This window comes from Chiloscyllium plagiosum, unplaced genomic scaffold, assembly GCF_037043375.1.
Source record: "Chiloscyllium plagiosum isolate Xiang-an unplaced genomic scaffold, Cpla_swu_hap1 HiC_scaffold_34, whole genome shotgun sequence".
In the NCBI taxonomy this organism is placed as follows: Eukaryota; Metazoa; Chordata; class Chondrichthyes; order Orectolobiformes; family Hemiscylliidae; genus Chiloscyllium; species Chiloscyllium plagiosum.
Genome location: NW_028270172.1, coordinates 37,457,846 through 38,611,278, shown reverse-complemented (window position 1 = coordinate 38,611,278; position 1,153,433 = coordinate 37,457,846). Strand labels below are relative to the sequence as shown.

The window sequence follows — 1,153,433 nt, the reverse complement described above, 5'->3', positions numbered from 1 at the left end:
CTCCGTTCTAAAAGGTCTTCCCTTCACCCGAAGGCTTTGTCCTCGGGTCCTAGTCTTTCCTATCAATGGCAACATCCTCCTTACATCCATTCTGTCCAGGCCACTGAGTATTCTATAAGTTTCAATTAGATCCCCCCCCCCTCATCCTTCAAAACTCTGTCGAATATTTTGACCCAGGGTCCTCAAATGTTCCTCATTTGTTAAGCTTTTCATTACCGGGGCCAATCTCATGAACCTCCTCTGAACATGCGCCAGGGCCAGTATATCCTTCCTGAGATATGGGGCCCAAGACTGCCTTAAAGAGCCTCAGAAGTACATTCCTGTTTTTATATTCAAGTCCTCTCAAAATAAATGCCAACATTGAATTTGTCTTCCTAACTACTGACTCAATCTGCAAGTTTACTTTGAGAGAATCCTGGACTAGAACTCCCTAGTCTCTTTGCACTTCAGACTTCTGAATTTTCTCCCCATTTAGAAAATAGTCCTTCCTGATGAAGGGCTTTTGCCTGAAACATTTATTTTTCTGCTCTTCAGATGCTGCCTATCCTTCTGTGCCTTTCCAGCACCACACTCTTGATTCTAATCTCCAGGATGTACAGTCCTCACTTTCGCCATGCTTCTATTCTTCCTACCACAGTGCAAGACCTCACATTTTCCCACATTATATTCCATTTGCCACTTTGCCCACTCTCCTAACCTATCCAAATCCTTCTGTAGCCTCCCAACCTCTTCAAATACCTTTTTATATACCTATTTCTTCGAAGATTCTGCTAATCATTTATTCAATTTTCAGTTGAGAAGAGATACATTCATGGTAATTCCTCCTTTTTTCCATCAGAAATCAAGTTGTGACTCATCCTTTCCTAAAGCATCCTGTTTAACTTTCAGACGATTGGTTGACAAATGAGTCAGCAGGTCAACTCCCACTTTCCACTCCAAATCTGGGTTAGCAAGGCCTTGCTTCAGTGCTTGTACAAGAGGCAAATCCTAGGCAGAGATAGCAGTCCTTACTGTTTGTGATTGGCATAAGAGCTTCCTTTATGACAGAGACAGAGACAGAGACCTCTTCTTATAATATTCAATAAACATCTTAGGATCTAATCAAATTATTATCCAATTTTTTTTAAAAAACACGATAGTTAGTCTGATGTAGCGCACACATTCACAATGATAGCAACACAGAAAGACAGGCACACACACACACACACACACACACACAGTTTTATAATTTCCAATTTGGCTACCTAACTTGGCATCTCAACACCTTCCACTTTAAAGTTTTGAATCATTGAGAGGCGGTCCTCCTAGTTTTGAAATGGAAACGGACTTTCCGAAAAATGCTGTCAAGTTCGCCATCTTCTGCTTTGAAAAACTGTAGCATTCTAATTTTCACTCCTCCAAGACCCAAGAAATCCAAAATAATAACTGAAGCAACATGTGACATGGTACCTAGTTTTACATGGACAAGAGAATTAAAGTAGCACAGTCTTCAACTTTCTGGATATTTAAGGTTATGAGCCGAATTGAAATTGAGTAAGGCTGGATTTGAAATTCAACAGATTCCTTCTTTAATAATGCTCCAAATAAATGATTAGATGTGATTTGTCTGTGTTTCACAGTACAGTGGATTCAATAGTTTAACATCATTTTACTCGCAGTAAATCTGAGGGTTTCTTTTCTATAACAGGCACATTGTACCATTTTTCGGACAACATATTATTCTGCTGCTTTAAAATCTACAGTCACATTGCTGCGTAAAGCCATCTTTCAAGCTCAAATAAAGTCTCCTTTCAATTGCTGGAATGATTTTCACAGAAGCCGGGAGGAAATAACTGGTCAAAACGTGATCCAGAAATATAGTTACAATATGTGGAACATGAAGCATCAGAAACACATCCAAATACATTTCTAATAATTTAGATTTTCATGATGTTGCTCATTAGTATTCACTATGGTGGCATACACATATGATAGTTACCTGCTAAACAAGCAAAGGCTAGCCTGCAATTGAAGATCATCAAAAGGTATTTGTAATTTACTATAAATTTCATGCCCCAAGCTTTACTGTTTACTCTTTGGAAAAAAAGCAGTCACATAACCAGAAATTCTGCATTATCAATGTTAGAAAGAGAACACACAAGAAAGGAGAAACAGAAAGAAAATGAATAGCAATGCCTATCACAGTAATCTCATTGTCTCTTCTCAAAACTTTTTTGCCAAAATTGAAAGCATTTACAGATTGGGACAGTGAGGCTTCTCCAAGAACACGGAGGAATTATTTATGCAAATCTTTCACATCAAATTTTCCCAACATTAATCAAATCTGTCACCCATGAACGAAAAGGTCAAATATCTAATGGGTTCAAACAAGCCAAAAGTAAAATTATTAACAATGTTCATAAAATCATTTATTATTTTAATATGTTCTGAGTATGAATTGTTCCTTTATGGTTCATTAATTAAAGCATCATGACTCTAATTCATAAAGTTTAATTTAAACCATAAAATGTAAAATATGGCACTAATGTACAATTAAGAAGTCATAGCAAATTACTTTACCTAAAGTCCATGCAAAGTAATACTTGGGTCTGGATGCGTGGACTGAGAGAAACAGATAACATAGCTTCCTGAAGAATGATGCTTCACTTATAAACTTGTCATCCACATTGTAGGAGATTGGGAAGTTCTTCGTAATGAGCGTGAACCAAACTAGACATATAAAGGTGATAACCATTTTGTTTGCTACAGCTCTCTAGAAAAATTAAACAAACCCCACAAAATATATGATGTTTAGATATTTATCAGCACTGCAACAACAACAAAATATCCAGAATATAGGACAACAGGACAAAAGTGATTTATAACATAACAAAATACGAATTAAGTAGTTTTATATCAATAACAACAATATACGAGTGGTTAATGAAAACTGGAAAAAAAACATTTTCAAAAGAGTGCTGAGCATTTATTCATTACACAGTAAAGCACAATACTTCTTATATTCATTAATTTATCAAGAATTAAATACATTCTGATGAAAGGCCACTGTTGGGACACACTGGCTGGATTTTTCTGCCTTGGTAGGTAACTTGAGTTGGGAAATTTGTTTTCTATCCTAACAGTTGAAAAAAGATTGGAAAAGCAGGTTAGTAGACTGCACGTTCACCTGTATGATCTTGGCTGCAATCTAACCAAGCCTAATTATTTAAAATCAAAATTTACTAAGAACAACTCAGGAGGTGAGGCAGCATCTGCGGAGAGAAACAAAGTTAACATTTCAGATCATGATGACCTTTCATCAGAACACTGATCCACACGCTGCCTGACAAATACTTAAAGAATATTTTATTTTGATTTTAAATTTCCAATATTCACAGCATGCTGTTTTGTAAGACTAATGAAAAGTTGCCACACGTTACATGCTGCAAGGTTCCTCTCAGCCCAAGCACAGGACAAAGCTATCGATCTGAACTGACCTGTGAACTGAACTGACATTACAAGCTTGAATAGGAGGATGGCTGATGTTGGAAACATACCAGCTTTTTTTAAAATTCAACAGAGGTTCACTTCAAGGGTTTTAAATATGATATATTCCCGGACCAAAATACAAGTACTAAGGGAGAGGGCAGGGCAGCAGGGGTTCAGCCTGCACCTGCTTTATATAATGCATGGCCTAAAATTTCACACTTCATGGAAGACAGAATACGTAAAAAGCATCTATGTCCTTCTGCGAAAATGCACACTTCTTCAATGCTAATTCATTGTAACGCAACTGATTAATTGGGTACACAGCTTCTAAAGCGCAAATTTTTAAAGTGTGTATTATTTATAATGTGATTCCGGCCCCATTAGTTTCAATGATACTGCTATAACATGATTTTCTTACAACACAGGATTGTACGAGAGCGAAACTACTGCGTTATAGCAGAACTGACTGTACATTTTTCAAAAATGATGGTGTGAAATGGATTGCCTGAAATGATATTGAAAGCAGATAAAATGCTTTTGGTAGGGAATGATAAAGGAAAGAAAACAGAACCATGGGGATAAAAAGCACAGAACTGAAACAAATTGGATAGCTTCTTCAAAGCTCTGGCAGAGACATGGCAGGCCAAAAGACCCATGTCTGATAAACATAGCAGCCCTTACAAGACTGGCGTAAGTAGGAACTGTGAGAAAACGCTCCACTGGCTGCAGTCATACCAAGCACAAAGAAGATGGTCGTAAATGTTAGAATTCAATTATCCCAATCCAAGGAGTTCCTCTAGGTCATTCCCTAACTTCAACCACTTTCAACTGCTTCATCAATGATCGTTCCTCCATCACAAGATCCAAAGTTGAAATGTTTGCTGACGATCGTGCAATGTTCAGTATCATTCGTGACTCCTCAGATAATAAATCAGTCATGTCCATATTCAGCAAGAACTAGATAGCATCCAGTCTTGGGCTGATAAGTGGCAAGTAGCATTCAGGCAACACGACTGCCAACTTGAGAGAAACTAAACATCACCCCTTTATCTTCAATGGAATTACCATCCTTGAATCCTCAAATCATCAACATATGGTAGTTATCACTGATCAGAAACTGAACTAGGCCTACCCTATAATTTCTCTGGCTACAGGAGTAGTTAAAATGCAAAGAATTCTTGTCTCCCCAGTACCCGTCCACCATCTAGAAAGCATAACCTCAATCACTGAGAACAACAAGGCAGCAGATGAATGGGAACGTGCAAGTTCCCCTCCAAGTAACACACCATCCTGGCTTGGAATGATATCATCATTCCATCACTGCCATTGGGTCAAAATCCTGGAACTCCCTTACAAACAGTACTGTGGTTATCCTTACAACCCAAGGGCTGTAGCAGCTCAAGGAGACAGTTCACCATTATCTTCTCCAAGTCAAGTAGAAATAGGTAATAAATGCTGCTCTCACCATCAATGCCAACATTCCATGAATGACTTTTATAAAACCTGACATCCTGCATGCTGGTTAGGTAAAAAAAAAACTTTCTTTAAATCGAAATTTTACCATTTTTGTTTCTGACTTGGGCACACAGCTATCTGCAACTCTTCAGAAGAGACTCCTCTGAAGAACACTCATATTGCACTTGAAATATTAACTATTTATCTCTCTCCATAATGCTGTCAGATCTGTTATGAATTTTCCAGCACTTTGTATTTTTGTAGCAGATTTACAATATCAGCATTATTTTGCTCTAATCTGCAATATTTCCAGCTTTAAATGTGGGCGGCACAGTGGTTAGTACTGCTACCTCACAGCGCCAGAGACCCGGGTTCAATTCCCGCCTCAGGCTGTGTGGAGTTTGCACATTCTCCCCGTGTCTGCGTGGGTTTCCTCCGGGTGCTCCGGTTTCCTCCCACAGTCCAAAGATGTGCAGGTCAGGTGAATTGCCTGTAGTGTTAGGTAAGGGGTAAATGTAGGGGTATGGGTGGGTTGCGGGTCGGTGTGGACTTGTTGGGCCGAAGGGCCTGTTTCCACACTGTAAGTAATCTAAAAGTAAATGACAAGACAGTCAAGGCATGAATTTGGCCCATTAATGGAACCACACCGACTCATTAAGATGCTGGTGTTCCAGCACACAGGGTTACATAATGGGATTTTCTGCCTGCCGACTCGTTGTATGGGGTTTCTGCCACCCCTAATCTGAGACTCTTAACACAGTGGTAAAGTATCAAAGAAAGTTCAGGGGAATACTGTACAACCATAATCCTAATCTTAACATGCTGCAATCTTAAACATTGATGAGTGAACATTTTGATTTTGCATTGTATCCTCTTTTTATTTCCTCTGAAATGCTCCAGTCTGACTTAGGTGTCATCATGACTCACCTATGACTTTATGATCATCAGTGAAGCAGCTGAAGGTGGTTGGGATAAGCTCATTGTACCAGATCGATGTCCTGGGACTTTTCTTTTAATTCATTCACAGGATGTGTGGCACTGGCTGGGCCAGCATTTATTGCTTGTCCTTAATTGCCCAGATTACAATTATGAGACAACCACATTACCGTGCATCTGGAATCACATGTAGGCCAGGCCAGGTGAAGACAGCTGTTTCCTTCCCACCGGCGCCATAACTGAGAGAAGTGTACTCCAATAAGCACAACCACTTTTTTTTCCTTTGAAGAAGAGATGTGGTGAGGGGGAGGGAGACAATTACAAGTACAGGCAAACACAGGTGAAGGCACAGCTACCAAATGGGAGAATGTACATGAAGTTTGAATTGGAGCCACAGAGCAATTTTAGAGGGTTACAGAGGTCCAGAAAGTTATGGAGAGAGGAAGGAGGAAGATATTGGAGCAGTTAAGTGGGAAATTACAATGCAACTTGTGAAAAAGCTAAACTTCTTTCCCCAAAAAGGAAATTATTATTGTATTCTTGGTCAGAACTGATATTAATACTTTAACATACATTTGCCCTTTATATTACCGATTTTCCCTTTAACAGCATTTCAACACAGTGTATGTGCATGTGTGCTTTTGTTGGTCTATGTCCACTCAAGTGAGATATTAATGTTACAGATTGCAATATTTTTCACTTTGGCCCAACATGGATTAAGCGCCTCAATTTTATTTGAATATTTCTTACTGCAACAGCAGTGACATTTTCCATTTCCCATATCAACGATTTGTTTAAGTTACAGAAATTTAGGGACTGCCTTAAACTGTTGATTTTTAGATACTAAACACTGAATTGAGATTTCTCTCACTTCCTTCACATAGGATCCTCACAGCCCGCAAATAGGATGGTCTTCCATCCAGTCAGTTTTGATTGAATCTACACACTAGTCCCAGAAGTGAAAGTCCAGTACCTAAGTCATTACAAACTAGTTCCCAAAAGTCCATTTTGCAACTTAGTTATAATTTAGTTTCTTTATCAGCAATACCCCACTAATATAATTATTGTCATTGTATACATACCAATGGGGAAGGATCAGGAAACTTGCTAAAGCCTTTTTGCTTCCAATGTTCTTCTATTAGTTTCATGTCTATATGGTTTCCTTCAATAAACGCAATATAGTCCTTGTAATTGCTGGCAGGTCCAGCCAAAATACCTAGAAAATTCAGGTGATAGCTGCAATACTCTAGTAAAGTAGGCCTTGAGCTGTAAATATAAACAAGAAAGCATCACAATAGGTGCACTATAGCAAACAATATCCATAAAAGAGAGTTAAAAGAGTACATATTCAATCCTGGGCACAAATCTTGTTTAGCTTTCAAAGTAAGAAGGGATGGCAAGCAGGTGCTATATAATCCATCTGAAATAACATCCTTGGTTTAATGTTTAGTTTGGTACAACATTAATGGATGCTGTGGGATGTGGAGATGGGTAAAAGTCAAAACAACGGAGGGTAAGCTGATGAGGCAGTAACTGGCCGATTGGACTTGTTTAGTTTTTTATGGATAGGACACAATCTGTCAGTCTTCCAAAGTGGCTAGAGGTGCAGCTAATTCTGGAGCACAATCTTGAGATATCCTCAGGATGTTGTCAGGACTCTCAACCTTTGCTGCATCCAGTGTGCTGTGCCATTTTATGATATCACATTGAGCAAATGGCATTGTAAAGACTGGTGGGAGTTTAGTAAGCAAGTTACTTTGTTTTTGTTTCTGCTTGACACCACCCCCAAATGTTTCGCCCCAGATCTGAATTTGCTTCAAAAACATTCAGTAAACTGGCAGCAAATGCTGGCCTAGCCAGTGGCACTCTCACAGATTGCAATTTTTTTATATCAGTTCTAATGAAAGTCCTTTAACCTCCAACATATTAGGTCTATTTCTTGCTCCACTGTTGCAAAACAAGAAGTGAAGCTGGAGGTCAAGCAAGCAGTATTTTCAATTCTTCCCAGGAGACATAATTTTAACACTGGCATAAGTCACAGGATAAACTTAAGTCACCTCGGTCACACAGACATAAGGAGAACCAAACCAAAACGTCAGAAAATAATAAAGTGAGCAAGGAAAAATTGAAGAATGAGACAATTAAACATTTGACGCAACATCACAATGTTACACACCACCTTTTCCCCTTCCAAACCTGTGATCTCTGTCACCTAAAACAATAAGGGTAACAGATGCAAATTCCCTTCCTAGCCACACACCATCCTGACTTGGAAATATAATCACCATTCCTTCAACATCACTGGCTCAAAATCCTGAATTCCCTTCTTAATAGGACAGTAGGGTGTCCCTACAGCCCAGGGACTGCAGTGATTCGAGAAGGTAGCTTACTACCACCTTCTGGGGCAATTAGGGATGGGTAGTAAATGTTGGACTAGCCAGTGACACTCTCATAGATTGCAAAGATTCAAAGAAACTTAGATTCCATGGATGATTACAATAAAAGATAAAGACCCAAGCTCAATCCAATCCATTCCAGCAGGGAAGAAACAACATCTCAAAGTGTGTGGGGATGGGAAAACCAAAAATGGAAATGTGCAGTCAAAAACAACAAACCAAATTTCACACAACTTGTGTGGCAATGCTGGCAGTGCTCTGTGATCAGTACTTTGTCCCCATTATAACAAAAGCAAGGCGCAGGGAAAGCCAAAGAAGAAGAAAAAGGGAAAGACACAGAACATCTAAAATGATATTGATTTAATTTTGTTTTCTCTCATCTCTCCCTCAATCCCATACTAATTTCCACACGCAAAGGCAAGAAAACATTTGTTCTCAGCCAAGTCTATCAATGTCATTCTTTAAGCCATGTTACTTCTGGTTATGGATCTCCTAACATTTCATCTTGTGTTAAGAGGAAGGGAGCTGGAAAGGACAATAAAAGGAAAGCAACCTGTCTCTGTTAAATTGCTACATTGACATTAAAAAGTGCAATTATTCACAAGGAACATTCATGTGAGTTCTTTATTTTAAGGTAAGATGATATGCACATAACATTCATGAAGAGGCTGTGAGGCACCTATTTGACTTCAAACACTGCTGTTTTCAGACTGACTGCATGATATGGGATTATATCATACCCTGCCAAAATCAGTTATGACTGGTAATAGTTTAAGACACGTCTCCTCAAAAAGGTATATCACAACAGTCACCCGGCACAACTTAATGCTGTGACCTATTGTTTGAGAAACATTAATATAACGTACAACGCATTTTCTTTCATTTCTTTTATAAAATACATATATGTGCCATCATGACTATTATTCATATTTTCTAAGTAAATGGAAATCCCCATAACTTCTCAAAATACACTGTATTCCATTTACAATGTACTCTCAGTGGTCTGACTACATTTCGTAAATCATTAAGAAAAAAATTATGATGTATTAACTTAGAAGTAACTTTTAACATATAAATACATAGAAGGAAAATTAACTGTAGGTTTCGTTAACCTACCTAACAGCAAGACGGCGTTGTTCAACAGTAAGTTCTTCCTCTTTACGTCCCAGCCCTATTGAAAATTAGAAAAAAGTGACCAATATATAACAGAAGTGAAGAGTACGTCTATACTGTTAAAAGTAGAGTGCTAACACAACCAGTAACTCCTATAAAATTGCTTTATATTCCATTAACAGTGATGCAGAACTCGTACAAATACTAGTCATCAAAGCTTAAATGATTAAAAGTGACAGTTACACATACAGAATTCAAATATCCCCTACCTCGAACAAAGGCTCCTCACCTGGGTTACCCAACTTCCCAATAACAAATCTTTCATTTTCCCTGACAGTGGAGTATAGTCATTGGTCCACTGTATTAATTGTGCGCCAAATAAGTTATGATTTCCTAATAGGCCAAGATGTGTTTACCCTTGCTCTAGACCAAAGTGTCACCTTTACATTTGAACTAAAACAGCATTCAAGTTATAATTTTGCTTAAACATGCTTTAAAACAGCTCTTCTTGCACACAAATAATCTTTGTAACACAATGCTTTGAAACTACTAGTTTAACTGACCAGATATATCACTGCATACAGTTAAGCTGCTTGAAATAAAATGATTCATAATAAGTTACTGTATAGCAGCTAATTTTAAAAATTTAAAGTTAATCTTTAAATGGGCAATTATTTTTATAGTGATTTTGGCTGTTGTATGCATATTACTTATGTATATTTATGTATAGTTACAAATCTCACAACACCAGGTTATAATCCAACAGGTTTATTTGGAAGTACTAGCTTTCGGAGTGCTGGGCCTTCATCAGGTAGATGTGGAACAGGATCATAAGACACAGAACTTAAAGCAAAAGATTTTGTTATAATAAACCTGTTGGACGGTAACCTTGTGTTGCGTGATTTTTAACTTTGTCCACCCAGTCCAACACTGACACCTCCACATTGTATTTATATAGCACAGAATTCAACACAATATGAACAGCAATATTTTCACAAAATCTGAAGAGAGAAAAAAGGTCAAGACTTAAATGTAAAAGAGTGCAAAAAAACAGTCAGGAACACAACAATAACGAAATTGAAGACTGGGCTACTATGTAATAGAATAAGATTTCACGCCAATAATTCCCATACAAGGAGTTCTCAGTCTTAGTTATCTTACCACCCTTTTTCCACCTCAGCAAACATACAAACGGCCTAAAGTTTCAGCATTTTCAGAAGCAGACCACAAGCTTCATTTTCAACACTTTTACCGAAGGTCCTTTAACAACATGGGGAGACACTGACAGAGTGGTAATGTTACTGGACTAGTACACCAAAGAATCAGGCTAATGCTTTGAGGACATAGGTTCAAGTCAGTTTCAAATGTTGCTTAGAGCAAACTTACACTACTTGGAGCCAGCTTTCAAATGGGAGCATTTAGCCTGAAACAAGTGCTGGAAGTAACTGGGGAAGAGTGTCAGACCTACAAGAGTAAAAATGAGATAACAGTGCAGACCACATTCTTCTAGTTTCTCAGATGCAATACTGGAAGCCTCAGCATTGGAAGTGGATTGAAAGACAGAGGTTCTCCACCAAAATAGGCCAACACATCTACAAGACAGAGACTGAGAATGTCACAGGGAGCATATACCCATCAGAATCATTACAGGCACTCCAGTTCAGTGAATCTGATTGAAAGAAATTGAATAAGCTCATACAATTGATCAAGGTCAGTAAATGCGTCTTCAACTGCCATATTTTACCAACAATTCAAATCTCTCATTCATCCTCAAGTGCTCCACACTCTCTCAGATTTTCATTGCCAGCTACTTAACCATGAACAGTTACATTACTAAAATATATTGGGAGTGTTGGGAGTAGCTAGGTCATGGATCATGCATTTTAAATACATTATTAGTTTTAGGAATTGAATTTCAAGGTGTAGGCTGAAACAGTACAAGTAAAAAGGCAAGAACTATAAAACTAAGAGACAGTGTGGACGGCAGATGGTGAAGGAATCAGAGTTGATCAAGCGTGGCACTGGAAAATGCATAGCAGGTCAGGCAGCATCCAAGGAGCAAGAGTGTCGACATTTCAGGCAGGTAGGCTTCCTTTTAAAAGAAAAGTTGAAATGTGGACCTGGATTTTCACAAGAATGGTAGGTTTCTCAATTGTGACAAAGTAGTGGTCATACCTGAAAATCAGAAGTTCTGCTCCCAAATACATTTCCCATATGTGCACAGTTTGGAATGGGAAGGGGATAGGAGGGAACTGCTCTATAAATTAGCAATTGCCTCTACTTGTGTCAGATTTCAGTCTCATGTCTGGAACACTATGTGCACAGTTTACACCTGGCAGGAGCAGGTTTGAAGTTTGTGCATTTCTTTGAATAGCCTGGGTGCCCTTTGGAGAAGGGCAGATGACTTAGCTTTAAAGTTGTCTTGGTTAATTAATCATGGGGAAGCAGTACGCAATGAAGAACAGACTGGTTAACCCTCTGACCCAAAGTTTGTCTGAGGGCAATATTCCTACTGGGTTTTAAAACTCCCTTTTGAGCCAGAAGCAGCCTGTATTTCAGGTTACACGAGTTTCATAGCATTTTTCAAAAGAGAAACAAAGTCCTCATTTAAAAGAAACCTTCGTGATTCATAATATGCGCACATGGTGTGCCATATGTTAAATGTTAAATTACTAAGTTGCCCACATTACAAAAACCCTCAAGTCATAAATCAGTGACAAATCGAAAATAAAGAACAATAAGAAATAAGTTTACCACTGTAGTCAGCTAAAGATGAAATAAGACCTGACTTTGGGAATCTGTTGCTTGGAGCCACAGCCTAAAAACACAATCCATGCTTTTTTCAACATGAACCAGTAAACACTGAACACATGCACTATTGCTACTCCAACTAAAAGTTATAATTTAAAACAGATCTTACATATTTATCTCAATTTCCGGACTAGCCTCCTCCTTTATTTCTTCAAAATCAAAATATATCTAAAGTTCCCTTGTATTCAGATTTTCACCAATCTCTGGTGCCTTCTCCAGCCCGATAATCAATGAGATCACTGCACTTATCCAATTATGTCCTCTTGCACATTCCCAATATTCATCATTTCACCATCACTGGCCTTGCCTGCAACCATGCCCCACAGAAGTCTTGTGAGAAAACTTAGGTTATGCAGTAAACAAGACAGTAGTAACCTGGATGCAGAATTGGCTGAGGGATAGAAAACAAAAGGTAATGGTGAATAGATAATGTTCTGTCTGAAGGAAAATTTGAAGTCCAGTTCCCCAGGGGTCAGTTTTGGGATCCTGTTCCTGATGTACATTAATGATTCAGATCTTGATGTGCAGGGAACAATTTCCAAACTTCCAGATGAGACAAAACCAGAGAATCCTATAAATTGTGAGAAGGATTGCGTAAACTTACCAAAGGACATGGGCAAATTAGTGTAGTGGCATTTAGATGAGGTTCAATGCAAACAAGTGTGAGGTGATTTTATTTGTAGTAGCAAGAACATGGAAATGCAGTATAAAACAAAGAGCATTCAAAACAAACAGTTAGTAAAATATACAGTATCCAAGGCTTAATTAATAGAGGTGAAAGTGAGGACTGCAGATGTTAGAGAGTTAGAGTGAAAAAGCGTGATGCTGGAAAATGAACAGGATGTCAGTCAGTATCCAAGTAGCAGGAGAGTCTATGTTTCAGACATTAGCCCTTCATCAGGAATGTGGAGGTGGAAGGGGGTTGAGAGATAAATAGAGGGGTGGGAATGGGGCTGAGAGAAAGACAGATGGGATGGATTTAGTAGATGCAGGTAGGAAATGACAGTGATAGGTCAGGGGGAAAGGGTGAAGTGGATAGATGGCAAGCAAGATGGACAGGTAGGTCAGGTCAAGAGAGCGGTGCCGAGTTGGCAGGTTGGATCTGGGATAAGATGGTGGTTGGGAAGATTTGGAAATTGGTGAATTCAATGTTGATGCCTTGTGGTTGTAGGGTCACAAGGTGGAAGATGAGGTGTTCTTCCTCCAGTCGGCAGGTGGCTTTGATTTGGCGGTGGAGGTGGCCCAGGATTTGCATGTCCTTGGAAGAGTGGGAGGGGGAGTTGAAGTGGTCGGACCATAGGGCAATGGGTTTGTTTGGTGCATGTGTCCCAGAGGTGATTCCTGAACCGCACCATGTGGTGGCGTCCTGTCTCCCTGATACAGAGACGACCACACCGAGAGTAACGGATGCAGCAAATGAGGGTGGACGCGTAGGAAAATCTCTGCCGGATTTGAAATGATCCTTTCGGGCCTTGGACGGAGGTGAGGGGGGGAGTGTGGATGCAGATTTTGCACCTCGTGCGGTGGCAGGGAAAAGAGCGGGTGTAAAGGGTGGGTTGGTGGGTAGCGGGGACTTAATGAGGAAGTCTTGGAGGGAATGGCCTCTGTAGAATGCAGATAGGGATGGTGAGGGAAGTATATTTTTGGTGGTGGGGTCTGACTGTAGGTGGAGAAAATGGCAGAGGATAATACGGGGACTCATGGGGTGAAAGGTGACGACTGGGAGAGTTCTATCCTTGGTGCGGTTGGGGTGGAGGTGCGGGAAGTGGAGGATGTGTGATGGAGGGCATTGTTGGTTACTTGGGTGGAGAAATTGTGGTCCTTGAATTAAGAGGACATCTGGGATGGATGTGGAATTGCTCCTCCTAGGAGCAGATATGGCAGAGGCAAACGAGTAGGATTAAGGAATTGCTTTTTTACAGGAAGGGGTGTGGGAGGAGGTGTAGTCAAGGTAGTTGTGGGAATCAGTGGGTTTGCGATACATGTCCGTGTTGACACAGTCGCTGGAGACAGAGACAGAGACCTCCAGGAAGGGGACGGAGGTGTCGGAGATGGCCAAATGAACTTGAGGTCAGGGTGAAAGGTGTTAGTGAAGTTGATGGGAGCACGAGCTGGTGCCGATACAGTCATCAATGTAGCAGAGGAAGAAGTAGGGGATGGTGCTGGTGTAGCTGTGGAAGAGGGATTGTTCAATTTATCCTACGAAGAGACAGGTATAATTGGGACCCATTCGAGTGCCCATAGCTACCCATTTGGTCTGAAGGAAGTTGGAGGATTCGAAGGAGAAGTTGTTGAGGGTGAGGACCAATTGCGCCAATCGAGTGAGTGTGTCAGTGGAGGGGTCAAAAAGTGAGACGCTGGAAATGCACACGTCAGGCAGCATCTGAGGAGCAAGAGAATCAACATTTCGGGCATAAGCCCTTCATCAGGAATGTGGGGAAGGGGGCTGAGAGATAAATAGGGGGTGGGGGTGGGGGTGGGGGGGGAGGGGGGGGTAGCTGGGAAGGCAGCTGGGAAGGCGATAGGTACATGCAGGTGGGGATGATAGTGATAGGGAGGAGTGGATGGTGGAACCAATAGGTGGGAAGGAAACTGTTGAAATTGACATTGATGCCATGTGGTTTGAGGGGCCAAGGCGGAAGATGAGGCGTTCTTCCTCCAGGCGTCGTGTGGCTACTATTTGATGGTGGAGGCGGCCCAGGACTTGCATGTCCATAGCGGAGTGGGAGGGCTTGTTGAAGTGGTTGGCCACAGGGCGATGGTGTGGTTTGGTGCGTGTCCCCCAGAGATGCTCTCTGAAACATTCCAAGAGTTGACGTCCTGTCTCCCCAGCGTAGAGAAGACAACATCGAGAGCAATGATACAGCAGAGGAGGTATTTGGATGCGCAGGAAAATCTCTGCCGGAAGTGGAAAGATCCTTTGGGGTCTTGGTCAGAGGTGAAGAGGGAGGTGTGGCAGTGGTTGGGGACTAGTTATGCTGGCAGGAGAGGAGGTAACAGGGGGCTTTTAGGCCTTCATCATGAGGGATGGACGTGTATAGAAACTGGATGTCCATAGTGAAAGAGGTGTTGGGGCCTGGGAATCGAAAGTCATGTAGGAAGCGGAAGTCGTGGGTGGTGTCCTGGATGTATGTGGGGAGTTCGTGGACCAAGGGGGACAGGACAGAGTCGAGATATGAGGAGATGGGTTCTGTGGGGCAGGAGCAAACAAGAGACAATCGGTCGATCGGGGCAGTCAGTTTTGTAAGAGGTAAAAGGTAGAACTGGGTGGTGAAGGTTGGAGGCAGTAGATGGGAGATCCCCTAAGGTGGTGAGGTTGTCGATGGTCTGGGAGATGATGGCTTGGTGATGCGAGATCGAAGCTGAGGGGGAGGTATCCACGTGTTGGCTCATGGCTTCAGCAAGCTAGAGGTCAGTGCGCCATACTACCATTGTGGCCCCCTTGTCAGCTAGTTTATTAGTGAGGTTGGGGTTGGAGTGGAGGGAGTGGAGGGGTGTGCACTGCAAGGGTGAGAGGTTGGAGTGGGTGAGAGGGGTGGACAGGTTGAGGTGGTCAATGTTGCAATGGCAGTTGGAAATGAAGAGGTCAAAGGAGGTTGAGTGAGAGGCCAGGTCAGGGTGTCCGAAAGGATGGGGTATAGTGGAAATGGAAGAAGTGGTCTTCGCAGGGTGGGTGGGAGTCACGATCGAAAACGTAGGCCCAGTGTTAGTGGTGGTGGAAGAAAAATTCAGTATTGCAGCACGTACAGAATACCTTGATAAGGGGGCACAGTGAAATGAAGACAAGACCTTTACTGAGGACTGATGGGGAAGGTCGGTGGGGATAGTGAATAGCTGGCAGGGCTTGGAGCTGGAGCCTTATCTAGAGCTGGCGTTGGGAGTGGAGGTGGAGACTGTCTCTGGAGTGGGGGTGGTCCTGTGATCATTGGAGATGTCTGCAGTCACTTGACCAGTGGTGACCGCGGAAGCAGCGTGGTTGATATCATTAGAGGAATTGACATGCACGACTACAGTTGCGGGGACAGAAGTGGTGTATTCAGTGGCAACTGTGGGGGCAGAAGTGATATTCTCAGTGATGTACATGGAGGCAGTAGCCACAGGAATGGCATGGTTGGCAGTGTTCTGGTAAGTGATATGAGTGGGGGTGAAAGTAGCATGTTCAGCAGCATCCATGGGGGCAGAAGTGAAGTGGCCGGTTGTGTTCGCGGAAGCAGTGTTTTCGGCAGCATTCATGGAGGCAGCATGGCCAGCAGCCACCATAGCAGTTGCAGCAGCTTCTGTTTAAGTGATGTCATTATTTACGGCAGTGCTGGTGGCTGTAGTGGCCTCCTGGTTAATGGTGTCCGGCTGGTTCTGGACAGGGTCAGGGAAAGGTCTGGAGCGGTTGAGGATTCCCAGGTTTTAGGCAGATCCGGGTAGTGTAGGGTTGGGGAACTATGAGGTTGCTGGCTGTAGATGGGAGATCCCCTGAGGTAATGAGGTTGTGAATGGTCTGGGAGATGATGGTTTGGTGAAGAGAGTTGGAGTCGGGTTCAAGGGAGTGGTAGGAGGAGGTATAAGTGAGTTGGCGTCTAGGTGATATACTGTAACTACACCGGCACCATCTCTCACTTTGTCCTCCGCGACATTAATGACTGTATCGGTGCCACCTCGTCCCACGAAGAGGTTGAACATATCATCAACTTCACTAACACCTTCCATCTGTCCTCAAGGTCATATGGACCATCTCCAACATCTCCCTCCCCTTCTAGACCTCTCCATCTCTGTTTCCAGTGACCAACCCAACAAAGACATATTTCAAACCCACCAACTCCCACAGCAACCTAGACTACACCACCCCACACTATTTCTCCTGTAAAAATGCGATGCCTTACTCCCAATTCCTCCACCTCCATTGTATCTGCTCCTAGAAGGAGCAATTCCAATCCAGGTCATCCCAGATGTCCTCTTTTAATTTACCCTCTGACGTGATCAACAATGCCCTCCATCACACCTCCTCCACTTCCCACACCTCTGCCCTCTAATTGCATCCCCCCCAACAGCAACAAGGATAGAACACCCTGGTTGTCACCTTCTACCCCATGAATTTCCAGATACAGCGCATTATCCTCTACCATTTTCTTCACCTACAGTCAGACCCCACCACCAAAAATATACTTCCTTCACCATCCCTATCTGTGTTCCACAGAGACCATTCTCTCTGAGATTCCCTTGTTAGGTCCACGTTCCCCGCCAACCCAACCTCTACACCTGGCACTTTCGCCTGACGCCACATGATGCATAAAACCTGTGCCCACACCTACCCCCTCAACTCCGTCTAAGGCCCTAAAGGATCATTTCAAATCCGGCAAAGATTTTCCTACGTATCCTCCCACCTCATTTATTGCATCCATTGCTCATGATGTGGTCTCCTCTACATCGGGGAGACCAAGTGCCAACTTGTGGAGCGGTTCAGTGAATATCTCTGGTTTGCATGCACCAAACAACCCCACTGCCCTATGGCTAACTCCCCCTCCCATTCCTCCAAGGATATGCAAATCCTGGGCCAACTCCACCGCCAAATCAAAGCCACCTGCTGGTAGGTAGAAGAACACCTCATCTTCTGCCTTGGGATACTACAACCACATGACATCAACTTTGACTTCACCAGTTTCCAAAGCTCCCCATTACCCCCTCATCCCAGATGCAACCTGCCAACTCGGCACAGCCCTCTTGACCTGACCTGTCTATCTTTTCTCCCACCTATCCACTCCACCCTCCCCACCAACCTATCACTATCACTTTCCACCTGCATCCACCTATTGCCATCCAATCAACCTTTCTCCTAGCCCCACCCTTTCACTCCCCTGTTTATTTCTCAGCCCCTTTCTTCTTCCACATTCCTGATAAAGGGCTAATGCCCAAAACATCGACTCTCCTGCTCCTCGGATGCTGCCTGACCTGCTATTCTTTTCCAGCACCACACTCTCTGACTCCTTCATTAATGGCAGGTGTAGAGTACAACAGCAAGGAAATTATGCTGAATTCACATATATTTATAGTGCCAGGCACTATACTTTTGGAAAGGCATAAATGCCTTGGAGAGAATGTAGAAGAATGGTTCCAGGAATGAGTAACTTCCATTATGCAAATAGATTAGAGAAGCTGGCACTGTTGTCCTTGGCAAGGAGAGAACTAAGAGAAGATTAAATAGAACAGGGACAGAGTAAATAGGGAAAAACTGCACAGGTATAAATACATTTGCAAAATAAGCATATATCAAGTGAGAAAAAACTTGTTCATTGCAAATGATTATGGTGTGCAGCATGTTGGAATTTGGGGACCTTAATACAACTGTGTACTTTTTGTATTTCATATTTAGCATTTCCTGAGTAGGATTAAACCTCATTTAACAGTGTTACAGTTGTAACTAGCCCACTACAAGTATAAATACAAGATTTATCAAGTGCCACACTGTCATATCACAAATGCAGTGTTTTGGAAAATAATAAGTTTTTGTTGCTGAAAGGCATTCAAACTAACTTCCAAGTAGAGGTGAGCAAGGGAACAACAGTTATCCAATGTCATAAGTAGTGGCTCCATAGTCAATGGCCAAAAGGATTCAGATAATTTATTGAGAAAGCATAAGCGAACAGCCTCTAGAAAAAGGGTATATCAACAAGTGCTCAGAGGCAGACTTGTAAGTGGCAGTCCTCATCAGGAAACTGTTTTCTCCAGATGGACAATGGACCAAAAGTCAAAGGGGAAGACCCAGGGAAGAGTTCCCTAGTACTTTGGCCAGACAGCAGGATGCTGATTTTACAACATTAAATGATAGCGACACAATCTATGCCAACAATCTATTTGTCCTCTGGTATGAGTGAACCACCCCAACTGTCATAGTTGTTTTCTAATTAACGAAATTGCTGCTTCTTAACAAACTCAATAAACTTTCAAAATGTGACTGCCTATTTTAGGTAAAGAACCCCCAAATTAATAAACTGAGCTTGGAAGTGTGGTAAAGTCAGATTGAATTGAGACATTCATGAGGGCATGAAATAGAAACAATAGTCAGGGTTATGTAGAAAAGGCAACAGAGTGGTACAGCTCACGATGCTCACAAAAAATAGAGATCTGTGGGAAGAAAGCAGAGTTAATGTTTTGAGTCTGGTGATTCTTCATCAGAACCGCGAAAAGTGAGAAATAAAGTAGTATTTACACTGAAGATGAGGTTGGTTGGGGAAGGGAAAAAGTGTGTGGATGATTGGGGGGTTGTGAGTGAATTGGTGAAGATGGAGCCCAGAGAGAAGGAGAGATAAAAAGGGTAGGTCAACAAGATTATGGATAGTGGGCTACGACAGAAGAAAAACTAAATATTTTGTGATAATAAGAGCCAAGAGTAAGAAAGAATAGGTGAGAACAGGTGAATGTTATAACAAGAGTGGGTGTGTGATGGGTTATAGAAAAACAGAAGGATGGAATCAGGCTCTGCAGTTATTGAACTTGACTGTATAGGCTACAAGGTCCCCAAGTGACAAACAAGATGATGTTTTTCAAATGTGTTCTCAGACTCGCTGAAACACTGCTTTGTTCTAAGTCATGATGCTCATTCAGAAAGCCAGTACAGACAAGATGGGTCAAACTCCTCCTTTTGCACTGTAACAATTCTGTAATTTGATAAGCTCCATACGTCGTGAGCTCTGCAACTGACACCCCTAACCAATCTATACCTCTCTCCCTTTAAAATCTTCCATCAAGCTATAAGGTACCTGCCTGAATATTATGTCAAATGGACAGATGACAAATTTCATTTGATAACACTCTTGCGATGTTAAGAGTGATGTATAAACACAAGATGCTGCTATATATCCAGTTACAGTCTTCAGCCTGTCTCTCTGATGGCGCTATTATGCACCAAGATGGCCAAGCATTAAATGAAATGAATGTAATTTGGATGCCTGTAACATATTACTTTGGCTGCATTCCTTACCGATGTTCTCATGGACTTTTCAAAAACATAAAAACTGCAAAACCTGCTGCAATATATAATTTACAGTTTGTGGATAGTTCAGTGCTGACTTTATGGGGCACGAGAGGAGCATGGAAGGAAATTGTGTAAAATTCACACAAAAGCTAGGAAAGCTTACTTTCCAAAATTTAAAGAAATGAGCCAAAGTCTGAGTTACGGTGTGGAATGTACTGCTGGAAAGTGTGGTACGAGGTAGATTCAATATGAACTTCAAAAAAAAAGGAATAGGAAAATATGTAGATATACCATGGGACAGCGATAAGGGAATGGTCCAAATTAGCAGTCTTTCAAACATTTAGCATAGGCTAGTCTTCTTTCTGTGCTGTACAATTCTATGTGAAGTTAGAAATCATTGGGAAAAAAAACATGATCCATCAAACGCCTAACCTGCTAATTAATTACATTATTTATAAACAGCATTCAAGAGAGACCTGGGAAACAAGTGAGTTAGGGGAGAAAAGTGAAAACGATGACCAACTATGGCTTGAAATGAAACCCAAAAGTAGATGTGCTGAAGGAATATTTATTTATTGTTTCTACATACTTATATTCTTAAAATACCAGTCTGTATAAACATTTATATACAAAGCAGTACCAACACTGAACTGAAAAAATGGCAGTCACTGCCCTTTCCAATATCACACAGCAAAGCAGGTGAAGGGGGAGAAAGTAAAGCTAAACCAGCAATCTTCCACCAAAAATGTCTGACAAAAATATTTTTTATAAAAACAGAACAGAATCTCTAAACACCACATCAAAACAGAAGGATTTCTGATATACATGGACTGTTTCAGGTTAAATTTTGAAGATCTATTTCTTCTCTTCAAGAAAGCAGACTGTCCAATTCATTCCTGATGAAGGACTCTGGCCCGAAACGTATATTCTCCTGCCCCTTGGATGCTGCCTGACCTGCTGTGCTTTTCCAGCAACACATTCTCAACTCATATCCAATTCATTAAGCCTATATTGATAAAACTTTTAAACTAAGAACTACCACATTAAAATTTGGCTTTGTTGTAAAACATCGGGAGCTAAAATGAATGGTGCCCTGAAAAAAAGGTGCAGAGATTGCAAATGAATATTACTCCTTGCTTCTCCAACTCAATGCAGGTGGGTTACCATGTTGGTTGAAATAACTCCACAGAGGCCAGTATCCCATCATTAGATCACCCTTTATTTACATGGGGAAAGTCCTGAGCCACCTCTCAGTGAACAGGATATCTGATATTCCTGTTCTTATCTGTCAGCTTGGACTCCCTGATTAGACCAGATTAACATCCCTAATCAGGGAACTCATTCTATGAGATTCACCTGGCCGACCTCATTACAATGACTACATTGTGGTGCCTGCTCATTAACATGATTGTTTCAAGCAACCAGAGCTCATACCCAGTGGCTCCACACATCAATGTAATTACTTGACAGGACTACTGAAAGCTAGCCTGTAAACTCCAAGGTTGATATATTAAGCAACCAGTTCAGATTTTTCAGAATGTAGGCCTGGCACAGGTGAAAATATATTTAAATCAACCTGTTCAGATGTGTTATTACCGATCTTTGGAGCAGCTTGGACTTGAGCCCAAGCATTCTGACCCCAATTTAAAGATAAACCGCATTTTGACTGCTTTAAGTGTTAATATCAATTGAAATAGTGCTGAGCAATAAAGAACTATGGCTGTCCATTGGAAAGAGTATACACCACTGTCAACTGCACTTAAGACTCAGCTGCAGGGTGAACTAATTCCATTTACATGGCCCCAACAAAGACAGGAACAGCAGTGACGGCAATCAAACAAAAAGCTCAAATCTTGATCAACCAATGCTTTCAGAATATGTAAAAAAACAGGTTCCTTCATACCAATGTGTATATCCTTTCTATACATTTTTAATTAAATTATCTGGGAATTGTCTTCCATTTCCATCACTTGACTCTGCTCTATCAACATCACTGATAGCGTCAAATGTGATATTTGATGACCGACTCTGCATTGTGGTCTGCACTATGACATTGATGGATATCTCTAAAATACAAATTCTGGTTCACGTTACCCTATTGATGGACTCTGTAATCCTAGTTAACTTAGTTTCTTTGTGACTTAGATTTTCTTTAGAATTTTTATCTTGGGTTGCAGCAAATATATGGATTATTGGAAGTTTCTCCTGTTCTCCTTTCATCTACTTTATTTTTTCTCAAAAATGGTCTTCGTGACACTGACAGAGTTTAGTTCCAATCTATACCAGAAATGTGAACACACCTACCTTCTCCAATTAACTATTTCTCTTTACCACCTCAATGGCATTTCCACTTTGATCATCTGACCATCGTTAAACTTTCTAAATCTCATACTTCGTGCATGACGACTTGTGTTTATATTGCCCTGCTTTTCTCTTACTTTGCTAAGGTTTTATCAAATTAAACCTTTTCCTAGGAGCATGTTTAAACACGAACATAAGGTATGTCCAACCTGTTAGTCGATCTAAGGTTATGATGTAAAAGAAGAGGAAATTGTCTGGTCTGTGAAGAGAAGCGTGGAAATTATTGGCTAATTAGTGACGTGACAAATATTCTGCAAAGACCTGTCCATAAGTTGTATGCTTCGAGTCATAGAGGTGTACAGCATAGAAACAGATCCTTTGGTCCAACTTGTCCATGCCAATCAGATATCCTAAATTAATCCAGTCCCATTTGACAGCATTTGGCCCATATCCCTCTAAACCCTTCCTATTCACTTACCCATTCAGGTGCCTTTTAATTGCTTTAGTCGAACCAACCTCCACCATTTCCTCTGGCAACTCAAACTATACATGTACCACCCTCTGCACGAAAAAGTTGCCCCTTAAATCCCTTTTAAATCTTTTGACTCTCATCTTCAACTTCTGCCCTCTAGCTTTGGACTCCCCTGTCATGAGGAAAAGACCTTGGCTATTCATCCTATCCATGCCCCTAATATAAAGTAACCCCTCAGCACAAGTAAAATAGCACAAGTAAAAGAGCACAAGACGAATCAGCCTCTCCCTATTCCTCTTTTTGAAGCACCACTCAATGCTGGTAATATGGTGTTATTAAGAATGTGTTTGATTCATTCATATTCAAAATATTTCAAACCACTTCTGGCATAAAGTGTAGCTCATTATGTGATTCTAACACCTTGGTAGTTTAATGAATTTTTATCCCATAGGAGGAAGCATTGATGTAAATTCCTTTGATTGTAGTTTAATGCAAGACCAGAACATTTTGTAAATATTACCTCTCTGCTTCCAAAGGTAAGAGCAGTCTTATTCTTGCAGTTAGACCAACATCATTGAATAATGGTTCAAGTAAAATATAATGTTAAATATGAATTGAATTTGTTTCTAAATTTAAGCAATTTTAAAGCCATATTGTCAATGATTTAAAAAAATTATTTTAATCATTCTGATTTAATTTTCTGAAGACAGACAGTCACATGGAAGTGGCCTGGAATCAAAACCTGGAATATTCTGGAAGCTAAATTATTAAGCTGCTTTCTTAACCTTACTAATAAAACTGACATTTCCACACTTCTCTAAAAGTTTAAAATTTTAGTGTCATAGAGATGTATAGCATGGAAACAGACCCTTCGGTCCAATTTGTCCATGCCGACCAGATATCCTAAATTAATCTAATCCCATTTGCCAGCATTTGGCCCATATCCCTCAACACTTACTATTCATAAACCCATCCAGATGCCTTTTAAATACTCTAATTTGTATCAGCCCCCGCCACTTCCTCTTTGACAGGCTGCATCACCTCCAAAAACTGGTAAGGAAGCAGCCAAATCTTACAAGCATTCCCAGCGAATCTTTTCTCTTTGTAGAAGCTTCATTCACAGGCTGAATAGTATTAAATATTACTAGAGAAGTTTTAAGTCAGAACAGACATAATAAATACCTCAGCATATATCATTGCTACAATGGACTTTTGTACCATAACGATAGTGTCCCTACCTCTGGACCAAAAAGGTCCAGGTTCAAGAACCACATGTCAGAGAAGTCACTTCCAAACAGGTTGACTGAAAATAATTCATAACTATGTTACAAGTGAGTTAAATAAAAACAGAAAGTGCTGGAGAAACCCAGCATCTATACAGAGTGAAACAAAATTTTATGTTTTATGTCCAATAATTCTGCTTAGAAATGAAAAAAATATAAATCAGTGCCAAGAATAGCCATTGGGTTCTTACCATCATGCATTTGAAAGGCAAGGCTGGTGATTTTCTGAGTTACTATCATCAAGGGTCTAGAAATAAAAAGAAAATAACTTCAATTGTTTTAATTTTAAATCAACAAAGAAACAGATATTAAATAATCCAGAAAATCTGAAATTGCTGGTGCACAGAAAAAGCACCTAAATATTGAAGTCTGAATTGCTCCATTATAGGGTAGAATTAGTGAATTGGAATTATTTGCACATGCAAAAACAACTTCAAATGCTCACTTCATTAACTATCCTTAAATGATTGGATGGAATTGGCAAATCTTAAAAGAATTACTAGCTCCAAAATTTCAAGACACTACACCAATCATACTGAATCGTCACTATTCACAGGAGGTACATTTCCGAGAAATCCAATGAATATTGAAACATTGAAAAACAAGATTTACTTCCCATAAGCATTAATGAATGAATTTTAGGCAAAATAACAATGCTGAATGAAAACTGTAAATTGTTCTCAAAAATTGGGGAACAAATAAGGAAAATAACCAATATCAGGCCAACAAACAGTGTGAACCCCCTGTAATTACCTTCCAGTAATCAGCAACTGATGTTTTACTTTAGACATTGTACTCTAGATGAACTGAACAAGTTTACTGATTCCCTTCAGTTATTCTATTTTTTCCACAACATCAATGCTTGGAGAATGCTATCACCAGAGTTCAAGTTATAGAAGTCTAAAATACAATTACTGAAAGGTACAGTATCAACTTGAAAAACATATTTTGTTGTCAAGATATCTATATATCTCTTTCCTCTCTCCCTCCCCATAACTCCTAACACATACCATTTGTGTCTGTTTTGATAATGCACTTTCTTTTTTCAGAGGAACCATCCAAGGGTTGCACAATACAGTATCTGAGACATAGTTGATTCAACTGATTTCTGGACTGGCTAGTGTCTGTAAGTCAACAGCTCATACATTGAATCAAATGATGAATAAGCACTCCGCTACAATCACAAATGCATCCAGAGAGAACTTGTAAAATGAGTGATTTAATATTAATGAACAAATTCAGGATGCAAGTTTATAAAACAGTTGGCTGCACGAAATATATACAAGAGGTTGGTACAACAGGTTTCGTGATATAGTTGGTTTGTTCAGGACTGCTCACTTTAATCCTACCTGCCATGTTGTGCCTTATTTTACTTTCCACAATAACTTTCTACAAAATGATCTGATGCATTAGATGTTTGAATTTCAGAAACCAGTAACAGGAAAAGTGATACTGAAGGGGAAAAGACCTAAAACTTGACTCTAAACCCATTAATCATCTTGAAGATTTTCTGATCTGCATTCAATTTTTTTGCATAAAAGAGTGAGTCCCTCTTACTTCGGCAATAATAAGCTAGAATAAGTTTGTTGGCTTTGATTACCCTCTTTCTTAAGAACTTACATTTTACTTATATTCAGTTAATGGTCCATCTCCATATGAATAGTTTCATCTACTCTAGTGCATTTTTCTCAATTAAACAAGGTGCTCAATTCAGATGAAGCAGTGAATTTACCCTTTGTTTTATGTCAAGTATAGACATGCACAAGCATTAATCCCCATTTGAAGTGGACTGGCAATTATAGCTTGGGGGTGGGTGAGGCATGAGTATGTGAAAGGGAACAGCAAAAAAAATCACAACAATGTAAAGTATGTTAATAACAAGATGCTGGGAATAAACAATTAAGTTGCTGTAAAAAAAACGTCGGAATACAGCAAGCAGACAGATATGGTGACAGATCTGCAAAAACAAACAGTTGGTTTATTTAGCCTTTATCCACTCCCAGACTTTCTTGCACTCTAGATGGTTGCAGACTTCCTCACATTTCTTGATCAACTGCATGTTATTCATGTGATAGATAGATACTCATGAGTGAGAAAATGAACCCTTTCCTACCTCATTGATCCACAGTGAAGAATATGAGCAATATCAGAATCCATAAAAGAAACTTGGGACATCCACCCATATTCCCAGTTTCGAGAAAATCTACTTCCAACCAAGACGGATCAAAAACTATCACATTATAATAGTATAATACAAATTAAAACACTATCAGATTAATCCCACAAGTTAAATCAGCGATCTGGAAAACAGGGAACCTGTTCTTTTAAAATATGCTTTCACACATTTAAAACTGCAGATCAGGAACTCAATTCCATATTGATTGTGAATTAACTTTGCAGTTCCAGTTAAATGGCATACTGTGACTGTCCAAGAAAGCTGTTCCCTTAATGTTTTAATAATCAGCATCGTGCTTCAGCACTTTGGAGAGCTGCAGTCTCATTTCAGTACAAAGTAATTTACCTCATTCGGAAAGGGAATGAAGGGTGGTTGCACATCTTTCTCTACAGCCATTGTTTTGAAAATCTGTAGAGTATTTTACTTTTACAAAGTACTCCAATGAGCATTAACATTTCTGCAAAACAGTACAGGGAACATCCAATCCCACAGATTATGAAAATAAACATTTTTAATTCCACTGCACCAGAAATAAAATCACGGTCACTTGTGAGCCTGCCCCAGAAACAATGGATAAAATTTCACCTCAGTCAAAGCTGAAGAGTCAAATAAACCAAAGTGGCTCACTGATATACTTCAGAGGTAGTTAGATGAACTTGCATTTGACTCCAGTTCAACAATATGCCTATGTTAGTTAACCAATTGTTAATCCTGATCCAAGTGAGTTATTGAGGTAGAAATGAGAACATCTTTCTTTCTGGGTAGAGTTTGTTAACTCCTGAGTTTTACATGTTGAGACCAGATCAGGGCAGCAGCTTCCTTCTCTAAAGGGCATTAGTGAACTAGATGGTTTTTTTTGCAACAATTGACATTGGTCACATGATCACCATTAGGCTAACTTTTTATTTTTAATAAAGAATTATTAAAGAGTTTTTAAGAGTTTTTAAAAATGCAATTCAAATTTCACCACCTGCCATGATGGGATTTGAACCCATGTCCCCAAAACATTAGTCTGAGGCTCTGAATTACTAGTCTAGTAACATTACCACCACATCACTGCGACCCTGAACCACTCAGTTTTATAGCACTTTACACACCTCAATCTCACTTGTCTCCCTCCTTTTATCTATTAATTAACGACAATCACCTGCTTAACTACTTGTCATACTAATACCTATGCATTACTGTCACCAACAAAAATAAAACAAATCTACAAATATCCCCTTGCAAGAAAGAACAACTAATCTAAACTCAAACAAAGTCTAATAAAGGCAGCAAGTTGTAAATGTAAATCATAGTTTTATTATTTTTTGTGGAACAAACACTCCTTGTGGTACCCACCAGTCGCAAATGACTCCAAGCAGGACAGTGAAAACAAACTAGCTCTTCAAGGCCACTGAAGCACTGATAAGATCAAGACAAGAACCTGACAAAATCATCCACAGTGACCCATATTCTTCCTACTCTACCTAATTCTGCTAGAGACATCACCCATCCACCCCATGTTCATGCCTGACCTGTGAATAACCATGTGGTTGACTCTTAGCACACCCTCACTGAAACTAGGGACGGATAATAAATATTGCCTTGCCAATAAAAATGTTGTACAGTTTCAGTATTTTCTTCAATTTTCAGCCCACTATTAGGCAGCAGCTTTCTTGTGCATTTGCAGTAAGCCATTGAGCAGTGATAAATAAATAACCTGCAGTCACATGTATTCATGAGAATCTTACTGAAGTTAACCAAACCTCCAGCATATTTACACAGTATATTCTAAAACAATTATTACTGGGTTACAATGGAATTCCGTAAATATTCAGTTATGTTACAGCTAACATGGTACGTTATAGAGCACACCAAGACTTCATGCAAATAATATAATAACTATGAGAAGAATAAACAACTCACCACAAGAATCCACTGAGCATAAAGGAAAAGAAACAGAGCACAGGATAATGTAAAAAATACAAGAAAGACTTCACAAAACAGAAAGTCCAATGATTGGAATGAAGAGTGAAAATAACCATGACAATCATTTTTAAGATGAAAACAATGGTTGCATTTTCACATACTCGATAATAATTATTCCTCACTATATTTTACATTAGAACAGGTTGGTCTTTGAAAAAAAATCACAAGTGAAATAATCAAATTCTTAAGGAAGGCAGAAGCTGTGCGGAAGTTTCAGAAAGTAGGGAATTAGACAAGGAATCACAAACTGCACTCTGAGTTTCACAATAGGACTATCCTAAAAGGAGAATAATTCTATTTTTAACCAGAAGGAATGAGACTAGGTTATTCCTTCTGATTTTTACTCAAGACTTGGTTCATGACAATTCAGCATTGCATAAGCCACCTGATGAAGGAGCAGCGCTCCAAAAACTAGTGCTGCCAATTAAACCTGTTGGACTATAACCTGGTGTTGTGAGATTTTTAACTTTGCATAAACTGAACTGGTGACAGGATGAATTCTCTTTAGCAAGAACATGGAGTCGTCCAGTAGCTGGCTGATGTCTTTGAGTATATGATGAGTGCACAATGAAAGTACACAAAGTCACCCCAATCCTCTGCATACCATTTCATGAAAATATATTTTAAAAATCTATACAATTTTATTCATTAAAGGCACATGAAAGCATTTCTGTTCATTGAAAAATATGCACAAAATTTCACCTTAAAATTTACCTCATAAATGAACTCAAAACCTGTGAAAAATGATCAATCTCCAATTGTTTTCAGAGTAATAGCTGGAATAGGCCTGGGATAGATTATATTCAATGACAAAACCACCCACACTCCTTCCCCACCCTGCAATAACAGCATCTATCTTCTATATAAGTGGTGCACCTGTGGCAAACAAAAGCACCATTCCCTATGTCTGTTGGTACATCCAACTGGAAGTGTAATATCAAATAATTTGTTTTGCCATGTGAAAGATTTGGTGATGAGTCGTCTTCTCAAATCACAACAGTTCTAATAACTTAGTGGCTTTGTATGTTACTTCAAAGGACATTTAAAAGTCAATCAGTATGGTGTGGCATGGAGTCACATATAGTTCAACAGGCAAGGATGACAGATTTCTGAACCTAAAAAAAAACATATAGGAATCGACTAGGTTTTTAACCACAATGCATAAACTTTTGCTCACTTCCGCCAGTTTATTCCAAAATTTTAAACATGAATCCAAGCTCTCAAACTGCCACAGTGGGATGAATATAACACAGATTCACCATATTATACAATATAGCCACTGTTTCAGGCTACTAGCCATGCCCTGTCCCAGTTGAAGGATTATACCCATTAGAGGTGGCAACACAGTGGTATGCAGTTGGCTGGAAGGAACTCTAGATGTACTCAGCATTGATCCAGGCCCATTAAGTTCCACAGCACTAGGTCAAACCTACATAGGGAAATCACCTGTTCATCACCACCTACTGCCCTTTCCCATGAATCAATACTCCTCTATGTTGAACACCTTTTGGAAGAAGCACTGAGGGTAGAAGGGACATACAATGACTCGACGTGGCCAACCTCAGTGTCCATGAAAGCAACAGGTGAGAAACGATGCAAAGTGATTCTACAAACCATGGATCAGATTGAAGTTGTGAAGTCCTGCTGTATCCAGATGTGAATTGTGGTGGACAATTGAACAATTAACTGGAGAAGATGACTCCACAAATATCCCTGTCCTCAATGATGGAGGAGTACCAGTAAAACAGTGCAAAAGACAAGGCTGAAGCATCTGCAATCATCTTCGCCCAGCAGCACCAAATTGATCATCTATCTTGGCCTCTCCTGAGTCCACAGGATTACTGGCAGGAGACTTCATTAATTCAATTTACTGTACACAAAACAAAATAGCTGACTGTAATGGATGCAGCAAAAACTAGGGCCCCAATACCATCCCAGCTGTCGTATTCAAGGCCGTTGCACTAGAACTAGTCTTCTGTTCCACAACAACTACAACACTGTCATCTATCCAACAATTTGGTAAATTGTCCAGGTATGTGCTGTTACAAAGAGCAGTTCAAATCTAATCAATCAACTACTGCTCCATCGATATACATCTAATCAGCAAGGTAATGGAAAGGGATGTTGACAGTGCAATCAGCAGATTTACACAGCATTAATCTCCTTAAATAATGCTTATGTTGAGCACTCAGCTTCTGACCTCATCACAGCTTTAGTAAAACATTGACAAAAGACCTCACTAATAGAAGTGAGGGAAGAAGGACAGCTTTTAACATCAAGGCAATATTGACAGAGTCGAAGAGTATGGTGCTGGAAAAGCACAGCTGGTCAGGCAGCATCAGAGGAGGAGAATTGATGCTTCAGGCAGAGTACAGCTTCACAGAGCCCTAGAAAAACTGGAGTCAGTGCGAATCAGGGGAGGACAGTTTGCTGACTGGATTTCTATCTGGCACAAAGGAAGATGACTGTAGTTGTTAGAAACCAAAGATCTCAGCACCAGGACATTGCTACCGGAGTTCCTCAGGGCAGTATCCTAGGAGCAACTACCTTTAGCTGCTTCATCAATGACCTTCATTCCATTACAAAGGTCAGAAGTTGGGAATTATTTGCTGGTAATTACACTGTGATCAGCATTCTCAATTCTTTAGACACTGAAATAGTCTGTATCTGCATGCAGTAAGACCTGAACAATGTTCAAGCATGAACCAATAAGTGGAAAGTAACATTTGTGCTACACAAGTGCTTGACAGTGAGATTTTCAAGACAGAATTTAAGTATCACCCAGAGGCTTCATGCAGGGCGGAACAGACCCTTCAGTCCAATTTGTCCATGCCAAGCAAGTTTCTCAACCGAAAATAGTCCCATTTACCTGCATTTAGCCCATTTTTCTCCAACTTTCCTATTGATGTACCTGTCCAAGTGTCTTTTAAATGTTGTAACTGTACCTGCATCTGCCATTTCCTCTGGCAGTTCATTCCACATACAAACCACCCTCTGTGGGGAAAAAGTTGTCCCTCAGGTCCCTTTTAAATCTTTCTCCTCTCACCTTAAAAATATGCCCCCTAGTTTTGAACTCGTGCAGCCGAGGGGAAAGACCTATGCTATTCACCTTATCTATGCCCTCATAATTTTATAAATCTCTATTAGGTCACCTTTCAAACTCCTACGCTCCAGTCAATAAAGTCCCAGCCTATTCCAGTCTCTCCTTATAACTCAAACCCTCCAGTCCTGGCAACATCCTGTAAATCTTTTCTGAATCCTCTCCAATAATATCCTTCCTATAGCAGGGCAATCAGAACTGTACACAGTACTCCAAAAGTGGCTTCACCAACATCCTGTGCAACCTCAACATGACATCTCAAACCCTACACTCCATGGTCTGAGCAACATTTTGACAATCAATAGCATTACCATTACTGAATCTCCCTAATAGCATCTTGGGGGTTACTACTGACCAGAAACTGAACTGGGCAAGTCATCCAAATACTATGGCTATAGACATGGGTCAAGGACTGGGAATTTTGTGTTGAGTAACTTACATTTTGACTCCCAAAAGCCTGTCCATCATCTGCAACACACGGCTGAAATGTATTCAAATACTCTTCACTTGTCAGTATAATAACAAATCCAACAACTCAAGAAATTCAATATCATCAGCATAAAGAAACCTGTCAATTATTAACCAATCCACCTCCTTAAACATGCAATTTCTCTACTGCCAATGCTTAGTGGCAGTAGTCTGTATCATTTACAAGGAGCAGTGCAACTCTCCAAGATATCGTCAGCAGAATCGTACAAACATACAACCTTTACATCCTAGGCCAAGTGTAGTAGATTCATGGGAACATCACCACTTGCAAGTTCCTCTTCAACTCACATACGGCTCTGACTGATATATACCATGATTCTTTCACCATTGCTGAGTCAAAATCTTGTATGTTACTCCTTTACAACACTGTGGGTATAATCACTTCATATGGAGTGCTGTAGTTCAAGAAAGCAACCACTCACCATCTTCTCAAGGACAGTTAGAGATTGGCAATAAATGCTGGGGTGCCAGTGATACACACACAAGAGAAGGTGAGGACTGCAGATGCTGGCAATCAGAGGCAAAGAGTATGGTGCTGGAAAAGTACAGCTGGTCAGGCAGTATCCGAGGAACAGGAGAGTCAACGTTTGACCATAAGCTCTGATGAAGACCTTACGCTTGAAACGTCAACTCTCCTGCTCCTCGGATGCTGCCTGACTGGCTGTGCTTTTCCAGTGATACACACACATCCTATGAACAAATAAAAGGTTTCCAGGTTTCATTCTTCACGTCAGGCAAGCAGATAGGCTGTAAGTAGAGCAAAGAAAAATGTCCCTGGTTCCACAAGTTAGAGTGACAGAAGGTCAGTTGGGGGTGATCTATAAAATATTTCTAAACATATTCGAGAAAAGATTGGGATGTAATGCATTACAGTAAAATAATTGGATCAAACATAAATAACAATTACTGCCCTGAAGAAACTATGAAGGTCAACCAGGGAAACAAACTATCCCTCACAATAAATTTGTATAGTCCTAGATAACACAGGAAAGATTTGGCTTGGACTGGGAGAATTCAGGTTCAGCGCAGACTGTGCAACCTTAACCCAAGTGGACTGACCTTGAGAGATACCAATACTTTAATTCCGCATCAGGATACCTAAAACTGCGGAACATGCGTTTCATTTTCAGCCCCTAAGGCAGTTCAAATACCTCATTAGACACTGTTAAATCAACAAATGGCTCAGTGGCAGCACTGCAAATTGAAAACTAATACAGTCATATATAGATGATAACAGCACCAAAGGCTTATAGCCATGTTTAAACAAACTTGTTTTTCTAAGCAATACCTCACCATACTTATTATGTAAAGCCAGAACAGCATCTAACATATACAGCGTAGGTTTCAAAGTCCTTTCATAGAGGGAGTATTTACAGGTATGCTCAGGTTTATGACAAAGCATCACCAAGAAGTTAAAGGACCACTGGCCAAAGCACTGTACTCTCACAATTGACAAACTTGAGATGAATAAACAAGAGAATTTTAAAGCATTTATTTATTGAAGAGATTTAAGAGTACATCAAATGTGGCAACCAAGGCAGAGTCTCTGGGGCAATGTATCTTCAGCAGCCAAAACCTTGAACACGACTGATGGAACTATTGTTTCATAAGCCATTAGTTCAATCTAAAGTTTTTCTCCTACAAAAGTAAAGATCATACTTAATTCTTGTCATGAAAAGCCCTATAAATTTTGGAGCAACCTTTCACAGCTCTCTTTCCATGGTTCAAAATTCAGTTAATCATCTGTTTTTACTTTTCTCACCCTCTCTTTCACTTCACAGTAAAACACTTTCACAAAGCAGAGGATGATAGACAATTCTGATTTCCTCATGATATATGAAATGATTGTAATGAGATCAGCCAGGTGGACCTTATAGAACATAAGTTTCCTGACTGACCAAATTAACAACCCCAGTCAGGGAACCCTGGCTGACAGATACAAAACAAGAGTGTCAGACATCCGGTTCACTCAGAGCTGGCTCTGAGGTAGCTGGATTAGTATCAAGGACTCTCCACATATAAGTAAAGGGTCACTTGGTGATCGGACACTGGCCTGTGAAATTTTTCAATATAGAATTACTGCCAATTATTACGGTATAGTTTACTGTCTCTGATAAAAATTTGGTCAATTTATATGACTACAGAACTACAGCGTATAAATATATGGACATCCTGCAGCACAAAGCAATTCTGATTTTTAGTTGGAGTGATGTGAAGAGAGATAAATAATAGAAGCTGGGTGGTTCCTCCAAATGAAATATTGACTGATCAGTGAAACTACACAATTTGCATACCCTGAGAATAGCCCAAAGCTGCACTGATAGAGGCAGCATAACCATTTGATTCCATTTGAAAGAACAGTATGCTGTACAGGAAGGTAGAAACACAAGAAGCCCCATCTTGAACTTTCCTGGTACTTTTGATCTTTAATCCAATTAACCTTTAAAAGAAACTAGATGAAGGCTTGTTTTCATCCTGGTGTTCTTTGTTAACTGGTACTCAAATGTATAACTTCCAGCACCCTGAGAATGGCCAAAGATTTGCAGATTTCTACCACAACAGAGAGCGTCTCCATTGCAGTGACAACACCATGAGTCGAGAATGCTAAGGCACATCCCAAACATGGCATTCATTGCAGGTGAGGAATTAGGAGCAGGCATACAGAACCCCAGGAGGCAGCTGACCATTTAAATGATGGGATGCATCTATGAAATCGAATTTTGCAGTTTTTGGTATTTAGAACCCAGAAGGTGGACATTCAACTCAGTAAGGCCAGGCTTATACTCAGTGCATTTTGTTCTCAGACAGCCAGGCCATCCATTTGGAAGGCTGAAGTTCCAGTAAATTGGCCAAAGATATCTGGGGTATAGGAGGTGGAATGGTCAAAGAGTGGCACAAGGAACATGAGGGCCATAAGCATGTGTAGAAATTGGGCATGGAGTGTAAGGGGAATGAGGGGTAAGAGCAGAAGGCATGCTTTCTGTTTTTTCCTTACTTACAAACTTTGAACACAACACTGGATTTCCAAGGGAAACATTCTGTTTGACTCATGTAAGGTTTCCTCAGCTGCCTGGCCTGACTCCCAATTCACCATGGCCTGCTGAACCAAGAATCAAAACTGCAGGCAGCCATTTTAAAGGCCAGGTTCACAGAATCAAGATTTCTCCCAACTCAGGAACAAAAATCAGGACAATAACAGAAACTGAAACAGAAACCCAGCAGATCTGGCAAAATCAGGGCATGTGTTTTAATTGATATTTTTGGACAGGATTAAAAGGCAAGGATTAAAAGAGACAGAAAGCAGATGGTTTATTCGTTGATGCCAATTAAAAATGCATTTCAAAGACATATTGACATAAAAGGGACAACAATATTCTGTTTAACAGTGGGGATGTCAGAGCATGGAGAATCCTCTGCTGCAATGTTCCATCTAATAACATTTTGTATTTCACAGCCAGTTTGCAGTACTACATGTTTCTTCTTAAAACTGACATGCTTTCATGCATCTTAAAAGAACCACTGCATACATGGGGCCTGCTTATTCTGTGCACACATATCCATCTGCTGCATAACCATGCACCCACAGAGTTTAGAGTGTACTGTAGACATTTGCTCCATTATCTCACACACACATAAATATATAATACTACAGCGAAGCATCCTTCAATAGTACATCTACATCCACATAGTCTAGTCAGATTCATGCCCAATATTATTAACGCATCTCAATTCTCTCGTTGAATAGATATATTCTAATAGAAAACTCTGGAGCTCCCTATATTGTAAAATCCACCAAATCTTTACACAGAGGTGCACATTCCACAACACTAGAAACAGAATTTTCCAATCCTTCGAAAATCAGAAGTCATATTTTTTCTTTCACTTCTGGCCAGGGGATATCCTGACATATCAGCAAATGAGCCAGATAAGGAAATGGCACCCAGCACTAATTATGATAGCATTGATAGCTGCCACAAGCTCTGAAAGATCCTAGTAAAATAATCTAGGGAAGTTGTCATTTCATCATGGCGCCTTCATATTACAACACTGACACGGAGGACAGAGGTACTGTACTGAGCAGTGCAGTAATACAAATGAAGAAAACTTTTATTCTCCCTTAACTTCAACACCAGACAGAAAGTACTCTGCAAATTCAACAGGGAAAACAAAATCCCAAGAATACACTAGAAAACAGATATTCCATTCCACAAAACAAAATATTAGAGTTTGCTGTAAGTACCTCAACACTGTCACAAAAACAAAGGGTATATGGTAATTTCCTTTTATTTATCCAAGTAAATAATTACACCCCTTATGCTCCTTTCATGTCCTTCCTTAAAAGGTCACTTTCAAATTTAGATACTAAATTACAACTGAGAAATATCTAAAAACAAACTCACCCAGAGAAATCTGTGGCCAACAGTCCATAATTAAAGATATATACTCTGCTAATTTGACACAGTGTGAGATAGCCCATTGCTGCTACAAATGAATATCTAAAAGAACAAGAAACACAAATGTACTGGAATTGTTATGATGTCACATATAATAAAAATAAATTATTGGGAAAGGTGGCTTTTGAGGAAATTGTTAGAGGAGGAGGGAAAAGTGGAGAGACTTAAATTACTCAAAGTCTTTATGGCAGAAAGCATAATGGTAGATGATGAAAAGCAGGGATGCCAAGTTACAGAAACCCACTGCAGCAGGTGTCACCAGGAGTAAAAATCCCAAATTGATTTTTTTTCATCCTAAACTCAGGGTTGCTGAAGCCAACTTGAGCAGCCTCTTCAACCACTGAGCCTTCAACTACAATTCAGGTCGTCTTGGTCTATATGACACAGACTATCACTGGGACAGTGTACAACTCTGAGTCACCAGGGTGTTAATACATTTTGCAAATGTTTGGACATGCACTAAGCTTAAATAGTTTCAATATCATTACTTCACCAACTTTTACACCATTGAATATGCAAACTTGCAGATATACACCTCACCTTATGTATGTACTAGTCAGTCTATTGCAAATTAAAACACAAAGTCAATTTTAATTTGATTTGTTCAGATCAAGCAAAGGTCAAAATAATGAAATTAATGTAGGGGATGGGAAGAGGTAAGGATGTGAAAGGGGAAGGCAGTGAGATTATAAGAAATAGGATTTATAATCATTTAGAAAGGAATAAGTTGATCAGGGATAGTCAGCACTGTTTTGTGAAGAGTAGGTCTTGCCTCACAAACCTTATCAAATTCTTTGAGAAGGTGACCAGACAGGTGGATGAGGGTAAAGTGGTTAATGTGGTGTATATGGATTTCAGTAAGGCGTTTGATAAAGTTCCCCATGGTAGGATATTGCACAAAATACAGAGGCATGGGACTGAGGAAATATGTACGTGCAGTAATGTAACTAAACAAAAAGGCAAGGATTCAGCCAAATGTATACGATTTTTTAAGCTAGGGAAGGCAAATATTTGTTTGTTAAAAAAAGATAAGTCAGATCCACCAGAGTGAAGGAAATCCATTAAAAACATGCAGATATTGCTGACGAGGCCAGCATTTATTACTTAACTCTAATTTCCCTGTGTGCTGTGTTCTTGTTTCAAAAACAGTACCAATGCTAAAAGAATGTTTTTATGGCACTATAATAGCAAAATACTGCAAAGGCTGACGACCTTAAATAAAAGCAGAAAATGCTGGAGAAGCTCAGCAGGTCTGGCAGCATCACAGATGATGGTCAGCTGCCTACTGTAACCACTATAGTCCTTCAGGTGCAGGGTCTCTCGCGGTACTGTTAGGAGAGAATTCCAGGATTTTGACCCAGTAGCAGTAAAGCAATAGAGTTATAACCCCAAATCAGGATGGTGTGTGACTCAAAGGAAGATTGAGATGTCAGTGGGGGAGCACTTTGGGCAACCATAATTCTATTAGTTTTAAAATTGAAAAGGATAGACAGGATCTAACAGCAGAAGTTCTAAACTGGAGGAAGGCCAATTTTGATGGTATTAGGCAAGAACTTTCGAAAGCTGATTGGAGGCAGATGTTCGCAGGTAAAGGGACAGCTGGAAAATGGAAAGCCTTCAAAAATGAGATAACAAAAGCTCAGAGACAGTATGTTCCTATTAGGGTGAAAGGAAAGGCTGGCAGATGCAGGGAATGCTGGATGACTAATGACATAGAGGTTTTGGTCAAGAAAAAGAAGGAAGAATGTGTCAGGTTTAGACAGCAGAGATTGAGCGAATCCTTAGGAGACTATAATGGCAGTAGGAGTATACTTAAGGGGGAAATCAGGAGGGCAAAAAGGGGACATGAGATAGAATTTGGCAAATAGAATTAAGGAGAGTCCACAGGGATTTTATGAAGACATCAAGAACAAAAAGGGTAACTAGGGAGAGAATAGGACCAGTCAAAGATCGGCAAGGCAGTCTATGTATGGAAAGGCAGGAGATAGGGAGATCCCAAAGGAGTATTTTGCATCAGTGTTTATTGTGGCGAAGGATATAAAAATACTGAATGTGGGGAAATAGATGGTGACATCTTGAAAAATGTCCATATTACAGAAGAGGAAGTGCTGGATGTCTTGAAACAACAAAAGGTGGATAAATCCCCATGACCTGTTCAGGTGTACCCTAAAATTCTGTTGGAAGCTAAGGAAGTGATTGCTGGACCACTCACTGACAGTCACAGGTGAGGTGCCGGAAGACTGGAGGTTGGCTAATGTGGTGCCATTATTTTAGAAAGGTGCTAAGAAAAAGCCAGGGAACCATTGGCCGGTGAGCCTGACATTGGTGGTGGGCAAGTTATTGGAGGGAATCCTGAGGGACAGGATTTACATATATTTGGATAGCCAAGGAGTGATTTGGGTTAATCAATATGGCTTTGTGCACAGGAAATCATGTCTCACTAACTTGATTGAGTTTTTTGAAGAAGTAATGAGGAGGATTGATGAAGGCAGAGCGGTGAACAGGATCTTACAGTGACTTCAGTAAAATGTTTAACAAGGTTCCTCATGACAGATTGGTTAGTAAGGTTAGATCATATGGAATACTGGGAGAACTTGCCATTTGGATACAGAACTAGCTTGAAGATAGAAGACAGAGGGTGGTGGTGGAGGATTGCTTTTCAAACTGGAGGCCTGTGACCAGTGGAGTGCCACAAGGATCGGTGCTGGTCCACTGCTTTTAGTCATTTATATAAGTGATTTGGATGCAAACATAGGAGGTATAGTTAGTAAATTTGCAGATGACACCAAAATTGAAGGTGCAATGGACAGCAAAGAAAGTTAACTCAGCGTACAATGGGTTCTTGATCAGATGGGCCAATGGGCCGAGGAGTGGCAGATGGAGCTTAATTTAGATAAATGTGAGGTGCTGCAGTTTGGAAAGGCAAATCAGGGCAGGGCTTATACACTTAATGGTAAGATCCTGCGGAGTGTTGTTGAACAAAGAGACCTTGGAGTTCAAGTTCATTGTTCCTTGAAAGTGGAGTCTCAGGTACATAGGATAGTGAAGAAGGTATTTAGTATGTTTTTTTTTATTGCTCAAAGCATTGAGTATCAGAGTTGGGAGGTCATGTTGCAGTTGTACGGGATATTGGTTAGGCCACTTTTGGAACATTGTGTGCAATTCTGATCTAAAGAGCAGATCACAGGACCAACACAACCCCTCGAAAACAGATTTATGGTCTATATGTTAAGTAAGGAAAATGTGGTTTATTTCAAACAAATAATTAAATCCAAAATGTGTCTATCTTAAATTTTCAAATTTATTTAAAACCTCAGCAGTATTTCCAAGTAGATGCCTTTGCTTCAGAAAACATTACACATATTGGGTTCTATACCTGTGAATGTTTGAGACGTTCGCTGTTATCATAATGCAGTAGCACAAAGAAACTTCCATAAAAATGTGTAATGAGTACCTGGAGAAAGAACAGCAAAACAAAGATTAGACACATGATTTCTAAGCCCAACTGAAAATAATTGCTCTTCACATTTTAACAACTATTACTTCATTTGCATTTTGGAAAACAGGTACAATAACAGATCCATAGAGCTCCAAGTTCTTTCTGCCATTAAATTAGATCATGGCTGACCAGGATCTTAAATTCATTTACTCTCCTAGTTTTGATATTCCTTAATGTCATTATTGAATAAATACTGAATATATACGAACAATAACACAGAAGCAGATAACTTGGCCCAGGACTCTGAATTCCCTTCGAGGCAGATGTCGTTCTAACCTTTTATATGAACAGTTATTCTCCTTTCCTTCACCTATTTAACATGACCTCTTAAATGTTAACATGATCCATGCTTCAATCATGTACTTTGGCAGAGAATTAGACAGCCTCTCACTACTTTCTTTTAAATCCTAACTCTAATTTTTTTCAGACCTTCAGAGGATATGGGCAGCATTGGCAAAGCCAACATTTGTTCCTTGTCCTAATTGCTCTTGAATTGAGTGGTTAGTTAGGGCATTTAAGAGTCAATCACACTGCAGTGGGTCTGGAGGCACATGTAGGCAAGATCAAATTTCCTTCCAAATGGACATTCATCAGATAAATGGGTTTTATGACAGTACGGTCGCTATCAGGCTGGCATTTAATTCCAGATTTTTAGTGATTATTTCTTGTCATTTGATGGTAGTTGGGAAGGTCACCATTACCAAGACTAACTTAATATTGCAGATTTATTAACTCATTCCAAATTCCAATCAGATGCGATAGAAAGATTTAAACCAGCATCCCCACAGCTTGAGCCTGGACCTCTAGGTTAGTAACTCAGTGGCATTATCATTAAACCACTATCTCCTCAGTGCAGTAAATTACTTGGATTTAATTTTATAACCAATGCCTTGTTCTACATACCTCTATATTACTGGAAATAATATGCTCTGTCAACTTTGCTGTCAATCTTACCTTCTTCTAACCCTTTCAGCTCTTTAAAATCCTCCTTGTCCACCACTCAGAATGCAGCCCTAGGTTTCTCACTGAGATATCAGCTTCTCCCTAGAGTCTGCATTAAATGCCTCATCTTCAATGATTTCATTCTCTACCTCAGCTCTATGGGTCCTCTAAATTCTTCATTCTCTTGTTCACTCTTCAACAAATATATTCTCCTACCTAAATTCCCAATCTCCCAATAGTGCAATGACCATCTCCAATTACTTTCTTGTATTACACCTTTCTGTGCCCTTCCTATCCCACCTCTTTCTGTATCCATTGCCGGATAACATCATTCAAACTAATTTTACAGTTCTCCTTTCAAGTTCAACCTTTTGGCCTTCCATTTATCACCATTCATTTGCAGCTTCTTCGATGATCTTCCCTCCTTCATAAGGTCAGAGTGAGTGTGGTTAACTCTGATTGCACAATTTTCAGCACCATTCGGGACTCCTCAGATACTGAAGCAGTCCACAATAAAATGCAACAAGGTCTGGATAATATCCAGGTTTGGACTGACACATGGCAAGTAACATTCATGCCCCACAAATACCAGAAAATGGCCATCTCCAATAAGAGACTTCTAATCACCACTCTTGGCATTCATTGGCTCCACTTCAACATAGTGAAGGTTACCATTGATCAGAACATCATCTGGACTCAAGGCATATGCACAGTAGCTACAAGAGCAGGTCAGAGATTAGGAAGACTGCTACAAGTAACTCATGTCCTCCTGACTCCCCAAAGCATATCCACCATCTACAAGGTACAAGTCAGAAGTGCGATGGAAACTCTATTTGTTGAGATGGGTGTCTCTAAGAACACTCAAGAAGCTAGACACCATCCAGGACAAAGCAGCCTGCTTGACTGGCACCACATCCACAAACATCCATTCCATTCACCACTAAAACTAAGGAGCAGCACTGTGTAATACCTACAAGGTGCAATTCAGAAATTCACTAAAGACCCTCAGACAGTACCTTCAAACCCACAATCACCTCCATCTTAAAGGAGGAGGACAGCAGATGCATGGGAACACCTCCATCTGTAAATTCCACTCCAAACCACTTATCATCCTGACTTGGAAATTTATCGCTGTTCCTTCACTGCCGCTGCGTCATATCCTGGCATTCTGTCCTTAAGGGACTATCTATAGCACATGGACTATGGACTACAGCGATTCAAGGCAGCTCACCAACACCTTCTCAAGGTCAACAAAGATGGGTAATAAATGCTAGCCAGTGATGCCTATGTCCAAAAGTCAAAACAAAAAATAATCCATTCCACAGTCATAGATATAACAGCACAGAAACAGACCCTTCGGTCAGACTCATCCACACTGAAATGGTGTTTTCTAAATAAATCTAGTCCCATTTGCCAGCATTTAGCCCATATCCTTCTAAACCCTTCCTATACATCTACCCATCCAGATGCCTTTTAAATGCTGTAATTGTACCAACCACCACCACTTCCTCTGGCAGCTCATTCCATACACGCACCACCAACTGTGTGAGAAAGTTGCCCCTTGGGTCCCTTTAAAATCTTTCCCTTTTCACCCTAAACCTATGCCTAGTTTTGGACTCCCCCACACCAGGGAAAAGACCTCATTTATTTACTCTATCTATGCCCATCATGATTTTATAAACCTCAAGAAGGTCACCCCTCAGCCTCTGACGCTCCAGGCAAAGAAGCCTATTCATCCTCTCCCTATAGCTCAAACCCTCCAAACCAAGTAACATCCTTGGAAATCTTTTCTGAAACCTTTCAAGTTTTACAACATCCCTCCTGTAGCAGGGAGACCAGAGTTGGACATAATATTCCAATAATGGCCTAACCATTGTCCTGCACAGCTGCAACACAACCTCCCAACCCCTGTACGAAATGCACTGACCAATAAAGGCAAACATACCAAATGCTTTCTTCACGAGCTGCGACTCCGCTTTCAAAGAACTATGAACCTCAAATCCAAGGCCTCTTTGTTCAGCAACACTCCCCAGGACCTTAGCATTAAGTCCTGCCCTGATATGTCATTCCAAAATGCAGCACCTCTTATTTATCTAAATTAATCTTCATCTGCCACTCCTTGGCCCATTGGCCCATCTGATCAAAATCTCATTGAACTCTTGAGGTAACTTTCTTTGCTCTCCACTTCACCTCCAATTTTAGTGTCATCTGCAACTTTACGAACGATACCTCCTATGTTCACATCCAAATAATTTATATAAATGACAAATACAAACATTGAAACTTTTGAATCTCTCATAAACAAGATATTTTGCCAATACATGCCTGATCCTAATTCAGTATCATTTTCTCTGCCAGCCCCAACTATTCCAGCCCAAGACCATCACCTCACATAAACCTTTGCACTTTCACCATGTTTATCTGAATCCATATTCTTTTCTCTCTTCCTTCACCTCAGTATGGAAACTGTGTCAATACACTTCCAAGCCCCACACTCAAATTCCCTGCACAAGTCTCTTCATTTGCACACCTCGCTTTCTGCCTTCAAGGCCCTCTCTTAAAAAAAACTCCATTCTTGGACCAAGTAGCCATCCGTTGAAACTTTATTGCTGGAACAGCACAGCAGGTCAGGCAGCATCCAGGGAACAGGAGATTCGACGTTTCGGGCACAGGCCCTTCTTCAGGAATGAGCAGAGAGTGTTCAGCAGGAGAAGATAAAAGGTAGGGAGGAGGGACTTGGAGGAGGGGAGTTGGAAATGTGATAGGTGGAAAGAGGTCAAGGTGAGGGTGATAGGTCGGAGTAGGATGGAGGCGGAGAGGTCAAGAAGAAGACTGCAGGTCAGGAAGGCGGTGCCGGGCTGGAGGGATCCGGCTGAGACAAGGTGGGGGGAGGGGGGATGAAGAAACTGGTGAAGTCCAAGTTCATCCCCTGCGGTTGGAGGGTTCCCAGTCGGAAGATAAGACGCTCCTCCTCCGACCGTCGGGTTGTTGTGGTTTGGCGGTGGATGAGTCCAATGACCTGCATATCCTCGGTGGAGTGGGAGGGGGAGTTGAAATGCTGTGCCACAGGTTGGTTGGGTTGGTTCGTCCGGGTGGCCCAGAGGTGCTCTCTGAATCGCTCCGCAAGTAGGCGGCCTGTCTCCCCAATATAGAGGAGGCCACACCGGCTGCAGTAGATGATGTGGGTGGAGGTGCAGGTGAATCTGTGGCGGATATGGAAGTTTCCCTTGGGGCCTTGGAGAGAAGTGAGGGGGGAGGTGAGGGCGCAAGTGTTGCACCTCCTGCGGTTGCAAGGGAAGGTGCCGGGAGTGGAGGTTGGGTCGGTGGGGGGTGTGGATCTGACAAGGGAGTCGCGGAGGGAGTGGTCTCTACGGAAAGCTGATAGGGGAGGGGAGGGAAATATATCCTTGGTGCTGGGGTCTGTTTGGAGGTGGCGGAAGTGACGGCGGATGATGCGCTGTACATGGAGATTGGTGGGGTGGTAGGTGAGGACCAGTGGGGTTCTGTCCTGGTGGCGGTTGGAGGGGCGGGGCTCAAGGGCGGAGGAGCGGGAAGTGGAGGAGATGCGGTGGAGGGCACCGTCGACCACGTCGGGGGGGAAGTTGCGGTCCTTGAAGAAGGAGGCCATCTGTGTTGTACGTATTTTGAACTGGTCCTCCTGGGAGCAGATGCGGCGGAGACGAAGGAATTGGGAGAATGGGATGGCGTTTTTACAGGGGGCAGGATGGGAGGAGGTGTAGTCCAGGTAGCTGTGGGAGTCGGTTGGTTTGTAGTAGATGTCCGTGTTGATTCGGTCGCCTGAGATAGAAACAGAAAGGTCTAGGAAGGGGAGGGAGGAGTCCGAGACTGTCCAGGTGAATTTGAGGTCGGGGTGGAAGGTGTTAGTGTAGTGGATGAACTGTTCAACCTCCTTGTGGGAGCACGAGGCGGCGCCGATACAGTCATCGATGTAGCGAAGAAAAAGATGGGGGATGGGCCAGTGTAGTTGCGGAAGATGGATTGTTCCACATACCCTACGAAGAGGCAGGCATAGCTGGGGCCCATGCGGGTGCCCATGGCTACTCCTTTTGTTTGGAGAAAGTGGGAGGATTGGAAAGAAAAGTTGTTCAGGGTGAGGACCAGTTCGGTCAGTCGGTGGAAGGGTACTGGGTGGTACGGCGGGAAAGGAAGAAGCGGAGTGCTTTGAGTCCTTCGTGATGGGGGATGGAGGTGTACAGGGACTGGATGTCCATGGTGAAGATGAGGCGTTGGGGACCGGGGAAGCGGAAATCCTGGAGGAGGTGGAGGGCGTGGGTGGTGTCATGAACGTAGGTGGGGAGTTCTTGGACTAATGGGGACAGGACCGTGTCGAGGTATGCCATCCCTCTATTAACTTCTTCCCTGGCTAAGGGTTGGACTTGCACTCTTCTATGGACAGGAAGCCCCAGCTACAAGTGCTGACGATCAATTTGACTGACTGACCACTTTACAGATCTCAGGAGTAGGTGTTTCTCAGACTGGAAGGAGGCTCTAGGAAGAAGATTATGGTGATGGGAGACAGATTGGTACTGGGCCCTATCACAGGGTCCAGGGAAAAGAGCTCCCAGTGCACTGGCTCTTGCTGGTGCACAGCACTGTCACTCTGTATGCAGACCAGTGTCTGTTACTTTCGGCCTTTGCCCTTTTGCTGAGCTGAGTTGAGCCAGTCAGATCATGCACTGCTGCTACCGAGGGTCATTCCAGAGCAGAGCTGACAACACGATGACTGTGGGAGCTAGAACGCATAGTTCGTGTGTTGGAACAGAATTCAGGGGACAGGGGTTCTGATTACTGCCTTACCTGAGCCGCATAGGGTAAGGAGTAGTTGCTGCCACTGGCAATTGGGCTTCCTCTTTGACTAGCTGTACAGTAAGATGAGTGCCTGTTGTGAGAAGAAGGTGGGTGATGGCTAGATGGGATGATAAGCCCAGAGTGAGGAGGTCACAAGGGATTTTGAAGTGCGAGCAGCAGCGGAGGTAGGACAAACTCGAAAGACTGCGGATAAGGAGCGGGAGCAGTGGAGGAAGTGACGAGGACCAGAGGGGTAGCTGGGAAGGTAAGCAGTGAGCATAAAGACTCACCCTTCAACGCCAACGGCCATTTTAAGTGCGAGCAGCAGCAGAGGTAGGACGAACTCGGAAGACTGCAGATAAGGTAAGGCAGTTTTTATTAAAATTACTTACCGATAGCGGGCAGCGGTCTTTTTCACTTTCACAGAAGGAGCGGGAGCAGCGGAGGAAGTGACGGGGACCAGAAGGTAAGCAGTGACTATAAATACTCACCCTTCGATGCCAACGGCCATTTTAAGTGCGAGCAGCAGCGGAGAAGGAGCGGGAGCAGCGGAGGAAGTGACGTGGACGGGAGGGGCAGCCGGGAAGGAGAGCAGTGACCATATATATCAGCAAGGCGGCTAAACCTGAGACTCTACTACTGTCGTGTCTCCCACCCGCCCTCCTCCTCTAACCTAGTTAATAATTAGGAAGAGTGGGAGCGACAACCAGGGGACTGCCGGTAATATATCTGGGCAATGGCTGAACCCGAGACACTATACGTGTTGTGTCTCCCACCCGCACCCCCTCCTCTAACCAAAAATAGGACTCTGGTTTGTTAAGGTAAGGATTTTCTATTTCTTTATCAGTGAATGGTTAAAAATTTACTTTTTATGGTTTATCTATTAATTGGTTTTTAGAAAAAGACTATAGCAGAGAGGTATCAGAAAGTATTTTAACTCAAACCTATACAAAGTAATAAAGTAATTAACTAAGCAAAGATGGTTGGGCAGGTGATGTGCTGTAGCTGTATGATGTGGGAGCAGGCTGATCCCATTGTGAATGGCAGTGACCACATCTGCAGCAAGTGTTGGTTGCTGAAAGAACTCCGGCTCAGAGTTGATGATCTGGAATCTGAGCTTGAAACACTCAGGCACATCCGGGAGGGGAGAGTTACCTGGACGCTTTGTTTCAGGAGGCAGTCACACCTGGGAGATTAAGTAATTCACATTCAGTTAGTGATCAGGGACATCAGAGTGTGACTGTATGTGAGGCAGACAGGGGGAACTTGAGTTCAGGAGCCTCAGCCCTTGACCTTGTCCAACAGGTATGAGATTCTTGCTCCCTATACAGATGAGGAAAAGAGATCTGGACAGGATGAGCCAGCTGACCACGGCACCATGGTGCAGAAGGCCATTCAAGAGGGGGGAGCAAAAAGACAAGTAGTTATTATAGGGGATTCTATAATTAGGGGGACAGATATTATCCTATGGAAGCTGGATCGGGAATCTCGCATGGTGTGTTGCCTGCCCGGTTTGAAAGAATATTGGAGCGGGAGGGGGAGGATCCAGTTATTGTGGTCCACGTTGGGACTAACAACATAGGCAAAGCTATGGTGGAGTACCTGTTTGGGGATTATCAAGCACTAGGAAGGAAATTGAAGTACAGGTCCTCAAGGGTCATAATCTCCGGATTACTGCCCGAGCCATGTGCCAATTGGCATAGGGATAAGAAAATTAGGGAAGTAAACTCGTGGCTAAGGGATTGGTGTGGGTAAGAGGGATTCCATTTCATGGGGCATTGGCATCAGTTTTGGAACCGGGGGGATCTGTACCGTTGGGACGGTCTCCACCTGAACCGATCTGGTACCAATGTTCTAGCGAAGAAGATAAATAGGGTGGTCAGTAGGACTTTAAACTTCTGAGTTAGAGAGGGGGGGGGGGGGGGGGGGGGGGGGGGAGGGAAAGTGAAAGCGACAGGGAGTATGGAATTAAATAGAAAGATAAGCAGGAGGATAGCATGTATGCAGGTGGATTTAACCTTGAGGCAGATTAGGAATGCAACAAAAAGGAAGGATAACTTAGGACATCTTATGACTTCCAATATCTCTAATAAGAATGCTAGCATTAAGGCACTTTACCTGAATGCTCGTAGCATTCGTAACAAAGTAGGTGAACTAACGGCACAGATCATCATGAATGATTATGATGTGGTAGGCATCACAGAGACATGGTTGCAGGGGGTTCAGGACTGGCAGTTAAATATCCAAGGATTTACAACTTATCGAAAAGACAGGGAGGTGGGCAGATCGGGCGGGGTGGCCTTGTCAGTTAAGAACAAAATTAAATCTATGGCACTGAATGACATAGGATCAGATGATGTGGAGTCTGTGTGGGTGGAATTGAGGAACCACAAAGGCAAGAAAACCATAGTGGGAGTTATGTACAGACCTCCTAACAGTGGTCAGGACCAGAGGCGCAACATGTACCGGGAAATAGAGAAGGCATGTCAGAAAGGCAAGGTCACAGTGATCATGGGAGACTTCAATATGCAGGTGGACTGGGTAAATAATGTTGCCAGTGGATCCAAAGAAAGGGAATTCTTGGAATGCTTACAGGATGGCTTTTTGGAACAGCTTGTCATGGAGCCCACAAGGGAGCAGGCTATTATGGACCTAGTGCTATGTAATGAACCAGACTTTATAAAAAATCTTAAAGTAAGGGAACACTTAGGAAGCAGCGATCATAATATGGTAGAGTTCAGTCTGCAGTTTGAAAGAGAGAAGGCAAAATCGGATGTAATGGTGTTATAGTTATACAAAGGTAATTATGAGGGCATGAGAGAGGAACTGACGAAAATCGACTGGAAGCAGAGCCTAGCAGGGAAGACATTGGAGCAAAAATGGCAGGAGTTTGTGGGTATAATTGAGGACACTGTACAGAGGTTCATCCCCAACAAAAGAAAGATTATCCGGGGAGGGATTAGACAGCCATGGCTGACAAAGGAAGTCAGGAAATGTATCAAAGAAAAAGAGAGATCCTATAAAGTGGCCAAGAGCACTGGGAAATCAGAAGATTGGAAAGGCTACAAAAACAAACAGAGGATAACAAAGAGAGAAATAAGGAAGGAGAGGATCAAATATGAAGGTAGGCTAGCCAGTAATATTAGAAATGATAGTAAAAGTTTCTTTCAATACATAAGAAACAAACAACAGGCAAAAGTAGACATTGGGCCACTTCAAACTGATGCTGGAAGGCTAGTGATGGGAGATAAGGAAATAGCTGGAGAACTTAATAAGTACTTTGCGTCAGTCTTCACAGTGGAAGACATGAGTAATATCCCAACAATTAAAGGGAGTCAGGGGGCTGAGTTGAGTATGGTTGAGGAGAAAGTGAGGTCTGCAGATGCTGGAGATCAAAGTTGAAACTTTATTGCTGGAACAGCACAGCAGGTCAGGCAGCATCCAGGGAACAGGAGATTCGACGTTTCGGGCACAGGCCCTTCTTCAGGAATGATGGTTGCCATTACTAAAGAGATAGTGCTAGAAAAGCTAAAAGGTCTTAAAATTGACAAATCTCCTGGCCCCGATAGGAAACATCCTACAGTTCTGAGGAAGGTGGCTGAGGAAATAACGGAGGCAATGATTGAGATCTTTCGAAAGTCATTGGAGTCAGGGAAAGTCCCGGATGATTGGAAGACCGCTGTTGTAACCCCATTGTTCAAGAAAGGATCAAGACAAAAGATGGAAAATTATTGGCCAATTAGCCTAACCTCGGTTGTTGGTAAAATTCTAGAATCCATCGTTAAGGATGAGGTTTCTAAATTCTTGGAAGAGCATGGTCGGATTAGAACAAGTCAACATGGATTTAGTAAGGGGAGGTCGTGCCTGAATTCTTTGAAGAGGTGACAAGTAGGTTAGACCAGGGAAACCCAGTGGATGTGGTCTATCTAGACTTCCAAAAGGCTTTTGATAAGGTGCCACATGGGAGGCTGCTGAGTAAGGTGAGGGCCCATGGTGTTCGAGGTGAGCTACTGGCATGGATTGAGGAGTGGCTGTCTGACAGAAGGCAGGGAGTTGGGATAAGAGGTTCTTTTTCGGAATGGCAGCCGGTGACAAGTGGTGTCCCACAGGGTTCAGTGTTGGGGCCACAGCTGTTCACCTTGTATATTAATGATCTGAATGAAGGGACTGGGGGCATTCTAGCAAAGTTTGCCGATGATAGGAAGATAGGCGGACAGGCAAGTAGTACTGAGGAAGTGGGGAGGCTGCAGAAGGATCTAGACAGTTTGGGAGAGTGGTCCAGGAAAAGGCTGATGGAATTCAATGTGAGCAAATGCGAGGTCTTGCACTTTGGAAAAAAGAATACAAGCATGAACTACTTTTGAAACGGTGAGAAAATTCATAAGGCCAAAGTACAAAGGGATCCGGGAGTGCTAGTCGAGGATTCTCTAAAGCAAACATGCAGGTTGAATCTGTGATTAAGAAAGCGAATGCAATGTTGTCATTTATCTCAAGAGGGTTGAAATATAAAAGCAGCGATGTGCTACTGAGACTTTATAAAGCTCTGGTTAGGCCCCATTTGTCCAGTTTTGGTCCGCACACCTCAGGAGGGACTTACTGGCACTGGAGCGTGTCCAGCAGATATTCACACGGATGATCCCTGGAATGGTAGGTCTAACATACGAGGAACGGCTGAGGATCCTTGGATTGTACTCATTGGAGTTTAGAAGGTTAAGGGGAGATCTAATAGAAACTTACAAGATAATACATGGCTTGGAGAGGGTGGACGCGAAGAAATTGTTTCCGTTAGGCGAGGAGACTAGGACCCATGGGCACAGCCTTAAAATTAGAGGGGGTCAATTCAGAACAGAAATGCGGAGACATTTCTTCAGCCAGAGATGGTGAGCCTGTGGAATTCATTGCCGCGGAGTGCAGTGGAGGCCGGGACACTAAATGTCTTCAAGGCAGAGATTGATAAATTCTTGATGTCACAAGGAATTAAGGGCTACGGGGAGAATGCGGGTAAGTGGAGTTGAAATGCCCATCAGCCATGATTAAATGGCGGAGTGGACTCGATGGGCCGAATGGCCTTACTTCCACTCCAACGTCTGATGGTCTTATAGCCTCACTGATCACTTGGTGCTCTATTCCAACCAAGACAGAGTAAGTGCAAGTAAATGTGATGTCTACATACAATCAATTTAGCTGAATAAAATAGAAATTACTGGAAAAGCTCAGCAGATCTGGCCGCATATGCGGAGAGTAATCAAGAGTTAACTTTTTGGATGGAGGGTCCTTTCCTCAGCTGAAGGAAGATGGCTGTATCATGAAATTGTTTGTCTCATTGAAGTGTATGTTGATACTGAAAAGATTAGGAACTAGTGGTCTACAGGGTCCCTAATGACTGCGAATAAATTAGAAGATAATAAGGACTTGTAAAAAAGATAGTATATGAATCATGGGTGACTGTAATCTTTAAGCAGATTGAGACAGCCAGATTGGCAGCAGTGGACACAGTTTGTGTTCAGCACAGAGTCCTAGAACAATGTGTTTTGGATCCAACCAGGGCTCAGGCTATTTCAGAATTGCTGGTGTGTATTGAGGCAGGTCTAATAAATTATTTCAGAATACAAGATCCCCAAAGGAAACAGTTGGGCTGAAGGGCCTGTTTCCATGCTGTATACCTCAGTGACCGTAATATGGTAGAATTTAGCATACAGTTCGAGAGAAAGGAACTTAGGTCAGAAACTAATCCTAAATAAGGGCAATTACAAAGGAATGAGGGTGGAGCTAGCTAGGGTTGACTGGGAAAGGAGTTGAGCAGCAAAGACCGTTGAAGAAAATGACAAACATTTGAGAAAATAGTTCATGGGTCACAGAAAAGCTGTAACCCAGTGTAAAAGAAGGTTTCTAAGAAGGGAATAAGCCAACCATGGTTAAAAAGGGAAGTTAAGGTAAGAATCAAAATGATATAAAAAATAATGTGGGAAAGATTAGTGGTAAGACACAAGATTGGGAAAGTTTTAAGAACCAATAAAAGATGACCAGAAAATAATTAAGAGGAAGATGATAAACTTTGAGGGTAAAGTTATAAATAATATAAAGATGGACAGCAAGAGCTTCTGTAAATGTATAAAAGGGAAAGAGAAGCTAAAGTTAACATAGGCCCCTTAGAGAATGAGGCTCGGAAATTATAATGGAGAATCAGGAATTGGTTCAGAGTTGTTTACTTTTAACTGTTCATAATTAGTGTTCATTAAAGAAAGCTGCATTGAACAGAATGCAGAAGAGGTTCACATGAACGGTTCCAGGGTGAGAAATTTCAATGATGCAGACAGATTAGAAAAGTTGTGACTATTTTCCTCAGAGAAAAGGCCTAGAAGAAATATGATTGAAGTCTTCAAAATCAGAGTCCTGGGCAGAATAGAGAGGGAGAAACTGTTACTATTCACAAACAAATCAAGGAACGAGCAAACACAAATTTCAAGTGATTTGCAAAGTAGTAAACGTGATGCAAGAAGGAACTTTTTCATACAACGGGTGGTTCATGTCTGGAATACACTACCAAGAAATGTGGTGGAGGCAGGTTCAATTGAAGCATTTGCGAGAGCAATAGATGATTATTCAAATAGAATTAACATGCAGGGTTATGGGGAAAAGGAGAGAAGGATAGTACTACATCATGATGTTCATTCTAATAGCCAGTTCATACATTGAGCCAAGTTGCCACCTCTGCACCTTATCAAATCCATGATACTTCAACAAAAAAATTCAATAGAGATGCTAAGACGTGATTTTCCCTCAACAAAACCATGCTACTGTGGATTAATCAGTACTTTTCTAAGTGATAGTTTATCCAGTCTTTTAGAATTAATTTTAATACAGCTAAAGCATTTGAAACCCTAAATAATTTTTCAGATTACAAAATATTTGGATACTGGTAACTTGAGTTGCAAACCTAGACAAACTTCAATTCACTAAGGTTATTTACGAGAAGAGTTTCACCCTGCTTTCAGAGTTTAGTCAGCTGAAAAAGAACTGTCTTGCCCTTTGCCCTCATTACTGTGAATGTTGACTTCTGAACTACAAAGTAAATTTATTTTGAAGTTGTATCCACTTGAAAGAGTGGTGAAGTCAGATTCTACCATGGCTATCAAAAGCAGCTGGAATAAACAGACGATGGGAAATAAATTGCAGTGTAGTGGGGAAAGAATATGACATTGGGACTAGCTAAATTGCTGTTATACAGACTGGCTTCCTGCTGTGCTGTAACCATTCTACCAATGAATCAAAGCGAAAAATGCGGAAACATGGAAGTTCCTAATGTGTAAAGTTGGTGCTTTTTTAGTTTAGCCTTTCATGGAAGACATTGCTGAAATATTCCCAGAACTAAAAATTCTCTACTACTCAGAAGTAGAGAAGAAAGTCATGAGGAATGACTAACTCTTGCCCATTCAAAGTAATCTACTGTGTACAGCAAACATCACGCTGCCTACTAATTAAGATAGCAGTGTGTGGCCTGACACATATTTTTCAGTTCTTTAATGTATCACAGAAGGGAGTCCAAGTTCGTACAATGCCAGCACGATCTAAAAATAAGGTGTACCCAGCTGCAGCAGAATATGAAGTGGTGAAACAGGGGTTATGGGCAAGAAGACATTTGAAAAAAAAGCTCCAGCAAGTGAGAGTGTGTGCCCAAGACCCTATGGTACAGCTCTGGAGGACGTACTACAGGTCCTCACCCATGAAGAGGTTTTCCAAGTGGGACTAAAAAATCATTTGAGGCAGTTTACTGTTATAGCCAATATAGCCCAGATGATCTGGACAGTACTACGATTGTCACACTTACTTTTTTCTCATAGGTCAAAATAACCAATGAATGGAAGCAGCAGCAACAGATGACAGGGATTTAGCGTGGATTATACACCCTCACCTCAACAAAGGAGACAGTGATAGCCATCATTGCAGTAAGGCAGTGGTCAGTGGCAAGGTTGAAACCATGAAAGATGATTGCACCTGTCTATCTAATCCACTTCTTCACATCCTACTTACTCCTCATCCTGCAATCTGCTATAATTTATAAACCACAGATGATCGAGTCATGCTGCTTTCAACAGAGATAACAGAAGGACAAATTCCTGTTCAGTACAAACTTGCAATCCTGGATCTAGCAGATAACATTGTGCACATACACTGACTCACCTACTCCAGTAGGTGAAAGTGAGGACTGCAGATGCTGGAGAAGAGTCGACAGTGTGATGCTGGAAAAGTGCAGCAGGTCACGCAGCATCTGAGGAGCAGCAGAATTACAGTTTTGGGTATAAGCCCTTCATCAGTACTCCAGTATCAATTTAAGAGATGGCAACAATTTTCCATCCAACATATACCATACATTGAGAGTCATAGAGTCATAGAGATGTACGGCATGGAAACAGACCTTTCGGTCCAACCCGTCCATACCGACCAGATATCCAAACCCAATCTAGTCCCACCTGTCAGCACCCTGCCCATATCCCTCCAAACCTTTCCTATTCATATACCCATCCAAATGCCTCTTAAATGTTGCAATTGTACCAGCTTCTACCACTTCCTCTGGCAGCTCATTCCAAACACGTATTACCCACTGTGTGAAAAAGTTGCCCCGAAGGTCTCTTTTGTATCTTTCCCCGCTCACCCTAAACCATTGCCCTCTAGTTCTGGACTCCCTGACCCCAGGGAAAAGACTTTGCCTATTTACCCTATCCATGCCCCTCATAATTTTTTAAACCTCTATAAGGTGACCCCTCAGCCTCCGATGCTCCAGAGAAAACAGCCCCAGCCTGTTCAGCCTCTCCCTATAGCTCAAATCCTCCAACCCTGGCAACATCCTTGTATATCTTTTCTGAACCCTTTCAAGTTTCACAACATCTTTCCGATAGGAAGGAGACCAGAATTACACGCAATATTCCAACAGTGGCCTAACCAATGTCCTGCACAGACGCAACATGACCTCCTAACTCCTGTACTCAATACTCTGACCAATAAAGGAAAGCACACCAAACGCTGCCTTCACTATCCTGTCTCCCTGCGACTCCACTTTCAAGGAACTATGAACCTGCACTCAAGGTCTCTTTGTTCAGCAACACTCGCTAGGACCTTACCATTAAGTGTATATGTCCTGCTAAGATTTGCTTTCCCAAAATGCAGCACCTCGCATTTATCTGAATTGAACTCCATCTTCCACTTCTCAGCCCATTGGCCCATCTGGTCAAGATCCTGTTGTAATCTGAGGTAACCCTCTTTGCTGTCCACTACACGTCCAATTTTGGTGTCATTTGCAAATTTACTAACTGTACCTCTTATGCTCGCATCCAAATCATTTACGTAAATGACAAAAAGTAGAGGACCCAGCACCGATCCTGGTCACAGGCTTCCAATCCAAAAAACAACCCTCCACCATCACCATCTGTCTTCTACCTTTGAGCCAGTTCTGAATCCAAATGGCTAGTTCTCCGTGAGATCTGAACGTGCTAATCAATCTCCCATGGGGAACCTTGTCGAACACCTTACTGAAGTCCAAATAGATCACATCTACCGTTCTGCCCTCATCAATGCTTTTTGTTACTTCTTCAAAAAACTCAATCAAGTTTGTGAGACATGATTTCCCATGCACAAAGCCATGTTGGCTATCCATAATCAGTCCTTGCCTTTCCAAAACATGTACATCCTGTCCCTCAGGATTCCCTCCAACAACTTGCCACTGCCAATGCCAGGCTCACTGGTCTATAATTCCTTGGTTTGTCCTTACCACCCTTCTGAAACAGTTTCATTATTTCTCTTATTTTCACTTCCATGGAAAGTGATAGCTTTTGTTAATTAACATCTCCTGCTATTCATAGAATCTCTACACTGTGGAAGCAGGCCATTCAGCCCATTGAGTCCACACTGACCCTTCAAAGAGCATTCCTTCCAGACCCATCACCCCTAACCTATGCCTGTACCCCTATGCATTTTCCACGGCTAATCCCTCTAGTTTGTGCATCCCTGGACACTACAGGTAAATTAGCAAGGCCAATCCACATAACCTGCACATCTTTGGACTGTGGAGGAAACTGGAGCACCTGACAGAAAAACACGCAGACACGGGGAGAACATGCAAACTCTACACAGGCAGTTGCCAGAGGCTAGAGTTGAACCCGGATCCCTGGTGCTGAGAGGCAGCAGTGCTAACCACTGAGCCACCATGCCGATCTCTCCTGCTCTTTTCCTTACCCACACACCTTATCTTTTGTTTTTTTTTTCACCTTCCCAAGCTTCATTTTCTCAAAACTTATTAGATACCTAATTTTTCCCAGTATTGATGGCAAGTCACAGACATAAGTCATCAAGTCAGAGCTGTACAACAAGGAAACAGACCCTTCGATTCAACTTGTCCATGCCGACCAGATATCCTAAATTAATCGAGTTCCATTTTCCAGCATTTGGTCCATATCCATCTAAACCCTTCTTATTCATATCCAGATGCCTTTTAAATGTTGTAATTGTACCATCCTCCACCACTTCCTCTGGCAGCTCATTTAATACACACACCACCCTCTGCATGAAAATGTCCCTTAAATCTTTCCCCTCTCACCTTAAACATATGCCCTCTAGTTTTGGATTCCCCTACCCTGAGGAAAAGACCTCATATAAACTGTTTCTCTCTTCACAAATGTTGTCTGAGGTCTTAAATATTTCTAGAAGTTTCTATTTTTATTTAAGATTTCCAGTGCTCACAATATTTTGTTCTTATAAATAAAAAAAAAATATCAATTTGTGATTCACCATATGCAACTAAAACCAATTTGAGATACAAGCAGAAACACCGACTGGATCTTTGTGATAGCACTAAGCAATGATGGAATGCCACCAGTTCCCATGGTTCTTTGGCTTTACAGAGCTCCACATTTCTGGACAGGTCTTCTGATAACAGCTGCTTAGAAAAAGGAGGAATACCTTCAATCAACAACTTCCCCATAGCCCAAAATGAGGACGGATTGCAATGAAACTTGCAAAATACTTAAAGGGATAGACAGGGTAGATGCAGAGGAGACATTTCTCCTGAATGGGGAGTCTAGAACCAGGGGGCACAATTTAAAAATAAGGGTAAGGCCACTTATGTCTAAGATGAGGAGAAGGTTTTTTTCAAACTTTGGAATTCTCTACCACTGAGGGCTATGGATGTTCACATGACTAAGCATTCTTAAGTTAGAGATTGATAGATTTTGGATTACCAGTGGCATACAAGTCTGTGGAGATAGGATGGTTAAAAGGCAACGGAGCTATTCAATCAGCCATGATTTTATTTAAATGGTGTGGCAAGCTTAATGGGATGAATAATCTACTCTTGTTCCTATGTTTCAATGGGAAACCAACTAGGCTGCAATGCCACCATGTTGCTGTCTCCACACAGCTGACACTGTTCAAGCCAATGATTAAGATAAAACAAGGCTCTCTGAAGTCACATACTAAGTTATAAAAGTCTACAATTTTAAGTCATACAAATTACAAACAAATGCAACACAAGAAGTGATCTTGTCAGAGGAAATCAGACGTCTGCCTCTATCGGATTTCCAGTGCTAAGGAAGCTTCTTTTCAGGTTTGGAATTTAATAAAAATGGTTAAAAAGAGTAGCTACAATCCTAATACAACCCATGGGCCAAGTGATGCCTACTTCCTCTTTGGTGCTTTTCTGAAGTGTTGCTTCACATAATTCTGGGCTTCCCATCATTGCCAGCTCAACTGCATGAGCTGGATTTCAATCCTGACCGTTTATTGCAAAACTCTGCAAAGACTACTAATTGGAGGTAAAGCCATTACAACTTTCTCACAACCAACTGCAAGGACTGTATTAAAACTAAACTATTAATTCTGTAGCAAAAACATAAAATGTTGGGTATTTTAAACAGATCAGTTAACTTTATTTGTCTCTCTACATATGCTAATATTTCAGGTCAACAACCTTTCATCAGAACTTGAAATGGAACAAGTTTTAAGCAAGCATGCCGACAGGAAGAGAGTTGTGAATGGCAGAATTATGAACAGCTGCTCACAGAAACCAAAAGTAAAACAAGTGAAAACCAGGAACAAAGAGGGAAACAAAATGAGGGCAGAAACTATGATCTGAAAACACTGAATTTAATGAACCTCGGAGGCTGTCAATTACCTAATGGAAAAAAATGAAGGACTGCTCCTAGAGATTACATACAGCTTCGTTGGAACACTGCATGAAAACAAAGACACAGATGTCTAGGGGGAGCAAAGTGAAGCATTGAAATATATGGCAAAAAGGAAGCTCAAAGCCAGGCTATCAAACCAATTCTGTATTCACACCAGACTCAACTTTGGTTTCTTTACTTGCCCCAACACTGCCTTTGCCTTGATCCACACAGTTTTGACCATTTAATGCCTTCCAACTTGCCACTGACCGAGCTGTTCTTTCATACATACGTGCTCCATACTCACCTTTCAAGCCTTTGTGTCTTGCTTCACACCCATCATAATTCAAATCTCTTCCACTTCTGATGACTGGTTATCAATCTGAAATATTACTACTTGAACTTTTATTCTGGAATTGGAAGCAGAGTCCGGACAAAATCCAGCTTTGCAAATCCAACCCTGGATAAAGTGCACTGGATGGCTGGAATCTTGTTCCAGATAGAGCAGATAGGAACATATCAAAATGGCCACTGGCCCAGAGTATGATGGTGTGTTGTGGGAAGGGCCAGCCTCAGTGCTCCAGCATTCTGTTACAGCCGTGAAAAGAGAAATTAATGACCTTTCACACTTCTTGATGCCTCATCCATGCCACCTCATTCCCCCATCCCAACAGACCCTCATGATCTCATGCCAACGTCAGCCCTCCTATACATTCCCATCGCCATTTATAGCCTTGATGCATACCAACCCAGGACAATCCATGCTCTCCAATCACTAGCCTTTGCTCTTACACCCTCCAGTATTCTGTATCAATTATAGACAGATCTCACGCACAATGTTTAGATTAAATAAACTTATTCAGTGCCTGTTGATGAATTCACTATTCAAAAATAAGCCCTCATCCATAAAACCCCTTTCACTATACATACTTTCTTTTAATCCCTTATTAAAATAAGCATTGCAATCATAGCCCCACTGGCTAGCGAAGTTCGGAAGCAAGGTCTGGGTGGATGGGGTGAGAAGGTGGCAAATAGCCCTTTTCCCTTTCCTAATGAGGCACAGAATGTCTTTGAACAAAGTATAAACTCCACTCCCAGTAGATAACTCGCAAAATCCTAAATGGAAATTCCTCCAACAGCCACTGATAGAAAATTGTTCATCTTCCTGCTGCTAGTTAAGTGTCGTCCCCACCTCATCCCACCTTAAAACAAGCTTCAAGGAGACATATACATGGAAAGTGACTTATTTAAAAGTAACAAGCATAAGGTTTACTTCGAAAGAAAGAAAGAAAAAATGTAGCATGCGGCACAAACTCAGCACATTATAATTAGCTTTATAGTTTAACCGAGTATTTGTTAATTGTCCATTTTGAAATAAAGGCAGGGTCACAGTTTAATGCCTCATCCGAGAGTTGACATCTCCAATAATGCTGCACTCCCTCAGTACTGCGTTGGGTGCGTCAGCCTGCATTATATTCTGACTGAGAGGCGAGTGCTACCACTGTGTCACACATGACAGTTATCACAAAGCATTGTTGATTTATCAGTACTCTTCAAACAGGACAGAAAAACAAATTAATGTCATGGTTTTCACATTAATTTTGCTGTTCGCAAGTTCCTATTGATTTAACATTGTATCCAAAACAGTTTGGCTGAAATCAGAAACATTACTGGTGTCTCAGCAACAAATCCGAATTAGATCAGTACACAGATCAATTTATACTGATATGGGAGATGGGATAGATTGTAATAATAAACTCTAGCCTTTTGTAAACTTACCATCCAAAGCAGAAGATAGCAAAATATATGCCAAGCATTGTGATGACCACATGACGTACAACAACACCAGCTCGACTGGGACTGAGATAAAGACGGAACCAGAAGGCTGCAAACAGGGCAAACAACTGACATACTGCAAAATTCACCTGCAAAACAAAACAAAAGAGTAGCCTGAACCAACAGGAGCCAGACCTTCATTCAAGGCACACCTACTATTGCAACCCTGCCTGCTCAGTAAGTCAGCTTTTAGACAGACATTGCTAGAAACCTATGTTGGAAATAAATGGCATAAGCTCAGCAGTTTCCTATTCCTGATTGAATAATCTCAGTTAATAATTCACTGTGCAGTGCTTGGTTTCCGGATGTAGATTGGTACCCCACTTACTGAGAAAAACAGAGTTTACAGTCCAACTGGTTTCCCAGCTCAGATCAATTTAATACCAGGTAACATTATGAGCAGTACGACCTCATAAAATATAGAATTCACAAAATTCTCATGTATAAACAGATGTACAATTACAAATTGTACATCATAACCATTAGCTCAGACGTTGATCAAAATTAATGAAACATTTTAGTATGATTTTGAAAGATATTGTACAATTATAAGACAGTTATTTATGTCTGGTTTCTAATGTGGTTTACATTAGATTACATAGCGAACCATTCTGATTGCATCTAATTTAAAAAGTGGCAGTTCTTAGACATTACTATTTATCAGGTTTTCGAAGAGGAAAAATATCCTATTAAGCTTTTAAATAAAGCTTCTTACCATGGGTGGGTATTCAAAGGATTAGGATTATACAACATATTTCTTCCCAGTTGTAAATTTTGGCATGTACAGTACTGCTGACACTTGGCATGAACAAAAATCATAAATCTCAGTCTGATAAAGGAAAAGAAAAGAACTTCTATTTCCCATTAGCACATCAGTAAATCTAATCTCGTACTCATTTGCTTTCCCAATGCTGCTCAGAAATGAAAATTTATAAATCTTACCTCCCATTCTCAATATTGTTTTCTACCCTCCCTCCTGTCTTGCTGTTCTCTCCACATCTCATTCTAAAACCCATACCTTCAGTATGAGTATGGGTTTTTGACCCATAAGCGAAGTACTGGCCATCTCAAACTGCCCTTGTAAAAGTGGTAGCAAACGTTTTTTTAAAACAACCACATTCTGCGTGATGGCATTAATCAGTTCCAGAATTTTGATCTTGCGATGATAAGTGGAATGACAATCTATATCCAAGTCTGAGGTAGAGATTATGGAATTGGAGTGCTGCTTAAAAAAAGCTCCCAGCTCCAGCAAAATCCCTCACTCCACCCACCTTCCTAATAGTTGGGCCTCCAGTAGCACACAGTACAATACAAAAATACACTACAATAGTGTCTCCAGATGTGCACACAGGAGTTTTAAAGAAGGTGTATTCAAAGGTGGCAGGATAGAAGAAACCCACATTATGTGAGAGAAACCTCTGATACATAAGCAGATGTTTAAATAAAATGTTATGTTTAAAATGAAATTGTTTGGTTACAAATTTTATTTAAGAGAAAATTGTCATGGCTGTTGTACGACAAAAGATGTTGTTGGTAAACTAATAGTTGAAATCACACTACAAAGAGAATTGTTAAAAATAATTGATGCTTTGAAAATGAAAAAAATGTTGTTTCCCAGAGAAATGAGTGATGTGTTGTTTAAATTTCAGGGCTGCTTTAATGATATGTATACTTTGTGTGCCAGTGGTTACTGGATCGTTGTAAAACAGCACATTCCTTCAGCAGTTTGCAATAAGCAGAATACCAGCGTCAAAATTCTTCTTCTTGGGGAGAAAGCAGGATTAGGCTATTGAGTTAGACAATCAGCCATGATCGTGATGAATGGCAGAGCAGGCTTAAAGGGCGGAATTGCCTTCTCCTGCTCTTATGTTTCTATGTTAAGTATTGCATCTTTTGTAACCAAAGTTTGGGGGAACAATAGTTCCCAGATACATTCCCAATAGTAAAATCTTGACAAAAGTCAACTTACCTTTGCTGAATTAAAACAAATAATCAGCAACACTTCTCATGCAGCATAAATTGTTTACCCTTTGAAATTTGGTATTCATCTAATTCAGAGTTCAGGATAAAAGATTTTGAGAACGTCTCTTTTTTCTTTCAGCAGCATTTCAACATGCATTAAATATTGGTACTCAGTGGTCAATTTTCAATTACTCAATACCAAATGACTATGACAAACAGACCTCTGGTAGTTAACTGTATTCCACTCACGCAATTTTTCTCAAGTGAGTTGCACAGCATTCATGTCAATTCAAAAATATCACGATTGATTAACAAACAGCAAGCAGCAAAGGTAATAGGTTCTCGTTCCAGAAAATTATATGGCTGCTCTCTCATTATAGAGAGATAACTGATGGTCAGATTTACCTGAAGGTCACCACCACACCTTAGATAAAGGGCAAGGTTGAGAAGGCAGGATCTTCATGGTGACCTCAGCCAGTATGGGAATTGAACCTATGTTATTGGTATCATTCTGCATTTCAAACCAGCCATCCAGCCAACTGAGCCAACAACCCCATCAAACAGTAACAATCAGCACAGAGCAAGTGTAGCACAATCCTTTGATTTCCTGTAATCATATGCTGTCAACTCAATCTGTTTAATGGTTTCTCTGCTTGCAATTTTAAAATTGACAATGCTTCCCTAAGTACTTATTAAACAAACTGAACATGACACATCAGATTTGATGAGTCACTGTACAGAGGAAAACAAAATGGCATGCATTAAAAGCAGCATTTAGAAGCCTCTATATTAGAGTCTATAACCTGACATTGACTGAACTATTGGTGTTTGACCAATCTGTGAAAGCTTGAATGCAAAACAAATAGGAAGTCTAACGCAAACTGATCAGCACAGCGTAGTCGTGGCAATTGAAATTTGAGTGCTTTATCAATTAATCACTTCAAATGGGAATTATTTTATTATTATCCTGTTCTTATTCATTCTTAGCTGAATAAACTGATCTTTCTCGTCATACGTCAAAAATAGGTAAAACCCCAGCTATAAATTCTAATGCTAGCTAACTGGTTTTGAAATACTATTAATCACACTTGTTAGAGGACTCCTGAACGTAATCATACTTCAAGGTTACAAGTTAAATAACATTGTGAACTTACGCAGCAATTTTGAAGACAGCAATACAGAGACTGAAATCTATGGTATTAATTAAAATTTACCAATGACAACGGGATTGAAAACGTTGAAGCACAATGACCTTAATTCAGTAGTTCACTCAGTAAAGTGCCAGCATAAAACATAAAACAGACTTTTAAAGTGCAGAAGACTGCCATTCGACCAAATGATCCATGCCTGCATTTATATTCTGCACGAGCTACCACAGTTTAGCTCATCTTATCCTATCAAATAGGATGATGTTTTTTTCTCACTCATGTATTCTCCAACTATGTTATTCACCTCAAATACCCACATGTGTCAGCAAGTTACACATTAGCAACACCTTACACATTCTAAGCACCTTGAGTAAATAAGTTTGTCCTTAAGTCCATAACAACTTTATTCAGGAAAATTTCACTTAAGCTGTTTTCTCTCCATGAGCCTACTCTCGCTCAGCATCCCTGCCTTGTATTTTTGTGCTGTCACCCCTCAGCCAGAGATAGCTCACTTATATTATTGCTGTCCTGCCTTACCATTGAGCCAGGTGTCTCGAGTGAGTACACAGTGGAGAAGGTATTGCAGAATCAGTGCTGTCAGGGTGTAGTGGGTGAGAATGAGTGAGAAATACATTGCAGGCAATAGTGAGTAATACAGCGTGAGCCTTGATGGGAGGTGAGTACAGTAGCAGATAAAAAGAGAGAGTGTGAGGTATCAGAAAGAAGATGGTGGCACTTACCCTAGTGGAGTGCAGAATGTCATTGACCTTCTTCTTCCAGTGCTGTACAGACAACTGAGAGTGCTTTACCACAGTAGGCAACCTTGGCCCATGCTGGGATGATCCGGTGTTGAGGCCTCTACTGCTGGTAGTAGAGAAAGAGTAAGTCCCATGTGAACAATACCCCATCCAGTATGATCTCTGTGACCCTGCACACATGGGGTGTCAATTCCCACTGCTAACCATGTCCAGAGATACTGTCAGCAATAATGCAAGGCAGCTCCAGACTGATAATGCTTATCTGGGTGCACGATGGGCTATTCACATTGACATGGACACAAGGGATGTTGGTGAATTCTGGGATATCCGCTGAGTGATGAATTGTTCTGGGAAGAAGTGTGCAGTAAGATAGGGCAGAGATCAGACAGGAGAGATGCCATAGGGGTGTAGTAGATAATTAATGCAGCAGGTTTTGTAAGATACAGTGAGAGATCCCACTAGGCCACCTAGTGACAAACTCTCGAAAAAACTCCACGCAACTCAGACTTAGCCAAAACAAAAATCAGCCCCATGTTGTAATAACTGCAGTGAGTCCAACATGAGAGCACTTGGCAGTTTCCATGGAAAGGGTGGCAGCCTCCTTGGAGACCATGGTCCAACAAATCACTCAGTGCATGTTTGATGAGTTTGGAAATACATTCCATCACTCTAGCCATGAGTGCTCAGTGTCAATGAGAAGTGTCATTGTCAGGAGGAGAACAAGGCACTTTGCCTTCACTTCAACGACACCTTCTTCTTGAAGAGCTATGGCAGGCACAAAGACAGGCAGTCCAGCCAATCTCCTCAGGGCAGTCCAAAGGTGCCCTACACCCCAACCTCCCCTTGGCCAGTGACTTCCATTACATCCAGAAGCTGAGGCCAACAGGGACAATCACACAACTCTGCAGGGGATACACAGCAAACCTGGGCATTTTCGGCCCAGAGTTTAGATTAGATTAGATTACATTACAGTGTGGAAACAGGCCCTTCGGCCCAACAAGTCCACACCGACCCGCCGAAGTGCAACCCACCCATACCCCTACATTTACCCCTTACCTAACACTACGGGCAATTTAGCATGGCCAATTCACCTGACCTGCACATCTTTGGACTGTGGGAGGAAACCGGAGCACCCGGAGGAAACCCACGCAGACACAGGGAGAACGTGCAAACTCCACACAGTCAGTCGCCTGAGGCGGGAATTGAACCCGGGTCTCTGGCGCTGTGAGGCAGCAGTGCTAACCACTGTGCCACCGTGCCGCCCACGCGGCAGGGGACTGCCGCCCACGCGGCAGTTCTCAGGGGACTGCTGCCAAAGTCTTTGTGATAGATTCCCTCCACCTCAGCCCTGAATGTTGGGTGCTGATCGCCAGACTTGAAAAGGATCAACTACTTAAATGACCATGGCCAATCCCAGGTCCAGCATCAGGATTGATTGTGGCTGTACCATATTCCCCAGTAACATGTAGAGTCACCCTATCTCCCATTGAACCATCACAGCTCCCTGTCAGCCACAGGTCACCTCTTGCCTTCTGTGCAAAGCTACAACTCAGAAACAGCTATTGGCTGATACTGTGTGCTAGTGCCATTGTTAGGTAAAGCTGGCATATTGCCTTCATTTGGGTTTTGTGATGGGACGGTACACATCCTACATTGGTCCCCATGGACCCTCCTACTGCAATTGTAGAAAAAGTAAAGAAAACAAACATTGAGGAAGGTTTCGCTAGACACAATCAACGTTAGATACTCACCTGGACTGGAGCCAGAAGACTAAATAGACAGATATGTACTTGGTATATGCTGTTGAAATGTTGAGGAATTGAATGAGGAGAAGTTAATCAGGAAGTTAATTCTGTGTTATTTATAAGGTGAAAACAAGTGCAGATAGATTTCTCGGCACCTGGGGCAAGAGAGTCATCCTACCATCTGAGGAAGGATGACTTTCTTTTATTTCCAACATATTTATTACAGTTTATCTAAATGTAAAGAGTTGAAGTTTTGGAGTCCACCATTTTCTCACCACTGCTGGGAGCAGAAAAACTCCCAGTGTGTCTGCACCTTAAATTTAAAGTTGTCTTTGGTGGGACAACGCAGAAGGGAGAAACAGGGATAGAAACAAAAGGAAGAAGAGTAAAAAGAAATGGTGAAAAGCACAAAAACCAAGGGCAAAAAACAAACGAGGACATGGTGCAAAATAAAGCTAACTGACAAGGTTACAGGGACAAATCTAAAGGCTTTGTTTCTTAATGCTTGCAACATTCACAATAAGGTAGATGAATTAGCAGCACAAATAAATATAAATTTTCAATGATATAATTGTAAACAGAGATGCATGGGCTGCAGGATGACCAAGGATGGGAACTGAACGTCTGGGGTATGCACTATTTCGGAGGGTCAGACAGAAAGGGAAAAGAGATGGGGTAGCATTTTTAACAAAGGAGGAAAGCAATACAATAGTGAGGAATAGTATTTGCTCCGAAAATCATGATGTACGGGTGAAGATAAGAAATACCAAGGGAAAGAAAACACTGTTAGGGGCTGTCTAGAGGCCCAACGGTGTGGAGCTATAAGGGCAGGCATTAAACAAGAAATCAGAGATGCATATAATAATGTTGAGACCATCACTATTTTTATTTTAAAATTGTGGTTTCGAATTGTGAGTTGAAGTTGAGAATTGATTTTTGAACAGCAGTTTATTTTAAAAAGAGAGAAACAAAGGCGGATGTTCGCTATTGGAACTGGCCTGGAATGATACTGCAGATTCATTATTGCCTTCAAGAGACTGCAGACAATTCAATACTGTGGTGTTGCAATACTCAGGACAGACAGCTGGTTGGATGTTGAATTGAGATGGAAATGTGTTGCTGGAAAAGCGCAGCAGGTCAGGCAGCATCTAGGGAACAGGAGAATCGACGTTTCGGGCATTAGCCCTTCTTCAGGAATCAATGTTGAATTGATCAATCAAGGGAGGACCGGTGCTGGTCGTCCAAGCACGAGCAACGTTGGGAAAAAGAAAACAAACCAGTAAACTGGGTTCTGAGCAGCATGCAGCTTTATCAATGAAGCTTTTGTCTGTTTTTGTTCATTTTCCTCTCCCTAATGTCTCTGCACTTGTTGAATATTCTGAGAAAAAAAATCTCAGCCTGCAAGAAATAAGTAAAAGTCGACAAAGGACTGCCGTAGTTGTATGCATGAACTGGTGACTTTGGAATTCAAATGAGATATTAAATTCCACTTGCCAATAACACTAATATCAGAAAAGGATTTCATGAATGCCTGGTATTCATCCTTATGAAACTAGCAAATGTATCCCTTACCTGTATCTACCCGTCTGTCAGCATGTGAGTGGGATTTATAATCAGATAAGTTTAGGCTTAGATCATAGATATTAATTAGATCGTCTTGTTTTTAATCTGTATTCTGCTGATAAAATTACATTATTGAACAAAAATTAACAATTTAAGTTATAAACTTGGTGTTCAAGATCTGTTATTCATATCTGGATAGGAACAACAGAGATAATTTGAGATGATTAAGAAGTGGTTTTGGTTTGGCTCGCTATCCCTGCATTGTAACAGTATAAGTGTAATCATCAGTGACTTGAATTTACATAGAAAATGGACAGATAAAACTAGCAATCGTATTTTGGAACAGCATTTTCTGGAATGCATCGGTGATGGTTTTTTAGAGCAATACATTGAGGAACCAACCAGAGAATGGGCTATTCTAAGCTGGGTACTGTGAACTGAAAAAGAAATAATTAATAATCTTGTTATGCAGGTTCCTTTGGGGAACAGCAACCATTATATGATAGAATTCTTCATTCAGAAGAGTGAAGTAGTTGCATCCGCAACTTGGTACTGAATCTAAATAAAGGGAACTATGAGAGTATGAGGCATGAATTGGCAAGGATGGATTGGGGAACCTTACTGTTGATAGTGGATTGGCAGCTGTGCATGAACTACAACAATTATTTATTCCTGTCTCCTGCAAAATTAAAACAGGAAAGGTGGTTCAACTATTGATTATAAAAGAAATTTGAGATATTAGATCCAAAGGGGACATATAAAATTGCCAGAAAAAGCAGCAATACTAAGGATTGAGAACAAAAAGAGAACAAGACGTTTGATAACCAGGGAAAATAGAGCACAATAAGAGAATAAAATTACAGTGAACATAAAAACTGACCATAAACATTTCTATAAATATTTGAAGAGAAATAGATAAGTCGAGACAAATTAGGTCCCTTACAGTTACAAAGCAAGGAAACTGAAAAAGGAGAACCAATAAAAAGAAGAATGGAACACATCTTTGACTCAGTCTTCACAAAACAGGGCACAAATTGGAAGGTGGCAGATGTAACACCATTATTTAAAAAGAGAGGATGAGTGGGCGGCACGGTGGCACAGTGGTTAGCACTGCTGCCTCACAGCGCTAGAGACCCGGGTTCAGTTCCAGCCTCAGGCGATTGACTGTGTGGAGTTTGCACATTCTCCCCGTGTCTGCGTGGGTTTCCTCCGGGTGCTCCGGTTTCCTCCCACAGTCCAAAGATGTGCAGGTCAGGTGAATTGGCCATGCTAAATTGCTCGTGGTGTTAGGTAAGGGGTAAATGTAGGGGTATGGGTGGGTTGCGCTTCGGCGGGTTGGTGTGGACTTGTTGGGCCGAAGGGCCTGTTTCCACACTGTAAGTAATCTAATCTAATCTAATCTAATCTAAATAACTTCTGAGAAATGCTAGAGAACCAACAGCCTAGTGAGAGCAGAAATGAAGAAAATTGGTATTAGCATAGAAAAATGGCGCTGGGGAAATTAATGGGATTAAAGGCTGACAAATCACCAGAGCCTGATAATCCAGGTTTCAGAGTAGTGGCCCTGGAAATACTAGATAAATTGGTGGGAATCTTCCAAAGTCCTGTCAACTTTGGACGAGCTCCTACAGATTGGAAGGTGGCAGATGTAACACCATTATTTAAAAAGAGAGGATGAGTAAAAACAAAGAATTTCAGATCAATTAGCCTGACATCAGTAATAGAGTAAATGCTCAAGACTATTATAAAAGGCATGATAACAGAACACTTAGATTAGATTAGATTACTTGCAGTGTGGAAACAGGCCCTTCGGCCCAACAAGTCCACACCGACCCGCCGAAGCGCAACCCACCCATACCCCTACAACCTAACACTATGGGCAATTTAGCATGGCCAATTCACCTGACCTGCACATCTTTGGACTGTGGGAGGAAACCGGAGCACCCGGAGGAAACCCACGCAGACACGGGGAGAATGTGCAAACTCCACACAGTCAGTCGCCTGAGGCGGGAATTGAACCCGGTTCTCTGGCGCTGTGAGGCAGCAGTGCTAACCACTGTGCCACTGTGCCGTACTTAGAAAGCATTACTGGGATTGGACAAAGCCAGAATAGGTTTACAAAAGGCAAATCATGTTTAACAAATCTACTGGAGCTTTTTTTTGTGAAGAATGTCAACCAGCAGAATAGATGAGAGAGGCCCAATGGACATTGGATTTTCAGAAAGATTTTGATAAGGTCCCTCAAAAGAGATTAGTAGGGAAGGTTATCAGACATGGGATAAGTAGTGAAAAATTGGCATGATTAGGAATTAGATGACAGACAGGAAACAGAGTGGGAATTAATGGGTCTTTATCATTATGGCAGGTGGTGACTAATGAGTTACTGTTACTTGTGGGCGGCACGGTGGCACAGTGGTTAGCACTGCTGCCTCACAGCGCATGAGACCCGGGTTCAATTCCCGCCTCAGGCGACTGACTGTGTGGAGTTTGCACGTTCTCCCAGTGTCTGCGTGGGTTTCCTCCGGGTGCTCCGGTTTCCTCCTACAGTCCAAAGATGTGCAGGTCAGGTGAATTGGCCATGCTAAATTGCCCATAGTGTTAGGTAAGGGCTAAATGTAGGGGTATGGGTGGGTTACGGCGGGTCGGTGTGGACTTGTTGGGCCGAAGGGCCTGTTTCCACACTGTAATTAATCAAATAATCAGTGCTTGGGCCCCCAGCCATTCACAATATAAATAAATGAGGGAACAAAATGCAACATCGCCAAGTTCGGTGACAACACAAAAGTGGGCGGGATGGGTTATGAGGCAAATGCAAGGAGACTTCAAGGTAATTTAGACAAGTTAAGCAAGTGGACAAACATACGGTAGATGTTGGATAACATGGTTAAATGTGAAGAAATACATTTTGGTATGAAAAGAACAGAAATAATTATTTAAATGGTGAAATATTGGGAAATGTGGAGGTGGGTGTCCTTGTACACCACTCAAAGCAGACAGGCAGGTGCAGTAAGCAATTAGGAAAACAAATGGCATAAAGGCCTTCAATTCAAGAGGACTTGAGTTCAGAAGTAGGGATGCCTTACTGAACTTAAACAAAGCCTTGGTGAGATCACACTTGAGTATGACATGCAGTTTAGTGTCTCTACCCAAGTAATTATATACTTTCTATAGTGGGAGTGCAGCAGAGGTTTAGACGCTAATACCTGGGATAGCAGGAGAGTCCAACAAAGACAGGCCCAGTTGAACCAACCTATGTTCACAATAGTTTAGAAAGGTGAGAGGTGATCTGATTGAAAAATATAAAATTCTAACAGGGCTGGACAGTCAGGATGCACAGAGGATATCTTCCCCGTTTGGGGAATTTAGAACCAGGGAAGACATTCTCAGAAAGAGGGGCCTGCAGTCAGCCTTGCAATGTGGCAGACTGTGAACAGTGGTATGCAGTGAGTTCTTCTTGGAAGAAAGTCTGTAAATTCACTGTCTGGTATCACAAAAGGAAGGCTTTAAAGGCAGGAAGTTCAAACTAAACATGAGACCTGACACAGATGCTAGTTTGTAATCCAAGATGGAGGACAGGGAAAATTTCTGGCTGTTAACAGCTGCTGCTTTTTTGAGGTATTTTAGGTGCTGGAGGTGATTTCCTCGAATTCCAGGACCAGCAATTAATGTTTTATATGCTGTTGCATTGTTTTGGAACTTTGGGAAAAAAAAGTCAAAACAACAGCAGTTTTAAAAGAGAGAAGAACAGACAAAGGAAGCACATGGTGAGGTCAGTGCAGGGGAGAGAGACAGAGAAAGAAATTGACATGTCTTTGCTGTTTGAATTCATGTATCGCTGGTCAACGGAGTGCATCTGGGAAAATTAACAGTAAAATTCACACCTGATCTTGGAGGAACTGTTGGGCGAAGTTCACAGCACAGAATCAGATAAGTGAGTTGTTATTTTATGTGTCCTACAGAAAGTCTGCAGTAGTGATTAGAGTGGGTTCTTTCTTGATTATATGTTTTTTGAGATATGCCTCTTGATTAAACTTAAAATATAAGCCATAACTATTAATTTAACCTGGGGCAGTGTTTGTAGAGGAATAAGACGGTGTTATTTTCTAGGTCTGTAGATTGTGAAGGAGCATAAACGGCCTTTAGTAGAGTGATATGTGGTCTTGTCAGATGTGGGAGTTCAAAGAGAGTTTAAGGATTACTGCAGATTATGTCTGCCATAAATGCTGTCAGTTGCGAATCTTATTAGATCAAATGGATCAATTGGACAGACAGTTAGAAGCAAGAAGGAATTTGCAACAGCAACAGTATGTGATGGATGGCAGTTATACGAAAGAGGGAAAGTCTCAGATATAGTCACATAGATGGGTTAACTCCAGGAAAGGCAAGAGAGGTAGGCAGTTAGTGCAGGAGTCTTTTGTGGGTATACCCATTTCAAACAGGTATGCTGTTTTGGAAAATGTAGGGGGTGATGGATTCTCAGGGGAACGTAGCACAAATAGCCAAGTTTCTGGTTTTGAGACTGGCTCTAATGAGGGGTACATCAGCTTCTAAGAGATCAATTGTGTTAGGGGATTCTCTAGTTCGAGGTACAGACAGACATTTCTGTGGCCAGCAGCGAAAAATCAGAATGGTGGTTTGCTTCCCTGGTTCCAGGGAAGGGAAAAGGTTGAGATTCTGAAGGAACAATACAGAGAGTTAGGCAGGAATTTAAAAAGGAGGTCCTCGAGAGTACTAATATCTGGATTACTCACGGTGGTACGAGGTAGTGAGGGCAGGAATAGGAGGATAGAGCAGATGAATGCATGGCTGAGAAGCTTGTGTATTAGAGAAGGATTTTTGGACCATTGCAATTTCTTTTGGGGTAGAAGTGACCTGTACAAGAAGGACGGATTGCACCTAAATTGGAAGGGGACTAATATACTGGCAGGGAAATTGCTCGAGCTGCTCGGGAGGATTTAAACTAGTAAGGTGGGGGGGCATGGGACCTAGGGAGATAGTGAAGAAAGAGGTCAATCTGAGACTGGTACAGCTGAGAACAGAAGCAAGTCAAACAGTCAGGGCAGGCAGGGACAAGGTAGGACTAATAAATTAAACTACATTTATTTCAATGCAAGGGGCCTAACAGGGAAGGCAGATGAACTCAGGGCATGGTTAGGAACATGGGGCTGGGATATCACAGCAATTACAGAAACATGGCTCAGGGATGGGCAGGATTGCCAGCTTAATGTTCCAGGATACAAATGCTACAGGAAGGATAGAAAGGGAGGCAAGAGAGGAGGGGGAGTCACATTTTTGATAAGGGATAGCATTACAGCTATGCTGAGGGAGGATATTCCTAGAAATACATCCAGGGAAGTTATTTGGGTGGAACTGAGAAATAAGAAAGGGATGATCACCTTATTGGGATTGTATTATAGACCCCCAATGGTCAGAGGGAAATTGAGAATCAAACTTGTCAGGAGATCTCAGCTATCTGTAAGAATAATAGAGTGGTTATGGCAGGGGATTTTAACTTTCCAAACATAGGCTGGGACTGCCACAGTATTAAGGGTTTAGATGGAGAGGAATGTGTTAAGTGCGGAGCCACAGAAAATGGGGAGATACTAAACAAGTATTGTGCATCAGTATTTACTGTGGAAAAGGATACGGAAGATATAGACTGTAGGGAAATAGATGGTGACACCTTGCAAAATGTCCACATTACAGAGGAGGAAGTGCTGGATGTCTTGAAACGCATAAAGGTGGATAAATTCCCAGGACTTGATCAGGGGTACCCTAGAACTTTGTGGGAAGCTAAAGAAGTGATTGCTGGGCCTCTTGCTGAGATATTTGTATCATCGATAGTCAAAGGTGAGGTGCTGGAAGACTGAAGGTTGGCTAACGTGGTACCACTGTTTATGAAAGGCCAAGCCAGGGAACTATAGACCAGTGAGCCTGACGCCAGTGGTGGGCAGATTGTTGGAGGAAATCCTGAGGGACAGGATGTACATGTATTTGGAAAGGCAAGGACTGATTAGGGATAGTCAACTTGGCTTTGTGTGTGGGAAATCATGTCTCTCAAACTTGATTGAGTTTTTTGAAGAAGTAACAAAAAGCATTGATGAGGGCAGAGCGGTAGATGTCATCGATATGGACTTCAGTAAGGTGTTTGACAAGGACCCCCATGAAAGAAACTGAACAGGCTGGGGCTGTTTTCCCTGGAGCATCGGAGGCTGAGGGATGACCTTCTAGAAGTTTACAAAATTATGAGCAGCACATAGGGTAAATAGGCAAAGTCTTTTCTCTGGGGTGGGGGAGTCCAGAACTAGAGGGCATAGGTTTAGGGTGAGAGGGGAAAGATATAAAAGTGACCTACGGGGCAACTTTTTCCACAGAGGGCGGTACGTGTATGGAATGAGCTGCTACAGGCTGTGGTGGAGGCTGGTACAATTGCAACATTTAAGAGGCATTTGGATGGGTATATGAATAGGATGAGTTTGGAGGGATATGGGCCGGGTGCTGGCAGGTGGGACTAGATTGGGTTGAAATATCTGGTCTGCATGGGCAGATTGGACCGAAAGGTCTGTTTCCAGGCTGTACATCTCTACGACTCTAACTGAATACCTGTCAATTGTTTTAAGACTATTATATTCTCAAGTTTGAACATAATATAGAAATTGGTAGTCAAGTTAATACAAAATATAACAAGGAATATAAGCAAGTGAATAATATAAGAGTTAATTTAAATTCATTAAGAATAGCATTACGGGTGGTGTGCCAAAGCTCCAGATTGAGAGAGCTTAAGGATATATTGATCAAGGGTAAACATATCTGCTTTTACCTATGTGAAGTTCCAGCAGCTTCAGTTCAGGGCTCACTCGCTGGAGGCTGAACTATCGACACTGTCATGCATTGTGAAGGAGTGGGTTAACTGGAGCACTTTTGCAGAGGCATTCACACTTTTTAAGCTGTTCTGATATAGTCAGTGGTCAGGAAGGTGTGGCTGCAACTGAGACAGGTAAGGAAATTCCAACCAGGATTGCAGGAGTGTCGGCATCTACCCAATGCCCGGCAAGTGGGAGCTTCTCTCAGCTTATTTGGTTGAGAGAAGGTGAAAGTGAGGACTGCAGATGCTGGAGGTTAGAGTCGGGAGTGTGGTGCTGGAAAAGCACAGCAGGTCAGGCAGCATATGAGCAGGAAAATTGACGTTTCGGACAAAAGCCCTTCAACACATTGAGAGAAGGGGCTATGAGATGGATCGGCTAAATCCCATGACACTATGGTACAGAAAGACATTCAAATTGAGAGCACCAAAGGAATGTAGTGGTAGTAAGGGACAGTATCATGAGTGGGGATTGACTCTGTTCTCTGCAGCAAAGAGTACAAGTCCAGATGTCTGTACTGTCTGCCAGTCTCAGAGTCCAGGGATACCTGCTACAGTTGGAGAAGAACCCACAGTAGGAGAGGAAGGAGCCAGCTATCTGGTCCATGCAGGCATCAAGGAAAAAGAGGCTCTGCACAGGCAGGATGAGGAACAAGGCTCTAAGTTAAGCAACATAACTTCAAAGGTAATAATATCTGAATTATTAACAGAGTCATGTGCAAATTGGCATATGATAAATAAGATTAGATGAATGCATGATTTAAGGACTGGTGTGGGAGAAAAATCTTCCAATTTGTGAGGCACCAATACTGGGGAAAGTGGGATCTGTACCATTGGGACAGTCTACACTTGTACCTTACTGGTTCTGGTGTTCTTGTAAATCACCTAACTAGGGCTGTCGAGTGAGTTTTAAATAGTGGGGTCAAGGACCTAAATTTGGGAAGTTGTGGTGAATGAAAGAGTGAGAAAAGTACAACAGAGGAAGGAATTAATGTGGGAAATGATGAATAGACCATGACAGGAAGTGACAGAGAATGCAGACCTAATAGCAAACTGACGGAAAAAATGGAGGTCATAAAAATAATAAAAGGGACAAAACTTAGGGCACTCCATTCAAATGTTATCAGCATTTGAAATAAAACAGATGAACAGTTGTACAAATGGAGATAAATAAGTCCAACGTAATGGCCATAACTCTGATTTGGCTGCAGGAATATCTGGACTGGCACCTAAATTTGTAGGATATGTGACATTTAGGCAGGACAGAAAAAAAAAGGTGAAGGAGAGATATTAGCATAATAGAGGCAAGATCTAAATTCAGGAAACCAGGGTAGAGAAACAGTCGGGTAGAGATGAGGGGCGATAAAGGCAAAAGGGAATTGTCGGAATTGTGTACACGCCTCTTAACAGTAACAGTATGGTAGGACAAGGTATCAAAAAAGAAATAATAAGAATTTGTCAGCAGGGTACACTAATTATCATGGGGGACTTTAACGTACATATAAACTGGAAAGATCATATGTGGAAAAAGTAGTCATTAAATAATTTTGAGGGAATTTCTTAAATTAGCATGTTAGGGCACTGACAGAAAGCAAGCTATACTAGACCTGGTTTTGATCAATGAAATAAGATTAATTATTCACCTTCTCATGAAAGCACCTCTGGGTAGGAGCAACCATAATACAATTGAATTTTACATGCAGTTTGAGAGAGAAAAATGTGTGTCCAGGACTATCGTTTTGGATTTAAACAGAGGCAAAAATGATGGCATGGAAGCATAGCCAACAAAGGTGAACTGTAAGTTAGGTTAAGGTATAGGACAACAAAGACATGGTAGCAAACATTTGAGGAGATATGCCAGAAAATGCAGGATATATTCTAACAAATGAGAAATGTTCCAAAGGATGGATCCACCATCCATAGTTAACTAAAAATGTCAAAGGTGGCAAGAAACTCAAAGTAAAATCACAATTGGTGGCAGGTCAGAAGACTGGACAGAATATAAAACACAGAATTACTAAAAAAATTAATATTGAGGGAAAAATTAGAGTACAAGGGAAAGTTAGCCATGAATATATAAAAAGGGAAAGTTTTTCTAGCAATTTATAAAAAGAAAGAGTTAATAAAGTGTTAATAAAGTGTCCTTTAGAAAATGAATCTGGAGAATTAATAATGGAGAATGAAGAGTTGGCAAATGAATTTATCAAATATTTTGTATCATTCTTCATTGGAGAGGTTACAAGTAACATCCCAAAAATATTTGTAAATAGGAACTGAAGGAGAGAGACAAATTCAATTGGAACTATGAACAGTAAAGCATTCGACAAGGTTCCCCATGGGAGACTGATTAGCAAGGTTAGATCTCATGCAATACAGGGAGAACTAGCCATTTAGATACAGAACTGGCTCAAAAGGTAGAAGACAGAGGGTGGTGGTGGAGGGTTGTTTTTCAGACTGGCCATAACTCTGATTTGGCTGTGACCAGTGGAGAGCTACAAGGATCGGTGCTGGAGTTGCAGGTAGATAGGATAGTGAAGGCAGCGTTTGGTATGCTTTCCTTTATTGGTCAGAGTATTGAGTACAGGAGTTGGGAGGTCATGTTGCGGCTGTACAGGACATTGGTTAGGCCACTATTGGAATACTGCATGCAATTCTGGTCTCCTTCCTATCGGAAAGATGTGAAACTTGAAAGGGTTCAGAAAAGATTTACAAGGATGTTTGCCAGGGTTGCAGGATTTGAGCTATAGGGAGAGGCTGAACAGGCTGGGGACATTTACCCTGGAGCGTCGGAGGCTTGAGGGATGACCTTATAGAGGTTTACAAAATTATGAGGAGCATGGATAGGATAAATAGGTAAAGTATTTTCCCTGGGGTGGGGGAATCCAGAACGAGACGGCACAGGTTTAGGGTGAGAGGGGAAAGATATAGTTGCCTACGGGGCAACTTTTTCTCACTGAGGGTAGTACGTGTATGGAATGAGCTGCCAGAGGATGTGGTGGAGGCTGGTACAATTGCAACATTTAAGAGGCATTTGGATGGGTATATGAATAGGAAGGGTTTGGAGGGATATGGGCTGGGTGCTGGCAGGTGGGACTAGATTGGGTTTGGATATCTGGTCGGCATGGATGGGTTGGACCGAAGGGTCTGTTTCCATGCGGTACATCTCTATGACAATTCCCTGCCCCTAATAGATTTCGTCTTCGGGTCTTAAAAGTAGTAGTTAGTGAGATAGTTGGCCCAATGGTTTTAACTTTCTTTCGTCATCAGATTCAGGAGAGGTTATTTTACATTGGAAAATAGTTAGTGTAATTCCTTTATTCAAAACGGGAGGAGCGTGAAGCAGGAAACAGGCCAGTTAGTTTAATATCACTCAAAGGGAAAACATTAGAAGTTATTCTTAAATTCGTTATAACAGGATACTTGGAAAAATTCAAACTAATCAGACAGAGCCATCATGGTTTTGTCAAAGGGAAATCATGTTTAAATAATTTAATGGAGTTCTTTGAAGTAACTTGTGCTGTAGATAAAGAGAAACAGTAGACGTGTTGTGTGTGGACTTCCAGGGGGTATTTGATAAAGTGTATATCAAAGATTATTGCAGAAAATAGAACTGTAGGGGTAACATATTGGCATAGATAGAAATCTGACTGGCTAACAGGAAGCAGAGAGTAAGAATAAATCAGTCTTTTCCAGGGTGGCAGGATGTTACAGGTGATGTGCCACAAGTGTCAGTATTGGAGCCTCAACTCTTCACAACTTAGAGATGATTTGGATGAAGGGACTGAAGGTGCAGTAGCTAAAAGTGCTGATGACACAAGGAAACATAGGAGAGTAAGTTTTCAACAGGATATAAGAAGGGCCTGTGCCCTTCCTGAAGAAGGGCCTGTGCCCGAAACGTCGAATCTCCTGTTCCCTGGATGCTGCCTGACCTGCTGTGCTGTTCCAGCAATAAAGTTTCAACTTTGATCTCCAGCATCTGCAGACCTCACTTTCTCCTCCAACAGGATATAAGGAGCTTACAAAGTTCAGTGAGTGGACAATGATCTCGAAAACACAGTACAATGCGTCTAAGTATGAAATTGTCCATTCTGCAGAAAGAAGAAAATAAAAAATCTAAATGGTGAAAGTGTGCAGAGTTTGAGATGCAGAGTTTGAGATGCAGAGAGATCTGGGTGTCCTAATGCATGAATTGTAGAAGGGTCGGTATGCAGGTAAAGCAAGTAATCAGGCAAGCTGATAAAATGTTGTTTTATTGCAAGGAAAATTGAATGCAAGAGTAGAGAGGCTATTCTTCAATTATACAGGGCATTGGTGATACCACATCTGGAGTAATGTGTCTTTCCTCAAAAGGCACAGTGTTTGAATGTTTCTAAGTCAGAGGTAGATTGATTGTTACCATGGAAATGAAAACTAACTGGGATATGCAGGAATGTAAAGGCTGAAGTCAGATCAGCCAGGATCATACTGAATGGTGGAGCAGGTTTGAAGGGTGAGCGACCTACTCTTGTTCCTTGTTCATATATTTGTGGGATACAAGGTAACCCACATTGAACTGAGATAAGGGAATGCATCTTCACTCAGAGTAGTGAAGCTGTGGAATACTCTACCACAGAAGGCTGTGGAGGCCGAGTCACTGAATATTTTCAAGAAACAGTTTGAATTAATTTTAGATTTCAAATGCGTCAAGAAGTATGCAGTGAAAGCAGGAATATGGCATTGAGATAGAGGATCAGCCATTATCATATTGAATTGTGGAGCAGACTCAAAAGGCCAAATTGGACTACTCCTGCTCCTAATTTCAATGGTTCTATTAAACTAACCAACAGAGACAGTCTTAATGTTGAAAAATGTGGCACTCTAAAAGCACAGCAGATCAAGCAGCATCCAAGGTGCAGAATCGATGTTTCAGGCATAAGTCCTTCATCAGGAATGAGGGTGGGGGAGGGGGCTGAGAGATAAATAGAAGGGTAGGGGGAGAAGATAGCTGGGAATGTGATTGGTGAATGCAGGTGTGGGGTGATGATGATAGATTGGAGCAGATAAGTGGACAGGTAAGACAGTTCAAGAGGACGGTGCCAGGTTGGAGGGTTGGATCTGGGAGGAGGCGAGGAGGTGGGAAGATTTTAGGAAACTGATGAAGTTGACATTGATGCCGTGTGGTTGAAGGCACTGTTCCACAGGGCTGACCACTTCAAATTCCCCCTCCCACTCCCCCAAGGACAAGCAATAACTGGGCCTCCTCCATCACCAAATCCAAGCCACTCCATGACTGGAGGAAGAATGCCTCATCTTCAACCACATGGTATCTATGTTGATTTCACCAGTTTCCTCATCTCCCCTCCCCCACCTCATCCCAGATCCATCCCTCCAACTCTGTACTGCCCTCTTGAACTGTCCTACCTGTCCATCTTCCTTCCCACCTACCTGCTCTACTCTCCCCTCTGACCTATCACTATCACCCCCACCTACATCTACCTGTCACCTTCCCAGCTACCTGTCCCCAGCCCATTCTCCTATTTATCTCTCAGCCTCCTTTCCCTCTTCCCCATCCCCCCATTCACCCCCCCCCCCCCCCCCCCCGCCACTCCAAACATTCCTGATGAAGGGTTTATGCCCAAAATGTCAATTCTCGTGCGCCTTGGATGCTGCTTGACCTGCTGTGCTTTTCCAGTGCCACACTTTTCGACTCTGATCTCCAGCATCTGCAGTCGTCACTTTCTCCAGGAAAGGAATAATCTTGCCCCACTTGTCCACTCAGAACATGAGATTGTGAATATTACTGAAGCCAAAATGGCAGCCAATAGGAAGTTCAAACACAAGTATGTTTTTCTTTACCATCACAGGCAAGTTAGTTTTTAAAAGAAACTACAAAACTTCACACAACTGAATGCGTCCATTTTTTCATGCTATATCCCTCACCAGTTCAGATTGGATTGGCTTTTGCTTTGTGAAAACAAAATTTGAGCCATATCACATTTAAACAATTGGTATCCAAATGACTGATTAATATCATTCCAAGTTTGGTTCCAGGGCTCATACAATATCAAGTAAGCTGCATGGGAATCGTACATCTTCATAGGATTAAGAAAAAATCCTAGATAGCAGAGGATGCTGCCATCAGCAAATCTGTATCTGTCAGTGCTTTGAGCATGCAGGACGAGGTAATGTCCAGGCCCAGGATTGCAAGATATCATTGCTGCTCAGTCTTCAGCTCTTTCACCACTTACATGCATCAGTCCCAGGACTCACATTTTAATCAGTGGAAAGTGGCAGATTTCACATACCAAAGGAAGTCTGAAGTACAGTATATCCCATGACCATTCCAGTTAGTACATAACTGACTGGTTAACCAATATCTTTTCCCATTTTTGATGGAATTATTGTTGCCTTTAAAATTTAAGTGACTGTTAGAAAGGAAAACAGCAACAGGAAAATACAAAATGTTGTGGTTAATCCCTTCTCCCTCTGCACTAGTTTGGCACTTTTTTATGAAAAAGGCCAATAATCACTTGCAATTCTCAGTGATTATTTTTGTAGTATCTGAGGCAAGACCTAAAAATTTTAAAAGCAAAAATTTCCATGAACCTAATTCTTAAATGGATTTATTGCTTTGATCTGTCTAAGTGGAAGAGGGTGGAGAAGAAAACAAACTATTACTCACAACCTTATTTTAGTTGGGTCTGAGAACAAATGTAGAAACCGCACCCTTTTTATTAACCAAAAGGGCAATCAGATTAAAACATGAAAACACCATTCTCAACATCTCAATAAAAGCAATAAGTGTGGACAATAGAAATCTGAACCAAAAATACACATTGCTGGAGCAGCATCTGTCGAGAGAAAGCAGAGCCAATGTTCCATCTTTTGGTAACACCTTCTTCTCAACATCTCACTCTGCAACTAGAGTTTACAGACATGATGTAGATGTAACAGAGATCAAGTTTCTAATGCATTATCCATAAATGGTCTACAGTGAAAGTATAATTTGATAACTGAGCTGCACTCATTCCAGTTTTGCTCAAGAAAACTTTTGGATCCAAAATAATGTTTCAACAGTTAAGAAGAGGCAAACTTATTTTACTTCTGCACATTGAAGCATCAGCAATTGTGTAAAGCTGTCCAATCAGAAATGAAAAGAGTAAAATTTGATAACACAATACAGATTCAAGCTTTGTTGCTTCGCTGGTATAGCACAAGAATATAAACTGGCTAGCACCAAGGATCCTGACCCTGAGCACCACACAAGATATAAAGGATACTGGAAACTTGCCCCAGAAACTCCACGAGATTAAAAATTACCCACTCAGATTTAGATGACTTGTTGAATCGGGATTCCTGGCAAGTTCCATCCTGGTGCAATGCAGGTGGGTGAGAGGGACAGGTAAGTGGACGAATGCCTCAGGTAAGTGGAGAAAGAAAAACCAGATGTTGGGTCAGGCCAGGTGGTAAGGGCAGGGTCACTTAGGGAGTGTCGTTATGATAGGGTGGGAGCATGAAGAGTGTTCACTACTGAGCCGGGGGTTCAATTTAATTATTACCCCAGAGTTACAGTAGAATTTTAATCCTTTGACCTTTCTTGGATTATTCTTTAACTTTAACTTTAATTGGCTTTTTCAGAAGTAGGGGCATTTACCATTGAAATCTTCAGTTAACTGGACAATTCCTACTGAGTCATCTGTGTTGGGACACAACTCCAGTCTACAATGCCCCAATGACTATTTTGCCTTTGAAATACCTGAAGACAAAATAAATTAAGTTCTTTATTAGTTGTGCTCTATACAAAAGAGCACTTTTGCTTCTTTCTTTTCAATGCTTGAGGGCACTGTGACAACACAATAATCCTTATCTCAGAGAAAAGGCAGTTGTATTTCTTCTAACGTCGAGGCAGTTCTTTCAGTTCTGGTTTCAACTCTTAAGAAATAAACATTAATAGTGTACAGTCCAACCCTCAGGTGGTTCCAATCCTACCTGTTCCAATGTAAATAAAACATCTGTTGTGACATCTCTCCCATGGATTGATCAAGTTTACATTTTTGGCTTGCTCCTATTCTTTATTATTATGCTAGCCCAAAGGACCTTCCTCTGTAGAGCATCAAAATAAAGAGTGAAGCGCTGGAGCACCACTGAGTGAGTGGTGCACTGCTAGAGATTGAATTTTCAGATTGGACTTTAAACCAATGTATCTTTTTTGTTCTTTAAGGTGGACACAAAATATCCCATTTCACTATTTCAAAACAATTAGGGGATTTAATCCATGTACTGGCTAATATCTATTCCTTAATAAGTAATAAAATATAGCTCCTGTGGCAGCCTTCCATCATATAAAATTATGGTTTGAACTGTGATGATTAACTGTGTGTTAAACATTGCCAAGTATGGCTCAGGAACCCCATTCTGACATGGGAACCTTGTGTCATATGTGCTTTGGAGAAAGACAGTAGGATGAGAAGATGTATGATGCGCTGACCTATGTTTTCTCAAGGCCTTCTTCTCAGCCAGACAAGATATTCATTTCTGCTCATTAGTGCCGTTCCAAGCAGTCAGACTTCAGAGGTCATGACATCATCATTCTCCCAGCTATTAGTGTCATTGCTTGTCATTTTCATATCTTGGTACTCTTGATATCAAGAGTCCTGATAGCAAAGTTATGGATCTCCAATGGGTCTTCAGTATACAGCTCTCCCTAGTCTGCAAGGAGTAGTCAGAGGGCACAGCAGCATCACAGAGTGAGTATAAAACTAACTAGGGGACTCTACATTTAGAAGGATTGATAACATTCCTTGTGAGTGAGTTTTGAGAAGATTTGTAGCTCAGTTTGAGGTTCTGGATGTAGGTTTGCTCGTTGAGCTGGAAGGTTCGTTTCCAGACGTTTCGTCACCATGCTAGGCAATATCTTCAGTGGGCCTCTGAATGAAGCACTGGTGGTGTAGCCCACTTTCTATTTATATGTTTGGGTTGCCTAGGGTTGGTGATGTCATTTCCTGTGGTGACATCATTTCCTGTTCTTTTTCTCAGGGGGTGGTAAATGAGATCCAAATCAATGTGTTTGATTATAGAATTCTAGTTGAAATGCCATGCTTCTAGGAATTCTTGTTAGTCTCTCTGTTTGGCTTGTCCTGGGATGCATGTGTTGTCCCAGTCGAAGTGGTATCCTTCCTCATCCATATGTTAGGATACTAGTGAGGGTGGATTATGTCGGTTTGTGGCTAGTTGATGTTCATGTATCCTGGTGGCTAGCTTTCTGCCTGTTTATCAAATGTAGTATTTGTTATAGTTCTTGCAAGGTATGTAAATGACATTAGTTTTGCTTGTTGTCTGTATATTTGTACATAGCATTCTTTGTGAGCAGGATCAAGAGTCCTGCATAGCGTGTTGCCTGCCCGGTGCCAGGGTGAGGGGCATCTTTGACCTGTAGGAAAGGATATTGGAGCAGGAGGGTAAGGATTCCGTTGTTGTGGTCCACGTTGGAACAAACAACATAGGCAAGGCTCGGAAGGAGGACCTCTTTAGAAGTCATCAAGCACTAGGGATGAAATTAAGGAACATGTCCTCAAGGGTTATAATCTCTGGATTACTACCTGATCCATGTGCAAATTGGCGAAGGAATAAGAAAATTAGGGAAGTAAACATGTCACTAAAGGAGGATGTGGGAAAGAGGGATTCCATTTCATGGAGCGTTGGCATCAGTTTTGGAACAGGAGGGATCTGTACCATTGGGATGGTCTCCACCTGAACCGATCTAGAACCAGAGTTCTAGCAAAAAGGATAAATAGGATGGTCACGAGGACTTCAAACTAGTAACCTGGGGGGAAAGGAAGAGGAAAATGACAGGAAGTATAACGTTAAACAGAAAAGAAAGCAGCAGGTTAAGATGTGTGCAGGAGTGTTTAACTACATCAAAGACTATAAAGGAAGGAAAACTCAGGAGATATTATTAATGGAGATGTTAGAATTCAAAATGAAGGTATAAAAACTAGCATAAAGGCACTTTACGTGAATGCTCGCAGCATTCGAAACAAGGTAGATGAATTAATAACACAAATCACCGCAAATGAGAATGATTTAGTAGCCATTACGGAGACATGGTTGCAGGTTTGTCATAGTTGGGAATTAAATATCAAAACATATCAGAATAATGGAAGGACAGACAGGAAGATAAGGGATGTAGTGGAGCTCTGATACTTAAGGATGACATCAGGGTGGTAGCGAGAGATGATGTAGGTTCTATGGATCATAAGGTTGAATCCATTTGAGTGGAAATTAGAAATTCTAAGGAGAAAAAGTCACTGAAAGGCATAGTCTTTAGACTACCAAATAATATCACATTGGGACAGATAATAAACAAGGAAACAACTAATGCCTGTAAAAATGATACAGCAATTATCATGTGGAATTTTAATCTACATGTTGATTGGTCAAACCAGGTTGGTCAAGGCAGCCTTGAGGAATTCATTGAATATATCCCCGACAGTGTTCTTGAACAGTATGTAATGGAATCGATGAGGGAGCAAGCTATTCTGGATCTGGTCCTGTGTAATGAGGAATAATTAATGATCTCATAGTTAGGGATCCTCTTGGAAGGAGTGCTCACACTATGGTTGAATTTAGAATATAGGTAGAAAGTGAAAAGAACAAGTCGAATACTAGGGTCCTGTGCTTAAACAAAGGGGGATGAGAGAGGAGTAGATTGCAAGCAAAGACTTTATGGTGGGTCAGTTGATGAATATTGCAGAATTTTCAAAGCAAGTTTTCAAAGTGCTCAGCAAAAGTATATGTCAGTGAAAAGGAAGGACTTTAGGAAAAGGCGTGATCAGTCATGGACGTCGAAGGATATACATAAGACTATCAAACTGAAAGATAAAGCATACAAAGTGGCAAAGACAAGTGGAAAATTAGAAGATTAGGAAAGCTTTAAAAGTCAACAGAAAGCCATAAAAAAGCTACAAAGATAGATTATGAGAGTAAATTAGCTCAGAATGTGAAGACATCCAGCAAATGCTTCTACAAATATATAAAACGAAAAAGAATGGCTAAAGTAAACATTGGTCCTTTAGAGGATAAGAAGGAGGATTTAATAATGGAAAATGAGGAAATAGCCGAGAAATATAAAAGGTATTTTGTGTCAGTCTTCACAGTAGAGGACATGAATAACATGCCAGGAATTGATGACAAGGAGACAAAAGTAGGTGAGGACCTAGAAACAATCATTATCATAAAAGAGGTAGTGTTGGGCAAGCTAATGGAGCTAAAGGTAGACAAGTCTCCTGGCCGTTATGGTATGCATCCCAGGGTACTAAAAGAGATAGTGGGAGAAATAGCAAATGCACCTGTGGTAATTTGCCAAAATTCGCTGAACTCTGGGGCAATTCCAGCAGATTAGAAAACAACAAATGTGACATCACTGTTCACAAAAGGAGGTAGACAAAAGTTGGGGAATTACAAGCTAATAGGGGGGAGGCTAAATAAACTGGGGCTGTTTTGCCTGGAGTATTGGAGGCTGAGGGGTGACCTTATAGAGGTTTATATAATCATGAGGGGCACTAATAGGATAAATAGACAAGCTCTTTTCTCTGCAGTGGGTGATTCCAGAACTAGACGGCATAGGTTTCGGGTGAGAGGAGAAAGATTTGAAAGGGTCCGATGTGGCAGATTTTTCACGCAGAAGGTGGTGCGTGTGCGGAATGAGCTGCCAGAGGATGTGGTGGAGCCTGGTACAATTACAACATTTTAAAGACATCTGGATGGGTATATAAACAGGAAGAGTTCAAACGGATATGGGCCAAGTGCTAGCAAATAGGACTAGAATAATTTAGGATATCTGCTCAGCATGGACAAGTTGGACCAAAGGGTCTGTTTCCGTGTTGTACATCTCTATGATTCTAAATAGCAATGATGCGGAAAAGTCAGTGTTGGACTGGGGTGGACAAAGTTAAAAATCATACAACAAGTTAGTGAGTTTGCAGATGACACCAAAATTGGAGGTGTAGTGGACAGCAAAGAAGGTTACCTCAGATTACAACGGGATCTCGATCAGATCGGCCAGTGGGCTGAGAAGTGGCAGGTGGAGTTTAGTTTAGATAAATACGAGGTGCTGCATTTTGGGAAAGCAAATCTTAGCAGGACTAAAACACTTAATGGTAAGGTCCTAGGGAGTGTTGCTGAACAAAGAGACCTTGGAGTGCAGGTTCATAGCTCCTCGAAAGTGGAGTCAAAGTTAGATAGGATAGTGAAGAAGGCATTTGGTATGCTTTCCTTTATTGGTCAGAGTATTGAGTACAGGAGTTGGGAGGTCATGTTGCAGCTGTACAGTACATTGGTTAGGCCACTGTTGGAATATTGCATGCAATTCTGGTCTCCTTCCCATCGGAAAGATGTTGTGAAACCTGAAAGGGTTCAGAAAAGATTTACAAGGATGTTGCCAGGGTTGGAGGATTTGGGCGATAGGGAGAGGTTGAATAGGCTGGGGCTGTTTTCCCTGGAGCGCCAGAGGCTGAGGGGGTGACCTTATAGAGGTTTATAAAATCATGAGGGGCATGGATAGGATAAGTAGACAAAGTCTTTTCCCTGGGGTTGGGGAGTCCAGAACGAGAGGGTATAGGTTTAGGGTGAGGGTGGTACATGTATGGAATGAGCTGCCACAGGAACAGGTGGAGGCTGATCAATTGCAACATTAAAAGGCATCTGGATGGGTATATGAATAGGAGGGTTTTGGAGGGACATGGGCCAGGTGCTGTCAGATGGGACTAGATTGTTTCCATGCTGTACATCTCTATGACCAGGTTATAGTCCAACAGGTTTATTTGGAAACACTAGCTTTTGCAGCACTGCTCCTTCATCAGGTGGTTGTGGACTATAAGATCATAAGACTCAGAATCTAAATAGCAAGGCATCTCGACAGAAATTGTCCCATTGGGCAGACACAGGATGGGTTCATGAAAGGCAGGTCATGCTTAACGTATTTACTGCAATTCTATAAAGACAATACAAGCATGGTGGACAATGGGGACCCAGTACAGTCACAGAGTCATAGAGATGTACAGCACAGGAACAGACCCTTTAGTCCAACTCGTCTGTGCCAACCTGATATCCCAATCTAATCTAGTCCCATTTGCCAGCACTTGGCCCATATTCCTCTAAATCCTTCCAATTCATACACCTATCCAGATGAATTTAAATGTTGCAACAGTACTAGCCTCCACCACTTCCTCTGGCAGCTCATTCCATACACGTACCACCCTCTGTATGAAAAAGTTGCCCCTTCGGTGTCTTTTATATCTTTGCCCTCTCACCCTAAACCTGCTCCCTCTAGTTCTGGACTTCCCCACCCCAGGGAAAAGATCTTGTCGATTTATCCTATCCATGCCCCTCATGATTTGATAAGCCTCGATACAGTCACCCTGCAGCTTCCAACACCCCAGGAAAGCAGCCCCAGCCCATTCCGAGCTCGCCCTATAGCTCAAATCCTCCAACCTTGGCAACATCCTTAGAAATCTTTTCTGAACCCTTTCATCTTTCGTAACATTCTTCTGTTAGGAAGGAGACCAGAATTACACGCAATATTCCAAAAGCGATCTAACCAATGTCCTGTATAGCCACAACATGACCCCACAAATCCTATACTCAATGCTCTGAACAATAAAGGAAAGCACACCAAATGCCTTCTTCACTATCCTATCTACCTGCAGCTCTACTTTCAAGGAATTATGAACCTGCACTCCAAGGTCTCTTTGCTCAGCAACACTCTCTCGGACCTTACCATTAAGTGTATAAGTCCTACTCTGATTTGCATCACCTCGCATTTCTCAATTAAACTCCATCTGCCACTCCTCAGCCCATTAGCTCGTCTGATCAAGATCCCTTTGTACTCTGAGGTAACCTTCTTCACTGTCCACTACATCTCTAATCTTGGTGTTGTGTGCAAATGTACTAACTACAATGCCTATGTTCACATTTAAATCATTTACATAGGAGAGGTGGTACATCTGGATTTCCAGAAGGCATTCAATAAGGTGCCACACAAAAGATTTTTGCTGCAAAAGCTGGGGTTGGAGGGTTTGTGCTATAGGGAGAGGCTGAACAGGCTGGGGCTGTTTTCCGTGGAGCGCGGAGGCTGAGCAGTGACCTTATAGAGGTTTACAAAATTATGAGGGGCATGGATAGGATAAATAGACAAAGTCTTTTCCCTGGATTGGGGGAGTCCAGAACTAGAAGGCATAGGTTTAGGGTGAGAGGGGAAAGATATAAAAGAGACCTAAGGGGCAACTTTTTCACGCAGCGGGTGGTATGTGTATGGAATGAGCTGCCAGAGGAAGTGGTGGAGACTGGTACAATTGCAACATTTAAGAGGCATTTGGATGGGTATATGAATAGGAAGGGTTTGGAGAGATATGGGCCGGGTGCTGGCAGGTGGGACTAGATTGGGTTGGAATATCTGGTCGGCATGCGGGTTGGACCGAAGGGTCTGTTTCCATGCTGTACATCTCTATGACTTTGACTCTATAAAAGGTACATGGCCTTATAGGCAATGTATTAGAATGGACAGAGGATTGGTAAACCAGCGAGAAGCAAAGACTATGGGATAAACGATTCCTGAGGCGGTCAGTGACTAGTGGTGTGTCTCAGGGATCATATTGGGACCACAACTGTTTACAATTTATATGGTTAATTTGGAGTTGCGGACCATGTGTAGTGTGTTAAAGTTTGCGGACGACACGAAGATGAATAGTAGAACAAAATGTGCAGACGATTTTGAAAGTTTAGAGGTGTGTATAGATAGTTTAATTGAATGAACAAAGGTCTTGCCAGGTGGAGGACAGTGTTGATAAATGTGAAGTCATCCATTTTAGCAGGAATTACAGTAAAAAGGACTTTTATGTGAACAGCAAAAGATTGCAGCACGCTGCTGCGCAGAGACACCTGGGTGTCCTTGTTCATGAATCACAGATGTTGGTATGCAGGTACAACAGGTAATTAAGGTGGCAAATGGAATTTTGACCTTCATTGCTAAAGGGATTGAGTTTAAAAGCAAGGAGATTATGTTTCAGCTGTACAGGGTGCTGGTGAGGCCACACCTGGAGTACTACATGCAGATTTGGTTTCCTTATTGAGAAAGGATGTGCTGGCACGAGGTGGGGGGTGGGGGGTGCAGAGGAGGTTCACCAGGTTAATTCCAGAGTTCAGAGGGTTGGTTTATGAGGAGAGACTGATTAGACTGGAATTACAGTCTTTGGAATTTAGAAGAATGAGTGGGGGTCTTGTGGAAACATGTAAAATTATGAAGGAATAAGATAAAAGTAGGGAGGTTGTTTCCACTGGTGGGTAAAACTAGTACAAGAGGGCATAGCCTCAAAATCAGGGGAGCAGATTTAGGAGTAAATCAAGAAGGAAATTTTTCACCCAGAGAGTTGTCAATCTGTGGCATTCCCTGCACAGTGAAGTAGTCGAGGCTTCCTCATTTTAATGTTTTTAAACCTAAGAAAGATAATTTTTTGAACAGTAATGGAATTAAGGATTATGGTGATAGGGCAGGTAAGTGGAGCTGAGGGCACAAAAAGATCAGCCATGATGTTATTGAGTGGCGGAGTAGGCTCAAAAGGGCCAGATGGCCTACTACTGCTCCTGGTTTTTATGGTCATTGGTAAAGGTGGCTGAGCCAGAACAGATGTCATTGGCTTAGCAATCTGTTTATGCTGCTCTAGAACCTCTGCAATCAGTGACCTTGTCCTGCCAAAAGATCAAGGATACACCAAAGGTAGCAAAGGCAGAAAGTATTCAGCTTTTTGCCAACATAGTGTGGCCAGGTCTCACACTATAAAGGAGTGTGCTAAGGATTTGACAGATTCTCAGTTAGATTTCTATTGCATCATACTCTCACGCTCAGTCTGGACATAATAGTTGCACTGTAGTGATGCAGGCTTTAGGAGTTCAGACGCAAGCTCCTCCACTGTGGGCTTCTATATCCAGCCTTGCCATGTCACATAGGCTTAGAATGGTGTCTGGCGTTTCCTGAGCGGCAGCATTCTTATGGTGGGCTGTGTGAACGTTTAACATAGTGCATAAGGTGCCAGTCCAGCAAGCTGTGTCCTGGATTGCATTTAATCTCTTCAATGCTGCTAGAACTCCATTCATCCACACAAAGGGATGATATTCAATCACATTTCCTACTTATGTCATGGAGATGTGAACTGGCTTTGGGGAGTCAGAACATGAAGTAACTACCTGCAGAATTCCTAGCATGTGACCTGGTGTTGGAGCCAAAATATTTATATGACTGGTCCAGTTCAGTATCTAGTCTGTGGTAACTTCCAGGATGTTTATAGTTGGGGATTCAGCAAAGTAATGTCTTGAATCTCACGGACAGATTAGGGATAGTCAACATGGCTCTGTGTGTGGGAAATCACGTCTCACGAACTTGATTGAGTTTTTGAAGAAGAAACGAACAGGATTGATGAGGGCAGAGTGATGGACATGATCTATATCAGTAAGGCATTCGACAAGGTTCCTCACAGTAGACCAATTAGCAAGGTTAGATCTCATGGAATACAGGGACAACTAGCCATTTGGATACAGAACTGACTTCAAGGTAGAAAATAGAGGGTGATGGTGGAAGGTTGCTTTGCAGATTGGAGGCTTGTGACCAGTGGTGTGCCACAACTTACCTGCACACAACTGCAACCTACCTGCTCCACTGGGTCCTAGGTGGAATCACTTAACTCAAAGCAGTCAGAATCCTCTCTACCAGACTACTGGACCACTCAAATGTAAGAAACCTGTGAGGAAGCGGGGTAAGCGTGCTGGCCTCCTAGTAAGACTGAGACTATGCGATTTCAAGACGCCCCTTCCTAGTTTACTTCTAGCAAACATACAATCTCTGGAGAACAAGATGGATGAACTCAGATTGTGGCTCAGCTTCCAGCGTGGACTGCTGCGCACTCTGTTTCATAGAAATCTGGCTTAACCCATCCGTTTCCGACTGCGCACTCCAGGCTGATGGTTTTTCTATCTATCATATGGCCTGCACAGCGTCCTTGGGTAAGACAAAGGGTGGAGGGGTTTGCTTTTTAATCAACGACTTGTGGTGCATGGACACTGCAACCCTGGGCAGCCACTGCTCCCCACACCTTGAACTCCTCACCATCAAAGGCCCTGTTTATTGTGACTGGCGACTTCAATGCCTCGCCCTCATTTGAGGAACTCCGACCACAATGCAGTGCTTCTTCTCCCAGCTTACAGGCAAACGCTCAAGCAGGAGAACCCCTCGCTGATACAGGTCCAGTACTGGTTGGAGGAGACAGAGGATCAACTCTGGTGCTGCATGGAATCAACTGACTGGGCCAGGTTCAAAGAGTCCACAGGTACCTTGGACGAAAATGCCACTATCATCACAGATTTTATCAGCAAGTGTGTGGAGCATTGCATACTGAGGAAGTCAATCCAGGTGTTCCCCAACAGGAAACTTGGATGAATCAGGACATACAGAACCTGCTAACAGGCGTGAGGCCTTCAGATCAGGAGACCCACTCAAATATAAGGAGTCCAAGTATGGCCTTCGCAGAGCCATTAAGACAGCAAATAACCAATACCGATCCAAACTAGAGACCCAGACAGACACCCGGGAACTATGGCAAGGACTGAATGACATCACAGGTTCTAAAAAGAGACAGTGCAAGATAGCAGATGATGACATATCCCTCCCAGATTGTCTCAATGCCTTCTATGCTCGCTTTGAACAGAATTTCAGCAGAGAGGTAATACTTATTCCGACAAGTCCTAACGAACCTATCCCAACAGTCACTGCATCAGAGGGAAGATCAGTTTTTCTTTGTGTGAATCCACGGAAAGCGATGGGACCAGATGGAGTACCAGGCCGTGCACTCAGAGCATGCGCAGATCGACTGGCAGAGGTCTTCTCGGACATTTTCAATCTCTCCCTGTACTTGCCTGTTTCAAGACAGCCACTGTACTTGCCTGCTTCAAGACAGCCAACATCATCCCTGTGCCTCAGAAGGCTCATTCAGCATGTCTCAATGACTACCACCCAGTGGCTCTAACTTCAGTGGTCATGAAGTGCTTTGAAAAGCTGGTCATGGCATTAATGAACTCCAGCCTCCCCACTACTCTTGACCACTCCAATTTGCCTATTGGACCAACAGATCCACATCAGATGCCATATCACTTGCCCTTCACTCCTCCCTAGAACATCTTGACACCAAGAACAGCTACGTAAGATTCCTATCATTGACTATAGTTGAACCTTCAACACTATTTCCCTTCGAGACTGATTACTAAATTTAGTCATCCCGGACTAAGCCCCACTCAGTTTCCTGACCCACAGGCCACAATCAGTGAAGATTGGGGACAATATTTCATCGTCACTAACACTCAACACTGGAGGCCCCCAGGGGTGCGTACTCATGCCCTTCCTGTACTCACTGTATACCCATGACTGTGTTGCCAAATACCAGACTAATGCCATTTATACATTCGCTGATGACACCACCATAGTAGGTCGAATCTCAGATGGCCACGAAACAGATTACAGACGGGAGGTGGAAGATCTGGGAAAATGGTGTACTGAGAACCACCTAGCTCTCAATGCCAGCAAAACCATTATTGACTTTCGGCAGGATGTTACTCATGACCCCTACGTATTAACAGCACAGAGATGGAATGACTGGAGAGTGTCAAGCTCCTAGGAATGGTCATCCACAACAAGCTTTCTTGGACACTTCAGGTGGACGCACTGGTTACAAAGGCCCAACAACGTCTCTTCTTCCTCAAGCAGCTAAGGATATTTGGCATGATGGCGAATACCCTTGCCAATTTTTACAGATGCACCATCGAGAACATTCTGTCTGAATGTACCACTACCTGGTACGGCAACCGTACAGTTGTCATACGATTCAAGATCGGAGACGGTTACAGAGAGTGGTGAACAAAGCCCGGACAATCACAAAGGCCAACCTCCTATATACAGAATTCATCTACCAGGCCCGCTGTCAAGGAAAGCTGCCAGCAAACTCTTAACATTCACCTGTACCTGTGTTTTTGTTTTTGCTGCTGTTTACCTTTTATTTACTATCTATGCTACTTAACTATGTGATCTGCCTGTATTGCTCACAAGACAAAGATGTTCTCTGTGCCTCTGTACACATGACAATAAATTCAATTCAATTCAAGGATCGATACAGTGTCCACTGCTTTTCGTCATTTAAATAAATGATTTGGATGTAAACATAGAAAGTACAGTTAGTAAGTTTGGAGGTGTAGTGGATAGCGAAGAATGTTACCGCAGAGTACAATGGGATCTTGATCAGATGGGCCAATGGCCTGAGGTGAGGCATATGAATTTCAATAAATGTAAGGTATTGCATTTTGGAAATTAGATCAGTACTTATACACTTAATGGTAAGGTCATGGGAAATGTTGCTGAACAAACAGACCTTGGAGTACAGGTTCATTGTTCCTTGAAAGTGGAGTTGTAAGTAGATAGGATAGTGAAGGAAGCGTTTGTATGCTTTCCTTTCATGGTCAGAGCATTGAGTATACGATTTGGGAAGTCATGTTGCAGCTTTACAGGACATTAGTTTGGCCACTTTTGGAATATTGCATGCAATTCTGGTCTTCCTCCTATCGGAAGGATGTTGTGAAACTTGAAAGGCATCAGAGAAGATTTACAAAGATGTTGCCACGGCTGGAGGATTGGAGCTACAGGGAGAGGCTGAGGCTGTTTTCCTTGGAACGTCAGAGGCTGAGGGAGGACCTTGTAGGGGTTTATAAAATCATGAGGGGCATGGATAAAGTAAATAGACAAGCATTGGTTTAGGATGAAAGGAGAAAGATATAAAAGGGACCTAAGGGACAACCTTTTCACACAGACAGTTGTGCGTGTACGGAATGAGCTGCCAGAGGAAGTGGTGGAGGCTGGTACAATTACAGCATTTAAAAGGCATCTGGATGAATAGGAAAGGTTTAAAGGGATACAGGCCAAATGCTGGCAAATGGGACTCGATTTGTTTAGAATATCTGGTTGGCATGGATGAGTTGGACCAAAAGGTCTGTTTCCGTGCCATACATCTCTATGACTCTATGTCAGTGAGATTGATAAAGTGTCACTGAAACTGACAGAAGGCCGCTGAGACCCAACACCAATTGTTGATAACTGTACAACATTTCCTTTTTTGAAAGAATTGAGAAGAATGCCCATCTTCTCAGCCACATGACCAATTAATCTCTGTGAACATTTGGCACCAAATTTTGGTGCCTGGTTCCTCATTGTGAGAGGATAGATACCAAACTTTTACTATAGTGGCATTGATCAATAAGTCAGGGATGAAAAGGTAAAACTGTGTGGATTGCAAAATGTGGAGACTGTGTTTAATTTGTTTGTGCAATCGAGATGGAGTCACAGGCAAATGAGTCTGGGAACCCTGAGGAGACTGCAGGCCCAGTTAAAAACCCGTGTTCTCCAACCTGTTTTGCAGCAAATCGCCAATCATCTGTGGCAACAGCTCTCAAACCCCCAAGCTTTACCAACTAAAAGGATAAAAGCACTGGCATATGGGAACACCAACAACTTCAAGTACCCTGACTTGGAAAAGTATCACCCCTTCCATCATCTTCTTGGATCAAAGTCTTGAAATTCCCTCGCTAACAGCATTGAGGGGAGTGCCTTGGCATACAGATCGCTGGGAGTCAAGGTCGTAGCTTAACACCTTCTAAACAGAGTTTAGGGATGGGACAAAACATAATTGTCCTTGCCAACGACGCCCACATTGCATGAATGAATTAAAACAACATGTCAATCTGGCCAAGGTGCCAACCTTACTGTAGCCATCAAACCCCGCAAGCTGCACCAGATCACATCAAGAATAACAAATCTAGGGAAGGAAAGGGAAGGGAAGGGGGCTGAAGAATCAGAACAGATCAGCGCAGTTCAGATCACAGCACTTGGCTCTTCTTACCTGGTCCAGCGGCACATTGAAGCGGACACTGAGTGGGTGCAACAACCTGGAGCCCGTGGTTCGAAATGGAATGGTCGGCGGTTCTGCCATTCTACATGACTGTGAACACGCTGCCGCCCGAAAGAAAGAGCACCGGCACCGGCACCGGCACCTGGAAAGCCCTGATCGCGAACCGCTATCACCAGCTCCAGACTAGGCGCACGCCCTCCCCTCGCTGACAACCGCTCTCCTTCCGTTGGCGCGTGCGCGTCAAACCGCACCCATTCCCTGCCCCACCCACACTCACTACAACCCCGCCCCCTCCACGTCCTTGGCCACTGATTGGTTGCTCTGGTGGGCGGCATCCGCGCGGTTTGCGCGTTCCGATTGGCTGAGCGAGCTGTCACCCAGTCTCCCCTGGTTGAGGGTCGTCTTGTTTTAAATTTTGGTGCGGGCTCGAGGTCATCAACGTGTCCGTTGGAAAGCGCCTGGTAAAAGCAGTGAAGCGTTGGTTCACATGTAGTTTGACTGTGAAATAATGCGTTGTCTCGGCTCCGAAGTCTCTTAGCGAGAAGTTTGATGGCAAAGTATGTAGAAAGAAGCGGTTACAGAGGACGTACTAAAGTGGAGAGGTTCCAGGATTGAATATTTGGTTAACGTTCCTCAGGTTACAGCTGTGCAAAGAGCTGATTGTACAAACTTCGGCTGCAATCATATCTGCACTGTTACCTGTTGCTATGACCAGTAGTAACCCTGCCAATCCCCAGCTAACTTACTAATTACATTTTTGGTAATCTTCCAAGTGAAAGAGTTTCAAGTTCACACCCTTCTTGATCGAATCTCAGAGACACTCGGTGTTAATTATTATGCAGAACAAATAAAACTAGCACATTTAACACATAATGGTTACAAATGGATGTAGTAAATCGGAGAAAATCCCCAAAGCCTATAAGACGCCCATAATGATTTAAAAGAAAAGACAACGTGATTTTATAGCAGTTTTCTGTCGTGTGGATGATGATGCTTCCGTCTCATGTTCAAGAGGCACCGTCTTTGTCCAAGACGTTTTAAAAGTTCCCCAAACAGTGACTGCAGTGTGGTGGCATGTTTGCCACATTCTTGTCACTTATTACGTGCAATTCTGTTGTTGTATGCATGACAGAAAGGGATCGGTTACATCGAAATGTTCCATTTTTAAAAGCACAGGTTCAGGTTAAGTTAAGCATTCAGCTCGATCAGATCGTTGATAATTTCAATCTATAAGCATAGGTTGACAATCCTTTCGCTTCTGAGACCCCCTTCAGACATATACAATTATACAACTTCCGAAGACCCCCGTAATACAAATTAGTTTTCAGCATGTTACAAAAGTACACAATTAAGCATGCATTTATTGTTGTTGTTTTACATTATATAAAATTTGCTCGCACCCAGGAGTAGTTCTGAATTTACAATGTTATTGGTCTCTTCTGACAGAATGCACAAGATAGCACAATAGTTCAGCTTCAATATTCTCATTAAAGGACTTAATTCGTGCAGAAACCAGCAGGATGATCTGTGACTAATTATGGTAAAATAAACATCTTGATATAAAGCAAGAACTCCAACAACATATTCACATTCTACCAGCAAACACATCTTCCCCTCCATTATCCTGTCAGCATTTTAAAGGGATCATTCCCTCTACAACACCCTGGTTCACAGGCCTATCATCCCTAAGACTTTATCTCCTTCCCACGCATCCTACCAAACATTCTTTTCAAATGATGCAGAAATTTACTTGTCCTTCTTTCACCTAAATATAGTGTGTTGACTGCTCACAATGTGATCTCCTCTACATTAGGAAGGTAGACACAGACTAGGTATCTATGGAACATCTCTGCTCAGATCGCAATATGATATAGAGATTGCAGTCACTTGCCATCTTAATTCACTTGCTCTCTCACCCACTTTCAGACCCAATTTTTCTGTCACATCTGTTCTGATGATGCCACATTCCATGGGGTGGGGGGTGGGGGGTAGGTAGCCTCAGAAATGTCCACCTTTCTCCTTAACTGTGGATTATCCACTACCTTGGATGACAGGGATCTTAGCCGTATTCGACCCATTTCCTGTATGTCTCCCCTCCTCCTCTCTTCCCCCCGACAACAATGATAGAGTCCCCCGATCCTCACTTTCCACCCCATCAGCCAAAGGATCATAAGCTAACCACAACCTTCAATGAGGTGCCACCAACAGACAAATTTTCCCTTTCCCTCCCTTGCCAGCATTCTGCAAGGAACGAATCCCTCCAGGGCATCCTGGTCCTCTCCTCCTCCATCCCCAACAGCTCCCCACATACTCATGGCACCTTCCCATGCAATTGCAGAAGGCTAACATATCATATACCTTCTTAATCTGTTCTCCTCTTACAGTTGCACCTGTTAAGCAAGTGAATGTAAAACATGAGGGAAGGGGTGGACTGATTTGCCCTCGATATCAAGCTGCTTGGTCTTTTAGGAACTGTGTGGATGCAGTCAACGGATAGCTTATTAAATTTCACCCCAACTTGTAGCTTGTAGATGACAGTGAAGCTTTGAGGAGTCAGATGGTGAGTTCCTTGCAGAAGTTTCAGCCCCTGAACTAATCATGGAGCCATGGTTGGTTCATTAAAGTTTTATTCAATTTGAATCACACTGGAACCTAATTATTATGACCTTGCCAGAAAAAGGCAAGATTATCTTGTTTCCACACTGTAAGTAATCTAATCTAATCTAATCTAATCTAATCTAATTATGGCTTTTCACAACAACCCACCCCTCCCAACTCTCTCTTCCGAGACTATATGGTATACACAATGTCTCCATTGACTCAATTGATATATATTTTTTCCAATGTTGTTTTCAACCATGTTACAAAATTAAAGCTAAGTTCAAAATAGCAATACTGCAATTAGTCTTGCAGCCCATTTTTCTTGTCCTGCTCATGCTCCTCACATTTTCCCAGTTCCATAGTTGCAGGGCAAGAAATTGGAAAGTCACCTTTTTCCACTAAAAACATCTGCCCCGCCCCACCACACCAAGGTAATTTGATATTGAAGGTCTCTCCCACCTTTAAGAATAAAATAGTTTCTTCAAACTCACAACCAACTGTCAACTGATGGTCAGCATCTCCAATAAGGGGAAAGAATTGTGTTGAAAGGAAGGCTTAATTGTAAGCTCAGGTAGTGCAATGCAGATTAACTTGCTAAGTTTACCATCCTCACCACAGTGAAAATATGCACATGTACAGTCTTTGAATCAGAGACCGTTATTTCAGTACTTCCAATATTTGTGAAGATTATTGAATGGAAAGATTTGTGGGAGAGTACTAATTATCCAAACTAACTCATGGACTCTCTGAAATCTTTTTGCGAACTTATGGAAACTGCAGATTCCTAGTTGAGAATCATGATATGCCGAACATTTTCTATCAAAGTGATTTACAACTGTTGTGTGTATGCTATCTCTATAATGGGCATGATGCTTTTCTTCAAAAATAAGTTATTATTAATACAGCAGTAGGTTCATTGACAGGAATCTGAAAACACTCTTTTGTTGCTACACATTTGTATTTCAGTCAATTGGACGTCTGCAGCAACATTAAATTTATATCGTTGCTGTATATTTGTAATTTTTTTTGTTCGAAAGAATAAAGCATTTTTCACAATCTTAGCACCTCTTAAACTGCTTTCTTTTTTCTCTTCTCTATAGAATCCCTACAGTGTGGAAGCTGGCCATTCAGCCCATCAAGTCTGCACCAACCCTTTGAAGGGCACCCGACCCAGACCGACCCTCAACTCTATCCCTATGACCCTGCATTTCCCATGGCTAATCCACCTAGCCTGCACATCTCTGGACACTATGGGCAACTTAACAATGCCAATCCACCTAAACTGCACATCTTTGTACTGTGGGAGGCAACAAGATCACCTGCTGGAAACTCATGCAGACATGGGAGAATGTGCAGCCACCTGAGGGTGGAATCAAACATGTGTCCCTGACGCTGTGAGGCAGCAGTGCTAACCATTGTTGCCCCATTCGTTGAAGTGAAGTCATTGTTGTAAACAAAAATTCCAGAGACGAGAAACTTCAATTATGAAGATGGATTGAAGAAGTTGGGACAGTTTTCCTCAGAGAGGAGAAGGCTAAGAGGAGTTTTAAAGAAGTTTTCAAAATTATGGGAGGTTGAGCAGAGTAGACATGGGAACTGCTTTCTTTCACAAAAGTTCTCTTGGAGAGTGAGGGAGTTCAAATATAAAGTAGTTTACAAAAGAATGTGATGTGAGGAAATTCTTTTACATAACGACTGGCAAAGATGTGGAACACACTGCTTGGAATTGTGGTGGAGACAGTTCAATTGAGCATTCAAGAGGACATTAGATAGTTATTTAAATTGAAACAATTTTCAGGTTAAGGGGAAATAGCAGGAGAATGAGACTTAGCCATAATGCTCATTTAAGGAGCTAGGGTTGAACAGCCTCATGGACTAAAATAATTATGTGATTTTTGTTTGAAATGTGGAAGCTAATTTTTGCTCAACAATTTTCCAAAAACATCAACGTAATAATAACCATATATTGTGTATTTTGAATTGATGCAGTAGAGAGATAAATATTGACCAGAACCTGGGAGAACTCATTAAGATGTGGCTTTTAAAATGAACTACACCACTTTGCTACCACGTTTGTGGGCAGTTGTACTAAATAGTGAACATATTGGACAAAAGTGGTCTAAGGAATACATCCAGCCATGTAAAACCCCTCTGCTCACCAAAAGCAGTCAAAAAGATTCTATCTTTGAATTGTTTTGGCCAGGTAAGGAATAGTAGCAAGGTTTCCCTTTCTGTCCACCTCTTGTTTCACCACAGGAGGTGTTTTTAAATTAATTTGCTTATTAATTCAATGAACGTTTAACTGCATGACTTTGAATGACACACCAAACAGACTTTCTTGTGAGGTGTAAGATAAAAGAAAATATCATTCTTACATGGAATAACTGATACTTAAAATAAATGTTAGTAATTGCCAACTTTCATTTATGCATCCACATCCACGTAGAAGTAAGTTACAAAGAAAGATTGGTTAATTTGTTTGAGTCCCAAAGAAAGGCAGTCATGTACCCCAAATAGCTTGAGTGGTAGCAAGCAAGGCACTACCTATGAGATCCTTGATGTACATCTGTACTCTCTGTGCCACCACATGCTGCCCTCCAATTGGCTGTGGGGGCAAAGAGACTACCATACATCTTCTGGCATGTGCCTATGTAAATCTGGAGAGGGATGCAGTAGGTTTTGTGAGTGTTTGTCTCAAGAAGCTTCGTGACACAGGACTCTGCTCTATGGTCTATTCCCCAGGATGCACACCAAGACAAACATCGACTGTGCCTGAAAGACTGGTGAAAAATGCTGTTTGGTCAGGGATTTACTTTATGTAAACACCACGCATTATTTCATTTAAACAGTAAATCACATTACAAAGAATAAAGTAGATTTTACAACAAACCAACTAATTTCTAAATGTGCACACAGCTTGCAAACTCATAGTAGAATATCCACCAGGCAGAGTTCCAATATTGTATACACACATTCAGTCACTCAAGGTGAATTCTCTTAAAGGTCAGCTACACATACAACATCCATCTCCTTCCCAAAAGGAAGTTTAACTCTCTATTATCTAAAGTGAGTCTGTGAGTTTCTATAACATTTGGCAGTTTTCTAATGCATTCATATCTTGTGATAGTGACTTTGTTTGGAGATGTTGATTGCCCACAGTCATCAGTGATATTGTCTGTAGTTCCTGTTTGTTTAGTCAAGTTTTTTTTCGTGGACTGCAGTGTTGCTCCAAATTTGCTTATCCTGCCATACAACAGGGTTGGGTCCAGAGTGGCGACTGAATGATTGTGCTCCACAAGCAGCTTTGAGTGGTTCAATTCTTTTGGCAATTATTGTTTGTTCCTTAAGAATTTTCAACTAATTTTGAGGCTTCTGGTTTTCCAAGCTAATTTCTTCTAATTCTGTAAACATTTTAGCCTTCTGTTGGATGAGCATATATTCTCTTTTACAACCTGCTGTATGATTTATTGGATATTTTCAACTATTTTTCTTTTTTTATTTTGTTGGAAGCCTAGAGCACTTCAAGTTGTTGCTTCAAATGTTCTTTAGTTTCCTTTATATCCTACCTCAGTTCTTTCACAAGAGCATTGTTATAGACATTTATTGTGGAAAGAACTGTCTCATTAGTGCTTTGCAACTCCTTGCATGTGCTGTGCATGTCCACCTGTTTCTGAAGATGTCATTTTCTCTAGTTTTGCCTTGAGCACCAGCTGATGGTTCTTATTCTATTTCTGTTGGGCCTGATCTGTTTTATGTAAGTTCTTCCAGATCTTCTTGTTAATGTTTTCATCATATTGATGATAAAGAGTTACTCACTGCTCTCATTATTTTCTTTCCAGCTCTTCATTCATCTTTGTGAGATAGGCAGAGCTATCCACTTCAGACTTTATCATCTCACAGATTCTCAAGTTTGGAATTACCCTAAGCTAGCTGTACAACTGTTTCGTCTTGAACTTTCATTTTTTTCTCCATTGCAGGAAGCTGAGAATTTAGCTCCACTAATTCAAAGAACATGCTTCATTTGTCTTTCATAATTAGTTCTGCAAATGTTTCTTAATTAGCTGTTTTTGTCTCTTATGTGGAACTGATTGCATGGATTGTGAATAATGCAAGTGCATTCTGGTATACTTGCAATTGCTGGTCCAGCAGTGCCTATAACGTAGAATATTAGGGTGAGGTGATGGCTGAGTGGTATTGTTGCTGAACTAGTAGTTCAGATACCCCAGGGAAATCCTGTGGACTCAGGTTCACATCCCACCACCAGAGATGGTGAAAATTTAATTCAATATAAATAAGTCCATCTGGTTCTTGAGAAAGGAGTTCCAGGCTTTTGATACAGCAAAAGTAAAAGAACAATGATATAGTTTCAAGTCAGGATGATGTGTAGCTCGGAGGGAAAGTCCATACATCTGCTGCCTTTGTCCTTCTATGTGGGAGACATCACAGGCTAGGAAGATGCTATAGGAGAAGACTTGATGAGCTACTGCAATGCATCTTGTAGCTGGTACACAATGCTGCCATGATGCAATGATGAGGAAGAAAGTGAATTTTGAACATGGGGATGGGATGCAAATCAACAATCTACTTTGTTCTGAATGGTGTGAAACATCTTGAATATCATTGGAGCTGTCCTCATTCGAGCAATTGGAGCGTGTTCCATTGCACTGCTGACAGTATATCTTGTAAATGGTGGACAGGTATTGAGGAGATAAGAACTCATTTTTCTTGAGTGTTGTTTGAATTTATATTCATCGAAGGTGTTACGAAGTTGCAGGTGTGTACTGTACCATTAAGAGAGAGTGAAAGCTTGCACAGGCCTAGAAAAGCACAGAGTGTACTGAAAAATTTAAAAATGTAACATTTGGCTATGAAACAAGTAGCTGAGCTGAGTTGCAATGGTACACAACAAATGTGAATTTGGCCAATCAGTTTAAATTATGCCCCAAGATGACAAAATCCAATCGAATTTGAATTTTACAGTTTTGATGACATTAAACTAATGAGGCAAACTGATGTTTTGGGGTATAAAGATCAGGCATTTTGAACAATTAGCCAGAGCAGCAAAGAACACCAACAAACAGACTGCCTATAGAGACGCCCTCTGAAAGGTACCTTTTCAAATTAAATCTGTGAGGCAGAAGACCAAAGAAAAGAAGACAGGAAGATAGAGAGGAGAATGGAAACAGCTGGCTGGTTTTGAAATTTGATTTTTTTTTGTCAATCAATCGGGAGTTTTCATTGAATCAGTATAGTGTTGTAGAGTGGAAGGTAGAAAAAGTATTAAGACAAAGGTGGTTTGCAGTGTAGATAGTTGTTTAATGTTCTTTTTTTACTGGAGTTAAAGAATAAATTATTAATTTTTTCTTTAGTACTGAGATTTTGTAGTTCTTTGTCACTCATACTTTTACAGATCACGAGGCAAAGTGAGCTTTTCTATGTGTCTGGTTTAAATTAGTGTCGTAACAAAGAAAATCAGTCATTGCTTTGACAGAGTACAGACAAAAACAATGTGAAAGTGAGGACTGCAGAGGCTGGAGATTAGATTCAAGATTAGAGTGGTGTTGGAAAGGTACAGCAAGTCAGGCAGTATCCGAGGAGCAGGAAAATTGACATTTCGGGCAGAAGCCCTTCATCAGGAGCTGATGAAGGGCTCCTGCCCGAAACAATGATTTTCCTGCTCCTCGGATGCTACCTGACCTGCTGTGCTTTTCCAGCACCACTCTAATCTTGACTATAGAGAAAAACAATACAAATGAGTCTGATTGTTCAAGAACTTAATGACTAAAGAAAATTTTAGAATCCTAGTCTTCTAATCTTTATATTTTAGGTGGTTTACATGAAGTTTTCGAGATCTGAACAGAAGTGATAAGATTGATCTTGGTAAAAAGTTCAATGTGTTTAAGTAACAAAGAATAGATTGGGAAAGTTAGGGCAGTCACATGAAACTGATTCCACCAAAAAGTTATGGAGAAAGTTACCAGAATACACTATTAGAGCAAGCATGAGGCTCGAGATATATATCAAACATTGACATTGTTTTTTGCTTTGTGGATTCTGCCCATTGTGATCCAAATGTAGCATATTATTTAGTGTATTTATTAATTAATATTGATGGTGGAGAATCATTTCTAAGGCATTTTACTCCAGGTCAGTGAGGTTATAAAACAATATTTTGAATCATCATGCTAGCAAAATTAGTAATGGGCAGAAATTTGAATAAAATTGAAACAATGATTGTTGTATCCATTGGTTTACAATGCATAATGCATGAAGCACAGACTCAGTGGGAAGGTCTAAGGTCACAGTAATGGAACACTCAATCAAGAGTAAAATTATTGTTTGCCAAATTTCCATGATCAGTTTCATTTGCAATGTTAGGACCATGATATTTTTTCAATTTTTATTTTATACATCTTGTAGTTTGTTAAAATTCTAAGCCCTGATAAGATTTAATTATATATTGTTTACGATAGAAATGCAACGTTGTATCAATGTTCATTCTGACTTGACAGAGGCATGTGACCTCTACCATGAAACACTGACTGGAGGCATCCATCTTGCAGTAGTTCAAATAAAGACTGAGAACAGGTAGTAGTATAGGGTACTGGAATGAACATATAACACAATGCTTGAGGTGGGTTGCAAACCCACACCCCCCCAAAAAAGCTGAGCATATTGTTTTGAAGATATGGGTGTACTGTACCTTTAAGAGAGTTAAAAGCTAGCAAAACTACCTGACAGCACCAAGTGTTCTGAATAAGGTAACAATGTAAGACTTTGCTAAAAGCTAGATTAGCTAGGTTGCCTGGAAACAACAAAACAGATTTGAATTAGGCCAATCAGTTGAAATTATACCCCAAAAAATACAAATTCCGATCAAGTTAGTGTATTGACAATCTTAAAAGCTAATGACACAATCGATGCTCTTAGGGTATAAGACTAGAGAAAATTGAACAGTTGGGAGGAGAACTGAGAAGCCAACCACATTTGTAGACTGCCTGGAGAATAGCCCTCTTAAAGGTACCTTTATCAATCCATGACCCGTGAAGCATAATGCCTAAGAAGTGGAAAAGAAGACACAGGAAGATCCAAATAGAAGATTCGACAGCTGGCTCATTTTGAAAACTTGAATTTTTGGTAAATCTTAAGCGGCAGATTTTATCAGACTAATATTATAGCAGGGAAGATAAATGCTAGGCAAGAGGAACAAGTTGTAAATAATTGTTAGTTAATTATTCTCAGTTATTCTTTATGAAATAAAATTTTTACTTTAAATAGTTCTTGGCCTTTCAAACTTTCACAGATTACTGCACGGGATAAATCTTTTCTGTACTGCAGGTTTAAATTAAGCAGGAGGATTTACACCATGTCCTAACAGTTTGGGGGCTCATGATTGGGATTTGAACTGGTTTAGACAGATTTGAATAGATTTGGGAGTATAAAAAATCTCAGCAGATTTAAACACTTGCAGGTTAGTGTCCGAGATCTTTAAATAAAACATAGGTGAGACAATTTGTTTAATGTTGGTGACTTGTGGTTGATAAAATTAAAAGTGAGAGAAATGGTTCTTAAAATTGTGAAAGAGGTTGTGCGATTTGAAGATGATTCTCAAATTTACCAAGAAAGTTTAGAAGGAAAGAAAAAGGCCATACTTTTAGAATTAGCAAATAAGTTAGATTTGGGCTTAACCAAGGACAGAAGTAAAGCTGAAATTGTAAGGGAATTACTCAAAGAGTTGGGTGTATCAGAGAAATAGACAAATGCAGTAGAGGTCGAAAAACTTAAATTACAATTGAGGAAAATGGAGTTAAAAGAGAAACAAGGGGAGAGAGAAAGAGAGAGAAGAAAAAGAGAGAGGAAAAAGAAAGAGAAGGTTTTTTTAGCTGAGCAAAGGGAGAGAGAGGGGGGAAAACTAAAGAGAGTTCTTAGCTGAGCAAAAAGAGAGAGAATTTGAACTTGAGAAGCTGCGACTTAGTCAGCAAAGTCAAGTTAACAGGATGGAGATTAAAAGAGAAGATAGTGATATATACAATTATGTCAAAACTGGCACATTTTGATGAGAAAGATGTTAAGACCATAAGACATAGGAGTGGAAGTAAGGCCATTCGGCCCATCGAGTCCACTCCACCATTCAATCATGGCTGATGCGCATTTCAGCTCCACTTACCAGCGTTCTCCCCGTAGCCCTTAATTCCTCGAGACAACAAGAATCTATCAATCTCGGCCTTGAAGACATTTAGCGTCCCGGCTTCCACTGCACTCCGTGGCAATGAATTCCACAGGCCCACCACTCTCTGGCTGAAGAAATGTCTCCACATTTCTGTTCTGAAATGACCCCCTCTAATTCTAAGGCTGTGTCCACGGGTCCTAGTCTCCTCATCTAACGGAAACAATTTCCTAGCATCCACCTTTTCCAAGCCATGTATTATTTTGTACGTCTCTATTAAGTCTCCCCTTAATCTTCTAAACTCCAACGAATACAATCCCAGTATCCTCAGCCGTTCCTCATATGTTAGACCTGTCATTCCAGGGATCATCCGTGTGAATCTCCGCTGGACACGTTCCAGTGCCAGTATGTCCTTCCTGAGGTGTGGGGACCAAAACTGGACACAGTACTCCAAATAAAGCCTTCTTGATTTCATTTCAAACATTGGCTAGGCAAATGGAGTGGTCCAAGGATTTATGGGTAATGCTAGTTCAAACTAAACTGGTAGACAGAGCTCGTGAGGTATTTGCTGCGCTATCAGATGAGGGGTCAATAGATTATGAAGAAGTTAAACAGGCTATTTTAAGTGGTTATGAATGGGTACCAGAAGCATATAGACAGCGGTTCAGAAATACAGAGAGGGAACCAGGTCAGACTTATGTTGAGTTCAAAATAATTAAATCTAGTCATTTTGGTCAATAGGTGCATGCTTTAAAAATAGATAAGGGAGAGCCTACACTATGAAACCAAGAGTAGAGACAATTAGTAAGAATTTACCATAGGATAAAAAAGAATCCCAAGAGAGTGGAAAGGAGGTGAAAGGCCTCAGGTGTTTCCACTGTGGTAAAGTGGGACATGCAAAGTCACAGTGCTGGTCATTAAAGAAAGGCGCTGTGGGAAAAGATGTAGTAAAAGAAGCTAAGCCAGTGGCATTAGTGAAGGTGGTAAAGGAGACCCCAAGAAAAACTGAGGAGCTGCAGGATAGTGTACAGCCTAGGCAGGGGCTGATATGGAGTTAGTACATGATCTCTACAAAGAATTCACCTCTTTGGGTAAAGTTTGCTCAGAAAGAACAGGGGAAAAGGAAGAGAAGTTATAATTTTGAGAATGCTGGATCTAACCAGTCGCTGATAGTAAGGGATGAGCGAATATGCACTCTTTCTGATCTGTGGGATAGATGGACAGAAATTTAGAGTGCCCTATGTAAGGTCAGGTTGGAGTGTCAACTCAAGTCTGGGGAAGTTACAGTGGGAGTGATTGACAGAGTGTCAGCTCCAGGAATTCAGTTTGTTCTTGGGAATGATTTGGCAGGATCCAAGGTGGGACTGACATCCATTGTTGTGGAGAAGCCCAAGGAAGATCAAGAAACTGAGGAGTTAAAACAGAAACATCGTGGTATATTACCAGAGTGTGTGGTAACCAGATCCCACTATCACAAGTCACAGCATGAAGCAAAAAGTAAAGGGAAAGATGAAGGAGTTGAGGTTCCATTAGTGGATACGCTGTTTGATGTAATGGTGCAGAAAAATCCTGAACAGGCAGAAGGTCAGACAAAAGTGTTTAGTCCTGAAAGACTAAGAAGCTTGCAACAGCAAGACAACACGATAAAAGATATATATTTAGATGTGTACTCTGAAAAGGAGACAGAGAATATTCCAGAGGGTTATTATTTGAAATATAGAATGCTAAGATGAAAAGGGAGATCACGGTAGGTTAATGCAGAAGAGAAATGGGCTGAAGTGCACCAGATTATGTTGCTAGTAGCATACACACTTGAGATGTTATGGGCAGCACATGAACTACATGTAGGAGGTCACCTAGCAGTACGAAAGACTCAGGCTAAGGTATAAAAACAATTTTATTGGCCTGGAATGCATGAGGATGTGGTTAACCTTTGCTGTACATGTACTATGTGCCAAATGGTAGGTAAGCCACTGGCGGTAATAAAACCAGCACCATTGTTGCCAATTCCCGCATTTGAAGAACCTTTCATATGGGTTATAATTGATTGCGTACGTCCCCTCCCAAGAACTAAAAGTGGGAACTTGTTCTTGTTAACCATAATGGATGTGTCTACCAGATTTCTGCAGGCAATTCCATTATGGAGCATCAAGGCAAAAAGTGTAGTAGAAGAGTTAGTAGCTTTCTTCACACGGTATGGCTACCCAGGGAGATTCAGTCAGACCAAGGGTTAAATTTTACTGCTAGGCTGTTTAAGGAGTTTATGGATAGCTTAGGGACACAGCACTTTAAATCCAGTGCATATCATCCTGATTCCCAGGAAGCTTTAGAAAGGTGGCATCAGACCTTGAAGACCATGTTGAGAGCATACTGTCAGGATTACTTAAATGATTAGGATAAAGGTATCCCATTTGTAATGTTTGCCATTAGAGATGCCCCAAATGTATCTACTCAGTTCATTCCTTCAAGTGAGTATCAGGGCATGAAGTGAAAAGTATACAGGACCAAAGACAGAAATCTCACACTTAGATTATGTACTGGAGGTAAGGGAGAGATTAAATCAAGTAGGTGAGTTAGCTAAACAGCACCTAAACAGGACACAGTGTAAAATGAAGCAGGTGGCAAATAAAAGCTCTGAGACTCTGACATTTTCCCCAAGGGGATGACGTGTTTGTACTGTTACCAGTGATAGGAGATCCCTTCAAAGCCAAGTTTAGTGGTCCCTATCAAATGAGAAAAAGTTGAGTCAGGTGAACTATTTAGTAAAGATGCCAGATAGAAAAAAACGGTATCGGGTATGTCATGTGAACATGTTGAAACCACATTATACTAGAAAGAAAGAACTGGAGAAACAGGTGTTAGTTACTGCCCCGCAGAGTGAGGAATCAAATCCAGCTGAAATGGATTTTGATGTGCCTCAAAATAGATTAAAAAATGAAGACATCCTTGAGGAGTGGGACAGGTTAATAAGCTACCTGTCTCAGGAGCATCAAACGCAGTTGAAAAGTTTGTTACTTCAGTATAAGGACATATGTAAGAATCAGATGGGGAGGACTAATGCTATTATACATGAAGTATACTTAGGAAATACTGCTTCAATAAAACAACACCCCTATCGGCTTAATACTTTCAAAGCCAGACAGGTTCACATGGAGGTGAAGGCCATGTTCAACAAGGACATCATTAAACTAAGCCAGAGTGAGTGAAGTTCGCCGACCGTCTTAGTTCTCAAACTGGACAAGACTCAACCATTTTGTGTGGATTATCAGAAGGTCAACGTCGTTACAAAATCAGACTCATATCTCGTTCCTAGATTGAAGACTGTATCAAGGAAGCCTGACAAGCCAGTTACATCACCAAGTTGGACTTAATGCATGGTTACTGGCAGGTACCTTTATCAGAGACGGTGAAAGAAATTTCTCATTTGTAACCCCAAATGGGCTATAACAGTTTGAAGTGATGCTCTCTGGAATGAAGAATGCACCCACCACATTCCAAAGACTAATGAACAGAGTTGTGGTTGGGTTAACAAACTGTGCAGTCTATTTGGGCGATGTAGTGATCTTTAGTAAGTCCTGGAAAGATCACATGGAACTGTTGGCAGAGTTCTTTGAGCGACTATGAGAAGCAAAACTAGTGCTAAACTTAAATAAAAGTGAATTTGTGAAAGCAGAGGTGACGTTCTTGGGACATAAAATCGGTTATGGATGGTTGACCCCATGGAATGCAAAGACAAAGGCTATCGAGGAATTCACACGACCAACCTCAAAGAAAGAAGAGCTTTGATTCTTAGGACTCAGCGGATTCTGTCAGAGATTTGTTTCAAACTTCAGCGGTATAGTGGCACCATTAACCGATTTGCTGAAGAACTCAAAGTTTCGGTGGACAGAACAATGCCAGGAGGCATTCGGCCATTTGAAATCGATATTAACCATCAAATCAGTTTTAGCTCAACCAAACTTTTAAAAACCTTTTAAAGTTGCCATCGATGCTAGTGACATAGGAGTTGGAGCTATACTCCTGCAGGAAGATGAGGATGGGATTGAAATGCCAGTTGGTTACTTTTTGAAGAAGATCAACATTCACCAGAGGAAATTCTCCACAATCAAAAAAGAACTATTGAGTTTGGTACTGGCCTTACAACATTTTAATATGCCTGTCATGAACAATGGGTCGGAGATGGTTGTGTACACAGTCACAATCTGCTTACATTCTTAGAACCCTTTAAAGACAAGAATATGATACTTATATTATAAACTTTTAATTTAAAATGATGCATGTTGCAGGTCATCAAGAATGTAATCGCATATGCGTTACTGTGGATTTAACTGATAAAGTTTAGATGAGATTTGCCTTTAATTTTATATACATGTACACAGTTATATAGGAAGAAGTTAAGGTGAACTTAGATTAAAGTTATCTGCATGTCAGAATAATGTGTTTAAAGGATAGAAAATAAAGTGAAGCCATCTTTTCATTATGTTGCTTCATTTTTTTCCTTAAGGGGGAGGTATTATGAAGATGTGGGTTTACATTAAGAGAATTAAAAGCTAGCAGAACTACCTGACAGCACCAAGTGTTCTGAATAAGGTAACAATGTAACACTTGGTCGAAAGCTAGATTAGCTGGGTTGCCTGGAAATGACGAAACAGATTCGAATTAGGCCAATCAGTTGAAATTATACCCCAAAAAATACCAAATTCCAATCAAGTTTGAATTTAGTATATTGACAATCTTGAAAGCTAATGACATAATCCGATGCTTTGGGGGAATGTAAGACTGGGGAAAATTGAACAGTTGGGAGGAGAACTGCCAAGCAAACAACATCTGCAGACTGTCTGGAGAATAGCTCTCTTAAAGGTACCTTTATCAATCCATGACCTGTGAAACATAATGCCTGAGAAGAAGAAAAGAAGATATAGGAAAATCCAAATAGAAGATACGACAGCTGGCTGGTTTTGAAAACTTAAATTTTTGGTAAATCTTAATTGGGGCTGTTATTGGACTATTTTTATAACAGGGAAGGTAAAAGATAGGTTGGAGGAAGGAGTTGTAAATAGTTGTTAGTTAATTATTCTCAGTTATACTTTAAGAAATAAAGTTGTTAATTTTTACTTTAAATAGTTTTTGGCTCTCAAATTTTCACAGATTACTGCACGAGATAAATCTTTTCTGTGTTGCTGGTTTGAATTAAGCAGGAGGGTTTACCCATGTTGTAACAATATACACAAAGGATCAAAGGAGATTTTATACAAAAGATCAAAATAAAGCTCTCAAGAGGTCTCACTACACCATGCCAAGCCATTGAAGGAACTTTCTCACAACTTGCAACTGCAAAAAACCTTCACTATCCTAGATGTTCAGGATTGTTACTGACAAGTGAAGCTGGATGAAAACAGTTTTTCAACATCATACTGGATACAGTCCAGGAGATGCAGATGGTTGTGCACACTGTTTGGCTCTTCAAACTTTCCAGAGGAATATCAATACAGACAACATGAAACAATTAAAAGCCTTCCAGAGTGGAGATGCTAGTGGATGATTTGCTTATTACAACTGTGGAGATGGAGGGAAAAAAGCCATTGCTGACCCCAATGAAAATCTAGTGTCAGTGCTAGACAGAGCACACCTGGTTAACCTCAATATGAAAAAGAAAAAGTTGCAATTAAAGATGACTGAAGACATATAGTAACAACAAGGTTCTTTTTGCCAAAACCCCTAAAACTTGAGAGCTGTAGCAGTAATATGGTAAACAACAGATGTAAAAAGTCAGAAGTCACACAACACCAGGTAATAGTCCAATAGGTTTATTTGAAATTACAAGTTTTCGGAGCACTGTTCCTTCATCAGGTGAAGTTGACGTCAAGAAATCGAGAAAGATTGCTTATCTATTGTGAACATTTTCATCGATGTCTATTGGAAAGTGACAGTTGAGTCCAAGTACAGGTCACTTCAAAGACCTTTCTTCAAGTTGCTACTACCTGCTTCAAAGTATTTGCAAAGTGTGTTACTCCAGTTATGGAGCTAGCATCTGAACATGACATAACAGCAAGGGAAACTGAAGTTCGTTCTTGACATGCTGTCAAAAGGAGCAATTGTTATGAAGATAGCCGAGGATGCTGTAGCAGAGTACAAAATCCTCCAGATCCAATGAAAAGCAGTAGCTCAACACACTCTAGAAGTTATCGACACAGCAGATATATTGAATCTAACAGACAAATGCCTGCTTAAATTTTGCAAGTGATACAACAAGATGCAACTCTTCGAGTGTTACAAGAAGTAATGATAGTGTAGAAATACTTTTTGGTAACCAAAGCCCAGGGAAGGAAAATCATCCAGAAGAAGAGCCAGCAACAAGACAAATGCATTCTATTCAAAGAACAAAGCAATCTAAAAACTGTGTGCAATGCTTGTGTAGAAACTGATAAGAATTTTAACACTTTATACGTGAGAACAGTTGTGTTCATAGTAGATAACTTGGGTAACTCAAACGTAAGTGATAATGCATTTAATGCTTTTATGCAAAAGTGGGTTGCTTGGGATGGAAATGCAATATTCAGGTGCTGTACCTCTTGTCTTGCATTGTCAAGTGACCTCTACCATGAGGTACTGACTGCAGGCATCCACCTTGCAGTGGTTTAGAAAAAGATACAGTAAGCAGCATGGGATTGGATTGAACACATAAAATATATCTTCTGAGTGATGGGATCAAAACAGTGCACAGATTGGTTTTAAAAAGATTTCCTTCTAACTAAATGTTTTTTGCTGGCTGCTTTTGAATAGTTCTTTACAGGGACTTTAACAGTACTATTCCTAAAGCTTTACATTTTAAATAAATGCCCCTTCTCTGGAAAACTTACTAAAACAACAGAAAGTATGCAATCTTTTACTTGAATGTGACTCCGCCTTTAAGCTTTGAAAAGGAACTTTTATTCACACCTGAAAGTTTGCAACATAAAATATCAACATAGACAAAATCTGTCCCAATTTTGATTTTGTTTAATAAGAAAATGTGGACGTACTCATTTAAAAAGAAATCTTCCGAATGGTGTTAAAATGTTCCACAATTATGGCAATTCAAGCCATTTTGGAACATAGATGTTGGGCAGTGCATGCATGGCTTTGTGGGAAAGTCAGGATATTCTCGATTTCACTGAACTATTAAAAAAAGTTGAATTGAAATTAGAACACTGAATTGAATTAGAATTAGACTATTGCATCAGTGACTGTTAGCTTTGAGTTAGAAAGTTCAGGATTCAAGTCCTCTTTCAGGGGCTTAATGCAAAATGTAAATTGACACTTTTGTGCAGTATTCAAGGTATGTCATACTTTTGGAAGTGCTGTGTATTTGTTGAGGCAATGAATTGAGGCCCTGAAACATAAAAGGTCTCATGGCATTTTTTTCAGAGAAGACGCATGAAGTTCTCCACAGCATACTGGCCAATACTTTTCTCCTTCTGACATCACTAAAATAAATGATCTTGTCAACTTTTCATTGCTGTGTCTGGGATCTTGCTGTGTAAAGATTAGCTGTTCTGTTTCTGACATCACAAAAGTGCCCTAGATTTCACTTAACTGGTTGAAACACCTTGTGATCTTGGACTTGTGAAAGATCTTAAATTAATACATTTGTTCCTCTTTCTAAAACCTTTTTTTTTTAGAAAGTTCAGACACATGAGTAAAAGAGCAATATTTGGAAGCAAGAAAGAATAATTTCTTTGGGATTAATTGACTGGAGAAAGTAGGTGACTAGGCAGACGAAAGGAGAATAGACATTATAAGACAGGGGAACATTTGCAGGCATCAAAGAAAAATGGGAACATTATCATCAGACCCACAAACTAAAGAGTGTAATTTCTTACATAAATAGAGTTGGATCAAATCTCTATCACAGTAGTAGAACAGCATGGAGTATGTAAGGAAGGTAGTTTACCAAAATCATTAAGATTAGAAGTGGGAAGGGCAAAGTAAGCCAATTTACAATCTTCCTCTTGTTAATTTACTTGGAATACCTGAGTCATTGCAATTAATTTCACCCCATTAATGAAATTGCAGGGAGACATAAGTTTAGTCAGTGAGGTATCTTTGTGGGTCAGTGTATTATACTTAAATATAAGACTAGACATCTAATTAAATTGTCTCAGTGGTATTAATCTTATCTCCAAATCCCACTTGCCTTCAAGTCCCAATCCAGTATCCAAATCCAGGCTGATATTTAATTGTAGTACTGGGGAAGTGCTGTTTTGTCAGAGATGCCATATTTAGATAACATGCTATACCATGTCTTCCTCTTGATAAACTTCCATGGAAGAAGACATTGGAAATTTTCTTGATGTCTTTCCCAAACTTTCTTTCTCATCCAACAGTACCCAAGAAAGATAATTGGACATTTATCTCATTGCTGATGATGCACAAATTGGCTGCTTTGTTTTCTTACACAACAATCAAATCTTCAAAAGGAATCCATTAGCTGTGAATGAATATGTGTGTGATCTGCACATACTTCAAAGTATCTGCCTTATCTTCCTTTTCTTTATTTCCTTTGGCTAACAAAAATCTATTGAGTCTCAGTTCAAAATTAATATTGATCGAGTGGGGACACGATGGTATAATGTCACTGAAGTAGGAATCTAACAGCTCAGACTAATATTCTGAGAACCTAGGTTCCAAACCCACCACAGTGGCTGGTGGAATTTTCATTCAGTTAATAAAGTAATGAATATAAAGCTAGTTTCAGTAATAATAACTGTGAAAGGATGATCAATCATTATAAAAACCCATATAGTTCACTGATGTCTGTCAGGGAAAGAAAACCTGCTGTTCTGAACTGAGTTAGCCTCCAGAACCACAGTAATGTGGTTATTAACTGTCTCCATTTACTAGTGGCTTAGCAAGGGCTATTAGTGATGGACAAGAAATTCTGGCCTTACGAGCAGCGCCAACAACCCTCAAAAGAATTTTAAAAAATTGATTGCAGAAGGGAGTTCTAAATGTTCTACATATTCACTGTAGAAATGTTTTCTAATTTTTCTCCTGGAAAGCCTGATTCTAATTTTAAGACTATGCTATTTGGTCATACACTTCCCAACCAACAGAACTAGTTCTTCCTCTACCTTTCCTTTCTGATCCCTCATCCTGGGAATACAACTTTTATTTGCATAATTATTGTGGTGTGATCACGTTTGAGCCTTGAAGAGAGATGAGTCCCAGATTGTGGGAGGAAACCAGAGCACCCAGAGGAAACCCACGCAGACACGGGGAGAATGTGCAAACTCCACACAGAGAGTTGCCTGAGGTGGGAATTGAACCCGGGACTCTGGTGCTGTGAGGCAGCAGTGCTAACCACTGTGCCACCGTGGTTGCAATGGTGTTGTTAATAAACAAAAATATCTTTGTGGTGGTGAGTCATGTAGATACTATACATTGTGTTATGGATTAATTTACGTGGAAATAAAGAACAGCAAGGGAAAGAAGTCATAGATGGCAGTTGTTGATTGGTCCCTAAAGAGTGGCCGCATGTAGAACAAGGCATAAATTTGGGGAATAATTAGAGAGTATAAGAAGGGTACAACAACTGTCATGGATGATTTAAATCTGCATATTGACTGGACAAATCAGCTGTGCAAGGGCAATAAAGAAAACAAATTTGTAGAGTGCATCAGCAGTATGTTGCAGATGGCCCAGATGGCCTCCTATTTCAAGGACCACAATTTCCCCTCCCACATGATCAACAATGGCCACCAGCACATTCTCAACTTTCTGCACCTTTGCCCTCAAACCCCACCCCTCCAACCACAACAAGGAAAAAAACCCTCCGGTCCTCACCTTCCACCCCACTAATCTTCAGATAAAGCGCACTATTCTTCGCCACGTCTGCCAGCTACAATCAGACCTCACCACCAGAGGTGTATTTTCCTACCCACCCATATCTGCGTTCAGCCGAGACCATTCCCTCCGTGACTTCCTCATTAGGTCCACGCCCCCCAGTAACACACCTTCCACTACTGGCAGCTTCCCTGTCACCACAAGAGGTGTAAAATCTGTGCCCTTACCTCGCCCCCCCACCCCCACCCCTCTCACCTCTGTCCAAGGCCCCAAAGGATGTTTTCACATCCGGCAGAAATTTTCCTGCACATCCAAACAGCTCATCTACTGTGTCCGTTGCTCTTTATGTGGTCTTCTCTACATTGGAGAGACAGGACATCAACCTGTGGAACGTTTCAGGGAACATCTCTGGGACACACACACCAAACAGCCCACCACCCACCACTTCAACTCCCCCTCCCACTCTACCAAGGACATAAAAGTCCTGGGCCTCTTCCACTGCAAATCCAAGCCACCCGATGATTGGAAGGAAAATGCCTCATCTTCTGCCTTGGGACCCTTCAATCACTTGGCATCAATATTGATTTCACCGGTTTCCACATCTCCCCTCCCCCAACTGCAACCCAGATCCAACCTTCCAACTTGGCACTGCCTTCTTGAACTGTCCTACTTGTCCATCTTTCTTCCTACCTCTCCTCTCCACCCTCCTCTCCAATCTACTACTATCACCCACCATCTGCATCTACCTATCGCCTTCCCAGCAAACCAACCCCCAGCTCCACCCCCACCCTCCTATTTATCTCTCAGCCCCCTTCTTCCCCTCCCCCAATTTCCCCACATTCCTGATGAAGGGCTTATGCCCGAAACATCAATTCTCCAGCTCTTGGGATGTTGCCTGACCTGCTGTACATTTCCAGCTCCATACATTTTGACTGTTGCATAACCTACCCAGGATCTGGCTAATTTTTGGATCTAGTAATATGTAATGAGGTAGAATTAATAAGAGATCTCATTGTTTTGGATCTCCTAAGGGTAACAAGAACAACAAAGTTGAGGAAGAGCAAAGAATGCAAAAATAAACAGCAAGGGCTTCTATGGATATATAAAGGGAGAACTGATAAATTGAGAATGGAACCCTTGGAGGATACGATGGAATTGATAATGGGAAACACTTAAATTGCAGAAAATTTAACCAGTGTTTTCAGGTGGATGACACTATAAACATCCCAAATATATCAGATAAGCAAGGTGCTGTATGGAGGATAGATCTTGTAATAGTCTCTAAAAAGAGGGTCAAGTATTTGACAACTAACGGGACTTAACATTGACAAGTCACCAAGGACCTGTTGGCTTACATCTAAGGGTTTTAAAGTAAGTGGCTACAGAAATAATGCATGCATTGGTCAAAATATTCCAAAAATCACTGGATTCCAAAAGGATTCCAGTTGATTAAAAAAGTGCGAATGTGATGTCCCTGTTCAAGAAGGGAGAGAGTCAGAAAGCAAGAAACTACAGGCCAGTAAATCTAACACTGTTGTTGGGAAAATGCTGGAGTCCATTATTAAGGAAGAAGTAACAGAACCTGTAAAAAAGCTAAATATAAACAATCAATACGGTTTTGTGAAAGGGAAGTCATTTTTGACAGATTTGCTCAAATTCTTTGAGGATAGAACAACCAGAGTTGATAAAAGGGAACCAGAAGATGTGATGTACTTGAATTTCCAGAAGACATTTGATAAGGTGCCAAATAAGAGGTTTATACACAAGATGGTAGCACATAGTGTTGGGGCTAATGAACAAAGGACAAAGATCAATACATCACAGGTACAGGCCTTTTGGCCCACCAAGCCTATGTTGATTCCTAATCCTTATTTAGACTTGCTACTTACTGCCAATACGCAGTTTCTATCCCTCTGTTCACCTCCCCTTTGCGTGTCTATCTAGATTTGCCTTAAACATTGCTAATGTGCCTGCTTCCACCACCTCCACTTGCATTTCCAGTACCCACCACCCTTTGTGTGAAAAATTTTCCATTCAATTCTCCCCTAAACATTCCTCTTCTCACTTTGAGCCTCTTGTAGTTGAACTCTTCACCCTGGGAAAAAGCCTTTGACTATCCACCTTATCTATGCCTCTCATAATTTCATAGGCCTCTATCAGGTCGCCTCCCAGTCTCTGTCTTTCCAGTGAAAACAATGCAAGCTTATCCATCCTCTCCTCATATCTAAAATCTCCAGACCAGGCAACATCCTGGTCAACTTTCTCTGCACCCTCTCTAAAGCATCCACATCCTTCTGGTAGTGCAGTGACAGAACTGCTTGCCATTTTCCCAGTGTGCCGAACTAAAGTTTTAAAGGGCTGTAACATAACTTGTCAACTCTTATATTCGATATCCTGACCAATGAAGGCAAGTGTGCTCAATGTATTAGCATGGATTGAGGATTGATTAACAGAATAGAAGACAAAGAATCAGGATTAATGGGTCCCTTTCAGGTTAGAAAAATTAGCTACTGGACTGTCATAGGATCAGTTCCTGGATCTTAATTATTTAATACCTAAATTAATGATTAACAGTAGTGGGCAAAATGTATTATATATTCAAACTTGCTGATGATACTAAAGTAGATGGGAGGGCATGTTGTGATGATGTCATAACAAACCTGCAAAATGATAGATAGGTTGAGCGAGTGGCATAAAATTGGCAGAAGGAGTTTAATGCAGGAAAATATGAGGTCAAAAACTTTTATAGGAAGAATCAAAAAGCAGAGTATTATTTAATTGGAGAGAGAGACTCCAAAAAGCTGCAGCACAGAGGTATCAGCGTTTTCTTGTGCATGAAACCCAAAAGGTTAACATGAAAGTGCAGTGAATAATTTAGAAGGCAAATAGAATTTTGGCCTTTAATACTAGGCATTTGGAGTTTTAAAAATAGGAAGCCTTGTAACAACTATATAGGATGTTGATGAGGCTACACCTGGAGTACTGTGGACAATTTTGGTCCCTGTGGTTAAGAAAGAATATACTAGCATTGGAGGGCCATGAAGGAACAGACTACAGAGCTGCTGAAGATGTAATTATCTGGGGAGCCCTCCAGTATAGTCTAAACAGAGTGTGCCACATCGTCTGCATGCTGTGTTCAGCACAACTGGAGCAGGCAATGAGGGGATTTGCTGGTTCCTGAGGAACTAGTGAAACAGGAAGTCTTCTGAGGAAGAGGATGATAACCTGAGGGAGGAAGAAGCTGGTGTTATTCATGACAGAGTTCAGTTGCATAGAGTTATAAGCCTGTAGTACATAATTGACACATGCTTTCTTTAGATTAGAGATGGTGCAGCAGGCATTCATGGACAGCAAATGATTTGTTGATTCTAATGCCAAAATCTGATTTGCTTTGTGGCGGTTAACTTCAGTGACAAATGGCGGGTTTACATTGGCCATTGATAACATGGCACTGCTGATTCAGAAGGTGTTCAGATGGGATGTAACTACAGACAGGTGAAATGTGTGACCAGGTGATTAAACTGTGACTAGGATGTGAGAATGAGGGTATGTCAGCCATGTTGGCTACATGCTGTGGACAGCCTGGCTTTGTGGCTGCTGTGCCATGCCATTGCTGGTGAGGGCCCATGCTGAATTGCTAATGATTATCTGGGTACACAGTGACTTTTCAAAGATGATGCGGTACAAGGGGTGTTGGTCTTTCAGCAGATATTTTCTGAGTGGGAGTTGTTTTGGGAATGGCTTGTGGTAAAATGGAACCAAAATCAGACAGGAGTGACACCTTAATAGCAGGTTAGATAGTTAACTGGGTGAACTTAATAGGGTACAGTGAGAAAACTTGTTAGGCCTTGCAGTGGAAATCCCTTCAAAAAATCAATGCAACTTAGACTTAACCAAAAAAGAAAATTCAGTCCTATATTCTTAGAAACAAAGGCAAGATTGAGACAATATTCCTAGACCCCCTGCAGACCTGTTCCTAGTCCCACCTGATCTCTTGTCGGTAGGACCATTATCCATTATCTTCATCTTTTCCAAAGTCATTTGTTCTCCTCTTTTTAAATCTTTACGGGGTTTAATCATGAGCATTCTTCTTAACATGTAATCATTAGGATTTATTTTATACCCACTTGTTTCCAAAGTTGCTATCATCTATGTGAGAAACCCACTATAAAGTCAAAGGCAGAGATGACATGGTGGTTTAACCAAGTAACTCAAGTATATTCATTTGTGTTGGGAATGGAGGAGAGTGAGCAGCAGGAGCATAATTATTGCTTTATTGACATTTTTGTCAGTCCAACCAGAGTGGATGACTTTGCCTGTGGATTAGGAGCAGAGCAGACAGATTGCATTCATGGACACGCCATTGCTATGGATCAAATATGAATGGGGTTGTGGTAGAAGGCAAAGAATTTCGACAAGGCAATTTTTGGACTTGGACACAGGCATTCATTGCAAAATAAAGATCTGGCAGTGTAGCCACATTATACTGAAAGTAGACAGAAATGGCCTGGTTTTGGTATTTTCCATTTTCTGTAAGGCAACCTTTGTTTCAGTCAGCTGTAGCTCCCTGTGATGTAAGCATATGGGGAAGGTTCAGAGACGGCCGTGTAACCTCCTCCCCATTTAGGTTTCCAAGAAGGCCATACTATTTTAGAAATGGTAATTGAGAAAGGTCAAATCAACACTGTCATTTTTCTTGAATAGGACTTTGATCATATGGACTGCTTTTTTTGCCTCCCTGTGAGCTTTTTGTTACCCAGATAAGTATGTATATATAGAAACCCATTGGATAGAGCGAAGCATTTCAAAGGGTCTTTAGCAAATTGTGGACCATTATCAAAAACACCTCATCAGAAATGCATTAAATGCATTATTGATTATTATCTTGAGGAAGATGATGACTGCTGTGGATGTGGACCCCTGTAGTCATTCAATCCATTTGAAGCTTTCCATAATCAGGATGGAAAGCACAAGACCATCAATGTTTCCTTCTAGTTCTGTTTGTGGACAGTGCATTTGAGTAGAGACAATCGGCTGACCATGTCACATATGTCTTCAAACTGCCTGACCAGCAGGCAGAGTTGTGGGAATGTACCTGGCAATTAGAGATGTCCTCATGGCCCCAGTGTTAGCAGTAGAGGTTGTCTGGCCAGAGAGAGATTAGAGGTGATGATCTTGTGCATGTAGACTGGCAGATCATTGAGTAGAATGAGGTGGCCATGGTGTTCAAAGTATAGGCACAAACCTGGATGAGTCGGTGGATTAACAGACCGACCAATGAGGCGGTATTCTCACATCTGTACACATTCAATGTCTGCTCCATATGTTTCTGATCTGGAGTAATGATTGGGTAGTCTCTGAGTGTAATCTGGTTGAAAGTAAGACAGAGATGAGGTTGTCATGAATAAAACAAAATATCCTGGGATGTTGGTCACTCTATAGTGATGCAGGCAAAGCAGCATTGGTGGTCTGGAACCTGCCCTGGACATACTCAAAGGTCATATCAAATAGCATCAGGCACAAGCGAAAACTCTGCATCTTTGCCAGCTCATTCATATTGAAGAGAGTTTTTGAAGGTTTGTTGTGAATCTAAATAACAAATTTGAGACCAATGACACAATAGGACAATTTTTCATAGGTCCATGTGACTGCAAGAACTTCCTTCACAATCACTATGTAGCACTGTTCCATATTGGTCAGCACCCTGGGCTTTGAATACAAAAGCAAGGAGGTTATGATGGAACAAAAACAGAAATTGCTGGAGAAACTCAGTAGGTCTAGTGGCATCTGTGAGAAGAAAGTAAAATTAAATCTGATGATCCTTCATCAGAATTGTCGGTAGCCAGGAAAAAGTGGTTTTATATGCTGAAGCTGAAATGGGTGAGGGGGATGGAGAGAGGTAAGTGGATAGGTGGAGACAGAGCCCAGAAAAAGAGTTGTGAAAGCGGCTGGTAGATCAGGAGATTATGGATAGTAGGTCAGGATTGAAAGAAAGCTGAATAGGTGGAAATAAAACCTAAGAGTGGGAAAAGAAAATAGCTGCGTTGAATGCAACCTGAATAATGTCATAATAGGTCTGGGCATATGTGAAAATCGGTGACTGTCTGGGAAATTGGTACTCTTTTTGTTTCATCAGGCTGGAGTGATTCACTTATGACAAGAGACTAGATAGACTCGGGTTGTTTTCCTTAAGGCAGAGAAGGCAGGATCTAACTGAGATATATAAATCTCTGAGGAGTATACAAAGGGTAGATAGGGAGAAACTTTTTTTCCCTGGACAGATGAATCAAGAACCATTGACACAGTTTTAAGACAAGGAGCATAAAGTTAGAGGTAATTTGAGGACTTTTTTTGATCACTTCAGAGGGTTGTGGATATCTGGAACTATCTAAAGGGGGTGGGAACCCTCAACACATTTAAGAACGATTTGGATGGCTATTTGAATACCATTACATCCAAGGCTAAGGGCGAGTGGTGGAAAATGGATTAGACTGGATAGATGGAAATGTGTTGCTGGAAAAGCGCAGCAGGTCAGGCAGCATCTTGGGAACAGGAGAATCGACGTTTCGGGCATTAGCCCTTCTTCAGGAAGACTGGATAGATGCTTTATAAGGATTCTTTCTTTATAAGTATTAAAAACGATGACTATGAATTCTAGCTAAACGTTGGAAAATTTAGATTGGAATTAAATCGGTGATTAAATAATTTTAATTACAGAAATAACAATGGGAATTTAAAAAAAAAACAAGCGTTGAAAGGCTCCAGCCCGAAACGTCGATTTTCCTGCTCCTCGGATGCTGCCTGACTTGCTGTGCTTTTCCAGCACCACTCTAATCTTGGAATTAAAAACACATACTACTGAGGAAAACGATTGAGAACAAGCTGCTGGAAATTGTGAACTGTAAGTCGATTTATAAAATTACTATTGCATGTAAAAATTACTAAGAACGAGTTTTAGGTATAATTTTTTCAATTTTAAAATATTAATTATTTGCTTATTTGTGTATGCTTTGCCTGAAGGCAGGTCCTTGCCTCATTGTCTATTGACACTTCCTGCTGAACAGTTTTCTTGGCAGTTAAAGATTTGTAGAAATTAGTAACAGATGATGTTAGGGATATCTGAAATCTGCAAAATGTGCGGTGATTCTGGGGTGATGCTGTTGTATTTATTTGCTAAAATAAACTTCGCCATCTAGTGGCTTGATCAAATTACTGTCAACAAAAAGAGATCCAGGTAGAAAGGAGATGTTTTTGAATTATATATACAACCACACAACGAATTCAATGAGGAAAAGTCTTTAGCCTGAGTAGAGGGCAGGTTAGAGTGTCGTTCGTGGGGAGTGCCGGCGGGCTGAGCACGTGTCTCTGGCTCAAGGGGAAACCCGGGAGAAAAAGGTCACAATGGAGAAGGAATCTCCTTGGAACGTGAAGCGTTCTGCGGTGTCATGGCAACCGGCAACGCCGCAGCCAACAGGATTCCCCGTTCGAACAGCGCTCGTGCGCCGCTCGCTTGTGAGCCAATGGGAAGCCCCGACGCGCAGCCGAACCCGGACACGCTTGGCCAATGGGTAAAAGAAGGACATGCAAATGAGGTTTGAAAAAGCCGCGGGAAATCTGAGTTTCGCGGGAGGCATTACGCGCGTAAAGTGTCTCCCTTCATTCATCGTCAGCTTCCTGGAGCCATTTTCAGAGCTTGGGGCTGTTTTAAGGACTTTTAAATCCTTCGCATCTGCCACTCCCCGCGTACCATATCCTGTGGTGACCAAACACGCGGCCACCGGGGTCTGTCTCCTCCCTGGATCGGGGGGTATTTTAATCTTTTCCAGGGAGGGCGAGCGAGTAAGATTAAAAATAATTTACTGACAGAGGGAAAGATCTTAGCGGACAGACCGTCCTAAAGTTGCAAAATATGCGGAAAGGAATTCAAGCAGCTCCGGGGAGAGCCTCGGCTGGAGTTGGGGGTTCACCGGCGACAAGCGGGCTCTTTGCCGTTCTCTCCGGGCACGGTAGCCTTCAGGAACGGGCGGCGGGGAAGAGCGTCGGTGCCGGCGGCCTCGGGGTCCGGATTTTACCGCAAGCGGCAGCCGATGGCTTCTCTAGTCCTCGCGGTGCGGCGAGCAGAACGGGATTGGCACCGTCTACTCCGGGAAGGACTCCGGTAAATGAGGCTGATTGTAGCGTAGCCCCGAGAGATTAATTCCGCCTCATGGGCAGGTGCTGGGTACTGAAGGGTTTCCGTGGTCAGGGTAAGGGGCACACTATTACCCTGTTTGGTTGTCACCAACTGCAGTTGTATCGGGCGGGCTGGGTACTTTGGGGACAGCCAGGATCAGGGTTTTAAACCCCCGGTCCCGCATTATTCCAGTGGCGGCTATTATTTTCCTGTTTATCTTCTACAGGCTGCAGTGGGGGTGGGGGTACATTCGGGCTCTCTAGGTCGCTGTGCAGGCTTCATGGAGGTTTCTTAACATCTCGTTGTCTCTCTCACCCAGTCTTGCGGGGGAGGGGGGAGGTTAAACAAACATGCCGCTGGCCCGCTGCTGGAGAGCAAAGCAACCGCGTGTCTCCAAAGGGCCTAGTGAGAGTAAGCCAGGTCCTGGCCAGTTCGAGCACAGGCCTGGGTTTTTTTTCTCTCCGGCCCTGGTACCGGGTTTGCACCGGGCTGGATTTTATCAGTTACTGTAGCAGTTGTAATCCTCCTGCCGGTTCCACCCTGAGATTAGTTCTCGATGCTTTCCAGGTTTACACACTGGTATAAAAAGTCCTAAAATGCAAAATGAATAATAAGAGTAGACAAGACCTATCGTTTGATACAGCAAAAATGCAAGCTTGTCGGGTCACGTAGGGGTGAAAAAGGCCAATTTTTTTTGTAAGTAATTAAACGCCACGTTAATTTAGTCTTTCCATCATCCAACGACTCCCACCCCTCAAAGATAAAAGCGGGTGTCTTTCAATTAAGTAAACAAGAGGATTTAAAATATTTTTTGGATCAAAGTATCCAATATATTTAATATTCTTGCCCAAAACTGTTATTCTGTATTAACTGTTGTGATAGTCAAGTTATTGCAACGACTGAGTTATCGTTCTGTTTGAAACTTGCACTTTTCTGGGAGGAAAATGTAATTATTGCATTTCACGTCAGATTGGTTCTGAAGGTGTTGCAATTAATTGGCTTCACATCATTTCTCGAAAGATTGGGACATATTGTGAAATAACTGAGGCCTAGAATCAGAAAAGCCTTAGGGTGGAGGTAACTGATCTAGGTATATTTAAAAATCGGACATTTATATAGAGTTGACACCTTTTTCAAAGTTTGAAATAAGCATCCATGTGCCACTTACCCACTTAAAACTTTGTTTTGTAGCATAGGAAGCAAATTGGAGTTTCAACTATGATTGCTAAAGCCATATCCTGATTATTGCTATTGAATTTTTAGATTTTTATTCACTTGTCTAACAGGTCACTGGGTCAGATCAAGTCTTGGGTAACTGATTATATTTTGCATTGCATTAACCCTTTCTAGGGTAAGGGTTGTTTCTTTGTTACTAGCCAGTCCTATTGCTGAAAACTTTATTCGATTGTAAGCAACTGAAACATGTGCATTATATCATACAATACTTTTTATTCTGTCCATTATTTTTAATTGCAGACTTTCAAATGTGTGGTAGTTTAAATGAGTAGCATTGTAAAATTTCATTAACAGATTCAACCATTTCCTTCTTGAGGTTTTATCTTCACTCTTGGAGTGAGGGCATCACTGGCAATGTCAGCATTTTTTGCCCCTCCTTAAATGCCCTGCCATTTTCAGAAGGCAATTAAGAGTCAGTCATATTGCTGTGGGTCAGGAGTTGTGCAGAGACCAGATCAAGTAAGGATGGCAGATTTCCTTCCTGAAAGGACTTTAGTGAACCAGGTGGGTTTTTGCAGTGGTCAATGATAATTATTATGTGATCATCATTACTAAGACGAGCTTTATTGGTTTATTCAATTAATTCAGATTCCAACAGGTGTTATGGTATGACTTGAACTAGAGTCCATTGGTTTTAGCTTCTGCCTGTGGATTACTTGTATAGTGACATCATTACTTACCTCTCCCTGTAAGTCCACAGATGTGTTTTTTTTTGTTATAAAGTAATTTATGTTGGAAAGAAGTATGTATCTTGAGGCATTCTTATGTAAAATCATACATGCCTTTGTATAGGCAAGCTATGTACAAGTAGTATTTTGCGACTAGTGGACACCAGTGTGATCCACATCAATACATCTGAAAAATGTCTATACTTGGAATTTGACTTGATGAGCTGGAGTCAGTCTGAGCTTCATACACTTGAATGCATTTTGGGGTGGGGTGGGGGAGAGCATTAGCTGATACATTCACAAAGCAGTACTCAGCTTAGAATCAACTAGGAGAAAATGAGGACTGCAGATGCTGGAGATCAGAGCTGAAAAATGTGTTGCTGGAAAAGCACAGCAGGTCAGGCAGCATCAAAGGAGTCTGAGAATGACGTTTCGGGCATAAGCCCTTCAGGAATTCCTGAAGAAGGACTTATGCCTGAAACATTGATTCTCCTGCTCCCGAATTAGATTAGATTAGATTACTTACAGCGTGGAAACAGGCCCTTCGGTCCAACAAGTCCACGCTGAAGCGCAACCCACCCAGACCCATTTCCCTACATTTATCCCTTCACCTAACACTACGGGCAATTTAGCATGGCCAATTCTCCTGACCTGCACAGTTTTGGACTGTGGGAGGAAACCCACGCAGACACGGGGAGAACGTGCAAACTCCACACACAGTCGCCTGAGGCGGGAATTAAACCTGGGTCTCTGGCGCGGTGAGGCAACAGTGCTAAGCACTGTGCCACCGTGCCGTCCACTCCTTTGCTGCCTGACCTGCTGCGCTTTTCCAGCAACACATTTTTCAGCTTAGAATCAGACTTGTATAACATGGAAGCAGACCCTTTGATCCAATTTGTCTGCACTGACTAGATATCTTAATGATGTAGTCCCATTTGCCAGCATTTGGCCCGTATCACTAAACCTTCCTATTCATATACCTGTATGGATGCCTTTTAAATGTAATTGTACTCTCCTTCACCACTTCCTCTGGCAAATTATTCCATTCACATACTGGCCTCTGTAGAAAGCGTTGCTGCAGAGGTCTCTTTTAAATCTTTCACTCTCACCTTAAACCTATGCCCTCCAATTTTGGATTCTTTACATTGGAAAAAGACTTTTGTCTATTCACTCTATCCATGCTTGTCATGATTTTATAAACCTCTATCAGGTCACCCCTCAGCACTTAGATAACTGGATTTAGTCTGTGGCCAGAGACTCAAACAGATATGGGAATCGCTAAAGGAGCATTGGAGAAACCTCCATCCTTGTGCGCACACAACTTTGAGATTGAATGAAAGAGACTGCAGGGAAGGTGAGCTTTCTGACCATAGCACTGATATAGGGGGCGGTTCAGTTTTAAGGAATGAAAGGGAATATAGTTGAGGTAGGTGACAATATACTTGGAGGATAGTTTCTGTTCTCAACAGCTAAGAATTTGGGTTCTTAAGGCTGTATTGCTTGTCTGTTGCCAAGGTTAAGGACATGTTTTTCTTGCTCCAACAAGACTTTAGAAAGAAACAGTCCGGATGTTATGATCTGTGTAGGTAGCAAAGACATAGCAAAACATCTTTGTTATGCCTTGTGGGCTACGAGCAATTAGAGACAAATTAAAGACAAGACCACAAAGGTGTTAACCTCTGGGTTACTACCTCAACAACGAGTAAATTGGCACAGAGTAAATGGGATCTAATTGTTGGCTCAAGGACAGGTGTAGGAAAAATGGAGTTGTGTTGCTGGAAAAGCACAGCTGGCATGGCAGCATCCGAGGAGCAGGGAAATCGACATTTCAGGCTGGAGCCCTTCATCAGGAAAAATGAGTGAATCACTGATGTAGAAAATAGGAAAGGGAGTAGGCCATTCACCATTCAAGCCTGCTCCACCATTCAATATAATCATGGCTGACTATTTGATATGATCATAACTGATCATCCAACTCCAGACTCTACTCCTGCTTTCTTCATGTACCTTTTGATCCCAATAACCCCCAGGAATAATATATAACTCCTGCTTGAAAACATTCCTCAGGCTAACCACTCTCTGGGTGAAGAAATTTCTTTTCATCTCAGTCTTAAATTTGATTTGTTATTGTTACATTTACTTAGGTACAGTGAGAAGCTTTGTTTTGTGTGCAGTACAGACAAAGTAAGATCATCTACACAAAGTGCATAAGGGTAGTAGAACAGAGTGAAGAATTAAATGTAACAGACCTATTGTTCTGCACTTTTAAAACTTCTTTTTAAGATAAGACCATAATACATAGGAGTAGAAATTAGGCCATTCAGCCCATTGAATCTGCTCCACCATTTAATCATGGCTAAAAGTTTCTCAACCCAATGGGGCAGCATGGTGGCTCAGTGGTGAGCACTGCTGCTTCACAGCACCAGGGTCCCAGGTTCGATTCTAGCCTCTGGAGACTGTGCAAACTCCACACAGACATTCTCCCCTTGTCAGCGTGGGTTTGCTCCGGTTTCCTCCCACAGTCCAAAGATGTGCAGGTCAGGTGAATTGACCATGATAGATTGCCCATAGTGTAAGGTGCATAGGGAAGTGGGACTCGGTGTATTATTCTTCAGAGGGTCAGTGTGGACTTGGGCAGAAGGGCTGTTTCCACACTGTAGGTAATCTAATCTAATCCAATTCTCCTGCTTTCTCCCTGTAACCTTTGATCCCCTTGACAATTAAGAACCTAGCTATTTCCGTTTTAAATATACTCAGTGACTTGGCCTCCATGGCCTTCTGTGGCGATGAATTCCATAGATTCACCACTCTGACTAAAGAAATTTCTCCTTATCTCCGTTCTCCCTTTACCCTAAGGCTGTGTTCTCATGTCCTAGTCACACCTACCAGCGGAAATATCTTCCCGCCATTCGGTATTCTCTTAAGTTTCATTTAGATTCCCCTTTCATCCTTCTAACTTCCGAATATAGACCCAGAATCCTCAAATGTTCCTCACATGATAAGCTGTTTGTTCCTGGGACCATTCTTGTGAATCTCCTCTGAACATACTCCAGGGCTAGTACATCCTTCCTAAGATATGGGACCAAAAACTAAGCACAGTCCTCCAAATGTGGCCTGGCCAGAGTGTTACAGAGCCTCAGAAATAAATCCCTGATAATTGATTCAAGTCCTCTCAAAATAACTGTCATCATTGCACTTGCTTTCCTACCTACTGACTCAACCTTTAAGTTTATCTTGAGAAAATACTGGACTAAACTCCCATGTCTCTCTGTATTTCAGACTTCTGAATTTTCTCACCATTTAGAAAATAGTCCATGCCCCTCTCCTTCGTACCAAAGTGCATGACCTCACTTTCCCATATTATACTCCATCTGCCACTTCTTTGCCCACTCTCTCAACCTGTCTTCTGCAGCCTCCCTGTCTCCTCATTACTACCTATCTTTGTATTGTCTGCAAACTTAGCCAGAATGCCCTCACTCCTCCTAGATCATTAGTATATAAAGTGAAAAGTTGTCCCAACGCTGAACCTTGCAGAACACTTGTCACCAGCTGCCATCCTGACTCTCTACTTTCTGCCAGACAGCCAAGCTTTTATCCATGCTAACATCTCGCCTCTGATACCATGGGCCCTTACCTTAGTCAGTAGCCTCCTGTGTGACACCTTGTCAAAGGCCTTGAGATAAGATCAGATTAGATTCCCTACAGTATGGAAACAGGCCCTTCGGCCCAACAAGTCCACACCGACCCTCCGAAGAGTAACCCACCCAAACCCCTTTTCCCTTTAACTAAAGCACCCGACACAATGGGCAATTTAGCATGGCCAGTTCACCTAACCTGCACATCTTTGGATTGTGGGAGGAAACTGGAGCACGTGGAGGAAACTTATGCAGGCACGGGGAGAATGTGCAAACTCTACACAGTATCGAACCCTAGGTGCTGTGAGGCAGCAGTGCTAAACACTGAGCCACCATGCCCCCCCCACCTCCCTCAAAGTTTTGGATCCGGTAATGCATAATAAGGTATGATAAATGATCTGTGTAAAAGATCCCTGAGAAAACTGACCATAACACTGGTAGAATTTTGCATTTGGTTTGAGATAGAGGAATTTAGATTGGAAACAACTGCTAAACGTAAATCAGACTAATTACATAGGAACAAGGGTAGTGTTGCCTGCAGTAGCCTGGGAAAGGAGATTAGCAATAAATACAGTTGGAGACCAATGGCAAATATTTAATAAAATAGTTCATGGCTAACAGAGTTATACCCCAGTGAGAAAGGAAGATCCTAGGAAGATAAACCAACTGTGATTAACCAGGGAACTTGATAGTTTCAAATTTAAAGAAAAAAAATATGTATTGTGGCTGGTAAGCCAGTGGATTGCGAGAGTTTTAAAACCAATGAAAGGTTACCCAAAGACTACTCAAAAAAGGAGAAAATAAACTTAGCGTGCAAACTTGCAATTGCTATTAAGATGGACAGAAATAATTATTTTAAATGTATATAAAGGAGAGGCAACAGGCTCCCTAGAGGAAGATGCTGAGGAAATAATGGGGAATCAGGAAATGGAGGAATTGTGTCGGTACTTTGCACCATTCTTGGTGTAAGATAATATTATGTAAATACTGTATCAAGGTACAAATGGAGAAGAGGGAAAGAATGCAATAACTATCACTATAGACAAGATACTAGGGAAATTAATCTGGCTAAAAGCACGACCTGGATGGGATTGCTAAAGGAAGGAGCTACAGAGAGAATGGATGTACTCATACTATAAGAATCCTTAGATTCTGGAAATGTCCTAGAGGATTTGAAAACTACCAGTGTAACAATTTATTCAAAAAGGAGGGAGACCAAAAAAAAAAGTAACTATAGGCCGGTAAGCCTAACATCTGTTATTGGAATGGTGTTGGAGTCTCTTATGAAGGATGTAATAACAGAGGTCAAAAGCAGGATTAATAGAGGAAGCAGTGGATGTCCAGGAGACATTTGGTAAGGTGCTACGTATTAGGCTTTTTAATAAGATAAGAGCCCATGATGTTGGAGGTAACATATTAGCGTGAATAGAGGATTGGCTAACTAAAGGACAGTTGGGATAAGAGGGACATTTTTAAGATGGTAACTGTTATTTATTGGAATGCCATGGGGGATTAGGGCTGGGCCCACTTATTTATAATATATAATAATAACTTGGATGTGGGAAGTAAATACATTGTAGCTATGATTGCAGATTACACAGAATTAGGTTGAAAGGGATTGGTGAGGATGGTAATCTGTCCATGTCAACAGATACAAAGTACATGGCCAAGATTTGGTGGTTGGAATATCGCTTGGGGGAAATCTGAGGTTATGCACTTTGCAGTGAAGAATCAAGGAGTTGAATATTATTTAAATCGAGAAAGATGACAGAAGGCTGCAGCACAGGGAATTGTGTCCTCATTCACAAATTGTGAAAGGCTAGCATCCAATTTCGGAGAATAGAGAAGGCAACTGGAATATTGGCATTTAGTTTTAAAGGAATGGAATGTGCAAGTAGGGAAGTCTTGGTAAAGCTATATAGTTAGACCATATCTGATACACTGAACAAATGTGTGCCCTTATCTAAGGCGTGATATGCTGGTATTGAAGGCAGACCAGAGCTGGTCTGGACATGGAGTGGTTGAGTAGCTTGGGTCTATAATCATCGGAGTTTGGAAGAGTAAGTGTTGATTCTATTGAAACATAGAAAATTCTTAAGAGGCTTGATCGGATAGATGCTGAGGTTGTCTCCCATTTTGGGAGAGTCTAGGGCTAGAGGGCATAAAGAAATTAGATTACTTAGTGTAGAAACAGGCCCTTCAGCCCAACAAGTCCACACTGACCCGCCGAAGCGCAACCCACCCAGACCCATTCCCCTACATTTTTCCTTCGCCTAACACTATGGGCAATTTAGTGTGGCCAATTTGCCTAACCTGCACATTTTTGGACTGTGGGAGGAAACCGGAGCACCCAGAGGAAACCCAAGCAGACACTGGGAGAATGTGCAAACTCCACACAGTCAGTCGCCTGAGGCAGGCAATGAACCCGGATCTCTGGCACTGTGAGGCAGCATTGCTGACCACTGTGCCACCATGCCGCCCAAAGTTAAAGAATTCTCCTTCCGTTTAAAACATGGATGAAGGGGAATTTATTCTAAGTGCAGTGAATCGGGAATTTTTGATTGCAGAGAGCAAACAGGTCTGGGTGGGTAAGAATATTCAAGGCTGACATCAACTGATTTCTAATTAGGATGGGAGTCAAGGGTTATGGGGCAAGGACAGTAAAGTGGAGTTGAGGATTATTAGACCAGGAGATTCGACGTTTCGGGCACAGGCCCTTCCTGAAGAAGGGCCTGTGCCCGAAACGTCGAATCTCCTGTTCCCTGGATGCTGCCTGACCTGCTGTGCTGTTCCAGCAATAAAGTTTCAACTTTGATCTCCAGCATCTGCAGACCTCACTTTCTCCTCGATTATTAGACCAGCTCTGATGTCATTGAATGGCAGAGCAGAGTAGCTAATATTTTGCTAAATGGTTTACTTCTGCTCCTACATCTAAGGGATTACTTTTTGCTTGTATGTTTACAGTCCCCTGATTGGGCCCAGGAAATGGAACTCCCTCATCTGGCATGAGACTCTTCATATCATCCTTAAAGCAGCTCTGTGCGTCCCACTCTCTTTGAAAGGCCTTTCAGTCAATTGCCTTAAAGCCACTATTGATTTTGCTATTTGCCCATTGCTTCTGCATTGCAGGCTATTTATCTACCTTATTTGCTGTTGACAGTGTCGTTCCTGAACTTAGCAACAGCAAGTATGGAGAGAAGTGACCTCTGATAGGTTGGGTGTTTTCTCACCATTTCCTTTCATTCAACATATAGCTACCCCTTTGCATTTTGAGCATTGATATGTAATTATCTTTATAGAAACCTGGTTGAAAATGACAAAGACGAAGATTTGAAGGCACATGATTATTTAACATATTGCTCATGTTGGGATGAAAGCAAAGGATGTTGGCTAGCTCTGTTAACACTAAGATCAGTATAGTAGTGAGAAATTAGTTTGGCGATCAAGATGCAGAATGAGAAGATATGTTGAGAAATAAGAAGGAACGAAATTGCAGGTGTAAATGGTTCATTGGTCCTCTAGCAATTGGCTCACTACAAAATAGGAAGCAAGATACACTAGGGCCTGTAAGAAAGGAATTGCAGTCATTGTGGGCAATCTTAAGCTTCGCGTGCAAGAACAAAAGTCTGAGAGAAATTCATCTGTAGAGAGAAATACAAAAGCTAACATTTTGAGTTCAGTGACCCTTCATCTGAATTGGAATTTAAATGCTAACTGTGCTTCTCTCTACAAATGCTGCCAGACCGGAGTTTCTCCAGCATGTCCTGTTTCTGTTTCAAATTTCCAGCACTTGCAGTTGTTTGGTTTAATTTTGGTTTTAGTCCTTGCATGGATTTGTCTAATCCGATTGGTAAGGGTAGCCATGAAGGTGAACTCATTGTGCAGGCAAAACCGATTTTTACAACAATATCTTTTTTGAGCCAACCAGTTGGAAAACTTTGAGTTGTTAATATTTAATGAGAGGCAAATAAGTGATCTCAGCCAATGAGCCTCTTGGTGAGAATGCTTGCAAGATGAGAGAATTTCACATTTGAGGGAGAAAAACTTTTGATAAAGTCCCATTTGAGGTTAGCATGCAAAATTGAAATACATGGGATTGGAGGTGAGCTGAAATAGATTGAGAACTGGTTGACAAACGAGAAACAAATAAGGAATAACTGAGTCTTTTTCGGAGTGGCAGGCAGTGACTAGTGGGATACCACAGGGATCAGTGTTTGGATCTCAGCTATCCATAATAGATATTATTAATCTAATGGGTAACTGTCATATTTCCAAGCTTGCAGATGACTGAATTTGGTGGGAAGGTATGCTGAGAGGAGGATGCAGAGATGCTTCAGTGTGATTTGGACAAGTTAAGTGAGTTGGCAAATGCGTGATAGATGCAGTATAATGTGGAATGATGAGAGGTCATTCACTTCAGTAGAACAAACAGGCAGATTATTTTCTAAATGGGGGCAGATCGGGAAAGAGGCAGGTGTAAGGAGGCCTTGGTGCTCTTGTACAGAAGTTACTGAAAAGTAAGCATGCAGGTGAAGAAGGCACAGGTATGTTGGCTTCTTAGCAAGAGGAATTCAGTACAAGAGCAGGGACATCAACTGTCTGTGTGGAGTTTGCACATTCTCCCCAGGTCTGTGTGGGTTTCCTCCAGGTACGCCGGTTTCCTCCCACAGTCCAAAAATGTGCAGGTTAAGTGAGTTGGCCATGCTAAATTGCCTGTAGTTTTAGGTGAAGGGGCAAATGTAGGGGAGCGGGTCTGGGTGGCTTGCTCTTTGGAGGGTCGGCGTGGACTTGTTGGGCCGAAGGGCCTGTTTCCACACTGTAGGTAATCTAATATAAAAAAAATCTTGGACAAGGCAATGGTAAGACCACTCCTGGAGTAGTGTGTGCAGTTTTGGTCTCCTTATCTGAGAACAGATGTTCTGGTTATTGAAGAAATGCAATGAAGCTTTACCAGACTGATTCCTGACGTGCAGGAATGACATGAGAGAGACTGGATTGCTTAGATGTGTATTCACTGTAATTTGGAAGAGCGAGGGTGACTTCGTGGGGACATAGAAAATTGGAACAGGATTAGACCAGGCAGGATGGATGTTCTCAATGATTGGGAGATGAGAAATGGTGTCACAGTCTAAGGAAGTGTGGTAGGCCTTTTGCAACTGATGAGAAGACCCTTCCTCTTCCGAGTGGTGAGCCTGTAGAATTCTCTGCAACAGGAAATTTGATGCCAGAACATTGAGCATTTGCAAGAAAGATGTAGATATTGTTCTCCAGACTAAAGGATCAAAGGAAATGGGGAGAAAGCAGGAATAGATGTCTGAGTTGGATGATCAGTTGTGATTATATTGAATGGTAGAGCAGGCTTGAATGACCTATCCTGTACCTATATGGTATGTTTAAATTGTTCTGAAACCTAGTGGCTTGAATGTAAATGAAGACAGTTACATAGATATGAAGATTAGGCTGCCTGTAGGGAATTAGGGAAACCAGATTTAAAAAATAAGTGGGTTAACAGAGGCAAGTGTTAAAGGAGATTCTTCATGACTCCCAAAGATGATGCATTCCTTTGAGAAAAAAACACTCCTGGGTTCACCATCTATGTCTAATTATGAAGCTGAGGTTGGATGCATTTGAAAGAAAATGTCAACGAAGCTCCAGAAGATTAGCCTGCAGGTTAAAATCTTCATAGATATGGCTCCAAAGATAGTGGACATGTTGGTTGGAGTCTTCTAAAATTCTCCAGAATACGGAAAGATCCCTGCAGACTGGAACACACCAAATTGAATGCCCCTATTCAAGAAAAGATTGAGATGAGCTGGAAGTTATAGGCCTCAGCAAAATGCTGGAATATTATTAAGGAAAGAGTAGCAGTTATTAAAAAAAAATAATATAGTCAAGCAGAGTGAATATAGTTACAGGAAAGGAATGTAATGTTTGAGAAATATATTAGAGTTCTTTGGGGGCATAATGAACAGTGGATTGGAGGGATTCAGTAGAAGTATTTGAATTGTCAATGAGGTGAGCAAAAAGGCAAATGTTGATCATGTTGGGACTAATAGCATGAATAGAGGATGTGTTCATGAGCTAGCAATAGGATCAAGATCAATAAATAATTTTAAGTTGGTAAACCAGCTGGTAGAACCTCAACTATTTTACATTTTAAAAACCTGGATGAAGGGATTTTATAATCGGCAAATGTAGCTATTGTAAAAGTAGGTGGGAAACCAGGTTGTGCGGAGGCTGTGTCTGAGAAGAGATCTAGATGGGGTCAGTAGATAGAGCATAATGTGAGAAATGGCAGTTATTTATTTGGTTTTAAAAAATGGAAAATAAAAATATAGTTTTAACTGGAAAAAGGTTACAGAATGCTGTACTTGGGAGGTTTTTTGTACATGAAATATGTGCAAGTGCAACAATTATTAGCCAGGTAAATGGAATGTTGGCCATGTGGGGAGATTGAGTATAAAGGTTGTGGACTTGGGGCAGGTCATGGATGACACTACAAATGTGTACTATACTGTTTTACATACAGTTTTGGTCTTTTTGTATAAGAAAGATAGCTTGCATTTGAGGCAATTTTATGGGAGGCTTGTGTGGTTTATTCCTGGAATGAAGATGCCTTGTGATGAAAGGTTGAGCATATTGTTTCTAAATACTCGTTTAGAAGAATGGGAGGCGTCCTAATTGAAACACATAATATGTTGGTCTCAGCAGGGGTAGATATTTGACTACATGCTCGTCCCCTCTGAATCCAGAACAAAGGGTCAAAGTTTCACAACAAGTGGTTGCCCATTTAAAGTGGAGAAAAAGAGAAATTTCTTCTTGAGGCGCAACATCTTTGAAATTCTGTATTGCAGACTCTAGAGATTTAATATATTGAAGGCTGAGTATGTCCGATTCTTGAATCATAGGAGAGTCAAGGATTGAGTGTGTATCTGGCTGGAAAGTGGAGTTAAGATAAAATCCACCATAACCTTAAATGGTGGAGCTGTCTCAGAGCTGTATGGCTGATTCTTTCTTCAGTTTCTTCAGTTAATATATGTTGCATCTTCTGAATTAATTAGCTGAGCAAAGTAAAAATCTAAACTCTTAAAACATTGCTTGTCATTTGACTAATCCAAGACATTTAGACTTGTAATTCGATGTGCGTTCTTTTTACTTGGAAATTTGGTTTTCAAATCTCAAAGTCTCAGATACATTCCCATAGATGGGTTAACTCCAGGATGGGTAAGAGAGGTAGGCAGCTAGAGCAGGAGTCTTTTGTGGATATATCCATTTCAAACAGGTATGCTGTTTTGGAAAATGTAGGGGGTGGTGGATTCTCAGGGGAACGTAGCACAAACAGCCAAGTTTCTGGTATTGAGACTGGCTCTAATGCAACGAGGGATATGTCGGCTTCCAAGAGATCAATTGTGTTGGCGGATTCTGTAGTCAGAGGTACAGACAGACGTTTCTGTGGCTAGGAGAGAAAAAGCAGAATGGTGTTGTTTTCCCTGGTGCCAGGATCAAGGAGGTCTGAGGGTGCAGAATGTTCTCATGGGGGAAGAGGGGCCAGCAGGATGTCATTGTCCACATTGGAACCAACGACATTGGAAGGGAAAAGGTTGAGACTCTGTAGGGAGATTAGAGTTAGGCAGAAATTTAAAAAGGAGGTCTTCAAGAGTAGTAATGTCTGGATTACTTCCAGTGCTACGCCCTAGTGAGGGCAGGAATAGGAGGATTGAGCAGACGAATGCATGGCTGAGGAGCTGGTATATGGGAGAAGGATTCACATTTTTGGATCATTGGAATCTCTTTTGGTCGAGAAGTGACCTATACAAGATTGCACCTAAATTGGAAGGGGACTAATATACTGGCAGGGAAATTTGCTAGAACTGCTTGGGAGGATTTAAACTAGTAAGGTGGGGGGGGCTGGGGCCAAGGGCCAAGGGAGATAGTGAGGAAAGAGATCTATCTGAGACGGGTACAGCTGAGAACAGAAGTGAGTCAAACAGTCATGGCAGGCAGGAACAAGGTAGGACTAATAAATTAAACTGCATTTATTTCAATGCAAGAGGCCTAACAGGGAAGGCAGATGAACTCCGGGCATGGTTAGGAACATGGGACTGGGATATCATAGCAATTATGGAAACGTGGCTCAGGGATGGGCAGGACTGGCAGCTGAATGTTCCAGGATACAAATGCTGCAGGAAGGATAGAAAGGGAGGCAAAAGAGGAGGGAGAGTGGCATTTTTGATAAGGGGTAGCATTATAGTTGTGCTGAGGGAGGATATTCCCGGAAATATATCCAGGGAAGTTATTTGGGTGGAAAACTGAAATAAAGGGGTGATCACCTTATTGGGATGGTATTATAGATCCCCCCCCCCCCCCCCTCCAATAGTCAGAGGGAAATTGAGAAACAAACTTGTCAGGAGATCTCCTCTATCTGTAAGAATAATAAGGTCGTTATGGTAGGGGACTTTAACTTTCCAAACATCGACTGGGACTGCCATAGTATTAAAGGTTTAGATGGAGAGGAATTGAAGTGTGTACAAGACAATTTTCTGATTCAGTATGTGGATGTACCTACTAGAGAAGTGGAAAACATGACCTACTCTTGGGAAATAAGGCAGGGCAGGTGACTGAGGTGTCAGTGGGGGAGCACTTTGGGGTCAGTGACCATAATTCTATTCATTTTAAAATAGTGATGGAAAAGGATAGACCAGATCTAAAAGTTGAAGTTCTAAATTGGAGAAAGGCCAATTTTGATGGTATTAGGCAAGAACTTTCAAAAGTTGATTGGAGGCAGATGTTTGCAGGTAAAGGGATGGCTGGGGAATGGGAAGCCTTCAGAAATGAGATAACAAGAATCGAGAGAAAGTCTATTCCTGTCAGGGTGAAAGGGAAGGCTGGTAGGTAGGTATAGGGAATGCTGGAGGGCGAAAGAAATTGAGGGTTTGGTTAAGAAAAAGGAAGCATATGATTGCTGGGCCTCTTGCTGAGATATTTGTGTCATCGATAGTCACAGGTGAGGTGCCGGCAGACTGGAAGTTGGCAAACATGGTGCCACTGTTTAAGAAGGATGGTAAGGACAAGCCAGGGAACTATAGACCAGTGAGCCTGACCTTGGTGGTGGGCAAGTTGTTGGAGGGAATCCTGAGGGACAGGATGTACACTTATTTGGAAAGGCAAGGACTGATTTGGGATAGTCAACTTGGCTTTGTGCGTGAGAAATCATGTCTCACAAACTTTATTGAGTTTTTTGAATAAGTAACAAAGAAGATTGATCAGGGCAGAGCAGTAGGTGTGATCTATATGGACTTCAGTAAGGCGTTTAACCAGGTTCCACGTGGGAGACTGACTAGCCAGGTTAGATCTCATGGAATACAGGGAGAACTAGCCATTTGGATAAAGAACTGGCTCAAAGGTAGAAGACAGAGGGTGGTGGTGGATGGTTTTTTTTTCAGACTGGAGGCCTGTGACCAGTGGAGTGCCACAAGGATCGGTGCTGGGCCCCCTACTTTTGTCATTTACATAAATGATTTGGATGTGAGCATAAGAGGTACTGTTAGTAAGTTTGCAGATGACACCAAAATTGGAGGTGTAGTGGACAGCGAAGAGGGTTACCTCAGATTACAACAGGATCTGGTCCAGATGGGCCAATGGGCTGAGAAGTGGCAGATGGAGTTTAATTCAGATAAATGCGAGGTGCTGCAATTTGGGAAAGCAAATCTTAGCAGGACTTATACACTTAATGGTAAGGTCCTAGGGAGTGTTGCTGAACAAAGAGACCTTGGAGTGCAGGTTCATAGATCCTTGAAAGCTGGAGTCGCAGGTAGATAGGATAGTGAAGGCAGTGTTTGGTATGCTTTCCTTTATTGGTCAGAGTATTGAGTACAGGGGTTGGGAGGTCATGTTGCGTCTGTACAGGACATTGGTTAGGCCACTGTTGGAATATTGTGTGCAATTCTGGTCTCCTTCCTATTGGAAAGATGTTGTGAAACTTGAAAGGGTTCAGAAAAGATTTACAAGGATGTTGCCAGGGTTGGAGGATCTGAGCTATAGGGAGAGGCTGAACAGGCTGGGGCTGTTTTCCCTGGAGCGTCGGAGGCTGAGGGGTGACCTTCGAGGTTTACAAAATTGAGGGGCATGGATAGGGTAAATAGGCAAAGTCTTTTCCCTGGGGTCGGGGAGTCGAGAACTAGAGGGCATAGGTTTAGGGTGAGAAGGGAAAGATGCAAGAGACCTTCGGGGCAGCTTTTTCACGCAGAGGGTGGTACGTGTATGGAATGAGCTGCCAGAGGAAGTGGTGGAGGCTGGTACAATTGCAACATTTAAGAGGCATTTGGATGGGTATATGAATAGGAAGGGTTTGGAGGGATATGGGCTGGGTGCTGTCAGGTGGGACTAGATTGTGTTGGGCTATCTGGTTGGCATGGGCGGGTTGGACCGAAGGGTCTGTTTCAATGCTGTACATCTCTGACTCTAATTGTGGATCCAAGAATTTGGTGACAACCTCATGTGGGTGAGTTAATAGCTACTTGATCATTTTTTTCTTTCCTTTTAACAGGGTGTTGTGTTGATAACCCTCCAGTTGTAGATAGAATTAGCAATTATACAGAGAATTGCAGAAGTGGTCAGTGACTTTGCTTTTTCCTCTTTTCTCAATTTTGCTAACATTCATTAAAACTCACATTGTTGTCCCACCATCACCCTTCACAACCAAGTTCCCTTCATCTCTTGAATTCTACTTTCATTGTTTTTTATCTTCAGTATGGTTTTGAATTTTGCTTGCAATGTTTGGCCATTTTGGTTCTTTGCAGGTGATTAATTAGGTACACCCATTGATACCTATTTTGTCTGTACTGTTGAGCAAATAATTGGCGCCAACCTTTACAAAAACAGACATCCACAGCAGTTAATGTTTGTTTTATTTTATTTTCCAAGGAGAGTATTAACATTCACATCCTTGAATAAAGTGACAGATTAGGGTCACTTCTATCAGTGCCTTTGGCCTTTTGTACGATACTGAACTCTGTGCAAGGAAACAGTTGCTTAGTGTTATAGTTGCACATGCTCCCCAGAAGAGGCAAATTACTTAAAGTACAACCTACTGAGTTCTTACAAGAATGCAACTGCAAGATTTGATGTACAAGGATTTGCTTCATTGCATAGGATATTTATTCTTTCTATACTTGTGCTATGCTCAAATCAAGGTGTCAGTGCTGGATTTTAAGCCAGCCTCTAATAGGAGTTGCTGCACATGTCAAGTGGAAAAGCAAATCTGCATAGAATTCCTGTATAACATATTACATATTAATTTTTGGTGTGCATGAATTTGACATGTTAATCCCTGTGTGTAAGGATTTAATTGCACATTTCACCATTATTCTATGAAAATCGATTCTTATGTTGAGAGAAGGGCTTGGGAAATAATTGCTGCAGTGATTTACAAGTCTATATGCTCTGATACGGGTCAACTTTGAAGTACTTGTTCTTGTAATGTTGTTTTTATTTCACCTGAGGTAATTTTAAAACTTCCATGATGTGCTTTTGATATTATTGAATGGGTTTGATTTTTATTCAGGATGGCTTATTTTGCTGATTAATGTTTCCTAGTGAGGTGAAGATCCAAAGAGTTTTAGCAGCCTTTCTTGATACTCAGCACTGGTACTTCTGCTTTCTCCTGGGTCCATTCATTTCAGGCATCACGACTCTTGTTTCCTACAGAAATTTTCTCTTCATCCTCTTAAATATTGTGGTTTCTGAAATGTATTGAAATCATGAATACATCTGACAACTTTTGGGCCAACTTGTTGCAATTTCTAACCAGCAGAGCTTTGCTTTTGATGAGCATTTATGTATATCAGATTGAACCCAATATTTTTATGTTTGAAGGATAAACTTGTTTTAGCCATCGCATTTTCTGTCCAGGGAGACACTTTGTGAAGTTGATCTGTAATTCACTTTCATTGAACAGCATGTATTGAGTTGATTCTCCATTATGAATGTAGAGAATTGCATAAGTGGTCAGTGTCTTTGCTTTTTCCTCTTTTCTCAATTTTTTGCTAACATTCATTAAAACTCACATATTTGTCATACCATCAGAAGTAGATTTTAAAATGGCCATTATTTAGCAACAACAACAAAGCTTGAGCTTGTGGAGATTTTAATTCCTGTCAAACACTAAGTTATTCTCAATGTGACTAGACAAAATTTGGCATTGACTTCTGCAGACATTGGGATGAGTGACCGAATGGTTGGCTGTTTACGTACTCTTCGTGAAGTGACTTTGAAATGGAGAGAGACAGAAAATCTTTATATGGGGAATAGTTGGTTGTAAGCACTTGAAGGTGCATTCAGCAATGGTGGGTGATGGAAATTGAATGTGCATAAAAGGCCAGATTTTGAGCAGTCTGGAAACTTTGGAAGTTTCAGGCTAGGTGAGATCGCATCCATAGGCGTGGATGAGGCCATGAAGTGAATTTAGATGCTTTGTGAGTATTGAATTTAAACCAGTGTTTCTATTGTTACAACTGAAATAATTGAGGGACAATCGGCACATCAAATGCGTTTTGGGATGATATTGAGATGTTGGGGAATGTAAGGAAGGGCACTATGTACAATTCCGCTTCTGTTTAAAGGACCTGATCTTCGTGGTGCCAGAGAATAAGATGTGTGACATCAAGTTGAAGTTTTAGCTTTTACTGTTGTGCATTACGGTACCAAATGGCACTTTTTAAACCTGCATGATAGGTCTGTTCCTTTAATTTCTATACTTCTGTTAATATTTTGAAGTAGGATGAATTTTGGGTGACCACCGTGTCCTTTTAAGACAAATGTACAAGTTTAGGCAAAGAATTGCCCTTTTAAGACAGGCTGCATTTTTGAGATTAGAACTCTCCAGTCAGTGTGTTCCTTTATTCCATTAAACCGTGTTTCAAGTTTTTGTTTTGTGACCTTAGGATGGGTCTTGTGACTAACCAATTTTTAACAAAAATCTGATTTGTTTCTTGGATTAGTACAGCAGCACACCAGCAGATGTAAAGTTTCCCATCTCTGCTCAGAAATTGGTCGTTTTCAATCTTTTTTTTTAGGGTACGAGGGGGGAGTAAAAGGTTGGCCTTCGCGAGTTTGTGATGGAAGAAGTTGAATGAGTTGGATGTGAACATTGGCTCAACATGTGACAGTCTCAATTTTGTACTGTTCAGTTACTGCTTTTGATTAAGTTTGATAATTTTGACTTTTAACTGCAGTGGCACAAGTCCTGGCAAATATTGTACAGCAGAATGGTGGATTTACTCTTTCACGTTCTTTATTTTTATACAAAATCTGCATCACAAGGGTACTGTTTATGCTACACATTGGACTCCCCAGTTCTAATTAAACTTTTTCCACACTGCTTCCATATCCCTGTTTCATTTTATCTCCTGAGTTTTTGTTGCTATCTGCTTTCACCACTCCTTGTGTGTTGCTATTATTAGTCATATAGATTTGGCTAATCCAGTTAACTTACTAAAAGCTAAGAAACTGTTCGCCTCATTTCTCCAATGAATATGAACAGCGTTAATTTGCCTCAGGATGGAGAAAGTGAGGTTTGCAGATGCTGGAGATCAGAGTAGAAGAGTGTGCTGCTGGAAAAGCACACCAGGTTAGGCAGTGTCAGAGTTGCAGGAGAATCGATGTTTCGAGCATAAGCTTTTGATCAGAGGGGGTTGCCCGAGGGGGCTGAGAGAAATGCAAAAGAGGTGGGGCTGGGGGGGAAGGTAGCTGGGAATGCGATAGGTAGATGAAGGTGGGGGTGAAGGTGATAGGTCAGAGAGGAGAGTGGAGCGGATAGATGGGAAGGAAGATGGACAGGTAGGACAGTTCAAGAGGGAGGTGCCGGGTTGGATCAGGGATAAAGTGGGGGTAGGGAGATGAGGAAACTGGTGAAATCCACATTGATCCCTTGTGGTTGGAGGGTCCCAAAGCTGAAGATGAGGCGTTCTTCCTCCAGGTGTCGGGTGGCTAGAATTTGACAGTGGAGGAGGCCCAGGACTTTCTTCTCCCTGTTCCAGCCACTGAACTGCTCTTGTTTACTTTGTCATGACTTTGTTCAACCTCTTTCAATCCAAGTCTGAATCATTCAGTGACATCAGGTCAATTTGGATTTTTATTGCATCTGTTTCTTGGCTTTGTTGTACTGAAGTTTTGTCTGTTGAAAAATTAATGCTTTTTATTTATTGTTGAAATAATCTGACCCATTATGAACTGAGTAAAAGAACAATAACCTAAGCTGCTCACCTAGACATGGAATTTGTTGATTGAGATACGTTATCGGGAAGTGCAGTAGGCTGTACAGATCCTCCAGACGTGACTAAACTCTTACTTGCACCATCAGCGAGAGGTATGGAATGCATCCTGTCATGGCACAGATGAGAACTGTGCTGTAGTATTGAAATGCTGTGTCTGCTGCCCTAAGTATTAATATCTGTTGATTGGTGAACGGGAGCAAATTGATCATTAAGTTTCTCTTTATAGCTTTTTCAGAAGGGGACATGCTCTGAAATAGTTCTTAGTTAAAACATTTGCTTTGTCCATGGGGTTGTGAACCAGATTTGAGCTCATTGCCAACAAATTGATCTTTGAATCTCTGCAAATGGGTTTCTATCTTTTCCACATCGCTAAAACATGTTGAATTTTTTTGTGATGTGAGCATTGCTGGTAAGGCCAGCATTTGTTTCCCTCCTTGAACTGCAGCAATCCATCAAGCATTTGTCAGGGATTTCCAGGATTTTGACACCTGCAGTAAAAGGATGGTGATGTAGTTCTGTGCCTTGATAGTGTAGGCCTTGTGAAGAACTTGGGATGATGGCATTCCCATGTGCCTACTGCTCTTGTCTTTCCATGTGGTAGGTATCACAGATATGGAAGGTACTGTCAAAGGAGCTTTGGTGAATTGTTGCTGTGTATCCTGTATGTTATATGTACGACAACTACAGTTAGCTGGTAGTGGAGAGAATGAAAGTGATGATCACCACTTAATACAGGCTATTTTGTCTTGGACCATGTTCAGCTTTGTGTGTGTTGCTGTCTGATCAATCCAGGCAAGTAGAGACTGTTTCATCAAACCCCTGACTTGTGCCTTTGTAGTAGGCAGGTACTGAGGAAACAAGAGCTGAGTTATTGGTACGGAATTCCAAGTCTCTGACCTGCTCTTGTAGCCATGTTATTTGTATGGCTCATCCAGTTAAATTTCTGCTCAATTATAGCCATTGGGCGGTGGGCTATTCATAAGTGGTAATGCCAGTCAATATCATGGGAATATCATAAGATTCTGTTTTGTTGGAGATGGGCATTGTCTGTGTTACTGTGGTGTGAATGTTACTTGCCACTTCACTGCTCAAGTCTGAATGTTGTCCAGGTGAATGACCACAGACTTCTCAGCTGCTGAAGCAGTCCCAATTAGTGCTGTATACTCTCCAATTGTTTGTGAACATTTCCCTTTAACCTTATGATGGAAGGAAGAAACCTGATGAAGTGGCTGAAGGTGGTTGGACCTAAGAAATTCTGCAATGACGTCCTGGACTGAGATGATTGGCCTCCAACAATCAACACCACCTTCCTTTCTGCTGAATAATATGAAATCGAGGAGAGCTTTCTCCTTAATTCCCATTGACTTCTGTTTTGCTTAGCACACCTTGTCAACACTCCAGGTCAAGTGCTGCTTTGTGTGTCAAAATCAGTCACTTTAGTGCATGTTTGTGTTTGGATCTATGTTTTGATGAGCTCAGCCAAGTGATCTTGGTGAACCCAAACTGACCCATGGTGAGCAGGCTATTGTTGACGTGCCACTTCATAGGGTCGTTGACGACTTCCATGACTTCACTGATGAAGTAGTATCGGCTGGTGTGGTAACTGGCCGGTTTAGATTGCCCAGTACGTCCTGTCAGCAAAAGCAAGGCAATGTCAGGAAGTTTCTAGTGTTGTAACTCTGCTGGTACAGCCTGAGTAGGGGTGCAGATACCTCTAGAGCATCTTTCAAGAAAAAAGAAAATGTCCTCTGTCAGCAAGGTTGAAGGAAGACCTGTGTGCATCGTGCCTGATAAAGATGGAAAAGAATTCCAGTGGCAAGATGATACAATCCTTGTGGTTTCAAGCGTAAACATTTCACGACCAACCCTGTTAAGGTCATACAGGCAATGATGATGCCCCGAGGTCCCCACGCAGATATCCACAAAGTCCATTTGTTAAACTGTATGGCATTGGTGAATTGGAAATTGTCAACCTGGGAATCCTTCATTTGATTTGCTTACAGGCAATGGGTGCATGTAGTCTTTGGACACCTGTGTTGGGTCACTGCTCAAAACTTGATCATCCATGCTGTGTACTGGGCCACCAGCAGTAGCAGAACTGTGTTCATAATAATGTGTGACCAACCCCTTCCTCTCTATCATTACCAACAAGTGAGGAAATTAAGCATAGTTTGAGTGTTGGAGAACATGCCAGGAGTATCAGCAGGCAAACCTAAAAGTGAGGTGCCAACCTGGTAAACTTACAGTACAAGATTGGACAGCAGTATCTGTGACTGAGTAGTCCTTTTCAGAATACCTTTTGCTCACTCTGAATTAGGAAGGGACTACAAACATTATCCAAATAGTAGGTTTTTCTGTCTTTCTATTGGCTGGGGTATTGTACTCTCAGGTCATCTGTGCTTCAAGAAAACTTTTTTTATTTGGTGCATGGAACCGATCAGAGGAACCTCCAAGTGCCCGAGCAGCTTAGGGGACAGTTTCCCAACTGTGATGTGCATCCACCTAAGACCCAAACATCCACGAGGAGAACAATCACTGATTCAACTCTAATGCAGCCTGACTGAAGTGAGGAATTTTCAAGTACAGCTCCCAACCAATCTGGAAAATTTTCACGTATCTCATTCCCTTCGAGGTGAGAGGGATGAAATAAAGTCAACTGTGCGAGATGCTTATGCCAAGACTATTGGGTTCAAACATAGTTGTCATCATGAGTGTTGAGTGAAACATTGAGGATGTATTTGACTTTCTAGATTAGAAAAAAGAGTAGCCTCCTGTGCCTCGTTAGAATAGCCCAAGATTGCAACTTGCTAATGTACTTTTCCAACAGCTCAAAGCTGACACCTAAGACAATCCTCAAATATAAAGGATATATGGTGGGATGAGACCATCAAAGATTCAATAATGATGACTTTCATAATATGCAGAGCTTTTCTGAAGACCAATAGGGCCTTCTAAAGTCAAAAGTCAAATTTCCAATATCCCCTTTGCAGACAGGATACTGTCTTCCCATAACGATGACATTGGTCAATGCTGGAGTGAACGGTCAATCCACATTGGCAGCTGATACTCCCCTGGCTGTTGCCCAGTACCCTTCAGTTGATCGATGGGGCAGCTACCATCAATGAGAAAGCCACAGTAAACAGACAAATGAAGAACAAAGTCTGCAGCAGTGATGTTCTACCATCAAAGTTGATGATTGGTGGGCTTAGATCATGATTCCACGCAATGCTCTGACAGATTTTGGATGGAAAGAATCACTGTCCTTTCAGTCCTACCAATTTCAGGATTGCAGCAGTTTTAAGTATCTTGGAGAAGGGAGATAAAGCATGTTGTACCAACGATAGCGAAAGTTGTCATTCTCCTGAATCGTTTACTTCCTGTGCATGAGCAAACATGGAGACAGTGACTCCGTTGTGGTTTGTGTTGTCAGGTAAATCACAAGAAAAATCTTGAACAGCAGCATGAACTCCTCATTGCATTTGTTGACCTGACTTGATCATTTGCCACAGAGTTGTGGAGCCCTGTAAATGTGTTCCAAGGATTTGGGTGTCTATGAAGCTTCACAATCTAGCAACTGCTTCACGATATGGCTGCAACTACCTCGAATGGGAGATTGCAAACCTGCTTCAAAATCTTGCTAATGTCAAGCAAGGCTGTATGAAAGCACTGATACAATAACTGTGGCTATTCTCCATCTTGGAGATCAACTGCTCTCTGAAGTCAGTATTAATTACTGCCTAGATTCAAAACACTTCAGCTTTAGTTGCCACTTTGTCAAACTGAGTTGACCACTATAGACATACAAGATCTGCAGCGCCTTCACCCCCTGCACTAGATTTGCGAGTCATCCTCAATCTCCTCAATTTTGAATACAAGAAGCTTGGCCTGTGCTTGAGCATTGCTTTTTTTTTTTTTTAAAACAAAAAGCTCCTCAGACCAATCTGTTTAGCTAAATATTCTATTTTCCATTTTTATGTTGAAGTAGAGACTCTGGGATATATTGAACACTTCTTCATATACCATAGTAACTATCTTCCTGAAAAGGCCACCATTGATGAGAGAATGCAGCAATCGATTAGCTGTTCCTACTATGAGCTATGATAGTATTTGGCAACTAAGGTGGCCACAAGTCAACAAAGCTCCTAATGTAGCTGTTATCACCTCACTCTTACATTTAAACTCTACTTAAAGGTGTGAGGTTGAAGCTTTTCATCTTGTGCTATTCAGGAATAAGATGCAAGAAACCAATTTCAGAAAGGGTGCAACAATTTTCTACAATATGCGACTACGGTGCTAATGGAGTATGGTTGACTGAGATCAGGAACTGGTAACTGCGCTTAGTTCATTCAGAACAGATAACTATGGATCGGTGACTGATCAGTGTGAGAGAAGTGCCATCACCAATGCTTGTGTCACATCCTCTGGATCCAATGGGAGGACTATTTATTAAATAAGAACTAGTAGCAGGAGATTCAGCCGCTCAAGCTTGCCCTGCTATTCTAAGATCATGGTAGATGTGCCTGAGGCCTCAACTGCTCCTCTTTCATGTCAGCGCTTCATAGCCCTCCATTCCGATACTTCAAAAGACCTATCTACCTTCTCTTCAAATGCCTTCACGATCTAGCCTCCACAATTCTCTGGAGAAGAGAATTCCAGGCATTCACTGCCCTCAAGAAATTTCTTTGTCTGTTTTAAATGAGTATTCTCCTTATTCTGTCACTGTACCATAATGCAAGAGACCCCTTCAGATAGAAACATTATCTCCATATCTGCCTTGTCCAAGCCCTTAAGAATTTTATTGTTCAATTGGATTATCTCTCATTCTTGTGAATTTGAATGAATAAAGGCCTAGCCTGTTGGGCTGCTTTTGATAAGTCAACCCTTTTATGCCAGGAATCAGCCTAGTGAACTGCCTGCATTGTCATTATAAGCTTTCTTTGATGTGCTGACCTGAAGCTTTTGGCAGAGGCAACATTCTGGGTCTGGTCAGTGACGATGGAGGCTGCTTCAGCATGCTTCAGGCCTTAGGGACAGCTGTGGTGTTAGGCAACGTCCTGTCGCCACTTGTGAAATCAAGAAGCTGTGGTTGGAACAAAAAATGACATTTGTCTTTGTATGCATTACATTTTTATAACCTCTTTAATTAAAAGGGTGCTGGATTAATTATGGTGATGTGATTTTACTGTATTTTGTAATAGCAATTCATTGTTACAAGTATTTATATTAAATTGTACACCGTATGCAAGGTGTGGCTTCACTAACACCCTGTAGAGTTGTAACACGACTTCCTTATTTTTAAGGTCTAACTCCTAAACATTCCATTTTCCCAAATTCCATTTGTTGCCTTTATTGCTTGCTTGCACCTGCATGCTAACATTTTGTTTCATACACAAATACCCAGATTGATCATGTCCTTTGAAGCCAGTTTCAAAAGCATTTTGGTCAAACTGCAAAATCAACTACAATGGATAGGATACTCTGCTGATGGCTGAAATGCACCTCATTTGCTTGATTGAGTCTCTTTGATTCCGTAACCGCCTGCTGTATGCCTAGTCTGACAGATATGACCAAGTTTCTAATCGTAGTGATGCTGCTGAGGTGTTCTTTGATTTTGGAGCTACCACCACACAGTGTGCCCTTGCTATTCCCATTGCTTCTTTCAACTGGTGTTCAACATGAATTACAGCTCTCTCAGCTTGGGGGATGACAGCCAACTATTCCATCCAATATCTAGACTTTATCCTCCAATTTGAAACTGCTGGTTTAGTTCTACTCTTAACTACCTGATTATACACAGAATATTTTCAGTAATAGCTTAAATAAAAATGCTTAGATTAGATAACTCTGCTTATCTCTCCGCAGATGCTATCATTGCAGGTCATTGACTTTTTTGTTTTGTTTTTTAAAATTTCCAGCATCTGAAGTAACTTGCTGTAGCGTCTGTTCCTTTACTCTGGAATTCTTGTCCTTGACTGCCTTTCTTTTGCATTTACATTATCAACAGGCAAGAGGTTTGCCTTCATATGTGGGCTACTGACAGCCACCTCTGTATTGCTACCTCTTTCAAACCCCTTTATGACCTCTGAACAAGCTCTCTCTCATAATACAATCTCCATTGTGGTGAGCTGCATTTTCCTTGAACTAAATGGTGAGGGTTAGTGCTATCATCTTTGGCCTCTGTCAAATGTCAATTCTGGAGAAAGTGAGGACTGCAGATGCTGGAGATTAGAGTCAAGAGTGGGGTGCTGGAAAAGTACAGCAGGTCAGGCGTAATCGGAGGAGCAGGAGAATCTATGTTTCGGGCAAGGGCCCTTCGTTGGGATTCCTGCTCCTCTGGTGCTACCTGACCTGTGCTTTTCCAGCACCCCACTCCTGACAAATGTCAATTCTAGCTAGTGATTGCCTCTGCCTCTGCCTTTGACCACTGTCAGAGGCAAAACTAAATTGATTGTTTTTGTGGCTTAAATATTCTATGAAATTCAAGCAGTGGTTGTATCCTCATTCTCTTTTTTTTTTCTCCATAAAGATTACTAACTTCAACTTTTAAGTTGCTTGTTCGAGCTCTCCTTTCGATATTTAGGATATCAACAGTCACCAGGTAGTCCACAACTTGAGAACTGCTGGAAAAACCACTAACTGAAGGAGGTTGCGGAATCAGAAAGACTTGATTGGGTGAATGAGCTGGGTTTCAGCCATCAGGGCAGCATCCTGTCCATCATAATTTTAAAAATCAACTATTTTCCACTACAGCAGATTGGCCAGGAATACAGAATTTCAAAAGGTGCTGGTGGTTGACAAGTTGTCTGACAACCGGGATGTTGCCATGGTACAAATTAGGACACCATTAGAATTCAGTTGTAATTGATTCTTGGTATTCACTTTTCTTACATTTTGCAGGAAATGAAGATTAAGCAAACTTCTGATCACTCTGTTAATATACACTTTATAGGACTTCCTGCCACTTGTTTCTCTGCGGTTATCAGTGAAGTCTTTTGGGTACAAATTTTTCAATAGAGTTTATGTAATTGCAGGATTGTGATATCTCTTTTCTCCAGAATGTAGTGAAGTGTGTAGTCAGTAGACTCTGATTGCTGAAGAACTGTTGAAGTCCGAGTCAGATGTACAGCGTGGAAACAGATCCTTCAGTCTAACTCGTCCATGATGACCAGACATCCCAAACTAATCTGGTCCTATTTACCAACATTGCTCAATCCCTCTAAACACATCCTATTCATATGCCCTTCCAGATGCCTTTCAAATGTTGTAATTGTACCAGCCTCCAACATTTCCCCTTGTCGTTCATTCTATACAGCTACCACCCTCTGTATGAGAAAGTTGCCCCTTCAGTCTTTTATATCTTTCCCCTCTCACCCTAAACCTATGCCCTCTGGTTCTGGACACTTCCACCACAGGGAAAAGAACTTGTCTATTTACCCTATCCATATCCCTCATGATTTTGTAAACCTTTCAGCCTTGTCTGGTGTTGTCTATTCCTGGTGTTAGTTTTTGACAGGACAGTAAAATTAAAGCAATGTAAGATTTCACTTTCTGATAGTAACAATTGTGTCAAAATTTATTGTTGGTTCATTCACACTTTGGTAAGCATTTATTAGAAAATAAAATTAGTGGAATGCACCATTGATTTTGGAGCATTCCTTCCCTGTTTGTAAATGCTGTGCGCATGTGGAATGCATGATGACTGTCATGATAAGTGAGGCTAGTCTCTGAACCAAATTATTTAATCAATCATGTTTATTTTCTGTACGTTGTGAAGGAGAATTGGACACACAGAAACAATTGCAGCGGCAATAACAGAGATTTGAAAGCTATCCTAAATCTTCACTCGAGACGTCCAAACCGTTTGTAATTGCCAACTAATTTTGATTCAGATGGCAGTTTTGGATTGATGTGAGTGTATTAAATAAATTACACTGTCTGTTTTATTGGATGACTTTGCAGTAGATACAGACAGTGTTCTATGTTTCTGAATTGATCGCATTGTAGGATTAATGATTCTACTGACCATGCTGCTCAGAATTGTGAAATACTATAGTTCATTGTGCTGTAACTGAAGTAGTGTGCATATGGAGGTACAAAGACTGGGTGTTCTTAAACTCAGTGCCTATGGAATGGGTGCATAGACATCCATAGATCAGTGTATAAATGACTTTGAGTGCCCCCTTTACATATGTTTGTTGTACACATTCTGCATGCAGAAGGGAATGGTGCAGATGCAGAATGGGTACACTTGAATGTAGCAGTTGGGATGCATGGACAGGTTTGAAAGTAGTTAAGAATTGCAGAGGTAAATGGAACTTTTCAGCATTTCAGTGCTCAGTTTCTGTGTTTTAAGATGAATTCTCTCCACTGTTTTCATGATGGATGAGCTAGATGGTAAATTTGCAGCCACCGTCCTGTTTCCTGGTCTACTGCACTAGAGGAAGTCTAGCAAGCAGAATCGCTTGTCTTAAACAAGATGTGGTTTATTGCCTAATAGCAACTACTTAAAAGTTACTTTGCAACAATGTCTATCATATCAGACTGTGAGAAATGCCCAGATGGTAGGGCTTACTTTGTGAGATATTAAACTGTTCTGCCCTTAAGTCCATATGCCACATACTGGGTGATGCTTCAAGCACTGTTCAACTGAAGCCCCATTTGCCCTCTTGAGTTAATGTAAAAGGTGTCACCAGTCTATTTCTCAAATAAGAAAATAACTTCTCCATCTGAAAGGAGAATTATGCAGATTTATGCAGGGTTATCTGAGACAACTGAAAGTATCACTACCAATCAACTTGACTAAGAGGTTAGAAATGGAGAATTGTAGAGTTCTTGGACATTTGGAGGTGGTTACAGAAGTGGAAAGGCTGAAGCTATGGAGAAATGAATAATTAATATTTGTAGTACAGATGTGTATTGCACTGGAGTTTTCTGCCCATCATTCATTTGTATGTTTGGCAAGTATTAAAAGCTATGTTCAAATTTTGAAGCAGTTTATTAACAATGAGTTGTTATCCATGGGATGCCCATGTCTTAAGGACTCTTATGGTGTAGGGGTGGTGTCTTTGCCTTTGAACCGGTGTGATGATACAATGGCTTTAAGAGATGTCCTTTTTTTTAATGAAGAAAGGTTGAGACAGAGGTAGAGAGTGATCTGCTCAAAGCCAATAAAGTTAAACAACTTGTGAGACCTTGGGTTTTTTTAAATTTGGAATAATAGAAGCAGTCTGAATGGATGGGGTCAAGTTCTCAGAACCAGGTTTTCTAATTCAGCTTTGTGTTTGCTGGGGTTTTGAGGTTGGATGTGGAAGTTCTTATTCCTGTCTCTGTTAGAGTGAAAAGCTGGGGTTTTCTTTGTAATTCGAGCAGCATTAGAGGTTAAGCATATTGATGGAGTTACAGTTAAGACAATTATTTTATTCTGTCTGTAATTTAACTGTAGTGTGTTTTTGCTTAAAGTCAAGTAGTTTGACCAATCGAATTGCATCTCGAATGCAATGCCTTATCTTTTAAAATAAGAAGTTAGATTAGATTAGCTACAGCGTAGAAACAGGCCAAACGGCCTAACGAATCCACACCGACCCTCCAAAGAGTAATCCACTCAGACCTATTTCCCTCTAACTAATGCACCAAACACAATGGACAACTTCTTTTCTCAAGTTTTCTCACTGTATCTTAATCTAGACCCTAAGGTTAAGGTAGCAAGCTTATCTTGATATATTTTGAGGGGATGTGGTCTGGTCCATAACAGCAGGCAGTCTGGGTTCAGGTCCTACCTGCTCCAGAGGTAAATATTAACATCACTGAACAAGTTGGTCAGAAAATATCAATACCCTGTCCTGTCCACAGAAAACAGGACAAGTCCAGCACAGCCAATTCCTGCCTTTTTAAGTCTACTCTTCATCGCAACTTGCTGAAAGAAGTCATCAACACTTATTAAGCAATAACCTGCTCCTTGACTTTGAATTTAAGTTCCATCAGGAGCCCTCAGCCCTTGATCTCATGACAATTGTGGTCAGAAAAGATGTACTTGAGGTGAGATGAGAGTTCCTAACTTGACACCAAGGCAGCATTTGATATCTAAGAGAATGAACAAAACGTAAGTCAGTCATAATTAGAATAAATGTTTTCCACTGATTGAAGTCATTTCTTGCATGAAGAAATATGATGATTGGAGGTCAGTCACCTTAAACCCAGGACATTACAGAAATTCCTTGGGGTAGTATTGAAGTCATGGCTATCTTCATTTGTTCAGTTTCAGATAATGAATTGGTCATGTCTGTATGCAGCAAGACTTCAGCATGGTGTGTGGTGGGTGAACATTTCTTGCTGTTTAAATGCTAGAAAATGACAATCTCCAACAAGGGAATCTAATCATCTCCACTCGACAGTCAATGGCTTTACCATCCCTGTATCAGCTCCTATCAACATCCTGGGAATGACTTGCTCATTGCCCATGAGGTTACAAAATCCAGGTTGGACTGTAGGAGTGCTTATAAGGCATTGGAATGTTTAGTGCACTCATTGAATCTGTAGTCAAACTCTGCCTTGCTTTATGTTTGATGTTTTATTGCTTTGGACTCAACATTTTAAAACAATCTTCAAGTATTGCAGTTGCTATAAGTTATTACATTGAGTTTTCCATGGCAGGAAAAGGTCTACAAAGTTAAAAATCGCACAACACCAGGTTATAGTCCAACAGGTTTAATTGGAAGCACACTAGCTTTCGGAGCGACACTCCTTCATCATCTGATGAAGGAGCGACGCTCCGAAAGCTAGTGTGCTTCCAATTAAACCTGTTGGACTATAACCTGGTGTTGTGTGATTTTTAACTTTGTACACCCCAGACCAACACCGGCATCTCCAAATCAGGAAAAGGTCTGGTATTGTGAGATAATATTGAGTTGGAAATTGTTTAAATTGAAGAATACAGCGCTATTCAGCTTGAGTTTTATCCTTCTACTTGTGGAAAGTGACACCTCAAAAGTCTATATTGTAAAATTCTTTTGGGTTCCATTTTGCTTTTTGAAGACTTTTGTTTTATCTTTCATTTATCTTATTCATTTATTTTGCATCAAACTTAACCTATGTCTTGTAGTTCTTTTTAATACTTTCTCAATACTTGCTTTCCAACTGGCCTGGTATTAGATTAGATTAGATTACTCAGTGTGGAAACAGGCCCTTCGGCCCAACAAGTCCGCACCGACCCGCCGAAGCGTAACCCACCCAGACCCATTCTCTACATTTACCCCTTTCCCTAACACTACGGGCAATTTAGCATGGCCAATTCACCTAACCCCTGCACATTTTTTGGATTGTGGGAGGAAACCGGAGCACCCGGAGGAAACCCACGCAGACACGGGGAGAATGTGCAAACTCCACACAGAGAGTCGCCTGAGGCGGGAATTGAACCCAGGTCTCTGGCGCTGTGAAGCAGCAGTGCTAACCACTGTGCTACCGTGCCGCCCACGACTCCACACAGTCGTGAAGAACTAAAACTTGTATCAGCTCATTTTATCATGTGACTTTTTTTTACAGAGAATTGATGAGATGAGTTGATTGGAAGCATCATAGTTTATTTTTCTTTCAACAGGCAAAGAGGAGACTGGAGCTGGAAGAAAGTGATCACCAGTACCTGGCTACTGACATTTGCACTCCAAAGGGAAAAGGAAGGGTTACAATGAGAAGCCCAAATAGTCCAAAAAGTAAGTTTAATAAGATACATCATATTAAATAGAATAAAACTATTTACAAATTAAAGTTGGAATTCACTCTAGTTTTAGATTTTGTTGTAATGATTTGTTTTTAGTAAAACAAAGTCTAGTGGGTCCAATAATTGCTGTAAATCTAATATCATATGTGACCAGAACACTGAAACTGCTGGGTTCATTTTTCTCAATTTTGTGCCAACATTTTCCTATCAAAACAAATTTTTGACTATTTTCTTCAGGCAGCTTTAAGTCAAAAGCTATAAAGCTCGTTCAAGTGATTTGGATATGTTATTATAAACTTAGCAAGTTCAACCCTAAACTTTCATTGTTACAAGTTATCATGCTTTTTATTGAACCACAGAAAATCATTATCCCTTTGGATAGGGTTCAAAATTAACTTCTTCACGTGAGTGTTGATTTCCAACGAATAATTTATTGCATGGGATCTCTGCTTATTTTTAGAAACTGGAAATTTGAGCTGTTGATTTGGTTAATTACAGCTGCATTTTTTAAGCTCTCTTTATCCTTTGAAAATTGTATCAGAATTTGCTAAAAAAACAGCTGCATTAAATGACTTAATGTTGTGTTCTAAATTTAACGTTTTACATTTTAAAATCAACCTGCTCAGAGATATTACTGCCGTGTATGGAGCAGGTGGGGAGACAAACCAAGGTTACCTGATTCAGAAGTAGGGACACTATCACTGCACACAAGAGCTTCCTCTGATCTAAGTTAGTTTAAAACTCGGTTAATTATGATTGGTGATGATACAGAAAATTTACCTTGCATGTTTCCATAAACATCATATTAGTTGAATGGACCAGTTACCCTGGTCATGAGGCAATTATTGGCTAGAACAAAGAAATTGCCTTGCTTTGAATTGTCATTATTTAGGCCCACTTGAACAAGCACCTTTTTTTCAGAGGTGATAATTTATTTAAATCAACCTGTTTAGAGATGTTATGACACACCTCTGTAACAGGTGGAACTTAGAACCAGAGATAAGGGCACTATCTCTGAAACACTAGGGACTTAAGTTATGTTAGACAATGGTAGTTAAGCAGAGATGATGTTTTGAGGGCTAATGGTGTGAAAATGTATGCCTTGACAGTGCCAGCAGTATTTCTTTCAGAAGGAACATGCTTCATCCAAAATTGAAATACAGTTGAAGTAGGAAAAGTTGACTATTGATTATTTCATAGCTGACCTGTCTCAGTTGTGATGTGTGAAATATCATTATGCTTAAGTGGGGTTAAGATGCATTGGAGAATAAATCCTCAGTTGGAAAATTAACTGTTACCTTGTATATTACCTTATTGTAATGTATCTTATTGAATGCCCTTGCAAGTTCAAGTGTATTGCATCTACTGGTTTCCTTCTTTTTACCCTATTAATTACATCCTCTCAACTTGAATAATTTGTTTCAAGCCTGTTATTAAAATAATGTTAAATTTGCCTGATCATACTGTGATTTTCGAAGCACTTCAAAGTTTCCTTAATAATAGATCCTAGAATTTTCCTGATGATTGATATGAGGCTAACTGGCTGATGGCTTCCCGATTCACTATTCCTTTCTTGAATAGTGGTGATACTCCTGTTCAACGAGCCAGTGCTAGAATCTCGGATTTTTGCACCACTGTCATCTTTCAGAACCGTAGTGTGTAGCCTTTGGGTTCTGAGGATTATTGGATTTTCATCTTCAGTTTCTCCAATGTTTGTTTTTTTCCATGCTGATATTGGTGAACTTAACCATGTTAACCCATGGGATTGCCCTCTGTTTTTGGTATTTAATTTGTTTTCTATGAAGGCAAATATAACCATCTTCAAAGTTTATGCCATTTTGTGTCTGCGTGGGTTTCCTCCGGGTGCTCTGGTTTCCTCCCACAGTCCAAAGATGTGTAGGTCAGGTGAATTGGCCATGCTAAATTGCCCGTAGTGTTAGGTTAGGGGTATGGGTGGGTTGCGCTTCGGCGGGTCGGTGTGGACTTGTTGGGCCGAAGGGCCTGTTTCCACACTAAGTAATCTAATCTAATCTTTGTCATTCCTCACAATTCTTCCTGACTCTGTCTTCCTATGGGATCAAAGTTTTCTTCAGTGTATAATGAGACTGGTTGTGAAAGCTCTTACAATCTGTCTTATGTTTCTTGTTTGTTTACTTTCATTCTTTTTCTCCCCCCACTTTTTTCAACTTTTTGGTTGCCTTTTTCTAGTTGCTAAAATAGTCAGCCCTCAGACTATTATTCTTTACAACTTGTTGCAAACCTTTTCTTTTAATCTAATGTTTAACTTCCTTAGAAAACCACAAATAACTTGAAACCTGGTCATCTTTTGACCACCATGCTCTTTGTTAATGATATTCAATTTATGCAATGTTTGCAAGTATTGAAACATTTCCTTGCCTATCCCCCATACATATTGGATGTATACGATTATATGTATATAGGGATTGTGATTATTGACAAACATTATATTAGTGTCTTCATACAACTGTTCTAATTAAGTGTGCAAGTCCTAGCATTATAGGAGATGTTTTGCTAAGATTTCATTTTGAAGTATGTTGAGTACACTCCGAAGGAGGTCATAACCATTTTCTTTATACTAACTTTAAACAAACACCCTTCTGAGTAGTTGACCTGTAGTGGTTTTGACTGCTTGATTGAGAAATTATTTCAAGAAATTTGCCATCTCTTGTAATCCCTCTCAATGCAGTCAATGTTCTGCTGGTTTTTGCACAGATTTGAAGCAGGCAGTATCTCCAGATACTAATCAGAATTGTTAATTTTCTAGTGATGTCAGAATTTATAAATATAAACCCTCAGTGCCTACTATTTGACAATTAGAATTGGCTTTATTGTGAAAAGTTTGTAATGTCGCTGCTTTGGCGCCATCTTATGTACAGGATACCAAGGTACAGAAAAGCAAGTGTTCGTTACAGAATTGCAAGGGTAAAAAAAGAGTGTCTCAGGAATACAAAGTTTTTGAAAAAATGCTCAAATTACTCAAAGTCCAGTGGAAGAATAAAAGTTTCTTTAAGAAGTATTCACATTATAGTCCTTTACAGTCCTTAAAGTCTGGTTAAGTGTTTGGGTATTCATAACAGCAAATACTTGTTAAAAGGATTGGTTGACAACAAAGTTGGTGTGCTTCACGATTTGTGACAAAATGATGGTTTAACCCTCAACTCTGTAGGAATGAGAGTAGGCTGTTGAACACTTGTGCCTGCTTTGCAAGTTTGTTTGATTACAGAATCGTAGATGACAGATCATACCTGACTTGGTTCTATTAAAAAGTTGCCTGCTTTTCTCTCATAGCCCTGAAGACTTTTTGCCTTAAATATTTCGGTAATTCACATTTGAAAGTTACAGCTGAATGCATTTCCAGCATCCTTTCAAGCGTTGCATTTCAAGTTGTCATATCACTTTTTATGTAATAAAAAGTTTAATTTTGTTACTAACCTTTCTATCTGTTGCTTTCAGCCTTCAACCGGTGTCCTTTGCTTACTGACCTTTAGATCAGTGGAAGCAGTTTCAAATTCAAACTATCAATTACCGGGTTTTGTATGACTATTAAATCTCCCACAGACCACACCTGAGATTCTTCTCAGTTTGTCTCGTCTCTTCACGTAATAAAACTCACTTGTAGCATTTTAGTGAAGCCTTGCTAAGCCATAAAATCCGATCCAAGTTGTGATGTTCAGAATTTGAAGGGAAATAAAACTCGTCTGTCTTAAAAAGGAGACTTTATTTTTAAAAGATTTTAGTCCCTTGTTTTAGTCTCCCTCACACAAGGAAGCATCATCTTCATATCCACCCTATCCAGTTCCTTAAACTACTTGTGTTTCAATATGATTACCTGTCATTCTTCTAAACTGCAGCTGATATAGACCTAACCTCTTCAACCTTTCTTCGTAATGTAAGCACTTAGTCGGCACGGTGGCACAGTGGTTAGCACTGCTGCCTCACCGCTCCAGAGACCTGGGTTCAATTCCCGCCTCAGGCGACTGACTGTGTGGAGTTTGCACATTCTCCCTGTATCTGCGTGGGTTTCCTCCCACAGTCCAAAGGTGTGCAGGTCAGGTGAATTGTCCGTAGTGTTAGGTAAGAGGTAAATGTAGGGGTATGGGTGGTTTGCGGGTCGGTGTGGACTTGTTGGGCCGAAGGGCCTGTTTCCACACTGTAAAGTAATCTAAATCTAAATCCCAGGGATGAAATGGAGTCTTCAAATGTGTCTTTGAACTGCTTCAAAAGGGTTTTTTTTTCTAACAGACACCATAACTGTACAAAATCTTTTGCAGCTGCAATAAAACTTCCCTGCTTGTATATTGCATTCCCCTTGCAATAAATAATATTCTATTTGCTTTCCTAATCACTCGCTGAAACTGCTATTTACGTTTTGGTTTATGTACCATGACACCCAGATCCCTTTTGTACCAGCAAATCCTGACATCAATTTCTATTTAAATAATATACTTTTATTTTGCTGCTGTTCTTGCCAAAAAAATGTTCTGTAAGTTTGAATGCATCACATGTGTTCTCCTCTATCTACCACAAATATTAGTTCCTCAAAAAAGCTCTAATAGATTAGTTAAACACTATATTTCCCTTTCACAAAGCCATATTATCTCTGCCTAATCAAATTAGATACTCTAAGTAGCTTTCTATAACTCATTAATAATGATTCCTGGAATTACCAAAGGACAGGTGTTAGGCGAAATGGACTACAGTTTCCTGTCTGAGTCCCTCCTTAACTGAAGGTGGTACATTAGCTAATTTCCAATCCAATGGTCCATTCAAGAATCTTAAGCGAAACTATTTTATTATCTATCATATCTAAGCGACTGAGTGCTTGAGAATATAAAGTTGATTTCATTCATTAGTTTTGAAAACAAAGTAATGAACTGTGCTTTTCACGTGAGACACGCTGAGCATGTCAAGATGTATTTTCTTATGTCGTCATTGGTGTTTATTTTGGTCGAGAATTTTACTAATCCATTGATATGAGTTCGATTTAACATTGTCTTGATAAAAAATGTACTTTCATTGTATCATTCAATTTAAGAGTTGGATGGTATTGGATATTAGGATGATCTTAAATATTCTAGGTTAGAGTTGAATTAAGTTATTATCTGAACTCAAGCTTTCTTCTGGGCTATGAGAGCCAAGTTGTTGCCAAAAGTACAAAGATTTCCATTTCTCAGCACTTTTTTATGATTTGAAACATGTCTGCTTATGGAGGATCAATTCTGTTGATAAAAATTGGATAGCTGTGTAAATTAGAGACTTGGTCACTTTGCACTAAAATAAATGATTCAAAGCATGATTCCCTTTTGATAGTGCCCTCAAAAGGGAATCATTTCTCCCATTGCTACCCCAAGACTGAATAAACCTTACCAGACAGACAGGTGAAACGGTATAACTGAGAGCATTTTTGGGCAGCATGTTTTTTCTATTGGACTCTTTGCTTCTAGTTCAGGGTGTGCATTTCAGAATGCAAAAGTAGATCACTAACTTACGGGGTGCAGACTGGATGAGCAATAGGAAGCTGTTCCCATCTGTTATTTTGTTATTATTAAGTATTTGCATAGTTTCATGAGCTGTGATTAACTTTGTCAAAGTGACACCCATGTTAGTGGATCTTCGTTTATTTAACTAGCTCCCAGGTCTCCATCAGAGAAAACTCGCTACAATACATCACTGGTTCCACTCACAAAGAATGTTGTTCAACTCTTGAGCCAGTCTTCTGATGGAGTGTTGGACTTAAATCGAGCAGCAGAGGTCTTAAATGTGCCAAAGCGAAGGATTTATGACATCACAAATGTGTTGGAGGGTATTCATCTCATTGAGAAGAAATCAAAAAACAATGTTCAATGGATGTAAGTTTTACTTTTTAATTCTTGTTCCTTAATTTTGTCTTTCAACTTGGATACCTACTTTACCTTTCATGTCGAACTTTGCATCAGTTTATTAAAATGTGAATACTTGAGTATGAACACTTGAGCTATGACAACCTAGCTTGTTTTAATTTTTTTTGTTTCATTTAGAGTTGACAAACTTACTGTTCAAAATATTCTTAAGAATACAATTGATATAATAACATTGAGAATAAGACCAGGAGATGGTCATTCGGCCCTTTTTGAGTCTGCTCTGCCATTCATCGAACTCTCCAACTCACTACCCTGTTCCTGCTTTCCACCCTATGATCCTTTTTGTCCAAAGATATGTCTATCTCCTTGAAAATATTCAATGTTTTGACTGCAATTGCTTTGTCGCAGAGAGCTCCACAGGTTCATCACTCTCTGGATGAAGAAACGTCATTTTGTATCAGTCTTAAATGGCTTACATCATATCCTTAAACTGTGACCCCCTAGTTCTGGGCTTCCCAGTCCTTGGAAACCTTCCCTGTATTTACCCTGTCTAGTTCTGTTAGAATTTTAGATGTCTATGAAAACTCTCCTTGTTTTTCTGAACTTGAGTGCAGAATGCCAACTGATCCAGTCTGTGTTCATACATCAATTTAGTGCTGAAGGTGTGGCCTCACCAAGGCTCTGTACGAGTACAGTAAGATATCCCTGCTCATGAATCTGAATACTCTTGGAACGAAGGCGAACATACCATTAGCCTATTTCACTACTTGCTGTGCCTGCAAGTGTGCTTTCAGTGACTGGTATGCAAGGACATCCAGGTCTAGCTGCACCTCCCCCTTCCCGTACTATTGCCATTCAGGCAACCTGCCTTGTTTTTACTACCAAAGTGGATAACTTCACTTATTCACATTTTAGTTCATCTACCATGCATTGTCCACTCCTTTTGATCTTTCATCCATTAGGATGATTGAGCTTGTAAAACTGGTATCGTTGTGTTGAAATCAATTTTCATTTGCTTTTTAGTACTTTGGAGAGGTAATTTATTTTTGTTCAAAGGGTAATCTCCTTTCCTGTGGAATGTATGCTGCTCCTTATATTGTCAAAGCCATCTGTATGTACAGCTTGCATCTTTGGCAAGAGATAAATAGCAGAAATAACTGATCATTTTAGCTCAGTTGGCTGGATGGCTGGTTTACAATGCAACGTGATGCCAGCACTGGGTTTGATTCACATATTGTTCGAGGTTACCTTTTCAACCCCTCCCCTTCTGGTATGCTGACCTTCTAGTTGGACCACCGCCAATCATCTAGTGGGATGTCGGTGGGTTGTATTGGCAAGGTCAGCATTTGCTGTCTGTTCCTAATTGAGGTTAAGAAGGTGGTAGTGAGCCACTGTAGTCCATGATACAACTATATCCATAATGCTGTTGGGGTGGAATTTGATAAAATGGCAGTGAAGTGTAATATATTTTCAAGATTGGCTAGTGTGACTTGGATGTGAACATGGAGGAGATGGGATTCTGATATTCCAATTGCCCTTGTTCTGAGGAATTCTAGAGGTCACTGTTCCTGTTAATGGTATTGAAGTAACCTTGATAAGTTGTGGTAGTGCATTTTAAACTTATTTCTTTTCCGTCATCAAGTCATCATTGCTGCATGAGACAGCATCTCGCCACATTTTCAGGGTAAAACAAGAAAAGCTGGGAACATATGTAAGAATGTGAAACATAAAAAGAGCAGGAGTAGGCCATTCAGACCCTCCAGCCTATCCAATCATTCAGCAAGGTCATAACTGATCTGCACCCAGCCTTAACTTCTCTTTAGCTCCATTCCTCGTAACTCCTCAGCTTCCCTTCGAATTGATTTTCCCTGGGTACAGACTGCTGAGGTCAGTGTGCAGCTGCGATCCAAGTCGATGTGCCATTTGTGGAATGTTGGAGCAGCTGAACACAGGGAATATTACCCTCAACTCCCCAAAGTTACAAAAAAAAACTATCTCCCTAAGTACTTTGTGATCTAGCCTCCACAAACCTGTGGGGTAGAGAATACCAGTCACAGCCTTCTGGAAGATGAAATTCTTTTGTATCAATGTGTCTGTTTATCTGTAAATATGTCCCCGTTATTTAGTTAAATGGTTAACCTCATGAGTGGAAACATCTGCTCAACGTGTACCTTGTCAAGCCTCACTCAGAATTCCGTATGTTTCATTAAAGTCACTTTTTTCATTCTCCTAAACTGTAATGAATAAAGGCCTAACCTGTTTGTGTTCTTGATGAGTTAACCCCTTTATGCCAGGAGTCAGCAGTGATTTTTCTTTTGAACTGCTTCCCATACCAGCATATTCTTTTTTTATTAAAAACTATCTAGCTTTTCAGTGTTACTGACAGTGCTGTTGTAAGAAGCTGAGCCTTGTTATTGGTCATGTCCATATTTCTATATCAGAAACTTGAGATATAACAGGACATGGAATTTGCTGTAGATTATATGGAGTAGGCTTCTGTCCTAATCCAGCATTTGCCGTCATGTATTCAGAGACTCTGTTGTGCACATGCTTACTCACTATACTGCTATTGATGAACTGAGCAACGAGAGTTTAGCATATCCCCCAAGAAATGAGCTGAGATCTTTATGGCTGCATTGCCCTGTATTGTTGGATCCTGGCTTTCAGCATGCAATAGCTAAAATATTTAGCTTTTGGTCACTAGCCTGAGTGACTACTGCGTTCGGTCTGGGATTCTCTTAAAACTTGCAGCATGCAGGTAGCTTTGGGCTCCGAACAGTTTGGTTGATCTCAACGCAAGCACCAGCTTATGCTCAAACAAAATGACTGTCAATATGACGAGCAAGTTCTGTGACATTGCACTGTGTAGCATGACTTATAAACATGCTCTGCAGTGAACTCAGTGGTTCTTTTTGCTCTCAGCTGTGATATTTTTGGTGAGCAATTACAAAATTCTCAAAGGAGCTCCCTGGCAACTATTCTACTTATAAGAAATAGGCTCTATCCAGAGATATTTCCTCTGGAGCAATGGATGTTTTCTTGGAAGTACTACTTTGACTTGTGCCAGGGTCTGATTAAAGAACTGGATAAAATCTCAGTACCACAGTGAAATAGATCTTCATTCTGAAGCACTTCAATCAAAAGATTGTAGCATCACACTGTTACTGGATTGTATGGGAAAGCTGCTGTTCTGTTGGGGAAAAATGAAGGGTATCTTTCAACAGTTAAAGTTTTCTGTCTGTTTTGCATCAGCTTCCGTCACTGGGAATTGGGTAGTGTTTTTTTTTTCAAGAATGGAAATTTTGAACTTTCCAAAGTTGCTAATTGTCTTGGTGCTGCTTTCTGCAGGGGTTGCAGCCTGATGGACAATGATGGTATGCTGAAGCGATGCCAGGGTCTGAACCGGGAGGTGGCTGAGCTTAACCTGAAGGAGAAGAGGTTGGATGACTTGATCCAGAGCTGTGCCTTGGACCTCAAAAAGCTAACAGAAGACTCAGAAAACCAAAGATATCCTTTCTGATTTGGTGCTCCAAGTGTTTTTTTTAAAAAGGATTTTGGAAAATCTGGTGCGGGCATGATGGGATTTAATGTGTTGGATGATTTGTGAAGATAGTGACATTATTGTAATAGATTTGCCAGTGGCTTTTAAAGCCTCATCAGTAAAGTTGGAGTGCACAATCGGAAGACTGAGTGAGATGTAAACAGCGAGTAGAGAATTTTGGTTCATGTGGTAAGTTCTGTTAGCCTTTTGCAAGCTTAAAAATTGAATCAAGCTCTAACACACAGGTAAAACCTTCAAATAAGTAAAATTACCTGGAAATGGCAGACACTCAGTCAGCTGGAAGAAGTTGGTTCAAAGTAGTGGGAGGTTAAACTAGCTAGTCACTGGTGACTAATGGAATTTATCTGCACTAATCAGGCTTCAGTAATTCTAAGGCTTATTTATTTGAGGCAAGTGAAGTAAATGTAAGTATAGCAGTTTTGTCTTAACACAGTGAAACACAGCAGGAGGCACAGATGTATCAGTGAGGCTGAGAGCTGTTTTCTTTTGAGAACAAGTCTAAAGGGATTAATTTCTGGGTTGGTGAGATTATCCTATGAGATTGAGACTGGGTCTGTATTTCTTTTGTATTTCAAAGAATAGAAAGTGGATTTTGATACGACATGGGGTAAACCCTCCTGATTAATTTAAACCAGCAACACAGAAAAGATTTATCCCGTGCAGTAATCTGAAAGTTTGAAAGGCCAAGAACTAGTTACAGTAAAAATTAACAACTTTATTTCCTAAATATAACAGAATAATAACTAACAACTATTTACAACTCCTTCCTCTAACCTATCTTTTACTTTCCCTTCTACAATACTGGTCTGATAAAACCATCTTATCTCAACGCATCTTATCTCAAAACCAGGCAGCTTTTGGTTCTTCACTGCTATCCTGTCTTTGAGGAGATTCTGCTTCATAGGTTACTGATGGATAAAGGTACCTTTTACATAGCTTTTTTTTGGGCATACTCCACATGCTGCTGGTGTGGCAGTTCTTCTCCCAACTGTTCTATTTTCCCCAGTCTTATAGCCCCAAAGCTTTGGATTGTGTCATTGGCTTTTAAGATTGTCAATATACTAAATGCAAACTGGATTGGAGTTTGGTGTATTTTTGGAATATAATTTAAACTGGCCTAATTCAAATCTGTTTTTGTCTCCAAGCAACACAGCTAATCCAGCTTTTGGCCAAATGTTCACTGTTATCTTATTGAGAACACTTGGTCCTGTCAGGTATTTTTGCTAGCTTTTAACACTCTTAAAGGTACAGTCCACCCACATCTTCATAACAATCTCATTTTTGATGTTTTCATCATCAACCTGTTCAGTGATGCTTTTACACACCTCAGGAGCAAGTGGAACTTGGACCTGGGCCTCCTGCCTCAGAGATAGGGTTAGTTCCACTGTCACCAGAAAACTTTTAAGGGCATGATGGATGTATTTAAGATGCTTTCCCTTGAGGTGCTGATGGTATGACTTCAGAAGGTGTATTTTGTAGCTTTTTTGTTGGAGAGGTTGAGACAGAGGTGCCAAATGGTCTGTTCCTAGCCAATGAAGTAAACAGCTTATGAGGCATTGGAGTTTTTATTAAAAGTTTGAACAGTAGAAGCACCTCTCCCTGGATTGGAGAATTGTATGTGAGACCATCTATTTTATTAAATTTGCCTTTGCGAAGGCTATGTTTGAGGTGTTATTATTTTGGAACTGTTTGTTTAGTAGTTAAATCTATTATTCTATGAAGTTTTCCAATAGAGTTAAGCTATTTCGATTCTTCATCCTTTTGTTAGTAATTTAATAGTGTAAGAATAAAGTGTTTTGCTTCAAGCCTGGTAGTTTGATTAATTGATTAGCATGCAGAACACACTGCCTTATACTAGCCTTTAAAAATAAGAAAAGGTTGGGTATTAAACTACTGTATTAATATATTTTGAGGGGGTTTAGTCTGGTTCTTGCGTCTATTAGTGGGGGATGCTTTCATAGGATAAGGGATAGTCCATTTAAGACTGGTGTCAAAAATTCATTCACTGAGGTTGTCGAATCATCATTTCTCTGCCCCTGCCAGTTTGGAAGCTCATTCAAGGGAAATGGAGACATTGTGGAAAAGTGGCATTCATACAGATCTGAATAAATAGTTGAATAGGCTTGTCAAACTCTTCCTCATTCATAGATGTTGGTGTCACTAGCTAGGCCAGTGTTTATAGCCCATTCCATATTATCCAGAGGGCAGATTGTTATTCAATGTCTAATTTACACCCCTTGACATCTGACACGTTAAATTATGTGACTTATCAGGACATCAGAAAGATCCAGAGTTTCAAAGGCCAAGTGGTAATAGCTGTGAAAGCTCCTCCTGAAACCAGGTTGGAAGTATCTGATCCTTATGATGTAAGTTGATGCTCATTGGAGAGAGACTGATCACATGTAATCAGCTGTAGTGTTTAACATTGCCTTATTTTTAAAGGATTATTTTTGCACACTGAATTGTCCTTGTCCTGATCACAGTAGAATTAAGTCTTGTACATTTCAGACAAGTGATCATTGGCATAAATTTGAAGTAGGGTGTTTGAATTCTAAAGATTATTTAACCAGTTTATGGAAAATAAGCTATTTTACAATCATTGACCTAATTTTTGATTTTCTATCATTTTTATATTTTAAATTTTTAGAATTTCCAGATACATTTATTAAGCTCTAAAGGCCCTATTGAGGTTTATTTATGTCCAGAGGACGCTGGAACATCTAATAGTCCATTGAAATCTGCCAGTCAAGAGCATTCTAGGAGTATTTCCCAGTCACATGTCTGTGGTAAGTTCTGGACAATGATTTATTTTTGATCTGTATGTTGTGTGTTTTAGACGACATGTCTCAAATGTCAATTACATTTTTTTAAAAAGAAAGCAACTGTGACTTATTTCTCAAAATTTAAAGTGAAAGCTAGATGAACTGGGAAAATTTGATTCAAAGCTTGATTTGACCCTCCTTGGAGGTGTTGCCTCCCAATTGTCCTATTATGAGAAGGAAATAGAGGCCCTGAGTCTGTGCCAAAAAAAAATGATGCCAGAGGTGCAAGCACTTTTGTATTCAACATGTTCATAAATGTTATTACACATGTTGCAGTTATGGGTATGTTCACCATGCTGGGAATTTGGATTGTAGACATTTGTCCCCTTTCTTGGTGACATCCTCAGTGCTGTGGAGCTTCCTGTGAAGCTCTGCTGTACGGAGTTGGTTGGATTGTAGATGTGTTCCCATTGCTTCCAGTTACTAGTTCCGGTTGTTCTGTGCACTGGTTGGTATATGGGGTATATGGGGTCTTGGTCAATGTGTTTATTTCTGGAGACTTTGGGTGAGTGCCATGCTTGTAAGAGTTATCTGGCCATCCTTTGTTTGGTTTGACCTATTATAGTGTGGTCCTTGTCATCTGTGTTCATAGGTACCAGGGATAGCTGGTAGTGGCGTTTAGTGGCTGTTTGTTCATGAATATGGATTGCTAGTTGTCTGCCTGCTTGTCCTATAGTGTTTTGTGCAATTTCTACACTGAATCCTTCACGTGATGGGTATTGGGTCTTTTGTTCTGGTGAGTTGTCTTGAACGTGGCTGTTGGTTTATGTGCTGTCATAAATCAGTGGTCAGTGGAGTCTGGCTGTCAGTTCTGAGACTTTTGTAATGTAAGGTAGAGTGGTAACTATGACTTGTTGCACATCCTCACCATATTGTCTGTCTGCCAGTCATCTGCAGATGAAGTTGCAGTGATGTGTTTTGACAAAGGCTTTGTGGAGGTGGTGTTCTCTTTGTAGATAGGAAGTGCTGCAGTGTATTGTAGCCCTTTTGGTGGTTGCTGTTATTCAGGATCTGATTGTATGTGGCTTTTTTTTGTTCTGTTGTGTATTCTTCATTTTGTGTTCATCACATCCAGGAATGGGATTTGGTTGTTAATTTCTTCCTCCCTCTCGTAAGTTTGATCCCTGTGAGCACGGTGCTGATAATTTGGTGTGTGCTCTCGATCCCTGTTGTTTAACTATACAAAAGTCCATGTATCTGATCCAAAGTTTGGATTGGATTTGTGGGAGGGCTGTTTGTTCCAGTCTTTGCATCACTACTTATGCGGTGAGCCTATATGTTCCCCATTGATTTGTTCATATTCAACAGCCAGATATGAAGTGTGTTGTCACGCATGGGTCCTGTAGTTTAAGTAAGCAGTCCTTCTGTTTGTCCAGGAGGTTGGCTATTGTCAACTGAGGTAAACCGCACCGTGACATTGAATGAGACCCCATTGCTTCATCCTTGTCTATGTTTATGTTCTTGATATTGTCTAGGAATTCCTGTGATTGTATTGTGTTTGGATCTGCTGGCTAGATGTTTTGAGTTTCTGTTTCAGTTCTTTTGCCTGTTTGTGATGGAGTTCCTCGAAGTGCCACAATGAGTCTGAGTGGTATGTCTGGTTTGTGTCCCTTTTTTAAATAATCCGTAAAATTGTGGGGTGTTGGTACCTTCTGGTTTCACCCTTTGTAGGTCTGTCTTGGTCATCAGTCCATTTTTGTGCAGGTTCCATAGTGTGTTTATTCTATTAGTTAAATGTGGTGTGGGGTCATTCTTCCCCTGTAGGTAGGTGTCGGTTCTGCACGTGGTTTTTCTGCTTGTTTTTATATAGTCAGTTTTATTTATGATTACTGTCATTCTGTCTTTATCCGCTGGCAATATGATTGTTTTCATCCTCTGTTGTGTTTTTAGGCCTTCTCTCCTTTTGTGTTGATGTTGTTTTTGTTTCCTTTGTCAATAAGGGTACAATGGTTTGTCTGACCGTTTACTGTGTCTCTTCAATTAGTCTGTTTATTCTGAGCCTACATTCTAGTGCAGTTAGCAAGTCTGATTTTTGGCATCCTTGTGGTTTTAATTGAGTCCTTTAGCTAGCATTGCTTTTTCTGTGTCTGTGAGCTGTCTGTTAGATAGGTTTCTTACCCAGGTGTCTGTCATGTTGTCTTTTCTGCTGTTGGTTAGTTTAGTCATTTTGTCTTGTGCTTTTTTTTTGTGGTTCTGTCTGTCCTGTTGGGATGGCTTGTTCGATTGTTACAGTCCACTTCTGATTGGTCGCTTTTGAAATTAACGATTTTTGGCATGCAGTTTCTTGTCTGGGACAAGATTGTATTGGGATATCTGGTCGGCATGGTCGAGTTGGACCAAAGGATCTGTTTCCGTGCTGTACATCTCTGTAACAGACAGACTCCTCCGACCACTCAATTTTTGCACTGACGTAAATCAGATAGCCATGCTCAGATAACAACTCACCAGAACAAGACCCAATATCCATGATGTGCAGGACAAACATGGTGTACAAGGTTCCATGCCGAGACTGCACAAAACACTAGAGGAGAAACAGGTAGACAATATCTGCACTTGTGAACTTGAAACAGCCATGAAACGTCATGACCAACTGCCCCGGGTATCTATACATGCAGGCGATAAAGACAACAATTTTGACTGGGACAATAGAAGAATAATAAATCAAGCCCAGCAGAGTACAGCCAGTGATCTCCTAAAAGCATGACACTCATCCACGGGCTCCATCCGTAAACTCATTGACCTAGACCATTGCAACAAACAACTGGACTGAAGCTACAAATTCCAACTGACACCGTGGGCCAGAGCTTCGCTTGAGGATCCACAGCACTGAGGGTGTCACCTAGAGAGGGGGCAAAATGTCTGCAATCAAAATTCCCAGCTCAGTGAACATATTCACAACAAATCTCTCTGGAGTAGGTGGGAATTGAACCCTGACCTGTTGGTCCAGAGATTAGATTAGATTACTTAGTGTGGAAACAGGCCTTTCGGCCCAACAAGTCCACACCGACCTGCCGAAGCGCAACCCACCCAGACCCATTCCACTACACCGAACACTATGGGGAATTTAGCATGGCCAGTTCACCTAACCTGCACATTTTTGGATTGTGGGAGGAAACCGGAGCACCTGGAGGAAATCCATGCAGACACTGGGAGAATGTGCAAACTCCACACAGTCGCCTGAGGCGGGAATTGAACCCGGGTCTCTGGCGCTGTGAGGCAGTAGTGCTAACCACTGTGCCACCGTGCCGCCCACAGAGATAGTCAATGTACCAGTGTGTCACAATGCTGACAGCTAAGAGTTTTGCTCATCCCTTAAGTAGAGTCACTGTGACTCTCTCATTTTCTATTAAAACCTTCATAATTATCCAGAGCTCCAAGGTTATAAACCAGCAACAAAGAATGAACAGATGGAGAGAAAGCTGCAACATGGCTTAATGAATTATGAAGGTTTTAATAGAATATACGAGGGGCATAGTGATTCTGCTGTGGGGATGAGCAAGACTTTTGGCTGACAACTTTGTGATGGCTGCCTGATGCTAAGTTCAAAAGAATTTTCTTCAAGAGAACCTGTGAATATGAACTTGCTATTTTGGAGTGTTAAGGTGAATTACAAAAATGCATTTTGGGGGAGGCTTGGTAAGCTTAGGAGGAAGAAGGAGAAAGAACTCTTCTGATACTTAGGTGAGAATGGAAAGGTGAAGGCTTAAGTGAAACAGATCCTGCAATGGACTGGTTGAACTGGACAGCCTGACTGCTATATATTCGGTTTATTAGGTCACCCCACATAACTGACTAACACAAAACAAAGTAGTCTGAAATCTTGGAACAATGTGTCATTTTGAAACATAGAACACTACAGTGCAGTACAGGCCCTTTGGCCCTCGATGTTGTGCTGACCTGTGGAACCAATGTGAAACTCATCTAACTGACACTCTTCCATTCTTGTCCACATGCCTATCCAGTGACCATTTAAATGCTCTTTGAAGTTGGTGAGTCTACTACTGTCAACGACATTGGAAGGGAAAAGGTTGAGATTCTGAAGGGAGATTACAGAGTTAGGTAGAAATTTAAAAAAGGTCCTCAAGGGGAGTAATATCTGGATTACCCCCAGTGCTAGAGCTAGTGAGGGCAGGAATAGGAGAATAAAACAGATGAATGCATGGTTGAGAAGCTGGTGTATGGGAGAAGGATTCACATTTTTGGATCATTGGAATCTCTTTTGGGGTAGAAGTGACCTATACAAGAAGGACGGATTGCACCTAAATTGGAAGGGGACTAATATACTGGCAGGGAAATTTGCTAGAACTGCTTGGGAGATTTAAACTAGTAAGGTGGGGGTGGGGTGGGACCCAGGGAGATAGTGAGGAAAGAGATCAATCTGAGACTGGTACAGTTGAGAACAGAAATGAGTCAAACAGTCAGGGTAGGCAGGGACAAGGTAGGACTAATAAATTAAACTGCATTTATTTCAATGCAAGGGGCCTAACAGGGAAGGCAGATGAACTCAGGGCATGGTTAGGAACATGGGACTGGGATATCATAGCAATTACAGAAACATGACTCAGGGATGGGCAGGACGGGCAGCTTAATGTTCCAGGATACAAATTCTATCCAGGAAGGATAGAAAGGGAGGCAAGAGAGGAGGGGGAGTGGTGTTTTTGATAAGGGATAGCATTACAGCTGTGCTGAGGGAGGATATTCCCAGAAATACATCCAGGGAAGTTATTTGGGTGGAACTGAGAAATAAGAAAGGGATGATCACCTTATCGGGATTGTATTATAGACCCCCCCCAAGAGTCAGAGGGAAATTGAGAAACAAACTTGTAAGGAGATCTCAGCTATCTGTAAGAATAATAGGGTAGTTATGGTAGAGGATTATAACTTTCCAAACATAGACTGGGACTGCCATAGCAAATTCCTCTCCATCTAAACCTTTTACACTAAGTGTGTACAAGATAATTTTCTGATTCAGTATGTGGATGTACCTACTAGAGAAGGTGCAAAACCTGACCTACTCTTGGGAAATAAGGCAGAGCAGGTGACTGAGGTGTCAGTGGGGGAGCACTTTGGGGCCAGCGACCATAATCCTATTTGTTTTAAAATAGTGATGGAAAAGGATAGACCAGATCTAAAAGTTGAAGTTCTAAATTGGAGAAAGGCCAATTTTGACAGTATTGGGCAAAAACTTTTGAAAGCTCATTGGAGGCAGATGTTCGCAGGTAAAGGGACGGCTGGAAAATGAGAAGCCTTCAGAAATGAGATAACAAGAATCCAGAGAAAGTATATTCCTGTCAGGGTGAAAGGGAATGCTGGATGACTAAAGACAGTGGGTGACGCGGTGGCACTGCTGCCTCAGCGCCAGAGACCCGGGTTCAATTCCCGCCTCAGGTGACTGACTGTGTGGAGTTTTCACATTCTTCCCGTGTCAGCGTGGGTTTCCTCCGGGTGCTCCGGTTTCCTCCCACAGTCCAAAGATGTGCAGGTTAGGTGAATTGGCCATGCTAAATTGCCCATAGTGTTAGGTGAAGGGGTAAATGTAGGGGAATGGGTCTGGATGGGGTGTGCTTGGGCAGGTCGGTGAGGACTTGTTGGGCCAAAGGGCCTGTTTCCACACTAAGTAACCTAATCTACATTGAGGGTCTGGTTAAGAAAAAGAAGGAAGCATATGTCAGGTATAGACAGGATGGAGCGAGTGAATCCTGAGAAGAGTATAAAGGAAGTAGGAGTATACTTAAGAGGGAAATCAGGAGGGTAAAACGGGGACATGAGATAGCTTTGGCACACAGAATTAAGGAGAATCCAAAGGGCTTTTACAAATATATTAAGGACAAAAGGGTAATGAGGGAGAGAATAGGGCACCTCAAAGATCAGCAAGGCGGCCTTTGAGTGAAACCACAGAAAATGGCTGAGATACTAAATGAATATTTTGCATCAGTATTTACTGTGGAAAAGGATATGGAAGATATAGACTGTAGGGAAATAGATGGTGACATCTTGCAAAATGTCCAGATTGCAGAGGAGGAAGTGCTGGATGTCTTAAAAGGTAAAAGTGGATAAATTCCCAGGACCTGATCAGGTGTACCCGAGAACTCTGTGGGAAACTAGAGAAGTGATTGCTGGGCCTCTTGCTGAGATATTTGTATCATCGATAGTCACAGGTGGGGTGCTGGAAGACTGGAGGTTGGCAAATGTGGTGCCACTGTTTAAGAAGGATGGTAAAGACAAGCCAGGGAACTATAGACCAGTGAGCCTGACCTTGGTGGGCAAGTTGTTGGAGGGAATCCTGAGGGACAGGATGTACATGTAGTTGGAAAGGGTTAGGGATGGTCAGCATGGCTTTGTGCATGGGAAATCATGTCTCTCAAACTTAATTGAGTTTTTTGAAGAAGTAACAAAGATGTTTGAGGGCAGAGCAGTAGATGTGATTTATATGGATTTCAGTAATGCACTTGACAAGGTTCCCCATGGGAGACTGGTTAGCAAGGTTAGATCTCACAGAATACAGGGAGAACTAGCCATTTTGATACAGAACTGGCTCAAAAGTAGAAGACAGAGGGTGGTGGATGGTTTTTTTTCCAGACTGCAGGTCTGTGACCAGTGGAGTGCCACAAGGATCGGTGCGAAGTCCTCTACTTTTTGTCATATACATAAATGATTTGGATGCGGGCATAAGAGGTACAGTTAGTAAGTTTGCAGATGACACCAAAATTGGAGGTGTAGTGGACAGCAAAGAGGGTTACCTCAGATTACAACAGGATCTTGACCAGATCGGCCAATGGGCTGAGAAGTGGCAGATGGAGTTAAATTTGGGTAAATGTGAGGTGCTGCATTTTGGGAAAGCAAATCTTAGCAGGATTTATACACTTAATGGCAAGGTCCTAGGGAGTGTTGCTGAACAAAGAGACCCCGGTGCAGGTTCATAGCTCCTTGAAAGTGGAGTCACAGGTAGATAGGATAGTGAAGGCAGCATTTGGTATGCTTTCCTTTATTGGTCAGAGTATTGAGTACAGGAGTTGGGAGGTCATGTTGCGGCTGTTCAGGACATTGGTTAGGCCACTGTTGGAATATTGCGTGCAATTCTGGTCTCCTTCCTATCGGAAGGATGTTGTGAAACTTGAAAAGGTTCAGAAAAGATTTACAAGGATGTTGCCAGGGATGGAGGATTTGAGCTAAAGGGAGAGGCTGAACAGGCTGGGGCTGTTTTCCTTGGAGCGTCTGAGGCTAAGGGGTGCCCTTCTCGTGGTTTGTAAAATTGAGGGGCATGGATAGGATTAATAGGTAAAATCTTTTCCCTGGGGTTTGGGAGTCTAGAACTAGAGGGCATAGGTTTAGGATGAGAGGGAAAAGATATAATAGAGACATACGGGGCAACTTTTTCAGAGGGTGATACGGGCATGGAGTGAGCTGCCAGAGGAAGTGGTGGAGGCTGGTATAATTGCAACATTTAAGAAGATTTGGATGCGTATATGAATAGGAAGGGTTTGGAGGGATATGGGCTGCGTGCTGGCAGGTTGGACTAGATTGGGTTGGGCTATCTGGTCGGCATGGACGGGTTGGACTGGAAGGGTCTGTTTCCATGCTGTACATCTCTATGTTGCAGGCAGTGTGGTCCATGCTCCTACTACTTAGTAAAGAAACTACGTCTGACATCTGTCACCCCTGAATTTAAAGCTATGTCCCCTTGTGCGAGCCATCAACATCAGAGTAAAAAGGCTCTCAATGTCCAACATATCTAACCCTCTGATTATCTTTTCTGTCTCAATTAAGTCACCTCTCCATCTTCTCTCTAATGAAAACCGCCTCAAGTCCCTCTGTCTTCCCTCCATACCAGGCAACATTCTAGTTAATCTCCTCTGAACCCTTTCCAGACCTTCCACTTCCTTCGTTTAATGCGGTGACTGGAACTGAATGCAATACTCCAAATGTGGCCAGACCAGAGTTTTGTACAGCTTGAGCATGGCCTCATGTTTCCAAAACACAATTCCTCTACCAATGAAATCTAACACACCGTATGCTGCCTTAACAACCCTATCAACCTGGGTGGCAACTTTCAAGGATCTATGTCCCCAGACACTGAGATCTCTCTGCTCATCTGCACCAAGAATCTTACTGTTAGTCCAGTACTTTGCATTCCTGTTACTCCTTTCAAAATGAATCACCTTACACTTTTCCACATTAACTCCATTTTCCAGCTCTGCAGCTTATCTACGTCTCTCTGTTAACATCCTTCGTCACTATCTACATCTCTACCGACCTTAGTATTATCTGCACATTCACTAATCCATTCTTGTATGCCATCATCCAGGTCATTTATATAAATGACAAACCACAACGGACCAAAAACAGTTCCTTATGGTACCCGACTTATAACTGAACTCCAAGATGAATATTTCCCATCAATCACCACCGTCTGTCTTCTTTCAGCTAGCCAATTTCTAATCCAAACCGCTAAAACACCCTCCATTCTGAAACTCTGTGCAATACCCTACTGTGTGGAACCTTTTCAAACACTTCACTAAAATCCATATACGCCACATCAACTGCTTTACCCTCATCCACCTATTAGGTTGCCTTCTCAAAGAATTCAGCAAGGTTTGTGAGGCACAACCTACCCTTCACACAAAGGTAATCAACTTATTCCTCTCTAGCTGATTATAAATCCTATCTCTTATAACCCTTTCTGATACTGTACCCACAACTGAAGTAAGACTCAGGTCTGTAATTTCAGGGGTTGTCTCTACTCCCTTTCTTGAACAAGGCAACGTTTGCTATCCTCCAGTCTTCTGGCATGATTCCTGTAGACAATCATGACATAAAGATAATAAGCATAAACATAAGTCAAAGGCTCAGCAGTCTCCTCCCTGGCTTCCCAGAGAATCCTCTGATAAATCCCATCCAGCCCAGGGGGCTTATCTATTTTTACACGTTCCTAAATTGCTAACACTTCCTCCTTATGCACCTCAATCCCATCTAGTCTCGTTGGCTGTATCTCTGTATTCTCCTCGATCACATTGTCTTTTCCCAGTGTGAATACTGATTGAAAAATATCCATTTAGCGCTTCTCCTACCTTTTCTGACTCCTGTACAATTTCCCACGACTATGCTTGATTGGCCCTAATCTTACTTTCTTTCTTCCTTTATTCTTGATATACCTATAGAAAGCCTTAAGGTTTTCCTTGACTCTACTTGCCATTGACTTCTCGTGTCCCCTCCTGGCTCCTCTTAGCTCCCTTTAGGTCTTTCCTGGCTAATTTGTAACTCTCAAGCATCCTAACTGAACCGTCACATCTCATCCTCGCATAAGCTGCCTTATTCCTCCTTGAAGAGATTCAACTTCCTTAGTAAACCACGGCTCCTGCACTCCACAATTCCTGCCTGCCTGACCAGTACATACTTATCAAGGACCGACAGTAGCTAGTCCTTGAATAAGCTCCACATTTCAACGGTGTCCATCCTCTCCCCATCCTATGCATCCTAAATCTTGCCTAATCACATCATAATTGCCTTTTCCCCAGCTATAACTCTTGCCCTCTGATATATACCTATCCCTTTCCGTTGCCAAAGTAAACATAACCAAATTGTGGTCACTATCACCAAAGTGCTCATCTACCTCCAAACCAAACCTAATGTGGCCTCGCCCCTGTTGGCCTATCTACATACTATCCGGAAACCCTCCTGCACACTGGACAAAAACTGACCCATCTAAATTACTTGAATTATAGTATTCCCAGTCAATATTTGGAAAGGTAAAGCTCCCCATAACTACCCTGTCACTCTCGCTTCTACTGAGGATCATCTTTGCAATCCTTTCCTCTACATCTCTGGAACTATTCTGAGGCTTATAGAAAACTCCCAACAGGATAACCTCTCCTTTCCTGTTTCTAATCTCAGCCCATACTCAGTAAATGAGTCCTCAAACGTCCTTTCTGCAACCGTAATACTGTCCTTGACTAACAGTGCCACACTTCCCCCTCTTTTTTACCATTTTAGCTGTTCTTACTGAAACATCTAAATCCCGGTACCTGCAATAACCATTCCTGTCCCTGCTCTACCCATGTCTATAAAATGGCCACAACATCGCAATCCCAGGTACCAACCCGTGCTGCAAGTTCATCCACCTTCTTCAATGCCAGGAGCATTCAGAATTAGACACGCTTCAAATCAACTTCTTGCTTGCCGGTGCCTTCTTGCAATCTTGAAATCTTTAGTTCTGACTTCACTACTCTCATCCTTCCATGTACTTGAACTACAATTTTGGTTCCCATCCCCCTGCTGGATTAGTTTAAACCCACCCGAAGAGCATCAGCAAATTCCACCCCCATGATATTGGTACCTCTCTGGTTCAGGTGAAAACCATCCTGTTTGTTGAGGTCCCACCTACCTCAAAGAGCCCCAATTATCCAGGAACCCAAAACCTTCCCTCCTGCACCATCCCTGTAGCCATGTGTTCAACTCCCCTCTCCCTATTCTTTGCCTTGCTAACATGTGGCACAGGCAACAAACCAGAGACAACTGTTTGTTCTTGCTGTAAGCTTCTGCCCTAGCTCCCTTAATTTCTGCTTTAAATCCCCATCTCTCTTCCCACCTATGTCGTTTGTGCCTATGTGGGCCATGACTTGGGGCTGCTCCCCCTCCCCTCAAGGATCCCAAAAACACGATCAGAGACATCATGAACTCTGGCACCTGGGAGGCAACGCACCAACCGTGAATCTCTCTTGTTCCCACAACCTCCTTTCTATCCTCCTAACTGTGAAATGTTTTGCTTCTCTTCTCCCTTTTCCTTCTGAGCAACAGGGTCAGACTCTGTGCCAGAGACCTGTTCACCATTGCTTACCCCTGGTAAGTCGTCCCCCCGCAACAGTATCCAAAATGGTATACTTGTTGAGGGGAATGGCCACAGGGAATCCCTGCACTGCCTGCCAGTTCCCTTTCTGTCCCCTGACGGTAATCAATCTACCTTCATCTTTTTACCTGAGGTGTGACTACCAACCTGTAACTCCTCTCAATAACCCCCTCCGCCTCCCGAATGATCTGAAGTTCGTCCAGCTCCAGCTCCTGTTCCCTAAAGCAGTTTTTGAGGAGCTGGAGTTGGGTGTACTTCCCACAGATGCAGTCAGCAGGGACACCTTACCTCCTACATTCTGCAGAAGGAACATTCAAGTGCCCTAACCTCCATTCCCACTATTCGAAATTCTCAATGAGACTACTGAAAAGCTAGAAAAAAACTAAAGAAACGAGCCACCTTACCAATTGGCACACAGAACTCTTATTTTTTTTGTTGGTTAGATGAGGAGGCTGGGTGGGTGACACTACCTGAGTAGTGTTTTAGGTAAAACAACCGCCCAAATATAAAACCTCACTGACCCAGCAGTCCCGTGCTGCTCCTGCTGAGTGTGCACTCTGCCTGAACCTTTGTATATTTTAACATTTACCTTCTCGTCGGGCCTCTGGTCCTTCCTGTCTCTCCTCCCACTCCAACTATCGCTTGAAAAAAAGCATTTTTCCACAATATATATAGTGACAAATATATTTGTGAGAATGTGAATTCCCACAGTCTCAGTTGTGTTAGCACCTATTGGGCTGTTCAAGCACAGTAGGATTGCTGTTGAACCCAAACCTGATCTCTCCTTGCTTCCTATGTATGTTCTTGTCCCACAGGGTTGACCTGGTAACTTGTTAAAATTGGTAATATTCACTGAATTTCTCTCTTATCCCTTTGGCTTTGTCACAATGTTTTTTTTTTACAAGGTTACTATGCCCTTGAGTTTTTTCCCCAGAAAAGGGATAATTGGCCAGGATCCAACTAGGCTGGGTTTGAAAGGTTTATTGGGGCCCTTTTTGTTTACTCCTAATAGATAATGCCTCCCGCCTAAGGCTTTCATGCCTTTAAAAAATACAATCAAAGGGGAGTGGCCAGATAGTTGTGTCGCTAGCCTTCGTTTAGATTAAGAGTTTTTGATTCAGTTCAGCAGCGTGTGAAGCAAGGTGGTTAGTTCTCTCCCTCTTTCTGCCCTTCTGATTTTGTAACCTGTAAGCGTTTTGTCATTTTTACTCTTTATGCTCAGGGATGTGTTTATTGGGAATGTTGCAAGTAATTTTAGAACGGATAGGATAAATTATCTGGGATTCAATTTTCTGTTCTGTATTTCATTCTGTAATTTTGCAAATAACTTCTGTTTGTTTAAAACTTGGCAGTCAAATCACCTAATTCACTCTGGGAGCATCCACTAGACCAATAGCAAAGTTATGGTCTGGGCTTAAAAATGTTTTGAGGAGTCGGGCCTTTTTAATAGCCCTGCTTCAAATTTTCAACACAGCAGGCTAAAGGTGGAATCTAGAACTTCACTGGTCTATGTAGCTTGGAACCTGAATCCTCATTATGATTATGAATAAAAGTTGCAAGTTATGTTTGGTGTGAAAGAGTCCCCTTCGTGACATGATCTGGCTAGACAGTTTTTTTGAGTTGGTTTGTTTTGAGGTGAAAAGGTAAATTGTTCTCTCTGTGGAAGTGAAGTCTGGCAGAAAATAGTGTAACTGAAAATTGGAAGAAGTCTGAGTACAGTCAAGGTGTATGCCAAAGATGGAGAAAGGGAAAGCAATCTATTTGAGACCATGTTGGAGGATGACAGAAAGATGGCACAAGAAAAGGTGCAGATGAGAAATGTTAGCTGGATCGTAGAATTGTGAACCTGGCTTGTTTTATATGGAAGAGGTCCTGGGTTCAAATCCCGGACAAGCCCGAGTTTCTCAGGGTTATTGGGAAAGCATATGGTGTTTTGGCTTTCATTTAACAGGGGGATTGAGTTTAAGAGCCATGAGATCTTGTTGCAAATCTATAACTTTGATTGCACTTGGAATACTTTGTCCAGTTCTGGTTGCTCTATTATAGGAAAGATGTGGATGCTTTGGAGAGGGTTCAGGGGAGGTTTACCAGGATGCTGCCTGGAATGGAGGGCTTATCTTACAAAGAGAGGTTGACTGAGCTCGGACTTTTTTCATTGGAAAAAAGAAGGAAGGGAGGGGACCTAATTGAGGTGTACAAGATAATGAGAGGCATAGATAGAGTTGATAGCCAGAGACTTTTTCCCAGGGCAGAAATTGTTAACACGAGGGGTCATAGTTTTAAGCTGTTTGGCGGAAAGTATAGAGGGGATGTCAGAGGCGGATTCTTTACGCAGAGAGTTGTGGGAGCATGGAATGTGTTGCCAGCAGCAGTTGTGGAAGCGAGGTCATTGGGGATATTTAAGAGACTGCTGGACATGCATATGGTCACAGATATTTGAGGGTTCGGTTGACCTTACATGAGGATCAATGGTCGGCACAACATCGTGGGCTGAAGGACCGTTCTGTGCTGTACTGTTCTATGTTCTAAGATGAACTACTTCATCTTAATGAGAAAAAGGAGATATATATATAAAGCATGAGAAGAGACTGGCATAAAACACAAGATAATCCATTTTTTTAATAGACTATAAATAGTCTATATTTAAAGAGGAATAGTACTGGTTCAGGATCAAAAAGGAGATGAATGCATTGTCCTAAATGAATACTTTCTTATGTCTTAACCAAGGAAAGCTGCTCTGCTCATAGCAGAAGGGGAGCTAATTTGGACACTTGATTTTAAAATTGATAAGGAGGAGCTAATGGATAGGCTGATTGAATTTAGAATTTCAATAAGGCATCAGGACTCTGAGATGCATCAAGGGAAGTGAGGGTGGAAATTGCAGAGGCATTGGCAATAAACTTGTGTTTTTGGGTGAGACAACAAGAGAAGGGCTAGTGGGGTAGTCTGGAAAGGAAAAAGAAAATACCTACAGAAAAATGGTGGGTAAGTGACATTAGGTTTATCACTTAGAGCCAGAATGGGCACAAGGCCAAATGGCAACTGGCTTGTATAAAATATAAATGTTTACTTTGATAATGAGCTGGCCATTATCTGGTTTCCAATCCTATATTAATGATGTGGATGTTAGGAGATATGCCATATGATTTGGAAAATATCATATTAACCTGTTCATTGTTTTTTTTCCATTGGCAGATTTTGATATTTCAAACAGTCAGCATGGTGACAGTTCGGGTTTACACTTTTCACCTTTAACGTCATTGAACAATATTCTGCAACAAACTGAAGATCAGATTTCATTGCCAATGGAAGAAGAAGGACTGTTTGTCAATCTGTCTCCATCAGCTGCACAGGAAGAGTACCTATTGAGCATTGGTGATAAAGCAGGAATCAATGATCTGTTTGACTGTGATGTTGATGGGCTTTTCCCATTGGAAGATTTTTGTATGACCAATTAAGTATTTTCTTTTTGAAGTATTGAATAACTGCTACCAGTGATGGACCTAGAAACAGAATGTAAGTTTGGTAGCTGGTGAGTGATAAAGGGAAATATGTACCAGTTACAGGAATAGTAATAGAAGTTTTTGCCAGTAAAACCACAGCCAGTTGTAATGACCTTAATCTCTACTGGTTGTCAGCAACTGAGGTGATATTTGCTGGTATTTCAAATTATGTATTCGCATGAAATGAAATGTCACTATTGATTACCATACACATCTAATAATGGAGTTCTTGTGTTGGCTTTTGGCATGTATGATGCAAAAATTCATGCTCACATTATTTCAAGACCTTGTAACCTTTCTGACGAGTCTTCCAAGGTGAATTTATCAGCTGTGAAAATGTTCTTGACGGTCTGAGACGTGTGATAGGTTCGCCTTTGGTCTTTCCTGAAAGAACATGCTGTAGCTATATTGACAGTCGTTTGTGTGATCTGTGGTTAAGTTGAAGGTGGCAATTTCAGTACATGTTGATTTGTTTAGTTATCATTGCTGAGCAAATAGAGGAAATATAACTCATGAAAAGTGCAAATTAAAGTTCAAAAACAATTGTAGATATGATTTCTTGTTTACAATTAAGACTGAATTTTGGTTTGATTTTTAGAAGTAGTCTTGGCAGCAACTGCCAAGTTAATGAGTGCAGCTGGGTTTTTCCATGCATTTTCCTTTCTTCCATTGCATGTCATGAATGAAACTAGATCGAAAGTTAATTCGAGCTGCTGCTTCCTAATTTTGGGACAGTGCTTGGTTTGTTGCCGGCATTTGGCTTGTGGAGGATTACTTAACATTTGTGTTATTGTATCTCAGATGATGTGAGGGATACTACTCTAAAACAATGCCCTATTAATTTTAATGCAAAGGATTATCTAGTACACTTTGTATTTCATAATGCTTTGCTATTGTATACTTGGATTCATTTGGACTGGATATGTGGTTGATATGTATTAAATGTCAGCACAACATTGTGCATTAAGTTCTGTAATTAGCACTAGCTTTCGTTGAACATGAACATGCAGCCTAATACTTCCCTGAAAATGTTTTGAGAAACTTTTATGTGGAATTGTTCCAAGCAATGGTAGTTGAAAAAGCTACATCTCCTCTTAGTTCTATAATTCTTATTAAAGAACAAAACATCGAAAGTAATGGGGTATGTAAGTGACAAGTGGTGATAGTGAATGGAAGCGAACTCAGTCACTTGCTTATTGAGTACACTATCTGGTATAGAAATATGCCATCAAGACCAATTGTGCTTCAGTTGATGTCACTAGAGCAGCAACTCCCTTAACTAGGAAAGAGATAAATTGAGTGGAAATCAGTCTACTGATAACCAGCCAATAACTGTTGATACAATATGTTGGGGGTGTGTGTATGTATGTATATATATATTTATTTATTCACATACACAAGTGCAGGATTGAAATCCATTTTGGTGCCTCTTTGTGGTCGAACGAGTTCAAGTAATTGTTTTGTAATAGTGAGTTGAATAAGATACTGAGTTTGACTAACTTCATTGCAACAGTTAGCTTTAGTATGAGTGTCTTCAGGTAAGAAGAACTTAAAGTCACAACATCTGAGAATGTTTGTGATGCTCCTTGAGAAGTTCTGCTTATCATCTTTGTCAGCTTATAATAGAGGTTGATGCAATGAATCAGTAATGTGTTCCTTTTATCTTAAGATATTATCTTAATTGCATCCACTCTGCTGCAAGAATCCTTTATTACTAGTTTGTGGGTTCTCGCTTCTGATCACTATCCAACATTATCTTAAATTAAGCCCTTAATTTGACCCCTGACCTTGAAGGTGACTTTTTCCAAGAAGTTTGGTATCCAGTTTTGGAAATTAATCTTGAAGTTATGGAAATCTTGTAGAATTGGTTGCATCGTTTCACTGTGATAGTTGTTCAGTGAACAAGCCTCACTTAAGTTTGTTCCATGTGACCTTTGTCTGTGTGTATTATCTCCATGAACTGGCATTTTCTTTCCAATTCCTTACATGGCTAAATGTTAAAAATGGACCAACTTCAGGGTGGATCAATCAAACGGTTAAGAATAAAGATATTAATACAACCAAAGTTAATCTAATTTTTAAAAAAACATTATGGTTGTTAGTGTGATAGGCTCAAGTTGTTGTTGACTCGAAAGCTACAGGTTAACACAATGATTCAAGAATAGTGTGACATCACTGACAATGCAGAATGGAAGCATTCTTGAGTTTTTTTGAGCATTTGTCAAATTGATTTTACAGATTCTTACAGATGAAACCACTCAATGTTTATGTACTCCAATAAACTCCAACTGAATGGACAGTGAATAGATGGATTGTTCTCTTATGACTATTTGGCTTCATACACTAAACATCAGGCCCTCCTTCCCTGCCTAACTATTTCAAATGAATAATTATTTTCTATTCACCTCACCATGTTAATCCAGGCATACTTTTTGTCGTCCAGTTGAAGTGCACAAACTGGTTGTTTTTACTGAGTAGCACATATGCAACCTTAATCTTCCAATCATTTGAATTCTTCCCATGTCATCAAACTCACTCCCTGACCGGGTCTCATTGATCATTTTGCTGAGACTTCAGACCACACTGGCTCAACAATTGCCAGAGGTTCAGTTGTGAAGATACTTTCAGATTATATTTATTTCATTCCATTGCTGTTCATGCTTTATGGGAAGCAACTGGTTGTTTGTAAACTCAGTGCAGCAGCTGTGAGCAGTCTTATCTCAGACCTTTCGAATATGTTTAATACAAACAAAATCTGCTGTGTCGCTCTGCCACAATGACCAGCAATAGTGGAGTTCTGCACATTTGGTACATCTTTGCTGTCATTGTATCTTGTAAGACAATGCAGTTGGGTGTAAGGTGCCAGTTTTGGCTTATCTATTCTTTAGATTGTAAACAAGAGGTGTACTTACACATCTACTTCAATAAGCCTCAAACATTACATTTTTCTAGAAAATAAAATTTTGGTATAACATAAAGCTAGACTTTTAAATAGAAGTGTCCAGATCCTTGGGTATTGTTGGTGTATTTCTCAGTTGGTTGCCACTCTTGAAGTTGTCTTATTTATCATCTGCATAAATGTGTACTGAAAGATCAAAGTCTGTGCCTAGAACTGTGTAAAGGAATTGATAAATACACATGGTACTATTCAGCACTGTGCTGGCTCTTCATAATAAATTATGAAAAAAAATCTATAATCTATTCAGAGACTTTGCAACCTTTGACTGTGTTCATTGTTCAGGCTTTTTTTTATAACATTGTTATGCAACAATGCATTTTTTTGGCTTTGCCAAACTTAAAGGGACACTATCATCAAACTTTGTAAAGACTTGTAAAGGTTTTATCACCCGCATTTGTAACTAGCTGTTTTTAAATGATATACTATTTAACCCAAGAGCTGGATGCCTGTTCTAAAAAAAAATGTACATAGTGTATATGAAATGTGTGCAAAGCACATTAAACCTACTAAGTGCCAGCATAATTCTGAATTTTGATGGTACTTCAGAAATGGTAAAATTTGTGGGAAAGCTTCCCTTGAATTTATAATGTTTAAACTGGAGTGTAAATAAAATATGAATTTAAATGTTTACCTTTCTGTATTTAGTCTTGGATTAACCATTTCCTATCCCTTCATTACCCTGATCTGATGTAAGCTCAGTAATTGGAGACATTTAGATCATGCACATTGACAGGAGTATGAATTCCACGAAGCCACAGCAATTCAACGACTTACTGCCCACATGAGGATGTCTTATTTGTGTTTCTTAATTGCAAGATTTAACTTCTGCTTGGCCATTGACTGTAAAGTTCTTATTGGGCCTGACTCTGATAACTTTTAAGTCATGACATGGGTTTTGAAAATCAGAGCGAAGCAAGATGTGTAGTTTGTGGACCAAACTTATGCTGACTTGATGGGGTTTGGTATCCCCAGATGTGTTGCTCAAAATTCTACGATATTTTCCAGCATAATTTCATCAGTAGCTACAAAATATTTTCAGATAATGGAGGATTTTCTTTGCATGTGTAAAAGCCGTGATGGAAAATGTATACGTAATGAGTTGCCACACACAACAATGAGATAATAACGAAGTGTTTTATTATGTTGAATTGAAGTATTTAAGCAATGGCAGTAGTGAAAATTTCTTTTGAAAACTGTGCCATGGAACCTCAGAATGGAGACTTAATCTCATTGAATGGCAATGTCTGATCTGATAATTTTCAACTTCACTTTACTATCTTATACCTGTAAACCTTGGTTCCTTTACTCCAACCTCCTTCTGAAACATTCCTATAAAAGACCTAGAAATTTTAAGAGGTGCATCAATTAATGCATAACAAAGGAATGAAATGGTCACATGAATATAGATGCTCAGGAAACCAAAAAATATTTTGAAAAATGTCATCTTTATTGTTCATTAACCTGAAGAATACAAATACAATGCAGCTTATTGTTATTCTTTAAAAAAAACTGCAAAAGTATATTAAAAGCAATATATTAGAGTTGCTGGAGATCTAAAGTGAAAAAAAAATACTGGAGAGACTCCTTTCTGTCAGAATTTGTGGAGAGAGATCATTCATGTTTTGAGTTCAACATAACCCTACATATCTACTTCTCCAATTCTGAAATCAATATGTTGGAAATGGGCAAATTGGGCATGGGTGTTCTTAAGAGATGACGGAGATATCAATGCAAGAGTGGCTGTACGCAACAGAAAACATTGGTCCAATTGGTGTTAATAAAATAAAGGTCAGCACTGACTGAAGCAAAACATGAAAAAGATTTCACTGGGTGACAATTAATATGGAGGCTAGAATTTAAAGCCTGAAGATGTTAAACACAATGTTGACTTAATCAAAAACTGAGATGCTTTCTACCAGTTTGTGTTGGGCTTTAGTGAAACACCACGACAGCAGGCCCAGGACAAGAGGAAGCATATGTATTGAAATCGAACCAATAAGGCAGAAATCATGATTGTGGACTGAATGGAGGTGTTCCATAATGTAGTGACCCAATTTGCATCTGATTCTGTTAATGCAGAGAACACAATGAATGCAAGGACAGGAGACGACTGAAGTACAAGTAAAATTAAGACATTGTAAGTGCCTTTGTTGGAAGATGTCATGACCAGAACAAATGGCAATGGAGCTGGAAATGTTGGAATAGAATAGTCGTCATATTGTGTGGGTAATGTACTTGGTTAATGTGCAGGTCATGAATTTGTAATGATCGACCTATTCTTGGGAATGGAGACAGAAGTTAGGAAGGGGAAGTCTGGATTGGATGAAAATGAGATAATGGTAGTAATTGGAAGCAAAAGTGATTAATTAGTCCAGTTTCGGAGGACAACAGCAAGTGGTGATACTACTTAATCTTGTTTTTGTTTTCAATGCAGTTTATAGTTTGCTGTTAACAGTTACTGTGGATCAATGTTTTTTTTTCCTGCCAACCATGACCCATGTCCTTACTTTTTTTGATACCTTTGATCTCTAATCTCCCTTGATCACTAGCTTCTTTTCTGACCTTCCTCCTTTTCAATAACACAAAATACCTCTATTTCAACCAGTCTTCGTTTCATATAAATGTCATATTGGACTCAACATTACTGTTATTTAGCACAGATGATGTCAGACCTGCTTTCTCCATCACTTTATTTGTATTCCATATTACAACTTGAAAATTCCTTCAAGATGGCTGCTAGATCACAATATAGAGAGAGACAGCAAAGCAAACATATTGGCTGTGGCCAACAGAATGCCAATACAATGCACTTGCAACCTAGTTGATTAGTTTAAGGTGGGTGGGGAGAGAATACACATAAGTAGCATTATACTGCTTATCGAAGTGTATGGGTCCAGCCAACACCTTTTGATAGAAATGTTCAGTTTGATACGGACTCAATACCAAGTGCTAATAGCCAGGGCTGTGGTAATCATCCTTCTCAAAGAGCGATTAGCGTCCATTACTACAGCAATGGTCTTCTGTGCAGACATTGAAACTGATAATGACTGTGCTGAAATTAACAAAGGCTGCGCTGGAACTCTCATTGCAGAATCATAGACTGCATCAAAACTATCAATGTTTACTACAAACAAACTCTGTTATAGAGACAATCTCATCATTTATACATTTTGTGATATAATAGGTCAAAGTATCTTGACGTTTCCTCCGGCTTGAGAATCTCAGCTGACTACTATGCTATTGGTGTCTTTCTCTCCCTGGAGCTCCGGTATTTCCTTGTACAATAAATTGTCGTTGAACCCCGACTCTGAATTTGATGCTGGTGCTTTTCCCCACAACAATAGTTACTGTAAATGGATAATTATTATACGGTGTCTAAATTGTGCATATATATATCCTTTACTTATTCAGGTTCTTATCAAGTTTCCACCACGTGTAATTTTTCTTAGGTCACTTGAATTTCTTCCAGTTAGTTTAGTATTTGCTTGTGAATGTCAGGTGCTTGACTTTATGATAGATGTTGTGTACCATGACACAACCTTAGACAGACTAGCTACGTAACTGTGTTTATTTAGACCGTTGATGTGTACATCAAAAGTCTTTTACTGTAAAAATAAAAGTAATTATCATCATTAACACCATTTGTTGAACTCTCTCCAAGCAGTTAAGATAAATATTGTTGAGTGTCAATGTTTTATCAACAAACTATTTGCCAAGCTAGAATCTGCAGCACAACTTGGATACACCATAAGAACTTATGGACACAAATGATAGTTAGTTACATAGATGTCACACAATGCAAATCAAGCTTCCAGCCACAACTGCTGGGTAGTGACTCAACTACAGTCCTCCATGCCAAGTCCGTTAACATCCGAGAAACATTGGTTCATGTTAAGTAAGATTTCAAGCATTTACTTTGGAAACTATTAGTATTATTGACCATTCATCAGGACTAAAATTGCACCTGAATTAGAAGGGAACTAATATACTGACAGGGATATTTGCTAAAGCTGCTTGGGAGGATTTAAACTAATAAGGTGGGTGGGGTGGGGTGGGGAGAGGAGAGAGAGGTGGTGAGACCTAGGGCGATAGTGAAGGAAGAGATCGAGGTCAAGAGTGTGGTGCTGGAAATGCACAGCAGGTCAGGCAGCATCCGAGGAGCAGCAAAATCATTGTTTAGGGCAAAAGCCCTTCATCAGAGAAGAGGTCAATCTGAGATTGAGACTGGCACAGTTGTGTACCATGGCACAGTTGGGGAAAAGGAGCAAGTCAAACAGTTAGGGCAGACAGGAACAGCGTAGAGAACAAGGTAGGACTGATCATTTAAACTGCATTTATTTCAATGGAAGAGGCCTAACACGGAAGACAGATGAACTCAGAACATGGTTAGGAACATGAGACTGGGATACCATAGCAATTACAGAGACGTGGCTCAGTGATGAGCAAGACTGGCAGTTTAATGTTCCAGGTTACAAATGCTATAGGAAGGTAAGTGTGGAGGACAAGAGAGGAAGGGGAATGGTGTTCTTGGTAGAGTATAACATGATGGCTGTACTTAGGATATTCCTGGGAATACCTCCAGGAAAGCTAATTAGGTGGAACTGAGAAATAAGAAAAGGATAATCACCTTATTGAGATTGTACTATAGACTCCCCGATAATCAGTTGGAAACTGAGAATCAAATTTGTAAGATCTCCATTATCTGTAAGAATAATAGGATGGTTCTGGTAGGGGATTTTAACTTTCCAAACATGGACTGCCATAGTGTTAGAGGTTTAGATGGAGAGGTATTTGTTAAGTGTTTACAAGAAACTTTCTGATTCCATATGTGGATGTACCTACTGGAGAAGGTGCAAAGCTTGACCTACTCTTGGGAAGTAAGGCAGGGCAAGTGACTGTGTTGACTCCTGCTCTTTGGATGCTGCCTGACCTGCTGTGCTTTTCGAGCGCCACACTTTTCGACTCTGACTCTCCAGCATCTGCAGCCCTCACTTTCTCCAAGTGGTGAAGAATTAGTTGGGGAGCACTTTGGGGCCAGTGACCATAATTCCATTAGTTTTACATTTGTGATGGAAAAGGATAAACTGGATTTAAAGGTTAAAGTTCTAAATTGGAGGAAGGCCAATTGACAGTATTAGGCAAGACATTTCAAAAGTTGATTGGGTGTTCACAGGTTAAAAAGACGGCTGGAAAGTAGGAAGCCTTCAAAAATGAAATAATAAGAGTCCAGAGATTGTTAGGGTGAAAGGCAAGGTTGGTAGATATAGGGAATGCTGGATGACGAGAGAAATTGAGATTTTTGTCAAGAAAAATAATGAACGCATATCCGGTATAGACAGCCGAGATCGAGTGAATCCTTAGAAGAGTATAAAGTCAGTAGGGATATAGAGGACAAAAAGGGGACTTGTGATAGCTTTGCCAAATAAGGTTAGGAAAATCCAAAGGGATTTTATAAATACATTAAGGACAAAAGAGTAACTACGGAGAGAATAGAGCCCCTCAAAGATCAGCAAGGTAGCCTGTATGTGGAAACGCAGGGGGGGGGGGGGTACTAAATGAGTATTTTGCATCAGTGTTTACTGCGGAGAAGGACTTGGAAAATACATAATGTGGGAAATAGATGGCGACATCTTGAAAAATGTCCATATTGCAGAGGAGAAGGTGCTGGATGTCTTATAATGCATAAAGGTGGATTAATTGATATGGATTGACGAGGGAAGGGTAGTGGACATGATCTATATGGACTTCTGTAAGGCGTTCAAGAAGGTTCCTCATGGTAGTCTGGTCAGCAAGGTTATATCACTTGGAACAGCTAGTTACTTGGATACAGAACTGGCTTGAAGGTAGAAGACAGAGGGTGGCAGTGGAAGCTTTCCTTTCAGACTGCAGGCCTGTGACCAGTGCTGTTCCACATGGATCGGTGCTGGGTGCATCGCTTTTAGTCATTTATATAAATGATGTGGATGTGAACATGGGGGTATCGTTTGTAAGTTTGCAGATAACACCAAAATTGAAGGTGTAGTGGACAGCAAAGAAAGTTAACTCAGCATACAATGGGTTCTTGATCAGATGGGCCAATGGGCTGAGGAGTGGCAGATGGGGTTTAATTTTGGTAAATGCGAGGTGCTGCATTTTGGAAAGGCAAGTCAAGGCAGGACTTACACACGTAATGGTAAGGTCCTGGGAAGTGTTGCTGAACAAAGAGAACTTTGAGTGCTGGTTCATAGTTCCTAGAATGTGGAGTCTCAGGTAGATAGGATAGGGAAGAAAGTGTTTGGTATACTTTTCTTAACTGGTCACCGCATTGAGTATAGGAGTTGGGAGGTTATGCTGTGGCTGTACGGGACATTGGTTAGGCCACTTTTGGAATATTGTGCACAATTCTATCTCCCTCCTACAGATGTTGTGAAACTTGAAAGGGTTCAAAAAAGATTTAGAAATATTTTGCCAGGATTGGAAGGTTTGAACTATAGTGAGCGACTGAGGCTTTGGAGGCTGAAGGGTGACTTTACAGAGGTTTAGAAAACCACAAGGGGCATGGATAAGGTAAATCAACAAGTTATTTTTCCTGGGAGTCCAGACCTAGAGGCCATAGGTTTAGGTGAGGGGGAAAAAATTTAAAAGGGACCTCCGGGGCAAGTTTTTCACGCAGAGGGTGGTGCGTGTATGGAACCAGCTGCTAGAGGAGGGAGGCTGGTACAATTGCAACATTTAAAAGACATCTGGATGGTTATACGAATAGGAAGTGTTCAGAGGGATATGGGCCAAATGGTGGCAAATAGGACTAGATTAATTTAGGATATCTGGTCGGCATGGACGAGTTGGACGGAAGGGTCTGTTTCCATGCTGTACATCTCTAATGACTAATATGAATAAATAAACCCCGGCGAACAGTTTATAGATATTGCACGGTACGCTTGGAAATGAAAAATTTAAAACAGCTAACTTTTCCCCCTCAATAAAGTACAAAGTCCAAAGTTAGAAAGGTCAGCTGCAGTTTGTTACACTACTTACAAATTGTGTTTAGCTTAGATTTGTAAATCTACAATTTACGTGTAAATTTCATCTGATTGCTTAATTTATTTTTCATGTAACAAAGCAGGGGAAAGCTAAAATTAGAAAACGATGGAAATATTCAGACATTAGGAACCTATTGTACACTAACATAAATAGGCAAAGGTTTGTGGTCGTGTCCTTCAATTATGCAGAAGTTTGCCGAGAATTGATTTTGAAAATGAAAGAAAGGAAGACTGTCATAAATATAGTTCGATGTTTCGAGGATAAGAACAGGCACCAACCGCTCGTTTGACCTTCACGGCGACTGCAAACACGGCCGCAGGGCTTCGGAAAGCAGCACGTGGTCGGTCGCATTTGTATTTCGCTGAGGGTTAACCGGGCTCGCGTGTTCCGAGCGGGCCGCCGTCCGACCGGAAGACGGGAGCAAGAGCAACCAGGTGAGAGGTTAGTGAGTGATGGCGCAACGCAGTCAGAGCGCGAGACTGGGAAAGTGAAGCTGCAGCTGACCGCTCCCAAAGGGATTGACGGCACGAGCGGGGACCGTTAAGTTGGCCGTTGTTTTTGAAAACGTGGGCTCGTGACTCTGGGTAATTGGCCGCCTGTAGTTTTCGTTAGCAAGTCGGCACTTGTGGCCCAGGAAAGGGGCCGCGATATCGGCATGGGACGAAGATGAGAGGAAATGGTGCCCGCAGGTGATATTTAGGGAGAAAAATATTGCATTCTTCCCTCTGAAGGACCCAGGACCAAAGATCGTCGCTTTAAAGTATCCAGAATGTGACAGGAAACTAAACTTTTTTTTAACACTGGGTGGTTAGGATATGGTATATAGGTACACTGCATGAGAGTTTGGTGGAGGCGAAGTCGATTGTGGCCTTGAGATTTGGTAATTATCTGAAAAGAAAATGCAGGAGGAAGGGGAAAAGTGGGACGAACTGAGTTGCTCTTGTCAAGTTGCCTTGGACATGAGGCTGATTGGTTTCCTTCTGTCGTTCAACTGGGGTGTTGGCAGTGTGAATTAAATTACAAGTGGAATATCATCCAAAATTATAACTTGGGACTTTTTGTTGGTGGTTTTGGCTGATGTTGTCATATAACCCCTTTGGATTTGGAGCTGTACAATTGCAGTCATCACATTGTGTATCTTGCCCTCCAACGCATCTCATCCACATCTTGCACCTCTGCCCTCAGATCCAATCCCTCCAACCGCAACAAGGACAGAACACCCCTGGTGCTCACCTTCCACCCTACCAACTTTCGCATAAACCAAATCATCCGCCGACATTTCCGCCACCTCCAAACAGACCCCACCACCAGGGATATATTTCCCTCCCCACCCCTCTCCGCCTTCCGCAAAGACCGTTCCCTCCGTGACTACCTGGTCAGGTCCACGCCCCCCTACGACCCACCCTCCCATCCTGGCACTTTCCCCTGCCACCGCAGGAACTGTAAAACCTGTGCCCACACCTCCTCCCTCACCTCCTCCCTCACCTCCATCCAAGGCCCTAAAGGAGCCTTCCACATCCATCAAAGTTTTACCTGCACATCCACTAATATCATCTATTGTATCCGTTGCTCCCGATGCGGCCTCCTCTACATTGGGGAGACTGGGCGCCTCCTAGCAGAGCGCTTTAGGGAACATCTCAGAGACACCCGCATCAATCAACCAAATCGCCCAGTGGCTCAACATTTCAACTCCCCCTCCCACTCTGCCGAGGATATGGAGGTGCTTGGCCTCCTCCACCGCCGTTCCCTCACGACCAGACGCCTGGAGGAAGAACGCCTCATCTTCCGCCTCGGAACACTTCAACCCCAGGGCATCAATGTGGATTTCAACAGTTTCCACATTTCCCCTTCCCCCACCTCATCCTAGTTTCTAACCTCCAGCAACTCGACTTGTCCGACCTGCCCAGCTCCTTTTCCACCTATCCACTCCACCCTCTCTTCCCTGACCTATCACCTTCATCTCCTTCCCCACTGACCTATTGTACTCTATGCTACTCTCTCCCCACCCCCACCCTCCTCTAGCTTATCTCTCCATGCTTCAGGCTCTCTGCCTTTATTCCTGATGAAGGGCTTTTGCCCGAAACGTCGATTTTGCCTGTCCTCGGATGCTGCCTGAATTGCTGTGCTCTTCCAGCACAACTAATCCAGAATCTGGTTTCCAGCATCTACAGTCATTGTTTTTACCACATTGTGTATCTTGTATTTCGTGATAAGCCAATAAGAAATAGGAACCAGGAATAGGCTGTTCGGTCCCTCTAGTCTCTTGCACTATTTAATATGACCACAGCTGATGTGACATTCCTCATATCGACATTCCTGCCCTTCTCCTGTAACCCTTGATTCCTCTACTCGTCAAGAATTTATCTCTATCAGCCTTAAATGTACACAAGAACTATAATCTCCACAGCTCTCTGTGGCTAGGAGTTCTAAAGTCTCTGAACCCTCTGAAGGAAGAAATTCCTCCTCATCTCACTCTTAAATTTGTGCCCCTTTATTTTGACACTGTACCCTCTGATCCTAGATTCTGCCATGAGGGGAAGCATGCTTTCAGCATTTACCTTGTCAAGCCCTTAACAATCCTATATGTTTCAATAAATTCACCTCTCTTTCTTTTAAACTCCAATGAGTAGAGTCCCAATCTATTTACTTTTTGCTCATAAGATAATCCCTGTATACAAGGATCATCCTCAGAACCATCTCTGAACTGCACCTTCATGAAATGGTATATTTCCTTAAATATGGGGATCCAAACTGCTTGCAGTGTGCCAAATGTGGTCTCACTTGCACCTTCTACAGTTGCAGTAAGACTGCTTCACTCTTTTACTCTACCTTATATGAAATAAGGGCTAATATTCCAATAATTTTCCTGGCTATCTGCTGCACCTGTATGCTAGCTTTCTATTATGTACGTGAACTCCTGAGTTTTGTACTTTTTTTTTCTCCCAAAATGAATAACTTCATATTTTCCAATTTGCAAACTTCTTGCCCACTGACCTAACCTATCAGTGGACCATGGGGTCTGAGCAGAAGCACCCTTCAGCCTTGCTCATGATCCAATAAAATTTAAGATTTTACTTCCCTACTTTGAAATGTTCATCAGTTTATTACATCAGTTTCCAATATGCTTTTAGGTGTTTGACTCAGTATGCCCTACATCAATTTTCATGTAGAAAAGAATAATCTACTCGAATATCCCCAAGTTATCTTTTTCCGTGCAATTGAGAATGGTTTGCTCTTTCATGTCACCATTTAATTCTTACAGAAAGAAAATATTTGCATACTATTTTCATGGCATCAGCCTATCCCAAAACTTTATAAGGCTGGTGGATATGAGAGGTTGAATACACGGAATGATTAAAAACAAAGATAAGAGTACTAGAATTGAGGCAGTGCTCAACCAGTAGTCAACATAGATTCATAAACGTGGCTGGTGAATTAATGGGCAACTTGAGGTCAAGCTTACTGAGAGTAGAGTACAGAAAGCTGGCCACAAGTGCATGAAACTATTTAAGTCTAGAAGTCATAAAAGCATCGTTGAAAATTTCAGTATCAGATGAATTGAGATAGGGACAGTTCTGACATTATAGAAAATAGAAGAGTACAGCACAGAACAGGCCCTTTGGCCCACGATGTTGTGCCGAGATTTAATCCTAATGTAAAATATAGTAAGTAACTTAACCTACGCACTCCTCAACTCATTGCTATCCATGTGCATGTCCAACAGTTGCTTAAATGTCCCCAATAACACTGTTTCCACCACCACTGCTGGCAACACATTCCATGCATTCACAACTCTCTGCATAAAGAACCTACCTCTGATATCTCCTTTATATCTTCCTCCTAATATCTTCAAACTATGACTTCTCAAACCAGTCAGTCCTGCCCTGGGGAAAAGTCTCTGGCTATTGACTCTATCTATTCCTTTCATTATTTTGCACACCTCGATCAGGTCACCTCTCTTCCTCCTTCTCTTCAGAGATAAAAGTCTGAGCTTATTCAACCTTCCTTCATGAGGCAAGCCCTCCAGTCCAGGCAGCATCCTGGTAAACCTCCTTTGCACCCTCTCCAAAGCCTCTGTATCTTTCCTGTAGTAGGGCGACCAGAACTGGACACAATATTCCAAGTGTGGTCTCACCAGGGACTTGTGGAACTGCAGCAAAATCTTGCGGCTTTTAAATTCGATCCCCCGTTAATGAATGCCAAAACACCATATACTTTCTTAACAACCCTATCCACTTGGGTGGCAACTTTGAGGGATCTATGTACTTGCACACCCAGATCCCTCTGTTCCTCCACACTGCCAAGAATCATCTTTAATCCAATATTCAGCATTAGAGTTCGACCTTCCAAAATGCATCACTTTGCATTTATCCAGGTTAAACTTCATCTGCCATTTCTCAGCCCATCTCTGCATCCTGTCAGGCTGCAGCCTATAATAGCCGTCAATACTATTGACGACACATCCAACCTTTGTGTCATCTGCAACTTTATTAACCCACCCCTCAACCACCTCATCCAAGTCATTTATAAAAACTACAAAGAGCAGAGGCCCAAGAACAGAGCCCTGCGGGACCCCACTCAACACTGACTACTTCCCATCTACAAACACTCTCTGCCTTCAGTCTGCCAGCCAAATCTGAATCCAGATAGCCAAATCTTCCTGTATCTCATAATTCCTGACTTTATGAATGAGCCTACCATGGGGAACCCTATCAAATGCCTTGCTGAAGTCCACATACACCACATCCACTACTCAATCGACCTGTCATGACAGCTCCTCAAAGAACTCAATAAGATTTGTGAGGCATGACCTGCCCCTCAAAGCCATGCTGACTGCCTTTAATCATACTATGCTTTGCCAAATAGTCCAAACAGGAAAGTGGCTTGAAGTGTGTATACTTCAATGCAAGAAGTATATGAAATAAGGTAGGTGAACTTGCAGCGTGGGTTGGTACCTGGGTTTTCGATGTTGTGGCTATTACGGAGACATGGGTAGAACAGGGACAGGATTGGCTGTTGCAGGTTCCAGGGTTTAAATGTTTTAGTAGGGTCAGGGGTGGGGGTAAAAGAAGGGGAGGTGTGGAATTGCTTGTCAAAGATAGTATTACAGCGGTGGAAAGGATGATGGATGAAGACTCACCGGCTGAGGTTAGGAATAGGAAAGGTGAGGTCACCCGGTTAGGAGTTTTCTACAGGCCTCCTAATAGTCCTGAGACGTAGAAGAAAGGATTGCGAGGATGATTCAGGAGAAGAGTGAAAGTAATAGGGTGGTTGTTATGGGGGACTTTAACTTTCCAGATATTGACTGGGAAAGCTATAGCTTGAGTTCATTAGATGGTTCGGTGTTTGTCCAATGTGTGCAGGAGGGTTGCCTGACACAATATGTAGACAGGCCAACAAGAGGTGAGGCTATACTGGATTTGGTTCTGGGTAACGAACCAGGCCAGGTGTTAGAATTGGAGGTAGGTGAGCACTTTGGGGACAGTGACCACAATTCGGTGACTTTTACTCTAATGATGGAGAGGGATAAGTGTGCACTGCAGGGCAAGAGTTATAGCTGGGGGTAGGGAAATTATGATGCGGTGAGGCACGACTTAGGATGCGTGGCTTGGAAAAGTAGGCTTCAAGGCAAGAGCGCAATTGATATGTGGAGCTTGTTCAAGGAGCAACTATTGAGTGTCCTTGATAAGTATGTACCTGTCAGACAGGGAGGAAAGGGTCGTGTGAGGGAGCCGTGGTTTAATAAGGAATTGGAATCCCTTGTTAAATGGAAGAGGGCGGCCTATGTAAAGATGAGGCGCGAAGGTTCAATTGGGGCAATTGAGAGTTATAAGGTAGCCAGGAAGGATCTGAAGAGAGAGCTAAGAGCAGCAAGGAGGGGACATGAAAAGTCCTTAGTTGGTAGGATTAGGGAAAACCCAAAGGCTTTCTATAGGTGTGTCAGGAATAAAAGAATGACTAGGGTAGGAATAGGTCCAGTCAAGGATAGTCGTGGGAAGTTGTGTGTGGAGGCTGAAGAGATTGGGGAGACACTGAATGAATACTTTTCGTCAGTATTTACTCAGGAACAGGACATTGTTGCCGATGTGAATACTGAGTCACAATTAATTAGAATGGACGGCTTTGAGGTATGTAAGGAAGAGGTGTTGGAAATTCTGGAAAGGGTGAAAATAGATAAGTCCCCTGAGCCTGATGGCATTTATCCTAGGATTCTCTGGGAAGCAAGGGAGGAGATTGCAGAGCCATTGGCCTTGATTTTTATGTCCTCGTTGTCTACAGGAGTAGTGCCAGAAGATTGGAGGCTAGCAAATGTGGTTCCCTTGTTCAAGAAGGGGAGTAGGGATAACCCTAGTAACTATAGGCCGGTGAGTCTCACTTCTGTTGTGGGCAAAGTCTTAGAGAGAATTGTAAGGGATAGGATTTATGAACATCTGGATAGGAATAATGTGATCAAGGATAGTCAGCATGGTTTTGTGAAGGGCAGGTCGTGCCTCACAAACCTTATTGAATTCTTTGAGAAGGTGACTAAGGAGGTGGACGAGGGTAAAGCGGTAGATGTGGCGTATATGGATTTTAGTAAGGCGTTTGATAAGGTTCCCCATGGTAGGCTACTGCAAAAAATATGGAGGTATGGCATTGAGGGTGAGTTGGAGGTTTGGATTAGGAGTTGGCTGGCTGGAAGAAGACAGAGGGTAGTAGTTGATGGTATAGGTTCATCTTGGAGTGCAGTTACTAGCGGTGTTCTGCAAGGATCTGTTTTGGGACCATTGCTGTTTGTCATTTTTATAAATGACCTGCAGGAGTGGCTAGAAGGTTGGGTGAGCAAGTTTGCGGATGATACGAAAGTCAGTGGAGTTGTTGACAGTGAGGAAGGATGTGGCAGATTACAGCGGGATATAGATAAGCTGCAGAGCTGGGCAGAAAGGTGTCAAATGGAGTTCAGTGTAGGTAAGTGTGAAGTGATTCACTTTGGTAAGAGTAACAAGAAGATGGGGTACTGGGCTAATGGTCGGATACTTGGTAGTGTGGATGAGCAGAGGGATCTTGGTGTCCATGTACACAGATCTCTGAAAGTTGCCACCCAGGTAAATAGTGCTGTGAAGAAGGCATATGGCGTACTGGTTTTTATTGGTAGAGGAATTGAGTTCCGGAGTCCTCAGGTCATGTTGCAGTTGTATAAGACTCTGGTGCGGCCACATCTGGAGTATTGTGTGCAGTTTTGGTCGCCATACTATAGGAAGGATGTGGAGGCACTGGTACAGGTGCAGAGGAAGTTTACCAGGATGGTAGAAAGACCGTATGAGGAAAGGCTGAGGCACTTGGGGTTGTTTTCATTGGAGAAAAGAAGGTTTAGGGGTGACTTGATAGAGGTGTACAAGATGATTAGGGGTTTAGATAGGGTTGACCATGAGAACCTTTTTCGACGTATGGAGTCAGCTATTACGAGGGGGCATAGCTTTAAATTAAGGGGTGGTAGGTATAGGACAGATGTTAGAGGTAGATACTTTACTCAGCGAGTCGTGAGTTCATGGAATGCCCTGCCAGTAGCATAGGTGGACTCTCCCTCTTTATGGGCATTTAAACGGGCATTGGATAGGCATATGGAGGATAGTGGGCTAGTGTAGGTTAGGTGGGCTTGGATCGGCGCAACATCGAGGGCCAAAGGGCCTGTACTGCGCTGTATTTTTCTATGTTCTAAATCCTATCCCTCAGAATTCTTTGCAAAACCTTGCTGACCACATACGTAAGATTGACTGGTCTGTAATTGCCAGGGATTTCCCTATTATCCTTCTTGAAAAGAGGAACAACATTCGCCTCCTTCCAATCCTCCAGTACGACTCCCGTGGAGAGTGAGGAGGCAAATATCCTCGCCAGCGGCTTAGCAACCTAGAATAAATCTGCACCCTTAACTAGATACTCCATTTTCCTTTGCATCCCTACCTTTATAACCAAGTTTTTTTCATTCCCACTTAGCACTGTTGAAAGCATTAAAACGACTGCTCTTTTTGTAACTTCTCTTTCTTTGTAGCTGCACATTCCCCTCTGATTCCAGCTTTGATTCATAGTATTTCAAAAATCTTCGTTCAAACTTTTATTCATGCATAAATGTCTATCAAAGATGGAGCACAACTCAAAGTTTACTGCAAAAATAATGATGTGGCAGTGCCACTGTTGGACTGGGCTGGACAAAGTCAGAAATCACGCAACACTGGGTTATAGTCCAACAGGCTTATTTGAAGTTGCAAGCTTTCGGAGCCCCCGCTCCTTCCTCGGGCAACCAGTGAGAGAGAATAAATCAGACACAGAATTTCTAAGTAAAAGGTCAAAGTGTCAAACGACTTATGCGAATGAATTGAACAAATCTAGATGGCTATTAAGCCTTTAATCACTTAGAATGGAGTAGCAGGTTTCAATGGATTAATATGTAAATCCCAGAATTTCTTTTAAATCACTGCCCCAAGATAATTTTATCAGGATAAAGGTGACATGTCTGGTCAGACACCACATTTTAGGCTTGAGGCCCTGTTTCAAGTTTGTTTGTATCTGTCAGACTGGTTTTATTTCCAAAGTAGGAATTTATAAAATGCTTCTTTGACTGACTGTCTATAGATCATGAGCTTTTTGAACAAAACAAATGCAAATGCAAATTTACCCCATAGATTTGTGTGAGAGGGAATGTGAGGGAGTGTAAGTATGAGGGGCTATGAACAATGTGTATGAGAGAGGGTCTCTGAGTGTGTTCCTGTGAGAGAGTTGTGTGCGTGTCCGCATGCGTGCACCCTCACGCGCACTCTCACATGTGCGCACAGAAATAAATGGGTTGAATTTGTATTTCCAGATACGTTCTATTTCATTCAAAAAGCACACGATCTGTCGGCAGTCAGTCAATGTGGCAATTATAAATTCCTACTTTGGAAATAAAACCTGTCTGACAGATACAAACAAATGTGAAACATGACCTCACACCTAAAATACGTTATCTGACCAGAGGTGTCACCTTTATACTGATAGAACCTGCAGTTATCTTGGGGCAGTGACTTGAAAGAAATTTTAGGATTTACATATTTATTAATCAAAACCTGCCCCTCCATTTTAAGTGATTTAAAGATTGAGTAGCCATCTAGGTTTGTTCAGTACATTTGCATAAGTTGTACGACCCTTTGATCTTGTACTCAGAAATTCGGTGTCTGATGTATTCTCTCTCTTTAGGTGCCTGATGAAGGAGCAGGAGTTCATAAAGCTTGCAGTTTCAAATGGACCTGTTACACCGTAACCCAGTATTGTCACTTTTGACTTTACAGAAATAGCGGTATTATACAGACTGTGTGGAGTTTGCACGTTCTCCCTGTGTCTGCGTAGGTTTGCTCTCACAATCCAAAGATGTGCTGGTTCGGTGAATTGGCCATGCTCAATTGCCCATAGTGTTCAGAGATGTGTAGTTAGGCGCATTAGTCAGGGGTAAATATCGGGTAAGGGATTGGGTCTGGGTGAGTTACTCTTCAGAGGGTTGGTGTGGACTTGTTGGGCCGAAGGGTCTGTTTCCACACTGTAGGGATTCTATAGATAAGTTTCTGATCGAAAGGTTACATATTTACTCACCTACATCATTAACAAATAATGTTCACATCATTTACATTTCAGATTGGTGTACATGGTTATATTATCACGTCATAATATTCACATTTAACTATGAGTGCATACTTGTGATATTCAGTAATGCCCTACTGTCCTTTTCTCATTTCAAGGTATAGCGAGCCAAATTGCTTTTTGTGCTGTCATTTTCTATGATTTCTAAAACATTCAGCAGTGATGTAAATATATTTAACTATTCATCTCCAAAATACTGTTGATAATGCTTGGTTGAAAGTTTGAAGTGCCCTCAAATCATCTGGAGTTTCTTTTTCAGCTTTCTTTGGGATGTCAGTAATTGATTTAAAGTTAACATTGAAAATGAGCATTTGTTCATTTAAAAAAAAAAGTGTCTATTTTACGCAAATTGTGTATTAATTACTGGTTATATAGAAATGTGTACAAAAGTCAATGTCAAAAAAGAAGTGACTGTTCAAAATTTATAATGGAATTGTATGGAATTATTTTCTTTCTTTGTAGATCATGCCGGCTGCTTGTGATTCATTAGTGGAAGACATCGAAGATATTGTGTCAGCACAAGATCCGACACCTCATGATCAACAGTTTGCAAAACGGAGCATTGTCCCACATGTTAGAAAGAGAAAAAAACACCAGCAGGATGAGGGGACAGATGATGTACAGGCTGATAGGTGAGTTCCATTTCCATCATTTTATTAAAGGTTGCAACACTTGATTGCAATTCCAAATTAAAATACTTTAAGTTTTCATCCCTGCCACAGTGCTGTGAAACAACCCTTATTCGGTCATGAGTGACATACCATGCTACTGTTCTTGCTATAAGCAGTTCCTTCTCATCCTTGTTAACTAATATCCTATGGTGTTTATGTACCTCCATTGGTATCCAGCCATCGCCAGAGAATTATCTTCAGGGTTTTCTTTTCCTGCTTCTACATGGTTGTCTCTGGATTTCCAAAAGGATCTCTTTGTCATCCTAATTCCATTTCTCATCAACATGCTGTCCCTAAGGGATATTATTCCAAAATATGACATTAAGTGTATATGCTGACTGCCAAGAGCTCCACCTCTCCATCACCCTTCTTGACCTCTCCACATGAGATATGCAGAGATTCCCTCCAATCTGATACTGCGATGTTCAAAGCCTTTTTTTAAAATCTCTGACACAAGCTCTGTTTCCCTCGAGCATAGTCTCAGGCTGAGCCAAACTACTTTCAAGCTGGGCATCCTATTTTCTCCATTCTATTTTGTTTCCAAAACTTGTTTGATCGAGTATTACACATAATAAGAGTCTGTGATTTTGGGGATAGTATATCAGCATGCATGAAGGATTGGCTAACTAATAAAAGAAACCTTGGATAAAGAAACATTTTCAGGTTGGCAATCTGTAACTGTTGGAGCACCATGGAATAAGGTGGTCACTGGAGAGCAGGCAAATCTCCTTCCTGTAGCTTTGATACCCACAATCCTTTTTGACAAAAACATTCTAACACTGTCAAAGTTCTGATTTGTATAATACAGCCTTTTAATTTGTTAATTTGTACCTCAGTTCCTGAACATTGCTTAAAGGAATATAAAGAGAAACTTCTTGGTTAGGGAGGAAATAGACATGCAATGTTACATTCTGTAAATAAATCTAGAATTATGTAAAATTATTGCCATCTTATTTCTGACTTTGCCGTCTGGCATCTGAATGAATTAGTGTAGGTGCAGAAGATGGTTGCCTAAATCTGAAGGTTGAACACTAAGGAAAAAATAAATTCAGGCAAAAAATTATAATCTGAGCTATTTTTATGAAGGATGGCTGAAAGCAAGTGTAAATTATTAGCCATCGATGTTATCTCAATTTGAATCTTATGAGTTGTTGTAAAATGAAGTAGATATATGGGCATAAGTTATGTCTTTACTAATATTGCTTTTTAAAAAGAGTAAAGTCAAAAGCAAAGTATTTTATGAACTGGATGACTTTCAGTTGAATGTGAAGGAAAGTGAAGGTGTGTGAAATTTACAAGAAAAGTGATCAACTAAATATGCGGCATAGAGTCATAGAGATATACAGCACGGAAACGGACCCTTTGGTCCAAGCCTTCCATGCCGACCAGACATCCCAACCCAATTTACGATAGATTTTTGAAAAACATGATGGATTGTCAATGTATTCATGAACTTAAGCCGATTTTATATAAGATTACACAAGTGCAACAGAAGAGTTCCAAACAAAAGGAATGAGGATGAAGGCATTTGTAGATCCGGATGATGGTAGGTTTGGAGCAGTAATATTTGATGAATGAACACGAGGAGTGCACAAGGAACTGTTAGCAGATGGTTCAGATGTGCTTAAAAGTATCATTATGCAATTAACTTCCCAAACTGGAACAGCAGGTTTTTTAAGTAATGCATGGCAGAGTTTAGAATTTGAAGATGATGGTAAACAATCTGAGAGATTTATTAGTGATAGACTTGACAGCAGTAATGATTGTCAAAACCACCATGTTAGATTGTGGTTGTACCTTCCCAATATTTGGTGAATTGGTTTAAAATGTTGTTCAGAATCTATCAGTAATGAGGATCAAAGATCAGTGAGTATGAGACTCTACTTCTCAGGTTCAAGCATGACAACACTTTGAGATCACAGAAAATACAGGAATAAGGTGAGAACTGGTGACTCGGTGCAAAATTGTTGGAATAGCCACTTTATTAATACATGTGTCTATAGTGACAACCCTTGCTGCTGAGCAAGACTTCCACTTAAAAAAAAAATGCACAGATGAAACTGAACATGATATAGCAATTGCTTTTGGATGTTAGTAGATCTTCACTTTAACTTATCAGGCATTATTACATTCCCATTAAAAATGATTGGTATTTCTATTCCGAGTATTAATGAAGTGTTAATGGTATTGAGTGATAACGATTTGGAGAGGGAAGAATGCTAATTGCTGTCAGGTTAAGGATCCAGTTATGTTTGAATACAAAATAACATCGAAGAGATTAATAGGAAATTTAGTGTAAATGAAAAATACCAGATGATGCCTTCATGGTTTATTAGACATGTCCTGCTAACACCGGACTTGAAATCTGTGGCCACGAATTATGTAAAAGGTGTGGGATAAATCAACAACATTTTTAATTTTACGTTTTGTAAATATGCAACCCGATTCAGTTTGTCTACAGTAATGATAAGGTGCCTTGGAAATATGCATGGGGACCACTGGCTACAATTCTGATGGACAATGGGGGAGGATTTGTTAATGGTGCATTTTAAAGGTTCTGAAAATATTCATATTACTAAAAAGTGACAAAAAGTGAAGACTTTTCGTCTTGCATCCAATCTGCAAAAACATTTTGGGATCCTGGATGACAGGAAAGGAGAAGATGAAGAGGTGGTTGTTGCATTTCTTGAGTTGGTGCCAAAAAGCAGGGTGGTTGGGGTTATTGAGGAGTGCATCAAGGTGTTGTGGAGAGAATGGTCCTTTTCGAATGCTAGAATGGAAGGAAACTGTGTTTAATGGTGTTTGAGGTGGCAGAAATAGTGATGCTGTTCCTTTAATAAGGTTATGTTGCCCTTAGTTTTTTTTTCAGAGGGGTAATAAATGGGGAGTTGCTGTGAAGTTTGGCATGGATGGGTTTTAGGCCAATTTGATTAGAGCTTACAAATACTGCCTCAGGCAAAAGGCTATCAAGCTTTAAAGAAAATAAACACTTGCATGATGAAAGACGTTCTCCCAGCTCAGCTTTTCTCTGGTTTGGGTTGGGTTTGGTTTTAGCAAGCAGTCAGTTGTAAAGCTGCTGGACCCAAAGAATCAGGTCCATGCTGATTCTCCCTCTCTCTGACATCTCTCTTGTAAGACCCTGTGTTTGATTTTATCTTTTGTGCCAAGGGGTGTTTATGGGTATTCTTACAGGAATTTGGAACCGAATCATTAAGTTGGGATAATCTGTTAGGTTTTCAGATAGGTTAAGTTATTCCATATTCAGTTCTGTTTTGTTTGTGTTTCATTTGATAAGCTTGCGAATAAATTCTGTTTTGTTTAAAATTAAGTGGTTGAGCCAGCTGCATCACTCTTTGACTATCCACTCTACACCTGCTTAAAACAGCTATCAAAGTTAGGGTCCGGGCTACTTTCTTGAAATGTTTTGAGGTGGTCTGGCCTGGTGTGTAACAAAATGAACTGTGGATAATGGAGGCTGGTTGCATCGATAGTAGAAAGAAGGGGAAACAATGAGTGGAAGAGCACTGGAAGGGGAGGCATTGATGTGCTTGCGAAGCACCTTGGAGTGAGTTGAAAATATATACCCTTTAATCTTGATCATTCAGAAATTTCATGATCATTTATTCAAGTGACATTGACTAAAGCCAGGAAAGCTTCCTTTCTTCATATCCATAGCCATGGAATAATTTATATTGTGTGCAGGTGGAGGTAGGTGATGAAAGAGTGAAGAAGTTTTTACAATCAAGATGAAAATTCTACATTTAACCATGCAGCTAATTATGATAAACACCGAGGAAAACCTTCTTTCTTTGATCATACGGCTTGAGTATTGTTGGTACTTCAGTAAATTAAATATTTAGAGAGGATACTGACTATCTTTTTGAAATGTAATAGTGAGGAAAGCAACTGTTTAGATGAGTTTGTTAGGAGAGAAGAAGCCGTAATGAGAGGGATGTATTACAGTGATAAACGGTTGCTCATATTTTGGTTGATTTATCTGTGATTTTTTTGTGTTTCAATCTGACGTTGAGCTAAAAACAAGCTGTGCAATCTATGTACAGAACAACCTCGGTTATCCAAACATCAATTATCTGAATTCGGATTATCTAAACAAGATCTCAAGGTCCCGTAAAAACATTACATCAAAGAGGTGTTACCGACGCCACCTCCAGTCCGCATTAAAGAAGCTATCGACAGTTTGTGACTTCTCGTGGAGTGGTATGAAGCAGGCAGAAAGAGCAATTTGGGGCTGAGAGGAACGACAGATATATAATGATACTAATAATAGTCACCTCGGTTGCTGTTGTTGTGAGCAGTTGTTGGTGGGTAACAGTTGCCAGGGCTACAGTGCTTTATTCACAAGGCAACAGTTGATATAACTGAAGCCGCTGTCGTCCGTCCTGTTGCGAACATCCTCCTTCCTGCACTCCTTCCGTGAGCCCTCCAACCGCTTAATGGCAGTAAGCGGGCCGTCAGCGTCATCTCACGCAGCACTGCGGCTGCACGCCACTCTCTGATCACCTTTTGATCTTCACACGATTTAAGGAGGCCTTGTGTGTGAATCCTGCCTGGTGCCTGCGTTTTGTTTTGTTTCCTGGCATTAATTATCCTTATCTGTGGGCAGCGTGGACCTCTCTTCTCAACCTTTCTCTGTCCTCTATCGCTACCTTTGCAGCACAATCAGTTATCCGAACAAAATACTCCCCACCCGTCTCGTTTGGATTATCGAGGTTGTTTTGTAAAAGGAATGTCTCTGAAATAGCTGGCAGTTAGATTTCACGTAGGGAGATGAAATTTGAAAATAATCCAGTGCAAATAGATTGACCTTAACTATCAAAACTGTAAATTGCAATTGGAGATAGAGTCTGCTGACTTTGAAAGAGGTGGTCTTGATCTTAAATCTGTAGGTCACAACAAACAAAATACGACTGTGATTAATTATTGAACAAAGGACAGTACAGAACAGGAATAGGCCCTTGGGCCCACCAAGCCTGTGCTGACACATGATGCCTTTTAAATGCCTTTTGCCTCTATGAAGTCCGGATCCCTCTATTCCCTGTCTCTTCATGTCAAGAGGAGAAAGTGAGGTCTGCAGATGCTGGAGATCAAAGTTGAAACTTTATTGCTGGAACAGCACAGCAGGTCAGGCAGCATCCAGGGAACAGGAGATTCGACGTTTCGGGCACAGGCCCTTCTTCAGGAATGAGCAGAGAGTGTTCAGCAGGAGAAGATAAAAGGTAGGGAGGAGGGACTTGGAGGAGGGGAGTTGGAAATGTGATAGGTGGAAAGAGGTCAAGGTGAGGGTGATAGGTCGGAGTAGGATGGAGGCAGAGAGGTCAAGAAGAAGACTGCAGGTCAGGAAGGCGGTGCCGGGCTGGAGGGATCCGGCTGAGACAAGGTGGGGGGAGGGGGGATGAAGAAACTGGTGAAGTCCAAGTTCATCCCCTGCGGTTGGAGGGTTCCCAGTCGGAAGATAAGACGCTCCTCCTCCGACCGTCGGGTTGTTGTGGTTTGGCGGTGGATGAGTCCAATGACCTGCATATCCTCGGTGGAGTGGGAGGGGGGAGTTGAAATGCTGTGCCACAGGTTGGTTGGGTTGGTTCGTCCGGGTGGCCCAGAGGTGCTCTCTGAATCGCTCCGCAAGTAGGCGGCCTGTCTCCCCAATATAGAGGAGGCCACACCGGCTGCAGCGGATGCAGTAGATGATGTGGGTGGAGGTGCAGGTGAATCTGTGGCGGAAATGGAAGTTTCCCTTGGGGCCTTGGAGAGAAGTGAGGGGGGAGGTGTGGGCGCAAGTGTTGCACCTCCTGCGGTTGCAAGGGAAGGTGCTGGGAGTGGAAGTTGGGTCGGTGGGGGGTGTGGATCTGACAAGGGAGTCGCGGAGGGAGTGGTCTCTACGGAAAGCTGATAGGGGAGGGGAGGGAAATATATCCTTGGTGCTGGGGTCTGTTTGGAGGTGGCGGAAGTGACGGCGGATGATGCGCTGTACATGGAGATTGGTGGGGTGGTAGGTGAGGACCAGTGGGGTTCTGTCCTGGTGGCGGTTGGAGGGGCGGGGCTCAAGGGCGGAGGAGCGGGAAGTGGAGGAGATGCGGTGGAGGGCACCGTCGACCACGTCGGGGGGGAAATTGCGGTCCTTGAAGAAGGAGGCCATCTGTGTTGTACGTATTTTGAAGTGGTCCTCCTGGGAGCAGATGCGGCGGAGACGAAGGAATTGGGAGAATGGGATGGCGTTTTTACAGGGGGCAGGATGGGAGGATCTTCATGTCAAGATCCCTCTTAAATGTAGTTATTGTATCTGCTTTTACCTTGTTCTCTGGCAATGCATTCCAGGCACTTACCATCCTCTATGTTTTAAAAAAAAACTTGCCCCTCACATTTCCTTTAAACTTTTTCCCCCTTATACCTTAAATGAATGTCCCCTTGTATTTAATATTTCTACTGTTGGTTGAAAACTCTGAACATTAACTCTATCCATGCATTTGATATCCAAGTGAAAACAAACCAAATTAGTCCAATCTCTCCTGACAGCTATTATCCTCAAAACCTGGGAACATGCTGATAATACCTTTTCAGTATCTCTCGAATCTCCACATGCTTCTGGTAGTGTAGTGACCAGAACTGTGTGCAATATTCCAAATGTGACGTAATAAAAGTTATATACAGCTGCAACATGACGTGCCAATTTTTATACTCTGTGTCCTGACCAATAAAGGCAAGCATGCCATATGCCGCATTGACCAGCTTGTGATTTGTGTTGCCATTTTCAGGAGATTGTGCATCTGCTTGCCTAGGTCCCTCTGTATATTAATGCTTCCAAAGGTTCTGCCCTTTCTGTGTACTTCCCTTCTTCGTTGGACCTTCCAAAATGCATCACCTAGCATTTGTTCCAGATTAAATTCCATTTGCCATTTCTCTGCCCAAGTCTCAAGCCTATGTATAATTGGCTATACCCACTAGCGATTCTCCTCACTATCAGCAACTCCACCAATCTTTGTGTTGTCCACAAACTTACTAATTAGACCACCTGCCTTCTCCTCCAATTCGTTTTAAAATATATTGCAAACGACAGGGATCCCAGCACTGATACCTGTAGACTGCTGCTCTGTATTCTATGACTAAGCCTGTTTTGTATCCATCTTAACAGCACACATGGATCTCATGTGATTTCACCTCCTGTATCAGCCTGCTGTGAGAGACCTTGTTAAAGTCCATGTAACCAACATCCCTCTCCTTATCAATAATCTTTGTTTTTTGAGAAAATGGCAATCAAGCTTGTGAGAGATGACTCCACCACATCCGCCCCAACAAAGCCATGCTGCTTACCACCAATAAATCCATTTCCAAATGTAAGTAAATCCTGTCCCTAAGAATCTTGTCCAGTAATTTCCTGCCACGGTACAAGGCACATTGGCCTGTAATTGTGTCTTACTGTTTCCACAATATTTTGCATGAGGTGCTAATGTATTTCAAAGTTCAAACCTCCAGAAGATTATTGGGAAATGTCAGAGGAGAAGATATCGTAAAATGGTTGAAGGCTTTGTATTTTAATTTTCAAAGCATTCAGAGTAAGGTACACAAAGTGATGCCACAGTTAAAGGTAAATGGATGGGATCTCGTGGCCATTGCGGTGATATGGTTGCATGCAGGTCAGTTTTGAGAACTTAATATTCAGGAATATTTGACATGGGAGAAGCAGGAGGGAAGGAAAAAGTGGTGAAATGAGGGCAGTGATAGAAGATGTAAGATCGGATGATGTAGAATTCATTTGGCTGTAGGTAAGTGTGGCAAGGGAAAGAAGATACTGTTTGGCAGTGGTATCATTTTAAAAAGGTTATTTTGTTCTTGATTGCTTTTAATAGAGTCGAGGAAGGTGCTAGTTCAACAATGGAAGGGAAGTGGCTAATTCTCCAGTTCAGGTTTTTCTAGTTTGTTTTTAGCTGTAGCAGTCTCAAGCTAAGAGAGTAGAGGGGAGTTGCAAGCTTCAGTAAAGAACTGCTCTGACCTTGTTCTGAAATCACTTTGGATGTTGTTCCCTCCTACGTATAAGAATCTGTGTTGAATTTATCTTTTCTCCCAATGAGTGTGTTTTTGGGGTGTTGGTGTATTGGGACTGTTAGTAATAGTTACTGTATCGGGTCGGTTAAGTTATTCTAAATTCTGCTTTCTTTGTCCGTGTTTCAACTGTAGTGTTTAAATAAATCCTATTTTGCTTAAAGCTAAGTGGTTTGATCAGCTGCATCACACCTGAAATATCCACCTCACATCCTTTAAAATAAGGTAAAGTTAGGGTCTAGGCTACATTTTTGAAATATTTTGAGGGGGTCTGGCCTGGTCAATAACAACTGGAATACATAGTGTATAGATCCATAAGCAGTAGCCACAGTGTGCAAAAGGGCATAAATCAACAAATAAATACATCTAAAACTAATAGAGCAGTAATTATGGGTGACTTTACTCTTCATGGTCATTGGGTCAGTCAAGTTGGAAGGGAAGCTATGACAACAAATTCGTAGAGTGCATTAGGGGTAGTTTGCTAGAGCAATATGTCATGCAGCCAACGAGAGAACAGGCTTTCCTAGATCTAGTAATGGAAGATGAGGTAGGTTTACTAAATGACATCGGAGTAAAAGATCCCCTAGAAAGTAGTGATCGTAACATAGAATTTATTACTCAGTGTGAGAACCATGGATTTGAAACAACTATGTTTAATTTAAATAAAGAAATTACAAAGAAATGAGGGTTGAGTTAGCTAAAGTGGACACAGCAGGAAAGCCAGTAACAAGAAAATGGCAGACATTAAAGGAGGTAATTCATGACTCTCTACAAAGATATATCCAGTAAGAAGAAAAGATTCTAAAAGCGATCAGCCAATCATGGCTAACCAAGGATGTTGAGACTATATGAAAAAGCACATGAGACACAAGTCACTGATAGCTCTGAAGATTGGGGTAAATTTGGAATCCAGCGAAGGAAGTTGAAAAAGGTGATGGAGAGAAAAAAAATACACTGAAGGTAGATTAGTGGGAAATTAAAAAAAAACTACATCTTCTTGGACTTTTTCGCACCTCTGCCTTTATGACGTCTCTTGAAAATAATCAAGGACAAAATAATATTTTTAAAGTGACATATAAAGAGGGGGAAGTGATCAAAGGCATCTTAGCAAAATAATATGGGAGGTAGTTATGAGGCACAAGGAAGTGGCAGAGGAGTTATGCATCAGTCTTTATTGTGGAATATACTTCAAACATCCTATTAATACTAATTAATGGGGGGGAGGAATTAAGTATCATTTAGAATTAGTTTTCGACAAATGTGCAGGGCCAAAGGCCCATGATGAGTCTTGTGGTCCTGATAGCTTGTATTCTGGTTCCTAAAAGAAGTACATACCGTGATATTGGATGCACTGGTTTGAAGTTTCCAAAAATTGTTGGATTCTGGAGAAATGCTGGAGGATTAGAAAACTGCCAATGTAACACCCCTAATCAAAAAGGAAAGGAGGCAAAAAGCAGGTAACAATATGCCAAATGGCCTAAGATTTATTGTTTGGGAAAAAAAGTTGAAATCAATTTTTAATGAACTAATAACAAACATTTGGAAAATCATAATCTAATCAAGCAGAGTCAGGCATGGCTTCATGAAAGGGAAGTCAAGTCTGACTAATGAATTAGTCTTTTTGAGGAAATGTCAACCAGATGAGTTAGAGGGGAACCAGTAGATGTGTTGTATTTGAACTTTGAGAAGCGTTCAACAAAATACCTCATAAAAGGTTAATTCATAAGATAAGAGCCCATGATTTTAAAGGTAGTATAATTCCATAAACTAGAGAATTGGCTCCTGGGTATGAAACAGTGAGTTGGGATAAGGGGGAGTTCTTTTTCATGGTGGGGATCTATGACTGATGGGGTACCACAGGGATCGGTGCTGGGATTGCAGTTGTTTACAGCATATCTTGATGACTTGAGGAAGGAAGTGAATATATGATAGCCATATTTGCAGACAACATGGAACTAGGCAAACAGTTTACAGAGCGATTTACAGTTTTTGAGTGGGCAAGAAGTTGGCAAATGTGGGAAAATGTGAAGTTCATTTTGAAAGGGAGAACAAACAAATAAAATATTATTTAAATAGAGAAAACCTGTGGAAAGTGGTTACACAAAGGGACTGGGGTTACTTATGCATGATGCCCAAAGTGATTACACAAGTGCAGAAATAATAAGGAAGGCTGATGGAATATTGCTCCTTATTTCAAAGGGGTTAAAGTATAATAGTAGGTAAGTCTTACTGCAGCTGTACAAGATGCTGGTGAAACCATTTGGAGTGATGTGAGCAGTTTTGATCCCTGAATTTAAGAAAAGGTATTTCGTTGGAGGCAGTTCATAGAAGGTTCACTGCAATGATTCTTGGTTTGGAGGCAAAAGCAAAACAGGTTAGGACTCTACGAATGAGAGTATAGAAAAATGAGAGGTGATCTCATCGAAACATATCAGATTCTAAAAGGGCTTGACAGGGTAAATGCTGATATTTTCCCTCATGTGAGACCCTAGGAGCACACTGCATAGTTTCAAAATAAAGGGATGCCAATTTAAAGCTGAGATCAGGACGAATTTCTTCTGAGGGTTGAGAATCTTTGGAACTCCTTGCCACAGAAAGCTATGTGTATATTTAAGGCTGAGATAAATTCTTGATCATTAGGGGCATCAAGGTTTATGGGGAGAAGGCTGGAATTTGGATATGACCAATGTTGGATCAGCCATGATCTTGTTCAATTGATGGAGCAGGCTTGTGGGGGGGGGGGCAAACAGCCTACTACTGTTCCTATTTTTTTATGGTCTTAAATGTTGGTCTTTTTTTTTCATTCTACTTGTTGCAGCGTTATCCCTGGTGCACAGAAGATCTGGGTGAAAACCTGGGGCTGTTCACATAACAGTTCAGATGGAGAATATATGGCGGGTCAACTGGCGGTTTATGGATATAAGATTACAGGTATATGCGTTTTAAATATTTTGTACAATTTTATACACCAGGTGTTTCACCAATAAAGATTAAACTTATTAAAATTTTTGTATACTACGTTAACTTGTTTAAAGTGGCTTGAAAATGGGCAGCAAAACTGTTAGGGTAATTGTATGGTGCATCACCTGTTTTGATTCAAATATTTGTTTCTTACTGTAATGACTTCACCATCCTTGTAAAATCTTATGTTATCACAGGAATATAAGAATAAGTTGACTATTTTCTCACCGTCGTAATTGTTTCTAAACTGCTGTTAAACATCTGTTAATATTTAATTTGGGTCAATTGATTGTTTACGATAGAAACTTTAAAAATCTTGCGTGTTCCAGCTAGCATTGATTTTGGTATGATATAAAGCTGAGTTGTTTTAGGCTGATCTTTGTCTGCTTAATTTGACAAGTACTCCATTTGCAAATTGTTTTTCACACCTTGAATTCCTAAAGTTCTTTGTGATAGCTTTATTTTCTTATGGACTTTGACATATTTTTTCCATAAAATAATAACACAAGTAAAGAAAAGGATTTATCTTTATCCTTTGAGTCTAAATAGGCATAATGTAACCTTGCATTTGTTGCAATATCTTTACACTGTTAGTTGGATTAAAAATTGAAATGTTATCTTGAGGGCAAATTTTAAGTGTTTAAGTTAATTTTTTTTGCTGCTTTTCACCTGTTAAGCTTAAAAGCAGACCATTTGTATCACTTTAAAAAACCAAAGTTAATGTCAAACTGATAACAGCAGTAGACAAATGTTTTGCACTAAGTATTAGAATTGTAATGCAGTGTTGAAAGCTGTGTTATCTTCAGCTTTCTGAAGCTACTTCTTACCAATTTGAACAAATTCAAGTATGTGATTTTGATTTTCATGGCAATATTTGCCAAACAAAGGATTTCTTTACTTTATCAACTCTGTTCACCTTGGTCTGCTATTTTCATGTATTTGTGAATTGCAGCACAATGTTCCTTCAGGATTAGGTTCAACCTCAAAACAATTGCATTTGGCTTTTATGCCTTGCTACATTGTTTCTTGTCAAATTTATATGCCATACATTTCTCCATTTACTTATTTATCTCCCTTTCCTACTGAAATCTGTTCCTATCCTGCTCACTATGTTATTTTGCCAGGGTGTGTTATTTGTAAAACTTTTAAAATTCTGCTTGTCTAAATGACCTGGACTAGAATATAAAAGAAAAGCATTGGTCATTACATCTCATGGCACATTTATATTCTGTAAGAAAAACATCTGTGTACCACCATGTTGCATATTTATTAGGCAATTATGTTCCATTGTCTTCCCTCAAAAAAATCCATGCATATGGGTTTTGTTTCCAAACCGCTTTCCTAATTCACCTTTGCTATCACAAATACTACCAATGTGTCCTGAGGAGATTTGCTGAGAAAATCAATATACGTAGTTTTCTGTACTCCCTTCCATTTCAGCCTTGTTTTAGCACTTCAGTCTCTTTTTGGTAAGTGAGTAGTCTTTGGGACATGATTTATTTTAATTGAGTGCCAGTTGAGAAATCTATTTGGAATTCCAAACAAAACATACTTTGGATGTTGCCTGAGTACTGCTCCAAGACTTGCTGATGCCAACAGGATCTGAAATTAATAAGCAAGCTTGAGTGGATTTCTACTGCGCTATCACAAGCAGTTGTAATCATTTATAATGGTGAGAGTTAGTGATTCCTTGGTTTAACAAGGGAGCTTCTGATGCTCACTTTCTTCTTATAAAATTGATTAAAGCTTCTGTTTGTTGAATAATTTTATTTTGTCAATCCTGGTAGTGATGAGGTCAAATGCGCAGACAAATGCACAAAGACCTTATTTCATATCTAGTTGGTTTTAAGATAACTATACAGGTAAATTTGTAATATCCTATTTTGTAATAAAGCTCCCTGATTTGAAATTTAAAATGGAATTCATTGGGACTGTATCTCTTGAAAATATTTTTCTTTGTTCTAGTAGCAATATTGATGGACTTGACTCCTTACATGTGCAGAATTAAAGTGCTTCAAGATTTGCTTGTCTGTGTAGTTGCACTACTTTAGCTATGATAAATATTTGTGCTTGGCTTTCATTTATTTTAATCTTCTGAGCTTTTAAAATATTTCTTCCTCATGAAGAAAGCAGAAATGATGACGGGTCAGCCTGTTAGGTTCAACAATTTATTGGGGGTTGGCGAGCTCAGTTGGCTGGTTTGCAGTGCAAAGTGACACCAACAGCATAGGTTTGGTTCTTGTACCTGCTGGGGTTACCATGAATATCCCATCTTCTCGAGTTGCCCCTTGCCTGAGGTGTGGTGGCCTCAGGTTAAACTACCACCAGTTGTCTAGGAGCGTTATGGTCCTTCAGTGTTGACTTTTTTTAACTTTCCATATTTATTGGTCTCTGGGTGAATTTATAGGATTCCAGAATTTCTAGTGTCATTTTAAGCATTGAGGAATTACTTTTCACTGTCAACATATACTTCTTGAACTTCTTGAATGCACATAAAGGTTGTTCTGCCAAAATGCACGTTTCATCAACGTGAATTCGCTATAATGTGATTGACAAATTGGGGACACTGTTTGTAAAGCGTCATACTTTTAAAACGTTTTGGTTGAAAGGCGATTATGTCGCCAACACTTGAAATGCTGTTTCGAAAACACAATTTTTCTATAATGCGGGGTTGCACAAGAATGCAATGATCGCGTTATAAAAGAACTGATTGTATTTGAGGATTTGTACATTTTGAGGTATGCAAACAATTGAAAATGAATACTGCATTTGCTGTATATTGAATCTTCTTTTGTAAGGGTTCCTTTGAGAGACACAGGAATATTATTCTATTGAGAATCACAAAACATGAAAATCAGTTTAACAAATTATTGAAGTGAGCTGGATAGTTTTTGATTTTGTTTTATAGCAAACATGAGTAGGGACAAATTACCACTGATGGTAGGTGTTAAACTGTTGTAGGAAATAACATGGATCCTTCCACAGTAGTTAATTGACAAGCTGTCATTCAACTTAAAATTCCACTTGTCCCACTGCAGCTCAAGTATTAGATGCTCATTACCATTTTTGTTAAAATAGTATTTGAGCTAATGGCTATGGCTATGTTATTTTTTGTGATGCATTGAAATAATAGTATTTGTTCCAAGACACATTTCGTCAGAAGACTGTGTTTCTGCAGCTTAATCCTAATTGCTCTGCTCACTAAAAGAAACATGAAAATTGCTTTCATTTTAAGTTAACCAGACTGTTTAGATGTAATTATTCCTCATTTGAATAACTTGAATCATCTTTAACAAGAATCATTGCAGTTTGTTGAAGACCAGTTTGAAGTTGTTGCCAATGTTGACTGATGAAATCAAAATTCATATTGTAACATTAGACGTTGTATGTGTTGTTTTCTAGCTTTGTTTATTGATTACAATATGGAGGCAGATCCTGTTTGCAAAGTTCTTGTGACAGGTGTGCACAGAGATTATTATCCAGACCATTGAATAGATTTGTTAAATGCATGTAACAATTAAACAAACAAATGGAAAAAAATTAAGTTCGTTATTTAAATTAAAAAAAACCAAGCAAATGCAACATTTGAATTTATGATAGCTCTTTATATTTGTGCCGAATTCACTAAAAGTATTCCATATATTTGCATTTATCTTCAGTGTTACTGTAGCTGAAGTCCTTATTCATGATTTCATCTCCAGACTGACCCTTTTTAATGCCTGCCTCCCTTTTCTCGAGCATTTTGAGCTGTCACCATATTTAGAACTAGCCGTGTGCAACCTATTCTGCTTATCAGTCATGACTATCAAATAGGATCATTCCTAAACAGCATTGAATATGCATCTTTCCAAACATTAAATTCAAATCTGCCCTTGACTTAGCTTTTGTGCCATTTTTCCATACCCTCTGCTCTTTGTATTCTCCTAGATTGGGTCCTCTTTCTATCTATTTTTCACTTCACAATTAACGGCTGTCCTTTCATCCGTCTAGTCCTATACAGTACCTTGAAACTTATTTATTTATTTACCTTTTTCTTTAAAACCATCTTTAAGAAAATTGATTTAAACGACTTTCTGCATAATGTCTGTGCCCATCCCACGGTCAATTTCCATGTGAACCTACTCCAAAAGTTGTTTTTAAATTCACTGGTGGGATATGGGCATCACCAGCCGGGCTAGACTTTATTGCCTGTCCCTAATTGCCCTTGAAAAGGTGGTGATGAGCCGCCACCTTTAAATGCTGTAGTCTGTTTGCTGTAGGTAGAACCCACAATGCTATTAAGGAGGAAATTCTAGTATTTTGACCAAGCAATAGTGAATGGATGGTTATACATTTGCAAGTCAGGATGGTAAGTAGCTTGGAGGGGAACTTAGAGTTGTTGGTGTTCCATTTATTTGCTACCCTTATCCTTCTAGCTTGATGAGATCATGGATGAGGAAGGTGCGTTCGAAGGATCGTGGACAAATTTCTGCAGTGCAACTTAAAGATAGTACACACTCTGTGTGAATTTTATTTTGGTATTTAAATGTAATTGGTTTTCAAATTGAGAGGAGGAATCAAAATATGTATCATAGAAATAACTCATAGAATGGCTGCATTACAGTCCATTGTACTCATGCCAAGACTCCGAAACAGCAATTCAGCTACTCCACTTAACCATCCACTCTCTATACCTCTCCACTATTCTCCCCTTCACCTGCTTATCCAATTCTCATTTGAAAGGGATGATTTGAATCTATTTTCATTACTTTTTTTAAGGGAAAGCACAAATTGCTGATTGTGATTCAGTTCATAATCACTTAATTTAAAAAAAAATTCTTCCTTGTATTGCTTTGGGTTCTTCTACCAATCACTTAAAGATCTGTGCCCCCGATTGCTGACCGTTCCAGTTCTGGAAACCAATTTCTCTTTATCCAGATCACTCAGGCTTTTGAAGACACTCAGCAAATATGTTTTCTACTTTGTCCACACTATTGGAGAGAACTGCATTCACTCAAGTACTCCACATTAAAGAAAATCTCTCTTGCGCTCTCTCCGCGCCTCACACACACGTGCTTTGTGTCTCTCTTGGGCACGCACTCTGTCTTTCTTGCCCTCGCCTCCCTTTCTCTGGCCGTCCTCTTTCTCTTGCCCTCCCCTCTATCTTTCACCCCCCCCCATTCTCTCGCGTCCCCCTTTCTCTTGACCCCTCCAAACCACCACCCCCCTCCCCCCCGGGCTGAATGTCCTTGACCCCTGAAGTGTTCCCCGACAGGGAGGAAACATCCCTGTTTCGTGATCGTTGCGTGGTGTCCATTCATTCATTCTCTGTTCAGTCTCGCTAATTTACCATGCCTCTGGGCATCGTTGTCTACAATGTATGAGATAGACAACATTGGCCGAGTCACGTATGTGCTACTTACATGGTGGATGGTGTCCCCACATGTAATGGTGGTATTCATGTTGATGCTCTGACATGTCTTGCAGTGGTTGCCATGACAGGGTTGTACAGTGTTGTTGTCTATGTTGTCCTGAAGGCTGGGCAGTTTGTTGCGAGCAATGGTCTGTTTAAAGTTTGGCGGTTGTTTAAAGGTGAGAAGGGGAGGTCTTGGCGAGGTGCTTGTCCTCATTGATAATATGTTGCAGGCTGTGAAGAACAAGGTGTAGTTTCTCTGCTCCGAGGACATTCTGGGCAATAAAGGGTCCCTATCAGTTGCTCCTGAGGAGGTCATTACAGTTTCTCACTGTGGCACATTGGAACTGGTGGTTGATGAGTTGAGCATCGTACCCTGTTCTTATGAGTGCATTTTTGAGCATCCTAAGGGGTCCGCGTTCCTCCTCATATGAACAGATCCTGTGTACGCATAGAGTTGTCTTAGGGAATGGATGTTTTAATGTTTTGGGTGGAAGCAGCATCGTAAGGTTATTCGTGGGTTTGCGGTAGAGTGAGGGACTGAGGGTCTTGTCCTTGATGGAGATGCGTGTGTCCAAGAATGAGACACATACGAAAGAGTAGTCCATGGTAAGTCTGATGGGATGAAACTCGTTGATATCACTGTGTCGTTGTTTCAATGACTCCTTGCCATGGGTCCAGAGGAAGAAAATGTCGTCAATATACCTGGTGTACACTGTTGGTTTGAGGTCCTGCATAGAGATGAGGTCTTTTCGAACCTGTACATGAAAATGCTGGCATATTGTGGTGCACATTCAGTCCCCATGTCTGTTCCGTATGCCCTGGATGAAGAACTGGTTGCGAAAGATGAAAACGTTGTGTTTGAGGATGAAACGGATGAGTTGTCAGATGGTTGGAGATTGGCAGTTGTTGGTGTTGAATACTGAGGCTGTTGTAGCGATGCCGTCATTGTGGGGGATGCTGATGTCGAGTGTTGAAATGCCCATTGTGACAAGGAATGTTCCCAGTTCAACTGGTCCGTGGGTTCTCACTTTCTGTAAGAAATCTGTAATGTCACAACAGAAACTGGGAGTTCCCTGTACAATGGATTTCAAGATGCCCTTGACATAGACCGAGAAGTTCTCACACAGGATCACATTGTCTGATACAATAGGACGTCCAGGTGAGTTGACTTTGTGTGTCTTTGAAAGGCAGTAGAAGTACCTTATGTGAGAAGTATGCAGGATGAGTGTGTGTAGGGAACTCTGAAGGGTTGGATCAAAAGTCTTGATCAATGTGTTTAGTTCACGAGTGTGTTCTTTGGTCACATTGGCTGGCAGTTGCCTGTAGTGTTTCTGATTGTTCAGTTGTCAGTACACTTCGTTGCAGTAGTCTGTTCTATTCTGAATGATGGCTGCTCCTTTATCTGCTGGTTTGATGACAATGTTGCAATTGGTTTTGAGAGCATGGATGGCATTGCGTTGTGATTGGGTGATGTTTTGCTCTACTGTGGCTGGCATTTACACATTTCCTGACGGTTTGAGCATGCATGTCAAGCACGCAGCAGCCGTCTGGAGTTGTCCAAAATGACTCCTTTGGTTGCTCCATAGAATCCTTCGAGTGGAAGAAATTAGACCACACTGGTGTGATTAAACTTAATACTTAGATTTCTTGCAGATACATTTAATACATTGCTAATATTGGTTTCGTAATTCTACCAGAGATACTGCCAGTTCATCAGACAGCCTCTTTTAATGTGTGTTACTTTTGTGGAACTTGGTTGCAATTGCATCCATAATGCAAGTAACAATTCACTAAATCTTCAGTGATTCTTTTCTATTTTTCATCACCCACTTCTAAAAGTGATATATAGATTCTATCTTGTTTCCATCATGTGTTGTATTAGTATTGTTTGTCAAGGTTTGACTTGCAGGCATAGCATTAAACTTTTGGGGGGAAAAGTCTTGCAGATAGTGCTTTTTAATAATTTCAGGATATTCCAAAGCACTTTAGCATCCAGTTAAGTACTTTTGAAGTGAGGTTATCTAGTCTGGTCAAATTGGACCACCATGTCAGAAATTTGACATGAGTATGTGTGTATTCTCACATATATGTTCTTGCACCCACGAAAAAACTTAATCCAAGAATTATCCTGTAACCATTATTCTACAATGTTAGTTATAAGTGTTGCAAACCAAATCTGGTTTACTAAAGATTAAATCTGAATACTAGAAATTTAAAGAAAAATAGGTATACAAAAGATAAATTTATGTCTAATAGGAGAAATAAGTGTTTTAGATATGAATTTAAGAATTATTTTCATCAGTTCTGATTGTCAAATTTAACATTTTAACTCAACAAACTTTTATTTTCCATGTATTAAACAATCTGTTAATTTCTCACATTTTTATAAAATTTATGGCTGGAAAAACTGGGCATAGTGACCCTCTTCAACGGACATAATGGTTTAGTGAAGAGACTTGATGTGTTCAGAATTAATTTTCTTTGCGATCACTAGATGGTGCTATCTAACAATTAGCATGTTACATATAACTTCATAAAGTACAATGTTAAAAATCATAATAAACGAGGTTATAGTCCAACAGGTTATTCGAAAGCACTAGCTTTTGGAGCGATGCTCCTTCAGGTAGCTGTGACTTGAAGGAGTAGCACTCTGAAAGCTATTGCTTCCAAATAAACCTGTTGGACTATTACCTGGTGTTGTGTGATTTTTAACTTTGTCCACCCCAGTCCAACACTGGCTCTTCCACATCATAATTTACAATTTATTATTGCAGTCATTAATTTAAAAGGCATCAGCTCCAGTTTAAAAAAAAACTGGCAGAATTTTACTTAGAAAACCAAGGATTTTGCTCAATGTAATTAAAGCAATTTATGAAACATTTGGCTTGATCAGGCTGTTTAACCAATAGGTGGCAGAGTGTGACTAGGAATTATCACTAGTGAAAACAAAAAAATCGGGAAATCACAGCAGATCAGGTAGCATCAGTGGAGAGAGCAAGCTAACGTTTCCAGTCTAGATGACTCTACATTAGAGCTGGCATGAAGTGGGGAGGGGCAGCATTTATGCAATAATGTGGGCGTGGAGTGCTGCAAAAGAAAAGGTGCTGATAATGCAGATTAAGTGATTGCAATGCGAAAATGGCAAGACGAATTTCACATGCATCCAGATGCGAAACACTTTTTCTGCCACTTCTGTCACCGTGCCTACTTATTCGAATGTGAATCCCACGCCCTCTTCAAAGATCCCTTCTTCTGAAGCCAACAAACTCCACCCTCCTGGACACCCCGTCCTGGCCTCCCACCCTCCCTTGACCTTTTCATCTCCAACTGCTGTCGTGACATTAACTGCCTGAATCTCTCCACCCCTCTCTCTCACTCCAGCCTCTCCCCCTCACAATGCACAGTCCTTTGCTCTCTCTGCTCAAACCACAGCCTCACCATCAACCAGCTGACAAGGGAGGCACGGTGGTCATTTGGCACACTAACCTCTACCTTGCCAAAGCCACACGCCAACTCGCTGACACCTCCTCCTACCACCCCCTCAATCACTACCCGATCCCTCATCGTCAAACCATCATCTCCAAGATCAGCCACAATCTCATCGCCTCAGGAGATCTTCCATCCACAACCTCTCTAAGCTTAGCGTTCCCCAACCCCACACCGCACATTTCTATCTTCTCCTGAAAATTCATAAACCCAACTGCCTCAGTCAACTAATCATCTCTGCCTGCTCCTGCCCCATTGAACTCTCTCTTATCTCAACTCTGTCCTGTCCCATTTGGTCCAGGAACTCGTCAACTACGTTCAGGACACCACCCATGCCCTCCACCTTCTCCACGACTTTGGATACTCTGGTCTCCAACACCTCATCTTCACCATGGACATCCAGTCATGTATTCCCCCATGAGGAGGGCCTCAAGGCTCTCCGTTTCTTCCTCTCATGCAACCAGTCCCTTTCCATTGATGCCATCATCCACTTGGCAGAACTGGTCTTCGCCTTTAACAACTTGTCCTTTCAATCCTCCTGGTTTCTACAAACCAGAGGGGTGCCCATGGGTACCTGCATGGGTTGGAGCAATGCCTGCCTCTTCCTAGGGTACTTGGAACAGTTTCACGACAAGGATAGAGTGCCTTGGTTCTCACATTCCACCCCACCAATCTCCAAACCCAATGCATCATTTTCCACCACCTGCAGTCTGACCCCCTCCTTACCCCATCCACCTTTTGCCGGGACTGTTCCTTCCATGACTCCCTCTTTTAGTCCATACTCCACACTAACCCCTCCTCCACATCTGGAACCTTCCCCTGCGGCCACAGGACTTGCAAAACCTGCCCCCACGCCTCCCCTGTCACGTTTGTCCAAAGTCCCAAAGAGTCCTTCCAAGTCCAACAGAGTTTCACTTGCACGTCCTCTAACCTGATTTGCTGCATCCGTTGCTCCCGATGTAGTCTCCTCAACATTGGAGAGACTGAGTGCAAACTCAGGAATCAGTTCAGGGAACATTTATGGTCCATACAGTCCGATCCACCCCACCTTCAGCTGCCAGTCATTTCAACTCCCGCTCCCACTCCCCCCGATGATATGTCTATTCTGGGCTGCATCCATTGTCAAAATAAGGCCACTTACAAATAGGAGGAAAAACATCTCATCTTCCGTCTTGGGAGCTTACAACCATATGCCCTTAACAGAGCATTCTCCAGCTTCCAAATCTCCCCAGGCTCAGCCCGTCCTCCCTGCCCTTAACCTAACCCAACCTGTCCATCATTCTTCCCACCTCTCCGCTCCACTGGTCAATCACAGCCACTTCTGACCTGCATCCACCCATTGCCATTCCACCCGTCATTTCCTCCAGCCCCAGCCCCCCATTTATTTCTCAGTCGTCTTTCACTTCCCCAGTCCTAATGAATGGTTCCAACCTGAAACGACAACTCCCTTTTTCTGGTGCTGCTTGACCTGCTGTGCTTTTTCTAGCTCCACTCTTTATCTACAAAGACACATCATTGTTTTGCCAATCTGTCAAACTGAAAAGAACAGAACAGATAGGCCCACTGTACTGAGGGAAGGGCAGAAAGGATATTGTGACTGAGAGTGCAACAAGTAAGGCTAAACCAAAGGGAAGAAATGGGAGTGAGTTTACAATTTTAAATATTGAACTCCATATTAAGTCCAGAAGGTTGTAAATGTCCTGAGGATGAGATGTTGTTCCTCCAGTTTGGGTTGTAATTTGATGGAGCATGTCGAGGACACCAAGTGGGCATGTTAGCAGGATGTTATGGTGAAATGATCGGCTGCACGAAGGTTGGGGTCATGCTTATCTAAGGACCAGAGGTGTTCTGTAAAGTAGTGATCCAGTCTGTATTTCGTTTCTCCAGTGTAGAGCAGGTCACATTAGGTGCAGCAAATGCAATAGATCAGATTGGAGGAGATACAGGTGAAATGCTGTTTGACCTGGCAAGATTGTTTATGCTGTTGAATGGTGAGCAGGGAAGAGGTGAATTGTCACTGATGTCTCTCATCTGCAGCTCTCCAATGCTTACCTTTTGAGACAAAGTCAACATGAATTTGCTACTGTGATGCATTTCATCCATTGTAACTTTGCGTATTTTTCATTTTTATTAGCTTCATTAGAATCACTGCATTTCCAATTACAGTTGAAATGTTAAACATTATTTGAACAATCATACTTACGTTTTCGGTCAAAAGAAGTAAAAGTTAATTGTATGTTACAGAATTAGTAGTTCAAATGCACATGACATCAGGAAACAATGGATTATCAATAAGAATGAGCATAGTAACATTGGCAGAATGTTAGAATAATCAATTTTAAGATATTTAAAGTAGTGTATGGATTAGTTAGTTAGACTTGGAAAAGATGAACTTTGATTAATGTGGACATAAAGGATTTGAGATTAACAATGTGGGAATGTATGCAGTCCTAAGATTATGAATGTATAGAATGTTAGCTGATGGAATTGACCATATCGGGGTAAAACTAAATGGTGCCTGGGCTTGTCCAATCAGAAGTCATGTTTCTTTATAGCATTCAGCTGTAAACTGGAATGTTAGCTTTTAAAAATGTATAATTTTTCATTAGAATAATTGGAAAAAAAAGTTAGCCTTAATGGCAAGGCCAAGGAAGAAATAAATAATACATTTAGTGCTGTAGCACTGTGTCTGAGCCAAGTAAAAATGACACAGCATGGACAGCAATTTATTGTATCCAGATGCAACATTTAGGTAGGTTCAAGAAGAGAAACAATTTTAGGTTATTTTGTACTTGTTAAGGCAATATTTATTAATGATGCAACATTTATTTCCTTGTCTAGATTTTATTTTGAAGGCTGCTTTGGAGTTTGAATTTAATGATTCATGCTGTTGCATTAAATTCATTTCATTTGAATGCCTGGTATAAATATGCTACAGATCATTTTGATTGTATGGGAGATCCTAAAAGCATCAAGTCCAGAAGTTTCTTATAACATCATTCTGCTTATTCTTTGTTTTGCTTCCAGCAGACTATTCATGAAGATTGCTTAAAAACATACAATTAGTTATATTCATCGGTTTTAATTGTGAAGACGATGGAAAATTAAAATTTACAGGATAAAAGCTATGGTCGTATGTAAGTCTTAGTTTACACTGCTTACACTGGAATGCTTACTGAGTCAAAGAATGCACAATTTCTTTACAAAACCGATTCAAGAGTTGTAAATCACAGTCACAAATTTATTGTGATAGATCGATTTGAGTTTTATTGCATGATTTTGGGGAATTGGTTTAAGTATTGCTTTAAGTATTAGACTATTCAGTATTGTGTTAAAAGTAAGTGGCCTTTATTTTTATATTGCTTTACATATTTAATCCTTTTTGTGCAAGTTCCATCACCTGGGTGTGGAAATTTGATAGTTGGCAAAGCTAGTGAAGTCTGATGCACTGAACATGCACACCCAGCATCCTGGTTGTATGAAGGGTGTTTGGTTTCATTGCCCATTTGATTAGATTAGATTAGATTAGATTACAGTGTGGAAACAGGCCCTTCGGCCCAACAAGTCCACACCGCCCCGCCGAAGCGAAACCCACCCATCCCCCTACATTTACCCCTTACCTAACACTACGGGCAATTTAGCATGGCCAATTCACCCGGCCCTGCACATCTTTGGACTGTGGGAGGAAACCGGAGCACCCGGAGGAAACCCACGCAGACACGGGGAGAACGTGCAAACTCCACACAGTCAGTCACCTGAGGCGGGAATTGAACCCAGGTCTCTGGCGCTGTGAGGCAGCAGTGCTAACCACTGTGCCACCGTGCCGCCCATTTGGTAGATGGTTTGACAGCAGAATATTTTTTCAAAATGCGCTTATGCCGTACAGTTAATTTTTTTTTTCATTTTTATCTTTTTTTTTTACTGACAGTTCTGTTTGCAATTGATGGTTTAATGATTTTGCTTTAAATTCATTTTTTTTTCTAACTTGATATATTTACAATTTGATGTAAGGCTTCAAACACGTTACATTTTTGTTGGACTGAATGGTTTTCAAAATGGAAAAGGATAAATGACGAGCTTTAATAAAAGTAAAATGTTGTTGATGCTTAGTTCTAAGTTAAAGTAGAAAGTTCTGGAGAAACTGCAGTCCGACAATGTATGTGGAGAGATGCTGCTCAAAGGGTGCTAGCAGTGCATGAATTTCTAATCAATACAACACAATTGGTCAATGAAGTGCAAAATATATTTGAGAGTTTGAGAATAAATCCTTGTCTCAAATTCACAGTGCAGTAATCCAACTTCACAAATTTAAAATAAGGCATAATTTTGCATTTGTTTTGAATTGTGCTTGCCAAGTTTTAAAATAAAAGTACACCTGCTTATGAAAACTAGAATTGAACATAAGGGATCTCTGATGGATAATAGAATTTGGAAGATTTTTCAAAAGTGCTTTTGACCCTTCTCTTGAAGTTTGGAATTTTTTTTCTCGTTTCCCATATAGTTATTTGCTATGCTAGTATTTTGCGACTCCACCTTTCTTCATTAACACATAATTTTACTCCTCCCATTGACACACCTAGCTGTTTCTGGAAACATTGGATTGCCACTTTTGATCAGTCAGTTTGATTCAGCCTAAAGATCATACTCCAGCCATTGGTCCTGACACAATGCTGACAGGGAAGACATCAATAGCTGCACAGGCACAGATTATCCAGCTAAAGAACATGACTAAAAAAGGTATTCAGCGCTTACTTTTGTAATTCTCATAGTAGCTATCATTGAGGTCGACCATTGACTTAAATCTCTTTGGACTCTGGTGTTCTAAATGTGTACTCAGTAACTAGTTACTGTTATGTCAAACATACATCCCACTTAACATTATAGTATTAAGCTTATTTTACATCTCTATTTTCAGCATTAAACATCTTTGTAGCTGTTCGTTTCTGTCTCCCGAAACAATTTTTTAAAAAGATTTTGAGTCCAATTTCCTAACGGGCATGATTTCCCAGCAGCAAGGCATTTAGCTTACTGAAGTGGAAATTTGGCAGAATGAGGCCATGAAGCCCTCTTATATTTTTAAAAACCATAAAATTGCCTTACATTGTAACCTAGGTGATAGTCCTGATTGAATGTCAGAAAAGAAAAAAGGCAGATGAATAACTGCTGAAAGTTTCTATTAGGACGTAGAAAGCGTAACCCTGGGCAAGCAGTCAACAGTCTTTTTTTTGTTAGTGACTATTCTTTATCTGAGAAGCTTAAGCATTTTGGTACTAGGGTTCCTGTAATCACAAATAAAATTGAACATCTAGTGAAACAGTTTTAAAAAAAAAAAATCTTTTCTGGAAATGCTTTGTTGCCATCTTGAGTTCTGATCGGGAGCCTTACAGGGAGTAAGATTTAGGATTTACTAATATACAGATCGACAAAACTTAGAGGAATACTTACCCACAAAATAGGAAGCTAGTAGATTAGAATTCCACTTGTGCTGAAAACCTTGATGTTTTTCATGATTTTGAATGGCACTTTGCTTTTGCTTTGAAAGTTGTTCAAGGAAAGATATAGTGACTATATACCGAGCTTGTACAGCTGTAGTTGGCAAGAGATGCAACTGAAAAGAGAACTGAGATTAGCAAGTAATACTGAGAGTATCTTTTATGTCCTATAACATATTCTAAAATTAAACAAATCTATGAATATAAACAATGGCATGATTAGAAAGGGCTGTACCATAGTAAAGAGGAATTTTGCACAGATTTGGACATGCTGTTCTGGGGGAAAGAAACTAAGGAAATGTTTAAAATAGAAAATATGCCATTTCATAATTTTCCGAGGTTGTTCCCTTAACTCATGAGCAGTAGAGCTGGAAATCTGATGTGCCATTTCACCTGTAGAAGCTCAATTGCATGTAATGTAACTTTTATTTTTCTATATCCATTGTAGGTAGATAAATAAAGAAAATCAGAAATTAATGCCATTTCTGAAGAATCTCTAAAATCTGTGTCTCATTCCTTTGTAGGAAATTGGGTTCATTGCTACTTCTCCAGCTTTTGACTTCCCCTCTACTGCCTAATCCTATTCCCTTCGCCCACTCTCTACTGACATCAACACTGAAGACCACAGTTTTAGGGTGAAAGGGAAAAGATTTAAAAGGGACCTCGGGCAACTTTTTCAAGTATAGGATAGTGTATGTATGAAATCAGCTGCCAGAAAAAGTAATGAAGGCCAGTACAATTACAACATTTTAAAAGGCATCTGGATGTGTTAATGAATAGAAAGGGTTCAGAGTGATATGGACCAAATGCTGGCAAATGGGACTAGATTTATTTAGGATATCTGATCTGCACGGACAAGTTGGACTGACTGGTCTATTTCTGTACTGTATATTTCCATGTCTCACTGGGCCTCATGCAATGGTAAATGAATTTAGAGAGATCTGTTGGGTTTTGTTTTTAGGGAAGGTAGTGGTGTAGTGGTAATGTCACTAGATTAGTAATCCAGAGTTGAAACCTTAAGGCTTTGAGCAACAAAAACAGAAATTGCTGGAAAAACTCAGTAGATCTGGCAGCTATTGTGGAGAGAAATCGGTGTTAACATTTTGGGACTAGTGACCCTTCTTCAGAACAGATGGTAGATAGTTTGCATAAATACCAACTTTTTCCTATGGTGGGAGGTGGGAGCCAGGAGAGTAAACAATAGGTGGAGGTGGAGCCCAAGTAGAGAGGAACACATTTGGACAGACAAAAGAGTGGGTAAAGATCCATCTGAGGGAAAGAATAGCAGCTAATGGGGGCTTTGGTGGCTGACAGTGGGTTGCATGTGGTTGCAGCCCATGTGATGTCAGAGTCTGATGTGGAGATTGGGGTAAGGACATGGGAGAAGGTGCCTCAAGCCCTAAAATTGTTGAATTTGATATTACGTCTGGAAGACTGCCAAGTTTCCCAAAGGAAAATGAAGTGCTGTTATTCCAACTTGCATCAACCTTAACTGGAGCTCTGCGGCAAGCCTGAAGCAGATGTTGGCCAGGGACCTTGGAGGTGTGTTGATGTGGCAGGCAACTGGAAGCTCAGGATCTTTTTTCCGGACAGAATGTAGGTGTTTTGCAAAGCGGTCACCCAGTCTATGGTTTGTTTCCCCAATGTAGAGGAGACCATCTTGTGCACAGTGAATACAGTGGACTAGATTGAGTTACGCAGAGGTAAGGTTTGTTTGGGGCCTTGGATGTTGAAGAGGGAGGAAGTAAACGAGCAGGTGTTACACCTTCTGCAGTTGCAAGGGAAAGAACCGTGAAGCTGTGGGGATGTTTTGAGAGTGAAGGAGGAATGGACCAAAGTGGTCCAGAGGGAACGGTTCTTGTGGAAGTCTGACAATGGAGAGAATGAGACTGTCAAGTGGCATCCCGCTAGAGATAGCAGAAAAGGTGTGTAATAGTCCTTTGGAAGTGGATGCTGGTAGAATGGTAGGTGATGAGAAAGCGTACCCAATCGCTATTGTGGGAGCGAAGGGGTGATTGCCGAAGTGTGGGTGATGAGTTGGACCAGGCTGAGGGCCCTGTCAACCACAGTGCTGGGAAGTCCTCTTGACGAAGCAGGTGGACATTTCAGAATCTCCGTTGTTGAAATTGGTATCATCAGAACAGATGCGACAAAGACAGAACTAGGAGATTGGAATAGAATATTTACGGGAAGCAGGGTGTGAGGATGTATACTCAAGGTAACTGTGGGAATTGGTGGGTTTGTAGTAGATATTGGTCACCAGCCTATCCCCAGAAACGGAAACAGATGTTGAGGAAGGGAAGAGAGAGGACTTACAGATGGACCAGGTGAAGGTGAGAGCAGGCTGGAAATTGGGGGTGAAATAGATATTCTTCTCCAATTCTGAACGAGAGAGGGAATCAGTACAGATGATATCATCGATATGCTGGAGAAAGAGTTGTAGGTGGGGCCAGAATAGGACTGGAGGTAGTGAGGAGTGCAAATGCTGGCAAATCAGAGTCGATGAAGTGTGGAGCTGGAAAAAGCACAGCAGGGCAAGCAGCATTAGAGGAGCAGGACAGTTGACATTTCGGGTCAGGACCCTTCATCTGTCCTGATGAAGGATCTTGACCCGAAACGTTGACTCTTGCTCCTCTGATGCTGCCTGACCTGTTGTGCTTTTTCCAGCTTCACACTTGATCGACTTCAAATAGAATTGGAGCAAAGAATGTTCCACATATGCCACAAAGAGGCATAACTGGAGCTTCTGTCGCTATGCATGGCCACACCATGCATAGCGACATCACCATGAATAGCGACATCACCATGACTTGAAGAAAATGGGAAGAGTCAAAAGAGAAGTTGTTCAGAGCGAGGACAAGCTCAGTCAAGTGGAAGATAGTAGTAGTAGAAAGGAATGGTTCAGGCCTTTTGTCCACAAAGAAGTGGAGAGCTCTCAGACCATCCAAATGGGGCATGGATATATAAAGGGATTGTAAAGGGGAGGCAGCTGGAGCCTGTGAACTGGAAATTCTGAAACTGATGAAAAGCGTCAGGGGAATCACGGATGTAAGTGGGAAGGGACTGGACAAGGGGAGAAAAAAATCAAGTTGAGGTAGGAAGAAAGGAGTTCATGGGCAGGAGCATGCAGAAGCTATGAGTCTGCCTATGCAGTCTGTTTGTGAATTTGGAAGGGTGGTAGAAGTGGGCTGTGCAGGTTGGGAGACTGAGCTTGGAGGCAGTGATGGGGAGATTAGATGAAATGAGATTGTTGACTTGTGGATACAATGGCTTGTTGTATACAATGGCTTGTTTCATGGTCCAGGGGAGAGTGGAGGATATCTCTGAGAGGTGGTGCTCAGCCTGTGCAATATAGAGGTCAGTACGCCAGTGAACAATAGCACCACCCTTGGCAGGTTTAATTTCAAAGTCAGAGTTGAATCAAAGAGCACAGATTGCAGTCAGTTAGAGGGAGATGAGTTGAAATGGGTAAGGGAGAAGAGAAATTGAGATGACCAATGTCAGGTCAACAGTTCTTGTGGAACAAATTGACTGCATATGAAAGGCAAGAGAAGGTCTCCAGGTTGACATAATGTTGGAGATGGGTGAAGTGGATTGGGACAGGGAGAACTACTGTCCACTGAAATGGGCACAGACGCAAAGGAGACAGAGGAAAAGTTCAACGTCATGTCTTGCCCAAAATTCATTTAAGGTGGGGATGCAATGGGATAAAACTGAGACCTTTGCTGAGTACAGAACTTTTAGCATCAGAGTATAGAAGGGCACAAGGGATAATAAATACATGTCAGGAGGTGGGCTTGGGAGAGTGGGTAGAGTCAAAGGAAGGAAGAATCTAGAGGTGTATGGTTATGAATTGTTGCATCTTATGATCCTTAATGCCTGAAGGGAGAAGAAAACATTTCTTAGAATGTCAAATGAGCTAGACGATGAAGTTGAACAGGGGGCATGGGAGCTCTGAGCCAGAATGAGGCAGTTCTGATAGAGAAGGTTCCAAGTGTGCATATGGCAACCTATGGAACTGAGTGTGGATCTCCGAATGTGATGAGAACAGGTGTCTAAAGAATGTTGACCATCATGGAGATACCTGTGATCATGGGTGGATTTTAAAAAAAAATGAAGGATAAAACATGAGTTGAAATCCACATGGGGTGAGTCTGAAACGAGGCAGCCGCTGAGGTTCTGAGGACATGAATTCAAGTCCTATCATAGCGGCTGGTAGAATTTAAATTCAAATTTAAAAAAAAAAATCTGGATTTGAAAATTGGTCTCAATAATGGCGATCACAAAACCCTCATTGATTGATTTAACGGCCTAACTAGTTCACTAATGTCCTTTTGGTGAAGAAAATCTATTGTCCTTAATCCAAATCTGCTGAGACATGGTCGACTATTAACTGTCCTCTGAAATGGCCATCCGTACCACTATCTCAAACACCAGCTTTTGTGGTCTGTCACCTGCAGTACTTCTGGTTTTCTCTGTTTTAGCTCTGTATGAACCTTTGGTTGTGTTACTTTTCGTTACGCTTTGTCTACTTTTGGATATCTTCAATTATGTGTTTGGTGTCCACATGGTAAGGTCTTTTATTTTAAAATGTTCATGCGTTGAATATATTTTAACTCTGATGAGTTGGCAAATACCTAGTCATGATGTTATGGGTTATGGCAATACATCCTGTCCTACTTTGTTAATACAGTTTCTCCCAGTTCTTCATTCACACTAGTTTCTTGGACATCTGCTTTTTTCTGGGAAATGTCTTGTCTTCCTGCTTGAGGACACACATGAAGTAATTGTCTTCTCTGCCATTTTCCTATGTTTGATAACTTATTAGAATTCTTGGAAGAATTAAGAACAATGTAGGTAAAATGTAACTTTTTAATGACATATACTTTGATTTCCAAAGGTATTCAATATGGTGCCACATTAGAGATTTACTCACAGAATAAGCTCATGGTATATGGGGGAGCAAATGAGTATAGACAGAGGATTGGTTAGCTAACAGGAAATAAAGTGGGAATTTTACTTAGCTCACTGTCACTGCTAGGGTGTGATTGGAATCAGCTATTCACATTCTAATGGATGATATAGATTAACATACTGAATGCACAACAGCTACATTTACTGATAATTTTCTGCTATTTTGTAAATTATGAAGAAGACATGAGGATATGAAGGGATATAGCTCTGTTAATTGAATGTGGAGAAAATATGGCTAATGGGATAGAATGTGGGAAAATGAGAATAACAGACTTGTTGCAGTGAAGAATGAAATTTGGCCCAAGGTGTCTGTGCTAGTTCTCCGAACGAACAACTCATTTAGTGTCATTCTGCTGCTTCTCCCCATAATTCTGTACACTCTTCCTCTTCAAATAACTATCTAATGTCCTCTTGTGTGTCTCGATTGAATTTGCCTCTACCACATTCTCAGTAAATTCCAGGCACTAACCTCATAGGTTTGCTTCAGTGATCTACTCCAGTACCTTGGTTAACAAAAATGGTGGATTATTGGTGATTATCGCAAGGACATTAAATATAAAAGCGGGGAAGCTATGCAATAAGGGTGTAAAGTTTTGATGAGACAAAATTTGGACTACTGTGTATAGCTTTTGTCTCCAGGACTATTATTAAATACAAGAATAAAGGGACCATGCAGCTTTCAACACCCAGTTGAATGTCCACGGCAGCCATTACTGTCTAGTAGCTCTGCTCAAAACATGAGCTCACAACTTCACTGAAGGTCAAGTTTAGGAAGCCTTGGGATTAAATTTATTAGCAAAATTATATACTGTTTTGCATGAGCGCTATTCCTGTTTTTCTGAAACAGCATATCAACTAACTCATTAAACATTATCTCTTGAGTCAGAGGTGTCACCACAAATCCAGTACTTGTTGCTTATCCCCAGTTGCCCTACAGCTGTATTAGCCAAATTAATGTGGCTTAAAGTTAACAAATCCCTGGGGACCTGATGATCTACACCTTAGAGTATTGAACGAAGTTAAGTTAGAGAAAATAGATGCATTGGTGGTCATCTTTCAAAATTCAGTAGATTCTGGAATAGTGAGATTATGCAAACATAAATACTAATACTATTGAATGGGAGGAGGAGTTAAATGTCATCGCTATTGCTAAATAAGTAATAATTAGATAAACTAATGTGGCTAAAAGCAAATAAGTGACCGGTCCTGATGGCTTGCATCCTCTGATCCTAAATGAGATAGTGGATGCATTGGTTGTAATTTTCCAAAAATTGTTGCATTCTGGAGAAGTACTGGAGGATTGGAAAACTGGTAACGTGCTGCCCCTATTCAAAAAGGAAGGGAGGCAAAAAGCAGACTGATTAGTCTAACATCTATTTTTGAAAAAGTTTTGAAATTATTTCTTAAGGAAGTAATAGCAGAACATTTGGAAAATTATATTCCAATCAAGCCGAGTCATCATCCTGCATGAAAGGGAAATTGTGTCTGACTAATTAGAGGTCTTTGAGGAAGTCTCAATCAGATTGACACCAGCTAATATTAGGAAATCTACAGAAGAGCAGTAGGGAATGTTCAAAAACAAAATGGGGAGAGTACAAGCCCGACATAGTCCCTCTAGAGTGACAGGAAGAAACAATAAGCTCAGAAACCATAGATGACCAGAGATATTCAAGATACAATAAGAAGGAAAAGATAGGCTTTTAGCAGGTACGAGGGGAACAAATCAATGGAGGCATTAACGGTGTGCAGGGTGGAGCTTAAGAAAGCAGGCAAGCAATAAGCGGGATATAAAAGATCTTTGGCTGGTAAAAATAGGAAAAATCCAAAGACATTCTTTTAAGTATATGAGTGGAAGAGGATAACCAGAAAAAGAATAGGGTGCATTAGAGAACAAGGAGGCAATCTGTGGGTGAAGCCAGAGGACATTGGTAGTGTTCAGCCAATTCTTCACCCAAGGGAATGATGATGAAGGTGTGGAACCTGTGGGAGAGACTGTGAGGTGCTTGAGCAAACTGACACCAGGAAGGACACAGTATTGGAGGTGTTGATAGGCTTAAGAGTGGACATTTTTCCAGGTTGGATGAATTGTACCCCAGGCTGCTGTGAGAGGCAAGGGACCCAAATCTTTAATTCCTCTCTGGCCATGGCGGAGGTGCCAGAGGACTTGAGAACAGCAAATGTGGTTCTGATATTTAAGTGTTGTAGAGATAAGCCAGAGATCTATAGACTAGTGAGTCTCACATCTGTGGTAGGGAAGCTATTGGAGAAAAGGATGGGCAAGGCACAATCAGGGATAGTCAGCATGGCTTCGTCAGAGGGAAGTCATACCTAACGAATTTGTTTGAACTTTGAGGAGATGACCAGGCGTGTATATACGGGTAATGCAATTGATGTAGTTTGTGGATTTCAGCAAAGCTTTTGACAAGGTCCCACATAGGAGACAACAGAGGGTGTGACAACAGAGACTGCTTTAGTGATTGGAAGCCAGTGTCCAGTGGCATGCCAAAGGGATTTGCGCTGGATCATCTATTATTCGTCATTTATAAAAATGATACAGATGTCGCTGAGGGCGTTTGATTAATAAGTTTGAGAACACAAAGATTGGGTGGTGATGAAATGTGGGATAAGAAGCAGCTGTTTCCCTTAGTTAAAGGGTCAATTACGTGGGGACACCGGTTTAAGGTGAAGAGCAGAAAGTTTAGGGGAGAATGTGAGGAAAGCCTTTTTACTCAAAGGTTGGTGCCCATCTGGAATGAGCTTCCTGAGAGGGTGGTAGAGGTGAATTGCCTTGCATCCTTTAAAAAGCATCTGGATGAGCATTTGGCACATCATAACATTCAAGACTGAGCCAAGTGCAGGATAAGTGGGATTAGGTTGAAAGTCAAGTGTTTCTTGTGTTAGTGCAGATTCCATGGGCTGAAGAACCTCTTCTGCACTGTATGATTTTAAGATTCAGAGAGAATAGAGGGCAACTAATAGATATATTGCATTTGGACTTCTAGAAGGCATTCAATAGAGTACACAACAAAAAGTCAGTTCTTGAGCCAAGAGCCCACTTTGTTGGAGGTAGTATATTGGCAAGAATAGAGAATTGATTCAAGAGCAGGAAACGGCGAGTGGGGCTAAAGGGTTCTTTTGTAACTTAGTGACCTGTGACCAATGGGGTTCCAGAGAGAGCAGTGCTGGGACCATGACTGTTTACATTATATATTAATGACTTGGAGAAAGGCATTGAATGCACAGTAGCTAGATTTGCAATTTCTTTGGGAGTTGAGAGTCTTTGGAACTCCTCACTGCAGAGGGCTGGAGGTAAAGTCATTGTGTGTATTTAAGGCTGAGATAGATTATTGATCAATGAATGAATCCAGGGTTATGAGGAAAGGGTAGGGAAGTGGACGTGATGAATGTTGGATCAGCCATGATCCTATTTAAAGGCAGAGCAGAGTAGATAGGCCAAATGACCTACTCCTGTTCCTCTTCTCTTATGGTCCTGCATACTTCCTTTTTAAATAAAGTATAATATTGCATGAAATAAGCTAAATGAGAAGGAAGTACTGGAGGGACTGATCTTGAAGTTGGAAACATCACCAAAACTGGATGACTTCTATCTGAGGCTGTTAAAGGAAGTTGAGGAAGAAATAGTAGATACTGAGTGATATTTTCCCATCCTCCCTAGATACAGGCAAGATACCACAGGATTGGAGGTCTGTGGATATTGTATTGTTGTTCACAAAGGGTACTAGCGATTGTCCAGATAACTGTAGGCTTTTGAGGCAGACCCTGGTGATGGACAAATTATTACAATCAGTATTGAGAGATAGGACTAATTTACTTAGAAGGGCACAGAGTATTCAGGGATAGTGTAGTTTTGTTAAGGGAAGGCCATGTCTTGCTTGACAATTTTTTTTTTGTTTGAGAAAATAACAAGGAAAGTAGAAGTGGATGTTGTCTACATAGATGTTGGTAAGGTATTTGGCAAGGTCTCACATGACAGACTGGTAAGAAAAACGAAAGCCCATGGGATAAAAGCGCATGTGGCAAGTGGATCTAAAATTGGCTCAGTGATAGGAAACAAAGGGTAATAGTTGAAGTTGTACTTGATGAATGGAAAGTGATGTTCCATATGATCAGTTTTTGGCCCCTTGCAATACATATATTAATGACTTGAATGCCTGAGGCCTGACTGGGAAATTTGCAGACACGTAAAAATTGGCTATGTAGGTCATACTAAAGAAGATAGCTGTTGAGACTGCAGGAAAAACAAAGCAAAGGAAATGCACAATAAACAGTAAGATATTGAGGTATGTGGAGAAAGTAGGAGACTTTGGAGTGCGTGTCCACAGGTCCCTGAAGGTGGCAGGTCAGGTAGATAAAGTAGTAAAGAAGATACATGGCATACTTTCCTTCATTGGGCGAAGTATTGAATTCAAAAGCAAGGATGTAATGCTGGGACTATAAAAACCACAGGAGGTTAGGCCACATCTGGTGGACTGTTGTTAATTAAATTGTGACAATAGCCAGTCAGCAATGTAAACCATTCGAGATCTTGGCTACTCATCTACCTTGTGACTGTTGTCAACAGTTCTGGTCGCTACTTTACAGGGACGACCTAATTGCTTTAGAGAAGGAACATATTTAGAATTCTATGCTCTAGAAGGCTTTGGAACATAAGTCATTGAATATTTTCAAGGTCGAGATTGGTAGTTTCTTGATTCTTATCACATGAAAGTATGTAGGTATATCCCAACAAAGTGATTTGTGATTAGATGAGTGGTCATGATCGAGAATGGCAGAGCAGCTTTGGATGGCTAATTGGCCTACTATCACAAATTCAGTGGGAACCATGCACTGAATAAGCATGCTTCACTGTTCCACAAGCTGTCCCAAAATGTATAAGAGTGTAACATCCAAATGAGACCACCAAAATTACTAATTGGTCTGACTGACTACTACTAAGGACAAGACCAGTCCACACCAAGTTTTATGAGTAATTGTAAAATAACTTCAACAAGAGCAGAGAGAAGAAAGGACTTGCGTCTATTTCTGTTCAACTTAAACTATACCACTTTTAAAATCTCCAAATACACATGTCTGGACATGATTAAAACAGACAAAAACAAATGGTTTAACACATGCTATAGGTGCAAAATTAATATATGTGGAGAATAATGTGTTGGGTCTGCAGGTTTAGGTTTCTGTTCTCTGCTGCTTTTGGCTCTTGCAGCTATTTTGTTTAAACACTGCACCTTAACCAACTAGAGGTCTATTTTCAGGCAGAATCTCCTTTACATGAAAGATCTTCTGTTTTGCTCAGTGTCTGGTTTTCGCTCTTATTGCTTCAAAAAAGTGTTGTATCACACTGCTCAAAAAAAAATACAGCATTTGATTTTCAAGTTATAAAAGATTCCTGGTATTCCAGTTTTAGCAGATCAACCTCCATTTCAATTTTTGTCCCAAAGCTGAAAGATATGTGGACTCTTACACTACTGTTTCTGTTCTTCACATATTTTCCTTTCATAAAAACAAATTGACACTACCTTATTTGAATTATGCATTTTCAAATGTATTGCTATAACTTCCTTCATATTGATTCTAGCATTTTTTCTGTTTTGAGGCTAATTCGACTGTAATTTTCTGCTTTTCAATCCTTGCTGTCTTGATTGGAGATGTTAGGTTAGATATTTTCTAAACCACTGAGACACAACTTGGGAATTCTGGAAAATTGTAAGGAAATGCCCCTACTATCCCTAAAGCCACTTTTGTAAGACTGTATGATGAAAGCAATCGAGCCAATGGACTTTCTTTTATGATTTTGATTTAAGTTCCTCCATCTGTTTTGCCTTTACATTTTCAAATGTTCTTAGAATGCTTTTTGTGTCTTCCAAAGTGAAGGCAAGTACAAAGTACCTACTCCATACTTTTACTATTTCCTTGTTTCCCATTATTAATTTTTGAATATCATTCTGTAAGCAATCAGTGCTCATTTTGAACATTTATAGGAAGTATAGTCTATTTCTGTATTTCTACTTAGCCTTCTCTGATTCTCTGATATCTCCCTCTTTTTCTAATTAAAAAAATCATTCTTTCGGACAGATATTTGATAGCAATCTTTCAACCTACGACTAAACATCTCAGCCTTTTATATGCTTTCTTTTTGATTTAATATTAACTTTTCTTTACTTAGTTTGCCATGGGTGGTATCTCCTTTGTGTGGAGTCTTTCCTGCTGAATAGACTGTATTGTGACTGAGAGTTATGGAATATTTCCTTAAATGTCTGGTTTAGATTCTCTTGTTGCTAAATTGTTAACTAGTTTCCCAGTTCCCTTTAGCCAATTCTGTCTTAATATTAGCGAGTTTGGAGAACACATCCTCCCTAGGACATGCCAAAAAGAGACAGGCATGAGAATTCCTAGAAGCATGGCATTCCAACTGGAACTCTATCAGCAAACGCATTGACTTGGAGCTTAAAAATGTGTTGCTGGAAAAGCGCAGCAGGTCAGGCAGCATCAAAGGAACAGGAGAATCGACATTTTGGGCATAAGACCTACTTCAGGAATGGATCCTTTGATGCTGTCTGACCTGCTGCACTTTTCCAGCAACACATTTTTAAGCTCTGATCTCCAGCATCTGCAGTCCTCACTTTCTCCACATTGAATTGGATCCCATTTACCATTCCCTGAGAAAAAGAACAGGAAATTATGTCACCACAGCACTGCATGAAATGACATCCCCAACCCAAGGAAGCCTAAACACACAAATAGAAAGTAGGTCATACAAACAGTGCGTCACCGGAAGTTCACTGATGATGTTAGGCGAAAGTGGGTACTGCAGATGCTGGAGATTAGTCAAGATTAGAGTGATGCTGGAAAAGTACAACAGGTCAGGCAGCATCCGAAGAGCAGGAAAATCTATGCTTTTCCCACTCCTCGGTTACTGATGATGTTACCTAGTATGGTGACGAAATGTCTGAAAACAAACCTATATCCAGAACCTCAACCTGATCTACAAATCTTATCAAAACTTGCCAAAGGCAGTTGTTGCAGACCCACAATTTTCATGTTTTAAAGAGTGTAGCTTAGCTGTTAGTTGAAGTGAAGCTAGGCTGTTTTGTTACGAAGAGAGTGTAAGATTGTTTTTGGGTGTGACAATGACAAGAGCCTTTGCCATGACTGAGTAAGTGCATTCCAGATCTAGATTTGGTGGGTTGCCATGAAGGCAAGTTTTCAGATGGGAAGAGATCACAACAAGCTGTTGTACTAGAGGGTTCCAACTAGTATCTAAGGCATCCAAAACACACAAACAATGAGCTCCACAAGTACTGTACCTGAAGAAGCCAAAATGCTGTGTTTATTATTCACCATACAGAAGGCAAGTAGGAGTTCACTTTCAGATTAAAGAGGCCAAGTTTGTGAGGATTTAAATAAATCTGGAAAACACACCTAACTTTGATTAACAGGAGTAATCTTCAAGCTAACACTCAGTCTGTAATGCAGTTTAGTAGTTAGTTATTGTACTTATTTTGTGCAGTAACCTTTTAGAGGGAACCCTTGTTGAATACCTTTTGGAAATCTGAATTCATGACAATTATTGGCTGCACTTTCTCCCCATTTTGCTTGGAACAGCATCAAATAACTCTAATAACTTTATAAAAGATGATTTCTCTTTCACAAAACAATATTGATTTTGTGTGATTGTATTATGATTTCCTAAACATCTTGTTATTAACTTCTGAATAATGAGAGATGCTAGACTAACTGGCCTATAGCTTCCTGCTTTCTTTCTCTCTCTTTTCTTGAATAAAGATGTTGCATTTGCAATTATTTCTTATCCATTGGAATTATTCCCACATCTGAAGAACGTTGGAAAATTGAAATTAACATAAACTATCTCTACACTAAAGCCACTTCCTTTAAGACCATAGTATGTAGGCAAGCAGGTCTGTGGGAATGGTCAGCCTGTCTGACTTCAATCACACTATGGTCTGCACCAGAAAAGATTAATGTAATTGTAATGGGTGGGTACAGCACTGTTAGGGGAGAATATTCTCTGCAGCAAAAATGGAAAGTCCCACAGTTCGTATTGCCTACCTGGTGTCAAGGTTGAGGACATCTCTTCTGGACTGAAAAGGAATTTAGAATGGGAGAGAAGGCATTCAGTTATCATGGTCCATGGATGTACCAACAATATAGGTTGGTTAGAAAAAGATCTCCTGAGTGTTTATGACCATCTTGGGGTTAAATAAAAAAAAATCACAAAGATGGTAATCTCTGGGCGGCACGGCGGCTCAGTGGTTAGCACTGCTGCCTTACAGCACCCGGGATCCGGGTTCGATTTCAGCCTTGGACGAGTGTCTGGGTGGAGTTTGCACATTCTCACCGTGTCTGCGTGGGTTTTGTCCGGGTGCTCCAGTTTCCTCCCACAGTCCAAGCTAAATTGCCCATAGTGTTCAGGAATGTGAGGGTTAGGTTCATTAGTCAGGAGAAATATAAAGTAATAGTGGTATAATGGGTCTGGTTGGGTTACTCTTTGGAGGGTCGGTGTGGACTTATTGGGCCAAATGGCCTGTTTTCACACTGTAGGTATTCTATGGTATTCTTTGATATAACATTGCTATCAAAAGTTGACTTTACTACAAGATCATGAACTAATTCTGCCTCATTGTATGTTACTTAGTCTAAAATGTAGTCTTAGTCTCTGTCATTAGCTCTGATCTAATATCCACTTCATTACAAGAATATCTAGTTCAATCTTGGTAATATCAGCTGTCTTGAGCCCTGCTTTGGCTCGTCAGACATTGAAGCCATCTTTCATGCTGTTGTTAATTTCAGACTTGACTATTCATGTGTTCATTGGTAAGCTTTCATGCCCATAATTTTGAAGTTATCCAGAATTGCCCTTATTCTAGCTCTCACTAAGCCCAGTTCACTGTTAATAAACTCATTGACCTACATGGACTCCTGATCAATCGCTGCTTTAAATTTAAAATTCTTGTGTATTTGTGCCCTTCGTTCTCTGGACCTTCAGCTGGCATTTGAGCCCTGTCACACTTTTCATAACATTTCTCTGCCTCTCCTGTTTTGAGATGCTCTTTAAAATCTACCTTGTTAATGAGATTCTTGATCATCTGTCCTAATGCCTTTCTTTTGTGTCTCTTTTGTCTCATACTGCAACTATAAAATGCCTTGAAATAACTTATTGCACAAAACATTGTTGTAAAGTGTAAGTCAAGGCTGCTGCTTAGATTTCAAAATGAAATAACAATTTGTTAGGCCTGACTACTATGATTGTATTGAAATTGTTAGGATTTTGTGAAGCATAAGCCAAGGCCCTATCTATTTATTTAGAAAGAGATGATGATTCTGTTCTTTAGGGTGATGTGAAATGTTCAAAGAAATCAATTGGTAATTTATCTCATTTGTTGTTTGTGGTACATTTTGTGCACTGAGGCAATCGAGCAAACTTCAGGGAAATCCTTACTGTCGGCAGCAGTTCCCATGTTGTAGTAGTAAAATAAGATCTATGAATTGAAAGTTACTCTTAATACTGGTCTGCAAAAAATATTGACCTCTCTGCCATCTGTTTTTTGCTAGTTCCCAGTAGAGATACATGAATGATACTAATTTTACTGAACATCAAGTCATTTAATTTGCAAACCGATGCAGCTGTGGTATCAGTGACTAAGTAATTCATGCCTTATTCCTGTGTTAAAATTGATTGTATCATTGATAGTTGGGAAGGATAGGTGGGAAATGTAAAAAATGCATAAGACTTGAAACTGCAGATGTGCACAAAATGGTCAACATTATTAATGATTTCTTTAACATGGCTTTGTGTGGGAAATCCTGTCTCTCGAACTTAATTGAGGTTTTTGAAGAAGTAACGAAGAGGATTGATGAGGGTAGAGTGGTAGATGTGATCTATATGGATTTCAGTAAGGCGTTTGACAAGGTTCCCCATGGAGACTGGTTAGCAAGGTTAGATCTCACGGAAAACAGAGAGAACTAGCCATTTGGATACAGAACTGGCTCAAAGGTAGAAGACAGAAGGTGGTGGTGGAGGGTTGTTTTTCAGACTGAAGGCCTGTGCCAGTGGAGTGTCATAAGGATCGGTGCTGGGTCCACCACTATTTGTCATTTACATAAATGATTTGGATGTGAGCATAAGAGGTACAGTTAGTAAGTTTGCAGATGACACCAAAATTGGAGCTGTAGTTGATAGCGAAGAAGGTTACCTCAGATTACAACAGGATCTTGACCAGATGGGCCAATGGACTGAGAAGTGGCAGATGGAGTTAAATTCAGATAAATGCGAGGTGCTGCATTTTGGGAAAGCAAATCTTAGCAGGACTTATACACTTAATGGTAAGGTCCTAGGGAGTGTTGCTGAACAAAGAGACCTCAGTGCAGGTTCATAGATCCTTGAAAGTGGAGTCGCAGGTAGATAGGATAGTGAAGGCAGCGTTTGGTGTGCTTTCCTTTATTGGTCAGAATATTGAGGAGTTGAGAAGTCATGTTGCGTCTGTACAGGACATTGGTTAGGCCACTGTTGGAATATTGCGTGCAGTTCTGGTCTCCTTCCTATTGGAAAGATGTTGTGAAACTTGAAAGGGATCAGAAAAGATGTACAAGGATGTTACCAGGGTTGGAGGATTTGAGCTGTAGGGAGAGGCTGAACAGGTTGGGGCTGTTTTCCCTGGAGAAATTGATGGGTGACCTTATAAAGGTTTATAAAATCATGAGGGGCATGGATAGGATAAATAGACTAAATCTTTTCCCTGGTGAGCCTGATGTCAGTGGTAGGTAAACTATTGGAGGGGATTCTGAGGGAGAGGATTTATTTGGAAATGCAAGGACTGATTATGGATAGTCAACGTGCTTTGTGCCTGCGATATCATATCTTGCCAACTTGATTTGAATTTTTTGAAGCAGTAACAAAGAAGTTTGAAGGCAGAGCGGTGAATTTCAGCAAGGCGTTCTACAAGGTTCCAAATGGTATACTGGTTAACATGGAATCCAGGGAGAGATGGATATAAATTTGGCTTAAAATTAGGAGACAGAGGGTGGATGTTGGAGGGTAGTTTTTCGGACTAGAGGCCTGTGACCAATGGTGTGCTGCAAGGATTGCTGCTGGATCCATTTTTTTTTTAATCATTTGTATAAATGATTTGCATGTGAATATAGGAGGAATAGTTAGTAAGTTTGTAAAATTAAAGTGTACTGGACAGTAAAAAAGATTATCTCGAGTACATTGGAACCTTCATAAGATGGGCCAATGGGCTGAGGAGTGGTAGATGAAGTTTAATTTAGATACATGTCAGGTGTTACATTTTGGGAAGGCAAATCCAGGCAGGACTTACACACTTAATGGTAAGGTCCTAGGGAGTATTATTGAACAAAGAGACCTTGGAGTGAAGGTGGAGTTGCAGGTAGATAGGTATGCTTACCTTTGTTAATCTGTGCATTGAGTGTTGGGTTTGGGATGTAATGTTGTGGCTGACAGAACATTGGTTAGGCCACTTTTGAAATATTGCATTCAATTATAGTCTTCCTGCTATAGGAAAGATGTTATTAAATTTGAAAAGATGCGGAAGCATTTACAAAGATGTTGCCAGGGTTGGAGGTTTTGAGCTATAAGGAGAGGCTATATAGGGTGGAACTATTTTCCCTGGAGTGTTGGAGGCTGAGGGCTGACCTGAAAGAGGTTTATAAAATCATGAGGGGCATGGATGGGGTGAATAGCCAAGGTCTTTTCCCAGGGTAGGGATGTCCAGAACTAGAGGGCATTGGGTTAAGGTGAGGGGGGCATCTTTTTCATGCATAGGGTAGTGCTTGTTTGGAATGAGCTGCTGGGGAAATAGTGGAGGCTGGTATAATCTGGATGAGTACATGAATAGGAAGGATTTGGAGGGATATGGGCCAAATGCTGGCAAATGGGACTAGATCAATTTGTGATACAGGTAGTTCTAACAACGCATTATTGTGCAACCCCACATTATAGAAAAATTGTGCTTTTAAAACCGTGCTTGAAGTGTTGGCGATGTTAATCGTGTTACACGTTTTAATGGTTTCCGTATTAGAACAGTGTCACCAATTCATCGATCGTGTTAGTGAATTCACGTTAATGATACATGCTTTCTAATAGAATGACTTTTATCGAGTCGGCATGAACGAGTTGAATCAAAGAGTCTTTTCTGTACAACTCTGACTCTAACTTGGAAGAGCGTACATAGTGATTTGTTTCGGTGCATTCTTTTAAGAATTTAAAATGTTTTCTAAAAATAAATTAAGTGAACCATGTTCATGTTTTCTAACAAGTACAACTTGCTTTATTTTCACAGATCTGAATCAAAATTTAGTATAATTAGTTATTCACTTACATTGATTTCAGAGCGTCAGATATCATAGATCGACCATTTTGACAACTAATTAACTGAGGGATTGTAATAAAAATCAAGTAATTAATGATTATTTAGTGTTAATCTGGATATATTCTATCATTGACAACTAAATGGGAGTCCCAAAGTACACAGCTATCGTTTTATCATTGCAGATTCCGATCTCTAAATTTATATTTATTTCTGCATTTTGAATTTAAACTGAAGCGCATTTTAAAGTTGTACTATTATTTAGGGGTTCAGATGGCAGTTCAGGTTACATGGTTTAAAAATTCAAAATATGAGCATCTTGATGTAATGTTTCTTGTTATCGTTTTTAAATAATATCTATTTATGTTATTCATGGAAATCTGGTTTTGATTGTCACTTGATAATATTGTTAGACTGCATCACAATCATAACTCTTCCATTGAGGATTTGATCGTAAACATCATTGCTCAATGGTTTTCATGATATTTATAATGTAACAAAATGGATTCAAAGCAAACAAATCCAGCTGACCAAAATGTGAAGACAGTGGTCAGAGGCTTGCCTTGTATCCAGTGGAAGGTAATACATAGAAACATAGAAAATTGGTGCAGGGATAGACTTTTTGAGCCTGCAGCACCATTCAATATGATCTTTCAATTTCTGCATCCTATTCCAGCTTTCTCTCAATACCCCTTGATCTGTCACATCCAGCTCCCTCGTGAATATATGTAACGAATAAGACTTCCACTCCTTTCTGTGATAGAGAATTCTGCAGGTTTTCAGTTCTCGTATCCTGAAATTTATGTTCAGCTTCATTTTATAAAGCCAAAAGATCAAAGTGAGAATGGAAGAGGAAGTTAGAGTGAAGTTCAAGATCACGCAGGCAAAGTATTCGCCCACTGCAGCCGACACCACATTTAACAGAAACTGGATTATATTGGACTGGAAAATATCATGTAAATTGCTGTCTTGAGAATATTTGTGGTCTGGATAATTGTCGGGAGAGCAGTGATTGGGAAGATATTTGCCCGGGTTCTTTCAATTTTGGCAATAGTACTACCCTGTAGATGAACCTTAACCCTCTTTTATACGTATATTTCAAGTTCACAGCATTTATATTGTTTGTAGTTCTTCACAACAGAATTGTTCAACAGCTCATTTTCCCCCCCCCCTCTCATAAAGGTAAATTGTCACTGTTCCCTTATTTTCTGTTTGCATATGAGCCTCCTCAGAATGATGTTGACAAAAGCAATTTGCTGTAAAGTTGCATGTTTATACTGTGATCAGGGATGTAGCAGAAAAGAAAATGAAGCAGGTGGGCCTTGTCCACTGATCAATTTGCAAAGGCTGAATAACATCCCTTTCTAATCGTCAAAAAATAAGTACATGAGCAGATGTTCCACATTCAGCTTTTTCTGCATCTTGGGACACCCTACCAATCAAAATCAATTTGCTTCAATGTTTTGTGAGAATTGACAAGTTAACCAATCACACTTTGTTATATCCATTATTTCTTCCCAATATTTCTCTGCCAGCTATGGTTGTAAGTCACGTTTGATGTTTTTGATTACTTTTCCAATCATATTCTGAAAGTAACTACATGGAGAATCATTCTATCCAGTAAAATGCCAAAGTGAGAATGGGCCATTTTAAAAAACTATTTGTAGCAAACTTTGTTTTAACTGGTACCTTATGAACTGGCACTCGATAAATTGGCAAAAATTGTATATCTCACGTATTGGAAGTTTACTGTACAATCAAGATCTTCCCGATGTCCAAGTAATCAGTTAAGGATGCGAATGAGCAGGCTCACTGTCAGTAAGTTTTATTTAAGGCACAGTTTCACTATTATTTAAATGATTTATGCTGTAAATAAAGTACAGTAGTAATGTGTATACACCCTGCATTTTTCAAACGTTATGTGGGCCTCTTTATCAACTGGAATATTTGATCAACTGGCACACTCCTGGTTCCATAGATGCTAGTTAATAAAAACATTTGCTGAACAAGTACTAGAAATTCTTGTGCATTTTTGCTGCTGCTTGTAGCTACATTGCAGGAGACCTGCTGTCATTGTATGACTCTAGTATTCAGGGAGAGGGAGGGTCAGAACACCTGGAGGAAACCCATGCAGACACTGGGAGAATGTGCAAACTCCACACAGACAGTCGCCCAAAGCTGGAATTGAACTCTGGTCCTAACATCGGCCGAACTTGGATGCTGTAATTTATGATTCATGGGCAAGGACTCCTAAATCCTCTACTCTAGCTTTTTGCACGATTCATTTAAATGATAATCAGCTCCTGTCTTATTTATTGTATTCCTAAATGTAAAATGTATTGGATTCTGAGGTCTGAATTTTTATAATTAGGGTCCTCAAAAGAGATATTAATTTATTAATCATAATAATTAAGATAATAGATATGATTTGTCAGGTACTATTTTGCGATTGTAGAATATGGGACCCTTCTGGATGCCTATGCGCTCTAGCACAAAGATGTATGCAGCAAGTGTTTGTAGCTTGAGCAATTTCGGCTCACAGTTTAAGGGGATTGTTGATGTTCTGCACAACAAAGAGCAAGAATCCAGAGTTCTGTGTTCCCTTGTGCCAGAATTTGGGACTGCTATTCAGAGCTGAAGAGGTATAGCAGTAGAAGGGAAGGATCTGGTCATTGTGGTCCATTCAGGTCCCAATGACCTGGGCAGAGCATAAAAAGAAATTCTGAATGGTCAACATGAAGAATGAGGATTCAAATTATGAAACAGAATCTTAAAGATAATATGCCTGAACTTCATGCAAGCAGAAATTGGACAAATAAGAAATTAATGTATGGCTCAAACACTGGTGTGCCAAAATGGGTGCTGATTCATTGGGCACTGGCACCAGTACTGGAGAAAGTTGGTGCACTACCTTTGGGACTGTTTCCAATAAAAAAAGGTATTAATTGACAGTGAAATTAACACTCAATTATACAGAGGACAGTAATACTATTAAATATACTATTAGCGAGATGGAAACACTATTAGAACTTAAAACAAGGGTTTTAATCGCTGAAGCTTTAATCAGGCTTCCTACCCTTGGTCCCATGCATTGTCACCAGCCGCTTTTGTCTCTGTGCTAGCGAGGTCAGAAGCTTTGGGGTCTTGGGAGTTTAATCTCACCACTAAGGCAAATGAGATTTTGAAGTACAGATAGCTGGATGAAGACTTTGGGCTGTGTATGTCTTCAATTAGGAGTTATGTCCGTTGATGCCTAGTAGATCCATCAGGTAAGTACTTGGTTTTCCTTACTTTCTGGTGGTTTTGCGGGCCTGGTTTTATGGTGTTGGTTGGGTCACTGGTCATCTGAGTTTGTCGGTTCTTAGGTCTGCTGGTCATGGTTGGTTGCCATTGGTTGCCATTGGTTCCCCTTGTTCAGAACAGGCCTGTGTCAAAAGCTCTTGGAATTGCTTTTGGGGATTGCTCCTTCTGGAGAGAGCTCTTGGAAATAGCTGCTGGTATTGGCTGTTGGAATTCTTCTGGAGATACCTCTTTAGAATGCTCCTCCAGAGATCGCTCTTGCGGATAGCTGTTTGGAACCGCTGAGGGGATCACTGTTTAGAAGGCTGTCAGGGATAGCTGCCCCAGGCGATGTTGGGGCCTGCATTTATACTGATTGGGGGCCCCTTATCTTCGTCCCAAATAGGTGCTTGTCATTGTGTTACTGGTGCTCCTTTTTGAAGTCAGTTGGTTTCCCCTTTGGTTACAAATATGTGAGAATGGATTTTAATTGAAATTACTATTTCTGTGAATGGATTCCGATTATCTCTATATGGCCAATACTGACTGTCTTGGGTAGCCTGAGATGTAAACGTTTCAGTCTAGAGTGTTAAGTTTGGTGGATTGTTTTCTTTGAGTTGAAATGTAAATTGGAATTCCAGGCTAAGCAATAATTCCAGACAGAAATTATTCTGGCTCTGTTGTGTGTTTGCAGCCTGAGATCTGGATTTTGTCCAGTATTTTAAATTTTAATTGTTGCTCAAGCCTATATTATTATATACTGTGAATTTGTCAAGATGTTATCATATAATTGTCAGCTTTTTTTCCTTAATTTGTTGCTTATACTTCCATTCCATTCATGATCTTGATCCATGTTTATTGTTGATTTAAACTTTGCTTGTGTCATTGTTCAGAATAAATTTGTCGTAACGTAGCTTAGTTGTCTATTGCATTCGCTTGAGGTCAATGCAAATATTACTTTTGCATATTCATTTGATTTAAGTGGGTGTGAGCGCTGCAATGTATGTTGAATAAATTTTTTATCCAGACTGTTCACATGGACTGAAGCCAATTTCATTTGACTGGATATTCTTGTTTCTCTTTTTGAGACAACCATTTATTGTTGGGATGAGGGTCAAATTAGGTCAGATAGGGTAGGAATTGTAAGTTGCTTCTCGAAAGAACATTTGTATATCAGTGGACGTTTTTTTTAAAAAAAAAATCAGCACTTCATTATTTTTGTTTAACTTTGTTATTTTTAGACAAAGAATTGAAGTTCTCAATATACCCTGAGGTTTGAGTTTGTGTTCTCTGGATTATTAGTTCAGTCCTCTGGATTACAATTCAGTAATTTAACCTTGACCATACCCCAGTATTTTTATTTTTATTTTTATTTGCTGGTAACTTGAGCGTGAGTATGATAGGAAATAGTTAGTGAATCCTATATTTCTTTTCTATTGTTCCAGTGTTGTAATTGTTTTTCAAATCTGTCAAGTGAGAATGCAGTGGTTAAACTAATAGGTCATTTTAAAGTGATGACATTTCAAAAGTACTTCACTGGCTGTAAAGTGCTTTGCGATCTATTGATATCTTGAATGATTAAAGTTTTTCCTTCTTCCGTCCATGCTGGTTTAGAATGTGGTGCGAACAGTGTGGGTTCAATTCTTGCACCATCTGAGATTACCATGAATGACTCTTCTCCATAAACTCTCCCCTTAGCTGAGGTGTGATGACCCTCCGGTTAGCTGACCACTAGTCATCTCTGATGAAAAAGCACCCGTGTGGTGTTCTGGATGTCTGGTGACTTTGTACCTCACATGTCTACACTCCTTCTTCCCCTCCCACTCTTTCACAAGTGTTCACTTTTGGATGTGCTGTCCCTCTTATTGTCCTCTCAAATGTTTTGTTTAGCACACTTTTGGTGTTGTGTGTCTGTCTTGCAATTGATTGCTATTTATGAAAATAATTTGAGTCTCTAGCGATTTATAAAATCATGAGGGGCATGGATAGGGTAAATAGACAAGGTCTTTTCCCTAAGGTGGAGGAGTCCAGGACTAGAAAGCATAGGTTTAGGGTGAGTGGGGAAATATTTAAAAGGGACCTAAGGGGCAACTTTTTTACGCAGAGGGTCGTGCGTGCATTGGATGAGCTGCCAGAGGCAGTGGTGGAGGCTGGTACAATTACAACATTTAAAAGGCATTGAAATGAGTATATGAACAGGAAGGGTTAGAGGGATATGGGCCAAGTGCTGGTAAGTGGGAATAGATTAATTTAGGATATTTCATTTCATCGGCATTGATGAGTTGGACTGAAGGGTCTGATTCTGTGCTGTTCATCTCTATGGCTCTGAGTCAATGAATCAAAAGTGAACAGGAATGAAACCAGCAAATAGGGAAACTCGACAGATTTAAATTCCAGCTTTAGTTGTGACATAAATTATTAACCTGAATTATCACTGTCAGCATTTGTAGTAAAACAGGTACACTCTGATATAACCAGTTGTCCATAAATAATGACAACCATTCTCTGGTTCATGTCTCAGGGCAAAGCAATGACCAATGACTAAGCTAATTTAAAATTCAAACGAGGTTGAACATTTAACTGCTACTCGTGAGCTATTGTATTCTCCATAGCGATGCCTCGACAAATCAGAGTCTACCAATCAAAACTGTTCTCTCATATAAGATAAATTTTGTTTAAATTTGAAATTTATTCTGAATTGTCCTGATAAATGCAAGACGAAAGTCTTCAAAACAATACCAAAAAAATTGTTGATGTCCTTTTCAGTAATTATGGTACTCAAAATTCAGTTAGCTGGACAACTTGAAGTTGTGTTGCATGGTGATGAGTTGTCTGTTTTATTGTTTGAATTCTGATCTCTTCCTTTGCCCTAAGTGACTCTTGACCCTGCCTGACTTGCAATCTAACAGTAATGAAGAAAATAACAAAACTAAAAAGTGATGAAAAAAATGAGGAAAAAAATTAACAAAAAAAACTACTAAACTTGCTAAACTATTGCCAGCTTATGTTTATAGCCGACCATTATATATTGCTAACAATTTCTTGACAACATGTGGAATCAACTGATTTATTTTTCTCTGGTTTCTTCACCTACCCTAATCAATGAATAACATCTAATTTTCCATTGTAAAGGAATAGGTCCTGCTTTGATTGAACTTTGGCAGATTAGTGTTTGAGTTTCAACAATTGTTGAGACAGTCATTGTGTTTATCTTTGTTTTTATTTTCTCATTTTGGTTTGGAACTGGATGTTGAAGTTCAAGTTTAATCTTTTAGCAGCAGCTTTTGGAAAAAGAAGAGAGAACAAAACAAACTGATATTTGATTGTGGGAACTGGCCTGGAGAGATATTTGCAGATTGATTGCTCCTCCCAGGCTACAGACTTTTCGGCACAAAGATGTAATGTGACTGATTTGATGTGGCGGTGCCGGTATTGGACTGGGCTGGACAAAGTTAAAAATCACACAACACCAGGTTATATGTAGTCCAACAGGTTTATTTGTAAGTACAAGCTTTTGGAGTTCTGCTCCTTTGTCAGACGAGCTGACTGATGAAGGAGCAGCAATCTGAAAGCTTCTCCTTTCAAATAAACCTGCTGGACTATAACCTGGTGTTATGTGATTTTTAACTTGGATGGATTCAATTTGGTCAATCAATGGTGGAACAGTGCTGACTAACAAATCACAGAATGCTGCAAAAGAAAGGGAAACCATAGACTAAACTGGTTTGGTCTGGGTTTTGAACAGGAGGCTGCATGCGTGAAAGCTGTTTTCAGTTTTACCCTCTCTAGTTTTATACCCAGTTACAGGATTGTTGAAGGTTTTGAGGAAAGAACCCTATTCTGTAAGACATAAGTAAAAGTCTCCAGCGCTCTGCAGAAGTTGTTTGAATTAAATCGATGACATCGAAATTCAGGCAGGATATGATTCTATGTACCTGGAGTGCAACACGTTGATCAAGGATTTCTGAAGGCTTGGTATCTATTGTAAAACCATTGAACAAGCAAATTACAATTTTTATTTTTCTTTTAAATTGATCCTTGAACTGTGTCTGTCCAGCATCTGTTTATGTGTATTGGTGCTTTAAAGAAGATTGGTCTTAGATCAGAGATATTAAGTAGGTGATCTTGTTTCTTATCCATGTTCTGCTAAAGTTACATTAACATTACATTAAGTTTTTTGTTTAAATATAAATTTAGTGTCTGATATCTGTACTCAAAAAGTCTTGTTAGGAACAATTGGGCAATGGAGGGTCATTGTTTTAATTTTACTATGTTGTGAATCCAGGATAGGGAGACCAGTTTCATTTGGCCTGCTGTCCATGTGTCCGAACACAATATTCTCAGCTACTTCCTATAAAACCCTGGGATGGAAAATATTTTGGCTCTGAGGATATGCTACAAACTACATTATTTCCTTCATTACTTTTCAATTCCTCATGACAATCATAATAAATTCAGGTCCATGATTCAAAACTTACAATGGATGGAGTAGATAAGGAAAATTATTGTTTAATGTTTTTGCCATTTATAGTGCCACCATGGTGAGTTTTAAATAGCCATCCCTCTTGATTAATCTCTTAGCGTAATAATGGGCAATAGTGAGATTGCAGGCCAAACATGTTCTCTTAAAAGTGAAAGACGAGATAAACAAGTCCAGTGTGGGATTGTATTCAAATAACAACCGAAATTGGTGAGTGGCGAAAATAACCTCAATTTTTTTAAATTTCAAAAATATACTTTATTCATAAAATAATTTGATCGTCTATACAGTTGGTCATGCCATACATACGTAAACATTTGCATACAGAGATCAGAATTTATCATTTGTATATACAGGTCTGTGCATTTATCAATCATATGTCCATATATTTAGCTGAGGCATCAGCAGAGCCCAAAAGACTACGTGGGCCCCCTGTTCTTCTTAGTCAGGCAGATGTTACACGGTGGTCTTTCTCCACCGCGCCTTGGCGGCAGCTGCCCCAAGCTTCAGCGCTTCCCTCAACACGTGGTCCTGGACCTTGGAATGTGCCAGTCTGCAACACTCAGTCGGGGTCAACTCCTTCAGCTGGAAGATCAACAGGTTTCGGACCGCCCAAAGAGCGTCCTTCACCGAGTTGATGATCCTCCAGGCACAGTTGATGTTCGTTTCAGTGTGCGTCCTGGGGCACAGACCGTAGAGCACGGAGTCCCGCGTCACGGCGCTGCTCGGGACGAACCTCGACAAACACCACTGTATTCCTCTCCAGACTACCTCTGCGTAGGCACATTCCAGAAGGAGGTGTGTGACAGTCTCGTCCCCCCCGCAGCCACTTCGAAGGCAGCGTGCGGTGCGGGAGAGAGACCGGGCGTGCATAAAGGATCTCAGGCAGAGCTCTTCTCACCACCAGCCAAGCCATGTCTTGGTGCTTGTTGGAAAGTTCTGGCGATGAGGCATTCTGCCAAATGAGTTTGACAGTCTGCTGAGGGAACCGCTCGATAGGATCCGCCCTCTCCTTTTCCCGAAGGGTCTCAAGGACACTATGTGCTGACCACTTCCTGATGGACTTGTGGTCAAAGGTGTTTTTCTTCATAAACTGCTCCACGAAGGACAGGTGATACGGAACAGTCCAACTACTCGGAGCGTTCCGCGGCAGCGAGGCCAGGCGCATCCTTTGCAACACTGGGAACAGGTAGAACCTCCGTATGTAGTGACACTTGGTGTTTGCGTACCGGGGATCCACACACAGCTTGACACAAAAGTGGCCATCAGGGTGAGGGTGGCATTGGGTGTAGTTTCTCCCCCGTTGCCCAGATCTTTGAGTCCCTTCGGACCCGGTCCATCTTTGACCTCCATATAAATTGGAAGATGGCCTGGGTGACTGCAGCGGCACAGGTTCTGGGAATAGGCCAGACCTGTGCCACGTATAACAGCAATGACAGTGCCTCGCACCTGATGACCAGGTTTTTTCCCGGGATGGAGAGCGACCGTAGCTTCCATCTGCTGTTATGCTCCTCCCAAGACTTGGCACACCCCCCCCCCCCCCCCCCGAACCAAATACCCAGTACCTTCAGGTGGTCTGTCCTGATGGTGCAGGGGATCAAGGATTGGTCGGCCCAGTTCCCAAAGGTCCTTGACTCGGTTTACCTTGGCCCCGAGGCCCGTTCGAACTGGTCACATATGCACATGAGTCTGTGCACGGACAGTGGATCCGAGCAGAAAACGACGACGTCATCCATGTACAGGGAGGCCTTAACCTACAGGCCCCCACTGCCAGGAATAGTCACCCCTCTCAGGCTCGCATCCTTCCTGATGGACTTTGCAAACGGCTCTATGCAGCACACGAACAAGGCAGGAGAGGCCTCAATTGAGCAACCGCAAGTAGCACAAATTCAAGGATCCGGGAATGCAGTTTTTACACAACCACGTTTACTCATTGTTCTTATATGTATTGAATTTCCATTACAGTGGTGTTACATTGTTTTACACAAAGGTTTGAGGGGCTTCTGTCCTGGAAGACAGGAGAAAGGTTAAAATGTGGACGAAGGGCTGGTTGCTACTTCTGATGGGGTTAAGAGTGTCTGTCCAGTGTGCTTGCATAATTAAGGAATGTTAGTCCTTTTGTCTTTTAAGTTCGTGAATGTTAGTAAAAAAAATACTAGGCCTATACACTGCCAATAAGTTAGAAATTGTATTAAATAAAAGAATAAAGGATATTTAAACTTTCTGCAACTGATTTGTTTACTATTTGTCAGTGTGAGTTTCATTCATTCATGCAATTTCACTTCAGTGCTGTTTTGACAGTTTTTTAAAGGGTTAACAGCCCAGTTAAAAGGTATTTAACAAGTACATACCAATTGGGGAAAATGTTTGGTGTTCTGTAATCTATTCAGGTCTTGGAGACAATTCATATGGACTGATTAATATTATAATCATGATATGGAGATGTTGGTGTTGGACTGGGTTGGACAAAGTTTCAAAAAAATCTCAACACCCAGGTTCTAGTCCAACAGGTTTATTTTAAAGTGCAAGCTTTTGGAGTGCTGCTCCTTCATCAGTTAACTAGTGGGAGAGGGTCACGTTATAAATTCCTACTTTGGAAATAGAACCAGTCTGACTCAAGGTCTGACAGGCAAACTCTAACCTCATATCTTTAACGCGGAGATGTCATTTTCTTTATACTGATAAAACCTTAAATTGTCTTGAGACTGTGACTTGAAAGAAGTTCTGGGATTTAGATATTAATCAATTGAAATCTGCATCCCCATTTAAGTGATTAACTTCTTAACAGGAATCTAAGTTTCTTCAATACATCGCATCAATTGTATGACACTTTGATCTTTTACTATAAATTCTGTGTCCTGTGATACTGCCCCATTCATTACCTGATGAAGGAAGCTTGCACTTGGACTGGTGTTGTGTGATTTTTAACTTAATATTATAATGTTTAGTGGAGACTTGATGGCGACTGTATTGTTTTATGTCTTGACACCTATTCAAAGGTAGCTTTTGATGTAGAAATAGGCCTTATAAGGTTTTAAGGTGAATGGGTTAAAAGGAATGTTTTAATTTTAGTCTATTAAAGTCTGGTTAAGAAGACAGTCAAAATACAAAACCAAGCATGGAGGAATCACCAAAGACCAGATGAAAGCCATGCACAGAACATTTTGACTTAACATTTTATGTTTTGGTAGGGTACTGACTGGCCTGCTGTGTTTTGAACACTTCAGCTTTTACTATAGATTTCCAACACATGCTATTTTTTTTTTTTGCAGTTTAAAATTGAAAATTTGATGTTGGAAACAGTACTGTGCTTGATGATATGTATTGTGTAGTATAATTTCCACTGCTGTCCACGAGTAAATTCCCTGTCATATCGCTACTGACCACTTGGTGTCTGGCATCTTTGCAGTATCAGCAGAGCCATCAGGATTGGTGGCTACTGTTAATACTGCAGAAGGACTGGGTGGGATGAGCAAAATAGGAGTAAGGAAATAGTTGAACAATCAAAGGGGTGAGTAGGGAAGATGTTGGAAAATGAAAAGTCATCTGAGTAGCGTTAAAAGGTTTTGAAAAGAGCCCCTTTTCTTCCCTATTCAATGTGTCACTTCATTGAGCAGCAGTCTGGAGAATCAGTTGTGCTGCATATTGAGAACAAGTGTCTCCTGCCTGATAATGCTGAGTGAGACCCTTAATCAGTAGGGGAATCAATAGTTATGGGGGAACATTCAGGAATGTGAACATGAGATATGTTGGATCAACCATCATTGGATTGAATGAGGTAGCAAGCTCAAGGGGCTGAATGGCCTACTTGTTCCGATTTCTCATGATCGTAAGACAGCATGGTGCTCGATTTACAGGTCAGTCCACCTACTTCCCCATTTCTGGGCCGTGATAAAACCCATCCCCTGAGTTAATGCTTATTTCTAACTCTTTGTTTTGAGCTCTTGTTCCAATGTATAAAACTATAAAGATTTGCTTGACATGAGAAAGGATAGACTGGATCTAAAAGTTGAAGTTCTAAATTGGAGGATGGCTAATTTTGATGGTCTTAGGCAAGAACTTTCAAAAGCCGATTGGGGGCAGATGTTTGCAGGTAAAGGGATGACTGGAAAATGGGCAGCCTTCAAAACTGAGATAATGAAAGTCTAGAGACAGTATATTTCTGTTAAGGTGCAAGGTAAGGCTGGTAGGTGTAGAGAAGGTTGGATGACTAGAGAATTTTGAGGTTTTAGTTAAGAAACCATATGTCCGGTATAGACTAGGAGAGATTGAGTGAATCCTTAGAGTATAAAGGCAATAAGAATATACTTGAGGGAAATCAGGAGGGTAAAAGGGAGACATGAGAAAGGGTTTTTATAAATACATTAAGGACAAAAGGGTAACTAGGGAGAGAATAGGGCTCCTTAAAGATCAGCAAGGCAACCTTAGTGTGGGGGAGATACTAAATAAGTATGTTGCATCAGTATTTACTGTGGAGAAGGACGTGGAAGATACAGAATATGAGGCAATAGATAATGAAATCTTGAAAAATGTCCATATTACAGAGGAGGTGTAGCATATAAAAGTGGATAAATTCCCAGGATTTGATCAGGTGTACCCTAATGCTCTGTGGGAAGCTAGGGAAGTGATTGCTGGGCCCCTTGCTGATATATTTGTATCAGCGATAATCACAGGTGAGGTGCTGTAAGACTGGAGGTTGGCCAGTGTGGTGCCACTATTTAAGAAAGGTGGGAAGGAAAAGCCAGGGAGCTATAGACCGATGAGTCTGACATCGGTGGTGGACAAGTTGTTGGAAGGAATCCTGAGGGACGGGATTTATATTATTTGGAAAGGCAAGGAAATCATATCTCACAAACTTGATTGAGTTTTTTGAAGAAGTAACAAAGAGGATTGATGAAGGCAGAGTGGTAGACATGATCTATATGGATGTCAGTAATGCATTCGACAAAGTTCCTCATGGGAGACTGGTTATCAAGGTTAGATCTCATGGAATACAGGGAGAACTAGCCATTTGGATACAGAATTGCCTTGAAGGTAGAAGATGGAGGGTGGTGGTGGAGGGTTGCTTTTCAGACTCGAAGCTTGTGACCAGTGGAGTGCCACAAGGGTTGGTTCTGGGTCCACTACTTTTCTTCATTTTATATAAATGATTTGGATGTGAACATTGGAGGTATAGTTAGTAAGCTTGCAGATGACACCAAAATGGAGGTGTAGTGGACAGTGAAGAAGGTTACCTCAGAGTGCAATGGAATCCCTTAGGATTCCTTCCAACAACTTGCCCACCACCGATGTCAGACTCATCGGTCTATAGCCAGTGGGCTGAGAATTGACAGATGGAGTTTAATTTCAATAAATGTGAGGTGATGCATTTTGGAAAAGCAAATCAGAGCAGGACTTACTCACTTAATGGTAAGGTCCTGGGGAGGGTTGCTGAACAAGGAGACCTTAGAGTGCAGGTTCATAGCTCCTTGAAAGTGGAGTCGCAGGTAGATAGGATAGTGAAGAAGGTGTTTGTTATGCTTTCCTTTATTGGTCAGAGTATTGAGTACAGGAGTTGGGAGGTCATTTTGTAGCTGCACAGGACATTGGTTAGGCCATGGTTGGAATAGTATGTGCAATTCTGGTCTCTTTCCTATTGGAAGAATGTTGTGAAACTTGAAAGGGTTCAGAAACTCCGTACAAGGATGTTGCCAGGGCTGGAGGATTTGAGCTATAGGGAGAGGTTGAATAGGCTAGGGCTGTTTTCCCTGGAGCGTCGGAGGCTGAGAGGTGATCTTATAGAGGTTTATAAAATCATGAAGGGCATAGATAGGGCAAATAGACAAGGTCTTTTCCCTGGGGTGGGGGAATCCAGAAATCGAGGGCATAGGTTTAGGGTGAGAGGGGAAAGATGTAAAAGAGACCTAAGGGGCAACCTTTTCACACAAAGGGTGGTACGTGTTTGAAATGATCTACCAGAGGAAGTGGTGGAAGCTGATACAATTAAAAGGCGTCTGGATGTGTATATGAATAGGAAGGGTTTGGAGGGATATGGGCCAAGTGCTGCAAATGGGACTCAATCAGGTTAAAGTATCTGGTCGGTGGTTCCGTGTTGTACATTAGATTTAGATTAGATTACTTAGTGTGGAAACAGGCCCTTCGGCCCAACGAGTCCACACCGACCTGCCGAAGTGCAGCCCACCCAGACCCATTCCCCTACAGCTAACACTACGGGCAATTTAGCATGGCCAATTCACCTAACCTGCACATTGTTTGACTGTGGGAGGAAACCTGAGCACCCGGAGGAAACCCACGCAGATACGGGGAGAATGTGCATCTCCATGACTCTGTTGTAATCGTTAAATATACAACAAAATGCAGTTTGTTGAATGAATGAATGAATGAAATTGTTTTATAGTAAACAACAAGTTAGTACAGGGTTGAATGAATGAACGGGAACCCAGTATTAGTGAATATAGCAAGCCAGTGAGTGAGTTAGTAGAGATAGCCTAAAACACACTATCTCATAGCAGAGAACTCCAGATGTCAAGGAATATACAGGATTTGATGAGCAAACAGAATGGAAATTTATGACCAATAACATCAGGTCTTAAAACAACAGATGCTTAGAGAGGTATAGAAAGTGCAGAGGCTTGCGTAAAGAAATTAAGGCCATGAAGAAGGGACATGACAAAACACTGGGAGATAACATTAAGGAAAATCCAAATGTATTTTAAGTCCATCTGAGAAAAAAAGTATAACTAGGGAAAAAGTTGGGTCCACAAAGTACGAAAGTGTGTCGAGCTGGAAGATATAGCTGAGGTTTTAAGTTAGTACTTGGCAGGTAAACTTTTGCAGAATTAGGTTAAACTTGGGGAGGCAAGGATTCATCAGAGATAGTCAGCATAGCCTTGTTCGGGGAAAGTCATGTCTAACAAATGCGATTTGAATTTTAAGGTGTTGACTGGTGCGTGTATATGTGTAAGGGTAGTGCAGTTAATGCAGTCCACACAGACTTGAGTAAGGTTTTTTGTCAAGGCCTCATATGGCAGATCGATTAAGAAGCGAAGAACCTGTGGGATCCAGGACAGAACCCCACTGGTCCTCACCTACCACCCCACCAACCTCCAGATACATCGTATCATCCTTTGTCATTCCTGCCACCTCCAAACAGACCCCACCACCAAGGATATATTTCCCTCCCCTCCCCTATCAGCATTCCGGAAAGACCACTGTTTCCGCGACTCCCTCGTCAGGTCCACACCCCCCACCAACCCAATATCCACTCCCGGCACCTTCCCCTGCAACTGCAAGAAATGCAAAACTTGCGCCCACACCTTCACCCCCCCCCCCCCCCCCCCCCACTTCCCTCCAAGGGTGAGAGCTAAAAATTGAATGAGATGGACCAGAGAAAAGCAGAGCATCTTTGATTTTTCTAGATCATACATTTCTAGTGCATGAATCATAACGGTTTGTAAATGTACAGTGAAGAGGGCTGTTTGAGTGGTATCCTTTATTGTGAGAGAAATTGAACATAAAAATAATGATCTTGTGTTTCAATTATACAAAGCATTGGTTTGACCATGTCACAAATACTGTCTGCAGTTTTTGGTCTCCTTATTTATGGAAGAATGTAAATGTGTTGGAGGCAGTTCAGGGGAAGTTTACTAGATTGATACCTGGTATGAGTGGTTGTCTTATGAGGATAGGTTGGATAGGTTTATTTATACTGGAGTATGGAAGAGTGAAGGATGAGTTGGTTGAATTATATAAATTCCTGAATGGTCTTAGCAAGGTGTACTTGGGCCAGCCCAGATCTAGAGGTTTGAAAATTACAGGTCAGGACAGCGATGAAAGTGTTTTTCTCTGCGGGTTGTCTGGCGTTGGAACTCTGCATCAGAAGCCAGTAGAGATGGATAGCTTGTTACGCTGGGAAATCAAATGTCATGAGGTGTAGATGAAAATGTTGAATTCAAAACCCATATGGATCAGCCAAGGTCATATTGATAGCAGAGGAGGTTTGAGGGGCAAATAGTCTACTATTAATTAAAGTTTATATGAGAGAAGTAACTGAAAGATGAAATGAACAGATTAGAAAAATGTTAGCCCTCTGATAGGAAATGACACTTTCACAAATTCTGTGTGTGGCTCAGAAAAGAGTCTGGATTATTAGATTTACATTTTGATCATTCCACACTGGACTAATAGTGATTATTAATAAGGGAGGAAACTTTACCTTCTTCATACTTGGACCTTGTCTTTGCTTTGCCACCCTTGTTCTGTTCCCTTTCTATCTGCGAGGAATGAACAACAGATGTCTAGAGTGATCCCCTAACTCTAGTGAAACACATCCCTTAGTCCCTACTCCTGAAGTCCAGAATATTATGATTGACGATGGGAATGATTTCAACAGCTTTACAAGGACCCATTCATCATAGCCCAACCACATTGTGTGTCTACAGCAACTGTACATCCAAGCTGTATTTGTACTTTGAATAAACAACTGGCATCATCAGTTTTGTAATAGCTGTAGCCAAAAGTCCCACTCCTAAAAGAAATCCCCATTCTTTCATTGTTACATTTCTATCAGGAAACTGAATATTTTATTCAAAGTTATTGTAATCAAATTGTGGAACAATTCTCTGCTCCTTTGATATCTCAAATGAAGCTTTGTTGTGGTAAATGTTGTGGTTACCTTAGTAAAAGATAAAGTGGTAAAGGCAAGAAAAACTTCCTCACAAAAGCTATTGAGTCAAGTGCTAACTAACTCAGTTTGAAGAAGGGCAAGCAGAAGGATTTGGAATGCTTCCAAGCCTTAGCTAGGCAACAAAATGTGTTTTGACCTGAGTAAAAGGTCCAATGCAGCAACTTTATTTTATGTGGGGCCTTCAACTTAATCAAATGCTTTGTGTCACATAAGCTTTATTTAAAAAAGGTATGATATTGATCCACAAAAAGACACAGGTCAAATGATCAAAAACTTAGTGAAAGAGGTAGGTTTTAATGAGACTCTTCAAGAAGAGGAGTGATGGGTACTGGGGTTGGGAGCATTTCTGAACTTGGGGAATAGGCAACTGAAGCCATGATCACCAGTTATGGAATGATTAAAATTGGGGGTGCGTAGTAGGCCGGTGTTGGAAACTCTGGAGCATTGTGTGGATGGAAGGATTGCAGAGATGAGGAGTTGAGAGGCCGTGGAGAGTTCTGAAAACTTGAGATTGGAGGTTAACAGGTCAGTGTTGACAGGGGTGGATATGTGGGACAAAGCTTCCTGTAAGATATGCCAGCATTGTTTTGGTTGGTCTCTAGATTAAGAAGAAAATTTAGCAATGCATATTTAGTAATGTTCTTGGTTATATTTTAATGTTTACAAGGCATGTTTTACAACACCTGTTTTAATATCAAATTAAAAGGGAAAATACATTGCTTATATAGTAAAGTTGTCCGAAATCTTGATTTTTGTAAAGCACTGTTCTCCTTTCATTTGCAGATAATTCATCTAATGCAGATTTGTGGCTGTTAAATAGTTGTACTGTGAAAAATCCAGCTGAAGACCACTTTAGAAACACAATTAAGTAAGTACTAGGGAAACCTGATTTGACACTAAAATTTGTTTATATCTGAAATTGAATACCATTTTGTTAATATTAGATTGTGTAACTTTTAATGTTAATTAAAGTTTGAAAGAGATTTAAGGTGAAGTTTGTGATTTCCAATTAATTTGTAATAATGTATCATCCGCAATGTAGGAAAATGAGAACTAAATCATAAAATCAAAAAACAAGTGTCAGTTTTAGTAATGGATAAATGTTTAGTTTCTCATCCATAACATATGTTCAAGTTGTGTGCTCATTTCTACACAAACCTCCGTTTTAGAGGAAATTTGAAAGCCCACTGGCTAATTGCTTTAAACAACTGTTTATTGCTTTTGGTCCATTGGCATGAGAAAGTAAAACGCACTGTGCTGTTAATAAACTAGAAGCATGTTCAATGTGAATTTTTTTTAACAGACCATTTTTGGGGTGTGGTGTTCAAATTAATAGAGTTGTATATGTGTAGTTGGATTGGGATATTGTGGATCTTGTCAGCCATCATGTAAGGATATTGATTTTCAAATTCTTAATAGCTTGAATTTATTACAATTGATAGTATAATAATTTTTAGTAATTCGAGAACTACACTCCTTTTTGTTTCTTCTGTGTAAGGTGATAGTCCAGAGAGTTAATAGTGAAGTTGCAGTAACTGAACCCAATCTATGATGACACAGATTTGGGTGGATATGAGGAGTTCTATCCAAACCTTTTTAAAAGAATAGTTGTATTCTAAATAGCTCCTGAAAGTCCTGAGCAAATACTCCTCATTAGCAATGTAACTTGTATTTAGTGCTGTCATTGAAATACAAATATTTTAAGTGTTTCACTGTAGACTCACTATAGACTCGGAAGCTCCGAAAGCTAGTGTGCTTCCAATTAAACCTGTTGGACTATAACCTGGTGTTATGTGATTTTTAACTTCAACTTACATCACCACTGTGAAGATGGTAGATTCCATAAAGCACAGCTGCAAGTGGCAGTGAACGGACCAGAGAAATAACTTAGGTGGATTTGGGCAGGCTTCAAAATTTAATTAAGCTAAAAGACAGTAGATTTAAAGAAATATAGCGAAAGAGTTGAGCAGCATAAAAGAAATCAGGGTAAATTAAAGATATAAATATGCCAGGATTCAGTAATTAAACTGTTTTCTGCAGCAAGACTTGCATGAGGTGCAGTCAGATAATATCATTAAAAAATTTGTTTTGAAGTTGGTGACTAAGTGTTTTAGGCGAGGAAGGGCAGGAAATTTAACGTGGGAAGAAGTAGGAAAACTGTGTCATGGCGAGAGAAGATGGAAAACACTAAAAAATGCAGATAAATCACCATTGTGACCATTTAAAAAAGGTAGGGAAGACCCAAAGCAATGCAAGAAAACCCAGTAAATTAATTAAGACATGCGTATTCCAATTAAGACATGTATTCCAAAGAAACATTTTTGGAAGCAGTAAATTATTATAGATCTGCTGGTAATACATTTCATACTTTTTAGTGAATAATTTTATACTGCATTACTGCAATAAAGTTTAAAAGGATTGGTTTAAAAAAAAAATACTGCAGAGGCTAGCAAGCTCTCCAGAAATTGTGTTTAAAACAATGTTGATTTAATGCAAGATGAGCAGCATATTGCAAGCAGTATTAAAATGACATACCATCTAAATCAGCTTTCCTGTAAGGAAAAATTAATAAGCACATTAAGAAGAAATGAAGGAGACCGAAGACTTCCTCAAAAAGTCAAGGTCAGTAATGGATAATTAAGAATTTCAAGGATTTCTTGCAGGAGACAACTCTTAAGACACAGAATTACTTCAAAATCAAGCACAAAGTGTGAAGTAGAGCCAGTTGGACAACTAAGATTTTCCTGAAGATTTTAACTTCCATGGGGATTTGTAGACAATTTCCTTTATGATTTTGACAGATTAATGGAAAATTGTACCGATATAGCTTTGAAACTAGAATTCATAAAAGATAGAATTTCCTTTGGAATTATTTTGATGAAACTTTCAGATTTTTGAGAAAGCTATTCAAATCATGCTGGAAGCAGAAAATATGGAAATCTCTGAAACTGATCCTGAGAGAAGGGCAACTGTACTGCAGGAGAGCAGCAGAGTATTTTCCTTCTATAAGATAACTCTTTAAAGAGGCATGTGGGAAGCCAACAGGGTGTGAGCTGATCATCAGATACTAAGCACCAATGTCAGTGCTGTAAGACAGCATGGCTTCACAGGCAATGCCCAGGCAGAACAAAGGAATGTTACCTTCGTAAAACTGTAACTTAGTTCCAGAATAATGAAAGTAGTGGTGTCACATATGGAAAGGGAGTGTATAGAGCGGAACACCCACCACCATTGGGCAAGATGAATGCCTATTAACCAGTAGGCGTATCAGAGCAGTCGTTATTGTCAAAGCAGAATTTGACATTATATGATTGTTATATTATAATGTATTGTATTATATTATATGACTGAAATAACTAGGAATGCTCCAGGTTACATTGCAACACAATACAGATAAGAATATTGAAAATTGCACATTATTTCCAATTACAAATTTTTTTTTTCTTTTTTATACACTTGCATGCACATTTCAACTTCAAGTTCATCAGCAGAATTGATGAAGATAGGTAATCTTCCAGAGAGCACTGGTCCAAGAACACAGTGTTATGTCTGAAATAGTCAAGGGACACCCATACTTTGGGATTTGTAGGCTCGTGATGGAAACTAAGACAGAAGAAAAGTAATCTGACCAGATTCTGAATTGGCATAAGACAGCTTTTTAATAATTCCAAATCCAAGGAGAGTGAGTATTCTGGGAAAATTGTGAAATATACATACTGCCTAGATTGGCGAATTCAGTGATTTGTGGCAGAAATTGAGTGGCAGTTAAGGGTATTATGGTTGTACAATAGACAGCCACTTGAGAAGGGTCTTTTTTATGTAGGTAGTGTTCTGAAAATGTTGATGTTGAAATAATAGCTCCCTTCAATATGTTTGTTATGTATGGTCTTTGGTGGAGACAAGGAATTCTACATTAGTCTTGCTTGGGAGCAGGTATGTTTTGTACAGCACCTGAGTCTTTTGCAATTATGCCTGACTAGTAGTATAAGTTATACCTATTGCTATAATTCAATAAACCATTTTTGTTAAATGAGAGAAAGTGTCTTTGCTATTTAACCTCAGTGGTCTGTCCCCTAGTACTAATAATTAGATAGGATCCAGACAGAGCAACGATGGAGAGTGGATGGCAGCAAACAACCTGAAGTACGAGGTTCTTGCTCTTGAAAGATTGCAGCAGAAGAGGGTTCCTGACTGGAGCTAGTCTTCTCCGACCGCTTTTCTTGTTATTTCTTCATTTCTCGCTTCTTTCTTTTAGTTCTTTAGGGTTTTTTCTTTCTCTACTTACCTTCAGGAGGTAGCGATGGTGATGTTTGCGGCTGGGGGATTTTGACTGTCAGCCACGAGACGGAACTCTGCTGGTCGGCAGCGTGATGGCTTCATCGATATCTGGAGCAGGATTCTGAAGTGAGGTGGCTGATGAGACAATGGAGCATAGCAGTAGTTGGGGCTCAGAGTGAGCCCGAATCGTAGGGGTGGTGGCTAGCGGCAAAGGCTGGCAACAATGGCAGTCAATGGAGGTGGTGGCAGTGGAAGATGCTGGCAATGGCTGTCAGTTGCAAATGACTGCAGCAGCAGCAGCAGCAGTTGGAGTTGAAGCCTGCTTGCTTGCCTGATGGAGGTCAGCAGAGGCTCTCAAACACAGATAGGTCATAACTCAGTGCAGGTGAAAGCATGCCTAGTGCAGGGAAGAGCGACCCCTCTTGGAGAAAGTCCAGTTTGGAATGTCTGCAGATACATCACTTAAGAAAGGACTGTAATATTTAACTTTTTAAGCTTTATTTCTTTATTTTTCTACTTTTATACTAAGAAACCTGTATTGATGAACTCTTGAACTTATTTCTTTATTTTTATACTTCTGTAACTAAGAGTTCGTATTTAAGATGTGGCGTATGTGGCGGCATCGTACACTCACTATACTCCTGCACTCCTTACTTCAGTATGTGACAATAAAACTTCAACTTAAATTTAACCGTTACCGTGAGCCACATATTGCCAGTGTTGTCTTTTCACAATGTTATTAGGAAGGGAATTCCAGGTGTTTGACCCAAGACCGTGAAGAAATAGCAATGTATTTCCAAGTCAGAGTGGTAAGTGGCATCGAGGGGATGCCATGTGTTGTCTTTTCACTTTAATAGATTCTAGCAATTTTCGACCACAGGTAAGTTGAATTGAATGATTTTATTGTTACGTGTATTTTACAATGAGAAAAACAGTACATTACAGAAAAAAGCTTTTCCACTATTGCCATGGTCTGACACCATTTTGAATAGTTTTAAGAATAAGAAGAAAGATATAGCTTAAAGAGACTCCTCACTCCTGAGCCAACTCCTCATCAATAACACCTGTGCTGCCATTCCTTCTCCTTCACCTTGCCGCTGTTTGTGCTGGACCTACCAATGTCAGAGTAGGGTCTCTTGCTGCTAGGCCCCCTCTGTCGCTGTGATGCTGCTGCGTCACAGCTTTGCTACCACTAGTGCTGGACCCAACCAAAGTTAAACTAGGTAATCTGTAATTTCCTACTTTCTGCCTCCCTCCTTTTATTTTTAACTAAGACTGTTCTATTAACTTTTTTTTCAAATCACTGGAACCTATTCTGCAGGTACTTTTGGAATGTTATAACCAATCGGTCCACTATCTCTGAATCACTTCCTTTAAAACCCAAGAATGTTCTGGGGGACTTGGCTGCCATTATTCTGAAAAGATTCAACCATTTTCAAGAGGACAAGATTAGGACAACATACAGTTCTCCGTTCTCTTGGATGGCTGAAAAAGGCCACAGAGATTGTAAAGAGCAAGACCACAAAGAGATTTGGAAACAGAGAAAGTAATTTAATATAAAAGAAATTGCTGGAGAAACTTCAGTCAGGCAGCATTTGAGGAAAGAACATGTTTCAATCCAGTGACTCTTTGTCAAAGCTGATAGCATCTAGGAAAAGTGATATTTATCTTGTTGACTGGAGGTGAGGGTGTAAAGGAGATGGAGCCCAGAGAACAGTTGTTGATAGCTGGGGAAAAGAAAAGCTGATCATGGGGATTACAAGTGGGTGGAAATGGTTAGATGTGCTGAAAGCAACGCATGTCATGATAGGACCCATGGCTCAAAGATATAGGAGGTGATATTCAGGCTTTAATTGTACTGAACGTGATATGAAGTCCTGAAGACTGCAAAATATGGTAATGAGAAATGAGGTGCTGAACCAGATTGGAGCACTGCAGCAGGCTTGAGACAGAAATGTTTGCATGGGAGCATGATGGTGTGTTGAAGTGGCAGGCAGATTGAACTCGGGGTTATTTTTACAGAGTAGGCATTTCACAAAGCATGTGCTTTGTTTCACCAGTGTAGGGGAGCACATTGTCAGCAGTGAATACAGAACAATAGATTGAGTGAAGTGCAGGTAAATTGCTGATTCACCTTGAATGTATGTTGGGGCTTTGGATAGGGAGGAGATAAATGGATAACTGTTGCATCGTTTGCGATCGCATGGGAAGGTGCTGGGAAGGAGGAGGAACGGACCAAGGTGTCCCAAAGGGAACAGTCTCTGTGGAATGCTGTTAAGGGAAGGGGAATATGTGTTTGGTGATAACTTCCTGGTAGAGGTGTAGGAAATGGCAGCTTATGATCCTTTGGATGTAAAGGCTGGTAGGTTCGAAAGTGAGGATCATGTGAGGGAAGAGCAGGGGCGATAGCAGAAGTGAGGGAATTGATTTGCATCAAGCTATGGGCAATCCTGGTCGAGGAAAAAAATTGGAAATTTCTGAGGTCCTCTGCATCGCTGCAGAGGTGGTATGGAACAGATATGATGGATATGGAGAGACTGGGAGGATGGATATGGAGAGACTGGGAGAATGGAATGGAGAAATAACTTTATGTTGGTCTTGGGGCTCCAGAGGTCCTGAGGTCAGAAGTCAGCTTGGTATGATTGATAGGATGTCAAGGTTGCAGCTTTCAGGTTCAACCTTTAGATAGTTGACAGAGAGAGATGGAGTCATTGGCTAGGAAGTTGCTTTGATAAGTAGCAATGATAATTTGAATCCTCATAGTAATAGGTTGGCCTAAACTTCTGCTCATGTTACATTGGATGATAGGTGAGCACTATGATAAGCTGGAAGCAGAGGAGGATGAGAGAATGATAATGAAAATTAGCATTGGAGTATGTTAGTTACTTGAGTAATTTGGTGTGTGTTTGGAAGACTTTGCCGAGGAGAAGCATGTAAATGAGAAATAATCATTGAAGGCTAAATCCTTAGGGGGGTACTTTAGAGAGATAATGATGCGAGGTTAAAAAGAGAATTCACTGGTGATCTTTCAGATGTGAGTGGATAGAAAAGAATGGTGCAAGGTAAATATACTCCTATTCAGCTGATCAATGGAGCAGAAGTTTTGAAGGGGGAATGGTATGTTTGTCACCTGTAACAAAGGCTGTATATATGGGCCAAGCAGTATCAGGAGAGTGTCATATTCATAGTCGAAAAGAAGAAAATCTATGATTTTGAGAAGGGCTGATGAACTGCTATTGTAAGTGTTGAAACATGTAACCGTGGGTGGCAGGAGTTGGGAGGCATTAATAGATTAATAAGTAACACCTTGGTTGTTTGTAAGACTTGTGTGAAATTGGGTGCGACACTAACATTGAATTTTACCAGAAAATATTTGGCCTTGAAGTGTTCTGAAATGATCTGTGAATAATTAATATGCAAAGTGTATATGCAAGTTTAAATGCAAATTGTTCATTTTTTTTGCAGCAGTATAAAGTAAACTAATAAATCCTTCCTGTCAGATCAATGCACCAACAATCTAATCTCATTTTTCACTTGGGAACCCTGCAGCCTTAAAGCCTTGATCGAGTTTAACAATTTTAGGGTTTGGGCACCTCCTCCTGCGTCCTTAGCCGAAACCTCTCACACCAGGCCTTGTGATCACATGGGAGAAAGTGAGGTCTGCAGATGCTGGAGATCAGAGCTGAAAATGTGTTGCTGGAAAAGCGCAGCAGGTCAGGCAGCATCCAGGGAACAGGAGAATCGACGTTTCGGGCATAAGCCTGAAGAAGGGCTTATGCCCAAAACGTCGATTCTCCTGTTCCCTGGATGCAGCCTGACCTGCTGCGCTTTTCCAGCAACACATTTTCAGCTTGTGATCACATGGACCACTACCAGAACCAATCCACTGTCAGCTACTAATGATCCCCATTAGCAGCTTTTGATTCTCCCAGGCTGACCTTTACCCACTCCTTTGTCCAACTGTTTGTTTCACACTCCCTGAGCTCCACCTCAATCCTTTATCCCTCCAACTCCTCCACCTCACCCCAACACCCCATCTTCAGCATATATACCAGCCTTTTTCTAACTTCAACCAGTTCTGAAGAAAGGTCACTGGACCTGAAACACTAACTCTGCTTTTTTGCCACAGATGCCACACCTGAGTTGTTCTGTTGCTGTTTCAGTCAGTGGTTCTCAGTGGTCTAAAGGGTTCTCCAAGTGGTCTACAGACTGGTCCAAAATGCAAGTCACTGACATGCGCCACAATGGCTGAAGCCATATGAGAGAACATGACCGAACTCTCCTTTCATCGCTTACGTGATGTTGTTGTGATGTAAATTGTGATGTAAAGTTTTGTAAATAAATTTTAATGACATTTGGAATGAGTTTGGATCTGGTTTGAGTTAGTAAGCAGTGGGATTTTCTATGTCTGAAGTTAATTAACTTGTAAGTTTTTCTGTAACCATGGCAATTTTAGAAAAAACAGTTTTTGATATTTGTAGATTGCATGGTGTAGGACGCTAATGTGAAAATATAGTTTTAGCTTGACTATTATGCTGTAGGGGTAGCAAGAGTTTAAATGTAATGGCCTCAATTGACATATGGACAGAAGCCTGAAAATGCTGACATCAGGAACCCGATGAAATAAGATAACCTAACACAGTACACCAGACAGGTGGGTCATTAGGTGACAAAGAAGTGTTAGTAAAAAGGAAAACAGAATTTAGCACATTGGCAGAATGGATTTCTCTCCCGAAGAGTCAAACTGAAACATCTTTATTCAGAACGCAATAGGGATGACACCCAAATGGGAACAGGTACTTAAGTACATTGAGAAACAGTGTCCACTATGAAAAAAAAGTACTGTCATGGAGTATGCATGTTAGGGATCATAGGAATACAATTATAGGACAAAGTCTAATCTGGGACTGAAATAAAAGAGGCCAAAGGTTGGGAACAATGTCACTATTATGGCAGGTTTTAAGGAGCTAAGAGAACAAAAGGAAAAGATTAGGAAGTTGGAAGACCAGCTAGCTGAATGTTAAAGAGAAAATCGGAATTTGTTGGATCAAGTCATTAGGCAAGAGATTGAATTTCAAAGGTCACAATTTGACTGGGAAAAAATAGATTATTTTTCCAAGTCATTTTCAGACTCCGGCTGATAAAGCTGAACACAGTAAGGCTGAGAAAGAAACTGAGAGGGCAAAGGTGGAGCTTTCCAAAGCAGAAGAGAATTGCAGTCAGCACTGAAAGTTCTGCAGCAACTAAATGGTCACATGATGGAAGCAATCATACAAGATACTTTACAGCGGCGATTATTTACTTATTTGGGGATAGGTGTCAAGATGAGTCTGAGGGAGATGTAGATTGGGGGTCAGTTAGTTTGGAACACTTTGTGCTATGGTCATGAGGAAAGGGACAGTGACTGGAATCAATTGTCGGGTAATCCACTGGAGAAAACCCCACGTGATGGCCCAATAACCACTTGCTGAATGGATAGGCTTGTGGGAAACAGACTTTGGCTGTATCACCCCCATACAGTATAACCCAACTGGCAAAAATGAAAAAGGCAGTCCCTGTTTTTCATGAACCGGGGACCCATATGCAACTTTTACCACAGTAACCAATTAAAAGCCCCACTCATCAAGATTAATTTGTTGGGCTGGTGTCAGCTCTGCCCACTGCACAATGGGGATGGAAGTCCCACACATGAAGGCTGCAATAACTGAGGCTGCAGGAGTAGATGGAAGCCAAAACATTTTAGACAGTCCAACCTTAGCCTTGGAATTGCTGTTCAGGGCAACCAGAATATCAAGGCTAACTTCCTCACTGGACAGGAATATGTTAAACTGGGAGAGGATATACCAGTCAATTTGGGTTTAAAAATTCACCCGATGGCATGATTACCCAATGGTTGAGATTAACTGGATGGTTATATGATATTAGGAACTGTAAATAAGAGCAGAAATTATGCTTGATTTAACACAGAAGGGATGAAATATGGAGTTGTGCATTTCTGCACCTCGGAATACTGAAAGTGATCAAAACAGGACCAGGAATCGTGATAAGCGATGAAGAAGTCAACGTGCATTGCAAAGTTGAAGGGTTGACAACATATATGACAAAGTGAACAATATTGACCAGAATGTGGACAGTATCATGCTGCCACTTGACAAGGGAGGAATGTTTGTAACCATATGAACCATATTTCTTAGACTTCCCCCTTTCATTCCTGAGCAGATGCCCATGTCACAAACCCGGTCATTGGGCAGGCAATGCAACACACTGGACTTTTGCTGTTTGCAAAAGGTAATGGTGTCAGCACTCATACTATCTACTACTGTTCTATTCCTTGTTCCTTCAATTTGAATGGCTGCTTGTACCATGATTCTGTGGTTAGTTTGCTCGCCAGCCCTGCGGTCCCTGCTGTTACCTAAAGTGGCCGAGAGAACTTCCGACCTATTGGACAATTGTAGAGGCTGATACTCCTGTACTCTTACCCTCCAGTATTCACTCTAAGCTGGCTGCAGAGGCTGGAGAAATTAGAAGGAATGTAGCTGTCCTGTGGGTCCCCTGACCTGCCTCATTCAGGCACATCCTCCTGTTCCTGACCACTGACCAAATCACAAGACCCTGTCCTAAGTAGTTTTACTGCCACCTGGTACAAAGAATCCAGGTAACTTTCACCCCCTCTGATGCATCTTAGCGTCTATGGTTCAGCCTCAGCTCATGAACTAAACTAGAATAAAAACAAAATTAAATTAGAATGAGCATTCTGCTGGGGATAGTTGACCTCTAATTAAATTTGAAGTATGTTTTATAGCAAGTGAGTTTTATCTAATGAGCCGCACAGACATTCATTTTTACAATGCAGCAAGTTTTAGTTTGGTTTGCATTTCAAATGTTTTTCAGTTAAATGTGACTTGTGAAAACAGCCGTGATGCCCACAAAATCCTCCTTACTTTCACTTCACAATAGACTAATTTGGTTATGGTTTGTAGTGTAAGATATTTTCCCATGCAAATTACTAAAATACCGTAATGGAATGTTTTCTTTCAAGCTCAGAGACTACTAATTTGCATAAAAACTGTCTGTTCAAGCTTGAAACAATTTTGCATTTTTGAAGTTTTTACTTTCATCTAGGTAGGCTGTAGGATTGATGAGCACCTTTGCTGTAGCCAGTCACTAAAGTAGTACGATCAGATTCTCAAAGTGCGTTGCAGTTTATTTGGAGCTCGAAATTTGTTGAACATTCTCAGTTTTTTGTTGATAGCGAAGAAAGTCACCTCAGATTACAATGGGATCTTGATCATATGGGCCAATGGGCTGAGAAGTGACAGATGAAGTTTAATTTAGATAAATGAGAGGTGATGCATTTTGGGAAAGCAAATCTTAGCAGGATTGATACACTTGATGGTAAGATCCTCGGGAGTGTTGCTGAACAAAGAGACCTTTGGAGTGCAGGTTCATAGCTCCTTGAAAGTGGAGTCGCAGATAGATAGGATAGTGAAAAAGGCGCTTGGCATGCTTTCGTTTATTGGTCAGAGTACTGAGTACAGGATTTGGGAGGTCATATTGCAGCTGTACAGGACTTTGGTTAGGCCACTGTTGGAATATTGCATGCAATTCTGGTCTCCTTCCTATCGGAAAGATGTTGTGAAACTTGAAAGGGTTCAGAAAATACTTACAAGGATGTTGCCAGGGTTGGAGGATTTGAGCTGTAAGGAGAGGTTGAATAGGCTAGGGCTGTTTTCCTTGGAGCGTCGGAGGCTGAGAAGTGACCTTAGAGGTTTATTTCCAGCCTGAAGGTTGTGGATAGGATAAAGAGACAAAATCTTTTCCCTGGGGTGGGGAAGTCCAGAAATCGAGGGCATAGGCTTAGGGTGAGAAGGGAAAGACATAAAAGAGACCTAAGGGCAACTTTTTCACGCAGAGGGTGGTACGTGTATGGAATAAGCTGTCAGAGGAAATAGTGGAGGCTAGTACAATTGCAGCATTTAAAATGCATCTGGGTGGGTATATGAATAGGAAGGGTTTGGAGGGATATGGGCCGGGTGCTGGCAGGTGGGACTAGATTGGGTTGGGATATCTGGTCGGCATGGACGAGTTGGATCGAAGGGTCTGTTTTTGTGCTATACGTCTCTATGACTCTATGATGACTTACTGATGTATCTCTCAAGCTGTGACTTTGCTTTGTTCAAAAATAGCAGCAGCAGTCAAAAAGAAAAATAGAATGCAAGTGATTAAGCAATTTATCAGCATAGCCTTGGCAGAATTAAAAATAAAGGAAAATACTATTCCTCCTTGGTTTTTGCCTCTTTCTGGTATGTGTTGTCTTCATCCTGTTGACAGTTTTCTGAATTCTTAGTGAAGTTCTTAGGTGTGCTTGTCAAAGGCTTGTTTGTTTATAATTGCTTTTGCTTTTTAGATTTGGATCCTATCCTGGACTAAAAACTGGCCACTCCCCCAGTATAGCCCAAGTCTCTGCTTCCTGAAGCTTCAGGGTCCCAGGCCTCAGTTGGACACAAGATTGATTTATATCCCCATGAACTGGGAGCAGATGGAGTTGATTCACCCCCTTGAGCGCCCACTCCAGTATGAGCAAGACTGATCTGATTATTCCATATTCCCATCCATCCACAATAAATTTTTACCTGCTTGCTTATCAAAAATCTCTTTATCTGACATTCATAACCAGATCTGTCTCGACCACTTAAACACCACAGATTGGTTATATTCAGTATCATTCGTGACGACTCAGCTACTGAAGCAGTCCATGTTCAAATGCAACAAGATCTGGACCGTATCCAGGCTTGGGCTGAAAGGTCTCAAGCAATGTTCACACCGCACAAATGCCAGGTTATGATCATCAATAAGAGGTAATCTAAACATTGTCCCTTTACATTTAAATGGTGCTACCATCAATGAATACACCACTCTCAATATCCTTGGGATTACCATTGACTACAAACTCACCTGGACATGCCACATTAGCACAGTGGCCACAATACCAGGTCAGCAACTAGGAATACATCACCTAACTCCCCAGAGTCTGTCGATCATCTACAGTGTACAAATCAGGAGTGTGATAGAGTACTTCCCACTTGCCTGAATGGGTGCAGTTCCAACATCACCCTAAAGAAGCTTGACACTATCCAGGAGAAAAAAGCCTGCTTGATTGGTGCCACATCCATTCCCTCCACTACTGACGCTCAGTAGTAGTAGTGTATACTATCTACAAGATACACTGCAGGAATTCACCAAAGTTCCTTAGACAGCACCTTCCAAACTCATGACTGCATCCATCCTGTAGGACAAGGGCAACAGAGAAAGGGACACCACCACGTGCAAGTTCCCCTCGATGCCACTTACCACTCTGACTTGGAAATACATTGCTATTTCTTCACAGTCTTTGGTCAAACACCTGGAATTCCCTTCCTAATAACATTGTAGATCAAACCACAGTAGGTGGACTGTAATGGTTCAAGAAGGTAGCTCACTGTCACCTTCTCAAGGGCAACTAGGCACGGGCAATAAATGCGTGTCAGCCAGTGACATCCACATTCTACAAATGAATATAATGAAATGTTCTTATTTTGGCAAAACTGTTCATTACTTTCCAGAATAATCCTAAATTGAAGGCCCCAATGGATCCTTCCATATCCTTCGCAAATTCACCTGCACCTCCACACAGATTATCTACTGTATCCGCTGCACCCGATGTGGTCTCCTCTACATTGGGGAGACAGGCCGCCTACTTGCGGAACGTTTCAGGGAACACCTCTGGGACACCCGCACCAACCAACCCAACTGCCCTGTGGCTGAACACTTTAACTGCCCCTCCCACTCCACCAAGGACATGCAGGTCCTTGGCCTCTTCCATCGCCAAACCCTGACCTCATGACGCCTGGAGGAAGAGTGCCTCACCTTCCGCCTAGGAACCCTCCAACCACACGGATGAATGTAGTTTTCTCCAGCTTCCTCATTTCCCCTCCCCCCACCTTATCTCAGTCCCAACCCCCAGATTCAGCACCACCCTCTTGACCTGCAATCTTCCCGATCTCTCTGCCCCCACCCCCTCTCCAGCCTATCACCCTCACCCTCGCCACCTTCCACCTATCGTATTCCCAGCGCCCCTCCCCCCCTACCTTTTATCTCAGCCCGCTTGGCACACCAGTCTCATTCCTGAAGAAGGGCTTATGCCCGAAACGTCGATTCTCCTGCTCGGATGCTGCCTGGCCTGCTGTGTTTTTCCAACACCACATTTTTCAACTCTGGTCTCCAGCATCTGGTGTTCTCACTTTCTCCTAGGTTAAAGGCAATCCCGACTTTTTCCTCCATTGCAGAACATCATTTTAAAATATTTTATCTTGTATCTTCCACACTTGCTTCTGACATGAGAGAGAGAGAGAGGGGATTATGAATGTTTTGATCACTTAGATTGATACCATTCGGGCAGCTGCCTCTGCCACTTCTCTCCTTTCGCAGAACCTCAGCTTCCCTAGGAATGGAAAGGAACATGCAATGGAAGAGGGAAGTCTGAGAAATGTGGTTCATGTAGGTGCCAACAGCTTGGATAACAGAAAGAAATTCTCCAACAATCTATGAGGATCTAGGCAGTCCATTACAAAGCAGTACAGAAAGGGAAAGTTGTCCTTGTATACGAATCACAAAAAGTTAACTTGCAGTGAACGAGGTATTACAAAGGTAAATGGAATTTTTTTTTTAATGCAATGGAGTAGAAAAAAAGTCTGCAAATTGTTCGAATATTAGTGAGATTGAATCTAAAATGCTGAATAGAGTTTAGACGACCTTACAGGAATCCATTTCCATTGGATGTAATTCAGAGAAGGTGCACTCAGTTGCCTAAATTGAAGGGGACCTCATATGATGAAAGCTTGAGCAGTTGGGCTCTGACCAATACACCTAACATTATAGGCAATTTAGAATGGCCAATTCATTTGACCTGCCCATCCTTGGATTGTGGGAGGAAACCGGAGCACCTGGAGTAAACCCACACTGACATGGGGAGAATGTGCAGACTCCACACAGGCAGTCACCCAAGGCTGGAATTGAACCTGGGTCCCTGGCGCTGTGAGGCAGCAGTGCTAACCACTGAGCCACTGTGCTGCCACTTATGTCAGCAGGAAAATAGAATGAAGCCCACAATCTTATCAACAATGAACTTAATGGTGAAACAGGCTCAAGGGGCAAATAGCTTAAAAATGTGTTGCTGGAAAAGCGCAGCAGGTCAGGCATCCAAGGAGCAGCAGAATCGACGTTTCGGGCATAAGCCCTTCTTCAGGAAAGTGGTGCATGGCTGCAAGTGTGGAGCGGAGGAACCAGAGGGAGGTCTGTTGCTGGAGGCTTCGGATTTGTTGTTGGTACTACTTGTCCTGGTTGGGTCAAAATTTTGTTAGTCTGAACGTAGTCCGGAGTCCATGCAGAGTCAGTCGGTTCTGTAGGCAGGTGCTGAGGAAGGAGATGTGGCTATGGTAGCGAGTCTGTTTGAGAACGTGGCTGAAGAGCTTCTGGGCAGTGGAGATGACCTGGAGTGTGCAGTGAGAGAGGGACTCACTGAAATCCTTGTAGAGGGAGGAAGAGAGCTTCTTCAAGGAAGGCATCCTTGTAAGAGGACTCGCAGTAGGTTAAAATCTTCTTGGAGAAAGTGAGGACTGCAGATGCTGGAGATCATCTGAAGAAGGGCTCATGCCCGAAACGTCGATTCTCCTGCTCCTTGGATGCTGCCTGACCTGTTGCGCTTTTCCAGCAACACATTTTCAGCTATTTCAACAACTACTTGATAACTGGCTACCTTATGTCACAAGGACAAATATTTGCTCTGCAGAAGAATTTAAGGAGTTCATGGAGTATAGACTGTGTTTGGAATAGACAGCTGACACCAATTGTAACAAGGAACTGAGGAGCCAAGTTGAGAGCGGTTGGCTTTCACGGTTGACAAGAATGCAAGGTTCAGCTTTGGTGATTTCAGAAGTGTCATAAATAATGTTACACCAAACTTCATAAGACAGAAAATCTAATAGGAACTCAACTTTGAGATTCTTTGGTAGCAGAACTCCAGAGAACAACACTGCATAACCTTGGAACCATCCAGAGAAAGAAGCTGTTGGTTGGAATCATAGCTAAGTTCCACCATTAATCAGGTAGTAGGTAAGATGGGCTGTGAGGCTTCACATGCTTACTAGAGGGGTCTTACTTTGGTTGCTGCATACGATAAATTTTAAATAATTGTTTCAGTATTTGATCATCTGTGAGATTTTTCTTAATAAGTAGCCAAACTAAAGGTAGCTTGTGGTAATTTATGCACAACTGTATTGATTGGGTACTGTAGTAGTGGCATCTGATTGCAAGGATTCATACAAGGACTTATGGGAAGATGGGCACAAATTTAGAAGTTGAAAAATGTCTAAGAGCTTTGGAAAGGTATGGGTTGATGGGTGCTAGGCCAAGATTTAGTCATTAGGAGGCAGATGTTAACAAATATTTGGAAGAAAGGGTCAGAAACTGAGGAGAGAGAGATATTAACAATATTAGCTAGCATGGAGCCATGTAAAGAAGTTGGGTGTTGCTAGTTTTGCAGAAATAGGTTTGAGAGAATAGGATGTGGATCTTGTGAACAAGATGAGTTTGAAGAAGGCTTGAGGTCACCCATTATTTATTGCATTTCTGCCTGCTGGACTTTGACACCAATTTACCTGAGCCAGACCCATGCTCAGTTCCCTGAAATTAGCCCAACTTCAGTTATAAGCGTTTTATGTTCTTTTAATCTCAACCCTGTGAAACTATTACCTTTGTTCCCAACTTTTGTTTTCATTCGGGCATGGGTGTTGCTGACTGAAACAACGTTCATTGCCCAATTTCATTTGCCCTTCAGAAGGTGATGGTGGGCTACCTTCTTGAACAATTCTGGTTCATGTCATGTCGGTAGACCCACAATACTGTGAGGGAGGGAATTCCAGGATTTTGATCCAACAGTACTGAAGAAGTGAGGATATATTTTCAAATCAGTATGATGAGTGGATTGGAGGAGAACATGCAGGTGATGATGTTCCTGTTATCTGTTGCCATTGACCAGCTAGATGGCAGTAGTTGTGGGTTTAGAAGATACTATCTAAGGATCTTCAACAAATTTTTGAAGTGCATCTTGTAGATAGTACACACAGCTGCTACTGAGCACTGGTGGAATATCTGTGGATATAGTGCCAATGAAGTGGGCTGCCTTGTCCGGATGCTATCAAACTACTTGAATGTTGTTGGAGTTGCATTCATCCAGGCAAATATTCCATCACACATCTGACTTGTGCCTTGGGAATCAGGAAGTGAATTACTCACTCCAGTATTGCTAACTGCTGATTTGCTCTTGTAGCCATACGGCAAGTCCAGTTGAATTTCTGGTCAGTGGTAACCTCAAGGATATTGGTGGGGATCTAGTGATGATAATGCCATTGAATGTTAAAGGATAGTAGCTAGATTGTCTCCTGTTGGATATGGTCATTGACTGGCATTTGTGTGGCATGATTGTTACTTGCCACTTTTCAGAGCAAGTGTGGATATTGTCCGGGTCTTGCTGTATTTCAATATGCTTCAGTTTCTGAGGAGTGGAAAATGATGTTGAACATGGTGAAGTCATCCGCGAACATCCCTACTACTGACTTGAAAATGGAAAAAAAGATTACTATGAAACAACTAAAGATAGTTGGGCCCAGGACACTACCTTGAGGAACCCTAAGTTAAAAATCACACAACACCAGGTTATAGTCCAACAGGTTTAATTGGAAGCACACTAGCTTCCAATTAAACCTGTTGGACTATAACCTGGTGTTGTGTGATTTTTAACTTTGTACACCCCAGTCCAACACCGGCATCTCCAAATCTTGAGGAGCCCTTGCAGAGATGTCCCAGAGCTGAGGTGACTAACCTCCACCTACCACAACCATCTTCCCACGTGTCAGATATGACTCCAACTAACGTAGAGATCCCTTCCATACCCGTTGACTCCAGTTTCACTAGTGTTCCTTGATTGCACACTTTATTTAATGTGACTTTGATGTCTATGGCTGTTACTGGCACCTCACCTCTGGAATTCAGGTCTTCTCTTCACTTTGGAACTGAGACTAATGGTGTCAGCTGCTGACTTTTCTGGAATGCCTTGTACACCAGAATATTAAGCATTTTGTAATTTCAGCTTTTGGAACCAGGCCTCATTATTATATTATATTTCCTCGGGGCCATTTATATTTGCAGCTCACCAACTATACTAGCCATATTTCATACATTTAAAATGATCAAATAAGATATATTAGATAATGTGGTCTCATTGTTTTTGTCTCAAAGCATTATATTTGATAAGGCAACGTAAAGCAGAAAGGAATTGCTTTAGGAAATAGCTTAGATTGTTTGTGACCTTTATTTGCCAAAAGAGGTATTTTGTACTCAGGATTTCCCAACAGCTACTCAAAATTACTCTCAAAGGCTTTTTATGAATGTTCAATTGATCTGAACAATTGCATATATTTTTTGTGATAGTTGTCCAAAAAAGAGTCAATAAATGTTGAGGTGCTGTCACCTGTGATCTGACCTTTCCAACAGCTATGTCAAGTATTAGCAAGCTTGGTTCAGGCAGTTTCCATTGGACTGCCATAAATAGTGAAAATATTTATTGTAACTGTGCAAATGAAATAAAAATGGTTATGTAGCCACATTAATCTCAAACTCAATTATTTAGAAGTTTACATTAGAGTTTTGCTTGATAATTGATGGCTATTTTAATTGGCTAACTATTTTAGATGATTTTTGTTCATGATTTTGCAAAGAAATGACTCCTATTTGTTCCTGGATATATAAATGCTACTGGCAGGCTCAACTTTTGTTTGTCTCTCTTGAGAAGCTAGTAGTGAGCTACCTTCTTGAACCACTTAATTTTTTGTGGTTTGGATACATCTTCAGTGCTGTTATGGAGGGTTATCCAGGATTTTGACCCAAGAAAGAATGGTGATATTGTCGCAAATATTTAGCTCATGGCTTATGTGTTTGAGAATACACATTAGTTTTAGGAATTAACCTTTGATAAATAGGGGCATCTGAGAAATAATAAACAATCCTGAAATAAATGTAATTCAAACAAGCTTGAAGTTGATCATAGTCAAAAGCCAAAATCCATATCTTTCTTACAAGCTCATAATTTATAAAAAAAAACCCAATAATTGACAAATTTTTTGACCTCTTGGTTGATCCAGTGTATCTATTGTTATCTCAAGCTTCTTTTTGGGCGGTAAATGGATATAAACAATCAGCTTATATCGCTATTAATTAAAACTCAAATCTCCTTGTAAAGTCGCCCTTACATACATACATACATACACAGGCAGACTTACAGACAGGGAAAAATCATGAATGGAGGAGAAAAAACTGGAAAGATAATTCTATAGTCTTTCTCCACAAGTTTTGTTGAGTTGGTTCTTGTTGAACTGATAGTTTCTTCCTGGCTTCCCTTTATGGAATGTTTCAACTGGTTAGCAAGAGGCACAGGGTGGCTGTTTCACTTGTAAAATGTCTCTGATTAATCAATTAAAAGTCATAGCTTACTGTAACTGCTGAGGCAAAGATTAACTGATTTCTTCAGGTTTAAAGTAAATTTGACTGCTTGATCAGAGAAACAGCTTATGAGTTGGTGGGGATCAAAACCCCTCTAACTTGTTCCCAGTTCCAAGCTGTTCGGTCACCTGAGTTTCAATCACATGGTTGTTAGCAAGCAAAGGGCCCTTGTCCACCAGTTACTAGTCTATAGTGAATCACTTTCTTGATGCCACCTAGTTTGATCTGGATACAGAATCCCTTGGTTCTAACTCATCTGCAAGCATTTTAATTACTGCTTGTTCAAACAGTTGTATGGACTCTATACTTACCTTAGTTGTCACATTATTTGCTTTCAAACCATGTAATCGTCCTTTAAAGCACTAGTTTTAAAACACTTTCTCATTTCAGTGCACAACCTTTAAAAAGACAAAATATAAAGACACTGTCTTTAGTTTTTTTTTTAAAACCCGGGAACAAGCCCCAGTTTTCATTGAATAATGATTTGAGATGGGACCTTTGTTCAATTTATCCATGTGCGCTGGCTGATTGAAAGCAGGAAATTCAGTTTGTCAGTAGATGGAGACAGTTATAGATTTGCTGTGGTGAAGTCTGCATTCACCAGAATGAAACTTTACAGGATGTGATAGTCTGTAAGACTTGCACTTCAAACACAGTAAATACTACTGACTTCAGTCATCACATGGTACCTATATGGGCCTCAATCTCAATTTATATCTGAAGGAAAAACTGCAAGATTTGCTTTCGTGAAAGCAATCTCTGTGGTCCTCTAAGAATCTTATAGAAAGTAAATCAAAGAATTTGTTTGGAAGATTATGGGAAGGCAGTTTGATAGATGTAGGCAACCAGAACAAGCAGTCAAAGTCATGGGTCAGTGAGGAAATTGAGGGTAATGTGGAAGAATGCATGTCTGACTGGAGGCCTGTTACTAGTGGCGTACCTCCGGCGTCAATGCTGGGCCCATTTCTGTTTGTTATCTTTATCATTGATTATAGAGGAGAATGTAAAAGGCATGATTAGTAAGTTTGCAGGTGACACCAAAATAGCAGCATCATAGACAGTGAGCAAGGTTATCAGAAATTGCAGCATCATCTTGATCAACTGGGGAAGTGGACTGAGAAATGGCAAATGGAGTTTAATGTCGATAAGTGTGAGGCCTTGCATCTTGGAAGCCAAATCAAGGGAGGAGTTTCATGGTGAACAGTAGGGCCTTAAGTGTTGTGGAACAGAGAGACCTGGAGTTTACGTGCATGGTTCTCTGAAAGTGGAGTCACTTGTAGACAAGGCAGTGAAGAATGCTTTTGGCACACTGCCTTCATCAATCAGGGCATTGAGTTTAGAAGTTGGGAACTTATGTTGGCACACTGGTCTTCACCAATTAGGGCAATGAGTATAGAAGTTGGGAAGTTATGTTGCAGTTGTACAGGATGTTGGTGAGGCTGCATTTGGAATATTGTGTTCGGTTTTCGTCACCTTGATATAGGAAGGAGTTGCTAAACTGGAAAGAGTGCAGAAGAAGTTTACAAGAATGATGCCTGGATTCAATGGCCTGAGTTTATAGGGAGAGTTTAGGAGACCGAGGGGTGATCTTACAGGTGTATAAGATCATGAGAGGCATGGATATGGTGAATGGACTCCACTTCTTTCCCAGGGTTGGGGAATCAAGGACCGGAGGGCATCAATTTTAGGTTAGAGTGGAAAGAATAAAAGGGAATCTTGGGAGCAAATTTCTTTTCCCCCACAGAGGATGGTACGCAAATGAAATGAACTGCCAGCAGAAGTGGTTGAGGCAGGTACATTAATAACATTTAAAAGACATTTGGACAAATACATGGATAGGAAAGGCTTAGAAGGATATAGGCCAAGTGCAGGGATATGGGAAATAGGAGTCATTGCAGGGATATGGGGTGGATGGGTATGGACCAGTTTGGGCTGAAGGGCCTGTCTCCGTGCTGTAGGACTCTATGATTCTAGATTAGCCAAATCCTGAGTTTGAATGCTTGCTCCAAAGTTGGCCAATCCTGACTCTTCCACTTTTTGTCTGCAGTATTTTCTAGTTAAACAGATGATCTCTTGAGCAACTTTTGCTTTACTCTTGTGGTTTCTGCTGGCATTTGAATGACCGAGTGTGTTACGGATTTCAGCTGTTTTCTACTTGGCCAATCCCAGTATCGTCTGTGAGAACATTGTAAATTTCATTAATATCATAGTTTATAAAAATAAATAATAGATTGACCTGATTTTTTTTTGTTAAAGGATTTAGCCACTATTACTGAACTTTTGCTGTAATTTTATTCCTGTCCTAGTTGAACCAACTGTGAAATTAATGCACAAGTGTATGACTTGTATGTTAAAGCCCTTAAATTGTTACCTTCCCATACAAAATATAGGCAAATTATTCTTCTGTTGTATTATGGCAAACAGTTTGCAGATACAAAGAAGTACTGTCAGTTTTAATTCATGCTACAAATTTTATTTTTCTCATAGTATGTAAAACATAAAATCCAGTGTGAATGCTTTGGATCAGATCAACCTTTAACAAGTTGTATACAACAGAAGAGTACATTACAGTATAGGTTTTAAACATGTGAGGAACATCCCAATTATTAAGTGATGGTACTGCAGTATACATTTGTAATCATGAAAGTTCAGAATTTTGCATGAATAATTGATTACAGCTTGGGTATATTATAGTTATTTCTTTTGGAATTGAAACTTTAATGGTGAAATAACTGCCCAGAAACCAATATCCTGTCATCAAGTCCCCCATTATTTACATGTGCAATGTTCATGGGCTCTGGGCAGCCAACTCAAAGCCAGTCCCTAGAATGAGCAGTTCTTCTGAATGTCCTGTTTATATTTGTCAGCTAGGGCTCCCTGATTGGGGTTGTTAACCTGTGCCAATCAAGATTCTCAGCCAGCAAGATCCATCTGGCTCTAGTTCCAATCAATAAATCTCTCTTTATCTAAGTTTAAGGACGAAGCCTGCTCTTTCTCTTGTAGACCCTCCTGGGACGTTATCGCCCCAGGTCCAGTTCCTCTGAGGCGGACGGTGTATACCAGGTTGTAGCCCACCACTTGTGCCTGGAGTGTCACAGGAGAGTTCTTTTACTCAAGCCAGGCCCCATCGGACTCCTTTGCTGTCTAGAGTCCTCATACTAGCAGCAACAACAGTGATTTGCCAGCCTGGATCCTGAACAACCTTTTAGCTGTTTGACCAAGGCTCGGCTTTGTTGTGGGGGTTTTGCTGTTGGCTAAATTAGAGTCCCTCTGCTCAGGATATGCCCTGCATGAGGCTCCACGATTACATACACTCAAGTGGTCTTCCTCAAGCTCAGTTGGAGGGTGTTCATTTCCGTTGGACGCCCTATAACACCTACATTCCACTTGCCACATTTTCTAATGACAAAGCCAGTTGTAGTGCCTGTTGGAAGTCCAATTGAACTTCAGCTAGTAGGAGCTTTTGCATGGTTGCATCATTAATCCCACGTACCAAAGTGTCTCGCCATCTCATTCAGGGTTAACCCAAAATTACATACCTCTGTCATTCATCTTAAACTCATCAAAAAATTCTAATACAGATTCTCTGGTTCTCAAAAAGCTGAATAAAACTGAATGCATCTCAGAATTACAGGTGGTTTAGAGTCATAATATTCCTTAACTAAATCCATCAACTCTTGAAAGGTTTTAGTATCTGGTGCCTCATGGTAGGTTAGGCTCCAAATAACAGAAAATGCTGTAGGTCCACGAGCAGTCAGGAGGTTTACTCCTGCTTCTCGTCTGCCCCAATGTCATTTGCTCAGGAAAAATAAATCATACTGTGTTCACACACTGGACCCATTCTTCAGTAGTAAAAAGTCCAGCTTTCCAAATAAAAACATGATGCCAGAAATGCTAACCCTAACTCATAGATAACTGTTGTGATCATACTTTCTTCAGGTAAATATTGTTTTTCTGTCTGTCACTGAACTAACTCCACATAGGCCAGTATTCAGTCATCAAGTCACCCTTTATTTACTTGTGTACAGCACATGGGTCCTGGCCAGCCATCTGACAGCCAGACTCTCGACTGAAGAGACTTTCTGAATCTCCTGCTTATTTCTGTCTGTTGTGGCTCCCTGATTGCCCCAGTTTAACAACTCCAATCAAGAATCTCAGTCAAAGAGATCCACCTAGCCCTGGTTCCAGCCACGAGAGATGGTCACAGCAGTCCAGACGTTGAGGTTCAGTATTGCAGTAAAATTAAAAGCCTATTTTAACAAATGGCCATACAAGCACAAATGCTTTTTCCTAACAGATAAACCTTTCACAGAGCAGGAAGTAGCAACAAATTTATCTTGTGTATCTTTAGTTACTTTAAATCATATGCATCTTGGTCATCTTGATTTGTAAATAACATCCTTTAGGTTGCGATTTTTGAGAAGATTTGAGCCCATGTTGAAGTTCAGGTTGTAAGTTTGCTCGTTGAGCTGAAAGGTTTGTTTTCAGACATTAAGCCACCATGCTAGGTAACATGATCATTGAGCCTTTTCTATTTGTGAGTCTTGGTCTGTGAAGGTGGGTGATATGATTTCCACTTCTTCATCTCAGAGGTTGGCAATTGGGGTCCAACTAGATGTGTTTATTGATGGAGTTCCAGTTTGAAAGCTAAATTGTAGGAATTCCCTTGTGTGTCTCTGTTTAGCCCCTCCCAGGATGGATGTGTTGACCCAGTTGAAGTGGTGTCCTCCTTTGTAAGGAAAGTAATGATAGTGGATCATGCCTTTTGGTTGCTAGTTGGTATTCGTGTATCCTGGTGGCTAGTTTTCTGCCAGACTGTCCAAAGTAGTGTGTGTTACAGTCCTTGCAGGGTATTTTGTAAATGACATTTATTTTGCTGGTGGTTGGTATAGGGTCCTTTCAGTTCATCAGTAGCTGTTTCATGTGTTTGTAGGTTTGTGGGCTACCATGATGCCAAGGAGTCAGAGTAGTTTGGTAGTCACCTCCAAGAGGGCTTTGATGTATGGTAGTGTGCCTGGAGTTTCTGGGCGTGTTGTGTCGACTCGTTTGGGTTTGGGTTTGTTGTTTAAAAATTTGCAGATTGTGTTTATCTGGTGCCCATTGTTGTTGAATATGCTGTATAAGTGTTTTTTTTTCTGCTGCTCTTAGTTCCTGAATGCTGCAGTGTATTGTGGCCTGTTTAAATAATGTCCTCTGTTTGTGGATGTTGGGATGATTGTTTCTATAGGTACGTATCTGGTGGGTGTGTGTGTGTGTTGCTTTCCTGTAGACGCTGGTCTGCAGCTTTTCATTAACTCTTTGTTCCACTGTGACATCTTGGAAAGGGAATCTGTTGTTGTTCTCCTCTTTTGTAAAAATTTATGCCAGTTAGGATGATGTTGTAGGTTTCCTCTAATTTGTTCCATTTTGTGATGACAAAGGTGTCATCCATGTAGCGGACCCAAAGTTTGAGTTGGATCATGTTCACTCGAGTCTCTGAATTACTGTTTCTGCTAAGAAGTCTGGTGTTGGTATTCCCAACCTCGAAAGTTGCTATTTTAAGTACACTCCTTTGTGCGCCAGTTGAAGAAACAAACATGCAAGAAGTTGGCAACAAGAAGAAAGTTCTCTCTCTCTTTCCAGAAAAGTACCTTGTAGCAGAGAACATAGAACATATAGAACATAGAAGAATACAGCGCAGTACAGGCCCTTCGGCCCTTGAAGTTGCGCCGATCCAAGCCCACCTAACCTACACTAGCCCACTATCCTCCATATGCCTATCCAATGCCCGCTTAAATGCCCATAAAGAGGGAGAGTCCACCACTGCTACTGGCAGGGCATTCCATGAACTCACGACTCGCTGAGTAAAGAACCTACCCCTAACATCTGTCCTGTACCTACCCCCCCTTAATTTAAAGCTATGCCCCCTTGTAATAGCTGACTCCATACGTGGAAAATGATTCTCACTGTCAACCCTATCTAAACCCCCAATCATCTTATACACCTCTATCAAGTCACCCCTAAACCTTCTTTTCTCCAATGAAAACAACCCCAAGTGCCTCAGCCTTTCCTCATACGATCTTTCTACCATACCAGGCAACATCCTGGTAAACCTCCTCTGCACCCGTTCCAGTGCCTCCACATCCTTCCTATAGTATGGCGACCAAAACTGCACACAATACTCCAGATGTGGCCGCATCAGAGTCTTATACAACTGCAACATGACCTCAGTACTCTGGAACTCAATTCCCCTACCAATAAAAGCCAGTACGCCAAATGCCTTCTTCATCGCACTATTTACCTGGGTGGCAACTTTCAAAGATTTGTGTGCATGGACACCAAGATCCCTCTGCTCATCCACATTACCAAGTATCCGACCGTTAGCCCAGTACCCCATCTTTTTATTACACTTACCAAAGTGAATCACCTCACACTTAGCTACATTGAACTCCATTTGCCACCTTTCTGCCCAGTTCTGCAGCTTATCTATATCCCGCTGTAACCTGCCACATCCTTCCTGACTGTCTACAACTCCTCCGACTTTCATATCATCCGCAAACTTACTCACCCAACCTTCTAACCCCTCCTCCAGGTCATTTATAAAAATGACAAACAGCAATGGTCCCAAAACAGATCCTTGCGGAACACCGCTAGTGACAGCACTCCAAGATGAACCTTTGCCATCAACTACTACCCTCTGTCTTCTTCCAGCCAGCCAACTCCTAATCCAAACCTCCAACTCGCCCTCAATGCCATACCTCTGTATTTTTTGCAGTAGTCTACCATGGGGAACCTTATCAAACGCCTTACTAAAATCCATATACACCACATCTACTGCTTTCCCCTCGTCCACCTCCTTAGTCACCTTCTCAAAGAATTCAACAAGGTTTGTGAGGCATGACCTGCCCTTCACAAAACCATGCTGACTATCCTTGATCACATTATTCCTATCCAGATTTTCATAAATCCTATCCCTTACAATTCTCTCTAAGACTTTGCCCACAACAGAAGTGAGACTCACCGGCCTATAGTTACTAGGGTTATCCCTACTCCCCTTCTTGAACAAGGGAACCACATTTGCTAGCCTCCAATCTTCTGGCACTACTCCTGTAGACAACGAGGACATAAAAATCAAGACCAATGGCTCTGCAATCTCTTCCCTTGCTTCCCAGAGAATCCTAGGATAAATGCCATCAGGCCCAGGGGACGTATCTATTTTCACCCTTTCCAGAATTTCCAACACCTCTTCTCTACATACCTCAAAGCCATCCATTCTACTTAATTGTGACTCAGTACTCACATTGACAACAATGTCCTGTTCCTGATTGAATACTGACGAAAAGTATTCATTCAGTGTCTCCCCAATCTCTTCAGCCTCCACATGCAACTTCCCACTACTATCCTTGACGAACATTTCATAACTTCCTATTAAACTCTGAAACTGAACCGTTAGTTTATTTCAACAACCGATCATGACTCTCATCCAAATTGAAGAACAAATCCGCCATGGATTCAATGGCTTATCGGCATTGCAGGTTTGATGACAGGAATTTTTTTAAAAACTTGTAACATCTATAGAGTTGTCTGTCGTGTAAGTGCGTGCGTTTGAGAATAACAAAATATGGTTTAATTCTGCATAGCAGCTTAGTTCTTAATCAGTTTTTTACTTAATTTATTTTGCAATAAAGGAATTACGTTTGTGTTTTTTTGAGGAAACCTGATGCAAGTCTGTTTTGTACTGGAGTAGCAGTGCAAAAGAGGAACAAATTGTCTATGATGAAGTAAACATTTTCATCTTTGTTATGGCTTAGAACATAGAACATAGAACAATACAGCACAGAACAGGCCCTTCGGCCCACGATGTTGTGCCGAACATTTGTCCTAGCTTAAGCACCCATCCATACACCTATCCAATTGCCGCTTAAAGGTCACCAAAGATTCTGACTCTACCACTCCCACAGGCAGCGTATTCCATGCCCCCACCACTCTCTGGGTAAAGAACCCACCCCTGACATCTCCCCTATACCTTCCACCCTTCACCTTAAATTTATGTCCCCTTGTAACACTCTGTTGTACCCGGGGAAAAAGTTTCTGACTGTCTACTCTATCTATTCTTCTGATCATCTTATAAACCTCTATCAAGTCACCCCTCATCCTTCGCCGTTCCAATGAGAAAAGGCCTAGCACTCTCAACCTATCCTCGTACGACCTATTCTCCATTCCAGGCAACATCCTGGTAAATCTTCTCTGCACCCTCTCCAAAGCTTCCACATCTTTCCTAAAGTGAGGCAACCAGAACTGCACACAGTACTCCAAATGTGGCCTAACCAAAGTCCTGTACAGTTGCAACATCACTTCACGACTCTTGAATTCAATCCCTCTGCTAATGAACGCTAATACACCATAGGCCTTCTTACAAGCTCTATCCACCTGATTGGCAACTTTCAAAGATCTGTGAACATAGACCCCAAGATCCCTCTGTTCCTCCACCTCACTAAGAACCCTACCGTTAACCCTGTATTCCGCATTCTTATTTGTCTTTCCAAAATGGACAACCTCACACTTGGCAGGGTTGAACTCCATCTGCCACTCCTCAGCCCAGCTCTGCATCATATCTAAGTCCCTTTGCAGCCGACAAGAGCCCTCCTCACTATCCACAACTCCACCAATCTTCGTATCATCTGCAAATTTACTGACCCACCCTTTGACTCCCTCATCCAAGTCATTAATAAAAATTATGAACAGCAGAGGACCCAGAACTGATCCCTGCGGAACTCCACTTGTAACTGGGCTCCAGGCTGAATATTTACCATCTACCACCACTCTCTAACTTCGACCGGTTAGCCAGTTTTTTATCCAATTGGCCAAATTTCCCTCTATCCCATGCCTCTTGACTTTCTGCATAAGCCTACCATGGGGAACCTTATCAAATGCCTTACTAAAATCCATGTATACTACCATCCACTGCTCTACCCTCATCCACATGCTTGGTCACCTCCTCAAAGAATTCAATCAGACTTGTAAGGCAAGACCTACCCTTCACAAATCCGTGCTGGCTGTCCCTAATCAAGCAGTGCCTTTCCAGATACTCATAAATCCTATCCCTCAGTACCCTTTCCATTACTTTATCTACCACCGAAGTAAGACTAACTGGCCTGTAATTCCCGGGGTTATCCCTATTCCCTTTTTTGAACAGGGGTACAACATTCGCCACTCTCCAGTCCCCTGGTACCACCCCCGTTGACAGTGAAGACGAAAAGATCATTGCCAACGGTACTGCAATTTCCTCTCTTGCTTCCCACATAATCCTAGGATATATCCCGTCAGGCCCGGGGGACTTGTTTATCCTCAAGTTGTTCAAAATGTCCAACACATCTTCCTTCCTAACAAGTATCTCCTTTAGCTTACCAGTCCGTTTCACACTCTCCTCTTCATCAATACGGTCCCTCTCATTCGTAAATACTGAAGAAAAGTACTCATTCAATACCTCTCCTATCTCTTCTGACTCAATGCACAGTCTCCCACTACTGTCCTTGATTGGACCTACCCTCGTTCTCGTCATTCTCATGTTTCTCACATACGCATACAATGCCTTTGGGTTATCCTTGATCCTATCTGCCAAAGATTTTTCATGTCCTCTCTTAGCTCTCCTAATCCCTTTCTTCAGGTCCCTTCTGGCTATCCTGTATCCCTCCACTGCTCTGTCTGAACCCTGTGTCCTCAACCTTATGTAAGCCTCCTTCTTCCTCTTTACAAGACATTCAACCTCCCTCGTCAACCAAGGTTCCCTCACACGACCATTTCTTTCCTGCCTGACAGGTACATACATATCAAGGATACGTCGTATCTGTTCCTTGAAAAAGTTCCACATTTCCATGACATCCTTCCCTGACAGCCTATGCTCCCAACTTATGCTCCTCAGATCCTGTCTTACAGCATCATAATTACCCTTGCCCCAATTGTAAAACCTACCCTGTTGCACGCACCTATCTCTCTCCATAACCAAGGTGAAAGTCACAGAATTGTGGTCACCATCACCAAAATGTTCACCCACTAACAAGCCCATCAGTTGTCCCGGTTCATTACCGAGTACCAAATCCAAAATGGCCTCCCCTCTGGTCGGACAATCTACATACTGAGTTAGAAACGCTTCCTGGACACACTGCACAAACACCGCCCCATCCAATCTACTTGATCTAAAGAGCTTCCAATCAATATTTGGGAAGTTGAAATTGCCCATGACTACTACCCTGTGGCTTCTGCACCTTTCCAAAATCTGTTTCCCAATCTGTTTCTCCACATCTCTGCTATTGGGGGGCCTATAGTAAACACCCAACAAGGTGACTGCACCTTTCCTATTTCTGACTTCAGCCCATATTATCTCGAAAGGCAGATCCTCCTCGAACTGCCTTTCTGCAGCCGTTATACCATTTCTAATTAGCAACGCCACCCCCCTTCCTTTTTTACCACCCTCCCTAATCCTACTGATACATCTGTAACCAGGAACCTCCAACAACCATTCCTGTCCCTCTTCTATCCACGTTTCCATGATGGCCACAACATCTTAGTCCCAGGTACCGATCCACGCCTTAAGCTCACCCACCTTATGGTTTGTGGAGTACTGAAGCTTAACTACAACAAACTCCTTCAGAGTTATAGCAGTCTGAATTTTTATATGTCCAGCTCGTGACCTCCCATTGTTGTTCCATTGGAAGAAAGGAACAATTATACAGAAAAACTCTGGATTAAATCTTGATACACATTTGTGATAATGGATTTTTTCTATGTGAAATAATGAAACTTAAAAACTATTTGCAAATCCACCATGTGCCATTGTTATGTGTAATTACTCAACTTATTAAATAACACTTTGGATGTGGTTATTACCCATCCATAAATGCCAGAAGTGGTGGATGCTAGTGCAATTACAATATTTAAATGGCATTTGGATGGGTGTATGAATAGGAAGGGTTTAGAAACACTGGCAAATGGGACTACATTGATATAGGATATCTGGTTGGCATTGAACGGGTTGGAATGAAGGATCTGTTTCCATGCTATGCATCTCTACGGCTCTAATTTCCAACAGTTACCACGGTAGAATTTGAATCAGTGTGTCTAGAGCCGGTGTATGTATTAACAGGCCAGCCACAATATCACTCTGCTATTATGCTGTTGAATATTGTTAGAAATATGAGCTATTCTAAGATTATGATGTGTTTGGACAGTTTTTAATGCACTATAAAATAAAAGACTTTTTCAGAACGTGGTCTCCCTTTAATGTTTAACAGCCACATCACCTCAGCCTCTTGTTAATCGCAGGTTGTTTTGCTGGAAAAGAAGCAAGATGTTTACACTTGGAGACAATGACAGCAGCATCTGTGTTTACAATGGTTAGCTTGTTAGTTTCCAAAGACCCATGAAGGTGTTGAGAATACTGGCTCATATATATACAATGCTGTAAATTGCCAATATACTTCCCAGATGAAAGAGATTTGAGATTCTGAAGGAAAATCAGATTTCCTACCTCTATTATCAGCAGTTTTAGCTGGATACAGGGCAAATGTAATATATGGGATCAAGAAAGTCGACTTTGAGCAGGGAAAGGTTTTGAAGATATTCCAGAAACACTCAGATGCAAGCAATCTGCTAGGATCTGGGAGACAGAGAATAGCTGGAGTTTGAAAGGGTCTGATTCACCATGCAGAAATGTGGGTAGGAACTTGCGCTTGGATTGAGAAAACAAAGTTAATGAGGATTTAAACAATTTTGAGGATGTGCATAGCTTGCAATAGAGGGACAATCACAAGGAAAATGCTCAATGTGAAGATAGCATTTCTGGTGTTAAATGGTTCCAGGCTGGGGAATAAAAGGATTGGAAGTACAATTTTAAGAATTGAGAATCACTTTGCGGTCAATCTGGTTAAGCAATATCCTACTTTGGGGATATTACAAAGTATATACCAGTGAGCTGGGGTTTTCGCATGTGGTGAACATAAAAGCAAAAGGTTTTGTTCTGAAGTTCCAAGTGTGAACTGCCTCCTATGAAAGTATTCAATCTATACTACAGTAAAAGTCTTAAAATGTGGAATTGTTGTATTTTCAGCTTCATCTTGAAGTTAGAATTTCTTTTCAAAGGTTAAGTCTTTACAATGACCTTAACAATGTATCTGTTGTACAGCTAAACTTTGTGCCTCAAACTGTTCTTCTGATGAGCCATTTTTAAAGACCATATCTTTTTATTTTCCTTTAATTTTGGTTTGTGGACCTAAATGAGAAATCAAAACATATGTAATTACAAGAAATCTCTGGACGGAGATGTTGCAATTTTAACAGGTTTCTTGAATTCATTGCAAGTTGAATTTATGCTGTTGTTTAGTTTAAACAGTAGGGGAGGTTTGCTCAACCCATTGAAACTGTGGGCAGTTGCCCAGAAACAGCACATTAGTTTTACAATCAGGACCAGTTTGTGAGTCTTAAGTGCTCAACATTACAACTCTTTGGCTTCTGAAGGTAGACTGTCCACGTGTGCACAATACTATGACAGAACACCTCCAGGCTCTAAAACTCTAACATTCCTTCTCTCCTTGCATAGAATAAACAAATAAGTTGAAGATAGCTAACTATTCTCACTCGCCATTTTCGTATAAGTTGCTGCCTGTAACCAGTTATTGATGAAATGAAAATTAGTGCACTAACTGCCCTGAGCCTGCAAAGGACTTGGAAACAAGGAGTTTGGAGGTCAGAAGAAGTTGGATGAAGCAAAATGACACCTGAGTGAATCCAGCAGATTGGTGCTATTGAACTGTGTTTGAAATTTTTGTTTCTCCACCCATAAAATTTGCTTGTTAGTCATACTCTGAGTCATACAGCATAGAAACAGACCCTTCGGTCCAACCTGTCTATGCCAAACATAATCCCAAACTAAACTAGTCCCATTTGCCTGCATTTGTCCCAAATCCCTCTAAACCTTTCGTATTCATGTACCTGTCTAAATGTCTTTGAAATGTTGTAACTGTACCTTTATCAACTGCTTCCCCTGGCAGTTTATTCCATGTGTGATCCACCATATGTTTGAAAACATTGCCTCTCGGGGCCCTTTTAAATCTTTTCCCTCTCACTTTAAAATTATGCCCTCTGGTTTTGAACTCCTCTTCCCTAGGGCAAAGACATTTGGTATTCACCTTATCTATGCCCCTCATGATTTTATAAATCTCTGTATGGTCACCCCTCAAACTCTTAGGCTCCAGGGGAAAAAATCCCAGCCTAACCAGCCTATCCTAATAACGCAAACAATCCAAGTCCGGTAACATCCTTGTAAATCTTTTCTGGATCCTTTTCAATTTAATAATTTTCCTATACCAGGGCAGAACTACATCCTCTACTTACTTACTTCTACTACATCCTCTACAACTACTTACCAACATCATCAAGAACCACAACATGACGTCCCAACTCCTCTGGTCCGACCAGTGAAGGCAAGCATGCCAAATGCTGCCTTCACCACCCTGTCTACCTGTGATGCCACTTTCAAGGAACTATGTACCTGTACCACTAGGATTCTCTGTTCGACAACACTCCCCAGGGCTCTACCATTAACTCTTTCAGACCTGCCTTTTTTGTCTTGCCAAAATATAACACCTCACACTTAGCTAAATTAAACTCCATCCACCATTCCTCAGCCAGTTGGCCCTGCTAATCAAGATGCCATTGTACGCTTGAGACAACCTTCTTCACTGCACACTATCCCACCAATTTTAGTGTCATCCGTAAACTTACTAACTATACTATCTATATTCTCATCCAAATTGTTTATATAAATGACAAAAAACAGTGGACTCAGTACCGATCCCTGCGGAACAATGCTGGTCACAGGCCTGTAGTCTACAAAAGAGCCCTCCACCAGCACCCTGTTTCTTCCATTATCGGAGCCAATTTTGTATCCCATTGATACACTCCCTGAATCCCATGTGACCCGACTTTACTAACCAATCGATTATGTGGAACATTGTCGAAGACCTTGCTAAAGTCAATGTTGACAATGTCTATCCCTCTCCCCTTATCTATCCTCTTGGCCACGATCTCAAAAAAAAAATCAAATTTGTGAGAAACGCTTTCCCACGGTCAAAGCTGATTATTGCCTTTGAGTGCATGTAAATCCTATATCTCAGAATTCCCTCCCAACAACTTACCCAACATTTTGGTCAGATTCACCAATCTGTAGATCCCGGGGTTTCTCCTTATAACCTTTCTTAAATAAAGGTACAACATTAGCCACCCTCCAGTCTTCTGGTACGCCACCTGTGGTTGTAGATAATACAAATGTCTGAAAGGAACCCTGCAATTTCTTCCCTAGCTTCCCACAATGTCCTGGGATACACTTGATCAGGTCCTGGACACTTATCTACCTTTATGCTTTTTAAGACTTCCAGCACCACCTCTTCTATAATGTGGACTGTTTTCAAGTCATCACTATTTATTTCCCCAGGATCCCTAACTTCCATGTCTTTCTCCACAGTAAGTACTGAAGCAATGTATTCATTTAGTATCTCTCCCATCTTCTATGGTTCCATAGGCAGCTACTTTGATCTTTAAGGCCCCATATTCTCTTCCTAGTTGCTCTTTTGCCATTAACGTCATTACAGAATCTCTTCAGATTCTCCTTAACTTTATTTACCAAGCCAAACTTCTATCCCCTTTTTACCCTCCTGATTTCCCTCTTAAGTATGCCTATACTTGCCTTATACTCCTCAAGGGATTCATTTGATCCCAGCTGTCTTTCATCTTCCAAGGGACCAACATTCATATTAGCGACTCTTTCCTTTTAGATACCTCTGGAAGCTTCTGCTATTGTTATGGATATTTTGTGCAGGTTTTCGTTCGTAATTTACCTCAACTCTTTTTATTAAGATTTTAGTATCCATTTATGTTTATATTTGAAAGTTTCCCAATCTTCCATCTTGCCAGTGGCCTTTGCAATATGGTATACCTTAGGTTTTTGACTTTATATGTCCTTGACTTCCTTGTTTAACCTTGGATGTCATTTTTAACCCCCCCCCACCCCGCTCCCACCATTTTCCCCTCTCATTGGCATATATTTTAGTTGTGAGGAATTGAGTAGCTCCTTAAACATCTGCTACTGCTCATCCACTGTCTTACTATTTAGCCTTTCTGCCCAGTCTTGCCATGCCGAATCTGTCCTAATGCCAATTTAATTTCCTTTGTTTAATTCCAGAACACTACTACTCCACTTTCTCACCCCCAAATTGAATTTTGAATTCTAAATTGCGATGGTCAGTACTCTCTAGAGGATCCTTAACTATGATGTCATCAATTAATCTCTCCTCATTACACAGTACCAAATCCAGAGTAGTCTGCTCCCTGGTTGTTCCCACAACATACTGCACCAAGAAACAATCTCTAATAAATTTAATGAACTCTGTGTTCAGGTTACTCTTGTCAATTTGATTCTTCCAATCTATGTGCATGTTAATATCACCCATGACTATTGCTGTACATTTGCAAGCCTCTAATATTTCTTAGTTTATACAGTGCCCCAATTCAGAACCACTGTTTGGGGACCTACAGATTACTCCTATCAAGTACAGAGGAACCTTGATTATCGGAATGAGATGGGCGTGCACTATTTCGTTCGGATAATTCATTATTCGGTTAATCGATTCAATGCCTTTCCTCTGAGGCTCCGAGTTTTCTGTAAAGTGTTCTCCCTGTTCAGACCAGGTAGCAGCACACTGTGTGTGAGACCCTGCACCCTGCCTGTCCAATACTGTGCCCCACCCATCCCATCCCCATTCCAGATAACCCCCCCCCCAGGCCATCTCCTAACCCTCTCTGGGGCTGCTGGACTGGACATCAACAACAAGAGTGCTGCTGTCTTTTGGGAGGTGAGTCTCCAAATAGCATGCACACGCACACACACTTTACTGCAACTTTTGACAGGTTCCACCTTTGCCTTGTACAGGACAATATTGGAGAGATTATCTGGGGAAGGGGGGTTCAGGGTAAACCCCTGTGTAGAACTCCAGGAAGTGGGAGAGAGAGAGAGAGAGAGAGAGAGAGGACTGGAGGTCAGTCATTTAGAGACAGTGCCTGCACTCCTACTAGTCCAGGATTATTCTCGGCAGCATTGAGTGATCTTTTAATCACTGTAAACAAAAGATCTCCTTTGGATAATTTGAATTTGGATAATGGAAGTTCCAATGTACTTTTTCCCGTTGCTATTTCTTATTTCTACCCATACTGAGTGCACATCTTGATCTACTGAGCTTATGTCATTTCTCATTACAGCACTGATCCCTTCCTTCACCAGAGCATATAAATTTCCCTTTTTTTATAATTCCTTGGTGCATAAAGATATTCACCTGCTCTGACCCTCACCTTTATTGTCTGGTAACCATCCGCCACATTGTTAATCTGCACTCTTACCACCTCCTCCAAGTTGGGTTTTCTAATTCCCCCTATAACTGACCAATCCTCTACCCCCCCCCCCCCCCCCCCCCCCCCATTTAAAGCTAGTGTTTTTGACCTTGCACAAATTATAGAGAAAGCTTCCTATGCTGTTTGTGTATTTTCAGCAAGAGAAGTGTAGCTTATTGCAAGAATGTTTCTTTGAACATTCATAGACTGATCAATTGTGAATCCATTGACATTCTGGCAGTAGTCAAATTGCCGGTTACAGTTTTTTCCTCCTCACTGAAGCTTTCCTGTCTTTATACCAGGATATTTGTTTGAGATTTTTATGTACGTGATTTTATTGGCGAGTTAATAAGCCATTTGATCAGTCTAAAACATCAATTTTAAATAGTTCCCAGATATTCATCTTGCTTCTTCTGACCATGCAAGAGTTTGCCTGTCACTCACATGAATAAACCTCCCCGCCAAGAGTGGAAATCTGCTGGCAAAACCAAAAGTCAGGATCTATGACTTCTAGGTCACCGCAGAAGCACTGCAAATGCCATTAATGCAGGCATGCAATGCACATGGGCAAATTTCAGGAGGGCCAAAAGATATCTCAATGGTTTCTGCTTAAAATGGTTACATAATACAAAGTAGTCAGCACTGAATCTCTACATAAATGTATATCAAAGCGAATCAATTTACATTCACATAATTACAAGTTGAGACGACAGTAGTCTGCAAATGATGTGAAGGACAGGGACATTAAGACAAATATTTCATCTCTGGCGTCTTAATTTAGATCCAGCTCATTCCAATCAAATGAAGGTCTCCTCTCTGCTGGCTTATGGTACTACATGAGATTTATGCAGCTTGCCAATACTGGACATTTAATCAGGCCCAATAGGTGCTAATGTGACACTCTGAAAAGAATTCTCAATAAATGCAGCTGCGTTAATGCTAGTTGTGACACAAATCTCACTTTGGTATGGACGAGAGTTGAAATGCAACCCTTGAAGCTTTTCCACTCAAACTAGAAAGGATATCCACAATTGATGCTTTTGTTAATCATCTGCACTGACAAGAAAATCTATTTTAAGCAGCAGCATCCAATGATTTTAAGTTTCAATTTTTGAGCATTCTCCTTTTATTATGCCAAAACATTGTTTCACATGCATTGTAGCAAAAGTAAATTTTCTGCCAGCTGCAGGGCATTCATTCATTGTGAAATGCCAACTGTATTTTTGTGTCAACCAATTTTCTGTGTGATGGTTTTATTGCAAATGCTGCTCCTCATGCTCATTGCTAAACTTGTCAGTCTAGACCGTGTCCATAGACGTCACCAGCAACACCAACAACTTCGATATATATATGTTGCCTTTAACATATTTTATTAACATAACTTATTAACAATATTTTCTATTGACGTGTTTTTTTAACTTGTTTCTTGTTTGGTTAAACTGTCAAATTTCCCCTCCATTCCAGCTTGCCCATGTGCTGGCATCTGCAAAATATTCACCCCTTTATCCACCAGTGTTTTTTTCCTTCTATTCACAACTTAATTTCACATGAATCCACTGACAGTTTGGCACTAACAGAAGTCTGCTTTACATATTTCAATTTTATTCCACTATTGTAAATTTGTTCCATTGTTAAATTTCTCTCCTCTTTTATAATTCCTTGGTGCATAAAGTTTCCATTTTAATTGCATGTGTAACTTAGTGAGACATCAGAATGTATAATGACATGATTATGTCAATGTCACATGATTATATAATCTATGGAAGAAAGCAGAAGATCTGCCAGAGTCTGAGTGGATGTTTATTATGTTGACGATAAAGATAAGTTAAGAAAGGATGTTGAACTTTGAAGACTAAAACTGGTTAGAGTCCACATACATGAAAAACATGTTGACAGAACTGGTGGCAGCTGAAAAGGCAGCAAAAAGCTATGATGAATGTAATTTTTGAAGTGGGCCTAATGTAAAGACGGAGAAAAAATAAATCAAGACTCAAGGCTGCAGCAGAAAGATAAAAGTATAATGGATCCAGAGATCAGACAGCCATGAGCAGCAACTTAAGAAGCGAGCAGCTGGACAAGCACAGTTACAGTGAAAGGAATAGCTCCAAATCACAAGTGAGGCATCAGTGTTAATCTGCAATTCACAGAACATTCCAGGTGATCAACAGACTGTCCAAGATTCAGAAGTAGGAGATTTAGAAGAAAAGGTTTACTGGGTTGGGGAACAAAAAGGTTTATAAGGTAGAAACAGCTCCAGGAATTTACAATAATAAAGAGCAAAACACCAGGTCAATGTGCTACTGTATGTAATGATGTCCATTGTGAGCAACAAGTCAAAACGTTAATGAAAATATTGCCTTTTTTGAAGAAGTATTGAGAGTGCTCAAAACCTACTTCAGTATGAGTAGAAATGCAAAATTTGCTTTGAGGAAACAGAGGTCAGAGGAAAGTGTGGATTAGTTCATGAATACCTTTCAAGGCTTGCAAAAACTTGTGCGCGAAGTGCTAAGGCAGAAATAATAAACAATTGAGTTATGGTCCGAGTTTCAGGTGAAACCTTACCAGACTTTTAGATGCCAAAGTGGGTTTAATGTGAACAAAAAAGTGGCAAGCTGAAATTTGGAGGTAGAACCAAGTGATTGCTTGATGGGATCTTGAGGAACTATGGCAAAATTAACTGAGCTGATTCAGTGCATAGGTTGAGAGGAAAATAAATGAAAAAGTGTAGTCTGCAGCAGTGGAGAAAAACGAATCAGCTACAAACATGAAGCGTTCGTGTTGGGGTGGGGACAGTGATGGGAAGATGGGGGAAACAAAAAACATTTGGGGCAGTTGCCCGGTAATAGGAGTACAATGGCACAACTGTGGGAGAATATGGGATTCAGAAATGTATGCAGAAATCTAATGTAAATATAGTGAAGGTTAAGCAGCAGAAACATCATAAAGCAAAAAAATGGGAGAAGTCAGCTAGTCTGTGAATGAATAGTCAGGTGAGAATGAACATACCACAGAGTTTAAACTGGATGCCAAGGTGTTGTATCAAGCCTTTAAATGACTTAAATGACAAAAAGAAAGAATAGGAACTGGAGCAACATAATTGATAGAAAAAAGCCAATTCACAGCAAATATCAGGTACATGGAAAGAAAAACTCATAGCATCTTTGTCATTTAGAATCAAGTCTGTTCTCTATTAAGCAGGAATGTATATTTAAACCTGTTATGCCTTACTAACATACTGAAAATCAAGCCTCACTATCCCTTGACTCGTCAGGAAAGTTTACAACTTTATCAAATTACATTAGGTCCAGAGTTTGATTGTCAGATAGATACAGGCTATCAGAAAATGCAGTTCAGATTTCTGTACTTAACCTTGACTACAAATAGCTAGATTCTAATTGCATGTCAACAAATATGATCTGTTGACACATAACTCTACTAATTAAAACACTCAATTCCTTCAGAACACTCCCCCCCCAGCAGGCACAGACCAAAAAAGAACGGTGTTAGGGTTGGAGGGGAAAAAAAGAAAGTCTTGGCAAGCAATTCAATGACTACAGTCCTTAGGATATGTTGTTGATCATTTTGCTACTCAGGATTTTCTGTTTTTAAGTCACTTTTTTTTTCTCCAAGTTATTTTCACTTTGCAGGAGGCAAAGGTGATTAATACATTATCTGCAAAGTTGTAGCTTATGGCAACTGACGAGGAAAAATGAACTGTCAATCTTCAGGCTACAGGTATATTGTGGGAGAGAAATGCAGACTTTCTACCCGTACAGTAGAGTCATAGAGAATCATAGAGATGTACAGCATGGAAACAGACCCTTCGGTCCAATCGGTCCATGCCGACCAGACATCCCAACCCAATCTAGTCCCACCTGCCAGCACCCGGCCCATATCCCTCCAAAACCCTTCCTATTCATATACCAGTAGTTTGAAGGCTTCTTCTGCTATCGTTCACATCCACTAGCTGTTCAGCTACAGAGGACCAATCAGATCATTGTTGTCAAGCTGATGACCTTTGTTATACACCTTCACAAACCAATCAGCAATGTATTGCTGGCCGGATCTCATTAGTACATATGGAGGACAAACTAATAGTATAGGAGGCACAAAAGAAGAACGTGATGAACAAGTTAGAACAGTTATGAATGTGCTTCAGTATGTAAGTGTAGCACTGAATGAGAAATGTGAGTTTGCATAATCCAAACTAATGGTTTATAGCCCTCTAAGTTATTGATGGGTAGGAGATTGAAAATACAACTTTGTTCTTTCTCTCAGCAGTTACAGCCAAGGAGATTCTCCAAAGCAGCATGAAGACTAACCCTGTGAAGTCTGAAAATTTGAGGGAGGAGATGTTCATTGGGAGTTAAAAACTGTGTGTTAGGATGCAGAAGATAGAGAAATGTATGATTAAACAGTGGAATGGCAGACACTCGATCAGTGTCTAACAGAATGTGTGCATCTACCATGCTATAAATAGTAACAAAATAGTAAGGAAAATAATATATAATAGTAAAGAAAACAATACTTCTGAAACTTGGTGGATCCCATTCATAGGATGATTCAGCCTACACACCATTTGCTTTATTGGTTTGCAGGGCGTGAGCCTTAGCTTTGGCTAATGCTGCTCTTCAATGGCAAGATTTGCAACACAGAATGAACTGAGTGGTGGAAGATTAACATGTGAACAAGGTACAAATGAAGGCGATTCAGTTGATTTTAATCTCAATGAACATCCTTCAGATTGCTGATAACCTTCACCACCTAGGTCATCAAGAATCTAATTACATCTGTCTCAAAAATATTTTAAAATGCTCTATTTAACCCTCAGGGAAAAAGGTTTCCTCATCCCTGTCTTAAATGGGCAACCCCTTATTTTTAAATGTTTTTATATTTTTGGCTAACATTCACTTGTACTATAATTTTTCCCTCCTTATTAATCCTTTCCTTTTTTATATATTTTATCCAATCTTCTCTCCTTGCTCCTATCTTTGTACACCTACCTCTTTCGTTTGAGTTTGAAACTATCTTTGATTATTTTCATTTAATCACAGATGATACGTCTGTCTCTTTAGAGTTTTTCTTACTTGTTTGATTGTATCTTTTCTGCACTTTGTGGTCAATTCTCTTAAATGTTTCCACTGCATCTTTGTTGACCTATCCCTTAACCTAAATTGTCAATCCACTTTCACAAGCTCTGCTTTCATATCATCGTTTAAATTCAAAATATAGTCTTGAGACCATACTTTTTTTCACTTAAACTGTATGTAAAATTTAGTCGTAGTATGGTCACTGCTGCCCAGGGGTGCTTTCACTATGAGGTTAGTAATTAATCCTATCTTGTTCATCTCGTACAGCTTGCTTTCTGATTGGTGCCAAAAAGTGCTGGTCTCAGAACTTATCCTGAAAAAGTTCAACAAATTTCTTGTCTAAGCTATCTTTTCCCATTTGGTATATCCATTGTAAATGTGCGTTAAAATTCCTGTGATAATTACTGTACCCTTTTGACAATTCTGTCCTAATATGTGGTTATTGTTAAGTGGCTTGTATGCAACTCCCACAAGTGACCTCTAGTCTTTGTCATTCCTCATCTCTATCCAGATAGCTACGATATCCTGGTTTCTTGAATTAAGGTCATTAAAAATGTTCTTAACTTCAGTCTTTCTGATTTTTAGGTATTTTCTCCAGCACTCTCAATGCAATATGTCTCATTTGTAATCTGTTCAGAATAAATCAGAACTGAGAAAAATTGAGTGTCTTGTTTGGCTTGTACTTGAATTTGAAAAAAACATATTCTATCACTGTCAAAGAGTACTTGCTTTAATTTATGCATTATCGTTCACCTTCAGTCCTACCTGGACTTCTATCCTTGCTGAATCTATTAACTTTAATTTTTGTTCCTTTGGACTTGCTGGCTTCAGTGTCCTCCATGCTGGGTCACCATTCCCCATAAATTTGAGTGCTTATGTCTGTCTTCTGTTTTGCCATTACTACCATCTCCGCTGACCTTTTTATTGTGTGCCTGGCAAAAACTATAAGAAATTTGAATTCCACATACTGTCATCTGGTCACACCATTATCTTGCACTTCTCTGCTTCTGCAATCTCATTTTTCTCTTGGGGTGGAGCCCCTAGATCTCCTCCAACCGCTCCTGCACTCTTCCCCACCCCCTCCCCCCCCTTCCTTAGTTTGCAGCTAAGTCTTCAGTAGTTTCAAGTCTACTGTCTGGAAATCTCTAAGCAACCACGTGTTTTTCTTTCTGTGTCTATCTTTAAAAACCTCTCAAAGAAGTTATGACTATATATTGATCAGCTCTTGTTTCTCATTTCCCTTTATTTTTTTCTTCCAACATGGAAGTTGCAGTATATTTGTAATGTTTTTGACGTTACCTATCTTGAGTCTCTTGCCTGCATAAAATGCCCTTGTGATATTTGCAAATTCAGGTGTTAAATTTGTACCTGAACGTGAGCCTCAAGTTAAGGGTGACCTAGCTGTTTTCAATATTGATTTGCACAAGGCCCAAAACATTGGTTTGAAATCATTTCGAAAGAGTACTGAAATGCAAATTTTTTTTTGTATTGCAACAAACAATAGAAACATTCAATAGAGTTCTGTTTAATAGTAGTTTATCAGACGCATCAGTACCAATGTTATAACATCACTCCTTGTGATGCTTATTAGGCTGATCTGAATCTAAAGCTGTAATTATTTACAATTCTTTCACCTGTCTGTTTTGCACGGTTGAGTTTGTTCTTCAAACAATCCAGTGTTTTCATTTCGATAATGATAATTCGACAAATAATGTGTGTATATCTGTTGAAGGAGGTGATGTTGGTATTTGAATGTAAACAGGAGGAATTAGGACCTCTTGCATTTTGTGCCTCAACATTGAGTTTCATATCAAAATATCATGGTTGATCTTTATGTCCTTGAAAAGGTTTATTTTGAGGCTTTATTTTCATTCTTTTTGCTTAATTAGTTATTTGCACATTGGAGAATTTTGAGTATGATTGATTCTTGGCAATGTCTAAAACTGGTTGGTTCTGAACACTCTGCTATACCTCAACTATGTTGGCTGCCACAAAGTAAAATTGGCACTGCAGCAGATGTTGTGTTTGCCTTGTGAGTTTTCATTGTGATTTGTACTATTATTTTAAGATGCTTTTTACTGCTGGCATTGTTATTGATTGATTATGACATTATTTCCTAGTTAATAAGAATACAGTTCCTCCTGAGTTTTGTCCCCAACTAGGAAAGAAATCCTGCTTTTCAGTTCCAAGACAAATGCTCATTTTCAATTTGAATTGTCATTTAACTTATCTTTCCCATTTCTGTTCCAGGTCACTATTTCCATTCTTTTTTCACTTTCCTCAAGTCCTCTTTTGGCTTCAGTTGCTTACTGCTCCTTCCTCAACCCTCTAAACGCCTCATTAGTTTGACCATTTTGTAATCAACCTATTCAGAATTGTTGTTACACACCTCTGGAGCAGGTGGGACTTAACCCAGTCCTTCTGGCTCAGAGGTAAGGACACCATGACTGTGCCACAAGAATCCTTCCTCTCTCTTTAGTGTAATCGCATTGTGATCCTTGTCACCTGTAGCTCACTCTTCTAACCTCACACCTATCCAATTCATTTGTGTCCTCATTCATTACCAATCCTTTCTCTGTCTCTTACCCCCAAGCATCAATTTAGGTATCAATTTAGATAGTTGAAGGAGAATATAGAAAATGGAGATAATAAAGAGAAGGAACTAGTGACCAAAGAAATAACACTTGGAAGACTTGAGCCTAGTTGGAGGCAAGGAGGCCAACTAATGAAATATTCAAAAAGGAACTAAGTAGTAGAAGATCTGGTGAGATGTGGGTGCTGGCTGCAAAACAGGGAAGCCAGTCTGAAGACAGATTTTAAAGTCTGGTTAAGCACTTATTAAACAAATCTGGGAGTTAACTGCCAATCATTACTTGATGTGTTGTCAATGTCAATGCCTCTTATTAATCAAAGTCTACTTGCCAACTAATCAACACGCTTGTGTTATCCAATGTCAATGCTGGTATTCCCTTTGAATTGATATTTATACAAACCCCTCTGATAAGCGCAAGATGAAAAGCTTTCCCATTATTTGTCTTGTTTTCACCAATACTCAAGTTGTGCACTACCAAATGACTGTTTGTTCAGAATTTCTTAATTAAAATGGACACAAAATCTGACAAAATGGCTTCCATAAGAGACATGACTACCCTTGTGAACTGATCTGATATTGGGGCTAGTATTGAAAATGTGAATACCTATCTGTAGCTCATTGTAACTTGATAAGAAGCATCAAAACTTCGAGTTGGGACACTTTTAAAGGAAAAGTTAACTATCTCAAGCAAAATGTAGTGTATGGATCTGTTACATATTATGTGATAATTTTGGGATAATAGCCATCTTAGGTTTTGACCTGTAGAAGACTGACTGAGGCATACCATTTTGATAGAACTTCAAGAGAAGTTCTGGGAGATACCATCAGAGAGAGATGGCTTTTGACAGGGAGACTGAGGGAGGCAAATCAGCAAAAGGCTGCTGTGCTTAACCAGGTTATCAAGAGCCACAGCCTGGAGTGCTACAAAAATGAAATAAAAGGTTCAATCAATCCTTCCCAAAAATGTTTGACTGTAGAAACAATCACAATTGTTTAGTTCTGACTTCAGTTTTTGAACATCTTTGCCTCAGGGCGAAATTTTCAAGCAAGCTAATAAAGATGTTATCTTTCTTTCATCCTTTCATACTTTATCAGTCCCTGCTTTTATTCTTTTGATCAGTATTTCAGCTAATGACTGTATCCCTTATTGCATACCAATCTCCAGCAAATTATGTAAGATTGTCCATCCTTCTGATTCAAGATTAAAGCTGCTGCTTATTCTTCAATTTGAGGAATTGAGAAACTAAAAGGGGGTAAATGAGCTATCCAAATTCACAGTTCATGGACCATTCTCTGCACAAGTGTGGTTTGGCCATGACAATGACTAAAGTGGTGAGTGACCTTTTAATCTGGTACACACAACCTGCTATTCATGTTTTCAGTTTGTATTCTTAATACAAGGCCTCAATAGTTAGGATTTTATAAGTTTACTCAGAAAATAAAACGATTGTCACACACAGAAAATTGAGTTCTACAAAGTCAGCAAAGGGAATCCAAGCTTTAATGTGCATCATTACTTAACTTCCTAATATTTACACAAAGATTGTGGATAAAATTGTGGCATTGCAAAATGTTATATCCTATTCAGTTGTATAAATTAGCTTTGGAACTGTACTTGCAGAGGGGAAAAAAAAATCCATGTGACTACACAGGCATGCATGCACACTAACACAGAGACATTGATTCGGGGAGAAAACTATGTATAATCTGCTTTGAATATTGTTCTAAAAATCACTTTGTGGAAAATATAGCTAAGGAAATAAGCATCCATCTTGAAGATTTGTTGTGAAACTAAAACCGCAATAAAATGAAAGCAGCCATGGGAGAAATTTCATGACTGGTAACCACGGGAACATTTTTATTTGATTTGATATGATTTTGCAAATCAGTTAAATATCGTCTCTAAACGTGGTTAAGGTGGTGGAGGATGGGGAAGCTCTGTTTCACATGATTCAGAGCAGCTAACTTTTGATATTTTAAGTTGCATTCATTTTAATTACTAGGTGATCTGTCATTAAAATTTAATTTGGGTTCAATTGATCTGAATTGTGACTCCTGCTGGCAAATGGGAAACACCGTGCAATAATTGATTTGATTTGATTTACTATCGTCACATGTACTTAAGTACAGTGAAAGGTTTTTTGTTTTGTTTGCAGTACAGCAGATCATAACATACAAAGATCATAGGGTGATTGAACAGAGTGAGGAATACAAAGTCACAGCTGCAAAGAAAGTGTACAAAAAGTAAGATCAACATTAGATGTGAAATTTGAGAGGTCCATTCAGAAGTCTAATAACAGAAGAGAAGAGGCTGTTCTTGAACCTGTTAGTATGTGTGTATAAGCTTTTGCAATCTTCTGCCTGATAGAAGAGATTGGGGGAGATTATAACTGGGGTGGGAAGAGTCTTCGATGTTAGCTGCCTTTCCGCGGCACCGAGAAGTCCAGATCAAGTCAATGGATGGAAGGTTTACTCGCGTAATGATCTGGGTTGTGTTCACAACTTTCTGTAGTATCTTCGGGTCCTGATCAGAGCAGTCGCCACACCAGTTGTGATACATCCTAATTGAATGCTTTCTGTGGTACATCTGTAAAAGTTGGTGAGGGTCCTTTATGGATATGCTGAATTTCTTTAGCCTCCTGAGGAAATAGAGGCATTGTTGTGCTGCCTTGATTGTTGTATCAACATGGGTGGTTCAGGCCAAATGGTTGGTGATCGTCACTCCTAGGAACTTGATGCTTCCAACCATCTCTCCCTCAGCTCTGTTGATGTAGATAAGGACATATCCTTCATTTTTCCTGAAGTCACTGATCAGCTCTTTAGTTTTGCTAACATTAAGTGAGATTATTATCTTTGCACCATGTCATCAAGCATTCTATCTCAATAACTAAGAAATCAAGAAATAGTCCTGCAGGCTAAAGTTCGAGTATGTGTGTAGAGTTTTTTTACCAACCTCGTAGTCCCTCTTCGGGCATTCTATGCTTACATCCTCCTCCAAAGTGAAGATAGATACGAAGTATCTGTTATAATACCCTATTATATATAATGCCCTACCAATGATCTCTGACTCCACATGTAGATTACCCTCTTGGTCCTCATGGGCTCTACTGTTTTCCCTCGTTATTGTCTTCCCCTTTGATATACATAAGAAATATCTTGAGGTTCTCCCTAATCTTACCTGTTGGAGCATTATCATGCCCCCTAATTTGTTCTCCTAGTTGCTTTCCTAAGACTCCCCCAGCACCTCTGCTAGGGTCTCCATTAATTTTTTTCTTTTGCTCCTCTAAGAAGACTCCCTTTTCCTTCTTATCCAGGTTCTCTAAGCTTGTTGCTTCCACATTTCACCCTATAGGGAACATGTTGGGCCTGCATTGTTGCCAATTCCAATTTGAACGTCATTGTTTGTTCTGTAGTAGATTTATCCAGAAAACCCATTGACCTATTGAAGTTAGCTTAATTTGCCTGGCTGATTTCACTTGAATATCATTAAGTTGTATATAGCCAAAAATGCACAACATTCCACTTGGCTAGAAACGTTTATCTGCTTTATCATCATCGAAAAACTCTGGGCAGCTTTTACAGCCCCTCATTGCTGAGATTGCAGGATAAAATTTCTAAGTTGGACTCACCACTGCCTTCCTGCATTATATTTACATGAGTTCAGACACTTATGATGTAGCTAGTGTAATTTTCCTTCTTGCAAATTGCTTTTGCATTGTTGTGGCTTCTAGAGAGACCATAGATACATAGCTGGTAAGCATAATTAGAACATCTCCCATTCATATTTCTGCTGATGTTGAAGTTCAGACTTATTTGATGCATTGGAAACATACCAGCAACCATGATAAAAGAGAAACTCAAACATCCTATATCAGTGTGACTGTCTCTGTTCACAGAGATCAATGGCCATAGTTAGAATTTTCTGAAGTATTGACAAGCATATAAATGTGCAGGCCAGGTAGTTGCCTTTTTAATGAATGAGGAAAATTAACATATCCTACAAGCTTCCCTGACTGCAATTTCTATTCCTGGCACATTATGCAAATGTCTGACTCCTCAAAATATAGAGGAAACTGGTTGGAATTTTAGCTAAATCCTGAAAAGTTTTAAGAGGCTTTTACATTGATTTCTTCAAGGTGATCATTGAAGAATATGATGCATTAACGTACAAAATACAACTGGACAGCATTGTGGCATATTAAGCTAACCATACTGTAATGCAAAATTAAAGAAATATTAAGTGCTGTGGTTTTTATAGTTAGTAATCATATTACAATGGAGAAAGTGAGGACTGCAGATGCTGAAGAAATCAGTCGAAAAGTGTGGCTCTGGAAAAGCACAGCAGGTCAGGCAGCATCCGAGGAGCAGGAGAGTCGACATTTGGAGCATAAGCCCTTCATCAAGAATGTTGGGGGAGGGGGCTGGGTGGAAGGGGGCTGAGAGATAAACAGGAAAGTGAGGTGGGAAGATACCTGGGAAGGTGATAGGTAGGGGCGGATGGGGTGATCGTGATAAGTTGGAGGGGAGAGTGGAACAGATAGGTGGGAAGGAAGATGGACAGCTAGGACAGTTCAAGCGGGCGATGCTGAGTTGGAGGGTTGGATCTGGATTGATGTGGAGAGAGGAGATAAGGAAACTGGTGAAGTCGACATTGCTGTGTGGTTGGAGGGTCCCAAGGCGGAAGACGATACATTGTTCCTCCAGTCGTCAGGAGGCTTGGATTTGGTGGTGGAGGTGGCCCAGAACTTGCATGTCCTTGGCGGAGTGGGAGAGGGAAGTTGAAATGTTTGCCACAGGGCGGTAGGGTTATTTGGTTTGTGTGTCCCAGAGATGTTTCCTGAAATGACCTGCGAGTTGGCATCCTGTCTTCCCAGTGTAAAGACCGCACCAAGAGCAACGGACACAATATATGGGGTGTAGGAAAGACTCTGCTGAATGTGAGAGGATGCTTTGGGGCCTTTGATGGAGTTGAAGGGGGAGTTGTGGGTGCAGATCTTACCCCTCTTTCAGCACCATGAGAAGGTGCTGGGAGTGGAGAGTAGATTGTAGATATGTGTGGAGAGGGAAATGTGTCTTTGGTGGTGGGGTCTGATTGGATATGGCAGAAATGGCGGATGATAAGACGCTGTATTCGGAGATTGGTAGGGTGGAAGGTGAGGACTGGGGGGTTCTATCCTTGTTGCGGTTGGTGGGGTGGGATTTAAGTGCAGAGATACGGGAAGTAGTGGAGATGCGCTGGAAGATATTGTTGATCATGTGGGACAGGAGCAGATAAGCAGAGACTGAGGAATTCGGAGTAAGGGATAAAGTTTTTACAGGGTAGGTGTTGGTCGGAGGCGTAGTCCAGGTAGCTGAGGTTTGAAGTAGATGTCCGTGTTGAGTTAGTCGCCGGAGATGGAGACTGAGAGATCCAGGAAGGGGAGGGTGGTGTCAGAGATGGAAGGTGTTTGGGAAGTTGATGAACTGATCAGCTTCCTTGTGGGAGCACAAGGTGGTGCCGATTACAGTCATCAATGTAGCAGAGGAAAAGGTGGGGGATGCTGCCAGTGTAACTATGGAAGATGGATTGTTCCACGTATCCAACGAAGAGGCATGCATAGCTGGAGCCCCTGTGGGTACCCATGGCTACCACTTTGGTATGAATTGAAGGTGCAGCACTTCTGGACATGCTGCGCCTTAAATTTGCCACAGGGTGTCAGGTGAGCCATATTGTATGGAAGTATCAACTTGTGTTAAACTGGTTACTCCAATAATTCTGATGAGTTAAAGACACAGAGCATGAAAAAAATCTGTTCAGTTAAATAGAGGAGCAAAATAATTTATTCTTTGAGGCAATCTGTGAGGATCTCCTTGCCCAATCACAAATTCTCGCTGTAATGCTGCTGCTCTAGTTCCTCCTTTACTGCTTCTCCAGAGACAGAATATAATTGAAAGAGCAGAAAGTACACAAGAGAATAAACCTGCGATTGGTGGTGCTGGGTCAGTAGTGAGGACAAAACAGGAGGTAGGAAGGCCAGGATGGTTGAGAGCAGATAAAGTGGCTCCAGCTGTCTTTGTGGGAGGAGGAATAGAGTGTACACATCAGAGTGAAGGAAGAGACAGTGAGTGTGCATTAGGGGACAAAGACTGGGCAGGGGCAGGCAAGGGAGCATATTGGAATGGACAAAATATTTATGTATTGCTTAAACTCTGAACTGATCAGATGCTTGATGAAATGAGCCCAGCTGTAAGTAGTTCATCAAATGGACTTGTTTCATCTCTTTAGATGCTGCTAGATCCACTGAGTTTGTCCAGAGCTGTTTTTGTTTCAGATTTTCAGCATTCACAGTATTTTGGTTATTTTCATGGCAGTGTAATTGTGTGGAGCAGCATTAGAATTCTGATCACATAATTCAGTCCACCAATATAGTGACATAATTGCCATTGCTTGTGCAAGCCACATTACTTGCACAAATATGCTGTTTGACTTTTTCTGAATATGATGGTTTTTCATCATCATCTGGTATTTTGCATCACTTTGCCTCATCAAAAGCACTTGTAGTTACATTTTCTTGTTTACAGATGTGACTGCCTTCGACTTTTCTTGTGACAATATACTGTTCTGTCACAATCTCCAGCTTTTCGTCTCTCTTTATTTGCACATTGGATCAAAGGCGGCACAATGGAAGTATATTTTGATAATTGAGATAACCTATTGGATTGATGACTATTAGATCAGAGGGATAGCAAGCCAAACCAAATCAGCATCCCTGTCACTGAATTCACAGTACAATGAAATTAAATTGCTCAATGATACTAAACATTGTTCAATTGTTTCTAACCAGACTTTACATGTAACAGATTTTGGGCACCAAGTTTATAACTTAAAAAAAATTCACAATTTATTATTGATCATGTAATTTCAGCAGAACACAGATGAACAACAAGGCAATTTAATTAATTCTATGATCTAAGCCCAATGTCTGATCACAAACCCCCACTCTCACACCGACAGACAGACACGGTTAAGGTATAAAATAAAGGAAAATAAAGAATTGTAAGTTGCCAGTTCAATAACCATTTCAACAATGAATACCATCTTTGGATGATGCATTACATTACAGGCGTGCATACTATATGTCTTGCTTGAATTCAGAAGTCACTGGTTGTTAGAAACTGCTTCAGCAGACATCTGGAGACTTCTTACCTTTTTTTTACAAATTGGGATTCTTTCTCAGAACTTTGATCAAATCGATAACTGGAGAATATCTAAAGACAGCAAAACCAAATAATAACAGCTCAGTCCAGCAATTTCCAAAACAAAACTGCCCAAGCCCAGTCAGAGCTAGTTTACTTTGTTTTTTTCTTTCTTTTACAACATTCTCTGTGGTTGGCTGGCCAATACCAATCCTCCCTTGACTGACCAATTCACCGTCCAACCAACTGGCAGCCCCTGAGCATAACAGCATCTCAGTGCAAATCGTCTGCACTGTTCTTAGAGCTTTATTTACCTGCATTATCTTTTCACATGCGTTTCCAAAGCAAACATCAGTCTTCTGTTTTCTCCTCTTTAAAACATGTTGCTGTTCAAAATTCAAAAGTTAAATTTTCAACTTCAAGTCTCAGTTCCAAATCAAGAAATGCCAAAGTAAAAGAAAAATAGTAATAGGCTCAACATTGTTATAATCTCCAAGAAAATAACTTTCCTTGTGTCTTTAGTTTTATTCCAAGGTTCATTTACCTGCCAGTTTATGGTTCTGCTAAAAGACCTACATTCAAGACCTGCATTATTTTTAAATACTAACAAGCCTGTTGCATATTTCTTGCACTTTTTTTTCAGATTTCCAGTTTCTTTATGTTGGTATTGTCCAGACTGCTTATATTTTGTGTTGAGAACAAACAGAATAGTTGGGTGGTGACTGATCCCAATGAGTATTTTATGCTTTCTCGAATATTGACATTTACAATATTTTGTGTTTAGCTTGGTGACTGAATGGTGTTCAGTGCCCGTTGACACCAAAAAACTGCTTATAAAAAATTATTAATTGGATAATATTTAAGAAAGAACTTGCCAAAAACGACTTCTCTAATTTTTACTTTCTTTGTGCATGTGTTTGAGAGAGGGTACATTGAAAGGTAGTCTTACATTTCTCTCATGCTTATTTCAAATGTTTCAAAGCACATAAGGCAGTCACTCTAATGGGAAGTGCAACCACCAATTTGTGCGCAGTAAATTACGATAAATACAATGTGGTAAATTGTCTCATGATTATTTAAATGGTGGGTGAGGCATAAAAGTCCATCAAGACTCAAGGAGAACTCCTGTACTTGTCTTTCGATAGTATTGAGGAATCTTTATTCGCCTGAGACAGCAGTTTAATGTACCATTAAAGGATGGCACCTCCAACAGAATATGTTAATCATTGAACAGAAATGTTACTGTAGATTTTATGCTGCAGTTTCTCGAGTGAGACTTTGAACTGCGCCATACTGATCTGTTAAGATTACTATAATTGAATACCAGTATTGGGTAAGTTCATGATTGGGTTCATCAATGAAGGAACTTAATTGAAGAGCCCATTAAACTCTTGGTCTTCGGCTCAGTAGAAAAGAGTGGACTCTTGATTGCGGTAACACTCATTAGCAAACACTAGTAGGACTCAAGTCACCCAAGGGGAGCTTGCACCTTTGGAATGTGGAGGCAGAAATTTTGTTAGCAATCTCCTTCAAAGCTACTTGGCAGAGCAGCCCCCTTTTTCATCTGTATCTGAACTGCATCATAACGTGAACAACATGATTCTTTTTTATGGTGTTGTAGCAGTTAACAAAACGCTTCCTGTAGAGTGCGTGTTTTTGGTGCAGAGCCAGCAATTTGCAAAACACAAAGTGGATGCAGACCAGGCACTTAGAATAGCTTCTTATCCAAATGCATGTTCTGCTGGACTGTTAATTTTCTCTGCAGGTTTAAGAATTCTGGTGCAAACTGAACACTCACTGCTTCTGTGCTTAATATATATGCGCATGGATTGAGATCAGATTAGATTAGATTCCCTCCAGTATGGAAACATGCCCTTAGACTCAACAAGTCCACACTGATCCTCCAAAGAGTAACCCACCAAAGAGACCCGTTCCCCTTCCCCTACCCGATGTTTACCCCTGACTAACATACATAATACTGTGGGCAATTTAGCATGGCCAATTCACTTAACCTGTACATCTTTGGATTGTGGGAGGAAACCAGAGCACCCAGAAGATACCCACACAGACATGGAGAGAATGCGCAAACTCCACACAGACAGACACCCAAGCCAGGAATCGAACTCTGGTCCCTGGCACTGAGGGGAAGCAGTGCTAACCACTGTGCCACCCGAACTGAATATCTCAAATTTTCAGTTGATCATACAGAGAACGCATGGATTCATGACAGCCAAGTCATGCCTGACAAATCTTTTTTGAAGGTGTGCCTAAGGGATTGAACAGGAGAATGTCTATGGATATTGTTTATCTGGACTTCCAGAATGCATTTGATAGATTTTAACGTAAGAGATGGTTAACTAAGGTACAAGTCCATGGAGTTGAGTGAAAATTATGGACATGGCTGGAAAAATGTTTGAGTAGCAGATGACATAAGGCGGAATAAAGAGTAAGTACTCAAATAGGCAAAATTTGACCAGTGGTGTGTCTCAGATTCTGTGTTGTGCTTCAATTATTCACATACTTATTAAATGATTTGGCTAATGGCTTGGAAGGTTATATATCCAAATCTGTGTCATCAAAGTCAGAGAGCATTGTAGACAGTGTAGATGCTAGCATAAAATTACAAAGGGATATTGACAGACTAAATGAAATGTTAAAGCTGTGGCAGATGGAGTTCAATGCAAACAAGTGTTATGGACCAGACTTTCACGTCATTGGAGATGACATGGCCCTCATTTGTTTGTTCATTACCGTGTTCTTATTGGATGACATTATTTTGCTTCTGCTCCAGGTTATTTCACGTCACCCTAAGTCCATATGTGTCACTTGCCCCATTTGATCTTTTTCTTCCTTGCATATTTTTATCTTTAATTTCTCCTTCAGTTGTTTTCAGGATAAGGCTGTTTAGATAGTACCTACCTGCACTTAAATGGCATTGTCTTTCTGTAGTGACATAGATGTGTCCAGAAAATTTTCCTGCAAGTCATGTTGCAGTATTGAAGCTTGTGTTTGACCTTCGCTTCTTTCTTTTTCCTGTCTGGCTCTGATATTTCCAGTGAATCTTCAGCTGGATTTTTGGCAGAATAAGTTGTTTTTCAGGATTGCAGTTGTTTCTCTCAACTGAAACCACTCCTTAACTGCATCTGTCTGTGGAAAAACTGTTTAAATATTATTGCTGGGCATTAGTGTTGAAATACAATTCTCTGACTATTAGCACCACGAGCTGACCTCTTCTTCAGATTTGACAGTTTCAAGGAAGGAACTCAAAACAAGACAATGACATTAGCTTGTCCAGATTTTCGATGACCTCATAACCAAATTCTGTATTTTAAAATCTCTTCTGAATAGTCTTTTGATCTCTTTATCACTCCATAATTGGCATAGAAATATGTTGTAAATTTCAGGGAATATTACCCAGGCTCCATTATCCCCGACAGGGTTGTCTTCTCATCACAAGTGTTAGTCTTGTGAACCTCCAGAGCGCTCACTCGAAGGTTGGTATATCTTTCCTTCTGTAGAGAAGTGAACACGCTATTCAAGATGCAGTATCGTTGAAGGATGGCATTGCTCTTTGAGTTCAATTACTTTGTAATAGAAACTAACATGCTGTTTGTTTTCGTAATTGCTGGATGCAGCAGCGTATAAGCATTGTGAATTGTGCACCTGAATAAACAGGTCCCTCTCAACGTCAACATTTCCCAGTCCCTCGTTATCTTTTTTTTCTTCTGGAGTGGCTAACTTCCCACTTCCAACATTATTCCATCTGCCATGTTCTTGCCCACTCACTTAAGCTTTCTCCACATTTCATTGCATCCTTTCCAAGATTTTCTGCTTAACTTTGTACTGTCAGCACACTTGGAAGCATTAGCTTCAGGCCACTCATCTAAGTCACTGATATAAATTATAAATACCTGAAGTCCAAACCCAAATCTGTGACATACCCTTTTGTTTGTCTGCCAACCCAAAAATTGCCTATTTGTTCCTGTTTTCTGTTTTTGTGTCCATTAGTCAATCCTCAACCCATGTTAATGTGGAGGATTTCAAGGTTAATAATCTCTGGATTATTGACTGAACCATATGTAAATTGCCACAGGAGCAGAATGATTAGGAGCATTAACATACAGTTAGTGGGCTAGTGTGGTAAAAGAGTGGTTCCTATTCACAGGAGACCGCCACAATTTTTGGAGCAGAAGGTATACCAATGGGATAGACTCTATCTGAATCAGGATAGGATTCATGTCCATGTGGAGAGAGTAAAGGGGGAGTAAATAGTGGAGGTAGGGGAAGATAGAGTGATTCAGCACAGAAACAGACCCTTTGGTCCAACCAGTCCATGCTGACCATAATCCCAAATGAAACTAGTCCCACCTGCTGTGCTTGGCCCATATCCCTCCAAACATTTCTTATTCATATACTTTTTAAATGTCTTTTAAATGTTGTAACTTAAAAATATGTCCCCAGTCTTAAAATCCCCTACCTGAGGAAAAAAGACACCTCCAATTCACCTTATCTGTATCCCTCAGTCACCCCTCAACCTCCTATGCTGCAATGAAAAAAGTCACAGCCTATCCAGCTTCACTTTATAACTCAAACCCTACATTCCATTCAATATCCTGGTCAATCTCTTCAGCTTAATCCTGTAATTGGGCGACCAGAACAGGACACAGTATTCCAGAAGAGATCTCAGCAACATTTTATACAATCTCAATATAATGTCCCAACTCCTATGCTCAAAGGACTGAGCAATGAAGGCAAGCATGCGAAACACCTTCTTTTACACCCTATTTATCTGTGGCACAATCTTCAAAGAGTTATTTATCTGAGTCCCTGGGTCTCTTCTACAACACTACCAAATGTCCTAATTTTAATTGTGCAAATACCCTTTGTTTTATCAAGATGCAATACCTCACATTTATCCAAATTAAACTTCACCTGCCACTCCTCAGCCCATTGACCCAGTTTTTAAAATTTTCTTTGTAATCGTAGATAACCTTCTCCACTGTCCACTATACCACCAATTTTTGTGTCATCCACAAACTTACTAACCATGCTTTTAATGTTTCTCATCTAAATTATTTATATAAATGACAAACAAAAGTGGACCTGCACCAATCCCTGTGCAACACCACTGGTCACAGGCCCCTAGTCTGAAAAACAACCCTCCACAACAGTCCTTTGTCTCCTGCTGTTAAGCCAATTTTGTATCCGTTTGGTAAGCTCATTGTGAATCCCATGTCATCTCATTTTACTAGTTACCATGCGAAACGTTGTCAAATGCTTTACTAAAGTCCAAGTAAATGATTTCTACCGCTCCAGACTCATCAATCTTCTTGGTTACTCCCTCAAAAAACTCAATTAAGTTTATAAGATACGACTTCCCTTGCACAAACCCATGCTGATTATCCCATATCTTTCCTTGCTTCTCCAGTTGCACATAAACCCTATCTTTCAGAATCACTTCCAACAACTTATCCACCACTGAAGTCAGACTTACAGGTCTATAGTTCCCAGGCTTCTCCTTGTATCCCTTCTTAAATAAATGTATGAATACATGTATAACAAGAAACACAAACACCCTAAAATAGGGCAGGTGAGCATAAAGACAAGTAAGGAAGATAGTAAAATGATAGTGAAATAAAGTGAACGTAGGTTAGTTTGATCTTAGAGTAGGCTAAAAGGTCAGCACAACATCGAGGGCAGAAGGACCTGTATTGTGCTGTACTGTTCTATGTTCTTTAATAGATGCTCATGTTCAGTTTAGATGAAGTATGTTTGAAAGGTTCAAGTGGAGCGTACACACATGGGCATGAACTGGTTGAGTTGAATTGCCTTTTTTCTGTGGCGTTTTTGTTCATGGAATAATGTATGTTCCTGGCACTTCCAGCATTTATTGCCTTACCTAATAGTCTGTGAGAAGATGAACTGACTTCATGAACTGTTGCAGTCTGTGAGAGTTAGGGACATTCTTAGTGCAGTTATGAGTGAAGTTTCATGATTTTGATCAAGTGATGATGAAGCAGTAGTGTTCTAATTCCAAATCAGGATGGTATGTGACTTTGGAGAGAACTTGAAGGTAATGGTGTTTCCATTCATCTGCTGTCTTTGATTTTCTAGGAGTCATGATGGTGGGTTTAAAAAGTGTTATTGAAGGTCAATTCATCTTGAAGATTGTTTACTATGCACTTGTGCAATTGAATGTGAATGTTTAACATGACGGAGAGATGCTAAGCAGACTACTTTATTCTAGATGGTGTTGAGCTTCTTTAATGTTGTGGGAACTGTATCTATCCAGATAACTGGAGTGTATCCCTTCATAGTCCTCACTTGTGCCTTGTAGGCGGTAGCGAGCTGTGTAAATCACTGCAGAATTCCTAGCCTTTGACCTGTCTCTGTAGACATCTTTAAATAACCACTCCAGTTCAATTTCTGGCCAATGGTAAACACTACAATACTGACAGTGTGGGATTCAGAAATGGTAATGCATTGAATGTCAAGGATAATTGTTAGATTTTCTCATTGAAAACAGTCATTGATCAGCACTTGTGTGGCACCAATGTTACTTGTCCAGGGCTTGCTGCATTTGGACATGGCCTGCTTCAGTATCTGAGATATCACACATGGTGCTGAGCATTGTGCCATCATCAGCAAACATCCCCACTTCGGATCTTATGATGGAGGGAAAGTCATGGATGTAATAGGTAAAGATAGTTGAGCCTAGGTCCCTACTTGAGGAAATCCTGTATTGATGTCCTGTGGTGGAGATGATTGAACTCCAACAGCTGCAAACGTTATCCTTTTTGCTAGGTATGACTCCAACCAGCAGAGTTTCCCCCTAATTTCCATTGATTGCAGTTTTGTCTGGGCTTCTTCATGCCAAATGCAGTCAAATGTTGCCTTTAAAGTCAATCTTGCCTCACTTCTGGAACTCTGCCCTTTTATTTGGACCAAATCTGCATTGAGGATAACAACCGAGTGGTTCCACAGAACTCAAGCTGAGCATCATGTCACTTTCTTGATAAGTGCTGTTTGGTAGCTTTGTTAGTTATCCCTTCCATTGCTTTGCTAATAATTGGAGAATGAACTGTTAGATTAGTAATTGATGCAACTGGATTGTTCTGTTTTTGTGCACAAGACCACTATGGGCAAATTTTCACTTTGTTAGGCAGATGTCAGTATTGTAGCTGTCCTGTCTAGGTTCATGGCCAGTTGTGGAGCACAACTCTTTAGTTTTATTTATGGTATATTGTCAGGAATCATAACCATTGCAATATTCAATGTCTTCAACCATTGCTTGGTGTCATGTGGAATGAATCGTATCGTTTGAAGATTGGTGACTTCAGGAGGAGTTAGAAATGAATCATCCACTCAGCACTTCTTGCTGAAGATGGATACAAATTTTTCAGACTTGTCTTTTGTAGTAATGTGCTGGGGCTTCCCCATCATTGAGAGTGAAGATATTTGATGAGCCTCTATCTCCTGTTAATTGCTTAACTGTCCGTGGTCATTCATGATGATTTGATAGGACTGTGAAACTTAGATCTGACCCATTGTTTGTGGGATTGCTTAGGCTCTGATGGCATGCTGCTTCTGCTGTTTGGCATGTGGGTGGTACAACATTCTTCCCCAGATTGATGCTTCATTTTTAGATATGCTGATGCTGCTTCTGGGATACCTCCTGCATCTTTCACTGAACAGGAGTTGATGGCAATAGTAGATTTCCTTCCCTTAAGGACATTAGTGAAACAATGAATCCAATTCTGCCCATCAACTTTCTTCCACCATTCGATATGCTCTAGGCTGATCTACTTGTGTTCTAAATTCCACATTTTCATGTAAATCTAATAAGCTTTTATTAACCTTTGATTATTGCCTAACAAGAATCTACAGTATTTACCATGGGCCTTTAACATATTCAATGACTCTGCCCGCATAACTTTCAGCAACAGTGTTGCAATGTCTCTCAAGCCTCACATAGAAAAAAAATCCCCTAATTTCTATCCTTCAACGGTGATTCTCAACAGTGTTCCTTAGTTCTGAACTTACCCAGAACGACTTGATTCTTCCTGCCAAAGTGAACAACATTTTCCCACTTAGCTCGTTTGTCTTTTGACAAATTGATTGGCAAGAGAAAACAGATCCTGGTGGTATTATTCCCATTGTACCCAGATGTCTGCCCAGCTCTAAACTTGGCTCTGTGCTTTTTGTATCTTTCTTTGCTTTGAGTACACTTTTCATCTGTATGTTTTCCTTTCCCAAGGACTAATGATCCCATGTTTTCCTTTAAACTTCTGTTCTATTATTTATTACATTGCCTAATTTCTGCATTTCAGAATATCCAACGAATTATTCTTCAACATGAAAATTCTGGCATTCTATAACCACCAGATTTTCTTCATGATCATTGCCATGTTTGAATATTCCTCCAATTTCTAAGATGTTTAATTATTTAGAAAGCTGAGTCAGTTTTCTCTCCTGCTACAAACTTTCGGTCTTTAAAACCCAAGATACAACACCTGATTATTTACTTGAATTTGGCTTTTACCTCTGAGGTCATCATGGTGGCTGGTACTTTCATTTCTTAACAAAATGTAATGCATCTGACCAGTGATATATAGCAAATGTCATGTTTTGTGAGGTTAGCTATATTTTACTGTGTTCTCTGTTGAGAGTCAGATATAAAGGTACTTAACAAAATCTTATGGCTGTTCACAATTAATCCTTTGAGATGTATTAGAAACACATTTTAAGTAATGAAATAAAGAATAAAGGATAGACCTGTTAAAAGGCAACTGGAGGATAGAGTTCATGGTCTGAATATGTTGAACACCGTGTCAAGATCAGTACCCAAATACAATATGACATGTTTTCACTGATCTTCACTGTAACATTCCAGAAGGCTGATGACAGAAATGTGAGCGAGCGTAAGAGGAATATTGTGAATTAAAATAACAAACAATTAGAAGATCTTGAATTGCATCTTGCTATGCATTTGCAGGGAATGTAACAATTGCTCTTTTACCTCCTTTGATCTAACTGTCCAAGGTGCTAAACATGCCTACCAGATGAACCGCAGTTACGTTGCACTTCTTTCACTTTAGTGTACTTGTTGCTCACCATATCGTTTGCTTCACAAAGGAGATCAAAAAAAGAATGGGTGACTGATTTTTTAGAAAATCGCTCAGTCTACTGTGTGAATCCCACAACCTCTCTGATTCAGAGATGAGTTCTACCAGTTGGATCATGTTCTCTGAAACACAGGAAAGTGGCAACATAAATTGAGGGCAAGGGATTTCATCAGCGTCACTCCGAAAGCTAGTGTGCTTCCAATTAAACCTGTTGGACTATAACCTGGTGTTGTGTGATTTTTAACCTCAAATAAACTAAGTTGACTGCAGTTAGAGTTCTATATGTGGGTTGTTTTTGAGTTGCTTTCTCTGTTAATAGTACCAGTTTTCAATTTTTCTAGGTTGCGACCCTACACCATCTCTGTGAGCTTTGTCAGTCTGGTGCGTCATTCAAAATGTTAAAGAGCCATGCAGTTAATTTGGTCATATTTTATTGTATCATTTACCAGATTGTGCAATTCATAACAATTAAATTGGAAGAGTCAGTATTTTGATTGAAGTTTGTGGATCAAATTTGTGGTGATGTTAAATTGAGGGTATGAACACTGGTATTAATAAGTGTTCCATTGTATTAAATGTATGTTCTGCATTGGAAATGAAAAATTTGATAAAGTGGCTGCTTTAATTTGATTCAGAGTAAATACTGTTCACTTCAGTTCTAACCTTTACAGAGACTTAAGAAACAAATGTACTTTCAGATTTTTAGAGGTATTAAATTAATAATTGTAGTTATAATTTTCTTGGCCTTATTAGTTACTCAGTGTAAAATCGTATAATTTCATATCATATTGTTTTTACTTCAGGAAAGCTCAAGAACAGAATAAAAAAGTAGTAGTTGCTGGATGTGTTCCTCAAGCCCAACCACGGATGGACTACATTAAAGGCTTGAGCATTATTGGGGTAAGAATATTTTTCTGATACATCATTTAAAAAATTCAGCTTTTCAAGACATCATTTCACAGAGAATAGAATTCCTACAGCATAAAAAGAGGCCTTTCGGCCCATCGAGTCTGCACCTACCCTCCAAAGAGCATCCCACCCAAACCCAGCCCCTCTAAAGTATCCCTATAACCCCATTTACCATGACTAATCCATCTCGTCTGCATATCCCTGGACACTGCAAAGCAATTTAGCATGGCCAATCCATCCGACTAGTCTTTGGACTGTGGGACGAAACCGGACCACCCAGTGAAAGCCTACACAGACAAAGGGCGAACATGCAAAGTCCACCCAGATAGCCACCCAAGTTTAGAACCAAACCTGGGTCCCTGGTGCTGTGCAATAGCAGTGCTAACCATTCAGCCACCATGTCACACATAATTCTTGGCTTTTTGTGTACGCCTGGTTTGGATTTGATATCCAAAGTGTGAAAATTTAGAAGATTCGCAAATTGCGTATTGTGTCTAGAAGGAGACATATTCTTGTAGTCTTATATAAAGTCCACAGTTTATCCTCATTAATTTCAAAACATCTGTGGTTTGTGTTTTGCTCCTTTTTAAGGTCACTAAATAACTTGAAGGAAGTTTTAAATCTTCAAGTGGATGGGAGTTGGAAGGGAATGCAATATTCAGAAATTTCAAGCATGACTATACCCTCCTTCCTTCTGGATTTAATGGAAATGTACTTGACTGTGTGCAAATAACCTGCTCACCAGAGGTGATGGAATAATTTTGGCTACTTTGTATTGTTTTAAACAGAGGCTTAATATTACTGCCTCTAGCACAAGTTCCTCAGTCTATGAGAAACTTGCCAGTGAAAAGGTGGTTTGTCATAGGTACATTTAGGGTTCAGGTTGTCTAGTACCTGAACAATATTTGCAATGCCTTGTCAGTTCCTGCTAGCTAATATATTATAGCGACATATTCTGATCTTAAGCTTTCAATCAGCAACCATTGAGTTAGGTTATGATATGGATATTGTTGTGAGGCTATTGTCATCAAATGGATATTGTCATCAAATCATAGAATTCTTACAGTGTGGAAGCAGGCCATTAGGCCCAACAAGTCCACACTGACCCTCCGAAGAGTATCCCACCCAGACCCATTCCTCTACCCTACTGCTTCACATTTTCCCTGACTGGTGCGCCTAACCTACACATCCCTGAACACTATGGGCAATTTAGCATAATCACTTCACCTAACCTGCACATCTTTGGACTGTGGAAGGAAACCAGAGCACCCGGAGGGAACCCATGCAGACACAGGGAGTGTGTGCAAACTCCACACAGAAAGTCACCCGAGGTTGGAATCAAACCAGGTGCCTGATGCTGTGAGGCAGCAGTGCTAATCACTGAACCACTGTGCCAGAAGGTAATAATGAACAACATTGAAAGATTTATTGTTACTGATAATTCAGGAAAGGTAGGCTTGGGATATACCAGTCAAATTTATAATATAATTTGTGATCTGAGTAGGAAAGGTCTGCTGTTTATGCTGTGACTATCAACCCTATTATATACAGTCACACCTCACTGGGGTAGCACACTGGAAATCAAGCCTTGCTATTTCCAAAGTCATCACATAAGTTAAAGAATTTACCAAAATATACAAAATTCCCCAATTTACCTTTCTTGATTGAGGTTGACAAGATGGCTCAGCTTTCTGTACTTAATGAGAATTGCTATCCTGTTACCAATAAATAGATTATAGTTACAAGTAAATAACCATGGATTGTTGATGTATAACTCTAATATTTAAACCTGTAACCTTTTTGTAAAGTTCACCCTGCAAACACATTTAAGCAGATTTTAAAAAATCGTATAATGGATGGAGGGAAAAACTGGGCAGGCAGTTCAGTGTTCCCTGTCCACAAGGTTCGGTGAAGTCATCCTTTTGGTTTGCCAGAACTTGATGTTTGGCAATATATTTCCAGATACTTTCACTTGCAGGAGGCTCAGAGCAACTTGTTCACAGTTTGACTTATTGGCTAAAAGCCACAGCTAAAGGCAAATGGTAAGAGAAAATAAAGTGGCATTCTTCAGGCTTTTGGTATTTTTCATTACAAAAAGATAGACATTTTTCCCCTTTTGGAGGTCTGAAGGCTTCTGGGCTCTGCTGTTCAACAAAATATTCATCTATCTGGGAGTCAGTTACATAGTTGTTGACAGGTAGAAATGCCTTTTTCATCGACAGTTGGCCATCACGCCACAGAGGAGAAAGTGGGGACTGCAGATGCTGGAGAGTCAGAGTTGAAAAGTGTGGTGCAGGAAAAAAACAGCAGGTCAGGCAGCATCTGAGGAGCAGGAGAGTTGGTGTTTCAGCCATAAGCCTTTCATCAGGAATGCCGATGAAGAAGATCAATGACCTTCTCCAATCTGCCAGTGAAAGTGCCACCAGTTCTCATTGAAAAATCATAGTCATTTGATCTCTGCTACTGTACCCATTATTTCCTGCAACATCTTCCCCACTCATTTTCATCCTTGCTAACATCTGGCCCTGACTAACCCTGAATCTCTTCTGCACAGCCTACTCACCACCTCAGGACATCTCTACACATGCCCCAAAAGTAACAGTGTGTCACTTACCTTTCTCTCTTTCTCACCCACTATGTGCAGCGTTTCCTCACTTTGACCACCCTGAGCAGCTGACTGACCATGTCCAAGCTTCTGCACTTTGTTTTGCAGTTGATTATCATATTGACTGATCACTGAAACAGATTCGCCTCAGTCTGTAGATATTCTTTAACATCTAAACATATTTTTTAAACAATAAGAGGAAAAAGCTCTTAATGCAAACAACCCAAAAGCCAAGTTTCAAATTGCTCCTCAACAATTTACTGGCCTTTTACTGTAAGCCAATTCTTTAAGTTTTTAAATTAACAGATTGCTCCCAGCTTCTTGTCCTCAGGCTTTAGAGACATTTTCACGACGCTTTTCCAGGTCCACTAGCACAAACATTTCACAATGCCTTTTACGAAGCTCATCACGAGAAAGAGTGTACAAGCTGATTGATCATGTGGTGTCGATGGGAATTGCATAACAACGAACAGGAGTTCGATTCATTAAAAATGAATATTGCAATTGACAAATTGCTTTACAGTCAAATCGCATTTAATAAGTGCGCATTATAGGATAACTACCTGTATGTGTCCTTCTATCGCCCTCTTATTATTTGGGGGTCTGTAGTATACACCTGGTAGTGTGACTGGTCCTTTTTCTTTATATATCTAAGCTCAACCCATAAAGCCTTATTTGTTAATCCAATTAGCATATTATCCCGTCTCAACTGAAATTGATTCTTTAACCAATACTGCTACATGCTCCCTTTTTTATTATATACTCTATCCTCCTTGAAAACTCTCTATCCAGGAATATTAAGCTGCCAATGTTGTCCCTCCTTTTGCCAGGTTTCCGTTATAGCAACAATATTGTGCTGCCATGTATCTATCTGTGCCCTTGGTTTATCTGCTTTGTTCGTAGTTCTCTTTACATTGAAGTATGAACAACTCAACCCTATCAATTTTCTTTGCTGGGTGCTTCTTAATCTTCATTTCCTTTACTTTCCAAGTCACTGATTGCATCACCAATCCTAAATCTGACCTATCTAAGCCTACTCTTTGGTTCCCATTCCCCCTGCCAAATGAATTTAAAATCTCACCAATGGAACTAGCAAAAGCCCTTTTTACTTGGACAACCAGCAGTGTAAAGAGCACTTGCAATGTGCTGGTAACCTGCTTTTCAAAAGTACAGTAATCCCTTCTGCAATCCTTTGTTTTTAAAACAGTCGTTTTCCCACCTCCATTCACAATCAAAAATATGGAAGATATAAAATCATGGTCTTTACACTATAATCTAATCATTGAACCATCAGTTATTTTGTTCTTCATTAGTTGCATGCTTTTTCTCACATTCTCAGTTACATTGTTTTTGTCCTTTCTGTTTGGTTGATAATTTGCATTTTCCCTGTGATAGCACAATGGCATCTCATTCAGACATGCAGCATAATTCTGGGTCCCCAAGCAAGGGCTTGGATATGTCTTCCATCCTTCTTTTTCCAAAGGTGACCAGGCAAAATTATTGTTTGATGGTTTGGAATAATGCAAGAAGCAACAGTACCCAGCAGACACCTTGAATCTTCAGACTAATAAAAATGACTGCGAAGGAGTCATTTGGTGCCCAGGCTCTTGACACCTTAAATGTATGATGTTTGCCTCCGCTGGAATGGCTAAGAGTTTCTCATACTATTCCTTTGTCTTTTTGCTGCTCCTCATTTTGGTTATGCATTACAGTCCTTTTGCTAAATTTATAGGAGAGTTCCCAGTGGTATGCAAAAGTTACCTGGCTTCTCTTAAATAATTCCCCTTTCTAACAGTCTCCCCCAAGTGTGTAATGGTAATAATCAGGAAGAAAGTATTGCAGAATCAGTGGGAGAGATATCAAACCGAACTAAGGAAAATGTTGAGAGATTAGAAACTAAAATACTAAGTGAGAAATGGTGGGGTAGTGGATTGAGGGCCATTACAATTAAAAAGTGATATGTGCATCTCCAAACAAATATTTCAGTGTTCTGCCATGGGCATCAATGGGAAAGAAAGATGTGCAGTGGTTGGGGGTTGGAAATGGAAGGGAAAAAAGCCCTTATAGGTGAAGGGTAATGGAAAGCAAATTATTAAAAGTAGAGAAAAAAAACTGAAATCAGATGCCTGATGGGGACGGGAAAATATTGAATTTTTTTCAGCAGAGAGAAACAAACCATTTCTTTAAGAGTGAGCGAGAAGAAAGTTACATATAACATGGGTTTGAAGGCTGACAGTTTGTTGACATGTTTAAAGTGAAGCAGATGTGCTAAGTTAGGATTACCTTCACCCCCACATTTCTCTGTAATCATCAGATCATCCTCCAACATGTTTGCAAACTTCAGCATGATGACAGAACATTTACCACTTTCCTCACCATTCCATTTAACACTTCCCTACTGTGTCATCCTGTGCAAGCACAGAGTGCAACACCTGTCCTTTCACGTTCTTCCTCCTCATCATTTAAGCACAATGCTTCTTCCAAATGAAACTATTTTGTACTACTTCCCCAATTTAGTATACTGTACTTGATCTTTAGAATATGATGTGTACGTTGTGTAGTTCACTCAAATGTAGAGTGGATGACCACTTTGCAAAACAACAGTGTTAATTCTGCAAGCATACACCTGAGCTTTTGGTTACTTGTTATTTTAATTCTCCATCTTGCTCCCTCTTTGCTGTCTCTGTCGATGTCTCCTCCAGAGTTACAAAGAAGCTTGAAGAACAACACCCTGTCTTTTGTCCTGCTCTCTACAGCTTTCTGGATTTACCAAGAAGTTCAGCAACTTTAGATCATAATCACTGCCTCCATCTTGTCCGTACTTTTTGTCTTGCTGTCTGTTTCTTCTTGTATTTCTTCAAGTTGCTTGGCAATGAAGTCATCCACACCCTGTCTGGACACATTTCTTTATTATTCTTTATCATTCCCTTTGGTGTTTGCATCAAGAAATCTTTTGTTCGTTACTATCCTCTTCTCTTCACCTTACCGCAGACCTTTGCCTTTGTTGTTCTTGATCCCTATTCCATTCTCATGTCTTGAATAACTCTCACCATTCGATCTTGCTAAGTTCAAATGAAATAAAATTTGATTTGTTTTGATTTATTTTCATGTGTACCTAAATAAGCTTTGTTTGCGAGCAGCACAGGCAAATCAGAGTAAGCAAGGACAAACATCGTAAGGTGCTTGCACATAGTGAGTCATATAGGTTACACTGCATAGGAGGTGCCCAAATCAAGATCAACATTATTTGAAGTTAGAGAGTCCATTCATCAGTCTAATAATGGCAGGGGAGAAGCTATTTTTGAACCTGTTCGTGCATACATTCAAGCTTCTGTATCTTCTGCCTGACAGTTGATATTGTGGGAGAGCATTAACAGGATGAGAGGAGTCTTTGATGATGTTGGCAGCCTTTCTGTGGTGACTTGAAGAACAAATGGAGTCCATGGATGGAAGGTTGATCTCCATGATAGTCTGGGCTGTGCGCACAACCTTCTGTAGTTTCTTATGGTCCTGGGCAGAGCAGTTGCTGTTTCAGACTGCTATGCACCCACATAGTATGCTCTCCTTTCTTTCTGAAGTCAAAGATCAGTTATTTATTTTTGCGGACACTGAGACAGAGGTTTTTGTCATTGCACCACGCCACTAAGTCCTTTATCTCCTTTCTGTGTTCTGACTCGGCATTGATATCCGTCCTACCACACTATTGTTGTTAGCAAACTCATAGATAGCGTTTGTTTGCCATACTCTCAAATCTTGGAGAGAGAAAGGAGGTTGGAGGTTGCAAAATAATCAGTAATAAATATGTAAAACTGATGAGAGAAATAATGATGGCATATGTTACTTACAATTCAGAAAGTCTCCATAGCATTTGAAAACTTGAAACTTGAATTTATAAAAAGCCTAATTTTCAAATGTCAAAAATTGGGTTGACCACTCATCAGTTCAGGGATTTTAAAAAGAACATGTGGCCCAGTAATACATTCTACTGATGTATTTACCACAGACCTCAATCAAACAGTCAGGTTAAACCAAGGGAAGTAAGAAAAAAATTGAAGGTGAATCAACATGAGCCTCCTGTGTACATCTTCCAACTTCATGCTTAAAAGGGTCAATTGTAGAAACAGCGCACTGGTTTCTCTTCAGAAGGATGAAACCATTTTAGTCACCCGTACCTTAAACAGCTGAAAGAGGCAAATTCTGTTGTGATCACAGGAGGAATAAGGTAATAATTTTTTCATGAAGTTGATTCCACTAAACAAGTCTTATTTTTCATTTTCAATGTCTAATACATGGCTTAATTTGTAGAGAACACTGCCTTTTTATCTAGCAGTTACTGGTGTGTTATGGGATTGTTGTCAGTTCTTATCAGTAATGTTGTAAAAATATTTTTCCCTTATTAGGTTCAACAAATAGATCGTGTAGTTGAAGTCGTTGAAGAAACAATTAAAGGTGAATTAATCTTTTACATTTTGCTTCAGCAAATTAAGATGTAAATATATGTTAATATATTTTGAATTAAATCTTGCACAATATAAGTTTTATGCGCCCAAAGAAACCTTTAATTTGAAGTTAGAGGCTGACTTTGTTCATTCAATTTATTTTTCTAATTGATAATGTCTGGTTGCAATGCTTATCTTTTCATTGAGAAAGTACTGATCATTTTAGGTTTAGCTTGATATGGTCAGGTGCATTATTATAACTGAAAATAAAACTTTCAACCCAACATAAACATATATGTCGACAAAGTTTATAAAATTTTAGTTTGAAATCCTATAGCATTGATACATATTGATTTAGATGTAGCCTTCTAACCCTAACCCTGTTTCCATTTGCAAATGGCCCATATTGTCGTTAAACATAGCTTTTAAAATTCTGTCAAAAATGCTCGCGCTGAGATTGGAGAAGATCTTGCTCTCTATTGTAAAAGAGGACCAGACAAATTTTATTAAAAGTCGCAGGTGCTCTAATAATATGAGAAGAGTGCTGAACATGGTCCAGGTGTGCCACCTGAGGTCGACTCCAGGCTTGGTAGTCTCCCTAGATTCAGAGAAAGCATTTGACCGGGTGGAATGGCCATATCCTTTTTTATGTCCTGGAACGGTTTGGTCCTGGGAGGAATCTTCGCCAGTGGCAGTATTATGTAACATCCTAAGGCAGGGCTCTCACAGCATAAGGTCTGACAATTTTAGTATTGATAGAGGTAGCCGACAAGGGTGCCCTCTTTCACTGCTGCAGTTTACATTAGTGATTGAGCCATTGCGGAGGCTATCCGCAGGGACCCCCTCTAGTTGCTCCGGAAGTGTGATTGGGGGGAACAGAATACACCCTTTATGCAGACGATGTTCTTCTTTTTCTATCTAATCCGACAATATCTGTGCCCTGTTTAATACAAAAGATTAATTTCTTTGGCTCTTTCTCAGGGTATAAAATCAATTTTATGAAGTTGGAGGCCATGCCTCCGGGGGGGGTCTTGTCGGAGTACCCGATCTTGGGGGTGACATCCAGTTCCCTTTCAGGTGGTCACAGGGAGGTTTCCTGTATTTAGGAATTTTTATTACTCCAGCCTTTGATCAATTATATAAAGCTAATTTTGTGCAATTATAGAGTCATAGAGATGTATAGCACGGAAACAGATCCTTTGGTTTGACTCATCCATGCTGACCAGATATTCCAACCCAATCTAGTTCCACCTGTCAGCACCTGGCCAATACCCCTCCAAACCCTTCCTATTCATATACCCATCCAGATACCTTTTAAATATTGCAATTGTACTAGCCTCCACCACTACCTCTGGCAGCTCATTCTGCGTGAAAATGTTGCCCCTTAAGTCTCTTTTATATCTTTCCCCTCTCACCCTAAACCTATGCCCTCCAGTTCTGGACTCCCCGACCCCAGGGAAAAGACCTTTTCTGTTTATCCTATCCATAATTCTCATGATTTTCTAAACCTCTATAAGGTCAACCCTCAGCCTCTGATGCTTCAGGGAAAACAGCCCTAGTCTATTCAACCTGTCCCTATAGCTCAAATCCTCCAACCCTGGCAACATCCTTGTAAATCTTTTCTGAACCCTTTCAAGTTTCACAACATCTTTCCTAGTAGGAAGGAGACCAGAATTGCACGCAATATTCCAACAGTGGCCTAACCAATGTCCTGTACAGCTGCAACATGACCTCCCAACTCCTGTACTCAATACTCTGACCAATAAAGGAAAGCATACCAAACACCTTCTTCACTATCCTATTTACCTGCGACTCCACTTTCAAGGAGCTATGAACCTGCACTCCAAGGTCTCTTTGTTCAACAATACTCCTGAGAACCGTACCATTAAGTTATAAGTCCTGCTAAGATTTGCTTTCTCAAAATGCAGCACCTCACATTTATTTAAATTAAACTCCATCTGTCACTTCTCAGCCCATTGGCCCATCTGATCAAGATCCCATTGTAATCTGAGATAACCTTTTTTCCTGTCCACTACACCTCCAATTTGGTGTCATCTGCAAACTTACTAACTAGGACCTTCAGCATAGGGAGGCTCTACCAATATCTTGGTTGGGTAGAATAGCTCTGGTTAAAATGAATGTTCTTCCTCGTTTATTATATCACATGTGAATGCTCCCTTTAATGCTTCCTAAGCAGGCGTTATGGAGGCTTCATAGCTTGCTTAGTTCTTTCATCTGGTGTCGCAGGCGACTTCTTATTAAGCTTGCTAAATTGCAGCTTCCACAGGGGATTTGGGGGAGCAGTGTGGACTCTTCAGATTTCAAGAAATATCAATTAAGTTCCCTCTTATCCTTTGTGAATAATTGGCCTTGCCAGGACCCGAAGTCAATTTGGCTGAAAATTGAGGCCACCCAAGTAAGGTGCCTCCTTACTAATTTGTTATTTGTTGAACAAGATGAGGACTGTCATGGAGCATTACAGAAACTCGGTTAAAGCATGGAGAATGATGCAATAAAGCGAGGGCAATTTATATTAAACTTCCCTTTTTACTCCCATAGTAGGAATGCCAGGATTTCGGCCAGGATCAATGGATTCTGGCTTTAGGTTCTGGGAGGCTAGAGGAGTCACCTGTTTGGGAGACTTATTTGAGGGGGAGGTCATGATGTCTTTCGATCAGCTGGGCCAGTAATGTAAAGTGTCCAGTAGGGACCTCTTTTGTTATTTTCAGATTAGGGACTTCATACAGAGAAAAATTGACATTACTGGTTCATCGATATAAGTCTGATGTGGAAAGGAGGGTACTTTGGTCCATGAGTATTCTCTCGATCTGTACCCTCTACAATTTATTAGGACGTAGTAAACTAGGACACAGTAAATGAAAAAAAAACTATACTTGCAGAAAAAATTAGACAAACGAACACAAAGTAACAACATCGACAACATAAGCATGGATAAACAAACTTTGACAAAGAGTCAGTTAGACTCGAAACGTCAGCTCTTTTCTCTCCTGACAGATGCTGCCAGATCTGCTGAGATTTTCCAGAATTTTCTCTTTTGGTTTCAGATTCCAGCATCCGCAGTAATTTGCTTTATCCAGTGGTTAAAATACTTATCTGACTGACCCTTAACAGACACTGAAAAAGCCATTTTAGTAAGAGGACTAAATTACAACTGCCAGGAAGCGGACAAAAAAGATTTCTTAGCAGCATTAGAAACAACCCTAAAAGACAACCAACTTACAGAAGAAACCCAGCAAACCATCAGGCAGGTAAGCAGAAACAAGGAAGGAAACACACTCAATACACAAGAAAGGAAAGCATTGGAAAGACAAAAAAAAATAAAATCATTGTTATCATACCAGCGGACAAAGGATGCTTGTCAGTCGTTCTAAATCAAAGAGACTATATTGAAAAAGCAAACGCACTACTTAAAGATGCCAACACTTACCAACAGGTGCCGATAAATCCGACCCCACAATGAGAGAACCGAATCACAGCTCTACTCAAAAAACTTTAGAAATTTGGAGAAATAAATAATGTCCAAAAAATGAAACCAGACAGATCCAACACACCATGCTTTTACGGGCTACCCAAAATTCACAAACTAGGACACCCTGCCCCCCCACCCCCCCCCCCCCCCCCCCCCCGAGAGTCATAGTCTCACTACCTGGAACACTGACTTACAGATTGGCCATGGAGCTACACCAAAGACTAAAACACTTAGTAGAAGACTCTCGCCACTCCATCCACTCCACCCAAGAATTCCTGAAGACTAAAGACACCAAAATAGAGGAGGATGAAATAATTGTCTCCTTTGACCTAACAGCCTTGTTCACATCCATTAACATCAACCTGGCCAAGGAAACATTGAACTACATTATTAGAAGACCCAAAGACACATACACTAAACACCACTAACTTCTTCAACAACTACAATATCATCAAGCTAGTGGACCTATGTCTCACCACACACTTCACCTTCAACAACAAAACCTACAGACAAACCAACGGAACACCCTGATCTCCAATATCAGGGTTCTTAGCGGAGGCAGTAATGCAGAGACTTGAACAAACAGCTCTGCCAACCATCCAACCCAAACTTTGGGTCTGCTATGTGGATGACATCTTTGTCATCACTAAATGAAACAAATTAGAGGAAACCTTCATGCCCATCAATAATACCCTTACTGGTTTAAAATTCACTAAAGAAGAGGAAAACAACAACAAAACTGTCATTCCTAGATGTCACAGTAGAGCGAACAACCAATGGGGAACTTCAAACCAGCATCTACAGGAAAACAACACATACAGACCAAATATTGAACTACAAAAGCAGTTATCCCACCATCCACAAACGAAGCTGCATCAGAACATTATTCCAATGAGCCAACACACACTGCAGCATAGAGGAACTACGCAGACAGAGGAAAATCACCTATACCATGCATTCAAAACGCGTCCAGAAACCCTAACCACTGTCCTCTACATCAAAGACATCTCGGAAATGACTGCCAGACTACTCAGACCCCTTGGCATCATGGTAGCCCACAAACCCACTAACACACAAAAACAGCAGCTAATGAACTTGAAAGACCCTATTCAGACAACAAGCAAAAGTAATGTCATTTACAAAATACTGTGCACAGACTGTAACATACACTACATTGGACAAACAGGCAGAAAACTAGCCATCAGAATACATGAACACCAACTGGCCACAAAACAACATGACCCTCTCTCACTAGTATCCTTACATACAGATCAGGAAGGACACCACTTTGACTGGGACAACACATCCATCTGAGGACAAGCCAAACAAGACACGCATGAGAATTCCTAGAAGCATGGCATTCCAACTGGAACTCTATCAACAAACACATCAAGTTAGACCGCATGTACCCCCACCCAACAAAAGGAACAGGAAGTGACATCACTATAATACAAACCCAATCACACTAATAGAAAGCAGGAATTATCAGCAGTGCTTTGCCTGAGGCCCACTGAAGATGTTACTTAGCAGGATGACTAAACGTTTGGAAAGAATCTTCCAGCTCAGCGAGCAAACGTACATCCAGACCGTAGTGTCTCAAAGGATATTGAATGGCTATGCGAGATCTGGACTAAGAAATGGGAGGGCGGGGAGTGGAGATCTCATCAGAGGTATGTGACAATATTTGGGAGAATGTGAGGAAGATTACAATCTGTAATAGGACGCAGGCTATGCAACTAAAGGTTCTCCACAGGGCCTATGTGGCTCCGGAGCGGCTTGCGAAATTTAAAAATGGAACATCTCCAATGTGTCCCAAATGTAAAACAGATATTGATACTCTTATTCATTGCTTGTGGTCATGCCACAAGCTTTGTCGGTATTGGGGCGCTATAGCGAGTGTTTTTGAAGAGATTTTGTGGACTGAGGTCAGGGTAGATCCAGTGTCCCTCCTCTTGTGTCTGCTAAATCTGTCCGCTTTAGATGTGCATTGGAAGAAACTGTTGAATATTTTTTCATATTGTGTGAAACAGAACATTCTGATGAGCTGAATGGCGTGGCTTATGGAACATATCCTCCTCGCCTTCCTTACAAGTATGGTGCACCAGAAAACGGAACTTTTTTTATCGGACATGGCAGACTTTTTTGAATTATATGGATGCAGACTTGTTGGCTATATTGATTCGGGCCTTTGTGTAGCTGCGAGGGCTACACAATTCAGGTATGCCAACTGACACTCCCGGAGATGGGGAGTTTTGGTGGGGTTGCACTGAGTGCTGTAATTTAAATTAGTTCAATCTAATTTAAGTTAGTCTATTTTGTTTCATTATTTATTGAATTGTAGAATGGGTAGATTTTTTTTTCTTTAATTTGTTTGTGAAGTAGAGTAGCAGTTCGTTATCGTTATATTATAATTTGTTATACTATAAGATTGTTATACTATTTTATAGTAATCTTATAATCTTGTAAAAAAAATTCAAACACTTTTTGTTCAATAAAAGAAATATGAACAGCAGAGTTTTGGTTGATCTTAAACTAATGGAGGGTGAAATGTTGAGGGCAAGCCAGGAATGCATTGGAATAGCTTAATCAATACATAAATGAGGGTTTCAGCAGCAAATGAGCTTCAACTGGGGTGAAGTTGGGCAATGTTACTGAGGTGAAAATATACTGTCTTAGCGCAACTAGCGAAGTCAGAAGTTCATCTATGTATCAGACATGAGGTCAAGGTTGTGAACAGGCTGGCTTGAGGTCAGATTATTTTCAATAAGAAGGATGATGTTAATGCTGAGGTGGTTTGGAAATTGGACCAATAGAATGACTTTGTTCTATCCAATATTTGTTTGGAGCAAATTTCTGTTCATCCTGTTCTGACTTTTGGACAAGCAGTCTGTCTGAAGAGTTGAGACATGCAATTATGATTTAGATGTTATGACTTAGAATTGTGTGTAGTCAATGTACATGTGAAAACACTGTGCTTTCCGGCAATTTAACTGAAGTGTATCATACAGATGAGAAATGGATGTGGGGGGGCAATGAAGGTTGGACCCTTCGAGGATAAAAGGGGCCAAATAAGAAAGGAGCTGTAAAAGGTTTCAGCTTTTATTTTATATATGACTGAAGTGCAGCTTTATACGTGCCCAAGCTACAGTTCTGGCTCACTAATCTGGAATATTCTTTTGACTATCCGCTTATTGCTTTTAAAATTACTTTTCCCCAGTATTAAATAACACTGCTGTTGAGTATGAGATTTCAGTGGAGTATTTTCAGCCCTGTTCTGCATTCTAATTCTTAGATTGCACAGCAGATATGTATCTGCTTTCATAAGTTGCAGAATTCTGCTCCCATTTTTGTGTACATAACATTTTGTTTACATTTATTTATATTTATCTCCTGATTAAGGAAAAGATCCGCACTGACACATTGGTGTTCCACCACTGGTAACATCAAATAATTTATAATTCTCTCAATCCAACTATGATAGGTGTTGGACGGAATCAAAGTCACAATGATTAAGCCCTCCCATTAGTTATTTTATACACCTCACTTTTAGAGTACGTGATACACCCATATTTTTCAGACATCTTATCAAATGATAATCCACTTGAGTTCAATGAGGATTGCTCTTCCAAAGATTCTGTTAGTTGATCGTGATTCAAATTGAAAGTTTATAAAATTTCTTTGTCTTTGTGACAAAATGTATGGTTTATAACATGTTTGTGACAACATTTCTCAGCACAGAAAAGGGCTTTTTGGCCTAACTTGTCTATGCCAGTGTTTGTGAAGTTTGATCCACTTTTAACCAAAACTTGTGGTTGTAACCTAGAATATGTTGTATTGCTTGAATGTTACGGTAAGAGCATTGGTACATTAAATCAACTTTGTCTTACAGGATGGAATGGGAGAAATTTCTGAATAGGTCTAAAATACAGTACTCAATGTAATTGAGCAAGAAGTACCAAGAAACCAACATGTAGTAGCCCTGATGGTCTTATAAACAAGACTTCTTTCTGTGATCAGTTTGCATGCTGTTTCATGTGAGCACAGTATATACTAATATGGAAAGCCCAAGAAGGCAATAAAATTCTGAAGTATGGGGAGATTTCTTTTGGATACAATACGTGACAACAGTCACACTTGTAATTACACTGATAAATACAATACAAGTCAGTGAATATCAAATCTGATACTGGAATCGTAAAATGTTTAGGTTCTTTGACAAACAGGCTGATTTTGATTTTAGGAAGAAAGTCTTTGAAATGTTATAAAGCGCCTCTGCCCAGAAATGTGTGATTCAGCAAGCTTGACAAAATATAAATGTATTGCCCCATACAGAATCTGCTTTTACAATGAATTATGTAACATGCAATACTCGTTTTCTTGCCACTAGTGCTGAGCTCATTAAAATTACTAAATCACAAGGAATGCCTTCAAGCTTTAAACATTTGTCACTTTGACCTGATAATGGAAATTGTGTCTATTCCTAATTGAAGTTAATTAAAATTTACGACAAATATTGTTTTGCAAAAATGATATATTTAAGGATAATTCCTTTAAACAGTGGCGTCAGTTGAGATTAAAAGTTGTAATTGAAGAACTTTATGTTAGTTGCTTCATTATTTATTAATTATACTTTAAATGTAGTTATTACGTAAGGATATTTTCTGTTTTTTAAGTACTATGCTTTCACTTTTTGGCAAGTAATCTTGCATTACAGAAATCAATTTGCCATTGTCTTACTCGCATTTTGTGATCTGATTGAAAATGGTGATTGAGAAGCTGTTGCAATAGCAGTATTATCTCTGAAACACAATGCCGTTCTTAACAGTGACGTAGAAAGTGATTAGAATCAAAGCTAATGAATTTGTCATATTTTTTATTGTCCTGATATACAAGTTAGCTTATTTGGACTATTAAAACATGTTCATAGATAGGAAATACCACATCATAATGCTGAGTATTTCAGCGCCCTTTTGACCTGATGAATCAATCATTCAGAAAATGATTCAGTTATTTTCCTCTTGTTCTTAATTCTGCCTTGTAAATTCAACAGGTGAAAGAAGAGGACAAATTACTTCTATATTATTTATAATAGCTTTAGCTGAAGAGTTCTTATGTTTGAAGTTTGTCCTAGTATTAGAATGAATTGGGACCGATTGATCAGCACGGTTTGGGTGACAATGTTGTAAAAGAATGGTCTGTTTAAAAGGAAAAGTTGCCATTGTCCTGTCAGATTATAAAGATGCCATCTCATTAGGGAGAGATGACTGGTGGTAGTTTAACCTCAAGGTCACCATACCTGAAGCAAGGGCAGAAATTGAGAAGAAGAGTCTGTCATGGCAACATCAGCCATTGAGGGAATTGAACACACTTTGTTGGCATCACTGCACATTGCAAACCAGTCGTCAAGGCAACTGAGCTAACAGACCCTGACAATGTGATTAAAAGATAATGGAGAGTAGCTGATGCATATTTGAGCACTCATTTTAATGTTTGGTTTTTGCCCCTGCCTTTGAGCTAGAAGCTTGGGTTCAGGCCCCACCTGCTCCAGAGATGGGTCATAACACATTTGAACTGTATGATTTTAAGATATATATCTAATGCCTGCTTTTCAAGGGCTCTTGAGATTCCATGGTGGTGTTCCAGCCTCTGAGCCAGGAGACCTGATTTCTAATCCTGATTACATTTCTAAATGTGTTGATTAGAAAATATCTAAAACCATTATGTTCGGGCACTTGCACAATGGTCGTGTCCCTACCTGTCAACCAGGACACCCTGATTCAAGTCCCACCCCTGCTCCAGAGGGGTGTTATAACATCACTGAACAGTTGATTAAAATACTAAAGCCATTATGATGAAATATAAAAAGAGCCAAGGCAAAGTGCTGAGAGGACTTTTCACGACAGGGAGTGTGAAGAAGTTGGTCCCTCGTCTACCCCAGATGGAATGGATATCAACTCCCAGGCTGTTGGTGTTAATCTGGTATACACACTAGCTTTCCAGCCCACTGAGCTAATCACCCCTTTCGATTCAAGGTGTGATAGCAGACCATGTTGTTGTGGACGTGTGAAAGTCGATCTTTCTTTTTTTCACAGTTGGAGTATACATATGCTTATCCAGAGGATTCATTGACTAAGAATTTAAAAAAGGAAAACTGCCTGATACTCACCCCCAACTCCATTCATTTAGTCCATGTGTGCAGAGGCTGATTATAGTATACTATCTGCAGCTCCAAATGAGGTAAATTCGCTGAGCAAAGACGGATCAAATGAGGGACAATCCTGGCTCAGTTCTACACTTGGACACAATTACATATAATTGACAGCAGAGAAGCAGGCACTAGTTTGTACTGGTATTTACACATCACATAAACATTCTCAAATACTAATTAGCCTTTTCCATCTTGCTCATATTTTCCTTCCTTCCCTGTCCTTTTGGTATGAGGCCACCAATAAAATATGTTAACATTAATTATGTCAACCAACAAGTGGCAGTGGCAGTGCATTCCACAGTCTTGCCATACTCAGCAAAGAAATCCTGTCTAAAACTTGCATTTGCTTTGTTCGTGGCTATTTTGCATCGATGCCAGAATGTTCTGGGTTTTGAGCATTATTTTTATAGTGTACTTAAAATTAAATCATTGGAGGGCACTTCATCACTTTAGTCACTTCTACTTGAAAGTGAAAAAGACTGGGAAATTATTTTTGTTCAGAGTACTAATTCGTGTTGAAGTTGTTATTTAACAAAGGAACATGTCCTTCATACAGGTTCTCGGATGTTGTTACTAGTAAAGCTTGAATCTGCCTAGTCGTTTTAATTTGAAGGAGGGGCAATTTCAGACTTGTCAACAAGTGATCTGGGAAACTAAATACACCTGGTGAATATGCTGCTTGGTTTGTTGGTTGTGTTTTGAAACAGTTTTTAAATGAATGAGCTAGGCAGAACTAAAGTGACAGGTGACTTGTAGCACATTAGACCACTTGGACCAAATGACCTGTTTCAATTCCAATCTTAAGGAGTCCTGCTGAAACAAATAAACTTATTTAAAAAAAAGTTTGTTTTGATAGAAGGAACATTGATCATTGGTAGTATGCAGACAGCCTTGATGCAGACATGTACAAGCACACAGTGTGGTGATGTCTGAATGTAATGAGGTATGAATGTTAGCTTGGGGATTTGGTGCAGAGAGTGAGGAGATGGTGTTTTAAATTTTTTCCTTTTTCAGCTCCAGAAGTTGGTGAATAGTCGCACCTTTAATTAGGCGAGCAGATAAGTGATTGTTGAGGTTTTCAGATTGAGATGCTATAAATACAGACTGGAATTCTAACTGGTATAGGGAAGATATCGGTATTACTTAAATTTATAGCTGAACTAATCAGTTGTTGGCCTAAGTCTGAACGCAATTTTGTTAAATATGTATGGCATGGTAAATGATGGGTAGCAGATGTAGCATATGGAAACTGGAGGACGTCAGTGTGATCCATGGCAACTGCACCTGTAGTAAGTTCCTGGAGCATGAGGCACCTCAGCTCAGAGTAGAAGAGTTTGAGGCTGCAATGCATCAAGAAAGGAGAAAGTTATCTGTACATTTTTTCCAGCAAGGAATCCTGATTTGATCTGTGGTCTGGGGTAGGATGGTATGATTAGAAGTGAGGCAGTTATGACGATGCAGCAGTCACAGTGCTGAAATTATCCACTTACCAGGACCTTGCAACTTGTATGGTCAAGAGCAGGGTCCACAGGGAAAATGGGCAATCTGACCACAATTCTGTGGTGTCGGCCTGGTATGGGGAAATGGATTTCTACTCATGACATCAGCACCATACTGAAGAAAGAAAGAGCGGTAAATTTTGGATGGTCTTCACCTAAACAGCTTTGGTACCATTGTACTATGATCTTTTCACTAAGGTTGGGAGCTGCCTTTAAACTAAATAGTTGAATGGATGATTCATGAGAAGGGTGATTGAAAATAAACAAGGCAATAGTATATTGTAGCAATGAGAATAATGATGAGCAAAGTGTGATAGAAATGAATAGAATATTCAAATTTAAGAATGCGCGAGTAAATGAAATTAAATAGGGGATATGGTACTAGGACAACATTAATTACTTTTTATTAGAATGCAAGCAGCATTTGTAACAAATTGGGTTAATTGATAATGCAAGTAGAAAGAAATGAGTATGACATAGTAACCATTGCATAGGTATTGTTACAAAGTGACTATGGCTGGCACCAGAATATTCAAGGGTGTTTGACAATTTGAAAGGAAAAAAGAAATGAAAGGAAGTAGTGTGTCTCTGTTAATAAAGGATATCTGTAGCGTAGTGATAAAAGATCTTAATCAAGAGGATCAAAATGTTTTGAAATATTTTGGGTAGAGATAAGAAATAACCGAGAAAAAAAACACTGCTTAGAGTGGATTAAAGATCTCAGACAGAGTATAAATCACCAAATAGTGGGAGGCTTGTATGAAAATCAGTAGCAGGTAAATAGGATAGTGAAAAAGGTGTTTGGTATGTTTCCCTTATTGGTTTGAGTATAGGAGTTTGGAGGTCAGATAGCGGCAATACAGGATATTGGTTAGGCCACTTTTGGAACATTGTGTGCAGTTCTAGTCTCCCTCCTATAGGAAGGATGTTGTGTAACTTGAAAGGGTTCAGAAAAGATTTACAGGGATGTTGCCAGCATTTGAGGGATGGAGGATTTGAGCTATAGATAGAGGCTGGGGCTGTTTTCCCTGGCGTGTTGGAGGCTGAGGGGTGACCTTACAGAGGTTCATAAAATCACCAGGGGCATGGATAGAGTAAATAGACAAGGTATTTTCCTTGGCTTGGGGGAGTCCAGAACTAGAGAGCATAGATTTAGGGTGAGAGGGGAAAGCTTAAAAAAGGGACACAAGGAGTAACCTTTTCACGCAGAGGGTGGTGCGTGTATGGTATGAGCTGCCAGAGGAAATGTTGGAGACTGGTACAATTATAACATTTAAAAGGAATCTGGATGGTTAATAAATATGGATGAAGGCAAATTGGTAAAGTAGCCTAGAGTATGAAGTTAGCATGTTCAAGGGATAGGATTGTATGATTAGAAGTGAGGCAGTTATTATTTGTAGCTCAGGTGCCCGGTTGTAGTGGTTGTGGAAATGATCGCTGAGCTGTGAAGTTGATTTGTAGACATTTCGGCCCTGTCTAGGTGACATCTTCAGTGCTTTGGGGCCTCCTGTGGAGCGCTGCTCTACTGTGTTTTCTGGAATTTATTTGGTTCCATTTCTGCTGCTTTTAGTTGCTGGTTCCGGTTGTTTGTTGTAGTGAATGGTATATTGGGTCTAGGTCAATGTGCTATTTGTTGGAGTCCGTGGCAGAGTGCCATGCATCTAGACATTCTCCGGCTTTCCCGTGTTTAGCTTGTCCTACGATTGTTGTATTGTCCCAGTCGAATTTCTGGTCCTTGTCCTCTGTGTGTATGTCTGGTCGTGGTGTTTAGTGGCTAGTTGGTGTTCATGGATGTGGATTGCAAGTTGTCTGCCTGTCTGCCATATGTAGTGTTTTGTGCAGTCTTTGCATGGAATCCTGCAAATTACGTTAGTCTTGCACATGATGGGTATAGGATCTTTTGTCCTGGTGAGTTGTCTGAGCGTGGCTGTCGGTTTATGGACTGTCAGAGTGATCAGAGTGGTCTGGCTGTCAGTCCTGAGACATTTTTTACATAAGGTAGTGTGGCTACTGAGTTAGGTCGTGGCGTGTCCTCATTGCATTGTTTGTCTGTTAGGCATCTGTGGGGATATCCATTCTTGGTGAATACTCTGTAGAGGTGACAAGGGACAAACATTTAAGATGTTAAATAATACTTTGGTGAAGGTATATTCTTTTGAATAGAAAAAGATAAGAAAGATGTGCCATCCATAGTTAACTAAGGAAGTTGAGTATGAAAATAAAATAAACTATATAATGCTACAAAGATTGCTAGTTGTCTAGATGATTGGAAAAAAATTGTAAATTTAAATACCAAAAAAATGGGTGATGTATGAAATAGACAGAGAGGAATTGTGAATGTGGGAAAACTGTTGTGTATTTCTAGTATTACATATTTGGAAAGAAACCTAATCTGTTTTTAAATTAGATGCAAGTAGTTTTACAGAAAGGCTCTCAAAAGCTGCAAAACTTCTTGTGGTTTCAACTGTCCCCAAAGCAGATAACCAGACTATGTTAAGTTAAGAATCAAATCAAAAAGGGCCATTAAATAGTCCAAGGATTTCTGGAGTTCAGGACTTCCATTAACCTTAAAAAGATGTGAAAACTCAAAATTTATCCAGTGTTAAATACCAATGAGGGGGTCAAGAAACCAGTAAAGAGAAAGAGAACAGAATATGAATGTAAACTGTCAAAAAAAAATCATAAGAATTGACTGATAGTTTGTATGTTTATGTGAAAAAGAAACATTTGGCCAAGACAGATGGAGGTCCAACAGTAGACTTGGAAATTTTATAATAGTGAATGAAAGAAATGGCAGAGAAGCTAATGGATTACTTTGTGTCTGTCTTCACTAAGGAAAATGCAAGAAATCTCCCAGAAAAATGCCAGGGACCAGGAAGAATGATTAAGTGGAAGAAATTAATTTAAGTAAGAACAAGTACAAGAAGTATGTTCTGGAGAAATTAATTAGACTAAGGGGCAAAATGCTGGAAAATGGGATTAGAATAAATAAATTGACCACACAGACACGATTGGCTGAGGGGTCTCTTTCTATATCTGTTTGTTATATATATTCTGTATTATATAATTTAGAATCTTATAAAGGATATGATAAATAGACATATGGAAAAAAACCCAACATAATCATAGGTATGATCAATAGGGATTTGTGAATGAGGAATATTGTTTAATGAGCCTGTTGGATTTTTCTGAGAATGTTACGAATAAAATTGATAAAGGTGAATTGGTGATTGTTATTGCTTGGATTTTAAGAAGCTTTTTGGTCCTGCGTTGATAGCAAAATTAAAGCATGTAAGATAGGACTAAAGTTACTGGCGTGGATTAATAATTGTCTAAAAGGCAGAAAACCGATAAATGGGGCGTTTTCACATTGACAGGCTGTGACTAGTGAGGTATTGAAAGGATCATTGTTTGGGTGCCAGCTGCTCATAACACATACTCAATGATTTTGATACGGAGACCAAATATAATATTTCCAAGTTTGCCGTTAACGCAAAGCTAGGTGGAATGTATTGTGAAGAAGTTATGAATTGGCTTCAAGAGGGTTTGGGGACTTAGTGAATGGGCAAGAAAATGAGAGATGGAATATAACATGGAAAAATGTAATTCTGGGAGGAAGAACAAATGTGCAGAGTATTTCTGAAATGATGAGGTCAGAAAGTATCATTGTACCAAGGGATCTGGATGTCCTTGTCAATAAGTCACTGAAGGCTAACTGCAGTCACACCAAACTATTAGGAAGGCTAATTGGATGAGAATCTTTCATTACATGAAAATTTGAGTACAGGAGTAGCAAAGCCTTGCTTTAATTCTATAGAATCTTAATTTGACTTCATGTCTAGTAATGTGTTCATTGTTGATCATCTTATCTTAGCCTTAGAAGTACTGCATCTAAGGTTCACTAGGATCATTCTTAGGATGGGGGTCTGTCCTTTGAAAAGAGGTTCTGAAAACTGGACCTGAAATTTGTTGCGTTTCAAAGATTGAGAGGTGATTTTATTGATACCTTCAGAATACTTACAAGGGTAGACAGGATAAATGCTGGTGAAGATGTTTCCCCTGGCTGGGGAGTCCAGAGCCAGAGAATACAATTTTTAAAAAATGGAAAAGCCACTTTGGACCAAGGTGATAATTATTTTACTTAGGTCATTATGAATCTTGGAATTCTTCACCCAAGAAGGCTGTGGAAGCTCAGTAATAAAATATACTTAAAGTACATGCTGACAAATTTCTAAATAGCAATGACAAAACAAAATGAGTCTTTTCCCAGTAACATTCAAGTTTTGTATGACCAAATGATAGTATATTATTTAAATTGAAGGAGACTGCAGAACTGTTGCTTCGAAGCATCCAGGTGTCCTTGTACGTGATTCATGAAACGTTAGCAGACAGATACAGCAATTAATTAGAAAGGAAAATAAAATGTTTGTGTTTGTTGCAGGGGTGTGGCATACAAACGTAATGAAGAGTTGCTACAGATTTATAGGTCATTGGTGAGACCAGATTTGGAGCATTGTATACAGTTGTGTTCTCCTTATATTAGTAAGGATATAATCGCATTGGAAACATTTCAGAGAAGTTTCAAAAGGCTGTTTGCGGAATGAAGAGGTTATCTTTTGTGAGGAAACATTGGAATTTAGAAAACTGAGAGTTGAACTTGTATATTTTAATAAGAGTCTGATGTGGCTTGATAGCTTTGATGCTGGGAGGATGTTTTCTCTTATGGGTGCATATAGAACTGGAGAATACAATTTTGAAAAAGGAAATCTGTAATTTAAGACAGATGAGAAGAAATTTGTTCTTGAAGTTAAGGTTTTGAAATTCTCCCACAGGGAGCAGTGGGCACTGGGTCACTTAATATATTCAAAGCTGGGAGACAGACATTTTGATCAATGACAGAGTCAACCATTATGAGAAACAAGCAGATCAGTCATGATCATGCTGAAAGGCAGAACTAACTTGATTAGATTAGATTAGATTACATTACAGTGTGGAAACAGGCCCTTCGGCCCAACAAGTCCACACTGACCCGCCGAAGCGCAACCCACCCATACCCCTAACCTAACACTACGGGCAATTTATTATGGCCAATTCATCTGACCCTGCACATCTTTGGACTGTGGGAGGAAACCGGAGCATCCGGAGGAAACCCACACAGACACGGGGAGAACGTGCAAACTCCACACAGTCAGTCGCCTGAGGCGGGAATTGAACCCGGGTCTCTGGCGCTGTGAGGCACTAGTGCTAACCACTGTGCCACCGTGCCGCCCACGAATATGTGCTAGATCATTTGTGATACAGTGGGATTTTATTTGCTTGTTATGGACAATTATGAGATTGCATTTTGACTTCCGTAATGAAGGTAGTTTTACATATCAAGATAAAGAAATTTTTGCCATCATAATTTTTTTCCTTTGTGAATATACCTGTAGTTTTATGTTTCACTTTTCTGTCAATAACTTTATTGCTAATAACCAAATGATACTGTTCCTTGTGACCTTAAATTTGATGATATAGAATCCATGTAGACGGAGGTCAGAATGACAGGAAAGAAGACACTGATCAGAGTTGTCTTATAGACTTCTTGACAATACCTATTCTGTAGGACAGAGAACAAATCAAGAGGTAATGAGGGCATGTAAAAAAGGGCAGTGCATTAATTGTGGGTGTCTTTGATATTTATGTAGATTGGACAAATGAAATTGGCAGAAGGAACCATGAGCAAGAATTCATAGAGTATATTTGGGATAATTTCCTCGAACAACATGTTGCAGATCCAAACATCTAATAATGTCTAATGAGGCTAGTTTAATAAATTACCTCAGTGAATGATCCCTGAGGGAATAGTGACCATAACATGGTAGAATTTAGTATTGAGTTTGAGAGTGAGAAACTTTGGTTCGGAAATAGTCGTGCTAATTGCATAAGGATAAGAGAAAAGTTGGCTGGAATGGACTGGGAAAGGAGTTTAGCAAAAATAAGCTTGAGGAACAATAGCAGACTTTTAAGAAAATAGTGCATGACTCAAAGCAAACATACATCTTCGTGAGGAAGAAGGATTTTAAGAAAGGGACAAATCAACCATGGTTAACCAAGGAAATTAGGGACAGTATCAAATTACAATTTGGCCAGGGTTAATGTCAAACTGAAGGGTTAGACAAGTTTTAAAAGCCAACAAAAGATGACCACAAAAAAAGGGAGAAAATAAACTTTGAGGGCAATGTAGCAAGTAATATTAAAAACTGACAGTAAGTGTTTATTTAATGATATAAAAAGGAAAAGGGAGGCCAAAGTGATCATCGGCCCTTTAGAGATTGAGGTTTGGAAATAATAATGAGACATCAAGAAATGGCAATGAAATTGGAGAAATACTTGCGTCAGTCTTCATGGTAGAGCATATTAAATAGCATTTCAAAAGTATGAAGTAATCAAGAGCCAAGGAGTGTAAGGAGAAAATATAGCTATTAATAGAGGAAAAGTACTAGGGAAACTAATGTGCCTCAACACCAGTATGTCTCTTGGACTTGATGGGTTGCATCCTAGGATTATAAAGCATGTAGCTACAGAGATAGTGAATGAACTGGTAGAAATCTTCAAGAAATCTTAGATTCTGGAAAAGCCCCAGAGGTTTGAAAACTGCTGTTGTAATAATTTTATTCGAAAAGGGAGGGAGACAAAGAACAGCTAACCCTAGGACATTTACCTTAACATCTTTCATTGGGAAAATGTTAGAGGTCATCTTAAAGGAAGTAATAAAGAACATTTAGAAATGCATTGTGTTATAAAGCAGAAAACAAAGAACTGCAGATGCTGGAAATCTGAAACAAAAACAGAAACTACAGGAGAAACTCAGCACGTCAATGTTTCAGATGTGACCCTTCTTCAGAACCTGAAACTTTGACTCTGTTTTCTCTCCACAAATGCTGCCAGACCTGTTGAATTTTGCCAGCAATTTGTTTTTGTGTAGTCAAGCAGAGTCAGCTTTGGTTTCATGAAGGGAAACTCATGCTTGACAAAATTATTAGAATTTTTTGAATGGGTACGAAGCGTAGGTAAGGGGGATCAGTAGATGTAATGTATTTGTGTTTTCAAAAGGCATCCAATATCCTACTGCAATTAAGGCAACTTAAAAAGACAAGCATGGATAGTGTTTGGCAGAGGATTTTAACATGGATAGAGGATTGGCTAACTAATAGACAACAAGAGAGTTGGGATTACTGGGGGCACATTCATTTACAGTATATATCAATGCAAGGTTTGTGAAGGTTTGTAGCTCAGGTTGAGGTTTAGGATGTAGGTTTGCTCGCTGAGCTGGAGGTTTGATATACAGACGTTTCATTACCTGGCTAGGTAACATCATCAGTGGCGACCTCCAAGTGAAGCGAAGCTGTTGTCTCCTGTTTTCTATTTATATCTTTCTCCTGGATGGGGTTCCTGGGGTTTGTGGTGATATCATTTCCTGTTCGTTTTCTGAGGGGTTGATAGATGGCATCTAGATCTATGTGTTTGTTTATGGCGTTGTGGTTGGAGTGCCAGGCCTCTAGGAATTCTCTGGCACTCCAACCACAATGCCATAAACAAACACATAGATCTAGATGCCATCTATCAACCCCTCAGAAAACGAACAGGAAATGACATCACCACAAACCCCAGGAACCCCATCCAGGAGAAAGATATAAATAGAAAGCAGGAGACAACAGCTTTGCTTCACTTGGAGGTCACCACTGATGATGTTACCTAGCCAGGTAATGAAACGTCTGGATATCAAACCTCCAGCTCAGCGAGCAAACCTATACCCGTATATATCAATGATTTGGATCCTGGAAGTGAAGTATTATTAACACGTTTACAGATGGTTTTTAAAAAAAGGCAAGGAGGTAAGTAATGAGGGTGATGTAGAGTCTACAGAGGGATACCGACAGAAATTTGGCTGATGGAATATATTGTAGGAAAATGTAAGGTTATGCACTTTGGCAGGAAAAGTAGGGGAGCTGACTCTTATTTAAGTAGAGTAAGACTGCAGAAAGCTGCAGCATTGAGGGATTTGATGGGGTCCTTTTGTACCAATCACAAAAATAAACTAGCATCCAAGTTCAGCCTGTAATAGAGAAGGCAAATGGACTGTTAGCCTTTATTTCAAAGGGAGTGTTGCATAACAATGGGAAAATATTGCTAAGCCATTATAAGGTGCTAGTAGACCACATATATTGAGAACAGTTTTAGTCTCCTTATTTAAGAAAGCTAAATTGTCATTGGAGGCAGTCCACAGAAGGTTCACTGGGTTGATCTAAGATTTTCTGATGAGAAGAGCTGGAGCAGATTGTACTTGTATTATTTGGAGCTGCTTAGAACAATGAGAGGGTGCCTTATTGAAATATAAGATTCTTAGGTATCTTGACAGTTTGCGTAGAGAAGTCTTTTGCCCTTGTGGGAGAATCTAGGAATGATTCTCCTATTAAGAACAGAAGTGAGGAAACGTCTTGTGTCTCATAGCAGTGAATCTGTGGAATTTTTAATTACAGAGAGCTGTCAAACCTTTATTTGTTGAGTATATTCATTACTGTGATAGGTTTTTACTCAGGAAATTGAGGGTTATGGGGATAAGGCATGAATGTGCAGTTCAGGATTATTGGATTAACCATGATCTTGATGAATTGCAGAACAGATTTAAGCGAAATGGACAAAACTTCTGCTCTTATGTCTTGGTCTAAAGGTTTGGAGTTGAGCTATAGGTTGAGCTGTGTGCCATGGTTTTATATTTCTGATTTTGCCTAACTACATGGCCCAGAACAGAGATGAAATTGATACTTGAATTTGGCTGGAGGATGAAAACAGTCCACAAAATACTCAGTTGGAAAAGATTATGACTTGATGTTGGGTGAGCAGTGTAATGACATGTAGTTGATCCCAGGGTGCAAAAGAGATGATATCAAAACAAACTTGGGTATCAAAATCAGGCTTTTAGAAAATGTCCCCATGTTTTTGAATCACTTGTGGCAATGTATGGGTGAAAGACAACAGTTAGATCCTTTGAAGTCTCTGGAAGTAACATAATGGACAGGATAGCAAACCTTTGTTGGAGGTGCATTAATTAGATTTTGATAAGTTGGAATGGAGTCACTTGAGGGCGCATGTACAGAGCTGGAGAAAGGATGGTGGAATAGATTGGTGTGGTGAAGTGGTTCAGGGAGGTAATGCATCACAGTCACACAGACTACCAGGTAGGTAATGCAACGCAGCCACACAGACTATCAGCCATATCCCAAATTGTATGGGCATAATTTCCTAATTGGTTAAATAATTCTGATGGCTTGGAATTATCCTTCTGAATCTGTTTGCAACTTTGGGTTTTCCTGCTACCATAGACAGACACAGAAATCCTAGATAAAAGCAGGCGGTTCAGGAGAAACTTAGCAGATCTGGCAACATCCGTGGAGATGTAGTACTACTGTATATTGTGTACAAGTTGCACTCCAGAAATTAACCAAAGCTCCTTAGACAACTTCTTCCAATCCCATGATGACTTCTATCCATAAGGACAAGTGCAGCAGATATCTGGGAACATAACCACTGCAAGTTCCCTTCCAAGCCACCCACCATCTTGACTTGGAAACATGCTTTTGCTGTAGGTCACTTTGAGACATCTGGTTGCCATGAAAACTTTTTATAAACACATGACGTTTAAAAAAAATTGTCACTGTCACAAAACCTATGAACTTGTTTAGACATTGCATGTGCTGACTTCTCGCAACAATTTATAGTGCTTTGCAGGATAAATCTAGCTTTTGAAGAAGATTAGATAACATGGCTGAGGATACATGTATGTTTAGTTCACAGATGAAAGAAACTGTGATCATCCCAGACTCTCCAGTCCTCCGGGACCTCACCCGTGTTCAAGGATGGTGCAAAGATATCTGATAAGGCCCCTACTATTTCCTCTCTCACTTCCCTCAGCAACCTGGGATAGATCCCATCCAGACCTGGGGACTTGTCCACCTTAATGCCTTTTAGAATACCCAAAACTTCCTCCATCCTTATGCAGACCTGACCAAGAGTACTCAAAGATCTAACTCTAACCTCAACATCCGTCATGTCCTTTTCCTTGGCGAATACCGATGCAAAGTACTCATTAAGAATCTCACCCATTTTCTCTGAATCCACGCATAACTTTCCTCTTCTGTCCTTGAGTGGGCCAACCCTTTCTCTGTTAGCTGTTTGCTCCTGACATAAGAATAAAAGGATTTGGGATTTTCCTTAACCCTGTTTGCTAAAGATATTTCATGACCCCTTTTAACCCTCTTAATTTCTCTTTTCAGATTGGTCCTACTTCCCTGATATTCTTCCAAAGCTTAGTCTATTTTCAGTCCCCCAGACCTTATGTTTATTTTTTCCTCTGAGCTAGTCCCACAGTTTCACTTGTCATCATTGGTCTCTTAATCTTGCCATTTCTGTCCCTCATTTTCACATGGATATGTCTGTCCTGCACTCTAGTCAATCTCTCGTTAAAAGTCACCCACATTATCAAATGTGCATTTGCCTTCGAACAGCTCCTCCCAATCCACATCCCCCAGCTGCCGAATTTTGGTATAGTTGGCCTTCCCCCAATTTAGCACTCTTGTTTTAAGACCACTCCGAACTTTGTCCATGAGTATTCAAAAGCTTACAGAATTGTGATCACTATTGCCAAAGTATTCCAATACTGAAACTTCAACCACCTGACCAGGCTCATTCCCCAACAGTAGGTCCAATATAGCGCCTTCCGAATTGGACTATTTATAGACTGCTCTAAAAAACCTTCCTGCATGCTCCTTACCAATTCTGCTCCATCTAAACCTCTAACACAAAGTGAATCCGAGTTAATGTTGGGAAAATTAAAATCTCTCATCAACCCCACCCTGTTGCTCCAACATCTTTCCATAATGTGTCTACATATTTGTACCTCCATCTCACGCTCGCTGTTGGGAGACCTGTAGTACAGTCCCAACATTATTACCCCACCCTTCCTATTTCTGAGCTCTGCCCATATTTTCTCACTGCTCAATAGAGCCCTGTTTCAGCATAGCTGTGATATCCTACCTGACCAGTAATGCAATTCTTCCATCCCTTTTACCTCTCTCTCTATCCCGCCTGAAGCATCTATGTCCTGTGATATTTAGTTGCCGATCTTGCTGTTCCCTGAACCAAGTCTCAGTAATAGCAATAACATCATACTCCTAGCTACTCATCCAAACCCTAAGTTCATTTGCCTTCCCTATTACACTTCTCGCGTTGAAACAAATGCACCTCAGACCACCTGTCCCTTTGTGTTCGTCATCTGCTCCCTGCCTAATCTTCCCCATAGTCACGCTGACTTCATTAGCTAGTTCCTTACAGGTTATAGTTACTACCTCTTTATTGTCTAACTTCCTCATTTGGTTCCCATCCCCCTGCCACATTAGTTTAACACCTCCTAACAGCGTTAGCAATCACACCCCCGAGGACATTGATTCTAGTCCTGCCCAGGTGTAGACCATCCAATTTGTAATTGTCCCACCTCCCTCAGAACCAGTCTCAATGTCCCAAAAATCTGAACCACTCCCTCTTGCACCATCTCTCAAGCCACTCATTCATGCTGCCTATTCTTTCATTTCTACTCTGACTAGCACGTGGCACTGGGAGCACTCCTGAGATTACTGCCTCAGAGGTTCTACTTTTTAACTTGGCTCTTAACTTCCTAAATTCTGCTTGTAGGACCTCATCCCATTTATTCCCTGTATCATTGGTGCCTATATGGCAGCTGGCTGTTCACCCTACCCCTTCAGAATGTACTGCAGTTGATCTGAGACATCCCGGAGCCATGCACCTGGGAGGCAATGTACCATTTGGGAGTCTCATTTTCGACCACAGAACCACCTATCTATTCCCCTTACAATCGAATCCACTATGACTGTAGCCCTTCCACTCTCTTTTTTTTCCTGTCCTTCTGTACAGCAGAGCCAGCCACGGTGCCATAAACCTGGCGACTGCTGCCTTCTGGTGAGCCATATCCTCCAGCAGTATACCAAATGCTATAGCTGTTTTGGAGGGAGATGACTGCAGGGGGCACCTGTACTGCTTTCATGCTCTTTTTCTGTCTTTTGGTCACCCATTCCCTTTCTCCCTCAGCAATCCTAATTTGGGGTGTGACCAGTTCGCTAAACGTGCTATCCACAACCTCCTTGGCATCATGGATGTGCCAAAGTGAGTTCATCTGCAGTTCCAGAGCCATCATGCGGTCTAACAGGAGTTGCAGCTGGACACACTTCCTTCACATGAAGGAGTCAGAGACATTAGCCGGCACCTGAGCTCCCACATTGAACAAGAGGAGCATAACACAGGCCTGGGATCTGCTGCCTTTTTAACTCTTAAGCTTAATTTAGTCCAACTATAACATCAAATAATAGGTAAATGAAATAAAAAACTTTATACCAATTACACTACTAACCAGCACACGATAAAAAAGAAAAAGAAAAACCGTACCTTATCAACACACGAGAGTGTTTTGTTTGGTTAGAGGAGGGTGGCGGTGGGAGACTTTACATAAGTAGTGTCTCTGGTTTAGCCACTGTCCAAATATATCAGTTCAGTCACCTTCCCAGCGTGCAATTCGATCGCTCCCATTCAGCTCCTCGCTCTCACTGCTCCCGCTGCTGCAAAATGGAGGCCACTGATTTCACAAGATAAGCAGTTAAATGGGAAATTTACCTTACCAGCAGCCTCCTGGTCCTCATTCTCACCACTCCCGCTGTGCAGCAAAACGGTGCTTGGAAAATGAAAAGGATATTTGTTAGAGTTGGGGCTAGTTCATGATTTGGTTAATATTATTTGTGGTACCCTGGGTTTTATAAACAGGAATAGAGTACAAAAACAAGGACAGTTTTTAAAAAATCTATAAAATACTGGTTCAACGTAAACTGGAATTTTGTGTCCATTTCTGGGCATCCCAATTTAGGAAGGATACGAATGCATGTGAGAGGATGTAGAAAAGATTGAGGTTCTGGGGATGAGGAGCTTTATTTCCCTAGATTTGAGAAACTTGTGGTGTTCTCCTCGACAAAGAGATGATTAAAGAAGCAATTGGATGGAATTGCTTAAAATTTTGAGGTCATGGGTTGGAGTAGATAAGGAGTAATTTTGTATTGCAGAAGAATTGAGAACTGGAAGATATCAATGAAAAGTGATTGACCAAAGAAACAACACTGATATGAAGAAATTTTAAAAAAAAAATACAGTGGATGCTTAGGGTCTCAAATGCACTGCGTGATTGAATCACACTTTCCAAAAGATAAGTGGACAATTATCTGAAAAGGCAATATTTGCAGGGCTATGGAGAAAAGGCAAGATGTGTCAAAAGGTGACTTGCTGCAGCAGAAAGTTTGTGGGCTGTAACCGTGCTATGGTTCTTTCCACTGGTGGGGGAGCCCTGAACTTGGGAACACGATTATAGAGTCGTAGAAATGTACTGTATGGAAACAGACCCTTCGATCCAACTTGTTCATGCCGACCAGATATCCCAACCCAATCTAGTCCCACCTGCCAGCACCTGACCCATATCCCTCCAAACCCTTGTTATTCAAATACCCATCCAGATGCCTTTTAAATGTTACAATCGTACTAGCCTCCACCACTTCCTCTGGCAGCTCATTGCATATGTGTACCACCTTCTGTGTGAAAAAGTGGCCCCTTAGGCCTCTTTTATATCTTGCCCCTCTCACCCTAAATCTATGCCCTCTAGTTCTGGACTCCTCCACTCCAGCGAAGAGATTTTTTCTATTTATCCTATCCATGCCCCTCATGATTTTATAAACCTCTATAAGGTCACCCCTCAGCCTCACGCGCTACAGGGAAAACAGTCCTAGCCTATTCACCCTCTCTTTATAGCTCAAATCCTCCAACCCTGGCAATATCCTTGTAAATATTTTCTGAACCCTTTCAACTTTCACAACATCTTTCCAATAGGAAGGAGACCAGAATTGCATGCAGTATTCCAACAGTGGCCTAACCAATGTCCTGTACAACTCCTGTACTTAATACTCTGACCAATATAGGAAAGCATACCAAATGTCATCTTCACTATCCTATCTACCTGCGACTGCACTTTCAAGGGTCTATGAAACTGCATTGCAAGGTCTCTTTGTTCAGCAACACTCCCTAGGACCTTACCATTAAGTGTATAAGTCCTGCTAAGATTTGTTTTTCCAAAATACAGCACCTCACATTTATCGAAATTAAACTCCATCTGCCACTTGTCAACCCATTGGCCCATCTGATCAAGATCCTGTTATAATCTGAGGTAACCTTCTTTGCTGCCCACTACACCTCCAATTGTGATGTCACCTACAAAGTTACTAACTATATCTCTTATGCTCACATCCAAATAATTTGTGTGAATGACGAAAAGTAGTGAACCCAGCACCGATCCTTGTGGCACTCCACTGGTCACAGGCCTCCAGTCTGAAAAACAATGCTCCATTACCGCCATCTGTCTTCTACCTTTGAGCCAGGCCTGTATCCAAATGGCTAGTTCTCCCAGTATTCCGTATGATCTAACCTTGCTAACCAATCTTCCATGGGGAACCTTGTCAAACGCCTTACTGAAGTCCATATGGATCACGTCCACCGCTCTGCCCTCATCAATCCTCTTTGTTACTTCAAAAAACGCAAATCAAGTTTGTGAGACATGATTTCCCATGCCCAAAGCCATGTTGACTATCCCTAATCAGTCCTTGCCTTTCGAAATACATGTACATCCTGTCCTTTAGGATTGCCTCCAACAACTTACACCACCGACATCAGGCTTACTGGTATATAGTTCCCTGGCTTGTCATTACCACCCTTCTTAAAGAGCGGCACCACATTAACCAACCACCAATCTTCCCGCACCTCACCGGTGACTATCAATGATACAAATATCTCAGCAAGGGGCTCAGTAGTCACTTCGAGCTTCCAACAGAGGTCTAGGGTATACCTAATCAGGTCCTGGGGATTTATCCACTTTTATGTGTTTCAAGACATCCAGCACTTCCTCTTCTGTAATAGGGACATTTTTCAAGATGTCACCATCTATTTCCCTCCATTCCATACCTTTCATGTCCTTTTCCACAGTAAACACTGATGCAAAATACTCGTTTAGTCTCATCCCATCTCCTGAGGTTTCTCACAAAAGCTGCCTTGCTGATCTTTGATGGGCTATATTCTGTCCCTAGCTACCCTTTTGTCCTTAATGTATTTGTAAAAACCCTTTGGATTCTCCTTAACTCTATTTACCAAAGCTATCTCATGTCCCCTTTTTGCCCTTCAGATTTCCCTCTTAAGTATATTCCTACTGCCTTTATACTCTTCTCAGCATTCATTTGATCTGTTTTGTCTATACCTGACATATGCTTCCTTCTTTTTCTTAATCAAACCCTCTATTTCTTAGTCATCCAGCATTCCCTGCACCTACCAGCCTTTCCTTTCACCCTGACAGGAATATACTTTCTCTGGACTCTTGTTATCTCATTTCTGAAGGCTTCCCATTTTTCAGCCATCCCTTTACCTGCGAACATCTGCCCACAATCAGCTTTTGAAAGTTCTTGCCGAATACCGTCAAAATTAGCCTTGCTCCAATTTAGAACTTCAACTTTTAGATCTGGGGTCTATCCTTTTCCATTATTATTTTAAAACAAATAGAATTATGGTCGCTGGCCCCAAAGTGCTCCCCCACTGACACCTCAGTCACCTACCCTGCCTTACCGCCCAAGAGTAGGTCAAGTTTTGCCCCTTCTCTAGCAGGTACATCCACATATTGAATTAGAAAAGATTCTTGTGCACACTTAACACTATAGCAGTCCCAGTCTATGTTTGGAAAGTTAAAATTCCCGACCATAATCACCCTATTATTCTTACAGATTGCTGAGATCTCCTTACAAATCTGTTTCTCAATTTCCTTCTGACTATTAGGGATCTATAATACAATCCCAATAAGGTGATCACCCCTTTCTTATTTCTCAGTTCCACCCAAATAACTTCCCTGAACGTATTTCCAGGAATATCCTCCCTCAGTACAGCTGTAATGCTATCCTTTATCAAAAACACCACTCTCCCTCCTCTTTTGCCTCCCTTTCTGACCTTCCTGTAGCATTTGTATCCTGGAACATTAAGCTGCCAGTCCCCTCCATCCCTGAGCCATGTTTCTGTAATTGCTATGATATACCAGTCCCATGTTCCTAACCATGCCCTGAGTTCATCTGCATTCCCTGTTGGGCCTCTTGCATTGAAATATGTACAGCTTAATTATCAGTCCTACCTTGTTCTCTGAATTGTCCCTGCCTGCCCTGACTGTTTGACTCACTTCTTTTATCAAATGTACCCGTCTCCGATTGATCTCTTTCCTCATTATCTCCCTGCACCCCCCTCCTCACTTACTAGTTTAAATCCTTCTGAGCAGCTCTCTCAAATCTCCCTGCCAGTAGATTAGTCCCATTCCAATTCAGGTGCAATCCGTCCTTTTCTTAAAGTTACAGAATGAGGGATACTTACTTAAAATTGAGACCAGAAGGTTGTAAATGTCTGGATTTCTCTACCCTTGGGAGTTGTGGAGGTTGGATCTCTGCAAGTATTTAAACAGGTGATAGATTTTTGAAAGATTGGAGAGCTGAAAGCCATGAGGAGCTGCTATGCACAAGAAGTTGAGTCCTGGTGTAGTTTAGCCATGATGTTGTTGAATGCTGGGGCTCGTCTGAGGGGACAGATGGCTTACCTTTGCTCAGATTTCTGATTGTTTTAATGTTTTTGCGAAATTTAGTGAATAAAAGTAGATCTTTCATCTTTGAATCCATTTCAACAACTATGGCACACAGTATGTTGCCAGATAGGATTGCAAATTAATTATCTCCACTTTTGATGTCCTGTAATATGAAAGTATATAAATACTTTGAAACATTCCCTTCACCCTTTTATGATGTGGAGAAATAGCATGATTTTAAAAACCCACCCATCTCACCTCTCTCGCGCTCTCAGACCATCATTTCAAGATATTGTTAATGAGGCTCCTGTGTCCACAGGTGTGGAAATGTTTAACCATCATCCCAGCGATGTAATAGGACTCTTTTTGACCTGGAACTCCCAGCCTATCTGTTAAGTTATTCAGACCAAACTTATTCATTTGTTTCCATGTTTCAAATCATGGTTTCCTGAAGTAGAATAATATCTTAAAAACAAGATGTCATGATCCGAATCATATTCACCGTAAGGTTATTCATTAGTACCGTGGAAGAGTGCAAAGTTTAGGTTTTTAAAACACAGTTTTTGCATTAAATCCATTACTACCCAAATTCATAGATGTATCTAAACTTACCTGTATTGAATGGAATAATGCATGTTTGAACTCTTTCTTTGACCATAACTCTGATTTTTATGAGAGACAAGAGGTTAACACCCATTTGATTTGATCCCATTTCGGGCAATCGAAGCTTCAATGTTATTTTTTGAAAAAAATCAAACTCATTTTATTCAGATTCTCTTTTATAGTTACAGACCTACCATAAGTAATATGAAAGGCTGCATGTTAATCAGATTTGAACTTCTGTGAAAATATTACATGTTTGCAGCCATATGCTTGCTTTCTGTGTCTCATGAATAAAACAGGAATGGGAACATCATCATGTATAATTCATTTAAAGTGCCCATATTGGAATTTTCATGTGGAGAGACAAATTTGCAAAAAATAATTACATTTCCAACCAAAAGAGAAAATGCTGGAAAATCTCAGCATGTCTGGCAGCATTTGTAAGGAGAGAAAAGAGCTGACGTTTCAATTCTAACTGACCCTCTGTCAAATAATATTTCCACCTTTGGAATAAATATCATATCAAAATGATTACATAGTAACATTTTCTATTTTAAAGATGTCTTTTCCTCAGTATCTTACTTGGTAAGTTATTTTAGATTTTTGAAGGAATTTGGTGTTTGTGAGACATTGAATTTCTTTACACATTCCTTTGCCTTTATTCTCCAAATTACGCCTTTAGTTTCTGGCTTCAGAACTTCTAGCTTGTTGCTCCCTCTAATGCCCTGTGCAAAATAGTTGTTTGTGGCGTGATGACCATAACTGAAAATGATAGAAAAGAAGAATGTTGCAATACTATACTTTGCAATCCAAGCACTAAGTACTGAAGAATTCGTTCATACTACATTGAGCTTTTGGGAGGAGACTGAGAGGAAATTTAGCAATTCAGCAATTATCTTCAAATCTGTACTGTTTCACAGCTGCACTCAAAGGTGAGGACTTCCCAGTGTTTTACTTCATGAGCATTGCACATGTGCATTATGTATTTTACTTTAGTCACCCCATCTAAGCTTGCCTATCTTTTAACTTCTAACAAAATATGGCTCCATGGAAACAAAATATTTCACATTTGCTTGCAATTCAATACTTGTTGTGTGACTGTGAACATCAACTACCATGGAACTACCAAGGATTTTAATTTTCCTCTTACTCAGCACAGTATGGAGATTAAATTGAAGAGACTCTGAAAATGGAGAGAGTTCACAATGCGCAAATTAACCAACTGAGTAACCTTGAGCTGCCTGCTAATTGAGTTGCCACAGATAATACATGATGTGTTCAATGGCTGCATGCATTAGCAGGGGGTCAACCAATATTATTAAATTGGACTAAAGCTAGCATGTGTTCTGAAAAAGTCGGTGCATCATGGCTAAAGCAAGTGCTGGGATTCAGTTCTCAACTGATTCTGACATAGAAAAGAGAAAAAGATTGCTTAATCATAGGAAAGCAAGGTATTGCTTAACTAGGAGCCAATGAAGGTCAGATCCACAGAAGTGTATGGGTCCACCCCTATCCACTCCTCACATCCTCATCTCTGCCTCCTCGCCTACGCACTCCTAACTTGCCTTCAGCTTCTGCTCCCCTTCATCTGCATACTTTTCCTCTTCATTTTCTTCCTCTCCATCTCATCCTCATGCCCCTTCATTCCTATTCTAATTTGTAATTTCCCTGCACCTCTATCCTCTTCCCTCTTTAGCCCCACTTTCCTCTCTTCTTCCACTCCCTCCTTTCTCTTTTCCTGACTGTTTTTACTCTATCTTGCCACTCCCCTTTCTTTGCAATGATGGTTCTAATGCAGCAGTGTTCTGTAAACTGAGAGTTGTTAGTGGTACTTCCAGTAGCAGTTTGAAAGAAATATAGAAGTACAGAGCTATGCTCACTTTTGCAACTATTGGCAATGTAGACATTGCTTTTTTGAGGTAGGGTTTGTGGCTGTAAGATTGTCAGATTTCAGTAAGGACTTTCTCAGGGTATTGAGACAACTCTGACGTTGTGAAAAGTCAGCAAGGAAGTTTGCTCCCTGTACGTCCTGTGCTAATATGATCTGCTGAGAGACCTTTTGCTTACTACCCATCCCTCAATCCATTTTTTAGTATTTAATTTTGAAATGTTGGTGTCACCGGGTAGACAAATACTTATTACCTGTCCTTGAGAAGATTGTGTTGATCAATGTGTGCAGCCACTCTGAGGGTCTGCAATATTCACAGCATGACAGAAATCACTGTTGTTCACAGATTTCAGAGATCAGTGCAGAAAAAAAAAGTGGGAACATTGGTGGTAAGCTTGCAAACAGATGCAGTCCAAGTGGTGATGATGCTCTCATGGGACTGTCAGGAAGTGAGTTCCAGGATCATCATCCAACGCTGATGAAGGAATGGTAGTATATTTCAAGCCAGTATGGTTTGCGACTTAGAGTGGAAGTTGGCAGGAGAGACATCCCATTCGATTGTTCCATGAGTTAGAGGTTGTAGGTTTTGGTAGCTATTCTCAAAGCAATAATTAGTGCTGTGCATCTTATAGAAGTATACATTGCAGCTACATCCATGAATCATTTTAGGCACAGAAGTGGACTATTACGCACTTGGAATCCATGACAGCTATTTGAAGAGCAAACTGATCATTTGCATTCGCCTTTTCTATCTCTAACCACTACACAGCATGGGATTACTTCGTACCAGAAAGGTGGTGAACAACAACTACAGGAGTTTCCTCGATGTTAAATCACTGTGATACATATCCCAAACAATGGGGAGTGTTCCATTGAACCAGATGGTATTGAAAATACTCACATGAACTGTACTGGGTCACTTTCCTTAACAGTCATATTCTTATCAGCACTTTGCCTAGTTCAGGATGACTTGCTATGTAGTTCACGCAGATCATCGCTCGTTCACATTGGCCTTTGCCTTCCTGTCATCAACAGGCTAAGAAAGATGGGAAGAAACCTACATTTGAACAGTTTAGTGAAAATGCACATAGCTTTTGATCCCATCATTGTCACTACACCTTTTAATAAACATACAAAAGAACCATCTAAGTACTTTTGTGGTGCCTTTCACAAAGCTGTTTGCACAGCTGTCCCTCATGACTGCTGACCCATCCCATGCCATTCCTAAAGGTACAGAAGTCATATGGTAATCTTGATATAACAGAGCACCTCATCAAGTTTCTCTATGCTGCATGCTGTTCAAGAGGGGAGGAAATTTAAAGCAGAACATAGTATCACTCATTCCTTTTGGAAGTGCTGAATCCTGATTTGTGACTGTGAAATAGCCAAAAAATCACCCGAACTAAATCATTCTCCCTGAACCAAGTTGTCAGTCATATGTTTCATGTTTAAAGGATACCTTTGCGAAAGAAACCAAACTACATAATCTGTAGTGAACTAATAAAATGCCGGCAGAATGCAGAATAGACTATTCCTGATGTCCAAGATTGCAGAATTGGTATTAAGGCAACTAAACATGGCAGAACATGAGGGATTAATAGTATTTCTTCAAGATTCTTGAAACAACTTGGTCATTGTGCTTGTGCTTGGTTTATTCTGTTCTACACAAGAATCATCAGCTTAAACTTATCCTTGAATGTTTGACATTTTACAAACATCATTACTATTCCAAAACCCAGTGATGTTCTCTCAATGACAGCCAGCTATTTACCGATTTCACAATGCTCTGTGTTTTAAGATCTTTGAGTGTCTTCTCTTGCAGTACATATCTTTAGAAGTATAGACCATCCTCAATATTGACCAAGCTGATGTTCGTAAGCATATGTGAACACATTTGGCACTTAAGCAATTTAATCAAAAATGACTTCCAAAAGAAGCTGAAGACGTGTGGGCAGTTCTGAGGAGCATTAGCACCAGAATTCAATGTGGCACACTGGCCTGCTTTAAAAATAATCCTAAGTGATTCCAACTTAAATTGAGACAGTTGTTAAAATATTTCTTTGCTACAGAGTATTTGGAATCCCCCTTGAACAAGGGAGAAGTCTGTGGAAAACACTGATCCATGACCACTACAGGGCTGAGCACTGTGAGCATTGTTCAATATACAATATACTGCATGTACTTGAGTAATAGTTGATCTCCTGTCATAGTTAGCTCCCTATTTTTGGCCAAATAATTTGGAATTTTCCATATATCTCATGTAAAAGTCGACCCTAGTTCTGCACAGATGACAGATGAACATTTATGAGTCAAAAGTGGAAAAGCACAGCAGATCAGGCAGCATCCGAGGAGGAGGAGAATCGACATTTCGAGCATAAGCCACATTGCTGATAAAGGGCTTTATGCCCGAATCGTCGTTTCTCCTGCTCCTCTGATGTTTATGACTTGCTGTGCTTTTCCAGCACCGCACTCGATTCTGATCTCCAGCATCTGCAGTCCTCACTTTCTCGATGTTTATGAGTCATTGTGGCGGCTGTCACATCCTGCGCCAGTTTCCAGTCTGTCGGTTGTTCTGCTTTGCTCCCGGTCTTCCAGTCCGCTGGCTGTTGTGTTCTGGTCCGGGTTTTCAGAATTACCATAATTCTTTTTTCTTCTTTATTCATTTCAAGATTAATTGGGCTTCTACTAGTGATACGGTATGAATTTCAGCCCCTCAAAAATAGTATCCATGTAATAGTCAACCCCATAAATTTAACCTTAAAAAGTAGTCAAAAACATTTGACTATTACTCGAGTATATATGGTTAGCTGTCAACAACTACGTTCTGCAAATTTATCTCTGCTAATGTGTTCGCTTATGCCACCCAAGCTTCATCCCTCTGGACCCTGAATCACAAGCTCAATGAAGACATTAGGGAGATGAAAATCTGCTTCAAAACATGACATCTCCCTTTGAATCCATCTAAGACCTTATCCCATGTATTCCACTATGGTAATGCCAGTGGCAAAATAGAATTGCCTGTCTGGGGATAGTTAAAGGCAAAAGCATCATTTGAATCCAACATAGTTGGGAGTGATTCTTGATCGGGCTTTATTCTGAAAGGAACATCTGTCCAAAACCAGAGACATAATCAATACTGTTGCTGGATCAAAGTGAGTTGTAGCTGCCACAGCACTCTGAATCACAGGACATACCCTATCATACTCTGCAGTGAAATACTATGAGCCTGTCAGGTAGGTCATCATACACAAATCTTGATGATGTTGAATTGAATGCAACAATTCAGAAAATACCTGGAACCCTTTCTGCAAAACCTCTCCCCTGGCTTTGTGTTCTCAAAAGCACCACTCCCCCACACATCCGTCGACTGACAAAAAGAAACCCAGCAGCTGGTTTAAACCATTCATGTTGCACCTTGCTTAATCACTCATGACAGTCTTGTCAATCCACCCACTGACTGCCTTCCTTCTTAGCACTCCATATGGGGCAATTTTCTTGAGAAATACCCAAAAGCAAGCATCTTTTGGACAAAGGAATTGGAAACATGAGAAGTTACCAACAAATTCCTGATGACAAACCCCATCCGTTGAATGTCGGGCTTTGAATGACCAAGGTAAAGGGCTCCTTGCTAAACAGGTTTGGACAAGCCAGGTTCAGTTTAATTAACCTTTGTGCAATTTTACAGAGCCATAAATGATGCTATACGTTATTGTGGAGTTTCCCCTCCACAAACTAAGTAAGACTAATCACATTAAGTGGTAGGAATAAAGCATAGCTAATAATTATAGAAACAGGCTGTAAAAGCTTAACATTTGTAATCTTAGATTACTTGTTTCTCATTTCAACTAGTACTTTTACATATAGTCTGATTTTACAAATAATCCATTGTTACCTACTAACAGTCCACATTAATAGCCAACAATTTTAGGACCTGAGCTTCTCCCCATGTCCTTACCTAAATCTCCACATTCCAGATCTTGTTATCACATAATTTGCTATTACATACAACCCATTTTTATCCAGTAACAGACCTTATTTATAGTTATTCATCCTCCTAGCCTGACCAACTCTTTATCTGTCCAATTCTTTGGGCTCTATCTCCACCTATAGGTTACTCATTACACCCCCCGTGCCCCCCCCCCCACCCCACCACCACTTCATCTTCTGTACAAAAAACATTTTTCCCTAGCTACCCTCAGTTTTAACAATGCTCAAAAATGCTTTATCTTTTATGTGCATTGTGGATGCAAGAGCAAGCCAGAAGCTTGAAATTTTGGAACCAGTAACACATCTCTTCCTCGTTGATTCCTCAGAGTTTGTCTATCATCTGCAAACCGTAGGTTGGAAGTGTAACAGTGCACTCCTCACGTGCCTGGGTGTCTGCAACTAAGACTATTGTCAAGAAGATCAACAGTATCTAGAATGAAGCAATTTCTTAGTTGGCATCCCATCCACCACTTTGAACACTCATTAGCTCCACCACCAGATCACAGTGGCAACAGTGTATACCATCTACAAGATGCAATTCACAACATGCCAAGTCATCTTTGACAGGGACTTCTACGACCGGAAGTGCAAGTATAACAAATGTATGGGAATGCTGCCACTTGCACATTCTGTTCCAAGCCACGCATTTTGCTGACTTCAACATTCCTTCAATATTGTTGGCTCACAGTTGTGCAAATCCCTTCCTTAATAGCACTTTTTGTATGCCTGACCATATGTACTGCAGTTCAAGAAGGTGGCTCACCATCAGCTACTTGAGGGTGACTAGGGATGGACAACAAATGTTGGGGTGCTCATATCCAGTACAAGAATGAGTAAAATATCATCATTAAACACTTGACTATTGCGTATTGAGTATACGCATGAGTTGATTCTTATGGAATCTGCTAGTTCATCGCAATTTCTCACTGTAGTTTGAGCGTATATATTACGTGCTATAAGTGATCTTGTTTCCTTTCAAAAATTCCTTCATAACTGGAAGTACCACTGTTGTTTGGAAATATGGGCTATAGTATAAAATGTACAAAGTTGGCTGTAATCTCCATCTTTGCTCTCACTACTGGTTTTGAATTATGAAGGAAACTCAACAAAATTTGTCAGTTCTTCCAAATGTATCTTTAAATTTGAAAAATTAACTTTCAGTTACATTTGAAGTAAGAATTTCTGATGCATAAAAATCAGTAAAGTCTGTCATGACACCATACATCCCTCTATATGCCTTGATGTATAAAAGGAATTTGGATAACTAGCCTGCATTTTCAATTTTGGAACTATTGCTAGAATGGAAAATAGCACTCTAGACCGGTTGTGATATAGAAGTGCTGCTCCCTGCAGTTGCAGACCATTTGACAACTCATTTACATTCCATGAGATATGCAGTGTAAAATTTGGTGATCTGGCTGTGACACCATGCCTGTCAACTACCTGCTTCTAGGATTTTACCAAGCAGCCTCCTTGTACTTGGGTCAATTGAGGCCCGAATGTGGTCAAGCAGTGCAACTTACGGACCTCTTCCCAGCAGCAGTATAGATGCTTCCCAAGTAATGTGGTGAGGCCAGAGTCAAAACGTGTGGTGCTGGAAAAGCACAGCTGGTCAAGCAGCATCCGAGGAACAGGAGAATCGACGTTTAGAGCATAAGCTCTTCATCAGGAAGCACGTTCCTGTTGAAGAGCTTATGCTCGAAATGACAACTCTCATGCTCCTCGGATGCTGCCTGACCGGCTGTGCTTTTCAAGCACCATACTTTTTGACTCTGATCTCTAGCATCTGCAGTCCTCTTTTTCTCCCAATGTGGTGAGGCAACGAATTATTACCTTGCAGCTTCTTTCCCCGGTGGTTGAACCTATCTGTGCAGGTCCCGTGCTGGCCTCCTGATTCCCATCTGCCAGTTTGCCCTTGTCCAAGCCCCTGGCCAACAGCCTTCCTTAAAAACATGCTTCATTGTTGATAGTTATTGGGAACTGGCTGCAGTGGCCGCTGTAGCCATCACTCCCAGTTGCTGCTGAAGTTAGAGAATTGCCTTTTATTTGGCTGAGCTTTTTGTACTAATTAGTGCTCAGACAGGCATAAAATCAGCTTGTGACTTCAGTGCCACACAGAGGTGGACTTAGTTGCTACTTCTAAAGTTGGCCTGTGTATGACTTCATCTGTTGAATCTAAACAAAATGGGTGGTGGAAATCATGTATAAGACAAAAATAAAGAAATAAAAGAAGTGTCATAATAGAGATGCAAATTCTTATAACATTTAGAAAGTGTCAAAAGTCATCCTGACATTAACCAAGCCTGATGAAGCCAAGGGAGATGAAGTATAGGCAAAGAGGTTCAAGGTAACTATTAGCAGTTGAAAGCTGATAAGGTTGACTTGGTGTTCAATGTAACATTTGTGAAGGGGATTACTGTCTCCTACTCCATCGCTGTAGGTCAAAATTATATTTCTACTGTTTTACTTGTTTTGCTTGAAATGGATTAATCACTTAACTTGCTCAAATGGACTGTTGAACAAATGGATATTCATTACAGTTGCTGCTGATTTATACCTGGTGTCAGGTAGATTGTAATTTTGCTAAATGTAATTCTGCAATGTAGATCCCTATATATCATAAAAAAGTTAAAAATGGCATAAAATACTAGAAACCAGTCTTTTCATGTCATGTAACACCACTAAAATTTTATTTTTATTCCCTTGTGTTTTATTCAGCATGATATTACTTTCAACAACTTTTTTTGTAAAAGTCAGTTATGACTCAAAAGATTTTTTCACAAAAGTTTCATTCAAGTCACGGAACTAAGTTCACAAAAAAACACAAACCAATAAATTCGAATGACTTGCCCTCCAAAGAGTTATACTTATGTGATATGCAACTATATGAGTTGGAAAATTTTGATGTATTTATTTGTTCAATGCTTTACCAACTATTAGTAAATCAGAAGGTTTAAAATTGAGAGAATGAGTAAGGAATTATTAAATTCGGCAATCTTAAATAGCATTCTGAAAAAGGAATACAAGAGATGCTGATGTTTTCACATAAATAAGAAATTTCCTGACCTGCTTCATAAGCAACAAATTGCTTTTTTGATTTGAAATTGCTGAAAACAAATGTGATGTGACTTTTCTTTTTGATTTTGTTTGAAGGTCATTCTGTGAGGCTACTGGGTCAGAAGAAGGATAAGGGTAAACGGTTGGGTGGAGCCAGACTAGATTTGCCAAAGATAAGGAAAAACCCGCTGATAGAAATCATTTCTGTGAATACTGGGTAAGTTTCTTTAAAGTATGCACGATACTTAAGCATGCAGTTTTATTTTCCAGTGCTCTGGTGCATCAGTTTGTAATGCGAAATATTCCATGAAGCATTTGGCATGTTTGAAATTGTACAATGGATTTTATGCCATTTGTGAATTTTCTTTTGTAATTTTTTTATCGAATTAGGTCAGTACGAATTTTCAGCCATGAGGAAATATACTTCAAGATGATTTTCCATGAAACATGCTGCTCAACTTGGTAACACATTTAGTGACCCTGACTGTGGAATTAAACCAGCAATGCACCTCAAGATTTGAAAGCATTTGTTATGGAACTCTGATCATTTTTGGAAAATTATTTGCTTTTCTTCTTTAATTAGTCATTGTTCTACAGAGATTGGTGCTGGGTCCACTTTTGTTTGTCATTTTTATAAATGACTTAGATGAGAACATGGTTGTTAGTAAGTTTGTGGATGATACCAAAATTGATGGGAGAGTGGACAGTCAAGAAGGTTATCTATGATTACAAAGAGATTTTGATGAGTTGATTCAATGGGCGAAGGAGTGGCAGACGAAATATAATTTGGAGAAATGTGAAGTATTGCATTTTGGTAAAACAAACGGGACAGAACTTACGTAACCAAAAGTATGGCTCTAGGGTAGAGTTGTAGAAGAGAGAGACCTCAGGGTTCAAGTTCATAGTTCTTTGAAGTTTGTGTCATATGTACACAGGATGATTAAGTAGGCTTTTAGTATGCTTGCCTTCATTGCTCCGTCCTCTGAATATAGGAGTTGGGATGTCATGTTGAGGTTATAAAGGTTATTATTAAGCTAGAGAGGGTTCAGAAAAGATTTACCAGGATGATGTTGGGAATAGAGGATTTGAGTTATGAGGAGAGGCTGGGACTTTTGTTTACTGGAGCGTAGGAGGTTGAAGGGTAACCTTACAGAAGTTTATAAAATCATGAGGGGTATACATCAGGTGAATAGCAGGTGTATTTTCTATAGGGTGGGGGATTTCAAGACTGGGGGCATATGTTTAAGATGAGATGCAAAATATTAAAAAAAAAGACATGAGGGCAATTTTTGAGACAGTGTGGTTCGTATGTGGAATGAATTTCAAGAGGAAATGGTAAATGTGGGTACAGTGGCAATATTTAAAAAACATTTAGATAAGTACCTGAATCAGATATGGATCAAGTGCAGGCAGGTGAGACTAGTTTAGGATTATGTTCAGCATGTACTGCTTGGACTGAAAGATTTTAATATGTTTGTGTCAGTGACGTTAAAGGAGGGTGCATGAAATTTGACAAAAGACATTTCAAAAATATAAACTAATTAGTATCCATGTACGATGGAATCCAGTTTGTCATTCCAGAGTTTCGTTTTTTAGTTTATATCTTTGAGCCTATGGAGATTGGATTTTGCATTATTCTTCTGTTTTCCAGTAATTCACATACCTTCTAACCACAGTATAAAACAGAATTTTGAGCTGATAAACGTAACTGATTATATATATAGATACAATACTTAAGAAAACTTCTGTTTACTTTTTCTCTGCTCCACAGTGGAATACCAGTAAGTAAAGTTGCTGCAAAAATTTCATGTTGATAATTATTATGGCAACTAATGGAATTTGAATTAAATTTAAAAAGTCAGAGTCTTGGGATTCTTTGAGAGGTAATTCATTACCTGTTTCCCCAGTGCCTTTCTAACCATCTGTAAGTAACAAGTTAGTAGGGAAATGGAATATGTTGCACTTACAGCACCAGGGATGGTGACTCAGTGGTTAGCACTGCTGCTTCGCAGCCAGGGACAAGGTTTCAATTCCTGCCTTAGGCGACTGTTCATGTGGAGTGTGCACATTTTCCCCATGTCTGCATGGGTTTCTTCCGGGTGCTTCGGTTTCCTCCCACAATCCAAAGATGTGCAGTTCAGGTGAGTTGGCCATGCTAAATTGCCCGTAATGTTTAGGAATATATAGGTAGAATGTATTAGTCAGGGGTAACCATTGGATAATAGTGTAGGGGAATGGGTCTGGGTGGGTTACTCTTCAGAGGGTTAGTGTGGACTTGTTGGGCCAAATGACCTGTTTCCACACTGTAGGGATTCTATGTTATCTAGATGACTGCAACTTTAATCATACTCAAGAAGCTTAAAACCATGCAGGACAAAGCCAGCCTACTTGATTACTACTCCATCCACCACCTTCAACGTTCACTACCTTCACCACTGAGGCAGTGTGTCTGGCATTTATAAGATGCACGGCAGTAATTCACTAATGCTCCCTCGATAGCACTATCAAACCCATGACTCCTACCATCTCAAAAGACATGGGCAGCAAATGCAGGGGAACTCCACCAATTGCAAATTTCCCTTCAAGTAACAAACTGTCCTGACTAGAAACTATAAGATCACTGTCGCTGGACAAAAGCCTGGAACTCCCTTACTAGCAGCACTGGGGATATCCCTACATCCCAAGATAAGAGCTAAACATCTCATTCTCCAACAAACTTAAGGATGTGCAATGAGTGCTGACCCAGTCAGTGATGCTCAAATCTCATGAACAAATAACAATAAAGGCTGCAGAGATGCTTCAGTCTTTTTCACTGTTGCATTAAAACACAAACTGTTAATATTCAACTACATTGATGATATGGCCAAGTCTCCAATGGCAACACACTAAGCAGAAAAAAATTACTGAATTATCCAGAGCTAACTCCCTATGTTTTTCAGTGCCTTTTACAGTACAGGATAAGGCCACTGTGTTTGCAAGTCTTTTTTAGAATGAACTTGTAGGCAGCTTGGGATACTTAAGTGTTTTCTCAGCCAACTCAAAGTGATTCTTAACACGTAATTGTGCACAGACCCTACATGATTTGCATTATCATTTTACTGTACTTAAAAATAAGTTGTCATTTTTTTTTTCCCCAGTGGCTCAACTACAGTCTTAAAACTCTAGTCTAAATTAATTACTGTAAGTAATGGCATACATTACAATGAAACGAAGAAACCTAAATATGTGTTTCACTTGAAAGCCAGACTTGATGTTTTTCGATAAGTTAGAACTCAACACTAATAGGATTATTTACTCTGAAAATGTCATATGAGTTTCTCAAGAAGCACATGTAGAATTTTTCAGCTCAATATTGTTTTGCTTTGGTTTTTGTATTCATTTGATTTACACTTTATTGGAGAAGGTCAAAGTTAAATTGACTAAATTTAGGTAAAATTAATCTTCATTCTTTAATCTACGAGAAAGGTTGATGTAAGGGAAGAGATAAAGTGATAATTCATATTTGACAATGTATTGATGGTGTACTTATACCTGTCTTTCTTTTTCTTTGAGGTCAAAATTTATTTTTCTCTGTGTGAAAGTCAAATTATATTTTCTGGCATTGTGCAGTTATACAAGCAGTGTAATTTCAAGACAGATTGCAAGTAGTAATCAAAATCTCCACAGAAAAGTTGAAACCTTTACACTTCTGCAAGGAATCATTCTGAGAGAATCAAAGCAACTGCATTCCCTATATACTGTTCACATAAATTAATTAAATCATCATTTATAATTCAATTATCTACTGTTCAGGTGGGTAAAGGAAACATAAATTGTTCTGTTCCATTTCTGAACAAAGAGATTTGAAAACTACAGTGTATTTTGTAAATTCTAAGAGATATATCTGAAATGAATTCACTTTTCTGATAGTCAATTTTAGGTCCAACTGCAATCTGCCTTTTGAGAGCCCCTTGAGAGAACCATTTGAGACCAGAGATCTTTTAGTTCTGTTTAGAAATTGCTCATGTATCACGTAATAACAGAATTTCTGCAGTGCAAAAGAGGCCATTGGGCCCATTGTGTCTGTGCTGTCTCTTGTAGGCTCCTCTTACTTCATACATCTCCCCATCTTCATGTTGCCCTGTGCATTTTTTTTTTCAGATAACAAGCCAATTAGAATCATAAAATCCCCACAGTGTGGAAGCAGGCTATTCAGCTCATCGAATCCCTCCAAACGGCATCTCCAGATCTCCCACCCCCATCCCTATAACCCTGCATTTCCTATGGCTAGTCCACTTAACCTACATATCCCAGGACACTATTGGCAATTTAGCGTGGCCAATCCATCTAACCTACACACCTTTGGACTGTGGGAGGAAACCAGAGCACCTGGAGGAAACCCGGGTAGACACGAAGAACATGCAAACTCCACACAGTCAGTCGCCCGCAGGTGGAATCAAACCTACGTCCCAGGCAGCAGTGTTAACCACTGAGCCACTGTTCTCGCTTGAATGGTCAATTGATCCTGTCTCCACCACACTCTTGGGCAGTGCATTCTAGATCATAATCACACATTTGCTTGAAAAACCTTTTCCTTGTATAATTAGTAGTTCTATTAGTGGAATCAAGGGTTATGGAGATAATGCAGGAACAGGATACTGATTAAGGATGATCAGCCATGATCATATTGAATGGTGGTACAGGCTCAAAGGGGAAATTGGCCTGCTCCTACACCTATTGTCTATTGCTCATTATCTTAAATTCATGCCGTCTTGTTCTTGAGCCTTATACTATTGAGAACATACTTTCTCTATCTACGCTGTTCAGACCCCACATGATTTTAAATAAAACTCTCTCTTCTCCAAGGAAAGCTGTTCTAACTTAGCCAATCTATCTTTATAACTGAAGCTTGTCGTGCCTGGAATTATTCTTATGAATCCTTTTTACACTCTTTAGTGTCTTCACATCTTTCCTAAAGCAGATTACCCAGAAATGGGTGGCAACGTCATAAGGAAGTTACATTAAACTTCTTTGCCTTTATACTCTATTTCCTTGTTAATGAAGCTTAGAATGCTCTCTATCTTACAAAGTGCTCACTCAATCTATCTTACCACCTTCAATGATATATGACTACATGCATTGACAGGTGGAACTGGACATATCTCAGGCAGTAGTGGTGTTAGAGATGTTATCTGCAAGTTATGATTCTGTGATTGTGTCAGGTTGTTGCTTGAGTGTAAGACAGCTGTCTCTATTTTGGCACAACATCCCAGATGAACTATTTTTGCCATTGTCATTTCCTGTGCCAAGGTCATTGCTAGTGGTCTCTGTTTTCATTTCTTGTTTTCATAACTATTTCAGAAGGCAGTTAACAATCAGCTAAGTTGAGAGTTTGGAGTATCATGTAGGCTAGACTTAAGCACATTAGTGAATCAGATGGGTCAGTTTTTCAGACAATTGACAATGGTTTCAAAGACCCTGAGCTTCCAAATGCTTGCCACTTCAGTACACCACTTTTTTTCTGGCTTGCTGCAGTCCTCTGGCGAAGTTCAGCACAATATGGAAGAACAGCACCTCATTTTCAGCTTGGGAACTGCAACCTTCTGGACTTCTTATTAAGTTCAACAACTTTAGGACATTAGCACCTTGCCCCATGTTTGATCCCACACATACTCACCAGGCCGCCTTATTACTGGGCAGCTGCCACACACTACCATTGTCAACCATTATTCATTCCCCCAGATGACCTTTCTTTGTCCAACTGTTTTTCTCTGTCCCTTTGGGCTCTATACCCACCTATTGTTTACTCTCCTCCCATCTCCTTGCCCCCATCTTCTGTATAAAAACCATCCTTTTCCTTGCTACCATCAGTTCTGAAGAAGGGTCATTGGATCCAAAGCATTAACTCTGTTTTTTTCTCCACAGGTGCTGAGAGTCTCAAGCACTTTCTGTTTTTGTTTCAGAGTTCCAGCATCTGCAGATCTTTCATGTTTTTTTGATGAAGCTAGTTTACCTGATTACGTTTATGACTAAAGCACTGAGTCAGAGCTATGTTTTATAATAAACTGTAACACATTTGATATGCTGGAAGGTGACAATCAATTTAATTAATGATTGATCACATAACTTAGTAAAAAGGGTTTTAAAATATTTGGTCTTCAAATTTTCCTTTCTCCCCCTCCTAATTTCCTGCCAGTTTACAGTGAATTTTAGTTACTTTTTTGAATTTAATTTGTATTGTTCTTTCTATTACAGGTGCCTGAATGCTTGCACATACTGCAAAACCAAACATGCAAGAGGAGAGCTGGCCAGTTACTCAGTTGCAGAGCTAGTAGACAGAGCCATACAGTCATTCCAAGGTAAGTTTTAAGTACACATTTGTGCAGTTTACATGTTTTCTCTCAGAGAAAAAGGCTGTTCCTTTTCAACTTTGACAGCGTGTTTGTGGTTTTAAAAGCAAGAAATGTAGCAATTTGTCACTTGTATTATTCATGTGTTTGGAAGCATTTGGTGTGTGTGGGATGCAAATTATTTGACTTAATATTTTCAAATATATATTGCCAGCCGCCAGATATCCTTGTTTGATACACGAAAGAACGAGGCTACCAAATTTTAAATATATTTTTAAATATTTAAATTTTAAATATTAATGTTTACGTCTGTTCTATGCATTAATTTATCTCCAGACCTACAACTGTAAGCAATCCGACTTTGGTACATGAACCAGAAACGTAAAAGACGCACTTTTATACTCCTTACGAACATCTGAGGACTATCATCAAAATTTAGAGAGCTGTCCTACAGCAAAGTCCAGCACCAGTCTGACATAGTCTTGATCATTAAATCATACCTTGCAATCAGTGTCCCAGAATGCCCCAACACCATTGCTGGTATATGTTCTAAACTTCATTGTTGATCACACTGTCTATTTTCACTATCTAAGTAGCTCAGTAGTGTTATAGCTGACTGAATTGACCATGTCCTAACTACCAGACTGAACCTGATGGTGAAAGAACCAATGAGAAAGAAAATATTTTTGTTCTGACAAATTTACTTCTCAAAGACAATCTGTTTATTAGGAATAGCTGCTGTGCAATCTTTGTAGAAATAAAGTCCCTTTTTTTCATTGTGATCACATCATTTGTGTGGCATTACCAGTCTGTTATATTTTATAGACTCAGTGGGTTTATCAATTCAAAACTGGGCATCTGTGAGATATTCTGGGCCACTGTGAGCATGAGCAGTAGAATTACAAGCAAACATAGAGAATAGGAACAGGAGGCGGCGATTTGGCCCTTCGAGCCTACCCTGTCAAACAATATCATGGCTGATCATCCGTTTCACTACCCTTTTCTCACTTGTGCTCAATACCCTTTGATCCTTTTAGCCAGTAGAATTATATTCATCCCCATGAAAACATGCAATGTTTTGGCCTCAATCCCTTTCTGTGGCAGAGAAGGCGAGGCAATAGCCTAGTAGTATTATCGCTGGACTGTTAATACAGAGACTTGGGGAACTGGGTTCAAATGCTGCCGTGGCAGATGATGGCATGTGAATTCAATAAAAACCAGGAATTGAGAGTCTAAGGATGGCCATGAATCTATTGTCGATTGTCAGGGGAAAACCTATCACTAATTCCTTTACGGAAGAAAACTGCCATCCTTACTTGGTCTGGTCTACATCTGTCTTTAGACCCACAGTAATGTGGTTGACTCTTAACTACCCAATGTGCAATTAGGGATGGCAGTAAATGCTGGCCTAGCCTGCGGTGCCGACATCTCAAGAAAGAATAATAAAACAAGAATTCCACAGGCTCAGCCTCTCTGGGTGAAGAAATTTATCCTTATCTCAGTCTGAATTGGCCTCCCCAATATCCACAATCAGTGACCCTCAGGTTCTGGATTCCTTGGTCGTAGGATATATCTTTGCTGCATTTAACCTGTCAAATCCTATTAATTCTAACCCCAGGAACCAGCCTGGTAAGCATAAATATCACTCTGCCACCACCTCTACTGGGTCTGCTGTGCCAGTGTGTCAGAACCTGGCAGGCCATACAATCGTTCTGAGGTTACTTCAAGGTTCTGCACAGACTGATTGGCATGATCAACACAGCAGCACATTGACGTGCAGTTTTGGAAGTCACTGCCATGCACAGATCTCAGCAGTTTACACAGCAAAAAATAGCTTAGAAGGAATATGGCCTGGCAAATCCTTCACTCTTCAGTACTTTGGAAGAGGTACTGCAAAGGCAGGGAAGAAAGTTATCTCAAGGTAAGAGTCTGATCACAAGGACCAAGATGGTGTGAAATCTGTTCACTCAATGGATTATGAATCTTTTGAAATCCTAGACCATTGTATATGCTGATGAATATATTTACGCTAGGATAGACAGATGTTTGGTGCCTGAGGGCATCAATAGCAATTGGGAACAGTTAGTAAATTGCAGTTGAGGTCAAAAATGATTCTTGCTGAATGGCAGATAGGCTGAAGGCGATGTATGGCATATTAGTACTTTTTTTTTAATGTTTGTATGTAAGTGTACTCAGTTTGGTTGTTGGATGAGTTCCAAGCTTCAGATCTCATTACATATTGTCCATACGTGGATAGAAGTGCTGAATTTCAGAAATGAGATGATTGTGTCTCTCTGACACCAAGAGATCATTTGACTAAGTCTGGCATCAAGGAGCCAAATTTATTTGCCATATTTAAGTCAATGAGGAAAAAGCAGAAAACTCCAGTAGTTGGAGACACACCCAGCACAGAGGAAGGAGGTTGTGGGCTATTGATAATCGACCATCTCATCCTAGGACATCCTTGCCGTGGTTCCTCAGGCTACTGACCCTGACTTGTCCATCATCGGTTGCTTCTTCAATGACATTTTCCTCCAAAGGTGGTTGGGTTCCTCCTGAAAGTGGTGACATGATATCTGACTCTTTGTCACCGCAGTAGTTTTTTTTGGACAGGACGATGCATGGTTGACGTTCCTGATCAGTCAATGACCAGTTAAGGATATCAATCTGTCACCGTTTAATCAATTAATTTACCAACTAACAAGAAAAATAGGCAGCTTTACTGAATAGGTAAGTGGATCAGTATGCCAGCTATGATAGGTGGGGAAGCCCTTGTTGGCCCTAATCTTGTAGGTAGAGGAGGGGCAAGGGATGATCCCTGAAAGTCTAGTTCCTGCATCCTACTTATTTCAGGTATCATTCTAATTAATCTCAGAACTGCCGACAATGTATTTATATCCGTTCTGAAATAAGGAGACCAAAACAACATACAGTATGCATAATATCATCTCATTAATGCCTTGTACAACTGAACTGTAACATCCTTACCTTTTGTATCTTTTGTCATAAATGATAGCATTCCAGAGTCATTTTACTTACTTACTATGCTTGCGTATTTTTGTGACTCATGCAAGAAAATAGCTAGCTCTCTCTGCACCTCAGAATTCTGCAGTCCTTCTCCTGTTAAGTAGTACTGTTCATTTTTTTAATTCTTCCTGTCAAAATGAACAATGTTACATTTTCCCACATTATACTCCATCTGCCAGATGTTTGCCTACTCACTCAACTTTTCTCTACATCTCCAAACTCCATATGTCTTCATAAATATTTTCCTAGCTGTTTTTACGATCTGTAAATTTAGCTATTATATCTTTATTTGCCTCATCTGAGTTATTGATACAAATTGTAAACAATGGAGGCCTTAGCACAGACCTCTGCAGGATCCCATTCTTTTTCATTCTCTCAATCAATAAAAAGACCCATCTATATATACCCTTTTTTTGTCAGTAGGCAGCCAATCTTCTGTCTATTCTAATATGCCTCCCTCAATATCGTAAACCCATGCTTTGTGCAGTAATTTTTTATGTGACTCTTCTCAAGTGCCTTCTGCTAATCCAAGTACAGTATGTCTACAGGCTCCCCTTTAGCTACCTGTATGATCATGTTGGCATGGTGTATTAAATAAAATCTGACTTCAGGAAGATGATGTGTTTAGGAGTTAGAGATTCTGGGGGACTGAGTGAGTTAATGGAAATACTTTCAGCAATTTAAAGCTTTGTATGTTTATTACATTTAAAATTCTATGTTTAGGGCTAAGTGAAAATTCAAAGGATTATTTTAATTTGTTAATTGCATCATTGAATATCTTTATTTAATATTTACATGACTGCACTTACTACCTGGAAATCACAGTGCACTTATTAAAACTGATTTGACTTCCAAACAGTGGCTTTGATCATTTGAGCTGCCTGAGCTAATTTTCTTTTCCTAAAATATTGATATGTGTACAGGTACAGTCGTAACAGTTCAAATTTAATATTACAGAAAATGCAATATACATCAATTTCTTTAATTGCAATATGTGCTACTGTGAAGTGTCTCAGTGCACATTACATGTACAAAATAAAATCACCAAACATTCTGAGGACTTTTTACATGGTTTCTAACCCCTTAGTCGGAGGAAGTTGCCTTTCACCATTGAGCTTTTGCAGCAGTTTAGTGCATACCTCAATATGTAGTCCTGGATTGCGTGACAGTCTCCAGCACTCTGTCATCAACAGATCTCTCCATTGGCATGCTAGTGAAACACTGATTTCTTAGCGGATATTGGGTAGCTCTGCACGCCAAGGATTCAAACCTGAGATGTTGCTACCTGCCTTTCCTTATGGCTATTATTTGTTGCCTATTATGTTATCCATGGTATTTCTATCTATGGTAGTTCTAGTCCTGTTCCAGCCACTTGAACACAGAAGATCTGTTATGAATCTCAAGTGTAGTACCTCTTACTACCAGAAGATCAGCTTCCTCCATTTTTCATCCCCTCCATGTTGCTCTCATCTGATATTTTTAATTTATTTTTGACACACAGCTTTCACATTTCAATTAAACTTAGCTAACCATTTTAAAATCAGGAATCCTGAAGAAGGGCTTATACCCGAAACGTTGATTCTCCTGTTCCCTGGATGCTGCCCGACCTGCTGCGCTTTTCCAGCAACACATTTTCAGCTCTGATCTCCAGCATCTGCAGACCTCACTTTCTCCTCTAAAATCAGGAATAGCCATACCCAAGTATTTTTAAGTGAAAGTGAGTGGAGACTTACTACATATTAAACCTAAAAAAAAAGTGATACACACAACTCAGGTAATCAGTTTAAAAATGCAAGTTTGGGAGGCGAGCCTCTGTACAGAGAGGAGAACAGGCTGTTTCAGTTCAAGTTTGTAAGATGCCTTCAATTGCAAGAGTGAAACCTGCAGTTGAACCCAATGGTTCAACTGTTGTCCTGTAACCTTAAGAGCAAGATGGCAGCGATAATCTGGTCTACAGCTGCCTGAGCACACAACTACCTACTTTCCCTTAGTTTCTGTCCTTTACCTCTCCTTATCTTCTCATATCTCGATCAACTTCTCCTGCTCTCACAGCTCTGGGATCCGAGACCCAAGCACCACTCCAGTCTTCTGGCTGCCTCTGAAATGGGTCTTCTGGTGCTCGGAATTGAGCATGGCAGTGGCTGTACAGCCTACAAACTGCCAGCCTATTCATCCATCCGTTGGCCGGAGCTCCTTTTGTTGCTGGAAGTGCAGCAAGATTTTTCGTATCCCTTCCCCAGTCCAGTGTTTATGTAACCTCCTATAATTTTATAACAACCTCCAGCCCAATACTTTATAACCCCCTAATAATTTTATAACACCCCGTAGACATATAATTTTTATAATTCCCCCCACCCCCTCCCAAATCCTCGTGGTTATTTAATCTCCAGTGTCCGGAGTGTGGTGCTGGAAAAGCACAGCCGGTCAGGCAGCATCTGAGGAGCAGGAGAATCGATGTTTCGGGCATTAACCCTACATCAGGAATGAGGCTTGTGAGCCAAAGGGTTGGAGAGATAAATTTGGATTCTCCTGCTCCTGGGAAGCTACTTGACCTGCTGTGCTTTTGCAGTACCACATTCTTGATTCTGATCTCTAACATTTGCAGTCCTCACTTTCTCCTTAAGTAATCTCCAGTCCAGTTTTTATGTAACCCCAGTAATGTTTATAATCCCCCTAACCCAGTGTTATATTTATAACCCTCTCCCAGTAATTTTATAAACTCTCCATCTCAGTTTAATGTTTTTTTTAAGATAAACTTCCCCCAATCACCAGCCCAGTGATTTTACAAACCCCCACCCCAGTTATCTTACGAACTCCCACCTCAAGCCCAGTGATTTTACAATCACAGACTGAGATTTACCAGCACAATGGTACCAACTGCGCTGTCCTTCCCGTTCTCTCCCTTTCATCCCACTATCCGCACCTCGTACCTCACACTAATGCAAACATTGCCCAGTGCTGAACTGTGTGTCTGCACTCTACAGTAGGTAGTCTAAGGCCAAAGAGCAGTCTTCAGTTGTCTGCGACCCCCCGCCACTGGACCAAGACCGTGCGCTGTTAAGTTTGTATGATAACCAGTGTGCAACGGTTTCCCCATGTTAAAAGAACTCTTGTACAGGCACCTTGCACACCCTCAGGATGCAGCTTTAAAATGGCAGTCGAGCCCCATGTCAACAGAGAAAGTGCTTCATTATTCCTCAAGGACTTACTGGCGAAGTGTGGCATTCCCACAGATACCTGGGAATCACTGACCCAAGACCATCCAAGGTGGAGCAGCAGCACCCAGCAAGGCGTTGAGCACCTCGAAACTTTCCACTAGGAAAAAGTGGAAGTCAGGTGAAAACAGCAACAGGAGTGCGCTGCCACACCAATGCCCCACCTACCCTTTCCAGTGATCACCACCAGCTCCGAGTGTAACAGAACCTGTGGTAGCCATATTGGTTTGTACAGCCACCTATGGACTCACCCTGAGAGTGGAAGAGAATTATCCTCATCTGCGAGGGATCACTGATGATGCCAATAACCTTAAGAGCAGCAAAGCTTGGGACTAACCTTGATTTCTAGGTCACTGATAGTTTTTATGAAGGCTTTTGAGATTGAGAGAGGGAAGAAGAGAAGAACTTTAAGTATCCTTGTTATCTGTCCATGTTGTTTTCTCTGTCTGTCTTCCTTTGTGGCAAAACAACATTGGATTCAAATCTAGTATGAAAATGTGATCTGTCTCTTGATCGTAATGACAGTGTAATCTCTGCTGGCTACCGGACTTACGCAGGGGTGTTATAGTTTTTGTACCTGTTCGCTACCCACACCATGTCACATGCACTTCACTAGAGAGCACGGTGTGAATTTTACAGTGATCAGGTAAGGATGCTACTTAGATGGTATAGGTATTGCAGTTTGACTTCTAAACCATAACTCCTCTTACCACATACACTCACTCTGCATTATGTTGAGTACTTCCCAAACCTGAGGCAGCCACTTCTCTCAAAAGTCCCCCAAGGGAAAGAGATCCAACACAAGATTAATTATGGCAGTTCAAACTTCAGTAACAAGTCTTTGACATCAAAGACAAGTTAAAAGAAGTCATCATGTATATTCACCACCTTTGTGGCTAATTTACACTATCAAGCTGGATTCATAAATGCTCGTATTTGTTTAGGAAATTCAAAATATGAGAGAATCATTTGCTGGTTCCTTTATTAGGATAATGCTTTGACCGATCAGAGTCAACTTGCCTTGTTTAAAAATTAAACAACTTCCAGCAGTTAACCGTCAAAGGAAATTAACTGGTTCATTTTTTAAGGCAATGCCTCGACTTGTTAGAGTCCACTTATAGTCCCTGTGTGGAATCCACAGAGTATTCTAGTAAATTGTTCTGATGAATGTAAGAAGAAGAGATAGCAAACTGATCTCATCATAAAAAGACTTTATCAGAAGTAAAGATCGCAGTAATTTGTGTTTCTTAAATTCTTGAAAGTGGGTTACTGAGTGGTAGAAGGTTTATAAATCAATATGCAGTTGACAAATTTATGACTCTCTATGCCATTATCTAAGTTGTTAATAAATAGTGTGAATAACTGAGGCCATAACACAGATGAGACACCATCAGTCGCATGCTGCAAATTTGAGTCTGTACTACTTATTATCCTTACTTTATGTTGCCACACAAGCAATTTTCCAGCCATGTTAGTAAGCAACCCTCAATTCCATGGGCTTCTACCTTAGTTAACAGTCTCTTATTGTGAGACTTATCACATGATTTCTGGAAGTCCAAATGAATAATATCCGAAGACAATCACCTGTCCGCTACCTTAGTCTCTTCAGAAAATTCCATGAAATTTGTGGGCGGCACAGTGGTTAGCACTGCTGCCTCACAGCGCCTGAGACCCAGGTTCAATTCCTGCCTCAGGCGACTGACTGTGTGGAGTTTGCACGTTCTCCCCGTGTCTGCGTGGGTTTCCTCCGGGTGCTCCGGTTTCCTCCCACAGTCCAAAGATGTGCAGCTCAGGTGAATTGGCCATGCTAAATTGCCCGTAGTGTTAGGTAAGGAGTAAATGTAGGGGTATGGGTGGGTTGCGCTTCGGCGGGTCGGTGTGGACTTGTTGGGCCGAAGGGCCTGTTTCCAACTGTAATGTAATCTAATGTAATCTAATCTAATAATCTACTTGTCATGAATCTGTGCTGTGAGAATTCTGAGAAATATTAACTAAATCATGTGAGTTATGCAAATAGAATATGAAAGTTGCACAAAAGCAATGAAAGCCAGAACAGATAACAATGCTAATGTTTGAAATTTTGTTATTAAAGAGGTAGTGTCAGTATGTTACCTATTTTAAAAGAGCTCAAAGGACCTTATCAAATCACAAAGAAAATCAACAAGTGGTTTCTCTCAGATTGGGGAGTCCAGAACTAGAGGGCATAGGTTTAGGGTGTGAGGGGAAAGATATAAAAGAGATCTAAGGGGCAACATTTTCACGCAGAGGGTGGTATGTGTATGGAATGAGCTGCCAGAGGATGCGGTGGAGGCTGGTACAATTGCAACACTTAAGAGGCATTTGGAAGGGTATATGAATAGGAAGGGTTTGGAGGGATATGGGCTGGGTGCTGGCAGGTGGGACTAGATTGGGTTGGGATATCTAGTCAGCATGGATAGGTTGGACCGAAGGGTCTGTTTCCATGCTGTACATCTCCATGACTCTAAGTGTGTCATGTTAATATGGCAAAGTGATACTGTGACATAGAGGATATTCAAAAGAGGAGTGCCTTATAGTGGTGCAACCAGCAGGGAATGAAATAAAAAAATATTAGAGTGATACAGAATGAATAAGAAATTGTAAATTCTAAAATTGACACTCCAGTCATCATATTGAATAATAAGGGTGTTCTTAAACATTTGATATGTTTTTATGCTGTTCTCAGAAAATTATTGAGGTGACTTCTGAAAGCTATTACAGATTGCTAAATTGATTTAGATTAATAGATCAGGTGAAATACTGGTTGTAGGTTGCATTTTGAAAAACTGAAAATAATTGGGGAAAGTTGCCATGGCTTCGGGAAAGGGAAATTGCGTTCAACCAATTTATTGGAGTTCTTTGAAGGAATGATGTGTTGTTGTTGTTGAGGGACACCTGTAAACATACTCCCAAGAAGGTATTTGATGTGATGCCACATACAAAGTAGAAACAAATGAAAGGAAGACCCAGTGACACTCCACGCATGTTAAAATAGCGAGTGAAAGGAGACCTGGAGACAGAGTGCCACTTTTTAGAATTGATTTTTTTCTTGCTTACAGGAGAAGAAATTTGTTTGGTCAGTTCTGGTAATTGTTTAAGTCCGTTCTATTCTTAAGGCTTAAAATATATCAGAACTGGAAATAGGGTTTACAAAAAAGGAAATAAGCATGAGAATAAATGATTGGTTAATTCAAAGAAAAGGATGCAAGTACAGGGATGGATTTCAGTGAGATTCGGATAATATATGCCTGCAAATATGTTTACAGATTTAACCAGCTTTGACTCAGTATTTGAGTTGAACACTGAATTACAGACGCTTTGACATATCAGGGAGGTCGAATGACAGCTGGATATTTTTTACCACAAGGTGGTCACTCCCAATAGGATAGAATCTTCTGATTTAGTTAATAGTCAGGGAAAGGAGGGTTTGACTATGACTGAGACAAGATTAAGGGACCCAGCGGGCAAGAATGAAAGAGTTTCCAGCCTTGCAGTTGTCCTGCTTTTTTAGATGAGTGAGGGGGGCAGCAGGTAAATGAGCTAACTAGCATGGTGCCATTGTACAAGGGGCCATTCAAGTGGGATGTGGCCTAAAGGAATGTAGTGTTTTTGATGCCAATGTGTAGATGTTGGTGCAGTTTTCTTCCAGGGACGTGAGATGGAGATCAAATGGCCAATCTGTCAGTTTTTCGAAAGCTAAATTATTGCCAGTAGAAATCCTGAGCTGTGGAAATTTGATTTGAATGTTGGCTACAACATTTTAAAGTCTAAAACCCAATAGCTCTGCAGAGACTGATATTTATATGCTGCATAATCCTGTAATTTTCCTCGTAAAGTTTCATTATAAAAATTTGAGACTTTTAAAAGTTTAATGCTTTAACTCGAGGAGGCCGAGTGAAAAGTTGCAGTCTTTCCTAGTCACACCTAATGAGGATGGTTGTGGGTTTTGGAGGTCTATCTTAATGTGTTGGGATATCATTGCTAATTGGACCACGCACTTTTGTATCCAGTGAGAAATTTGAAGCTTCATCACTGCTGAATATCCAGGCATCATGACACACTAGTGCCAGGCAATGACCATCTCCAACAAGAGAGAATTTAACCACCATCCCTTGACAATGCAATTACGATTGCTTAATCCCTACTATCAATATCATGGGGATTCCATTGACCAGAAATCGAACTGGACTAGCCGTATAAATACAGTGGCTACAAGAGCAGATCTGAGGTTAGGAATCCTGCAATGAGTAACTCACCACCTGACTCTGCAAACTCCCCCATCTACAAGACACAAGTCAGGACTGTGGTGGAATATTCCTCAATTGCCTGGATGAACGTACTGCCTGCATCACTCAAGAAGCTTGACACCATCCAGCCGAAAGAAACTTGATTGGCACCATGTCCACAACCATTCATTTCCTCCACCAATGGTGCTCAGTAGGAATGTGTACATAACTACAAGATGCACTGAATTATTCACTAGACTTCTTAGACAGACTTTCAAACCCCATCATGCCGAAGAACAAGGTCAACATATACATGGGAACACCATCACCTGCAAGTTCTCCTCAAAACCAACAGCACTAAAGAAGCGTAAATTCATCCAAGGCAAAGCAGTCCACTTGATTGGCACTACATCTACAAGTAACCACTTCTGCCACCGACATTCAGCAGCAATGTGTATAATCTACAAGATGCACTGGAGAAATTTCACCCAAGATCGTTAGACAGCTCCCTCCTAACCCATTGACCATTTCCAACAAGAAAGACAAGGGCAGCAGATATATGGGAAAACCACCACCTCTTCCCCTTCAAGCACTGATCATCCTGACTTGGAGATATATTGTTGTTCCTTCACTGTTGCTGGGTCAAAATCCTGGAATTCCCTCTCTAAGACATTGTGGGTCAAACTACAGCACGTGGACTGCAGTGGTTCCAGAAGGCAGTTTACCACCAACTTCTCAAATGAATGAGGAGCAGGCAATAAAGGCTGGCTGAAACAGCCATGACCCACAGAAGAAAAAAAATTTTTCTAAACTCCAGTCTTAGTCAGTCCAGCCTCTCTTCATACATCGGTCCTGCCATTCCAGTGAATCAGTCTGGCAAACATTTTACACTCTCTTGATAGCCAGAACATCTTCCTGAGATAAAGGCACCAAACAGAGTACATAGTACTCCAGATATGGTTTCACAAAGGCCCTGCACGATTGCAGCAAACATATCTGTGCCTGTACCCGGATCCTTTCGATGTGAAGGCCATTTGCCGCCTTCACTACTTACTGCACCTGAATGCTTGCTTTCAGCAACTGGTGTATAAGGACATCACATTTCATTGCACTCTCTTTCTCCCCCCCCCCCCCATCCCAGTCTATCACCATTTGGATAATAATCTGCTTTCCCGTTTTTGTCACCAAAATGAATGATCTAACATTTATCTACATTATACTTCATCTACCTATTCACTCAACTTATTCAAATGACATTGAAGCATCTGATCTGTAATAACATTTCTGAACAAGTTGATTAGAAAATATAGGAGTCTATCAAATTCTAAGAAGACGGGACAGGTGAAACAGAGGAATGATATTTCTGGTGATGAAAAAGTCCAAAATAGTGCTAAAAATGTAAGGAAACTGGTTAAGCCATTTAGGACTGAAACGAGAAAATCTTTCTTTGCTCAGAATGCAGTGAGTCTGTGGAATTCTCTGCCACACAAAGCAGTTGATGGCAAAAACATTGAAAGTTTTCAAGAATCAATTGGATATAGTTCTTTGGGCTAAAGGGATCAAAAAGTATGAGGAGAAAATAGGAACCAAGTACTTAGTTGGAAGACCAAATATGATCATATTAAATTACTGAGCAGGCTTAAAAGCTGAATGGCCTATTCTTCCTAATTTCTTTGTTCACTCCTTGACTGGAGAAACCAAAAACTGACTCCTGACATCTTGATGTGTGACATTTTGGAAATACAAAACTTGGTTTGAAATGCTTGGCTTTTTCTGTTCCAATTCCAGATAAAAATATTGTGGAGTATTATTTGAAAATGATATTAATATAGCTTGTGAGCTTTCATCCTTGCTTGCTTTATAGAGTGAATGCATTTAATATCTTCAATATTTTTATTTTGTAGTTCAACAATAGACTTTTAAATATATAACTGCAGTTTGTGCAATTTTCTTTTTAAGTTTCCATTCAGTGTGTTGTACTTCGATTTTAAGTCTCTAGATGCTTCTGTCAAGTTATAGAGAGGCAATTGTACCAAACTAGCAATTATTCCGATCAGCCCTCAAAAGTAAAATAGCGAGAGGCAGCTGGCTAAGCAGCTCTTACTCAGTCCACCTCATACGTCTGCCATTAAAATGATAGTGACAAAGGCATAAAGCGTGTGCTTGTAGTTTTTTTTAATCTCTCCACCCAAGGGAGACAGGATCACAAAGTCAGAGAAGCAGCTGCTATGGCCACTGTTGTCTGCGTTGCAATTTGTTGTGAGGAAAGAGTCTCATTATGGTCATTGTTATTGGTGCTATAAAGATGATGCCATCTTGATCAGGTCCAGTTGGCACCTTTTGAACTAACAGATGATTTTCTTGCTGATGTGCTGTCAATGAGGACAGTGTTAAATAAAGGAGGATGCTGGGATTTCACTGATCTGGCTCTTCTGAACTAAAGATGTCTATACATGCGCACAGATTTAGGGAAAAAAACAGCTGTGGAGACATTAGTCCGAAAACAGAATTTTTTCAAATGTAATGAAACAAAAGCACATGCTTTTGTAATTATACCTCTACCAGGTGGTGCCCTGGGGCTTAGTTAATGTAGAATTTCTTGAGGTGGTGAATGTGGAGAGCAAACCATAGCAACACCATCTGCTGCTTCCTGTTCACTCGTTAATTCCTCTATTCTCTTCAGCATAGATTGGATTGACTTTGAACAGCAGTTTGTCTGTTAGTGCACAAACATCCCTTGTAATTCAGTATTCAGAAAACTGTCCTCTGGGCACTGGATATTTCCAGTACCCTAAGCTGTAATTTAATTTGTTAGAAAATGTATTTTTTCCTGTGCCTGTTAATGCTTGTTATAAGTTCATCCTGCCATGAAAATGCCAATATGCCAAATCATTTGAAAATCCCTTTCAGTTTGCCTGCAATTATGCCAATTACAACTTTGAACTTGTGTGGACTCCTGGAATTGACCTGTACTGCTATGTATATATGTGATATTTCTTACACTCGTTTGATCATGTGTATAAACATACAGAGTTACAATTGCTATGCATCCCACCTTCACCTGGAATAATGAGCAGAAGGTATTTGGTGTCTCCACTTTGGATATGAATGCTACTCAAAATGTCCTGATGAAAGATCTTGACCTGAAAGACTGACCCTCCCGCTTCTCTGATACTGCTTGACCAGCCGTGCTTTGTCCAGCTCCACACTTTATTGACCCCCACTACTCAAGATAATGCAGTAAGAGGAGAAAGTGAGGTCTGCAGATGCTGGAGATCAAAGTTGAAACTTTATTGCTGGAACAGCACAGCAGGTCAGGCAGCATCCAGGGAACAGGAGATTCGACGTTTCGGGCACAGGCCCTTCTTCAGGAAATGCAGTAAGAGCAACATGTTGGCTTGAGTACTGCAATGTGCGGTGTTTTTCATTGTGACCAAACTGTGAATGTTCTTAGACACTTTATTTTCCCTTTCCTAGGTGTTTTAAAAAAAAACTACATTTGCAGCCAAAGCTACCTCATTTTCGTGATTCAGATTGCTTTTCATGTTTTAAAATATAAAATAATTAGTTACAGCTGTGCTTAAATTTCTTTCTACCCAGCCCTTCCTGGATGATTGTTATCTTCCCTCCTTTTAGCAACAGAAGATCAAGAGTCAGCCATGCAGCTTTCATGCCTGCTGTCCTCTTATAGTCATCATCTATCTCAATATTATATTTCTTTATTACCTCCCTATCCTTAGATTGCTAGTTATTAATTGCATCAGTCTCTATTATGAACTGACTAAATGATTTAACTTTCACAGCTCTACAGGATAGAGAATTCTAAAGATTAATCACCTTTGGAATGAAGGCGTTACTGCTTATCACTTCAGTTTTGTTTATTAACCTGTTGTTTGGGATTTACCCAAAAGTCTTATGAAAAATAATCCAAAAACATCATATCCACTCATTCCCCTTATTGACTCTGCTGGTAACATCCTCAGAAAGCTTGCAGGTTTGTCAAACTTGATTTCCCATTGACTACGTTCTCATTCCTCCGTTGACTGATTCAACTTTGTTTGATTATACACATGCTCAATTATGATTAGAACTTTGTTACCAATCGTTTCTATTCGCGTTCATACACTATTACATTGGAGACACCTAAGAATCTATCTTTATTATTTTAATCTTATGTTTCCTTGACAACAACATTAACAGATATGGAGGTCAGAAGTACACAGATAACATCTTGCTGTACGTCTCCACAATCTTTCAGCTTTATTGCTGCACCTCTGTTCAGTGATAGCTCGTCTTGGAGGATGCAATAATTTTTTCTATCTTAATATTTGCCATTTTGTAGCTTTTCTGATTCCATTCCCCTCCAAAACTAGTGTCTCAGACTAACCTGGGTGTTAGGTTTCTATTTAACCCAAGCTGAATTTCCTATTCCTTGCAAGAAGAAGCATTACCAATTCCATTACTGTTGGTAAATATTAGCTAATTTCACTGTATGAAATCAGATTCAGACATCCTGATTTGTTTGATAGTGTGTTTAATCCCTCGGGTTGAAGCAAATTATTCAGCTTGGATGAAAAGGCTACGGCTTATGCAAAGCTAAATTAATAAATATGACTTACGAATATATTGTGTAAGACAGGAAGTTACCAAGGGTTGAAAAACAGATGAAGCAAAAACACTACTATTGAAAGTGAAATTTGGTATTAATCTGACACTTTATTACATTTTTTTAGTATTTTCATGAATAATGAAGTTGGTTCTTGTAGTTCAGTGATAGTGTCCCTACCTTTGAGCCCAGAATCCTGGGTTCAAGTCCCACCAGCTCCAGAGGTGTGTCATAACATCCCTGCACAGGTTGGTTAGGAAAAGAAAATAAAGTTTATTATGGTTTGTTTGGAAAATGTGGGAACTGTTTTCTAAACAACTAGATCCGCAAGCAATTAATCCGCAAGCAAAAAACAATTAATCTGTTTTTTGTTTTAGGGAGGAATTTTGAACAGGTCAATAGGAAAAATCGCTGCTTTTTTCAAATACTGCCTTAGGAAGTAAACAGTAAAGAAGAAAATAAATAGCAAATTATCCCCTCCAACCATGCATATATGATGGAAAGCATGATTTCAAGTTTGCTTTCTCTTTAAATTTTCAAGTATTTGCACTCCATATTGAATTGAATAGAATTAGATTTAATGACACATACTGACATCAGTACAGTGAAACATTTACAAGTTACCACTTATGACACCATCTTAGATACAAAGGTGCCGAGGTACTGAATATGTAGAGACAAATGCATCAGAACTGCTGATCATTGTGATGTGGATTATATCTAATTTTTAGCAATGCAACATGTAGGTTTGGCTCCAAGTGTCCGTAACCAACTCTTAAATAAGATTACAGTATAGTTTCAATATGCTGTTCTGGAGCTGATTGAAAGTAGGGGAAAGGTCAGAATCGATCTCTTTCTGTCAATATGAAGCAGGCATGTTTTGTCACATGAGTGCAACTATGCTGTGTGAAAGTATCAGGAACAGCTACACATTGTGCTTGAGAAATACAAACCACCAAAACATGTTTACAAAACATTGTTTTTTTACTGAGACTTATAGTATCCAGTTGAGAGGACAGAAGAAATGGTTTAGAACAAAATAGCACTCCATGTGCTTGACACTGTTCTGTAAAGTGAACCTCCTTCTTGAACAGCAAGATATGAATCCTGTAAAGTTTTTAGTAGTATTACCATTCATATGTAGTAAAGTGGAAACGGGTTTATTTTTAAAGTTCTTGGAAAGGTTTGGATGGAAGTTTTTGAAATTTCACAATAGAGTAGCAAGTTAAACATATGTCAATAAACAGAACGTGACTATCTTTGAACATGAGAAACTAACTGCAAGATTTGCATTTACTTTGATACTTGTCAACAAAATAAATAATTTGAACACAAGTTTCTCATGTTCATATGATTGACGAGTTAGTTTAAGAACTTGAGTATAAATAACCAACATTACCCCTGTGTTGATGTCATTTAAAATAGCATTTTTAAAGTAAGTTCAAATGTGGTGAATAATGTACAGGTACTTTGAAATATATCTGGTGTTAGTGTGATATATGAACTGTATATGTGGAAGTGTTTGGATGCAAGTGGTATTTAATTGCTTAATATATGTATTCTGCACTCTATGGGAGTGAAGGGCAATCTTTTGCTGACAGATGGAATATACAGTCCAGAGGCCGGTCATTCAACCCAGCTTCTCTACGCAGATGTTTCTGGTCACGTGAACCTCTCTTCATCTCATCCTGTCTGCATTACCTTCTCTCCTTTTGCATCACCTATTATTTAGCTTCCCTTTAAAGCATCTATCCAATGCTTTTCACCTCTGCTTCTCCTTGTGGTTGTGAGTTTCACATTCTGTTCATTCTGTGGGTAACTGAAGTGTCTCCTGAATCACTTCTGGATTTATTAGTGACTACTTTATATTTTCAGCCTTTGATTTTATTCTTATTCCATATATGGAAACAATTTCTCCACCTTACCAATGGCCTTCACTAGGAATAAATAATAGCTGTGGTGGACGTAGGGTGTGATAATGACAGATTGGTAAGTGGCTGCTCAGTTACATAGAAGAGAGAAGTGTTTTCTATACAACTAGCATGAAAACTAAGCGAGAAAGTTGAATAGTCAGCAGATTAGTTTCTGAGAGTGTATAAGTTGGGTCATGGTCAAGATGAACTTGGGGCTGACTAGAGTTAATGAAACAACATAAACGTCGGCGTAGTTCAAAAAGGTTAGAGTTGGATAGTACCACTGCTATACAAGATGGAATAGACTCAGTGAATGCCTAGTAGTTCAGACCTGAAGCAATGGGCCATCAGCCTCTGAATTGTAACCTATGACATTCTCTTAACATCATGGCCTAGCTCCTCCACACTCTACCAGTACTGTCGAGCTAGGAGATTGACCTCGGTTAAATGGGGAGAAAGTGAGGTCTGCAGATGCTGGAGATCAGAGCTGGAAATGTGTTGCTGGAAAAGCGCAGCAGGTCAGGCAGCATCCAGGGAACAGGAGAATCGACGTTTCGGGCATAAGCCCTTCTTCAGGAACGAGGAAAGTTTGTCCAACAGGCTAAGATAAAAGGTAGGGAGGAGGGACTTGGGGGAGGGGCGTCGGAAATGTGATAGGTGGAAAGAGGTCAAGGTGAGGGTGAAAGGTCAGACTGGGGTGGGGGCGGAGAGGTCGGGAAGAAGATTGCAGGTTAGGTAGGCGGTGCTGAATTCGATGGATTTGACTGAGACAGGGTGGGGGCAGGGGAAATTAGGAAACTGGTGAAATCCGAGTTCATCCCTTGTGGTTGGAGGGTTCCTAGGCGAAAGATGAGGCGTTCTTCCTCCAACCGTCGTTTTGTTGTGGTCTGACGATGGAGGAGTCCAAAGACCTGCATATCCTTGGTGGAGTGGGAGGGGGAATTGAAATGTTGAGCTACAGGGTGGTTGGGTTGGTTGGTCCGGGTGTCCCAGAGGTGTTCTCTGAAACGCACCGAGCATTCCGTAAAGTAAAGACCACTCCCTCCGTGACTCCCTCGTCAGATCCACACCCCCCACCAACCCAACCTCCACTCCTGGCACCTTCCCCTGCAACCGCAGGAGGTGCAAGACTTGCGCCCACACCTCCTCCCTCACCTCCCTCCAAGGCCCCAAAGGAAACTTCCATATCCGCCACAGATTCACCTGCACCTCCACACACATCATCTATTGCATCCTCTGCACCCGATGTGGCCTCCTCTATATTGGGGAGACAGGCCGGCTACTTGCGGAGCGTTTCAGAGAACACCTCTGGGACACCCGGACCAACCAACCCAACCACCCTGTAGCTCAACATTTCAATTCCCCTTCCCACTCCACCAAGGATATGCAGGTCTTTGGACTCCTCCATCGTCAGACCACAACAAAACGACGGTTGGAGGAAGAACGCCTTATCTTCCGCCTAGGAACCCTCCAACCACAAGGGATGAACTCGGATTTCACCAGTTTCCTAATTTCCCCTCCCCCCACCCTGTCTCAGTCAAATCCATCGAATTCAGCACCGCCTTCCTAACCTGCAATCTTCTTCCCGACCTCTCCGCCCCCACCCCAGTCTGACCTTTCACCCTCACCTTGACCTCTTTCCACCTATCACATTTCCGACGCCCCTCCCCCAAGTCCCTCCTCCCTACCTTTTATCTTAGCCTGCTGGACAAACTTTCCTCATTCCTGAAGAAGGGCTTATGCCCGAAACGTCGATTCTCCTGTTCCCTGGATGCTGCCTGACCTGCTGCGCTTTTCCAGCAACACATTTCCAGCTCGGTTAAATGACAAATGAAGAAGAGTACGTCAGAAGCCACACATCAGATGTGTGTCTGAATGAGACCAGACTGGTGAAGCAACTGCACTTCCACTAAACAGTGGAACAGCATGCCACAGACAGAACTTAGTGACCCATAACTGAAAGATGAGATCAAAGCCCTGCAGTCCTGCCATAGCTAGTCTTGAATGGAGGTGAATAATTAAGTAGCGATCAGGAGGAAAAGCTTCAGGGAATGTCCTCTCCTCAATGATGGCAGAGCCCAAACCATGAGTGTAAAAGGCAAGGGTGAAACATTTATAACCATCGTGAGCCAAACGTGTCAGGTGGACAGTCTATCTGTGCTTTTCTATGCTCTCCAACCTTGCATAAAAATAAAACAAAGGCATCAACCCAATAAATTGTAAATTGCCAATCAGCAAAAAGTGCAAATCTAATTCATCCAATGTTGCCTCATCAGATTACTCTCAATCGTTGGCAAAGTGTTAGAACATATTGTTGACTGTGCTAACAAATGCTCAGCAATAATCTGCACATGGTTTCTTGGTTTGGATTCTGCTGGGACCATTTGATCTAGATGATATTAAAGTTTTGGGTAAAACCTGAACAAGATTGGAGAGCGTGAATGCCCTTTACATTGAGAGCATTATATTGATTGTGACTTAAAAGAGTCTTAGCAAAAAGGGAGAAAGTGTTTGACTGTCTGCGGTCATATCTGATGCAAAGGATGATGGTTGCGATTGTGGAGACCCAATTGTCTCTGCTTCAAAATATAACGACAGCAGTCCCTCAGTGTCTGAGGATTAACTGTATTTCAGCTGGTTGATCAATGATCTTCTCTCCATCATAAGGTCAGAAATGGGGCTGGTTAATGATGATCACACAATCTTCAGTTCCATTAACAATTCCTCACATAATGATGCCATCTTTACCCACATACAGAAAGACCTGACAGTGACCATACTTGGTAAGTAACAATCTTAATTTATACAAGTGGCAAGCAATAATAATCTCAAACAGGAGAAAATATAATGATTTTCATGCAACATTCAATGGCATTATCATTGTCAAACCCTCCACCATTAATATTCTGGGAGTCACCAAGGGTAAAGGATGATTGGTAATATTACCAAATGCAAAATTTCCCTGCAATTCTCAAACCATTCTAATGGGCATATATACAAGGTGCTTTATCGTGGTTGAGTCAAAACCACGAATACGTTACCTAACTGCAATGAGAAGTACACTCACCGCAAAAGCTGCCACTATATTTTAAGAAAGGCAGGTCCCCTTTACATTTAATAGACATTAAGAATGTTCAGTAATGTTGGCATTACTGTCGAGGCTCACACTTAAATTAATTTTTAGTAGTAGATTTGATGCAGCTGAACAAATGGGCTCAGTCTTAGCATTAAAGAGATGCATGACCTCTTTTCACGTTGAAAATGAATGTCACTGTGACTGAGTAGATGGATTTAAGCAGGCATTTCATGGCGAATCAAGCAACTAGGGAAACAATTTTGCATTACAGGATAACTATGGAATAATGAGCAGTTTTGATGTCCAGATGGACATGGAGATAAACGATTAAACCAGTTGTCCATCATATACACAACAACATTGCACTACTTAGAATTAAAAGATTGAAAATGGGGTTCTAAACTGAAAGAGAGCATGGGTGTTACTGGAAATAAGGTAAAGATGTGTGCGATTGAACCCATCAGAAGCAATGTGAGGCTTAGAGAGTCAAAGTCTTGATAATTAGGACTTTGAAAGTCCATTGCAAGTGGCCTTGCAGAGAAATAATTTCAAGGATTGGATCAGTATAAAAGAAAATGTGATTTGAATTTGGGAAGCAAACATGAGCAGTGTGGGTGTCAAGAAAGTAAGGAAAGAAGGTCTTGTTTGTAATTGAGACAATGGGAATGGAGGCTATGTGAAATGACAAAGTCAGTGGGGGCTTTTGTGAATGGAGTATGAGTAAGAGAGTTTACATGGAAGGATACAGGAAGGTAGTGAAGTCAAAGGAGAACAAGACAAAGTGTTGAATTGTTGAAGCTCACTCAGAAATAAAAAGACTGAAGATATCTTGGTAAGAAGCTCTCAGGCTTGAATGGACTGCAGAGAGTGAAGACAGATGTAAGATAATGAGATACTTGAAGGTGGCAACAAAGTAGGGAGATAGAAGAGATTTGGCAATGAGGGCCAAAGTACTAACATACCTCTTTGGCCAGAGAGAGGACTTAACAAAGGATTCCTGTTATTACCCATGAATCACATCTCTACTAAGGCCTTCAATGTCAATGTAATCGCCCACAATAAGTCTGTGAATATCATGTGTCTTGTTCAGACATTAATGAGCATTATGAAGTCAGATGTAGAGACCACTGGTAAATATTCTATTAGTTGTTAGATGAATGAGCAGGATAGATAATTTGGAAAAATAGGTGGCAATGGGCATGATGGGTGAGAGAGAGCAAGATGAAGACAATTCAGGTCATTGGAAGGAGGCAATGACAAGTGCATTATTTGACAGTATGGCAGAAGCCATGAATTTATTTCAAAAGGGAGTCAAGTCTGGGAAACTAGTAAGTGAGTGGTAAAATCCTCGAATGGTTGTGGACAATGTGCTTGAAATGCAAGAAATTAAATGAAGCATTACTGGACAATAGGAAGGAAGAGATAAGTGAATGAGAATCAAGGGTAATGAGAAACAAAGAAAAAGTGTAATGAAGTAATGGGCTTCTGTTTGAACCACAATTTGACTGGGCATAGCCAAGTTTAGATTATGTCACCCTCCCCATCTTAATTTTTACCATGATTACAATGGAGACAGTAGAAGATACAATTGAGAATCTGAGAAGTTCTTCAGTGGCAAAATGTTTGGCATGTAGATTGGGATCAACTTTGGGTGAAATTTGTGGGAAAACAAATATAAATTTGTTAAAATATATTAATTTGAAGATTCAATTTTTTTCTAAATGAATGTTGTACTCCTATTCTACACAGTGTTAATTAATATCTCATGGTCCATGCAGACTTGGTGAACAGTATTTTTGTTACCAGTAGGTGGTGGCAAAGGCCTACTAGTTATCAAATTACTTCAACTTGCATGAACTTGACTTTGCTATTATATTGCTATTCTTGTATTTTGTAAAATGCTTGGCTAATCTATTTGTTTCATATATTCATCAAATTGTGTTGACCAAATGTGTTGTTTGTATTGAGCAAATGTGACCAGACTAGTTATCTCTCAAAATGAAGGAGCAAATTCCTGCAGATGCTGGAATCTCTCAAAATGAAGTTCACTTTGTTCAAGCCATGATTCATCGATTGACGTAGTGTCACACGTACCTAGGTACAGTGAGAAGTGTTGTTTTGCATGCTATACCGGCAGATTGTACCATACAAAGTGCATCTGGCTGACAGAACAGAATGCAGAATGCACAGAGAAGTTGCAGAGAGATCAGAATTAACATTTGAGAGGTCCGTTCAAAAGTGTGGTAACTGTGGGGAAGAAATTGTTTTAAAATTTATTTGTATGATTATTTACACTCATACCTTTTTACCTGATGGAGGAGACTGGAAGAGAGTATAACCAGAGTGGGAAAGGTCTTTGATTATGCATATGCAGACTGATGGGATTAGTTTAGTTTGGCATCAAGGTCAGCATAGACATGGTGAGCTGAAGAACCTGCTCCTTTGTTTTGCAGTTCTATGTGTGATATATGTTCTACAGTAATGAACATGATCAAAGGTATTTATAGTTGTACAGCTCATCCTTTCTTTGAATTTATTTGGACAGTTGCCTCTTAGTGCAGCACTTCAGTTTATTTGCTGTCAAGAACATGACTGTCAGTAGATAGGATAAACACATTGAAAGTACATAATCTTGACAGAAGTTTAAAATGTGTTAATCAGGATTTATATTAACAATCAGTGTGACCTACAAGTTTATTTAATTGGTCAGCATAACCTGACAACTCAAGCTTTTTCTTGTGATTGAATAAATTGTAGTTTGAAGGAGTAGTTGAAGTTCAAATAACTATAAATGCAGCATAGTGTTAAAAAGCGTAACCATGTGAGTTTGCAGTCCTCCTATCTGGCATTTATTTTTTAAAGATATTTGTCTTAAAATATGGGAGAGCTGCCACAATTTTTTTAAACTGAGCTTTAAAGAGAATTCAATGTTTAGTACTTAAGCAAAAGCAATGATTTTCTTTTCTCATGACCCATGTTTGGTTCAGAGTTTAAAGTCTTGAAGACAAAGATCTTCATCATTGTTAAACTAGCAAGACTACTAGAGGCCAGTGTCAGCATTGTAAATTGAAAATCCTGATTGAGTTTCCTTTATTTTCATTTTATTCACTCAATGCTGGCTGGCCAGGATTATTGCCTGTCCATAGTTGCCTTTGAGGAGGTGATAGTGAGTTATTGTCTTGAACTGCTGTGGGTGAGCCCACAATGCCCTTCGGGAAGAAATTCCAGGATTTTGACAGAGTGACAGGACGACGAGCGGCTTGGAGAGGAACTTTCAGGTATCTTCCCAGGTATCTGTTGCCCTTGTCCTTCCAGGTAGAATTGGTTGTGGGTTTTGCTGTCTATGAATCTAGAATGTATTTTAATCCATGCCAGTTGAAAGTATTCATTGAACATAGCCTTCCCCTTTTCTCCTCTATCAGCATCAAATTATTTAAAATTTAGGGCCCCTTAGAATGATAGTGTTTGTTTTATATTTGCATTGCCTCTTGTAACTTGGTTACTTTGCATAATGTGCAAGTTCCTGTGACTGATCCTTGAAACTCTAGACAAATAAACGGACGCAACACGACATACTTTCTAGTCATAGTTGGCAGCTCTCAGGAACATCTCGCTCTAATTAAAAAGCTAATTTCTCTTTTTTGACAACCTACTTGTTGAGAGATTTGTTTAATAAATCTAAGCACTAACTAGCTACTTGCCTACAAGCTTTTTTTTTCAGAAATTTCTTGTTTCCTAAAATATTTTCCTTTATAAAGGCCATTGGGTTCAAAAGTCTGGCATCATTTTTATGTTAACATTTCAGTTGAAAATCACTTCAAGTAGGGATTCTCATCCGAATGACGTGGAATGCTTTTGTTAGGTTAAAGATGCTTATGTAGTCTTTAGTTTTTGTGGAAACATGGCTCTAAAGGAAACATTGGAAAAATGTATTATGTGATGTGATTAATCTGTCAATTTCATGTCTCCAGAATTGGACAGTCTGATTCTCTGAACATTTGTTGTTTTTGAATGTAAAGCCTCCATTTCAGCATAGTTGTTGGTATGTTTAGAGGATGTCTCATGCATAGGCTTCAGACTGCCTTAGAAGGAAAGTTAGTTTGAGTGTTAGTTGGTACTCAATGAAAACCTGATAACCAAGAACAGTTATTTGTCATTATCAAAAATCATATTCTATGGGTGTTTGCAGACTATATGGAGGAGATAGTATTATATTTCTAACCAATGGAGCTTTCTGACACTGTAGTAATACACTTGCCAACTAGGTTCACTAAAATCAATTTGTCATCGAATAATCTTGATAGAGCAGAGGTTGTGCTGGTGAAGGAGGAGAGGCCTATTGGCCTTGCACTGAATATCTGCTATCATTGACAGGCAGACAAAGGTTACACTATATTGATTTACCTGAGCAGTGGTCAGTGCGACAGGTGTGAAATTGCTTAACTATTTTTCTGCATCTGCTTTACTTCAGGTAAGTGTAAACAGCTGCTGTTTGTAGGGCAGTGTTACCTTAGGGTGGAGTTGGAAAGAGTCCAAGTCTGCAGCTCCTGAAGTTTCTCTTTTAAAGAATGATTTTAGGGAATTGGTACAAATAAGACCAGAATAGAGATTTTTTTTTGCAAAGTCAATTAGACTCCTGTATAATGTTTATGTAAGTTTGAATACATACAAAGTCAAATTTAATCCAGCAAACTTCAGCCTAATTAAATGAATTAAAAGCCTTTTCTATCATATCGCAAAACACTATGAAAAGTCATTTTCTTGATCAGATATCCTGTTGTCTGTTTTTAATTGTATATGATTAACCCTGATGAAGGACAGTGACAAAAATCAGCCTGCTTCTTGATAAATTTTAAAAATGCGTGTATTGTGCAAGATTTGTTTTTAAAATGGTCAATAAATGTGAGAAATGAAATTGCATTGAATATTACTAGTTCTTCACAGTAGTTCCTAATGAGTAAGCACTTTCTGTAAGACCATAAAAAAAGAAACAGGGTGAAGATGTTTGGCCCCTCAAGACTACTTCGCCTTTCAATAGGATCATGACTGATCCAACATTCAATTAATTTACCTCTCATTCTTCTGAAGTTCAAGGGTAGAGTCCCAATCTGTTTAGACTTGCTCATAAGATAATCCCTCCATACCAAGAATCATCCTATGAACCTTCTCTGACTTGCTTCCAATGAAATGATATATTTCCTTAAGAGCATCAAAACTGCTCATGGAACTCCAGATGTGATCTCTCAGTACCATGTACAGTTCTAGTAAGATTTCACTACTCTTAAGCTTCAACTCTTTTGAAATAAAGACCATCATTCTATTAATCTTCATGATGACCTGTTGCAACTGTGTGTTTGCTTTCTTTGTTTCATGCAGGAGTACCCCTAAGTTCTTTTGGGTTGACTCTTTGCAGTTTTTTTCCATTTAAATAATACTCTGTTCTCACTACCAAATTGAAGAACTTTGCATTTTCTCAAATTATATTCCATTTTCCAATTCTTGCCAACTACCTTAAGCTATCATGTCTATCTGTAAACCGTTTGTGTCACCTATCTTAGTGTCATCTGCAAATTTGGCTACAGTACATTCACTTCCTTCCTACAGGTCAATATTATACAGTATATTGCAAACAGTTGAAGTGCCATCACTGATCCTTGCAGAACCCACATGTCATAGCTGACCAACCTGAAAAAGAATTCCTTCTCTCCAGTCACTGTTGTCTTTCTATGGGCCAATTCTCTATCCATGGCAATACACTACCTCCAACACTGGCATTTATTTTATGACTTAACCTTTTGTGAGGTACCCTGTTGAAGTTTTTCTGGAAGTTCAAATACAACATATCTACTGGTTCCCATATATCTGCTCTGTTTGCGAGTTAATAAATACATTTCATTGCTGTCTTTATAAAGACAGTGCTTCAAGAACAAGGACTTGCCAGGCTTTCACTATTCAGATTTCCTGTCTGTGCAGGACTCAGCACTTCTTAATTTTTGCCACTTGATGTGTCACAATGTATATTTTGAAGGCTCTGGTTATATTCTAAGAAATACCTTGTATTTAATTCCTGTCTTTCAATATTAAGGACAGAGAATGAGAGTAAGATAGGCATCTATTTCCATTATACACCTAAAGGAGTAGGTCCTTAATGTTCACAGTTTTCTATTGAGCAGATAGAATAGCACTACAAGGTATGGTTGAGTAGAAGCAGAAGAAGTATCCTTATACACTTCTTCCATCTCTAAACATTTCCATAACTTCAAAAAGATTTTTTGCAAGATTCTTTTGCATAATTTGCATTTCAACCAGTGAGAAGAAAGTTACTGTCTTTATGCGAAAAATGTAAATTTGCAGGTAAAGTGGGCAGTTTGAACCATTGTGCAGATGTACTCGTTCTCCAAGTCATAACTTAGGAACATTTCCTTTTTTAAATTCTTAGGGTGTATTTATGATGAATGCTTTCTCACTAAATCTGTCACACTATGAGATACCAAAGTCTGTTTGTGAATTACAATACTCAAATCATGCATGGAATATTCTCCACTTCTCTTGTTGAACGTGACTCTAACAACATCTGAGAAGCTCCTCACTATTTAGGACAAAGCAGCCGACTTGATTGGCAACCTACCCACCACCTTAAACATTCACTCCACCACTAGCGCACAACTGCATCAGTGTATATCATCTGCAGTATGTGCTGCTATAACTTGCCAAACTTGTTTCAACACTGTCTAAAAGCTGTGATCTCTACCAACTAGAAAAACAATGGAAGCATTTGAAAAGCACCAACTGTGGTTCCTGTCCAGGTCACGCAATATCTTGACATGGAACTATATTATGGTTCCTTCACTGTCACTGGAACTCTGTTAATAGCATTGTAAGTATACCTATGCCAGATGAACTGCAGCAGTTCAAGAAAGTGGCTTAGCACCACCTTCTGAAAAGTTAATAAGGATGGGAAACAAATGCTTCCTTAGAAGTTCAACAAGAGAAGTGGAGAACATTTCATGCATGATTTGAGTATTGTAATTCACAGACTTTGGTAATTCACTGTAGAATTCCAATTTCTGCATAGTGCTTCAGGAGGTAAACCAGTTATATTCCAAAAATCTATTATCACCCCACTCTTCAGAACTGCACCCCAAACTCCTTAAAATTATAAATTCCTCAGAAGTTTGTATCCATGAAAGAATTTTGGAAAAATGCAAGTATTGCATACAGCTGAGTGCATCTTGCTCTCTAGCTGTATCCAGTGTTTAATATAATTTGGGAGGTGATGCTTCCTCTGAGGAGTAAAGCTGGAGCAAAGTCCATGGCCCTGAGAGTGGCTCAGGTGTTCAGCGTGTGGAGCGTATAGTAGGAAGTTTAGAAAGGCTGAAGTGATAGGAAATTCAATAATTAAGGCATGTTTCTGCAACTGCAGTATGACTCAGGAGTGATCTGCTTCTCTATCAAATCCCGGCTCAAGGAGCAACTGAAGAACATTGTGAAGAGTGATGGTGAACAGCCAGAAATGTTTATTCATTTTTGATACAAATGACATCAGTAGAAAGAGGAGTGAGGATCTGCTGGCCAATTTTTAAGGAGGTTGAAATGAAATTAATAAGCAAGACTGAATAATCCAAAATGGGAGAGCATAGGTTTAAGCTGAGGGGGAAAGATTTAAAAAGGACCTGAGGGGTAACTTTTCCAAACAGAGGATGGTGCATGTTTAGAACAAGCTGACAGATAAGTGGTGGAAGCAGATACAACTACAGCATTTAAAAGGCATCTGGATGGGTATATGACTAGAAATGGTTTAGCGGGTTATGGGCCAAATGCTGGCAAATGAGACTAGGCCAGATTAGAATGTCTGGTCCACGTCCACGTGTTGGACCAAAGGGCCTGTTTCCATACAAGATGACTTTAAGACCTGCTTGCCATGAAAAAGGTTCCCTGTTGTAATGCCATACTGTCTGAAATAATCAAGCACAGGAAACCAGCACTCCTTTAGATCTTTCACGATCCTCTGTGTACCTGCAGGAGGAAGAACTGGTATTCCACAATATATGACACACAGATTGTAATACTATACAAAAACAAGAGTGACCACAGTCATTGCAATAAATATTGTGGCATCTCCTGCTGAGTGTTGTGCAAAAAATGGTTTCCCATGTTGTTTTTGCCAGACAACGATCCAAGCAGAATACGTTTACCACAATTCATTAATCTCACCAAAGCACTCAACCATGTAAGCAGAGGTATTTGGTTTAAGCTGTTGGAGATGTTTGCTGGCCCACTGAAGCTGTTAATTGTGATCTGTTCCATAACAAAATGATGGGAGAGGTCAGTTATGATAGAGCAATATCGGGAAAATTTGAGAACCGCAATGGAGCAAAACAGGATTCGGTTCTGGTGCCGATACTTTTTGGCATATTCTCTTTGTTGTCACATTCCTTCAAATCATGTATGGATGGTGTCTGTCATCATACCAGGACTGATAGAAAGCTTACGAGGTCCTAGACGAAGGTGCACCAATGCTAATCCGAGAGTTGCTGTATACGAACAATGCCATACCAACATCTCGTAATGAGAAACAACTTCATCACCAAATGGACAGACTCTCCGGTTTGTAAGAAGTTTGGCCTGACTATCAGTATCAAGGAGACAAATGGTCCAAGACATTGCCATGCCACACCTATTAGCAATAACAACATGACACTAGAAATGGTCGATTACTGGTGATTGTGGAGCCTAGTCATTATGAAGCTGTCTGTCTGCTGAAATCAATACCTGCATCACAAAAGCTGCAGCTGTTCTATCCAAGCTGAATAAGATTTTGTAAAGCAACAACATTTTGCCTGAGAACATCAAGCTGAGAACCTACCAAGCCTGTCTGTCTCTGCATTATAGAACAGTGAACTGACTTGAACAGCACTTACTCAGCAGGCAAAGATTTTGAACAGTTTCCATGTTCACTATCTCCGATGTACCTTCAGTATCTCTTGGCAGAAAAGTCATGATCTCAGAGGTCCTGGAGTATGTTAATTCCATTAGCGTATGTTCATAGCTTACTCAATAAGTGTCTGTGCTAGCTTAACCTTGTTGATCAAATTGATGACAGCTGTGAAGACCAGTTAGCCTCTAGGTGACAACCTCGATGTTCATACCTCAGCTATAAGACACTTCGAAGCGAGATATGAATTTTGGAGTCATTTGCACGGACAATTGGGAGATGTTGTTGATGACTGTGAGCTTTGGAGGCTAACTGTTTGATAAAACCTTTGAGGAAGCAAATAAACTGAAGTAAGAAGTTCAGTTGGCCAAGGAAAGGACCTACATAAAACACAGGTCATCAAATAATGCAACTTCTTAGCTATTGCCTTGCTGCAGCTAATGGCGTGGTGGTCTTTCGACCTGGTATGGCAGTCTCTCAGCCCGGCATTGCAGTCCCCCGGCACGAAGTGGTGATGTCCTGACACAGCGTGGTGGTCTCTTGGCAGCCCGGTCAGCAGTCTTTCAGCCCAATGTGGCCTCGGTGGACTTTTAGCCTCGAGATGATTCCAGAGTGGTCTCCCAGCCTTGTGAGCCTTGAGGTGAAGCCCAGCGCTGTCTCGAGTCAAGGCCCAGTGTGATCAAGACCCAGCATGGACTGGGTTGGAAGGACTGTAGTTCTGAACTTTTATATTTCTCTACTTTCTAATTTGTTCCTACGATCTGTAATGCTGGACTTCTTATTGATTAACTTTTCTAATTCTATCTTCCTAAGAACTTGTACTGAAGAATCTGTACCGAGGTACTTTGTATCTAAGATGGCGCCATAAGTGGTGGCTTGTAAACTTTTCACTGTGCTCCTATTTGAGTACATATGTCAATTAAGCTAATTCAATTCAATTCTAGCTAATTCGGGTTATGCTTGGGATAAAAGGGCACAGATGAGACCATATCTTGAATGCTGTGCACAATATTGGTCACCTTATTGAAAAGAAAATACAAATTTATTGGAAACAGTTAGAAAGATATACTGAATTAATACTTGGAATGAGTTGTCAAATAAGGAATGATTGGAAGACTAGTGTTCTATTGACTGGCATTTAGAAGCCTAATACATAATTTGACTGATACATACAAGATCTTGATAGATGTGACGAGGATGTTTCCTTTTATGGCAGAATCTCAAACTAGTAGTCAATGTTTAAAACCCAGGGGTCGTGCACTTAAAAACAGAGGTGAGGTGAAATGTGTTCCCTCAGTGTCTTTGGAACTCTCTTCCTGAAAAAGTGATGAAATGGAGTGGTTGAATATTTTTAAGGTAGACTTAGATTCTCAATAAGCAAGGGGGTGAAGTTCGAAGGGATAGGTAGAACTGTGAATTCGGGGTCACAATCAGATCAACCTAGATATCGTTGAAAATTGAAGCAGGTATGAGGTGCTGAATGGCATACTCCTGCTTCTCATTTATATGTTTGTAATTAATGATTTTTAAGGATGGTCAACCAGTTAGCAGAATTCTTATGTCATTAGGCAATTATGACTGAACTCTTGAGACAACTTCTGAAGATGTTGCAAGAATGGTGTGGGTACCTGCATCAAAAGGACGTCCTCCAAAAAATCAGTACAATTTAAAGTCCACAGAAGTCTGGGCCTACAATGATCTGCCCTTTCCAACCATTTCACATTCTAATGCTACAGCTGCAGAGTTAGTGATATTTCAGAAGCAATCAGATGGTTGTCAGAAACTGGCGTGCAATGCCGAGAGGGTATTGTCCAAAATGGAGAACATAATATGCTGTCATAAAGAAGAAGGCTTGTACAAAATTTCAGGTTACAAACTTGGCATGAAATGCTAGTAGAAATGGACCATTAACTACAGAAAAAAGGAGTAAGCCAATTCAGACTTTTGAACCTGCTGCACAATCAGTAAGATCAAGGCTGATCATCCAGCTGAGTACTTTGTTGTCAATTTCTATCCATACCCTTTGATCTTTTTAGTCCCAAGAGCTGTATCTAATTCCTTCTTGAAAACATTTGATGTTTCAGCCTCTGTGATAGTAAAGTACCTAGGTTCATCACTCGTGAGAGGAAATTTATCCTCCTCTCAGTCCTAAATGGTCTACCTCTTCTCCTTTGACTGTAACCACCGGCATCAGGAACATCCTGTATTTTAGCCTGTCAAGTCCCAGATGAGACAATGGGCCGAGGAGTGGCAGATGGAGTTTAATTTCGATAAATGTGAGATGCTGCATTTTGGAAAGGCAAATCAGGGCAGGACCTATATGCTTAATGGTAAGGTTCTGGACATTGTTGCTGAACAAAGAGACCATGGAGTGCAGGTTCAAGGTCCTTGAAAGGATATAGTTCCTTGAATGTGGAATCACAGGTAATAGAATAGTGAAGAAGGCATTCGGTATGTTTTCCTTTATTGATCAGAGCATTGAGTATAGAAGATGGGAAGTCATGTTACAGCTGTACAGGATTTTGTTTTTGAGTATTGTTTGCAATTCTAGTCTCTCTCCTATAGGAAGGATGTTATGAAACTTGAAAGTATTCAGAAAAGATCTGCAAAGATATTGTCAGGGTTCGAGGTTTTGAGCTACAGGGAGAGGCTGAATAGGCTGGGACTGTTTTCCCAAGAATGTCAGAGGCTGAGGGAGTGACCTTATTGAGGTTTATAAAATCATGAGGGGCATGGATCTGGTAAATAGACAAGATCTTTTTCCTGGGGTGGGGGGGTCCAAAACTAGAGGGCATAGATTTAGGGTGAGAGGGGAAAGATGTAAAAGGGACCTAAGGGGCAACTTTTTCATGCAAAGGGTGGTGCATATATGGAATAAGCTGCCAGAGGAAGTTATGGAGGCTGGTATAATTACAACATCTGGATGGGTATGTGAATAGGAAGCGTTTAGAGGGATATGGACCAAGTTTTGGCAAATGAGATTAGACTAATTTAGGATATTTGGTGGGTAGGGACGAGTTGGACTTCAGGGTCTGTTTCCATGCTGTACATCTCTATGACTCTCAGTCCTGCGAGAATTTTATAGGTTTCTATGATAATTCCTTCTTCATCCTTCTAAACTCCAGTGAATACAGTCCTCACTGACACAATCGCTCTTCATACAAAAGTGCTGTCATTGCAGGAATCAGTCTGATAGACATTTATTGCAATCCTTCCATTGCCAGAACATCCTTCCCTACAGAAGGAGACCAAAACTACATACAGTACTCCAAGTGTGGTCTCACCAAGACCATGTACAGTTATAGCAAGACCTTCTGCTCTTGTTCTTAAATTATCTCACTATGAAGGTCAACATACCATTTGCCTTCTTCACTGCTTGCTGCACCTGCATGATTAGTTTCTGTGAATTTTGTACAAAGCAACCCAGGTCTTGCACATCCCCCTTTCCCAATCTATTGCCAGTCTATTCAGACAATAAATCCACCTTTCTGTTTTGTTACCAAAGTGGATTATTCCACATTATACTGATTGGCCATGCATGTTACCCCTTAATCAACTTGTCCAAATTGTTCTGAAGCATCACTGCACCCTCCTCAAATCTCACCTTACTACCCAGATTTGTGTATCTGAAAACTTGGAGATATTACATTTATTTCCCTCATCTAAATCATTAATATATATTTTGAAGAGCTAGTGTCCAAGCACTCATCCCTGTGGTACTTTGATCTCTGCCCTTTTATTCCTATTCTGTTTTCAGTGCCAACTAGTACTCTATCAATGTTAGTACGCTATGCCAAGTTGAATCTGCTTTAGTTTTCCATGATAATCTCATCTGTGGGACTTCATCAAAAGTCTCCTTAAAGTCCAAGTCAACCATATACACTGACTCCCTCTTTTCAACCCTACTACTTACATTCTTATAAAACTCCACTCGATTTGACAAGCATGATTTCCCTTTCATAAATCCAAACCGATTCTGTCCAATCCTGTCACCATGTAACAAATGCTCGACTACTGTATTTTCTATAATGCTCTCCAGCATTTTCCCTGCAACCAATATCCAGCGAACCAGTCTATAATTCTCAGTATTCTCTTTATCTCTTTTTTTTAATAGTAGGTTACATTAACAACCCTGCAATCCATGGGAACTGTTCCAGAGTCTGTAGAATTTTGAAGGATGACCACCAATGCCTCTTCGTTCACTACTTTGGGATGTATATACTGGGCTTTGGGGATTTATCGACCATTAATCCCATCAATTTCCCCAACACCATTTCCCCCGTAACACTGATTTCCTTCATTTCCTCCCTCTCACTAAAATCTATATTCCCGAATATTGTGTTCTCCTTTGTGAAGTCAGAACCAAAGTACGTTGACCTGCTCTAAAAAAAAATCCTGATTGTAAGGGACCAACATTGCATTCATGAATAATTTTCTATTCACATACCTGTAGAAGCTTTTGCAGTCAGTTTGTATGTTTTCCACAATCTTAATCTGATATTCTATTTTCTCTTACTTAATCAATCCCTTTATCCTTCTTTGCTGACTTATAAACTGCTCCCAAACCTCAGCTCTACTGCTTTTTTTGTCTAAATTTATATGTCCTTCCTTGGATTTAATGTCTAATTTGCCTTATTAACCATGGTTGGGCCACCTTTCCTTTTTATTGTTGTGCCAAACAGGTATCAAAAATTATTGCAGTTTCTCCATGCCTTCTTTCAATGTCCACCATTGCTTATCCTGCGCTATCCTTTTAAGTAACATTCCCAGTATACCATAGCCAGCTTGTGCCTTTTACCCCACTGTAGTTTCCTTTATTTTGACGCAGGACTGGAGTCTTAGAATCAACTTCGTCACTCTTCATCTCATTGAAGAATTTTATCATATTATGCGCACTTTGTGCCAAGAGGCCTCCTGGATTAAGATAATCAGTTATTCCTTTCACATTACACAATACCCAATCTAGAATGGCCTGTTCTCCAGTTGGTTCTACAACGTATTGCTCCAGAAAGCAATCTTGCAAACACTTAAGGAATTCCTCGTCTGTGATATTGTTACTGATTCAATTTGCCCAGCTAATATGCAAATTCAAGATACCTCATAATTACAACTCGACCTTTATTGCTTGTGTATTTAATTTCTTATTTGATGCCTTCCCGAATGTTGCTACTATGGGAATCTATATGCAATCACCTGTATGGTTTTCTGTCTCTCTGTGTTTCTAAACTGTATCCATTCAGACTCCTCATCACTCGAGCTAATATTCTTTAACCAGCGATGCTGCCCTAACTCCTTTTATTTTTTGCCTGTCAGTGCTAATAACTGAATACCCTGTGGATATTGAGGTCACACTGCAGCCATGTCTCTGTAATTTTTTGTCTTTTTTTAAAAAACATTCTTAAGCCCATTTACATTATTTTTCACTTGTGGCCCTTTTTGATTCTTGCCCTTATTCTCTGGTTTCACTTTTCTTTTATCCCATTCTATCTTTTGTTCTTGCCCTTGTTTCCCTCTGTTCTGTCTGCCTGTATAGGTTCCCATCTCCTGCCATTTTAGTTTAAACTCTCCCCAAATGCACTAGCAAACTTTCTTCCAGATCTCAGTTGCAGTCCTGCCCAGGTGCAATCCATCCAGCTTATAATTGTCCCACCTCCCCCAGAACCAGTCCCAATGTCCAAGGAATTTGAATCCCTCCCTCTTGCACCATCTCCCCAGCCACATATTCACCCAATAAATCCTGCTATTTGTACTCTGACTAGCATGTGGCACTGGCAGCAATCCTGAGATTGTACCTTTGAGGTTGTACTTTTCAACTTGCCTCCCAACTCCACTTTTAGGATCTCATCCCCTTTTTTGACCTACGTTGTTGCTGTCCAACTCCAAAATATCCTGTGGTGGTGATGAGAAATCTACTGCCTGCAGGATTTCCCCATTGATGGATATTTCGACCTGTGCTGTACCGGGCAGGAAGATCGCTGAGAGTCTCGCACTCCTCAGGGGTACAATCGCCTATGTGCAGGACAGAGGGTTGGACATCTGCCAGATCAGCCTGGACCAGGAGAAAGCCTTTGACAGGATATCACAGACGTATATGAGAGATGTTCTCTCCAAAATGGGCTTTGAGGAGGGAATCTACAATTGGGTCAGACTGCTCTACACCAACATTGTCAGTGTAGTCTCAATCAATGAGTGGGAATCAGATAGCTTCCCAGTCAGGTCTGGAATCAGGCAGGGCTGCCCTCTCTCTTCCGCCTTGTTTGTGTGCTGCATAAAGCTATTTGCCGAGTCCATCAGGAAGGATGCGAGCCTGAGAGGGGTGACTATTCCTGGCAGCAGGGGCCTGCAGGTTAAGGCCTCCCTGTACGTGGATGACGTCGCCATTATCTGCTCGAATCCGCTGTCCGTGCACAGACTCACGTGCATATGTAACCAGTTCGAACGGGCCTCAGGGGCCAAGGTAAACCAAGCAAGAGCGAGGCCATGCTCTTCGGGAAGTGGAGCGACCAATCCTCGATCCCCGTCACCGTCAGGACCGACCACCTGAAGGTGCTGGGTACTTGGTTTGGGGGGGCTGGGGCGTGCGCCAAGTCTTGGGAGGAGCGTATCAGCAAAGTGAGGCAGAAACTGGACAGATGGAAACTACGGTCGCTCTCCATCGCGGAAAAAAACCTGGTCAGCAGATGTGAGGCACTGTCATTGCTGTTATACGTGGCACAGGTCTGGCCTATTCCCAGAACCTGTGCCGCTGCAGTCACCCGGGCCATCTTCCAATTTATATGGAGGTCAAATATGGACCGGGTCCAAAGGGACTTGATGTATAAAGATCTGGGCAACGGGGGAAAAAATACACCCAATGCCACCCTTACCCTGATGGCCACCTTTGTGTGTGGCTGCATCAAGCTGTGCGTGGATCCCCGGTACGCAAACACCAAGTGTCACTACGTACTGAGGTTCTACCTGTCCCCGGTGTTGTGAAGGATGGGCCTGGCCTCGCTGCCGCGGATCGCTCCAAGTAGTTGGACTGTTCTGTATCACCTGTCCTTCGTGGAGCAGTTTATGAAGAAAAACACCTTTAACCACAAGTCCATCAGGAAGTGGTCAGCACATAGTGTCCTTGAGACCCTTCGGGAAAAGGAGAGGGCGGTTCCTATCGAGCGGTTTCCTGAGCAGACTGTCAAAGTCATTTGGCAGAATGCCTCATCACCAGAACTTTTCCAACAAGCACCAAGACATGGCTTGGCTGGTGGTGAGAAGGGTTTTGCCTGTGAGATCCTTTATGTACGCCCGGACTCTCAGCCGCACCGCACGCTGCCCTCTGTTTTAAAAAATTCTCAAGGTCAGGTTCGTAGGAGAGTAGTCTGACACAGAACAAACGACCAAGAGGCGAGTCTGCTAGAATATGAGCATTTTATTCCCCGCAGTGTCGCCACAACCAGGTCTCATCTTACAACGGGTCTGGCTTATACTCACTCTACATGTTACCGGAACTGGGAGCCGTCAGTTCTCGTAGAGCGGTTGCCAACAACCCACGCTCGGCGGTTAAACGTAACCCCGGAGCAGACTCACCGAACTGGAGACTTTTCCAGCTGATATAAACATTCATGTGAACAGCAGAGCAAGGCTAAAAAACACATTCCATTCTGGTTACATACAGATAAGAAGATTCACACGGGGAGGTGTGTAATAAGATTCACACGGGACTAAGCAACACCTCCATTCCGGTTAGATTCACACATGTATTGGGACATAATTTTAACCCTTTCACCACACCCTCGAAGCGGCTGCGGGAGGGACGATATTGTCACACACCTCCTTCTGGAATGTGCCTACGCAGAAGTAGTCTGGAGAGGAATGCAGTGGTGTTTGTCGAGGTTCGTCCCGATCAGCGCCGTGACATGGAACTCTGTGCTCTACGGTCTGTTCCCCGGGACGCACACTGAGACAAACATCAACTGTGCCTGGAGGATCATCATCTTGGTGAAGGACGCTCTCTGGGCAGTTGATCTTCCAGCTGAAGGAGTGTTGCAGACTGTACCATTCCAAAGTCCAGGGAATGTTGAGGATCGTGCTGAAGCTTGGGGCAGCTGCCGCCAAGGCGCGGTGGGGAAAGACCACCAAGTTACATTTGCCTGTCTGAGAAGAACAGGGGGCCCACGCAGTCATTTGGGCTCTGCTGACGCCTAAACTAAATATATGGATATATGATTGATAAACGTACAGACCTGTATATATGAATGATAAATTCTGATCTCTGTATGCAAATGTTTACGTATGTATGGCATGATCAACTGTACAGACCATCAAAATATTTTATGAATAAAGTATATTTTTGAAATTAAAAAATATTTCGATGTGATCTTCAGGCGTGTGAAGCAATGTGAGAGTGTCCTAAAGGTATTTGAGGAGAAAGAAGGTGAGGCCTCCTTCTCCATCTGTCTGCGAAGCCATTGTGTGTTCTCCCTGCACAGAGGAGCCTGGTACATACGTACAATCCACACATCTCAGCAGCTGATGTCCTGACTTTCCTGGGAAGGCACATGCAGCTTGAAGTAGACAGCACTGATGTCGTACACCCCTTTGGAACCTGAACCAGTAAGAAGCAGGTCAAGGTGACTCTGAAGGTCAAGGTGACCCCCCACCAAAACATGGAAATGACAGACCCTCTGAGGGGACTGGTTAAGCCCAGTCCCCACCTGGTGAGAACCAGGGGTACCACTGCACCCCAATCCAGGCACCTGTGAGCTGCGATCCTCTGACAATCCCTCTGTCAGACCCAGAATTGGACTCTTCTGACCTTGTTCTCACCCCGATGACACCACACCTGGGAAATGCCCCCAGGAAGAACTGGACAGCTACCTCAGCCCTGCGAGGGTCCAACAGTTCGCCCACACCATGGGGATGCAAACAGTCCTCCTAGTGATTGGACGGTTACTGAATGGACATTGGTAACCTTATAATCTTTAAAATGGGTGTTAAAATTGCCAGCATAAACATATGTAGTGTTAAATCTTCTGCGTGATGTGTCTCCATGTTTGTTTTCCTAAAGCTTGGGTAGCTGCCGCCAAGGCACAGTGAGGAAAGATCGCTGTGTAAGGTCCTTCTGCTGAAGATTAGCGGGTTCATTCAGTAATTGGGCCCAGCTGACTCCTCAGCTAAATGCCCAAGAGGTTGATAGTAAATATAGAGTATGGTGAACATCAAAGACTTCATTTGTTCCCTGTAAGTAACAAGAGTATAGATCTGAATGGCTCCATTAACTGTACATGTACCAAAGATTTCTTTCTATGAATAAAGTATATTTTTGAAATTAAAAGTCAATGAAAGTGTATTTTCTGTTTCATATTCGTACAATTTTCCAAAATAAATTGTTTTCCAAATTTAGTATCAGTTTTGTATATTGAAGCATACTGGCATGATCAGAACGTATGTTTCCTTACTATGCACAATCAATATCTTTTATGATGAAACAGCTGCATCCTTTATTATAATATATATATATATAATGCAGACCCAAATTCAAGATTTTCAACAGCACCTGTTGTGAGTTTAAAATGAATGTTATTTATTCTCTCTCAGATATCTGGAATTTACAGCATAGCATTTTTCATTTGATTTCAGCTTCACCTTCATAAAAAAAAACAGATATCAAAGTAGTAAACTTTTACAAATTAGAATTAACTCGGCTTTATTATCATTGATCTCTGTGAGACAGGCCAGCTTGCTTGACCTAAATTAATCCTTAATGTTGAAGTAAGGGCTCACAGTATGTTGTTAGGATTCTAGTACAAAGTTCCAGAAGAATGGTCCCTTCTCTCTGTTGGAATCACTTGTTTACAGTGTATAGATGTTAATTACTTTGCTTGAATTTCCTGCAGTAGTTTGGTATAACTGCATACAAACAGCTTTGTGCTTATTTTAGAAGGCGATGATAAGCCTTTCTCTTTGTATGGGGAGAAAGTGAGGTCTGCAGATGCTGGAGATCAGAGCTGAAAATGTGTTGCTGGAAAAGCGCAGCAGGTCCGGCAGCATCCAAGGAACAGGAGAATCGGCGTTTCGGGCATAAGCCCTTCTTCAGGAATGAGGAAAGTGTGTCCAGCAGGCTAAGAAAAAAGGTAGGGAGGAGGGACTTGGTGGAGGGCCATTGGAATTGCGATAGGTGGAGGGAGGTCAAGGTGAGGGTGATAGGCCGGAGTGGGGTGGGGGCAGAGAGGTCAGGAAGAAGATTGCAGGTTAGGAAGGCGGTGCTGAGTTCGAGGAATTTGACTGAGACAAGGTGGGAGGAGGGGAAATGAGGAAACTGGAGAAATCTGAGTTCATCCCTTGTGGTTGGAGGGTTCCCAGGCAGAAGATGAGGCGCTCTTCCTCCAACCGTCGTGTTGCCATGGTCTGGCGATGGAGGAGTCCAAGGACCTGCATGTCCTTGGTGGAGTGGGAGAGGGAGTTAAAGTGTTGGGCTACGGGGTGGTTGGGTTGGTTGGTCCGGGTGTCCCAGAGGTGTTCTCTGAAATGTTCCGCAAGTAGACGGCCTGTCTCCCCAATATAGAGGAGGCTACATCGGGTGCAGCGGATGCAATAGATGATGTGTGTGGAGGTGCAGGTGAATTTGTGGCGGATATGGAAGTGTCCCTTGGGGCCTTGGAGGGAAGTAAGGGGGGAGGTGTGGGCGCAAGTTTTGCATTTCTTGCGGTTGCAGGGGAAGGTGCCGGGAATGGAGGTTGGGTTGGTGGGGGTGTGGACCTGACGAGGAAGTCATGGAGGGAGTGGTCTTTTCGGAACGCTGATAGGGGAGGGGAGGGAAAATATCCTTGGTGGTGGGGTCCTTTTGGAGGTGGCGGAAATGATGGCGGATGATACGATGTATATGGAGGTTGGTGGGGTGGTAGGTGAGAACCAGTGGGGTTCTGTCCTGGTGGCGGTTGGAGGGGCGGGGATCAAGGGCGGAGGAGCGGGAAGTGGAAGAGATGCGGTGGAGGGCATCGTCGACTACGTCTGGCGGGAAATTGCGGTCCTTGAAGAAGGAGGCCATCTGGGTTGTAGGGTTTTGGAACTGGTCCTCCTGGGAGCAGATGCGGTGGAGACGAAGGAATTGTGAATATGGGATGGCGTTTTTACAGGGGGCAGGGTGGGAGGAGGTGTAGTCTAGGTAGCTGTGGGAGTCGGTCGGGTTATAGTAGATGTCCGTGTCAATTCGGTCACCCGAGATAGAAATGGAAAGGTCTAGGAAGGGGAGGGAGGTGTCTGAGACGGTCCAGGTGAATTTGAGGTCGAGGTGGAAGGTGTTGGTAAAGTGGATGAACTGTTCAACCTCCTTGTGGGAGCACGAGGCAGCGCCGATACAGTCATCAATGTAGCGGAGGAAAAGGTGGGGGGTGGTGCCAGTGTAGCTGCGGAAGATGGACTGTTCCACATATCCTACAAAGAGGCAGGCATAGCTGGGGCCCATGCGGGTGCTGCCGGACCTGCTGCGCTTTTCCAGCAACACATTTTCAGCTCTGATCCTCCAGCATCTGCAGTCCTTACTTTCTCCTCGTGGTTTGAGATAGTCAATATCTTTAATTTTGAATTATTCAATCTGAGAATAATACCCTTTTGAATTGGTTTCAGGGAAGGCTATTGATTCACAGCAGTCTGGAATGTTCATTTTGTTCCTCCTTTGAGACAAGTTTTTGATTTCAATCCATTAGAGTCAGGTTACAGTCATGAGATGACCATTGTTTTTCAACTCCCAGCATTCAGTTTCAAAAGTTTTGTCTTTCAATATGACGGCAGCAGGGTAGAAAGTGTTTGGGTTCCTGGCCCGGCTGTTCTGATCTCTAAGCCAGCCTTATCTTTAGTTTTTTTAAATTTTCTAACATCAAAACGCATCTTCCCGTTTTGCGGCTTCGGGGTAGAAAGGAGGTTTCGAGAGGCTGCTGCAGTGGAGAAAGTCAGTATATCTACCCGCTCTTTATGGCCATTTCGGCCATGTCTTGGTGAGTCCTACAACGTGATGAGCTGGGATTCCGTTCAGCAGCTTCTTTGGCGTGGTGTTGGGTCCGTTACGGGATTCCAACGGCCCGGGATTTCTTTCGGCGGCTGTGGCTTTTGACGGCAGCCTGGGATTCCTTTCGATTGCTTCGGTAACATCCTGGAATTCCTTGCGGCAGCTCGGCTTCAGCCTGTGATTTCTTGCAAGGGTTTCGGCGGCATATTCGGCATCATAGTGGGTCCGGCTGGGACTCCAGTGACGAAAGGTTCATTTTAGGAGCTCTGGAGCTGTGAATTGAGCTAAGGTAGACTTTGTCTTATGATTTTTTCTTTTTTTAATATATATGATTTGTTATTAAAAAGGCACTGGAATATAGCAATTTACACACTTCACTGTACTTTTTTTGTTAAAAATTACAAGTGCCAATGCATTTTTACTCTCTGGATAAATTAATTTTAAGTCCGAATAGGTACTAGAAATGACAATGCACTTGGAATATAGAAGGATTAACCCCATCAATCTAGCACAGTATGTTCTGATGAACATACCTTATGATAACTACCAGCTTGTTCTGTATTATCGAGACTTGTGAATGCCGGTTTTAATTAACTGCAATTTAAAAGGCTCTGAAATATTTGACTGATTACTATGAAAAAGCCAAAACATAAACACTGCTGATGCTGGAAATCTGAAAAAAAAGCAGAAATTGTTCGAGAAACTCAGCAGGTCTGGCAGTATCTGAGGAGAGGAAGCAGAGGGCTTTTCAGGTCAGTTTTTTCAGTACTGCAATGTTACTTTCTGATTTCTCTCCACAAATACTGCCAGACCTGCTGAGTTTCCCTAACAATTTCTGTTTTTGTTTTAGACTGGTTGCTATGAATTCCTGTATTTATTGGTACATCTGATAATCCCATTTTGTATATTATCTTAAATTATAATAGTTCGGCTTTGCAGAACGTGTCTCAATGTGAGTTTCTAAACTAAAGGGTTACTAATGGCCTCTTTGTGATTCTTATCTTGCATAAACAGTTTCCATTTTTTTCTTGCTGAAAATGTGTTGCTGGAAAAGCGCAGCAGGTCATGCAGCATCCAAAGAGCAGGAGAATCGACGTTTCGGGCATAAGCCCTTCCTGAAGAAGGGCTTATGCCCGAAACATCGATTCTCCTGCTCCTTGGATGCTGCCTGACCCGCTGCGCTTTTCCAGCAACACATTTTCAGCTCTGATCTCCAGCATCTGCAGTCCTCATTTTCTCCTCCATTTTTTTCTTCCCAAGATGATGGCAGACTAGCAGGGCTGAGCCTGGAGCTTGTCCACGTCTATTAGCTTTCTTTCTCTTTTTTTCTTCTTTTCTCTTTTGTCTTTTTCTTTAGTACTGGAGAGTGGCTGGTGAAGAAGGAGACCTCCAGCAGGAGCGGCAACAATGCCAGAATGAGCCAGACACAACTCCACCCTAGCCCGAGGTTTCTCGGCAAACGAGCAGCATGTTCTGGACTGACAACCCTGGCCCAGACTCTCAGGCTGAGCTGAGGCTCCAGTTCCATGGCTACCACGCCTGAAGGAACAGAAACGTCAACGCAAGGGTCGGTGGAGGCCCCCAATGACCGACAATCAGCAGCAGCAGCATCTGGCGAAGCGTCAGATGGGGAAAAGGAAGTACAGTAGCCACACGTTCCTAGGCCCATGTCTCCAGCTTGGATCCAATCGCAACTGAGGCGGCAGCAGTGGCCCATAGCCGAGGACCCAGAGCCTGTTACAGAGACCCAGGAGCCTGGTTCAAAGACCCTGCCAATGTCAAGCAATAACTGGAGGAGTAATGGAAGAAGAAGAGGAGAGAAAAATGAACTCTATTGCAGTAACATCTTGCATTATGCTCAGTGTTTCAAGATGGTGCTGGAGCATGGCACCATTTTGCGCACAACATGTGAAAAAGATCTTTTTACTTTTTTATATGCATGTGACAATAAATCTAAATCTCTGAATTTCTCAAAATACACAGCTGGAAAAGAGAAGTTTGGATAACTTAAAACATCTTAAATTGCCACAGGGATGTGTCTTATTTGGTTATATTAAATCAGTTTTGAAGAATATATTAAATTAAGACAGATAAAAAAAGATAAATTAAAAATGTGGTAATTCATTAACTTGTTTTTAATGGCTTTGTAACATTCATTTGTGTTGAGTGCTCTATGTTTCCTGTGATTTTCAGATTTTTGTTGCTGCTTTTCATGCAGCAACAGATGGATTGATTTTTGATTTGTTTGAGAACCCAAGTGATATGGTGAACAGACAGAAAAGTGAAAATGACTCTGCCTGATCTATTATTTTCAGAACATTTTCTAAATGTTCTGAACTGAGTCAAAGTCAAAACATTGAACTTGTTCAAATATAAGCTTCTTGGCCTTATACATGTAAAGTTAATTAAGTAACCAATGCAAACAGTAGACCTTTTGATTATCATTTTCGAGATTAATACATAATTGCCCTGTGGCACCCACACAACACCATATCTCCCCACTTTAAGTCAGTCAATTACATTTAAAATTCAGATAATTTTGAAGAGGAGAAAGGGTTTCCTTGTTCTGTGTGGTAATTGTGGTTACTGTATTGCTCAGTTGTTGGGTGCTGTCTTTTATTTGCTCTGCTGTGCAACTTGGTTGCATTTTACTTAAATTAGAATGTATCTAAACATTTTCAATCTACCTTGAACATCATCTGCACAGTTGCAAGCTACAACATTTGGCTTCAGTGGCTAATGGTAAGCAGTATGTAATGACTGTACTATGTAGCGAAGATGTGTTGTATTACATGAATAATGCAGTTTGCATTCAAGTGGAAATGGTCTTAAAGCATACCCTGTGAGAGAGAAATGTTGGATGACAATAATATGATTGAGATGTATCAACCTATTCCTGAACAAACATAAAAATGTATTTGGTTTTATGTCTAAATTTTGCCTTCAAGTCACATGGCAGGGCTAGATTGAAACTAGGAGACTGGTATACTGTTGATGGAAAGTTGTTTTCTTTCATTAAACATTTATTTTGCAAATGGTAACACTTTGATGATATATCTCATCAACAAATAAAATAATGCTGAATGGTTTCTCCTAAGAAATCAAAGCATGCAAACTAGCCAGTGATTTACTATTTCAACATCAGAATTCAAGTCCACCTGAGCAGAAATAAGAGAACTTTTTAGCTTGCTTCTGGTACAATATCAAATTGTTGACCGATAACAATATAACAAACCAATTATTATCGCCAATTAGGTCAGTTAACTTGTTTATGTATCTGGTTTAATCATTACTACATGATAATTGGAGGCATTTGTTACTAAATGTATGCACAATCAACCAATTCATATGAAATTCACTCCTAAATGCTTTGCTTTACCATCCTTTATAATAGACTCTAATATTTTCACAATGACGGATGCAAAGCTAACTAGTCTGTAGTTAGATTTTTTTTGTCTCTTTCCCTCATTAAATGAAGTTGTTTACATTGGCAGTTTTCCAATCCTCTGGGCATTTTCCAGAACCTAAGGATTCTGAGAAGATTACTACCATGGCATCCACTATCTCTGTACCCTATTTCCATTAATATCCTAGGATGCATCCCACCAGATCCTTTTATTTTTCTCTCCCTATCTTGCTTCCCATGCCTAAATCCAAATATTTTGAAATAATTATTTTATACAGAGTAGGATTAAATGAATCATTTTCAGAGTGAAAGGTGGTGACAAAAGGGGTACTGCAGAGATTAGTATTTGGGCCCCAGCTTTTCACATTATATATCACTGATTTTGATGAGGGAATCAAGTATATGATTACAAAGTCCGCTGACAACACAAAACTAGTGGAATCGAGAATGAGGAAAATGTAAAGAGGCTTCATGGTGGTAAAGACAGGTTGACTGAGTGGACAAATTTATGGTAGATACAATATAATGTGGATAATTGCGAAACAGTCCATTCTGGTAGAAAAAACAGATTGGCAGAATATTAATTCAAACATGGTGAATTGGGCAGTGTTGATGTAGAAAGGGATTCAGGTGTCCTCATATGCTGGAAGCAAGTAAGTAATTAGGAAGGCAAATGATAGGTTGCTGTTCATTGCAAGAGTGTTTGTGTTCAGAAGACAGGAAGTTTTGCTGTAGCTATACAAGGCCTTAGTGAGTCCACATGCGGGAGCATTGCGTACAGGTTTGGTCTCCTTTCCCCAGAAAAAGATATGCTTCCTATAGCGGAAGTGTAATTAAGGTTCACCAGACTGTTTCCTGGAATGGCAGTTTTTACACATGACGAGCGATTGCGTCAACTGATGCTGTATTCATTGGTGTTTTGAAGGACCAGAGTGATCTCATTGAAATGCATACAGTTTTGACAAGTGTCTTATTGGACTAGTGACGTTAATAAGCTTACTGTTGAGCATGTTTTGGAGATACAGCTGTTATCCATTCCGCTCATATGAACACAGCCAACAGAGTAACCCATGACTCAAGGTGAGAAACATGCTGGGGATCCCTGCATGCTCAAGCACTTTCTTCCCAAGAAATGTGCAGTGTTCACCTGAGGTAGTGGACGTTAATGCTGTTGAGCCACCTTTTCTGACTTACCCAAGTTATTCATGCCTCTTATTTGAAAGTAAACTACTGAAAATACAAATCTGTTAAGATGCAGAGCTTTGTGTTTTCAGTTGCATTTGGTCCACTCAACATTTCAACTTGACATGCCAGCTGAAGCTTTGGAAATGCTAATACACCAAGGAACAGGTGGCTGGCCATTGTAGTTTCCTTACATTAATTTGCATTTTCTATAAAGAAAAGTATGTTCTAAATAAAAATAAAATTTGAACTTGGAGTTTCTTTTTATTTCTTCCAAACAACTAGTGACTGCTTTTGTTAACATTTTGTTCTGTTCTGTAAATATTCAGCACCTGTTTCTTTTTTCCTTTCCATAATTCAAGTCACTTCTTTCCTATGAGATCTAAGCTTTGTACCTTCTCTGAAGTACCTTCGTATATAGTACCACAATAGTACCAACTAGTGAGCCGAGAAAAATGGATATCAGTATTTGTTTGATTGTGGAAGCTATCACAAATGAACCTGATACTGTTTGCTGTCATTCATTGCTTGTGTTTTTATTATTCACTTTATTTGTTTTTATTATTCACTTCCTTTTGTTTTTATTATTCTTTATGCTTATTATTGGTTAAACCCAATCTATTGTCCAAAAACAAAATTTAACTTTGTGTAAGGCTAACTTTGCTTGCTCAACGTACAGTTGCAGTAGTATGGACATTGGGCATCGACTGCCTTCTGCAAAATGTTTCAGTTGGATTAAAGGTAATTTAAAAAAGTACAACAATGGAATAAAATGCAAAATACTTTATGTTTTGCTAAGCGACCTGTTTAAATTATGTATTTTTTATGTTAACAACAGTTTCATGTCTTTGGAATTCTGCCAGTGTCAGTAGGTCAATGCTACTTTGCCTTATTTAACCAATATAGATATCCTTCACCCAGTAAGCTTTTATTTGTCCAGATGTATACAGATGCAAATGCTTGGTTGGTGGTTAGCTGTCCACGTTCATTTCTGTGACTCGAGCAGTTGGAAACATTCAGTGTTACAGATCAGAATTATGGTGGCTGGAAGCCAGTTAAATAACTTGAACCAGTACTACTTTCAATAGGGAGTGTGTGGCAGCTGATACTTAGAATTTGCTTGAGCAGTTGATAGAACATAGACCTTTCTTTGACCTTTATAAATCACATGGTATAATGCAAATCAACATGTTTGGTGGCAGTTATTCAAAGTGGAGACATTCAAAGTATTCATGGAGCTCATCAAATCTTGATATTTGTATTTTTAACCTAATTACATTTCTTAATTTGTGAGATTTTTGATTAGCCTCAGAATCAAGATTAGCTGAATCAAGAAAGTTCTGCTGATTTGTTATTATTACAGTGGTAGTGCACACAGTAATAAAAATAGATATAGTTGCAAATAATCGTTGTAGGAAAAGTAATGTGCTCATTTCCAATCAATGATCTTGAAGCACCTTTTTTATACCTTTTCCATTATCTTTAAAATATGCAAAAAGATTAAACAGAAATGAAGATCTCATTTACACCAGCAAAGATAAACATGATTCCCGATTTGACATTACATTATTACAGAAACATACTATAGTGCTGTTGTTATGTGTTCTTAATTGAGCTTTAATGAAGCAAAACTATGAGCAGAGAACTAAAATTCACAGCTCACATTGCCCTGTATTGCTTTTTAGACCACTGGGTAACTTCACATTTTATTAATGATGTTAATAGTTTTGTCACTAATACTTAATTACCTTTATTTTCTCTTGTGGATTTTTCCTAAGCTGTAGCACCTGTGACTAGTTATGATTCTTTGCTATGTGCCCACTATAAGATTTTTTAATCAGCTGCAATGCAGCATTAACACGTCAGGTTTGAAGAGGACATCCAGATGCACAATTTCCCACATATTTGCAAGAGGTTTCATATTTTCCCAAGAATAGATTCCCTCAAGAAGGTTAACCATCTAAACTGAGTGAGTTCGTAATTATCTTTGATTCTCATGGCTGAATCATTGTAATTAGATTTAAAACAATACAATCATAGTCATAGAGATGTACAGCATGGAAACAGACCCTTCGGTCCAACCTGTCCATGTCAACCAGATATCCCAACCCAATCTAGTCCCACCTGCCAGCACCCGGCCAATATCCCTCCAAACCCTTCCTATTCATATACCCATCCAAATGCCTCTTAAATATTGCAATTGTACCAGCCTCCACCACTTCCTCTGGCAACTCATTCCATACACGTACCACCCTCTGCGTGAAAAAGTTGCCCCTTAATTCTCTTTTATATCTTTCGCCTCTCACCCTAAACCTATGTCCTCTAGTTCTCAACTCCCTGACCCCAGGGAAAAGACTTTGCCTATTTACCCTATCCATGCCCCTCATCATTTTGTAAACCTCTATAAGGTCACCCCTCAGCCTCCGACACTCCAGGGAAAACAGCCCCAGCCTGTTCAGCCTCTCCCTATAGCTCAAATCCTCCAACCCTGGCAACATCCTTGTAAATCTTTTCTGAACCTTTCAAGTTTCACAACATCTTTCCGATAGGAAGGAGACCGGAATTGCACGCAATATTCCAACAGTGGCCTAACCAATGTCCTGTACAGCTGCAACAGGACTTCCCAACTCCTATACTCAATACTCAGACCAATAAAGGAAAGCATACCAAACACCTTCTTCACTATCCTATCTACCTGTGACTCCACTTTCAAGGAACTATGAACCTGCATTCCAAGGTCTCTTTATTCAGCAACACTCCCTAGGACGTTACCATTAAGTGTATAAGTCCTGCTAAGATTTGCTTTCCCAAAATGCAGCACCTCGCATTTATCTGAATTAAACTCCATCTGCCACTTCGCAGCCCATTGGCCCATCTGGTCCAGTTTCTGTTGTAATCTGAGGTAACCCTCTTCGCTGTCCACTACACCTCCAATTTGGTGTCATCTGCAAACTTACTAACTGTGTCACTTATGCTCACATCCAAAACAATTTTGTAAATGACAAAAAGTAGAGGACCAAGCGCTGATCCTTGTGGCACTCCACTGGTCACAGGTCTCCAGTCTGAAAAACAACCCTCCACCACCACCATCTTCTACCTTTGAGCCAGTTCTGTATTCAAATGGCTAGTTCTCCCTGTATTCTGTGAGATCTAACCTTGCTAACCAGTCTCCCATGGGGAACCTTGTCGAAAGCCTTACTGAAGTCCATATAGATCGCATCTACTACTCTGTCCTCTTTGTTACTTCCTCAAAAAACTCAATCAAGTTTGTGAGACATGATTTCCCACGCACAAAACCATGTTGACTATCCCGAATCAGTCCTTACTTTTCCAAATACATGTACATCCTGTCCCTCATGATTCCCTCCAACAACTTGTGCACCACCGACGTCAGGTTTATTGGTCTATAGTTCCCTGGCTTGTCCTTACCACCCTTAAACAGTGGCATCACGTTAGCCAACCTCCAGTCTTCCGGCACCTCACCTGTGACTATCGATTATACAAATATCTCGGCAAGAGGCCCAGCAATCACTTCTCTGGCTTCCCACAGAGTTCTAGGGTACACCTGATCAGGTCTTGGGGATTTATCCACCTTTACCCGGACGAAGACATCCAGCACTTCCTCCTCTGGAATATGGACATTTTGCAGGTTGTCACCATCTATTTCCCTACAGTCTATGTCTTCCATATTCTTTTCCACAGTAAATACTGATGCAAAATACTCATTTAGTATCTCCCCCATTTTCTGCAGTTCCACACAAAGGCCACCTTGCTGATCTTCGAGGGGCCCAATTCTCTCCCTCGTTACCTTTTTGTCCTTAATGTATTTGTAAAAACTCTTTGGATTCTCCTTAATTCCATTTGCCAAAGCTATCTCATGTCCCCTTTTTGCCCATCCTGATTTCCCTCTTAAGTATACTCCTACCTCCTTTATACTCTTCTAAGGATTCACTCGATTTATCCTGTCTGTACCTGACATATGCTTCCTTCTTTTTCTTAACCAAATCCTCAATTTCTTTAGTCATCCAGCATTCCCTATACCTACCAGCCTTTCCTTTCACCAAAACAGGAAAATACTTTCTCTGGATTCTCATTATCTCATTTCTGAAGGCTTCCCATTTTGCAGCTCTCCCTTTACCTGCAAACATCTGCCCCCAATCAGCTTTTGAAAGTTCTTGCCTAATACTGTCAAAATTAGCCTTTCTCCAATTTAGAACTTCAACTTTTAGATCTGGACTTTTCTTTTCCATCATTACTTTAAATCTAATAGAATTATGGTCACTGGCCCCTAGGTGCTCCCCCACTGACACCTCAGTCGCCTGCCCTGTCTTATTTCCCAAGAATAAGTCAAGTTTTGCACCTCCTCTAGCAGGTACACCCACATACCGAATCAGAAAATTGTCTTGTACGCACTTAACAAATCCCTCTCCATCTGAACCTTTAACACATGGCAGTCCCAGTCTATGTTTGGAAAGTTAAAATCCCCTACCATAACCACCCTATTTTTCTTACAAGTTTGTTTCTCAATTTCCCTCTGACTATTAGGGGGTCTATAATACAATCCCAATAAGGTTATCATCCCTTTCTTATTTCTCAGTTCTACTCAAATAACTTCCCTTGATGTAGTTCTGGGAATATCCTCCCTCAGCACAGCTGTAATGCCACACACACACCCCTCTTGCCTCCCTTTCTATCCTTCCTGTAGCATTTGTATCCTGGAACATTAAACTGCTTGTCCTGCCCATCCCTGAGCCATGTTTCTGTAATTGCTATGATATCCGAGTCCCATGTTTCTAACATCCAGTCCCTGAGTTCATCTACCTTCCCTGTTAGACCCCTTGCATTGAAATAAATACAATTTAACTTATTAGTCCTACTTTGTCCCTGCCTGCCCTGAGTATTTGACTTGCTTCTGTTCTCAACTGTACCAGTCTCAGATCAATCTCTTTCCTCACTATCTCCCTGGGTCCCACCCACCCTACCTTACTAGTTTAAATCCTCCCAAGCAGCTCCAGCAAATTTCCCTGCCAGTATATTAGTCCCCTTCCAATTTAGGTGCAATAAGTCCTTCTTGTACAGGTCACTTCTACCCCAAAAGAGATTCCAATGATCCAAAAATGTGAATCCTTCTCCCATACACCAGCTCCTCAGCCATGCATTCATCTGTTTTATTCTCCTATTCCTGCCCTCACTGACTCATAGCACCAAGAGTAATCCAGATATTACTGCTCTTGAGGACCTCCTTTTTAAATTCCTGCCTAACTGTCTCTAATCTCCCTTCAGAATCTCAACCATTTCCCTTCCTGTGTCGTTGGTTCCAATGTGGACAATGACCTCTTGCTGACCCCTCTCCCCCGTGAGAACATTCTGCACCCTCTCTGAGACATCCTTGATCCTGGCACCAGGAAGCAACACACCATTCTGATTTTTCGCTGCTGGCCGCAGAAATGTCTGTCTGTACCTCTAACTAGAGAATCCCTTAAGACAGTTGATCTCTTTGAAGCCGACGTACCCCTCGTTGCATTAGAGCCAGTCTCAACACCAGAAACTTGGCTGTTCGTGCTACGTTCCCCTGAGAATCCATCACCCCCTACATTTCCCAAGTTAAAAATCACACAACACCAGGCTATAGTCCAACAGGTTTAATTGGAAGCATACTAGCTTTTGGAGCGTCACTCCTTCATCCCCTGAAGGAGCGACGCTCCGAAAGCTAGTGTGCTTCCAATTAAACCTGTTGGACTATAACGTGGTGTTGTGATTTTTAACTTTGTACACCCTAGTCCAACACCGGCATCTCCAAATCATGACTACATTTTCCAAAACAGTATACCTGTTTGAAATGGGTATATCCACGAAAGACTCCTGCACTAGCTGCCTACCTCTCTCACCTTTCCTGGAGTTAACCCATCTATGTGACTGTATCTGAGACTTCCCTAATGGTATTGTAGGCCTACCTGCACCAAATGGACTGCAGTGGTTCAAGAAGGCAGCTCACTTTCAAAGACAACTCGTTATTGGCAATAAATGCTGGCCCAGCCAACAAACCCTTATGACATGAATGAATTTTAAAAATGCATAAGGGACAGGGAAACAGCTGCCATCACATCTGGAGTGAGTGGAGTAAGTAATTTATTTTATCCAAGTACATGGTCTCCACTTGTGAGCAATGTGAAGCCCTTCAAAAGGCAACTGCATTAATCAGTACAGGTTGAAGACATTAATGCAGTGTTCAATTTTTTTTTCTTTTTTATTTAATCTCCTGTTTATTTTTTCTTTTTTTTTCCCTAATGTAAGTCCCTTTTTACTTTTTTTTATATTAACCCCCACACTACCACCTAAGTGCGGTAGTGCTTATTTTTGAATGCAGTGTTCAACTATGTGGGATCCAAATCCTGGTCACAAGTAATCTTGACTGTGTCATTGGCCAGTGCAGATTGATTATTGTTATCTCTGTGAGGCAGAAATAATTACAGGTGACCTTAAAAGTATCACCTGCCGGCTGCAATTCACCAAGATAATCCAAGATCTGATAGGCTGCAGAAAGGCATGGAGCTGATTTTCTTTCACCTTGAACTAGAAGTATTTGATAATATGCTGTTACATGCAATTCTGCCCTTGTGAGGATTCTGGGAGCCAAAATTTCAATATTCCTACCACACTTAGAGTCGCTTACTATATTTGAATGATATGGCTTGTGTTGCATACATTGGAATAATGTTCCCTATATCAAAGGTCCATAGCTTTCTTTGTTGGATTTCTCTAATGTTCTACTGTACAGAGTAAACTGTCATTTTTGTGTGATGTGAATATTGACTGTTTACATCTAGAATAATCTGCTTGGTTCCTAATAATCTGTTCACAATTGCATTGTACCTGTGTCCAATGAATCCAGCCACAGCAAGTCATCATCACTGTGACCGTGGTGCTACAAAGAAATTGAGGAGGAACAGATGCACTGACAAACCCAGGATCAGCAGCAAAATCCAGCAGATTTCAAACAGCCTCCATATGAAGAAGTCACAGCTGAAGACATCCTCAGGACAAGAAGGAAATACAGGGAGCCCAAACTCTGCAAACCTTGATGCCTCCAGATAAACAAGGCTGATTGCCACTTTAGGTTGTGGTGTGACACTGTCCCAAATCTGTCATATTTGGCAATGGGACTTGGGACCTATCAAGTCTGGATGGCCATCTTTTCCCAGCAGCCATTAAAGTGGCAGTTGCCCTAAATGTTTTATGGAACTCCTGTTTACAAGGATTTACTGAGGACCTGCGTGGGATCTCTCAATCCGCAAGCCTTCATCTCATCTCCCTGTGGCAATCGCAGTACTGCTCTTGAGCAGAAGGCTTGGCAATATGCTGAGCTTCACCCAGGTTCAGGGCACTTTTTAGTACATGTTGCATTGAGTGAACCAATCATAATGCAGAATTCTTCTGAAGCAAAGGTTTCCATTCCATCAGTATACAAATTAGATGTGATCTTTGGATCGCTTAGTCTGTGCCAGGTTCCTTGGAAGTTGCCATGATGTCTGTATCAGTGAGAACTCTCGTGCCTGTTTAGTTTCAAGCCTGGATACCTTACAAGAATTGTTACTGGGAGATGATAGCTACCCTCTACAACTGCAGCTGATGACTTCATTACAACCCTCGATTGAAGTCAAAAGTAGCTACAATGCTGTCCTTCCTCCCACTAGGACCATAATGGAGCAGATAGGCCTACTGAAGATGGGGTTCAGATGCTTGACTCGATCTGGGATTTTTTTGCAGTAAAGTCCAGATAGAATGTGTCACATTATCCCAGCATTCTGTGCTCCTCAGGACTGGAATAGGCAAAGAGGGAATTTGATAGGTGCTGGAGAACCGAGTATTCCAAGGAGTAGGAAGAAGATATTGAGCAGAAGGAATGTCACATTTGGCCTAATAAGGATCTGCAGCTTTGGGTGCAACAAATTAAGTTGGACTTAATTGACACCTGGTTCCAATGGATGTGAGCCGGATACAGAGATCATTCATTCTCTAAAAATGTTTTTGTTTGAAAGGCAAAAGTAGTCCCTGTTGTTTCTAGAAGTAAGTACAGTTTTTTGGGATTTTTCTTTGCTTTTGCGACTGTTCAATAAATGTTAAAGTTTTGAACTGTTTAAAGACTTTTCGGTATCTGAAGCTCCCACGTTGAGTAATGGCAAGATGTTATGCTCAGTCAAGTATTAACAAAGGAATAGGACTTCATAGACAGTGCTTTGACATGGTATGGTGCTAAGGGCAGGTTGCCTGTATACCTTGATTCTTGTCACTGCAGTTATAAGGCTTTTAATTATACAGCTGGCGATGTAAAATGCCAATTCATTTATGAATGCTCGATCTTGTTAGAGATAAATTGTATCCTGAACCTTTCCCTTTCATTTGCCTCCCACTGTGTGTACTGTGAAGGGATATTCATGTGTGTCTGCGGTTGACATGTTATGCAGCTAAATATGCTGCTGATGCTGAAATTCCTGGTGAGTACCTCCATCACTTGTGAACGCCATGTCGTGTGAGCACAAGTTGTACAGGTGTGGTGCATACATGATGAGGTAAAAATTGGGTGAGCTAACAGAGGGAAACCCTTTGTGATACTTCCCAAAATTGACCTTTTGCCGAGTTTTTGTACAATTTGCCCGAACCTTGACGGCAACTTCACAAAATGACACCAGCAGCTTTTAAAATTTTGTTGAATTTTCATGACAAATGTTCAAATCATTGGTCAAAGTTGGGTAAATCTACATGACTGACTTGGAGTAGAGTTGTTCTTTCTTCCCCTTCTACTTGGAATATTGAAAATTGTTGCAGTTCATATGATATTATCTGTGCAGCAAAATCTTGGGATAATTTCAGGAAGGCTTGTCCAAATTTCAGAATTAAAAATAAGACAATTGACCAGTTTAACAGATGTTAAGCTTTAAACATTAGTGTTTGAGACAGAACATCTATTTGATGTTGCTAAATGGCTATGTATTAGATTGTTTGTTGCCTCCAAGACTGAGAAGTGGGAATTATAAGTGCAAGCCCACACTCAGATGTGCCACAGCAAATGTTCCTGAAATGACGTGGTTAAAACTCTTCCTAATTGTTATCCAGTGCAGGGAAATATATTACATCGTGTATCATTTGCAGGCTGGTTCACGGTTTTTTAAAACAATATAATGAGGTTCTTCAGAATAATGGGGGGCTTTATTCCTCCAGCCTCTTTACTCTTGACTCATTGAAACTTATCTTTAAGGAGTACTTCATTTATACTCTTAGAAGACTTGTTATTTAGTATGTTTAACCATGCACAGCAATATTAATTAAAATCAGTAGCATATTAAACTACATAGCCAAAGTATTTGATCACAAATTTAAGAATAGTTTGATTAAAAGAACTGTGATGCCTAATGATCTACGAGTACTGGAGCAGTGTAGCAAAAAAAAAGTGAGATTGGTCTCTTGTGTCAGTGATCATTCCTAGCAGTTGGATGCGCAACTCACCAATTTGCCATCCACCTTCATTATCTAGTTTAAATATATAGCAGTGGAGAAGATGCTGAAATCGGCAGCACTCTCACCATATTTTAATGAGTGTCAATTGAGTTTAAAGGTTTGACCGCATATCGCCTTGGCAATGCCAACATGGTTGGTGTGGACTGGCAAGTGAGACTAGACAATCTGTTTTTGTTGAATTTTTAAAATAGCACAAAAAAAGAGGGGTACAGTTTTGAACAATACCCTTTGCCCATGTGGCCCCTCCCCCCAAAACAAGGATAGAATTAAAACTGAGATAGCCTTAAAGCCCACTGCTTGCCCTCCCCTCCCCCTTAAGTAGCACAAAACACCCTCCTAAAATGCTCCTCAATTGAGCCAGACCTGGGATCTATTTCGCCGCCTTCTGAGACTGCCTGCGCTGTCCAGTACGGAGCTATTCTCACAGGAACGATTGAAGTTGGGGCCAGTCAAATTGGTCAGCAGCTCCAGAGAATTTGACTGGCCAGCAGCTCCAGAGAGTGGAATATCCTGCCACTGAGGGCTCAAGTCCCACTCTACATTAATTTAGCCCACCACTTTATGTCTGAGACAGGCTTGTTTTTTGTCTATTGGCTCACCATTGATTTTCTGAAAAGTTCATAAGGCTATAAACATTAACTTTTATTCTTTTTTTGACAGATGCAGCCTGACTTGCTAAGTGTTTCCCACATGTTATTTTAAAATAACATTGTGTATGTACAGCACATCCTCATATCTTCAGGGATTCATAAACACTTCCCATTTAATTGATTACTTTTGCAGTGTAATTGCCATAATAGCAAATCTGCAGGTATGTTATCGAGTACATTTTAATTTTCGTTTGCATAAACCCTAAGCTCTGAAACATACCTTTGCCTTAAGCCATTTTTCCTTGGACTCTAATTTACCATCCTTTAAATCACGCCGAAAAACACATCTCTGCACATGTTTTTGGTGATGGGTCTCAATATCGCCTTATGTGATGAGGTGTAATTTTGTTTGTTAATGTTCCTGTGAAGCACTCTGAGTCATAAGCCCAGAAAACATAGGAGTATAAGTAGGCCATTCAGTCCATCGAGTCTGCAGTTCAGTGGTGATATGGCAGATCTGATGATTTTCAAATCCACTTTCTTGTCTTTTCCCCATAAATCTTGATTTCTTTACTTGATTCAAATTTCCCTATCTCAGCCTTGAATATGCTTAATGACCCAGCCTTTGCAGTAAAAACATAATACTTAATATCTGATGTTAGGTCACTAGTCTGTTTGACCCTCATCCTAACACACCCGAACCCCATTCCTAATTTTTATAATGAACTGTTTATGCTGACAAAATTAAAATGCAGGTAGAAAATCGTCAATAAATGGCATCACTTTGTACTTGTAATCTATTTAATAGTATTAAATATAATTCATACGGTTTATTTAGTCGTAATTTTCAAGTACTTTTCCACTGAAGATGAATGAATTTTGAGTTTCTTTGAACTAGTGAAGAAGAAGGGGAAAACAAGAGCTTAAATTAATTGTTCATCAACCATCCTGAAATTTTACACCAGGCATATTCAAAAGTCATTCTTTTGTATCATTGTCTTAACAAAGGTCCTATAAATTACATGGGATCCTTCTCGCCTGTGCATCAGGTTACTTGTTTCAGGGACTTCATTTCAAATGAAATGGCTTCTCTTAGTTTTAATTCTTATTTGTTCTGCAAATGCCACCACTGTCATTTATATCCTGTCAGAGAGCTCTCACAGCTGTCTCATTCACCAGCTTGTTTTGCTCCTCCTAATTGTCCCCAATGATGACTACTTTATTTCAGTTTCTAATTGATTGTCCTCCATGTTTTCCGTCTCTATCTGGTCAGTCTCCTTTCCTTAGCCATAAACATTGTTTGAGTATCCCCCACATTCTTATTTTGTCAAAAGCACTTCTTCCCTCTTAATTCCTGACATATTCTAAATATGTATGAAAGTGTTACATAAAAGCAGAGTAAATTCAAGGCATATCAAAACAAAGAGAGGCAGAAAATGGATTGATGTGGCATAAATTTCACTTGGCAAGCAGCTAAAGAAAAATAAATGATTAGAATTAATTAAACAATAATAAATTGAAAAGCCAAATAAATTAATGGAGAATAGGAAAGAAAGTATAAAAGATAGGTATGATTGATTTTTGGGTGAAAAATATGCCCTTTCTTTGACCTAAGAATGTCTTTCAACCATTTCTGGCAATTAATAATATTAAATATTCAGTTTATTGACCTATTTTTGACAGTACATATAATAACTGCCTTCCAGCGTGAACTTTACTAACGACCCATATAGGTGGAGTGAAAGAATCCTTGCTTGGACATGTGATTAAGCAGTTTGGACCAGGTATAAATGGATAGAGACAGTCTCCCACAAGTAGAATTAGCCACAAAACAAAATTTTAAGAGCTATGGATCATTTTGATTATTTTACTGTGATCTAGGATAGCGGATAAAGTTACATTATCTGGCATTTGATGAACTTTGGAAGGATATTTAATTGCTGGTGTATTTCAATCAGTCTGTTTCTTTTTCCCCAGTTTTATGTTATGAACGTTTGAATAATAAAGCTCAGTGAAGATCATTCTTGGGAGGTTGCATTGTAATCCTGATGGTGTTATCCTGTTAATTGTTTGTAATGCTTTTAGTTTGAAGACACAAGAGGATTACATTTGAACTATCATAATGTTTCATACTGTTTCTAGGGCCTAAGTATTTATACCTTGTGTGAGGAGAGTGCATGAGAATTTGTGTGACGAATTGAATCTTGAATAACAAGATATGCTGTTATATCTTGTAGTTTCGTGATGTCCAGAATAATCACATTTTTTGACACAAATATTGAAACTGACATCGAATGTATTTCTCATGTCTCATCATTGCCTACAAAGTGATACATTTCTAGTGATTAACTAGTGCAGAGATGGGGAACCTTTTCATGTTAGAAGGCTGCAGTATGTTAGTTGTAATCTAATAAGGCCGCATCCAAGAAACTTCAATTATATATTCTTTAAAATTCACATTTTTTTAATTGTGGCAATCAGTCTGAGGATTATTTCGTTGAATTTTCTTTTACTCTCTGGTATTTTAAATACATTCATTTTAAGATTAAAGTAAAAATAATAAAGGACGAAAGAAACATATTAATAAAAAATAAAATTTTTATTCTGCAAAATTTGGATTCATTTAAAAGGCCACACACAATGGCCTAGAAGGCCGCAGTTCCCCACCCCTAGTTACGAGTGAGTGAAGTGGTATCTTGTGTCCTTAAGTATTTATGTGCATATATCACGGCTATTTCAAATAATAAAAGAACAGATGCATTCAGCATGTAAAAGGTTAAGTTGATACAGTTCACAATATGTGTTTCCTGTGTAAATGAGGCAAAATACCTTCGCATTAGACCTTTGTGATTAGGCATACAGTGTCCTTTCATGAAGACAAAGTATTGAACTTGTTTGCTGCTTCACAAACTGATTCACATGAATATCTTAATGTGTTGTCATCTGCAGTTCATTTTTATGTCAGCCGAAAGAGATACCATGATGAAATATTGAGTTCAAACAATTATGTAAGTCGTCAAAGATAAGCCATAGACAGTTTTATTTAACTCAGTCCTTTCAAAAATAATATAGTTTTATTTACATTGACTTTTGATTCATCATAATCTTGCAGTAATTGATTGTTCATAAATTAAAATGATTTACCATGGTTGTGCTCTTGCCTTATCTTACAATCGTTACTACTATTTGATGAGGTCAAAAAAGACATTTCAAATTGCCATTCAACTTTGTTTGAAGTTAAACGGCATTTTTAGAGTCTGAGTGACACTTTTAGAGACAGCAAATTGTCATGTGACTTGATTCTGAATAATTATGAATTTGATGCTGTTGCTTGTTGGTCATATATATTGAATTTATAAGAAGATCCTATTTTATGGTGAATAAATTGAGTCACTTTGGGAATCAGACTTAACTTTTCAGCTCAGAACTACATGTTTACGGCTAAATACTCCTAAATATTGACACATGGCATCAAACAGGTAGTATGGGTCATATTGTCAAGAAAATGCATGGGAATTTAAGATATGCCGACACAGAGCAGACACAGAGCATAATGACTGGCAGAACTGGATCCTCCCATGCAAGAAATGAAGTATGAAGTTGGCTGTAAGTTGTGACGTTTGCTAACTGGTCAAATAACTGCTATAAGGGAACTAGTTTGAGAATGGATGAAGGAATCAGCAGTCAAGAGGATGCCGAATGCACCATGAGACGAGTGACTAGCTACTGGCCTCATCTTTTGAAGCTTGTATTTGAATGAATCTCTAGATAGAAACAGAGTTGACTCAAATCTTCCTAGGGGTGGCAATCACTGACAGATTTCCACTCTTCTCCTATTTTTTTGTATTAAAAGCAAGCTCCACGTTTCTCATGGTCCTTCCAATCCCGATTTCAGAGTGTGCCTGAAATTCACCTGTTCCCTTCCTGGAGCAGGATATTCGTCCCCTTTTTATATGGCAGTAGATGCCATATTTTGTTGAGTTTTAGAGTCTGTCGTTTGGATGACTGCAACTATTTGTTATCTCACGCCTGGCATTTCTTTATTTAGTATGAACACCTACCTAATTAATACACTCACCTCATGACAGTCATCACCACTTCCAACAGTTATTTTCACCCTCTCTCACTCCACAGAAGTGCTCCTCCACATCGCCCCACCTCCACCTGATAGTCTCATGACATTGACTGGGCAAAAGCAAGCAATTTCAGAAAATGACTCCGAGCAACAAGTGCAAGACAGAATGGCCCTGTCTGTCAGCCAACACTCAGAAGTGTGATGGCCACTGTCCATGGTTGGTGGAGGATAAGGGTGAGAATCTGTGGTTCAGGGAGTGGGGGGGTGGGGGTGCTGCTGTGTGACCACTGTACAAGGTGATGATGAGCACTGACTGAGGAAATAGTGAACACCATCTGTGGTTCATGGCAGAAGGGAGTAAGCACCAAACTTAGTTTGACGAGGGAGGGAGGGGTATGCACTTTCCATGCTTTGACACTCCAGCAGATTTACTTAAAGTTATACTGCTGATCAAGTTTTAGAACAGCTACAAAAAACTCTTAAGTAAATCTGTGCAAGCAACCAGGTAAGTAAAGGGCAAAATACCCAAGTCTGCTTCATTCTGGTGAATCATGGAGCAGTCCAACTAGAGTAAGGCTGGCATTTGGAAATTTAAACTTTCTGCATAGGTACCACTGATGTGTTTGTATTAAGACTTTTAAGGGCTCCGAGATTCTTCATTACCATAAGTTATGTTGGTGATGCCTTCTCATATTGGAAGATCTGGGCCCCTATCTCAGATTGATCTATCATTGTCAGCTTTGTTATTTTGGCTGGATAATTTAGTGAAATGTTTTGAAGAACATAATCAATAAGTACGATCATATTACAGCCAAAATTTGTTTTATTATACTTTTGTGTGTAACCTTGCACTACTGGTCCCTCTTGTATTCTGAGTGAGGAGATATTGTATTCAAGGCTATTTTCTTTTAATTCAGTCTTTCAACGTGGGTCTCACTGACTAAGCTAGCATTTGTTCTGCCTCCTGAATTGCCCTGAAACCGAGCGTTTTGCTATGCCATTTCAGAGGGCAGTTCAGAGTAAACCATTTTGTTATGGTTCTGGAGTCAGTGTAAGCCAGATAAAGGAAGTTTAGCAGATTTACTTCCCTAAAAGACATTGCTAAACCAGATAATTCTTTATGACAATTGCCTGATTATTTGCTTGCCATTCGGCTAGCTTTTAATTCTAAATTTTTGTTGAATCCAGACTTCATCATCTACCATGGTTAGATTTGAACCCATATTTCCAAAACATATATCCCGTTGCTTTAGACTACACACGACATTACTGTGTGGGCTCACAATACATTGAAATGTAACACCGAGGCAATGCTGTACTATTGCGGGACCTGTCTTTTAGGCAAGATATTAAAACCTGCTGCCACAAATTCCATAGCACTGAAAAGAAGGAAGAAAATGCTGCTAGTATTTCACTGATATCTGTTATTCAACTAATATTACAAAAAGAGTTTATCTTGTTATATATCTAAATTATTTATATAGGCCTATGCTGTGCACAATTGGGCTTCCACATTTCCCTGTGCAACACAATGACAATGCATTTCTGAAGTAATGAAGTAATTCATTGTTTGTGAAGAGCTTTGGGATATCTTGAATTTAAGAATGAGGGATATACATGGGAGTTATTTTCCCTTTCATGTCTCATTGATTTAATGAAAGTTTATTGTGAGAAACCCTTAAATCAGAAACTAATATGAAAATAAACTACTAGTATGTATTTAAATAGACTGATTGATTTTGTTCAAATTTGTCCATTGCAGATCAGGTTGCAACTACCTGTCACCAACAAAATTCCAGTTCCTCAAAACTTCTCAACTGATTTAGAAGTAACTCTTGAATTTCAAACATTGCCTCTTTTACAAAACATATAAAGTAAATAGGAGGAACAAAATCTGATTTCACATCATTTGACCATGTCTCTAAACGTAGAGTTTGAGATTGCACTGTTTATCTCAGAATTTTCAAAACGCAGTTGTGCAGCTGAATCAGTTGTTTATTTCTGTGTGCCAAAGATTTCTCTGAGCAATTCCTGACATGGCTATTTTCAACTTTTCTTGTGGTTCTAACTGATGTGTGATGTGGCTTTTTGATAGATAAATAACTGCATCAAAATAGAAATGAAAATGTGAATTGCAAGAATTAAGGAAGATGGCAACAAGATCTGTCAGTTAAGAGCAAGGTAGCCTTGAATATTTTTTTGAAGATATGCTGGAGTTGGACACAATTCATTTGAACAGGCCAATTGCTTACTCTGCTGTTCTTCACAACAGTCTAATTTTTACTTTCCCTTTCTCTGCCATCTCTTCAAACTGGTCATTGAAAAATTGTTGCACTTGATTCATTAGAATGACATAATTAATAGCCATTAATTCTCCATGTATAGTAGATGTATCAAGCCATAGATTTGCCACTATCTAGGCCAGAATGCTGAATATTGTCATGCTGCCTGCCCAAGACTTTTAATTCTATCTGCTTTAGCTGTAAACCTTGATTGGTGTACATGAGAATCATCAAGCTGTTACTTATAACAAATGTCCTTCAGATTTTCTATCAAGCTATTTAATTTCTTTTTGTAAAAATTAGTGAAACAAACAGCATACAGCAAGCTTTATAAATTTTAAAAGAAATTGCAGTCTCATTAATATGAAATATATTTCTTTTCATCATGTATGTTGATAGTGAGGTTTAATATTTATGACAGTTAAAATGCAGTCAAGGCACAGTCCAACTTTGTACAGTAATGATGAAATGTGAAGAAGCATAAGAATTAAATGGACATGTGGGATGAATGGATTAAGTCAGTAGCTTTGATGAATGGCCTACATCTCTGATTAGATTGTAGAATATAAGATGTAAATTGTCCATGCTGCAACAAGGAAATAGCTATTAGATCAATTAGCTGTGAGGCTAAAGGTGACTTAGAGTAATATTTTGCTTACTCAGTCCCTCAGTAAATTGTTTTGAAATCTTCAGGAGGCAGAAGAAATTTTAACTGGTCTTAGCACTGAAGACCGCATTGAAAACACTTTGCAAGGAAGGCTAATCTAAAGATGTGGATGTATTGATATAATATGGTGAGGAAAGGGAAGTGTTTGTGTTGGAAGGAATTGCTAGGTCTGTGCTAGAGCCTAAACTTACATCAGCTTGTAGAGATGTCACAGCAGAAGATAGTGTGCCTATTCACATTAAGAAGTCAGCATAACAGGAAAGAATTTATATTTGACCATCTAAGGTGCCTATTTGTTTTGTTCAAAACCTTTCTTGAGTTTTAAAACATCATTTATCACCAGTAGCCTTAATAATAAATAGCAGTATTTCAGCAAATCCAGTATGTAAAATGAAAGCTATTGGTTTTCTCATGTCTTATTCTCAGTGCTCTGATAAAAATTATTTTATTCTTCACACCGGTATTCCATTGTTAAAAGAAAGCAACTTCATCTCGACTGATCTCTTATTTGTTTCTTTATTCTGTTTAAGTAATAGTTAGTCACAGCTGTGCAACATTAGCTGTTTACTAGTTTAGCTTTTCTACAAAGTTGATAATCTTATGTAATGTGACAACAAAAACTGACATTAGCCTGCTTATTGTGAAGAAGAGCAAGAGTAGGCCACTTAGCCATTCGAGGATGCTCCGCCATTCAGTAAGATCATGGCTGATATGATTTTAATCTTGCCTCTATGTTGCTGCATATCCCATAGCATTTCCTCGGTAATGTAATTGTAATGAGTTCCTGCCTCCCTTTCACCTCCTGATTTATAGCTAGTTGTGGGATGTTACTTGTATCCTCTCTAGATTCAGTGCATATATTTGTGACATTAATTTGTGCCATGACGTAGCACTGTACTGTAACTTATGTATCATGTCCAATAAAACATAGTACAGTTGTAAAGTATTTTTGAAGTAATGCCCTATTAGTGTCATTTTAGTGAATGATCCCAAAATGCTGGCTACTTCCAAACCTGTGCTGCAGTCTACAAATGTAGAATGATACACAGTAAGTTTCAGAGAAATACCAAGTTAAAAACATGTACGAAATGGGCTTCAGGGTTATGATAAGTTTATCTGTATAGTAAACAAATAGCTCATATTCAGGAAGTTGTTGATAAAGAAAATCATGATCCAGAAACTGTTGGAACCCTAATGCATATATTGAATAGTGAAAGTAGTCTTGTATTAAATACTATGAGTGTGTACCATCAACTGATTTCTCAATAAGGATATTCAAAAAAGGTAGATGAGTTAGCTGTAGCGTTTCAAATATGAATTTAAATGTTGGAATGAACTCATTAAGATGTGGAAGGAAATTCTTACTTGTATCGATAGATTCAAACAAAGCAAATGTATCATCTTGTTATGGACCAGAGCAAACCCCCTCCAAGTACATCAAGAAGATAGCCTAACTTTCATTTTATTTAAAGGCAAGTGTAAGGTGCTGTGTTCTAGATGTGATTTGGTTGGTCAAATGTCAAAATTTGATTGATTCACTACTAGGCTTTAAGCAAGACATACTTCATTCTTACAACCCAGTCAAAATACAAACAGAAGAGAAGAGTTGGCTTTCCTTTGACTCTATCAAAATACTTAAAACAATATATGTTATTTAACTACAAATAATCAACTGTTCCAAGGCAGCAGCAACCCATGAACATACCCTTGGTGAAGGCAAATTCAGCAAAACAGATTTTCCTCACATCTATCTCCAGTCCGAAAGAAACAGTCTCGCAGCAGAAAGAGAATTGAAAGCTTTTGCTGCAGCAGAGAGAGAGAGCGCTGTATCTATCAGCTTCAACTCCAAAACCCTAACTGAAAGCAAAATCTAAAATCCTGGTCTATGTGAGTCTGACTCCACCCACTCATGCTTCTTTTGTCTAACTTAAAAAAAATATAATGGAGCTCAAAACTATTTACTTCTTGCTTCTGAATCAGACATGTCAGCGCTGTCATGTATGCATGCAAACATACAATACAACAGTCCATCTCCGTCTGTTTCTTCTGCCACTGACCATCACTGCCTTCCTTCATCAAAGTTGTGATAAAGTGTTGGCAATTACAGTGACTCATCCTGCCACGTACATACTTTTCACATTGAATGGCCGTTACAATAATTTTTATGCTTAAATTTTGCCACAGTCTTCAAGGAATTATAATTAGTTTGTACAATGTCTCAGATATGTTACTGGTAGCATATACATCAAAATGTTGCAACACCAACACCAAGCACAAGGTCCCTTTTTGCTGGTAGAATATTTCTTTTGATGAATATTCAACTTTTGGGAGAAATACTCAGTAGGTCTTTGTTTCCTCTCGTCATTTTTAAGAGTACAGCACCAACACTCAGATGGATAGCTATCTTGAATGGTTTTGTGTAATTAGGCATTGCGAACACTAGAGCAGTGGTCAACATAGTTTTCAGGCTGTTAAATGCCTTCTGAAACTCCTCTGTTCAGAGGTTTTCTGCACTTCTTCAAAAGATGTCAGTAGACCAATCACATTGCTAAAATTTAAAATTTTCAATAATGATCATTCAGTCCTAGGAATCGTAATACTTCTGTCTTCATCAATGGTATGGGAACTCCCCAATAACCTTTGTTTCCACATCCTGGGGGATCATCTGTCCAAATCCAGTGACATAGCCGAGGAATGTGACTTGGGCTTTTGTGGACCCTCTCTTAGCCAAGTTTATCACCACGCCTATTTTTTGAACTTGATCGAAGAATTCTGCAATATGGACCAAATGTTCCTTCCATGTGTGACTTAAAAAAATCACCCAATTATCTATGTACACCACACAATTGGGTAATCCCAAAATGACTTTATTGGTTAGTCTTTGAAATGTGGCTAGTGCATTCTTCGTACCAAATGTCATGACTTCAAACTGATAAAGTTCATTCAGTGTCACCAAAGCCAAACTTTCCTTCGCTGTTTCGGATAAAGGTACTCGCCAGTATTCTCTAAGTAAGTCCAGCTTAGAAATGAGTCGAAAAGTGTGGCACTGGAAAGGCGCAGCAGGTCAGGCAGCATCTGAGGAGCAGGAGAATCAATGCTTCAGGCATAAGTCCTTCATCAGAACATTCTCTTGTTCGTCAGATGCTGCCTGACCTGCTGTACTGTTACAGCACCACTCTCTTCGAATCTGATCTCCAGCCTTTGCAGTCCTCACTTTCTCCTTGCTTTTCCCACTTTCTCAGTGCAGTCTTCTAAATATGGAATAGGATATGTATTGGATTTCGAAAGTACATTGACTTTGCAAAAGTCCACACGTAATCATTGGGTTCCATCTGGTTTTGGCGCCATCAATTTGAATGTGCTCCATTTGCTGCAACTCACTTTAATAATGTCATCTCTAAAGATACTTTCAATCTCTTTCTCAAACTGTGCCAATTTTAGAGGGCTAAGCCTATAAAAAATTTGCTTAATTGGAACAGCATTTCCTGTATCTACATCATGCAGAATTAGTTTCATACTTCCCAGCTTATTCCCACATATATCTTCATGTGATTGTCGTAACTCAGCTTATTTTGATTTCCCTCTGGAAGGTAACTTAAAAATTTATCCTAATTTTTGAGAACTTCCTCATTGTCAAATTTAATTTGCGGAATGTCAAATTCAAATAACACATTCTCTTTTTGCTTTCCTTCCCTATCAAAATGCTGTTTGAGCATATTCACATGGCACACTGAGTTTTTCTTCTATCTGGTATTCTTATAAAATAGTTCACCTCTCTCAATTTCCTTTGGATTTGATAAGATCCACTAAACTTTGCCTTTAAAAGTTCATCTACCACTGATAGTTTTGCTGGTGAAGATTACATTTTCGTATTACTATCAATTTTTGATCTCTTCTCTGCTCCCTGTATCATCACATGCTTTTAATTGCTGCCTAACCAACTCACCCACCCTATTTAAACTCTCCCTAAAACGTGACACGTAGCCCAAATATTTAGTCTCTGACTCATTGTTTTTTTTCCTTAATTAGTTTCTCTGGTCCTCTCTCCTCATGTCCGAAAACTAATTCAAATGGGCTAAATTTAGTGGATTCCTTAGGTGCATCCCTATTAGTAAAAAGGACAGATGGATTTCCTTTATCCCATTTATCTTGATATAGACCCTCAACATGGTTTTTAATGTTTGATGCCACTGTTCTAATGCTCCCTGCAATTCTGAATGATATGCTGTTGATTTAAATTGTTTTACTTCTAAGCTATCCATAATATCCTTAAATAATTTTGATGTAACATCAAGAGGTTGCTGTTCCAATGTAATAAAACTAAGATAGTGTAGATGTTGGAAGTATAAAACAAAATCACAAAATGTTGAATAAACTCACTACATATGAAAGAGAAATGGAATTAATGTTTTGCTTCAGAATGACTTCTTCAGACCATACTTTGCTGTTTGAGTTGATCGCCCATGCCCACTTGAAGCTGCAGTATAACAATATCTTGTTATTAACCTTTTTCTCCAGTTCACTCTGAGATGTGTGTGTTGCTGGCTGGTCAGCATTTATTACCTGTCCCAAGTTGTCCTTGAGTATGTGGTGATGAGCTGCATTCTTGAACTGCTGCAGTCCATGTGTTGTGGGTGGAGCCATTGGGGAGTTAATTCCGTGATTTTGACCCAGAAGCAGTGAAGGAACGGTGATATATTTTGAAGTCAAAATGAGGAGTGGAGGGAAACTTGCATGTAATGGTGGTTGCATGCCTCTGCTGCCTTTGTTTTTCTAGATGGAAGTGTTAGTGGGTTTGGATGGTACTTCCTAAGGATATTTGTCATATTTCTACAGTGCATTTAGTAGATGCTACATGCTGCTGCTACTGAGCATCTGTAGGGGAGTGAGTGGATGCATGTATATATGGTTCCAATCAAGAGGGCTGCTTTGAACTGAATGGTGTCAAGTTTCTTGAGTGTTGGAGCTGCAGTCATCCATATAAGCGGGGAGGATTCCATCACACTCCTGACTTGTGCCTTGTAGATGATCGACAGGTTTTAGTCAGTCAGGAGGTTAGTTACTCCAGTATTCCAAGCCACTACCCTCTTTTAGGCACTCTATTTTCTGGCTAGTGGTAACACCCAGGATTTTGAATGGGGATTCATATATGTTAACACTATTGAATGTGAAAGGGTGATGGTTAGATTGTCTCTTACTGGAGATGGTCATTGTCTTGCATTTGTGTGGGTGCATATTAATTGACATTTCTTCAGCCCAAGCCTGGATATTTTCCATGTTTTGTTGCTTTTTACCATCGACACTATCTATGGAGTTGTGAATGGTTTCCAGCATGGACAATCATCAACGAACATAACACTTCTGACCTTATGATAAAGGAAATGTCATTGATGAAGCAGCTAAAGGTTGAGCTGAGGACATTATCCTGAGGAACTCCTCAGAAATGTCCTTGAGCTGAAATGACTGACTTCTAGCAATGACGACCATTCAAAGTTTGGGAGAAGATTTGTAGCTCGGGTGCGCGTTGTTGTGTTTTATTCGCTGAGCTGGGAATTTGTGTTGCAGACGTTTCGTCCCCTGTCTAGGTGACATCCTCAGTGCTTGGGAACCTCCTGTGAAGCGCTTCTGTGATCTTTCCTCCGGCATTTGTAACGGTTTGAATCTGCCGCTTCCGGTTGTCAGTTCCAGCTGTCCATTGCAGTGGTTGGTATATTGGGTCCAGACCAATGTGCTTATTGATTGAATCTGTGGATGAGTGCCATGCCTTTAGGAATTCCCTGGCTGTTCTTTGTTTGGCTTGTCCTATAATAGTAGTGTTGTCCCAGTCGAATTCATGTTGCTTGTCATCTGTGTGTGTGGCTACTAAGGATAGCTGGTCATGTCGTGGCTAGTTGGTGTTCGTGGATGCGGATCATTAGCTGTCTTCCTGTTTGTCCTATGTAGTGTTTTGTACAGTCCTTGCATGGGATTTTGTATACTACATTGAGCACTGGAGGAGGCCGCAATGGATAATCCATTTAGCACTTCTGGCAATACCTTCATTGTCATTGCCAGATTCCTAAATACAGATGTTTTATCCCATACTGGGTTTTGAATCCAGGTCCCCAGAATTTCTGGATTAACAGTCTGGTGGTAATACCACTGAGCCATCAGTTCCCTGGCATAAATTAAAATCGGGTAGCCGATGTGAGGTAGCAGTATGGAAGAGAACGATACGCACTAAGGTGCCAAAAAATAATCAGGTTTGTGTATCCCAGTGATTGATTTTTAAAAGCCTGATAACTCTTAGTTACTATCACTCAGCAGTTTTGCCATTCAAAAAGAATTTTTACAGCTCTTTCTTTAATACGTCAACATTTGTTGTGATTTTCCTTATTTATTCATGCAAGATGTGCTGTAGTGATTGTAAAGAGGTTAGCCAGGTCGACGTCATAGAATATGAGTTCTCTGGTTGGACCAGGTTAACAACCAAAATCAGGGTGCCCTGGCTGACAGACATAGACAGGAGTGTCAGGAGTTCTGTTCAATCTGAGAGCTGGCCCTGAGGGAGCCAGACCAATGTCAAATACTATGCACATGTAAGTAAAAGGTCATGATGTGAAGATGCTGGTGTTGGACTGGGGTGGACAAAGTTAAAAATCACACAACACCAGGTTATAGTCCAACAGGTTTATTTGGAGTCACTAGTTTTTGAAGTGTTTCTTCTTCAGATGGATGTCATTGAACACACCTTGACTTAACAGCAATCTAGGTTTGTTAAATATATCATTCAGTTTCATGTCAGTGTAATCTTTTGTTATAAATTCTGTGTCTTACGATCCTGCTCCACAGTTACCTAATGAAGGAGCAGCGCTGCCAAAGCTAGTGCTTCCAAATAGTCCTTTTGGACTATAACCTGGTGTTGTGTAATTTTTATCTTTGTCCCCCCCAGTCCAGTATTGGCTGCTGCACCTCATGACTTGTATTCGTGGAGAAAAAGTGTACATGATTCTTCTTTAGAATTAAAGCATGTACCAAAGAAGCATCATTGAACTTGAAACACTGATTTTGTTTCCCTCTTTACAAATGCTGCCAGACTTTATGAATTTCATAGTACAAATGGTCCAATGGGCTGAGGAGTGGCAGATGGAGTTTAATTTAGATAAATGAGACGTTCTGCATTTTGGAAAAGCAAATCTTAGCAGGACTTATACTCTTAATGGTAAGGTCCTGGGGAGTGGTGCTGAACAAAGAGACCTTGGAGTGCAGATTCATCATTCATTGAAAGTAGAGTCGCAGGTAGGTAAGATAGTGAAGAAGGCATTTGGCATGCTTTCCTTTATTGGTCAGAGTATTGAGTACAGGACGTTGGTTAGGCCACTTTTGGAATATTGTGTGCAATTCTGGTCTCCTTCCTATCGGAAGGATGTTGTGAAACCTAAAAGGGTTCAGAAAAGATTTACAAGAATGTTGCCAGCTTTGGAGGATTTGAGCTAAAGAGAGAGGCTGAATAGGCTGGGGCTGTTTTCCCTGGAGCATCGTTGGCTGAGGGGTGACTTTATAGAGGTTTATAAAATCATGAGGTGCATGGATAGGATAAATAGACAAAGTCTTTTCCCTGAGGTAGGGGAGTCTAGAACTAGAGGGCATAAGTTTACGGTAAGAGGGGAAAGATATATAAGACCTAAGGGGAAACATTTTCACTCAGAGGGTGGAGCATGTATGGAATGAGCTGCCAAAGGAAGTGGTGGAGGCTGGTACAATTGTAGCCTTTAAAAGGCATCTGGATGGGTATATGAATAGGAAGGGTTGGAGGGATATGGGCCAAATGCTGGCAAATGGGAGTAGGTTAGGTTAGAATACCTGGTCGGGATGGACAAGTTGGACCAAAGGGTCTGTTTCCAAGCTGTATGTCTCTGTAACTCTGAGTTTGTCTAGCAATTTGAATTTATTTCAAGGGGTCTAAGAACTTCTAAACAGCATTTTTTCTTTGTATTGGACACACCCATTTTAAACTTTATAACTGTCTTGGTCTTGTTTGAAGTCACGTTTGATTATTTTTCTCAGAGTCAATAAGTAATAAAATTTTGTTTTCTTTCACTCAAGAACACATAGTGATTGGCTCTTTAATCATGATTAGTATTACATTTTAATTGAAATGTGATTTAGCTGTATGCTGAAAAATAAATTTAAATATTTCTTGCAGCTGACTGCGCAACTTAGAGGAGCTGATTCATGCTGCTTACCTGGTCATAATGTAGGTCCCAAATCCACGCTGCAGTGAGATTTTTTCACTAATCATTTGAATATAAAATTATTGTAAGTTATAGTGTAAAACTCCATCGAAAGCCTGACAGCAAACATTGGTGTAATAAAGGCAGGAATCATATGTTTCCTGTTGACTGTAAAGGACAGGCCACTCTGTTTTTGCCAATATATTATTCTTGCTCTATTTTTATGTGATTGTTCTAGGTTCAATTGCGAATCCTTTTGCTAATTTGTTTGCAAGCACCATTGCTAGATGAGTCACAGGTCTTCTCCCCAATTTACTTATGAACTTTTGACATCAGAATGCATTGTCAGTGAGTTAGCTCAGTTTGATTAGATTCCCAATGGTGATAGGCCCCTTTGGCCCAATGAGTCCACACTGACTCTATGAAGAGTAACCCACCCAGACCCATTCCCCTACCCTATATTTACACCTAATTCATGCTCCTAACACTGTGCAATTTTAGTGTGGCCAATTCACCTGACTTGCACATCCTTGGATTGTGGGAGGAAACCGGAGGAAACCCACGCAGACATGGGAAAGAATGTGCAAACTTCACACAGTCATTCCAGGGCAGGAATCGAACCTGGGTCCCTGGCACTGTGAGGCAGCAGTGCTAACCATTGAGCCACCATGCCACCCCAATTGAATTCAATGGTGTGAGAACTATACGAACGAAGAGATTACTGAAGTACCTTCAACGACTTGCTGTTTTCTCACAGTGTTGGGCTTTGCCTCCAATCATCTGTGATTATTGTTTGAACATGGATACGTTGTTCTAAATTATAGAAACTGGAAAGAAACCGAGTAAAGTCAGTGATTACTTGAAATGCAAAGACAGTATTCCTTTTAAAGTATAATCCACATTCGATTTTTGGGGCTCCTTCCCTTTATCTGACTTTCCCAATTGCAATATCCACATGCAATATTTTATGGAAAAAACAGTGGTTCTGAAAACATTCTTATGGCCAGTTTCACTCCCAGTCATTGTTAGGCTCAGTAGGGAACAGCACTGTTATTTAATTTATGATGGTGATATTGTATTTTTTACTTTTGGTAAATAAGTTTGTTAATTGTTCTGACCTATTTAATCAATCTTCATGCACTTTTTTTAAAGATCTTATTCGGCTATTAATTCTTCTGCTGATATTCTCATAGACATTGGGGAGCTCTTGCTAGTTGATGATTTACTGCTCCAGCTGTTTCCTCTTTGATTTGATTTAATATAATGCCTCAGCTCAACAGGGGGCTTCCAATCCCCACCTAGTTCAGTTTAAGAATTTAGTGTTGTTTTCGGCAGGTCAGGAGTTTACATAAAATTTTTATTCTTCCCTTACTGAAGACCTAATAATGTAAGGGTAATTTTCCATTATGATTCCCACCCAAATAACGGTGAAAATAGTTCACTGTTCAGATGGAAATATTATGATAATGATTGTAGGAAGACAACAAAACAATTGACGTGTATATCTGGGTATAATTTTAAAAACTTATTAGGAAGTCAGGTTCAACAAATGCTGATGACTAGACCTCAGTTTCCATTGGCAAGATTGTGTGTGAGAATTAGTTGTTTTTAATGTTTGTTTTTAAGTGTGTTTTGTTGCAAGTAAGTAATATTTGTCTTTTTTTTAATAAGTCTATAAAATTGGCATTTTGAAAACTGGCAGATTTAATAATTAATTAATAGTCATTCCAGTGTTAGCGTTGTTTAGAACCTTCAGTTAAACTGCCCATGGTAGCATGAGAGAGCAGTGATGTATGTCACTTCGTGTACCTCAGTCAAAAATCAAACGGCACCAGGTTATAGTCCAACAGGTTTATTTGAAAATGCAAGCTTTCGGGACTCTGCTCCTTCCTCAGGCATGGTATGATGGGGAGGTATAAGGCACAGTATTTATAAGCAAAAAGTTAACAAATTTAAACCAGCTGCCCAAGTTGAATCCTTGAATGAGTTTGGAGATAGAATGCTGATTAAAATGCAAAATGTAGATTCCTTTCAAGTCTTTGCCCTGAGATAATTAAAGGTTTTATCAATATACAACAGGTAATATCTCAAGTCAAACATGCATTTCAGGTGTGAGGTCCCACTTCGAATCTGTCTGTGCTTTAAGCTGAGATGTGGGTTATAGAAAAAAGAATATTGAATAAAATACTTCCTCACACACACACCCTCACGCGCACACCCCTTCACACTCTCTCTCTGTCTCTGTCTCTCTCGCGCGTGCACCCCCCTTCTCTCACTCACTTTCTCTCTGGCATATGCGTGCACCCCCCTCACTCTCACTTTCGTTCTCTCTCTCTCTGTCTAGCATGTGCACCCCTCGTACTCTCTCTCTCTCGCGCGCTCACACAACCCCTCACTCTCACACTCTCTCTCTCTCTCGCGTGCGCACACGCACCCCTCACTCTCTTGCGCACACGCACCCCTCACTCTCTTGCGCGCGCAAACCCCCTCACTCTCTCGCACGTGCGCACCCCGTCACTCAATGTCACTTTCTCTCTTGCATGTGCATGTGCACCCCCTCACTCTACTGCGCACCCCGTCACTCTCACGCGCGCACCCCCTTCACACTCTCATGCGCACACACACTCCTCACACTCACGCTCTCTCGTGCGCGTGCACCCACTCACTCTCACTCTTGCGCGCCCACCCCCTCACTCATTCACGCACGCGCACCCCCTCACTCTTTCACGCATGCACCCCCTCACAATCTCTCGCGCGCACTCCCTCACTCTCTCTCTCCGTCTGTCTCTCTCACACGCGCACACCCCTCACACACACACTCTCGCGCGCGCACACACTCTCACTCACATGCACCCGCCTTACTTCCATTCTCGCGTGAAATCACCTCTCACTCGCACGCACCCCACTCACTCTCACTCGGGCACGCATGCTAGAGTGCGAGTGAGGGAGGGAGGGTGGTTGTGTGTGTGAGAGAGAGGGGGGGGCGGTTGTGTGAGAAAGAGGGGGCGGTTGAGTGAGAGGGAGGGGTGGTTGTGTGAAAGAGAGGGGGCGGTTGTGTGAGAGTGGGGGGCGATTGTGTGTGTACGTGAGAGAGAGGGCGTGGTTGTGTGTGCCTCTGAGAGAGGGGACAGTAGTGTGTGTGTGAGAGAGGGGGCGGTGGTGTGTGTGTGTGTGTGTGAGAGAGGGGGCGGTGGTGTGTGTGAGAGAGGGGGCGGTGGTGTGTGTGAGAGAGGGGGCGCGGTGGTGTGTGTGTGTGAGAGAGAGAGAGAGAGAGAGGGCCGGTTATATATGTGTGTGTGTGTGTGTGTGTGTGTGTGTGTGTGTGAGGGAGAGAGGACGGTTGTGTGTGTGAGAGGGGGGGCAGCCGTGTGTGTGAGAGAGAGTGGGTGGGTGTGCGTGTGAGAGAGAGGGGGTGGTTGTGCGTGTGAGAGAGAGGGGGTGGTTGTGCGTGTGAGAGAGAGGGGGTGGTTGTGCGTGTGTGAGAGGGGGCGGTTGTGCGTGTGTGACAGAGGGGGTGGGGGTGTGCGTGTGTGAGAGAGGGGGTGGGTGTCTGTGTGTGTGTGAGAGGAGGTGGGTGTCTGTGTGTGTGTGAGAGGGGATGGGTGTCTGTGTGTGTGTGTGAGAGGGGGTGGGTGTCTGTGTGTGTGTGTGAGAGGGGGTGGGTGTGTGTGTGTGAGAGGGGGTGGGTGTCTGTGTGTGTGTGAGAGGGGGTGGGTGTCTGTGTGTGTGAGAGGGGGTGGGTGTCTGTGTGAGAGAGGGGGTGGGTGTCTGTGTGTGTGTGAGAGGGGGTGGGTGTCTGTGTGTGTGTGAGAGGGGGTGGGTGTCTGTGTGTGTGTGAGAGGGGATGGGTGTCTGTGTGTGTGTGAGAGGGGGTGGGTGTCTGTGTGTGTGTGAGAGGGGGTGGGTGTCTGTGTGTGTGTGAGAGGGGGTGGGTGTCTGTGTGTGTGTGAGAGGGGGTGGGTGTCTGTGTGTGTGTGAGAGGGGGTGGGTGTCTGTGTGTGTGTGAGAGGGGGTGGGTGTCTGTGTGTGTGTGAGAGGGGGTGGGTGTCTGTGTGTGTGTGAGAGGGGGTGGGTGTCTGTGTGTGTGTGAGAGGGGGTGGGTGTCTGTGTGAGTGAGGGGGGGGTGGGTGTCTGTGTGAGTGAGGGGGGGGTGGTTGTGTGAGAGAGAGGGGGTGGTTGTATGTGTGAGACGGGGTGGTTGTATGTGTGAGAGGGGGTGGTTGTATGTGTGAGAGGGGGTGGGTGTCTGTGTGTGTGTGAGAGGGGGTGGGTGTCGGTGTGTGTGTGAGAGGGGGTGGGTGTCGGTGTGTGTATGAGAGGGGGTGGGTGTCTGTGTGTGTGAGAGGGGGTGGGTGTCTGTGTGTGTGAGAGGGGGTGGGTGTCTGTGTGTGTGAGAGGGGGTGGGTGTCTGTGTGTGTGTGAGGGGGGGGTGGTTGTGTGTGTGTGTGTGTGAGGGGGGGGTGGTTGTGTGTGTGTGTGAGGGGGGGGTGGTTGTGTGTGTGTGTGAGGGGGGGGTGGTTGTGTGTGTGTGTGAGGGGGGGGGGGTTGTGTGTGTGTGTGAGGAGGGGGTGGTTGTGTGTGTGAGGAGGGGGTGGTTGTGTGTGTGTGTGAGGAGGGGGTGGTTGTGTGTGTGTGTGAGGAGGGGTGGTTGTGTGTGTGAGGGGGGATGGTTGTGTGTGTGAGGGGGGGTGGCTGTGTGTGTGTGAGGGGGGGTGGTTGTGTGTGTGTGTGAGAGGGGGTGGTTGTGTGTGTGAGAGAGAAGGGGTGGTTGTGTGTGTGAGAGAGAAGGGGTGGTTGTGTGTGTGAGAGAGAAGGGGTGGTTGTGTGTGTGAGAGAGAAGGGGTGGTTGTGTGTGTGATAGGGGGTGGTTGTGTGTGTGAGAGGGGGTGGTTGTGTGTGTGAGAGGGGGTGGTTGTGTGTGTGAGAGGGGGTGGTTGTGTGTGTGAGAGGGGGTGGTTGTGTGTGTGAGAGGGGGTGGTTGTGTGAGAGAGAGGGGGTGGTTGTGTGAGAGAGAGGGGGTGGTTGTATGTGTGAGAGGGGGTGGTTGTATGTGTGAGAGGGGGTGGTTGTATGTGTGAGAGGGGGTGGTTGTATGTGTGAGAGGGGGTGGGTGTCTGTGTGTGAGTGAGGGGGGGTGGTTGTGTGTGTGTGTGAGGGGGGGTGGTTGTGTGTGTGAGGGGGGTGGTTGTGTGTGTGAGGGGGGTGGTTGTGTGTGTGAGGGGGTGTGGTTGTGTGTGTGAGAGAGAAGGGGTGGTTGTGTGTGTGAGAGGGGGTGGTTGTGTGTGTGAGGGGCGGGTGGTTGTGTGTGTGAGGGGGGGGTGGTTGTGTGTGTGTGTGGGGGGGGGTGGTTGTGTGTGTGTGTGAGGGGGGGTGGTTGTGTGTGTGAGAAGGGGTGGTTGTGTGTGTGAGAAGGGGTGGTTGTGTATGTGAGGGGGGGGGTGGTTGTGTGTGTGTGTGAGGGGGGGGTGGTTGTGTGTGTGTGTGAGGGGGGGGTGGTTGTGTGTGTGTGTGAGGGGGGGTGGTTGTGTGTGTGTGTGAGGAGGGGTGGGTGTGTGTGTGTGTGAGGAGGGGTGGTTGTGTGTGTGTGTGAGGGGGGGTGGTTGTGTGTGTGTGTGAGGGGGGGTGGTTGTGTGTGTGTGTGAGGGGGGGTGGTTGTGTGTGTGTGTGAGGGGGGGTGGTTGTGTGTGTGTGTGAGGGGGGTGGTTGTGTGTGTGTGAGAGAGAAGGGGTGGTTGTGTGTGTGAGAGGGGGTGGTTGTGTGTGTGAGAGGGGTTGGTTGTGTGTGTGAGAGGGGTTGGTTGTGTGTGTGAGAGGGGTTGGTTGTGTGTGTGAGAGGGGGTGGTTGTGTGTGTGAGAGGGGGTGGTTGTGTGTGTGAGAGGGGGTGGTTGTGTGTGTGAGGGGGGGTGGTTGTGTGTGTGAGGGGGGGTGGTTGTGTGTGTGTGTGAGGGGGGGTGGTTGTGTGTGTGTGTGAGAGGGGGTGGTTGTGTGTGTGTATGTGAGAAGGGGTGGTTGTGTGTGTGAGAAGGGGTAGTTGTGTGTGTGAGAAGGGGTGGTTGTGTGTGTGAGGGGGGGTGGTTGTGTGTGTGTGTGAGGGGGGGGTGGTTGTGTGTGTGTGTGTGAGGGGGTGTGGTTGTGTGTGTGAGGGGGGGGTGGTTGTGTGTGTGTGTGAGGGGGGGGTGGTTGTGTGTGTGAGAGGGGGTGGTTGTGTGTGTGAGGGGAAGGTGGTTGTGTGTGTGTGTGAGGGGGGGGGTGGTTGTGTGTGTGTGTGAGGGGGGGGTGGTTGTGTGTGTGAGAAGGGGTGGTTGTGTGTGTGAGAAGGGGTGGTTGTGTGTGTGAGAAGGGGTGGTTGTGTGTGTGAGAAGGGGTTGTTGTGTGTGTGTGTGAGGGGGGGGGTGGTGTGTGTGTGTGTGAGGGGGGGGTGGTTGTGTGTGTGTGTGAGGGGGGGGTGGTTGTGTGTGTGTGTGAGGGGGGGGTGGTTGTGTGTGTGTGTGAGGGGGGGGTGGTTGTGTGTGTGTGTGAGGGGGGGGTGGTTGTGTGTGTGAGAAGGGGTGGTTGTGTGTGTGAGAAGGGGTGGTTGTGTGTGTGAGAAGGGGTGGTTGTGTGTGTGTGAGAGGGGGTGGGTGTCTGTGTGTGTGTGAGAGGGGGTGGGTGTCTGTGTGTGTGTGAGAGGGGGTGGGTGTCTGTGTGTGAGAGGGGGTGGGTGTGTGTGTGTGAGAGGGGGTGGGTGTGTGTGTGTGAGAGGGGGTGGGTGTCTGTGTGTGTGTGAGAGGGGGTGGTTGTGTGTGTGAGAGGGGGTGTTTGTGTGTGTGTGTGAGAGGGGGTGGTTGTGTGTGTGTGTGAGGGGGGTGGTTGTGTGTGTGAGGGGGTGTGGTTGTGTGTGTGTGAGAGAGAAGGGATGGTTGTGTGTGTGAGAGGGGGTGGTTGTGTGAGAGGGGGTGGTTGTGTGTGTGAGAGGGGGTGGTTGTGTGTGTGAGAGGGGGTGGTTGTGTGTGTGAGAGGGGGTGGTTGTGTGTGTGAGAGGGGGTGGTTGTGTGTGTGAGAGGGGGTGGTTGTGTGTGTGAGAGGGGGTGGTTGTGTGTGTGAGAGGGGGTGGTTGTGTGTGTGAGAGGGGGTGGTTGTGTGTGTGAGAGGGGGTGGTTGTGTGTGTGAGGAGGGGTGGTTGTGTGTGTGAGGGGGGTGGTTGTGTGTGTGTGTGAGGGGGGGTGGTTGTGTGTGTGAGGGGGGTGGTTGTGTGTGTGAGGGGGTGTGGTTGTGTGTGTGAGAGAGAAGGGGTGGTTGTGTGTGTGAGGGGGGGTGGTTGTGTGTGTGAGGGGGGTGGTTGTGTGTGTGAGGGGGTGTGGTTGTGTGTGTGAGAGGGGGTGGTTGTGTGTGTGAGGGGCGGGTGGTTGTGTGTGTGAGGGGGGGGTGGTTGTGTGTGTGTGTGGGGGGGGGTGGTTGTGTGTGTGTGTGAGGGGGGGTGGTTGTGTGTGTGAGAAGGGGTGGTTGTGTGTGTGAGAAGGGGTGGTTGTGTGTGTGAGAAGGGGTGGTTGTGTGTGTGGGGGGGGGTGGTTGTGTGTGTGTGAGGGGGGGGTGGTTGTGTGTGTGTGTGAGGAGGGGTGGTTGTGTGTGTGTGTGAGGGGGGGTGGTTGTGTGTGTGTGTGAGGGGGGGTGGTTGTGTGTGTGTGTGAGGGGGGATGTGTGTGTGTGTGAGGGGGGATGTGTGTGTGTGTGAGGGGGTATGTGTGTGTGTGTGAGGGGGGATGGTTGTGTGTGTGTGAGGGGGGGTGGTTGTGTGTGTGTGAGGGGGGGTGGTTGTGTGTGTGTGAGGGGGGGTGGTTGTGTGTGTGTGAGGGGGGGTGGTTGTGTGTGTGTGAGGGGGGGTGGTTGTGTGTGTGTGAGGGGGGGTGGTTGTGTGTGTGTGAGGGGGGGTGGTTGTGTGTGTGTGAGGGGATGGTTGTGTGTGTGTGTGTGAGGGGATGGTTGTGTGTGTGTGAGGGGGAATGGTTGTGTGTGTGAGGGGGAATGGTTGTGTGTGTGTGAGGGGATGGTTGTGTGTGTGTGTGTGAGGGGATGGTTGTGTGTGTGTGTGTGAGGGGGAATGGTTGTGTGTGTGAGGGGGGATGGTTGTGTGTGTGAGGGGGGATGGTTGTGTGTGTGAGGGGGGGTGGCTGTGTGTGTGTGAGGGGGGGTGGTTGTGTGTGTGTGTGAGAGGGGGTGGTTGTGTGTGTGAGAGAGAGGGGATGGTTGTGTGTGTGAGAGAGAGGGGGTGGTTGTGTGTGTGAGAGAGAAGGGGTGGTTGTGTGTGTGAGAGAGAAGGGGTGGTTGTGTGTGTGAGAGAGAAGGGGTGGTTGTGTGTGTGAGAGAGAAGGGGTGGTTGTATGTGTGAGCGGGGGTGGTTGTATGTGTGAGCGGGGGTGGTTGTATGTGTGAGCGGGGGTGGTGTGTGTGTGTGAGAGGGGGTGGGTGTCTGTGTGTGTATGAGAGGGGGTGGTTGTGTGTGTGAGGGGGGTGGGTGTCTGTGTGTGTGTGAGAGGGGGTGGGTGTCTGTGTGTGTGTGAGAGGGGGTGGGTGTCTGTGTGTGTGTGAGAGGGGGTGGGTGTCTGTGTGTGTGTGAGAGGGGGTGGGTGTCTGTGTGTGTGTGAGAGGGGGTGGGTGTCTGTGTGTGTGTGAGAGGGGGTGGTTGTGTGTGTGTGTGAGAAGGGGTGGTTGTGTGTGTGAGGGGGGGGTGGTTGTGTGTGTGAGAGAGAAGGGGTGGTTGTGTGTGTGAGAGGGGGTGGTTGTGTGTGTGAGGGGCGGGTGGTTGTGTGTGTGAGGGGGGGGTGGTTGTGTGTGTGTGTGAGAGGGGGTGGTTGTGTGTGTGAGGGGGGGTGGTTGTGTGTGTGAGGGGGGGGTGGTTGTGTGTGTGTGTGAGAAGGGGTGGTTGTGTGTGTGAGAAGGGGTGGTTGTGTGTGTGAGTAGGGGTGGTTGTGTGTGTGAGGGGGTGGTGGTTGTGTGTGTGAGAAGGGGTGGTTGTATGTGTGAGAGGGGGTGGTTGTGTGTGTGAGAGGGGGTGGTTGTGTGTGTGAGAGGGGGTGGTTGTGTGTGTGAGAGGGGGTGGTGTGTGTGAGAGAGGGGGTGGTTGTGTGTGAGAGAGGGGGTGGTTGTGTGTGAGAGAGGGGGTGGTTGTGTGTGAGAGAGGGGGTGGTTGTGTGTGAGAGAGGGGGTGGTTGTATGTGTGAGAGGGGGTGGTTGTATGTGTGAGAGGGGTGGTTGTATGTGTGAGAGGGGGTGGTTGTATGTGTGAGAGGGGGTGGTTGTATGTGTGAGAGGGGGTGGTTGTATGTGTGAGAGGGGGTGGTTGTATGTGTGAGAGGGGGTGGTTGTATGTGTGAGAGGGGGTGGTTGTATGTGTGAGAGGGGGTGGTTGTATGTGTGAGAGGGGGTGTCTGTGTGTGTGTGAGAGGGGGTGTCTGTGTGTGTGTGAGAGGGGGTGTCTGTGTGTGTGTGAGAGGGGGTGTCTGTGTGTGTGTGTGAGAGGGGGTGGGTGTCTGTGTGTGTGTGAGAGGGGGTGGTTGTGTGTGTGTGTGAGAAGGGGTGGTTGTGTGTGTGAGGGGGGGGTGGTTGTGTGTGTGTGAGAAGGGGTGGTTGTGTGTGTGAGAAGGGGTGGTTGTGTGTGTGAGAAGGGGTGGTTGTGTGTGTGAGAAGGGGTGGTTGTGTGTGTGAGAAGGGGTGGTTGTGTGTGTGAGGGGGGGGTGGTTGTGTGTGTGAGGGGGGGGTGGTTGTGTGTGTGTGTGAGGGGGGGGTGGTTGTGTGTGTGTGTGAGGGGGGGGTGGTTGTGTGTGTGTGTGAGGCGGGGTGGTTGTGTGTGTGTGTGAGGGGGGGTGGTTGTGTGTGTGTGGGGGGGGGTGGTTGTGTGTGTGTGTGAGAGGGGGTGGTGTGTGTGTGTGAGAGGGGGTGGGTGTCTGTGTGTGTGTGTGAGGGGGTGGGTGTCTGTGTGTGTGTGTGAGGGGGTGGGTGTCTGTGTGTGTGTGAGAAGGGGTGGGTGTCTGTGTGTGTGTGAGAAGGGGTGGTTGTGTGTGTGAGGGGGGGGGTGGTTGTGTGTGTGTGTCAGAAGGGGTGGTTGTGTGTGTGAGAAGGGGTGGTTGTGTGTGTGAGAAGGGGTGGTTGTGTGTGTGAGAAGGGGTGGTTGTGTGTGTGAGAAGGGGTGGGTGTATGTGTGAGAGGGGGTGGTGTGTGTGTGTGAGAGGGGGTGGGTGTCTGTGTGTGTGTGAGAGGGGGTGGGTGTCTGTGTGTGTGTGAGAGGGGGTGGTTGTGTGTGTGTGTGAGAAGGGGTGGTTGTGTGTGTGAGGGGGGGTGGTTGTGTGTGTGTGTGAGAAGGGTGGTTGTGTGTGTGAGAAGGGGTGGTTGTGTGTGTGAGAAGGGGTGGTTGTGTGTGTGAGAAGGGGTGGTTGTGTGTGTGGGAAGGGGTGGTTGTGTGTGTGGGGGGGGTGGTTGTGTGTGTGGGGGGGGGTGGTTGTGTGTGTGTGAGAGGGGGTGGTGGTGTGTGTGTGTGTGAGAAGGGGTGGTTGTGTGTGTGTGTGAGAAGGGGTGGTTGTGTGTGTGAGAGGGGGTGGTTGTATGTGTGAGAGGGGTGGTTGTATGTGTGAGAGGGGGTGGTTGTATGTGTGAGAGGGGTGGTTGTATGTGTGAGAGGGGGTGGTTGTATGTGTGAGAGGGGGTGTCTGTGTGTGTGTGAGAGGGGTGGGTGTCTGTGTGTGTGTGAGAGGGGGTGGGTGTCTGTGTGTGTGTGAGAAGGGGTGGTTGTGTGTGTGAGGGGGGGGTGGTTGTGTGTGTGTGAGAAGGGGTGGTTGTGTGTGTGAGAAGGGGTGGTTGTGTGTGTGAGAAGGGGTGGTTGTGTGTGTGAGGGGGGGGTGGTTGTGTGTGTGTGTGAGGGGGGGGTGGTTGTGTGTGTGTGTGAGGGGGGGGTGGTGGTGTGTGTGTGTGAGGGGGGGTGGTTGTGTGTGTGTGTGGGGGGGGGTGGTTGTGTGTGTGTGTGAGAGGGGGTGGTGTGTGTGTGTGAGAGGGGGTGGGTGTCTGTGTGTGTGTGTGAGGGGGTGGGTGTCTGTGTGTGTGTGTGAGGGGGTGGGTGTCTGTGTGTGTGTGAGAGGGGGTGGGTGTCTGTGTGTGTGTGAGAGGGGGTGGGTGTCTGTGTGTGTGTGAGAGGGGGTGGTGGTGTGTGTGTGTGAGAAGGGGTGGTTGTGTGTGTGTGTGAGAATGGGTGGTTGTGTGTGTGAGGGGGGGGTGGTTGTGTGTGTGTGTGAGAAGGGGTGGTTGTGTGTGTGAGAAGGGGTGGTTGTGTGTGTGAGAAGGGGTGGTTGTGTGTGTGAGAAGGGGTGGTTGTGTGTGTGAGAAGGGGTGGTTGTGTGTGTGAGAAGGGGTGGTTGTGTGTGTGAGAAGGGGTGGTTGTGTGTGTGAGAAGGGGTGGTTGTGTGTGTGAGAAGGGGTGGTTGTGTGTGTGAGAAGGGGTGGTTGTGTGTGTGAGAAGGGGTGGTTGTGTGTGTGAGAAGGGGTGGTTGTGTGTGTGAGAAGGGGTGGGTGTGTGTGTGAGAAGGGGTGGTTGTGTGTGTGGGGGGGGTGGTTGTGTGTGTGGGGGGGGGTGGTTGTGTGTGTGGGGGGGGGTGGTTGTGTGTGTGTGTGGGGGGGGTGGTTGTGTGTGTGTGTGGGGGGGGTGGTTGTGTGTGTGTGTGGGGGGGGTGGTTGTGTGTGTGTGTGAGGGGGGGGTGGTTGTGTGTGTGTGTGAGGGGGGTGGTTGTGTGTGTGTGTGAGAAGGGGTGGTTGTGTGTGTGTGTGAGAAGGGGTGGTTGTGTGTGTGTGAGAAGGGGTGGTTGTGTGTGTGAGAAGGGGTGGTTGTGTGTGTGAGAAGGGGTGGTTGTGTGTGTGAGAAGGGGTGGTTGTGTGTGTGAGGGGGTGGTTGTCTGTGTGTGTGTGTGAGGGGGTGGGTGTCTGTGTGTGTGTGTGAGGGGGTGGGTGTCTGTGTGTGTGTGAGAGGGGGTGGGTGTCTGTGTGTGTGTGAGGGGGGTGGTTGTGTGTGTGTGAGAGAAGGGGTGGTTGTGTGTGTGAGAAGGGGTGGTTGTGTGTGTGAGGGGGTGGTTGTCTGTGTGTGTGTGTGAGGGGGTGGTTGTCTGTGTGTGTGTGTGAGGGGGTGGTTGTCTGTGTGTGTGTGTGAGGGGGTGGGTGTCTGTGTGTGTGTGAGAGGGGGTGGGTGTCTGTGTGTGTGTGAGAGGGGTGGGTGTCTGTGTGTGTGTGAGAGGGGGTGGGTGTCTGTGTGTGTGTGAGAAGGGGTGGTTGTGTGTGTGTGTGAGAAGGGGTGGTTGTGTGTGTGAGAAGGGGTGGTTGTGTGTGTGAGAAGGGGTGGTTGTGTGTGTGAGAAGGGGTGGTTGTGTGTGTGAGAAGGGGTGGTTGTGTGTGTGAGAAGGGGTGGTTGTGTGTGTGAGAAGGGGTGGTTGTGTGTGTGAGAAGGGGTGGTTGTGTGTGTGAGAAGGGGTGGTTGTGTGTGTGAGAAGGGGTGGTTGTGTGTGTGAGAAGGGGTGGTTGTGTGTGTGAGAAGGGGTGGTTGTGTGTGTGAGAAGGGGTGGTTGTGTGTGTGAGAAGGGGTGGTTGTGTGTGTGGGGGGGGGTGGTTGTGTGTGTGGGGGGGGGTGGTTGTGTGTGTGGGGGGGGGTGGTTGTGTGTGTGGGGGGGGGTGGTTGTGTGTGTGTGTGGGGGGGGTGGTTGTGTGTGTGTGTGGGGGGGGGTGGTTGTGTGTGTGTGTGGGGGGGGGTGGTTGTGTGTGTGTGTGAGGGGGGGGTGGTTGTGTGTGTGTGTGAGGGGGGTGGTTGTGTGTGTGTGTGAGAAGGGGTGGTTGTGTGTGTGTGAGAAGGGGTGGTTGTGTGTGTGTGAGAAGGGGTGGTTGTGTGTGTGAGAAGGGGTGGTTGTGTGTGTGAGAAGGGGTGGTTGTGTGTGTGAGGGGGTGGTTGTCTGTGTGTGTGTGTGAGGGGGTGGGTGTCTGTGTGTGTGTGTGAGGGGGTGGGTGTCTGTGTGTGTGTGTGAGGGGGTGGGTGTCTGTGTGTGTGTGAGAGGGGGTGGGTGTCTGTGTGTGTGTGAGGGGGGTGGTTGTGTGTGTGTGAGAGAAGGGGTGGTTGTGTGTGTGAGAAGGGGTGGTTGTGTGTGTGAGGGGGTGGTTGTCTGTGTGTGTGTGTGAGGGGGTGGTTGTCTGTGTGTGTGTGTGAGGGGGTGGTTGTCTGTGTGTGTGTGTGAGGGGGTGGGTGTCTGTGTGTGTGTGAGAGGGGGTGGGTGTCTGTGTGTGTGTGAGAGGGGGTGGGTGTCTGTGTGTGTGTGAGAGGGGGTGGGTGTCTGTGTGTGTGTGAGAAGGGGTGGTTGTGTGTGTGTGTGAGAAGGGGTGGTTGTGTGTGTGTGAGAAGGGGTGGTTGTGTGTGTGAGAAGGGGTGATTGTGTGTGTGAGAAGGGGTGGTTGTGTGTGTGAGGGGGTGGTTGTCTGTGTGTGTGTGTGAGGGGGTGGGTGTCTGTGTGTGTGTGTGAGGGGGTGGGTGTCTGTGTGTGTGTGAGAGGGGGTGGGTGTCTGTGTGTGTGTGAGAGGGGGTGGGTGTCTGTGTGTGTGTGGGGGGGTGGTTGTGTGTGTGTGAGAGAAGGGGTGGTTGTGTGTGAGAGAAGGGGTGGTTGTGTGTGTGAGAAGGGGTGGTTGTGTGTGTGAGGTGGGGGTGGTTGTGTGTGTGAGGGGGTGGGTGTCTGTGTGTGTGTGTGAGGGGGTGGGTGTCTGTGTGTGTGTGAGAGGGGGTGGGTGTCTGTGTGTGTGTGAGAGGGGGTGGGTGTCTGTGTGTGTGTGAGAAGGGGTGGTTGTGTGTGTGTGTGAGAAGGGGTGGTTGTGTGTGTGAGGGGGGGGTGGTTGTGTGTGTGAGGGGGGGGTGGTTGTGTGTGTGTGAGGGGGGGGGTGGTTGTGTGTGTGTGAGAAGGGGTGGTTGTGTGTGTGTGTGTGAGAAGGGGTGGTTGTGTGTGTGTGTGAGAAGGGGTGGTTGTGTGTGTGAGGGGGGGGTGGTTGTGTGTGTGAGGGGGGGGTGGTTGTGTGTGTGTGAGGGGGGGGTGGTTGTGTGTGTGTGAGAAGGGGTGGTTGTGTGTGTGAGGGGGGGGTGGTTGTGTGTGTGTGTAAGGGGGGGTGGTTGTGTGTGTGTGTGTGGGGGGGGGTAGTTGTGTGTGTGTGTGAGGGGGGGGGTGGTTGTGTGTGTGTGTGAGGGGGGGGGTGGTTGTGTGTGTGTGTGAGGGGGGGGTGGTTGTGTGTGTGTGTGAGAGGGGGTGGTGTGTGTGTGTGAGAGGGGGTGGTGTGTGTGTGTGAGAGGGGGTGGTGTGTGTGTGTGAGAGGGGGTGGTGTGTGTGTGTGAGAGGGGGTGGTGTGTGTGTGTGAGAGGGGGTGGTGTGTGTGTGTGAGAAGGGGTGGTGTGTGTGTGTGAGAAGGTGTGGGTGTCTGTGTGTGTGTGAGAGGGGGTGGGTGTCTGTGTGTGTGGGGTGGGTGGTTGTGTGTGTGTGAGAGAAGGGGTGGTTGTGTGTGAGAAGGGGTGGTTGTGTGTGTGAGAAGGGGTGGTTGTGTGTGTGAGGGGGGGGTGGTTGTGTGTGTGAGGGGGTGGGTGTCTGTGTGTGTGTGAGAAGGGGTGGTTGTGTGTGTGAGAAGGGGTGGTTGTGTGTGTGGGGGGGGTGGTTGTGTGTGTGGGGGGGGTGGTTGTGTGTGTGTGTGGGGGGGGTGGTTGTGTGTGTGTGTGGGGGGGGGTGGTTGTGTGTGTGTGTGTGGGGGGGGTAGTTGTGTGTGTGTGTGAGGGGGGGGGTGGTTGTGTGTGTGTGTGAGGGGGGGGGTGGTTGTGTGTGTGTGTGAGGGGGGGGGTGGTTGTGTGTGTGTGTGAGGGGGGGGTGGTTGTGTGTGTGTGTGAGGAGGGGTGGTTGTGTGTGTGTGTGAGGGGGGTGGTTGTGTGTGTGTGTGAGAAGGGGTGGTTGTGTGTGTGTGAGAAGGGGTGGTTGTGTGTGTGAGAAGGGGTGGTTGTGTGTGTGAGAAGGGGTGGTTGTGTGTGTGAGGGGGGGGGTGGTTGTGTGTGTGAGGGGGGGGTGGTTGTGTGTGTGTGTGAGGGGGGGTGGTTGTGTCTGTGTGTGAGGGGGGGTGGTTGTGTGTGTGTGTGAGGGGGGGGTGGTGTGTGTGTGTGTGAGAGGGGGTGGTTGTGTGTGTGTGAGAGGGGGTGGTGTGTGTGTGTGAGAGGGGGTGGTGTGTGTGTGTGAGAGGGGGTGGTGTGTGTGTGTGAGAGGGGGTGGTGTGTGTGTGTGAGAGGGGGTGGTGTGTGTGTGTGAGAGGGGGTGGTGTGTGTGTGAGAGGGTGTGGTGTGTGTGAGAGGGTGTGGTGTGTGTGTGAGAGGGGATGGTGTGTGTGTGTGAGAGAGAGGGTGTGTATGTGTGTGTGAGAGAGAGGGTGTGTATGTGTGTGTGAGAGAGAGGGTGTGTATGTGTGTGTGAGAGAGAGGGTGTGTATGTGTGTGTGTGTGAGGGGGGGTGGTTGTGTGTGTGTGTGAGGAGGGGTGGTTGTGTGTGTGTGTGTGAGGGGGGTGGTTGTGTGTGTGTGTGAGGGGGGTGGTTGTGTGTGTGTGTGAGGGGGGTGGTTGTGTGTGTGTGTGAGGGGGGTGGTTGTGTGTGTGTGTGAGGGGGGTGGTTGTGTGTGTGTGTGAGGGGGGTGGTTGTGTGTGTGTGTGAGGGGGGTGGTTGTGTGTGTGTGTGAGAAGGGGTGGTTGTGTGTGTGTGAGAAGGGGTGGTTGTGTGTGTGTGAGAAGGGGTGGTTGTGTGTGTGTGAGAAGGGGTGGTTGTGTGTGTGTGAGAAGGGGTGGTTGTGTGTGTGTGAGAAGGGGTGGTTGTGTGTGTGAGAAGGGGTGGTTGTGTGTGTGAGGGGGGGGGTGGTTGTGTGTGTGAGGGGGGGGTGGTTGTGTGTGTGTGTGTGAGGGGGGGGTGGTTGTGTGTGTGTGTGTGTGAGGGTGGGGTGGTTGTGTGTGTGTGTGTGAGGGGGGGGTGGTTGTGTGTGTGTGTGAGGGGGGGTGGTTGTGTGTGTGTGTGAGCGGGGGGTGGTGTGTGTGTGTGAGAGGGGGTGGTGTGTGTGTGTGAGAGGGGGTGGTGTGTGTGTGTGAGAGGGGGTGGTGTGTGTGTGTGAGAGGGGGTGGTGTGTGTGTGTGAGAGGGTGTGGTGTGTGTGTGTGAGAGGGTGTGGTGTGTGTGTGAGAGGGTGTGGTGTGTGTGTGAGAGGGTGTGGTGTGTGTGTGAGAGGGGATGGTGTGTGTGTGTGAGAGAGAGGGTGTGTATGTGTGTGTGAGAGGTGGGGATGGTGTGTGTGTGTGAGAGGTGGGGATGGTGTGTGTGTGTGTGAGAGGTGGGGATGGTGTGTGTGTGTGTGTGTGTGTGAGAGGTGGGGATGGTGTGTGTGTGTGTGTGAGAGAGGTGGGGTGGGTGTGTGTGTGAGAGAGGTGGGGTGGGTGTGTGTGTGAGAGAGGTGGGGTGGGTGTGTGTGTGAGAGAGGTGGGGTGTGTGTGTGAGAGAGGTGGGTGTGTGTGTGTGTGTGAGAGAGGTGGGTGTGTGTGTGTGTGTGTGAGAGGTGGGGTGGGTGTGTGTGTGTGAGAGGTGGGGTGGGTGTGTGTGTGTGTGAGAGGTGGGGTGGGTGTGTGTGTGTGAGAGGTGGGGTGGGTGTGTGTGTGTGAGAGGTGGGGTGTGTGTGTGTGTGTGAGAGGTGGGGTGTGTGTGTGTGTGTGTGAGAGGTGGGGTGGGTGTGTGTGTGTGTGAGAGGTGGGGTGGGTGTGTGTGTGTGTGAGAGGTGGGGTGGGTGTGTGTGTGAGAGGTGGGGTGGGTGTGTGTGTGTGAGAGGTGGGGTGGGTGTGTGTGTGTGTGTGTGAGAGGTGGGGTGGGTGTGTGTGTGTGTGTGAGAGGTGGGGTGGGTGTGTGTGTGTGTGAGAGAGGTGGGGTGGGTGTGTGTGTGTGAGAGAGAGAGGAGGGTGGTTGTGTGTGTGTGTGAGAGGGGGTGGTTGTGTTTGTGTGTGTGTGTGAGAGAGAGATGATGTGTGTGAGAGAGAGGGATGGTGTGTGTGTGAGAGAGGGATGGTGTGTGTGTGAGAGATGGCCGTGGATTGTGTGGGAGAGAGAGAGGGGGGGTTGTGTTTGTGAGGGGGGGATTGTGTCTGAGTGGGAGAGAGAGATAGAGAGGGGTTTGGGAGAGAACTAGACAGGGGATTATGCATATGTGTGTGTGGGTGAGATGGAATGGGGATTTTGTGTGTGTGAGAGACAGCTGTAGAGAGGGGATTGTGTGTGTGTGAGACAGATAGGGGATTGTGTGTGTGTGACATGCATGGAGAGGGGATTGTGTATGTGTGACAGGCATGAGGAGGGGATTGTCTGTGTGTGTGACAGAGGCATGAGGAGGTGATTGTGTGTGAGACAGAGGCATGGAGCGGGGATTGTGTGTGTGTGACAGAGATGGAGGGGGGATTGTGCTTGTGTGTGTATATGTGAGAGACAGAAGGGATTGAGAGAGTCGGTGTGTCTGTGACAGAGAAGAGATTGTGTATGTGTGTGACAAGGCATTATGAGTGTGTGTATGTGTGTGTGAGATAGAGAGGGGATTGTGCGTGTGAGACAGAATACAGAGGGGATTGTGTGTGTGTGTGCATGAGAGAGAGCGCTATATGTGTGAGACACAGATTGAGAGGGGATTGAGTGTGCGTGACAGAGATGGAGAGGGGATTGTGCATGTGTGACAGATGGCGAGGGGATTGTGTGTGTGAGACAGGGAGGGCAATGTGTGCTTGTGGCAGATGAAGAGGGGATTGTGTTTGTGTATGTGACAGAGAGATGAAGAGGGGATAGTGCATGCGTGTGTGAGACAGAGATAGGGGAATGTGTGTACGTGGGGTGGAGAGATAGAGTGGGGAGTGTGTGTGTGTGTTTGAGAGACAGAGAGGGCAATGTGTGTGAGAGCGGGGGGATTGTGTGTGTGTGAGAGACAGATGGAGAGGGGATCGTGTGTTTGTGTGTGTGACGGAGAGATAGAGGGGATTGTGTGTGTGTGACAGAAAGATAGGGCATTGTGTGTGTGAGACAGAGAGGGGATTGTGTGTGAGAGACACACAGGTAGAGAGAGGGGATTGTGTGTGTGACAGAGATAGAGAGGGATTGTGCTTTTGTGTGTTTGACAGAGAGATTGAGAGGGGAATGTGTGTGTGCATGACAGAGACAGAGAGGGGTTTGTGTATGCTTGTGAAACAGAGATAGAGAGGGCATTTGTGTATGTCTGTGTGTGACTGAGAGACAGAGAGAGGATTGTGTGTGTGGCAGAGAGATAGGGAGGGGATTGTGTGTGAGACAGAAATAGGGAGGGGATTGTCTGTGTGTGTGTATATGAGCGACAGATAGGGAGGGGATTGTGTTTGTGTTTGTATGCATGAAAGGGAGGAGGGACTGTGTGTGAGAGAGGGAGGGTGCAGGTGTTTGGGTGTGGAATTGAGAGGGGTGTGTGTATGGATTTGAAAGAGGGGGATTTTTGTGTGGATTTGAGAGAGGGTGTGTGTTTGTCTTTTTGAAAGTTTGGGTGTGTGCGCATTTGAGAGAGGGAATGTGTGTGTGCGCGCATTTGCAAGAGAAGGGTGCATGTGTGCCCATTTGCACGAGTGGAGGTATGTGTGTGCGTTTGCAAGAGAATTTGTGTGGGCGTATTTTTGAGAGTGTGTGTGTGTGCAGCAAACTGCCAAACCTTCAGGACAATCGACCATAACGCCACACAGACCTGACCTGGCAACCTCTGCAGAAGATCTACATGGATACTACCGTCACATATGGGTACACCACCCACTACGTACACAGCAGTACTGGTGACTCAGTCAGTGTTGCCTGTCTTATACGATGCAGGCAAGGTTGCCCTGAAGCATGGTACCTTTGTGAGACCTTGCAGACACTACGATAACGGATGAATGGACACCACACAACAAGTGACAATGCAAAATCACTGAGCAGTGGCTGATAGCTAAATTCCCTACCCATGAGGACGGTCTCAAGCGTGGGGTTCATGTCACACTACGGGTAACCTGCCAGACTATATACTCCCAGACACTGACTCTCTCACACAGACTCTCGTGCGCACAATTCTACAGACCCTCTCCCATACACAGGCACACTCTCTCAAATACACATGTGCGCGCACACACACGCTCTCGCGCGTGTACACACAGATGCTCGCACGCACACACGCTGGGGGGAATTATTTCATTCACGATTCGTTCCTGTCAAAATAATTGAAACCAGACCTCTGCTTAAAACATAGATTTGAATTGTGTTGCACTCGTACAGTGCATTGTCTAACCTGAGATATCACTTCTTGCATGTTGATAAAACCTTTAATTATCTCAGGGCAAAGACTTGAAAGGAATCTAGGTTTTGCATTTTAATCAGCATTCTATCTCCAAACTCATTAAAAGATTCAACAAGGGCAGCTAGATTTAAAGTTGTTAACTTGTTGCTTATAAATACTGTGTCTTAGACATCCCTGTCATACCATGCCTGAGGAAGAAGTGGAGCTCTGGAAGCTTGCAATTTCAAATAAACCTATTGGACTATAACCTGGAGTCATTTTATTTTTGACCTTGTCCACACCAGTCCAACTCTGGCATCCACATCAAGTGCACCGAGGTGATAGATATCAACAATACTAAATAAATACTAAATACTAAAATGATTACACTTTTGTTGATGAATATAGAAAGCAGAATGTTTAAGATTTTACAAGTTTTTTCCTTCTGTCCCCTCAGAAGGTGTCTGTGAAATATGGCTGACTAGTGAAGACACAGGGGCATATGGAAGAGACATTGGGACAGACCTTCCAACACTGCTTTGGAAACTGGTGGAAGTAATTCCTGAGGGAGCAATGCTGAGGCTTGGTATGACCAATCCTCCATATATTTTAGAACATCTGGAGGTAAGGAAAGTTGTTGTTAGTAGCCTTAGAATACCCTTTAACTTGACCTGCAAAAACTGTAAGTCTTTGTTTTATTCTAATGCAGCACAACACTCAGCTTTGCAGAATCTCAAGTTGAAGTTGAGTAATGTAGTTTTCCCATGATGGTGCATATTGTCATGTGCAGCATGAGTGCAAAATAAATCCATAAGCTATAAAAAGGAGCAACAGGCTGATAAACGAATAGCCTGGAGTCAGTGGTCTGCAGACTAAATTGTTCTCATTTTTAAATGAAAAACAACCTCTGTTGTTTTATTTGTGGTAAGTCTCTAGCAGAAAGTTTCTTGATTACTTTTTGTAACTGTATTACCATTGTCTCCCCCTTAGGTTGCACCCAATTCCTAGTTGAGTTTCTTTCTGATCGACTTTTCTAGCATGTCCTCTATATAAATGTTAAAAATCACACAACACCAGGTTATAGTCCAACAGGTTTAATTGGAAGCACACTAGCTTTCGGAGCGACACTCCTTCATCAGGTGATTGTGGAGGGCTCGATCGTAACACAGAATTTATAGCAAAAATTTGCAGTGTGATGTAACTGAAATTATACATTGAAGAATTGATTGTCTGTTAAGCCTTTCATCTGTTAAAATACAGTGATAGTTTCACTTCTTTCATGTGTAAATCACAAAACCCTTTTTTTAAAGTTGCATTCTCGGGTTAGCTGTTAACAATGGTGATAGCTAGATAATGTGTTGAAGGTGTTAGTCCCCTGTGTTCTCTGTCTATGACCTGATGTTTAGATTGATTCCAATCTAAAAAGTGAAATTACATAAATACATGCAGTTTTTGAGCTCAGAGTTCGACATGAATCTATGTGGTTTTTGAGCAAAGTGCAATGTAACTTTATACCAAAAAAATTCACCACACACAATATATATGTGTGCATGTGGGTCTTTGTCTGTCTCTGTGTGTGTCTGTCTGGGGTGGGGGTTGTGAGTGTGAGAAAGTGTGTGTGTGTCTGTGTGTAGTGAGTGCAGAGTGTCTTAAGTCGGTGAGGGGGTGTATGTGTGGGAGTCTGTGTGTGTGTGTGTGTGTGTGTGTGTGTGTGTGTGTGTGTGTGTGTGTGTGTGTGTGTGTGTGTGTGTGTGTGTGTTCAGCCTCGGACCTTCGGGTGACCATCCTCCAAGGTGGACTTCGGGACAGGCAGCAGAGGAAAGTGGGTGAGCAGAGGCTGATAGCTAAGTTCGGTACCCATAGGGAGGGCCTCAACCGGGACCTTGGGTTCATGTCACATTACAGGTGATCACCATTGCACTACACTCACACGCACACGGACACAGATACACACAGACACTCACACACACCCTTATAGACACACAGACTCCCACACATACACCCCCTCACAGACTTAAGACACTCTCCACTCACTACACACAGACACACACACACACTTTCTCACACTCACAACCTCCACCCCAGACAGACACACACAGAGACAGACAAAGACCCACATGCACACATATATATTGTGTGTGGTGAATTTTTTTGGTATAAAGTTACATTGCACTTTGCTCAAAAACCACATAGATTCATGTCGAACTCTGAGCTCAAAAACTGCATGAATTTATGTAAAACTCTGTTATTTCACTTTTTAGATTGGAATCAATCTAAACATCAGGTCATAGACAGAGAACACAGGGGGTAACACCTTCAACACATTATCTAGCTATCACCATTGTTAACAGCTAACCCGAGAATGCAACTTTAAAAAAAGGGTTTTGTGATTTACACATGAAAGAAGTGAAACTATCACTGTATTTTAACAGATGAAAGGCTTAACAGACAATCAATTCTTCAATGTATAATTTCAGTTACATCACACTGCAAATTTTTGCTATAAATTCTGTGTTACGATCGAGCCCTCCACAATCACCTGATGAAGGAGCGTCGCTCCGAAAGCTAGTGCGCTTCCAATTAGACCTGTTGGACTATAACCTGGTGTTGTGTGATTTTTAACTTTGTACACCCCAGTCCAACACCGGCATCTCCGAATCTGTATAAATGAGCCATTTCAGGGTTGGCCTTTCCTGAGTTTAGTGACTAAGTCCTTTTGTTTTCACAGACTTGTCATCTTTCTTTCATGTTGCTGTTGTGCAGGAAGCAGATTTTAACCTGTGCTAACAATCCTATTAACAGAGGCCATGAACTCTGTTTTCAATTTGATTAAATTGAGCCCATCCCAACAATGGTTACAGCGTTCAAGGAGCATTTAAGAATAAAAATGCAGCTGAATATTTTTCAATACTATATGTAATATTCAGTACTGTTGTTTGTGCATTTCTCTTCTTCTCGTGGAAAGCAAAATTGCTAGCATATTCATCTTCAGTTGCTAATGTAAGAAACGGTTTATGTTTTTCTAACAGTTTTTTTTTAAAAACTAGCATGAGCTTAAATCACTATACACTTTTTAGATTCACTTTTGAAGCCAGAGAAAAATATACCTGTCATAATCTGACTTTCATGTTGAAATTTTGAAATATCTCAAAATACCTCTCATTTTTAGCATAGAACATTGAATTGGACCTGACCTATTCTGTATGTACAATGTTTTACAACATAAAACTGTCTTATCTAATTTGCCTCCCCTGCCAGTTCCCAAAGCATTTATCGCACTTTTCAAAGCAAGCAACTAATTTTATTTTGAACTAATTCTTAGACTCTGAGTAAACAATGATTTCAGATAAATGTTTTCATTTTGTGAGGAAATTTGGCTTAATTTGATAATCGTTCAAGGGACAATGACATTAAGTACCTTTGTTAGGTTCCACTGTAATGGATAGAATCAGCAATGCTGCTCCTTTGAAAAATGTGGCATTCTATCTGAGAGTTTTGTTAGAAAGTCCAGCCATGAGTCAGTTGCTACAGCTTGCATTCCTTAAATGTATACTTGCAGTTTATATTGACAATTTAACTTTTTCATGTTCTGTTTTGGTTTGGTTGCCTAAGACTGAATAATATACACGAGGAGGGAATGCGGGAACCAATGGATTCCTTAATCTGTGGGATGCCAATGTGTGGTTCCCAATTGGAATTATTGCTTCCTTGAATTTTGTTGGGTAGAGGTTCGGAAAGGACTGCCATTGGTACTGTTACCTATTAATGGGTTAATCCTCCATTAGATAATTGAGGTGAATGGAGATATGGGAAAATTAATGAAAACACAAATTTGACCTTTATATGTAGCTATCATAAAAGCAGAGGCATATTTATTCTGAATGTGCAACTGAAACGTACTGTGCACTTAATACTTTTCTACTCTCCACGTAGGATATTTCCTAAAATGCAAAGAATGATTGACACAGATTACCAAAAAGACCTTATCAGTTTATGTCGCTCCAGCTTCCATAAACCATCAACTAATTTAACTAATTGTAAAAATAGTTTTTTTATTCTTTCCACCATCACCTTGCCCTTTCAAATAAATCATTGTTAACACTTAGTACAGTGAAATTTGTAACCAATAAATGTAAGTATGTTCCAGTCACAAATATCTGACTCTTAGAATAGAAATTTCAACATTTGAGTTCTACTTGACAGGGACACTGAAACCCTGTTCATTTTGCCATCTTTTACTCTGGTATAAAGTTGTCACTGCAGTCATAACGATGATATTGATCACAGGGCATCCCACTGCTGCTGTGTTTTCCATTCTTCACATACAGAACAACCTTTGATAAAATTCATATCGGAAGTTTAGTTTGAACCATATATCCATTCTGCTCTTTGAGCTGATAATATTCAGCTGTACAAAATAGCTTCACAGCAAAATCCGTCTGACGAGTTTATTTCTGTCAGTGCTGCACCAGGATATGTGGAAGGGAACTTAATGGGTGCAGAAGATCAACAGTTGGATTGTGTTTTATCCTTCTGGTCGGACTGAAACCTAGAACCTTTTACGGTTTGTAGACTTGAGAAGAGTTGAAAGTTTCAATTATACTGAACTGCCTCTCTTTCAAAAAGGTAATCAATTATATCTCCGCCACTGCTTAAGAATACACTGTAACCCGTCTTGTGGCTTGATGGAGGTTGACGCTATCATTGATTTCCTTCTGTTCCACCAATCGGGTTTCTAGGCCACATCTATATATCGTAATTTGCATGTGTTGAGGTAGGAATGGAGCAAATTATCTCATTCCTGTTGACTTTGGGCCTATGAAATCCAGCTTGGGGTGTAGATACTGTGTTAAAGATTCCCAATTAAATTTTTTCATGGTCATGGGTTATAGAGTAGAAGTTAATGCAGCCTGAGTTGTGTTGTGATAGTATTGACTTCCTTTTAAGATATGGAAGGAGGGTTCATTGAAATGTAACTTTGTAATAAAGAGAACTCGGCCATTAAATCATTAACCTGTAAACTCTAACCTGTAGTCTGAAAAGAATGCAGGGGTCATGTCTTAGCAATTTGAATTTTTCAAATAGTTAATCAAATGTGTAGGTGAGGACAATACATTTGATATAGTCTACTTGGAAAACTTTTGATAAAGTCTTCCTTGGGAGACTGATAGCAAAGGTAAGAGCCCATGAGGTCCAAGGCAATATGGCAAGTTGGATACAAAATTGGCTGAGTGACAGGAAGCAGAGGGTGATGGTTGAGTGTGCCTTTTTATAACTGGAAGCCTGTGTCCAGTGGGTTCTGCAGGGATTGGAGTTCAGGCCCTGCAACTTCTGGTATATATAAATAATTTACTCTTGATGAAGGAGGGTTAATCAGTAAATTCATGGATTATGCGAAAATTGGTACGGTGGTAAACAGTGAGGAGAATAGCCTTAGATTACAGGAGGTTATAGTTGAGCTAATCTATAGCAAATGGAATTCAATCCAGATATTTGCAAGGTAATGTACTTGTGCAGCACAGATCAGGCAAAGGAATACATGAGAAACATGAGGATCCTGTTTGTCCACCGGCCCCTTCAGGGAATAGGACAGGTCGATAAAATAGTTCAAGTGGCAAAAAAAACAAAGAACTACGGATGCTGGAAATCAGGACAAAAACAGAAATTGCTTGAAAAACTCAGCAGGCCTAGCAGCATCTGTGGAGAGAAATCAGAGTTAATGTTTCGGGTCCAGTGACCCCCCTCCACAACATCTGTAGGCATATGGGATACTTTCCTTGGTGATCTGAGGCACAGAGTTTAAGAGCAGGCAATATATGCTGGCAATATATAAAAAGATGGTTAGAACACAGCCAGAGTATTGTGTGCTGTTCTGGCATCCACGTTATTAGGAGCAATTTGATTGCATTGGAGATCTACCAGAATGTTGCCTGAGCTGGAGAGCTTTAGTTGTGAAGAGCAATTGGGCAGGTTGTTTTCCTTGGAACAGAAAAGACTGAGGGAGGGGGCACGATTGAAATGGAAAAACTTATGAGGTGAATGAAGAGGGTAGACAGCAAGAAATATATCCCCTTGGTGGAGGGATCAGTGATCAGAGGCATAGATTTAAGGTAAGGAGCAGGAGACTTAGAGGGGAAGTTGAGGATTTTTTTTCACCTAGAGGGAGATGGGAATCTGGAAGTCAGTACCTGTAAGGGTGGTAGAGGCAGAATTCTCCTTACATTTAAATACTATTTAGATTTATACTTGCAATGCCATGGTATACAAAACCATCGGCCAAGTGATGGAAAAAGTAATTAGAATAGTTAGGTAGTTGTTTTTGACTGGTGAAGATTCAATGGACTGAAGGGCCTTTAACTGTACTCTAGATCTCTATGACTGGGATTATGGTACATTATTAGCTTAATGTACCATTCTAAAATAAAACTAGCAAAACAATTTTATTGAGAAATTACAGTGTGAGCTACATCTAACACATTTTCCTTGCAAGCAGAGAACTGCTTTAAAGCCTTATTGTGATATATCAAGTCTGCAATAGTCTTCCAAGTTTTAGCCTTCACTGGAGAAGTTGTAAAAAGGATTTTAAAAAAAATGCCAATTTTTAGCAATTATCAGGCAACATTGAACTGGTTGGATGTCTTTTCTTTGGATGAAAGAAGACTTGATAGAGACCTTTAAAATTAGCAAGGACTTATTGGGGAAAAGCCAGAATTATGGGCCATCAATACAGAATAATCTAATACTTCTAATGAGAATTTCTGGAGCAGCTGGTTTGCTCAGGGGCTGGTGAGAAATTGAAACACTTTCATATTAAAACACTTTGCAGGGGAGGCAATTATCTAATGGTATTTGTCACTGGACTGTTATAGAGCCATAGATATATACAGCACAGAAACAGACCCTTTGGTTCAACTTGTCCACGCCGACCAGATATCCTAAACAAATCTAGTCCCATTTGCCAGCATTTGGCCCATATCCCTTAAAACATTTGCTATTCAATGTCCTTGAAAATGTGGTAATTGTACCAACCTCCACCATTTCCTCTGGCAGCACCACTCTCTGCGTGAAAAGGCTGCCCCTTAGATTCCTTTTAAATCTTGCCTCTCACCTTCTAGTTTTGTACTCCCCCACCTCAGAGAAAAGACCTTCCCTATTTACCCTATCAATGCCCTTCATGATTTTATAAATCTCTGTAAGGCCACCCCTCAGTGTCCGACACTCCAAGGAAAATAGCCTGAGCATATTCAGCCTCTCCCTATAGTTCGAGCATATTCAGCCTCTCCCTACGGCTCAAACCCTCCAACTCTGGCAACATCCTTCTAAATCTTTTCTGAAGCCTTTCAAGTTTCACAACATCCTCCCTATAGGAGCGAAACCAGAATTAGAACATAGAAAAGTACAGCACAGAGCAGGCCCTTCGGTCCATGATGTTGTGCCAAAGATTAATCCTAATTGTAAAATAAAATAACCTACGCACCCCTCAATTCACTGCTGTCCATGTGCATGTCCAGCAGTCACTTAAATGAACCTAATGACTCTGCTTCCACCACCACCACCACTGGCAATGCATTCCATGCATTCACAACTCTCTGCGTAAAGAACCTACCTCTGACGTCCCCTCTATACCTTTCTCCCAATATCTTAAAACTCTGACCCCTTGTGCCAGTCAATTCTGCACTGAGGAATGGTCTCTGACTATTGACTCTATTCATGCCTCTCATTACCTTGTATACCTCGAACAGGTCACTTCTCTTCCTTCTTCTCTCCAGAGAGAAAAGTCCGAACTTAGTCAACCTCTTTTCATAAGATAAGCCCTCCAGTCCAGGCAGCATCCTGGTAAACCTTCTTTGCACTCTCTCCAAAGCCTCTGTCTTTCCGATAGTAGGGCGAGCAGAACTGGACACAATATTCCAAGTGTGGTCTCACCAGGGACTTGTAGAGCTGTAGCCAAACTTCGTGGCTCTTAAACTTGACCCCCCTGTTAACGAAAACCAAAATACCATATGTTTTGTTAACAACCCTATCCACTTGGGTGGCAAGTTTGAGGGATCTATATACTTGATTGCCAAGATCCCTCTGTTCCTCCACGCTGCCAACAATCCTGTCTTTAATCCTGCTTTCAGCATTCGAGTTCGACCTTCCAAAATTCATCACTTTGCATTTATCCAGGTTGACCTCCATCTGCCATTTCTCAGCCCAGCTCTGCATCCTGTCTAGGTCGCGCTGCAGCCTGCAGTAGCCCTCAATGCTATGAATGGCACCTCCAACCTTTCTGTCATCTGCAAATTTACCAACCCGCCCCTCAACCTCCTCATCCAAGTCATTTATAAAAACTACAAAGAGCAGAGGCCTAAGAACAGAGCCCTGCGGCACCCCACTCAACACTGACCTCCAGGCAGAATACTTTCCAGCTACAACCACTCTCTGTCTTCTGTCAGCCAACCAATTCTGAATCCAGACAGCCAAGTCTCCCTGTGTTCCATATTTCCTGATTTTATGAATGAGCCTACCATGGGGAACATTATCAAATGCCTTGCTGAAGTCCGAATACACCACATCCACTGCTTGACCTTCACCGATCTGTCTTGTCACCAGCTTAAAGAACTCAATAAGATTTGTGAGGCAGTACCTGCCCATCACAAAGCCATGCTGACTGCTTTTAATCACGCTATGCTTTTCCAAATAGTCATAAATCCTATCCCTCAGAATTCTTTCCAAAACCTGCTGACTACAGACGTAAGACTGACTGGTCTGTAATTGCCAGGGATTTCCCTATTACCTTTCTTTGAAAGAGGAACAACATTCGCCTCCCTCCAATCCTCCGGTACAACTCCTGTGGAGAGTGAGGGAGCAAAGATCTTTGCCAGCGGCTTAGCAACCTCCTTTCTCACTTCCCAGAGCAACCTAGGAAAAATCTAGTCTGGCCCTGGGGACTTATCAATCTTAATGTTTGCCAAAATTTCCAGCACATAAACTTAATCAATCTTGACCTGGTCAAGCCTGTATCCCAGCTCCTCAAAGTTCTCATTTACAATAAGGTCTGGTAGTGAAAAGCAAAGCAAAAAAACTCATTTAGGGCTTCCCCAATCTGTTCAGATTCCACGTGCAAGTTGCCTATGTTATCCCTGATCGGCCCTACCTTCTCCCTGATCATTCTCTTATTCCTCACGTATGAGTAAAATGCCTTAGGGTTCTCCCTAATCCTTCCTGCCAAGCCTTTTTCATGCCCCCTCCTGACTCTCCTCAGTCCATTTCTGAGCTCCTTTCTAGCAAGCCTGTAATCCTCTAAAGCTGTGCTAGACTCTTGCTTCCTCCACCTTACGTAAGCTGCCTTCTTCCTTTTGATGAGAAGCTCCTCTGTTCTCGTCATCCAACGCACCTTAACTTACCCCTTCTTACCTGTCTCAGAGGAACAAATTTGTGCATCACTTGCAACAACTGCTCCTTAAACAGTCTGCACATGTCTGCTGTGCCTTTTCTGTGGAACAATTGCTCCCAATCTCTACTTTGCAACTCCTGTCTGATAGTGTCATAATTTCCTTTTCCCCAATTAAATATCTTCCCTTGGTAACTGCTCTTTTCCCTCTCCAAGGCTTTGTACGGTAAATGTGAGGCAGTTGTGGTCACTGTCACCAAAGTGTTCTCCCACCATGAGATCTGACACCTGTCCTGGCGCATTGGTGAGCACCAAATCCAAAATGGCCTCTCCAATTGTCGGCCTGTCTACATACTGAGTAAGGAAACCCTCCTGAACACAACTGACAAAAACGGCTCCATCCAAACCATCTGCACTGAGGAAGTTCCATTTGATAGTGGGAAAGTTGAAATCACCCATAACAACAACTCTGCTACATCTGCATTTTTCCAAAATCTGCCTGCCTATGAGTTCTTCAGTCTCTCTAGTACTATTCGCAGGTCTGCAGAAAACTGCCAGTGAGGTGGCTGCTCCCTTGCTGTTCCTAACTTCCACCCATACTGACTCAGTCGACAAACCTTCCTCAACAACCTTCATTTCTGTAGCTGTGATGCACTCTCCGATTAGCAATGCTACATCCCCTCCTCTTTTTCCACCCTTCCTGTTCTTTTTAAATGTTCTAAACCCTGAAACATCTGGCAATCAGTCCTGCCCCTGTGAAATCCATGTCTCCATTATGGCCACAACATTGTAGCCCCAAGTACTGATCTATGCTCCAAGTTCATCACTCCTATTTCTGACACTCCTTGTGGTAAAGCAGACACACTTTAACCGACCCCTTTGATTTATCACATGAGAAACCTTCCCAATAAATTCACTACATCCTGACACTGCCCCATCTACAACTGCCCCCCTCTCAGATATGTAGCTCTGATTGCCACCCTCTCGCCAAACTAGTTTAAGCCTCCCAAACCACACGAGCAAATCTCCCACCCAGTACATTTTGTGTCCCTCCAGTTCAGGTGCAACCTGTCCTTCATGTACAGGTCCCACCTTCCCCAGAAAGCACCCCAATGGTCTAGGTTACTGAAGCCCTCCCTCCTGCACCAGCCTCGCAGCCATGTGTTAAGTTGCATTCGCTGACTGTTCCTCACCTCACTATCTCGTGGTACAGGAAGCAAACCCAAGATCACTACTCTACTCGTCCTGCTCTTCAGCTTCCAACCTAGCTTTCTGTAGACACTTTTCAGACCCTCAATCCCTTTCCTGGCAATATCATTGGTGCCAATATATGCCACGATTTCTGGTTGCTCATCCTCCCCCTTCAGAATCCTACAAACCCGGTCGGTGACATCCCGCACCAGGGAGGCAACATATTTTCCGCGAGTCCTGTTCCTGACCACAAAATCTCCTGTCAATCCGTCTAACTATTGAGTCCCCTACCACTAGCGCTTTTATATTCTCCCCCCTTTCCTTCTAAGTCACAGTGCCAGGCTCAGTGCCAGAGACCTGACAACTATGGCTCCCCCGGTAGGCTATTCCCACCAGCAGTATCCAAAATGATATACTTATTGCTGAGGGGAACGGCCACAAGGGATCCCTGTCCTATCTGTTGGTTCCCTTTCCTCCCCTTGACTGTAACCCAGCTGTCCTTACCCTGTGTCTGAGGAGTGACCACCTCCCTGTACATCCTCTCAATTTCTCCCTCAGCCTCCCAGATGAGTTCAGCCGTAGTTCATCCAGCTCCAGTTCCCTAACTCAGTTTTTGAGGAGCTGAAGTTAGGTGCTCTCACCCACTTAAAACCTTCCCAGCAGCCCTCGTTTCTCTCTGCCCTCTCTTCTCGCCGCTCTGTTCAAAAAATTTAATTTTTACTCACCTTCCCAGCAGTCCTCTGCTCCTCCTTCGCACCTCTTGACAAATTACATGCAGTAATCCAAAAGTGGCATAACCAATATTCTGTACAGCCACAGTATGAACTCCTAACTCGTGTACTCAATGCGCTGACCAATAAAGGCAAACATACCAAACGTTGTCTTCACTGACCTATCTACCTGTGACTCCATTTTCAAGGAACTATGAATCTACACTCCATGGTCTCTTTGTTCAGTAACACTCCCCAGGACCTTTTCATTAAGTGTGTAAATCCTGCGCTGATTTACCTTTCCAAAATGCATCACCTCACATTTATCTAAATTAAACTCCATATACCACTGCTTATCCCTTTGTACTCTGAGATAACTTTCTTCGCTGTCCACTACGCCTCCAATTTTGATGTAATCTGCAAACTTACTCACCATACCGTCAATGTTCACATCCAAATAATTTATACAAATGACTGAAAGCTGTGGAACCAACACCAATCCTTGTGGCACACCACTGGTCACAAGTGTCCAGTCTGAAAAATAACCCTCCACCACCACCCTCTGTCTTCGACGTTCAAGCTAATTTTGTATCCAAATGGTTAGTTCTCCCCGTATTCCATGTGATCTAACCTTGCTAACCAGTCTACCCTGAGGAACCTTGTCGAATGCCTTACTGAAGTCCATGTAGATTATATCCATCACTCTGCCCTCATCAAACCTGTTTGAAAAACTCAAATTCATGAGACATGATTTCCCACACACAAAGCCATGTTGAGTATTCCTAATCAGTCCTTACCTTTCCAAACATATGTAAATCCTGTCCTTCAGGATTCCCTCCAATAATTTGCCGAGGTCAGGTTGTGACCGAGGGGACAGTATAGAAGGAGGTGTCAGCGAGTTGGCATGTAGCCTCTGCGAGGTGGAGGTGAGTGCGCCAAACTACCACAGCACCTCCCTTATTAGCTGGTTTAATGGTGAGGTTGGGGTTGAAGCGGAGGATGGCATGTTGCAAGGTTGGAGTGGGTAAGGAGAGATGGAGAGATTGAGGTGGTTGAAGTTCTGACGTTAGTTGGAAATGAAGAGGCCGTGGAGGGTCGGAGGCCTAGACGTGGTGTCCAGGAGGATGGAATTTGTTGGAGTCGGGAGAAGAGGTCTTCGGAAAGTTGATGGTATTCGCATGCCTACTTCTTAGAGTGCTCCTGGTCCTCACATTCCACCCCACTAATCTCCAAATCCAGTGCATCCTCCTCCTCCTTTTCCGCTACCTGCAGTCTGACCCCACCAACAAAATGATATTTCCCTCTCCATGCCTGTTCACTTTCCGCAGGAACTTTTCCCACCTCAACACCTTGTGAGGTCCACGCTTGCCACCAACCTTTCTTCCACTTTTCCCTGCGGCGACAGGAAGTGCAAAACCTGCCCTCACACCTCCCCTCTTACCTCTTTCCAAGGCCTCAAAGAATCATTGCAAGTCCGGCAGAGATTCATCTGCATTTCCTCTAACCTGATTTATTGAATCCGTTGCTCCCGATGTGGTCTCCTCTACAACAGAGTGACCAAGTTCAAACTCATGGACTGCTTCAGGGAACATCTCTATGGTCCGTACACTCTAATCAACCCTAACGTCTGGTTGCCAACCATTTCAACTCTCCCTCCCACTCCCCCGAAGGCATGTCTATCCTGGGCTTTTTCTGCCATCAAAATAAGGCCACTGGAGGAAGAGCACCTTATCTTCCACTCAGGAACTTAACATAGAATTCACCAGCTTTCAAATCTCCCCACCCATCCCCTCATCCCAGATCCAGCCCTTCCTTTCTGCTCTTCCCCCTTGATCTGACCTACCTGTCCACCTTTCCCAGACTAATCACTATCATCCTATCCACCTGTTGCCATACTGCCGACCTTTCCCAGCCCCACCCCCTGCTTCTATTTATTTCTCAGCCTCCAACCTGTCCTGTTTTTCTGATGCTCTTTGACCTGCTGTACTTTTTCCAACTCCATACTTTATTGACCTTGTCTTGCACAAAGCCATGCTGACTGCCCCTAATTAGGCCATGCGCTTCCAAATGCGCATAAATCCTATCCCTAAGAATTCTCTCCGGTGGTTACCCAACCACCGGCATGAATTCACTGGTTTATAGTTTCCTGGATTATCACTATTTCCCTTCTTGAACAGAGAAACAACATTTGCTACTCAACAGTCCTCTGGGACCTCTCGGGTGGCTAGTGAGAATATAAAGATCTTGGTGAAGGCCCCAATAATCTCTTCTCCTGACCCTCTCAATAACCTGCGTTAGATACCATCGGGCCTTGGAGACTTATCCAGTTTAATGTTCTTCAAGAGACCTTCTCACCATAACCCTTAATTCCTTTATGCTCTAAAAATTGTCTATCTTAGTCTTAAAAATGTATATTGGAGAAGATTCAACCACTTCACTGGGTAGGGAATTCCATAGATTCACAATCTTCTGGATGAAGAAATTCCTTCTCAATTCAGTCTTAAATCTGCTCCCCCTAATTTTGAGGATCTGCCCTAGTTTCGCCTGCCAGTGGAAGCATTCTCTCTACTTCTGTCTTATCTATTCATTTCATAATTTTACGTGTTTCTATAAAATCTCTCCTCATTCTTCTAAATTCCAATGAATATAATCCAGTCTACTTAGTCTACCCTCATAAGTCTATCCCCTCAACTCTGGAATCAATCTAGTGAATCTCCTCTGCACCCCCTTTCATGCCAGTACAACCTTTCTTAAGTAAAATGACCAAAACTGCACGCAGCATTCCAGATGTAGCCTTGCCAGCAGCCTATACAGTAAAAACATAACCTGTCTGCTTTTAAACTCAATCCATTTCACAATGAAGTACAAAATTCCATTTGCCTTCTTAATTACCTGTCACACCTGCAGACCAACTCTCTGTGATTCATGCACAAGCTCACCCAGCATGCCCTGCACAACAGTGTGCTGCAATTTCTTACCTTTCAAGTAATAGTCCTTTTTACTGTTATTCTTACCAAAATATGACTTCACATTTAGCAACATTGTACTCCATCTGCCATTACTTTTTCACTTAAACTATGTCCCTTTGCAAAGTTTTACAGTCCTCTGCACACTTGTTCTACCACTCATCTTAATGTTATCCGCAAACTTTGACACACTACACGTGGTCCCCAACTCCAAATTATCTATGTAAATTATGAATAATTGTGGTCCCAACACTGATCCTTGAGACGCATCACCAGTCACTGATTGCCAACCAGAATAGCACTCATTTATTCTCATTCTTTGCTTCCTGTTGGTTACCCATTCCTCTATCCATGTTAATACATTGCCCATAACGCCTTGCATCTTTATCTTATGCAGCAGCCTTTTGGACAGCACCAATTGAATGTGTTTTGGAAATCGAGATACGTCACATCTATTGGGTCCCTGTTGTCCACCATGTTCATAATGTCTTCATAGAATTCCAAAACATTACTTAAACATGACCTGCCCTTCATGGACCAATGCTGCGCCTGCCAGATGGGACAATTTCTATCTAGATGCCTTGCTATTTCTTCCTTGACAATAGACTCAAGCATTTTCCCTCCTATAGAAGTTAAGCTAACTGGTCAATAGTTCCCCATCTTTTGTCTACCTCCCTCTTTAAACAGTGGTGTCACATTTGCTGTTTTCCAATCTGCTGGTATTGCCCCAGAGCCAGTGAATTTTGGAAAATTGCATTTGCTATTTCTCCTGCCAACTCTTTTGGCAACCTGGGATGCATTCCATCAGGGCCAGGAGACATGTCTACCTTTAACTCCATTAGCTTGCCCAACACAAAGTCTTTCGTAATAATAATTGTTTCCAGGTTCTCACCTACCTTTGTTTCTTTGTCAATTACTGACATGTTATTCATGTCCTTGGGATTCTCTTTAACCCAACTTGCCAAGTCATTTCATTGCCCCTTCTTGCTCTCCTAATTCCCTGCTTGAATTTTTTCCTGCTTTCTTTACGTTCCTCATGGGCCCTGTCCAATTTTAACTTCTAAAACCTTACATATGCTTTTTTTTTCCCCTTTTGATTCACAACCTTCCTCATTATCCAAGGATCTGTTACGTTGCCATCCTTGTCCTTCCTCCTTACTGGATCATGCTGGTCCTGAACTCTCATCAGCAGGACTTTAAGCAATTTCATATGTCAAATGTGGATTTGCATGATAATAGCTCTCCCAATTAACAATCCTAGCTCCTACCTAGTACTGACAGAATTTGCCCTACCCTAATTTAGTACCTTCTCACAAGGTCCTGACTTATGCTTATTCATAGCTATCATAAAGCTTAAGGAGTTGTGATCACGTCTGAGGTGGCATGGTGGCTAAGTGGCTAGCACTGCTACCTCACAGTCCCAGGAACCCAGGTTCAATTCCCATCTCGAGTATGTCTCTGTGTGGATTTTGCACATTCTCACCATGTCCGCATGTATTTCCTCCCACAGTCCAAAGATTTGTAGGTTCAGTGGATTGGCCATTGGAAATCCACATTTACAGGGAGTGTGAAGGTGTGGACCTAGGTGGGATGCTCTTCAGAGGGTCGGTGTGAACCCAGACCAAATGGCCTGCTTCCACACTATAGGGATTCTAGGACATCTAGTAACTGTGGGTAGCAGCACAAACTGAGATGGCACAGTGTAATTCATTACAAAAGACCCAATGTTCAACCCTTCATCTCTGTTAATTTAGCCTGTCTGGATGGAATAGTAGTTGAAAAGTAGTTAGAAGTTAGTTGGGGTTGAAAAGTAAATGAGCTGTTCCTGGCTTCTGTTCAGTAAGTATTACTAGCAATTGTTTGTGCATAGATTATGATAATCTCCATAGATATGTAGCCAGTTGACCCCCACTCTAAATACTTCTGTATACCAGTTGGCCTTTTTGATAAGGTAGTCGAAAAGTGTGGCACTGGAAAAGCACAGCAGGTCAGGCAGCATTTGAGGAGAAGGTGAATTGAAGTTTCTCTATATTGATAAGGTAGTAAAAATCTATTGACACTTGCATGTTATCAAAAATTAGGATCTTCATGAGAGGTAAAGATAAATCACCAAAGTCCTACCAGACCATAGGGCTGCTCTCTTAATAGAAAGAGAGATAACTGCTGGTGGTTTGTCCTGAGGGTCACCATGCTTAAGGCAAGAGGAGAGGTTGAGAAGGAGAGTAATTCATGGCAATCTCAGGTGGTGAAGGTGTTGAATCCACATTGTTGACATCACACTGTATGACAAACCAGCTGTCCAGCCACTTGAGTGAACCAACCCTTCTGTCATGATAGAAAGTAAAAGGGATAGGATTAATAAGCTGGCAGCAATACAGCAAGTCTCTAAGGAGGAAAATTAATTTTCTTTTAAAATTAGGTTTGGCTATAATGTATAATTTAAACATTGGGACTATTGCATGCAGGCAGCAAATTCAAATCTTATGATTTGTTTCAAAAGAAAATGTAGTTCTACGTCCATTTATTCAGTCGGGTCTTTCCTTAGCTGATAGAATAATTCCATTGAGTAGTTTTTAGGACTTTTATATTGATTAATTCTAGCATATAGGCTCACAGTCATATTTACATCACATAGGTGTAAAGGCATGTCTCACTATTTCACTGTATTTTTAATTGTGGATTGAAATAGGAAAACAATGTTTTTAAACCATAGATTGCTGATGGATTACTGCATGTTTCGAGAACAGGTAACTTGACAATCATTGAAAGCACCATTTATACAACTGCTTTTTCAAGCAGTAGTTCTTGTGTAGTTTGCAGAAAAGTTAGAGCCAAGTGATGTGTACAAAGGGAGCTCTGATGGGCAGCAAGTAGCTATTTGGTCTGTGGACTTATGTCCAGTTGTCAATGACAAAGGCCACTGTGATGAGTTCTCAGGTAGCTGAATGGGTCAGGATAATAAACAAGATACTGTAGTGAGAAACCTTGAAATCCATCCAATTCAGGAGCTCTCTCTGCAGTAAAAGCATATAAAGCCAGGGGATAACTAGTTTATCTTTCCTTCACCTTCATCAGGTGCTATAATGAATAAGTTGAGTCCTTTTTTTAAGTGTGAACTTGCCACCAGTGGCAAACCAGTGAAAGCATCCAGAGATGGAAAACAGAGAAGCAACATTCTGATCAGCATAGGAATCATCTCAGGTCCTGTCAACAGAGACCCGAATTGCGTTCCCAGTTTACTCACCGTCTATTATACTCATGTGATTTTCCCATGTATACATGTATGTATGAATGTAAAAGGGGAGTTTATAACTTGATGAGTATTTTAACTATTAGAGTTATATGCTGATGGTTCATAACTGTTTTTCTGTAACTAGAGTCTAATTATTTGTGATAAATAGTAATTCTTGTTAAGAAGAGAAGCTTATGCCATACTTTCTGTCAACCTGGATCTGAAAATCAGGAAAATTGGAGAACTTTCCATACTTCTGTAAAAACTTTTAACTTTTGTGATGACTTTTAGAATAGCAGGGCTTAATTTCCACAGGCTGCCCAGTGAGGCATAATAAAGGCCAAACAACTAAAGGCAGCTTTCTATGTTTGAAGCTGTTATTGGTGCATTTATAAGTAGTGCTATAGTTAATCCAGTACTGGTCGTTGCAGTGATGTGCTTAGCTGGCCAATCTTTAAATATTGAAAACCTCAGTGAAGTACCTGCTTTTTCACCATATCTTCACTATTTCCACAGTAACCATGCCTAGAAAGTTCTAGCTGTGCATTCAGACTCACTTGTAATCAATATTTATTTCACTAGTACATTGTGGAGGAGATGAATGACAGCCACTATCTCTGTCATTCCGGTATGGATGGGAGGGAAGAAGTATAAAATTCATGGAAACATAATCGAGCATAAAGCATGATTTGAGGGATGCTAGCATAAATTTGTGCAGAATTTCATTGTTTACATTGTGAAATAATGTGCTACACTGGCCTAAGGCTACACAAGCTGCAAGAATACTACTAATGGCTCTTTAAATGAATTGTGAGTTTGTCAACCAAGGACATGGGTGATGTTTACCTCTTACCATGAATACCTCTTGAAAATAGAAATAATTAATGAATAAAGTTGTAAACCTCAGTTACTGTGTAGAGGTCAGTTTCAGTTGCTGAAGGGTGGTGCAAGGGGATCTTCCGTTGCTGAGCGGAAGAGCTTTGCTGAGTAATAGGGAATCTTCAGTTGTTAGGAGTGAGGTATGAGAGACTTAGTGCTTAGCCAGATGGGTAAATAAGGTGGGAACAGGTGTTGAATGATGATGAAAAGACAGAGATTCTCTATAAGCCAAACACCTACCCCTTAACAGTTTGATTGCAACAGCAGGTCTCAGAGGGCAGTCCAATTGGTTATGCCCATCAATAGAAAGCTATAGAAGATTTAAAGGGGTCTCACAACTGGCAGAAGTAATTTCAAACTCCCTGACAGCTATTGCTGCTGGAAGTTTGGAGCCACAAAATCAAATGTTGTGACTCCATCGTGGGTTGTAATCCACTGTTTCAGAAGCTCAGTCGTAGAAGGGATATATTGATCACAGAAGGAGTGCAGTTAGTTTTTTTTCATTCATTTGGAGGATATGTGTGTTGCTGGCTGGTCAGCATTTATTGCCGTCCCTAATTGACCTTGAGTAGGTGGTGGTGACCTGCCTTCTTGAACTGCTGCTGTCCACCTGCTATAGGTTGACCCACAATGCTGTTAGAGAGGAAATTCCAGGAACAGTGGTGAGTGGTTTCGACGGGAACTTGAAGATGGTCATGTTCCCATGTATCTGCTGCCCTTGTCCTTCGAGATGGAAGTTTGGAAAATGCTGTCTGAGGATCTTAAGTGATTTCTGCAGTGCATCTTGTAGATTGTATAGACTGTTACTACTGAGCATCAGTGGTGGAGGAACTGGATGCTTGTGGGTGTAGTGCAGTCAAGCAGACTGTTTTGTCCTGAATGGTGTCAAGCTTCTTGAGTGGTTTTGGAGTTGCACCCATCCTGTCAAATGGGGAGTATTCCAGCACACTGCTGACTTGTGCCTTGAGATGATGGACAGACTTTGGGGGTCAGGAGATGAGTTATTCGCTGCAGTATTCCTAGCCTCTGACCTGCTCTCATAATCACTGTATTTATGTTGTGAGTCCAGTTGAGTTTGTGGTCAATGGTAAGCCCCCAGGACATTGATAATGGGGGAATTCAGTGATGGTAACACCAGTGAATGTCAAGGAGCAATGGTTCGATTGTCTCTTACTGATGATGGTCATAGCCTGGCATTTGCATGGCACGAATGTTACTTGCCACTAATCAGCCCAAGCCTGGATGTTGTCCAGATCTTGTTCCATTTGAACATTGCTTCACTGTCATAGGCTTCACGAATGGTGCTGAACATTGTGCAATCTTTGCTGAATATCCCACTTCTGAACTTATGATGGAGGGAAAGTCACTGACGAAGTAGCTGAAGATTGTTGGGCCGAAGACAGTACCCTCAGGAAATCCTGCTGAGATGTACTGACTCTGTCCTGTTCCCCTTGGTCTAGGAGCTCCCCACATATGTTGCGACACCAGCCACATCCTCCATTTCCTCCATGATTTCCTTTTCCCCAGCCCCCATGCAACTCGTCTTCACCATAAGCATCCAGTCTCTCTCTACCTGTATCCCCTATGAGGGAAGGCCTCAAAGCCCTTCATTTTTTCCTGTCCCGTCGATCCACCCAGTCTCCCTCCACAACACTTTCATTCAATTGGTGGGACTGGTCCTTGCCCTAAACAACTTATCCTTTCAATCCTCCCACTTCCTACAAACCAGAGGGATGGCTATGGGTACCCACATTGGTCTGAACTATGCTTTGCCTCTTTGTAGAATACGTGGAACAGTCCCTTTTCCATAGCTACACTGGCACCATCCTCCACCTTTTCCTCTGCTACATCAGTGACTGTATTGATACAGCCTCGTGCTCCCACGAGGAGCTTGAACGGTTCCACTATACCTACGTCTTCCACCCTGACCTCAGATTCATCTGGATCATCTCTGACACCTCTCTCTCCTTCCTGGACCTCTCCGTCTTCATCGACCTACATACTACTGATAAGTACTTCAAACCCACCAAATCCCACAGGTAGCTTAACTACACCCATTTCCCCACTCCCACCCCCCAGGCCCATGCAGGTAAAAATGCAATCTCTCAATTCCTCCATCTCCGCTGTATCTGCTCCCAGGATAAGTGATTCTATTCCAGGGCATTCCAGATGTCCTCCTACTTCCAGGACTGTAATTTCCCGTCCCCTGATGCCCTCAATCGCATCTCCTCCCTTGAACCCTACCCATCCAACTACAACAAGGATAGAATCTCCCTGGTCATCACATTCCATCCCACTAATCCCCAAATACAGTGTCTCATCTTCCACCATTTTCGCCACCTACAGTCAGACCCCACCACCGAAAATATTTTTTCCTCCCCACCTCTATCTGCATTCCATACGGACTGTTCCCTCTGTGACTCCCTCGTTAGGTCCACTCTTCCTACAAACCCCTTTTCCACACCTAGCACCTTCCCTGCTACCATGAGAAGTGCAAAACTTGCCCCCACACCATCGTCCTCACCTCCATCCAAGGCTCCAAAGGATCATTCCACATCCAGCAAAGATTTACATGCATATTTTCATTGCTCTCAATGTGGTTTCCTCTACATCAGAGAGACCGAGTGCTAACTTGCAGAACAGTTCAGGGAACATCTCTGGTCCGTGAACATGAATCAACCCCACCTTCCTGTAGCCATCTATCTCAACTCTCCCAATAATATGTCCATTCTGAGTCTCCTCCACTACCTTAACAAGGCCACCCACTAGCTGGTGGAGGAACACCTCCTCTTCAGTTGGGAGCCTGCAACCACACAGCCTCAACATTGAATTCACCAGTTTTCAAATCTTCCCCCCTCCACCCCATTCCAGATCCAACCCTCCGATTTAGTTCTGCCCTCTTGATCTGACCTATCTGTCCATCTTCCTTCCCACCTATCCGCTCCAAGCTTCCTACCGACCTATCATAGTCACCACCTACCCTCGCCCACCTATCGTCATCCCAACTACCTTTCTCCTCGCCCAACTCACCCTGTTTATTTCCCAGCCCTCTTGCCCCTCCCCTGTCCTGATGAAGGATTAAGCCTGAAGCATCGATTCTCTTGCTCCCCAGATGCTGCCTGACCTGCTGTGCTTTTTCCAGTGCCATACTTTATCGACTCTGACTTCTCCAGCATCTGCAGTCCTCACTATCTCCTGACCTCCAACAACCATAGCCATCTTCCTATTTACCAGGTGTGACTCCAACCATTGGAAAGTTTGCTCCCCGATACTCCTTGTTGCCATACTCTGTCGAATATAGCCTTGCTATCAAGGGCTGTCACTCTCACCTCACCTCTGGAATTCAGCTCTTTTGTCCATGTCTGAACCATGTTTCAATGAGGTCAGGAGATGAATGGCCTTGGCGGAACCCAATCTGGGCAGCACTGGGCAGGTTGCTGCAGGTGCTGCTTGATAGCACCATTGATGACACATTCTACCACTTTACTGATGATTGAGGATAGTCTGATGGGGCAGTAATTGGCTGGGTTGGATTTTTCCTGCTTTCTTTGTACAGGACATACCTGGGTAATTTTCCACATTGTTGGGTAGATGTCAGTGTTGTAAATGTACTGGAAGAGCTTAGCTAGGAGAGCAGCAAGTTCTAGAGCACAAGTCTTAAATACTATTGTTGGAATGTTGTAAGGGCCTATAGTTTTTGCAGTATCCAGTGTCTCCAATCATTTCTTGATATCACGTGCAGTGAATTGAATTGGCTGAAGACTGGTATCTAATGCTGGTGACTACTGGAGGAGGCCGAGATGGATCATCCACTCTGCACTTCTGGCTGAAGATTACTTCGAATGCTTTTGCACCATTGTGCTAGGCTCTCCCATCATTGAGGATGGGGATATTTGTGGAGTTTCCAAGAATGATAGTTAGAATCCAAGGGTTGATTATGAGGCTTCAAAGTTAAGACGATCTAAAGGTGTGAGAGTTGTGGTGTGCCCCATAGGAAGCTACTAGTCTGTACAAGGGGACATTATTTTAAGGTAAAAAGCAGGGGATTTCAGGAAACATTTTTTTACTCAGAGGATGATGGTGGTCTGGAATGCACAGTCTGGGAGGATAGTTGAGGTGGATAACCTTGCAACCTTTAAGAAATGCTTGGATGAGTACCTGAAAAGTCATAACATTCAGCGTTATCAGTCTAACTGCTTCAAAGTGAGTCTAGTGTAAATTGGCAATTATAGCTTTTATGACTAAAAGCCGCTATTGCAGTCTGATTCCATAATTCAATCCATAAAAGGGATGATCCTACGTACAAACTTGATGTCAATGTATTGCTTTCAGTATCCCAATGAGAGTTTGTTTTGAATGTTAGAATCATGCTATATTTAACAAAATAAAAATAGGGCTGGAGTGCCAATGTAAGACACGGATTTTTTTATTTTGTGTTGAGTCTGTTGAATTGTAATGCCATCTGCTACACTCAGTAAGTCTTGGAGCATTATTTAGTACTGGATTTTGTGTTTTAAAAGGCTAGTATTAATTGTGTTCCCTCCTTTATCAGTTTTGTGGAGAACAATTCCAGTAGAAGGTTTGTCTAGCCTCCACAAGTAATTGAGGTATTTGTTCAAATTGTTGCCATTGGTTACAGACAGTGGGACCTATCAGAGGCATCATAGGCATTCTTAATGAATATCACTGTTTAATTAAGCTGTTATTTTTCATACTATATCTGTAATTACTTGTGTGACCATTATAACCTAATCAGAAATCATCTTTCAGACCCTTGCGATTATTTTTAAATGTTTTAATTTAACTGGTGATCAGATCTTGCTTTCTTTTATTCACAGTATTCTTGGGAATATGCCAGCACATTCTTCTCCACCATTTAATAAAAAGATAATTTTGAAGAATTTATTTATTTGCCACAGCAAAATATGAACAGCTGTATTTACTGCAGCATATGTTTTTTCACCCACATTGTGTTTTAGTTTGAGGGTAAAGTCTCACTCTGTTAGGTGTTTAAAAATAGCTCAGGAAAGTATAATTTTTTTTTAAAGTATGTTTTTATTTAAGGTTTATCATAATAAGGAAATAAGCACAATTGTATGATTAACTAATAAAAGAATATGTATGGTAACTAAAGATGTAACCAAAAGCTGAAATTCATACAAACACGTGCATTAAAAAAATAGGATTTATAAATCCCTGGCCAGAGGTTGATCAATCCACTGCTTTCAGGGGAATGTAGAAAGTAGTGTGATTGCTAGAATTAATCTCTTGGAAAGGCAGTTCAATACCTGGTCAATTGTGGCCTAATATATAGCAGTTCTCAAAACATCCCAGGGAGAGATTTTATTTCTTTTTCTTCAGAAAGAAAAATCCTTCAATTCTGTATTATTAATGGAGTTTGATTGAATAAATTTTATTTTAAGTATGGTATGCTGACTTTATCTTTTGTAGATTTCTTTTAAACTTCAGGGACGTGTTTTTGTATCATTACATGGACCTTACTGCTCCATGTGTTGCAGTACTTTTGCCTATTTCAGTTGAAATAGAATGTCAATGACAAGTGACCAGTATCAATTTAGTCAAATTCCTGCCTTGGGAATTCAAATGAGTGAAATGATTTACGAACTGAACTCATGAATATCACAAATAATTACCAACATGTTCTTTCCTATAAATTTCTAGGACAGTACTAGGTACAAGATAATGAAAACATGCATATTCTTGCAAAAGGAAGCATTTTATTTCAGTGTGCAGTCAATTGTTCAAAGTCTTAACTTTCAATAAAGCATCACAGCACCATTGAATGGTTCTGGCATACTCACTGATAGATACCCTTTCTTCGACGCATTTTTGAACTCTTTCCTTTAAACTGAACCATTTACAGTAAATGTTAAGAAAGACTGCAACTTGCTTGGATGCTTGAGAATTTTTAAAAGAAAAATTAGAAAAACTAACTGAGAAATGTGTTTAAGGAGCATTCATCTGAATTTATCATTGAAAATAAAAGTAAAAGCAGTATATATTACTTAAAAATTATGATTGCAAGTCTCAAGTATTAGAGCTGAAAATGTGTTGCTGGAAAAGCGCAGCAGGTCAGGCAGCATCCGGGGAACAGGAGAATCGACGTTTCGGGCATAAGCCCTTCTTCAGGAATCAGGGCTTATGCCCGAAACGTCGATTCTCCTGTTCCCTGGATGCTGCCTGACCTGCTGCACTTTTCCAGCAACACATTTTCAGCTCTGATCTCCAGCATCTGCAGTCCTCACTTTCTCCTTTAGTCTCAAGTATTATCCCATTTTAAAAAAATGACTGCTCCCCAGTCATGACATCTGCAGGGGATCAAATAGTTATATAATAAAAATCTTAGACCCCTATGCACGTCTCCTTTTAAGCTTTTTGCAACATATATAATTGACTAATGATATAAAAATAAAGGTAGAATTTATGTGATTTAATGATGAGCCCTGTACACTTTGTTCCAGCTATACACAGCTTCATATGAAGATTGTACTTCGCCTAGGTTTATGCACACTGGAGATCCACTGGTGTGTTAAAATACTAGGAAACACATCAGAATATAATTTGTTTGGTTTTGTTTCTAACACCTTCCTCATGATGGAGAACATAAATAGTCAGCAGTATTACTTAGAATAAGAAAATATGCTGCTGTGAATTATTGATTGTTTGGCTGGTATCAATACAGGAAAAACTTTAGGGGCCTATACATAAAACAATTCAGTCGCATTTATTGATTTGCAGAAATTCTCTGAGTGAAAATCAATTGAAATGAAAGTTAAGCTTGATGAATTTCCTCATTTCTTTTAGTATATAACAGAATTGGTGATTAAGGACATAGAAGTACAGTGAGTGGTTTGCGTATGGAATAAACTGCCAGATAAAGTGGTGGACGAAGTACAATTACAATGTTTAAAAGATATTTAAAAGACATTCATGAATAGGAAAAGTTTGGAGGGATACGAACCAAGTGCAGGCAGGTGAGACTAGTTTACTTCATGAATATAGTCAGCATGGACCAAAGAGCCCGTTTCCATGCTGTATGACTCTATGATGATATGGTCACTAATTATTTTGACTTGCAAAGTTTACCAAGTTTACCATAGTTTGATATGTAATTTAAGTTAAAAACTCTAGAAATTATGGGGAAAATAAGAAATGCTAACATTGTCATACTAATAATAATAACTTGTGTACCACAAGGCCCTGAAGTGATCAACAAGGATAAGATGTGAATCTTCTGCGCAAGCAGAATAGAATGGATCAACAGTTTGTTCTGTTAACTACAATATCTTAGCTGACTGACCCAGATAACCATCAACAATCAAATTAAACATGCTGACTTGCATAAGGATAAATGGCAAGCATGAGGGCTGTTGTGGTGCATTGGTAGTGTCCCTTCCTCTGGGCCAGAAAGTCTGGGATCAATTCCCATCAATCCCAGAAATGTGTCGCAACTTGGCTGAATATCTAAATGGAAAAGCTGAGGGTCTTGTGGTGGAGTGCTAGTATCACTGTCTCTGAAACTACCTCATGATACAAAACATAATGCAAAATTCACTCATATTTTGACTATGCATTTCTAAACATTCAACATGATAGTTCATCCTTTTTTCATTAAATCTTACTAGATCTAAAATGGTTTATCCTTTAGTCCACTCCTCAACATACAGCTCGAGAAAACCATCCCTAAAACACCCCGGAAGTTCAACCTCCACAACTTTCGTGCTCAATTCATTTACCCAACCTGTAGATTGAAGTTAACTATGGTAACAATGTTACCCATGCTATATGCTTCTCTCATCTCCTGATTAATACAGTGCCCCACACTGTCACTAATATTTGATGGCTTGCAAATAGCTGCAATCATTGTCTGCTGCCCCTTGCTGTTTCTTAGTTCCACACATTTGTTCGTCCATTCTGAGCTCCTCCTTTTATAATGTACTGGTATCATCCCATGTTATCAGCCCAAAGTCTTAACACTGGCCAGGTAGTCTTCATCAGTAATTAAAGCCATGGGCAGATTGTAAAAGATAATAACACCAGACAGGACAGTTGTGCCAACAAAAGTTTGAAAATAATTCAAATATCTTGCCCTAGGAAGTTCACAATCAGATTGCTCCAACACTGAGAACCATACCTAAGTAGAACATAACCACTCATGACATGCCTCGAAGTAAGCAGAATAGGTATAGCTTGATGCTGAGAGTTTAGACTAGAAAGCATAGTCGTGATTGTTATCAACCCAACAAAAGCACAAAGCTTGTATTCATGAGCCACAATAGTTTTGCTCTCTGCACAGAATATTAAAAGACTTATAGCAACTGACTAAAAAATTATCTTTGCAGCCCTAACTTTTGAACAGTACTAATCTTTCATCACGTACCTTTACACTAATCTCATAGCCATAAGGATTTAGTTGGAGGAGCTAAATCAATTTCATGAATTAATTCATTGTGCTCTAAAGGTCACCTATGTTGTGGGTGAATAGATGCTTCCAACTAGCAGTTACTCAGTCTTCTAAAAAAGGCCATGTGCATCTTGGCCTGAACCAATGTTCCCTCTAACTTTTCCTTTATTGTGCATGACCTGTTGTGCTTTGTAGTCTCTTTTAAGATTACTGCACACCACATGCAAATTGAAGCAAATGCAATTTGATGTGTGGTCTCATTATGGCCAGACTACATATCTAAAATGAGGGAACATTGTGCCTCATCTTCCACACAAATTTAACTAGTACATAGAAAGATTAGGTTACAGATTATAAATGTTAGACTGACAACCCAGATGATTTGTCAAGGAATCTATTGATGAATAATATTGGTAAAAGGATTTAAATTGCAGAGTTGTCAGAAAGAGATCACTCAAGTGGCATTACTGCGTTCCACCCTACAAAAATACTGACCATTTCGTGATTACGTTAACCAGAGTTGCTGATCTCAGACCTGTTATTCTAATGCCATGAATTTCAACCAGCTTTCCACCCTTCTTACCAGCTCTATCTTATTGCGGAAAAGGAGAACAGTTCTTTTGTTTCTAGTATTCATTTCTTAAGTGTTACTTGAATTTGAAAAAGAATTATAGCATTTTGTTCTTGCTTTCCATACTAGTTCTTGTTCTTCATCTTACTCTTGCTGAAATAGTTTACTCCTCATTAGGCAGTGAATTTGATGGACTCCATCAACGAGCACATTGATAATGACTGTATATACTGACCACTACAACTAGCAACCAGAAGCAGCAGCAGAAGCGGAACCAAATAAATTCCAGAAGAGACAGTACAGCAATACTTCACAGGAGGCTCCAAAGCACTGAAGATGTCACCTAGGCAGGGCACAAAATGTCTGCAAATCATCTTCCCAGCTCAGCAAACATCCCCACAACCACAAGAAGTAGTTGCACTATCAGAGTTTGCAGGACACAAAAATAGGTGGGAAGTTAAGTACTGATGATGACACAGAGACAATAAAGGGATATAGGTTAAATAAATGGGAAAATTTTTGGCAGTTGAATATAATGCAGGAAATTGTGAAGTTTTGCACTTTGGGTGGAAAAATAGAGAAGCTTATTATGACTTAAATGGAAAGTGACAGCAGAAATCTGCATCACGAGGAATTTCAGGGTCCTCATGCTTGAATCACAAAAAGTTAGCTTCCAAATTCAGCAAATAGGGGTTGGAGTATCAAAATAGGGAAGTCTTGCTAAAAGTACGCAAGGCACTACTCAGACCGCACCAAGAATACGGTGAATGTTTTGATTCCGTTATAAAAGCAAAGAAATATTAGCATTGGAAGCAGTTCAGAAAAGATTGATCTTGGGGATGGAGGGATTTTCTTATGACAAGAGTTGGAGTAGGATGGGCCTGTACTCACTAACATTTAGTCATATGAGAAGAACTTGGTTTGACTGAACTTGTAGTCATTAGGGATTAGAAGGATGAGAGAGCAACTGAGATTGAAATCTATAAAATTCCAACAGGGTTGGACAGCTTAGATGCAGGGAGGATGATTTCCCTGGTTGATGAGTCGAGAAGTAGAGTCTCAGGATGTAAGTAGGCCATTTAGGACTTGGTTGAGGAAAAGTTTCTTTACTCAAAGTGTTGTGAATCTGTAGAGCTCTCTACAATAGAAGGCTGTCAAGGCCAAGTCACTGAATAGGTTCAAGGAAGAGTTTGCTAATTTTTAGATATTAAAGGCATTGGGATATGGGGAGTAAACAGGAATATGGCATTGGGATAGACGATCACACATGATCATATTGAATAGTATTGCAGGCTCAAAGGGCTGAATCGCTAACTCCTGTTTCTAGTTTCTATATTTCAATCTGACCCTATTGAAATTTCAACAGAGTATCAAGGGTTACAAGGAACATGCAGGAGAGTGGATGTGAGGAGTATTGAATCCACCATGATCCTGTTGTTTGGTGGAGTAGGCTTGAAGGGCCGAATAGTCTACTCCTGTTTCTATTTCTTATGGTCTAAACACACAATTTTTAGAAGGCTTGACAAGAACATATAACAATACAGCACAGAACGGGCCCTTCCGCCCACGATGTTGTGCCGAACATTTGTCCTAGCTTAAACACCTATCCATGTACCTATCCAATTGCTGTTTAAAGGTCACCAATGATTCTGACTCTGCCACTCCCACAGGCAGCGCATTCCATGCCCCGACCACTCTCTGGGTAAAGAACCTACCCCTGACATCTCCCCTATACCTTCCACCCTTCACCTTAAATTTATGTCCCCTTGTAACACTCTGTTGTACCCGGGGAAAAAGTCTCTGACTGTCTATTCTATCTATTCCCCTGATCATCTTATAAACCTCTATCAAGTCACCCCTCATCCTTCGCCGTTCCAATGAGAAAAGGCCTAGCACTCTCAACCTATCCTCGTACGACCTATTCTCCATTCCAGGCAACATCCTGGTAAATCTCCTCTGCACCCTCTCCAAAGCTTCCACATCTTTCCTAAAGGGAGGCGACCAGAACTGCACACAGTACTCCAAATGTGGCCTTACCAGGGTCCTGTACAACTGCAATATCACCTCACGACTGTTGAATTCAGTCCCTCTGCTAATGAACGCTAATACACCATAGGCCTTCTTACAAGCTCTATCTACCTGAGTGGCAACTTTCAAAGAGCTATGAACATAGACCCCAAGATCCCTCTGCTCCTCCACCTTACTCAGAACCCTACTGTTAACCCTGTATTCTGCATTCTTATTTGTCCTTCCAAAATGGACAACCTCACACTTGACAGGGTTGAACAAGATAGATATAGAGAAATTGTTTCCCTTATAGGAAACCAGAAGACACCATGTCAGAGTAAGAGGTCATCCAGTTAGGACAGAAACAAGAAATCTCTTCTTTGTAACTCTGTATAGTCCTTTACCACAGAGGGCTGTAGAAGCTAGATCATGAAATGTTTTTAAGATTTGAGATGTACAGAGTTTTAATCAGTAAAGAGATTTAAAGGTTATGGGGAAAAGGCAAGCAAATGGAGTTGCAGATTATCAAATCACTCATGATCTTATTGAATGGCAAGGCAGACTCAATGGACTGAATGGCCTACTTTAGCTCCCATGCCTTATGTAGGATGCCAAGAATGTGAATATTCAAGTTTATTCTGAGGCCTTACTTAGGGAGGATGATCATCCTAATTGCTAAGGAGCAAAGTCCACATTTGGGTCTGAAGTCAATGAGTTCAGTTTTGCCCTAATGCTTAAATATGGCAATTTAGGGTTATCGAAGACACAATGTCAGGCAATGTGGACACTGAAGATATTATTAGAGGTGGTTGTGTGGCAAACTTGAGTGTTGTCCACATATGTGTAGATCCTGACATTGTATTTTCACATGTCACCAAATTACAACATTAATGGAAAAATCGAAAGGAACCAATAGTATGCCAGTCGGCACCGCAAAGGTAATTGTATGATAACAGGAAAAGAAGATTCTCTAACTATGAACTTATAGATAATGTTGGAGCCAGCATTGAGCAGTCCCACCCAGCTAGATATTGAAGTTGGAGGAGAATGATTTTGTCAGTCAGAGGACAAAAATGGATCATCAGAGTTACATAGGAAACGATTTGTGTTATGATCCCAGCTAATGATAAGACTGTAAAAATCAGATTCTGGACTGAGACCTGGCTTGATAGACTATAAAGTTAATTTTTGTTCACCATGGAGGTGGGTCAATGCACTTTTACCAAAGAACACAAACATTTATTATACAAGAGAAAAGAAAACACTAGTTGTTACCATATACAAAAAATACATTAAAATATTCTCATTGCAAAGATCAGAAAGAAAGATGCAATCCTTTTACGTTACCAAACTTCCAAGCATACAAATTTCATTGAATGGTCACCCCTGATATTACTGTAAAACTTATTTTTCACCTGGCATGGCTGCAATCAGTTTCTCTCAGCAAATGTCTCCATTTGATCAGCGCTATCTTCTTTGATGCATTCTCCCAAGACCTCTAAACAAGTTGCAAACTCAGCTTACTTACTACTTAACATGGGTTCTTTATTTTCATGTCTTCACTAGCTTTGTAGGATATCTTCCTCAAAGACATCTCCCCAGCCTTCTGTTTCTGGCTTTTTCCTAACAAGTTCGGGACTTTTTTTCCATAGCCCTGACAGCTGCTGAGAACGTTTTCCCTGTGTAACAACCTGCATCTGTCTGAAGGTAATTAGTTCAGGCTGAATGAATCTGCTTCTGAGCTCCCCTCTCTCTCAGTTGTCAAACTCAATTCAGCATACATCCTAGAATTTATAACCACAGGTGATTTGCTGTTCATTCATCTAAAATCACATGATTTGTTTTTTTAAAACCTATTGTTCAAAATGACTGACTTTATTTTATAACGAGCCAAACCTTGACAGAACTAAATGCAAAATTCATTTTCTCTTCCACTTTAAAAACTTGACACCCCACCAGCCCCAGGTAATAATAGTACATTATGATAAAAGTAAAATACTGCAGATATTGGAATTCTAAAATTTAAAGAAAAATGCTAGAAATGCTCAACAGGGCTGCCGTCCCTTTTACGGGAGAAAAGATGTTTGGACAAGTGAGATGACTCTTGTTCAGAACTGAGTGTAATTGGGGTTAGTTGAACATTGAATAGCTGCATGTTTATAAATGAAGGAAAAAAACAAATGCATGTGTTGCTGATGGTGACCAGCCCAGAAGAGAATATTGATTTTAAAAAAAAAATAGGAGGTTGTAAACTGGTCCTGACTGATTTTGGAGGGTGCAGAGTAATAATGATGGTTGTAAGACTGGCTACTGTATTTTTACTCTCTCAAATTTCGATCCAAAAAGAATTGTTGCATGTTCTGAGAAAGTAATCACAATCTGTTAATAACGCACAGAATTCTGGAAGTCCATTGAACCGTTCTCCTTCGCCAAAATCAGATATACAGTTGTGTCTTTGAACAACCTGTTATTTAAGGATTGCATAACGGCAGCATCCATTGTTTGAAACTGTTTAATTGAACTGGAAATCACAATTCTTTTATATATTTTTGAATTTAACCCAGAAACTTTACCTGTCTGTCTGTTTGAGAATAGGAGATAAGATCAAAGAAGGTTGGGTTTAAATCATTGATATTGATTAGATTACCTTGTTGTTTAGCTTTGCCCTGTTAAAGTAACAGAATTAATAATAAACTGTTAACTTCTGTTTAAGTTATGAGTTTTGTATCTAAGACCTATTTCGTAAACGCTGGTTAAGAACAATTGGAATATTTTGCGGGCCGTTAAATATTTTAATTTAACTACGTTGCAGATTTATTTTAAGATTCATTTGGCTTGCTAATCTCGGTCATAACACTACAACGTTACCTTATGCAAGCATTGTGAACGATGCTAGGTAACTTGGCTTTGTGGGTGTGTGTCCCGGAAAGCTTTGCACAGTGATTAATCTTCCAACCAGTATATGTATGTGTGTGTGTGTGTGTCTGTTCAGGAGTACACAGCACAGCAACAATTTATACAGCAGAACCACATGCAGCTTATGAAGGAGAAAACACCTCTCTCCCCTTGGGATTTTTTTAGATTGGATTCCATACAGTGTGGAAACGCACCCCGACCCATTTCCCTCGACTAATGCAAAAGAAAATTCCCAAAGCTAGGTTCTCTCTCTCATTCATTATACATACACACTTGCCCCTCTTGAAAGGAGAAAGGGAATACAACACTATGCAGGTGAGTCCTCAAAATAGTGAATGAAGGGTTGAGAATCAGTGTCCACAGACTCGTGAGCACCTCAGTGTCTTGAAGGGAGCTGAAAGTGAACTGAAGGAAAACATCTCATCAAGCTTGTAATCCAGACTGGTGCCAGAACCATGCTACATTATTTTCTGTTCCTTCACCACCCATGTGTCTGTGTGGGTTTCCTCCGGGTGCTCCGGTTTCCTCCCACAGTCCAAAGATGTGCAGGGTCAGGTGAATTGGCCATACTAAATTGCCCGTAGTGTTAGGTAAGGGGTAAATGTAGGGGTATGGGTGGGTTTCGCTTTGGCTGGTCGGTGTGGACTTGTTGGGCCGAAGGGCCTGTTTCCACACTCTAATCTAATCTAATCTAATCTAATCTAAATAATATTTGTGTTTCATCTTGGCTCTTTGTGGATCTGTTTGTATGTGTAGCGTTTAAGTTAAAGAGAATTATAAGTTAGTCATTTGTGTTTCATTTCTGCCATTGGTTAAAAACAACCTGTTGCAATAAATGGAAACAGATGTTTTCCTGTTCAGTTCAAAACCCTGATGAGTATTTTCTTTTAATTTGGGTTTGTCAGTCAGGTAAATTTGGGACTTTGGATAGTTTAATGAAATCTTTTCATACATTTGATATCTTGAGGAGTAGTGGGGCTTAACATCCAATGCATAACCTCAGTGAGTAGTGCCCATATGTGGGTGAGGGAAAGAAATGTGTGCAGGTTTGGAACTGATGATGCCTTCAAGAATGTATTAGCCTCAGTTCCAAAGCAAGCTTTTTTCCTACTGCTGAGGTGACGGTTGACACACAAAAAGAACAATATATATCTTTGCGTTTATATAGCACCTTTCAGACTTCACAACATTCCAAAACTCTCTTCACCCAATGAAGTATTTTTGAAGTTGTAATCTACTATGTCCATCCAAATAAGTAGTTAAGGCCTTAGTTAACATCTCATCTGAAAGACGGCAGTTATGATTCCACAACCTTTTGTTAGATTGCTTTGAAGAGTTAGCCTAGATTTTGTTCCGGGTCTCTTGAGTAGGATTTGAATGTACAATCTGATGACTTGGGTGGATCACTACCTATTGGGTCACATATAAAAGATAACAAAAGTGAAGTCGATGTCGGTGAATTGGAGCATACTGTTCCTCATTCTTAACATATGCTTTTTTCCATATATGAACTTATTCACCCTTCTCATCTTTCCAGCATTCCACAGTTAAGAATAATTTGAAGCACAGGAAATATGAATGGTAGCTTTAAATAACCTTCACAACATGGCCTAATGTTCAACTTATTGATTTTGATTTTGCTTGATATAGAATTACTTGTTTACACTGTTACTCATATTCTTTCAAAACTTCTACTTTGAAACATATAAAAGTTATAAAAGTTCCAAAAGAAAATGTTTGATGGCCTTGAGATTCATATCGTCCAATGGAAGTGCCATGCTTTGTGTGTTGAGACATTTAAGGTAAAAAAAGATTAAATGGAATTGTGACATGGATTCCTAATTTCGGTTGGTTCAATGAGGATAGCATTTATTTGCTTTTCAGATACAAAATCCAGGTTAGATGATTGAAGAAGGCTAATCAAGTAATCTAAAAGGAGAACAGTGAAAAACTAAAAATGACTTTTGTTCAAGATGATAGAGTTTAGGCATCCTGACCTCTGAGGAGGATAGAAAAGCTCAATGAAACTGCACGAGGGAAAAATAATTAGAAAGTAGCAGTGACACTTGAGCACTTTAGCTTCAAGACAGCAGCAAGAGAGATGGCTGAAAATAAATTGAAGCCCAGCCCAGGGTGGGTGAGCTAACTGACTGTGGTATGGGAAGCCCCTCCAGCAGGGAAATGAAAAGGATTGTAGTGGTAGTAGGAGACAGTATAGTGGAAAGGATTGACACTGTTCTTTGCAGTGAAGAATATGAGTCCATTTGACTGTGATTTCAGCCCAATGCCAGGGTTCAGGAGACCTGCTGTGTGTTGGAGAAGAACCTAATGGGAGGGGAAGGATGCAGCTGTCATAGTTTTTGTCAGCCGCAATAGCATAGGTAAAAGTAGGAAAGAGGTTCTGCTGATGTATTATGTGAAGCTAATTTAAAATGAGAACTCAAACATAAACTTATAATTTCAGGATTGTTACCTGAGCCATGTTTTGGCATTGGGCATATTAGGTAAGAAAAATTAATACATACCTCAAAGACTGGTATAGGAAAAATTGGTTTCACTTTGAAACTGACACCAGTACTAGGGAGAATGCGATCCATACTTTAGGAACATCCACACCTAAAGTATGGAAATAGAGATGGCTTCAAATTAAATGGGGTTAAGGAAGTGCGGTGGTGGTGAGTCAAGCTTGGGTAGATGTAGCAAAACATTGGATTGAGTTAAGGCAGGAGAGCAAAATCATAACATAGGAAATGAAGGTCAGAAGAAAAAGAAAGAGTTAGAGAGAATAAACTTAAGAATACATCAACAATCAGGACTAGAAGTTGCCAACATTACAAGGAGACAAAAATTAAAGGCTGCATTCAACTTCCAATAGCATTCATAACAAAGTATCTCAGATTGAAATAAATAATATGATTGCGGACTGTTCTAGATCTGTGGCTGCCAGATGATGAGGGCTAGGTCCTAATTATTGTGAGGTATATGACCTTCAAGAAGATTAAGAAGTCAGATAAAGGTGAAGGGGTACACTCTTAATTAAATACTGCATTTGTGCAGTGCGAATGTCATACCAAGGAATCAGACAAGAGTAGGGAAAATTGATAACAGGACAAATTTGAAGGCTTTGTATATGAATGTGTGAGGCATTTGGAATAAAATTAATCAGTTAGTAGCACAACTGAAGACATGTGAGTGTAATTTGCTGGCATGGTTACAAGGAGACCAGGACTGGGAGTTGAGTATCCAAGGGTACTCAGTGTTTCAAAAGAATAGACAAAAAGGAAAAGGAGGTGGTATAGCTTTATTAGTAAATAAAGTGATCATTGCTATAGGGATAAATGATTTTGGCACTGGAGATCAAAATGTAGAATCAGTCTGGGTAGAAATAATAAATCACACTGGAAAGAGGTCCCATGTGGAAATAATCTATAGGTCCCCTAACAGCAGTTCCACAGTGGCAAGCATTGTAAACCAGGAAATATTCAGGTTTGTAAGAAAGGTATAGCAATAATCATGGATGATTTTACTATGCATATCAAATTGGCAGGGGTATTCTTGTTAAAGAGTTCATGGAATGTGTTTAAAGATTGTTTCTTGGATCAATATGTTGGGGCACCGGCCAGGAAGCAAGCTATTCTAGATTTGGTATATATAATGAGATGGGATTAATTAATGATCTCATAATAAAGGATGCTTCATGGAAAAGTAATTATAGCATGGATTATCAAATTCAGTTTGAGGCCAAGAAACTGGAGTTGCATACTAGTCTCCTAGTATTAAATAAAGATAATTATATGGGCACGAAGACAGATATGGCCCAACTAGACTGGGCAAAACGACTAAAAGGTTGATGAATAGTGGCAGACTTTTAAGGAGATATTCAATTCCTCCCAACTAAAGTATATACCAGGAAGGAAGAATGATTCTAAGCAGGAGATCAAGCATCTATGGCAAAGCAAGGAAATTACAGGTAATAGAAGGGCAAAAACAAAGACATATCATATTTCAAAGTAGGTTGGAGATTGGGAAACTTGTAAAGATCAAGGGAAGGATAGAAAAAAAGTAATAAAATATTAAGTAGCAGTTATGAAAGAAAATTAGTACAAAATATAAAAACAGCATAAGATTCTACAGTTTTGTGAAAAGGAAGAGGTTAGTTGAAATGATTGTTGGTCCCTTAGTTGATGAGACTGGGGAGTTAATGGGAAAGGCAAAAATTACAGAGACACTAAATCCTCCTCAGTTTCGTAGCGGAAGACACTGAAACCATCCAAATAGTAACAGGTAAGGCAGAGGTTATGGAAAAGGAGGAACTTAAAACAATTGTTGTCACTGGGGAGAAAGTACAGAGGAAACTATTGGTATTAAAGGCAGACAAGTTCCCAGGTCCTGATGGCTCACATCCTAGAATCTTAAAGAACGTGACAACAGAGATAGTGGATGCATTGGTTATAATATTCCAAACTTTCCTGGATTCTGAAAAGGATCAAGTGGATTGTGAAAATGCTAATATAATACCCTTACTTGAAAAGGGAGGGAGGCACAAAATAGAAAACTATCAACAAGTCAATTTTTAACAGGCCAATGTTTTTTTTTAGAATTAGAATTAGAATTCCTACAGTGTTGCCCAACAAGTCCACACTGACCTTCCAAAGAGGAACCCACCCAAACCCATTCCCCTATCCTATATTTGCCCCTGACTAACGTATCTAATCTACACATCCCTATGGCCAATTGATCTAACCCCCACATCTTTGGATTGTGGAAGGAAACCGGAGCACCCAGAGGAAACCCACGCAGACACACAGAGATTGTGCAAACTCCACGCAGATACTTGCCCAAGGCTGGAATTGAGCTCAGGACCCTGGTGCTGTGAGACAGCAGTGCTAACCACTGAGCCACTGTGCTGCCCATTGAGCCACTGTGGGAAATTATTGGTATCTATTACTAAGGAGGTAGTGGTACATTTAGAAAGTCAAAATATAATTCATCAAAGTTAGCTTGGTTTTGTAAAGTGTAAATCATATTTGACTAATTTGCTACAGTTCATTAAAGATGTAACAAGCAAAGTGGATAACGGGAGTCCAGTCGATATAGCATATCTGGACTTCCAAAACACATTTGATAAGCTGACACAAAAGTTTATTATGATGTGGAGGTGCCAGTGTTGGACTCGGATAGACAAAGTTTTTTTAAAAATCACACAACACCAGGTTATCGTCCAACAGTTTTATTTGGAAATACTACCTTTCAGAGTGCTGCTCCTTCATCAGGTAAGTGATGTGGCTGGATCATAAGGCACAGAATTTATAATAAAAGATCACAGTGTCATACAATTAAAACTATATATTAAACAAACTTAGATTGCTGTTAAGTCTTTTAACTTTTGGACTAGGTTGCTGGTTTTGGTTCATTAATATGTAAATCCCAGAAATTCTTTTAAGTCACATTCTTGAGATAACTTAAGCTTTTATATAAAAAGAAAAGGTAAAATCTCAGCTCAGACAATATATTAAAGATTTGGGGTTAGAGTCTGTCTGTATCCCAATCTCGAGTCAGACGTTTCATCATTTATATAAATGACTTGGATATGAATATAGGAGGTATAGTTAGTAAGTTTGCAGATGACACCAAAATTGGAGATGTACTGGATAGCGAAGAAAGTTACCTCAGATTGCAATGGGATCTTGATCAGATGGGCCAATGGGCTGAGGAGTTTAACTTCGATAAATGTGAGGTGCTACATTTTGGAAAAGCAAATCAAAGCAGGACCGATACACTTACTGGTAAGGTCCTGGGGAGTGTTGCTGAACAAAGATCTTGGGAGTGCAGGTTCATAGCTCTTTGAAAGTAGACTTGCAGGTAGATAGGTTAGTAAAGAAGGCATTTGGTATGCTATCCTTTGGTTAGAGTATTGAGTATAGGACTTGGGAGGTCATGTTGCAGTTGTACAGGACTTTGGTTAGGCCACTTTTGGAATATTGCGTGCAGTTCTGGTCTTCCTATTGGAAAGATGTTGTGAAACTTGAAAGGGTTCAAAAAAGATTTACAAGTATGTTGCCAGGGTTGGAGGATTTGAGCTATAAGGAGAGGCTGAATAGGCTGGGGCTGTTTTCCCTGGAGCGTGAAAGGCTGAGTGGTGATCTTATAGAGGTTTATAAAATCATGACGGGCATGGATAAGATAAATAGACAAAGTTTCTTTATTAATAGAAAGTGGGCTACACCACCAGTGCTTCATTCGGAGGCTCATTGAATATTTATCTAGTATGGTGACGAAACATCTGAAAATGAACCTTGCAGCTCAGCGAGCAAACATATGTCCACAAAGTCTTTTCCCTGGGGTAGGGGAATCCAGAACTAGAGGGCATAGGTTTAAGGCGAGAGGGGGAAAGTTATAAAAGGGATCTAAGGGGCAATTTTTTTCATGCAGAGAATAGTGCGTGTATGCAATGAGTTACCAGAGCAAGTGGTGGAGGCTTGTACAATTGCAACATTTAAAAGGCATCTGGATGGGTATATGAATAGGAAGCGTTTGGAGGGATGTGGGCTAAGTGGTGGCAAATGGGTCTACATTTGCTTGGGATGTCTGGTCGGCATGGACAAGTTGGACTAATGGGTCTGTTTCTGTGCTGTACCTCTCTATGACTCTATGGTTCTATTTACAAAACAGGAATTTTTGAAATGTTATGTGGATTGACTGCCTCCAGGATGTGTGCTTTTTGAACAAAAATAGAATGTATCTGCAAGTAAAATTCTGCAATTGCAAGTTCTCCCCATAGAGAATGTTTCAATGTTGACGGCAGTTACTGTCTGACTTTCACAATGACAGCCTTTTTTAACATAGGATTGTCGCATTGGTTTGAGGTTGGTAAAACAATAAATTCAAACTTGATTGGGTTTTAGTATCCTGGGGCATAATTTAAACTGATTGGTTAAATTCAAGTTGCTGTCAAAATAGCAACCAACTCTGGTGTATAGTTCACAGCCAAATGTTACATATTTTTAATTTTCTAATACATTCTGAGACTGCTAGCTAGTCATATGACAGGTGCTTGTAAGCTTTCAGTGTAGAACAGCATTCAATTTCTCTTAAAGTTACAGTACGCACCTTCTATTTCATAACAGAAGAAAAGGTTATAGCCAGACATTTGGGAAACTTCAAGACAATCGTAAGATGTCAATATGGTTTTGTGACAAGGAAAGCATGTTTTTTTTAAAGCTATAGAGTCGTAAAGATGTACAGCATGGAAACAAACGCTTCGGTCCAACTCATCCATGCCAACCAGACATCCTAATTTATCTAGTCCCATTTGTCAGCACTTGGCCCATATCCAACTAAACACTTCTTATTCATATACCCATCCAGATGCCTTTTAAATGCTGTAATTGTACCAGTCTCCCACTTCTTCTGGCAGCTCATTCCATACACGCATCACCCTCTGTGTGAAAAGGTCCCTTTTAAATCTTAGCCCACTTGCCTTAAACCTGAGACCTGTAGTTCTGGACTACCTCACCCCAGGGAAAAAACCTTGTCTATTTTTTGAAGGAGTAAAGTATGTTGTAGATAAAAGGGAACTGTTGATACCATGTACTTGGTTTCAAGAAGGCACTTGCCAGAGTGCCATGTAAGAGGTCATTGCAAAACATGTTAACACTTGTTTCAGGGATAACATACTAGTTGGTAGAAGATTTGGCAGCCTGGAAGAAAGCAGTGTCTGCATAAATGGGCCTTTTGCTCATTGGCAAGCTATAATGATTGCGGTCCCGCAACTGTCTGGGGCCTCAACTTTTCCAGTTTGTATCAATGACTTAGATGATGTGAGCAAACGTATCGTAGCTGAATTTGCAGTTGACACAGAGATAACTAGGACATAAGGAGGTGCAGACCGATATGAATTGGTTAAGTGAGTATGAAAATGCCTAGTTGATCACTTTAGCAGAAAGAATAAATAAGCAGAATATTACCAGAATGGGGACTGCAGGATTCTAAGGGCAGAGGAATCTAGATGTACTAATGCACGATTCGCAAAATGTTAGTATGCAGATACTGCAATTGAGTAAAAAACTAATGGAATGCTATTCATTATTGTGAGACGAATTGAATATAAAAATAAGCATGCACTTCATTTATACAGGGCATATTGATAACACTACATCTTGAATACTTGTACACTTTTGGCTTCCTTATTTAAGAAGGATTTAAATATCTGGAGACAGGAGATTTATCTGGAATGAACAGGTTATCTTATGAGGGAAGGTTGGCATACTGGGCATGTTTTCACTGGAGTTTCAAAGAGTGAGGGATGACTTGATTATAGGATATAAGATGATGAACTGTGAGCCCAGAACAGGGTGGAGTCAGTTTTAAAAATTATGGGTTACCCTTTTCAGGGCAGAATTGAGAATTCTTTCCTTTCTGAGGGTTGCAGCTCTATCATTGATGGTGGTGGAGGCAGTGTCATTGAACAGCTTTTAAATTGGAGTAGAATTTTCATTGGGCAAGAAAATCAAAGTGTATCAGCAGTGGATGAGTATATGGAATTCAAAATACAAATAGATTGAACATGGATTTTACATGGTGGAGGCTCAAAGGGCTGAGTGCCTTATGTCTGCTGCTAATTCCTATGATCTCATTTGAAGCCATAGGGATGAGAAGCACCAAATTAGGTGTATTATTAAGTTTTATAAAGTAATACAGTTCAGAATAATGTTGACAAGGAAATTGTTGTTTTGAATGAATTCTGTTTATCTAATGGTATTTGCTTGTAATAAACAGAATAATTAGCCATGTCTTTATTTATCACAAACTCAAGTAATCTGAAATTTGAAGGTAATAGTTACTGAATGTTCTCCATTCTATTGACAGCACATGTGAATTGCATGGTATTTTTGTGCATTTTAAGAGAAACTATACAATTGATGTATTACAGCTGGAGTTCACTTTTTTTCCTTGCAGGAAATGGCAAAAATTCTCTGCCATCCAAGGGTTTATTCCTTCCTTCATGTGCCAGTTCAGACTGGATCAGATAGCGTTCTTATGGACATGAAGAGAGAGTACTGCATAGCAGACTTTAAGTTGGTAGTAAACTTCTTGAAGAAGCAGTAAGTAATTTTGAATTTGGATTGTCACCAGTCATATTTCAAAGTTAAACAAATGTCCTAAGTTTCACCTTTGGAATCAGATTTTATAAGACATTTAGTATCTAAATAACAATTATTGTTCTTTACTGCACCTTTACATAATTCATATAGCAATTCAAATCTTGTTTAAGTGCTAAAGTGCGCAGAACAGTATTTTAAACATTTCAACAGTATTGTGTATTTGAAGTTCACTGTTTAACTGCTATTTCTTTTCATGTGGTTTCTCTATTTAATTAGTCTTTGAGAAAAGCTTCCAAGTTTTGATGCCAGTGAATCAATAACTTTGCTGAATATTTATAGGCCTCTGTAAAATTGTCCACTAACACAGCCAAAAGATTTCAGTTGGTCCTTGTATGAGAATTGTAGCAGATGGAGAATAATTGCTGTGTTTTCACAATGCCATCAGATCTTCTCCTCTCCAGCCCTCAATGTTATGTCCTTAGCAGAACGGTTGTCTTTATCACTGTATGCACTGTAATGAATTTCATAAACAGCCAAGACTGAACTCCTCTTCTTTCACCTTCATGCTACTTCTGTGCCAGGGACCCTCCCCTTGCATAACAGATCATTTTACACATGTTTAGAATTCTCTCAAGCCGGAACTTTCTCTAGATGTTACTCTTCACCCTAATATGACATTGGTGTCTCATTGTTTCTACTCCCCTCTCTTCTGACTTGTCTCCTTCTGAACATGTTGTACTTTGTTCTCTTAGATTAAATTTTAACAAGCGTGCTATTATTGTTGTCTGGTAAGCCGATCTCTATTTTCAACCACCTATCCCTGTTCCTGGTCCAAAATTCCATCATTGAACATTGAGCCATCATCTTCAAGTCTGTGACTGACTTAATTAAAGTGGATTTTATGAACATCATGTACAACAGAGATCATCTAGGATCATGTTATGGGATTGATTTACAAGTTATTGTTCTTGTTACAACTCCTCACTCTGAAATTTTTGTATCAAGAATTTGTTAGTGCTCTAATCATGATTTTTCTGTTATTAATTATCATGGAGCATGCACAGTTGCTCAAAAGTCATAAGCCTGGCGTTACTATCTTGCTCATACCTACCCAAACTTTAGTGGAAGTTGATCTTCCCAGGATTTGAAAAGAATTTTAGTCTGTGTGGATGTGTTGGAGAGCTCAACACACCTAAGACCAGAACAAAATGACAGCTTTAATGATCAATCAAATATTTTTGATCATTTATTTTTCAATTATTATTATTTTCGTTTAGGCAACAAAACCAAAATGGTGCTTCTGCTTCCAGGCATATATATGATATGTATAATAGTGTTATAATGAAAGTGAACAGGTTTCTCAGAATGCTTTTTCAATTTAACCATAATGCAGGTGTTACATAAATACAAATTGGTTTGGTAGTTATATGACTAGACCAAACCTAAAGAAACTCCTAGAGACAACTTGGCACCCTCTTAACTTTGCATTGAATTGTTATCAATGGGATGGCTAATGATCAAAGCTATTGTTGTCCTTGTCACTGAATAATTAAAATTACATTTATGAACAGGGAATTAAGACATCAGGGCTCACTGGAGTTGAGTCGGTTGAGAGGTGGCCTGAAAGATGTGTCTGGCATTATGGTAGTGATACCTAGTGGTGTCGTGCTTTCATTGGTCAGCAAGAGAATGCATGTTGCATGGTAGGACTCTAGAAAGTGGGACCTCAGTGTGCATGTCCTTAAAATCTTCGAGAGAATGACAAATAGATAAAGTAGTTAAGAAGGACTATGTATACTTGTCTTTCTTAGTGAAGGCATTGAATACAAGAGCAAAGAATTTATAATGGAGCTGCATATGGTGTTAGTTCAGCCACAACTGGAGTACTGTGTGCATTTCTGGTCACCACACGAGAGGAAGGGTGTGATTGCGCTAGAAAGGGTGCAGAGGAGATTCACCAGGATGTCACTTCAGTGAGGTGGTTCAATTATGAAGTAAGACCAGATAGGCCGATGTTGTTTTTCATAGAGCAGAGAAGGTTTTTTTTAATAGATATTTTTGTTGAAAATTTAATGTATTTTTACAAGTTTACAAATTTAAAAAAAGCCCCAAGCATAAACATTAATATACAATTAAATCTTAAATAAATAATAACCAAAATCTATCAAACAGAAAAAAGAGATACCAAGAGAGAAAAAAACAAAACTCAACTAACTACTAATCTAACCTACAACTAACCAGAGTGTATAATTAAGCATCTTACATTACTCAGGGAAAAAAAGACGATGGATAACACAGACAGTGAGTAGTAAGATACATGCTCGGAATGTGTTAACATCAAATCATAACAAAACCTGTATTCGTGCGGGATTCCTCTCCCAAGGGGCCCCGGACCAGCCAGGTTCGCCATCTTAATTAAATAAAAGCTCATGTTAGGATGGCTGAAATATCTGTATTTGTTTAATTCAAGAAGGGCTGCCATATTTTATGGAATAATTCGGTGTCTCGGTGCACCATATTTGTAAGGAAGTCAAGGGAAATACATTCCATGATTATTTTGTGCCAATTCTAAAGTCCAGGGGGGCCCTCAGCCACCCAGTTTACCAAAATATTTTTCCTTGCACAGAAAGAGAGAAAGGAAAATAATCTCTTCCCATGCATATCCAGGGAGGGTAAGTTCGAAAAGCCCAAAAGGAGAGATACTGGATCCACTCTAATTTCCATTCCTAAGATTTCTGTCAAAGCACTTGCTACTTTAATCCAATATCTACGGATCTTATGACAGGTCCATAAGCAATGTACAAGAGTACCCACCTCTATTTTACATTTGGGACACATTGGAGATGCTCCTGCCTTAAATTTTGCCAATCGCTCCGGTGCTATATGGGCCCTATGAAGTATCTTCAACTGAATGGCCTGAGTTCTGTTGCAGATGGATATTTTTCTGGCATTTTCCCAAATGTCATTCCACATTTCTATAGCGATTTCCTGTCCCAAATCCTGATCCAATGTTTTAAGCAGATTGTCCATATCTCCCAATACTTCATCATGTAATAAATGATAAATAGTGCTGACCAAAGATACTTTTTCTTTCCAATCCTCCCACTTTCTCCAAACAAAAGGAGTAGCCATGGGCACCCGCATGGGCCCCAGCTATGCCTGCCTCTTCGTAGGGTATGTGGAACAATCCATCTTCCGCAACTACACTGGCCCCACCCCCCCATCTTTTCCTTCGCTACATTGATGACTGTATCGGCGCTACCTCGTGCTCCCACGAGGAGGTTGAACAGTTCATCCACTACACTAACACCTTCCACCCCGACCTCAAATTCACCTGGACAGTCTCGGACTCCTCCCTCCCCTTCCTAGACCTTTCTGTTTCTATCTCAGGCGACCGAATCAACACGGACATCTACTACAAACCAACCGACTCCCACAGCTACCTGGACTACACCTCCTCCCATCCTGCCCCCTGTAAAAACGCCATCCCATTCTCCCAATTCCTTCGTCTCCGCCGCATCTGCTCCCAGGAGGACCAGTTCAAAATACGTACAACACAGATGGCCTCCTTCTTCAAAGACCGCAATTTCCCCCCCGACGTGGTCGACGGTGCCCTCCACCGCATCTCCTCCACTTCCCGCTCCTCCGCCCTTGAGCCCCGCCCCTCCAACCGCCACCAGGACAGAACCCCACTGGTCCTCACCTACCACCCCACCAATCTCCATGTACAGCGCATCATCCGCCGTCACTTCCACCACCTCCAAACAGACCCCAGCACCAAGGATATATTTCCCTCCCCTATCAGCTTTCCGTAGAGACCACTCCCTCCGCGACTTCATTGTCAGATCCACACCCCCCACCGACCCAACCTCCACTCCCGGCACCTTCCCTTGCAACCGCAGGAGGTGCAACACTTGCGCCCACACCTCCCCCCTCACTTCTCTCCAAGGCCCCAAAGGAAACTTCCATATCCGCCACAGATTCACCTGCACCTCCACCCACATCATCTACTGCATCCGCTACAGCCTGTGTGGCCTCCTCTATATTGGGGAGACAGGCCGCCTACTTGCGGAGCGATTCAGAGAGCACCTCTGGGCCACCCAGATGAACCAACCCAACCACCCTGTAGCACAGCATTTCAACTCCCCCTCCCACTCCACCGAGGATATGCAGGTCATTGGACTCATCCACCGCCAAACCACAACAACGCGACGGTCGGAGGAGGAGCGTCTTATCTTCCGACTGGGAACCCTCCAACCACAGGGGATGAACTTGGACTTCACCAGTTTCTTCATCCCCCCTCCCCCCACCTTGTCTCAGCCGAATCCCTCCAGCCCGGCACCGCCTTCCTGACCTGCAGTCTTCTTCCTGACCTCTCCGCCTCCATCCTACTCCGACCTATCACCCTCTCCTTGACCTCTTTCCACCTATCACATTTCCAACGCCCCTCCTCCAAGTCCCTCCTCCCTACCTTTTATCTTCTCCTGCTGAACACTCTGTGCTCATTCCTGAAGAAGGGCCTGTGCCCGAAACGTCGAATCTCCTGTTCCCTGAATGCTGCCTGACCTGCTGTGCTGTTCCAGCAATAAAGTTTCAACTTTGATCTCCAGCATCTGCAGACCTCACTTTCTCCCTGACCAAAGATACCCCCATTGGCCATAACACTCTACATTCTCTTTCTGATTTATAAAGGCTATCTAATAGCGTAGTCGTCTTCTGTATGTAATTTCGAATTTGGAAATATCGAAAGAGATCACCATTAGGTAAATCCAAATTTCTGATGCAGCTGTTCAAAAGACACCAGGACGCCTTCTTTAAACAGATCCCCTAAACAGGAGATACCCCTGGATCTCCAGAGTTTAAAAGTGGCATCTGTAAGCCCTGGTTGAAACCCCCATACTCCCATTATGAGTATAGGGGGATGTTTTATGTGAGTTGCCCTCATTTTGCCGCATTATATTCCAAGCTTTAATTGTGTTTAGTATTATAGGGTTTTTACAGTGATCCGTGATGATTTTCCTCTTGTCTGAAAACAAGAGGTTAATAAGTGGGCATTTTACTTGAGAAGCCTCGACGTCCAGCCAAGTTGATTGCAGGTCAGACAAGACCCAATCGGCTATGTAGCTATGTAGCTTAACTGATATTTCATAAAATCTGGGAAATCCAGTCCTCCCCTTGCCTGTGGAAGCTGTAGCTTCTTCAGCTTAATGAGGGGTCGTCTATGATTCCAGATAAAGCCATACTATTTACGTAGTGCCAGTCTCGGTAGCATCACCGGACGCATTCTCATAGGGTACAGGAGACGGGGCAGGACATTCATTTTAATTAGTGCTATTCTGCCTAACCAGGAAATTGGAAAGTCTCCCCATTGCTGAAGGTCCTACCTTATCCTTTCCAGTAAATGCACAAAGTTAGCCTTGTATAACTGACCAAATACTGGGGTGATAAAAATGCCTAAATATAAGAAACCCTCCAGGGACCACCGAAAGGGAAAGTGGGATCCGTCTAAAAGGTGGGATATACTAGCAAGGCAACCCATTGGCATAGCCTCCAATTTTGAAAAATTAATTTTATAGCCTGAAAATGCACTAAATGTATTAATAACTTGGATTAAACGAGGCACGGACATCAAAGGATTACTGAAAAATAGAAGAACATCATCTGCATAAAGGGTAATTTTATGTTTACCTGTACCAATCCTCGGGGCTGTTATATTAGGGTCAACCCGTATAGCTTCTGCTAGTGGCTCAATTATTAGCGTAAATAGCAAAAGCGAAAGAGGACATCCCTGACTGCAGCCCCTATCCACACTGAAGCTGTCCGAGCCTAATTCATTGGTAATCACAACTGCTTTGGGATCATTATACAATCTTGAGACCCATATGGTAAACACCTTTCTAACGCCAAACCTTTCCAATGTGTAAAACAGATATGACCATTCGACCCTATCGAATGCCTTTTCCGCATCTAATGAGACTACTACTCCTGGTATCTTTCCCTGATTGCAGGCTTGAATCGCATTCAAAACCCTTCTAACATTATTGGATGATCTACGACCCTTAATAAACCCAGTCTGATCCTCCTTTATGATGTGTGGCAGTACCCTTTCTAGCCTCAATGCTAATGTTTTAGAAAGGATTTTAAAATCTACATTTAGCAAGGATATTGGTCTGTATGACGTGTAATCTTCTGGGTCCTTTTCTTTTTTTGAGAATAAGAGAGATATTCGCCTCTTTCAGAGAAGGCGGGAAACAGCCCTGACTGTATGAGTAGTTATACATGTCCATAAGTGGGCAAGCCAATACTCTTGTAAATTCTTTATAGAATTCAGCTTGAAAGCCATCTGGGCCAGGTGCCTTACCGCTCTGAAGTTGCCTGATTGTGTCAAGTATTTCTTGGCTTGTTAAGAGAGCATTCAGGACCGATACCTGTTCCGGAGTTAGGTCCGGAAAGGTCAGGTTTTTAAAAAATGACTGCATCCTCCTACCTCTGTCTGTGCAATCCTGCGATTTATATAAATCAGAATAAAATTTTCTAAAGATTGTGTTAATCCTTTTATGATCATGAGTCAGAAGACCCGTACTTTCCTTGATAGACATAATAGTTTGAGGGGCCTTTTTTATCTTTGCGAGAAATGCTAAGTATCTACCAAGTTTATCGCCAAATTCATATAACCTTTGTTTTGCAAATAATATTTCCCTCTTGGCCATTTGGGTAAGCGTAGTGTTTAGAGCTGTCCTAAGGGCCGTAATCCTTCGTAATTTAATAATAGAAGGTCTGTCAGCGTATGCTGTTTCAGCTGCTTTTAAGCAAGCTTCGAGCAGACGCTGTTGTACTCCCTTTAATTTTTTCTGGGTCGCTGAGTATGAAATGATCAAACTTCGCACGTAAGCTTTGATGGTCTCCCACATCATTGATGGGTTGCTAGCCGTACCTGAATTAATTTCTAAAAAAGTTTTAAATTCTTGAGAGAAGTACTTTACAAATTTACTACCCTTCATCAGGAAGGGATCCATACGCCAGTGCCGGGGGGATGTCTCATTGTTCCTTGCCTTGATTTCCATATATACAGCAGTGTGATCAGAAATTGTTATACTGCCTAGTTTACAGGATGATATGGAATTTTAAAAAATCGAGGGGGCAAGAAACATATCAATTCTTTTATGACATTTATGTGGATTGGAATAAAAAGAAAAATCTCTACCCTGTGGGTGAAGGCACCTCCATACATCTACTAGTCCTAATTCTTTGTTCAAATCCACCAATTGTCTGGATCTGGGAGATACTCCTGCAGTACTTTTGGGAATCCTATCTATTTCCGACTCCATAATACAATTAAAATCTCCCCCTATAATTGTATGATGAGCACCGAGAGCCATCAATTTTGAGAAGGCTTCCGTTATGTGAAGGAAGTGCCGGGGAACAATACAGATTTAAGATCCCATATTCCTCTCCATTTATAAGGGCTTTAATCAGAATATATCATCCAGATTCGTCTTTTATCTGGTTTAGGATTTTGAAAGGGAAATTCTTCCGAATAAGGATAACAACTCCCCTACATTTTGAGCTGAAGGAAGAAAAGGAGGCCTGATCAAATCCACCATGTCGTAATTTCAAGTGTTCTTTATCCAATAAGTGTGTCTCCTGTAGGAGAGCTATATCAATCCTTTCTTTCTTGAGGTTTGATAATATTTTCTACCTTTTGATTGGAGAATTACTCCCCTTGACGTTCCTGGTGCACCATTTACCTGACTGATTAACCATAATCGTCCGGGCAAGTTCGAGACCCCTCGGGAGGGGAAACCGTATCCAGAACATCCCGAGCATTGAGCATATAAAATTCACAAAAATAAAGGCTCTTTAATACACTCTCATCAATATAATAAAAAACTATTTCTAAATAAAAAACAATATAAAATATATTTAAATGGAGATTTTCCCTCTTGTTCCCAGGGGGCATCACTTCCTTTCCAAAAGCCCATCATATCCTGTCCCAACCAGTGCCCCACCCTTGACCCAGGCACCCCACAATAGGATGAAGAAAATTCAAATACACTACAGAGCTAGAATTAACAGTGAGCACCCTACCCCTCCCCCCCACCCACACCAACACCTGGATATGTTTGGTAATGTTAATACCATGTATAAACATATATAACTATAAAATTGCACAGTCTCAACAAGTAATAATTAAATATAGTAATAGAAAATAACAGGGGAAAACAGCCCCACTCCTAAAGACAGAGATAAAATAGGATAAGGTAACCACCTCCCCCCACCTACATTAACTAGACCCCCCCGGCCTATTTATATATAAAAAAAGGGGTGGGGGGAAGAAAATCGCTAAGTAGAGAATAAATAAATAAACCTCTCTCCCCAACCCCCGAAGATAATATTAAACAGTAAGGTAATGAAAGGGATTAATATTTTAAAAAGGGGGTGTAAACCGGAGTGGAGGGAGAGCAAAACAACATCAATTAACTCTTACAATTTATCTAAGAGAATCCAAAAATTCCTTGGCCTTCTCTGGCGATCCGAAGTTGTAGACGGACCCTTCATGGCTAAAGCGTAGCATTGCTGGGTAGCGCAAGGAGTACTGAATATTTAAGTCCCTTAAACACTTCGCTTCGTCAAACACCTTCCTCTTTTGGACCAGAGCTGGGGAAAAGTCCTGGAATAACATAATCTTGGATCCTTTATAAATCATGGCTTGGAGATCTTTCCCAAGATTTCTGGAAACTTCTAAGAGTATCTGCCTCTCCTTATAGCTCTGCAGCCGGAACAGGACTGGGTGGGGGCGCTGGTTCGAGTCGGGCCCGCGTATTGCAACCCGTAGGCCCATTCCACCCCTACCTGGCCGGATCCAGCCTCCAGATTTAAAAGCTGTGGAAGCCACTGTTCGAGAATCGCTGTAAGCTGGCCTCCTTCTTCCTGTTCGGGAAGGCCCAGCAAACTAATATTTTTTCGACGACCTCAAGAATCAAGGTCATCGATGTGATTTTCTAAGGTCCGGACTTGCTGTTCGAGAGTCCGGACCCGATCCATGGTCGATTCTGCTATAGTCTCGGAGGTCGCAGCCTTTAGCTTCGCCTCTCCAACTCGGCGCTTGAATTCCTCGATATCTCGGTCGTGCTTTTGTAGCGTGGCAGAGAGTGAATTCCATTGGCTCTGGGACTCTTTGCTGAAGGCATCGATCTTCGCGTCAAGTTTGGAGATTATTTCCACGAGGCTCGCCACTGTAGGTAAGTCCCCCGGGGCGGCTGCGGATGCCTCAGCTGCAGCTGGGGAGGTTGGGGGAGGGGTTCCTGCCTGCTGAGAACTGCGGGCTCCCTTCCCTTTAGTCATTTTTACAGGAGATTAGATTGTTTAAATTCAGTACTGAGCAACTAATTACATTAAGTAAAAACTATTTTAAGTGATTTGGTGAGTGTGGAGGAGGTGGATGGCCTACTTTGCCCAAATCTTGGGAGGAGCACTATAGACTCAGATTTGCTGGGTCGCCGCCATCTTGGATCCCCAGCAGAGAAGGTTGAGGGGGTGCCTGATTGAGGTATACAAAATTATGAGCAGATTAGATAGAACAAAATTCTTTCCCTTAGTCAAGGGGTCAATAACCAAGGAGCATAATTTGAAGGTAAGGAGCAGAAGTCTTAGAGGAGATTTGAGGAAAGATTTTTTTTAACCTAGATGGTAGTGGATATCTGGAGCTGACTAGGAGAAAGTGAGGACTGCAGATGCTGGAGATCAGAGTCCACGTGTGGATCTGGAAAAGTACAGCAGATCAGGCAGTAACCGAGGAGCAGGAGAGTTGATGTTTTGAGCATAATGACTTCATCAGGAGTGTGGAGGGGGCCGAAAAGGGGCTAAGAGATAAATAGAAGCAGTGTGGGTCTGGGGGCAAGGTGACCCCCACCACCAGAGATATATTTCCCTCCCCACTCCATCAGCATTCTGCAGAGACCATTCCCTCCATGACTCCCTCGTAAGGTCCACTCCACCCACAAACCCACTCTCCACTCCCGGCACCTTCCCTTGCCGCCACAAGTGGTGTAAAACCTGTGCCTACACCTCCCCTCTCACCTCCATCCAAGGCCCCAAAAGATCCTTTCACATCCGGCAGAGGTTTTCCTGATACCTCATCTGCTGTGTCCGTTGCTCTCCATGTGGTCTCCTCTACACTATGGAGACAGGATGCCAAATTGCAGAACATTCCAGAAAACATCTCTGGGACACACCACACCAAACAAACCCCACTGCCCTGTGGATGACCACTTCAACTTCCCCTTCCACTTTGCCAAGGACATGCAAGTCCTGGGCTGCCTCCACTGCCAAGTCCAAGCCACCCAACACCAGGAGGATGAATGCCTCATCTTCCGCCTTGGGACCCTCCAATTACACGGCATCAAATGTTGGTTTCATCAGTTTCCTCATCTCCCCTCCCCTTATACCAGATCCAACCCTTCAACCTGGCTCTGCACTCTTCAACTGTACCATCTTTCTTCTCACCTAAGTGCTCCACCCTCCACTCCAATCTATCACTATCACCTCCCAAGCTACCTTCCAAGCTGCCTTCTCCCCAGCCACACTCCCACCCCCCATTTATCTCTCCTCTCTCTTCTCTCCTCCACATTCCTGAAGAAGGGCTTATGTCTGAATCATCGACTCTCCTACTTCTTGCATGCTGCTTCACCTGCTGTGCTTTTCCAGTGCCACACCTTTTGAATCTGGAGCCTACTGTCTGAAACGATGGCAGAGGTGAGAACCCTCGGATGTTCAAGAAATATTAAGGTGAGCATTTGAAATGCCACTGCATGCAATTGGACAGATGCTGGATGACCAGTGCAAATACAATGGGCTGAAGCACCTTGTTCCGTGCTGTAAACACTCAACACAAGAGGACACAAATTAAGATTCACACAACACCAGGTTATAGTCCAACAGGTTTATGTGGAAGCACTAGGTTTTGGAGCGCTGTTCCATCATCAGGTGGTTGCTAACTTATGATGACATATCATGACATATTAAGATAGTCACCAACAAATGAAACAGCAAGTTGGAAAATTATTTATTTTGTTCATGATTATTTTGACATAAATTGTTGTTGTGGTTCTGTTTGCCGAGCTTGGAATTTGTGTTGCAGACGTTTCGTCCCCTGTCTAGGTGACATCCTCAGTGCTTGGGAGCCTCCTGTGAAGCGCTTCTGTGATGTTTCCTCCAGCATTTATAGTGATTTGTACCTGCCGCTTCCGATTGTCAGTTCCAGCTGTCCGCTGCAGTGGTCGGTATATTGGGTCCAGGTCGATGTGCATATTGATTGAATCTGTGGATGAGTGCCATGCCTCTAGGAATTCCCTGGCTGATCTCTGTTTGGCTAGTCCTATAATAGTAGTGTTGTCCCAGTCGAACTCATGTTGCTTGTCATCTGAGTGTGTGGCTACTAAGGATAGCTGGTCATGTCGTTTCGTGGCTAGTTGGTGTTCATAGATGCGGACCGTTAGCTGTCTTCCTGTTTGTCCTATGTAGTGTTTTGTGCAGTCCTTGCATGGGATTTTGTGCACTACATTGGTTTTCGTTCATGCTGGGTATCGGGTCCTTCGTCCTGGTGAGTTGTTGTCTGAGAGTGGCTGTTGGTTTGTGTGCTGCTATGAGTCCTAGTGGTCGCAGTAGTCTGCCTGTCAGTTTGAGCAAAAGCAACAAATTGGACATGATAGCTTCTGGCTGAAAATCCAAGTGCAAACTTGATAGGTTAACTAGAGGAACAAAGAGAAAAGGAAAATATGTTGAGAGGTGAAAGAAATTAATCCCAGTACAGAAATGAGGTGGTCATATCTTAATTAGGAGGTTAAAAACTTATTCTTGACTGTTGATGTTTGGGTGTGTAAAAACTCAATATTTATCAATCTGAAGCAGATTCTTCTTATGTGTGGATCATAATAAGATCATGCATACGGATGATATAACTAACCCCTTGATTGAGTTTTACTGTTTCATTCAAAATGATGTGTGCCAGTTTAAATTTAAGTGGATTTAGCTTTAATTCTGTATGAGAGTTGTATACCAGACAACACTAGTCACTGTAGCGAGTGAGTTTTTTTTTTCTGAAGTTATCTTCGCACAAGACATCTCATTGTTTCTATGAGCAACATTGCAAACATTTCTATGATAGAATTGGCTTGATGTCAGATTTAACTTTGTTTACTGGGCTGGACTTGGCAATAATGTTTTTCTAAAGTGTTGAAATTAGGGGGCTTTATAGCCAGCAAGGGCCAACATACCTGACACTGGAGCATAGGATGTGCAAACAAAAGCAGGCCATTCAGTCTCGTGACTCTTCCATACCATTTAGTTAGATCAAGACTGATTTGTTCCTGACCTCTATCTAACTGCCTTGGTTCTCTAATTCTGAATACATTTGGTGAATAAAACCTATCAATCCAAGTTTTAATATTTTCAATTGACCTGGTCTTGACAGCTATTTAGAAAATAGAACTTTAGAACCCCACTTCCCTTTGTGTGAAAACTTACTTTCTGACATGACGTTTGACCTTCATAAGTGGACATGATGGTGCAGTCGTAATGTCACTGGATTAGTAATCCAGAGGACAGGCTAATGTTATGGGATATTGATTCAAATCCTGCCATAGTAGCTGGTGGAATTTAAATTCGGTTTATAAAATCTGGAATTAAAAGCCAGTTCCAGTATTGTTGTAAAATTTATGTTTTTGCCATTCACTTATGTTCTTTAAGAAAGGATATCTGCCATCCTCACCTGGTCTGGCTCAAAAGGAACTCAATATTCGCAGCAATGTGATTGACTTTTAACTGCTTCCTGAAATGCAAGACACTCACTTCAAGGCCAATTAGGGATGCACCACAAAGGCTGGCCTTATAGCAATGCCCATCACTTGAAAGAATACACTTTAAAAATTTTAATTATATTCCTGTTTCCTGGATTCTTCAATTGAAAGAAATAGTTTTTTCTGTCAGTTTTCTCTATAAAGGCTTCAATCATGTAGATCATGTAACCAGTTAGATCACTCCATATCTCTGTAAATGCTGATATTCAATCACGGGAGGCAGCAACAAAACTCCATATTGATATAGCTTTCAGAACTTCTAGAAACATAGACCATTCACTTTAGGATTTGTCTCCATGAGACTGTCCCTTGCTGAGTGCTTAAAATCAGCGAGCTAGCAAGCCAGACAAAGAGACTAAACACCAAAAAGATTCTCAGCCAACCTGCAAAACTAGGAATCTCGAAATGGACTATAGATTATTAATATCAAAGCAACCAGTGACTTGCATTGCAGTGGCCACAACATTCTACTATCTGTTCTTAAGTAAACAAGCTCGAGATGGATCCATATTTTTGACTTTTTTATTTAACTTTTACCTTTTCAGTCTCCATGAATTCTTCTTGTGTTTAATAATTAATAAATTCATTCTTTGTTAACTCATGAACGCCTTGTGAAATTGGGTCCTTCTGGATGTAAGTTTGCTCGATGAGCTGGAGAGTTCGTTTTCAGATGTTTCGTCACCATACTAGGTAACATAATCAGTGAGCCTCGGGTGAAGTACTGGTGATATGGCCCGCTTTTTATTTATATGTTTAGGTTTCCTCGGGTTGGTGATGTCATTCCTGCTTTTTTTTCTCGGGGATGGTAAATGGGATCCAAGTCAATGTGTTTTTCGATCGAGTTCGGGTTGGATTGCCATGCTTCTAGGAACTCTCATGCGTGTCTGTTTGGCTTGTCCAAGGATGGATGTGTTGTCCCAGTCGAGGTGGTGTCTTTCCTCATCTGTATGTAAAGATACTAGTGAAAGTGGGTCATGGAACATCAACTAGCCACAAAAAGAACAGGAAATTACATCACCATCGGAAATGGCATCACCAACTCAGGAAACCTAAAGACATAAATAAAAAGTGGGCCATGTTGTGGGCAAGTGAGTAAAGAAAGAGAGCCAATTCATCCTTCCTCCTCTTGGAACTAGATATCTCATCTGCAGCCATTGCATACTGGGGAGCCTCACTAAAGGTCTGCACATCATACTTTGGAAACAACTATATAAATTAATTGGGGTATTACGTTACATTGGGGCAAATCTCATTAGTTGCCGGACAGTCTACAAAATGAAAGGCTCTCTGCTTTACTTGTAGAGGATTGACTCTCAAAGGCAAACTGTATTTTTACATGGCAGAGTTCTGCTAAACCTTTTTGAAGGTTTCTTGCCTCTGAAACCATTTTGGTTTCTACTAATTTTTTTTGTAGTTCCAATGAGGTTGGACACTAAGATCTACCAATTAGTTGAGTGTGGCAGTTTATCTTATTCCTGTTGTGCTGATGTTCTGGATCTCCCATCATTGGGTGCACAGATAATGTTCACTAATTCACGCTACTACTGACATGTCAATCCTAAATTGGTAATGGTATTAGACATTGTGATCATATTTATGGACCTGATATATGTCCTGCTATTCAGTAAATTATGTATACAAAGATTTTTTTTAATTTCACGTATGGAATGTGAGGTTTCTAGCTGAGCCAGCACTGATTACCTAAAACTAGTTGCTCTTGTGAAGATGATAATCAACTATCTTCTTTAGGTTCTGAGGTTCATTTAGTGTAAGTAGACCTATGATACCATTAAGGAGGGAGTTATAGGATTTTGACTTAGGGACACTGCTATACTTCCCAGTCAGGAGAGAACACATCTGTAAGGAAACTTGTTGTTAGTTGTGTTTCCATGTATTTGCTGCTGCTGTTCTTCGAGATGGAAGTGGTTGCGGGTTTGGAAGGTGGTGTCAAGGAGCAATGTGAATTTCTATAGTGTATCTTGGAAACACTAAATGTTTGAGGATGTGGTGCCAAACAAGCAGGCTGCTTTGTTCTGGATGGCATCTAGTTTATTGAGGTTGTTGGAGCTGCACTCATCCAGGCTAATAGGGAGGAATCCAAGGAGCACGAGAGTCGACGTTTTGGACATAAGTCCTTCATCAGTCAGAAAGGAAGACAGTTGTGAAAAAGGGCTTATGCCCGAAACATCAACTGTCCTGCTGCTCTGATGCTGTCTGACCTGTTGTGCTTTTCCAGCGCTACACGTTTCAACTTTGATCTCTACATGTGCTGTCCTCATTTTCTCCCAGGCTGGAAGGGAGTATTCCATCACATTCCTGACTTGTGCGTTGCAGCTTGGAGAAAAGTTTTGGGGAATAATAGAATGAGTTACTCACTGTAGGGTTCCTAGCCTCAGGGGACATGATGTTTTGGCCACAGAACCTGTATGATTAGGACTTGTGCAATTCAGTAATCAATGTTGAAAGAGGGGGATTAAGTGACAGCAATGTTATTTAATATTGAGATGTGATCGTTAGATTATCTTTTGTCAAAGATGGGCATTGCCAGGCATTTGTGTGGCATGAATGTTATTTGTCACTTATAAGCCCAAGCCTAGATATTGTCCATGTCTTGCTGTACTTTGGGCTTGAACCACTTCAGCATTTCAGGAATCGCAAATGGTGCAGAATATTGTGCAGTCATCAGAGAACCTCCCTGCTGACCTTATGAAAGATGGAAGGTGATTGATGAAGCAGCTGAAAATGGTTGGGCCAAGGACACTGCTATGATGAACTCCTGCAGAGATGTCCTGTAGCTGGGATGACTGACCTCCAACAAGCACAAACCACAAGTGTCGTCCTTTATGACTCCAATCAGTTTTCTCCTGATTCCCATTGACTGCAGTTTTGCTACAGCTCTACCTAATGTGGCCTTGATGTCAAGAGCAATAACTCTCACCTCTGGCATTCAGCTCTTTTGACCATTTCTAAACTAAGGCTGTATTAAGATCAGGAGGTTAATGACCTCAGAGAAATCCAAACTGAATATCAGTGTGCAGGTTATTGCTAAGAAAGTGCTGCTTGCTAGCACTGTTGATTATATTTTCCATCATTTTCATAATGATAGAGTTTAGACTTGGGCAGTAATTGGTCTAGTTGCATTTGTCCTGCTTTTTGTAGACAGGACATATCTGGGCAATTTTCCAGATTGTCATGTCATTGCTGTTGTTGTAGCTGTACTGGAACACCTTGGCAAGAGGTGTGGCAAGTCCTGGAGCACAGGTATATACTACTATTGCAGGAATGTTGTCAGGGCTCAAACCTTTGCTGTATCCAGTGCCTCCAAACATTTCTTGATATCATATAAGATGATATGGATCCTTCCATATCCGTCACAAATTCACCTGCACCCGCTGCACCCGATGTGGCCTCCTCTATATTGGGGAGACAGGCCGCCTACTTGCGGAACGTTTCAGAGAACACCTCTGGGACACCCGGACCAACCACCCCGTGGCTCAACACTTCAACTCCCCCTCCCACTCCACCAAGGACATGCAGTTCCTTGGACTCCTCCATCGCCAGACCATAGCAACACGACGGCTGGAGGAAGAGCGCCTCATCTTCCGCCTAGGAACCCTCCAACCACAAGGGATGAACTCAGATTTCTCCAGTTTCCTCATTTCCCCTCCCCCACCTTGTCTCAGTCCCAACCCTCGAACTCAGCACCACTTTCCTAACCTGCAATTTTCTTCCTGACCTCTCCACCCCCACCCCCCTCCGGCCTATCACCCTCACCTTATCACCCTCACCTTATCACCCTCACCTTAACCTCCTTCCACCTATCGCATTTCCAACGCCCCTCCCCCAAGTCCCTCCTCCCTACCTTTTATCTTAGCCTGTTTGGCACACTTTCCTCATTCCTGAAGAAGGGCTCATGCCCGAAATGTCGATTCTTCTGCTCCTTGGATGCTGCCTGATCTACTGCCCTTTTCCAGCAACACATTTTCAGCATCATGTAAGAGGAATCTCTGTTTCTGGGACCTCTGGAGGAGGAAGGGATAGATCATCCACTTGGCACTTTGGGCTGAAAATTAAAACAATATGACCAAAAGGCATAGGGGCAGATGTAGGCCATTCAATTCATCAAGTCTGCTGTGCCATTCAGTGAGATCTTTGCTGATCTGATCTACCTCAGCTCCACTTTCCTGCCTTTTCCCCATAACCTTTGATTCCTTTACTGATAAAATCTATCTCAACCTTGAACATACTTAATCTCTGAGCCTCAACAGCGCTCTGTGGCTAAGAAGTCCTCAAATTTGCAGCTTCTCAGAAAAGACGTTCCATCTCATCTTTCTTAAATGACCTCTTATTTAGAGATTTTATTCTTTGGACCGAGTTCCTCCCACAATGGGAAACAGCCTTTCTACATCTACCCTGTTAGCTCCCTAAGAGGCTTATGTTTCAATAAGGTTGCCTTTCGTTCTTCTGACTTTAGAATGAGTACAAACTCAATCTTCTCAACATTTCCCAATAAGACAGTTCTTACATACCTGGTGCCAGTCTGGTGAACCTTCTCTGGACTACCACCAATTGTTAAGATTTGGAGACGCCGGTGTTGGACTGGGGTGTACAAAGTTAAAAATCACACAACACCAGGTTATAGTCCAACAGGTTTATTTGATGAAATTATTTGATTCCCGATGAAGGAGCAGCGCTCTGAAAGCTAGTGCTTCTATATAAACCTGTTGGACTATAACCTGGTGTTGTCTGATTTTTACCCAATTGTTAAGACATGGAGAATGGCAACAAACCAAATGAACCTTTCTACATCTGTTTTGCAATCCAGTAACATTAAAACCCTTGAACAGCCCTAATAGTTAATCCGCTAGTTACTAACCAGACCTTTGAATAGCCAATCCCAGACTTCGCAAAGAGTTCATTCCAGACACCAATTTTGTATCTTAAACAGTAGGCTCAACAATTAAAATAAGTCTGGCAGAGTGAAAAATAAACAACAAGGTAACCTAACTAATGTCTATGCTTTAAACCCAAAACATTTGTCTTCAGACCTCATTCACACAAAAGACAGATTAGCACAGTTAAGGGATAAATAAAAGAAAATTGCCAAACCGGCTAGTTTGCTGAGGTGGTCTTCATGATGCATTGATTCACTGAAATAGACGTGGATTCCTTGGTTGCTTTTCTGTAAACGTTTATCAGTTCATTTAGGTAAAAGTAGTAATAGTTCTAACTTAGCTTTTTACTCTGTGGGCTTCTGGAAGCTGGTGTGGGACATTTGGCAGGGAGCTTTCAAATCTTTATGCTGTGTCACCAATAGCCAAGCTCACTCCCACAAAAACACCGTTTAAAACAAACAGCTTCTACTGTAGTTCTGCCCTAAAAGATTGACTGCCTTTACCGAAGGTCTCAAATACCATTCAACATCTGCTACCCACTTGACTATAGGGCCTCTTCCGGAACCAATTCCCAGGTACTGGCCTCATTAGTAACTAACTTCAGCTGTCTGTTTAAACAGAATGCCCTTCTGAGGGTCGCTGTATCTGCAAGAACCCTTTTAATCAAGAATCAGCTTCTAGGCCTGAGCTCACAAACAAATAAAAGCTTGTTTAGTCTGTTCTTTTCGTATCTACAACAAATTGTTTCATAAAGTTTACAGGTCATCTTCAGCTCATAATTCCCAGTTCACAGCTCCAAATCAAGGTTGATAAAAGCATAAAAATGATAATAATGAAAAATCAGTGAGGGTTGTATCACAATGCCAGCATTCCTTTCCTTAGATAAGAGGCCCAAAACTGTTCAGTGTTCCAGGTTTGATTAGTGCCCTTGTATAGTTTTAGCAAGACATTCCCACTTCCATATTCCATTCCATTTGAAATAAAGGTCAACATTGCAATTGCCTTCCCTATCATCCACTGAACCTGGGAGCTACCTTTTTGTGGTTTGTGGTTGAGGACTCCCAAATCCCTCTTCTGTAGCTTTGTTATAAATGCTTCAGCCTTATCTTTTGCACTGATGTGCTGTGCCTGTCCACTATTGAGAATGGGGATGATTGTGATGTCTCCTCCTCCAGCTGTTTAATTGTCCACCACCTTTCATGACTTGATAATGCAAGACTGTAGAGCTTCAATCTGATCCATTGGTTATGGAATCGCTTAACTCTGTGTGTCATTTGCTGCTTGTGATGTTTGGCATGCAAGTACATCTGTTTTGCAGCTTCAGATTGACTCCTCATTTTTAGGTATACTTGGTGCTGCTTCTTGATCCCCTAGCTTGATGATGATGATAGAGTGCAGGATATGCTGGGCCATGAGGTGATGGCCCACAACGCCTCAAGGATGCCCAGTCCTAAAACTACTAGATCTCTTTGTTTGTACTGCACATAGTAATCAACAGGAGATTTCCTCACTCATGTTTGAGCTGATGGCATGAACTTTCATGGGGTTCAGAGTGATTGTTGAGGACTCCTTGAGCACTTCCTCCTGACTGTATACCATTCTGTAGCCACTTCTGCTGGATCTGACCTGTTGGTTGGATTGAACATTTCCAGGGAGAGTGATGGTATTGTCTTGGATATTATGTGTAAAGTATGATTCTGAGAGACAGCTCTCTGAATTTTGGATCTAGCCCCCAGATGTTAATTAGGGGGACTTGGCAGCGTTGACAGTGCTGTGTTTGCAGTCATCATATCTGGTGCCTCATTCAATGCCACATGTTTTCCTGGCTTCATTCTTTTTTTCTGTTCTAGTGCCTGATATAACTGAGTGGCTTACTAGGCCATTTCAGAATGCAGTTAAGAGTTAACCACATTACTATGGACCTGGAGTCATATGTAGGGCCAGACTAAGTAAGAGAGACAGTTTCATTCTGTAAAGAATGTTAGTGAACCAGATTGGATTTTATGACAATCAGCAATGATTTAGTGATCTTTTTCAATGCCAGATTCTTATTATTGAATTCAATTTAATTGCATGGATTAAAATCTGGATCCCCAACACAATACATGGATCTCTGCATTGTGAATCTAGCAACAACACTGCTAGTCCATTGCCTTCCCTACTGTGGTAGGTTAAATCATTGGCAAAACTACTAACTAAATGTTTAGGTGATTGAGAATAAAACTTCAAAGAAAAATGCTCCCTATTGTTGAAAAAGCTAGCTTCCTCAATCATTGCAAAATAAGTGATTGTTTATTCAGTAAGCAAGAGATATAATTCCAATATTAAAGTTTAGTGTTGGCTGTTTTACTTTGAGCAGCTACTCCATTCACCCAGTGCTAAGCGTATGCCATTTGTTATTAAAGAACTCAAGCAGGGGATTAGGGAAGCAAGAAGGGGCCATGAAATGACCTTGGCAAGTAGAATTAAAGAGAATCCCAAGGCATTCTTTACGTATATTAAAAACAAGAGGAAAAGGTAGAACTGTTCAAGGATAAAGGAGGGAACTCGTACTTTGAGGCAGAAGATATAAGTGAAATCCTAAATGAGTACTTTGTATCAGTATTTACTCAGGAGAAGGATATGGAGGATACTGAGATTTGTGTAGAGCATGTCAATATGCTCTGGGATTTTGAGATCAAGGAAGAAGTGGTGTTGGGTCTCTTGAAGAGTATTAAAGTGGATAAGTCCCCAGGGCCCGATGGTATCTACCCCAGGTTAATGAAAGAGGTAAGAGAAGAGATTACTGGGGCCTTCACCAAGATCTTTGTATCCTCATCAGCCACTGAAGAGTTCCCGGAGGACTGTTGAATAGCTAATGTTGTTCCTCTAATCAAGAAGGGAAATGAGGATAATCCAGGAAACTATAGATAGATGAGTCTCACATCGGTGGTTGGGAAACAATTGGAGAGAATTGTTAGGAATAGGATGTATGCACATTTAAAAAAGCATGGCCTAATTAGGGACAGTTAGCATGTCTTTGTGAGGGCAGGTCATATCTTACTAACATGAATGAATTTTTTTGAGGAGGTGATGAAGGTGATCAATGAGGGTAGAGCAGTATATTCATCTACATGGATTTAAGTAAGGCTCAACCAGAAGATTAAGATACATGGGATCCGCATTGACTCGGCCACAAGGATTCAGAATTGGCTTGCCCATGGAAGACAACAGTTAGCAGTGGAACATTGTTTTTCAGGCTAAAGGTCTGTGCCTCATGGTATTCTGTCGGGATCCGTACTGGGACCTCTGCTGTTTGTGATATATATAAATGACTTGGATGAAAATGTAGAAGGTGGATAATAAGTTTGCAGACAATACAGAGATCGGTGGAGTTGTGGATAGTGTAGAAGGTTGTCAAAGGATACAGTGGGATATGCAGGTATGGGCGGAGAAATGGCAGATAGAGTCCGTGTAAGTATGAGGTGCTGCACTTCGGGGGATAAACTGTTAAGGAGAAGTATACAGTTAATGGCAGGACCCTGAGCAGCGTTGATGTACAAAGGGATCTTGTGGTTGAAGTCTACAGCTCCCTCATAAGTAGATAGGGTGGTGAAGAAGACGTATGGAATGCTTGCTTTTCTTGGTCGGGGAACTGAATACAAGGGTCAGGATGTCATGTTGCAGCTTTAGAAGACTTTGGTTATGCCACACTGACAGTACTGTGTTCAATTCTAGTTGCCGCATTACAGGAAGGATGTGGAGGCTTTGGAGAGGGGGCAAAAGAAGTTTACCAGGATACTGCCTGGATTAGAGGATAGGAACCATAAGGAGAGTCTAGAAAAACTTGGGTTGTTTCCTCTGGAGTGACGGAGGCTGAGGGGAAATTTGCTAGAAGTATATAAGATTGAGATGCATAGATAAGGTTGACGGTCAGAATCTTTTTCCCAGAGTTGAAATGTCTAAAACTAGGGGGCATGCATTTAATGTGAGATGCGAAAGTTCAAAGGAGATGTGAGGAGCAAGGTTTTTTTAAACAGGTAGGTGTGTAGAACGCACTGTCAGGTGTGGTGATGGAGGCAGATGCGATAGGGACATTTCAGAGACTTTTAGTTGAGAAAAAGGACAGGCAGAAGGGATTAGTTTAATTTGGTGTCACGTTTGGCACAACATCATGGGCTAAAGGGCTCGTTCCTATATTGTACAGTTCTGTGTTCTATGTTGTTTAAAATTCCTTTTTTCCAAATCAATGAAGCTCCAACAGCAAAGAGAGATTACATACAACCTCTTGAAACGAATTGTAATATGCTGAAAAAAGTTTGTGAACATTTTTACAAATCCACAACTGAAAGAACTTTCCACAATATCTTTTTCTGCGAAGACAAATTCCATCATGATTCTTTTTTAGAATTACTAACCAGCCTGTTATATTAGGTTCACATTTGCACATTTCCGAACTAAGTGACAGTCAATTCCCTAGAGTTATGTCTTGTTATTTTCATGCAGTGCATTTGATATGTATGGTGCATATCTGGAAAAAGGTTTCCTGTTCAGGTTCTGTCATGCAGAGCTCCATTTTATGGGCCTTGCAGATGAGTGGGTTTGAGTAGGAAGTCTCTGTCAGCATACACTTCCTGCTTTCAACAATGCACTGCAATACTACAGACAATCTGTTTGTTTTCTGGAGAATTGTGCAAAATGTAAAATGCAAGTATGTCTTTCTATAAGTAATGCTTAGAATTTGAACATAAGTTTAAAGCCAATCTTTTAGACTAATAATTTCTCTTCAGTCTATACAACATTGAAAACATGAAATCCTCACTTCAACATTGCATCTCTCATAATCAATAGAAGAGAGTATTAAATGATCTTATTAATATCCTCCATACATACAGTTCAAATAATAGTTGGCTTCATTAAATCGCCAATTCATGTTGGAAATTATTCCCTGGGAGGCAATGGTAAGCAGTGTTTGGCAGATTAACCTGCTGGGAAAATGTGAGGACTACAGATGCTGGAGATCAGAGTTGAGAGTGGGGTGCTGGGAAAGCACAGCAGGTCAGGCAGCATCCGAATGTGGTCTCCTCCATATCGGCTTGTGGATCAGGGCTGAGAGATAAATGGGAGCGGGGTGGGGTTGGGGAGAGGGAGCTGGGAAAGCGATAGGTGGATGAAGGTGAGGGAGAAGGTGATAGGTCAGAGGGGGCAATGATGGACGGGTTCGGAGGGCGATGCCAAGTTGGAAGCTTGGGATTGGGATAATGTGAGGGGAGGAGAAATTAGGAAACTGTTGAAATCCACATTTATCTCATGTGGTTGCAGGGTCCCAAGGCAGAATATGAGGCGTTCCTCCTCCAGGCGTAGGGTGGTAACAGTTTGGTGGTGGAAGCGGCTCGGGACCTGAATGTTCTTGACCAAGTGGGAGGGTGCTGAGGTTGGTGGGTGCAGGTGCCCCAGAGATGTTCTCTGAAATGATCCACAAGAAGACGTCCTGTCTCCCTGATGTGGAGGAGACCACACTGAGTGCAACGGATACAGTAGGTGACATTGGGAGAGGAGCAAGTGAATTTCTGACTAATGTGGAAGGATCCCTGGGGGCCTTGGACGGAGGTGAGGGGAGTGGTGTGGGCGCAGATTTTGCACTTCCTGCAGTTGCAGGGAAAGGTGCCAGGTGCGGGGTATGGGCTGGTAGGGGATGTGGACCTGATGAGGGAGTCGCGGATAGAATGGTCTTTTCGGAATGCTAGTAGGGGTGGGGAGGGAAATATATCTCTGGTGGTGGGGTCCGTTTGGAGATGGCGGAAGATTAAACTGATGCTTTGCCATGGTTGATTTTTTTAAATTGAGGGACTAATAGTTTTTTTACAGTAAGAGTACAGGCAAGGTGATACAATATACAATGTACATGTTTCCCTTTGCGTTGTGTTAGGCTTCTATTATGTCCATAGTTGAGCATGTCAGAGTCATAAAAACGGATGTTGGAAATCAGAAACAAAAGCAGAAATTGCTGGAACAACTCAGCAGGTCTGGCAACATCTGTAGACAGAAAGTACAGTTAACGTATTGAGTCCAGTGATCCATCTTCAATCCTGAACTGTTAGTTCATAAAATCAGAGGCTGGCATGTTCACTGATGATTGCACAATGTTCGGCACCATTCATGATACCTTGGCTACTGAAGCAGTTCATGTCTACCTGCAGCATGATCTGGACAGTTTTCCATTTAGGATGACTGGTAGCAAGTGACATTCATACCATTCAAGTGCAAGAAAATGGCCATCTCCAGCAAGAGATTAGATTAGATTCCCTCCAGTGTGGAAACAAGCCCTTCAGCCCAACAAGTGCACACCGACCCTCCGAAGAGTAACCCACCCAGACCCAGAGCTAATCTAACAATTGCCTATTGACATTTAATTGCATTACCATTGCTGAATCCCTCGCCATCAAAATCCTGGGGCATTAATATTGACCAGAAAATGAACTGGGCCACCCATTTAAATACAGAGGCTGCAAAAGTTCAAAGGGTTAGAATCCTTCCCAGAATCTGTCCATAAGGTGCGAGTCAGAACTGGAATGGAATACTATCCACTTGCCAAGATGAAGGCAACTCTCAACTCTCAAAAAGCTTGACACCATCTAAAACAAATTAGCTCACTTGATTGGCACCACATCCACTAATATTCAGTCCTTCCACCACCAACACTCAGTAGCAGAGATGTGTTCCTTCCACAAGATGCACTGCAGAAAGGCTGCTTAGATAGCATTTTCCAAACCCCTGACCCCTACCACCTAAAAGAACGATGGGCAGCAAATACCAGGAATTCTCTGAATGCCACTTTGTTTCAAGAACGATCTCCACTTATGTATTCTTTTTTTAAAAATGTAAATGCTTATGAATTTGTCCCCAGAGCTTATCGATCAAAAATTTAGAGCTATAAGAAAATGTAATGTTATGGGTTCAATAAAAGAAAGTTAGAGAAAAAAAAATGAAAATGTGAGGGAATTTTTTTATTCTGAAAGAATTCAGAAATAGTATTTGTATATAAACTTTAAGACTTAGTTAAATGAGCATCAAGTGGCAACATTCTGAAAGGCAGCAGTTCTGGCAGAAATCTATGACTTGCTCCCAGTAAAATACGTATTGGGAGATGATCACATGGGAATCCACGAGGATAACAGAGGAATAGAAAATATGGAGAGGCAAAAAGCATTAGATTTAGGGGGTGTGGGATTATGTTCAAATAATGACCGAAATGAAAATTGCCTCTTTATTCAGCATCCACAGTAATACAGTTTGAGGCAGCGATTCAGTCATAGAGATGTACAGCATGGAAATAGACCCTTTAGTCCAACCCGTCCATGCTGACCAGATATCCCAACCCAATCTAGTCCCACCTGCCACCACCCAGCCCTTATCCCTCCAAACCCTTCCTATTAATATACCCATCCAAATGCCTCTTAAATGTAGCAATTGTACCAGCCTCCATCACTTCCTCTGGCAGCTCATTCCATACACGTACCACCCTCTGTGTGAAAAAGTTGCCCTTTAGGTCTCTTTTATATCTTTCCCCTCTCACCCTAAACCTATGCCCTCTAGTTCTGGACTCAGCGACTCCAGGGAAAAGACTTTGCCTACTTACACTATCGATGCCCCTCATAATTTTGTAGGCTTCTATAAGGTCACCCCTCAGCCTCCGACGCTCGAGGGAAAACAGCCCCATCCTGTTCAGCCTCTCCCTATAGCTCAAATCCTCCAACCCTGGCAGCATCCTTGTAAATCTTTTCTGAACCCTTTCAAGTTTCACAACATCTTTCCAATAGGAAGGAGACCGGAATTGCACGCAATATTCCAACAGTGGCCAAACCAATGTCCTGTACAGCCGCAACATGACCTCCCAACTCCTGTACTCAATACTCTGACCAATAAAGGAAAGCATACCAAATGCCGCCTTCACTATCCTATCTACCTGCGACTCCACTTTCAAGGAGCTATGAACCTGCACTCTAAGGTCTCTTTATTCAGCAACACTTCCTAGGACGTTACCATTAAGTGTATAAGTCCTGCTAAGATTTGCTTTCACATAATGCAGCTCCTCACATTTATCTGAATTAAATTCCACCTGCCACTTCTCAGCCCATTGGCCCATCTGGTCCAGATCCTGTTGTAATCTGAGGTAGCCTTCTTCGCTGTCCACTACACCTCCAATTTTGATGTCATCTGCAAACGTACTAACTGTACCTCTTATGCTCGCATCCAAATCATTTATTTAAATGACAAAAAGTAGAGGACCCAGCACTGATCCTTGTGGCACTCCACTGGTCACAAGCCTCCACCACCACCCTCTGTCTTCTACCTTTGAGCCAATTCTGTATCCAAATGGCTAGTTCTCCCTGTATTCCGTGAGATCTAACCTTGCTAATCAGTCTCTCATGGGGAGCCTTGTCGAATGCCTTACTAAAGTCCATATAGATCACATCTACCGCTCTGCCCTCATCAATCCTCTTTGTTACTTCCTCAGAAAACTCAATCAAGTTTGTGAGACATGATTTCCCACACGCAAAGTCATGTTGACTATCCCTAATCAGTCCTTGCCTTTCCAAATACATGTACATCCTGTCCCTCAGGATCCCCTCCAACAACTTGCGCACCACCGGGCTCACTGGTCTATAGTTCCCTGGCTTGTGCTTTTCACACTTCTTAAACAGTGGCACCATGTTAGCCAACCTCCAGTCTTCCGGCACCTCACCTGTGATTATCGATGCTACAAATATCTCAGCAAGAGGCCCAGCAATTACTTCTCTAGCTTCCCACAGAGATCTAGGGTACAGCTGATCAGGTCCTGGGGATTTATCCCCCTTTACCCGTTTCAAGACATCCAGCACTTCCTCCTCTGTAATATGGACATTTTGCAAGATGTCACCATCAATTTCCCTACAGCTAATATCTTCCATATCCTTTTCCACAGTAAATACTGATGCAAGGTTATGGTAGGGGATTTTAACTTTCCAAACATAGACTGGGACTGCCATACTGTTAAGGGTTTAGATTGAGAGGAATTTGTTAAGTGTATACCAGACAATTTTCTGATCCAGTTTGTGGATGTACCTACTAGAGAAGGTGCAAAACTTGACCTACTCTTGGGAGATAAGGCAGGGCAAGTGACTGAGGTGTCAGTGGGGGAGCACTTTGGGGCCAGCGACCATAATTCTATTAGGTTTAAAATAATGATGGAAAAGGAAAGACCAGATCTAAAAGTTGAAGTTCAAATTGGAGAAAGGCCAATTTTGACGGTATTAGGCAAGAACTTTCGAAAGCTGATTGGGGGCAGATGTGTGTAGGTAAAGGGACGGCTGGAAAATGGGAAGCCTTCAGAAATGAGATAACGAGAATCCAGAGAAAGTATATTTCTGTTGGGGTGAATGAAAAGGCTGGTAGGTGTAGGGAATGCTCGATGATTAAAGAAATTGAGGGTTTAGTTAAGAAAAAGCAGGAAGCATACGCAAGGTATAGACAGGATAGATCGAGTGAATCCTAAGAAGAGTATAAAGGAAGAAGGGTGGCAGCATCTGTAAGGAGAGAAAAGAGCTGACGTTTCGAGTCTAACGGACCCTTTGTCAAAGCTAAAAAAAAAGGGAGAAATAGGGAGGTATTTATACTGGGATGAGAGAAGGTGAGTCATGGCTCCAGAAGCAAAGGTAGCAATAAAGAGGTGATAATGACCGTGCATAGAGAGATTATAGGGAGATTAGGAGCTGTGAATGACCAAGATTGAAGCCAGTGCTATGTGACAAGATATGTGGGGGATAGGGGGGATGAGTGAAGCAGAGGCAAAATAGAAATCAGGGGAGAAGGGCAGCTAAGGGGGAAGAGGAGAGGAAAAAGGTAATGAGAGAGGGGGGAGTGAGAGAAAGAGAGACAATCAAGAAATAAGATGTACAGAATAGTGAAGAAAATATTTTTAAAAATGAAATAAATGAAATAAAATTACGGAGCAGAATGAAAACAGAGGGGTCGAGGTGGGATAATCATCTGAAGTTGTTGAATTCCCTGTTAAGACCGGCAGGCTGTAACGTGCCTAGTCAGAAGATGAAATGCTGTTCCTCCAGTTTGCGTTGAGCCTCACTGGAACATTGCAGACATGTGGGCATGGGAGCAGGATTGTGTGTTGAAGTGGCAAGCCACGGGAAGGTCCGGGACCTGATTGCGTACAGACCGAAGGTGCTCAGCAAAGCGATCACCCAGTCGGCGTTTTGTCTCTCCGATATCGAGGAGACCACATTGGGAGCAATGAATGCAATAGACCAAATTGAAAGAGGTACAAGTGAAATGCTGCTTAATCCGAAATGAGTGTTTGGGGCCTTGGATGGTGAGCATGGAAGAGGTAAAGGGGCAGGTGTTGCATCTTCTGCGATTGCATTAGAAGGTGCCGTGTGTGATGGGAGAGGTGTTAGGTGTGATGAAGGAGTGCACCGACTTACTCTCTCTCAAAGCTGTCCTGGTCCACAGTTTCATTGCATTCTTCGTATTATTCGAAGCCTTAACTCCAAACATTTCCTGTTTCTTGCAGATGTTAAAGAACGCAAGCTTCAACTTCTCATCCACACCCCTGCCCACCCTCCACCTTCCAAAAGTCCCAATTCCTCGAACTCCATCTCTTCCTGCCTCAGCCCTTGCTGTGTGATCACCATACCCTCTGACCTTCCCCTCTCTGAGGCTGAGCGTGCTGTTCTCAGCAAAGGACTCAGCTTTGTACCCTTGCGTCCCCACCTCAATGAATTCCAGGCTCAACATGATGCTGAGCTCTTCTTCCGTTGGATTCGCCTTCGTGCTCACTTCTTTGGGCAAGAGTCTTCCCCCCCCCACAGATCCTTTCACATCCCTCCAACATTCCATCTCTAATTGTACACCCCTGCCAGGACAATTTCCTGCCCTCGATCTTTTCATTGACAATTGTCGACAGGACATTGGCCATCTTAATTTCTCTGCCTCTCTTACCCATTCCAATCTCTCTCCACCCGAACTTTCTGCCCTTCGCTCCCTTAGGTCGGACCCCAACCTTGTCATCAAACCTGCTGACGAAGGGAGTGCTCTTGTCACAGAGTGAGCACCAACTCTCAGATTCCTCCTCCTACCTCCCCCTGGAGCATGACCACACCACTGAGGATCAAGCCATTGTCTCCAACACTGTGACTGACCTCATTTCCTCTGGATGCCTCCCCTCTCTCTCTCTCTCTCTCTCTCTCTCTCTCTCTCTCTCTCTCTCTCTCTCTCTCTCTCTCTCTCTCTCTCTCTCCCTCTCTCCCTCTCCCTCTCCCTCTCTCTCTCCCTCTCCCTCTCCCTCCCTCTCTCTCCCTCTCCCTCTCCCCCACCCCCCCCCCCCCTGTCAACGGCTTCCAACCTCATAGTCTCCCAACCCTGGACAGCCCGTTTCTACCTACTCCCCAAAATCCACAAGAAGGACTGTTCTGGCAGGTCCATTGTGTCAGCATGCTCCTGGCGCACTGAACTTATTTTCTCCTACCTTGACTCCATCCTTACTCTTCTGGTTCACACCCTGTCCACCTACATCCAGGATTCCTCTGATGCTCTGCGACACATTGACAGCTTTCAATTCGCAGGCCCTAACCACCTTCTATTTACCGTAGATATGTAATCTCTTTACAACTCCATCCCACACCAGGACGGCTTGAAAGCTCTTTGCTTCTTTCTGGAAAAGAGGCCTGAACAATCTCCCTCCACCACCACTCTCCTCTGCCTGGCTGAACGTATTCTCTCTCTCTCAACAACTTCTCCTTCAACTCATCCGATTTTCTCCAAATCAAAGGTGTAGCAATGGGTACCCTCATGGTTCCTAGCTATGCCTGCCTTTTCATGGGGTATGTGGAACATTTCTTGTTCCAGGCCTACCTGGGTCCCCTCCCACAACTGCTTTATCGGTACATCGATGACTATTTCAGTGCGGTTCATGCTCTCGTCCTGACCTGGAAAAATTCATAAACTTCACTTCCAGTTTCCATCCCTCCATCACCTTCACCTGGTCCATCTCCGACACTTGCCTTCCTTTCCTTGACATTTCTGCCTCCATTTCCAGCAATAGTCTATCCACTAATATCCATCACAAGCCCACTGACTCCCACAGCTATCTGGACTACAGCTCTTTTCACCCTATGTCCTGTAAGGACTCTATCCCTTTCTCTCAGCTCCTTCGCCTCTGCTGCATTTGTTCCGATGAGGCCACTTTCCAAAGTGGTGTTCTTAATATGTGTTCCTTCTTCTCCAACCGTGGCTTCCCACCTACAGTTGTTGACAGGGCTCTCGACAACGTGCGGTCCATCTCCCACGCCACGACCCTTACACCCTCCCTCCCCCCCCAGAACAAGGATCGGGTCCCTCTTGTTCTCACCTTTCACCCCACCAGCCTTCACATGCAAAGAATAATCCTCTGCCATGTTCGCCACCTCCAACACGACGCCACTACTAAACACATCTTCCCTTCCCTCCCCTTGTCTGCATTCCGCAGAGATTGTTCCCTCCAGAACAACCTAGTCCACGCCTCCATCACACCTAACACCTCTCCCATCACACACGGCACCTTTCCATGCAATTGCAGAAGGTGCAACATCTGCCCCTTTACCTCTTCCATGCTCACCATCCAAGGCTCCAAACACTCATTTCAGATTAAGCAGCATTTCACTTGTACCTCTTTTAATTTGGTCTATTGCATTTGTTGTTCCCAATGTGGTCTCCTCTATATCGGAGAGGCAAAACGCCGACTGGGTGATCGCTTTGCTGAGTACCTTCAGTCTGTACGCAATCAGGTCCCGGACCTTCCCGTGGCTTGCCACTTCAACACACAATCCTGCTCCCATGCCCACATGTCTGTCCTTGGCCTGCTGCAATGTTCCAGTGAAGCTCAACGCAAACTGGAGGAACAGCATCTCATCTTCCGACTAGGCACGTTACAGCCTGCCGGTCTCAACACTGAATTCAACAACTTCAGATGATTATCCCATCTCGATCCCTCTGTTTTCATTCTGCTCCGTAATTTTATTTCATTTTTTTTTAATTTTGTTTTCACTGTTCTGTACCTCTTGTTTCTTGTTTGTCTCTCTTTCTCTCGCTCCCCCCCTCTCTCATTACCTTTTTCCTCTCCTCTTCCCCCTTAGCTGCCCTTCTCACCTGTTTTCTATTTTGCCTCTGCTTCACCCATCCCCCCTATCCCCCACATATCTTGTCACATAGCACTGGCTTCAGCCTTGGTCATTCCCAGCTCCTAATCTCCCTATAATCTCTCTATGCACAGTCATTATCACCTCTTTATTGCTACCTTTGCTTCTGGAGCCATGACTCACCTTCTCTCAGCCCAGTATAAATACCTCCCTATTTCTCCCTTTTTTTTAGCTTTGACAAAGGGTCCGTTAGACTCGAAACGTCAGCTGTTTCCTTCCAGATGCTGCCAGACCTGCTTAATTTTTCCAGCATTTTCTCTTTTGGTTTCAGATTCCAGCATCCACAGTAATTTGCTTTTATAAAGGAAGAAGGAGTGTACTTAAGAGGGAAATCAGGAGGGCAAAAATGGGACATGAGATAGCTTTGGCAAATAGAATTAAGGAGAATCCAAAGAGTTTTTAAAAGTACATTAAGGAAAAAAGGGTAACTAGGGAGAGAATAGGGCCCCTCAAAGATCAGCAAGGCAGCCTTTGTGTGGAGCCGCAGAATATGGGGTAGATACAATCCTGAAGTACAGTTCTTACAGTAGCTTCTTTATACACTATTCTTACATACATTAAAATGCTATCACTGGTGTTACATAGTTTTATCTATTGTGGACAAATGTTTGTGTGACATCTGTCATGGGGAAGCAGGAGATTGTTTAAACATTTGCTAAGTGCTGGCTGTTACTCCTGATAGGATTAGAGTGTTTGTCTGGTCTGCTTGCATAATTAAGAGGTGTTGATCCTTTTGTCTTTTAAATTAGTAAACTTTTGTCTTTTAAATTAGTAAATATACTAAACCTTTATAATCTAAATATGTTAGAAATTACATATGCTTAATAAAAGTATAAAATACATTAACCTGATAGGGTTGGATGATTTGAGCTATAGGGAGAGGTTGAATAGGCGAGGGCTTCTTTCCCTGGAGTGTCAGAGGCTAAGGGAGGTGACCTTATAGAGATTTACAAAATCATGAGGGGCATGGATAGGATAAAGAGACAAAGTCTTTTCCCTGGGTCGCTGAGTCCAGAAGTAGAGGGCATAGGTTTAGGGTGAGAGACGAAAGATATAAAAGAGACCTTCACTCAGAGGGTGGTATGTGATTGGAATGAGCTGCCAGAGGAAGTGGTGAGGCTAGTATAATTGCAACATTTCAAAGGCACTTGGATGGGTATATGAATCAGAAGGGTTTGGAACGATATGGGCCAGGTGGTGGCAGGTGGGACTAGATTGGTTTGGGATATCTGGTCGGCATGGACGGATTGGACCGAAGGGTCTGTTTCCATGCTGTACATCTCTATGGCTCTGTGATTGCCACTGCTGGGTCATGAGATTTTATTTACTGTTACTTGTTTTGACATTCATTCATGCAGTTTCACGGAAGCACTGTTTTGATCATAAGTTTCTTAAAGTGGATGGAGGCTCTATTTAATATGTATTTAACAGGTACATATTAGTTGAGCAAACTGTTCATGTTCTGTAAATATTCAGGTCCCAAAGGATGGATGCTAAAGGCTGATTAACATTATAATCGTTCCATAATTCCAAGTGAGTCACAGAAACATGATGGTTGGGTGACTTTGTTCTGAATAGGTTACTATATTGACACTTATTTAGGGGTAGCTTTTGATATAGAAAAAGGTCTAAACACTGCTTGCAGCATTGGGCCGATACAGATGAAAGATATGAAGAAGCACTAATGAGTTCGAAGGGATGTTTTAATTTAGCCTATCTTGTAATAGTTAAATGTGCAACTAAAACGTGGTTTTATAAATGAGCGAATGAAAATGTGGTATAGTATACATAGCGAGCTGGTGAGTTAGTACAGAGTTATGAATGAATGATTTGGAGATGCCGGTATTGGACTGGGGAGTACAAAGTTAAAAATCACACAACACCAGGTTATAGTCCAATAGGTCTAATTGGAAGAACACTAGCTTTCGGAGCGCCGCTCCTTCATCAGGTGGTTGTAGAGGACACAATTGTAAGGCATCAAATTTATAGCAAAAGTTTACATAGTGATGTAACTAAAATAATACATTGAAAAATACCTTGATTGTTTGTGGAGTCTTTAATCTGTTCGAATACCATGATAGTTTCATTTTTCATGTGTAAATCACAAAACCTTTTTTTACAAGTTGCATTCTCAGGTTAACTGTAACAATTGGTGTTATCTGGACAATATGTTGAAGGTGTTAGCCCCCTGTGTTCTGTGTCTGTGCCCTAATGTTTAGACTGATTCTAATCTAAAAAGTGAGATAACAGTCTTACATGGATTCAGGCAGTTTTGTAAACAATAGGTGCAGGAGTAGGCTATTCTGCCCTTCGAGCCAGCACCACCTCATTATGATCATGGCTGATCATCCTCAATCAGTATCCTGTTCCTGCCTTATCCCCATACCCTTGATTCCACTATCCTTAAGAGCTCTATCCAACTCTTTCTTGAAAGTATCCAGAAACTTGGCCTCCACAGCCTTCTGGGCACAGCATTCCATACACCCTCTCTGGATGAAGAGGTTTCTCCTCAACTCTGTTCTAAGTGACCTACCCCTTATTTTTAAACTCTGTCCTCTGGTTCGGGGCTCACCCATCAGCAGAAACATGTTTCCTGCCTCCAGAGTGTCCAATCCTTTAATAATCTTATATGTCTCAATCAGATCCCCTCTCAGCCTTCTAAACTCAAGCGTTTACAAGCCCAGTCGCTCCAATCTTTCAGTGTAAGATAGTCCCACCATTCCGGGAATTGACCTCGTAAACCTATGCTGCACTCCCTCAATAGCCAGAATGTCTTTCCTCAAATTTGGAGACCAAAACTGCGCACAATGTTCCAGGTGCGGTCTCACCAGGGCCCTGCAGAAGGACCTCTTTGCTTCTATACGCAATTCCTCTTGTTATGAAGGCCAAATTTGAGGAAAGACATTCTGGCTATTGTACTTGCAGAGTTACATTGCACTTTGCTCAAAAACTGCATACATTCATGTAGAACTCTGAGCGCAAAAACTGCATGAATTTATGTAAAACTCTGTTATCTCACTTATTAGATTAGAATCAATCTAAACATTAGGTTATAGACAGAGAACACAGGGGGCTAACACCTTCAACATATTGTCTAGCTATCACCATTGTTAACAGCTAACCCGAGAATGCAACTTTAAAAAAAGGGTTTTGTGATTTACACATGAAAGAAGTGAAACTATCACTGTATTCTAACAGATGAAAGGCTTAACAGACAATCAATTCTTCAATGTATAATTTCAGTTACATCACACTGCAAATTTTTGCTATAAATTCTGTGTTACGATCGAGCCCTCCACAACCACCTGATGAAGGAGCGTCGCTCCGAAAGCTAGTGTGCTTCCAATTAAACCTGTTGGACTATAGCCTGGTGTTGTGTGAGTTTTAACTCTGACTCCATTTAGGTAGTCATCTGCCTCCCTGTTCTTGCCACAAAAGTGGATAACCACACATTTATCCACATTAAACTACATTTGCCATGCATCCGTCCACTCATCTAGCCTGTCCAGGTCACCCTGTATTCTCCTAACATCCTCCTCACATTTCACCCTGCCACCCAGCAGCAAATTTGCTAATATTACTTTTAATACCTTCATCTATATCATTAACGTACATTGTAAAAAGCTGCGTTCCCAGCACTGATCCCTGTAGCACACCACTGGTCACCGTCTGCCATTCCGAAAGGGAGCCGTTTATCACTACTCTTTGTTTCCTGTCAGCCAACCAATTTTCAATCCATGTCAGTATTTTGCCCCTAATACTATTCACCCTAATTTTGCTCACTAACTTCCTATGTGGGACTTTATCAAAGGCTTTCTGAAAGTCTAGGTATACTACATCCACTGGATCTCCTTTGTCCATCTTCATAGTTGCATCCTCAAAAAATTATAGAAGGTTAGTCAAGCATGATTTCCCCTTTCAATAATCCATGCTGACTCTGACCTATCCTGTTATTGCTATCATAATTTCGTCCTTTATAATTGACTCCAGCATTTTTCCCACCACTGAGGTCAGACTAACTGGTCTATAATTCTCTGTTTTCTCTCTCCCTCCTTTCTTAAAAAGTGGGACAACATTAGCCACCCTCCAATCCACAGGAACTGATCCTGAATCTATAGAACATTGGAAAATGATCACCAATGCATCCACGATTTCTAGAGCCACCTCCTTCAGTATCCTGGGATGCAGACCATCAGGTCCCGGGGACTTATCAGCCTTCAGACCTAACACCAACACCATTTCCTGCCTACTATAAATTCCCTTCAGTTCAGGTCCTTCAGTCACTATTACACCTGGGAAATTGCTTGTGTCTTCCCCAGTGAAGACAGATCTAAAGTACCAATTCAACTCTTCTGCCATTTCTTTGTTCCCCGTAACAACTTCACCCGTTTCTGTCTTCAAGGGCCCAATTTTAGTCTTAACCATTTTTTTTCTTTTCACATACCTAAAAAAGCCTTTACTATCCTCCTTTATATTTTTGGCCAGTTTACCTTGGTACCTTACTTTTTCTTTGCATATTTCCTTTTCAGTTGTCCTCTGTTGTTCTTTAAAAGCTTCCCAGTCCTCCAATTTCCCACTCCTCTTTGCTATGTTATACTTTTTCCCTTTTGTCTTTATATGGTCCTTAACTTCCCTCGTCAGCAACTTCCCTGCCTCCCCTTAGGATCTATCTTGCTTTTTGGAATGAACTGATCCTGCATCTTCTGCATTATACCCAGAAGTACCTGCCATTGTTGTTCCACTGCCATCCCTGGTAGGGTATTGCACCATTGAACTTTGGCCAGCTCCTCCCTCCTCCCTCATTCCCCTTATTCAACTGAAATATTGTCACTTCCGATTCTACCCTCTCACTTTCAAACTGAATATTATAGTTTATTGTGTTGTGAGCAAAGTACAATTTAAGTCTGCAAGTACAAATTCACCCTACAAATGTATATGTATAAGTGTGCATGTGGGTCTTTGTGTGTGTGTGTGGGTCTTTGTGTCGGGGTTGGGAGGTTGTGAGTGTGAGAGTGTAGAGTGTCTTAAGTCTGTGAGGGGGTGCCTGTGTGAATGTGGGAGTGTGTATCTGTAGGAGTGTGTGTGTGTGTCTAGGTGGGGGGTTGTGAGTGTCTGTGAGAGAGTGTATATGTGTGTGCATGAGTGTAAAGTGGTCTAAGTCTGTGAAGGATGCATGTGAGAGTGTGGGAATGTGTGTGTCTGTAAGAGTGTGTGAGTGCGTGTGTTTGTATAGGAGTGTGTGTGTGTGTGTGTATAGTGCAATGGTGGTCACCTGTAGTGTGACATTGAACCCAAGGTCCCAGTTGAGGCCCTCCCTATGTGTACGGAACTTAGCTATCAGCCTCTGCTCGGCCACTTTTAGCTGCTGCAACTGACAGGGTACCCTTCATTGTCCAGTACTTCCCAGGAGCTGAAAAACTACGCCATGTTCTTTGTGACCTGCAACACATTATCAATGAGGATGAGCATCTCATCACGACCTTCCCCACACCTCCACTGCTTGCCTTTAAACAACCGCCAAACCTCAAACAGATCATTATTTGTCGCAAACTGCCCAGCTTTCAGGACAACTCAATACAACCCAGTTATGGTAGGCACTGTAAGACGTGTCAGAGTGTGGACATGGATACCACCATTACACGTGGGGACATCTCCACCATGGACGTGGCAGGTGCTCATGTGACTCAGCCAATGTTGTCTACCTTATACATTGCAGGCAAGGATGCCCTGAGGTATGGTACATTGGGGAAACCAAGCAAAAGCTATGGCAACAGATGAATGGGCACCGCACAACAATCAGTAGACAGGAGCATTCCCTCCCAGTTGGGGAACACTTCAACGGTCCAGGACATTCGACTTCGGACCTTCGGGTGACCATCCTCCAAGGCGGACTTCGGGACAGGCAGCAGCGAAAAGTGGCCAAGGCTGATAGCTAAGTTCTGTACCCATAGGGAAGGCCTCAACCGGGACCTTGGGTTCATGTCACATTACAGGTGACCACCATTGCACTATATATATATATGTTATATATACACACACGCACACACCCTTACAGACCCACACATGCATCATCTCACAGACTTAGATCACTCTACACTCATGCGCACACATATACACTCTCTCACAGACATTCACAGCCCCCCACCTCAGACACACATTCCTACAGACACACACTCCCTCACTCTCACATGCACCCCCTCACAGACGTAAGACACTCTACACTCATACACACACATATACACTTTCTTACACACACACACCCAAATATATACATATACGTTTGTGGGGTGAATTTGTAGTTGCAGAATTACATTGATTTCATGTAAGACTCCGTTATCTCACTTTTTTGATGAGAATCAGTCTAAACATTATGGCACAGACAGAGAACACAGGGGGCTAACACCAATTGTTGCAGTTAACCTGAGAATGCAACTTTTTTAAAAAAATGTTGTGATTCCACATGAAAGAAGTGAAACTATTATGGTACTCAAACAGATGAAAGACTCAACAAACAATCATGGTATTTTTCAATGTATAATCTCAGTTACATCACACTGTAGACTTTTGCTATAAATTCTGTGTCTGACAATTGTGTCCTCCACAACCACCTGATGAAGGAGCGGCGCTCCGAAAGCTAGTGTGCTTCCAATTATACCTGTTGGACTATAACCTGGTGTTGTGTGATTTTTAACTATGAATGAATGAGAATGCAGTGTTAGTAAATATAGAGCACTTGAGAGTGGGTGAATAAAGAGACCTATAACAACCAGAAAAAATGCAAAAATAGTCAAGAAAAGCTAGAAACTAAAAGAGACATAAAGAAATAATATGCTTCCATTGTAGGGAATTGAAGCATAAAGCCAGTTGTTGCAAATTAAAAGGGACACTGATTGCAGTAATAGGAGCACTTAAAAACCCAGTGCATCAGGAAAGGAAATGTGTATTAAAACAGTGACAAAAGTACAAGCAGTGCATGTTTGCTTAGAATCTACTAAGAAAGGGGAAATCACTTAGGGCAGTGAAAAGACTCCATTTTATTTTGCTAATGAGAATCATGCCACTGAAACTTGTGGCATTAAGTGATTCCAAAGACAGCCTGATTTGTTTTGAGCAGTAGCGGGCAGAAATGCTACTTTAATATTGATGTTACAATGCCATTTTAATGATTTGTCTCTAATCTTGAATTGTATCTGAAACTTGTTTTCAATGGCCAGACTGTAAGTCTCCATTATCAGGCCCATACAAGCTGTCTTATAAAGCTTCTCTAATCAAAATTGCAAGATAGTTCCTCCAAAAAGCAAGCATATCGATGAATGTAGTGGGACGGTGTGGAAGGCTGAGAGAGATGGACTACAAAATGAAATATGTGGAGGATATTCTCAAATTTCTAAGGCATCATAGTACCAGTCAAGATTCAGTGGTTCAATTGTCTAAATACACAAGAGGATTTGAGTTGGAGGATTTCAGCTATGGGAGAAACTGAACAGGCTGGGACTGTTTTCCCTGGAACGTCGGAAGCTAAGGGGTGACCTTATAGAGGTTTACAAAATTATGAGGGGCATGGATAGGGTAAATAGGCAAAGTCTTTTCCCTGTGGTCAGGGAGTCCAGAACTAGAGGACATAGATTTAGGGTGAGAGGGGAAAGATGTAAAAGAGACCTAAGGTGCAACTTTTTCACACACAGGGTGTACGTGTATGGAATGAGCTGCCAGAGGAAGTGGTGGAGGCTGGTACAATTGCAACATCTAAGAGGCATTTGGATGGGTATATGAATAGGAAGGGTTTGGTGGGATATGGGCCTGGTGCTGGCAGGTGGGACTAGATTGGGTTAGGATATCTGGTCGGCATGGACGGGTTGGATCGAAGGGTCTGTTTCCATGCAGTACATCTCTATGACTCTATGGAGGTTTTGATATTTGAATCACCTTATACCTCGAACTAAAGAGATAAATCAGTGAAAATATTGAATGATACTGAAATATGTCCATTGATACAGTTTGTCTTCCAGAGTAGTTAGTGAAGGAGAAGATTTTAATTTGAAAGCATGCATGGAAAGTACAAACTGGGCACCACTATATAGTTGATTTAAACAGTGATTGAGTCAACAGAGAAATTTTATTTGAAATAGTACAACAGATCCTGCAGAAAGAATTGACTTTATCTTGTGGAATGACCTGGCTGGTTCCAAAATATTGTTCCAACTGAATTTGATGAGGGCAATTAGCTGAAATAAAACCAACTAAGATGCTTCAAGAATAACATCCTGGATTGTTTCCTGACTATGTTGTGACTAGATCTCGTGCCCAAAAAAAATAAGATATTAGCATGGCACTTGGGTTTGGAGGAAATACAAGAAGCTGGGTACTCTGGGTCGTGAAACATCCAAATTGGGTGGTATTTAGTTTCACTTTTAGCAGCTTGAACATGAGTAGAAAATTAGAAACAAGCAATGGGAAAAAAATAAAGAGTAGAGAAAAATGTTAAATAGATTTGAAAGAACAGAAATGAGAAAGTTAGAATTAAAACTAAATGAGAGAGGAAGTAAGAAAATATCAATGCCAGACAAAATGATGCAGCTGAAGTAGAAGACATCAGATACTGATGCATGTCCTGGTGGGGATAATCTGAATCGTAATTTGAAGTTTTAAGTTTCCACAGGTTCTAACAAAATTTGAAAAAAAAGGATTTGGAATCATTCTTTCTGTCATTTGAAAATGCCCCAGCATCCTCAGCTCAGCACTTGCTCCACACAAGATCTGCTGAGATGGTCCTAGTACCCATCAGAACTCAGCTTCTTTGACTTCCTTTCCTGGATGCGACCTGCTGGTTTGTAAGAGAAATCGGTGACTGTTCATTTATAAAAGGCTTCTGATGTATTAGTTAAAAGCCACAGCTTGCAGCTGCTGCTGGAGGTAACGTGATATGGTTTTCTTCAGGCTGAACGTGGCTCTGACTGCAGAGAGCAGAGACAGCTCCTGATCTGATGGATGTCTGATAGCTTCCCTGTATCTTGTTCCCAATTCCAGGCTATTCAGCTACTGAGAACCAATTGTTGTTGGCAAATAGATCTTTGTCATCGATATCAAGTCAATAATCCACAAACCAGTCAGCTCCTTGTTGCCAACCAAAGCTCCATTTGTACACAAACCTTAAGCTTTAGTTTGTCTACAAATTGCATTTACTGCTTGAATAAGCAGCTGTTTAAATGATGCTAACAATGAGTGTACATTTGCTTAATTTTGAAAGCTGCGCTATTCCTTTAGCAATCCTTGGTTTTTATGGGTCTTTTTCCTATTTCAGTCCACAATTAAAAATACTGCTGTAATGCGTGTTTCTTCAATACAAATCGGCTTTAATGCGATTGAAGATTTTAGACCATTATTTGTAAAACCTGAACTTCCTTACCTGAATTGGGTATAAGATGATTCTGGCCCCATTAGTTTAAATGGCATGGTCATCTTTTTACGCAATTTTCTTTTAACACGAAATCACACAGGAACGGAGCTGTCATGTTATATCAGAGCAGACTATATCTATAAAAATAAAAAGGCACAGTCTTTACAAGGTACAGAGGAGCCTCGCTTATTCAAATATTGGATTATCTGGCAAGATCGTAAGGTCCCGATGCTTGGCTAAACTATGCTATCCGGCAATTGATTATCTGAATTTGACTAACTGAATGAAATGCTCCCCACCTGTGTCCTTTAGATAATCAAGGTTCTCATATTGGGATCAATTGTTATGCTGGGTCAACAGCATAAAAACGACCATTTTTCAACCTCTTCCAGTTCTGAATACTATCATTTCAGACTTGAATAGTTAACTCTTGTCTTTTTCTCTCCCCACAGTTGTTGCCAGAACTGCTGAGTTTCTCTACCAATGTTTGTCTTTATTGTAAATTTCCAGTACTTACAGTATTTTATTTTTATTATTGCCATGAAGAAGGTTGTTTTCTGGCTAAGATATGACTGGGAAAGGTATTCTGGATTTGCCAACATTAGTAAAGGAAGTTCCTGAGATCTAGGAACCTGAGTGGCATTTCTGATGGGCATGATAACTTGGAATCTTCGAGGAGAAAGTGAGGTCTGCAGATGCTGGAGATCAAAGTTGAAACTTTATTGCTGGAACAGCACAGCAGGTCAGGCAGCATCCAGGGAACAGGAGATTCGACGTTTCGGGCACAGGCCCTTCTTCAGGAATGGAGAAGGGCCTGTGCCCGAAACGTCGAATCTCCTGTTCCCTGGATGCTGCCTGACCTGCTGTGCTGTTCCAGCAATAAAGTTTCAACAACGCACGATAACTTGGAAAAACAAAGAGAATCGTGAGTGACTGGATTTTGTTCGTAGGCATTTAACACAATTTGAGAATAGGTTAACTTCTGCTTTAATTGGGTTGTGGATTTGGGAAATGGTTCTCAAGTCTGGTATTATCTTGGGAAACTTGAGGCCTAGCAGTTTCTTTTTGCCTGCAGATGCATATTTGGGAAGAAGGTCAGTGAGGAAAATAATAGTTGCCAACCACGATCTATCCTCTGTTCCTATTCACCAGAAGATTACAAAGTTGGTTTTGCAGATCAAATCAGGGCATTTAACAATTTAGGGTGTAGGTTTGCTCGCTGAGCTGTAGGTTTGATATCCAGACGTTTCATTACCTGGCTAGGTAATCTCAACAGTGACGACCTCCAAGTGAAGCGAAGCTGTTGCTTTCTATTTATATGTTTGTCCTGGATGGGGTTCCTGGGGTTTGTGGTGATGTCATTTCCAGTTCGTTTTCTGAGGGGTTGATAGATGGTATCGAGATCTATGTGTTTGTTTATAGCGTTGTGGTTGGCCTCAAGGAATTCTCTGGCATGTCTTTGCTTAGCCTACCCCAGGATAGATGTATTGTCCCAATCGAAATGGTGTTTTTTTAAAAAAATACAGTCCACAGATTCCTCAAGAACCAACCACGACAAGCAGACCAAACACAGCCAGAAACCCTAACCACCTTACCATACATCAAAGAAGTTTCAGAAATGACAGCCAGACTACTAAGACCACTCGGACTCCTCATAGCACACAAATCCACCAACACTCTCAAACAATAACTAACAAACTTAAAAGACCCAGTACAACCCATGGACAAAACCAATGTCATCTACAAAATTCTATGCAAGGACTACCACAAGCACTACATAGAACAAACAGGAAGAAAGTTAGCCACCAGGATGCATGAATACCAGCTAGCCATAAAAAGACGCGACCCTCTCTCCCTCATAGCCCTACACACGGATGAAAAAAAACACCATTTCGAATAGGAAATGACATCACCACAAACCCCAGGAACCCCATCCAGGAGAAAGATATAAATATAAAGCAGGAGACAACAGCTTCGCTTCACTTGGAGGTCGCCACTGATGATGTTACCTAGCCAGGTGATGAAACGTCTGGATATCAAACCTACAGCTCAGCGAGCAAACCTACACCCTAAACCTCAACCTGAGCTACAAACCTTGCATTTAACAATTTTGTTGTGTTCTTTATAGTTGGGATGGGTTCGGAGCAAATTAAGGAACTGGGAGCTTTCAGGGCAAGATATGGCCTCAGATATTTTCCTAATCAACCTGGTCAGAGATGATGTTGCTCATCTGTGGAGCCGGTGGGTCTTGAATGTGGGGCCCTAGACTCAGAAGTAGAGGCAATACCACTGCACCACAGGAGCCAAGATTTGTCCTCATATATTCTAATCAACCTGTCCAGAGATGTTATGGGTTGGTGGGACTTGAATCTGGGTCTTCTGGCTCAGAAATAGGGATACTGCAAGAGTCTTTAAGATATGGCCTCAAGCTCTCAGGGTTCATGGCAGGTGTAGAGAGCTGATAACTGCAGGAATAGGGAAAGCAGCAATAAATTAAACAGTATAATGAACTGATTTGCTCAAGCCCTAGATAGGAGGTGTTGTTAAAAATTGACGACCTGCAGGTGAAAGTTAGGGAATATTCACAATAAGATTAGTCATCTAAACAGATTAAGTATCACAAAGTGTAGAAAGATAATAAATAAAATATGAATTTGTTAAGTGCAGGTGTTGAAAGCAACTTGTATTTGTCATTATTATAACTATTAAAAATTTACATAAGATATTACCATTATAAATACACACTCAGCAAAATTTTGGGAAAATCACCCAATCAAGTCTGTTTCGTTGGAGACCAGCTATACAACTCAAGTTACATGTCATGACCCTGTGGAAGTCCCAGTTCACAGCCTCTGTAAGAATTGCCTGGTAAGTTTGAATTTCCAATGAACATTACCCTGCTTTCCGAAGCCCTCCACAAAAGTCTCTGACTCTCTGTTAAATATGAGTTGTACATCTGGATAGTTCTGTGGGACTTATCTATACAGTTATCCAGGAAATATTAGACAGCAAGTACCAATGTTACTCTTGGGTAACTGAAAAGCTGACCACCTCGACTATCCCTCTGACCACTCTAATCCCAGCCCCCTAAACTGATTCACCATCCTCCCACAACCACACTACCACCCTGACCAGACTACGAGCCTCTACCAGTAATACTACACATCTGACCCACCCTGACCAGCAACCACATGCGTGCCACCTCAGCCACCCAACTCACCCTACCATCCTGAGCATTCCCGTATTAGTCTACTCGCCCATTTACTTACATTCATCGACCCACCCGTTCACTAACATGACACAGTGCCATGTAAACAGTATATGGCCTGCTTTTTTCACAATGAACAGTGTTGTAATAGAGTCCTTTGATGGATTTCCATCTTTCTGAAAAGCCAGGCTCAGAAAACTGCACAAGAAATGAGGTGCAGTTTTGAGCGGCATAGTAATAAGATGATTATTGCTATCCCACCAATTATCTGGGCCAGAGTTTTTCAGAAGCAAGACAACAATCTTCTTTGTAACAGTCTTCTGCTGTTCAAATCAGAAGTCACTCACTTAGAATTTCGCATCCCAGAGGGTTGTTGAAACTCAATCATTCAAGGCAGAAATTGATTGAAACAGTCTTTGAAGAACATTTCTTTGAACCATCTGAAAATAGACACCTTACACGTATGGGCCCCAGCTATGCCTGTCTCTTTGTTGGCTACGTAGAACAGTTGATCTTCCGTAATTATACCGGCACCACTCCCCACTTCTTCCTCCGCTACATTGATGACTGCATCGGCGCCACCTCGTGCTCCCGCGAGGAGGTTGAGAGCAATTCATCAACTTCACCAACACATTCCACCCTGACCTTAAATTTACCCGGACCATCTCTGACACCTCCCTCCCCTTCCTGGACCTCTCCATCTCCATTAATGACGACTGACTTGACACTGACATTTTTTACAAACCCACCGACTCCCACAGCTACCTGGATTACACCTCTTCCCACCCTACCTCTTGCAAAAATGCCATCCCGTATTCCCAATTCCTCCCCCTCTGCTGTATCTGCTCCCAGGAGGACCAGTTCCACCACAGAACACACCAGACGGCCTCCTTCTTTAGAGACCGCAATTTCCCTTCCCACGTGGTTAAATATGCCCTCCAACGCATCTCGTCCACATCCCGCACCTCCGCCCTCAGACCCCCCCCTCCAACCGTAACAAGGACAGAACGCCCCTGGTGCTCACCTTCCACCCAACCAACCTTCGCATAAACCAAATCATCCGCCGACATTTCCGCCACCTCCAAAAAGACCCCACCACCAGGGATATATTTCCCTCCCCACCCCTTTCCGCCTTCCACAAAGACCGTTCCCTCCATGACTACCTGGTCAGGTCCACGCCCCCCTACAACCCACCCTCCCATCCTGGCATTTTCCCCTGCCAGGAACTGCAAAATCTGTGCCCACACCTCCTCCCTCACCTCCATCCAAGGCCCTAAAGGAGCCTTCCACATCCATCAAAGTTTTACCTGCACATCCACTAATATCATTTATTATATCCGTTGCTCCCGATGCGGTCTCCTCTACATTGGGGAGACTGGACGCCTCCTAGCAGAGCGTTTTTGGGAACATCTCTGGGACACCCGCACCAATCAACCACACTGCCACGTGGCCCAACATTTCAACTCCCCCTCCCACTCTCCCGAGGACATGGAGTTCCTGGACCTCCTTCACCGCCGCTCCCTCACCACCAGACGCCTGGAGGAAGAACGCCTCTACTTCCGCCTCTGAGCACTTCAACCCCAGGGCATCAATGTGGACTTCAACAGTTTCCTCATTTCCCCTTCCCCCACCTCACCCTAGTTCCAAACTTCCAGCTCAGCACTGTCCCCATGACTTATCCTACCTGCCTATCTTTTTTTCCACCTATTCACTCCACCCTCCCCCGCCCTGACCTATCACCTTCATCCCCTCCCCCACACCTATTGTACTCTATGCTACTTTCTCCCCACCCCCACCCTCCTCTAGCTTATCTCTCCACGCTTCAGGCTCTCTGCCTTTATTCCTGACGAAGGGCGTTTGCCCGAAACGTCAATTTTACTGCTCCTCGGATGCTGCCTGAACTGCTGTGCTCTTCCAGCACCACTAATCCAGAACCTTATACCATGTGCTTTCATTTCATGGTTGACTTACTGAAAAGTGTCTTAGTCACTGTTGAAATTAGCACCCTATCTGCTCACGTTGTAAGACAGAAGTGAAATATTTGAGGATTATTTTGCAGAATATTGTGCTTCTGTTTCTTTGTCGACAAAATAGTCAATATCAGTGTTGAGGTAAGTTGAGTCTGTGTGAGAAAGAATTATTACCAATGCAACAAATGTAAATGTGTCAACAATGGGTACCTCAATAAAATCTGTTTTATGAAAAATAACTTAAATAGTTTGTTGAGAGTTCTGGTGAAATCCAACTACTGGTACAGCATTTTTTCCACTGGAGGGAGAAATTTCTTCTCGCAGAGTCATAGAGATAAACAGCACGGAAACAGACCCTTCGGTCCAACTTGTCCATGCTGATCAGATATCCTAACCTAAGATGGTCCTGTTTACCAGCAGCTGGTCCATATCTCTCCAAACCCTTCCTATTCATATACCCGTCCGCGATGTCTTTTAAATACTGTGATTGTACCAGCCTCCACCACTTCCTCTGGCAGCTCATTCCATATACCACCCTCTGTGTGGAAAAGTTGCCCCTTAGGTCTCTTTTAAATCTTTCCCCTAACACCCTAAGCCTATGCTGTCTAGTTCTGGACTTCCCCACCCTAGAGAAAAGACCTTGTCTGTTTATCCTATCTATACCCCTCGTGATTTTATAATCCTCTATAAGGTCACCCCTTACCCTCCGACGCTCCAGGGAAAGCAGCCCCAGCATATACAACCTCTCCCTCTAGCTCAAATTCTCCAACCCTGGCATCAGGGTTTTTCTGAACTCTTTCAAGTTTCACAACATCTTTCTGATGGGAAGGAGACCAGAATTGCATGCAATATTCCTAAAGTGGCCTAACCAATGTCCTGTACAGCCTCAACATGACCTCCCAACTCCTATACTCAATGCTCTGACTAACGAAAGAAAGCAAACTAAACATCATCATCACTATCCCATCTACCAGCTACTCTACTTTCAAGGAGCTATGAACCTGGACTCCAAGGTGTCTTTGTTCAGCCACACTCCCAGGACCTTACTTTAAGTGTATGAGTCCTGCTCTGATTTGCTTTTCCAAAATGCAGCACCTCTTATTTATCTAAATTGAACTGCATCTGTCACTCTCAACCCATTGGCCCATCTGATCAAGATCCCATTGTACTCTGAGGTAACCTTCTTCGCAGTTCACTACAGCTCCAATTTTCATGTCATGTGCAAACTTACTAACTATGTGTCCTCTGTTCACATCCAAATCATTGATATAAATGATAAAAAGCAGTGGACCCAGCATCGATCTTTGGGGCATTCCATTGGTCACAGGCCTCCAGTCTGAAAAGGAACCCTCCACCACCACTCTCTGTCTTCTACCTTCGAGCCAGTTCTGTATCCACATGGCTAGTTCTCCCTGTATTCCATGAGATCTAACCTTGCTAAGCAGTCTTATATAAGGAGCCTTGCTGAACGCCTTACTAAAGTCCATAATAGTGCATTCTAATTAAAATACCTCGGCTGGGATCTTTTGCAAACTGTTGCAATTATTTCTGATTTAGTTTTCAGGGTCACTTTTCAATTAATTCCCCACACTCACTGGATCTACCACACTATTTACTGCAGGTAAGGTTGTACTTTGTTCCATTATCAGTATTGCTGATCTGACTTGTCCTTGAAGGTGCTGGAAGAGTTCTAAAGATTTCTTATGCCCCCACACCTCCCAATGCTGTTAAGAACTGATTGTGTAACAACTCTTGATTGATAACCTATTAGATTGTGCTGCAAAAATAGAAAAAACTCCAAACATGCTGGACATGCTTAGCAAGTGAGGCAGTATCTATGAAGAGATGAATACAGAACTAATGTTTTAATTCAATAACTGTTTCCAACAATTTCAATTTATACATCATATTACTAGCATCTGTAATACTTTTCATTTTTGTTTTAGGTTCTGCTGTTAAAGTCATTTTTGTGCTGATTTCCCAAATAAATTTGTGGTCTCTCTTAGTGCTGCCTGTTTTTTCCATTTGTAACATTATTCTAAACTTGCTCTCCTGAAAGATTTCACTCCACGAGCAGGTAAAAATTTATATTAATCCCACTCAACTGGCAAAAGGCATTTGAAGGTGTTTTTGACTATTCAGGTTTTATGTGTCAGCTGCGTCTCAGTAGCCCTTATGCCTCTGAGAGCAAATGTTTTCAGTATGTATTCACTCCATTCATAATTTCAGATGATAATTCAATGTAGCAATCAGAGAATGCTATACTGCCAAAGGTTCTTTACACTCTTTAGACTGCTTATTATCACATTATTGTTTGTGGGACCTTGTCATGTGAAAATTATCTGATACATTTCAAGTGACCACATTTCAAAAATATTTCATGAATCTGAAGATTCTGATGATTGTGAAAGACGCAAAACAAATAAATAAAACTAGAATATTTTATGGCCTGAATGATATCAGCTTTGATGAGATATGTGGCAGTATCACATAAGAAGTCCAGCAAGGTCAAACTGGATATTGGAAGTAATAGACTACATCTTTTAACTAGGTTTTGGTGCCAAAGTAAGATTCTCACTGGGGATCAACAAGTTGCCTATGCATGAGGATTATTGCTTGTTAACAACATTATTAACTACACATTTTGTAGTTGAGTAACTGTCTCATTAATATGCAGTTCTTATTCAATCATCCACTATGAGCAAACTAGATGTGGAGAATTCTCAACATTAAAATCACAGTGGGTACCTGGCCACTTCAACTTGCCATTGACTGCAAAGAGCCACTTGTGCATATCCGGCAGACGTGAGCATGATGCACCTGAATCTCCATGGCAACTGTCAACCTGTGCATGGAGGGCAGCCAACCGATTACATGCTTAAGGCAGCTGGGTCCCATAATGTAGCTCTGCTCATGTAGCATCTGGGCTGTGCGGGCCATTACCTCCTACATTACTGCTGCTCTTGTTTTCCCTATGCATTTTGACAAAGTTCCTGATTACTGCCAGCCCAGGATCCCTTTTTGCCTGAGACTGTGCAAATGGCTGCTGTCCAGCAGTCTTCCAAGTGCAAGCACCCTAAAGCAATTTTCTCTTGTCCAGCTGTGGAACTGTTGTAGTGCTCATCAACATGCCTCTGAACTTCCTACGTGTGACATTCCCACTAAGGTGTCAGTACCTGAGCTAGCTGGGGGTGCAGGAGGCAGCTTTGCTAATTCTTTCTCTGAGGCCTCAGAATTGTCTTTCTCAAAAGTACAGGAGATGGCTTACAGTAGAGCAGGCCACTTCCCTGCACATATGGTGACCACTGTATACTGATGGACAAAAGGGAGAGAATACATTGCCACCAGTGTTTAGAAGTGCTATTCAATGAATGACACTGACAGCAAGGTTAATATGAGCGTTGCAATGGAATGAAGGATTGGTACTTACTCAGTTAGCAGGGCATAAATGTGTTAGCATCCCAACTGGTGTGGTTTCAGTCTTCTCCAGCAAGGGTCATTTAGGGTTCCCTCCTTGTACTGGGTTAAGAGGTTAATGTGTACTTTGTCACAAATCATGGCCTTTTCCACCCTGTTATAGGCTGTTTTTTCCTGAAATAAGACAGAGAGGGATTGAGCAAGATGCGTATGAGTGGCACAGCTGTTAGTGCTGATGCATGTGCGTAGGCAGCACAGAGACAATTTATGATTATTCATGTGGGAGAATGAGTGAGTGAGGAAAAACACTGCATGCATAAGTGGAGTTTGAGCCTTTTTGGGAGATGGTTGCTGTTGCTAAGGTAGAGTGAGAGTGAGGTAGCAGAGAGGAGAATGTGACATTTACCCTGGCAGAGCAAAGGAGCTCATTGATATTCTTACAGCACTGCTGCCTATTCCTCCAGACCACAGAAACCTCACTTACCCAAGTGGCACCATGGCTTCCTCTGCCAGTCTTTCAGGAAGAGCACGGCTCTCCTCTGGACCATCTTGCACACAAGGACTTTCAAGTCTCTGTCAGAGAATTCAAATGCTCTTTTCCCTTTCTCCAACATCTTCAAAATGACTATTCATCATTGAGCTGGGCACTTTTACAATGCCAGGGCTCATCCTGATACTCAGTGGCCTTTTAAATATGATACAGGTGCTCAGGATGCTGGTCTTTTGTTAGATATTTGGTGAATACCGTGTTACTTCAAGAACAGTGAGGGGTCGATTGTGGCAGGAATCAGGTAAGCGGAGTGCCATAGTAGTGGAGCAGGTAATTAACTAGGTGAGTTTGGTTGGGTGTGGTTAGAGATCTCAATAGGCCTTGTGGAGAGGAACCTTCCATGAAGTCTGATTCTGTTGTCATTTAGTATGTTTCAGACACTGACCAAACTAGCTAATTGGACCACTAGCCCCATGCCATCTCAAACTTAGGATAGAGAGGTGGGGCATATAACTTCACCCTCTGGAATCTGCTAATTGAGTACAGGCACAGTCAACAAATTTATTTGGTGATTTCTTAGTTTGCAACATTCATGTTTTTATTGAAAGTTGATTCTGAGTTGCAAGGTTTCAATTTATAAGATCAGAATGGTGTGCACTAGTAAGCATAATAGACTAATTCGAGAATGTGGTGCTGGAAAGGCACAGCAGGTCTGGCAGCATCCGAGGAGCAGGAGAATCGACGTTTCGGGCATGAGCCCTTCATGATGAAGGTCTTATGCCTGAAACATCAATTCTCCTGCTCCTCGGATGCTGCCTGACGTGCTTTTCCAGCACCACTGTCGACTCTGATCTCCAGCATCTGCAGTCCTCACTTTCTAATAACAGACTAATTGACAAGTTGAAGAAACTGCTATGCTAAGTTTGAATTTTTTAATTTACTTTTCACAGGTATATTTAATAGTGGACTATACTTAGATGGTGATCTTAAAATTTATACAAAAATGGCTCAGAGAGACATAACTTTAGTTGGCTAGTATTATTGGCATCTGTTTATTTCTCGATCAGACACAAATCTTTGCAGCCATGTGCTAAATACTTGAAGGAAAACAAGTCGGGTGGGATCTTGTGTAGGCTGTGTTTCCAAATGGTGTTTTGTCGTGACATGGAGGGCTGTTTATTTTTGTATGTAGTTATATTAAGCTGTGGCTTCTCACAAAATCATGTATCTATCTTGTCAAGACATGACTTTTAACTCTTTGGGTGCCAGCTTTTTATTTATTTAATCTTCATTGCAGTATTTTGTCACTCCTTCAAGCAGCCACAAACAGGGTACATCTATTTGTTATGGCAACAATAATAAAGCACACAGCAAAAATTACTTGCTCTCCCAGAGTGCTTGATCGACTTTATCAGAGTCATTTTAGACGTTGTGTTTTGTTTGTTGCTAAGCCACTGAAACTGTCATTTCTGTTTAATGATAATACTGTGCCATTTCTTGGCAGGTTGTGTATGCTGACAGAAAGACAGAGGTTAAAATGAGTCATTTTATTAGCGCGGGAAAGCAGGTAGCTTTGGTGCTGTTTTCCTGCAGTGATTGATTCAAAGATTGTGTAGATTTGCAGCAAGCTCAGATGATAATTAGTGCCTTAGTGCTTTTTATGTATGGTTTTTCCATTTCTTTCAAAGTGTACTCTTTATTTGCTAAAATTTGAATGTTTAGCTTTTTTTTTTGTAATGTCCTAAATAATCTTCCTAGTATGACCCTTGTATGTTTAACTACTTAGTTAATTGCTGGATATATTAGATTAGATTAGATTAGACTCCCTACAGTGTGGAAACAGGCCCTTTAGCCCAACCAGTTCACACTGACCCTCCGAAGAGTAACCCACCCAGACCCATTTCCCTCTGATTAATGCACCTAACACTATGGGCAATTTAGCACAGCCAATTCACCTGACCTGCACATCTTTGGACTGTGGGAGGAAACCAGAGCACCCGGAGGAAACTCATGCAGACACTGGGAGAATGTGCAAACTCCACACAGACAGTCGCCCAAGGCTGAAATTGAACTTGGGACCCTGGAGCTTTGAGGCAGCAGTGCTAACCACTGAGCCACCGTGCTCTGCCATGCCACCTGTTTGCCCAGTTTCTACAAATTAATACACTCCTATCTCATGAGTTTTCTTTTAGTTCTGTGCTATATATGGGACATTGGAAAATGAACAAGCAACTATGTCTTGATTATCATTTTGTTAATTATGGTTGCTATTGATGAGGTATTCTTGGTGCAAAATATGGCACCACAGTACCTAGTTTTTCAGTGCACTGAGTGCATTATAGCTTTAAAATAGTGTAAATAACACACTGTACCTGCAGTGCAATCTGCACCAGACACTATTTTGTTGAGGGCATTAACGTGTAGATGGTATCCATCAGAAGAACACAAGGTCAGCAGATGAGGACACCAATCTGCATGTAATACTGATTTGATGATAGTGCATTCTATTTTGGTAATCAGCATTCTGGCTAACACACAGCTGAGTGTGCTTTCAGCAGTGGAAATATCTCTCACCACTGCTATTTAAAAGGGTCATCAACTTTTTTGGATTGTTGCAGATTGAATTTTGTATTAGCTTTTGCTGTAAGTCTGCAAGCATTTGGTGGTTTCTAGATTTTGAAAGTTGTTAATATCTACAGAGAATAGAGTGGCATGAGCTGAAAAACTCTCCCATCTTATTTTTCATAAACCACTTGCTCACAGATACAGGTTCAGTAATATTCATCCTTCTCGAGTGACAGGAAAGTAAGCAGAGGAGGTCTATCTCTGGAAGAAGAGGGGTGAGTGAAGGGCTGTCAGCAGGAGGCTAGGATATCTAGGATATTCAGGGAGCATTTCTCCTACTGCAGTCTCAGCACAGAACAATCATTCTCCATTTCACTCAGACGTTCTAACATAAAACTGTTACCTACAGCAGCCACAACTACTACCTCAGGGCAATGTGAGGACAACATTGCCAGTGGCTGGGATGATAACCATTGCAGTGTTGGGCTGCTTCCAGGATGGCAGCATCTCAGTATAGTGCTCATCCACTCTTGTATAAGGGATGCATCTGAGGCTCCATCATCCAAAGGAGATGATTATATTGCATTTTATCTTTTCAGAAAAGGAGGTGGAGTGACCATGTGGATTCTTAAGGATTGAAGAAGGATTGTCTGCATATCTACTTTGTAATGTACTGCAACCAAAAGGGACATTAGTTGCTCTATATCCAGCTGGTGTTAAGGCATATGCAATAAATCAAGCAGGTCACTATCTCATGATTGTAGATATGAAGCTTTCATTTTTCAGCAAATCATGGCAAATCAAAGTGTTACTACTGGGCAACAAGATCCATCACTGAAATTATGGTTCGCAACTTCAGTGTGCACTGCATGCACATGGAGCAGCCTATTACAATAAAAACATGCTGTAAAATGCTGTAATCAAGGTCACTGGATTGCTTAGCATGAGTTTTGCTATCTGCCAAAGAGTATGGGTGGAAATTAAAAATAACAAAGGTGAGAAAATATTGGTGGGCGTAGTTACAGGTGCCGTAATAGTGTTATGCCCTTTGACAAAGCTTGAAAGCAGACCAAATTGAAGCACATAACAAAAGAAAATGTAATGGTTGCGAGCAACTTTAATCTTATATCAGATGAACCAATCAAATTCTATAAGTGGTTTAGAGGATGAGTTCGTAGAATGCTTTCTTGATACTTTCCTCCAGAAGGGTGTCATGAAAGCATTCTACAAGTATTGTGCAATAAGGCAGGATTAATTACTAATGCCACAGTAAAAGGTCCACTAATACAAGTGACTTCACATTAGTTTGAAAAGGACATCTTCTAATCACATGCTATTGATGTCTGCTTTTTTCCACAAATTCGGCGACACAAGTTTTATGTTCAACAATGGCAGAGATTCAAAGCATCGCTCAAGTAGCCAAGTGCCTACTTGTCATGACTCTTCTTCACGAATCTCTGCCTTACACCCAGAAACAGTATATTTTATAGGAACTGAACAAAGACTGATCAGTCACCTGGATGATTGACATCACATAACAAGGTAGGCAATTATGATTTTACAAAGTTAAAAATCACACAACACCAGGTTATAGTCCAACAGGTTTAATTGGAAGCACACTAGCTTTCGGAGCGACGCTCCTTCATCAGGTGACAATCACCTGATGAAGGAGCATCGCTCCGAAAGCTAGTGTGCTTCCAATTAAACCTGTTGGACTATAACCTGGTGTTGTGTGATTTTTAACTTTGTACACCCCAGTCCAACACCCGCAACTCCAAATCATGATTTTACAAGACCTGATGAATGTCGATGACCTGAAATAATGTGTGAATGGACTATAGAATTATCGTATCTTCCATGATTATGTGTTGATGGAAAGGAATTAAGGCAAAAAGGTTTTGCCTGCTACAAATGGGGAGTTCACATACCTCTGCTAATATGGAGGTTAAGTAACTGGGGGATTCGCATACCTCTGTTAATATGGAGGGGAAGTGAGACAATGGGAGAGGGAGGCATTTGACTGTGTTGGGGCCAGGGCTATTAGCCCTGTCTGGAAAGGACAAAGGTCTTGTCTCGGCTTACTTGAGGGGAATCCACATGTGAAAGAGTACAGGCTTTCAGTTGCTGTTGCAGTAAGGTTTTTTGGTAGTGGGATTTATAACCCTAAAGTCCCCAGTGTGCTCTGGAAGAGAAGTAAAGCATGGAACTGACCCCCCCCCCCCCCCCCACTGTGACATTTTAACTTCCTCATGCAAGCATCTTAAATTTAAGCAAACCCTAATTTTTATTTTTCACCATATTTCTTAGTCTGTGTAGCCAATCAATTTAATAACTGTAGTTATATTGACATTTAGAGAAATTATTCAAAATGTTCCACAAAATTACCTTCCACTGAAAAGTAAATCTTCTGCAAGAAAGAACCACCCATGGCATACTTAAAAATTTTAAGGATAATATTGGATTAAAAGATAAGCAGTAATAATTAGATTAGATTAGATTACAGTGTGGAAACAGGCCCTTCGGCCCAACAAGTCCACACCGACCCGCCGAAGCGAAACCCACCCATACCCCTACATTTACCCCTTACCTAACATTACGGGCAATTTAGTATGGCCAATTCACCTAACCTGCACATCTTTGGACAATAATGTTACAAAGGACAGCAGTAATCCTCAGGAATAGCAGTGTTTTGTAAACCAGCAGGGGATCACCAAAAGGATTGTAAAATGGAAAAATAAAATATGAGAGTGAAAGCTCCAGGAATATAAAAACAAATTATAAGAGTTCTTACATAAATGTACAGAAGAAGACAATAGCTCAAGTAAGCATTTGTCCTATAGAAGCAGAACCAGGAAAAATATCATGAGGAATGATGAAGTGGCAGAGGTATTGAAGAAATATTTTATGGTTATCTTCAGAAGGAACAAGTTACATACCAAAAATAATCAGTAACTTAGGAGTTAAAAAGCATAAGGTACCTAATCAACAGAGATATACTAGAGAAACTCAAAGGCCTAAAATGTAGCACATCACCAGTATTTAACAGTCTATTTCCTCGAAATAACCATAGAGATAGTAGATGCGCTGACTGTGGTTTTCCAATTTTCCCTAGATTCTGGAATAGTCCCAATATATTGGAAGTTGGCAACTGTAGCATCACTATTTAGAAAGGAGGAAGAGAGAAAGGAAGAAATACAGGCCAGCAAGTGTTACATAGTTTTGGAATCTATTATTAAGGAAATCTGAAAAATGCACTTAGAAAAGCATCGTGTTTTTAGAACATCATCATGATTTTACAGAAGAGAAATCATGTTTTACAAATTCATTAGAATTATTAAGAATGTAACTAGTAAGGTAGATAAAAGGACACGAGGAAATGTAGTTTACTTGGATTCGAAAGGGCATCTAATAAGATGCTGCAAAAAATGGTTAATATACAAGATAAGGGCTCATGTCATTAGGAGTGAAATATTTCATGGATAATTACTTAATGGATAGGAAGCAGAGAATAGGGATAAATGGAACATTTTTAATTTGATATTCGATTATGCCAAGTGGAGCATCACAAGGATTAGTGCTGGGGCCTGAGGTATTTTTAATCCACATGAAGTTTAGACAAAGTCACAGAAGGCTGAATCCTCTCTAAAAAGTATCAATCTTGATGAGTTTCTTGAGGGTTTTTTTCACCATGAGTCCCAGTGATATTTATCATGCTTCCTTCCCAAGCAAATCTCAATCTCTGTTGGAATCCCTGATGCTTGCACTGTTTTCAAAGGCTAGCAATGCACCTGATCAAGCACAGGCAATCAGGAGTTGCCCCTCAACATGCACATGGTTGAAGACATCACCACTTCTCAGATGCATTGGTGTCACCATTGCCAAAGCCTACTGCCCAGACACAACACTGACTTGTAATGAGGAAATAAGATGTGATATGGCACAAATTGTATAGGTAACAGCCTTGTTATATTTGTGATTGGTATGCTATGGAGTTGGTGCTAGGGCCTCACCCCTTTACAATTTATACAAATGAATTTGGGTGAAGGGACTGAAGGTATGGTAGCTACATGTGCTGATGACACAAAAATAGGTAAGGAAGTGAGTTGTGAAGAGGACGTGAGTAGCCTACATAGGGATGTAGAAAGGTTGTGAGTGGACAAAGATCTGACAAATATAGTCAAATGTGGCAACATATGAAATTGTCCATTTTGGTTGAAAGAATTAAAAAAAGAAACATATCATCTAAATGGTGAGAGGTTGCAGGGATCTGGATGCCCTAGTGCATGAATCGCAGAAGCTTAGTATGTAAGTTAGCAGAATGTCACATTTTATTATGCGTGGGCAGTAATGTGGCTCAGTGGTTAGCACTGCTGTCTCTCAGCGCCAGGGACCCAGGTTCAATTCCTGCCTTGGGTGACTGTCTGTGTGGAGTTTGCATATTCTCCTCGTGTCCACGTGGGTTTCCTCTGGATACTCCGGTTTCCTTCCACAATCCAAAGATGTGCAGGTCAGGTGAATTGACCGGGCTAAATTGCCCATCGTGTTAGGTGCATTAGTCAGGGGTAAATATAGGGTCGGAGAATGGGTCTAGATGGGTTACTGTTCGGAGGGTCGGTGTGGACTTGTTGGACCAAATGGCCTGTTTCCATTAAGTAGGGAATCCAATCTATTACTAGGAGAATTGAATGCAAGAGTAGGGAGATTTTGCTTCATTCACACAGAGCATTGGTGAGGTAGCATCTGGATACCATAGACTGTACTGGATGCCATACTTATGGAAGGATTTACTGCATTGGAAGCAGTTCAGACATTGTTTACTGGACTAATATCTGGAGTTGCATATAACAGCATATTGGCGAATACTTACAGTTCAAAGTGAGAGGGAATTAGTTACTTGCTAGCATATAGCCAATGAGATATTGCACTAATTTTGTACTTTGTGGTCCACACGTGCATGTTTTAATGTCATCTGTCATTACTTCTGCATTGCAGAAATCAGTCTTCAATCTGCAGTGACATAGTCAGATTGCCTCGTCCAGCTTTTGAACCCCACAATGTTGAATACGGCATGCATTTCGCATGCATAATACAATGATTACAGATGGTTTCAACCTGTACCGTGAAACTGCTTGACTGATGCCATTGTCCTTGTAAGCCTGCTGTCCATCACAGGTAAAGCCCACATGCTCAGACAGAAAATAAACACTAACTTCTCCCACCCAGTAGTTTGCAAATATTTTCCATTTGGAGTGTGCATAAAGATTTGCACAAGTAAGGAAGACAATGCAAGTCATGCTTAGCATAGTGAATTTCTGCCTCAGTCTTTTAATCAAGGCTACCCCAAAAAACATATTGTTTCTTTCTTCCTGGCTGTCCCTGACCAGTTCATCAATACTGACCCTCTGCAGTTTGTCGAAGTTTTACCAATCCAAAACAAGACTGAGACAAACTATTTCTTTCTCCAACACCAATTTTTAAATTATTATTACAAGGGGAGAGAAACTATGCACATATAGGTAGCATCTCCAACAATTTATTTGAAAAACAGTTTTTAAACCATAATCATAGAATATCTTTATGTTTTAGTATTCATTTTAGTAGCAAGCACAGTTACAATATTGACCCAAACTGATAGGGAGTGAATGAAACTACAGTTTCACAACTGGTACAGGGCATAACTAGTTCAGGATACAGAAGCTGTCTGTTCTTTCCCAGGGATTCTACCCAAAAGGCCTATTCTCGTTAAGACATGTATCATGACGAGAGAGTTGTCTGCTTTGTAATGGTTACTGATTTATGCTTTTAACTTGTTAATAATAAATTTTAATCTTTAAACCACTTTATCCTTTGTGTGACTCAATTTTTAATTATTAAGCTATTCTATCCTTCGTGCTTGCTTCCTAACAATTTATTCTTCCACATTTTCCCCTTTTCGTACTAAAAGGACAACCAGATTCTAAATCTGAATGGAGCCAACTTCTTACGGGACTGACTGTTGTTCTTCCAAGGGAGGAATGGAAGGGATAACCTGTTGGACCATCATAGGGGCAATCATAGTTTGTTTGACAGGGAGGTATGAAGAGTTCTACAGCAGGAGATCAAAACAAAGATGGCAATAATAAAGAACAGGACTCACAGCACCAATTTTACAGTGGAGCTCCCCCTCAGGAACCTAACAAAGAATAAAGCCAGCTAAATGGTCCATGAGGTGCCTCTGGGGTTCTGTAGCTCATTCCCTATCTTCCTACTCTCATCTGCTTCGTTCTGAATGTGGTCAACAAGGTCTGTGATGTTCTCAGAGAAGTCCGGAATGTCGGTGCAACATTCTGACCCCATAAGGGCACAAGTGCCTTCTTTCTCAGCTAAGAGGTAGTCGATGGCCATCCTGTTTTGGAGTGCTACTGTCCTAATGGCCACCATTTCAGCAGTTTTATCCTTTATAGCCTAGCTGGTGTCTTGGAGTGCCTGGGCAGTTTCCTTCACCAGTTTCTTTCATGGCAGAGGCCATGTTAAGAGACTTCTTAGTTACTTTAGCTATTCCATACTTCTGGAACAAGATAGCAAAGAGCTGCTGTTTTCCTGCGATGGTCATAGAGTCATTGAGATGTACAGCATGGAAACAGACCCTTCGGTCCAACCCGTCCATGCCGACCAGATATCCCAACCCAATCTAGTCCCACCTGCCAGCACCCGGCCCATATCCCTCCAAACCCTTCCTATTCATATACCCATCCAAATGCCTCTTAAATGTTGCAATTGTACCAGCCTCCACCACACCTGCTGGCAGCTCATTCCATACACATACCACCCTCTGTGTGAAAAAGTTGCCCTTTAGGTCTCTTTTATATCTTTCCCCTCTCACCCTAAACCTATGCCCTGTAGTTCTGGGCTCCCCAACCCAAGGGAAAGACTTTGTCTATTTATCCTATCCATGCCCCTCATAATTTTGTAAACCTCTATAAGGTCTCCACTCAGCCTCTGATGCTCCAGGGAAAACAGCCCCAGCCTGTTCAGCCTCTCCCTGTAGCTCAAATCCTCCAACCCTGGCAACATCTTTGTAAATCTTTTCTGAACCCTTTCAAGTTTCACAACATCTTTCTGATAGGAAGGAGACCAGAATTGCACACAATATTCCAACAGTGGCCTAACCAATGTCCTGTACAGCCGCAACATGACCTCCCAACTCCTCAATACTCTGACCATTAAAGGAAAGCATACCAAACACCTTCTTCACCATCCTATCTACCTGTGACTCCACTTTCAAGGAGCTATGAACCTGCACTCCAAGGTCTCTTTGTTCAGCAACACTCCCTAGGACCTTATCATTAAGTGTATAAGTCCTGCTAAGATTTGCTTTCCCAAAATGCAGCACCTCGCATTTATCTAAATTAAACTCCATCTGCCACTTCTCAGCCCATTGGCCCATCTGGTCAAGATCCTGTTGTAATCTGAGGTAACCCTCTTCGCCTTCCATTACACCTCCAATTTTGGTGTCATCTGCAAACTTCCATTTCTGGCGGTGATTCAAAGTCCAATGGTGGGACAGGAATTGAAGATGATACATGTGGGCACAACATAGGCCAAGTAACAAAAGTTGGTCCATGTTAAAGGCAGTCATGCATAGGCCTTTTGTCCGCAACAAAATACATACCATTGTATAAGATAAGCTGAGTTATGTAGTCAGGGGATCAGACATAGTTAGATTTCAGCTGATGTAAGGATGATGAAAGTTAAGTTTAAGGATGATGGAGGCCAATAGGCGTGACATGAAAATTTTGGGTGCAATTATTCTGCCCTGCAGACTAACCTTGGCTCAAATTTGTTGAGTCAAATGGAGTCCACTAATTTTCCCCACCCTTGATGTGTCGGTAATGGAGTGTGGGAGGTATTAAACTTCAGTAGCAGAAAGGCTGTATGTAGCTGACTCCCACATATCACAGGAACCTCTGATGTCTTCCCAATATAACCCTTTCTCTGCAGAAGATGTGGCAGCCATGCGAACCTCAGTCCGCAGGAACTTGTTTTGGGGAGTGACCCATTCTGCCATGTCACATGTGTTCAAAGGAATGGGTATGAGGAGGATTCCTCCACTCTACTGCATGGGGCCCATACCACACACCCAGCAGCTGGATTGATTTGACCACAAAGCATATTTGTCACTCAAATGCAGAAATGTACTGAGGTGTAGGCTAGTCCATACTGGTCCAGTATAAGTCATTAGAAAACATAGGCCTACTGTCTATTTCCAGTTGCTGATTAAGTTGGGGCTTCTCTGTCAGGTGCCCTCTTGTAGTGTGAGGCGTGGATCCATGTGGGGAGCTCTTTTACTTTTAGAGGCGTATTGGAGGTCAGCAGGATCTGGAACGACCCTTCAAACCTTGGCTGGAGGCTGTTCTTTCTCTGGAATGCTTTCACGTACACAAATTCTTCTGGTTCCAAATTATGGCATTCTCTTCCAGCTGGTTCAATTTGAACTTTCTTTACCTGTGAATGGAAGCTTGAGATCTATTTGGTTAATGACATACAATAATTTAAAATATTTCCCTCCATTTTATGGTTGTGCATTTGTTTAACAGTGAGAGATGCAGAGAAAGGTAACTGTAGAGGGTACACCCTGACAATTACGTGTAATGACATCCTGTCGTCCTTTTGGTAGCAGATCGCACAGTCATTAGGGTTAAAGGGAGAATTTTGATCCACTTAAGGCCAGTTTCTTCACACAGTTTTGCAAGTTTATTTTTCAACATTCAATTATATCTTTCTACTCGTCCAGCTGACTGGATGGTAGCTGCAGTGAAAATGCTGATTGATCTGCAAAGCTTTACACATTTCCTTAACAATGGTTCCAGTAAAATGTGACCCATTGATAGCTGCCCAGGTATGCGGAAACGTGATACAATTTCTTTTAACAAATGCTTAAGTGACTGTAGTTGCATCATTTATCCTACAGCGAAAGGCTTTGATCCATTTAAAGAATACATCAATAATTACAAGTACATACTTAAATTCCATACATGGGGGTAGTTTGATAAAATCCATATGCAAATGTTTGAAAGTTCCTGTAGGATTTAAGTGAGAAGCAGCCTGCAATTTTCTATATTGTTTCCAAATTCATAGTTTGGCAGGTTGCACACTATTCACTAACTTGTTTTGTATTTGCTGAAATTCCCGATGCGTATCATGTTTTCAAAATGTAGACTGCCATCCCCCGTTTGCCCACATGATTGGGTGAACACAGCAGGCAATCTAGGGAACAGAGCTCTAGATGCCACCATGCAGCCATTGTAATGAACCCAGACCCCCTCCAGTGTCTGTTTACATTGATGTGCACAGGCTAACACCTCATCACTGGCCAGAAACTGTGGTCGCTCATCAATTGTGGGTGGTAAATCAGTAGTTTTAGAATACTCAAAACAAAGGCAAAGACCTGCAAACTAGTATCAGACAAGGAAGCGCTGCGAGCGGCTCTGTCAGCTGTCATTGCCCAACGCAACCTCATCCTGCTTGCCCATATATGCCTGACATTTAATAATTGTGACCAGCTGAGGGCATTGAATAGCACACAAGAGGTTGTTAACATGTTCAGCATTTTTGATTGCTGGGCTTGAAGAGTTTAGATAACCCCTGAGTTTCCAGATCTGTCCATAGCAATGAGCAATGCATAATGTGAGTTGGTGTAACTATTAACTGCTTTGCCAGTAGCCAATATACATGCTCATGTGAGGGTAAAAAGTTCTGCAAAGAAAGTGTTGGGGAGAGTTGCTGCTTCAACAGTAGAGTAGTCTGTGGTGACGGCATAGCTCGCACAACAGTGTCCATTGTTATTCCTTAAGGCAAAACCATTGACAAAAAAGACTAAGTCTGGGTTTCCTAGGGGGTTGTCGCTCATTATCAGCTAAGGTTTTGAGACTAGCTGGGTAACTGTCTCGCAGCAGTGAGGGGTGTCACCTTCAGGATTCAGTGGGAGTGCTGCCGGATTTAAGGTTGAGCAGTGGTTGATGGTCAAGTTCGGGTTAGAGAGTAATTCTACTTCACACCTAATGGTGCAGGCTGAGCTCAGGTGTTGAGTGGCACATTTGGTTAATAGGATCTCAGTAGAGTGGGAACATGCAATACAGTACAATGGTTCAGAGTGATAGCTGAAGCTTGTTGGATGGCATAGGAGGCAGCGAGGACATGCAGGCAACCGAGTAAGCCCCAGCCACAGGATCCGTTTGAGTGCTAAAATATGCCACTTGGTGTTGACTGTGTAAGGATGGACTGGGCAAAACCAGACAGGCTTTGCATTGTCTGGGAGTTCTAACATTGAAGCTGAGATGAGAGACTGCTTGAGACAGTTAAAAGCATCTTTGGCTTCCTCGTTCCAGATCAGGGTATCTGGCTGTGAGGGCAAGGAAATGTCTCGGAGTGGGACGAGCTCAGCATAATTAGCAAAACATTGCCTACAATATCCAGACATGCCTAAAAAATGCTTCATCTCCCTTTTAATGACAGGCAGTGGGGCTGAGCAGATAGCCTTGATTCTATCTGTTGATAACTGTTTGGTAGCCCAGTGTAGTTCATGTTCCAAATAACCTTTCGGACACATTTTGCTGCTTAGCTTTAGTGACTTTATGGCCCTTCTTGGCTAGGGTCATAGCAATATCAAGGAGTCAGTTTCACAAGCCTGCTTACTAGGGGATGCCAAAAGTAAGTCATCACATATTGTATCAAAGTAGAGTCTGCTTGAAAAATTATATCTTCCAGATCTTTCTTCAAATACACCACATAGACATAAGTCTTGCTGAGGAGCACAAGTAGAAGACACAGGGACAGAAAGGCAGGTAGCGCCAATATTCCCTTACTGGCCAGGCTACCAATGGACCACTCATCCAAATACAGAATTAGTAAACTGTAATTTCACAATTACGATCAGTCACATACCTTACCTTCCTGCTATTACTAGCCATCACAAAATCTGCTTGCCCACAGTGCTGAAATAAAAGTCACTAAAAGAAATCATTTCAAACCAAATGTATCGATGAACACAATTGTTTGACTATGTAGAGGTTTCAAGTGTTTTAAGGTGCAATGATGCATACCATTCTAGTCTACTTGTATAGCCAGTTTTTCTTCATGGCAGTGTAGTTCCATAGAACTACAGTGCAGTGAAAACTAAGTTTAAATGACCATTTATGACCAGCATACAAAGTTAACCTAACTTAGGAGCTAGCAAGTAAACTGGAGCTGATATGTTCTTGATCAGGGCTGTATGATGACTTTAACTTGAGTCTCAGAACTTGACATCAGAGAATACGGTTAAAATCTAACATTAGTTTATCTTATTAGCTTCTTTATTTCAAATTGTATAAAGATAAGACTTATGTAAAGAAGGGAAATAAAGGTGATAATCTTGGAAAGAAGTACTTGGCACAAATATCTATATAATCTTCAATACTTTTGTCCTTTAGTTTTTTTTTGTTTACTCATGCATTTGTTTTGTGGCTGGAATCCAGCTTTTCTGCTCAGTCACAAAGTTCAATTTTAGCAGCAGCTGTTGGGGCTGAGCTGCACAGCTGAACAGTGGTTGGTCACTTGCCAAAAGCTCTGTGAGGTGCAATTGTTCTCTGTTATGTAAAACTTTGAGCGGTAATTTTGCTTGCTGTGGCGGGACTGATTTAGTTTGTCACAAGAACTTGACTCGTGCCTGATCAACAAAAAAAGGCTCCAGTAGCTAGGTCAACCATTTCAGCCATGAACTTTGGTCAAGTGAATATATGTCTGCAAATGCTAAAAGTGCATAATTTTCTTTCTTGTTCGTTTGATTCTGGATGCAGTTAAAACAAAAGATTGGAGTATTTCCTTGTCAAGCAATGTTAGTTATCACTCCCCTAAGTTCACCCTGGGTCATTCTTAGTATTTATTATTTACCTATGTGTCTGTAGTAACTATTACTAACTGAAGTCTTATGTTAAATTTTACCCAGATAAATTTGCTTAGTCAGGTTCACACTTTATCGGACATGAAGAGCCCCAAACTTCTAGAGGCCAAGGTTAGATAGGTGGCCATTTACTTAAAACGTTAAAAAGCTTTAGAGTTATTTCTTATCTTTCACTTTTCCTTATTTTGAAGATTTGATGGTATCAGATAACCTTTGGATGATATACTTTCTCCTCAGTCAGATTTTCCTTTTCTGTATGTGGCTCAATAGTGTTGACTCAGAGCTATAGCACTCCTTTGATCATGTCTTCTATATGTCTCATTGGAAATGTATTTTTTTTATTTTGGCTTCTCTTAATGACTTTGGAGAGTCATGAGTTCAAGGGCAAGATGGCAGAAGGGATTTTAAACTCCAATTTTGTCTCGATTCTGCAAAGTGCAAAGTATTTGTAACTAAGCATTAAACCTTTGAGATGGATTTTCATGAACCTGGTTGAGGGAAGTCATAAAATAGATTAGGTTTTAAAGGGTGAGTAAATAGAAGTGAAAGTCATGGATGTTGTTTTTGTCTCAAATCTTGTTCAATGCACTGTTTCAAAACCATTCAATATCTAGAAAATTGACTGAAACTTAAGAATAATATTGAAGCAAAGAAACAAATGGAAAGAATGTTCACTCAAGGTGTCATCTCATTTGCTAGATAAATGCAGTTGCTCAACCAACTGTCAGAGTTAATGCATGTTGATTTGTGAGTCTTGTTTTGTTAGTCCTTCACTCATTTGCAGGTATTTATTGTCTTCTCTTCAAAAGGTTAAAAAAAGTTCAAAACTAGGAGACATATTTTTAAAATGAGAGGGGAAATATTTAAAAGGTACCTGAGGAGCAGCTTTTTCTACACAGCAGGTGGTTCATATGTGGAATGAACTGCCAGAGGAAGTGATAGATGCAGATACAATTACAACATTTAAAAGACATTTGGACAGGTACATGAATAGGAAAAGTTTAGAGAGACATCGGCCAAATGCAGACAAGTGGGACTAGTTTAGTTTGGGAAACTTCGTCAGTAAGGATATAATGGACCAAAGTGTCTGTTTCCATGCATTCTCCATGTTATGGTTTTAGATTATTGTTCAAAATTATCCAATTATATGAACTTAGCAACATATTACATTTATTTTTGGTTTGCTTGATAGCCTCCTTGTTCCAATTTTGTGCATCTTAAACTGCTGAAATATACTTTTTGAGCAGCAGTTTTCCACATCTGTAGAGTTCTTATTTCCCAGTGCATTTCTAAGTACTGCAAGTGAAAGACAGGCAACAGTTTATTTAAAGTAAGAGGAGTTACAAAGAGGTGATGCATTATCATTACAGAGTAACTTTAGTAGAGGCCACGCTCACTGAGATAACTTTCTTGTTGCAGGAAAAGGTAAATGTATATGTATCATTTCTAGCAGAAAACATGCAGTATATTAAAAAAAAATGTTAAAAGATGCTGTATTTGGCTTTATTTGGAGATTCTACTGTGCATTCTGAGATTAGATTAGATTAGATTCTCCTACAGTATGGAAACAGTAGGCTATTCCAACAGGCTATCAAAGAATCATCAACATTTGATGTTTTCTAATAATTGTCCATCTGATTCCCAAGTCTCAGTGTAGCATTTGCATTTCTCTTTCTCAATGTGAATGCAAACCTCTTCTGCCATCTGGTTAATACCCAATGCAACAGATTAATTAAAATATAATTACTTATAATGACATAAAATTACAGCTATTAACATGCCTACTTTATTTAACTGTGACGGGCTGTCAATCCTGAATCAGCTGATATTAAGGTGAACTGTGATTGCCCCTCTTCCCCTTTGCACCACGTTTAGATACATACTTGTTCTCTTATTTTTCCGATTGCTGTCTTTATTTGTCTGCTACTGTTATTCCTTTAATTATTTTATATTTCTTGCCTTCTACCCTTTTTTGGACCTTTCTGTTTCTAGATTGAAAATCCTGAAACAATCCCAAATGAAACTTCTCTGCTTGACAAAAAAACAAAAATGTTGGATAAACTCAGCAGGACTGGCAGCATCAATGAAGAAAATAAACAATAATTCTTTCACCATAATGACCCTTTATCAGAATTATGAATGTCAGTGACTGTAAGAATTTTAGAGATATAAGACTTTTAGGCAAGGTAGGGATGAGAAGAGAAAGGGAAATATCTGTGATCAGTTGGAATGAAGGAGGGATAAAATGGTATTTTTAAAAATCTGCAAGGTGATAAAAGGATGGTGATGGGTCAAGGGGAAAAAAAAACTTTGTGTCCTGATGTATAAATAGGAAAGCAGAATCATCATTAATAAAAAGAGGGAAATAAAGCCAAAGAATTGTGGAGGCTGAAAATCAGAAACAAGAACAAATAGTTGGAAAAGTGAGCAGGTCTGGCAGCATCTTATGGAGAGAAAGCAGAGTTAATATTTCAGGTCCATTGACTCTCCTTCAGATTCTGAACTCTGGTTTCTCTCCACATGATGCTGCCAGACCTGCTAAATCCAGTGAGCCATTCCTGTTTTTGGTACAAAAAAATGTTACAGCATTATAATGTGAAATTGTTGAACCCAATGTTGAGTTTTAAAATGCAGTAAAGAGCCAAATTGAAAGATTATTGCTTTTCTTTAGCTTGCATTATGCTTTACTGGAACAGTAGGAAGCCAAAGACTAGAAGATTTGAATGGAAATGAAGTGGATAATGAAAATTGCAAGGCAGCTGTTCGGCAATACTGCTTTCCCCTTTATTTTGAACCCTTTTTTTGTTTCTTCACTTATTTCATTGCCACATAAAAATGGTGTGCGGTTGGGAAAACAGAGAAAATTATTTTTCCTGCAAAAAAAAAGCGTTTCATGACCCAATTCACACCTCCATGGGAAATGAAAACCCTGCTCATTGACTCTTTTTCTCATTTCAGATGCTGCAAAAGTGCTGGACATTTCGAGTAATTTGTGTTTTTATTTCAGGATTCCCAGGGTTCAGTATCTTATACTCAGCTTGAATTTTTTGCACCCTTTTTAAAGTCTTTTTGCATCCTTTTTGATCCTTTTTTTTAGATTAGATTAGATTACCTACAGTGTGGAAACAGGCCCTTCGCCCAACAAGTCCACACCGACCCGCCGAAGCGCAACCCACCCATACCCCTGCATTTACCCCTTCACTTACCACTATGGGCAATTTAGCATGGCCAATTCACCTAACCTGCACACCTTTGGACTGTGGGAGGAAACCGGAGCACCCGGATTCAACTCTAGAATCCGTGCCGTCCTTTTCCATTAATGATTGAAGCATTAATGTAAACTGTCCACAAAGACTGTTCAGAGCTGAAGTCCAAACATGGAAAGCTTATCTGATAGTGGATGATTTTTCTTTATTTACATTTGGTGAGCTGCAAGTTTCTTCAATGGGATAGAAAGAGATCATTCCATTGTCTAGCACTTGCCTGAAATAATGTTCACAGAAATAGAAACAGAAAAGCTTGAGAAACTCAGTGTGTCTGGCAGCATCTGTGGAGATAAAAACAGAATTATTGCTTTGAGACAGATTTTACTTGTTCAGAACTCTTCTATTTCTCTCGACAGAGTTTCTCCAGCATTTTCAGTTTTTATTTCTGATTTCCATGAATATCAAGGTTTTGCTTATATTCAGTGTTAGCCAAGACTTGGTGATGGGTAACTTTTCTTTGAGAGTAAGAACACCAGAAATTTGTTGCATATAATTATATCTGCTGTTTTCTTCAAAACAGCAATAACAAATCATATCGTGCTCTTAATGCAATAAAGACACAACAGCAGTTCACAAAAGTACTATAAAACAATGATACCTCAAGAAATAAGAGCAGGAATAGGCAATTGAGCTTCTCAGTCATTCTCCATTATTCAATAAAATCATAACCAATCTGATTGTGGCTCTAAGTTAATTTTCCTGCTGGCCAAAATAACCCTTGACTACTATGTAGAACAACAATCTTTGTTACCTAAGCTTAGAATATGTCCTATGACCAACTCGCTACTGCTTTTCGAGGGAGAGAATTACAAAGACTGGAAAAGAAATACTACTTCTTGTCCATTTTAAATGGAAGATCACCTGTTATGAATGTATACTCCTGATTCTCAATTAACCAAGGCCAATCATCTCTCCGCATTTAGCCTCTCAAGTCCCTTCATGTTCTTTTCTGTATAAATAAGATCTCCTCTAATTCTTCTAGAGTTGAATCAGTAAAGGTTCAACCTGCTCAACTTTTGTGCATACGTTTAATTATTCTTTAGGCAGCACTAGTAAGATGGGATGGATTCAGAAAGGATTTTTTTTGACAATTCATTGGGACTACAGGTGTGTAATCCATAGGTGAGGACAGAATTAAACTTGTAATGCCAAATGTTTATACTTCCACTAAAAAGAATTGGGCTTTCAAATTAAGCAAAGCCTTTTGATGACATAATGGAAGATCAGTCACTCCTTGCCGGTTCAAGGAAATAAAATTGGCAGTACAACAATTGTGTGAGCCAGTTAATTATGAATCAATGTACTTTGAATGTCATGACTGAAATCAATGGAATAATTCCTTACACTTGTTTGGGAAAGAAATATTAACATCTCAGATACCACTGTTCAAATCTATGAACTGTGGGATTGAATCAGTTGATAACATTTTACAACTTCCTTGTAAAACTATTTCAACAAACAACAAAAGAGCATGTTGTTTACCACCTCTGCATTGGGTAGTCAATAAATACACAATTACAACTGAGTCTACAGTATACAGGAATGCGGAGTCTCAATAATTGTTAAGTGATGTATGAATGGACTATATTGTACTTAGCTATTTTTTCAATTTGATAATTAAATAGCAAGATCATAACATTCTTGCAGGTGACTTTTAACAGTAAGTGTGACCCAAGGTGAATGCAATTAACTCCTGGTGATAGTATTCAATTCAGAATTATGAAACCTCTTCTTTCACTCTTATACATGTCGTTATCATCCTGTGAACCTAGTACTAATAAGGTAGAGGGTACTGATTCTCCAAATAACAGTATAGCTCCTTCACCATAGTGAAATGTCCCAAGGTGTTTCACTGGAATTTTATCAAACAAAATTTGACACCAGCCTCAAAACTGCATAATTTGTTCAAAAGGTGAGTTTTAAGGAATGAATTAAAGGTGGTGAGATGTAGGGGGGCAGTGATGTTTGGAGAGGGAATTTCAGAGCTTCAAGCTTTGATCACTGAAAACTTCATTAGCAGTGATTTAACAATTGAAATCAATACTGTGGACCATAGGATTGTAGAATTGGAGAAGGTTAACAGAGATCGAGAGGTGTGGAATCATGAGTTCTACTTAGAAGAATAATTAGTCCTATTTACAAGACTTCTTCTAATCTTCTCCCTTGCTTTTAGAGTGACAGTAGGTTTCCATTCTACAGGTTCCAGTATGTTTCTAATACCATATTAAAATGTCTTTATAGGGAAAGGAATACTTCCATACTTAACCCAGCATAGCCAATGTGTAAGTCCAGTCCAACAACAATGTCAATGACTCATAATTGCCCTATGAAGTGACTCAGCAAGCACCCAGTCATGTTATCACCTTTGCATTGCAACAAATATTTGTTCTTACTAGTGATGTTCATAACTCAAGAATGAGTAAAGAATAAAGAAATGTGGTTCCAGACCATAGTTATACAGGTGTCACAGCCAGAAACATTCTTGGCCGAGATGGATTTTTCTCTCCCTTCTTGAGGAACATTGGACAAATATTCCTACATGGTTCTTTTGCAAATAGATTTTCAAATCAGCCATTCAAACCAGTAAAATTGCAAATTCAGCACTGAATTAATTGATTTCAGGTTCAGCATTTAGTTATATTATAATAGCCTCACAGTCAAACAACAAATTAAGCAGCATTTTTGGTGATGATCTATCTCCTCCTGAAAAGCATGTGAAAGTGTCAGGAGTATAAAATGGAGTTTTTTTTAATGTTAGCTATCTGTTTTGTCTCTGGGAGGTTCATGCCTCAAAGATTTCTACTTGAACATTTTAAAGGATAAGTACTATCTGTGGAATGTGCAGCGTACTGACTTGGTTTGAATCCTAAGAAAAAATACTATCTTTTCAATCCTCATTTTCAAATGGATTAAAGTTGTTGTCCAGTAGAAAATTTGACTGGCCATTATTGTGGCAAAAGTGACCTTGTTTAAACCACATTTACTAATTTTTGTTAGAAAATATTTTACAAAAAAATTAATTCAGTTTAAAATAAATAGGCTATCAGAATACACCATTGTCATGGAGTAATTTGGACAGCAACCTTCAGGATTTGCAAATATGCAGATTATGTAAAACTATCCAATTTGCCCTGTTTCTCCTCAATCCTTTGTTCACTCATAACCTTGTCAATAAAAATAACATGAAAATGCATGAAACCTGTGAAGGTGCACTCACTTAGCCACGAAATGTGCCAGACATAGTTAGGTTTGGCTCTTTTGTGAAATGTTTGTTGTCAACTGTGTTAAGTTTTGATTTAGCCAAATACCCTCTGGCACTGAAAACAACCTCTGGCATTGAAGTCTGGAACTTCATTTCTTCAGAATTTCTTTCTATCTCCTTCTTTCCTTCTCTCTCTTTCTCTCAACTTTATCTTTCTGACCCCCTCAATGTTAATTTCTGTGCATGATTTTATATTGGATTAAATATTCTAATTTGTACTTCCTGGTTTATACTCTGTAGATTTCATTAAGAATTCTTTGAACTGAGTGATTGAAGTGATATATTGTTTTGCTTGCCCATTAACCGCCTCAACCTGTCGACCCCCCTCCCCCACTCCAACCTCTCACCCTCACAATGCGCAGCCCTCCAATCCCTCTGCTCTAATCCCAACCTCACCATTAAGCCAGCAGATAAAGGGGGTGCAGTGGTAGTCTGGCGCACTGACCTCTACACCGCTGAAGCCAAACGCCAACTCAAGGACACCTCTTCCTACTGCCCCCTCGACCATGACCCCACCCCCCATCACCAAACCATCATCTCCCAGACCATACAGAACCTCATCACCTCAGGAGATCTCCCACCCACAGCTTCCAACCTCATAGTCCGGGAACACCACACTGCCCGGTTCTACCTCCTTCCCAAGATCCACAAGCCTGACCACCCTGGCCGACCCATTGTCTCAGCATGCTCCTGCCCCACTGAACTCATCTCTACCTACCTCGACACTATCCTATCCCCCCTAGTCCAGGAACTCCCCACATACGTTCGAGACACCATCCACGCCCTCCACCTCCTCTAAGACTTCCGTTTCCCTGGCTCCCAACGCCTCATCTTCACCATGGATATCCAATCCCTCTACACCTCCATCCGCCATGACCAGGGCCTCCAAGCCCTCCGTTTTTTCCTCTCCAGACGTCCCCAACAGTACCCTTCCACCGACACACTCATTCGTTTGGCCGAACTGGTCCTCACCCTTAACAACTTCTCCTTTGAATCCTCCCACTTCCTCCAGACCAAAGGGGTAGCCATGGGCACACGTATGGGCCCCAACTATGCCTGTCTCTTTGTTGGCTACGTAGAACAGTTGATCTTCCGTAATTACACCGGCACCACTCCCCACCTCTTCCTCCGCTATGTTGATGACTGCATTGGCTCCACCTCGTGCTCCCGCGAGAAGGTTGAGCAATTCATCAACTTCACCAACACATTCCACCCTGACCTTAAATTTACCTGGACCATCTCTGATACCTCCCTCCCCTTCCTGGACCTCTCCATCTCCATTAGTGACGACCGACTTGACACTGACATTTTTTACAAACCCACCGACTCCCACAGCTACCTGAATTACACCTCTTCTCACCCTATCTCTTGCAAAAATGCCATCCCGTATTCCCAATTCCTCCGCCTCCGCCGTATCTGCTCCAAGGAGGACCAGTTCCACCATAGAACACACCAGATGGCCTCCTTCTTTAGAGACGGCAATTTCCCTTCCCACATGGTTAAAGATGCCCTCCAACGCAACTCGTCCACATCCCGCACCTCCACCCTCAGACCCCACCCCTCCAACCGTAACAAGGACAGAACGCCCCTGGTGCTCACCTTCCACCCTACAAACCTCCGCATAAACCAAATCATCCGCCGACATTTCCGCCACCTCCAAAAAGACCCCACCACCAGGGATACATTTCCCTCCCCACCCCTTTCCGCCTTCCGCAAAGACCGTTCCCTCCGTGACTACCTGGTCAGGTCCCCCCCCCCTACGACCCACCCTCCCATCCTGGCACTTTCCCCTGCCACCGCAGGAACTGTAAAACCTGTGCCCACACCTCCTCCCTCACCTCTATCCAAGACCCTAAAGGAGCCTTCCACATCCATCAAAGTTTTACCTGCACATCCACTAATATCATTTATTGTATCCGTTGCTCCCGATGCGGTCTCTTCTACATTGGGGAGACTGGGCGCCTCCTAGCAGAGCGCTTTAGGGAACATCTCCGAGACACCCGCACCAATCAACCAAACCGCCCCGTGGCCCAACATTTCAACTCCCCCTCCCACTCTGCCGAGGACATGGAGGTCCTGGGCCTCCTTCACCGCCGCTCCCTCACCACCAGACGCCTGGAGGAAGAACGCCTCATCTTCCGCCTCGGAACACTTCAACCCCAGGGCATCAATGTGGACTTCAACAGCTTCCTCATTTCCCCTTCCCCCACCTCATCCTAGTTTCAAACTTCCAGCTCCGCATTGTCCCCTTGACTTGTCCGGACCTGTCTGACCTGCCTAGCTCCTTTTCCACCTATCCACTCCACCCTCTCCTCCCTGACCTATCACCTTCATCTCCTCTCCCACTCACCTATTGTACTCTATGTTACTTTCTCCCCACACCCACCCTCCTCTAGCTTATCTCTCCACGCTTCAGGCTCTCTGCCTTTATTCCTGATGAAGGGCTTTTGCCCGAAACGTCGATTTTGCTGCTCGTCGGATGCTGCCTGAATTGCTGTGCTCTTCCAGCACCACTGATCCAGACACTGCACCCATGGCAGGTCCCCTATGGAGAGCTCTGTTTTGGAAAGCATCACTTATTTTTTTAAGTTGACACCCAAAAAGTGAATGACGAATCTGTGAACAGCTGTTGGTGTAATGAAGAATAGATGTCATTTCTTCTATCATAATCACCAAATCCAGGCCAACATTCATTTACCTTTTGAAGTCATCCAGTGCTTCAATATATTGTCCATCTAGGCAAGATGAAGATACTCGTAAAACAAATGTAACAACCAAAGACAGCCTTGTTGTGTAAGATTCTGAGAGATCATATCCAAAATAAAAGAAGGCACTTGTGAATCATGTATATTTAGATTTTCAACCTACTAACTTTCTGACCAACGTTCTGGCCAGTTTGTAAAGACATAGTATGTGTGGTTTCCTTTTCATGTAGTGTAATAAACATTTTTCTGTCTGTAAATGGCCATTTAACTGCCATTGATGAAGTGGAAAGCATGAAGGACACAATAAGAATTTTTATCACATTATTGTTAGCACACAGAAACTGACATAAGCATCTCTGGGAATTCGTGGATTCATGCGATTTATCACCGTCCTCTCATATCATCCGGAATAGAAGGAATAGGTAGCAACCCTATGTTTGGCACTGCTCAAAGTTTTGCAAGCGCAATTTTCTTGGCAAGCTCTGAATTCAGTATCTGAATCAATTGTGTTTTCCATTTACTGACTTCAGGAATGTTCTGAGCTACACCTTTTAAGAGAAGAGTCTATCCAGATCAAGTTTTGATGCCTGAACTAATCTGTATAAATTAGGTAGAGCAATGGGGTGGAAAGTAGATATTTAAGCTTGGTTTTGTCCACATTACTTGATAACAAAAATTAAGAACAAATAAGAAACTGTGGTATCACACTTATACTATCATACCTGATAAACTTGGGGAAACCACTTGTGCAGTGGAGGAAGAAAACAGCTTGCTTAGGAAAATAGCATTTGTGTGGTGCTTTATTAAAATGAGCATTTGTGAAAAGACATTTGAAGCCTTGCTATATAATGGCAATCTGTTGAATATACATGCAAATAGTGAATGCTTATTAGTTCTGTATTCAAAAATGCCTTTGTGAAAGATGAGGAAAGGGGAGTTGGGGTAGAAGATGAGGTAAGACACTGACTCAGTGGTTAGCATTGCTGTCTCACGGTAGCAGCTTTAATTCCACCCTTGGGCTATTGTCGGTGTGGAGTTTGCACATTCTCCCTGTGCCTGTGTGGATTTCCTCCAATGCTGCAGTTTCCTTGCACAGTTCAAAGACATGCAGGTGGGGTGGATTGGTCAAGCCTATAGTGTCCAGGGATGTGCAGGCTAGGTGAGTTAGTCATGGGAAGTGCAAGGTTACAGGGATAAGGTAGGGAGGTGGGTCTGGGTCCAATGCTCTTTGGGGAGTCACCGTGGACTTGGGCCGAAAGGCCTGCTTCCATACTGGGAGGGGATTTTATTAAGAAACAGCGTACAGTTTCACTCAATACCAAACTGTCCCAGTTTCTGTTTCGTTACATGACCACTCCTCATGCAAGTACTGGGACAGCTCCAGTAGCGTTGCTAATGGAGTGAAACAGCATCGGGAACACCAATACTAGACACAAGACTACTCTAAGCAAGAGAAACAGTTTACATCAGGGGATGAAATTTGATGTTGAATCGCCCTGCATTGGGGGGAGGCATTCTTGATGCGAGGGTGTGCAACATATTTTTAACAAAAAAAAGTAATAGCGGCATGGTGGCTCAGAGGTTAGCAAAGCTTCATCACTGGGCCAGGGACTTGGGTTTGATTCTATCCTAGGGTGACTGTGTGGAGTCTGTACATTCTCTCTGTGTCTGCTTGGGGTTTCCTCCAGGTGCTCCAGTTTCCTCCCACAGGCCAGAGATGTGCAGGTCAGGTGGATTAGCCATGAAAAGTGCAGGACTATGGAGATGGTGGGTATGGATGGGATGTTCTTCGGATATTTGGTGTGGACTAATTTGGCTGAACGACCTGCTTCCACAATGTAGGGATCCAATTATTCTAAATGATTGGCATCCATTACTATTATTGTAATGCAAAAGATATGTTTTATGCTGCACTACCCACTGATGGGAAAGAAAGGAGAATGTATGTGGTGTATTGAGTGTGCTACACATTTTTAAGAAAACAAACTCGAGAAAAAATTAAGGACGCCACGTTGGCTCAGTGGTTAGCACAGCTGCCTCACAGTACCAGAGATTCTGGTTCAATTCTGCCCTTGGGTGACTGTGTGGTGTTTGCACATTCTCCCTGCACCTGCGCTGGTTTCTTTCGGGTGCTCCAGTTTCCTCCCACAGTCCCAAAGATGAGCAGGTTAAGTGAATTGGCCATGTTAAATTGCCCTTAGTGCCCATAGGTTAAGTGAATTAGCCATGGGATATGCAAGGTTACAGGGATAGGTTAAGGGGGAGGTTCTGGGTGGGATGCTGCTAAGATGGTCGGTGTGGACTCGATGGGCCAAATGACCTGTTTCACACTGTAGGGATTCTATGATCTCTGACCTTATTGAATCGTGAAGCAATCTTGAGGCTGTATGAAATACTCCTCCAATTTATTGTGTTTTTATTAGGGAACATTCCATTTTCCTTTCAAAATATTACTCAAGTGTCTTGCATATAGATTTTGATCATGAGTGCTGGTAAACTATTGGCCTATTAGGTGCATCACACTTGAACCTTACCTTGCCCTCATCATGATGTTCAAGCAAGCAGACTTCCAAACAGGCTCCATGCTGACATGAATTGATAGATTTTAAAAATTGAGCCCAGTGAAGATTATGTAACTTTTGGTTTCAAAAGGCATAAACTTTGGCTGAAAGTGACATCCAAAGACTTGAACATATATTTCTGAAGGGAATGTATTGAAAAGATTTCCCCTAATTATGGTTTTATTATCCATTCGCAAAATGTGGACATTGCCAGCTGTGTAATCATTTATTCTTCATCATGCACTGCCTTCTTGAACTGCTGCAGGTAGTTTGTCATAGGTAGACACACAATGCCATTCAGGAGGGAGTTCTTGAACTTTGGCCCAGCAACACTGAAGGGATGGTGATATTATCCCAAGCAGGTGATAATGTTTCCAGGTGTCTGATGCACTTATTCTTCCAAATGGTCATGGTTGAGGGTTTGGAAGATACTATCTAAGGAACTTTGCTGAATTTCGCAGTGCATCTTGTAGACAGTACATTCTGCTGCTGCTGCTGATAGTCAACAGTAGAGGATCTGAACAGTTGTGAATGTTGTGCCAGCTTTGTCTGGATGGTGTCAAGCTACTTGAGTGTTATTGTAGTTGCATTCACCCAAGCAGTTGGGAGGTATTGCATCACATTCCTGAATCATGCCTTGTTGAGAAAGTCAGGAGGTGAGTTGCATGCTTTAAGGTTCCTAGCCTCTGACCTAATTTTGTAGTTAGAAATAGTTAGATAAGGGATGTTAATAGTGAGTGGCTCAATGATGGTGATGCTGTTAAATGTCAAGAGGCAATGGTTCGATTCTCTCTTATTGGAGATGGTCATTGCCTAGCACTTTTATGTGTATGTTACTTGCCCTTTTCAGCCCAAACCTGAATATCGTCCAGGTCTTCCTGGATGTGGACATGGACTGCCTCATTGTCTGAGGAGTTGTACATATTCCTAAATAATGTGCAGTCATCAGGGACCATCCCTACTACTTAGGTTATGATGGAGGGAAGGTCATTAATGAAGTAGCTGAAGGTGGTTGGGCTTAGGGTATAACTCCGAAAGAATCCATGCAGAGGTGTCCAAGAGTTGAGATGACTGACCTCCAACAGCCATAAACATCTTTTGCCAGTAAAGACCTGATCTATTCACAATATATGTTAATGATTTAAGGAGGAATGCTAAATCTCCACTCGAAACAACAAATGGTGGTGATCACAGCGGGTCAGACAGCATGCCAGGAGAAAGAGCAGGTTAATGTTTTGAGCGTGGATGACTCTTCATCAGAGCTGCCGTGAAGTTTAGATTAGATTCCCTACAGTGTGGAAACAGACCATTTGCCCCACAAGTCCACACTGACCCTTCCAGCAGTTACCAACCCAAACCCATTTCCTCACTTTTTTACCTGACGAATGCACCTAACATTATGTGCAATTTAGCATGACTAATTCACCTAGCCTGCACATCTTTGGACAGTAGGAGGAAACTGGAGCACCCGGAGGAAACCCACACAGACACGGGGAGAATGTGCAAGCTCCACACAGACAGTTGCCCGAGGCTGGAGTCGAACCTGGGTCCCTGGTGCTGTGAGAAAGGAGTGCTAACCACTGAGCCACCATGCTGTCTTTGTGGAGGGAGCAGTATTTATGCTATAGCTGGGAGATGGTGTGGGGTGTAGAGTGCTGGGGGAGCTCAGACTAATTGATAGGAATGTGAAAATGGAAGAACAATGGTGAGTAAGTCAGACTTGAAAGAATATACAGACCAACTGGTATGGGAGAGGGGGTGGGGAGGATATGGTGACAGAATGTATCAAGTAAATTTTTTTTTAGATTAGATTAGATTACTTACAGTGTGGAAACAATCCCTTTGGCCGAACAAGTCCACACCGAACCTCCCTAAAAGAAAGGGAAGGAATGGGAGTTGGTTCACAATTTGAAAGTGTTTAACTACACATTTAAAGATGACAGACAGCTGGGTGGGAAGGTGAACAGTGAGGAGAATGCAGAGATGCATCAGTGTGATCTGGACAGGTGTGAATAAGAAAATGCATGGGCGATGAAATAGAGTGTTGATTAATCTGAGATTATCCACTTTGTTAACAAAAATAGGAAAGCAGATTATTATTTGAATAGTAATAGACTGGGAAAGGGGAAGGTGCAACAACACCTGGGGTGTCCTTGTATACCTGTCACTGAAGCTAAGCATGTAGTTGCAGTGGGTAGTGAAGAAGGCAAATGATGGCCTTCATGGTGAGAGGATTCAAGTAAGGGAGCAGGATATCTTGCTGCAGTTGTATAGCACCATGTGGAGACCGTACCTGGAGTATTGTATATGGTTTTGGTCTCTATCTGAAGAAGGATGTATTGGTCGGGTGTTGAATTGATCAAGAAAGGTGGATCAGTGCTAGCCAGTCAATCAGAGAATATGTTGAAAAACAGAAACCACAATTTGAACTGATTTGGTCTAAGCTTTGGATAGAAGACTGTATGCATCAAAACTTCTGAGCTGGAAACTGTTGTGAATTTTACACTCCCTAATTTTATACCCTGTTAAAGAATTGTTGATACTATTGTAGAAAGAATCCTAATCTGTAAGACATAAGTAAAAGTCTGCAGAAGTTTTTTGCAGAATTGGTGACTTCAGAATTCAAGCAAGATGCAATCTTTTGTGTCTGGAATGCAATGCAATTGTTAGACAATAAGCGATTGGAGCAGAAATTAGGCCATTCAGTCTTCTCTGCCATTCAATCATGGCTGATAAGTTTCTCAACCCCATTCTCCCGCTTTCTATCTGTAACCTTTGATACCCAAGAACCTATCCATCTCAGTCTTAAATATACTCAATGACCTGGCCTCCACAGCCTTTTCTGGCAATAGATTCTATAGATTCACTACTCTCTGGCTGAAAAAGTTTCTCCTTATCTCCATTCAAAAATGTCTTCCCTTTACTCTAAGGCTGTGCCTGCGGGTCCTAGTCTCTCCTACCAATGGAAACATCTTCCCGACATCTACTCTGTCCAGGCTCGTCAGTATTCAGTAGGTTTCAGTTAGATTCCGCCCCCCCCCACCAATCCTCCTAAGCTCCTTCGAGTATAAACCAAGAGTCCTCAAATGTTCCTCATATGTTACCCTTTTCATTCCTGGGACCGTTCTTGTGAACCTTCTCTGGACATGCTCCAGGGCCAGTACATCCTTTGTGACATTTGGGGCCCAAAACTGCGCACAATCCTCCAAATGTGGACTGACCAGAGCCTCAGAAGTACATCCCTGCATTTATATTCAAGTCCCCTCAAAATACATGCTATCATTGCATTTGCCTTCCTAACTACAGGCTCAACCTGCAAGTTCATCTTGGGAGAATCCTGGACGAGAACTCCTAAGTCTGCTTGCGCTTCAGACTTCTGAACATTCTCCCCATTTAGAAAATAGTCCATGCCTCTATTCTTCCTACCAAGGTGCATGACCTCAGACTTGCCCAAGTTGTACTCCATTTGCTACTTTGCCTAATCTCCCAACCTGTCCAAATCCTTCTGCAGCCTCCCCACCTCCTCAATGCCATCTATCCCTCTACCTATCTTTGCAACATCTGCAAACCTAGCCAGAATGTCCTCCGTCCCTTCATTTAGATCATTAATATATAAAGTGAGAAGTTATGATCCCAACACTGAACCTTGCGGAACACCACTAGTCACCAGCTGCCATCCTGAGAAGGGCTCTTCTATCCCCACTCTCTGCTTTCTGCCAGGCAGCCAAGTTTCTATCCATGCTAGCACCTTGCCTCTAACACCATGGGCCCTTATCTTACTCAGTAGCCTTTGTGCGGCACCTTGTCAAAGGCCTTCTTGAAATCCAGGTACAGAACATCTATTAGCTCTCCTTGGTCTAACCTGCTCACACTTCCTCAAAGAATTCTGGCAAATTTATCAGGCATGATCTTCCCTTGATGTAACCATGCTGACTCTGCCCTATTTTACCTCACACTTCTAAATATTCAGAAATCTCATTCTTCACAATGGATTCCAGGATCTTACCCACAGCCAAGGTTAGGCTAATCCATGTGTAATTTTCCATCTTTTGCCTTACCTCCTTTTAATCACATTGGTGATTTTACAGTCCTCTAGGACCCTCCTTGGTTCTAGCGATTCCTGAAAGATGACCACTAACACCTCGACTATTTCTTCAGCTATCTGTCTTAGAACTTTGGAGTGTTTTCCATTTGGTCCAGATGACTTATCCACCTTCAGGCCATTCAGTCTTTCAAACACATTCTCCTTAGTGATGGCCACCATACTCAGGTCTGCCCTCTCACTCTCAAGAATGTTTGGGAACTTGCTCATGTCATCCACTGTGAAGACTGATGCAAAATAATTATTCAATTCCTCAGCCATTTCTTTGTTCCCCACTATTATCTCTCCAGCGTCATTTTCCAGTGGCCCAATGTCCACTTTTGCCTTTCTTTTGCCCTTTTTATATATCTGAAGAAACTCTTATGCTCTTCCTTGGTATCACTGGGTAGCTTACCCTCATATTTAATCTTTTTTTTTGTTGCCCTCTGTTAGTCTTTGTAAGCTTTCCAATCCTCAGTTTCCCACTGCCTTTCACCACATGATATGTTTTCTCTTTTGCTTTTATGCTATCTCTGATACTCCACCTCAGCCATAGTTGCCTCATCCTCCCTGTACCATGCTGCTTTTTCCTCAGGAGGAATCTCTGCTATGTCTTCTGAATTATTCCCAGAAACGCCTGCCATTGCTGTTCCATTGTCTTTCCTGCTCGGCTCCTCTCCCGGCCAATCCTACTACCCAACTGCTCCCTCATGCCTCTTAGATTGCCTTTATTCAACTGTAATGTTGTTACCTCTGATTCTGTCTTCTCCCTCTCAAATTGCAGAGTAAATTCAATCATATTATGATCACTGCCTCCTAAGGTTCCTTCACCTTAAGTTCCCTCATCAAGTCTGCCTCATTGCACAGCACTAAATTCAATATTGCCTGTTCCCTTGTGGGCTCTACCACAAGTTGCTCCTAAAAGCCATCTTATAGACATAGAACATAGAAGAATACAGCGCAGTACAGGCCCTTGGGCCCTCGATGTTGCGCCGATCCAAGCCCACCTAAACTACACTAACCCACTATCCTCCATATACCTATCCAATGCCCTCTTAAATGCCCATAAAGAGGGAGAGTCCACCACTGTTACTGGCAGGGCATTCCATGAACTAACGACTCGCTGAGTGAAGAACCTACCCCTAACATCAGTCCTATATCTACCCCCCCTTAATTTAAAGCTATGCCCCCTTGTAATACCCGACTCAATACGCGGGAAAAGGTTCATACTGTCGACCCTATCTAACCCCCTAATCATCTTGTACACCTCAATCAAGTCACCCCTAAACCTTCTTTTCTCTAGTGAAAACAGCCCCAAGTGCCTCAGTCTTTCCTCATACGATTTTCCTTCCATACCAGGCAACATCCTGGTAAACCTCCTCTGCACCCGTTCCAATGCCTCCACATCCTTCCTATAGTATGGCGACCAAAACTGCACACAATATTCCAGATGCGGCCGTACCAGAGTCTTATACAACTGCATCATGACCTCAGGACTCCGGAACTCAATTCCTCTACCAATAAAAGCCAGTACGCCATATGCCTTCCTCACCGCACTATTTACCTGGGTGGCAACTTTCAGAGATCTGTGTACATGGACACCAAGATCCCTCTGCTCATCCACACTACCAAGTATCCGACCATTAGCCCAGTACCCCATCTTTTTGTTATTCTTCCCAAAGTGAATCACCTCGCACTTAGCTACATTGAATTCCATCTGCCACCTTTCTGCCCAGCTCTGCAGCTTCTCTATATCCTGCTGTAACCTGCCACATGCTTCCTCACTGTCAACAACTCCTACGACTTTCGTGTCATCCGCAAACTTGCTCACCCAACCTTCTAACCCCTCTTCCAGGTCATTTATAAAAATGACAAACAGCAATGGTCCCAAAACAGATCCTTGCGGAACACCGCTAGTGACGGCACTCCATGAAGAAACTTTGCCATCAACTACTACCCTCTGTCTTCTTCCATCCAGCCAATTCCTAATCCAAACCTCCAACTCACCCTCAATGCCATATCTCCGTATTTTCTGCAGTAGCCTACCATGGGGAACCTTATCAAACGCCTTACTAAAATCCATATATACCACATCTACCGCTTTCCCCTCATCAACCTCCTTCGTCACCTTTTCAAAGAATTCAATAAGGTTTGTGAGGCACGACTTGCCCTTCACAAAACCATGCTGACTATCCTTGATCACATTATTCCTATCTAGATGTGCATAAATCCTATCCCTTACAATTCTCTCTAAGACTTTGCCCACAACAGAAGTGAGACTCACCGGCCTATAGTTACTAGGGCTATCCCTACTCCCCTTTTTGAACAAGGGAACCACATTTGCTATCCTCCAGTCTTCTGGGACTACTCCTGTAGACAAAGAGGACATAAAAATCAAGGCCAATGGCTCTGCAATCTCCTCCCTTGCTTCCCAGAGAATCCTAGGATAAATGCCATCAGGCCCAGGGGACTTATCTATTTTCACCTTTTCCAGGATTTCCAACACCTCTTCTCTACATACCTCAAAGCCATCCATTCTACTTATTTGTGCCTCAGTATTCTCATCGACAACAATGCCCTGTTCCTGAGTGAATACTGAAGAAAAGTATTCATTCATTGTCTCCCCAATCTCTTCCGCCTCCACACGCAACTTCCCCCTACTATCCTTGACTGGACCTATTCCTACCCTAGTCATTCTTTTATTCCTAACATACCTATAGAAAGCCTTAGGGTTTTCCCTAATCCTATCTACTAAGGACCTTTCATGTCCCCTCCTTGCTGCTTTTAGCTCTCTCTTCAGGTCCTTCCTGGCTACCCTATAACTCTCAATCGCCCCAATTGAACCTTCACGTCTCATCTTGAGATAGGCCGCCCTCTTCCATTTAACAAGGGATTCCAATTCCTTATTAAACCACGGCTCCCTCGCACGACCCTTTCCTACCTGCCTGACAGGTACATAATTATCAAGGACACTCAATAGTTGCCCCTTGAACAAGTTCCACATATCATTTACACTCTTGCCTTGGAGTCTACTTTTCCAAGCCACACATCCTAAGTCATGCCTCACCGCATCATAATTTCCCTTACCCCAGCTATAATTCTTGCCCTGTAGTACACACTTATCCCTCTCCATCACGAGTGTAAAAATCACCGAATTATGGTCACTATCCCCAAAGTGCTCACCTACCTCTAATTCTAACACCTGGCCTGGTTCGTTACCCAGAACCAAATCCAGTATGGCCTCACCTCTTGTTGGCCTGTCTACATATTGTGTCAGGAAACTCTCCTGCACACATTGAACAAACACTGACCCATCTAACGAACTTGAGCTATAGCTTTCCCAATCAATATCAGGAAAGTTAAAGTCCCCCATAACAACCACCCTATTACTGTCACTCATCTCCTGAATCACCTTCCCAATCCTTTCTTCAATGATTCTAGGACTATTAGGAGGCCTGTAAAAGACTCCTAACAGGGTGACCTCACCTTTCCTATTCCTAACCTCAGCCCAAACTACCTCAGATGGCAAGTCCTCATCCATCGTCCTTTCCACCGCTGTAATACTATCTTTGACAAGCAATGCCACACCTCCCCCTCTTTTACCCCCACCTCTAAACCTACTAAAACATTTAAATCCCGGAACCTGCAACAGCCAATCCTGTCCCTGTTCTAGCCATGTCTCCGTAATAGCCACAACATCGAAGTCCCAGGTACCAACCAACGCTGCAACTCACCCCCTCCCTGACCTTCCACAAATTCCTTTTCTTGCAATCCATTACCAACCTGAATTTCCAGTCCACCTGCATATTGAAATCCACCATGATCAAATTAACTTTTCCTTTCCAACACATCTTTTCTATCTCCTGGTGTATCTTGTGCCCCAGCTCCTGACTACTATTTGGAGGCCAGTATGTAACTCCAACTGTGGGTTTTTACCTTTGCGGTTCCTCATTTCTACCCAGACAGATTTTACACCATCTGACTCTACTTCATTCCTTACTATTGATTTAATTTAATTTCTTACTAATAAGGCAGCCCACTCCGTCGTTCTTTCATCAATCGCCTTGAACCTGTGTTCCCTATTTCTCGCCCTTTCTGCCCTAAAGAAAATATTGCTTCTATCTTTTATATCTCAACCTTCATGATTTTAAACAGCTCTGTCAAATCTCCCCTCAACCGTCTTTTCTCAAAAGAGAGAAAAGCTTCTCCAATCTAACTTTCAAACTAATACCCTTCTTCCTAGAACCATCCTTATGTATAGGAGACATTCTTGTGTATAGAGAGCTAAGATGGAAGCTGAAGAGCAGGATGAGTAGAGTAGTATTCTCAGGTTTGCTACCGGTGTCATGAGACAGTGAGGTGAGGAAGTCACCGAGTGCAACTTAACATGTGGCTGCGCAGCTGGTGCAGGAGGGAGGGCTTCAGATATTTAGACCATTGGGATGCCTTCTGGGGAAGATGGGACCTGTACATGAAGGACGGGTTGCACCTGAACTGCAAATGATTGATGTCATCTGCAAACTTACTAACATGTTCACATCCAAATCATTTACCTAAATCATGAAAAGTAGTCAAACCAGCACCGATCCTTGCAAAAGTAGTCAAACCAGCACTCCACTGGTCACACAGGCCTCCAGTCTGAAAAAATACCCTCCACCACCACCCTCTGTCTTTTACCTTTGAGCCAGTTCTGTATCCAACTGGTGAGTTCTCTCTGTATTCCATGAGATCTAACCTTGCTAACCAGTCTCCCATGGGGAACTTGGTCAACTGCCTTACTGAAGTCCATATGGATCACGTCCACCGCTCTGCTCTCATCAATCCTCTTTGTTACTTCAAAAACCTCAATCAAGTTCATGAGACATGATTTCCCACACACAAAATCATGTTGACTATCCCTAATCAGTCCTTGCCTTTGCAAATACATGTAAATCCTGCCCCTCAGAATTCTCTCCAACAACTTGCCCACCACCAACATCAGGCTCACTGGTCTATAGTATCCTGGCTTATCCTTACCATCTTTCTTAAATAATGGTACCGCCTAAGCCAACCTCCAGTCGTCCGGCACCTCACATGTGACTATCAATGATAGAAGTATCTCAGCAAGGGGCCCAACAACCACATCCCCAGCTTCCCACAGAGTTCGAAGGTACACCTGATCAGATCCTGGGGATTTATCCACCTTTGTGCATTTCAAGACATCCATTACTTCCTCCTCTGTAATATTGACATTTTTCGAGATCTCACTATCTATTTCCCTCCATTCTATATCTTCCATGTCCTTCTCTACTGATGCAAAATACTCGTTTATTATCTCCCCCATCTCCTGCGCTTTGCTGATCTTTGAGGGGCCCTATTTTCTCCCTAGTTACTCTTTTGTCCTTAATATATTTATAAAATCCCTTTGGATTCTTCTTACCCTTATTTGCCAAAGCTATCTCATGTCCTCTTTTTGCCCTCCTGATTTCCCTCTTACGTATACTCCTACTGCCTTTATACTCTTTGAAGGATTCACTCGATCTATCCTGTCTATACCTGACATATGCTTGTTTCTTTTTCTGAACCAAACCCTCAATTTCTCAAGTCATCCAGCATTCCCTATACTTACCAGTCTTTCCTTTCACCCTAACAGGAATATACTTTCTCTGGACTCTCGTTATCTCATTTCTGAAGGCTTCCCATTTTCCAGCCGTCCTTTTTCCTGCGAACCTCTGCCCCCAATCAGCTTTTGAAAGTTCTTGCTTAATACCATCAAAATTAGCCTTCCTCAAATTTAGAGCTTCAACTTTAGATCTGGTCTATCCTTTTCCATCACTATTTTAAAACTAATAGAATTGTGGTCTCTAGTCTCAAAGTGCTTCCCCCACTGACACCCAGTCACCTGCCCTGCCTTATTTCCCAAGAGTAGGTCAAACTTTGCACCTTCTCTAGTAGGTACATCTGCAGACTTAATCAGAAAATTTTCTTGAACACACTTAACAAATTCTTCTCCATCTAAACCTTTAACACTATGGCAGTCCCAATCTATGTTTGGAAAGTTAAAATCCTCTACCATAATCATCCTATTATTCGTACAAATAACTGAAATCTCCTTACAAATTTGTTTCTTAATTTCCCGCTGACTATTAGAGGTCTATAATACAATCCCAATAACGTTATCATCCTTTTCTTATTTCTCAGTTCCACCCAAATGACTTTCCTTGATGTATTTCCAGGAATATTCACCCTGAGTACAACTATAATACTATCCCTTATCAGAAATACCACTCCCCTTCCTTTCTTGCCTCCCTTTCTATCTTTCCTGTAGCATTTGTATCCTGGAACATTTAGCTGCCAGTCATGTCCTTCCCTAAGCCACCTTTCGGTAATTGCTATGATATCCCAGTCCCATGTTCTGAAGTTCATCTGCCCTCCCTGTTAGGCCTCTTAGCATTGAAATAAATGCTGTTTAATTTATCAGTCTTACCTTGTTCTCTGCTTTGTCCCTGTCTGCCTTGACTGTTCAACTCGCTTCTTTTCTCAACTGTACAAGTCTCGGATTGATCTCTTTCCTCGCTATCTCCCTGGGTCCCACCCCCACACCTTACTAGTTTAAATCCTCCAGAGCAGCTCATGCAAATCTCCCTGCCAATATATTAGTCCCCTTTCAATCCAGGTGCAATCCATCCTTCTTGTAGAGGTCACTTCTACCCCAGAAGAGATTCCAAGATCCAAAAATGTGAATCCTTCTCCCGTTCACCAGTTTCTCAGCCACGCATTCATCTGCTCTGTCCTCCTATTCCTACCCTCAGTAGTTCGTAGCACTGGAGTAATCCAGATATTACTACCCTCGAAGACCTCCTTTTTAAATTCCTGTCTAATTTTCTATATTCTCTCTTCAGAATCTCATCCTTTTCCCTTCCTATGTCGTTGGTTCCAATGTGGGAGCCAATTACAAAAGAAGAGGGAGCATAAGGGAGGAAATGGGCCGTGAGTCTGAGTGAGTTTAGGATAATGGAAAATGCTGGCTGTCAGTCCTTTGGGATTGTTGGGTCTGGAGGTAATAAAAGTTTGATTCAAGGTTTCAGTAACAGATAAGCTGAGGCTGGAATAGACACAGGTGATGTTAGATGTGGAATTATATTTCTAAATTATTAGTCCAGGCCCTGGATTGCAAATCTAGCACTTAACAACAAGTAACGATGCCTTCTCTGAATAACTTGTCCTGTGAGTCACCTCTCAGAAGGTTTCATGCTGTTCCTCAGTGCTTTTTGTTCATTGATTTTTATGAAAAATTGAGGTGCCTGATGTGATTAGTAGGGAGAAAAATTAGATTTTTTAGAACTGAAGAAACCATTCTGGTTCTTAGGAATGAGATGAGCCAAGTGGATCAATAACTATAAGGCCATAAAATGTAGGAGCAGAAGCAGGCCATTCAGTCCACCAAATCTGCTCCACCATTCAGTGAGATCAAGCCTAAACTGATCATCCACTTGCCTGCCTTATCTCTTACTGATTGAAAATCTGTCTATCTCAGCCTTGCGTATTCTTAGTGACTCAGCCTCTACAGTCTTCTGCAGTAAAGGATTCCACAGATTCACTGCTCAGCTGTTTTATCTAGGCAGCCATTTACTCTGAGATGATGGCCTCTGATTCTAGACTCTCCTACAAGTGAAAACAACTTCTCTGCATCCACTTCTATGAAGCCCCCGAATAATATTTTATGTTTTAACAAGGTCTCATCTCATCCTCGAGAACTTCAGTGAGTACAGGCCCAATCTACTCAACTTACCTTAGGAAAATCCCTTTGTACTTAGAATCAGTCTTGTGAACTTTCTTTGGACTGTCTCAAATGCTAGTATATTTTTCCATACATCGGGGAGGGGGGGGGGACCCAGAACTATTGCCAATATTCCAGGTGTGGTTTGCCTAGTGCCTTACGTAGTTTTAGCAAGACTTCCAAATTTTTATACTTAATTCCCTTTGAAATTATGGACAACACTCTATTATTCACTTCACTTGTTTGCCTATGTTTTATGTATGATACAGGCACAGAGACCCCGAAATTCCTCTTTTGCAGATTTCTACAATCTTTCAGTAGTAGGGCACATTTTAGGAGCATTTGGTTACCGTACTTTCAGGTTTGAGGTGGTTGTGACAAAGAAAATAAACATTTCAGAATAAAAATAACGAAATTGAGTAAAACCAACTTCAGTGCAATAAGATTGGATCTGACTTAAATAAATTGAAAGAGAAAGACCTGCATATCCTTGGTGGAGTGGGAGGGGGAGTTAAAGTGTTGAGCCACAGGGTGATTGGGTTGGTTGGTCCGGGTGTCCCAGAGGTGTTCTCTGAAACGCTCCGCAAGTAGGCGGCCTGTCTCCCCAATATAGAGGAGGCCACATCGGGTGCAGAGGATGCAATAGATGATGTGTGTGGAGGTGCAGGTGAATCTGTGGCGGATATGGAAGTTTCCTTTGGGGCCTTGGAGGGAGGTGTGGGCGCAAGTCATGCACCTCCTGCGGTTGCAGGGGAAGGTGCCGGGAGTGGACTCCTCCATCGCCAGACCACAACAACACGACGGTTGGAGGAAGAGCGCCTCATCTTCCGTCTAGAAACCCTCCAACCACAAGGGATGAACTCGGATTTCACCAGTTTCCTCATTTCCCCTCCCCCCCACCTTGTCTCAGTCAAACCCATCAAATTCAGCACCGCCTTCCTAACCTGCAATCTTCTTCCTGACCTCTCCGCCCCCACCCCAGTCTGACCTATCACCCTCACCTTGACCTCTTTCCACCTATCACATTTCTGACGCCCCTCCCCCAACTCCCTCCTCCCTACCTTTTATCTTAGCCTGCTGGACAAACTTTCCTCATTCCTGAAGAAGGGCTTATGCCCGAAACGTCGATTCTCCTGTTCCCTGGATGCTGCCTGACCTGCTGCGCTTTTCCAGCAACACATTTTCAGCTCTGGTCTCCAGCATCTGCAGACCTCACTTTCTCCACCAAGAGTAGATAGTTGAACATTCTGGCAGTCGCAGTAGGAGTTACAATTAGTGTTGACATTGGTAGGTGAACAGTTAGCTTTGTGGGGTTTTGCAGATTGTTTGAGGTTCTGTAGTTCTGATACCTTTTGATCATGATGAAAATCCAGCATTTGGGATTAAAGAGAGTTCTGTTGTCCTAGTTGTCCTGGTTAATCCACTCCAGTAGAGTTTAAACTGACATTTTAATCCCTGTTATGCCTGCTGTTTGGGACCTAATCTGCAGCTGTTGAATAGGGGATAATCAACCCTTTAGTTATCTTTGTCGTTAAATCTCTCCTAGCATCTAGTGTGCCATTGTCATCAAATACAAGGGTAGTCTTTATGAGGAAACATTAACTGTTTTGATAATAATGACCGGGATAAATCACAATGCAAGGCATTCCTGAACTGAAAGAATCACAAAAACTCAAAGAAAGCTGACCTACAGACAAAAGATGGCTGAGGTGCCACATAAACATGCATGACCAAAAAAAAAATGACAGCCAGAAAGAGTGCAAGAATTCCAATAACTCACCAACAGGCATGATGTGGCTTTAGTACGATCAAGGTCATCCCCACCGCAAAGCACCCGAGGACCTATCCCACTGAGAACTAAGAATGGAGTGGTACTCAACACCTACAGAGAGGTGATACTTGCCTCTTGGAAGGGCCACTTTGAGAATCTCCTCAAACAACATCAGTGGGAAAACACACTTGTCATGAATATAATATCCTCATAGAGTTGATTAATATTTGCTGTAAGAACAAAGAAGGAAATCTTGTGGGAAGAAGCAACCATGTTTTGATATGTTAATTCAGAGTTTTGGTTATTTTATTGCATTTTAAAAGAGTTTACACTTGCTGTTATGGTAGTGGCCAGACAGAATTATAATTTCCAAACTATTTTTATGTGAGCTTTTCTGATTGCTGATAGAGTGTCTGACAACCGTGTACACACCAGATGTTAGCTGATTTCTAATGCAAGAAAAAGAAGCTTCAAGGATTATTATAACATTTTTTCTCTCTTAATTGCTCATCTTTAAAACATAAAAATCCCTTCATAAACTTATGTGAAGCTCTAGTGAAAGTGAATGAGAAACATTTAATTTTAACATTTTAAAGTCCACTATTTTAGATGATTTTTGACACCATAGTGAATTATGAAATCTATTCACAACATGCTTAAGAACTGCAATTCTTTTTCACAAACTTGATTTTTTAAAAACACTTTTGATTAGATCAATAAGCACTATTATTTCAATCTCTTTTGATGATTATCAGCTCTAGATTTGTCACCCACATACAAAGTCGCTATAGTCCTATAGGACCATAAGGCTGCTCTGTCATTAAAGAGAGATGATTAGTGATGAGTTTAACCTCATGCAAGGGGAAAGGTTGAGAAGAAGAATCCTTCATGGTAACCTGTGCATGAATTGAACTCTCACTGTTGGCATCACTCTGCATCACAAACCAACTGTCCAGCCAACTGAGCTAACCCCTAACCCCATTAGCCAAGTGTAATGAATGTACAAAACAATATTTGAAACCATGTGCTCAGGCTCCTGGAAACCCACTAAATATAGGGTACTATGAATCAAGCATTTTATTCCACTTTATGGACAAAGCAGAGTTGTAACTGCCGCTGACTTGGTCAATGATTTAAATTGCTCATGATTAACATGACAATTTTCATTCAATAGTTTGATCATTCAGTATCATAGACATTTGCTAAAACATTTAATATACAACAGATATAGAATTCATCCTCATATAGACCAAAGTTCTTCTGTCTGAGACCATAATGATTTTGCTGGTTGTTTTCCTCATAATTTTCCTTTTTGTTTATGATCAGCAATATTAACCTCTCCTGCAATGGGCAATTTGTCACTATATGAATGTCTATCTTCATTAATGATGTAAATTATAAATTATTATACGTATGGGCTATGAACTCAGCCTGTCAGCTATTATCACTTGTATTTATAGAGCATGATTACTGCAGCAAAATATTAAAAGGCACTTCATAGAAATGTTATCAAACAAAATTTGACAACAAACCAACAATTATCAAGACAGGTGCCCACATTTTAAGGAGAATCTTTAACAAGGTAAGAATAGAAGAGAGGAATTGAGGTTTAAGGAAGGAACTCCAGAACTGCAGCATTTGTAACTGAAGGCAAAATCAGTATAGATAGAGTGATACAAAATCTGGACATATGAAAAGCTAGATTTTGAGGAATGCAAAGAAATTGGTTGTTTGGCTGAAGGAGCTTACAGGGATTGTGGGACATATTGTTGGAGAAATTTAAAAACAGTGATGAAAACTTTAAATTGGAAATGTTGCTTGATCAAGAGCCAATGTAGCTCAGCACACATGGATGTTGGACTTGCAGTTAAGATGGGGCAGCATGTTTGAACTGACCTCAAGTTTACAGGGAGTACAAAGTGAGAGGTTGCATCAAGTCGTGGAATAGCTGAGTATTGCGTTACCAAAGGAATGCATGAGGGTTTCAGCAGCAGATGTTATCTCACATGCAGAACTGTTGTGGAATTAGAAGTAAATGATCTTCATGATTGGAGAATGTGCAGTCTGTGTAAAGGCAAACTATGTCTGAGTGCTGCTTATTGTGTGAGCAGTCCTGGTTGAGGAAGATTTCTTGCGAGAGACAAAGACCATAGGGTAGTTTACTTTACAGGATTGTCTGATTACATTGCTGCCATTGACAGGTCAAGGGATTTAGGCATCAATGCAAAACTGTCATATATTGCCCATGAGAACACAGTAGTGATTTGCCTTCAGCCTAAGTAATAAAGTAAATGCTGTTAGGTAGAGAATTCCATTATTTTGACCCATTGGCAATATATCTCCAAATTAGGATGGTCTTTGGCTTGGACTTTATCTTGGAATGGTAATGTCCCCATAGACCTATTGCCCTTTTTATAGGTGCTTGAGTTCATAGGTTTGGAAGGTGCTAGTGAAAAGTCCTTTGATGCATTCCTCAAGTGCGTTCTTTTGATTGTGCACCCTGGAATCGGGTATGTTACATGGTTATAGAACAGAAGGCTCATAATTGCCAGAATTTTACTCTGAGGATACCAAGGAGATTTTTGGATGTATTATCCAATGACACTGCAAATGTAATTTTGAATTAACTGTAACAACGTTCAAGTTGTGTTCAGTTGCATATCACTAGTTTTCACCACTTTATATGCTTTCAGTTATGATTGGATACTCTCCTGACCCTTGATAACCACCTTTGTCATCCTTATCATAGAGTCCTAGTTTTTGGTGCGAACGAATCTTTGCTGAACCATATGAAATAGCTGCTTAAATGTCTGTCACTGCTCATCCACTGATTTTCTACTTGTCTGTTTTCCTAGCCTGCTTTAAACATCTCTATATTCATACCTGTAGTAACTGAGTCCATACTTAAGAATGCAACACTATCTCCTCTTCTATATCTGCCATTCTCCTGCCTGGCAATCCTATACCTTGGAATTTTGAGTTGCCAGTCCTGCCCCCCTCCACCCCGTGATAGCAGCACTGTAATTCCATGCCATTAACTCATCTCCCTTACCTGCAATTCTCCTAGCATTAAAGTACCGACCATCCAGCCTTGTTTTACTCCCTTGAAATTCAATGTGACTGAACTCCCTCTGCTCTGCAATTTGCTCCCTTCCTTCAGTGTCCTTGGATGCACTTCATCAGGTCCTGGTAACTATCAATTTAAGTATAGCCAGATTTCAGGTACTACTTTGTCCATTTTTAACTCATCCAGTGTCTCAATTACATTGTCTTTTGCTGTGACTTTGGTACCATCTTATTTCTTGATGAATATAGCTGTACAAATCCAATCCTTTGCATTCTAAGTGTCGATCATTTTCAATACTATCCCTTGTCTTACTACCCTTTTACTATTTATATGACATTAAAGAATTAGAATTCACTTTGTTCTGGCACAAAGGGAATAAATCCCTAGGATCTGATCAGGTGTACCCCAGACCTCTGTAGGAAGCTAGGGAAGTGATTGCTAAGCCCCTGGATTTACATGTATTTGGAAAGGCAAGGACTGATTAGGGATAGTCAGCATGGCTTTGTGCGTGGGAAATCATGTCTTATGATCTTGATTGAATTTTTAAAAGATGTAACATAGAGGATTGATGAGGGCCGAACTGAGACATGATCTATATGGACTTCAGTAAGGCATTCGACAAGGTTCCTCATGGGAGAATGGTTCGCAAGGTTAGATCTCATGGAATACAGGGAGAACTAGCCATTTGGATGCAGAACTGGGTCAAAGACAGAAGGTGGTGGTGGAGGGTTGTTTTTCAGACTGGAGGCCTGTGACGAGTGGAGTGCCCCAAGGATCGGTGCTAGGTCCACTGCTTTTCATCATTTATATAAATGATGTGGATGTGGGCATAGAAGGAATAGTTAGTAAGTTTGCAGATGACACCAAAATTGGTGGTATAGTGGACAACAAAGAAGGTTACCTCACATTACAATGTGATCTAGATCAGATGGGCCAATGGGCTGAGGAGCGCCAAATGGAGTTTAATTTAGAAAAATGCAAGGTGCTGCATTTTGGAAAAGCAAAATGAGCAGGACTTTTACAATTACTGTAAGATCCTGGAGAGTGTTGCTGAACAAAGAGACCTTGGAGTGCAGGTTTATAGTTCCTTGAAAGTGGAGTTGCAGGTAGATAAGATAGTGAAGAAGGTGTTCGGTGTGCTTTCCTTTATTGGTCAGAGCATTGAGCATTGGTCAAATGAGTCAGGAAGTCATGTTGTGGCTGGACAGTTCATTGGTTAGGCCACTTTTGGAATATTGCATGCAATTCTGGTCTCCTTCCTATCAGAATGATGTTGTGAAACTTGAAAGGGTTCAGAAAAGATTTACAAGGATGTTGCCAGGGTTGGAGGATTTGGGCAATAGGGAGAGTCTGAACAGGCTAGGGTTGTTTTCCCTGGAGCTTTGGAGGCTGAGGGGTGACCTTATAGAGGTTTATTAAATTATCAGGGGCATGCATAGGATAAATAGACAAGGCCTTTTCCCTGGGGTGGGGAGTCCAGAACTTGAGGGCATAGGTTTAGGGTGAGAGGGGAAAGATATAAAATGGACTTAAGGGGCAACTTTTTCACAGAGGGTGGTGCATGTATGAAATGAGCTGCCAGAAGGTGTGGTGGAGGTTGGTACAATTTCAACATTTAAAAGGCATCTAGATGGATATATGAATAGGAAGAGTTTACAGGGATATGAGTCAAGTGCTGGCAAATGGAACTAGATTAGGTTAGGATATCTGGTCGGCATGGACGAGTTGGACCGAAGGGTCTGTTTCCGTGCTGTACATCTCTATGACAGAAGTCAAAAAAGTGAGCTGTAGTGCTGTGAGCAGTCGTAATATGATTAACCAAGAATACAATTGTGAATTAAAGTTGTTTGCCCTGTAAGTGAAAGGCTCTTGACTTATTATCCCACAGTTTCTCTGTCATCCTACTCAAAGGCATCAATGCCTAGCTGTGGAACTTTTCATTATGTGCTTGAGACCCTTCCTTGAGTATCCTGCCTAAATAATCTTATTCATGTCTTGATTCTGATTTTGAAAAAGTTTAACTCTTGAAGCAATTTGACCATTCTGGATACTTAATCTCACCTGATATTTTACACATAATCTTTCAACTGGATGGTCATCAGTAAGTGGACTCTTTCTATCCTTGCTCTGAATCGAGAGATAGTAAAACCATTGTACGTCCTTGCTCCTGACAATATGCTAGTCATTACCTCAAAATAGATTAGCAATTGAATTTGTGAACTGCTTGGTCTGAAGAAGTGTGACCAATTGTGTTACCATCACTGAATCCCCGATTGTCAACATTCTTAGGGTCACCATTGACCCGAAATGTAACTGGAATATAAATACAGTAGCTACAAGAGCAGGTCAGAAACTATGAATAGTGTAGTAATCCACCTCTTGATTCCCAAAGCCTGTCCACCATCTACAAGGCACAAGTCAGGAGTCTGATGGAACACTCCCCACTTGCCTGAATGAGCTGCAACAAAACTCAAGAAGCTTGACATCTTCCAGGTCAAAATAGCCTAATTGATTAATACCATTGTATAAGCATTCAGTCACTCCACTACCGATGCTCAGTAGCAGCAGTATGTACTATCTACAAGATGCAGTGCAGAAACTAGCCAAACATCCTTAGACAGCCCAGCACCACTCCATCTAGAAGGGCAAGGGCAGCTACTACACGGAAACACCACATCCTGTAAGATCCCCTCCAAACCACTCACAATCCTGATTTGGAAATATATTACTGCTCCTTGACTCCTTGCTGATTAAAATCCTGGAAATTCCTCCCTAATAAAATTATGGGCCCACTGCCAGCACATGGACTGCAGCAGTTCAAGAAGGCAGTTCAGCACCATCTTCTCAAGGACAACTAGAGACAGGCAGTAAATGCTGCCTAGCCAGCATCACCCATATCCTACAAATGCATGCAAGTTACTGGAAAAAACTTCTCATTGAAAAATTTGGATCGATAGATAGTCACAAAGTGATAAATGTATGATAATACAGATGTTGAATATTTACAGTCAATCTTGTAAGCCTGGATATTATAGTTGTTTTGGTATAGGGGCTGTTAAACATTAAACACTAAAAACTGTTGATCTATACACACAACAATTTTACTGTTTACCCTTAAGGCAGAATAACAAAATATGTTGTATAAAACAAACTAAGATTGGTACTAAGATTGATGTTCACTTATACACACAGTTGCTTATTCTTTAACTTTCAGCAAGATTTTGTACACATACTATTCGTTTGACTTGGTTCAGGCAAAATTTGTTTAATTTCACCTCAGTATGTCTTTGCTGCAGAATTGTAAATATCAGCAGAATAAACCATTGCTAGCATTGGTGAATTCACATTCTGAGCTCAAGTTGATGGAGGACATTTAGTTTAAATATGCAGGACTAAATTGTTAGCATTGACCTGCAACTATTTTTGGAACACCACAGACTATAAGATTGTTATTGTATGATGTTATTGTACACTCACACTGCCACTGAAGATGTTTTCAGTAATTTAGTAATCAAAAATTGTGCTCTTTAAAAGTCAGACCAGCTTTTTAGCACAAGAATAAGTTAAAGTATGCCTATTTGTAGACATAGAATCAAATGCATCCATTCAGTGTCCAACAATGGAACTTTAGGTCACCATCATTTTCATTCTCTGCTTGCAAGGTTCATGTGAAACTGTGATCAGGTACTATTTTACAGATAACAACACCAGAGGTCTAGATAAAGCTCATCTATTAGTCCTTTTGCCATTTTCACTACTGTACTATACTACACTACTATAAGTGCATACTAGCAGAGGGTGGAGGGGCCAGGAAGTTTGATTTTTCTTCTGACTTGTCCAGGATTTTTAAAATCCCTTATATGAGCGTCATATTGAGTTATACATTAGATCTTGATTTTTGAAATGCATGTATTTTGCTTTTGCACACAGGATTCTTCATAACGTCATTAGATTTGGGAGGGAAAAATCAAGTTTAATTGACCCCATTGATCTGAACAAAACAACAATAGGCAGAAGGAAAGAATATTTTTTGATTATTCAGATTGGTTCTTCTTTGAATTTTTATCAAGAAATCTATTCAATTTTACTACATACTCATATTGTAGATAGGATAGTGAAGAAGGCGTTTGGTGTACTTTCTTTTATTAATCAGTGTATTGAGTACAGGAGTTGAGAATCATGTTGCGGCTGTACCTGCACATCCACTAATATCATTTATTGTATCCGTTGCTCCCGATGCAGTCGCCTCTACATTGGGGAGACTGGGCGCCTCCTAGCAGAGCGCTTTAGGGAACATCTCTGAGACACCCGCACCAATCAACCAAACCGCCCCGTGGCCCAACATTTCAACTCCCCCTCCCACTCTGCCGAGGACATGGAGGTCCTGGGCCTCCTTCACCGCCGCTCCCTCACCACCAGACGCCTGGAGGAAGAACGCCTCATCTTCCGCCTCGGAACACTTCAACCCCAGGGCATCAATGTGGACTTCAACAGCTTCCTCATTTCCCCTTCCCCCACCTCATCCTAGTTCCAAACTTCCAGTCCCCTTGACTTGTCCGACCTGCCTAGCTCCTTTTCCACCTATCCACTCCACCCTCTCCTCCCTGACCTATCACCTTCATCTCCCCCCCACTCACCCATTGTACTCTATGCTACTCTCTCCCACCCCCACCCTCCCCAGCTTATCTCTCCACGCTTCAGGCTCTCTGCCTTTATTCCTGATGAAGGGCTTTTGCCCGAAACGTCGATTTCGCTGAAGCTCCTCGATGCTGCCTGAATTGCTGTGCTCTTCCAGCACCATTGATCCAGAATCTGGTTTCCAGCATCTGCAGTCATTGTTTTTACCTTGTTGATTTTAACCCTACTGCGAATCCTCTTGCAAGGATGCCTGCCTTGAAGAAGTTTTCCTCCTCTCTCTACAAGAATCTCAGGGAGTCCCTCTCCCACTGCAACTCCCAGGTCATTTCCTCTGCCCTGAAGCTCTTCAACCATGTCCTGAAACAAACTCACTACCACAGCCACATCTGCTTCCTCAGTGCCTGTTTCCGTAACCACCTCATCCCACACGGACTCCGGACCACCTTTAAACCAGCAGCATTTTCACCCGAACAGGACACACAGTACAGACTACAGATTCAAAAACACCAGCAACAGTTCTCCTTCAAGATCCTCCGCTCCACGCTCGCAGCAATGCGCCGGCACGTAACCTCTACAGTCTGCCTTGCCTCAACTGAGGGCCACACTCTCTCAGAATTGCAAAGGACCCACTCTGTACTACATCCTTAGGAGAATCCATACTCTCAACAAACAGTATTTCAATTCCATCTCAAACATCAAAAACTGTAAGTACAACAAACTTTTATCCACCCACCTCCATAACCAGCGCTCCTCAAACATTCCAGAAGATTCCCCTCACCTCGGAAACGCCATTAGCCATGTGGCTGATGCAGCTGCCACCCCCACGCTGATTGATGATGTCACTTCCGCCCCCATCATGGCCGCTCCCACAACCACTTCCAGCCCTCACATCATTGCCGATGCCACATGCTCAGTGACTTCCGCCACCTCTACTGCCGTGTCTGCCACCACTTCCGCCCCCACCAGCGCCACTCACCTGCATTCTGCTGACACGCCCCCTACAGACCCCACTGTCACTATCCCCACCCCCCAGAACCCCGAGGGGAGCACTACCCCTGCTCATGCCTCCACCCCCATTCCCCCCACCATCACACCCACTCCAGGTACTGGCTCTGACCCCACTCCCAGCTCCACACCCACACCAGATCCCAGCTCCCAGCCTGCCGGGTTTTCACCATTCCCCGGACCTCCCACTCACTGAGGACGAACGATCAGTCCTCAGCAAAGGACTCACATTCATCCCCCTCCGTCCACGCATCAATGAATTTAATACACGCCGTGACATCGAACACTTCTTCCGTTGCCTCCGCCTCCGAGCTTACTTTCACAATCAGGACCCCCGCCCACCTTCCGAGGACCCCTTCGCCCACTTCCAACACACTGCATCCACCTGGACACCCCGTGCTGGCCTATTACCTGCCCTCGACCTCTTCATTTCCAACTGCCGCCGGGACATTAACCGCCTCAACCTGTCTAACCCCTCCCCCACTCCAACCTCTCACCCTCACGATGTGCAGCCCTCCAATCCCTCCGCTCTAATCCCAACCTCACCATCAAGCCAGCGGATAAAGGGGCGCAGTGGTAGTCTGGCGCACTGACCTCTACACCGCTTAAGCCAAACGCCAACTCGAGGACACCTCTTCCTACTGCCCACTCGACCATGACCCCACCCCCCCATCACCAAACCATCATCTCCCAGACCATACAGAACCTCATCACCTCAGGAGATCTCCCACCCATAGCTTCCAACCTCATAGTCCGGGAACCCCGCACTGCCCGGTTCTACCTCCTTCCCAAGATCCACAAGCCTGACCACCCTGGCCGACCCATTGTCTCAGCATGCTCCTGCCCCACTGAACTTATCTCTACCTACCTCGACACTGTCCTATCCCCCCTAGTCCAGGAACTCCCCACATACGTTCGAGAGACACCCATGCCCTCCACCACCTCCAAGACTTCCGTTTCCCCGGCTCCCAACGCCTCATCTTCACCATGGATATCCAATCCCTCTACACCTCCATCCGCCATGACCAGGGCCTCCAAGCCCTCCGTTTTTTCCTCTCCAGACGTCCCCAACAGTACCCTTCCACCGACACACTCATTCGTTTGGCCGAACTGGTCCTCACCCTTACCAATTTCTCCTTTGAATCCTCCCACTTCCTCCAGACCAAAGGGGTAGCCATGGGCACATGTATGGGCCCCAGCTATGCCTGTCTCTTTGTTGGCTACGTAGAACAGTTGATCTTCCGTAATTACACCGGCACCACTCCCCACCTCTTCCTCCGCTCCATTGATGACTGCATTGGCGCCACCTCGTGCTCCCGCGAGGAGGTTGAGCAATTCATCAACTTCACCAACACATTCCACCCTGACCTTAAATTTACCTGGACCATCTCTGACACCTCCCTCCCCTTCCTGGATCTCTCCATCTCCATTAGTGAAGACCGACTTGACACTGACATTTTTTACAAACCCACCGACTCCCACAGCTACCTGGATTACACCTCTTCCCACCCTATCTCTTGCAAAAATGCCATCCCGTATTCCCAATTCCTCCGCCCCCGCCGTATCTGCTCCCAGGAGGACCAGTTCCACCACAGAACACACCAGATGGCCTCCTTCTTTAGAGACCGCAATTTCCCTTCCCACGTGGTTATAGGTGCCCTCCAACGGCTCTCGTCCACATCCCGCACCTCCGCCCTCAGACCCCACCCCTCCCACCGTAACAAGGACAGAACGCCCCTGATGCTCACCTTCCACCCGACAAACCTCCACATAAACCAAATCATCCGCCGACATTTCCGCCACCTCCAAAAAGACCCCACCACCAGGGATAATATTTCCCTCCCCACCCCTTTCCGCCTTCCGCAAAGACCGTTCCCTCCATGACTACCTGGTCAGGTCCACGGCCCCCTACGACCCACCCTCACATCCTGGCACTTTCCCCTGCCACCGCAGGAACTGTAAAACCTGTGCCCACACCTCCTCCCTCACCTCTATCCAAGGCCCTAAAGGAGCCTTCCATATCCATCAAAATTTTACCTGCACATCCACTAATATCATTTATTGTATCCGTTGCTCCCGATGCGGTCTCCTCTACATTGGGGAGACTGGGCGCCTCCTAGCAGAGCGCTTTAGGGAACATCTCCGAGACACCCGCACCAATCAACCAAACTGCCCCGTGGCCCAACATTTCAACTCCCCCTCCCACTCTGCCGAGGACATGGAGGTCCTGGGTCTCCTTCACCGCCGCTCCCTCACCACCAGACGCCTGGAGGAAGAACGCCTCATCTTCCGCCTTGGAACACTTCAACTCCAGGGCATCAATGTGGACTTCAACAATTTCCTCATTTCCCCTTCCCCCACCTCATCCTAGTTTCAAACTTTCAGTCCCCTTGACTTGTCCGGACTTGTCCGACCTGCCTAGCTCCTTTTCCACCTATCCACTCCACCCTCTCCTCCCTGACCTATCACCTTCATCTCCTCCCACACTCACCCATTGTACTCTATGCTACTCTCTCCCACCCCCACCCTCCCCTAGCTTATCTCTCCACGATTCAGGCTCTCTGCCTTTATTCCTGATGAAGGGCTTTTGCCCGTAACGTCGATTTTGCTGAAGCTCCTCGGATGCTGCCTGAATTGCTGTGCTCTTCCAGCACCATTGATCAAGAATCTGGTTTCCAGCATCTGCAGTCATTGTTTTTACCCAGGACATGCGTTAGGCCACTGTTGGAATATTGCATGCAATTCTGGTCTCCATCCTATTGGAAAGATGTTGTGAAACTTGAAGGGGTTCAGAAAAGATTTACAAGAATGTTGCCAAGATTGAAGGTTCTGAGCTACAGGGAGAGGCTGAATAGGCTGGAGCTGTTTTCCCTGGAGTCTCCAGGGGTGACCTTGTGGAGGTTTACAAAATTATGAGGGGCATTGATAAGGTAAATAGACAAAGTCTTTTCCCTGAGGCTGTGGAGTCCAGAACTAGAGGGCATAGGTTTAGGGTGAGAGGGGAAAAATATAAAAGAGATCTAAGGGGCAACGTTTTCGCACAGAGGGTGGTATGTGTATGGACTGAGCTGCCTGAGGAAGTGGTGGAGGCTGGTACTATTGCAATATTTAAGAGGTATTTGGATGGGTATATGAATAGGAAAGGTTTGGAGGGATAGGGGCCGGGTGCTGGTAGGTGGGACTAGATTGGGTTGGGATATCTGGTCGGCGTGGACGGGTTGGACCAAAGGGTCTGTTTCCATGCTGTACATCTCTATGACTCTATGATTCACGTCCATAGCGTCTTTGTATTTAATTAATCTTTAATGATATCATTGTACAGTTACCGGTCCAGCAAAGAAGTTTTTAAATATCTGAGATTAAAATAAAACTAAAGTTAAAATAAATAAGGGAAATTATGAACAATAATCACCACATGTGGAATGTAAAGACAGATTCAGGCAAGACTTGAAGTATTAATGTCAGATATGTTGGATCTGCTTTCACAGTGGAGGAGAGGGACAAACTATCAGCAGTATAAGGGAACCTTATGAGATTCTTAGGGGGCTTGACAGATGTGGAGAAGTTGTTTTCCCTTGTGGAAAAATCTAAGACTGTAGGGCATTATCACAGAGTAAGGTGCCACCCATTTAAAACAGAATTTGGGAGAAATGTCTACTTTCAGAAGATAGTGCATCTGTGGAATTCTTTCCCTGCAGATAGCTGTAAGACTGGGTCATAAAGTATATTCAAGGTTGAGAGAGACAGAATTTTAATCAGTAATGGAATCAAGGATTATGGGGACAAGGCAAGAAAATAAAGTTGAGGATTATCAGATCAGCCGTGATCTCATTGAATGGCAGAGCATACTCAAAAGGCCAAATGGCCTCACTCTGTTCCTGCTGTAATGACTGTAACGAGGTCAGCCAAGTGGACCTTATGGAATATGAAATCCTTGATTGGGACTGTTAACATAGTCCAATCAGGGAGTCCTGGCTGACAGATATAAACAGGAGTGTCAGAGATTCAGTTCATTCTAGGAGCTGGCTGTGAGCTTGCTGGGTCAGTGTCATGCACTATGCATATGTAAGTAAAGGGTGTCTTGGTGATGAGATACTGACCTTCGTGGAGTTATTTCAGTGGTATTGAGAGAAAAACATGCCCCGAAAGAGATTCGCCCCCAAAGTGAGTCTTTTAATTGGGGTAAGTATTTCTGGCATCATGCTGCTATTTGGGAAGCTTGACTTGTTCGATCCTGCCATCAAAGATTGGTTCCAGTATATGGAAAGAATGCATTATCTTTTCCAGGCAGATAACATTGGGGCAGACGAAGAACAATGAATAATTCTTCTGACAGCTTGTGGACCCGCATCCTTTTAGATTGTTAGAAGCCTAAGTTTCCCTGAGGCATTGTATACCAAAACCTTTCAACAGTTGACAGATTTAGCTAAGGAATATCATGATCCCAAGCCACCTCTAATTCTGAGACACGATTGCTTTTATGGGACAGTTCAGAAACCAGGGGAATCCATGTTAGGATGTTTGACGAAGTTAAGACGAATGGTAGGTGCATGTGTTTTTGGTTTAACGGCAAGTGAGATGCTGATAGACCATTTGCTATGTGAGGTTAATGATGTGACCATGCAAAAACATCTACTAGCTGAAGCCTAACAGGCTTCAAAAAGTCAATACAACTGGCTTTGTCATTAGAAAATGCAGCAAGTGGAGCTAATGAGTTGCAGGGTATTCTGATGGGAATGACACACTCGCCAGGCCAACTGAGTTTGGGGAGTACATGGCTCAGGACATATCCTGAAAAGAGCCAATCCTCAGCCAAATGGTTAAAATTTTCTCAAGGATCCAGACTGGCAGTCTATTGCAGTTGCTGCTGGTATGCGGACTCAAGACACCAAAAGCATCGCACTGCCTAAATTGAGTAAGAGAACTCATAGGTCAGTATACAACAGAGTGAACACCCTGAAAAGCTTACCTACAGCTGGTTTGGGACAGATAAATTGCTTAGCAACATCCAAATCGGAACCCATCAAAATAAAAATGTGGTTGAATGGTCACCCAGTTCTGGTCAATACTGGCATGGCAAATCAGTAATTGCTGAACAAGACTTTATCAAAATTCACTCTGGACTCCAACCTTTAGTTTATGTAAGACCTCGACCAGGTTGAGAATCTATATGGGGGAGCACCTAGAGATTATATTACAACTTTGGTTCTGGCACTTATGAGAAGCAGCTGGTTCAGTTACCACTGATTGTAGTAAAAGGCTCAGGCCGAAGCTTGATGGGGTGAAATTGTTTGAGAAAGATTCAACTTAAATGGCTCAACATTTTTCAAGTAAAAAATGGCTGCCTGAGTGAAGTCCTAATTAAATACCTGGAAAGTCTACAGGAAGGTTGAGGGACTATCAAAGGGGCCAGTGCCATTTGCATAAGGTGCAAAAGTGGAGGCAGAAATTAGGAGGCTGGAAAGTGAAGAAATCATCAAACCAGTACCATTGGTGAAATGGGCAGCCCTGGTTGTACCGATTGCGAAACCCGATGGGTCAATTCACATTTCTGGTGATTTCAAACAAATAGTAAACCACTTATTGCAGCTGGTTAAAAACTCAGTCCCTCACACAGAAGACTTATACACAAGACTGGCGGGGTGAAGGCTGTCCTTCACGAAACTGGACATGAACCATGCATACCTGCAATTGCGATTAGATGAGATTTCCCACAAGTATGCTGCAATTAATACCCATAAGGGTTTGTACCAATACATGAGACTACCTTTTGGGGTGTCATCAGGCTGTGTCATTTTCCAGGGGAAGATGGAGAACATTTTACAAGGTCTATCCCAGGTCACCATTTATCTGGATAATGTGCTAATAACTGGGAAGACCAATAAGGAGTATTTAGAGAACTTGGATATAGCGCTGAAACATTTCTTGAAGCGGGTGTACATCTTGTGTGTTCCAGGCACCCCGAGTGACTTACCTGGGCTACAGAGCTGACAAGAGTGGGTTACACCAGATGGAAAGTAAAGTGGGGGTGATAAAAGGTGCACTAGCTTCCATGTCAGTACCAAAGCTTTGGTCTTTGCTTGGATTGGTGAATTATTGCAGAACGTTCCTACTGAACCTAGCCTCCATCCTGGTACCCTTACATCTGCTCTTGAAATAGGAACTGCCTTGAAAATGGTCTCGGAGCCAAGATGTAGCCTTTAAGGAAGTGAAAAAGCAGCTATCATTGTCTAGGCTGTTGGCACACTACAATCTCACGCAAGATGTATTGGTGACATGTGATACCTGCCTGTATTTTGTCAGAATTTTGTTAGCTCACTGGTGGCCCAGACGAGTGGAATTCTCGATAGCATATGCTTCCCAGACTTTGACTAATGTCAGAGAAGATACACTCAGACAAAGAAGGAAGGTTTGGCTGACATGTTTGGTGTGAGAAAGTTCCACCAGTACCTTTACAGATGTAAATCTATCGTAATAACAGACTAAAGCCCATAGTTTCAGGTTGAATTCACAGTGGGCTCTTATTCTGAGTGTATACAATTATGAGTTGGAACACCTTCCAGGAGGAGAAAGTGAGGACTGCAGATTCTGGAGATCAGAGTCGAAGAGTGTGGTGCTGGAAAAGCACAGCCATTCAGGCAGCATCCGAGGAGCAGGAGAGTCGACGTTTTGGGCATAAGCCCTTCATCATGAGCCTCATTCCTAATGAAGTGCTTATGCCCAAAACGTCTACTCTCCAGTTCCTCGGATGCTGGCTGACAAGCTGTGCTTTTCCAGCACCACACTCTTCGACACCTTCCAGGAGGCCAAGTGACAAATGTGGTGCCTTGAACTGCCTCCCACTGGCGGATACACTTCCAGTGGTGCTGCCACTGGAAAAGTATGTTCAGATTTGAAACTTTCTGCACGCCCTTCCAGTCACCACTGACAATATCAGCATACAAAAAGATCCTGAGTAAGGGTTGCCACCAGGTACTGGCTGAATTTCACTAAGATCTTCAAGAGGTATCTAAACTGAAGATGTTGGTGAGAAGTTATGTCTGGTGGCCAGGATTGGATGCTGACATAGCCGTATTGGTGGGGCAGTGCACAGAGTGCCAACAAGGACAAAAATTACCCTGAACTCAGTTACACATCAGCAATGCTGGTCCTTTCATGGGCTGTATGTTTTTAATCATTGTTGACGCCCATTCAAAGTGGTTGGACGTGCATAAAGTTTATTCGTCAAACACGATTGAAAAGTTGCAAGCATCTTTTGCAATATGTGGACTCCCGAAGATTGGTCACAGACAGTGAGCCATAATTCACAGAGGGAACTCGGGGAACTCGAGTCGAATGTTATTTGGCACATGAGGACAGTTCAAAACGATCCATCATCTAGTGGTCAGGTGGAAAGCAAGGTCCAAACTTTAAAGGGAGGCTTAAAGAAGACCTGCGCAGTGCTGTGTCTGATTCCACCCTCTAGTGACTGTGCAACTCCACACAGACATTCTCCCTGTGTCTGCGTGGGTTTCCTCCGGGTGCTCCAGTTTCCTCTGACAGTCCCAAGATGTGCAGGTTGGGTGGATTGGCCATGCTAAAGTGCCCATATTGTCCAGGGATGTGCAGGCTCAGCAAATTAGCCATGAGAAATGCAGGATTGCAGGGATAGGGTAGGGAAATGGGTCTGGGTGGGATGCACTTTTGGAGGGTCACTGGATTCGATGGGCCAAAGGGCTTGCTTCCACACTATGGAGCATGAAGAAATAGCCGACAGCTTCACTTGATACCAAATTGTCCCGGTTTCTGATTGATTACACAACCATCCCTCATGCAACTCCAAAGATAGCTTCAGCAAACTTGCTGATGGGCAGATGACTCCACACCAAGTTAAACCTGATCTTCCCAGACCTGGGGTGGGGAGGGTGAAATGACATCCGGAACATCAGTACTGGACACAATACTCCTCTTAGCGAGAGAGGCAGTTTACTACAGGTTGAAGTTTAGTGTTGAATGGCCCTGCATGAGTAAAAGACATGGTCGATGCAAGGTCGGGTCCCATGAGGTACAAAGTTCATAGAGGAAAGGCGGTCCTGAACAAGCACGTGGACCACATGAAAGCTGACAACTTGTAAACAGGGCAAGAGCAAAACATACCCAGCCCCTCAGAACATCCGGCAAGGCTGTCAGAATCCATGTGTTCTCTCCCTCCGCATGGCCTCAAAGGAACATCTGAGTCGGAGACAGACACATCAGACGTCACAGATTCAATGCCATTACTGCCTGAAGAAGAAGGTGAATTTCAGCCGAGATGTTCCAGATGGAAGAGGCGGGCCGTAGTCGGGTACACGCCACCAGTATCCAAAGCCGAGTCAGACCTGGTGCGAAAACACTGCAAAGAAGCTACAGGAAAAAGAAAGGGCTTACGTCCCAGGTCTTAGAGGAGGGGGGTTGCAGTGATTTTAATGAGGTTAGCCGGTGGACCTCATGGAGTATGAGTTCCCTGACTGGGGCTTGTAACATGGTCCAATCAGGAGTCCTGGCTAACAGATATAAACAGGAGTGTCAGGGGTTCACTAGGAGCCGGCTTTGTGCTAGCAGAGTCAGTGTCAAGTACTATGCACGTGTAAATAAAGGTTGATTTGGTGATGGATACCAGCCTTCATGAAGTTCTTGTGGTCTTAGTGAAAAGAGAGGGAGGGACCTGAAGGGAAGACAGATGGACAGCAAGGAGAATGGGAGATGTTAGAAATGCTGCAGGGGGCTTGGGAGGGTTGTGAGGAAGCTGCAAGAGGTATTTGTCGAGAGAGAAGGTGGTTGCAAAGTGAGGGAAAACGGAAGGAGGCTGTTGTGGTTGGTGAAGACAGAGGGGAACTGCTAAGAAGCAAGAATGTTTTTAAACCTGTCAATAAAAGTGACATTCAGCTAACTGGGAGCCAAGAAAACTTGAAATCACTGAGATGATGAATGACTCACTAATGAATCTGCAATCTCTTGTTTAAAGTTACATGTATCCAGGAACTATGTCAGGAGAAAATGCACTGAATGCTATTGTAAGTACCATTGACAGTTCCATTTAAAACTGAGACTGAGAGATGAGATACAGTAAAAGGTGTACTAACTGCCTAGTTAAAAACTTCCAACTTTGGGCCAGTACGATAGAAGTATATTCATTATGACCTTAACGGTTTGTGCAAGGTTTGTTTAGGATGATGGCTTTTTGTGTGGAATAATTTGTCTCGTTTTTTTTTAATACTTTGGTTGTTATGACTGTTGACTTTATGTCAGTTTAAATACTGGAGTGTTTAGGAAATCAATGTTTTCCTTGTGCATTGAAGCTTTAAATTTAGTGAAGGGGTGATAATTATTGAGGATATTGCTGAATTCTTCTAATTCTCATCTAAAGTTGTCCAAAAACCCAACATGTGAACACAAATAGAGAAGGCAGTGTAACTGTGTAATTGTATCATTTACAGTATATACTCAAATAATAATCAATCTCATGTTAAAATTCAACCACCTATTTTTGGCCAAAAAATCTAGAATTTTCCATATATCTCGTGTAACAGTCTACTGTGGTTCTTCACAGATAACAGATCAATATTTATGAGTCAGTGTGGCAGTTGTCCTGCTCCGCTCCAGATCTTCCAGTCTGCCAGCCATTGCGCAGCACTCTGGGTTTTCTGCATTACTGTAATTTATTGTGATTTTTTTCTTCAGTATTCATTTAGAGATCAATTAGTTTTCTGCTAATGATTCGGTATAAATTTTGACAGGCATGAATTTCAGCCACTCAGAAGTAGTATTCATGTAACAGTCGACCCCATAAATTTAAAGTTAAAAAGTAGTCAAAAAATTTTGACTATTAATAACTCAAGTATATAAGGTAATAAATGAGTTAATGGTAATGAAAAAGTGCCATTGAAACCAAAAATTATTCCCTGAAGAAAGGTGGTGCACTGTTTCCAACATCTGCAGAATTGTGCTTTCGTATTATTTGCTCCAGGCTGTTGTGGGAATAGTCAGAATATTTCCTGCCATCATTGCAGAAAACAGGAGTCCACTAATCCCATCTTGAAGCCATTGTCATTTCTTAACAGTGGTTTTAGCAGGCTAAATCAACTGCGTGGAATTCATTTTAAGATATAAAAACACACACTAATGTGGGTGATAAACCATTGATGAAATTTCTAGAAAATGTGTGAGCAGGAACAGTAACAAAGTAGAGGACCACATAGCACAGGGAACACGTAGATCTTTAAAGTTTGAAAAACATGAAACTTAACTTTTTACAGTAAAGTGAAAATCATGAATCTTCTGAAGTATAAATGATCAAAATCAATGAATAAGTATGTGCTGAATTAAAATGTACAAGCCAACATCCTATCCCACGTACAATCTAATATTTCAGCCCTTCAATTTTCTAATCTGCAAGAAGTTTAACATTTTTGAACCTTCCTCCTTCATACCTTCCTCATCTTTAAGCAACATGGATTATGCTTGAATGAACTGGAATGCAACTGAAACAATCTCCCAACTGAATTTACAAGCCATTAAAATAACTTGTTTAGGATAAAAACATGTAAAAATCGAAAGTAAAGCATGGAAAATAAAATTGCTGTAACAATTGTTTGAGGACCTTGAAAATTTGAGCTCAAAATTTTTAGTAGATTCATTTTAACGACCTGAAACAGAATGACAGGCTGAATAAGGTAGAAATTTTGAACAGTTATGTACAGAGCATAGTCCTGTCATTCAACATAATGTTAGGAAATTGATAGAGAATTAATATTGTACTATTGAGATGTATATCACATCCTATTGATCATCTACTCTTGTCTGCTGAGATTTGTATATAGTCATAAATGACATTTGCAGTCCCTTAAATTTCAAAGATTTGAGTTTCTTAGACTGGTATTTTTTAATTACTCATAGTAATGTCCACAAATGTCCTTGACAAATAATTTGATTTTCCATGATTTATCAAGCACTGAAGAAAGACTGGAAGGAATACTGCATATTCTAAATCTTTCAAAATAACACAAAGGTAGCATTAGTTCTTATGGTTTGAGTATTGGTTTTGATTTATTCAAATTCATTTCTTCCCTTTCTGCATAATTTATTCCTGTAATAACCTGAAAAATCAGGGAAAGTGGAATGCTGCATCATAATTCTCAATGTTTTTGTCTTTTTTTTAAAGCTTGTACATTTACTGGATTTTCAATTCATTGAATACATATAATGTGATAGTCAATATTGATTTGGTCTAAGGAGCTAGAAATGTGTTTTGGGCCGTTGAATGTACACACCATTTTAGAAAATGGATTGTTCTTAATTACGATTAGATGTTTCTAAGTTCACTTTGTAATAGGGACATTAATGACGCATTGTAGTTTCAACTTGCTGCTGAAAATCGTTCAGAATTTAAGAACATAAATTATGGACTGAGTTCATTTAGCCCATATTCGATATTTCACTGATACTGAGTCTTCTTCATTTTTTAAAACCTTTTGAAAGTATCTTCTTCTTTATGGCCAACTTTCTATTGTTCAAGGTGTTCGACTTGTTATGGACCAGACCAGATCCCCTCAAAACATTTCATAAAGGTAGCCCAGACCCTAACGTTTCTAGTTGTTTTAAACAGGTATAAGGTGGATATTCCAGAAGTGATGTAGCTCGTCAAACCACTCAGTTTTAAACAAACAGAATTTGCTTACTGACTACTGAATAAAACAGAAGCAAAGGAAAATAGAATTTCGAATAACAGCTACTGGAAAACCCAACTGACTTTATCCCAATTTAATGATGCTGTTCCAATTTCCTGCAACATCCCCATAAATGCACCCCTTGGCAAAAAAGGTAAATTCAAACACTGGTTTTTACAGGAAAGATGTCAGAGAGAGTCTGCCAGAAAACCTCTGCTGAATCAGCGAACTTTTTTTCCCCAGTAGCTTTCTTTGACCAGCAGCTTCAAACGAGACAAAACTAGAAAACAAAACCTGATCTGGGAGAACTGGCCACGCCCCTTTCATTGTGTAGCTTTTTTTTAAAAAAAAAACCTCTATAGGCCTCCTATGCTTATTGACTAAGGCAGTATCTGTTAGCCATTATTAAAGTAGCCAATTCAGACATATCGGCACCTCTGCATTTATGACTCCTCATGGAAAATTTCCAAGGGCAAAATAACCTTGTTAAAGGGGTAGCATCATCATCATATATGTAAGGCTTGATCCTTTCCCTTGGTTTTTAAAAATGTAATCTTGAGATAAATACAGTTAGAATTGCAAAGGCATTTTGAAGAGCTAACCACTTAGAGATACATAACATTGGTGTAATATCCAGTCTTGGTTATGCCATATTCAGGAGTTCCAACAAGACTGGAACTTCATCATTATTATAGTATTTGATTATGTCATTCTTTGCGGGATATGGAGTGTAGATGAAGAGTTTATGCTTAAAACATCAACTCTCCGGCTCCTTGGATGCTGCCTGATCGGCTGTGCATTTCCTGCACCACGCTTTTTGACTCTGATCTCCAGCATCTGCAGTCCTCACCTTCTCTTTGTGGGACATAATTGCCAGGTCATTTCATGATCGATTAAAAACCAGCTTCAGTTTCAGAAATCTTGGCCTATTTTAATGCACTCGCTTTGCATTTTAGTCATTTGTGCTGAATGTGCTTGGGAAGAACCAATCCATCCAGTTTAAATATAACCATTTTATGTAGGCACTGATATAAATCGACATTGTTCTGTTTTACTCTCTGAATCCATTTGCCAAACTATCTTTATCAACTGGGAATTCTGTCTGAAGCTTGTAATGAGAGGTGTTCAGGACAAGCATACAACGTAAAAATAACTTGTGTTATTGCTCCTACTTGCAATTCCATTTAATTTTTAATAAATAAGTTTTTAAAATCTAAGCTCAATTTAAGGGGATAGTTTCTCTTTTTCCAAATACTTGGATATCCATCATGCTCATGATAAAAATCATGACTGAAATAAATTGATTGGGTTTCCTATTTCATCCCTGGGCAATTTACAAATTTCCAATGAAATCTTAGCAGGAAGGAACTCTATATGAGTTAACGGAACTTATGACTAGTTAAAGCTAAAGCTCACCTGTCCAAATACAACAATTGAAGAAAACTAGATTTATAAACAGTGAAGAATTTTCTAAAATAAAACCCACTGTTGTAACTGTAGAAATCATAGAGGCACACAACACAGAAGCAAACCCTTCAGACTATCTCATCCAAGCCAACCAGGTTTCCCAAAGTAAACTAGTCCCATTTGCCTGTATTTGGCCCGTATCCCTTGAAACCTTTCTTATTCATGTACCTGTCCAAATGTAATTGTATCTGTACCTACATCTCCCACTTCTGGCAAAGTATTTAGAGTAATCATTATATCAGGAAAGACAGTGGACATAAAATTCATTTCACTTGCAAAATACATTTTCTGAATCCATGTAGTTCCATAGAGATGTTGTGATGGTGCTGCTCCTTTAATAAGGTTATGTTGTCCTTGGTTTTTCTTCAAAAGGGGTCATAAAAGCAGAGGTTTCAATATGTCTGGAATTATCTACTTGAGAAGACTTTTAAGTTTTTTTAAACACTTGTATAATGAAAGGGGAGTGGCCAATTCTCCCAGTTCAGGGTTTTTTCTCTATTTGTTTCGAGCAGGCATTCTGTTCAAGGCTACTGATCAAAGAAACAGCTCCCTGCTGATCATGTCTCTCTGTCTCTCTCTCTCTCCGATATCTTTCCTGTAAGAACTTGTTTGATTTTACCTTTTTTGCCAAGGGGATATATATAGGGGTGTTGCAAGTATTTTGGACCGCATCATTAAGTTGCGATAGAGTTGATTGGGTTTTCACATAGGTTAAGTTATTCTAAATTTGGTTCCCTTTTGTTAGTATTTCATTCCGTAGTCGCTAAATAAGTTCTGTTTTGTTTAAAACTGAGTAGTTGAATCAGCTGCATCTCTCCTGGAATATCCACTCGCCACCTGCTTAAAACAACTAGAAAGTTTAAGGTTTGCGCTGCCTTCTTGAAATGTTTTGAGTGGATCTGTCCTGGCCCATCACAATGTACAGCATGGAAATGGACCATTCGGTCCAACTTGTCCATGCCAACCAGATATAGAGTCATAGAGTTATAGAGATGTACAGCATGGAAACAGACTCTATGGTCCAACCTGTCCATGCCGACCAGATATCCCAACCCAATCTAGTCCCACCTACCAGCACCCGGCGCATGTCCCTCCAAAGCCTTCCTATTCATATACCCATCCAAATGCCTCTTAAATGTTGCAATTGTACCAGCCTCCACCACTTCCTCTGGCAACTCATTCCACACATGTACCACCCTCTGCGTGAAAACGTTGCCTCTTAGATCTCTTTTATATCTATCCCCTCTCACCCTAAACCTATGCCCTCTAGTTCTGGACTCCCCAACCCCAGGGTAAAGACTTTGTCTATTTACCCTATCCAAGTCTTTCATAATTTTGTAAACCTCTATAACGTCACCCCTCAGCCTCCGACGCTGCAGGGAGAATAGCCCCAGTCTGTTCAGCCTTTCCCTCTAACTCAAATCCTCCAACCCTTGCAAATCTTTTCTGAACCCTTTCAAGTTTCACAACATCTTTCCAATAGGAAGGAGACTGGAATTGCACGCAATATTCCAACATTGGCCTAACCAATGTCCTGTACAACATGATTTTCCAACTCCTGTACTCTGACCAATAATTGAAAGCATACCAAATGCCTTCTTCACTATCCTATCTACCTGTGTCTCAACTTTCAAGGAGCTGTGAACCTGCACTCTAAGGTCTCTTTGTTCAGCAACACTCCCTAGGACCTTACCATTAAGTATATAAATCCTGCTAAGATTTGCTTTCCCAAAATGCAGCACCTCGCATTTATCTGAATTTAACTCCATCTGCCACTTAGCCCATTGGCCCATCTGGTCAACATCCTGTTGTAATCTGAGGTAACCCTCTTCGCTGTCCACTACACCTCCAATTTTAGTATCATCTGCAAACTTACTAACTGTACCTCTTATGCTCACATCCAAATCATTTATGTATATGACAAAAAGTAGAGGACCCAGCACCGATCCTTGTGGCACTCCACTGGTCACAGGCCTCCAGTCTGAAAAACAACCCTCCACCACCACCACCCTCTGTCTTCTACCTTTGAGCCGGTTCTGTATCCAAATGGCTAGTTCTCCCTGTATTTGTGAGATCTAACATTGCTAATCAATCTCCCATAGGGGACCTTGTCGAACGCCTGTGTTGTGTACCGCTCTGCCCTCATCAATCCTCTATGTTACTTCAAAAAACTCAATAAAGTTTGTGAGACATGATTTCCCAAGCACAACGCCATGTTGATTATCCCTAATCAGTCTTTGCCTTTCCAAATACATGTACATCCTGTCCCTCAGGATTCTCTCCAACAACTTGCCCACCACCAACGTCAGGCTCACCGGTCTCTAGTTCCCTGGCTTGTACTTCCCACCCTTCTTAAACAGTGGTACCACTTTAGCCAACCTCCAGTCTTCCGGCACCTCACCTGTGACTATTGATGATACAAATATCTCAGCAAGAGGCCCAGCAATCACTTCCCTAGAGTTCTTGGGTACTCCTGATCAGGTCCTGGGAATTTATCCACCTTTATGCGTTTCAAGACATCCAGCACTTCCTCCTCTATAGTTTGGACATTTTGCAAAGTGTCACCATCTATTTCCCTACAGTCTATATCTTCCATATCCTTTTCCACTGATAAATACTGATGCAAAATATTCGTTTAGTATCTCCCCCATTTTCTGCGACTTCACACAAAGGCCACCTTGCTGATCTTTGAGGGGCCCTATTCTCTCCTAGTTACCCTTTTGTCCTTAACGTATTTGTAAAAACCCTTTGGATTCTCCTTAATTCTATTTGCCAAAGCTATCTCATGTCCCCCTTTTGCCCTACTGATTTCCCTCTTAAGTATATTCCTACTGCCTTTATACTCTTCTAAGGATTCACTTGATCTATCCTGTCTATACCTTACATATGCTTCCTTCTTTTTCTTAACCAAACCCTCAATGTCTTTAGTCACCCAGCATTCCCTATACCTACCAGCCTTTCCTTTCACCCTAACAGGAATAAACTTTCTCTGGATTCTCATTATCTCATTTCTGAAGGCTTCCCATTTTCCAGCTTTTGGAACATTTGCCCCCAATCAGCTTTCGAAAGTTCTTGCCTAATACCATCAAAATTGGCCTTTCTCCAATTTAGAACTTCAACTTTTAAATCTGGTCTATCCTTTTCCATCATTATTTTAAATCTAAGAAAATTATGGTCGATGGCCCCAAAATGCTCTCCTACTGACACCTCAGTCACCTGCCCTGCCTTATTTCCCAAGAGTAAGTCGAGTTTTGCACCTTCTCTTGTAGATACATCTACATACTGAATCAGAAAATTTTCTTGGGCACACTTAACAAATTCCTCTCCATCTTAATACTATGGCAATCCCATTCTATGTTTGGAAAGTTAAAATCCCTACCGTAATCACCCTATTATTCTTACAGATAGGGTGATTCTTACAGATTCTTACAGATTCTTACAGACTGACTATTATGAGGTCTATAATACAATCCCAATAAGGTGATCATCCCTTTCTTATTTCTCAGTTCCACCCAAATAACCTCTCCAGATGTATTTCCAGGATTATCCTCCCTCAGCACAGCTGTAATGCTATCCCTTATCAAAAATGCCACTCCCCCTCCTCTCTTGCCTCCCTTTCTATCCTTTCTGTAGCATTTGTATCCTGGAACATTAAACTGCCCGTCCTGCCCATCCCTGAGTCATGTTTCTGTAATTGCTATGATATCCCAGTCCCATGTTCCTAACCATACCCTGAGTTCACCTGCCTTCCCTGTTAGGCCCCTTGCATAGAAATAAATGCAGTTTAATTTATTAGTCCTACCTTGTCCCTGCCTGCTTTGACTGTTTGACTCGCTTCTGTTCTCAACTGTATCAGTCTCAGATTGACCTCTTTCCTCAGTCCCTGGGTCCCATGCCCCCCCACCTTAGTAGTTTAAATCCTCCCAAGCAGCTCCTCCGAATCTCCCTGCCAGTATATTAGTCCCCTTCCAATTTAGGTGCAGTAAGTCCTTCTTGTACAGGTCACTTCTACCCCAAGAGATTCCAATGATCCAAAAATGTGAATCCTTCTTCCATACACCAGCTCCTCAGCCATGCAATCATCTGCTGTATCCTCCTATTCCTGCCCTCACTAGCTCGTAGCACCGGGAGTAATCCAGATATTACTACTCTCGAGGACCTCCTTTTTAAATTCCTGCCCAACTCTCTGTAATCTCCCTTCAGACTCTTAACCTTTTCCCTTCCTATGTCGTTGGTCCCAATGTGGACAATGATGTCTTGCTGGCCCCTCTCCTCCGTGAGAACATCCTGCACCCTCTCTGAGACATCTTTGATCCTGGCAACAGGGAAGCAACACACCATTCTGATTTTTCGCTGCTGGCCACAGAAACGTCTGTCTATACCTCAGACTAGAGAATCCCCTAACACATCTCTTGGAACCCTTCTGTGCATTAGAGCCCGTCTCAATAACTGAAACTTGGCTGTTCGTGCTGCGTTCCCCTGAGAATCCATCCCCGCCTACATTTTCCAAAACAGCAGACTTGTTTAAAATGGGTATATCCACAAAAGACTCCTGCACTAGCTGCCTACCTTTCCTGGAGTTAACCCATTTATGTGACTGTATCTGAGACTTTCCCCCATTCCTATAACTGCCATCCATCACTTACTGTTGTTGTTGCAAATTCCTCATTGCTTCTAACTGTCTCTCCAACCGATCCATTCGATCTGATAATATTCGCAGCCAACAGCATTTATGGCAGATATAATCCGCAGTAATCCTTTAACCCCCTTTAAACTCCCACATCTGACAAGAAGCACATTTCACTCGACTAAAGGCCATTTTTGCTTCTTCACAGTCTACAAACCCAGAAAATAACACCATCTTATTCCTCTACAAACACTGCCCCAATTTAAATTAATAGTTATGGCTTATATTTTAAGTTTAATTAAGAGACATATCTCCAAAAACATATAATCAAGAAAGAACCCACTTTACTCACTACTGCAGGCTTTCTTTGGGTCACACTTCAAACAACAATGCACTTATCTGCTTATCCTAAATAAATCTGGTCCCATTTGCCAACATTTGGCCCATATCCCTCTAAACCCTTCCTCTTCATGTACCCATCCAGATGCCATTTAAATATTGTAATAGTACCATCCACTACCACGTCCCCAGTAGCTCATTCCATACATGCATCACCCTCTGCATGAAAATGTTCTGTCCTCAGTCTTAAAAGGGGTTTAAATCTTTCCCCTCTCAGATTAGGCCTATGATCTCTAGTTCTGGACTCTCCCATCCTGGGGAAAAGACCCTTGTCTATTTACCCTATCCATGCCCCTCATGATTTTATAAATTTCTATCAGATCACCTCTCAGCCTCCAACACTCCAGGGAAAACAGCCCAAGCCTACTCAGCCTCTCCCTATAGCTTAAACCCTCCAACCTTGGCAACATCCTTGTAAATCTTTTCTGAACCCTCTCAAGTTTCACAACATATTTCCTATGCAGGGAGACCAGAATTGCACACAGCATTCCAGAAGTGGCCGAGCCAATGTCCTGTTCCGCCACACCATGACTTCCCAACTCCTATTTTCAATGCACTGACGAATAAAGAAAAGCATACCAAATGCCTTCTTCACTATCCTATCTATTTGCAACTCCACCTTCAAGGAATTATGAATCTGTACTCCCAAGGTCTCTGTGTTCATCAGCACTCCCCAGGATCTCTTGTAAATAATTAAGTCCACATTTGTTAAAGAGAATCCTTTTGCGTGTGAGCACTAAGAATGACTAAATTGGACAGACATGATTTGTGTTCTAATTCGGGTATAATACCAAGTAGTAGAATACCCAATTTATGTAACAGATAAGATATTAACAGTTTCCACCCTTCAAACTTAGTTTAGAAACACAGGAACTAATTTGCAAGTAATTGTACGAAGGGCAAATTAGGTAAATAAATGTCACATTAATATCTTCTTGGTGGCTTTGGCTGATGAAGGAACTTTGGGCAGGTCACTGGGACACCTCCCAAATTCTTTTGAATAATACCATGAGATCTTTTGTACGCAATTAACTAGTGTCCAATGGGGTATTGGTGACAGCAGTATTATTGCAGGATTAGTAATCCAGAGGATTTAGCTTCTACCCAGGAGACATGTTCAAATGGTTGAATTTAAATTCAACAATAAATTTGGGATTAAAAGCAAATCTACGAGTGACCACAAAACCATTATCAATTTTCATTTTAAAAAAATCTGATGTCCTTTAGGGATGTAAATCTGCCATCCTTATCTGGTTGGTCCTACATATAACTCCAGACCCAAAACATTAAATGTAGCCATGCAAGCCACTAATTTGCAACAAATCATTATAACGTTGAAAAAAAAATGCAGTTGCCTGGACCATCTGGCAGAACCCTAGAAATAGCAACAGCAAACTCCTTGAGCCTGCAAAACTCTTCTCACTGGGAGCCTAAACTGAAATTGAGAGAACTGCTGAGCAACAGTCTGCCATATTCAAACTCATCAAATCGCATCTTGCAGACTGTATATGCTGTCCCACCAGCTGACAGACTCATCCGAGGTAGTTGGGCTAGGTGTTCTCAGCTTTGACTTTAGTTACCATGAATTCTCAAGATATCAGGTCACACATGGGCAAGGAAATCACCTACTGATTACAGCATCCATTCAAGAGATGAATCAATGATCCTCCATGTTGAATACCAATGTCAGGAAGTACTGAAGATGGCAATGACACAGAATATACTCTGGGTGGAGGACTTCAGTTTCATAATCAAGAATAGCTTGGTGCAGCCACTGCTGACCAAGCTGACTGAGTCCTGAGAGAACATAGTTACTAGACTATGTCACCAGTGGGGGATAAGGGAACTAACAAGAAGGATAAACTTACTTGAATTCTACTTGATTAATGTGGCTGTTGCAGATGCATCTGTTCATGACAGCTTTAGTAGGAGTGACCACTGCACAGTCATTGTATAGATGAAGTCTAATATGAAAGATACCCTCCCATTATGTTAGGTGCCACAGTATTAAGTGGGATGAGTTTTCAATAGGTCTAGAAACTCAAAACATGGCATCCATGAGATTAATCATCCACAGTAACCTAGTGTAATCCTGTGGCATGACATATCTTCCATTTCCACCAAGATGGAAGGTTAAATCTGATTTAGTGAAGAATGCAGAAGGGAATTACAAGGAACAGCACAGTCCTTCCTAAAAATTAGGTATCAAATTGTTGAATACTTGCATGATAAACAGTGAAAGCTGTGTACAACATACAGAGCCAAGCAAGCCTACAACTGAAGGTATAAACCTTTCTCCCACAGTCATTTGTAAATGGTGGTGGACAATTTAACAACTCACTGGAGAAGGAGACTCCACAAATATTCCCATCCTTAATGACTGGAGATCCCACACCGTGGGCGGCACGGTGGTACAGTGGTTAGCACTGCTGCCTCGCAGCGCCAGAGACCCGGGTTCAATTCCCGCCTCAGGCGACTGACTGTGTGGAGTTTGCACGTTCTCCCCGTGTCTGCGTGGGTTTCCTCCGGGTGCTCCGGTTTCCTCCCACAGTCCAAAGATGTGCAGGTCAGGTGAATTGGCCATGCTAAATTGCCCGTAGTGTTAGGTAAGGGGTAAATGTAGGGGTATGGGTGGGTTACGCTTCGGCGGGTCAGTGTGGACTTGTTGGGCCGAAGGGCCTGTTTCCACACTGTAAGTAATCTAATCTAATCTAATCTAAAAAAAAAGACAAGACTGAACCATTTCCAGCCGTCTTCTGCCAGAAATGGAGCACGGTTGGAGAATTGTGCTCCAGAATTAACTGTGCCCTCAGTAAAGCGATTCCAATATACCTACAACACTGGCATCTCTTCAGCATTGTGAAAATTCCCCCAGCTTGTCTTATGTACAAAAAGCACAATAAATCCAAACCAAAAATTACCAATCCCTCAGTCTAAACTTGATCAGCAATGACGAAGGGATCATCAACAGTGTTATCAAGTGGCATTTGCTCAGCAATAAACTGCTCATTGACCATCAGTTTGGGTTCCATCAGGGACACTCAGCTCCTGACCTCATTATAACCTTGGTCCAAATGTAGACAAAGAAATAAACTCGAGGAGTTTAATGGTAGCAATTGACTTAGTTTGACATCAAGGAATACAAGAAAAATGAAGTCACTGGAAATCAGGGAGAAAGCTCTCCATTGGTTGGAGTTGTACCTAGCACAAAGTAAGGTGGTTGTTGGAGATCAGTCAACCCAGTCCCAGAACATTACTTCTGGAGTCTTCAGGGTAATGAGTTAAGTTCAGATGCTTCATCAATAACCTTCCTTGAATATCAGAATAGGGATGTTCACTGATGTTTACAAATGTTCAGCATTCTGTGTGACTCCACAGACATTAGTGTAGTCTGTAACAATATGCAGCAAGACCATGACAACTTCGTAGAGTAGAGTCGTACAGATGTACAGCATTGAAACAGATCCTTCGGTCCAACTTGTACATGCCGAACGGGTATCCCAATCCAATCCAGTTCCACCTGCCAGCACTCAACCCATATCACTCCAAATCCTTCCTATTCATATACTCATCCAAATGCCTTTTAAATGTTGCAATTGTACCAGCCTCCACCACTTCCTCTGGCAGCTCATTCCATACACGTACCACTCTCTGCGTGAAAAGGTTGCCCCTTAAGTCTCTTTTATATCTTTCCCCTCTCACCCTAAACCTATGCCCTCTAGTTCTAGAATCCCCAACCCCAGGGAAAAGACTTCATCTATCTATCCTATCCATGTCCCTCATGATTTTGTAAACCACTGAGCTCACCCCTCAGCCTCCAATGCTCCAAGGAAAACAGCCCCAACCAATCCACCTCTCCCTAAAGCTCAAATGCTACAACTCTGGCAACATCCTTGTAAATCTTTTCTGAATCCTTTCAAGTTTCACAACATCTTTCTGATAGGAAGGAGACCAGAATTGCATGCAATATTCCAACAGTGGTCTAACTAATGTCCTGTACATCCGCAACATGACCTCCCAACCCCTGTACTCAATACTCTAACCAATAAACAAAAACATACCAAACACCTTCTTCACTATCCTATCTACCTGCGATTCCACTTTCAAGGAGATATGAACCTGCACTCCATGGTTTCTTTGTTCAGCAACCCTCCCCAGGACCTTACTATTAAGTGTATGAGTCCTGCTCTGATTTGCTTTTCCAAAATGCAGCACCTCGCATTTATCTAAATTAAACTGCATCTGCCACTCCTCAACTCACTGCCTCATCTGATCAAGATCCCGTTGTACTCTGAGGTAACCTTCTTCACTGTCCACTACACCTCCAATTTTGGTGTCATGTGCAAACTTACTAACAACACCTCTTAAGCTCACATCCAAATCATTTGTATAAATGATGAAAAGTAGTGGATTCAGCACCGATCTTTGCGGCACACCACTGTTCACAGGCCTCCAGTTTGAAAAACAACTCTCCTCCACCACCCTCTGTCTTCTACCTTTTGAGCCAGTTCTGTATCCAAATGGCTAGTTCTCCCTGTATTCCATGAGATCTAACCTTGCTAATCACTCTCGCATGGGGAACCTTGTCGAATGCATTACTGAAATCCATATAGATCACATCTACCGCTCTGCCCTCATCAATCCTCTTTGTTACTTCTTCAAAAAACTCAGTCAAGTTTGTGAGACATGACTTGCTACGCATAAAACCATGTTGATTATCCCTAATCAGTCCTTGCCTTTCCAAATACATGTACATGTCCCTCAGGATTCCCTCCAACAACTTGTCCACCACTGACGTCAGGCTCACTGGGTCTATAGTTCCTGGGCTTGTCCTTACCACTCTTCTTAAACAGTGGCACCACATTAGCCAACCTCCAGTCTTTCAGCACCTCACCTGTGACTATCAATGATACAAATATCTCAGCAAGAGGCCCAGCAATCACTTACTGAGCTTCTAGAGTATACTTGATCAGGTCCTGGGGATTTATCCACTTTTATGCATTTCAAGACATCCAGCATTTCCTCTTCTGTAATATGAACATTTTTCAAGATGCTACCATCTATTTCCCTACATTCTATATCTTCCAATTCCTTCTCCACAGTAAATGCTGATGCAAAATACTCGTTTAGTATCTCCTCCCATCTCCTGCTGCTCCTCACAAAGGCACCTTGCTGATCTTTGAGGGGCCATTTTCTCTCCCTAGTTACTCTTTTGTTCTTAATGTATTTGTAAAAACCCTTTGGATTCTTCTTAATTCTATTTGCCAAAGCTATCTCATATCCCTTTATTGCCCTCCTGTTTTCTCTCTCAAATATACTCCTACTTCCTTTATACTCTTCTAAGGATTCATTCGATCTATCCTGTCTATACCTGACATATGCTTCCTTCCTTCTTCTTAACCAAACCTTCAATTTCTTCAGTCATCCAGCATTCCCTGTACCTAGCAACCTCTTCTTTCACCCTAACAAGAATATGCTTCCTCTGGACTCTTGTTATCTCTTTTCTGAAGGCTTCCCATTTTCCAGCCATCCCTTTACCTGCGAATGTCTGCCCCCAATCAGCTTTTCAAAGCTCTTGCCTCATACCATCAAAATTGGCCTTTCCCAAATTTAGAACTTCAACTTTTAGATCTGATCTATCCTTTTCCATCATTATTTTAAATCTAAGAGAATTATGGTCGCTGGCCCCAAAGTGCTCCCCCACTGACCCCTCAGTCACCTGCCCTGCCTTATTTCCCAAGAGTAGGTCAAGTTTTGCCCCTTCTCTAGTAGGTACATCCACATACTGAATCAGAAAATTGTCTTGTACACACTTAATAAATTCCTCTCCATCTTAATACTATGGCAGTCCCAGTCTATGTTTGGAAAATTAAAATCCCCTACTGTAACTACCCTATTATTCTTCCAGATAACTGAGATCTCCTTACAAATTTGTTTCTCGATTTCCCTCTGACTATTAGGGGGTCTATAATACAATCCCAAGAAGGCCTTCATCCCTTTCTTATTTCTCAGGTCCACCCAAATAACATCCCTGGATGTATTTCCGGGAATATACCCTCAGTACAACTGCAATGCTATCCCTTATCAAAAACGCCACTCCCCCTCCTCTCTTGCCTCTCTTTCTGTCCTTCCTGTAGCACTTCTATCCTGGAACATTAAGCTGCCTGTCCTGTCCATCCCTGAGCCGTGTTTCTATAATTGCTTATCCCTGCCTGCTCTGACTGAATCTCCCTGGGTCCCACCCACCACCACCACCACCCCTCCACCCCAACCTTACTAAGTTAAATCCTTCCTATGTCGTTGGTTCCAGTGTGTACAACGACCTCCTGTTGGCCCTTCTTCCCCTTGAGAACATTTTGCCCCCTCTCTGAGATATCCTTGATCCTGGCACCGGGAAGCAACATACCATTCTGATTTTTTGCTGCTGATCACAGAAACATCTGTCTGTACCTCGGACTAGAGAGTCCCCTAAAACAATCGATTGCTTGGAACCCGACGTATCTCCCATTACCTTAGAGCCAGTCTCGATATCAGATACCTGACTTCGTGCTACGTTCCCCTGAGAATCTATCACCCCCTACATTTTCCAAAATAGCATAATATTTTGAAATGGGGATAGCCACAGAAGTCACCTGCATTACCTGTCTACTCTCTTACCTTTCCTGGAGTTAACCCACCTATGTGACTGTATCTGAGACGTCCCCCCCTTCCTATAACTGCCATCCATCACATGCCTTTGCTCTTGTAAATTCCTCATTGCCTCTAACTGCCTCTCCAACCGATCCATTCAATCTGATAGGATTCGCAACCAAAAGCATTTATTGCAGATATAATCCTCAGTAACTTGTAAACTCTCCCTAAACTCCCATATCTGACAAGGAGAGCATATCACTCTACTAAAGGTCATTTTTACTTCTTTGAATCTACAGACCTAGAAAATAGCCCTGTCCTTTTCCTCTACAAAACACTGCTCCAGGTTAAATTTATACTAATGGTTTATATTTTAAGTTTAATCAAGAGACGTAGCACAATAAAACATATAATCAAGAAAGAACCCACTCTATTCGCTACTTACTGTAAGGCCATGCTTAAATATCCACTTATCTGTTTCTGTGGTGTGACCTCTCCCGATCAGTTGTAAATTTCACTTTTTTAATTTTCCCCGACGCATTCTGATATCCAGTGAAACATGAATTCAAACAGCAAAGGCAGTAACTGCGCGGGCTCACTGCTGTGTCAGTTAGCAATGTGGGTTTCATTCTCTCTCTCTCTCTCTCTCTCTCTCTCTCTCTCTCTCCTGTACTGACCTCACCTTGTGCTTCCTTTGTTTGGTCTTCTCCCTTTTAAAATTGCTGTTGTTTTTGACTTTTTTTTTCTCCAAACTTCCAAAACAGTGCAACAGCATATAAAACAGTAATTGCTGTTCTTGGTATTCGAGGGAATCACCTCCAACACTTCCTCTCCCACCTTCTAGGCTTGGGGTGATAAGTGTCAAGTAATATTTGTACACAAGTTTCAAGCAATGGCCATCTCCAAAATAAAAAAACTAACCATCTCTCCTTAACATTCAATGGCATCATCATCACTGAGTTCCTCAATATTAAATCCTATGGATTGCCTTTGACCAGAATCTAAACTGAAGAAGTCATATAAAAACTATGGGTACAAAACCCAGAGAGCTTGGGAATTAGACCATAAGACATAGGAGCGGAAGTAAGGCCATTCGGCCCGTCGAGTCCACTCTGCCATTCAATCATGGCTGATGGGCATTTCAACTCCACTTACCCTCATTCTCCCCGTAGCCCTTAATTCCTTGTGACATCAAGAATTTATCAATTTCTGCTTTGAAGACATTTAGCGTCCCAGCCTCCACTGCACTCCGTGGCAATGAATTCCACAGGCCCACCACTCTCTGGCTGAAGAAATGTCTCCGCATTTCTGTTCTGAATTTACCCCCTCTAATTCTAAGGCTGTGTCCACGGGTCCTAGTCTCCTCGCCTAACGGAAACAATTTCCTAGCATCCACCCTCTCCAAGCCATGTATTATCTTGTAAGTTTCTATTAGATCTCCCCTTAATCTTTTAAACTCCAATGAATACAATCCCAGGATCCTCAGCCATTCCTCATATGTTAGACCTACCATTCCAGGGATTATCCGTGTGAATCTCCGCTGGACACGCTCCAGTGCCAGTATGTCCTTCCTGAGGTGTGGGGACCAAAACTGGACACAGTACTCCAATTCTGCAGCATTGATTGGTGGGAAACTGCTGTTGGGGACTGTCCTTACATTGCTATAAATTAGAAAATCATATCATTTTCAAAGTACTGTACTTTGTTTTAATTGTGAAACATTCAGGAATAAAGGTAAATCAGGGTCAACATAATAAATTGCTACAGATAATCCAGAGTACAATATAGTTAATTTAAGAGCAAGTAGTTTGTTTCCTGACTCTCCAAAGCCTAGGCACCAATTACAAGCTACAAGTCAGGTCTGTGATTGAGTGTAGTCCAATTGCATTAATGAATGTGGCTCCAAAAAGAGTGGAGCCTGCTTGACTGCCAGCTGCTCACCTTAAGCGTTCAGTCCCTTCACCCCTGATGTCATGCAAACAATGTACAGTCTACAAGATGCATTACAGAACTCACCAAGAGACAGCTAACAGTACTCTTCAAGCCTGCAATTGTAGAAGATCAAGGGCAACAGATGCATGGGAGCACCATCACCCTGAGATCACCTCCAAGCCACACTCCGTCTTGACTTAAAACTATGACACAACCCATCATCTTTTCAAGAGAAATTAGGGATAAGGAATAAATGTTGCCAGAGCCAACAATCCTCACTTCCAGGGAGTAAATACTAAAATGAATATGACAGGTCTCAACGTGTTAGATGTTCTTAAGTCCTATGATAGGCCAAAATTCCACAACCTAGGGTTGGGATGATTAAGGTAGTTTTTAAAAAAATCTTAATTTATAAGAGACAATTAGCTGTATGATGGGGACATATTGTAATTTTTGATAGAAAAATGAATGATATGATAGAAATTATTTTTTTAACCTTGTTTCTAAGGATAAATGCCTTAGATCTGCTCACTAAATTAAATGTTCCACATCAAGCCAACTCGTCAAAATGGCAATGATATAAAGGCATTGATTGGTGGGAAACTGCTGTTGGGGACTGTTCTTACTTTGCTATAAATTAGAAAATCATGTCATTTTCAAAGTACTGTACTTTGATTTAATTGTGAAACATTCAGGAATAAGGGTAAATCAGGGTCAACATAATAAATTGCTACAGATAATCCAGAGTACGATATAGTTAACTTAAGAGAAATAATGTTCAGATAGGTCTCAAAGGAACAGATGGCCTACCTCTGCTCCTAGGTCTTTTATGGCAATTAATGCAGTCAAGTGGAAATGAGGCATGTAGTATGTGGGAAATCATGGATCCTGACAGCAGAAATTAGAGCTCCAGATCTCAGAGCTTGAGTGGTGGCTGATATGGAATCTATCTGGCTATAGCCATTGTACAAAGAGGTTGCAATTACATTGCTCAGTTGAGTCTGTAGACCACCAACTCCTGAGAAAAATATAGAGGAATAAATCTTCAGGGAAATTGCAGAGAAATGCTAACATTATTGAGTGGTTCTAATTGGGGACTTGAACTACCTGGGACAGTGATAGGTTTAAGAGTGGAACGGGGGAAACATTCCTAGATTGTCTTCAGGAAAATTTTCAACAGCCGTATGTACTCAATCCAACTAGGAAGAATGCGCTGATCAACTTGTTTCTTGGAAATGAGGTAGGCCAAGTAGATCAAGTGTCAGTGAGAGAACATGTCAGGAACAATGATCATTATATTGGAAGGTTTAGAATGAAGACAGCAAAGGACAATAGGCATTCCAGAGGAAGAATAATTAAGTAGGGGAAGCCAGCTTCAATAGGGAAAGAATAGAGCTGAGCAAGACAGACTGGAATAAATGTTTGACAGGAGAAACTAGCTGAACATTGAGCTATCTTCAAAGAGGGAATGGTTCTGGTATTGTCAAGGTACACTCCCTCAAAAGGGAGAGAAGGCAAAGAACCCCAGAGTTCATTGGATGAAAACGAAGATAGAAATTAAAATGACATAAACAAAGTGTATTTATGACAGGTGTCAGACAGAAAATATAATTGAGAACCAGGAGGAATACAGAAGGTTCAGAGGGGAAATGAAAAAGCATAGAGAAGCCAAGAGGCAATATGAAAAAGAATGAGAAATTCCCATGTCTTCAAAAGACATATCATTAGTAAAAGGGTGGTAAGTGGAGAAGAAAAGCTAATTAGTAACAAAAGAAGTTTGACATGGAAGCAAAGGCATGCCTTTGGTATTAAATTAAACTTTGTATTTGTCTTTTTCAACGAGGTAGATTCTACCCAAGCCAGAGCGTCTGAGAAGGAAGCTCGGTCACAAGAAGTGTTCAAAATTAATAAGGAGGAAATGTTGAACAAAGTATTGATATTTATTATTGACAAGGGACTAGAGGCATCCAAGAATATTGAAGGGAGTAAGAATGAAATTGCAGGGGTGTTGGCCATAGCTTTACTGCTTTCCTAGACTCGGAAAAGGTGTCAGAGAACTGAAGAATTGCAGGCTTAATACCCATATTTTTTTTAAAAAGTTGGAAGGTTCATCCTAGTATTCACAGACAAGTCAGTTTAACTTTGCCAGTAGGGATGCTTCTGGAAGCAATTATTCAGAATAGAATTAGTAGCCACATGTAAAGGGTTTGTTTATTTCGGAGGAGCCAACATGGATGTCTAGGGGAAGTTGTGTTTGACTAACTTACTGGAGGTTTTTGCAGAGGTGACATAATGGGATCTTTGAGGATAATGCTGTTGATATGATGTACATGAACGTTCAAAAGGTATTTGATACATTGCACCACACCAGATTTGAGAGAAAGATTATAGCTCATGGTATGAAAGGGACAAGTCACAACATGGGTACAAAATTGGTTGACTGGGAGAAAACAGTGAAGTGCTTAATCTCTATTTTACAGGATAGAGGAAGGTTTGTAGTGGACTTCCCAGGGGTCAGTATTGGAATCCTCACTTTTCCTGATATATATTAATGATCTAGATACCAGTATGCAAGGACAGTTACAATGTTTGCAAATGATATGCAATTTCGGACTCTGTCTTCCTTACAGCTTACAATGAAGAGTTTAAACAAGGAATAAACAAGTTGGAATTGACAGATAAGTGGTAGCTGACTTTCAGTGTGGGGAAGTGTAAAATGTGATATTTTGATGGGAAGAAGATGGGCAGACAATATGAAATAGGAATGGCCAGAAATTGTAAGAGGGACCTAGAATACTTATGCACACACCACTGAAAATAGCTCGATAGAGAGAGCAGTTAATAAAGCAGGCAGTATCTTGGGCTTTAATAATAGGGGCATAGAATTCAAAAGCAAGAAGGTGATGCTGAATTTGTATAAGATATTAGTTAGACCTCAACTGGAGTGTTGTGTACAGTTCTGGATGCTAATTTATAAGAAAGATGTGAATGCTTTGGAGAGAATGGCAAAAGCACTTTGCAAAAATGGTTTCAGGGATGATAAACGTCAACGTCAGTTATAAGGATTGTTTGAAGAGGTTAGATTATTTGCCTTGAAGAGAAGATGACTTAGGTAGAAGTTTTTAAAATCAGGAATGGTTGGGATAGATAGATAGGGAGAAACTGTCCCAACTTGCAGAAGAATTGAGAATGATGGAGTACAGGTTTCAAGTGTTTCATAAATTTCACACAAAATGTGTTATGACACGGGGTAAACCCTTCTAATTTAAACCAGTCACACAGAAAAGCTCAGCTCATGTCGTAATCTGTTAAATTTTGTGTGGCAAAGAACTATCTGAAATATCACTATTTAAAGAAAAAATTAACAATTTTATTCTTTCAGTACAATAGAGAATATTAAGCAACAGCTATTTGCAACACCTTTCTCTTAAACCTATTTTTACTCCCCACTCGACAATACTGGTCCAATAAACTCCCTCTTAAATTTACAGCAAATCAATTTTCAAAATCATTTGTCATCTTAGGATGTTGAACTTTCTCTGTAGATTTCATTAGGTTGTCTTCGGTCTTCTGCTACACAGCTTCCTTATGGACAGGTACCTTTCAGAGAGCTATTCTGCTGGCAGTCTCTTGGTGTGTGGCTGCTCTTTGCTGTTCTCCCCAGCAGTTCAAAAAACCCAAAACATCAGACTGGCTCTTTGGTTTGATGTCATCCAAAATAGTAAAATTCAAATTCAATTGGATTTTGATATCTGGGGATAATTGAAACTGGTTGTCAAAATTTGAATTTGTTGTGTACTATGGCAATGCAGCTCCAGCTATTTGTTTTACAACCAAATGTTACATTTTTAAATTTTCAGCACACTCTGTGCCAGCCAGAAGTTTCAGTTCTCTTAAAGGTACAGTACACGTCTACAATTTCATCATAAATGATTTGGGTCTGGAATGCACTGCCTCAAAATGTGTTGGAGGCAAGTTCAACTGAAGCATTGAAGAGGACATTGGATGAGTGTTTCTATTTAAATACTGTATAAGGATATGGGGAAAAGCAGGCAAATAGTACTGTCATAATGTTCATTGGAGATCCATTTTGCACACAATGGACTGAATGGCCTCCTTCTGCACTGTAGCACTTTTGTGATTCAGTGATCATGAATTAATGATTTGTGTATAAGATATTAAAATCTTCCTTTTTTATATATATTAAATCAGTGTTATGCATTTCCTGACAGAATGTCTCCATTTCCTTTCTTTTACATTTCATTGTAAGTTACCTTTAGTGTAAAACTGAGAAAGAAAGTCAATGCCATAAGCATACAAAAAGCATGGAAGGATCCATTTGACCTATCATTTTCATGGTCACTCTCATATGGTCAACTCAACTAGTTGCATTCCCCCACCTTTCTCCCAAAACACTGCAAATCTTTTCTCTTCAGAAACTTATCCAATTTCTTGAAGGCTAAAATGGAATTTGTCTCCATCACACTCGCAAGCAATGCATCACAGATTCTAACCATTTACTGTGTAAAAACTAAATTCCCCATGTTACCTTTAGTTCTTTTGCCAGCCACTTTAAATCAGTGTCATCTTCTTCTTGACCCTTCTATCAATAAGACCATTTCTCCCTATTTATTGTGTTGAGACCCTTCATGATTTTGAACACATTTATGAAAGTTCTTGTTAATGTTCTCTTCTTTAAGAGCAATAGTCACTACTTGGGCAATCTGTCCACATAAATGAAATTGCTCAGAAACATTCTCACAGACCTTTTCTTCATCCTGTCTAATGCCTTCACATCATTAAAATGTGATGCACAGGTTGCACACAAGACTCCAACTGAAGCTGAACCATTTATTTATGCAGGTTCACCATAATCTTGTCGTTTTTGTACATCATGCTTCCATGTGTAAAATCCAGGATCCCATATATCTAATTAATTCATTGCTCATGCTACCCACCACTCTATGATTTGCGAACATACACTTCCAGATTTTTCTTTTCCTGCTGCATCCCTTTTAGAATTGTATCCATTGGCCCAGGTTTTTAGAGTCATGAAGACTTCATGAAGTGTCTAAGCTTGCACCTGAAACCTTGCTCTGGAAGTTCACATTTTTTCTTTTGCTGGTAGAGGAACAGGGTGAAATGTGCCTCACATCGGGAAAACCTGAACTCAGCAGAGCCATTTAAACTCAGTTCAAACAGACTCCATGACTTCTGGAACCAGAGCCTTTTATCACAGTATGAGAGTTACAGTATTGTACATAGATGTAAATACTTATAAAGGGCAGATGGGGTCTATGAAACTGTCATGTTATTTAAATGACCAGCCTTTTCAAGATTGTTAACAAAAATGGTTGCTCATGTCTGAGTGTTGAAGAATATCAGTGGTTACAGTTTTACAGTTATTAAGGACGTAATCTTAAATTCTACCATTATAGTTCTATTTCTCCTTTACTCTTCCACAATTATAATCACAGTAATGAGTGGGAAGGGGGGGAGGGGAGAACTTGGTTGCCTCTGATCCTTGTGGCTGGTGCACCTTGCAATATACAGAGGAATCTCGATTATCTGAATATCAGATTATCCGGCAAAATCGCAAAATGTTTGGCTAAACCATGTTATCTGGCATTTGATTATCCAGAATTCGATTAACCGAACGAAATACTCCCCGCCCGTGTCCTTCAGATAACTGAGATTCCTCAGTACTGTGCTTGCCTACATCCCCCAGAATGAAAGTTCTGCCATCTTTGGCAATTTTTCCCCAGGACGACTCTGGCAAGCTGGGAGATTTTCTGACTATAATTTTGCCTGAGGAGCAAAAATCAGACCTTTACTTTACACTGCTTCTCACCTCATTCTGTCTTTCAAAATCTTTCACTTCACATTTCCCGACATTCAGTTTCATACGTCTGCATTGTCCACCAACCTGTCTGTGTTTCTTTGAAGCCTCCTACTATTCTTCTCATTCACATACTTGCAAAGATTAAAATTGTACACTGCACACCCAAATATTGGGTCTTGATATAGATCAAGGAATGCATTATTCTAATATGAATTCTTGTGGAATCCAAATGTTTACTGCCCTTTTGTCTGCGAAACAATAGTTAGCATGACTTTGTTTCCTGTTAACTTCATATCCACTATCCCTTTTATTACTACAGTGCATTTTGTAGGTGGTACATGCTACTGTCACAGTTTGTTGTTCATGAAAGGAGTGATGTTGAAAGTGATGGATGGAGCAATAATCGATCCGGCTTTGTTGTGTGTGCTGTCAACCTTCTTCAGAGTTTTTGGACCTGCTCTCATTCTGACGAGTGATCAGCATTCCATTATGTTCCTGACTTGTGTTTTGTAGTTGGTGAAAAGGCTTTGGGAGTCAGGAGGTACCTCCCCAAAGAATACCCAGGCCCTGGCCTGCTTTTATAGTGACAATATTTATTTATTGGTCCATTTAGCTTCTGGTCAGTGCTAAATACCAGTTTGTTGATTGTGGGGATTCAGCAATGAAATTGCTGTTGAATAGCATGGGGAGATAGTTGGATTATTATTTATGATGATTATGGGGAGGCGCTAACGTCACTTTACTACTAAACTGGAGGCCCGGACTAACATTTTTCTGGCATAAGTTTAAACCCCATCATGCCAGATGGTGAAATATGAATTCAATGAAAAAAGACTGAAGGTTTCAAAAAAAAAAGCTAGCGTAATGGCAGTCATGTACCCATTGGCAATTGTAAGAGCCCATCTGGTTTCCTGGAAGGATATCTGCCTTCCCTACCTCGTTACAGCAAAGTGGCTGACCCTTAGCTGCCCTCTCGGCAACTAGAGATATGTAATAAGTGTTGACACCCTCATCCCATCAACAAATGTTTAAAAACCATCTAGGAAAAGACAGCCTTGATCAATACAGTATTTACCATTTTTCAACATTCTGTACCTGCACAGGTGGCATCTGCTAACAGCAGTGTATATCATTTGCAAGATTTGCAGCAAGAATTTGCCTAGCCTTTTCAACAGCACACTGTAAACACATGATTTATGTCACCTAAAGGATAAAAATATGAGGTACTGTAGCATTTCAAGAAAGCAACTCTTTCTAAATCAGTTGATATGATGCTGCATAAATGCGCTGAGCAGAATATAAATATGAAAGTTTGACTGACCATTTTGACCTCTGCTCAGCTAGGGGACAGCACCCATGAAGCAGTGAACATTTGACTTGAAAATAACATGCATTTTAATTTGAATTTTCATCTTTTTACTCAGGGTGCCAGGGATTACAATTGCCACCGACATTATCTGTGGTTTTCCAGGTGAGACAGAAGCAGACTTTCAAGAAACTCTGAAACTAATTCAAGAGTATAAATTTCCTAGCTTGTTCATCAATCAGTTCTACCCACGTCCAGGCACCCCAGCTGCAAAGATGGAACAAGTCCCAGCCCAAGTGGTGAGCTCTTTATTTATGCTAATTTTCATTTTGTTTTAACTAAGTATTATCAAATAATCTATGACCCAGCAGGTCTTTAACAAAGCATTTCCAAGATTTATTACTATTTTGAGTGAGTTGTATAAGGCAGCCAACTGAGAGAAATAAAACAGAAACTGCAAATCACCATCAAAAAGTAACTTTTCTCTTGAACATGGCAATTTGTACCCAAATCCCAAGCATGTGAACATTTTCACCGTTCCAGACTTATTTACTGAAATATTTAGCTAAAGTGCTTAAATGCTTCCATCTTGCTATGACTTAGTGATTTCTGCAACTGATTATTCCTATGCTTGCCACGTCAGTGTGTTCACCCACGAATGCTAATAAGATAAATGAGAATCAAAATAAGAATTAAATAGTTGAATTTAATTCTGGCAATATTTTTATTTGTAACTCCTGCATTAAATGCTGCTGCAATGGACAGGAAGTGAATATACTTTTCATAATTTAGTAGTACGAAGGATCCATAAACTTCAATCTGTATTCTGCAGTAGCAGCTTTGTTTAAAACTTCCTTTAGAAGCCATATCAAAAAGTGTGATTCTGAGGATGTTCTACATTTTACTCCCCCATTAATCAGTGAATTTCTGTATTCACAGCAATGTATCAATGTACAGCAAAAGAATCTAACAGCACAGTCGGTGTTAGCTTACAAAAAGATGTGATAAAGCTGTATTGATGCTTTATTTGGAAGATAACATTCACAGCATTAGTATTTGATAAATTCCAGTTCTGATAAAATGTGATAGTGCCATTCTCATGCAGTGTTGCGTTACAAGAAAATTGAGCAATAGCCGCACCATTTAAACTAATGGGGCCTGAATCACATCATAGCCAATGCAGGTAAGGCAAGTTCACGTTCTACAAATAATAGTCTAAATTCTTCAATCACGTTAAAGCTATTTCACCTTGAAGAAACCCGCGTTATAGCAAAACTGACTGTACTGTACGACCTTGCACATGCTGAATTGGGCAACCACATGACTTTGTATCTTATCAGAGCACGGCGAAATAGGAAATCCTTAAACCCTGATAAATTAGAGCAAACGAGCTCTTGAAGAAACCCATGCCTGTTGATATGTGCCAAACCATTGAACTAACATCATTTTAAGTTTATAAGGTGACCAAAAGATACAGGAGCAGAAGTAGGCCATTGGGTCTGCCTCACCATTCAATCTTATTCATGACTGATCTGATAATCCTAAACTCCACTTCCTTCCCTTTCCTGAGTACTCAATATCTGTGCTGTAGCCATTCTTTGAATTTTCAAAATAATTAGCGATAGAACAAAATACAGATTCCTTCAGGAATACTGTGTAACAAGAAAATGTATTGCAGATGTAAAAGTTGGTATGCAAAGGAACAGAATGTGGAAAAATCCATTCCATAAGTTTCTGTGCGGATAAGGTGATGACCTATCTTAGAAAAAACTTGTTACTTTCTATTTACATTCCAGATGTTCCTTTTAGTAAGTTAATCCAGTCACCCTACAGGATCTGTAACAGATTTCTTGTCAGATAAAATGGCATTTTAATAATGTGAAATAAATGTCCTGATTTGAAGGGGGTTTAATGCAGCAAAGTATTGCATCTCGAGCAGTGCCAAAGTAAATGTTTATATTGGCAGTGATGCAGAGCATGTGATTTTTTTTTATATGGTATTGTATCATCCTTCAGAAGGTTTGAAAAAGAAGTTAAGTTGTACAGTGTTGACCTGATTAAGACCGTTTGCAGCTTGAAACTTCTGTTTCTCTAAGTTGATCCAATCTGAACTTTTTGATGTATTTGCTGTTCTGTATATCACACCCTTTGCTTGATGTTCTACTGTGTCTTTTAAGTACTTTAGTGTGTCATATCAAGTAAATCAATGTGGATGAGACTGATGCAAAACAATAACCAAATCAAATAGATTGTTTATCAGCTGAACTCAGAGATTGATAAATCTGAGTAATAGTCTAGCAGATATCTAGTTATTTCACCTGAATTTTCAGGTAAGTATTTTACGAATCAATTCAATACTCTGATTTATAAGCGAAAGCATTGCTACGTCAGGTTACTTGATATGGCATGGGTGTGCATTATGGAAGATGCAAATTGATAGTATTTTCCAAGAGTTAATTTGGGCTAAGGAGAGGGATGATACAATTATGTGGTGGTTTCACCTTCCTATTTGATTATTTGGTAGTGGATAGTGTGTTGCTAACTGATTTCTCATTCTCTACGTCTTGCTTTCATTGCTGGGTATGGTGTAGGTTGTGGAGTAGGACTGAATTGTGTCAACTGAGCCTCCAGCAAAGATTGTGTTTGGTCTAAAAATAATCATTTCGGTGGCAACAGCTTATTTTATTGCTATAGGTTAGTGCAAACTTCGATATGGCCTCAAAGGATTAAGCTATTCCATATTGGATTAATTATATATACAGACAGGTCTTGTCATGTTACATGTCATCTATCAAATGTCAGTAAACCAAGCAGTATGTATTTGATAGAGTTTGCATTTCGTTACTGAATGCAATTTAGTGTTAAACTAGTTCTTACTTGAAAAGAATATGATGTAAAAAAGTAAATTTTCAAAGCAACTTTATATAAAACTAAAATATAGTCATACATAATTAAACTGATAATCTTGGAACTACCTACTTTTAAAATATAAAATGGCAATGATTTGAATGTTCAAAATTTCAACCACGAAATCTTTGTGAGAGACTGAAGTCTAACAGTGATTTGAATCCATTGAGAGTTATATGGGATGGTATCTAAATGTGCTAATGCAAATTACCAGTTTGTTTCCACATCACAAATAGAAGTGAATGTTGGCTCTGAAGGAACATACTGGCATTGAAGCCAAATGGAGACTTTGTTCCTATCTCAGGAATCCTATTTTGATCTCATGCCTTGTCAGGTCCTGATATCAGATTCAAGCCATTGTAACAGACCACATTTTTTTTATTTTTGGAATGTGGTTTGAAAATGAGAAAAAGGACACTGCTTTTAAAAGGGGATAATGTACAAGGAGTTGTCTGCAACTTGCAAAATAAGTGAAACTAACTGATGCATGTGAGCCAGTGTTACATTTTGGGACATTGGTACCATCAGTTGTAGGAGAAAGTGAGGACTGCAGATGCTGGAGAGTCAGAGTCGAAAAGTGTAGCACTGGAAAAAACACAGCAGGTCAGGCAGCATCCGAGGAGCAGGAGAATCGACATTTCAGGCATAAGCCTTTCATCAGTTGTAGGTTCAGGAGAACTAATGTGACAATATTGTGCCTTTGAGATATGTGTATTGTCTTGTTTTCTAAAGAGTTTTGTCATAGTGGTGCCAAGATGTCTCCTGCCAGCAGGCAGTTTGTAAATAGTTTTAGGTTTCTCCCTGGATTTTTTTTTTATAGTAAGCCAAAAGAATCATGAGTGGATGGGGTCAGGCTCTCACAGACGTTGAGGAATTTGGTTTTGCTTTCAGTAGGGTTTTTTTGTTAGTTAGCTGCTGCATTAGAATTCTCTCTGCTGCTAGATTGAAGACTTCGAGTTTTTCTCTAAAAAATCAAAAGGAGCAGATTGTTTCTTTCAGTGTTTCTTTCTGCTGGACTGGAGAGACATAGCATGCGAGAATAATAATTTTTTGCTGCATTACATTTTGCCAAAGGACGTGTTGATGGGTGCTGCCTATATTGGAACCATTGATTACGAATGATTAAATAATACATGTTTTGTTCAGTATGTCAATAATGTAAAGTTATTTGTTTTGTTGCAATTTAATTGCATTTTAAAAATAAATTGTGTTTTGATTAAAGCTTAGTGGTGGACCAATTGAATCATATGTGGAACACAGGGGTTTACAGTTGCCTTTAAATTAAAACAAAAGTTGGGGTCCAGGATATCTCCCGAACGTGTTTTGAGGGAGGTTGGTCTAGTCCCTAATACTAAGTGCGATAACAATCTTCTGGATTGGGTGCAACTTAACAAAACTCTGTGAGGGTAATGGGAAACAGAAGAACGGGAAGTTTCCAGAGCTGGATGCTTCAATGTCTCTCTCAATATCCTTTCTGTGTAAAATTGCTTTCTCCGTTTCTCTGTTGAAAGAGCAGGAAAAGTACTTTCGGAAGCACTAAAAAAGAAATTCAAAACTCAAAAGGCCAAAAAGGGCCCCGGTCCAACCAGCCAATCAGCGAACTAAAGACTAAACATCGCTATGCAGTTAACATTGTGTTATCATAACAGATTCGAAAGGATTGTGAAAACAGTCCATCCAGTTTTGTATTGTGGACTGTGATTCAGAATTGTGTTTCCATGTTTTTTGTCCCCCCTCTGTCATGATATTTGTATCTTGTTTGTTTCGCTTTGTGTGCCTGTTTGTATGTGGGGGAGATTTAAAGGGGTAAGGATGAAGTTATATGGTCATAAATTGGTAATTCAGTTTTCCATTGTTTTTACTATTAGTTAGGAAAATCAGTTTTGTTACAATGATTAGTTATTTTCACTTTAACAAATAAAACTAACCTGAATCAGTTAAGTAGAATGGGCATTTCAGCATTTTAATTAAATATTCACATTTATGGTGACTGTGGGAACAGTGGGGCTCAATACTGGTGCACTTTGTCACGTGAGTTGTGGAATTTAACCATTTTACACGTTTACTGCAATTGTACAGCAAAGGTTCGACGAATAGTACACCACCAGTTCACCACTGATTGCATCTGAAATTAAGATTTTACCTTTCTCATAGACTGTAATGGTTACAGCATGACTATTGGCTTGGTAAGTAGGGAGGGCTAGCAGCTAGGTGCCATTCCAGTAAGGTCATGATGTGGAGACAAGCCCCTGCAGCCAGCCTTCAGCTCAATGGTAGCTTTTAAACATTTCCTTTATTCTATCTTTAATTCTACTTCGCCACTGCATTCTGCCAAACACAAATCTGCTTCCCGTTGTGCACTTTGTTCACCTCCCCCACCCTCCAACCTTTCACCAGCTCTTCTCCAATATCAAGAGAAGTGAAGAACTGGAGTGGTGTGGGTGGAGGGATGTTATCAGGGTTTGGAATGTGTGTAGAGATGGAACTCCATGGTGAAGGGAGTACCAGTGAGTGGGGGATTGCCTGTTTTGAAAGTCCTGATTTAAAAGGGCTGTGCTCTTGAACATCCTTTATGACTGGTAAAGGAGTACTAAGTATCGGGTATATCATTAAATATTGAGGTAGGCACCAGGCAATCAGCCCAAACTTGCACAATGCCAGGGTGCAGTGATGCCAATAGTTTTGGCTCACCTGGAGTCCTTTGTTGCAAATTACAACATCCAGATATGAGTCTTTGAGGAAATTGTGAACACTTTGAAACCGTCAATAGAGGTGATCGCTGAGGGACTGCAAGAACTAGCCTTCTGTGTTTAACAGGTAGAGTATTGTCATACCAACTGAGGTGAACCATGAAATTAGATTCTATGTTTTGATCATCAAAAATACTGAATGAGGGCTGCTTAATCCAACTAGTTCATTGGTGTTCATCAGAGAAGAAAGCCTTCCATCTCTATGGTCTATTGTTCATAATTCCAATCCAACTGTACTGACAGCAAGAATGGCGGCAAATGCTGCCTTACCAGTGTTTCCACATTATAATAACAATTTGAAAAAATGTCAATAATTGAGCACTTAAATGGCTCTTATCATTGACAGAATTCTGAGGTTGTAGCTATTTCCAAAGAAGGAAGAAGTGATTTGATTTGAAAACAAAGTTAAAAATTCCACCTTTATGGAATATAACTGCCAAATAAATGCTGGAGAAATGCTTCTATGCACAATAAATATTGAATTAGTGACAAATTTCTCGAAGGTTACAGTCAATCTTCCATCATCTAAGTCAAAGATTGGAAGTCAAGATTTGGAGACGCCGGTGTTGGACTGGGGTGTACAAAGTTAAAAATCACACAACACCGGGTTATAGTCCAACAGGTTTAATTGGAAGCACACTAGCTTTCGGAGCAACGCTCCTTCAGGTGATTGTGAAGTGATTGGAAGTGATCTTGAATAAATGGATCACTTAGTAAACAAAATACAAAGAATCACAAACACCTAAAGATGTTGAAAACCCAAAAGCTTAAATTTTATGAAAAATGAAGTTAGATGTGCTCAAAATTTAAATGAAATAAAGAATTGGAGAAGTCAGTGCCTTAACCAAATGGCAGAATCTTAAAGGACTGGGGTGAGAAATGTGGGTGAATCACATGAGAAGTTCTGCAAGTCCTTTCTCACCATTGGGAGAAGCTCATTGCATTTTAATACAGAGTTATGGATATCAGGGTGATATTCTCTCCAGGGAGCGGCAAGGTGCCTATTAAGGGGGATTTATTGCTTGTTAACAGCCTCATTGACAACGTATCTCGCCTCATCAACATTCTACCACCACAAGGAAACTTGGCATCAACAATTCTCAACATGAAAATCAGAATGAGTGCCTGGCAACTTCAACTTGCCACTTACTCCTCTGGGCCACCATCTTAAACACCCAATTAATAATGTCTCAATGCTCAAACCCGGCACCAACTACACGCACCCCATATTCATGGATGCTGGCACATACATAGAGAAAGCGAAAACGCTACTGGCAGACACCGACACCTACCAACTGATGGCGACAGACCGAACACCACAATTGGAAAACCACATCACAGTTCCTTAAGAAATCTACACCTGACAGGAGAAATTAACAAAGCTGATCTCCAAAAAAATTAAGCCAGTGGGATCCAACAGACCCCGCTTCTATGGACTCTCCATGGTACACAAACCAAGGACTCCGACCCATAGTTTCACTCCCAGGAACACCAACATACAGACTAGCAAAAGAACAGCATCAAAGATTGAACCACCTAGTGAACAACTCAATCCACTTCACCCAAGAGTTTCTTAACATCATCAAGGACACCAAAATAGATGGGGATGAGATTATGATGTCATGTGACAGCACTGTTCACCTCCATAAACATCCTCCTAGCCAAGGAAACACTCGCCTCACTACTCAAATGACCAGGAATACAGGCAACCTACACCACCAACACCATCAGCAAAGATGGCACCCTCAAACTACTCGATCTGTGCCTCACAGCCCACTTCATCTTCAACGGCCAGGTATACAAACAAATCAACGGAACACCCATGGGATCACCGATATCAGGACTAATAGCAGAAATAGTCATGCAATGACTCGCATGGACAGCACTACTCACTGTCAGCCAAAACTATGGATCTGCTATGTAGATGTCACCTTTGACATTATTAAATGCTCACAGCTGAAGAAAATCCATCAACCCATAAACAACATCCTTACTGGCATAAAATTCACCAAGGAAGAAGAAAACAACAACCGACTCCCATTCCTGGACATCATAGTTGAACCCAAGGCAAATGGTGAACTCCAGACCAGCATATACAGGAAGGCCGCCCACACAGGCCAAATATTCAGTTATAACAGCATCCATCCCAACACCCACAAACAGAGCTGCATCAGAACATTGTTCAAGTGAACCACAACACATTGCAGCACACTGGAGCTGCAAAAGCAGAAGAATAACACCTACACAACAGGTAAAAACAACAGGTACCCAAAAAAGTGCAGCCTGGTGATTCCTACACGACAGACCACAACAGGAAGACACAACACACCCGGATACACTGGCCATACTGCCATATGTTAAGGACATATCATAAATGGCCACCAGACTACTATGACCCCTGGGATCATGGTGGCACACAGACTGACTGCCACACTAAAACAACTACTAACATGTATAAAGGGTCCTATACTCACAACTCAACAGGACCATTGTTAATAAAAACAATTGTGTAAAGATTGCCAGGAACCCTTCATAAGGCAAACAGTAAGAAAATTAGCCACCAGGGTACACAAACACCAAGTAGCCACCAAGGGACATGACCAGCTATCATTTGTATCACTTCACTCAGACAATGAAGGACACTAATTCGACGAGGACAATGTATCCATCCTCGGACAAGTCCAACAGAAATATGCATGCGAATTCCTGTAAGTCTGTCACTCAACCCGGATCTCCAATGACAAACATGTAAATTTGGACCCAATATACGAGCCACTAAGGAATGGAACCAACAACAAAACCGGAAATGACACTACCAACCCCAACAGAACCAGACACATAAACAAAAAGTGGGGCAGAATGCCAACACCTCACTGGAGGTGTACTGATGATGTTACCTAGCATAGTAACGAAACATCTGTGAACAAACTTACCAGCTCAGCGAGCAAGTCAACAACCTCATCTAAAACCTGAGCTATAAATCTTTGTGAGTTCTCTGAACTGACAGGAATGTGGGCCCACACTCTTCTGGTGGCCTTGAAGGTGTCAGCTGCTTAAATTCTATGCAACTTGAGTGGCAAGTGACCTACGTGGAATCTCTCTGTTATCCATCTATCCAGTGAATTAAGATAGGATAGTGACTGATCCATTTGTACAAGATTACACTGGTTCATTTGGTTTGTCCATGATGAGGTCAGTGCTGCTGTCGGATTTGGAAGACATAGCTGGTTTTCCATAAGTGCAGGATGCCATCACCTGAACACGCCACAATGAGAGGGCCATATCTCAACAGTGCAACATTCCATTTATGATCAGGTGATGTGCGATCACCAGCACCACTTCTGGGAGATGTGTCTTGGGAAGCTACAATAACTTCCGCATCTTCAGGCACTGGCATGAATCTGACAGGTTGGAGGATCCAGATGCCCGACAAGGCTCATTAATGAGGGACAAGGCAGTACAACCTTGGCTGATGACATCATTGCACAGTCCCCTAACTCGCGCAGAGCACAGTACAATCTCACTCATGCTTCAACAAGGGCTGTGATGGAGCAAACAATAGGACTACTGATAATGCTGCTCTGACTGGTCTCGGGGTGTCTGCCATGTACGTCAGACAGAGTGTGACACATCAATCTAGCATGCTCTACTCTGCACAGTTGGGGCAGGAAATGAGCTGGATGCTGAGGAACTGACTGAATGGGCACAGTCTTTCAAGGATGAAGACATTGTGCTGGAAGTAGCTCTCCTTGTGCATGACAGAGCCAGATAGGACTTGTTTGACAAGCAATAGATGAGAGCTGAGTGCAGCAAATAGTCATCAGCTACAATGACACATTTTCATTTGTACTGCGGGGGTGAACTGCAGACTCTTAGTTTTTTTTGTGTTGGCATTTGATGACTGCAAATAAAAGGTAATATTTTTGAAATGATAAAAGTGTGCCCGTCTGAGATGGTCACCCAGCGTACAAAGACAAGATTTTAGTCTGCATTCGGCATTGGTAGAAGAACAATGGTGACGTGGAAGGTGGTCAGCTGGGATGTAGCGAAGGACAAGAAAGCTGTGTGCCTTGGTGAATAGACAGCAAGTGGGGCAAGAAACTGGAGCGGCATGTTCCAGGAGGTGTCAGTCACGCAACTGTATGCTGTGAAAAGCATCTGTTGGGGGCTGCTGTGCCATTATTTTCCTATTGAAGGGTAACACCAATGCTTTGCCAGATGTTTGTTTGGAGTTTATAAACGGCACTGGCAGAAGGGATGCCAATCTATTCCAGGACATCTGGCCAATGGCAAATTCTTCCAGCTAGATGGTAGAATTAAGCTAGCAGAGGACTTGAAGGGCACCATAGGAACTTGGTAGGAAGTTAGGGAGAGGTATTTGGGTTGAGATGGAAAAGAAATCTCATTAGGTCTCATAGAGAGAAATCCTTAGTGTAACACAAGGAAATTGATACTTAGCCAAAATTATGTTAAGATTCAGCCCAACATATTTTAAAATATTCTATTCTGAATAAAATATTTAGCAGCTTTAAATTAATATTTTTCCTTATTTATTATTTTCAGTTATCATATACACAAGTAATAGAGCAACTGATCAGCTAGGAGAGTTTTTAATATCCCCCTTGCTGTAAGTCATTAAGGCACCTAAGAGCTACTCTTGAGTTTGAGGTGACTTTTTTAAAATTAGGATACTAATTTCACCTCTTACTTCTTCAGAGGCACCCATTGTTAGCCTGCTGCCTCTGACAACAAAACTAGTGATAGAAACATAATGTATGGGAAATTATGGCTACATGAACCTTCATTCCACCACTTCTCAAAGTATTATAGAACTATGATACAGCAATGAGATATTGTGCCACCTGAAATATTTTAAATATTTAAATTTGTCATTCACTGTCAAATTTTGCAATTCAGATTCTGTCACATGCTAATATTTAAGACTCTGAAAAAGCATGTTTTGATTTATTTTAATGACTTTGAACTTCCCAACAAGATAAATTATTTTTAGAAGATGCTACAGTTGACCTTCAAAGACTTCTCCGACAGATGTACGAAATAAGACAAAATAATTGTAAGAACAATTATGACATGTAATTGAATGTCATTACTTCTTTGTACTCAGGTAAGTGTTTTACACCTCAACATTTTCATGTTGATTACATTGAAAATACATTATCCCTTTGAAGGTGTGTAGGCCCATTGATGAAGAAAATTTAAAAATGTTCAGAACTGCTTGACATTTACCTTTGCACATCCTGGCTTTCTGTGTGTTTGACATACTCACAAATGCTTCAAATAACAGCCATAATCACACAATTATTGATACTTCCAACAGGGGATTGTTACTGTTATAGGGTGCAAGGTAACAGTAAAGCACTTTGCATACCTTCATTTTTAAAGTTGGTATGTATAACAATTACATTTTGTTTGTAATTTGTCGTGATGTAAATCTGTATTGTAAATCTATTTATTCCATTCCTAATTTAAACTTGTCTGACTGGCTTGTGTTGAGTTTTGGAAAATATATAAAATACTAGTCACTTTGTCGTTAACCTTAATTTTAACATTTGTGTCAACTCATCCAATCCTCCTCCATACCTTTAGTGAGTAACCTTTTTCATTGGGGATTATAAACTTCAAGATGGTGCAATGTTATTTAATAATGGAGGTTCTAATGATCATTCGAAAACTAGTGAGCATTAAAATAAAACATGAAAAATGCTAGGAAGTACTTTCCTTCATTGACCTATAAAATAGATTAAACTAGAGTGGTGCTGGAAAAGCACAGCAGTTCAGGCAGCATCCGAGGAGCAGTAAAGTCGATGTTTCGGGCAAAAGCCCTGCATCAGGAATACAGGATTCCTGATACTGTATTCCTAATGAAGGGCTTTTGCCCGAAACATCGATTTTACTGTTCCTCGGATGCTGCCTGAACTGTTGTGCTTTTCCAGCACCACTCTAATCTAGACTCTGGTTTCCAGTATCTGCAGTCATTGTTTTTACCTATAAAATAGATTAGCAAAACATACAATAAATTTGGGTTTACAACCGCACTTCAAAAGAAATGATGACAAGTTCCTGAGAGTAAAGGGCATCTCTAAAAGTAGATGAACTCACTGATCTCTCTCTCTCTCTCCTCACCCACACAACTTTGAATTGTTAATTGTACCATTAATGAATTTACAAGCATTAGTAATCTGTTCCTCATTAAGTTGAATTAGCATTCAAAAACCCTGATAAACATCAGTACTTTGTTCTAGCTTTAAATTCAATTAAATTCGGAAGACCCTGAGAGTTTTATGCTGTGTAGTGCTGTCAAATGCTGCTTCCTTATTCACTTTGGCTGCTGCTACACTGAAACACATTTCTTAACAAAGATGGTCAGAAGAAGCCCTTCTCCAAATCTGTCGTCTTACATATTGTAATAATTTCATATTCTGTTAATATTTGAAGGCAGTTTCAGTGGAGAACATCTTGATTTTATCAGGTCAGTTTCACTTTATCACAGAAGGTCTCTGGGATGAACATACACAAGAAACGTGGAACATATTCAAACATAATGGTTCCAAATTTGTCAGTATTGTTATATTCTACAGTTTATACACACCAACTATTGTCAAATGTCAGAAAAACCCATCTGGTTCACTAATGTCCTTCAGAGAAGGAAATCTGCCATCCTTACCTGATCCAGCCTACATGTGACTCCTGACCCACAACAATGTGATTGATTCTCAATTGCCTTCTGAAATGGCCTAGCAAGCCACTCAGTGCTACCAGTTGCTACAATGTCGCAAAGAAATCAAAACAGACAGATCACCTGGTATTGACCTAAGCACTAGAAAAGACAACAACAGAAAAAGCTCAATCAACCCTGCAAGGTCCTCCTTAATAAAATTTGGGGGCTAGTACCAAAATTGGGAGAATTGTCTCATAGGAGAAAGTGAGGACTGCAGATGCTGGAGATCAGAGCTGAAAATGTGTTGCTGGAAAAGCACAGCAGGTCAGGCAGCATCCAAGGAGCAGGAGAATCAACGTTTTGGGCATTCCTGAAGAAGGGCTCATGCCCGAAACGTCGATTCTCCTGCTCCTTGGATGCTGCCTGACCAGCTGCGCTTTTCCAGCAACACATTTTCAGAGTTGTCTCATAGACTAGTCAAGCCATAGTTATATGTTCCAGACATTACCATCTGTCCCACTAGCCGGACAGACCCAGTAGAGTTGGTGGCACAGTTGTATACAGTCAGGAGTGGTCCTGGAAGTCCTCAACATTGACTCCAGACCTATGAAGTTTCGTGGCTTCAGGTTAAAAATCGGCAAGGAAACCGCCTGCAGATCACCATCTCCCTCAGCTGATGAATTGACTGAACAACACTTAGAGGAAACACTGAGGATGGCAAGGGCACAAAATGTACTCTGAATGGGGATTTCAATGTCCTTGATCAAAAATGGCTTGGCAGTAGTACTACAGATCAAGCTGGTCGATACTAAACGACATAGGTGGTCGACTTGGTGTGTGGCAGGTGGTGAGGAAACCATCAAGAGGGTAAAATGTACTTGACCTCGTTCATGACAGTATCGGTAAGAGTGCCAACCATTCAGTCCTTGTGGAGATGAAGACCCACCTTCACATAGAGAATAACCTCCACCGTGTTGTGTGGCACTATCGCAGTGCTAAATGAAACAGACTTCGAACATATCTCGCAACTCAAAACTGGGCATCCATGAGGCACTGTGGGCCTGCAACAGCATCAGAGCTGTACTCCAGCACAATCTGTAACCTGATGGCTGGGCATTTCTCCCATTCGACCATTACCGTCAAGCCAGGGATCAACACTGGCAAATGCAGGAGGGCATGTCAGGAGCAGCACCAAGCATACCTGAAGATGAGGTGTCAACCTGGTGAAGCCACCAAACAGAACTGTTTGCATGCCGAACAACATGAGCAGCAAGTGCTAGACAGAGCTAAGTGATCCCATAACCAATGGATTCAGATCTAAGCTCTGCTATCCTGCAGCATCCAGCAGTGAATGGTGATGGACAATTAATCAACTCACTGGCGGAAGAGGCTCCACAAATATCCTCGTCCCCAATGATGGAAGAGCCCAGCACGTCAGTGCAAAAGATAAGGTTGAAGCTTTTGCAGCATTCTTCAGCCAGAAGTGTCACGTGGATTACCTGCCATGGTTCCCAGCATTATAGGTACCAGTCTTCAATCAATTTCACTCACTCTGTGATATTTGAGACACTAGATACTGCAAAGGCTGTTGGCCCTGACAATAGTCCAGTAATAATACTGAAGGCTTGTGCTCCACAACTTGTCACTCCCCTAGCCAAACTGTTCCAGTGCAGTTACAACACTGGCATATACCTGACAATGTGGAAAATTACCCAGGTATGTCCTGAACATAAAAAGTAGGATAAATCCAATCCACCCAATTACCCGCCCTTTCATCCTCCTCTCAAACGTCAGTCAAGTGACGGAAGGTGTCATCAATAGAGCTATCATGCAACACTTGCTCAACAATAACCTGTTCAGTGACACCCAGTTTGGGTTCCACCAGGGCCATTCATCTCCTGACCTCGTTGAAGCCTTGGTTGAAACATGGACAAAAGCGCTGAATTCCAGAGGTGAGGCGAGACTAACAGTCCTTGACATTAAGGCTGCATTTGACCAAATGTGGCATCAAGCTAAGCCCAAACAACTTCAGCTGCTTCATCAGTGACCTTCCTTCCGTCATAAGGTCAGAGTGGGGATGTTTGCCAATGTTTATACAATGTTCAGCAACTCCTCAGATATTGAGGAGTTCAAATGCAATAAGATCTGGACAGTATCCAGACTTGGGCTGGCAAGTGATAAGTAACTTTCGCATCACGTAAATGCCAGGTTATGACCATCACCAATAAGAGAAAATCTTACCATTGCCTCTTGGCATTCAAGTGTTGCCATTGCTGAATCTCCCACTATCAGCGCCCTAGGGTTATCATTGACCAGAAGCGCAACTGGACTCACCACATAAACACAATGGCTACAAGAGCAGGTAAGAGACTATGAGTACTGCAGCAAATAACTAACCTTCTGACTTCCCAAAGCCTGTCTAATCATCTACAAGGCCAACATCAGGAGTGATGGAATACTCCCCACTTGCCTGGAGGAGTGCAGCTCTAACAACACACAAGCTTGACACCATCCTGGACAAAGCAAGCAGCTTGATTGGCACCATATCCATAAACATTCACTCTCTCCACCACCGATGCTCAGTAGCAGCAGTGTGTACTAGCTACACAGTGCACTGCAGAAATTTACCAAATATCCTCAGACAGCACCTGCCAAACCCATGACCACTTCCATCTTAAAAGAAAAGAGCAGCAGACATATTTGAACACCCATTATCTTCCAAGTCCCCTCCAAGCCACTCACCATTCTGACACAGGAATATATTGCCATTCTTTCACTGATGCTGGCTCAAAATCCTGGAATTCCTTCCTGAATGGTGTTGTGGATTAACCCACAACAGATGAACCACAACGATTCAAGAAGGTAGCTATCCACCACCTTCTGAAGGGCAACTAGGGATAGGCAATCACTGCTGGCTAGCCTGTGACAGCCACCTCCCCCAAATTAATTTAAAAAAGCAAAACATTATCTATTTGTATGGTCTGCTGCCTGTGGACTGAGGGTCTACCATGTGCTTTGAAGCTATACCAGTCATAGAAACTAAGTGGGGAAGTTACCATTGATTAGTTACTGAGTAGCTTGCCCATTTGCTTCAGGGGCTGAACAGAAATTTCCAACATCTTTTCCTAAATTGATCTTTGTTTTTTATTCTTTGTCAGGTCACTGGGCTAAAACATTTTTGGTCTCTGTTATGTTACCTAATCTTAGTTTGGGCAAATAAAAATATAAAAGAGTATGCAGAAAAGTCAAGAAAGTGGGACTGCATGGACTGCTCTTGGTGAGAGCCAGAATAAGCTTAATGGCTGAGTTACTTTATCTCTACTGCAAACTTCTGTGGTTTCCATTTAAAGTTTCAAATTTTAAAATTGGTCTATACCATTGTAGCAAAAATTACATACGGTTCATGAGACAAGAGAAAAAATGGTTTGTCAAACATCTTTTCATCAAGAATGTACTTTGTTTTTGTTAGAACTTTATATTTTAAATATTTTTAATCATTTAGTCATTAGTAGTCTGAGGTAAAAATCATGATTTAAGAAAATCAATCAGGTTTATTTACAGCATTTTTATTTGGATTTTTTCAGTTAATTTGCAATTGTTCTGTAATTCTTTGTAGCAGACTATAACAGGAAGGTATTGGTTCCTGTCTACATTAGATTTTTATTGATGTGTTAAGTAAATAGTTACTTCCAAGAGTTTGTTGTTACCTTGATACAAAGACAAATTTTGAATATATTATGTGAGTAATAATGGGTATTGTATAATTCTGACAGTGGTGTATGAAACAGGTGTATTTATGAATTACAGTGACTTCATTTCCCAGTGCACAGTTCACAATCAGGATTTTATTTCTTTGATTTATTTGTTTTCTGGGCCTTAAATATACATACACATAATGTCCAGTTGGCATTAATTAAATTTTATATTGATTGGTGCAAAACTTCTCCATCATATGGGAAGCAACTTTCAACTGAATAGAATGCTGTGTTCTCAAATTATCTTTCCAGTATAAATAATGAAAGTGTAAGTTCTCACTGAGGAACTGTGAGACACGAGTATGCAAGGCATTCATTATCATTTCCTTGGCACATGTTCTTCAATAAGATGCTGAAGCACAATGAGTTCTGACCAAGGATGCTGAGCAATTTTTGTGTTTATTTTACATTTCCAGCATTTTTCTCTCTTCTTTTCCAAACATCTTGAAGATTTGTAAAGTTGGAATGCAGGTTAAACGTGTCTTCTTGTCTTCACATCACCAACATCAGTCAAGCTTTTATCCAATAGTTTGCTAATAAGTCTATTTTTAACATGTGTTTGATTAGGAAGGTATTTTGAGGATATTTGTTCTGTATTTAAAACGTCCATTTAATTGAATCTTAGGTTATTTTGAGATACTTTAAAAAAAAAATTTGCATTTGGTATCAACTAGTTTTGTTTTAAATAAAACAAATGGATCTTGCATCTCTTTGTTCTCAAAATTGTGATGAAAGAACGGCTAAGTGATAAATAAATGTGGTATTCATGGAGAGTTGTCAATCTTGAGTGTAGAAAGTGAGGCATCTGTTTGGAGACATTTAACTAAGTGTTTTTAATTGAGACCTGAAAAATCACTGATTTTCTTATCTGCTCCAGCTAGATGAAGAAATTGATATAACAGAGACACTTGAATTGTGACATTGATGACTGCAGCCAAGGTGTTGTACCTTAATTTGCCAAGCTAAACACATGTGCAAGGATTGAGATAGAACTGACCTGCACACACCAGGCTGTGTATACACCCATACTGTTAGTGAAAATACATAAGCAGGAATGATTCCAACATCTAGGGGAAAAGGGTCATTCTAGCTATTGTTTCAAAGGACGTACCTTGTCGTTCAGGATTAGGAGGTGTACTGTGGCAGTTCACATGTCCACCTTGACAGCTCAATAGTCTTTTCATAAAAGCCACAGAAAATGCTTCCTCTTCCAGATTCAGCACTACCTTAGTGGATATTTGAACATTTTCGGCAATGTAGCAGTCTATGCATATTGCTGGCTCTCACGAGTGACTTACAATCATAGAGATGTAAGCACAGAAACAGACCCTTTGTTCCAACTCATCCATGCCGACCAGATATCCTAACATAATCTAGTCCCATTTGCCAGCACTTGGCCCATATCTCTTCGAACCCTTCCTACTCATGTACTCATCCAGATGCTTTTAAAAATTATAATTGTACCAGCCTCCACCACTTCCTCTGGCAGCTCATCCCATGCATACACAACCTCCATGTGAAAACGTTGCCTCTTAGGTCTCTTTTATATCTTTCCCCTCTCAGCCTAAACCTTTGCCCTCTAGTTCTGGACTCCCTCACCCCAGGGAAAAAACCTTGTCTATTTATCCTATCTGTGCCCCTCATAACTTCATAAACCTCCATAAGGTCACCCTTTAGCCTCAGACGCTCCAAGGAAAACCGCCACAGCCTATTAAGCCTCTCCCGATAGCTCAAATCCTCCAACCCTGTCAACATTCTTGTAAATCTATTCTGAACCTATTCAAGTTTCACAACATCCTTCCGATGCACAGATGTGACATGCTGACTGAAACTTTAAGAGCTACCTATTTTTCGCACCATGCAACTTGAGTTCATGTTAGTAATGTTACCTCCATTTGAGCTGATCAGAAACAACTGTCAACATAACATTGGCTGCCTTATTTTCTCTTCTTTCCCTTTTCTATTCAAACCTATCTCCTACTGAACTCACCGCACTCCATACGCTCAGATCTCAGATGTACTCAATTCAGCATTGTCAGTACACCAGACAATGATGTCTGGTGTACTGACAACACTACAGAGATTGAGCACCAACTCTTGGACACCACCTTCTATTTCCCTCAGGCCATGTGACTCCACCATTGAACGCCACACTATTGTGTCCACAATAGTCACTAATGTCATTTTATCTAGTGATCTCCTCCCCTTCCCCTCCCTCACAAGCTCATAGTCCCCGAACCCAACACAGCCTGCTTCTGTCATCTGCTCAAAATCCACAAAAGGAACTGCCTGGACAAACCCATTGGTTCTGTCTGGTCCTGCCCCACAGAACTCCCCGACTTGATTTTTTTCTCTACCTTGTCCAGTCCTTTCCCACTTTATATCCACAATTCTTCAGACTCTTTACATCAGTTTCAGAACTTCCATGGACATGCAATCTTTTTACATGTTCATCCGCTATGAGGATGGTCTCACGGACTCATGGTTCTCCTCTTCTTTCTGGAAAAAAATGTCTGAACCGTCCCCATCTACAACCATCTTTCTCCACCTGGCTAAGTTCATCCTCACTTTGAACAACTCTTTTAACTCTTTTCTCAGACCAAACTTATGGCAGGGTACACAGAACATTTTTTTTTGTAATTCATTCATGATATGAGGGCATAGCTGGCTCAGCCAGTATTTATTACCCGTCCCTAATTGCCCAAAGAGCAGTTAAGAGTCAACCATGGTTGTGGGTCTGGAGTCATATGTAGGCCAGATTAGGTAAAGACAGCAGATTTCCTTCCCTTAGAATATCCTTTTATTGCCATGTGCACTCAAATGATTGGAGTGAAAAGTTTGTAATGTTGCCTGTGGTGCCATCTTAGGTACAGGGTGGGCTGGTTTTGATGCTTTAAGTATTGTCACAAAATTGAGATAATAGAAAAAAGACTACCTGGGAATACAGAGTTTAAAAATCCATAATGAGAGTAGAAAGTGTCTTTAAAGTACTCATGTTATCGTCCTTTTCCACTGAGTCCATGCCCGCCAGGCTTCAGAACATGAGGCCTCGCTGCTACCACATGCTAGCCTCTATCTTAGACTCATTCCCTGCCTGGTCTGGGCTCAATCTGCTCCCATTCCGAGTTCCAGTCCACAATTCAGCTCCTGGCTTTGCCCGCGATCACCCTGCTCACCACTTCAGGCTCTGGCCGCGATGGCTCCCAGCCCAGCCCACATTTACTCTGCTCCCCGCTCCAGGCTTCAGCCCATGGCTCACTTTCAGGACTCGGCCTTTGCTTGCTCTGTTACCACTCCAGGCTCCCCCTGCAACTCGTCTCCTCTGTCTCAGACTTGCCTCCATTCTCCAGTTCTGGTAGTTTAAGAAGTTAAAAGTTGGGGGTGGGGAGAAGAAAAAGTATAGCAAAGAGGAAAAGAAAGAAGGAAAGAAAGGAAATGAAAAGAAATTGGTGAGCAATGGAGTTCTGGCTCGCACATCTTATTCTGCCGCCATCTTGTTTCATTATTGTTTCAATGGTGTGAATCGCCTCTCTGCTCTGTGATACTGCACATCAAAGGACAGAGTGAACCAGATGGGTTTTTCCGACAGTGATTTCGTAGTCATCAATAGATTCTTAATTCCAGATTCTTTTTATTGAATGCAAAATCCACCATTTGCCATGGTGGGATTTGAACCTGTAACACCCGCTGAGTTCATGGATTAATAGTCTAACGATAATACCACTGGGTTATTGCCGCCTCATTCTTGCTCCAATCCTACTTGAGTCCCACCTCACAACTCTTTCTCCCATACATTAATGACATCATCAGTGCTGCTTGCCTCTCTCATCCGGAATTGGAAAAGTTTATCAATTTCTCTTAGATCATCCATCCTGTTCTCACTTTCACCTGGTCCACCTCTGACTCCTCTATTTGCTTCCTTGACCTCAAAGTTTCCATTTCTGGGAATAGGCAGGCCACCAATATCCACTACAAAACCACTGACCCCCACAGATACCTGGACTATACCTCCTCACACCCTGATTACTGTCAAGGCTCCATTCCATTCTCCCAGTTTCTTCATCTTCATGACTTCTGTTCCAATGATGCCAGCTTCCAAAAGGGGGCCTCCAGAATGTCCACTGTTTTCCTCAACCAAGGATTTTCCACCACTTTGGTTGACCGGGCCTCAGCCATGCCAACCCATTTCCGGCACATCACTCCTCACAGCTTCTCTTCCCTCCTATGACACCAATAGAGTTTCCCTGCTCTTCACTTACCACCTCACTAGCATCCACATCTAAAGGATCATAAGTTGCCATTTCGCCACTTCCAGCGGGATGTCACCATCAGTCACATATTCCCCTCCCCTCCCTTGCCAATCTTCTGAAGGGACTGTACCTTCCAGGACAGCTTGGTCCACTCCTCCTCCACTCTCAACACCACCCCACACCCCCCACGGCACCTTTCCATGCAATCACCTAAGATGTAACACCTGTCCCATTTACTGCCTCCGTCTTCAAAGTCCCAGGCCCCAGACACACCTTACAGGTAAAGCAGCAATTTACCTGCACTTAATCTAGTCTCCTGTATTCAATCTAGTGTTCTCTTTAGCTTCTAGTTACCTGGCCTGCACTTCAACACGCTAACATGTCCCCTGGCCAACATTTGTGTTTTGAGTTTGCTGCAGTGCTCTCGCAATGCTCAGTGCAAGATGAAAGGACAACATGTCATCTTCCACTTGGGGACCCTGCAGCTTTCAGGGCTTAATATCATGTTCAATAATTTTAGAGCCTGAGCATGGTCTTCCATGTCTTTCCCGAAGCCCCCAATACCAGGCCTTGGCATCACATGGGTTACTATTACAACCAACTCATTGTCAGATACTAATGGTCCCCATCAGCAGTTTTTCTTTCTCCCCAGCTGCCCATTACCCATTGCTTTTGTTTGCCCAACTGCTATTCTCTCTCTGGATTCCATCTCAATCTAATGTTTACTCCTCTCCCTACACCATCTTCAGCTACGATCAGTTCTGAAGTGTTAACTCAGCTTTCTCTTTGCAAATGCTTCTAGACCTGCTGATTTTCTCCAGCAATACCTGTTTTGTTGAAAGTTTCCAGCAGCTGCAGGTTTTTTTTCATGTTAGTTTATTGTTTATTGGCAACTGCCTGGAAGTAATAATGACTTAATAGCGAGATTATCACCTCACTGTTTAAACCTTAAGGGGAAACTTCTTTCAAATTTTGTAATTCTTCCTTTATGTCAAAATTCTGAAATGTTTCCCTCCCATCATATTTCCCCAATTTTCTCACCATTTCCTGTTCTGCTCAAGGAAGCATAAAATTCTGCCGTTGTTTCTGACATTTAATGCTGAAATCTGGAGCAGCATTAAGGCAGTACAATTGGGTTGGTGACTGTGGATTAGCAAATCCATAAAGATCAACAAGGCTTGCAGTTTCATGTTTTAACTGGAAATATGTTTGGGTGAACACTGGATCAAGGGCAACTGTAATGTCAACCCAGCTTGTCGTGCCGCCAGCTTTTACTATCTGAGTTCCAAAATGATAAATGGCAACTTGAGAGAGATTAACCATGTGTCAAACGGATCCCAGTAGAGAGTAAGTCAGTCAGCCAGAATCTTTGGGAGAGGCTGGAAAAAATGAAAGGGAGAATTTGCAGTCCGTAACGTTGGAGCATGACCATTCAGAGTCAGTGTCACAGTTGTTCATGCAAAGATCAAAAGCAATTTGAAACACTGTCTTCCAAAAATTTGCTGAAGGTAGGTTCATTGAAAATTTCACAAATGAGATTATAGATTTTCCACAGGCAGGACATATTAAGGGTTTTGGGACCACGTTTGCCAACTGGGGTTTATGGGTGCTGAATTTTTAAAGTGAAATTTCAGCTAACCAGATGAAGTGTGCATAAAAGTGTTGCTTTAAGGTATAAAGAACAAAGCTGCAGTATTACTTTTGATCATATTTTATTTGTGCAGTACTCATGCTCCAAGTTTTCAAAATATGGACTTATGCTGTATTCACTGTAAAGCTACAGCATAAACAGATACTTTTTGATTGAATCAATGCATGTGATATTTTAAAATAAATTATATTATAGTAAAAATGTGTCAATTGACAGCATATCCTTTTTAATTGCGCAAATCTAGACAATAAAGCAATAATTTGCCAGTGATGGTGCTGCTTTTAAAAATGAAAGGAAGGATTTGAAAATTCAATGTACTATATGTAAATGTTCAAAAAAGAGAGAATGTGCTAATTTTGCTGTCACTTCTGTAGCAGAGCTTCAGCAACAGCCGGGTTGTTTTTGGAAGCCAGAATTACCGCCATGTAGGAAATCCTGCCATTTTACTTTGATAGATAATGACAGTTTGAGGATAATTTATCTCAGAGATGAGAGACTCCTGGGTTTGCACGTTTTGGCTGCAAATTTGAGTTTGATTCTTCAAAAGTAATTGAAACTAATGTCAATATTTTTAAGACTAACTGTAGAAGATTTAATTTTATCACTGTTCCATAAGATGGATTTTGCTTTAACTTCTGATATCTTTAGACATAGCATTTTATCTTATGGTAAGCAAATAGCCTGACATTTAATTCAATAATAATGTCACGAAGTGCTACTAAACTATTGAATGTAGGATCATTGCATACAGTCTGAAATACAGTATTTTTAACATGCAGGAGTAGTTTTTCAGAGTGATAAGTGTGTATTCACAATTGATTAAACTTGAGTTCAGCTTTCTTTAACCACTTGATAACTTGACTGGAGACTCACAAGCATAATGGGAAAGTTCAGACCCTCATATGACAAAAAGTAAATTAATTCTGAGGTGATTTATTCAGTCAAAAAATAAGAAAAAAAGCATGTGTTACTTTGTCTTTCCACAGTAGATATTATTTGGTTTCTCAAATAAGCCAACCGAGGAATTCAGGAACTTTGCGTAAGTTTTTACAGAAAAACTAAGGATAGAATTTTTCTTTTCCTGGTGTGGCATGAGCAATGGTGAAAAGTTGATAAATATGGGAAGAATGAAAAAAGTAGAATCTCAACATCAAGAAAAGGTTTTGTAGTATTCCCCTTGAAGCTTAAATGTTGACTTCAGAATCTCGCTGTTGAGCAGTGACCTTATTCCCATGCATTTGTATCTCATTATTATTCCAACTCTCATTTATTTGCCACTTCCAATTCTCTCCATCCCAAGAAACTAGACAGCACAAATTCCCATCCACAATAATGTCCCTACATGCTCCATGCATACTGTTCTCCTTCCCCACCATCCTCCTTTACCATCCTATCATGCAAGTCAGTATTGATGAACTAACATCCTTCCTACATCACTATGCCTGCTTTCTGACCAACACACTTAGCACTTCAGCCTTTCAATGCTTTACTATGGAGCTCATGTACACCCATGGTTTGCATGCTTCTGCTATTTGCATTGCATGCAGGGCTCACACGCATCTCCAAAGGATGCATATTATGTCTCTTAGCTTGTTTCCTTAGCACTCAACTCACTTTGCTTACTTGGAGGCTGCCACTCTTTTAATATATTATATTGCTTGTGTATATGCTGAACTTAACATTGACTTACCAGCCACCAGCCTCTGTGATTTGTTTTTTATTGCACAGGGTTTTTAATGCTGAGTTATAGGCTGCTCGTGCTGTTGCTTGCAGTATTTTTTGTAAGTGTTTGCTGACATCACCAATCTGCTGATAATTTCAAACTGCACATGTTCACTTCCCAATTATTTTCATTTTGTGCACGCACAATAATAAAGCCATTTTTCTTTTACATTTGCATGTATCAATCAGTACTTTGATTCAATATTTTTCATATTAGGGTGTTTACTATCTTAATCTTGTTACCTTAGATATACTTTGTCTGCAGAGCTACAAATATTGTAACTTGTGGTTTACTTCAATATATACCAACTAAATAAGCTACTGCATCCTCTCAGCCATTTTATGCCAACTGATAATCACTTTTGGCTATTTCATGCTGCTTTCAGCCAAGAGCATCCTCAACAGGGATGGTGCGTATCATCAAAAACTGCAAAAGCACCTAATCAAGAAAGATGAGGATAGTGTTTTTTTTATAAAGGAAGTGATTTTATCGCAGCCATTTTGGACAAAGCCTCATTGGAGAGATTTAAGCAGTTGTACCATTATTGAATGATTTGAGAAATAGATTATTCTTTGTCAACAAGTCTGCATGAATTATCAAAAATGAAATGTAGAAACTATATATCACTTGTCACTGGTGTGCTGTTATTTAGTTGGATAGTTTTTAAGTACCATCAAAACTAACTATGATGGTGTGAGGCATGCAATGGCTAGGATAAGCTGGCCAAGGATACTTAAGGGGTTGACAGTAGATAGGCAATGGCAGACATTTAAAGAACACATGGATGAACTTTAAAATTTGTACATCCCTGTCTGGTGTAAGAGTAAAACAGAGAAGGTGGCTCAACCTTGGCCAACAAGGGAAATCAGCGATAGTGTGAAAGCCAAGGAGGAGGAAAATAAATTGGCCAGAAAAAGCTGCAAACCTGAGGACTGGGAGAAATTTAAAATTCAGCAAAGAAGGACAAAGGCTTTAATTCGGAAGGGGAAAATAGAATACAAGAGTAAGCTTGTGGAAAACACAAAACTGACCGCAAAAGCTTCTATTGATACATGAAGAGAAAAAGACTGGTGAAGACAAATGAAGGACCCTCACAGCTAGAATCATGTAAGTTCATAACAGACAACAAAGATGACAAACCTGTTGAGTAAATACTTTGGATCAGTCTTCACTAAGAAGGGCACAAATAACCTTCCAGAAATGGTAGGGAACAGCGAGTCAAGCATGAAGGAGGAACTGAAGGAATTCCTTATTAGTCAGGAAATGCTATTGTGTAAATTGATGGGATTAAAACCCAATAGGTTCCCCAAGGCCTGATGCTGTGCATCAGAGTACTTACCGGAACTGGCCCTAGTAGTAGTGAATGCATTGATGATAATTTTCCAGCATTCTATAGTCTCTGGGGGAGTTCCAATGGACTGGAGGGTAGCTAATGTAACCCCACTTTTTACAAAAGGAGGGACAGTGAAAATAATTATGGGTCAGTTATCCTGACATCAGTGGTGGGGATATTGCTGGAGTTCATTATTAAGGATGTAATTACTGAGCATTTGGAAAGTGGTGACAGGATCGGTCCAAATCAGCATGGATTCACTAAAGAGAAATATGCTTTACAAATTTTCTGGAATGTTTTGAGAATGTGACCCGTAGAGTGGACAAGGTTAAATTAGTCGATGTTGTGTGTCTGAACTTCCAAAAGGCTTTTGACAAGGTCCCACACAGGAGATTAGTAAGCAAAATTAAAGTTCATAATATCAGAGGTAATATATTAATGTGGATAGAGAACTGATTGGCAGACAGGAAGCAGAGAGCTGGAAATAATGGGTCCTTTTACTGGCAGGCAGTGATAAGAGGCTGAGGGGTGACCTTATAGAGATTTACAAAATTATGGGGCATGCATAGGGTAAATAGGAAAAGTCTTTTCCCTGGTGCCGGGGAATCCAGAGCTAGAGGGCATAGGTTTAGGGTGAGAGGGGAAAGATATAAAAGAGACCTAAGGGGTACCTTTTTCACACAGAGGGTGGTACGGGTATGGAATGAGCTACCAGCGGAAGTGGTGGAGGCTTTGTACAATTGCAACATTTAAGAGGCATTTGGATGAGTATATGAATAGGAAGGGTTTGGAGGGATATGGGCCGGGTGCTGGCAGGTGGGACTAGATTGGGCTGGGATATCTGGTCAGCATGGACGGGTTGGACCGAAGGGTCTGTGTCCATGTTGTACATCTCTATGACTCTATATGACTCTAAATGGGGAATCTCAGGGTTCGGTACTGGGACCCAGCTGTCCATAGCATACGTTAACAATTTATTGTATTTTATATCTCCAAATTTGCAGACGACACTGAGCTGGGTGGCAGTATATGCTGTGAGGAGGATGCTAAGAGGCTGCAGGGTGACTTGGACAGGCTAGCTGAGTGGGCAAATACCTGGCAAATGCAATATAATGTGGATACGTGTGAGATTATCCACTTTAGTCGCAAAAATAGGAAGACAGATTATTATCTGAATGGTGGCAGTTTAGGAAAAGGTGAGATGCAATGAGACCTGGGTGTGGTGGTGGAATAGTCGCTGAAGGTTAGCATGCAGGTGCAGCAGGTAGTAAGGAAAGCTAATGGCATGCTGGCCTTCATAGAGAGAGGATTTGAATATCGGAATAAGGATGTCTTGCTGCAGTTATACAGGGTGTTGGTAAGGCCACACCTTGCAGGTTTGGTCTCCTAGTCTGAGGAAGGACATGCTTACTATTGAAGGAGTCCAGCAAAGGACCAGACTGATTCCCAGGATGGCAGAACTGACAAATGAAGAAAGACTAGATTGACTGGGCTTGTACTGACTGGAATTTAGAAGAATGATTGGGGATCTCGGAGAAAAATAATAAAATCCTGATGGGATCAGACAGGCTCGATGCGGGTAGACTTTTCCCGATGTTGGGAAGTCCGGAATTAAGGGTCACAGTCTAAGAATATGGGATAAGCCATTCAGGACTGAGATGAGAAGGAATTTCTTCACTCAGTTGTGAACCTGTGGAATTCTTCACCACAGAAAGGATTCATTAAATATATTCAAAAGGGAGCTGAACATGGTCCTTGCGGTTAAAGGTTCATAGGAATTTGAGAGGGGGAAACTGAAATTGCATGATCAGCCACAATCATATTGACTAGTGGTGCAGGCCCAAAGGGCCGAATGACCTAGACCTGTACCTATTTTCTATATTTCTGTGTTTATAAATATTGGCTGTTTCTTTCTTTTCAGAAAAAACAGAGAACAAGGATGCTGTCCCAGCTATTTCAGTCCTATACTCCGTATGATCATAAGGTAAGATAGCTATGATATCCATTGTGGTATAGAATAACGGTTCTCATGATTATGCTTTTTCACTATTGTTAATATTCTATTAAATATTGGTAATGTATAATGCACCATTTATAATAGATGTCGGGTGCCTCAAAATAAAGATCAAATGTAAGATTTCTAGCTCAACTGCAGTACAGCAGACTTCAGCAAATTAAGTCTGAGAATAGAAATTTTACAAATGGCCATTGATTGGTCGAAGTTAGAGCTCCTAAAAGAAGTCATTTTTAATCAATTTTGCAGAATTAAAACTATTAAGTTTTTTTTACCCATAGGGCTACCTCATTTTGTTGTATTAACATTTTGGTGTTGATGTGTGGAGCAAATGTGATGAAGGTTTTAACTATTGTTATTATTTTGAACCTAGAGTCTTAAACTGAACAAAATCGTATATAGTTTTACGTTCAACAGTAAGGGAAGGCCTTAGGTTAATTTATGAACGTTGTGAGGGCCATGTGAATGTTTCAAAATGCATTTTACATGCATTTAAATTAGACTTTTTAAAAAACCCCTGAAGTGAACTGCTCAATGCTTTAGAAAATGAGTAAACGAGAGCAACTATCAGCATGTGGCATTCGTGCATAGGTTTCTTGCAGATAGAGTCTAGTCATTCAGGGAAGAAAAACGTGTCAGTGCAGCAGTGGAGTTTATCAGTCTTCAGAACAATCAAGGCAAAAAATAAGGAGTCCTGAGTGGTTTAAGGTCAGTAAGAGAAAGCTCCAGAAACAGAATGCTGTTGAAGATGAGTGCAATGAATCCATGTTAAGAAATAAATGAGTTGTCCAAATAGTTTGTTTACGAGTCTCATGAAAAGACATTAACTAAAGAAGATCACAACACATGATTGCAGAGGTTTACTGGAAAAACTCCAAGTGCAGTGGTGCCAACTGAACAATAAACTTTAAAATGGAAACAGGATGACCCTTCACAGAGTTTTGAATATCTGTAAAGTTGTTGAGAGATTGAAAGGTTTGAATCATCATTTCTGAAACTTTTATTAACACAGTTTCAAATAGTTCTCACAGCGTGTAAAATAATCCATGCTTTTTTTTGTGTACATTAAACTTGGATGTTCCTCTGTTAAAAATACATTGGCAGTCTTTTATTATGTTTAGTGACTGACCACCATAGCAACTAAATTGTGAAGTTTAAACTAATTGTTGAGCAAGCCAGAGATCTCAGTTGTCCACTATTATAATCAGCTGGTATGTTAACACAGAGATGTGAAATCAAATACTGGGATTTTTTTTATTGTGTTTGACCAGTTAGGACACAGCTGTATTTTGAGTGTTTTGTCTTTTTAATTTTTGTAGCTCTTGGCTTTTGTTTTTCAATTCTCCAAAGGGGTTTGTGGGATGGGAAAACAGTGCTGCATCTATCTTAAAATCCTGACTTAAGGTATATGAAATAAAAATCAACAAAGCAGAAAGGTAGAGAATCTTGGACAGAAAGAACAAAGGAATTAGTAATGTGAAAAAGTTGGGTTTGTAGCTGCTTGAGGTTTTAGAAAGGACACTGATTAAGGATGTGAGACATACATACACAATTTCTGTTTCTTCATCCAAGTCATAGATCTCTGATGACAAGCACAAGCTTCAGCATAAACTCCTGGGAGACACTACTTGTCACATCATGATACAATGTCTTTCTTCCCATTGTCTTGTTTCTATCTTAGGCCATGTCACAAGGCCACCTTCAATTCCATGCATTTTGTTTTTGCAAAACATCTTCTGTGTGGAATTGCAACAAATATTCAATGAACAATATACATAAACTCTCTATCTATGAGACAGATGACATGCTTAAAATATCTCAACTAGATAATTGAGTTATGATTTACCTTTTGTAAATCCATGTTGATGCTCTTTGATCAGCTCCTGTTTGTCGAAGTCATCAGTCACTCTGTTTCTGAGATTTTAGTAACTATCCATTACTTATGAAAAATTGATAGATTTGTAGATTTATGTTCATGCCTTCCTTTCCTTCTTAATGAGTGAAATGACATATGCAACTTTTGAATTAAAAGGTACCATTCCAAATCTGAAGTACAGTCAAAAGATTATGTACCTGTCATTTCTTCGCTTTTGTCTTTTAATATCCTGAGATGGAAATGATCGAGTTTTGGAAATATGTCTATTCTAATGCACATCATTTTCAATGTTACTACTTTTTTTAATAGCTTAAGTCTTGTAGGCTAAAGATTTGTTCGTGTAGCATCACTTCAAAGGAGAACTATCCTCTGTGTAGAATCTACCAAAGCAGCTAACATCTCAGTCTGCTACTTCTGCAGCCTGCACAGGTTCTCTCTTCATATTAATGAAGAAACCCATAAAGGTAGCAGCCAACAGTGCTCTCTATTCTAAGGGAAATAATGTAGTCTGCATGGTATTCCTTTGAAACAGCAACTACAGAGACACCAGTTTAGCCCAATGAATTCATTCCTTGGTTTGAAGGTCTACAAGGGTTGAAGAGCTTCCAAGAGAGAGACCTTCAGGTAAACCCTGGTTTTATACTTTTTAGATGGTTTTCTGGAGTTTTCTATTGTTTTGGCCAATAACGGAGATATACTTAATAGTTTGAAACAGAGTCAGTCATTTTGATGGCCTGCTATTGTTAATTTCTTGTGTTGCAGGACCTAATGCCTTTGTCTTGTAGATAAGTTGTTCGGGGTATGTCTGTCCAGGATAACTGTTGCCTTTTACATTATACTAACGTCATTAGCACCTGCCTTCTATGTTTGCACTGTGTCTGTTGTGTGGGTTTGGAGATTTAAGAGTTTTACATTGCCAATATACCCAGTATCCCTTGCTATTTGGACAAGTTAACAATCTATCTGTGTTTTAGCCACTGGGAGGCTACTACAAAATTTTGATTTTTAAAAGACAAAAGAAGAAAACACCCCTTTTGATGAAGGGTTGAAAAACTAAGAATGGAATTTGTCATGGTCCAATGGGTTTTTGATCAACAAAATTTAACTGCTAACCTCAGTAGATCTTAGGTTGAATTGAAATCAAGCTGGATCCACATCTTTGAAAAGTGGCCACAATTCAGCTTTTCAAGGTTTGCAAGGTACTTAGAAGTACCAGTATTTGGAAGTTTTATCAGGTTCCCAGAAACTTCTGCTGTGAGAGAGGGAGAAAGACTTGCAGTTCCTGCACTTTATTCTTCACTGACCATCTGGGCATATAAAACAAAAGCTAAGTCCAGAAAAGGTTACTATGCAGCCATTAGCATAGACACCCCATTCTCTAGTCAAAGCTAGGATTTCCAGCAAATAAGGGCCATAAATCCCATCTCTCATCTCCCTGCAAGCTTTGTTTGCCTTTTCTCTTAAGCCACTTTGCTTCTGTAACCAGCAGTTAAACCAGAGCACACATTAAACTTTTGACTTAATTTTAGGGAATATTCTGAAACAGTTCCATATCTTCCAGTTTTTCACATCGTGCTTTAATCTTTTTTATAAATATGGCACAAAGTTTATTTTCAAATTGTGAGCAGTTTAGTTTTGCAGATTTTTACCACCCAATTAATTTCATATGTGTATCCTTTAAAGATTGAGAGTTGACATTGACAGAAGCCAAACCTGTGGCCTCCAGTGTTGAAATCCTGCTCTGTTTTCTATCTACATGATTCAATATTGGTGTTGTGACATTTAAAACTAATGATCAATTACAATTTATTGTTACAAGTGAAAACGTTTGTTAGAAATTTCTAGCTTGTAGATATTGGAAGTTGAGAATTGTGTTTTTATATATTTGTTCATAGGATGTGAGTATTTCTGGGTACACCAGCATTTATTGTCAGTCCTGAATTGACCTCGAGGGCATCATGGTGAGCTGCCTTCCTGAACCGCTGCAATCCTTGAGGTGTACACCGACAGTGCTATCAGGAAGATAGTTCCAAGATTTTGGTGATGTGATTACGAAGCTTCTTATCAAGGATTTCATAAGAGTTGGTCACTCGTGATACCATCTTCCTTGTATTGGTTGAACCACAGCACTTACTTCAGTGTTAAAGATATATTAGCCCTGTTAAAGACTTTTTTTTTTCCCCTCAGGATGCATTTTTCAAGCTTTTCTAAACCCGAACAGTTTGAAGTTGAATGCATTTCCTTGAACTTATTCCAATAAACTACTCATCCACTCAGCAGTTTCACCAGATAGTTTAATGTTGTAGCTTCACTCACCCAAATCCTTTTCTTTCCTTTTTAAGTTTTCTGTGCTGTAGCTTGTCAATAAATGGAAAATGTCACCTATAACTTGATGCTAAAAGCAACCTGAGAGTTTTTTCTCCTTACCTCATCCCCTAACCTCTTCTTCCCCTGTGGAAGCATGTTGCTATGCTCACTCAAGTCTCAATGTTGACTCCAATTATCATGTGACAGTGTCCTATGCACAACATATTTCACCTCTGGCATCTCTGTTATTAAACAATTAGAGTCGTAGAGATTACAGCATGGAAACAGACCTTTTGGTCCAACCCGTCCATGCCGACCAAATATCCCAACCCAATCTAGTCCCACCTGCCAGCCCCGGCCCATATCCCTCCAAACCCTTCCTCTTCATTTACCCATCCAAATGCCTCTTAAATGTTGCAATTGTACCAGCCTCCACCACTTACTCTACAGCTCATTCCAAAAAACGTACCTCCCTTTGTGTGAAAAAGTTGTCCCGCAGGTCTCTTTTCTATCTTTCCCCTCTCACCCTAAACCTATGCCGTCTAGTTCTGGACTCCCCAACCCCAGGGAAAAGACTTTTCCTAGTTACCCTATCCATGCCCGTCATAATTTTGTAAATCTCTATAAGGTTATCCCTCAGCCTCCGACGCTGCAGGAGAAACAACCCCAGCCTGTTCAAACTCTCCTTATAGCTCAAATCCTCCAACCCTGGCAACATCCTTGTAAATCTTATCTGAACCCTTTCAAGTTTCACAACATCTTTCCGATAGGAAGGAGACCAGAATTGCACGCAATATTCCAACAGTGGCCTAACCAATATCCTGTACAGCCGCAACATGACCTCCCAACTCCTGTACTCAGTACTCTGACCAATAAAGGAAAACATACCAAACGCTTTCTTCATTATCCTGTCTACCTGCAACTCCACTTTCAAGGAGCTATGAACCTGCACTCCAAGGTCTCTTTGTTCAATAACACTCCCTAGGACCTTACCATTAAGTGTATAAGCCCTGCTAAGATTTGCTTTCCCAAAATGCAGCACCTCGCACTTATCTGAATTAAACTCCATCTGCCACTTCTCAGCCCATTGGCCCATCTGGTCAAGATCCTGTTGTAATCTGAGGTAACCCTCTTTGCTGTCCACTACACCTCCAATTTTGGTGTCATCTGCAAACTTACTGACTATACCTCTTATGCTCGCATCCAAATCATTTATGTAAATGACAAAAAGTAGAGAACCCAGCACCAATCCTTGTGGCATTCCACTGGTCACAGGCCTCCAGTCTGAAAAACAACCCTCCACCACCACCCTCTGTCTTCTACCTTTGAGCCAGTTCTGTATCCAAATGGCGAGTTCTCCCTGTATTCAGTGAGATCTAACCTTGCTAATCAGTCTCCCATGGGGAACCTTGTCGAACGCCTTACTGAAATCCATATAGATCACATCTACCGCTCTGCCCTCATCAATCATTTTTGTTACTTCCTCAAAACCCTCAATCACATTTGTGAGACATGATTTCCCACACACAAAACCATGTTGACTATCCCAAATCAGTCCTTGCCTTTCCACAGTAAATACTGATGCAAAATATTTGTTTAGTATCTCCCCCATTTTCTGCGGCTCCCCACAAAGGCCACCTTGCTGATCTTTGAGGGGCCCTATTCTCTCCCTAGTTGCCTTTTATCCTTAATGTATTTGTAAAAACTCTTTGGGTTCTCCTTAATTCTATTTGCCAAAGCTATCTCATGTCCTCTTTTTGCCCTCCTGATTTCCCTCTTAAGTATACTCCTTAGTTCCTTTATACTCTTCTAAGGATTCACTCTATCTATCCTGTCTATACCTGACATATGCTTCCTTCTTTTTCTTAAGCAAACCCTCAACGTTTTTAGTCATCCAGCATTCCCTATACCTACCAGCCTTTCCTTTCACCCTAACAGGAATATACTTTCTCTGGATTCTTGTTATCTCATTTCTGAAGGCTTCCCATTTTCCAGCCATCCCTTTACCTGCGAACATCTGCCCCAATCAGCTTTTGAAATTTCTTGCCTAATACCGTCAAAATTATCCTTTCTCCAATTTAGAACTTCAACTTTTAGATCTGGTCTCTCCTTTTCCATCATTATTTTAAATCTAATAGAATTATAGTCGTTGGTCCCAAAGTGCTCCCCCACTGACACCTCAGTCACCTGCCCTGCCTTATTTCCCAAGAGTAGGTCAAGTTTTCCACTTCTCTAGTAGGTACATCCACATACTGAATCAGAAAATTGTCTTGTACACACTTAACAAATTCCTCTCCATCTAAACCCTTAACACTATGGCAGTCCCAGTCTATGTTTAGAAAGTTATAATCCCCTACCATAACTACCCTATTTTTCTTATAGATAGCTGAGATTTCCTTACAAGTTTGTTTCTCAATTTCCCTCTGACTATTAGGGAGTCTATAATACAATCCCAATAAGGTGATCATCCCTTTCTTATTTCTCAGTTCCACCCAAATAACTTCCCTGAATGTATTTCCAGGAATATCCTCCCTCAGCACAGCTGTAATGCTATCCCTTATCAAAAATGCCACTCCCCCTCCTCTCTTGCCTCCCTTTCTATCCTTCCTATAGCATTTGTATCCTGGAACATTAAGCTGCCAGTCCTGCCCATCCCTGAGTCATGTTTCTGTAATTGCTATGATATCCCAGTCCCATGTTCCTAACCATGCCCTGAGTTCATCTGCCTTCCCTGTTAGGCCCCTTGCATTTAAATAAATGCAATTTAACTTATTAGTCCTACCTTGTCCCTGCCTGCCCTGACTGTTTGACTCGCTTCTCTTCTCACCTGTACCAGTCTTAGATCGATCTCTTTCCTCACTATCTCCCTGGGTCCCATCCCCCCACTTTAGTAGTTTAAATCCTCCCTTGCAGCTCCTCCAAATCTCCCTGCCAGTATATTAGTCCCCTTCCAATTTAGGTACAATCCGTCGTTCTTGTACAGGTCACTGCTACCCCAAAAGAGATTCCAATGATCCAAAAATGTGAATCCATCCCCCATACACCAGCTCCTCAGCCATGCAACCATCTGCTCTATTCTCTTATTCCTGCCCTCACTAACTCGTAGCACTGGGAGTAATCCAGCTATTACTACTTTCGAGGACCTCCTTTTTAAATTCCTGCCTAACTCTCTGTAATCTCCCTTCAGAATCTCAACCTTTTGCCTTCCTATGTCATTGGTTCCAATGTGGACAATGACCTCTTGCTGGCCCCTCTCCCCCGTGAGAACATTCTACACCATGTCTGAGACATCCTTGATCCTGGCACCAGGGAAGCAACGCACCGTTCTGCTTTTTCCCTGCTGGCCACAGAAACGTCTGTCTGTACCTCTGACTACAGAATCCCCTAACACAATTGATCTCTTGGAAGCCGACATACCCCTCATTGCATTAGAGCCAGTCTCCATACCAGAAACTTGGCTGTTCGTGCTACGATCCCCTGAGAATCCATTTTCCAAAACAGCATACCTGTTTGAAATGAATATATCCACAAAAGACTCCTGGATTAGCTGCCTACCTCTCTTACCTTTCCTGGAGTTAACCCATCTATGTGACTGTATCTGAGACTTTACCCCCCTTCCTATAACTGCTATCCATCACATAGTATTGCTGTTGCAAATTCCTCATTGCTTCTAACTATCTCTCCAACCGGTCCATTCAATCTGATAAGGTTCGCAGCCAGCAGCGTTTATGGCAGATATAATCCGCAGTAACCCTTAAACTCTCTTTATACTCTCTCATCTGACAAGAAGCACTTGTCACTCAATTAAAGGCTGTTTTTGTTCCTTCACAATCCACAGACCCAGAAAATAACACCGTCTTATTCCTCTACAAACACTGCTCCAATTTAAATTAATAGTTATGGCTTATATTTTAAGTTTAATCAAGAGAGATATCTCCAAAAACTTACAATCAAGAAAGAACTTACTCTACTCACTACTGCAGATTCTCTCTCGGCCACACTTAAAACAATGATTAACTTATCTGGTTCTGTGCTGTAACTTTGCCCAATAGTTCCTCCAAGATCAGTTTTGAATTTCACTGTTTGATAATTTTCCCAGATGCACTCCAGTGTCCAGCGATACAACGAATTGAAACATCAAAGGCAGTAACTGTGCAGGTTCTCTCTCGTTCTCTTTCTCATTTTCTCTCTCTGTCACCATGTGCTTCCTTTGTCTGTTCTTCTCCCTTTTAAAACTGCTGTTGTTTTGACTTTTTTTTTCCAAAGTTCCAAAACAATGCAAAAGCATATAAAACAGTAATTGCTGCTCCTGCAATTCAAGGAAATCACCTCCAGCACCTAAAATACCTCAAAAAATGAGCAGCTATTACAGCAGCACAAGAATAATGAGTCTTTGCTTAGCCACGTGACATTTGCACATGAATCAATGTAGAAAAGGGAGAATTGCAATTACAGAAACCTTCATTGCTGTCTCAAGTGGTCTTTCTCAACTGTAAAATTGATTTATACTTAAATAACTTTTCCAGATTTTCACCAACATGAGAACAGGAATGCCAGAAAACCATTCAATAAGTAATAATTTTCCTTTTATTTGTCTAATACTAATAATCCTTTAAATATCAGTCACCTGACATACCAAGCTTGCACTATCATTCAATAACAACATGGCTGATCTGGTCACGTTCTCAACCCTGCTTTAAGATCTGCAGTCCGTAGCACTTGATTAGTTTGTCTTTATAACATTATTTAACTCTGCCTTGAATAAATTCAGTGCCCCAGCTTCCGCTATTTTCTGGTGAAGAGAATTCCACTGAATAACAATCCTCTGAGAGAAAAACAAATCTCCTCATATCTATCTTTAAAGGGACACCTCTAATTGTGCTGTGTGCTCTAGTTCTAGTATCCTCCACAAAAGGAAATATCTATCTTGCTTTCACCCTAGCACATCCCCTCAGGACCATACGTGCTTCAATAATGTAATGTCTCACTTTTTTCACTCCAGTGGTACTCCGTAGCCTTATCTGATTCGATAATCCCCTCATCGCAGGAATGAGTCAAGAAAACTGAAAGGTTTTATGGTTTTCTATTTGGTAGTCTGTATGATGTATATCATAGATGGTCATGTTCTTGTGAAGACAGATATCTTAAACTTTATTAACTACCCTATTTACATGGTTACAGTTTCATAGATTTACATAGTGTGGTTTCTGTGTTTACTGGTGTAACTCTACATTACGTACATGTAGCTGACTGACTGAAGACATGACACTGACACCATGACACAGAGCTTGACTGAAGAAGAAGCAGGTAACTTGATGTCAGAACTGTCTTTAAGGTAGGGGTCTGTCTTCTGGAATCTATACCATAATACAACATCCACTTAAAGAATGAAAATCCTTTTCCTGTAATATATACAAAGATGCAAATAGATAAATTGGGCAGAATCTTATAGGGGCCTGAGTAACATAGGCCATGTGGAAATATTGTGTGAGAACTCTGGCAAAGCCTATCTCTACTTTGGCGGTGTCTTGCTGCAATTCTTAACTAAACTTTGGGCATCGATGTCAGATTCCCACCAGGGAACAGTGAATTGTAATATTAAGGTGGATTGTTACCTATTAACCATGTTATTAACTACACAACTAAATTGAAGGTAAGAGACAGATGGTGTTGGTGGACTAAACATAGGAATATTTAGTTCTGTTGATTTTTTAGACTGGATGCCTATGACCAGCAATGTGCCACAAGGATTGATGCTGGGTCCACTGCTTTTTGTCATTTATATGAATGATTTGGATGCGAATATAGGGGGATTGATTAGTAAGTTTGTAGATGACACCAAAATTGGTGGTGTCATGGACAGTAAAGAAGGTTACCTCAGAGTACGACGGGACCTTGATAAGACAGGCCAATGCGCCGACAAGTGGCAGAAGGCGTTTAGATAAATATGAGGTGTTGCATTTTGGTAAGGCAAATCAGAACAGGACTTATGCACCTTAATGGTAGGATCCTACAGGGTTTGGCCAAACAAAGAGCCCTTGGGTGCAGGTTCATAGTTCCTTGAAGGTGGAATTGTGGGTCCAAAGAGTGGTAAAGAGTTATTTGGTCTGCTTGCCTATATTAACTTCAGTGCATTGAGTATTGGAGTTGGGAGGTGAAGTTGCAGCTGTACAGGACATTGATTAGGCCATTTTTGTGTTCAGTTGCGGTCTCCTGCTATAGGAAAGATGTTGTTAAACTTGAAAAGGTGCAGAAAAGATTTACAAGGATGTTGCCGGGATTGAAGAGTTTGAGCTATAGGCAGGGGTTATTTTCCCTGGAGCGTCGGAGGCTGAGAGGTGACCTTTATAGAGATGCATAAAATCATGAGCGGCATGGATAGCTTGAATAGCCAAGGCCTTTTCCCCAGAGTAGGGGAGTCCAGAACTAGATGGCATAGATTTGGAGTGAGAGGGGAAAGATTTAGAAGGGATCTAAAGGGCAACATTTTCAAGTAGAGTTGTTGCATATATGGAATGGAGACTGGTACAATTACAAAATTTCAAAGGCATCTAGATGGGTACTTGAATAGGAAGGGTTTGAGGTCTATGGGCAAAATGCTGGCAAATGGGACTAGATTAAATTTAGGTTAACTGATTGGCATGGACAAGTTGAACCCATGCTGTACAACTCTATGATTCTATGTGCACTTTCCTTTGTTATGGACCAGGCCTAACCCCTGAAAGCATGTTTAAGCAGGTAGCCTAGCCCGTAACTTTGCTATTTGTTTCAGGTAAGTGTATAGTGGATATTCCCGGAGTGAATTAGCTGGTCAGACTGCTGAGTTTTAAACAAACAGGAATTATTTATGGAATGAAACACAACAAACCAAAAATGGAATACCCAAATAACTTAACCTATCCAAACCTGAAAGGCTATCCCGACTTAATAATGCTGTTCCAAAATACTTGCAACAATCCCAATAAACAAATTCCTTAGCACAAATAGTAAAAATGACACTAAAAGCTTACAGGTTATGAAGTCTGAAGGGCAGGAGGAGGGGGTAAGCGTCCAGTTTCAACTGTGACCCTGACTCAACTAACCCCGAACTGAGTTGACCTGCCCAGCTCAAGAGCTGGCTACACCCCCTTGATTATACCAGTCTTCTTTTAGAACAGTTGAAAGCTTTCTGCCTGAAGCATTATCTGTTAGGTATAAACAAAAAATATTCCTGTATCGTGGGACACACTAGCAACTAGCATTGAAAAGCTGCTGCAAAGACACTTTGCATGCAAGGATAGAAACCCAGTTCAGGGATATTAGGACCAGGCTGGATCTCAAGGCTGCTTGCTCACTTTGTACTTACCGTGCTTTGCCTAGCCATGCCTATTAGCGCAACTTGCTGTTATAGTATTCCTCCGTGTAATGGGCAAGCATCTTGCTCTGTGGCCATGTATTACATCAATCACACACCTGTGCCAGAAGCTTTTGCTCCAAGCATACAGCAGATGCAGAGAGTCAGCAGCCATGTCTTGACATTTCCGGGGAGTATTCCTCACTGAAATCCATCAGGGTCCCAGCAAGACAGCATCTGGTACCAGTCTAGGGCATTGGTTATCTGTTTGGGGTGCTTTCAGTCAGGAGGATATATGCCTCTCCAGTGTGCAGGGTGAATCACAATCTGTCCTGTGCCATTGTTTGGAGAGGATGAGTTGTAGGCATCAGTCCAAGGTCTGGGCACTTCTGATCCAGGGATATCTCGTTAGGTCATTCAAGGCATTGGGCCACTGTTACTCCATTGTGTGCAACCAGGAATACTAAGGGCAATGAAGGGCGGGGGCCAAGGGTAACTTCTGATGCAGGAAGAAAGCTCAATAAAATACTTGAGAAGATTGGCAGTCACAAGCTGCAGCAGACTCTCAAAATAGTTATCAATTCATTCTGTATAGATATGAAGATATGTTATCATGCTGGCACACTTACAGTTGGGGCTAATCACGCAAACAAACAGATACATCAGTGAAGATGGACAACTGAAACTCCTCCACGATAACACTCAACACTGGAGGCTCCCCAGGATCCATTTTCAGCCCCCTACTGTACTCCCTGTATATCCACAACTATGTAGCCAAATTCGAAATTAATGCCATCTACAAGTTTGCTGTCAACACCACCATGATAGGGCGGATATCAAACAATGATGAGTCAGAGTATAGAAAGGAGATAGAGGGCTTGGTGACATGGTACAATGATTAAACCTCTCTCTCTCAACATCGGCAAAACTAAAGAACTGATCATTGACTTCAGAAAGAACCGAGGAGAATTTGCCCCATCTACTTTAGTAGAGCAGAGATTGAGTGGGCTGAGACCGTCATGTTCCTAGGAGTGATGATAACCTGGACTTGCTATATAGACCCAGTGGTCAAGAAGGCACAACAACGCCTCTTCTTTCTAAGGCAGTTCAGGAAATTTGGCATATCCGTAAGGACCTTCACCAACTTTTACACACACACCATTGAAACCAAACTGTCCAGATGCATAATAATCTGGTATGGCAATTGTTCTGCCCAGGATGTGTGCACAGCCCAGACCATCACGAAAACCAACCTCCCATCCGTGAAATCCATTTACACCTATTGTTTACGCTGTAAGGCTGCCAACATCATCAAAGACTCATCCTACCTCAATAATGCTCTCCTACAAACTCTTCGATTAGGCAGAAGATGCAAAAGCCTGAACACATGCACAAGCAGGTTCAAGAACAGCTTCTTCCCTGCTATTATTAGACTGACAAATGGACTCTCTAACTTTAAATAATGTTGATCTTCTTAATGTTGTTCTTGCCTCATGCATGTCCTATGTGGTGTAACCCGTATGCCTCACTCTGTCCAAGTTTTTTTCACCCTATGATCTGTATGTCCTTGCTTACTATGTTCTGTCTGTGCTGCTTGCAAACAAAGCTTTTCACTGTACGTAAGGACATGGAACAGTAAGTCAAATCAATCAATCAATCAAATATATTGTGCTAAAATAGAAAAGCTGCCTGTTATTTCCAGTCGCAATCAGAGAAGGAAGGCAATATGGTTACTTGGTCCCTCAATGTAACAAAACATTCCAAAATAATAAATGGAGAGAAATTATATAAATTCAGATGTAATGTATGTGAAAACATTAAACATGGATGGTACTCCCTGTTGTCATATGAGAAGATAAGAGCTGTATTGTAATGTATGTAATATATATTTTAATGTGTTATTTTTGAGGTTTGGATATTTAATTTTGAACTTCTGGAATATGGGTTTATTGTGTGCCAGAAGGAGTTTAATGATTAACTTTTAAGTATTTATATAGCCAAGGTGTATTATTTTATAAAACAGTCTGAGAGAAAGACTTCCGGATAGTAATGGGTTATTGTTTATAACTGGAGAATTTCACTAGCGAATGAAGTAAGTAGTTGTGCATTCGGATCCAGTTTGGTAGATTTTGATTAGGGAAAATACCCATCGCTTGGGGAAAGAAAAGATTGTCTTTATTTTCAGTTCAGCACCTCTGCAGATTGTCCGCCTGCCCACTATATATAAATAAATCATTAAAGGTCAATTAAACATCTTAAAAGCTGAAACAATCTCAATATTTTGCTGTCCATTGCCATTAAATAGTTAGCGTGGACAGCCAGCAGGAGTGGGCAATCTGATTTTTTCTAAAAGTGTTTAAGATAGCAAGAAGGAAGGGGACTCCAATGATTGGAGGATACCATTTGTCCATTGGTGCATCCAAGATGATAGCACCTCCTTTTCTTCTTATTCACCCAATCTAGACAGCCAGCTGTCAACTTTTCTTCCCGAGGTTACAACCCTTCCCACCCATCTTGTTACATCTTGCCTGTGGTCATTTGCCTTATCAGGAGCTGCATTGGCTAATTTGCACACTGCAAGGTCTCCCAAACAGTAATGGCAGAAATAATCAGTTATTCTGTTTATGAGGTGTTGATTGAGACACAAATGTTGGACAGGACACTGGGAGAAGCCCCTTGCTGCTCTTCAAATAATGCTGCAGCATTTTTATGTTCACCTGAACAGCCTCAAATTAATATTATCAAAATGTTGGCAATACATTATATTGAAGCTATTAGCCTTGGTCATATGTTCACACCCCTGGAGGAACCTTCAACAAATGATCTCTCACTCTGAGATGGTAATCTTACTGCCACTGGGCCAACTAAATGTTCAAAGGGGAGAAAAGAAATGTATTCATGAGGAAAACATTTTTATTTTCAATTAGAACAACTGATTTAAAAATATTTTCCCTGTGGAGATGTATCACTGAACTTACACAATTTCAATAGCTGAAACTATTTCCTTTTCCGATGCCTGATCCTTTTTCTGATGAAATAATGTATCACAGGCTATAGCATTGCTGAAAGCATTTGTAAATGTGTTATTTGCAGCAGATGTCACAACTATTTACTACAGATTGTTGCTTATCATAAAGGCTTTGGAGAACCTAATCGCAGACTTTATAAAGTGGTTGAATTTAATAGGAAACATCATGATGCTTTTCCTCAGAAATATTTTTCAAATTTCTTACTTCATTGTTCTACTCTAAAGAATTTATTTCTGCATGTTGCTGAAAGAGGCAGGCTTCGGTGTAGCCTTCAAAATTGAGAAGTGACATTGTCTGTTTTCATTGTACTAAGTATTTTTCATGCAGTCTGTATATAACGGCACTTCAGCAACAAATGTGATGCATTTCTTTAAATATCTGATTTTTATTTCCTGATTTCACCTTGACTTTGTGAGTGAACAGAAAAGAAAATGTGTAATTCTAATTTTTGGAAGCCATTTTCATTCTAAAATGATTTTGTAAGAATGGGCTCATGCCATTGTTGCTAAGTGTCATGAATGTTAGCATATGTTAATTTTGAATCAATTCAGAAATTCATTTTATTTCTAAATTGACCTCTGTTCATTTCCTCTAAGTAAGTACATTCTGAACTTACGTCCGTGAATCAGCTTCATATTCTAAATTAACAAACCTTGACAGTATTTATAGTTAAGTTCACGTTGATTAATGGAAATGATTCTGCACCAACGGGCCCTCTGATAGTTCACATTAATCATAATCTGAACCAAAGCTCAGTTTAGCTTTTTATTATGCATCTACAGTATTGAAGTCACATTAAGATAAAATGCCTAAAAATGGGCAAATTTTGCTTTTGTACCAGTGTCTTAACATTGTCCAGGCCCCTTTTGCTTTGAACAGGATTGATTATTTGAGAATGAAATTCTATATTCTCATCATAATGATAATTCAACCATCTTGCTGATAAAACATAAAAATAAATAAACTAATATTATCTTCCTATCCAATTAGGTTAACTGCTACTATGTCATCTGTCTTATTTGAGTGATGTTAATGAAACAGGTTTTGGAGTCAATGGGATTAAGCTTTGCTGAGTGGATAAAATTGTTAGCTTGCTTATATATAACTAATTTGATGTGGATTAACTTCTTGTTGGCAACAGATCTGTTGCCTAATGTATATTTCTGAAATTTCCCAATAGCTGGTTAATATATAAAAGTTTTAATTAATCTCTACTACTGCTTTCCATGAATATTTGTTAAAATACAAAAGCATGCACATCATACTTTTAGACTTCTGGTGGTTCTCAGAAATACTCAACCATTTACTACAGATTGTTGCTTATCATAAAGGCTTTGGAGAACCTAATCGCAGACTTTATAAAATGGTTGAATTTAATAGGAAACATCATGATGCTTTTCTTCTGAAATTACAAACTCAGAATTTTTTTTTTCTAAGTTAAAACAATTAAACCACCTTTTGAAGTTACATCATTCAAACTATTGAATTGGCTTATAAGATACCAAAACTGGTTAAAAATGTGAGATTTACCATGATGGCTGCTAGTTTCATCTTGTGGTAGCTGACATCTCAACCAGAATGTGACATAGGGTAAGTGAAGAGTGTGCATGTGGAACTCTCTGCCATAGAAAGCAGTTGTGGTAAAAACATTGAGTGTTTTTAAGAAGAAGGTTGATATTGTTCTTAGGGCTAAAGGGATCAAAAGAGAAAGTTGGAATAAGATAACAGTTTGATTAGCCATGATTGTAATGAATGGTGGAGCAGGCTCGAAGGGCTTTATGGCCTAATCCTGCTCCTATTTTCAGTGTTTCTATACATTCTGTTTAAGGACCTGTCACCTTGCTTAAGATCTGTGGAACCTTTCTCTGCTGGAGAATTATTTATCTTTTAGATATCCTTTGTTGAAGGTGTGGGTCAGTTAGCTCAGTAGCCTAGAAGACTGATTTGCGGTAAGAATAACAGCAACAGCGTGGGTTCAAATTCCACACTGGCTGAGGCTACCATGAAGGACTCTCCTTCTCAATCTCTCCTTCGTCTATGGTGACTTTGTAAGGTTAAACAGCTACCAAATGTCTCTCCCAAGTGAGTGAGTGGGACTGTGTTGACTTACTTTAAAAACAGAAATTTTTGAAGAAACACAACAAGTATAGAAGCATCTGAGGTGAAAAGACTGAATTAAATTTTTAGTGCAGTGACCCTTCTTCAGAACCGATCGAGGAAAATGTATTTATGCTGATGATGGGGTGGAGAGAAAAAGGAGTGAGCTGATCGGATGGGATAGAGCCCAAAAAGAGATGCAAGGTTAGGCAGATTTGATTTCCAAGCTTTTGAATTCTGTCTCTTTGTGATCTTGTATCTCTACTGTTTATGGTGTTCCCACCTTTTTCAGCCTTTTTGCTGTGTTTTCCCCAAGTCCTCCCATCTTCTATGGTCAAAATGAACTTTTTCCCTGGCAAAATTGACATTTCCCACCTTTCACTATCTAAAACACAATTTTTTTAAAATCTCTAGCTGCAGGCTTTATAAATTTTTCTACCAAAATCACGATTTATTTAAAGTCAGAGTTCTTTTAAATCTTTAATTTTCCCTGAGTTATCTTCTTCTGTTTGACTCTTTGACTAGATTTCTTTACATTTGTGCTTTTTTGAATTAAATAAATTCTGACGTTTCCCAAATTATGCAACCCTAGTTGAAGTTTCACTTATGGCCCTTTCATTGTTTGTTAAACTATGTTTCAAGGAGCCTGATGTTAGTGCTGTTGATGCTCATTAAGAGAGGTGGGAATTCTCTTTGACATTCCATTGCTTTTGCTTTCTGGTCTTTGTCCTGTTTTCATAAAACTTTCCCTTTTTATCTTAGGGATATCTAACTTTACTCCTGGAATTTTCTCTTGCTCCAACCAGAGTTTTCTTCACTAAGTTCTCTGCCATTTTCTTAGTATGGCTGGGCTTTTCTGTCTCTTCTGAGGCCAAATTGTTCTTCCTACACTTTTTATTAACTTCTTGGTAAAGGTTTGGATGTGGAGTGCAGAACTTGCTCTGTTACTGTCTCTGGAACTGCCAGAGTCTGTTTCTGTCAGTAATTGCATTTCAGCTGCTGACTGATTGTAAATTTATAAAATAGTAACACTGTTAACATGATAAGTACAATCTTCAATAATTCTTTCTTTGGTATTTCTGGAATTTTCTTCTCACAGAGAGCAACAATCTGACATAGTCATACTCACAAAAGCACATCTTAAAAACAATTTTCCAGATATAACTATCCCTGGATATCTCAATGACAGGGCATACCCAGCAGATGTGGCAGCACAATGGTATAAAATCCCTGGGTGGGGGATTTAATGTCCATCACCAAGAGTGGTTTGGCAGCAGCACTACTGGTCAAGCTGGTCATGTCCTAAAGGGTAGCTGCAAAATTGGGTCTGTGGCAGATGGTGAGGGAACCGATAAGAGGGATAACGTATTTGACCTCATTCTCATCAGTCTGCCTGCTGCAGATGCATCTGTCCATCAGTAAAAGTGACCACTATACAGTCCTTAGGGAGACAAAGTCCATTGTTACACTGATATTGCTTTACATCATGTTTACAGTAACATCATGCTGTACGGGACAAACTTCGAACAGATCTAGCAGCTCGAGACTAGGCAACCATGAGGCTCTGTGGGCCATCAACAGCAGCAGAATCATACTGCAACACAATCTGAAACCTCATGGCCCATCTTATCCCCCACTCAACTCAAGCCAGGGGCCTTCAAGTCTGGTTGAATGGAGGGTGCAGGAGGGCATGCCAGGAACAGCATCAGGCATAACTAAAAATGTGATGTCTACCTGGTGAAGCTCCAGAACAAGACTACTTGCAAAAGATGAACCTTAGCTCTGCAGTACTATCACATCCATTATGAATGGTAATGAGCAATCAAACAACTCGCTAGAGGTGGATGCTCCACAAATATCCCCTTCCTCAATGATAGAAGAGTCCAGCAGATCACCCCAAAGATAAGACTGAAGCAGTCGCAAAAGTGTTTTGCAAGTGGTCCTGAGTGGATGATCCATCTCAGCCTTCTCCAGAGGTTCTCTTACAAATGCTAGCCTTCGGTCAGTTTGATTCATTCCACATAATATCAAGAAATAATTGGATCTGCAAAGGCATGTGCCTTGCCATCATTTTGGCAATAGTACTGAATGCATGCTCCAGATCATGTCACACCCCGAGCTACGCTGTTTATTCAAGCCAAACTACAATACCAGCATCTACCCATTAATGTGGACAGTTGCCCAGGTATGACCTGTACACACAAAGCAGGATAAGTCCAACGTGGCCAGCTTCTGCTCCATCAGTCTACTTTCCATCATCAGTAAAGTGGCAGATGATGAAGTCTGAATTGAGTAAAATCTGGAATAAAGCACTAGTCTAATCGTGATGACATGACCACTGTCCATTGTTATAGAAACACATCTGATTTACTAATGCCCTGAGGGAAGGGGATCCATCCTTACCTGGTCTAGTGTACATGTGACTCCAGACCCAATGTGGCTAACTTTTAACTGTCCTTTAGGAATTAAAGATGGGCAACAAATGCTGTGCTAGCTAGTGACACCCACATTCCGTGAATGAAATAAAAAGGTGTCCTTGTATATCATCAATGAAGAGAGACAGACAGGTGCAGAAACAATTAGGCAAATGATATTTTGGCTTTCATTGCAAGAGGATTTGATTTCAGAAGAAGGGATACCTTAATGCTGTTGTAAAGGGCCTTGATGAGACCACGTCTGGACTATTACATGCAGTTATGTTCTCATGACCTAAGAAAGGATATACTTGTAGTGGAGGGAGTGCACCAGAGCTTCACTAGGCTGATACAAGGACTGGCAGAATTTTCCTATGAGGAGTGATTTATTTGACTGGACCTGTACTCATTAGGTTTTTAAAAGGATGAGAGGAGATCAGATTGAAATATACAAAATTATATCATGGCTGGACAGACTAGATGCAGGAAGGATGTTTTCCTCGTTTAGGGAATCTAGAACTAGAGGTCACAATCTCAGGATAGAGGGCAGATCATTTAGGACCGAGGTGATGAAACCTTTCTTCACTCAAGAGGGGAGTGAACTAATGGAATTACAGAAGACTGTAGAGAGCAAGTCACTGAACATATTCAAGGAAGAGATTGATGATTGTTTTAGATTTAAAGGCATTAAAGGGAAAAAGCAAGAATATGGCATTCAGACAAGCAATCAGCCATGATCATATTGAATAATGAAGCAGGGTCAAAGGGTTTCTGTGAATCTATCAAATGATGAATGGTGTCATCAACAGTAGTATCAAACACAACCTGCTCAGCAATAACCTGCTCAGTGATGACCAGTTTGTGTTCCAAAAGGGCCGCTCAACTCCTAACCTCATTATAGCCTTGACTCAATAATAAACAAAAGAGCTGAATTCCAGAGATGCTGTAAGAGTGACAGCCCCTGACATTAATGCCACATTTGACAGAATGTGGTGATAGGGAAGTTTAGCAAAACTGATATCAGTGGGAATCAGGAGAAGAAACTCTCCGTTTGTTCGAGTCACAAGTGGCACATAGGAAGAGAGTTGTGATTGTTGGAGGTCAGTCATCTCAGCTCCAGAACATCTTCAGATGGCCCAAACATCTTCAGCTGCTTCATCAATGATGTTCTCTCTATCATAAGGTCAGAAGTGGGGATGTTCACTGATGAATTGATGTTGTTCACCATTCACAACTCCTCACATACTAAAGCAATCGATGTCCAAATGCAACAAGGCCTGAATAATATCCAAACTTGGGCTGAAAAGTGGCAAGTAAGATTCACGCCAAGCAATAACCACCTCCAATAAGAGACAATCTAACTCACTGAAACCCCCAATATCAACATCATGGTGGTTACCAGTAGCCAGAAATTGAACTGAACTAGCCACATAAATACAATGACTACAACAGCAGGTAAAAAGTTAAGAATACTGCTGTGAGTAGCTCACCTCCTGACTCCCCCAAAGTGTGTCCACCATCTACAAGGCACAAGTGAGGTGTGTGTTGGAATACTTCCCATTTGCTTAGAGGAATGCAGCTAAAATAATACTCAAAAAGCTCGACACAATCCAGGACAAAGCAGCCCACTTGATTGGCAACACATCGACAAATATTCAGTTGCTCCATCACCAATGCTCAGTAGCATCCATGTCTACTATATAGAAGGTGCCCTGCAGAAATTTGCCAAAGATCCTTAGACACCACCTTCCAAACTCCTGACCATTTCCACCTGGAAGGACATGGGCAGCAGATATATAAGAACACCACCACCAATAAGCTTCCCCCTCCCCCACCAAGCCACTCATCATCTTGATTTGGAAATATATCACCTTCCATCACTGTCACTGGGTCAAAATCATGGAATTCTCTCCCTAATGACATTGTGGGTTCTGAATTCAAAAAGAACGGGTACCCAGTGCAAATAGTCCACCAATTTCTCAGCAACAAACCCCAACAAGCAGACAAAACACGTCCAGGAACCCTCATCACTCTCCCCTACATCAAAGATATCCCAGAAATGACTGCCAGACTACTCAGACCTCTTGGCATCATGGTAGCCCACAAACCACCAACATACTAAAACAGCAGCTACTGAACCTGAAAGACCCTATACAGACAACAAGCAAAACTAATGTCATTTACAAAATTCCTTGCAAGAACTGTAACAGACATTTCATTGGACAAATAGGTAGAAACTAGCCACCAGGATACCTGACCATCAACTAGCCACAAAAAGACATGACCCACTCTCACTAGTACCCTTACATACAGATGAGGAAGGACACCACTTTGGCTGGGACAAGCCAAATAGAGACACGCATGAGAATTCTTAGAAGCATGACATTCCAACCAGAACTCTATCAACAAACACATTAACTTGGATCCCATTTACCATCCCTGCAGAAAACAAACAGGAAATGACATCACCACAGGAAATGACATCACCAACCCAAGGAAACCTAAACATACAAATAGAAAGTGGGCCATGCCACCAGTGCTCCATCCAAAGGCTCACTGATGATGTTACCTAGCGTGGTGACAAAACATCTGAAAACAAACCTTCCAGCTCAGCAAGCAAACCAACATCCAGAACCTCAACCTGAGCTACAAATCTTCTCAAACCTCACTGGCATTGTGGGTCTACTTACAGCATATGGACTGCAGCAGTTCAAGAAAGCAACTCCTCACTACCTTCTCAAGAGCAACTAGTGATGGGCCATAAATGCTAGCCCAGCCAGCGACGCCCACATTCCACAAAAGATTTTTGCTTTAAATTGGATCTCCACAATGCTACCTTGTTTCATTTCCCCTGATGCTACTACTGGCACCAAGTAGTATCTTTTGTTTCTGCCAGTATGTGGCAGAAGGTAAAGGTTAATTGAGATGGTTTGGTATTACCAATTCTCCTTTCTCTTTTCTGTGTCGAGGGCACATCTAATTATCAGTGATAGAGAATAGTCCATTGGTGAGTCTGAGCAGAAGAGGCATTTGTCATAGGTAAAAGGATGGTGTATTGCACGATAGCAATCAGTGAACATAAAAGTCGCCATAGTGCCTGAGGACCATATGCTGCTGTCTCATTAGAGAGAGAGAGAGACACACACACACACAACTGGTGGTGCATGTAATGAGGGTTGCCAAGTTGAGAAATCAGGGCCTTCATGATCATGTCCATCAATACAGGAGTTGGTATGATTCTGCGTCATAAGCGAGCCATCCAATCAAATGAGCAAACCAACCCACTGCAGTAAATTCAACTTACTATTAGTGAGGAATAATTACCAAAGACCCCCAGGAGCTGTACAGAATACACCTAATCTCTACAAATGCTAATGTAGAATCTCTTGTCTCCACTGCATATTGGGAGGAACTAATGGAGCTTTAGCATTAGTTCTTTCAGAATCATTACCTTAAATACCAAAATGCTTTATTTTACTCCAGATTGTATAATATTTTTGATTCCTCTGAAATGCTACGACAAAGGTACTTGTTAAATGCACTTTATAAGCCAGAGTAGTTGTTGTACCATTTCATTATTTCCACATAAAAGACTCATTAAAAGTATGCATAGAATAGCATTTTAACACACATCATACGCAAAGATATACAATTGTCTCATGAGGTAAATGTGTATGCAAGTATTCTGGATCTACTTGCCTGGTGTGCTGTATTGAAAATAAAGCCTAATCAGTACCAATTGGGATATTTCAGTATTTCACTGCCAGATAGCGAACCAAGCCATTCAATTGAAATATAAACATTGTCTGACTCTTTTTAAAATCTATGTTTGATACGCAGCTATTGTTGCTTTTGGGCGATGTTATTTTTCCTCTGGCATGGCATAGCTTCAATAATTTGTATGGATATATCTACTGATTGTTTTGTGCAAGTCAGCCCCCATTCAAAGCCATTAAAATTTGTTGCAAGTTAGCTAAACATAGGTTGGTAGTAACTTAATGCGTAAAGCTAATCAGAGCCATATTTTAAAGTTCTTTAAGAAAGTAAACCATTTTTTCTATTTCGTAAGGAAGTGAATTATGTCTTTATCCTTCCTACAGTAGATTTACAAGTAATGTGGACAAATTGCATATGTACATTTGGCTGCCAAAGAGACCCAGGCCAGCCTCACAGTGGTAGAATTCAAATAATTTAAGAAGCATACAATCATACAGAATTGTAAGCTTCAGTGCTCTGGATTACTCCTGCCACAGCACAAACCATTTCCACAGGCAAAAGTTGCTTGATCACAAGCACACTATCAACATTCACTGTTTTCTATGTGTGCAATTCTACTGAAGCCTTTTGCTCATTAGGGAATTGCAGTACAGTATTGAAGATAGATAGACATTGTTTTTTAAATCTTCATTTATTATTTCACAAATAAAATACTTGTATAGTTGCACACACCCTTTTGTAACTATGAAGTCTTTCTCTTTTTTTTAATGTAACTTCTGTGGCTTCACCAGCACGGGAGGTAGGCTGCTCATTTCTTTGCTTCAACAAGTGAGGCATCTCTGATAAATGTCCTCTAGATTCTGCCACTCATAAGGCTTCAATTAAAAGCTGTCCTATCTGCAATTCCGGCTTTTCATTGATGAACGCTGAGGCTCAATTTTACATCCAGTTGAGGAGAAATTTGCTCCCTAAAGTTGAATTCTCATTTCTTACTCTGTTTCCAGTAACTGCACCTGCCCACATGTGATGCCACTCCATCTAACTGTGATGCTGGACCCATTCAAGTCTCTTTGTTGACAGAAGGTTAGCAAGAGCCAAAGGACAGTGTATCTTCCACATTACTTGTCCTCCTCTGAGGCATCCTCAGGTTTCTTCGTAATCTACTCCAGTGGCACCATTAGTACACTTGCAAGAAATTAAAGGCTTGATTTAATACTAATACTAGATAAAATCTAGTAGTTGTCATGATGCTATTGTGATTTTTAATATATTGGTGATATCATTTCAAAATAAGTGACAGCTAAGAGCCAAATAACAAAACTTAATTTAGTGTTTATACAGGTCTCCAAGCTATCTCAATTTCTTCATTACCAATAGCCACTACTGGCACCACCTTGCTGATCTCAAGCGCTTCCTATTCTCAAATGGTCACCATGCAGTTTTATTTCCATTTTCTGCCTCTTGCTGCAATGAGAAAAGACAAAAGTATGATGAGTGTGAAAAGTAAACTGATTGCGAAGGATGGCAAGTGAACATTTGAGGATGATGATTCTGAGGAATGATTGCAAGAAGGGAGTAAGTTGAGAATTAATTTGTGAATTTTCTGTTGAACTATAGATATAAGACAAAAGTTGGAGAAAAAGTATGGTGCTAAGTTGTATCAGTTGGGTAATGCTAGTAGAATAAGAAAGTGATAGCTACCAACTAAGAGTACCATGACACTTCCTTGATCATTGTGATGCCATTAAACCTTCTGCAGTGCTAGATCCAGGTCTGGTCAGCACATTGCTTCTCATTGTCAACTTTCATCCATGCCTCCTTGGTGAGGCTGGTTGGCCTTCTCCTCTTGTTTTCTTGCCTACTGAATTCAAAAAGAGGTAATATTTCACACCTTGCATCCGTTTTGCACCAGATTCCTGATTCTCACTTGTATCTTCAATGTCTCACCCAGTACTGATGTAGCAAATCCTGCTCTCGTCTCTCGAAATAAATATGCTTTGTTGTTTGCTTTAGTCCGTTGTGTTGCTCATTTTCTCTAATAAATGGTGCAACCCAGAAGTGTGGCAATAATGCCACAGCTCAATCAATAAGCCTTCCTTCGCAAAGCCCATCGAATTACTTTCCAAGGGCTCAGTTGATAATATTCCATCTACAATTAATGTTTTTCCATTCAACTGGGCCTTGCGATAACTGTCTAACATTTGGCAAGTAAAGGCCAACCCAGCTTCATAGAAAATGAGTACTGTCATACTGAAATGGTTTGAGATATGGATTCAGAGTAAACTATCCAGTGTTAAAAGTACCACAAAATGTAATATTAGATGACAGTAACTTTGTGACTAAACAAATAAATCATTTAAATTTAAATTGTCTTTTTAACCTTTGGCAATACACCTGAAGCCAAATGTTTTTCTAATTGATTTGTTTGTAACACAAACACTTAGGATAGGAAGGTAAATGTAAATAATTCATTTGGGGCATTTTCCAATTATCTTGGCCAACATTTCTATATCAACCAAAAACACTCCGATTTTATCATCATTTACCTCATTTCAGTTTGTCAGATCTTTTTAAGCACTATGAGTGCAATAAGTATCTCTGTATTTAAAGATGCACTTGCAATCCAACTTGATATGTAAAATCCTGAATGTCTCAAGTCATGATGACTTGTAACACATTTTCCTAATTCAAGATTTTTATCATGAATAGATGAGAAATGATCAGTGGCTACAATGTATGATATTTGGATCAATCCCTGCTATTTAAAAACTGCACGCAGCTGTTGTACAAAAGGAGAAAATAAAAAGAGGTGACATGGCGGCACAGTGGTGAGCAGTGCTGCCTCACATCATCAGGGAGCCGGGTTTGATTCCAGACTTGGGTGAATGTCTGTGTGGAATTTGCATGTTTTCCCTATGTCTGCATGGGTTTCCACCAGGGACTCCAGTTTCCTCCTCAGTGCAAAAGATGTGCAGGTTAGGTAAATTAGCCATGGTTAATGCAGGGTTATGGGGATAGGGTAGGGGTGCTCTTCAGAGGGTTGGTTTAGCTTTGATAGGCCAGTTGGCCTAAATCTGCATTGTAGGGATTCTATAATAAAGTATAATTCAACATAGAAGGAGGATATTCATCCACCAGGCCCATGTCATGAAGTTGCTGGTGCTGGCTCTTTAGCTGGACTGCTAACTCTATTCCCATCTTCCTGACCTTTCATATTCTAACGAATTTGCACGGCAGATCTTTGACTCTGATCAGGTTATCATTGTGAATTCACAATAAGGGGGAGTGATTTGGTCAGAGGGTGACTTGAAGATTGGGAGGTAACAGTGGATGAACTAGGTAGTATGGACAATGAAGAAGATAGTGAAGGAAATTGAGCAAGGGTGAGTTAGCAACAATGACAGCTGCATAGGGAGCAGTGTCATCAGCAAACTGTAGTCTTTGTATGCTGTGAGGTGACTCCTGCTCCTACCTGTTTCAGCTAAGTATATTTTAATACAAAATAGAAGCAGGAGTAGGCCGTTTGCCCTTCAAGCCTGTCTGCCACTCTGATATGATCTAATCATTGAACCTCGTTCCCACTTTCTCCCCTCATCTTTGGTCCCTTTAGCTCTAAGAACTATCAACTTCCTTTTTGAAAAGAATCAATGTTTTGGCCTCAGCCGCTTTCTGTCACCAAGAATTCCATGGGTTCACTGCTCTGAGTGAAGAAAGTTCTCTTCATTTGAGTCCTAAACAGCCTACCTTGTGTCCTTAGACTGTACCCTGTGGTTCTTCTTTTTATTTTGGCTAATTCCTTATTTAGATCTAATATAATTCCGAATTTCCCTTGTTACCCATGGTGGGGTCCCTTTCTCATTTTATTTTTATGCCAGACAGGAATGAACCATTATTACAGTTCCTCTATGCACTCTTTTACGTGTTTGCCATTGTGTATCTATCATAATTTACCTTAAGGCTAGTCCTACCATTTTTACTCAAATTCTATTTTGCTCGATGGCCCTGTATAAGTATTGCCCATGAATTCTCTGTGCATCTCATTCCGTCTTTTGTTTTTACCCCTGTTACTTCTCTCCTGTCTCCCTGCACAGGGTCCCCTCCCGATGCCATTTGAACAGTCGCACAACACCAGGTTGTATTCCAACAGGTTTATTTGGAAGCACTGTCTTGTGGAGCGCTGCTCCTTCATCAGGTGGTTGTGGAGTATAAAATCATAAGACACAATTTATAGCAAAAGATTACTGTGTCATGCAACTGAAATGATATATTGAACAAACCCAGACTTAACAAGCCACTTTGTTCAATATATCATTTCAGTTGCATGACACTATAATCTTTTGCTGTAAGTTCTGTGTCTTATGATCTTATACTCCACAACCACCTGATGAAGCAGCAGCGCTCTGAAACCTAGTGCTTCCAAATAAACCTGCTGGACTATAGCCTGGTGTTGTGTGATTTTTAACTTTGTCCATCCTAGTCCAACACTGGCTCTTTCACATCATGGAGGCTATTTTAGTTTGAGTTATTTTAAGAGTTTGCTTTGTTAATGCTGGTTGAGAGGTTGCTTTTAAGGGTTGTCTGTTAGGCAACTTGCAGACTTTGGTTTACTTTAGTATAGCCAGCACTAGCAGCCTTGAGAAAAAACAGGTCTGAAGTGAAATCTGTATTCAATGAGTAAATCTTTTCTTTGCACATCCAAGAATTTAATTAACTGTCTGTACACCAATTCATTTTGGCCTTTACCAATAGGGCACACATTCTGGTTCAAATCTACTTACCCATAGCTAAAGAGCCTAGGTTATACATAACTGGTGAATGGATCAATCAGTATAAAGCTTCATATCGTAAGAAACTAATGTATGCACACTTTAAATTATAGCTTATAATAATTGAAAAAGTTCCTGTCAAGTTATAACATTGATTACATGTGGGATTTTAATAGCTGAGCTTTTACTCAAGTGTATGAAGTGTACCTAGTGTAAGATGGGTTTTATATGCCATGTTATTATAATGTTTGAACACTCATGATGTTTTTACAGGCAAAAATTAAAATTGTGTGGCTTTTCTACTTTTATCATATATTCCTGAATTTGTATAATTTACTTTACTACTACTGACAGATAGAAGAGGTATTGTATATGTACAATAGACATGTGCAGTAACTAATTTGAGCCCATCCCATGATCTCTAACTAAATTCTGACATAAAACTGAACTATTGATGAAGTGCATTATACTATGATGAATCTGGAGCAGAAAACATTTTGAATTCACAGTGCCATTCATGTTAGGTGCATTTTCTGCTGTGATTTCCAGCTGACAGTGTAGAAGTATTAATTATGAATAGCAGCTCAAGATGAAATATATTTAAAAGCCTGCAGCAAAGTTACGATTTCAAAAACACTCTTTCCATAAGAATAAAACCCAAGTAATTTCTGAAATCAATTAAGCTGCAAAAGTTATGGATTCATAACTCATGAACCATTTTAAATTAAGTTACTATGTCCAGTAATATTCTTTCAATTTGAAGCACGACTGTAAGAATGAAGATTTATAGCAATTCTAGCAGATCTGTATTGCATTAGTGATCTCTGGTAGGAGGAGAGTTTAAAGTAACTATGAGTAAGTTACTAGGCAGTCCTACTTCTATCAAAGGTTTTAATGGGTGCCATAAAATTCAATCTGAATATTTCTGAACTTTAAGGTAATTGCTGCTTTTAACTCTGGTATTTTCCTATTTTGTTTAATATATGCCTTTTTTTCTTCTTGATCAAACAAGAATTTTTGCTTTATAGTGTAAACCATCAGTATTTATTGATCCCAACTTCTTAGCAGAGTTGCTTCCTGCTGATGCTTGTGAAGGTCACTCGCTCTGTGTGTAGTCTGAGGAGGCAATTTAATGACTGTGTTTTAACTGTTTGAAATGGAAGATCCAGTTTTTAACCACAGATCTTTGGAATGAGGTATGAAATGACTTGTCGATGAACCATTGAACTTGAAAGTTAACAGCAATAGCTTTGATAGTTGGTAGTCACTAGTCATCATGGTGAATTCGCATAGAAGATTAAAGTTGTACCAAAATGATCCATGCATAATTGTCAATATTCAGAACATTTCTTCATGCTTTGGCAGTAAATTGTTAGGCATTGAACGAAGTATTTATTTTAGTCTGAAAAATAAACTTTATTTTCCTGTTTGTAGGTCATTCGATCTAACAATATGTGCTTCGATGGCAAGTCACAAATCTTTATATCAGGATGCCATAGTTATGAACGCTGTTTGACCAAACGAATATCACCATGGGAAATGTTTTAAACTGCAGAACATTTAAGTTCCTTCAAATTCAATTCATTTTTAGCATGGAACTTTTAATTAATTATTTGAATGAAATTGATGCGCTCTCTTTCACCTACCTGGGAGTTGCTGTAAATTTGCAGATTGCCGGATCAGTCTGACGTAACTTCTTAACTTTTACCTAAGCCCTCTTGCCTAATGCCAAATATTAGAGTTCGATGAATAATAAATACTACAGGGTACTGGACATCCAGATAATCATGTCTTTTCCTGCTGGACTAACAGCAACATTTCACCTTTAACTTGGTATAAATGTCCAAAAACCTTTTGTTATCTCGTTATCAAATGAAACTTGACAGTGAGATACAAAAATATTGGGACAGGTGACCAAAATTTCATCAAAGTAGTAAGTTTTAAACAGGAAAGAGAGGCGGAGAGGCAGTGAACATATTTATAATATTGACTTTATTTTTAAACACTTAGAATTAGAATCTTATTTGCAACTGTAAATAATTTACACCTCTCATATTTCTCTTATTTTGTGCAAAACTTGCTTAGACACTGCAGAACAAGACATTGGTCTCACTTTCAAAAACAAAAACAGAAATTGCTGGAAAAACTCAGCAAGTCTGGCAGCATCTGTGCAGAAAAAGCAGAGTTAACGTTTCAGTTCCAGTGACCCCCTCCGAACTGTTCAGAACAATTGAGTTTACAACACATTGGACCCTTAATTGCATTCCTCCACAATGTGCAATTAACCCATGTCTATTGATTGCAATAAAAGCAGCAGGACACCTTGGTGTTCCCTGTTGTTTTGGGTGATCTCTGTGTGTAGCCAATGCTATTAGCTGAACACAGTAGCAGTAACCAATATTGAGAGTTATCAAGTTGCATTGCAGTAGCTTAATTTGTTTAAGCTACTAGTCTTAAAGGTGAATGTGGGGATTATATTGTGGTGGGAACAAGTGCTGATATTTGTGGTGATGGTCAGTGGCAGAAGGAAGACATGATGTGAGACTGTTTGTAATTGGGAAATTAGGATCATGGTTACTAATACAGATTATGCAGTCAGTTTGTACAGAAAGGCTCTCTCTAGGTTATTATTTCCCTCCCTCCTCATAATTCCATGCCTCAGTTGCTCACAATACCTTAGTGACAAAGGCAGTCCTTTGTGATGTCAGGATTATGCATCATGCATTAAGGAACTGTACATTGACTTGCATGATTCTGACTCTTATCAAGCACCATCTAGTCATTGAAGGAGTAGAATCCCTTCAGTTGCAATCCCTAGGAAATCAATGTACATACAGCCATTAGTGGCCTGCACTACAGACAGACTTGCAATCTTAGCAAAACTATATGGTTTTTTTGTGAGCATCGGCAAGAGAAAATTATATGTGGTTAACTTATTTTAAATAGAGAGCCTCAATGACTTCCCTTACACAGGAGTGAATGGCATAATGCAAGATATTGCAAATATCTTTGGCGTCAGCTTGTCAAAAACCGGATACCTGAGGGTTTATCGCTAGAGTCACCTTGACAGCCACTGGCAATACGATCTTTATCGTACTCTGAGTTTGTGATTTTGATTGCAGCACATGATTTCAGTGAAAACATTCATGTGGGATCACAGATGTCTTGCATATTGTTCCTGTCAGTGGTTTTGTAGGAGGATTGCTCCCCAACTACATAGGCCCTTGAGCTGAGAGCTCTTTTCTGCTTCCTCTCTCCCTCTTCTCATAACTTGGCATACTCTGCATTTAATATGGTATTCAAATGGGAATGCCAGTTTGTGCACCCATATCCAGATGCAACTGGTTTATGCAGAAGCATTTGAGGTCAGCAAAATCTCTTCAAAACCTGCCACATCCACTCCCCTGCAGAAAACTCCAAGCACATACAAAGTTGTAGCAACAGCCAGAAGAAGTCAAATAACAACTAAACCTATGGTTAGCTGATGATGCCTTTAAATACCTGATAACAGGATACTTCTCCTGAACAGATGTCATACACACAACAGAATAGATAATCTACCACGGATTTGCTTGCGAGTTTCTAAATTCTTTTCTAAACAGATAAAATCATTCTTGTGGCAATATTAATGTACTTCTCCAATTTTCTATCTACATGCTGCCCCTTTACACATCTGAAAACTACAATATTCGTTTTCAAGTATAGATTGATAGCAGTGTCACCACTAACTCTTTTTACTCCTGCATTGTCACTAAATTATCAGACTTCTTATCTGACATTCAATCCTGGATAAGCCAAAGATTCCTCCAATTGTCTTTGGTCGTTGCATTTCCCTAATTATTCATTCTATTCCTTTCCTTGCCTGAGGCTGAATAATCTGAGTCCATCTAAATCCAAAGATGTACAGGTTAGGTGGATTAGCCGTGGTAGATTGCCCTGTAGTGCCCTGGAATGCGCAGACTGCATAGGTTAGTCATGGTGAATGCAGGGCTACAGGGATAGGGTGGGTGTTGGGTCTGGGTAGGTTGCTTTTCAGAGAGTCAATGCAAACTCAGTGGGCTGAATGGCGTCTTTCAGTAGGGATTCTTGATGGTAGCAGAGTAGCAGGGCTGAGCCCAAGACTCATCCATTCCCGTCTGCTTTCTTTATCTTTTTTCCTCCTTTCTTCTTTTTGCTTTTTACTTTTGCTGTTTTTCTTTTCTCTTTTCTTTAATACCAGGAGAGTGGCACACAAAGGAGAAGGCCTCCAGTGGCAGCAAAACTAGCTGTACACAGCTCCACCCTAGTCCTGGGCAGACCCCCTGCCCGGCCCAGATTCTCAGGCTGAGCCAAGGCTGCTCGTCTGCAGCGAGGCCCAAAAACCTGAAAGGGTGGAGGATCCTGATGATCAATGACCGGTGGTAGTGTCTGGAGGAGTGTAGGATGAGGAACAGGTGGTATGGTACCCACACTTGTCCAGGCCCCCGGCTTCAGCTTGGACACAGCAATCGCGATTGTGGCAGTGGCAGTGGCAGAGGCCCATGTCTCAGAGTGCATTATGGAGACCTAGGAGCCCATATCAGAGACTCTGGCCAATGTCAAGCAGAGACTGAAGGAGTAGTGGAGGAGGAACAAGAAGAAGAGAGAAAGATTAATTCTATTGCAATAAAATCTTGCATTATATTCAGTGTTTCAAGATTGCGCCCTAGTGTGGCAACACTGGGCATAACACATTATAAAATACATTTCACTCCATTTTTTTACATGCATGTGACAATGAATCCAAATCTAAATGATTCTATGAATGGCTATTTGTAACGTCTGCGACATGTTTAATCACAAGATGCTCTAATGATTAACATATTTCCAGTTAAGCAAATTTTAATTCTAAATTTTAAGATTTGCATCCTTGTTTCTAAATCTTTCCATTACCTAATCATTTTGTTTGTCTGTGATCTTCTCAAGCTTTATGACCCTTATAATATTTTCTGTCTTCTAATTTTGGCTTTTAGGATATCCTTGATTTTAATTTCTCCACTATTGGTGGTATGCCATTGACTGCCTAGGTCCTAAACTCTGGAATTTCCTCTCTAAATCTTTCTATTCTTTAGTTGGCTATCTCTATTACAATATTCATTTAAATATATATTTTGGTCATTAAACCTGTCATCTTATGTACCTTGGTTTTCAACTTTGTTTCATAACATTCCTTTGAAGTGCCTTCACAGCAGTGTATAAATACAAGCTGTTGTTTTATACAGCATGTTCAAAAATAATTTGGATATTGTACTGTCCTCCCCCTCCCAATTATGCAGTGGAATAGTGTGTTTCATGATGCAGTTCTGTGATTTATAGAGCAACAAGGACCTAAGTTTGATTCTTGGTCTAAACTCAATTGCTAATATCAGCTGGGGTCACTAGAATTGACCTTGGTATTCCCACGATAGAGGCAGAAATAGGTTAAGGCATTCTTCATGATTATCTATTGATCAATGCTGGAAAATGCATCTATGGTGATAGAACAATATTTGACTCTCATGGCCTCTTTTTCCAATAGCCCAATTACCTGTCAACACCTGTCCTTTGTATTCATAGAGAAGGAATAATCAACATACTGGAGAACTGTCAGAACCTTGAGCTCTTTCAGTAGCAAGGGCCACTGCTGGAAGCATTGGAGGAAAATAAGGTGAACTGACACTGATTTATTGCAAGATTTATCAAGTTGAATTCCAGTTGTTTCATCCTTGTGCATATATGTATATATGTGATACATAAGACTAAAGGAAAGGAAAACTTGGTTGAAGCAGAACTCTGCTGATTGCAGACTCTAGCACATGATTGTAATAATCATTAATGGTTGATGGTTCAGGATCTGAGTTCAGACATTTGAGTTTCTTTGACCTCTTAGGCGTTTATCATGAAGTGAGTCTTTTCCATCCCCATAACCTCTGATTTAGCAAATTCCTCTGAATTTGGACTCTTATTATAGCATAATTTCACCCTCACTTTCAATCTATTCATAACATTTTCATTTTAATTACAAGCATTATGGATTACTAACATTGTTTTCTGTTGGGTGGAAGAGAGCAGTATTAATTGATAACTCCACTCAGTAGTCTCTTTTGCTGGTGTGTTCTAATTTGTGTGTGTCCTGGAACAATAGGTGATTGAGCTTGAACAAGGTGCCCAGATATGGCAATGCCCTATTCAGTGTGAGAATTAAGCCACCTCTCTCTTCCTACTCTTGCAATCTGATCAAGAGCTTCATTGGGATAAATTCAGAGCTTGGTGCTTTTATAATTGCCATATTCTCCTTTTAGGAATATCAAGACTTATTCATTTTTCAATATGTTATGTTCTCAATTCTTATTCTACATCAAAATAAATTCTTAAACTGTTAACTCGTTACGTGAGCACACGTCTGAGGGAGACCGAAAACATCTTCAAAGTGAGCATCCTTTGAAGAGACCTCACAGTGGAACAAACTTGGTTAGAGACAAAAAAAACTGCAGATGCTGGAATCCAAGTAGACAAGCAGCAGGCTGGAAGAACACAGCAAGCCAGGCAGTGTCAGGAGGTGGAGACGTTGACATTTCAGGTCTAACCCTTCTTCAGGACTAAGGGTGGGTGTGGGGGGAGCTGCAGATAAAGGGGATTTAAAGGGCAGGGTGGTGAAGTGAGGATAGGTGAAAACAGGCAGAGGGTACAACTTAGTTAGTAAATGGAAGAAATGAATCCGGTAGTTGGCTGGGGAGGGTTGGTGGACACTCTCCCCACCAACCTCCCCTGAACTCCCAGGTACCTTCCCCTGCAACTGGAAAAGATTCAAAACCTTCCAGTGCACCACCCCCTCTCACCTCCTTCTTCCAGGTGAGACAGAGGTTCCACCTGCCTCTCCGAGTTCACTGCATCAGGTGCTCCTGATGTGGTCTTCTCTACATCGGGGAGACCAAACGTAAACTGAGGGAACGGTTCGTCAAGCATCACAGCTGGGCGTGCAGGGGCTGACCAGACCTCCCAGTTACCATCCATTTTAATTCCCCTTCCCACTCCCTTTCCAACATGACCATCCTTGACCTCCTCCATTGCCACAATGAACCAAACCACAAGTTGGAGGAACAACACCTCATTTCTGCCTGGGCAGCCTATAGCCCGGATGACTCAACATTAAGTTCTCCAATTTCAAATAACCTCCATTCCCATCACCTGACTCCCTTCCCAGCCTCTCCCTCTCCCTTCCACCCCTCCCAGCCACCTATGAGATTAATTCCTCCCATTGACCAACTAGGTCATACCCTCTGCCTGTCTTCACCTATCCCCACTTCACCACTTATGCACCTCCTGATGCTGTCTGGCTTGCTGTGTTCTTCCAGCCTCCTGCCTATCTACTCAAGTTACTTGAAGCTTTTTTTATACAATAATGCATGGATCACGAGTTTTCCAATATCCTGACATTCTTGACAAGCAGCATATGTAAGGAGTTTTTAATCCAAAAATTAAATCAACAGGAGCTTTTGAGTGAACATCAGAAGTGTTTCCTTTCTTCCATTTTCAAAACTGTGCTTATTAGATTTGTTTTAACTTGCTCCAAATGCTCAGATTTAGTTTCATCTTTTGTCAGCTTTATGCTGTAGGTGGTCATGTCTCCCACAAACCTCCCATCTTGTGTAGAGTAAAAGTTTACAGCTGTTCCTGTGATGTCTGTGCAGCTGGGTGTCATGGTGCTAATTGAATGATATGATTCACAACTGTATTTCCACTACCTCACATTTTCATGTTGGTGTGACTTAATATTGTCTGACTCCCCACTCTATGCTTTACTTACGATGAGTGGAGGAACATCTCACCTGTTTCAAATCTTGTTTCTTATTTTTAATATCCACAAACAGCACTTTGAAAATTTCAGTTTTGGAAGGCTAGAAATAATCTTTTAACTCAAAGCTGTGGTTTTTTTTAGATTTTAATGCTGAATTTTGTCATTTCACCTAAACTTAATTTTGCCAAAGGAATTGAAGTTAAGTAGAAACAATCTCAGATAAAAATAAATAATTGTGAGTTTTACTCATTTTTGTGAGATCATGCTAAATCTTGATAAATGGATAGGAGAAAATGAGGATTGCAGATGCCAGAGATCAGAGTCAAGAATGAGGTGCTAGAAAAGCACAACAGGTCAGACGGCATCCGAGGAGCAGAAAAATCGACATTTTGGCCAAGAGCCCTTTATCACGAATTTGCCTAGCCTGCCAAAAAATATTGTGCTTGGAACTTAGCTTCTGTAGAGACTCCAGACAAAAGCAGCTAATTTGTAAACCTTTATACTGCAACCCATTTAATCAGTCACTTAACAATTAATTCTGCGCAAAAATATTCAATGCTGAACGAAACATTGATGGATGTTTAACAGTGATATTTCAACTAAAGCAGGCCATGCATGCTGTTTCTGGATTGCTGAGGTTAAAGGCAAATTCATGATTATTAATGTGAATTGCATTTAAAATGGTTCCCATGAGTTCAGTGTGGTTGACTGCAGCTATTAGCATGCAATTTGTTTGGTCGCATTGCTGTGATGTTTTACTAAATTAGAGATGCAATTTCAATGTAAGTTGTTCGTGTAGTTATTAATATCTCATTTTTATCCCTTGGTACATAATTTGAAAAGATTCCAGCAAAACTTTATTGTTCATAGAATGTAGGTAAGGCTGACAAGACCACATTTACTGTCCACTTGATAAGAGGGTAAGAAATAGTAGATCATATAGCACCTTGAACTTACTCCTCCTGTAAAGAAAACTTTAAATGCCACAACAATAGCAGAAACTTATATTTGTGGCATATTCGTTATTTGATTCAATAATGAAGCAAATAAGGTTGTAAAGGGAGTAGGTGTGCCACTTGTTTAAGGGATAAGTTAACAGCATATTTTCAAATATTTCACGCACCAGGTCAAATTATTTTGCAAATCCTTCCACTTATTCTGGCCCTGCCAGGAGCACTTTCATTGGAATTATTACAAGACACAGGCCTAACAGACACTTTATGAAATGGAAATGTAGGTATTATTACCCCCTCAGGATACATCTGTCACTTCAGAAAAGGGCAGGAATGCCATCTGTTAGGCTTGCTGAAATATTACAACGGCAGATATGTAATATTATTAGATATTAGAATAAGCTTTTCAATTTTTAATAGCGTAGTTGTAAAAGTGTTATATGCTGTGGGCAAATGTATCTTGGGATTTGGGTTCCCCTAACTTATTGGAGTCCTATTAATTAAAAAATGTCCCAGTAGCACAAGATGATTACCTGAATTGAGGGCTTGCAGAAAGCGACCCTGTAATTTTGATTTCAGTACTTTAAAGCTACTCTTTCTTTTAGGATTCTTTTAGTTTTTTTTCTTAACTGGTCATATAAATTCTGACAAGCCCTAATCATCCTATCTGATCTTTCTGAAAAGCTGAACTGCATTTGTTTATGCCTGTATTTTATTATGTCACAATGAAACATTTTCTTAACTCTTGTTGTAAAGCAGCCTACATATTTGGATTATTAGTATCCAGAAATCAGGTTCAGAAGATACTCAAAGCAGATGCTGGTTCGCACCTGCAAAACCCACACACAACTGAACCATAGTTAGAGTCTTGGAATAATAGTTAATTGTTTCAACTTTTATATGCTCATTTAGTTCATCCTATTGCCATGCAACTAGGAGTTAGTAAGAAACTTGCCCTTTGCCTTTTATCAATGTTGTTCTGTAAACAGGAGGAGAAAGTGAGGACTGCAGATGCTGGAGATCAGAGCTGAAAATGTGTTGCTGGAAAAGCGCAGCAGGTCAGGCAGCATCCAAGGAGCAGGAGAATTGACGTTTCGGGCATGAGCCCTTCTTCAGGAATGTCCAGCAGGCTAAGATAAAAGGTAGGGAGGAGGGACTTGGGGGAGGGGCATTGGAAATGCGATAGGTGGAAGGAGGTTAAGGTGAGGGTGATAGGCCGGAGTGGGGGTGGGGCCGGAGAGGTCAGGAAGCAGATTGCAGGTTAGGAAGGTGGTGCTGAGTTCGAGGGTTGGGACTGAGACAAGGTGGGGGGAGGGGAAATGAGGAAACTGGAGAAATCTGAGCTCATCCCTTGTGGTTGGAGGGTTCCTAGGCGGAAGATGAGGCGCTCTTCCTCCAGCCGTCGTGTTGCTATGGTCTGGCAATGGAGGAGTCCAAGGACCTGCATGTCCTTGGTGGAGTGGGAGGGGAAGTTGAAGTGTTGAGCCACGGGATGGTTGGTCCGGGTGTCCCAGAGGTGTTCTCTGAAACGTTCCGCAAGTAGGTGGCCTGTCTCCCCAATATAGAGGAGGCCACATCGGGTGCAGTAACTGATGTGTGTGGAGGTGCAGGTGAATTTGTGGCGGATATGGAAGGATCCATTGGGGCCTTGGAGGGAAGTAAGGGGGGAGGTGTGGGCGCAGGTTTTGCATTTCTTGCGGTTGCAGGGGAAGGTGCCGGGAGGGGAGGTTGGGTTGGTGGGGGGTGTGGACCTGACGAGGGAGTCACGGAGGGAGTGGTCTTTTCGGAACACTGATAGGGGAGGGGAGGGAAATATATCCCTGGTGTTGGGGTCCATTTGGAGGTGGCGGAAATGATGACGGATGATACGATGTATCCGGAGGTTGGTGGGGTGGAAGATGAGGACCAGTGGGGTTCTGTCCTGGTGGCGATTGGAGGGGCGGGGCTCAAGGGCGGAGGAGCGGGAAGTGGAGGAGATGCGGTGGAGAGCATCGTCGATCTCGTCTGGGGGGAAATTGCGGTCTTTGAAGAAGGAGGCCATCTGGGTTGTACGGTGTTGGAACTGGTCCTCATTTTCAAAGTCCGCAATTTCCCCCCAGACGTGATCGATGATGCTCTCCACCGCATCTCCTACACTTCCCGCTCCTCCGTCCTTGAGCCCCGTCCCGCCCCTCCAATCGCCACCAGGACAGAACCCACTGGTCCTCACCTACCACCCCACCAACCTCCATATATCATACATCGTCATTTCCGCCACCTCCAAACGGACCCCACCATCAGGGATATATTTCCCTCCCCTCCCCTATCAGCTTTCCGAAAAGACCACTCCCTCCGTGACTCCCTCATCAGGTCCACACCCCCCACCAACCCAACCTCCACTCCCGGCACCTTCTCCTGCAACCGCAAGAAATGCAAAACCTGCGTCCACACCTCCCCCCTTACTTACTTCCAAGGCCCCAAGGGATCCTTCCATATCCGCCACAAATTCACCTGCACCTCACACACATCATTTATTGCACCCGATGTGGCCTTCTCTACATTGGGGAGACAGGCCGCCTACTTGCGGAACGTTTCAGAGAACACCTCTGGGACACCCGGACCAACCACCCCGTGGCTCAACACTTCAACTCCCCCTCCCACTCCACCAAAGACATGCAGGTCCTTGGATTCCTCCATTGCCAGACCATTGCAACACGACGGCTGGAGGAAGAGCGCCTCATCTTCCGCCTAGGAACCCTCCAACCACAAGGGATGAACTCAGATTTCTCCAGTTTCCTCATTTCCCTTCCCCCCACCTTGTCTCAGTCCCAACCCTCGAACTCAGCACCACCTTCCTAACCTGCAATCTTCTTCCTGACCTCTCCGGCCCCACCTCCACTCCAGCCTATCACCCTCATCTTAACCTCCTTCCACCTATCACATTTCCAACGCCCCTCCACCAAGTCCCTCCTCCCTACCTTTTATCTTAGCCTGCTGGACACACTTTCCTCATTCCTGAAGAAGGGCTCATGCCCGAAACGTCAATTCTCCTGCTCCTTGGATGCTGCCTGACCTGCTGGGCTTTTCCAGCAACACATTTTCTGTTCTGTAAACAGGTACATTGAAGTACTGGAGACCAGCCTGTAAAGACTGTCCTATTGCTATTCAGTCCCACAGTTCCTTGCATAGTAATGGTCTGGACTCTGTTCAGTGTACCCCTTGCTGGTGTGATTAAGATCAGGAATTTCAAAATGGAGAGCCCTTATCTCAGTGTGGCATGTTGCTGTACTAATGCACGACAGCAAAATGGGAAAATTATAGTGAAATATCCAGTTGATGTCATGAAGCATGTCACTATTAATTTAATAATTTAAAGAAGTGCATGAAGCTTTTGTTAATTTAGCATCTAGGGCTTGTTCATGTACACTTGAGCAACACAATGAATGTCATTATCCCAACTCAGACTTGGACTTAACAGAATTTAATAAATAGCCTAGTAAACCTATGAAGAAAACGAGACGTGATTGGTTTGTTTAAAAAAAAGTTATACTAAAAAAAGTTGTGATGATGATGATAGAAATAAAACAAGTAATCATGACGAATGACATAGTTATGGACAATCCTTAAAATCAAGACAAAATATGAAATAATAAATGTTTTGCACAATTGTGATCATTTCAGCACATGACTAATTATAATACATTGTCTAATATAGCACCTGTTAATTTGTAAAATTAAGCTGAAAGGTCAGTTGCTGCTCTGAATTTTGTATTAAAGTCTGTAAATCATATGTTATCAAATTGAATCGCTGAAATTTTCTATCATTTATATTCTATTCCTTAGTTCTTTTTTATCTAGAGGATTGAGCTGTCTTGTAGTCCGTCTGTTACATATCTTATTTGTGAAATGGTGTATTTTCTCTTTAATTCCTGATGAAGAGCTAATGCCCAAAACTTCAACTCTCCTGCTCATCAGGTGCTGCCTGAACTGCTGTGCTTTTTCCAGCACCATGCTTTTCAACTCTTGAACAAACTAATCTTATAGACAGGACCTCAAGCACACATTAAATCACTTACATGCTTATGAAAAGGGACTAATATTTGACTCAGGCCTGTATCCTGCATACTAATTTTTTTCAGTTTACTGACATGGTAAGTTTATAATAGTCAACTTCACGTTCACCATAATGGAGGCCTAATCCCTAAGGTTTTTTCCAAGGATGATGGCGTTGGCTTGTACGAGGGAGCATAGCTGAAAATTGAGGGGTGATAGATTTAAAGAACAAAGTAAATTTACAGCCCAGGAACAGTCCTTTCAGCCCTCCAAGTCTGAGCCGATCCAAATGTACTGTCTAAATCTGTCAGTCAATTCCTAAGCATCTGTATCCCTCTACTCCCCATCTACTCATGCATTTATCCAGACGCATCTTAAATGAATCTACCATGCCTGCCTCTACCACCTCTGCTGGCAACATGTTCCAACCGCTGGCCACCTTCTGTATGAAGTACTTGCCACATGTATCCCCCTTAAACTTTCCACCTCTCACCTTGAAAGCGTGACCTCTCATTATTGAATCCTTCACCCTGGGAAAAAGCTTGTATCTATCCACCCTGCCTATACCCTTCGTGGTTTTATAAACCTCAATCAGGTCCCCCCTCAATCTCCTTCTTTCTAATGAAAATAAACCAAACCTACTCAGCCTTTCTTCATAGCTAGCACCTCCCATACCAGGCAACATCCTCGTAAACCTTCTCTGCACCCTCTCCAAAGCGTCCACATCCTTTTGGTAATGTGGCGACCAGAACTGTACACTGTATTCTAAATGCAGTCAAACCAATGTCTTGTACAATGTTAACGTGACTTGCCAGGTCTTATATTCAATACCCCATCCATTGAAGGTAAGCATACTGGTATGCTGCCTTGACCACCTTATCCACCTGTGTAGCAACCTTCAGGGTACAATGGACCTGCACTCCCAGATCTCTCTGCCCATCAACTTTTCCCAAAGCTCTTTCGTTCATTGCATAATTGGCTCTAGAATTAGTCTTGCCTAAATGCATCACCTCGCATTTGTCTGGATTGAAAACCATCTGCCACTTTTCCACCCAACTCTCCAGTCTATCTATATCCTCCTGCATTCTCTGAGTCTCTTATGGTCTCTGCTACTCCACCAATCTTCATGTCATCTGCAGACTTGCTGATCATACCAACAGTGCCCTCTTCCAAATCAATTATGTATATTACAAACAACAGTGGCCTCAACACTGACCACTGTGGAACACCACTGGGTCACCTTTCTCCATTTCGAGAAACTCCCTTCAACTACTGCTCTCTGTCTCCTGTTGCTCAACCAGTTCTTTATCCACCTAGCTAGAACACCCTGCACACCATATGACTTCATTTTCTCCATTAGTCTACCATGGGGAACCTTATCAACCGCTTTACTAAAGTCCATGTATATGAAATCAACAGCCCTTCCTTCATCTATCAACTTGGACACTTCCTCAAAGAACTTGGTAAGGCACGATCTCCCCCGCACAAAACCATGTTGCCTTTCACTGATAAGCCCATTCTTTTCTAAATAAAGATAGATCCGATCCCTCAGTACCTTTTCCAGCAACTTTTCCACCACCGACGTCAGGCTCACTGGTCTGTATTTACCCAGAATATCCCTACTATCCTTCTTGTACAGGGGGACAACATGAGCAATCCTCCGGCACCTCACTTGTATTTAAGGATGCCACAAAGATATCTGTCAGGGCCTCAGCTATTTCCTCTCTTGCCTCCCTCAGCAACCTGGGATAGATCCCATTCGGTCCTGGGGATTTGTCCACCTTAATAGCCTCCAGCTTACCCAACACACCTTCCCTACTTATGTCAACGTGATCCAGACTAATCAAACTTCTATCTCTAACGTCAACATTCATCATGTTCCCCTCCTCAATGAACACTGATGCAAAGTAATCATTCAGAATCTCACCCATTCTCTCAGGTTTGACACGCAGACTTCCTTCGTTATCCTTTAGTGGACCAATCCTTTCTCGAGTTCCCACTTGCTTCTTATATAAGAAAAAAATGTTTTGGGATTCTCCTTAATTCTGCTTGATAAAGCTATTTTATGACCACTTTTAGCCCGCTTGATTCCTCGTTTAAGACTTGTCCTACTCTTCTGATAGACTTCCAGGGCCTGTTCTGTTCTTAGCTGCCCAGACCTTATGTCTGCTTCCCTTTTCCTCTTGGCTAGTCGCACAATTTCTCCTGTCATCCATGGTTCACGAATTTAAGACAGATGTTAGAGGCAGGTTCTTTACTCAGAGTGTGGTAAGGGTGTGGAATGCCCTGTCTGCCAATGTAGTTAACTCAGCCACATTAGGGGCATTTAAACAGTCCTTGGATAAGCATGTAGATGATGATGGAATAGGGTAGGGGTTTGGACTTAGATTAGTTCACAGGTCGGCGCAACATCGAGGGTCGAAGGGCCTGTTCTTTAGATTAGATTACTTTACAGTGTAGAAACAGGCCCTTCGGCCCAACAAGTCCATACCGACCCGCCGAAGCGCACCCACCCAGACCCATTCCCCTACATTTACCCCTGCACCTAACACTACAGGCAATTTAGCGTGGCCAATTCACCTAATCTGCACATTTTTGGAGTGTGGGAGGAAACCGGAGCACCCGGAGGAAACCCACGCAGACAGGGGGAGAATGTGCAAACTCCACACAGTCAGTCGCCTGAGGCGGGAATTGAACCCGGGTCTCTGGCGCTGTGAGGCAGCAGTGCCGCCCACGGTGTTCTGCGCTGTATTATTCTATGTTCTAGCCTGACCAAACATTCCATTAGTATAATCTCAAGTATAGCATCACTAAACCTTAGAGCAGCTTTTCACAGCTGCTTAGTCTCTACCCCTTCTGCTCACTTCTGTCTGCCAATGTGTTGAAAATCAGCAACCGCAAAAAGGGATGCCATCATGTCTTTAAATCAGCACTGTGTGTTCAACCTTCTGCATCCTTTGTGAGACTGCTGCCATTAAGTAGCTACTAAAACCATCTTCTAATGAATTGGCACCAATATTTCGAAAAACCATGATCAATGAGTGCTTCTTCTTGATCGTGAAATTGTAATCTGGATTATTTTGTATTTCTTTCATGGAATTAAATATTGGCTTAAAGCCCAGGCCTAATGCCGTTGAAAAGATAGTGGTATAGCATCTCTTGATCTATGCAGCCTTTGAGTTCCAGGTACACCCCATTGCTGTTAGGAAGGGAATTCCAGCTCTTTGACCCAACGTCAGCAAAGGAACAGTGAAGTGGTTCCAAATCAGAATGGTATGCAGCTTGGAGGGGAACTTGCAGATAGTTGCGTTCCTATTAATATGCTGTCTTTATCCTTTTAGCTTGTAATGTAGGAAGTATATTTTTTACCTTAAAGAGCTTAATTGGGAATAGCTTTGGGGCATGCAACTTGTGGAGCAGGATGCCTGAAGGATCGTTGTTTAGTTAGGTGCTACTGTAATGCAGTAAATTTGTTATTCTGCATGGGTTTAGCATGTGCGTATGAATAAGGCAATGGTCATGTTTTAGGATTAAAGATTATAAATTTTAATGTCAACAGAAGCCAGTAACGTGTTTAATTTTTATTTAGAATCCAATAATGTGGTGATTTACTAAAGGAGTGAAACCACAAGATTCACACTTTAAAAGAAGACAAAGTATATAAATGCTGATACAGTACACTCTACTTTAACTAGCCACTTATATTAATGACATTAAAAATACAATGAACTCAGTTATTTAAAATCTAAATGGATTAAAGCTTGTTAAACACCTTGTTTAAAAGCACAACTCGCCTTGTTGATGCTTAGCTTTCTATTTTACCAAATGTGGCAAGCAATTTATATACCAAGCAATCTTAACAAAATAGCAGCTCAGGGCATAATCCATGAGTACCAGCTGCTTGTACCTCTCAACCACAGACGTTGGCATCAGACATTTGCCAGCTCCTCGCAGCCATAATGGCATCTCTCTGATTCACTTGCAAACTAATTAAGAAGCGCAGACTTCCGTTGCAGGGTGTACTTGTATTCAAATGTTGTGGCAGGGGCACTTTGCACAGGTACCCAGCTCATGAATTGGACCAGGCTGCATGTCAGGGCTACCTGTTAGAATTTTCTCACTTTGCACCTACTTGCATACTCACAGCATCCATGCCTTGCCTTGCCATGCCTGTTGTTCGCACATTAGTGCTTCAAACAGAGCCTAAAGCCTATATTAGTATTACCATACTGACATGCTGTTTTGTGCAGACATGCTAGCTGCTTGTCATGATTCTAAGCAGGAATTGTCTAGGGAGTGGAGGGGTCATCTTGATGTACAGCATACTGAGTTCATCAGCTTAATACCTCCAGCATGTACTAGCTGTCTGTATAACAAACACACCGTAATGTATTCAACCAAATGACCATGTCAGAAAACAGGCGATAGTGTACAGTCCAGTCAAGGGATGCTGTTGTCTGTTGGAGTCCAGGTATATTCCACACACAATCCAGGAGCTTAGCCACCATTAGTCATTATCTTGGGATTACTATTGTCAGAGGATCTGTCTAACTGTATTCTAGCAATTAGTCTGTCTTGTAGGACCAGCAGGGACAGCTCGGGAATCATGTATTGTCAGTTGGGAAGGTGCAAAGACAGTCATCAAGATTCTGGTCAGTCATGTCTAGGCTGTTTATTGAAGTTCGTTAAAGGTCTGGGGTAAATTAAGTACAAGGTATACATCAATTGATTGTCATTGAGACTGTAAGACCTGTCAGGGCAGCGGGTGGGGACAACAAGCTGGAATGAGAAAGATTAGATCAAGGACAGTGACAGGGGAATGGAAAGTGCATGAGACAATGTAGAACAGCATTGAAGAGCCTGATAACTTCCAGGAAGGAGGCTTATTGGCAAGCACTCCCAACAGGACCTCAGCTCAGAGGATATTAAGATGAAATGAGAGGATTCAGAGCCTGGGAGCACAGTTGGAAGCAATCTTCAATGCGTGAGTCTCCCACATTGTTAGGATTGGATGGGAATGGATTATCAGGATTGTGAGAGGTATAAGGGGCCATGGAGGCTTTGGGACCAGGTAGGGCTCTGTGCATACCACATTGCATTGCATACTTGCCATCACTTGAAGTTCTCTCAAAGCATAATACAACTGAAAATGGTAGGTACAATAGTGAGGATGGGCAGAGTCTGTCATTTTAATAGGAGAAAGTGTACGATAGACTTCTGTAGGACATTGCATTGAAGGGGAATGTGCAAACGTTAGCTATATTTCATTTGCAAATTTTTTTAATACATATTCAATACATTCAGAGTGAACGTGCTTACGTATCAAATGTTGGTCAAGGTAGACTGCACCATTTAACTGATGCTATCTAAACTAACATTGTCAGCTCAATGATGTAGAGGTTAAGGGCAACAGCTCACAAGGAAGTGAATGCTGGTCAACAGGACCTCCATTATGGGAGCTTAGAGGGCATTAAGATGTAATGTGAGGGTTCAGAGTTCATCACTTGTGGTACTTCCAAGGGTACCGTGCAACAGAGGGAGCATTGCTGTATCATATGTCATCTTAAGTACGACTGTGCACTCTGATGAGTGCGATGTAAAGTAGTGTGGTTAGTTTGGGTGTGAAATAAGGAGAGTGGAACCCAGCAGGAAGTTTCTTTTGGATGTAACATATTGATGACTCAGGCATTAGGGTTGTTGAAGGTGTGACTCTGCAGAGAGGACTGGGAAGATCCCTCCAATGTAGTCCAGCCAGTGTACCACATTATCCTGGCATGCTGTGCTCTGTGTGATCAAAGCAGGCAATGAGGTGATGTGAAAGAGCTGAGGAGGTGGGATGGTGGCAATCTTCCAAGCAGAAAGATAAAGTCATTGAGCTAGAAGAAGTTCTTGTGAATTAAACACTACAAAGCAGACAGAACCTAATTGACACTCAGTTCCAGTATATGTTGCTGGGCACAGAAAACCATCTTGGACTGTCAAGATCAAGATTCAAGAGTTTGGTTTGCATTGATGATAAGAGTTGCACCCTTTATTAGTTTATTTTGTGTTCCATTTTGCTGGCTGTCAATAAAAGCGTATGTTTGGAATTGTCAATATGCTTATCTGTATGAGATTTCCCCTTCTGAACAATGACAAGATTTGTGAAATCACTGGACACTGGTAAAGAGTAATGGTGACTTCGAGAGAGTCTTCTGATGAAATGTATCTAAGGATGGTTAAACAACAATTAAGGTGAAAGAATAGGTTTGCATGTGTGAAGAAAGATCAGCCATACTGACTATGGACCATGATTAGCTCTGTGGCTGCTATGCCATTATGTTACTGGTGAGAAGCAATACCAGACTACCAGTACTTGAGCAGGTGCACAGCAGGCTCTCAAAGATGCCACAAGACCAAGGTAGGCCAGCCTTAAGGAGGATATCCACAGAGTGGCAAGATGTTCTGGGAATGGTGTGTGATAAGATGGGGATAGAATGAAACATGAAAAGCGCCATAGGGTCAGGAAAGATAGTTAATTATGTGTGTTTAATAAGATACAGAGAGAAATTTTGCAGTGCTTTGCAGCAATGATACCACCAAAAAACTTGCACTTAGACAAAGCAATGTTAAAGTTTAGTCCACTGCACCTACCTTTTAATGGTCCGACTGATTTTGTTTTTATACATTCATGAATGTGGGTACCACTGGCTGGGCCAGCATTTATTGCCCATCCTTAGATGCCTTTGAGAAGTTAAGTTACCTTCTTGAACTACTGAGGTCCATTTAGTATAGGTAGAGCCACAATGCCATCAAGGATACGAATATCAGTATTTAACCTAGGCACACGGAAGGAATGGCAATGTGTTTTTAAAATAGGATGTTAAGTAGCTTGAAAGGTTACTTTCAGGTTCTGTTGTTCCCATCTATTTGCGGCCTATGTCTTTCTAGTTGACCATTTCTAGATGGTGGGGTGGCTCAGTGGTTAGTACTGCTGCCTCACAACACCAGAGACCTGGGTTCAATTCCAGCCTCGGGTGACTGTGTGGAGTTTGCCCATTCTCCCTGTGTCTGCATGGGTTTCCACCATGTGCTCCGGTTTCCTCCCCCATCACAAAGATGTGCAGGTATGGTGAACTGGCCATGCTAAATTGCCCATCGTGTTCAGGGATGAGGAGGTTAGGTGCATCAGTCAGGGGTAAATGTAGAGTAATAGGGGAATGGGTCTGGGTGGGATACTCTTTGGAGTACGGTGTGGACTTTATGGGCTGAAGGGCTTGTTTTCACACCGTAGGGATTCTATGACTGTAGATGCAAAAACATGCCATTATTGGACCGGTTTTTGGACATTTCACAAAAGTATTTTATCTGGACCTGGTATTTCTAAATGTATTTTGTCAACATAATTTTTGTTCACATAATTTTACACTTGCAATAATAGATAATAGAGGTGGATTTAAGATTTATATATTCAAACATGAAATTGGCTGTTCTACTATCTGATCTTGATGTCACTTTTATCCATATGGACCCAGTACCCATAATCACATATTCAAATCTCCATCTCCATCTACCTACAAAAGCAGTCAAATATTTATCCAGTATATGTTGCAGAATGTTAGAATTATGGTGGATGATAAATTCTAAATCTTACATTCACTGACATTTTTCAGTGTATATTAACACAAAATACTTTTCCTGGCATTCAGATCCAAGTATGCTGTTCTGATATAATGCCTCTTTTATGATCCAGTCTGTGCTAATTCATGGAAATGTACCTGTTCTAAGAAAGTAAGTAGATAATGTGTGAAATGGAGAAATAGCTAACTTCAGTTCAAGAAATATTCATGAGGTCTTTGGGCTGACAATGTATGTTAGTAGCCTTTTTCCAATTGCTGAAACTTTATTGCTGGAACAGCACAGCAGGTCAGGCAGCATCTAGGGAACAGAAGATTCGACGTTTCAGGCACATGCCCTTCTTCAGGAATGTGCCCGAAACGTCGAATCTTCTGTTCCCTAGATGCTGCCTGACCTGCTGTGCTGTTCCAGCAATAAAGTTTCAGCTTTGATCTCCAGCGTCTGCAGACCTCACTTTTTCCAATTGTAAATATTGCTTGAAGAAAATAGACACTTGGATCATTGGCAATCCTTCACTTTCAAGTTAGTCTAAAAGATGGTGTTAGAGGCCTTTTTAAGAATAGAGGCAGTGTACCATCACCTCTGAACAGGTTGAATGGAAAAAACAAGATGGTGTCAGAAGGATGGACCTTTTAACTACTCGTTATTTTAGTTGTGTTTTGTGAAGATAATTTCCAAAACTGTAATGTCATTGTTAATTTTAACTGTCAGTGTTAGAAAATTGAGTATAAGAAAGTAGAAATTCTGTTGCAACTTAGTGACCTCAGGAAAAAAAAATCACTTTTTGTCTTAGGCAGCTGGTATCGACACAAAAGGAAGCCTATCACCTTGCCTAACAGTCTCAAAACCAAGCTTTTGAGGATCCACATTAAAAGAGTTATTCTTAGTAAGGTCCTTGAGAGTGTTTCTGAACCAAAGAGACCTTGGAGTGCAGGTTCATAGGTCCTTGAAAGTGGAGTCGCAGGTAGATAGGATAGTGAAGGCTGCGTTTGGTAGGCTTTCCTTTATTGGTCAGAGTATTGAGTACAGGAGTTGGGACGTCATGTTGCAGCTGTACAGGACATTGGTTAGGCCACTGTTGGAATATTGCGTGCAATTCTGGTCTCCTTCCTATTGGAAGGATGTTCTGAAACTTGAAAGGGTTCAGAAAAGATTTACAAGGATGTTGCCAAGGTTGGAGGATTTGAGATATAGGAAGACGTTGAATAGGCGGGGGCTGTTTTCCCTGAAGCATCGGAGGTTGAGGGGTGACCTTATAAGAGGTTTACAAAGTTGTGAGGGGCATGGATAGGGTAAATAGACAAAGTCTTTTCTTTGTGATGAGGGAGTCCAGAACTAGAGGGCATAGGTTTAGGGTGAGAGGGGAAAGATATAAAAGAGACCTGAGGGGCAACTTTTTCACGCAGAAGATGATATGTGTATGGAATGAGCTGCCAGAGGAAGTGGTGGACGCTAGTCCATTGCAACATTTAAAAGGTATCTGGATGGGTATATGAATAGGACGGGTTTGGAGGGATATGGGCCAGGGTGCTGGCAGGTGGGACTAAATTGGGTTGGGATATCTGGTTGGCATGAACGAGTTGGGCCAAAGGATCTGTATCCATGCTGTACATCTCTATGGCTCTGTTGGAGCATATTCCACATATGACCAGAACTACCGAGCAGAGATAAACACAACTAAAACCACGCACATTGCTAGCATAGAACAAGAATAAATTTTCATTTTGTGTCCCTGTAAGACTGCTGCACCTCATTGGAGAAAACTTTGCAATGTTAACAGGAACCAAGCAGGATGACTTCAACCATCTCACTTATGGTCTGAATAAGCTGATCACTTATCATAGTGCCTACTCAGACTGAGATAATTAATTATTCTAACCATTTACGCATAATGGAGAGAGAATTCCCCTCACACCAGGCATATCTCAAAAAAACTATAATGTCATCAAATTACCATCATCCTCTTGTCCCACCAGAGTTCAGAATATCCTTGACTATTGCTGTACAACCATCAAAGATGTCTACCACTCCATCCCCCAACCACATTTTGGAAAATCAGATCACAACACTGTGCTCTTTCTCCCAACTTATATGCAGATATTGAAGTGTGAGGACCCAGTACAGAAAGTAGTGCATTGTTGATCTGAGGCAACAGAAGGGTTTCTACGGGACTGCTTAGAACCGGTGCAGTCATCCATATTGAAGTACTCAGCGGCCGAGCTAAACAAGCATGCTATTACTATTGCAGCCTTCATTAGTAAGTGTGTAGAAGACTGCTTGCCGAAGACATTAATCCGAATGTTCCCCAACTGGAAACCAATAATAAATAGAGAGATCTGCTCTCTACTCAAATCCAGTCTGAGGCATTCACGTCAGGAAACCTTGATCTGTACAGGAAATCCAGGTACGACGTTAACAAGGCCATCAGAGATGCCAAGAGACAATATCAAACTAAGCTTGAGACTAACCACACAGACGCCTGTCATTTGTGGCAAGGCTTACAAACATAACAGGCTACAAAGCGAAGTCTCAAAGAATCACAGGCACCAATAAATCCCTACCTGTTGAGCTCAATGCATTCTAAACCCGCTTTGAACAGACGGTCATTGAAATGATGTCACCCACCCCAATAGCATCAGCTGCATCTTGTACTCACAGTAACTGCCACAGGTATTAGGTCAGCCTTATTGAGAGTGAAACCACGGAGAGCGACTGGCCTGGATGGAGTCCCCGGCAGTACACACAGATCTGTTGCAGACCAGCTGACAGGAGTATTTACAGACATCTTTAAGCTCTCCTTACTGCAATCTGAAGTCCCCAGCTGCTTCAAGAAGACCAACATTATCCCAGTGCCAAAAAAAACCATACAGCATGCCTCAATGACCACCATTTGATGCCTGTAACCTCCATAATTATAAATTGTTTCAAGAAGTTAGTCATGGCTCACATCAAGTCTAGGCTTTCAAATTGGCTTGATCCTTTGCAATTTACCTACCTGTGCAACAGGTCCACAGCAGATGCCATCTCCTTGGCCCTACACTCATCCATCATTTATTACAGCTCCATAATTCCAAACACACATCTCTGTAAACTCCAAGACCTCGATCTCAGCTCCCCCAACTGTAACAGGATCCTCAACGTTCTGATTTAAAGACCGCAATCAGTAAGAATAGGCAACAACAGCCCTCTACATCTCAATCCTCAAAACTGGTGCCCTACACTCACTGTGTGACCAAATTACGCTCCAACTCCATTAACAAGTTTGCTGACAACACCATCAATGTATCTCAGATCTGAAACAATGCTGAGACAGAATACAGGAAAAGAATTGAGTGCTTAGTGGCATGATGTAAAGACAACAATCTCTCCATCAATGTCAGCAAACTGAAGGTGCTGGTCATTGACTTCAGGAAGCAGAGTGGAGGGCATGCCCTTGTCAGGATCAATAGTGCTGAGATGCTGAATGTGTGCGTCAAGTTCCTGGGATTGTTGATCACCAACAATCTGTCCTGGTCTACCCACCTCCTCAGAAGACTCCAAGAAACTGCAGAGAGTTGTGAACAGCCCAGTCCATGAAGTAAACCAGCCTCCCATCTATTGACTCCATCTGTACTTCCCGCTGTGTCAGGAAAGCAATCAACATAATCATAGACCATGGAGGTCCTGGGCCTCCTTCACCGCCACTCCCTCACCACCAGACGCCTGGAGGAAGAACGCCTCATCTTCCCCTCACACCAGGCATATCTCAAAAAAACTATAATGTCATCAAATTATCATCATCCTCTTGCCCGAAACGTCGATTTCGCTGCTCCTTGGATGCTGCCTGAACTGCTGTGCTCTTCTGGCACCACTAATCCAGAATCTGGTTTCCAGCATCTGCAGTCATTGTTTTTACCTCCATAATCAAAGACCCTGCCCACCCAGTTATACTCTCTTCCACTCTTCCGTCACGCAAAAGATACAAGAGTTTGATGTACAACAGATTCAAGAACAGTTTCTTCTCTGGTGTTATCAGACTGTTGCTAATGTCAATTCTGATCTCTCCCCTGCACCTTCTCTCTGGCTGTAATACTGTATTCTGCATTCTGTTCTGCTACTCTGATGCACTTTGTATGGTACAATCTGCCTGTATAGCATCCAAAACAACACTTCTCACTGTTTCTCAGTACGTGACAACAATAAATCAAACTCCGACTCATAATTAAGGCCTAGATTAAAGGTACTGGAAGTGAATTTTAAGGGTGGACTGTAAATTCTGAATAAAATCCAAACGCCAACCAGATACTTTGTAATTACCAACTGCTTAATGAATGTCACTGGTACTAAGTTAAATGCCATGTACAAGTTACTTCCCAGCACCTTTAAGACCTTCACAAGTTTAGTATATATATTTTGTATACAGAATATTTTTCTATACAGGTAACTTATGAGAATGCAATTTGCAGAGACCAACTTTCTCCCAACAAACTCTGGTAGGCATTCTGTCTTTTTCCCCCTTCCTTCTAGCTTCAGTGCCCACTGCATCCCATTAGATGAATTCCCACTGGATCTCACAGGATGATTAGCTAACAGACTTTAGCTTCATTTTACTTATGACTGGCCACAGATGGAAGGCAATTATGGGCCGAGCCATCTGTTATCTGCCCTATTGGCAATCAACCATTAACCTGGAGACTGAACACTTTGGCACAAGTCACTCATAAAATGCAGGCCAACAGCCAATCTGATTTGGCACTCCTGTCTTGTCAAGAGTCCAGCATCTATCCCAAAACAGCTGAGCTGTCGTTGTTGACAAAAGAGAAACCCGCCTGTGATTCAAAGTTTTTCAGTAAGCAATGCAACTGAAATGTGTAGGGCAAGTGAGCTGTGTACAGTTTGAATGAAAAAGTAAACCAAGGCCTCGATTTCCTGCAGTATTGATGGTGAAACTGTCCATGTTTGCCATTATAACTACGCTAAAGCTGACAACAACTTAGGCAGTCTGCATATTTGCATAATAATGAGGAAAACCAGAAGTTGCTGTCAGTAACACTACATATCTTCAGAGGGTGCAATAAATTAATGACAATATCCAATTTTGGGCTAGTTGTCTCACTATTAAATCATTCATAAACTTAGATTTTGATGAATGTGGTGTAATGAAAATTCAGAATCCGAATTCGGTTTTACTATCACATATATTCAAGTACAGGGATACATGAGTTCCATGAAGAGTGTACAAAGTCACCATTTCCACCACCATCTGAGGTACAGAGGTGCCCAGGTACAAAGTCTTAGCTATAAATTAGAAAAATAAAGAAATAAAGTTGGAAGTTCAGTGCTATAGTCCTTCTAAAGCAAAGAAAGAGAGACAAAAAATAAAAGATGAGTCGAAAGGTCCGTGCTGGGCTTTAAATGGGGTCCAAACAATGTACCGAGTTCATTATTATTAAGCAGCCTCACTAGACCTGAAAAGCTAATTTCATTATTGTAACAAAAAGTGGACATTTTTGATTTAATTAACATTTGTTTTAGATATTTTAACTTCTATTTTAGTCGTATTATTTTATTACCTGTAAATTTAAATTGAAAGAAAAAGATTTCAGTGCTTTAAACTGTCCTATTTGTACGAATACACCAGGATGATTCACTCTTTGCTGCGTTTGCTGACATTATTACTACCAAATGCTTGGTAATCCCCGTGATTTGGTGCCAGATTTAATATGCCATCGGGTTGTAATGGTGGAAGACTGCAACAGAGAATTGTGCTTCTTTCAACTCACCAGACAGATAGAAAATGCTGGAAATAACAAAACAAGTCTGGCCATGATGGCGGAGAAAGAAACATTGTTATCATTTCAACTTTGTGACCTCTTATCAGAACTGTGAAACATTAGAGATGTAATGGATGTTGAGGAAGTGAAATGTGGGGAAAAAGAATAAATGGAAACATCTGTAATAGGGTGAAGGACAGAAGAGTTCATATGTTAAAATAAGATCAAAGTGGTCTTAAATAGTCAAGTGAAAAACAAAAGATGTGGCTAGACAAAATTTGGACAGAGGTTACACTTCTAAAGTTGTTGAACTCAGTGTTGAGTCCAGAAGGCTGTAAAATGTCCATTGGAAAGACAAAGTCTTGTTTCTCAAGCTTGGGCTGAGCTTCATAAGAACACTGCAAGGAGCCAAGGTCAGAGTAGGAGTGACATCTTTCCTTTTATCTTTTTTGATCCTCTCAGATCCCAAACACTCATATGCATAGTATTAATAGTTGATATACATTCTCTATTTTGATGTTTTCCTAATGTCTCATTATGTGACTTGATGTCAGATTTTCTTTGATAACATTCCTATGATGCAAAAGCAAGCTATTGCAGAAGATGCAAATCTGAAATAAAAACAGGAAAGGTTAAAAACGCTCAAAAGGTCAGAATATATCTTCGGAGTAAGAAACAGAATGGAAGATCATTAACGTGAAATATTAGCTCTTATTTATCTTTGGAATGATAAATACTGTCTCACTGCAGCATTAAGTTTGAAACTCCCTTGATGGTTCAGTGGGTATACATTAAGATAGGTTGTAAGTTTGGTCTTCTGCCTGATCTCAGCTGAAACAACAACAGGGGAAGCAAGATGTTGGTGTCGTTAGTGAAAGGGGGGTGGTTGGGGTATTAAGGAAATCAGCTATAGTGATAATAATGGTGTGAAAAAAGTGAAATTATGATTGTCAGATAAGAATAGAGGGAAGTGTTAACTTGTCAGTTGGCACAGTGCAAATGAATACTTAGATGGTTTATATTCAAAATGCCTAATGGTGGACATGAATCCCTTTTAGATATATTGTGTTGAAAATAATGTTAACAGAAGCTGTCTTGTTTAGCCCATGATATTGAATTTATTCTGATGCAGTTTTCATGCTAAGTGTATTTTCCCATTGCACAGGTCTACTTTAGTGTATTTCATATTTTGAGCTCATAATCATTATTCCTACAGAATGAAGAAAATTATATGGTACAGACCATGGTGAAAAATCAAATCAATTTACATCAATATTTCATTGTATACTGCATGACATTAATCTGCCGGTAAATAAATCTTTTATTTGCCAATTTGTTTCCTAACATTTTAAAACAATTAATTATCTTTATATCTATGATGACATGAATGAAAACTATGGCAGTGTTTTTTTTTCTGTAGCCTATTGCACATAATGCTATGTCTTCTGTATCATGATTTAAAAAACATAAATAATGATTCATTATGTTTTAATTGCCACCCGAAAAATGATAAATATATTGTTGGAAGTGTTCTGTACTAATTGGATCTAAGGATATTTGCTTCATTTCTTGAAAGTTGTTTACATGTTTTATTCGTACAACTCACTGATCACACACACAGGATTAGTAAACAATAAACTTTGTTATTTTATTTAAATACTAGTACAAGTTGAAGGAGAGCTCAGTAAACTCCTCGAACCTAGAGACTTGATACACGCACACACCCCACCCCTTGACATCCTGGATCCACAATCAAACTTGCATGCTACTTGCATGATCTTTTAAAATGATCTTGCAACAGTAATGGCAGTCATTTTACTTAGCTTCGATCTAACTGGAGTTTTCCCTGTATTGTGTGTCCAAAATTTTCAAAAATTAGTCTGAAACAGAAAGCTATTGAGTAATCCCAAAGTTTGCACACAACACCCTACAGGAGATTATAGTAACAGCAGAGAAAAAATGTGACAAAATGAAAGATGACATTGAATATAGGAGTACAAATACTCAATGAATTTTGGGAAGAAGATAACGAGGCTGCATATTTCTTGAAAATTAGTCTAAATGTGTTGGAGGAGCAAAGGGATCTAACAACAGATGACTCAAGTAGTGATGGAGGTTAAGAATGTTAAAGAAAATTCAAGCCTTAGATTTCATTGATCGAGCGATAGAATTAAAAAAACAGAGAAGCTATATTAGAGTTGCGCAGACCTTGATAGAGCACATTTGGAGTAAAATTCTGGTCTCTATTTTGAAAAGCATATACAGATGCTGGTGGAAGTACAGTAAAGGTTTACAAGGATGTGACCAGATCTGAGACCTTATAAGAAAAAATTATCAGACTGTGTCTCCAATCTCGAGAAGAGAGAAGGATGAAATGTAATATAAAGGAAAACTTTGAGATTACTAAGAGGTTTGATAAGATAGATGTAAAACTGCTTCCAGAAGGGAGATCAAAAGCTGGAATCATAATTGTAAGATAGTGAAAAGTTAAACCAGTAGGAGATCTTCACAAAGCTTGTTTAACTAGAATGTGTTCTTGAGGCGAATAGCAAAAATACAGTTAAGAGTCAAAAATCACATGACACTAGTTGTAGTCCAATAGGGTTATTTGAAACCGCAAGTTTTCGAAGCTCCCACTCTTTCTTCAGGCATCTAGTGAGAACAGTATTTATAAGTAAAAGATCAAAGGGTCATACAATTTATGCGAATGTATTGAACAAATCTAGATGTGGGGTGAATTTGCATTTGCAGATTTGTGTTTGCAGATATAATCTATTTTGTTCAAAAAGCACATGATCTATAGACAGTCAGTCAATCTGGCATTTTATAAATTCCTACTTTGGAAATAAAGTAGTCTGACAGATACATACAAACTTGAAACATGGTCTCACACCTAAAATACATTGTCTGACCAGATGTATCACCTTTAATCTGATCAACCTGCAGTTATCTTGGGGCAGTGACTGGAAAGAAATTCTGGGATTTACGTATTAATCCATCGAAACCTGACCTTCCATTCTAAGTGATTAAAGACTTAACAGCCATCTAGGTTTGTTCAGTACATTCGCATAAGTCGTATCACCCTTTGATCGTTTACTTAGCAATTCAGTGTCCGATGTATTCTGTCTGAGGAAAGAGCAGGGGCAGTTTCAAATAAATATGTTGGACTATAACCTGGTGTTGTGCGATTTTGGACTTTGTCCACCCTAGTCCAACACCAGCACCTCGGCATCACAATTAGGAAAAGCTGTATAAACATGCAAGAATGGGAAACAAATGGCAATTTATGCTCAGGCTTAGATAAAGTGGAGTGGGTAATGGATCACATGGAATTTAAACTTGGCCATGGATCAGTTGAAATGAATAGTCTGTTTTTGTACTGTATATTCTGTGTTTTTTTGGTAAATTAATGTTATCTGTACTCCAGGCAGGTTCTACTTTTATTTCAGATTCAGCAGTCCCCAGTTGTTCATTCAAAATGGCTATCCTTGGGTTTTTATCCTGATCTATCTGACTTGTACCTTCTAATGGATGCACGTTAGGTGGGGCAGACTGTTTTCAGCATCATTCGAATATCACATGTGTAATGGGACTTTGCTGTTCTAATTTGTCACCATACATATTTGAAGACATTCTAAAAGTTTTTAGATTTGGTTGAAGAAAATGAGTTGTTTCTTCTCTTGGAATAAAGGGAGATTTTTAAGATTTAGTTCACTCAACAATAAGTCAAACATTCTGTATATTGCCAACAAATTTTGTAAACACAATTCTCATTTGTCAGTCTTTTCCAGCCATTTAAAAAAGTACATGGTTTAATCAAAATTATTCAAGACACAAACTTACTCACTAGTTACTTTTTCTGTCTATAGTGTAACGATTTATGTTTGGCTTCCAGTTTGCCAACTGTCTGTACTTAATATAAATATTCCTTGTCGGCTTCAGTCCAAGAGATTAGTTTGAAATGGGTGCACTTCAGGAGCTTTGTGGATTATTTTCACATTTGCATTGTAAGGTTTATTTTCCAGGTCCACTCAGCCGTACTCTATTCTCTGAAATAAATACTCCTTCCTTATCTTACCACCACAAGCTGAGTCCAGCATCTGGTGAAGCTTAAGAAAGTACTCAGTGCATCAAATTACCGTTTCAAACTGTTGTTTATTGCAGTCCATTTTGGCCTGTCATCTACTGTAACAGAACAGAGCTTTTCTTTCCTTTTGCTGTCTTTAGAGATCTGATATGTTACCACTGAATTACACAGAGAGATGAAAGCCCTATGTGATTAAAGCAAGCAATTGCGGGAAAAGTGACTTTCGTACTCAATAAAAGAATTTTTTTCATGAACGATCTTTTTTGTATTCTGCGCTGAAGCTTTCTTGATGCTCAAGCATTTCTGTTTACTGATTATAGATATCTGTTTTCTTTCTTATAGCACTTGTTTTCCAATTTAACGAATATTTGTGAGTATGGAAGAACAAGTCCATAAGCAATAACAATTGCTGCTCACTTGGAGTAACTGAGAATTTGATATCAAGAAGATTGCATGCAAGGTTTCCCTCCTTAAAAACAGTTGCATAATTTACTTATTGACTTGATTTTACATTTTACAGTTACATGATTTTTTATTCAATGAACCTCATATATATTTATCATCCATGATTTTGTAATATTTCTATTTCTATTAGTTACATTTTGAACAGTCACTTTGCAAATGTCCTCACATCTCAGACTAGAGTAGTAAATTTTCGTGAAGGTTACTGATATGGTGAAAATGAGACCTTTGTCACAAACACTTGTTTGACTAACTATTTATCTCCACAGAATAAATCAGCCTCTACCACTTCCTATTTTATGTTTTAAAAAGTTTGCTGATTGCCCCATTCCAATTATTTTGTAAGATTAGATTCTGAAACGTGGAAAGCTTTTTCCAGTCTTGACCCATCATCCTCATGCAACCACTGCTTGTTGAAATCGATGGGCAGTGAGAATTTTTTATTCATTCAAAGGTGAGGATTTCACTGGCTAGGCCAGCATTTATTGCCCATCCCTCATTGCCCAGAGGGCAGTTAAGGGTCAGATTGCTGGAGTCACATATAGGCCAAACCAGGTAAGGATGGAAGTTTCCTTGCCTGAAGGACATTAGTGAATTTTTCCCAACTATCAATAATAGTTTCATGGTTATCATTAGACTCTTAATTCCAGATTTTTTTATTGAATTCAAGTTTCACCATCTGCTGTGGTGGATTCAACCCAGGTCCCCAGAACACTATCTGATTCTCTGGATTAACAGTTCAGCAAAAATGCTACGAGGCAATCACCACCATTCTGCTGGTAACCAGGGTTTGGTGAAGCCGTGTCAGTTCTGCCCAACCAATAATAGAAATTCTAGTCAAGATATACCTGCTATTGGATGATATTACCATTTCAGTTTTTAGACAAACTTTTTTTCTCAATTTTCTTGCTCCCTTCACTCTGTTCTCTAAAGATGCAGATTCATTTTCAGCCATGAAATTATTGCAAGGGTTGGAAACACTCGTATATTCTAACCAAGAGAATTTTTTTTAGGTATGAATGTAAAGAGCAGGCAAGCTATTGGACTATGCAAGGCACCATGACCAATTCTGAACCAATTCTAATGAAACATCCCCATAATTGCCACTTTTCACTGGAATTTCATTAACATTTCATCGCTAATTGCTAGTTTTTACTTCCTTTTCCTTCATACAAAGTGGTGCATTCAGTTGTGAATATAGTCTGTTCTTAACCCAGAATGTGATAAAACTGTTGACATTGACTTCAACAGAGAGAAGATCACAGGTACTGATACTTACTGGGTTGATTTCCTACATTTCAGAGCATTAGGGTCATACTTCATCATTCTCTGGGCACAGACTGTAAAGAAAGGAGGACAGTTCAATCCAGCACATTGACAGCAAACAGTTACAATGTGCACTTTACTGTCATGTATCTGTCCACACGCAAGCTTCTCTCAGACCGGCAGCATGGAGAGAGGAATAGCATTGCCAATCCTCTAGGATTGTTCTGGAGCCTGCAGGAAATGAAGATTACTGTGCTGAAAAGTGTTGCAAGAAACTAAGGAAGAAAATCATAAAGCCATTTTTAAAAATATATTATTTTTGAACACTGCTGTTTATTAGATATAAAAGTATTGGAATCTGGGAAAATAGTTGTTTCACTAACAGAGTTGTTATAAATGAAAGTCCATACTATGAAACCTCCAGATGTCTGACATGGAGAGGAAGGTGAGTCCATTTACATTCTAGCCCATCAGCTAGAAAAGATGGTAGTCCACCAGAACCAAAGCAAACCAGCTTTTATAGGCTTTTGCTGGCTAGTGTCCCATGCAGGGAACTGTACCAAAATCTTGAGTATGAAAACTGAAGCTCTCCTACTGATTTTTGAGCTTATTCATTTCAACATTGGGAGCAATGTCTGAACTGAGCCCAGATTGTTCCCAATACATATTCAGTCAGAATAAAGGAATGTCTTGAGAGAGTGCTCTTGTGCTTATTAAGAAGATGTCATTTGCTTGCTTTCTTAGCTGAATATGGTGTCTGCTAAAGGATTAATTAAAGGTAGTAGGAAGATAATATGAAGCAAGCATATACTTTGGAAGTATCAAAATATCAATAGTTTTTAACAAAAAAATCAGTTCACTTATGCCTGTGACCAATATTATTCATGAATGGAAAATGATAAATGTGACTAATGTTACGCATACTTTTCAAATTAACTCAATAATTAAATGTAATTGACAATGGCTACATTATTCTAATCTACAGTTTATATTGGTAAACTTTCTCAGCATTAAAATATGAATCTTTGCAGATACAGCCACAATTTGGGATATGTTTGGAAAATTTAGATTATACATTAGTGATCAAGAAAATTAGAAGTGAACTGCATTTGGACTTAATGGCACAGAATGTCCTTATAAATTACTGCATGAGTTAACACATTTTCTAAAACCCTTTTGACTCAAATGCTACAGATGAGAGGGATTGTATTTAAACAATAAATCCATCAATGCTTTTGATGCTTTTGTGATCTCCACCACCTTCTCAAGAGTTCAGACGAGCCTTTCATCATCTTCTTTTTCTTCAGCTGATTGTTCAGACTCAATTTTTGCCAATTCTTCTAAATCTTCAATTGTTAGCTCTTACCCTATCCTTTCAAGTAACTCCACAACCTTTTCATCTGCCATTTTGAAAACTCCTCCTCCAACTTGAACCAGGTTAATGATGTGGGAGATTACTGTTAATATGTTTAGAAATCCCATAAAACCATTTGCAACCTTAGGCCACGTTTTCTGCCAGCAAATATTAACTGTGACCAGTGTCAATTAATCCTGGGATTCCTTTATTTTGATCATGCAGTCAGCAATGTTATAATCTTCCCAACATTTTCATACATCGAGGATAGAATCAGCATCTGTAGCCTGATGAAGGCATCTAAAAGGATGCCTTGTATAATAGGCATTAAATATTGAGATCATACTCTGATTGCGAAGCTGGATGAGAGATGTGTTGGAAGGAAGGAGCACTATCTGGACACGTATTTGAATTCAAGGCTGTTTTGAGTGGCACTGCATGTGATCCAAAATCAGCATCACTGTGAGCTCTGCTCCTTTATCTTGCAGGTATTTCTCGACCTCTCTTTTGAAGCAGTTATGAAATCAGTCTAAAAACACAACTGCCATCACCGAGGCTCTTCCATTTGACTTGTAAAATAAAGCCGACAGATCCATGCCTTTTCCCCTTAAAGCATAAGGGTTCTCAGAATATTAAGGAAGTATGGACTTCACCGTGCAGCCAGTGGCATTGCCACACAAAGAGAGTTACACAACCCTTCATAGCTTTAGAAGCCCTTCTCTTGTGAGATGTTTGTGTTGGCATAAATTCAGCCATAATGCTGTTTCATTGGTATTAAAGATTTGTCTGTACCATTTTGCTTCAATAAATTTCAGTAACTCCTGCAGATAGCCCTTGGCAGTCCCATGGTCTACTGATGCTACCTCCCCTCATAAGCTGACATTATGCAACAAAAAAGCACTTCCTAAAGTTTTTGAGGCATCCTCTGCCACTGTAAATGTTTTTTTGCTTGTGGAAGATTCCTTACCAGCAGTCATTTCATGAACATATTGTGCCGTTTCACAACCTTGGCTGCAAAGGAGCATTTTTCTGATTCATCTTCTATTCACAAGCTAAATGCTCTTTCTGTTTTCACCATAACTTTGTCTCTTACCACATACGCTATTTTTATCCTTTTGAGATCACTAAAGCACATATACTTGCATGAATTTCTTTGTCTTTAAACTTGATTAAATGAATAGTTAGCTCATTCACCTCGTACAGCCTCCCAACCATAGCTCCATGAAGCCACTGTCCAAGTTATCTAAGATTTCCACTTTTTGCACTAATGTCAGCATTTATTTTTGAACTTTAGGATTTTGGCAGGTACTTCTCAGTAATTTTGATGGTCAACTACAATTGCTGTGTGATGTTTGCCGAAGAAAGCAGAATGCATGGTAAAGACAATGGGACATATCCTAATGGTACAACATGTGCACAGAGGAGTACATCTGTAAATTAAGGCTTGAAAGCCTCTGTAAAGCATTCAAGATGGTGTCTAGGACCCATCTCGCAATTATGTAAATCTCTGGATAGAAAATCAGCAGATAATGAAGACTGGATGTATATGGGGAATATGTGCTTCTATATAGAGCATATATCTTACAGATTAATTCCATAAAATTACAGCAAAATGATTTTGCAAGATAGAAAATACTTAACGAAATGTGTCATATTTTCCTCCAATATGAAATCATTGATTCCTTGTAGAAATGTCTCCTACCTGAAGCGTTGTACAAGTTGATCTGTTAAAAGTGTAGAGGCATTTTCAATTTGTAGATATTTGAAAATGGTGGGGCATGCAACAAAGATAAAAACAATATCAAGTAATAAATTTAGGCTTTATGAATACCAAAGACACACAAGCCAAGATTCATTTTCGCACCTCCATATTGAATAATGGCCTTGAGCAATGCCTCTTGAAGTTTATGACTTTAGGAACTCAGAACCCAGATTTTCAGCAGTTTATTTGAGGTTAGGCCACAAAATAATAATTTTTGTTTCCCAAGGACTCGTCTTGAGGGATTCTTTTGAATATTTGAGTGGTAGTTTTCATTCTCACTAACTTGTTCATTAAGTGATGCATTAATGTAGTAATAGTACCTTCTGTATTCTCTATAGGCAGTTACACTCACACAGAAGGAAAATTAGTAGAATTCATCAATATTCTCAATGATTATCAACTCTATTAAATTTAAAGCCATAACATATAAGAAAAGCATTAATTTTCTCAATACACACAGTCCTTGGGTTGTAAACAGGTTCCATTCTGAAAAATGTTCACGAGATGATTTTTAGGCAAGTCAAAATATATGCAGGACTGTATAAAGAAGCAGTTCGTAAGTACAGGAAATTTTTGTATGTCAGATCTTTAAAATTAGACCCCTGTATGAAACTGCATTATTAAGTATGAGCATTCATAAATCAGGGATCCCCTGTACTACAATATTCAAATTGACTCAAGACAACAGATATCATTATTGTTAGTCACTCACCATGAGTATGATTATCCACCTGGGAAATTCTGTGTCATTGGTCATGGATTCTGTCGGTCGTTGCGTGGCTGATCAGCCCAATCGTGGAGCTGCATCACCAACCACACATATGGCAGGTGTTTCTGGAAGGTATAATTGGTCTTTAGCGTAGAGATCATTGGCATTTCTTTCTCTGTACCTTTTCTGTACTCCCTCTGTCAATGGATGTTCTCAAAGAATTGTATTTCTTCATGCAGGAGTTTCCTCTAAGACAAGGCCTCCCACCCGTTGACATCTGTGTTACATTTCGTGAGGGAAGGCTTCAGGAAGTCTTTGAAATGCTTCTTTTCTGCTCCTCTCATTCGAGAGCCTTACTTGAGCTTGGCTAAGAGGATTTGCTTGGGAAGTCCGAACTCAGGCATCCTAAGCACATGGCTCGCCCAGCAAAGCTAGTTTCAAATGATCATCTTGCCACCTCCCTTCTTCCTCAGGCTTCCAGCTGCCTCCTGTCACCCACCAGCCTTTGTCGCCAAGTTCATACTATCTTTCCAAGCATCATGTGACCTCTCTAGTTATCCCAAGCTCTCTTGTGACATTTTAACCAACACTTGCCCCATTTGAGTCTCCTGGCCTCACCCCATGCATCCTGTTTACACCCATCCCACTTACAACCATCCCACAGTCTTCCTGTGGCTTTCCTGTTTTTTTTCCACCCCCACCTTCACCCCAGTGTACCACCCAGCCTTTTCTCCTTCAAACACCCTTCGTCCCCTATTACTCTGATTCACTGGGCAGATATCTGAATCAGCAAAAAGGCAGCTCCCAACATTATCACCAGCAAAAAAACCTGCTCCTAGCCTTTGACTGCCTGTTCCAGAATCCCAGCTCCCCAGTTCTAGACTTCAGCAATTCGCTCCCAAACCTTGGCTTCCTGCTCTTAACCTTCCTGCTGCCATGGCTCAGCCTCATACTCATGCACCTTAAACCCCCATTTCTGCCCCTCAGCCTCTTATTTTAGTAACACAGCCCTCTGGTCATGCACCTGGGCTCCCTGGTCATGCACCTTACCACCTTGCTCCCTCACACTGCTTTCTGCTCCTGCATTTCAGCCCTCTGATCCTGTATCTTGCCCCAACCCTACTCTTGCATCCCAGTTTCCCACTCCCATATCCCAGTTTGCATTCCGTCTAATGCCTTCACCACTATTTCCAGCTGTCCTTCCAATGCTCCTAGGCCTTGGTCCTCAGCCCCATACTCATGGCTCTTGTTCCTATACCTCTAAACTTCAGACTCCAGCCTCCCATTCTCAGACGTCAGCTCATGAACCTTAGTATCTAATTCCCGCATCTCATCTTCCTACATCCCTGGCAGCATCTAACTGCCGGACCTTCTGAGCTGCTCGCTGTTCCTCCAATCATGGGTTTTTCCTCTGTCTCATTTGATGCTAATGAGTTCATTTGTAACCTTGTAAGTCGCAATTTTGGTAATGAATTAGCATGCGAATGAAAGATCAACTTCTCATTCTTTCCCTCCAATCTATTAATGAGAGTGATTTTCTTTCAATCAGTTGCCCCTATAAGTGAATCTTTCTAGGATGTTTTGGGGTTCAAAAGTAGGCTTACGGTGAGAGGAGAAAAATTTAAAAGGAACCTGATAGGCAACTTTTTCATGCAGAGAGTGGTGCATGTATGGAACGAGCTGGCAGAGGAGGTGGTGTAAATGGGTACAATTACAACATTTAAAGGCATCAGGATGGGTTCGTAAATAGAAGGGTTTGGAGGGATTTGGGCCAAATGCTGGCAAATGGGACTAGATTAGCTTAGGATGTGTGGTTGGCCTGAAGGATCTGTTTCCATGCTGTATAACTCAGTAACTCAATGATTTCACAGCAGATTTGTTCACCCGCCATTGTGTATTTGAACATTAGTGGAGGGCATTTAAGATTTATTTAAGGGATTGTTATGTTTCATTAAGTAGCAGTTCAATGTGGTAAGTTACGTGGTTTTGTTGAATATCTGCTATGTTGTTCTCAATTATTCCATGAAGAGACAAACTTATGTTTTATAGTGAATGTGATGAGTCCAGTATATGATAAAATTGGAGCATTTTTCAGCTTTATTTAGTTGCTGATCAGGTTGTTCGGGACGGAACAACAGATTCAATTGAGTAATGAGCTATCCATGTGAATGATGAGTTGATCGACCTGTGAAGTGGACTTTTAGCTCAGATTTCCATGCACTGTTAGTTGTTGTTGCAGTCCTAACAAATGCAACTGTAAGTGAAACAACCTTAAATAAATCAAATTTTCCCATTACAATCAGTCCAAAGGCAAATATTATATTCTACCCTGTAAGTTAGAATACCGTACATTCCTAAATTCCCAATTCACTGTCAGTGAGGGTTCAGGGAAAGGTTGGGACAAGGGATCAAGTAAGCAAGCTGAATGCATTCTGGTTTCCAGCCTCCAGCAAGACCGCAAGAAATCTCCCCAAGAGTCAAAGACAGGCACAGGAATATCTGGTAGACATGCCAAAACTACTGGCAGCCTTCTGTGGATGACTTCAAGAAATACCAGCATGCAAGAGGGAGGAGGTGCTTCCCACAAGAGTTCTGCCATTCTTCATCAATAGACAATAGGTGCAGGAATAGGCCATTCTGCCCTTCGAGCCTGCGCCACCATTCATTATGATCATGCTGATCATCCTCAATCAGTATCCTGTTCCTGCATTATCTCCATAACCCTTGATTCCACTATCCTTGAGAGCTCTATCCAACTCTTTCTTAAACGAATCTAGAGACTGGGCCTCCACTGCCTTCTGGGGCAGAGCATTCCACATATACCCACCACTCTCTGGGTGAAGAAGTTTCTCCTCATCTCTGTCCTAAATGTCCTACTCCTTATTTTTAAGCCATGTCCTCTGGTTCAGGACTCACCCATCAGCTGAAACATGTTTCCTGCCTCCAGAGTGTCCAATCCTTTAATAATCTTAGACGTCTCAATCAGATCCCCTCTCAGTCTTCTAAACTCAAGGGTATACAAGCCCAGTCGCTCCAATCTTTCAACATAGGATAGTCCCACCATTCCAGGAATTGACCTCATGAACCTACGCTGCACTCCCTCAATAGCCAGAATGTCTTTCCTCAAGTTTGGAGACCAGAACTGCACACAATATTCCAGGTGCGGTCTCACCAGGGCCCTGTACAGCTGCAGAACCTCTTTGCTTCTATACTCAATCCCTCTTGTTATGAAGGCCAGCATGCTATTAGCTTTCTTCACTACCTGCTGTATCTGCATGCTTGCCTTCATTGACTCGTGTACAAGAACACCCAGATCTCTTTGTACTGCCCCTTTACCTAACTTGACTCCATTTAGGTAGTAATCTGCCTTCCTGTTCTTGCCACCAAAGTGAATAACCATACATTTATCCACATTAAACTGCATCTGCCATGCATCTGTCCACTCACCTAACCTGTCCAGGTCACCCTGTAATCTCCTAACATCCTCCTCACATTTCACCCTGCCACCCAGCTTTGTATCATCAGCAAATTTGCTAATGTTACTATTAATACCATCTTCTATATCATTAATATATATTGTAAAAAGCTGAGGTCCCAGCGCTGATCCCTGTGGTACCCCACTGGTCACCGCCTGCCATTCCGAAAGAGAGCCGTTTATCACTACTCTTTGTTTCCTGTCAGCCAACCAATTTTCAATCCAAGTCAGTACTTTTCCCCCAATACCACGTGCCCTAACTTTGCTCACTAACCTCCTATGTGGGACTTTATCAAAGGCTTTCTGAAAGTCCAGGTACACTACATCTACTGGATCTCCCTCGTCCATCTTCAGAGTTACATCCTCAAAAAATTCCAGAAGATTAATCAAGCATGATTTCCCCTTCGTAAATCCATGCTGACTCTGACCTATCCTGTTACTGCTATTCAGATGTGTCGTAATTTCATCCTTTATAATTGACTCCAGTATCTTTCCCACCACTGAGGTCAGACTAACTTGTCTATAATTTCCTGCTTTCTCTCTCGCTCCTTTCTTAAAAAGTGGTACAACATTAGCCACCCTCCAATCCATAGGAACTGATCCTGAATCTATCGAACTCTAGAAAATAATCATCAACACACCCACAATTTCTCGAGCCACCTCCTTCAGTACCCTGGGATATAGACCATCAAGCCCCGGGGACTTATCAGCCTTCAGACCTAACAGTCTCTCCAACACCAATTCCTGGCAAATCTAAATTCCCTTCAGTTCAGGTCCTTCAGCCACTGTTACCTCTGGGAGGTTGCTTGTGTCTTCCCCAGTGAACACAGATCTGAAGTACCAATTCAACTCTTCTGCCATTTCTTTGTTCCCCGTAATATATTCCCCTGTTTCTGTCTTCAAGGGCCCAATTTTAGTCTTAATCATTTTTTTTGCCTTTCACATACCTAAAAAAGGTACTATCCTCCTTTATATTTTTGGCCAGTTTACCTTCATACCTCATTTTTTCTCTGCGTATTTCCTGCTTAGTAATCCTCTGTTGTTGTTTATAAGCTTCCCAGTCCTCTGTTTTCCCACTCATCTTTGCTATGTAATACTTTTTCTCTTTTGACTTTATATGTTTCTTAACTTCCCTCATCAGCCACAACCACCCCTGCCTCCTCATAGGATCTTTCTTCCTTTTTGGCTCTACCAGTGGCTCCAGTGCCATGAATAAGCAAGGTTAAGGAGGGTGAACTTGCAAGTTGTCAACAAGCCTGAGTTCTCCAGACCTTGTCATATCAGAAGATGGCCACTAAGGTAATCTCAGCCAATAGGATATTGCAGTTGGCAGTTGCCTCCACCTCAGATGTGAAGTCAGCTTCAGACCAGGGCACAGTGAGTGTGAATGAAAAAACAATATATTGCGATGGTATAAAGTTGGCACAGGTGTTCAACCAGTCCATCGTCACATTATAGAAACATAGAAAATAGGAGCAGGAATAGACTATTTGACCTTGCAAGCCATTCAGTATAGTTATGGCTGATCATCCAACTCCATACACTTTTCCCACTTTCCCAGAGTTCCCACTTTCCATAACAACCATGTCATTTTTTTTTCCCTGTCTGTGTGTGTGTAATAGAAAGTTGATTAGTAGAGATATATACTGACAGTTTATAACAGTTTATCAGTGGCCAAGTCTAATTGCTGGTATAGAAGAGTAAATTTTGTTTTGTACATAAACTTGATCTGTGCTTTCTTCAGCCTGCAACTATAAGACAGGTGAATTGGGAAATTTTGCATGTTTTTAAAAAATTCTTTAACTTTCATGACGACTCCAGGAATGGTGGGGCTTGTTAGTCATGGCAAATGAGTGCACACAGGTCAGTGACTTCCTTTCTAACTAGCCTTAGCCAGCTCTGTGATTTTGCCCCTTAGACACCTGCAGGTTGTTAGCTTCGATGTGAACTTTGCACTGATTCCTACTTCTCTACATTCCAGGAAATCTCAAATGTTTGTAGTACCCCTTAGTGGCATTTTAGCTGTTGGTGCTCATGGCAAAATCATCCTCTCCTCAAAAGGTCCTGGGTGAAAAGGATGCACAAAACTGGGTACAAGGCAGAAGAAGAGTGCTGCACCATTTTCTCAATGCCTCTTATTTCTGATCTTGTACCTGTGCACCAAGCGGAAGCCTAGTGTCCTCTCACCATGACTGCCTTCCATCTCAACCCGGTCTCCTGTCACCTCGGCCTGTTGTTGCAGCAATGTCTATCAACATTCCTACTGTCACCTTGAACCTATCAGCCATTATTATCCACCCTCCATTTATCACCCAGCACCTTCACTCAATCGTCCTCATCCTTCCCACCATCAAATTTGAAATATTTTCATCCACCCTCAACTCAGATCTGACATCTAAAACTGGTGCTTCAACTTGCACCATTTGGGATTCTTGAGTTTAGAACAATTACCTTTGACTTCTCCTTGATGACTCTCAGCTCTCCCTCTGTTACCCTTGGCTTCTCCCCTTTCATTCTTGATCTCCCTTCCATTCAATTTGACCTGATCTCAGTCAACCCAGACTTTACCACTTTCATCCAACTCTCTCCTTCTGTAAGCTACAACCTTCCTTTGTTTAATCTATATCCTGCCTTGGATAGCCGTGATCCACACTACAATTTGTATCTCAACTTCCTGTCCCCATTCTCGCAAACATCTCCAAACAAGAAAAACAGCTCCTACTCACTCAAAAGCTATCTTGAAGACTATCTGTGAAGCCTGTTCGACCCAAACATTAACCAGTTGAGAAACTGAAAGCATGTGTTTCCCCTTCACCTCTAACTTAATCACCAAGGTACCATTTAATCTGCAAAATTGGTGTTTTAAAGAATATTCATTATTTGCTAATGCGTATATTTATTTGTTGATGAGAAGCAATCATGTGAAAGCTTACACAGTTTAAACTTTGAAATGCAACACAGAAAAGTTTAATTTCATTTGGTATAATGGTGCTTAGTGTGTTTAAAATATATAGTTCCTCTGTGCATTCTGCACAAAGGAATTTTATATTAACATAGTAATCGATGTGCTGCCAGAGTGCCAAAGTTTGAGTGTATTTATTATATGTTGTCTGTCAAGATATCAGAGCTGAAAATGTGTTGCTGGAAAAGCGCAGCAGGTCAGGCAGCATCCAAGGAACAGGAGAATCGACGTTTCGAGCATAAGCCCTTCTTCAGGATATCAGAAATGCAGTCTTAGATGCAAATGAATGAATGCATGCATGCACATGCATTGTAGCACTGCCAAGTTCCTATAATCATTTAAAGTAACTATTGAAGCACACTAGCTAATTACTTCCCAAAAATAATCAGGTGAGTGAAAGCTATTATTGTCTGCCCATCAACTAATTGGAACCCATCACATGCAACAAAGAACTAATTTGGTTCTACCGACTGTATTGTTGGATAATTGCTGATTCAGTCAATATAAAATAAAGTCACATCCTACCTTACATAAGCATGTGACCAAGTTGACATCAAATTGCAGCAGTTATCATTATATGTCCTAAAATATTAATGCTATTTAGAAAAGATCAAGTTAATATCCCACCTTTCAGCCACTCCAGATACTTTCTTCCCTATAATTGAGCTGTTGTTGACATACTATCAGAGCCCCATCAGTAAGACTTGCTGATACCTTGTACTCTACAACCTAGAGTAGTTTATATCTGGCATGGGAATTGCATTTGCAGCAAACCAGAAGGATGGCTGAAATTGTTTGCTGTTCATTTGGCCTCTAACTATGGCCTAAATACTACTGTATTCAGCCTCAAGTGCTCAACAGCCTAACTTTATCCTCCACCTGCTATCAAACTGCCTCCCTTTTGGACAAATCTGAAAATGCTCCTCCCATATTCCAGAAGGCAGTCAGGGAATCAGTATAGTCTGTCAAAAATGACTGTGCCCTGCAGATGGCACCTGAAAACTGCGATGTACAAGTTTTGGAGAAGTTTGATTGTTCCTGTTTTCTCTTTCATTGAAAATTATTTTTGATTCCTTATACTTCATTCCATTTCTTCATTGCTCCTCAGTAGTTCTCTTTGAAAATTTTCTCCATGTATGAGTAAATAAGAACCACCAGTTAAATCAACATAGGAACTTCATAGTGGCTGGTTTCAGAATGGTAAAGGAAAAAGTCTGGAATTTGTAATCATTTAGGTTGTTGAGCAGAAACAATAGATGACAATGGTCAGGTATTCACATTAGTAGTTGAGAGCCCAGTCAACATTTGCTGATAATTCAGTACTGACTTAACTTTTAATTCATTCTTTTACCAAAGTCTAGCTGCTATTCTTTGAATTGGCCTTTTCTTACAAATATTAATGTAAAAGATTACAGTAACTATTCCACAATGAGGAATGCCCTACTATAGTGCTGATAGCAATGCCAAAAGAAAAGATGCTCCAAACTGGTGCAATTCCACAAAGGAATTATCGGAATGAAAGAAGAAATCAGTAGCAAAGGGTAACGAAAAATGTAATAGTAAAATAGGAAGAGAGAAATATTAACTGAGAAAGATTAGGTGGTCGAGAGTCAGTTTGAACTGATGGAGTCGAGGATAAGAGTCATAGAGTCATTGGACGTGTGGGGCAGCAATGTGAAAAGTTGAATTTGGGTGTGATGAGCAAGGATGGAGAGTAATAAATACCAGAAGGAATAGTCAAGTAGTTTTTTTTTATGTGTTCATGAGAAGTGGGTGTACTGTTAAGGCCCCATCAATAACCTCCACCCTTCAGTGTACAGCACATGGCTTGCTGACATCTCTGTTCTCTACAACCCAGCCCAACTCGTATCTGGTGTGGAGGAATGAATATGAAACAAACCAGAAGGAGTGGCACAGATGGCGTGTCAGCTCACTTGACCTCTAACTGTTTCCTGAATACTCCAGTTCCTGTGTTTTGGTACTCTCTCAGTGTTGTTGAAGAGAGTATTCCAGGATTTTGATAAACCAAACAAGAGAATGTCAATATCTCTCAAGCTAGAATACTATCGCAGGTGAAATTACAGGTAGTGGTATTCCTTTTCATCTGCTGTCTTTGTTTTTCTAGGTGGTAAAAAAATGGAAGGTTTGGAAAGTGCTGCTGATAGAGCTTTGTTAAGTTGCAGCAATGCATTATGTAGGTGGTACATGCCGCAACCATGGTAGGAGTAAATGTTTAAGAAGGTGAATGATGTGCCAGTCCAGCAGGCTGCTTTCACCTTGATTGTCTCAAACTTTTGTCTGTTGAAACTTTAATCAGTCAGGCACGTGGAGAATGTGCCATCACCCTCCTCACTTGTGCTTTGACTATTGTAGACAGACCTTGGGGAGTTAGGGGAGAGGTAATTGTCAGAGAGTTCACAATCTCTGATATGCTGTTGTATTTATGTAGCTGGTCCAGTTAAGTTTCTGGTCATTGGCAATCTTCAGCATGGGATGGTGGGGTTTCAGTGATTTTTTTTGGAGATCAGCATTACTCCATCCTTGTGTGACACATGCCACTTGCTTCTTATCAGCCCAAGTATTGTCCAGTTACTGCTGTTTACAGACACTGTTTCATTCTGGCTTGGGCTTTTGAATTGGGATGGTGAAGAATTGCACGTGGGGGCTGGGTAGACAGTGGGTTTGCTTTTTTTTTGTGGAGGGTTAAATGTCACTGCTTTCTTCATGATTAAACCCAACTATTTATCATGAGATATAAAAGTTCTAAAAATTTATTAGAATGCTTCATTTTAAGTGGTCTCACAATCGTTTTCGATATTAAGTGTACTTTTTTCCAAAAATTCCAATGCCTTTGAGAACCCAGCAGAAATACACTGTGAATTTTCTGCTTTGAATATTTATATTTTTCCTTCAGTTTTTTTTGTATTTGTTTACTGCCCTACAGAAATGAAAATATGATGTTTATACCTACAAAGCCTTACAAAAGCTGTGTTAGCACAAATTCTAAAAAAGAGATGCGGAGGAAGAAAACAGACCAAGTTAGTCTGACATTAGTACTTGGATTTCCAGAAGGCTTTTGACAAGGTGCCATCAAAGATATTGCAGTTTATTGCAGAAAACTAAAGTTCATGATCTGGAGGGTAATACATTATCATGGATAGAAAATTGGCTGGCTGGTAGAAACTGACAGGATGCATAAATAGGTTATTGTCTAATTGGCAGGATGTGAAGAGGGAAGTCCTGTGTGGTTTTTGCTGAGGCCTCAACTTCTTGATTGATTAGGGAGAACCAGTGGATATGATATATTTGGATCTTCAGACAGTTGGAAGAATGGATAGGATCTCATTGAAATGTATAAAATTCTGACAAGGCTGGACAGATTGTGTGTAAGGTGATGGTTTGGAGGATTGAGAATAAGGGTCACTGTCTCAGGATTTGTGGTAGACAATTTTGTACGAAGGTGCTGGTGACACTGTGGAATTCTTTAGCACACAAGATGGCAAATGCTGTATCACTATATATATTTCGGAAGCAAGTAGATTTCTGGACACTGAAAGCATCAAAGGGTAGGGGGACCAAAGGTATAATGCTGAAATAGTAGATCATCCATGTTGAAAGGCAGAGCAGGCTCATTGGGTTCAGAGTTGCTCCTCCTTCCTGTGTTTCTAGTCAGACTTGACCTTGCATTGCCAATGTTTTAGAAAACATAAAAAGACGGAACTTGCATTAATATGATACCTTTTACAATTTCAGGTGTTTCTGACGCTTGGCAGTTGTTGTAATGTTGGAAACACAGCCTCTTGTTTGAAACAATTGGTCAGCTTTTGCTAACTTTCTAGCATGGCGTTTAGGAAGAAATGGTATACCTCACTTGGTGAAGCATCATAGTAGGATCAACATCACGATAATGATTGCAGAAGTTGAAGAAAAGAATTTAGAAACAATGCTGAAAGTAACAAATATGATCTGACTGGTGTTGCCCACTACGCAACCATTTTTGTAAAACAATTTGTGAAGGAAAACAGCAAGGAAAACCTATGTTCAATACAATGACTGCACTTATATAACACGGCAAATTTACTATAATGTATGGGATTGGGAGACTGTGGCAATAATTTCATCTCTATAAAATGTCAACCTGTTCTGACCATCTGTTTAATACTAACATGTGACTGGTCTACAAGGTACAGATTCGCACGCGATGGTTTTGGCAATTAGTCCTCATTACAGGAGGTTCATCAATAATGCCAGTTTCAAAATACTGTAATCCCAGTTTCAATCAGATGTTCTAGGTTGCACTGCCCGCCCATACTTCTCATACTAAAAGTGCTCCAATATTTCATGAAATGGTTTAATCAAGCTAAAAGAATCAGGGCCAACACATTGTAATTACAGAGTTAAGATTTTCAAATATGAATCGATTGCAGTATAACTTTCACGAATTTAACCTTTAACCAACAAAATATTGTATGATATCGTATAGCTAAATTGTTGGGAGGTTGAAGTGATTTTTGAGTTTCTCAATGTGATGATTTGTGGAAAATATGCATATGTAAACTAATATTTCTGCAGTACAGATCAGTTCACATTTATTATCCTGAGCATTGTTCCTGAATTCTTTTCTTCAACTTCTGCAGTCACTATGGTGATGTTGCTCCCACTATGATGCTTCACCAAGTGAGGTTTACCATTTCTGGAATTAGCCACTTTCAGCATAGTTTGATAAGATTAGATTAGATTCTCTACAGAGTGGAAATAGGCCCTTCGATCCAACAAGTCCACACTCTACTCTCTGAAGAGTAACCCACCCAGACCCATTTCCCTCTGACTAATGCACCTAACACTATGGACAATTTAGCATGGCCAATTCACCTGACCTGCACATCTTTGGACTGTGGGAGGAAACTGGAGCACCCAGAGGAAACCCACGCAGACACTGGGAGAACGTGCAAACTCCACACAGACAGTCGCGCGAGGCTAGAATCGAACCTGGGACCCTGGTGCTGAGAGGCAGCAGTGCTAACCACTGAGCCACCATGCCGCCCACTGTTTGACAACACTGAAGCAAAAAAAGACTTGACCTTCTCTTGTTGATTCAGTTTGCAGTTTGAGTTTTATTTCAGGATTTATTTTCAGAATGCTAAACATTTCCATCCCTTTGTTCAAATTCAATCATAGCTGTCATAAGCAAAATTTGTATTGATTGTCCAGAGTGTCTTGTAATTTGTTAGGCTGCATCAGAGGACAGTTAGAAAAATATTTTATTTTTCCACCTGGAATATCTGTAGGGCTGACTAAGGATAGCAGGTTTACTTATCGAAAGGATGCATATCAACCAGGTTTTTATGACATGAACCTATGGACAAAACAAAAAGCGACAAACCAAATTGCTGGCCTCCAGAAGCTTAAGATGTCCTGCATATAGCTGTCATTCTGAGAGTACAATTCATAAAGTGTGATCTTTGAAAAGACATGGGCCCAGATTTTCCGCTGTCCAAACAATTTTATACCAGGGTTAATTAGGAAATGTGGATGAGGACCCTGCGGAATTACCCAAACTCCAAAGAAATTGTCCAGGAAAGTGAATTTTCTGCTGGGCAATTTCTCTACCCTAGAAGCTTCCAAAAGTCTCCATTTAAATCAGAGACATCGGAGCGTTCAGATGAAATTAAGTAAAATAGATTCTCAGGAAATGTTTAACTATTTAATATACAGTCGAACACTTGAGTAACTATTGAACAGACCCCATACTTACCTCAAATCTCCAACTACACTGTCCCTTCCTTCACTGTGGGCTGGCATTTTCCAACACCTTCCCCACAACCGAAGTCAGGCTCACTGGCCTATAATTACCAGGGTAGTCCTGACTCCCCTTCTTAAACAAGAGAACAACATTTGCTGTCCTCCAGTCTTCTGGCACTACTCCTGTCAACAATGATGACATTAAGATCGAAGCCAAAGGCTCTGCAATCTTCTCGTTAGCTTCCCAGAGAATCTGAGGATAAATCCCATCTGGCCCTGGGTCCTATCTATTTTTGGATCTTCCAAAATTGCTAAAACCTCCTCTTTGTCAAACTCAATCCCATCTAGTCTTGTAGCCTGTATCTCCGTATTCTCACTAACATTGGCCTTTTCCAATGTGAATACTGACGACAAGTATTCATTAAGCACTTCTCCTATGTCCTCAGATTCCACAACTTTCCATTACTATCTTTGATCAGTCCTAATCTTAATGCAGTCATTCTTTTATTCCTGATATACCTATGGAAGGCTGTAGGATTTTCCTTGACCCTATCTGCCAACAACTTTTCAGTCTCCTCCTGGCTCTTCTTAGCCCTCTCTTCCAATCCTTTCTGGATAACTTATAACTCTCAAGCCCCCTAACTGAGCCTTCACACCTCATCCTCACATAAGCCTTCCTCTTCCTCTTGATAAGAGTTTCAACTTCTTTAGTTAATCATAGCTCCCTCTCTTGACAACTACCTCCCTGCCGGATAGGTATATACTTGTCCAAGACCCGCAGTAGCTGTTCCTTGAATAAGCTCCACGTTTCAAAAGTGTCCATCCCCTGCAGTTTCCTTCCCCATCCTATGCATCCTAAATTTTGCTTAATCGCATCGTAATTGATTTTCCCCTAGTTATACCTCTTTCCCTGTGGCATATACCTATCCCTGCCAATTGCTATTGTAAACAAAACTGAATTATGGTCAGTATTGCCAAAGTGCTCACCTACCTCCAAATCTAACACCTGGCCGGGTTCATTTCCCAGTACCAAATCCAATATGGCATCACCCCTTGTTGACCTGTCTACATACTATCAGAAAACCCTCCTGCACACACTGACCCATCTAAACCACTTGAAGTATATTATTCCCAGTCAAAATTGGGCAAGTCCTTCATAACAACTTCCTGTTACTCTTGCTTCTATCAAGAATCATCTTTGCTATCCTTTCCTCTACGTCCCTGGAACAATTCAGAGGCTTATAGAAAACTCCCAATAGGGTGACTTCTCCTTTCCTGTTTTTAACCTCAACCCAAACTACCTCATTGGATGAGTCCTCAAATGTTATCTCAGCTGCTGTAATACTACTGTTGATTAACAATGCCACACTCATTTTTACCATCTTCTGTGTTCTTGCTGAAACATCTAAATCCCAGAATCTGCAGCAACCATTCCTAACCCTCCTCTAGCCATGTCTCTGAAATGGCCGCAACATCAAAATCCCAAGTACCAACCCATGCTGCACGTTCACCCATCTTATTCCAGATGCTCCTGTCATTGAAGTACGCACATTTCAAACCGATATCCTGATGGCCGGTGTCCTGCTGCATTAGTTTAAACCCCTCCCCGAAGAGCATTAGCAAATTTCCCCACCAGGCTATTGGTACCTCTCTGGTTCAGGTGAAGACCATCCTGTTTGTCAAGGTCCCACCCTCCCCAGAAAGAGCTCCAATTATCCAAGAATCCAAAACCTTCCCTCCTGCACCATCCTTGCAGCCAGGTGTTCATCTCCGCTCTCACCCTGTTCCTCGCTTCACTAGCGCATGGCACAGGCAACAAACCAGAGATAACAACTCTGTTTGTCCTAGCCTTAGCTTTGTGTCGCACGGTAATTGGTCTGTCCACTAGGAGAAGCAAGTCATTCCAATCCATTCTATTCTGTTCAAGCCCATCATTATTTTATACACTTCATTTAAGAAACTCCAGCCTTTTCTGTTTTAAAGAAAACAACTCTCGCCTATCCAGTCCTTCCTAATTCCAGCAAAGTTCAAACCCTGTCATATATTTTGGAGATCCCCTCGGTACTCTATCTCGAGCAATTATGACATTCTTATAATGCGGTGACAAGAACTGTATACAAACCTCCAGTTGTGGTATAGCCAATGTCATATTTCCATCACTACATCCCTGCTTTTGTATTCAATGCCTTGTTCAAAGAAGGAAGACATCCTCTAAGGCTTCATTGCTATCTTACCTACCTCAGGGACCCATGAATATGCACTCCGAGGTCTGTCACTTCTCAATGTCCTCCTGTTATTTTGTATGCTTTGTTTGTTGTCCCGAATTGCATAACCTCACTCTCCTTCATACTGACTTCCATATGTCACTTTTCAGCTCATCAACAAAACCATTGATATCATGCTGCAGTCAACAACCATCCTCCTCACTATCAACAACACAGCTAGTTTTTCTGTTGTCTGAAGATGTCCAAATCATGTCTCTGAGATTTAAGTCTTAAGCATATATATCAAGCTATAATGGGACCAATACTGAGCCTTTGAAGCACCATTCGAAACTGCTTTCCATTCACAAGAACATTATCCTTGATTTCCTATCACTGCGCCAGTCTTGAATCCAGTTCACTACATAATTCTGGTTTTCATAGGCTTTAATTTTTCTAACCAGTCTGTCATGAGACCATATCAAATAGACAACATGCACTTCACCACCCTCATCAACCATCAAGAAATTCAATTAAGTTAATAAGACATGACCTTCCCTTAACAAAACCATGCTCACTATCCCTGGTCAATCTCTTGCTTTTTAAATAACAGTTAATCCTATCACTTAGAATTCATTCTAGTAATTTGCCCAGTACTGAGATCAGATTGACCGACGCATATGATCTGTCATTTTAATCCTTCTTAAATAATAGTACAACTTTCATAGACCTCTAAACCTTTATTAACTCACCTGTATTTAGTGAGGCTTGAAAAATGATCCTCAGAACATCCACTGTTTCCACCCAGGCTTCCTTTAACAATTTAGGATACAATTCATTAGGCCCGATGATTTATCCACATTCAAGGAGGTGTAGTCCTCCAGAAATTCCTTTTTAATACGCTTATTTTATCTAATATTCCGTATTCTTCCTCCAACAAGAATGTGTGCGATGCCATTTTCACTGTGAAAATAGATACAAAGCAACTATTAAGAACACCACCCACTCTCTGTGTCACTCACACTGCTCGTATCCCAGTTGGTGTTAAGTAGTTGAAGTCCCAATTATTATTGCCCTATTCTTTTTTTCAGTCATAAATTTGCTTATGTATTTGCTCTTCTAACTCTTTTTGGTTACTTCAGAGTCTATAGGCTATGCCTAGTGGTATGGCTGCCCCTTTTACGCTTCTGAGCTCAAACCATATAGCCTTATTTGATGCTTCATTTGCTTCATCACCCCTCCTCATAACTGTGATTGATTCTTTAACCAGTAATGCTGCAACTCCACCTGTTTTATTCTGACTAAAAAATCCACATCCAAAGATGTTGAACTGCCATCCTTGCCCCTTGTTTTGTGAGAAAAAGGTACCAAGAATTTTCAGATTTCTTATTCCTGTTGATGATCCAGCCAGCATTTTGAATTTACACAGGATATTGTCTTTGATTTGGATGATGCAGCTCAAACTAATCCCACCACCTGTTGCTTCCCACAGTCCTATATTTTCATCCATTTCACACTGGACTGATTCCAAGGATCAGGAGATTTTTCTTTCGGAAGAGATTGAGCAGACTGGGTCTATGTTTGTTCATTGTTTTGAAGTTGAGAGATGTCCTTTTTAAAATATGTAGATCTCTTAAAGGCTTGAAAAGGCTAATACTGCTGGGTCAATTTTTCTTTATCATTTATATAAATGATTTAGATGAGAATATAGAAAGCATGGTTAGTAGATTTGCAGATGATATCAAGATTGGTGATGTAGTGGACAGTGAAGAAGATTATCTAAGATTACAAAGAGATCATGATCAATTGGGCCAATGAACTGAAGAATGGCAAATGGAGATCAATCTGGATCATGTGAAGCATTACAGTTTGGTAAAACAAACAAAAGAAAGACTTTTAAAAGTATGGCTTTGGGAAATGTTCTACAACAGAGAGTCTTGAGGGTTCAGGTACATAATTCTTTGAAGTTTGCACCACATATAGTTAGAATGGTTGAGAAGGAGTTTAGTATGCTTGTATTCATTGCTCAAACCTTTGAGAATAGGAGTTCGGACATTATGTTGAGGCTGCACAGGTTGTTGGTGAGGCCTGTCTGGAGTATTGTGTCCAGTACTGGTTGCCCTGTTGTAAGAAAGATATTCTTAAACTGCATAGGGTTCAGAAGAGGTCTACCAGGATATTGCTAGGAATAGAGAGTTTGATTTGTAAGGAGAGGCTGGATAGGCTGCAACACTTTTTTCACCGGAGGGTTGGAGGTTGAGGGATGACTTATCGAGGTTTATACAATAATGAGGAGTATTTATAAGGTGGATGGCAGGACTCCTTTCCCCATGGTAGGAGATTTCAAGACTATGGGACATATTTTTATGGTGAGAGGAAAAAAAGCTTAAAAATACATGAGGGGCAATCTTTTTACACAGAGGATGGTTCATGTGTGGAATAAGCTTCCAGAGCAGATGGATGCAGGTATAATTTTTATAAAACATTTAGGTAAGTACATGAATAAGAAATGTTTTGAGGGATATGGATCAAGTGCAGGTAGGTGGGGCTAGTTTAGTTTGAGATTATGGTTGGCCTGGACTGAATGGATCTATGAATGTTTCCCTGCTTATTGAGCCTAGAATTGGAGATTCCAATCTAGAATAAGGATCAGTCATTTTGAATTGAGATGAGCAGAAATTTCTTCACTTAAGTGGGTGTTTGGAATTCTCCATGCCAAAAACCTGTTGAATCTATTCAAAATAGAAAATGGGTTCTTTTTCAGTAATTGAGTGCATCAGAGATTTTGAATGAATGGAAATGTATGATTGAAGCAGATAAGTTATGATCTTGTCAAATTGCAAAAGTACACCCAAAGGACTGAGTGGCCTACTCCAACTCTTCCTTCTTTTAAATATTATATCTCCCTACCCTTTCAGAGGTGTAATAGTCTTTGATTCAATAGCTTCCAATTGCAACGCATTCCATTCTCTCTCATCTCTGTACATGAAGAAATTTGTCTTCTCCCCTCACACTGTAAGCTTTTCAAACTGATTGCGCCTAATCACTGACTTGTGAGACACACACAAAAAATCCTGTTCATTCTATCAAACCCTTCTAACTTTTGAAGCCTCTACTAAATCTACTATCTTTTCCTGTTTGAGCAGCAATGGCATTGTATTTTAGATTTCTCATTATTCTTGTTAATTTCTTATTCCTGGTATAATTCTGAAGAATTTATTCTGTTCAATTTCTGTGGTTGTTTTGTTCTTAAAATAATGGTTTAAAACTGAACTAACTGTCACTCTACCTAAACCATTGTTTTGTATCTTGCAGTGTGTGCAGGCATTTATGCAACCACACTTAGGTTGTTTTCTTATTTTGTCTACCTTTATTCACATTTTTAAGGAGTGATGTGTATTAACATCCCTCAGCACTTTCCTGTAGACATTTTTATATCATATTACTTTAATTTTTTTGATAAAATTCCATGCCACCATCTTTCCCATTAAAATACATCCATCAGTCCATTCATTCCACTAACTTCTTGCAAAATGATGACCTTTGCCTCTGGCAAGTTTCAATGTTGCATGCCTCATGTCACAAGAAAAGGTGGCTCAATCACTGATGTGCTGGGTAAACATTTCCAACCATCAATTCATCAATCAATGAACATGTTTTTAATCAAAGTTTGTTTCCTATCAATTTCAAACTCATGATGCTACATTTCCTCAAGTACCATATTTTTCCATTGCAGATGCCTTCTAGAATTCAGTCCCTACCTGTCTGCCTTGTTCTCCTTGTTTAGGTTGTTTCTTCTTTGACCAATGTTTTAGCGACCTTCTCATATTTCCAATGTAACTCGGTATCAAATTCAGTAAGATAATGTTTGTATGAAATTTATAGAAATGCTTTACACTCTGAGGAGTAACACAAATACAAGTTGTTGGCAGTGTTCCAAATAGTGATTAAGCTGGAGAAACTTCAGAGGAAATCCACCATTTGACAATCACAGTTTACCTTTTACAGCTCACATTGGCTTTTCTTTAATATCCTATGCTTTTCAAAATGCTCATTGATTTTATCTCAAGTGGATGATTTCAGGAGTTTGCTCATCTATTTACTCAGGTGAATGTAAAAGATCCCATGACACAATTTCAAAGAACTGGGTAGCTATCTCCAGTGTGCTGTGTCAAAGTAACAGATTATCTGATCATTACCTTAAGACTGGAAAGTCACTGTGCATAAATTAGCTGCCACATTTCTCATATTACAAGAGTGATTCCCATTCACAGCTGCCTTGCTGACCAGTTCCTTGCCCAATTCTCTCAGTTACCACTCCCTTGCCTCACTTTTTACTTCTGTCTTACTGTCTGCAACTTGCTGGCTTTCCTATTCCTTGACCAATTATGTTGCCTTCTCCCAACCAGAATTAAGACACAAAGATCAGTCAATCCTCCCTCCAGCCACATTCATTCAATTTTATTATGCATCCATTTCTCCTGCAGACAGAAGAGGAGAATTGTATCCCTTTAACGTAGTGAGGCCTTAGATATATGTTGTCCTTCCTTCACACTCGTGACATTTGTATAACTTTGTCCACACTGGCTTACACACATTCAGGCCTCACGTATTCAGGGGTTGAGGCAAACAATGTATTCTACCACCTTACTTAACCTGCCTTTCATACAGAGACATTGCTTGACACCCTCATAAAAACTTGTCTGTAACACCACCACTGCATTTATCTTTGTGGTGTGGATCAGTTTGTTCAATCTTTTCCAACTTGAACTAAGGTATACCTATGTGCCCCATGACTACCAGCCTCCGCAGCCATCCCCATATACCTTTCTTAGTTAAAGCCGCAAATCTCTTAAAATTATTAGTGGAGAAGAAAACTTCCTGACATACCTGGACAGTCTGGATGAGAAGTAGTAGGGAGACATTGCTGAACTGTAGGACAACATGTTTTGTGCTCCAAGCCATGTTGCACCTTACTGTGCAGGCCACCTGAGGTTAAATGTAGCTTAGGACGATAAGTAAATATTCTAAGGAGCAAGTAGAGGATCTTCTGGTTCTGTAGCAGAATGCATGACATGTTGCTGGCTTGTAGGCATTGCTTACATGTGCAGGTACTACTTACATATGGCGGCCAGACCTCTGACCGTGTCAGCTAACTGCAGGGTTACTGACTTCCCACCCACTCTAACAGCATAATTAGCCAGGCATCTGCATGTCTGATAAGCGAGTTCTCTTGTAATCATGCTCAGTCAACCTTTCCCTATCTAAGCAGAAATTCAAAACATTTCTGGATCCAGCAGTGGAACCCAGGTCTCACATTAAATTCCACTCACTGTTTCCACAAAAGTAGCCGTAGTGTCAAGATGCTGGAGGATTGTCAGTCAGAATCCTCGCACCCTAGTAAGATTCAATGCTTTGAGGAAGAAATTAACGGTAAAATCTTTACTAATGCTCAGATCATCATATTACTTTCTGATGCTCCCTTTTCTCTGTTGTAAATACAATGCTTTACCTTTTATATTGTATTATTATTTCACTTTATTTTACCTTAACTAATACATTTAGTTCATCTGTGTTACAAGCTTCACACTATCCATTTGCCATTCATATGTTTGCTTCCTTTAATGTCATGACTCTGGCTGCAACTGTAAGGTGCAAGCTATCCTGTGGCATAAGCTATGTGTCTAGATATTTTCCTTACCAGTCTCTCCAAAAATGATATTACACATCTCTGGAGCAAGTAGGACTTGAACCTGGGTTTTCTGGCTCAGAGGTACAGACATTATCACTGTGCCACAAGAGCCCAATATGGATATTTTTAAGTAGTCTGTTCATATGTGTTCTAACATACCTCAGGAGCAGGTGGGAATTGAACACAGTCAGGAAGTTGGAGCATAACCATTGTGCCACAATGGTCTCCTATTAGTTTGGGTATATATTATGCCCTTTTAATAACACCTTCTCTGCCGCATACCCAGTCACTTTTCTTATTTATAAACTTTTATTTAACCATTATTGTCAGTTTTTGTTTTCAAAGAATTGTTTTGTGGTAGGTTATTCTCTCCAATTTTCTGGTCCAAGCCCTCTACTGGCATTGTCCGGTGTTGGCAGACCTGCTCTGGATGTAAATCAGGCCAATCAGGTGAAGTCTTAACTGGAAGTCATAAGACAGTTGTCAACTGGAAAAGACAAAGAATAATATTACTCACGCATATCAAGACTAGTTGAGAGGAATTAGAAAAATGTGAATATTGACCAACGTGTGAAATAATTTGTAATATCTGTTAAACTGCATTTACATTGTGACATTCTCAGTTTTAGGGCATCCCAAAGCTCTTGATAGCCAATAAAGATAATTTTGATAAGTAATCAATGTGGCTGTGCGGAAATACAGCAGCCAATTTGTGAGCTTAAAATCCCACACAGAGCAATGAAATGATTATTAGCTTATCTGTGGTTTATGATGTCAATGAAGGATTAGAATTGGCCAGCACTCAAGGGGGAATGTCCCTGTTCTGTGACTACTGTCAATAGGTTATTTTATGTCCATCTGGGAGGACAGATTGGCTCCTGGTTCAGTATCTGAGGGAGTATGTCCAACAACATGCTCTCTCAGTAGCATTCCAAAACAGTAGCCTTGATTTTTGTTTAAGTTTCTGGACTGAAACTTGGATTCAAAATCTTATAATAGTCAGTACTTATTCAAACTGTCAATCTCATGACATCACAAACCATGAAGGCAAGTCCTCAAGAAATGGTTTTCAATCAGGCCCTCTGCCCATAAAAGAGACTGGACAGAAACATGGACTTGTCTGTTCATTGTACAATGTAAACAAATCTATTTTTGTGTTTCAAATAGTTAAAATACATGCTGAGCACGATGGGAACAATGTCTTCCATGGGGAAAGATAATAAAAAGCATGCGGGAGCTAAAGATATTCGGTTTGGTTGTACTGTATGATAGAAAATAAGCATAAAATAAATGGTCTCTGTACTCTGTGTGTTACTTTTTTCGTGTGTTTGCACTGTCATAAGTGTCCAGTTACTCATTAGGTGAACTGCTGCCTGGTATGGTCCTGAACGATGAAGTTTATGATGGGTCCTGGACATGTTCTTCATCTATGCTGTTAGCTGGCTTTGGCCAAAATTAAAGATTGGCGGTTGGTCTGTAATGATGCAATGGTAGCATCCCTACCTTTCAATCAGAAGGCCTGAATCCCAGTCCCGCTTGCTCCAGGGGTGTGTCAAAATATGGCTAAGCAGGTTGATTGAAAATAACTAAAGATCTGTGGGAGTAGGGAAGCTCAGAAATACTTTTGGCCAGAGAACAGAAAAATAAGCATTAATTCCTGATGCTGGACACTAGCAATGTGTCAGTTGAGGAGATAAACAAATATGGATAGAACTAAGGTGATGTGTCAGGCCCTGCATAATAGCCTGCAGCTCCACACTACATATGTAATTTTGGACAGGTGGCATCATTCCTACAGCTCAACATTGTGATACTGTTTTGCAGAATGATTCTTTGCTTTCGTGGTTAAAAAGGTTACAATAAGGTGGAAAATACTTGCGCTGTTAAGAAGTCTAAGTATACAATGGACTAGTATATCCTTAAACCTTATTACAGCTGAGCTGGAGTCACCTCATCATCCAGTACAGTATTCTTTTCTTGTGTGAGCAGATGGTTCTGTAATGCTGTGCATACTTGGAACCTACTGGCTGATAATTTACACAGGGTATGGTTATTTACAATTTCACTGCTGTTTACATCTAACAATACAAAGAGTGCCCAGGGAATAACATTTCTGTGCACAAAAGCATGATGTCCCTTCTAAACTTAATGTTATATTCTACCAGCAAATGATGGCATTCAGTGCCTGCTCAAATTAAGTTTGGCACATTGTCGGCCTTTTCAAGTCTTGTACCATTCATAGAAGCCTTATTAAAAGATGTTTATTTGTTTGTTGGATTCATTAAAAGAAAGCAATTGCACTTGTTGCTTAAAGTGAAACCCAAGCTAGAAGTTAAGTTTGCTGCAAGTGACAGCAGTCTTTTTTTCCTGTGTCCACCTTCAATCAATTAAAGTTAAAGCCTGTCATGATCCTAGCTGATGCTAAAATTTCACAAGTCAGGTCCCAGAGTGTTTAATAGATCATATATTTAATTCTTGTCATTGTTTAAGGTGGCAGTTATTCACCAAAACACATCCATACAATGCTGTAGAGTTCTTTACAACAGAATATCAGTTTATTACACAAAAGAAGGAAACAATAAGCAGTGTGTGCATATTTATATGTACCGACAAACGACGATTAAAAACATTTAAAATAAATCAGAAAGTTTTATCTTGTTTCGCAACACCATCCATTCGAGAGTGAGTACTAGAGAAATAGTTTTTAAAACTTAACTGACACTTTCCAGTTTCTTTCCCATGAATTTTTCAAGACAGTTTCTTTTATGGATTCTTTCTTAGTCTGCTGACATGAACTTCTCACAATTCTGATGCCTAAACTTGTTCAGTTTTAACAACTTTCAGATTTCTGTCCAAACTCTTCTGGTCTGGAATCTCCAGTCACTTCTGCTGAGATGAATGGTTCCCCTAGTCTGACCTGAAAAACATGATTCTCCTGCTATTCTCTTCTACCACCTGCTCAAATTAGGTTTGGCACATCGCAGGCCTTTTCAAGTCTTGTATCATTCACAAAAGCCTTATTAAAAGATACAGAGGAATCTCAATTATCCCAATACCAATTATCCGAAAATCAGATTGTCTGAAGAGATGTTGAAGTCCCGATAGAGACATTACATCAAAAATGTGTTTCCGGGGAGGGTGGGGGGGTGAATGGGGTGGGCGCACGGGGGCGATGTTGGATGGTGTTTGGGGCAGGGCAGGGGGGTCGGTGTTGGACAGGGGTGAGGGCAGGCAGGGAGCAGTGTTGGGGGCGGACAGGAGGGGCAGTGTTAGACGGGGGCAGTTCTGGGGGTGGGGGCTCACGCGCTGTGTGCTGTTGCTAGTCTCCTGAACAGGGAGCAGACTTTAAAAACTCCAATCCCCAAAGGAAAGGCACTTAATCGATTAACCGAATAATCGATTGTCCGAGCAAAATAGTGCCCGCCCATCTCGTTCAGAAATTCGATGTTCCCCTGTATCTGTTTGTTAACTATTGTCTAACTATTCTCTTCTGCACCAAGACTTTGAACCTTCCAACTAAATGTAATTACCTCAATATGTTTACTCTGCATGTTATAACCCAAACCAGATAACCATTTATCTGTTGGTACTACAGGGGTCCTGTAGTACCAATGGTTACAGCAGTCACATGCTTTCATGCAACTGATGTATGTAAGTTATAGTTCCAATTGAATTTCTTGATAACTTGTGTTATCTGGAATTCAAATAACCGAATGAAATACTCCCCACTCGTATCCTTTGGATAATCGAGGTTTATCTGTAAAAATCTTTCATTACAAGACAGTAAATCAATGGAGTTGCTTTCCAAGAATACATACAGACCTTCAGAACAACTGTATATTATAATGTCTGCCATCTATTGAATACTGGGCACATTTTTAGTGAAGTTATTTTTGTGGTAGAACTGGAAAATCTTCACATAATAGTTTTCTTTTCAGTGCATTTTACAGTAAAACATAGATGGTGAATGCTGTTCTAGACATAATTGCCAAAATCCTGCCAGGTAAGATATAGGTTTGATTCTTATAGCGTCAGACAGGATGGAAATGACCCTTCAGTCCAACTCGTCCATGTAAACTAAACTAGTTCCCAAAGTAAAGTAGTCCCACTTGCCTGTGTTTGACCCACATCCCTGTAAACCTTTCCTACTCATGTACCTGTCCAAACGTCTTTTAAATGTTGTAAATATACCTACATTTACCACTTTCTCTGGCAATTCATTCCATATATGATCCACCCTCTATGTGAAAAGGTTGCCTTTCAGGTCCCTTTTAAATCTTTCTTCTCTCACCTAAGAATATGCCCCCTAGTTTTGAACTCCCCCCCCCCCCCACCCCCCCCCCCCCCCCCCCGCCCCCGCTTTGGAAAAGACCTTTGCTGTCCACCTACTCTATGTCACTCATGATTTCGTAAACCTCTACAGGTATAACGCGTGTTCTGGTATAACACGTTTTTCGTAATTGCAAATTGGCTATAACACGCTTGAGAAATTGTGGAGACTGTTTGGATAACGCAAACTTTCTACTGAATAGGTATAGCAATTTTCTGTAGTGATCTTCTACAGCGTAATTTTCTATAGTGGTTTTCCATAGCGTTATTTTCTATAGTACAAGGTTGCACAGGAACGCAACTGTTGCATTTTTCCAGAACACATTGTGCAGGGTAACCCCTTGACCTCCTCTGCTCCAGTGAAAATAATCCCAGTCTATTCAGACTTTCCTCATAACTCAAACCCTCTAAACCTGACAACATCCTGGTAAATCTTTTCTGAACCCACTCCAATTTAATAATATTCTTCCCATAGCAGGGCAACCAGAACTGAACACAATACTCCAAAAGTGGCCTCACAAACATCCTGTGCAACCTCAACATGATGCCCCAACTCCTCGATTCGATGGTCTGAGCAATGAAGGCAAGCGTGGTAAACGTCTTTTTAACCCTCTGTCTACCTGTGAATTAACTTTCAAATAACTGTGTACCTGAATCCTTCGGTCTTTCTCTTGGATAACACTACCCAAAGACCTACCATTAACTTTATAAGACCTGCCCTTGTTCAAGTTATCAAAATGCAATACCTTCCATTTATCAAAATTAAACTCCATCTGCCAGTCCACAGCCCTTTGCCCTAATTGTTCAAAATCCCCTTGTAATCTTAGATAACTTTCTTCACTGTCAACTCTACCACCAATTTTGGTGCCATCTGAAACTTACTAACCATTCCTCCTAATTTTCATCCAAATTATTTATGTAAATAACAAACAATAATGGATCCACACTGATCCCTGCAGAACACTCCTGGTCACAGGCCTCCAGTCTGAAAATCATCCCTCCACCACCACCTCCTGTCTCTTACTGTCAAGCCAATTTTGACAAGTTCTCCCTGAATCCTATGTGAATCTAACTTTACTAATCAGTCTACCATGCAGAACCTTGTCAAAGGCATTACTAAGGTCCATGCAGACAACGTCTACCACTTGGCCCTTATCAACCTTTTTGGTTATGTTCTCAAAAAACTCAACCAAATTTGTGAGACATGATGTCCCTTGCACAAACCATGCAGACAGTCCCTAATCAGTCCTTGCATCTCCAAATGCTTGGAAATCCTATCTTTCAGAATCCCCTCCAACAACTTACCCACTATTGATGTCAGATTCACCTGACTGTAGTTTCCAAGCTTCTCCTTACAGTCTTTTTTAAAGAAGGCACAACATTAGCTACCCTCTAGTCCTCTGGCATCTTACCCATGTCTAAAGATAATACAAATATCCTTGCTAGGGGGTGCATGCTTTCTTCCCTAACTTCTCACAATATCCTGGGATATACTTAATCCCCAGAGATTTTTCCTCCTTTATATTTTGTTAGTACTTTTCAGCACCACCTCTTCTTTAACATGGACTGTTTTCAAGACCCAGTATTTATTGATCTGAGTACCCTCACCTCTACGTCTTTTTCCACAGTAAAAACTGGATTAAAAATATTTGTTTAGTATCTCTTCCATCTCCAGTGGTTCCACACATAGATGACCTTGTTGATCTTTAAGGGCCCCTATTCTCTATTGCCTGCTGGTGGATGTTTACATCGGCATAAATATAAAGAACATGCGAATCTCTCTGCAGGAACTCTCAACAACACACTCGTGTTGTAGAAATGCATTCAGGCAACAGGCTATTTTAATTGAATGAGCACCAAAGCTGAATGTTTATAATGTATTATTTGAAAAATTTTATATAGGTATCAATGTACAGATCTGCTGTTATTATTGCAACATAGTACCTATGCATTGTCAGAATCAGGATGAACCACCAAAACATGGGAACCTTGTAGAAGTCCTGATTTGTTGACCCACATGAAAATTGTCCAAGATGTTTGAAATTACAAAGGGCAATTGCCTTGCATCTAGTGGTCCTTCATAAATGTCTGCAACTCTGAGTTAGATTAGAGACTTGGCTCAGTTCTGACATACTTAACCAGGAAACATTAGGTGCATTAAAACCTAATCAAATTTCTAACACCAGAACTAACCCCTCAACCACAGCCTCCCGCCACTACCCTATCACATGTAGTCTGAAGGTTCAGGTAATTCTTAAAAACAATGAATCATTGCTTGAACCATTTATTCTGAAGTTGCTCGCTTATAATAACTCATAGACATTTGCATTTTTACATAATTTGCCATAAAGGTACAGATTGGGATGGTCATAAGGCTGAAGTGTTTGAGGTTGTTTATATTCTGTAATTAACTTTAAGAGAGTTTACATATGGCACAATGAGTCCTCAAATTTGTGACTCCACCTGCCACTTAGTGTAGTATGGGTTTGCCGGCTGCTCACACTGAATATGTGTAAACTACCTTAAAGTCAAGCTACACACAGAAATCTCCCTTCTTTCTAAACTAAAGTTTAATTATTAACAATAACAAATCAGCCTTTCAGTCTTGATATTATAAAAATAAATTGCAAATGCATCCAGACCTTACGATGCTGATTTTGTCAAGCTTTTTTTTCATGGCCTACATTTGCCATTTTAGAATGTGTTTATCCTGAGGTATTACAGCCATGTTTTGTTCCAGATAGCTGCATGTTGTTCTCTTTCCACAATTAGCTTTGTATTTTTAAATCTCCTTGACAATTACTGTTTGCCCCTAAATGCTTCCAACTCTTTTTAAATTCTCTGATTTTAGAATCGTGGATTCTTCTAAATCTATCAAGTTTAACCCTCTGTTAGGCTAGCATATTTTCTCCTTCATAAACTGTTCTAATAATTCTTCAATTTTTTCAATATCCTTATTCCTTTTTGTTGTTTTTTTTAGGTCTGGACTACCTCCACTTACTGCTTTCATTTGTCATTTTCTATGTCCTGCTTAAGTTCATTCACTAGAATATCATTGCTGGCAGTTATTTTTGAGAGAACTGTCTCATGCATAATATGCAACTCCATGTTATGTGCTCTGTGCCTCTCCACCTGTTTTTGCAGGTCTGTCATTTTCTATGAATTCAAACTGATTTTTTTTTGTTATTCACTCATGGGACATGGGTACCACTGGCTGGGCTACCATTCATTGCCTGTCCTTAGTGCCCTTGAAAATATGGTAGTGAACTACCTTCTTGAACCTCTGCAGTCCATGTGTTGCAGGTTGACCTACAATGTTGTTAGGGGGGCAATTCCAGGACTTTAACCCAGTGACAGTGAAGGAAGGATGGTATACTTCCAAGTCAGAATGATAAGTGGCTTGGAGGAAAACTGCGGGTGGTAGTATTCCCACTGCTGCACACAGCCTTCGAAATGGAAGTGTTCATGGACTTGGAAGGTGCTGTCTAAAGCTCTTTGGTGAATTTCTGTAGATGTTGCACACTACTCCTACTGAGCATCAGTGGTGGAGGAAGTGGATGTTTGTGAATTTGGTGCCATTAAGCAGGCTGCTTTGTTCTGGATTGTGTCAAGCTTCTTGAGCTTTGTTGAAGCTGTAATCATCTAAGCAAGAAGGAAATATTCCATCACACATGTGACTTGTGTCTTGTGGATGCCGGACAGATTTAAGGAAAACAGGACCTGAGTTACCTGCTACAGTATAGTATTCCTCTTATCTGACCTGCTGTTGTACCACTGTTTTCCTATGGCTTGTCCAGTTAAGCTTCTGGTCAGTGGTAACCCACAGAATGTTGACAGTAGGGCATATAGTGACAGTAACACCACTGAATGTCAAGGGGTAGTGGTTAGATTGACTCTTATTGGAGATGGTCATCGCTTGCCATTTGTGTGGTGTGAACATTACTTGCAACCTGAATGGATATTGTCCAGATGTTGCATTTGGACGTGGTTGCTTCTATGTCTAAGAAGACGTGAATATTGCTGAACAATGTGTAGTCATTGGTAAACATCCCCACTTCTTTCCTTATGGTGGACTCAGAATCATTGATGAAGCAGCTGAAGACGGTTGGGCCTCAGACATAAACCTGAGGAACTCCTGAAAAGATGTTGTAGAGCTGAGGTGACTGATGTCCAACCATTTTCCTTTGTGCCAGGTATGACTCTAAACAGTGGAAAGTTTGCTGACTGATTACCATTGAGCACAGTTTTGCTAGGGCTTCTTGATACCACAGTCAGTCAAGTGCAGCCTTGGTGTTAAGGGCTGTCACTTTCACATCATCTCTGGAATTTAGCTCTTTTGTCCATGTTAGAATCAAGACTGTAGTGAAACCAGAAACTGGCAGATCCTAGACTGGACCGCAGTGAGCAGATTGTTGTTAGGCAGATGCTGCTTGATAGGACTGTTGATGACACCTTCCAACACTTTACTGATTAATGAGAGATTGATGGGGCGTAACTGACTGGGTTGAATTTCTCCTGTTTTTTTGTGTAAAGGACACACCTGGGCACTTTTCCACATTGTCAGATCAATGTCAGTGTTATAGATGTACCACAACAGCTTGGCTAGGGGTTTGACGATATCTGGTGCACAAGTCTTCAGTGCTATTGTTGGGAATGTTGTTAGAGCCCATAGCCTTTGCAGCATCGAGTATCTTTGACAATTTCTTGATATCATGTGAAGTGAATGGAAGTGGCAAAAGACTGGTAAAGCTAGGGACCACTGGAGGGGGCCAAGATGAATCATCCACTTCACTCCTCTGGCTGAAGATCACTGTGAATGCTTGAGCGTTATCATTTGCACTGATATGCTGGGCTCCTCCATCGTTGAGGAAGTTGATATTTGTGAAGCCTCCTCCTCCTCTGAGTTATAGAGTTAAAGAATCATAGGGATATACAGCACAGAAACAGACTCTTCAGTCCAACTCGTCCATGCCGACTAGATATCCTGAAATAATCTAGTCCCATTTGCCAGCATTTGGCCCATATCCCTCTAAACCTTTCCCATTCATATACCCATCCAGATGTCTTTTAAATGTTGTAATTGTACCAGCCTCCACCATTTCCTCTGCAGGTCTTTTAATATATGCACTACCCTTTGCATGTAAAAATTGCCCCAGAGATCCCCTTTAAATCCTTCTCCCCCTCACCTTAAACCTATGCCCTCTCATTCTGGACTCCCCCAACACAGGGAAAAGACCTTGTTTATTTACCCGATCCATGCCCTTCGTGATTTTATAAACCTCTATAAGGTCACCCCTCAGTCTCCAATGGTCCGTGGAAATAGCCCCAGCCTATTCGGTCTCTCCCTATAGCTTAAACCCTGGAAACATCTGTGTAAATCTTTTCTGAACCCTTTCAGTTTCACAACATTCTTCCAATAGAAGAGAAACCAGAATTGCACACAGTATTCCAGAAGTAGCCTAACCAATGGTGTTAGAAGAAATTCTCCGGACCCCGACCTTGAGCATTGACAAACTTTAAAGCATGATATCATGGGGAGCACACGGTTCCTTAGTACGGTCTGGTGCATCTCCAAACCTCTCCAGATCACTGCAGATTTATATAGTACAAAAGATGCCGAACTAACAGTTTCTCAGGACTGTACGTAACGAGTATTGTTCTCATGAGTTTTGTGATAAAAGCAGAAGTTATATGGTTGTTACAGAATGTTCTAGCAGGCTAGGGCCACCCAGGGCAAGGGCTAAGCCCACGACTGACCAAATTTCTGTAAACAAGCAGTCCAGCAAAAACAGCTTCCACACAATGTCCTGTACAGCCGCAGCATGACCTCCCAAATTCTATATTCAAGGCTTTGACCAATAAAGGAACACATATTAAATGCCTTCTTCACTATGCTATCTACCTGCTACTCCACTTTCAAGGAACTATGAACCTGCACTCCAAGGTCTCTTCGTTCAGCAGCACTCCCCAGGACCTTACCATTAAATGTATAAGTCCTGCCCTGATTTGCCTTTCCAAAATGCAGCACCTCACATTTATCTAAATTAAACTCCATCTGCCACTCCTCAGCCCATTGGCCCATCTGATCAAGATCCCGTTCTACTCTGAGGTAACCTTTTTTGCTGTCCACTACACCTCCAATTTTGGTGTCATCTGCAACTTACTAACTGTACTTTCTATGTTCAGCTCCAAATCATTTATATAAATGACGAAAAGTAGTGGACCCAGCACCAATCTTTGTGGCATACCATTGGTCACAGGCCTCCCGTCTGAAAATTAACCCTCCACCACCACCCTCTGTCTTCTACCTTCGAGCCAGTCTGTTTCCAAATGGCTAGTTCTCCCTGTATTCCATGTGATCTAACCTTGCCAACCAGTCTACCATGAGGAACCTTGTCGAACATCTTACTGAAGTCCATATAGATCACGTCCATCGCTCTGCACTCATCAATCCTCTTCGTTACTACTTCAAAAAACTCAGTCAAGTTCATTAGACATGATTTCCCATGTACAAAGCCATGTTGCTATACCTAATAAGTCCATGCCTATCCAAATACATGTAAAGCCTATCCCTTAGGATTCCCTCCAACAACTTGCCCACCACCGATGTCAGGCTCACCGGTCTATAGTTCCCTGGCTTTTCCTTACCACCTTTCTTAAATAGTGGCACCACATTAGCCAACCTTCAGTCTTCGGGCACCTCACCTGTGACTATGAGTGATCCAAATATCTCAGGCAAGGGGCCCAGCAATCACTTCCCTAGCTTCACACAGAGTTCTGGAGTACGTCTGGTCTGGTCCTGGGGATTTCTGTGCTGTACACCTCTATGACTTAGCTCTGTCTATGACTGGCTGCTTATAAAAAACAAGTTTCTTAGTACGGTCTGGTGCACTTCGCAAGGTTGACATCACATTTTTAAATATGCTTGGTGCTGCTCCTGGCATGCCCTCCTGCACTGTTCATTGAGGGTTGATCCCCTGGCTTGATGATAATAGTTGAGTGGGGATATGCTGGGCCATGAGGTTGAAGATTGTGTTGGAGTATGATTCTGCATCTGTTGATGGCCCATAGCACTTTTGGATGCTCAGCTTTGAAGTGCTAGATCTGTTCCCATTTAGTATGATAGTAGTGCCATTAAACATGGTGGAGGGTATTTTCAATGTGAAGATGGCACTCATCTCCATAAGGACTTTACAGTTGTCATGGACAGATGCATCTGCAGCTTTCAGTTTGGCAAGGATGAGGTTAAGTATATTTTTCCCTCTTGTCACCAACTTCCTCAGACCCAGTCTACCAGAAATGTCATTTAGGACCCACCAAACCAATCAGTGGTGCTGTTACTGAGCCATTTTTGGTGATGGACATTGCAATCCTCCACCCAGAGTACATTTTGACTCCCTTTTCACTTTTAATGCTTCCTCCAAGTGCTGTTCACATGGAGGAGTACTGATTCAAAGGAGGAGGTTTCCTTGTCCAAATTTAACCTAATGCACTGAGACTACATGGATCCATTGTCAATGTTGAGTATTCAGGGCAACTCCCAACTGTATACCACTGTGCCGCCACCTCTGTTGGCTCTATCCTGCCTGTGGGACAGGGCATGTCTAGGGATGGTGACAGTGGTGTCAGGGGCATTTTCTGTAAGGTATGATTCCGTGAATTTCTGTAGCTGTTCTTGTTTTGTAAATGGGTTAGAGTCATAGAGATGTACAGCATGGAAACAGACCCTTCAGTCCAACCCGTCCATGCTGACCAGATATCCCAATCCAATCTAGCCCCACCTGCCAGCACCCGGCCCATATCCCTCCAAACCCTTCCTATTCATATACCCATCCAAATGCCTCTTAAATGTTGCAATTGTACCAGCCTCCACCACATCCTGTGGCAGCTCATTCCATACACGTACCACCCTCTGCGTGAAAAAGATGTCCCATAGGTCTCTTTTATATCTTTTCCCTCTCACCCTAAACCTATGCCCTCTAGTTCTGGACTCCTCCACCCCAGGGAAAAGACTTTGTCTATTTACACTATCCATGCCCCTCATAATTTTATAAACTTCCATAAGGTCACCCCTCAGCCTCCGACACTCCAGGGAAAACAGCCCCTGCCTGTTCAGCCTCTCCCTATAACTCAGATCCTCCAACCCTGGCAACATCCTTGTAAATCTTTTCTGAACCCTTTCAAGTTTCACAACATCTTTCTGATAGGAAGGAAACCAGAATTGCACACAATATTCCAACATTGGCCTAACCAATGACCTGTACAGCCGCAACATGACTTCCCAACTCCTGTACTCAATACTCTGACCAATAAAGGAAAGCATATCAAACGCCGCCTTCACTATCCGATCCACCTGCGACTCCGCTTTCAAGGATCTATGAACCTCCAAGGTCTCTTTGTTCAGCAACACTCCCTAGGACCTTACCATTATGTGTATAAGTCCTGCTAAGATTTGCTTTCCCAAAATGCAGCACCTCGCATTTATCTGAATTAAACTCCATCTGCCACTTCTCAGCCCATTGGTCCATCTGGTCCAGATCCTGTTGTAATCTGAGGTAACCCTCTTCGCTGTCCACTACACCTCCAATTTTGGTGTCATCTGCAAACTTACTAACTATACCACTAATGCGCGCATCCAAATAATTTATGTAAATGACAAAAAGTAGAGGGCCCAGCACCGATCCTTGTGGCACTCCACTGGTCACAGGCCTCCAGTCTGAAAAACAACCCTCCACCACCACCCTCTGTCATCTACCTTTGAGCCAGTTCTGTATCCAAATGGCTAGTTTTCCCTGTATTCCATGAGATCTAACCTTGCTAATCAGTCTCCCATGGGGAACCTTGTTGAACGCCTTACTGAAGTCCATATAGATCACATCTACTGCTCTGTCCTCATCAATCCTCTTTGTTACTTCTTCAAAAAACTCAATCAAGTTTGTGAGACATGATTTCCCACGCACAAAGCCATGTTGACTATCCCGAATCAGTCCTTGCTTTTCCAAATACATGTACATCTTGTCCCTCAGGAATCCCTCCAACAACTTGCCCACCACCGAGGTCAGACTCACTGGTCTATAGTTCCCTGGCTTGTCTCTACCGCCCTTCTTTAACAGTGGCACCACGTTTGCCAACCTCCAGTCTTCCGGCACCTCACCTGTGACTATCGATGATACAAATATCTCAGCAAGAGGCCCAGCAATCACTTCTCTAGTTTCCCACAGAGTTCTCGGGTACACCTGAGTAAAGGGGATTTATCCACCTTTACTCGTTTCAAGACATCCAGCACTTCCTCCTCTGGAATATTGACATTTTGCAGGTTGTCACCATCTATTTCCCTACAGTCTATATCTTCCATATCCTTTTCCACAGTAAATACTGATGCAAAATATTCATTTAGTATCTCCCCCATTTTCTGCAGCTCCACACAAAGGCCGCCTTGCTGATCTTTGAGGGGCCCTATTCTCTCCCTCGTTACCCTTTTGTCCTTAATATATTTGTAAAAACCCTTGGGATTCTCCTTAATTCTATTTGCCAAAGCTATCTCATGTCCCCGTTTTGACCTCCTGATTTTCCTGTTAAGTATACTCCTACTTTCTTTATAACTCTTCTAAGGATTCATGCGATCTATCCTGTCTATACCTGACATATGCTTCCTTCTTTTTCTTAATCAAACCCACAATTTCTTTAGTCATCCAGCATTCCACATACCTACCAGCCTTCCCTTTCACCCTGACAGGAATGTACTTTCTCTGGACTCTCGTTATTTCATTTCTGAAGACTTCCCATTTTCCAGCCGTCCTTTTACCTGCGAACATCTGCCTCCAATCAGCTTTCGAAAGTTCTTGCCTAATACCGTCAAAATTGGCCTTTCCCAAATTTAGAACTTCAACTTTTAGATCTGATCTATCCTTTTCCATCACTATTTTAAAACAAATAGAATTATGGTCGCTGGCCCCAAAGTGCTCCCCCACTGACACCTCAGTCACCTGTCCTGCCTTATTTCCCAAGAGTAGGTCAAGGTTTGCACCTTCTCTAATTGGTACATCCACATACTGAATCAGAAAATTGTCTTGTACACACTTAACAAATTCCTCTCCATCTAAGCCTTTAACACTATGGCAGTCCCAGTCGATGTTTGGAAAGTTAAAATCCCCTACCATAACTACCCTGTTATTCTTACAGATAGCTGAGATCTCCTGACAAGTTTGTTTCTCAATTTCCCTCTGAAAATTAGGGGGTCTATAATACAATCCCAATAAGATGATCATCCCTTTCTTATTTCTCAGTTCCACCCAAATAACTTCCCTGGATGCATTTCCGGGAATATCCTCCCTCAGCACAGCTGTAATGCTATCCCTCATCAAAAATGCCACTCCCCCTCCTCTCTTGCCTCCCTTTCTATCCTTCCTGTAGCATTTGTATCCTGGAACATTAAGCTGCCAGTCCTGTCCATCCCTGAGCCATGTTTCCGTAATTGCTATGATATCCCAGTCCCATGTTCCTAACCATGCCCTGAGTTCATCTACCATCCCTGTTAGGCCCCTTGCATTGAAATAAATGCAGTTTAATTTATTAGTCCTACCTTGTCCCTGCCTGCCCTGACTGTTTGATTCACTTCTGTGCTGTACCCCATCTCAGATCAATCTCTTTCCTCACTATCTCCCTGGATCCCACTCCCCCACCTTACTAGTTTAAATCCTCCCAAGCAGTTCTAACAAATTTCCCTGCCAGTATATTAGTCCCCTTCCAATTTAGGTGCAATCCGTCCTTCTTGTACAGGTCTCTTCTACCCCAAAAGAGATTCCAATGATCCAAGAATGTGAATCCTTCCCCCATACACCAGCTCCTCAGCCATGCAATCATCTGCTCTATCCTCCTATTCCTGCCCTCACTAGCTCATAGCACTGGGAGTAATCCAGATATTACTACCCTTGAGGAGCTCCTTTTTAAATTTCTGCCTAATTCTCTGTAATCTCCTTACAGATTCTCAACCTTTTCCCTTCCAATGTCGTTGGTTCCAATGTGGACAATGACCTCCTGATGGCCCCTCTCCCCCGTGAGAACATTCTGCACCCTCTCTGAGACATCCTTGATCCTGGCACCAGGGAAACAACACACCATTCTGCTTTTTCTCTGCTGGCCACAGAAACGTCTGTCTGTACCTCTGACTACAGAATCCCCTAACACAATTGATCTCTTGGAAGCCGACGTACCCCTCGTTGCATTAGAGCCAGTCTCAATACCAGAAACTTGGCCGTGCGACGTTCCCCTAAGAATCCATCACCCCCTACATTTTCCAAAGCAGCATACCTGTTTGAAATGGGTATATCCACAAAAGACTCCTGCCCTAGGTGCCGACCTCTCTTACCCTTCCTGGAGTTAACCCATCTATGTGACTGTATCTGAGACTTTTCACCCTTCCTATAACTCCCATCCATCACATACTGTTGCTGTTGCAAATTCCTCATTGCTTCTGTCTGTCTCTCCAATCGGTCCACTCGATCTGATAAGATTCGCATCCAACTACATTTATGGCAGATATAATCCGCAGTAACCCTTAAACTCTCTTTAAACTCCCACATCTGACAAGAAGTACATTTCTCTGCAAAGGCTATTTTTGCTCCTTCACAATCTACAGACCCAGAAAATAACACCGTCTTATTCCTCTACAAACACTGCCCCAAGTTAAATTAATAGTTATGGCTTATATTTTAAGTTTAATCAAGAGACTTATCTCCAAGAACATATAATCAAGAAAGAATCCACTATATTCACGACTGCAGTCTTTCTCTTGGACAGACTTATAACAACAATTAACTTATCTGATTCTGTGCTGTGAACTTCACCCAACAGTTCCTCCAAGATTAGTTGTGAATTTCACTGTTTGTTAATTTTCCCAGATGCACTTTGATGTTCAGCGATACACGAATTCAAACAGCAAAGGTAGCAACTGTGCTGGTTCTCTCTTTCTCTCTCTCTCTCCTGTACTGTCCTCACCATGTGCTTCCGTTGTCTGCTCTTCTCCCTTGCTCAAGACCTTCATGTAAATCAACAATCTTTTCACTGGGATTTTTAATATAGAGCTTGTAGTTCAGCCTTTATTTCTCTTTCAAATCTACATTCATCTTTATGAGCTGAGCAGGAATACCCTGTGAAGACTTTTTCATCCCAGATACAGTATTCTCATGTTTGGATTTATCCTGAGACAGTTGTTCTTTTGCTTATTTTCTTCCCCTCCGTAACAGAGAGCTGAGATTTTAGCTCCACCAATTCAAGAGAAGGTGAAGTTCCATTCAATTCTGCAGTTGTTTCTTGAATAGTCTGCTGCAGTTTCTGTTGTCTCCATGATTATTAATTGATTCCATGGATTATGACTATTGTAAGGTTACAGTATGCAGGTGTATCTGTAATTGCTCAGTCAATAGTATGCTTCCTCTCAATGTGTCAGCATCCTTGAATGGTATTGAAGTAAAAATCCACAATGTGGTTACTTCTTCCTGCAGAGGAGGTCTCTTAGTGGTCAGCAAAAAGCCACTACATGTGAAAATAGTAATATGGACTAAGAAAATATCCTAATTGTAGTCTGTAGTCAATTTTCACATTTTCTTGGGGTTTCCGGTATGTTATTTTTGCAAATGTACGGGTGAGTATTGTGATGTTGAGGACTATGAAACTTAACTTCTACTGCCAGACCTCCCCAGCTTTGTTCCAGGTTTAAAGCCTCTTCATATGGAATGTACAGAGGGTAGCAAAACTGTACCGATTACAAAGAGCAATTTTCAGTGAAATTAACAAGTTCAGACATCCATCTTGTTATTGCCTCTGTAACCTTCTTATGCTAGTCACAGCAGCTGATTCTGGCATTAACAAATGTATGGTAATTCCAAGCTCAGAGTTGAATCATCCATTTTCTGGAGATTAGAAAGTTCTTTACAAACTGCTGAGAATATATGCCAGTAAAGAATTAGCTTGAAGATTGGCTGGAGGTTGCAGTATCGTCTTAACAGGAGTCTAAGCTTTTTTTATTTTCACAAAGGATTGTGAACCAGTAAATCCTGTTATCATTTCTATTTGCACAGAGCTCTGTACCTCAGTGTCTTATCATTGTTTCTTGGCTTCTTTAACAAGCAGGCTGATGACAGCCCACACAACAAATTTGCACTGACAAGGTCAACTAATGTCTGGACCGGTGCTGTCACCATTTTTAGCAATTACTTCAAGATGAGCTCTGGCCATCGACCAGTTTTTGTCAGAAAAATTCTGCCTTGATATGAACAAGAACTAGGATATAAATGAGCTTTGGATGTGCCCTGTACTGGGGTAGAGGACAACATTTTGAAAACTGTTTTCTCTAATATGTATTCTGATGATAATTTATTTGTCCAACAGTTTCATTTTAAATAAAATAATTAATCAAATGCATTGGGGTTCAGATGAAGGCAGTTTTTTGAAGATAAATTAATTACTTAAGTAGTTTTCCTTTGTTTTGTTTCAAATGTAAAGTAGTGGTTTATAATCTACATAAATGTGAACTGATCCATTCAGACAGAGAGTACTGTGTTGCACTTCAAAATGAGTCATGTGGTGTAAGGTCACTTTTGAATGCATTGAATCCTATCACTTAATGTCAAATCATTTTTGGAGTCTACAGTTTTTTGTGTCAGTCTGAATACAAATATCTTTGGCTGTAATTCTCCTCTGTTTCTCTGAAAGAAGCACTTTCTGTATAGTATCAATGAAAATTGTGACTGTACAGATTTTCTTACAGGGACTTTGTAAAACACACACCTATTAGTGAAAATAATCAAAACTAGCTAATCATGATGTAACTATAATTATTTTTCTCGTTTTCTACACATCACTTGTAGGCCATAACTCCAAGATAAGAGAGAAAATGCTTATTTGCCCACAAGGCTCAGTGAAAAGGGATCACGTTCTACTCATTTAAAGAACTGCTATTCCTCAGGCAGCTGGTTGCCTCATCAATAATTACTTTTCTGTAAACTCTCATATTATCCCTTGACCCTTCACAAAGGTTTCTCATGCGTAGCTTTAAAAATAATGTTTTTGGCTCATCGTCATTTCAGCATTTTAACATAGCATCAAATGATACAGTTGCAGTTAAATAAACATCAAATACCCTTACCCTCCTTTTTACTCCATATCTATTTATTTTGGAAAATTTGGCCTCTGGGACATTTGAAATTCTATATTTGCTGACTTGAAAAAAGTAGCAACAGATTTGAAGTATCAGCAAATATTTAGAGCTGTCTCTCATGACAGGAACGTTTTAAGAATTGGATGCAGATGACACTGGTAAATACCAAGTTAATTCTGTGTATGGTGATTTAGAGAGCTCTTGAGAAAGTGACATCAGAGCTCTAAAATGAAGATGATATTTTCTGAGCTGAAAAGGTTTTGGCTCCTTTTATTTAAGGCATAGTAATGTAATGAACTCAGTCTTTGTTTGTAGATAAATGAAGTAACTAGGAGTTGATAGTGACTTAAATCCTGTTTTCCACATTTTTATTTTAGGAAGTCGTGTTCCAAACTGTCAGAAACTACTAATTGCCAAAGACGTTTTTTTTCAGCATAAGAGTGATACGGTAGTAAGCCAAGAGAGCTATATAAATGAATGCAGAATACTTTGGTTACATGCATGATAGTTGTTCAAGTACTGTGATAAAATTGATCATTGTAATGAATTATTTTGTCATGTTAAATCATTTTCCCTCCAAAAGAACATCAGAGATTATCTTCAAAGGGTTTCACTGTTCTGGAAATCTTTGGTTGCAGCTCAGTTCATGAATTAGATGTAGTAGTGGAAATATTGTTATGGTGCTTCCAATTAATTTGCTGTTAAGCTCACTGAGTTGTTTCACAGGTTGGAGAGGGACAGAATCAAATTTTAAAAGAAGGGATAGATCAATAGTCTGGTGCATATTGATACACTTCTGTATTGTAGCTGCTGATGTAAAATGTCAACAAAAAAACAATAGTCAAACTTGAATTATTTACAGAGGGTCACAAAGCTTCAATCACTTGAGCAGAGTGGTTTAGGTATCTAATAAGTGAGCATTTTGGCACTTGTTCAGAAAGAGGGGTTGTTGGCCCTCCATTCTCTGTCTACTCCACATAACAGCAAACCCAATTATAACTGCCATCTCAGTTTGAAACAGTTCATTTTTGAACGCTGCCTCCATGCAAAACCAGACAATTGTAATTGGTGCAAAACTTGCATTCATCCCAGTTATGGTCAGCATTTAAAACCATGTTATGTCTCTGAGTGGGGTCAGGAACCAGAAATGACCTGAACATCAGATACCCATGTCAGATTGAAAATCCAGACCATGGAGCAAGAAACTATTATTACAGTATGTTGCTTTTTGACAAAACCAGTATTGCATCTTTCATATCATTTGAATCAAATTTGCAAATTTGATTATGTAAGCCTTCAAGGTCTCTAAGAAAGTGGATGCCAAGTGCTTGACTGCAAATTCATAGCTGTGATAAATCTATCAATTCAGAACAGTCACTTTGGAGACTTTAGGACAAGGAGTTTTAAATGTTTAAGTGTGTGGGATCCCTGAAAATACTGTCATGTCTCTTGAGACATTTTGTTTTTAAGATCTGAATGATATAGCGAACCACACAATAGATAGCTGTGCATCTCCAAGGAAACAAATGCAGAAAACTGATGGTAAGAACAGGAATCTGATAACCTCAGAATTGTAGGAATCCTCCAGAGTCCTGGAACCTTGAATAATAAGTCCAGCGTGAGAACATTTCCAAATGTTTTGTGGTCTCAAGAAGTCAGACTTCCTCAATTATATTCTCAGAAAGTACAGTTTAAATTATTCAGCCTTTTGTTCTAAATTCTTAGTAGCAATTGTGTCCGAGCCTTTCTTTTCTCCTTTTCACCTGAAATATTATTAAATATACTAAATATGTAAATTAAACTCCAGATCAGCAGAGGACAGATGGTGTAGTTTAATGATGTATTTTTGCCAGATGACATTTCATTGCAAAATTATCATTTTCTTTTAATCCATAATTTCATATGCCTGCACATGGAAAGCATTCTTATTTTTATATACTACTGTCCATATCCAGGCAATAATTTGCAGCTAAGTACACTGAAGGAACAGGCACTGACTGAAACACCAGGAACCTGCTCTCTGCCCCACTTACAAAATAAAGGCTGTTTGTTCTGCATTACCATCAGTGATTTGCATCAAACTTATTTTAAAGTCACGTTTTGCTTTTTTTTAAACTGCCAAAACAATCAAATTCTTCTCTTTAACAAGCATTCTGAAATCAAAATCCAAATTGGAAATTTTAAATTGGAAACTTACAAAGTTACATTCAAAGGATTAAATTCCTAAAGCATTTCTCTGTCCATAAAGACTCATACCAATTTTTATAGATGTGCCATAGAAACATCCTATTTGGATGCACCAGAGCTTGGTATAGCGACTGCTGTTCCCAAGACTGCAGGAAACTATAGAGAGTTGTGAACACAGCCCAGTCATCACACAAACCAGCGTCCCATCCATTGACTTTATCTATACTTGCTGCTGTATCGGGAAAGCAACCAACATAATCAAAGACCTCTCCCACACCAGTTTTACTCTCTTCCACCCTCTTCTGTTGGGCAGAAAATACACTAGTTTGAATAAGTGTATGAACAGTTTCAAGAACAGCTTCTTCCCTGCTACTATCAGATTTTTGAATGGACCTCTTAAATGTTCATGTTGATCTCTCTCTGCACCCTCTTGGCGGCTGTAATGCTGTATCCTGCACTCTATTCTGTTATCCTGATGCATTTGTATAGTGCAATCTGTCTGTAAAGCATGTAAGACAACACGTTTTACTGTACCTTGGTATACGTGATAGTAACTAGTCAAATCAAAATCTGAGATTATAATTTTAAAGCTCAATTTTTATATCTATGTCCCATACATTGCATTTAATCTGTCACAATTGTCATCAGTTCATTATGACATTACAGACTATCCTGGCAGTGAAATTTAGCTTTGTTAGATTCACACAAAATCAGCCATGGTACACCATATCCAAATTTCCTTTTCAATGAGCTTCAATTTTGATTGACATCTGATCTGTCTTGCCAGTTTTTTGATACTGCCAATGTTGAATTTCACTGCTTCCATCACCTAAAAGCAAGGAAAGTGAGCTGCTGAGCCATGTGAATGCTACTAATTTTTTTCACCTCAACACCTGCCACCTAAACAACTGCCTTACTTGTTTGATTGACCTCATATCTTTGAACCAAATCCAGAGTCACCTCAAATAACTATTGTGGCTTTATGGAAAGCTATAGTGAGAGGCTGAATGGGCTGTAGCTTTTTTCCCTGGAGTGTCGGAGGCTGAGGATTACCTTATAAAATCATGAGGGGTATGGATCAGGAGAATGCCAATGTTTTTTTCCTCAGGTGGGTGAGTGCAAAACTAGAGGGCGTAGGTTTAAGGTAAGAAGGGGAAGATTTAAAAAGCACCTGAAGGGTAACTTTTTCACACAGAGGGTGGTACGTGTATGAAACGAGCTGCCAGAGGAAATGGTGGAGGCAGGTACAATTACAACATTGAAAAGACATCTGGTTGGGTATATGATAAGAGTTTAAGGGATATGGGCCAAATGCTGACAAATTGGACTCGGTCAGATTGGGATAAAAGATCAGCATGGATGAGTTGGACCAAAGGTTTCCATGTTATATGACTGTAACTCCCAATTGATCTTCCAATTTAGTATAGAGTAACCAAACAGTACAGAGAACAACTGGAATGTTCCAAGTTGAATCTCTGTCACTTGATGCTATTACTGCATTGACTATAAAGCAAGATATTGAACTGCCTCTAAGACCCAAGAAAATTTAAAATCCTCTCAGCATAATCCTTCATACCTTCTTTCACACAGTTAAATAATTGCAGTAATGGTATATAATAGCATCCCCCACGATTCTACAGCAGCACCACAATAACACGTTTACGTCATTCACAGCTTCAAGTGACAATTATTTAAATTTCTGCATCTAATACTGCATTTGAAATCTCAATAGTATACAAGTTTGTTTTCATTATTTTTCAGGAATTCTGATTCCAGTTATTTTTGAAATTTTATAGTTGAAAAATCATTCACTATCACCACATGCAGAAATTAAGTATTTCATTAAAATTCTCCATGTTCCATGTTGTCATGCCTGGAACTGGCTTCTCATAGTTGACATTTTTTGACCATGTTTATTGGGCTGCTGTGCAAGTTGCTATCTGGAACAGTTTAATACATATCCGCAGACATTATTTGCATCGATTTAGGTAATACAGCTGCTGAGCCAATTTGGCGAGGACTGTTTTCCAGTAACAATGTTAGCGCAAGAAAGATATAAAGCCAAAGCTGTTGAAGGAGCCTTTGGTTTCATGAACAAATGCTAATTTAAGAACTTAAAGCAAGGTGAAAGGACTACTTATTGCAAAGGTTGTCCTGTAATTACTAATCTTCATAGCTTTTTGCAGTCACCTTGGAGTCAGATGGTTGTGGGTTCAGGTCTCACTCCAGAGATTTCCACACAAGATCTAGGCTGGCACTCCCAGTGCATTAATGAGAGCGTGTGCCACTATCAAAAGTGCTGTCTCACAGTTAAGCCAATAAACTAAAGCTACTACTTAGCTCTCAGATGAATGTAAAATACTATATTGCACTATTTAGAAAGTACAGTTTTCTGATAATATTTATCTTTTAATAATCATCATTAAACAGATTATCTGGTTATTTTATTTGTAGTACCTTGCTGTGCGAATGTTAGCTGTCTCAAATTCTACAAGAGTGCTTACATTTCAAAAATACCTGAATGACAAGAAAGCATTTTGGGCACACTGAGGTTGTACAAGATGCTATGTTTAAGTTACACAGCAAAATCTTCTCAGGCGCTGAGCAGTATGGCAAGAACGTTGTGGAAACCATGTGAGATCAGCACTGCAGGTACAAATTACATGTGCATGGTCACAGCAGCCAAGAGGGAGGTCAACATGACATCTCCATTTCCACAGTCAAGATTAGAGTAGTACTGGAAAAGCACAGCAGGTCATGCAGCATCCGAGGAGGAGGAAGATCGATGTTTCGGGCAAAGATCCTTCATCAAGGATGAAGGCAGGGAGCCTCTGGGGTGAAGAGATAAATGGGAGGGGGGTGGGGCTGGGGAGAAGGTAGCCAAGAGTGCAATATATGGAAGGAGGTGGGGATGAAGGTTATAGGTCAGAGCTTTAAGGTAGGCATCCTTGTAAGAGGATTCGCAGTAAGGTTAAAACGTCGATTTACCTGATCCTCGGATGCTGCCTGACCTGCTGTGCTTTTCCAGCACCACTCTAATCTTGACTCTGATCTCCAGCATCTGCAGTCCTCACTTTTGCCTATCTCCATTACCACATCTGAGGAAGAAGCCACAAATCCCACATAGGAAGCAAGGGCAGGGCTACCTTCCGCATAATGTTCCTGAGGGTGACCATTCCGTTTTGCCTGCCCAGCATGGAGAAACTTGCAAAGAAAAACACTTTTGACTACAAGTCCATCAGGAAGTGATCAGCACGTCGCATCCTTGAGACCCAGTGGGGGAAAAAGAGAGAGTGGATCCTGTCAGTTTGTTACCTGAGCAGCCTGTCAAAGTCATTTGGCAGAATGCCATTCACTAGAACTTTCCAACAAGCATCTAGACAATGATTGGCTGGTAGTGAGAAGGGCATTAGCTGTGAAATCCTTCATGTTTTCCAGAACTCTCTGCACCACTGCATGTTGTCCTTGAAGCTGCTGCAGGGAGGGTGTTGGTGAGGGGTTTCAGAGACTGTCACACATCTCCTGCTGGAATGGGCCTTTGTAAAGCAAGTCTGGCAAAAGATGTGGTTGTTTTGGTCGAGGTTCGGCCCGAACAACTCTGTGATGCAGGACTCTGTGCTCCACGGTCTGTTTCCCGACATGCACACCGAGAAGCCATCAACTGTGCCTGGAAAACGACCACCTTGGTGAAATTTCCTCTCTGGTCTGCCCAAAACATGTTCATCTTCCAAAACAAGGAGTTGACCTTGACTGAGTTTTGCTGACTGGTACATTCCAAGGTCCAGAGCTACATGCTGGGAGCCGCACTAAAGCTCGTTGCCAAAGTGCAGTGAAGAAGACCACTGTCTAAGGTCTTTCTGCTGAAGTTAAATGGGGCTCTGTTAAGTCATCAGACCCTCTTGGTGCCTCAAATGGATGTAAATATTCTTGTATAGTTAAGAAATGCCTTTGATTTATTTGTTCTACGTATGTAAAGACTGCATGTAGAATCAAACTGCTCTACTGACTATGTATGTGACTAAAGATTTTTATGAGTATATTTTTGCAATTAAAAAAAAAGTTCCCAAGGGTGCATGTATGGTGATTGGTGTGCTGATACCGTTCGCAGCATTGACATCTGGTTTTAGAAATCGCTGCTGTTCACAAATTTTGGAGGTCTGCGCAGAAGGGAAAAAAACCCAGCAGGAATGCTGCTTCTTCACTCTCCACTAGCTCAGATACTGACTTCAGTGGGTATTTTAGCTAGATTAGAGTCAGAAGCATGTGCTGGTGAGCACATCACAGCCATGTCTCCGCAGCTAGTAAAGAAAGAAATGCTCCAGGTTGTTGGCACTCAGTCATCTGCCAAAGACCAGACACCGGCTCAGTCCCAAGCAGGAGACGACCATATAGAGTCAGCAACACAAGCAGACTTGGAAGCAACTAGCAGGCTCATCGGGGGCTCTGAGTAAACTGACTCCATTGGCACAACACCAATGAAGGCAACAGGGCGATAAGTGATCTTGACCTCAAGCTGTTTCTTTTCACAAGAGATAAGATGGTTCCAGTAGGCACCCAGATGGAGGTGAAACTGTATACAGTCCTCCTCTTAGGACACTGCAGAGGTGGTTAGGTCTTCTGCCTCCACCATGCCTGCCACCTTCAGTTCTGTGGAAGATCCAGGCAAGGAGGTTGTTCTGTCTGCGGGCAGGGCATACTCAGCATGCCTAGGCCCTCTAGACACCAACAGCCCCAGCATCAACAACCAAAACTCCAAGGTTAACAGGGTGCCTCCACTCTAGCTGTGGAAACCAGGATGTGATGGCAGGGAAACGAAGAAGATGCCAGATGATGGAAGCAACAGTTGTGCTTCGCACAGTGTGTCCCATAGTCAGCATCTCAATCTGCTTCATCCCCCAAATCTTCATATTCCCTTGTTAGTAGCTCTGCCTATCAACTATATTGACTGTGATGCTGTCATTTACTCATCCAACCTGTTTATTTTCTATTCATCTCTGTACTTTATCCTTGAGCTTCAGGCACATCGAGTCATCATGTCAGTTTATACAATATACTATACTCTTTCCGCCCCCCCCACCCCCAAAATCAAGGCCAGGGTACTACAGATCGTCGATGACCTCCCCTCCCACCTAATCTCATTCCCTCCATGCTCTAATGTTTCCCCACCTTAACATATTGAGTTTTCTCCATTACAATTTTTACCTCCTCTGCATCTCTCTATGCTGACTGAGGGGATAAAGTTTGCATTGTTAATTGTTACGACGCAGGGTAAACTCTCACTGCTAATTTAAACCAGCAACACTGAAAATATTTACGCCATGCTGTAATCTGATAAAATTCGAGAGGCCAAGAACTATTCCCAAAAGTCACTATTTAAAGTAAAAATTAACAACTTTATTTTTTAAAGTCTAACAGAGAATAATTAACTAACAAATATTTCCAATTCCTTTCTCTGACCTATCTTTTAGTTTCCCTTCTACAGTACTGGTACAATTTTTTTTAAATGCTGATTACGATTTACCAAAAACAAAGTTTCAAAACCAGTCAGCTTGCTGAGTGTCCTCTGTATTTTCCTCTGTCGTCTTCTTCTTAGGGATTCTATTTCTCAGGTCGTTGATAGATAAAGGTACCTTTAACAGAGCAAATATTTCTGCAACCTTCTCTCTCTAGTTGTTGGTGCTTGGCAGTTCTCTTTGTCATTCTGGCTAACTGTTCCAAAATGTCTGATATTTATACTCCAAAGCATCAGATCATTTCATTGGCTTTAATATTGTCAAAATGCAAAATTCAAACTTGATTGGAGTTTGATATCGTGGGGCATAATTTAATCTGATTGGCTGAATTTAAATTTGTTTTTTTATCCAGGCAACCCAGCAAATCTAGGTGTTTGACCAAATGTTACATTTTAAATTTTCCAGTACTCTGTGTGCTTCTCTAAGTCCATGCTAGCTTTTCCACTCTCTTAAATGTACAGTACTCCTACATCCTAAGGACATAATGCATTTAGAATGATGGTAATGGGAGAGCAGAAATGTGAGAGCTAATAATTCCATCTCTTTTGCTGAGATATGGAGATTTCAGCATCAGCACGAGAGCAGTCGCAGTCCTCACCAGCAAGTGCTGGGACCCTCTCTTTACAGGGATTGAAGAGCCAAATGTCAAGAGCTCCACCACTCATTTTGGCGCACTGTGCCCTAATGTGGGCCATTTTCTCCTGGAATGCAACAAAGGAAGGAATTGAGTGAGATGAAAATGACTTACAGAGTTGTTGGTCCTGGTGCAAGTGGTGAGATGTCTTGAATGAGTGAATAGGTAGTGCAGAGACCATGCAGAGTTAGTAGGGTGAGGGCTGAGAATAGCTATTAACAAATAGTTATAAAATACAGGTAACTATAAACCTGCAGCTTCTAGCATGTTTCTGCTTAATATGCACTTTAAAAAAACCATTAAGAATTTGCATTACATTGATCACTTTTAGTTAATCCCTTACTTTATTTTCATGCAAGCTGTCGTGAAACTATGTGCCATTGGAATTAGTCACCTTTGCTGGGCCAACATTTTCTTTTTACAAGCACAATTTTTAGCAACACAAACTACAGGAATCTTCTGTGCTGAGCCCTTGTACGTTTGATTGGAGGAGGATTATACTTTGAGCAGCAGAATGATGATGCACTGTACCATAATTAAACCTGTTGATGCAGGTGCATGGATTTAAATCTGTGTGCCATTTTAGCTAAAGCATATACATCAGACCAAGAAAATACATTAAACTGACTCATTTTAAACCATGCAGAGTCTAATCATTGACGTGCAAGGTTTTTACTATTCTTTTGCCCATAATGAGATACGTTGCCCAAATACTGACGATTCCTCTTTTCGTATGTTAATAAAGCCCTGTATAAAGCCTGGCTGCCTTCAACTTCTAGCTAATCTGTTTTGCTTCTTTCTTTCCCACAGCAGGAGGCAGAGATTTTTGGAAACAATGATATCCATTTTGCTTTTCCAAAATCTGATGGCTGGATTTAAATTTGTTGACTTGCATCTTAAAGGATCAGTTCAAAAATTCTTTCATATTTCCATATGGCAGAAATTGAAATCTTATCAGTCAAACAAAACTGGTTATTATCATTATAGGTTTTTAAAATTTTGTTCTCTGACTTTTTTTTCCAAAAGGAGTCTTGTTTTAAACCTGAAATGCAAAGGAAGTTTAACTTCATTTGGATGGTTGGACCTGGCCCTTATAATAAACCACATATAGTTCATTCTGCTATAACGCGAGTTTCGTTAACACAAATTTGCTGTAACAGGATTGACGAATTGGGACATTGTTTCTAAAGCGTGAACTTTTAAAACACGTGTTGGCTGTAACAGGATTACATCACCAGCATTTTAAACACTATTTTTATTGTGCATTTTTTCTAGAACACGGGGTTGCACAAGAATGCAACTATCACATTATGGAATTTATTCTTTGTAATTTGTTTGGAAACATTTTGCAAAGTTCAAACAATTAATTGGAGAAAATCATTCTGTGTTGAGGAGATCGACACAAATGCACTTTTATTTAAAATGCCTGTATACAGTTCTACTTATCCAGCAAATAGCATTTTTGTGTGTGATTCATCTCTAGTATATGAAATATATATCATTATGAACTTCGTGTGCAATTTCAGCAATCTCCTGCAACCTTCAGAGGTGTCTGTCCTGTTCCATATCTGCCCCTTGTGAGTCTATGTTTTGCTACTCCAGTATTGTCAGCCATGTCTTCAAGTGCCTAAGTCTGAAATCATTAACTTCTCTCTCCAAACCTTTCAACCTCTTTACCTTCTCTTTTTTTAAAGATCTTTAAGATCTATTACAATATCTGTACATGTGGCTCAGTCTGCAGTTTTATATGGTAATTCTCTTGTGAAGTGCTTTGGGAGTTTTATCGTGCTAAAGGTTCTATCTAAATGTAAGTCCTTATTGTAGGGCAGGAAGGATCCCAGATATTTGATTTCCATCAGCAGATTTGCACTGCTTTGCCCCCCCCCCCCCCCCCCCCCCCCTCATTGCTGGAGACTCCAAATGTAGCCAAGTTCAAAGATAGGAACCTGGGCTCTTGGCATAAGTTGTGATGATTCCCATTTCCTTGTGGAAAACCCTAATAAACACTGACTCTACAAAGACAAAATGAACTTCTATTTTAAAAGAAAGAATGTGATTTCACTTTCAACAGTTTCAGAAATGCTTATTAAAAATGAGGAGTTATGGTTCAAATTCATACAATTAATCAAAATCAAATCAACAGACTTACTGATTTGAGCAGTTATTTTAATGAAGGATTATTTTTGTGTGCAAATCACTTGACTAAAGGATACCTTTTAGAGTTTTATACACAAGTACAATCCTATGCAGGACAAAAATCAAACTGAAGCAGAAAATACCTTAGGCTACCTTGTTACATAACAGACCTGGGAAGGTTATAAATATTCAGTTAACATGGAGGATGAAAAATAACAGAAGCACATATATAATTTGTGCTATTTGACAATATTTTCACCACCTTAAAATTAGAAAACATGCCATTTACAGAAAGCTAAATTTATACAATTTGTTGTGGTTAAAAAGAAGATTATTATATAATTATGGTATTGTGATCCCATATGATGATGTTATACTGGGCAAGTCAAATCACAGAATGAAACCGAGCTTCATAGATCTTAAATTACTTTCCTGTAACTTAACATGGTGGTCTTTCACTGAAACATGAGCACATAAGGCTGCAGATTTGGTTTTAACACAAAACAGTTTATTATGCAAAAAGAAAGAAACTTAAAATAAAACAAAACAAGCTATCTGCATACAGCACAGTTTAAAAGATTTCAAACACCTCGCAAAAAAAATCCCATCTGCTTGCAAAACGCCATCACTTTACAGTTAATCAAAATCCAGAGAATTGTTTCTTCCCAATTAAATCTGCAAATCGACATAACAGCATCTTTTCAATTCTGGTCCAGTGAGCTGCAAAGCCTTTTACTTTGACTTGCACAATTGAAATCTTAGACCTTCCTTAAATAACCAATGCAAACTTCTTTCCTTAACTGCTGTGAACAAACTCCTTTCTTTAGGAGGAATTATTCTTACATCTGATTTAAGTCAGGTCTTCTTCAAACAGATTTCAAAACTCTTCAAACAATATTTTTACAAACTTGCTCATCCTAGATTCTGCTAAACTAATGTTTTTTTTATTATTTGCCCCTTCTGTAGTGAAATCCCACAATATAAACAAACTTCTATAAACTCTGTGATGTGTTAATTTAAAATCATGGTTACAAAAAGACTGATTTATTAAACCTCCTCAAACACCAGTTTTAAATCCAAAGTCTAAAAAAAATTTACATTTCACGTTTTTCAACACATTGTGTAATTTATTTCAGAACATATCCCTTTCTCTGCCTCAGTGATAGAGTCTGGGATTATTTAAAGGATTCAGGGTCATGTTCACAGGTGAGCAGAACATAATTTGGTAACATCAGTCGATATGCCGGTTCACTACCACAATTCCAAGCCCTAGTTCAGAGTGGCAGTGAAGAACTAGAATTTCCAGTCAGCAATGTTGGCCGTGTACATTGAGTTGGCAGCCTTTAAGATCACAAGAGAGGCCAATACTATCTATCAACTGTGACCTTTATAAGTCCCCTGGAGGTGCTGACCTTCCAGGAACATGGTTAGGGCTATGGCATTTTAAAAAGTAAAAATAAATTTACCTTCCCCATGTCCCTTGCAGTATCCGTCTACTATTGGCCATCACACAATTTAAAAGGGACCTGAGGGGCAACTTTTTCATGCAGAGAGTGGTGCATGTGTGGTTTGAGCTGCCAGAGGAAGTGATAAAGACTAGTACAATTACAACATTTAAAAGGTATCTGGTTGAATACAAAGGGTTTAGAGGGATATGGGCCAGGTGCTGGCAAATGTACTAGATTAGTTTAAGCTATCTGGTCAGCATGGACAAGTTGAACCGAAGGGTCTGTTTCTGTGCTGTACATCTCTATGTTCTGTGTTGGGAGTTTGGCAACTGTTCCTGATTGAATATGCCACTCCATAACATCGTGTAATGGGACACATTTAATAAATGATATCAGAGTAAAAGATGCCCTAGGAAATGCTAACCGTAGCATAGTAGAACTTAGTATTCAGTTTGAGAATGAGGAACATAGGTAAGATAAATTGTGCTAAACATAAATAGGCACAATTATAGAGGAATTGAAGGTAGGATTGACTGGATTGGACTCGGAAAGGAGTTTAGCAGAAAAGATGATTGATAAACAATGGCAGATGTTTAAGGAAAATATTGCAGGACTCAAAACAAAGATATATTCAAGTGAAGAAGAAGGATTCTAGGAAGGGGATGAACCAACCACTGTTAACCAAGGAAGGTAAGAATAATATCAAACTCAAAGAAAAGTCTTAATGTGGCAAAGATTAATGGTAAACCAGGATATTGGGAAAGTTTTAAAGATGACAAATAAAAGAGAGAAAAAAACTAAGTGTAAACTAGCAAATAATATTAAACAGACACTAAGAATTTCTAAAAATATCTAAAAAGGAGCAGAGAGGCCAAAGTTAATGTGGAGTCCTTAGTGAATGAGGCTGAGGAAATAATAGCCGGGAGCCCGGAAATAGCAGGAGAGTTGAATAAATATTATGCAACAGTCTTCATTGTAGAGGGCATAATAACAATTCAAAAATTTCAAAATCAAGGAACAGGAGATGGGGAGGAAATAAGTACTAAAATGGAGTGAATGGTCAACAAGTCCACTGGACCTTGTGGATTGTATCCAAGGATTTTTAACGAAGTAGCTAGATAGCTGTTCAAATCACTAGTAATAACTTTCCAAGGATCCTTAGATTCTGGAAAAGTCCCAGACCCAGGACCTTAGCATTGTGTATAAGTCCTGCCATGATTTGCCTTTCCAAAATGCAGCATCTCATATTTATTTAAATTAAACTCGATCTGCTACTCTTCAGCCCATTGGCCCATCTGATCAAGGTCCTGTCGTACTCTGAGGTAACCTTCTTCGCTATCCACTATACCTCCAATTTTGGTGTTATCTGCGAACTTACTAACTATATCACCTATGTTCACATCCAAATCATTTATATAAATGATGAAAAGCCCTCAAATATTTATAAGGAGCACTTTGTGGGGTTTTTTTGCCCAGTGCCTGAGTCTATGCCAGGTGGTCCATCTGGTTGAATTGCATTTTTGAGATTTCCTAGTGATTGGTACAACTGATTGGCTTGCTAGGCTATTTTCAGTTGCTGGGTAAGAGTCAATTGCATTGCTGTGGGTCTGAAATCACAGGTAAGGACAGGCGGTAGGTTCTTGCATAATCAACAATGGTTTCATGGTCAACATTAGATTTGTATTTCCAGATTTCTTTTGAATTCAGATTTCACCATCTGGCATGGTGGGCATCTCATCCACATCCCAAAACATTAGAATTCTTAGAATCCCTACAGTGTGAAAACAGGTCATTTGGCCCAACGAGTCCACACTGACCCTCCGAACAGTATCCCACCCAAACCCATACCCCTACATTTACCCCTGACTAATGCACCTAACCCACATATCCCTAATACTATGGGCTGTTTAGCATGGCCAATTCACCTAACCTGCACATTTTTTAGATTGTGGGAGGAAACTGGAGCATCCAGAGGAAACCCACGCAGATACAGGGACAATGTGCAAACTCCACACAGATAGTAGCCTGAGGCTGAAATCGAACCAGATCCCTGGCGCTTTGAGGCAATAGTGCTAACCACTGAGCCACGGTGCTGTCTTCTAGTCTCTGCATTATTAGTCCAGTGACAATATCCCTACCCCAAGAGATTTGTGAAATTTGCAGTCTAAATATAATTTTTCTTATAATTTCTCACATTTTTCAGCTTGTTACCTTGTTTGGGCTTTTGTTCGATATCCTTGGAATGAATTATGTATTTCATTCATATAGCTTTAAAAATTTTATTTGTAGTTTTATTGAATCAATTAAATAAGGTGTGAAACTCCACAAACCTGAAACGCAGAATAGTGCTTGTTCACAGAATAGCTTTTGGTTTTATGTTAATTTTATCAAACTTATCAAAAATAACCATCTAAGTTCAAAATAGATGTGCTTGCTAGTGTGTGGAATATCACTGGTTAGATTTAATGAGGGCAGAGCTGACTGGAATCAATCAGCTATATGTAAGATTATTCCTATTCAGTTGGAAATATCAGAAGATGGTTTCTTGGGACTCATGCCCTAGTGAAGAAAATGTGGTGCCTAGTTTTATTGACAGGTCTCTATGAGAATAACATTGTGGCCAGCCTTCTGAGTTACTTTGAAAATAAGTAAAAGACTTGTGACAAAACGGTCATGTGACAAAAAAACCCCAACAAAACTATGAATGATAGAAATCCGAACCAAAAACAAATCTGGAGAAACTTAGCAAATCTGGTGGTACCTGTGGAGAGAAAGCAGATCCACTCTCAGATCCAATGACGTTTCCTCAGAATAGAAGAAAGTGGGGACTGCATATGCAGGAGATCAAGTTGAAAGTGTGGTGCGGGAAAAGCACAGCAAGTCAGGCAGCATCTGAGGAGCAGAAGAGTTGACTTTTTGGACATAAGCCGTACATCAGGAATGTTCCTCAGAACATTCCTGAAATTTCCTCAAGGACATTGTACGTCAACCTACAGCACGTGGATTACAGTGGTTCAAGAAGGCAGCTCACCACTAGGGCAACTAGGGACAGACAGTAAATGCTGGCATGCCAGTGAAACCCACTCCTATGAATGAACAAAAATATGAATTAAACTCAAGTGAATCTTAGTAAGCAAACTAACATAGTATGTCGTGTATAGTATTAAGTCACATGTGTTCTGTTCAAAAGCAGGTTCTGGTTGATTATTTGCTGATACTTCACCTTTAGCCATTCCCTTGGAAGTTGGTGTTGGTGGTAATTTGCTATTCTATTCACAGGGCTAGGGCAGGGAGGAAGGCCCAAAGTCCCTCAGTCGGTACAGGTATTGAACCTACACTGATGGCATTATTCTGAATCAGACACTATCCATTTAGCAACAGAGCTAACCATCTATCACTGAGTTTCGCAGTGAAATTTTGTAAAAATATTTTGCTTCTGTAGTTGAAGATGTGGAGACCGTAATTTACTTGAGGGCTCAGAAATCCATAAGTTTGAATTTAAAATTGTAACATTACGGTTTGTGAAAGCAGAGTGGGAGAATCTGCCTTGTTCATAAGATTTAGACGCATATCAAATAGCTTCCACTCCCATAACCATAAGCCTACCATGTAAAGAATATTTTGATTTTACAAGGACTAAAGGATCACAAAGAGTGATGAGGACTGAAATTGTTTTGTGAGTGATATCAAGCAAGACAGGCAAATCGACAGCATGAGATTTTATTGCCACCTGCATTATAAGGTGACCTAACTAAAGTCCACCATTCTTGATGAAGATCTAATATTCAAAATATTGACTCTCCTGCTCCTCAAATGTTGCCTGCCTAGCAATGCTTTTCCAGCACCACATTTTTTGACTCTGATCCTCAGCATCTGCAGTCCTCACTTTCTCCTTACCCTTGACTGAATTGAGGTCCTTGGTTGGCTAATTGATGGCCACTCAAGGGCAACTTGCTGCACTGCCACAATCCTTCATGGCAGGATACACAGGGAATGCCTGGAAAGTTGAACTTTAACTGCTCACACCTGAAGCCAAAAATGGAGGGGTATGTGCTTTACCAGCCCCATTGAGAGATCATGCCTCCACCAACCATACTCCATCCCATTCAGCCTTTGCTTCCCATTCCCTCTCCCTTCCTTTACCTGATGCTCTTCTGATATCTCCTGTCCTGGCCAAAATCCCCAAGCCTTAGTTTAATTCCAGCTGCTGGCTCTTGTACCCAGCAGTGGCCACCAGGAACCCCATAAAATTGCTGGCAGCTCTAGAGGCAGGTCTTCCTCCCCATACTCAAAATTGTAAACAGGCCTAAATCCACCATCCAAAATGTTAAATGCTGTCTGATTTGTTTTTTTGTTGTATGACTACCTGGCATTTTATTCCTAGTTCTTCTGGTACTAAAGGCCATTAGAAAATGGTAAGATAATATGCAGAAATACAGTGGACAAAACAAAATAAAATTTTGCATTTAAGCCACACACTGGTTCATTTTTAGACATTCCATTGACCTTTCAATATAAGAGATGGGATGTCATGTTGAGGTTATACATGACGTTGGTGAGGCCATTTTTGGAGTACTCTGTACGGTTCTAGTTGCCCTGCTTTGGGGGGATATGAAAGAGGGTTCAGAAAAGAATTACCAGAATATAGCCAGGAATGGAGGGTTTGAGTTATAAGAATAGGCTGGATAGCCTGAGACTTCTTTCTTGAGTGTAGGAGATTATGGAGTGACCTTGTAGAGGTCTATAAAATCTTGAGGGGTATGGATAATATGAAAGACAAGGGTCGTTTCCCTAAGGTGAGGAAGTTCAAAACTAGTGAGCATATTTTTAAGGTGAGAGGAGAAAGTTTTAAAAACGACATGAGGGGCAATTTTTTTTACGCAGACAGCGGTTTGTGCATGGAATGAACAGCCGAAGGAAGTGATGGTTGTGTGTACAGGTACAACATTTAAAAGAGATTTGGATAAGTACATGAATAGCAAAGGTTTGGACAGATATGGGTCAAACACAGGCAAATGGGCCTAATTCATTTTGAGAACATGGTTGACATGGAGTGGGCCAAATGGTCTGTTTCCATGCTGTATGACTATAGCTGTAATATTTGTAACTTTTACATAATGTAATAGAATTTCCCAGTTCAGGGTTTTGTATTTATGTTTTAAAGTAAAGACTTTTTTCTGAAATGGAAACTGAAAGTTAAGGAAGCAATTAGCCTCAATTGAACAAAAAGGGTAGAGGTCAGGGGTGAAAGAAAACATTCAACATTTCACATAAGGAATTACTTTGTTGTAAACCTGTATGATTATGCTTTGGTGTTTTGTACAATTACGGTAATTCCATACTCCTAATTTGTAAATGTAACTATGCTGTTGTTTAGGCTTCTAGGACTCTATAATTTGAAGAAGAGACAAATGAAATTAGTTTTTGCTTTTACTATTCTAATAACTCTATGGAAGTAAAAGCAAAGTAGCAACCCAATCAAAGTGTTAGATGTTTTAAATAGAGAATAGCATCGTTTGCAGTAATCTAATTGTTTTGTTCAGATTATTTATGTACAATCAAAAATAAACAAGGCAGTAATCCAACCTAGGTGCTCACAATGCACCAAATGATTTAAGCCAGTCACCTACAATTTAGATTAGAGCTTTGAGTCACTTCAGAATCCTATTGTTCTTAACAGTATCTATTGTCCGTTGGTTGTGTGATGTTGTTCAGTCCTCACTCCATTTTAGATCTGACAACTATCATCACTGCTGACAAAAAATGTCCCAGTGTCTTCCTTACTAATGCGTTGTGATATCCACACTGAAGGGTTGATGATTGTCACACATTGCTGCAGATTTATCAAAATTTAGTTGGTCATGTTATCCTCCTTTGCTCATAATACAGGAATGTGATTAGAATTGACCAGCATGCATAGCTTGTGATAGACGAGTCATACGTAGATGTTACTCAAAATGCATCCAAAAAATGTTTTAAATCTTGAATTTTAACACAAACATCAGAAATTTTTTTATCAGAAATATTTTTAATAATATTAAAATGTCATCAGGCCTAATGGGCCAGAATCACAATATTTCAAGAGTTAACCCCCACTTATTCAAAGCATAGAGGCTATGATACTGGACTAGTCGTCTAGAAATCTGAATAATAATTCAAAAACATGAATTACAGTTCAAAAATGCTAGGCAGGAAAATTAAATTCAGTTATTTATTTAAATCTGGATTAAAAAACTAGTACCAATAATAATGATAAAGAGGCCACCAGTTTATCCGTAAAAGCTCAACTGGTTTACTAATATCATTGAGGGAATGAAATCTACTTTGTGTACGCAGCTGGGCAAAGAGCATTCAGTAACCCCTTCCCTCCCCCATCCACTAATTCCTTCACTTATAAAAGCCTTTGCAATAAAGAATTACCACTCTCATTGAGTTGCCCATATGAACCACATTATAGCATGGATAGGATAGTATTGGGGCCAGTTGAGGTTTTTCATGAACTCAGTTAACCCTTAGTTATTTTTTCCCATTTCTTGCTTTCATTATCCACCCACCCTTAGATTATAGGGGTGAGCTAGTGAGTAGATGTAAGATAAATGAGCCTACAAGTGTCCTATTTCATATGCCTTTCTATGAAAAACAAACCCAATGAGGGCAAATACAACCCAACTCCACATTATACAACTAAAAACTTGTGATATAAGACAGGCTGCACCTCTGATCAAACAGTTGCAGTACAGCTACAACACTGGCATTGGCTTCACAAACTAGAAAATTTTCCAGTACACCTGGTCTGTAAAACAAAACATGAAAATTCAGAGGAATTAATTATCTCTATGCCAATCCACTCTCAATTAACAGAAAAGTGATGGAAAGTGTATTGACAGTGCTACCAACTGATGCTTATTCATTGAAGCTCAGTTTCAGTTACACTCAGACCACTATGCTATAATCTTCACGATATCCTCAGTTCAGATATGGACTTCCAGCAGAATTGGAGAATTTTCTACATAAGAATGCCTTAGAAATGTGAATTTAAATTGTCTAAACACATTATGCATTTTGATATTGTCTTCAAGCTTCCTGCTTGCTTTGGAAGATAACTTGGAAAAGGATTGCGTTCACTCTGTTAAAGTCAGTTCACATAATGAATGGTTCAGGTTTCAAAATGTTTAGAATCACTCTTACAATTCTGTTCTTTTTTTTAACTTGTTAAAAAGTGTTTAATTGATTTTTCAGATTGGTGAAAAGCAGCATGTTCTGATAACAGAAGAATCATTTGATGGCCAATACTATGTTGCACATAACAAATTTTATGAGCAAGTAAGTTTTTTGCAATTTTATTACAGTAAATTAAAGTATTCACATTAAACTGGCATTGCAAGATATTGCCTTTCTCTCCATGGATGAGATCGAATAAAAGGAAAACAATAAAATCAATCAACAGTACTCATGCCTATACGAATGATTTGCTTTTAGGATTTGTCTCAATGTCTTCTAAATATATATGCTGTGATTACAAATACAGAATTGATTGGGTTTTTACTCAAATTACAACTTTTAAGTACCCTTCGATTTAACAAATGGGTAAGAATGTGACATTGTTTCATAAAAAGCATACTTAAGCATTAGGGTTCGCAGTTCGTAGCAGATTTAAAATGACATTAGAGTCTTCAAACCTTAGCTGGAAATGTGTTGCTGGAAAAGCGCAGCAGGTCAGGCAGCATCCAGGGAACAGGAGAATCGACGTTTCGGGCATAAGCCCTTCTTCAGGACTTAGTTCACTTGAAGGTTGTTTTTTGTCCTTTCAAGTCATGGCCACTGCTTCAAATGATCTAATGTTCATTATTAAAGTGTCAACAGGCTAGGTCTGGATATCAGTACGAAAAAGGAAGTTTTTTTCAGGAAAACAAACCCGAGACAAAATAAATATCTGAACTTAAAGTTTACAGTCAAGCATGCATCTGCATCTGTTCTTCTGGTGGTAATTTACCCACAAAACCATAGCTGATGCTATGCAGTGATGGCACGAACAAAGCTGCACAAATCCCTTTTCTACTTGTGTTCATAATGTGCAGTTCACATCAAGGATACAATCTTGTTCATAAGAGCCTCTACTCCCATTCCTAGTACAGAAATCCAAAAGGGAAAATTGATCCCTAAGTTTTGAACTCAAACTCTCTTTAAATTTCCCTTTTTTTAATTCATGTAATTGTATTGTATTTAAGTGATATTAAGGAAATTCCCTTAATATATAAATTCACACAATCCTTACAATCTGCAAACAATCATTGAAGAAATTTGGATTTTCACAGTGATGAAGTGAAAACCTAAGTTGTGGTAAACTTTAATTGACAGTATGTGGAAGAAGCAGATTAACGAGTCTTCACCCTGATGAAGATATGTTTGGGTGCAATGAAAGATTGGAAAAATTATTTTCATATTGCAAAACTCATGTGGTATGGTTTATTTTGGTTCAATTTGCATTAACGTATATAAAAGGTACATTTTCATGATGCTAACAGCCATTTAATCTTAGACTGTTGCAGGCAACATATCATTTAGCTATAAAAATGTTAAAATATTATGTGTATCTAATGTCTTCTGATTTTCTTTATTCTAGTCTAGTCTGTTAGTGATTCTAATAATGATTCCATGGGTACTGATAGTATCTTCACTGAAAAAGTATAGTCCTGTTTCTCTGCAAGTAACATCTTGTTCAAGGCCACATGTGATCAGAAATGTGGCGTATCCCAGAGAAAATAAATCTAATTTGAAGTTAATATGATAGTTAAGAAGGCGTTTGGTATGCTTTCCTTTATTGATCAGAGTATTGAGTACAGGATTTGGGAGGTCATGTTGCAGCTTGTTAAGACGGACCCGCGGGGTCCCGTCTTTGCGTGTTCTTTCGGAAGGAGAGACTCACACTGGCAACTATGGTTAGACGCAGACAGCAGTTTATTCACAGAATCTTAACTGGTACAACGAATCTACAAGCATGCATTCGTTGGAGAAGGCGTTCTGTCTTCTCGTTCAAACTTGACACAATTATACTTCGCGCTGCGTGGAGTCCCCGGTCAGTTCGCCTTCCCCATTGGTCCATTCATCTGCGCGCGCTGGGGATCCGTCCTCCTATTGGCCGCATCGAAGTGCCTGTCCAGCTCCTGCTGTGCTTGACAATGGCTCAGCCATTCCCGGGAGCGGTTCCGATCCCGTATTCAATAGTTCATTGTTTCAAGGAATTACTATGTGTCAGACAGGCTAGCCATTTTCAATAGTTTCAGTTTAACTAAATTGACAATTACACTTATCAACTTTCGACTTAACAGTTTAGACTCAACAGTTACAGGTTCCGATAGAGCAATTCACACTTGTCTAACAGTTATAGATTCTGTTCGGTTTCTTTATTAATCCCGAGTTTCGATGGGGCAATTGATACTGGCTGGTATTTACAGGCTCCAAGATTTAATTAACACTATGCATATCCCTTACAAGCTCCAGCTAGGTAGTCATGCAGTCGCCAGCAGCAGCTTGCTTGGCTGTTGTTAACCATTTCAGGGCTAGAAGTGTCTGTTGCAGAACTAGTTTCACCCTCCCTAGCCCTACATTAAACACCCCAGTGAAATCTCCCCAACAGGCTGTACAGGACATTGATTAGGCCACTGTTGGAATATTGCGTGCAATTCTGGTCTCCTTCCTATCGGAAAGATGATGTGAAACCTGAAAGGGTTCAAAAACGATTTACAAGGATGTTGCCAGGGTTGGAGGATTTGAGCTATAGAGAGAGGCTGAACAGGCTGGGGCTGTTTTCCCTGGAGTGTCAGAGGCTGAGGGGTGACCTTATAGAGGTTTACAAAATTATGAGGGGCATGGATGGGTAAATAGGCAAAGTCTTTTCCCTGGGGTTGGGGAGTCCAGAACTAGAGGGCATAGGTTTAGGGAGAGAGGGGAGAGATATAAAAGAGACCTATGGGGCAACGTTTTCACACACAGGTAGTACGTGTATGGAATGAGCTGCCAGAGGAAGTGGTGGAGGCTGGTACAATTGCAACATTTAAGAGGCATTTGGATTGGTACATGAATAGGAAGGATTTGGAGGGATATGGGCCGGTTGCTGGCAGGTGGGACTAGTTTGGGTTGGGATATCTGGTCAGCATGGACGGGTTGGACCGAAGGGTCTGTTTACATTCTGTACATTTTGATGACTCTATGACTCTGAATGGCTGATTCAGATTTACAAACTGAGTAACGTAAATATGAGTTTTTCACAATCTTTGCAGAGAGGAGAATAAGTATATCATTCAGATTAATGTTTTAATATCCAAATAAATTTTATTGGCACCACCATTATTTGCATGCAGAAGATCTACATAGATTTCAATGAACTGCTGTTTGATGCATAGGCTGCTCTAGCTGTATTTTTGATTTTGTTCATGCTGCCAACTTTTCTAACCTTTCTCAGAATATGAGTGCTGCTGACTAGCTGAGCATGATTGCCCATTCTTAATTGATCTTGAGGATTGGATGGTGAGCCACCATCTTGAAATATTGCAAGTACTGTTAGGAAGGGAGATCCAATATTCTCATCAGGACTGCTTTGTTCTGATGTTAATGAGCTTACTGCAGGGTTCCTCTAGAAGTGAAAGTTCTTTTCAGAGATTCTTGAACTTGAAGTCTCCTGGAATCGTTTTGATCTTTTGAGGGATTCGCAATATTTTCCAGATGCTTTCATGCCTATTAATGCTTGGATTTCCCCCAGCCTCTCAGGAGATTATATGACTTGTTTGGAGGGACAGAGTTGGATGGGTATAGGGAGGTTAGTATTTAGCCATTATGCTCTAAACTTTACGTATAATATACTCTTAATAGACCACTCCCCACCTCTTCCTTCGCTACATTGATGACTGCATTGGCGCCACCTCATGCTCCCGCGAGGAGGTTGAGCAATTCATCAACTTCACCAACACATTCCACCCTGACCTTAAATTTACCTGGACCATCTCTGACACCTCCCTCCCCTTCCTGGACCTCTCCATCTCCATTAATGACGACCGACTTGACACTGACATTTTTTACAAACCCACTGACTCCCACAGCTACCTGGATTACACCTCTTCCCACCCTACCTCTCGCAAAAATGCCATCCCGTATTCCCAATTCCTCCGCCTCCGCCGTATCTGCTCCCAGGAGGACCAGTTCCACCACAGAACACACCAGATGGCCTCCTTCTTTAGAGACTGTAATTTCCCTTCCCATGTGGTTAAAGATGCCCTCCAACGCATCTCGTCCACATCCCGCACCTCCGCCCTCAGACCCCACCCCTCCAACCGTAACAAGGACAGAATGCCCCTGGTGCTCACCTTCCACCCCACCAACCTTTGCAGAAACCAAATCATCTGCCCACATTTCTGCCACCTCCAAAAAGACCCCACCACCAGGGATATATTTCCCTCCCCACCCCTTTCCGCCTTCCGCAAAGACCGTTCCCTCCCTGACTACCTGGTCAGGTCCACGCCCCCCTACGACCCACCGTCCCATCCTGGCACCTTCCCCTGCCACCGCAGGGACTGTAAAACCTGCGCCCACACCTCCTCCCTCACCTCTATCCAAGGCCCTAAAGGAGCCTTCCACATCCATCAAAGTTTTATCTGCACATCCACTAATATCATTTATTGTATCCGTTGCTCCCGATGCAGTCTCCTCTACATTGGGGAGACTGGGCACCTCCGAGCAGAGCGCTTTAGGGAACATCTCTGGGACACCCGCACCAATCAACCACACTGCCCCGTGGCCCAATGTTTCAACTCCCCCTCCCACTCTGCTGAGGACATGGAGTCCTGGGCCTCCTTCACCGCTGCTCCGTCACCACCAGACGCCTGGAGGTAGAACGCCTCATCTTCCGCCTCGAAACACTTCAACCCCAGGGCATCAATGTGGACTTCAACTGTTTCCTCATTTCCCCTTCCCCCACCTCACCCTAGTTCCAAACTTCCAGCTCAGCACTGTCCCCATGACTTGTCCGGACTTGTCCTACCTGCCTATCTCCTTTTCCACCTATCCACTCCACCCTCTCCTCCCTGACCTATCACCTTCATCCCCTCCCCCACTCACTTATTGTACTCCATACTACTTTCTCCCCACCCCCACCCTCCTCTAGCTTGTCTCTCCACGCTTCAGGCTCTCTGCCTTTATTCCTGATGAAGGGCTTTTGCCCGAAACATCGATTTCGCTGCTCGTTGGATGCTGCCTGAACTGCTGTGCTCTTCCAGCACCACTAATCCAGGAATAGATCTTTTCCTGCCTGTTGTTTTTGCATACTCGTATGTTTTAGTACAGTAAACCTATGCTATTATTATGGTTTGGTAATGAACCTCTTCACCCTGTTCAAAGTTGAAGGAAAGTGGCAATTATGGGAGATAATATAGATAGCTAAAAGTCCCTGTTTTTATTTGATGAACTAATGAGCAGTTTATGAGATTAGATTAGATTACTTACAGTGTGGAAACAGGCCCTTCAGCCCAACAAGTCCACACCGACCCACCGAAGTGCACCCACCCAGACCCATTCCCCTATGTTTACCCCTGCACCTAACACTGCAGGCAATTTAGCATGGCCAATTCACCATTTTTGGATTGTGGGAGGAAACCGGAACACCCAGAGGAAACCCACGCAGACACAGGGAGAATGTGCAAACTCCACACAGTCATTCGCCTGAGGTGGGAATTGAACCCGGGTCTCTGGCGCTGTGAAGCAGCAGTGCTAACCACTGTGCCACCGTGCCACCCATATTAAGCTTAAAAGATGCAGGAAGGATATTGGTGAAAGGAAAATGATCTCAAGTACATTGAGCAAGAGAGGTGTAATTTACTACAATATGCCAACATATTTTTTCCATTTGGGCTTGAAGCCATCAATTTTGCTAAAAAGACCTACACCTTGCTCACTTATTTTTGCTGTTTAAACAGTAATGTTTTTTCTCACCCTCCAATTCTGCAAAGGTTTTGGTGCCGAAGCAACCTGAACTACTGGGGAAAATGATCGAGGTAGATATTTATGAAGCAGGCAAACATTTTATGAAGGGAAAACCAGCACAAAATGGAAAGATCTACACTCCTTCAATTGTGAAACCATTATTAAGGGGTGCAGTATCAGGGATGATGGAGGTAAGTGGTGGTTCTTTCTTCATTTAACATGGCATTGTCTCCACACATGTCTTGGTGCAGGTGGGTAGAATGCAGAACTTTTTGTTGATCAAAGCTAAAGCTACAAAACTTAATTGAGTGTGAAATTATGATGTGTATCTGATTTATGAGCGTAATTTGATCTCATCTGAATGTGCAAATGCTTTTGAGTTACTACGCTGCAAAAATAACATGCAGCATGGATTATGCATGGGAAAGTATTTGCTTGAGTAATTTAGAACAGCAACATTTCCCTAACAGACCTGCACCAGAAAATAAAAAAGGAAGAGCTGTATACAGCAATTATTAGGAATGAGATTTTTTTTTAAAAATAAAAGTAAGTTTTGCATTTATTTAATGATTGTAACTTTGCTCATTTCTAACCTGATAACTTGATTAGCATCTTCTATAAACTGAGATGATTACAAGTTGCTAATTCTTCCCATTCAGCAGATCAGAAACTATTACCTTCAAAACTGTAACATTTTTTCCATATGATGAGACTTCCAGAGGTACAAGTGTGCTGATTAAATAGAAACCTGAAACATGGAAAAGTATCATAGCCTTAAGAGTTGAAAATGGAAAATTTAGTAAGCAGAGTTGAGAAAATGCCATTTGAGGGGAGGCGATATCCTATTGGTATTAGAGCTAATCCAGAGATCCAGGTAATGTTATGGGGATCTGGGTTTGAATCCCACTATAGCAGATGGTGGAATTTGAATTCAATAAAAATATGGAATGAAGAGTCCATTGATGTCCTTTATGACAAAAAAAATCTGCCATTCTTACCTGATCTGACCTACATATTACTCCAGATCCACAACAATATGGTTGATTTTTAACTGCCATCCAGCCAATTAGGAAAGGGTAATAAATGCTGGCCTGGTCAGCGATGCCCTCATCCTGTGAATGAATAAAAAATATTTACATTTATTCAGAAAGTGAAGAAGCAACTTCCCAAAATCTGCATCTTTCCTGTTGAAGTCACAAGGAATGGCATCTTAGTTATATTAGTCTTCTGCTGAATGCTACAAAATCTGGAATTCAAATGACAGTTGAGGTTAGCTGAAATTTAAAAATTTTGGAGATGCAATTAATAGTTTTTTTTTGCAGGGGTAGCTTTTTAAGGTTACACAACCAAGAAAGAAAGATAAGAGTTAAAATATGCAGTAACCATGATCTAAGTAGATGATAGAACAGGCTTGGGGTGCTGAATGACTTCTCCCTATTTCTATGTTAGAATTAGATGAATGCCAGTTATCATGGAAAGCAGAGAGGTATTCCTAACTGATATAATTTATTCAAAAGTTAAAAAGGAAGTGGTAGGCAAGAGTGGTTTTTATGCCATCAGGCAGGAGCCTGCATCACGGCTTGCCCCCAAGGAATCAAACAGGCAATAAAAGAGAATCACACACAAATAGACATCTCTCATTCTGTGATAGGCATTCATATATATATATTAAATGTTGTTGGTGGCACAGTGGTTAGCACTTCTGCCTCACAGCGCCAGAGACCCGGGTTCAATTCCTAGCACATTAGTCTGAGTAGATTCCTCCACTTCGGTTATTGGATTTCAAATGAAAAGTGCAATTTCCTGAGAAGTTTAGATTAGATTAATTACAGTGTGGAAACAGGCCCTTCGGCCCAACGAATCCACACCAACCTGCCGAAGCACAACCCACCCAGACCCATTCCCCTACATTTGCCCCTGCACCTAACACTACATGCAATTTAGCATGGCCAATTCATCTGACCTGCACATTTTTGGACTGTGGAAGGAAACCGGAGCACCCGGAGGAAACCCACACAGACACGGGGAGAATGTGCAAACTCCACACAGTCAGTCACCTGAGGCAGGAATTGAACCCGGGTCTCTGGCACTGTGAGGCAGCAGTGCTAACCACTGTGCCTCCGTGCCACCCACAACATTTACCTCAACATTATGTATCTCACCGAATGACAGATGTCTATTTGTGTGTGATTCTCTTTTATTGCCTGTTTTCAGACACTGTATTCTATACTGCACAAGAACGTTTTATCTAATTATAGCAAGACACCAATGCCTTTGGAAAATATCTGTGAATTCCTACATGGATAGTAGGGTCCACACATTGACACACCAGCTTGTACAATTGAAGATCTCAAAGATAGAAATGGATCAAAACAAAAACAAGAATATATTGGATAGCATTGTGTACATTTATGAGCATGTCATTGACTTTATATCCATTCTTTGAAAAGGGTTTGCAAGCAGAATGTCATCAATGATATGATACAACAAGTATTTGGATTTGACAGTTTTGTTTATTGATGAAAGCACACTACTGTTGACTGTAGGCCAGTTAGTATAATGACTTGTTGTGACATTAAGTCTGTAAACTATGTTTTAGATGCCTAATATGTTGCATTTCCCTTCATCATTTAGTACTATTACCAAGTATAACTATTTCACGATTTTGTAATACATACTATACCTGACTAAGGTAAAATGAATAGATTAAGTTTGGTCTAATGACTCAGATTTTTGCTCTCAAACAAATTTCTCCAGAGATCTTGTACCAGCTTATCAGTGGAAGTTCCTGCTAATTCATCATTAGTTTCTCTACAGCCACCTCTACAGAGAATCTGTGCAGTCTGTAAGCAATTCAAACAGCATTGACAATCTTCAGCCAATCAGACTGAAATATGCTCACTGAGCCATGCAGACTGCAAACCAAACTACGAAAAACAGCAAGTATAAATTAAATTTTGGGCAGGAAACAAAATAAAAATTGGGGTATACAAATGGATGTTGGAGAGAGAGAGAGAACAAACAAAGAAAAAGTTTTAATTAAAAAGACTTTTAATTAATGATAACTCAGTAGCTCCAGGCTAGCATCAGAAGAGCTAGAAGATCTAGGCTTTCGCTAGTGGAATCAGGGTTATGAGTAAGGAAGACAGAATATGGCTATAATCAAGACAAGAGGAGGTAGAGTTTAAGGCAGTGATCTGGAAAAGTGAAAGATTGACTTCAAGATTGAGATGAGGACATATGGTTTCAAAGGGTTTCTGAAGAACCTGTGGCTATTTATCCTACTTATGCAAACCCATATGGAGTACCAGAAGGAGCCTGTCTTCAGTATTTATCCGAAGTTGGCACATTCTATCTCAAATCTGAATCCCAAGTGGAAAGCAGCATGCATCTCGCCTCGTCATAGTTACTTTTAAATCATTATGCCAATAATTGAGCTGAGATTTTTTTATCACTAAATAACCTGTTAGCTGAAACCTTGTCAATGGCCTTAGCTGGGTTAGTAAAATTTATATGGACTGGATGAGGTCATATTATACAGTGATGATTGTTGTCGAACAGAGAGACCTAAGGTTTAGGTATATAGTTCTTTGAAAGTTGCACTGCTGGTACACAGGATGGTTAAGAAGGCATTTAGCAGACTTGCCTCATTGCCCAGACCATTGATTATAGAAGTTGGGATGTAATGTTGAGGTTGTACAGTACATTGGTGAGGCTGCTTTTGGAGTACTCTGTACAGTTCTAGTTATCCTGCTATAAGAAGGGTATTATTAAATTGGAGAGAGTTCAGAAAAGATTTACCAGAATGTGGCCAGTAGGGTTTGAGTTATAAGGACAGGTTGGATAGGGTGAGACTTTTTTCACTGGAGAGTAAGAGATTGAAGGGTGATGTTATAGAGGTTTATAAAATCATGAGCGGCATAGGTAAGGTGAATAGCAAAGGTCTTTCCTGTAGGATGGGTGAGTTTAAAACTAGGGGTCATCTGTTTAAGGGAAGAGGAGAAACATTGAAGGGAGATGGATGGAGCAACTTCTTCACACACAAGGTGATTCGTATATGAAATGAACTCCAGAGGAAGTTGTAGAAGTAGGTACAGTTACAACATTTAAAGACACTTGGGCAGGTACATGAATAGGCAAGGTTTAGAGGGATATTGGCCAAATGCAGGCAAGTCAGACTAGTTTAGTTTGGGAAACTTGATTGGCATGGATGAGTTGGACTGAAGGATCTCTTTCCATACTGTATGACTCAATCCCTTTCCCCAAGTCACTCATCCTGATTGGGAGAGGGCATTGAAGCTAATGTCTTTAGATGATGTTAGCTAAGGCTATTATGTACATGATGAATAGGTAGGAGACAAGGTTAGATACTTGGGACATTCCTGAGGTAACAATGCAAGATGGGAAGAGCATCATTTCTGAAAATGCTCCTCCTACCATTGGACAAGAATGAGTTGAAGAGAATGAGTACAGTTGCTTTGAGCTGGACAGTGGGAGAGAAGCATTGGAGGACAGTGGTCTGTTTTTTAAAATTTGTTTATCAAATGTGGGCATCGCTGGCCAGACCAACGTTTATTGACGATCCTTTACTGCTTTGAGAAAGTAGTGGTGAACTATCTTCCTGAACCTCTGCAGTCCTTGCAATACTGTGGAAAAGAGTTCCAGGATTTTGACCACCCAACAATGGTGAAACCGTGAGATTGTTCAGTATGGTGTGTAGATTGGAGGGGAGCTTGCAGGTATTTGTGTTTCCATGCATTTACTGTGCTTGTTTTACTATGTGGTAGACATCACAGGTTTAGAACACAGTCTCAAAGGAGCTTTACTAAGTAGAACACAGTCTCAAAGGAGCTTTACTAAATTGCTGCAGTGCAGCTTCTAGATGGTACACACTGCTACACTTTGTGGTGAAGGCAGTGCTGTCAATGGTGAAAGGAGTGAATATTAAAGATGAGATGGAGTGCAAAATAATAGGCTGCTTAACCTTCAACAGTGTTGAGTGTCTTAATGTTGTTGGAGTTGCACTAAATATTCAAAGATGTCCTATAGAAAATACAGGCACATGGCAGAGGATGTAGGATGGTCTTGTTAATAAAATGAAGTTAAATTGATAGCAAGAAGTGTTATAGAGTCGGAAGGCATTGAATCTGTGTCTGTAGAGTTGAGGTACCACAATGGAAAAAAGAACCTAATGGGAGTTTGGATAGGCTTCCTAGCAGAAGCCAGAATCTGGGGAAGTAAATAAACCAAAAAGTAGAAAAGGCATGTAAGAAAAACAGCATTACAATAATCATGGGGTACAATAATATGTAGGTGGACTGGGAAAAGCTGGTTAATAGCAGATCCTAAGAAAATGAATTCATGGAAACGGTCTTTTGGAGCAGCTTATGGTAGCACTCAGTAGGAAGCAGCCAATTCTGGATTTGATGATGTGTAATGAAGCATACATGATTATGGAGCTTAAATTGAAGCAACCCTTAGAAGGCAGCAATCATAATGTGTTAGATTGCACCCTGTAGTTTGAAAGGGAGAACAGGAATCAGATGTAACAGTATTACAGTTGAGTGAAGGTAATTAGAAAAACATGAGGAAGTATCTGGCCAGAGTTGATTGGAAGAGGAGCCTAGCAGGGAAGACAATAGAACAATAGTGGCAAGAGTTTCTGGGAGTATTTCAGGAGGCACAGCAAAGATTCATCCCCTGGAAGAAGAAACATACTAGGGGGAGGATGAAGCAACTGTGGCTGACAAGGGATGTCAGGGACAGAATATAAACAAAAGAAAAAGCATACAATGTTGTGAAGATCAGTGGGAAGCCAGAAAATTGGGAAGCCTTTTAAAAACTAGCAGAGGTCAACTAAGCCAGCCACAAGATGGGGGACAAGATGAGTATGAGGATAAGCTAGCTAGTAATATAGAATACTTTTTAGGTATATGTGAGACGAGTGGAAATAAAGGAAAGAATTTTTAAAAACTCATATGTGGAATGTGGGTGTTTCTGCCTGGCCAGTATTTATTGTCCCTGAGAAGGTCGTGGTGAGCTACCTTCTTGAACTGCTGCAGTCCATCTTCGTGGGTTGATCCACAATGCCAATCAGGAGGGAATTCCAGGATTTTGACCCAATGACAGTGAAGGAATGGCGATATATTTCCAAGTCATGATGATGAATAGCATGGAGGCCAAGTCATTCAGAGCATTTAAGACAGAGGTAGCTACGTTCTTGATTAGTACGGGGATTAAAGGTTATGGGGAGAAGGCAAGACAATGGGGTTTAGTAACATATCAGCCATGATTGAATGGTGGAGCAGACATGATGGGTTGAATGGCCTAATTCTGCTCCTATGTCTTATGGTCTATCCAGGCAAATGGAGAGTGTTTCATCATTTCTGACAGTATTTTGCAGAAGGTGGACATTGGGGAGACAGGATGGGTTACTCACCTCAGAGTTCCAAAGCACAGACCTGCTCTTGTAACTGCAGTATTCAATGGCTGGTTCAGTTTAGTTTCTGGTCACTATAACCTCCAGAATGTTGATAGTAGGGGTTTCAGCTATGGTATTGCCATTTAAAGTTAAGGGGAGATGATTAGGTTCTTGTTTGAGATGACCATTGTCTGGCATTTGTGTGGTGCCTATATTACTTATCACTGACTAGGCCTCCGCCGACATTCCCACCACCTCCAAACGGACCCCACCACTAGGGATATATTTCCCTTCCCATCTCTTTTTTACTTCCCGCAAAGACTGTTCCCTCCGTGACTGGTCAGGTCCATGCCCCCCAACAACCTACCCACCCCTCCTGACACCTTCCCCTGCCACCGCCGAAATTGCAAAACCTGTGCCCATACCTCCCCCTCACCTCCATCCAAGGCCCCAAAGGAGCCTTCCACGTCCATCAAAGTTTCACCTGCTCTTCCATCAATGGCATTTATTGTATCCGTTGCTCCCGATGCGGTCTCCTCCAAATTGGGGAGACTGGACGCCTTCTCGAAGAGCGCTTTAGGGAACATCTCTGGGACACCCACACCAATCAACCCCACCGCCCCGTGGTCCAACATTTCAACTCCCCCTCCTACTCTGCCGAGGACATGGAGGTCCTGGGCCTCCTCCATCACCACCCGACGCCTGGAGGAAGGACGCCTCATCTTCCGCCTCAGAACACTTCAACCCCAGGGCATCAATGTGGACTTCACCAGTTTCCTAATTTCCCCTCCCCCCACCTTACCCCAGTTCCAACCTTCCAGCTCAGCACCATCCTAATGCCTGGTCCCACCTGCCAATCTTCCTTCCCACTTATCCGTTCCACCCTCCACTCTGACCTATCACCTTCATCCCCACCCCCATCCATCCATTGTACTCTTTGCTACCTTCTCCTCACCCCACGCCCCTCCCACTTATCTCTCCACCCTGGAACCTCCCTGCCTTCAGTTCCTGATTAAGGGCTTTTGCCCGGAACATCGCTTTTCCTGCTCCTCAGATGCTGCTTGACCGGCTGTGCTTTTCCAGCACCACTCTAATCCAGACTCCCAAGTCTGGATATTGTTGAGGTCTTGCTGCATGTGGGCCTTGTCTACTTCAGTATCTGAGGAAACTTTGTCAAGGTTTAACATTATCAATGGATGTACTAACATAAATGTTAAAAAGTAATAAAATACTCCAGTCATGATTAATTTTGGTTAAGTCATTTTAGTCCTGTGCAAAGGGAAAAGGTAACTGCAGTAATATAGACATTGAGTTGTGGAAAAGGTGGGCACTTTCTTGTGAAGTAATAACATCGTTCAAGGAAGGCTGGAGATGGCTAATAGTTTCTAATGGCAAAAGGATTTGAGTACAAGATGTTTTGGCAAGTGTGAATGATCGTAGTTTTGAAAATAAAAGGGATGCAGCTGAGAGGAGGAAATGATTTCACAAGGTTTGGTATGGCAGGAAAGGGATTGGGTGAAGTAGCTAGGATGATAAGATCCCAAATGGTTTTCACAGCAGTGAGTGAGGCCCAAAAGCACACCATATGGCCTAGCCTGATCTTTTGATGGATACCTAAAGTAGTTTCTGTCAATTGGACTGATTAATCATAACATTGCATGTACATACAATTACTCACACACCATATACTTGCGCACACACACCCTGATATTTTATTAGCAACTAATTGAACATCCAGCATCACAATTGATAATTCTTGTTATCTATTACTGAAAATTGGTAAGCTGCACACTCCAGCCTCTTACAATGCAAACCTTTTTATGATGGGAATATTCACACTCAATAAAAGGCTATCACGGTTTTACAAGGCACATTCATTCCATGTAAGTATGTTCCATGGATGTAGTTAAATGCAACCATATAAGTCCATCAGCCAAAGATTCTGTTTTGATTTGCTGGCTGCATTTGATCATTGTATCAAGTAGAAATTGAAAAGTAGAAAAAAAATCAAGTTTTGAATGTCCCCACAACTTTCCATTTGCTCAAGTTCAGTTTCATAATGCTCCATGTACCTCAGTAAAATATTTACTGTTCACATCTAAAAGAGTGTTCTTAAGGTATTCAACTTTGGAGGGCCTTGCAGCCAAGTGCAATCCTGTTCTCAAAGGTTGTTCTCACACACTGACACTTATAATATGTCCTACTTATGATCAGAGACTGGCATTTTGGCTGGCCTTTCCTTTCCTAACCCAAGAACACTGAGATCAACAGATTCTTGCATTCCAATTGCTGTCCTTTAAGGCAATAAGGTGTAGAAGCAGAATTAGGCCATTCAGTTTCTCAACCCCACTTTCCTACTTTCTGTTCATACAGATGAATACTTAGCTCAGTACTGACATGCCACACAATGCATTTACTCACTGTGCCAATCTGTTTTAAGAAAAAACATGCAAGTTGCTTCTGTACTGTATTGGTGGAATATTTGATTTGAGTCATTGGTTGCAGTTGATGTTTCACTGAATTCCATTAATGGCAAAAGCTAAGTAATACAGTAAGTATCTTAGCATCTTTCCACTAATCCACCAGACATATTCACACAGGAGATGTGGTCATCTCTGGCTAGGCTATACCTTATTGCCCAGAGGTCAGTTAGAGTCAACCACTTCACTGGGGCTTGAGGTCACATGTATGCCAGACTAGGTGAGGATAACAGATTTCCTTTCCTAAAGGACATCATTTGGCCTTTAATTCCAGATTCTTTTACTGAATTCAAGTTCCACCATCTGCCATTGCAGGATTTGAAGCCAGATCCCCAGACCATTAGGTAAAAACAAGGATTGCAGATGCTGGAAACCAGAGTCTAGATTAGAGTGGTGCTGGAAAAGCACAGCAGGTCAGGCAGCATCCGAGGAGCAGCAAAATCGACATTTCGGGCAAAAGCCCTTCATCTCCACTCTGCAGGCTCCCTGCCTCTATTCCTGATGAAGGGCTTTTGCCCGAAATGTTGATTTTCCTGCTCCTCGGATGCTGCCTCCCCAGAACATTAGCTGGGTTGTTGATTAATCGTGTAGCGATAATACCATTAAACCCTTGCTTCCCCATGAACTTTGAACTAATTTATTTTGCTGGATTCTTGCTCCGTAGATGTGTGAGATTTTCAACATTAAAAAAACTTCTGTTTGAAAAGGAAATACCTCGACTTGACTATTTCAAAAATGAGACCAGCAACTTTCTGAGTGAGTGCACCTGTCTCATTTGGACTCCTGCAGCAGAAATACAGACATGTTCCATGTGAGGCAGAGAATGTTTTTATTACAATTTTCCCAGTCTGTTACTCAGTATGACAAGATAAGCAGATGTCCTGCTTTTGATTCCATTGTCCTAACCAGCCATATCAAAATTGTTTTATGGATCAGTATATTTTTCCCATCTTTCTCTTCCTTAAATCTGAATTTTGTAGTCCTGGTTCTGTAATCCTTTAATATTTTCCAAGTATCTGATTACATTATGTAGGGTTTGGAACTCTAAAGTGGATATGTAAATTCTAAGTAATCTGTATTCCATGTGCAGAATTTACATGGAATTCCATAAAATGGTACAGTACCGAAACACGTAATTTGGCCCAACAAGTCTGTGCCAATATCCATGCTTCTTCCAACATATCAAAATATCCTTTTTTTTTCAACTATGCATCTCTTAAATATATTTACTTTATTTGCCTCTTTGAATCACTCGTAGTTTTGATTTTGCAACTTACATAAGGGAAAACAATTGCCGCATATGATCATTGACCATGCCACGGGCACTTGTGGCAGTTGAAGATATAAGTGATGCGATGTTTAATCTATTTACTTATTAACAGATAATCATATCTGTTCATTTTAATCAGCCCATTATGGTTTCTTTTCAGTTAGCTTAGTGCTTTAGAAAATAATTTTAGTTGAATTTGAGACAATATCCTGAAGGAAACATCCACATCCTCTAAAAAGGCACGTTATTGTAGTTCGATAACAAGACTATTTGCCAGTCATTTCCAGTATTGTCCAGGAGAACCTAGCTGGGAGAAATTTAATAGGGTTGCACAGCATCTTGAAGCATTAATATGGTGTGCATACAGAATTTTCTGTCACACACATGATGTTCCTAATCTCTCCTGTGTAAACACCGCAATGCAACAAGATCATCTGTATTAATTCATGGAGCAAAGTAAGTTGAGACCTGAAGCAAATCTTCTAGGAGAAAGTGAGGACTGCAGATGCTGGAGATCAGAGCTGAAAATGTGTTGCTGGAAAAGCGCAGCAGGTCAGGCAGCATCCAAGGAGCAGAAGAATCGACGTTTCGGGCATGAGCCCTTCTTCAGGAATGAGGAAAGTGTGCCAAGCAGGCTAAGATAAAAGGTAGGGAGGAGGGACGTGGGGAAGGGCGTTGGAAATGCGATAGGTGGAAGGAGGTTAAGGTGAGGGTGATAAGGTGAGGGCGATAGGCTGGAGTGGGGGTGGGGGCGGAGAGGTCAGGAAGAACATTGCAGGTTCGGAAGGAGGCGCTGAGTTCGAGGGTTGGGACTGAGACAAGGTGGGGGGAGGGGAAATGAGGAAACTGGAGAAATCTGAGTTCATCCCTTGTGGTTGGAGGGTTCCTAAGCGGAAGATGAGGTGCTCTTCCTCCAGCCGTCGTGTTGCTATGGTCTGGTGATGGAGGAGTCCAAGGACCTGCATGTCCTTGGTGACCAACCAACCCTACCAGCCCATGCCTCAACACTTCAACTCCCCCTCCCACTCCACCAAAGACATGCAGGTCCTTGGACTCCTCCATCGCCAGACCATAGCAACACGACGGCTGGAGGAAGAGCGCCTCATCTTCCGCCTAGGAACCCTTCAACCACAAGGGATGAGCTCAGATTTCTCCAGTTTCCTCATTTCCCCTCCCTCCCACCTTGTCTCAGTCCCAACCCTCGAACTCAGCACCACCTTCCTAACCTGCAATCTTCTTCCTGACCTCTCCGCCCCCACCCCCACTCCGGCCTATCACCCTCACCTTAACCTCCTTCCACCTGAAGCAAATCCCCTTGTTTCTCATGGATAGTTTATTTGTCAGAAAGGCCATAAAATGGGCAAAAATACTAATGTATGAGCACAGTCCAGTTGGTGTTCAAAGCGATCCAGTGATGATAAGTGCAGCTTCTCCAAGAATTTCACATAACACTGAGTGGAATGAAACCAGAAGGTTCCATGTTAATTTCTTGTTCTGTAAGCTGATCATGCAATATTATCGGTATTCTCCCGGGGTAGACTGCTGTAATATTAGGAATGAATCTTAAATTTTCACCAGTTTCTTAAAATAAAGCATCATCTCATTGCAATTTGTATGAATTGAAGTGAATATTATAATTTAGTTCAGTCAGTTCAGAGTTCAGAAATACTGAAAAACTCAAAGTTGTTAATAAATAGTTTCTCAATTTTACAACACCAGAATCACTTTCCTGCTTCGATGATTCTGTGGTCTAAAATAGTGGGACTACTGTGTTGACTTGCAGTAAGTACAATCACAAATGAGTGTTGCCATTCCTTTTGAGTTTTTTCTACATTTAAGATTCAGGGTTATGTTTGTACATTGAATCTCCAGTGCAAACATTAGGAACATTGATCCATCATGTAATTTCCACTGTTAAAATTCAGATGTCTTTTATGAGGGTGTGCATACGTTAGCATTTTGCAATACCCTCCTTATCATACTTGTATTCAAGTTGGATGCCTATCTGGCCTTCAGTAATTTATGGATGTATTTAATTGTGCACAAGCAGCAGTTTTGTTTTGAATGTTAAGAAATTGGTGACAAATTGAGACTCAATTTAAAGTAGGTTCCTCTGCTGTGACTAGAATCCTAGCAAACTGCATAACTAGGGCAGTAGACAGGGCTTTATACTAAATAGGGAGACAGGGAGGGTACAATTGTATGGGGAAATTAGGAAATCTGAATTAAAGGAGGAGGTAAGAGTGCAAAACTCAGGAAAGGTTATAAGATCTCCAGCACGAAGTGAATGGAAAGGATTAACAATCAAACTTCAAGCATGCCAGACAAACAAATGACAATGAGAAGAGGGACAGTTACAGGACTGAAGGTGTTATATCTGAATGCGTGCAGTATAAGGAATAAGGTAAATGAGTTTGTGGTGCAGATCGAAATGGGCAGGTATGACGTGGTCGAGAGTGTGATGCTGGGAAAGCACAGCAGGTCAGGCAGCATCCGAAGAACAGGAGAATTGACATTTCGGACATCAGCCCTTCATCAGTTCCCATCCCACTCCCCCTCCAACTCCATTAAGGACATGCAGGTTCTGGGAAGAAATGAAGTAGGGTCAGATGGTGTAGAATCTGTGGGGGTAGAAATGAGGAACTGCAAAGGTAAAAAAATATATAATTGAAGTTATGTTCAGGCCTCCAAACAGTAGTCAGGAGCTAGGATGCAAGATATACCAAGAGATAGAAAAGATGTGTAGGAAAGGCAGAGTTAAGTGATCATGGGGGATTCCACTATGCCAATGGACTGGAAATTCAGGTTGGTAGTGGATTGCAAGAAAAGGAATTTGTGAAAAATTTATGAGATGGCTTTTTGCAACAGGCAATGCTGGATTTAGTGCTGTGCAATGAGGCAGACTTGACAAGGGAGCTTCGGGCGAAGGAATCTTAAGGAGGCAGTGATCATAATATGATTGAATTTACTTATAATTTGAAAGGGAGAAGATAGAATCAGAGTCATGGCATTACAGCTGAATAAAGACAACTACAGAGGCATGAGGGAGGAGCTGAGTCGAATTGACTGTGAGAGGAGCTGAGCAGGAAAGATAGTGGAACAGCATTGGCAGGAGTTTCTGGAAGTAACTCATGAGACACTTCCCAAGAGATTCTTCCCAAGGAAAAAGAAGCGTGCTGCAGGGAGGATGAGGCAGCCCTGTTTGACTAGGGAAGTCAGGGATAGCATAAAGGCAAAAGAGCAAACATGTAATGTGCTGAAGGATAGTGGGAAACCAGAGGTTGAGAAGCTTACAAACTCCAACAGAAGCAACAAAAAACGAAATAAGGAAGGAGGAGATTAAGTATGAGGGTAAGCTAGCCAGTAGTATAAAGGAAGACTAAGAGTTTATTTCGATATATAAGGGGCAAAAGAGAGGCAGAAGTGGAAAATGCTACTGGAGAGATAGTAGTAAGGAATTGGCTAAGGAACTGAGTAATTACTTCACATCAGTCTTCAAGGTGGAAGACATGAGTAATATCACAAAAATGTTTGAGAGTGAGGGGGCAGAGCTGAGTATGGTGGCCATCACCAAGGTGAAGGTGCTTGAAAAGCTAAATGGCCTGAAGGTGGATAAATCATCTGGACCAGATGGACTAAACCCCAGAATTCTAAAGGCGATTGCTGAAGTGATAATGGAGGCATTAATGGTGATGTTTCAGCAATCGCTATAATGAGGAAGGGTCCCAGAGGACTGGAAAATTCCTAACATGACACCCCTATCTAAAAAGGGAGTAAGGCAAAAGACGAAAATTACAGACCAATTGGTCTAACCTCAGTCATGGGTAAGATCCTGGAATCCTTTGTGAAGGATGAGATTTCTGGGTACTTCAAAGTGTATGGTAAAACAGGGCAAAGTCAGCATGGTTTCATTAAGGGGAGGTTATGCCTGACAAATCTTCTAGAATTATTTGAGGAAGTAATGAGCAGGTTAGACCAAGGAGATCTAATGGATGTTATCTACCTGGACTTCAAGACGGCCTTTGACAGGGTGCCACACAGGATGCTACTGAGCAAGACAAGGGCCTAAGGTGTCAGCGGCAAGCTACTAGCATGGCTAGATGCTTGGCTGTCTGGCAGAAAGCAGAGAGTGGGGATAAAAGGGTCTCTCAGGGTGGCAGCCAGAGAAAAGTGGTGTTCCTCAAGGCTCTATGTTTTCACTTTTCACTTTATATATTAACAATCTAGATAAAGGAACTGAGGGCATTTGGCTAAGTTTGTAGATGATACAAATATAGGTAGAGGGATAGGTAGAGGGACAGGTAGCATTGAGATGGCAGGGAGGCTGCATAAGGATTTGGACAGGTTGGGAGAGTGGGCAAAGAAATGGCAAGTGGAGTACAACTTGGGAAAGTGTGAGGTCATGCACCTTGGTAGGAAGAATAGTGGTATGGACTATTGTCTAAATGGGGAGAACATTCAGAAGTCTGAAGTGCAAAGAGACTTGGCAGTTCTAGACCAGGATTCTCTTAAGGTAAACTTTCAGGTTGAGTCAATAGTTAGGAAGGCAAATGCAATGATATTTATTTTGAGAGGACTTGAACAGAAAAGCAGGCATGTACTTCTGAGGCTCTGTAAGGGTCTCTGGTCAGGCCACATTTGGAGGATTTTGCATAGTTTTGGGCCCCATATCTCAGGAAGGGTGTACTGGCCCTGGAGCGGGTTCAGAGGAGATTCACGAGAATGGTCCCAAGAATGAACAGCTTAACATGTGAGGAACACTTAAGGACTCTTGGTCTATACGCGGTGGAGTTTAGAGAATGTGGGGGGATCTAATTGAAACTTACAGAATACAGAATGGTCTGGACAGAGTGGATGTTTCCATTGGTAGGAGAGACTAGGACCCGAGGGCACAGCCTTAGAGTAGATTAGATTACTTACAGTGTGGAAACAGGCCCTTCGGCCCAACAAGTCCACACTGACCCGCTGAAGTGCAACCCACCCAGACCCATTCCCCTACATTTACCCCTTAACTTAACACTACGGGCAATTTAGCATGGCTAATTCACCTAACCTGCACATTTTTGGACTGTGGGAGGAAACTGGAGCGCCGGAGGAAACCCACGCAGACACGGGGAGAATGTGCAAACTCCACACAGAGAGTCGCCCAGGTCTCTGGCACTGTGAGGCAGCAGTGCTAACCACTGTGCCACCATGCCGCCCAAGGAGTAAAGGAAAGACCTTTTAGAACAGAGATAAGGAGAACCTTCTTCAGCCAGAGAGTGGTGATTCTATAGAATTCACTGCCACAGAAGACTGTGGAGACCTGGTCATTGATTATATTTAAGATGGAGAGAGAGAGGTTTTTGATTGTAAAGAGGATCAAGGGTTACTGGGAGAAAGTGGGAGAATGGGGTTGAGATGGTGGAGCAGACTCAATGGGTTGAATGTCCTAATTTATGCTCCTATGTCTTATGGTCTTATGGAAATGCAAAGACAGAATATGTTCTGTGCCTGTGTGCTGCCCTCCACTTCACTTGACAAAGGAGCAGCACTCCAAAAGCTCGTGATTTCAAATAAACCTGTTGGACTAGAATCTGGTGTCATGTGAATTCTGACTGAAGAACTCATTCAGAGGTGTCCTGAAGCTCAGATACCTGAGTTCCAAAATCACAAGCATCTTCCTGTATACAAAAACAGAAGTTGCTGGAAAAGCTCTGCAGGTCTTGGCAGCATCTGTGAAAAGAAATAAAAGTTAACTTTTCAGGTCCGGTGACCCAAGTTCTGAGAAAGGGTCACCGGACCCGAGCCATTAACTTTGATTTCTCTTTGCAGATGCTGCCTGACCTGCTGAGCTTTTTCAGCAACTTCTGTTTTCGTTTCTGATTTCCAGCATCTATAGTTCCTTATTTAGTGAAGAGTTTACCCCTTTTCCCATTGACTTTCTTTACTGGAGCTCCTTGATGCCACAGTGCATCAAATGCAGCTTTGATGTCAAGGGCAGTCACTCTCATCTTCTTTCTGGAGTTCAGATCTTTTGTCCATGTTTGAACTTAGACTGTAATGAGGTTACGAGCTGAATGGCTGCTGCTGTCAGTGTTATTCCCATTCCAGTCCCTTGTGATTATCCAATTTGTGGATGAGTTTCTGTGATGTCATATGAATCGGGTGTTTGAGTGCTTCGCTGAATTTGGACCCATGTGGCTCAGAGCCTGATGCTCCAAAGCCTTTTCTTCATGTGCATTATAATAATAGACATACTAAACATTAGTAATAAGCAATAGTTACTAAACGTCTGGCCTGAGCTAATATCAATATTAAATACTTACAAATGCTGGTGTTGCCAGTGATGCAAACATCTTACAAAATATTTTCTTAAAAATTCACCCATCATCTGTGTGCTCACTGACTGATATTGGCTTTTGATTGAACAATAACTTATTTTTAAAATTCTATAACTTGTTTTCACATCTTTTAGTGTGTCTCACCCCTCCACACCACTGTTGTATCTTCCAGCCTCATGGTCCTTTGAGATATTCTATTATTTAACATGCTTTTACTTTCTCTAACACTAGCAGTTGTGCCTGCCGCTGCTAAGGTCCTATTTATGGAATATTATTTCTTTAATATCTCCACCTCTATAACTCTTTCCTCCTCTAAGATTCCTGAAAATGTATCTTTTTGACAAGCTTTTTTGGTCGTCTACTTTATTATCTTGCTACTTTAGTATCAATGGTTGCTCTATAATGCTGCTATGAAGCACCTTGTAGTGTATTCTGCTAAAGATGCTATATAAATACAAATTGTTTTTCAATTTCATGCTTAACTAAGCTTATTGTGCTCCAGTTAATCTAGTGCCATCATGATGGAGCTAACTGGTTCTGTTTTGGTGAAGAATGCTAAGCAGCCTCCAAAAAATGCAAACAATGCAGGAATAAGATTAATAATGACCATGACGTACATCATCATTCTGAGCTTGATAGAAAGACCAATAAATACAGCTTTCCATTCTCCTAAAGATTTACATCGTTACAGCCATTTGTAATGTGATTTCAGTCTGAAAAGACTGCTGATCTTCAAGATTGGATTTTTCATGCTTACCCAGTAATCTTCATAAATAATTACATCAAATAAACAGTAAAATAATTTTTCTGTCTGTTACTTTTAGGAATTTAAGACCATTAATGAGAATGCACATTACCACTGGAGCAGTGAGAAGTCCTTCAGTGCAAGCCTGTTGCCTTGGAACCTGAAATGCCCAAGAGTAAAGATAGTGTCTTTAAGCCTGGCTGTGTTAGCAGTGATAATGGCTGTAACTATAGCAATATTCAGATAGGTCCTTTGATGTCAACTGAACAATTTTCTACCTAAAACGAGGTCTGAAACTGTGGTCTCAGTATTTACACACAGTATTGAGATCACTGTAATGAACATAGTTTATGTTTGAATATTTTACTGAATCTTATCTTGTTCAAAGCAAGTGGGTAACTTTTATTTGACGTTTCTGTCCATGGTATTGCAATGCAAGATCATGCAGTCATTAGCCAATGAGAAGAATATTTTTATTCACTCTGCAGAATCATGTGTGTTCATGTTCAAGAGTTTTAAGTGTATAAAATTTAATAAAGCAGAAGTGTTTTGCACAGTTACCTGGTCAGCTGTTAATCTGTTGACTTCTTTCTTGCTGTGTGTGCAATTCTAGTCTTTTCAGATGTTCACATTCACAAAACTTCACACCAATACTGACTTATTACAGTAAGTGAAACGTTTCTAATGGAAGCAGACACAGAAACAAAACCTGCACCAGTGGCAAAGTATCTTTAATAGAAACAGAAGTCTGTCAGCTTTTGTTTACAATGTTAGAATCAAGGAATGGAATGAATTGATGAATGCGTGCCACCTCAAGCAGCTTTTATCTACAGTTTGACAAAAGTGCAGTTTTCACAAACCATCCTATTTTATATTGAATTATGTCAATTGATCCTGCTGAACATGGAAGTCAAAGAACAATGTTAATGATCGTAATTTTTTAAATTTGTTTTAATTAACATGCTTCTAATTAGATTCTTATTAACCAGTTGAACAGGATTGTGCTGCATTTTGCAGTGTCAATGTTGCCAAATTATTTGGTATGCATTTATTCTTGTTTCAGGTGCGTTGTCATTGTTCTGTTTTACTAAGTAAGTATATTTTTATTGCATTTGTATTATGTACTACGTATCAAGGCAATAATTATAATGATTAGATTAGTAGATACGGCACAATATAGGATCTTGTTGCTATGAATACAATTTTAAATCAAAATTTAAAGATTATCTGTGAAAATCATGAGAAATATACTCTCGTATATTCTTTGTCATTACAACATTCTTGACTGAGACAATTTATTTAAAAATTTAATGATTTATAATTTAATTAGAGGAGAAATTTACCAGGAAACTAGCCAGGCAGGTTATTATACTAATTTATTCAAAATATTTCTCCCTCTGGCTACACAATATGATGGCACCATCACTGCCAGCATATTGTCTGCAACATAGTTAAAAGTACAATTATCTTTAATGTTTTTATGCTAACCTGGAATAATACAGAATAGAATGAGGCCATTCAAGCCATCATTCCTACAGACTGTTTGGGAGGGCTACACAATCAATTCCAACTCTTGTTCTTTTCTCGATGCCCTGTAATTATAACATTTGAACACAAGTCATTACATAAAGTCACTCAGCAAAATACTTTGCATTGAACATTAGGGTTTATATCCTTGTATAGAAATAGTGGGGCAAGAGAAAAGAAACAAGAAGGCAAAGAGATGAATAGAGAACTTAAGAATTAAGTCACCTTTCACTGTGTTAAATATAATTGTAACTGGCAGCTTCATGAGGTTCCTGTGAACTCTGGTCCAAAAATACACGAGGTTTCACATGGGAGTAATCAGAGGGTTTGTAGGGGGGAGATAATCTGTGTAGGATCTTTCCCATCATTTGATTGTACTTGTATCTAGAGCTGTACGCTGAAAGCCACAACAGCAATAGCATGTATTTATATGGAAGCTTTGATGTAGTATTATGTCTTAAGTTGCTTAACAAGAATGTAACCAAGAAAAGTTTGACATTGAGCCACTGCAGAAGATATTTGGATGAGGATCAAAAGTTTGTTGATAGAGGAAGATTTTAAATTGCATCATGAAAATGTGGAGAGAAGTGGTGAGATTCAGAAAGGCAGCTCCAGAGCTTAAAGCCTATTCAGCTGAAAGCAGGCCCTCCATTAGAGAGCCAGGGGAAATTAGGGATGAACAAAAGGCCAAAATTGAAAGAATTGGAACATTTGAAATAAGATTACAGACAGAAAACTGTGAAGGTTCAAAGGTTATATAGGAATTATCGATCAACATCCCCATTAATTTGCATCTATCTTAAGTTGGTTATAAGCATTTGTAAATCTGCATGTTCTGATTTAGTACATATTCATGAGTAGATAGTGATATTCAGAACAGACCTCCTCAGCTATGCAAAACAAACTGAGGAAAATCAACTAATACACCAGCCAGAAAAATAAACAAGTAAAAACCCTCTTGTCTGAGTTTCATTGAAACACATTAGCAACAAGACCTTTGAGAATCAGTGGGTTTCTTAGTCTCTCTGATGTATAATGTTTTCAGTGCTACAGCTTTCCTTTACAAAATTAAAATGATCAAGTCTGTTGGTTAGACCTTGTGATTGTAAATGAGTAAGTAATTGTGTGACCAAGTCAGTGATACAATAATGGTGAGTAGAAAATTTATGTCTAACTGTTCTATGAATTCTGAAAAATTCATGTGACCCAGTGTTACTCGGTAGCCTTTACAGGTAGTTCTCCTATTACACGCATTTATTAAACGTGATTTGTCTGTGACACAATTTCTGAATTGCCAACCGTTTTTTAATAAGGCGATCTCCTGTTCCCTGTTACGTGATTCTCGACCCTGGCACTAGGTTTCGCAGTGTGCAGAGGACTGGACTCTGCATCAGCATCACGTGATCTGTCAGCTCATGAAGAGCTTCATGAAAGGTATTATGAAATGTTTGTGCTAGTGGACTTGGAAAAGCATCGCAAAAATGTTTCTACAGCCTGAGGACAAGAAGCTGGGAGCAATCTGTTAATTTTAAAACTCCCTAGTTGAGATAAGAGTTAAATTTAACTGAAATTGACTAACAATAAAAGGGCAGTGTTGAGCAGCAGTTTGAAACTTGGCATTGTTGTTTGTATCCAGAGCTTTTATCCCTCTGAAAATCTTCACAAAACTAACACTTAGCAAAAGAAATTAAGATTCAGCCCTTGATCTATCAAAGCAGGTTTCATTCTGGGATCTAACTTGTGCAGTGTTACCATTGGATGGGATCAGAAGAATGTAGTGCAGCCAGCAGGTATAGATGCCAGTTGAGCATAATCAGCTGAAGATTCTGATGAATTGCTCTATACAGTACCATACAATACGTCAAAATTTACTTAGACTATGTGATCGTTTACGTTAGGCTTTTGTTCCAATTTTTACTGGTAGTTTTGGTGGTTCGCTGCAACCCTGTTTTTCCCATAGGCCCCATTATTTCTATTGCACAATTTTCTATAACATGGCGATGTACGGGAATGCAATCACAGCGTTATAGGAGAACTACCTGTACTCACAATCTTGTACATAGACTTAGAAATCTACAGTTAAGAGAAGCCATTATAATTTTGCAGTTTAACATGAAAGCACTTCCTATCTGTTCGATAGTAATAGGAACTGTCATATTGAGGCAACATGGTGTCGTGCCAACTACTGATAAATCCTGAAAGCTACAATCTAAAAACTACAATTTTAAATACTGAAACTCACAAACCCGTCTGAGAGACTATATATCTTTTGCAGGTTAAAAGAAAAGACAAAGGGTTTTTGTACTTCTGTGGTTCACTGTAGCTTATGCCAAAAGACTGAGAAAGCCCTCAACACCTTCATTATAAAAATGCTGATTGCCTTTTAAGGCAAGGGGCTTGTGATTGATTGAACCCATAGTTGGAGAAACCAAACCCAAACTTCTTATTGGATTACCACATTTAGACAGTGGCTGAACCCTTCATGGGAGCTCACGTGGTCGGGCTCTGTGCTGGCAAAGATATTAGCAGAAGCCAATCTGGCTTTCAAAAGAATTCCATCAGACAGTGATTCCTCTAAGTAAAGACATCAGACTACTTCAATCAGCTAATCAGCCAAGAAACCAACTGCAATATCTTGAAGTAAAAAAAGATATTCTCCTCTAACCTGTTTCCCCTTTCACCTAAGAAGTCCCTCTGGGCCTGTCACTGACAAATGAGAAATCTCTGTTTTTTCAAGACCTTCAATCCAACCAAAACAAAACTCAACTAAGAAATACCAGCCATGTCCTAAAACAGGGACTGAGTTAAATTTCACTTTTACAGTTACTGTTCTTTCTACATCTATTTATTTTTGTCTGTGTGTGAAATAATGTGGGTGAGTTGTGTGATTGCAATTTCATGTTTAATTGTTAAACTTCAGGACAAGTCTGTAACAGACAAAATAACTTTCTTCATATTTTAACACAAAAGCCTGCTGCTGGATTATTAAAATTGAGTCAATCACTCAGAGGGTTTGAAAATGCTTGTGTCCATTGAATTGATCTCAAGCAAATAAAACGAACAATCTAAAATTCGTTCATGACAACAGCAATTCTGAATCATGGCGAGCTGACTGGATTCAGGACTAGAATGTATTTTGCAAATGCCAAGTCAAAGAAGTGCCTGAATATAACAGTGGTAACATAAAATACTTAATAGTTTGAGAATTTTGCAGACGTGGCTAATACATCCCATTTGAAGCCTCATAATCAATCATGATCCGGGAATGTTAACGGATGTAGCTCATGAGATAGCTGATCACTGGTTTTAATTTTGCAAAATTGCCTAAATTTGAGAAAAATTAAATTAGTTTGGAAAATAGCAAATGTAGCTCATTTTTGAAAAGATAAAGAGCTAGAAAGCAGGAAACCACAGTTCAGTTAACTTAATATCTGTCAGAGGGAAAATGTTAGAATCCTTAGTAATGTTATCTGTTATAGGAGAGTACTTAGGGAAGGTCATGGTAATAATGCAGAGTCCACATGTTTTGCAAAAGGGATATCACTTTTAACCAATTTATTGGAATTCTTTGGAGGATTGATTGTTGATAAAGGAGAATTGGTGAATACACTATATTTAGCTTTCCAGAAGGTATTTGATAAGACAGAGGCACACCACTTCAAAGGTTATTGTGAAGTAGAAAATCTCATAGTACAAGGGTGGCATATTGTCATGGACAGATAATTGATGAACGAACTAGAAACAGCATTAGCAAGATCTAACAAATGGTATGCCACAGGGTTCAGTGCTTGGACCTCGATGTTTTATAATTTACATAAATGACTCAGAAGAAAAGACTGAAGGTATGATTGCTAAATTCGGTGTTGTCACAAAGATAAACAAGGAAGTAAGTTATGAAGAAGACATGGGGGTTACAAAAAGATATGGATACATTGAAGTGAATGAGCAAATATCTGGCAAATGAAATATTATGTGAGAAAATGTGAAATTGTCCACTTAAGCAGGAAGAATAAATATTTTCAAAAATTATCTAAATGCAGAATGACTACAGAGCTCTGAGATGCAGAAGGATCTGGGTTACCTGAGTACATGAATCAGAAAATGTTAGTAGCATAACTGGTAAATAGGAAAACTAATGGAATGTTACTGTTTACTGTGAGAGGAATAAAACACTGTATAAAAGTAGGGAGATCATGTTAGTTATACGGGGCATTGTTGGGACCCATCTGGAGTACTGTGTATGGAATTGGTCTTATTTAAGAAAGGATGTAAATGCATTGGATCCAGTTCAGAAAAGGTTCACTAAGTTACTATCCAGAATGTGTGGGTTGTCTTATGGGGAAAGGGTGGACAGGTTGGACTTGTATCTGCTGGAGTTCAGAAAAGTAGAACAAGACTTGATTGGAACATATACAATCCTAAGGAGTCTTGACAGGTTGGAACTAGAACTAGAGGATCATTATTTAAAAATAAGAGGCTGCCCATTTAATACAGAAATTAGGAGATTCTCTGAGGGTTGTGTGTCTTTGAGTTTTCCTCAAAAAAATAGTTGCAGTGTCATTGAATATTTTCGAGACTGAGGTAAATTCTTCATAAGTAAATGGTTGGAAGATAATTAGGGTAGGTGAGTATGTAAAGTTTCAATCAGATCAGCCATGATCTTAATGAATGACAGACTAGGTTCAAGGGTTTGAGTGGCCCACTCCTCCTAATTTGCAAGTTTGTTTGTATGTGATTCATGTTGTATCACTCATTGTGCTTGAAGTTACTAATCCACCTCTAGTTTAATTCTTTATAGTATGTTAGTTGATAGCTAAGCAATGCTTCTTGTCTGTGTCAAGGCATGAAGAAATTTCTGAATGACTGCCAATTCTTCACATTATTTCAAATGTACCAGTAAAATGCCCAGCACAAACCAGTATTCACCTTGGTGTCATTGCTGAATAGTTTCTGAAATTGTTCCAAAACAAGGATGGTGTTGGCACATTCGGTTTAATACAGATTATATCAATGTTTCACCTTTTTTTCAAAAACAAATTCACTAAAAAATGAAATAACTCACCCTGCATCAGAGGTGCAAAATAGCTGGCATGTACATTTGTTTCTTTCTGTTTGACATCTGAGATCGAAGTTGTGTGGATCACTTATTCTGCGAATGTCTGTTTGAGTTTTGAGGTAAAGCAGTTATAGGGATAGAAATTGGACTATGCTTACAGAATCAATGGACATCCACGTCCACTTCAACAGGGAGACCCAAGTTTTAACATTAACCATTGTATGAGAAATTTACACAGAGACAACAACACTTCAGTGTGAAAATATTTGGGCCAGTTCCTAACAGCAAATAAGTGCCAATATGGGTATGGTTGTATAACTGAGCACTGCTGTTTCAAGATCTGTAGGAAAGGTTCTTAAAGTTACTTTTAAAAAGCATATCTTTTGTTGGCAAATGGTGTTTAGGCCACAGCAATTGCTAAAGAATCCTGAACAAGAGAAGGCTTAACTGAATCACTGGTCATCACAAATAAATTTCTGGCAGGCAGCCTGAATTGGGCATTCATTTCTAATTGTACGTTTTTAAGCATTTATATCTGTTTTAGGTAGCTATTGGTGACATCCAAAAAAGTTGCTTTCCAAATTACAGACACAATTAGTCCCTGAAATTGAGCCTTCTCACACTGACAATTTCTACTTATAATCTCTGCCAGAATACAAAAACTATCTATAGAGTACTGCAGGATACTTTAGTAGAACATTTCCCTGTTCTCAATCACATTATACAAGATTGAAGAGTTCCTGTGATGAGATAGCTAATATTGCATATGGCCTACTGATGTCTGATTATTACATTATAAAAACAATGTTACCTTTTTAACTATAGTCTTAATCTAGCTAATGCAATTCAATACCAGATATTTGTTATTCATGCTGAGCAGTGAATAACGAATGTTATGTATTTACTTATAAAAGCTATGCACATCACAGAATTTAACATCCATTCCTGGTCAGGTGAGCCAATGGGCTGAGGAGTGGCAGATGGAGCTTAATTTAGATTAATGTGAGGTGCTGCATTTTGGAAAGGCAAATCAGGACTGTACTTTATACTCTTATTGGTCAGGTCCTGGGGAGTGTTGCTGAACAATGAGATCTTGGAGTGCAGGTTCATAGTTCCTTGAAGATGGAAACCCGGGTCAACAGGATAGTGAAGAAGGTGTTTGGCATGCCTTCCTTTATGAGAGCATTCAGTATAAGATTTAGGAAATCATGTTGCGGCTGTACAGGCCACATGTGGACTATTGTGTGCAACTCTGGTCTCCCTGCTGTAGGAAGGATGTTGCGAAACTTGAAAGGGTTCAGAAAAGATTTACAAAGATGGTGCCAGGGCTGGAGAGTTTGAGTTATAGGGAGAGGCTGAATAGGCTGGGGCTATTTTCCCTGCAGTGTCAGAGGTTTATAAAATCATGAAGGGCATGGATAGGGTAAATAGACAAGATCTTTTCCCTGGGATGGGGGAGTCCAGAACTAGAGGGCATAGGTTTAGGGTGAGAGGGGAAAGATATAAAAGAGACCTAAGGAGCAACTTTTCACACAGAGGGTGGCACATGTATGAAATGAGCTACCAGAAGAAGTGGTGGAGGCTGGTACAATTACAACATTTAATAGGCATCTGGATAGCTATATGAATAGGAAGGTTTAGAGGGATATGGGCCAAAAGCTGGCAAATGGGACTAGATTTTTAATAGGATACCTGGTCGGCAAGGACACGTTAGACCAAAGGGTATGTTTCCGTACGGTGCAGCTTTATGACTCTATGTCTACTGATAAGATATAATGTTGCTGTCCGGTGAGTGACATAAGGTCCATTGGATATGAACACAATGGAAATAGAAGGGGAGCACTAGAGATCATATCAGATAAGGTAGCAGACCTTTAACTCAAAAATGGTATAAGTGAGCAGGATTGCAGAAAAGTAACATAAAATAAGGAAACACGAGTAAAAGCACTATAATTGAGCAGTGATTCATATGAAAAACATATGGTTGATACAATTTTAGAATTGCATGTCTGCATGATATCAGATGTGCTACACCTTAGTTATATTATTTGCCATTCTTTCATGATGCTCCCCATGGTGGTCTAGAGCATATATTCACTATAAGATGTAATAAAGTGTAATAAGAGTTGGGATTAAGTGTGTTACACCAAGTCCAAGGTTTTAAATTATTTGGCAATCAAGTTTTCAAGCATAAGACATTAGAGCTGGGAGCTTGATTGGTATTCCTCACAGTAATCCTGGGCAATACAGTAAATTTAGACTCTTAATTGGGAATCACTCATAATTGGACATCAACTCGTCAGAAATAGATTGGAAAGTGAATCTTTTACTTTGGCTATTTACGGGCTAAAACCTTTGAGCAGTTCAAACATCCCTGACTTTTGCTACTTAATCAAAATGAATTTCATATTTTGGTCTTAAAAGTAATTGTAAAATATATATTTCTTGATTTCTTATTGCCCTTCTTGACCTCAGCATTCCAAAATGCTTTAGCAGTCAATGCTGTACTTTGAAGGGTAGTTGTTGTTGTACTCAAGTCAAAACAGTAAATTGGTGCGCAACAAGTTCCTGCAAGTAGTAATGTGTTAACTATCATGTAAGCTGGTAAGTGACAATGAGAACTAATTGTTGGACAGACCACCAGGAAATCATTTTGTTCCTCTTATTAACACAGCCATGGGTTGTTTACATTTGTCTAAAAGAACAAAATCAAACAACACAGTAGGTGGTCATTTGGCAAATTGTGCTGTACCTGATCTTTGAAAGAGCTATCAATTTAACCCACTCTCCTCTTTTATCCAGTAAATGTTTACTTTTGAAGTACATAGTCAATCTCTTGAAAATTGTTACTGTATTTACAGATAAAATATCTGACAAAATGAACTGCTCGTTTACTAAAGAACACAATGTTTCAATGGTTACATTTTACAATGACCAATGACCAAATACGCTCAGTGTACATCTTTATGATTGTTGTGAAGTTATTACTGGTGGTAGGAAAGTATAAGATGAAGAGATAAACCTTTAAAACCAGAGCTAGACCATTGAGAATTTAGGAAGCATTTCTTCATGTCTCAGTTTATCATATCTAAACGACACCACCTCTAACAATGCAGTGATCCTTAATCGTTATACTAGTGTGCCAGCCTAGATTATCTTCCTCAAGTCTTTGGTGTAAGATTCCAACTTCCTGACTCTGGTGAGAATGTGACCACTGAGCCATAACTGAAACCTCCACACTGTTATTTTGTTGTTGCATGTTTCAAATGTAGTAAAATATTTTGTTTTTTGTTGTGATTTCTGTGAGAGTATATGTAATTTCTCACTTGTGCAATGCCACAAGCAGTTAAGATTTACGTCTAAACTATATTTACAGTCTGAATCAACCAAAGTACTCCAAAATGTCCATTTGATTCTTTGTCTGTTAAGTTTTGTCTAGTCTTTAACTGAGTGAATACTTAAGTACCATTCCATGTCCAAGGAGGAATAACTAAGAGTTTGATGGTCAAATTGTGCCTGCTTTCCTCTGGATTCTAATGTTCTTAAATTGCTGTACAGATTGCAACGAGCTGGAGTGGACAGTGGAATGGAGTTCATTCCTGTCTGAACTGGGAGATTTACAATTGGTATCTACAATTTGATAATGTTCAAGACCTTTGCGCGTTAGTAAACCCATCAAGGGGCTACAAGCTTTGGTTTAACATCTCGTGAAATGAAGTTCTTTGAGGAGCTAACATGAGTCTTTCTGAATATAACTAGGAAGTCACAATAACATTTAGAATTGTCTTTGTACAAGACATTTGAAAATAACCATGCCAAAAGGCTGTAATGTTGAAAAACTACTATCAGTACTTGGAGACGATAATTAATGAATCTCAGTTTGTATCACATGTAATATTGACATTCGATAGTGCTTCAGCTTATGAATAATCTTTGACAAGAGAACTTGATTCTCATGATGAAATAAGCACAAGGTATGAAAAAGATTAGAAATCTAATAATTAATTTAAATGTCTATTATCACTTACTAAACAAAATTAATGCAGAAAAATGAACAAAACCTAAACACAAGAAATGAAAATGTGATCCGAGATAAAACAAAGAAGCAAGGAGTAGTACATAATTAAAAGTGGCTGAATGAATATGAATACAATCTGTATCTCTGTGTAGATCCTAGTTATCCTGCTGGGTCCCTGTCTGATTAGCTACAATACATCTGCTCTGGTTCTCAATGCCCATCTGTAGTGCTGAAGGGAATTACATTCTGATTGCATCAATCAGAATAATAACATCCAGAGATGTAAGACCTGAATGACTCCAGATCATTGTATGGTGGTAAAGTGATTGTGAAAGCTTTTCCCTGAGACATTATGATGGCAGTGGGGTTTTTTTCTGTCTTTTTCTTTGTACTATGTTTTAAATCACATTCAACATGTTCGGATGGTAGCTCTCCACTCTTCCCTGCCAGTGACAACCTAACTTAATTTTGTTTTTTTATCTCTCAGATGGATTACATTTAAGAATCCAAAATAAATGCTACTATAAAGCAAAATGAATGTGTGGTGTTGAGATGAAGGAGTGTTCTGTACCTTTAAGAGAGAGTGAAAGCTGTTTGCACTGAGAGCTAGCAGGGAACTTTCATGTGATTGAATCGCAGTGTAAGTGTACTGGAAAATTGAAAATATGTAACATTTGGTTGTAAATTAGATACCTCGGTTGTTTTCACCACAATTCAAATCTAACCAATCAGTTCAAATTATGCTCCAGGATTCTAAAACCCAATCAAGTTTGGTTCGATGTTGTCAAAACAATAAATTCAATGATACGATCCAATGTTTGGGGTATAAAGAAGCAGGCATTTTGAAAGTTAGCCAAACAATAAACTGCCATTGAGAGAGACTGCCATTCAAAATACTGTCTATCAAAGGTACCTTTTTCATATGAAACATCTTTGCAGCAAAAGACCAAATATGATCCAGGGAAATCTAAAGCCAGAGGAAAGAGGACACTGCAGATGATCGCCACTATTAGAGTGGTGCTGGAAAATCACAGCAGGTCAGGCAGCTTCCTTTTGAAGGGCTTTTGCCCAAAATGTCGATTTTCCTGTTCCTCGGATGCTGCCTAACCTGCTGTGCTTTTCTAGCACCACCCAAAAGGCTTTTGACAAGGTCCCACACAGGAGATTAGTAAGCAAAATTAAAGTTCATTGTATCAGAGGTAATGTATCAATGTGGACAGAGAACTGATTGGCAGACAGGAAGCAGAGAGCTGGAAATAATGAGTCCTTTTATTGGCAGGCAGTGATAAGAGGCTGAGGGGTGATCTTATAGAGATTTACAAAATTATGGGGCATGCATAGGGTAAATAGGAAAAGTCTTTTCCCTGGTGTCGGGGAGTCCAGAACTAGAGGGCATAGATTTAGGGTGAGAGGGGAAAGATATAAAAGAGACCTAAGGGGCAACTTTTTCACACAGAGGGTGGTACAGGTATGGAATGAGCTGCCAGAGGAAGTGGTGGAGACTGTTACAATTGCAACATTTAAGAGGCATTTGGATGGGTATATGAATAGGAAGGGTTTGGAGGGATATGGGCCGGGTGGTGGCAGGTGGGACTAGATTGGGTTGGGATATCTGGTTGGCATGGACAGGTTGGGCCGAAGGGTCTGTTTCCATGTTGTACATCTCTATGACACTCTAACCTTGACTCTGAACTCCAGCATCTGCAGTCTTCACTTTCGCCTAGATCTTTGCTGCTGTCTGGTTTTGAAAATTAAGTTGATGTAATTTTAATAAGGTCATTTATTGTAACAGTATATTTTTATAGAGTTGGAGGTAGATAACAAACCTTTAAGAGAAAGGAGGCTTAGAGTTGTAAATCATTTTTTTTTTAATGTTTGCTTTTAGAATTAAAGAATAAATTGATATTTTTCATTAAATAGTGGAATTTGGGAGTTCTCCGTCACTCATAATTTAACAGTTTACGAGGTGAGGTGAAGTTTTCTGGGTGTTTGGTTTAATTAGCAGAGGGGTGCACCGCCATGTGGCAATAAAAGTAAAATAAAGACTGTGGTATTCTGTAAATGCAGCACATTCTTCTGATCCAGGGAAAGAGAAATATATTGATGTCAGCATTTGCCTACCTCATTCAATCTCCACTCCATTCTCTATCCAGTCCTCTTTACACAGTGGAAGGTGTCCATGTGACTTTGTTTGACTTCACATCACCCTATTGGACTCTGTACATGATTTATTTTTATTGTGATTCATTGGGGTTCCTCAAATATCTAAGCGCAAATCAGTTTTCACCATTTTTACCACAGGTGGCATTGTCCTCTGCTGGCATTATTAGCTAGTCCCTGTTGGTTTCCTCAGTGTCACAGATGTCAGTCTTTGTGGTCACTCCATGTGATACCAAGAATTGGCTGAAGGCACTGAACACTGCGAAGGCTATAAGCCCTGACAACATTCCTATAATACTAAACAATACTGAAACACTTAAGCCATGCCAGTAGTCAAACTATGTCAGTACAGCTGCAATATTATCACCTACCCAACAACATGGAAAATTGTCCCAGAATGTTGCTGCACATGTTTCTCAGGATAGTGTCTAGACCCAACCATCTTTAGCTGCTTCATCAATGATCTTTTTTCAAACATCAGCTTAGAAGTGGGGGTGTTAACCGATGGTTTCACAATACCCAGTACCATTTAACACTTCTCAAATAACAACCCATGTCCCATTACAGCAAGACTTGGACAACTTGGCTGATAAGTGGTAAGCAACATTTCTTTCAAGCAATAGCCACCTTCAGTTCGCAAGAAGCTGATTTATCTCCCTTTGCCATCCAATGAACAGGTCAGAGGTTAGGAATTCTGCAACCTCTTGGCTCCCAAAGTCAAGACTCTGATGGAATATGTCCCACATGCCCAGATGAGAGCAGCTCTGACAGTACTGATGAAGCTTGACATTGTCCAACACAAAGTAGCCCACATGATTGACACCCCACCCACTAGCTTAAATTATCTCTCCTTCCACTATCTGTACACACTGCCACAGTGATAGCAATGTCTGCATTGCAGCAATTCATTAAGGTTTCTTTGACAGCACCATGAAATCCACAATCATCATCACATATTTGGTGGAGTTAGGTTGCTGGGAAGGGACTGCAGCTGAGAGTGAACAGAGGTTGTCAGTAGTGGTCTTCAGCTGAGTTACACTGGCTAATCTCTATGTTAGACCAAGTATTAAATGGTCTAAAAATTTTCTGGATGTTTCCAGGTAAGTTCCATACATCTAGGTCAGGTTTCTGCCTGTGTTCATTGTCAGAGACTTGGGGAAAGTCCCAGGTGACACTGAATCATTCCAACATAAACGTAAGCTTCATGGGCAATTTCCAATGACAGCTGTGCAACTGAACATCCACAAATTCCAGATGCATGTCTTCCAACTTGTATCCTATTTTCAGCAGTATGGAGACCAGAAAATTCAGGCCATAGTGTTAGTGGTTGAAAATATCCCAAGATCATCCAAAGGCACTCTGGTAAACTGCAGGCAAAGGCATGACTGACAAGGGTGGAATGAATAAAATTGGGGAAACCTTGGAAAGCAGAATTAGTGGAATGCACATGATTGTAAGAGAGAGAGGGGTGTGGCCACATAGGCATTTGAAAACAATGATGAACCCTACTTGTATTTCTTAGCTTCTTAGAATCAGTGTGGTCAGTGAGAACCAGAGTGCTAGGTGAATGGTACTTGCTGTTGATTTAGGATTGAGCTCAAGTTTGTCTAGTGTGCTTGTTAACTGGGCACTCTTAAATATGATCATCTATTCCTTATCATGACATCCAGAAGCATTGAAAAAATTGTAATTGATGAAGCAGTAGGTTATTGTAGTAATTTTGAATTCAATCATTTCAAATTCTATAAAGCAAGAAACTCATGGTCTTCTGTGTACAGAGTTGGGATTTGCTATTTATTTTATACTAACGTCATGTTTTTAAAAAAACTTGAATTGGATCTGTGAGGCTTCATTCTTCTTTGTGTTCATTTTCTCCAGCAGTTTGGTGAATAATGTGACAGATGAGAGAGAGCTGTGATGCAAAAGTTCTAATTTCTCTGAATATCCAAGTCATTTTGTAACTAACTACACTTGTTAATCATATTGAAGAATACAGGTAGACAATCATTTTCAGTTACTGCTGTAAGAATGAATCTGCCAACTTGTTATTTAACCTGTTGAGTTTATTTTATCTAGTTTTTATAATGCAATTTTCCAGGTTAAATGATTATGAAAATCAGAAATTTGAATGAGCAGATGCCAAAGATGAAACACTGTACACATTGTCATTTCAGAGAAAGAGAAAAAAGATTAGAATTATGTAAAATTTATAAAGGTTTCAGAATAAGATCTTGTGAGTAAAATGTTGGAATCACCACTGCTGTTTCCTTTAGATTTCTTGGAAATTGATTTTATTTTCTTGATAATCCTGCTCAAAATTAATATTTTCCAATATTTTCAACTTAGAGGCAAGCTAGGAGTATGTCAACATCCAGTCATAATTCTACCACAAGCATTCATTTAGATACAAAGTGTGCTATGGTTTGGACTCCAAATTCTATGCCCCAGAATGTATTTCACAGTGATACAATCTCACAATAGCAGAGGCAGCCAACATGGTATATGTGAAATATGTTTGCTTTCCCCCTCAGACTTACACTTCTGTCTTAGTCAGCCTGTTAAATTTTAAACCTGCAAGCAGGTCACAACGTTTTAAAGCTTCCTCCTCAACCTAACCTTTGATGCCTTCTTTGCTGTGGAATTAGATGGAGCTTCTTTCGGAATGATATGGCCAAATGATGCAAATGGTGATGGACGTTCTAAATCCTAATGGTAAATAATCTAATATCCTAGAGCAGGCAAATTTGCAAAATTTTCATACACCACTGATGATTAACCAATCAATTCAGTTCATTTATGGAACCCTAGAGATGATGATCTATGAATTAGGGTGGAGGTGGGTAATGTTGAATTCTTTACCGCAATTAATTTCACACATTATTGAATGTTGTGGTCTAATCCGAAAATATATATATATAGATAGATAGATATATTTGGGCTATCTTTGCCTCAGATTTGTCAATTTACACAAAGCCTTTCTGGGCTTAGATAATTGAGAAATCTCTCAATAGAAAGAAAACCCAAAACATTCAGATAAAAGTGTTTCAAAACTAGATTTGGAAATTCAACAATGGTGATAAGCTTAGGTGACCATAAATAAACACAGCAGTGATTAGAATGACATGTTCTTGACCATGCCTTTACTTAAAAATGACCTGTATAAGTTGAAAGAAATATAGGTTTTGGCATCTTAACCAGAGTCTATTGTGAAAGATTGGCCTCCGTAAGATCCTTGCCCAACAAAAGCCAAACTGGAGCACACTCTTGGGATTGGCCAGTCCATCAAATATTTTGACATAAAAAACATAATCTATCTGATAATTTACATTCTTTAAAAAGTGCAGCTGTAGTAATAAATTAATAAATATCAACTGCATGACAGTAACTTCATTTGAGGACAATATGGCTCACGGAGATCAAGACATTTTGTTTCATTTAAAGCAAGTATGGAGGAAGTGATAGTGTAGTGGTATTGTCATTGGACTAGTAATCCAGAGCCCTAATCCAATATCATAGAATCCCTACAGTGTCAAAAAAAGGCCCTTTGGCCCAACAAGTCCACACTGACCCTCCGAAGAGTATCCCAATCAAACCCATTCCCCATTACTCTACATTTACCCCTGACTAATGCAACTGACCTACACATCCCTGAATATTATGGTCAATTTAGCATGGCCAATTCACCTAGCCTATACATCTGTGGATTGTGGGAAGAAAGTTGAGCACCTGGAGGAAACCCACACTGACATGGGGAGAACGTGAAAATTCACGCAGACAGTCGCCTGAGGCTGGAATCGAATCCAGGTCCCAAGTGCTGTGAGGCAGCGGTGCTAACCACTGAGCCATGTCCTGGGGACGTGGGTTCGAATCTCCACTAATGCAGATGGTGAACTTAAATATTTAAAAAGCTGGAATTAAAAAGCTAGTCTCATGATGACTACACAACCACTTTTAATTGTCACAAAAAGTTCACTGATGTCCTTTAGAAAAGGAAATCTGTCATCCTTACTGGTTTTGTCCACGTGAGTCTAGATCATCAGCAGTTATAGAGTCGTAGAGATGTACAGCATGGAAACAGACTCTTGGTCCAACTTGTCCATGCCAACCAGATCGCCAATATCAATGCAGTTCCATTTGTCAGCATTTGGCCCATATCTCTCTAAACCCTTTGTATTCATAGGAAGATGCCTTTTAAATGCTGTAGCCAGCCTCCACCACTTCCTCTGGCAGCTCATTCCATTCACGCACCACCATTCATGCATGAAAACATTGGTCTTTAGGTCCCTTTTATATCTTCCCCCCTCACCATAAATGTGTAACCTCTAGTTTTGGACTCCCCCACCCCAGGAGAAAAAAACTTTGGCTATTCACCCTAACCATGCCCCACATGATTTTATAAACCTCTATAAAGTCACCCTTCTGCCTCTGACGCTCCAGAGAAAATAGTCCCAGTCTATTCAGCCTCACCGCTTAGCTCAAGCCCTCCAACCCTGGCAACATCCTTGTAAATTTTTTCTGAACCCTTTCAAGTATCACAACATTCTTCCTATGACAGGGAGATCAGAATTGCACACAAATATTCCAAAGTGGCCTAACCAATGTCTTTGGTTCATAGCTTCCCTCTGAGCAATTGGGGATGGGCAATAAGTGCTGGTCTAGTGAATGAATTAATAAAAACAACTCCTACTTTAACATTGCTGGTGTCATTAATCAACTTCTGTACTCAGAATCCTTTAGACAACAGCACATGAAATCACAGTCCAAGATCTTTTACGTATAAAATTTGATACCAAGACACACAAAGTGATACTTACATTGGTGACCAAACTCTTGATCAAAAAGAAGGAAAGAGAGACAAGGTAGTTTTTTTCAGGACTGAGTTCCAGAGCTTCAGGCTTATATCACTGATGGCATGGCCAACATTGGTGGTGTATACAAATTGTAATGTTGAGGAGGCCAGAGTTGCAATGCATGGATTTCAAACAACTGAAGTTTACAGACCCCTTTGGTCTGTAGCCATGGGCACATGTATGGGCCCCAGCTATGCCTGTCTCTTTGTTGGCTACGTAGAGCAGTTGATCTTCCGTAATTACACTGGCACCACTCCCCACCTCTTCCTCCGCTACATTGATGACTGCATTGGCGCCACCTCGTGCTCCCACGAGGAGGTTGAGCAATTCATCAACTTCACCAACACATTCCACCCTGACCTTAAATTTACCTGGACCATCTCTGACACCTCCCTCCCCTTCCTGGACCTCTCCATCTCCATCAGTGACGACCAACTTGACACTGACATTTTCTACAAACCCACCGACTCCCACAGCTACCTGGATTACACCTCTTCCCACCCTACCTCTTGCAAAAATGCCATCCCGTATTCCCAATTCCTCCGCCTCCGCCGTATCTGCTCCCAGGAGGAGCGGTTCCACCATAGAACACACCAGATGGCCTCCTTCTTTAGAGACCGCAATTTCCCTTCCTACATGGTTAAAGATGCCCTCCAACGCATCTCATCCACATCCCGCACCTCCGCCCTCAGACCCAACCCCTCCAACCGCAACAAGGACAGAACGCCCCTGGTGCTCACCTTCCACCCTACCAACCTTCGCATAAACCAAATCATCCGCCGACATTTCCGCCACCTCCAAACAGACCCCACCACCAGGGATATATTTCCCTCCCCACCCCTCTCCGCCTTCCGCAAAGACCGTTCCCTCCGTGACTACCTGGTCAGGTCCACGCCCCCCTACGACCCACCCTCTCATCCTGGCACTTTCCCCTGCCACCGCAGGAACTGTAAAACCTGCACCCACACCTCCTCCCTCACCTCTATCCAAGGCCCCAAAGAAGCTTTCCACATCCATCAAAGTTTTACCTGCACATCCACTAATATCATCTATTGTATCCGTTGCTCCCGATGCGGTCTCCTCAACATTGGGGAGACTGGGCGCCTCCTAGCAGAGCGCTTTAGAGAACATCTCCGAGACACCCGCACCAATCAACCAAATCGCCCAGTGGCTCAACATTTCAACTCCCCCTCCCACTCTGCCGAGGATATGGAGGTGCTGGGCCTCCTCCACCGCCGCTCCCTCACCACCAGACGCCTGGAGGAAGAACGCCTCATCTTCCGCCTCGGAACACTTCAACTCCAGGGCATCAATATGGATTTCAACAGTTTCCTCATTTCCCCTTCCCCACCTCATCCTAGCTTCTAACCTCCAGCAACTCGATCCCCTGACCTGTCCGGACTTGTCCGACCTGCCCGGACTTGTCCGACCTGCCCAGCTCCTTTTCCACCTATCCACTCCACCTTCTCCTCCCTGACCTATCACCTTCATCTCCTTCCCCACTGACCTATTGTACTCTATGCCACTCTCTCCCCACCCCCACCCTCCTCTAGCTTATCTCTCCACGCTTCAGGCTCTCTGCCTTTATTCCTGATGAAGGGCTTTTGCCCGAAACGTCGATTTTGCCTGTCCTCGGATGCTGCCTGAATTGCTGTGCTCTTCCAGCACCACTGATCCAGAATCAGCTGCAATTGAGCTGAGGTAGGTTTCAAATGTTAAGTAAGTGGAAGTAATGCAAATTAAAAGGATATGAGGTCAGAACCTGAGTCCATACAATTCTGTCCAGTAAGAGGAAAGACTTCTTTCTTCTGCCTCATGTGTTGCCATAAATTGTGGTATTTTCCATTTGTGGACTTTTTTTTGGATTATTTTAGTGTCAGTCTGCATAGCAGACCAATCAAACCTGTTGTTCAGTTATTCTATGCCAATGTGCGAAACCCAAAAATAGAGGCAGATACACCACAAGCCATATTAGACGTACAGATATCAATAGGATATTGGGCAAGACCAAAATCAACCTGTTGAAAATGGCAATTATCTCTTCCCCAACTTGAGTGCACATTTATATAAATAATATTGAATTAATGTATTTGAAAATGTTGGCCTTTTTGGTATTTTAAAATGGAGGGCGATATGTCCAGCAATTTTCACAAATGGATATAACAGTGACTGACTATTTTTCTCATCCTTCCTGAGTAGAAATTATTCTATTTCATATATAATCCTAAACATGTGAGAATTATTGAAAGTCTACCAAGGATTCAGTATTAACTTTCTATATTGGATGACACAAAATCTACAGATCAGAAACTGGTCACTTGCTCTATTTTGTTAAAGTTATAACAATTATATTCCACTCTTTCACCATTCTTCATTCTAAACTGAACCACATAATTTTCTATTCATTCATGTTAATTTAACTTCCTTTTTAATGCATCTTTGCAAAATCTATATTCCATATCACTGTTTCGGCAAAGATATTCCTCCTGAAATGACGATTGTATTTATTCCTGACTCTTCCATGTTCAAGGCCCGTAGTTTTGGTCCTCCCTAGAAATGGAACCATCCATTCAGCCTTTCCTGACAAGTCCAACCTCCTAGTTCTGATATCATCCTCAATGACTCATTAGTGGTTTAGAGTTAGTTATTAACAAGTTACATTAACGGTACTATATAAATGTAATAAAACGTCCAAAATGTTTCACTGGAGCATTGCAAATTAATATCAATTCAAATAATGAAAAATTTGATCACAGAATTACCTTTTTAACTAGTGTCTTAAAGAGAGAAAACAAAAAAGAAAGCCAAAAAGTTGCAGGCAGGACATTCCAGAGCTTAGGGCCTAGGCAACTGAAGGCACAGAGCCATTAAAACGGGATTATTGAGGCCAAAATGGACGTGCAGTATCTTAGAGGATTGCAAGGCTTAAGGTTACAAAAATTTAAACATTACTGAAATATGGATCAAGTATATGACAGTGTACATGACATGCAATTGTTGAAAATGTCATGTATTTCTATTAATTTCAGAACATATGTTTGTCTCAAACATCTATCATTGACTGAAAATATAATTATCTTTGAATAAACCACCTCTACAGATACATTATGGATGGTTTACAGTTCTTCACAGTCAGAATCCTTAAGATCATTAAAATATAGTTTATCAAGACCAAGACTGCTGGAAAATTTGAATTTTATCAGTATTCAATGTAAATGAATATACAATTTCCTTGTTAAGTGTCTGCAACAATGAAACCTTATTGTGTCAAGCATTATAAATGGGAGGCAATCAAAAGTGAAAAGAGCATTTATTGATGTGTTTACATTTTATAAAATGTGTTTGTTGCTATTTAACGTTGGTTATTGTGTCAGAATTCATTACAATGAGTTTTACAACTTATTAATTTATGAGACAACTCTGGATTTTCTATTTGTTAGATATCATAGCAGATGTAAATCTGTCTTGAGTACAGGAGTTTGCAATGAATGTGTTTCAATATTCAGTATCAGCTGCCCTGGTACAAAGATAGATTCTCATTGTATTGTAATGTTTGAGGTCTGCATATTGGCAGGTGAACTTATTGGCAGATGTTTCCTCCTTCAGAGGGAAAATGGTGTTGATCTGCTATACAATTCTTTTCTCCCTGCTCCTTCCTATTGTAACATCAGCTTTATAGTATTCTGGTCCTGAGCAAATCCACTAAACAAAATATATGAATTAGTTATCCTTTGAAATGTAAACACACAAAGTCACTTCAAAGGTGTAATCCCTACCTTCTTTCAATGCACTCGCTGAGTGCTGCATGCCTCTGAGCCATAAACAGAAGTCTGATCTATGTTTCATGTCCCTTTTATTGATTTCACACTCTGACATTCTCGACAATGTCAGTGTATAGTAACTAGATGTTCAGCAATATTTGGCTAGCTCCTTCTATTTTAAAGATAAGAAAAATAGATTTGTCATCTGGGGAAACAGCTAATTAAAAGCAAGTGCATAAGTTTAAATGAAAATGATCTTTCCAGGCAAAGTATCGTGAAGATATCTTGTTGACATGTGGACAGACTTGGCCTGGTTACTGTTCCCCAAGTACAACTAAGGCTCTGGCACCTCATGCAGCTGATTATTCCACATGAGTCAAAGAAAGAAAGATGTATTTATGTCATGCATTTCATAATCCCAGGGAATTGCAAACTGCATTACAGCCAATGAAGTACATTTGATGGATGGTCACTTCTGTAATGTGGGAAATGCAGCAGCCAGTTTGCACATATGAAGCTTCCACAAACAGCACTTTTTAAAAATGAGCATTTAATCTGCTTTAGCGGTTGGTTTGACACTGATGTTGACTCCCTTGCTCTTCTTGAAATTAATGCCTTTGATCTTTTACTTCCACTGGAAAGACCATTTGAAGTCTTATTTTAATATCTTATTTGAAAGATAGAAGCCCCTCATAGTGTAAGCATCCCTCAGTATTCTATGAAGTGCAGCGTAGACAAATGCTCAAATCCCTGGAGATTTATTATGATGCCGAGGACTGCCGACTGAAACAATCTGTGCAATGGGTTGTTTAATTGTAAAAAGCAATATAGCTGAATAAGATCCTGTCCTGATCCACGCTCTGTGACTGAGTACTTTTCACCTGGAGTTTGAAAGCCATGCTTATAAGTTCAGGTAATAAAGTACTATGCAGGTATGGAGTATAGTTCCACCAATGGCTTGGATGGCAAAGCCAGTACATATCTGATTCATTTGGATACAAGAAGTTCCAAGTTTGATTTCCGTACACACTAAGTCAGTTGATCTAGACTGGGATGGTAATTAGGGTGAGATATTTAATCTGACAGATTCTGAGATGAGATGAGGGAATCAATGAGCAAGTGGTTACACTTCTGATTTCTACACTGAAACTCTTATTAAAAATGTAAAGTCTGAAGAAGAATCATATTGGACTCAAAACATTAACTTTGTTTCTACCTCCTCAGATATTACCAGATCTGCCAAGTTTCTCCAGCCTTTCATGTTTTTGTTTCATGTTTTCAGCATCTGTAGGACTTTGCTTTTATTTACTAAAAATTGCATGTGTGTAAAGAACAGATGGGTGGAATTTGCTGTAAGTACTTCAGCAGGATATATTTGGCTTGGGGAGGTGCAGTGCAGATTTACCAGAATAATACTGAGATTTGACTACATATATTTTGAGAAGCAGGAGCACTTGTTTTGTATTATTTTAAGTGTGAAAAATTGAGGGGTTATCTGATTAAGGTAATTAAACTGTTGTTAATAATTTAACTTCCTGTGATTGGAGATGAAAAACGAGAAGAGACAATCCTTAACTTTGTTGTTGAGGGAGGGAACCAGCAACTTGAGGTATGGATTAACCAACATCTAATTGAATGATGGTACATGTTTGAGGAGTGAATGGTCTACTCATGTTCCTACTTTTATCATCATTATGATTAAAGTGCCAGAGGACAGTCAGTTCCTATAGAATGATATCCTGCATTAATAAACGCTGTCAGTGAATTAAAAAGAAAAAAAAACTTGGTGACAAACATCACTAAAAGGTGTGGAAACTTTCAATTTTTTCATTTATATTTTTTAAAACTCTCTTATCTGTCAAGTAAATGCAATAACAGATGAACCACCACTTCAATTAATTTATAGTTCCCTAATTAGCATAAAGTATACCAAAATGTTTGTTACAATGTCATGGATTACAAGTTTCATTTGTAAAGCTGGCTGAGTGTAGCTTTGTCTTATGAATTCTTGCTTGTTTGTATTTCTTTATGCTCTTGAGATTTTAGGTATAAGTTAACGAGTATTTGATGTTTGCTTAATAACATAAGAGTCAACCCTAGTTTACATTATAGCAATGGTTACAATAATCCAGAGTACAGCATTATTTTCATAGTCAATTCTCCTATGTACAGTATAAGAGTAAATATTCAGTGCCCTTAAAAATACTGTTGCATATATGTACTGTTATATAATTTTCAAACTCACCTAGTATTCAGACGACTGTTCAGCTGAGATTTAGGTGACACCCTTTCTGCACAAGTCTTTATTCAAACTCTTGTGATTGAGCGTATGGTATTCTCTTAATGAAAAACTATTTGAAGGCCATGTTTATTATCTCATTTTTATTTTCCTTTATACATAAAATTACAAGAATTCCATACATGACAATTTCAAATATTGAAATGTACATATTTTCAATATTTCGTGTTACAAAATTAGTAAACATATTACTCATGCCGCAATCACATACTTTGATATTTTAATTATTTATTTATTATCCTTTAAGATTGGAAGGACATGAGGCATTTTGAAAATTGAACTGTACAGTCTGGACAACCAAATTTAAAGAGGCTTTCTTGTGGTATCACAAATCTAACAACTAGCCACTTCCTCCCACTACTGGAGAGAAGGAAAATAATTGGTGCTGTTGGAACTACCAGAGCAGAAGGGGGTGCCCCATCCCCACAGGATGAATTTCCACCCCCACCGCACCCCCACCCCATCTCTACCTGCATATCCTTGCAAACTTCACTCCTATGATACAAAACCGCTGATTGTTCTCCCAGCTAACTCCTGGATTTGACGTGGTCTCTCCCCTAATGTCTCCCTCCTTCTGATTTTTCTCATATCTTTATCTTTCCCCAACATTCGTTCCTCCCACTCCAATCACTTATGTTTTTCCTCACTCTCTCCTCACTCCTCTCCCCTTCCCAATCTTTCCAATTCTGCTGTCTTAACTCCTCCCTTCAATATGCCCCCAGTTTTCCCCCAAATTTCCCTTTCCAATCTCTGACTTTCTCTAATTCCACCTTTCCCCAATCCCTTACCTTTCCTTCCCCACTCCCCCAGTTTTCTGCCTTTTCCCAACCTCTTACCCACTAATCTCTCCACTTCTCCCCCAGAATTTCCACTCCTGCCAAATTCTTACACTTGTCAATTTCCACATCTCCAATCTCTCTCTCTCCCCAACTCTCCTTTCCCTTATGACTCCCCTCCTCTAATCTCTTTCCACCCAACATTTTCTCCCTCTGCTCCAATCTCTTTCCATCCCACAACTTGACCTTAATGTCTCCATATCTACCCAATCACCCCTTTGCCCCATCTCCTCTTCTACAATCTCACCGTCTCCATCCCCAATCTTTCCCTTTTCCCCTCAATATCTCCCTCTCCATCCACTCATGATTTTCTGTATCCTGATTTTCTTTCTTTTTACCCATACCTGGGTTTCTCTGTCCTCCCAACTTTTTTGCTTCCCTCTTTTTTTTTCATTCACTCCCATTTTTCACTCCAATTTCCCTGATTTCATAAGCGTAACCATAAAACATAGGAGTGGAAGTAAGGCCATTTGGCCCATCAAGTCCACTCCGTTATTCAATCATGGCTGATGAGCATTCCAACTCCACCTACCCGCACTCTCCCTATAGCCCTTAATTCCTTGAAAGATCAAGAATTTATCAATCTCTGCCTTGAAGACATTTAACGGCCCGGCCTCCACTGCGCTCCGTGGCAATGAATTCCATTCTCTGGCTGAAGAAATGTTTCCTCATTTCAGTTCTAAACTGACCCCCTCTAATTGTAAGGCTGTGCCCATGGGCCGTAGTCTCCTCGACTAATGGAAACAAATTCCCAACATCCACCCTTTCTAAGCCATGCATTATCTTCTAAACTGTAATGAATACAATCCCAGGATCCTCAGCCATTCATCATATTTAGGCCTACCAATCCAGGGATGATCCGTGTGAATCTCCCCTGGACACACTCCAGTGCCAGTATGTCCTTCCTGAGGTGTGGGCCCAAACTTTGACACAGTATTCTAAATGGGGCCCAACCCCACAAATGAACTCAAAATGTAAATTCTGTTGGAATATTGCATGCAATTCTGGTCTCCTTCCTATCAGAAAGATGTTGTGAAACTTGAAAGGGTTCAGAAAAGGTTTACAAGGATGTTGCCAGGGTTGGAGGATTTGAGCTATAGGGAGAGGCTGAATAGGCTGGGGCTGGGGCTGTTTTCCCTGAACTGAGGGGTGACCTTATAGAGGTTTACAAAATTATGAGGAGCATGGATAGGATAAATAGACAAAGTCTGTTCTGTGGGGTGGGGAGGTCCAGAACTAGAGGGCATAGGTTTAGGGTAAGAGGGGAAAGATATAAAAGGGAACTAAGGGGCAACTTTTTCACGCAGAGGGTGGTACGTGTATGGAATGAGCTGCCAGAGAAAGTGGTGGAGGCTGGTACAATTGCAACATTTAAGAGGCATTTGGATGGGTGTATGAATAGGAAGGGTTTGGAGGGATATGGGCCGGGTGCTGGCAGGTGCGACTAGATTGGGTTGGGATATCTGGTCTGTTTCCATGCTGTACATCTCTATGACTCTTTGGATCAGATTGTAGCTTTCACAACAAAGAGACCAGAGGCATATACTGCTGTCATGCAGAAGACAATAATGCAGATGAATGATAAAAAAGTTTATATAAGAGCATGTATAAGTTTCACAGGCAAAAATAAAAAATGGCATATCTGATATAACTGGAATTTCTTAGGCAAGAAACAACTTTGCAAAGTTAACCTCTGAAAAAGAAATTCAATGGTCTATGCAATGTAACTAGGATTAATAATTTGATTTATCTGATAGATACTTCTAATGGTAGGAAAAGAATTGGTAATGTTGCATGAACACTATATCATCACAATGAAGAGAACAAGGCAGAGCAAGTGTGTTAAGCTGTGAAAGATGACAGAAAAAGTAAGGACTGCAGATGCTAGAGGTCAGAGTCAAGAGTGTAGTGCTGGAAAGACACAGCAGGTCAGGCAGCATCCAAGGAGCAGGAGAATCAATATTTCAGGCATAAGACCTTAATCACGAATGGTCAAGGGCTAATCCCCTCTCTTCTCCTCTCTTTGGATGCTGTCTGACCAGCTGAGTCTTTCAGCACCACACTCTCCACTCTGAAAAATGATGGAGACAATAAGGGTGAGGTAGATGGAATGGTAAACTGTTTACAAAGCAAACCAGCTCCAAGTTGACCAGCCAATATAGAAATACTGGGATATTAGATAATGTGTTCTCATTTAAATGCAAAATACTATGGATACTGAAAATTTGACATTTTACACAGAGAATGCTGGAGAAACTCAGCAGGTCTGGTAGCATCTGTGAAGAGAGATGTAGAGTTGACCTCTGGAGTCCAGTGTGTCTTTTCTTCAGAATTGTATTCGCATGTTTAGAGGAAGGACAGCAGGAAGGTCTAGTAAGATTATTTCTGATGTTCAAAGAAATCTGTAGAAGTATACCTGGATATATTATATTAGCTAAACATGATGTAGACATAGAAGAGTCCATACTGATAAAACCACATCTTTTATGGTTGATTCCAATGAAAAGAAAACACTGGTGCAAACCAAGCTGCAACATAAGCTGGAAAATCACTTTATTGAGCTAAGCCAAGCAGCTGGAGTTCACCAAGAACATTGCTTCATAAACCAGTTGGATCAACTAGATTCTGCATTGACTTCAAAAAAGTAAATGCAGTCACAAAAATAGATGTATACCCAATTCCTTAGTTAGAAGATTGTATCAATAGGGTTAACAATACCTCTTTTTTTCTAAGCTTGACCTATTGAAGGGGTCTGACAAGTTCCATTAACATCAAGGATTAAAGAGAATTCACTTTTACCACACAAATTGAGTTATACCAAAGTTGAAGCATGTGGGTTAAAAAAAAGTACTACTAGCTATATTCCAAAAACTTACGAATCAAATCATAGCTAATGTATCTAATTTTGTAGTTTATTTGGACAATGTCATAATATATAGTAACATATGGGAACAGCAACTAAGGTAATTAGAGGACCTGATTAATTGCAGTCAGTTGACTAAGTATTTAATTTGGCCAAAATTTGCAAAATGAGAGTAATTTACCAAGGATATATAATGGGACAAGTGCAAGTGTTGCCACAAACAGTGAAATTGAAGGATCTAATAGAAGTCCCTGTTTTTCAAACTAAATAAGAAATCATGAGATACTTAGGAATGCATGGATTTTACCAGAAATCTATGCAGAACCTCAGCTTGATAAATGTAATTTTAATGAGTTGTTACAAAACCCAGCAAAAGCAGTGTGGTCAGCAGAATGCTAAGCAGCTTTTTAGAGGCTAAATACAGTTCTAACAAATGAATCAGTATTGGCTGCCCCTGACTATTCCCAACATTTTAAGATGGTGACTGCTGGTGGTAATGGACCTCAGAACCCCTTCAACAGATCAATCTTAGAGAGAAACCGAGTAGGTACAGTTTAGTTACAGCCAGAGCTACATTTCTAAGAAATTAAACCAGTATCAGAGGAAGTATAACAGTAGAAAAAGGAGAATTTGGGACTGTTATTGACATAGCAGACCTTGAGGTCTATGAGAAAATGAAGACCGCAGATGCTGGAGATCAAAGTCGATAGTATGGTGCTAGAAACGCGCAGCCGGTCAGACAGCATCTGAGGAGCAGGATAGTCGACATTTCAAGCTAAGCCTTTCATCAGGAATGTGGGGGCGCCCAAAGGCGTTGAGAGATAAATGGGAGGAGGGTGGGGCTGAGGGGAAGGTAGCGAGGAATGGTTAGTTGCCAAGCACCAAATTCAATATGGCCTCCCCTCTAGTCAGCCTATCTACATATTGAGTCAGGAGCCTTCCTAGACACACCTGACAAAAATTGCTCTATCTAAACTATTTGAACTAAGGAGGTTCCAAACAATATTAGGGATGTTAAAGTTACCCATGACAACAACCTTGCTACTTCTGCATCCTTCCAAAATTTGACGCCTATTCTGTGCCTCTGTGTATCTGTTGCTATTGGGGAAGCGTTGTAGAAAACTCCCAATAACGTGACTGCTCCTTTCCTGTTTCTCACTTCCGCCCATACTGACTATAGACAAACCCTCCTCGATGACCTCCCTTTCTGCAGCTGTGGTACTAGCCCTGATTAGCTCCCTATCCCTATCCACTCCCCCACCTCTTTTACCTCCCTCTCTATTCCTTTTGAAACACCTAAGCCCGAGAACATCCAAGAATCATTTCTACCCCTATGATATCCAAGTCTCCATAATGGCCACAACATCATAGCTCCAAGCACTGATCTATGCTCTCAGTTCGTCATCCTTATTCCTGATACTTCTTATATTAAAATAGACACATTTCCACCCATCACACTTGCCCTATCAACTGTCAGTCCTTCCTCACAGATTGTCTCCACTGTGTATCTGGCTGATCACTACCTACTCCATCATCTGACCCATACCTCCGGTCCCCATCCCCCTGCCAATCTAGTTTAAACCCTCCCAAAGAGCTCAAGTAAACCTCATACCCAGGATATTAGTGCCCCTCCAGTTCAGGTGCAACCCGTACTTCTTGTACAGGTCCCACCTTTCCCAGAAGGTATCACAATTATCCACATATCTGAAACCCTCCTTCCAACACCAGTCCTGCAGCCACGCATTCATCTGAACTCACTCTCTATTCCTAGTCTCACTAGCCAGTGGCACCGGTAGCAATCCTGGGGTTACTATTCTGCTCGTCCTGCCTTCTAGCTTCCAACCTAACTCTATATATTCTCTTTTCAGGTCCTCCTCCATTTCCCTACCTATGTCATTGGTACCGATGTGCACCAAAACTTCTGGCTGCTCTCACTCCCCATTAAAAATCCTATGGATATGATCTGAGACATCCCTGACCTTGGCACCTGGGAGGCAACATAACATCCGGGAGTCTCGCTCGCGATCACAGAATCTCCTATCTTTTCCTCTCACCATTGAATCTCCTAATACTATTGCTCTCCTCTTCTCCCCCCTTCCCTTCTGAGCCACAGAGCCAGGCTCAGTGCCAGAAATCTGGACTCTGTGGTTTTGCCCTGGTAGGTTGGTCCCCCCAACAGTGTGCATTAGCCAGACTACTATAAATTGTATACTTATTATTGAGGGAAATGGCCACAGGGGGTCCCTGCACTGTCTGCCTATTCCCTTTCTCTCTCCTGACGGTAACCCAGCAACCTTTATCCCGTAACCTCCCTGTAACTCCTCTCTGTCACCCCCTCAGCCTCCCGAATGATCCAAAGTTCATCCAGCTCTAGCACCAGCTCCCTAACACAGTCTACAAGGAGCTGGAGTTGGGTGCAGTTCTCACGGGATGGGTCAGCAAGGATACCAGTGGTGACCCTTACCTCTCACATCCTGCAAGAGGAGCATGTAACTGCCCTGGCCTCGATCCCTTCTGCTCTAAATTGTCAAGAGACATTGAATAAATGAAAAAAAAGCCTTACCTTACTTACCCTCCACACACAGTCTTTTTTTTTGTTTAGAGGAGGAGGATGGGTGGGAGATATTACATGTGTAGTGTCTCGGGTTTAGCCACAGCCTAAGTATATCAGTTCATGTACTCAGTAATCCCCGTGTCCACGTCCACTCCTATTGAGCCTTCACTTCACCTATTCACGAGGTAGTCTTTAAGAGGGAAATTTACCTTCCCGGCAGTCCCCTGGTCCATGTTCTCACCACATTTGAAGATAGCAGGACATGTTGACTAGGACATGGCAAAACATAAATGATCTTGGACTCATGAATAAAAACATTAAGTAAAAATCAGGGAAATTACACTGAATCTTTCAAAAGCTCTGGTTAGGCCACAAACTATTGCCTTCATCTTTGTCACACATTTTAGGAAAAGAGGTTCTTAAAGGTTGTGAAACAAATTTAGTAGAATAGTTCCAAGAATCAGGGATACAGTTTGCAGTTTGGATTGGAGAAGCTGGGGTTACACTTGTGAACAAGGAATAGGAGTAGACCACTCAACTCTTTAATCCTGCTCTACCATTCCATGAAATCATGGCTAATCTGATTTTTAAGCCCAACTGTATATTCCTGCATATCCCTGATAATCTTTCATCCCCTTTGTAATCAACAATTTATCTGTCTCTGCCTTTCAAATATTGAAAGATTCTGCATTCACTGTCTTTTCAAGAAAGGAATTCAAAAGCCTCTCAACCGTCTGAGAGAAAAAAAAGTTTCCTCATCCTTGTGTTAAATAGGTGACCTTTATTTTTAAACTATAATCTCTCGTTCATAATTCTCCCACAAGAAGAAGCATGCCTCCAACCCCCACCTGGTCAACTCATCTCAGGATCATTTCATTCAACTCATCTCTGACTGTTCTAAACTCCAGACGATACAGGTCTAGACTGACCAACCTTTTCCAGGTATTAGTTCAGTCAATATTCTCTGAACATTTCCAATACATTAAGATCGTTCCATAAGTGCAGTGACCAGAAATGCACACAGTAATCCAGATGCAGTCTCACCAATATGACTGAAGTATTGCCTCCCTGCACTTGCATTCAATTCTGCTTGCACAACTTTCAGTTAGCTTTCCTGATTACTTGGGATTGTTCTCTTTGAAACAAAACAAATTGAGGGAAGTTAATGGTATGCACAAGATTATGATAGGCTTGGGTGAGATAAACAGGGAAAGTTGTTCTCATAATGTTATATGTACGAGAATCATAGAGATGTACAGCATGGAAACAGACCCTTCAGTCCAACCCGTCCATGCCGACCAGATATCCCAACCCAATCTAGTCCCACCTGCCAGCACCCGGCCCATATCCCTCCAAACCCTTCCTATTCATATACCCATCCAAATGCCTCTTAAATGTTGCAATTGTACCAGCCTCCATCACATCCTCTGGCAGCTCATTCCATACAAGTACCACACTCTGCGTGAAAAAGTTGCCTCGTAGGTCTCTTTTATATCTTTTCCCTCTCACCCTAAACCTATGCCCTCTAGTTCTGGACTCCCCCACCCCAGCCCATGCCCCTCATAATTTTGTAAACCTCTATAAGATCACCCCTCAGCCTCCGAAGCTCCAGGGAAAACAGCCCCAGCCTATTCAGCCTCTCCTTATAGCTCAAATCCTCCAACCCGGGCAACGTCCTTGTAAATCTTTTCTGAACCCTTTCAAGTTTCACAACATCTTTCCGATAGGAAGGAGACCAGAATTGCACACAATATTCCAACAGTGGTCTAACCAATATCCTGTACAGATGCAACATGATCTCCCAACTCCTGTACTCAATACTCTGACCATAAAGGAAAGCATACCAAATGCCTTCTTCACTATCCTATCTACCTGCAACTCCACTTTCAAGGAGCTATGAACCTGCACTCTAAGGTCTCTTTGTTCAGCAACACTCCCTAAGATCTTACCATTAAGTGTATAAGTCCTGCTAAGATTTGCTTTCCCAAAATGCAGCACCTCGCATTTATTTGAATTTAACTCCTTCTGCTACTTCTCAGCCCATTGGCCCATCTGTTCCAGATCCTGTTGTAATCTGAGGTAATCCTCTTCCCTGTCCACTACATCTCCAATTTTGGTGTCATCTGCAAACTTACTAACTATACCTCTTATGCTTGCATCCAAATCATTTATGTAAATGACAAAAAGTAGAGGACCCAGCACCAATCCTTGTGGCACTCCACTGGTCACAGGCCTCCAGTCTGAAAAACAACCCTCCACCACCACCCTCTGTCTTCTAGCTTTGAGCCAGTTCTGTATCCAAATGGCTAGTTCTCCCTGTATTCCATGAGATCTAACCTGGCTAATCAGTCTCCCATGGGGAACCTTGTCAAACGCCTTACTGAAGTCCATATAGATCACATCTACCGCTCTGCCCTCATCAGTCCTCTTTTTTTACTTCCTCTAAAAACTCAACCAAGTTTGTGAGACATGATTTCCCATGCACAAAGCCATGTTGACTATCCCTAATCAGTCCTTGCCTTTCCAAATACATGTACATTCTGTCCCTCAGGATTCCCTCTAACAACTTGCCCACCACTGACGTTAGGCTCACTAGTCTATAGTTCCCTGACTTGTCCTTACCACCCTTCTTAAACAGTGGCACCACGTTAACCAACATCCAGTCTTCCGGCACCTCACCTGTGACTATTGATGATAAAAATATCTCAGCAAGAGGCCAGCAATCACTTCTCTAGCTTCCCACAGAGTTCTAGGGTACAGCTGATCAGGTCCTGGGGATTTATCCACTTTTATGCATTTCAGGACATCCAGCACTTCCTCCTCTGTAATCTGGACATTTTGCAAGATTTCACCATGTATTTCCCTACAGTCTATATCTTCCATACTCTTTTCCACAGTAAATACTGATGCAAAATATTCATTTAGTATCTCCCCCATTTTCTGCAGCTCCACACAAAGGCCGCCTTGCTGATCTTTGAGGGGCCCTATTCTCTCCCTATTTACCCTTTTGTCCTTAATGTACTTGCAAAAATTATTTGGATTCTCCTTAATTCTATTTTCCAAAGCTATCTCCTGTCCCCGTTTTGCCCTCCTGATTTCCCTCTTAAGTATACTCCTACTTCCTTTATACTCTTCTCAGGATTCACTCGCTCTATCCTGTCTATACCTGACATATGTTTCCTTCTTTTTCTTAACCAGACCCTCAATTTCTTTAGTCATCCAGCATTCCGTATACCTACCAGCCTTTCCTTTCACCCTGACAGGAATATACTTTCTCTGGACTCTCGTTATCTCATTTCTGAAGGCTTCCCATTTTCCAGCCGTCTCTTTCCTTGCGAACATCTGTCTCCAATCAGCTTTCTAAGGTTCTTGCCTACTACCATCAAAATTAGCCTTTCTCCAATTTAGAACTTCAACTTTTAGATCTGGTCTATCCTTTTCCATCATTATTTTAAATCTAATAGAATTATGGTCGCTGGCCCCAAAGTGCTCCCCCACTGACACCTCAGTCACCTGTCCTGCCTTATTTCCCAAGGGTAGATCAAGTTTTGCACCTTCTCTAGTAGGTACATCCACATGGGGAGAAAGTGAGGTCTGCAGATGCTGGAGATCAGAGCTGGAAATGTGTTGCTGGAAAAGCGCAGCAGGTCAGGCAGCATCCAGGGAACAGGAGAATCGACGTTTCGGGCATAAGCCCTTCTTCAGGAATGAGGAAAGTTTGTCCAGCAGGCTAAGATAAAAGGTAGGGAGGAGGGACTTGGGGGAGGGGCGTCGGAAATGTGATAGGTGGAAAGAGGTCAAGGTGAGGGTGATAGGTCAGACTGGGGTGGGGGCGGAGAGGTCGGGAAGAAGATCTCAGGTTAGGAAGGCGGTGCTGAATTCGATGGATTTGACTGAGACAGGGTGGGGGGAGGGGAAATGAGGAAACTGGTGAAATCCGAGTTCATCCCTTGTGGTTGGAGGGTTCCTAGCCGGAAGATGAGGCGTTCTTCCTCCAACCGTCGTTTTGTTGTGGTCTGACGATGGAGGAGTCCAAAGACCTGCATATCCTTGGTGGAGTGGGAGGGGGAATTGAAATGTTGAGCTACAGGGTGGTTGGGTTGGTTGGTCCGGGTGTCCCAGAGGTGTTCTCTGAAACGCTCCGCAAGTAGCCGGCCTGTCTCCCCAATATAGAGGAGGCCACATCCACATACTGAATCAGAAAATTGTCTTGTACACACTTAACAAATTTCTCTCCATCTAAACCTTTAACACTATGGCAGTCCCAGTCTATGTTTGGAAAGTTAAAATCCCCTACCATAACCATCCTGTTATTCTTACAGATAGCTGAGATCTCCTTACAAGTTTGTTTCTCAATTTCCCTCTGATTATTGGGGGGTCTATAATACAATCCCAATAAGGTGACGATCCCTTTCTTATTTCTCAATTCCACCCAAATAACTTCCATGGACGTATTTCCGGGAATATCCTCCCTCAGCACAGCTGTAATGCTTCCCTTCACAAAAATGCCACTCACCCTCCTCTCTTGCCTCCCTTTCTATCCTTCCTGTAGCATTTGTATCCTGGAACATTAAGCTGCCAGTCCTGCCCATCCGTGAGCCATGTTTCTGTAATTGCTATGATATACCAGTCCCATGTTCCTAACCATGCCCTGAGTTCATCTGCCATCCCTGGTAGGGCCCTTGCATGGAATAAATGCAGTTTAATTTATTAGTCCTACCTTGTCCCTGCCTGCCCTGAGCGTTTTACTCGCTTCTGTTCTCAACTGTACAAGTCTCAGGTTGATGTGTTTCCTCACTATCTCCCTGGGTCCCCCTCCCAACCCCCCCCCTCCCCCCACCTTAATAGTTTAAATCCTCCTAAGCAGCTCTAGCAAATCTTTCTGCAAGTATATTCGTCCCCTTCCAATTTAGGTGCAATCCGTCCTTCTTGTACAAGTCACTTCTACCCTAAAATAGATTCCAATGATCCAAAAATGTGAATCGTTCCCCCATACACCAGCTCCTCAGCCATGCAATCATCTGCTCTATCCTCCTATTCCTGCCCTCAATGGCTCGTAGCACCGGGAGTAATCCAGCTATTACTACTCTCCAGGTCCTTTTTAAATTCCTGCCTAACTCTCTGTAATCTCCCTTCAGAATCTCAACCTTTTCCCTTCCTATGATGTTGGTTCCAATCTGGGCAATGACCTCTTGCTGGCCCGTCTCCCCCATGAGAACATTCTGCACCCTCTCTGAGACATCTTTGATCCTGGCACCAGGGAAGCAACACACCAGTCTGCTTTTTCGATGCTGGCCACAGAAACGTCTGTACCTTGGACTACAGAATCCCCTAACACAATTGATCTCTTTGAACCCGACGTACCCCTCGTTGCATTAGAACCAGTCTCCATACCAGAAACTTGACTGTTCGTGCTACGTTCCCCTGAGAATCCATCACCCCCTACATTTTCCAAAGCAGCATAACTGTTTGAAATGGGTATATTCACAAAAGACTCCTGCACAAGCTGCCTACCTCTCTTACCTTTCCTGGAGTTAACCCATCTATATGGCTATATCTGAGACTTTCCCCCCTTCCTATAGCTGCCATCCATCACATACTGTTGCTGTTGCAAATTCCTCATTGCTTCTAACTGTCTCTTCAACCAATCCATCGATCTGATAAGATTCGCAGCCAGCAGCATTTATGGCAGATATAATCCGCAGTAACCCTTAAACTCTCTTTAAATTCTCACATCTGACAAGAAGTACATATCGCTCAATTAAAGGCCATTTTTGCTCCTTCACAATCTACAGACCCAGAAAATAACATTGTCTTATTTCTCTGCAAACACTGCGCCAGGTTAAATTAATAGTTATTGCTTATATTTTAAGTTTAATCAAGAGAGATATCTCCAAAAACATATAATCAAGAAAGAACCTACTCTACTCACTACTGCAGATTCTCTCTAGGCCACACTTAAAACAACGATGAACTTATCTGTTTCTGTGCTGTGAACTTCACCCAACAGTTCCTCCAAGATTAGTTGTGAATTTCACTGTTTGATCATTTTCCCAGGTGCACTCCAATGTCCAGCAATACACGAATTCAAACAGCAAAAGCAGTAACTGTGCAGACTCTCTCTCTCTCTCTCTGTCTCCTGCAATGACCTCACCATGTGCTTCCTTTGTCTGTTCTTTTCCCTTTTAAACTGCTGTTGTTTTGACAGTTAGTGGACAAAGAATTAAGATTTTGGGCGAGGGATTAAGTGGGAGTATGGGGAAGATTATCATCTGTAACTTTGTTAATTCATTGTGATTTATTTCCAAAGGAATTGATTTTAAAAGACTACTTGAACAAAATAAATTCACAAAACTATAAGATTAGGAGTGAGAAACAGGAGTGACTGGATTGCTCAACAGAGAATTAGCATTGACTTTATGGGCTGAATGCCCTTCTCTGTACCCCAAAGACTGGTTGGTAATATCACAAATTCACATTTAACAAATCTACAAAAAACAAATCTACAAGAAACAAAATTACCGCTGGAGAATTAAACATGAGCAAGTTGTGAGTAGGAGATGAAAATGGTGTTGCATTTGTTTTGCTAGGTGGAAATTTTTTCATTGTATGGAGAAATAAGTCCCCATATGTCATCTTTTTAATGACCTCCTTGCTGTGAAATGACTGGCCTACTATTTAGCACTCCAATTTTAAAGCTAAACAATCATGCTTGAGTAAATTTGTTTACGTTCTGCCCCACATCCCATACTTTGATCTTTAAAATAATTATTAATAAGGTTAGACTTAATTGGAAAGTAAGACTTTATTCTGGAATATTTCTTTTAAGTCGACCAATTTCTGACAATCGCACATGAAGCAAAAGTTTCCAATGCATGATTCTCCACTTAAAGTGATGCTAGGGAACAAGGGCAGGAGGACAGGCTGAATGCTTTTGTCTGGGCAGGACAACAACATTGAACCATTCTTGTGCATCTCTTAATCAAGCAGCATTACCAGGTCAGGGAGTAACTACCATCAAAGCAGCATTAATCCGGAGGGAAACAGCTGCTATGACAGTGGGCTTGAAACGTCAATCTTCTTTTCAACATCAGCAAACTACTGGAAGATGGCATCAACAGTGCTATCAAGCAGCACTTCCAATAACCCCCTCATCTATGCTCAGTCTAGATTCTGCCAGGACCAATCTGTTCGAAACCTCTTTATTTCTTTCGCTGAAAAGATAAAAATTGAACTCCAGAGGTGAGGTAACAGTAACTGCCCTTGACATCAAGGAGCTCCAGTGAGGCTGAAATGATTTGAAATCAGAGAAGAATTCTCCACTAGTTGGAGTCATACTTAGCACACAAAGGAAGATGGTTGTGAATCATCTGAGTTCCAACATATTTCTGCAGGAGTTCTTCAGGGTACTATAAATGTGTCCATTCAATCATGACTGCACAGTGTTCATTAACATTCACAACTCCTCAGTTGCAGAAGGTGTCTGTGCCAGTGCGCAGTGCTGTGACTATGGCTGGGAGGAGTACACTTTCTTTCTCCAGTCCATGACTTCACTGTCATCAGTTCCTGACATGACCAATCGTACACTGTCCCTAGACTTAGAATATTGAAATCCTGGAATGAGGATTCTTTTAATTTTTTTTATAAAACAAACTGATTTGGTGAAGGTGCAAAAACTGGTTGATACTCAGAATTTGTAATACAAAAATATAAATGAGAACCTCTTTAAATATACCAAGTTATATGCCCAAAGATATACCACGCAAAGGGACAAAAATGGATTTCTCTCTGCAGAGATACACTTTGGGGGAAAAAATGATTAATAAGTCTTAGTTCTTGAAAGTAAATGAGATATGGTTTGAGCTATGTAGGTGGCTGTCAATCTGGCATTTTGGTTCACAAAAACCAGATGTTGCTGAACACGTGCAGTTGTCGTTACAGATGCAGTCATTCAGGAAACATTAACAAACTTTCAGAAGCTTCTTACGTAAAAGCAGCTGGACCAAAGTTCCAGGTACCTCACTAGACCTAAAACTAAGGTTCTTTTCTAGAAACAGGAGCGTTAAACTGGGAAGCTCCACTCCTCCAGCAGGATCATCACCAACTACTTGAAACAATATCGAAATCAGACAATGAAGTCTGATGGTCATAAACTCAGGCAGGTGATCTTCAGTATCACAAAACCTATGGGTATTGAGGAATACCTTGTTAAAATTAGGTCCCAGTATGCTTACAGGGATCTCTTTTTTTAAAAAATCCAGATTTCCACAATCCTCCAAACTCAAGTCTGCAAACATTATTAAATATGAATCTTTCATAACAGCAATGAGACCTGGACAACATTCAGGCTAAGCTGATATGTTGAAAGTATCATTTGCATCACACAAAGCTGGATAATAGTTGTGACCAGAAACAGAGCTTCTAATCATCTCACATCTTTGCCATCATTGAATTTCACACTTAAACCTCCTCAGGGCTGCCATTGGCTAGGAACTTTGATGGATTAGCCATTCATGAATTGTGACTACAGGAGCAGATCAGAGGCTGGGAGTTCTGCAACAATTCATTCACTACTGACTCTTCAACATCTATGAGGCATAGATTACCAGTGTGATGGAATACTCTCCGCTTGCCAGATGGATGCAGTGCCAACAACACTCAAGAAACTTGATATCTGCCAGGACAATGCAGCCTGATTGATTCATAGTCCATCCACTCATCCAGGTCTGAGAATAGTTCTTTAGTCCATTCTCTTAGCAAAAAAGTTGTCCACACAAACTGTTAAATCTGAGGTCTGCCTTGCGTTGTTTATAATTGTCTTGGTTTATTCCTTGATATTAAGTCACACTCAAGACATTCATACAATGGTTAAAAAAACTGAACAAAAACCAGAAACTACCCAGAAACTGGTCCAGGATCAATTCATCCTTCAGCAAGTGAGAACAGTGAATCTAATATTATCTTGCACAGCAAATTTCCTTAATGCAATGTGTTTAGTATAAATGTCAGGACTGGGACTTGGTGACTTTTGACATTCCATCCTTTGTTGACCTTTTAAGTATCAGAGATGGTGGGAATCTTGCATTGGGAAGTACAATTTGGAATTATTTTTGTCTGACATTTTAAACAAACCTTTGTTTTAACATTCTAGTCTAGGAAGAAAAGATAAATGCTGGACATTTATTTACAAATGGAACTGTGCAATTAAGAGAGACTAAATTATCTGAATGTATAACCTCTTGTGCACTGGACAGGATTATCAAATCTGTAATGTGAAATTCACTGAACCCAGATGTTAACTGCAGTGATCATGTGCAAAGAAAACCCATTATTTTTCTAATTTACTTTATGTTTGAGGTGACTCAGGTTGATCTATGTCAAAAACGTTAGCTGGCACGAGTCTGGGCAGATTCTCTGGGAGGAACTCTAGGCCTCAGACTGAATAATTGTGGTACCCAAATGACACCTTTTTGGTGAAATATGTTAAAGGGGCAATTATTCTGTGCCAGTTGGCAGGAAGATGTTTTCTGTCTGTTTGAGTCTTCTGGAATTAGAGTCAGTATTCCAGTACAGAATGTAGATTAACTAAGGGAAGAGATAATGACCAGGAAGTGTATCTATGATGTGACTGCCTGACAACACAGTATTGTGGTTTGCTTGTGTGCTTTCTACACTTCCCTCACCATATTAAATCTAGGTTAGAAGAAACATCACACGAGGTTATAGTCCAACAAATGTCTTTGAAATCACAAGCTTTCGAGCTCTGCTTCTTCATCAGGTGAAGTGTTCCAGAAGCTTGTGATTACAAATAAACGTGTTGGACTATAACCTGATGTTGTGCGACTTCTGACCTTGTCCACCCCAGTCCAACACTGGCACCTCTACGTCATATTGAATCAGGCACCTCAGTTGTCCACGATTACCAGATTATTAACATACTCATTATAATGTTTAAGTAAGTATTACACACATTTACTATACAAATATTTTGTGTAATAGGTCTACCCAGTAGCTGGGTCACAAAGGTGATAAACTTACTCTACAACTTGTGACAATAACAGGCAACAGGAATGGTAGATTTATTTGAAAGGCTCATCTATTATTTACAGTTTAGTTGCTGATTTGCTCTTTTAGGTTACTAGTAAGGTTTCTTTGTTTTTATTTGTACTATAACATGTAGGAAGTCCATTTGATGCCTGTGTGTTGGCATATACAATTTTACAAACTGTGATCACTTTTGAAAGCTTATGATCGCTTTCACAAATTTAACAAGCTGTGATCACTTTCAAAAAGCTGACTGCTTGAGCATGATCATGTGCGGTCAGGACTTGTTCCAAATTGTACCATCTGATGTCCATTAATGCCTGCTAGAGTTTTGACATCTTAGAGCACGTTAAATTGCTTCATTTCTTCTGGTAAGGAACATCAGCATTTACAAATATTCGCATCTCTCACTTTGTTAAAAGATATGTATGTGCATCAGCACAATTTGTAGGGGATAGGCTGATGAAGTGAAAACCATTGATGTAGTCCTGAGTAACAATGCTGGATGGTTCTTTGGAAGCAGGCTGATCACAGTCTGCTGTGTTTTAAATGGCAATGGATGAAAGAAAGGATGCAAAAGGATAAACAGCTGTCAGGACCTTGACAGGCAGCATTTTCTAAGAAGCCATGAACAATAACTGCAGGCTCAACATACTTACCTGCAAGGACCAGGAGCAACTGGTTTGACAAATTCGGGTTAGGAACACACCAGTTACAGAATTCCTCTATGGATTGCAAGGACGGTATCACATACTAAAAGCTTGGCATAATCAATGATAATAACAGCAATTACAATTCAAATCTTCCCCTGATTCCTTCCGATCATTGTACTCTGACCGATGTGCATTCACTGAACTTCCACTTCACTCATCAAATAAATCAGGCTGCTTGGTCACTTGCCTGCAATTTTATTTTCTGCCTTTTTGTTGGTTTTCTTTTCTGTTTACATTTGCCTGTCACTTCTCAGCATTCCACCGCATTGGCCCTCTTTCCATGTACAGTTTGCCTATTTCCATGATTTACATCGTGTTACAATGATGGTCTGAGGTGCCACCCCCTGGATGTAACTGAAAATCTCAAACATTAGGATTGCTGAACATTCTGAGTTTGGCCTGACTCCTTCATTAATAAGGAATCTGTATAAAACATATAATAATTTGCACCTCCAGGACACAAAAGGGGATTTTTCCCTCCCTGGTGTTGTGTGAGCAATTATAAGAAAGGTGGGAAAATATGGACAGCATAAAATATTCATAAGTCTGATGTGGAGAAAAAATGTTGTGGTTTTCCCCTCAAACCTTAAATGACAATTTTAGAATTTTGCCATTGAGCAGTGATTATGCTATGTATATGCATTTATGTCTCATTAAAGCCCAACATGCCTTATTACATTCCATTTCTAATTCTCCACTCCTTCCTTGAAAAAACTTGATAACACAAATTCATGATGTATAATTTGGGACAGGTAACTGACGGCTGTACCTCGTTAAGTGTGTGTCACAATCATTATGCAGGTCCTTGTTCACCACAACATCCCTGTATGCTCCATGGCCACTGTCCTCTTCAACCCCTCTGCACATGCAGGCAGGCATTGGCAAACAACCAGCCTCACCACATCACCACATCTGCTCTTGAACCAACTTGCACACTACGCCAGCTCTTCAGCACTGTACTAAGGAACTCAGGGATGTTTATGACTTTTATGATTCTGCCAAATCACTTTGTGTTCGGGGACAGATACACATCCCATGCACTTATACAGGAAGCAGTTTATGACTTTTTGTTTCACTTCATCGTGCTAACTCATTTTACTACTTACATCAAAGCTGACAGCCCCTGTCCCTTCCTTTACTGCTTACTCACTTACTTCAATACTGCCATATAGGCAGCGAGCCTCTGTGTGGCACACAGTACTTTCTTACTGCACAGCATTTTTAGTGTTAAGTTACATCCTTCCAGCATCGGTGGCTTGTATTGTTTTTCAATGCAGAGGGAAAAGCAAGCAGCTTGTCACAATATTCCCTTCTTTTCCTGCTTTTCTTTCCAACCTTTCAGACTAGCTTCCAGTGAAAACTTTCCTTGATAGATGCTGAATTAATCTTGCGTTCTCAGCTACTTTGAAATGACATTTTGCAGGGAAACATCTTAAACCTGTAAATACATTGTGCAGGAGTAAAACAATCTCCCACATTCTATTCTTTGTAAATTTCAGATTCTCCCAAACTCTATTGGCCATATCCTATCTCACACTAAATCCCATTTACCCACATCCTTGCTGACCTACATTGACTTCTACTTAAGCAATGTCCTGAATTTAAAATTCTCATCCTTGTCTTTAACTCTCTCCATATGTAATCTCTACCAACTCCCCATCCCCCTGAGATAACTCTGCTTCTCTTAATCTGGCCACTAGGCCATCCATTATTTCAATCACACCATTTGCCAGGCTCCAAACTCTGGAACTCTCACCCTAAATCTCTCCACCTCTCTGCTTCTTCTTCCACTCATCGTCCAGAAACAAATCATTGATGATAAAGCAGTCAAGGGGGCATTAGTAGAAGATTCCACTGGGTTTCTCACACTCAATGTGTGACCCAAGTGGAAGAAATAATCCAATGAGATTGCTTATGTTTCACATCAGAAAACTGTTTATCAGTTTCAATCTAGAGGAAATGGTCTTATAGAGTCATACGGTATGGAAAGAGACCCTTCGGTCCAACTTGTCCATGCCAACCAGGTTTCCCAAACTACATTAGTCCCTTATGCCTGTATTTGACCCATGTCCTTCTAAATCTTTCATATTCATGTGCCTGTCCATATGTCTTTTAAATGTTGTAACTCTGACTGTACCTGCATCTACCACTTACTCTGGCAGTTCGTTCCACATGTGAACTACCCTCTGTATGAAAAAGATGCTTCTCAGTTCCCTTTTAAACTTCACTCCTCTCACCTTAAAATTAAGTTTTGAACTGTCCAATATGAGGGAAAAGACCTTTGCTTTGCACCTTACCTACACCCCTCATGAATTTATGAACATCTATAAGGTCACCACTCAATCTCATACATTCTACTGAGAAAAGTCCAGTTTATCCTGCCTCTATTATAACTTAAACTCTCCAATCCCTGGTAACATCCCTGTAAATCTTTTCTGAACCCTGTCCAATTTAATAACATCTTTCCTATAAAGGGGTGACCAGAACTGGTACACAGTATTCCAAAAGTAGCCTCACCAATGTCCTACACAAGCGGAATATTACTTCCCAACTCTTAAACTCGATCTGAGCAATGAAGGCAAGCATTCCAAATGTCTTTTTATGGAAATCACAAATTTTACAAAATTAGGCAAAATGGTAAATCCTTTTTTTTATATTCATTCATGGGATGTGGGTGTTGCTGACTGAGACAACATTTCTATCGCACATTCCCAGTTACTTCAGAAACTACCTTCTTGAACTGCTAAATTCTATTTAGTATAGGTACCTTAACCATGTTGTTCAGGAGGTAGTTCCAAAAGTTTGACCCAGCCACACTGAAGCAACTGTTTGGTCTAAAATTCCAGGACACTGTAAAAAAGAGACATTGTTATCCAATCAGACAGCTATTGCCTGGGCCAGAAATCCAAGATACTACATGGAAGAAAATGCTTATTTCAACAGCTTAGCTTCTGCCTGGAAGGAATTCCAGAAAACTAAGGATCCTCCAGGTAAGGTAATGAACCACCAACAATGTGTACAAATAACTATGTCTTCTGCAAAGGATTGTGTGTAGAAATGATCCACACATTAGTCCTCAAGTAAGAGAGCCACCTTTCTTCAAAGTCTGAAGAGAGTATATTCTGAGAGAAGTGTGAAATGTCGAGAAGAGCTGCAATTGTGAAGCCAGAGACTGGGGGATGAGATGGGGTATTGCTGGATGTAATATAGTTACATAAATAATTATATAAGGGATTAACTTTGGGGGAAAAAGGCTTGCAGGGAGATGTTGTAAAAGTAATGACTCTGAAAGAGATAATTTCATGTTACATTGGCTCTACCCATTTACTGGTGTTACATTTACATATAAGTTCTATTCCAGCTTTTGGATTTTGAAGATGTATCTGTACCAATTCCTCAAATTCCTCGTGATAATGTCTGACCAAATGCATTTGTACTATTGCTGTAATTCTTGATTCATGCAATAAATTTTTTTGGTTATTCAACAATAGTCCCTCTTCTATTCATACTGTACAATGAAGCTCCATACTCTAATGCTCATCACTAGATCGGTCCATGACAGAGAAAAGACAAAAGAGGACAGGCGACAGTGAAGTACACAAAACTGCTCTTACCCAGTCCTACATATTGATAGAAGTGGCAAATACCAGAAGGTGCCAGTAATAGTCATCTGGGAAAATACCACAAATATCTTTATAGCTATAGCCTGTTTACAATATTAATTTAATCTATTTTTAGTAAGCATTCTCAATTCCTATGTCAGCTGTTGATAGCATCATTATTTTTCTTTTTTTTTTCCTATTTTTGGTTTGAAACTGTGAGTTGATGTTGAGAGTTATAATCTCTGAGCTTTCAAACAGTAGCTTATTTTAAAAACAAGACTAATGTTTTTGATGTTGGGAACTGACCTGGTTAATTACTGCTGTAAGAACAATTTAAACAAGTTGGCACCAAGATGTTGTTATGCTCAGGGGCTGTCAGCTGGTTGGATGTTTGATTGGTCAATCAGGTGAGGACTGGCTGGCTAACCAACCACAGGGAATATTGAAAAAGGAATAAAAACTCAAAAAGTGAACTGTATAGGAGGCAGTTTTTGTCTTGGAAGTTTCTGGACTGGTCTGGGATTTTGGTGTTGATCTCTCTATCAATTCTCCAATTTATTGACTTGTTGAAAGTTCTGAGTAAAGAACCCCAGCCTGTAAGAAATGAGTAAAAGCCTTCAATGTTCTGTGCAAGCTGTTTGTATTGACTAGTGACCTCAAAATTCAAGCAAGATGTAATGTCCTAAATGCCTGTAATAGAATTGATTATCCAAGGAGTTCATCAAGACCTGATAATCATTGTTGAAACGGTTATTAAACTGGCAAATTGTGATAATTTTAATTTCTTTTTAACTGAGTCTGTTTGTTGGCATATGAGTAGGGGTTGATGGTCAAAGAAGATTAGACTTAGTTCATAGATATTAATTAAATTGCCTTGAAGTTAATCTATGTTCTGCTAACGTTACTTTTTAATAATAAATTGTTAATTTTAACTTGGTGTCCAAGTTTTGTAATTTATAAAATCTGGTTGGGAACAATTGAGTAATTTTGTGGGTCATTGAGTGTTTTTATTTCTTTGTACTGCAAATCCAATGATAGTCAAGTTGATTTGGTTTGTCTTGCTATCCCTGTGTTGTAACACAGTAAGCAATAGGATGTACTACATAACTTTGGCCCACTACTAACTGTAGTGTATCAGCTGATCAATAAAACACATTGTTACTGGCAAGGATCCTAATTAACATTGTCTTTCTTTATTTTTCTCATGCAGAATAGAATAGGAACCATCAGACACATGTTAAGACTTAGAACATAGAACATAGAACGTTACAGTGCAGTTCAGGCCCTTCAGCCCTCGATGTTGCGCCAACCTGTCATACCAATATGAAGCCCATCTAACCTACACTATTCCATGTACGTCCATATGCTTGTCCAATGACGACTTAAATGTACTTAAAGTTGGCAAATCTACTACCGTTGCAGGCAAAGCATTCCATACCTTTACTACTCTCTGAGTAAAGAAACTACCTCTGACATCTGTCCTATATCTATAACCCCTCAATTTAAAGCTATGTCCCCTCGTGCTCGCCGTCACCATTCTTGGAAAAAGGCTCTCTCTGTCCACCCCATCTAACCCTCTGATTATCTTATATGTCTCTATTAAGTCACCTCTCAACCTTCTTCTCTCTAACGAAAGCAGCCTCAAGTCCCTCAGCCTTTCCTCGTAAGACCTTCCCTCCATACCAGGCAACATCCTAGTAAATCTCCTCTGCACCCTTTCCAAAGCTTCCACATCCTTCTTATAATGCGGTGACCAGAACTGTACACAATACTCCAAGTGCAGCCGCACTAGAGTTTTGTACAGCTGTAGCATAACCTCATGGTTCCGGAACTCGATCCCTCTATTAATAAAAGCTAAAACACTGTAAGCCTTCTTAACAACCCTGTCAACCTGGGTGGCAACTTTCAAGGATCTGTGTACCTGGACACTGAGATCTCTCTGCTCATCTACACTACCAAGAATCTTACCATTAGCCCAGTACTTTGCATTTCGGTTGCTCTGACCAAAGTGAATCACCTCACACTTATCCGCATTAAACTCCATTTGCCACCTCTCACCCCAGCTCTGCAGCTTATCTATGTCTCTCTGTAGGAGAAAGTGAGGACTGCAGATGCTGGAGATCAGAGCTGAAAATGTGTTGCTGGAAAAGCGCAGCAGGTCAGGCAGCATCCAAGGAGCAGGAGAATTGACGTTTCGGGCATGAGCCCTTCCTGAAGAAGGGCTTATGCCCGAAACGTCGATTCTCCTGCTCCTTGGATGCTGCCTGACCTGCTGCGCTTTTCCAGCAACACATTTTCAGCTATGTCTCTCTGTAACCTACTACATCCTTCATCACTATCCACAACTCCACTGACCTTAGTGTTGTCTGTAAATTTACTAACCCTCCTTTCTACGCCCTCATCCAGGTCGTTTATAAAAATGACGAACAGCAGTGGACCCAACACCGACCCTTGCAGTACACCACTAGTAATTGGACTCCAGGATGAACATTTCCCATCAACCACCACCCTCTGTCTTCCTTCAGCATGCCAATTACTGATCCAAACTGCTATATCTCCCACAATCCCATTCCTCCGCATTTTGTACAATAGCCTACTGTGGGGAACCTTATTGAACACCTTGCTGAAATCCATTTACACCACATCAACCGGTTTACTCTCATATACCTGTTTGGTCACCTTCTCAAAGAAGTGGGCGGCACGGTGGCACAGTGGTTAGCACTGCTGCCTCACAGCGCCAGAGACCCGGGTTCAATTCCCGACTCAGGCGACTGACTGTGTGGAGTTTGCACGTTCTCCCCGTGTCTGCGTGGGTTTCCTCCGGGTGCTCCGGTTTCCTCCCACAGTCCAAAGATGTGCAGGTTAGGTGAATTGGCCATGCTAAATTGCCCTTAGTGTTAGGTAATAAGGGGTAAATGTATGGGTGGGTTGCGCTTCGGCGGGTCGGTGTGGACTTGTTGGGCCGAAGGGCCTGTTTCCACACTGTAAGTAATCTAATCTAATCTAATCTAACTCAATAAGGTTTGTGAGGCACGACCTACCCTTCACAAAACTGTGCTGACTATTCCTAATCAAATTATTATTTTTTAGATGACTATAAGTCCTATCTCTTATAATCTTTTCCAACACTTTACCAACAACTGAAGTGAGGCTCACTGGTCTAAAATTACCAGGGTTGTCTCTACTCCCCTTCTTGAACAAGGGAACCACATTTACTATCCTCCAGTCTTCTTACTCTCGTCATTCTTCTATTCCTTAAATGTCTATAGAAAGCCTTAGGGCTTACCCTGATCCTATCCACCAACAACTTCTCATGTCTCCTCCTGGCTCTTCTGAGCTCTCTCTTTCGGTCTTTCCTGGCTACCTTGTAACCCTAACTGAGCCTTCACAACTCATCTGAACATAAGCCTTCTCCTTCCTCTTGACCAGAGATTCCACTTCCTTTGTAAACCATGGCTCCGGCGCTCTACAGCTTCCTCCCTGCCTGACAGGTACATACTTATCTAGGACCCACAGGAGCTTTTCCTTGAATAAGCTCCACATTTCTAATGTGCCTATCCCCTGCAGTTTCCTTCTCCATCCTATGCTTCCTAAATCTTGCCTCATCGCATCGTAATTGCCTTTCCCCCAGCTGTAACTGTTGCCCAGTGGTATACACCTATCCCTTTCTATCACTAAAGTAAACATAACAGAATTGTGATCGCTATCACCAAAGTGCTCACCTACTTCCAAGTCTAACACCTGGCCGGGCTCATTACCCAGTACCAAATCTAATGTGGCTTAGCCCCTTGTTGGCCTGTCTACATACTGTGTCAGGAAGCCCTCCTGCACACACTGGACAAAAACTGACCCATCTATAATACTTGTACTATAGTGTCAGTCAATATTTGGAAAGTTGAAGTCCCCCATGACAACTACCCTGTCTCTCTCACTCCTATCGAGAATCATCTTTGCTATCCTTTCCTCTACATCTCTGGAACTATTCGGAGGCCTATAGAAAACTCCCAACAGGGTGACCTCTCCTTTCCTGTTTCTAACCTCAGCCCATACTACCTCAGTTGATGAGTCCCCAAACATCCTTTCTGCAACTGTAATACTGTTCTTGACCAACAATGCCACACCTCCTCCTCTTTTACCATCTTCTCTGTTCTTACTGAAATATCTAAATCCTGGAACCTGCAACAACCATTCCTGTCCCTGCTCTATCCATGTCTCTGAAATGGCCACAACATCGAAGTCCCAGGTACCAACCCATGCTACAAGTTCATCCACCTTATTCCAGATGCTCCTGGCGTTGAAGTAGACACACTTCAAACCAACTTCTTACTTGCCGGTACCATCTTGCATCCCTGAAACTTGATTTCGGACCCCCCTACTCTCAACCTTTTCTATACTCGAACTACAATTTTGGTTTCCACTCCCCTGTTGGATTAGTTTAAACCCACCCCAATAGCCTTACCGAATTTCCCCCCCAGGATATTGGTACCCCTCTGGTTCAGATGAAGACCATTCTGTTTGTAGAGGTCCTACCTACCCCAGAAAGAGCCCCAATTATCCAGGAATCCAAAACCCTCCCTTCTGCACCATCCCTGTAGCCACGTGTTCAACTCCTCTCTCTCCCTATTCCTCGCCTCACTAGCATGTGGCTAGGGCAACAAACCAGAGACACCAACTCTGTTCATCCTAGCTCTAAGCTTCCATCCTAGCTCCTTGAATTTCTGCCTTAAATCCCGATCTCTCTTCCTACCTATGTCATTGGTGCCTATGTGGACTATGACTTGGGGCTGCTCCCCCTTCCCCTTAAGGATCCCAAAAACACGATCAGAGACATCACGAACCCTGGCACCTGGAAGGCAACACACCAACTGTGAGTCTCTCTCGTCCCCACAGAACCTCCTATTTGTCCCCCTAACTATGGAGTCCCCAGTGATTACTGCTCTGCTCCTCTTCCTCCTTCCCTTCTGAGCAGCAGGGACAGACTCTGTGCCAGGGCCCTGTACCCCACTGCTTTCCCCTGGTAAGTCATCCCCCTCAACAGTATCCAAAACGGTATACTTATTGTTGAGGGGAATGGCCACAGGGGATCCCTACACTGCCTGCCGGTTCCCTTTCTGTCCCCTCATTGTAACCCATTTGCCTTTTTGTTGTACCTTAGGAGTGACTACCTCCCCGTAACTCCTCTCAATAACCCCCACTGCCTCCCGAACGATCCGAAGTTCATCCAGCTCCAGCTCCAGTTCCCTAACGCGGTTTTTGAGGAGCTGGAGTTGGATGCACTTCCCGCAGATGTAGTCAGCAGTGACACTAGTGGTGACCCTTACCTCCCACATTCTGCAGGAGGAACAGTCAACTGCCCTCACCTCCATTCCCACTATTCTAAATTCCCAAAGAGACTGATGAAAAAATAAGGAATAAAAAAAAACTTGTTACCTTACCAATCTGGCGCACAGGTCCTTTTTTTTGGTTAGAGGAGGAGGATGGGTGGGAGACACTACCCGAGTAGTGTTTTGGGTAATGCAGCGACACAGATATTTGACTTCCCAGAAGTCCTTCGCTCCTCCCTCGCCGCTCTGGCAAAATGGAGGCCCAACTCACGAGGCAAGTCCCTTTTAATGTGGGAAAACTCACCCTTCCCAACAGACCTCGCTTCACCTCTTCTCTCCTCGCCGCTCTGACAAAATGGAGCTCATTGCTTCCCATTACCTGGCTCTGTGACTATCAGACTCAAAATGTTAATATTGTTTATCTCTCTACAGATGCTGCCAGACCTACCGATTTTCTCCAGCACTTCCTGTTTTTATATCAGGTTTCCAGCATTTACTGCTCTTTGCTTTTATAAGTACTGCAGCAACTCACAAAGCTCTTTTGATTGCACCTTCCAAACTCACAGTTATCAGCCACCAAGAAGGACAATGTCAGCAGTTGCAATGGAACATCACCTTGTGTAGGTTCCCCTTCAAGCAACACACCATTAGGACTTGGAACAATATTAGTGTCAACATCCTGGAAGTACCATCCTAACAGCATTGTGGATGTACCTCCAGCCCAAGAACTGCAGCAGTTCAAGAAGACAGCTCACCACCATCTTCTACGGGGCAATTAGGGATGGAAAACAAATGCTAGCCTGATGAGCGATGCTCACATCACATGAACTTAAAAAGAAATGACCAAAAGACTAGAACAGGCCATTGGGTTGCTCAGGATGTGCTACGAGTGCCTCAATAAATCTGTGGCACTCTTCAATATGTCCCGTTAAAGGTATCCAGGATTGCTGTACTCTGCTCTGCCCTTCATAACATCGTGCTGCAGAGGGGAGTGGTGTTGCAGCAGTTGAAGATGTGAATCTGTCTGCACCAGACCAGCTGTATCCTTCTTTTTCTCTTTTTTTTCATGTTCTGAAGGATAATGAAGAAGGTGTTTGGTATGCTTTCTTTTATTGGTCAGAGTATTGACTATAGGAGTTGGGAGGTCATATTGCATCTGTACAGGACATTGGTTAGGCCACTGTTGGAATATTGTGTGCAATTCTGGTCTCCTTCCTATCGGAAAGATGTTGTGAAACGTGAAAGTGTTCAGAAAAGATTTACAAGGATGTTGCCAGGGTTGGAGGATTTGAGCTATTGAGAGAGGCTGAACAGGCTGGGGCTGTTTTCCCTGGAGTGTCGGAGACTGAGGGGTGACCTTAGAGAGGTTTACAAAATTATGAGGGGCATGAATAGGATAAGTAGGCAAAGTCTTTTCCCTGGGGTCGGGGAGTCCAGAACTAGAGGGCATAAGATTAGGGTGAGAAGGGACAGATATAAAAGAGACCTAAGGGGCAACCTTTTCACACAGAGGGTGGTACTTGTATGGAATGAGCTGCCAGAGGAAATGGTGGAGGCTGGTACAATTGCAACATTTAAGAAGCATTTGAATGGGTATATGAATAGGAAGGTTTTGGTGGGATATGGGCCGGGTGGTGGCAGGTGGAACTAGATTGGGTTGGGATATCTGGTCGGCATCCATTTCCCTGACTCCATGACTCTAATTGTGAGGAGGACACTGAGACTATCTGGTGGAATGAATACACATGAAGCAGATGAAGGGCAATGCAAAGGAGAGTGAAGTGACATATTTATGGAAGAACAAATGTAAAATGGGTACATTCCTGAAGAAGGGCTTATGCCTGAAACATCAATTTTCCTGCTCCTTGGATGCTGACTGACCTGCTGCGCTTTTCCAGCACCACACTTTTCAACTGTGGTCTCCAGCATCTGCAGTCCTCACTTTCTCCACAGGAATAGAGTGACTTGACTGTATATGTGCCACAAATTGTTGGAGATGGTTGAGCAGGCAGAGGGCAACTGGCTAACACTATATTCTAAGTTTTATTGTTATGATACAGAGTAAACCCTCCCCCCACCTCACCACTAATTTACACCTGCAACACAAAAATGATTTAACCTGTGCTGTAATCTGTTAAAATTCGAGAGGCCAAGAACTATCCTAAAAGTTACTCTTTAAAGTACAAAAAATGTAAGAACTTTATACTTTAAGTCTAACATAAAATATTAATAAATAACTATTTACAACCCCTTGCTCTTACCTCTCTTTTACCTTCTTCTATAATACTGGAGCAGTAAAACCTCTGATTAAGATTTACCAAACAAATCAAATTTCAAAACTAGCCAGCTGTCAAATCATCTCTTTGTATCTTCTTTTCTTCTTCTTAGGGATTTCTGTTTCATCGGTCATTGATAGATAAAGGTACCTTTAAGAGAGCTATTCTCTGGGCAGTCTGCATATGTTGGAGGCTTGGCAGTTCTCCCTCCAACTGTTTAATCTTTGCCGGTCTTACACCCCAAAGCATTGGATTGTTTCATTGGTTTTAATATTGGCAAAATACTAATTCGAACTTGATTGGAGGTTAGTAACTTGGGGCTTAATTTAAACTGATTGGCCGAATTTGAAGTTGTTTTTTGTCTCATAACAACTCAGGTACTGTGAGCTGCTGGACCAAATATTACATTGCAAATTCTCAAGTACTCTGTGTTCTTGCTAAGTCCTTCAAATCTCTTAAAGGTACACCTTCAGAATATTATAATCAGAGAAATGATATAAGTTACAAAGGCAAAGAAGTTATGGTGAGCCTTTACGAAGGACTGGTTTGAAATCAGCTATAATCGCATGGTACATTGTCCAGCCTGAGCAGATGCGACAACAACGGATGAAGGGACATGGCACAAAAATAACCAGACAGGAGTGTTCCCTCCCAGTCACAGAACACTTCAGCAGTCCGGGACGTTCGGCCTCAGAGCTTCGGGTGACCATCCTCCAAGGCGGACTTCGGGACAAGCAGCAATGCAAAGTGGCTGAGCAGAAGCTGATAGCCAAGTTCAGTACCCATGAGAATGGCCTCAACCGGGACCTTGTCACACTACAGGTGACCTCACTGCATGATACATACACACATACACCCCTACATACTCCCACACCTACGCAGACCATCTCTCTGTCTCATATGCGCACACATACACCCCCCCACACACTCACACCAAGACACACACTCTCTTACACATACCCCATCACACTCACACACACACTTAACCAAGCTTACATACACATATATACACAACATTCTATCACATGCACTCACACCCACACAGGCACACACTCACATGCACACTCAATCTGTCGCTCCTACTTGTGTACACATATAAGCTTATGGGATAAATTTGTTTTTGCAGAATTACATTTTATTTTGCTCATAAACTGCATGAATCTATGTAAAACTCTGTAAAACTATACACAGGGTTTGTCAGTCTGACATAGCATTGGGACACAGACCCATTGTTTAAAAAGCTGAGCTATCTTGAGAATATAATTTAAAAGAAGTTTTGGGATTTACATATCAAAGAACAGAAACCAGCATATCCCATTACAAAAGATGCAAGTTTTAATCCAAGATTGTTTGCTATATCACATCTCCATGACACTGCACTCCTTTAGCTATAAATTCTGTGAGCATGATCTTACTTTCCACAACCACCTGCTGAAGGAGCAGCGCTCTGAAAGCTAGTGCTTCTAAATGAATCTGTTGGACTATAACCTGGTATGTGATTTTCAACTTTGTTCACCCCAGTCCAACACCAGCACTTCCAAGTTATATAGATTATATCTTACCTGTTGTAACTTTAAGTCAGTTCCCGGCTTGTCGATGATTACCATGGATGGCAGTATTTGGAATTGAAGGTAAAAATACCCTGGCCCTTCTGGGCCAGAGGATTGGCTTCTGTCATGACAGAGAGAGACAATTGGTGGTTTTAACAAGATGGTCACTACACTTCAATTGAGAGAAGATGAGGAGGAAACTCTGTTATGGTAATCTCAATTAATGTGAAATTGAACCTACACTGTTAGCGCTAATCTTCATTGTTTAACAGCCATTCAGCCAACTGAGCTAACCAACCTTAACATTTAGTATTCATCCGTAATAAATATTGCTGTTTTTGAAGTCTAAGCCTGAAGACAGTTCATGGATTTGCCTCTCCTCAACCAGTCAGTCTTGAAATCAAATTGTGTGTGACATCACACCACATGATAAAAGAGCTAGAGATGTTCAAAACTGGGAGATTTCTGGACATGGCAGATTGATCTCTGGAGGTTGAAATTGACTGGGATTGTCGAAACAAGTGATTGGGTTTGTGAGCTCCCCATCTCTAAGATTACACACTATACCGAGTCCCAGGTAGCATCCAGCCCTATCCTTGCACTACTTATCTCTTTGTTGTGAGATTCCTTGCTTCCTTCGAATTATAGTATAGTGTGTTGGAGAATTCTAGGGAACTCAGATAATGCATCATACCTGAATGTGGTTTGATATCCACTTTTTGAGCTACAATTAGGCCATTCAATCTTTCCTGCAACTAAATTCAACTCCTAGGCACCACACACCTGCTGTTCACAACCTCTGCTATTTACATCCACACAAGATGAATGTGTCCTTTTTTTAAATCCACGTTGTGGTTCTCTCTGCACTGGGGAAATGAAGTGCAGACTGGGTGATTGCTTTGCAGAACACCTACATTCTGTTTGCAGAAAAAACTCTGAGCTTCCAGTTGCCTGCCATTTCACCAGACCACCATGTTCCTTGGCTGACATCTCTGTCTCAGGATTGCTGCAGTCATCCAGTGAAGTTCAGCACAACCTGGAAGAACAACACCTCATTTTCCGCTTGGGAGCTCTGCAGCCTTCTGGACTTAATATTGAGTTTAACAATTTGAGGGTTTGAGCACTTTCCCCATGTCTTTTCCCCATCCTCACAGACTAGGCCATGTCATCACATAGACTGCTGCCATAAACAACCCATTGTCAGTTACTAATTGTCCCCAATAGCAGCTATTCATTTTCCTCAGCTGACCTTTATCTACTCCTTTGTTCAATGGTTTTTCTGTATTTCCATCTATCATTTATTGTTCCTCCCCCACCCTACTTTCTGAATAAATACTAACTTTTTCCTAGCTACAAGCAGTCTGAGGAAGGGGTACTGGACCCAAAACATTAACTCTTATTTCTCTCCACAGATGCTGCTGAGGTTTTTCCTGCAATTTCTGTTTTTGTCTCCTCTCTCTCTCTTTTCTTGTTTACCACATGATCTCCAGGGAAGAGTCAGAGAACCAACTTTTCCACATCTTCCTTTTGTATTCCTGCCTTTGGAATATTTCAGCAGCAGCATTTTCTGCGACTGTGCAGAGACCTGAGGCAGTCCCTTAAAATAGGCATCTTTCCATTCACACAGTGTGGGTCATTATCTCACCCGGTTATTGTGATATATCAGCAAAACCGCACATCGGATGTGAATGCCATATGATTGCATTAAAAGCCTGTCCCAATTGTGAACACATTTTTGAGCAACTTGCATGCAGATCAGTTTTATTAAACTTCCACTGATTCTGTTCCACTAAAATAATGTACTGCCTTGTTTTTGCTTCCAAAGTGAATAAGGATGTTGTGAAACTTGAAGGGGTTCAGAAAAGATTGATAAGGATATTGCCAGGGTTGGAGGATTTGAGCTATAGGGAGAGGCTGAATAGGCTGGGGCTGTTTTCCCTGCAGTGTCAGAGGCTAAGGGGTGACCTTATAGAGGTTTATAAAAATCATGAGGGGCATGGATAGGGTAAATAGGCAAAGTCTTTTCCCTGGTGGGGGTGTCCAGAACTAGAGGGCATAGGTTTAGGGTGAGACAGAAAAGATATAAAAAGGACCTAAGGGGCAACGTTTTCATGCAGTGGGTGGAGCGTGTATGGAATAAGCTGCTAGAGGAAGAGTGGAGGCTGATACAATTACAGCATTTAAAAGGCATCTGGATGGGTATATGAATAAGAAGGGTTTAGAGGGATACAGGTCAAGCGCTGGCAAATGGGAGTAGATTAAGTTGGGATATCTGGTTGGCATGGATGAGTTGGACTGAAGGGACTATTTCTATGCTGTATATCTCTGACCCTCCATCTATACTGACCAGGTTATCAAATAAATGATCTGCTGTGCCATTGTATTACAAGAATTTACTGTTCTAATCTATTTTGGAAACTTACACTTTATCACCAAACTGAAAAAAACATAAAAATCATGTGAAACCACAGCATTAGTGATGATAATCCGAGGATCTGTCCTCAATCACAAAATTCCATCTGCGTCCAACTTTCACTATGTAAATTAGGGTGAGAGCTCTATGGGGTGTTACATTTGATACAAATCAAGTTAGACTAAGTAAAACACAATATCAGGGTTCCAATTCCACTCTCACTTCATTGCATGTTGAAGAGGCTGGGAATTCTATGGAGAATGGCACAGGCCAGGAATATGATGGAATATTTGTCTGGGTGAATGATTTGGAGGTGCCAGTGTTGGACTGGGGTGTACAACGTTAAAAATCACACAACACCAGGTTATAGTCCAATAGGTTTATTTGGAAGCACTGGCATTCGGAGCACTGCTCCTTCATCAGGTGGTTGTGGAGTGTAAGATCGTCGGACACAGAATTTATAGGAAAAGTTCACAGTGTGATGTAACTGAAATTATATACTGAAAAAAGCCTGGATTGTTTGTTAAATCTTTTAGAATGACCATGTTGATTTCATTTCTTTCATATGTAAATTCTAGAACGTTTGGAAAGTTACATTCTCAAGTGCCATGTCAGCCCAGATAATGCATTGAAGGTGTGAGATGCCCTGTGTAAGGCTGTCTGCGCCTCAATGTTCAGAATGATTCTAATCTAAAAAATGGATTTTCAGAATCTTTCATGGATTCATGCAGTTTTTAAGCAAAATAAAATGTAATTCTGCAAGTACAAATTCACCTCACGATTATATGTGCATGTGCGTGCGCAGGGGGGGAATGAGTGTCTGAGAGAGAGTGTGTGTACATGTATGTGTGTGAGTATAAAGGGGTATAAGTCTGTGAGAGGGTGAGAGTGGGAGTGTATGTGTGAGCGTATGTATATGAGACAGGGTCTGTGTGAGTGCATAGGTCTGCAGGGGAGTGTGTGTGTGTCTGTAGGAGTGCTGAAACTGTCAGAAAATATAAAAAGGTCAGATTCATCAGCCACACCCACAAGGTAGAGCAAAACATCCGATTACAACGCAACGTCATCCATGGTCTCAAAACCAATCACAACATTGTCATCAAACCAGTAGATAAAGGAGGAGCCATTGTCATTCAGAATAGAATGGACTACTGCAAGGAAGTGTAATGACAACTGAATGACCAGGAACACTACAGACAACACAATGATCAGGACTTTGGAACCAGTCCTTCAGAGTTCCCTGTGCACTCTCATCCCATGTATTTCTTGCATAGACATTTTCTACTGCCTTTTGAAGCTACACAAAGCTACACACTAGGACGTCCCATCATATCAGGCAATGGGACCCTGTATGAGAATCTCTCTGGTTATGTCAAATGCATCTTGAAACCCATTCTACAGGGAATCCCCAGCTTCTGAAGCAACACTATGGATTTCTTACTGAAACTCAGCACCCATGGACCAGTTTAGATTAAATTAGATTAGATTCCCTCCAGTGTGGAAACAGGCCCTTCGGCCCAGCAAGTCCACACCGACCTTCCGAAGAGTAGCCCACCCAGACCCATTTCCCTCGGACTAATGCACCTAACACTATGGGCAACTTAGCATGGCCAATTCACCTGACCTGCACAGGTTTGGATTGTGGGAGGAAACCGGAGCACCCGGAGGAAATCCACGCAGACACGGGAAGAATGTGCAAACTCCACACAAACAGTTGCCCAAGGCTGGAATTGAACCTGGGACCCTGGCGCTGTGAGGCAGCAGTGCTAACCACTGAGCCACCATGCTGCCCCAGTTGATCTGGGAACATTCCTCATCACAATGGACGTTTCAGCACTCGATACCAGCATCCCTCACGATGACAACATTGCTGCCACAGCCTCAGTACTCAACACCAACAACTCCCAATCTTCGAGCACCATCCTACAACTCAACCGCTTTATCCTCGACCATAACATTTTCACCTTTGACAACAAGTTCTTCATCCAGATATACGGAACAGCCATGGGGACCGAATTTGCACCCCAATATACCAATATTTTCATGCACAGTTTCGAACAAGACTTCTCTACACAGGACCTCAAACCAACATTATACACCAGGTACATTGATGACATTTTCTTCCTCTGGACCCATGGCAAAGAGTCACTGATAAAACTACACGGTGATACCAATGAGTTTCATCCCATTATCAAACTCACCATGGACAACTCTCTAATATCTGTCTCATTCTTGGACACATACATCTCCATCAAAGATGGGCACCTCAGCACCTCACTCTACCACAAACCCACGGATAACCTCATGATGCTGCACTTATCCAGCTTCCACCTGAAACATATTAAAACAGCCATCCCCTACAGACATGTACTACACATACACAGGATCTCTTCAGATGAGGAGGAACACGATGGGCACTTGGAAGTACTCAGGGATGCCCTCATAAGAATGGGGTACAATGCTCAACTCATCGACCGCCAGTTCCAATATGCCACAGTGAGAAACTGTAATGACCTCCTCAGGAGACAGACATGTGTTGCAACTGACAGGGTACCCTTAGTTGTCCAGTACTTCCCAGGAACTGAAAAACTATGCCACATTCTTCACATTATCAATTAGAATCAGCACCTTGCCAAGACCTTCCCCACACCTCCACTTCTCACCTTTAAACAACCACCAAACCTCAAACAGATCATTGTTCACAGCAAACTGCCCAGCTTTCAGGACAAAACCATACAACCTTGTCATGGTATACGCTGTAAGACATGTCAGAGTGTCAACACGGAAACCACGATTATGCGTGGGGACACATCCCACTATGTATGTGGCAGGTACTTATGTGACTCGGCCAACCATGTCTATCTCATACGCTGCAGGCAATGATGCTCTGAGGCATGATACATTGGTGAGACTGAGTTCACCATACAACAATCAACAGACACGAGTGTTCCCACCCAGTCAGAGAACACTTCAGTGGTCTGGGACATTCGACTTCAGACCTTCGGGTGACTGTCCTCCAAGATGGACTTCAGGACAGGCAACAACACAAAGTAGCTGAGTAGAGGCTGATAGCCAAGTTCGGTACCCATGGGATGGCCTCAACCAGGGCCTTGGGTTCATGTTACACTACAGGTGACCCCACTGCACTATATCACACATACACAGACACAGACACATACACAGACACACACACATACACAGACACACACACTCCTACATACACACACTCTCCTACAGACCTTCTCTCAAACGCAAAGTCTCTCTCATACGCTCACGCATGCGCTCCCACACTCACACCCACATATGCACCCTCTCAATGACTTAAACCCCTTTACACTCACACACATACACACACTCTCTCATAGACACTCATACCACCCACCCCCCCACCGGCCCTGCGCGCACACACATATATAAGTCTGTGGGGTGAATTTGTGCTTGCCGGATTACATTTTATTTTGCCTCAAAAACTGCATGAATCCATGTAAGATTCTGATAATCCCTATTTTTTTATTAGAATTGGTCTGAACATTGGGGCACAGACAGCCTCACACGAGGCATCTCACACCTTCAATGCATTATCTGGGGTGATATGGCACCTATTGTTAAAGTTCACTTGAGAATGTAACTTTTAAAATGTTCTGGGATTTACATTTGAAGGAACTGAAACCAACATGGTCATTCTAAGAGATGAGAGACTTAACAAACAATCCAGGTGTTTTTCAATATATAATTTCAGTTACATCACATGTAAACGTTTGTTGAGTTCTGTATCTTATATTCCACAACCACCTGAAGAAGGAGCAGCATTCCAAAAGCTGGTTCTTCCAAATAAACCTGTTGGACTATAACCTGGTGTTATGTGATTTTTAACTTTGGTTGAATGCAACAACAATCAAGAAGTCCAACACCAACCAGGAAAAAGCAGCCTCCTTGATTTTCACCCCCATCTGCCATCTTAAACCTTCTCTCCCTCTGACACTGACTGTTATGCCTCCCTGAGGCAGCACATGGAAATCAAGTCTCACTATTTCTGGAGTTGTCACAAAAGTTAAAGATTTTATCCAAGCCTGCAAAGTCCTTGGTTTACCTGCTGGGTAACCCAGGTTCACAGAAAACACAACCAGGTTTCTGTACTGAATAAGAACGACTACATATTACTAGTAAATAGCTTCTAACCAAGGGTAAACAACAATGTACTACCGACACCTACTAGTTACAATTCTAACTTTGTATATACAAATACAAACACAGATAGCTAAAATATGTGGTGTTATGCTTGGAGAGGAAAAGAAACCTGGGAGGCATTTCAATGTCCTCAGTCCATAGGGTTTGCTGAGGTGATCCTTTTTCTTGCCAGGAATTTCTTGTTCTTCAATCTCACTTCTGTAGGCTGTGTTCACTGCTTTGCAAGAGACACAAGCAATTAATATATAACCTGCAAAGTGTCTTAATTATTAGTTGAAGGTCACACTTTCCAACTACTGGCGAGTTAAAATGATCTGGTTTTCTTCAGATTTACGTGTTTTACTGGAGAGAAAGATACACCTTGCAGCAGTCCAAATATCATTCACACTCATAAGCTGTTCAGCTACACAGGAGCCATCAGATAGTTGTTGTCAGGCTCATGGCTTTTGCTATCCATAACTGTCCATAAGTCCACAAACCAATCAGCAACCTGCTTCTCGCTGAATCTCTCTTTACACACGCACACTGGTGGCAGCCCATCTACAACAGCACCTCCCACTGTTTGAATAAAGTATTGGTATAAACATGACTTTCAATGAGTCTCAGTAACTTCCTTTTTAAAAGTGCAACAATTCATTCTACATTCCTTGGTTTTAAAGTAATTCTTTTCCTATTTTTGTTCACAATCAAAAATAAATTCAAATAAATTCACGTAGTGTTTACTGTGGCACACGGTGGCAGCTACATGAACAATCCACAGGGTATACTTTAGCAACTTACCAAGGCTCCTTCAACAACATTTTCCAAACCTGCAATCTCTATTAGCTGGAAGGATTATGGAAACAAATACAGAAAACAGCATGCACTTCAAGTTCCCCTCGATATCTCATGCCATCCCAACCTGGAAATACATCACCAATCCTTCATCTGATTGAAGTCCTGTGGCTTTCTATCTAACAGCACTGTCATTATACATTCAGAATCCATACTGCCTAAGACTACTCACTATCTCCTTCTTCAAGGAAATTTAGGCATGCACAATAAACACCTGCCTTGCCAGTGAAGCTCACATCTTCTGAATTAACTTTGAACACAATACAATTTGAATCCTTCTAATATCTTATACTTGTTAGATATATTTAATAATGTTGTTTGTACCAAGATACAGTGAGATGTGCATAATGTCAGCAGGTTCTGGAACCATCTTGGATTACAGAATAAATTAGTAAGTTAGTGAGTTTTGAGAAGATTTGTAGCTCAGGTTGAGGTTCTGGATGTAGTTTTGCTCATTGAGCTGAAAGGTTCATTTTCAGACATTTTGTCACCATGATAGGTAACATCTTCAGTCAGCTTCTAGGATGAAGCACTTGTGAGTGTGGCCCACTTTCTATTTATATGTTTGGGGTTCCTTGGATGGTGATGTCATTTCCTGTGGTGAAGTCATTTCCTATGATGATGTCATTTCCGGTTCTTTTTCTCAGGGTGTGGTAAATGGGATCCAAGTCAATGAGTTTGTTGATAGAGTTCCGGTTGGAATGCCATGATTCTAGGAATTCTTGTGTGCATCTCTGTTTGGCTTGTCCTAGGATGGATGTGTTGTTCCAGTTGAAGTGGTGTCTTTCCTCATCCGTATGTGAGGATACTAGTGAGAGTGGTTCATGTCTTTTTGTGGCTAGTTGATGTCATGTATCCTGGTGGCTAGTTTTCTGCCTGTTTGTCCAATGTAGTGTTTGTTACAGTTCTTGCAAGGTATTTTGTAAATAACATTAGTTTTGCTTGTTATCTGTATCGAGTCTTTCAAGTTCATTAGCTGCTGTTTTAGTATTTTGGTGGGTTTGTGGACTACCATGATGCCAAGAGATCTGAGTAGTCTGGCAGTCATTTCTGAGATGTCTTTGATGTAAGGGAGAGTGGCTAGGGTTTCTGGACATGTTTTGTCTGCTTGTTGGAGTTTGTTGCTGAGAAATCAGTGGACTGTGTTCATTGGGTACCCATTCCTTTTGATACAATATATAGGTGATTTTCCTCTGCCCTGCATAATTTTTCCATGCTGCAGTGTGTGGTGGCTCATTAAAATAATGTTCTAATGCAGCTTCGTTTGTGGATGTTGGGCTGATTGCTTCTGTAGTTCAAAATTTGGTCCGTATGTGTTGTTTTCCTGTAGACACTGGTTTGAAGTTCCCCATTGGCTATTCGCTCTTCTGTGAACATCTAGGAATGGCAGTTTGTTGTAGGTTTCCTCCTTGTTTAGTGATTTTTATGCCAATAAGAGTATTATTGATGGTCTTGAAGGTTTCCTCTAATTTGTTTCGTTTAGTGATGACAAAGGGGTCATCCACATAGCGGACCCAAAGTTTGGGTTGTATGGTTGGCAGAGCTGTTTGTTCGAGTCTCTGCATTACTGCCTCTGCTAAGAACCCTGATATCGGAGATCCCATAAGTGTACCTTTGGTTTGTCTGTAGGTTTTGTTGTTGAAGGTGAAGTGTGTGGTAAGCTTGATGATACTGTCCTTGCTGATGAAGTTAGTGGTGTTTGGTGTATGTGTCTTTAGGTCTTCTAATAATGTAGTCACTGTTTCCTTGGCCAGGTTGATGTTGATGGATGTGAACAGGGCTGTTACGTCAAAGGAGACCATTATTCCATCCTCCTCTATTTTGGTGTCTTTAGTCTTCAGGAATTCTTGGGTGGAGTGGATGGAGTGGCGTGAGTCTTCTACTAAGTGTATTAGGCTTTGGTGTTAGCTCCATGGCCAATCTGTAAGTTGGTGTTCCAGATTGCAAGACTATTGGTCTGAGGAGGACTCCTGGTTTGTTAATTTTGGGTAATCTGTAGAAGCATGGTGTGCTGGAGCAGCTCTCCTAACCAAAGAACCCAAATTTTGAGTCCACTATGTAGATTCCTTTGTTATCACTAAACGAAACAAATTAGAAGAAACCTTCAGGACCATCAATAATACCCTTACAGGCACAAAAATCACTCAACGAGGAAGAAAACAATAACAAACTGCCATTCCTAGATGTCGCAGTAAAGTGAATAGCCAATGGGGAACTTCAAACCTGCATCTACAGGAAAACAACACATACAGACCAAATATTGAGCAACAGAAGCAATCATCCCAACACCCACAAACGAAGCTTCACTAGAACATTATTTCAATGAGCTACCACACACTGCAGCACAGAAGAATTACGCACAGCAGAGGAAAATCACCTATACCGTGTATTCAAAAAGAATGGGTACCCAATGAACACAGTCCGCCAATTTCTTAGCAACAAACCCCAACATGCAGACAAAACATGTCCAGAAACCCTAGCCTCTCTCCCCTATATCAAAGACATCTGAGAAATGACTGCCAGACAACTCAGACCCCTTGGCATCATGGTAGTCCACAAACCCACCAACACACTAAAACAGCAGCTAATGAACTTGAAAGACTCGATACAGATTACAAGCAAAACTAATGTTATTTACAAAGTACCTTGCAAGAACTGTAACAAACGCTATATCAGACAAACAGGCAAAAAGCTAGCCACCAGCATACATGAACATCAACTAGCCACAAAAAGACTTGACCCACTCTCACTAGTATCCTCACATACAGATGAGGAAGGACACCACTTCAACTGGAACAACACATCCACCTACGGACAAGCCAAACAGAAACACACACAAGAATTCCTATAACTGTGGCATTCCAACTGGAATTCTGTCAACAAACTCATTGACTTGGATCCCATTTACCACCCCCTGAGAAAAAGAACCAGAAATGACATCATCATAGGAAATGACTTCACCACAGGAAATGACATCACCATCACAAGGAAACCCAAAGATATAAATAGGAAGCAGGCTACACCCAGTGCTTCATCTGGAGGCTCACTGAAGATGTCATCTAGCATGGTGATGAAACATCTGAAAATGAACCTTTCAGCTCAGCGAGCAAACCTACATCCAGACATTAGTGAATAAATTGTACAAATGGTAAAATACTGAGTAAATTAATATCAAATTGATATTTCTGAGGCAGAAACACCTTCAAAAGTTCATCTTTCTCTCTCTGTATATTTCCACCTCCCTGCTCCTCTAGTTGCCACTGTCTGATATCAGTCCTGAGGTCCTGTCAATGTGCTTCTTTTCTGCCATGACCACCACCTCCAATCTGGAGATGGTCATGCTGCACTGGTCCCCCATGTCTCCCAACATTGGACTTTGACTAACCGTTTCCTGGCTCATCTCCCAGTGTCACCACCTGAAATGGAGCAGGGATGGAGATACAGCTTCCTGATGGAGGGCATCAGGAGGAAGCCCCAGGGCAACCAAAGCAAAAACCAAGATGGAAAGATAGCATTGAAGCTACATGGATACGGCCAGACCCACCACATGAGCCCAAGAATGGCTGAGACCCGTGCTTAAGAGCCAAACGCTGCTATCCCATTGTAGCTGGTTTGGATTGTGTGTAGAACACTGCAAAAGTGTAGATTGCTATGCAGATTTTAAAGCCATACATTTCAAATCAGAGTTGGTATGTAACATACAGTTTTGACCTCATCAACAACCTAATGGAATTAATTTCTTCTCATATTTGCCCCTTTTATTTGAGGAAAAGCTGCCAGTGCAGAATATCTCTGCCTGATTTTGTTTTTTTGGGTTTTCTGAGGACATACATGATCTGCGACTGGGCAGTCTGACAGACTGGCAATCCTGGAGCTCTGCCAATCTTTTCTCTGAAGCAAGCGCTGAACCTGATGCCAGAATGCCCCCAGGAATGTCTGAGTCACCAAGTTCTCAATCTCTTGTGTTGAGAAGGAGGAGCTTAAACATTGTTAGGCCACCCTGCAGCAATGCAGCTGAGAAGTTGGGAAACCAATTAGATTGGGACAATCAGACTACACACAAATGTCTTAACATTAACATTCTGTGCTGTGTTGCTTTACTAATGGCAAAATTGTATTTCATTAGTATTATTGACTAGCAGCTGCTAAATGAATTGTTTTCCTCAGGATGCAGAGAAACAGAAAGGTACAACACAGTGTAAGTCCTTTTCCAACAAAATACTAGAACAGAGGGAAATGAGCTGAATGAATCCTGGGCAAGTACTATAATTGTTACCTTTTCTGCATCCAATCCTTCAGTTGGGACTTGGCGTAAGATCAGTTTAATGGGGGACCTCATTACATCATTTCCCTTTCCCCCCACCCATGATTTTTCACTGAGGGATGGGGTTGATGCAAGCACATTCCGTTTGGCATTTGAAGGCTTTTCAATTATTCAGCTTCCAGCTGAGCTCACAAACCTTGGTGGGGTCTGCAATGGAGAATGTGGGGTTCCATTTTTGGCACCTTTGTGTCACCTTGCAAATTGTAACAGCCAGGTATACTCTCCCTCTATGCATAACACCAATAAAGAGAGCTTTGCAAGATTCTTTTTCCAAAGATAATTCTGTTTAGGTAGCTTTGTTAACTTCCAAATAAGCACTAACTTGCCAAGTTCTGCTTTGACATGAGTTTCTGTGAACCATGGATAAAAATAGTCAGTTTACAGACCCTTATAATGCAGCACTTTAATCATTCACTCCCCAGTTCCATCTAAACAAAAATGACAGACAACTCATGATGGAGCCTTCCTCTCATAAATACACTTACTGAAACTCTAGTTATTTAAAGCTATGACCTTCTTCCAACAGTTGGTGGTAGAATGTTGTACAGTTTTTTTTAAAACATTAACTAAATAGTTACTTTGGAGCCAGCTTTTACAGCAGCTGGCCTATCTTCTCCAGTAACAATGTTTTAGTTAAAATAATCATGACTTAACAATTTGCTAAGAAAAATGTGTTGTGCAAATAAACATGCTGACAGTCTACTTCTAAGATATTAGCCTTGTCTTAGCTGGTAGTACCCTTGCATCAGAATCAAAAAGGGTGTAGGTTCAAGTCCCACTCCAGAGACTTCAACTATATGGATACATCAGTGTCAGACTGAGGCAGTTCCACGCCATTGGAGAAGTTGTATTTCAGATGAGATTTTCAACTATGTCCTATCTGCTTGGTCAGGAATATGCAAAAGGAAGACAAGGGATTGTCCCTTGTGTCCATCCTGCTTGATATTAACCCCTCCACCAAAATCACTTTTTAAATAAAAGCAGATTATCTTGTCAATATCACAATGCTGCCTCTGGGAGCTTGCTCTGTAAAAAAATATTTCTCTTTTCCTTTAAATTTATTTTCATGAAGAGAGTTATTTGGGGCAAAGCTAAATCAAAATTAAATTAAAGAAATTCTGTTTTTAAAAATAACATGTTGCGCGTGGGTCTGTTAATAATCTGAAGTTGACTTTGTAGGCAATAGTGCATGATCCCTTGCTTCTGGGGAGCACTGAAATTCATAGGAAACATCTTAAATAAGTGTAGAGAGATAGAAAGGTTTAGACAAAGCAATCCAAAGCTTCAGACTTATGATCTTCCATATGAACTGAAGAAAATATAGTGCAAAATGCTACAATTGGAGTTAGATTCTTTCAAAGGATGAACTAGATAAAGATTAAGTGGGATAAACTAGATTAGGCTGGACAGACAAGTAAGGATTAATGTTTAAATAATGCAAATATGAGAAGTTATGTTTGGGAAAGGGAAGACAAAAGCCTTTAAATTGTTTACTAATGTGTAATATATAGTTTAACTTTAATGTTAATGCAATAAGCAAGCTACTTAGGAAATTTGAACACTGTAATTATGTTTATTTGCAGTTACAATGTATAAACTGAAAATTTTAACAAAAGGTTAGGCCAACCCAATAGGACTTGAATTTCCCTAGGTCTATGAGATATACTCATGTTGCAGGTGCATTATCTGAGACTAGCATACTTCCCTTATTCTTGCAGAGTCATTTCATCCTTCCACTTTTTTTACAATGTGATAAAATCTTTGACTTCCCTTTTCCTCTCGGTGGCAGTAACCTATCTCCATCTGACAGACCTCTGCCAATGTCTAAAGAAAAACGTTATTCCTGTTTGCAGTAGACAGAGAACTCTCCCAGCTCCTTGACCTCACAATCTATAGGTACAATTATGGCAGGGTATGAACTATTCCCAACTTCATTAAGCTGCTAATTTATGCAGGGCCACAATGTCATGAGCAGTGAAATGCTTTCAGATTACTCTCACAAAATCAATTAGAAAGCAAACCATTTTCTTTACAATATTGTTTTTCTCCCTCTCTCACACACATTGGATATCACCACTAGCTGCATACCGACCAGCTATGTTCTGAGTTCCAAAAACCACAAGAAAGTAAGTTTGCTAAGATGTGTAGGAGAAGGGGACATGAGATCAAGTCATCCCAGGCGGTGCTGTAATTAGACAGGGAACAAATTCTCCTAGCTATGGGTTAGGGTAAAATAAGACTGAATCAACTAACCTTGGGCTTCACTGTGAGCATCAACAACATATGTTACCAATCAGTGTATTGTAAACGCTTTAAACAATTTGAATTTCATATGCTTGCAAATTATACAATCAGACTGAACAAGATTATCATTTGCAAGTGTCAGACATGCTATACAAGCTGTTTACTTCACACTGTGCTAATGGGAGAATTTCCTTTTTAACAGAACTGAGCTCCAGAAATAAATACAATAAATCACAATCACCTCCTCTGGATTCCAGTTAAATGCTTATGTTCATGGTTGAGAAGTGAAACAAACATTTTATTTTGTGGAACACAGACATTTCTTCTTAAGTATATTAAAATAAACCCACAAGGTTTTCTTTGATGCATTTCTGATGATGTTTTAAGTTGGTAGTCAGAACTTCACTTCCACTAAAGTGTATTTTCACTTGCTACATTGAACTAAATGTACTAACCGATATCCCTTTGTTTATTCATTCACGGGATGTGAGCATCATCAGTTGGGCCGACATTTATATCTCTTAAGAAGGTGATGGTGAGCTGCTACCTTCTTGTGTTGTAATCTGTCTGGCGGAGCTATCCCACAGATCAGTTAGGGAGAGAATTCCAGGATTTTGATCCAGCAACAGTGAAGGAACACCCTGGAAAATTTCTGAGTCAGAACAATAAATGGTTTGAAGGGGAAATTGCAAGTGGTGGTATTCCCTGGTAGATGATAGAGTGGTCATGGGTTTGGAAGGTACTGTTTAGGAGCCTTGGTGAATTTCTGTCGTGCATCTTGTAGGAGGTACACACTGCTGCTGCTGAGCGTCAATGATTCAGTAAGTAAACGTTTGTGGATGTGGTGCTTTGTTTAGATTATGTCAAGCTTCTTGAGTATTGTAACTGCATTCATCCAGAGAAATGGGGGGGTATTCCACTGCACTCCTGAATTGTGCTTTGTAGATGGTTAGCAGGCACTGGGGAGTCATGAAATAGGTTACTTGCTGCAGAATTTCTTGCCCTTTACTTACTATTGTAACTGCAGTACTGAGTTACATGACAGTACTGAGTACTGAGTCACACTCATGACTGTGTGGTCAAATTCAGCTGTACCTCCATTTACAAACTGGCACATGACACCACCGTAATCGGTCAGATCTCAAACAATGATGAGACAGAGTTCAGGAAAGAGATTGAGAGCTTAGTTGCACAGTGTAAAGACAACAATCTCTCCCTCAATGTCAGTAAAATGAAGGAGCAGATGCTCAGAAAGCAGAGAGGAGGACATGCTCCTGTCTGTATCAATGATGCTGAGGTGGAGATGGTCAAGAGCTTCAAGTTCCTAGGAGCAAATATCACCAACAATGTGTCCTGGTCCATCTCCATCAATTCTATTGTCAAGAAAGCATACCAACGCCACTCTTTCCTCAGAAGGCTAAGGAAATTCGGCATGTTCGACATAACTTTCACTTATTTTTATAGATGCATCATAGAAAGCATTCTCTCTCATGTATCACAGCAATGTATGGCAACGACTCTGTGCAAGACCACAAGTATTTACAGAGAATTGTGAACGCAGCCTAGTCCATCAATCAAACCAGTCTTTATTTCTTTGACTCTGTCTATACTTCCTGCTGACTCTGGAAAGCAGCCAATATAATTAAAGACTCATCCCACACTGATTATACTCTCTTCCAATGGGAGGAAGTCACAAAAGTTTGAAAACACGTACCAACAGAATCAAGACATTCTACGAGACCACACTATGAGAAAGATGTGGATGCTTTGGAGAGGGTACAGAAAAGGTTTATCAGCATGTTGCCTGGCATGGGGGATTTTAGCCATGAAGAAAAGTTTGATAGACTGGGTTTGTTTTCACTGGAATGCAGGATGTTCAGGGGCAACCTGGTAGAAGTGAAAGGTATGGATAGAGTGGAAAGTATGAGGCTTTTTTTCCAGGCTGGACAGGTCAATTACTAGGGGACACAAGTTCAAGGTGCCAGGAAGGGAGGGGAGTGGAGTTTAAAAGACATAGTCAAGGCAAGGTTTACACACAAAAGGTGGTGAGTGCCTGGAATGTGCTGCAAGAGGAAGTGGTGGAAGCAGACACAATAGCAGCATTCAAGAAACACCTGGACGAATATGTAAATAGAAAGGGTAGAGAGGAATACGGATCCTGTAAGCGAAGACAACTTTAGTAGAGAAGAGCAAAATGTGTCGGCACAGGCTTGGACAGCCAAAGGGCTTGTTCCTGTGCTGTATCGTTCTTTGTTCTTTGTTTTTGTTCCAAGAATAGCTTCTTTCCAGCTGTTATCAAACATTTAAATGGATCTCTTATATATTAAAGTTGATGTTTCTCTGCATCTTCTCTGTAGCTGTAACATTATATTCTGCACTCTGTTTTATTATCCTGGTGTACGTATATAAGGTATGATTTACCTGGATAACATGCAAAACAATACTTTTCACTGTGTCTTGGTACATGTAACAAAAATAATAAATCAAAATCAAAATCAAATCTCCAATAACCACAAGTGTCTACCTTTATTTTCTTGTGATCTTGGATAGAATCTAGCCCAGAGAGAAACAGGTGCTTTAAATTTTAGGCATACAACTGTGTGCACGCAATAATACATAAACAAAGAACAAAGAACAATACAGGGACAGGCCCTTCGGCCCTCCAAGCCTGCACCAACTCATTTTGCCCTTCCAGACTAAAACTGTTCTCATTTCCAAGATCCATTTCCCTCTATTCCCTTCCTATTCATGCATTCTTCCAAGTGCTCCTTGTGATATATGTGGTTTTAGCAAGATGTTACAGTAGGTAAGATATATTAAAACTTGTTCTGCACTATTTATAATCTAGATTTTTAAAAATATGAATTACTTGTGGCATAGGAAAAGTGATTTAAAAGATTTATTTCACCAGCTCGATCAGTATCCAGAAGTTGTAACTCTATGAAGACAACCAAAGTAGGAAAGTCCAGTAGAAATGTGAACATAGCATATGCTTTATGGAAGAAAGTGAACAAAAAATGTGACAAGAATTGTGGCTGGAAATGTCCACTTCTATCATCTTTTGCTGGTGTTCTAAATTGGCAATGAAGAGGACAAGTTTATTTATGAAAATTCATTGATTTTTCAGAGAATAGGAAAACTTACTGTGGTGAAGTTAAAGATGATTACTGAAGTTATGTAACAGAACGTTACTGGATCAAGATTGAAGGAGTTGTACTTTGCATTCACCAGATGTCCAAAGTGACAAAGCATTCCATTTACCTCATTTGCTAACCTCTTAGAATCATAGAGTCACACAGGGTGGAAACAGACCCTTCGGTCCAATCAGTCTGCACTGACCATGTCCAGCATGGTCTGGACAGGGTGGGTGAGTGAACAAATCAATGGCAGATGCAGTATAATTTGGATAAATGCAAGGTTATTCACTTTGGAAGCAAAAACAAGAAGGCAGGTTACGATATGAATGGCTGTAAACTCTGAGAGGGGTGTGTGAAGCAGGACCTGGGTGTCCTTGTGTGTCAGTCACTGAAGGTAGGTATGCAGATACAGCAGGCGGCAAAGAAGGCAAATGGTACATTGGTCTTCACTGTGAGAGGTTTTGAGTAAAGGAGCAGGGATGTGTCATTGCAGTTATACAGGGCCTTGGTGAGGCCACATCTAGAATATTGTGGGCAGTTTTGGTTTCCTTTTCTGAGGAAGGATGCTCTTGCTCTCGAGGGAGTGCAGTGAAGGTTTCCCCGGCTGATTCTGGGGATGGGGGGGACTGACGTATGACGAGAGATTGACTGGGTTAGGATTGTTTTCACTGGAATTCAGACAAGTGAGGGGTGATCTCATGGAGACTTATAAAATTCTAACAGGACTAGATAGGGTGGATACAGGGAGGATGTTTCTGATGGTGGATGTTGTTATGGACTAGGCCAGACTACTCAAAACATTCTTAAGGAGGCAGCCCCATACCATAAGTTTGCAATTTGTTTCCGTAAGTGTACAGTGAAAATTATCCGAAGTTAGCCAGGTTCACTACTAGATTTTAAAACAGACAAAAATTTATTCACAAAATTACACAATGAAACACAAGGAGCAGAATAAAGAACACTACAGAACTCAAACTATCAAAATTAGACTTAAAGATGCTGTTCCAAATATACACAACAGTTCCAATAAGCAAACTCCCTTTAAAAACCAGTGTAAATGGAACACATGCTTACTGGTTGAAGTTGAAGAGCAGAAAGAGAGAGATAGAGTTTCCACACAGCTCCCTGTTGAACTTCCAATTAGTTCAAGACTGAACTAAAACTGCTCAGCTCAGCTAAAGAGCTGACCGCACTCCCCTTTCATTATACAGGTCACTTCGAAAACATGACCACTTTGGTCTCTCTGTACCAAACCAGATTGTTTGGAGCCCAACCTGGTTTATTGCCTCTCTGAAAAATATCAAGGACAGTGTCTCCTTGAGCCAAGAGACAGCTTTTAGAAAAAAAGGGACTAGCTTTGTGACACATCCCTCTTTAAAAAAATGAATCATCAATACCAAAAGATGGCTTCACTTTTAACCCTTCAAAACTCGGTTACTAGTTTAAACACGCATATACACTATACTAACTATAAACATGCAAACATGCACAACCACATGCAAATTCAGGCCATGGTACACCCACCACCGAATGCCTCCATTTCCCATTCGAGTCTCGATAACACATCGGCTATCATGTTTTCACGATCTGCCACATGTATAATTAGATTAGATTAGAGTAGATTACATTACAGTGTGGAAACAGGCCCTTCGGCCCAACAAGTCCACACCGATCCGCCGAAGCGCACCCCACCCATACCCCTACATTTACCCCTTACCTAACACTACGGGCAATTTAGCATGGCCAATTCACCTGAGCTGCACATCTTTGGACTGTGGGAGGAAACCGGAGCACCCGGAGGAAACCCACGCAGACACGGGGAGAACGTGCAAACTCCACACAGTCAGTCGCCTGAGGCGGGAATTGAACCAGAGTCTCTGGCACTGTGAGGCAGCAGTGCTAACCACTGTGCCACCGTGCCACCCAAATGTATAATTGTCAAATTGAATGGCTGTAACAATAAACTCCATCTAAACAGTCTGGTATTTTTGGCCTTAAGTTTTTCCACAAATGTCAATGGGGATATACGATTGTTTCAGATGCATTGCTGGTAATATAAACACTGAAATGTTGTAATGCCAACACCAAGCTTAAAATCTCTTTCTCCACCGTTGAATATTTCTGTTGATGAATGTTCAACTCCCTGGACAAATACCCGATGGGTCTTTCTATGGCTTTGTCACCCTCCTGCAGGAGCACCGCACCGACACCCACATTACTAGCATCGATAGCCACCTTGAAAAGTCTTGTGTAATCTGGTATGGGTAATACTGGGGCAGTGGTTAACACAGTTCTTAGGCTGTCAAATGCTATCCACTGAAACTTCTTGCCCTTTTTTAACAATTTGGTAAGCGGAGCAGCCACACTGCTATAGTTCAGCACAAACTTTTGGTAAAATCCACTCGACCCCAGTACTGCTTTTGTCATTTACGGAGTGGGAAATTCCCCAAATACCTTTGTTTTCACATCTGGTGGGGCCATTTGTCCATGTCCAATAAACATGGCCCAGGAAGGTGACTTGGGCTTTGGAAAATTCACTTTTAGCCAGGTTTACCACCAAACCTGCCTTCCAAAGTTGATCAAACAAGTCCAATTAATGATGTAAATATTCCTCCCATGAGTGACTAAATCACCAAGTCATCTATATACACCCCACAGTTGGGTAATCCAGCAATGACCTTATTAGTCAGTCTCTGAAATGTGGCTGGAGCATTTTTTATACCAAATGGCATGACTTTGAACTGATATAGTCCATTTGGCGTTACGAAAGCCGAAATTGCCTTCACTGTCTCTGTCACTAGCCTCTGAACATGTCCAACATAAGTAAGTTGCTTGTCCCACTTTTTCAACACAGTTCTCCAACTGTGGTATTGGATATGTTACACCTGCATACCTACCTTCAGTTGACTTTGCGATTGTCCACACATAACTGTTGGGTACCATCTGGCACAATGACTATGGGGTGAGCTCCCGTCACTGTAACTCACTCTGAATATGCCATCTTGGAGCATGCACTCTATCTCCTTCTGAACCTGTTAGGTAAGCGGAGCAGTCACACTGCTATAGTTCAGCACAAATTTCTGATAAAATCCATCAACCGCAGGAACCATATTTAGAGAGTTATGCCTTGAAGGATGTTGCTTAATCAGAACTGTACTCCTATGTCTACATCATGCACAATTAGGTTAGTTTATTTCCACATATCTCCCCATGTGATAGTAATAACTCTTTCATGTCATTTTGATTTTCTTGTGGAAGGTAATTCAATAATTTATCGCAATTTTTGACAACTTCCACATTGTCCAATTTGATTTGAGGAATGTACAATTCAGAATCCTCTGAACTTGGTTCTTCCTTCTGTGCTGTAATCATTGACACCTTCTCCTCTTGCTTTCCTTCCCTATCAAAATACCTTTTGAGCATATTCACGTGACACACTCTGTGAGATTTCTTCCTGTCTGGAGTCCTTATCAAGTAATTCACCTCACTCAATTTCTTTTCAATTTGATAAGGTCCACGAAACCTTGCTTTTAGAGGCTCACCTGTCACTGGAAGTAACACTAATTCCTTATCTCCAATTGCAAAATTATAATTTTGTGATTTCTTATCTGCTTCCTGTTTCATTGTATGTTGTGATACTTTTAAATGCTGTCTAGCCAACTCTCCAGCTCTATTTGATCGTTCTCTAAAATTTGACACATTGTCCAAATGGGTGGTCTCTGAATTCTGACTTATTAATTTCTCCTTAATCAGTTTTAACGGTCCTCTTATTTCATGCCCAAAAATTAATTCAAATGGACAGAATTTGGTCACTTATTCAGTGCATCTCTGATCGCAAGAAGTACAAATGGAACTCCCTTATCCCAATCATCTGGATAATGCTAACAATAAGCCCTCAAATGGTCTTCAGTGTTTTTCCAAAACACCATACTTGTTTGAGGTGGGGATAGACACAGAAGACTCCTGTACTATCCATCTACCTCTTTTACCTTTCTTGGAGTTAACCCATCTACCTGACCGTACCTGTGGCTTTTCTCCCTTCCTGTAACTGCCATCCATCACACCCCCGAGCTCTTGTAAATTCCTCATGGCCTCAAAATGTTGTTAAACAAAGAGACCTTGGAGTGCAGGTTCATAGCTCCTTGAAAGTAAAGTCACAGGTAAATAGGATGGTGAAGAAGGCGTTTTGTATGCTTTCCTATATCAGTCAGAGTATTGAGTACAGGGGTTGGGAAGTCATGTTGCGGCTGTACAGGATGTTGCTGAGGCCACCTTTGGAATATTGTGTGCAATTTTGGTCTCCTTCCTATCAGAACCATGTTGGAAAGCTTGAAAATGTTCAGGAAAGATTTACTAGAATGCTGCCAGGGTTGGAGGATTTGAGCGGCAGGGAGAGGTTGAATAGGCTGGGGTTGTTTTTCCTGGAATGTCAGAGGCTGAGGGGAAACCTTATAGAGGTTTATAAATTATGAAGGGCATGGATAGGGTTAAATAGACAGTGTATTCCCTTGGGTGGGAGGAATCCAGAACTAGAAAGCATTGGTTTAGGGTGAGAGGGGGAAGATATAAAAGAGACCCAAGGGGCAACTATTTCACACAGAGGGTGGTGCGTGTATGGAATGAGCTGCCAGAAGATGTGGTGGACATTTAAAAGGCATCTGGATGGGTATGTGAATAGAAAGGGTTTAGAGTGGTTTGGGCCAAGTGCTGGTAAATGGGACTAGATTAGGTTCAGATATCTAGTCGGCATGGACAAGTTGGACCGAAGGGTCTGCTTCCCTGCTGTATATCTCTCTGACTCTAAACAGGGGTCACAGTCTGAGGATTCGGAGTAGGCCATTTAGGACGGAGATGAGGAGACATTTATTCACCGAAATAGTGGTGAGCTCGTACAATTCATTGCGTCAGGAAATTGTTGATGCCAAAATATTGAACATATTCAAGAGGTAGCTAGAGATAGCATTGGGGTGAATGGGATCAAAGGTTATGGGGAGAAAGCAGGATTAGGCTATTGAATTGGATGATCAGCCATGATCATTGTGAATGGCGGATCTGTCTTGAAGGGCCGAATGGCCTCTTCCTGCTCCTATCTTCTATGTTTCTATGTACTCAAACTAAACTAGTCTCATCTGCCTGCACTTGACCCATATCCCTCTAAATTTTTCCTATTCATGAACCTGCCCAAATGTCTGACTTTTAAACATTGTAACTCTACCTGCATCCATCACTTCCTCTGGCAGTTCATTCCACACACAAACCATCCTCTGTGTAAGAAAGTTGCCCATCATGTCCATTTTAAATATTTCTCATCTCACCTTAAACATATGCCCCTAGTTTTGAACTCCCCCACCAGTGGGAAAAAGACCCTTGTCATTCAGCTTATCCAAACCCCTCATAATTTTATGAACCTTAACTTCAACCTCCTATACTCCAATGAGAAAGGTCCCAGCCGTTCCAGTCTATTTTTATATCTCAAACCTTCCATTCCTGGCAACATCACAGTAAATCTTTTCTGCACCCTCTCCAATTTAATAATATCCTTCCTATAACACAGTACTTCAGAAGGGGCCTCACCAATGAACCTATACAATCTCAATATGACATCCCAAATCTTATACTCAAATGTCTGAGCAATAAAGGCAAGTGTGCTAAATGCCTTCTTAATCACCCTATCTACCTGTGATGCATATTTCAAAGAATTATGTACCTGAACCCTTAGGTCTCTCTGTTCAACAACATTACCCTCTTCTTAATGTACCTAAAATTTCATGAAGAATTTAACTTGTAATAAACACTGAATAAACATATTACGCTTTAAGATAATGCAAAACACAAATACGTAATGACAAAATAGCAACCAAAGATTAAATACAAAATTGAAATTAAATGAACAATCCCAGGGAATCTAGGGATCAGGCCACCATCTTTACAGTGGACCTGTTGGCTTGAATTAGTCTATTCTGTTAGTCTAGTCTAGAAGCCCACTGTGGATTCAAGATTATAAGAAAACTGGAATAGATTTTTACCTTCAAAGTGATGAGCTAAACATATAAAAATGGTGGACAGGAAAAGGCCATCTTTATGCAGAGAGTTGTAAATGCATGGAATGCGTTGCCAGCTGTGGTGGTGGAAGCAGAGTCACTGGGGACATTTAAGCAACTGCTGGACATGCACATGGATAGCAGTGAGTTGAGGAGTGCGTAGGGTAAGTTACTACATTTTACATTAGGATTAAATCTCAGCACAACATCTTGGGCCAAACGGCCTGTTCTGTGCTGTACTTTTCTATGTTCTATGTTCTATGTACAGCATTCAATTATGATGCATCATGCAACACAATGCATACACTCTGTGTTCTCACCCACAGCCATCTAGTATTTTGGGAAGGATGAAAAATCAGAGAAAAAGCAAGTTAACCCAAGTGAAAAGAAATGCGTTGCAATGGTTTCCTCCAGAATCCTGATTTTTTTTTCTTTCATGGGAAGTGGGCCCACAGCAAGGCCAGATTGCTCTTGAACTAAATGGCTGTTTAGGGCATTTAAGAGGACAACTAAGAAACAACCTCATTCTTGTAGTTTTGGAGTCACATGTAGGTTATACTGGGTAAGGATGGCACATTTCCTTCCCAAAAGAGCACAAGTAAACTGGATAGGTTTTTACATCAGTCAATTGTAATTTTATGCCGCTATTACTAAGACTAGCTTTATACTGCAGGTTTATTAACAGAATTCAAATTTCACCTGCTTCCTCACTCAGACAGTAAGAGGAAAGGCAGCCTAATGATCCTGCACTTGATCCATCCATCAGATCATTCTAGTAATGTTATTTCTGTAATCTAATCTCTGTGACGTTTGAGTGGGAATGAGGTAAATCCATCTTTAGGTTATCATTTAAACATCACCATGTTCACAGAGTCTAACACGCAGCGATAGTCAAATCATTGAACTGTACATTTGATCAGTTTTGAAAAACATGTTGCTTCAACTCTTGACATTTTGGGAGCTTATACTGCAATATATGTGAACCACTTGGTCATCAGGGAAAGTCCACATACAACACCTAATATAAGTAACGTCTTTTGCAACTGGGAGCATCATGTCAAAATTGCAGTGGAAATGCTTGCTGTTGGAAACTGCGATCCAAAATTAGAACCATTCAGGCAAGGATATGATTGTTCAAGTTTCCCAATGAATGCGAAGTGACATGTTGTTGTATCATGACATCTAAAATAAGAATCCCATGAGAATCTTTTAAATCAACAAACAATTTGGTCAATAGAAAGCTTCCACAATACAGCAAGATACAAAAGAAACGTAGCACTCACTTGCTCCTTAAGTCTGTCCGTAACTGCATTTGGTATTGAATTTAACTCAACACTCAACTTTATATTACAATTGTTGCAAAGACTAGATTTGCATTCCAACGAGATTGGTAAATTAGGGAGTGATCTAACTGAGGTGTTTAAGGTGATTAAAGCATTTGATTGTGTAGTTGGAGAGAAATTATTTCCTTTGATGGAGGATTCTAGAACATGCAATGTAAATTTGAGGTAGACCATTTGGGATAATGTCAACAAGCACCTCCTCACACAAAGAATATTGGAAATCTCTTCCTTCAAAAAGCAACTGATTAGATTAGATTACATTACAGTGTGGAAACAGGGCCTTCGGCCCAACAAGTCCACACCGCCCCGCCGAAGTGCAACCCACCCATACCCCTAACCTAACACTACGGGCAATTTAGCATGGCCAATTCACTTGACCTGCACATCTTTGGACTGTGGGAGGAAACCAGAGCACCCGGAGGAAACCCACACAGACACGGGGAGAACGTGCAAACTCCACACAGTCAGTCGCCTGAGGAGGGAATTGAACCGGGGTCTCTGGCACTGTGAGGCAGTAGTGCTAACCACTGTGCCACCGTGCCGCCCAGGCACTGAGTTTAGATCAATTGAAATTTTCAAAACTGATATTACTAAGTTTTTGTTAGGCAAGACAGTAAGAATTATAGAACTGAGTGAGTACAGTCGATTGAACTAACGTATAGATCAGCCATGATCTTGGAATATGCTAGAGAGACTAAACATTCCACTCCTATTTCTATGTTCCATTCTCTCTTCATTTGCTGTACAGCTACATTAGTGATAGACACCATTCGATGAAAGAATGTTCTGAAGGAAATAAATTGTGATTTCTATGATGGTGGACTTTGTATCAACAGGAGGAAAACAATGTTTGTCTAACTGAGAAAGAGTCAAGTTAGAGATGACAACAAGAGAACAAGAAAGTGAGGAGTATTGAAAGGTATGCATAGGAATTTGGGAAGTCAGAATTTCTGAAAGGGTGGTAATGAATGAAGACATGATAACAAGAATGACAGGTCTTGGCTGGGTGGACAGACACAGGAAAACAATAACAAAAAAATGGAAGTGGTGGGCTGAGTCCATAAATGGTGCATGCAAAGGACATGGGGGAAACTTCAGCAGCATTGACCTAGTTATGTGCAATTAATTAAGATGATTATACGCTATTAATGAATGAAAAATACAGGTGACTCTATAGAAGAGTGTCCAGAGTTGATGCTGTAGGTTCTCAAGTGGGTTAAAGCTGATGCAATGGATAATTTCTAGATTATTGGGTCTCTACTATATCTTCTGCCATTTCCTCAGGATCCTTTGACATGTCTCATGAAATCTCAGGACTTTGGTATATTCACTAAAATCAAGCAACTGTTGACGGTGTCACCGGAGTTGTGATGTGACATAAATGATGAACCATTCTGCAGTGTAAGCCAATGAAACAGGACTTGGAGGAATTCTAACGTGGCAAGGACAACCAGTTGCATTTGCATCAAAGGTGTTAACATGAATTGCTCAGATCAAGAAAGATTGCTGGCGACTGCCTTTGCTTGCGAACATTTTCATCAATGCCTACTTGACAAAATGACAGTTAGGTCTGACCACAAGCCATTCCAGTTACAGCGACGCCACCTGAAATATACTGTACCAGCAAGGGAAACAAATGTACATTACAGTTTTGCTCTCAAGAGCAGCACTTGCAATGAAGAAAGTAGAGGATGCTAGGACAGAGTGTAAAATCCTCCAAATCCAATGTGAAGCAGCAACTTGTAATGCTTGGACATTATCAACTGCTAAACATGAGCCAAAAAATCCAGGACCACATCAGCCAGAGTGGTCTTTGCAATGAGTACCAAGTAACACAAACTATATGAGCACTGATGACATGTGACATCCCAGACAGACCACGATGAAGCTCGAAGTAGCCCTCTTTGCACTTGCTAGAATTGATTAGCTTGTCACTATAGACTACTGAGGAGTAGTCCAGATGATTTTGACTGATTTTGAGATGGTTGAATGCCTAAAAGCAAACTTCAGCCTTTATAGCATTCCCAACATTGTGATGAATGAATATGGCTCTCCGTTCAGTAAACAATTCAGCTGCTTTATAAAGGATTGTGAAATCCAATACTTCTGCACACCATCCCCAGTCAAATGGAAAGACTGAAGCAGCAATGAAAATTGCTGAAGGAATCACAAGCAAATGAAGCAAATTCTGCCCAGTTGTGAAAAAGGCAATCCTTGCGTGGAAAACTTCAACAACTGAAGGCATAGAAAGTAGTTCAGTACAAAGACTAATGTCACACTGCACCAAAATTACTTATTGTTGAAGATAGAGGCTGTAAAAAGTGTGAGGACCAAAATCAAGGTGAAATTGCAGAAAGCCAAATTTCATTTCAACCAGATGGCTAAACCACTGCCAAGACTCTGTAAACTTCAGTAAGGCATTCAGCAAAGTTCCTCATGGTAGACTGGTTAGCAAGGATAGATCTCATGGAATACAGGGAGAAGTAGCCAGATGGATATTGAACTGGCTTGAAGGTAGAAGACAGAGGGTGGTTGTGGAGGGTTGTTTTTCAGACTGGAGGCCAGTGACCAGCAGTGTGCCATTAGGATCGATGCTGGGTCCATTGCTTTTTGTCATTGATTTAAATTATTTGGATGTGAACATTGGAGATACGGTTAGTAAATTCGCAGATGACATCAAAATTAGAGGGGTAGTGGACAGTGAAGAAGGTTACCTCTTGACCAGATGGGCCAATGGAGAGTTTAATTTAGATAAATGCGAGGTGCTGCATTTTGGAAATGCAAATCAGAGCAGGTCATATACATTTAATGGTAAGGTCCGAGGGAGTGTTGCTGACTAAAACGACCTTGGAGTACAGATTCATAGTTCCTTGAATGTTGAGTCATAGGTAGATAGGATAGTGAAGAAGGCGTTTTGTCAGTGTAGGAGTTGTGAGGTCCTGTTGTGACTGTACGGGACATTGCTTAGGCAACTTTTGGAATACTGTGTGTAATTATGGTCTTCCTGGTGTAGGAAGAATGTTGTAAAACTTGAAAGGGTTCAGAAAAGATTTACAAGGATGTTGCCAGGGTTGGAGGGTTTGAGCTATAGGGAGAGGCTGAACAGGCTGGGGCTATTTTCCCTGGAGCGTCGGAGGCTGAGGGCTGACCTTATAAAGGTTAATAAAATCATGAGGGGCATGGATAGGGTAAATTGACAAAGTCTTTTCCCAGGGGTGGGGGAGTCCAAAACTAAAGGGCATAGGTTTAAGATGTGGGGGGAAAGATTTTAAAGGGACCTAAGGGGCAACTTTTTCGTGCAGCGGGTGGTGCGTGTATGGAATGAACTGCCAGAGGAGGTATGGAGGCTGGTACAATTTCAACATTTAATAGACATCTGGATGGGTATATGAATAGGAAGCATTTAGAGGGATATGGGCCAAATGCTGGCAAATGGGATATCTGGTCAGCATGGATGAGTTGGACTGAAGGGTCTGTTTCCATGCTGTGCATCGCTATGACTGTGCAACTAAGTTGAGAGCAGGTCGGAGTATAGACCTTCATTATGCATTGGCAAATTGGAGCAGTTGTCATCTCAAGTGTACATGGTGGGAGTGGTGGTGCATCTGCAGGCGCATGCACACAACTGGACAAGCTGTGCTTCCACCTCTGGCAGGGGATCCTGATTACGAATTTATGAACTCACCACCCACACAGTCCATAGGTTTATTATCAGACCCAGAGATCCACAGGAACCTAAATATGGAAATGGACCATGAACAGGTATCATGACAACAACAAATGACATGGGCAGAATACTCTCCAGGGAAGGAACATGGTGAACAGCCAACAAAAACACACATGCATACTATTAAGAGACCAGTATGATTTGAAGATTGTGCATGCAATGCACATCAGAAGTTGAACTGCTATCGCACGAGAACAATGAAGTGTACTTTGGGCAAGTTAAAAAGTACATGCAAATTTTTGTTTGTTTTATGTAAAAAGGGGGCACTTGGATTAAGATGCGATCGTGTCTAAATATCTTTCCTTATCTGCCATAGTCACATGAGGTCTACCATGAGGGACTTTAAGGGTAGGGTGGCATCTTAGAGCGAATTTAATAAAAACTCCAGGCTGACCAGACTACTGCCCGACGCACAGAGAATTAGCAGCTGCTGTCTCCAGATGAAAAGATAAATTGACCATCAATATCCTCACTGTCTCGTCACTGAACCCAGAGAGACTGCTGAATTCATCCTGAAGCCACGCAAATCACCATCCATCAAGATCTATCTACACTCTGTTTAACTTTACTGAATTATAAATTGCTTAACCTACCCTCCCACTCAGCAATCTATTTGTGTGTGTGTGTATATACATGATTGTGGAGCTTTTGTTATTATTTTGCTTGGCTGGATTAAGCACAATAATGATTATTTTCATTTCTTTTTATAAATTCTGCAAAATATGGCTGTGTTTGTCTTTTACAGTCACGACATACAAACACTCATTGGCAAGCATGTTGTTTTCTTAAAAGGCCTATTGCAGTCAAGTAAGAAGTGGGAAAAGAGGGAAGCAATCCCAACCTTCCTTATCTGGTCAATACACCATTATACAGCATCCAATCTATAACCACATTGGCTCTTTATTGTGTAGTTTTGAGCTCTGGAATTCTCTCTTTACCACTCTTTCTCCTTTCCTTTTTTTTCATTCACAGGAATATGGGTATTGCTAACTAAAATGGCATTTATTGCCTATCCTTAATTACCCTTGATGAGATCATGGTGAGCCTCTTTCTTGAATCATTGCAGTTCACAGACGTTTTGTACACTCATCACAGAAGCTCCAAAAGTTTGATTGGGTTGACAGTGTAGGATCAGATATATAGTTGGATGCCAGAATGGTGTGTGGCTTGGAGGGGTGCTTGCAGGTTATGGTGCTCACATGCATCTGCTGCCCCTATACTTTTATGTGGTAGTGATCATGGATTTGGAAGGTGCTGTCAGAGCAGCCTTGGTGAATTGCTGCAGTGAATCATGAAGATAGTGTACGCCACCACCGCTACTGTCTACCAGCAGTAGAGGTAGTGAATGTTGAAGGGTGCCAATCAAGCAGCTGCTCTGTCCTGAATGGTGTTGAACTCCTTAAATGTTGTTGGAGTTGCACTCATCCTAATAAGTGGAGAATATTCCATCACACTCCTAACATGGACCTTGTAGATGGCAGACAGATTTTGAGGAGTCAGGAAATTAGTTACCTCATGCAGAATTCCCAGCTTCTAATATGCTATTTTAACCATTTTATTTATATAGTTCGTCCAGTTCAGTTTCTGGTCAATATTAAGCCCTCAGGATAGATGTTAATTGTAGGAGAATTCAGTGATGGTAATGCCACTGAATGTCAGGGGGCAATGGTTGGATTCTGCCATGTTGGAAATGGTCATTGCCTGACATTTATGTGGTGTGACTGAAACTTGCCATTATCAGCCCTAGCATGGAAATTGACCAGGTCTTGTTGCATTTGAAGATGGACTTCTTCAGGAACTGAGAAGTCACAAATTGTGCTGACCATTGTGTAATTTTCTATGAACATAACCATCTCTGATGTTAGGATAAAGGGAAGTTCATTAATGAATTAGCTGAAGATAGTTGGGCCTAGGGCATTACCCTGAAGAGTTCCTGTAGTGGCAGCCTGTGGCGAAGATGATTAACTTTAAATAACTACAACCATCTTCATTTTTGGCAGGTAAATTCCAGCCAGCAGAAAGATCCCCCTTCCCCTCCCGCTTTGCATGGTCTCCAGTTTTGCTCGGGCTGCTGGATGCTACCTTGGATTAAATGCTGCTTGATGTCAACAGAAATCATCCTCATTTCTCCTCTTGAGTTCGGCTGTTTTGTCCATGCTTGGACCAAATCCTTAATGAGGTCAGCATCTGAATGGGCTTGGAAGATCTCAAACTGGGCATCAGTGAGCAGGGTCACTGTTGAGTAAGTGGTGTTTGATAGCAGTGTCAACCACAAATACCATCACTGTGTTAATGATCAAGACTAGACTGTTGGGGTAGTAATTTGTCAGGTTAGATATATCCTGGGATTTGTGGACAGCAACTACTTGGGTAATTTTCCACATTACAAGGTCAAAGGAAGTATCACAGATGTACTGGAACAGCTTGGTTAGGGGTGTAGCTAATTAGGGAGCATGAATCTTTGATACTATTGATGGAAAGTTGTCATAACCTTTGCAGTATCCAGTTCCTTTAGCTGTTTCTTGATGTCATGTGACTGAATCAGTTTGGCTGAAGAATGGAATCTGTGATAGAGACAACTTCAGAAGGAGGCTGAGATATTTGTCCACCCAGCACTTCTAGCAGAAGCTGCCTGGAAATGCTTCAGCCTCGTATTTTACAATGATGTACTCTGTTCCTTTGTTATTGACACTGAGGATATTTGTGGGGTCTCCTCTTCCAGTGAGTTGTTTAATTGTCTACCACCATTCATGACTGGATCAGGCAGGACTCCCGAACTTAGTTCTGATTCATCGGTTGTAGGATTGTATAGCCCTGTTTAATCCATGCTGCTTTTGCTATTTCATGTGCAAGTCATCCAGTGTATATCTTCACCAGGTTGACACTTTATGTTTATGTATACCTGGTGCTGCTCCTGCATCCCCTCCTGTACTAGTCATTGAATCATCTTACACCTTCATTTCTTACCTGTTCTATCCACCTTAAAACATAATATGACATAATATGTTTATTTTCCATAACTGCCCAGTTTGAAGCCAAACCTCTGATAATGTGTTTCCCTCTGTACCTAGACGTTCAGCAGTGTAGCTTTTTAAGTTCATGTTCCTTAGATGTCTTTGCTTAAATGTACACTTCAAGGTTAATTTATCAGGACAATGGAGAACCTGACAATAAACCCAAAAGCCAGCTGCAATTCCACCTTGACTCTTTGCAGCACCCCAGCCATGTTTCAGCTCTATCCGACAACTTTTGCCATATCCTTTAAATACAGGAGCCCATCTCCATGTGCTGCAGGCCAATTGGTTTCAGGGTGGATGACAAAAGATAATATTCACCTTATAACTATTTGGTCTTCTATTGCCTTGCAATCCTAGCTGAATTGTTAATTTCCTTTTCCCTCACCACATCTCGAGTCATCTCATGTTTTTTTTCAAATTCATTTGAAAGTTGACTCCTCAGCCTTCACATAGGAAGCTAATGATTACAGCATCAGTACGTTCCATTCCCACTCACACCCTATCAGTCAACAAGCTGCAATCTTGGTATTAGTCAGGTCATAAACACAGTGTTCTGTACACAGCTTTAGCATGTTTGAGTTGTACAAAGAACAGCATGGAATAAAACAGCAACTAAAATTGTAGTGTCATTTTCTGGTTATGTGTCTGTATAACCATCCTGACGTGATTGAATTTATTTTAAAATAAGATTGAATTGTGTTTCCAACTGCTTTTGAGATGAGTCTGTACTGCTCATGCCAAGATGGTCAGTGAGTGCAGGCTGCCTGCACATGTGCAAATAGTATCAACAATGTTAAAGCATTAGCTGCTGCCCACGCCTCCCACTCTCTGCTGCAGGGGGCTGCAGTCCCCACCAGCCGTTACCCCCGTACCCCACATCCATCACGGTGTGGTTCTCCACCTTCTTTCTCAGCATGCTGCACCACCTAATTGTAGCACTAGCAATAGCCACAACCTTTCGAGATGTGGTTCAGCCAAGAAGCATGGAAGAGTAGGTGGATCACCCACAGGAGGGGCAAGTACAAATTAGAACTGAAGCCAGATATTCCAAGTTTCTGCCTCACATAAAAAGAGACTCAAGTTTTGTTGTTTGGGTTTTGCGAGGAGATGAAGTTGGCTCATTGAGGTTACTGTGTCCTTACCACATCTAGGACAGTTTCGTGGGTATATCTAAAGCAGTTTCCTGGCTGCTTTAGGAATCCTACTCACTACACCTATATAAGACTGAACATAATTCTGGCCAGCTGAGAACTGAGAAGGGCTCTGAGACTGTCCAAGAGATAAAGGATGATTCCAAAAGGATTGTTGTGTGTCAGGACTCTGTAGTACCTGGCAACTGGTTAAGAATGGGGACTTGGTTATTGAGGAATTTCTCCTGTATGAATCTGAATTGGAACACATTCATCTCACTAATTAAAATTAAAACCAATATAATTAATAGAAAATACAGAAATTTTCCTTTGCTGGTATTGAAAAAAAACTCTTTTTCAGATGAGCTATGTAACAACTAGTATTCCTTTAAACAGATAGGTCTTTTGAGCTTAATTACTGAGAAAAAACGTAATGTTGTTCTCCTTTTGCCCACAGGCCTATGTGTTGAGTAAATGTTTGTTTCTTTGCAATCCTCACCCTGATATCTGTCCTGAAGGTGATAGCCACATCTCCTTCCTCAGCGCCTGCCTAGCAATTGACTTATCCCACTTGGGACCTGCTACCACTGATCATGATATCTGAGCGTAGACTTCTCTCAATCTAAGGATGAAGAGCTGCTAACCCTCATTCAAACTGCACGACGCTGAGCTCTAATTCTCACTGGACTGTTCCCTTCTGTTGTCAAGGAGTTTTATGCAAAAAGATACTTACTGCAGCTTCCTCTCTGGGTCATTGCAGTGGCTAGTGTTAACCTGACCTCAAGGATAAGCTTAGAGAGGAAGTGATTCTCCTCAAGGCAGCTAGTGGGGGTGGATCTGAACAGTTCACACTCTGGGATTAGAAATATTTTCAAAACCCACAGCAATAAATCACGCACATGCAGACTGCGCAAGCTACACGTCGGTTTTGAAGGCATTGCTGCATATCTGTAGCTGAAACACACACATAGGAAATGTCATGTCATTATGTTTTCCTTTCACAGAATTGCATTTGTTCACATTATTCTGGATTGTGCTGACAATAGTTCTTCTTACAAACTGCATTTTTTAAAATTCTCAGTGCCAATTAGAGAAGATCCCCTGTGAAAGTTCAGGTGGGCTTTGTGGTGGAGTTGGATTCCTTTCGCAGCAGAAATGCATTCAGTTTCTCAGAATGTAACTTCCTGGAGACATATGGAGCACACAGATAGCACACTGACATTTGGAGGCTTTCCCACACTGTACAGGGTTTTGTCTGTGAATTACAATCGTCTGTTTCATGAAAAACGAAGTGTGACCATTCAGTCGAAGACCGGTCACTGTCATACCAAAAAAAGAAGAGTCTGAGACAGAAAGATTGCTACATTTTAACAATCAATATTGCGTTAAACTGGATCCAAGCCAGGTGGTGAAGTAGAAAACGAGACACAGTGGTTATCCGGTATAGTAGCTTTATTCCCAGGATGCAATTTTATAATTTTCTGTCCTGGCTGCTTCCCTGTAAGAGTCCCAGCAGTCAGTTTTCAGATGTGTTGAAAAACAATGAACCAGTCAATTCTTACCCTTAACCTTAGCTGCATAATTGACATGACATTAACACATTGGATTTAACTCTATTGCACTGAGGAATGGGCAAAATAGTTAAATGAAATAAAAACAAAAATTATAACTTTTCCTGACAAATCAAATTACAGTTATAGATTAAGAGGAAGAAACAAATCCTCAGTTGATAGTTAAGTTGGGAAAAGAGTTACCAAGTGTGGAAATGACTGTAACAGCCAATATGGTGCCAGGTTCTCAAATCAGCTTTGACTGAATCAGCTGGTTTATCGAGCCAGAGCCGACATGATATAGGGCACAAGACACATCAATAACTCAAGGTGAGGAAGGTACATTGTAAAATAAATTCAAACTCCTGAACAGTGGTGAACTTGTTACACACTAAATGCAAATCTATTGAATTGGGTGAGAAGAGCATTGGGCCCAGATTATGATTGAATGGAGTATGAAGAGCAGGGTGTAAAATGTTAGACAGCTGGCAGTATCCATGTAATTGCACCTCAAAGGTCAGTGTTTTCAAGGGAGGAATTCTTTTTCTTGGGAGAATTTTGGTATGGAGTGGGGGGAGACAATGTAATCCTAGTTGGAAAAAATGATCAAAAAGCAGGAAAGAGGTTATGAATAACACCTTTCACATAATGTAAATGATTTTCCAGAGAGCAGCTTTCTGTTTGTTGTGGATTAGTTTTGAAAAAATTTTCATCTATGTCAAAGTTTCACTTCCCTGTTGTCATCCCAGCCATAAATTGTCTTCTCAATTGAAACTGTGACTTTTGGGGAACAAACCTGAATTGAATATGAATTTGGTGGATGACCACTTGTGCTGATATTGTATTTACATGCTCACTTTTACAGGGTGTTAATCTAAAAAGGAGAAAGAATTTTGCATCAATCATTTTCACTTAGACATTGTTAAAGAGCAAATCTACACAAAATAGATTTTCAATGGGAATGATTTTATTGGGAAAGGTAGGCTGCCAAACATGGCCTGGTGAAATCAATATATTGTTATAGTCTGATTAATCTACTAGGAGATGAGAGGGCTGGTGGAGTAAACTCCTTCCCTATGGGTGTGAGGCTGATAAACTGCAAAACAAGTGAAAGTGACAAATGAGCAAAAACAATTCAGCCAATCAAAGTCAGTGCCTCCGTAGCCTATGCAAAGGTAATCTATCATTTCAGAAAATGTTCTGATTCAATTCAATCCAATCCTTAAATATAATTAAGCTGAATGTCCAGAATATATGAATGTCTCTACCATTCAACTACTGAATAGTTATCCTTCATTGATCATTCTCTCCTCAACTGCTACCTCTCCCTACCTCTCATGTACCATTCACCAGCAACAATAATTCACACCACAACACACCCAGGCCAAAATGTTAAATTTTAATGGACAGATCACATTGCCTCTACTTTTATTCCATTGAGTATATAAAGATTAAGGGGTGAGCTAATTGTTCTGTTCAAGATAATTAAAGTATTTCATTGGGTGGGTGGATGGAGAGAAATTATTGGCTGCAGTGGTGCAGTCTACAGCAAGGATGCATATCTGAAATTTGTCATGGGAATGTCAGACAGCATTTCTTAAAATAGTTTTAGATTTATACATCTAAGTAGGTAAATGGAGTTAAGAGAGAGATCAATTGTGCTCTAAATTAGGTTTATCCAACAGGCAGCTGCAGGCCACAATGCTGTCTCCCAAGTCATCTGCATGAGGTCCATGAGGCTGCTGTTCAAAAAAGTGATTGCAAGAAGCTGGTCCTCCAATCAGAGGCAGGTTCTTAATCTGCATTTTCTACTGATAGGCTCATAAATTAGCCTATCAATATCAAATGTGGGACAGAAACAGATACAGCAAGTAATGCAATGTGAGTTCACTGGGTTCAGGTGGATATAGGATACACTTGATTAAGGAGGTGGGCAGTGAGGGCCTGGCAGATAGGGTACACTGTGATATGAAAGTTAGGTAGATGGGGAGTTTGACATTAGAATTACTGTGAGTTGGGGAGGATAAATGATTTGAGAGTCAGGTAGTGGGTGGGTGAGATTTGAGTTTATAGGCTATTGGAGGAATGAGGTGGAGTAGGAGAATATGATAGTTGGGCAGATTCCTATTGAATTCTCCTTCCTTAAATGCCTTCACTATTGAACAATCTTTTGCTCCACTAATTGGCTTGACTTGCAGTGTTCCTGTTTGGCTAATAAGGCAGGGTGCTCCAATTGATTATTTGGCAATTGTAGGGATTCCTTCCTGATGCTATTCACCCAGAGCCTGGGTGAATAAATGTGGGTAGTTACTGAGTTAAGTATGTGGTTGTAATAGTGAATGAATGTGAATGGAGAAGTGAGTGGGTATGCATGCAGGGAAATACCCAGAGAGGGATATGGGTGACTGAGTGAGTGAATATCGGATGGGGTCTGGTTGTTAGTGGATGAATTGGATTGAGTCGGACATATACCTACCCTTTTTCCTCTGTTTTCCCCATCTCTTTACCTCCACCCCTTTCCTTATCCCTAAAAACCTATCTGCAAAGCAAGGTGGGGGAGGTGGAAAAACCAGTCTGTACACTTGGATGTACACTTCCCCCAGGTGAAATTGATACCCCCAGCCAGAGATGAATTGCAGGCAATGTTAAGCTTAACTCCTTAACTTTACGCTGGTCTCTAGCCCTTCCCTGGTAATTAAAACTTTGTGCCAAGTTACTTTTTCTCTCTAGTTCTGCTCTTTAATAAAAAGGGAAAATGAATCTTATTAGTCAGTGCTGCTGTAGAAAGGCCATAATTATTTTGTCACTTTATTTCTTTGGAATTGGATTATTTCCTCTTTGAAATTCATGTCTATTGTTGTAGCAAGATTTATCTTTCTGAAACCTATTCACTGCACTCTCCTATTGCAGAGAGAGAAGTTTAAATGTGGCTCTCTGTGTGAAAGGACTGGTTAAGCCTTATTAAAATGCATAGCAAAGCAGCCTTCAGGAGCATTATGGCTTAATATTGTTCTGATGCACCTGTGTCCATTAAAGAGCTACTTATCCCCAGAACTTTCAAATTGTGTTCCCAATTTTCCCAGATGGGTTTTCTGCTTGTCTGATTTACTGTTGATGTCCTGAGCTCCTGTGACCACAGCCTCAATTTTCCTGTTTTCAGTGGAGCTGTTGAGAATTAAAATTGTACTGAATACCAAAAGACTGTTCTCCAAAAGTCAGCTTCCACTGTACAGTTCTGAAAATCTCAATCTCTTGTACCATTAACCAATTACATTTTTTAAAAATGTCTGTTGCCCTTAGGGCAACCATTTTTGTCCTGCATGGTTACTGCTAACTTATAACTACCAGTACATGACAAATTATTCAAAGCACAATAAAAAGAGATATTGCAAACTCCAGAGGATTAGAAAAGGGAATGTTAGTAGTGCTGGGAGAAAAAGATAGCTGCAGATAAAGTTTCAATGACAGATTGGGAGTTAAGAGGCACACCTGGAAAAATGAGATGACTAAAATAATGTTTTTGTTTATCTTTCTTTGATATTTGTCAGATTTTTTAAAAAATGTGGTTCTACAAACAAGACAGAAGCCATAATCCAATGAGACAAGATACTTTATTTATTAACTTTCTTCAATCTTAGTGTTTACCTTGTATTGACGATGAGACAGATGGTAATGTTCCCATGATCTCTGGTCTGGATAGCCAGGGTGGGCACAAAGCCCACACATCCTTCACTCGATGAGTTGCTGGCTCAGATAGAGTCTGATCAGCACCAGGAACTTGGCTTGTGGCAAAGTATGCCTTTTAATCCACCCTTGTGCCTGCAACACACATTGGAAGAGTGCCAGTTGGATAATTGCAATTTTTGTACAAGACATTTTAAACTGGGGTCCCATCTGGCCTCTCAGGTGCATGTAAAAGATCCCATAATACTATTTTGACGAAGAGCAGGGGAGTTCTCCTGGGGGTCTTGGCTAATTCTTATCCTTCTATCAACATCACGACAGATTCTCTGATAATTATCACACTTCTGTTTTGTGAGACCTTGCTGTGCACAAATTGGCTGCTGGATTTCCAACATTACAGAAGTGACTATGTTTCAAAACTATTTACTTGGTTGTGAAATGCTTTGAGACAGCCAAGGGTCATGAGATTGATGTATATATTTTTTTAAACTACATACAATGGACAAATGAATTATGCAACATAGATTATATATTTAATCTTGATTTGGAGGTGCCGGTGTTGGACTGGGCTGTACAAAGTTAAAAATCACACAACACCAGGTTATAGTCCAACAGGTTTAATTGGAAGCACACTATCTTTCGGAGTGCCGCTCCTTCATCAGGTATTTATGGAGGACACAATTGTAAGACACAGAATTTATAGTAAAGTTTACAGTGTGATGTAACTGAAATTATACATTTGAAAAATACCTTGATTGTTTGTTAAATCTCTCATCTGTAAGAATGACCATAATAGTTTCACTTCTTTCATATGTAAATCACAAAGCTTTTGTTTTAAAAGTTACATTCTCATGTTAACTGTAACAGTAAACTTTTGATGTAAATTCTGTGTCTTACAATTGTGTACTCCACAACCACCTGTTGAAGGAGCAGTGCTCTGAAAGCTAATGCTTCCAATTAAACCTGTTGGACTATAACCTGGTGTTGTGTGATTTTTAAGTTTATTTAGTCTTGTGTTGTATTGAATATGCACAGTGCCAAGTGTGGAATTTTTGTCCCACATAAGGTCTAGGTGTCACTGGCAAGGCCAATATTTATTGCCATTCCTAATTACCATTGTGGTGGTTAGGTGCCTTATTAATTGCTGAATGACTTGTTAGGTCACCATATTGTTAAGGCCTGGACTCTTTTATAGTCAGAAGAAGTCTTCCCTAAAGGACATTAATGAACCAGGTGAGTTTGTAATTACAATCCATTACAAATTCATCACTTAAAGCAAACATTTTATTCAAGATCAGTTTACTTAAAGTACTTGAATTTAAAATGCCGAGTTGCTGGGATATTGTGTGGTAGCAGAAAGCAAATTGAAGCTTAAGAATGACAAAAACCAGGAAGAACTGGTCTTGGCCTGGGGATGTGGGAGGGAGAAGTGATGAAGACTAAGACTCATTAAGACCTGAGAGAAACTTAGATTTTTTTTAACCTATCTTGACGACATCTGGTCACTCTCCTCATTTCCATCATGGTGGGGTTGACAGTCTGGTCCCATGTAGGCCATGAGAATCCAGAATGATGATACACCATTGTGCTGAGACGTTTCCAACTAAAGTAGACCACTGCCAATCTGGAGCATCATCTCTTGTTTCTAGGGTAATTCAATCTTGCTATTTGTCTTGGGAAAATGACACTTCTCAATTTCCCCTCATTCTTCCCTGATGCTGCTAACACACTGTAAGGTGTGATTTCAGGGATGGTATCTTAGTCGAGGGTGAGTCACTCAGTGCATACTCATGCTGGAATATGGCTTATTATGGATTACATTCAGGACTGTAGTCTCATAAGGCTGGCTCCACTGGGGAGTGTGGTTACATTTGGTGTTGGGAAGTGGGGGGAGTGTGGAGATAGCAGCCCTCTGTTAGCTTGTTCAAGTGAGATTAGAGGTTAACTGTGAGGCGGTTGAATGCAATAAAGTAAAGAATTATCCAACAGGTGCACACATTAACAAGCAGGAGCAGGATCCTGTCTTAAATTTTTTTCCAGTGTCACTGCGACCCAATGTCTGGCTCCACCTATTGAAATTCATTCATTTTATGCAAACTAAAGATCAAATCTCATATTTCCAATCTGTTTGGTCTATATAGGGCACTTAACCACTGAAGCATCAGAGCTCTGGGGATGGATTTTGACCTGACCCCTCAAATGAGGTTTGGATTTATTGCAAGGTATGTGCCATTCTTAGTAATGCTGGTTTGAGAAACTAAGTTTGTGGTTAAACTGAAGAAAAAACAGAAGTGATAACTCAGTAGCATTGCTGACAAATTCTCTTTCCAATGTAATTGTTCTCCTAAGCAAGCCTGGCTGGTGGCTCTATTTATAGTAGGAAGGTCCACTCTTAACATTGAGTTAATGATTTTAGATACTCATCATAACTCAACTTTTCTGAGAGGGTTCTAAAAATGGAAGATGACTGCACCAAAACATCCAGTAGTAGAGGAGATGTGGATCAGTGCTTAGGAGAAAGAAACCTTTATTGATATACTTTTCAGGCTGGAGGCCTGTGACCAGTGATGTACCACAAGGATCGGTGCTGGATCCACTACTTTTTGTCATTTATACAAATGATTTGGATGCGAACAGAGGAGGTATAGTTGGTAAGTTTGTAGACAATGCCAAAATTGTAAGTGTAGTGGACAGCGAAGAAGGTTACCTCAGATTACAATGGGATCTTGATCAAATGCGCCAATGGGCTGAGAAGTGGCAGATAGAGTTTACTTCAGATAAATGTGAGGTGTTGCATTTTGGGAAAGCAAATCTTAGCAAGACTTATATACTTAATGGTAAGGTCCTAGGGAGTGTTGCTGAACAAAGAGACCTTGGAGTGCAAGTTCATAGCTTCTTAAAAGTAGAGTTGCAGTTATAGGATAGTGAAGAAGGTATTTGGTATGCTTTTCTTTACTGGTCAGAACATTGGGTATAAGAGTTGGGAGGTCATGTTGCAGCTGTACAAGATGTTGGTTAGACCACTTTTGGAATATTGCATGCAATTCTGGTCTCCTTCCTATTGGAAGGATGTTGTGAAACTTGAAAGGGTTCAGAAAAGATTTAAAAGATTGTTGCCAGGGTTGGAGGATTTAAGCTATAGGGAGAGGCTGAATAGACTGGGGCTGTTTTCCCTGGAGTGTCAGAGACTGAGGGGTGAACTCATAGAGATTTATAAAATCATGAGAGGCATGGATAGGACAAATAGACAAAGTCTTTTCCCTGTGGTGTGGGAGTCCAGAACCAGAGGGCATAGGTTTAGAGAGAGAGGGAAAAGATATAAAAAAAATCTAAGGGGCAACCTTTTCTCACAGAGGATGGTGCATGTATGGAATGAGCTGCCAGAGAAAGTGGTGGAGGCTAGTTGCAACATTTAAAAGGCATCTGGATGGGTAAAGAAATAGGAAGGATTTGGAGAGATGGGCCAAGTACTGGCAAATGGGACTAGATTGAGTTGGGATATCCGGTCGGCATGGATGAGTTGGACTGAAGGGTCTGATTTCGTGCTGTACATCTCTATGACTCAATGTTGCATATCCTAAATATTTTATCCATCTATCCTACCATATCAGAGGATCCTGAGAGCATTTTGTTGGACTTCCCTTGTCGTTTTCCCATCTGTACTTCTGTTATGGCCAGTATACCTCTTCTGAATCCACTTTTTTGTGTCTATTACCATCTTCAACAACAATAACAACAGTAATTTATATTAAAGTGCCTTTAATGTAATAATATATTCTAAGTTGCCTCACAGCAACATTATAAAATAAAATGGTATCTAGCCACATGAGATTTTCAATCGGAAAACCAAAAGCTAGGTCAAACAAGACGTTTTTGAGGAATATCTTTAAAAGAGGAAAGCAAGATAGAGAAATGGAGGGTTATAGGGAGGGAATTAGAGATAGGCAACTGTTGGCATAGCTACCAAAAGTAGAGAAACTAAAATTGGAGATGTTGAAGATACCAGACAAAAAGTGGTCGGACACCTTGGAAGATTGTGAGGCTGTAGAAAATTGGAGAGATTGTCAGGGGTGAAGCCATGGGAGGGATTTGAAAACCAGAATCAGAACTTAACATTGGAGTTAATTTAAATCAATGAACACTGGCAAATGGGATTTGCAGTGAATAAATACACACAGCAGAATTTTCAATTACCTCAAGTTTAAATTTTAGCAATCAGTCAGGAGTGCCTTGAAATAGTTGAGTCCTTGCTTACAAATTGTTAAATCTTGAGCATCTTCCAATTATGTTGAAAGATCATTAAAACTGAAATATTAACAGATGCCATTGGGCCTGTGGATTGATTTTAGAATCAGCAGTATTTTGCTACTGTTTCCCGGATGCTCATGTAAAAGGACATTTATCGCCATTAATTTATTCCATGCTCCCTAACACCACAAAACAATATAAATACTATTGCTAAAGTCACAACAAATTCTGCCCATTATTTAAGTGAGGGAGGGAAGATGGGGGATTATAGACTAATTAATCTAACATCTGTTGGGAAATTGCAAGATTTATGGTTAATGATAAGGTGGATGATTACCTTGATTTGCTCAGCTGACCGGAGAGAGCCAACATTGATTTAGAAAGAGTCAATCTTGCTTACTGAACTGAGTTGAGTTTTTTGAATACGTGCCTGAAGTATGAACAAAAGGTAAATGTTCAAATCCACCATGAAAAGACTATTCGCTAAAGTTGAAGCTCATGGAGTTGAAATCAAATAATTGACCTATTTGGAAATTGGCTGAGTGGCTGGAGGCAGAAGGGATACTGAAGAAGTACTCGAATTGGTTCAATGTGACTAGTATTCTCCAAAAAGATGTCATTTCCAAATCTGCTAAAGATTGATGTCGTTATAAGCTTAAAATAACAAAGAAATATTGATAGATTACATGAATGGGTGCAACCATAGCAAATGAGAAGTCATCCACTTTGAAATGAAAATGAATAGGATATGACCCATTCTAAATAGTGAACAGCTAGACATTGTGGTAATCCAAAGACATTGGGGGTAGAGATAGACAGAGATTGGAGAGGTACTGCAAATAATCAGAGTCACGGAATGCTGATATTTATATCCAAGAGATGAAAATACCTGCAGTATTGGGTGCAGAATGGACATCACATTGCTAGGGGAGTGCAGAATGGTACTTGGAGTCCAAGGTTTGAGGGAAAATTAGGATTCTATTTCTTGAAACTTAGGTTTGGGTTAACGTGAAAGTGAGGACTGCAGATGCTGGATTTCACGTTCCTGAAACGTCAATTCTCCTTTTCCAGCACCATTCTCTCACTTGGGTTAATATGATCCAAGTTTACAATATGTTATGGAGAACATATATAGGAGGTAGGGACAAATGGTTTGGGGATTTCTTCTGGTTGGGGAGTCTTGAATTTAGGGGTATGGTTTAAAAATTAGAACCAGTTCAGTAGTTAAGTTAGAAAACTTTTCTACTTGGAAAGGGTGACAGATGTTTGGAACTCTTTTTTTCCATAAACATCATAATGTTTAAATATTTAGATGAATTTGTGAAGGGCCAAAGCAAACAAGGTTATGGGCCATTGGTGGAAAATGAGATTAGGTAGGTAGGTGCTTAATGAATAGCACAGACGTTAGGGAGTGAAGAGTGTCCCTTCTGTGCTGTACAAATGTCAACTGAACCTTTTTTTGGCTAAGAGTAAGTTTTATTGAAAGAGCAGGGCAGCGGAAGCGAGCAACAAATTTTTTTTTACCTATATTGTGGTTACAATGTGGAGCTTTCTATCAAATGGAATAGTTGGTCTTTCTTTACACTGTAAATTTGTATGGTTCAAGGTCCTAAAATATTCTGCAAATGTGAGAGCAACCTCAGTATCTTAAATCTCCCTCCTGCAGAGTGGATGATACACCTGAATCCATTTGATCTGTTGCCTTCACTCAAGTAACATTGACACACGCTTTGCCAAGAATCACATGCATGAGTCTTAAACTTGCAACTTTTGGGTTTTGTCTGCTGCTGAAGGAACATTAAAAGGTTGAATTATTTCCACTTACTGGAGCCACAATATCTTTCCAGTTCTGATATACATATTACAAAATGAAATCGAATCAGAGGAGAAGATGCACAAAAGATTTGCAGGGATGATAGTCAGAACTAGAAGGTTATAACAATCTGGAAAGACTGAACAGACTGGATGTCTTTACTACAGAGAAAGTAGAGGTGTGAACTGGTAGAGGCCTTTCATAAGGATTTGTTCGGATTGACATACAGAATTTGTTTCTGTTGGCGTGAGACCAGACCCAGGGGTCATAAATGTAACAGGCATGAATAAATTCAATAAGAAACTCAGGAGAAACGTTTTTTTTTACCTATATTGTGGTTACAATGTGGAGCTTCCTTTCAACTATTCCATTTGATAGATATAGACTAAATGCATTTATGGGAAGCTACATAAACACATGACGTGGGTAAGGAATGTTGGCAGGGATCAGTGACATTTTGTCGAAGGAGATAGACCTGTGGAACCAAATGTTGCTGAGATCTAATTTGTATGTAATTTTAGTTATTCAAACTTTGCAGTTTTTCTTTAAGATTTCTCTCCTTAGCCCTTCATTTTTTTGTGCAATCTATAGTAAACACAGCCAGCCAGAACTCTGTTCCTTTGAGTTCCATTATCAATGCTTTCCCATGTGCACATAAATAGTCACCAGAATTAAAGTCAGTAAGATAAAGGCTTGCTTTAGCAGCCTATATCCTTTGAATAGATGGTACTTTTCAATGTTTTTGGACATTGGGCTACGGTGAAGATAACGCAGAAATAATTGTCTGTGGAAAATTATTTTTATAACTGTTCAATATTGCAAAGTATATGAGTCTCTTGAAGTTGGAAGTGCAGATACAGCATAAACAAAAACATTTTCGCAACTGTGCTCATTTTGTACATAAATAATTATTGGCTTGTGTGAATGTTAATTATTTTTCACTGTATTTCACTTTTGGCCAATGGTTTCCATGACACTCCCATGAATATTTATTACACCCAAAATACTTTGTTGTCATATTGGCATTTTTTTATACAACTTAGACACATGTACTTTTATGCTTTGCTTGTGCTTTTGTTTCACCACATCCTGGCATTGTCATTGCTCTCTTACCAATTCATCCTCGTGTCTGAAGAAGTTTTTAAAACAAAATATATAGAGTTATCTCCAATAGTTAGGATATAGGATTACCAACCCCTTCAGGTTTGTTCTGGAGGTGAACAATCAAATAAATGTTGTAAAAAAAAAAGACTGGCAAATGACAAGGGGGAACCCTAAAGTCTATTAGTACATAAACAATAAAAATGAGTATGGCCGATAAGGGATCGAAAAGGGAATTTAGAGGCGGGGACATGGCTTAGGTATTAAATGAGTACTTGACATCTAAAGAAGGAGAGGCTGCCCAGCCAATGGTGATGGAAGAGGAAACTCAGTCACTAAAATGGTTTAAAATTGAAAAGGAGGTGATGTTGAATAAGCTATCTGTACTTAAAGTTGATAAGGCTCTGGGATCAACTGAGGTGCATCCATAACTATTGAAGGAATTGAGTGGAAATTGCAAAGGCATTGACCAAAGTCATTCAATCTTCCCTGGACTCAGGCAGTGACAAAAGACTGGAGAGTTGCAAATGTAATGCCCTGGTTTAAAACAAGCTGTAAAGATAAGATTAGCAATTACAACCAGCCAGTTTCACTTCAGTGATGGGGAAACTTTTTGAAACAAATGATCAGGATAGAATTAATAGTCACATGGAAAAATGTGAGCTAATTATGTTGATCAGGTTAATCAGCTAAATACCCTGTAATACTATTTAGTGTGATGAATATGAATTGATCTCTAAATGTGAGAAGAGTCAGCAGGGATTTCTTCAGGGGAAATCATGTTTAACTAACTTACTGGAATGCTTTTGAAAAGGCAGTTCACAAAAGCAATATGTTAATGGGCTACACAGACTTATGGTCTACGTGTTTGATACCATGCCACGCAACAGATTGTAAGGAAAATTATGGCTCACTGATTAAAAGGGATAATAGCAACATTGGCATAAAGTTGGCTGAGGCATAGGAAATAAGAGTAATTGTTATTGGATTTTATTTAGGGCTGGAGGAAGGTTTGTACTGGAGTTGTCCACAGGTTGATTTTTGGGACCTTTGCTCTTCCTCATAAGATCGAGATCTTGGTGTGCAGGGGACAATTTTCAAATTCACTGATGATACAAAACTTGGAAGCATTGTAAATATTTTATAATCACTTATTCAGAGATGGTATTACACACCTGGAGCAGATAGAACCTAAATTTGGCACAGAGTTAAGGACTACCACTGCACAACAGAACCAATCTTGGAAACATTGTAAACTGTGGGGACAGTATAGAACTGGAAAAGAATAATGCCAAGTTATGGAATGGATAGGTGGCAGATGAAATTTTGATAAAGTGTGAAGTAATATCTTTCAGTAGAAAAAGCATGGCAATACAGTATAAAAATGAAGTGTATTACCTAAATGTGGGCAGGAGCAAAGAGGTATGGATGTATGTCTGTATATGTCACTGAGGGTGGCAGGATAGATAGCATGCAATTGAAACATACAATATCCTCGGCTTTATTAATAGAGACATCAAAGACAGTTATGTTCAACTTACGTAAAACACTTGTTAAGCATCAGGAATATAGGAACAGCAGTAGGCCATTTGGCCCTTCATTCTGTTCCACCACTCCGTGAGCTCATAGCTGATCTGTGGCCGAACTCCATATACCCACCTGCCTTTGGCCTATCTCCCTGAATACCTTTGCTTAACAAAAATGTATCTATCTCAGATTTAAAATTAACAACTGATCCAACATCCATTGTGATTTGTGGAACAGAGTTCCAAACATCCACTTCCAAAGTACTTCCAAACAAACACTTGACCTTCTCTTGGGAAATAAGGTAGGGCAGGTGACTGAGGTGTCAGTGGGGGAGCACTTAGGGGCCAGCAACCATAACTCTATTTGTTTTAAAATAGTGATGGAAATGGATAGACCAGATCTAAAAGTTGAAGTTCTAAATTGGATGAAGGCTAATTTTGATAGTATTAGGCAAGAACTTTCAAAAGCTGACTGGGGGCAGATGTTTGCAGGTAAAAGGACGGTTGGAAAATGGGAAGCCTTCAGACATGAGATAATGGGAGTCTAGAGAAAGTATGTTCCTGTTAGGGTGAAAGGAAAGGCTGGTAGGGAATGCTGGAAGACTGAGTTTGGTACAAAAGAAGGAAGCATATGTCAGGTATAAACAAGGTAAATCGAATGAATCCTTAGACAGGTATAAAGGCAGTATAGTATATTTAAGAGGGAAATCAGGCAGGAAAAAAGGGGACATGAGATAGCTTTGGCAAATAGAGTTAAGGAGAATCCAAAGGTTTTTTTACAAATACATTAAGGACAGAAGGGTAACTAGGGCGAAAATATGGCCTCTCAAAGATCAGCAAGGTGGCCTTTGTGTGGAGCTGCAGGAGATGGGGGAGATACTAAATGAGCATTTTGCATCAGTATTTCTGTGAAAAAGGACATGGAAGATATAGATTGTAGGGAAATCGATGGAGAGATCTTGAAAAATTTCCATGTTAAAGAGGAGGAAGTGCTGGATGTCTTGAAACGCATAAAAGTGGATAAATCCCCAGGATTTGATTAGGTGTACCCTAGAACTCTGTGGGAAGATAGGGAAGTGATTGCTGGGCCTCTTGCTGAGATATTTGTATCATCGATAGTCACAGGTGAGGTGCTAGAAGACTGGAGGTTGGCTAATGTGGTGCCACTTTTTAAGAAGGGGGGTAAGGACAAGCCAGGGAACTATAGACCAGTGTGCCTGACTTCGGTGGTGGGCAAGTTGCTGGAGGGAATCCTGAGGACAGGACATACATGTATTTGGAAAGGCAAGGACTGCTTTGGGATAGTCAACATGGCTTTGTGCGTGGGAAGTCATATCTGACATGAAGTAACAAAGAGGATTGAGAGCAGAGTGGTGGACATGATCTATATGGACTTCAGTAAGGCGATTGTCAAGATTCCCCATGGGATACTGGTTTGCAAGGTTAGATCGCATGGAATACAGGGAGAACTAGCCATTTGGATTCAGAACTGGCTCAAAAATAGAAGACAGAGCGTGGAGCTGGAGGGTTGTTCTTCAGACTGGAGGCCTGTGACTAGTGGAGTGCCACAAGGATCAGTGCTGGGTTCACTACTTTTCACCATTACTATAAATGATTTGGATGTAAGCATGAGAGGTGTAGCTAGTAAGTTTGCGGATGACATCAAAATTGGAGGTATAGTGGACAGCAAAGGTTACCTCAGATTACAACAAGATCTTGACCAGATGGGCCAATGGGCTGAGAAGTGGCAGAAAGATAAAGGCGAGGTGCTGCATTTTGGGAAAGCAAATCTTAGCAGGACTTACACACTTATTGGTAAGATCCTAGGGAGTGTTGCTGAACAAAGAGACCTTGGAGTGTAGGTTCATAGTTCCTTGAAGGGGGAGTCACAGATAAAATAGTGAAGAAGGCATTTGGTATGCATTCATTTATTAGTCAGAGTATTGAGTACAGGAGCTGGGAGGTCATGTTGCAGCTATACAAGACACTGGTTAGGCCACTTTTGCGTGCAATTCTTGTCTCCTTCCTATCGGAAAGATGTTGTGAAACTTGAAAGGGTTCAGAAAGATTTACAAGGATGTTGCCAGGGTTGGAGGATCTGAGCTACAGGGAGAGGCTGAACAGGCTGGGGCTGTTTTCTCTGGAGCGTCAGAGGCTGAGGGATGACCTTAGAAGTTTATAAAATCATGAGGGTAAATAGACAAAGTCTTTTCCCTGGGGTGAGGGAGTCCAGAACTAGAGGGCATAGGTTTAGGGTGAGAGGGGAAAGATATAAAAGAGACCTAAGGGGCAATATTTTCATGCAGAGGGTGGTATGTGTATGGATGAGCTGCTAGAGGAAGTGGTGGAGGCTAGAATGATTGCAATATTTTAAAAGGGATCTGGATCGGTATATGAGTAGGAAGGGTTTAGAGGGATATGGGCTGGGTGCTGGCAGATGAGACTAGATTGGGTTGGGATATCTGGTTGGCATAGTTGAGTTGGACTGAAGGGTTTGTTTCTGTGCTGTACATTTCTGTGACTCTATCTCTCCTGACCAATCTGTTCCTAATTCTTAGATCATGCCCCCTAGTGCTAGAATCCCCAGGCTAGTATCTCACCGGCTATTCCTGTTACAATCTTGAAAGTGGAGTATTGAGTATATTTCTGTGCATCGGAGAGAGTGCAAAATGGGTTTATGGAAATGATTTCAAAGATGAGAAACTTCAATTACAACTATAAATTGGAGAAGTTGGGAACTGTAGAGGAGTAAGCTTAAAAACTGATTTCATAGAAATTTCCAAAATTTGACAGAGTCGATAGGGAGAAACTGCTCCCATTCATAAAGATCAAGAATGAAAGCATTCAGATGTATGATAATTTGCAAAAAAAAGCAGATGCGATGTGAGAGTCAATTTTTTCAAGTATCCAACATTTAGGAATTGGAATGCAGTGCTTGAAAGTGTTGGAGATAGGTTTATTTGAGATATTCAAGACAGAATTAGATGAATATATCTACACACAATATTCAGGGTTATGGAGAAAAAGCAGGAGAATGGCATTAAGTCTCAAGGATTGAGTGCAACCATGATGGGTCAAATGGCCTCCTTTGACACTGTAAAAATTCTGTTCTGTCATTGCATAATTGAAGAATGACCACCAGCAGACATCTGTAAATAAGCTGAGAGGATGAATGATTGTAGGAGAATTTTTAAAAAGCATGAATCCTTTTCAAGTTTCTTTGAAACCTGATTTTATGAAGATCAATTAACAGGAATTGAGGAAAAAATATGATTTAACCATGAAGAATCTTCCTATTGAGTCATCAAGGGCTTTATTCAATTGGTTCAGGAGGCAATGCGCCATGAGGGAGGTGTTGGGTAAGCATGTGACACCAGTACAGGGATGGGGCTGTCTGAGGTGGGACAGGATGCAATGAATCCACTCAGAATACATGTAACTGAGAGGAAAACTCAAGGTAAGAATCACGGAGTACTATTTATATACAGTGTGGAATAATTGTGTTTGGTGACTAACATGCCCCTGTTATTGCTCTGATAACTCACCTGATATTTGCAAATCAGCTGGTTATGCAGCCCTTTTGCAGGCCTCCATACTGGATTGTTAGAAATTGCCAGGCAATCATAAGGGGGCAACTTGTGACTTCTAAAGCTGATTGAGGCCTACTCACTGAGAGATCAGTGTTGAGAAATAATGTTTCTTTTCTTCTTGCGGATTAGGGATCCAGGGAAGTTGGAAGTCAAAGGCAAGGGCAGGGTATAACATTCAGAGGCAATCTCTTGCCCACTCATCTGTGTTTCTGATTTTCCCCCAAACTGGAGCGATGGGAGCCAGCTCCCAACCCAGCAGACTGTTCACTCTAGTTTCCCAGTCAAAGAAACTAGCCACCAATGGGAAGGCAGGTAATTGTGGTGGTGGCAAATCGATGCCTTTAAATGGCCATTAATTCACCACTTAATTATCTTAGTTGATCGTCTGATTGCCCAATCACTCAGAATTAAGGACAAAAGGGTAACTAGGAAGAGCATAGGACCCCTGAAAGATCAGCAAGGCTGCCTACATGTGGAACAGCAGGGGCTGGGGAGATACTAAATGAGTATCAGTGTTTACAGTGGAGAAGGAAATCGAAGCCAAAGGACGTTGGGAAATAAATAGTGACATCTTGAAAAATGTGCTAGATGTCTTAAAAAGCATAAAGGTGAATAAATCCCTGAGACCTGATCATGTGTACCCTAGAACTCTATGGGAAGTGAGGGAAGAGATTGATGGGCCCCTTGCTGAGATATTTGTATCATCAATAGTCACAGATAAGTTGGCTAATGTTGTGCCACTACTTAAGAAAGGTGGTAAAGAAAAGCCAGGGAACTATAGACCGGTGAGCCTGACATCGATGGTGAGCAAGTTGTTGGAGGGAATCTTGAGGGACAGGATTTACATGTATTTGGAAAGGTAAGGACTGATTAGGAATAGTCAACATGGCTTTGTGTGTGGGAAATTGTATCTCATTAACATGATTGCTTCTTCAAAAAACTCAATGAAGAGGATTGAGGGCAGAACAGTGAACATGATCTATATGGACTTCAGTAAGGTGTTTGGCAAGGTTTTTCGTGGTAAACTGGTAAGCTAGGTTAGATCACATGGAATAAAGGGAGAACTAGCTATTTGAATACAAAACTGGCTCAAAGATAGAAGACAGAGTGTGGTGGAGGAGGGTTGCTTTGCAGATTGGAAGCCTGTGATCAGCAATGTGCCACAAGGATCAGTGCTGGATCTACTGCATTTTGGTTACTTATATAAATGAGTTGAATGTGAATATAGAAGGTATAATTAGTAAGTTTGCAGATGACACCAAAATTGGAAGTGTAGTAGACAGTGAAGAAGGTTACTTTAGAGTACAACGAGATCTTGATCAGATGGGCCAATGGACTGAAGAGTAGCAGATGGAGTTTAATTTAGGTAAACGTCAGGTATTAAATTTTGGAAAGGCAAATCAGGATAGGACATATACATTTAATGATAAGGTCCTGGGGAGTGTTGCTGAACAAAGAGACCTTGGAGTGCAGGCTTATAGTTCCTTGACAATGAAGTTACAGGTAGATAGGATAGTGAAGAAGGCATTTGGTTTGCTTGCCTTTATTGTTCACTGACTATAGGAGTTGGGAGGTCATGTTGTGGCTGTACAGGACATTGGTTCAGTCATTTTTGGAATATTGTCTGCAATTCTGGTCTCCCTGCCATGGGAAGGATGTTGTGAATCTTGAAAGGGTTCAGAAAAGATTTGTAAGGATATTGCCAGGTTTCGAGGGCAAGGCTGAATAGGTGGGAGTGTCTCCGGCTGAGGGGTGACCTTAGAGGTTTATAAAGTCAAAAGGCATGCATAGGGTAAATAGGCAAGTTCTTTTCCCTGGGTTCCCAGGACATAGGTTTAGGGTGAGAAGGAAAGATTTAAAGGGACTTGGTGGCAACTTTTTCATGCAAAGGGTGGTACGTGTATGCAATGAACTGCCAGAGGAAATGATAGAGGCTGGTACAATTACATTTAAAGGGCATCTGGATGGGTATATGAATAGAAAATGTTTAGAGGGATATGGGCCAAATGCTGATGAATGGGACTAGATTTATGTAGGATATCTGGTCAATATGAATGAATTGGACTGAAGGGTCATTTTCCGTGTTGTATATCTCTGAGTATTCTCTAAGTAATTGAGGTAGTAAGTACAGGGTGAATACTTTGCGAGGGCTAACTTGTCCAATTTCTTCCATTTCTCGCCAGCCTTCTAGTGGGAAAAATTTTCCACCCATCAGAGCATATAGCACAGAATAAGCCATGCAATCCATTTTGTCTGTGCCAACTCTTTGTAAAAACTATCCAACCTCACTCCTGTTCCCATTGACCATTCAAATTCTCATTTTGATGTATAAATTCAACTCCAGCATCCTTTTTGACAGTGCATTCCAGATAAAAACAATCTCACTGGTTATGCTTCTTTTGCCAGTTATTTTAAAACTGTGTACTCTGCTTATCCACACTCCTGGACAGAGAAAATAGTTCTTATTTTGCTAATTATTCCATCAACAGCCATTATCATTTAACCCTCCCCTTAACCTTTTATACTGGAAAGAGAAGAATCCCAGATTCCCTTGTTTCTCCACATTACTGATTGCTGGTATATTTGCACCGACAAAATTGGTTATGAGTTTAGTGCCTCTTAAATTCTGAGACTTCAATATCTCAATAAACCTCAGCCTTTGCCTTCACCCTCTCAAAATGTTCAATAGGTTCGGACTGTTTGCACCAGTGGAATTCTCCTTACCATCTTAACCACACACGCACACGCACACACAATCAGCAATATGGTGCCTTGTTTGCATGTATTATTTGATGTTTTATGTTCCCAAGAAGCCCTGTGTTTCACCCCTGTAGAGCTATTATTTTTGTCAGCTATTTAAGAAAGGGATTAATGATTCACATATCTGGTTTTAAACTCTCAGTTTAATATGCTTCTAGCTCATAAAAATGTAACCCTGTTTTGATTAATATAGTGCTGTTACTGTATTGGTACTGTTCTGTGGACTGAACTCAATCTGCCAAAATGATTTTCTTCATGTCATATAAATTGAAATTAATGCTGCTTATGACTTGGGTTCACACAGGTCAGGCTGTTAATAGAACAACAATAATCATTTATTGTATCAAAATAGTCCACATTCTTCAGATGGTGGCACAGAGTAGGTTTTGAATCTTGAAGTTATAAAGTCATACAGATCTATAGTCACACAGAACAAGGTCCTTTGGCTCATCAAGTCTGTGATGGTCAAAAATAAGCACCTAACTACTCTAATCCCATTTTCCACTGGCCCATAACCTTGTGTGCCTTGGCATCACAGATGCACCTTTAAATATTTCTGAAATGTTATGAGGGTTTCTGCCTCTGACTGTTATGGGCAGTGGGTTCCAGATTGCCACCACACTCTGGGTGAGAATATGTTCCTCAACCCACCAAACCTCTTGCCCTTTACCTTAATTCTCTGCCTCCTTGTCATTGATTCCTCCCCTAAGGAGAACATTTCCTTCCTATCTACACCCTTTATAATTTTGTACAATGTAATTGTGACTCCCTCAATCTCCTCTGCTCTAAGGAAAATGAGTTGCTGGAAAAGCACAGCAGGTCAGGCAGCATCCAGGGAACAGGAGAATCGACGTTTCGGGCATAAGCCCTTCTTCAGGAAGAAGGGCTTATGCCCGAAACGTCGATTCTCCTGTTCCGTGGATGCTGCCTGACCTGCTGCGCTTTTCCAGCAACACATTTTCAGCTCTGATCTCCAGCATCTGCAGACCTCACTTTCTCCTCCAAGGAAAATGACTTGGGTCTGTTCAGTCTTTTATCGTAACTGAAACCTTCAGCCCAGGTAACATCCTGGTGAGTCTCCTCTGCATCCTCTCCAGTGCAATCAGATCCTGCCTATAATGTGGATTCTAGAACTGCACACAGTACTTAGCTGTGGGCTAAGCAATATTTTATACTGGTCCAGCCTAATGTCCCCACACTTAAATTCTGTTAAAAATCACACAACACCAGGTTATAGTCCAACAGGTTTAATTGGAAGCACACTAGCTTTCGGAGCGTCGCTCCTTCATCAGGTGATAGTGGAGGGCTCAATCCTAACACACAATTTATAGCAAAAATTTACAGTGTGATGTAACTGAAATTATACATTGGAAAATTGATTGTCTGTTGAGTCTTTCATCTGTTAGAATACCATGATAGTTTCACTTCTTTCATGTGTAAATCACAAAACCTTTTTTTTAAAGTTGCATTCTCAGGTGAGCTGTTAACAATGGGTGATAGCTAGATAATATGTTTAAATTCTGCGACTTGGCTAATGGAGGCATGTATTCCATATGTCTTAAGCACTTTATCTGTGGTCCCACTACCTTTAAGGGATCAATGGACATGCACACTAATGTCTGTCTGGTCATTGAACAGTAAGACTGTTGGATGCACATTGTGTATTCCCTTGCTTTGTTTGCTTCACCTTACATTTATCTGGATTGAATTCTACTTGCCACCCCTCAGCTCATGCCCAGCTCATCTACATCATCTTGTACCTAAGGCTATCTTCCTCACTATTTACCATGGCACCAGTTTTTGTATCATCTGCAAACTTGCTGATCAATCCTCCTATATTCAAGTCTGAATTTATATATACCACAAATAGGCCAGGTCAGGCCCTAACAGGATGGCCTAACAATTTAGACAGGGAACTAAATATTCGGCCAGAAGTTGGGTTCTTTAGCGTCTGCGTTTTTTAAAATAACATATAGGCCTCCTATCATTGGAAAATAAGTTCAGATTCACATGGCCTCAGTTCTAACAGAAGATGAGCCATAAATCAGGATAACACGTGTTTACAGAGTCACCTCTGACAGAATCCACATTTGATAGCGTATGGTCCTTGCACAGTAGGCCTACAATGAGAACCATGTTACCACAAGAGCGTGATGAAGCACCCCACCTACTTTGTTTCCACTACCTTGACAGTTCTGGAGGAGCTGTAAATTACTCAGCCTGAGTGGCTGTCCAGATTTGAAGTGCTCAGCTAAATGCTGCATATCCTTGTGTAAGTGGAAGATTAGGTCTTGCCATTTCCAATCAGGAGAGAAAGGGGATGAGGAAGCAATGAAAGTGGAAGAGGATGATGTTCAGGAGAAATTCGAGGAAGAGAGGAAACAATGTGTACAGCCTACTTCTGCCCCTCAATATGATTAAATAATCTGTGAGAATCGACTTATCAGTATCATCATTTAAATTAAAAGCAGTCCCACATGATTCACCTTCCCTCTATCATTGACTGTTATTATCTTCCTTCTGACAAGACCAAAATAAAAAAAATAAAATGACATACAAATCCAACTTTATAAATGCATTGTGACACAAAGCAGAAAAAGTAAACAAATTGCTCATTGTCCTTTCCCATGGTGCATGTTCCTTTTCCTCTATTGGTTCTACAAGGAAACTACAGCTGTCCTTGAAGAACAGCCTTAAGCAGTTCAGACTGTACCATCTCAGTGTGACGGGCAACAGCAAGGCCCCTGGAAAAATATTGGAGGTGTTGTCAGAGACTCTTAAATTTTTTCACTGATCTCCTCTAAATGTATGGCCACTGGTCTTAGACACATCTGCCATGGAGAAGAGATTCTCATTATCTATTCTGTTTATGCTTCTCATCATTTTGTGTACCCCTCCTCAGCCTCCTTCTGCTCCAAGTAAAACAAACCCAGCCCACACAGTAACTGGGACTTTTCATCTTTGTGAATCTCCTCAGCATCCTCTCCAGTGCAAGTCCTCCTGAAAGAGATCAATGGGTCATTGTATCATGGTGCTATGTGTGCGGCAGCAGCTCAGAAATCCTCATTATATTGGAGAACAGTTTGATGGAGTACTACAGTGCCCAGGAAGCACCATTGATTAATGGTATCTGGAGCCATGATAGCAGCAGACTGAGTTCACAAGATAGCCGTTTATTTCAATCCAGCACTCAGGTTTTATCAAAGGTCTATTTGGGCTGTGACAGAAGGGAAGCCATCGGACAGTACATCATGGAAAGTTCTGAGAGTGCATTGATAAAAAGTTACCACACATGTCAGAAAAGATGGCTTCCAAGCTCAAATGTCTGTGCCATGTTGGTGTGGTCTCTTAGATGTTCCTTTACACTGAGTGCAAGCTATCTGGCAGGCATTCCGGTGAACCAAACGTTTACTCCACTACATTATCAGCACTTTTCTGTATAACGTTAAGTGCATTTAATTTTTTAAAAAAGGACATATTGAATAAACTAATCAAATTTAAACAGGATAAAGCCAATTACATCCAAATATCTTAAAAGAAGCTGTCAAGGAAGTACAAGGGGCATTAATACATAAATTTAATGATTGATTAGAAAAAGTGGAGGATGAAAGGAAATCTCTATAATTAATAAAGGGGTCAGTACATGACCAAGGAATTATTGACCAGTCAGCTTAGTACCAGAGTTTGAAAAAATTGGAATACCTACTTAAGGAGAGAATAGGAGAACATCTTGAAGTGAAAAATATGAATTGTCAGCATGGATTTCAAAAGTGCACAACTTGCACAATCCATCTCATGGAATCTCTTTGAGGTTGCAACTAAAATGTTGGATAGCAGTTTTGTAATAGGTATAATTTATTTGCATTTTCAAGTCCTTTGATTAGAAAACCAAAACAGACTAGTGAATTACATCAGAGAATGTGGAATCAACAGACAAGGGATCGGATGCATTGCTAGCTGGCTTCAATATAGAAAATAGACTGTGGGAATAAAGAGTAATTATTTACAGTGACAAAAGACGGGAAGGATCAAAAATGGCAACAGCTGTTAATAATTTACATTAATGAATTGTCAAAACTCAGACATCAGTATTTGGGCATGGATGCATCGCTCATCTTTGTAACTGGTAGAATCAATTACTATCAGAGCTCTTGTGGTACAGTAGTAACATCACAACTTCTTGGTCAAAAGGATGAAATTCCAGTCTCACTTACTTCAGAGTTGTGTCATAACATGTCTCAATAGGTTGATTAAAAGAAAATCTGTATTTTGGAACTGAAATATAATTCCTGTATTTGTCAAGGATGACAACAGGGGGTGGAAGGGATAGTCAATGCTAATGAGGATTCCAACAATTTGCACGAGGTCAGCAATAAATTTACAGAATGGGTAAATAATTGCAATTGAAATTAAACATGTATAAATAAATGATAGTTCAAATACATCATCACTAACAATTGTGCATCAGAAAGGGATGAATCATAGAATCCCTACAGTGTGGAAGCAGGCCGTTTAGCCCATCGAGTCCACACCGATCTTTCAAAGAGCATCTCACCCAGACCCACTCTATTCTTGTAACCCAGCATTTTCCATGGCTAATCCATTTAGCCTGCACATTCTGGTACACTACGGGCAATTTAGCATGTCCAATTCACTTAACCCGCACATCTTTGGACCGTGGGAAGAAACCCGAACACTCGGAGAAGTTTGCACCACTTTTCTTGGGGCGGAGGGGTTGGGAAGAAAACTGAGGGGTGATCTAGTAGAAGTATTTTAAATTATGAAAGGTTTAATACAGTCAATACAGCAAGACTGTTTCCTGGTGTGGGAAAGAGCATAACTAGAGGCCTTTGATATTATTACTAAGAAATCCAAAGGAAACCTCTTTACCCCAAGGAGTGGTAAGAATGTAGATTGTGGTCCTTTAGCAAGTGAAACAGATATGATAGATACAGTTAAGGGGAAGTTCTCCATGTCAGTAAAGAGTGTAAGATTAAATTGATAGACTCGCATGAGGAAACATGGAAGGAGGCTTAAGTGGAGCATAAACACCAACAAGGACTGTTTGACCTGAATGGTCTGTTTCCTTACTGCAAATCATACGAAGTTGTGGCTCATAGTAGTTCTTACATGACTCCTCTGAAGCAGATTGAATGTGCAGCCTCACCCTCAAGAAAGCTGGCACCAGTGCCATCCTTTCATTCCATTGGGACTTCAATGCAATTGTGTGTGAGATCACCAAATTCCTGCCTCTTTGACATTATGTAAATTTTAGTGGCTATGTCAGAGTTGGTGACTGTGAGTATAGTATTAAATGTCAGCTCTATTGACTGGAACAGTTCTAGTTTTTGTGTAAGAGAAAGATCAAGAGTTGTGTTACGATGAGGGGACAGAAGAAAGTAAGAGATGCTGCTTACATTACTTGTGGCTTGTAGGCCAGAAAAGACTGGGGACTGAGACAAAGGTGGATTGAGAAATAGAAGGTTGTTATATAGTTGTCCTCATCATTGATTCCAGCAGCACTGCCACTAGCTGCAGCCATAGTGATGTCACTTTACACTATGACAGCACTGTCCCCTCCATTGCACTAAATGATACATGCATACTTCTCCTCCAGTTCTTTTCTGTTCCTGCTGCTATGCAATACTTCCCCTCAAAGAGTGAAATATTGGTGAGTGTTCTTCGATATGTTTGTGTGTTACTTTGCATATCGTGCTTGAATATTTGCCTGTATGTGCAAATTATGAGCTGTTAGTGGAAGGCTTGAATCAGTGATAAGTATATGTGGGTGACAGAAAACATATGGTGCGGCATATAGTACAGTTAGAAATTGGTGAGTGAAGGGTTATGCAGTGAATTGAGTGGTGGTTTGAGCTAGTCATGTATGATGAGCTCTGTCATTTGAAAATGAATACACTCCTCTTGTGTCAGATCATTAAACGTCTTCCTGCACTACATCCACATTCTTAGAACAGCACTCTTTGCAGTGATCACTGCAGTTATTTGTTCACACTCTCTGCTAAGAATTTGTCTGGAAGTCCTCCTGTTCTCCTGGATGAATGGGTTGTCTCACTTTCATTCCATTTGTTCCACCAAGACCTCAGTACACTGTCACGATACCTTGATGCACATTCTCCTCGCAAATTTATTGATCAAAGCCTTACAGCCAAGAAATACCTCTGGAAAAATTCCTTGCAACCATATTATGCATTTGCTTTAAGAGGTGATGGTTACTTTTTATGGAACACTAGTCCTTTGTAATATTGAGGTCCCCTGACATACATGCAGTCAGCAACAGTGTGACAAACATGACTACATATAACAATCCTTGAAGACAGAAGGTATCATCAATTTAACATGGTACATGAGATACAATGAATGAGTGGAGATTAATTGTCATATTCCTCATGCCTATTTTCAAGGTTAGACGATTTCTCTCCCAATGCATCATATGTGCTTGTAGGAATGAATCTATTGCAACTGCCATGAATTAAACATATGTTGATATTAAATAGGCAAGAGTATGTTTGTAATTGCTGGAACTGTGAACTTATAATGTCACAGTGAGGCAACTTGGACATCTGGGACCTAAGTGAAAAGGGAACACAGTTCTTTATCTCCTTAACTAAGACTTAAGGATTATAGAATAAAGAATGAAAAACTGAAGTGTAAGTTAACATTAAATCAGGTACAGAATTAATGAGAGGGTAAGATCGATTGAATTAACGAGGAAAAAAAACAAAAAGAATTTTAAATGTTTTAAATTTCAAGTCTTTTGAAATGTCTACATGAATTAAAACTTTGAAGAATGAATTTCTACATGTGTAATTGCAATTAATTTTTGCTGCTAGGTTGGTTCAATGGTAGTAATTAACAACTCACTCTGAAACACCACTGAACTCTAATCCAAGCTTTATAAATATGCAAAAGCATAATATTACAGATGCTAAAAATCTGACATAAACAACACTTGGCAACATAGGCAGCAGCTGTGGAAGGAAACAAGGCTTAACATTACAGATCAATAATCTGAGAAATATTGGTCAGAATTCTCAAATTTTAGCAGGGTCAGGATAAGGTGCAGGCACAATTTAAATACAGCAGTCCTGCAGGTGATCTCTGAATCATGAGATCTATAAGGATGGTGTGCAACTTCTAACGTGCTATGGTATCAGGGATCGTGGAATAGGGAACCCTTTAAGTAACACAATAAGTGTCTTTAGGAACTAATTAAGAGCTAAGTGTAAGTAAGAACAGGGTCAGGGTAAGGGAAGGGTAAATTGGTGAACCAGAACAGTCTGGTGCATCTAGTGCCCAGTTGTCAGTTTCATTGCATGGACATTTGAAAATTCATTTTCAATTGTTCAAAAGTATTACTTCTTGAGGCATCTTGCATTGGTCAAGCATTGTACCTTTGTTTTGTCTGCATTACCACTTAAATCTGTGTCCATGCTGGTTATTTGTGGAGCTGCTGTTCTATTAGGCTAGGTAGCAGGCCCCATCGTGGCTGCCATTTGCCTTTGCAGCTGTTAATAGGCAGGAAGATCAACTTTCCTGGATACACATGACACCACTGATTGGGTGCTGAGTTTGCATCCTACCCAGTTAGCATCTTTACAGTTAAAGATAACTTCACATGAATGATGCAACTAGGTCACAAGTTCATGACACAACATTCATCCCAGTGCTGTGCACCTGACCCAGCTTTGAAAATCTATCTCAACAATTCTATTTTACTCTCCACAGATGTTGGCAGGCTTGCTGAAAATACACATTGACTTTAAATGGTTCCACAATGTTCCCCTGTGACACCTCAGATAAGATTTAACTTTTGGTTGTAGATTTATTTCATATCTACCAAGCAAGTACAGTAATTTCAAGTTGTTTATTGCATTTAATTGGTGAGCAAGATAGCTTTGTTGCAACAATAACGATGGAGCAGTGCCACTCAGACACCAACATTTGGTCTTTCCAGTTTAACGTTGCATTCACATTTGCCTAAAGACGTTATGTCATTTGTGTATAAATAATGAAGACTATTAATAACTGATAGTTTTGAGTTAATTTTGAGTCATAGTTTAAGAATGATTTTGAAGGTGAGGAGCAACACAGCCTGATAAAGGTTTTCAGAAAAATCTGTTGTTGAGGAAGTGGAGGCCAGACTGAGAAAAGTTTGCAGTGTGGAATTAATGGTCTGACTGGTTGTGTTTGGGGTGTGGAAGGTGTGGAAACTGTTATGCAAACAAACCTCACTGCTCACCAACTTGTTGCATGAGGCAGTCTTCACTTTTGTTTACCATGAGGTAGATTTGCTGCCACCATCCTATTTTAAGGTAGGGTTATACTGGGCTCACTTTGTATGGTGTGGTAAAGGAAAACCACTTCCTAGTCAAATAAGAGGAGGCTCTTGTCTTAAACAAGATGTTGATTATTCAATATGAGCAACTAAGTACAAGTTACACTTGTATGATAGACATTATAACAGAGACTTAAAAGACTGAGCTGGTAGCTCCATCAATGTTCTAAGCTGTTCTCCAAATAGGTTATCATAGCAAGCAGTGCTTAAGGAATCCCTCAGCATTACCAATGGGTTGCCCTTCCTGCAGTTTCTTTAAATTACTCCTACTGTAAAATTGATAGAGTTAATTAACATAATTAGGCTGATGCTTCTTAAATAATCATATCTGTCCTGTTCAGTCCCTGATCCACATCTGTTGCTTTTAGCCCAAATGTCAAACATCTTTCCTGGTGATGTCTATTCTAATGTGTGGCTTTAAGAAAGCCTCCTAGTGTTTTTCTTCAATTAAACTTGTGTGTTTAGGCTTGGAATATGCTGGGGTGTAATTCCGACTTTGTAATGTCCCTGGGACTGTGACTTCGGTTTGAATTGCTTCTGTTGCCCTTGATTTCCCTTACTGTAGGCTGTGTGTCATGGTATCCACTCACTGTGGAGCAACTGGATCTGAGCTATAAGCGTTTTTCTGTAAATCTAGCTTTACCAGCCAGTAACTTTACACCACCTTCTTTTAAGGCTTCCCTTGCTCAACATGGGTTTTAACTTCACCCAGAGAGCCTCCAATCTGAATTTTCTTTTTAGCTGAACTCTAACTAAAGACTTGTCCAACAAATCTCTGGTGCTAAATGCAATCTATAATTGACTTTGAGTGACTAAAATCTAGCTCCACAGAATTTCTACATCTTCAGCTACAATGAATCATTTTTCTGGGTCTGAACAGAATCAGATAAGTTAATCGTTGTTTTAAGTGTGTCCAATAGAAAGGCTTCAGTAGTGAGTAGAGTGGGTTCTTTCTTGATTATATGTTTTTGGAGATATTTCTCTTGATTAAATTTAAAATATAAGCCATAACTATTAATTTAACCTGGGGCAGTGTTTGTAGAGGAATAAGACGGTGTTATTTTCTGGGTCTGTAGATTGTGAAGGAGCAAAACTGGCCTTTAGTACAGTGGTATGTACTTCTTGTCAGTTGTGGGAGTTTAAAGAGAGTTTAAGGGTTACTGCGGATTATATCTGCCATAACTGCTGTTGGATGCGAATCTTATCCGATCGAATGGATCGGTTGGAGAGACAGTTAGAAGCAATGAGGAATTTGCAACAGCAACAGCATGTGATGGATGGTAGCTATAGGAAGGGGGTAAAGTCTCAGATGCAGTCACATATATGGGTTAACTCCAGGAAAGGTAAGAGAGGTAGGCAGCTAGTGCAGGAGTCTTTTGTGAATATACCCATTTCAAACAGGTATGCTGTTTTGGAAAAAGTAGGGGGTAATGGATTCTCAGGGGAACGCAGCACGAACAGCCAAGTTTCTGGTATTGACACTGGCTCTAATGCAATGAGGGGTACGCGGCTTCAAAGAGATCAATTGTGTTAGGGGATTCTGTAGTCCGAGATACAGACAGATGTTTCTGTGGCCAGCAGCAAAAAAGCAGAATGGTGTGTGGTTTCCCTGGTGCCAGGATCAAAGATGTCACAGAGAGGGTGCAGAATGTTCTCACGGGGGAGAGGGGCCAGCAAGAGGTCATTGTCCACATTGGAACCAACGATATAGGAAGGGAAAGGTTGAGATTCTGAAGGGAGATTACAGAGAGTTAGGCTGGAATTTAAAAATGAGGTCCTAGGGTAACTAGGGAAAGAATAGGGTCCCTCAAAGATCAGCAAGGCGGCCTTTGTGTGGAGCAGCAGAAAATGGGGGAGATACTAAATGAATATTTTGCATCAGTATTTACTGTGGAAAAGGGTATGGAAGATATAGACTGTGGGGAAATAGATGGTGACATTTTGCAAAATGTACAGATTACAGAGGAGGAAGTGCTGGAAGTCTTGAAACGGGTAAAGGTGGATAAATCCCCAGGACCTGATCAGGTGTACCCGAGAACTCTGTGGGAAGCTAGAGAAGTGATTGCTGGGCCTCTTGCTGAGATATTTGTATCATCAATAGTCACAGGTGAAATGCCGGAAGACTGGTGCCACTGTTTAAGAAGGGTGGTAAGGACAAGCCAGGGAACTATAGACCGGTGAGCCTCATCTCCGTGGTGGGCAAGTTGTTGGAGGGAATCCTGAGGGACAGGATGTACATGTATTTGGAAAGGCAAGGACTGATTAGGGATAGTCAACATGGCTTTGTGCGTGGGAAATCATGTCTCACAAACTTGATTGAGTTTTTTGAAGAAGTAACAAAGAGGATTGATGAGGGCAGAGCGGTAGATGTGATCTATATGGATTTCAGTAAGGCGTTCAACAAGGTTCCCCATGGGAGACTGGTTAGCAAGGTTAGATCTCACGGAAAACAGGGAGAACTAGCCATTTGGATACAGAACTGGCTCAAAGGTAGAAGACAGAGGGTGGTGGTGGAGGGTTGTTTTTCAGACTGGAGGCCTGTGACCAGTGGAGTGCCACAAGGATCGGTGCTGGGTCCTCTACTTTTTGTCATTTACGTAAATAATTTGGATGTGAGCATAAGAGATACAGTTAGTAAGTTTGCAGATGACACCAAAATTGGAGGTGTAGTGGACAGCAAAGAGGGTTACCTCAGATTACAACAGGATCTTGACCAGATGGGCAATGGGCTGAGAAGTGGCAGATGGAGATAAATTCAGATAAACGCGAGGTGCTGCATTTTGGGAAAGCAAATCTTAGCAGGACATATACACTTAATGGTAAGGTCCTAGGGAGTGTTGCTGAACAAAGAGACCTTGGAGTGCAGGCTCATAGCTCCTTGAATGTGGAGTCACAGGTAGATAGGATAGTGAAGAAGGCGTTTGGTATGCTTTCTTTTATTGGTCAGAGTGTTGGGTACAGGAGTTGGGAGGTCATGTTGTAGCTGTTCAGGACATTGGTTACACCACTGTTGGAATATTGTGTGTAATTCTGGTCTCCTACCTATCAGAAAAATGTTGTGAAACTTGAAAGGGTTCAGAAAGGATTTACAAGGATGTTGCCAGGGTTGGAGGATTTGAGCTATAGGGAGAGGCTGAACAGGCTGGGGCTGTTTTCCCTGGAGCGTCGGAGGCTAAGGGGTGACCTTATAGAGATTCACAAAATTATGAGGGGCATGGATAGGGCAAATAGGCAAAGTCTTTTCCCTGGGGTGGGGGAGTCCAGAACTAGTGGGCATAGGTTTAGGCTGAGAGCAGAAAGACATAAAAGAGACCTATGGGGCAACTTTTTCATGCAGAGGGTGGTACGTGTATGGAATGAGCTGCCAGAGGAAGTGGTGGAGACTGGTACAATTGCAACATTTAAGAGGCATTTGGATAGGTATATGAATAGGAAGGGTTTGGAGGGATATTGGCCGGGTGCTGGCAGGTGGGACTAGATTGGGTTGGGATATCTGGTCAGCATGGACGGGTTGGACCGAAGGGTCTGTTTCCATGCTGTACATCTGTATGACTCTAAATGCTTTTACCATTGACTGTAGATCCTGCCTTGTTGTAAGGAGCAATCCTCACTGCTGACCACCTTGTTGCATGATCTGATCTGCATCACGTGGTAAATTTTCTAAAATCATCCTCTTTAGGGCAGGGATCCACAGGGCCTGCTTGGTTTGGTGTGGTGGTGGAAAACCATTGCTGGTCTAATGAGAAGATTGCTGTCTTAAACAAGGTATAGTTTATTGCATGTTAGCAACTAAGAAGCAATTAAATTTTTACAGAGACTCCTTCGAGGTACCAAGCTGTATTCCCACCATATTCTTGTGATACCACCATAGTGGATGGCGCTTTAGGTACTCCTGAAATTTCACACTTTCAGGTCCTTACACCTTTATGTACATGGCATTCTGCTGTAATGTATGTTTCGTTATTGCAAATTTGCAACAACATGATTGATGAACTGGGGACACTTTTGAGAGCATGAACTTTTAAAGCATGTATTGCTTGCAATGTGACTCCAGCCCCATTGGTTTAAATGATGCTGCTATTATGCGATTTTCTTATAACACAGGGTTGCACGAGAATGGTAGTACTGCGTTAGAGCAGAAGCAACTGAAATTGAAACTACCCCCATAAAACAATTTTAAAATGCTATTTTCCTGTCGTTTCAACTATGACTACACTATAAAAGAAAGACCTGCCTTTACACATCCCCTTAACCACCCCAAAACACTTTACCTTCAACTTCATATTTTGAGTGGAGTCTTTTTTTGTAACGTAAGAAATATGACAGCCAACTTTAACAGAGCAAGCTCCCACAGAGATAATGACCGCACAGTGGTTAGCACTGCTGCCTCACAGCGCCAGAGACCCAGGTTCAATTCCTGCCTCAGACGACTGTGTGGAGTTTGCACATTCTCCCTGTGTGGGTTTCCTCCGGGTGTTCCGGTTTCCTCCCACAATCCAAAAATGTGCAGGTTAGGTGAATTGGCTATGCTAAATTGCCCGTAGTGTTAGCTGAAGGGGTAAATGTAGGGGAATGGGTCTGGGTGGGTTGTGCTTCGGCGGGTCAGTGTGGACTTGTTGGGCCGAAGGGCCTGTTTCCACACTGTAAGCAATCTAAAAACCATTTACCTTAGGAAGTTATACAATGTCTCCACTGCATAACCTCCCATCTTTTCTGACTTCCATAATACCTGTTTACCCCTACCCATCAAATCCAACTTCCACCACCCCGTCTCAAATTATAGCCCCTAACCACCAGAATCTTCCAACTCCATTCCCCCATCAGATCCATTCCCTTTTTCCAGCCCATTTCCCCAGTCTCTCTCACCATTCTCCCTCTCTAACCTCCATTTCCTCTCACTCTTCCACCACTTACTACTCCAATTCCCCCCCCATCATTCCACCTTTACTCCACCTCCATTCCCCTCTCTTTCCAGACAACACCAATCCCCTCTTCCTCCACCCAATCCCATTCCTGAATTCCTTACTTCCATTTTGTGGAGATGTCTATGTTGGACTGATGTGAACAAAGTCAGAAGTCACACGCCACCACGTTATCGTCCAACAGATTAATTTGAAATCACACGCTTTCAAAGCGCTGCTCCTTCGGTCAGGTGAAGTAACAAAGGAGCAGCGCTCCGAAAGTTTATGATTTCAAATCAACCTGTTGGACGATAACCTGTGCCTTCTGACTTTGTCTATTTCCCTTTACAGTCGCTTCTACCTCCCTCTCCCATTTCCTGTATGAACAGCCGCCCCTATCCCTTCATTTCAACCCTTACCCTGCCGATCCTGTCTTCTCCTACCCCATGGTCCTAGGCTCCACCCGTGCTCACCACATCACCCCATTGCTGCGCCATCCCTGTCAGCCCAGTGGGGAGAATGCTCCACTGAGCAAATTAAAAACCTAAACGACGACGCACATCTGAAGTGACTTCCATCGGTTGTAAGGCGCTTTTGAGTCAGTCTTAGGTCACAAAATAATGTAGTTTAAGTGCAAATTGTTTATTTTCTCTCTATAAATGAATTTGTTATTACAACTGGATACAAACAGATCCATGTCCGGGTACTGAACCTGCAATATTTAGCTGGGTGTGACTGTGCGGGTTCCACTTTCAGTCCTATACCAGCAGGATTCAGCGCCGCCGAAGTGTGGTTTAAGTTTTTAAAAGCGAATCTAAATCAGAAATTACAGCCATTTCGTGTCCTCAAAGTTAGACATGACCATAGGAGCCACGCTAATTAGTTAGAATACAAGATAATTTACAAATAATAACTCACATCCTGAAAGAATCCTTAGTTGAGTTTAACATAATGTAACAGGATGTTTAATTTCTGTTGTTATTTCGAGCTGCAGTCAACCAGGCAACGATTTAAAGACAAGGTTGGAATTATTTATTTAATCATCCGTCCAATCAATGTCTTAATAGTGCAGTGAGTCTGACTGGGTAAATGTTTTACTACTCTGGGTCAAGTAAGTACAGGCGAGAGACCGCCCTCATCACGCTCTCTCTCTCGTGATGACCGAATATTTTCTTCAGAGTCTCCCCTGGGGACAGTCAGGCGTTGTCCGGCTTCGAGTGGTTAGTTAACCGGGACCATACCTTTGAAAAAAAGGGCGTGAAAAGGTTATACAAACTTCGAACCACGGGATTAAAACACCGTTGAGAATAGTTTGAATTCGTTCGCACAATAGCGAAGGGCGGATTTTCGGGAAGCAAACTAATCCACACACATTCCGTACGCTGTTGTGTCCTGATCCTATTTAACCTCACTTCCCCTGTTTAGAACAGGCAATCCGTTATATGGCTTTAAGGAAACGTCCAAGAAAGCATTTTTTAAAAAACAGAAATCCCATTGAAGGCTGCTTGTACTATTCTTAATGTAATATCGTATTTAATAATAATTTCAAGGTAAAATTGATCTTCTATCTCCACAAAAAGGCTCTTGTTGGATATTTAATCAATTACGTGTGATATAAATTTTGTACAAAATTTCTTCACACAGCATGTTTTCAGTGTAGCTATGAATGACAGGGAGGCCCTTGTGTCTGTTTCTTGCCCTGCCTGCTGAGTTCTGAAAGGTCCTGGCCAACTCTCCTGCTCCTCTGATGCTGCTTGATCTGCTGTGCTTTTTCCAGCTCCACATTTTATAGACTCTGACTTTCCAGCATCTGCGGTCCTCACTATCTCCAAGTTGCTGAAAACCATACTGTGAAGTCTCTGCCCAAGGATGCCCACCTTGAAGGACATTCCCTCCCCTCTCCCATGGCAACCCCCTGGTTGTCATCTCCACCCTAAAGCTCTTTGACCACATCCTGAAACAATCGCGCTCATCCTGCCACATCTTTCTCAGCACGTGCCTATGTAGCCAGTCTATCCCCCATGGATTCCAGAAAACATTCAGACCATCTTAATTTGGACCAAACCTTGACAACTGCTACCTACAGCATGTCCAAAGCCTCCAGAAATGGTTCTCCCTACAGATCCTCAGCTCCACACTCGCCACCATCTTCTCTCCGTCCCAGCTCAGGGTCTCGCTTTCTCAACCAGTAAACGACTCCACAGTTGTTCATCCTCAGCAGGATCCACACTCTCAACTAACACTTTTTCTCCACCCTATCGGATACCAAAGAGAGTAAGTACACCAAATTCTCTTGTATTTATCATCAGAACCAAGTGACCTCGACTACTCCAGATCCTATTCCTGACCACCTCCTGAATCCACCGGACACCATTAACCACACGGTTGCTCAAGCCGTCCCCACCACCACAGAGGATGACATCATTTCCACCAGTCCTGATGAAGGCTCGTGCCGGAAGCATCGACTCTCCTGCTCCTCTGATGCTGCTTCACCTGCTGTGCTTTTGTCCAGTCCCCACATTTCATCAACTCTGACTTTTCAGCATCTGTAGTCCTCACTATCTTCAAGTTGCTGGTGTAACTCACTTTGACCACTGCGCTGTGTGCATCTGAAATTGCTGCGCTGAAGGCCATTTAGTGGAGGAAGCAAAGGGGAATCTCTGCAAAGAGGAAGAGGGCCCACAAAGGGTCACCCAGTAACACCACCCTTACACAGCAATGAACCAGGGTCAGTTCCTCAGGAGGCAGCAGTTCACAAAGGGAGTAGGGACAAAATAGTGCTAGTGACTTGAAGACACTCTGACCTCATGTATAGACTCTCTACAGTGTGGAAGCAGGTCTTTAGCCCATCAAGTCCACACCGTTCTTCCAAAGAGCGTCCCATCCTATCCCTGTAACCTGGCATTTCCCGTGACTAATCCACCAAGCCTGCAAGTCCCTGGACACCATGGCCAATCCACCCAATCTGATGAAGGGCTTATGCCCAAAACATCAATTCTCCTGCTGCTCAGATGCTGCCTGACCAGCTGTGCTTTTCCAGCACTACACTCTCGACTCTGATCTCCAGCACCTGCAGTCCTTACTTTCTCCCAGTCCACCTAACCTGCACATGTTTGGACTATGGGAGGAAACTGGAGCACCCAGAGCAAACCCACGGAGGCCTGGGGAAAATGTGCAAACTCAGTCGTCCAAGGCTGGAGTCAAACTTGGGTCCCGGGTACCGTGAGGCAGCAGTGCTAACCACTAAGCCATAGTACTGCCTGCTACCACTCTGGAGGTATACATGGTGCTGCTTCCCAATTTCAGCAAACCCTGTAACCTGCTGGAGCACCAACTGCTATGAGAGTCAGCAGGTCCATCGAGAACTGAGGTTCACATCAACGATCTCTGCTACCTGGATGTCTGCAGACAGACTGCATAGAAACAGTCTGAGCCTGCCTGCCTGCTAGCAAGGAAGGGTCTCATGATCTTTGGCTGAGATCCCACTGCAAGCACTGATACATTGAGGGGTCTTGTTTCTGGAATGAAAGTTGAGACAGTGATCAACAGACACACCAGCGCGGGTGACACACCAGCATGTTGTGTTGTCATAGAGGTGGCCACTACTTCCACGACATGTAGCAGAACTCCTCCTGGATATTTGCAGAAGGCAGTCAGGCAGGCCTGTCAATAAACAAAGTACTTTGATATGTATCATTCACCTGTATGCTGCACCCTTAAGAATTACATTGCCTGTGACCTTGTCCTTGGAGGAGTTTGCACACAAGTTGTCCCTATTTGTAGCTCATTGTTTCACTGTGCATATGTATTAATCAGCTGTGGTTCAATCGGTACCAGTCTTTCCTTTTGAGTCAGAAGTTTTTGGGTTCCAGTCCCACTCAAGAACCCAAGCACAAAAATCAAGGGAAACACTCCTGTGTAGTATTGAGGAGATGCTGCTCTGACAGAGGCATTTGGATTGGATGTTAAACCAAGGCTCATTCAGCCCTCTCGTGTGGCCGGAAAAGATCTCGTGGCACTATTTTGGGAAAAAAAGCAAGAGTTTTCACTTAGAGCCTGCCGAACGTTTATCCTGAGACATCATAACAACTCAATACTGGTCTTTATAATTTTGCTGTTTGTGGGAGCTTGCTGTATAAAAGTTGACAGCTGCCTTTCTAACCATTAGGGACTGTGGCATAGATTTGTGTTGAGTCGGGCAGAGGGATTTGTAAATGGTGAACAGGATCCACTTCCAGGATTTCTGCCCCTTCTGGTGTCCGACAAGTGTTGCCAGCACTGTGAAAAATCACAGCAAATAGCCGCTGTGCAACATGCCGACACTTGCCAACTCCTTGGGGGAGTGGACATTTTCAAATCCCTCACCAATTTTGTGGAATTAGACTTCTCTCTGGTGTCTTAGAGAAGTTGTGCATCACAAAAGAACCTGGTCCTGAGCCAAAGACAAAAATACAAGAAGACAAAATTCAACATTCCTTTTGAAATATATTGGCCCTCTTTCCTCCTTAGAAAGCTGTCAGTCAAACACAGCCATTCATTACAGCAATTTCACAAGTCTGCTATTGCTCTCGAATGCTTAATCCTACATACAACTATTGAAAAACTGCATCAAAAAGAGAGTAACTTAATAGAGATGTCCGTGAACCAAACATTACACTCCCTTTCCAACTGTGTAAGTATTACCTGCTGAGCTCAGCATATTAGTCATGCTTGGTACTTAGCCAATCATCCATAATGATGTCATCCAGAAAATACATGTTTGCTTCTATTGATATTGAAGAGATATGGTGGGCATGGGTTGTAATTTGGAACACGGAAGGTGTAAGGATGCACAGAGAGTGCAGTGATGTAATAGGATGGTGGGATTATGCAGTTGGGTAATGGCTGTCTGGTGGGGTGGCAAAGAAGAGCCGAGTAATCATGATTATAACTGGGTCAATATCCCATTGAATTGAGGAAGGCCTGAACCTGTTGGTCTTGTCATTCGTCTGCTTCCAGGAACAGTTGGGTCGCACCCCCTTCTGTCCCTGCCTCCCTCTCTGAGATGAAAATAGATTTGAGCAGTGGTCTCCTTTTAAAGGGGAAAGTTTTGAGGGGTCAGGAACTTTCCTAACTTCAGATAGCTTTCTTCTTGACAAAACCTGCCCAATGTACAAGTGGCAGTGGGTAACATAGCTTCCATAAGTGAATAGTTGTAGGTTTTTAGAGACATGGAAACTTACCTTTGTGGCTGGTATTATTGTAAGGTGTGTGTAGGTGAGGACATCAGAGGTAAGACTGGAGTGTCAGGGTGTGCTGTTGGCTGAGTAGTAGAGGTCTGGTGCATTTAGCAATGTGAGAATTGTGTAATTTGTTGGCCAAGAGATGTAATGTGCAGATGTATTGACTCTCCTTGAGCATCTGAATGAGGTTATTGATGTTTTTCTGGCACATCTGCAACATTCTGAGAACCAGTCTCTGGGCATTGAACATTCTTGCCAGTTGCTCCTATTCCCTTCTGAGGATGAGTCTTGAGGACTTTGTGCCTCACTGTCAAATGGCTTCTTTCCTGGCCACTATGTGGTTTCTTCACAATGCTCCTCAGTCTCCTGCAGTGCATTGAGGAAATCAGCAGCAGAGTAAAGATAAGGGCGGTGTGGTAACTGGGAGAAACTGAGGACTGCAGATGCTGGAGATCAGAGTCAAGAGTGTGGTGCTTGAAAAGCACAGCAGGTCAGGCAGCATCTGAGGAGGAGGAGAATCAATGTTTTGGACATAAGCTCTTCATCAGGAATCATGCCGAAATGTCGATTCTCCTGCTCCTCGGATGCTGTCTGACCTGCTGTGCTTTTCCAGCACCACTGTATGGTAACTGCTTAGAATGGTAACTGTGCTAGTTTTGGAGAAATTTAGGTAGGTACATGAATTTTAGATGCTGCCCACCTAATTTTAACATGTACAAGCATGTGAATTGTGGTAAAATTGGCCCAAAATTCAGAGCAGATGAACTCTTTATACTTGGTCAAATAATTCAGATCCACTCAGAAACTGACAACTCTTGAAATTTAGTTGCTGTAGTTTGGCAAACTTTAACGCAGCATAGAAGTTTGATGGGTTTTATACTTTTTTCAGAGGAGTTGTTCTAGTTACAGTTCTTGCCCAATCTCTTGACTGTCACAGTAGTCATACACATAGCTGATCTACTTTACCAATCTCTATTAATGCCATACCTCTGCAGACATGCATCAGTCATGTATATAGCAAGGCAGTCACTTAGGGTAGGGGGAGGAAGGAGCAGAGGCCTGGAATGATCTTACCTTCATCTAATACCCATGCGTAAATTTCTCATTATTGTTTAATGATCACTTGCCCATCAATTATTCTGATTGCAGTCCATTGAAATACTCTGTTGCTTCTCTGTGTAAGGTTAGGAAGCTTGGCATTTACTAAGAACTGAAACTGGGCTTTTCCTAGTTTGTGGTGAGGGAGCTTGTCCTCACTCCAGTTTCTACTAAGATGCTGCAAAGATGCATTGGTTTGAGCATTTCTAGTGTAGCTTAGTTTTGGTCCCAGCTGTTGGGCACTGATATCAGTATGTTGTTTCGTGAATGTATCCATGTCAAAAAATGAACAGAAACCATAGTGGGTTATACCTGAATTATTGATCCTTTTCTTCCTTCATCCTCAGTTCCAGTGGTCCAGCATTTTTTGCTTTTATGCAAAATGCTTCATTTGATTTAAGAAATAATTTAGCAATACAAATAATTGTGTCAGTCAAAGCCCAAAAAGAAGAAAGGTGGTTATTATGCAAAAGCACATGTTTTAGCATAATGAAAGCATGTTTTTAGAGTGACATCGCAAATGGATGAAGCTCATATGCCAAAAGGATATGAACAAATCTATTTAATATGTAGAGGTCACAAATGGGGATAACAGTTAAAATATTTATCAAAACCAGTGGAAAGGGTGTTGAGATTACAGCCCACCCATTCATTTCTTGTTAAAATGCAGAACATGTACAGCATGCTGATTTAATACAGACCCGATTTAATATTTTCCTTCAGGCTGCTGCACTGCATGTGTTCTTTAACATAAGACCACATTCATGCAAGAACTTGGAACTTTGGATTGTGATTTGCAGGGCTCCAGATTTAACATAAGCTAATTGAATGGCAACATGGCCTTCTGTATTTATTTATAGTATTTTATAGTACTCAAAGTCAACATTGCTCTGCTTGGGAGCAATTGACATGGGTAGAATTGGTTTGATCACAAGATACACGTGAAGTGATTTAACTATTTTAATTCATTTATGCACAGCAAGCATAGAGTTGGGACACGTGTGGTGTGGTACTGGGTACAACTTTGTATTTTCTCTTAAAGAGCTGACATCATCAAAAGTTAACTAGAGGGCTTGGCCAGTGCATTGTGATTTTAAGCAAAGTGTAACTAAAACAAGGATTCATAACTTTTCACCTCCACTGTTCACAGCAAGCTTTCATTCCACATGTATGAAAATTATATGAAAACTTGCCAACTTTGGACTTGATTTTGCCTCTTACTGAGTTAAACCTGTGTTGCCTTGACATATTTTATTGGAATTGATGTTGTTATTTATGTTTTTGATATAGTTATTCCAGATCTGAATTCATTTCTGTGTACAACAAAAGCCCTCATGTAAATCTGCTAAAATGTCTACATCAGTTTCAGTTTTTGTCTTAAATGATTTGACATTGTCCATGGACTACTTGTGCTGCATTAACACATAACTTTAGATAATTTGGATAAATCATACAAATGCTTAAAAAACACAATATTTTCTCTTTTTTTTCAGGATACAGGAATGTCTGGGGGAAGATAATGAGATGACAATGTAAACATCCCAATACTTGTATTTTAATTAAAAGCTTGAAAATGTGTTCATCTCTAAAGTTCGGGGTAAAAGTTGTATTAAATATCATAAGTGCTTGATCCCAGTTTTCACCATTTTAAAGCCTTTTAAAACTACCTTTAATTCATTGCTGCTGGTTTATTATCCTGTTTTAGTTCCAGAAGGATCATTAGGCTTATTTTATTCACTTCTTTTATCTTCTAATATTCATTCCACTTTCTGTATCTCCTTCTCCCTTCTTGCTCCTGGAGGCTAGGATGCTTAGCCAGTAACAATGTTCCACAATTACTGTTAAAGCAATTTCTTACCAGATTGCTTGGTGCTTTGCTTGACTGGATGGAAATGTTAATTTTTCAGAGTTCCCTGAAATTTGATAGCTTCAAAAGCCCACATTTTCCCAAAACTCATCTTTATAATGAGCTATGGCAAAGGTATAACACCCTGTGAATGAAAAGCATATTTTTAATTCTGTGCAATTATTGTTTTGATGTTAGTTTTAAATATTGATCACATTTACTCCAAATTACTGTTCCAGTAAATTCTGAAAATCCTGTTGTCTTGAGAAAATAAGTGAAGTGTCTTTAGTAGGATAGGAATGTGAATGATGACTTTTCTCGTAGGAAAGATCATGTGCAATTGATTAGATTAGATTAGATTCCCTACAGTGTGGAAACAGGCCCTTTGGCCCAACTAGTCCACACCGACCCTCTGAAGAGTAACCTACCCAGACCCATTCCCCCTAACTAATGCACCTAACTCTATGGGCAATTTAGCATGACCAATTCACCTAACCTGCACATCTTTGCACTGTGGGAGGAAACTGGAGCACCTGGAGGAAACCCACGCAGACACGGGGAGCTTGTGGAAACTCCACACAGACAGTCACCCGAGGCTAGAATCGAACCTGGGTCCCTGGCGCTGTGAGGCAGCAGTGCTAACCACTGCCACCGTGCCGCCCTGTTGTGACCATAACTCACCTGAAAAGGGCAGTTAATATTATGTCAATAAGCTAAAGGAGTGTGAACATACTGCATCTATTCCAAATTCAACAAGGAACATTTTTCAGGGATACATACTCAATACGTTTTGCACTTCTCTACTGTCCAGTAGGGATTCTGAATAAGTTACTTTTCTTCTAATTCAGTTGCCCTCTGGGCAAAGAGTACAACTTATGACTACAGATAAATGTCATTCATCTGGCTTTGGGAATTAAATAATTTCATTGGACTGGCCCTATGGGAAGGTGAAAATCTTGGTCCTTTTAATTTTGCAAAGGTGCATTTATGAAGCACAGAAACATATCCAATTGAAAATGAACTCATCAAAATCAGGCCCTGTGTTCAAAAAAAAGGATATTAGTGTATGGAATGTTATATATATTTTTTCTTTTTTCATAGTTACATGTAGGTGGCATGGAGGCTCAGTGGTTAGCACTACTGCCTCAGCACCGGGGATTCAGGTTCGATTCTACCCTCGAGTGACTGTGTGGAATTTGCATATTGTCCTCATGTCTGCTTGGTTTGCTCCCACAGTCCAAAGATGTGCAGGTTAGGTGGAATGGCCATGCTAAATTACCCATAATGCCCATGGATGTGCAGGCTTCGTGGATTGAGTGGGATGCTCTTTAGAGGTTTGGTGTGGATTTGATGGGCTGAATGGCCTACTCCCACAAGGTAGGGATTGAATAATTCTAGGGTTAAAAAGATAGTTTAAAATGGCCCTGCCGATTTGCTATATGGTAAAGGAAAATACAGATTGTTTGTCTAGTAATCACAAGGAGGTTTCCAGATTTTATTATCTTCTGTTGTGAGTTGGTTTCATCTGCTGCTTATGTACTTAGCTTTCAAAGTCTCATTGTTACTTAAAGTTCACGGAATAATTCTTATTAGGCAGGAGTCTCCTTTAGTTGACAAAACCCTCTCCAGGCCACATTAGTACATGTTTATTTAGATTAATGACTTGTAAAAATAAGTTGGGTCATTCAATTTGCTTATTTTTATTATGTGTTGCAGTCAAAGTTGCTGTTGCAACATGCACTTCACATATTGTAGTCTAGTTCTATAGATAATGACAATCAAAACTCCAGTTGATCTGGGATTAAATATGATTGTTGTCTCTTTTTTTAGAAAGATTTGCAATCTGAGGGAGGCAGTGACTGTCACTGGTGAAACCCGGACACTCTTGTTTTCCCATTCCCAGGTTTCTAGTAACCAACAAAGACAAAGTGATGCAGAACCCCCCCAAGAGAAAAACCAAAAGTTGCCCAGTGCCATCAATTCACCCAAAACTTACACCTTCCTTCACACGTAGCTCTTCCATTTTACAGTTGAAGCAGAGCTCTCACATTATTTGTTGATATTTAAGGTTTTCACGAAGATCTGTAGCTTGGGCTATGGATGAGGTAGTTGGTTAGCTTGCTGAGCTGCTGGGTTACTGTGTTAACATTTCGTTACCATGCTGGTTATCAGTGCGACATCCGTGAAGTGCTGTTGTTCTGTCTCACTTGGTTTTTACATGGCCCAGTCTGTTGGGATAAGTGACACTTCGGGGTCTTCTCTGCAGCAGTTTGTACACTTGTGTGTTTGTTGTTGGCCTTTTTGGTGGAAAACCAGGCTTCCAAGAACACTCTTGCCTGTCTTTGGTTGGCTTGTCTTAGACTGGTTACTTTGTCATAGTCAAATTAATGGCCCTCATGGTCTTTGTGTACGAAGATAAGGGACAGTGGATCCTGTCATTTAGTTGGCAGAAGTCGGATGGCTAGTTTTCTTCCTATTTGTCTGATGTAGTGCTTGTTGCAAGGGATTTTGTATGTTATAGGTGTGTGGCCCTTTTGTCCTGTTAAGTAGTTGGCATAGTCTGGCTGTTGGTTGGTGTGCCACCATAATACCTTGTAGTTTTAAAAGCCTGGTCATTAATTCTGATACTTTCTTCATGTAGGGAAAGGTGGCTGGTATGTTAGTAGGTAATGTATCTTCTTGGCATTGTCTGTTGGATAAGCATTGGCAGACAAAACTGATGGGGTAGCTGTTATTAGCAAAGACTTTGTGTAAGTGATCTTCCTCTTCCTTATGCAGTTCTGGTGCATTGCAATGTGTCCTGGCTCTTTTGAATCATGTCCTGACACACCTATTTTGTGGATGTTGGGATGGTTGCTATTGTAGTTGAGGATCTGGTCTGTGTGGGTGGGTTTCCTGTATACTTTAGTTGTAAATCCCCCATTGGCCATCCGTTCTTCCATGACATCTCGGAGTCGGAGTCGGAGTTGGTGGTTGTTCTCTTCCTCCCTGGTAAATTTGATACCGGTGAGTATCCTGTTAATGAGATGGTGTGTTTCCTCTAGTCTTGTACATTTGATGATAATACAGTCCCCATATTACATCTGTAATTTTGGTTGCATTAGGGCAAGGGCTGTGTTTTCAAATCTCTGCATGCCTGCTTCTGCTATTAGTCCTGAGGTGGAAGAGCTTATCAATGTGCTTGTTGACTTGTTATATCTAGCCGTTGAAGATAAAGTGGGCATGTTGTCTGTGCTGATGGTGTTGCTAGGAGTCATTGTTACTGGATCCTCTAGTAGTGTAGCGATTGTTTCCTTGGCTAGTGGTATGTCAATGGAGGTGAATAGCAGTCATCCCAACGTCCACAAACATAGGTGTGTCAGGACACTATTCAAAAAAGCTGGGGCACACTGCAACACACCAGAACTGTGCAAGGAAAGAGGAAGAACAATTACACAAAGTCTTTGCTAACAACAGCTACCCCATCAGCTTTAACTACCAATACCTCTCCAACAAAAAGAAGACGTTGTACCTACCAACATATCAGCCACCTTTCCGTACGTGAAGAACATATTTACGACCAGGCTGTTACAACCACTAAGTATTATGGTGGTACACCAACCGACAGCCATACTACACCAACTACCTAACAGAACAAAGAACCCTATACCCCCAACATATAGGACCAACGTGGTATACAAAATCCATTGCAACAAGCACTACATCAGACAAACAGGAAGAAAACTAGCCATCCAACTTCTGGCAACTAAACGACAGGATCAACTCTCCCTCGTCTCTACACACACAGACCAAGAGGGCCATCAATTTAACTATGACAAAGTAACCAGTCTTGGGAAGCATGGTTTTCTACCAAAAAGGCCATTAACAAAGACACAGAGATAAACCTCGTGTACAAACCGCTTCAGGGAAGACCTCGAAGTGTCACTCACCCCAACTGTCCAGGCCATGTGAAAACTAAGCAAGACAGAACAACAGCACTTCACGGAAGCTGGATGATGCCACCCAGCGTGGTAACGAAACATCTACGTGGTAACCCAGCAGCTCGCGAGCTCACCAACTCCCTAATTTGTTGGTATTATGGTGTTTGTTGGGCTGTGATTTCCAATTATGCTGCAATAAATGTCACATACTTTGCATTTCAGTATTGTTGCCTTGGTAGAAATAATTAGATTAGATTAGTTTAGATTACTTACAGTGTGGAAACAGGCCCTTTGGCCCAACAAGTCCACACCAACCCGCCACCCACCCAGACCCATTCCCCTACGTTTACAACTACTGGCAATTTAGCATGGCCAATTCACCTAACCTGCACATTTTTGGACTGTGGGAGGAAACCGGAGCACCCAGAGGAAACCCACGCAGACAGTGGGAGAATGTGCAAATTCCACACAGTCAGTCGCCTGAGGTGGGAATTGAACCCGGGTCTCTGGCGCTGTAATGCAGCAGTGCTAACCTCTGTACCACTGTGCGCTGCCCACTGTAATGTGCATTTTAAAACCAAACAACAAATTGCAATGTTTTTCCTTTAATATTTCATGATGTGCAGTAAAATTGCAGTAAATCAAATCATGAAAGGGACAACCCATGAATTTGTGCAAAGCAGTTTGTTGAGATAGTTGGAGAGGCACCTATTTAACCTGATTTGGTTACAAATGTAATCTGTGTAATAGAAAAATGAAACTGCAGTGACATGGTAAATATGTGAAAAATATCTTTACAAATTGTTCACACCTGATAATGGTCTGACCGTGTATAGTAAAAACATTGAAAAACTTTTGGAGTTATCTCTGGAAAATCTCTAATTTATTTCTGTTTGGTGTGCAACCTTCAGGTGAGTTATAGAATCATGGAGATGTCCAGCACAGAAACAGACCCTTTGGTACAACTTGTCCATGCCAACCAGATATCTGAACCCAATCTACTCCCATTTGCCAGCACATGGCCCATATCCCTCTAAACTCTTTCTATTCATTTACCCATCCAGATGCCTTTTAAATGCTGTGATTGTACCAACCAACCTCCCACCACTTCCTCTAGCAGGTCATGCCATATATGCACTATGTGAAAGAGTTGTCCCCAGGTCCCTTTTATATCTTTCCCCTCTCATCCTGAACATATGCCCTCTAGTTCTGGACTCACCCACCCCAGGGAAAAGGCCTTGTCTATTTATCCTATCCATGCCCCTCATGATTTTATAAACTTCTAGAAGGTCATCCCTCAGCCTCTGACACTCCAGGGAAAGCAGCCATATGGAGTCAACATGTTTTACCAGGGTAACTGGGTGGGCATTCATTGGACCTTCCAGGGCCATCAGGATGGTGTTGATCTTTCCTTCCTTCCTTCCTTTTGAAATATTTTGTCCACTTTTCTGATTCACACCTCACAACTGTTGGCAGTTATTCAGGTAGGTTTATTAGCCTCAAACTGCATGGGTAGTGAAGTGACATGCAAAACAACGTGGCTTCTTGGACTTCCCTATTTAAGAAATGGCTGCTTTTAGATACCAACCTCGTTGGTACAGACCATAGCAGTGACATGTTCCTTGCTTTGCTTTCCATTGTTAAACATTTCATCCTAATACATTGAAGAGTGATCTGATGAAAGATTGTAAAACAGTCCAGTTTCATCTGTGTTTAAAAACATTTGTGTCTTGGTGCAAACTTGTTCAGGACAAGGACATGACAGTTTTGCAGCTATTGCTGTAGTTTTACTTGTGATTCGCATTATAATGTGACTTAACTCTGTTCTAATTGGTTGGCTGTGTTGTACAACAAGTGTGTGTGCCTGTAGCTAATCTGGAGACACCATTCCAGCACGTCAGCCTACCACAGGTACTATTCCTTTGGATTTTCTGTTCTGCCAAGAGGAATGGCTCATAGTTTTGTCAAAACCAGAGTTTTGGATCAACTGAATTTGACTTCTCATAATCTAATATATTTTTGTTTGCAAGCTATTTCAGTTAAGAATGCATTCTGCTGCACCTTCATGGTACAGTATTTCTACTTCCATACTGTCTTTTGTGAATGAGCAATGTTCAAAGAAACCTAAATCTGGCTTTAACATTGATTCCTTTGGGAACTTTTACGGTTCATTTAATTTTACTTAAAGTTGTGATTTTCAAGAAAATAATCAAACTGTAAGTAATGATTTGCTGAAGTTATGCTGGGTTGATTTTACCATCATTTTGAGCAAACAGTAATAGATGTAGGTCAAAGATACTGTGGTAGAACAGCAGTGAAATACTTCCCAAGGTCTAAGGGGCATTGTTTGTGCTTTTGTTTTACAGTGAACGTTTTCTGTAATAGGAGTAGCAATAGTTAAAGCTATAATTATTCATTTTATGTTTATTGTTGAATAAATCTTTCTGTAAGTTTATAATCCAAGCCACAGTCTGGGGTATGTTTATTCTATTACTTTCCAGAGTCAAAGAAACCCCATGTTGGAGCACATGATATATTCAGTGACAGCTATTTTCTGTTTGTCTCTTGAACTTTACAACATTTATCTAGATATTGGGTAAATAAAAAAGCATATGAGTTTGGAAGCAAGAATGCTTGTTTATGAAAGTGTTATGTTTATTCTATTACTTTCCAGAGTCAAAGAAACCCCATGTTGGAGCACATGATATATTCAGTGACAGCTATTTTCTGTTTGTCCCTTGAACTTTGCAACATTTATCGAGATATTGGGTAAATAAAGAAGCATATGAGTTTGGAAGCAAGAATGCTTGTTTATGAAAGTGTTATGTGATGTTTGAATAATAAAGTATGTGATGTAAAAACCTAATTAATAACAGTTTATTTTTAATTGTCTCAGTCCACCTTTTATGATTCAATCCTTACTTTCCTGGTGAAGGGCTCTTGCCCGAAACATCGATTCTCCTGTTCCTCAGATGCTGCTTTTCCAGTACCACACACTCGACTCTTACTTTCTCATATATCAAGTATTTCCTATTTCCATTCTCACCCATTTCATATGGTCTGAATTGAATTTTAATATCACCTCTATTGGCATTACGTACTTCCAAAAGCCTCAGTTTTTTCTCTTTTCTGCGAAATACATCTTCCTCCCTCAAGATCAAGAGCTGTACAAAACTTGAATATACTCAAAACATGAAACATTGAAACAACGTAGCAGCAAGAGTATCCCCATGTCTGCTCTGCTTTTGAGTAAGATCAGGGCTGATCCTCTGTCTCCACACTATACTTCCAATATGCTTTGATGTCTTTGAGGCTGTCCAGAAACTCTAATCTAAAAATCTATCCAATTCTTTCATAAATATATTCAGTGACTTCAGTCTTCCATGGTAGAGAATTCCACTGGGTCACAACCTGCTGAGTTAGAAATGACTGCTCATTTTAATCCTAAATGTTTGGGGTCCCTTGGCTCAGGAGAACAGCATCCCTGTATCCTGTTTGTCCAGCCCTATCAACAGTTTATGTTTTAGTGAGGTTCCCTCTTTATTTTCTGAACTCCAGTGGATTCAGACCTAGTCGATCAAATCTCTCCTCATATGACAAACCTGCCACTTCAAGGATCAGCTTGGTGAACTCTGTTAAACTCCCTCTATAGCCTCTTGGATAAAAAAAACAGCACACATCACTCACCAAGACCCTGTGCAGCTGCAGCAAGAGCATCTTGTTCCTGAACTCAAATTCCCTGAGCTCTGACTTACTGTCCTTCCCCCATTTCAACTGTGCTACACTAGAGAGGAAGCAGTTATGAGGAGCTAGCTTGTTTGGTCAGGTCGATATTTTAGCCTGAAAGTTTTTTATATCACACAGTATAATGATCAGGTATTCAATACAAGGCTCCCACAAGAAAAATAAATTGCTTACATTAACCTTTTGCCTATCTCTCCTTCACCTCAGAAGATGTAATGCATCATGTTTCTGTAAATGACTGTACATAATCAGCTTTAAGATATATCTTAAATTGAGACAAAGGGTTGGATTGTCATCCTTGAGTAGGAATAGATTGCTGTGAGATTTCCCAAACTTGCAGTCCTGCCTCCTATTTGGCAGGGTCTGCAGAAGCTGTTTGCATCCACAGAGGCAGGAGCTGCATGGTGTCAGTCATGCCATCTCCAAACACATGCCAGGAGCAGAAACTCAGGTCAGCTTACATTGAGGTTGTCCAGATTAAAGGCCCGTCTCCTTTCACTGAGACATTGGATCAGTTCTGGAGATAAGCGTGAGGTATTCCTAATCCTCATTCATACACTTCCTTACACACCCTCACCCTCATGCCAAAATCATCTCTTAAATCTCCATGAACACCTTATCCCATACCTCCTTCACTTCACCCTCAACCTCCAAATCCCTCTCATCTTCATACTAGAACAAAGAAAATTACAGCACAGCAACAGGACTTTTGGCCCTCCAAGCCTGCACTGAGCCAGATCCTCGATCTAAACCTGCTGCCTATTTTCTAAAGATCTGTATCCCTTTGGTTCCTGCTCATTCATGTACCTGTCCAGATACATCTTAAATGATGCTAGCGTTCCTATCACCTCTGGCAACGCGTTCCAGGCCCCCACCACCCTGTACGTAAAGAACTTTCCACACATATCTGCCCCAAGCCTTTCCCCTCTCACCTTAAACTTGTAACTCCTCATAATTGAGTTCTGCACTCTGGGAAAAAGTGTCTTGCTATCCACCCTGTCGACACCTCTCATGATTTTGTAGACCTCACTCAAGTACCCCCTCAACCTCCCATCTTTCTAATGAAAATAATCCTAATCTATTCAACCTCTCTTCATAGCTAGAGCCCTCCATACCAGGGAACATCCTGGTGAACCTCCCCTGCACCCTCTCCACATGCCGTATGCCGCCTTGACCACTTTACTGACCTGCATTACACCTTCAGGGAACACTGGACCTGAACACCCAGATTTCTCTGTACGTCAGTTTTCCCCAGGACCTTTCCATTTACTGTATAGTTTGCTCTTGAATTGGATCTTCCAAAATGCATCACCTCGCATTTGCCTGGATTGAACTCCATCTGCCATTTCTCCAATCTATCTATATTCTGCTGTATTCTCTGACAGTCTCCTTCACTTTCTGCCAATCCACCAATCTTGGTGTCATCTACAAACTTGCTAATCAGGCAACCGATATCTTCCTCAAAATCATTTATAAATATCACAAACAACAGTGGTCCCAGCATGGATCCCTGTGGAACACCACTGGTCACAGCTGTCCATTTTGAGAAACTCCCCTTCACTACTACTCTGTCTCTTTTTGCCAATCCAGCTCTCTATCCATCTAGCTAGTACACCCTAGACCCCATGCAACTTCACCTTCTCCATCAGCCTACCATAGGGAACTTTATCAAACACCTTACTAAAGTCCATGTATATGACATCTACAGCCCTTCCCCCTTTGTCACCTCCTCAAATAATTCTATTAGCTTTGTAAGACATGACCTTCCCCCGCACAAAACCATGCTGCCCTTTACTGATAAGCTCATTTTCTTCCAAATGGGAATAGATCTTATCCCTCAGTATCTTTTCCACAGCTTCCCGACCGCTGAAATCAGGCTTACCGGTCTATAATTACCTGGATTATCCCTGCCACCCTTCTTAAACAAGGGGACAACATTAACAATTCTCTAGTCCTCCAGGACCTCACCTGTGTTCAAGGATGCTGCAAAGATATCTGTTAAAGCCCCAGCTATTGCTTCTCTCACTTCCTGCAGTGACCTGGGATAGATCCCATCTGGACCTGGGGACTTGTCTACATTACTCTCTGTTAGAATACTCAAAACCTCCTCCCTCCTTATACTGACTTGACCTAGAGTACTCAAAGATCTATCCCTAACCTTAACATCCGTCATGTCCTTCACGGTGAATAGCAATATAAAGTACTCATTAGGAATCTCACCCATTTTTCTCTGACTCCACAGATAACTTTCCTCCTTTGTCTCTGAGTGGACCAACCCTTTCTCTAGTTTCCCCCTTGCTCCTTATGTATGAAAAAAAGGCTTTGGGATTTTCTTTAACCTTGTTTGCTAAAGATATCTCATGACCCTTTTTAGTCCTCTTAATTCCTTATTTCAGATTGGTCCTATATTCCCGATATTCTTCCAAAGCTTCGTCTGTCTTCAGCAGCCTAGACTTTATGTACACATCCCTTTTCCTCTTAGCTAGTCTCATAATTTCACCTGTCATCCATTGTTCTCTAACCTTGCCATTTCGACCCCTCATTTTTACAGAAACATACCACCCTGAACTCTTATCAACCTCTCTTTGAAAGTCTCCCTCATATTGAATGTGGATTTACCTTGAAACAGCTGCTCCCAATCCACATTCCCCAGCTCCTGCCAAATTTTTGTATAGTTGGCCTTCCCCCAGTTTAGCGCTCTTCCTTTAGGACCACTCTCATCTTTGTTCATGAGTATTCTAAAACTTATGATATTGTGATCACTATTCCCAAAGTAATCCCCTACTAACACTTCAACCCTTGGCTGGGCTCATTTCCCAGCATCAGTCCAGTTTGGCCCTTTCACGAGTTGGATTATTTATGTACTGCCCTGGAAAAGCCTCCTGGATGCTCCTTACAAATTCTGTTCTATCTAGACCTCTAACACTAAGTGAATCCCAGTCAATGTTGGGAAAATTAAAATCTCCTATCACCACTGCCCTATTGATCCTACATCTTTCCATGGTCTGTTTACATATTTACATCTCTATCTCATGTTCAGTGTTGGGAGGCCAGTAGTACAGCCCCAACATTGTTAATCGCACCCTTCCTATTTCTGAGCTCTCCATATTACCTCACTGCTCAAGTCTTCCATAGTGCTCTCCTTCAGCCCAGCTGTGATATTGTTTCTGACCAGTAATGCAACTCCTCCACCTGTTTTACCTCACTTTGTATCCCACCTGAAGCATCAATATCCTGGGATGGCTGCCAATCATGACCTTCCCTCAACCAAGTCTCATTTATATCAATAACATTATGCTCCATAGTATTAATCCAAACCCTAAGTTCATCTGCCTTACCTACTACACTTCTTGCATTAAAACAAATGCACCTCAGACCACCTGTCCTTTTGCATTCATCATCTGCTCTCTGCTTCCTCTTCCCCTTAGTCACGCTGACTTCATTATCTAGTTCCTTACAGGCTTTAGTTACTCCCTCCTTACTGTCCTATAACCTCATTTGGTTCCCAACCCGCTGCCACATTAGTTTAAATACTCCCCAACAGCGTTAGCAAAAGCGCTTTCAAGGACATCATTTCCAGTCTGGCCCAGGTGGAGACCATCCAATTTGTAATAATCCCACTTCCCCCAGAATCGGTCCCAATGTCCCAAAACTCTGAACCGCTCCCTCCTGCACCATCTCTCAAGCCACGCATTCATCCTGCTTATTCTATCAATCATACTCTGACTAGCGCAGGCACTGGGGGGGAGCAACCCTGAGATTACTACCTCTTCGGTCCTAATTTTTAACATGGCTCCTAACTCATTAAATTCTGTTTATAGGACCTCATCCCATTTTTTACCCATATAGTTTGTGCCAATATGCATCATGACAACTGGCTGTTCATCCACCCCCTTCTTAATGTCCTGCAGCCAATCCAGGACATGTCTGACCTGTGCAACCACATCTTCAACCATAGAACTGCCTATCTACTCCCCTTACAATTGAATCCCCGATGACTATGGCCCATCCACTCTTTTTTTCCTGCCGTTCTGAACATCAGAGCCAGCCACAGTGCCATGAACCTAACTACTACTGCCTTCCCCTGGTGAGCCATGTCCCCCAACAGTATCCAAAATGTCTACCTGTTTTGGAGGGAGGTGACTGCAGGGGACACCTGCACTGCCTTCCTGCTCTGTCTCTGCCTTTTGGTTACCCATTCCCTTTCTCCCTCAGCAATCCTGATTTGCGGTGTGACCAATTCACTAAATGTGCTATCCATGGTCCCCTCAGCATCGTGTATGCTCCAAAATGAGTCCATCCACAGCTCCAGAGCCATCACACCGTCTAACAAGAGCTGCAGCTGGACACACTTCCTGCATGTGAAGGAACCAAGAACATCAGCCGCGTCCCTGAGCTCACACATTGAGTGAGAGGAGTATTACACAGGTCTCGGATCTCCTGTCATTTTTAACCTTAAATTTAACTTTAGTCTTACTTTAGGTAAACAAAAAAGGAAAGTTTTCACCAAATCACTCGATAAAACAATAATAAAAAAAGAATTAAAAAAGTCTTACTTGATCAAAGTGTAGTGCCTCCGGTTCAGCCGCTACTGAAATAAAATGGTTTCACTCACCTTCCCAGCAGCCCTCTGGTCCTTGCTCTCCCAACCCACTCACTGCATATCTACTATAAAGTTCTATAATAAAATTCAGCAATTCTATCACAATAGGAGACTGACTAGATGGCCAGAAATCTGTTTTGCCAGGGAATCTTTTTATGAAACAAAAACTGGATAGAAAATCTCAGCAGGTCTGGCAGCATCTGTGGAGAGAAATCAGAATTAACGTTTCAGGTCCAGTGACCCTCTCCAGAAGCCTTTTTAAGATGCTTGGCAGACCTCCAAGAATAACTAATAGACTCAACCCAGCAAAAGCATGTTTTACACAGTTGCAAAAGGGATTACTAGTTTTATCTGACTGACAGCTTTATTACCTTGTAATAACTTGATCTGTGTTTGAAGTGGTTCTTCAATGCCTGTGTTTATTTCAAAAAAGATTGAAGTCTGAATTAGGTTAAAGGTTTTATCAGTGGGGCTTTCATTGCCTATGTTAGATTGGCAACTTTATAATAAAATAATAGGGATAATATTTTTCAAAGAGTATGTTAAATGTTTTATTTTTGGTTTCTGATTTCTGACTGGAGTCTCGCCACCTTTCATTTCACCCTGTCTCACCTTCATCTGGTCCCTCTGACTCTTTCCCTTCCTGACTTCACCATTTCCATTTCTGAAGATATGCTGTTCCCCAATATCTATTACAAATCCACCAACTTCCACAGTTATCATGACTTCACTTCCTCACACTCGACCTACTTCAAGGATTCCATTCCATCCTACCAGTTTCTTCTCTATTGCATCTGTTCTGATGATGTTCCTTTCCAACGAGCCCTCTGACATGACCACTGTTTTCTTCAACCATGGCCTCCCCCCATCTTGGTAACAGGGTCTTCAAGCCATGTCCGACCCATCTCTGGCACTCCTGCCCTCATTCTTTCCCCTGCCTCCTAGAACAATGATAGGGTTCCACTTGTCCTTACTTTGCACCTACTCCACTCATCTCCACAAAAAAGGACCATCCTCTACCACTTCTTGAAGGATGCTGCCACCAAATACATCTTTCCGTCTACCCACTGTCAGCATTCTGCAAGGATTGTCCCTGCATAGCACACTCATTCAATCCTTCATCACTTGTAATGCTTCCTCACTCCCCATCGCATCTTCCCATGCAATTGCGTAAGGTGAAACACTTGCCTATTCACCTCCTTCCTCTTCACTAAGGCTCCAAACACACTTTCTAGCAGAAGCAGCATTTTCCTTTCACTCCTTTCAATCTAGTCTACTGCACCTGCTCCTCACAGTACAACCTCCTTTACACTGACAACAGCAAACACAGCTTGGGTGATTATTTTGCGGCTGAAAAATGTGTTGCTGGAAAAGCGCAGCAGGTCAGGCAGCATCCAAGGACCAGGAGAATCGACGTTTCGGGCATAAGCCCTTCTTCAGGCATAAGCCCTTCTTCAGGCAGAACCTGACCTCCCAGTTGTTTGCCATTTTAGTAAACCATATTGCTGTCATGCAAATATTTCTGTCCTGGGCCTGCTGCAGTGTTCCAATGAAATATAATGCAAGATGGAGGAACAACACTTCATGCTCTCCTTAGGAACTGTACAGCCTCAAGGTCTCAACATTGAATTAAGTAATTTCAGAAATCAACTGCTTTTATCTGTCTACCATTTTTCTTACAATCTCATCCTCCCATTCATCCCCCAGAGTGAAGTCATATTTTATCTTGTTGACTTTGCATTTAATAGCAAGGACTCATTCTCTCCCTTTCACACCTTAATATTCACCCTTTTTATATCTCTTTATGTCTTTCCCCACTATTAACAATCCCTTTGTCTTTTGCACTAGGTCTCTATATTATCTGAGGTCTTGATCCACCTCTCCTTCTGTCCAATGTGGAAAAAAAAACTATTTTCCAACACCTTTCAGTTCTGACAAAGTCATACCGAAACATTTTTCTTTTGACAGATGCTGCCAACTTGCTGGGTTTCTCCAGTGTTCTGTGCTTGTTCCAGATTTCCAGATTCTGAAATATTTTGCCTTTATTAGGGTCCCACTATAATTCACTGACCCTTCTGAGGGACCAAAGGCAATATCTACAGCAAAGTTTTTTTTTGATTTCTTATGGTGTGGAAACAGGCCCTTCGGCCCAACAAGTCCACACTGACCCACCGAAGCGCGACCCACCAAAGCGCAACCCACCCATACCCCTACATTTACCCCTTACCTAACACTACGGACAATTTAGCATGGCCAATTCACCTAACCTGCACATCTTTGGACTGTGGGAGGAAACCGGTGCACCCGGAGGAAACCCACGCAGACACGGGGAGAACGTGCAAACTCCACACAGTCAGTCGCCTGAGGCGGGAATTGAACCCGGGTCTCTGGCGCTGTGAGGCAGCAGTGCTAGCCACCGTGCCACCCACATATTAGTTGCTAGACTTCATCAAATTTATAGTCCAAGGACTCATTCTCTCCCTTTCAGACCTTAATATTCACCCCTTTTATATCTCTTTATGTCTTTTTCCACTATTAACAATCCCTTTGTCTTTTGCACTAGGTCCCTTTACTTTCATGATTATTATCGAACTGGAGCAATATGCAATGTCTAAAATGTGTAAAATGTGTTGGATGCTTGGCTTTTTATCTATAGAATTGGCATCTACTTGCCTTTGAGTTTCCCACCTCAAATGGGACTATATAATCTCTGTTCAGTTACTCTGAATCCCAATAAGTTCTTTTTATTTTCAATTTTTCTGACCCCGGCTGTAACCCACCTAATGGTTTAATAGCTTTAGAATCATATAGTAAATATCACGAGGGGAAATAAAATCATATTGCACATGCCCTTCATATATATGACCTGTGCCAAAGACCTGGGGGTCACAGATAACAAAGTACTCTTAGCAGTACAGTGTGCAAAGGGCTTTAAATTACTTAGAGGAACATAGCCCTGCTGAAAAAATATTTAGGCCAATTTTTTAAATGTTGTGCCATACAGCATGGAAACACTCCCTTCAGCCGATGTCATCTGTACCAACTAGGTTTCCTAAACTGAACTAATCCCATTTGCCTGTGTTTGGCCTATATCCATCTAAACCTTTCCCATCTATGTGTCTGTCTAAATATCTTTTAAATGTTGTAATTGTACCCACCTCTACGACTACCTCTGGCAGCTCTTCCATATATGCACCACCCTTTGTGTGAAAAAGTTGCCCTCGGGTCCCTTTTTAAATCTTTTCCCTACATGCCCCGGAACACAGTGAGTAGCGAGCCCTGTTAAGAGCATGGGTTGCGAGCCCTGAAGCATTGCACAGGCAGTGGGTCCTGGGAGGAGACTGGTGTGAGGGAAGCCGTCCTGGCACTTACCTTGGAGTAACTGAGTGCCGGTATGGAGCGGACTGGGATTTGGAGCGGAGGGGGAACGGCTGTTAAACTGGGGTCTGCCGTGGGCGGTCAGACCATGTGCAGAGGCCTTGTGCTGAGCTGCAACAATGAAAGTGTATTTGAAACATCCTACCTGTAATGTCAATCCTTCAATGTTCTCCTACTTTTAACTTATTTTTCAACTCTACGTAATGCAACTACTTTTATTCCTCTGTTTTATCCAAGAACATAGATACTTGTACCTAAGAAGTCACCATAAGAAGGCAGACATTGTAAAAGCTCTTCATTGTAGTCCAACAATGAAGTACCTGTGACAAGAAAAGAATATTGTAATGTTGATTGTATGCTGACTATCCCTAATCAGTCCTTGCCTTTCCAAATGTACGTTGATCGTGTCTCTCAGAATTCCTTCCAATAACTTACTCACTACTAACATTAGGCTCACCAGTCTTTGATCCCTGGCTTTTCCTTGCCGCCTTTCTTAAATAGTGGCACAACATTCTCCTTTACCTGAACTGCCAAGCTATTTCAGGTCTCTTTTTTGCCCTCTGATTTCCCTCTTAGTTGTACTCTTCCCCCGCCCCCAATACTCATCAAGGGATTCATGAACCCAGCTGTCTATATCTGACATATGCTTTCTTCATTTTCTTGACCAGAACCTCGATATTTGTAGTCACCCAGTGTTCCCTACTCTTGCCACACTAACAGGAACATGTTGGCCTTGAACTCTCGTTATGTCGCTTTTAAAAGCCTCCCACTTGTCAGATGTCCCTTTACCTGTGAACAGCCTCCCCCAGTCAACTTTTGAAAGTCCCTAACTAATACATCAAAATTAGCCTTGCCACAATTTAGAAAATTAACTTGTGGACCAGGCCTATCCTTTTTCATAACTATTTTAAAACTTATAAGATTATGATTAATGGTTCCAAACTGCTTCCCCGTGACTAACATCTCAGTCACTTGCCCTGCCTTGTTTCCCAAGAAGAGGTCGAGTTTTGCCCCATCTCTAGTAAGTCCATCTACATATTGATTGAGAGACTTTTTCTGAACACACTTAACAAATTCCTCCCCACCAAACCCCTTAACAATGTGGCAGTTTGGAAAGTTAAAATTCTGTATATTACAACCCTATTATTCTCATGGCTATCTGTGATCTCCATATATATTTGCTCCTCAATTTTTCATTGGCTGTTGGGGACCTATAGTATTATCTAATCAAAATGATCACCCACTTTTTGTTTCTCAGTTCCACCTGTAGAGCTTCACTGCATGATCCCTCAGGAATATCCTCTAAGTACTGCCATAATGTTTTTCCTCATCAAAAACTCATCCTCTCTTGCTTCACCTTCTTTCCTTCCTACTAGTATCTGTACTCCTGGCATTGAACAGCCAGTTCTGGCCCTCCATTAGCCATGTTTTTGTAATAGCTATGATATCCCAGGCCCATGTTCCCACCTATGCCCTGAGTTCATCTGCCTTACCTATTCAAGCCTTTTCATTGAAATAAATGCAGTTTAATTCATCAGCCTTCCCTCATTCCCAACTGTGTTCTTGCCTTCCTTGTCTATTTAACTTGCTCTCTTTAACTGCTGTACCTCAATCTTCTGTCTTGCCTCATGACTGTTTATGGTCCTAGCCCCCTGCCAGACTAATTTAAACCCTCCCAGGTTGTTCTAGTAAATCTCGTTAACAGGATATTGGTCCCACCCAGTTAAGGTGCAACCAGTCCCTTTTGTACAGGTCACTTCTGCTCCAGAGGAGTTCTGCTGCCTGTGAATGTGGCGCCAGGGAGCCATAAATCCAGGTCCTTTCATCTGTAAGCCAACATTAAACAGATTAAATATTCATTTTTTATTGTAAATGTTAATGCGATATGCAACAATTCTAATGTGACAGTTTCTAGCAACCTTCTTCCATATTATATAAATAACAAAACTCAAGAGGCATGTGCATATTTTTAATCATTTGACAGTGAGAATCTTGATCTTTCCCCTTTTGGCTAATGGGTATTGAGATTGTTTGTTGCCCTTGTGTCACCAAGGTATCTAAATCACTGCACAACTAGAATCCAACTTAGGAACTCGGAAAAGTAACAATAGAAAATGGTCAAATCACTTCGTATGTCACACCACATCTGTGGAGAGAAATAAAGTCAATGTTTCAGGTCAAAGATTCTTCACCAAGAACAGGATGAAAGGTTTTCATTGAATTGGAATATTAACTCTGTTACTAGCCACTGATGCTTTCTGGTTTGCAATATTCTAGTATTTTGTTTTTTTATTTCAGATTCTAATATGTACAATACTTAGGTTAGGATACTCAGATGTGTTATGATTGGACAGTTCCTCATCCCACTGACCAATTGCAAGTGTGCTGGTGAAACACTAAAATGTTATTTGCCTTATGAAATCTATTAAAACTCGATGTCTTTTTTTTTAAATCGATGAAGAGTTATTACTTGTTCCTTCCCCTACTAGGTTAATGTTCATGGAATAAATCTTTGGTGAGGTGCTTAATGAAAGGGCAAGCTCTAACCAACAAAAGTGTTGAATTAAATCACAGTGCATGATTAACCCATGTCCATTCAATATAATGCAGAGAGAGTAAAAGCTTTGTGATCTTATTTGAAAGATTGCTGTGTGTGATTATCACAAATCACACTGTCCACTGGATACAGGGGTCATACAATCATAACTTGGTGGACTTTCTCTTCATGGATGGAAATATCACTGGCAAGGCCAGCACTTGTCAACTGCCTAAATGCTCATGAGAATGTGGTGATGAGCCATCTTGATGAACTGTTGCAGTCCAGGTGATGTGCCATCTACACTGCTTTTGAAGAGTGAGTGCCAGGATTGTGACTAAGTAACAGTGAAGAAATAGCAATATAATCCCCCAAATTGAACATTGTGTGACCTTAAGCAAACTTGCAGGTGGTTGTGATTCGATTTGCTTGCTGCCCTAAGTGGTGGAGGTCACAGAAATAGTAGGTGCCACTGAAGAAACCTGGATGAATTCCAGCAATGTATCTTGTTCTTACTACGCACTGCTGCCATGATGGTGAAGGTAATAGATGAAGTACTGATCAGTAGGCTGCTTTTTCTTCCTTTTCCACTCTCTCTTCAATGTCTTCAACTGCAAATAAGAAAGGCTGATTCAGATGAATTTAGATTTATCCTTTATCCTGGAAGAGGCTCTGCCCTCTTTAATAGCCTGTGAAGTGCAACATATCAGGCTGTTCTCTCTTTGTACCGGTAAGTTCCATATTCAATGACTAGGGTATATATTGAACCTGAGCCAGACAAAATAGGTTGGAATCATGGCCAAATTGGGCCAGTGGTTGGAATGCCCTGCTCTGACCAACTTCAGGCTAGATGAGGGAAAAAAACAGATCTGAAATTTTCCTTTCATGTAAATAAAGTACCTCTGAAAATTTGAGCAGTACTGCATTTGCATTTCTTGATGTCATGCCAATATTTGAACAGAAACACCTGTTGCCATTTCACCAGCTCTTCTATTAATGTTTCAGTGCTTAACCATCAAAGCAAGTTTGATTAGTTGAAGCTATAACTGAAGTTTTGTTGGCTTGATTACAGTTGACTGAAAAGTGTGCAAAGTGCTGCTCTGGGGCCTTTCCCATCTGAGACTGGTGACAGCAAAGCCTTCAGGCAGCAATGTAGCAGCAGATTTTGTAAGGCCGAATCTAATTCAATTAGAATATTTACCGTGTTGGTATCTGGGACAGTGTAATGTTGGTGGTCACGTAAAATGAATAAATCAGAGCATGAAGTGTCTCAAATAGACACAGAAACTACCAACATGTAGTGAAAAAGAAAGTCTTACGTTTATTTAATGCCTATCATGACTTCTGGGTGTTCCCTTTATAGCCAACAAGCTATTTCACTCACTGATCTAATGCAGAAAACACTGCAAGACTTCACAAATTACAAATAAATGATAGTCGTGTAAACTGTTTGATGTTGGTTGAGGGATAAATAGTCACAATGATGAATCAAAACCAGGAAGGTTTTTTAAACATTATAGCTTTTAATTCTAAAATATGTCTTTTCAAAAAAAGTGCTACAGATAAAGAAAAATTGCCCGTGTAAATTTAGTTACAGTGTGGCTAAGCCCAGTGTTAGGCCATTGGAATATCACACCTGTACAGAGTTGGGGAAATTTAAACAGGGAGTGATTTAACAAGAAGAGATAATATGTAGTTAAAAATCACACAACACCAGGTTATAGTCCAACAGGTTTATTGAAAGCACTAGCTTTCGGAGCACTGTTCCTTCATCAGGTGGTTATGATAATATGGAGACTAAGTATACCCCTGTTCCCAGCAAAAAGACAGTGCTTGCCAAAATATTTGTTCTACCCTCTAGAAATATAGAAAAGTGTTGAAAACTCATTGCAATACTAGGCCGTGTGTTGTCTAGACATTTTAGTGTGTGAACTAGAGCACTGCGAGGGCTACGGCTTTGAGAACAGTCATTTAAACACACCTGCAAAGCAGGTAAAATGAAGAACAGCTGTCGCTCACTCTGAGTGTTGCAGCCAGTACAATTGGAATCAAGTCAAAGGAATTTCAGCTGACAAAACCACGAATGTCATAATCAATTGCTCAACAACCAAAGTCAATGTTACTGGTGGCATCCGGGAACAGCTGCAATGTTTTTCTATCACTAATAATTCAAAAACTATCTCTTCTTTGTCTTTCATCTTTTTGTATTCAGATCTAATTTCTACTCTGTGCATTTGTGTGTTGATACTATTTCTTACATGGAATAATTAATAAACTTACACTTTTTTGTGCTTCAAGAAAGCCTGGTTTAAATGGCTTCTTTAAAAACATAAGTTCATTGGGTCTAAGGGAATGTATCTACAAGGAAAGGGATTCTTTTTGAATTGACCTTTATATGACTAACCAAAGAGGTGGGTGAATAATCAAGGAGTCAGTTCATTCCTCCTCATCTGGGAGCTTAGTGTCTTGATGTATCCCAGCTGCAACTATAAAATGTTGGAGAAGCTCACCTGAGGTCTAGTCAGAGAACAGTGAGAAGACTTGCAAGTACTGTCCTGAATTTCTGTGAGTAGTGTCACTGTCCCTTGGAGGACAAATGGACTTTAAGCTTAATGTATCTTCCAATCTTCAGTACTGTATTGGAGCCTGTGCTACATTCTACTTGTAGAGCAGGTCTTGAACCAATAACACAGAGTGCACCCATGACCCCAAAAAGCAATATTAACAGGAGTGGAAATGCTGTCGGAAAAGATCGTGATCATTATGTTTCTCGCCACTCCAGTTGAATGACCAAGGTATCTGTACAGGTCAGCAAAGCAATTTTGTACATGTACCAATACACCTCAGTCACTATGGGAAATTTGAAAACTAAAATCAACATTGGCAATCTTGGTATTTTGATTTGGTTTTTACATGTACCTAAACGCATCCATAATCTTGACCTGAAGGGCCACTGGACCAGAAACGTTAACTCTCATTTCTCTCCACAGATGCTGCCAGACCTGCTGGGATTTTCGAGCAATTTCTGCTTTTGTTTCAGATTTCCAGCATCTGCAGTTCTTTCAGTTTTTTTAAATACATAATCTTGTTGGCACCTAACATCTATGAATCCTTGTGAACTAGCTTTCCTGCTTTCACTGCTCATGGGAAACTTAGTAATGGATTTTTTAAAAATCCAAGGCAAAAACAATGCTGGTGATAGGCTGTTAACTATCATAGGAAGAAAGGGTTTTCAGCCAATTAAAACAAAGTCTCAAAATACCTGCATCTCATTATTACTGTACTTTCAAATGAACACTTCACTGTTGTCCCAAGTTAGTGGCCTTAATGATTACAATGGTTTTGGCCAAAGAACATGCAAAGCATGAAAGAAATAACAACAAAATGGACAAGTAATGGACATCCAGTCTGCTAGTAAAGCTTAAAACAGGGATCGATACAAATGCTGAGAGTTTTGAGCTTGATTCCAGATCGTGCACACATTCAAGTTAAATAACGTGGAGAAGGTAATTCAATATTTCTTCTTCCTTAGCTATTTTCCCATTGAGAGCTATTTTTATTCATTCACAAGATCTGACCATCACCAGAATTATTAAACCAGAATTAATTGTTTATGTCTAATTGTGCAGAGGGCAGTAAAGGGCCCTGTGGGTTTGGAGTCAAATGTAGGCAAGATCAGGTATGGATGACAGAATTGTCACAATGTCTCATCTTGAGCTGCTGCTTACAAATTAAATAGCAGTCATCAACTCTGAATCTTCAAACAGGTTATTAAATATTAAGGGAATACCTGTTACTTGAATTTTCACATGACATTCTCATTCATGTGAAAGAGAGGGGATGAGTAACATTACTTTTGTTCCTGTATCGTATGTGCAATTCTGAAAGACCAGGCCACAGTTAACACCCAGAATGGTTGTAATACTAATGTTTGTCTGACTTGTTTCGACAACTTGTCATCACAAATGTCATCCACAAGATTTTCTTGAACTATATCTTCCCTTTTATCTTCTTGCTGCTTTGCCTGCATGCAACTTTCTATTTTTCTCCTCCCACTCTGCAAATAGCTGGAGTTACTTTGATCATTATCTCTTTATTTCAAAAAGTTCAAAAAGTCCACCTTTTAAAATTCCAAAAGGCATGGGGCTGATGTTTATAAGTATTATCAAAACTTGTCTTGAAAACTGACTTTGACATGCTTTATAAACTCTTAATAATTTGTGATTCCTTTTTGATGTGGAATATTCTGACCTAAGCTTTCCACCCCCTCACTTTAACCCTTCCTTGAATGGGATTGGAAAAGCAGGGTGGGACAGAATTTCTGCCTGTCTCTGAATTCTCCCTCCCTTGCCTTGATTCTGTATTCAGTCCTACCTACATTTACATGTATGTGACAGCCTTCTCCCCAGATTCTCTGGGAATTAGAGATCCATCTACAGAAATTGCTATGAGCAACACAGAGAACAAAGCATTGGGACAATAAAAGCAAATGTATTTTCTTTAAAGAATCTTTGAATACTTTTGTTTACTAGTTGCAAAAAGCATTGGAGATATGTGAAAAGGCTGATTCACTGAGAATAAGGTATAAGGAGCGCTGTGTGAGTTTGAACATGTTGGATCAACAACAACATGACTGTGGATTTGGAAGAGGAAGTCAGGTGATATGATCATAGCTATCTGCCCAGTGGGAATTTGCAACCCTATTCCACCCACCCCAATTTGGGAATTATGCCAGTCAGTGTCTTGTTGCACATTATTTGGGGGTCTCTTACTCACCATGCTTCTGTTGTATAATGGGATTTATGAGTAGTTGACTGGTTCCTTTTCCTAACAGCATTGAATTCTGGGATCCTGAATAAAATGTTCAAAAATGTGTGTACACTCTGACATTTGCTTCTTGGCACCTCATTGACAGCAATGCCAATTCTAGTTGGATATATTCTCGAAGGTTTAATTATATTACCCATTTCCTTCAACTGTCCTGCTCAGTAATACAGGGAGGCTATGGCATAACGGTATTGACATCCAATACAGTAATCCAGAGACTGAGGCTAATGCTGTGGGGACATGGGTTCCAGTAGCACCATGACAGAAGGTGAAATTTGAATTAATGAAAATCTGGAATTAAAAGCTGGCTTAATGGTGACCACTGTCAAGTTTTGTGAAAACCCTTGTGGTTTACTAATGGCCTTTTTAGGGAAGGAAATATACCATCCTGGGAATTACCATTGAGCAGAAACACAGCTGGACTCACCATATAAATGCAGAGGCTACAAGAGCAGGTCAGAAGCTAGGAATACTGTGATGAGTATCTCACCACCTGGTTCCCCAAACCTGTAAAAGTCTATTAGTCTCTGTGTAACAATATTCTCCCTTTTCAGTGCTGGCCAACTACTGAAGTCAATTGCCGCACATTGAGATATCTCAGTACTTGTTCAATAACACACCAATTGAGGAATTTAAGGAAATAGGGAAGTTCCATTACATCCATTACAATGCTGTTAATAAACCAGATTTCAAATTAAAGGGCTCCATTTTCGGAAGATGTTTAAGGTGATATAAGAGAGACTGGCCTTTCATACAGCACAACAATAATGGGAAACATTATTTAAATTTGAAGAAACAATAAATTGCAATTGAAGGTAATGGCATAATTGGAACCTTTAATGTACATTAATAAAAACAGAAAGTGCTGGAGAAACTCAGTAGGGCTGGCAGCCTATGCCGAAAGAGAAACATTTCCAGTCTGATATGACTTTCTATTGTTCTGAAGAAAACTTAAAACATCAAGAAAGCTCCTTGTTCTTCTTTAGATAATTCCATGAGAGTTTTATTTGCATCTGAGCTGGCAAAAAGTTTAATAATGATCCCAGAAAACACATCCACAACAGTGAGGAACCAGCTTGGATTACATGCAGAAGTCTATAGTAAGGATAGAAACCACAATATCCTAACTCAAACATGAGACTGCTATTACTGAACCAAACTGATCTGCATGGCTGGAAAATAACAAAAAATGAGAAAGACAGACATTTCCTGTCTCCTCCTCCCATTCCATCTTTGAGCTGTCTGTCAATGGCTTGTACAATAGTTCCAATAAACTGTAACACATGTTTTAAGAACAATTGGCAGGATCATTTAAGGATCTGACTGATGTGGGCTATGGAAAATTGTTTGACAGAATTGGGTGATAATTCAGCAAAGTCCATTTTGACATCAGGAGCAATCTGTGCCATTCTTTTATGCTGTTCACAAGCATACGGTGAATTTTTCAACAGGCAGTGGCAAGTTGCCAATTGATAGTGAGCTTTGCTAATTAAATGCTTTGTTAATGGCCAAGACACCTCATTAATATTTGGCCTCCTTTTTTTAAATTCATTCCCAGGATGAGGGTGTTGCTGGCCAGGCCAGCATTTATTGCCCATCCCCAATTGCTCAGAGGGCAGTTAAGAGTCAACCACATTATGGTGGGTCTGGAGTCACATATAGGCCAGATCAGGTAAGAATGACAGTTTCCTTCCAGGAAGGATATTAGTGAACCTTACTATGAGCTCAATGTCAGAAATCTCAATAAGAAACCAGAGCAAGTACTTGGTGGATTCAGCTCACCACTTGCACGAACAATCTTCATGTTGGAAACTGGGTACTAACATTTCAGGCATGCTCCATATGAACCGGCCACATGCATCCACATCCACATGCATTGGCATCCGATACACATCATGGCACATCTCCAATTCACTTCCAGAGGTTTCTGCACTTCAACGCTGCACTTGCAACTATGGCTGTAATGTTGTAAGAAGGAGGCTGTGCACTCAGGAACATACACCCAGCTCATCGAGTGGAGCAGGGGCCAGCTCCAGCTCTTCACTCACTGTCATATCTCCTTTTACTCTGATCTCACCTGGATGCTCACAGCATCTCTGTCTTGCATTGCTTTGCCTTTGCCCCTACAGCTCACATTACTGCGGTCTTGCCTCGCAGTTTAACATAGACACAAAGACAGGAGGCTTGTCATGGTTGTCAGCAGTCAAATCAAGGGGGATAGCCTTTGCTTTGGGGTGTCTGGCACAGGAAACCCAAGGCAACCTCCTAATAAAGGCTGCATGCATGGTCAAGACCATAATTATCTCCTTATGAGGGTTGAGGAGCTGAATATTGGGCAGCCCACTACCCACCCTGACTCTTCCCATCTGACAATGGTCAGTTTTCCTCCTGGAATAAGAGAGGCAGGTCTTATGGTGATTGAAAGTGAGTGGAATAGTCATTAATGTTAGTGTGAATGGGAAGTGTCCTGAGTGAGTGAGTGATGTAGACAGAGTGGGCACACAAAGGGTTAGTGGTGTCAGGGGATAGGTCGGGTGACAATGATTGAGCAAAGATGTTGCATGTGATAGTGAAAGTAGTGGATTATGAACCTTTGTAGGCAGTGAGTAGCAAAGATAGTGTGAGGTATCAGAGAGGAATTGGTGGCACTTAGCCTGAGGGAATGGAGAAGGTCATTGAACTGCTTTCTACAGTGCTGTGCATTCTTCCAGACAGCTGAGTTTGTTCTAACCAAGGTGGCAATCTCAGACCAGAGTAACATTGTCTGGTGTCGTGATCTCTACTTCTAGTCCTGAGGGAGTAGTAAGTTCTACCACCCCACCCAGTAGAACCTCTAAGACCCTCCTCACATTGCAAGGTGCCAATGTCACTATTCTGGGGAAATGTCAGGAACTGTACACAGCAGTTCCGACTGTCAGTGTTTGTTTGGGTGCATCACAGGTTTTCAAAAATGGTGTAGGTGCATTAAATGCTGGTCTTTTGGCAGATATCTGCTGAGTGGCATGTCATTCTGTGAATGGTAGGTGTTAGAGGCAGAAACCGGATGTGAGCGATGCCACGGGGGTGTGATAGATAATTAAAGTGGCGAGTTTAGTGAGACATAATGAGAGAATGTGCTAGGTCTTGCAGCAAAAAAACTTGCAAAGAATTTGCACAACTCAAACTTAGCTAAACTTGAGCCCAATATTTAATACTTTCTTTTCCAAAACACCTTACACCCAATTTGCTGATCAATGATTCCATCCTCTTTTTCAAGCTGGTTTTACTTTCATACACTATTCCCAAATTTGCCTGTTTTCCAGCAGTCTTTTTTTTTTCCTGAGGCTTCCCAAATCCTTGATTATTTACAGTCCTTTTGAGTCATTACTGAGTTAAGACTTCTGTACATCATTGGACTGAAGTTACATAATTCCACTCTTATTCGTGTATGGTTTTCTCTTTGTTTTACAATATTACTTTCTCATTTTCTAAAGATATTAATAAACAAGTTTTCTGTTTTGAAATGCTGACTTTTCTGGGTCTTTTTTTTTTTACAGATGCTGACATGATCTGTTGTGTGTTTTTGCTTATGTTTCAGGATTTCCAACATTTGCAATAAATTTTGCTTTCTCATTCTGCACTTGGACCCGTTTGAGTTTGCTGCTTTTCAATGGACTGAGATTTTCCCAATGTAATTAAACCTTAAGAAACAGGTAAAATGTACAACATGCACTCCATGTATACCTAGCTATCTCACAAAGGCAGTGTCTCAATGATCCAAGAAAATGCAATGGAAGTTAACCCTATAGGAGCTATAAGTGCCATATGGGACAGATTTACCACAACTAGCCCTGCATTATCTCAGTGCAATTTAAGATTAACTGATTTGAGAGGATGCAATTCTAAATCATTAAGAAAAAACTTCAAAGAAAATGCAAATATCAGTATGTTGCCATAGTCTGACTAGGCCATAGAGTTGCTCTCTCATTAAAGGGAGAGACAACTAGTGGTGATTTAACCTGAGGGCCACCATACCTCAAGTGAGGGGAAAAAGATTGGGGAGAGTCCTTCATGGTAATCTCAGACAGTGTGGGGACTGAACCTATGCTGTTGGCATCACATTACTTTATAAGCCAACTATCCAGTCAATTGAAGTAAACCAACTCCCACAAATGGTAGTACATTAACCCAAATAGTATTCTGAATTTCCTGTGTTACATCACAAGAATTGCTTGCTGTGCACAATCATATGTTATAAACACAAATATGAAATAACTGTGAGCCTTATTTTCTTCTATCTTCTCCTTAAACCATTGGATAGAAATTAGTTCTGTTCCATTTTTAGCACATAACAAGTGGTGCATAGATCCTGATCAGAAGGCACAAAACTCACCTGAAATTCATCCTCAGGCCTCATTTCAAAAACTGGTTGAGCCCTTGTGCTATTGCCTATGATCAACTTTTGGCTCTGTGTCTTGCCAGCAGAAACCCACAGGTGAATGCAGGAAATGTGAGGTGGCAGGAAATTGGGGGGGGGCGTAGTTGTGGACAGCAGCAGCTGCCTTGCTCTTTCTGAGTCCAAATCAAACTTGTGTAAAATCAAAAATTACCTTCTTGTTCTTTGAAGCCAAATCTGAGGAGAGCATGTGCAGTGTCTGGTCTGTTCATTGCTGAACCAGAAGAATTTTAAAGTGGGCTGTAGCCATGTCAGTATTATGTTCAAGGACTGATACCTATTTCAGGTAGTTGTTCCCCTACATCTGAAAAATAGCCAACCCAAATTCAGGGCAGGTTTCTGGCAGTTCTGTAGAAGGGTCACTGGACCCGAAATGTTAACCCTGCTTTGTCTCCACAGATCCTGCCAGACCCACTGACTTTTCCTAGCAGTTTTTCTTTCTGATACTCATGATTCAGGACTCATGAATTGATCCCTGTTGCACTGATTTTAAAGTGGGCCACTGGTCCAATTTCTACCCAAGTATGAATGTCTGTTTCTGGTCCATTTACATGGGCATCAGTTGTCTGCTCCATCATAATGCAAATAATCATTATTCATGTTTGAGCAGGCCACACAAGTACCAGGCATTGCAGTCATGTCTGGAATTCTGATTCCATTTTCTGATTCTGTGACTCACTCTAGGCTAATATGCCCTCATCCAGCAGAAGTTACGGATAGTGATCAAGAAAATGAACAAAAGCACTGACTTATCATTCCTGTTTCTAGCTCAGGAGTGAAAGTTTCAATTTTCATTAGATGGCTCAGTCACTTGCTGAAAGGCTGGCCAAGTCACCCAAGTTGACTCTTGAAAACAAAACTTGGGGGAGGGGCTCCAAACGTTCTGCTCAGTAAATGCTGCGGGCTGATCAGAGACTGTCAATTGTCACATTCGTCAGTGCTTTTAAGAAGGCTACAGAAGGGAAGATAACCAACATTAGATGACCAAGGTGTCAAGCAACTACTTTTTCAGGATGGGATAGTTTTCTGGGATTGGATGGGGGATCAGTGGAGTTGGAAGTAAGAACGAGAAGTTGTCTCTTAGTAGCCATCCTCTGCCCTATATTTATTCCTTCATTTGTGCACAAATTAGTACATGTCGAAGGTCCCCTCCACTCAATTGATAGGCTGCCTACACCAATCTACCACTCAGATGGGCAGACTTTTTGACACACCTATGGGATGAAATAATTACAACACAGGTAGGGTAATTGGTCCTTAAATGATCATTAATTGACTACTTAGAGACCTCAGGTGGCAATGAAACAGGTATTTTGAGCCTGGGCTTTCGTACCTAGAACTTAGTTTAGATAGAGGCTGGAAGAAAGGTGGTGTCTGGGATGCCACCACACTATCTACAATAGTTTCTAGTCCTCAGGTTTGCCACCTCTTGGATTGGAAGTTTCCATGGTGGTCACTGATTACGCCACTTGACCTACTTGCAAGCCCAGCTTTGACCAGGTGTGCATGAAACCTGAGGCCTTTCATACTGTCAATATGCCTCTGTCCATTTGTTCTTTAAATCTACTGAGCATATCGTGATTTCTTTAAAAATGCAAACTTGATTTGAAGAGATTTTCTTAAGGAAATTGTGCAATTAAATGTTGACAAAAAGCATCTTATTTTTGAGTTGAAGGTATTCCATAAAGGTTTGAAATTTTCATCCATTCCCTTACTACTTTAAAATATGAGTTGGAGCTTTCTGTTTGCTGCAGGTAATCTGGTGTAATCTGAGCTCCCTTCCTAAAAGGTCAGAGGTCACATGTAATATGCTGGCCGTTGGCAATAAAGCAATAACACTGATGAAGTTGCAGTGTTACCACCATTCCTGAACCTTTTAGTTTTACAGCATTCAAGCTTTCAAGCTTCAAATAAAAACAGTTGAGGGACTTGAAAACTTCATGTCACCTCTTGTCTGTTGGAATAAGAAGCTGTAAACCTCCAGATGTCATCCAGTGACTGTTTGAAACAAAATCCAGTCACACAAGGGAGAATCTCAACTGTGTAAATTACATAATGTTGAAGCATATTTCCAACATGATTCATTCACACAGTGGTGAGACTGCTAGTGGCCGATTCTCCTCACAACTATTTGCTGCTGTGAAATGGCATGTGCAGAGTGGTGGGAGTAATGAAAGCAAGATACAATTTCTTGGGCATACACACACAATGGAAAAAGAGCAACAAGAGCTTGCAATTACATAGCAACTTTAACATATTAAACTGACTGCTGTATTGGTCTAATTATCAAGCAAAATTTGACACTGAGCCACATGAGGAAATATAAGCACAGGTGTGCAAAAGCCTAGTCAAAGAGTCAACGAGCATCTTACATGAGGAGACCCAGACAGAAAGGTTTATACAGGGAATTCCAGAACTAAGAGCATAGGAAATTTGAGGCATAGCAGCAAATGGTGAACAGAATAAAAAAAGTGAGGGTGCATAACAGACACAAATTAGTTGAAATATGGAATTCTTGAAACTATGGAGTGCTGGACGAGGTTATGGAAGGATTCATAAATAATTATCAAAATACTTAATTTGTAGTCACTTCCTGTGGTGATTTCCTTAATGCTAGGATCTTTTTGAACCATCCTCTGTGGCAGTCTGGAAAGAGAAAGTAACAAATCAGTGTTTGTCATACTTACAACTTGGTGTTCGTTTTTTATGCTTTGAAATGGATGACTATCACGATGAGTTGAAAATCTATTTTTAGCTTGCCCGGTGTTATCAGACAAAGACGAACATTTCTTCTTTGCAGGGAAAAACAGGTGTCATTGCATTTGCACAGCACCTTTCATATCTTAAAAACATTTTATAACAAATTATTGTTGAACTTTGGTCACTTATCTATTAAAAGCAGCACTCAATTTAAACACAGCATGACCCCACAAAAAAGATGACCAGATCATTTGTTTTTGTTTTACTGATGCTGGTTGCGGTATAAATATTAGAGAAAATTCTTCACCTCTTCTTTCCATTATGCTATCTCATCTAAATGACAGACCTCCTGCAGTGCACTGGAATGTTGGGTTAGCCAAGCATTATCCCATTGTGACCTTATTTCAAGTCTTGAAAATTGTCATGACTCCCTTGGTTAGTGAGAACTGTGAGAGCAGCGGGCGGGGGGGGGGGGGGGGGGGGGGAGGGGCAGGATCCGTGAGAGTGAGAACTTGTTAAAGCAGGAACATGGCTCTTCCAACTCAGCTGGAGATCTATGACTGCCCTCAAAGCTCTTGATTCCGAGATTTTAGCTGGAAGTTTGCCCCAGTTTAGAAAGCCCTGGCCTAGACTTTGGGTTCAAATGCTTGCAGTGGTACTTGAACCCAGAACCTTGAAAATGGGTGTTGCCACTGAGTTGTTTGTTTACCCTTTGTTGAAGGCTCATATGCTATTTACATACACTTCTCATTCTCGATTAACCCAATTGTAGTGAAAGAGAGAAAAATAGGTGATTGGTTAGTTGATTTTGAATACTATACTGTATGTGCAATTAAACTGATATTGCTGCATGGATGGATGGATTGAAATTGATACTGCAGTGGAACTTGTTTTGCTCTCACATCAATTATAGGAAAACACTACAATTCTTTTGGAACTCTGTTAGAATGATTTGCATGACAAAATTGAATGAAATTACAAAATAGTGAGGAGAAAACCTGAACAAAATTTAAAATTCCAACCTTGGCAATGTTTTTAGCAGGGAAAAAAGAATTCTGCAAGTAATCCTTTAATGGATTAGTTTACCATACTCCACCATCTGTTGGTCTCACATGTTAGTCATTCGCCAGCCACACGCTTTCAAGCTGTCTCTCTCAGTACACAACCTCCCTCCAGGTATTTTGTGAAAAGCCACAAGAGAAACCTTCTGCATTGTCCCCTTTCTAATAAAAGAGTGTCTTTGAGACTAGCGCTAGGCTTGACAGATATACAAGGCAATCAGCTGTAATTACGAAGTGAAAGAAAGTTTTTTTATACCTTAGGGAAAACAATGTTAGACTGATAAGTTGAAGAAGTCAAGAAATGTAAATTACCACATCAATTCCCAGTTGCAGCGCTTTGCTGTGATGGCCCTGTTTGAACTTGCCTGCAACAAGGTTGATGAACTAAAGAACAAAGTTGAAAGAAAGGCTTTCTACTAATTCAATAGGACTAGATTAGCACAAGTCTCTCATAACAGGCTGCTGTCAGGTAGTTTGCAAGAATAATTAGCTTTCTTTTAACAAAACGGCACAGTGGCTCAATGGTTAGTACTGCTACCTCAGCGCCAGGGATTCAGATTTGATTCTACCCTTGAGCGACTGTCTGTGTGGAGTTTGCACATCTCCCTGTGTCTGTGGCGGTTTCCTCCAGGTGCTCCAGTTTCCTCCTAGTCTAAAAATGTGCAGATTGTGTGGATTAGCCATGAGGATTACAGGATTACAGGGATAGGATAGGAGGTGTGTCTATCCCTATTACAGGGATAGGATAGGAGGGATGTTTTTCAGAGTATTGGTGTGGATTTGAAGGGCCGCAGTGCTTGCTTTCACACTGTAGGGACTCTAAAGTTGTATGAAAAATATAGAAATGGGTTCCTTATTGACGTCTGGAAAGGTTATATAATCTTGCTCAGCAATGTAAGTTAATGCTATGTAAACATTCATTTTAAGAGAGCTAGAATACGTAAGTAGAGGTGTACTGCTTCCCAATCCAAGTTCAGCCAGTCATGTTTATTCTACAAGGACATTTGCAATACCAAAAATCAATAATACTGTGGTATTCTTGCAGCAAAACTGGATGGATTGGGAGAGTTTCAACATGGATACTTTGTGATAAACCTTTGTGGCAATCAACTATAACTCCATCTTAACTAGAAGAAAGATTAGCTGAGGTGAATTTACATTAAAATACTACAGATGCTGTTTATATGAAATAAAAGCAGAAAATGGTGGAAATATTCAGAATTAATTAATTTATTCTAAATTGCATGCCCACTGATATGAAGTTAATGACTTTAGCTATGTCCTATTATACGTTTGTAGTGGCAGCATGTATCTCTGTCTTAGTTTATTACTTGTTAAAACGTTCATTGTTTTTATCTGTGGCATATTCATGAACCTGTTATTTCCTTTCCTGATGTTATCAGATCCAATTGGGATATGATTCCATGGACAGTCTTTTCAAGCAATATCAGGTAGCAATTCCTTTTTGTTAGACCAAACGTTGAGTCAGTTTTTTTTAAATCATTAATGGGATGTGCACATTGTTGGCTAGTCTGGCATTTATTGTCCATCCCTAACTGCTCTTGAGAATGTGGTGGTGGACTACCTCCTTGAATGGCTGCAGTCCGTGTAATGTAGGTGCACACACAATGCTGTTAGGGAATGAGTTCCAGGACTTTTCCTAGCAACAATGAAAGAATGGTGATATAGTTCCATGTTAGGATGGTGTGAGGTTTGGAGGCAAACTTGCATGTTGTGGTGTTCCCATGTATCTGCTGTATTTGTCCTAGTTAGATTACAGGGTTGGAAGGTGCAATCGAAGGACCCTTGGTGAGTTGGTGCAGTACCTCTCTTAGACGCCATTAAAATGAGTGGTTGAGTGAATGTTGGAAGTGCTGGATAAGGAGGCAAGCACATGTGCTATTTTGTACTGTACGCTGTAAAGTTTCTTGAGTGCTTGGAGCTGCACTGAAGTGGAGCATAGTCCATTGCTCGATGTTTTTTACAGGGAGAGAACCACTGCAGGCTGGATCATGTCCACATACAGCATCTATACTTGGAATTTTCCAATGAGATTGAAACATGTAACTAATTTATTATACCCCATAGTCCAAAAATATTGAGTTTCATTGTCGCCATCTATGTATTATGCTGCCTGAGCTTGGCTAACAGCACAGGAAGTAAACCTAGCATCTGTGACTACATCAGGTTTAGTAGTACTGATGTCTTTATTGATCAGACTATTACGGGAAGCCACACCCCACATTGTTGATAAAGTTATAGATGGTAGAGTTCATTTCGGGATGATCTCTCACATACACGTTTTACTGGTTGGCAGATAACTAGCATGAGAATTTATTGTATCTTCTGAGGTGAGATGTTTGAGTTGGAGTTGGGTTCAAATAAAGAAAAGACCCTAGTTTGGACTGCTTAGTTACTTTGGTTATGGAGAAAGTGAGGTCTGCAGATGCTGGAGATCAGAGATGGAAATGTGTTGCTGGAAAAGCGCAGCAGGTCAGGCAGCATCTAGGGAACAGGAGAATCGACGTTTCGGGCATTAGCCCTTCTTCAGGAATGAGGAAAGTTGGTCCAGCAGGCTAAGATAAAAGATAGGGAGGAGGGACTTGGGGGAGGGGCGTCGGAAATGTGATAGGTGGAAAAAGGTCAAGGTGAGGGTGATAGGTCAGACTGGGGTGGGGGCGGAGAGATCGGGAAGAAGATTGTAGGTTAGGAAGGCGGTGCTGAATTTGATGGATTTGACTGAGACAGGCTGGGGGGAGGGGAAATGAGGAAACTGGTGAAATCCGAGTTCATCCCTTGTGGTTGGAGGGTTCCTAGCCGGAAGATGAGGCGTTCTTCCTCCAACCGTCGTTTCGCTGTGGTCTGACGATGGAGGAGTCCAAAGACCTGCATATCCTTGGTGGAGTGGGAGGGGGAATTGAAATGTTGAGCTACAGGGTGGTTGGGTTGGTTGGTCCGGGTGTCCCAGAGGTGTTCTCTGAAACGCTCCGCAAATAGGCGGCCTGTCTCCCCAATATAGAGGAGGCCACATCGGGTGCAGAGGATGCAATAGATGATATGTGTGGAGGTACAGGTGAATCTGTGGCGGATATGGAAGTTTCCTTTGGGGCCTTGGAGGGAGGTGAGGGGGGAGGTGTGGGCGCAAGTCTTGCACCTCCTGCGGTTGCAGGGGAAGGTGCCGGGAGTGGAGGTTGGGTTGGTGGGGGGTGTGGATCTGTCGAGGGAGTCACGGAGGGAGTGGTCTTTACGGAATGCTGATAGGGGAGGGGAGGGAAATATATCCTTGGTGGTGGGGTCCGTTTGGAGGTGGCGGAAATGACGGCGGATGATGCGCTGTACATGGAGGTTAGTGGGGTGGTAGGTGAGGACCAGTGGGGTTCTGTCCTGGTGGCGGTTGGAGGGGCGGGGTTCAAGGGCGGAGGATTGGGAAGTGGAAGAGATGCGGTGGAGGGCATCGTCGACCACGTCGGGGGGGAAATTGCGGTCCTTGAAGAAGGAGGCCATCTGGGATGTGCGTTTTTGGAACTGGTCCTCCTGGGAGCAGATGCGGCGGAGTCGAAGGAATTGGGAGAATGGGATGGCGTTTTTACAGGGGGCAGGATGGGAGGAGGTGTAGTCCAGGTAGCTGTGGGAGTCGGTCGGTTTGTAGTAGATGTCCGTGTTGATTTGGTCGCCTGAGATAGAAATAGAAAGGTCGAGGAAGGGGTTTGGTTACTTTGGTTTACTTACTTTGGTTATGCCCTCATGACTTAATTTCAAATTAATACTTGGAGCCTTACTGCTTGTGCTTATGTGAACTTTAATGATGATGTGATGTTCCAATGTTGACATTAAGCCAAGAATTAATTACATACTGTTTCAGCCTCAATGCATTTGATTAGGTTTGGATCATTGCCACAATGCCTTAAGTCACATTTGTTGGGTTGGTTGGTGGAGGGAAGTGGCATTGAAAGTCTGCCTTCTACCATGAAGGCCATATTCATGGATTTCAGTGCTGAGAAAATGTACCAAGTGTTTGTTCAGTGAGAATGTTTTATCATTATGAGAAGGAATCATAATGCTTGGTGGAAATTTGGGCAATTACATTCATTCCGTTGAATGTACTTTGCTAGCATGAGTGAATAGCTGGTTATGCATGTACAAAGCATTCTACTTTTTCACTTGCTGGATTTGTCTGCGGACCTAAGAGCTCTGTTTGTGCAAATGGGTGGGACGGCAATAGATTGTGCAATCCTCTTTCAGTTTTTGCCAATTCAAGTTTGTGGGCACTTGTCATCAGACAGAATTCTTTCAACCTTTCTTTTTCATGCTGCTTATGAGTCAACAAGTGTTTTTTTTCATATCTATGAATAAGGACAGAAAATCCTGTTCCATTGTGAACAGTTTGAGAGCTTTGTTCAGGCTGTCTTCAGATGTCAGGAAGTGTTTGATTTGTAATCAAGATAAGATGACCTCATCGGTACCTAGTTCTTATTGTTGTGTAAGAATGATGGTGTGAATAATGACAAGTTGTAAGAAAGTTGTCATACTATTACTGTGCAATGATTTAAAGACCTCCAAGGGTTAATAGAAAGAAATTTGTGTTGTGCTATGTTGTCAAGGGTACCAAGGAATATGAATTTGACTATAGATGTTTCATTAGGTTTACAGATGGTTTAGCATAAAGGATTCATCCAGATTGAATGTTAGTGATACATAGCACAGATGTCTGACAAGATAATCTTAGCCACTTTCAGAGCCTAACTTGCCAATGGAGAACATTTTCTTAGCTTGGATTGCTTGGAGTGGTGCTACATGATAACTTATTTTCAATGAGCTATTACATGTCAGTGTTCACATAACCAACTATACAAATTTTAGAGAGTTCCAAATGTAATTCTTGTTGATGCTGAGTTAGCTGATTTTGACCAAGAAATCAGCTTCATTCATGTTTGAGGTCCTTCGCTATCTGCTGGAAAGTCAGCATGTGTTTAAGTTGGTCAAGAACAGTATTGGATTCTCCTTGAAGTATCCTGTGTAGGATAGTCACAATACCTGTGGGACTGCATCTTAATTCCATAAGCAAAGTAGAAAAGAAATGGGACTTCACTTGTCAACTAGTAATTTAGATGCCAGTAGACTAAAGGCATATGCATTTATTTTACCAAAATAAAGGAGTGAAGATTCTTAGATAAGCTTGTTCTTCTGGAAGGGTCTTAAAACCTTGATGCATTAGAGTACCTTAAGCACTATTCGCTATGATAATGTAATAAAGGCTTATTGAGAGAACAACTTAGGATCTTGAAGGAGGAAGATGTACTGTCTGGGTCTTTGTCACAGTCTCTGTTAAAATGTTTATCACATTAGTGTAACTTGTACATAGTTGCTGTCATACAATAATCTACATCTTGTTTAATGTCATTAGATTAAACTGATTTTTCTCTATCACACAAATCCAAACAGACTCTACAGTTCCCTTCTCAAAAAAAAAGAATAGTGACAGCAAATCTACCAAATATCTCACATGACATGATGAGTGATGAGGATTCATCTGACAATACTTGTTAAGAATTTAACTGCTGGGATCGAACAGGTTCATGTCTTTTTGTGTTACAGATTTAACAGCAGCAAAATAAGATCCTGGATGAACAAAACTGTTTCAGTATAATCAGGTATGAGATATTAAACAATACAATTGGGGGCAGTAACTTGTCTCATTAGCAGTTAGGTTGGTAAATTTAATGCATTGCTACATCTAACTTAAATTTTCGAACAAAACCATTCAGTTTAATGTATCTGTAATCCAGGTTGTGTTCATGACCAGCACTGTGGTGATCTGCTTTTTCCCTGAACTAGGGATTGTAATTTCATCTGGTAACCTGTGCTGACCATAATTAACTAAACACTGGGCTTCTGAGGCATTGGTAACTTGTCTTTAACTGCCAGCATCTCAGTACAAACTACTTACCATGGCTCCACAGTTTAAGTGGTAGAGGCAGTTGTTATGACTTAGGAAGGAGTTACAGCCCTCTAGGATTTGAGCCAGCATTGGCATCCTCTTAGAGTATGATTTACAATGTTAACTTTTCGCCTTCAGAAAAGCACAGCAAAATATTTTCAATCGTATATTTAATTAAAAGGCAGTAATTCATATTCTTCTCATAACTGCATAAACTATAGAGAGAGGGGGCAAAGGAATTAATGGAGTTACTTTTCAATAGCCTTGACATTAATTTAGGCCTTGAGAGTGAACTGGGTTAAAGCCTATAAGACCATAGGATATGGGAGCTGAATTAGGCCATTCACCCTATCAAGTCTACTCTGCCATTTGATCTTAGCTGATATTTTCTCGACCTCATTCTTCTGCCTGCTTCCTTAACCAATCAAGAACCTTCGATCTCTGTCTTAAAGACACTCAATGATCTGGCCTCCATAACATTGAGCTGCACAGATTAACCGCTTTTTGACTGAAGAAATTCCTCCTCATCTCAGTTCTAAAGGGCCATCCCTTCAGGCTGAGGCTGTGCTGTTGGGTCCTCATCTCTACCACCAGTGGAAACATCATCTTCACATCCACTCTATCCAGGCTTCTCAGTATTCTGTAAGTTGCGATCACATCCACCCTTATCCTTCCACACTCCATTGGGTACAGACCCAGAAACCTCAACTGCTCCCATGTGATAAACCCTTCATCCCCGAGATTATTCTTGTCCACCCCCTCCAGTGCCAGCACATCCTTAAATGAGGGGCCCAAACCCGGTCACAATATTCCAAATGCAGTCTGACCAGAACCTTATACAGTCGTAGCAGTACACCTCTACTTATGCATTCTAGCCCTCTTGAAATGAATGTTAACATAGCATTAACTTTCTTAACTGCCAGTTGAACTTGCATGTCAATGTTAAGATACTCCTGGACTGGGACTCACAAATCTCTTTGTGCTTCAGATTTTCGAAGCCGTTATCATTTAGAAATAGTCTATGTCTCTCTTCTTCCAACCAAAATGCATTAGTACTCACTTTCCAACATTGTACTCCATTTGGCACTTCTTTGCCACTCTCCAAACTGGAGAGCGTTCAGAAGAGATTTACCAGGACGTTGCCAGGTATGGAAGGTTTGAGTTATAAAGAAAGGTTGGATAGGCTGGCACTTTTTTCGCTGCAGTATCGAAGTTAAGAGGTGACTTGATAGAAGTTTATAAAATAATGCGAGGTATAGATAGAGTTAATGGTAGTTGTCTTTTCCCTAAATGGGAAATTTCAAGACGAGAGGGCATAATTTTAAGGTGAGAGGAGAGATTTAAAAAAGACATAAGAGGCAATTTTTTTTATACAAAGGTGGTCATTGTGTGGAATGAACTTCCTGAGGAAGTGGTAGACACGGGTACAATTACAATGTTTAAAAGACAGTTGGATAGTTACATGAATAGGAAAGGTTCGGAGGCATATGGGCCAGGAGCAGGCAGTTGGGACTGGTTTAGCTTGGAATTGTGTTTGGTGTGGACTGGTTGCACCAAAGAGTCTGTTTCTGTGCTGTATGACTCTATCCTCTCCTTCTGCAGCCTTTCCGCCTCCTCAATGCCACCTGTCCTTCCACCTGCCTTTTTATCATCTGCAAACTTAGCAACAATCCCCTCAGTTCCTTCATCCAAATCGTTAACGTATAGTGTGAATAGTTGTGGTCCCAACAGTGACCTCTGTGGGACTCCACTAGTTGCCATTTCTGAAAAAAAAGTTTATCCCTACTCTGTCTTCTGTCAGTCAGCCATTCCTCTATCCTCTATCCTGAAGAAGGGCTTATGCCCGAAACGTCGATTCTCCTGTTCCTTGGATGCTGCCTGACCTGCTGCGCTTTTCCAGCAACACATTTTCAGCTCTGATCTCCAGCATCTGCAGCCCGCACTTTCTCCTCGAAGATTCCTCTATCCATACCCAGTTCTTTGCTCCTAACAACATGGGGTCTTACCTTATTGAGCATTCTCCTGTGTGACACCTTGTCAAACGTCTTCTGGAAATCCAAATAGATCATATCCACTCGTGCTCCTTTTTAAAAATTTCTTGTTATTTTGTAAAAGAATTCTAACAGATTTGTCAGGCATGACTTCCCCTTAACAAAACCATGCTGACTCAACCCTACTTTACTATTCCAAGTACTCCGCAATCTCATCCTTAATATTGGACTCTAAAATCTTGCCAATGACCGAGGCCAGGCTAACTGGCCTACAGTTTCCTGGCTTCAGCCTCCCTGCCTTCTTAAAGAGGGATGTTATATTAGCCATTTTCTTGTCCTCAGGGACTCTCCCTAAATCCAGTGATTGTTAAAAGATCACCACCAATGGCTCCACAATCTGCTCAACTATCTCCTTCAGAACTTTGCAGTGCAGTCCATCTGGTCTGGGTGAGTTATCCACCTTCAGACCTTTCAGCTTCCAGAGCACCTTCTCTTTTGAGATGGCCACTACACCTACCTCTGCCTTGACCCTCTTCAGGTTCTGGCATGCTGCTCAGATCTTCCACTGAGAAAACCAATCCAAATACCTGGTCGGTTCATCTGCCATTCCTTTTTCCCCATTACTACTTCTCCAGCCTCATTTTCCTGTGGTCCATTGTTCACTTTTGCCTATCATACCTTTAAATATCTAAAAGAAAGCTCTTGCAATCTTCCTTTACTTTACTATCTAGTTTACTCTCATATTTCATTTTCTCTTCCCTTATTGCTTTTTTCCTCTGCAAATTTTTAAAGGGTTCATCATCCTCTGGCTTCCCACTAATCTTCACCACACTGTATGTTTTTCTTTTGCTTTTATGTTTTCCCTACTTCCCTTCTCAGCCATGGTTGTCTCATCGTCCCCTCTTGGGATGAATTTCTGCTGTGCCTCCCAAATTATCCCCAGAAACTCTTGCCATTGCTGCTGCACCATCTTCCCTGCTCGGCTTACCTTCCAATCAACTCTGGCCAGTTCCTTCCTCATGTCTTTGGAGTTAGCTTTATTCAATTGTAATATCGTTGCATCTGATTCCAGCTTCTCCCTCTCAAACTGCAGGGCGAGTTCTATCATATTATGGTCATTGCCCCGTACGGGTCCCTTAATCTAAGCTCTGTAATCAAGTCCGCCACATTACACATCTCCAAATCCAGAATTGTCTGTTCCCTGGTCGGCTGTATCACAAGCTGCTCCAAATAAAAACCATCTCACAGACATTCCACAAATTCCTTTCCTTGAGATCCACTTCCAATATGATTTTCCCAGTGCAACTGCATATTGAAATCTCCCAGGATTATTGTAATAGTACCTTTCTTACATGTCTTTTTAATCTTCTTATTTATGCTCTTCTCCACAGCCTGACAACTGCCTCAGAGGCCTGTACACCATTTCTATCAGGGTCATTTTTCCTTTGTGGATCCTCAACTTGACCACACAGATTCTATGCCTTTTCTTTCTAACAAGGCAACCCTGCTCACCTGCCCATCATCCGTTCTTTGGATAGGATATGTATCCTTGGATATCTAGTTCCTAGTTCTGATCCCATGTAGCCAGATTTCTTTGATATCCACAACATCATAACCACCGAATTCAATTTGCACTTCAAGCTCACTTACCTTATTTCATACACTGTGTGCATTTAAGTACAACTTCCTCAGTCTTGCGTTGCCAGCTCACTCCCCTCCACTGCCCCCCTCCCAATAACTGTCTGCTTATCTGCTGTGCCTGAAGTTGGATTCTTGATCCTTTCCATACTCTCCATCCTGTTACATATTCTGGTATCTCTGCTAAATCCCTCCCCCTTCAGCTTTCCATGCAACTGAACTCCCCCACATACACTCACACTCACTAGTTTTGTGATGTGCCAAGACTGTGGTCCCAGCATGAGTCAGGTAGAGCCCATGCCATCGGAACAGTTCTCTCCCTCCCCAGTACTGTTTTCCAACACCATTCTTTGAGCCGCACGTTTACTTCTTCAACCTTGTTGACATGTTACCAATTTGCTTGCAGTTTAGGTGGTAATCTAGAGATTCCAGAAGAGCTGATAGATTAATAATATATTAGGATAGCATTATCTCAAGATATTTGAGCCTGGAATGCCAGTGGAAGTGGTGGAAGCAGGAACATTAGCAACATTTAAGGTGTATCTTGATAGACACATGAATGGGAGGTGAACAAGAGACAGAAACTATATATGGGCAATCAATCGGGGGTCAAAATAAGAGTCAGGAATCAGTGCAGTCTTGGCCTGTTTCTTTGCTGTATTGTGTTGTATTTTGCATTTGACTAGATTACACACTAAATGCGATTAGATTGAATTCTATAAAAATTCTGAAATTGGTGACATAATCTCATTAATCCATGAACCTAAATCGCTATTCACCAGTGAGATGTTGATTCTTCAAACATGCTGCATCTATTCATTCTTTTTCAAACACAGGATAATAGTTTCAATTATTATATAGTTTTAGTTACGTTTTCAATCTGCATAGCTTTTTGGCTGTACAGTTTATGATTTTGCTGCCACTATTGACCCTTCTGGTGGGCAAAAGAATGCGAGAGCAAATGAAATAATCTGAACGATCATAATAGATCCTTCAAGTCACTTTGCCTCACCATCACACACAAATCCAATCTCCCATGTTAGTGATATTATTTTGAAAGTTGATTCTAGAAATAACAATGAATAATGGAAATTGTGAGCATTTTGGTTGCAGTGTTGGATTTGATACGAGTAGGTGTGGATTAAATGCACTCACTCATAATTACCTAGCCATTGTTACTTCTAGAACAAGTATTATACCTGGAGATGTATTCACTGCTTATTCTAAAATTCTATTCTCCTCTCATCCTGGAATAATGATTCAAGCAGATCATGGGATGGGTAAATTTAGAACCTTCCTATAAAATTGTCATCCAAAATGCAGGGCCAGCAAAGAAAATCAAAGTATATCTTACTTTTTTGAGAAACAGTGAACATGTCAAGTTTGACTGAAGATGAGTCATACTGGATTCAAAACTTTGACTCTGTGTCTCTCTTGACAAATGCTGCCATATTTCAATACTCATTGTTTGTGGCACTTTGCTGATTACAAATTAGCTGTCACTTTTCCAACATTACATCATTGGTTTTACTGCAGAAGTATTACTTTGGTTAGAAAGCGACTTTGGGATGTTCTATCATCATGGGTGGCAGTGTATAAATGAAAATTCTTGTTTTCTTTGTTGAAGGTCCAACCAGTTCGGGAAGGTATTGTGGGGGAGAGAAATGAAATGGAAGAAAAGCAAAAAAATTCTTATTAATTTTTACATACCACATGGAAGGATTGCATTTTTATTGACTGCATCAACTCTTTTCTGGTAAGATGTTTTGTAAAATGCAGTTATGTGGAAATGTAGTCAGCTCCAAAAAGCATTGAGTCATTGTGTGAAATGCCATTGATGGTATTGCAGTCCCCTAGAGTCCAGTAACTTTAAAAAACATATTGGACATCCAATGCTAGGGACTGGCTGAAAAGATCACAGAACAAGATTTCAAGTATTAAGACTTTTGCTGTAAAAAATAAAATAAATGCAACATTGACCAGACATCTTTTTCAGCAATATATATTCTAGATTTTAGAATGGAAACTCCCCCATTTAGCCTTTAGCATATTCAAAGATCTCCCATTACAGTTGTACTTTACTTTATCCCTTAAATAGACACGGCATTTATCCAGAAGGCTGCCCTTCATAGCCAGTTGTTTTTTCACTTTCTAGCTTGGTAAAGTCTAATCCTGCACCTAACATTTACATTGAGAGTTACATGGAAATTCTTTCTCTCTGGCACAAGCTAGGTGGATCTTCCAGCCTACATTGAATCTTTACTAATGTGGTATCACCAATATAAACATGAATTTGCACACACATTCTGCATGGTGAACAATAGGATCGGAACCTTCTCTGTTTCAGATGCAGGATCTCTACATTCTGCTCAGTCTCTGCTAGATTCTCACAGAATCATATGTAATTGAAAGTTTCAGGAATACCAGTAGCCAGATACTACAATAGCTTTTAATAAATGTTTCTCCTCCTAATAACCTATATCTATTGCAATGTGAAACTCATGGGTCATTTATCCAAGTATCCAAGAGCTATTCTCTACACTCCTAACTCCAATCAGCATTGGAATTAAACAACAATTATAACTATAAAACACGCCATTCATAACAGTTTCTTTCAGCTGGGGACAAACAGTCTTCCCATGACAACACAGATGTTCTTGCCATTGTCCACAGGTGGGAATACCTTACACCTTTTCAGCATGCTTCTTGATTTGAGCTCTTCAAAACCAGAAAACTTTTAAAGTTTCAAAGCATATCATAATATAATGTGGAGCATTGTGAGATTATGCCCTTTGGTAGAAAGAATAGAGGAGCCGAATATTATTTAAATGGAGAAAAACTGCAGAAAGTTACAGAACCAAAGGGATTTGGGAGTCATTGTTCATTAATCGCAAAATGCTCACATTAAAGTTCAATGGGTAATATGGAAGACAAATGGTGTTGGCCTTTATTTCAAAGGGAATGGAGTATGAAACTAGAGAGATTTTGCTGAAACTAAACAAGTCTGAACACATCCAGAATAATGTGTATCATTTTGTGCCTCATATGTAAGGAGAGATATAGAGGCAGTCCAGAGAAGGTTCACTAGGCTGATACCAGGTATGGAGGAACTGTCTTATGAGGGCAGGTTGAGTAGATTGAGCCTGTACTTGTTGGAATATAAATGAATGAAAGATGACCTTAGTGAAACATACAGGATTTTAGGGGACTTGCCAGGGTGGATGTGGAAAGATTGTTTCCCATTGTGGAAGAGTATATAATTAGAGGGCATCATCTCAGATTAAGGTCGCACTTATGACAGAGATGAGGAGGAATTTCTTCTCTTGGACAGTAGTAATTCAGTGGATAAAAATAGAAATTGCTGGAAAAGCTCAGCAGGTCTGGCAGCGTCTGTGAAGAGAAATCAGAGTGAACGTTTCAGGGCTGGTGACCATTCCTCAGGGTTCTGAGGAAGGGTCACCAGACCCGAAACATTAACTCTGTTTTCTCTTCACAGATGTTGCCAAACTTGCTGAGCTTTTTCAGCAATTTCTGCTTTTCTTTCTGGTTTACAGCATCTACAGTTCTTTCAGTTTTTATTTAGTAAATCTATGGAATTCTTCACTGCAAAACGCTGTTGAACCAGGTCATTGAGTATATCCAAGTCTGAGACAGACAGATAATTAATCATTAAGGGAATTAAGGAAGCGGTGAAAAGGCAGGGAAATGGAATTGAGGATTATCAGATCAGTCATGATCTCATTGAGTGACGTAGCAGCCTGAATGGGCCAAATGGCCTACCCCATTCATATTTTGTTTGGTCTTATAGTCATAGCAATCATATAAACTGTGCGTGTATAAACTGCATATGAATCCAAAGGCATTCAAAGTAATTCAACGTACTCAAAAACAATTTTAAATGAAATTTGTATACTCTGAGCAAGGTGCTCATTAAGGAGGTACCATCATTTTGAAAAGCTATTGAGAAAAATTATTGTTTTGACGAAAAATATAAATAATATTGTAAATGACACTTGGTACTCCGAGTTCTTCCAATCTCAGAACAAAAACACTTTGTGAAGATGATGCACTTTAAGATGAATGCTGTAAGTTGCAGCTTATTTTCTATACTCAATGTTAGCACAAACAAGATGTTTAAACACCAATGTCACAACATTGTATTTTGTTGTGTTTTCAATTAAATCTACACCCATGGCTGTTCATTCTCCAAGCTAATGCATTAGCAGCTGAATTTAATGGTGGCATGTGGATGCCAAATTAGCAAGCTTAAATAGTCTTCTTCATTTTGCCGAGTTGTAATGAGGAATTACATTATTGTAGCATATGAGTCACATTCTTCTTGGTGTACAAAAGCGTTTATAAGTTGAGATTTTAAAATATTTTTAAAATAACCCTTCAATCACTATATCAGTGTAATACATTGTTCTGTTACAATCTCTGACAATGTATGATACCATCAACACACAAAACTTAAAGCTTGTGGGTGGCACGGTGGCACAGTGGTTAGCACTGCTGCCTCACAGCGCCAGAGACCCGGGTTCAATTCCCACCTCAGGCGACTGACTGTGTGGAGTTTGCACGTTCTCCCCGTGTCTGCGTGGGTTTCCTCGGGGTGCCCTGGTTTCCTCCCACAGTCACAAAGATGTGCAGGTCAGGTGAACTGGCCATACTAAATTGCCCGTAGTGTTAGGTAAGGGGTAAATGTAGGGGTATGGGTGTGTTGCGCTTCGGCGGGTCGGTGTGGACTTGTTGGGCTGAAGGGCCTGTTTCCACACTGTAATGTAATCTAATCTAATCTCCACTCAAACTATCTTGATGTGATATGTATCATAGCATATAATTTATAATGCATCACAAAAGCACACAACGACAAAAAAAAACAGTAAGAACATCAAGTATGCCTTCATGCATGCATTGTACAAGTGACTTCATTCAAACTGACTAAACTATTTGATTTGATATTCTGAAATAAGTTGATGAGATACACCAAAAGAATATCAGCCTTCAGCTCTCTTATAACTGTGCTTGTGGTATTTCTCCTTCACTGTTGTTATTTCCTGTCTTGAATTACCTCCAACAATGCCACTTGTGCTTTCTTTGCTCACTTTTTAAATGTTTTCTGCTTTGGTATTGATTCGGCCTCTAAAATCTTTTTCCAACAGAATTGCAGTTCTCATGAGGTGAAACATGGAGAAGCGATAGGAGAAGGGTAGGAGACTGAATCAGCCAGAGAATATGGGATTTCCAAAAAGAGAGAACTTTTAAAAAGAACAAGTGGAAGTAATCATGTGGTAAACTGACTCCTGTGACATGTTGGTCAGGGCCTGCCTCAGCTGCCTTGAATAGTGGTACACTGCTATCAAATTCGGACCTCAGCAAGCATATACGTTCTATACAACTCAGTGAAAGAACACAAAAGCAGATTTGAAACTGATGCAATTGGCAGATACTTAGTAGCCCATGAAATGTGAAAGGAATTCATTCCCTAGAGATATTCTCTGATATAAATTCCTGAAGTGCAGCTTAGGGAATAACAACTCTGCTGCCAACATTAGGAAAATCCCAGGTTAATCACCCACCTGAGATTTCATTGTGAAATAAAACCTTAAATGTGCAAAAACAGGGACTTGAATCTGCCACACAGAATCAGTAGTGTGGAAGCAGGCCCTTTAGTTCATCTAGTCCACAGCAACCTTCGGAAGAGCATCCTACCCAGACACATCCCCCTCTCCTATTCTTGTGACCCTGTTTTTCCCATGGCTACTCTACCTGACCTGTACATCCCTGGACACTATGGCAATTTATCATGGCCATTCCACCTAACCTGCACGCATTTGGACTCTGGGAAGGAACTGGAGCACCTGGAGGAAACCCACACAAACACGGAGAGAATGTACAAACTCCACATAGACAGGTGCCTGAGGGTGGAATTGAACCAGGGTCCCTGGCATTGTGAGGCAGAACTGCAACACACTGAGCCATTGTGCTGCCCTCATGGAAGACAAATCACCTTGAAACAGTTTGTCCCCAATATTTATTTGGGTGTGTGAAGAGAAAGTGTAGTTGAGGAGGTTAAAATTTCTTGTTGGAAAACCTGGAAGCGTAGGTTCCTGTACATCCCAAAAAATTAAATGGCAGGGCATCAAATTGTTCAGTAGGTTTCCAACTGACAGATAGCCAAACAGTATGACTGCCTGTTTAATGGGACAGTAGCTGAGGAGCAGATGCCAGGTGAGTGAGGGGAGTTATACATTGTGGAGGTTTAGGATATTATATTGGAGCAGGCATGTTTGGGTATTCTGCGAAATGGGAGGCAAATTAAAGAAGGTGGTGAAGTCAGATATTTGGATGAGGGTCAGAGATCAAATCTATTCATTCTTGGGTTAAACAAACCTCATGGTCTCAGAGCAGGAAGCGTAAAAAAAACCTGGTTATAATAAAAAAGGGACTTGAGCAAAGCATCTGCCAAACTACTGTAACTTTCTAAATCGTTGTTCCTATTTATTGACTGCAAAGTACTGATTATCTTGTCAGCTTTATTTGATCATTTAAAACAAAACATAGTTGTTACCAATGAGGAACAGTATTTGAATTCTTTTCCAATTCTGCTATCATGTCATTGAATCATACAGCACAAAAGGAGGCCATTTGGGCTTTAGTGCCTGTGCTGACTCTTTTGCCACTTCCTTGCTCTTTTCTTAGTGCTGCAATGTTTTCTATTTAAAATATTTATCAAATTCTGTTTTGAAAGTTTTCATTAAATCTGCTTCCACTGCTCTCCAAATATTGCTTTCTAAATTGTTGACACCTCTTTTGTGAATTGTTTTTCCCTCATGTTGCCCTGCTTATTTTTGCCAATTAAGTCTGTGTGCTTCAACTGCCAACCCTATTGCCATTGGAATCTGTTTCTCCATATTTATTCTATTATTAACCTTATTGTTTTTGAACTCTTCTAGAAAATCTCCCATTAACCTTTCCTGCCCTAAGGTGGCATATAACTTAAGGTTTTCACTGCTGGAACCACACAAGTAAATCTCCTTTGTATCCTTCCCAAGAGCTTGTCATTCTACCTGAAGTTCCAAGTCCAGAAATAAAAAAAGGCAGACTTTGTCCTGAGCAGATCTGCAGGGAATGGGTCAATCAGAAAGTCCTGAGAGATTTGCAATTTGGGATTCCACTGCAAACTGTGAATGTTGAACCTCATTGTATGTTGTTACAGTCGTAGTGAAAATGAACTATCTATATGCAGCTTTCACCATTTGTCTTTTATATGAGACTGTCACGAACTAAAAATTGTTTCAAAAAAGGACGCAACTAGTCTTAAATGTTAAGTGTGATCACCTGACAAGCCTAAGCAAACCACATGGAATATACAAAACCAGTTGCATTTTAATCAAGAGGCAGTGAAACCTAGTTGGTGTTAAGAAGTTTGCATTTCTTGTTTCAGCTACACTTGAATGACAACTTTTCATCTCGAATATGTGAAGTTAACTGCAGAATGTTGATTTGAAAAAGGCAAAGGAACACAGACAACCATATTGTAGTAGCTTGTTTTGAGTAGCAAAGGAAAGAGAAAACAACATGGACTGACGATAGCAAGGATACTGAAAACTCTTCTGTCCCTCTCTCTCGCACAGTTTAAGAAATCAGCAGCAGTTGAAAAACCACCATTCACCAACAAACCAAGTTGATCTGCAAGGTTTGCCACTGTTGAAAGACAGGTCAACAGCCTGGGAAGGACTCAGATTTCACACTTGAAAAAACTTTGTTTCTGAGGTGTGTGCTACACTGGTTTAGCCAGTATTTTATTGCATATCCCTAGTTGCCCTTGAGAAGGTGGTTGTGAGCAGCCTTCTTGAACATTGCAGTCCATGTGCTGAAGTTAGACTCTCAGTTGCCTTCTCAACTTCGCATCTTCAACAACTTGTGTATGTATACTGCCAGGTCCTTGGACGACTAGCCCTCTTTAAGGCTGTAAAATTTAATTTATATTTGGGATAGGGTTCCAGGATTTTGAACCAGTGCCACCGAAGGAAAGGCAATATATTTCAAAGTCAGGATGGAGCAAAGGTTGTTGGTATTCCCATGTAATTGCTGCCTTTGTCCTTCTAAATGGAAATGATGATGGGTTTGGAAGATGCAGTGTAAGGAGCTTTGGCAAATTTCTGCACCGCATCTTGTAGATGGCACACGGAGCTGCTACTAAGGGTCGGTAGTGGAGGAGGTGGATGTTTGTGGATGTAGTGCCAATCAAACGGGCAGCTTTGACTTGGATAATGTCAAGTTTCTTGAGCATTGTTGAAGCTACACCTATACAGACAAATGGGGAGTATTCCATCGCAATGTTTGCAACTTAAGGAATCTAAAATCTTCAAATTGCAACTGCCTTTATCTTACTGTTTCAACGAGACAATCCCCCCTCCCTCCACACACCCCTGTTCTTCTTAGCAAGCTTTAATACCTATGTTTTTATGCATGTGTTTGATGTTGAGTTTTCTTATTTTCTTAGGTTTAATAAGTAATAAATCTCCATTCTCTTTCATTTAAAATTTTGGAATTGGTTTTCCTTTACTTTGGATCAATTAAACATGGACAATTATTAGTCTATTAGCTTCCTTTCCAAAAATGAAATCAAAATTTTGTTGGAGCTAATTAAGAGGAAAAAGAGAGGAGCCAATCACTCCTTTTCACCTGGTTGTAACAGTGTCACTGATGTCATTGATCATTGTCCACAGCCATACCAGGGTGTCAATCCAGGGTGTGAAGGGGTGGTTGTTTGGGAGGGTGATTAATCAGAATGAGAAAGGGGCCACTTGGACAGGGGAGGAGGTGGTGGACTGACATTTCAGCAGCCTGGGGGTGCTTGTCAGAGACCTTATGATAGGGGATGGAATCAATGGTCTGTGTTGATCATCGGAGTCCTTGAAGACCTTTCAGGCAAATACCTGGGTGCAGGAAGTAGGAATGAAAATAATATTTTGCAGATCCATCTCAATAAAATTGCTGGGTTTCCCAATACAGCAGCTAAATTTGAAAACCAGCATGGCAATGAATCTCAAAATCTGAAAGTTTTAAAGTTCCAACCCTCCTTGCCACATCTGGCTGGCAATTTGCCCAACCTTTAGCCTAATTAAAGTCAGAATTGGGCAATTTAGAGGTGGATTTGGGTTAATAAACAGGTTAGAATTTTAACTGCCTCAACGTAAACTTGCCTTTTGAATTATAATTCAGCCCAATAACTCTAACCAATATTTTATCAAGGATAAGCAAAATTTCCTTGCCTTTATGCATTTATTTATAAAGCCAAGGATCTCAATGTCTTTTGTGTTGCCTTCTCAACTTAGCATCTTCAATGACTTGTGTGTGTATACTGCCAGGTCCTTGGACTACTAGCCCTCTTTAAGCTTGTAATATTTAATTTATATTGCTTCTCCACACCCTTCTTACCGAAATGGATCATACTTCTCTGTGGTACATTTTATCTGATGTACATCACTGTTCCAAAGTCTCTACTATACTCCTCACTTTTGATTGAATGATGAGTTTTGTATCATCTTACTCTGAAATTATGCCCTGTACTGTATACCCAAGTGCATATCAATATATCTCAAAACCTGAAAATAAAGTGTTTGCATAGCTATAATTGTATAGCAAATTCTTCAATGCAATTGAAATAGATCATATAGATTCAAAGAAGTAGTTTAGATTAGATTAGATTACATTACAGTGTGGAAACAGGCCCTCCGGCTCAACAAGTCCACACCGACCTGCCGAAGCGCAACCCACCCATATCCCTACATTTACCCCTATACCTAACACTACGGGCAATTTAGCTTGGCCAATTCTCCTGACCTGCACATCTTTGGACTGTGGGAGGAAACCGGAGCACCCGGAGGAAACCCACGCAGACATGGGGAGAACGTGCAAACTCCACACAGTCAGTCGCCTGAGGCGGGAATTGAACCTAGGTCTCTGGCGCTGTGAGGCAACAGTGCTAACCACTGTGCCACGGTGCTAGTTGTTTTTCCTTCTTTCTAATAAAAGTGTGTAATCATGGTCCATATTCCTGAAGAAGGGCTTATGCCCGAAACGTCGATTCTCCTGTTCCTTTGATGCTGCCTGACCTGCTGCGTTTTTCCAGCAACACATTTTTAAAATCATGGTCCATAGCAAGAGAATTGAGATCACAATCTCACATAGCAGAAAGCTGACATGGTGTGATGGCTGACAGCAATAGATGATTAAACATGATAGGCATTTTTATTATATGGCAATGGTTAGTAAGGCAAATAAAAGATAAGTCTTTAAGTAGATCATGCAGACATATAGTCGTAAGGTTGCACTACAAGACACTGATGAGATCACACTTAGATATTTGCTCAGTCTGAGACCTTTCCCCAACTTCCCAAGCAATAGAGTCAGATCTGGAAATTAATGAGCAGTTAAAAACCTCTGAATGCTTAACTTACTCACATGAAACATTTTTCCTGCAACTCTGATGAAGTTGGTAAATAACTTACTACATCTTTTCCATGCTACTATTGCACAATGTCATTTCCAGGACATGAAGGTAAGGGAAAAGATTCAAAATTAGTCTTAGCATACTACAAACAAGATATTTGCCAGCAGTAGCAAATTTGGTAGCCTTGGATTGCATTAATCAATATTATAGTTTGGGTCACTGCTAACTAAAATATTTATGTACTCTGTGGAAACTGACTCATTGCACCATTTCTTACCTGGAACTTTTCCTACAATTTAAAAAAATCAATGAAATTATTTTCTGACTTAAGACTTCCTTTCCTTTCACAATCCACAAAATCTGATGTTAAGCTCATTGCCATTTTTTGAGTTAACCTATCTTGTCTTTCATTTGGTTCACACACCTCCCTCTGTAATATCACTTCTCTCAGTATCATAGAGTCATGTAGCACGTTCATCTGCAGCTGAAATATCCATCCAAACCTTTGTCACCCCAGGCCAATCTATTCCAGCGCTCTCTTTGCTGCTGGCCTCCCAAATGCCAATCTTTGTAAAGTTTTGCTGCTTGTATCCTTATTCTCCATGAAGTCCCACTTGTCCATCTCACTTCCCTCACTCCAAATTATGACTACCCTCACTGATTTACATTGGCATCTAGTTTGTAAACGTCTTGAATTTAGAAACCCATGCATCTGTGCCCTTACCTTCCTTTTATTTCTGTGATCTCTTGTATAACAACATGTACCCCAACACCACCATTGAAACCTATATTTCTTTCTGCATCTTCTTGTTCATTCTCATGTTTAAACACCCATTACAGCTTTACTTGCAGCCCAAACCATACGTATAAGAATTCTCAGTCTCTGCCTCTATTTCATCCTTTAAGATCTAATTCAAACCTACATCTTTGCCCAAAGTTATTGATCATCTCTCTCAATATCTCCTTATCTTGCTCATCAGCCATTTTTACTTTGGTCTCTGAAGCATCTTAGGAGTTTTTCTGCATTAAAAATGCTCTCTAAGTACCATTGAACTTTTTACCTCTACCTTGGAAGAGATCAGACCTCAGTTTAAGACTTGGTTTAGACAATGGCACTTCTGATGCCACAGCATTCTCTTATTACTGGAGGTGAAAGAGAATACAAAACACTAGGGGCTTGATTTTTATTTTTGAGGCAGGTAGTGAGAGTTGGGAAAATTCCCTGCTTTGTTTGCCCACCTTCACAGAAACTGGTTTTGGAGCTGTGACTTTCATTCTGGGGTGAGAAGGCAGTAGAAGTGTGATAGAGTTTTGTCCACATCAGACATTTGCTAGCCTCTCTGCATCAATGTAGCCCATCTCTGCATGCTTGAAACATATTGCTTCACAGCCATGTTGCACCACAGGGTGCATTGGCAACAAGGTGCTCACCCACCTTGAATCTATCTGGATACTCACAACATCTTTGCCTTACCTTGCTTTTTGCAATTTGCTCCCTCAGCCAGAGCTACCAGGCTCACAGAACTCCTATCTTGCCTCACTGTTCAACCCAGGCCCAAAGTCAGGAACCCTGGCATGGTTATCAGCAGTCCTCAGTTAAGAGAAGGGAGATGCCCTTCAGTCAGGTATTTCAGCAATATAAGTTAGGGGCAGTGTCTGCACTCAGCGCAGGGCCTTTGTCAGGTCGGTCAGCAATTTGGGGCAGTCAAGAGTATATATGAACAAGGAATTGGAGTAGGCCTCTAGGTCCTTCAAGCCTGCTCCACCATACAATAGGATTATAGCTGATTGATTTTAATTTCAAATCTAGATTCCTGCATATCTCCAATAATTTCTCATCTCCCTGGTGATCGAGAATCTATCTGCCTCAAAAATATTTATAGACTTTGCATCCTCTGCCTTTTCAGGGAATTCCAAAGATTTACAACCATTTGAGAGAAAAAATGTTTCATTATCTCGGTTTCAAATAGGCACTCCCTTATTTTTAAACTATGATCCCTATTCTTAGATTGTCCCATAGCAGGAAACATCCACTTGGACAAGACCCCTCAGGATCTTTTATGTTTCAATTCAGTCACCTCTAACTCTTCTAAACTCCAGAGGATACAGGCCTACCCTTGTCTAACCTTTCCTTATAATACAATCCACTCATTCCAGGTATAAGTCTAGTAAACCTTCTTTGAAATTCTTCTGAATGTATGGTGAACAGTACTATACATAGTACTCTAGACACGATCCCATTAATGGCCTGTATAGGTAAAGCATAGCATCCCTATTCTTGCACTCAGGATACTCTCCTCGAAGGGCTCAACCTGCCCTACTGTGGACTATTTTCTTTTGAAATGAGAGAAAGGGAGGTATCAAGCAATATGCAAGTGGGTAGCACAATTGATAACACTGGTGCAGGTGATGAGTGAATAGGCAGCACAGAGGCCATGCAGGGTTAGTAATGTGGAAGCTTCTGAGGAAAGGTGAGAGTGAGTGAGGGAAGATGCTGAACACAATAATGAGAGTGGTCAAGCATGAGTTTTCATAGAGATGGGCACAGTAACAGTGATACGTAGCAGAGACAAGACGGTGGCACTTACGTTAATGGAGCACAGAAAATCATTGACAGGCTTCCAACACTGTTCGGCAATCCTCCAGAAGACAAGAAGACACTGAGCCAGATGGTAATCTCAGACCAGGCCAGTAGAATGCCGTGTCATGGTCTCCTTTGCTGATCCTGGAGGAAGAGGACAGTCCTCCTCTGTACCATCCTGTCTACCAGTATCTTCAGGTCTTCATCCATAAAGTGAGGTGCCAAATTCCACTTATCTGTCAGGTCCAAGGCAAATATCACAAACTGTGCAGGGAAGCTCCGGATTGACATCAGTTGCCCAGATGCACCATGGCTTTTAAAGATGGCTATGGTGGCAGAGAATGTAGATCCATTCCAGGATATCTAAGGAGCAGTGAGTTCTTCTGGCAATGGTGAGTGGGAGAATTGAGCTACAATGATATGAGAACAGTGTCATAGGAGCGGAGTAGGTAGTTAATGAAGCAAAACTCACGAGGCAATGCGGAGAAAAACCCATGAAGTGTGAAATTGAAAACTGACTCAGCTAAAAAAACGTAAGATTCAGCCCAGCATGTTTGACTCATAGTTCATTGCAGATGATACATTGGCCACTGAATTAACAAGGGATGTGGTCAGCAGCACACCAGACATAAACATTGGTTTTTGAAAGGCAAGAAGTACCAATAAATTTAACGAGTATTTGTGAATTTTGTCTTTCCTGTTTGAGGCTAAATAGAGAATACTATATAAAGTTGCATAGCTTGGCGAAACGATAAACTAAAACAGTATCAGGAATGCGGAACTTATTTGGAGACAATGAAGAATCTGGAATTGTTTTCATTGACACAGATAACCTAAAGGAGGAGTTTTCATTGAGGTATGCAGAAGGAGTTTAGATAGGATTGACAGGAACAAACTGTTTCTTACTGGCAGCAGGATTGATAATTGGACAATGCAGAATTAAGATAGCTAGCAGGAGAACCTGGATTAGTTGCGAGAGGAAATGGAGGAAATTTATTTTATGCTACAGGTTGCTCGTGATGTGGAATGCATTGCCTGAAACAAAAGTGGGCATAGATTCCCACAACAACAATTACTTTCACGAGGATATTGGATATATTCTTGAAAAGGAAATATACTTAAATTTCAGGGGAATGGGACTACTCGATAGCACTTTCAAACAGCCAGCACAGACATGATGGATCAGATGACCTTTCGTACTGTATAATTTTATGAACTTCCAATTTTGATTGTCATTTATCAGAGGAGACATGGTTTTAGTAATAACTATTGGTGTTCAATTGACATTGTGAACTATATTAATAAATTAGATATTAACAAAAAAGTAGAATTGGAATCTATTCTATTCCTAACAGAACAAAGTCATATCATTCAAATAAAATAAAACTAATAATCACATATTTCAAGTTATCTTGTAATTAGAATTAAGTAGAGTCATAGAGATGTACAGCATGGAAACCGACCCTTCAGTCCAACTCACCCCTGTCGACCTGCTACCCCAACCCAATCTTGTCCCACCTGCCAGTACCCAGCCCATATCCCTCCAAACCCTTCCCATTCATATACCCATCCAGATACCATTTAAATGTTGCAATAGTACCAGCCTCCACCATTTCCTCTGGTAGCTCATTCCATACACGTACCACTCTCTGTGTGAAAACAGTTGCCCCTTAGATCTTTTTTATATCTTTCCCCTCTCACCCTAAACCTATGTCCTCTAGTTGGAAGTATACCGTAATTCAAATATAGCAGTCTTTAGATATTGCCATCACATATTACTCCAGGAATTATGTTCACAATAATCACAATGGCTTTTTCTACAAGTGAGTTTTCAAATGACAATAATTCATTCTTGGAATACGATAATAGCTTCGGCACCCAGAGAAGTTTGTTTAACTGCTAGTCAGGTGCATAGCCAACATTGCTGCTAGAAAGTGACAACTAATTATTTTATAAATAACATATCCGAAATGAAATGAACCGAAAAATGACATGATAGTGACAGATGACCAAATACTAGAATTACTTCAACAGTCTGTTTCATTATCTGGTACTTAATGAGACATAAGTAAAGAAGACATAGCTGGATCCATCTAGTTAGCATGATGTTCAACTAACATCAGTAACATTTCCTCTGAATATTCTCTCCAATTTGCATGTTCCAAAATATAAGCTTGGAAATGACTCCAAGTCAATAAACTATAAATGTTTAACCATGATAACTTAATCAGACCATCCACTTATTATTATACAGACTAATTTATAATCTTAGAGGTACAGGTTGGAATCCCAAAAACCTTGGGATCAATCGCCTATCAGAATTTGAATAAATTTGGTTTTCAAAAAATGAATAGTCAGTGATTACCTGAGATAGTTTTCTTGGCAGGTTATATTGAGAAAATATGATGATGGACTCCGGATTTCAACAGATCTAAAGTTTTGAACAGAAAATGTCACACCAGGAGAAGCTTCTGAGGGCTTATTTATTTTTGGTTTGAAACTCAGCATGATGATCAGATGATCAGCACTAAAAGCTCAAATAACCCTCCCCAAAACTGACAGTGGGTCAATGACCCAAACCCCTGACAGCGCTCAATTCCCCTTTTCTCTGACAGTGATTACATTCCCAATCCCCTGACATTGATTCCCCTCTTCATCACAATAATAATGAATGTCCTTTCCTCAAATATAATCATGATCCTCATCCCAACCCAAACCCCAACATCATTGTTCTCCTTCATTCATTCCAAATAAAATCTCCATGGTCACTTAACGATTCTTCTGACAAGCGCAGACCTAGGGCACTACTACTCTGGCACAGGTTGGTACTGAGGCTTGAACGGCCTTCTCGGAGGGACAGAATTTGAGGGGTGGAGATTGGAAATGTTGGAGGGTGTGTGTGCTGGTGAGGTGGGGTGTGTAGGGCACTGCCCTCAGATTGCCAGGTTTATACTCTACCTTGTTTCTTCAGATACTTTATTAATGATCTTCCCTCCATCATAAGGCCAGAAGTGGGAATGTTCACCAATGATAGCACAATATTCAGCACCATTCATTGAGGAGAAAGTGAGGTCTGCAGATGCTGGAGATCAGAGCTGAAAATGTGTTGCTGGAAAAGCGCAGCAGGTCAGGCAGCATCCAGGGTACAGGAGAATCGACGTTTCGGGCCTGAAGAAGGGCTTATGCCCGAAACATCGATTCTCCTGTTCCCTGGATGCTGCCTGACCTGCTGCGCTTTTCCAGCAACACATTTTCAGCTCAGCACCATTCATGACTTGCCTGATGCTGAAGCAGTCCATGTCCAAATGCAACAAGATCTGGACAATATCCAGGCTTGGGCTGATAAGTGGCAAGTAACATTTGTGCCACACAAATGCCAGGCAATGACCATCTCCACTATCAGTGATTGCCTATTTATCAACATCCTGGAAACTACCATTGACCACAAACCCAGCTGGACTTGCCATATGAATACAGTGACTACAAAGCAGGTGGGAGGCTAGGGATGCTGCCTTCAACAATTGGTCTTTCTACTTCTTTAAATCATATCTGTTGGTGACACATACACAATACACCTCACTCAGTCATTTCACACTGTGGTCAAGTCTTTGCAACACCTCCACTTCCTATTGAAAGTGAATGGTGCTTCCTTTTACTCAGACCATCGATTGAGGTGGTTAATGCTCTTTCTGAAATAGTTGTCAGAATAGTAAAACCATTTTTACTTTGAAAAGCACCAAAATCTAAAAGTAAGACAAGCACATGTGACCGTCAAAGATGTAACAAACCAGCTGAATTTGATGGACTCCAGGTCAGAGCCAGTCAAGGCACTTTGCTGAAACATTGAAAGTGAAAACAAGGGACGTAATGACATCAACACTGGTCCTGATGGATTTTCTGGGGTTACTAAAGTAATTATCTGTAGTGTCCCAACAGAGTTTGTGAAAACTTTCTTCAAGGGATGAACACTGGTGTTCTCTAGAAGGAAAGCTGCCAGCAGAAACATGGCAGAAGAGTTGGTTGACACAGTTTGGGTGTGTTCTGTACCACACATTTCATGTGTTAACTGACACAAGAGCACATTCAAAACATGGTAACCCCAAGGATGTTGATAGTGTGGATTCAGTGATTGTAACACCACCAACGAATGTCAAAGGGCGATGATTAGATTGTGTCTTATTGGAGATGGTCATTGCTTTCACTTAACCCGAGTGCAAAAGGATTCAGGTAAATTAAGGAATTTTGCATTGAAATGTTTAAGAAAATATAAAAATTCAAAATATATAAACATAAAATCTGTAACTTTCATGATGGCTCCAGGACAAGAGAGGCTTGATTTCCAGCACACTATCTCAATGAGTATGACGCAGTCTGTGATTAAAATATTGGGCTACTTATTACAAGTTGTTGAAATAAATGGTACAGTCTGTTGTTATACACTATGCAGCCTGAAAACTGTGTGCAACCTGCACCTGTATTTTCTGAAGCCTTTCTTACTTGATGTCTCAAGGCTATTCTGTGTACTGTAGGCTGAATTGACTGCTTAAGCCAGGGGTTCCTAAAACTATTGGTCATGACACCCTACCCTGAGCATTTGGTTGTGTGCTCTTCCTCTTCTAAGGCAGCAGTGCCAATTATGAAGTAAACACTCTGCAGGGACATCACTGGGATTGGCTCTGATTTCCTCTAACACACATTTCCTCTAAGCATGATTTTCTTCTTGCTAAAGTTCAGAGGGCATTGCCTATGGAATAAAATCTGCCTCCATTGGAGTCTTCAAATTGTTGTGTAAAAAGCATTTCCTACATCATTACAGTGACTATCTTTGAAAGTGCATTAATTGGCTCTAAAGTACTTGGGGATGACCTTGGGTTGTTGCATATGTTGTACAAAAGCAAGTTTTCTCTGTTTCAAACATAAATGAAGTAGAAAATACAAGCAGGATAATCTAAGATTCTAAAATTGTAAAGAGAAAGTCTTGCATTTTTATAGCACAACTTGCAAACACTGGATGTCCAAAGTACCTTCAAACAAAAGTAATATTTTAGCAGGCGGTCACTGTTGCAATGTGAGAAATGAAGCAGCCAATTTGCACACAGCAGAATCCTACAATCAGCAAAGTAATAAAACCCAGACAACCTTTTCATTTGAAATGTTGATTGATGGATAATTATTGGCCAAGAAAGCTTAGATTTTTGCTTTCAGAACCTCAAGTGGGACTTGAACATACATCCTTCTCACTCAGAGGTGGTAGCATCAAATCAGGTGGTCAATTAATGGTCTCTTCTTGGACAGTCTCCACGAGTCAGTGCTGATATTTTAGAGATGGTGCAGCTGCTGTGCCATGTGGTGAAACCATTAGGTAAACCCTGTAATCTGATTTACGTCTTGGGTTGGAGGGAATTAGAAATCCTGTTGAGGTACCCTGTGCCCAGTGGAAGTCACTCACAGTTATCAGATGCCCTTGCTTCTTCCCCTCCTATGAGCATTTTGGTTGTGACCCTACTCCCATCCCATCACCAACTCTGCTTCACTGGCCTCTAGCGAAACTACTCTATTTAACTTACAGTCCAGCCTCCATGCTGCTCCTCATGGAGAAATGGTTACAGTTCCAGCAGTAGTCAGATATCCAAGTGCTAGGATTGGAGAGTGTACAACCATCTGATTGACAGCTAACTTTCAAATGGGATGTGGAAGACAGGACCTGGGCCATTTCTCGCTTTACAGACACTGTCAAACTGCTGAGTTTCTCCACAACTTTGTTTTTGTTTCAGATCTCCAGCATCCACAGTAATTTGCTTTTACTTCATTCATTTCAGTAATTTAATGAAATAACATAGTTCCTGAGTCTGCAGAGGTGCCTCACCTGATTTTTCAGCTGGGGCTGGAGCCATTGCTTCTTTAGAGAACTCTAGCCATGGGTTATTTAATATGGAAAGACGTGAATACTTGCATTTATTGGGAAAACTAAAACTGGGCACCACGTATGGAGTCAGCTATTACGAGGGGGCATAGCTTTAAATTAAGGGGTGGTAGGTATAGGACAGATGTTAGGGGTAGATTCTTTACTCAGCGAGTCGTGAGTTCATGGAATGCCCTTCCTGTAGCAGTGGTGGACTCTCCCTCTTTATGGGCATTTAAACGGGCATTGGATAGGCATATGGAGGATAGTGGGCTAGTGTAGGTTAGGTGGGCTTGAATCGGCACAACATCGAGGGCCAAAGGGCTTGTACTGCGCTGTATTTTTCTATGTTCTATGTTCTATGTATATAGGTCTCACTAATAAAACAAAGCTCTTCAGCTGGACAGAGATTCAAATGTGAAACTTGCCATCAGAATGAATGATTGAGATGAGTAGCATCAATATTTGTAAGCATATGGAGGGAGAAAGGAATAGAAGTTTAAGGTGATGGTGTTCAATAAGGAGGTGTGACATGAAATTTGTACAGAGCAGTGGTGTAACATGGAGCAGTTGGGTCAAGTGGCCTGTTCCTGTGTTGTTCATTTAATTTAGTTGCAGTTTTGCATCAGTGCAGGGAGGAGAGTGACGTTGTGGTGTAGAACTGAAATATGAACTGAAATGAAGGAGGAGCTTTGTCACCGCTGTATTCTTGTACAAGATCAGAGAATGCAGAAATTACAATAAATATAGAGACAGTGTGTCCATAAGACCACAGTTTTTCTCCTGCTTTGGACCCATCTATAATAGCCCATAAAAAGGGAGAAAGATTACTTTGCAGGATAAAGCATAGAAATAGCTTGGATCTTCCAGTCTGTTTAGTACAAATAATTGCATGACACATTAATGTATGATTTTAAAAAACCTTAATTATCATTACTTAGTAACAAGGTAGAGTTGGCACAGCAGAACATTCAGTTTCCGAACTACTTTATGATAACATGCGCTGTTTATACAGTCATTACTTGAAATTATACACAGTGACTATTTTTCTTCATCAATAAAATAGACCAGTTTTTTTTTTACTTTTGCTTTTATGTGCAGAAATTTTGAATTTATATCAGTACCTTCTCACTGCTATATCCCCTGAGGAATACATCTCAACCGCGGTATGTTGGACCCAGAAGTTCTCGCTCTCTGATCATCTGGCAGATTCTGGCACCAGGGGACACCAATGTCAAGGCCTGTGATGGATCAAAAACTCACTTATGTCCCGCCTGTCGACTCTTGATGACATGATTGGTGTGCAATCAAACGGGTTTTCTCAAAGTAGGAGATTTGCACGTTTGCACCCTATGCTTAATTCCACCCTTCACTCGTATGCCTCACTCCCATTTCCCCCATCCCCCGCTCCCACCGTCTGCCCATATCCCAGTAGGTCATTGAAGGTAAGTCTTTTTGGAAACCTTTTATGTTTATCACAGGGTGGGGTCGCAAGGAGAAGGAAATCAGAGGCAAAGGCAAGGATTTTCCACCTGTCCCCCACACTTTAAAAGAAGATCAGGAAATTGCAACCATGATGTTCATATCTTCAAGAAATTTTGAAAGTGAGAATTAGGAGTAGTAATTGACAGCATGGCAGAAGATAGAATCGCTACAGTATGGAAGCAGGCCATTCGGCCCATCGAGTCCACATCGCCCCTCCGAAGAGTATTCTACCCAGAGTCTGCCTTCTACCTAATCTTTGTAACCTTGCAGCTCACATAGCTAATCCATCTAACCTGCGCATCTTTGAACTGTGGGAGGAACCTGGACCACACAGAGGAAACCCGTGCAGATACAAGGAGATTGTGCAAACACCACACCGTCAGTTGCTTGAGCGTGGAATCAAACATTGGTCCCAGGCATCATTAGGGAGCAGTGCTAACCACCGAGCCACCATGTTGCTCGTTCACAGATGGTTCACAGTAAAGATTTTCACAGGTTCAAACAAATGTCTTCCATTTATTTGACACTCTTCAAATTTTCAAGACACTCCAAAATGTTCTGCAGCTAGTGAATTACTTTCGCTGTGCAGTTCGTTTTGTAATATAGGAATTGTGATGGCCAAACTGAGAGGTTCCACAAACTGCAGTGAGGTAATAAACAGGTAATTTGTTTTAGTGATGTTAGATTGCTTTGGGAGAACTGACCTGATTTTCTTCAAATGGGATCTTTTATATCTAGTTGACGAGACAATCAGAGGCAGCGTTTAACACATCATTGGTGAAGCAGTACTTTCAACAGTGGATCAATTCCTTACTATTGCACTTGAGTTTCAGCTCAACTTTCTGCTTAAGTTTTTGGCATGACACTGGTACCCACAACATTCTGTTTCCAAGGAAAATTGTTGTAGATGGTTTCAGAGAGATATCTGTAGCATAAAACTGATGTGACTGAAAGCCCTTCTGTCAGTGGAGCAATACATAAATGGTACTTACTGCAATATATGATTTGGACACTTTTGATTTTGAATACTTTAGAATTTACAGAGACAAATGTACAAGATCCTCACAAATTGTCTTAGATCATTGTTGCTATTCATTTGTGGAGTAGGACTTGTGGCATTCATAGAAATTGCCAATCATAGCTAATTTTATAGGTTCACGAAGGCTTAAATTAAGCATGGATAAGGAATGCAGCAGAAATGGATGTTATTGTGGAAGTAAGCAATATTGTTTCTCCCAGTAATTTAAATGCCAATACACAGAAATGCCTGTTTCAGCCCATGTGGATGGACAGAGAAGGGATATGTGTGTGTTTTTCCATGTGTCTGTGTGTTTGTGTATGCGTGTCAAGGATGTATGAGGGTTCTACTAAAAGGAACAGGTTTACTGAAAAACTAACTTTTTGGTCTATCATTCAGCTTCGGTGGATTTTACTGGAATGCAGATTAGCAACATGTTTAATGATCAATAAATGCAAAAAGTGTTTGTTCAATTAATGATAGCAAAGCTAGAATTCATTAGTCCATCATTTTGGTTAAACACAACTGCAAGCACTAAATAGCTGAAACCTGTAATACAAACACGATGGGTGTGCTTGTAGTTTGGAACACTTCCTCAAAGAAATGTCAATATTACACAGAATGTTGTGAGAATGTATACCAGACGTGTATGTGAGGAATACCTATTTTGATTTTAACTTATATGCAAGGATCCATTACTGTACCACTTTAGGTATAGTTAAGTGAAAACTAGAATATTTCAATTGACTGATGTATTTATGTCATCACACAATGAAGTAAATAGTAATCTAACTACAACAAGAGCTTTCCCTGACTAATTCTTCAGTTTTCTATCTGAAGACAGGTCTTTGGGGATTATTTGCTAAACAAAGATGTGGTCCCAAATTTCATTCACCTTGACTGAAAGTGAATAATTTTAAAGTTTCAAGACATTTCTGGCCTGATAAGTAAATATTGAGAGTGTCTCTGGTACTTCACATTGGGCAAGCAGAGATCAGTGATATCCTAAAATTTCATCTCTATTTGCCACAGAATCTGCTTAGACTGAGTTCAAAATTGATGACAGAGAAAATCAAATCCATTTCAAGTAACTGTGACCGCTAGTGCAACATCACTCCATCACCCTGCCCTACACCTCTCCCCAGCCTGCTACCCAAAACATTGGTCTTGCCTTCATTCATCAAAACCACATACTTTGGAATTCCCTCCCTTTATCTTCTCCTTACAGATATTGCTTAAAGTCAACCCCATATGAAAATGAAAATAACTGAGAACCAAGTGAAATACAGAAGGCTCAGAAGGAAGGTGAAAAGCAAATAAGAGATGCAAAGAAGAATTTTGAAAAAAGACTGGCAGCTAACCTAAAGGGAAATACTAAAGTCTTCTGTAAGGACATCAGTAGTAAAAGGGTGGTAAAAGGAGGACAATTAGTGTCCTAAAAGGGAACTTATACTGAGGCCAAAGGCATGGCTGAGGTGTCAGATGAACACTTTGTTTTTACCTACAAGTTAGATGCTGCCCAGGCAATGGTGACAGGGGAGGAAGCTTGGTCACTATAAGGATTATGGACTTTGAAAGAAAATTTAAATTCTGCACAAAAGAAATCTCAGGGCACTGAAGCTTTGAGTAGTGGGTAAGGGACCCAACCTCTCTCAGCAGAAATCAACTGTAATGCAACACATACTGAAGACAATGTTCAATGAACATGAAGATGAATTTGATACACTTAGAGGAAATAACTTCAAAACTCATAAATAGCTCACTAATAAGTAGTTTTTCAAAACCTAATTCACAGAGATATGATATGAGTAGCATGAGTGAAGATGAGGTTTACTAGGATGTTGCCTGGGCTACAGAATTCAGTTGTAGAGATTGAACAGACTAAGGTTCTTTTCCTTAGAGCAGGGGAGATTGAGACAGGGCATGATTGAGATGTATAAAATTCTGAGGGACATAAATAGGGTTGACAGGAAGAAACCTTTCCCCTTGGTAGATAGCTCAATGACAGGGAGCATAGATTTAGATAAGGGGTAGCAAGTTTAGAGGAGATAAGAATCATACAGCACAGAAGAAGATCTTTCAGTCCAACTCGTCCATGCCAAACAGACATTTCAATCTGACCTAGTCCCATTTCCCAGCATTTGGCCCATATCCCTCTAAACATTTCTTTTACACATACCATTCCAGATGCTTTTAAATATTGTAATTGTACCAGCCTCCACCATTTCATCTTGCAGCTCATTCCATGCACACACAACCCTCTGCGTGAAAACGTTGCCCCTCAAGTTCTTTTTATGTCTTTCCCCTCTCAGCTTAAACCGATGCCTTCTAGTTTTGGACACCGCTACCCTAGGAGAAAGACCTTGACTATTCACCCTATCCATGCCCCTCATGATTTTGTAAACCTCTGAATGGTCACCCCTCAGCCTCTGAAGCTCCAGAGAACAAAGCCCTAGCCCATTCAACATCTCCCTAGAACTCAAACCTTCCAGTCCCAGCAGCATCCTTGTAAATCTTTACTCCATCCTCTCAAGTTTAACAACATTCTTCCTATAGAAACGGGACCAGAATTGTATGCAGTATTCTGAAAGTGGCCTCACCAATGTCCTGTATCATCATGTCCTAACAATGCAAGCACGAAAAATGCTTTTTCTCACCAACCTGTCCATCTGCAACTCCATTTTCAAGGAGATGGAAGAAAATCTTTACCACTCTGATGGCAGGGAATCTGGAACTCACTGCCTATGAGGGTAGTAGAGGCAGAAGCCCTCATAATACTTAAGAAGTATTTAGATGTGCACTTGCAATGCCAAGGCAGACAAGGCTATGGACCGAGTGCTGGAAAATGGGATTAGAATTGTTAGATGGTTGTTTTTGACCAGTGCAGACATGATGGGCTGCAAGGCCTTTTTCTATGCTGTAGATCTATTGACCCTTTGACTTTAAGTGTTTAATGTTGATAATAAGGAGGTATAGGATAAGCTGTTAGTACATAAAGTTGATAACACACCTGCACTGGTTGAGATGCATCCAAGGATTTTGAAGAAAGTGAGAATGGAAATTGCCAAGGCACTGTCAACAATCTTTCAATCTTCCCTGGATTCATAGGTCGTGTTGATGAAGTAGAGAACTGCAAAAATCTGACCCATTCAAAAAAGGTTGTAAAGATCGGTCCAGCAATTACAGATTAGTCAGTTTAACTTTGATAATGGGGAATGTTCTAGAAGCAATTATTCACCATAGAATTAATATTCACATAGAAAAATGTGGGTTAATTTCACACAGTCATCGTGGATTTGTTAAGGGAAAATAAAGTCTAATTAACAGAGTTTTTGAAGAGGTAATAGAGAGGGTTGGTGATGGCAAGGTTTTTGATGTGGTGTACATGGACTTCCAAAAGGCCTTCAATATGATGCCACATAACAGACTTGTAAGTAAAGTGAGAGATCGTGGAATAAGAGGGACAATAACAAGATGGAAAAAAAGTTGGTGAGTGATGGGTAACAGAGAATATTTATTGATAATAGGTATTTATTGCGCTAGAGGAAGGTTTTTATTGGAGTTCTCCAGACATCAGTATTTGAATGGTTCCTTTTCTTGATATATAAATAATTTAGATGTTCTTGTATATGGGGACAATTTCAAACTTTGTGAACATTACAGAACTTGGATGAATTGTAAACAGTGAGGAGGACAGTGTAGAACGTCCAAAAACAATATGTCAAGGTGCTGGAGTGTGCAGATAGGTGGCAAATGAAGTTCAAAGTAGTGAGGGATGAAGTGTTCACCCTTTTACAGGGAACTTGAGGAGACAGTATCAAATAAAGGGTACTATTCTAAACGATATGCTGGAGCAGAGAGAATTGGATGTATTTGTGCATATATCATTAAAGGTGGCAGGACAGGTAGAGAGAGCTGTTAATAAAGCATACAATATTCTCTACTTCAAAAATAGGGTGCAAGAGCTTATGCTTATTCAGCTTATACTGAATCTATATCAGTCACTTATTAGATCTTAGCTGTATATTGTGTACAGTCCTAGGTACCACACTATAGGAAGGATGACAATGCATTGGAGAAATTGCAGAAATGCTTTTGGGGATGAGAAACTTCATTTATGAGGATTTTTGGAGAAGTTGGGACAGTTTGCCTTAGAGAGAAGGAAGCTAAGAAACTGAACAGAGATTTGGCAGAAGTTTTCAAAATCACGAGGGGTCTGGGCAGAGCAGATAGGGAGAAACTGTTCCTACTCATAAATGGATCAAGAATTGGGGGCACAGTTTTAAAGTATTTGATAAAAGAAGCAAATGAATGATCTGGGTTTGGAATGCACGACCTGAAGTTGTAGTGACGGCAGGTTCAAGAGGGCATTAGATAAATGGTTAAACAGAAACATGTCCAAGGTGATAGTGGAAAGGCAGGAGTTTGGCACTGAGTCTAAGTGGAAAGGCAGGACTTTGGCTCAGATAGCCAGGGCAGTCACTTGGGACAAATGGCTTCCTCTGCATCATAACAATTCTTCGATTCTGTTCAGCATTTGGTCATCTCTCTTAACATTCTCATATTGGTCCAGTGTTCATTTTTATCATTGCTTCCATATGAAGTGATTAGAGATACTTTCTAAGTTGAAGATGCTATATCAATGAGAACTGTTGCAAATTGACCAAGAGAAAAAATGATAAATACCTGAAAAGGAAAGAAATAATTATGGAATGTAGAAAAGGAAAAGGATGGGAATAAGCGACTGACTCTTCCAAGACCTGATGCAGGTGTATTGAACTAAATGACTATCTCTTGTGTTGTATTATGCTATGTAAATTACTCCTACCAGGCCTAATAGAAGCACAAAGGCAAATATAAACATGATAGTACCATAAAATCCAGTCTTGAGCAGTTGAGTGTTGACCCCCAGTCAAAGTATGGAGAAGGTGCATAAATCAACATTTTCACTCTTTTGAACATGGGTGCAAACTTTTGGCCTACCAGGATTTATGGATACCATTTGATATTTAGAATTCCAGGTCTGAAAATTTAAGCTATATATAAAAAGGTTTCCAAGTTATCCATTTTCACTGAAGTACTGAATCAGTTTAGGGGAAGTAGTGATCTAGTGGTAATGTCACTGTGCTATAATCCCAGACTAATGCTTTGGGGAACTTAAATTTGAAACCCATCAGAGCTGATTGTGAAATTTGAACTCAACAAAAAATCTGGAATTAATAAAGCTGGTATAACAATAACTATACAGCCATTGTTAATGGTCATAAAAAATGAATCTAGTTCACTAATGTCCTTTAGGGAAAGAAATCTGGTGTATTTACCTGGTCTGGCCTACATATGACTCCAGACACACAATGGGTTACAATCTATATCCCATGAAAATGTAATCAGTTTAGCTTTTCTTTAGTTAACCAGTGAAAATGTAATGCAAAACTAAAAACACATTTAGACAGCATCATTTAGTTTCTTTTTTGTTCTGTATCAATTTAAGGTAGCACCAACTACACAAAGTAATTCAAAGTTAATTTTGCTAAAATTGTCAAACTATATTGTTATTTCAATGTCTGCAGTAACCCTGATTGATATGAAAGAACCATTGAATATGTTTTCTTGCTGGAGTGCCAAAAATTTTAAACTGCGCAGCTAATACAGAATTGGACTGATGTTTGTGAAGCGGTAGAGAATGATTTGCCCTTGTAGTGAAGGAAAACCACATCATCTAAATGTAAAATGTAATTATGTATAAATGCGGTTTGGTATCATACTGGATTTGCTTTGCTTAATATAGAATAGCAAATTATACAAGAATCTAGAAACATAATGTTTTGTTGATATATATTACAGTTTTGAGATAAATCTGTTTGGTTTTACAATAGCTGCAGTATAGTAAGTTGGAATCTGATTTTAGTATGTTAATGATAAACGCTAAATTCTTCTTTAACTACCTTCAACCAAAGTTGAGACCTTTTTGAATTTAATAATTCAGTTAACATGCATTAAATTAAACAGAGGAAACAAAAGAATTAAAACAACTTTACATTAGGGATATTTACTTACTGTTTGTGGGTAAAGGATTGATCCTACTCTCTTGTAAGCAAATTTTATATTTTGTCATAATAACGTTTAGGGTTTTTATAAAGATAAATCTCACCCGCGCAGCTTTCCAAGCAGATGTGTGGAAGATATAGATATTCTGTACTTTTACAAATGAATATTTTAAGTAACAAACCATTATATGAAAATGAGCAGTGCTCTGGTTCTGACAGATTCCAGAAGATCTGAATATGGGAAATATTTTGTACATGAAGAGTTGCTGTTGCCATCGTCTTTGCTTATAGGTGGTATTTCATGAGAACAATGGAAATCAGTAGCGCTAGTCTGCACTGAGTGTTTAAGTGACTGCCAAGCAACATTATGGTGCCACAATCTTTAAAGATTATTTTATTTTACTCTATCAGTTCTTGGGCTAATGTGGTCCCATTTACATTGTATGATTGTATATTTAAAGATACAGACACTACGTCAGAAAATGCGTTCACCAGACATTGAAAATAAAAGAGTTAATCTTACAGCAGTAATGTAATGGAGCGATGGAAACAATTACAAACTCTACAGCATCTGAACTCAGCTCAGGAAAACAAACAAATAAAAAAAATGCCACTAGGATTACCCATGCTAATATAATTTCACCCAATGCTCCCTTGTGATACTAACGCATTCCTAGCAGTCTTATTGTCACAGGATCATAAGAATTTTTTCATTTGAAGCACCCAGCTTTTGACAGCCCTTCAGATCCAAATTGACATTTTACATGCAAAATCTTTTATATATGTATAATGTATATTCAAAATTCCAATCATACCAGCCTATCCAAAAGGTGAGTCCGGGATGATTTAATCCATGAATTATTCAATTTTAAGCGGCTGCTGGAATTGCTAACTGCGAAGGGTTTCTGTGGCACTCATTTTATTCATTCATCCGACTGTGATCTGTTCCCCTGTTTAAGAGCCTGTCCCTTGGGGCACTGGCTCACATACCACATGCATAAAATTGGCAAAATCCTAAATGTGCTTCTGTCTCATACCGTAGTCTTCACCGGCTGTCGTTTTATTTGCCTCATTAGATACCACATCCTGGCAATGTCTGCAGATCCTGAACCTGATGTAGAAAAATGTAAAGCTATATCAGGGATAAGGGGGTGATGCAAATATTGTAATCCAGGTGATGGTACAGTGCTTCCTTTGTTTTCACAACACACTTTATATCTGGAAGCTATTTTTTGCCCTCAGCTGCATTGAATGTATTCAGTGAAATCCGTTAGATAGAACAAGCTGGTTGATGCACTTATTCCAGAGGTTGAAGCTCAGATGAAGGCTGATATTAAAAGACAATTTAATCCACACTCAGCGACAAAAAACAAACAAATGATGAAGCAGTTGGACGGTCTGGATTATAGCTGCTTGAAACTGCAATTGGAAATACAAATGTGCACAACTCCATTTCCCTCAGTCTCCAGCATGACATGTACTGCAATCCCCGGGATTCTCCACACGATGGCTAGTGATGTTGATACTAGACAGCTGCTTCCCTGTATCCAGGAATGATTTGAAGTGAAGTAGGTCAGCAGGTCTGGCCTCTAATTTGAGATCTGTGCAAAGCCAGAGACAGATACTGTTGTCAATCCATGTTATTGCATTCATTCTTGATTTGAGCTAAGACTGGAACATCAAGCTGCATGGTTGCAAAAAAAAAGGCCTTGATGAAATGGTCGATGAAAAGTACTGTATCCTTTGTCCCGACCGTGCAGGTACATTAGCATGGCACAAGAAACTATTAATAAAGAGCCAGGGAGCGCAAAGCCATCCTTCATCAAAGGCTCTCATCATAGCATTGTGGGCACAGACCTTTTGTGTGGTTCCTTTACTTAACTGAAAGCACTGCATGCCAAGAAAATTAACCTGTAAATCTAGTAAGCAGTTTCTTTTGCTATTTCACTCCCGATAAGGTTTTTTCTCCCATAAGACCGACGGCGCAGGTGAAAGAATCCTATTGCTGCTTTGAGCCTGCTGCAGCGTCTGCTTTGCCGCACTGCGACTGGAAATCTGCAGCAGTAAGAGCTAGCTTTCTGGCAGTTGCGATCGTGAAGAAACCAGCAGCACTATGACACTGCAGTCAGCTGACTTTGCAGTGTTATCATTTCAGTGGTGCTACGCAGACTTAAACTGGTTCGCGAGTTGGTGCAAAAGGAGTAACCCCTGGTGAAGAAATGGACTCCGCTATGTACTCTCACAAAATGACTGGCTTGCTTCTGCTGCGACTTGCCTCAAGATCATCAGTTTAAATAACTTTTGGCAGGAGAGCAAAGGAAGTGGATTCTACTTCCTGTTGATACAATATGTGGATGAAAACTGCGTTACAGTTTCCCCTTTCCATCAGTGAAATGTCTACATTAATTGCATGTGAAGAAAATATTTGTCTTCCTATTTACCACAGTGCAGTCCCTGTCTGCATTTTCCATAGCTACAGTAACCCTTTAGCAGGCATCATAGTATAAATTTCCATTTCCAGCTGGCTGCTTGTAATTGGTACAGTTTAAAATAGCAATTCCCAATGAGGGCCAATTCTTAAAGGTTTACAGTAGAATGTTTAAACTATGTATAAAATAAATGATTCAAATGCTTGACTTGGTTCTTTTTAAGGAGATGGTCTGTTTATCATGCACCTCATATTATACTTGAGAGAATAGACTTCACAAAGATGCCTGTCACTGACGGCAAGTTTCGATTTTCATTCACACAAATGCAAAATGAAGAAAGGCAGCTTAGTTAAATATTTGTGCAACAAGTATATTGTGACCCTATTGAAAAAGATGAGGCAAAATAACAACTGAAGTAAAATAAATATATGAAATGTAAGCTTATTTCATCTGTGCCATTTCTTTAAAAAATACTTTAGGTATTTCTTCAGAATGTTTATACTTATATGTTTATTACTGGGTGAGGTGATAGCCAAGTGGGGTTATCGCCAGACTATTAATCCAGAGACCTAAGGAATGTTCTAGGGATCAGGATTTGACTCCACTATGGCAGATGGTAGAATATGAATTCAATAAAAATCTGGAAATAAAAGTCTAATGATTACTATGAAACAACGTCAGTGGTCAAGAAAAAGCCATCCAGTTCACTAATATCCTTTATAGAAGGAACTGCCGTCCTTACCTGGTCTGGCCTACATGTGACTCCAGACCCACAGCAATGTGATTGACTCTGAACTGCCCTCTGGTTAATTAGGGATGGGCAATAAATGCTGGCCTAGCCTACGAATAAATAAGAAAAAATAAGAATTTATAAGGGTATCGAAGTACCACAAGAAAAAAACAGAATTATGTAGCAATTTATTGAAATCACAATTTGCTAACATTACAAATCAGGATGTGAGATTCCTTTGTTCATTGTACCCCATTTTACCACACAGTATATTTGTCCTTGACTCCCAGACCTCCTATCAATTTAGTTCTGAGCTAGTTACCAAAAATATCCAAGAATGGCTCAGGAATGAAAAGCATTCCAATTTTCCTCTCTTCACAGAGGTTGGCCTCCACTTAAAACCAATTAGATAGCTTTTCCAAAGAGTATATTGAACCTCATGTATTACTTCTATGATTCAAGACTGCAATAAGCCAAGTACAAGATCAATGAATCGTAGCAAACTGGTTAATGGTGATGAAAGGGAAGTTTTTCGTGGCTGAGACAAATAGTTGGTTGTGATTGTCAGAACTCAATCTTCGCAGCCCCATGATTTTACTACAGGCACTCCTCCATGAAATGTCCTCAGTTTAACTACCATCATTTGCTTCATCAACAAGTGTCCTCCTATCCTATGATCAGGTTCACTTACTGTTCTGTCTTCAAACCATCACACCCCTCAATCTTTAGTGGCACCATAATCATCACATCTGTTATTGTTGACATTGGGGGCCATCAATGGCCAAAGGAATATCTAGGCCAGCCACATCACCACCATTGATACATGATTAAGGCAAAGTTTGGGTAATATGTGATGAGTGGCTTACCTTCTGACCTTTCAAATCTGTCATCACTGTGCCTCATGACAAAATAATAGCAGAGTACTTGGAACTTGCCTGAATAGAAATAACTGCAACAACAATAAAAAAAACTGAAAATCATCAAGCAACAAGCATTTAATTTGATCACTGTCCTTGATCCAATATACAGCTTTACACTATCAACACCCTGTGGATGCAGCACATACTGTCTATATTTAAAATACCACAAGAAAAATGGCACAAGGTCTGCTACGGTCACGAAAGCACATTGCCAAAAATTCAACTAAAAAAAACACAGCGGTTGTATGAAGAGACTTGCTCTGAACAGACATAGGAGAGTATAAATAGCACCAGTCACAGAATGTTTGTCTAGGCTTCAGCTCTGCAGAATCTCCTCCTGATGGAATTGGTAATTTGCCCACATAAACAAAGCTGGAGGAGAGAGATGACATGAAATGCTTACAATTCGTAACCTAACAAACTGCTTTATGCTTGGAAAGACATTTAGCAATTTGTTTTGTAGAAAGAAAAGGGTCTGATTTTACTCTCTTCTGGCATAAATGCAAAAGGCTTAAATTCATTTTAATTAAACTTGAATCCTGAAATAATTTTTCTACTGTGACTGCAGACCAGATGTATGCAAATTATATATAAATGTGGTATTTGCTGTTCTGCACAGTTTTTCGACAGTAAAGCTGTCCGTTAATTGTTTTTGGTTGTTTCTGGCCATGGTTCGGTAAATCAATTTAAGCATCAAGACTGTAAATTGGTGCCTTAAAAACCTTGAGATTTGGAAATAATTTCATAGATTCAAAAATAATGCTGGAACGCTGAAGCTGGGTCTGCTGTAAGATCCCTTTGCTTTTGGTACTTTATTTTAAGGACGTTTCAATTCAACAATCATATTACCACTGCTTTGTTACATCCCACCCCTTATTCTTCAGCTATTTCCTTTCTTGCTAGACACCTATCTGCTACTGTGCACTCCATCTCCCTCTAGGGCTTAGTTTTTGCAATTCTCATTTTGTTACAGATACATTTGTTTTATTTTTCCAGGTTGCTGCTGTTCCCTGTTTTAATTTTTCAAGCTGCTCCCATCCTAGGTTTTGATTTCCAGGCAAGTCCTACTTTTTTTTAAACCGTTTCTTACTTATTTCCTTTGCAATGATACTTGGCTGCCACTCTCTGGTATTAATTTGCCTCAGCTCACTCTTGCTTGCTTTCTCTCCATTGTTTTAATTCCTGGACTGTCATTCTCTCCCACACTTTCCTTATAAATTAATAAGCAACTGATTCACTTCTATACAACATTGATACATGCAGATAACATTACGTAAACATGATGTCTGGTAATTCAACTGAAATTGAAAAACATAATTTAATTTAGTTATACTCTGTCTTGACCATTAAGAACAATAAAAACCTTAAAGAAGTAACTCATTGTATACTTTGAGATAAGAGCATCATGAGACTCAAATAGACAGTAGAGATATATAGATGGGATTGGAACTGGATCATGTGCCACATCTCTATGGATGTTGAAATATGCTTTGATTTTATCCAGCAACTAGAAAGCCAATATAATCAACAACAAGGTAACATGATGATAGGAAATTGTATTGCTCTTCTGTTTGATTACCATCTAGTGTAATGGCACTTTACTGGGTCTGATCAAATGGTTCTTAACTTAATCTGGTTTAATTTTTTAACAGAGAGGATCGCTTTAAAGAAATTAATCTTGTCAACAACTTGATTAGAATCAACCAAGACATTTGAAGGTTTTAAACTGGATTATCATATAGTTACTGTTTGATTCATCACTTTTTCAAATATACTTGTTTTATATTAAAACATAATTAAATCAACCTGAAATTATTCAAACTAATTTTAATAATTGGAAAATATGACTACATATTGAACTGAGAGATATTAGTTCCTAAGGGTTATGCAACTTTATTTTCTACCATTTGATGGACCAAAATATGTTATGATGAAAAAGTTCATGAAGTTTGGGTTGACATCTTTTAAAACAAATTTTCTGCCTCAGTTAGCAATTGAAAAGCTTTTACTGATATACTAGGACCAACTGTTAAATATACGTTTCATTTCTATTAGCTTTGGATCATTGAGAGTTTGGCAAATCTTCTTCAACAATATCAACCAAAATGGAATAAAGTACTGAAGCATTAATAAAATGTCCAAAATTAGCAAACATAATAACTATAGAGAAGATAAAGAAGAATGATCCGAGTCTCATAAGAAAGGACATTTCTAGTTGTGTTAGTACAGTCAATAGATAGCCTTTGAATATACTCATTCTTAAGGATGAGTGAGCTGCAAGCTTTCCATTCGTTCTTGGAATGTGGGTGTCATAGGCAAGGTAAGCCTTCATTGTTCAGCCCAAATTACCTTTGAGAAGGTACTAATAAGCTGCCTCCTTGAACTGCGGCAGTTCATGAGCTCTCAGTAACTTCACAATGCTATTTAGGAAGACAGTTCCTGTGTTTTGACCCACTAACAATGAAGCAATGGTAATATTCTTCCAAGTTGGGATGGTGAGTAGCTTTAAAGGTAACTTAAAGGTGGTGGTGTTTCTATGCATCTGCTGCTCTTGTCTTTCTAAGTGTGGAAACATGCTTTTGAAGAAAATTGTGTGAGTTGCTGCAGTTGATCATATAGATGGAACAAATGGCTGGAACTGTGTGATGATAGTGGAATGAGTGATTTTTGTTTAAGCACTGCAGGGAAGGTCTTGGGCTCAGAAATGAAAAACAAGATGTTCCGTCATCTTTTTTTAATTGTTATTGTTGCTTCTCATTTGCAGAGCACCAGGAATTCCAAAGTGATTACAAAATTATGAGCAGTTTTGGGCCCTGTATCTAAGGAAAGATGTGCTGGCTTTGGAAGGGGTTCAGAGGAAGTTTACAAGAATGATCCCAAGGATGAAGGGCTTGTCATATGAGGCGCATTTGAGGACTCTGAGTCTGTACCTGATGGAGTTGAGAAAGATGAGGGTGAATCTGATTGATACGAACAGGATACTGAGAGACCTGGATAGAATGGATTTGAAGAAGATGTTTCCACTAGTAGGGAGACAAGAGTGAAGGGACCACCCTTTAGAACTAAGATGAAGAGGAATTTCTTCAGCTAGAAGTTGGTGACTCTGTGAAACTCATTGCCACAGAGGGTTCTGGAGGTCAAGTCATTGAGTATATTTAGTCAGAGATAGATAGGTTCTTGATGAGCAAAGGGATCAAAGATTATGGGACGAAGGCAGGAGATTGATGTTGAGAAAGCCATGATCAAATAGTGCAGAAAACGCGATGGGTTGAATGGCTTAATTCTGCTCTTATATCTTGTGGTCAAAATACATCAACTTGAAAGGCAAAAGATATGTAAAGCAAATTGGATTTATTCTAAATTGTCAGGTGTCTAACCTATTTTCTACCTTCCAGATTGTTGTCATAGGAGACTTTGAGCCTTTAGTCTTTCACAATCTCTTCATAGATTCTCCAGAATCCAATATAAAAGAAATCAATAGAAACAATATAAACTCCATTGTAACTTGTGAAATTTCCTTTGAAACTATATCGAGAAGGAGGTCACACTTTAAGAACTAGAACATTTGAACTGAGAAAGTTGTCTTATTTTGCCCTGCTGTTTCAAGACCCTTTGCATTCCTTCAAACCAAATAGAAGGAAAAGCGCAACAAATTTTTAAAAAGAACCACTTGAGAGACAATTGTGGGAAATAAAATCTTGGATATGTTGGCACAGAGTCATAGCACTTTTTAAAAACTGCTTTTGGTTCCAAGCAATGAGTATTATCACAAATAAGGAGCTCTAAAAATATACCAGTAGACTAGTGTACTAATAATATGGGCCTCAGGAGAATCTAGCGCACATGAGAGGTTTATCAACTCTCCTGATCCCACAGCCAGCCAATTGTGATTTCTTTGTTTCCATTTGTTTTCTCCAGCTCTCCATCTTTAGAACACTAGAGATGATCAACAATAACTAATGAGGCCTACTACAACTGCACTGACTAGGTGATTTACCAGGACACCTTAATTTTATAGTTAATTGAGCTTTATATTTATTTATTTACAATAGGTGTCACTGGTAAGGCCACTGATTGCTGTTTAGAATAAAGGGGTAAGCCACTCTCTCGATCACATCTGAGTAGCTTGCTATATCACTTAAGAGAGCAGGCTGTTGTTTGCTGTTGTTTGCTATTGTTTGAAGTGACATATCGACCAGACATAAAGGAAATTAGCAAAGCAAATGGGTTTTGTTGCCAATCTGGTTTTTGCATAGTCACCCTTATTTTTACTAGTTTTCTTTTAATTTCAAAATGCTATGTAAATAATTGAATTGAATTCGCCCAGCTGGCATGCTGGGGATTTGAATTCGTAAGTCTGGATCATTAGTCCAGGCCTCTGGATTACTAATTCAGTTATAGGAGCAGGAGTAGACCAGTTAGCACTTGGGCCTATAATTTTTAAATATCCATTCATGAAATGCAGGTATCAATAGGTGTACCAATATTTATTGCCCTTCCTATTTGCCCTTGAGAAGTTGATGGTAAACTACCTTCTTGGACCACTGTAATTCATATGGCAAGCATTTTTCATAGTTAATGGCTGTTTGTGTTTGTGTTTCCAATTCCACATTCCCATTTATCCCCACTAACCCTTGATTCCCGTACTTAACAAGAATCTATCTATTTATGTAGCTCTGTCTTAATGATTCAATGATAAATATTTAAGACTCCGCCTGTACCACATTTTGAGGCAGACAGTTCCAAAGTTACACAACCCTCTGAAAGTAAATGTTTCTCCTAATTTTAAACCCATAATTCTGGATTTACCCACCAGTGGAAACATCTTTTCTAATTCCCCCTTGTCAAGACCATTTAGGATCATACACACTTCAATGAAGTCATACCTCATCCTTTGAAACTCCAGTGAAAGTAAGTCCAGACTATTCAACTCATCCTCAAAAACAACCTGTCAATTCCAGATGTAAATCTAGTAAACTGCCTTATATAACTTGAGTATAATGTCCTTACTTTTATGTTCAATTCCTCTGTTAACAAAGGATAACATCTCATTAGCTTTCTTGAGTATGCATTGCACCTGAACCTAACCTTTTGTACTCATGTACCAGAACATCCAAATCCCTCCTGCATCTCAGAGTTTTACAGTTATTCTTCATTGAAGTAATATTCTGCATTTTTTATTATTCTTGCCAAAGTGAACTTCACACTTTTCTACACTATACTCCATCACCAGATTTTTGCCCAGTCACTCAACCTATCAATGTCTGTCTGTAACTTCCTAAGTCCTCTTCAAACATACTTTTCTACCTCCGTCAGTGTCATCTGTGAATTTAACTATCATAGTATCTTTACAGTGTGGAAGCAGGCCATCCAGACCATCAAGTCCAAAGTTATCCTCCAAACAGCATCCCATCCTGACCCATCCCCCTACCCTATCCCATTAACCCTACATTTTCCATGGCTACTCCATTTAACCTACATACCCCTGCACACTATGGGCAATTTTGCATGGCCAATCCACCTAAACTGCTCCTTGGAAGGAAACTAGAGTACCTGGACGAAACCCACACAGACATGGGGAGAATGTGCAAACTCCGAGTCCCTGGCACTGTGAGATAGCAGTGCTAACACTAAGCTACCATGCCTTCTCTCCCCTCATCCAAGCCATTAATGTAAATTGTAAAAATTTGAATCCCCAGCACATACTTCTGTGGGACTCCACTCACCACATCCTGGCTGTCAGACAATGATCCATTTATGCATACTCTATTTTCTACCATTCAGCCAATCTTCTATCAGTGTCTGGATGTAATTCCCGACACCATGAGATTTTATCTTATACAATAACCTTTAATTGACATCTTATGAAATGCTTCCTGGAAGTCTAAGTACATAAATCTACAGATGACCATGCTGATATTTTTCTTTCACTCAGTTTCCAACCTGAGAAAGCTAATCAGTCAATGGAAATTTGGACCAGCAGCAAATTGGACTATGAATAAAAAAGACATTTAAAAAAACAGAAATGTTTAAATATAAGATTATCAGAGAGAAACAGCTCAAGAAAGAAAGATCAAATATATGGTTGAGTATGTCCTACACTGCACTTGTGTGTGGAAGGTGAAATTTCATTAGTGTTCCTCTACTCATCGCCTAAGAAGTCAAATTGCCTTTTCTCAAAGTTGACCTTTTTAATGTTCTAATCCAAACAATCAGCAGTTTAAATACTTATTAAAAATTCATGGAAATTATTCTATGAATAAAGCAGTATTGTATGCATTTACACATATGATTAGAAATCTGTTTTGGTGTTAGTTCATCTCAGCCAGGGCAATACTCTGAACTAGCCCTCCAAACCCAGGGAGTGGAAAGATCAGCCACACTGTTTGGCTGTAACCTATTCACAGTTACAAAATGCACATTCATGGATGGGAGTACTGGAATCATCACTATTTTTCAATGCCTCATTGTTGAATGGGCTCCTGGTAGATATCATCCATACAAGTGAATTGAAAATGTACACTCAGGAAGGGTAATGGAAGGTGATGTATTAACCCTGGACTCATGTAAAGAGAGAGGTTGGAGTAGGTGGAGAAATATACTTTCTTGGGTAGACTGAAGAGGAACTAGAAACTTGAAAATAAACAAGATGCTTGAATCACTTCTCATTCTCTTTATATTCATGATTTAAACTGCTCACCAATTAATTCTTTCTGCCCTTACTCCGATATTGATGTGTTCTCTTCCTTTGGATAGCTGCCTATTTTCATTATGATATTGATCAGTAGAGTTTTGGATGAGCTGTTATTTATGGAGGGTGGAGGGTAGGAGGCCAGACTATAAAGCACTGGAATGGTTGAGTCTCACAAAAATGAAAGCAAATTGGAGCGCTTCAGCAGCAGATAAAGGGACGCAGGAAGCAGGAGCTTCCAAACCAAGTGCAATAGAGTGAGAATCTATGTCGCCTTAGCTTTACATCATGGAGAGCTTCATGCTATGATTCATTTGGTTTGTGTGTGATTTTTGTACAGCTGCCTGGTGTGTGATGTAGCTTTCCTGGAGTCCTTGTTGCATACTCTGTTTCACATTCTCTCTTTCTCTTCCCTCCTGCCTAATCTTGACAAAACCTAGAGAAATGGACCTGACCCATATCCCAAGTAGAATGGAAATTTAGATACACTTGGGACTCATCCTCAAAAACACCTTGATGGCCAAAAAAGTTGGTTCCTAACTAGGAGTTAAAGGATTTCCTGTTTTTCTTTGACATTGTGTGGGCCATGGGAGGGGCAGCGAAGGTGGAAGTGAATCTGGACAGATTTCTGCTTTAGCAGGACCAATTCTGTGAACATCTGTCCTTATTACTGTTGCTTCCAACTGCACCCTGTTTCTATGCCACCAGGAATAATAAGCAGGAAAAGAAAATATCATTTAAAATGCTGTATAATTAAAACAAACATGATGGTTGTGTAATTCTGCCCTTTTTAGACATGTAAAAACGAATATGTGGAAGTGGTGTAATCTATCATTTAAAAAACATGTATAGGCCAATAACTTCTTGTGCATACGTTAGTGAAAAGGATAAAATCAACTCTAATTATATAAGAAAAAACATCTGCTGTTATAACTTATCTGCGTCATATGATGACACATTGGTAATGAGTCGAAATCCAATGTAGCTGATTCACAACAATGTATTAGAGTCCTACCGTGAGAAACCTCTTCAGAAGAAGCTCTGAAGGAGCATTCTTTTAGTTCCATTCATTTTCAATTTCATACAAATGTAGAAACGTAGAAAACAGGAGCATGGGTAGGCCATTCAGCCTTCAAGCCTGCTCTGCCAATCAATATGATCATGGTTAATCATCCATCTCAGCACCCTGTTCCTGTTTTCTTCCCCATACACTGATCCCTTTAGCACTAAGAACTATATCTAAATACTTTTTGAAAATACTCAACATATCTCAATTGCTTTTGGTGGCAGAGAATTCCACAGGCTCATCATTCTCTGGGTGAAAAAAAAATTCTCCTCATCTCAGTCCTAAATGGCCTAAGCCTGTCCATGGACTGTGACCTCTGATTCAGGTTTAAACTTATATTTTATTTGATAAATTTCTTGGATTAGATTATTATTGCTATGCTGACATAATTCACTTTTCTTGTATTATTGGGGTCCTTCTTACTAGTCATTAACAAACACTAGTTTAAAAAGAGGTGCTGAGATGAACAGTTTTCATCCACAAGAAGACTTTGATAAGAATCAACATTCTTTGTACACTCTAGTTCATCACTCATAACATTGCAGTCCGGAGCTCAGTCCAGATAGTCATAGAGCTGCACAGTATAGAAACTTCAGTCCACCTCATCCATGCCGATCAGATATCCTAATTTAATCTACTCCCATTTACTAGCATTTGCCCCATATCCCTTCACACCCTTCCTATTCATATACCCATCCAGATACCTTTTAAATGTTGCAATTGTACTAGCCTCCACCACTTCCTCTGGCAGTCCATTCCATACAGGCACCATCATCTGCATGAAAAGGTTGTCCCTTAGATCCCTTTAAAATCTTTCCCCTCTTACCTTAAACCTATGCCCTCTGGATTTGGACTCCCCCATCCCAGGGAAAAGACCATGTTTACTTGCCCTATCCATGCCCCTCGTGATTCTATAAACCCCTATAAGGTCACCCCTCAGCCTCCGACGCTCCAGGGAAAACAGCCCCAGCTTATTCAGCCTGTCTCTATAGCTCAAACCCTCTAAACTTGGCAATATCCTTTTATATCCTTTTTGAACCCTTTCAAGTTTCATGACATCCTACCAATAGAATAAAGATCAGCACTGCATGCAGTATTACAAAAGTGGCCTAACCAATGTCCTGTACAGTGCTTAGCATTGTTTCATTCTATCAGTGATGACACATAAGAGAAAATTGAGACAAGAGCATAAAGTCAGAAAACTGGTAGACAGAAGACGGGAGATAAGGTTAGATGAGAGGTTCATAAATTGATCTAACAGGAAGCTTTGAGCTGATATTGCTTGAGAATTTTAATTAGAGTTAAAAAAGAAGGGTGTGGTGAAGGATGAAGTGTCTGAGATTGCATGCAAAATGATGAATGATGTGGAATGCAAATGGAACAGAATGCTGGAAGTCACACACTGAGTTAGGAGGATGTAGTAGGAGACCAAACATTGTTTAAAGAACAGAAAGTGTAATATAGGCCAGCCATTCCTAGATGTCGCAGTAGAGCAAACACTCAATGGGGAACTTCAAACCTGCATCTACAGGAAAACAACACACACAGACCAAATTCTTAACTACAAAAGCAATCATCCCAACATCCTCAAACGAAGCTGCGTTAGGACATTTTTTCAATGAGCCACCATAAATTGCAGCACTGAGGAACTACAAAGAGTAGAAGAGAAATACCTATACAGCATATTCAAAAAGAACAGTCTGCCGATTTCTCAGCAACAAACCCAAACAAGCAGACACAACGCGCCCAGAAACCCTCGCCACTTTGCCCTACATCAAAGACATCTCTGAAATGACTTCCAGACTAATCAGACCTCTTGGCATAATGGTATCCCACAAACCTACCAACACACTTAAACAATGGCTAATGAACTTAAAAGACCCTATACAAACAACAAGCAAAACAAATGTCATTTACAAAATTCCTTGCAAGAACTGTAACAAACATGACATTGGACAAACAGGCAGAAAACTAGCCACCAGGATACAAGAACATCAACTAGCCACAAAAAGACATGACCCACTGTCACTAGTAACCTTACATACAGATGAAGAAGGACACCACTTTGACTGGGACAACACATCCATCCTAGGACAAGTCAAACAGAGACACGCACAAGAATTCCTTGAAGCACGGCATTCCAACTGGAAGTCTATCAATAAACACATCGATTTGGACCCCATCTACCATCCTCTGAGAAAAAGAAGCGGACATGATATCACCCACCCAAAAAAACCTACACACATAAGTAGAAAGCAGGACATACCACAGGCGCTTCACTGGAGGGTCACTGATGATGTTATTTAGTATGGTGACGAACTGTCTGAGAACAAACATTCCAGCTCAGCAAGCAAACATATCCGTAGACCAGCCATTTGATATTACTTTACAATACCATCCAGTTGCTCTACAATTCGGAGTACTCTGTCCCCAGAGCAGATGCATAATCCCGAAAGAATTATTTCCTTCAATGAATGCCTGCGCATCCTACCAATTGACATCAAATGTCTGACTGACAAAAGAAAAGAGAGCAGAAAAATACATAAGGGTGCAAAACAATGCAGTCAATTTAAAAAAGTCAAAATAAATAAACAAGAAAGCAGAAGCAAATGGAAATACAAAGTGCAAAGAATTAAAAGAAAGACGGAATCTGAAGAGAGAAAAGCAGCAACACACAAATGACAGGCATAGATAACGTAAACCATCCCATATCTTACTGTCAGCAGTTAAACTGAAGACCTACTACATATTAAAACTCTTATAAATGCCATTTGCCATCACACACTTTCTTCAATTGTGTGCTTCTTAATAATGGTTAAATTTATTCTGTAACATTTGATTGGACCTTTCTTCTCACAAGATTCATTGCCAGTTTGATTCCTTCAGAATTGCAACAGATCCCAGACAATTCCATTTAAATATTTTAACCATAATTTGGATTTACATATTACTTTTAATGAAGACAAATGTAGCACGGGAACTGGAGAGGTGAAAGCTTGATCACAAACTGCAGACCAAAAGAAGGAAGACTGGAACAAAAAGCTGGAGTCAGAGAAGCAGAGCATTTAAGAGAATGGACGGTTTTGGATGTTATTTCCTGTGGTGAAGTCACTTCTTGTTCCTTTTGTCATGGGGTGGTAGATGGGGTCTAACTCGATGTGCTTGTTGATAGAGTTCCGGTTGGAATGCCATGCTTCTAGGAATTCTCGTGTTTGTCTTTGTTTGGCCTGTCCTAGGATGGATGTGTTGTCCCAGTCGAAGTTGTGTCCTTCTTCATCCGTACATGAGGATATTAGTGAGAGAGTACAATAAGCAAAATTAATGTCATTTACAAAATACCGTGCCAGGACCGGAACAAACACTACATTGGACAAACAGCATAAAACTAGCCACCAGGATACATGAACACCAACCAGCCACAAAAAGACATGACCCTCTCTCACTTGTATCCTCAATACGGATGAGGAAGGACACGAGAATTCCTAGAAGCATGGCATTCCAACCGGAACTCTATCAACAAGCACATCGAGTTAGACACCATCTACCACCCCTGACAAAAGGAACAAGAAGTGACTTCACCACAGGAAATAACATCACCACCGGAAATAACATCACCAAACCAAAGAAACCCAAACATTTCAATAGAAAGCAGGAATTTTCAGCAGTGCTTCACCTCAGGCCCACTGAAGATGTTACCTAATAGGGTGACGAAACATCTGGAAATGAACCTTCCAGCTCAGCGAGCAACCTATATCCAAAACCTCAACCTGAGCTACAAATCTTCTCAAAATTCACTAAGAATGGATGGTGTTGGAGTGGAATAGATGAACTGAAAGATAAAGCAATTATTAGGTATAAACTTGAGCATGATAACTAAGTAGCTGTAAGAAAGTTCAAACTTCTGACAATTATTTCCACTTTCAGCCTCCTGCATTCTGTTCTTTTTATCACATGTCTTGTTTGGGTCAGTTCCAACTATCCAAGTATTGTCTGATTTCACAGCAATCAAGAAATCAAGATCTGGTCTGTAATTAATGGAGTCTTTATTTCAAGATTCCAATGTAAAATATCATTTCGCTTTAAATGAACGTACACATTTCTTCTATTTAACATTGTAAAATATTCTGCCTTCTGAAATGATAGCCATTGACTTAACTCCTTAAATTCATTTCTAAGGTTTGGGCATTGCTGGCTGGTCCAGCATTTATTGTCCAACCCTAATTGCTGCTGAGAATAAGTTGGTGAGTTGCCTTCTCCAACCACTGCAGTCCATATAGTGTAGGTACACCCACAGCACTGTTAGGAAAGAAGTTCCTGGATTTTGACTCAGTGATAGTGAAGGAACAGCAGTGATACATTTCCAAGTTAGGATGGTCTGTGGTGTTAGAGGAAATCTTGCAAGTGTTGGTGCTCACAAGTATCTGCTGCCTTTGTGCTTCCAAGTAGTAGACTTTGCAGCTTTGGAAAATGCTGTCTAAGGGTTCTTGCTGAGTTGCTGCACTGCATCTTGTACATGGTACATACTACTGGCTGTGTGATGGAGAGAATTAACATTGTTATTGGTGGACAGTGTGCCAGTCAAGCAGGCTGCTTTGTCCTGAATAGTATTAAGCTTCTTGAGTGTTATTGGAGTTGGAATTATCCATCTAAATGAACAGTATTCCATCACATCCCTGACTTATGCCTTGTATATAATTTGAAGAGTGAGGAGGTGAGTTACCCATCCCATAATTCCCAGCCTTTGGGCCACTCTTGTAGCCATAATTTTTATACAGTTAGTCCAGTTCAATTTCTTGTCAATGGCAAAATCCAGGATGTTTATTGTAAGTAGAGAGTCTGATCTAAAATATTTTCATCTAAATAGATTGGAAGCCTCAGATTTGCAACAAGAACAGTGGAGCTATTGGTAATAAATAAAATTAATGGGTTAATTCCTGAAAGAAAGTAGCTTAAGGTAGATTACACTGCATAGAAACTAAAAACTATTTTAATATCATTGATTAATTTGCCTAAAAAAATTGACATTTCCCACGGAATCTTTCCAATTTAACTGTTCAAGCTGGAGATCCAAGATGGCGGCGACTCAGCAAGCCTGAGTCTATAGTGCTCCTCCCAAGACCTAGGCAAAGTGGGTCACCCTTCTCCACCACACTCACCAAATCAATTAAAAATAGTTTTTACTTAATATAACTAGTGGTTGAGTACTAAATTTAACAGTTCATTCTCCTGTAAATGACTAGGGAGAAAGGAGCCCCTCCCCCACCCTCCCCAGCTGCAGCAGAGGAGTCTGCAGCCGCCCCAGGGGACTTACCTATGGTGGCGAGCCTCGTGGAAATAATCTCCAAACTCGACGCGAAGATCAATGCTTTCATTGAAGAGTCCCGAAGTCGATGGAATTCATTCTCGGCCGCCCTACAAAAGCACGACCGAGACAGCGAGGAAATCGAGCGCCGAGTCGGTGGGGCAGAGCTAAAGGCCGCTACCTCCGAGGCCATTGCAGAATCGGCCGTGGATCGGGTCCGGACTCTCGAGCAGCAAGTCCTGACCTTTGAGAGTCACATTGACAACCTCGAAAATCGAGGTCGTCAAAAAATATTCGTTTGATGGGCCATCCCGAACGGGAAGAAGAAGGCCAGCTTACAAGGTTCCTTGAACAGTGGCTTCCGCAGTTATTGAATCTGGAGGCTGGATCAGGCCAGGTAAGGGTGGAATGAGCCTACCAGGTTGCAATACGCAGGCCCGGCTCGAACCAGCACCCCCGCCCGGTCCTGTTCTGGCTGCAGAGCTATAAGGTGAGGCAGATGCTCTTGGAAGCCTCCAGAAATTTTGGGAAAGATCCCCAAGCCATGATTTATAAAGGATCCAAGATTGTTATTTCAGGACTTTTCCCCAGCTTTGGTCCAAAAGAGGAAGGCGTTTGATGAAGCAAAGAAGCGTTTAAGGGATTTAAACATTCAATACTCCTTGCACTACCCAGCTATACTACGCTTTAGCCATGAAGGGTCCGTATATAACTTCGGATCACCGGAGAAGGCCAAGGAACTTTTTGACTCTCTTAGACAAATGATAAGAGTTAATTGATGTTGTTTTGCTCTACCCCCACCCCAGTTTACCCCCTCTTTTTTTTTCCTTTCATTACCTTACTGTTTAATATTATCTCCGGGGGTTGGGAAGAAAGGTTTATTTATTCATCCTTTACTTAGTGATTTTCTTTCCCCCTTTTTTTGTGTGTAAATAGGCCAGGGGGTCTAGTTAATGTAGATGGGGGGAAGGTGGCTACCTTATTTTATTTTATCTTTGTCCTTGGGAGCGGGGTTGTTTTTCCCTGTTAGTTTGTATTAATATATTTAATTATTATTTGCTGAGACTGTAATTTTATAGCCATATATGTTCATATATGGTATTAACATTACCAAATATATCCAGGTGTTGGTGTTGGTGTGGGTGGGGGGGATAGGGTACTCACTGTTAGTTCTAGTTCAGTAGTATACTTGAATTTTCTTTATCCTATCGTGGGGTACCTGGGTCAAGGGTGGGGCACTGGTTGGGAGAGGTTATGATGGGTTTTTTGGAAAGGAAGTGATGCCCCCTGGGAATAAGGGGGAAGATCTCCGTTTAAATACGTTTTATACCTTTTTTTTATTATATTGATCTGAATGTACTAAAGAGCTTTTATTTTTGTGAATTTTATATGCTCTATGCTCGGGATGTTTTGGATAAATACGGGTTTTGTTGTGACCTGATGTTAACACATTCTGAGCATGTATATCACTGCTCAATTTATGTGTTATCTGTTGGTTTTTTTTTCTCTTGAATAATGTAAGAATTTTAATGATACGCTCTGGTTAGTTGTAAGTTAGATGAGTAGTTAGTTGAGTTTTGTCTTTTTTTCTCTCCTGGTATTTCTGTTTGCTTGTTTGATAGATTTTGGTTATCATTTATTTAAGATTTAACTGTATATCAATGTTTATACTTGAGATTTTTTTTTAGTTTTCTTTTGTAAACTTGTAAAAACATGTTAAATTTTCAATAAAAAATCTATTAAAACAACTGTTCAAGCTAAATGTAGTATGTATTTGGGTAGCAGAGTTTTTTAAACCTGTGTTTGATTTATTTTCAATTTTAAAAAAAGCCAAGTTTAATCCCATGAGTTAGTCTATAGCAAAGTGACAAGACAGCAGCAACTCAACAGCTCAAGTTATTACACATGTTAAACTATAGGGCATCTGGTTTGCAATCTGTTTTTCAGAAATGAAGACTACGCGTCTGCTCTGTACTGGACTGACAGGCTCTCTTTTCTGAGACTTTTTAACATTCCTAGTATATATCTTTTAGAAGGCAAAGTAAAATTGTACTCTTAGTACAGATTTTGCTCAATAAATAATTTTTCAGAGGTATGCAAACTAACAGAGAAGGAACTTTAATATTATTATTCAGTTTTTCTGTTTCTCAGAGCCTATGCTTATGTTAGCTCTCTGAAAAGGCTATCCAATTAATCCCGCTCTTTGCCCTTTCCTTTTATCCCCTGCATTTGTTTTCCTTTTCAACTTTATATCTAATTTTCTCTTACAAGTTACAATTAAATCTCTTCCCACCACCTTCTTAGACAGTGTATTCATATCATTGTAATGATCTCCCATTGCTGCTGACTCATGCTGAATACAATTTCAAAAATGCTGGAACCTGGACTATCTTGCACAAGGAGGCCATTCTTTGTTTGTGACCCCAGAATGTTACTCTGACAAACTTTCATTTGGGGAAGAAAGATACTTTAAAGATAAGACTGATTCGGTTCTCATTTTCCAACAAGTCTCTAGATGACAATAGCAAATGTGGATCCTCTCAGATTTCCCTGCCTCTCTCCTCACACGTAACCTTCTGGCCTGAGGCAATTAATAACAACCCACTGATATTCTAGATGAAGACACTCCTGGTTTGGATGACTCAGTGTGTAAAATATTTTTTATTTTGCATGAATCTAACTGACTACACAGGTACCCCTCCCTCTTTTCTTTGCAATTCTAAATTATAAAAATAGACTGCATGGAACATTGAAATAAGCAGTTTTAAGTTTGGCATCAGGAACAAGACAGCTGTTAAGGACAAGTAAATCAGGAGTCAATGCTGTTCTCTGAATTCTGAGTCTCATTGCTATCGAGTGTAAGTCAGTTTCAGAATGGAATCTGAATTTGAAGGCTGCTTTCCTCATTGAGGAACAAGGAAATTAAATGATAGGAAAATGAATCTTGTGGTGCCTTTATGTATTGACATACCAGAAAATACTTTGGGTTGAAGCTGACCAGAAATTGGCAAAGCATCATTTATGTCAAGTTTCATGAGACTTTCTCTCCACAAGGCCAAGTGAGCTTTGTTGTGCTATTGTCCCCAACTCACCTCATTAATGACCTAACATGCCCCTCAGATTCCCTATTTGTCTATGGTAACCCAAATCTCCCAGTCAGCATAGGTGGATGTATTTGCTGTTACCAGAATCTTTGACACCAGCGCAATATTTTAAAGACCATTTTGCACAAGGTCATGTACTGGCAGTCTGGGGCTACTCTGAACAGTTCATGACATTTGGCCAAGACATGGCAAATAAGGGAAATTCCCACACTGTTTTGCAGATAGGAACCTGGAGGTTCTTCTCATTAGGTGATACAGATGAGGGCCTCCAGGAGAAATAGAGGATGGAACAACAACAGACTCTGCCAGCTAGTGTGAGGATGCTACTTGGCTCAGTGCAGTCTCCAAGGTCCAGAGATACATGCAGCAATGCCACAAGAAAGCCAATGACCTTCTCTGCCTGGTTAAGTTTCACCATCTTCTCCCTGATATTGCACTCACATCCCAACAAGGCACGGGATTCAGCTCCACACCTTCTATGAAGAGAGGATCCTGGCTCTTGCCACCAAGGTCTAGGACTGATTCTGTGGTGACACAGAAACATCCATGTCTCAGTAACCAAGTAAGAAGTATTGCTCTAGATTGTTGTACTCCTCTCCCATTAGCCGCACTGTGCAGGTATTCTTAATAGGCCACAACTTCTACCCCTTGTCCAGGATGCCTTCTCTCTTTTGTCTCTTGTTGGTATGAGTGGCATTACTACAATCTCTGTGGACAGAAGCAGGCCTTGCAAGATATCGCCTCATCCACCTTTCAGGAAGAGAGCACAGAAACCATGGAGGAAGCTTTGGCACCTGCCCCCCTTCTTCAGCGCAGTCTCGCCTCCACTGACGCCCTCGCCACAATGAGTTCTTGCTAGACCTTGCCAATGCAGACTCCACTGATGCTGCCAAATACTGCACTGGCCCAAATTTGCTTCCGCCACTGCCATGAGTCTACCTCAGGCCCACCCCACCAATGTAGTCATTTCCGGTGCCGCCAGGTCTTGTACTGGTCTAAACTCACCTCCACCGCTGCCTCCATGAATCTGCACTGGATACAGACACCATGAAGCCAAACTCACCTCCACTGCAGCAGCCAAATGTCAGCTCCAGGACCACCTCAGATTACAGATTACAGATTACATTACAGATTACAGATTATATTACATTACAGTGTGGAAACAGGCCCTTCGGCCCAACAAGTCCACAGTGACCCGCCGAAGCGAACCCACCCATACCCCTACATTTACCCCTTACCGAACACTACGGGCAATTTAGTATGGCCAATTCACCTGACCCTGCACATCTTTGGACTGTGGGAGGAAACCGGAGCACCCGGAGGAAACCCACGCAGACACGGGGAGTACATGCAAACTCCACACAGTCAGTCGCCTGAGGCGGGAATTGAACCCGGGTCTCTGGCACTGTGAGGCAACAGTGCTAACCACTGTGCCACCGTGCCGCCCACGGTGGCACAGTGGTTAGCACTGTTGCCTCACAGTGCCCACTATGCCCACTATGCCCACGGTGGCACAGATGCAGAACTTGCTGTGAACCCAAATTTGTCTCCGAAGCCACCTCCACGAGTCAGCATATGCCTCACTCAAATCTATGCCTGGCCCACTTGAGTCTGCACATGGCTGCTGCATGGAGGCAAAAGTACAGGAGCAGGGATGTCTTGCTGCAACTGCACAGGGCCTTGGTAAGAGCACATTTGGAGTGCTGTGTACAGTCTTGGTTTCTTTATCTGAGGAAACAAATTTTGGTTATGGAGGGAATGAAACAAAGGTTTCGTAAATTGATTCTTGGAATGGCAGGACTGATGTATGAAAGGAAATCACATTAGTTAGCATTATATTCACTGGATAGGATAAAGGGACATCTCATAGAACTCTATTAAATGCTAACAGGATTAGACAGGATAAAAGCAGGAAGGATGTTTGAGCTGGTGGGGGAATCCAGAAATAGGAGTCACAGTTTAAGAAAATGGGGTAGGACTGGGGTGAAAAGAAATTTCTTCAACCAGAAAGTGGTGAGCTTGTGGAATTCTCTGCCACAGAAAAGGGTTCAGCCTAAAACATTAAATATTTTGAAGATGGAGTTTGGGCTAAAGATATCAAAGAGTATGGGGAGAAAGGAGCAGGATACCAAGTTAGATGATCAGCCATGATCACTTTGAATGGATGGGCTGACTGGCCTATTCCTGCTTCTATTTTCTATGTTTCAGCCATTACTGAAATTGATTTCTGATACTGTGCGAAGTGGTGAAGAGTGCCTGGGGTGAACATTTACATTGTATATAGGAGGTTAATACCTAAAGTTCACAAAGCATGTATTACTTACAGGTGTGTTTCAACTTCAGTGTTTGAGTGTCCGTGTAATACTATTCCCCTTTGAAGGTCTTCACATTGTCCTCACTTGAAGCCCCCTCCCTCATAGAATGAGATACTTAACCCACTCATTCCAAGTGTGGTGACACTTGTTAGTTACTTCAAGATGGAAAGAAACATGGAAGGTGGTGGTGAGATGCCTTCTTCAACTGCTGCAGTCCATGTATTGTAGGTAGACTGTTAGGGAATAATTCCAGGATTTCAACCCAACATCATTGAATGAACAACAATAAGTTTCCAAGTCAGAATGGTGGGTAGCATGGAGTGGAACTTGCAGGTGATGGTATTTCACTTTATATTCTGCCCGTGTCCATGTAGATGGTAGTAGTCATAATTTTGGAAGGTCTTGTCTCAGGGTTTTTGGTGAATTTCTGCAGTGCACCTTGTAGATTGTACACACTGCTGTAAACAGCTACAGTGGTGGAAGGAGTGGATATTAGTCATGTGGTGGCAATCAAGCAACTGATTTGTCTTGGATGGTGTCATGCTTCTTGAGTGTTATTGGAGCTGCACTCAGCCAAGTTATTGGGGAGTATTCCATCACAATCCTGACTTCTGCCTTGTGGATGGTTGACAAACATTGGGTAGACTAGTTGGATTGGACCCACAGGGCTGACTATGGCCAACTCTCCAAACTGTAGAGGTACAGACCCTTGACAGTGATCATTCAGAGCAGCCTACTGACCATGCCCAAACTCCTGGACTGATATTGGAGTCTTTGTCCTGACTGACCAAAGGCTGTCTCTCTTGACCTGATTGAGAGGACTATATCCCTTAGGCATTGATACATAGTTCCTTGATTGACACACATGCAGTGTGTTTGACTCATAGGTGGCTGGTGCATGATGCAAATGTGAGATTGATACTGTACAGCAACATGTTCACCCCTTTGAGTGATGATTACTGGTAATTATTACAAGCTGCCTGCTTTGTGTCTGTGCTGAAAGACAAAGCAGGATAAATATACTGTGAGCTTTTAAGCTTTGGCTAAGGGGACAAAATGCAAAAAGGCAAGGCAGATATGCTCTATGCATCATAGTAGGCACAAAGTGAATGAGTGCTAAGAGAGCAAGTGGGCAGTCTTGAGTTGCAACTTGGTCCAATACATGAGTCTCCTTGTATGTAAAGTGGCCTTGCCACAGCATTTCAATAAAAGGTGACAGTGCGCTCCAAAGTGTAGCATTAAAGTGCAGAAGCATACTGTAAGACATGTGCCATGATAATGCAGAAAGGCTGATATACATAATCATGGGGTGTGTGGGTACCATGGAAGGTCTCCTGAATCTCCAGATACCTGCTCATACTATCATGTTCAAAATCTCATTGGCTAGTTCTTTTGTAGTGGGCGGCAGAATAAGAAACTCCATAGTAACAAGGTGAGTTTAAGCAATAAGGAGGCGGTAGGCCTCTGCTGTTTACTAATGACAATCTTGTCTTGCTACCAACACTTAGTTTGAAAATTGGATAGTTTTTGCTCTGGATATTGAGAAACTCACTCGATTTTCTGAACTTTCTCGCCATGGTCAACATAGTTCAGGAGCTGGTAAGATTCTACTCTATTTATTTCAGGATGTGCACACAATAACTAGTGTGTGCTATCAAGAAAGCTTCCTTAGAAGAACTGAAAATGGTTAGAGGATACACACATTTCTTTGTTATTATTCACGCTGAACTGTGTGCCAGGAAACAAAATGCTTATCTATTCTAAAAAACTTTGACAAAACATTTTATTAAAAGTGATGTAAATACTTTCAGCACAATATGCATATTAAGGCATCCTGAGGTTGTGAGAAATACCATGTAAATGGAAATCTTTTCTTTCTTTCTTTCCTGAAGTTTATTTTTAAACACACTTCTTTCCAAATGAAATTGTCACATCCTCCCTACAATGTCATCTTTGACTCAAATCATTTTCAGGTGTATTTTGCCTGGCAGTCTGACTTGATCTTGCTCAGCACCATGCTGCACAAAGCTGAATGGAGCTGACAGCTGGCCATCTATTGGTAACCAGCTGTGAATCTTCCAGCCTCTATTTTAGAATTTTTGAATATCAATAAAAATCCTATGATGTGTAGATATATTTATTCTTTTGGATTTCTATACTGTAGTTATTTAGTACCTGAATGGCATTTTCCTTTTAATATTGTTCCTGTCTATTATTATCCAGTTAACACAGCCTTGCTCAGGCCACAGTGCTGATAAGGCTGTTTGAAAAGAAACCACTCCATTATTCAGTGAACACAGAGCAAAATATTTGAATAAGTATCTTGTAATACTGGTAAATTATTAATTGAAACAGATGTCCACAGCTGTTATGTATTATATTACAGATAAGATAAGCATAGTACACCTGCTATGTGTAAACAAATCAGGCTATCTACTCCACAGCACTTGAAGTTATACTTCTCAATAAAGGTGTTACATTTTTAACGAACTAAGATTAATCTGAAAAAACTTTAATGTGGGCATTCTCAATAAAGTATTTGTTATTCAGTACTTACATCTGGTTTAAAGTTAGCAACAGCTGAACACACAAAGTGATATGAATCTATGTAATTAGCTTTGCTTTTTACTGCATAATAAAGATTCAGTTTTTTAAAATACTTTTCCTGAAGGCATTTTTTTATTGGATACTACCTTCTGTACTTGCTCATTTTGAGGGTTGTATTGTGATTAAGATTAAAATTTGCATCGTGTTTTATAAATAGGTTTTTTTTAGGTTGACACGCTGAGTGGTTGAACTTGTTTTACTGTTATTTTATTATTTCTTCACAGGAGTACACAAAAGTTTAGAAGACAAAAGTGTGCAGGTGTGCACATAAGTATGAAAGTATTTTGGCAGGATAGTTGCTTTAATTTAGTTCCTAATTTGTTTCTGTATTATGGAAAACAATGAATAGATAATCAGCCTACTCAGATAGAAACCACACTGTCCAACCTCTCAACTGTTAATGGTTAACTGGTTACCCTACAAAGCTATTCTAGTTGGTTGTTTATATGGCTAGTCAGTCACAATCACACTTTAAACCCTCATTTACACATTACTATTATTCCTTACCAAAGTGGTCTTGGATGTCTGGATTATCAATTCAACTCTGCTTTGAATCAATAGATATATAGTTAGATATATCTTCATTTATTTGATTTTTTAAAAAACTATAGATTTTAAATGTGACTTAGGCAGAAAATATTGAGGCTGCAATATGAGAAACAGATGGAGCACAACCTATAACGATTTCTGATACTAGAACCGAATGGTTCAGAATGACATAAAATATCCCAGCAGCTTGCAAGCATTTATTCAACCCTCAGATTAGGTTACAGTCTTAAAGTCACTACTTGATATCTGATATTTGATAGAACACATATATATCATTGGTATTTATTTCATGGCCAAAGCACATGCCTTTCCTGCTTATTATTATGATCACTCATACAACTTCTTTATATTGAATGGTAAGGATGAATCAAATCCCTAAGCCAGTGGTTCCTAAATATGTTGCTCATAATTTACATTGTGAATTTCTCCTCTTTCAAAGCAACAGTGCTGATTGTGAAGTGGAGACTCAGCACACTGTGGCTGGTATGAGTTGCCTTGATTCATGGGGGAATGAATACTTCCCTTGCTATGGTTCAGAGAGACATGGCCTCAAGGAATGAGTTCAGTGGCCCCAATGCTCCTTCCATTAGAGCCTGCAAAACGATTTTACATCCAACTGTGCAAGTAGGTGGCACACCAGTTTAATGTCTCATTGAAATTACAGTATCTCTGATAGCACAGTGCTCCGTCAGTCCTACATTGCAGAATACGCCTTGATTTTATGTATTCAAGTCACGGGGTGAGATCTGAATCTTGGATGATAGAAGAATTGGAGGTGATGTCATCAAAATATACAAAACTGACACAGTAGGTGCTGAGGTGATGGAAGTAATGGTGAGTGATATGACTTAATCAGGTGAGAATTTAAATATCAAATTTTCAATGTTGAGTAAAACTCACCTAGATAGCTGGTGGCAAAAAGCTTATTTCAATGTATTTGCTTTTCATTATTAGTACAACACAATTAAGTAACATTGCACTGGTAATTTTTGTCTCCACAAGCGAGACACTTGACAGTGCCAAAGTTCTACTGGTGAAGCAGAATGGGTACCTTACAACTTGTCTTATCAGTTCAAGTTTGTGAGAAGATTTGTAGCTCGGGTGCTCGTTGTTGTGGTTCTGTTCGCTGAGCTGGGAATTTGTGTTGCAGATGTTTCGTCCCCTGTCTAGGTGACATCCTCAGTGCTTGGGAGCCTCCTGTGAAGCGCTTCTGTGATCTTTCCTCCGGCATTTGTAGTGGTTTGAATCTGCCGCTTCCAGAGAACAGCCAGGGAATTCCTAGAGGCATGGCACTCATCCACAGATTCAATCAATAAGCACATCGACCTGGACCCAATATACCGACCACTGCAGCGGACAGCTGGAACTGACAACCGGAAGCGGCAAATTCAAACCACAACAAATGCCGGAGGAAACATCACAGAAGCGCTTCACAGGAGGCTCCCAAGCACTGAGGATGTCACCTAGACAGGGGACGAAACGTCTGCAACACAAATTATCTTATCAGTATCAATGCAGCTCATGCAAAGGCTGTGCAGGTTATCTAGCTTCTCATAAGAAACCAAATCTCCTGCTCAAAATGATCAAAGCGCATATTCTTCCTGTCCTCTTCATCCATGCAACTTGGCATTAGCAAAGCAATACCCTCACAACAATATAATGCTTGGTCTTAGCCCAAATCAGCAGTTAATGATATATTTTGGAGGTAAGGATCAGTCAGGCCTTGCATGCTTCTGGGAAAACATTTTGTGCTTAAGTACAGTCAGAAATCTAGGGCTGACATGGAGCCAGGCATCTTCTGGACCTCAGTCTGTTTTTTTAGTGCATTGAGTCTTTAGCACTTACTTAGAATGAAAGCCTATTATGGGTCTTAGCTAGTTTTTTAGTGCACAAGATCTTTGGAAGTGCTTTGGATGCAGGCAGAAGAAAAGGCAGGCAGCTTGTGGCCCTTTGGAGCTTGGAAGAGATGGGGATGACTTATCACCACTGGCACTACATCAATGTCAGAGCTGCAGCATGTCTCAGCATCTTACATGGGAAACACAACACATTGCTTGGAGAAAGTGGTGAAGTGTGAAAGTCAAAGGGGAGGGGTGTTTAGTGGGGTGGTGTCCACAGAAACAGGAACTCAAAAGGGAACATAAAGAAAGTGGGGGGAGGGAAATAATTTGTGGGTCACAGGCAGAGTTTGCAAGACATTCACACAAACACAATGTTGGAACCATGCCTTGTGGGACTGAAAGTACAATGAATTCATAAAATGGCTGGGACCACATTCAAAGTGGGATGAGTAAGTTACTTATTTTTCTTCCAATTGGTGCAGAGTTTGCAATATTCATTTTGAGGCCCTGCAATAAGTCAATCTTCCTTCACTGATTAAGCAATGTTATCCATCTGCCCAATTCTCACTTCATCTGGACATCAGTAATTGTCGTAGAATGCAGAGAACAAATCATGGCCTCAAGTAATCATGGACATAGCATTGTGCTTACAGCATATCTCCTTGTTTTGTAAGCTCAACACACTTTACCGTAATAAGGTGTTTTAAAGCTAAATCACTTGTTACTATTTGGCAAAGACAAACTGCAGCAAATACAAGAAGACAATGCATCACAGCTGCCACATCCTCACATAGACAATTAAATCTGCAAGGATGTGAGCTATAATGTGGGAGGGAGGTGGGGATCTCACAGTGACTTACTGGCAGAGGTCTACTTGCAAAGAAGTATAGACACTTAGGTTCTTTACTGTGCATTTGGAAAAGACATATACTTCAGAGCTCCTTATTGAGGCATGACAGTGACCTCCTTGGAAAGTTCCATGCCACACTGTGAGACCATGAGCAGCACGGTGGCACAGTGGTTAGTACTGTTGCCTCACAGCGCCAGAGACGCAGGTTCAATTCCCACCTCAGGCAACTCTCTGTATGGAGTTTACACATTCTCCCCGTTTCTGCGTGGGTTTCCTCTGGGTGCTCCGGTTTCCTCCCACAATTCAAAAAATGTGCAGGTTAAGTGAACTGGCCACACTAAATTGCCCGTAGTGTTAGGTGAAGGGGTAAATGTAGGGGAATGGGTCTGGGCGGGTTGCGCTTCGGCGAGTTGATGTGGACTTGTTGGGCCGAAGGGTCTGTTTCCACACTGTAAGTAATCTAATCTAATCTAAACCATAACATTCAGCTCAATTCTTTAGGATAGGAAGGCTTAGGCACCTCTTCAAAAACACTACTTCATCCCTCTGATGAAGGTTATCTGCTCATAGAGCTGAAAGGTTCAATTCCATGCCTGTTTTTCTTGTGGCCTAGCCCTAGTGACAAAAAAATCATAGGAGACTGGCTAAAATAACTTCAGCAACCCCAACATGGGCAGCAATTTCTAACAGCTGCCACACAGTCCCAAAGGGATAAGTAGCAGATGAAGATCTACCAAAGAGGTCCAGAGTAATGGTGAGAATGCATGTTCATAGGGTTTGTTGCTGTTATATGCAAATATCTAAATGGCAATGCCACAGAAGTTTAACGCTGACTAATTCATCATCTCCATGCTATTGCTAGATGAGGATTTGTGTTCAAATCATCCCAGCTAGGCTTTAAATATAGCATCAGAGGTTTGGAAGCTAGAAGATCCTGACTGTGGTGATCATTTCTATCTCACTTAGAGTCAGAATTCACCAAGTAACATGCTGAATACCTCACCTGTGTAAGTAACAAGCTGAGAATGAGCACAAGATAACTCCTTCCATGCTATGGTGCACATGATACCATGAAATTAATTGGCTGCTGTTCTAAATTCAAATTAGAAAATTCTGACCTTTGAGGACTAAATCAGTGAAGTGGTGCTAAACCTTTATAAAGCCCTGATTAGGCCCCAATTATTGCACCCAGTTCTGGTCACGACACTTTAGAAAAGATGTGGTCGGCATGGTCGGGTTGGACCGAAAGGTCTGTTTCCATGTTGTACATCTCTATGACTCTATGTGGAAGCTCTTGACAGGAGCCAGGGGAGATTTATTAGAAAGGATCCAAGGATGGTATTTTTCTTACAAGATTGTGTTAAAAAACTGAGATTGTTCTCCTTCGAGTCAAGGAGATTGAGGAAATATTTCATGGAGTGTACATGAAAAGTTCTTTTCATGAGCTGATTGTACAAGGATAGGGGGCACAAATTTAAGATTTTAAACGTGAGATGCAAACAGAATTTGAAGAAAAAATGTGTGAGCTGTGCTGACCTGGAAACTTATGCCCACAAAAAAAATTAAATGGGCACTTGAAGGAAATTGATTTGAAAGGCTTTAGGGATCAAGCAGAGGAGTGGGACTGACCTGGATTACTCTTTGAGAAGCTGACATGATGGCCAAATGACCTTTCCTGTGCAGCAAATGATTCCATGAATCTTGGCTAGTATCTCTTCCTCAATTATTATTACCAATTTCTGATTTACTGGTCATTCATTTAATTGCTATTAGTGGGATCTTGCTGTATATAAATTGAGTGCAGTGTTTGCATATATAAGTCCATTCGCATAAAGTGCTTTGAGAGGTTTCTGTTTCTGAGCAATGTGATAATGTACAACCTAAATGTGAGTGTCTCCTTTTTTGTTAAGGACCTTATTTTGAATGAGGATTTCATTGTAAATACAATTCTGGTTTTCTTGTTAGTTTTATTATTTTTGTATAAGTTACATTGTTTTTTGACTTTAAAGGTTATCCCATCAATTCATAATGGAGCAGGTCCATATAATGTTTAGCAATACTGTGCTAGAAAATAACTTGTAATAATTTATAATTAAGGGACATAAAGTTTTATTTTATGTCTTTCAACTCTTCATGACATCTGGAAGCATCTCACAATCCTTCAATTATTATTAAAGTATAGTAACTTACTTTATTTGGAAAAGCACAATACTATCCCACAAATAAATAATTGGGATAAATAATCGGATAACGTCTTTGGTGTCATGGCTATGAGGTGAATACTCAAGAACTTACCGTTTTTATTTGATAAGTGCCACATTTTTTTCAACAAGGGGAAGGAGTCTCACATTAAAGATTTCATGTTGAATAACACAACACTCTCTTAATTGTTGCACTGAAATATTAATTCAAGATGATCTCCTTAAATTGCAGCATGTGGACTGAATGCAAATATTTCCAAATGAGAAACAAGAGAGCCTCCACTGAGGCAAACATAACAAAGATTAATCAATCAGCAATGCTATCTCATCAAATAATGCTGAAATAAGTGACAAGATAACTGCCACAGTTGTTCAGCCTTCCGTCTTGTATCCTTTGTAAATGTCAGCTCATTGAAAACTCCTGTTGCCTAATTTGCAATTCACCCCCTACCCCTCAACACACTTTCATGTTTGCTGACCTACATTAGCTTCAGATCTGGCAGTCTTGACTTTAAGATTTTTATCCTTGATTTACAATCCCTGCATGGCTTTACCACTCTCTACCTCTGTAAGCTTCTTTCGCCCTACAATCCTCTGAAATCTCGGCTTCTTCAATTCAGACCCTGTCGTTTTTTTCAGTCCACCACTGGCAGCTGTGATTACAGCCTCCTAGGCTGTACGATATACAATTCCTTCCCCTATATGTCTCTGCCTGTCCTCCTTTAAGATGTTTCTTTATATTTACCTCTTTGGTCAAACTTTTACTTACATTTTCTAAATTCTCCTTTCATGTCCTGTTAATTTTTATTTGATAATTTGTTATTTTATGTGAAGTGGCTTATTTATTAGGTTAAATGTCCTATGTAAATGGAAGATGTTATGTTAATCCTACTACAATGCAAACTAATTTATTTGTTAACTGATGAAGTATTTTTGAGATGAAAAGACAATGATGCCTCTTTAACAAATTAGCTTCAATAAATAAATTATTTATAATTATTTATAAACAAATTATTAATCATTTATTTATTAATTAGCTTCAATAAATAAAATTATTTAGGACAAATAATTGTGCTATCCATTGTCCCCTTATTTCTGACAATAACTATTGACAATATGGCTGACTTGGAAGGGTGCTGTTTAATACAAGTGTGCAGGTGAAACCCACACAATTTCTAACATGCCATCTGAATTCCAAGATTTCATTGCAATGCTAACTCAGTTCATTTTTTACATTATGTTTAATTTGATTGTTAGCTAGTACCTTGTTTTGAATTGTAAAATACACACTGACAATTGATGTGTGCTTTCTACACTTAATGTGTAGCCATGCTCATCTGAATGTTAATATTCTCTGACTTCAAAGGATATTAACAAATATTTAATCCATGGTTGATTATCTAGATTGATCATTACTTTATGCATATTATTATAGATAATCCTTCTCCAAGCATTTTTTCTTTCCAATTTACAAGAATATTGATCCATATTCTACTTCATAGAATGGTCATAGATATCAAACAAAGTTCATATTACAATAAATTTTCCTTAAATTGTAGTAGTGTTTTTTTCTTGCATATAAAAAGAACAATTTGTTATTATCAATTCATTTTAGGAGTCTTATTAGATCTGTAAAATGATTAAGTGTTTAACTGAACATGTTGGAAATACAGTACTTATACCTTGTTAGTGAGAAGTAAAAATGCCTAATCATCCCAGCTGAAGAAATATAATTTCCTGATTAAGGAATTTTCAAAACACCTTGGTAAGAAATGAATATGTCATGTTAAAATATGAGAGATGGAGGCTTTGTGGAGTATTGGTAGTGCCAATTCCATAACTTGATGACCAAGGATTAACACAGCCAAATAGGTGTAGTATCACCTGTAAACCATTTTAGCAAATGGCTGGCAGTAAGTATGGGAGAGTGTTCTTGTTAGTCATGTGATGGAAACAAAATTGGAACTTCCATCATCACTATTTGTAGCTGCAGGATGCATGAGAAAGTGTATGTTGCCACAATAACTCAATCATTTCTGAGGGGACAGAGATTCTTAATTTAGTTGGCACTTTGGTCTATACGGATCAAGTTTTTGCCAACATTGTACAGTTCAATCTTTGTTCTGGCTGGGGTGAGTTTGAGTTATTCCATCCTTGCCATATCTATGGAGGAAGTCCTGGCTATCTGGGTCAGACCTGCCTTTAAATAGAGAACTGAATAAGAGTAGAATATTATGAGAGGTATGTTCGCCTGTATATAAAATTTAATGAATAAATAAATGTGAAGAATAAAGAAAATTAGCAGTCAAGATTTACTTTTTAAGGGGGAGTTGTGGTCTTCCTAAACGCCAATCACAAGACCTTTCAGTAGAACTATATTTTGGGAGATGGTTAAAAACTTGAATATAATCCTGACATGCAGACCTCCACTATTTTTATGGAGAATGAAGTTTTTTAACCTGACATCAGAATATGTTGTAATACTAAATATTGAAATTTAATAAAATCTCCAATATTTTAAAGTATTTTCTCTTGGAAGAGAATTTTAAGCAGCTTCACAATTACTGTGTTTGGTATATTTAGTAACTCAATAGGCCCCACATAAACTGAAAATGAATTATGACGTGTAACTAGCACTGATAAGGCAAGTTGATCAATAAATACTTACCTGAAAGTTATTGAGTGGAATAGTGGTCTACTTGTTTCAGATGTAATAGTGTAACTGATTAGATTAGATTCACTACAGTGTGGAAACAGGTCCTTCAGCCCAACAAGTCCACACTGACCCTCTGAAGAGTAACCCACCCAGACCCATTTCCCTCTGACTAATGCACCTAACACTATGGGAAATTTAGAATGACCAACACATCTTTTGGATTGTGGGAGCAAACCCACACAGACATGGGGAGAATGTGCAAACTCCACACAGACAGTCGCCCAAGGCTGGAATCAAATCTGGGTTCCTGGCGCTGTGAGGCAGCAGTACTAACCACTGAGCCACCATGCCACCAAGTACTTGTCAATAGTTTTGTCAAGATACAACAGAGATTTCATGCAAAAGAACAAGGCATAATTCTAAAAAAAAAAGTTGTCACTCTGTCCCCAACAAGACTCACTGAAGTTTCTCAGCATCAACTCTACACCCTACGACCAAGGGATTAATTACCCTTTGTCATAGTTTCCGAGATATTTATCACAGACAGTTCACTTTTTGTGTGGCTCAATCTCTGTCCATTTGGGCTCAGAATTCGTTGTGAGTAAATTTGTGTCTTCATTCCCAGAGTGGTAATATATTGATGTGACTTGTCTGTCCTATTATACAACACACATATCATTCCATCAAAATCATTGATTGAAAATTATGTGGGCTGCAACACATGCTACCCTAATGGTGAAATGTAAAAATGTATCTTATTTAGTTTATCATCATCATTTCAACAAACACACGCATCTCAAAGTTATTCGTTGTATCAAAGTAAACTCATAGCTTACCAGTCTGTCGTCACTCCAGCAGCAGCTCAGCAGTGATCTCAGTACAATGCTAATGGGAAAGCGATGTTACAAGTTGGTGGCACTCCTGCCCCTGAGACAGCTGGTTCTGTGATTAACACCTACTTGAGCACCGCACCTATCACATCAAGGTCCTGTCTGTCCTCTCAGGTAGACATAAAAGATGCAATGGCACTATTTAAAAGAAGTGCAGGGTAGTTCTTCCATTGTCATAGCCAATATATGTATTTAAAGCAACATTAATAAAGCAGATAATCCAGAAATGGTTTGTCATATTTCCTGTATTACAACAGTGGTTATAGTTCAAAATCATATCTAATTGGTTGCAAAGAACTTCAACAGATCCTCAGTGCCTGAAAGGCACTTTTGTTTTCAAGATGTTTTTGCATTTCTGTGGATTTACGCTGGTGGATAATAAGGGGACACAGAATTTCAGGTCATCATTTTTCTCCATTGATTTGAAGCTACTGAACAATTATATTTGAGCCTCATTGGATATGTGATGTCTCCTGTAACTAAGAAGTCCAAGGTTTCTGGCTGAAAAATGGGAGAACACAACCTCCTTTCGACATGGAATTTCATTGCTTTGAACTCTCAACCTTCCAAGTAGATTGTATTTTTGTGGATTTGTTTTGAAAATAACACAAAAGAATTGCAGAATTCATTATCAGTTATATGAGTAAATGCCAGTTTAACAACTAATAAAGTGTAACAATATGGATAAGTATTAAGATCCAAAGGAGAAAGGAGTATTGATCAAGTTAAGTTACAAATTAAACATAATCTAACTAAATAGATTATTCCTCTTCCAATGAAATAGTAAACACTGTGAAAAGCTCAAAGTGGTCAAGCAGTATATGGGCCATATTTAATGGAGGTGGCCAGGATCACACCATAGGCTGGAGAGCCAGCAAGGCCCCCACATTTCTCCTTTAAGGAAAGCTTACCATATTAAGTGCAAATCAGGCAAGACACTGCCAGGCCTTCCCCAGGATCCAAGACTCCAGGGTGGAAGTCCCAAACCCTGGGTGCTGCTAGCAAATCAGAAGCCCCCCAGCTTTATTGTTCAACATTGCTACTGGGGAACAGTGGCTGTTGCGAATATTGCAGCGACCCAAGACCAAGTATTGTTTCTGAATCCCAAGCAGCAGATGAGTGATAACAGAAGGATATTTGCAGGAAAGGGAGTTGGGGAGATTATCAGTAGGTGCACCAACCTCCTCAGAGAGGGTCCCTTGATTATGCACTGAGTGCTTTTGAATAAAGGCACACTCACTCTCCCCACCCAGAAGACCACAAGCAACATTGCATGGGTTTCCTCGTCATGCTGTCCACATAATAGCCCTCTTGCCCACTACTGGGTTAATATCACCAGCTACGGGTTGTAGCCCTTAAATGCTATTAATTGCCATGCACAAATATTCTCAATAGAGGCACGAAAAACATGGGAACCATACTGGTCATTCTCCCACAAAATTAAAACCTTCAACACTAAACTCACCACAGTGGAGGGCCTTAAATTCCATCATATGCATCTGATTTGTATAACTTGTATACTTGAACAAAAGATTCCTGCTATATAAATACTAACAGATATATTATTAAAAATAACTTTAAGTTAATCTATTCAGACATATCTCTGGGGCAGGTAATACTTTGAGTTAGCAATACTATCACTGTGTCACAGGAGCCCCTTTCAAACCATTTTTCAAAGGACAGTGAGAGAGGCACCACTGTGATTTGAACTTAGGATCCTCTGTTTATGACAAAGGTGCTATAACCTACAATGATGGTTGGATTATAATATACCATTTGTTTGCAAATTGTTATGTTTTTTCATTCAAAGCCAACTGCTAGTATCTGAGCTGAAGAAAAGTGAGGAAGGGAAGGATGCTTTGAGCACAACATTTTAGCAAGACAGTTTTACAAATTCAATAAGTTTTCAGGCCAAATCAATATTACAGTAGACATCATAAAACATTGAAAAGTTGGCATATATTAAATGTTGTTAATGTTACTCAAATTTTATTAATTATTTCTTCCTTGAAAAATTGTTATTTAGAACAAGTGATGAATCGTGATCAGTATCTTTGTTCTGAGGCAAGGTCCCAGAAGAGTGGAGGGTAACGAATGTTGTGCCATTATTCAAGAAGGGCTGCAAAGAAAAATCTAGGAACTATAGACCAGTAGGCCTAACATCTGTGGTAGGTAAGTTACTTGAGAAGATTCTGAGAGGTAAGATACACATTTGGGTAAACAGGGTTTGATTAGGAGTAGTCAGCATGGCTTTGTGAGTGGGAGATCATGCCTCACAAATTTGTTAGCATTCTTTGTTGAAGTGACCAGGGCAAGGTGGCAGACAGAGTCTATATGAATTTCAGTAAAGCCTTCGATAAGTTCCACATGGTAAGCTGCTCTGGAAGGTTAGATCGCATGGAATCCAAAGGGAGCTGACAAATTGAATACACAATTGGCTTAATGGTAGGAAGCAGAGGGTAATAGTGGAAGAATGCTTGTCGGACTGGAGGCCTGTGACTAGTGAAGTGCCTCAGGGGTCAGTGCTGGGCCCATTACTGTTTGTTATCTATATCAATGATTTGGATGAGAATGCGCAAGACATGATTACTAAGTTTGCAGATGACATTAAAATAAATGGTATCGTGGACAGTGAGGAAGGTTATCAGAAATTGCAGCAGGACCTTGATCAGCTGCGGAAGTGGGCTAAGAAGTGGCAAATGGAGTTTAATATAGATAAGTGTGAGGTCTTGCATTTTCGAAAGTCAATTCTAGGTCGGAGTTTCATGGTGAATGGTAGGGTCTTAAGGAGTGTAGTGGAACAGAGGGGTCTTCGAGTTCAGGTTCACAGTTCTTTGAAAGTGGAGTCACAGGTACAAAGGGCAGTGAAGAAGACTTTTGGCACACTGGCCTTCCTCAGTCAGCGCATTGAGTATAGAAGTTGGGAAGTTATGTGTCAGTTATACAGGATGTTGGTGAGGCTGCACTTGGAGTATTGTGTTCAGTTTTGGTCATCATGCTATAGGAAGGATGTTATTAAATTGGAAAGAATGCAGAAGAAATTTGCAAGGATGTTGCCTGGACTCATTGGTCTTAGTTATAGGGAGAGGTTGGGCAAGCTAAAACTTTTTTTCTTTAGAGCGTCGGGGACTGAGGGGGGACCTTATAGAGGTATAAAACATCATGAGAGGCATGGATAGAGTGAATGCACTCAATCTTTTTCCCAGGTTTGGGGAATTGAAGACTGGAGGGCATCAGTTTAAAGTTAGAGGGAAAAGAATAAAAGGGAATCTGAGGGGCAACTTTTTTTTAATCAGAGGGTGGTACACATATGGAATGAGCTGCCAGTGGAAGTGGTTGAGGCAGATACATTAACAACATTTAAAAGGCATTTGGACAAATACATGGATAAGAAAGGATTAGAAGGATAGGGGTCAGGTGCAGGAAAATGGGGTTAGGGTAAACGTAAATTTTGTTTGGCATGGACCAGTTTGGGCCAAAGGGCCTGTCTCCATGGTAAAGGACTCTATGACTCTATTCATTCAAAGGTTATTACATACGAAGACTTAGCATTTATAGTTTTGATTACCTGTTTATTTGGGTTGATTTATGCATCAATATGCGATAATGTTTTAGTACAATGGCTGTATTGTATTACAGGCTTGGTAGCAGTTGCCTTTTTTATAATCCTATTTCATGCTGAAATATGGTATGATAAAGTGGGTAAATAGAGCTGGAATCCATGCCTGCAGATGACATGTATCAATACAACTCATATTGGCTGTTTGTGTCGATGTTGTGTTTTTTTGTGCACATTAAAAACATACACATTGAGCGCAAGAAGAGTCTATTTGGTCTCCCCATGCTTGCTTGCCATTCAATTAGATTATGGTTGAATTGTTTAAGGCCTCTACCTGTCTGTACTCTGACTCCCTTTTCAGCTAAGAACCTAAACAACTCAGCTTTAAAGGCATTCAATGAATCTGCTTTCACGGATCTTTGCGAAATTAAAATCCAACCCCAAAACAACACTGAGAAAGAAATCTTCTTTCTATCTATAATGAGAAACTATTCTGTTTTAAAACTGCAATCCCCTAGTTCTAGTCTCTGACACAAGGGGAAACATCCCTTTATTATTTGCCTGAGGATCTTATATGTTTTAATAGGATCACCTCATTGTTTTAAAATTCAAAGGCCCAAACTTTCCTTTCTGCTGCCGTCTAGGGTGCTATATAAGTACACGTAATTTTGCAACTGTCATGTTCTTATATGGTGCATAAAACATATGACAAAATAGTATGTTGTACTTGATGAAAATGAGCTGATGCAATCTAGAAATATGATGAAGATTTTTAAACAATTCTTAAATTGATTCCAAATTGAAACTATGGTTCTGTTCGCCGAGCTGGGAATTTGTGTTGCAGACGTTTCGTCCCCTGTCTAGGTGACATCCTCAGTGCTTGGGAGCCTCCGGTGAAGCACTTCTGTGATCTTTTCTCCAGCATTTATAGTGGTTTTGTCTCTGCCACTTCCGGGTGTCAGTTCCAGCAGTCCGTTGCAGTGGTCGGTATATTGGGTCTAGGTCGATGTGATTATTGATTGAATCTGTGGATAAGTGCCATGCCTCTAGGAATTCCCTGGCTGTTCTCTGTTTGGCTTGTCCTATAATAGTCGTGTTGTCCCAGTCGAATTCATGTTGCTACCACTTCAACGGACAGCTGGAACTGACAACCGAAAGCGGCAGGTACAAACCACTATAAATGCCAGAGGAAACGTCACAGAAGCGCTTCACTGGAGGCTCCCAAGCACTGAGGATGTCACCTAGACAGGGGACGAAACATCTGCAACACAAATTCTCAGCTCGATGAACAGAACCACAGCAACGAGCACCCGAGCTACAAATCTTCACACAAACTTTGAATTGAAATTATTCCATGATCTGATAATGCTCGAGTAAGTTTGGAGTGTAGGTTAAGTGACATGCAACATTTCTCAAAAATCTGATCTCTAATTGTTTTGTATCAACACTTGAGTATGGAAATCTAAAGTATTCAATCAAATCACAGGTATTTTACAAACTTGCTGCCAGTAAATGACCTTATGGGGTTTGTGTACAATTAGATCAATTCAGTTCTGGATTCTTGGTTGTGGGTTTTCAATCCTGCAAGTTCTAAAACTTGGTTTCCATTTTAATAAATATATCAATTGAACTGTCAGGTCCCAAAAATGAGCATATGACAATTAAATAGAATTCAAGATCATACGTGTACTTTATCTAAAGGTATAATTTTAGCATTTAAAATACTATAAATACAAACATTCTTTGATTTGTATAATTAGTCACCACTGTCTTGACAAGCACTGCAAAGAAGACAATTCTGGATAATTATTATATTTAAGAGTTTACATTCACAGTTCACTTTGATTCAGTAGTATTTGCAGGAAGACATTAAGATTTCATGTTGTGCTTGTGTTTTCACTCAGATTGTAACAATAACTTGTTTTTCTTTGGTTTTTGGATGTTAGTTGAGTCAGAGCTTTCATAGTTTGCAGGTGGGAGGTCTCTGTGTACGACTTTCAGTTGTACAAACAAGGTAGTTTTTCAATGGTAAAGACAAATACAATAAATTCGCTGAGTACCTTAGCTACATCCACTGCCACCATGTGTAGATCCCCTTTATAGTTCCTAATCACTCTTGTCCCTCTTCTTAATACCTTTTTTTTACTATTTAAATGACTAAAGAAAACTTCGGATTCCTTTTTTATGTCAGCTGCTAATTTTCTTCTCATGTCAGCCTCTCCTGTTTCACTTTTGCACTTTTCCTCTGTTCTTGTAATGAACGTGGTTCTCACCTTAATTACCAAACTGGCATCTGTCATATGCATTCTCTTTCTGCTTCATCTTATTCTCTACCTTTTGTGTTATGTACAGAATTCTTGGTTGATGCTGCATGACCTGCTGCGCTTTTCCAGCAACACATTTTTAAGCTCTGATCTCCAGCATCTGCCGTCCTCATTTTCTCTTAGTTGGCTCATCTGTCACCTTCATGGAAATGAACCTTAACTGAACCAGAATTTTAGCCTTTTTAAAGAGAACCTATAGTTCTTTTACAATTCTGCTTGTTAATCTTTGAATCTTATTGACCTGGCAGAGTTATGGTCTCACTCCACTGCAATTAGCCACTCTCCAAATAAATAATTTTACACTAGACTGTTCTTCTATGTATTGCGTAGCTTCATTATAATATATGTTAAAATAATTCCATCCGATTAGAGGATTGAAGTACTTGTCACATCTTTGAAATGTTACAAGCTGCTTCACTTTTACACACCATATACCTCAGCAGTCCCAGGAAGTGGCTCACCACCACCTTCTAAGTACTCAAAAGAATACAAAACTTTTTCAGTGGCTGTGCAAGTGGGAATGTTGTGGATGGGAGGATGTCAAGGCCTGGGCCTACGTCCCCTTCCTCCACCTTCCCTTTGATCTTTTTGAGATCAGTCAAAATGGATTTGGAAGACCATTTCTATTATATTTCATGCAACTTCTATTATACCACGCAACCCTGACCCTCGATCATCTCTGCATCCAGGTTGGTATAGTTCCTTACACAATGTTTAGGCTGAGTAAATTGGCATTTTTGCATTCACAGCTCAGTGCCTTTTCTACAACATCAGTCAAACCTAGCCCTGTCACTGTTTCCTGTTATTTTGTTGTTAATACATGTGTATAAATTGTCATTTCTCAGTTATCACTTTGCAGTTATCAATTTTTGCAATTTTACAAGATCCTTATTGAGAGGTGTACTGAGGAAATACTGAATTGTTAGAGCTTCTGACACTTGGATGAAACATTAAAACTTGAGGCCCTGTCTGCCTGTTTACATGGATGTTAATGACACTATGGCATTATTCAAAGAAGAGAAGTCTCCTGTACCTTGGCCACGATTTTTTTGTGCTAGTTGTCTGATCTGGCTGCATGCAGACTTTCTGCCAGATTTACCAAAACAATTACCACAATTCAAAAGTTTTTTTGTGAATATGAAAATATTGTATAAACACTTTTTTTAATAATCAAAGCTAGGGAACTGAAACTTAATTACAGAAAATCACAGCATACAGGAAAACAATACAATCAAGTACTTAAAAATGGCCTTGAATAAAAATAAATCTGAAAGAAAAGCTAACTGAATATGTAACTTCAACATGCATTCTGATTGGATTACCTTTGTCTTCTTCTATGTGCAATTTTTACTTTGGATTCCTATCACTTGACATTTTCTTTTGCCTCCACAATGGTAAAAAAAAAATACTTCTACATTTTAAAGCATTTGATCTTTGGTACGCAGGTTAAATTGATTTTGGTTATAATGATTCTGGTAACAATTAAGTGAAGAGGGCTAGCTATGAATGGTATTAAATAGTAAACCAATTCTTCAGACACCTGCATACCTAAATTACTCATTTTATGCAGTTGATTTCAAAATGTTTTAATGTCAATAAAAGTTCTGACAATTCACAAAAAAAACTTTATATATTGTTATAAATAATCTATATAGCATTATTGCTACATTGTAGATTTAGCAAGTGATGGTCAACTCTTTACTTTGAAGCAGCAGTTTCTGTCTTAAAAAAGCTGATAAAGAAAACCACAATTGTACCAAGCTATGAAGGCAAGCTGTAATGCAGGTATAAAGAGTTCAAGATCAAACTCTTTCTGCAATTATGATCAGCTCAGACGTCTTTTGGAAGGGAGTAATGAACTTGAACATTAACGGACACCCTCTTGCATCTGCCAGTTCTGGCAACAGAAGAAAACACAAATTACAAGTTAAAATCAGATTGCCAGTCTATTAGACCTGAGGCTGAGACACATACGCATGCAGCCTATTCATCTGATTGCAGATGGAGTACTTTTCGTGACAAGGAGTTCTTTTCAGTGTGATTCCAGCCTGACTTCCCTAACACAATAAGACGTTTTGTTCCTATTCAGTTGCATCAAGCCCGCCTTCACTCTCTGCAAAACAGAAATTTAAACATAAACACCCTTTCTGTCTCCCAGATGAAAAATAATTAACATATTAGCTCATTGTAATTATGCTCACTGTCAAATGTTTTTATTCCACTGTTAAGGAACCACTGCAGTGAAATGGACAGAACTTGTATGCACTTTTAGATTTGGCTTGTCAACTTATTTTGAATGCCTGAGTTAGTGATCCATGAAAAAGCTGAATAACTGCAGGAGCGCTTAACATTTAATTGTCCTAACAGGGGTCGATAGCCCAGTTCTATAAAAATACAATTTTGCTAAATGGATAAGAAATTATATTTGCCTTTTTTTGTTCCTGAACTCACCAGTGAATGGCTTCAAGTAAGAAGAAAACTGTGAAGCCCAGAAATCTGAAATAAAAATAAAAGTACAGACAGTAAGTGAATTTGTATCTGAAAATTTTGGACATAATATTTCACTAGAAATCTGATTAAATCTTCTTGCCGTTTGTTCATTCACCACATATACAACAACCCTCTATCGGGATTGAAACATGGAGGGAGGGGAAGCTGAAAACTTGAGAATCAGAAACCATTAAGAGGAGATATCATCTGAACAGAATGCAGAATTTGTCTAAAAATATATAAAATTAAATTTGCAATTATGTACAGGTTTGGAGACAAGGGGTGTGCTTGAGTGGATGGGAGGATGTGAGGTTGGGGACTTTGCCACCTTCCCACCTCTGTACACTGAACCCAGGCAGGAAAGATGGAGGGTATTCCTCCCATTCAGTATTCAATCAGCAGCAGGCAGAGAACTTATGGAAAGCCCAGCTAGTAAATCATTTTGCCCATGACCTCGTGGGAGTTTAGGAAGAGGGTTGGTGACCTCACCCATAGGCACTGTGTTAATTAAGGGACCCAGTACAAGGAAGGGAAGTGACTCTCTGAAAGCCAATTCTTGCTCTGGCTTCTGACTTCTCGTACCCACCCTTGCTGTTGACCGTGCAATCCCCTATCCTGCCCATACCCACATCTACCTCAGGATTCAGCGATGATCCAGTGAGTTCAATACAGCCAGTAGCATTACTGCCAGTGATGTTGGCAGCACTGGAGAGCTGCCAGCCATATTGCCAAGGCTGCTCAAATGACGATCTGATTATATTGTAATTGCCTTGACCTCCCAGAAAGAAGCAACATGGGATTCCATCAGCTCTCCAATCAGCGTGCAGAACCATTGTTGCAAATTGTGTATCTGTACTCATTTGATGATCAGTGACACTGAATATAAACTCAAAACTTACTTATCTTCAACAATGACAGACCCTAGTACTAGCACTGTATTAGATGTCATCACTCCTAACAGCTGAAATAATGCAAAGTACCTGAAACTGCTGATGGTATTAAATGATCAATTAATTGACAGTGTAATGATAAATGAAATTGCCAAGTTTATTTTATTAGATTAATAAAGGATTAAAACTAAACTTGCAGATTTGACTGACTCCATGTATTTTTTTCAGCATTTACAGTTTCTGCCTTAATTTCAGAATGCCTATATTCATATTTTCCTGGGGTGAGGTGCAGGATGTGATTGAGGCTGTTATCACTTTGGTGCTATTGAACATGGAAACATCTTCAGGCTTTGCTTGTCAACCTTTTGATGCATTGCAGAACTTTCTAGCAGAGAAAATATGAACACAGTTAATAGCGATGGCTAAATGTAGAACAAATTGATATTGGTGAATTTGACTATCTGTGATTATACCCTTAGTTCAAAATCAAAACTTGCACAGCTAAATCAAAAATAGTATGAATAGTCAAAATACTATTTTGGGGTAAAGTATACAAATACTAGCCTACCTTGACTCAGTCTTTTCTCCCGTGGTTCAGTCCCTGCCCACATATATCCATGATTCCTCTGACACTTTACGCCAGTTTCCCACAGCCACAGCTTAATATAATTATTTATATTAAGATTTAATTTTTGATCAAGTTCTGCTTTTCACTGCCCTGTTTCACACTGTTCTGCTTTCGCATTTACCAGTTAATGGGGCCTATATTCTCATTTAGCATTGACAGTTTCACCATTTTGGTTGCTCCCTCATCCTTTTTCTTGTTTCTGACCTTCCAATTTGTGGCCTCTCCCACTTCCTAACCCATCTCCACACGATTGGTTTCAACTTGTGGTCTCCCCCATTCATTAACCTATCCTCTTGCTGCCAACATTGGCTTGTAACTATCCCTGGTCAAGTATCGTTCTGCTGCTGCTGATCTGCCAACTCACAGCCTCTCCCAATCATTCATCCATTTTCTTGTTACCAAGACTATGACTTATGGTCTTCCCTGGTCAAAGATCCTTTCTCTTGCTACTGAACATTCTGCTTGTCACATTTTCCACTCCCAAACCCTCCTTCTTGCTACTGAGGCCTTGACTTGCAGCCTTTGTTGCTCCCTAATTCACAGTCTTGCTGACGCTGCCTCTCATTGAACCTCCTGCTCCCTGATTCTCACATTTGATGTTTCACTTTCCCAAACACTCATTGAGAGCTTCAAATATGCCTGTTTTGCTTCTCACCACTCATTTCCAGAGCCCTCACTCACAGCAATGGTTCAAGAGAACAAAGCTGAGAATGTGTCAATCTGGGATTAGGAGGTTCGATGAGAGAAAGAATTAGCAAGAGGGTGAGTCAGGGACTGGTAGAGGCCACTAGTTGAAGGGATTGCAGCAAGTAGGTGGATTCACTGGGTTACAGTGCAGGAAAGTCTGTCAATTGGAGACTCAGTATCAAGAGAATGAATTAGGGATTGGAAGAAACTGTGAATCATGGCTCAGTGACAGAAAGGCTCTACAAAGGACAGGGCATCAGAAAGCAGGATATGTGGTGAACACGAGAGTCTGGAAGCAAGATCGAGAGCAGATTTGTGGTAAGTAGCAAGCTATCAGAGTGTACGTTTTAAATACTTTTAAAAATTTATTTCATTTTACATGTTACAGGGGTTTTTGATTTTCCAAGGTGTAAGTTAGTGATAAAAGCATTTCAACATACAGTGTATATTGTTTTACTGTATTCATTTTCTCATCAGGGAAGTACTCGCGGACCTTACTGTAGCTTTTACATCAGCTTAGTAAGATTATGTGATTTGCTTAAAGCAATTTCGCTTAAAGTTGCACTTTTCTGGAATACAACTATATCTTTACTTGAGGACTCACTGTAATGCATTTGTATTGTGCTTAGTAGTACAGATGCAGAATCAAAAATTGTTCTATGTATAAATAGGATTACGTATACTTTATTATGTTTGCCAGAGACTAAAATGCAGAAGATTGTCCAAAACAATTTGAGATTATCTACACACTAAGCTATGTAAATCGGCAGTATGTGCCATAACTTACAGGCACAGGATGTGATTTCTATCAATCACCAAATAGAAAATTGATTATGTTACTTCTGGATACAACACTTATAGAATGTAATCACATAACATGGGACATATCTATTTAAGGCAAACAATATGCAAAACAATCTTGCCCAGTCATCCAATGCATCCAACCCTTTGGCCTTTATTTCAAAGTAAACAGAGTATAAATAGGTAGGGCTTGCTAAAACCATGCAAGGCAAAAGCTTGACTACACCTGGAAGACTGCAAATAGTTTTGATCACCTTAGCTAAGGAAAGATATACTGGCATTGGAGGCAGTCCAAAGAAGGTTCAATAGGTTGATTAGGTATGGATTCATGTCTTATGAGAAGACATTCAGTAATTTTGGCTTTTACTCAATTAGGTGTAGAAGAATGCAAATAGAAGAGCACAATCTCAGAGTAATGGGTCACCCAGTTATTATAGAGGGGAGGAGAAATTATGTATCTCACATTTTAGGCCAACTATGACATTTTTTTATCACTGTGGATCTGTAGAGGCTGAGTCAATAAGTAGATATAAGGTGAGGAAAGACAGATTTCTAATTAACAAGTGAATCAAGGATTATGGGGGAAAGGCAGGAAAGTGGAATTGAGGATTATCAGATCAGCCATAGTCTGATTGAGTAGCAGAACACACTCAAAATAAGCTGAACAGCTGACTCCTATTCCAAATTCTTATGGTGTTACGGTCGTCTAATATTGAACTATGGACCATGCCTTGAACTGACTCACTGGAAATAATGTAACTTTTCCATTTTAATTATCCATTTCAGAGTTGTCTGTTTATTTAAAACATTTGCAATTATAAATAATGAGAAAAATGTTAGAAATGCATCCTTACGTTTTGTTTGACTTTGGTTTGAAGGTAGTGAGACACTTTTCTAATAAGTTTAAATATTATTAGTGGCATTCTCAATACTAGGGTTGTATATTGTGGAAGAAGTTACAGAAACATAATGGTTTTTTGTTCTGTGTCCTACATTGTTAGTACTTATCAATGAAAATGCCACAAACTAACAGGAAAATTGCCATGTAGTCAAGATAACTGATTATGATTGATGGTAACAGAAACAGGAGGAACATTTGAACATTTTAAAAGTGAAATCTAAAAAAAACATGCTGTACAGAAAAAGAGAAGTCACATCAAAAGAAGGAGAACAAATGACCAAAAGCTTGTTAAAATCTAGTTTTAAATGAGTTTCTTAAAGGTGGAGAGAAGCTGAGAAATTTAGAGATGGAATTCCGAGCTTGCAGTCTAGACAGATATCATAACAGACTGTTGCTTAATTTTGAGAATAACATCTATTCAGGGTTGCAAATTTCTGCCATGGGAAGAGGCACATAACTGAACATGATACTTTTTGATTTGCAAGTCTTGAGGCGCATGGGTCAGGATGTCCCAAGATGTATAATGACTTAGAGTACAGAGCTGAGGGTATCCTGAAGAGAATTTTCAGTCATGGATGTTGCTGCTCAAAAACACCTTTGTGCCAACACAGGCTCAGTGACTTTCAAGATCTGTTGTCTGTATACAGGTTCTTGACAAGGAACTCCGTGGTTCACATCCCTATCCCTGTCACCAATTCTCCATTACCAAACAATTTGGTAAATGGGCTTTGGTAGATGCCTGCGCATGTTTTGTTTAAACTTCATTTAATAGGCAGATCTTGATGCACTGTCATTGTCAATACTATTTTCACTGGTTGGTGATCAGATTTTGCTGACATTTCAAGCTATGGTGTCTGTGAGGTACAGAATCTTCCTTCTTATGTTCGGTTCTTGAGGATCTTTTGGACTGCTCTTTTACCTATTTCCTCACCCCCTTTTGCCTCCATGATGGCCCAGCCGGTATCAAGGAGTTCCTGATGGCATGGATCAAGGGGTCGCTTGAAGGCACAAACCTCTTCATGTCAAGTTCACTATCCTTGGAAGGTGTACACAAATGTACACAAATCCAGTAGGGAGGAGGTTGAAATTGGGAGTTGCATCAACATTAAAATTGTCAGTGTGTTGAGAACTTGGAGGTTTATTGGACACAGTGTTGTGGGCTTTCGGAAGAGGTCACAGAACTAAAGATGAATGAGAGTTGGGGGAAGGGATGCCAGAGAGGTAGCAGAGGATAGTATCAGAAAGCCCACAAGCCATAGAAGTGTGGGTCTCTGCAACAGATGTACTGAGGCAGAAGAGGAGACAAAGATCGCCAATAATACAAAGGTTGAAAAAACCTTGTTTTCTCTACAAATTGCACACATCAGTACATGACCGACAGAAAAGCATTTTTTAAAAAAGCTATAACATTGTTTCTGTCTAACATTGATTTCTGTCTAGGAAATTCACCAACTTAGTGATTTTTTATTTAATGGCCAAAATGCTACTTTGAGAGCCTGTAACTCTAAGGTTCAGAGATTAGAGTTTTAAATATTATTGCACGAGCTGGGGTGGAGGGGCAGGAGACAGAAGTACTCTCACTTTCTTATGAACTCAGTACTTTTAAGATCTAAACGCCTAATGCGTTGCATTTAGTCTGGTAGCACCTTGGAGTGGGAGCTCATCTCTTGGAGACACAGCATTGTTTGGTACGCGGCTGTTTTAAAAAAAAATGCGAGTAAATATCTAAAACAAATGAACACCTCTGACTCCAGCAGATAAGCCCCGAGCAGATGGGCACTGCTTACCTGAGCTGGCGGGCGCCGCCGGCTGAGTCCCCAGGTGAGGCAAGCGGCGCGCGCTGGCACGTGCAGCACCGCACCTGCTGGCCCCGCCCCGCGCGCTACGCACCTGTCGCTGCTTGGACCGCACGTGCCTCTTTGATTGACAGGTCTCGCGTGTCAGCTGCCGCTCAGCCTCTTGTTGCTCCTCTCTCTCACACACACACAAACAGCAACAGCTGAACACAAGGGCGCTCGGCAACCGCAAGCAAAGGTTGCCATTGTCTGCCAAGCGCCTGCTTCCCCACCATCCTTTTGTCGGGCTGTAATTTGTAAGAGGCAATATAAATTGATTGAGGGTTGAATTCAAAGAACTCTAAAAACAACTTCTGTGTGCTTCTTAAACCCAGGAGTTACTTGTTTCTCTGAATAGGAAATCAACGTTGATGTATCAAACCACTCGTTTGGCATCTCTTAGATTTGCCCCTCCTAATGCACCATGGACAGGCATGTCTCCAAAATCCAAATTCTCGCAGATGCAGTGTGATATTTTTATTTCGAGATAATCCAATTTACTAACTTCGCCAGAAGCATCCTTCATAACCAGAAATAAAAAAAACTTGTTACCAGCAAAGGAAGCCATCTCACCAAGCAGGTTCTGATTTACCCTACCACCTTGCCAGGATAAATCTGCTAACTGCCCCGAGCTCTCTATGTCCTCCACTTCAGTGCAAACCCTTATGATCCACCTTAGCGGCAATAACTGGAGCTTATGACTGCTTGACATTTGTTTAATATCCTGCCATTTAATAATGGAAAAAGCAAGTGTTTGTGAACCGTTCTCTTTGAAAGTTAGCCCCGAGCCCTAGTTCATTTTTCTTCATCTGACATTTGTGTTTTGTCTTTTTTTGAAAAAAATTCAATTTTCCGGAATTTACATTTATGCATGCAACTTGACTCCACGCTACAGTTTCATTACTCTGGCTTGCTGGAGCAGCATTAGGTTTCTTGGCATGGCTCTGCCTTTGCAGGAAGCGATGTGAATTTAAGGGTTGAATTAACTTGTTCGCGGTCTCTCTGGTTCGGCTGGGGTCGGCGGATGGTGGGGGTTGCGGGGGGAGGGGGCTGGAGGCGGGGAGCGTATTTCTTGCCTGTTAATTGTCATTTCGGTTGGAGGTCATTGCTCTGACTGTGGATAAGTCACTGTTAGTGATCAGCGTTCTCTGGAGAGGCGCGCGGCTCTGATTGAGCTTTCAAGAAAAGGCTCCAGAATGAGCCAATTCTGAGGTTGTTCGTTCATTTTGAGCTCACAAATTGCTTTCTTTATCGCATTTACCAGGAGTCCGTCCATCCTTTGTGGATATCAAATGCTGCCTGAGGCAAATTCTGCTGGCGTTTCTCGGGTTGATTTGCAAAAGCAGCAATGCGCTTGTCCTTCCATGAACTATTGAGCCTTGAACGGCAACACACTCTGCGTACTTATATTTCTCCATGAATACACAATTTGTATGATTCGATCATTACTTGCTTGCAGTTAGAAACACCGAAATAAGGTTTCTGGTTTTAAAAAATATGTACTGGATATACAGTTACAAATGTGGGTGGTCCACAATGCTTTCACCTGCTAAAATTTGGTTACTTACTGCTAGGGAGAGTGGGGGCGGGGACGAGGACGAGCCAGTTGACTGAAGGCAAGATTCACTTTGTATCTCAAGGTTTCATTCATATGGAATAACAACCATTCTTTGATTGAAAGGAATGTTTAAAAACTTTTTGTTGACTGCCTATAATGTGGATTTTGTTTTGCCACAACCTGTTGTTGAAGAAAACGTGATGTATTTGTCGCTGAGAGATCGTTAAGATGAATAGAGTGAGCAGGAAATAGGTTTGGGTCAATTCTCAACTGACTAAAATGACAGTGAGTCAGCGGAGTAGATTCATAGAATCTTACAGCACAGAAGGAGTTGTTTGGGCCATCGTGCTTGTTCTGGCTTTTTGAAAGAGCTGGCCCACGCCAAGGCTTTGGTCCCATAACTTTGCAAATTTGGTTCTCTTCAAAGTCGCTACCAACTGTCAGTTGTCATGATTTGGAGATGCCGATGTTGGACTGGGGTGTACAAAGTTAAAAATCACACAACACCAGGTTATAGTCCAACAGGTTTAATTGGAAGCACACTAGCTTTCGGAGCGACAAACATCTGATGAAGGAGCGTCGCTCCGAAAGCTAGTGCTTCCAATTAAACCTGTTGGACTATAACCTGGTGTTGTGTGATTTTTAACATTGTCAGTTGAATATTCCCATCGAATCTGCTTCCACAACTCTTACAGATAGTACACTCTAGATTTTAACAATTCTTGTGTGGAAAACATCCTTCTAAATTTATATCTGGATCTTATGCCATTGATCTTTGGTTACAAATCCATTTACCAGTGGAAACAATTTATCCTTATTCATGCTCTGCTCTGAAGAACCACTCATGATTTAGAAATTTTCTGTCAGGGATCCCCTTATCTTTCTCTGTTCTGAGGAGAATGATCCCAACTTCTTGAATCTCTTCAGATAACCAACATCTCTCGTGGTACCATCTTTGTAAACCTCCGCTGTATCCTCTCTTAAGTTTTGATATTCATGCTAAAGTATGGTGTCCCTAATTGCCCGCAAAACTCTGACTGGGGCCTAAACAATGATTTGGAAAGTTTTAGCATGATATCTTTGCTTTTGTATTCAATGTACAAAAGGCAAGTATTGCATGTATGCTTTGAATGATCTGCCAACACGTTCTGTAACCGTGCAAATACTGTGAGCATGCAACACACAGTCTCAGTGTGACTGTGCTCCTTCACTTTTCCTCAAGGTATTTGAATTTAACTTAGAATAACTTTGCAGGTTGATCCTATTAAAGTAATTCCTTCATCTATACATAATTCTATATATATGTTGCAAGTCTATAATCATCAGAGCAGTGTTTCTAATTTTGATGGAGGTTTTCAATAGTTTTTGATTATGCTCTTGATTGTGACCCTAGTGGCATTTGTGCTATACCTGCTTATTCTTTCATGGGACATGCCAGCACTGACTATTGGTTTATAATTCACCTTCATCTGAGTGGATCACTGGGACATTTCAGAGAGCACTTAAGGGTCAAACTCATTTCTATGGGTGTGGAGTCATATGTAGGCCAGGGCAGGTAATTTCCTTGGGCAAAAGTGAGGACTGCAGATGCTGGAAATCAGAGTTTAGATCAGAGTGGTGCTGGAAAAGCACAGCAGGTCAGGCAGCATCCGAGGAGCAGGAAAATCGATGTTTCGGGCAAAAACCCTTCAAATTTCCTTCCCTACAAGACATTAGTGACGCAGATGGCTTTTTACAACAATAACTGTCATGATCACTGGCATATTGGGGAGATGGTGATGCTGTGCTAATGTGTACTAGTAATCGAGGAGTCCAATAGTTTGAGGGCTTAGATTCAAATCCAACACAGCAGCCAGTGGAATTTAAATTATATTAATAAATCTGGTATATAGAGCCATTTCTTTAATAGATATCAAGACAACTATTATAGCGTCATAGAGTCATACTGTACAGACACAGGCCCTTAACCCAACCTGATTCACCAATGGTCTTTGAGTGAAATCTGTAATCTTTGCTCAGCTTGGCTTACATGTGACTGCAGACTCACATTAAGGTGGTTGACTCTTAACTGACCTCTGCGATGGCCTAGTCAACCATTCAGCTTAAAAGCAAGTAGGGAGAGGAAGCAAATGACCTTGCCAATGATGGCCGTGTCCCATGTAAGAATAAAAAAGAATCCCATTGCAGAATCCATCTAGGCTGATTTCCCAGTGTAATACTAAAGGAGTGTTGTACTGTCAGAGGTTTAATGTTTTCGATGAATCTTAAATTCAGGCTGTCCACAACAAAGGCGCTGAGGATACATTTGAAGAATACAGGGTAATTTGTCATGTAATGGCTTGGGGAGTCTTCCTTCTTAGATTATCTGGCCATTATCGTCCTGATGTTTGTGTGAGCTGCCCCTACTTAGTACAACACTTCAAAAATGCTTTTTACACGGTAAAACGTATTGGGATATCCTGAGATTATGAACAGCACTGCATAAATCTAAGGCCGTTTTAAAACTACTCAGTTGTCAAATCATCACATTGTTGATTTGTGGAGTCTTACTGTGCAAAAATTGGTTATCACATTCCCAATGTTGAAACAGTGTGTACCATTTAAAAAGCACTTCCTTGGTTTTAAAAGGCTTTGGGATATTCTGATGACTGTCTTATATAAATGTCAGCCTTTCATTCCCAGTTCTTTTTAATCACTGTTGTGTGATAGCAGAGTAATCATATTTTACTACTCCCCCGCTCCGATATTCTCTGCCATAACCTTTAAGGCTAATAATTAAGTGTTAGTGCTGAAACGAACACGCCTTATCATAGGCGAAATGCACTTCAGTTTTAGTAAATATCCCTCTTAATCTCCGACAACCGTGCTGATATTTTCGGATTCAATATCTACTTCCTTCACCGGGAACATTCCTCACCTCCCTGTTTGATCTACGCGCCTCTGAATAATATTGTAGACCACATTTGCCGCGATCAGACCCCATTCAACAAAAAGCCCTGAAGACGTTCTGCTCGTCTTTTCAACCTGTGGGGTTCGAACGAGACGTTAACGCTTTCCGTGCTGTTTAAATTGCTGAGTGCTGATCCATTAAAGACATCAATCAACACGTATTAATAGTCGAGAACCACATTGTACTGAAACATGTTCGCGATCTAACTAATAAAACGTGTTTAAAGATGAGTCCGTTCAGATCAGTGCATGAATTTTTCACACATCCCTATCACTTCAGATTGAACCCCGAACCAAGTGCACCTGTTATTTTTCACGAGTGCTCTATTGGGCTGTACGGATCATTAGATCTACTTGATGATAATGTTGGCAAATATCTCCGCTATAGCTTTGGCAAGTTAGGCAAGGACCAACTTGTTTTACAGGCAAGATTGAATTAGCAGGAACCAGCCTCTTAATTGAGGGGCGATGTTTTGCTTTTTGTGGCTGCAGGGAAAACGCAGCCTTCTTCTGGTAGGTACAGTCCTCGAGAGATTCGAGGATTATTTTAGAAAACCCATTGAGCAACACGTGCACGTGCCCGTCTCTCACCTTTTTTGAAGAGCAAGACCATACAATAAACAATGCAGCTCTGATCAAACCTAGCTAACACAGAATGCCACATAAATTGTAAACCATAGTGACAATGAAAGGAGCAGTGGCTGGCAAGCAAAGGTAAATTGGGAAAATCCAGAAAAAGCCACTTTTTTTGTCTTTTGGGTTTCACAAGGCAACACAAAAAGCATCGCTCACTCACCTTATTTTCCCTCCCCAAAATAACCAGGACTGCCTGATGACTATATAGTCACAGTGCCGCCACCTAGCGTTGTATATTGGAGTCAACGCAATTTAAGTGTTAAAAGATATGTACAATCTCAATGTATCACATTCTCGATTCAATTTTTTACGTGCCTGTGCTTATATACAAACAAGTTGAAACCTTAGTTAATATAGCTCGACATATGTAACTTCTAGAGTAAGTTATGCATGTGGATAACACATAGGCTTCTGTTTGGATCAGAATCTGAATCCGAATTGGTTCGTTTATCGGGAGCCATAAGCATATTTTTACGAGAAAGAATTCGGCATATTTATTATTTTCGATGGTGCGATGAAAGAAACCAGTATATATATATTCGTTTCTACCGAATATATATTCACACCACATGTACCTTAGTTTAATCTTGCAACTGTCAATACGGTAAAAGGTGGTCGTCACCCGAATGTGTTTGACCAGCCCCTTCTACCATGCCCAGCCCACATGATGTGCTTCTTATGTTACTGCCAGCGTTTCTCCACTTATACGGAACGGCGGAGATGGATCAATCCACAGATGTCTAAGCCGACACGCTCAGGATGTTTCATACTATATAATACTGGACTGCAGAAATGAATCTTGTACAAAGAGTGACTGAACGGGCTCGCAATCGTTTATAATCAAAACGGGAGACATACACGCAGGCATAGAGAGATAATGGCAAGTCTCCCTCAGCAGTGTTTTGTGAATCAGTTTCAGTGTCTGGCATTCGCTCACGCGAAACTGCAGCGTAGCAACTCAGACACAGCATCGTGTCAATTGCCTGAAACTTAACATCAGCCGACTAGGGTGTATTTAAGTGTGCGAGAAAGCGAGAGAGACATCCAGGTAGAAAACTCTTGTGTGTGCGTGTTAAAATATAACACACAAAAAAAGGAATCCAGCTTGTGGCTGATTCGTGCCTGAGTCGGTAGGACGGACAAATGCCAGTCTGGGGAGAGGAAAAAGGCATAATGCAGCTTTAATGTAATGCCAGCGGGGAGGGAGAGAGGGAGGGAAGACTGAAGGGGGGGGTGGGGGGAGTGCATTTTACAGCCATGCCCCCTTTAAGTTGTTAGTGTAAACTCGAATGAGGTCAGCCACGGCGCTTCTCATTGCACGCGCCGCGAGGGCACCAGCCAATGAGCGTGCGCGGGGGCGGGGTAGGCCTTTGGAAGCGTTGGAAACAGACGCGATCCGAGTGAGCGACGGCCTCTGATTGGCTGGGACCGGGACACCTTTAACCGGACGTCACAATGCCTGGGACTGGATAAGAAGGGGAAGCGAGTTCGAGTCTGGTTTAAGCAGCAGACACAAGTTTTTTATATAACACAGTCTTCCCGCATGGTCAGAGGGGGAGGAAGGTTGTGCCAAAGTACATACACATTTTATACAAGAAACTAGGTTCTTCTCTGCGAACGCGAGGAGCAGCTTTTTTTTCTCAAAGCACAGCAGCCTCTGTGATAACAGGGAACAAAAGTACAAGCCAACCAAACTGCTACAGTATAAAAAAAGCCTTTTTCTTTACCCCTCAGTGCCCTCTATATATATATAAACAAAAAAAAGAGAAAGCATGGTGCAGCAAACGAACAACGCAGAGAACACGGAAGCAGTGCTTGCCGGAGAGTCGACCGACTCCGGCTCTTCCGATCTGGGCATAGCTTGTTCACCCGCGGCGGACTCAGTGGCATCGGATGGGGAGAAGACGGACGAGCCGAGCTGGTGTAAGACCGCCAGTGGGCACATCAAGAGACCCATGAATGCGTTTATGGTGTGGTCGCAGATCGAGAGAAGGAAAATCATGGAGCAGTCGCCGGACATGCATAATGCTGAGATCTCGAAGCGCTTGGGGAAGCGTTGGAAGTTACTGAAAGACAGTGATAAGATCCCTTTTATCCGTGAAGCCGAAAGACTGCGACTGAAGCACATGGCGGACTATCCAGATTATAAATACAGACCGAGAAAGAAGGCAAAAAGTGCCAGCAGCAAACCCGGAGAGAAAGGTGAAAAGATCAACACTAAACCCTCAGCTAAAAAGAGCAGTTGCAGCAATAGTAGCATTAGCAAACCTAGCAAAACGCACAAGATCATCCTGGGTGCGCTCAGCAAGTCTCCGATCATTCACCAGCATTCGCAGTCAGGCACTACAAGCATAAACACTACCAACCAACACTCGGTTTACAAAGCGCGGACGAGCCCCGCTTCCAAGCACCTTGTAGATAAGAAACTGAAAGAGAGGCGGTCGTTCAGGGGCCAGGGCACTACCTCTCCAGCCGCCGTGCCAGCCAGCCCGACCCTCAGTTCTTCAGCCGAGCCCAGCGACCCGGTCAGTTTCTACGAAGATCTGGTAGGTGGGACCAGGGTGCGGGTCCCAGATTCACCCGTCGACCAGCGCAAGCACCCTGGCAATTTGCGATCCATCTCACCGACCCCCTCCACCTCCCACTCCAGCTCGTCTTCGTCTATGGCCTCGTCTTCCGACGAAGAATTTGAGGACGACCTCATGGACCTTAGTTCCAGCCCCACTTTCGAGAGCATGACTCTGGGCAACTTGAGTTCGTCCCTGGATCGAGATCTGGAGTTTAATTTTGAGCAGGAGTCTGCGTCTCACTTTGAGTTCCCAGACTACTGCACGCCAGAGGTGAGCGAAATGATTTCAGGCGACTGGCTGGAGTCGAGTATTTCAAACCTAGTGTTCACGTATTAGAAAGCGACAAGTGAAAGAAGCGGACTGTTGCTGTTTTATCTTGGAGGGGGAGAAAAAGGGATCGTGAAATAAAATAATTGTGATCCAACTGCTGCAAAATTGCGTGATTCTAACGTTTGATCGCAAGTCTTCAGCAAAATGTAAGAAAATGTGCCGACGTGTTTTAGGAGCGACTGAGATTCCATTGAAAATAAAATGCCCAGTCTCGATTCTGGACTGAAAAGGAAAACCTGAAATTGATTTGCACGTACGGGAGGGAACGTGGGCTTCGCATTAAGACAGAAGGTTTAAAGCTGTGGGGTTAAATGAAATCGCCAAATCAAATTATATTGGTAGAGACAAACACGCGAAGTCAGGAGATCTACACGCGAAGAGAGTTTTTCATGAGAAGAATGGTGGCGATGGATTACTGTATTTCGCTGGGTTCATACCATGTTGTGCTGTTTCGTTCCAGATTCTGTACAGACTTGAACACTTAACTAGCGTTAGGGCGAATCAAATCAGATAGATGGCGCTGTGTATGATTCCTACCAAGTCACCAGCTCTTTTACCCCTTATCACTAACCCTACTCCAATCTGCGCTGGACTATATTTTCTGGACCAAAATTCCTTAAAAGTTCCATGTTCCACAACAATTTACAACAAACATGAACTTCTTATCACCGATGTTTCATCCTCGTTTGTTTTGTTTCCCTTGTAAATGCAACCAGAAACCATTTTATATGGATGTATTTATACTGGCCAAACATTTTGACTTTTTTTTCGTAGGCCTGTTAATTACCTGCACCGTTTTATCTCCTTCACTGAAGGGCTAGAGTTAAACTTTTAATTTTATATTTAAATGTAGACTTTGACACTTTTAAAAAAAGACAGAGAAAGATGAGACGTTTGATTATTTTCTCAGTGTATTTTTGTAAAAAATATAAAGGGGGTGTTAATCGGTGTTTATTGCTGTTTGGATTTCCTGATTATGAACAAAGAGGTCGATGCCAGAGCGATGCCTCTTTTTTTATTCCACATGTTTACACTTCAATGTGCAGGTTTTGTAGGCTGCGGTTACCTTTATGTTGGGACTATATTTGATGTTAAAACCTACACTGTCCCTTCCCGCCCACTGTAGCCTTTAAAAAAATGCCAACTTGATAGTATTTAAAATGGGAACGCATTCTTTTACCCAGAAACAGATGACCATTAAAGCTTCCTTTTACAATTTCTAATAGCTGCAGTCATCTTCCACGTATATATAAATAGTAGTAAAATATTAAGGGGAGTAGGTGAACAGTGATTTTGTAATTGTTACGATCCTTCTGAAGTTAAGCACCAACACAAAGAAAAAAGGATGCTGCAACTTCGCACCAATTATTTGGCGCTCCTTAAATAGCGCTCAACTACTGGATGTAAGATGTTGATTTGAGTCCGCGACACTATGCTGCGTTTCTCATGCTGTAATAATGATAATTATTATTAACTTGTCGGCTGAATATATTGTTTTGGCATGAAGCTAGCATATATAATTCCGAAATCAGGTTTAGCTGTTGTGTTTTATTTTGATGGGAGAGGGGTTTGCAAGAGAAGTGAGAACACCTTTGTACATTTAAATCTGTATTATATAAAAAAACACAAGGACTGTGTGTTTCTTCTGTATCCAAACTACCGTGACAGGCACTAAGGTAGCTACCACGAAAACAAAAAAATCTTGGTGGCTGCCCGATTGTTAGGGGTTCTTAAAAAATCTTTTATTTTAATTATTTTTAAATTTTTCATCCATCCTGTGCAATATACTGTGTATAGTCTGTCAGATGATCATGCCTCAACAATTTTTTTTGAAGGTCATGCCAGCTAATCGTGTCAAGTCACTGCCTGTCAGATTGTTGATATACTCTTGTAAATAGTCTTTTTTTTCTGAGAGAAGGAAATAAAATCAGCTGGAACTGAACCCTAATCACCGAGTCCCTGTTTTACTACAAAAGAGAACGGGGGAAGGAGATTGAGCGCCAATCTACTAAAAACTAGTTTACGTACACTAGACGTGTCTACGCACCAAACGTAACTAAAACATCCAAAACATTATTCCAAACACTGAAAATTACGAACTAGCAAATAAGTTCTAAAATCCCAACACGAAAGCACTGTCTATGTTTTTATGTATGCGAGGGGGGAGACAAAAAAAAGTCAGTAAAAATGTTAATTTTCACTTTATTCTTGTCAATTTCTAAATAAACATGCCACGCATCTCTCTATGTTGTCTGAGTGGTGTCTTTAACTCTTGTGGCATAGAGAAGAGTTGTTTGAGATGGGAACATTTAAAATTAGAGATGAGATTCTTAACCAGGAGATGCAAAATGTGAGCTTACATACGATAGTTCAGGAAAAGCTTTTTTTCCAAAAAGAAATGTCCGCCATGTCTCACTCACATAATCTGCCTTCCGTTTCTGAGTCCAAACGCCCTTCTCCTTGAAACAGACGTGAAGCCAAGGGGTTAAGATCCAAGACGGGAGTTTAGTTAGAGGCATTCGGGGGTGACTTCCCATCCGGAGCTCCTCAAATCCTCTAATTTAAATACTCACTTCAGGATGAACGCTGCCTGATTTTCCCAGGAAGTCCGCGATTAGACGGGCGGGGGAGGAGGTGGGGGCGGGGAGGTTGTATAGTCTGGACCAGAAAGAGGTAATGCCATCTCAACAACGTGTAGTCTGTGCACTGCAACTGGATATGGGGCTATTCACAAAGCTGCACAATATAGTGAGCGCTACGGAGGCCGCAAGGGTTTCAGTGGACTATAGCAAGTGAATGCGACATAACTGCTTTAGAAATTGAAACAGCAGCTCACTTTTACAATCGTCTTACTGAGGGGAAAAACTATCATTCGTATGCTTTAAAACGCTACACATGTACCAGTAGTTGTTTTCTTTGATTTATAAGGATACATTTGTTTCAATTATTATTATGAACCCAACCCCCACCTCGAACAGGCAAAACCAAACTCCTCTTGTCGCCTCTAGCTCCCCACCCCCAACACAAACTACAACAAAAGAGTGAATACGCTCCTTCACAATTGAGTATGGGGATAGGGGGAGGGTCTTTTACACGAATACTAAAACCTTTTGAGCAAAACAGTTCTAGCCCCAGCAAGCAGCAGTTCGAGTGAATGTTCCAGGGGGAGTTGGGGGTGGGGGGAGGAGGGGGAGTGGGTAACATCATGGCAAAGCGGACAAGGCATTCCCGCTTTCGGCACGCAAAATACGAGCGGGATCCATTTTCTAACAACAGAATGCGTAAAATATATTCAGGAAACATATCCAAGATGATTGCAATAAAAGTGTTAACAAGACATAAACTACAGCCGTGCGAGAAACATATATTGTTGAATGAACATGACGTTACGTCTTGAGAAAGATTTCTTTGACCTAAGAGGGTCAAAGTTATAGGGTCAGACCTTGCGTGGCATCGGCCAGACTGTGAGGCAGACTTTAAACGCGGATCGGGCAGAAAAGGGGTGGCGCAAATTCTTATCTGAATATGTGAAAAAAATAAGCTTTTTGAGTAGACAGGATCCCTGCTCTCTTTCACAGGACTTGCGAGATTCCAAAGGAACGGAAGAAATTTTTGGAGAAACGTTTTCACCAACATAGCAGGAGAAGCAAATGTGAATAGATTTTCAGTCATTGTAACCGTCCACAAGTAAAAGATGGCGACCACTTTTCAGTACTCGAGCTCTTGTCCTCGATTGCACTCGAGTGAATTCTGTGGAATAAAGGAATCGAATTATAAGGAGTGTGCGACTTTAAGTGAAATCTCAAAAAAGGCCTGAAAATCAGTGATGCCGTCCACGCCAGAGGTTGAGCGAAACAGTTACATTTTAATGATGTATGTGTAGTTATAGTCACGAATTGCTGTTATGTAGTTGCCCTTCCCACTTCAAATGAACGATGACCAAAACTGCATATTTAGGGGTAAGAAAAGCAAAAATGCTAACCTTATTCAGGAACGGTTAAAGGTAACAGAAAAAGTAGGCCGATTTTGTTGCAGTGGAGTAGTGAATCTGAAAACATTGGCAAATTCTGAAATACACAGTCTGAACCTAATTTCTACTAACAAAAATAATTCTAAATTTCAGGCATCAACATCGCCCTTCGCATGTTTCATCTGGAATCTTGAGCGGCACAATGTCTGCATTGAGGCATTTCAAACACCACGGCCTTGTAAAATATACAGATTTTAGCAATATAGCACCTGGAGCCAAAAGTTAGACTTAGTTTTACTAAAATATAGAATTAGGTAAAAGTTAGCAGCGCAAACAAAATAGCGAAGCTTTCCCTCAGCATTGTTTAAAGCAAGTGATAGGGTAAATTTAAATTGCTTTGGAATTGTCAGTAGTTAATTAGGTTTTTGCATCGAAAGAGACTTAACACATCAGAATTAGCACATGACGAGGGCAAGGAGAATCTGTGACCTTGTTTAAATCCGGTTTTTTTTTAATTTAGGTCCAGGTTATAAATTGTTCAGGTTAGTTGAAGTTGCCGGCTTGGTTAAGTTAGGATTATACCTTATTCGGGTCAGTTGAAGTTATGGCTTGTTTAGGTTAAGGTTATATCTTGTTAAGGTTAGTTGAAGCTGCCGCCTTTCTAGGTGATGGTCATATCTTGTTCAGGCTAGTTGATGTTGTAGCTTGTTTAGGTTAGGGTTATATCCTGTTCAGGTTAGTTGAAGCTGCCGGCTTGTTTAGGTTAGGATAATTCCTTGTTCAGAATAGTTGAGATTGTGGCTTGACTAAGTTATGGTCAAATCTTCTTCAGATTAGTTGAGGTTATCGGCTTATTTAAATTAGGATTATTCCTCGTTCAGGCTAGTTGAAGCTTCCGCTTGTTTAGAGTTAGGGTAAAGTTAGGTTTGGGATACCTACAGGTTTCTTCAAGTTTACGATTAGGTGAAAATGTCAACCCAACGTTTAGAAATCAGGTTTGTTTAGGTATAGAGTTAAACACTGTTTTAATTTTGTTTAAGTTCCTGTATAGGTTTTTTGAGTTAATTCTATAGGCCTTGTGTTAGGTGGGGGTGTGGGTTTCGGTTTATGGTTAAGAGTTATTTTGGTTTACAACAATGAGCGTTTAGCTTTATGTTTTATTTAGATTTCGGTTCGGAGGTGTTGCCATCCTAAAGTTTGGGGTTAGGTTTAGTTATGTTTATGGTTAGGTCTTGTTTAGATTTATGATTAGTTCTTATTTACGTTTATCCTTAGGAGAGGCAGAAGTCTTTAGGTTCAGTGTTACATCTTGTTTATTAGAATTCGCTGTTATTTAAGGCTATCGTTAGATTCGTGTTAGAATTGGGGAAAACTGTAGGTTTTTGGTCTCGGAGTAATTCTTATTTAACTTCAGGTTACAGAGAAATTGCAGTCCTTTCTCCAAGTTAAGGTTGACAGATATAAAATCCCTGTCTAAAGCTGGGCTGACAAAAAAAAGATTAGAATGATGCCTTAGCATGAAAGTGGGAGTTCTTGAATCAATTAGTATTGTCTGCAGAGTACAGATGCAATAAAATACCGACCATCGATTCGAGTTTCATGATAAGACAGTTCGACTTTGTAAATTGTATCCCATTTATGAAAGCACAGTAAATTAAAAATGATCAATCCATACATAAAAACAGTAGTACTTTCAAATTCTGCATTAATTAATGTCGTTTGAAGTTTTGCAACACTGTCCCTATCATTATTGTTATGGACAAACATTCAGCACAGACCTGAAGGAAGCAAATAATCCCATTTCAGACCATTCTGAAACGTGTGTCCGTAACGCATGTAACTTTAAAGTAGTGTCCATTTAAAACCGAATGCTTCTTGTCACAGCTTCTATCAGTGTCCATTACATCATAGTTTCTGAATGTCTCGGAGCCTGCTTTCAGAAATCAATTCATTTCGGTTTGTCTCTAATTGTATCAGGGGAAAAAAAATCAATTGAATCAGGCTTTTAAAGGAACGTTTTTATCATGTACAATTTTCGAACAGGGACAGCAAATGAGAGGATTTGTCTCACTTCTCCAGCTTTGCTCGTCTTCCTAGATCATGGAGGATAGCAATGTAATCTCACTTCCCACCCCCAGCCCTCAACAACCCAAACACTTTGTTCTTTCCCAGCCATGTCTCCGCAGCGCGTGGCGACGGAAATGGGGTATTTAATATACAACTGGAAGATTCTGAATCCGAATGGTGTATTTAAGATGGGAACCTATCAATTTATTCGTGTACAATAAAGTGACACCTCGTTAGGAGTACTAATGGACAGTTTTAAAAATACCTACCTACATGTCGACAAGCAGGAGTACTTGATATGTTTATTGCTCATACAATTAAATACGTTTTTTAAATTAATCGTGTTCAATCACATCATCCGTGCGCGGCATATTATACCTAAAATCATAGAAGCGTAACAGCGCAGGAGGAGGCCATTCGTCCCATTGTCTTGATACGGGTCCGGTGCAAGAGCAACTCAGTTAGTCACTCCCTGGGATTTGATTTTTCTTCAGATTAAAGTTCATTTGTGGGTCGGCATTGAAGGCGCCTCCTCCTCAAGCAGCGGGTAAAATAAATTTTCCTCATGTATCCTGGGTTCTTTTATTTCAATTAGTTTTGATTATTTTATGTCCAGGTATTGAAGTGGCATGTATATGAGTTTCTGTTCTTCAGGGTACTGGTGAAACCACCAAAGGAGAAGGAGAATCGACGTTTCGGGCATAAGCCCTTCTTCTCCTGAAGATATTGCGTACAGTATTGGTCACCTTATTTAAGGAAGAATATAAATTGGGAGCAGTTTATGGAAGGTGAACTAAACATATAAATTGAATGGTTGTGTTATTTTTGTGAAGAAACGTTTGACAGGGTAGGTCTTTATCCTTTCGAGTTTAGAAAAGTAGAAGTTGAGTTGATTGAAATGCATAAGATCTTGAGGAGACTTGAAATGGTGGATGCAGACAAAGAGAACGCTTCTTTTGGGAGACTCTAAAATGAAGGATTGCTGTTTAAAAATAAGGGCTTGCCCATTTAGGACAGAGATGAGGAATTGTTTTGTTCTCAGGATTCTCAAAAGGCGATGGATGCAGAGTTTTAAAATGCAGTTAAGGCAGAGGTGGATAGATTCTTGATAAACAAGGGAGTGAAATGTTATGGGAATGTACAGGAATGAGGAGTAATGAGATCAACCATTATCTTATTGAATGGCAAAGCATGTTCAAGTGGCCAAGTGCCCCGCTGCTCTGAATTCATTTGTTCATATATATTTACTTTTGTGTAAATGTGGTGCAGCAAATGGTCATTTTTCATACTTTTTAACCTGCCTGTACATTTTGGCATTACTGACCATTTCATCTTTCTCCAACTGCTCTCTTTCTTTGTCTGGATTTAAGGGATGCATCTGCCTGATTTCATTCCTGAAAGGTGCAAGAAAATCACTTACAATTGTTCTTTTTGATCTACAGCATTCTAAGCAACCTTTCCTTGCTCCTCCTATTTCTCTTCCATTCTGCCGCTCTGCAGTACCATCCAAAAACATGTTAAGCCAACTCACTAACCCCATCAGCACTTTTGTTTTATGGCACTACTCACCTGATTTTAGGTATTGGACAACAGACATTTTCTCCAACTAAGCATGGGAAAACTGAAACAACTGGCTTTGCTCCATACCATAATTCTGTCCTGTAGCCATTAGGCCTGTTATTCTCCCTGACCACAGTCTATGGCTAAACCAGATAACTTAGAGAGTCATAGAATTGTACAGCATGGAAACAGACCCTTTAGACCAACTCATCCATGCTGACTAGATATCCTAAATTAATCTAGTCCCATTTGCTAACATTTGACCCTTTTCCTCTACACTCTTCCAATTCATATACCCATCCAGATGCCTTTTAAATGTCGAAATTGTATCAGCCTCACCACTTCCTCTGGCAGCTCATTCCATATATGCAAAGCTCTCTGCATGAAAAAGTTGCCCCTTAGATCCCTATTATATCTTAAACCTACACTCTTTTTTTTGTTTAACCATTATTAAACCAATATCTTCTCCATTATCAAGATGAGCTATAACATCTCTGTAACATTAACCATTTCAAGCTCTATCCATTATCATGTGCTGCTAATCCTCGCCAATGTATTTGTTACAATCGTGTTGACTATTTCAATATACTTCTAGCTGACCTAGCCCCAGCATCTCCAGCAAACATATGTTAATAAAATCACTGCTGCCTGTATCTTAATTTGTACTTTAAGATGGTTGTAATTCAGGAGGCCATTCAATTTGTCATGTCTATGCTGGCTGTCCATAAGAGCTGCTCAGTTAGTTCCCCTGTTTTTGTTTATATCTCTGCAAATCTTCTTCCTTCGGATAATTATTAACTTCTTTTTGAAAATATCTTCCAAAGATGGTAAGGGACATGATGCCATGGGGGTGTGTTTTAAAAAAGGGCATGGGAGCAACTATGGATTAATGATCCTTTGTGTGGAACCATTGGAGATGGAGGAGATACTAAACAAATATTTTGCATCAGTGTTTACTATGGAAAAAGACAGAGAAAATATAGAATGTAGGGAAATAGATGATGACATCTTGAAAAATGTCCAGATTACAGAGGAGGAAGTGTTGAATGTCTTGATACACATAAAAGTGAATAAATCCCCAGGATCTGATCTGGTGTACCCTAGAATTCCATGGGAAGCTAGGGAAGTGATTGCTGGGCCCCTTGCTGAGATACCGATATCATCAATAGTCACAGGTGAGGTGCCGGAAGACTGGAGGTTGGCTAACGTGGTGCTATTGTTTAAGAAGGGTGGTAAGGACAAGCCAGAGAACTATAGACCAGTGAACCTGACGTCAGTGGTGGGCACGTTGTTTGAGAGAATCCTGAGGAACAGATGTACATGTATTTGGAAAGGCAAGGACTGATTAGAGATAGTCAACATGGCTTTGTGCATGGGAAATCATGTCTCATAAACTTGATTGAGTTTTTTGAAGAAGTAACAAAAAGGATTGATGAGGGCAGAGCGGTAGATGTGATCTTTATGGACTTCAGTAAAGAGTTTGACAAGATTCTCCATGGGAGATTGTTAGCAAGGTTAGATCTCATGGAATACAGGGAGAACTAGCCATTTGGATACAGAACTGGCTCAAAGGTAGAAGACAGAGGGTGGTAGTGGAGGGTTGTTTTTCAGACTGGAGGCCTGGGACCAGTGGAGTGCCACAAGGACCGGTGCTGGGTCCACTACTTTTCATTAATTATATACATGATTTGGATGTGAGCATAAGAGGTTATTAAGTTTGCAGATGACAACAAAATTGGAGGTGTAGTGGATAGCAAAGAAGGTTACCTCAGATTACAATGGGATCTTGGTCAGATGGGTCAATGGGCTGAGAAGTGGCAAATGGAGTTTAATTTAGATAAATGCGAGGTGCTGCATTTTGGGAAAGCAAATCTTAGCAGGACTTATACACTTAATGGTAAGGTCCTAGGGAGTGTTGCTGAACAAAGAGACCTTGGAGTGCAGGTTCATATTTCCTTGAAAGTGGAGTCGCAGGTAGATAGGATAGTGAAGAAGGCATTTGGTATGCTTTCCTTCATTGGTCTGAGTATTGAGTACAGGAGTTGGGACGTTATGTTGCGGCTGTACAGGACATTGGTTAGGCGAATGTGGGGACTGCAGATGCTGGAGATTAGAGTCAATATTAGAGTTGTGCTGGAAAAGCGCAGCAGGTGAGGTAGCATCTGAGGAGCAGGAAAATCGATGTTTCAGGCAGGAGCCCTGATGAAGCGGTCCTGCCCAGGACATTGGTTAGGCCACTTTTGGAATATTTCATGCAATTCTGGTCTCCTTCCTATTGGAAGGATGTTGTGAAACTTGAAAGGGTTCAGAAAAGATTTACAAAGATGTTGCCAGGGTTGGAGGATTTGAGGTATAGGGAGAGGTTGAATAGGCTGGGGCTGTTTTCCCTGGAGTGCCAGAGGCTGAGCAGTGGCCTTATAGAGGGTTATAAAATCAAGAGGGGCATAGATAGGACAAATGAACAAAGTCTCTTCCCTGGTGTGGGGGATTCCAGAACTAGAGGCATAGGTTTAGGGTGCATGGGGAAAGATATATAAGAGACCTAAGGGGCAACATTTTTATGCAGAGGGTGGTATGAGTATGGAATGAGCTCCGAGAGGAAATAGTGGAGGTTAGTATGATTGCAACATTTAAAAGGCATCTGGATGGGTATATGGATAGGAAGGGTTTGGATGGATTTGGGCCGGGTGCTGGCAGGTGGGACTAGTTTGGGTTTGGATATCTAATTGGCATGGACGAGTTTGACCAAAGGGTCTGTTCTTGTGCTGTACATTTCTATGACTCTATGAGTGCAAGTTTGATAGATGAGGGGAATTCTAATGGCAAACTCAGGAGAAGGCAGATTAGACACCATATGAGTTGTATATGCATGCAGGCAGAGAGCATGGCTAAGGTATTAAATTGTTCATTCGCATTTCTCTTTATAAATGAAAAAAAAAGTTGCCAAAGTCATAGTGAAGAGGAGATACTGAAGCAACCAAAAATTGACAAGTGGAAGTATTACAATGCAAAAAAGCTTGAGCTTCATCAGTCTACCCACATACTTGAAGTCTTTCATCCAGGGAACCATGAAATTTTTCTGCAACCTCTTCAATGCCTTCACATCCTTCCTAAAGTGTCATGTCCAAATTGGACATGATACTCCAGCTGAGGTTGAACCAATGTTTTATAATGTTTTATCACAAACATTGTGCCTTTCTATTTGATGCCTCTGTTTATTTAGCACAGGATCCTGTATAATCTAATAACTGCTTTCTCAGCTTGCCCTGCCACCTTCAATACATATATATACTTAGATCCATCTGCTCCTCTAAACCCTTTGGAATTGCACTCATTCTTTTATATTACCTTTGACATGCTTCCTCATGAAATGTACAATTTCTCACTTCACTATATTACATTTCATCTGCCATTTGTCTGCCCATCCCACCAACCTGACATTTATCACTATCCTCAATTCTGTCCACAATACGTTCAAGTTCTGCAAATATGCTGTACAGACCGTAATTAAGCTCAGTAAGGTTTATCAAGTCAAGCAGTAGTCCTCATGCTGATGCCTGCTAACCCCCACAACATACCTTTCTCTAATCTGAAAACCAACCGTATACTATTAATCTGTTTTCTGTTGCTTAGCCAATTTTATATCCATGCTGCCATGATTCTTTTTATTCCATCGGATTCAAATTCACTGGCAAGTCTATTATATGGCCATTTTATCAACTGATTCTTGAAAAGTCCATACATGTCATGCCAACCATATTATCCACATCAAACCTCTCTGTTACTTCAACAAAAGAACTCAAATTAGTTGGACATAATTGGCCCTTAACAAATCCATACTAACTTTAAAAAAAAATTAATCCATGTTTGACTAATTGACCATTAGTTTTGTTCCAGATCATTATTTTTAAATGTTTTTCCATCCGTGATTTGGCTGATGTAATTGTTCGGTTTATCCTAACAGCCTTTTTTGAGCAAAGGAACATTTGCAATTTTTAAGTTCTCTGGCACTAGCTGAATATCTAAAGGGTTTTGGAAGCTTATCAGCAGTGCCACTGTAGATTTCACCCTAACTTCCTCAGTCTCCTCACAACCATCTGACTCAGTCCTGGTGATGTGGTGATTTTAAGTACCCCATTCCTGATGAAGGGTTTTTTGCCCGAAACGTCTATTCTCCTGATCCTCGGAATATGTCTGACCTGCTGTGCTTTCCCAGCAGCACACTCTCGGCTATGGGAACACAATCGTATTTTAAGAAACACATGCGCTATGGTATTTAACCCGATTTGTTTTGAATAGGAAGGGTTTGGAGGGATACGGGTCGAATGCTGGCAGGTGGGACTAGGTTGGGTTGGGATATCTAGTTTGGTTGGACTGAAGGGTCTGTTTCCCACCCAAATTTCTCAATTTGTTAAATTTACGCAATACATTTGACCAAATGCTGCTGACACAGTTGTTTAAACTGCTGCATTCCACACCCACGCCGTTCGTGAACATCTTTTTAATGACTGTTAAATGTTGACGCGTCTTTTACGAGTTCTTGGTTACAATATTTTCCTTTAATGTTTTTATTTTGCACAAGTCTGTTCAGGAGCGGTCTGGAGGATTAAGTCTCCCGGGTTCCTCACCTTCCTTTCACAGTACAAAGAGGTACGGCTCCCACTCCAAACTGGGAGACTGAGGACACAGACCCCAGATGTCCCAGCAACCCAGGTCCTCCTACTTTGCCGAGTGATGGAATTTGGAGAAGGAAGATAGGCGTTTGTAAATGTTTTCGGCATCGATTCCAAACGACAATCCAAACGTCCATATTGTGCCATAGGCAGAAAAAAAACTTACGGGAATTTCTTGTTTTAAAATCAATTCCGAAAATTGTAATGTCACAATGAATCGAGCCACCGGAAAAATATACAGCCACAGTGATGCCCCCTAGTACATTATTGCGCGTAACATAGAGAACACCAAGTCCAATACCCTGTAATTGAAATTGTTCACTATTTAAAGGGTTAACGAATGTTGGCTGAAAGATAAAGGCATGATTCCCACATGTATGTCTATAATGACCATATGCATATATTGTGCCCCTGTCTGAGCAGATATGTAAATATCCCTCCATATTGTATGCATTTCTCAAGGTATACATAATTATCACATATGCAGAAATAAAATTATGTTGCTGGCCTTAAATAGTCAGTGTGAAACCCCCGACTCTTGTTAAATGAAACATAAATACTTAACTCCCTTCTCTCCCCCTCTACAAAACAAAATAAAGGCGGGGGCAGTAGAGCTGATAATTGCGCAGAAAGTGCCCCAGAGAGGAGAATCTGTGATATTGTCTGTTTCACGCTTCTTTCATGGTAGCGAAATCGGAATCGAGCCCATTACACGGGTCACGCTGTACCCGTCCCAGGCTCGACATTCTCATGAACTATAACGGCTGCTTTGGAAACCGTCTGCGTGGAAATTGCTCCACCACTCCAAAGGGCACGCATACACATCCAATGTCCGCGTCCTTTGCGACTGCAAGAGATAGGATTTCTTTAAATAGATATTCTCACGTTCACAATGTAGATCTAAACACGTTTACTGTTGGAAATGCATCAGCATTGAACAAGTCCAAATGTCCCGTTGTTTCATCCGAAGTGCTGGATCCCTCCGAATAACGATTTTTTAAAACTGTCTTCCATCGCAATGGTCTTTACTGCAATGAGGGTGGGATGTCAGGGAGCGTGTCTTCATACTGAGGGTAGAATGATATCTGGAAAGAACTGCACCCCGCCACAAAAAAACCTGTTAGCCCATGTCTTTTTTTAAAAATCAAAACTGATAGACATGTGGATTCAGAAATATGGAACAAGGGTGGGCAAAGTGAATGACAATCGAGATCCGCTATTATCCTGTAGAATGAGAGAATAGGCTCCGGGAGGTGAATGACTACCCCTTATCCCTGCGTTTCATCAATTAGATCAATTAGAATTGAAATCAATTAGAATAAACCACTCTCTCCTGGAGGAGAATCAGAGGACACAGATGGACAGATTCAATATTGTTTGCAAAAGAACCAACAAAAGGGAGACCAAGGTAGTGTTATGATTAAGTTATGATCTTGAATGCGTTACATAAAGCTACGGTGGGGGCAGACGGTATGACAATTTGGCAAGGGGAGTCGTGTTGAAAGGCTTAAAATGCTTAAGAGAAGACGTTCAGGGGACCGTGTCTAACTGGGTCGCACAGGCCCGGGCAGTATGAGCTGACGGCCTCCTGTGCTGTGAACCATTCGGTTTGAGTTTGAATGGCGGAGGGAAAGAAAGGACAAGTGCCAAGAAGGGGCATTAAGAAAGCGGGCGCCAGCCAAGAGCGGCAAGACGGAGGAGACAGTCCAGGAAAGAAAGGTACTCCATCCACATCTACAAAGCGATGAAGCAAGGTCACCCCGACAGCTCCTCCAAAGTCACCAGCGTCGTGAACTCGTTGGTCTACGATATTTTCATGCTCATTGCGGGAGAGGCTCGTTTCCCGCCTGGATTAGTGGTGCTGGAAGAGCACAGCAGTTCAGGCAACATCCAAGGAGCAGCGAAATCGACGTTTCGGGCAAAAGCCCTTCATCAGGAATAAAGGCAGTGAGCCTGAAGCGTGGAGAGATAAGCTAGAGGAGGGTGGGGGTGGGGAGAAAGTAGCATAGAGTACAATAGGTGAGTGGGGGAGGGGATGAAGGTAATAGGTCAGGGAGGAGAGGGTGGAGTGGATAGGTGGAAAAGGAGATAGGCAGGTAGGACAAGTCCGGACAAGTCTTCCGCCTCGGAACACTTCAACCCCAGGGCATCAATGTGGACTTCAATAGTTTCCTCATTTTCCCTTCCCCCATCTCACCCTAGTTCCAAACTTCCAGCTCAGCACTGTCCCCATGACTTGTCCGGACTTGTCCTACCTGCCTATCTCCTTTTCCACCTATCCACTCCACCCTCTCCTCCCTGACCTATTACCTTCATCTCCTCCCCCACTCACCCATCGTACTCTATGCTACTTTCTCCCCACACCCACCCTCCTCTAGCTTATCTCTCCACGCTTCAGGCTCTCTGCCTTTATTCCTGATGAAGGGCTTTTGCCCGAAACGTCGATTTCGAAGCTCTTCGGATGCTGCCTGAATTGCTGTGCTCTTCCAGCACCACTAATCCAGAATCTGGTTTCCAGCATCTGCAGTCATTGTTTTTACCTCATTTCCCGCCTGGCCCAGTACAACAAGCGCCAGTACCATCAGCTAATCCCCGGGAGACCCAGGCCGTTATGTGCCTACTGCCACCCGGGGGAGCTGGCTAAGCACGCCCTGCCTGAGGGCACAAGGGCGGTGACCAAAACACCAGCTCCAAGTTAAAAATCACATATTACGACACAAAGAAAAACTCTGTTCCTGTAGTCAATGGCTGGAATGAGAAGGTGGGCTACTTGGTGACTTATTACATTGGGCACTGGTATTTTAAAGCAGCAATGGAGAGGACGTTACATTAGATATGCATCCAACCAAACAACCGCAATACTCAAGGACCATAGGATATGACAAAAAGCAAAAGTAAAATTGCAATAAAATCAACAGCAACAAAAAGAAAGCGGTTTGAAGGCACGTGTCAGCAATTTAATGGAAAGTATGACTCGGCTTCTTTCTAGCAATAGGGTTACCAGAAGTTAACACGATGTAAGAGCAAACACTGTGTAAGTGTAAAACGTGCGATTATTTAATCCAGTACCCAGATAGCACACAAAGAGCTGTGGCACACAGGTGTTGGTTTGTCCTCGCCCCAAGTGTCCTTTTGACGGCATTGTTACAAAGTTGAGCTCAGTGACTATCCAAAACGCAGACATTCGGCTCCGCTGACGGTTTCCGACAGACAGAAACACTTGATAGCTGTTTCAATGGAGACTAACACGAAGCGCATTTTACAGCTATTCGGCCAGACGTACCGATGATGATTCACTGTCGGGTGTCATATATAGAATATGCAATATTTTCTTTCAGTGCTTCGTGGTTGCGTGGTATTTGTGTCTTATTTTTGGTGTAGAGATCCCAGATCAGTAGGATTCAGAAATGATCTCCGGATGGGTTCAAACCTGCAACCCTGGCAGGAAACTGGATTTGGGGGAATAAACCTAGCGGCTTTATAACATCCGATGGAACAGAAATAACTAACTAGCTACTAATCTTCCCACATCGGGTAAAAAGGACTGGGACACTTTAATAACGCCACAACCGACTGAACACAGCCTACTTCTCAGACCCGAATCTAATCGAAATATTTATCTCAATGCCTTCACAGAAAACGTGCAATAACCTGCATTCAGGATAGTGCCACGAGTATGGCAGAAATATCCCAGCGTGCTTCACAAATAAAATGTGACAGTCAGCCACGCAAAGAGACAGGCTTCGTCAAAGAGGGAGATTCAGAGGACTCAATTATATCAGTGGAGACAGCGGTCTTGGGAGGAAGCTTCAAGGCGAAGTTGGCATCAGAAGGCATTGCCATCGTATCTGGGCTCAAGCGTATTCGGGGTGGCTGAGAGGCCAGGTTTCGAAGGACACAGCGGTTAAACCGGAGGGGTCGGCGGGAGTACTGAGGGGTAAAGCCTTGGAGAGATTTGTGAGCAAGACTGAGAATGTTAAGATCAAGGAGATGCCGGTCAGAAAGCCAACGGCAAACATTGGGGGTGAAGGATATAGGAACTCCGCGGCTCGGTCTTTGCTCAGCAGAGGGTTGATTGCTCCCAGTGCAACCTGCAGGGGTTGAGGTCAGTTGGGAAGGAATACTATTGCAGGAGAAAGTGAGGACTGCAGATGCTGGAGATCAGAGCCGAGAGTGTGGTGCTGGAAAAGCACAGCAGGTCAGGCAGCATCCGCGGGGCAGGAGAGTCGATGTTTCGGGCATAAGCCCTTCATTAGAGGATTCCTGGTGAAGGACTTATGCCCGAAACATCGACTCTCCTGCCCCGCGGATGCTGCCTGACCTGCTGTGCTTTTCCAGCGCCACACTGTCGAAGGAATGGTCTTGTGTCCATGTAACAACGGCGTGGATGAGGAATGGCGGAGCCAGAATGTGGGTGCAGGGAGCCGATCTCAGGGCAGAACACCCTGTTCTCGGTGCGTGGGCTGGCTTCATTGTGTTTCAGTCAGCCCCAAAGGGCTGCAGGTTGAACCGGAGAACAGCGTGTAGGCCGGCCTCCTCACTCTCTCACTGCGTTGCTGCGGCCAAGAATAAACCAGGTCAAAATAAATCTCACGGCACTATTTGAAAGAGATGATGTCGAAGTGCTGATGTTGGGTTAGTTGGACAGGGTCAAAAATCACACGCCTTATAAAATTCATCTTCCTCTCTCCTGATAGCGGAGCAGCGCTCCAAAACCTAGAGTTTTCAAAAATCAACCCGTTTGATATAACCTGGTGTCGTGTGCTGTTTGAAAGAGAGCAGGGAATTTCTCATGGTATCCTGATCAACAAATATCCCTTCATCAACACCTCCGAGCAGATGAATGTGTTCCTATCAGTTAACTGACATGCCCATAGCGTGAAAGATGCTCCATTAACACACAGGATTTCCCATTTACACACCTTCACGCTGATGGCAACCAATGCACTTTAACATTAGCAGTGATATTTTCCCCTTCCGTTAATACACCTTCTCCTGTTCGCCTCAAGGTAGATTTGACCCACAGTGTCATCATATCCATCATGAGAGATCTGCCCGGATAGGGATCTGATCGGCGTCCAGCCCGTCGAGGATTTTGACCGACTGATGCAATTAAACGCTATTGCGTGGTTGGTATCGGCTCCAATTTCTTTCTATCACACGGCTGATCAGGAATCTCTCCGGCTCTTACCATTTACGATTGGCGGACATTGGAAGGAGTTACAGTTTGGCCACATTGTAGCCTCCTCCACCGCCCCACTCTAACTCCCCCCTCCGCCAAGGACATCCCTCCTCTTCTTCCTTGGGACCCTCCAGCCACTCGGCATCACCAGTTTCCATATCTCCCCTCCCCCACCTCATCCCTGTAACCCTCCAACCCGGCACCGCCCTCTTGAACTGTCCTTCCTGTCCGTCTTCCTTCCCACCTATCCGCTCCAACCTAGCACTATCAGCCCCCACATCCATATGCCCTTCCCCTACCTTCCTATTTATTTCTCAGCCCCCTCCACAACCCCACCATTCCCGATGAAGGGAATATGCGCGAAACTCCGGTGTTGCCTGGCCTGCCGTGCTTTTCCAGTGCCACACTTTTCGACACATTACGAATATCCTTGACAGTCAACTGTAGAATGGGACTTGAATTCGAAGTTTCTGTTTCAGGTGTTGGGACGCGAACCACTGCAGACATTCCTTTAGAGCATTTACATTAGATTCCCTACAAAGGGTAACGCACCCAGAGCCATTCCCTTACACTATATTTACCCCTGAGTAACGCACCATGGCCAAAAGGGGAAGAATGTGCAAACTCCACACAGACAGTCGCCCGGGGTGGAACTCGAGCCCCGGTCTCTGGCGCTATGGGGCAGCAGTGCTAACCACTGAGCCACCGTGACCACCCCATTTAATATGGAGAAATACCCACTGGGTGGAGCATCACTGCAGCCACACAAAGATATTCGGACAGATGACTGAAAGCTCGGTCAAGGTCCGAGGATTTAAGGAACAAAATATGGAAAAGGGAGAAAGAGAGAAAAGATTTCAAAACGCAATTCCAGAGTGTGGGAGCGAAGGAAATCATGATATCTAAGACATGTCCAACATATAAACAGGATGGGACTTAAACCTGGGCCTCCTGGCTTAGAGGGAGGGACATTATCACTGCACCACAAGAGCTCTAATACGAAAGTGAGGCAATTAACAATCTCGTGTCACTACAGCACGTGATAAAGCTCCACTCACCCACAAGATTATCACACTTAATATGCCCAGGTGGACTGAGTACAAATCTTTCTGTTCAATGTCGGAGGCGCGTAAAGCTAAAGACTTCCGACTGGAATCAGTTTACTTCCCACTTTCTTTAGGTTTATAAACAGACTGCGGTGCGATTTACAAAACGGTCACAATCTGCCGCGGGGTTGGTGAGAACCATTCAGAAATTCTATTCTACTCAACATATAAGGAGTATTAAATTATGTTGCCAGTCAATAAATAGCACAGCCAAAACAAACAACAATGGGCGATTGGGCTATGAGATACTAATTTGAAACCAATTAGAGCTTTGAAACGATGTTCAACTGGTTCAGCCGGCCCCAAGTGTTTCTAAACCAGGAGGCTCGGGTTCGTCTTGTCCTGTATAATGGGGCTCCCTCTCTCTCTCACCGCTCGGTGCAACCCCTCATCTTCCAACCCCGCTTCTTCCGCCAGATGTTTCCGCCGATTGGTTTACCACAAATACTCTCCACTCCCCCAAATCTGCTCATAGCTTGAAAACGATTTTCCAAAAGATAAAGATCTGCGCACCCTTGTTCAGAGCCTGCAGTTGGTGAACCTTGAAGGGTTTTGTAGCTGCAGAGAATGAGCGATGGCCCACATAGCCGTCAGAACACGGTAACTCCCTCGATGATCGATGGAACTTTTTCGTGGCAAAACGGCTATCTGTGTCGGAGAGTCACAGGTTTTTGTATTAAAGTGGCATGTTTTCGTGCGCCCCTGGTCAATGGAGGCCCTCACAATGTCAACTCCTAACTCAAAATGTTCACACAAGATCGAACCATATCCATTTCAAATGTCTGTGTTGAATTTGGACCAGATTTAAGGGAAAGTTGGATAGAACACAAGGGACAAGGCGATGGATACACAGAGAGTGAGATGGAGTAAACAGTGGATTAATTCTGGTGCGGGTCATAAACACTGTCAGGCTTGAATTAGCTATTTCTTTGCTGTAAGTGGTATTTCAGACCATAAGACAGTAGGAAATAGGAACAGGAATAAACTGTTTAGTAAGATCATGACTGATCTGATATACCTCCCGTCCACGTTCTGCCCTATTGTCATAACCCTTGACTTTCCTACTGATCAAGAAGCTAGCTCAGCCTTAAACGTACACAAAGACTTTGCCTGACCCCTCACCTTCCAGTTTTCTGTGGCAAGGAGTTCCAAACAAACTCACAACTATCTGGCAGAAGAAATTCCTCGTCATCTCAGCTTTCAATTGGTGCCCCCATAATTCTGAGACAATACCCTCTGATCCCGGACTCTCCCATTGAAACATCCTTTCAGCATTTACTCTGACAAGCCCCTTAAGGACCCTAAACATTTCAATGAGAACATCTCTCATTTTTCAAAATTCCCATGAGCCCAACCCTGTTTAACCTTTGCTCATAAGACAATTCCTCCGTATCATGGATAATCCCAGACATCCTCCTCTGATTGTCTCCAAATTAACAACGTTCCTTAGTTTAAGTGGTGTGAGAATAGACGCCAAATGCTCATGGCTCAACGCAGACAATATAGTCCTTCCATTTGCAAAACAGTTACATCATATTGATTTTCTTTCAAATATTTATTTACCAATTCCAAACGAGAATGCAACATCATTTAATGGTTATGAATGTCCAAAGCGTCTCGTTACATCTGAATGAGCTAGAGAGAGAGAGCAGTACCTATACTGTCCTCATTAATCCCATCACCATCCATCGCCCCCTCCCATTGTTTTATCACATTTCTCATGGAAAGCAACTCACTGGGTTTCTAATGTTCACCTGTTTACATATTCCAATTGTCACGGTGTCAAAATCCAAGAACTCTTTTCCTAACAGCACTGCACCCCAAAGAGTACAGCGGTTCAAGATGTCAGCTCACCGCCACCTTTTCCCGGGCATTTAGCGAGGAGCAATAAATGTTGGCCCAGCCAGAACGCCCACGTGCGAAGAATAAAGGCACATGCTAGACGTCGACACATCCAAATCAGTGCCTATGAGACAGTGTTTGTAGGCAGTATTTTAGTCATGGTTACTAATTGCGTAGCAGAAATATTGGTAATCGAAGAGGCCCTCTTGTATAAGGCACCACAGAGATTTCAGCCGAAGATTCTCATCCCAAAAGAGTGAGTGAAGATCAAGCCATTCTGGGGTTTTGGAATTTGAAAGTGCATTAGTAGGTGTCGAAAAATTACTGTATCCTATTGCTAAAACTTCACTGCAAGAGACTCCTCGAGATTTAATACAGCACAATTGAGAAAGTGACACATAAACCTATTGGAATTGACCCCGCACACGTCAATAAAAGTCCGCATTCTTCTGGCGATTTGCAGATTTAAAATGCAATCAACTGGAATTGTGTTATATTTTCATGTTAGACTGGAATCGTTTATAAGATCGCCAGAAATAGTAACGGGCTCGCACGCCTGACATAAATCCCCAGCTTCCAGTTGTAGAAGTAAGTGATACTGAAAAGTCGATGACCATATTATACACTCGATCTCATGCTCTGTATTCCTCATAAATTGAATGAAATGTGGTTTGAGCCGCGCAGTTTGGATCTTTAGTAAAACTCCAGTAATCAGGTCTCTGGAATCTGGTGGTGACTTGTGCAATGAAGGCAAATCAAGACCAGCACATTTCCCCGATTCTAATGATATTCCGACATGAATTTGACCTAACAGTTGCCCATCTTGAAGCAGTCCTCCTGTTTCATCGCAGGGGAAGGATCTAAACGCTAGAGGCGGAATCTTCACTGACCCTGCAGGAAGTGTACCATGATAAGAAATTTGGGAGAACACTCTGAGATGTGCAGGGAGGCCTTTCTCGAGATCCAGACTGAAAAGTGCAATTCTAACCGAGTCTAATAAGTCCAGATCAGATTCTGTAGAGAACTGCATGAGGCTTATGAACAGAGATTATCACTAACAATCTCTCACGTTGCTACCTAATCTTGCCTCATTAATATACAGGCTCCCATTCTTCCTCCAGCCTGGATAGACGCTGTGCATTCCTGGCAACTCTATCTTCAATGTTGGACACATGGCAACAACATCTTGGGGCATTCTCCTTAGGTAGCACATGCACATCATATCCCAGATGCTAGAATCTGATATGTGCCAGCCTCTCTGCTTACTGTACAGATACTGTATTGACTTACTGCACCCTCTGCATTTAGTATTGCACTTGGGAGCGCATTGGCACTTCTCATTCCATTGCTGCTGGAAGGACTCTGTGCCATGTTGGATAAGCATCCAGTTCAAGGACTGGAACAGAGAGCATCTCAGGGCTGCTCACTCCGCTCTGCACACTCACTCTCTGTGAACCCGAATGTTTGCAGCATTCCTGCCTCATTGCCTTTTTGCACTTTGCCCCGTCAGCCAGAATTTACAGGCTCACAGTCTGTCTTGCTGTTGAGTACAGACACAAATCCAAGCAACCTGTTATGGTTCTCAGCATTCATCCTTTATGGAGTGTGAACATGTTGCTGCATGGCACCTTGCTACATTTTATGCCAACAGCTTATATGAAGGGAAGTGGTCAAATCAAGGGAGCTACTGTCAATCAGAGAGTTCTGGTACAGTCAGTCAAGGGCAATGTTAACTGACAGTCCAGGGGCTTGTTCATGGTCAGTCATTCACATGGGGCAATCAGGGCTAAGATCTCCATCTCACAACAGTCTAGGGAATTGGTCAGTCAGTCCTGCAGATCCAGTACAAGCAGTCAAAAGTGTGTATTTCATCAGTTGTGGATCTACACAGAGACATTAAGAAGTATGGTCAGTCATTTATCAGGCAGTGCATCCAAATCAATCACAGTGGTGCTCCACAGTCAGTGTGGGAGTTTGTTCAATGAATATCAAGGAGGGAATTGATTACAGGGAACACTGGTGTGGTTGGGAAATGGGTGCAATTAAGGCTTGAGATTGGAGGTGGCAATCTGGGGCACTGAAGGGAACAAGGATTTTGATGAACGAAAATTCAGCAGCTAAGAGGAGGAGCTGATAGTACATGGGATGCTGAGGGAGGGGTGTTATGGGCTATGGTTAACTCCTGTGGCTTTGCAGGAGCAATGCACAACACAATGGTGGGCAGGACTAAATTGCAGGGATGGGCTCAGGGGATATGGATGAAAATTGCTGTTGTACCTCCAGGTGGCAGGTGAGAACAAATGAGGGGTCAGCTGGGATGGGCTATCTGGAGAGTAACGGGTAGAAAAAGACATAGAGATGCAGGCGAGCTGCATAATGACCAAGCTAAGCCTAGGACACACAATGCCTAGTGTGACCTGCATTATCTTCCACAATATCTTCATTTCTAAGTGCACCCTACAAATGGAAAATAGTTGCAATCATTCCCAGAGTAGGTATGGTCTATGCTGTTTTTTGGCCCCATAGCATGGGCTTCACTTGTGAATGATGAGCGGTTCTTCAAGGGGCATTTGTATCTATTATGTACTTGCAGAGTGCAGATTGAAGTCATGTTGTGTGATGATATGAGATGCAGTGTACAACTGTGTGGGGTACAAATGTTGATCATGAGCAATATTGACAATGTCATTGGTTCATGCAGAATGATGATAAAGATCTCTGTAAAGCAGAACAAATCCCAGGCAACTTTAAAAGAGGCACCTGAGGGCCACAAAGCACAAAACAAATAAAAATCTGCATAGGCTGCACAGAGGCATGGAACTGGTTCTCTCTCAACTTGATCAATAGGTATAATGTATGATAGTCTTTTTGTAAAGATACCTTTCATAGTTGATGTGGGACTAGGAGTGGAAGGCTCCAGTACTCATACAACATTTGCAAAGTCTTACTGTTTCCTGGTGGTATTTTTATTGGAAAAAGGACCAAGGTTAAAGTACATAAGACCATGTGGTATAGGAAAAGAATTCGGACATTCAGCCCATTGAGCTTGCTGTGCCGTTCGCTCATGGCTTATATGTTTGTCAACTCCATTTTCCTGCCTTATCCCACAATTTTAAATCCCCCTACTAATCAAGAAATTATCTATCCCTGTCTTAAGTACATTCAATGACTTGGCCTCCATAGTCTTCTATGGCAATGAGTTCCACAGATTCATCACCCTCTGGCTAAAGAAATTCATCCTCATTTCAGTTCTAACAGGTCATCCCTTCACTCCAAGGCTGTGCCTCCCAGGTTCTAATCTCTCCTACTAGTGGGAACAACTTTTCAAAGTCCACTGCATCCAGACCTCTCAGTATTCTGTACCTTTCAATCAGATTCCTGTCTCGTCCTTCTAATCTACACTGAGTACAGACCTAGAGTCCTTAACTGCTCCTCATATCACAAGACCTCATTCTCAGGATCATTCTTGTGAACCTCCTCTGGACTCCCTTCAAGGCCAGTATATATCTCTCCAAGGTCTAAAACTCTCCACAATATTCCAAACCCAGACTGACCAAAGCCCTACACAGCCTCAGCAGTACATTTCCACTCCTGTATTTCTGCCCTCTTGAAATCAATACTAACATTGCATTTGCTTTTCTAACTACCAACTGAACCTATGTGTTAACACTAATAGAATCCTGAGCTAAGAATCCCAAGTCCTTTCACGCTACAGATATCCAAAGCTTTTCCCCATTTGGAAAAGAATCTATGCCTCTATTCTTCCTTCCAAAGTGCATGACATCACACTTTCTCACATTGTACTCCACCTGTCACTTCTTTGCCAACTCTGCTAACCTATCCAAGTCCTTCTACAGCCTACCTAGCTCCTTGGGGTTTATAATGCTGTAGATGGAGCAAGGTCCCATTATATGTACAAGGAAGTGTCTGCTGTGCCATGAGAAGTGTTGGTTTGTGGATGCTCTCTGATTAAATTGACGGTGAGGGGCAACTTTTGATTGCCAACACTTGATAATGTATATCTGGGTGTCAGACTTGGCACTGGCGACATGGAATTGATGAGTATTTCCAGTTCTAGTGAGTGGGAGAATTGGGCTAGCATTCATTGAGAAGGTGTCATAGGGGTAGGGTAGGTAGTTAATGAAGTGGGTTTGTGATGATCATGCAAGAAACCTTGCTGGACTTCATGAGAGAAACCCTCCATGAGACATAATGAAAATATCAGTGAGCCAAAATACCAGATGATCCATCTCCATGTCTAAGGTTGACACCAGAAGGGTTGCAGCCTTGCGAAACTTACAACTGCACACACACATTACTCAAGGAATTGAATGTTCAGGTGTTTAGTTTAATTTGGGGTAAGAGAGAGATCAAATGCAGGGTATTTTGGGCTAATAAGAACATGGTGTTGCATTTTCCCAAGATTGGCTAAGTGTCAATTTCAGGGAGTTTCATGGATGGTTTCCCCCTGTGAGCCCTGGTGACTTTTCTCACACAATTTTGCTTTTGTTAGTAAGTAAGCATTCCAGGTCCACATTATCACCTTTGTGCAATCCTGCACTCAGCAGTGGTGAAAAAATGTGCAGTGCCTCAAAGCATTCATGCTGCAAGTGCTATATTTAAATCCTGGATGCAAATTAAGTTAAACACTGCCAGACTATGAAGTAATCACACAGTTTAGTTCAATTTAGTGCAGTGACCATGACCTGGAGTGCTGCAAGCAGGTTAAGAATCTTCTATGCTCTGCAAGAAAATTTGCCACTGTCTTCTTCCTGTGACCTTATATTTGTTCTAACTCTGCTAACGTGCCCATGTCCCACCAAGGCCTCAGGCCTATCAATCTAAATACTGCATTCAGCATCTCTCCTTGATGGTTGTCCCAAACCCAGTCCCTAGATTATTAAACATTCTTGCCCTCTGCTCTTCCAATTCATTCATTTGGGTCACCTCACTATCTGCTGTGACTGAGGACGGCTCATGATTAATTGGAGCACATTCCGTATGTTTTCCATGTAAACTGCTGACACATGTTGGAGATGCAACATTGATGTGGCACAGTACCACAGCAAAATGTCATCCTCTTGACTGTCCATTACTGGCACAAATGACAAGTTGCCTACCTGGGATTAAAAAAAAGACAAAGTAGAGATATTGTGAGCATCCATAAAGTAAGTGAGCATGAAGAAAGAAAGCTGAGATAGTCCTGTTCTAATCCATGAGATGGATGCCTATCCCTGTGCCCTGTCAGCAGCAGAATAAGGTAAGGAGTCGATGAGAACCAACTTACAATATTGAAATGGTGAACTGTATTTTAATTGTATGATTAGGTTAGATTCCCTATAGTGTGGAAACAGGCCCTTCAGCCCAACAAGTCCACACCCACCCTCCGAAGAGCAACCCACCTAAACTCATACCCCTACATTTACCCCTGACTAATGCACCTAACACTATGGGCAATTTAGCCATGGTCAATTCACCTAACCTGCACATCTTTGGAAGAAAACTGGAGCACCTGGAGGAAACCCACACAGACACAGAGAGAATGTGCAAACTCCACACAGACAGTTGCCCGAGTCTGGAATTGAACCCAGGTCCCTGATGCTGTGAGGCAGCAGTGCTAACCACTGAGCCAATGTGCTGCCCCAAATACATAGAATCCCTACAGTGTGGAAGCAAGCCATCCAGCCTCTCGAGTCCAAATTGACCCTCTGAAGAGCACCCCAACCAAATCCATCCCATCCCAGTAACCCTGCATTTCCCACAGCCAACCCAGTTTGCTCCATCCCTAGACACTATGGTTAGGTCAATCCACCTGACCTGCACATCTTTGGACTGTGGGAAGAAACCGGAGCACCTGGAGGAAACCCACGCAGACACAGGGAGAACGTACAAACTCAACACTGAGAGTTGCCTGTGACTGGCATCGAACCCGAGTCCTTTGCGCTGTGAGGCAGCAGTGCTAACTATTGAGCCACTCCAATTCCAAGTGAATGTGGTGAGGTTGGTACTTTGTTGATGCCAACCTCTATGAATGGTGGGTGCAGGCAGTCGCTGTCCATGAAGGATGCCCTGAGGTGTTAGGGAATGCCACATTAATGGATACCCAGAAAAGATGCGGGCAAGCTGCAGTCACCAAGTTACAACTCTGACTTTCAGGTCAGGGGTTGGCACTGTCTATTTTCTCACTGGTACCTGAGAGATTAGTCAGCTACACATAAATGAGGTGAGATGAAGTAATAATATGATGTTACTACATGCAAGTAGATCACTCACTGCTCACTAGTGAGATTTACTTCTGGCTGTTGAAACTTTAAGTGGGAATCAGATTATTTTTTCTGGCCAGCAAGAAAGTTAGAAAAATACAGTGAGAGTGGAAAGATAAGATACTTGCTGTCCAGAAAAAATGTGCAGATGCTTGGGAAATACATAGAACATAGAACATAGAAAAGCACAGCACAGAACAGGCCCTTTGGTCCATGATGTTGTACCGGGATTTAATCCTAATGTCAAATATAGTAAGTTAACCTACACACCCCTCAACTCACTGCTATCCATGTGCATGTCCAACAGTCGCTTAAATGTCCCCAATGACTCTGCTTCCACCACCACAACTGGCAACACATTCCATGCATTCACAACTCTCTGCGTAAAGAACCTACCTCTGATCTCTCCTTTGTACCCTCCTCCGAATATCTTCAAATACAGTTCATTAGATGTGTTTCTGCAGGAGGAGAGAGTGAACAGGAACACCAGATTGGTTTTAGTGTTAGGATTAACAGAGACACTCACCAGATTTTCACCCCAGGGTGGTGGACCTGATGCCTGAATTATTCCTGAGCACCAACCCTGCATCAGAACAGCAGCATTGATATGATTTTCATTTGCAAAGTGCCTAAATAGTCTATGGGATGGTTTTTGTCCCCAGTGGAAGCATGGGAGGAGTATGGAGGTGAGATGTAGGTACCAAGAGCCATTTCAAAAAGGTGAATGGTACCAATGTTGAGTCTTGTCATTTACAACTTCTTAGCATCTAGAAGAAGAAATATGCCTGAAGATACAGAGAGAGACTAGATAGAAGTGCTAAGAGAGGTCAACAACAGTTGATGTGGATCCAGTGCAAAAAACAATTCAATGATATCATAAGGTCTTGAAAGGTGAGTGATGAGTCACACTGGGATTCTGACAAGCAGTGTCATTTAGTAGCTCAACCTCCAGGTGAAGTGTATGGTGGATATTCTTGCCCAATATACACTGTTGTTCTGCACCCATTGTCACTTAATGGGATTGGATCTGAAGTGTCACTTGCTGAGTAGGTTAAGTCCTCACTATCAGTAAAGGATCAGCTGCAGATCGTAGAGGGGCCCAACTCAGGCAACATCAATCTCCTTGGTAGGGAGAGATGTTCCTGAGCAAGTACTGTCACAGCATGCCTCTGCATTTCCATGGGCGGCACGGTGGCACAATGGTTAGCACTGTTGCCTCACAGCGCCAGAGGCCCGGGTTCAATTCCTGCCTCAGGTGACTGACTGTGTGGAGTTTGCACATTCTCCCCGTGACAGCGTGGGGTTTCTCTGGGTGCTCCGGTTTCCTCCCACAGTCCAAAAATGCGCAGGTTAGGTGGATTGTCTGTGCTAAATTGCCTGTAGTGTTAGGTGAAGGGGTAAAAATGTTGGGGAATGGGTTTGGGTGTGTTGCGGGTCGGTGTGGACTTGTTGGGCCGAAGGGCCTGTTTCCACACTAAGTATTCTAATCTAACTCACACACTCACTTGCTCAGCCTTGATCAAGAGTAGAACAAATGGCACTGGGTGAGCAATACATTATGTGTAAATAGGAGGAAGAGAGTGAGCGAGAACTGGCTTTTAGCAGTGATCTTTGGATGACATAGGACAGCCACTGCCGTGCAAACCTTGTACTGCTGTCCTGAGCTGCCTTTCTTTGCTTTCCTAGGCTTTCCTCTACCAACTTCTGCTGGCCAGGTGACACCAGCAGCCTCACATCTCTCTCAGGACCCTTACTAAATTGAAGTCTCTCAGTACCAATAACTGTAACGATTGATGTCAGTGATTGAGCAGCTCACTAGGCATAGCTATTGCTTAAAAGGGCTGACTATTACAATCATTAGTACTCCTGACATCCCCATGTGTTCATGACAACTGCACCCAGGCACGTCACCAACCATTCTGCTTAACTCTTACTTCCTGATTGAAAATGTAAAGCTATTGCTCCAACACCTCTTATTGTAATGAGCTCAGTAATCAACTAATTAAAAATGTGCAAATTTTCCAGCTCATCTTGCCAACCTCCTTTTGAAAAAAAACTTGCTGCATTTAAGAGGCATCAGGATCCACTAACACCACCCAAGACTGCAGTTTCAATGCATGTCTGTAGCAGACCTCGCTGTCATTGGTGGTTGATGGCCTCCTTCTTCAAGGACTGCAATTTCCCGCCAGACGTAGTCGACGATGCCCTCCACCGCATCTCTTCCACTTCCCGCTCCTCCGCCCTTGAGCCCCGCCCCTCCAACTGCCACCAGGACAGAACCCCACTGGTCCTCACCTACCACCCCACCACCTCCATGTACAACGTATCATCCGCCGTCATTTCCGCCACCTCCAAACGGACCCCACCACCAGGGATATATTTCCTTCCCCTCCCCTATCAGCGTTCCGAAAAGACCACTCCCTCCGTGACTCCCTCGTCAGGTCCACACCCCCCACCAACCCAACCTCCACTCCCGGCACCTTCCCCTGCAAGAAATGCAAAACTTGCGCCCACACCTCCCCCCTTACTTCCCTCCAAGACCCCAAGGGACACTTCCATATCCGCCACAAATTCACCTGCACCTCCACACACATCATCTATTGCATCCGCTGCACCCGATGTGGCCTCCTCTATATTGGGGAGACAGGCCGCCTACTTACTGAACATTTCAGAGAACACCTCTGGGACACCCGGACCAACCAACCCAACCACCCCGTAGCCCAACACTTTAACTCCCCCTCCCACTCCACCAAGGACATTCAGGTCCTTAGACTCCTCCATCGCCAGACCATGGCAACACGACGGTTGGAGGAAGAACATAGAACATAGAACATAGAAGAATACAGCGCAGTACAGGCCCTTCGGCCCTCGATGTTGCGCCGATCCAAGCCCACCTAACCTACACTAGCCCACTATCCTCCATCTGCCTATCCAATGCCTGCTTAAATGCCCATAATGAGGGAGAGTCCACCACTGCTACTGGCAGGGCATTCCATGAACTCACGACTCGCTGAGTAAAGAACCTACCCCTAACATCTGTCCTATACCTACCACCCCTTAATTTAAAGCTATGCCCCCTTGTAATAGCTGACTCCATACTTGGAAAAAGATTCTCACTGTCGACCCTATCTAAACCCCTAATCATCTTGTACACCTCTATCAAGTTACCCCTAAACCTTCTTTTCTCCAATGAAAACAACCCCAAGTGCCTCAGCCTTTCCTCATACGATCTTCCTACCATACCAGGCAACATCCTGGTAAACCTCCTCTGCACTCGTTCCAGTGCCTCCACATCCTTCCTATAGTATGGCGACCAAAACTGCACACAATACTCCAGATGCGGCCGCACCAGAGTCTTATACCACTGCAACATGACCTCAGTACTCCGGAACTCAATTCCTCTACCAATAAAAGCCAGTACGCCATATGCCTTCTTCACCGCACTATTTACCTGGGTGGCAACTTTCAAAGATCTGTGTACATGGACACCAAGATCCCTCTGCTCATCCACACTACCAAGTATCCGACCATTAGCCCAGTACCCCATCTTTTTGTTACTCTTACCAAAGTGAATCACCTCACACTTAGCTACATTGAACTCCATTTGCCACCTTTCTGCCCAGTTCTGCAGCTTATCTATATCCCGCTGTAACCTGCCACATCCTTCCTCACTGTCTACAACTCCTCCGACTTTCGTATCATCCGCAAACTTGCTCACCCAACCTTCTAACCCCTCCTCCAGGTCATTCATAAAAATGACAAACAGCAATGGTCCCAAAACAGATCCTTGTGGAACACCGCTAGTGACGGTACTCCAAGATGAACCTTTGCCATCAACCACTACCCTCTGTCTTCTTCCAGCCAGCCAACTCCTAATCCAAACCTCCAACTCACCCTCAATGCCATACCTCCGTATTTTTTGCAGTAGTCTACCATGGGGAACCTTATCAAACGCCTTACTAAAATCCATATACACCACATCTACAGCTTTCCCCTCGTCCAGCTCCTTAGTCACCTTCTCAAAGAATTCAATAAGGTTTGTGAGGCACGACCTGCCCTTCACAAAACCATGCTGACTATCCTTGATCACATTATTCCTATCCAGATGTTCATAAATCCTATCCCTTACAATTCTCTCTAAGATTTTGTCCGCAACAGATGTGAGACTCACCGGCCTATAGTTACTAGGGTTATCCCTACTCCCCTTCTTGAACAAGGGAACCACATTTGCTAGCCTCCAATCTTCTGGCACTACTCCTGTAGACAACGAGGACATAAAAATCAAGGCCAATGGCTCTGCAATCTCCTCCCTTGCTTCCCAGAGAATCCTAGGATAAATGCCATCAGGCCCAGGGGACTTATCTATTTTCACCCTTTCCAGAATTTCCACCACCTCTTCTCTACATACCTCAAAACCATCCATTCTACTTAATTGTGACTCAGTATTCACATTGACAACAATGTCTTGTTCCTGATTGAATACTGATGAAAAGTATTCATTCAGTGTCTCCCCAATCTCTTCAGCCTCCACACGCAACTTCCCACTACTATCCTTGACTGGACCTATTCCTACCCTAGTCATTCTTTTATTCCTGACATACCTATAGAAAGCCTTAGGGTTTTCCCTAATCCTACCAACTAAGGACCTTTCATGTCCCCTCCTTGCTGCTCTTAGCTCTCTCTTCAGGTCCTTCCTGGCTACCTTATAACTCTCAATCGCCCCAATTGAACCTTCACGCCTCATCTTTACATAGGCCGCCCTCTTCCATTTAACAAGGGATTCCAATTCCTTATTAAACCACGGCTCCCTCACACGACCCTTTCCTTCCTGCCTGACAGGTACATACTTATCAAGGACACTCAATAGTTGCTCCTTGAACAAGCTCCACATATCAATTACGTCCTTGCCTTGAAGCTTACTTTTCCAAGCCACACATCCTAAGTCATGCCTCACCGCATCATAATTTCCCTGCCCCCAGCTATAACTCTTGCCCTGTAGTGCACACTTATCTCTCTCCATCACTAGAGTAAAAGTCACCGAATTGTGGTCACTGTCCCCAAAGTGCTCACCTACCTCTAATTCTAACACCTGGCCTGGTTCATTACCCAGAACCAAATCCAGTATGGCCTCACCTCTTGTTGGCCTATCTACATATTGTGTCAGGAAACCCTCCTGCACACATTGGACAAACACTGACCCATCTAACGAACTTGAGCTATAGCTTTCCCAATCAATATCAGGAAAGTTAAAGCCCCCATAACAACCACCCTATTACTTTCACTCTTCTCTTGAATCATCCTCGCAATCCTTTCTTCTATGTTTCTAGGACTATTAGGAGGCCAGTAAAAAACTCTTAACAGGGTGAGCTCACCTTTCCTATTCCTAACCTCAGCCCAAACTACATCAGATGGCGAGTCTTCATCCATCGTCCTTTCCACAGCTGTAATACTATCTTTGACAAGCAATGCCACACCTCCCCCTCTTTTACCCCCACATCTGACCCTACTAAAACATTTAAACCCTGGGACCTGCAACAGCCAATCCTGTCCCTGTTCTACCCATGTCTCCGTAATAGCCACAACATCGAAGTCCCAGGTACCAACCCACGCTGCAAGTTCACCCACCTTATTTCGTATACTTCTTGCATTGAAGTATACACACTTCAAGCCACTTTCCTGTTTACAGGCACCCTCCTTTGAAATTGATGCCATGTTCCTAACCTCCCTACACTCCAGGTCCTGCACCCTAAAGCTACAGTCTGGGTTCCCATGCCCCTGCAGAGCACTAGCAAACCCCCCCCCAAGAGCACTAGCAAACCTCCCACCAAGGATACTGGTGCCCCTCAGGTTCAGGTGCAGACCATCCTGTTTATAGAGGTCCCACCTTCCCCAGAAAGAACCCCAGTTATCCAAATACCGGAATCCCTCCCTCCTGCACCATCCCTGTAGCCACGCATTTAACTGTTCTCTCTCCCTATTCCTCGACTCTCTATCACATGGCACAGGTAACAAACCAGAGACAACAACTCTGTTCTTTCTAACTTTGAGCTTCCAACCTACTCCCTGAAAGCCTGCCTAACATCCTCAGCGCTTCTCCTACCTATGTCATTGGTGCCAATGTGGACCACGACTTTGGGCTGCTCCCCCTCCCCCTTAAGGACCCGGAAAACACGATCAGAGACATCACGTACCCTTGCACCTGGGAGGCAACATACCAAACGTGAGTCTCTCTCGTTCCCACAAAACCGCCTATCTGTGCCCCGAACTAACGAGTCCCCAATTACTATTGCTCTGCTCTTCTCCACCCTTCCCTTCTAAGTAACGGGGACAGGCTCCGTGCCAGAGGCCTGAGCCCCGTTACTTACCCGTTACTTACTAGCGCCTCATCTTCTGCCTGGGAACCCTCCAACCACAAGGGATGAACTCAGATTTCTCCAGTTTCCTCATTTCCCCTCCCCCCACCTTGTCTCAGTCAAATCCCTCGAACTCAGCACTGCCTTCCTAACCTGCAATCTTCTTCCTGACCTCTCCGCCCCCACCCCACTCCGGCCTATCACCCTCACCTTGACCTCCCTCCACCTATCGCATTTCCAATGCCCCTCCCCTAAGTCCCTCCTCCCTACCTTTTATCTTAGCCTGCTGGACACACTTTCCTCATTCCTGAAGAAGGGTTTATGCCCGAAACGTCGATTCTCCTGTTCCTTGGATGCTGCCTGACCTGCTGCGCTTTTCCAGCAACACATTTTCAGCAGTGGTTGAAAATCCAGCCCAGCAGATTTGTTTTAGGGTTAAATGAAAGAAACAGCAGATTTGTTTTAGTGTTCTAGTCAACAGCAAGAGCAGGCTTGTGTCACGTTAAAGTGAATAGCAACAGTAGGTTTGTTGATTTGCTTTATTTTTATATACAATCGCAACATTCCCTACTACTGGAAAGAACCAATCTCAATCTGATATTTTAAATGTCTCAGATGAATCATCTCTTCCATAATCAAGGCAATAAAAGCCATGTTGTATTGCTTGTTCTCATAATTTAACCTGATCCCCCTCTGGTATCTCTGGTATCATTCTGCAATTTCCTGATTTGAGCCATCTTTGATAACTGCGCCCTGAGTAGAATAGTTTCATTTGGAATCTGGTGTCAGGCATGTGAATATCATGGGTTGCCTAGTGGAGTTAGTCTTGAATAATTAGTGCCTTGCTGCTGGGCATATTGGTTTGAGAGAAGCAGTTGCTGTTGGTTTGCCTTTCTTGCCACTGGATTTGGAGGATTTTACCAAGATACCACTGAAGGAATTTCTCCAGTGTTTAAAGGAGCTTGCCATAGCTAGTTCAAGTCTCTGAAGTAGTTAGGAGCAAGCAGATCACTGCTGTATACCAAACCATGACCTTAGCTTTGAATGTGAGATCCAGATCCTCAAGTGCTCTTTTTTCTCAATCAGCATATTGGGAATAATCCCGGTGTTTGTTTCAAAGAAACACTTTCTCAGATGTGTCAGAGAAGGAGTCAACAAAGGTCTGGAACTATTTCTAAGTACGTGAACATACCCAAAGAACAAGATATTATAATTACACATTGTTATATAGCAAAGCATACAAATTGACATAAAGGGGCTACTTCTGAGTCAGGAGGCCAGTTCAAGCCCTACCAGCTCCAGATATGTATTGCAACATCTCTGAACAAGTTGATTTAAATATAAATATGTGTGTAGATCGACATAAACACAAAATCTTTCAGGGCGGTTAGCAACTAGTTTGTGTCCTGATAGATCAACTGCCATACTGATAGATTTCAGCTATCTAAAACTACAATTTACCAGCAGGAAGCATTGATAAATTGCTTGCTTTTTTTTAATTTAGGATTTGGTTAATAGAAATTATAGCCCATGATAATTTGGATTGTGAAGCCTAAACAACACAGAATAACTGCTTAAATAACTTATTTGCTGAATTATACTATTTGAATTCTGTGAGAGTCGAGTTTTGAAAACCATTTAAAACCATTTGGAAATCACAGGGAACAGGTGTAGGTCGTCAAGCCTGCTGCACCATTCAAATGTGACCATGACCCATCTGAATTAATTATCTTTACTTGCCTTTGTCCCATATTCCTGATGACATAAATCTATCAAATTCAGCTTTGAACCTTACAATTGATTGACATTCAATTGCCATTTTCAGAGAAGAGTTCTGACCTTCTACCATGCTTTGTGAAGTGAAATAAAGACAAATTGACATGAATATTGATTCATACTTTTTTATCTGCCACATTCAGCACCCAAGGAAATCATTTAGTGTTAGGATCACACCAATTATTCTCTTCAGACTTTACAAGAACTAAATGCAAAGGATACTAATGTGTAGTTAAAGGTCACAGCTCCCATCTATACTCAAAACTTGCCTGTAGCTATCAATCCAGCTGTGGAATGCCACAGAACTTGATTCTTCAATTTTGGATTGCAGAGTCCCTTAACCAATACCTAATTTGTTTTAATTTGTAGACATGACATCATGAAGTCAACTTCTCCTCAAAGAGACTACAAGTCCCTTTGTCTTTTGATGGGATTTGTTGTACTTGGGCATGCTGGAGGATTAGAGATTATCATGTTACCCTGCCCCTCTTAAGTTAGCAATGCTCCCTTTCACAAAATTAAAGCATATTGGATTCAATATATTGAACATCATTGGTTTACGTGGACCTTTGTTGGACATAAGGGAGAGGTTAAAGTTGAAGATGAACATCGCAATTGAAAAGACACTTGCACAGTGCTGCCACTGTCGCTGATAGAGTCACAGAGACGTACAGCATGGAAACAGGCCCTTTGGTTCAACTTATCCGTGCCGACCAGATATCCTAACCTAATCTAGTCCCATTTGCCAGCACTTGGCCCATATCCCTCTAAACCCTGCCAATTCATATCCCCATCCAGATGCCTTTTAAATGCTGTAATTATACCAGCCTCCACCACTTTCTCTGGCAGCTCATTCCATACACGCACCACCCTCTGGGTGAAAAAGTTGCCCCATACGTCTCTTTTATATCTGCCAAGAAATCTCTATAGTTTGGACATGCATTAGACTGAAACTTACCAAATTACCATCTCACCTGATTTTCCCAAATTTCTCATCATAGTCCACATGGATCAAAGGCTGTGAAAATTCTGTGCTCTGAGGTTCTCACAAATTGCTATTATGCCTCTTCTAAACCCTTGAAATTGAAATCTCTCATTTGACTCTGACTCACAAAACAATAAAACTTATTTAGGATTATCAACTATAACGACAGAGTTGAGGAGTAAAGGACCAAGGACCTCCATTTTGAATAGTGTATCCCAGGACCCCTTATAAAGTATTAAAGTGCGCTTTTATTAATCAGTGCAATGGTTTCTTTGTTATCATGGATGCTGTAGAATTGGATCTGCAATATGAATGAGGCAATTTCTACAATGCCATTTACTGAACGTAACTCTAATATCACAAGCCTTATGCCAACAACACATATGTATATCGATCATGATCACAGATATAACGGATTATAAAATTCAGAATTTTAATAATGGATGAAAAAGTCTGAAATGCAATATTAGTGAAGGATATATAACATAAGTTTAGAAAGTTAATCAGGAATTTTGCTTGATACTTTACAGGAAATGAACCAGCTTACTGACCTTGTATGGGATAATACCTGGATGAGCCAAATTTGATAGGTTAGATTATCTTTTTCCTTTCCATAATTCTTAAACTTCGTTATCTTCAATCCTTGTTCACACTTTAAACACATTTACAGAAGTGAAAAGGTGCAGAAGGAGGCTATTTGGCTCATTGTGCCTGCATCGGCTCTCTAACCATTCAATTTACAGACCAACTACTGCCTTTTCACCATAATCCTGCACAGTGTTTCTATTTAAATAATTATCCAATGCCTTTAAAATCGAATCTATCTGCGTCATACTGCTAACTATTCATTACCCTAACTACTGTGTGAAAAAAGGTTTATCGTCAACTCAAAATTCCTTCTTTAACAAAACACTTTAAAACTGTGCTCTTTGGTCCTCTTATCCATTTAAAATTGGGAACAGAATCTCCCTATGCACTCTGGTCAGATCCCTCTGGATTTTTAAAACTTCTTTCAAACCTCCTCTTTGCTTTCTGCTCTCCAAGGAAAAGAATTCCAACTTTTTTAATCTTTCCTCATAACTGAAATTTCTCATGCCTGGCACAATTCTCGCAAACTTCCTCTGTCTTCTCCCAAATGTGTTCACATCCTCATTAGATGGATTGGCCATGCTAAATTGTTTGTAGTGTTCAGGGATGCACAGGCTAGGTGGATTAGCCATGGTACATGTGGGGTGATGGGGAAAAGGTAGGGGGGCTAGGTTTGTGTGGGATGTTCTCTGGAGGGTTAGTGCAGGTTTGAAAGACTGAATGGCCTCTTTCCACACTGTAATGATTTTATTCTATGATCCCGCCAATAACGTGGAATTCAGAACTTTACACAATATCCCTGTTAGTGTCTAGCCAATGTCTTATACAAGTTCCAACTTTTCTTGAAGGTGATCACTCAGGGGGTACCTATCCATTGGAGGAAAGCCCTGTACTCTCAAGTTGGAAGACTTCGGGAAATCACAGCTTAGTCCATTTGTTTTCATCTGACATCCAACCTTGCTATCAATCTAGCAGTTCTTAAGACATTGCAACCAAGAGGAATAATCCTGGACGTGCTTTCATTTCTGGACACATTTTCTGGATACTGGATACATTTGAGGTATCTCAACTGAGTTAACTTCCACTAGATTAGAAATGAAACTTAAGATCTTTATGATTGGTGGGGTTCAATGTTACAATATTGTGTACTCAACATTGGACAATCAGAAATCCTGTTGATTTCTTATAGTTGGATGGAGAAGTATAGTCACCTATTAGACTAGGTGGTATCTTCATCATTTCATTCAGTTGGTTTTTGCCTCTGACTTAGAAAGTTGTGGATTCAAATCTTATCCAGAGTCTAAGCATATGCTTCCTTTTCTAGAAGCATCTGTGCAGTTCTTTTGGTGTTTATTTTGCTTCCTCTTCTGTTTTGGAGATAAAAGAGCACTGCATTTATGCATTTTTTTTCATTTAGATCATTCAGATGAAATGATAAAACAAAATCCCATCTGCCCATTTCTGTGGTATGTAGTACAGTTGGCATGTTAACAATCTCATGATAAAATGTTCTGTTGTTAAAAAACAGCAGGGAGTTCACCTAGTGTCCTAACCTCCACAGCCAAGCCATAAAGTAAATTCGTTTATGTTATTGCCATTTGGAGGATATTCTTGTGTGCAAGATGCAATGTGTATTGACCTCTATTACAACATTTAATATACTTCAAAGTAATTCAGGCCACACAAAACCAATTTCAGAATGTGATAGGATAAATACAAGTGTACTTTCTCCAGAGCCATGAATAATTATTAGAGAGAGAGAGAGAGAGAGACCAATCAACAATTGCTGAGTGCAAAGGAATGTGTTATTTTACTTTTTATCATACCTAATCTCAAACTTCTGCACAACATTTTCTAGGAGAGTAGATATTATCCACTGAGGGTGAGAATGAAGTTAATGACAAGGCTCTGATATCATTATGCAATGTAATGTTATGGATCCAATTTCTTTGTGATCTTACAAATACCAACGAAGTTGACATACAATTACAGCAGTTGTAGAGCCACAAAATATGTTTTATTTTAAATCAGATTATGTGGGATTATTTCAAACAATAGTAAAATTGTAATAGAAATGAAACTTTGTAAGAGTCACATATCTTCATTAAAAACCTGATAACAATGTACTGTATAAAATAATATGTTTTTCAAACCATAAGATTCAATAACTTTGGTGTTATTTCAATTTATATTCTTAAACCACTCCCCCCCCCCAATTCTTGCATGATGGCTTTAATCTATTAAAGATGCTAAGTTAGGATTTAACTAATGAAATAACTCACAGCTATTGTATTGTAACACTCAAACATAACCTTAAAGGCAGCTTCAATAATTGGTAAATATGTAAAAAGCAGATGAAAATGCTTTGCCTATCAAGGATTAAGATTCAGGCTACTCGTATGACTTACATGTAAATATACTTGCTGTTGTGCTGTTTTTCTGCACATTGTATAATTGGTCTCAGCATTCCTGCTATGTAGGAAGGTTTCCAGTGGTTTTGCTTTCCAGAGTCCCAGCTTGGAACCTGGCAGTTTGATGGATTAGGTTTCTTGTGTCTGGTGATATTCAAAGTTTAAAATCATATGTCATGTATGGTCAATTGGTAATGTATCTCAGTGTTCTAGTGTCCATAGAATCATCTCCCGTGTGCGTTGCCATCAGAAATCAAGGTTGGGGATGATGCTCAAGGACAGTGGAAGAATGCAAAGTCAGCAGAAGTAGGAATGTACAGTCATGTGTATGCTTGGGTTGGGGTGGGGATGGGCTGCTGAATGCAATCATAGGCTAAATTATATATCATTCTGGTTAGCAATTGTTCACTGTGACGCAAGGACAAATGACAGTTTTGAATACTATAGCATTTTATAGATGTTAGAAGTGTCTCAAATAGCTTCATATGCGATGAATTGCATTGAAACACAGTTACCATGGTTATGGAGGCAAACATAAGCTGCCACTTTATGAAAACACAATCCAATAAGTATCAATGAAACAACTCATTATTGTTTTTTGTTCAGCACAAAGACGAGTAACCGATTCAGCCCAACCAATATGCACTGCTGTTGTGTTAGCAAAGGCAACTCCATATTCTTTAATATACTTATTTTCCAAGCTATCAATGGGCGAATATTGGCAGAAGAACTGAGTAAGCCCTTCTTTGAAAAGCTCTAAATCAATCTTCCATATCCACTAGAACCACAAGATCAATCAGGGAGAGCAACTTTAATGCCTATTCATAGGACATTCTTTCCAGCAGTTGTTTCTTGTGAAGCCAAGGTGATGTTGACTCTTGAACAAAATCTTGTGTTCCAGACATAATAATGCTCTCAAAAAGCCTGTTGTACTTCAATAAGTACATTGCCTGCACTGAATTACACACACACAGCAAACTCACATTGTATTGGATTAAAATCAAAGGACATTTTTGTACAAGTTTTCACTGAAACAGGAACTATTTATGGTATAAATATGAACATGGACATTCATACATTTTAATATGGACATCTGGAAGCAATATTAATGCCAATTCCATGTTTAATTAATTACTTGCACTTATGTTTATGTCCAATGTGGTATTTGCATAGTTACACTCTGGTTTTATGGGTACTTACACTCTTGTTTGTATATTTGTATTCAGTTTATATGCTTAATTACACTTGTGTTTCAACCTGTGTTTATATGGTCCCATTATTCTCCTTATTCTGATTATTGATGTTTGGGTTATGTTGATTATTTATATTTTTGTTTGCTGTTTGTACTGCTGTGTGGAGAATCATTTATTTCTGTGTTCACTTGATTTATATCCATGCTTCTATCATCACTTATGCTCATCTTTCAAGCTTGTCAGGTATTGCCAACAGCACCAGAGATTTACAGTGCTATTGCTTCACAGTTACCGTTGCTTCAGAGGATTGCTCTTGGTGTATTGTTCTGACTACAAATAGCAGTGGCAGTGGGAATCTCACGGTCAATTACTTTATACAAGAAGCACATGTCATTATTAGTGAAGTACTAAAAAAAATTGATTTTATCAATCATGGCTCATGAGTGACTTCATGATGTTGTTGTAAATAACTGTTTATTTATGGACTCTGCTACCTTGACGACAGTTACTTGGAGAGGTAGTTGACCTTTGGCAATTGTTATGAGTATAGTTCCAATCCATGATTAAATAACTGAATAAGAATCCCCTGAGACATGAATTTGCAAAATCAGTCAACCACTTGAGAACTGATTTTATTAAGTAAGCAATTGTAACATCGTTGTTGCCAGATAACCTACTTCAGTCTTTTTTGTCACCAACTCAAGTGTATCCCAATTCATTTCTATTGCTTCAATCAAATAATGTGAAAACTCCCTACTGTAGCCACAGAATCTATCCCCTCCTGGATACTGATCCAGAACATTTGCAATCTTGGCACACTATCTGAACTGGTCTTCTCCACCACTAGCAAATATTTAGTTCCAAAAGCTTTTATGTGCCCCTGCTGCAGATCATTTGCTGCTAGAAGTTTCATCTAGGTAAGTGTCACCACTGGACTTAACTATTTCTATGCTCCCTTATCTGGCTGCCCACCATTCCCCTCAAAACAAACAACACGCTGCTACTCATGCCTCAACTTGTACCAAATCCCATTTACACACTGTCACCTCGGCATTTTGGCTCCCAATTCTGAAGTATAATAGTTTTAAAATTCTCATGTTTCGTTCCTGGTGATACCTCTCCCATATTCTGTAAATGCCATGTTCAGATTTTCATTTCTTGGCTCCGTGCCTTTAGCTGCCTGGACCTAAATGCTGGAGTTTTCTTCTGATACCACTCCCCACACCATCTTAAGGATGCTCCTTAAAACTTATCAAACTCCGGTCCATCCCTCTGACTGTTAACTGAAAGTTTTGGTCACCAGCCCTAGTGCCTGTCTGCTTCAGTTTCAAATGTTGAGTTCTTTTCATTCACTCATTGGATGTGAGCATCAGTCACAAGGCAGTCTTTGTTGGTCATCCCTAACTGAGGGGTAGCCCTTGACGAGCAGCTGAAGTCCATATGGTTTAAATATATCCACAGGGCTGTTATAAGGAGTTCCAGGATTTTGAGCCATTGAGACTGAAGGAAGAGCAACATTGTTCCAAATTATGATGATGTGTAACTTGGAGAGGTACTTGTAAATGCTGGTAAATCCATGTATCTGCTGCATTGGTTATTCTAGGTGGTAGAGGATTTAGGTCTTACAGATGATCTCTAAGGAGGCTTGGTGAGTTGTTGCATTGCATCTTGTAGGCAGTACACATTGCTTTGTCATCATCAGTGAACATATCTGATTCTGACATTATGATGGAGGGAAGGTGATTGACAAAGCAATTGGAGATGGTTCTACCTGGAATACAACCCTGAGAAACTTCTGTAGTGATGTTCTATGGTTCCTGATGAAGGGCTTTTGCCCGAAACATTGATTTTCCTGCTCCTCGGATGCTGCCTGACCTGCTGTGCTCTTCCACCACCACTCTAATCTCTGACCTCAAACAACTAGAGCCATCTTCCTTTGTGCTAGCTATGACTCCAAACAGCAGAAAGTTTCCCCCTGATTTTCATTGACTCCAATTTTGCTAGAGGTCCTCTGATGCAACATTAAGTCAAATACTGCCTTGATCTTAAGGACAGTTATTTTCACTTCCCCTTTTAAGTTAAACTCTTTTGTCCATGTTTAGACCAAAGCTGTAATGAAGTCATGAACTGAGTGGTTTTAGCAGAACCCAAATTGAGCATCACTGACCACATTATTGCTGTCTGATAGCACTGTTGGTAACTTCTTTCATCATTTTACTGATGATTGGGAGGAGACTGATGGGGTAGAAATTGACTGGATTGGATTGGTTCTGCTTTTCATGGGAAAGACATGCCTGGGAAATGTTCCACATTGCCAAGTAAATGCCAGTGTTTTAACTGTAGTGGAAGATGTTGGAGATGTTTTCAGTGCTCTGGTCCATGTTTTTTGTAGACCACAGCCTTTGTAATATACAGTGCCTTCAATTGTACCTTGATGTTATGTGGAGTGAATGAATTGACTGAAGATTGGCATTTGTGATGCTAGGAACCTTAGCTGAGGTAGAAAAGGATCATCCACTGAGCACTTTCGGCTGATGATTCTTGCATATGCTTCAGCCATATCTTTTCCACTGATACGATGGGCGATAAGGATGGGAATATTTGTGGAGCACTCTCCCCCAATAAGTTGTTTAATCACCTGCCACAACTCAGTACTAGATGTGATAGCACTGAGGAGCTTAGATCTGATTGGTGGGTTGTGTGGATCATTAGCCCGGTCTATTAATTGCTGTTTTGACAAGTAGACTTGTTGCTTCAGCAGGTTGACATCTTGTGAATTCTACGTTACCTGCGTCTCAAACTAACCTGAAATACACTCCTGTGAAATATACAAAATCCTGTGGGTGTCCTGTATCCTTCAGGCGTTTTACTTAGGGTTCAAAGTAAGTAAATGTTATCAAAGGTGCGATATAAATGCAATTTGTTCTTAACGTCGGACTGATTTACTGACACAAAAGATTGACATTGCTGTTGTATCTGTCCAATGCATTACCCAACGATACCGAAAGTAAAGCTGTTAACAAACTTGGGTTTACCTGCTGTGACTGTGAAAGCACCATATATTCGTAGGTTGGGCTCAATCAGTCCAGAATGAAATGTTTACTAAACCTTCACCATCCTTATCCCCTGTTATATTCACTTAAAACAAAACCTGTTAGCACTCAGTTCGCGTGATGATGCTGTAAATCCTAAAAAGAAACGAGCGACTGTTCAGTCGGGTTCTGGGTTTAATTTCAATGGAATCCTGTCTATTTAAGGGATTTTTTTTTGAGGCTGCTATTGAGTAGCCAAAAAGTACACGCTGATGTGCACTGGGGTTCGAGTGCCCAGCCTGTTTTCTCTCTGACGCGATACCGTAATCTGCTAATCTCTTTAGATCTGCTTGTTTGGCAGTGCAGATGTACCCTGGCTGGGACTCCTTGTTCATGCCTCACTGATAGGGATTAGTGTTGAGATGTCCCCTTTGCTGTCGTTCGAAAACCCATCAGTTCCCCCCCCCCCCCCGCCTTTTCTCGGTGAAATGCCTCGCTGCAATCTCGTCCCCGCCCCGCCTCCAATCCAAACCAGGTAACAGGCATCTCATCCAAACTTCTTCCTTTGAGGAATGCCTTTCTTCCGCCGGTGATCTCCCAGCGACAGGACGCTCACCCCCGAATCAGGCCAGCGTTCACGCCCAGCAAAGGATGCGCTCAGACCGTCGCCCCAAAAGTAAGGGCAAAATACCGAATTGTTGTCAAGGTTTCCAAACTTTTTGTCAAAAGCAAGGCAAAAAATACCCAAGGCCCACCTAAAAGCAGCAGCCCAACCCCCTCACTCAACAAGTACCAACGAGCTACTGATTTGTGGATTTGAGCTGGGGTGTATATATGTATTTGCAGATGTATGCTTGTGTGTTCATGTGTTGAATTGCATTTGGTCTGTGTATGTGTACTGGGAGGGGGGTGGGGGTCTGTGCTTTGAGGATTTCTGTTATTGTCGGGTGTCACTGGCTCGTCCAGCATTTATTGTCCATCCCTAATTTCCCAGAAAGCAAGTAAGAGTCAACCACATTGTTGTGGGTAGGCCAGACCAGGTTAGAACAGCAGGTTTCCTTCTGTAAAGGACAAAAGCGAACCAAGTAGATCTTTCCCAACAATTGGCAATGATTACGCGGTTGTCGTTAGGCTCGCGTTTTATTGCCACCATGAAGGGATTCAAATCCACATCCCCAGGAAGTAGCCCCAGTGTTGGATTACAAATTTAGTGGGAGGGAAGTGAGGACTGCAGAGGACCAGAGTCCAGAGAGTGGTGCTGGAAAAGTACAGCAGGTCAGGCAGCACCCGAGGTGCAGGAGAATTGATGTTTCGGGCGTAAGTCCTTCATCAGGAATTTCAGCACCACACTCTGGACCTCTTACAAATTGACTGGCCTTGTCACAATGCCACCCGCTCCCTGAATGTTCGATGGCGTTTTCGGTCTGGGTGTATGTGCTGGGTCTGTGTTCGTGTAGAGGTCTCTGTGTGTCTGATGTTTGATTAGATTAGATTCCCTACAGTGTGGAAACAGGCCCTTCGGCCCAACCAGTCCACACCGACCCTCCGAAGAGAAACCCACCCAGACCCATTTCCCTCCGACTAATGCACCTAACACTATGGGCAATTTAGCATGTGTTGTGTTGTGATCGCTGCTTGTGCGTGTGCACATGTTTGGGAGTGCATTTGTGTTGGAGAAAGTGAGGTCTGCAGATGCTGGTGTGTTGGGGTTTGTGTTAGCGTTTGTGAGCTTTGGGAGTGTGTTGGGTTTGTAATTGCGGTTGGGGTGAATGTATGTTGGAATCAGCGATTGTGTTGGGGTGTCCGGTTGTCGGGGTGTATGCTTGGATTGGGGTGTTGTTCACGTTTTGCCGGTCTCTTGGTGTGGGGAGTACTCTCGGATGCTGAAAAGTTGGATCTGACAGTGGTTGTGTGAGGAAAGAGTGCGTGAGCGCGTCAGCACCAAAGTTAAACACAAAAGCCTTTTACGCAGGGGCGAGAGGAGTTTCCTTTGTTCTAGACAGAGAAGCTTGGAAGAGATCAGAGAGAATTAACCCTCAGACACGCAGCACTTCGGAGGTTATCGGTGGGCTGGCAGTATTGGGATGCAGGTAATGACCATTCCCTATGCCTTTAGGGTAAGTTTTTATTCCTTCTAAAGAGACAGCTGTCCGTGACAGTGTAAAGAAAAGATGATTTTACAAACCGCGCTAGACAGCGCGAAAGTTGATGGAATGGCCTCTTAAATCTCGTTGTTGCAATTCGTTTATTGTCACAATTAAATTTTATTTGTCCTGGTTGCAGGCGAGTCGCAACAAAGCATTTTTTTTTAAAATAGCGTAAATATTAGGCGCATTGGATTTTCAAATATTTACAGCAGGCAAGCAACAGGTAGGAGTTGAGTGGCGAACTGCAGCCTCCTTTGTAGAGGCTGATACTGAACTCGGGAAAGGCCTGTCTTTGTTCTCAGTTTGGATTCATCACCCTCAGACAAACTCTTCACTCGCCTGAGAATAGAACGAGGGCTCTCAATAATTCCATACTCTGACTACATCGAACATGGCTGGGCATTACAATCCTCTCCCAGCAAAGATCAAGGTGTTAAAGTGATCTTTTTAGGTGTGTGTGTGTGGGGGGGGGGGGGGGGGGAGGTGCGGAGGTGGGTTCATGTTATGAAATCAAGATGAAATTGCCTTTTTTTCGCTGCTGATCCTCGCTGGGCGCTGCAGTAAGGAGTTATTGACAGTTTCGTTTCTTTTTAGGGTGAAAATATCGTTTGCGCGGAGCAGGGTAAACTGCGGTGGGGGGGGGGGGGGGGGAGAAGAGAGAAGAGAGAAGAAAAAAACCTAAGTCAAATCGAACTTGTAAAAGCAACTATTTGATCGCGACCACTTGGGATCTACAGTGTGTTTTACAGTAGTTACCAGACATCGTGTATCACGGAGTAAATGAAATGTGACAACATCCCCCGGGCTCCTTGTCCTTTTCTGCTGGGTTCCGAATTATCCCATCGCCAGGTCTGCTGCTTTGGACGAAAATATACGATTGCGCAGGTTTGGAACTCAGGGCTGCGAAAGTTGCATCGTTTTCCTTGGAGCAACAGTTAATTCGCCAGGTTGGCAGCCAGGAAAAATCGTCTCTAAATACAGCTTCTCGACTCCAGATGTTTTTTTTTAAAAGAGATGAAGAGATTTTATCTAAAATAGCGTTCCATTCTATTCACATTCTCGGCGGACCTCAAGTGACGGTAAGCAAATGTACAGAGTAATAGTTATCGTTCAGAGGGAGAAAATATCCAAGCATCTCTTTTGGATCCATTGTTAAACATTTGAAGGGTAGAAATCGCCCAGCATAAATCTAGACATGGCAAGTTCTTTTGTTTCAGGTTATAGGGGGAACTATCCCTTCCTGAACTCACATCTCTATCAGTCTTTGTCTCTCCCTCCCTTGCTCTTTCTCTTTGTCCCCCGTGTGTGGCTCTTTATTTTTGGACGAAGATCCATCCGAATAGTTTTGCTCTTTGTACGGGAAGAAGATTTAGGCTTCCACTTCGAGTACAAATGAAATTTTGAACTTGCCCAAAATCTGCCTGACGCAACAGACAAGGTATTGCAAGACTTTGAGGAGCAATCTTGAATTAACAAAATACTTTAAAGATGCTTTCCAATGCGGTTAAATCACTCGAGACAGTACATGTGTTCTGTTATCATTTTTCTCAGACTATCCAGAGATACTTAACCTTGCTGTTAATTACATGGCACATGAGAAATATATCCAAATTGTATGTTAGATGTTGGGTTTGGTTGACAGTGCCAGAATTAAAACAATAGATCATGGTCCCTGTACTGACTCGAGACAGATACATCAGAATTTCACAATATATTCTTAACGAGTAGGTAACAAGTGAGAGTTAATTGGATTTGGGGAAAGTCATTTATCATTCATTTTCTGCCTAAAATTTGGACCTTCTTTACTTTCATCGATTCTAAACAGTGAGTTCAGCCACTCCCTATTCTTTTGTTACCCAAGGACTCCTCGTGAGAGAGGACCATTGTTTGGTACTGCATGTCTCCAGTTAATAATTCATAGATTTTTCTGTAGTCAGTTTAATTTAAGCAGTTTAAACTAATATTTCTTTTCAGCTACCCCTTCACATTGCTACCCTGAATTATTTTTTTATAGAATAAATTTCTTAAAACTAACCCCACCACAAAAAGTTCAATAAAAAAAGACAGTCTTTCATACATGTTGTAAAATGCATAATGTATTTGAAAAAAAGCATTACTTTCGTTAAGGTAATGGATTCAATTTTTGTATTTTTACTGAAGAGGGGTATAATGAAGATTTATTTGGAGAATATATTTAGACTGTTCCAAGTAAAACAAAACAAATTACACAATTTCACGGATCATCCTGTTTAATTACTCATCTCAAACTATACTTCAGTTGATTTACTTTGCTGTCTTTTTTACAGTCACATTTTGGCATGACTGCAGGCTACTTTTACTTTTTACAGGGCTTTTTCCACCACTTTGCAAAAAAAGTTCTGATATTTGAATATTCTACATAGAGAAATAGTTTGGATTAAAACAGGGTCCAGATCTGATTCCTTCAATGCGTTAGCAATAGATAAAGCCATGTACTAAATAGTATATGTGATTACATTGAACCTGGTAAATAGAAGTAAAGTGATTTTTTAAAAAATGTGAGACAAAGTGAGTTAGGATCCCATCCTATGCTTTACAAGGACTTTTAGGTAAAAGTTACATTTATTTTTAGATATCTTGGTGCAGTGATTTCAAAACAGAGATCACATATAAATACATGTTTCTTACATTTTTTCCCACTTTTTCTTTTATATTTCTCTATTCTTTGTTTGTTATCTGTGTCCTTTCCCATCTTATGTTACTTTCAATCATAAATCAATGTACTGTTCCCAATCTACTGACGGAAGCTTAAGTTGCTGACTACAATAAAATCATATAGAACAACATTGAGGCTTGGAGTGGGTGAGGGATGTAAATGGAATGAGTGTCTTAGAGAATCCTGGTGTGCAGGGAAGCCATCATGTATGACATACAAATTCTCACACATAAGAGACAGCAATTATTAGTTTAAGGTTGTGCTAAGATTAATAAAGATATGAACTATTCCTGAAGGGGCTCCATCTCATTGGCCAAGTAACAGTATTTTCTCAAAACCAAACTAAGTAGTTGAGTAATTCTTTGAAAAGGATGTTTGAAAATAATGCTTAGCCTTGATAAAACTTTCCCAATTCTATCATAAAATGAGTTGAAATTGAACAGAAGTAAGTTGCTCTTCTGTTGGAATCATGACCAATATTGAATTATACACACAGCATTCTTTTGACTCATCCCAATTCATTCACTGGGAACAGACCCTCCGTGCTCTGTTTACAATGTCTAGCTGTTTCTTGTCCATTTCCAGAGAACGCACTGTATTTATGTAATTAGCTTCAGTAACAAACATTTGAACTGAGCTTTGGCTTTCTAGCACTCCTGAAGTCTCGGTACCTAACATCTTATCGCTTTCCAATTACATTTATACTTTCTCGATTTATTTTGGTTACCCACTAGTGACTCTGATGCTTGGTTAACATAAAGTTAGCCATGAAATATTTTACAGGCAATTTGGGATGTTTATTTCATTCCACTTTGAGGCAGATTAAAATGAAGTCAAAATGTTGCAGGAATTATACAATGTTTCACCTGTTAACCAAGTATTTTCTCTTTCAAAGGAAGAGTTCACCAGAATATACCAAGATGGAGAATTAATGTGGATTTTTACAACTTCTAAGAGTCAAATATCAATGGATTTATGTTCCCTACTTGTACAGTTGTAGACCCGCAAGCTGATTGACGAGTTTGGAGATATTATTATGAAGGGTTCATCATTTAAATCTTGGGAACAACAGTTAATTCATGTGAGGACAAACAAAGGATATAAGCTAAATTGATCTCTATGGAATTTAATTTTACAAATTGGATTGCTTGTGAAGATGATGGCATTTGGATAATTCTACTATCAAGATTCAGAATGAATTCCAGGTATGTTAATGCGTTGCTTCATATATCGCAATGTCTGCAAAGGACAATATATCTTCTTTTATGGCTTCTCCTTTGTAAAGATTTTCTCTGTTTGAGATGAACCATGGTGAAGTAAACAATCTAGCCAGAATTCAGAGGCAGAATGAAACTACACAGGTAAATAATAACGAGACCCCAGTTCTGCTCAGTGAATGATAATAATACAATTTATGTAGTTTGTGGACTTTCAAAAGGCATTTCATGAAGTGTCACAGAACAAGCTTGTGAACAAAATAAGAGCTCATGTAGTGAAAGGGACAGCAGCAGCATGTATAAAAAAAAATTGACTGACAGGGAACAGAATTATGAAAAACAGTTTGCATTTGGTCTGGTGGAAGGTTTGCCGTTGGGTTTCTGAAGAAGTGATGTTGGGATCCCTGCATTTCTTGATAAATTCATTATCTTGACGTGTGTATACAGGGCACAATTCTAAACCTTGTGGATTATATAAAACTAACAAGCATTATGAATAGTGTTCAACTTCAAAAAGCCATAGGTCGGTGGAATGAGTAGACAAGTGGCAAATGGAATTTGATGCAAGGAAGTGTGTAGTGATTTATTTTGGTAGGAAGAACGAGGAGAGACAACATAAAATAATGAGTAGAATTTTAAAAGATGTATAGGTGCAGATTGATCTGGGGGTGTATGAGCATACATTTATGAAACTGAGAAGCAACTAATAAAGCTCCTGGGATCTAGGGATTTATGCACAGATTTTAGAGTACAAAAAGTAAAGAATTTCTGATAAGTCTGTACAAAACATCAATTCAGCCTCAACTGGAGAGTGGGGACCTCTGGGGACAAAACCTGAGGAAGAATTTGAGGGGATTAGAGAGGATGCAGAAAAGATTCATGTGAATCATTCCAGGGATAAGAAACTTTATTATGGTGGTTTGCTTAGAGAAACTGGAACTTCTCGCCATAGAGAAAGTTAAAAGGAAATTTGATAGAATTATTCTATCAATCATATGGGGTGTGAATAGAATGGATGGGGAGAAGCAGTTTCCATTGGTGCAAAACTTGAGAACCAGCATGCAACAATATAAAGTGATGAACAATAGAGACAACACTAGCATGAGCAAAATAATTTTAAAGCAGCAAGTTGTTAGGATATGGATTGCAATGCCTGAGAGTGTGCTGCAGGTAGATTCAGCAGAGATCTTCCTAAAAAATAACTATTGTATAATTATCTGAAAGCAAAGATTTTGTTGGACTATAGTAAATAGGCACGCGAGTGATACTAGGTGGTTTATTCTTGCAGCAAGCCAGGATGAACTTGACAGAATCAATGGTTTTGTTTTTCTATGCTGTAATGATTCTATGACTTATGGTTCAGTATGCTGAGGCTTTCTGAAATGTTTGTCCAAAACTGATATGTGCATTTTATGGGCATGTTGGTAAAGCGTGGTGGTTATTATGTTCTAATTAAAGAGCTGTTAGCTTGGTAGTTTACACCTGATATTAGCATGAGAAGCTGTGTTTAAATAAACTTGTCCTTCCTTTGCTTCATGAGGTTTTGCATTTGACACCATTTATGTTAGATATTTGCTGGCCTTTGCATGTTCTGTGAATGTCATAGCAAACCTTCTGCAGGAGATATATATTCTCCTATATATTGGATGAATCAGCAATGAGCTGTGCACCATTTGACAGTGTATCCTCGGCAAGTGGAAGTAGATGTACTTGCCTCAAGATAAAGCAAGTTGTATGATTGGTGGTAAGATTGGCTGTTATTGCAACATCATGCAATTCCAACATTTTTGAAGTCCTAAAACTAAATTATGTTCATTAATAGCATATTTATTCTCTTTGTTACTTTGCAAAAAAGAAATCATATTTAGAAGCCCTGACAGAATGGATCTGTTTATGGAAGCAAAATATTAATTACCTCAACCATCTGCTACAACAACTCCCAAAAGATCAAACTTCAAACATACATTGTATCTGCCTCTAACAATGTTTTAGGTGCATATATCACTCCTCCCATTGTTAAGCATTGAAGATATATCAGTGAACAAATATTTTTTCCTAAAACTAAATCGAATTCAAAAGACGTGGAAAGCAAGAAAGACGAAAAATCTAAGGCTGCTGAGAAAGGGGAGGCTTTTGGACCCAAACGGAATTGCTTAATTCACCTCCAAATTTACTGTTAGTTACTGTATTATATACTGGGGCCATGAATCTATCTGTGAGGAGAAAGTGAGGACTGCAGATGCTGGAGATCAGAGCTGAAAATGTGTTGCTGGAAAAGCGCAGCAGGTCAGGCAGCATCCAAGGAACAGGAGAATCGACGTTTCGGGCATAAGCCCTTCTTCAGGAATCATTCCTGAAGAAGGGCTTATGCCCGAAACGTCGATTCTCCTGTTCCTTGGATGCTGCCTGACCTGCTGCGCTTTTCCAGCAACACATTTTCAGCCATGAATCTATCTAGTTAATTATGTTATGCATGTATATCTGTGACATTTGATTGGTAAATATCATAAAGGAGTCAGATGTATTTCACAATAGGTTGCTAATGATATGAGATTTTGAGAAAGTAAGATGGTAACTGAAAGCATTTTTATAAGAAATTGTGTTATTTTGGTAGCTTGCTACTTTATTGGTTACAATTTGCTTGTATGTTAGTAAATATTTTACCTGGATGGTAATATTACAGGAAAGCATACTTTTCAGATACAGCAGTTGTACTTCGTTGCTTATTTAAGATTCATACTTGAGCCAATCAAGAAAATAATATATGGTGGATTTTATATAAATTGAAGTAATAGTGATGTGGGCTATATCCAGAACTTTGTTAAGTAGATTTAGTTGGAATGTTTGCATGAGATACGTTGTAGTCGAGAGTGTGGTGCTGGAAAAGCACAGCAGGTCAGGCAACATCTGAGGTGCAGGAGAATTGACATTTCAGATATAAGCTCCTCATCAGGAGTCATACTTGAGCCGTCCTGATGAAGGGCTTATTCCCGAAACGTCAATTCTCCTGCTCCTCGGATGCTGCCTGACCTGCTATGCTTTTCCAGCACCACATTCTCGATTTTCAACTCTAGCATCTGCAGTCCTCCCTTTCTCCTATGAGATACATTGTAACCTCATTACAGTTTCACCAAAAATCTGTTCTAATTTTTTGATATATAATCTGAATACAGTATTCAAATAACTTGACCTGAAAAATGTAACAATGTATTTTTCTGCTTAGGCTTTCAAATTTGCTCCTTGAGTTTTTGAGTTATGTAACTTCAATTTTTAAAAAGACATGATTTTCAGTTAAAGTATACATGTGCATTTACACACACACTAGTTCAGTACATATGTGCATTTACACATATACAGTACTAGTTCAGTAAACACGTGCATTTACTAGTACTGAAAACCACCAAGCAGGAATCCCACAGGAATTTAATTGACTCATAAAAAAGTATTTATGCCACTGTTTCCTTATTTCTTTTCAGTTGATGTATAGGTAGAAAGAAGGTTGCACAGTCATCATGAAGAAGTTAAACACTGCTGAATCTATTTGTGTTAGAGGAGATGGGAAAACAGGCAGAACTTTGAGCTTATGACATCAGCCACAAACGATGTGATAGTGATATGTTTCTGTTACATCAATAGCAGCCAATCAGAGAACATAGAACATAGAACATAGAACAGTACAGCACAGAACAGGCCCTTCAGCCCACGATGTTGTGCCGACCACTGATCCTCATGTATGCACCCTTAAATTTCTGTGACCATATGCATAGGAAGAGGTTTTCATTGTGACAGTGTTTCTTTCAAAAATAGTAAATTAAGATGTTTCTTGCAGTTATGTTCACCCCAAGTTCTTTCAGCAACAATTTATTTTGCCCAAATCTTGTTTTCTCCATTACTGATTACTGATCGTGATTCTAAGATTATTCACTGCGCCCAGAATGAGTTTACTGTAAAAAGCAATGCAACAGTTAAAACTGATTATGTAGATTATATATTATGAAATAAAATGAGCAGCTTATAATTTTCATGTGCCATTCTTGAATTTTACATGATGTACCAAAGTTGATCTTTTGTGGAACACCAATCAGGATTTTGCTTTTGCCACAATACTGAAATGGCTGATAGGAAAGCCATAAATGGCTGGAATTCACTCTCCAAATCTCTGTGTCTTTCTATCTCACTGTCCTCTTCCTTAAAATCTGACTTTTTGGTCAAATTTTGGTCATCTGACTTAATATGTTATTTTTTATTCATTCACTTGATGTGGGAGATTCTGGCTGGGCAAGCACTTACTGCCCATCTTTAACTGCCTGTGGGAATGTGGTTGTAAACTGCCATATTGAACTATTGCAGTCCATTTTGAGTTGGTAAACCCACATTGTTGTTAGTGAGGGAGCTCCAGTACTTTCACCCAGTAACAGTCAATGAATAGCCAAGTCAGAATGGTGTGCATTCAGCATTCCTTATCAGTTTGGTGTCATATTTTGTTTTTTAATGCTTGTGTGAAGTACATTGGAGAATTTTATTCTGTTGAAAGCCCTTTATATAAATATATTGCTGTGATAATTTAAAAAAAAATAATAAGGAGGAGAAAGCTGGACTTATTTTGAAATCTCAGTAAGCTTTGAAATAACTAGCTAGAGCGTGGGTCAGATTTGATTCTTCTCTGTGTGAGGCGAATTGATCTCAGCTAGAATAGTGGCAGAAAGTTAGGAATATTTCTGCTGACTTCTACCCCTGGAACAGGAAAGGGAAAATCAATCAGTGCTCCCACTCCTGATCGCTTTTCAGTGAACCCCCTGATTAAAGTGACATGTGTGAGGATGTTAAATGGGGATATAGTTGCAGCTTTGGTCTTGTGGTTGGACAATCTGCTGACTAGATTGAATACAGATAATAATGACTATGATGGAAATTATACGACTGTCCTGGCTCCTCATCCATAAATAAAATGTAAGTCTAACATTTGTTTGGGAAGAAAGTGTGCATTAATATAATTTTTTAAGATGGCATTTATTCTACAAAAAAAAACTTCTTGATTTTCCTGCACCGTCCCCAGAAAAATAAACATGAAACACGAATGGCAGAAGACAAAAAGCTATTTTCTATAAAAAGATCCTTTGTGTTAATTTATGAAGAATAGTAGAACATTTGGTATTTCCTTGCTCAGGTTACAAAAAGCACAATTATGTGGTGCCCATTACCATCAATTTCTTGGTTGTATAGGTAGTAAGAAGGTTGCACATTTAAAAAATGACGTTCTGAATTGAAACATTTGGGTATTAAACAGTTCTTAATCAAAATAGGGTCAAACATTGTGTTGAAAAATGTGGTGCTGGAAAAACACAGCAGGCCAGGCAGCATCCGAGGACCAGGAGAATTGATGTTTCGGGCATAAGCCCTTCTTCAGGAAAACATTGTGTTTATAGATTACAGAAACTCATAAAAGTAATGGGGTATTTTGTTTCTCATTCAATTTTCCCACTTCAGGCAAGCATTAGTAAAAGATATATATTTTAGGACCAAAAACATGTAACAAAAGTATGAGTGATGAATCTTCCAGTAAAAGCTGAGTGATGTCCCTGTCACTCCATGCCCACCTTAATTTCAAAACTGAGGTCAGTTTTTCAACTTCCCTATTGTCATCACCAGTCACCTGTAATAAAAGACTCAATAACTGGCTGCATTCCTGCTATTAGAATGTGGTGATTGAGTCCAACTCGACAATGGACTAACTTGAATGATGAAGGTTGAAACTTTATTGCTGGAACAGCACAGCAGGTCAGGCAGCATCCAGGGAACAGGAGATTCGACGTTTCGGGCACAGGCCCTTCTTCAGGAATGAGCAGAGAGTGTTCAGCAGGAGAAGATAAAAGGTAGGGAGGAGGGACTTGGAGGAGGGGCGTTGGAAATGTGATAGGTGGAAGGAGGTCAAGGTGAGGGTGATAGGTCGGAGTAGGATGGAGGCGGAGAGGTCAAGAAGAAGACTGCAGGTCAGGAAGGCGGTGCCGGGCTGGAGGGATCCGGCTGAGACAAGGTGGGGGGAGGGGGGATGAAGAAACTGGTGAAGTCCAAGTTCATCCCCTGCGGTTGGAGGGTTCCCAGTCGGAAGATAAGACGCTCCTCCTCCGACCGTCGGGTTGTTGTGGTTTGGCGGTGGATGAGTCCAATGACCTGCATATCCTCGGTGGAGTGGGAGGGGGAGTTGAAATGCTGTGCTACAGGTTGGTTGGGTTGGTTCGTCCGGGTGGCCCAGAGGTGCTCTCTGAATCGCTCCGCAAGTAGGCGGCCTGTTTCCCCAATATAGAGGAGGCCACACCGGCTGCAGCGGATGCAGTAGATGATGTGGGTGGAGGTGCAGGTGAATCTGTGGCGGATATGGAAGTTTCCTTTGGGGCCTTGGAGAGAAGTGAGGGGGGAACACTCTCTGCTCATTCCTGAAGAAGGGCCTGTGCCCGAAACGTCGAATCTCCTGTTCCCTGGATGCTGCCTGACCTGCTGTGCTGTTCCAGCAATAAAGTTTCAACTTTGATCTCCAGCATCTGCAGACCTCACTTTCTCCTTGAATGATGAAGGACATTGTTGAGATATATGAGGGTGGCTCCTATAAAAGTAATTTCTTCATGTCTTCTGCAATAGGTTATCTATGCACATCTGTACAGTGTGGCAGTAGGCTGCTTTTTGTAGTTTTCTTTAAACAGCGTTTTATGCCGAATAATCTGAAGTCATCAATGTACCTTGGCCTAAAGTTTTACTCTGTGAAAAATTGTGAAAGTTGGATCAGCTGCCCATCACATGTCACTTCAATTTTTTATTTGTGCAGAAGTCAGTAGATCTCTGGAGAGATATACAGTGAGCAACTGATCCATTATTATTCAATGTCAAAATAACTCACTGTAAGTTTTATCTGCATTAAAAACTAGAGCTAGAGAGATGCTGACGAAATGCATTACCTTGCCCCCGATAACTTTTGGAGCAAGTTTCCCATGCCACATTTCTCTCTTCTTCTTCCGGAGTCATTCACTCCTTGCTAGGATACAGACTTACACATCACCTTGTCTCTTCGTCCTTTTCCAAATGGACTTTAAACATTTGTGTCACATTGAAGTGAGCTTTTCAATGTATTCAAGGTAAACCTGTTGACTGCATCCTCAATTTAAGTCCACACATGCACATTTCAAACAGGAATCACCAGATAGTGATTAGAGCACAAACCTTGGCCATTATTCTTCGTTTCCCACCAAGGGCACTGAACTCAATTTGACACCAAGCTTGTAAAGATCCATTAATTTGGGACTGAGCTGATTTCAAATTTGGATGCTTCACTCATCTACACAACTGGTTAAGCCCATTGAACCATTAGGTGAGTTGAACTTTAGTGAAATAATTTTAGGTAATTGTTAACTGGAAGCAAAGTCGATTGCTTTGAATTATATTCACCTAGGATGTATTCCTATGCAGTGCAGGAATTGAAAGACTACTTGACATTTTCTCCTGCTCCATCATGCAAGAGTTAAGCAATTTATCTCTGTGCTCGAAATCTGTAAAACACATGGAGACGTTGTATCCTGCTCAGCATTAAAAATGGGCTGAATAAAATTTGTCAGAATGTGAGTAGTGGATGATTTGGATTGGGTAGCATTGTTAGAAGCAGATGCTGAACTGGAACTCATCAGATATTAAATCTGCATCACTTTTGGTTTAGTGTGCTAAATGTGTTCAGAGCAATTAAATTTGTCACCATTTCTGCATTCTTATATTTTGTTCAAATGGCTGTAAGCTATTTCCTTTCCAAGATTAGCTTCAGAATACAGGCATTTGAATTGCACTCAATTACTCATTTAGTATGACTACTTAACCAGGGCAAAATCCTTGGGCTTTTGAAGCATATGTTGAAGGAGTCTCTGCAGTTACCATATAGAAATTAAACAGAACAGAGACCAAGAAGAAGATGGGATATAATAGAGTCATCAAACAAGGTGTGCTGCTATAGATGTTAACATCTTGAACAATTTAGTGCAGATTCATTGGCTGAATTATTGTGCAACGGTTAACGTAAAAGTACTTCAGTGGTGTAAAGCATTGAAACAGTACCTGTTTTATTATTTAGCATGAAGGATTTGTGATAATGCTATGAACAAGGACCTGTTTTATGATAACAAGATTTTCCCTGTGGAAAACAATTTTTTGGATTGCCCAATCCTTAATGTCATGAAGTGCAGAGATAACTTCACCCCCAATACCCTCCCCTGCTCCACTGCACAGTCCGAAAAACCATTGACTTCCTTTCAACAACCAGTGCTGTTACGTCATTTGACTATTGCGTTGGATGTGCTTCAAGCTTTATATCAGAATTCTTCATCACTTCTCTGAAGCAGAATTGGAAAATCAATCCCAGGCCATGTTTGAGCTATCTGAGAACATGTCTGATATTGGACAGTCCACCAATGATGACAGCAGTATGTTATAATGGTGTAGAATGAAAGTGTTACTGAAATATGTACAACTGATAGAATGCTATATGAAGTGCTGTGCTTCATTATATGATTCTGACAATACAATATTTAAACATAAGTTAACAAAGTGGGAGTTAGTCCAGTAGAAAGTAAGTCTATAGAGATAATGAAAAGTAAGCAGATGGTAGATGAGTTGAACAGTTATTTTACATTGGCCTTCACTACAAAACAGTGATCTCCAAGCTTTTCAACCACAAGGTCACTTTATGTGTAACCCATGATCTACCTTGAAAATGAATAGAATAAATAAAGTTTACTTTTAGTTGTGTATAAATACAAAACCAAGTACATATAGTTATTCATTTTGTCTTTTCTATTCTCAATGTGATACCTGTGACTGCACATTATCAGCCAGTGCTTTGAAGTAGGGTTTAGTTTCAGTTGCTAGTCAAAATCAGTCTATTAAATGGGTATCGGTGAGGTGGGCAGGAAACATAGACTTGGACTTACCTTCATTTAAGAGAATGCTATCTCAAAGATGTGTGGAATCAAAGTAAGCTTTCATTTTAAAAGCACAGGATAATAGGAGCTGGTATTTTTCTCTGTTTACAAGTCTCCAAAAATCTTTTTGTTTTGATCTGGACTTTTCTGCAGTGAGTAGTCTGTCTTCCGGTGTCTGTCCACCATCTATAAGGCAGTATGATGGACTACTTTCCACTGTACAGGATGAGTGCAGCCCGTGTCCATCTGGGATATAGCAGCCTGTTTGATTGAAACCCTATCCATCACTTTCAGTGTCCAGTCTTAGTGTTTGGAACTATGAAATCCCAATGTGTATATTGTCCAGTGAAGATAAGTTTGTGGAGATAGCAGTAGAGAACATCAAGAAGATTTGTTTGTTTGCTTTATTTCAGGAGAATTTGAGCATTGGATGATGTCCATTAAGACATCTTAAGAAATTCTTAATGTAGGTGTGGATTCAAACTGAGTAAATAATTCTTTTATGTTCTTTAATTTTCAATGTACTCTTTGGGAATTTAGAATAGTGGGAATGGCAGTTAGGGCAATTGAATGTTCCTCCTGCAGAATGTGGGAGGTAAGGGTCACAACTAGTGTCCCTGCTGACTGCATCTGTGGGAAGTGCACCCAACTCCAGCTCCTTGAAAACCACATTAGGAATTGGAGCTGGAGCTGGATGAACTTCAGATCATTCAGGAGGCGGAGGGGGATATAGAGAGGAGTTACAAAGAGGTAGTCACACCTCAGATTCACGAAAAAGGCAGATGGATTACAGTTAGGGGACAGAAAGGGAACCAAAAGACAGTGCAGGGATTCCCCATTCAGCTCAATAACAAGTACACCATTTTGGATACTGTTGTAGGGGGGATGACTTACCAAGGATAAGCCATGGTGGAAGCCAGAGTCTATCCCTGTTGCTCAGTAGGGAAGGAGACAGAGGAGTAAAGCATTTGTCACTGGGGACTCCACAGGTCAGGAGACAGATGGAAGGTTTTGTGGGAATGAGAGAGACTCACGATTGGTGTGTTGCCTCCCAGATGGAAGGTTTTGTGGGAATGAGAGAGACTCACGATTGGTGTGTTGCCTCCCAGATGGAAGGTTTTGTGGGAATGAGAGAGACTCATGATTGGTGTGTTGCCTCCCAGGTGCCAGAGTCCGTGATGTCTCGGATCATGTTTTCAGGATCCTTGAGGGGGAGGGATGGCAGCCTCAAGTCGTGGTCCGCATAGGCATCAATGACATAAGTAGGAAAAGGATGTAAGGCAGAAATTCAGAGAGCTCGGGTGGAAGCTTGGAGCTTCAACAAACAGAGTTGTTATCTCTGGTTTGTTGCCGGTGCCACGTGCTAGCGAGGTGAGGAATAGGGAGAGAGAGGAGTTGAACATGTGGCTACAGGGATGGTGCAGGATGGAGGGTTTTGGATACCTGGAAAATTCGGGCTCATTCTGGGGTAGGACATCTATAAACAGGATGGTCTACACCTGAACCAGAGGGGTACCAATATCCTGGTGGGGAGAGGGGGGTGAGATTTGCTAATGCTCTTCAGGAGGGTTTAAACTAATTCATCAGGGGAATGGGAATCTAAATTGTAGTTCCAGTGAACAGGAGGTTGAGAGTAGTGAGGTCAGAAATATGGTTTCAAGATCACCAGAGTGCACCGGCAAGCAGGAAAATGGTTTGAAGTATGTCTACTTCAATGTCAGGAGCATCCAGAATAAGGTGGGTGAACTTGCAGCTGGGACATTGATGTTGGAGTCATTTTGGAGACATGGATAGAGCAGGGACAGGAATGGGTGTTGCAGGTTCTGGGAGTTAGATGTTTCAGTAAGAACAGAGAAGATGGTAAAAGAGGGGGAGATGTGGCATGGTTAGTCCAAGGACAGCACTATGTTGGCAGAAAGGACGTTTGAGGACTTGTCTACTGAGTTAGTATGGGTTGAGGTTAGAAACAGGAAAGGAGAGGTCAACCTGTTGGAAGTTTTCTATTGGCCTCTGAATAGTTCCAGAGATGTAGAGGAAAGGATAGCAAAGATAATTCTGGATAGGAGTTGTAACGGGGGACTTTAACTTTCCAAATATTGACTGGAAATACTTTAGTGCGAGTACTTTAGATCGGTCAGTTTTTGTCCAATGTGTGCAGGAGGGTTTCCTGACTAATTATGTAAACAGGTCCACAAGAGGTGAAGCCACATTAGATTTGGTACTGGGTAATGAACCCGGCCAAGTGTTAGATGGTAGGTGAGAATTTTAGTGATAGTGACGGTAATTCGTTTATGTTTACTTTAGTGATGGAAAAGGATAGGTATAAACAGGAGGGCAAGAGTTATAACTGGGGAAAAGGCAATTACGATGTGATTAGACAAGACTTAGGATGTATGGGATGGGGAAAGAAACTGCAGGGGATGGGCACAATTGAAATGTGGAACTTATTCAAGAAATAGCAACGGCATGTCCTTGATAAGTATGTACCTGTCAAGCACGGAGGAAGTGGTCAAGTGAGGGAGCCAGGGATAACTAAGCAAGTTGAATCTCTTAAGAGGAAGAAGAAGGCTTATGTTAGGATGAAGCGTGAAGGCTCAGTTAGGGTGCTTAAGAGTTACAAGCTAGCCAGGAAAGACCTAAACAGAGAACTAAGAAGAGCTAGGAGAGATCATAAGAAGTCATTGGCAGATAGAATCAAGGAAAACCCTAAAGCTTTCTATATGTATATCAGGAATACAATAATGACTAGAGTAAGGTTAGGGCTGATCAAGGACAGTAGTGGGAAGTTGTGTGTGGAGTCTGAGGAGATAGGGGAAGCACTAAATGAATATTTTTCATCAGTATTCACCCTGGAAAAAGGCAACGTTGTCGAGGAGAATACAGAGATACAGGCGACTAGACTAGACAGGATTCAGATTCACAAGGAGAAGGTGCTAGCAATTCTGGAAAGTGTAAAAATAGATAAGTCCTCTGAGCTGGATGGGATTTATCCTAGGATTCTCTGGGAAGCCAGGGAGAAGATTGCCAAGCCTTTGGATTTGATCTTTATGTCATCATTGTCTACAGGAATAGTGCCAGAAGACTGGAGGATAGCAAACGTTATCTCCTTGTTCAACAGGGGGAGTAGGGACAATCCTGGTAATTATAGACCAGTGAGCATTACTTCAGTTGTGGGTAAAGTGTGGGAAAGCGCTTTTAAGAGATAGGATTTATAATCATCCAGAAAGGAATAAGTTGATTAGGGATAGTCAATACAGTTTTGCCAAGGGTCAGTCGTGCCTCACAACCCTTATTGAGTTCTTTGACAAAGCGACAAAACAGGTAGATGAGGGTAAAGTGGTTGATGTGTATATGGATTTCAGTAAGGCGTTTGATAAGGTTCCCACAGTGGGCTATTGCACAAAATACGGAGGCATGGGATTGAGAGTGTTTTAGTGGTTTGGATCAGAAATTAGCTACCTGAAAGAAGACAGAGGGTGGTGGTTGATGGGAAATTTTCATTGTGGAGTTCAATTACTAGTGGAGTACTGCGAGGATCTGTTTTGGGTCGACTGCTGTTTGTCATTTTTATAAATGACCTGGATGAGGGTGTAGATGGATGGGTTAGTAAATTTGGAGATGACATTAAGGTCAGTGGAGTTGTGGACAGTGTCAAAGTATAATGCAGTTTACAGGGGGACATAGATCAGCTGTAGAGCTGGGCTGAGAGGTGGCAAATGGGAGTTAATGTGGAAAAGTGTGGGGTGATTCACTTTGGAAAGAACAACAGGAATAAAGAGTACTAAGCTAATGGTAAGATTCTTGGCAGTGTAAATGAGCAAAGAGATCTTGGTGTTCATGTACATAGATCCCTGAAAGTTGCCACCCAGGTTGATAGGGTTGTTAAGAAGGCACACAGTGTGTTAGCTTCTATTGATAGAGGGTCTGAGTTTCGGAGCCACGAGGTCATGTTGCAGCTGTACAAACTTCTGGTGCGGCCACAGTTGGAGTATTGCGTACAGTTCCGGTCACCGCATTATAGGAAGGATGTGGAAGCCTTGGAAATGGTTCAGAGGCAATTTACCAGACTGTTGCCTGTATGGAGGAAAGGTCTTATGAGGAAAGGCTGAGGGACTTGAGGCTGTTTTCATTAGAGCGAAGAAGGTTGAGGTGACTTAATTGAGACATATAAGATAATCAGTGGGTTAGATAGGGTGAAAAGTGAGAGCCTTTTTCCTCGTATGATGATGGCAAGCACCAGGGGACATAGCTTTAAATTGAAAGGTGATAGATATAGGACAGATGTCAGAGGTGGTTTCTTTACTCAGAGAGTAGTAGGGGCATGGAACTGCCCTGCAACTGTAGTACATTCACCAACGTCCAGGGCATTTAAATGGGCAGTGGATAAACATATGGATGAAAATGGAATAGTGTTGGTAAGATGGGCTTTAGATTGGTTCCACAGGTCAGCACAACATTGAGGTCCGAAAGGCATGTACTGTGCTGTAATGTTCTATCTGATGAAATTTGGGAGCAAATCCACAAAAATCTACCTGAAGGAATGGATTTAAGACAAGCATGATAATTTGTTCCAACAGTTATAATCCCTGAAATTGCCTGTTGAATTCCTCTGCTAACTTCCCTAAAAGTGTCCACAAGTTTTCTAGATTGATCCATTCTTCTTTGATCTTGATTTTGATTTTTTTTTTCTAGTGTTTTCCCCAGACTAGGGAAGTATTGCAGCATTTTATATTTTTAATTGGGAGGACTACAGACTCAGCTACATTTTGAATCCATTCAGCATACTGATCATATATTCCAAGTATCTGTCCTTTCCCCACAGTTCAACTCATTCAGTTTTAAGGTTATGTATGTAAGGAATGTAATGAAGAGCAACCACACATTTCTGACAGTTAACTGTGCATTTCATTTCTTCATTCCAGAATAAAAAAAAGACAATTTCAGGCATCAGGATTGAAAAAAACTTTGAAATATCTTCACTCAATTTAATCACCTCACATCAGCATAGAGAATTAGTTCACCATAGGCAGCATCAAGTTCATCCATTAAGGATTTAAACAAACAGTCCTGAAATGCTCTTGCTTTTAATCTTAACAACAGCTGTCATCATATGAGAAATATCCATAATTTTACTCACTAATGTTTTCTAGTGGATTATACAAGGGCAATTGACAAATGAGAGGAAAAGGTGATTATTTCTGCAAAATGTAACAAAGCCCCCATTTACATCAAGCATGGCTGGTGTACCATCAGTTGTGATGGAAACCAATCTCCATTTACAGTTACTCACCCTCCACCCGAATCATTATCTACTCCTTTGTCTGTCCAACTGTTCTCTTTCTTTGGGCTCTATCCCCCACCTATTGTTTACTCCTTACCCCCTCCCCCAACCTATCTTCTGCATTTAAGCTGAAATTTTCCTAGCTACCATCAGTTCTGAGGAAGGTCACTGGAACCCGAAATGCTAACTCTGATTTCTCTTCACAGAAACTGCCAGACCTGCTGAGCTTTTCCAGAAACTTCTGTTTTCGTTTAAGATTTATAAGGGACCGAAGGGGCAATCTTTTCAGGCAGAGGCTGGTGCTTGTATGGAATGAGCTAGCAGAGAAAGTGGTGGAAGCTGGTACAGTTACAACATTTTAAAGGCATCTGGATGGGTACATGAATAGGAAAGGTTTAGAGGGATATGGGCCAAATGCTGGCAAATGGGACTAGTTTAATTTAAGATATCTGGTTGACATGGACGATTTGGACTAAAGATTTTTTTTCCTGTGCTGTTTATCTCTATGACTCTAACTTATCCAATTTGTTATAATTCTGAAAAGAAATATTATGTGCTGTGCATAAAGGCATTTGGTAAGGTGCCACATCACATTTTATTGTGGAAAATAAGGGTTGTGGTGCAGTCGGTAGCATATTGGCACAGATGGTAGGTTGGCTAACTAACAGGAAACAGAGAGTAGCCATAAAGAGGCAATTTCTTGGTTGTCAAGATGTAATGAGAAATCTGTCACAGGTCTCAGCACTGAGGCCTCAACATTGTACCATTTACATAAGTGTCTTAGATGAAAGTATGCTCGCCAAATTTGTATATGACACTAATATCGATAAGATAATGTATCATGAAGAGGATATAAAGAACCTACAAAGTGACAGACAAGTTAACCGAATAGCAAAGATATGATAAATGGTATATAATCTTGGAAGATGTGAAATTGTTTAATTTGGCAGGGAGAATAAAAAAAGAAGCAATATTTACATTGTGGGATTGCAGAGGGATCTGGGTGTCCTGGTGCATGAATCATGAAAAGGTTAGTGTGCAGGGAAAACAAGAAATTATGAAAGCTGGTAAAATGTTAGTTTTATTGCAATGTGAATTAACAAAAGTAGGGAGGCTATGCTTCAGTGAAACAGGTCAGAAATCACATGACTCCAGATTATAGTCCAACAGGTTTATTTGAAATCACAAGCTTTCAGAGCATAGCCCCTTCATCAGGCTCTGAAAGCTTGTGATTTCAAATAAACCTGTTGGACTATAATCTGGTGTCATGTGATTTCTGAATTTGTCTACCCCAGTCCAACACCAGTACTTCCACATCAGTGAAGCAGGGCATTAATAGAGGTGAGACCACACCTGGAGTACTGTACTGTTTACAGCAATTTTTTCCTTATTTAAGGAAAGATGTAAATACATTGGAAGCACTTTAGGGCAGACTTGTAGACTAATACTTGGAATGGGTGGGTTGTCTTAAGAAGAAGTGTGGTCAGGTTAGAATTATTTTTGATGCAGTTTCGTTGAGGAAGAGATCACATAACTGAAAATATAAGATTCTGCAGGATCATGGCAGGGTGAATGTGGAAAAGATGTTTCCTCTTGTACTATAATCTAGAACTATGGGTTGTTGTTTAAAAATAAGGGGTCATACATTGTGTGCAGTTCTGATCACTCTTCTATAGGAATGATATTATTAAATTGGAGAGGGTCAGAAAAGATTTACACGGGTGTTACTGAGACTTGAGGATTTGAGTTATAAGGGGAGGCTGGATAAGTGGGACATTTTGCTGGAGTGTATGAGGTTGAGGGGTGACCTGATGGAGGTGTATACAATCGTGAGAGGTATAGATGAGGTAAATAGCAAAGGTCTTTTTCCTAGGGTAGGAGAGTACAAAACTAGAGGATATGTTTTTAAGGTTGAGAAGAACAATTTAAAGAAGACCAGACAGTGGGTGGTTCGTATGTGGAAAGAACAGCTTGAGGAATTAGTAGATGCAGGTACAGTAACAACATTTAAAAGACATTTGGACAGGTAGATGAATAGGAAGGTTTTAGAGGTCAAGAGTGCAATGATCAGACTATGTGTGTGAATGGATTTGCAACAGGCCTTCAAGAGGTAGCTTGATGTGTTCTTGCATATGGAGCAACATTCCTCTCCATTTCATTGTGGAGTGCTAGGGCGATTTATTTAAGTGCACAGCCCTTCGTGCATGTATATGATCATTATGGGGGCCAACTTGATTTGGCAAGTCCAGGGACTTTGCTTAGAGAGAACCTTGATGTAGAGCCATCTAGAATTGTAGAAATTTGTTGGATGACTGAAGCTACAGGCTGTACTTGTGAGCATTGTGAGGTTCTCCAAGGGCAATTGCATGAATCATATACTTACACAGTGCAGAGAGAAGATATCTGTAATGGTAGAATTTTCCGTGTGAAAGGTGTTATGAAGCAGAGATTGACCCCCCTCTGAGAACTAACACCAAAATGCCCCATAATCTCTAAAAAGGGTGTGAAAAGTCCTGCGTTTCAACAACTTCTCACAGTTAAATAAAATAAATCCCTGACATTCACTTTAAAATCTACAGGTAAAAATTTATCTAACTCCAGCAGTGAACAAATTAACTAAACTATTGATAAACTGAATAAATCCCTTCTAACTGCTAACTATTCCCAAAAAAAGCATGATGCTAATGGTACTCGGTTCCAATAAAGACAAGTCTCACTCATAAAAAAAATTGAACTTAGTCTCTTGAAATTACAACGGAATGTTCTGTGCCTTATCTGTCGATTCTTCTGTCAGGAATATTATCTGGTTGTGCTGTTGGTACCAGTGTTATTGAGATGGTGCTTTCCCTAAGACACAGAGGAGGCTGTGAGAGCTGAGGGCTGTTAGGTCTGGTGGATAGCAGCTCGCTCTGGGGTCTTTGTCCAACTGCCCTCTTCTTTTCATACCCATGAGGATGTGTCAATATTCTTTACAATAGGATTGGCCCTATGTTGTGAAAACCATGAGACTTAAATTTAATAGGTTTTTGGTATCAAAGCACCTAGCTCAAATTGATCAGCTAAATTCAAAAACCCATCGTCTTAGTTAAAAAAAAACTGCTGCTTGGCCTGCTAACTCTCCGGTTTATTGATACAAATGTTACAATTCAGCTGCTCTCTGTGTACTTGCAAACTTACAAGCTGCTGCTCACAGACATCTATTTTAAAGCTCAAAACACAGACAAATCACGTTATCTTTTAAAGGGACCACACAATGCTGCCCCCTCCCAACAGTTTGCAAGCACCAAATTCTGACTTCCTGCCTCCCAATCTGCACGTACTCTACTCAACTTCACAGCAAATGCGTGCAATGACCAACTATGTAAGATGCAAATCCTGGCCACAGACAATCTTGATCATGTCATTGGTAAATAGAGATTGATCACAGACATCTCTGTGAACTAGAGGTAATTACAGGTGACCTTAAAGTATCAACTGCAGGCCACAATTCACAAAGGTAATTCAAGTTCTCATTGGTTGCACAATGATTTGTAGCTGATTACCTCTCACCTTCATCTGTAAATATTTAACAATCTGATCTTAAATGCAATGCTGTCTTTCTTGGGTGTTGACTTGGGAACACAAGGTTTCAATAATCCTACCACGTGTACAATCTCATACTGTATTCACATGACATGCTTGTTCCAAATATATTGGATTCAAGTCCTTATTTCAAAAATCCCTGAAGAGGCATTCCATGGCCCTCCATATCGGAATCTCCATGTCCCACTGTATTGAGAACAATGTTAAACTGTCATTTATGTGTGATGCAAATACTGACTGCTCACATTATTAAGGACCTTTTCTGTTTCTCATACTTCCCACACAGCTTCATTGGAACCATGAGCAATGGATCCAGTCACAACAGAGACCATTTATGCTGTGGGAGATGTATATTGAAATCATAGAGAGACTAAGGAAGAACAAATATGCCAGCAAGCCTAGGAACAATAACAGCCCCCAGCAGCTGCTTAACAGTCTTCACAAGAAGAAGTCACAGCCAAAGGCCCCCTGAGGATGTACAGTTTTTCATCTTCAATACCATTTCCTCCTGATGATTGGGGCTCTGTCTGAGCATGTCCTGGGATTCTGTCACAAAACTGCATTGTCTCGTGCAGTGGGGCTCACAAACTGAAGGGTGAGTGGCCATCCTATCTCAGTGAACATCAAAGTGACAGCAGTGCCATATTTTTATTCAACTCCTGCTCCCAAGGAGCCACTGGGACGTCGGTGAGATCTCTCAATTCATAACACACAAATGGATCAATGCTGTTACTGATACAATTTGTGACAGATCACATCACTTCACCTTGTTTGTTCACGACAAGATCAGTGATGCAGCCTAGGCAGCATGTTTTGCCAACATAGCAGGTTTCCCCCAGGTACAGGCATGGCAGACTGTACACACAGCATAGGCGAAAGTGAGTACTGCAGATGCTGGAGATTAGAGTCAAGAGTGTGGTGCTGGAAGAGCACAGCAGGTCAGGCAGCATCTGAGGAGCAGAAAAATAGATGTTTCAGGCTAAAGCCCACAGCATGTTGAGAGCACCATATCGCAACTAAATCAATTCCATAAATGGAGAACACTTCTATTCAGTCAATGTAGGAGTCACCTTTTGATCATTGCTACCACATTTTAAATGTCTATGCCAAATACCCTGGAAGCTGCCATGATTCCTTTACCCTTCATAACTTCAAGCTTCCTACTTTTTTCAAGGGCCAATAACATTGCATGGACGGTTACTAGGAAATATAGGCTACCTTCTGCAACCTTGGTTGATGCCTCCATTACACAACCCCCTGAACGCAGCTGAGTACTGATATAACACAGTCTACTTTTTTGCCACAGTCAGTGTGGAGCACATGGTAGTCTTGTTGAAGATGAGGTTTCAATGCTTGTGGTCCAATAACAGCTAACATTATCAACAGTTTGATGCTCCCACATTGGACAAAGACAAGACGTTATGTTCTACTGGTTTCAGGGAAAGAGCAACATTCCTTCAGACAGAACTCTAACATGGTATGGATTTAAGGACAGGTAGACTGTGGCTTCATTCCTGCAGCTGTGGTTGCAATGATAGTCAATCAGACAGGTGATGATGTAAAGAGACAACACATTAACTAGTAAGGTGGGGGATGGGACCCAGGGAGATAGTGAGGAAAGAGATCAATCTGAGACGGGTACAGCTGAGAACAGAAGCGAGTCAAACAGTCAGGGCAGGCAGGGACAAGGTAGGACTAATAAATTAAACTGCATTTATTTCAATGCAAGGGGCCTAACAGGGAAGGCAGATGAACTCAGGGCATGGTTAGGAACATGGGACTGGGATATCATAGCAATTACAGAAACATGACTCAGGGATGGGCAGGACTGGCAGCTTAATGTTCCAGGATACAAATGCTACAGGAAGGATAGAAAGGGAGGCAAGAGAGGAGGGGGAGTGGCATTTTTGATAAGGGACAGCATTACAGCTGTGCTGATGGAAGATATTCCCGGAAATACATCCAGGGAAGTTATTTGGGTGGAACTGATAAATAAGAAAGAGATGATCACCTTATTGGGATTGTATTATAGACCCCCAATGGTCAGAGGGAAATTGAGAAACAAACTTGTAAGGAGGTCTCAGCTATCTGTAAGAATAATAGGGTAGTTATGGTAGGAGATTTTAACTTTCCGAACATAGACTGGGACTGCCATAGTGTTAAGGGTTTAGATGGAGAGGAATTTCATAAGTGCGTACAAGACAATTTTCTGATTCAGTATGTGGATGTACCTAATAGAGAAGGTGCAAAACTTGACCTACTCTTGGGAAATAAGGCAAGGCAGGTGACTGAGGTGTCAGTGGGGGAGCACTTTGGGGCCAGTGACAATAATTCTATTTGTTTTAAAATAGTGATGGAAAAGGACAGACCAGATCTAAAAGTTGAAGTTCTAAATTGGAGAAAGGCCAGTTTTGACGGTATTAGGCAAGAACTTTCGAAAGCTAATTGGGGGCAGATGTTCGCAGGTAAAGGGACGGCTGGAAAATGGGAAGCCTTCAGAAATGAGATAACAAGAATCCAGAGAAAGTATATTCCTGTCAGGGTGAAAGGGAAGGGTGGTAGGTATAGGGAATGCTAGATGCCGAAAGAAATTGAGGGTTTGGTTAAGAAAAAGAAGGAAGCATATGTCAGGTATAGACAGGATAGATCAAGTGAATCCTTAGTATAAAGAAAGTAGAAGAATACTTAAGAGGGAAATCAGGAGGGCAAAACGGGGACATGAGATAGCTTTGGTAAATAGAATTAAGGAGAATCCAAAGGGGTTTTACAAATATATTAAGGACAAAAGGGTAACTAGGGAGAGAATAGGGCCCCTCAAAGATCAGCAAGGCGGCCATTGTGTGGAGCTACAGAAAATAGGGGAGATACTAAATGAATATTTTGCATCAGTATTTACTGTGGAAAAGGATATGGAAGATATAGTCTGTGGGGAAATAGATGGTGACATCTTGCAAAATATCCAGATTGCAGAGGAGGAAGTGCTGGATGTCTTGAAACGGTTAAAAGTGGATAAATCCCCAGGACCTGATCAGGTGTACCTGAGAACTCTGTGGGAAGCAAGAGAAGTGATTGCTGGGCCTCTTGCTGAAATATTTGTATCATCGATAGTCACAGGTGAGTTGCCGGAAGACTGGAAGTTGGCAAACGTGGTACCACTGTTTAAGAAGGGTAGTAAAGACAAGCCAGGGAACTATAGACCGGTGAGCCTGACCTCGGTGGTGGGCAAGTTGTTGGAGGGAATCCTGAGGGACAGAATGTACATGTATTTGGAAAGGCAAGGACTGATTCGGGATAGTCAACATGGCTTTGTGCGTGGGAAATCATGTCTCACAAACTTGATTGAGTTTTTTGAAGAAGTAACAAAGAAGATTGATGAGGGCAGAGCAGTAGATGTGATCTATATGGACTTCAGTAAGATGTTCGACAAGGTTCCCCATGGGAGACTGATTAGCAAGGTTAGATCTCATGGAATACAGGGAGAACTCGCCATTTGGATACAGAACTGGCTCAAAGGTAGAAGACAGAGGGTGATGGTGAAGACAGAGACTGGAGGCCTGTGACCAGTGGAGTGCCACAAGAATCGGTGCTGGGCCCTCTACTTTTTGTCATTTACATAAATGATTTGGATACGAGCAACAGTTAGTAAGTTTGCAGATGACACCAAAATTGGAGGTGTAGTGGATAGCGAAGAGGGTTACCTCAGAATACAACAGGATCTGGACCACATGAGTCAATGGGCTGAGAAGTGGCAGATGGAGTTTAATTCAGATAAATGCGAGGTGCTGCATTTTGGGAAAGCAAATCTTAGCAGGACTTATACACTTAATGGTAAGGTCCTTGGGAGTGTTGCTGAACAAAGAGACTTTGGAGTGCAGGTTCATAGCTCCTTTAAAGTGGAGTCGCAGGTAGATAGTATAGTGAAGAAGGCGTTTGGTATGCTTTCCTTTATTGGTCAGAGTATTGAGTACAGGAGTTGGGAGGTCATGTTGCAGCTGTACAGGACATTGGTTAGGCCACTGTTGGAATATTGCGTGCAATTCTGGTCTCCTTCCTATCGGAAGGATGTTGTGAAACTTGAAAGGGTTCAGAAAAGATTTACAAGGATGTTGCCAGGGTTGGAGGATCTGAGCTACAGGGAGAGGCTGAACAGGCTGTGGCTGTTTTCCTGGAGCGTCGGAGGCTGAGGGGTAACCTTATAGACGTTTACAAAATTATGAGGGGCATGGATAGGATAAATAGACAAAGTCTTTTCCCTGGGGTCGGGGAGTCCAGAACTAGAGGGCATAGGTTTCGGGTGAGAGGGGAAAGATATAAAAGAGACCTAAGGGGCAACGTTTTCACGCAGAGGGTGGTACGTGAATGGAATGAGCTGCCAGAGGATGTGGTGGAGGCTGGTACAATTGCAACATTTAAGAGGCATTTGGATGGGTGTATGAATAGGAAGAGTTTGGAGGGATACGGGCCGGGTGCTGGCAGGTGGGACTAGATTGGATTGGGATATCTGGTCGGCATGGACTGGTTGGACCAAAGGGTCTGTTTCCGTGCTGTACATCTCTATGACTCTATGACTTTGTTTATGATTGTGAAATTCTGGTTCCAATCAAGTGTCAGCTGTGCTATCTATTTGCCCTCAGAAGCTTTTTTTCTCCTTTCCCTTTCACTCTATGTACAGTGAAGGACTGTTTCTGCTTGCCAGTGTTTGACCTGTTGTACAGCTAGGCTTTAATGTGGCATTGGTTGTAGGAATCCCAGATAGTCCTGGCAGCGGCAGGACATGTTAGCACAAGAATGGCGCTGTCGGGATGTGATGCATATGAAATGTAGTGAGCTGTGAAGATTGCACCAGTAAACCCATAGACAGAAAGCATGAATGAAACTCCATGTAATTGACAAGTAACCATTATTTTGGAAAAATTCTAACTATAGTATCAGAGAATTGTGTTGTTTGTTTTAAATGTTGATGTATTTATAAACAGTCAGAACAAAGGCAGACTGATAATTGCCTTTCAGTTTTTGCCATAATTCACTTGCCCAGGTTTTGACCTCTTTGATTGCTGTTCAAAATAGGGTGGGCAGGTCACAGCTTCTGGGTACATGTTGTTCTCCCATAATATGCATTTTGTCAACGCAATTTGGCTGTGACGCAATTGGTGAATTGGGGCACAATATTTTTAAAACTCCTGTTGGCTGTCACACCATTCCATTCCCGGTTACCTTCAGCCCACTCTCCGTGTTTACTTCGGGTCAAGCAAAAGCGGTTGGATGATGGGACAATTTTTTTTTCTGACCTTATTGTTGATGTTTTCGAGGATGTTTTTAGAAATTATTGTAGGAGAAAAGATTTGGATTTCAAGATTCTCCTCATTCTGGACAATGCACCAAACCATCCTCCCACTATTGGTGAGCTTTCTGAAAACATCAAAGTGCTATTTCTACTCTGAACACAAACTCTCTCAAACAACCCATGGACCAGGGGCAACTGCAGCATTTAAAACTTATTATTTAAGGTGTACATTCAAGAAGCTGACTCCAGCTACTAAGGGGGATCATGAGGACAGTGTTCTTCAATTTTGGAAGAGCTTTACCATTAAGAATGTTATTGACATCATTGTGGAGGCCTGGGGTGATGTCAGGAAGGACTGCTTGCATAGAGTTTGGCAGAAGCTGCTCCCAGATTTTCTTCATGATTTTAAAGGTATTGAACCATCAGAGGAGCTTCCAGCGATCAGAGAACATTGTGGCACTCTTGCCAAGCAATTTGGATTTGAAGAAGTGGAGACTGATCTACAACAACTTGCTGCTGTGAGGGAAGTTGAAGCTCGAGATGAAGATGAAGAACTCCAGGATGCAGCCCCATGAGAACTCTCCACTTCTCTTTTGTCTTCGATCCTGAGGGAAGTTGAGAAACAGTTGCAACTGTTAGAGGGCAATGGAGACCTTGGAGTGCAGGTTCATAGCTCCTTGAAAGTGGAGTCGTAGGTAGATAGGATAGTGAAGAAGATGTTCAGTATGCTTTCTTTTATTGGTCAGAGTATTGAGTACAGACGTTGGGAGGTCATGTTGCGGCTGTACAGGACATTGGTTAGGCCACTGTTGGAATATTGTGTGCAATTCTGGTCTCCCTCCTATCAGAAAGATGTTGTGGAACTTGAAAGGGTTCAGAAAAGATTTACAAGGATGTTGCCAGGGTTGGACCATATCTGGTCGACATGGACGGGTTGGACCAAAGGCTCTGTTTCCATGCTGTACATCTCTATGACTCTATGACTACAATGCAGAATGCAGCAGGATAGCAGTTTGTGGCATTAAGTTGTATCTGAGACCCTATGAACAGCTTCTTCATGAAAGAAGAAAGATGGCAAAGCAGCAAAAACTAGATATCGTTTTTTAGTCCAACTCCCAAGAAACAGTCTGCGAACAATGAGCCACAGCCACCCACTTCTGGGCTAAATATTTTCTTTCATCGTAACCCTGCACTCAGAACTGCACCTGAGAGTAATGATGATTCTGATGATGACCCTCAGTCCCTGTCTTAATACAGTACTGTAACTCAGCAAACTCAGAAACCCCTTAAAGTGTTAGATTTAATGCGTTATTTCATTAAAATATATGATTTTAACATTCACTTTGATTGTGCTATTGTTTGTGTTCGGCTAACTATTGTTTTTGTTTTGATCTTTACTGATATTTTTGGTGGTCTGCTCCTAACTCTGTTTTTCCCATAGGCCCCATTAATTCTATTGCGCGATTTTGTACAACACGAGGTCGCATGGGAATGCAACTGTTGTGTTATAACAGAACAGACTGTAATAGAAATGGAGGGGAATCCTTTTTTCTGCTCAGAGCATCACAGATATCAGCAACTGAGATGCAAAAATGCTTTTTTTGAGACGACTTTTGAGCTCAGGTTGAGGTGTTGGATGTAGGTTTGCTTGCTGAGCTTGAAGGTTCATTTCCACACATTTTATTTCCCTACTAGGTAACATCTTCAGTGGGCCTCAGGTGAAGCATTGCTGAAAAATCCTGCTTTCTATTCATTTGCTTTAATATATTTGTTTTAAATAAAAACTTACAGGACATAACAAAGGAAACAACCAGTGAAATGCAATTAAATATATTGATCAGAAAGGAAAGAAAATAATATGGGCAATAATTGGTCACTTCTGTGATCAGTAGAAGTAAAATGAATTGAGACAAAGTCTTATTATTGGAATAAATGTGAACTCATTCAGATTTACAGATATCTGTTACACATCCAGAGGTAATGGTAGAAAAGAAGGCTATAAAAATAAGTTAGCAATGAAGTGAATCACTATTCAGAATGATAAATGTTTGTATAAAATAACCATCAGACAAAGAGCAATACACTGTTTCTCTGAATCTATGTCATTATGATTGCACTTTCTGCTAATATAGATCATATTCTACGCTGAGATTCAATAATAGACTAAACATTAAATATAGTAATTGTAACTTAGTGAATGTCATCAGTTATTCCGCTCAGTGATCACAGGATTTGCAGGAGACTAAAGCTGTCTCTGCTGGTAGCAGCAATACTTTTTTATATTCTTGCACTATTGAAGATGTCAAAAATCAGCAAGCTAGAAATTTAAAACTGCATGCCAGTGAGTTATTAGAATACAGCACAGTTGGAGATGCCAGCAATTTTTAACTTTAATCCTTGTCATCAATGCACCTTCAAAGCTGATAATGGTTGGTATGAAAGTATAATGAATACATTTTCTTGTATTTTAAAGAAACTATGTGAAATTAAATTTGATGTGGAATTTATCGCTGCTGTGAAATGCCTGCACAGCTTGCTTTCATTCAAGATTCTCTGGGCCTCAACTGTAGATAACTGCTATTTGCAGGTCACATAAATCATTCTCGCAGAGAGAAAAAAAATTGCACCTGTGTTCAAGAGTGTAATACACTGTTGGTTGTCAGGTAATTTATAAAATAGGAATCATTCCTCCCTCAAATACTCCAGAATGTATGGTGTTACACATTCCTAGCAGCTTCTTATCTTCTGTTAATATGGACAGTGTTGGTTGGATAATGCTGCAAATGACATTTAGTTTATAATCGCTTAGAGCAGTACCATGGTTAACAGCACAATTAAAACATTCAGAATTACACTGCGATTAAAAAAGTATGAAAATCATTGCCCTTTACAAACAGAGCTTATTGCACATTGTATTGTGTAAACCTTGCCTAGAAAGGAGTGCTTTGGATTGTTTAGGTGGCTTTATATACTTATTGATGCACACGAGTATGGTGTGACATCAGTTTTAAAAAGGGTAGAGGCCTACCCACTTTTAATTATTTACAGAACAACTCTGGAACAAATGTCCAATCTTGGCTTGATACAATGAAGCACAACACCTTATGTTAGAATAATTAACACAACAATTCATGTTGAAATACTGCACTGAAATACAAGCGTACATGTTATAACACTACTGGAATATAACACCACATAGTGTAATAATGTACTGAAATACAACTCATGTTGGAGCTTGACACCTCATACTGGAATAATGTTCTAGAACACAGCATCTAGTATTAGAATGGTGTTCTGGAACAAAACATCTCATACTGGAATAATGTACTGAACACAACACCTTGATGTTGGATTACTGTATTGAAACTCAACGCTCCATACTGAAATTCTGTACTGTACTGGAACACAATGCCTCACACTTGAATAATATATTGAAACCCAGTATATCACAATAATATACTGGAACACAACACCTTATATTGGAACACTGCAGTGGAACACAACATTTCATACTGACAAACTGTATTGGAACGCAGTATCTCATAATGAAATACAGTATTGGAACAATCACAGAATACAATACCGTACTAGAACCGAACCCTCATGTTGTAACACTGTACTGGAACTCAACACACCATACTGGAATATTGCACTAGGATACAATACTCTATATTGGAATAATGTTCTGAAACCTGGCATATCATAGTGGAATACTGTACTGGAACTCAACACCTCATAATGGAGTATTGAATTGGAACACAACACCTCATACTAGAATAATATGCTGGAATGCACCTCATATTGGAACACTGCACTGGAGCACAGCATTTCATACTGGAGTGGTTGCTGGAACACACCTCATTTTAGAATAATGTTCTGGAAATGGCATCTCATATTGGAGTGGTACTAGAAGACAACATCTCATGCTGGAATAGTACTCTGGATTGGGACAGCGCATACAAGCTGGACAAACCATATTTGCAATGATGTTGTGCAGGGGATGTTCATAATGTTGAGGACCCAGTGAAAGAACTGATAATTTTGAGTCTAGTATTCTGAAATGAACAATTATAACTTCCAGTAAAAAGGTTTTCTAAATAAAAGTGATCATAATATGATAATGGTTTGGCACTCTGTGAGTAATGGTAAAAATGTTGGTGGGCATGGAGAAAAGAACTTTAGTGATACAAAAGACCAGGCTGGGAAAACTGGAAGATAAAGGAAGGAGCACTCATCTTTTCACAGTGAGTGTCACCATCACAAGGCACAATTACAGTAACAAAGTCAAGAACAACCAAGTTAATATCAGAAATATCATAAAGCAGATTTAAGGGAATAAAAAGGTATTTTAAAAGCTTTAGAAGACAGAGGAAGAAAGAAAATTCCTAAGACAGTGAAAAGGTGATGCACAATTTAGACCATGGATTCAGCTTGAAAGTTTGTGAATGTAGTAACAACAATTTATTTCAAAATTTAAGCAAAGGGACATGCATTGTGTGTTAGGCAATGGAATATAGGAAAGCATTCAGCAGGCCTATGAAGAAACTGGAAACCTCCATCCTGGCTGCAGAAAGCAGGAAAACCTGCATTTTATACAGAGAATGTGGAATTCACCATTTTGATTACAAAAAAAGCAAAAAATCCCAAAACTTTGGTTTAGTAGTCTCCCATTAGCAGGGTAGCGCAAGGACCAGTAATTGGATTTCAGATATTTACAGTCTATATCAGTGATTTAGATAAGGGGACTGAGTATAAGTTTACTAACAAAACTTAGGTAAGAACGAAAGTGACAAGGAGAATGTAAAGAGGCCATTGGGGGAAAAAACAGATTAAATGAGAGGGTAACAAATGGCAATGAAATACAACATGGTGAAGTGTGAAGTTATCAGCTTTTGGTTGGAAGAATAATAAAATATAAGTAATAGAATAAGCAGAATACGTTTGTGAATGGTAATAGACTGTGAAATGTTTGCACTCAGAGGAATCTGAGTCTGGATATTGTTACATATGTATTGCAGAAGTGTAACAGGTAGGCACAGCAAAAATTTGGGAAAGCAAATGTTAGGTTTAGGTTTTGTTGCAAAGTGACTGGAGTACAAAAGTAAGGATGAGGAAGCATCCAGCAGCAGGAGAATCGACAATTCACAAGGAAGAGCCTATTCCCGAAACACCAATTCTCCTGCTCCTCTGATACTGGCTGTTGTGCTTATCTAGCACCACATTCTCGACTCTGATCTCCAGCATCTGCAGTCCTCACTTTCTCCTACAAAAGTAAGGATGCCTTAATGTGATTTGCAGGAAATTGAAAAGCCTGCAGTGTGAGCACTTTTGATAATACCCAAGGAAACATACACTTGCTTTATTAGGAATTCCCGAGACTGGTTGCTAGGTTGATGGTATTATGTGGAGAGACTGAGTAGATTAGGTCTAAATTCCTTGGAGACAATAAGGACTACAGACGCTGGAAGTCACAGACAATAGATGTGAAGTTGGAAAAGCACAGCAGGTAAAGCAGCATCCGAGGAGCAAGAAAGCTAATATTTTGGGCTGAAACCTTTCGACAGGACTGGGGAGGGGGAGGGGAGCTTGCAAGTAAATAGAGGGAGGGAGTGGGGCTGGGGGGTTAGGGTAGATGGGGTGGTGATAGGTAAATGTAGTTAGGAAGCTATTGTGATTGGTCAGTGGCAAGGGTGAAAGCTAATAGGTGAGTAGGAAGATGGACAGGTTAGGTCAGGTCAGGAAGGAGGAGATGGGGTGGGGCTAGACTTGGGATATGGCTAGGGGAGGAGGGACTTTGAAGCTGGTGAAGTTGATGTTGAGTTCATTGGGATTTAAGCTCCCCAGGTGAAATATCAGGTGTTGTTCCTTCAGTTTCCATTTGGCTCTGGGAACTGGTTCCCAAGACTGTGTTTGGTCTCCCCAGTGTAGAGGACACCATATCAGGAGCAACAGATACAATAGATCAGGTTGCATGAAGTGCAGGTGAACGTCTGTCAGATTGGAGGGATTATTTGGGACCTTGGACGGAGGTGAAAGGGGTGGTGTAGGGGTAGGTGTTGCACCTCCTGCAGTTGCAGGAAAAGGTACTGGGTGTGGTGGAGAAGTTGGCGGGGAGTGTAGAGTTGATGAGGGAGTTGCAGATGAGATGTTGAGACCAGTTCGAGGAGCATCTGTATTCTGCACGCACTAACCAACCTGACCTTCTTGTTGCCATTCCACCCCCCCCCCCCCCCCACACCCCTAGCTACATGTCCATCTTTGGCCTCCTCCACTGTCAGACTAAAGTCAAACAGAAACTAGAGGAACATCACCTGATATTTCACCTGGGCAGCTTACAGCCCAATGGCCTCAATATTGACTTCACCAGCTTCAAACTCCCTCCTCTCCTAGCCTTATCCCATGTCTAGCCCTACCCGTCGTCCTCGCCTCCCTGACCTGACCTGCCCATCTTCCTACTCACCTATCTACTCCATTCTTCCCACTGATCAATCACAGTAACCCCATACCTGCTACCACCTATCTTTTTCACAAGTTCCAATCCTACCCCTTTATCTACTTCCAGGCTGCCCTCCCCCCACCCCAGGTCTAATGAAGACTTTTGGCCCGAAACGTTGACTTCCCTGCTTTTCAGATGCTGTCTGACCTGCTGTGCTCTTCCAGCTTCACGTACATTGACTCTAAATTCCTTGGAGTTTAAAAGGTTGAGAAAGGTCTCATTGAATCACATATAACATGCTTAAGGGGCTTCACACAGTAAATGCTGAGAAAATATTTTCTTTGATTGGAAATCCAGAACACAGGTCACTGTCAGATTTTGGTCAATTAGAATACAGTTGATGAGCAATTTCTTCTTTGAAAGAGGTGTGAATGCTTGGAATTCTCTAACTGAATAATTCGCCAATGCTCAAATATTGAAACTGAAAGAACTGTGGATGCTATAAATCTGAAACAAAAGCAGACATTGCTGGAAAAGCTCAGCAAGTCTGGCAGCATCTGTCAAGTGAAATCAGAGTTAACATTTTTGGGTCCAGTGACCCTTGGAGTCTTTCCAGTTCTGAGGAAGGGTCACCGGACCTGAAACGTAAACTCTGATTTCTCTTGACAGATATTGCCAGACCTGCTGATCTTTTCAAATATTGAGTATATTTAAATTAATGGTCAGTAGACTTTGAGCCACTAAGCGAATTAAGGGATATGAGGGTGATGTGTGATTGTAGAGTTTAGGTGGAAAATCAGCCATGATTTTGTTGAATGATGGAACAGATTGGAAGGCCTACTTTTGCTTTAATTCCTCTATGTTCATACATTAAATTGGAATCTTTTATTGAAGTGGTGGAATTGCCTTGAAATGATTCACATTGTGGCAAACACACGATAACATGGGGCAGATTTGAAACCTACACAAAGACTTTTGGGTGCCTTCATCACTGCATTGCTATGAAGGATGCAAGGAACATTTCTGGGCCATTACAAATATTGAAATTTGATGCCACCTTTTTGTGTATGAGAATGCACAACTCACTTTGTTGTAATTTTCTTTATAGAGTGACGGTGGAGAAATCTTTCCTCCAAAGCGAAAATTTCACTTTGTAAGAACAATGTTCTATTATTGGCAACAATAAAGTTCAATGGAGGAATAATTCGACGCTAGTCCATGGCTTGCTGTGCTCTTAAAGCATGTTTAATTTTGGATGATTATTCTAAACCAGCAACACTTACACTATTTGCCTTATTGTCCTTGTAGTGAGACATGAACCCACAATCTTGTTACTAAGATGCAAAGATGCCATTTCTGAGCCACACTTAACAGCTGGGCGGTAGCAGAGACAGGGGAAGGAGGATTGGTCGGACAGAGACAGGGATGGGGGTGAAGAGACAGGCAGGTTGTTGCACTTGGATCTGTAATCTAGTGGTGACTTGGATACTGAGTGTGTGCTACACTGTCAGAGATGTTGCCTTTCAGATTAGATAGCTACATTTTTAAATAGATGTGAAAGCACCTGGCATTAATTAAAAAAAAGACAGACGTTATCTTGCTGATCAACTGAATATCGCTAAAACAATGGGGTTAGTTAGCTTAGCTGGCTGGATGGCTGTACTGTGATGTAGAGTAACACCAATGGTATGGCTTCAATTCCCACTCTGGCTGAGATTTCTATGAAGGATTCTCCTTAACTTCTTCCCTCACTTGGGGCATGATAACCCTCAGGTTAAACCACTTCTAGTCATCACTCTGTGGGGGAGGGGCGCAGGGAGTAGCCCTCTGACCTGGTAAGACTATGGCAAGTTTTACCTTCTATCTAAAACAGATTAAGTATAATATTTATTTACGTGAATGGGAAATGACAAATCGCAGTTAATTTGCACACCTCTAAATATCCATTTTCATGAAGTTACTCCTTCCACATAGCTTTGTGCGGTGTACGTACACCCCAATACCTGCAGCAGTTCATGAAATCAGATCACCACCATCTTCTCCAGAGCAATTGGAGATATGCAATAAATGCTGGCTGAACCAGTAACACTCACATAATGAATGAGTAGGAAAGTAGCAGTGGAAGAAAAACATTGGTTGTAAAATAAAATTGGCTGATGGTTCACAATCGGTCATTTTGTGCTACTGATTTCCACTCAATTTAAGTAATTTATGTCTTTTTCTGCTTGTGGTACATGCAATGTGCAAATTAACTGTTGTATTTCTCTACAACAATGCAAAAGTAAATCACTGAACAGTGAAATCATTTAGGACCTTCTGAATTAATGTATTATTCAAATACAACTTCTTTCAGGTCTTGCTTTAGTTGATTCTGGAGCAACATTCTGAGAGATCATCTTTTAGTTTCTTTAGTTCTGATCTTCCAGGTGGTATTGTCTCAGAAAAACATTGATACTTTTGCTTGCTAAGAATTTAATACGGCACTGAATAAAGGATAGGAAAACCGAAGAAAACATCTATTATTAAATTTTCTTTTATTTATTTTGACACTTTAATTTAACATGACACACAGAAGAAAATATCTCTCCTGCTAAACTAGAACTGAGACTGATCAATATTGTCAGATTCCTGCTTCATAAGCATCTGATGCGAAAGTAAAACATGTGCATGATTTTGCTTAAACCAGCACCTACTCCAAGTATGCCATGGGGTTCTGCCAAATTTATGCTGATACTGGCACTTTTGTACAGCAATCAGGTACTTTTTTTTATCTCTGTATCATGTACATGTACTGAATATAAAGCAAATGCATTTGCTAAGCTTTAGGAACATTTCACAATGTTGCAAAGAGCTGCATTTTTCTCTCCAATTATATAGTTTTTTTTACAGTACAGAATCAAGTCATTTGGTTCAACATGTTGCTGCCAATATTTATGGTCCCCATAAGCCTAGCTTACTTTATCTCAATCTATCAATACATCTGTTGGGAAAGGAAATGGTCCCGAAAGAATTACCGTTGGTGGCAGTAAGCTCAACCCAATCCAATGATGTCAGAAAGGCTTGGCTGGGGATAAGGCAGACCATCTTAGACTCTTGTGCAGTGAAGACCTAAATCAACAGGTCTCTTCATAATCTCAGTAACAATGTCAGTCTTACTAACGTATCATGCAATAACGACATCTTGTTTAAGACAAGAGTCTCTACCCGTTAAGAATCTCTAGAGATTGTGCCTCTACTACTGGAAAATAAAAAGGTCTTGGACTCAGTCAAGGAGGGAGAAAAGAGGAATGATGCAGCAACCTTCTACAGTCAAGTAGAACATGCTGATCAATGATGAACACCATTGCTTCATACCTGAAGTACAGTGATGAAAATATCCATTGCACCCACTAGAAGAAATTTCTGTAAGTTTACAGCTTCAAAGACTTTACCACAATAAGAATTCCACAGACAGTACACAGCTGCAAGCTCTTGAATAAACAAACAGCTCATGGAAATAGCACCAAAAACTGCTTTCTAAGTTAAAATCTTTACTTCAGATCTTGTAAGAAGCTCAGAAAGACAGCGTGTGCTTGAAAGAACTTAAAGATTAGTCTCTTCTGCCAGTTAGAAATTCCATTTGGAATCGAGGGTTTGTAGGAACATTCCCCATTTATGATTCAAAAAAGAGTGCAAGTGTGTCTGAGGTTTGCCTGTTGAAAAAGGGGCGAAATGTAAAGGAATGGAGCACAAACCAGGTTGAGGCCGATAGAAGTTAAAAGAGGACTTACAGCTCACTGTGACTGTTCCTGCCATGGTGAGATGGACACTGCAAGGCATGGCTACAGAAAAGGCAATAGAAGTACTTTAAATGAAAGTTGCAGCACTTGGAACATTGCGAAGCAGAATTAAGATGACAAAGGGAGCAATTTAAAAGCGAAACCAGAGGGAGTCAAACAGAAGACAGTTGCAACACTTTGAGGCTTTAATAAGAATAGGAAATCCATAATAGAAAAGTACAGCGCAGAACAAGCCCTTAGGCCCACAATGTTGTGCTGAGACTTAATCCTAATGTAAAATATAGTAACTTAACCTACGCACTCCTCAACTCACTGCTATCCATGTGCAAGTCCAGCAGTCGCTTAAATGTCCCCAATGACTTTGCTTCCACCACCACCGCTGGCAACGCATTCCATGCATTCACAACTCTCTGCGTAAAGAACCTACCTCTGATGTCTCCTTTACACCTTTTTCCTAATATCTTCAAACTATGACTTCTCGTACCAATCAATCCTGCCCTGGGGAAAAGTCTCTGCTATTGACTCTATCCATTCCTCTCATTATCTTGTATACCTCGATCAGGTCTCCTCTCTTCATCCTTCTCTCCAGAGAGAAAAGTCCGAGCTTATTCAACCTTCCTTCATAAGGCAAGCCCTCCAGTCCAGGCAGCATCCTGGTATACCTTCTTTGCACCCCTTCCAAAGCCTCTGTATCTTTCCTATAGTAGGGTGACCAGAACTGGACACAATATTCCAAGTGTGGTCTCACCAGGGACTTATAGAGCTGCAGCAAAGCCTCGCGGCTTTTAAACTCGATCCCCCTGTTAATGAATGTCAAAACACCATATGTTGTCTTAACAACCCTATCCACTTGGGTGGCACCTTTGAGGGATCTATGTACTTGCACACCCAGATCCCTCTGTTCCTTCACACTTCCAAGAATCCTGTCTTTAATCCTATATTCAGCATTTGAGTTTGATCTTCCAAAATGCATCACTTCGCATTTATGCAGGTTGAACTCCATCTGCCATTTCTCAGCCCAGCTCTGCATCCTGTCTATGTCACGCTGCAGCCTGCAGTGGCCCTCTATACGATCGACAACACCTCCAACCTTTGTGTCATCTGTTAACCCACCCCTCAACCTCCTCATCCAAGTCATTTATAAAAACTACAAAGAGCAGAGGCCCAAGAACAGAGCCCTGCGGGACCCCACTCAACACTGTCTTCCAGGCAGAATACTTTCCATCTACAGCCTTCTGTCAGCCAGCCAATTCTGAATCCAGATCGCCAAATCTCCCTGTATCCCATACTTCCTGACTTTATGAATGAGCCTACCATGGGGAACCCTATCAAATGCCTTGCTGAAGTCCACATACACCACATCCACTGCTCGACCGTCATCGACCTGTCTTGAAACCGCCTCAAAGAACTCAATAAGATTTGTAAGGCATGACCTGCTCCTCACAAAGCCATGCTGACTGCCTTTAATCAGGCTATGCTTTGCCAAATAGTCATAAATCCTATCCCTCAGAATTCTTTCCAAAGCTTTGCTGACCACAGACGTGAGACTGATTGGTCTGTAATTGCCAGGGATTTCCCTATTACCCTTCTTGAAAGGTGGAACAACATTCGCCTCCTTCCAATCCTCCTTTCTCGCTTCCCGGAGCAGCCTAGGATAAATCTGGTCTGGCCCTGGACTTATCAATCTTAATGTTTTCCAAAATTTCTAGCACATCATCTTCATCAATCTTGATCTGGTCAAGGCTGAATCCCAGCTCCTTTAAGTTTTCATTTACAACAAGGTCCCGTTCCTTGGTGAAAACCAAAGCAAAAAACTCATTTAGGGCTTCCCTTTTCTGCTCAGACTCCACGCACAAGTTCCCTACGCTATCCCTGATCAGCCCTACCTTCTCCCTGATCATTCTCTTATTCCTCACGTATGAGTAAAATGCCTTTGAGTTCTCTCTTATCCTTCTTGCCAAGCCTTTTTCATGCCCCCTCCTGGCTGTCCTCAGTCCGTTTCTGAGCTCCTTTCTACCAACCCTCTAATCCTCCAAAGCTGTGCTAGATCCTTGCTTCCTCCACCTTACGTAAGCTGCCTTTTTCCTTTTGACGAGAAGCTCCTCTGTTCTCATCATCCAAGGTTCCTTAATCTTACCCCTTCTTACCTGTCTCAGAGGATCAAATTTGTGCATCACTCGCAACAACTGTTCCTTAAATAGTCTCCACGTCTGCTGTGCCCTTTCTGTGGAACAATTGCTCCCAGTCTGTACTTCCCAACTCCAGTCTGATAGCGTCATAATTTCCTTTTCCCCAATTAAATATCTTCCCTCGATAACTGCTCCTTTCACTCTTCAAGGCTATGCTAAATGTGAGGCAGTTGTGATCAATTTCACCAAATACTCTCCCACCACGAGATCTGACACCTGTCCTGGCTTGTTGCCGAGCACCAAATCCAAAATGGCCTCTCCCCTCGTCGGCCTGTCTACATACTGAGTAAGGAAACCCTCTTGAACACACCTGACAAAAACGGCTCCATCTAAACCATCTACACTGAGGAGGTTCCAATCAATATTGGGAAAGTTGAAATCACCCATAACAACGACCCTGCTACGTTTGCATTTTTCCAGAAGCTGCCCACCTTCCTATCGGAAAGGTGTTGTGAAACTTGAAAGGGTTCAGAAAAGATTTACGAGGATGTTGCCAGGGTTGGAGGGTTTGAGCTATAGGGAGAGGCTGAACAGGCTGGGGCTGTTTTCCCTGGAGCGTCAGAGGCTGAGGGGTGACCTATAGAGGTTTACAAAATTATGAGGGGCATGGATAGGATAAATGGACAAAGTCTTTTCCCTGGGTTGGGGCAGTCCAGAACTAGAGGGCATAGGTTTAGGGTGAGAGGGGAAAAGTATAAAAGAGACCTAAGAGGCAACGTTTTCACGCAGAGGGTGGTACGTGTATGGAATGAGCTGCCAGAGGATGTGGTGGAGGCTGTTACAATTGCAACATTTAAGAGGCATATTTGTGTCCCTCCAGATCAGGTGCATCCCATCCTTCATGTACAGGTCCCACCTTCCCCAGAAGGTATCCCAATGGTCTAGGTATCTGAAGCCCTGCCTCCTGCACCAGCCTCGTAGCCATGTGTTAAGCTGCATTCGCTGACTGTTCCTCATCTCACTATCTCGTGGCAGCGGTAGCAAACCTGAGATCACTACTCTACTTGTCCTGGTCTTCAGCTTTGAAACTTTATTGCTGGAACAGCACAGCAGGTCAGGCAGCATCCCTGAACCTGTTCCCTGGATGCTGCCTGACCTGCTGTGCTGTTCCAGCAATAAAGTTTCAACTTTGATCTCCAGCATCTGCAGACCTCACTTTCTCCTGGTCTTCAGCTTCCAACCTAGCTCTCTGTAGTCACTTTTCAGATCCTCAATCCCTTTCCTGGCTATATCATTGGTGCCAATATGTACCACGATTTCTGACTGCTCACCCTCCCCTTTCAGAATCTTGTCAACCCGATTGGCAACATCCTGGACCCTGGCACCAAGGAGACAACATACCTGCTGGGTATCCTGTTCCTGACCACAAATTCTCCTGTCAATCCGTCTAACTATTGAGTCCCCTACCACTAGTGCTTTTCTATTTTCACCCCCTTCCCTTCTGAGCCGCAGTGTCAGGCTCAGTGCCAGAGACCTGACAACTATGGCTTTCCCCTCCTAGGCTGTCCCCACCAGCAGTATCCAAAACGGTATACTTATTGCTGAGGGGACAGGCCACAGGGGATCTCTGCTCTGACCGTCAGTTCTCTTTCCTCCCCCTGACAGTAACCCAGTGGTCATTATGCTGTGTCTAAGGAGTGACTACCTCCCTGTACATCCTCTCAATTTCCCCCTCAGCCTCCCGGATGATCCGTAGTTCATCCAGATCCAGCTCCATTCCCTAACTCAGTTTTCGAGGAGCTGGAGTTGGGTGCATTTTCCACAGATGTAGTCATAGAATCATAGAGATGTACAGCATGGAAACAGACCCTTCGGTCCAACTCATCCATGCCGACCTGATATCCCAACCCAATCTAGTCCCACCTGCCAGGACCCGGCCCATATCCCTCCAAACCCTTCCTATTCATATACCCATCCAAATGCCTCTTAAATGTTGCAATTGTACCAGCCTCCACCACTTCCTCTGGCAGCTCATTCCATACACGTACCACCCTCTGCGTGAAAAGTTGCCCCTTAGGTCTCTTTTATATCTTTCCCCTCTCACCCTAAACCTATGCCCTCTAGTTCTGGACTCCCGATCCCAGGGAAAAGACTTTGTCCATTTATCCTTTCCATGTCTCACATAATTTTGTAAACCTTTATAAGGTCATCTCTCAGCCTCTGACGCTCCAGGGAAAACAGCCCCAGCCTGTTCAGCCTCTCCCTATAGCTCAAATCCTCCAACCCTGGCAACATCCTTGTAAATCTTTTCTGAACCTTGTCAAGTTTCACAACATCTTTCCGATAGGAAGGAGACCAGAATTGCACACAATATTCCAACAGTGGCCTAACCAATGTCCTGTACAGCTGCAACATGATGTCCCAACTCCTGTACTCAATACTCTGACCAATAAAGAAAAGCATACCAAACGCCTTCTTCACTATACTATCTACCTGCGACTCCACTTTCAAGGAGCTATGAACCTGCACTCCAAAGTCTCTTTGTTCAGCAACACTCCCTAGGACCTTAGCATTAAGTGTATAAGTCCTGCTAAGATTTGCTTTCCCAAAATGCAGCACATCGCATTTATCTAAATTAAACTCCATCTGCCACTTCTCAGCCCATCGTCCCATCTGGTCAAGATCCTGTTGTAATCTGAGGTAACCCTCTTCGCAGTCCACTACACCTCCAATTTTGGTGTCATCTGCAAACTTACTAACTGTACCTCTTATGCTCACATCCAAATCATTAATGTAAATGACAAAATGTAGGGGGCCCAGCACCGATCCTTGTGGCACTCCTATGGTCACAGGCCTCCAGTCTGAAAAACAACCCTCCACCACCATCTGTCTTCTACCTTTGAGCCAGTTATGAATCCAAATGGCTGGTTCTCCCTGTATTCCGTGAGATCTAACCTTACTAATCAGTCTCCCATGGGGAACCTTGATGAATGCCTTACTGAAGTCCATATAGATCACACCTACTGCTCTGCCCTCATCAATCTTCTTTGTTACTTCTTCAAAAAACTCAACCAAGTTTGTGAGACATGATTTCCCACGCACAAAGCCATGTTGACTATCCCTAATCAGTCCTTGCCTTTCCAAATACGTGTACATCTTGTCCCTCAGGATTCCCTCCAACAACTTGCCCATCACCGAGGTCAGGCTCACCGGTCTATAGTTCCCTGGCTTGTCTTTACTGCACTTCTTAAACACTGGCACCGCATTTGCCAACCTCCAGTCTTCCGGCACCTCACCTGTGACCATCGATGATACAAATATCTCAGCAAGAGGCCCAGCAATCACTTCTCTTGCTTCCCACAGAGTTCTCGGGTACACCTGATCAGTTCCTGGGGATTTATCCACCTTTAACTGTTTCAAGACATCCAGCACTTCCTCCTCTGTAATCTGGACATTTTGCAAGATGTCACCATCTATTTCCCTACAGTCTATATCTTCCATATTCTTTTCCACAGTAAATACTGATGCAAAATATTCATTTAGTATCTCCCCCATTTTCTGTGGCTCCACACAAAGGCCACCTTGCTGATCTTTGAGGGGCCTATTCTCTCCCTAGTTACCCTTTTGTCCTTAATATATTTGTAAAAACCCTTTGGATTCTCCTTAGTTCTATTTGCCAAAGCTATCTCATGTCCCCGTTTTGCCCTCCTGATTTCCCTCTTAAGTGTCCTCCTACTGCCTTTATACTCTTCTAAGGATTCACTCGATCTATCCTGTCTATCCCTTATATATACTTCCTTCTTTTTCTTAACCAAACCCTCAATTTCTTTAGTGATCCAGCATTCCCAATACCTAGCAGCCTTCCCTTTCACCCTGACAGGAATATACTGTCTCTGAACTCTCGTTATCTCATTTCTGAAGGCTTGCCATTTTCTAGCCGTCCCTTTACCTGTGAACATCTGCCTCCAATCAGCTTTCGAAAGTTCTTGCCTAATACCGTCAAAATTGGCCTTTCTCCAATTTAGAATTTCAACTTTTAGATCTGGTCTATCCTTTTCCATCACTATTTTAAAATTAATAGAATTATGGTCGCTGGCCCCAAAGTGCTCCCCCACTGACACCTCAGTCACCTGCTCTGCCTTTTAGTCAACAGAGACATCTGAAATGTCTCTCACCTGCCACATTCTGCAGGAAGAATATGCAACTGCCCTGACATCCATATCCCGCTACTCCGAAAGCCCGCACAGAACTAAACAAAGGAAGAGAAGGAAAAAAAGAGAAACTTGAAAACTTACCTAGTTTACAGACTCTTAGTAAAGTTAGTGGAGGTGGGTGGGAGGGAGGCCCTATGGAGTAGGGTCTCAGGTTTAGATTTCACCCACTTAAACTCCCCACAAGTCCTTCGCTCCTCCCTTACACCTCTCGGCAAATGGAGGCCCCGATGCCTGAACTAAGGTCTTTAAACCATTAGACTCACCTTCCCAGAGGTCCTTCGCTCCTCCCTCGCACCTCTTGGCAAAATCTGTAATATAAACTCAGGTCTGGTATAAAGAATTGAAGGCTGCAGGAACAGGCTTTATTTGGGGAAGTTGCAGAAAGGAATATGCACTGTGTATTAGATGGTATAAAGCAGAATTTCATCTGTCTTCCTGCAGGAAACCTCAATTTTGCCTGCTGACAGTGAGAAACCTCCATTTTGATCACACTCTTAAAAAATACAGTTATCCAGAATTACTCTTTAGTAAAACTAAGAGCATTAAAGGAAAGAAAAACAATCCAACATTGCTGTACTGTGCAGTACAACAAACAAAATGAAACAACATTGTCAATTGCAGAAGTAATCTTCAAGGAATAGAGATTACAGCAGCACTGAGATTCTAAAGAATTTAAAAGGTTTAGAGTAAGACCACTAAATACCCTCATTAGGAAGAGAGAGTAGGAGATATAATTTCAACTGCAAAATTCAATATCAAAGATGGACCAAATGATACATAGCATTAGACATCTTGGAGAAAACAAGTTAAAGTACAGGATAACTTTAAGCTTAAATCACAAGGTGAACAAGTAACTATATTGTATTCTATTCAATAGGATGTTTAGTTGATGGACATTATAGCTCATCAAGATGAGAAAGAAAGTACAGATGCTTTTGATGAAGTTCTACAAGATTTTGAAAATACCTTTAATCTAAGAACAAATACAATTTTTGAAAGAGCAAGATTTAACATACGTTCATTTGCAAGCAAGTATATAGATAATTTAATTAATGATCTCTACAGATTAGTGGAAATTGTGACTTTGGAGCTTTGAAAGCAGCATTCATAAAACACAAAATTGTTGCCAAGGGGGCTGAGAAATAAATGGGAAAGGGTGAGGCTGGAGGGGATGGTAGAGGTAAGAGGTCAGAGCGGAGGGTGGAGCAAATAGGTGGGGAGGAAGATGGACAGTTCAAGAGGGTGGTGCGAGTTGGAAAGTTGGATCTGGGATAAGGTGGGGCGAGGGAGATGAGGAAACTGGTGAAATTGACATTTGTTCCTGTGTGGTTTGAGGGTTCCAAGGCAGAAGATGAGGTGTTCTTCCTCCAGGTGTCAGGTGCTTATGTTTTGGCAGTGGAGGAGGCCCAGTACTTACATGTCCTTGGTAGAGTGAGAGGGGGAGTTAAAATGTTCGGCCACAGGACAGTGGGTTTGTTTAGTGCGTGCGTCCTGGAGATGTTCTCTGAAATATTCCACAATTTGACATCCTGTCTTCCCAATGTAGAGGAGACCACATTGAGAGCATCTGACACAGTAGATGAGCTGTTTAGAGGTGCAGGAAAATCTCTGCTGGATGTGGAAGGATCCTTTGGGGCCTTGGATGGAGGTGAGGGGGGAGGTGTGGGCGCAGGTTTTACACCTCTTGCAGTGGCAAGGGAAGGTGTTGGGAGTGGAGGGAGGGTTGGTGGGTGGTGTGGACCTAATGATGGAAGTGTTGAGGTAATGATCTCTGTAGAATGCTGAAAGGGGTGGGAAATGAAATATATCTCTGATGGTGGAGTCTGACTGTAGGTGGTGGAAATGGCAGAGGATGATACGTTGATTCTAGAGATTGGTGGGGATGGTGAGGTCCGGGGAGTTCTATCCTTCTTGCAGTTGGAGAGGTGGGTTCAAGGGCGGAGGTGCGGGAATTGGAGGAGATGCGCTGGAGGGTATTGTTGATCACGTGGGAGGGGAAATTGTGGTCCTTAAAGTAGGAGGCCATCTGGGATGTTCTGGAGTGGAATTGCTCCTCCTGGCAGCAGATGCAGCTGAGGCAAAGGAATTGGGAGTAAGGGGCAGCGTTTTTACAGGAGAGGGGTGAGGATTGAGATGTAGTCCAGTAGCTGTAGGAGTCAGTGTTTATGAAGTAGATGTCTGGGTTGAGTCGGTTGCTGGAAATGGATATGGAGAGGTCCAGGAAGGGGAGGGAGGTATCTGAGATGGTCCAGGTGAACTTAAGGTAAGGGTGGAATGTGTTTGTAATGTTGATGAAATGTTCAACCTCCTCGTGGGAGCACGAGGTGGGGCTCATACACACATCAATGTAGTGGAGGAAAAGGTGGGGAATGGTGCCGGGTGTGCTAATGGAAGATGGACTGTTCCATCTACAGTCAGACCCCACCACCAGAGTTGCATTTCCCTCCCCACCTCTTTCAGCATTCTGCAGAGACCATTCACTCTGCAACTCCCTTGTTAGGTCCACACCCCCCACCAACTCACCCTCTACTCCCTGCACCTTATTTTGCCACTGCAAAAGGTGTAAAACCTACTACCACACCTTCCCCCTCACCTCCATCCAAGGCCCCAAATGATCCTGCCATATCTGGCAAAGATTTTCCTGCACCTCCAAACACCTCATGTACGTTGCTCTCGATGAGATTTCCTCTACATTGGGGAAAAAGGACGCCAACTTGTGAAATGTTTCAGAGAACATCTTGGGATGCATGCACTAAACAATCCCACTGCCCTGTGGCCGCACACTTCAACTCTCCCTCCCATTCCACTAAGGACATACAAGTCCTGGGCCTCTTCCACTGCCAAATCCTAGCCACCTGACACCTGGAGGTAGAACACCTCATCTTCTGCTTTGGGACCCTCCAACCACACATGATCAATGTCAATTTCACCAGTTTCCTCACTTCCCACCTTATCCCAGATCCAACCCTCCAACTCAGCACCACCCTCTTGAACTGCCCTACCTGTTCATCTTCCTCCCCACCTATTAGCTCCACCCTCCACTCCGACCTATCGTCCTCCACCTTCATCTACCTATCGTCTACCTAGCTACCATCACCTCCAGCCCCAACCTTTCCCATTTATCTCTCAGCCCCTTGGCTGTTTTGGGCATAAGCCCCCACATTCCTGATGAAGAGCTTATGCCTGAAACATCGATTCTCCTGCTCCTCGGATGCTGCCTGACCTGCTGTGCTTTTCCAATGCCCCACATTTTGACCATACTTGCCTTCATTGCACATTTCTTTGAATAAAGGAGTTGGAAAGTCATGCTGAGGCTGTACAGGACATTGGTGAGGTCTATTCTGGAATACTCTTCCAGTTCTGGTCGCCCAGTCATAGGGAGGATATTATTAAGCTGGAGAAGGTTCAGAAGAGATTTATCAGGATGTTGCTGTGAATTAAAGGTTTGTGTTAGAAGGAGAGGCTGGATAGGTTGGGACTTTTATCACTGGAGCGGACGGGGTTGAGAGGTAACTTCATAGAATTTTATAAAACCATGTGGGGTAGAAATGGGGTTAATGATAATTGTCTTTTCCCTTGGTTGGGGGATTTCAAGACTCAGAGGCACATTTTGAAGGTGAGAGGAGAGAGATTTAATAAAGACATGAGGGGCAATGTTTTTTACACAAAGGGTTATTCATATGTGGAATGAACTTCCTGAGGAAGTGGTGAATGTAGGTATGTGGGTATAATTGCAATGTTTAAAGGGCATTTGGTTAAGTACATGAGTAGAAAAGATTTGGAAGGATATGGGCCAGGAGCAGACAGGTAGGACTAGTTTAGTTTGGGGTTATGTTCGACATGGACTCATTGGACTGAAGGGTCTGTTTCTGTGCTGTATGACTCTATGATATTGATGTGATTTGGAAGCCTTGGATAAATTCACTGTCACCGATCCTTCTTATTGGTATTGATACCAACTGGGGAAGGATGTCCACATGAAGGCTTTGACAGAAGCTAGGCTCAATCTGGTTGAACAGTAAATAGATTTATTATGTAGTACTTTATAAGCAGCTACATTACATTTAAGATATATGATAGGCTCTTGTGAGGCATCAGACTCACCTTAAAACTACACATTACTGCCAACTACATTTATGTAACAACAATTAAGAGAGACACTGAAAAACACATGTAAAAATGCATTAACACCCTTTAGGCTCTGCTCATCAGGATATAAAGGACTTCCTGGGTGGGGCTAACTTATGATGTTAGTCAGCACTAAAATTATTAACTGTCTTGTACAATACACAATAGGCTGGGTTGCAGAAATTATAGTGGGTTGTAGGGCTGCAAGACATTACTGAGATGGGAAAGACTTGGCAATGGACATCGGCAGGTTTTACATGGTTTGACTTAGTCTTGCTAATGTGAGCCAAGCAGGCTGATGGCTCCAGAAATGACTGGAGTTATGAGAAATGGTTTCAGTCAGGCTATTGCACTTTGTTTACTCTTTACAGCACAACAGTTTCTGTGCTTAGTTGTTATCTTCTGTGCATTCCACAATGTCATCCTTCAAATAAACCAACTAAAATTTATTTACAGTGTGGACAGTTTGGTTTAAAGATATGCTGGCAGTGAATGATGTCAGTACTTTCCCAGAACTGCAGACAGTGCACTCTTAGAAATGCTTCAGCTTGGCAAAGATCTTTCCATTAACTTCAGTGTGTACTGAACACACAAATTTGCTCTCACTTTGGAAATACCAGAGTGATAAATGTAAAGTTTCCTGACTGCTTTTCTTTGAGAAACAGTGCTGATCATATTATTTTACTGCAGATTTTCCTAGAAGCAGTCTGTCTGTTGCCTAACATAGTTTGCCTTACACAGCTGAAATTGTTTAATTACTCGGACGCAATGACCTTCATCTTTCTCTGGCAGCAATAGAAAAAATGTA

At 41.1% G+C, this 1,153,433-nt stretch overlaps 4 protein-coding genes, 4 long non-coding RNA genes and 1 pseudogene across 43 annotated transcripts in view; 5 read left to right on the top strand and 4 right to left on the bottom strand.

Annotated features, from left to right (window-relative positions):
- Nucleotides 1-94,815, bottom strand: part of mboat1 (membrane bound O-acyltransferase domain containing 1) — a 130,644-nt gene extending 35,829 nt beyond the window's left edge. For 2 of the 5 annotated variants that reach the window (XM_043719158.2, XM_043719160.2), the window contains exons 1-8: nucleotides 94,631-94,815; nucleotides 59,573-59,718; nucleotides 39,765-39,842; nucleotides 36,335-36,430; nucleotides 24,390-24,445; nucleotides 9,372-9,426; nucleotides 6,942-7,125; nucleotides 2,560-2,752 (exon numbers count right to left, since the gene is read on the bottom strand). In XM_043719158.2, the coding sequence (XP_043575093.1) occupies nucleotides 2,560-2,752; nucleotides 6,942-7,125; nucleotides 9,372-9,426; nucleotides 24,390-24,445; nucleotides 36,335-36,430; nucleotides 39,765-39,842; nucleotides 59,573-59,718; nucleotides 94,631-94,720 (898 nt within the window). In that variant the 5' untranslated portion in view covers nucleotides 94,721-94,815. Of the gene's footprint in view, nucleotides 1-2,559; nucleotides 2,753-6,941; nucleotides 7,126-9,371; nucleotides 9,427-24,389; nucleotides 24,446-36,334; nucleotides 36,431-39,764; nucleotides 39,843-53,819; nucleotides 53,908-59,572; nucleotides 59,719-94,630 lie in introns of those variants that run through there. The other 3 variants (XM_087978610.1, XM_043719159.2, XM_043719161.2) reach the window with 3 other exon arrangements.
- A 28,122-nt stretch (nucleotides 94,816-122,937) lies between these two features.
- On the top strand, nucleotides 122,938-185,108 carry LOC122564376 (transcription factor E2F3-like). Its single transcript, XM_043719163.2, has 7 exons — nucleotides 122,938-123,390; nucleotides 154,811-154,922; nucleotides 160,581-160,800; nucleotides 164,140-164,298; nucleotides 166,605-166,719; nucleotides 167,001-167,139; nucleotides 181,214-185,108. Exons 1-7 carry the CDS (start codon nucleotides 123,142-123,144, stop codon nucleotides 181,474-181,476), a joined length of 1,257 nt encoding a protein of 418 aa, XP_043575098.1. The 5' UTR covers nucleotides 122,938-123,141; the 3' UTR covers nucleotides 181,477-185,108.
- A 6,831-nt stretch (nucleotides 185,109-191,939) lies between these two features.
- cdkal1 (CDK5 regulatory subunit associated protein 1-like 1) lies at nucleotides 191,940-808,233 on the top strand. Of its 3 annotated transcripts, none has more exons than XM_087978607.1 (15): nucleotides 191,940-192,084; nucleotides 201,611-201,780; nucleotides 212,693-212,805; nucleotides 261,776-261,860; nucleotides 322,068-322,164; nucleotides 329,179-329,227; nucleotides 366,790-366,910; nucleotides 372,928-373,031; nucleotides 463,750-463,916; nucleotides 504,524-504,669; nucleotides 636,717-636,897; nucleotides 663,568-663,630; nucleotides 784,706-784,789; nucleotides 790,465-790,629; nucleotides 807,757-808,233. In XM_087978607.1, the coding sequence occupies exons 2-15, from the start codon at nucleotides 201,614-201,616 to the stop codon at nucleotides 807,922-807,924; spliced, it is 1,710 nt and encodes a 569-aa protein (XP_087834733.1). In that variant the 5' UTR covers nucleotides 191,940-192,084; nucleotides 201,611-201,613; the 3' UTR covers nucleotides 807,925-808,233. The 3 variants fall into 3 exon arrangements, with proteins under 3 accessions (XP_087834733.1, XP_087834734.1, XP_087834735.1); XM_087978608.1 differs by having other exon boundaries at nucleotides 191,964-192,189; XM_087978609.1 differs by lacking the exon at nucleotides 191,940-192,084 and adding an exon at nucleotides 192,245-192,380.
- On the bottom strand, nucleotides 515,787-553,742 carry LOC148141142 (uncharacterized). Its single transcript, XR_015752880.1, has 3 exons — nucleotides 553,635-553,742; nucleotides 545,036-545,163; nucleotides 515,787-516,419 (listed from the first exon to the last, which is right to left on the bottom strand). It is a non-coding gene; the product is annotated as an uncharacterized LOC148141142 (long non-coding RNA).
- Nucleotides 747,477-881,267, bottom strand: LOC148141141 (uncharacterized). Its single transcript, XR_015752879.1, has 3 exons — nucleotides 881,148-881,267; nucleotides 791,437-791,550; nucleotides 747,477-747,548 (listed from the first exon to the last, which is right to left on the bottom strand). It is a non-coding gene; the product is annotated as an uncharacterized LOC148141141 (long non-coding RNA).
- Nucleotides 881,268-927,770: 46,503 nt separating this feature from the next.
- LOC122564379 (uncharacterized) overlaps nucleotides 927,771-1,153,433 on the bottom strand; it is a 231,353-nt gene continuing 5,690 nt past the window's right edge. Inside the window, exons 1-7 of one of the 25 annotated variants that reach the window (XR_015752851.1) lie at nucleotides 1,062,199-1,062,553; nucleotides 1,045,955-1,045,999; nucleotides 1,006,641-1,006,738; nucleotides 1,000,433-1,000,562; nucleotides 989,025-989,427; nucleotides 965,222-965,292; nucleotides 952,697-953,995 (exon numbers count right to left, since the gene is read on the bottom strand). This is a non-coding gene — a long non-coding RNA (uncharacterized LOC122564379). Of the gene's footprint in view, nucleotides 928,279-952,696; nucleotides 953,996-965,221; nucleotides 965,293-989,024; nucleotides 989,428-1,000,432; nucleotides 1,000,563-1,004,284; nucleotides 1,005,721-1,006,640; nucleotides 1,006,739-1,007,494; nucleotides 1,007,618-1,042,845; nucleotides 1,045,617-1,045,932; nucleotides 1,046,000-1,051,687; nucleotides 1,051,742-1,062,198; nucleotides 1,062,685-1,153,433 lie in introns of those variants that run through there. The other 24 variants (XR_015752854.1, XR_015752853.1, XR_015752855.1 and 21 more) reach the window with 24 other exon arrangements.
- On the top strand, nucleotides 1,020,538-1,021,226 carry LOC148141140 (uncharacterized; annotated as a pseudogene).
- On the top strand, nucleotides 1,058,371-1,062,024 carry sox4b (SRY-box transcription factor 4b). The gene has a single exon (XM_043719164.2). The coding sequence runs from the start codon at nucleotides 1,058,651-1,058,653 to the stop codon at nucleotides 1,059,782-1,059,784; it is 1,134 nt and encodes a 377-aa protein (XP_043575099.1). The 5' UTR covers nucleotides 1,058,371-1,058,650; the 3' UTR covers nucleotides 1,059,785-1,062,024.
- LOC122564380 (uncharacterized) overlaps nucleotides 1,104,727-1,153,433 on the top strand; it is a 224,744-nt gene continuing 176,037 nt past the window's right edge. For 4 of the 6 annotated variants that reach the window (XR_015752875.1, XR_015752872.1, XR_015752874.1 and 1 more), the window contains exons 1-2: nucleotides 1,105,622-1,106,005; nucleotides 1,108,517-1,108,826. This is a non-coding gene — a long non-coding RNA (uncharacterized LOC122564380). Of the gene's footprint in view, nucleotides 1,104,897-1,105,621; nucleotides 1,106,006-1,108,516; nucleotides 1,108,827-1,153,433 lie in introns of those variants that run through there. The other 2 variants (XR_015752876.1, XR_015752877.1) reach the window with 2 other exon arrangements.

What these genes read in the sequence shown, in the direction of transcription:
- LOC122564376 (XM_043719163.2), top strand. Translation starts at nt 123,142, where the DNA reads ATGCGGAAAGGAATTCAAGCAGCTCCGGGGAGAGCCTCGGCTGGAGTT. An exon ending in CTACTCCGGGAAGGACTCCG is followed by an intron (nt 123,391 to 154,810) that starts GTAAATGAGGCT and finishes TTCTTTCAACAG; the next exon opens with GCAAAGAGGAGACTGGAGCT. An exon ending in TTCCCAGTCACATGTCTGTG is followed by an intron (nt 167,140 to 181,213) that starts GTAAGTTCTGGA and finishes TTCCATTGGCAG; the next exon opens with ATTTTGATATTTCAAACAGT.
- cdkal1 (XM_087978607.1), top strand. Translation starts at nt 201,614, where the DNA reads ATGCCGGCTGCTTGTGATTCATTAGTGGAAGACATCGAAGATATTGTG. An exon ending in ATATTTTAGAACATCTGGAG is followed by an intron (nt 463,917 to 504,523) that starts GTAAGGAAAGTT and finishes TTTTCCTTGCAG; the next exon opens with GAAATGGCAAAAATTCTCTG. An exon ending in AACAAGTCCCAGCCCAAGTG is followed by an intron (nt 636,898 to 663,567) that starts GTGAGCTCTTTA and finishes CTTTCTTTTCAG; the next exon opens with AAAAAACAGAGAACAAGGAT.
- sox4b (XM_043719164.2), top strand. Translation starts at nt 1,058,651, where the DNA reads ATGGTGCAGCAAACGAACAACGCAGAGAACACGGAAGCAGTGCTTGCC.